Raw genomic sequence first — 1,070,300 nt, 5'->3', positions numbered from 1 at the left:
TGTCACCTCCTTTCCACTTTCATTGTTAATGTGTTGGGTGTGTATAAATATCCTGGGTTTGCATAAATTATAAGGAAGAGCACAAAAATCACACAATATAGACTCTACCATAAAGGGATGAGCTCTTTCTGGCCTTAGTGGTGGGGACAAGTCGCTGTGCCAAGGTTCTGATGACTAAAGTCCCTACGAGTGATCCTCATTTCTCTTCTGGACAACTGCAATGTATCTCTCATTCTTTTAACTTAATGTTAAAGGTATTAAACCAATAAATTTAAGGATGCCTGGGTGGCTCAGTTGGTTAAGCATCTGCCTTTGGTCCTGGGATCCAGCCCTGTGCTTCTCCCTCTGCCTGCAGCTCCCCTAGCTTGTGCTCTCTTTCTCCCTCTCTCTGACAAATAAATAAAATCTTTAAAAAGAAATAAATAAGGGGCGCCTGGGTGGCTCAGTTGGTTAGCTATCTGCCTCTGGCTCAGGTCGTGATCCCAGGACCCTGGGATCCAGCAATGCGCCTACTTCTTCCTCTCCCCTGCTCCTTGTGCACTCTCTCTGAAACAAATAAATAAAATCTAAAAAATATACAAATAAATAAATAAATAAACCATTAAATCTAATAACATGTGAAGAAACACTTTTTCTCGAGCATTTAAATGTTGATTAAAAGATGATCAATTAATTAAGCCATGCATTTCATATAATTGAGTATTAATCACACACACACACACACACACACACACACACATATATATTTACACACACCATTAACAGCATGGATTTTATTAATTTCTTCATTATTTCTGTACTAATTTTTGTCTTCCTAAGTTTTGATCCCCTCCCTACTGTCTTGTCTCCTTTTTTGATATTTTCTGAAGCATCTAATAATATTATTTTGATTTCTTCCTAGAATTATATTAACATTCCAGATCCAAAAGTAAAGTCAGGGGCACCTGGCTGGCTCAGTTGGTACAGCATGTGACTCTTGATGTTGGGGTTGTGAATTTGAGCCCCACATTGGGTGTAGAAATTACTTAAAAATAAAATTAAAAAAAAAGCAAAAGTAAAGTTAAACCGTCTCAAACAAACTGAGATTACAGAATTTGGGTCACCATTTGGTTTAGTGGGGACCTGGGGCTTGGCTTTTTCTTAAGATCAAGTCACTCAGTTGGTTTCTCTACTTCCAGTCTTGACATTCTTAAAAAGATTTTAGCCATTTTTTGAATGTGAGGCTCTCCTCATCTCCCAGATAAAATATAAATTCCTTACCCTGATAGATAACAGCCTTGGGAATATCGCAATCCCTTTCCGCCCTTTGCAGCCTCAACCCCTGCCAGTGTCCCACACGAACAGGCTTCCAGCCATGCCCACCAATTCTTTCTCAAATACACTTCCTGTGAAAGGCTTACTATCCAAACTCTTCCCAGCAATTGTTTCAGACTCTAAGCTCTCCAGCAACTTCTTTTTATCACTTAAGCAATATCTGTTTATTAATAGCCTGTGAATTAATTGTTTATTAATAGCCTGTGAATTCTTAAAGAACAGAGACTTAGTAATAGCTTAGCAATAGCTGTTAAATTTTTCATGAGTGAATGTTTTCTCCTTTGTCCACATACTCATGATTCCCTTCAAGACAGCTAACTAACTAGTTAGGGATTGCGCAAATATCTAATGGCATTGGCTTACGTATTTTGTGATCCTAGATTTTATTATGGATTTGCCTAGTACAGAAACCACCTTTTTATTTTATTTATTATTTATTTTAAAGATATGATTTATTCATGTGAGAGAGAGAGAGAACATGAGCAGGGAGGAAGGGTAAATGGAGAGGGAGAAGCAGGCTCCCCACTGAGCATGGAGCCTAAAGCGGGACTTCATTCCAAGACCCTGAGATCATGACCTGAGCTGAAGGCAGACGCTTAACTGACTGAGCCACCCAAGTGTCCCCACAGAGGCGCAGATTCTTACATTAGAACTTTCCACCAGTCTTCTTGTCTTCAAGCCTTCCCTGAACCTTGGCTGACACGTGTATGGTGCCAAGTTCAGAGTCTTTCCAGAGTTCTGTGGCATGAATCAGCTCCTTCCTATTGCTTTCCCTCACTGCTAGCATATGCTTTAGCCTTGCTTGGTTTACATGGACATGCACTGTTCCATCAACTTCAGAGTGTCTAAAATAGCTGTCATTTCTCGTGTTTCATCTCCTGTCCTTTTCTCTTTGTCTTATGGGTTTATGTTCATTTTTTTCTGCCACTTTAGTTGGATTTCAGGAGGAACAGTAATAAACACAGAGGTTCAATGTACCACATTTAAATGAAAGTCCTCTTCATTGTTCCTGTTTCTGTGTGTGTCCGGTCTCTCCAACTAGATCGTGAGTTCCAAGGAAATCACTGTTGAAGTGTTGTTTATACATTGTTGTGCAGTACCTTCCAAACAGGTGTTCTGCTCATGGCTATGGTTGATATTACAGATAACCTTGAAGAGCAAGCACAAGTACTGTTGAAGGCACATGGAAGACTTTTTTATGAACATTGGCAATTTCTAGGTCTTTAACTTCCACCTGTACCCCCTCCTAAAATTCATCTAAGAACGTCTGCGGCCTAGGTTATCATATTGGCTTAGCTTTCTCTTTTCCTCTTATATGATGCATCTCTCCCTCTTTATTACACACATGTGCACCGCATCTAAATCTTTTTGTGGCACAATTTGCCCAGGGTGTAAAAACCTGCAGGGCAGCATTCAAAAATACAATTGGAAATAGTGCTTTGAGCCAACTTCTTTCAATTAAGGCACCATAATCTGAGTTAGGGCAGTATGGTCATATGTATATATGACATTTTTCTCTCTGTCACCAACTCAGTCTGGTGTCAGAAAATGTCTATTTGGCCCATTCTGAATTTAGATATATTATAGTGGAGGAAAGGAGGCTATAATAACAATTTTTAAAAAAGATCTTACTTATTGGGGTGCTGGGGGAGCTCAGTCAGTTAAGCAGCCAACTCTTGATTTGGCTCAGATTGTGATCTCAGTGTCTTAAGATCAAGCCCTGTGTTGGGCTCTGCGCTCAGCAGGGAGTCTGCTTGAGATTCTCTCTCTTCCTCTCCCTCTGCACCCCCCGCCCTTGCTTGTGTGCTCTCTCTCTCAAATTAAAAAAAAATTATACACACACACACACACACACACACACACACACACATATAATTTAGAGCATGAGTGTGGGGGAAAGAGAGGGGGAGAGAGATCTCAGGCACACTCCATGCTGAGCGTGGAGCCTCACTTGGGGCTCATTCCCATGACCCTAAGATCACAACCTGAGCTGAAATCAAGAGTAGGCCACTCAACCAGGTGAGCCACCCGGGTGCCCCAATGACAATTTTTAATTAAAGACCTTGCTTCATCCATCTGTTGTCACAGAAAGCATTGCTTCTGAGGAAGTCCTGCAAAAGTCAAGGTAGATGAGAAAGGTTGGAGGTGACAACACCTTCTTTCTTCTAGCTAATGGCAAGGCCCCATGCTTTGTCTAACTACATTAGGACACTGTTACTCAAAATGCATAAAACATAGTAAGACAACACCCAAATCTTGGATTCTAAACACCATTCTTCAGTTAAAAAAACAGGACAGGCCCCTTGGAGATGTGGTTGGTTCCAAAGATGGGTCAGGCAGAATTGAACCCAGATCATGAAACCTGGCGTATCTTGTGGTTCCAGAAAGTAAGGAAATACTAAAAAGAAACAAACAAACTGGTGAGGATTTGTTTAAAGAATAAAGGAGCCATCCTGAAGGAGCTCTCCTTATAGCCAAAGGTGGAACAATTTGAGAAACAAAGGAAACAGTGGTGGGGTGCGTGGGTGGCTCAGTTGGTTAGGTGTCTGTCTTCAGCTGACGTCATGATCCTGGGGTCCTGTCTTCAGCTGACGTCATGATCCTGGGGTCCACAACGGGCTCCCAGCTCACTGGGGAGTCTGCTTTTCCCTCTCCCCTGCTAGCGCTAATAAATAAATAAAATCTTAAAAAAAAAAAAAAAGATGGGATGCCTGGGTGGCTCAGTCGTTAAGTGTCCGCCTTCAGCTCAGGTCATGATCCCAGTGTCCTGGGATCAAGCCCCACATTGGGCTCCCTGCTCAGCGGGGAGCCTGCTTCTCCCTCTCCCACTCCCCTTGCTTGTGTTCCCTCTCTTGCTGTGTCTCTGTCCAAAAAATAAATAAAATCTTTAAAAAGAAAAGAAGAAACATTGGTAGTACTGGACTTTAACTCACAGGACAAAATATACATCTGAATCCATAGTATAAATAATCAAATAAATAGGGGAGGAGCATCGCTCTACTTGCTAGATGGGATGCTAATTCAGGAATCGCTTAATAAAGCCAACTGCAGGGGGGTGTGGGTGGCTCAGTCAGTTAAGCGCCAACTTTTTTTTTTTTTTTTTTTTTTTTTATGAGAGAGAGAGAGAGAGTGAACTCACGCACAAGCAGGGGAGCAGCAGGCAGAGGGAGAAACAGGTTCCCCACCAAGCAAGGAGCCAGATGTGGGACTAGATCCCAGGACGCGGGGTCACCAACTGAGCCAAAGGCAGATGATCAACTAACCGAGCCACCCGGGCATCACTAAGCACCAACCCTTGATTTCAGCTCAGGTCATAATCACAGGGTCACGGGACCAAGCCCCTCATTGGGCTCCGTGCTCAGCCCCTAGAGTCAGCAGGAGATTCTCTCTCTTCCTCTCCATCTGCCCCTCCCCTCCCCTTCTTAAGTAATCTTAAATAAGTAAATCTTAAAAAAAAAAAAAAGTAAAATAAAGCCAATTGTATCTTAAAAAAGTTAAGATTAAAAAGTGGGGAGAGAAGAGGGGCGCCTGGGTGGTTCAGTGGGTTAAGTGTCTGCCTTCAGCTCAGGTCATGATCTCAGGTCCTGGGATGGAGCCCCACATTGGGCTCCCTGCTCAGTGGGGAATCTGCTTTTCCCTCTCCCTCTGCTCCTGCCTGCCCCCCCATGCTCTCTCTTGCACGTCTGCTCTCTCTCTCGCTCAAATAAATAAAATCTTCAAAAAATAAAATAAAAATAAATAAAAAATTTTAAAAATGGGGGAGAAGACACAGCTCTACTTTATAGGATTCCAATTACTGTAGAAGGAGAGAGGAAAATAGAAAATCACCACTTGCAAAACATCACAGTAATAATTATAGATGAGACCCACTGAAACTAGTGGGTGAGTACACAGCAACAATTTGCATGGTCTCAGAGCATCTCCCCCAAAGTGTCTATTAAGTAAAAAGAGGACTTTAAAATAGAGACATAAGACAGAAACCACCTTAAGTAATCAAAGTCAACATAACCAATAATATATAAGATATATTGACACTAGGAATCCTGTGATGGGGTGGTTGGAGGACACAGCTGCATTGTTGTCATATTCTTCCAGAAAGTATGACCTCAGTTGAATCACAAGAAAACACCAAATAAACCCAAATTGAAGGACATCAGACAAAACAACTGATTAACATGCTTTCAAAGTGATACGGGGATAAAAACAAGGGAAGACTAAGGAACTGTTATTGACAGTAGCAGACTTACAAGTAACTGTATTTTCTGGGTAATATTCTGGAACAGAAAAAGGACATTAATGGGAAAGCTGGTGAGCTATGGTCATGGAATATGCTAACTATGGGGAAGCTGGTTGAGGTATATATGGAAACGAACATTTTTGCACTTTTTCTGCAAACCTACAATCAGTTCAAAATAAAAAGTTAAAAGAATAAATAAAACTATGAAGTATACCTTCTTTGTACTTTTTGTCCATTACCAGGGCTAACGTGTGGCCTCTAACCGTATTTTAATTCCAGGATAAAGTACTAAGGAAATGTTTTGGAATGAAAACCTATGATCTAATGACTTTTCTTGATATGGTTGTGGTTGAGAAATAAGACATTTAGGACATTTGCCGGGGACTCAGCTTCCACACATCTGCTTTTTGGCAGGACAGGGAAAAACTGTGTGGAAGTCAGACTCTACTTTGCCACTGATACTGTTATGACTGAACTGTGTGACTAGAAAAGAATAGAATTCCTACCTCTTTTTTTTTTTAAAGATTTTTAAAATTTATTTATGAGGTAGAGACAGCCAGCGAGAGAGGAAACACAAGCAGGGGGAGTGGGAGAGGAAGAAGCAGGCTCACATCAGAGGAGCCTGATGTGGGGCTCGATCCCATAACGCCGGGATCACGCCCTGAGCCGAAGGCAGACGCTTAACTGCTGTGTCACCCAGGCGCCCCTAGAATTCCTACCTCTTGCACTTTTCCAGGGACACCTTGTAAGAGAATAGTAAAAATAATTAGAATTTGCTTAAATGTCCTTACCCTCAAACGGATTAAGACCTCATATTAAAACAGCAAAGAGATAATAGATGCTTAACCTTGTGAGCATAAATGATGAGTTTTATTTAATTGCAAGTGTTGCAACCTAGGTACACTTTTCTCTTCCAGGTTTTTTAACTGCTAAAAATACCCTTATGGAGATGACCAACATTGTAAAATGTGTCTGAATATTTATTAAATCTACCTGTCAATTGATATGTTCTGTATGGAGCCTTCGAAATGATGTTTTGAGAGTTTATTTACAATCATTGAAAGCAGACGGTTCTATAAAACGTACAAGGAATTACAGGCTCCCTAAACTTACAATACTTGCTACATATATTTCAACATTTAAATAGAAGCCCATTTTTTTCAAAAGCAATGTTCTACAACCTTCTCATAAAAATATAAAAAAAGACAACATTCATAGTTTTAAAAACCCATATTTAGCCCAAATCAAGATTTTTCTACAAATGATACTTCTTTCCAAAAAGCTTAAAAGACATCACAGAATGATGTCATGCGAAACTAAAGAATTTCACCACAGCAGAGTATTTTACTTTGAGGAAACATTGTGCAGTATTTCTCTTTAATCTTTCATGCTACATTTCAACAGTGTATATGCTATGTAAACACACCAGATTAATCCAAGTCATCCGTATTTACGCAGTAGAGTGTCGTATATGACCAGCTGCCATATAAACCATCCTACCACAACTGCAAAAATGATAAAAGGCAATCTTTATGAAAGCTTAGAAAAGCTTAATAGAAGGCAACCAACATCGCCCTAATTTTCTGTTAAAATTATCTCTCTTCCTAACTTTCTTTTCCTCTCCTACCTTTTATAGCATAATAACACACAAAGATATTGATATCACTTTTACCTTAAGTTAGGCTTTTAAATGACTCTTTTCTGATACACAGCATTTATCAAAAGGCACCAAGAGTAGACTCCTAAGTAGTTCCAGAATTTTGGTTCCTTTTCGGGTTCCTCCAATTTGATTTTCCTCAGAAAAGAGTAGCTTTACAGGACACCTGGGTGCCTTACTCAGTTACGTGTCTGACTCTTGATCTCATCTCAGATCTTGATCTCAGGCTTGTGAATTCAAGCCCCTCACTGGGCTCCACACCAAAAACGGAAGTGTAACTCTAAGAACCAGAAGAAAATGAATGATATAACACAATAACTTGACATTTGTACCATCCAAAAGGTATAAATATATGAACAGGTTCCTTGAGCTTTTCATTTAGGACAAGAAGTCAGAATAACTTTCTGAACATAAACATAATAATAGGGCACAGTTATTAAGAGGAACACTCCTAATTTTATAGTATCAATGTATTAAATCTTATATAATAACACACAGCCAAAAGCATTAGAAATTCACTGCCACATATTCTGATGCATTATCCTGAAAACATGTCTGATACATGGCACTAACGTATAACAAAGTATGGCATTTATTTCATAGGGAGAAAAGATACGTTTCATCCCAAAAACAGAATTAACGGATTCACCTTTAAGTTTTAGAGATATATATTAAAGATAAAAAAGAAAAACAAGATTTACCCTTAAAATAAAAAAGTCTTATATATATATAATCCATTATCAATACTCTTTATGCTCGCATGATGTAAAACACTTAGAAACTTCTGAACACCAGAAATTTTGAGTGGTCAATCTATTTGGCCTTAACACATTCTAAATTCCCTTTTGAGAATCACATTAATGTTTGCAGTCCAGCAGTCCAAGAGGGACGGAGCAATTCTATTTCTTTTTCTTCTTCTTCGGTGGCTCGTCCTCAGAGCTGCTCTCTGTGCTGGTGCTGCTGCTACTGGAAGAGCTGGAATCTGAGTCTGAATCAGAGGACGAGGAAGAGCTCGTGGAGGAGGATGAAGACGATGAACTGGAGGAGCTTTCGTCGCTGTCACTGTCCTCTGAGGAGGATGAGGTAGACGTTTCTTCACTCTCGGATGAAGAATCACTGGCGGAACTGTCACTGCTGTTGCTGCTGGAACTGGTGACACTCTTAGACCTGTGAGACAACGCGTAGTTATTACATGCACGGGAGGCTGACGTTGAACAGAGGGTCAGAAGCAACTGCATGGGAAACTGCACGCACACACTGAAGCCCTGCGTGCCCGGGATCGCTGGAGCTCAGCACTGGGGACTGCAGGACTGGAGGAGCCCCGCCGCAACCACAACGTCTTTTACTTTAGCAATTTAACTCTCTTGGATGGAGTTCAAGATAAGTGCTCCTACTCTATTTCGCTCCAGAATGAAAAATGTTAGAGTAAAGTTGCAGTGTAACAACTAGGTTTGCTTAAACCTCAGGGAGCATGGCAAATGTTTCATAATCTTTACTTTGAACCAGATAGAGCTGGTCAACAATTTTTTTTTACCAGTCTAATAATATTTCCTATTCTAATATAATAAGAGATTTTTAAGAGAAATTATTTTCAGGTATAAAGCCTCTGGAAAGTTGGAGAAAAAGGAGAAATGAAGGCAGTATGTTCCAGTCAGGTAAAGAGAGGAACATATCAGGAAATAAGGATGATACTTAATCATGAATTACAAACAAGAGACTTCAGATCCAAACTTTATCACTATTATTTTTAAATTACTCTTCCCACCCCTCCCACTAGTATTATTACCCATATAAAACTCTTAAAGCCACACATACCTTTTTTTCTTGGTCTTCCTTTCTACATTAGTTTCTCCAATGCTGATAAACATGAGGGGGGAAAGCTCCTGTTAATAGTGATTATACACAGCTCAGACAAACCCTTCAGCTACCCCCAAAGTGTCTTACATTGGAGAAACACTCTGTCTTTCGTGACATGTACAGAGCCCAGTATTTCTTGTTATAACCTGCCCCTCCCACTCCCCAACTCCCTCTCTAAAAAAAAACTTCTGAATTGAGTTACCATTACCAATATTACTATACAATTGATTAAAACAATATAGAGGGACGCCTGGGTGGCTCAGTTGGTTAAGCGTCTGCCTTTGGCTCAGGTCATGATCCCAAGGTCCTGGGATCGAGTCTCACATCGGTCTCCCTGCTCAGCGGGGAGCCTGCTTCTCCCTCTGCCTGCCACTACCCCTGCTTGGGTGCTCTTGCCCTCCCCCAACCCTCTCTGACAAATAAATAGATAAAATCTTTAAAATAAAATAAAACAATAGAGAAATGCAGTACAAGTTTTAATAATTATTACACATCAAAGTAATTTTTTAGAAATGTATCTCTTAATGCCATCGATTGTTTTTCTAGTTTATGTATCCCTGGATCTTACTGGTTGTGACCAGCTTCAGCATTAATTCAATTCCTATATTTAATTTTTCTAGATTTAACCTAAGAAAGCTTCTTAACCTAAATAGTTAGATCAGAATAGAGTTTTGTTGTAGCAATATCACTATTTGAATACCTCCAATGATGTGGTCCACAAGTCAAAGATGAATCATTAAAAAATACTTTTATTTATTTTTAATTATTATTATTATTTTGAGGGACAGAGTGGGGAAAAGGGGTAAAGGGAGAGGGAGAGAGAGAATCTTAAGCAGGCTCTACACCCAATATGGAGCCCAATGCAGGGCTTGATCTCATGACCCTGAGATCATGACTTGAGCTGAAATCAAGAGCCAGATACTTAGCTGACTGAGCCACCCAGTCGCCCCTAAAAAATACTTTTAAATTGGTAGCCCAATTAGGCCCTTCTTCAATTTTGCTGGGAAAAAAATTACAAAAGAATTTCCTCCCAGGATGTCTGGGTGGCTCAGTCCAGTAAGTGTCTGCCTTCGGCTCAGGTCATGGTCCCAGGGTCCTGGGATCGAGTCCTGCATTGGGCTCCTTGCTCAGCGGGAGGCCTGCTTCTCCCTCTGCCTGCCGTTCCCCCTGCTTGTGCTCTCTCTGACAAATAAATAAACAAAATCTTAAAAAAAAAAAAAAATTTGCTCCAAATAATTAGAGCTATCCACTTTCTAAGTACAAACACCAGTAATTTGAAAAATGTCTAGGTTTCTACACATGAGGAGAGGGGAAGCAGAAAAGGAGAATGAGCAGGCAAGTTCACATACAAATTTATTTTTGGAAAAATTATATAGGAATGTTGATGACTTATAAATTGATTACCTATCTATTCCTGCATAACCTGTGAAGAGCTGTCATATTCACTAATTGGGAGACCACTGCCTTGCAAGTTCCTGTGGTTCAGACACTATTACACAGCTAACGTCCTTATGAAGACGCTGCTTCTGATCTGTAGCACTGAGTACACCTGGCACCTTCCTAGTTCAGTTTCTCAACCATGTTTACTTACTTAATTCATAGCAATTTTAAAAGCTTTATTCAAAGGACGCCTGGGTGGCTCAGTCACTTAAGCATCCGCCTTCGGCTCAGGTCATGATCCCAGGGTCCTGGGATTGAGTCCCACACTGGGCTCCTTGCTCAGTAGCAAGCCTGCTTCTCCCTCTCCCTGCTTGTGTGTGCTTGCTCTCTCTTTCTCTCGGACAAATAAATAAATAAAATCTTAAAAAAAAAAAAAGCTTTATTCAAAGGACACAAAAGAGTAAGTAACAAATTTTCAGCTACTCTCTTACCCAGTTCTCCTACAAAGGAGCCACTCTTATGGATCATTTCTGTTTCCAAAAAAATTCCATTATTCCTTTTCTTCTTTAACATAAATGATAACATATTATATATACTGTTCTCTACCTTGTTTATAGTCTTAGTTTAAGTATCTTGAGTACTTACCTTGGATATCTGTCCATATCAGCTCTGAGAAAATAAAGGGAACTGCATCCGAAATGGACTTGGGAAACCCTGAAGGGGGAACTCGCACGCACGACCACTCATCATCAATTGCAGACCCCCACACAGAGACCAGGACTTTGTTCCTCAATAGGAAGGAACCTACTTTACTAGCCCAGCAGGAGGAAGGAAAATTTTCTTCTTGCCCCGCAACAGCAACAGCCCATGAGAAACTGCCCCAGTCACCCAATGAGAAGCTTGAACCCTCACTCTCCTCCGGTGACTTTTGCTTCAAACAGACCTTCCCAATTTCCTCTTTTCCTCAATAAAAGCAAGCCCTTGTCCTTTGTTCTTTGGACTTGCCTATGGTTTGCCATAGTTTGCTTGTCCTGGATTGCAATTCCTCTGCTAGTCCCCGATCAACTCATGTTGCTGGTAAAATAACTGGCCATTTTATCTTTATGGTTGACAGCTCATATCATCTACCCCGTCATATTCTGCTGCCATTTCACTGGCAGCTGAGTCAACAAAGCAGTGATTAATAGCATGGACTGGCTGGTTCAACACTTAATCTTTCTACTTACTGGCTGTGTGACACTGACAAGTAACTCAACTTCTCCAAGCCCCAGTTTCTTCACATGTAAAATGTGGAGAATAGTACCTACCTTAATGGTACAGAGGTGATGCTTAAATAAGCTAATACTCGTAAAGAGCGTAATACAGTGCCTGGCACATGGGAAGCACTCACTAAACATTAGCTAATATTATAATTGAAATCTGGATAACCACCACGATACTTTTAGCCGCTTAATAAATTCTATCAATAAAAAAATACTCCTTTGGATATCACAGGTCAACATACCTTTGTTGTAATAATAATAATCTGTTTTCTTTTTCTTTTAAAGCTTTCTTTAGTTCTGCTGTTCTTGAAGGCCTATGTAGGTATTTTCTTTTTCCTGTGCATTCATAAGTCCAATGTCCAAATTCCAAGCATTTCTGACATCTTACATGTTGTTTATTTGCTTCACTACAGAGCAAAAAAGGAAAAAAAAAAGAATACAGGCCTTAAAATTTTGACTTGATATTTTCTACCCTGAAAAGCATAAACAATATGAACATTTTTAGGTGAAAAATAAACATAGTTTTACACTTTAAATTGTTTACTATGTTAGATTTAGTCAAAAGGCAATATAGTAAGGAGTCAAGAGCACGGACCTTGGAAGTTAGACTGAACTGAGCTCAAATCTTCATTCCTTAATTCCATTTCAGTAACGGCAGACTAGGTAACTAAGACCAACTCCTCAGCTCAGAAATAGAAAAAATGGTCGAAACATTTTTAACAATCTGCTTGAGGCATCAAAGAACTAACAATGGGGTGAAGAACAACAAAGCCAAGATATGTCAGAAACTGGAAGTCCAGAGTAGTCAGCCCTGTATTTAAATAGAGAGTCAATTCTTGCACTGGAAGTGTTTGCCCAGCTCAAGAGGGTAAACCTCACTTACAACAAGTTAGGGAGACAAACAATGTATCCAGAGGTCTCTGAAGAGTTATACCCTAAGAACAAACCAGGTGTATATAGAATACAGCCCAGCTTTTAGTCATCTAGGAGACTAAGAAAAATCTCAATCCCTCAATCCCCGAAATTGGATTCAGATGCAGCAAGGAAAGACAAACAGATGAAAGAACTGGAAAGGAAAAAACAAAATGGTCATTCCTCACTGATGACTTATTACGTACATGGCAAATCCAAAATAATCTACAGACAAAAATATTTTGAAATAATTAGAATTTTTAAGTTCAGCAAGATTTTAGATTGGGGTGGGCAAAGTTTTTAAAGAATCCGATAGTAAAAGTTTCAGGCTTTGCTGATCAGGAGGCAAAACTGAGGATATTATGTAGGTATTTACATGACAAGACAGAAAACGCAACTCCACAAATATTTTATTAATAAAAATATTTCACATAAAAGAGATTCAAAGGATGAAATTCTTTTGTAGAAGATAACATTCCACTCATTTGAGATTGAAAGTTCATGTTTCCTATCATCAAATTGATCATATATATACACGTAATTAACATCCTTAATTGGCAAGCCCACAAGAACGAGCAGCAAGTAGGACTCAGCAGACAACTGTGTGCTGAGCTCTGTGTTAGATATAAAGTAAACACATAAAAATCAATAGAATTTCTATATAATGAAAACATTCAAAAGGAAATTTTAAAAGTTGATATTTATAATTTCCTGAAAAATATCAAATACCTAGAAATACATCAAAGGAAATATGTACAAGACTTGTATGCACAATATAAACATTACTAAGAGAAATTAAACATCTAAATATGTAGCCACATAGAAAAATATACCATGTTCATAGACTGGAAAACTCAATAATGTAAAAATGTCCACTTTCCACAAACTGATATATAGATTCAAAGCAATGCCAATCAAAATCCAAACAAGTTTTTGTTTGTTGTTAACAAAATGTTATAAATGTATATATGGAAATTCAAAAAGGCCAAGAATAAAATAGTCTCGTAAAAGAACAAGTGGGGAAGCCTTGGATTAAAAGACACTGACCTATCATAAAGCTATAACAATTAAGAATGTGAAATTGGAGCAAAGATACACAAACCAATGAACAGAACAGAATGTCCAGAAATAGACTAATGTATATATGAATACTTGATTTATGACAACTACGGGACCAAAGAGCAGCAGAGGAAAGGACATATTATTAATGGTGCAGGGACAACTGATTATGCATATGGAAAAAAATGAGACTTAAACTCTACTCTTGGGGCACCTGGGTGGCTTGGCTGAGTGTCCGGCTCCTGGGTTTCTGGTCGGGTCATGATCTTGGGGTCCTTCAATTGAAGGCTGCATTGGGCTCCGCACTCAATGGAGAGTCAGATTGAGGATTCTCTCTCTCCCTCTGCACCCCCTCTGTATTGTCTCTCTCTCAAGTAAATAAATAAATCTTTATTAAAAAAAGAAAACCTCTTGTATTGTCTCTCAAGTAAATAAATAAATCTTTATTAAAAAAAGAAAACCTCTTGGGACACCTGGGTGGTTCAGCCGGTTGAGCGTCTGCCTTCAGCTCAGGTCATGATCCCAGGATCCTGGGATCGAGTCCTGCATTGGGCTCCTTGCTCAGTGGGAGGCCTGCTTCTCCCTCTGCCGGCCGCTCCCCTGCTTGTGCTCGCTCTTTCTCTCTGACAAATAAATAAATAAAATCCTAAAAAAAAAAAAATAAAAAGAAAAAGAAAACCTCTACTCTCCACCATACTGCAAACATTGATTACAGACTGCTCAAGTAATAAATGTTTTAGAAGGTGGTATAAAAAAAATGAGATGGGGCGGTGCCTGGCTGACTCAGTCGGAAGAGCATGATTTTGAGGTTGTGAGTTTCAGCCCCATGTTGCATGTAGACATCACTTAAAAATAAATTTAAAAAAAGTGACAGGAGCCCCTGGCTGGTTCAGTCGGTGGAGCATGTGACTCTTGATCTCAGAGTTGTGGGCTTGAGTCCGACACTGGGTGTACATATCGCTTAAAAATAAAATCTTTTTTTAAAAAAAGTGACATATTTGGGGCTCCTGGGTGGCACAGCGGTTAAGCGTCTGCCTTCGGCTCAGGGCGTGATCCCGGCGTTCTGGGATTGAGCCCCACATCAGGCTCCCCCGCTATGAGCCTGCTTCTTCCTCTCCCACTCCCCCTGCTTGTGTTCCCTCTCTCACCGGCTGTCTCTATCTCTGTCAAATAAATAAATAAAATCTTTAAAATAAATAAATAAATAAAAAATAAAAAAAAGTGACATATTTGACTTAAGATTTTTAAAAAACAAAACCAAAATACTAATAATCGTAAAGAAAAAGACTAATAAGTTAGACTATGCTAAAATTAAGAATTTCTTTTCATGGAGGCACCTGGGTAGTTCAGTTGGTTACATATCTGGTTCTTGATTTCAGCTCAGGTTATGATCTCAGGGTTTTGAGATCAAGCCCCGTGTCAGGCCCTGCACTTGGCGTGGAGCTTGCTTAGGATTCTTTCCTTCTCCCTCTCTTAGAAAGAAAGAATTTCTGTTCATCAAAATAAACTACGAAGAGAGTATGAAGGGAAGCCAAGAGGTTGGAGAAGGTATTACAAATCAATAAGAAAATGATAGATCATAAAAAAATGAAATGGAAAATGGAAAGACTGGACAAAAATAGGCCTGGGAAATACAAATTAACACAAACATATAAAAAGTTGTTCTTTACTAATCAAAGAAAAGCATATTAAACCCTTGAAGAGGGGCATCTGGGTGGCTCAAAGTCAGCTAAGCATCCAACTCTTGGTTTTGGCTCAGATTGTGATCTCAGAGTCGTGAGATCGAGCTCCAAGTCAGTCTCTTAGCTCATTGTAGAGTTTGCTTGAGAATCTCTCTCCCTCTCCCTCTGCCTCTGCCCCTCCCACTCTTGCATGCTGGCTCTTTCTCTAAAATAAATAAATAAATCTTCAAAAAACAAAACAAAACAAAAATCCTGGAAGATACTACCTATCACATACCAGAAAGACTGAAATTAAAAACTGGCAATAGAAAATGTTAGCAAGAATACATAGCAAGAGGAACACAAATCCATTGTGGGGATGAACACAAACTGGTACAACTATTTTGAAAAAAATTTACTATAGTTGAAGAGATGCACACTCTATGATTCAGCAATCCCACTTGTAGGTATTTATACAATAGAAATCAATGTAGTGCAGCCTGGGTGGCTTAGTTGGTTAAGTGTTTGACTCTTGATTTCAGCTCAGGTCATGATCTCAGGGGTGTGAGATGGAGCCTCCGGTAAGCTCCACGCCCAGCGTGGAGCCTGCTTAAGATTCACTCTCTTCCTCTCCCTCTGCTCCTCCCCAACCACCCCCCTATCATGTGTGCGTTCTCAAAAAATAAAAAATAAAAAACAGAATCAGTGCACAGCTATACCAGATAACATGTGTAAGAATATTACTCTCCTTTATGCAGCTCTTAAAATTTTTGAAATAATCATAACCTTATAGGAAATTTCTAAGTACAGCTCAAAGAACTACTTTTCTTGAACCATATGTAAGTTGCCAACCTGATGACTCATCAATTCACAATATTTTGTTGCATATTTTCTATAAACTAGGATATCTTTCTACATAACAATGTAACCATCAAAATCAAGAAATTAATATAGATATATTCCTATTTAATCTTCAGACCCCATTTATTTCATCAAATGTCCCAATACTGTTCTTTATAGCAAAATCCAGTTCAGCATTCTGTTGCATTTGTCATGTTTCTTTAGTTTTCTTCTGTCTAATGAGTTCCTTAGTCGTGTCTTGTTTTTTTTGACCTCAGCAATTTTTTAAGGTTACAGGCCAGCTATTTTGTAGAACGTGCTTCAATTTGAGTTGCTTCAAGCTCACTCAGGGGGTCTCAGTAGGAAGTTTCAGTTCCCTTCCTCTTGACCTCTCCATAGGGCTGCTCACAACATGGGTTTCCCCAGAGGGAGTGACCAAGACAACTTAAGAAAGAAATCAGTCTTTTACAACCTAATCTTGGAAATGACATATCATCACTTTTGCTGTATTCTATTGGTCACACACACCAACCCTAGTATATAATGTGGGAGGAGACTACACAAGAGTGAATAGCAGGAGGCAAGGATAATTGGGGGTCATCTTGGAGGTCAACTACCACCTCTGTTATTTCTCTACATGATTAGCTTCAGGCCATGAATCTTTGGCAGGAATGCAATAGAAACGTGCAGTCCTTCTCGCTGTATTTCTACCAGGTGAGTAAGACCGCAATTCGTCAGTCTTATTACTGCTAATGTGCACTTTGATCCCTTGATTAAGGAGGGTCTACCAGAGTTTGCATTGTAAAGTTACTTTTTGTCCTTTTGTAATTGTGGTGGCTTGATGTTCACATTAACTCTTTGATACTCTTCACTTCAAGAGGTGGAGCCCTAATTCCTTTCACCTTGAGTGTGGCTTAGACTTAGTGTCTTGCTTCTAACAGAATAAAGCGGAGTGACAGAGTGTGACTTTGAAGATTAAGTCACGGAACTGCCATGTCATGCAGACACTTAAGCAGCCTCTAGGGAGGCCCATGTGAGAAACTGAGGCCTCCTGCCAATAGTCCTGTGAATGAGCCATCCTGGAGAAAGATCTTCCAGTTCTGGTGGAGCCTTCAGATGACTGCAGCCCCTGGCAACATCCTGACCAGGACAACAAGGGAGAACATGAGTTAGAACCCTCAGCTAAGTCACTCCTGAATTCCTGACCCACAGAAACTGAGATAATGTTGATTGGTTAGAAGCCACTAAGTTCTGGGGTGATTTGTCAAACAACTCTAAGTGAAAACTGATGTAACAATTAATAACTACTTTGTGGGTTGGTATTTGACATTATATAAATATCCTGCCCATTAAATTTTTAGTTCATTTATTCATCTATCAGTATGAACTCATATTTTTCTATTTTATTCAGTGAATTTTATTCAATGAGTTATAATCCATTACCATAATTTATTTTGATACTCAATTGTCCTAGATGTGATCAGTGGAAAGGAATCCTTTTAAGCTGGATTCTGTGTTCTTTTGATATGCTTCCATTTTGGGGGCACTTCCTTGCTTTTCGGTACAACAAAACATTTCAGGCTCATCTACTTTCCCTGTCCCAGTCTGAAATGAGACTGATAGAGCCCTGATATTTAGAGTCACGTTTCTCTTTCCACTTAAGCTCCGACATCTCATATCAAATTATACGTCGCCTCCCCTCTGTAGATGTTCTCTCCATCAGGGTGACAACTTATGCTAAATTGCTCCTGTGTGGACACCTTCCTCACCTTGCTTGGGAGCTCATCACCCTACACTAGACCTTCCCCTCAGTGGACGCCTCCCACAGCCCGCTGACACCGTAGATCACTTCTTACCCCACTTCAGCCCCAATACTCCAATGTCAGGTCAACCCTCTGCTTGAAAGCCTATGCTGCTCTACACTACTGAATGGCTTTTAGGCATGACTTGCTCAAGAAGGGAAGAGGAAGAACTATAAGAATATTTGTAACAGCATGATCTGTAATATCCTCAAAACTGGAAATAACACTGAGGTAGAATGGATGATTTGTGGTACAGAATACAGTGAAATATTTCATAGTATTAAAAGTGAACAAACTTTTACAGTTTAACTTACATGGATCTTACATCTAAGAAGTCAGGTTATTTAAAAGAATCCAAATTGTCTGATTCCGTATAAAGTTCAAAGACAGGCAAAATTAAACTCCAGTGCATAGTAAGACTGGTAAAAGCACAAAGAGAAGCAAGGGAACAATGAGCATGAATGTTGGGTCACTGGTTACCTGAAGAAGGAGATCGTGATTGGGAAGGGCCTTAAGGGCTTCTGGCATATTAGCCATTTTATTACTTGACCTGGGTGGAAGTCACATGGAATGTTCCCTTTATAATAATTTGTAAGTAGCATAGTTATGTTGTTTGAACTTTTTTGTACATGTGTTATATTTCACAGTAAAGGTTTTAAAAAAATCTCTTCTTTCACTACGTAGCTATAGGCTCTTTGGCAAACTGATTTTGGAATGTTAGTTTCTCTTCTAAAAGATGTGGTAAATTCCTAATTTACTAGGTTATTGTGAGAATCAGAAGAGACCATAACCACGGCTTATACTTACCGTGTGCCAGGAATTTAGGTAAGTATTAGTTATGCATAATCACATCCAATCTCCATAACAACCCAGTGAGTTTGAAAGCACTATCCTCATTCTACAGACTCGGATGTGTAAATATTACTGTCAACCTATATATTAGGCTAATCAATTGTCTGGAGTAATGATACACGGCACTTTAAATTTTCTCATAACATGGCTGCATAATGAGATGCTGGGTTCTTAATTCTGACCCACAGCAGTCACCTTTTTTATCCCTGGTGAACACATAATTGGTATTCACTAAATGTTTGTAAAATGAATGACTGCTGAAATAGGCAAGTGTTTTAAGAGAACACATATTGCTTATAGTGGGATTTTCATTAGTTTAATTCCTGCATTGTGGGACAGGTTCCGTAATCTTGACAATAACTGAATTTTAGCATCTATCCAAAATTAAACTAATCCTAATCTGAAGAATAAATGTTACAAGTAAAGAACTAAGACTACGTCGGTAGATATGGTATTAAAAGATAATAAAGAAGACTCAGGTTTTGTTTAGTAATAGTTCTTAAATTTCAGCAAGCAACTGCCAGACCCATGATTATATTTGAAGACCTTATCTGAATATGTAAGGTCGCAGTAAATTTTTAAGGGCATCAATAATAAAACACTCTATGGCCTTAATATTAGCTTTTGAGGCAAAAAGATCCACTAACACCTTTAACATATACACAATTGTAAAATGTACCCCAGAAATAATAAATTCAGAAACATTAAAGAAAACTTGTAAAAGCGTAAAATCGTGACTCTCATACAAATACATATAAAACAAACACATTTCAAAGGTGTTAACTAATCATTAATTAATTCAGGAACCAGTAAGATCACGCATCAGGTTCGAAAGAGAATTCAAAGAACACACATATATATGCAATCAGGAATGCGGAAATGAATTTACAGATAGTTAAAAACTAGTTAATAGCCACATTGCAATAATCCACCGTACTGCGTTTTTATGGCTAAGTATCTTTTCTACCAGTTTCCTATACCTTACAGAGTTACAAAATAGCTCAAAGACAATGATGCACTGGCTCATAGAGTCACATATCCAGGGAGAGTGGATTAGACAAGATACCTAGTAATCTTTGTTTTGAAATCCATTTCAAAGCCTTTCACAATACTTCCTAACAATGAAACTATGACTGGTAGTGTGGGGAAGCCTCTCAGAATCAAGGAAATAAAGTCTTCTCCAACTCATAGATTGTTTTCCAAATATTAAGAAACTTATTTTTTTAAAATCAATTTCATTTTTTAAAAAAGACTTATTTATTTTAGAGAGAGAGGGAGAGCATGAGAGCAAGTGAGGGGGCAGAGGGAGAGAATCTTCAAGCAGACTCCCACTGAGCACAGAGCCCAATGCCGAGCGTGATCTCACAGCCCCGTGAGATCATGACCTGAGCTGAAAGCAAGAGTCGGAGGCTCAACCAGCTGAGCCACCCAGGCGCCCCAATATTAAGAAACTTACAACATAAGTTCCCACCTATTAAAAACAGTGTTCTGTTGCCAAAAATAGAATATTCATAAATATTTAAAGCCCATCTATGATTGACATGTTCTAACTATTAATCACCCCTAAGAATAGTGATCTTCCACAGAGAGTGCTGAATGAGGCAGACTTGTAATTTCAAAATAAACAAGATTAGCATTTCTTTCTAACCATGTGGATACCCTATTCACAATATTCACAATTCCATTTCTATATCCTAAGCTAAGGCCTAAAGAAGTGTTCTAATGGTATAGGCTTGTTATGTGAAATGACCTTTGATACCTAAAATAGTAGGACAAGCCTGCTATATTGATGACCTATTGTTGGCGGAGGTAAAGAATGGGGACTTTGCATATGTTCTTATGCAAAGTAAGAATACTGCTGGTAAGAATACAAGTTGCATTTTCTGAAGAGCCATTTGGTAACTACAAGAAAAATTTTAAAAATGTACACACCAAAAAAACAAACAAGACAGTATAAATGATGATTATCTACGTGGAAAATCCCTAGGAATCTAAAACAGAGCTACTAGAACTAATAAATGAGTTTAGCAAAGTCATAGGATACAAGGTCAATATACAAAAGTCAATTGTATTTCTACATAGTAGCAACAAACAATTGAAATAAAATAACCAAAATAAAAAAAATGCCACTACAATACTTAGATATAAATCTGATGGAAGTTGTTCAACACCTCTGCAATGAATTATAAAATATCGGTGAGGTAAGTTAAAAACCTTAAAAAATGAATACATTTTTACACAAACATTCATGGGTCAGAAAACTTAAAACTGTTAAAGTACCCATTCTTCAAAAGCTGATCTACAGATTCAACGCAATCCCAATTGAAATCTCAGCAGTTTCTTTTGTGGAAATTGATAACCTGATTCTAAAATGCATACGGGGCGCCTGGGTGGCACAGCGGTTAAGTGGCTGCCTTCTGCTCAGGGCGTGATCCCGGCATTATGGGATCGAGCCCCACATCAGGCTCCTCCGCTATGAGCCTGCTTCTTCCTCTCCCACTCCCCCTGCTTGTGTTCCCTCTCTCGCTGGCTGTCTCTATCTCTGTCAAATAAATAAATAAAATCTTTAAAAAAATAAATAAAATGCATACAAAACTACGAATAATCTACAATAGTCGCAACAACTGTGAAAAAGAACAAAATTAGAGGACTAACACTACCTGATTTCAAGACTTACTATAAAGCTACAGTTATCATGACAGTATGGTGTTTACATAAACAAACAGATCAATGAAACAGAACAGAATCCACACACATAACACGGGCAGGTATTTTGTAACAAAGGTGCAAAAGAAATTCAGTAGGGAAAAATGTCTTTTCAACTGTTGGTACTGGAACAATTGGACTGCGATGTGCAAAAAGACAAACTTCGATAAAGTTTGCCAGTTTCCAATAAGATTTCTGAAAAAAATTACTGTACGGTCAAGCAATCCACTCTTAGGTTATTTACCTAAGAAAAAGGAAAACTCAGGGCACCTGAGTGGCTCAGTCGGTTAAGTGTCTGCCTTCAGCTCAGGTCATGATCCCAGCATCCTGGGATCAAGTCCCACATTGGGCTCCCTGCTCGGCGGGGAGGCTGCTTCTCTCTCCCTCTGCCCCTTCCCCCTGCTTGTGCCTCTCGCTCTTTCTCTCTGGCAAAAACAAACTAACTTAGAGGAAAAGGAAAACTTAAGTTTTACACAAAAGACTATACCGGGCCCTTGGGTGGCTTAGTGCAGTTAAGTGCCCGACTCTTGATTACGGCTCAGGTCATTATCCCAGGGTTGTGAGACTGAGCTCACATAGGGCTCGAGGTGGGCGTGGAGTCTGCTTAAGATTCTCTCTCCCCCTCACTCTGCCCTCCCCACCACGCTCTGCCAGGAGCTCTCTCTCTCTCAAAAACAAACAAACCAAAAAAACTCCCCAAACTATACATGAATGTTTATAGCACTTTTATTAAAAATAACCCCAAACTGGAAACAATCAAAATGTCCTTCAAATGGCAAATGGATAAACAAACTGGTACATCCATTTGATGGGATACTAACAGCAATAATTTAAAAAAGAAGAATGCACCATTAATACATGCAAGAACGTCAGTAGATCTCAAAGGAATTAACCAAGTGAAAGCCGCTGGGCTCAAAAGGTTACACATTGATTCTATTCTCACAACACGCTGGAAAAGGTAAAATTACAGGGACAAAAAAAAAAAAAAAATTAGTGGTTTTCAGAGGGTGGGGTCAAGGGTTTACTTACAAAGGCTTGTGAAGAAATTTTTCATGATGAAATTTTTCCCTGTATCTTGATTTTGGTGGTGGTTACATGACTATAGGTATCTGTCAGAACTAACAGAACTGTAGATTTAAAAGAATAAATTTTGGGGTCCTTGGTTGGCTCAGTTGGTAGAGTATGCAACTCTTGATCTTGGGATTGTAAATTCAAGCCCCATGTTGGGTGGAGAGATTACTTAAAAATAAAAAAGAAAAATCTTAAAGAAAATAAAAAGAGGGTGGCTCAGTTGCTTAAGAGTCCAATTCTTGATTTAGCTCAGGTCATGAACTCATGGTCATGAGATAGACCCCGCATCAGGCTCTGCGATGGGCATGGAGCCTGCTTAAGATTCTCTCTCCCAGGGGCGCCTGGGTGGCTCAATCGGTTGAGCGTCTGCCTTCAGCTCAAATCATGATCTCCAGGTTCTGGGATTGAGCCCCACATTGGGCTCCCTGCTCAGCAGGGAGTCTGCTTCTTCCTCTCTCTCTCTCTCATAGAAAAATAACTAAAATCTTAAAAAAAAAAAAGAAAAAAGGATTCTTTCTCCCTCTGCACCACCCCTGCCCCTGCTCAGGCACACATGATCTCTCGCTCTCAAAAATAAATACGTACGATGAATTTTGCTAAATGTAAATTAAACATGAGTAAACCTGATTTAAAAACCTAATTAAAAAAAAACCCCTGATTTTAAAAAACCTGTATATTTATTATAGGAAGTACAATATGGTTTACAAGAGTAAGGCTGATGGAAGCTACACTTGCAGTGAGCAGGGCAAAATGTATAAACTTGTGGCATCACTATGTTGTACAACTGAAACTAATGTAACATTGTGTATCTACTAACAAAAAAAAAAAAAAAAAGAAAACAAAGGTAAACCTAACTATCCAATAGCAAAGGAAATGTTATTTCCACTAACATTATTTTCCAACAACAAAAGGTTATTGTTATTGTTTATCCCTAAATAACACTATGAGGCCATTTAAAATATTAAAAATGGCCTGAAAGGTTATACATTAAAATGTAAAAACGATTATCTTTGGGATAGGATTATATTTTTTCATTATCTGTATTCTCCAACTTTCCTACAATGAACATGGACCGCATGTGAAATCATAAAGCAAATTGTAAAATATATTTTTCAAAGGAACATAAAACTAAGGAATGTAGGAGAGTACTAAAAGGCCTGTAAGAGAAATATCTAAACCTAATATAAATAAATACCCTACCAAAATAAGCTGAGGCTTGTGAAAGAAACTATCAAGAACAACAAAAATTGTTTTGTGTTTTAGTTACATTTAAAGTACAAAGAACCAAAAAAGGAATAGGCTTATTATTTGGGGTGCTCAGCAAAGACATCACCGATGTTAAGTTATAGGCTGAGAGTACAAGCAGGATTATTTTTATTTTGCTTCAGTCTTCCCTCAAACACAATGATATTCAGAATGGGAAGAGTAGAACTGAACACGAAGATAGTGAAGGGTGCATAACAGAGTGCTTTTATCTACTCTGAATGTGTTTAAGTGGCATTGGCCCAAGTGACTGCTCCCCAACATACCAGAGATTCTCCAGGTGAGTTGACTGTACTGCTGCTGGTAATGAGAGACCCTGGCAAAAAGGAGTGGTGCTGAAAGACTAGAAGTAGGCAAAGGCAGTTTTGATTTTCAAAGTGGGGAGAAAGGTAGATTCCACAAACTAGACCAGTGAACTTGACATTCATTCTAGGCAAAATTCTGGCTGGAATTATTAAATCCATTCAGAAAGAAAAGCCCTGATCACTAAGTATCAAATCATTACAGACTAATACCCTTATTGGCTTTTGCGTAATGGTATTTTAATAAGGCATCTTGGAAAGTCTCTTACAATATCCTTGTGAACAAAACAGAACAATGAGGTAGATCAGTTGAACATCATGGACAAAAGACTACTGTTTTTGTTTTGCTTTAAGATTTTATTTATTTATTTGACACAGAGAGAGAGCACAAGCAGGGGGAGCTGCAGGCAGAGGGAGAGGGAGAACCAGGATCCCTGCAGGACCCTGGGATCATGACCTGAGCCTAAAGCAGTTGCTTAACCAACTGATCCACCCAGGCGCCCCACAAAAGACTACTGTTTAATGGGTTGAAGTAAATGTATAGAGAGGTACCCAGTGATGGCCTGAGGGCTTGGTCCTCAGTTTGGACTTGTTCAACATTTTATAAATGACTTAGAGCTGCAGCTGACCAAAGCTAAGAGGGAGAGCTAAAACAAAGGATGACCAAATCAGGTTCCAAAAAGGTCTTGACAGGCTAGAACTCAGTGTCAAATCTAACAAGGTGAAATTAAACAAGGGTAAAAGTAAGTCTGACTCTTAAGTCCAGAAAATCAATATAAGTACCAAGACAGAGGAAGCTTGACTTGATGGTAATTCAATAACACCTAGGGTTTTTAATTGACTGAAATCACGGTTTAGGTCCAAAGTTAGGAAGTTAGAAGGGAGCAGGGTTTAGCTTCATAAGTATTCTTTTTTTCAGTTCAATATAAATATTATTTTCGTTTCAGTTCAACATAAACTTTTGACAGATTTGAAAAATCTAACAGGCTACTTCAGGAGGTAAGTATGTCCTTCCTGGAGGTCCCCAAGTCAAAGTTAGATAATTCTCCTGGATGGTGAAGACACAGTACTGGAATCCAGTGGAAGGTTTAGCAGATGAAATGACCCCACACAGTGCCGAGATTCTACAATCTACTTATATATAAGTAGATGTAATTACAACTAACAAACGGAAAATAAGTTCATTTCAATTGATTTAAAGTTAACTCCCTGAAAGATCGACTGAATAGGAAGTTCAAATTTAGGCTCTCTCTTTTTTTTCTCTTTTATTTCCTCCCTTTCCTCTATTAGTCCAAAGACTCTTAAAAAGAATGACAACAGTACTTTCACACTTCTCATAACAAACTTAAAAATAGTTTAAAACTTATTACGGAAGTAATATACGCTTTTTATAAATAAAACTAAAACTTTGTGATGAACATAAAGTGAAAAGTAATGGCTCTTCTTCTGTTCCCCCCGCCCAAATATTCCCCAAACTCTATCAGACTACCCTAACCTCTAAAAGTCTCCTTCTCTAACTCCCTGAGGACTTATTCTGTATACTATCACCACTGTTATCATAACACCATTTGTTTTCTTGCCAACAAGACCAGAAGCTCCTAAAGGCAAGATTTCTTTTACTTCCGTGTAGCTTTTTTTTTTTTTTAAAGATTTTATTTATTTATTCGACAGAGATAGAGACAGCCAGTGAGAGAGGGAACACAAGCAGGGGGAGTGGGAGAGGAAGAAGCAGGCTCATAGCGGAGGAGCCTGATGTGGGGCTTGATCCCAGCACGCTGGGATCACGCCCTGAGCCGAAGGCAGACGCTTAACCACTATGCCACCCAGGCGCCCCTCTGTGTAGCTTTTGTACCAAACACAGGCATTCCATAGAAAAACATTTGTTGAACTTTCTGATACTTCTGAAATGAGAAATAGCAATATTCTTTAGATGCTAAAAAGTCTTTCACTTCATATTTAAGTGGACACTGCTTGGTTCTGCCATCCTAGCATTTACTATCTAACCTACCTATCTAGCTCATCATTGGTTTACAGAGATCCATCCAGTTGTGCTGGTAAAAGAACGAGATTTGCCATTCAGAGCATTAGAATCCCACAGACATGATTCAATCTACACAAATGAGATGCCATCAAATTGAACGTGAGAAGATATAAAGGACCAAAAATCAGTGCTGCCATCTTGGGACCAACGGAATGAACCTAACTATCCAAGTGTGGAACTAACACCCAAAAGAGCAAACCTGAGAGTTACAGACCCTGATGACATAATTTAGCACACCTATTATGTATTATATTCACTCCATTCTTGACTTCAGAATTTTCTAACTTTGAAGCCTTCTCCTCCATCAGGCATACTACCCTGACTTCCTAGGTCTTTATCTTGACGCTCAAGGAACTCTTTTCATCAGGTGTGAGAGGCAACTCTTTTCTCATTTCATCTGATGGAGAGAAGGAAAGACAACCAAAAAGACTGAAGAACAGAACCGTAAAAAGAAACATGCACATATATATGCAGACTATGAGTGATATATTATGGACTTGAAACTAGTAACAGCAAGAAACGCTAAGAGAATGAAAAAAATGGCAGGTTGTTCGGGTGTGCAGGTTGGTAGAAGAAAAAAGGCTTTACAGGAAAGGGGCATGTGGGACGATATCTGCATTAGGTGTCCATGGCAAACCTCTTGCGTCACTCTCTCTTGGTCACTAGCCACAATGGCCAGCTTTCAATTCTTAAAAACTAAAGTTCTTGGGGAGCCTAGGTGGCTCAGTCAGTTGTGCAGAGGGCTCTTGATCTCAGCTCAGGTCATGCTATCAGGGTCAGGGAAGCCCCATGCTGGGCTCCAAACTGGGTGTGTGGCCTAAGATCCTCTATCCCCTCCCCCTCCCTCTCTTAAACCCCCCCCCCCCCCAAACTAAAGTTCATTCCTGTCTGAAAGCAATCATGCCATTGTCTGATGCTCTTTCCCCAAATCCTCTCATGACTGGCTTTTCTGTCACACTTTCAATCTCTGTTCAAATGCCACCACTTCAGAGATGGCTTTCCAGTCCAACCAACCTAACCTGGGCCTTCCTTTCTATCATGTCTTATTTCCTTCAAAGCTCTTTTTTACAAAAAAGATTTTATTTATTTATTTGACAGAGTGAGAGACAGCCAGCGAGAGAGGGAACACAAGCAGAGGGAGTGGGAGAGGAAGAAGCAGGCTCCCTGCCAGCGGAGCAGGGAGCCCGATGCGGGGCTCGATCCCACGACCCCGGGATCATGCCCTGAGCCGAAAGCAGAGGCTTAATGACTGAGCCACCCAGGAGCCCCTCCTTCAAAGCTCTTAACACCACCTGTATTTACTTAAAATGTTTAGTTTATCGACTGTTTACCAATGGAATGTAAGTTTCCTGAAAGCAGGGATTCCTGTCTCGAACATCTCTTTTTCTTTATACCCAAATTCTGGCAGAGACCGACAGATAATGAAAAAAATATTACTTATTGAAAGAATGAATGGCAGAAAGTGAGAAAATAACTTGGGAGGAAAACCGGCGTTGTAGTCAGGCTGTTCCTAAGGAAGGCGATGGGAAGGGGGCAGAAAAAGCCAGCTGGGTTGGAGACTGCACAGGGAGCTGAAGGTTTACGTCGGTGAGAGTGGAAGGCGTCAGATCAGGGCTTCAGGCTTCCCCTGGCCACCCGTAGGGTGGGCGGATGGGTGGGCAAAGGGGCATACGCCACTTAATACCCAACTCCTGGGCGTCCCCTGTGCGGAAAACAAACGCTAGGCTCTCTTCAGACCCCCCCCCCCCACATCCACCCCGCAACCGAGGTCCCGCCCCGTGGACCTTACGCAGTCGTCTCCCACGCAATCACTAGCCCATGGATACCAAACTTATCACCCCGGCCGAGCCCCCATGGAGCAGCAACAAGTGAGAGAAACGGCCACCCTCTGCCCGTCCCTACTGATGATCTGATACCTGCCCCGCGTCTCGGCTCCTGCTCACACGCCGGCTGACGCGATTCTCCCCGCCCCCAGCCCGCCCCGCGGCCCTACTCGGGCCCTCACTTACGCTTGTCTCCGAGCTATGAGCCGATGCATGGGAGTCGCCATCTTAGCGCGGCTGAAGACTGCCGCGCTGGGTTTTGGGAAACTCCTCGGAAGGGGCGGAGACTTCGAACCTCGCGTCCGCCTGCGTGGGCGGAGCCAGTCTGGCTTGGAGAGCTTCTGGGGCAACTTTTGGGGTAAGCAGTGGGTGGGTAGATGGTGGGTCTTGTCTCCTGTGTAGGTCTGTACTTTAAGAAAGAGGAATGAGGCCGGTTGTCTCACATGAACAGGCTTTTGAAGGATGAGTACAGGTATACTGCGTGAAGAGGCAGGCAGAAACATTCTCAAACGAGGGACATATAAATACATATATACATAACTGAATAAAACTGCAGTGTTCAGGAAGTAGTCTGGAAAGCAAAATAAAAAGGAATGAATTGAGCAAGATTGGGACCATAAATTGAAAGACTGATTTTAGTAAACCATATAGTGCAAATATATGTTAATTATTTCAATATTTATGTATTTCATAGGGATGGTATAAGGACCGAATGAGACTAACTAAAGCTACTTTGTCTACTGGAAAAAGATTATACAAGTACTAATTATTTTAGGATATTTTAGCATTTCGTGGCAGATCATGGAAATTTTATTTCCTTAAATCCACATTCTTTGAACCATATATAACTTTTTTGAAATATATATGTATGTATGTTTCTGGGCTTCCACTCATTTTTCTCAGGTATTATTTATGGAGTGCCTAAAATGTTTTAAAAAGTGAGGATAGAGCATTAAACAAATAAAATCCTTGCACACATGGAGCTTTCTACAAACAATAAACAAAGGAGATGTCCAATGAGCATAAATACTCTAAAGAAAAAAAAAATTCAGGGTAAGAGGATAAAACACTGAGAGTTAGAGAAGGTGATATCCTTGCCCCTTGAGCACATCTTGTTCTTAACAAAATGCAATCTTACTATCTGTTCTATTCTTCAGCTTGCTTCCTTCATTTCTCCATGTACTTATGGACATCTTTTCCCATGTGAGCACATACAGATTTGATTCATTCTTTTTCTATGTTAAGTTATATGGATTACATGGCTATGCCACAATTTATTTAACCAGTACCCAATTTTGAACAATTAGATCATTTACCCACAAAGATGGGATGAATAGATTTTTTTTTTTAAAGATTTTTTATTTATTCGACAGAGATAGAGACAGCCAGCGAGAGAGGGAACACAAGCAGGGGGAGTGGGAGAGGAAGAAGCAGGCTCATAGCGGAGGAGCCTGATGTGGGGCTTGATCCCAGAATGCCGGGATTACGCCCTGAGCCGAAGGCAGACGCTTAACCGCTGTGCCACCCAGGCGCCCCGGGATGAATAGATTTTTAAGCACTCATCTGTGTTTCTATAATATGACTTTCTGGAAGTAAAATCACTGGGTCAAAGGGTATGTGCACTTTTAATTTTGATTGGTATTATCTATTGTCCTTTAAATAGGTCTTACCCAAACGTGTTTCCTCACCAGAATTGCGAATGGTCAAACTTTGAACTCTTTCCTATCTAATAAGCCGACTGATACGTTATTGGTGAGGGTAAGTACTTTTCATATGATCATTGGAGACTCTTTTTTTCATGAATTGTCTGTCAAATTCTTTGCTCATTTTTCTATTGGATTTTTATCTTTTTAATAATGAATTGTAGAAACTTAATATTTTACATAAAGACACTTTGTTTTATATTTTACAAATATTTTTCCTTTCAACTTTGTGATCATTTACCCTGTACAGAGACATTAAATTGTTAAATAGGCATTTTTTTCCAACTTTTTTTTTTTTGAAGTAGGCTCCACACTGGTCATGAACTCCTGACCCCAAGATGGAGACCTGAGCTGAGGTCAAGAGTTGGATGCTTAACCAACTGAGCCACCCAGGTGTCCCCTAAATAGACATTTTTTTTAAATTTAAAGATTTATTTATCTTAGGAAGAGAGTGCGCATGCGCACTCACTGGGGGGTTTAGAGGGAGAGAGAGAGAGAGAATCTCAAGCAGACTCCCCACTGAGTGCGGAGCCAGACACGGGCTCGATCCCATGACCTGAGCTGAAATCAAAAGTCGGACACTTAACCAACTGAGCCACTCAGGTGCCCCCCCCCCGAATAGGCATTTTAATGGTCTTTTTCTTTATGGGTTCCTGGATTTAATGCATGCTTAGAATGGCCTTTTATGTCCCCAAATTATTGAAATGTGTTTTGAGCAGCACCCGGCTGGCTCAGTCAGTAGAGCATGTGAGTCTTGATGTCTGGATTGGGAGTTCGAGCCCCACGTTGGGTGGAGAGAATACTTAAAAAAAATAATAATAAAAAATAAAATATTTTCTTGTATTTTATTGTAATTCTTTAGTTACAATTACGGTTATATTCTTAATCCTCATTTTTAGTTTTTGAAATACCATTTACTAAATAATCTATCACTTCTTTATTGACTTGAAATGCTACTTTCTCATATACTAAATATGTACAAATTTAGTTTGAACATCTTGTTTTCTTCTGAAGATCTATTTTTGTCAGGATGTGTCATTTTTTAAATTTCCATGGTTCAGTAGGATATTTTGCTATCTGGCATGGTAATGCCTCCTAATTAATCCTTCTTTTTCCTCAATTTTCTTCATTGCTCCTAGGCATTTATTTCCTTAGATAAGCCGTATTCTCAGATTTTCAAGTTTCCCACAAAGCAAGATTCATCTGTCAGCTAATTTTAAAAGAAACTGCATTATAGCAAATATGAAAAGACGAGACAGAATGAGCTATAACAAAGCAAATGGCATTATTTGTGATGATTTGGTTGCATACCTGGAGAGCCTATAAGAATTAATTAAAAGTCTCTAAAGAGTTCAACATCAGGGTCAGATATATACACACAAAATACAATAATAACTCGCTTTTTCAGGGGCAACAGCAAGCCGATGTAGCTGTTTCCCTTTGAGACCCAGGGACCCTCAGCTTTGTTCAGAGAATTTAGGCCAAATTCAGATGCTGAGTTTTGTAAACCTTAATGGGTTGCAGCTGAAGGAATTACAAACTCTTGTGAAAGCTGCAAGTAATTGCTATCTGACAAGAATGAACATTTTACTAGTCTTTAAGCAGACTGTTTCTTTACTCTTGGAAAACCTAAGTGTCTTCCAGTTACACAAGATGTCTCAAAGAACTGGGGGAAGGATGGATGTAAAAGACATGTGTTGGAGAAAAAGTTGCATCTCTCTGGCCTGGGATGCTTTGGGGCAAGCAAGATGGTTGTTCCCTGCTCTGACCCTGGCCCGTTAGTGAGCACCTGTGACTGGAGAGCGACAGTGGAGCACAGAACAGGGCCTGCTTCAGGGGCAAACTATATACAGTTCAGGGCCCTGTGCTTAGAAAATCCCACATTTGGTTTAATGTTCTGCTACTGCCATTTTAAAAATTCATAATAACTTTTGAAGAGGGAGCCCTGCGTTTTAGTTTTGCACTACACCCTATACATCATGTAAATGGTCTACACCAGAGGTTGGTCAAAGTGGTTTCACAAGACACTGTGAGATGAGTGAAAATGCAAACTAGATCCACCAGGAGCAGAAGAGGGGAGAGACCTGATCCTCCCACCTTTCCTGGAATTCAGAATCAGTCTTCTCCCTGAAGATTGGTGGCTATTGTTTAAAAAAAAAAAAAGAAAAAAGTTTTTTTTACCCTTTCATTATGTTTTACAACTAGTTATTGTAACTATTTGAGAAACCTCAGTGTTGTAAAATTAGAACCTGGGGCAAAAGCAAATGTGGGTTCTTGCCTCATATGCCTTTGAATACAAAGAAAGGAGACATTTTCTTTACAGTAGGATAAGAGAATTTGACTGATTTTGTTAATAAGAGAGTCAGAGCAGGGGGACTATATGTTTTGTAAAGAGGAGTAGCCATGCAAGGGGACTGGCAGAAGGGTTTTTGGGCCTGTGGGTATGAGGCTCCGGTTCCCCAAATGGAGAAAGGATGGCGTTCCCATCCACCTCTGGGCACGGAGGTGAGAACAGTGCCTGAAGCTCCTTGTAAGTGGGGAAGAGCTGCCTTCCCCAGTTGCTTCTACGTCCTGAGATGGCTTGACTGCTACCTACTTGAGAGTTGTGTCACGTTCTTTTATCAGACAGAGCTGCTGGGACTCCTCAGTCTTTGCGCCTTGATAGAACACTCTACTCTGACATAGCTTCAGGGAGTGCTCCTAAGGCTGTGTGATTGTGAGTGCAGGGTTTGCTGCTTCCCTCTCTCATAATTAAACGTGTCTGCAGTGCGAGCAAAGGAAGTTGAAAGGATCAAGGAAGTGCTGAAAGGACCAGAGATGAGAGACCAATAACTACCTAGACTTGATTGTTTTCCTTTAGGTTGTCATGGCTTCTCTTTAGTAAATCCCTTTTGTGATGAAGATGGTGCAAGTTAGGGGGCACCTGGCTGGCTCAGTCAGTAGAGCATGTGACTTTTGATCTCAGGGTTGTGAGTTCAAGCCCCACACTGGGTGTGGAGCCAACTTAAAAAAAAAAAGGGGGTTCAAGTCTGGTTTCTGTCTTGCTCCCAAAGAATCCTTGATTTTATCACCAGAGGTAGGGTTTATCCCCCTGAGAGACTCAGGCATCTGTGTTTCAATCCTCAAGGTAGGGTATTGGGAAAGGTTTTCAACTGGAAATAATTGTGCCTCTGACAAACCTCATTGGCTACAACGCCGCCACCGTGCGAAGCTTCAGGTGTCTTGGTTAAGTGATTTATCCAAGGTCCATAGCCCTCAGCTTTTTCCATTGCGTACCTCTCCCTCCCCTCCAGCCAGTTGGGTTTATTTTGAAATAATATAGAACCGCTTCCCTTATATCATTGAGGATTCAATTGCAAGAAGCAAAACTATGGCTAAATAAACACGGGATTTATTGGTAGTGTATTAGCCAGATCATAGTTTAGAAGGAGGAATTGTATACCCAGCCTTGAGAAATTCTTGAACCAGAAGAGTCCAGAGCTTACTAGTGGGGAATTTGTATGCTATTTCCTTTTTTTTTTTTTTTTTAAAGATTTTATTTATTTATTCGACAGAGATAGAGACAGCCAGCGAGAGAGGGAACACAAGCAGGGGGAGTGGGAGAGGAAGAAGCAGGCTCATAGCGGAGGAGCCTGATGTGGGGCTCGATCCCATAACACTGGGATCACGCCCTGAGCCGAAGGCAGACGCTTAACCGCTGTGCCACCCAGGCGCCCCTGTATGCTATTTCTTTCGACTCTTGCCAGCACATGATTGGGTCCAACCCCCTGCAGTACCTGTGCTCCTCATGTCAGATGTAAAGTTCCCTGTAAGAGTTTCCCTGGCTTCCTACTGAGATGTGTCCATCTCTCTAGCCATGGATGGGATCCCACAATCAGCAGCCTGTCAGAATGAGGAAGAATAGAGGAACACCTTAAGGAATGAATGCTGAGCAGAAAAAACAAAAGATGTACATTATCTCCTGTAAAAGGACCTTTCAACAAGATCTTTCGTGTAAATTATTCACAGCTAGATGCATGGGGAGAGGTCACAATGTTTTGCAAAAGCATATACAGTGACCAAGCATTTAGAGATGTCATATAGCAAACCCAAAGGAAAATAGTTCTCTCTATCCCTTTTCTGGTGAGGATGATAAACTTCTGTGCTCTAAATCCAGTCATTTTAATTGCCAAGTCGTGTGGTAAATGTTTTATTAAAGTTCATATGAAATTCAGAATGATGCTCTAATATTTCTTTTTTTTTTTTTTTAAGATTTTATTTATTTATCTGACAGACAGAGAGAGAGCATAAGCAGGGGGCGCGGCAGAGGGAGAGGGAGAAGCAGACTCTTGGCTGAGCAAGGAGCCTGATGCAGGGCTCAATCCCGAGACCCTGCGATCATGACTCGAGCCAAAGGTAGATGCTTAACAGACTGAGCCACCCAGGCACCCCATCTAATATTTCTTGTAGACATATCCCCATTCATTGAACTGCTCTGGCTTCCCACCCCCTCCACTGCACCTTCCCAGCAGTGTGGGTCCTAAGGCTAAAATGACTTCATTCCGGTCTTGAATAGTCTTGAAACCACGCCTCCTTTTTTAAAACACAAGTAATCCATTTGCATTATGGAAAAACTTAGAAATAGAGATTAAGAAAAAATAATGTATATTACCTTCCACTACCTACAGAAAGAGATGTTTGAAGTTCTCTCTTGGGAAATGTAGATGTTTCCTGTATCCATAACTCCCCCTAACTAATTACAACACATTTTGAAATATCACAGACAATGTCTGGGGAATTTTAAATTGTCCTGAGCAGCCTAAGTAGATCTTTCTTCTTGGTGATTTTTTTTTTTTCCAACAGCACTTATTGAGGGTCACACGCTGTGCTTTTAGGGAATATTTCTAAAAGTTGAGGTATAATTTACATAGGATAAAATGGACAAGATTTTGAACTGTATAGTTTGACGAATTTTACCAAGTGCAAACACCCATGTAACCACAAAAGATGCAACCACCACCTAAATCAAGATCTGGAACAGTCTCTCAGTGATTTTACAAATCGTAAAGCCATGTTGCATATCAAGAGACATGAGGAGTGAGAGTTCTACCATCATGGTGGTCTATCTGGACTGGAATGAAGGTGTCCATTTTTTGCGTTTCACAGTGTCCACATTGCTCTCAGCCCTGTTTTTTGGCCATTAGAGGAAGGATGCTCTCCTATGTGTAGAACTCTGAGGGCTCCTTACAGCTATCATTAGCATCTTAAAAAGTGTCACTTTCCCTGAAGAATATTTTTTTTAAGATTTTATTTATTTATTTGACAGAGAGAGAGACAGTGAGAGAGGGCACACAAGCAGGGGGAGTGGGAGAGGGAGAAACAGGCTACCCGCTGAGTAGGGAGCCCAATGCGGGGCTTGATCCCAGGACCCTGGGATCATGACCTGAGCTGAAGGCAGACGCTTAACTCACTGAGCCACCCAGGTGCCCCTAGACAAAATTATTTCTTAAGTGTTCTACTTTTAAAAAGTTTTACTTTTGGTGAATGCAAAAAAATATAGGAAAACACACAACTTACCTATAGGTCCTTAGGTATATGGAACATTTGTAAATAATTTATTATAAATTGTAAAAATTTATAAATGTCTTTGAATGTATATCTTAAGTTTTAGAAAACGTGAAGCAAGTAATATTTTAGAATTAAATGCTTTTCTCTGTGATCAATAAAACTGAAAAAGGCCTTTTCAAGTTATCAGTGCTGCTAGTGAAAGAAACCAAACTTTCCAAAGTACTTTAAAATAAATTCCTCTAATTCATTTTTCATTGGAGTGCTAATCAGAAAAATACCATATCAAGATTCAGTTTATGTGGTGTGTAAAGCAGAAATAAAATAGTAATTATACTTTGTTTTATGAATAAGAATGACATGATAGCCTTTCTCCACAAAAACAACAACAAATACAGTCTAAGAGCCCTTCTTTCTTCTTTTTTAAAAAAGATTTCTTTATTTTAGAGAGAGAGAGAGAGGAAGAGAGAGCGGTGGGGAGGAGCAGGGGGACAGGGAGAGAGAGAATCTCAGGCAGACTCTGGGCTGAGCATGGCGCCCGTCACAGGGCTCAATCCCAGGACCCTGAGATGACCGCTTGAGCTGAAAGCAAGAGTTGGACACTTAACTGACTGTGCCACCCAGGCGCCCCTAAGAGCCCTTCTTTAATATTGAGAAGTTTGCCTTTTTGTGAGAAACATTTCGTATAGCAGCAGTTTAGGTCCAAGGTAGGCTGTGGAGTTGTCGAAGGATCCTTTTCTTGTACTTGCTATCAGTAGTTTGCTATACAGATTTCCTTCGTGCACCATCTAGTCTTTACCAGTCTTTTAAGAATTTGGTAAAGTGTGAATTAACTTTGGAGATTGTTAGGATTTGCTTCAAATTTCCAAGTATTACTAGCATCTATAAATCTTGTCCATTTTAGGTAATACGGCTTTCCATTCATCACATGTTAGACGAGGATAATTTTTGTGACATTCATGCTCTCTCTCTGCATTTAAAAAATACTAACTATTCTGTTTCTTTTCCATTTCTTCAGTGAAGTTTCATGAAGCCATTTAAAAATGGATGTCATGGGGACACCTGGGTGGCTCAGCCGTTAAGCGGCTGCCTTCAGCTCAGGTCATGATCCCAGGGTCTTGGTATCGAGCCCCACATTGGGCTCCCTGCTTGGCGGGAAGCCTGCTTCTCCCTCTCCCACTCCCCTTGCTTGTGTTTCCTCTCTTGCTGTCTCTCTCTGTCAAATAAATAAATCTTAAAAAAAAAAGGGGATGTCATGAAGGGCTTTTTTAAGTGAGGGAGTATAATTGAGTTATAACATTTCTTCAGGTGTCAACATAATGATTCCATATTTGTATGTACAGATGGTCTCCAGCTTTACTATGGTTTGACTTATAATTTTTCAATTTTACAATAGTGTGAAAGAGGTATGGATTCCATAGAAACTGTACTTCGGAGTTTGAATTTTGACCTTTTCCCAGATGTGCAGTGTGATACTCTCTCTCGATGCTGGGCAATGGCAGTGAGCCGTAGCTCCTGGTCAGCCACATGACCATGAAGGTAACTGACAGACTTAGGGTTGTAAGTTCCTACCCATAGAGCCATTGTTTTTCACTTCGAGTGCAGTATTCAATAAATTATATGAGACATTCAATGCTTTATTATAAAAGAGGCTTTATGTTAGATGACTTTCCCAACTATTAGCTAATGTAAGTATTCTGAGCACATTTCAGGTCTGCTAGGCTAAGGCATGATGTTCCGTAGGATAGGTGTATTGAATGCATTTTTGACGTATAATATTGTTAACTTATAATGGATTTATTGGGATGTAACGTTATGGGACGTAACCCCATGATAAGTTGAGGAAGATATGTATTGCAAAAAGAACACCACAATAGGTCTAGTTAACATTCATGCGAAGGGCTTTCTGTCATTGATAAATCCTCAAAGTGAATTTTAATCCCCAGTATTTTTTAATCCCCAGTATTTTTATATGAATATACTTCCTGCACTTGCAAGGTAAATTTTGAATATGGTGGATTTATTAGTCAGGGCTATTCAGGTTGCAGGTGACAGAAATCAGAATCAAAGCAACCATTGTAAAAAACGGGACCTAAGGGACGCCTGGGTGGCTCAGTTGGTTAAGGGTCTGCCTTCAGTCCAGGTCACGATCTCAGGGTCCTGGGATTGAGGCCCACATTGGGCTCCTTGCTCAGCGGGGAGCCTGCTTCTCCATCTCCCTCAAGTCTGCTGCTTCCCCTGCTTGTGCGGTGTCCTTTCTCTCTCTAACAAATGGATAAAATCTTTAAAACAAAAACAAACAAAAAATGGGACTTACGGGATAGAAAGTAGTAGATGCCAAAGGAGGGCAGTTCTAGGCACCTAGGCCCAGAACCAGGGATAGGATGCCTTTTACGAGACAAGCTAGTCTCTATTTTCATCTCAGTAATAGCCTCATTCCCTCAGACCCCTCCCTGTGGCTGGGAACATCGCCACTAGAACCTTGGGAACCTATCTTTACAATTACACAACCTGTCAAAGACAAAAAGCAAACAATAAGCAAACTGGTTTTATTTAGGGTATTACAATAGGGAGAGCATCCTGGATCTGAAGATCATTACCTTGGCAGGGTAGTTTGTCTGGAGACTTTTCTAGGGAGGAGTAGATAAGTTCCAGGTAGGGAGATTTTATTGTTGCAATTGTTTTTGTAATCAAGGGGTCTCAGTCAGCGAGCTGAACAGGAGATGTTTGTGTCTAGCTAGTTTCAGCGGGACAGACAATTCACAGAATCAGTTATGAGGCATTGTGAATGGGAATTCGGAGAGTTTTGGTGCGTCCTTATCATAGGTAAACAAGGGGGTCATCTGTGGGACTTATCTAAGTCACATGAGGAAGAGTGGTTCTTTGTAGTAAAGTTGGAACATGAAGAGGTCAGGGGTATTTCTTAACCTTTTAAGTTTTCTAGGAACACAGGGCTTAGGTAGAGTTCAACATTGTCACAAAGGAGAAGGGAGAAAGTTCCCCAGCAGCTGCAAGAGACACATTTTTGAAACAGTGTCATGTGTTTGGTCCCATGTTCACCTGCCTATCTCTGGTTCAATCTTTGTGGCCCAGTGGGAGGAAGTTCTTTGAGTGATTCAGCCTGGGTCAGAGTAGTGAAGATAAGGGGTAGTGGGGAGACAAAGAAAATGGTTCTACAGTGGGCAAATAGTCACAGTTTAATTCCCAGGGAGCTAAATGTGAGAATTTTTCCTTAAAGCCAAAGAAGACACAAACCTTTGTTCAAAATTAAATAGTGGTACTGTAGTAATAGTACTGGTAAATTACCATGAATCCCTTTTCTAGAACTTGAAACAGTCTGAGGAGTCTCACATGATGTGTCCATCCTCAGAAAAATTGCCCCTCCCTCTTTCCAATCAATGCTGTAAAACGGAAACCACAAATATTAAGAGCCTTTAGTAATATTTCAAGCTACTCATTCTGGTTTTACAATTTTTTTCAAGGTACTTGCCATTTTCCCATTCTACTTCAAGGCCAAATTGGGCTTACGGTGATTTGGAAATCACAGATATTTCTGCTTCCACCACCTAAGAGCTTTAAGGCCTCATAGTTTATGAATTAGTATGAGGAGAAAACAGCACCCCTATAACAACGCCCCAGGGAAATTTGACTCCTTGGACCAGCTGGTGCCCAAAGAAACAAATATAGACTGGAAGTCCTAGAGTCTAAAGAACACTAAAGGGTTTTGAAATGCTTCACCTTTCCATTTCATCAGCCCATTTGCAGATAGGAAAACAGAGAAATCCCATCCTGTGAAGGATCAGGATTCCACTTTATAGTTAGTTGGACTTAATTTAGTCACAAGTGATTTAATCGAGCTGCTATTCGTGAAATCTTTGTGATTTCCTTTTCCTTTGTGGTTTCTGAGGGCTCCAGCGCCCTAAGAGAATTCAATAAACTTGGCTCCAATATTCAGGCTCTGGGGTAATTCATGGCTTACTCTCTATATTGGATGGTTTGATGCCTCTTCAGCTTCTGTGTCTCTGTTCCTTCCCCAGGTCATACCTGGATATATGAACCTGCATCCCCCTTGCAGGTACCTTCCAGAAATTCCATCACATCAAGCACCTCATGAAAGATTTATGGGCTTCAGTGGAAGGTAGTCACGTTGTAGATGAAGTGATCACTCTGTCTCTCTCTTTCTGGCAATTACTGACCTCCCTTCCTTCATCTCAGATCAAGGCCCCTCTGTCCACAGTCCCTACACATCACCTTGTAAAACTCTCCAGAAAGTGAGGAATAGTAAATGTAAATAGTAAAGAGTAAATCCCCCAGTATAATAGTAAATTCTCCCCCAATATAATATTTATTTCAAAGCCTACTCAAGCCTATGTGGATTCTTCAGTTTTCTAGTATTCTGGGGCACAATATTTTCTTTCACTACATCAACACGGTGAGACCTCTTTTGGGTGTCTTTCTAGCTCACGATGATAGTCCTCGGAGACTGGGCATCATTATTGATGACCCACTATTCCCAGTTATACTTGACTGAACTAGCTTGGCTGATCCAAGTTGCACCAATTAAAATCTTTTACCTGGGACTTTTATATTCAGCTGAAGGGCACTGTAGGGCACCTGGCTGGCTCAGTCAGTGGAGCGTGACTCTTGGTTTTGGGGTTGAGTCCCACATTGGGTGTGGAGATTACTTAAAAATATAAAATCTTAAAAAAAGGAAAAGAACTAAATGTCTCAAGTATTCAGCTCTGTGTAGGGTTGGGCGTGAAGCACGTACATTCTAAACTGAGGGCAGTCAGTATATGCTCTGCAGCCAACGTGGGGCTCAAACTTAAACTCTGAGATCAAGAGTCGCTGTACTCTTCTGACTGAGCCAGGCAGGCACCACTGTAACAATTCTTGGTAACTCACTATGTGTCAGACAGTGCACATTTTATATTAAGTGTCTTATTTAATTATCACATCAATCCTATGAGGTAGGTCCTGTTATATCCTCCATTTTTCAGGTAAGGAAACTGAGGCTTAGAGACTATTAAGGCACTTGCCTAAAGGCACTCCAGTAATTATGGTGTAGCTGGTATTCAAGCCCAGGTTGTAGGGCTACAGAACCTTAAACAGTCTACTATCCTCCCTCTCTTATACCCATGGGAGGCATGCTTGCCTATCATTTCTTAAGTGTATATGTTTTGAAGTACAACTATTGTCACAGAGTATACACACTTTCCAAAACGCTCTCTGGGAAGTCTGAACCAGGCATAATTTCTCATATTTTGCCAGTACTTTCTAATGTAATTTTTTTCCAATATGGTTTGGGAAAATGGGATTACATTATTGTTTTAATTAACTCTTTAAAAATTCCAAGTGAGGTTGAGTGTTATGTGTTTGTCATTTGCATTTATTCTTTAGTGAATTTTGTCTTCTAATCTTTGGTCTATTTTTTTCTCATTGACATATGACAACTATGTATAGATCAAGAATATTGCCTCTTTGATGTCGTATATATTAAGAATATTTCTTAAAAAAAAAAGGATATTTCTTCCCAGAGTTGTCAAAGAATAAATTTTTTTATTGCGATAAAATATACATAACATAAAATTTACCATTTTAACCATTTTTAAGTGTACAATGGCATGGCATTAAGTGTATTCATAATGTGCAACTATCACCACTAATGATTTCCAGAGCTTACTCACCATCCCAAACAGAAACTCTGTACCCATTAAAGAGTAATTCTGGGTTTGTTCCTCCCCACAGCCCTTGGTTGTCTCCAGTTTATGTTTTGTGAATTTGCTTATTTTAGGTATCCCATATATGTGGAATCAGACAATATTTGTCCTTTTGTGTCTGGCTTATTTCACTTAGCATATAATTTTCAAGGTTTCTTCATGTTGTAGCATGTATCAGCATTTTATTCCTGTTTTATGGCTGAATAATATTCCATTGTATGTGCATCCTATATTTTGTTTCTCCATTCACCTGTTGAAGGATACTTGGCTTGTTTCCACTTTTGGGCTATTGGAATAATACTGCTATAAAGATTGCTGTGCAAGTATCTGTTTGACTTCTTGCTTTTAATTCCTTTATGTGTATAAGTAGGAGTAGAATTGCTGGATCATAGGGCAATTCTGTGGTTAACTTTCTGGACAAAGTATGATTTAAAAACACACACACGTGTCACTGATTTATGTGTCTCATTAATGAGAGGACTTCTCATTAATGAGAGCAGGATCTTAAAGCTGATTCATTGAAGAACTCAAGAGGCCGAAGTGAAGGAAAGAATGTTGAAGTCAGAGTGCTAAATTAAATACAAAACTTGTTATTATTGTACCAGGCAATAAAAGCACAGTCTTTGAAAATATCTTTTCCACCAGACAGAAATCATATGCATCTCTCCCATACAAACACCATTTGTACTTTATCAATCTTCTGTAAAGTTAATGTCTAATTTTACAGTCTGGGCCCTAATCAACAGAAAATGGCAAGTTGAGCAAAGTTACATTTTTCCTAGAGAATCATAGTTCCCTTAGGTACGCTCATTAAACAATGTTTTGATATGATATTGAAAGAGCAAGCAGTATTCTTTTTGTCTTATCTCTAAATTTTGGATAACTTTCTTAATTTTGTATTTATTGCCCTTAATTTTGTTTGTGGTCTTTTTTGCATTGTTTTCTATCTTTTCTTTTACTGTTTTTGTCTTTTGGCGTTATGCTTATGAAAGTTCACTGTATGTCTGTGTTTGCATAGGTACCTATGTATATGTGTATAATCTGGTAATGGTGTTATTTTTGAAATTCAACTTACAAACCTTTAAATATTTGACTTACCAGGAATATGTTCTTGTATGTGGTTTGAGGTAGGGATCTAAAATTTTTTCCCAGACCGTTAGCTAATGTCTGCAAATCGCCTTCTCCATAACTCATTTGAAATGCCATGTATCATATGCTAAATTCTCATACTTGGGTTTTTTTCTGGACTTTTATTTCTGTTTGTCTTTGTCTTTTCTGGTACGAGTATCACAGTTGTTATTACTGCTTCATTATGTTGTGTTCTCTCTTGCAGTTTTGACAGGACGGTTCTGCTACCAGCAACCACACCTTCAGTGAAGAGAACTCCTCACAGAGGAGGGGCAAGTGGCTACCCCTCCTTCACAAGTAGCAGCAACTCTCAAATATTGCAGTGAAAATGTGTTGCATGCTTTAGAAAATTTTAGGGAAAGACACTTACCTAGGCAATCAAATTAGATGCTGAATTGTGTGTGTGTGTGTGTGTGTGCACGCTCGTGTGTGTGTGTGTGTGTGTGTGTGTGTGTACACGTGTGTACACAGGCGTGGGTGGAAGTCCGTCTGCCAAGGTGGAAGGTGGGGGGTAGAGGAGCCATTCATGAACTTCCTCTCCATCACGTGGTTATACTTCCTGTTCATTTACATAGAGATGCTAGGTTGTCCCTGTGCTCCCCCGACTTAGGAAGGACGTTTCGCTTTTAGGGAAGAAGCCCTAAGCTACTGCTCTTTCTTTACAAGTCAACTCTTGCCTTTAGTGGAAATGTCACAAAATATATCCATATTTAATAGACTAAATAGTAGGGGCTGGTCATCCAGTTTTGAAGAATGACTTATTAACCACATTTCTGTTCTCTGCTGAGTACCTTATTCTTTCAAAGCTTTTCAAGAATACTCTAAGTTCTTACCATGCTTTTTGTTTCATACTATCTCCATTATGGAAACTTCTTCTGGTCACCTTTCCCAGGCTTGTCTTTGTCTTCTCTGGAGAAGAAACTCTGATACTTCTAGTGAGCTCAGATCATCTCCACTCTTGTTTTAGCTTGTTGCTGCTGTTGCTGCTGCCTTTGACCATAGGATGGATTCCTGTGCCATTGCCAGGAAAACATGTTAGTCACTCTCCTCTGAGTTAGGGCTTACACTGCTGGCATTTAGTTGCAAACTGTAATCGTCTGTGATATATTTAGATTTTGAACTCACATTGCATTTGAACATTAATTACATGTCAACACGAAAATAAATGGTGCCCCTCTGGTTATGAAGCAATGTATGGGCAGGATGCCACATGAGCTTGTTCATAGAAACACTGTTCAGAGTAACACTGATTCTTAATCAAATTACAAATATTCACACTCCAAGCTCCAGATTCCTCTTTAATCAGGAAACATGCAGAGTAAATTATTATCAGAGGCCCAGGGCCTTTAAAAATCATTTTCTTTGAGTCTTAGAGCAAGAAGCAAAGAACATTCTGTCATGAGAAATGAGTTGTATTCAGCTGAAGGGAAACCAACCAGCATAGGATACACTGAGTCCTGATGAATTTGATAGTTAAAATGAAAGCTCTTGTAAAGAAAATTCCATAATTTGTAGAAATGAGATGGCAGCAGTTCCTATGGCAAAATATCTGCCTGGGGGTCCCCTAATGCTCAGGAACAGGACCAACCCCAACAGAGTTGGACTGAGCAGGTCAGAGTCACGTTTGTGCTTTCAGCAGACCAATTTCACAGGTAGGACATTGGGGTGGAGCTGGAATGTCGGCTACTAGAAGTGGGAGAAAACTGAATTGAGTCTGTGGCTGGTTGAGGAGAGGCTTGAGCCAATGGGTAAGGAGGTTGTGAGTCAGGCCAGGAAAATGATTGTTGATTAAAGGATCTAGATAAAGGTGTTAAATTTTCATGATCATATCAGCTTGTGTGGCCTTGAGAAATCTGTGCAAAGTTCATCCAGCATTTTAAGATTATAAAGAGGGAAAGGACTGGGATTGATAATGGCACTGCAAGACATAAAATAACTGTAATCAAACCAAATAAGGGCAAAAAAGTGGGGATTTGGGGAAGGACTTCAGAATGAGATCATGGTGCTACTATGTAAGCAGTTTGATAGAGTGAAGAAGGACCTTAAAATTTCAGCCAATTTGGACTTACAAGTAAATTGTAATGATAGTTTTTATATCAAAAGAGTATTAGGATTAGAATTAGAAAAATACTTGAGGAAAAAAAGGAGACTGAATTGTGCTCTCCTATTCCTTAAACAGTATTTCTTATGTTTATACTTTTATGATTAAACAAAATTTCTGTGGGACTTACCAGTGTCTATAAAATGGCAATATGAATCTATTATCTCATGGAACACTGTCCCATTGAACACAGTTTGGGAAAGGTTGACTTAACCTGATGTTAAAAAGGCATAACCCAATTCGAAGATTGTATGTAACAAAACTAGCAAAAGGGAGAAATGTATTCCAAAATGTCAACAGTGAATGACTGGTTGAATTATTCCTCTTATTCTTTTTTTTTTTTTAAATTCCTGTTACTCTTTTGTGTTTCCATATTCTTTTTAGTGACCCTTTACAAAGAACATGAACTTAAAGAAAAGAGTGGTATAGTTGTAGGAGACCAATGTCAAAGTCAGGAGTTTTAAAAGCTGTGTGACCTTGAACCAGGTCCTTAACCTCAGCAGGTCTGTTTTCTCATCTATAAAATTGGAAAATAATATCTACCTAATGGGTTTGTTCTGAAGATTAATTGAATCATGACATCCAAAGCACTCAGCACAATGTCTGGCACATGCTGTAGGATCTAGAGATGAGGTAGTTACCATTATTATTCAGTTACTAGAATTTTAGAGTTTAAGAAATGCTGGCAGGGTTAAGGGCACTTAGTCCACTCAATGTGATACCAGAGAGGCCCAAAAATACCGTTATCAGAGGTTGAACCTTCCTCCTGAAGCAAAGAATTGCAGAAGCTGCTCCAGAGTGTAGGGCAGGATTCCATTGGGCACTTGGCAGGGAAGGTAATGAATTCCCAACCAAAAAACTTTTGTTTCATGGTGGGCAGTCTGTTAACACTGTATATTAAAAACAAACATCTTCCTGATTGCTTAGAACTAAATTTAATCATTGTACCAGAGGAAGGCATGCAACAGCTTTCTCCTTCTAAAATTCTCAAGATGCTCTGCTGAATCAAAGGAAGTTGTGCTGCAACCACGATGCCTTCAACATGAAATGTTCTGGCAACTTCAATGCTTCACAATTGTGATTCTTGGAAACTTGTCACTTTAGATTCTTCAGAATTCTTAAATAACTTTTTCTGACTTCATTTACTTAAATATCCCAGAATAGCCTCTTGAGCTATAAGTTTGATGATCCAGGAAACTATTTATAGCAGGATGAGTACTCTCTGTGACTGATGCTATGTTTTATTTTGAGAAGGACAAATCATTAAAAAGATTGATAGGGCCAATGGTATTTTAAACTGAAAACAGAGCCAAGGCAAATAAGGTAGCTCAGTGAGGTATGATGGTGGAACACAAAAAGATATGGTTGTACTTTTTTCCAGTTCAGTTAAAGGCTGGGGAGGTCTCCCACATTCTAGAAGGAAGGCAGAGACAGAGTCCATAACCCAGACCTAGTGATATTTTATTTTTAAAGATTCTTTATTTATCTATTTGAGCAAGAGAAAGAGAGCACAAGTGAGGGGAGTGGCAGAGGGAGAGGGAGAGAGACAGGCAGACTTGCTGCTGAGTGGGGAGCCCAACGTGGGGCTCTATCCTACAACCCCTAGATCATGACCTGAGCCAAAGTCAGACTCTTAACCGACTGAGCCACCCAGGGGCCCACAGATCTAGTGATAATTTAGGTTAAGTCACTTCAGCCTATGGCAGCCTGGCCTCTGTTTGTCCAGTGTTTATAATGCAGAGCAGACAGACACAGGACTCTCTGTCATCACAAAGGCCAATACTGTTCTTGGTGTCATTGATATCCTCCTAGGTAGGAGACAAATATAAGACAGAAGGTGGTCAAGGTCAATCTTTTTTTTTTTTAACTTTTTTATTGTGGTAAAACACATAACATAAAATTTATTATTTTAACCATCTTAAAGTATACAAAACAGTGGCATTAAATACATTTGTACTGTTGTGTGATCACCAGTACTACCCATCTCCAGAACTTTTTCATCATCCTAAACTGAAACTTGGTGCCCATTAAACAGTAACTCTTTATTCCCCTTATCTCAAGCCCTTGCTAACCACTATTTTATTTTGTCTCTACGAATTTGCCTATTCTGATTTCTGTGCCTCTCCCAATTGGATGGGGCCCACCAAATGTGGGGCAACCCTATCAGCTGGAGGCCGGTGGTGAAAGAATTCACCCAAGGCAGAACAAGGGAGATAGAAATTTATTGAAAACACCACAACTAAGCGGTAGGCAGGACAGCAAAACAGAGACTGTCTGCTCCAAGGCAGTGCTGGGGGGCTGTAGTTAAAGAGAGAAGGTGAGAGATTATGGAAACACACAGAATTTTCCTTTTTTGGTACCTGTGTCTGGGTGTAAGTAATTCATTGGTCAGCTAGGGCTTATGGCTATTTTGAGGTGGGTCACCTAATGGGCCTATTTGTATCAGCCAGAGGGTTGGTGGTCACTGCAGGCCCTTCTATCTTACTCAGGTTTCCACAGTTCAAGTTGGTTGCTAAGAGTGTCCTCTAAAGTTTCCTCACATAAATTAAAAATTTGTCATTTCCTGTCTGACTTCTTTCACTTGGCATAATGTTTTTAAAGTTCATCCATGTTGTAACATGTGTTAAGAGTTTTGTTCCTTTTTAAGGCTGAATAATACTGCATTACATGTATATACGATGTTAAAAATCCATTCATGCATCAGTGATTATTTGGGTTGTTTTCACCTTTTTGCTATTGTCAATAATGCTATGAACAGGGGTGTAGAGTATCTGTTCACCCCGTTTTCTTTGTTAAAAGGCCTTTTCCTGCGGCCTCTACTCCTATTACCTCCCTCCCTCAATCTCCTACCCTAGGTAGCACTCAGTACTTGGTTTTGAAGATAAAGTAGGTTTGGTTTAGCCAAAATGTAAGATCTGTGTGATAATTTGCAAGTGTAAAGGCAAACAATCTGGCCTTTGGGCATTGCTCCAGGAGACTGAGGTGTCTGTGTGTGGAGGAAATGCAGATTTGAGAAAATGCACTTTCTTCTTGGCTCATTCATTAAATGATCCAATTGTTCTAGCCTTGAGATAGAGATCTTTAACTCAGTCTACATTCCAGCAATACAGAAATTCTTTTAGTTCTCAGCAACTCAGACTAGCTCTCTATTGTTTTTTTTTTTTCCCCCCACAACCTGAAAGCAGACTTTTGCTTTTCTGGAAATTCTTTCTAGTCTTCCCCATTTCGTGCATAACACTTGCCACCTTGTACTGGGATTCTTTTAACTTTTTAAGCTATCCTCGTGACGGGGGGGGGGAGGGATTCAGGTTTTGGGGGGTTTGAGGCTTATACACTTATACACTTAAAACAAGCCACAAAATAAGTATGTAGGACAAAAAAACCCCCACGACACATTACTGGAGACTTGGGAGATCCAGATTCCCCCACTGAGACCTCTTCAATCAATTTATCAGAAATTCTTATTGTATAGAGTTGCTTTCCGATGGCAAGCTGGCTTCCAGTTTGCTCCTGGAACACTCTGGACGTGAGGGGCCCTGAAGTTTAAGATTCACTAGCCTCGAGTAATCCTGTCACTTACTGGCCAGTTACATTCAGCTCAGGACAGGTGCTTGGAACGTGTTGGGGATTTCAAGGTTTAAGTCATGTTGGCCCCTCCGTGGGCTCTAAGGACGCGTGCGGCTTAGAGAACGGTGAGGCAAGGCTGAGTGAAAAAAACCACGGCGGTGGGACTGAGAAGATTCCTGCCCTCCGCCGGAGAGGGCGCTGTCTTGGACTTCGTCAGAGCCCCTACCTGAGGCCCTCCTCAGGGCCACATTCCAAGAGCGGCCTTGTCCTCTACCGGCGGACCTACCCCGTAGGAACCAGAAGGGAGGGCTCTCTGGACTTTGAAGATTAGCTTGCGCTTCCATTTTGGGAGCGCAACACAAAGTGGGGCGCAAGAGGTCCCATCACCGGAAGTTTCTTTGATAAAGAAAAACGGCGGAAGTGGGCCAACGGCGCCTTTTCGGTATTTTGCCTCAAGCCGGCCCTCCTACTTTCTTTTGGAAGGGGAGGCGCCCCACTGCTTTTTGCCGCCTTGGGGAGTCGCTGCGGCGGGTTCCGTGCGCAGGCTCAGTTGACCTCCCAACCACCTCTCAGCCGCTGAGTCCCTTCCGAGGTTCTCTTGCCTGGACGTGACGTACGCTTGTCGTAATTGGGGGCGGAACCTCAGGAGGAGAAGCGTCTGAGCCGGGGTCTCGCGAGAACATTCCTTTCCTTCGCAGTTCTCGCGCTACAGCTTTACTCTCGTCGCGACGAGATCTTTCGAGATCTTCTCCGCCCCCGCTACCGGCGCCTCCTCTGCGGCCGCTGAGCCGGAGCCGGCCTGAGCAGCGCTCTCCGCTGCCGCTCCCTTCCCAGGGACTTAGGCGCCCGCGAGGACTCCTTCACGTCCCCCGCTAGCCCCGGCCCCCCGGCACACGCGGCCCGCACTCCGCGCGCCAGCCCCACCGGGGTCCGTGTCCTGTTTCGCCGGCCGGACCTGGGCTCGAGCCCGAACTGTAGCCGGCGCCATGTCGGTGGTGGGCATAGACCTGGGCTTCCAGAGCTGCTACGTCGCTGTGGCCCGCGCCGGCGGCATCGAGACGATCGCTAATGAGTACAGCGACCGCTGCACGCCGTGAGTGTGGGCCAGTCCGGCCGCGTGCACAGGGGGTGGGGAGGTAGCGCTTGCTCTGGTCTGCGACCCTCAAAGCTTTGGGAACGCGAGCCGGGGAGTCACCTCGGTTTCGAACCGAGGGCCCGGTGGGTAAGGACCCCCCTCTGTGTGTCAAGTCGCTTGTGGCCGCGACTCGCCATAAGGGTCTGCGCCAGGGGTGAGGCCTTTTCCCGGGGGCCTGCCGGTTGAGTGTAGGCTCTGAGCTGGTACCCGTCCCAGCGGAGGGCATGGGTAGGCAGGCCTGGGATGTATAGTGGACCGAGTTCTTTTGGAGGCAGAGTCCGACCCAGGGCATACTGCCGTTTCTTCAGCCTACCACAGAGTTTAGAGCTTTGCACACAGTAGGCGCCTAATAACAGTTCAGGGTTTTGGCGTTTGCCGGCGGTGTGAAGATGGAGCGGCCAGAATCCCACGTGAGTGGGGGCGGGGCAGCACCCGGAAGAGAGGGAGCCGGAGCACGAGAAGCTCGGGCTCCTCACGGAAGGCACAGCTACCAGAAAAGTACTTAATAAGTCAGTGTCTTCTTGATACCTTTGCGTTCACGTTGGTTTTTCACATCGTTTCAGTATGTCGAACTGTGTTGGGTCATTCTCTGCTTTCATTCTCTGCGCGTCCACACCTAACAGCGTTCCACTTTCACAGTTAATACATTCCAATCAGGGTGTTGGCCGCAATTGTTAATGAATGACTCAGGGGCTCACTTTGACTTCTAGAACCTATAGTAAGTGAAGGGACCAGTATAGACACGGCTCTAAAAAATCATGACTCACTCAGGTCTTTCCTTGGGTAGTCTGCTTTTTGACTATAGAGGTACTTTTCAATCCATTATCCTTTTTTGGGGCAAAATCTTTTAAGAAGCTTATTATTTTCTAGGTTCTCTTATTATGTGCTACGTGGCTCTAAAAGGGCTTCTGTTCCAAGGCCCATTTCCCCCCCTAACTTTGGTCACCCTACCCGCACTTGGGTAGTCAAACTGGATTGCTCCCTCCAGTGATCTTTGCTGCCCAGAGACTCAAAACATTTCCCTTCCACTTGTAAAATTTCTGCCCCTTGTTTTAGACCTAGACCAAGCGCTTCCTTGAAAATCCATCTCTGATCATAAAACGTGGTTTGATGTCCCTTTCTCAATTAGGTTATAATTTTATTGAGATTTAATTCACATAATGTACAGTTAACCCATTTAAAGGGTACAGTTGGATTGTTTTTAGTGTAGTACAGAACTGCAACTATGCCCCACAATCAATTTAAAAACATTTTTCTCAGTCCAAAAGAAATCCTGTACTCATTAGCATACTCCTATACTTATAGTTTTTAATAGTGGGTTTTATGTTCTAATTTGTAATTCCAGAGAAGGTAGTGCATACTAAGTTTTTTTTTTTTAAAGCTTTGACGTTTGTTTTTGAGTATTTAAGCATTAATTTTCCATATGATATTGTCCTTCTCTCCAGATCCAAGTTTTCTTCATTTGTAAAGATAGTCTTCCCCAAGAAATCAAAAAGGATGGTGCACTGAGTCAGGCATTTAACTTTTTGGTCCTTTCCTGCCTAGATTTGAACATAATTTACATCCAAAGGGAAGAGGATTCCCGATATTGGAACTAACAGTATTCCTGTCTTTTCTTTCTGTTATGTTCCAGGGTTTTTTTTTTGTTGTTGTTGTTTTTTTTTTTTTTTGACAAACAGCAGCTGCACCAGTTTTACCATGAATTCCATTAAAAAAAAAAGATTAATCTTTTCAAATTGGAATTAAGTTTGCCTCAGTGACTAGGTGGTGGGTGACCAGATATATGTACTTGTGATAAGACAGTACTGTTTAAATACTTTAAGTGATTTTCTTTTTATGTTTTTCCCATATTTTATATTTTCCAGAAACTTCTAGGGATACCATACATCGAAGTAATTTTTGAACTATGATTTTGATTAGCTTAAATTTCTTTCTTAGAGTCCCTAAGTAGGAGATGGGAATGGAAATTTTGATTTTTATAGTAGTTACAAAATAGTGGATTTTTGTTTCAGGTATACAGAGATTGTGATGTGGGTTTGCTTTAGTGTCATAGTGGAAATGAGATTCAGTTTCTGGAGGGTTAGCTGCGATGGAAGTACCTCATTTCAAACTGTGGCTGTAACACTATTTGGATTCAGTTTTTGAGAATCTGGTTGACTCTTGTCCAGAAGAGACCCTTACTTTTCACCAAATACAGGCTTTCTTTATTTTAGCCGCTACTGAGTGCCTCCAATATGCCAGCCATTGTGGTAAGCACCGGAGGTGTACTCTGAACAAATAAAAAAGATCCTGCCATTATGGACATGGGTAGTAGAAAAAAAGCCAGATGCTAAACAAACATGTTATTACTAACTGGTAAAGTCCAGATGGGAAAGTACAGAATACGATGACTGGGGACTAATTTAAATTAGATGTACCATGGAGATGAAAGGTGTTCTTAAAGAAGTACCATTTAAGTTCAGACCTGGAGGATGAGGAGAAATTTACGTGGAGGTGGTGGTTGGGTCTAAGGAAGAGCTGATTAAGGCAGAAGGAACAGCAAGTGAGGAAAACCTGAGGCATTCAGAAGAGCTTGGCACACTTGGCTAACTGAGAAGATCATAACTACTCCTGAGCCACTTGCAAGAATGGTGTGAGGTGGACTGGAGAGGAATTAGGCAGGACTTTGTAAATCATGTTAAGGATTTTTACTTAGGCGCTGTGGTAGTTGATCCAGTTTAAATTTTAAAAATATGATTGGCTTTTTTCATGGTGAATGGATTTATCTGAGAAGGGGAAGAGAAGAATCAGGGTGTTACTTAGGTTATGGCAGTATTTAGTCCATGTGGGAGTTGACGTTGTTCTCTACTAGTGTAGTAGCATGGGAGGGAAGTGTGGGCGGCTTTGAGATCAACTTTGGAGGTTTAAATTGGGGGCATCCATGTTGACGAATTTGATCACAGGAATAAGATGAGAAACCTATTTTTATATTTAGTGGGATTATTACAGTAGAAAGGGTACAACCTTAAAGCTTTGGACTGAAAATGTTAATGGAGTGCCAAACATTACTGAAGAATTGGGCAATACTTTCCAAAAAGAATATAGGGTAGAAATGAATTACTTAGGAAATAATTTCTTTTTGTGAATTGTTTATATTACTATTTTCATGGACTTAGTTCCTAATAAAACAGTGTATTAGGAATTCGAAGAGATGAAATTGTCTATTACTAGCTGCCTTTGAGAGAGAAAACTGAAAGTACGTACTTTCTGGTTAACTGGAAGATTAACATCTGATACCTAACTTGTGCTAGAAAAGTATTCCTATGAAGTAAATGTTTTTACATGTTGTAGAGCTAAGTACAGCAGTAGGAGCTTGAGTCTTGGATTCAAAGGAAAGTTGATTTGTTAACTAAAGTTCAAATTGCTTACACCATTTTCCTTCATATGTCTAATTGTAGCAGTTATGAAAGTAATGCCTTAGAATAATTTAAGAGCTAAAATACAATCTTCTACACAAAATTGGTAGACTAAGCGACAGGAACTTTTTCATTAAGTTCTTAATTGGGTGTCCTAAATTAAAACATTGTTTTCTTGACTTAACATACCTGTTTGTTGTAACAGTAAAAACTAAAGTGCTGAAGTTTCTTGTCCTCATTATTTGCTGTTTGCTGTGTATCCTTGTGTACCTTTTCCTCAGAGTTCTACAGATATGCATGGTGGGGGGTTAGGTATGTTTAAACAAATAGGATCATACTATATTTTATAAGTTTTCTTTCACATATATTTTAGACTTATTTCAGAGTCAGTAAATATGAATCTACCTTCTTAAATGTAATGTTCTTTATTATGGCTGTAACATTTTTTTTTCACACAGGTTATTTCTAACTTTTGTAATTATAAATAATTGAACAGTAGTCTTTTATACTTAAGTTTACTTTTTAATATTTTTATTTCTGTTGGATAGAGTTCCAGTTGTGAATTTGCTAGGGCAAAGAATATACAGTTGACCCTGTATATCAATATGGGGGTTAGGAGCGCTCACTTCTTTGCAGTTGAAAACCTGTGTATAAAAACCTTTGACTCCAAAAAACTGAACCACTAGTAGCCTGCTGTTGACCAGAAGCCTTACTGATAATGTAAGCGGTTGATTAACACATTTTGCATATGTATTCTATACTGTGTTTTAAAGTAAGCTAGAGAAAAAATGTTACTAAAATCATAAGAGGAAATACATTTATACTATATTGTATTGAAAAATCATAAGCATAAGTGGACTTACACATCTCAAACCTGTATTGTTCAAGGGTCAGCTCTATGTGCTTCAAGTACTGTTGCCAGGATACTTTACACAGATTTAAGGGGTTAATTTATAACAGGAAGATAAGTGATTCACTGGGCATTGTGAAGATTATAATGAGCTAAAACTAAAGTGTTTAGGATAAAGCCAGACACAGTAAATATTGCCCAATTATTTTCTAGTATTGCTGTTACTATCTTTTTGTATTTTTTTATTAATCCTCCTCATTAATGGACTATATGTTGGGATAATAAAATGAAAACTATTTTAGTTTGCCTGAGGGGTTCATAATTTATAGCTTTTAATATGCAAATCTTATTGCTTGGAGGATTTGCTGTGCTTTAGGAACTGTATCATTAAGTGTGAGGAGTTTGGTCTGTTTGATGTCGGTTTTTTGGGGTACTTTATAGTTCAGGGCTAAGGCAGTAAACAGAGGATACTCTGACTGATGTAATCTTTTCCATGCCAGTTTTGCTTAAATCTTTTATTTGACAGTCTCAGCGTTATTGTGGGTTCTCTGATAAACTCATTTTCTTATATCGGTTAAGAAAGAGAATTAGAGCAGCAGCTGTTCTAAATATCCCGAGGGCAGTTCTACACATTTCTATAAACATGAAACTGTGCCTTTTAAGGATCTGTGTTGATTGCAGCTGTGCATAACATCCCATTAGAATGTGCATAAATATTTGGTCAGTAGTATCTCTTACCCATGAAAGGGAGAGTAGTGTTACTCTCTGGCCTAAAAGTATGATTATTTCTAGGCCTTAACAATTAGAACAGGGAAGTCTTGAACTTACTTTGAATTAAATTCCTGTAATACCAACCTGTATTTGGGAGTGGAGGAAAAGTAATGTCAGGTAGCAAGTGTCCGTTTTTAGCAGCATTGACTTGGAATTGTGTGGCATAGACAGGAAATGTAAGGTAAAGATTCCTGTTGTCTAGAGATGTAACCATTCTAGGTGGAAATATGAATGATAGAAAGCAGTGGTAAATAGAATAAGAAGTCTTGGATGGGTTATTAAGTACAGACTTAAAGTGTCAGTGCAGAGGAGAGGTTATATCCCTGGGGGGTGGAGTGATGAGGAAAGGCAGGGGTGGTACTTGAGCACAGAGGATTAAAATACATGGATGAAAAGTTTGGTATGGTCTAAGTGAAGGTATAGAAGTAGGAATAAATATAATTGGTTTGCTAGGCAGTACAAAAATAGGTATATATGGGATCTGGAGTCTGGTAGTCCTGATTTTGAATCTTGGATGCTTGTATTTACCAGTTACGTTTCTGGATGCATTAACTTGACTTGAATTAGATCTTCATTTATAAAATTGGACAAAAATAGTTCTTTGTATTTGGGAAAATAGTTCTGAGTATTTGGGAAAATCAAGTGTAGGTTGCTAAGCACGTTGCCTGGCATATGAAAGGTGTGGGGAGCTTGACCTGCTTGGTTGAAAGAGAGGCTTCCTGCCATAGATAAAGATTGGATGCAGGCTATGTGTGAATTTTGGAAGTTGCTGGAGAGTGGGGAGTAGTTTTTTTTTTTAATATTTGGTTCTGTCCTTGTTCCATGTAAAAATCCTAATGGAATAATTCAGCCACTAAAAATTTTTCAGATTGTATGTTGAGAGATAAACGAAATTGAGGGTATTTAGCTTACTATTATTTTTAAGGATTTATTATATTTATTAGAATTGCGTAGGAGTATTTACTTAAATGCTGATGGTGGCCATCCATGGTGGGCGTGGTGGTTTGGAATTAAAGATAATGTTTTTTTCCTTTGTCATACTTTTTGTTTTCTAATTTTCTGCGAAGAGCTTATGCTAACTAGAAAGCACTGGACACTAGGTTCTAAAACAGGCTCTAATTTTTGACTTCATCTTTTGGCCTTTCTTCACATTTAAATATTAGGTTTCTTTGTGTAAGCTTTTATTTTTAAAAACCCTTCAATTTGTGCTGTTTGATGTATTGACCCTCATTCAGTTTTTCTTTGTGAATGGAAGTAGGAATTTTTATTCCTCGTGGGTAGATGATTTTGAAGATGGCTGACTAGATTTTAATGGATAGTTTGAGAAGGTGAAGCAGAACTTTCATAGCAAACTAGTTGGTATATTTTTGTATGAAACTCAAACCAGATCTTCAGTGGAGCAATAATAATGGCTAGTATTTTATTATTTATGATGTGCTAGTCTCTGATATAAACCCTTTAAAAGGGGATCAACACAGGGGCACCTGGGTGGCTCAGTCGGTTAAGTGTCCTACTCTTGATTTCACCTCAGGTCACGATCTTAGGGCTGTGAGCTATAATTTGCACTGAGACAAACTTTTATTTAGCTTTTCAAGATGTACAAAGCGATTATTACTGCATTGGGCTCCGTGTTGGGCGTGGAGCCTGCCTAAGATTCTCTCTCCCTCTTCCTCTGCTCCTACCCTGCTCTTAAAAAAAAAAAAAAGTTGATCAACACCTTTAATTTTTATAGCAGGCATATGAGGTAGGTGCTGTGATTTCCCCCATTTTATTTATTTTTATTTTTTCCCAGTCCGTGTTCAAATCCCCCATTTATTCAACACAGTCCTTTCAGTCTGCATAACAGAGTCTAAACACAACAGTGCCTAAAATGCTAGAAGTTTATAAGACTCAAAACAAAAAAAATTATAGTACCGACTCTACAATAAAAGCCAAAAAAGCAGTGTTCATGTTTTCAAGGTAACCTGCAAGACCCCCATGAATAACAGCTGCAACAGAGGGGTCGGTGATGACCCTGCAAAGCTGGCTCTCAACTTGCTCACCAATTTCAGAGAGAAAGGGAGACCTGGGATGTGGGGGTGTGTGCATGAGTACATGTAAAAATAGAACCATTTTCGGTAACACGGCCTGTTTGATCCTAGAGGTTGGAAGAGGACGGGGGCAGGGGAGCTGGGCCAGACTGTCAGGAACAGCAGCTGCATTTTCCTGAGACACTTTTTCCTTTTCCTGAGACATTCTGCAGACCAACAAGCAAGGCCATGATCAGGCCACCAGACTAGCCCCCGGTCATTTGTGGAAATGAAAGTCCTACCCGCAGGCTGGGGCCACACTGCTACCCTGTTTGTCCCTGCTGGCTTTGCCACTAAATTTAACTCTCTCAGAAACGGAAAATGTGGGAGCTTTCTAGCCAGTAAACTGGAGAGCATCTTTACAGGCGCAACCCCAAGCCAGTAACACGCCTGCGGCTGGAACTTTTCAGAGTAAGTCTCAGTTACTCTCTTGAGGGCCTTTCCTGAGTGAGGAATTTGTTTCTTACCAATCTTCCTTTGGCTGGAAAAGTGACCAAATTGAAGTGGAGGAGATAGAAGTTACCGGGCACAGAGCTTCCGTGGCTCTGTTTATTGGGAGGAATTGGAGCTGGAGTGGCTACCGTGGCAGCAGCAGCCAGGGGAGCGACATTGCCTGGTGCACAGGGGACTGCCCCTCAGGGAACTCAATCATCTCATCTGCAGGGGTGACTGGTGCCATGTGGGGGGTGGTGGCAGCATTCTCCTGGGAGGGCTGAATTCCCATGGGGAGGGGGGCCACGTAGGCCAGGGAGCCAGCACAGTGGTGGTAGTGATCTCCTGGCCATCGATTTGTCCTTCATCCATGTCCTTTACCACCTTCTCGGCTTCATCTGGATTTTCTGACTCCATGTATGCATAGCCTTTTAGAAAGATGGGTGACAGCCTTTTAGAAGCATGTCAATCTATTAATTTTCCCAGAGGTGGAGAGTATCTCCATGTGTGGTCCTTGCTCACATTCCTAGTGAGCCTCCTGATGTACACTTTGGCCGGGGGAAGGACTCCAGTTTTTCCTTTCCTTTTCATCTCTTTTGGGTGGTTCGGATTTGGAGCGGGAACACCGCCTGTTGTCATGCCAACACCCAGAGGTACTGGTTGAGTTAGAGGAGCTGCTGGAATTGGAGCTGTAGGACATGCTGAACATCCCCAGAAATTGGACACAGAAGAGGAGCTTGAGCCATTGCTCAAGCCTGTGCTGGTGCTGGAAGGAGAGTTGCACCGGGACCTGGTGCTGCTGCCACCCTTGCAAGGACTGTACTTCTTCTGAGTTTTATCCCTGTCACCATCCTTGCTCCACTCCTTGGGGATCCCTTTCTCTTTAGCATGACCCTTGGACTTCTCATCAGGGTGATCTTTGCATTTGGTAGGAGAAGGAGCCATCTTCCCGCCACCGTGGCCTTCTGCCACTGTCCTCAGCTGCTAAGGCCAATGCCCTAATTTTCCCTGTTTTAGAGTTGAGCAGATAGAATTTCAGAGAGATTAAGCAACAGAGAATTCACACAGCTAGAAAGGCAGAGAAAGGATTTGGACAGACCCATACTGATTCTACAGTCTGAGCTCCTTTTACTGTACATGTATTCAAATCAGTAAAGTTGATGGCAAAGTGAAAAAACAATGGATTTCTTTCTTCAGTGCAATAGGCTTACTATTACAGAATTTTTTTTTAAGAATGTGAGCGTTGCTTTGTAGTGATGTTTTCTTATAATAGGGTAAGGAAAGTGTGGACCTTCCCCATACTTTGCAGGAGTTAGCCTTGTTTGAGGCCTTGTTCGCCTGCTGTATCGTGTGGTGAAGATGGACATTCCAGTATTGACACTTGATTATTTTGTAAGAAGTGGTAACTGTTCGTAGTGTGTGTGTATATGAGCCAAAAAAGGATGAATGCAGTTGACTCTTGAATAATTTGGGGGTTATGGGTGACAATCCCCTGTGTAGTCGAAAATCTGTGTGTAACTTGACTAACCAAAAACTTAATAGCGTACTGTTGACTGGCAGCCTTACAGATAACAGAAACCGTTGAATAGCCCATTTTGTATGTTATACGTGTTATGTACTATATTCTTATAATAAAGTAAGCTAGAGAAAAAATGTTAAGATAATAAGGAAGAGAAAGTACATTTACAGTACCATATCATAAAAAATACATGTTATAAGTGGACCCCCACAGTTCAAATCAGTGTTGTTCAAGGGTCAGCTGTAATTTAAACTGAGACAAACTTTTATTTAGCTTTTCAAGTTGTACAGAGCAATTCTTACTGTTAAGACAGATGCAGATTTTGAAAGTAACTAAAAGTAAGTAAAAATGTTACCAGACTTCAAGGGAGAATATTACCTAGAACCACTCTGTACAATAGAACATTCATTGAGATGGAGGTATTCTGTATCCAGTTCTAATAAGTTTTAAGAGATAAAAATGATTTGAGTTTTACTTGAGGGCCATTGGGAAGGCCTCACAAAGTGGGTAATACTGTTGGAGAATGAGTGAGATATAGAAGGACCAGAGCGTTTCAGGTGGCAAAAGTTGTCTGAGCAAAGCAGGAAGATGGGAAGACTAACGGGTTGGTTCAGTGTGCCTGAGATGAAGGTGGAAAGTGTGGTTGGGGTTGGGATGGATGGTATGAGGCCTAAGTTCCACAGTAAGGCATCTGGGCTTTATTTGTCGGTTATTGGTTTTATTTGAAAGGTAATTACAACAAATAAGACTGCTTCAGAGTTACCAGGTAGAACATTAACCTTCCAAAAGGACATATAATAAACTTGGGAACATTAGTGTTTTTTATTGTTAGAGCCAGCAGTTGTTTTGATGAGATGAAGGTTTGAAGAAGGGGCTGCAGGAAACAATGGAAGATAAATAACGTTGCCTTATAATTATGTTGGGATTGACGTGTTGGTGGGATCTGGTGGCTTTTAGAAAAGATGTGAGTTTACCAATCATTACGCTTAGGCTGGAAGGCCTTTTTGGAGCGGAGAGGGTGAATGGAGTGGATGAGATTGTGTTTGGCAGTTTCCGAAATGGCAGTATGAGCTTTGATAGGAGGGACATTTATTTGGTACTGGGGATATTAAAAAAAAATAGTAATTAGGGGTGTATATATATATATGCAGAAAAGCTAATAAGCTTGACCACCTGTGTTTCTCGGAGGCTACCTCCAGCACATTCTGGGCCTGCAGAGTTCAGGGTTCAGAGCAAATCTAATGATATCCCAGGCTATGCCATATTTATACAGTGCAGAGCTACTTGCAACTGCTTTGGGAGATTGGCTCACAGGAGTTCCTACCCTATTGGGTGGAAAGGGCCACTGAGGCACAGAGAGGCCCAGCATTCTGGCAGATTGCACAGGGCTAGTAAGTTTATTTAAATAAAATAATTCTCAGTAGATCATCTAATGTCAGATTTGGACCAAGGCATTATGGCTTCAGAACTTACTTACTCCAGATTGGAAGAACTAGGGGTCTAGGGCAGATAGAGAGAGCCAAAGCTAGAGTGTAAAGTGTGGGGAAATGGTCTAGAGTCCTGACTCCATTTCTTTCAGATTGTGAGATGCTGGATAAATTTACTTACTAAAATCTTTTTGGACTCAGTTTCTTTTCCTATAAAAGAGTGATAAGATGGGGGGTGCTTCTGAAGATTTAATGAGATAATACACATAGCGATTTGTGCAGTCATTGTTATCAAAGTAGGAAGAAGAGGTTTTACTGGATTGAGGAGAAAATAATCTCTGTTTAGGATTTAGTTTTGTCTTTTAGGATTTTTTGGGTGCTTTGCGGTGAATTTGATCTTTAGCTTGAAAGAAAGCAGCTACGGGAAGGGGAGGTGACGAATAAGTGAGAGTAGAGGGAAAATGGGGCAGGGTTCCAGAGGGATTAATTAGAATGAAAAACCTATGGGGAAGCATAGGGGCCATCTAACAAAAGTATCAGTTCCAATATAACTGACTTTTTAAGCTTAAACATGGTGTTTTAAAGTAGTAATACCTGTGAGCAGGTTTCAGTTTTGCTTTCTAAAATAAGCTGCAGATATACATCAAACTACAAAATACAGCAGGCAGTATATGAATTGGTGATTTGGAAGAATGTGTTCATAAGTGGGAATGAAGTTCATTGTCAGAAATTTTGAGTACTTTCGGTGCCTGGCTGGCTCAGGTGGAGGAGCATGTGGCTCTTCTTGATCTTGGGATTGTGAGTTTGAGCCCCAGGTTGGGTGTACCGATTACTAAGAAAAATAAAGTTAAAAAAAAGAAATTGTGAGTTCTTGGAAGCTGGTTCTGGAAAAATTTTTACTAATATATAGTAGGACGAGTTCTATTGGTTTATAGACTATTCTCTAGGTCAGGTTATAAGCTGTTTGAAAAAGCAAGAGCATTTAATTGAGGTATTAAGAGGGTACATTATTTTGTATTGGGATTTTGAGCACCAGACTTGAAGAATAAGAGAATAGCGGAGACTGGCTAGGTTGCCACCCTGTAGTATTCTAGACAGATGGTTAACACATCAGACTTGTGCTTCAACATCTGAATGACAGGACTCCCATTATTCTAAGAGGCCAGTCATTTTCTTGGACAGTTTTACTCAGTGGAGAGTTCAAAATCACAGACTTCCTGTGTGCTTTTACAATATGTGGCTTTTTAGCTCAGAGTCAGAAAAGTTGCTTGCTGTGGCGATGTAATCCTGTTGGATGTAATGTTGCAGTAAGGTTTGATGCTTAAATGTTTTTTTTTCTAGGGCTTGCATTTCTTTTGGTCCTAAGAATCGTTCAATTGGAGCAGCAGCTAAAAGCCAGGTAGAGTTTTGTTTTTTTCCCCTAAAATAACTTATTTCTCTGCTTTGTCCATCTTTCTCTTCAGCAACTATTTCAGTGCCCATTATATGCCTAATACGACAGTCCCTGGGTGAACAGCTGAGAAAGAGGCCTGATCACTAGTCTCATGTACTTGAGTGAGAAGCAAATAGCTTTTTAAAAAGCATGAATAGGGGGCCCTGGGTGGCTTAGTTGGTTAAGCTTCTGACTCTTGATCTGGCTGAGGTCTTGATCTCAGGGTCTGAGTTCAAACCCCGCTTTGGGCTCCATGCTGGACGTGGACCCTACTTTAAAAAAAAAAAAAAAAGATAAAATAGCATGAACAGTATAATTTATTTAGTGCAAACTCCTGGGATGTATTTTGTCCAGATCTTGTTTAAGCAAAGCTTGCTTATTCCTCTGTATTTTATATGTTCCTTGAAGTCTGTCTCTTTGGGTTTTTATCTTAGGCATACTTAGAGTCACCGTTGTTTGTAGATTTTATCTTGTTAATCAAGGTTCTCAAGGAAAGAAAGCATACTTGTAGAAGCACACTTGACTTTTATGTGTTTATTTTATAATTTATAACAGGAACCTAACATTATTTGTTGGTTTCTAAGTAACCAGAGCAGCAAAACCCCAAGAGTTCTGTTGCTTTGAGTGTCTCAGGTTGCTGTAAAATTAAGGAGTTGCATATTTGACCTTTTTATGGTTCAGCCTGGAGCACCATGTAGAATGAATAAATGTTTTTTTTTTTCTGGACTGGACAGGGCCTACGATATAAAAGTCCAGGGGTGCCTGGCTGGCCCAGTTGGAAGAGCATGTGACTCTTATCTTGGGGTTATGAGTTTGAGCCCCATCTTGGGTGTAGAGATTACTGGGGGAAAAAAAAACAACAGCTTAAAAAGCCTAAGAAAATAGTGCTTAACCCGTTGATTTTTAAATTACATTGGGTGTTTTATAATCTTATTTTCAAAAAGTCAAAAGATTTGTTAGGAAGCAGTAGATAGCAAGTACGGAGTTAGTTTGAAATGTCTTTCCTTCTAAAATTCCAGTGAGTTCTTGTTTCTAAACTTGCTCTCGTTATTGAGAACAGTTACTGTACTAAACCAGCTGCCTAGTTCTAGGATAACATAGTTATTGTGACACTGAGTTTCTGCTTGGCAGCCTACTGAAGAAGGGCCTGATTTTGGAGTTTTATAAAAGACTTCTGTGTGCCTTCTAACATAGATGATGTAGAGGAGCTCTGCAGTTCTTATAAATACAAAAGTAAAAGAAATTTGGAAGTTACACGTGCTACCTTTATCCAAACATCACTGTTAGTATCTTAACGTATAACCTTTTGTGCTCTTTCTATGGATTTAAATGCTTCCCCCACTCCAAAAGTGAAATCATATCATATAGATACTTGTCTTCCAACCTTCTGAAATAATGTTACCCACTGTATGAATATATCATCTGTTTATCCATTCTCCTGTTAATCGACCATCCAGGCTGTTTCCAGTCTTCTGCTGTTGTAAATATTTGGTCACTGTCTTTTTACAGTTATCATTATGTACTTACTGTCCTCTTTTTTTCCTGTAAAGTTTCTTTCACTAGAATTTCTGATTGATATTGCCAAATTGACTCCTGGAAGGTTTGAATCACAAATTATGGTAAAAATTTAATTTTTAAAACTTAAAGCGCATTTTAGGTAAATGTTAATTAGAAGTTTAAGGACAGAAGAATACCTTCGTACATGTACAGCGACCCATCTTCATAGAGAAGTAGGACAAGCTGGGCTGTAGTGCCATCCCGGCCACTGTGGTCTATCCGAGTCCGTTGGTCCTCACTTCTCATGCGAGCAGGCATCATACAGAAAGGTGTAGTGCTGAGGAAAATGAAACCCAGAAGGAAACCTTGTGGAGTTAAAGTGATGCTAGTTTAATCTGAGGCTGTTGAATTTTTTTTTTTTTCCTAATTTAATTGCTCTTAGTCTTTTCACTCTGATTCTGATATTCTTTGTCTTTAGGTAATTTCCAATGCAAAGAACACAGTCCAAGGATTTAAAAGATTCCATGGCCGAGCATTCTCTGATCCATTTGTGGAAGCAGAAAAATGTAACCTTGCATATGATATTGTGCAACTGCCCACTGGATTAACAGGTATAAAGGTAAGGTCTCAAAGTGATGCCTTACGATTAAAATACAGTGTTTTATTATATCAGGTCAATTTATATCTGTACCATTCTGAATTCAAGTTGTAGTGAAAATGTTTACATGTGTTTAGGAGAAGGTTTTGGTAGGAAAGACCATTTGGCCTTTTTTGAATGATCTGGATTTTGATTGGGAGCAATAGGTGGCACTGTTAAAATGGGTTGGACAGGTGGGTAGTGGTGGTTTGAAGTTAACATTGCCGTTGCTGCTTATGTTGTTTACTGATGGAGCAGTCTTCCTGGTGTGATTTTAGTGAACGTCTTCTGGAATACCAACCAAAGAACTTAACACTTTAAAGTCACTAGCCAGATGTATGGTCATACGCTTGACAGTAGTACTTACATTGGAAAGAGGTGTTGTTCTTTTGGGGAAAAGGGAATTTAGTCTTTGGTATCTTGAGGACATCTAGGAGAGTTTGTGAAGCATGCAGTGAACTGATCCTACAAAAGAGGCAACTGAGTTTAGCAAGGGAAGATTTGGTGTTTGAGAGAGCGCAGTTGGAGAAGTCAGGATTGTAGGATCAGGCTCAAAACCCAAGAGATGATGAGAATTGTGAGAAAAAGATAATGAGTTGTGCTATGGAGAACTCAGCTGAATTCAGAAGTAAAGAATTCTGATAATGAAAGAATGATCACTGACTGGGTTTACTTAAGATATCTGTGGCAGTAATCTCCGAACAGTTTGAATGGCTGGTAATGGATAAATCTGGAGTACAGGGGAGGCAAAAAGGGAAAAAAAGGAGGTGAGTAGATGGAGGATACTTATAGTCAGGAAAGAAGCAGGATTAGGTATTGGAAGATTCAGTCTAAAGCACTGCAAGAGCCAGAGGAGGAAGAGACTCGGGGAAGATCCGGGAAACAGTGGATGCAAGTACAAGAGTGGAGGAATAGACTAAGAATTAAGCAGATAGCGGGGAAGAAGAGGCTCACGGGAGGGGTGCCTTCCCATCTTTGTCGTGCAGTAAAGTAAGGGACTACTAGATTGTGAACCAGAATAAATTAGGATTAGGCTGGGGAGCGAAGAGTTTAGGAGACGGTGGTGTTCAGGTTCACTTGGAGCAACAGCTGAAAGAAGACAGTTAAGTTTTCAGGTGTGGATCGTATTTGGGGACTGTGGGCATGTGGAATGGGGCTTGTCCTAGCCATTCTTTCAGCATTTCAAGTTTGTAGCCCTTATGCAAGTTGCCCACTTTTATGCAGGGTACGATATCTTGAAGCTTTATTCATTTATCGTTTAATTCAAGTATTTATTGTGTCCGGTTTGTCCTAAGTCTTGGGCCTATAGCAGTAAACAAACTAACAAAAACTATGACCTCAGGCTAGATTGGATCCTGATTTCGGGAATGATCATAAGTCAACACACTAAACAAAGTAAAACGCACATAGTATTCCAGGTCACAGAGTGTCCACCACCAGACCACTTCACGGAGGTAGAGTGTGGGCCCTGGTGAGCTCTGCCAGTTTGCTTCTGCACAGGTGATCTCAGCTTTTGTTGGTGGTCACAGTATACTGTTTACATAATGGTCCTTATCTTCAGGTATTCATGTTTGATAAACATGTTAAAAAGCTAAAAGTGACCTTCAAGTTGTTTTTGCTTCCCAGACTAGTGTTCTTCAGTTCCTTTTTGAGATAAGGTTCCATCGATGATGTGTTAGACATTGTTCATTTTAGGCTTTTAGGTCATGAAAAACTGGAATAAGTCTAGATCCTTTTGTTATTTTATTGCAGGTGAAATATATGGAGGAAGAGCGAAATTTTACTATGGAGCAAGTGACTGCCATGCTTTTGTCCAAACTGAAGGAGACAGCAGAAAGTGTTCTTAAGAAGCCTGTTGTGGACTGTGTTGTTTCGGTGAGTTTGATCCCTGTGTTTTACTGGGGACTTAAGCGATGAAGCAGAGAAAAGAATGTTGTCAGTTGGAAATAACATTGCTTTTTGCCTTCAGTTATGGAGATTATTTTAAGAATTTATCAACGTCTTCATTTTCTTGAGTATTCTTTTCTGCCCCCTAGTTTTTACTCAGCCTTTCTCTGTTTTTCCCATTTGAAGGTTTACCTCAAAGCCCACTTCCCCCTGGATTCCTTTTAGCACCTTACATAGTGCCTGGCACGTGATAGCCACTTGTTTGTTGAATTAGTTGAATACTCACAATTAGAAATGTTATTTTCTTCTTTTTGCTTGCCCTGTACTTAGAACTAAAGGCAGGGCAGCAGTAGACTAATCTTATCTTTTCCATATCCCTTCCATAAGATGGAAGCCTGGCTCTTTATAGCTTTATGCTTGTGGGACAATGGAGTCCTTAGGAATTGTTGAAATTTGGGTGGATGTATTGACTTTGCAGCTGAGTCTCCTCATTCTGCGGTTGTTATATTAATATTTTAGTTCTGTGTTCTCTTTTGTCTTCGTATTGGTGTATTCATCTGCAAAGCAAGGGCTGTTAGGTGACTGTTATCCTGCAGTCTGTTGTCTGATAGATTCCTTGGTTCTTGGCTATCTAGAAAAGTAGAACTGACATTGGTCAGGAAGAATTAGATTATGGTTGTATGCTATATTCTGGGGATTCAAAGAATAAAAGTGATCCTTTTCTTAAGAGCTCGTATTCAGTGCAGGCACTGTTTCTTAGATGCATTTCTGTCATTCCCTAACTATTGTATTTTCAGATTTGTCCCCATTTCCCCCACCTAGTGCCCTAACTTTGATTCTCGGTTATGCTCAGTATAGAAGTGAAATTTATGTACAATGGCAGAATGCCCGAGTGGCTTTTCCAGCTTTTGAGATCAAGTTAAAAGGTGATGTATTAAGTTATGTGTTAGGGGTCCTCATGACTATACTGAATTTCAGTGACTTGCTAGGAGAATTTTAGAACTCACTGTATAGCCATACCTATGGCTAAGATATCTTGCAATGAAAGGATACAAAGCAGAGGCAACAAAGGGAAGGGTATAAGGGCAGTTTCTGGAGGAAACCAGGTACAAGCTTCCAAGAGTCCCCTTCTAGGGGAGTCATACTGGATGCGCTTAATTCTTCTAGCAGCAAGTTGTGATAACACGCGACATACCGAATACCAGGCAATTTCTGCCTGAGCCTAGGAGTCCAGGGTTTTTAATTGGAGGTCCGTCATATAGGCACCTTCTGCCTAACCCATACCAAATTCTAGACTCCCAGAAGGAAAGTAGCCATGTAGCATAAATTATGTTGTACAAACAGTTTAGACAAGAGCCATTCTTGTCTTTAGGGTAATTTTTCTTTCAATTTAGCGACCTGTTTATCATTTAAGTTCCTCTATGCTGGGAAAGAGCTAACCTTTTCATCAGGCCTTTCTAAGGATAGCCGCCGGCTCCAGCCCCTATGCCTGGGTATGTTTTACCTTATTTATGAATTGGTTATTGTTAAAACATAAACTGTATTTTTTGGGAAAAGTAATAATAGCCCCCATGTTCAGAAATCAAATGCGTGTATGGGAAACTTCAACACCCTCTGCTTACCTAGAAGGAAGTTTTTTCTTCCCAGATGTTAGGAGTTTTATTACTTGGTTACACATCTTTCCAGAGATTTTTGTATACCCAAGTACATATGTATATATATCCTTTTTTACTTTCATTTTTCTTTTGATAAATTTTAGACCTTTTATCTTCTATATCTTCCTTAGTGGTAAAGAAGGACTTTGTTCTTTTCAGCGGGTGCAGAATATTCCAGTTTATCCATGTACTGAAATCTCTTTAACTAGTCTGTTTTTTTGGACTTGTGGTTCCTTCCTTTTTTAAAAATTTACATATGTATTTTATTTTTTTAAAGATTTGTTATTTGAGAGAGAGCCTGCATGCGAGCAGGGGGAGGGGCTGAGGGAGAGGGGGAAAGAGAATCTCTGGTCTACTCCCTGCTGAGTACAGAGCCCAACATTGGGCTCCATCCGAGGACCCTGAGATCATGACCTGAGCCAAAGTCAAGAGTCAAGACACTTACTGCCTTCGGCTCAGGGCATGATTCCAGGGTCCTTGGATCGAGCCCTGCATCGGGCTCCCTGCTCTGCTGGGAGCCTGCTTCTTCCTCTCCCACTCCCCCTGCTTGTGTTCCCTCTCTCGCTGGCTGTCTCTCTCTCTCTCTCTCTCTGTCAAATAAATAAATAAAATCTTAAAAAAAAAAAGTCAAGACGCTTAAACTGACTGAGGTGTGCTCCTCCAATTTTTTTTTTTTAATTGTAAAAAATTAAAAAAAAATTTTGCTGTCAATAAACTTGAACAGATAAGATTTTGCTCTTATGTGCTAAGTTTGTAGGATTTATAGGTTAAATTCCTAGAAGTACAATTGGTAGAACAAAGGATATGTGTATTTGTAATTTTTTTTTCAAAGATTTTATTTATTTGTCAGATTGAGAGAGAGCACAAACAGGGGGAGTGGCAGGCAGAGGGAGAAGCAGGCTCCCCACTGAGTAAGTAGCCCAATGCGGGACTCCATCCCAGGACCCTGGGATCATGACCTGACCTGAGCTGAAAGCAGATACTTAACCGACTGAGCCTCCCAGGTATCGCAGTTGTTTAATTGCCCTTTAAAGAATTCGTACTCACACTTCTACCTGCGGTGTATAAGAGGACTTGTTGGGCAGCAGCCTCACCAGCACAGCTTATGGGGGTGTTAGCTGATCCTCTACTAGGTGAATAATGCTATCAAAGTGTTTGTGATTTTAATGTTTTATTCTTTAGGTGGAGTTGAGAACATTTTAAAATTTAAGAGCCCTTCTGTATTTCTTTACTGTAAAACGTTTCTGTTCTCTGAGTAGTTTGATTTTCTGGGTGTACATTTTGATTTGTAGTTCTTCATATATATTAGAGAGATTAGCGCTATCATGTTATGAGTTGCAAATATTTTCCCCATTTGGTCATTAGAATTTTTATGAGTCAAATATATTAATCTTTATAAAAATTGTTTTGTTTATAGTTGACATACAGTGTTACATTAGTTTCAAGTGTACACCTGAGTGATTTGACAAGTTTATACATTACGCTATGTTCACCACAAGTGTAGTTACCTTAATCTGTCCTGTTACATTGCTGTTCAGATATATTAATCTTTTCTCCCCCTTGTTTTCTTCTGTATTTTGTGTTGTATTGACAGAATGTCTTCCTACTCTGATGGTAAAGACCCCCTTTCCTTCTGGTACTCATCTTTATTTTAACTGTTAAAGCTTTGATTTGAAATATATTTTGGTATGAGGTGCACAGTAGGGATGGTACCTCATTTTTTTCTGTATGGTTATCCATTTGTTTCAACACTACTTAATGAATATTCTGACTTTTCCTTACTGGTTTGAAATACTTCCTTGATCATATACAGAATAAATTGCTCTAGGTATTTGAGGGCATTTCTAGACTTTACTGTGCTTTGGCAGGTGTATTTTAAATAAGGACTCCCTAATATAGGAAACTGTCAAATTTTTTGTAGGTTCCTTGTTTTTATACTGATGCAGAAAGACGATCAGTGATGGATGCAACACAAATTGCTGGCCTCAATTGCCTGCGATTAATGAATGAAACAACTGCAGGTAACAGGAACTGTTAGCATCTGTGACTTGGTGAATCGTGAAGGTTTTGCCATCTTAAAACCCTGGGGTTTCTTGTTCTTTATTTTGCTTGCAACCCTTACACCTATATGCCATAGTATTTTTGGATACTGTGTCACACATAAAGAATTCATCTGACAGTGCTTTTTCTCTATCCACATACTTTGGTACGTAATCACATCCTCATTTGGAAAGTAACACAGTTATTGTGTGTTCACAGTGTGTTGGTTTAAAGATTGGCCTTTTCTCCAGCCCTTTAATGGGCTGTAAAGTGTAAAGCAACATCTCAGGGAGAGATATGTGGGAATGGTGAGATGGCGCAAGTGTAGAAGAAAGGAATCCTGAAAAATATGTTTGGAAAAGTAGGGGAAGTGGTTGGGAAAAATTGTCAGTCATTGGAATTAGAAATAGGAAACGTTAAGGAGGTCTAAGTGAATGTCAGCATTTAATTCTTTGAAGTAACTGTTCCTCATGAATGAATTATGCAAAGCATATGAAGAATTTGATTCGTTGTAAAACATAGCATATGATGCAGTCCTATTCACTGTATAATTTTTTTTTTTACTTAAAGTGAATTTTAAATGTACTATTTTAATGATAATGTTACACTGACTTTAATTTTTTTTCTTATGTAGTTGCTCTTGCCTATGGAATCTATAAGCAAGATCTTCCTGCCCTAGAAGAGAAACCAAGAAACGTAGTTTTTATAGACATGGGTCATTCTTCTTATCAAGTTTCTGTATGTGCGTTTAATAGAGGAAAACTTAAAGTAAGGATATTATTTCTGGAAAACTTTATTACAAGTGTATGGTAATGAGGAATTTATGGGAGACAGTTGAAAAAAGAACTTAAAGAATTTTGTTTCATTGATGGAAACTTGGTATGAGCCATCTAAACTAGAACTAGGTATGTAGAAGGAGGGTTGAAGCTGTAATTTATCGAGAGTTGGCATGGTGTGAAGCAAAGAGCATAGACCTTGAAGAAAAAGCTCTTAAGATTTCTGATCCTTTTTTTTTTTTTTTAAAAGGTTTTATTTATTTATTCGACAGAGATAGAGACAGCCAGCGAGAGAGGGAACACAAGCAGGGGGAGCGGGAGAGGAAGAAGCAGGCTCATAGCAGAGGAGCCTGATGTGGGGCTCGATCCCATAACGCCGGGATCACGCCCTGAGCCGAAGGCAGACGCTTAACCGCTGTGCCACCCAGGCGCCCCCTGATCCTTACTTTTCTAATCTATAATTTGCAGAAAATAATGGTTACCCTGAAGGCTTATTAGGATTCTTTAACATGTAGTCCTTTTGTGTATTTTTTTTTACACTGAGCGAGAGATGACAAAGATTGTGTTCTTTATCTTAAGGTTTTGTGTGGTCTTTATTTATTTGAGAGAGAGCGTGCGAGCAAGGGGGGTGGTGGAGAGAGAGAAGCAGGCTCCTAGCCCAGCAGGGACCCTGAAGCGGGGCTTGATCGCAGAACCCTGAGATCATGACCCGAGCCAAAGGCAGATGCCCAACCAACTGAGCCACTCAGGTGCCCTGGTTTTGAGCGTTCTGGGAAAATAGTGTGGGGACTAAAACTTGGATGGCCAAAAAGAAACCAGACTGAGTGATACGCTTAACTGACTGAGCCACCCAGGCACCTCTCACCTTTTTAAACAGAAGCTACTGGCCATATAATTCAGGTTTGGCTTTGGGTCAAAGTGATGTATATTTGTGATTACTTGCCATTTTTCCCTCCACCAAAATTGTCCTTTATTATCTCTTGTTATCTATCGGTTTTGCAATTATAATTAAAATTTAATTCTAAAAATACTCATTATGAAAACACCCCCAAACTTGGAAGACCTTTATATGGAAAGAAAAAGCATTCACAATCTTACTACTATGAACAGGATGCTATATTTCATTTTAGTCTTTTGAAGAAAACAAAATTAGAATTAGACTGTAATCAGTTCTGTGTCCTTTTTTTTCCCTTTACTTAATATATTAAAATTTCCCCACGACATTTAACATCTTTGAAAAGATTCTTATTGATTTTATTTTTTCATAAAAATGTAATTAGCCTACGTCTGTTACTGAATTGGATTAGATATCGTTTGCTTCTAATCTGCTTAAGATTTGGGTAATGGATAATCAAAGCTAATGAGACTTCTACAAGTTGCTGTGAATTAAGCTTTTAGCATCTTTTCCTGGTAGTAAAGTGCATCGAGGTAGGGCTTTGGTATTATTCATAGTTTTGTGACAGTGATAAGACCAGAACTCTGTAATGACGTATTACTGCATTTGGCCTTGGTTATGTAATTTTAGTTTGCAGTCAGGTGGGTGTAGTAGAAAGGGATTGGATTTTGGAATTGAGGGGATTGGGTTTTGAGTTGTACTTCTGCCACTTCCTAGCTTTGTGACCTGCAGATTATCTGACCTGTCTATGCCTGTAGCATCATCTGTAAATTGTGGATTATAGTGTCTCTTTTCACAGTGATAAAATGACAGGTGCAACATTGCCTTGTTTCAACCTTAATGTGCCTAATTGTAATTTACCAGTTAAATATATATCATGATAAATTTTTAAATTGATTGGTACATTTTTGAATTAACTATCATCTTTTTTCCTAAGGTTCTGGCCACTGCATTTGACACAACACTGGGAGGCAGAAAATTTGATGAGGTGTTAGTTAATCACTTCTGTGAAGAATTTGGGAAGAAATATAAGCTAGACATAAAGTCCAAAATCCGTGCATTATTACGACTGTCTCAAGAATGTGAGAAACTCAAGAAATTGATGAGTGCAAATGCTTCAGACCTCCCTTTGAGCATCGAATGTTTTATGAATGATGTTGACGTATCTGGGACTATGAATAGGTAACCAGATCAGTATTTTGATGTTAAGCTGAACTGTTATTTTTCTCCACTTCTATTAGCATTTATTTATTTAAATGTTGAAATTATCATGGTTGCTGTAAGATAACTTCTGTTGGTAAAAATTAGACACCATTCAGGATCCTACTTTTATGTGAAGTTTGGGTTTGATTATTCTAAGAATGTTGACTAATCTTTTTGTTCTGATTAGTCAGTTGATAGGTGCATGTATTACATGTGTGAGTTAGTTTTAAATTAGGGCAAGGTGCTTTAATGCTGAATAGTATTAAATTTGATTTAGTTGTTGATTGAGAATTGGTGTTCTTGGGTAGTTCAGAGTCACTTGTGGGCAACAGCTCTTTTTGTACAGTGCTACAAGAATTCTGGGTAATTGACATTTCATGGCTATCCTCAGAAACACCCAGAATGTTACTGTTGTCTCTGGGGTTGCTTGGATGATGAGAGTGATAAGTTCTTTAGGATGTGAACTCTACTGGTAGAAATTTAGGCACAATTGATGGCTTGCTTCGGGAAGTATGGCCTCAGTTACCCTCAAAAAATTGAGATGGAATTGGAATTATGTTAATGTGCCTAGTAACCACGTTTGTAGTCCCCTTTCCTCTCCACTTGAAAGTGAGGGTTTTCATTTTTATTAAGCAGCAGTTGTGTGTGTGTGTGTGTGTGTGTGTGTATGTTAGGGAGATTGGGGGGTAGGGGAGTACCAGCGTGTCTCAGAAATTGTTAGTGGAACGTTTTGTGATAATCAGAGCCAAGTAGACACTTTTAAGTAGTTTATACTTTTTAAAAACTGAAAACAGTTAACCTGTATGCTGTTTTTTTTAAACAGTTGTACTTTGTGTACATGAGTGCAAAGCTGTCATATTCTGTGCTCTATAGTCTTCATATAGTCTGTAATGCTCACCAGCAATCTTTTTTTTTTTAACTAATGAGACTGGATTACTTTTGACATTGTAGCCTTTTTTCTAATTAACTTTTTTTGAGGTAAAATTCACATACCATTTTATTTTATTTTTATGATTATTTTAAAAGATTTTATTATTAGAGAGAGCAGGAGAGAGCATGAGCAGGGGAGAGGGAGAAGCAGGCTCCCCGCTGAGCAGGGAGCCCCATGTGGGACTCGATCCCGGGACCCCAGGATCATGACCCAAGCTGAAGGGAGACACTGAACCAACTGAGCCACCCAGGTGCCCTTCCCATTACCATTTTAAAGTGAAAAACTGGCATTTTTAGTACATTCACATTGTTGTGCAGTGACCAGCTCTATCTAGTGACAAAACGTTTTCATCACTCGCAAGATAAAACCTCATAACCATTAAGCAGTTCTCTTGCCTCTTGTACCTGGCAACCGCTACTTTTTTTTTTTATCTGTATGAATTTACCTCTTCTGGATGTTTCATATGAATGGTATTACTACTGTGTGTTTTGCTTCATTTGTATCTGACTTCTTTCACTTTAACATAATGCTTTCTAGGTTCATTCACATTGTAGCATGTAGTAGTACTTTTTTGCTTTTTAAGGCAAATAATAATCCCTTTGTATGGATAACATCACTTTTTTTTTTTTTTTAATCCTTTCATCAACCGATGGACCTTTGGGTTGTTTCTACCTTTTAGTATCATGAATAGTGCTTCTATAACTATTCATGAAAAAGTATTTGTTTGACTATTTTGTTTTCAGTTCTTTTTGGAATAAATGTAGGAGTGGAATTGCTGAGTTATATGCTAATTCTGTGTTTAGCGTTTTGAGGAATTGCCAATTTATTTCCCTCAGCATTTGGACCATTTTACATTCTGACCAGCAGTGTATTAGGGTTTCAATTTTACCACATCCTTGCTGAGGCTTGTTATTTACTACTGCTTTATGGTAATGTGTTTTAATCATTTTGGTTGTTGGAAGGATATTCTAATAGATTTTTAAAAAAATGGCACATGTGAACCGTGTAAAGTTCTTGCATGTTGATGACCGTTTTCCACATTATACTTGGTTGGAGAGAACATAACCTTAGCTCGTATTCTTTCCTTGATTATCTTTATTTATTTATTTATTTATTTATTTATTTATTTATTTATTTATTTAAAGTGTTTATTTTTAAGTAATGTCTATACCTAACATGGGGCTCAAACTTATAACCCAGAGATGGAGTCGCATAACTCATAACCCTGAGATCAAGAGTCACATGCTCCCCTGACTAAGCCAGCCAGGTGCTCGTTGCCTTGATTCTCTTAAATGGAGAAATAATACTCTTTTGGCATATAGCATTGCTGTCTCATTGTGACAGTGTACTTTTCAGTTATTTGTTATTCTTTTTGCTAGATAGCCCCCCCTTTTTTTGGAAAGCCTAATTTACCAGAATAATTGGGTTTTGTTGCTGGTTGTTTTTGATAATTTTTTCCCAGGTACGCAGTGTGTGTTTTCAGTATGTAGTTTCACAGCTATTTAAAAACCAAGCAAGTTTTCTTGAATTACATTATTCAGTACTTGTTCTGTTCTTGTACTTTGATTTTATTCTTTTAAAACTCTTATGTAAGTATGTTGGGTCTTTCTTGCCTATGATCTATATTTATCATTCTCTTTGCATTCATCCCTCTATGCCACTATTTGGGGTGTTTGTCCTTGTGACATTTCTAGGTTATTTTTCATTTCTGACATTTGTTCCTTTATTTCTGACTCTTACTTTTTCTGATTCTATTTGTTGCTCTTTCATTTTCTGTATCATTTTTTATTGAGATACAATTCATATACCATAAAATATGTCAGACTTTAAAGTGTACAATTCAGTGGTTTCAGTATATTCACAAGGTTGTGCAATAAGGATCATGATCTAATTTTGGAATGTTTTCATCAGGCCAAAAAGAAACCTCATATATCCATTAGCAGTTATCTCCATTCCTCCCATGCTAACCCTACACGATTACCAGCCTACTTTCTGTCTTAGTGGATTTGCCTAGTCTCATTTTTTTTTGTATTTTATTTTATTTTATTTTATTTTATTTATTTAAGATTTTATTTATTTGAGAGGGAGAGAGGGAGGACAAGTGGGAGGAGGGGCAAAGGGAAAGGAGAAGCAGGCTCCCTGGGAGCCCAATGTGGGACTCCATCCCAAGACCCTAGGATCATGACTGGAGTCTGAAGGCAGCCACTTAATGGACTGAGCCACCAAGGCACCCCCCGCAAAGTGGGGTTCAACTTTATGACCTCAAGATCAAGAGTCACATGCTGTACTGACTGAGCCAGCTAGGTGTCCCTGTGTAGTTTCATTTTTATGTGAAATCTGTAATATTCCTAAACTTTTTAAAAAAAGACTTACTATGAGAGAGAGTGTGCCAGAGAGAGTGTTAGTGTGGAGAGGCAGAGGGAGAAGGAGAGAATCTTCAGGCAGACTCCCTGCAGAGCTTGAAGCTGATATGGGTCTCTATCTCATGGCCCTGATATCATGACCTGAGCTAAAACCAAGTAAAGACGGTCAACCGACTGAGCCACCTAGACACCTCCTCCTTTTTTTTTTTTTTTTTTCCCAAGTATTCCCGAACTTTTAGACTGGAAGCGTGATTTAAGAGTTTTTCTGAATTCACTGCTCCATAGTGCCCTCTTTTGTTTTTATGAAATATTTTAAAAATGTGGCTTCTTAACTTTGTTTTTCTTTATTCTGTCTTCCTTTGTCTCCAGTGTTCTCTTTGGTTTGGATTTTATCAGCAGTTTTTCCTCATCGTTGCCCTTTTTTTTTGAAGGAAACTTTTAACTTGGTTACTGTGGAGAGTTTATTTAGCATGGTTCTTAATGTACCGTATCGAGGACCTTTTTTATATTCTCTTGTTCTAGAGTGTGCCAGCCCCTCCTGACTTCACCTGCTGTTTTCAAATTGGCCTGCTGACTTTTGGTTTATTTTTTCAGGTCCATTATATTTTCAGGTCCATTATATATCCTGTTGTTTTCCTCTGCTTCCTTTTGCACAGATACTGGTACTTTGTAGGAATTGTATAATTATTGGTGGTTTTTCTTTACCCATTTGTATTTTGGGGTTTGTGGCAAATACTGTTATCTGTTTTTGTTGTAGGTGTTAGTTGGGTTTTGGTTTTGCTATCCTATTGCTCTTTGTATTTATTTGACAGAATATGAAGAGATTAAAAAACTATACTGTGTGTATCCAGAATATATAGAGATGATTACAGATGAGTAATAAAATGACAGTCCAATTAAAAAATGGGCAAAGGATCTGAATAGATAATTCTCTAAAGTAGATAAAGAAATGGCTAGTTAGGGGTATGAGAAGATGTTCAACATCATTAGCCGTTGGGGAAATGCAAATCAAAACCACAGTGAGACAACAGTGCACACTCACCAGGATTGCTCTTGTCAAAAGCCTTGAAGAGGATGTGGAGAAATACTTACACGCTGCTGGTGGCAGTCTGAAATGGTGCAGCCATTTTGAAAACAGTTCAGCAGTCGCTTAAAATAGATTAAACCTAGAGTTAACATATGATTCAGCAATTTCATTCCTTGGTATACATTCAAGAGTAATAAAACATGTGCACACAAAAATTCGTGCATGAATGGTCATAGCAGCACTACTTCTAATAGCCAAAAAATGGAAACAACCCCAGTGTCCATTAACTACTAAAATGGGTAAACAAAATGTGGTATGTCCATACAATGGAATATTATTCGGCAATTTAAAAAATGTGGTACAGATACATGCTATAACATGGATGAACCTTGACAACTTTATGCCAGGTGAAAGAAGCCAGTTACAAAGGAGTACATTTTGTATAATTCTTTTTTTTAAAGATTTTATTTATTTATTTGATAGAGACAGCAAGAGAGGGAACATAAGCAAGGGGAGTGTGAGAGGGAGAAGCAGGCTTCCTGCTGAGCCGGGAGCCTGGTGTGGGGCTTGATCCCAAGACCCTGGGATCATGACCTGAGCCGAAGGCAGACACTTAACGGCTGAGCCACCCAGGTGCCCCCATTTTGTCTAATTGTACTTATATGGAATGTCCAGCATGAGTGGGTGCTTAGGGCTGAGGGGTAGGTGAGGGGGTCAAAGGGAATATTGGTTAATGTGGTGACAGAAGTGTTTTAAAATTGATTGTGATGATAGTTTCACAGCTCTGAATATACTAAAAGCCATTTAGTTCTATGTTTTAAGTAGGTGAATTCTATAGTTGTGGGAATTAGTTTTTCCATTTTTTTTTTGCTATTAGGGATAAAACTCATTTTATACTCTCACAAACATGTAAGAGTTTTAGTTTTACATCCTCACCAGTATTGGTATAGATGGTTTTAAATATTTGTCATTTGTGTGTGTTTATTTTGTACCTCAGAGATAGAATTCATAAAAATCACACTTCTAAAGTGTCTGATCAGTGGTTTTTAGTATATCCATCCAAAGTGTCTGATCAGTGGTTTTCAGTATATTCACACAATTGGGCAACCATCCCCACAACCCAATTATAGAATATTTTTATCATCTCATAAAAAAACCCTGAATGAGTTATCAAGATATAAAAAAAATTTGGAGGAACCCTAAATGCATAATTGCAAGCAAAAGAAGCCAGTTTGAAAAGGTTACATACTGTTTGATTTCAGCTAGATGACATTCTGGAAAAGCAGAAGTATGGAGACCGTGGAAACATCAGTGGTTGGCAGGGATTCAGGGGAAGTGAGGGATGAATAGGTGGAGCACAGGATTTTTAGGGCAGTGAAACTATTCTGTGTGATACCATCAAGCTGGATACTTATCATTATACATTTGTCAAAACCTATAGAGCCCTAATTTATGTTGTCATCAGTATTGGTTCATTACTTGTTAGAAGTGTGATCACAGTCATGCAAGATGTTAATAGGGGAACTGGGGGAGGGGGGTGAGTGAGGGGTATGTGGGAATTCTCTGTACTTTCTGTTTATTTCTCTGTAAACCTAAAACTGATATAAAAAATAAAGTGCATTAAAAAAAAAGAAAAAAAGAAATTGTACCCATGAGCTCTCTTTCGTCATCTGTTCTTCCTACTCCAGTCCTAGGGAGCCATTAGTCTACTCTCTGTCTCTTGGGATTTACCTATTCTGAACATTTCATATAAATGGAGTCATATAATATGTGTTCTTTTTTGATTGGCATCTTTCACCTTGCATAATTTTTTGAAAGTTTATCCATGTTCTAACATTTGTCAGTCTCTCTTACTGTATTCATTCCTTTTTATTCCTGAATGTTACTCGATGGATATTAGGTTTTTCCCCACCTTTTTGGCTGTTGTGACTAATGCTGCTGTGAAGAACATTTATGTGCAAGTTTTCGTGTGGACGTATGTTTTCAGTTCTTTTGGTTATATACGTAGAGTGGAATTGCTGGGTCATATGGTAACACTGTATTTAACATTTTGAAGAACCACCAAATTTTTTTCCAAAATGGCCACACCATTACCCAGAATGTATGAGGGATCCAGTTTCTCTCCATTCTTGCCAATACTTGTTATTATCTGCCTTTTTGAATATAGCTGTTCATTACCCCACATAAAAGTGGAACGTGATTTAAACCTATTGCTGTTTTTTTCATAGGGGCAAATTTCTGGAGATGTGTGATGGTCTCTTAGCTAGAGTGGAGCCACCCCTTCGTAGTGTTTTGGAACAAGCCAGTAAGTATTACTGTGACTGAATTATTTGTATAATCATGGCTCTTTGGAAAATGTTGTTTATGACTGTTTCTTTTAAAGTTACAGAAATTTTCATGGTATATACCACTCCTTCATTGCTGTATTAAGCTGCTTTTTGTGTCTTATCTTTCCTCTGGAGCACCTCCCCCCTTCCTGGCCCTCCCTCTTATGATAATGGTGTCCAGAGACATCTGATAGTTTTCTCAAGAAAGCTAATTCAGACTCAGATGGATATAAACATCCCATTTATTTCATAATGGTAAAAATTGTCTTTTGCATTGCTGCTTGTAGTAGTGCAGGCTTTTCTGTCTGAACTTTTTGCTGACTGAGAAATACAGCCAAGGGAGGATGTGATAACCACATAGTTATTTTAACAGGATGCTTTAATTTTATCTCTAGTTAAAAGTAGATGTTTGATTCAGTAATGTATCACTGATTTTCCTACAACCTTCACCTAGCTTTTACTTGGAGTCCACTGTTGTGTTGGTTGCTAAGTATTTCAGAGTGTTGAGATGTACTGTCATCTTGACAAAGGTCAGCTCTTAAATCAGAGTGATTATGGCAAACTGGTATGTTCTTTCCATAGGGGGGATAGCCCATTTCTTTAAATAGCCCTTCTCAACATATCGTCAGTATTTGTTGCATAGAATGTGACCAGGAAACCAGGTGGTGTGACGAGTATTTTATGGGTGACAGAAAAGCTTTGGTGTGCACCTTCTTTACTTCTGTTAGGAAGAGGCTGTACTTGTGTTAATATTATCTGTCCTATGCCTGTGTTCTGGATGGAGCGCTGATGTGGCTAGGTGGGCTTCGAATACTTTTTTCTCTCATGCTCTGTCAAGGGTAACTCAGTATTTCAAGGCCCTCTTATTTCCGCTGTGGCTTGCTGAACTACTGATGTTTTAACAGTTTTTTATGTGGGACTGCTTCAGAGATTATGGGGTCTCTACTCTGTAGGGCATTCAGTATTCATGGCCCGGTTGTCTTAAGTCCCAATGTCTCTTGAAACCCTGTCTCTTGGTGCATCAGAACACACCTACCTGTTTTCAGATGCCGCAGCTCTGTGTGTGTGTGTGTGTGTGTGTGTGTGTGTGTGTGTGTGGTGGTGATGGTGTGAGGGGGTTGAATGAGTGGTGGGGTTTTGCTACGAATCTGTAAGTTATTTTATTGTGTTAAGATGTTACATTGCTCTCTTATTTAATTGTAAAGTACTAATTTAAAGGTTATTTGCATCTCAGTGTCTCTTCTAATCATTTTAAAATAGAGTTAAAGAAAGAAGATATTTACGCCGTGGAGATAGTTGGTGGCGCAACACGAATCCCTGCGGTGAAAGAGAAGATCAGCAGATTTTTTGGTAAAGAACTTAGTACCACACTAAATGCTGATGAAGCTGTCACTCGAGGCTGTGCTTTGCAGGTGAGCTTTCTCTCACAGGTAGCCGTCTGTTTATAGGTCATTGTGCCAAGACGGCATTGCTTTTCTGTATCCAGCAAGTAAGCTGAGGTTAGCTTCGCACGATCTCTAGGTGTAAGATTCTGAAAGTTTAGTTTTGCAATGGATAGCATAGGTGGTGTTGATAAATGCAATTATACTCTATAATATGCAATAAGCTGAATTAATTTACTAGAAACATTGGTAAGCCTGAAATATTACTAGAATTTGGTGCATTATCTATTGTCTATATATGAAGTAGCCTCGTACATCAATTAACTAAAGGTTTGGGTTAATGGAAAATGATAAGTAATGGCTAGAGAATAGTTAATTTGACCAATGATAGAAGTTTTTAAAACCACATACTAATACATCATTAAATTATTAATGTAAACACTTAAAAAACGTTGATGGTTTTTTGAAGTCATTATTTATAGGTGTCATAACAGTTCATAATGTCTGTACTTGTCATATGGAATTTTTAAAAATTATTATTCTAGTGTGCAATCTTATCGCCTGCTTTCAAAGTCAGAGAGTTTTCTATAACTGATGTAGTACCATATCCAATATCTCTGAGATGGAATTCTCCAGCTGAAGAAGGGTTAAGGTAATAATATTTATTAATTATTTTTATACTTACAGTTAACTCAGTGTTAAGTCTGAGTAAAAAACTGCCCTCCATTTCAAATTTTGTAGATCTGTAACATTTCATTACAGTGCATGAAGCGAAGTGATGCCTTACTTTATTTAGTCTCGAGAATAAATTCGTGTCCCTACTTAGTAGTTTACTATAATTGATCCTGCTGAAGTAATTGGTGCCTTTTACGTACTTAAGTATATTTATATTCCTTTTCTTAAAACTGATTTCACATGTATCTATAGATATATATGTAAGTTTTTTTCCCCTTGGAACCTTTTATATCCTGGAAATGATGCCAGATGAGAGAGCATGAGAAGAGTAACTAGAGCCGCGCAGTAATTACAGATGTAGAATAAATGGGTCAAAGTGTTCAGGAATATCTTAAATTTGTGTGTTTTTTGTCTTTTTCCTCCATCTAGTGACTGTGAAGTCTTTACAAAAAATCATTCTGCTCCTTTCTCTAAAGTACTCACATTTTATAGAAAGGAACCTTTCACTCTTGAGGCCTATTATAGTTCCCCGCAGGATTTGCCCTACCCAGATCCTGCTATAGGTAAGTAGAATTGGGAACTTAAAAAAAAGAAAAGTTATGTACTTGGGAGAACTGGGAGAGAGCAAGTATAATATTCTCAAATTTGATATTGTAAATCCCACACAAAAAACCTCTTTCAGGTTTGTGACCAGTTCACTAATCGCAGGATGGTTACAATTTAATTGGATCTCCAATAGAGTGGGCAGTATTTCTTGGTTAATGCACATAGTGGGTATACCTTGTGCATAATGTGATAATACTTAGATACTGAAAAGGAGTTGAGCTCATTTTTGACCCTAACACAGAATTATAAGATGTACACAGAAAATCATTAGAAAATTGTTATGTTGGAGCTATGTTGGCTAGCGTCTTCAGAGACCCTCAGAAACTCTTATAATCTGGAAATTACACTAGGTGAGGAGAGAAACTACAGTTACATGATCATTACCGACTGAGGATACACGAGTAAAGTATTAGGAATATCCTGAATGGCACTTAGAAGCTGTGGGAAAGTTAACCTACTCTGTTTTCCTCATTTGTAAAACAGGAATGAGAATGAGAATTCATATTTCGTGAATTAAAAAACATAAGTAAAACTCTGGTGTAGTAATTGACTCTCTGTAGGCAATTTCTTGATAAATGACAGAAGCAGTGTGGAATCAGTAGGGTTTTTTTCAGTAGAGAAGTGACATCGGTTTAGAAACTTCCCTGGCAGTGGCATATAAAGATGAGTTGGAATAAGAGACCAAAGGTAAGAAAATGCTTGGAGGGTTAGGAGATATGTGAGTCCTTAATTGGGACAAGGTACTAAGAGTTTGACTATGAGAGAAGAAGGAGAAATCTAACGATTTAGTAAGATTGTAAGAGTACCTACTTGGTTTATTGAAGTGTCACGTTACCGACCTGTCACTGAGAAATGGGCATAACCTGGCCGTATGGGCATATATTCATGTTTGAATTCATCCTCTCAGGTTATGTGTTCTCTTTTGTTTCATATGTCCCTAGCTCAGTTTTTAGTTCAGAAAGTCACTCCTCAGTCTGATGGCTCCAGTTCAAAAGTGAAAGTCAAGGTTCGAGTAAATGTCCATGGCATCTTCAGTGTGTCCAGTGCATCTCTAGTGGAAGTGCTCAAGTTTGAGGAAAATGAGGAACCGATGGAAACAGATCAGAATGCAAAGGAGGAAGAGGTAATCTGGACATTTTATACCATTTTAGTCCATTTAAGATGGTATAGAGGTGACTTGTCTAGAAATTCTAACAAATTGGGTGGCAAGGGAGGAGGACCTTGTGGCCGAGCTGCTGAGAGTGGGTTTGCATTGTGTCCCCTTATCCCAGCCACAGGTGAACTAGCAGAAGGTCTTTATGCAGTTGTTCTAATGGAAATGGAATATAGTTTGGCTTCCCTCTTCAGACTTCTCGAGTTGTTCTTGATTCTTACTACCGAAGAATGTTCTGAGTCTTGATCGATTATTTTCATAAGTTGATTTTACAGTCATTTATTGGAGTCATGCCCTGGGTCTCATCCTTACTGTGTATCAAAATCAAGCTTTATGAAACTACAAATGTTCGAGTCTCCAGAGGTCTTAGTGAGTTGGTCTGGTTTAAGGCCCAGGTATCACTTTTAGAAGCCTCTGAGGTCATTATTATTATGAGCTGCAGACATTGAGAGCCAGTGATCCAGGTCTCCACAAGCTTTTTCCTTCTTTGTCTTATTGTCAGGCTTTGTTCTTTTTTTATTTTATTTATTTTTTATTTATGTAAGGGAAAGTGCACGCATATGCACGTGAGTTGGGGGAAGAGCAGAAAGAGAGAATCTTCAAGTGGGCTCCCCACTGAGTGGGGAGCGACGGGGGTTGGGGTGGGGGGCTCAATCCCACAACTGATGAGACACAACCTGAGCTGAAACCAAGAGTTGGAAGCTCAACTGACTGAGCCACCCAGACGCCCCCAGGCTTTGTTCTTTTAACAGAATTCTCGAGGTGTTCACCTCCCCTAATGTGCACAATGGTTGTACTTGTGAGGATGAAAAGACTAATTTAAAAACTGCTTGAAAATGTTGAGACGTTTGAGAGAAATTTACTCACAAGGAAGCGTGAGAGAAACTCCTGCTCTCTTCAGAGACATTGTGTTAAATATTGCCACACTCCTTTAGGATGAGTACTGCGCTGGTTTACAAAGCATTTCCACAGCCACCCTTGTTTACGTACAGGTAGGGCAGGGCGAGTGTTGACTCCATTGTACAGATTTACTAACAGATCTGGAGAGGAAAACTTCCCTGTTAATAGGTAATATATGCGTCATGTCTGGAATTGGAGTCTAGGCATTTTGATGGCTGGTAATGGATGAGGAATTCCATACCATGGGATTTTGCCCACGTGTCACGAAGGTTGCTTCGTCTTCCGTTAGTGTTTCCTAGTTTCAGGACTCACTGTGACCTGTTTTTCAGAAGATGCAAGTGGACCAGGAGGAACCGCATGCTGAGGAGCAGCAGCAGCAGACGCCAGCAGAGAATAAGGCAGAGTCTGAAGAAATGGAGGTAGAAGTTGTGTTCTAGAATAGGACTTGTTATCTCTTCACATACATGAGATACTGTGTCTTAGAAGGTAGTTGCGCAGTTGACCCGTGAACAGTGTGCAGGTTAGGGGTGCTGACCCTTATGCAGTAAAAAAATCTGCATGTAACTTTTGACTCCCCCAAAACTTCACTAATGGCCCATTTTGTTGACCAGAATAACATAAATAGTTGATGAACTCCTATTCTGTATGTTACCTGTATTAAATACTGTATTCTTACTGTAAGGTAAGCTAGAGAAAAGAATATGTTACTAAGAATATCATAAAGCAGAGAAAATACATTAACAGTACTGTACTGTTACCAAAACTCTGTATATACGTGGACCTCTGCAGTTCAAACCTGTTTTAATTAAGGGTCAGCTGTATTAGGAGTTCTTTATATATCTCAAGTTTTTAAGCTAGATTTTGTAGTGGGTTTGGAAAGTATGTTTGGCAAGAACTTTGAACTCTAGTCCCTTTGGTATGTGGGAAGAATGCGCTCAGAAACCGTAATTTACTAGGCTGGTGATTGGTTCATGTGGGTTTCTGAATGGCTGTTACTATAATTCATCCTACCCATAATTTATTCTTTACAAATAAACGAGAGGGAATTTTTTCAAATTTTGTTATCTCTCTGACACTTGTCTTTTGTTTAAAAGTAGTGTTTTATTTTCATTTATTTATAAAAAGATTTCATCTGTTATTTATTTGAGTGAGAGCCCGAGTGGTAGAAGGGCAGAGGGAGAGGCAGACTCTCCTGCTGGGCATGGAGCCCAACGCAGGGCCTGATCCCACGATCTGGGATCACGAATTGAGCCAAAGGCTGACACTTAATGTGCTGAGCCACCCAGGCGCCCCAAAGATAGTGTTTTAAATAATATCGTATTTACATGTATTTTGTAAATAGTGTAAATAGTATGTTTATCTCAGGTATTTATTTAAAAGAATACGTAACATTTTTTAATCCTTTACAATCCTGTTTTTTAATTCTAACTTCCAAGTTTTCATGTTTAAGTTTGGTGTCAGTATTGAAAGCATGTTTTCTTTCAAGTTATGACATTGCAGAGTCTCACTTTGTGAGGTATTTCTGATTGTGGCATTTAAAAAATGCAGCAGAGCCTGTAGATGGCTTCAGTCTCTTACTCATTTTCACATCGGTTAATAAAGTGTACATCCATTTGGCTATGCAGATACTCATAAAAAAGAAAATATAATGGGGGGAGGAAAAGGAATGGCCTTTTCCAGGGTGGAAAGCCCTTCATGTTGTTGGGGGCAGCAGGGTGAGAGAGAAGTACTTATTTGGGGTGTACATGGGGAGCTGGTGAGAAGAGAGAGCTGCTTTCCCCCATAACATGCTGCGGGGCAGTGGAAGATTTCAGGGGGGTGTTTGTTGCTTAGGCTTCTTCATTGAGGTGGCTTGAGAACTGGTGCCTTTCCTAGTATGAAGTGAAATAAAAATGCTAAATAAACTTTATTTTTTTTTTCAAATGCTAAATACATTTTAGAAACTGACTTAACTTGGGTAGGAGGTGGAAACAAGTTTGCAATTGTGCCTCATGTCCGTGAGCAGCACGTTGATCAGATGAATTTGAAAGTTAAATAAAAAAACAACTGGAATGAGTATCTTTCCAGTCGGGGGATCATGCAGGGCTTTGAGAGCATGAAAGCAGTGAAAGTTATCACAAAGGAGAAGATGGACACGTTCAACAGTAAAAACTTGTACAGATGTATTAAAGAAATTATAAGAAAAGTCCATCAGTTGAGGGGGAAAAGATCACTAAAATCTTAAGAGATGTTGGTTGAAATATGATGAGGTAATGTGAAGAAATAAGTGTGGTTTATAAGTGTGTGAGAAAAGGTTATTGACCCAGAGAAAACAATAGACAATGGCAAACAGATACTGTCTGTGGCTGGGGCACTGTGGACGGTCTCCCTCACTCTTTGTGACGATGTCAATTGGTACAGACAGTTTGGAAATCCTATTGGTAATGTGTTTCTGAACCGTAAAAATTTCATACCCTTTCCCTCCTAATTTCATATGCACGTCTGTATATTTAGAGAAGAGTGGAAGAAAATTGGAGAATATTTAATAATGTACTGATTGTGGGATTATGGAGGTGTGTGTGTGTGTGTACACACAGTGCAGTGGTAGTAAGTGTATTCACGTTGTGGTGCAGCCAGTCTTCTGAACTTTTTCATCTTGCCAAATGGATACTCTGTGCCCAATAAACAGCAACTCCCCGTTCCCTCACTTTTCCTCCCCCCAGCACCTGGCACCCACTGTTACTTTCTGTCTCTTTGGATTTGACTACTCGTATAATATTAATGTTTTTAACTTTCTAGATACTATAAGTAGTCATCCCAGGTTATTTATATCATTAGAGAGCAAACTAATAAAAAACCAAAAAGAGCTCTTTAAACCTGACCCATTGGGAAGTTTAAGATAGTCTGTATATGTGTTTGTTAATAATGATTTCTTGTTATTTTAGACCTCTCAAGCTGGATCAAAAGACAAAAAGATGGACCAACCACCTCAAGCCAAGAAGGCCAAAGTGAAGACCAGTACCGTGGACCTGCCAATTGAGAACCAGCTCTTGTGGCAGATAGACAGAGAGATGCTCAACTTGTACATTGAAAATGAGGTGGTTATTTCAGGTCTTTTAGAACAAGAAGCTAACAGATTAATGTGGCCATAGTGTCCAGACTCTTTGGTGACTTTTATGCATTTTTAGTTGTTCGGTGTTCAAGGCAGTAATTTCAGAATTTTGAGTTCTTCAAGGGCAAATCCCATGTGATACCAGAATTCTTTTATGGTTTTATGTGTCCATAGCTAGAAGCTCTGTTAAGACATCTTTGACATTATGTCTTTGGTTTAGAGGTGGTAGCATTCATTTGTGTGTGTGTCCACTTGGGAGCTTGGGATGTTTGAGGTGGTGGGTCATGGATGTTGATCAGTAGGAGAAATCAGAGCATTAGTGGTAGTGCTGTTTTGTGTATTAGTTCCTTCCCCTATTGCTAGTCAGTGTTGAACTCTTGTTACTGTGAGTGATGCGAGGTTTGGTACCCTGGTGCACAAATTATTGAATTAATTATTGTCTCTGAAGTTTTTTTTTTTTTTTTAAACTATACTATGAATCATTTGCTTTTCTTGGTATTGTATAGTAATCCTACAGCAGAGTATACCACCTTGTGACATGGAGCTAATAAGTGTCTTAAAGTTCTCTTGTCTTAAGTTCTTTTCCTTATTTTTGCTTTTGAGTTTCTAAATCTTGATATTTGTATTACTGTTTTTTTCTGAGCACACTCAGAGAACTCATATCTTCATAATTTACTGGGGACTAATACTTCCACTTCTCCTTTCTTGGATGGTTTGCAGAACTAAGAGGATTTGGGGAAGAAGGATTCTCCACTCTTAAATTACAGTACTAATATTTAAGAGGATATTGTCTCAGTTGTCCGAAGATCTAATTTCTACTGTTCTCAGGGTAAGATGATCATGCAGGATAAACTGGAGAAGGAGAGGAATGATGCCAAGAACGCAGTGGAAGAATATGTGTACGAAATGAGAGACAAGCTTAGTGGGGAATACGAGAAGTTTGTGAGTGAAGATGTAAGTATGTGTCTCCCTACTAGGTGTCTTCTGGGAGCAGCCTTAAATGTGGTAGGCACATTTGCTGGCATCCATAGGTACACAGTCAAATGATTAAAAATGGGCTCTTCTGGGGAAAAATTTTGTATTTCTTTTGGGTTTCCCAAAGTCTTGTCGTCATGCATCATTTTTTTCCTTTTTTTTTTTTATGCATCACTTTTTGATACATTTGCATGCTGTTATTTACCTGGTATTTTTCTTTAAGTCAGCCCACCCTTCTCTCATGTTTCTGTATTTTCATTCACTTTTTAAAAAAATTGAGGTATAATTGACAACATTAGTTTCAGGAGTACAGCATGATGATATTTGTGTATATTATGAAATGATCACATAAGTCTTGTTAAACATCTGTCACTATACATAGTTATAAAAGTTCTTTTCTCTTGTGAGGAGAACTTTTAAGACCTACTTATTAGCAGCTTTCAAATAGGCAATACAGTATTTTAGTTACATAGCTTACATTTCTTTCAAGGTTTTATTTTTTTATAGCTTACATTATTTTATTTTTTAAAATTTATTTATTTGAGAGAGTGAGCAAGAGGGAGCATGAGCATGAGCGGCAGACAGAGGGAGAGGCAGAAGCAGGCTCCCCACTGAGCAGGGAGCCCGATGGGCTCAGTCCCAGCACCCTGGGATCGTGACCTGAGCTGAAGGCACATGCTTAGCCGGCTGAGCCACCCCGGCTCTCCTGGCTTACATATTTTTAAATGCAGTTTTTATTTCTGAAATTTTCAAATAACCAAATTAGCCAAAATTTTAAACCTATCCCCTGCAGCAGAGAGAATAATAAAACTAACTGTAGATACCAAGCAAAACAACATTGCCATTCTTGTCTGTGTCCTCTGTCTGTCCCATCCCCCCCCCCCCCCCCCCCCCGTATTTTAAAGCCAATTCAGATACTGTACCCTTTGCCTATGACTTCACTGGTCAATCAGCTGATTTTTGACTGATGTAATCATAATATTTTCTTCATATTTAGGATCGTAACAGTTTTACCTTGAAACTAGAAGATACTGAAAATTGGTTATATGAGGATGGAGAAGACCAGCCAAAGCAAGTTTATGTCGATAAATTGGCAGAATTAAAAGTAAGTGATTGTTGGGGGTGCCTGGCTGACTCGGTTGGTGGAGCATGTGACTCTTGATGTTACATTTGTGAGTTCAAGCCTGATGTTGGGCCTAGAGCTTACTTAAAATAAAGCAGGAGGATGGAGAGCATTTCCTTCTGACTGTAAAAAAAACAAAAAACAATGGTTCTTGAAAGCATAAGTGTTCTGAAACCCGAACCCACACTGTAATTTCCAAGGACTTATCTCAAAATTGGGAGGAATTGTCATATCAAGTAATGAAGACAGGCTGAAAGTGATTGAAGAAATATACCCTTTATCACTTACGGTTATTTTCTTATTTTTAGAACCTTATAGTAACAAAATTATTTTTCTGAAAATTCAGTTTGGACTTAAAATGGTTTCCTGAAGGAGATTGCATTCTTGGTGTGGCGATTGAAAGACTAGAAAGATGGGACCTGTCCTAAAGGTACCGATAGTGCAGTTGAGGCAAGGTTGTTTATATAGGTTTGATTTTCGGTAAAGCAAAGTATCTTGTTTTGTATTTAAAGAATTTTGATCATTAAACCTTCTGGTTAAAAGTACAAAAAAATGAGGATGCTGAAATAGCTCAGTTTGGAGAGTGTTAGGCTGAAGAACTGAAGGTCCCTGGTTTGTTCCTGGTATACTGAGTGTTTTAGTGCATGTCCAGCGTCATGCCTTTCCTCTGAGTTAAGGACTCTAAATGAATGAAGTGATTGTGTTTGAATAAAACTTTATTAAAAAATATAAAAAATGATCTAAGGTTGAGGACTTTGTTTGCAAAAGGATGCAAACACATAGGAAGAACTTTCCACGTTTCTGTGGATTGATGACTTCAGTACAATCAAACTGGGCCATTGTGATTAACCTCTGAAATGGAATTGCTCAAGGACAGTACCTGGCAGTTTTCCTGTCATTACAGAAGGATAACAAGAGCTTCCAGTGAGATCTCTCCAATGGAATCTTTTGCTTTACTTTTCATTATGGGAGATGTCAAACACATTCAAGTACAGCAATAGCTTTAACGCTTGTCGAGTTGTCTGCTTATGGCCAGTTTTGTTTGGTTTCTGTTCCCTCCCACTCCCATTTATTTGAAGAAAGTCCCTCATGTTATATTTAATCTGAAAATATTTCAGTAGGTATTTAAAAGAAAATGTAACCTTAAGTTATACTATTATCGCATTTTAAAAAATTCCTTAATATCACTTTTAAGTTCAGTTTTCAAGTTCCAGTTGTTTTATAAATTAGTTTTTAGTTTGTTTGACTGAGAATCCCCATAAGGACTGTACATTTTATGCTTTTGTCTCTTAACTCTGTGTAGTTCTTCCATCATTTCTGCCCCCTTATTCATTTATTTTAAAAAAGTGGATCAGATGTCCTAGGTCAGATTTTCACCCAGTCTGGATTTTGCTGATTTTCAGTTCTGTGCTATTTATTATTTTCTAATTCACTTCTATGCTATTTATCACCACCGGGTAAAATGATGGTTAGATCTAGAGGCTTCATCAGATTTTGTTTTCAAAAAAATTTTTGGCAGGTATGCTTATTAAGGATTGCGTATCACTATCAGGAGGCACCTTCTTTTGCATTGTCTCCCTGCAGTGTTTTGAGAATTAGGACTCCAGTGACAAGTTGAAGTGGCCCTACGTGGAATAGTATAGAGGTGTATTCTCCTATCTAGCCTAAGGATAGATTTCAGTGGCATGGGGATTGATACTGAGCTTTTCACATCAAGCACATGGAGATGAAATGTACTTTAATTCACGGTAGATCTCAGTAATTATAGAAACAGTACTATCCTGATAGTTAAGCATTCTTTCTTATGTTAAGAATCTAGGTCAACCTATTAAGATGCGATTCCAGGAATCTGAAGAAAGACCAAAATTATTTGAAGAACTAGGGAAACAAATCCAACAGTATATGAAAGTAATCAGCTCTTTCAAAAACAAGGTATCTTTTTTTTTTTCTTTTCCTACTGTTATTTTGGTAAAGTTTTGAGGCATTTACGTAGCAATGTTTTGCTCTTTTTACAATGTTTAATAATACTTTTTTGGGGATGTTAGTGTAATGTGTATAACATTTTATAGAGTCTTATTAAGAACTACTTTTCTTTAATAGGTAGAATTTGGAAGTGAGCAATATTGTTCGATTTCCTTTTCTTGCTGTGAAATGCTTCTTCATCAGTGACTTAACCTGCTCTGTCCTGGTCTTCTGAGAACCATTAGGCCTGTGGTTTGGTTTGTTATGCAGATGTAGGACTGTCTGAATAGTAAACTGCTTAACAATTTTTTTGAGCGCTTGTGATATACATTCCATAAATATATTATTTCATTAAATCCTCAGAGTACCCTAATGAGGTAGGCGGTCATGTCGGTAATAGTTAACAGGTAACTTCTAACTGCTTTAAGCCTCACTGTCCTTAAGTAACACCCAAGGTTACTATTGAGAGGGGGGGTTTGGCCTGAGGACTGACTTCACAAATTTTGGGTTCCTAACCACTCCACTCTACTCCAGGTTCTTGATGGATAGTCCTTGTAAGAAACTTTTGAGTGATAAATTGGGCTTATTTTTTTAAAAAATTTGTTGCTGAAGGCTCTCCTTTAGAAATTGTATTCGTTATTGTTTTGGTTCCTAACTAGCATGCCTAAACTCTGCTCTCATGTCTCGTGACCTGTAATGTCATCTTTGTGAAATTACCATCATAAGATTGTGTGTCAAGCATGTACTTTTCATACCATTGAAGTCTTTTAATTGCTACCCTTCAGAGTGTTTTTGGCCCTTAAGTCTATATCCTGAGTGTTTTTAAAACGGGGTTATTTTTTCTTAATTATTTTAAGGAATCGAATGTCCATTTGGATGGTGAGGCTGAATGTGCTTCATTTTTGGAAAGACTGTACCTTTTTGAAAGACGGCAAACAACTAGGTACTATTTGGGTGGGGAGAATATCGTCCTGTGACACTTGCCTGGTGGTCTGTGGTTGCAGGAGGACCAGTATGACCATTTGGACGCGGCAGACATGCTGAAGGTGGAGAAAAGCACGAATGAGGCCATGGAGTGGATGAATAACAGACTGAACCTGCAGAGCAAGCAGAGTCTGACCGTGGATCCAGTTGTCAAGGCAAAAGAGATCGAAGCGAAAATGAAGGTAGTTCATGGCTCTGAGTATCTCATAGTCTCTTGTCAGCCTTGTTATTTATTGTTAAGGGTCCTTAAAGTGACACTGAAGAGGGAACTTCATTAGTGCATCTCAGTTTCTGGCTTCTGGTTGGGAGGGGGTGGACTTGGGTTTAAGTTGAGAATGTCATGTAAAATTGGTGATCTTTAAGAACCCACGGTTTTCTTTCCTCTGCCATTCTAGGAGCTGATGAGTATCTGTAGCCCTATAATTTCCAAGCCCAAACCCAAAGTGGAACCTCCAAAAGAGGAGCAAAAAAATGCAGAGCAGAATGGACCAGTGGATGGACAAGGAGACAGCCCAGGCCCTCAGGCTGCCGAGCAGGGTGCAGACGCAGCTGTGCCTTCGGAGTCAGACAAGAAGCTTCCTGAAATGGACATTGATTGATTCCAACAATTGTTTATATTAAAACAGACTATTATAAAGCTTTAAGTTGTCAACTTTGTTCTGAATATCAACTAGAGCAATCAAATACTGGAGATTTCTTAGTCAGTTTTTAGGGGATTTCGTGGGAGGGGATATAGGTAATGTATGGAGCATTTTGACTTCTACATAGTTAGATACAGAAATTAAGTGCATTGTATCTTTTTCATAATGGTACTATTTAGAAGCCCAGTTAGTCTTACTTACCGAGCTTCTGCTTCACTTCTTTTATGTTTAATCATGCTTACACAAGGATAAGTTTGTTTTGGAAAGCTGGGCTATAAGCAAAGGCTCTAACTAGCTGTCAAGCAGACTTTTCATTGTGACCTATGTGGCAGGAACTCTTGAAATTGTGCTTCAAAAATCTGTTGTAGAGATTGCCACGAAGCCTCCCCGCCTGGTGTGGGGATGGGGCCCCCTTTTTCTGAGGGCTAGAGCATGGCATGGCCTGGATTAACATAGCAGAACATGAGGGGCGTGCGCTGAGCTCCTTCACACTGCACTTCACTCCACTTCGACTCCCACCCCTACCTCCCCCTGCCCCCGGTGAGGGAGCTCCTCTTACAAATGCCATGTGCTGCTCTTGGGAAAATAGACCCCTTCACCAGCAGCAAGTTGATAACTGAGGATTTTGGACCTGGAAGCTCTTCCTGAGAAAGTATGTTCCTGAAAGTGCGTTCACAAATACCCCGAACATCAAGTCTAAATAATTTTCTCTTTGGAAAGTTAGAATTGGATAGATGTATTGTTGGATACAGGCATGGTAAATTGAGCTGAGGAACTGATTCTTGTTAATTGCGGTGTAAAGATTTGTATCCTGGCCTGCTCATTCAGGTGAGAGATGTTCTGTGTAAATTTGAGGTATAGCTTGAAGTCCTAGGGCAAGAGTTAAACGTTCTTTTTAGCTCATTCACAATCATTTGTATGTTAAGTGTTAATACCTGCCAGGAACCTGCCAATTTATGTGTTAAACAGCTGACAGATAAAAAAAACAAAAAACCCAAACCCTAAGATACACTGGACTGTACTGGATGAGTCTGAAATTAGTGTTAAAGAAGCATGGTCTCTGACGTGAGCCACACCTCATTCTTAACTGCGTGGCCAGTGTCAGGTGCACCAGAGCGTTCCCTGTGACTGCCCTTTGTGGCCGTGTTGATAGGAGGGCAGCATTTGGGAAACTCCGAGGGAAGCCTGTATTAGAGGCCATAGCTGGTCTCTGCCTTAGAAACTGTTACAAGCTTTGTTGGTTACATTTTGGATCTTTGTAATAATTGTTATCTGTGTAACAGAGTATCTCTCTGTTAATTTTGGCCTATGTTAGAAATAAGATGATCTTTGCCTATTTAGAATAAGTTTCTGTCCATCTCTGCACTAAACAGTTTTAGAGTGTTACCAAGTTCTGAAGTGCTATAGAGAAACACTGCTTAGAGGTGGAAGGTGGAAGTGTATTTACGTCGGTGCATAAGCTCGCACAGAAGCCTTGTAGCACCAGGACTTGGCCCTGTCCTTAGAGTGTCTATCCATTCTGTACCTGTCATGCTTTGAGTTCCTGCAGTGAGGCCAGTAGCTACTCTGGCGTGCTGGCTGCAGGATTAAGCCAATTCTTATGCAACTGACTCAGTCTGCAATGGCCATTTCTTCTAAGAAAACTTTTTGTGTGGGGGAGGGTGTGGGTGTGGGATGGGGATGAAATTGAAGTTTAAAGTTTAAACTAGAAATAAGATGATGTGGTCTGCTTGCTCTCTGTTTAGACAGGCTTTAAGACCAATTGGATTTACTTGGAGGCCAAGACAGAGAGTGTGTGTGATAATTGATGACTTGTTTGCAGACAAGCATTTATCCAGGTTGCATTATCCAAATTGGTTTGTTAAAGCTCCAGGTCACGTTCTTACACTAAGAGAAACATTAAATGAACAGCCAAGTTTAGGAAAAATTAATAAAAGAAACCTGTCTTACACTCAGGAATGGTTTCCTTAATTTTCTAATGAAGGGCGTGTGTGTGTGTGTGTGTGTGTGTGTGTGTGTGTGTGTGCACGCACACGACGAAAACTCCAGAGGTAGGAGTCCTCTTAACTAAATTGCACTTGTTAACAGGTGGCAAGAAGTTGCTCTTTTTCTGTACTCAAAGTTCCATGTTGAATGTTGGCCCAGTTCTCTGGTACATAGGAATCTATCTCTTGTGTTGTCCGTCCTTCTGAGGGTTTTGACAACAGCAGAAGGTGGGTTATGGCACCATTGAGGACCAGTGCCAGGACTGATCCCTGCCCCTTTGAAGAACTCCATGGCCTGGAGTATGCTAGTAACACTTGCCACCACTGGATGTGTAGTGCTTGTGTGTGTGTGTGTGCGCGCACGCGCATTGGTGCGAATGTGGGATAGTAATGAGTGTTGAAAGGGGATGAAGCTGTCAGGAGAGACCTAACTACAACGCTTGGGGCCTACATGGGGCAGGGTGTGGGGCCTTACTCCCTGGAGTCCTGCCACTTAACAGTCCTGTGCTTTGTTAAGAGGAGCTGAGCTGCCAGGGCCTACCAGTAGGGCCTGTGCCAGCCACTTTCAACAAATGTGTCTGCAGCAGGCTTGGCTTTCTCTTGGGTTTCTGACTTTGGGAAAGGAGTGGGCACATGGTAAATTAAGTGGGAATCCTGGGACCAGCAAGCGGTATCCAGAGCAACAGGGGTGTGGAAAGAGAGTAACCGTCCCCTTTACTGAGGAGAGGAGCCAGTGCCTTGCGTGTCATTGAGGAAGAAGGTGTTGGAGGTGAAACCCGGGCTGGTGTGAAGGTTTTGCAATGTGGCAGCTTGAGCTTGACATGAAGAGCTTCAGAGCTCAATGGGGTTGGTGAGGATTCACGGGGAGGCATTACACCAGTGGCCTTTGAGATTTTTTCCCCCTCAAGCATATGAAGTGTTTTTTATAGAGCTGTTGTGAGTGGAGGGGCTGAGACATTGGGGTTCTGGTGTGGAGCACTGGGGGCTACAGATCTTTTAGCCTGAGAGGATGGTGTTTTAGGGATACCCATGTGATGTATGTAGAATGGGTTGGATCTGGGAAAAGTTGGAGGTAGTAGGACATTAAAAATAATCCATGTTTGAGGGAATGAGCCAAACGAAGGGGGAAATGGTAGGTGCTGCTACTGAAGGAACAGAAAGATTTGAAAATAAGAACTCTGCCGGGCGTCCGGGTGGCTCAGTCGGTTAAGTGTCTGCTGCTCAGGTCATGATCCCAGGGTCCTGGGATGGAGCCCCATGGGGGGTCTGCTCAGTGGGGAGCCTGCTTCTGCCTGCCACTTTCCCTGCTTGCTTGTGCTCTCTGTCAAATAAATCTTAAAAAAACAAAACAAAACAACTCTGCTGCTCGAAGCTGGGAATGTAGTTAAGCTCTGTGGCATAATGACACGGTCAAGCAATGCAGGCTTCAGGGCCTCGAGGTTTTGTTGGTCTGGCTCTTGATACGCTTCTGTGCACTTGATGTATTTCAATCATTTTTTAAAAGTGGCTTTAATAGAAAGAATATTGTATTTTTACGTGAGAAATGTAGGTTAAGGAAAATATGCGCACAGCTTCCCATGTTTGGAAGGACCATGAACTCTGCATAAAAACCGAAACCAGATGGATGTTTCAGAGTGAAATGGTTTCCTTCCAAAGTGGAATTGTGGGTGACTGCTGTTTGTCTGTTTGCTTGTTTGATATTTTCTCAGATTTCTGTAATAAGCATTTTGGAAGTTTATAATGACAAAATGTTTTAAAAGAATGGTTCCCAGCTTTTGAACCTGGAGCAGCAGACATGAGAGAGAAGTAGAACTTCAAGTGTGTAGAGTCCGTGGACAAGCTGGTGTGAGGCTGGTGGGAGTCTGGTGAGGGAAGGACTAGAAAGTCATTCAAGATGGAGTTGAGAGGTCCCAAAGCTGTAGTGGGTGTGGAAGGAAGCTTTGGGGATTGGGGTGCCTTCCTGGTTTAGGGACTGAAGGCTTGAGTTGGGATGTGTCAGGAAGAGCAAGTGGAAGTTTTGGAGGAAATGAGCTGCCAGAGAGGAGCAATCATGCATGAGGCAGGTTTAGGGAGCAGGGGAGTTTGAGAAGGGACAGGTGGCAATGGCTGTGGGGGCGCTTTCTGAGTGTGGGAGCCGGGCCTCGGGCTCGCGGTGAAGCTCCAGGTGGAGAGTACTTGGTCAAGAAGTGTGGCTTTGTTGGAATGACAGATCAGCTTGGGGAGAAGGGAGATTGGGCAGCATCCTGGGTCCACGGTCCAGTGTGCAAATGGGGCTTCTTCCCACCACTTACCTGCGGACCGTGGCTGTCTTGGAGTTGACAGTGCATTCCTTCTCCCTTGCTTCCGGCTGGAGCAGCCTGGGACACGAGCCTCAGTGCCCTTGTTCTCTGAGCTGGATACTGCTATTGGGAGTAGCCATCCTAGGTGGAGAAATGAATGAGGTGACTTTTCAGACTAGGAGGCAAAATGGAAACATGGCCATGCTCTGATAGAAGCAACATTTTAGGAGACGATAGAGTAAATTTCTGAGGGATCAGGGCCGGGAAGCCCCTCAGAGGAGTCGGCAAGGCGCAGACTGCTTTCCAGATTTGTCCAATAGCCATGGGCAAGTGCCAAGCTAACACTGACCCTATCACTCCACTTTTGGCACCTGTCCTCAGGTCAGAGGGAGAATGTGGGGATATATACTTCTCAGTGCAATTTCCCAGAACCAAGCACAACAAGCAGAAAAACAAAAAACAAATAGAGTTGTGTTGGGGCCTTTTCACTGGTTGTGTCTGGATGTATTTCCTTCGAAGGCCAGGTGCACTGTTGGATTTGCAGTCTTGGATCCATGGAGGGAGAGAGAACACTTCAAATAACTTTTCTTACCCCAAGTTAGCGGGCCCATCCCCACCACATTGTTCTTTTCTACTTGCACTTAAAACTTTTAAATATACTATTCAGTTAACACTTGGCTAATGCTTGGGGAAGAGAAATCTGGAAACACTTGGAAAACCATCTCAGTGGCTGAGCTTGCAAAATGTAAATCCCAGCAAAGCATTTCCGAGGACGAGTGAAGAGACTATTAGGGAGATTGCGGTGAGGGCCAGGAGAACTGTGCGGGATCAGACGCAGAAATTGGAGAGGCCCCCGCAGTAAGGGCAGCCCCAGGCCGGGCGGGGGGGCCATTCCTCTGACTCCTCCTGTCCTTGTCTCTTCTACCTCCTACAACTGAAGCGTGGGCTCTGCCTAGCTCGAAACGACCCCCCAGCCAGCATGAAGCTCGCAATGCAGAAGGCGCTCAGGGAATGCCTGCATACGCCAGGGCTTTATTTTCAATGAATAACAACCCCAAAGCATTAGAACTCTACTTCACGTCGGATCCCAAGCCCAAGCCTGCACTTTGTGGATGACGAAGGGTGACCCAAGCAGGTGAAGCGCGCAGAGCAGGTGGATGTCAGAGCTAGAATCCCCACTCCAGCTGTCTGACGAACATTAATGTTCCAGAACGTTGTTTGGCTAGAATATGGGGCTTCTGCCCTCCAGAAGGGAATCGCTAAGAATATAGCCTCATTTGCACGGCCCTGGCTGGGTGAGAACCGGCCCTCCCGCCCCTGGCTGTGCTGTGGCCTCGGATGAGCTGCAGCACGGAGGCTGCCACAAGAGGGCAGCATCGCTCTGCCTTTGCCTGAGGTCGCCATGCTTAGAGCCTTCCGCCCCGAAGTAGTCCCGGAGTTCGGAGAACGCAGTCGGCCATCTCCCCTCCTGCAGGATCGCTGAACGGAGAAGAGGTGTGGCTTCACGGAGGCCTCCTGCTGGAGAACAGGGGCTCTTTTATAGGCTTTTGCTAGTAACCCCCTCGGTTCTTACCTCTCCACGTGTGGCATCATTAGTTCCGGAAGAAGGTGGGACTGGCCTCAGAGCTCCGGGAATGACCCAGCCCGGCGCTTCGCACACTGAGGGGGCTCTTGCTCGGGCAGGATCTGATTCAGGAGGCTGCGATGGGTTCCAAGAAGCTCCCAGGTGTTGCCCATCATGCCCCGCATTCTCACTGTGAAAGACTTCAACTCAGTTTCTTCATCTGTATAATTGGGATCACACCAGCCCCCTCCATCACAGAAATGAGGGATGCGGAAGGCAGTCAAGCGGGATGAAAGTATTGTGAACACCGGGCATGTCATCTGCCTTCTGAAGCCTCACTGGCTGTGCAAAGAATAAGCAGTCCCAGGGAACCTTCTTTCATGTCCTTGTTCACCTGCCAGGAACCCAGGCTCCTGAGGAACAATGCTGAAGGGAGGCCAGAGGGGAGAGAGGCACTGACCCCCGCCTGGGGCCGTGGCCTCCAGCCCCTGGCTGGGGGAGCCGGTGTTGCTCCCAGTCCCTACAGTAACACATGAATCCTTCCCACCTAGAGCCAGAGGTACCCCCATCCTTTTTGCCTTGAGCCACACATCGTGACTCTGTGTGATCCCATTGGTAGCCCCAGAATGGGGTGACGTGGACCTCTGTAGAGGGCAGGGGGTCTCCAGCTGTGGGCAGATTGCCAGGAAGCAGCCGCAGGACTATCTGAATCCTGGGCGTCTGCCCAGAGGGCGAACAGCAGCCTCAGAGCGACCGGACTGACGGTGAGCCCTGGGACACCAATGCAGTCTCCTCTCCTTGTCTCATGGTAGAGATCCCACTCCTGAACAGTGGGAAAGATACAAGCGTCCCCAGGCGTTCTCCTGCACCTCCACCCCCTGCCAGAGGATGGTCTGTCCTTGCCCGGTCTCTTATGAGTTCTAGTCTTGGCCAGCTTGTTTTCCAGATTTCTCTAATGCCTCATCAGGAGAATGGGTACAAGAGACTGAAACGAAGTGGCAGGGCAGAGAGGGGTAGGGAGGAGCCTCGCTGTGGATCAGCTGCTGGGCTCCCCTTTAATGTATAGCCGTGGCTCTAAAGTTCTCTGAATCCGCTGGGCAGCTTGTGACATACGGGTCATTGGGCCCCATCTCAGGGTTTCTGATTCAGCAGATCCATCCCGGGTTCGCGCATTTGCATTTCTAACAGTTCCCAGGTGGTGCAGATGCTTTGTTCTGAGGAAGGGGAACCTGGGTGATGCGTAAGGGGGAAATAAAGGAAGTTGATTGACGAAATAAACAGCCAGGGGTGAAGGCTGTGTGGGCAGGAGGGGGAGAGGGAGAGATTCAGGCACAGTTGTGGGGAGGAGTGAGAGAGGAAAATGCAAAGTGTTCCTTAAGAAATGCCAAGTCAGAGTTGAAATTTCTTTGCAACGACTTCTGACGGCCAGACTTTGTGTCTTTTTGAATGTTACACCCGCTTTACACTGACCCTGGGGGAGATTTGGGCTAAACGGTTTGCCCTGACTTGTGATCCCTCCTGTGGGACGCCTCCTTCTCTGGGGACTGGTCTTTGGCTCATCTCCTTGGTGCTTCCCACTGGCTTGGCTCATGGAGTAGGTAAGTCTGAGATTTCTTCTTTGCATGTGTCTTTGTCCTGGCCAGGCCGCGAGCTTCTCCAGGGTGGAGAAGCATTTGCTGAGTTGAGTTCCTTCTCTAATTGGGCCCTCAGTCTCCAAAGCCCAGCTTTGTATGCACACCCCTGTCCACCCCCTCTTCACACTGGAGGGGAGCTCTGTGACTGGAAGAGGGCCTCACAGTGAATGGGAAAGGCTTTGGTGTATGGCTGTTCCCAGGTGAGACATAGTGTCACGCAATTTCCATTGTATCAGACTCAGCTCTTTAGCCTGCTCTGCACAGCTTTTAAGGACATTTAAAAATAAGCCCTGAATTAGAATGAACTCATCAAGCAGCACTATCTGGTAATGAAATTGCTTCCTGTTAATTTGAGTTTACAAAATAAATGGCCCCTGACAGTCTGGCGTCGCTGTGATGGTGCCCACTGCTCGGGAATGGCCGGTAGTGGCCACTGCAGGGACTTACCTGGGAGCCATGGCCACCATCGGAGGGGACTTGGTGCTCGCAGGACTTCACTGGGGAGTCAGAACTTCCCCCTTCTTTCCCCCTTCACATTCTCCGAGCAGCCACAGAGCTCTGCCCTGGCCTGGGGATGCGAACCGCAGCAGGGCCCACAGCTATCTTTATGCAGCTCTTAGTCTCGTGGGGCCTACAGATGAGCAGACAATTCACCACGACGTGGGGTTGGACGGAGCTATGGAGCGGACTGAGGGGGTGGGCCGGGAGCTGAGAAGCAAAGGACGAGTGGGGGTGGTTGCATAAGCGGTAGAGAGAGGGGTCAGCTTGACCAAGGGTGAGCAGGGATTGACAAAGAGCTCAGGATGGAAAGCTCAGGGTAGAGAATCTCCAGAGGTTAGGGCTAAGGGCCAGTGGGTAGAGTCACATAAAATGGTCCCCCCACCTTTGCAGCCTTCATTTTATTTTATTTTTTGGGGAGAGAGAGAGAATATATGAATTTTAAGCAGGCTCCACACCCAGGGCAGAGCCTGATGAAAGACTCGATCTCACAACCCTGAGCTGAAATCAGGAGTTGCACGTTTAGCCACCTGAGCCACACAGGTGCCCCTCTTTTATTTTATTTCTTTAAGTAGGCTCCCTGCCCCGCGTGAACTCAGGCCTGAGCTGAGCTCAAGAGTCAGACGCTTCACTGAGCCTCCAGGCACCCCGTGTGCCCTTTATTTTATAGAGGGGTTTGGGGCCATTTGAAATTGAAGATGATAAACACCATCAGAGTTGGGGGCGTGGTGAGCAAGGTCACATTATAGGAAAGGCCGTGGGGACCCCTGGGAGAGTTTATAAACCACGCTGGACTCCAGGTTGGTGAGACGGGAGGATGGAGGGAGGCCTCCTCACCTCGCCCCCTGCACCTGGGTGTGTGGGGATGGCTGGCTCCCAGATCTACAGTGCCGTGGCCCTGGGGAAGTTTGCGGGGCCTGGCTGCTGCCTGAGTGCGGCATGCTTGAACAGGCACAACAAAGGGCCACATAGTGCAGTAGGGGTCTCGCATCTGTGGGGGCCGCCTGTGACTACATGCCTGTGCTCAGGGCCTGTACTGATGGCTGGCACCCCCTGCAGGACGCGGCAGGTAGGTCACCCATGCTAGCGGCGGGAGGTTCTAGCCCAGAGCGTTCCTGGGGTTTGGGACCCTTGTAGCTTTCATAGAGAAAAAAGGCCTCTGGCTTTTCTTCCAAGGATGTTGATAAACCCTGGTAAAATTTTAAGCAGGGACACTGCTGGGTCTGATTTTCCTTGTAGAGAGAGCCTGCTGTTTGTGTGGAGGGAGAGGAGGGCAGGCTGGCAGCAGAGAGGCTGGCGTGAAGCTGTGGCCATCTGTGGGCCCAGAGCAGGGGCCTGCCGCCCTGGGAGACGGGGGTCCTGGGCTAGGTCATTGGCTGTGAAGGAAGGCGGTCAGAGATTATGCCCAGGTTTCTGTGGTTAAGTGGGGAATCACATGTGTTCTGAGTAGAATCAGAGGGAATCTGCTTTTAGGAAAAACAGTTTCATGTATTAAGAGAAGCGTGGCAGTGCAGCTGGCTGGCTCAGTCGGTAGGGCGTGAGACTCTTGGTCTCGGGGTTGTGAGTTCGAGTCCCATGTTCTATGTAGAGATTACTTTAAAAAAGTAAAATCTTAAGAAAAAAAAGATTGGCACACATTCAGAGTGGGAATCCTGTGAGCCGAAGCAGAGTAATCTGGGGAGTGTCTTTTCTCTACAGCCCCACGTCCTGTAACTCCTGGTCCTTAGAACAGGGGGAGTTGAGGGTGATGGGGCTAAGGATAGGGTTGGGGGCTGGTTTGCAGGAGGGACTTTAGTGAGGAGGCAGGTGACTTGGTGCGACTGTGGAGCCAGGTGGGGCTCCAGCCCCTGTGGTCTCTGGGAGCACTTGCTTGGAGATACGTTGGCCATTTCTTGTCCTCGTTCAACCAGGCTCCCTCATTTCTAACATCCAGCTATAAAATGGGTTTGGCTGAGGGATGTTTGGAAATGCCGGCCCCATGCCTCGTTGCAGTGACCAAGCTCATTGCCTGGCTCCCTGACAAACGAGTGACCTCATCTTTTTCTCTCAAGCTAGTGGGCAAGAGGAACATACCCGTGCTGGCGTCAGAGCACAGGGCTGCCGTTCCTAGTTCCAGGACACACGGACAGCCTTCTTCAGCCACTAGTCTGTGTCTCTCCTCCTTGGCCCTCTCTGTCTTTGTTCCTTTGTGGGCCCGTGTTTGCTGTTGGTGGCAGTTCTGTCCTGGTGAAAATGTAAATGGACGTCCGTCCTTACGTCTCACACTGGGCTCTTGGGGAACAGGGAGGCAGGATAGTAAGGATCTTCTGTGGAGGCTCTGGTGATGCTCCCTTTGTGCTGTTTTGGGGCTTTTCCTTCTTAATTCATAGGCCAATTGGGTGGTGATTAAATGTTCTTTTCTTTTCAGCCCTATTTGTGGGAAAGTAGCCCAGTTCCCAGCTTCACCGAACACCGGGACTACATGAACGCCTGCCGGTGCCCTTCCTGCAGCCCGGAGGCCGCTTACGTTAGGGATGCCTGCCTCCGCCCTGGACGTCTGACGGGCCAAGGGCAAAGCCGTGCCCCCTAAACAAGGTGAGTGGCCCGTCCGGCTGTCTTCCTGTCCAGCACCGTGTCCCAGGGACGGGGGGTGTATCTGCTTTCTGGGGCACTGTAACAGAGCACCGCACGGCCGGGGACTTAAACCACGGAGCTGATCATCCGTCAGCTCGGGAGGCCTGCAGTCTGAAGTCCAGGCGTTCGCACGCTTGGTTCCCTCTGAGGGCTGTGAGGGAGAACGGCCCTCTCCTGGCTTCTGCGAGCCGCAGCTGTTCCTTACCTTCCGGATGGGATTCTCCATGTCACATCACCTTCCCTTCGTGTATGTCTGTCTCTGTGTCCAAATGTCCCTTTTTATAAGGACACCAGTTATACTGGATTGGGGCCCATCCTAATGACTTCATTTTACCTTGAGAAGACAGACCCTTTTGGCCACTAAGGTCTCCTTCTGAGGTGTTGGGGGTTAGGACTTCAACATACATTTTTTTTTTCCCCGTTAAAGACTTATTTATATATTTTAGAGAGAGAGAGAGCACGAGTGGGAGGGACAGAGAGACTCTCAAGCCAACTCCATGCTGAGTGCAGAGCCCTGTGCAGGGCTCAGTCTCACAACCCTGAGATCATGTCCTGAGCCGAAACCAAGAGTCAGACTCTGAACCACCTGAACGCCCCCCCCACCCCCCGCTGCCCCTACACATACTGCTTTTGATGGGATCACAGCTTAACCCATAAGAGGCCCCTTTTGTCTGGGGCACACCTGCTCAGAGATGGGGCGGAAGGTTTCTGGGATTGTCGTTGCGAGCAGACCCAGGAGATGGTCTGTTGGAAATGGCTTCTGGGCTTAAGCAAAGAGAGCAAGAAACTTTGTTGTTGAGAATCCTGGGTATGCAGGTTCCACCTTCCCAGACTTACTTTTCCGTATCTGTCCTGCCTTCACGCCGCCCACTTACCGTATGGGCAGCTGAGTGAGGAGGCACAGAAGCAGAGCTGATGGCATGGCTGGCTTCCTGGCGTCGCTGCTGTGGGTGGCCCAGGGAGATTCCAGAGAACCAGGTAGAACCATGTATGTAAATCCCACCCAAATGTGCAAGAGTTAGTCTGATTGGGGTTCTGGAAGGGTGGGAGGGGCCTCATCTGCTAGTTTAGGTTTGAGTCAACCAAAGTATAAACTTCAGAGGTCAGGGGCTGGTGATGCCCTTTGACCTGTGCTCCAGGACCGAGGTGGCCAACTGTGAGCCCTGGGTGGCGTGTCCTCTGCTCCTCTTTGCGCCAGTTTTTCTGCATGTTTTTCTTGGAGCCGCAGAGTTAGGACCAGGACACCAACTCCAAATGTAGCCTTGGCTTCACATGCGTGGGACAAAATGGCAACAACTGAATTTGCAGTGTAGATCTCGCCGCATCTAACATTTATGAGTGGCAATAAAAGGGAAGGTTGGAAATGTATCTGATTCCCAACCACCAGCAATCATTTTACATGCGCAAACATCTGTTGAAAGATCCTAGCAGAGAGGGTAGGGTAATTGGCTCCCTTTGTCCTCAGACCCATCAGTTAGGCCCCATCAACTTTATCATAAATTCTCAGGGATTTATTAGTAAACAACATTTGGGGAGCCCGATGCAGCCATGCCACAGCCAGGGAGCCTGAAGCATCAGAGCTCGGGCCTGGCGGTGTGCCTGGGGCAGCCACAAGCTTGACAGTCGCCGGCCACTGTGCGAGGAGGCTCCGAGCAGGAGGGAGGGGAGAGCAGCTAGAAGGTGCAGCTCCCTGGGAAGGAGGCAGTGAGGGCTTCCTACTGCCTGATGGGCCCTGGGCTCTCGTGCTCCGGAGAGGGGTGCAGAGATGTTTGGTGCACCCCAGAGGCTGAGGAAAGAGGTGGAAGGATTTGGACCTGGACAAGCCTGGCCCAGTCCCGGCTGTTCCACCCATAAGCTGGGTGACTGTGGGCCCAGCCCTGAGGTGTTCTGTGCCTCTGTTTGTTCCTCTGTTCCGTGGAGATGATAATAACTGTTCCGTGGAGATGATAATAACTATATGCTGGGGGGAGTATGAGGATTAACCAGAACTCGTGTGAGGGCCCAGCACCGTTCTAGCACCCAGAGAGGACCCACGAGTCGTCCGTTCCTACCAGGGATGGGAAGGGAGAGAGCAGAAGTCAACCACTGGGAGCAGGTGGCTGTCCACCAGCCCTCGAGGGCTCGGGGTAGAACTGCTTCAGCCGTGCTTCCCTTGGGCTTCCTTTCTTACGGCAGGTGTGGCCTGCACAGGAGAGGGCAAGTTGCTGATAATGTGCTGCCCTCGGGGCTGGGAGAGCGTGCGGTGTCCCTCGATCGCATGGCTCCTCTCAGGGCTGTCATGGACCCCTGGCCCTTGGGCCATCCCCTTCATCCACCTCTGGGTCCACATGCTCAAGTGCTGGTGGGCCAGAGATGCTGAGCAAGACCAGTGTGGCTGTGCTCGGGTGAAGAGGCCCCATCACCGGATGGTCTTCGACGCCCTTTGCTCATAGGTGAGGTTTTTCTGGCGGAGCTTCCTCTGTTCATGTGCTGGGGCACGTGAGATCCCCAGAGATACTGGGGATCCGGCTGGTGTGCAGCCTGCGCTCCAGGGTTCGACCTGGTCTGGGGGAGAGGGACTCCCTGGCGTGGGGCCTCTGCTTTGCGTCCATTGGCCTTGGCACAGCTCCTCTGGCTGACCCGCCTTGAAGAGCAGAAAGTGGAGCAATTCCTTTGGGGAGCGCATATCCCAAGCCAGCTGCTTTCGGTCTGGTCCAGAGACAGGCTCGGCTTTCCTCCTCTTCCCTGGAAGTTCCCATCTGGTCTCCCCGGGGGGTTGATGAGGCATCCCTGACTCCAGTCTACCCCAGAGCATCCCCAGGTAATGGGCTTCTGGCAACAAACGCATGACTGGTCGTGGAGCTCAGACAGCCCTGAGCCCAAGGGCCCGTTCCTCCGTGACCCAGCCCTGAAGCCCATAATTAGCTTCTCTGAACTCTGCTTCCTGATTTGTGAAATCGGGGTAACTGTAGAATCTGCCTTTGAAGATGAAACAGGGTGGTGTGTGTGGAGGGCTTAGCCCTGCACCTGGCACCTAGCAAGCCCTCGGTAAATGTTAACTATTCTGATCCGGCGGGTGAAATGAGCCGTATTGGCATTTCAGTGTGAGATAAACCCATCCCGGCTCTGTGCTGTAAGAAGATAATTTTGGTGAGGCATGAGTAATACAGACCGTGCCGTCAGACGGGGACTGGCACCTGCCTCTAGCACCGGTGTGACCTTGGGGGTGTTCCTTACCCTCTCTGGGGCTCCTCTCTTGCCCACAGAATGGGCATAAGAACGTTGCCTCCCTGCTAGGATCATTGTGCAGATTGAATATAAATGTCTGGCTTAGTGAACGGAAGTTTTATGGTTATTAATGGGATTATTCACACTCCAGGGAACACGTTTTTTCTGAGCCCTGCTCTTCCACCTTACACCCTCAGGGCCCGGTGCCTGAGGCAGGGCGAGTGAGGAGAAAATTCCTAACTGTGTGGGGACGAGCTGAGGCCAAAAATTCGCTACTCATTGCCCGGAGATGAGCATATCTCCGTATTTCTCACCCTACCACTAAACTCGGCTCTCGGGGAACAGAACTGTGGCAGGTCTGGAAGGGAAAAGACACTTTTTTTTGCCAGAAGTGGGAAATGGGTGGCTGGAGAGGCTAGCCTGGGACTTTGGGCCAAATTGCCCCTTGGATTCCTAGGTGCCCTCCGTGGCAGCTGGGTGTCTGACCTCACCATGCCCTACCCTGCCTGTGACCCTCTCGATGCGTGGCACCCTCTGGGGAGGGCATGAGAACTTTGTTCTCCGTGAGCAGGAAGGCTTATGGGATCTTCCCAAAGGCCCCGCTTCACCGTCCCAGGTCCCGGCCGCGCCCCCCTCCCACCAGAATCACTCTGAGCCTCTCCTTGCCTTGGCTCAGGCAGTCCTCCGGGTTTTTTGCGTACTTTGAATCAAACGCTCCCTCTTTTTTAATTCCAGTGTCGTTACTATACAGTATTGCATTAGTTACATGTGTGCAATATAGCGGTTTAACGATTGGATGTATTATGCAGGGCTCGTCAAGATAAACATACACTCCCTTTTTGCCGGGGAGATCTGGGTCTGGCCTCCTCTCCAGCCTCCTCCCCTCCCACTTCCTCCCTCCTGCCCGGGACTCCAGCCTCACCAGCCCTCCTTGCATTTCTGGCTGCCAGTCTCTCTTGGTTTTGCATCTGGGGCTTTGCATTGGAGTTTCTGCTGCCTGGAACGCTGCTTCTCGGGGGCTCCCATGGCTTCATGGCTCCCTTGCTCACTTCCTTCTGGTCTCTGTCCCTCCTGAGAAAAGCTGCCCTTGGTTTCCCTATGGAAAAAATTCTTCTGCCAATGGCTCTTCCCCTGTTTTTGTTTCCTTCATAGGTCTTATCACAAGAGGTGCAGAGTGAGGGGGTTGAGAGAGAGGGCTTAGAATCAGACACAGCTGTGCTGTTTTTCTTGATCCCCCATTTACTAGCGGGGTGACCTTGGATGAGTTGTTTAACCCCCTGTGCGTCCTATGTAAAACGGAGGAAATAATAGAACTTTCCTCATAGGATTAGATGACTTAATAAGTTTAAAATACAGAGAACAGTGCCGGCCATAGATGATTATTTTTTTAAATTTTTATTTATTTGTCAGACAGAGAGACAGGGTGCAAGCAGGCAGAGCAGCAGGCAGAGGGAGAAGCAGGCTCCCCACGGAGCAAGGAGCCCGATGCAGGACTCAATCCCAGGACCCTGGGATCAGGACATGAGCAGGTGTTTAACTGTCTGAGCCACCCCGGCGTCCCGCCATAGATGATTATTATCACAGTCTGTCCCTACCTTGTTTGTTGGGGTCGTAAGGCCCTAGACCATAAACTCCAGGAGGGCAGGAACCATGTGTCACCCCATCATGACTGCACACCAGTGCCTGTGACACGCCCAGGGTGTCAGGGGTGGTCAGGAAGTGCATGTTAAATAAACCAGCGGCACCCCAGCCATCGCAGTGGACGGCAGAGCTGGGCCCTCAGGTGAGAGAGAGCCATTCCAGGGCCTCACCTTTGTTCTTGCCACATGGACATTCCTAGGTAAAAATCATTCAAGTTTTTAAAAAAATTAAAGAAAAGTTTTATTCAAAAAAAAGAAAAAAGAAAAAAAAAAGAAAGTGCACCTGGGTGGCTCAGTCAGTTAAGCATCTTGCCTTTGGCTCAGGTCATGATTCCAGGGTCCTGGGATCAAACCCCGTATCTGGCTCCCTGCTTTTAGGAGCCACTTTCTCTTTCCTCCCTGCTTGTGCTCTCTCTCGCTTGCTGTCTCTCTCTCTCCCCCCCCTTAATCTCTCTCTCTCAAATAAAATCTTTAAAAGAAAGAGAATAAAATATAAAAATATAAAAAAGAATAAAAAATAAAAAGAATACAGACTTGTCCTTCCCTTCCCTGTGGTCATCACAGAGGTTATCTTTCATGACAAGACGCCCGCAGTGGTGCTGGGACCGGGAGCACGGGCAGTCACTGGCCCCTCTGCCTTGCTCTTGCCCCTTTGGTGCTTGGGTCCTGCAAGGTTACCGGGGAGGGAGTGCATGGTCGGAGAGGGAGGGGATGCTGGGGAGTGGTCCCATGTGCAGTTTGCCTCTGTGACATGTCCCCAGAGCGTGTGCACTCCATGTGGGGGGAACACTGGCAGAAGTGGACACCTGCTCCCTGAGCAGAAGGTGGGACGGTGGCTGGCCTACACGGCTGCCTCATCTTGGATAGTTCACAAACCCTCTGAGAGCCTTCGTCTCATGTGTAAAATGGACACAGGGATTCTGTTGTCTTTCCCTCTCCCCCAACTTCACTACTGGACTTGTGGTGGCACCGGGTCCTGTGGTACCACAGTTCGGGAACAGTCTTGGGGGGGGCGGTGAGCTGGAATCTCCCTCCTAGAGACCCCTCCATCCCGCATCAGGGGTACCCCCAAAGCTCCCACACAGGTTTGGAAGCAGAGCACCCTCTCCCCTCCTCATCTGGGAGGGTACCCCTTTCTGAGGATTCCCTCTTTGTAACGTCGCTGGCCTCCCCTCTCTGGGCAGGAGGGGTGTCAGGACGCACAGGTGAAAGGCCTTCTTGGCCACGTCCCAGGAAGTGGGCAGAGCTGTTCTGCTCGGGGTCAGCCCAGACTCCCCAACAGGCAAGTTCCATCTCCCAGCATGTACTCCACCTCCCAGGAGATGGGGCTGCTCTTCCGGGGGCTTGAGCCACCCTGGCCCTGCCAGGGTGCCTTTGACAGAGTGTACAGAGTAGGAGCCTCTCTCCGACACCGCAGTGTTTACGCAGTACCGGCTGTCAACCGGGCTGTACTCCTGCCTTCCTGAGCTGGAAGCCTGGTGGCGGCGTGTTGGAGCTGGCTCTGGGGGGGTTGAGTGGAGTGAAGCTCAGCCTTTTACCCTTGCCCATCCTCCGCTTACTCGGAACCAAGTGTCCACGAGACTCTGATGCTGCTGAGTCTCCCCGTTACTAATGGGGCTGCAGCTTCATTTGTCTGATTTATGTCCAATATTCTCCTGGTTTATACCTTTTCTCAGCAGTTTAATAGTGATCTATAAACCCGTCTCCCAGGACTTAGATTTGGAAGGTCTGCGTCTCTGGGGACCGTTTTGATTTTACAAATTCCATACACTAATGGGGAGGGGGTGTTGAACTCTGCTCTGGCTGGCTCATAGTCACACTCGTTCCCTTGACTCTCCACTCATTAGGAGCCAGTCCCCAGCATGGTTTCCCCAAATACTCTGTGACTGCCCTGCATGTCCGTGAGCAGGTCGAGTCAGGGACCATGGTGGTATCTGGGTCCTGTTCTTTCCTTTTGTTCCAGGCCCATCTTTGGGGCCCTGGTGGGGCCTTAGACCCAGTTGACTCCGGCCAGGCCCTCCTGGTCCTGAAGGCACTCTCCTCTCTCTCTGAAGCCACTTTTCTGAGTACCTGTGGTTTGCATGTGTGGCCTTGTCCAGAGGTGAAGAGAAGGCACCGGTTCCTTTTCCATGTTTCTTCCGCTGTGGGTAGTGCAGCCCGACTGCTGATGTCTCCCCGCCCTGTGGAACTGTAGGAGAGGGGCCCTTCAGCTTTGATTTATCGCCCTCTTCGCCCTTGCACTCAGTTTAAATGCTTGGGGACAGAGCAGGTCACATCACCAGGCCTCTTGTCTGGGTCAAGCTGTTGAGCTTGCAGTCCTGAGCCCCACCAGGCTGAGCCTGACACTTCTGCCCATGCATATGGTTTCCCTTGGGGAGTGTTCTGGGTGGTGGTTTTCTCCCAGGGGTGTTGAGGATCTTGCACAATGGGAGCTGTGTGTGGGGTCGGGGCAGACAGGGGCATGTGGAACTGCACACGGGTGAGAAGGCAGTTCCAGTTGTGGTGACCCCACATCTCGGAGACAGGAGCCTGTTGCTTCTTGTCCTGCGGTGTTGCTGACGTTCCGCAGAAGGGCCTCGAGGGTGTGCCTGGGGACACGCTGCGGTGTCTCTCTCCTAGTATAGAGACAAGCGGCCCTGAGCCATCCATATTTTCTCACTCAAGGGAGCAATAAATGAAGGGCTGGTGTCCAGGGTCCGTTTGCAGTGGGGGGTCCAGGGTCAGTCTGTGGCCACAGGGGCTGACATTTGGGCTGTCCTGTGGAGACGATATACTTCCTTTGAGAAAAGACGCTGGGCGCGTGGCAGTGGAACCCTGATCTTGTCCTTACTCATGACTCATTTATACAATAATGACTCACTGGAGGTGTGGTGACACGCAAAATAAACTTTGCGGTCCCTGCCCCCACGGAGCTTAGATTCCACTGGGGCCAGACATTCCATAAGCACACGTGTGAGGGCGTCCTCCCAAACTGTGATGAGTGCTGTGAGGAAAATGTGCGTGGAAGGGAAGATGTCCTCCCGTGGGGATGCGTGCTTAAGTGGACACCTGAAGGAAACCATCAAGACAGGTGAGGTGGGCACGGAGGGTACAGGCCCTGCGATGGGAGGCATCTAGGAGGGTTCAAGGGACTGAATGAAGGCTGGTGGCTGGAGCGCACAGAGCAGGGGCCATGGTGGGAGGTGGGGGGGGAGCAGGCTGCAGCCAGGCCACACAGAGCCTTCACGGGAGAGGAAATGTGGCCTTCATTGTAGGAGCAATGGGTAATATTGAAGGGTATGTATGTATGTATTTATTTATTTAGGAGAGAGAGCGTGTGCATGACTGCATCGCACTGGGGGAGGGGCAGAGGGAAAGAATCTCAAGCAGACTCCCTGCTGAGCACAGAGCTGGATGCGGGGCTCCATCCCATAACCTATGAGATCAGGACCTGAGCCGAATCCAAGAGTTGGATGCTTAGCCGACTGAGCCACTCAGGTGCCCCAGTGTTAAAGGTTTTAAGCAGAGTGACGTACCTGTTACCTGGCTCCTGATGGAGAATGGAGTGCCCAGGAGCCTGAATGGAAGGAAGCAAAGCAGCTGGGAGGTGACTGCAGGTGTCCAGGTTGGAGAATGGTGGCACGGGCCACCGTGGTGGAGATGGATGTGCAGAGACATGCACTTAATTGAGAGACATTTAAGAAGTAGGACCGCCTGGACTCGGTGAGGGGGTGGGCATGTGCTACTTACTGGGAAAGGGGAGGTGTGACCCCCAGGGGTCTGGCTTGCTCAGTGGGATGGGACGGCAGGATGGATATAGGTGCCACTCCCTTACGTAAAGAACGTTGGGTTTCCTGGAGAAAATCAGCCCAGATTTGGATGGTTGAGTTTTAAATGTCTATGACTTTGCACTGTTGAAATGTCTGAGAGGAATTGTGAAGGTGGAGGTTGGCTGTTTTAGTATGGCTCTTGGAGTAGAGAGCTGGCTGGACACAGAAACTCGGGAGTCATGTGGTCATAGGATCTACAGGAGGTGGCCTAAGGGGAGTGTCTAAGTGAGGAGGGATCCGCCAGCTAAGCGGGGTGCCTAGTGTCCTTCCTTCCTTCCTGTCTGTCCATCCCAGGCTGTGCAGGGTTGCTCACCTTGGGGTTCTGGAATCTATACCTGTAGATACTGAGCTCTAGACATGTAGGGGTTTTCCGGGCATCAGGAGATAGTTGTTTCAATGTGGGGGCTGTGGCTGAAGGCAGCCAGTGGTCTTACCTCCCTCCCTCAGCCACTGTGGCCAGCTTGATAACTAGACATACATGGCTCGTTAACTAGACATTCTCAGAGCCCATCTCACGTTGGAGCTGGCTCTCTGCCCCTTCCAGAAGCCTTTTAGCATAAACACCCCTGGACTGTGAAGGTCAGAGATGACGACCAGCAGAGTGTGGGGTTCTCTGGCAGTCTGCACAAGGAGTGCCGCCATGTTGACTCATCTGGGCTGTTCCAGTGAGGGCCATCCAAGCCTTACCGTGAGCAGGTAACTTGATGGCTTTCTCTGGGGAGGAGGGAGGACGAAGCAGTTTGCTCATGCAGTGTGACGGTGGTAACTCCCACTCATCATTTTAGGTGGGCTGTGGAAATGATGGGCATCTGGAAATGATGCCCAGTGTTTCTGCCTATGGGGAAAATCGTTAGTGTTTAGAAAAGTAAATTTCTTGTCTGGGCTAAACATATCCTTTCTCCTTTTCTTTATTCATTGTTATGAATTGCAATCAAAGACAGTTCAATGGTGAAATTGCTATAAAATGGTGGAGAAAACATTTCTTTGGGTATTAGTTTTGTTTTAGTAAATTACAAAGTAGTGATTTAACTCGCTACCTTCGAGATTATTTCTGCCTCTCAGTGGGGTCGTATAATCAGCAAGATCTACGGCCTTCATTTTCTAGAGAACACCGGTAAATAATCCCTCATTATGCTCTTGAGCAAACTAAATCACCTGGGACTTTTGATACCTCCCATCCAGAGTCAAGGCGATGTCACTTGGAGTGTGTGGGTGGGGAGGGGATGATGGTACATCAGTAGCGTTGTAGCAAAGGGCACGGAGAGTTACAGACGGAAGCTGGGACCCCCGGAGAGTCACTCCAGGAGGGGCTTCGCCTGTTCACATGTGTGCGGAGGTTTCCCAGTGGCTCTGGGGGGTTCCACAGAAGCAGGAGGAGGCTGAGACTAAGTGGGGGACCGCCAGCTCACTGGTGACACAGGCTCTCAGCTCACAGTAAGCTTCCCACCTGCTTCTTTAATAAACGTTTTTTCTGAGTCCCTACTATGTGCTGGCCAACTTTCTTCTCGGGCAGTGTTGTGGTGACAGGTTCCATATGCCTTTCAGGGAGCCCAGAGCGTGGAGGGGCACTGGAACACGAGTACCAACAGGAGGATTGTTCATAGGATGAAATGTACGTGGAGAGATCATTCTGCCTGAGGCTGTCAGAGAAGGTTTCCTTGAGCTGAGGTCTGGCCGAGCCTTGAGGGCTGTAAGGACTCTTCCCAGCAGAGAAGGGAAGAGGAGGAAGAATAGAGCAAGCAGAAGGGGCAGCAGAGACAGAGGCCAGCGGGGTGAGGTCCTGCGGCTTGTTGAACGTAGCTTACAGGCTGGGCTTTCCAGGGCTGCTCTTTCTGGGAGACAGGGATGGGAGGAAGGTGGGGCCAGAGAGTGAGGGCTCTCTCTCATGGGCCTGCCTTGGGGGTGGAATGGCTCCGGGATCTTAGAGGTGACCTTTTGAGACCCCTCTCCTTAGCCTCATCTCCATGTCTAGAGGGGCTGCCCATGAGTAAGGGTGAGGGGGAAGGGGGCAGCAGAGTGGGCAGTGGGCACTCGGGGATCCAGTCTGCTGCTCACTTTTACTGATACCGTCTGTAACTTTGGATAAGTCACTCAGTCCCTTCGAACCTATTTCTTTAGGTCTAGAATGAGACCGTCCTCCCTTCCCATAGGTTGCTGGGCTGTTTCTATAAAGTCAAGAGAGCCCAAGTCTGCAAGGATTGGGAAGTCTGTGTCCTGTGGTTCAGCATCTCTGTATTTTCCCAGCCTTATCTGCTGGGCCTGGGGAAGAAGGACAATTCAGTCTGTGCTGTGATGAAGCTGGTAAATAGGGGGGCTGGCTGTACGGCATCCTGGAGCCCCGTCTCTGAGAAGAGCTTACATAGCCCTGAACTCGGAAGAGGATGGAGAAAACTCCATAGCCCTTCCTGCAGGTAGTTGGGAGGAATTACCTTGAGGGGCTTTTCAGAAGTGGGCACAGCCTTCCAAGGGGCCCAGCTAAGTCACCACCCAGGGAGGCTAGCCTTTTTTGGGAGGAGGCCAGTCTGGCGGCGGCAGGTCCTGGGTTTGGCTGAGGAGGTGCTGGTTTGAAGCTGGACCTCGCTTGTTCGGGCAGCGCGTGGGATGTGAGTATCGTGCAGGGCTCTTTGTTTCCCTGTCCTTCCTGTCCCAGTGCTCAGTGGACTGCTTAGTACACACTTAGCAAATAAATATCCGTTGATGAAGGCTCCAGATTATTCGGGTGGCCTCATGTTTTAGTCTGGCCTAAAACGGTGGTTGTCGGGTCTAGAACCGGGCTGTTCAGTAAGGTGGGTACTTGCCATCTGTGGCTGTTGAGCGTTTGAAAGGCTAGTCTGAATCGAGATGTCCCGTAAATATAAAATGCATACTGGATTTTGAAGACTTTATACAAAAAGTATAAACTATTTTATTAATTTTTTTTCTGAGTACATGGTGAAATGATAGTATTTTAGATATATTGGGTTAAGTAAAATATATTAAAATTTCACCTTTTTTTTGTTTTGTTTTTTTGAAAGACTTTTATTTACTGGTGGGGTGGGGGGATGGGAAGAGGGAGAAGCAGACTCTCTGCTAAGCAGGGAGCCGAACGTGGACCTCGATCCCAGGACCCTGAGATCATGACCTGAGCCGAAGGCAGACACTTTACTGACTGAGCCACCCAGGCACCCCAATTTTACCTTTTTAAAAAAGATTTTATTAGGGGCGCGTGGGTGGCACAGCAGTTAAGCGTCTGCCTTCGGCTCAGGGCGTGATCCCGGCGTTATGGGATCGAGCCCCACATCAGGCTCCTCTGCTATGAGCCTGCTTCTTCCTCTCCCACTCCCCCTGCTTGTGTTCCCTCTCTCACTGGCTGTCTCCATCTCTGTTGAATAAATAAATAAAATCTTAAAAAAAAAAGATTTTATTTATTTTCAAGAATCTCTCAACTTGGGGCTAGAACTTAAAACCCCGAGATCAAGAGTTGTACATTCTGGGGCACCTGGGTGGCACAGCGGTTAAGCATCTGCCTTCGGCTCAGGGCGTGATCCCGGCATTCTGGGATCGAGCCCCACATCAGGCTCCTCCGCTAAGAGCCTGCTTCTTCCTCTCCCACTCCCCCTGCTTGTGTTCCCTCTCTAGCTGGCTCTGTCAAATAAATAAATAAAATCTTAAAAAAAAAAAAATAGAGTTGCACATTCCACTGACTAAGCCAGCCAGGTGCCCCTAGTTTCACCTTAAAATTTTTAATGTGGCCACTAGAAAATTAGAAGTAATGACTTGCTCTGTATTTCTATTGGACAGTGCTGGTGTAGCGGCGGAAGGAAGGAAGCCATGTAGACGAGGGGCCCTTTGCAACTTTGAAGAGTCCTCCCTCCCGCCTGGTCTGGGCACTTGAGAGGCACCGCTCTGGGAAGTGGGTACTCATGTCTCAGCAGCTCTGCATGGGATGTTGCTCCCCTAGACTTGCTGGGAAACCGGTCCTGGGCCGGGTTGTAATGGGGCCGGCCATGTGGTGCTGCCTGAGGATCCCAGACAGAGCACACATTCCTAAGGCCCCCTCTTCATTGGATCCCAGTGGACCAAGAGATCTTTATGGGTGGGGAGTAGCTCATACTCGTATCTGTAGCCACAGAACCTGGCCTTAGATCCTGCATACAGTAGGCTGGTTGGATGGATAGACAGATGGGTGAATAGATACATGGCAGGATGGCTTCTTGAGGACATAATTGAACCAAGAGATTGAAAACATGGGTACTGGAGGAACGGATGGTTCGATGGAGCTCAGAGAGATGGGTAGACGAATATTTGGGTGGAAAAAATGGGTGAATGAGGGGATAGATGAAAACTGTGGATGGTGAATGTCTGGATGAATAGGCAGGAAGCTGCCTGGATGGTTGGATGGTTACATAAATAATGGAGTGCGTAAAAAAGTGATGAGGTGGAGGGAAAATTAGATGGTGGGTGGATGGAGAATCAGGAAAGGATGAACGAAGGGGCTCATCCCAACACAAACATTGGCCAAGGCCTGTCGAGGACATCACCTCTGAGGGTCAGCGTGCAGTGTGTTTCTTTTCCCTTTGTCCTTGTGCTTTGCCCAGACACGTCTGAGATTTTCCAGGCTCTCATTGCCTTCCCCCGAGAGTTGTCATTGCTTTGGCTATGCTAATCAAGTCTCTCCCTCATTAGAACTGTCAACTCCCTGGCGGGCCACCTCGGTCATTTTTTAGGGGGCAGGCTGGGACATGCATATGGGGGGTGCAGATGGTGTATTTGTTATAGTGTGTGTGGGGAATTTGTTAGGACAAGTCAATCATCTTTCTATACAGACCTCGTAGGACTTGGCTAATAGTCGAGGAACCAAGAGTGTGACAGAATGAGGGAAGAGAAAGTGTCTTAAAGAAATCTGAATCCGTGGGAGAGGGGAGACAGGATAGAAAGAGATTTCTCCTTAGGACACGATTCCTGACCCAGGTGGGAGTGTGATAACTGCCCTCATACCTGCAGACGTGGACCTGCCAGGAGGTGCTTCCTTTGGGGAAGATGAATCTCAGAAGAAAGTCGACATCGTACCTTTAGATTTGAATCTTCTCTCAGAAGGTAGCAGGAGTGGGTCCTGGGGTGGGAAGCTCTTTGTCTCTCTAATGACAGGGGTCCAGAGGGGGTGGAGGGGAGAATGGACTCCTCCATCCTGGTCCTGCTGCCTCACTGCCCAGGGAAGTCAGGCTGGGAGAAACCTGGCAGGTCTGACCATTTCGAGGTTCTGGATTTTCTGCATCAGTAAAGGCTTTAATCATGGTGATCAGCAGTCACCTCTTACTATTAATTCAGTTACATGTCAAGCCGGTTTCCTGGAGAGGTTCCATTGCAAATGGCACAGAAGGATGACAGCCTTTCTGCTCCCTGCGGCCCGTCTGTGCTCCGGGCAGCTGTCTGAAGTGCAGTGAGCAGCAGCGCTTTCCTTAGCCAATGCACAAACCTTTCTTCTGATTTTCAGGATGCCAACCACTGTATCCCATCCTTCAAACTCTGAGTAGTGCATGGGTTTTTTTTTTCTCCCTGTCTTTTCAGAAAAAAACCTGGACCTTCTTTCATGATGGCTACCTCTGTACAATTAAACATCTAAAGGAAATGCATGAGGCTCCAAAAGCCTTGATGAGGGTAATGAACAGCTTTGCTGAAGGTCTTCTTACTAGGACCACAACCAGGAGTTACACAGCAAAAGTCTTCAGTGTTCTCTTGAACTCATCGCTGTCCTTGTGGGTTCCATGTTTTAGCCACTGCTCAAATCAGCTTTCTCTTCAAAATGCCCAATCTTGGGACTAGTTTGCTTCTCCCACTTCTCCTTCTGGCTCTGGCCAAGACCTTTAAAGCAACTCCCGGCTCCAAAATTTCTATTTTTCTTCCAGTAAGGACAAGTCCATTCTTAGGAAATGGTATATATTTTCTTGCTCCTTCTCCTCCTCCTCTGGTCCCCCACCCAGATCAGTCCAATGAGGGGAGCTAGAACTTGGTGCCTCCAGGTTTCTTTGGCCAGGCTTGCTTGGGGGGACTTCAGCTGGGCTGTGCAGGCTGAGTGCCAGGGGCAGTCTTTGGGAAGGTGAAGGTGGGTAGAAAAGACCTCAGGGATGCTAAGGGTGGTGTGTCCTCAGATGACCCATGCTATCCTGAGCTTTCTTCCTTTTCCTTTCCTTTTCAAAGGTTTTATTTATTTATGTGACAGAGAGAGTGTGTGATCTCAAGCGGCAGGGAGAGGGAGAAGCAGGTTCCCTGCAGAGCAGAGAGCTGGACTGGGACTCAATCGCAGGACTCTGGGATCATGACCTGAGCTGAAGGCAAATGCTTAACCGACTGAGCCACCCAGGCACCCCATCCTGAGGTTTCATCTTGAGAAATGTGCTGGTAAAATCATCCTTGGTTCTGAGTATCAGAAACCCTCTCAAACTAGTTATTGGCAGTAAATTATTATAAGGACATAGAAGTTTCTTTTGGAATCCAAGGATAGGAAGGAAGCTGGGACTCAGGAACAGCCTGAGAGTAGAACCTAGAAACTTGTTTGCTCGCCCACCAACCTCCCCCCACCATCTCCTCCTGTCTCTTTTTCTTTCTTCCCATCTCTCCCCATCTTCCTCCTCCCCATCTCTCCCTGTCTCTCCCTTTTACTCCTCCCTATCTCCTCCTTTTGTCACCCTCCCCCAACGCCCCTCTCCTTTTTTTTCTCTCCTGATTCTCTCCCCACTTCCACTTTCCTCTCCCCACTTCTTGTGCAGGCCAGTGTTTCCCCTGTCTCTGGACATAAGGAAGAAGACGGCCATCCTGACCACTTGAGTTCTTACTTGGCACTCACTCCCGTCACACGAGGGAATGAACGTTCTGAGTCCCATATCTGTGGAAATTCTCACTGAACCAGCTTGGGTCAGGTAGTCTCCCAAGGTCCAGTCAACTGTGCTCAGGGAAGGAGGGCAGGCATGAGGCACAAGGATGGATGCCAGGATCCATAGTTGAGCTGTGGGAAGACTAATTCTCAGGGAAGATGGGATGACTCGGGCCCCTCAGGTGTTTGCCATGGGATGTGCTTGTTGGGCAAATAGAAAGAACCCTTTACCCGAGTAGGGGGATGATGATGGCACTTGTATTGTTGTTCATATGGCTCTGATCAACTATCTATGATTTTGTATTATTGCATTATTGTCTTGTTTTCCATGTTATTACTAACATTTTATGGACTTCAAGGGGTTTCATTACAAATTACTTAATAATTTTCTCATCGTGAGACATTGAACTTGTTTAAAAATTTTTTTCAACATTACAAATAATACAGCAATAGTCATCTTTATGTATAAGGCTCTTTCTGGGTTTTGGATTTTTTATTTTTGGAATAGATTGCTAGAGGTGGAATTATAGGTTCAGGTTTTTGCTTGCAAATGAGAGCATGTGGTGTTGATAGTTAAGCAGAAAGGAGTCTTTACACAAGGTATTAAATATCTCTGGGGGTTGGAGTGGTGATGCAGAGAGCTAGGCTTGGATATGACAGCCAGGAACAATGCAGCCAGGATCCGTGCTCCATCCTTTTGTGAAACTTTCTAGTGAAACATTCCTGCCACCTCCTGATGCTTTGTTCTAATGTCTCCAATTTCTGAACTGCAGAAGCTCTGCCACAGATTGTGAAGGACAAGCTGCCATCAACAACACACTACTGGGCAACTGAGCTCCTTGCACATGGCCATCCATTTCACCTCTCTCTTCTGAATCCAAGTTCCAGTGACTGGGTCACATTAGTAGAACCTGGGACCCATATCCTCAGTCTAGTGATAAGGAAGTCTGATAAGTGGATTTTTGGGTTCCTGGTATAGGTAGGTAAGGTTGATTTGAAATGACCAAAATATCATGTGATTATTAAAAAGATGTCAGAGAGCCGTGAATGATGGATGCCCACTGTATATTCAGATGCACATGGAGAGAAAAGACGACACAGGCTGTAGCAATAGTTCGGTGATACTATCAAGAGCCCAGTGGTTTTCTCTTTTTTAGTCACAGTGTCTCCCCTCATGGCTCAAAATAGCTGCCACATCTCCAAGCATCACATCATTGTTTGATGGAATCCCAAAGAGGAAGGAAAAGGATAGGAGCGAAAGGGATGTCACCTTAAGACTTCTCTCTTTCCAAGGATTGAAGTCTCTGGCACTTGCTTTTATATGGTCTATATCAGATGCTTAGTCCTAGATCAATTAGTGGTAGAAGGTGACAGGAGTACCATGGTTGCCTTAGAGCTGGGCTGAGGACATAGTTCCCCAAAGGTGAAGTTCTGTTAGTAGGAAAGAAGCACGAATAGCTTTTCAGAAAGCAATAGAATCTGCCATAGGAGGTCTTAACTTATGTTTGTTTTTCTATGAATCTTTTAAGATTTCTGGTATAGATTGCCAAATTGCTTTCAAAAGGGTTTTACCAACTTAAATTCTTATGAACAGCAAAGCCATATGTTTGCTTCACCACATCTTGCCATCCCGTGAGTTTTGCGTATTTACTAATAACCATGATCTGGAACTTTCTTCTTACTAGTTCTGATAGGTTTTTGATTAATCTGTCTTGACTTTTGTTGGAATGCAACCTTATCATGAAAGATTGAATGAAAATGGCAGTATAGTCTCATTTTTAATAGCTATATTTTTAAACGCTGTTTCTTACTGTATTGATTGGGCCCTTCTGAACAGTCTTAGATTTCAGTGGTGATAATGAACATCCCTGTCTTATTTCTGATTTGAATGTCAAAACTCAAGTGTCACGCTGTTAAGTATGATGTGAGTTGTTCATTTGAGATTTATCTTATTTCCTCAAATTAAAATACTGGTTCTAAGATGCACCAACTTAATGATAGCTTGGTGGGAAAGAGAGTGGAGGAACTATTTAATCATAACTTTGTGCATTGATTGATTGAAAGACATTATTTCAACAGTGTGAAAGAAACATATCTCATAATAACCAAGGAGCGTATATATATGTTTTCTTCTCATTGACAGTGTCACATAATGAAATAATCATTTGATAGAACCAGTGTCCTCATAGAAGAGAAGTTCTTTATACAGTATATACTTTATTATGTTCAGCAAGTTTTAGGATTTTCAAGAGGAGAAGAGGTTGAATTTAACAAGAGTCCAAGCATAAGGCTACCACTAAAAAACTGATGCCTTGATCCAAGAGGTTATATGATTAATTTGCTAACTTGAAATCATTTTTGCAATTCTGGGGTAGACAGTACTTTATTGTTATATATTATCCTTTTAATATTCTGTTGAATTCTCTTGCATGGCATTTTATTTAGGGTTATTATAACTTTTCATAAGTTAGGGTGATCCATAATTTTGTTGTTGTTATCTATTTACTATTTCTGTCAGATTTTAGTGTTAGAATTATGATAGTTTCTTTTTTTTTTTTTAAAGATTTTTTTATTCATTTGACAGAGATAGAGACAGTCAGCGAGAGAGGGAACACAGGCAGGGAGAGTCGGAGAGGAAGAAGCAGGCTCATAGCGGAGGAGCCTGATGTGGGGCTCGATCCCAGAACGCCGGGATCACGCCCTGAGCCGAAGGCAGACGCTTAACGACTGAGCCACCCAGGCGCCCCTCTTTTTTTTTTTTTTTTTAAAGATTTTATTTGAGAGAGAGCAAAAGCGAGAGAGATGACAGAGAGAGAGAGGGAGAAGCAGACTCGCTGCTGAGTGGAGAGCAGATGTGGGGCTCGATCCCAAGACTCTGGGATCATGACCTGAGCTGAAGGCAGCTGCTTAACCGACCGAGCCACCCAGGCACCCTGAATTGTGATAGTCTCTTAAATTACATTGCTGTTCAACTTGGTTTCATGTTCCTGAACAGTTCACGAGAGTTAGCAGTGTCTTGAAAGTTAAATTCAACATGTGGACCCGGAGCCTTTCGTGGAAGTAAATATTTGGTAAACTTTTCCTTGATTATTGGTCTTAAAAAATTCTTACAGTGTTCATTTTGATAATTTATATATTCCCTAGAAAATCGTCCATGTCACTGAGATCTTCAAATTCATTAGCAAAAAATATTAGCTAACGGAAATTTATAATTCTTCCCTGTATCTGCTTTATCATTTAAAATTCTACCTTTTTGGTTCTTTGCCAGAAATTTGACTATTTGAATCTGATTTTCCCCAAAGAACAACCTTCATCGTATTTATTAATGTTCTTGTTGTGCCATGTTTGGATTATTTTGGTTCCTCTCTGTTTTTCTTGAAACAGTCTAATGTTTTCAGTCCAAGGCCGTGTTACCTATTTTTAACACAGGTGGTGCAAGTTTGGGTTCCATTTTGATATGTGACTGTTTTGCTCCTGAAATTTGGAGTTTTGGGATTGCTCCATGAGTAAATGATGCAAGGCAGGGATCTCCGTTCCTTTTCTTTCTGATGTATCCCAAGCATCTAGAGCATTTCCTGAAATGAAGTAGGGGTGTAATACATACATGTCGGCCAAATGAAATAATGAGTCTGGGGAGCTGGGGAGAAGCTGCCGGAAGCTTCCTCTCCTGGGGAGACCTCACGGGGCACAAGGAGCAAGAGAGGGCAGGTCATAAGCCTCACTGCAGCTATAAGCTTTTGCTCCTGCTTCTCCCCCACCCGCAATCAGCTCCCCACACAGTACAAAGGAAGTTCTTTCTTGGAATGCATGACAGCCAGTGTTAAGGGCCATCACCTCTTGAGCTCTGTCCATTTTGCCCTTGACTATGAGGTTTCTTGTGGTCACAGCTAGAGATGCTGGCAGGAGCGTGAAGCTTGGGATAGAAGCCTGTCTCCTGGAAAGTGAAGAAGGTGAATACTAGGCAGAAGACGAGTCACCTGGACAGAGGGGCGGGGGCTGAGGCAGTATGACGTGGTTATTCTGATGAAACAGACCTGCAGTAAGGTTTCCGTTCTGGCCCTGCAGAGCTCTAAGCTTGAGTCCAGAACACCTGACCCGTGGCTGCTGAGGAGAGGGATGGCTGTGCTGGCCTGTGCCTTAGGAATTACGGAGAGCCCCTGGGCTGGTTGGGCAGGTGCCCTGTAGGAGGACACCTGCCTCCATCCCTATCTTGAGTTGCCAGATCAAGTGAAGGACGTCCCCTTGAAATTAGGATTTCAGGTAAGTGATGAATACTATTTTTAGTCTAAGTTGGTTCCATGCGTTGGGGGCCTCTTGATTTACCCAGATCTGAGGCAGGCAGCTCCTTAGAACCTGGGAGGGACAACTCATTGAGTACAGCTCTAAGGCTCACCTCCCCTTGATCTCAAACAGACCCTAAGATAGTCCCAGCAAAAAGTAAAGTCTTTAGACATGAAAAAGCAAGGCCCCTCACTTCCCACCTGGTCTTGCTGCATAAATGCAAGTGAGAACTAAGGAAGCTCTCTGACCTTCCTCCACTTGGTAGTGGTCTTTTGGACAAGGCAAATTCAGTCTCACAGGCTCTGCTGGACACAGGGGTGAGTGAGATGAGCTCTTGCCTTCCAGCGAGGAAGTGGGGCAAGGGCCCAGGAAATAGGAGTTTGGTCAGGCTGGTGGCTTAAACTCAGTGTTAAGGCTTCAGTCGGGAGGATGGACTGGAGGGCAAAGGGGCATCCGGGAGATCACAGAGGCCGAGGCTGAGCAGCCAATGGCCAGAGAGGGGGAGATGTGAAGCCAGCAAGATCAGGAAGACCCCTCCCTCCCAGGCACTTCCTCAGTGCCATTTGCTTCCAGGGGCTCCCAGAAAGCTCAAGGAAGAGTCCCAAGTGTAGGAACTACAAAATAAGCTTTGGGCAGGAAGTGTTGCAGGTAAGATAACCTCTAGGTATTGTCACGAAGTTTGTGTTACCCTTAGACTAGCCTCATTTATTTCTGGCAGAAGGTTAAAAACTATACAAATAATTTTAATGGACATAATTGTGTTCTCATCACAAAATAATGTGGCACAGTTCCATAATTACTCAAAAGCGATCGTTGTGTGAGCAGCTATTAATTAGTGAATGGCTTTGGAAAAAAAATTTCAGTAGATTTGGGAAGCATTGTTAATAACCCATTATGATATGTCTGGGGGTCAAATCACCATGTCATGTCAAAGCATAGATTCATGGCTCCATTTTTAATCATTTCAGAATAATTAAGAATGTGCTGTGCATCTGACTGGGCAGATTTAAGGCATGAAAACCATATATCTGTATTAGGAAGGGAACGGGTCATTTCCGGCCAAAACGGAGATCAAAGCTCTTTTGACATCCATTTGGCAAGAGCATGCACATTTTAGAGCTTCTCAGAAGGTATTAGTGATTTTAGATAAATAGCATTCTGCTTTTCTTTCCCTTCCCCCGTGGCCTTCACTCAAGCAAGAGAGGAAAATCACAATTTGTCAGGAACTTCTGACCTTGACTTGCATTTCCAGGGAGTCCAGCCATACACTGTTGTTAGAACAGGGGTATTTTTTACAGTACTCTTTGTCCTTCTCAAGAGTGGGTCTCAGTGAAGCAGCTCTGCCCTTAGCTCTGAGGGAGACCCTCTCCTTTTTTTGGGGGGTGTGGTGCTGGAACCCCATTTTGAGCCCTGGAATCCTTGTTGGGGAGGGGGAGGAAGTTGGTGCTTACTGACTACCTGTGTGTCCCAGGTGCTTTGCCCACCACTTGCATACAGTATGTCAGCCTTCCACTGGAGCATGTGTTGTCACCCCGGTCTTAACAGTCAGGAAACGGAAGCTCAAAGAGGAGAGAGAGAGGTGACTCTGCGAGATGGTTTCTCTTGAGAAGGAAGCCAAAGGCTGGCGAGAATTTTTAGGTCCAATATGTTGTTGGATGTTTGGCTCTGTTTGGGGATTTACCTCTAAAGAGGTCCTTTGACTCAGGGTTCACTTTGTCGTGTGGAGGGGTGCTCACCACCACATGACCTGTCCTGTTCCACGTGAGTAATGAGTACACATGCTCATTGTTGAAACCAAAAATGCATAGAAAAGATGATCACTCCCCCGCGTCCCTTCTCATCCTATTTACCAGAAGAAATCACTCTTAGGTAGCAGCTGAGGGTGTATCATTCCAATACCTTCCTGTGCTGTACAAATACATAATTTTTAGTGTAAGTAGGATCATGTACTGCGCTGTGATCTGCTTCTTAATAGTAAACTGTGGGCGTGCTTTCACCTATGTGCCTGTTCTATCCTGTTGACGTATCGTCGATCAGCTCTTCATTTATCACCTATCCGGTACTTATTTATCTGTCTAGTCATTTCTATCTTCAAAATAGATCTGACCACTTCTTTTTTTTGAGGGGGGGTAAGAATCTCAAGCAGGCTCCACACCCAGTGTGGAGTGGGATGTGGGGCTTAATCCCAGGACCCTGAGATCATGACCTGATCCAAAATCAAGGGTTGGACACTTAACCGACTGAACCACCCAGGTCCCCTGATCTGACCACTTTTGACCACTTCTACCTCCCTGTCCATCTCTTACTTGGGTTACTGTCATAGCCTCCTACGCGGAATCCCTACGTTCACCTTTGGCCGGCCCTGTAGTCTATTCTTAATCCAGCAGCCAGAGTGTGACCTTCAAAATTCAAGTTAAGTCATATCACTTCTCCACCGAAAACCCTCCCATTGGAGTAAAAGCCGCAACCCTCACATGGCCTTGGGAGCGCTCTGTGGTCCTCCTCCTCCTGCCAGCCTGCTCCATTTGTTTGACTTGGTCTCTTACCCCTCTCACCCTTGTTTGCTCTGCTCCTCTGTTGGCCTTCTCACACTTGCTCGGACTCACCGACATGGTACTGCCTCAGGGACTTTGAATTTAGTGTTTCTACTGCTCAGAATGTATTTCCATGTGGCTCCCTCTTTTCCTTCCTTTCAAATTTATTCCTCAATATAGCCAAGGCCTTCCCTGACCACTCCTTGACAGATTGGCATAACTTTTTAAGGTGATTTTTAAAAACCACGTACCCATGTGCCCCAAGTCAAAGCAGCATTACACTGACCAATGAAATAATAGAAGCATTCGAATTTCGATGAAGAAGAAGACCAATCTGTTGATTCATCTCTTCAGTTGGTCTCTCTGTGAGCTTCATTGCACTGATGGATTGCGGCAGAAAGAGAAGGGACGAAAGAATGCAGGTCCTGGCGAGGTCAAAGAATGTTGAGAGGCAGCAGTCTAACAAGAAATCTGGAAAGAGGAAGGTGCGGTTGGAGGGTGATGTTGGAATTAATGATGTTGAGAGGGGAGTGCTATAGGTAGATGACGAGGTTCTGGGTGTGACTATGGGTTGCCGAGAAGGGTTGGAGGGAGAAGCATACTGGAATGAGATGGTCTAGGATGTGGAGGTCAGCATGCAGGATAGGCCTTCCATATGGACACTGGTCTCCTAGGAGCTGAGAAAGAGTGAGGGTGGAGAGGAAGATGGGTGTCATGAGCCTAAGTCTTAGGTGAATGAGTTGCTCATCATTGGGGGAAGTTCTGATGTGACAGCAGAAAGGAAGGGAGCTCTACCTCCCATCCCCGAGGGCAAAAGGAGGTGGCATCTTCATGAAAAACTAGGTTTCAGAGAAGGCAGGGAGGTTTTTGAGTAGAGGCTGATGATCCCAGAGAACTTTAGATTATGGAGCTGTAGTTCTAGAAGGCCCAGTGGAAGGTTGGGATGTGAGGGGAGCTCCATTTTAGAGAACAGTATTAAAATTCCTAATTGAAGATTTCAGATATCCCTAATATAGTATATTTCTAACATTTTATACCCATTTCCCCTCGCAGTTTACCGATTTAAGTATAATTAGCGTCTGACAGAAAGCCAAAGAAATGGCTGCCTTCTCTCTATGTACTTAATGATGACATCATTGTGTCAGTTGGTAAGTAACCTCCCAACTCTGAATGAAAAACACCTTTGGCTCTGGGGCATCTGCTCTTTCCCCAAGTTCAGACTCAAGTCCATGAGCCCAGCTGGATAGTTTGCAGCTGCATTCCCCCTGAATTCCATCCTCCGAACAGCAGAACCTTGGCACCGGCATCAGGACGCAGGCAGCAAAAGCCGGGTCGGGGGCCACCTTCTGTGGTGTCTTGGCTGTGGACATCAGTGAGACTCCGAAACAGGGCTGTCTGAGCTCTGAGGTTGCCCAGAAAGACCATTTTTACTCCTAGTTCTGGGGAAACACCCCTTACTCTATGACTACATGAGAGAGAGCCTATAAAAATGTCCAGCTGGTTCCTGGCTTACAGTAGGTTGTTTTTCTGCGACTCAAAAGGCAGCCTGGTGGCAGTGGGGTGTCCACGTGGCTTGTTCAGCCCCTGCGTTTCGTGGGTGCCGCTGGCTGTGGGCCCATCTATCAGGCCATTGCCATCCCGGAGGAGAATGCTGAGGCACAGCCATGAATCACAGGGTGAGAGTGGCTCATAATTGCCTTATATGTGTTTTCAGTTCTCAAATTTAAAACCATTTACTGCTGGGAACAGATGTTAAATTCAGGACGCTTGTCAACTCTTGGCGCTATACACAAAAAAGATGCTTAAAATTAGAAGCCTGATTGAATTTTAAGTACAGTGATCACAGTGGTTGGAGCTAAAATAATTGCAACGGTAAACAGCTTATTGTGGGAGATGGGAGTAAACTGAACTTGACTGTGAAAGCCTGTGATGCAGATTAGTATGGGGATTCTCCAGCGATTGTTGAATTAATTCATATTTAATTGTGATAGAAACTCTCCAGCAGTACTTGAGAAACATTCGCTCGTTCACAACTTAGGGGACGAGCCACATGGCATCAATAATCATGGTAAGAATGGTAACCATCATAAATTGGGCATTTATTACGTGCTAGATATTGGACTTAAACCTTTCTCGGTCTGATTCATGTCTAGACTGTTGGTGGTTCTCCAGGGTTAGGAAAGACTGGCAATTTAGGTGATCCTCTGCGTTGGCCATTAAAAAAAATTATAGTAAAACTATGTAACCTGAAACTTGCCAAGTTACCCGTTTTTATACACCCGACTCAGTGACATTAAATACATTCGTAATGTTGTGTGACCTCTGACACTTGGCATTTCTAGCACTTTTTCCTCCCCAACAGAAGCTCCATACCTCTTAAATAATAACTCTCCCTGCCTCCCTCCCCCAGCCCCTGGTAACCTCTCTTCTATATTGTGTCTCCATGCATTTGCCTTGGCCAAATTTGATAAGGCTGATGTCACCTCTCTCTGACTCCCAAACCCCTAAAGAGGTTTTCCATTCTCACTGTAGGGACCCCCTTACAGGATGCACAGCTGAACAGGCTGGGTGGTGACCCCTGTGGACCCCTCGGAACATCACAAGGAGGGTGTATTCAGAGAATGGTGTTGGCAGCTGAGTTGTGGGAGACCTGCTCCCCCTAAAAGTCCCCATGCCAGCTCCCGGCTCTGCCCGTTGTCCTGACTGGGCTCGGGATTGAGTACATGCTGTGTGCCTGCTAACTTGTAATCCTTCCAGTCTCCACTTAGAAATTCCTCCAGGAGGGATGCCTGGGTGGCTCAGTCAGCTGAACGTCTGCCTTCGGCTCAGGTCATGATCTTAGAGTCCTGAGATTGAGCCCCGCATTGGGCTCCCTGCTCAATGGGGAGCCTGCTTCTTCCTCTCCCTCTGCCTCTCCCCCTGCTTGTGCTCTCTTTCTCTCAAATAAAATCTTCAATAAAAAAAAAAATTCCTCCAGGAAGCTTTCCCTGATTCTGCCATGGCTCACATCCCCTGTTGGGTCTGGCGAGCTGTCCTCCCAGAGGATTCTGCACGTGTTGTATCCCAGTGCTGATGACACTGGGCTATGTCTGTTTGCTTGCCCATCTGCCCCACCAGCTGATGGGTTGTGTGAGGGCAGCCGCAGGTCACTCAGCTGCAGCCCCATTATTAGCCCTGGGTCTAGATACTTGGTAAGTTAGTGTGGGATGAACCCCCAACACAACTTCCATCCCCAGAGAGAATCACAGCGTGTGGCCCCTTCTCTGTCTGCTTGTACTGCTCCATTCCGTGCTTTCCCGGTTCCCGTGCTCACGGGGCTGCCCCTGTCCCCAGACTTCTGGGGATAGGCTTGCGTGGAGGGTGTGTGGAGAAGCCGCTGAAGGGTGGGATTTTAGAGCAGCCAGAAGCTTGGCCCAGACTCAGCCGACAGGGTCCCCTGCTTGGGGAACACACCCTGACCACTTGAGGGGGAGACGTGTTGTGTGGAAATGGGTGTTGGCTGGAATTCAAGTGAGTTCAGGTCAGGACTCAGTTTCCCTGCTGTGTTCTGAGGTTTGTGCCTTGACAGGAATTCCTGGCTGGGCTTAAGGGCTGTGCACTTCACAGGCCTGCTTATTTCCTTCTGCCATTGTTGGTGGGCTGTCAGCAAAGTAGATTTTTATTTTCCAAAACTCACAAGTGTTGTTTCAGTTGGAGATGAAACAGATAACCTATTCCTGTCTCGCTCGGTTCTTTGTGTCAAGATAATACCATTGGATGGATGCTGTGCTTTAGGCTTGGTTCTTGGGTAAGAACTCCACGCACAGGATGGAGAGAGTGCCAGTTATCCTGGGGAAGGCCCTGGACATATAGGACGGTCAAAGATCAAGTCCAAACCACAGAGACCTCGATGGGGAAGAAGTGTGGCCGACACTGTCCATCGGTAGTAACGGGGGAATGACATGTCGCTTAGGAGGGTCACAGCCCTCAAATCTGTTTTTGTTTGGTGTGCTCTCTCACAAAAGCACATCTCACAGGTGTGTGTATGTAATTTTTTAATTGCTAGAAGGTACTTAGGAAAACATAGATTTGAATCCAGGTACCTTCACAAACTAGTTCTGTGACCTTAGACACATCACTTCCCCTTTTGGGCCTTGGTTTTCTCATCTGTGAATTGGGATGACAACCCCAGCCCTCTTAGGGTGAGGGTGAGAATGAATGAGATAAGCAAGGGCTCACCCCTGAGCCTGGCACGTCACAAACATTAAATATAGGGGCGGTACAGTGTTCAGCTACTACATAGAATCCCTGACTTAGGCTGAATTTGGATTTTAGTGTCTCCCATGGTGCCAGGCAGACTTGGTTTCTACTGTCTCTCTTCTTCCCAGAGTAGAATCATGAGTCATTCCGATTCTGAGAATAATTGAGTCTGTGGCCCAATAAAAGGACTTTGCAAGGGTGTTCCAGCCAACTCTGCACCTCCCTTCTCTTTGGGGGTATCCCTGTCCAAAGTGTGTGACACCATGGCCATGAAAGAAAGAGAGATGTTGGGTGTGGTGAAGAGTTCTCTAGGTTGTTGGGGCAGCCGAGGAAGGCCCATCTTGTGGGTGACCCTGTATTATCCGCTGTGCGCCCCTCTGCAGGAGAGGGCCGTGTGTGTGTGTGCGTGTGCCTGCGCACACCCAAGGAGGCTTTTCTGTGCTTGGTGGGGACCTGGGCTTGGCCCAGCTGTCTAATGTTGAGTAAAGCTGCTGCTGAGACAGATGTTCTTTCGTTTTGAGGTTCATTACAGGGTATTTAGTATAGAAACTGGAGGTAAACAGTTACTGCTCAAAGATTCATACTGTCCATTAAAAGCTCTTTATTAGCAATCTGGTTTAATGGGCAGATAACCCGGAGTCCCAGAGATAGTCATCTGCCACCTACGGAACACACTTGGTCAGGTCAGGGTGTGTGAACCGGCCGGGCGGCAGGCCTGCAAGGCCTGGACTTACTCTCTCCGTCGCAAGCTGTTGGTTCAGACATCCACCAGGACCCCCATGCTGCCCACTGTCCCAGTCCTGCTGGCCTGATGGCCCCTGAGCCAGATCCCAGTAAGGAGAGGGAGAGGCAGGGAGCTGGGCCGGCCAGTTAGGTGTGGCCACTCCCCCCCTTTTCCTGCCCTCAGAGCTCTGCTACTACCTCTGAGCAAGTATGTTGTCGGAAGTTCCCTCACGGCCCCTCTGGATGTGGAGAACTTGTGGCTTCAGGAGGAGAATGGGTGATCTGCACAGCTCCGAATTGCCGTCTGTGAAAGTGCTTGAAGCTCCAGAAGCTTTCTCTTTGAAACGGCCCGGGTTATAGGTGCTAGGAGAAAGTTGCTGCACAGGTCTGGCTCCTGGGGGCTCAGGCAACAGTTGGTGGAGGTGAGATGCAGGGTTCTTCACCCCTCCCTCCTGTTCTCTGTTCTGTGGCCCATGTTCTTGCACTGGTGGTGTGTCCCCAGTAGGCTCTGGAGAAGTCTGAAGGATGGCTGGCCAAAGCAGCTGGAATGCCCATCATTTCCTCCTCAAGGTGATGGAAACTGGTTTTCTGGTTAGACACAGGATTCTTTTTCCTTCTTTTTTTTTTTTTTTTTAAAGATTTTATTTATTTGAGAGAGAACGCATGAGAGGGGAGAGGGTCAGAGGGAGAAGCAGGCTCCCCACTGAGCAGGGAGCCCGATGCGGGTCTTGATCCTGGGACTCCAAGATCATGACCTGAGCCGAAGGCAGTCGCTTCACCAACTGAGCCACCCAGGCACTCCTCCTTCTGTCTTTTTTTTTTTTTTTTCTGTCCATCTGGAATAGTGTCTCCTCTCAAAAGCGTCGATGGCGAGTTTTCTTAGACCAAGTGAGAAAAAGATAATGAAAATGAGCCCAGGTAGAGAAAGTCTTGAAGGGTGAGATCTCCATTTAGTTTGTCCAGCTCTGTAAAAGTATGTGTACTTTGATGAGTGTTTCCATGTTTCATCTCATTATTCCATGCGTGCTCATACATGAAGTCAACAGTGGAACTGGAGGTCAGACATTCTGTTGCCCCGTAGCCACAGGGCCACTTGCTGTGGACCAGCTGACGGGTTAACAAATGGTGTTCTGGTTGTGGACCCCACCAGGCCTGCAGTGCTCCCCACAGGAACTCACAGCAGAAGTATGGCTGCTCGTCTGTAACCCCCTCAGGCATCCCCGAGACCTGCAGGGCCGGTAGCAGATGGATGCATCCGGCGTCCTGTTCCCCCATGTCAGAATCTTCTTTCTGGTGTGAGGAGCCGAGTCCGGGTCCTCAGTGTGAGACTGGGGGCACAGCGTGGCAGGGGAGGCTCCTTGCGGGTCACGTTGCAAAACTCAAAGCGTTGCTGGCTTGGGGAGACATGTACCCAGTCGAGGGCTTTGCCTTTTTTGTCTGGCCCCAAGTCTGTAGAGGGGCTCAGCCTGCTGTGGGGTTTGTAAGGGCATCGGAAAGGTACCGCCACCAACTTGCATTCCTGTTAAACTTCTTAGAGCTCTGTTTCTTTTCCCCCCTATTTCTGTTGTTGTGTTGTTTGTGGTTAAGTCAACACCCTTTATCTGTAAAGCATTGATCACAGCGCTGGAGGGCACTGATGGTCCCGTTCCTTCCTCCATGGTCTGGACTGGAACCTAGGGCCAGAAAGACAGAGGTTCCAAAGCAACACAGAGCCTGGGAGCTTTGCTTGGGGTCCCCCCTGTTGTCCTGTCTCAGACAGGCCTACTGGGCTCATAAAGGAGGGCTGGCCACCAGGATAAAGGCATGTCATGGGGCCCAGCACTAGGAGCCACTTGACTTGGGTCCTGTGATTGAGTACATTCTGGAATGATAAGAGATGAAGAGAAAAGTGACAGAAATTTGCCTCTGAAAAGTGGCCCTGAGAGCTTCTCTGGAGTTTCTGGGTTCTCCATGGAGTCTTTTTAGATTTGCTCTGGACTTTGTAGATTTTAGCCACAAAAGAATCCTCAAGTCTGGGAAAATCATCAGTCCACGGCCAACCAGAATGGCTGTTCACCCTAGCTTGGGGTGCCTGGAGAGGGTTGGTCCTCACTGTCTGAGAAGCTGTGTCTGACCTCAGGTTAGGAGCTGTATGGGGACAGCAAGGCTCTGTATCCTGTCCCCTTTCTGGGTTTGCTGTGCCACCACCCATGCTCCCTTAAGAAGATAATCACACTGGTTGATCATTCTCCTCCTCCGTGTCCCCTGTCTCCTTTCTTGATCTGTATTGGCCTTGGTCAGCCTCTCGCCATCTTCTCTGGCTCAAAAAATTACCGGTCACATTGATTTGCCTGCTATAGGACCTATTATTTTCCTCTTGGAGTTTTCCAGTGGCTCTCTGGGGCCTCAATGTGGCATTTGAGTGCAAGGGGGCCAAGCTCTAGGCAGGAGCTTGTCTCAGCTGGGAAGACGCCATTTTCCTCAGAGTCCTGGTCCTGCTTTGGTGAGTGGGAGGCACCCGTCTGGGCTCGTGAGCCCTCACACCGAGCTGCAGCTTCCGGAGCAGGGCGGCTCATAGGGCTTGATCTTCGGAAGCCCAAGCAGCAGTTCTGGGGTGGGGCTCCCAGAAGGCTTTCTCACGCTGTTTGTGTGGTGAGCCCTGCCTCGAGTCCCCTCCAGCTCACCCCTCCTCTGGGTCTCAGCCCTCTCCAGACTGCGCTCTTCCTGGCTGCGCAGTCTAACCCTCAAAGCTGGGGCCTGTGTGTCAGTACCTGCATGCTCCCAGGAGGAAAAAGGTGTCCAGATGGATGATGTTTGAGAATCGGGGTAGGGACACTTTTTTTTTTAAAGAGAGATAGTAGAACTTTCATGAGTAAGAAGATTTTCCCACCACTCCAGAAGCTGAGCACAAGGGGAGCGTACACAATGAGGACGTATTCCTTTGGGGCCCGTGTCTGAGGTGGGAAATGCAGATGGGATTGTCACGTTCCACCCACGCGTCACACACAGGCCAGCCCGGTCAGGCTCACATGCTCCAGCGCCAGGACTCCGCTCCAGCCTGGGGCGAAACAAGGGAGCGTGGAGATTCGGCGAACACCTGTAATGTCCAGAAAAATCAATTTGTGTCACAATCAGAGTGTGGAACTGGAGTGAAGCAGGTGCCCAAGGAGCTGATGAGAGTCTTCAAAGGGAACTGGGCTTTCAGGCATGCATGTTGACATTTACCCAAGACGAGCAAAGGAGCCTACGAAATAGGACGTCTCTGGGACTCCTTAAATGTTGCTTCCTGGACCAGGCCCTTGACCTTGTCTGGGAGAGCCTGTGTAGAGAGCTGGCCCTGAAGGCTCATCTCTGTGGTCCGGCTCCTGGCTCCAGGCACCAGCTCGGAGGGAGGCCGGTTCCTCAGTCCGGGGACAAGCCTGCTTCTGTGCATGAGGGCTGACCTTCTCTTCTGGCCACCTTCACTTGGGGCAGAACTGTTTCGGAGGGCAATTTCGTGGACTTTCTGCGCTTAGGCAGGATTGGTGGGAGACAGTGATGGTCCTGCCTGGGGCCGGACCACGAGAGTGGGCTGGGAGGCACCACAGGGAGAAGAGGGTGCGAATCCTGTGATTTGGATAGGAGTTCATGGCCTGGGATTTCAGCAGAGAGCGCAGGAAACAGGCAAGGTGCTGCCGGTGTCACTTCCACCTTCAAAACCTCACCCAGTTATGTATTTGTATTCTTTAATGGGCCCTCCCTCTATTTTCCCTCCCCTCCCCTCCCCTCCCCTCCCCTCCCCTCCCCTCCCCTCCCCTCCCCTCCCCTCCCCTCCCCTCCCCTCCCCTCCCCTCCCCTCCCCTCCCCTCCCCTCCCCTCCCCTCCCCTCTCCCTCTCCTCTCCTCTCCTCTCCTCTCCTCTCCTCTCCTTTCCTTTCCTTTCCTTTCCTTTCCTTTCCTTTCCTTTCCTTTCCTTTCCTTTCCTTTCCTTTCCTTTCCTTTCCTTTCCGGGTGGGGAAAGGGAGAGAGAGAATCCTAAGCAGGCTTCATGCCCAGTGCAGAGCCCGACACTGGGCTCGATCTCACAACCCTGAGATCAGGACCTGAGCCCAAGTCAAGAGTCAGACACTTAACTGACTGAGCCCCCCAGGTGCCCCTGGGTTATTTTTCTTTTAATGTAGGGAGTTGCAGGGAAGAAAAACGATAGGCCAAAATCTTCCGGTCCAGAAAAATCCTGGCAATATCATTAAAAAAAAAAAAAGGAAATGAACTATTTTTAAGGTTAGAAAACTCAAGTGACAGGAAGGGAAAAACAAAACAAAAAAAAAACCTTGAACTTTCCCCCCACCCTCTTCTCGTAGACAGCTGCTGTTTGAGTTTGTCACGGATTTCCTTTGGGGGAAAATTTGGAATATAGTTGATTGTATGAGTCTGTAGTCTTTTTAAACTCACAAAGAGGATTACGTTTTTCTACGCTTTGCTTTTTTTCCTCTTCAGATAATAATTTAGTCTGGAGATTGTTTCTTGTCAGTACATTCAGATCTCTTCCATCCTTTTTCATAGCTGCATAGTGGTTCTGGTCTTAATATACTAATTTTCTCTAATTAATCTCCTTGATGGTCACTTTGGTTGGTTCTGGTTTTTTTCTTTGCTCTTATTAACAATGCTGTAATGATTTTATATATATTCCTTGGGGGGGCCTTGGCACATAAGTTTAGAGAGTATGTCCTAGCAGTGGACCTACACGGTCAAAGGGAATATGAATTTTTTTATTTCGGTAGATACAATCTTGCTGAAACCAGTGCAGGCAAGGAATTTGGCCTGTTGTATGGGTTTTATTTTCTGTAAAGTATTCACACCCGCTGTTCTTTTTCCTCTTGAGTTTTTCTCATTAGTTTTTGTGAGTCTTGATAAATTAGTCCTTTGTTGGATATGTTGCTATATATGCTTTCCAGCTTTCTCTTTTGGGGGCATAGGTAAATTTGAATGCTTATGTCGTCAAATTTTTCACTTCTTTTCCATCATAACATTTGGATTTTGTGGCACACTCTGAAAAGTGTAGGGTCAGAATTCTGGCTCAGCCTCTGACCAGCTCCATGACCTACAAACCTTGCTGGGCAGAGCTGTTTGTGAAAAAATTACAGGAGGACATGTGTATAGGGTGCAGGGGTGTAATACCTGGTATGACTTAATGCTAGATCCCTACATTGGCCTGTTAAAATGTGCTTTCTCCTTGTACACACTCTTAAGGAAGGATTTTTCTTCATCTGTAACTCTGTTGGTCTGGAAGGGTGTGAGGTTTCCCTTATGAGTGGGTGAGGCTGAGAACAAATGACCCAGATCAAACGACTGGGCTGGAGAGGCGGAAAGACAGCAAGCCAGTAGGGGTCTTGGATGGAAGGGTGGAGGAAATGGGGCACATTGTGCTCTCACCACTGGGGCCTGGGGTCACTGCCCTTATCTGGTCCTGGGCATCCTCTTGACCCTTGATCTGCAGCTGCCTTGCTAGAGACCTGTGGGTTATGCTCAGGACCACAGTCTGGAATTGGATTCTGTGGAATCAGTGATAAAGTGGCCTCTCCCTTCTGTGCACATTAAAGACAGTGGGATTTACTGTGGGTCCAGGGCCTTGGGAAAATGAAGCTTTTTCTTAACCGTGTGAGTGTGTGTATGTGTGTGTGTGTGTGTGTGTGTGTGTGTAGGTGGACCTGGAGGGGCAGCAAGTCATCAGGTGCTCTTGAGCTCCTTTCTTCGCCTCTGCATGTCCCTTCTGTACTCGAGTATTTCTCTCTATTGAGAGAGACTCTGGGCTCTCCCTGGCTCAGCCCCACTTGGAGTTGCCAGCAGGCCTCTGGGCACGTGCCTACTTCACTCTTCTGGTGGGAGCGTGGCTTTGGGCCAGACAGACGTCTGTAGGTGCTCTTGACACAGCTGTATTTGATCTTACTGGGGCACAGCCTTGAGAAGGAAAGCAGTGTCTGTCTTGGCGGAGGACAGCCGTGGCCTTGCTCTCTTGGCTGATCATTCAGGGCCCCCTCTTGAGGTGTCAGGGCCACAGCGACCAAATACCTAGCTTTGGCTGATACCTGTCAGACAGGGGAGGGCCAAATGTGCTTCTGGAGCTGTTCTCCTGGGTTCTTTTTTTCCTTTTTATATGAAATAAAATTTACAAAACTTGGATTCTCTTTCTGCATTCTGCATTAAATGGACAATCTATACTTGGCTCCTCAGAATAATTGAATAGCTTGTTAAAAACTTTTGTATTACTTACACATTATAATTTTAATCACTCCAATAATATGTGCATATAGTCTCATTTTTATTATTATTATTTATTTATTTGACAGAGAGAGACAGCAAGCAAGAGAGGGAACACAAGCAGGGGGAGTGGGAGAGGAAGAAGCAGGCTCATAGCGGAGGAGCCCAATGCGGGGCTCGATCCCATAATGCCGGGATCACGCCCTGAGCCGAAGGCAGACGCTTAACCGCTGTGCCACCCAGGCGCCCCTATAGTCTCATTTTTGAAAAAGGAAAGCCATACTAAATAAGGCTGTAGCTTCCTTTGACTAGCCCGATCCTGGTTCCATTCCTACCTTCCTGGAGGTTGCTATGGTTCTCAATCTGGTACATATCTTCCAGAACTTTATCTGTATACATACATGTGTGCCTATGGAAAATCTCTACTATTTATTTGTATGTGTCTATGTGTGTAGTATTGTGTGTCTGTGTATTTATAAAAATACAAGAGGTACTACACCATATGTCAGTCTATGACTTGCTTAACAAACATTCACTTAACAGAGTATCTCTGTAATCTAGCCAAATCCTCACTGACAGGTCCACCTCATTTTATTTTATTTTACTTTTTTCCTTTTTCCTTTATGGAGGGGAGAGGGGCAAAGGGAAAGGGAGAAAGAGAATCCCTTAAGCAGACTCTGTGCTGGCCACAGAGCCCTACTTGGGGCTCGATCTCATGACCCTGAGATCATGACCTGAGCCAAAATCAAGAGTCAGATGCTCAACCGATGAAGCCACCCAGGCACCCCTAGATCCACCTCATTCTAAAAACCACTCCATGGTTGTGGTAGGCAGAATAATGTCTGTCCATCCCCAGGATGTCCACACCCTAACCCCTGGAACCTGTGAATTGTCCTCTTACATGGCCAGGGGATTTTGCAGATGTGACTAACGGTTGGGACCTTGAGATAGGGAGGTTACGTTGGATCAGCCGGGTGGGCCCAGTTGAATCACTAGTCCTCAACAGTGGACGAGGAAGGCAGGAGAGGTAAGAGAGACCTCATGGGTAAAGGGCCTCCTGTTGCTGGCTTTGAAGATGGGGGAAGGGGGGCCATGAACCAAGGAAGGCAGTGATCTCCACAAACTAGGAAGAGCCCTCAGTTTTGAGCCAGCAAGAGAAGGAACCTCTGTGAACAAGCACAGGGAATGGAATTCTGTGGGCACCCGAGTGAACAGGGGCTGACTTCTCCCCTAGAGCCTCCAGAAGGGAATGCAGCCTGCAGACACTTGGGTTCAGTCTGCTGAAACCTTTACTGGACTTCTGACTTCTGGAAAACATTGTAAGAGAATACGTTTGTGTTGTTAAGTCACTAACTTTGTAGTAATTTGTTAAGGCACCAGGAAAGGATTTTAATCTAGAACCAGTGAATAGAAATGGAGTGTTTCATGCATGTGCCCTCAGAATGGGACTTAAGAACCAAGACAGTGATTCCCATAAATGCTTGACTGAGGAACATCTGACAAGAATCCCTCCCCATCCTTGAGCCAAGGAACTTACTGCATGGACTCCAGCTGTACCCCGCCCCCCCCATCAAGTTTTGCACTCCTTGCCATAAACACAACCTGCCCCAGACCCTCAAGGAGTGCCCGTAGCTTGCTACAGCCTGTGTTGCCCAAATTGCGATTCCTCTGCTGTTCTTGAATAAACTATCTAGTAATTCAAGACTGCCTTGGTTTTCCTCTTTATTTAGGTTGACAGCAGCAATAGAAGACAAATACAGTGGTGTTCCCCGGGGTTACCACCCCATATTTACCCATCCCCCTGTTGATGATGGATGGTCAAGTTCCCAGGTTCCTCTCTTACCCGTGGTCCAGCCGAGAATTCCTTGTATCCGCTTCTTTGTGCTCGTGGAGAAGTGTTCTGAGACCGTGTTTCCTAAAATCATCTTTGGTAATCCCCAGTAAGAAATACTGTTTATGTAGTGACCCAGTCAGTGTGCACATCCACATATAAAACTTGCATGAAAATTTTAAGGAATTATACTTGTCCCTCCTACCTTTGTCGCATTCTGCTGTTTTCTAGGCTACTCTATTCTGATTCGTTCAAAATCAGTGCTGGTGGCTAGCCACTCGCGTTCTCACTTCACAAATAGATCTTAACCTATGCTTTGACAAACACTGATCTAGAAGCTGCCTGGACGGGTTATCGCGTGGTAAGCCTGATAAACGTGTGCCCTGACTACCACTCAGCCCAGCAGGGACCCCCCAAAATGGCTAGTGTGTTTCTGATGACATAGTCTCTAGTTCTACAATCAGAAAAATCTAGAGATAAACTATTTTAGCATATGTGTAATTTTTATGTTATGGTTTAGTATTTCTAAAATTACATTTTATTTTTAAAGGTTTTTATTTTGAAATAGTTACGGATTCACAGGAAGTTGCTAAGCTACTACCTAGAGGTCCCCTGTACCCCTCCCTCAGTGTCCCCCAATGGTTACATCATGCATAATTATGGTACAGTGTTAAAATTAGGAAACTGACATTGATACATTGTGTCTATATAGTTATGTCATTTTATCACTTGTATAGACTTGTGTCATTCCCACTGCATTTGGGATACAGAACTATTCTTTTGCTGAGAAATTTCCCTCTTGCTACTCCTTTGTAGTCAAACCCATCTCCCTTTTCCTCAACCATGCCTAACCTTGGTAATTACTACTCTGTTTTCCATCTCTATAATTTTGTCATTTTGCGAACGTAATGTAGATAGAATCTCATTTATATATAATTATATATCTTACGTATAGTGACAATTTGAGACTGGCCTCTTTGATAACGTGCTGCATAATGCGTTGAGACCCATCGAAGCTGTGTGTATCAGCAGTTGCTTTATTCTCATTATTGAATAGTGCTCCGTGCTGTGAATGTATCATGGTTTAACCATTTCCCTATTAAGGGAGGTTTTGCTTGGTTCCAATTTTTGATTTTTATGATGTGCTATGTGCAATCATGTATAAGCGTTGTTTGGGTATAAATTTTTATTTAGGATTTCTGGGTCAAATGTAATGGCTGAGTCATAGGATCAGTGTATTTCTAATAAGTATATATTCATACGATTATGTTGAAGTGTAGTTGACACACAGTGTTACATTGGTTTCAGGTGCACAACAGAGTGATTTGAGAACTCTGTGATGCTCACCATAAATGCCCCTAATATATTTATAGTTTAGTTAAAAGTTAGTTAAAGTTTAGTTAAAAGTTAAAAGTAACTTTTAAACTGCTTTGCAGAGTGTCTCTACCGTTTCATGCTCCCACCAGCAACATACGGGAGAGAGAATTTCTCTACCTCCCGGTCAGCATGTGGCAACGTTGCCATCTATGTTACTGTTGTAGCAGGTGTAGTGAGCTCACCGTGGGCTTGAAATGTGTCTCCCTCATGGCTAATGATGTTGAATTTTTTCATGTGCTTATTTGCTAACTGCATATCCTTTTTGATGGAATGACTCTTCACATCAATTTTTTTATTTTGAGAGTTACATATTAGTCTGTGGGGAGGTGTGGTAGGGAGGCACAATATCTTTGGGTGCTTCTTGGTTCTGAGTGGATGTTAAGAGTTGAGATTTCTGATCTTAGAGTATTCAGACATGAACAGTTTCAACTCCTTAATCACACAAATAATTATATTAGTTGTCATCTTAAAAAACCTGGTAACAAACTGAGGGCTTCATAGGGGAGGAGGGTGGGGGATTGGGATAGGCCGGTGATGGGTATTAAGGAGGGCACATATTGCATGGTGCACTGGGTGTTATATGCAAGTTATGAATCATGGAGCATTGCATCAAGAACTGGGGATGTACTGTATGGTGACTAATATAACAAATATTATTAAAAAATTTTTTTAAATTTTATTTCTTAGAGAATGAGAGAGAGTGAGTGAGGGCGAGGGAGAAATAGACTGCCCGCTGATTACGAATCCCGATGTGGGGCTCAATCCCAGGACTCCGGGATCATGACCTGAGCTGAAGGCAGACGTTTAACCGACCAAGCCACCCAGGTGCCCCGTCATCTTTTTTTTTTTTTAAAGGAAAATTACAAGTAAGGCTCAAGTCCTTTGCATACCACCCTATTCCTTAACACATCGTCCCAAAATTTAGTAGTTTGCAGCAACTGCCATTTATCCGCGAGTGTACAGATAGCCTGCCTGGTAGTTTGTGAGACGGGAACTAAGCCGGTTCTCACCTCGCAGGATAGTGGTGGTTTTTTTGATCTGGATGGCCTGGCCTGGAACGACTTTGCTCTCCTCCACTTACTCTTCCACAAGGGTATTCTGGGCATGTTCTCAGTGTGAGAATCCCAGGAATTAACTGGAAACATACAAGTCCTTTTTGAAGACTCTGTGTGGGTTTGGTTTGCTATTGTCTCTTTGCCTAAACCAAGCTCAGCATCAGTGTGAGGACACCATGAAAAGGCACAGACAGAGGAAGACATGAAGCACTGGGGCCATGAATGCCATCTGTCTACAGTGTGTGCTGAGGCTCCAATTAATCCCATGCCTCCCCTGGGCAAAACAGGCTCTCCCAAATTCCAGGATCCCCGAAAGATTTTCCAGTCATGTCCTTATGCCTGGAGCCTAGGGTCTTATGATCTACATCAGATCTGCATGTGGCTCCCTGAATGCAGCATCTCTCGGTCTGGGGACCTCTGAACTGAAAAGACAAGCCTGGGGGCTCAGTTGGTTAAGCGTCTGCCTTTGGCTCAGGTCATGATCCTAGGTCCTGGGATCGAGTCCCGCATGGGGCTCCTTGCTCATCAGGGAGTCTGCTTCTCCCTCTCTCCCTCTGCTGCCCTCTGCTTGTGCTCTCTCTCCCTCTGACAAAAAAAAAAGTGACCCCCCACCATACAATGGTGAGACAGGAACAGGACAGCTGCAGTGGACAGTCCCATTTAGAAGGGGAAGAATGGGAGGTATCTTGTGTCCCTGCCCATAGCACTTCTAAAATCAAGCTGGGAGAATGTTGGTAGGTTTCTCCCGTATATATATATATATACGGGAGAAACCTACCAACATATATATATGGATATAATATATGGATATATATGGATATAATATATAGAGATATATGGATATAATATATATGGAGATATATATATATATATTAAGTATATATATATATTAAGTATTTTATATATATATATTTATTTATATATATATATTAAGTATTTTAAGTATTTAAGTAAGTATTTTAAGTAAGCTTCACACCCAGGATGGGGCTTGAACTCAAGACCCTGAGATCAAAACCTGAGCTGAGATCAAGAGTTGGATGCTTAACCGACTGAGCCACCCAGGTGCCCCAACTAGGTTTCTCTATTTTTGTCAGGATTTCACTTCCAGGTTCCTGCTCCTTCAGAGGTGGTCACTGTCCCTTGATTAGCACCTAATTCTGCTCGCCTGGAGTGACCGCCTAGTGCCTTATCTTCAAGCCCTGGGCCCCACCTTCTGAGATGTTCTTCCTTTCCCACAGCCCTCTGCGGCCACGCCCGAAGAAGAAATAGGCCCTTTGGGTAATTTCTCAGCCTTTTACTTGTCCACAGGCCATTTTACATTTTGAATGATTTCATTCTAGCCCTGAGGGCACTGAAGACAAAACAACATCCTCAAAAACTGTGGATTTTCGAGTACGTCGGATGCCATTTAACTCTGTTTTCCAAAAGGCACACCCGTAATTTTTCACGAACTTCATCTTTTCTAGGCTTGCTGACTGACTCTGGGCATGTCGGACCATGTTCTTAAGAGTCGTAGGTTCCCTTTCGTCTAGCTGGGAGGGTCCATCAGGCCATGCCTTCAGTATTCATTCAAGCTTTTGAGTTTTCTCTGCCCTGTTGGCCAAAGCAAGCCACGTAGCCCAGCCCAAAGTCAGCACGGGCAGGCACTACGAAGGGATGGATCCAGGGAAGCAGGAAAACTCGGGGTATTGATGTAATCCTTCTAGCACAAAAGGGGATTAAAAAAGTAAGGTGTGGTTTCACGTGTGTGTGAACGCATGTGCACACACACGTGAATATAGATGTTAGACTGTATGATATGATTCTGCATCTCAGTATTTTCATTCAGAAATATGCCTTTTTGTGATCTGTTCCTTTGAGCTGTAATAAGAATTTCATTGTATGAAATTATAGTGTGCATTTTGTTGAGCCATTTTGTGATGCATAAACATTAAGTTTATTTACAATTTTTTCACTATTATATTTCACATGGTCTAAGATAGACCTTTTTTCTCATTTTAACATCTCTGAAATCCATGATGTCTTACAATTATTTCACAGTGTCCTTCTTTTATTGATACACAAAATAATGATGCATCTTACAATCAGTGGTGTTTTAGCTTTGATGAAATGTGGTATGAACACTGATGAATATCCCGATTGGATTGATTTCCAAATCAGTTGTAACGGTCTATGCTTTTCCCATCGCTCTCTGTCCTTGTCAGTAATTGCTACGTTATTAGACTTTGTTAGGTTTTTTACCAACCTCATACAAGCGAAGTGGTATCTCACTGCAGTTTTAAATGCATTCCCCTGATTAGTAGTTAGGTTAAAGATCACTTCATACTTATTGGCCATTTACATTTCCTTTCTATGAATTGCCTGTTTTTTATCTGTTGCCTTTTTTTCATAGCGTTGTCTTTTTCTTCTTGATTTATAGGTCTTCTTCCTACATCATATATTCTAAGCTTTCATTAGTGCACTGCAAATACCTTCTTCCAGTCTGAAGTTTATCTTTCCATTTTATTTGTAGAGTTCTTTATCATATTGATAATTTAAATGTTAATGGAGTTGAGTTTATAAAATCAATCTTTTCTTTTTTGAAAGCTTGAGCTTTTTGTGTCTTGCTTCGAAAGTCCTTCAGTGTTACTACTGTGACAACTAGTAATAGCAAATACTATTTCTTGAGCTGGGCACTGTTCTAAGTGCTTTTACATGGATTAACTCATTCAATTATCATAACAACCCCCTTGGATAGTTAAGAGTAATTTAACTACTACCACTCTACTCCAGGAGAACTGGGGTCAACTGGCCTCTGGTAGGTTGAATGACGCTCCCCTCCTCCCTCATGGATAATGACATCCTAATCTCTGGAGACTGTGACTATTACCTTTTTGACAAAATGATGTATATGACTTTATATGGCAAACATTGTGATAAAATTAAAGATCTTGAGGTGGGGAGAATATCCGGATTATCTGGGTGTGCCCCAAAATGCAGTTGCAAAGTGTATGAGACAGAGGGAGATATTTGTACACAGGAGAGAAGGCAGTGGACCACAGGGGCAGTGAAGCACACACAAGACAAGGCATGTCAGTAGCCACCGTAAGTTGGAACAGGCAGGGGACAGATAACATATTTTCATGTCACTGTCTCTCTGGTTTTTCTTTCAGTCAATTACCTGTCTATCCATTTTCTCCTATTGGGTTATCTTTCTCCTCGGAGATTTTTACGTAGGCTGGATTCTTTGTTAGGTAAGTGACAAATGTACTTTCTAGGACGCAGCAAGATGGTTTATGTTCTTTTGTTGTTTTTGCCATATTCCTACTTGTAATTTTTATTTAGTCAAATGTATCATTTTAAATTTATGTGTATATCTGTGATTTAAGAAGACTTTCTCTAACTTCACATTTTCTCCTAAAGCTTTGACTTTTTTTTTTTTTAACTGTTTAGGTCTTTGATCAATCTGAAATTTATTTTTTGAAAACAGCATATGAGGACTTTGTTTTTTCCCCCACATGGAGAAACAATTGTCTCAATACCATTGCTGAGGTCCGATTTCCTACCTCTGAGTTCAAATGCCTCTTAAATGCACATAGATCCATTTCTGGAGTCTCAGTTACAGTCTTCTGCTCTCTTTGCCTGTCCTTCCTCTGATACAAACAGGAGTCATTCCTATAGTTTTATATGTTTGTGCTTTGATAACTGCGAGGGTAAGTGCTTCCTTTGTTGTTTTTAAAACTTGTTTTTACAATATTGTATACTTAAATTTTTTTAAAATTAAAAAAATATGTATCGTGACCATTTCAAATTCTTTATTTTTAAAAGATTTTATTCATTCGAGGGAGGGAGAGAGAGCGAGAGAGAGAGGAAGCGTGCTCACAAGCATGCGGAGAGGCAGAAGGAGAGGGAGTCGCAGACTCCTGGCTGAGCTGGGAGCCCAGTGGGGGGTTCGATCCCGGGACCTGGAGATCACCTCCTGAGCTGAAGGCAGACACTTAACCGACTGAGCCACCCAGGCGCCCCGAGACTTTTTTTTTTTTTTAGACCATTTTTAATAACAGTTTTTTTCCTAGCAAAATTGAGGGGGAAGCACAGAGGTTTTCCATGTACCCCTCCGAGCCTGCACAGTGTCTCCTACTATCAGCGTCCCCCACCAGAGTGGGACATTTGTTATACTGTGTAGTTTACACTCAGGTTAACTTTGGTGGTGTACATTCTGTGGGTTTGGACAAATGTGTAGTGATTAACAGCCATCATTAGGGTATCATGATGAGTAGTTTCACCTAAAAATCCTTTGTGCCCGCCCATTTATGCCCCCCTCCCCCCTTAGCCCTGGCAACCCCTGGTCATTTTAGTGTCTCTGCAGTTTTTCCTTTGCCCCAATGTCACATTGTTTAGAATTAGACACTAGGTAACCTTTTCAGATGGGCTTCTTTCACCTAGTAATATGCACTTAAGGTTGCTATATGTCTTTTCATAGCTTGATAGCTCATTTATTTTTAGCCCTAAATAGTTTTCCATTATCTGGATGTACTGCAGTGTATTTATCTATATCCCTGCTGAAGGACATCTTGGTCGCTTCCAAGTTTTGGCAATTATGAATGAAGCTGCTTAAAACAGCCGTGGGCAGGTTTTCATGTAGACCTAAGTTTTCAACTCCGAAGGGTACGTACCAAGGACCACAACTGCTAAACCATACAGTAAAATTATGTTTAGTTTTGTAAGAAACCACCAAAGTGGCTGTCCCATTTTTGTATTTACATTTTCATGTGCCTTTTAGAATCACCTTATGTAATTCCTTGAAAAATCTTGTTGATGCCAGAGTTGTGATGGGACTGAATTTATAGCTTATTTGAGAGGACTGATAATTAGAAGAAATCTTCCCATTCTCAAAAATGGTTTCTCTCTCCAGTTAGATCATTTTTTATTATCCTTCAGTTAAATCTTAGAGTTGTACTGTTTCTTGTACATTCTTATTAGGTATATCCCAAGATACATTCTGGTACTGGTATTTCTTTTCCCTCTCTATATTAAAATTGGTTAGTGCTAGTATAACAGGAGCTATTGATTTTTTTTGTCCTATAGAAGTTTGACTTTGTTGTGGTCAAAATTTTTTTCTTTAATTGCTTCTGGATTTTGAGTCATAGTAAGAAAAACTTTTCCCACTTTTTTTCCATTATGCTGGAAATTCACCCATGGCTTTTTTTTTAAAAATTTATTTTTCACTAATGCTTTTATGGGTTTAGTTTTTACTTTTAGACCTTTTTAAATTTAAATTCAATTAATGAACGTATAATGTATTATTAGTTTCAGAGGCATTATTAGTTTCAGTTTCGTCAGTCTTAAATAACACCCAGTGCTCATTACATCAAGTGCCCACCTTAATGTCCAACACCCAGTTCCCCATCCCCCCACTCCTCTCCCCTCCAGTGACCCTCAGTTTGTTTCCTATGATTTAGAGTCTCTTATGGTTTGTCTCTCTTTCTCTCTGGTTTTGTCTTGTTTTATTTTTTCCTCTCTTCCGCTATGATCTTCTGTTTTGTTTCTTATTCCACATATGAGTGAGATCATATGATAATTATCTTTCTCTGACTTATTTCGCTTAGCATAATACCCACTAGGTCCATCCATGTTGTTGCAAATGGCAAGATTTCATTTTCTGATGGCTGAGTAGTATCCCAATATGTGTGTGTGTGTGTGTGTATGCATACATGCCACATCTTTATCCATTCATCTGTCGATGGACATCTGGGCTCTTTCCATAGTTTGGCTATTGTGAACATTGCTGCTATAAATATTGGGATGCAGGTACCTCTTCAGATCACTACATTTGTATCTTTGGGGTAAATACCTGGTAGTGCAATTGCTGGGTCATAGGGTAGTTCTATTTTTGACTTTTTGAGGAACCTCCATACTGTTTTCCAGTGGCTGCACCAGCTCTCATTCTCACCAATAGTGCAAGAGGGTTCCCCTTTCTCCACATCCTTGCCAACATCTGTTGTTTCCTGACTTGTTAATTTTAGCCATTCTGACCAGTGTGAGGTGGTTATCTCATTGTGGTTTTGATTTGTATTTCCCTGATGCCGTGGGATGTTGAGCATTTTTTCATGTGTCTCTTGGTCATTTGTATGTCTTTTTCGGAGAAATGTCTCTTCATGTCATCTGCTCATTTCTTGATTGGATTATTTGTTCTTTGAGTGTTGAATTTGATAAGTTCTTTACAGATTTTGGATACTAGCCCTTTATCTGATATGTCATTTGCAAATATCTTCTCTTATTCTGTCAGTTGCCTTTTGGTTTTGTCAACTGTTTCCTTTGCTGTGCAAAAGCTTTTTATCTTAATGAAGCCCCAATAGTTCATTTTTGCCTTTGTTTCCCTTGCCTTTTGAGGCATGTTTATCAAGAAGTTGCTGTGGCTGAAATCGCAGCGGTTGCTGTCTGTGTTCTCCTCTAGGATTTTGATGGATTCCTGTCTCACATTTAGGTTTTTCATCCATTATGAGTCTATTTTTGTGTGTGGTGTAAGGAAATTGTCCAGTTTCATTCTTCTGCATGTGGCTGTCCAAGTTTCCCAACACTATTTGTTGAAGACACTGTCCTTTTTCCATGGGATATTCTTTCCTGCTTTGTCGAAGACTAGTTGACCATAGAGTTGAGGGTCCATATCTGGGTTCTCTATTCTGTTCCATTAATCTATGTGTCTGTCGTTGTGCCAGTACCATACTGTCTTGATGATTACAGCTTTGTAATAGAGCTTGAAGTCCGGAATTTAATGCCCCCAGGTTTGGTTTTCTTTTTCAACATTCCTCGGGCTATTCAGGGTCTTTTCTGGTTCCATACAAATTTTAGGATTATTTGTTCCATTTCTGTGGAAAAAAGTTGATGGTATTTTGATAGAGATTGCATTGAATGTATGGATTGCTCTAGGTAGCATAGACGTTTTAACAATATTTGTTCTTTTAAGCTATGAGCATGGAATATTTTTCCATTTCTTTGTGTCTTCCTCAATTTCTTTCATGAGTGTTCTATAGTTCTCTGAGTACAGATCCTTTGCCTCTTTGGTTAGATTTATTCCTAGGTATCCTATGGTGTTGGGGGCAATTGTAAACGGGATTGACTACCTAATTTTTCTTTGTTCTGTCTCATTGTTAGTGTATAGAAATGCAACTGATGTCTGTGCATTGATTTTATATCCTGCCACTTTGCTGAATTCCTGTACGAGTTCTCGCAATTTTAGGGTGGAGTCTTTTGGGTTTTCCACATACAGTATCATGTCATCTGGAAAGAGTGAGAGTTTGACTTCTTTGCTGATTCAGATGCCTTTTATTTCTTTTTGTTGTCTGATTAATGAGGCTAGGACTTCTAGTACTATGTTGAACAGCAGCGGTGATAGTGGACAACGCTGCTGTGTTCCTGACCTTAGGGGAAAAGCTCTCAGTTTTTCCCCATTGGGAATGACATTTTCTGTGGGCTTTTCGTATAGGGCTTTTATGATATTGAGGTATGTTCCCTTTGTCTCTACACTGTGAAGAGTTTTCATCAAGAAAGGATGCTGTACTTTGTCAAATGTGTTTTCTGTATCTCTTGAGAGGATCATATGGTTCTTGTCCTTTCTTTTATTTATGTGGTGTGTCACCTTGATTAATTTGCAGGTACTAAACCACCCTTGCAGCCCAGGAATAAATCCCACTTGGTCATGGTGAATAATCCTTTTAATGTACTGTTGGATCCTCTTGGCTAGTATTTTGGTGAGAATTTTTGCATCTGTGTTCATCAGGGATATTGGTCTGTAATTTCCCTTTTTGGTGGGGTCTTTGTCTGGATTTGGGGTCATGGTAATGCTGCCTCATAGAAACAGTTTGGAAGTTTTCCTTCCATTTCTATTTTTTGAAACAGCTTCAGAATAGGTATTAATTCTTCTTTAAATGTTTGGTAGAGTTCCCCTGGGAAACCATCCAGCCCTGGACTCTTCTTGTTTGTTGGGAGATTTTTGATGACCGCTTCAATTTTCTACCTGGTTGTGGGTCTGTTCAGGTTTTCTACTTCTTCCTATTTCAGTTTTGGTGGTTTATATGTCTCTAGGAATGCATCCATTTCTTCCAGATTGCTTAATTTGTTGGCATATAGTTGCTCATGATATGTTTTTAAAATTGTATTTCTTTGGTGTTTGTTGTGATCTCTCCTCTTTCATTCATCATTTTATTTATTTGGGTCCTTTGTTGCTCTCTCTCTCTCTCTTTTTGATAAGTCTGGTCAGGGGTTTATCAATCTTATTAATTTCTTCAAAGAACCAGCTCCTAGTTTCATTGATCTGTTCAACTGTTCTTTTGGTTTCTATTTCATTGATTTCTGCTCTAATCTTTGTTAATTATCTTCTCCTGCTGGGTTTAGGTTTTACTTGCTGTTCTTTCTCCAGCTCCTTTAGGTGTAAGGTTAGGTTGTGTTTGAGACCTTTCTTGTTTCTTGAGAAAGGCTTGTATTGCTATATACTTCCCTCTTAGGACTGCCTTTGTTGGGCACCTGGGTGGCTCAGTCGGTTAAGTGACTGCTTTTGGCTCAGGCCATGATCCCGGGGTCCTGGGATCGAGCCCCACATCAGACTCCCTGCTCTGTGGGGGAGCCTGCTTCTCCCTCTGCCTCTCCCTGTGCTTGTGCGTGCTCTCTCTCTCTGAAATGAGTAAATAAAATCTTTTAAAAATAAAAAAAAGGACTGCCTTTGTTACATCCCAAAGGTTTTGAACAGTTGTGTTTTCATTTTCATTTGCTTCCATGAATTTTTTAAATTCTTCTTTGATTTCCTGGTTGACCCACTTGTTCTTTAGTAGGATGCTCTTCAGCCTCCATGTATTTGAGTTCTTTCCAACTTTCCTCTTGTGATTGAGTTCCAGTTTCAAAGCACTGTGGTCTGAAAATATGCAGGGAATGATCCCGATCTTTTGGTACCAGTTGAGACCTGATTTGTGACCCAGGATGTGATCTGTTCTGGAGAATGTTCCATGTGCACTCGAGAAGAATGTGTATTCTGTTGCTTTAGGATGGAATGTTCTGAATGTATCTGTGAAGTCCATCTGGTCCAGTGTGTCATTCAAGGCCCTTGTTTCCTTGTTGATCTTGTGCTTAGATGATGTGTCCATTGCAGTGAGTGAGGTGTTAAAGTCCCCTACTATTATTGTATTATCATCAAAGTGTGTCCTTGAATTTGTTATTAATTGGCTTATATAATTGGCTGCTCCCATGTTAGGGGCATAAATATTTACAATTGTAAACTGTATTGCTGCAATGGTGGCCTCCCAATTTCTGGTCCCTGAGCTGAAAGCTCTCGCTCCTCCACTCCTCAGTGAGCCTTCAGTCAATCACTCCTGTCTCCCTGCTCTCTGGCTGCACTCCGTGCTCACCCAGCCTGTGACTGAGCATTTCTATCTCAGGCAAGTGACCCCATTTCAAATCTCCAAACCCTGCAGACTCCTGTGATGCACCCCTGCGCTGCTCTTCCCAGGGAGGAAAGGGGGTCTTGCCCTGGTTCTGTGGCTCACTGGGCCCCTGCTCGGAAAGCAGTCACCTGACAGTGCTGGGTTCGTGGTTTATGGCAACCCCGAGCTGAGAGTCTCCTCCTGGGCTCGCTGATTGCAGCCAGCTTCCCTGCCGTGATACCTGGGAGCTCTGCTGTACTCAGGCACCCCTGGTCTTCCTGTGACTCTGAGGATTCTGAGGCCACACTGTCGTGCTTTGCCACCTGTGCACCGTTCAGGTAGGGACATCCCTCCCCGGAGCAGACTTCTCAAAGTTCTGGTTTTGCGCTCTGCTGCTCTATCACTTGCCAGTAGCCAGCTGACAGAGGCTCCCGCCCCCTGCAGTCTATCTTCCCATATGTCACATCGAATTCACTTCTCTACACCTCCTACCTTGCAGGAAGTAGTTGCTTTTCTATTTGTAGAGTTGCAGCTATTCTTTTCTTAGATCTCCGGTTGAGTTAGTAGGTGTTCAGAATGGTTTGATGGCTATCTAGCTGAATTCCTGGAACCAGATGAAACTAAGGTCTCCTACTCCTCCGCCATCTTGGACTCTCTCCTACTTTTAGACCTTTGACTGGACCTGCCTTGGAATTTATTCTGGGCTTTGGTGTAAGGAACTGATCCAGTTTTATCTTCTTCTCTTCGACTTTCTAGTATACCAACACCATTTTCCTTGAAAGCCTATCTTTTCCCCATTGGTTTGAGGGCACTGGCTTGAAGTAAGCTAATTTTCATGTTTCTGGATTTTCTCTTCTGTTTAGTCATGCACAGACCACACTGCTGTGATCATAAAGTCTTTATAATGTATTTTCATATGTGGTAGGGCTGGTGTGTGTGTGAGATTTGTTTATTTTAGCATTTAGATTTTATTTATTTTAGGTCCTCTCCTTCTGCAGACACATATTTATCTTCACATTGTGGCAGATGGTTAATGTTCCTTCTTTTTATTCTCCTTTCCCTCACAAGTTTCCCTGTGTTGCTTCTTTCTATGCTTTGGTGCCTTATTCTGGAAGAGTTTCTGACCTCTGATTCATTCTTTGGATGTGTCTGATCACTGACTTAGCTCTTTTATGGAGTCTTTTTCAATATCAACATGTCAACTTTTACTAAGACTGGTGCTTTTTCATAACCTTTTCTTTTTATTTAATGGATGTGCTATTCTCATATTTTTCTAAGTATATCAAATTGTCTCATGGTGAAAACATCTTGTGTCTGTTGGCTCTACGAACTCTATTTCCTTTGAATTAGCTTTCCTGTTTGCTAAGTTGGTCTGTCTTTCATGGTCTTGACGTTTGGCAGTCCATTACTATGTTTTTTTTTTTTTTTTAAGATTTTATTTATTTGAGAGAGGGACAGAGCATGAGCAGAGGGGAGGAGGCAGAGGGAGAGGGAGAAGCAGACTCCCCACTGAGCAGGAAGCCTGACGTGGGGCTTTATCCCAGGACCCTGAGATCATGACCCAGGTCAAAGGCAGATGCTTAACTAACTGAGTCACCTAGGTGCCCCTATTTACCATGTTCTTATCTTCAGTTGTGCATTCCTTAGTGTCTGTCTGCCATCTGCACAGTACTTGTGTTGGAATGAGTGGGACCAGACTCCTGCTTGCCCTGAGAGGGAGATGTCGGGGGCTGGTATCATGGACATGGTGAGCCCTGTTCATTGTCCACTAGCCATCTCCTGGGATACCCCCCTCTCTCTCCGATCCGAGCGTCCAGAGACACTGCTCCTCACTGGAGGCATGCACCTTCATGCAGAGGCTCAGCCTGCTGAGGGTGGTATGGGCACCTGCAGGGTTGCGTCTCTGTTCTTGGTACAGTGTCCCTAGTCATCACCAGTGACCCAGGCCACCCCTGGCTCTGGCTTTCCACTAGGAGCATGAAACATCTGTCTGCTATCATTTTCCTTTTTTGTACCTGAATTGTTCTTTATCCTGGCTGGTGGCATCCCTCTGTAGTTTGTAGCTCTTATTTTCTCCTCTCTTTCTCTTTTTTGTCTTTCAGGCATTGCTCACATTTTGTGGTCAAATAGAGTTTCCTTTTTTGTTTTGAACACACGTGTGTGTGTGGTGTGTGTAATTAAAGATTTTGCCAATATTTTTATGGCTTTGTTGCAGGAGGAGAAGGGGGTAGCCTTGATTTAGTTTAGCATCTTAAACTGAAGCTTCATTGCTTTTTCTCTTTTCTTGACTTTATGGAATTTTGAAATGAATTCTTTTTTATTGAAAACAGAAGAGTAGAAAATTATACCTGCCATCCAGAGCCCTATTTGTGTTAAAGAGTATGTTATTACAACTTACGGTATATACGTGTTCATTTGCACTTGAAATGACAGAAAGTATAGCAGTGAATTAATTTTTTAAAGTTGGGAAATAGAGTAAAGCATAAAGGATGGAATTCTCTCAAGATTCCCAAATTATTTATAGTCTGGGTATAACTTTAAAAATGTGTTCATTATATAGAAAAGTATGGAAAAATACACAGCAAACACTGATGTACTCTATTATCCACTGCTCTGCTCTCATGCCCATATCTTGCTTGTTTTCTTTAGATTAAAAAAAATAATCGAATAGTATCTGCAAGTAAGGTCTTCTGGAGGCCGTTCCCTCACCCATTCTCTTCTCTCACTCCTTAGGTAACCTCTGATAGGGATTTTTGGGCTGTCTTTATCATATTTTGATACTATCATTACATAGGACTAAATCAGCAGGGTATAGTGTAATATTTTCCACGTTTTGAAAAGTTTATATAAATGACATCGTACTGTGCATATTTTTATGTGACTTTATTTTTTATTTTTTACTTTTATTTATTTATTTATTTCTAAGTAGGCTCCCCACCCAGCATGGAGCCCAATGCAGGGCTTGAACTCATGACTGTGAGATCAAGAGTTGGACGTTTAATCAACCGGACCACCCAAGTGCCCGATGATTTGCTTTTTAAAGTCAGCCTTATGCTTTTAAGATTTATCTGCATTAGTACTCCTAGCTCGGATTCATTCATGTTCCATTCTGTTCTGTGATTATACCACAGTTTATTTATATGTGCTTTTTCTGATGGTCATAAGAGTTGTGAGTTTTTCTTTATTACCAACAGTCCTGAGAACATTCTTTAAATGTTTCTTTGTGCATATGTATTAGAGTCTTTCTAGGGTAGAGACTTGGACATGGAACTGCTGCATTACAGGATATACACATCTTTAACTTAATTAGATTTTGCCAAATTGCTCTCCAAAGTGGCGGTGCCAATTTGTACTTCCTCTCGCAGTGTCTAAGAGGCCCCGTTTCCCCTGGAGCTTGTCAACACTGAGTGTTATTGGACTGGTTAATTACTGCCACTTTGATGAGGGTGAAACCGTATTGCAGTGTAAACTTAAATAGCGTTTCCTGATTATTAACAGAATGAAGCAACCTTTTCTTTTTTTTTTATCAGCCTCCAGATTTCACTTCTATAATTTACATGTTCATACCTTTGTCCCCCCCCCCTTTTTTTTACTGGATTGTCTTTTTTTTTTTTTTAAAGATTTTATTTATTTATTCGACAGAGATAGAGACAGCCAGTGAGAGAGGGAACACAAGCAGGGGGAGTGGGAGAGGAAGAAGCAGGCTCATAGCAGAAGAGCCTGATGTGGGGCTCGATCCCATAACGCCGGGATCACACCCTGAGCCAAAGGCAGACGCTTAACCGCTGTGCCACCCAGGCGCCCCTACTGGATTGTCTTTTTATTACTAACCATTTCTTTATCTACTTTATTTTTTATTTTTTAAAGATTTATTTATTAGAGAGAGAGCATGCAAGTAAGGGCAGGGGCAGAGGGGAAGCAAGAGAGAGAGAGAAGCTCAAGCAGACTCGGCACTGAGCGCGTCACCTGATGAGGGGGGGGCTCAATCTCATGACCCTGAGATCATGACCTGAGCCAAACTCAAAAGCAGGATGCTCAACCGACTGAGTCACTGAGGTGCCCCTGGATATTAATACTTTATTATATGACTATAAACATCTTGCCTCTAATTAGGGCTTGTCCTTTCACTTTGCTTATGACACTTTTTGGAGTACAAACATTTAAAAAATCTATTTTTTTAAAATTGGTAGTATAGTTACGGTTACGGTTATGGTCATGGTTAACAGTACTGTAAGTATAAATAAAATGATTGCCTCTACTCTTGTCCCCAACTGTCCATCCCTTCACTGTTATTCGTTCCTTATACACTCTTCCTGAATTTTTTGCACACATGCAAGCAAGTACAAATATATATCCCCCTGTGTATAAAATGCAGTCAGATTTATTTATCTTTCCCTTTATGGTTTGCATTTTATTCTTGTTTAAGCCATCTTTTTCCTGAGAGTTTTGAAGATATTTTATGTTTTCTTCTAAAGGTTTTGTAGTTTTGCTCTAACTTTATCTTATTTTAATAGAGATAGTTCATTGTCTAAGGACCACTCATTGAATTGCATATAATTTCTCCCTGATTTGTTAGTAATGCTGCCTCTTTTGGCAAGTATCTGGCTCCCACGTACATGTGGGTTTGTTTCTGGGCTTTTTACTCAGTTCCACGCGTGTATTTATTCATCCCCAAAGCATATGACTGTTGTAATTCCTATAGCTTTATAAGAACTCTTATTTTAAGATCAACCCTGCCATTCCTTACTTTCCAGATTGTCTTGGCTATGCTTGGCCTCCCTGGAATTGGATTAGATTTGATTAGAATTACATGAAATTTAGTGGTGCATGGGTGGTGGCTCAGTTGGTTAAGCGTCCAACTCTTGATTTTGGCTCGGGTCATGATCTCTCATCCTGGGATTGAGCCCCACGTCTGACTCTGTGCTCATTGGAGTCTGCTTATCCCTCTCCCTCTGTTCTTCCCCCGATCACACTCTCTCTCAAAGAATCAATCAATCTTAAAAAAAAAAAAGAATTACATGAAAATTAAAGATTAATTTTGAGGAAAATTTTATTTTTAAAGTACTGGACCTTCCTGTCAAGAACATAGCTTATATCATCATTTATGTAAGTCTTTTAAATGTCTTTTATAAACAAAATTTTTTTCTATTAAACACTTAGTGTACCTTTTGGTTAGATTTATTCTTTGGTACGTTGTATTTTTTGAAAATTTTTGAAAATTTTTGAAAAATTACATTTCCCAGTTGTTCATTGCTCTTATACAAGACGATTTTTCTATACCAATTGGTAAAGTTGTCAAACTCTTACTGTGTTTTTAGAAACTTGAGGATTTTCTGCATGTTGACATCCGTAAATAACAATATTTTTGTTTTTCCTTTTCAATCTTCTGCCTGTTTGCGATGCGTTCATGCCCTTCCCACCCATAGTTATCCGTCAGTCAATCAGTCAGACTACTGTAGTTGCTAGAGTCTCCAGAAATGTCGTGGAGACCTTGAACATCCTTGATTTGTTGCTGACTCCAAAGGGAGGGAGTTCAACATTTCCCTTTGAGTATGATGTAGGTTGTATATACCTCTATTAGTTAAGATAGTATGAGCTGCTATAACAGGTTTCAAAGTCTCAGCATCTGTAGCAAAAAGTAAGGTGATTTCTTGCTCACTTAAATTTCAAATCAGTTCTGATGGGTGGTCACTTCTCTAAATTTTCACGTGGGGGATCCAGGTTCTTTCCCACGTGGGCTCAACAAGGGCACCGGAAGTAGAAGGAACATGGAAGGTCACACATCACCTAGGCTTGCTTTCCAACGGTGGCGACTCTGCGTGTGGCCACACAGGACTACAGAGGCAGGGTTCTGCGTACCTCTGTGCCTGGAAGGAAGAAGAACTGAGTTTGTGGCCAGCCAGGCAGTTTTTGCCCCGGTCAGTCCCTAAAACCATCGAGTAGTTATTTCAGCCTTTCTCACAGGCATGTAACCTAGCGCCCTCTCTCCAGGGGACACGTGCCAGGTCACACCTGGTCCCTACCTGCAGTTTGAATTCCAGCCGATCTCCAGGTGAAGTGCAGGCTCTCCGTGAGATCCTGATGTTATCTGATGCTCTCTCAACTCAAAAGGCAGGTCCCAGCCTCTCTGCCCCCAGCAAGTGACTGATGGTGAAGTAAGTGCAGGACGAAGCCCAGTTAGAATAGGGGAGGGAGACCAGATACCCAGCTGTCCCTGGTCCGCTGCAAGGATTAAATGCTGCCTGGCAGGCACTGGGCGGTCCCTCTGTCCACTCCCTTTCGCGTCTAGAGAGAGCTCTCCCAGGGCCTTACTGGAGATCATTCTCAAACATGATTTTCCCCAAGGGAGCCTGCCTCTGTTCCTAAACGGCCAGGAGTTTTTGTTTTTAAAATATGAATGGTGCTGAATTTTATCAAGTGCTTTTTCTGGATCTGCTGAGGTGATCAGAGATTTTTCTTTTTTAATGTGTTAATGTAGTGAATTACAGGAATAAGGATTTATCTACGCTTGTGTTGCTGGGATATGCTCTTCTTGGTCACGAGGCATCATCTTCTAAAGTCTGATTTGCTAGTGTTTTATTTAGACTTTTTCTGTCGTTCATAAGTGAAATTGATCCATAATTTTCCTTTCTTTTACTGTTCTCATCCGGCATTTGTTTTAAGAGTTTACTAGCATCATAAAATGAGTGGAGGAGCTTTCCCTTCTCTGTTTTCTGAAATATTTTGTATAAGATAGAATTGCCTCTTTAAACTGTCTGGGCCTCTTGGCTTTGGTTTTGTTTCTGTGAGCAGATTAACTATTGATTTGCTTTCTTTTATAGGTTTATTCGGGGTTTCCATTTCTTTTTGAGTTTGTTTTGGCAAACCATTTTTCTAGGGAATGGTCCACTGCATTTCAGTCTTTGTACAGCTTTCTTAAAATTGTTCATAGTAATCCATTACGCTTAAGAAAAAAAGTCTCTGCTAGATCTGTGGTAACTCACTCTCTTTTTCATTCCTTGTATTATTTACACTCTTTCCTGAGCAGTGCTGCTGTGGGGATGCTATTTTACTGGTATTTGCAAGAAACCAGCTTTTGGTTTTATTAATCGTCTTTATCATTTGTTTTCTGTTTTAAAAAATCTCTGTTCTCTCTTCTTTGCCCATTTTCTTCATTTACTGTTCTTTTGGTGATTTTTATTTTTTTGAGTCAGATCTATGATATTTATCCTTTTGTTCTCTCTCTCTTTTTCCCCTTGAGAGAGAATCAGGGGGAGGGGCAGAGGGAGAGGGAGAGAGAATCTCAATAAGACTCCCTTTTGAGGGACACCTGAGTGGCTCAGTCAGTTAAGCGTCTGCTTTCAGCTCAGGTCATGATCCTGGGGTTCTGGGATCAAGTCCCACATTGGGCTCCCTGCTCAGCAAAGAGCCTGCTCCTTCCTCTGTCCCTCACCCTGCTTGTGCGCTCTCTCTCTCTCTCTTGCTCTCTCTCTCAAATAAATAAATACAATCTTAAAAAAAAAAAAAAGACTCCCTTTCAAGTGTGGAGACTGACAGGGGGCTTGATCCCAGAACTCTGAGATCATGAGCTGAAATTGAGTTGGATGCTTAACTGACTGAGCCACCAGGTGCCCCTAGCCTTTTGTTCTTTTCTAAAACAGACTTTTTTTTTTGAACATATATATTTCCCTCCATCTGTTGCTATATGTTCATCATACAAGTTCATATATATATATCTCCAAGTAGTATAGATAGATAGAGCTCTAATAACTCAATTTGAAATATTTTCTAATTTCCATTATGACTTCTTCATGGACACATGAATTATTTGCAAGTTTACATGTAAGTCTCCAAATGTGTGGAGGTTCTTAGGTTACATTTTTTGTCACCGATTTCTGACCACGTTGTGGTCAGAGAACTTGTTTTGTGATTTCGATCCTGTGGTATTGCAAATTGTTTTGTGGCCTTGTATGTAGTACTTGGTTAGTTTTTTGTTTAGTTTGCTGTAAGCTTGAAAAGATTGTATTCTTCTCAGATTGCTGGGTTCTGTATGTATGAATCAAGCTTATTTATGGCGTGGTTTATATCTTCTGTATCTTTATCAATTTTTATTTGCTGAAGACAGTTACTGAGGGAGCTATGTTAAAATCTCCTGAAATGATGGTAAATTTGCCGGTTCCTCCTTATAACAGTATCAAGTTTGCTTTATGTGTTTTGAAGCTATGTTTTTAAAATTTGTTTTATTTGCCTGGTGAATGGTCACTTTCATCAGGAAGTAATTCTCTTTATCCTTGCTGTTTGCCTTAAAGTCTCTTGTCAGGAATGAATAGAACCAGAAGATTTAAAAAAAAAATTGTTTGACTTGTATTCCATCCCATCGTTTCATCTTTTTTAATGTACATCTTTTTTATTGAGATGGAATTCACAGACCATAAAATCCATCCTTTTAGAGTGTACAGTTGTGCAGTGATCACAGCTACGTATTTCCAGAACATTTTCACCTTCTCCAGAAGAAACATTACCCATTGGCTGTCACTCTCCATTTCCCTCTCCCTTAGCCCCTGGCAACCGCGTATCTACTTTCTATCTTCATGAATTTGCTTTTTCTGGGCATTTCCTATAAATGGAGTCATACAGTATGTGGCCTTTTGGGTTTGGCTTCTTTCACTTAACATGATGTTTTCAGGGTTCATCCAGGTTGTAGCACGAATCCATACTTGGTTCCTTTTTCTGACCGGATGGCATTCTGTGTGCGGATGTGCTGTAGAGCGTTACCTCGCCCTCAGCTGACGGACACTTGGGTTTTCCGATGCACTATTTTTATCTCTGCGTATGCTTGTGTCTTCCAAGGTTCTCTTACAAACAACATAATACAAAATTATATTTCTAAAATGTAATTGAACAATCACTTTTAACTGGCAAGGTTCTTCTGTTGTGATTTCTACCGTGGGGGTTTATTTTTAGCATCTTACTTTGTCATTTCTATTTACCACACTCTTCGTTACTTATGTTTCCTCCTTTTTTGCTTTCTTTTGGTTTGATGTAAAGATTGATTGATTGATTTAGAGAGTGGGGGAAGGGGGAGGGGAGGGGCAGAGAGAGAGAGAGAGAGAGAGAGAGAATGTTCTACACCTAGCTCAGAGCCTGATGTGGGACTTGATCCCATGACCCTGAGATCATGCATGACCTGAGTCAGATGCTCAACCGACTGAGCCACCCAGGTGCCCCAAGATTTATTTTTTGTGTGATATTAATTCCCTTTTACTCCATTTATTGGTTTGGAAATCTTAATATCAATTTCAAAGCAAAAAAAAAAAATCTTCTGAACAACACAAGGGCTTTAGGGTGTTTAACTTTGATGACTCCGCTCCCATCTTATGTGTAATTGTGGTCCAGCATTGCTTTTTGGTCGCTCACATTGTTAATGTTTATTATTTTTATTTTTAAAAACCAAACAAAACTCTTAATGAGAAATTGAATCCAGACGGGCCCTTGGAAGAAAAGTGAGTTGCTACAGAATTTGGGCACTGAATTAAAATCTAAACTTGCTCAAAGTCCGGGCAAATAGAGAAATTACGATGTTTTAGATTATTATTATTATTTTTTTTTTTAAGATTTTATTTTTATTTATTTGACAGAGAGCCAGCGAGAGAGGAAACACAAGCAGGGGGAGTGGGAGAAGAAGAAGCAGGCTCCCAGCATAGGAGCCCCACGTGGGGCTCGATCCCAGAACGCCGGGATCACGCCCTGAGCCAAAGGCAGACGCTTAATGACTGAGCCACCCAGGCGCCCCTAGATTATTAGTTTTTTAAAAATTTCTCACATTGATAATTCTTACTGTCTTACTTATTTAGATGTATATCCTTATCAGTTTCTCACATTCTTTTCCTTCTCCGTATAATTTCAGGCTTCTGGAAGGACACACTTGAGTAGTTTTTCTGGTGATAGTTCTAGGCTAACCTTCCTTTGCTGGAAGGCTTCATGCTTCTATGCTTTCATAGGTGGACTATCTTCTTCCTTGGGTTGCTTCGAAGATCTTCTCTCTGGTTGATCTGCTATCTTCCTACAAGTATGGATTTACTCTTTAAAACTTTAAAAAAGATTTAAGTTATTGATTCATTTAAATTCCAGCAGAGTTAACCGGCAGTGTTACATTAGTTTCCGGTGTACAATACAGCAGTGCACGAGTTGGGGGATGGACGCGATAGGTGAGGGGGTTAAGCGCACACTCGCCTTGATGAGCCCTGCGTGTGGACTTACCTTTCCTTTTCCTGCTCGGCTCTCCTTTCCTGAGGCTGTCTGCTCGTGGCTTTCATCCCTCCTCAGCCGGCATTGCTGCATGTGGCCTTTGTCCAAGCTCCCGGGTCTTAACTTGCACTGCCTCTTAGATGTGTGTTGCTATTTTCACCTGGTCTCCTCTATTTTTAATCCCTGTCTCATACTTTCCACCTCTTTGTGTTGTGCTGCCCTCGCTCTCGCTGCTAACGTGCTGTGGACTGTATTTATTGAACTTGGCGTTTCTCTGTGTCTCATTTATAGAAGTTCCCCTTGGCTCTTTTTCATTTTGGCCCGTTCTTTTTTTTTAAATTTTTTACAGTATTTTTTTTTCCCCTTTGCTATTTTCAATTCCTTCTTTTGATTTTAATCACACTTTATACATGTTTTCTCTCCAACTATTTTAGTATCAGAAGTTCTCGGGGGTTTTATCCTGCTGTTTCTTAGGTCTGTTGAACCTTGCTCACGGGGAGGAGGGGTTCCTCGTACATACTTTAGTTTGAACTCATATTAAACATAGGTTTATCTTTGAGAATCCTGCATGGCCTGGATGGAAGGCATGTCCCTCGAGAGTGGTTTTGTATTTGCTTCTGCTAGTGCCCCCCTGGGGACCCTGGCCCAGCACCAGTCGTTAGGCATCTGTCTCCCTTCGGCGACTCCTGGGCCACAAGGGGAGTATAAATCTGAACTCCAAATCTGCATATTCACTAGGGCTGTGATTATGAATCTTCCTGGGAGGGTTATTCTCCCATCCAGACACAGAGTCAGATGTTTTTCCTGGTTTCTCTGAACCAGTGGGTAAACTTTTCTCTAGAACCCTCTTTCCTTGAGAAGGTGTCCCTTGGAGTATCTCCTGTTTATTCCAGAGTCTCAGTTTACGGTTCCTCACCTTGCTTGGCTATAAGGTTTTCTTTCTGTTCCTACTTACAGATCAAAACTCCAGCTCCAGTTGGCTTGTAATTTATCTTTCTCTTTTTGGTAGATTTTGATGCCTTTAGCTCTGCATGTGTGAGTATTCATTGTATTTTCTCCAGCGTTTTGGGTAGGAATAGATTGTTTCTTTTTGGTAGTATGGTTCTCTATATTGCTAGGTACAGAAGGCTTTTAATAAATATTTTACTTTATTTTTTTAAGACTTATTTATTTTAGAGAGAAAGTGCGAGCACGCGTGCGCTTGGGGTGGGGGAGGGGCAGAGGGAGAGGAGAGAGAATCCCAGGCGGACTCCCTGCTGAGCGCGGAGCCGGACTAGGGGCTCCATCTAACGACCCCGAGATCATGACCAGAGCCAAAATCAAGAGGCAGAGGCTTAAATGACTAAGCCACCCCGGTGCCCCTTAATAAATATTTTAATGTAAGACACAGCATAGTACAGAAAAGTACATATAACATGCACAATTATTAATTAAAAATAATGATCATCCCCAGGTCAAGGACTAGAACCTCGACTTGGTGCTTTTTCTCAGTAGCAATCTCTTCCCCTCTCTCATGATTCTGACTTTTGTGGCAATCTTTATTTGCCGGTCTTCATAGTTTTGTTACTTATCTGTGTCTCTGATAAAGTACAATTCAGTTTAGCTTTGACTGTTTTTGGATTCTGCTCTTGTTCGACATTATGTTTCCAAGACTTAGGATATTGTGCGCGTAATTGTACTTAGTTCATTTTCATTGCTGTATTCTGCTACGTGAATAGATCATGCTGTGTGTGTCATTCTGCTCAAAGACATGAGAGTTCGTGGTATTTGCTATTACAGCAAATGCTACGTGACGTCCGAGGCACACGGGTCCTGGGGCATGCGGTGTGGGTTTCACGGTGCATCTCCCCAGGGGTAGAATCGCTGGGGCACGGCGAGTGCACGTGTGCAGTTATTGAAGACCATGCCTGTGGTCCAAAGTGGATGTGCCCCTGGGCACTCTCCTAGCCCGGGGCAGGCGGGCCTCTTGCTCCACTCGGTCACCGTCCTTTGTTTTTATTGGTCATTTTCATTGTTGCCAGTCAGATTGGAAGGTGTTACTATCTGAAAAACATTTACATGACCTGATTTTACTTCATTGACTTGATTGCTGATGTGAGCGAACACCTTTTCATGTGCTGGTTGGCTATCTGGGTTTGCTTTTTGTTACTGTTGCTGGAAATGCAAGAATATATATATTCTCCTGTAACTTTTTAAAAACCTTTTTATTTTGGGGGCACCTGTGTGGCTCGAAGTGTCTGGCTCTTGATTTCAGCTCAGGTCGTGATCTCAGTGTTGTGGGATCGGGCTCCACACCCGGCACGGAGCCTGCTTGAAATTCTCTCTCCCCCTCTACCCAGCCCCCCCCCCTTGTGAGCCTCTCTCTCAAAACAAACACACACACACATAAAAACCCTTTTTTATCTCAATCATCCAGTGCTTATCATGACAAGTGGACTCCTTAATCCCCGTCACCTGTTTCACCCCTCCCCTCCCCCCATCAGTTTGTTCTCTAGAGTTGAGAGTCTGTTTCTTGGTTTGTCTCCCTCTCTTCCACCCCCCCCACCTTTGCTCATTTGTTTCTTAAATTCCACATATGAGTGAGGCCGTACGGTATTTGTATTTCTCCGTCCTAGTTCACTTAGCAGTATACTCTCTAGCTCCGTTCGTGTTGCTGCAGGTTGCAGATTTCATTCTTGATGGCGGAGTGATATTCTGTACACGTGTATCTCATCTTCTTTATCCGTCCATCAGCTGGTGGACACTGGGGCCAGTTTCATAGTTTGGCTGCTGTAGATGCTGCTGCTGCAACATTGAGGGGCGGGTGTCCCTTGGAGTTCGTGGTGTTGCGTTCGTTGTATAAATACCTAGTAATGCAGTTGCCGGATCATAGGGTTATTCTAGTTTTAACTTTCTTTTCTTTTTCTTTTGTCTTTTTGTTTTAACATTTTGAGGAACCTCCATACTACTTTTCAGAGTGGCTGCAGCAGTTCTCTTTCCCGCCAACAGTGCAGGAGGGATGCCCTCTCCCACATCCTCACCAACACCTTTGGTTTCTTGTGTTGTTGATTTTAGGCCTTTGACAGGGGTGAACAGATACCTCACTGTGGTTCTGATGTGTATTTCCCTGATGAAGAGTGATGTTGAGCATCTTTTCATGTGTCCGTTGGTCATTTGTGTGTCGTCTTTGGAGAAATGTCTGTTCACGTCTTCTGCCCATTTTTTATTGGATTATTTGTTCTTTGGGTGTTGAGTTTGATAAGTTCTTTGTATATTTTGGGTATTCTTTCTCAGATATGTCATTTGCAAATATCTTCACCCATTATGTAGGCTGCCTTTTAGTTTCATTAATTATTTCCTTCACTGTGCAGAAGCTTTTTATTTTGATGAAATTCCTATAGTTTATTTTTGATTTTGTTTCCTTGGCTTCAGGAGACATAGCTAGAAGGAAGTTATACAGCTGATGTCAAAGAGGTTACTGCCTATGTTATCCTCTAGGATTTCAGGTCTCACATGAAGATCCTTAATCCATTTTGAGTTAATTTTTGTGTATGGTAAGAAAGTGGTCCAGTTTCATTCTTCTGCATGTGGCTGTTCAGTTTTTCCAACATATTTGTTGAAGAGACTTTTCCCCACTGGATAGTGTTTCCTGCTTTGTCAAAGAGTATTTGACCATATAGTTGTGTGTTCATTTCTGGATTTTCTTTTCTGTTCTGGTGATCTATGTGTCTGTTTTGGTGCCAGTACCGTACTGTTTTGGTCACTACAGCTTTGTAGTATAGACTGAAGTCCAGAACTATGATGGCTCTAGTCTTTTCTTTTTCAAGGTTGATTTGGCTATTTGGGCTCTTTTATGGTTCCGTAAGAATTTTTGAACTGTTTGTTCTAGTTCTGTGAAAAATGCTGTTGGTATTTCAATAGGGATTGCATTAAAGTGTAGATTGTTTTTGGTAGTACAGACAATTTAACAGTATTTGTTCTTCCAATCCGTGGACATGGAATGTCTTTCCACTTCTTTGTGTCCTCTTCAATTTCTTTCATCAGTGTTCTGTAGTTTTCAGAGTACAGGTCTTTGACCTCTTTGGTTAGGCTTTTCCCCAGGTATCTTACTGTTTTTGGTGCAGTTGTAAATGGGATTAATTCCTTCATTTCTCTTTCTGCTGCTTCATTATTGGCATAGAAATGCAACAGATTTCTGTACATGGATTTTATATCTTGTGACTATTAAATTCATTTATCAGTTCTAGCAGATTTGGGGTGAAGTCTTATGGGTCTTCTATATATAGTATTATGTCATCTGTAAATAGTGGAAGTTTTACTTCTTCCTTACGTATTTGGATGACTTTTTTTTTTTTTTTTTTGGTCTGATTGCTGAGGCTAGGACTTCCAGTGCTACATGGAATAAAAGTGGTGAGAGTGGATATCCTTGTCTTGTTTGTGATTTGGTGGGAAAGGGTCTCAGTTTTTCCCCACTGAGGATGACGTTGGTGTGGGTTTGCCATAGATGGCCTTTAGTATGTCGAGGTATGTCTCCTCTAAACTTACTTTGTTGAGGGTGTTTATCATGAATGGATGTTGTCTTTGTCAAATGCTTTTTTTGTGTCTCTTGAAATGATCATATGGTTCTTATCCTTTCTCTTACTGATGTGATGTATCATGGTCAATTTGTGATGGGCTTGCTCTTTTTTGAAGTGTTTTTTTCAAGTTTTTTCCCCCAATTTTCTATTGGATCTGTAAGTCTTTATCTTACTGATTTGTGGGAATTCATGTATTTTGAATTTAGTCATTTGTTGGTTATATGAGTAGAAAATGTCTTCTTAATGCTCTCATGTAAACAGTATAGTTTTTTCATTTTAATGTTGTTATTCAAGCGTATTCATCCTTTTTTGGTATCGTCTTAAAGAAATGATTTCAACTTTAAGGTCCTAAAGATATTCTTTATTTTCTTCCAAATGTTATTTTGTAAAATGTACCCGAAAGTGATTTTTTTGTATAGGGCAAGATAGGTTCCATTTTTTTCTCCTTAAGGATATCCAGTTGCCCTCATACCATTTACTGAAAAAAGTTAATCTTTTGTCCTCCAATCTGCCATGCTCCACACACACCCCCCCTCACACCCCACACATCCCCCCACTCACCCACATAAATAATTTCCATGTATTCATTTATCTATTTCTGATTCCTTTATTCAATTCCATTTCCATTATCTTTGGCTAATATTGCTCAATTTCACACTGTCTTAATTATCATACTTTTATATTAAGTCTTGTTATTTGATAGGGCAAGTCCCTCCAAGCCTTTCGATTCAAGAGTTTCTTAGCTATTCGTGGCCTTTCAGACTTCTATATAAAGTTTAGAATTAGCTTGTTACAATCACCTCTTGAAATTATGATTGAGATTGTAATTATTCTGTAAATCAGTTGGGAAAAATTTAACATGATTATATTATTCAGTGTTTCAGTTCATCAGCATGGTCTTTCTCTCCACTTAGTGTCTTTACTGTTTCTCATTTGGAGTTCTCTTTAGAGAGATCTTGTACATTTTATCAATTTTATTCCTGGGTACTTTAAAAGATGATATTGTAGGGGTTCCTAGGTGGTTCAGTTGGTTAAGCCTTGAGTCTTGATTTGGATCAGGTCATGATCTTGGGGTCATGAGTTTGAGCTCCGTGTCCAGCTCCGTCCTGGGGATGGAGCCGGCTTAAAATTCTCTCTCTCCCTCTGTACCCCCCACTTTGCCCGCATGCATCCTCTCTTCCCTCGAAAGAAAGAAAGAAAGAAAGAAAGTTACTCTAAATGGTATCTTTCAGAAAAGTGGTGGTTTTTTGTTTTTTTTTGTTTTCTTGTTTGTGCTGGTATGTAGAAATATAATTGATATTGTTATACTATTTTTTAATCTAGTAACCTTGCTAAACTGTCATAAATTTTAACAATGTATCTTATATATTCATTTAAATTGTTTCCCTACATGATCATATAATCTTGTTTCTTTCCTTCAGATCCTTATGCCATGTATTTAATTTCTTGTCCGAGTAATCTGGCTAGGACCACAGTGTACAGGGCTGAATGCAAGTGGCAAGAGTGGGATCTTTGTCTTGTTCCCTATCTGAAAGGGAACACGTCCCCCCCTCTCCTGCAGGTTTATTTGTACAAATAGCACAGGAGGATACCAGCCCCATGCAGACAGAAGCTCAGGGGTCCCACCAGTCCTTCTGTCCTCACATTGGCAGATGGAAGCTTCTATGCTGGAGGCTTTTTGGGGGCCTGGGAAACGTTGGGAACCTCAGCCACACCAAACTGGAGTCGAAGCTGTACCCTGGGCCTTGGTTTGAGCCTTGGCCTTGGTCTTTGGCCAGCAGAGCCTGAGACCCTTGGCAATGTGGGCAGGAGCACTTTTCCTGAGCTTTGGCTGAGCAATGTAGGCAAGTCGACTGAGGTGGTGGCTGCAGACCTTTTGTGTCTTGAGCTTGACCTCCTTGAGCTTGATGAGGCCCTTGACAACCTTGGCACGCGCACTCATGGCCTTGGCATTGTTGGCCTGCAGCTTCTTTAGGCCCTTCTTGGGCTTCCTGGCAAAGCGTGTGTTTCTCAGGAATTTGGGGTCTACCCCCTTAAGAGATTCATATGTTTGTGACCAAGATTTCTTGATGCCATTTCTGGGCCATTTTCATGACCTGTTACTTGTGGTGTGGTTCTTGGATTTGACCACGTCCACACCGAAGCCCACGGCACCTGAAGTGCCTTGAACCAGAAGAGAGAGCCGAAGGGGAACAGCTTCAATGTTTTACCATAAAGAATGTTTTCTCTAGGTTTTCATGTCAATTAAGAAAGTTTCTGTTTCTGCTTTGCAAAGAGGAAACCATGAATGTGAATGAATTTAGAATTTTTTTTCAGTGCGTTCACTACATTTCTTGACATGCTCTTGTTTTTCCTCCTTTAATCCGATATTGTAGTGGATTACATCAATCATTTTTTCCTAATGTTCAATCAGCTTTGCGTTTCTAGGGTTAATCCCACTTGATTATAATGCGTGATTCTTTTTCTAAGCTGTTGGATTCGGTGTGCTGGTACTTTGTTTAGGATTTTGGTACCTATATTGTCAGTAAACGAGGCTAATAATTTTCCCTCTCTTGAATTGATCCTGGTGGGTTTTGGTATGAAAGCGTTACTCCGGCATCACAAAATGAGTTGGGAATGATTTTGCTTTCTTTGTATTCTTTGGATGTGCTTGTGTAAATGGGTGTTCCGTCTCCCTTCAATGTTTGTTAGCATTCATTAGCGATACCCTCTGGGCCTAGAAGTTTTGGTGAGATGTTTAAAAATGTTGAGGCAATGGTAGTTTCACTTAGAGTTGTAAGAAGTCGTACGGAGTGGTCCTGTGTACGCTGGCTCCAGCTTGCTCCAAAGCTGTTCCGTGAAAAACCACAGCGCGATACCGCAGCCGGGGGGTTGACGCCGATACAGGCAAGATGCTGTATTTCCATCACCACAAGGACGGCACGTTGTCCTTTTAAAGCTACTCCCGGTGTCCTCCCACCCTTGAATGCTTTTCGAGTCTTTGACGACTGTTGATCTCTTCTCCATTTTTATGATTTTGCCATTTCAGGAATGTGATCTGAATGGAATTATGTAGATGGTTGGCAGCCTTTTGGTGTTGACCTTGGCACTGAGCATAATTCTCTGGAGACTCATTCCGAGTCGCTGCATGTGCCGGGAGTGTTTTCGTCTATACTGCTGAGCAGAGTTCCCCGGTGTGAACGTCCTACAGATTGTTGACTCGTTCACCTGTTGAGGAACATCTGAGTTACTTCCAATTTTGGGCTGTTTTGAATAAAGCAGCTGTGAATGTCTGTAAAAGGGTTTTTGTGTGAAGATAAGTCTTTGTTTCTGGGGGATAAATGTCCAGGAGTGTAATTATTCGGTCCTATGGTAGCATATGCTGATTTAAAAAAGCCAAAGTGCTCAGTTGTTTTCTGGAGTAGCCGCCCCGCCTGACCTCCCCCTGCAGTGTGTGAGTGATCCAGGTTGCTGAAGCCCCAGGGCCCTTCGGTTGTCTCGAGTTCTTCTTTTAGCAGAGCGGGGTTTTAGCAGTTCTCAAAGGGCTAGCCTGATGTTTCGTGGTGGGTTCCATTTGTACTTCCCTTTTGGCTAATGATGCCTGTCTTTTCATGTGCTTCTGTATATCCTGTTGGGTGAAAGATGTTAGTATTTCAGAATTTATGTCCTTTGCGCATTTTTCAATTGCGTTGCTTGCTGGTTTACTGTTGACTTTGCGTGCTCGTGTTCTAGTTACTGGGCTTTTGTTGGATGGATGGTTTGCAAGTGTTTTCTCCCCGCCTATTGCTTGTCTTTTCATTCATTTTTTTTTGAAGATTTTATTTATTTATTTGAGAGAGAGCACAAGCAGGGGGAGCAGCAGGCAGAAGGAGAGGGAGAAGCAGACTCCATGCTGGGCAGAGAGCCTGATGTGGGGCTTGATCCCAGGACCCTGAGATCATGACCTGAGCCAAAGGCAGACATTAAACCAACTGAGCCACCCAGGTGCCCGTTTTTCCATTCTTCTAACAGTATCTTTCACAAGGCAAAAGTTTGTAATTTTGATGAGTTTATCATGTTTCCCTTCATGGATCATGTTTTTGGCGTCAGAAGGTCCTGAAGGTGCCCTAGGTCCTGATGAGTTTCTACTGTTTTTTGTTTTTTTTTTTTTAAGTTTTGTAGTTTTATCTTTAACATTTAAGTCCATGATCTGTTTGGACTTAATTTTTTCTGTAAGATGTGAGGTGTAGGCTGAAGTGGTTCTTCTCCTCCCTCTCCTCCTCCTTCCTCTCCGTCTCTTCTTCCTCCTCCTCCTTTTTCTCCTTCTTCCTCTCCTTCTCCTTCTTCTTCCTCTTCTTCCTCCTATAGAAGTCCAGTTGCTCTGGAATCATTTGTTGAAAAAGGCTGTCTTTCCCCCATTGAATGGCTTTTGCCCCTTTGTCAAAATTCGGTGACGAGAGCATTCCTAGTTACGCTGCCTCATTCCCAGTGGTATCATCCGGGCTCCAATCAGGAGGCTGAGTCTGTACCATTTGAACAGCAGAAATTTATACAAGGAATTCCTAATTAGTGTCAGGTAGTTAACTACTAAAAGAGGTTTAAGAGGAGTTTCACGGGATCCCAAAGTACCAAGCGCATTAAAGCTGCTCATACCGTCATGCAGAGGAGGAGCGGACCACGAAGGAACTGGGGACTCAGGAATGCACGCGCCATCCCTCCATGAAAGCTCACATTCAGATCATTTCGAGGAAGGCGTAGGTGCTCTAGGGACACACGGGCGCCTGGAGCGAAAGACGCTTGCTGGAGGCAGCGAGCTGCCACTGTTGGTTTGTCAGATGGGGAGACAGTCGCCTGAGGGTGTGTGTGGAGCCCAAGCAGAAGGGGTGCTAGGCTGTGGGAGCAAGGGCTGAGGGCGCCTGTGTTCCGGGCGAGGACGTGGCCTGGGGCTTAGCTGCTGTACAGCTGGGCTTGTGCGTGAGGGCTGCTGACGTGAGACCAAGTCTTTCCCACTCCAGTCCTCTGCTCAAGGAGAAGAAAGGCGCAGTGGACTCCACAAGGACAGTGCCTTTTTGCCACGACGGATGCCCACTGTCCCCCAGAGCTCTCTGTACATGAAGCATAACCCTGAGGCAGCTGGCACGTAGAAGGGTTTGCAGAGCTCGCTGCAGTTTCACAAAGCAGGGGAAAGAAGGGGGCAAACCACAAACTGATCCCCGGCATACCAGTCTCAAGGGAGGTGGGTCAGGGTTCTCCAGAGAAAGAGAACCGACAGAATGTACGTACGGATGTGGCTAGGTATCTCTCTGTTTTTCTGTCTGTCTAAAGGAATTGGCTACATGATTGCGGAGGCTGGCTAGTTGAAAATCTGCCAGGTAGGCGGACAGGCTGGAGACCCAGGAAGAGTTTATACTGCAGTTTGAGTCCAAAGGCAATTGGCTGGCAGAATTCCCTCTCCTTCTAAGGAGGGGACTCTTTTTTCTTTTAAAGCCTTCAACTGATAAGATGAGGCCCACCCACACTGTGAAGGGTAAGCTGTTTTACTCAGTCTACTGATTTAAATGTTAATTTCATAATATATACCTTTACAGAAACATCTAGGATATTGTTTGACCAAATACCTGGGTACCGTGGCTTAGTCAAGTTGACAATGAAAGTGACAGTCACAGGAGGCACTCAGTCTTTCACCTTTCAATATGCTGTTAGCTCTAAGATTTTTTGCAGGTGCCCTTTATCAGGCTGAGAATGCTCCTTTCTGTTCCTTGATTGCTGAGAGTTTTTTATTTTCATCATAATTAGGTGTGGAATTTTATCAAGTTCTTTTCTGCTTTTATTGACACAATCACATGCTTTTGCTGTTTTTACTCGGTTAATATGGTAAATTACATTGATTTTCAAATGTTAATCTAATTTTGCAGTTTAGGATAAATCCTACTTGATTGTGATCTATTATTTTATTTGTGTATTATTGGATTAGAATTGTTAAGATTTTGCTAAGGAGATTTTTATCTATGATCTTGTTCTTGAGAGGGGTGTGTGTGTGTGTGTGTGTGTGTGTTTTCCTTGTAATGTTTCTTGTCCGATTTGCTATCTAGATAATGCTAGCCTCATAGAATCAGTTGGGAATTGTTCTCCCCTATTTTTCTGGGAGAATTTTTGTAGAATTGATACCATTTCTTAAATATTTGGCAGACTGTACCAAAGAAACCATTTGGCCTAGAATTTTCTTTGTGGAAGGTTTCCCTTTGTGACTTAGTTTTCTTCACTAGATGCAGAGCTATGCAGGTAGCCTGTTTCTTCTTGAGTGAACTTTGGTCGCTTGTCTTTATTGACTTTGAGAATCTGAAGAAATAAATGTGAGTTTATATCACTATTTCCAATACGTATTTAAATTATAGAGTTTTGCATGAAGTTTTTTTGAGATAACACTTTTTTCTTGTGTGTTAACATAAATCCTATGGAAGTTTCTTTCTTTTTCTTTCTCTCTTTCTCTTTTTCTTCCTCCCTCCCTCCCTTCCTTCCTTCCAGATTTATTTATTTTAGAGAGAAAGAGAGCACAAGTGAGAGGGACAGAGGGAGAGAGTCTCAAGCAGACTCCACCTTGAGTGGAGTCCGATGTGGGCTGGATCTCACGACCCTGAGATTACGACCTGAGCTGAAACCAGGAGTCCAACACCCAGCTGACTTGCCACCCAGGGCCTCCCTTGTGGAAGTTTCTAATGTTGCTCACTGGCCTTATGCTTTGAGCTGCATGTGGTTACATGAGGGACTGAACTTCCTGACCCTTGTGCCCGGATATGCTCCCATGACATAGTTCAGGCCAGTGACTTGTAAGGAGAAATAGTGTATTTTCACTTCCACGCTAGATTACTTCATGGATGATTCTGGCGTCAGTTCTCTTTTTCCCAGCCCCAGCAATTGTGGAAATGTATTGAAAGTTTTTATCAGCCTTGGTCCTTGGGAAACTATAACGAACAGAGCATTCTGATAACCTCTCCTTGGACGTATGGCATGTGCAAGAAATAAATCTTGTTTGCGGCCACTGAGGGCGTGAAGCTGATTGTTACTGCAGCAAAATCTCCTTTCCTGATGGATAGCATTTCATGTGAGCTTTAGCCTGCTGAATACATGAGGCAGCATCAGAATAACAGTACAAATATGAGTAAGAATATATCATTATAGTAAATACAATACATATACCATTCTAATAATATTATTAGTAATCAAACATAATTGTTTTCGAGTTCTCTGAGCTCTTAGTGTGACCTCCTACGGATGAGCAGTACTGTGCCTCAGTATCTTGAGATAATCATTTTCTTTTTGCGATGATGTCACCCATTTTGTATATTGCTGAGACATCTTTAAACTGAACTAGAGGCTTAAGGTTTTTTTTTTTTTAAGATTTATTTATTTATTATTTATGAGATAGAGAGAGAGAGTGGGGGGAGGACAGAGGGAGAGAGAAAGTGTGAAGCAGACTCCTGGCTGAGCGCAAAGCCCTACACGTGGCTCGATCTCACAACCCTGAGATCCTGACCTGAGCAGAAATTAGGAGTTGGACGCTTAACCAACTGAGCCACCCCGTGCCAGGAGGGTTAAGGTTTTTTTGAGCCAGGAGGGTGGTTTGAGTGTGGTCTGTGGATGTGATTACCAGCTCTCAGCCCCTTGCCCTCCCCCCCCACCGGGCTAAGGCAGCTTTCCTCCCAGCTCCCTGGGGTTGGGGGGACAGCTAGTAGATTTCTAGTTCACCCCTCCCCCAGGGTGCAGCCCTTTGAGGCCCCAACCCCCATGGGCGAGGGGCTCCCGTCAGACCCCCGCCTCCAGTAGGTGCTACGCACTGCCCGCGAGGCTGTGGGGTGGAAAGCCGGGGTTGGCCCGCAGAGACCCGCGCCCTGGGCACGCTGGCGGCCTCACGGCCCTGCTCCCCTCGGGGTGCTCCCTGTCCTCTCGTCTGCTCACTGTTCAAGGATGTGTTCTCTTTAAAAAAAAAATTGTCCCCTGTATTTTTACTGGTGGAATGGTTGGGGTCCTCGGATCCGCCACGTGCGTGGGGAGGGGAGGCTGACCCTCGTTTCCCAGGTGCGAGTCCGTGAGGCGTTTCCCCCGGACGCCGTCCCCTTCCCTTCAGCCCCACCTGCGCCGTCTCCTTCCTCCACTTGCGTGGGAAGCGGCGGCCCGCTCAGCACTGTCGTCTGCACGCGCTCCCGGGTGACCGGAGGCTCCCTCCCAGGCCCCTAGTCCCCGCCGCGCCCTCCCCGACGAGAACCCCCCCCCCCCCCAGCAGGAGAGGACGCCAGGCCGCCCCTGCCTCGCACCTGCGCGTCCCTGGAGTGCGTGTCAGCGGTAGATTTTTCTTCTCAAGACAGAAGGGATGCGCTCGTCTGTATGTGTCTAATACCGAAGTAGAAATTTTAGTTAATAAAAACAACAAAGCAACCTGTAGAAAAAAGCCGGGTCTGCTTATGCTGCTAGAATTGGGGGCCAAATGCCGGGACCGGCTTCCGCTCCCCAGCCACGTGTTTCCACCCGTGCAGCCGCCCGCGTGAGCTCCCGCCCATCGCAAAGTCGTGTCCGGTGGCGCCATTGCGGCGCGAGCAGGCTGACCGAGAGCGCCCCGGTTTCAGAAGGCTTGGCCCGTGTGAGCACAGGGCTCTGGCTCCTTTTGGGGTTTCCCTGGGCTCTCTGTGAGTCAGACTCTTTCTTGTGCCCTGGGGATGCCGCAGGTCTCCCTGTTGTGGGTCTGTCTTGGGAGGGGGGTGCGTTCCCCTTGCTGCACACAGTGTGGGTCCTGTTGGTAGTGACTTGCCGTCTCTCCTTTCCGGGCTGCTCACTGCTGCCCATCCTCTCTTGTCTGGCAGCTGCGTTTCACTTGGGCACGAAGCTCTGGCCTGAGAAGGTCAGCTCCGATGGCCAGTGGTCCTGGAGAGGTGGGAGCTGAGGAAGCAAATGCATTTTCTCTGGGCAGATTAGATGATAACTTTGTGCACACAGGGCAATAACGTCTAGACTTAAGAATACAATGTACTATTTACTGCATAAATAACATTTTTAAAAAAGCTTTTATTTATTTGACAGTGAGAGACAGCAAGAGAGGGAACACAAGCAAGGGGAGTGTGAGAGGGAGAAGCAGGCTTCCCTCCAAGCAGGGAGCCTGATGTGGGGCTTGATCCCAGGACCCTGGGATCGTGACCTGAGCTGCTTAACGGCAGATGCTTAACAGCTGAGCCACCCAGGCGCCCCTGCATAAGTAATATTTATTTTTACAACTTTGATAATAATTTTAGATGCATGCGTAGCCAGGCATGGCTAAGACTTGCGGCTCTGGGACCCTCTGCCAGCTACCCTCCAGGTTTCTCTCTTGGCCCACCGGCCCCTGCATGCTGGGGTAGCCTGTCTTAGTCTTCCTTCTCAGCCCCCCTGAGGCCCGGGTATGCCTTACTTCTCAGATCCCTCTCTCTTATGTGGATATACGCCTTCCTCCCAGAAGCCCATTTCCGTCCTTGTCTGGGTTCGCCCCCCACTTTGTGCGGTCCCAGCTTGTTTGGACACCCCACTTGTCCTTGTTTCCTGCCCCCGTAGCCCCTTGTAGGAGCTCCTCTGTGGTCCTCAGAATCCCAGGGCTCTGTGCTCCTAGGAAAGGATCCGGACCATGGCCCTGTGTCAGCCTCTGCCTGCCTCCTCTACGGGGATCAGCTGCTTTCTGTTTCTTGGCTCTGACAGTCCTCGGTGAGGCCCTGGGGACACCTTCCCCTGGAGCAGAGTGATCCCAGCTTCGGATGTGTGGGTCCTGGATGCACAGTCACTGCTGGGCAGCATCTCTCTTTCCCTCTTCCGCTCAGCGCGGACCCTCGGAGCGCCCAGGGCTCCGGCCGCAAGATGGTCTCCAGAGCCCAAAGGAGGCTCTGTGTCTCTGTACCTCAGCCCCCCTGTGCTCCAGCGTTCCTGCTCTTCTCCGCCGGCTCCGCCTTTTGTTTCCACCCCCGTCGGCAGGCAGGCTCTCACCCCACTGTTCCTCCCTCTGGCCTTCCCAGTGACTCCCGCTTCACTTCATCCAAAAGCCTTTCCAGATCACGTCCTCTCCTGGATCCTGTGTGCCAGTGGTTCTCCTTGGGGCCTTCTGGTTCCTGCAGACTGCGGGCTCCATGTGCGCAGGCCCGGGGTTCAGAGACGGTTTTTGGAAAATGGTGGCTGAACGAGAGAGTGGCTGCATGGTGAAGGCCGTGCAGGTGGGCTGGTGGTGGGCAGAGCCTCGTGGTCTGTCCTCCTCCGGGGCCTCCCCAGACTGGCTGTATCTCTGGCCTCCTTTCAGCCTGCCTAGGAGGGAATGGGTGGAACACACTATAGGACGGCAGCTCCTGTCCCGTGTGGGGTGGGTCCTGTCGCAGGCTGCACCTTGGCTGCCTACCCCCCAGTCCCAACCGCAGCGGTCCTGGGGCTTGTGAGCGAGCGGAGGTCACCAGAGTGTGTGGGGTGAGGAGCCCGGCCTCTGGGGACAGGGAGAGGCTGACGACTGCTGTCTGCTCTCTACCCAGAGTTTTGGGGTTTTAGTCACGTGCATTTCCTCTGGCCTGAGGGCACTGGGCACATCCCGGATCTGGAGGGCTGGTCTGGCAGCTGGCTTTCCTGAGGTGGACGTTAAAGCAGAGCCATGTCCCTCCCGTGCGGGGCTGTGCGCCTGGCCGTGTGGGGGGTGGAGAGGCTGGAGCTGTGCTTGTGACTTGTGCGGAGTGTGGACTACAGGTGGCGGGTTCGTGGTTAAGAGCATGTGTCTTGCTGTGTAGACGTGAATTTGAATCTGGCTCTGGTGCTCCGAGCTCTCAGCCTCTTCTCTCATTTGGGGATCACAGCAACACCTGCCATGTCCGGATGATGGAGGTGCAAGACTGGTTCTTACTCAGTGTCTATCGCAGCCCCTGGCACACAGCAGGTCACTCCGAGAGAGGGGGGGGGGAGCAACATCTTGGTTATGTCCTCGTGATGATTGATTTTATATGTCAGCTTGGCTGGATTGTGGTGCCCAGAGATACTTAGTTAAGCACTCTTGTTGGTGCTTCTGCGAGGGAGTTTTTGTCAATGAGATGAACATTTAAATCAGCAGACTTGGAATAAGCGCATACCCTCCACCCTGTGGGTCGGCCTCATCGAATCAGTGGGAGGCCTTCAGAAAAAAAGAATTTAGAATTTAGCCAACAAATTGCCCTTGGCCTCCAACTCCAACCCTTCCCCGGATCTCCAGCTACCAGCCCCTGCTGTAGATTTGGGACTTGCCGTCCTCCACAATTGCACGAGCCAATTCCTTAAAATAAATCTCCCTCTCCCTCTTCCCTGCACCTACACACACACACACACACACACACACACACACACACACACACTATTGGATCTATTCTCTGGACAATCTGCACTAACAGCCGTGGTGCTGTGGACACGAAGCTCACCAGGTGGAAGGCCTGGGTCTGCTTCGTGCAGCCGTCGAGCGCCCCCTGCTCGCACAGCGCTCGCCCGGAGCGGGTGCTCCGCACTGGTGCCTTGGGGATGACCGAGCCCTTGATGCAGTCCGCGTCCTAGCGGGCAAGTCTGCGCCGACAAGAACGAGCAGTGACTGGCGTCCGCGTGGGTGGGAGCTGGCGCCCGCGGTGAGCTGTAAGCGTCCACCACGGCCGGTGAAGAGAAGTTTGGAAGCACATGTTGGTTGTCCGTGTTGGGAGCTGAAACTTCAATGTGGGGGAGGGGACTTCGGGGTTCAGGTGCCTGCCTTTGTCCGCAGCCCTGTGGAGCAGGCCCGCGGGGAGGCCGCTCGCCTTTGCCCTTCGAGAACCTGCAGGGCGACGGAGAATGGGGGGAGGCACCGCCCACAGACAGGCACCCACAGAAGGTCACTTTTCTCCAGTTTTATTGTAAAATCCTCAGAAAAAGAGCATTTACAATGACAATACTTGATGATAATCTGTGAATCTTCATATCAAGTGGTACTGCAGTTACACGGTGCGTTCACTACTGTGCAATACGTCAAAGTAAACACAAACTTAGTTCAAATGCCACATACAGTTACTGTGTTGGTACAAATTTCTACTAAAGTTGATGTATTAAAAATAATTTATATATATTTTATAAATAAGGAAAATTCACATGTATAGTAATTACAGGAGGCCTTTTGAGAAATACTGGTGATTACAGAAAATATATTTTGGTGTCTACACAACAGCTCAAAATAATGTATCTGCCTTGAAATAAGAGATCTGAAAGTTTTCTGAGGCAGGGGAGGATGAGAATCTTAACGGGACGAAGGGTGTGCCTGGGACTTCCTATCTCGAGGGCCGTCAGCCACACGAGAGCGTGAAACAGTGTGTGTGATCACTCCAGCCACACTCCATGCCCACGTCTGTTGTGAGATCATTTCACAGTCTTCGGAGAGTGTGAGCAGAGGGAAGAACGATGGGGTGTGACGCGGCCAGGCCAGGAGGGGGGCTGGCCAGCCACAGGAGCCAGCCTGGGTGTGCCGTGGCGTCTGGGGTGACAGCTTATGGACCTGTTATCCCCACCTGTCTGAAGCAGCTCAAGGAGCAAGGGACCGACAACTCTTAAACTGATGGCAGATGTCACCCTGGGCAGTGGACGAAGGGTGAGATTTCGGGAATTTTCTCATTGGAGAGCACTCGCACCCCGTGGCCAGCCAAGACTGGTTGCCCCTCCTCGGAAACAAAGTTCCGATCTTGAAGAGTGTATCCCTAAAGGGCAGCATTCTCCGATCCTGCTGTGGTGACGTGTGGAGAGGTCACCCTGCTGGGGGTAGGGGCGAGTCAATAGTTATTGCTTTGTGGAGTGCAGGCCAAGCCTTCTAGAGCTCTCTGCGGTGTGGCCCACGTTCTCTAGGGCTACAAAGAGATGGTCCCATATTAGTCAAGACAAGCTTGGAAAGCGGGGTGTGTGTGTGAATTGTGGGTTTGTCCAAGAACAGAAGCAGAAAGTACACGGTCAACACTCTGGTGCTGGCTGCGGCAGCCTCGCTGTCGGTGTTGGAGGCCAATCCCTGCTCTCCCCATACTTCCTGTAATTTCCAAATTGTGTTTGGTTAAATCCCCATTGCTGCTCTCAGCTCCAAAGAAGGTGTGAGACCAGGCCTGCTGGGCCGCCGGTGGCCGTGGGGTGGTTGGTACCGAAAGCCCGCGGGCTCCCATAACGTGCTTAAGGGCTCAAGTAACCTGGTGGGTAGTTCGGTGTAGACCACAGCAGGGGTGGCTTGCACTACACCTGGGATTTGGGATCTTGTAGTCAGACCGTGAGCATAGGCACCGTCTGTTTTCTCCTTTGCATCTTCTAAGCCTCTCTCTGTTCTATAATCTCTGTGATTTTGAAGAGAAACCATGACAGCTAATGACTTTGTTGAATAAAACTGCTCTGCGACATGCCAGTCTGGGAGCGAATGGTAGCATCTGGCCCTGTGAGTGACTTCGCACTTGGACTGGAAAGCAGGGTAGCGCCATGGGGCAAAGGCCGTTGGGGCGGCTGGTGTGACAGCAGGTCAGTTGCCCCTCAGATGGCAGGAGCTGTGGCACGGCTCGTGCGCAGGAGGCCTGAGGCCTAGGCGGGGAGCCGGAAAGGTAGAGAATAAACTGAGAATGAGGGAGGTGTTGCTCGGGCCCTCTACGGGGGGACACTTGGGCGAGTCATCACCGTCTGTGTTCCTGCGCGAAGGTCTCTGTTTGAGTTTGCTCTGGTCTTAGACACCTCGCTTGGAAGGGCTGCGAGCTGAGGCATGGGGTCATGATTCTGGACAGCAAAGGGCTGTGTCCCAGTGGGTTCCGACTGCACTTAGAGGGGGATCTGGGGTTCTGGGTGGGGGAGGACAGCAAGGTTGTCAGCCTATGTCACAGTTGGGCTTCCTGGTGGTGGTGGGGGGCTTTCAGAGGAGCTGGGTGCAGGGAGGAGAAGGTGAGGTAGACTGGTAGGAGATTCGGAGGGAGGAGGAGTGGCATCAGTGATCCAGAGGCTTCTTTCTGGAGAGGAGATGGGCTTGTGAGGTTTGGTGATGAAGCTGGCTCAGCGTCCACGGTACATGAATGAAACACACAGTGAGAAGTGAACGGATGATGTCCTAAGCCCCTGGTAGAAAAATATATCCAGAGTGAATCTGTTTCACGTCTCCGTTCTGGATTCTCCTTTAGTTCACAGGTTATTGGTCAACAGAAAAGAAGTTGTGGCCACACAAAGCCAACTTCCGGCTGCTCTCTCAGATGAAGTCTCAGCAGTTAGATGGCCGAGGGCTGCAGGCGGCTCTCTGCTTCATTTGGGGTTGAGAGCTGTCCTCGGGGCCCTACCTGGAGCTGGGAGCCCCTTCCTGCACAGGGGAGCAGGGAGGGAACGACATGGCCCAGGTTGGGGGGGTGATTGTAGGGGCTGAGCTTGTGCCTCTGCAAATCATGCCTCTAGATCCAAGTTCCTGTAGCTTGGTAGTAGTGCTTGGCCCCAGCCCGACTTCACAGGGCTCTTCCAGCTACTTCCAGGGGCTTGGGGAAGGTAGTAGGACCCTCAAATGCCTGGGAGACCGTGGGAAGAAGCCTGGGCCAGCCCCAGGCGGGGTTGCTGGGGCGGGGAGGGTGGCATGTGCAAGGTGTGTGCCCCACACCCAGGTTTCCCGTGTGGAGAGGCCACACAGTCGCTTGGACGCCGATGAATCCCTCTTCTTACCGTCCGTCTGTGCAAGGCTGGGTGGGCTTTCTGGACCCGGAGCCTCCATGCAGGGTTCCGCCCATGTGGGCAGAGGGAGCACGTGCACCTCCGTTTCAAATCTTTCATATCAGCAAAAGGTGTGGATTATGTGTGAGTTGTTACGAAAAAAATACTATGTTGAATTTTTGTGAAATCAATTTTATTTCAAAATTAAGTAATTTCGAAGTAGTTGATTATGAAAGTGGCTTTTTCACGTAAGATGAATGCTTCTTCAGTGTGAAATAGTAGTCGTTCGCTCATCTTGTGTGTTCAGCAGAAGGCTCACCGGCTGGGCTGGCTGCGAGGCTTACCAGGTTTGACTTTCCAACTGTGTCCCAGCCTCTTCTGGGGCTGGAAGGGCCCCAGGGCACCTGGCCGACCTTTCCCCTGCCTCCCAGCCCAGCAGTTGTGTTGGTCACCCTGCTGAAAAGGCACCTACTCTCTTGCCTTTGGGACGGTGCAGACTCAGTCTCCGGGCGGGTGGCTCCCTGCTGTAGTGCGGTATCGTGTGCGGCGTGGGCCGCGAGGCCGGAGTCAGCGAGAGGCAGGGACACTTCTCAGACACACTTAGAAACGGAAGGATTGGGGCAGGAAAGCTGCCACAGAGTCACTGCCACTGCAAAAGGCCAGTTGGGATTGGATGGTCTCTGACTTAGGAACCCCGGGACCCTGACGCTCTGGCCAGGCGGTTGGCAGGCTCTTGCTCAGGCTCGGAGACTTTTTATTTTTTATCATGTTCGGTTAGCCAGCATGTAGGACATCGTTAGGTTTTGATGTAGTGTTCAACGATTCATTAGTTGCTTTTAACATCAGGGCTCATCCCAACTTTTTTTTTTTTTTTTTTTTTTTTTTTATTCTGCCAGGGGCTGCCACCACTTAGAAGATTTTTCCCAAAGGGAGAAGTTCACGAAAGTTGGAGGATTTCAGTGATAAAGGTGAGAGTTTGGAAGTGAAGGTGTCAAGAGACTGAGACAGGAATAAAAAGAAAGGGTGAGGGGGGTTGCCTGTCCCTCCCAGCTCTGGTGAAACTGAGTAGGTGGCCTTCGAAGTCCATTCTCTCCACCTCTAGCTCTGTATTTGACCTGGAACAAAATCTCAGGTCTGTGTGGGCACATCTGGCCACACTCTTGGGAGCTGGAGGGGACACGTATTTGGAGAACCAGGACCCAGGGGGGATGCCAGGGGACTGGCTGACTTCCGGAAATCGGGGAGGAAGGGGGGTGATAGTGGTGGTTCAGGTGGCGTGGGCGGTCGGGTGAGCGTGAAAGAGCTGTGTGTAAGCAGAGCAAGGCCGGGTGTGGGTCTTCCTTCTCCTGAAAGGGACCGGCGATCAGCAGCGCAGGGAGAGCACGGCCATGGTGCCTGGCGACGGGACTACGCCAGCTGAGGTGCCTGTGAAGGGACCACCTTTTCCAACTTGAGGTGGCTGGAAAATACGAAAGCGTACGTGTGTTGTGACTACTGATGTGAGGGAGAAAGAAAGAGGGTTTTGGGGACCCAGGGAAGCCTCTTGGTTGCAGACATTCTCCCACATGGGGTGTGTTCCCTGGGCTGGCTGGGTTGGTTGTACTTCCTGGATGCCCCTCCCCCACCCAGCCCAGCAGAGTCTGAGACCTCGGGGATCCTGCAGCATTGCCCGCCTGTATCCTTCTCCCTACCTCCCCTGCCATCCTTGGGATTGTGGGTTTTGCAGTGTGTGTTACTGGGGTGAGAGGGGCCCTTGTGTAAGAAAAGTCCTGAAAGGTGCTATCTGGGCTGTGTTGAAGCAGGGACTGCAGTGCGAGGGCCACAGGCAGAAAAGAAAGGGATTTTTAAAACGGATAGCCTACAGAACCCACCTAGACTCCAGACGTGTCTTTGGGGTTCCTGTGTGGCTCACTGTTCTGTAGGCCACCCGCACTTTGCCTGGCAAACCCAGTCTGCCCTGAATCTGGGGTACTGGGCCTGGCTAATAAAACGTCCCCCTTCAGTGGTAAAAAGCAGGCACGCAGGGTTTGTCCTGGTCTCTTCGTGTCCCAACCCAGAACAAAGTCTTGGCCAAGGCGGTAGCCAGAGCTGCACTCGGGGCGTCCGTGGTGTGGAGGGCCATTTGTCTTGGGTGACCATTGTTCTTTCTGGCTGTGGGGCGTGGGGTGGTGACTCTCAGAGACTTGGCCTAAGGCAGGGAGGAACGGAGCTGGACGTCGGAGAGCCTCTTTCTGCTTACTAGCATTTGAGATTATAAAAAATTATCTTTTAATCAAAATTTCCAAAATAAAGTAAGTGATTTCCCCATCCCCCCAGATGCAAGAAGTCCCGTCGGCTCTCCCTCAGGCTCACACCAAGTCGCATGGAAAGAAAAGCACGAAGCAGCTGCGCAGGAGAAAAGAAGGTCCAGGAGGCGGGCGGGCGGGGCTCTCGGGCCTGGAGCGCAAGCCCTGCTCCCGGCGAGCCTGTCTGAGGCCCGGCTTCGGGCCACTCGGTCAGGGCGAAGCCTGGCCAGAGCCGGCCGTGAGGGACAATGAGTGCGCGAAGGCAACCAGAATGTCAGCCGGGAGGGCGCGGGCTCTGGGTTCCACGGGCTCCCCAGGTAACACGGCGTGGAGCTGGGCACAGAAGGGATTCCCTTACACAGCAGCCTGTGTGCTCGCCGTAGCTCAAGGCATAAATCATACTTCCCAACGAAAAACCCCGCTCTGGGGGGCAGCGCATACCGTAGACTAGGAGACTTGCAAGGAGACCAGTGTCGAACCACAAAGCGAATACGGGTTTTGCTTTTGTCCGTAAAAATGTACAGGGCGCCTGCCTGGGGCTGCGGCGTGAGGACGAGGCGGAGCCCGGTGGCCCGGGGCTCTGCGTGGGGGCCCCTTCATACCTCGCCCACCCACACGGCCGTGGTCCCCCGCCTGACGCCCGCCACCTCACAGCGCAGCGCGTTTTGTCTCCCGTTGACCACAAACAGCGACTCCCGGGCCGGCGTGAGCAGGTACTGGCCGAAGAGGCCGCTGTCCCTCACGATCCGGCGGGGCCCTCCCCACGGCCGGGCCGGGCCCGCGGGCGGCTCCTTCAGGTCCTTCAGCACGCCCGCCTTGCCCGTGGACAGCTCCAGGGAGAGCAGGCCCGGGCCGCTGGCCGCGGCGGCGAACGCGCAGTACTGGCCGCCCTGGGTGAACGAGGGCTGGAAGGCCACGTCGGACACGCCCCGGCTCGTGGGCAGGCTGTAGAGCGTGCGGACCTGCCCCCGCAGCGTGACCTCCTGCACGTGCAGCCGGGCGCTGCCGGGCGCGGCGCTGACCACGAAGCGCCCGTCGGGGGACACGTGTGGGGTGCCGCTCACGTCCCCGTTGGGGCCAAGCACCGCGTCCGTGACGCTGTCGAGCAGCAGCTGGGGGGCGGCGGACGCGGGGCCGTCCTGTCGGCACTGGATGAAGAAGTAGCCGCCCAGGTGGGTGTGGGCCATGGCCTGGGGCACGCAGCCGTGGCTCCGCAGGCCGATGGTCTTGAGCGGCACCAGCCTTTCCAGATCGACCTTGTGCACGGCGGGGTCCGACTTGTTGAAGAGGAAGCCGAACCTGCGGAGGAAGAACTGAGGTCAGAGGTCGGGAGGGGAGCTGTTGTTCATCTGAAGGACGGCGTCTTTTCTCTTCCCCCTATCGTCATCCTTCGGGGATCTAATAGCTTCGTGATTAGACGTACCATCCTGCAGGGCACGGCTCCTTCCGTGGTTCATCTACGACGGCAAACCCAAGGCAGTGGAGTTACAAATGCTCCCGGATTTGCGCTCTCCTCACAGGCACTCCTCTCTCGCCACGGGAAAGGAGGAGCGTAAAAGTGCCCTCAGCCCTTCTCCCGTGGGTTGCTGGGAGGACGGCGGAGGCGGGCTTTCCGCTGTGGTTCCCTGGGCTACGTGGAGTCCAGTGCGAGGGAACAAGGACACACTTGCTGTCAGTGCTCCTTCCCCAGGAGAGGACGGCGGAGGGGCAGCCTCTCCCGGCGGCCGTGTTTATGCGGCCTGCGGGAGCGATCTCGGGCAGGGGGCCGAGGACAGCTTTTACCTTTGCGGTCAGATGGCCGGGCGTTGCTGCACTGCCTGCCCCCTGTGGAGCCGGGCACGGGCTCACCTCCCCTCTTGGAGCCTCTGCGACTCTAAAGAGGGCAGTTCCTTCCGAGAGAGGGCTGTCGGGGGGATGGGATCAAAGAGGAAGCTGGAGGGGAAGGGCTCAGTAGGTGGAAGCTGCTCCCATCTGGACTTGTGGAGGCGGGCTGTGAGCTGCAAGGAGACCTGACCCCAGGCAGGGCTTGGCTTTGACTTGAGAGCCTCTGACCAAATCCCTGGCTCCGGGAGGCCTTTTGGTGCTTGTGGACACCTACAGGAATAAGAGAAAACTCTCCCCCCCCCCCCCCGCCACTTTTCTCAAGTAACGAGTAACGGAGCGTCAGAGTGGGGAGATGCCCCATCGAAAGCTTCTCTAGAGCATTCTTAAAGAGCCAGAGCAAGCAGGAGAAGCCCACTCTTACAAGCAATTTGGATGTCACAGGCCACACACAGGCAACGCAGAGCCTGTAAGTTTGCTGGACTCCAGGCGGAGTTCAGCGTCTGTGAGGGATTTTACCCTTTAGAGCCTCTTGGAAGCTCTTCCCAGGTGCTGTCTACAGGGAGGGGTGTTTTCTTCCTTGGGCTTGGATAAATGGGTGGGCCTAGTTTTACAAGTCCAGTTTCAGTGTACAAAAATGAGGCATTTCTTCTTGGAGAAAGGTGTTTGATGTCAGGCAAAAGAAAGGCGAGAATAGTGCCCCTAAGACTCTGGGTCTCGCTGCCTTGATAGGAGGGCAGGATTAGTCCTCTGCCACGCCGACTTCACAGTCAGGGTGGGGGTTCTCTGATGGGAACGGGCAGGGGGAGGGGCCAGGCTGTTCTTCCGGGTGGTGACAGACCAGACACCTGGGAGGGCTCGTTTCCCAGCTGGCCCTCTGCCTGGTTGCTCGGGGGGCTCCTGGTTGTGTGAACTTGACAGGGTCTTAGCTTCCCTGAGCCTCTGTCCCCTCATCTGTAAGAAGGCGTCAGGACCACTCTGACTCGTAAGTAGAGTGTGCTCCATTAACCCTCTTGAGTCCTGTCCTCTATTGTTCTCACCTTGAGGATAAGACTTCCTGTTCTCAATGGGCCTCTGAGGGTGGTAGGAGCTGGGTGCCTTCCTTAACTATGACCGTTAAGGACTTGGGATGGGTCCCTTTCTCTGTCCCCTCATGAGGGAGCCCAAGGCCGGCTCAGCCTGAGTGGGAGAGACAGAAGGAGCAGGGCTCGCGGCCGGCAAATGCAGCCCAGGCAGGGCTCAGCTGGGTTACGGGCACTTCAGGGCATCGTGGTCCCGTCTCACCTGATGTGGTTGATGATGAGGTTTGTCGGGGGTATGAAGAAATCGTCCACTCCTGCAAAGGGTGTGCGGAGAAGGTGCTGGCCCTGGCCAGTGCTGGCTTCTGTGATCACCTACAATACAGAGCAGGAGGCCTGGTGAGGGCCCACCCAAGGAGGGCTGGGCAATCTGGAAACATCTGCATGTGCTGCTAGGGACCCTCGGCAGACAGGCTGTTTGGGGGGTTGGGCAGGAGCAGAGTGGGAGCTACTTGGGAATGTCAGAGGCAGGGACTCCTCCTCCTGGGGAGAGGAAATGGTGGGACAGATGCGAATGCCCGAATCATGCCCTTCTGCTCAGGCAGGCCTGACCCTAACCCTATGGGACATTGTCAGCCCCCCGAAGGCACAGCTTCCCAGAGAGGTTCTCCGAACAGAATGATCACTCTGCTCAGAGACCACCTCCCCCACAAATGAAAATCCCCCCTTCTCAGTGGCTAGGTCACCCTGGGAAAAGAGGGAGAGGGCTTTTAAATCAGGAAAACGTTAAATGGTGGAAAGATTTACTGGTTCCCTGTTTTCCTTTGATGCCAGGTGCCTGGGCCTGTTTGTGGGGAATCTCTGTCCTATGCTGCTCACGGAGGTGTTCTCTGGGAATCGTGACTCCGTGATTTATTGGAGAAAGCAGGAATCCCGTAGAAATGCCTTTCAAAGATGTTGCTTAGGCCATTTAGATGCCTTGCAATTAGAATGCTGGGGTCGGGGTGCAGTTGCAGAAAGGACTTACTATAAGAAATCAAGAATCAGGCACCAGGTTATGTACAATTTGGGAGTGACCGGCAGAGCTGTCTCAGTGTCCCTGGAGGGAGCAGGTGATCCCCTGTGGAGTCGGCGGGAGGCGGCTGCAGCCATTGTCTGGGGCGTAAAGCCCCTGGTGGGTCTGTGTCAGGGAACAGCATGCCGGTGATGCAGGAGAGAGCCAAGTGACGTCAGAGAGTGGGTGGGATGGAAGAGTGTTTGGAGGTCTTGCCAGGAAGCCCCCTGTGGTCAGGCTGAGCATCTGTGCCACAGCGACCCTAGCCGTGGGCATGGTCAGGCCAGAGCCATGTGCCAGCCAGCCCTCGTCCCCTGCCTTCTGCACGTGATCAGCCCCCCATGGCGCCAGTGCCCTGCAAGGTGGCCGACCTGCAGCCAGAGGAGGGGCTTGGCCAGCTGGGGGGCCATTTTGGGGGAAGAGCCACAAGGTCAAGCCCCGACCCCCTGAGCAGGAGAGCAGGGGCTAGAGCCTGAACCCAGGGCGGAGACACTTGTCCTGATCTGGATATTGTGGCTGTATCTGCAGAAAGGGTCCAGACTCGTGCAGCCTGAGGCTGAGGGCAGCGTCTCTTGGGGCTTCGTGACTCACAAGGCTTGGAGTTCTGGATGCTTTTCCTTTGAAGAATAGGCCTGCCTTCTGGCTCTTACTTTTCTGGGAAAACGACCACCACCTGGCCTGCCTCCTCAGGCAGGGCTGAGGTTTGAGTCTTTTCTGGATTGTGGTTCCCTTGAGGGGGCCACGCAGGATTGGGATGATGAGGCCGGCGATTTTTATTTTTAGCCTTGGGCAGCTCCAAAGTTGTAACATGGCATTAGGTTATTTTGCAGTGTTTTTTTTTTTTTTTTTTTTTTAATGGCCAAATGACACCTCCATGGCAAGCGCGTGGGGAAAAACAACTCTTAGAGCTGGGCATTAAGGAAATAGTCTGAGGGAACTGGATCTTGGGAGTGTCGGAGGGAAAATGCCCAGGAATTCCAAGAAGCCATACAATCACCGCTTGGTACCAGGCCTGTCATTTTAGCTTCTAATAGAGATGGGAAATGACAGGCTGTCGGCGGTCAGCGTCACTCACGCCTCACCACGCCGACACCCTGCGTTCAGAGGTGACTTCGTCAAAACGCACTAGCGCGGCCCGCTGAGCTGACGTGCGCTGCCCGCCTCATTTCTCCGACGCGTCTTGAGTTCCTTCTTGGCCTTGCGTCCTGCAGCGTGCCTGGCCACATTCGTGCCCCGAACTGTTGAACCCCTCGGTTTTGTTGGCTCTATGGGCTTGGTTCAGGAGCCTGACAGTGGTGGTGAGATACCGGGAACTGTCACTGGGTAGTCAGAGCGGGGTCCCGAAGGCCGAGCATCCCTCTCGGCGGGTAGACAGAACCAGCTGAGAAGGGAGGCCTAGGGGGGCCTGGGACTGGCAGGCAAGGCAGTGATATGGAGGACTCAAGATGTCGAAGTTTCCAAAACCGGCTGCTGAGGGAACGGCCGTGTCTAGGCAGGTCCTCAGCGCTGGATGCTGAGAAACGCCAGGACATTATTTTGGGGCTTGGCGTATGTAAACAATGCAGAAACACAGAGTGCTGTAGCTAAGCTGTCGTCCGTACCCGTACCACGGCCTTCGGGTGGGTTCGGAGAAGTCAAGTTGCTGGACCCGGAAGCGCTGCTCTGAGGTTTTCAGTTCTCATTTCCAGGTTGTGTGGCACACGGGCCTTGCCCGTGACGTTTCCAGGAGGGTGTGCAAGTCGCGGTTTCTTTCCCCCGAGCCCGTAGTGATGGAGGCAGCTTTATTCATTCTGTGCACTTGCCAAAGCGAGGTTCCTAGACTCCGCGCTTGGGATGGGGACACCATGGTTTAATTCCTGAGTGTCACCAGCATGCTTTTTGTGTTGGGCCATTTAGGCAAAATTTGCTCTTGGTTTTTGGGAAACAGTATTAAGAAATTATCTGTCTATGCATGTTTTTAGGTATTTAGAATGTCTGCTGTATTAAGTGCCTTTTCAGCATTTATGGAAAATACTAGGTTTTTTTCCTTCTGTGTTCCTTTGTGTTAAGACATGTGGACTGATTTCCTGACAGCGAACCATCACTGTATCCTGGGGCTTCTCTGGATTTAGGTGCGTGGCTGGATTCTGTTTTTCATACTGTGTTGAGACTTTTGCTTCTGTATTCATAAGTGAGCTCAGTCTATAGCTTTATACAAGTTTCAGTCAGCTTTTATAATTAAAATGGTGGTGGCTATTTAAAACAAGCTGTGCATTTTCCTCCCTGTGGTCCGAGATAGATCAAATAATATTAAAATTATAGTTGAAGGTTTGATAAAATTCAGCTGTACACTTTTCTGTGGTAGCTCTTTAATATTAAAAAAAAAAACACCCTATAATAATTGTTCTATTTCAGGCTTCTAAGTTGACTTTATACCCAACGTGGGGCTCAGACTCACCGCCCCGAGATCAAGAGTCACACGTTCTGATAGAGCCAGCCGGGCACCCCAGGTCAGTTTGTTTTTTTCCCCTACAGTTTACAAGCAATCATTCACTTCTTCTAGGTTTTCAAATTTGCTGCCCCAGAGTTGCACTGCATTACTTTCCAATAATTTTTATCCTCCTGTATTTGCACTAATGTTCTTTTCCTCCTTGCTCATTTTGTCTACCTTTGTTTTGATGAATTTCAGTCTTCTTATTGCTTCTGACCACTCTGGTCTTGTGCTCGTTTCTGACCACAAGGACCTCTTCTGCGGGCTTTCAAGACACAGAGACTCCGTGGGCCCAGCCTTCTCGGTCTCCCCTCGATCTTGTTGTGGAAGAATGGCTTTATCATTGCTTTTGAGACAGTTCGTAATTTCCCTTGTCATTTCCTTTTTGATCCATCGTTATAAAGGAGTGTTTTCTTATGAGGGCATGTTTATTTTAATTATTTCTAATGATCAGATACTGTTGCCTCTCACGTCTCTGTTGATAGGATTTGTTTCCTTTGTGGTCACTGATACACTTGGGTGGATATGGACCTGTGAAAAAACGGTTTTGCTGATGCAAGGTTTATATTAAACCAAGTCGTGTCATTCAGTTTTCCCACGTCCTTCTTTTGTCTTCTTTGTGCAATGTAAGTGCATTTTTAATCAAGTCTTTATTTTAAATCACTCTTGTTTGAAGCATTTAGCTGTTAATGGTGCTTGATCTCTCTTGGCCGTTCATCACATGGTGTCTCTCTATTTGCTGCTTTTAGTGCTTTCGACCTTAAACCCTCCCTTCCTGATAGGAGTGGCACTATGGATACATTCTTGTTCGCCTGTCCTCACTATGCCCGCCCCCTTTAAATCCAGCCTTTTCTCTCTTTGCGGCCTGTGTATTTCTCATCAACAAGTGTCAGTTCCCTTCCTTCCTAACCCCGTCAGATCATCTCGGCTCTCGAGAGAAACCAGTTTGTCATATGTGGAATGACGAGACCGCCGCTTCCCAGCTGCTGCTTTCCAACAGCATTCTCCAAACCTCCTCTTATCCCAGTAAGGTATTTCAAATTATTTTTACTCCCCCCTCTTTCCTCCACTCCCTATGCTTATTTTTACTGAAGTAATTTATCTTCGGTTACAGGCTGGTATCAGGATTTCTCCTTCAGACATCCTTAGTTAGCATCCTTAGTTAGCATGAATACCATTTCCAGGGAGTCTGTCCTCATCCGTCTTTCTTCCGCTCTAGGTTCACTGTTTGCAACTGTCTCCTCTTTCTCTTGCTTCACCTTGATGTCTCTGATTGGGTTCCTCTCGTGTTGGGGATCTTTCCTTACATCTGTTCCTCAGAGGGGGCCGTGAGTGATGCAGCCTCGGAATTCTTTGGTCCTGCCAGGTGGAGGACGTCTGGGCTGGGAGGAGGCCTCTTGGATTTCAGTCCTGTAGATTCCGTGGTGTCCCACTCCTGTGGCCGGTGAGAAAGCCAGTGCCCATCTGATGTTTTTCTTTCACAGATAACTTAGGAAACCATGCGTTTTTCAACTCAGCCGCTGTGTTGAATTAGGAAATCATTTTTGGTTTCAGAAAAAAAATTTTTTGGCGGCCCCTCCCCTTGAATTACTTTAGAGGCTTCCCTGGAGTTGCCGGCGGGACCAATACAAGTTATGATTTCCCTGGGCTCATGCTCTGCTCTGAATGACCTTTATCCAGGCTCCTAGACCCTCTAATGGGGATTTTTTGTCAGCTTGCTCAAGCCCAGGGTGATGGCATCCATCAAATGACAACAGTCTCCGTTTATAGGAGGTGAAGCGGTGTCTTCCCCGTGGCCCCGCAGTGCAGAGGCAGGCGGTCAGTCCCCCAGAGGAAGCTTCTGTAGACCCGGACGTCCCTTCCCTCTTCCCCGTCTTGAGAACAGGGTGAACTGGGCTCCACCTGCAGTTCCTCTCAGCTGGGGTTCTGAGAGAGAGTAAAACCCTAATATCCTGAAGCGTCTAGTGTAGGAAACGAATTTTCTCTCCTGTGCATCTAGAATGGTTCTATGCAGATCTCTGGGAGAATTCAGGCATTCAAATCGCTTTTCTTAGGGCTTAATCCTTGAATGCATCCCTGATGAGAAGGGCAGAGGCAGGCCCACTCAGCACAGGGGTGGTGGTGACCTCCTCTGGCTGGGATGGGGGAATTCCACAGAGCGTGAAGCCCCAACTGTTTCCAAGAGGCAGTAGAGCCACCCTGCCCGGCTTGGACCATGGACACATTACTAAACTGTTCTGTGCCCTAAAGTACAGTAAGTACCCAATACATGTGCTTCCGTCTACGGACAGAACTGCTGCTGCTCTTCCTTCCTTCCTGGGCCCCCATCTAGCACGTGCTTGGCCACTGTTCTCGAGCCTGCCCAGCCCGAGGAGAAGCAAGCCCGGGCTTGGGAGAGGTGGGGCCTGGGGGCCACATTCTGGTTGTCCTGACACCAGGGTCTGATAGGTCATCAGGATTATTGTCCTTAGAGGTGACCCTGGCTGAAGATACCTCAGTAATGGTCTGGGAGGGGCTGTGGCCCAAGGCTGTTTTCTAATCCCTCCTGAAGTCTTGATGGATAGATTTTGGTTAAATATGATTAGCTACCTAGGGAAGCAAGAGACATTTAATAGGAACAGTGTCCTTTGTTCCTGTGGGGTGGGTGTTGGTCTCCGTGTGTTCAACATACCTGGAGGCTCGGTTGGGACTTGTGCACGTCCCCCCAGCTCAGGACCCACACTTGGTCGTGAGACTTGTCATAGGACAGCTTAGCTGGCAGGGGGTCCACACCTATGGACTTGAAAAAAAAAAAACATACAAGTGGGTCATCATCATTATAAGCTGACACAGTGGTCACTGCTGGGCTTTGTGTACGTGGCCATCATGCCTAGGTGAGTGGAAAGCCAACCTCGCAGCCTTGGCAGTGAGCCTGCTTGGGAAGCCGGGGCCTAAGCCTCCCTTCTGGGTTTTCTTCAGAGGTGGAAAACTCTTGCCAGTAATTGAATCCCTTTTAAAAACCTCTTGCATGGTTTACTTACAGGGGACCCAGACCATCTTGGCAGAAGCCCAAACCCAGAGGCTGGACATTTTCCACTCAAGAATCAGCTGTGAGACACTCTGGTCCCTGCTCCCGGAAGTCTTTTGGGGCCTCTAGAACCCTCAGGGTCCTTCCCCAGGAGCTTCTGTGGCTGAGATTCTGGTGAGTTGGTCCTTCCTCCTGTGCCATCTGAGACGGACTGAGATCTTCCCTTATCACTGGTCTCTTAGCTTGGTACACCTTCTCTCTACATCCTTCCACTGCAGTCTCTGGGACCCACACTGTAGCATCAGGCAGACTTTTTCTTTTTTAATTGCTATAACTGAAACTGCACTCTCCCTCTAGCACAGAGCCTCCCTGTGGCCCTCTCCACTGGAGACGGTTTTCTACTTCTCTGTTTGATAATATAGCTTTGTAAAGTCCAAAACTCTTCCGTTAGGCGCATACCACTACACTCTGATCCCTGCCCTTCTTGTCACTGGCCGTCATCCTAGGCCTTCTCTTTCACTAATGATGTCAGCCTTCCTCGGGGGGTGGGGGGGTGAGCTCATCTCTACCCTCATTGGTCAAACTTCTCACAACTGTCTGTGGAGTTCCCGAACCTGCTTCTTTAACATTCCCACCAAGTGTCTGTCTTCATCACTCTACTGACCTCTTATGTCACATTCCGAGATCACTTGGTGTCCTCCTCTTGACATTTTCAGCATGATTCCCCATGATTAATGATTCGCTTCCAGAAACATTTTATTCCCTCAGCCTCCCCTCTCCCTAGCTTCTCTTCCTCATGCTGACTTGTAAATGCTGGCATGTCTCAGGTCTTCATCTTTGACCTCCTTCTGGCTAAATCCTTTCTGTGGGTGGGTTCATCCAGTTCCAAGGCTGCAGATAACCCGTTGTACTCTGATGACTTTAGAGCTCATTCCTCTGTCGATGACCTCAACAAATACAAAGCTGAACTCTTGATTTTGCCCCTCGCTGCTTCCATGTATTTCCTTGACATTCATTACCATTTTTGAAGTCCCCTTCACTTTCTTGCTCTCATTACGAGCCCCTGAAGCCTCTTCCTACATTCATATACCCCGGGTCCTGTGTTTCTGCCTCCAGCTACTCCTCCTTGTCCCCAGAACCTGCCAGCTTCCCGGTTGCTTCCCAAAGCCTTTGGGATCTGGCATGGTCTTCCTTTACCCAGAGCTTTGTAACCCATCAGCAATAATGCTCACAACTGACGTCTCTTTTAAAAACCTTGATTACTCATGCCCCATTTGTTTGCCCTCTCCACAGCCAAAATTCCCTAGTGTTCAGACTGTAGTCTTCTCTCTCCTATCATAATTCATATTCTCATTCTGAGGTGTGGTGGAGTGAGGAGGCTGATGAGCTAAACCAATAATCTCTTAAATTCACAACAGTGTTCCACGGTCTCAATATGCCGAGGAGCAAAGATACGGAGGGAGAAGCTACTGAAGAACATACCAGACTCTCAGCTAAAAACCCCGCAGGGCTAACTGCCTCTGATTCATTCCTAGACCTAGAAGAGTACGCCTTAACAGCCTTGATTCAACTTAGTACTTGATTAAAGGGGTTCGTTCTCTACTCTTTCTGCCTAGCGGAGGAAAGGGTAAAGCCTCTTTGGCAGATGAGAGCCCTCTCAAATCTATCATTTTTTTATACAGAATGATGGGGATTTAAAAAATTACTAGGCATTACAGGATACAGACTATGTGCCTAAAGACTACTAAAAAATAATTACAAATTTATAAACAGAAGTAAAATTAGAAATAAATGCAATACCTGAAATTGAGTACCCAATGAATTGGTTCTGTTAAATCCATATTAGGCACAGCAGAAGACAGGACTAGTGAACTGAAAGATAAGTTGATAGAACATACTAAAAATGAAAGAGTGAAAGAGACATGTGGGACACAGTGGAAATTTTTTTTTTTTTTTAACAGTTTCCGAAGAAGAGGTAAGAGACCATTCCAGTCTGGTGAAAGATATCAGTCTACACATTCAACAACAACTAAAACTTCCAAATTGGAATACATACAAAGAACATCATCCCTGGGCGCATCAAAGTGAAATTACTAAGATCAAAGAGAATATCTGAAAAGTAGTCAGAAAAAAATATACGTGACCATTAAGACAATGGAAGACAATGGAATAGCATCTTAAAATGCTGAGCAACTATAATTGCCAAGGTAAAATTCTATATCCAGTGAAAATAATCTTTCTTTAAAAATAATAATGGGCAAATAAAGTTCTTTTCTAAGAAACAAAACTGAGAGTGTGTTACCAGCAGATCTGCACAAATTTAAAGAAGTCCTTCATCACAATCAAAATGCTCCCAGACAAGACTGTGTCCTTCAGGAAGGAATTAGGAGCAGTGAGAAAAGTAAGTATGTGAGTACAAAACAATAGTAAGTCAGGTCTTGTGGGGATCATTTATTCAGAGTTACAGTTTATTTCCACAATCATGCAAAAGGCAGGAGTTACTGTTACAAGGTTCTGTCATTATTGGAGAAGTGCAGTCATAAATCACATGTGACTGTACTGAGGCAAGTGCATGTTATAATCTCTGTGGTAGTCCTAACAACAACAGTATAATAGTAGTTCACTAACCCAAACGAAAGTAAAAAGGAGGAAAAAGCAGAACAGGTAGGTTAAATAAACCAGTAAGATGGTAGATTTGACTATATAATTAACCGCATTAAATATAAATGGATCAAATGATCCGAGTAAAAACCAAGATTTATAAAGCTACGTGTTTGGATTTTAGCCTTTAATAAAGATCACCTTAAATATATGGACATAGAAAGGTTGAAAGGACAGAAAAAATACAGCTAACACTAATCACAAGAAATCTGATCTGTCTGTACTAGTATTAGACAAAAACAGACTTTCAGGCAAGAAGTATAGCCAGAAATAGAGATAATTTGTAAGAATGAAGAATTCTTTGCCCGAGGAAGTTAGTTACTACAGTTTTAAAGCAAAAATGCATAGAATTTAGATAAATCTACAATGTGAAACTTCCACACACCTCTCAGCAGCTGATAGAAGATCTGAACAATGCGATGAACAAACGATGTAATTGACATGTATACAGAACATTGTGCCTACCATTAGAACACACGTTCTTTTAAAGTGCAAGTGGATCATTTTTATCCACGTGGATTCTAAGCTGGGTCCTAAAGCAAGCTTCAGTGAATTTCAAGGGAGTGAAATTACTCAGAGTATATTCACTGGCCAGAAAAATCATTCTGTCCAACTAGCCTGGAGAAACCACAACCCTGGTTCCACCCACATTTCCCCTACAATGAGCGTGCACCGGGGCAGTGCTGGGAAGGAAAAACCACACCCCTGCTCCCTGGCCTCACTTTATCTTCACATCCACAAGCCCTCAGCGGGCCTTTACTTTCACGCAGCAGTCCTAGCACAGTGCCCTGGTCAGTTCAATCTCAAATACCCTTCACCTCTCTCCTCAGACCTCCAGGCTGGGTGACAATTTTCCTTCTTATTTATTTCACTGAGAGAATAAAAGCAACCACAAGAGCTGTTCATCCACCTGCCACCGGTTGTAACTGTCCCCTCTGTGTACCTGAGTATTTTCCATTTCCTTCCGTCCTATGAAAGCCTGCGCTTTTACCCAAAGCTAGTGTCTCTCCGTCTCTGCCCTGGATCCCACGGACTCCTGCCTGCTACAGAGACGCAGGAGAAAGGGAAGATGGGTGGGAGGGTGGTTTTGTTTTTTAAGCATTAGGTGCGTACATACATACAAATGCTGTGAAGTCACCTGTTCTAAAGCTGCTGCTTCAGTGCGCTCTTCTACCCATTGCCTCATCTGACTCCTTTTACTCCTATTTACAGCAACCCCCCAAATGCGTGTCTGTATTCACCATCTCTACGATCTCCAGCGTGTATTCCGTGATCATTCTATCTGCTCCTGCCAGGGTGACCCGTGGCATACCAAATCCAACGGTCGATTCTTTGTCTTTGTGACACGCAAATGCTCAGCTATATCGGACTCCACTGACCACAAAGTCTTCCTTAAAACACTTTTTTTGGGGTGTTTCTGGAATCCTCAACCCCTGCCCGCCACCCCAGCCCAATTTTCTTCCTACCTTTCAGGCTCCTCCTGCTTGGTCTCCTTGTTGGCTTCTTCTCTCCTTCCTGATCTTTCAGTGTTAGAGAGCCTCAGGGCTCCAACCTTGACCTCTTCTCTGTACTACCGTCACTGATTTCATCCGCTTCTCTGGGTTCAACACGTGGTGTGGTGGTGGTACCCACACTGATCTCTCTGGCCTAGATCTCGTGTAGGGCTCCAGACCTGTTCATCCAATTGCTTATTTGACATCTCTACTTACATTTTTATTTTTTTTAAAGACTGACTTCAGAAAGAGCAAGAGTCTGGGCGGGGAGGAGGGGCAGAGGGAAAGGGAGCAGCAGACTCCCTGCTGAGCGCAGAGTGCCGCGGGGCTTGAGCCCACAGCCCTGAGATCACGACCGGAGCTGAAATCAAGAGTCAGACGCTCAACTGACAAAGTCACCGAGGCGCCCCAACTAACATTTAAAACAACCGTTTACACTTGGCAGGTCTAAACCCCAATTCCTCATTTTCCTGTCCTCCTGCTCCATGGCCTGCACGCCCTGCCTTGCCCAAAGTCTCTCTAAAGTGCATTAGTTTCCTATTGCTATGATAACCTATTACCACAAACTCAGTGGCTTAAAACCACACAGATTTAATTCTCTTACAGTTCTCAGGCTGTAAGTGCACAATTTTATGGCTGCAGGGCAGTGCGCCCTCTGGAAGCTCTAGAGGACAGTGTCTCCTTGACTTTGCCAGCCTCCAGTGCTGCATTCCTTGGCTCGCGGCCCCTTCCCCACCTTCAAAGCCAGCAGAGCCGCCGGTGCGCTCCAGTCCTCCCCGTGCCTCCCGCCCCTACACACTCCCATTTCTCGCCGCCTCGCTCTGATACAGGAACGTGCGCTTACACCGAGGAAGGGCTCACACCGGTCAACCTGGTAACGGTCCATTCACACATCCTTAACCTTAATCACCTCTGCAGAGTCCCCTGTGCCCAAGAAGGTGACATTCATAGGTTCTGGGCATGAGGAAGTGGACAGCTAAGCCATCATTCAATCCACCACACACAGTAAATGGCATCAGCATTCTACGGTTCCTCAAGGTAAAGAAAAGCCCAACAACCTGATTGCCCTCTCTCAAAACTTACATTCAACCTGGCAGAAAATCTTTCCACACTTCAAATCCATCAAGAATCAAGGTTCTCGCCACCTCCACGGCTGTCTGCAGTTCGCGCCCAAATGACTGCATTAGCCACGACTCCGCGCTGCTTTGCCATCGGTTCTTAGCGGGGCCTGTTTCATTATCTAAGTCGGATGAGGTCACTCTCCGGATGAAAACCCTCCGGGGGCTTGGACTGTGCTTTACCTCCACCTTCACCACTCCCCGTTCTCCCTGCTTCTCACTGTCCTCCAGCCCCTCCCCGCCCCCAGCCCGCCCTCTGCTCCCGAATGGGAGTCCCACTTGGCACTTAGATCTCAGAATCTGTTCACCTCCAGAGCAACGGCCAATTTGAAACAGTCTTCCAGTTCGTCTGTCACATCTGACCTGTAGATAGCTCTTAGAATTTATAGTTCTCGAACATTCTGACTTACGCTCTGCCTCCCAGACTAGAATATAAGATCTAGGACTTGACTGCTCATTCATGGCTGTTTTCCAAGACCCTAGAGCAATGCTGGGCACATACTAGGCCATCAGTACTGGTGAGTAGCTGCACGTGAATCATCTTCGCTCCCCACTCCCGGTCCCCAGTCAGACTGCCTCTCAGAGGATCTGGGCAGGGCACAGAAAGCCAAGAGGAATGCGGCAGGCTGTGCCCCGGAACTGGAAGCCCCCCTCACTCCCTTAGAGACATGTACCTCTAGAACTTTCTGGGCTTGCACGTCGACCACGAGGACTCTGTTCAGAGCTGGCTGGGCCACGTAGATGTACCGGTTCCGGACGTTCACTGCTGAGGCCCACTGGCACGGCTGGGTGGCATTTCCTTCCCCTTGGGGACAGATTTCTTCCTGTAAAGGAGATAGGCTGCCATATATCTTTGTAATCCCCTGGCCCCCCTGTCGTGTGTGGGTTCCCTCTCTAGAACCCACAAACATGGCAAACCAGCCCTCCCACATTACCTGCTTTGAACATTCACCTTCCACCTCCTCCCACTTGTGAGGCTGGAACTCCCTTTGTGTTTTTTATCAGCAGCTGCCAGGCCCACCTTCTTTGCCCTCTTGGGTGGGGACTTCCCCTCCCTGCATCCCCATCGTATAGAAAACATCTGTCAATGGCCAGACTTCCAGAAGAGTGACCTACCATCTCTGCTTCCTCACCCCAGAGCCGGCAGCATTCCCACTAAGCTCAGTACTCCGTACTTCTCACTTATTAAATTAAACCTGCTCCACCTTTTTATTTGAACTTGGGGCATCAGCGGACTCTGCAGACTATTCCTTACTTCCTTCCCTCACCCCCCAGCTACCCCACCCCAGGGGCTGGTCCTTCTCGGTTGCTTGATCCTGCTCAGTTTGCTGATCTCTGTAAGTCCCAACGCACAGGGGTCACTCAACGACCTTTCCTCTCCAAAATCCACTCCCTTTGCTAATCTCATCCCAACCTATGGCATCAAATACCGTCTCCGTGCTTACAACTCCCAAATTTGTATCTTTAGTTAGGGCCTCTTCTTCGAACTCCAGACTTACACAGCCGACCACCTAACTCTACCTGGCTGTTTGCTGTACACCTTAAACGTGAGAGTCCAAATCAACTCCTAATTTTACCTCCCAGTCCTGCTCATTCCGTTAACAAAACGGTAGCTCCACCGTTTTACTTCCTTAGGCCAAAACCCTTGCGGCCATCTGAGTCCTCTTTTTCTCCTCATCCCCTCAGCCCTTATCCAGTGCATCAAAAATTGTTTTGGCTTTGCCTTCAAACTACGTTCAGAATTTGACTTTGCCTCACTGCTCCCACCTCCATCCCCTGGGCTCAGGCCACATTGTCTGTTGCCCGAGTGACTGCTATAGCATCCAGGCTGTACTCCACGATTCCACCCTAGCCACACCCCCCCAACCTGTTCTCAACACAGAATCCACGGGCGTCACTCTAAGTCTGCCCACGTCCCTCCTCTTCTCAACACCCTCCACTCCCTTAACATTGCTCCCTGCTCAGAAGAGGACCCAAGTCTTTCCGGAAGTCTGTAAGGCCCTGTCCTCTCTGGCTCCTGCTACTCCTCCCAACTTCAGCTTTTTTCTCCCTTACCCACAGTGCTCCACGCACGCGGCATGCTTGCTTTTCCTCCCTCCTGCCCCAGGCCTGGGTGTTCATTGGCCGAGCACCGCCAGCATGCCTCACCCCTGTACCTGGTTGCATTTCTCATTCACTACCTGGCTTTGTGCACAGATTTGTCCATCTGTTTAGGCTCTCTTCGGTCACTGGAGTGCTCTGTGACAGCGGGCTCTTTGTCTGTCTGCTTCACTGCTATTTCCTTAGCACCTAGTAAAGTGCCTGACACAGAATAGGTGCCTCAAATATGTTTGCTGAATGAATGAAAAGGGGGACCGTCTTCTCCCTTATCTTCCGTGATACACAGTCTCATGAGTTTCAACATGACTCTGGCCCAACTCCATCTCAGTCTCCTTGTGGTCCCTCCTGGTCTGCCCATCCTGTAACTACTGACCCCCAGGGTTCTGTTTTGGTACCCCGCTCAAACCACTCACACACACCCTTGGTGGTCTTGTCTACCGCCCTGGCTTCAGCCAGTGCCCCGAAGCAGATGGCTCCCGGATCCGTGTCTTCAGCTCACAACCACCTCCAGCGCCTGCTTGCTCTCCCACAGCTCCCTCATACTCAGCCAGCCCTGAGCTCTCCTCTCCTCCCTACGTGCCCCTCCCACTTCAGCAGCCGCTGGCCAGCCGGGACCAAGCATGACCACCACTCTTGCTGCTCCCTTCTCCCCTACAGTCCGCCACAAATGAGTCACCAAGGAAGACGCGGATGACTCCTCAGTCCCTGAGGTTCATCTACTTTCCAGGTCTTTCCTAAATGACTGTTACAGCTTTGGGCAGAGCTGTCACCTTCTACCCTGGCCACTGCCTAGGATCACGTTCCATCCTCACAACACCCCAATTCAGACGTGAGAAAACAGAGGCTTGGAGGCGTTAGGTCACTCGTCTAAAGCCACTCAGCCCTGCTGCGTGACAGAGGTGGGATGTGACCCCAGGGGTGCCTGGTTCTGAAGCCTGTGCCCCTTGCCTATTACACGTGCTGCTTCCCACCGCCCAGAGTGGACCCCTCATCCCGCAGAGACGCTCGAGAAAGAGGCACCAGCCTCCTACTCGCTCAGCACTTTACCCAGAGGCTCGCTTCATGGTAACCCTCTTGGGAGGTGAAGGGGCATTTTCTAGAGGAGAACACGGTTGTTCGGGACTGTTCTAGAGCTCACCGTGGTCTTGTGCTGCCTGAAAGGCCTGTGGGGCCACTCCTGCTGTCTCTTGTTCTAGCTGTTTAGGAGATGTGAGGCGTGGTTAGGATTTCTGAGATTTCCCTCGAGCTGCGGGTTAGGTTATTGCAAATCTATGAGAAATTAGGGCCCATGTGACAAGGTGCAATTATTTAAATCTAACTGCTAGAAATTAACTAGGACCACTCTTTCTAGATGGTTTCGTGGCTATTACGTGGAAGGAAAATTCACCAGGGGTAGCACATCTAAAAAATGATTAATTCAAATGAAACAGCCTGGAAAACAGCTGTTCCCGAGCTACAAATGGGAGAGACGCACCAGCCTGAGACGTACTGGGAGCAAGCACAGCAATGCGACAAGCTGGCTGCAGGCCCCCCTGGGCGTGGCCCGCTGCCGTCATGGGCTCCAGGCCCGTCGCCGAGCACCAGTTCCTCCGCTGCAAGGTCTCAAGGAGAGGCCAAGCGGGGACTGAGGGTGACTCTTTCGGGTTAATGTAATTCTGTCAAGCAGCCAAGGAAACCAACACAAGGCCCAGAGAGAAGCCAGCGGGAGGGAGACAGCCCGGGGGTGGGGTGGGGGGGGAAGCACCGTCCGGGGGACGTCTGTGGACAGCTGCGTCTGGAGGGCTAGAAAGGCTTCCCTGGACCTGCCGCCGGCAGTCATCTCTGCTGTCTCTGTCCACGTTGCAGGGCCGCTGTGCACTTGGCCTCACACTTGGTAGCACCTCTGATGCTCGGGGCATTCCTGTGTTTCAGGCTCTCTCCCCCGGTTCCTCGGGGGCCACTGAGAGCCTTGAAGCTCGCCTCCTCTAGTGACTGGCTGAGGACCCCTTCCGTTTGTAAACTTAGCTATCCTTGGGTTCTGTGACCCATGGTCTCCAGGCTTCCTTAAAGCTGCTTCTTTTGCCCGCCAGAAAGCCAAAGTCTCTCCAGCTCACCATTGCCTTTCTTCTCCCTGTCCCCATCTTCTGGATGGTTCTATGCCTGTGTCCCATGGGCATCTCAAACTCAGTACATCATAGGCCACCTGATCTCGATGATGAGCCTGTCTGCTCTGCTTTTGGGATCCCCAGCACCAGACGGACAATGTGCACATGCCTCACAGAGCAACAGAAACGAACTATATCCCCCTAACCTGCCTCTCGTCCCGAGTGAAGGGCACTCTGCTCCTTCTGGCAAGAGCCCGGATGACCCTTGTGGTGCCTGTTGATCTTCCCTGCGAATACCACTACAGTCTACTCACTTATTCCCAGTGCCACTGCCCCGGCTTGGCTAGTCACTACCCTCTCGCACCCGGACGCTCACACAGCCTCTGCTCCTGCACTCCCCCAGTCCTGCTCGTCATCACGCTCACTGGGGCCCCGCACGTGTTCTAGAGCGGCCCCACCAGGCCCTGCTTCACCTCAAGTCCTCCGGGCGTCCCCACAACTTTTAAGATCTACCATTAAAACGCCTCAGCTTTGACCCCAGCCTACGGTCATCCTAATCTCAGTCACACCAAGGATTTGTTCCCCAGATGTGACAGGACATTTTATGCCACCATTTGCCATGTTCATGACATTCCCTTCAGAAACCCAGCCCAGCTCCTACTTGTTCTTCACAACTGAGCCCAGGGGTCCCCTTCTCGGGAGCCTTCTCTGACTTTGTCCACCCCGGGTCTGGAGAGGCCTCGCCCCTCAGTGTCCCAGTGCACCTGGCACCTCCCTCTGGCAGCACCTGTTTGGCTGTTCACACTGCTGTCGCCATCCTCTGGGAACTTGGGGAGAAGAGAGCGTACCCATAAGCCTTGGGCCTCACCGAGGGCTCTGTGCACGGAAGGCCTCATCAAGGAATGAGACCTTCAACTCAGCCTCCCGTGGACTTTCTGGAGCCTTGGAACGCATGTGGGACCACACCCCGTATAGCAAATGGAATCTCGAAGTCAAGGGGCGGCCCTGGGGGAAGGCCCACCTGCAGGCCCAGACACTTACATAGCTCATGAAGATCTTCTCGGTGGGTCTAAGGTGCCTCTGGATCTCACAGTCCACGGGGTGCAGGATGACAATGCCATCGTCACAGAAGACGTAGAACACGTTCCCCACGCTGAGGCCTGGGAGGAGCAAACACGGCCATGATCATGTGCCCACGTCCCCAGTGGCTGGCTGCAAAGTAGGGTCATGTGCCACACTGGGCATCCCCGACACCTGCAGTGTGGCTGCACGTGGTACAAGCACCAAGTGCAGGTCCTGGTCCAGGTGATGGGAGAGGAGCAGGGGGCACGCGGGCAGCATGGGGAGAAAGTGCCAGACCACTGGGAATCACGACAGCAGACGAGGCCACTGCGATGCCCGGTCTATCCTTCCGGACACACACTTCTGCCCTAGGGCGCCCCGGGCTGGCCGCCCACACGGGCTTTCAAATACATGACAGCCTTGGCTGTGACATACATGCGGTCCTTCCTATTCTGGAAAGTCAGAGTCTCCCTCAGTCATTTGTTGTCAACTAGTCAAATCAGATGGAGCAGATCATGCCAGAAAGCAAAGGCACGCTCTCTTTTTCTCTTTATTTTTTTGAACACCTTTATCTGTAGCACCAGTGCGTGGAACTTGGGGTCCTAAGAATGCTGTGGCTGGTACTCCTCTGTGCCCATTTCGTGCTGGCCTGTCGGTGCCAGCAAACCCCTCCTTCAAGACGGCTTGCTCCCACCTCTGCCTCACCAGGTTCTCTGTGGCAGCCCCAGGTCAGGCACCAGCCACAGCCTGGTCGGGCCCACCCTGCCTGCCTGCTCCCGCCGCCCAGTGTGGCCGTGTGGGGAGAGATCGCAGAGTAGCAGAGAAGGGGCCTTGGGAGGAGCTAGTTTAGCCTCCTTATTATAAAGGCAAAAAACCCTGAGGTCCAAAGAAGGGAAGGGGCTTGGTGGAGGCTATTTGAATCTACACCGGCGCTGGGGCTGGACCCCGAACCCCTCCTCCGGGCTCTTTTGCATCACCGTGCCTCAACATAAAAGGTAAACAGGGCACAAAAATAGGTAAGGTAAGGTTTGAGTTCTCCCTTTCTTTCTCCCTCACTTTATTTCTTGTGATGGTAGAATAGTCAACAGATTTCTGTAAATGCTAAGAAAATTAAATATATGAAAAGCATGCTCTTTCCAAGCATGCTGAGAAACCCAGCGTGCTGAGCTCAGTGACTATCTGGGTAAGTTTTTAGTGTTAGCCAACAATATAACGCGAAATAGGAACCAACATCCCACCTGCTTCCAGTGACTCTGCAGGCAGTTTTCTGGGCCTTGGGCCCTTACTGACCAGGGAGCCCCAGTGCCCGGGGTTCTCAGTGTGGACCAAGGTCCCTGATTCCATGACGCAGTCTTTGCTGCTGCTGGTTCTGTGCTGAGAGGGACTCTGGGCAGGGGGCTCTGCCACTGGGCACAACTTGACCCCAGCCTCTCGGAAGCTAGCAGGTCCCCAGTGGGGAATCCTGGGGTGCTGGGGAGCCTGTCCCCTAGAGCTACATGAAAGGGCCCCCCTGAGGGCCCTGTCTCAGCTCCCAGGGCATCCCAGCTTCTGGTCCGTATGGGCTCTGTCCGCATCTGTCTTGCCCCTGTGGGCCTCCTCTCTGTCCACTCTCACCTGGCAAACTTCCTTTGCTCAGACCTATGAGTCAAAGTCCCTGTCCCTGGGGTTCCTCAGCCTCCTGCAGCCTCATGGGAAATTGACAGCTGGCAGGACCAACGTAAGACTGAAAGCTCGGGGGACTCCATGTGAGGTTACAGCTGTGGCCACGTGGCAGGCGAAACACAGCCTTGCTCGTCGTCAGCAACGGAATACGGGCCTCGCCAAGCAACTGACTGCACAGGAGAGCCAGCCTCATGATCCGGCCTCCCGGAAGGTTCTGTCTCAACGTAGCTGCTCCCAAGGGGGCAACGAAGGTGCTTTCTTTGCTCTGGCGCGCCCTCATCGTCTCATTTCTCTTGTTGAGATGGGACAGTGCCCTGTGGCCTGCCGCCCGGCTGGGTTATGCTCCTGCATTCCCTGCCCCCCAGCTCCGGGCTCTAGCTGTGAAGGGTACAAGTGGCCGACTGTCGGGCCGGATGGCATTGGTTTGCCGCCGTGCTGTCCACGACCAGTGCGGCACCTGCCAGCCCCGAGCCTGGAAGCAGCTGGGGGTCTTAAGTTGGCCTCGAGGTTGGGTCTCTATGGCTGTGTTTCACCCCAGGGCCTCCTGCACTCTTTGCTGGAAGCAAAAGAAACTTGAGCCTCTTTGTAGTGAACTCCCTTTAGAAAACTACCGCCTCTTAAAGACACAGAGGGAAAGCCCTCTGCGTGCCTCGTGGCCTAGGAGCTAGGTGAGGCGGCATCGAGGGACAGCCGTCCGTGAGGAGTGGCAGTTGCTACAACCTGTCCTTCCAAGGAATCCTAAAGCCTACTGGCGTCAGTTCCTCATCTTTCAGGCTCTGCTTGTGTTTTGCTCTGAGACTTACTGTGAGCAGCAGGGCCTGACGTTCAGGAAATCGTTCTGAGTGTGTGCATGCATACGCTAGACTCTGGGAAATGCCGTGAGGAAATGTTCACGAGGAAGAAACGAGACAGGAAATAGGCTGGCTTTCAAAGAGGGAGATTTTGTGTTTAACCCTGAAATCACAGGGTGCATTCTGCTACTTCTCATACTCCTCCCTGACACCCCCATCCACTAACTGGGAGAACAAGATACTTCCAGGTGATGTGAACTCCGCTCTGGAGGAGGGGCTGCCCTGGGCCGGGGTCCACAAAGGCACATGCACCCCAAGCAGTGACTCAGGCCCTCTCACCCAGTTCCCACATGGGCCCGCTATTTTTTGAACCACATGAAACTGTATTAGACCATTTTTGATGTAAAAAATGGCAATTTTTTTTTAGGGAACCTAATACCTAAAGATGGTTTGATACATACAAATTTAAAAAGTCTATTCACTTAAAAATATACATGTAAATATACATTTAAAGAAATCATGGTGGCTTTTTTTCTTTGGCATTTCCTCAAAGTATAAGCTAAAGCCCAACACCAGTATCAGCTTCTAGAAAAAAATTAAAGGCCCCATTGGACCAGGAACCCCTGCCAAGCAGTCTGGTTCAGTGACAGTTTCAAACAGCTTTAGACGGCAACTTCCTGCTTTTAAGTTCTAATGGGATAGTGTCCATTAAAGACACTAGTAGGTTTTAAATCTGCTGCTCAGTGTGTGCTCTTGACTTTGACATTGACCTCCCCCTCCTATCCAATCCGGCAGATGGACCCCAGTTGTGGGGACTGCATGGTAGCTGGAGAAGCTGATGGTGGCCCATGGAAATATGGCCCACGATGGAGGCACGAACAGAGGTGATCACAAGCACAACACAGAAGGAGTAAGCTTGGTACCTTCCTCTCGCCACAGAATGTTTGCAACTACAGCGTCAGGGAATCAGGAGAGCAGGAACGTGATCGAGGGAAGGAAAAAAGAACAGAGCAATGTCAGCAGCTTTACTGTAGTGATTGCATTCAGGGACGAATGGCTACCTAATCCTTCGTGTATGGAGACTACCCCACTCACTGCCCCAGCAGCAGCACTCTGACGGGGTTCTGGACATGGGCCAATGTTTCTAGGTCTCAGGACCCTTCCAATTTTCAAATAGTCTTTGAAATCAGGTCCCCAGGATCATGGAAACTAATGGGAATCCTCCACTTCCGTGGTTGACAAGCAACCGCTCTCCCAGAGCTCCTGACTACTTCCAGAAGCCATGCTGATTTTCAGCTAGGATGCTCCTACGAAGGCCACCTGAGACACTTCTGATGATCTCCTTGGGTGATGAAGACTCAGCTTGGAGTCTTTAAACAAGGGCAGGAGCTCCTGCCTATCACGCGTGTCCGTGGAATCACACCTGTAGAGCCACTTGGGGAGTGGTGGCTACCTGGGAGGGCCACGGGTGGGCTCTAATCCCTGGAGTCAAGGTTCTGTGTGCATGTGTGGCTGGGCCACTTCCTGGGGCATGGTGGGATGGCAGGATGTAATACAAATCATGAACTGGCATCTAGTCAGTCATACGTGGAATCTGTATCACTGACTGATGGGTGGAGAGGAGGAGGAATTTAGTGGGTGAGGGGCAGAGGTCCCTGTTTTTACAGCAAGTAGGAGGCAGAAGTGGGGCTAGGATATGCAAGTTTCCTTGTGGTCCTGGGCACACTCTGCTGTCCAGGGACCTTCCCTGTGTGTTGTCGAGGTTGCCAGGGAAGGTTGCTCACCTCTGGGCACCCTCTGTCCCCAGCTTCGAGCACAGGAGAATATGGGAGTTTACCCCTATCTTCAGGGGCTCACGGGTGGTGGGTGTGGTCTTGGTCAGTTGGTCCCCTTGCACCCAACGCCCCCCAACCAGCTCAATGAGGAGCTCAAAGGCAAGAGCAGACTCACGGGTCTTTCTAGCCGAGTCTTCGATGAAAAGTGAGGAGATATCCTCGTCGACGCCCACTTCATTTTTGGCGATGCAGGTATACGCCCCTGTGTCTTCATACCGAACACTGCCGATGTGGAGTTCGCTCCCATTGGCTGGAGAGAGGACAGTGCTCAAGATGGTCTGCTGAGCTGGGACCCCCTCCTCCCTCCCGTCTCCCTTCTATTCAGAGTGGTTGGTAAAAACACAGGCCCTCGGCAGGGCTGAGGATGGCCAACATCTGTGATACACGCCCAGAAAGGGCTCAAACAGCTGAACTGAGGCTGACTTGGGACCTGTTTGACAGCTTATCATCATTGCACTCAAAAAGCCCACAAGACCTGTGTGAGCCCAGATAGCAGGAGAATTTGGGGAGACATTTGTTCACTCCTAATGCATCTGACTTAGAAACAAATCATGTCTCTCATTTCCACTGCTGGGGGAAAGTGTCAGCTTGAACTTGATGGGAAGAGCAGAGAGACACCGAGGGCGGTTCTTACCTAATAGGGAAAGCTGTTTCGACATCTGGGTTGAGACATCCACGCCATTTTTCAGCCAAGTGATTCTGGGCATAGGAATGCCCTCTGCGTGGCATCTCAGACTGGCCGCCACCCCGGGCTCCTGTGCCTGGGTCTCTGGATACACGCGGATGACTGGCGGCACTGCGGATGGAGTTGGTGCTAGTCAGAGAGGGCCCTCACCTGGCCTCAGGCCCGTGCTCTGGCCCCGAGACCCGCGTCAGAGGGCGAACCGAGAGGCAGCTCTGGAGTTCTCTTTGTGACTAGCTCACGATCGTCCTGTTCAGCAACTCAAACCCTCAAAGAAAGGGCTCTAAAATGAATTGTAAGCAATAAACATGTCAAGCTTTGTGCCCTGTAATTCATGGCTTTCACCATTATTCTAAATATGATCAGAAAGACATCCAGATATTGAATGCTGTTCGGCTGTTACATGTAAAGAGTGACAGCCGCTGCACATTCATTTCTGAATGAATAAAATTCAGATATATTATTTCTGTTATCGGAAAGCCATTGGACGGGGGCTTAATTTCTTGCAGGAAGTGCTTCACAAAGCACTTATGATCATTGACTGGCAGCGCTACTAATTACATCACCACTCTGGGGAAGTCCATTGCTCTTCCAGTGGATCGCTGTTACTTCTCCACTTCTCACCCCCTGCACCATAGGTGAAAGGCAAGTGTGCCCTCCTTGGCTGAGCCATGAGCCCTGGCAGTCAAGCTCAGGGCTGAGGATGTGACCTCCACTCATCAGAAGAACATGGTGGGCAAGGTGTCCGCACTCACTACAGGACTCTGGCCTTTCTTACGTGGGCTGTCTACGGGGGGAGGTGCCTGGAGCAAGTGAAGGATGTCTGGAGGATCTTCCCTCTTATCCCTAGCTCTGGGACCAGGAAACAAAATATCATTTTTGATGGGATTGAGGGCCCTTACCGATCCATGTATTTTACTCTACAAACTTCCAAAACGGCTTCCAATTAGCTTATGAGAGGCACCTGGGTACTACAGTCAACACACACCTGTCGGCAAGGTGGAAGACGGGTTCCTCCTGAAGCCACTACCTTTCCGCAAAGGTATCCGGAAGCTCCTATTGTCCAAGAAAAGAAAGTGTCCCCGTACTTTAGGAGAGAGATTTTTCTGGGAGCAGAGGTAGAACACGTTGATGCTTAGGGAGAAGGAGGTAATACTGTTAATCCCAGGACGTGAGCAAGATTTCTAGTGATCTATGCTTGGGAACACTGAGGACAGAGGAAAAACTCCATTGCCTCGTTGTGAGACATGGACTGTCCAACTCCTCTCAACACTCCCTAGGAGGCTGCTAGTAGTCTGATGAGCTCAGTCTGAGTTTCAGATCTTTCCTCTGGTTCACCTACGGGGCAAAGCTGGGGGGCTGAAGAGAAAGCCAAATAGGCAACCAGCAAGGGGCATGAACCCACCTGGAGAATATCCCAGAGCTGCTTCTGTCACATGAACTCAGAGGCACCCTGGGACAAACCACACAGAGACCCAGCAACTACACAATGTGAGTCATTTCCCAGTTTCTCTGTTGGCTGTTCTGGGAAGGAGTTCCAGGGTGTGACAGAAGAGTCTCGTTGCAGATCAGGCCACTGGGATGGAGGCCATAAATGGTGCTCTAGCTGGGGCACGTCTAGAGGGCTGCTCAGAACAGGGAAGTGGATCTCCCTTCTCTGACTCTATTTGGTTCAAAGAGGAAAGGAACAGTAACTTATCTAGACTACTTCCCTCCACTGTGAATTTGGAAGTGGGAGGAGCAGGGTTCAAGTTGAGTAGATAGTAGAGTTTTGGTCAGGAGGGTGTAATTCAAGAGCACAGAGCTAGAACTGGGGGGCCTAGGAGCATCGGACTGGTGCGGAGTTGGAGAAGGTGGTAGGGCCCCCAGAGTTCTACAGTGTGGGTGGCCATGACCTGGGCTCTTGCTAGATCACCATTTATTTATGCAAGCCTGCCTAGCACACATAAGGTGGATCTAAAGAAGAGGAGGAAGAATCGAGAGAGAAGCAGAAGTGACTGAATCAATCAGTCAAAAAAGAATGGAACTTATAGATCAATCTAAGGCTGGTTGGTTATATATATCATAAGATAGCCAAATCTCTGGCAAGTTTGATCAACAACAGCAACAACAAAATGGAGAAAGTACGCAGGGAATTAAAAAATACAAAAATACCATATTCAATTATAGGTAATAAATATGAAAATCCCAATGAAATGGATCACTTAAAAGGAAATCTTCATGATAAAAACTCTCAACAAAGTGGGTCTAGAATGAATGTATCACAACATAATAAAGGCCATATATGACAAACCCATAGTGAACATCATTCTCAATGGTGAAAAGCTGAGAGCTTTTCCTCTAGGATCAGGAAGAAGACAGGGACGCCCACTCTTGCCACTTTTATGCAACATAGTACTGAAAGTTCTAGCCACAGCAATTAGGCAGGAAAATAAATAAAATGAAGCCACATTGGAAAGAAAGAAGTAAAACTGTCACTGTCTGCAGATGACATGCTACTATATATAGAAAACTCTAGACTGCACCAACAACTACTAGAACTGATAAATGCCTGCAGTAAACTTGAAGGATACAAAAATCAACAAACAAATTGGTTGCATTTCCATATACTAATAACAAGCTATCAGAAAGAGAAATTAAAAAAATAATCCCATTTACAATTGCATTAAAAAAGGATAAAACACCTAGGAATAAACTTAACCAAGGAGGTGAAAGACTTGTACTCTGAAAACTCTAAGAATTTGATGAAAGAAACTGAAGGAGACACAAATAAATGCAAAGCTATTCTGTGCTCATGGACTGGAAGAATTAATATTGTTAAAATGTCCATACTACCCATACTAGATTCAATGCACTCTCCATCAAAATGCCAAAGGCATTTTTCGCAGAATTAGAACAAAGAATCCTAAAATCTGTATGGACCACAAAGGACCCAGATAGACAAAGCAATCTTGGGAAAGAAAAAGAAAACTGGAAGTTTCACATTCCCTGATTTCAAACTATACTATAAAACCATAGTAATCAAAATAGTTTGGTACTGGCATAAAACAAGACACACCGATCAATGGAACAGAGAGCCCAGAAAAACCCCCACGTATATAACGGTCAATATATCTACGACAAAGAAAGCAAGAGTATACAATGGGGAAAAGACAGTCTCTTCAATAAATAGTGTTGGAAAAACTGGACATCTACATGCAAAAAACCCAAATTGGGCCACTCTCTTACACCATATACCAAAGTAAATTAAAATTGGATTAAAGACTGGAATGTAAACCAAAAAACTCCTAGGAGAAAACACAGGGGGTAAGCTCTCTGACATCAGGCTTAGCAATCTGTTTTTGGACGGTCTCTTCAGGCAAGGGCAACTGAAGGTAAAATAAACAAATGGGACTACATCAAACTAGAAAGCTTTTGCACAGCAAAGGAAATGATCAACAGATGACAAGGCAACCTACCGAATGGAGAAGGTATTTGCAAATCCTACAGCTGCTAAGGACTTGGTATCCAAAAGAAGTTTAAAGCACCTACACAACTTAACATAAAAAAAAATGCACAAATCACCCAATTAAAAAATGGGCAAAGGACTTGAATGGACAATTTTACAAAGACAACATACAGACCCAATAGGGATATGAAAAGATGTTACATCACTCATCATCAGAGAAAGGCAAATCAGAACCACAGTGAGATCTCACTTCACACCTGTCAGATTGGCTGGGATCAAAAAGACAGTAACAAACATTGGCAAGAGTGTAGAGGAAAGAGAACCCTTGTGCACTGTTGGTATGAATACACATTGATGCAGCCGCTGTGAGGAACAGTGTGGAGGTTTGTCCAAAAGTTTAAAGTTACCACATGATCCAGCAATTTCACTTCTGGGTATTTATCTGAAGAAAACAAATGTTCACCTCAGCATTAGTTACAATAGCCAAGATATGGAAGCAATCTAAGTGTCCATCCAGAGAGGAATGGATGAAGATGATATATATAGATATAAATACACACACACACAATTACTCAGCCATAAAAAGGAATAAGATATTACCATTTGTGACATCATCATAGAACCTAAAGGTATTATGCAAAGTAAAGCAAGAGTGAAATCCAACAGCAAAGAAAGACACATACCATATGATTTCACTTATACATGGAATCTAAAAAACAAAACAAATGAACAAAGCAGAAACAGATTCATAGATACAGGAAAAACACTGCTGGTTACCAGAGGGTGGAGGGGCTGTGGGGTGGTCAAAAGAGGTGAAGGGAATGAGGAGGTAGAAACTTCCGGTTATAAAATAAGTAAGCCAAAGGGATATAATATATAGCGGAGGGAATATAATCAATACTATGGTAACAACCATGCCTGGTGACAGATGGTAACGAGATTTATCGGCATCATTTCATAATGTACAAAAATACTGAATTAGTGTGACGCACACTTGAAACTAACAGGATACTGTACGTTGATTACACTTCAACAAGAAGAAAAAAAGGAAACTTAAAAGTATGGAGAAGAATCAATCAAGAAGAGAACATTTAAAAAATTTTCAAGTGCTACTTTACAGTTATGCAAGATGAACGAGTCCTAGACATCCTCTGCATAGCGTGAGGCCTGTAGTCGACAATATTGTACTGTACATTTAAAAATCTATTAAGAGGGGAGATCTCATGTGACATGTTTTTACCACAAACAAACAAACAAACAAACAAACACAAAGGGACACAAGGAAACTTTGGAAGGTGACGGATATGGGTATTACCTGGATTGTGGTGATGGTATCAGGGGTATGTCTCATGTATGCGAGTCCAGTATACAAACTGTGGGCGCTAAGGATGTGTGGTTTTTTTGTAAACCAATTACACCTCAATAAAGCTGTTTAAAAAAAAGCGCTACTAGCCCGAAGTCACCCTGAGTAGTTTCATAGGAAGGATATTTTGTACATTTAAGGAATGGATAATTCCTAGAGCACAGGACAGAGAAGATGTTGCAAATTGTATGACTGGGCACCACAGCCTGCCAAAGAGAGCACAAAAAGGATGACTACAGTTCCAACTCACTTAGCACTGGATACACCAGAGTCCCAAGCAACATACTAGCAAATCAAAGCTAGCCTGGTATTAAAAGAACACACCAGGACCAAGTATAATATATTTCAATGGCTAACTACCAGGAAATCTGTAATTAATCACCTCCAAAATAAAAAGCAGTAAAAAAAGAAAAAAATCATTTGATTCTCTTGCAGACATTGAAAGGGCTTCTGAAAAAAATTCAAAATCAATTTCTTAGAGGAAAAAAACCTCAATAAAATAGGAACGGAATGATATTTGTTTCCTACAATGAAGAATACCTCCATAAAAAGAAGAAATAGCACCGTTCTTTGCAGAATGGTGAAACATTAAGTCAGAAAAAAAAGTAAAAAGGAAAGAAGGCGATATCAGACTCTCAGCACAATGCAGGGTGTGATTGTCAGTTGAAGGCAAGAAATGAGAAGTATTAAAAGATGGAGAAAAATGATATTTTACCTGGATATGCTCCAGATAGTGAACCTCAGAGTAGGAAGTTTTAATGAGAGAGTGCCGAAAGGGGGCCAGCAACAAAACATACAAAACTAACAGCTTACTGACTTACTGGTAGTGATCAGACAGAAATCACTGTGGACCTAAATGGAAAACCTCTAAAACCTCACTGAAGACATAAAAAAGACTTGAATAATTGGAGAGATACATTCTGGGAGTGGAAGATTTACTGTGGTTAAGAAATGAGATACCCCAAGTTAAAATACACATTTAATCTAATTGTAATTAAAATCAGTTGGTGGGGTCTTGACAAAACAATTCTGAAACTTACCCAGAAGAAAAAATGTGCCAGAACAGCTAAGGAAATTGTGAAAAGCAAGGGTGATGATGGGCACTTTTTCCTACCAGATATTACCAAGTAGGGCAGGAGCAAAGGCTGCAAAGCTGGGTGGGGGAGGGGAGGGCCAGGGGAGGGCTGACGGCATCCCCCCACTCCGAGTCAGGCACCACCCTAATAGTCTGGATTGGTTTTACAAAGCTCTGTCAATTCATTATGTGCAGCCAATAGTAAATACCCCCCGAGTGCCAGGCATTACGGACAGAGCAGGGAATACGAGCGGACCAGCCCTTATCCCCATGGAGCTTGCCATCTGGGGGAAGCCGGTTCAACGATGAACTCCAAGTGTGATGACCAGAGGGGAGCTTTGGGTGCACGGGGACAGGGGTGCGGGAGGACTTGCCAGAACGGAGCAGGATCTGCTCTCCTCCTCACAAGAGAAATACTGAGCTACCTCACTTACACCCATGGTGCTTGTCCCTTTATTGACGGTAGCTTCGTCTGCTGGGCTGGGGAATCTCAACTGCTGGCTTGTGGACTGGCCTCTTCCGTGAGGACCCACGAGGTTTTCAAACTGAGGTGTGTATCTGCATCCTCCGGGGGCTTGTTAAAACAGCCCTGGTGCCCACCCCACAGCGTCTGATCCCGGAGGCCTGGGATGGGGCTGGAGGACCTGCTCCTGCCTGTCAGGTTCCGGGTGAGACCCGGAGTCAGTTGTGACTTGGAAGCTCTCGAAAACCAATTCAGGGCTAACTTTGACCTGAAATGCATGGCCCTATTCTAGAATGAAATGAAACTGGGCTGAAAGTCAAGGGTGTGGAATGAGTCCTTCACTTAAAAAATAGGACAGTCTACTGGGCAAAGACACCTCCCCTGGCAGGGGTGCTTACAATGAGAGGCACCCTCTGCTGGCCGTGAGGTCCCCATGAGCCACTGTCTCCCTGGGGGCTGAGACGGCTCCTCCTCTGACCTCCATCCACAGGACTACAGAGCGGGCCTCAGACCTCCGCGTGTTCTATCTGCCAAGGGGCCCTCTTCCTGGTCTTGCCCTGACTCCACAAATGGGGAATGTCAGAACACTTTTCCTCGTGCCCTCGATTCAGGGTCACATCAGTCTTTGCAAGAAGCCTGTGCCTCTCAGGACATCCCTGATCTCCCAAACCTTCGGCTGTTATCTTCTGGAACTCATGTTCAGCCATGAGCAAAATGTCCTATATCCTCAAATTCTTATATGAACATTCTTTCACCTTCTCGCTCAAATGGAAACCTGGGAACACTGCTTCTCCTGCAGCCTCTTAAGGGGGTGCGGCACTCTCCCTCGCCTCCTCCTGAAGAGGGCTGGAAGGTGGGGCAGGTGTCCTCCTGGTTCTCCCCACCACTGCCAGACCCTTCTTCCCGCCTCTGGTTCTGAATCTTCTGCCACACCAGCCTCATTCCCAGATCCCATGCCCTCCCGCCTGCTCCAGGACATTCCCAGCACTTCCCTCCTACTCCGGTGTCCCTTTCCCCCTTCCCCCCTTCCTAATGAGCCTTCTCATCAGCCCATAGAAAGCTTTTAACTTCCATCTTGGAAAAATCCCCCAAACTTCTTTCCCCCCAATTCTGTCCCCAGTGCTGCCCCCTTATTCTCCTTGGAAGTAGCTGAAGAGTTGCCCATATTTGGGGGCTCTAATTTCTCTTCCCGTTGCCTCCTGAGTCAGTTCCAGGCAGAGGTTTCCCCACCGCCCCATGGAAACCGCTCTTCTCCAGCAATCCCCCCCCCCCCCCCATCAAACCCGACCCAAAGCCCGGTTCTCTGACCGCATCCTCCCCGAGCTGTCTGCAGCACTTGCACAGCCACCACGCCTCCTTGGCCCACCTGACCCTTCGGCTTCACGCTCGGAAGCCCGACTGGCTACATGACACCTGGCGTTTAGCATGTCCGCACGAGCTGAGCTTTCTTCCTTGAACCTGCTCCTGACCCTCCTCGTGTCAGGAAATGCAGGTGCTCAGGCCAAGATCCCCCCGAAGCATTGCGGATCCCCCCGAAGGATTGGGGATCCCCCCACCAAGTTGAAAGACATGTCAGCGTTTCCCTAAGGCCTTCACTTGCCATCCCCTCTACCATTTCTACCTTTTATCTGACTTTCCTAGTCCCTTTGTCTTTTACTTTTCTCCTTAGTACTCATCACCCTTAGGCTTGCTCGTGAGGACGGAGGGTTTGGTCTGCTCACTGCTGTTTCCAGCGTGCGGCCTGGGAGTGGCCGACAGGAGTAGCTCAGTACCTGTCTGCTGAATATGGATCACACGGACCCCCAACGGATGAGGTGGGCCGCAAGGCAGGGGAGAGAATTCTCAGCCGAGGGAACCATCAGGGCAAATCCATTGGCTGGAGTATTTGGGGATGGGTGGAGGCCAAGACACCAGGCTGGTGGGTGGCAGGACCCAGATCACAGTGATGAGCCTGCAGATGTGGGTCTGTGAACATGGACTGTGGGCTCAAGGGGCCAGGAAGTTGCCACCCAGTGGCTCAGGCCTCCCATCCTATCTGTCCTGAAAGACTGGCGTGGGGGAGACTACGGGGGCCCAGCCAGGCCAGCAGCAACCGAAGGGACCCTGCACCCAGTCCTAGACCCCCCTAGGTCTTCCTGGCTCCGTGCCCTGCACAAAGGGAGCCTGTGACATGGAAGGCAACTGCGGGGCCCCAAGGAGCTCCACCGAGCAGCCCATCGTGCCCTGACCACTTGCTAACCGGAAAACTGGCGCGAGGATGTTTCAAAAACAACACCAACCAATCAAAAGCATCATTCCATCAGCGGGGTGGGAGCTCACTTATCTGCCCTGAGAACCCAGCTGCCCTCCTCATGCGTGATGACACAGCCACCCGTCTTGCAGCGGGCGTGGAAGAGGCCCCAGGCTCTGAGGGAACAGCTGCTCACTTTGGGGAGACGCTGTGACCCCTACCAGAGCCAGAGCTCAGGATGGAGCCTCCTGCCGGGACAGGGGAGCCCGAGCAGAGCAGAACGGGAGGCGTGGAGGTGTCAAAGAGCCCGGGAGCCCTGGGACGGGGCCCAGTCCGGAAAAGCCCCGGATTCTCAGAGACTGAGGGGGTGGGGTGGAGATAGAACTCCCTGCTGCCAACAAAGACCCACCTGTTTGCCTTTGGCCCGCATCACCCCCTCTCCTTTTGTATTAATTCATGCACTAAAAATCATTTGAAATTAATATATTCTGGGTAAACATCCATTTTCTTTTAAATTTGCAAAACCCTCCAGTGAAAACATTTGAATATGTAACACAAAGGCCCATTTTCTTTGGGAAACATGGATCATTTCCAAGGTGAAAGGCAGCGTAAATATGTCCTAAGCAAGAGGCGCATTCACAAAAGGACCGAGCTGGAGTCATCAACGGATTTGGGAGATGATTATTGTGTTTCGGGGATGAATCGTTACTTGTCTGAACTGTGGGGAGTTCAAGGGTGTTTTTATTTTAACAGATTAATCATTTAGGTCTCAAGTTCTTGCGCTTTCCTAGGAGGGCAATGCGGGCGGTTTGCATGAAGTTATAAATCATGTCAGTGTTTGGGCCTCATCTCTGGGAGGCCTGGTCTGTGAGGAATTTATACTGATAATTTGAGCGAAGTAGTTGTCTGGAAGGGCTCCCTTTAGCTAACCGGGTTAAGGCAGAGCTGGGGATGGAGAAGCCCCAGAAGATGATGGTCCGGCCTGTATATGGGGTCTGGCCCCCACCACCGGGGAGTGAGGCGGCTCCAGGACGACCTCAGCATTTTATTCCTGGCCTGGCCAGTTTCTCTGGGTCTTGATTTCCCCATCTGTATAATGGGTTGTGTGCTCTGAGGGGCCACCTGCTCGGAGCATCTGTGTCCACCAACTACACCTACATGTGGCTTGAGACAACCGAAGCTCTCTCCCGTATCTTCCCAGCCTGGCCTGTGAACTCTAACTGCGTCAGGCATTTTCCAGGCATATCAGGTCTGAGCAGGCCTGTAAGGCCGGACGTACTACCGTTATTGCCGTTTTATAGGTGAGTTTATTTGCCTTCCTTGAGGTCACCCGGGTGTGCCTGGCTCAGAGTTCATGGCTTGACTCTGTGCTAGCTGGGGCCTGCACGGGGCCTAGGGTGGCGAAGTCCCACCCGGCTCCTGCTCCCTGGAGTGGGATCTCTGTCTCGGGTCCACCGGCCGCACGTCAGCTCCTCAGCACATCTGTCATTCGCTTGGAGCCTTCCAAGAAGCAGGCAACTGGGCAGGGCCCTCTTTCTGCCATTCCTCATCCCCCACCCCTTCCCTCTAGTTGAGGAGAAGCTATGGGGAGGAAGAGACATGGAACATCGTTCCACGACCGGGCGCTCCAGGCACCACCTCAGCTCAGTAAGCCACAGGACATCTGCCAGGCCAAGTGGGGACCAAACCAGACCTCCCACAGCCATGCTGGGCCACCGCACCCGAGCCTACCCAGGCAGCTCAGGGCCATCTTTCATGGTTTTCAATTGTGCTTGGCACGAATGGCAAAAGGGAAAAATGCCCCAGATGAATTTGCTGCTGCTCTCTCTCCCCCTTCCTCAGGGCACTGCTCAGCTAGGCATCACTCCTTTTGTCCTAAGCACGAGCAGGGCCTTCTCAGCCTTTCCAGCGGCTCCGGCCAAAAGCCTCTGGCAACAAGCGGCAGCCTGCAAACTCCCCGCGCCTACCACCCCCATGAGCCTTCCACAGCACCCCCGCCCTCCTGGGACCTGAGGGGGCATCGGGAGTCTGCACCGTGATGGGCTGAGCCCCACTGGGGCTGACGACTGAGCCACGTGGTCTGCCAACCTCAGTCCTGCTGAGGCAGCACTGGCCCCACATTCACTGCTGCAGCCCCGTCCGCACGTGCTCATGATGCCAGCTGTTTCCGGCCAGGCCTGAGCTCTGCACTAGGGGCAAAGCGGAATGAGGCAGGGCACCTGTTCCCTGTCCTCTCTAGTGTGTAGCCCGCAGCAGCCCAACACAGCTGCTGACTGGCCACACCAGCACCCAACATCCAGCTTCTCCAACGGCAGGAACACAATGCCCTGGGAAGGACGGGTATGGCAGGGCAGGGCGGGTGTTAGGAGTCTGGGCTTTGGAGTCAAGATCTGGGTCCTGGGATCCTGAGACCCCCGGTGACCTCATCTGTCAAACAGGGACGGCACACAGTGCGTGTTCACTAGATGCTGTCATAATTGTCTCTTTCACATCATTCTAGTTTCAGCATCTTTCCACAGACAAGACACTTCCCCCCCTTCTGTCCAACACGGCAGCTTAACTCCTGCAATACTCGGAAAGCCTTGTGTCCTTGGGAGGCAACTCCGGACCTACGTTAGCCTGGTCCTCCCAGGAGGGAGCTGGTGAGCGGACCCACACGTCCCCGCCAAGTGCCTGGGACTCAGCCCAGCCCAGGAACCCCATGGGCTACTGGAGCCGGAGCCACCCAAGCGGCCTGGCCTGGCTGTCAAGGAAGCCAAGCACCAGGGTCCAATTTAATGACGCAGGAAACTGATCAGAAGTGCAGAGGACCCAGCAGGCTTCCTCTGACTGCTGATAGTGCTTCTGCTGGAGGAGAGGCCTTAAATCTGTCAGCAGTTAGGAAATGGCTCTCAAGTGGCTCTTTTGGTTCTCAGCGGGAGGTTTTGCTGCGTGTAGACTCCCCTGGGCCAAAAGCAGCCTCTTCAGTGGAGACTACGTAATGGCAGGGCCCAGAGGTGGGAGGTGGCTGGGGAGGGTGCGAACAGGATTCTCCAATGCCAGCTGCCAGCCCACTTCCCACCTGGCAGGTGGGGCCTATTCTCTCCTTGCAGCCCAGCAACCCCTCGTGGTGCTCCTGGGTCTGGGCCTTGCTCTGGAATTCAGCTCCGGGAGTGACACACTGGTTCATCCCCATCATGACCTCAGTCCCAATTCTGGGGGATCATGGGGCAGAAAGGCACCCCTAGCACCATGAACTTGCCACTTAGCGTATGAAGGCATTTGAGACCCCAGAGTCTCTTCCAGAGGCCCGAGGCAAATGCAGGCTCTCACCTGTAAGGGACTCAGCTTCCTCCCCAGGTGGCAACCTTTCCCTCCTCAGGAAGTTGTTCGGAGGAAATAAGGGGGACAAGACTCAAGCCGTCTCCCTGTGCCCTCCATTCTTGGGAAGTGGGGACAGGATGCAAAGGGCAGAAGGCAGAACCTGTGAATACGGGTTCATTTCCCTTCTCCAGGCGCTGAGGACATGAGGGCCCTGGGGCAAACCATGGGAGCTCTTTCCCCACCAAACAGTCACCAACATTATACCATGCTGAGCACCACTTGCCAGTTTTAGATGGAAAAACCCACTTCTGGCTACAGACCTCGTGCTCTGTCCCCAGAGCAGCCCCCGCTGAGGGGGAGCCCAGACACTGCCTGCTGGCTGCACTTAGGACTGACCTTGGAATCCGGTCTGGGTTAAGTCCTCCAGGGGCTGTTGTAAGTAGGAACCCCTGGGTTATTTCTGGAGAAATCCAATGACTTCACCATAGGCCTGGATTCAAGCCAGCAAGCACAGCTACAAAACCCCAAACGATTAAGTATGTCCCAGGTCAAGGGAAATACAATATCGGTGAGGCAGGTATGGCTGTAAAAAGCCCTCAAACATCCTGTAGGGTAAGTGTAGACGCCGGCCGAGTTCACCACCCAGTTGTCCTTAAACGGCTTGTTACCCTGGTTCCAGAGTGAAGTGAAACTGAGCCTCATTACGTAATCATTCCTAACACCTTGCTCACTTTACCTCAGAGCAGAAGCCCTGAGCACCAGCTGGCACACAAGATCCGGGCTGCCTAGAAGTTTCCACGCCGACATAGGAACACCCTGCTCAGTGTGAGGAGTGAAGCCCAGCTAGGTCTGGCTGGACGCATCTGACTTCTGTGGGGTGCTGATCGGCCACGGCACGGTGATGCCTTGTGTGTCCTCATGGCTGCGGTGGCCAGGCTGGGCCGGCCCACAGCGTGACACAGGTCGAAGCACAGTCCTGGGTGTGGGGAGACACCCCCCAGCGGTGTGACCTTATCTCGAGATTCATCCATAACATGGGTGCAAATGTACCGAGCGGGAAAGTCTATGTGATGTGTTAGCACGGGGACTGGCCAGTGATTGGCCCGCTCTGTTTTCTGGCTATTCTCGTCGTTGGTGTTGTGCTCAGGAGGGGTTTACTGTTCCTGGTTTCTAGGAGTCCGGGCAACACGGCGGTTTGTGAGAAGCACTGAAACCCTCCTGAGCTCGCTCAGGTTCTGTGCTAGCTGGGCCTGAGCGGAGGCTTGGTGAGCCTCTGGGGAGGGGGGTGGGAAGGAGTGCCCCCCCGTGCACCAGTGATACGGGGGCACATCGCTGGAAGGCCAGCGGTGTGTTGTAGAGAGTGCCTGCCACTCCCTGGGCCCCAGAGCACCGCCGCCGCCGTCGCCATGGCGGGGCACGTTCTCCCGGGGTCTGCGGAACCTCAGCTGCCGAGCTGACTAGCCCGGGTGACTGGGACCCTGGCACCACCATTACTTCATCAGAGGAGGCTTCCGGTGAAGCCAGCCAGACAAACTAGCGGGCAGACTTTGCCCTTTCTCCACTGCTCCCCTTCCCTTCCGAGAGAGATGGGCTAACTTGGGCTCAGACACAGCTTTAAGAGAAACTACAGGAGCAGGGAGGGTTGCCGGGAGCAGCATTTTGGGAGCGCTTCAAGGGGACGACATGCACGGAGCCATCTACTAACCATTCACCTGCAGGACGTGGGTCTGGAAGAGTTCCTCATGGCCGGAGGCGTGGCACGTGTAGTTGCCCATGTGGACGGTGGTCACTTTGGTGATGTAGAGGGAGTTGTCCTCTCCGAAGTCCTGCACAGGGTGAGGAAGACAACGAGGTTGGCCTCTCTACTGAGTAGCTGGGAAGCAGAGCCCACTCTCCCGCTTTTCCAGGAAAACAGAAGCCCTGCGGCTGAGCCTCCTTGCTCGGCCAGAGCTGCCTGCAGGGCCAGGCCGGCCTGGGCAGCAGGAACTCCGTCTCTCTCCCGTGCTGTTGGCCCGGACCTTGTAGACCCACTTAAGGCCTGCTCCGCCCTTCCTGTGAGGCGGGGCTGGAAGACCTTCCAGCTTCTTCCTCTCGCTTTCTAAGAACTGGGCTCACCTGCCCCTCCTACTAATCCTCAGGCTGGTTTCCTGGGGCTCTTGAACACCTGCCAGCAGCTCTGCAGGGTGGCCTTGCTTAGGGCTGGCAAGTTTTTCTTATAAAACCCAACACCCCAAAAACAAATAATCCAATTAAAAAGTGGGCAGAACACATGAACAGACATTTCTCCAAAGAAGATACACAGATGGCCCGCAGACACTGAAAAGTTGCTCATCAGCACCGATCAGGGCAATGCAAATCAAAGCCACAAGGAGCTATCACCTCACACCTGTCAGAATGGCTAACATCAACAACTCAAGAAACAACAGATGTTGGCGAGGATGTGCAGAAAGGGGACCCCTCGTGCACTGTTGGTGGGAACGCAAACTGGGGCGGCCTCTGTGCGAACAGTATGGAGGTTCCTTAAATTAAAGCTAGAGCTACCCTATGATCCAGCGATTGCACTACTAGGTTTTTACCCAAGTAATACAAAAATACTAATTGAAAGGGATACACGCACCCCTATGTTTATAAAAGCATTATCTATACTAGCCAAACTATGGAAACAGCCCAAGTGCCCATCGATAGATGAATGGAAAAAGAAGATGTGGTGTATATATACACAATGGTGTATTATTCAGTCATCAACAAGAATGAAATTTGCCATTTGCTTGCAACACTGTGGACAGAGCTAGAGAGTATAATGCTAAGTGAAATAAATTAGAGCAAGACCAATACCCTGTTTTTATCACTCATGTGTGGAATTTAAGAAACAAAACAATTTAGCAAAGGGGAAAAGAAGAGAGACAGGCAAACCTAGAAACAGCCTTTTAATTCTACCGAACAAACTGATGGTTGGCGGGGGAGTGAAACAGGTGAGGGAGACCCAGTAATCACGCTGCTGGGTATTTACCTGAAGAATACACCACCACTAATTCAAAGGGATACACACACCCCTGTTTATTGCAGCACTATTTACTGTAGCCAGGATACGGAAGCAGCCCAAGTGTCCATCGATAGTGGATAAAAATGTGATACATATACAAAGGAATCCCACTCAGCAGTAAAAAAAAAGAATGAAATCTTGCCATTTGCAACAACATGGATGGAACTAGAGAGTAAATGCTAAGTGAAATAAGTCACAGGGAGAAAGACAAATACTATATGATTTCACTCATACGTGGAACTTAAGAAACAAAGCGAAAAAGCAAAGGAAAACAAATAAAAGCGAGGCAAAGAACTCACCTCTGCAGCACAAACTGATGGCTACCAGAGGGGAGGGTGGCGGGGCTGGGGGGGGGCGTGAAACGGGCCATGGGGATTAGAGTGCATTTGTTGTGCTGAGCACCAGGTGATGTGAGAAAGTGTGGCATCGCTATGTTGTACACCTGAAACTAATACAGCACTATGTTAACTAACTGGAATTAAAATAAAAACAAGAGAGTTTTTCTTAAAGGGACAGAGAGCAACTATTTTCGGCCTTGCGGGCCACAGGGGTTCTGTGAACTGTTGAACTCTGCCTTGTCGCACCAAGATAACCATAACGATACATAAATTAATGAGCATCACTAAGTTCCAATGAAATTTTTGTTTATTTTTAAGATTTATTAAAGAGAGCGAGCAACTGAGTGGGGTGGGGAGGAGGGCAGAGGGAGAGGGAGAGAGAAGCCCAGGTGGACCCTGTGTTGAGCACAAGAGTGGGAGGCGGGGCTCGATCTCAGGACTCTGAGATCACGACCTGAGCCAAAATCAAGAGGCAGAGGCTTAACTGACTGAGCCACGCAGGTGCCCCCAATGAAATTTTATTTAAAAAAAAAAATAGGTGGTGGGACAGGTTTGGCCTGCAGAGATAGATGGCCAACCACTGGTTCAGATCCACTTTGTCCCAAAATAATTCTAGGTGCCTTGCAGAGACCCGGATAACCCAAAAAGGAAACAGAACTCTGAGGAAAATGAGGGCAAACAAAAAGTAAGAGGAGGGACATAAAAGAGAGTTGGGAGGGGCAGATGCCGGGGGCTCTATATGAAAAGGCTCTAAAACCTTGCCTCTATTATAATTGTTTTTTATTTTTAAAGATTTTGTTTGAGAGACAGCAGAGAGAGAGAGCAGAGAGAGCACAAGAGAGAGCATGCACAAGAGGGGTGGGGGGAGGGGCAGAGGGAGAGGGGAAGCAGGCTTCCCACTGGGGGGGGGAGGGGGGGCTTGATCCCAGGATCCTGGGATCATGATCTGAGCTGAAGGCAGATGCTTAACCTGACTGAGCCCCCCCAGGTGCCCCACTTCTCTTGTTATTATTAACAGGACATGCAAAACTCCTCTTGACCTCCCTCTTGCCATACCCCGTGCCCTTTTCCACAGAAGCACTGTGGTGGCAGGAGGGAGGGAAGGCTACTGGTCACTGTGTCGTAAGAGCTGTCCAAGGGCAGCCACAGAGCAGCTCCCTGACCCTCTGCCTTGCTCCCACTCCAGAGGGCCTCACTGCCACCATCTTGAGTCTTTTAAGGATGTTTTTGGCTAATTAGCTTGGTGAGGGAGTGCGGGCCCAGAGAGAAGCTTGGGGGAGGGCCCAGGATGGGGAAGGTGGATCGTGGATGCATGCAGCCTGCTTTCATGATCAGGAACAGAGACACACCAGCATTCCCAATGGAATAAAATATTGCAGAGGGCAGCCAGAGCCCAGCGAGTTTTCTCTGAAGCGTTGCTCTGCTTAAAAAAGCCCCATTCCTACCACTCTGTGGAAGCTTCAATAATAAAAATAAAACACCAGATAGCTGATTTGTCCTGTGTCATAGCAGAGTCATAAAGGGTCCATACCTGAGTTGCTTATGAAATGTTAATGGTTAGTCAATTCTGGGCTGACATATTTCTGGCCTAAGCCGTTTGTGTGTCAAAACCTAAGTCTGGAGGAAAATATATTTTGCTTGGAGGCTCCGTGGCGAGGTGGCAGCTTGAAAATAGGGCAGGGAAGTTAGGTGCAGTTCCCACCGCAGGAACCCCCCGATACCTCACCTGGTTGGTTCCAGGGCAGACTCCATCCCAAAGGGCAATCCAGAGCTGCTGGTGGTGGGGGGATGTCTGCTGTGGAGGCCCCCTGGCACTTTCCCTCTTCTGCCTCCCTGAGCCTTCATGCCCACAGCCCATCCTCGATGGAGGCCCTGGAAGCCAGGCTCGGGTGCCGGCATCTCCTGCTGTTGCTGCCCCCTTGGTGATGTCCTGTGGTCACGGGGACCACACACCCCTGAGGCTGAGAAGGGCACCAAGGCCAGGGTTCCCATAGATGCACCACAGAGTGACAGCTGGGTCGGAACACCGGCTCACAGTCTTTGAGAGCTAGCTGTGTGCTGGGACGCTTCATGCATACTTGCCTTGTATAATTCTCAGGAAAAAACCCAAGCCAGAAAATCAAACGAAGCCCAGTCCTCATCGGGTGAGAAGCAGAGCTCTCCTTCACAATGTATTCAGAGTCTGACCTTCTCTCACCCCCTCCACTGTGACCAGTGGGCCAAGGCACCATCTTCTCATCTGGGGGGCAGTGGGGATCTCCACCTCGACTCCTCTGCCCTGTCCTCTACGCAGCAGCCAGACCCCACCCCCTCACCCTGAGTCACAGCCCTAGAGAGTCTGCAGGGATGACCTGCCATCCCCACCCCCGCCACTCTCCCCTGCTCATTTCATTCCAGTGCTGCGGCCCCTGGCTGTTTCCTACATGCCAGGCATCCTGCCCCCTCCTCCAGGCTGTCAGTCTGCTTGCACCCCGTCTTTCAAGTCTGTTCAAATGTTACCTGCCCACCCTATCTGTAACCCCCACCCCCATCTGTCACTTCCCATTTTCTGGTACTTACTACCACTTAGCATACCACTTGTATCTGTCTCCCCTGACTAGGATGGGAGGGAGCTCATTGCCGCGTCCCCAGTGCCTGACACAGCGCCTAGCACCTAGTGGGCCCTCAGTTGATATGTAGTGAACGGATCGCACAAGATGCTGAGCTAGGACTCCTGCAGGGGCTGTGTTCTGGTTCTTTGGGTCTGACAACAGAGGCGCCCACCTCCTGCCTTCGCCTCCACCTGAATGTACCCAGGGATAGGGCATCAAAACGAGGTGGCTGGCAGGAAGGCAGAGCGCTGATCGCAAGCATGGTGCCCCCGCTTCCCCACCCCACCTCCTTCTTCACCTGCGTTCCTCAGGCCAGGGCACGATGGCATTGGCCAAAGAGAAGGCTCCACGCAGAGCAGCCGGCAGAGACGGAAAAGCCCACGTGGGCCAGCGCAGACTCGGCCGATGACTTTTGGTGAGCCCCTAACAAAGTCATTTAGCCTCTCCGTCTGTTTTTCCTCATTGCTGCCGGCAGCAGAGGCACGACTCCTGGGTGATCAGTCAGGGGCTGAGGGGTGCGCGTCAGTTCTTCAAGGGTGCGAGGGGATGCTGGATACATCATGGTTCGCCTTTGAGCACCTAACTCATTACCAGCCTGTGACCTGGGCCCTGGGGAGAAGCCGACTGTAGAATAAATAAAATAATGTCTCTGGGCTAAAAAAATAGGCATCATATAATTATAGAACAAAGTGCATACTGTTTTCTGGAACATGAATACTGGCTACTGAAATCAAATTTCCCTCATTGGCTGTGAGGAAATTACTTTAAAAATTGATTTATAAGAAGCTACATAAAACTAAACCTGTAATCCTTCCTCTCCTGAATGTTCTTTGAGATGTGTCTGAATACTGCTATCAATGCTTGATTGCATCTCTGTAATTGTCTTTTTGTGGACGGCTTTTTTTTTTTTTTGCTTTCTGATGTATAGAAATGTATCAAGGTTCTTTCCAGAAATAAACAGATGCCAGATTAGACCATTCTTTGTACTGATGCACATCTGTCTTTGGGAAAGAGACAATTTTACTAAAAGGCATAGTTTTTGTCTTTTAAGAAGCTATTTTGTAAGTATCTGCCCTTAATAAAGAAAGTAATTAAATGAGACTTAAGTATTAAACAATATTTAAGCAGAGGTGAGATGGGGCATGTTGTCATAGTGATACATGTGACTCGGGTCTAAGTCATTTGAAAATGAGCCATCAACGCGGACTATTTAGTGACTGAATGTTAAACACAAGGACTCCAGGGTGATTTCAGAGTTTAGGTTAATGATACTGTCAATGCTACAAGTTAGACCCAGTTTAGACACATTTATTCCCAGTTTTTCTGACTCTGCCCTTCTCAGAAGCCGTGTTCTCAGGAGCCCTCTGCCCTGGCTCTCTTTGGGGAGGACAGAGTCAAGGAGAGGGTCTTTTCCCCCTGCTGGTTTGAGGCTGGCCCCTAGAATTCACTATCCCCAGCACTGACTGCACAAACATTTTAACAGGATGGACCCAAACACTGACCCATAGGCAGCCACTCGGTGAGGGCTGGCCTCAGAGATGTCTTCACTCACGTGTCCGATATCCAGACCGAGCAAGGACCGGATGCACCCTGCGGGGCACGTGCAAATGTCAACGGGAAGACACACAGCACATATGAGCCTGCGTGTGCGCACCCTTGGCGCCCCGCCCCCGACCCCAAGGCTCTACGGCTGACCACCCTGACCCACACCGGGGTTCCTTCCAGACCCTTGCAGGACATACTTGCCACCCGGCATGTGCCTGCTCAGCGTTCTCCTGAGAAGTCCCTGCAGCATGAAGCAATCCCTACATAGCTGTGACCGTCTACGGTGGGGTGGGGCGGCTGCGGACGGTCATGTGCGTTGTGAGCCCCCCAAAGTCGGGCCGTTTTCTCTTGCTCGTTCCCAGGCCCCGGCCAGGGAGCCACGGACGTGAGGGAAGTCACTGTGGGGAGGGCTCCCGGCTTCCCCAGGACTTCAGGGACTATCACTGGCTGACTTGGGTTTATAGGATCAGTCTTCCCCATGATGGTGAGCACCAAAGAGGAGGCACCACATCCCTCTGCAGGCCACCATATTGTCCCCAACGCGTGGCTCAGCTGGCGTTTGCTGAACGAATGGAGGCGTGTTAGCTGAGTGTGCTGGCTCTCGGGGAGCCCTGAAGGGAAGGGTAGCGAAGAAGTAATGCTATCCAGAGAGAGGTCTGGCCTTTGTTTGCCTGGGGCTGTGGCCACCAGACTATCAGATATACCATTTATGATGGGCCTCTTCGCCATGCAATGCCATTTGTGTCTCCCCAGGGGCTGGGGGATGGACGTCACCCCCGTGAGCAGGACACACTCAAGCTCTAGCAGCAGCTCTGTACACCAGGCTTGGGTGAGCTCGTCGGCCGGCAATACGTCGTGCCCATTCCTACCCGTCAGTGCTGGGAGCGGGAGACGTGTGTGACTGCGCCAGGAGAGGACAACGGACACTCTGCATTTGGAAACCCCTGGATTCTGTCCCTTGGGGTTCTTACCTTGGCTGATTTTTTTTTTTTCTTATAAACCACAGAAACTGATTTCTCATAGTTCTGGAGCCTACAAGTCCAAGACCGAGGTGTTGGCAGGTGTGGGGTTTGGTGAGAGCCCTCTTCCTGGTTCTTGGAAAGCTGTCTTTTTATTACAGCTGCACATGGCTGAAGAGGCCAGGACTCTCCCTTTTGATAAGGCACTAATCCCATTCAAGAGGGTTCTACCTCCATGACCTAATCACCTCCCCAAAGTCCCATGACCAGATACCCTTCCAGTGGGGACTAGGTGTAAACATACGAATTTTGCTGGGAAACAAACATCCTATCTAAGATACAGACGGATGTTTCCACACGAGCAATAATGTACAGAGAATAAAGGAGTTCAAATTCTGGGTAAAACAGAGAAACACCTATCAGACTTACACCAGCCTAACTCTAAAAATAGATTAAATATGGGACACAATGTTTTTAGGCACAGTCTCTGATCTTTGAGAAAAGGAAGACATGAGACGAGGTCCACACTCACTCCAGCTCTCTGTTAGAGGGCATTTTCCAGACCACAGCATAGAAAACCAGCACCCAGAGAAGCATAGCAACGGAAAAAGAGGTCAGAATACAGGGCCCTTGAGGTGCCTGGAATTTGAAAGCTAGGGTAGCAGAGAGGACAGGGCTTTGAAGGCTTTGCAGAGCACCAAGAATTTCACAGAGACAGTCTCGAGTCACCGGCTGGACGCTAGCGTACGGATGCTCGGCGAGGTTCAAGGCCTCCCGGAGCACATACGCTGGAGTCTGCGAGCTGAGTGGAGGTTCCAGAGATTGCACGCTGTTGAGGGCTGTTGGGGTTCTGAATGTCCAGAATGGAGAGACCTTGCTGAACATCCCAGGTATTCCCTTGGCTGATTTTAGTCTACACTTAGCCCCTGTAATAAACCATCAACGTGAGTCTAAGAGCTCTCCGCGAGTTGAGTCCTTCTGGCAAATTATTCAACCTGAAGGTACTTTTGTGTACTCCCCAAACTCGTGCTTGGTGCCAGAGTGAGGGAAGTCTCTAACGTTGTGGTTGGCTCCACAATTTAATCAGGGGGATTCTGAGCCAGCTGTGTGGACTTGAATGTCCAGGTGCCCACAGGTGGCTGGGCACTTGCACCAGAAAGCTCATGTCAGAGTCATGGCTCTGAGCCCTCAGCTCGTCCATCCTCGGAGGCCAGAGGACAGACACCTCTTGACTCCAGGACCCCAGGGTATCACGTGGCTGAGTGGCAGCTCATGGGCCCTCTGGTGAGCTCTAGGCCTTGGATCCTTAGCTGATCTGCCTGGCATGCCCCGCTGGGGCAGGCAGGGGCTCGGGTGACACAAGGCACTGCAGCGATCACCTGAAGTTCCAGACTGCCTCTAACCCGCCGCCTTCACCTGGGCAACCTGCAACCCTGCCGGGGGGATGCTCGATCATGAATCCCCAGTCTGAGAAGGCCTTATCAGCCCCTCTAACCTGAACCACACTCACAGCCCAGACAGCTGACTGGCATTCTTGCTGTCCTTGAAACATTCCAGGGACTACTTGATTAGGGACGCCTCGGTGGCTCAGTCGGTGAAGCGTCTGCCTTTGGTTCAGGTCACGATCCCAGGGTCCTGGGATCTAGTCCTGCGTTGGGCTCCCTGCTCAGCGGGGACCCTGCTTCTCCCTCTCCCTCTGCCTGCCGCTCCCTCTGCTTGTGCTCTCTCTCTCTCAAATAAATAAATCTTAAAAAAAATTTCCTTGCATGGCTCATTTCAGGGACCAAGAAGGCCTGCAATCAGGAGTTTTCTTCTGATACAGTGTTTTAAATCCTTATAGAGGCATACCTCGTTTTATTGCCCTACACAGATTTTAGCTTTTTTTTTTTTTTTTTACCCACTGAAGGTTTGTGGCAGCTCTGTGTTGAACAAGTCAGCTGGCACCACTGTCTCGACAGCATTTGCTCATTTCACGTCTCTGTGTCACATTTGGTAAGTCTTGCAATATTTCAAACTTTTTCATTATTATATTTGTCCTGGTGATCTGTGATCAGTGTCTGCCGCTCATCGAAAGCTCAGAGGATGGTTTGCATTTTTCGAGCAAGAAAGTATTTTTTAATCAAGTAGGTACTTTTTCTAGACCTATGTTAGTGCATACTCAAGAGACTCCAGGATAGCGTAAACATAGCTTTTATATGTACCGGAGACCACAAGCTTCATTTGCCTCCCTTGATTGCAATGTTTGTTTAATTGGATATTCATGTTATTGCAGAGGTTGGAAGCGAACCCACAGTATCTCCCAGGTGTGCCTGGACACTGTTGGATGGAATATAAACCCGTACAGCTTTTTTAGAGGGCGATTTGGTGATATCCATCAAACTGAAATCACGCTCACCCCCGGATGAAGTCATTCCACTTCTAAGAAGTCATCTTACAGACCTACTCACGCACGTGTGCAAAGAGGCGTGTATGAGGCTGCCTATTGCACTATTGCCTGCAGTGAATAAAACCTGCCAACAGGCTGAATGTGAGCTCCCTTGAGTGGGGCTGGGGTGGGGAGAGCCGAGACAGGGCAGGTGCTGGGGCTCTGCACCCACGGTCTAGAAGCTAGATCAGAACCTCCCTGAGGGACCCTGTACCTTTGACATGGGGCCGGAAGCGGTCACTGAGCGCAAGTGAAGCTTTGAAGTCAGTACTACAAAGGAAGAGTGGTGACCCCAAGAGACCACTGAGAGAGCAAAGGCCCAGTAGAGGCACCCGGCAGGGCAGAGCCCTCAGCAAGTTCTGCAGGCTGCTGGATCCTGGGTCCGGCCGTCTCTGGCCAATCCTCCTAGTGGCTTGAGCTCACCCAATGCTCAAAAGAGCCGGACGTTCCTCGGCAACCAGGGTTTCTGACACAAGCCGGAAAGAATTGGCCAAAGTCTTTGAGTGCTTCAAGTACAGTGTTTTCCAAGATTTTAAAACAAAATGTACCCAAGCATTTAATGAGATTACTTTAATGCAGAACGTACAAGCACTGTCTATCATGTCGCAAACAGCGCTCCACGCTAATCAAACGCCTCTCATCTTTCTACAGTGGATTCATGACTGGTTCGGAGAAGACAATAAAAATTAAATGAGTCATGAGCTCCTAAATCATTCTCTTCTGGTCTTTTTAATAACTCACTTCCAAAGCAGAGCTGGCTGACAGCGTATGCTTCATTAGAGTTATTTGTTCCTGGTTTTACACCGTTTAGGCACGGGAAAAAAGTGAACCTTTTAACACATCCTTCAAACACTGCCACCAATACTTTCTTCTAATGGGTTTTGTTTTTCTGCTTTTATCACCGTACTCCGCCTACCGACGTCTGAAAGCCCCGAAGAGGAGATTTGGCGAAGGAAGAAACCCAACAGAAAAGAGTGGCTCTTTCAAGTCATTTGAGAGATACTGGGTTTGTTACAGGCACCTCCCCCCCGCCGCGACCACCTTTTGAAAACAATGAATACAAGAGAAAAACGTTTCCTTTGCCTGAGACTCTCCTGGCCGAGCAGCTCCATGTGCCATGCTCAGAGCCTTCCGCCCCCTGCTCTGGCTGGGGCAGAGGCCAGCAGGGTCACGAAATCCTGCAACCCCGTCCCCATGGGGCCACATCCAGCCTGGGCACGTCCCGCGGGGGCCTGGGCATCACAGCAGGGAGGCAGGGCCAGCCGGCCCTGTGGCGAAGCCTTGGCAAGGCTAGGTGCTGGGTGTTGCGGCCCCAGAGCAAGGCCGACTGCAGCACTGGCAAGTTCTGAGGCCCTCTGAATTACTCTACCCCATTTGCTTCATGGAGTTGTGACGAGAGGTAGATGGCATGCTGCCTGGGAAGGGACTGCCATGACACCTGGCCCCCAGACATGGGTTAGACCTCCCGCGTCGACCCTAGCAAGGATTCAGCAGCTCAGCTCTGTTCTGTGACTCTGGGGATGTCCTCTCTCTGCTTCTGCTCCCCTCATGGGCAGGCCCCTATTACCCTGAGGGTAATAGGGACAGGGAGGCAGACAGTTTTGAGGGGAGGGCAGGTGATACTGTTGAGGAAGGATGCTCGGACTAGCTTTGGGGACGTCACTTTACTCCACCCGGGGTGGTTGCTGCATGGTCTGGGCCGAAGGCTGACGCCTGGAATGCGTTTGCACATTCTGTTTCTGCAGAAAGTGAGTCAGCCTTCCCTCTCGAACCCCAGAATACTTAGTATGGAGGGCAGGGTACGGGGAGGGTGTGTGGATCTGCCTCTGAGATGGGCCCCCAAAGCCTGGCTTTGAGCCTTCAGGAGACAGGGCCTGCAGGGGCGGCTCGCTGGGGAAGGCTGAGGCTCTGTGGCCCAGGTGAAAACGCCAGGGGCCCTGTGGGGTCAGGGGTGTTCCTCCCTTCTCTGTGGGAGTCGCGTGTCCCAGAGGTCCCTGTCCTATCACAGGAATGTATGACCTCATGGCCTGAAGAGTCCTTGAAGGTCAACCTCGGTGGTCCCGTCTGCTTTGGGTACCTGCAGTGGCAAGCATCTTACTGCCTCCGGAGGCACAGTTCTTCCTGACGACAAGCGGCCCTGACAGGCTCTGGGTGTGGCCTCTGGCAGTGACGGGGTGCCCTTCCCCTGTTTGACCATGAGTTGTCCGAGGGAGTGGACCAGAGGCTCACACTGGGAGGGCCTGGGGGCGAGGGCTGGCCCCTGGTCACACCAGCACGGGCACACCCCTGGCCAGCAGCTTGGAGCTGAAGCTCTGGCCCGAGGCCAGGGCAGGGGGATCTCCTAGGCCTGAGCCCACCCCCACGTCTCCTTCGCTGTCCACACACCCTGGGCAGTGGGCCGTGGGTCCTTGAGGGTGAGGTGGGGGGCCGTGGGGCCACGTCTCAAGGCACTAGGACCCACCACGGCTCTAGCAAAGACACCAGCGGTTGGCCAGGAAGGACATTACAGGTCTTTTCTCGATAGCTCTGGGGAACGTGCGCTTGGATGGAAACTAGTGATTGCTCATCAAACAAACAGGAGGAGGAGGCCCAGTCCAGGGCCCCCCTGCCTAGCGGTGCGGCACCGCCCATCTCTGGGGGCTCTGTGCTCGTGCTCCCAGAGATGTCCTCTCCTCAGAGTGGGGGGTTGTTTCCCAGCAACAGCTGAGGCCCCGTCCCCCAGGCCCTGGGCTGCAGTGAGGCTCGGGCCTCCTGCAAAGGGGTGGCTCAGGCACCCTCCGGGGGCCCACCACGTCCACGCTAAACCTCCTGGCAGCCTTAAGGAGCTGAGGGAACCGCGCTTAGCCGGGCACAGGCTGGGTGCTGCTCCCGTTTGAACGAGGAGGAAGACCCCCACCCTACCTCAGCAGGTTTCTGGGTCTGATGTATTTGGGGTTCTCCTTGGTTGCAGATGTAGCCTTAGGCTAGAAGGGGCTCCGGACTCTTGCAGGACAAACTTCTGACCATGTCACTCCCCAGTTAAAAATCTATGGTTCCCACTGCCCACGGGGAGTGGCCAAGATCCTTTAGGTTAATGTTCAAAAACCTGTCAGGTTCTGGCCCCACCCTGCCACTCTAGACCTCTCTCTAGCTTATCCCTGTCCCCTGAAGCCGGAACTTCTTCTTCCTCTGGCCCCGAGAACTGGCTCCCTCCTCTAAGAGAGAACGTGCCCTGCCGTACTGTGTTGTAATTCTGTGCTTGTGGACACGTGGTGCCCCTCGGGGCTAGGGAGCGTGTCTTTGCTCTACGCTCCGGTTCAGGGCCTGCGAGTCCCTGGCACTTAGTGAATCCAGAGGACGATTCCCCGTGTACGCCATCTGGACAGCCACACGCACATCGGGTGACTCAGCGCTCCTGACAGCCACACCGCTCAGTGGGGAATCCGCGAGGCTCCTTCTCACTTGGCTCCGGGCTAGAGGGGTACATTTACTTTCTGATCAAATATTATTCTGATGCTTGAGGCATCCTTGATGTTTGCAAGTCAGAAAAGTTTAATTACATGTGTCATTAGGATGGCATTCTGTAATAGCTCTGTGACTGAATTCATTAACAGAATTCTTAACAGATAAGACAAGACAAATTAATATTTTGTTGCCCATGAAAGCTTCTCATTAAGAGAGTAGTGAAAAAGTGATTAATATTTTGTTGCCAATCAAGATGTCTCGTACAAATGACAAAGAAAGGAGGCCCACACCTCTTGGCGCTCTCTCATCTGCCTGCCTTGGGGTTTTGTAGGCGCGGTGTTCCGTGCCCGGCGCTAATGACGGCGCGCAATGGCGTTCCGTCTGGGGCTGCGGTGGGGGTGGGGTGGGGGTGGGCATGCTGCATGCTGAGGGGCTCTAGAACTCATCAATCCCTCATCTTCACTCCATCAGGGCCACCCCCCAACTCCCCACCATGCCCTCCTCGTCTCTTGCCTGATTTCCTCCTAGGGCTGCTGTGGTCACTGTCCTCAGAGTGGGGCTGCCACTCGCGAACACCTGCTGTGTCCCGGGCACGGGACTGGGCGCTTTACACGTCCAGTCTGAAAATGCCCACGTAAGGAGGATATTAGCATCCCCATTCTCCCATAGGCTCACAGAAGTTCATTAGCTTCCCCAGGGCTGCTCCACATTTGCTGGAGGCGGCTGGTCAGTGTGTCCCAGGATGACGTGGACACCCTAGGGTTGTAGCTCCCTGCCTGGGGAGCCTCTTGGGGCTGCGGCTGGCTGCTTGTGGGGGACTCGGGCTGCAAGGTGCCCAGAATGCTGTTTGGCGGCAGCAGCAGTAATAATAATGGTGATAGTCATATGAGTAATAGGAGTAATGGTAAGGAGAGCGTTACTAGTTAGGCTGGGACACTGTATGCTTAGACTGTCCCGTGTGTCTTCTCGTTCAATCCTCACTGAATGAGGCAGGAGCTATTATTTATCCCTATGTCACAGAGGAGGATCCTGAGGCTTCGAGAAGTCACGTGCCCGTGTGTGTGTGTGTGTGTGTGTGTGTGGCGGGTACCTGCGTGTATCAGGTTAGCATCCCTGGGGGTTGGTGTTGCCCTGCGCCCTCACGTGGGGGTTTCTGGGCAGCACAGGGCCCTGCTTGTTTGCAGGCTGCTGACTTGACCACGAGCAGCAAGTGTTTCCAGGGAGGTAATAAGAGGCCATTAATCTCCAGTTGCACCCACAATTAACCCAAATTGCTAACCTCACTGTGAAAAGTAGAAATGCAATTGAGTTGATGCTGGAGGCATGTTCGAGGGAGGGGAAAAACACTCAAAGTAATTTAATTAACCGATGGCAAGTGCATTAAGAGGAGTTCTGCCTCTGCCTTCATTGCTGGTGTCTTTAAATAGGGCATCAAGTAATGCACGTGGATGTTCAGACAGACACGGGCGGACCTGTCCTAGCTTTGAATGAATCACCACCGGTCAAACACAGTTTAAAGCCGATGCCCCACCCCAGGAGCTTTTGCACACACAAATCTGTGCGTCCCAACAACCACCCCCCCCATCTTTGCAAACAGGACACTACCTCTCCTTGCTAAGATGCCAGACAAGCGCTGGGCATCTCAGGCCCAGAAGACAAAGGACTCTGCCCATTTAGCATCTGTCCATCAAGCACCCACCAGGGTTGTGCTGGCACTGACATTCAGAGATGGGTAGAATTCAGGCTACCGTGGGGAAACCACAAAGAAATAATCCTGTCCCACGTGACAGGGGTGGGAGAAGGGGACTCCTTGCCTGGGTGTGGCCAAGATAGCACCCCCACACTGGCCCGCCTCTTCCCATCTGCTTCCCCCATGATCTCCAGGGTGCTGCAAAGGGCCTCGTGAGTAGCAGAGTCCCGACTTGATGGTTTCTACAGAATTTTATGCGGGGCTCTCTCCCCACAAAGCAGTCTCGCAGTTGGAAGGAATCTTCAAGGTCATGGACTTTAGCTGCCCTCGTGTGGCTAGTAGCATTGCTGACCATGGTCCTGCCTGAGCTTGCATGACTCTAGGAATGGGGAGCTCACTGCTTCCTGTGATGGCTCACTCCATTTCGGGTCTGCTGTGATGGCTGTCATGGTGCTCCATCTCAGCAGTCTGAACTGGTTTCTTTCGGGGGAGCACCCTGGCCCTGTGTGTTTGTTGAACTCATGGGGTCACACAGCCCAGACTGGCTCCTGCTGCCCTCGTCCCTCCCTCACCACCCTACAGATGTTCGTGGGAACCGACCACACACCCCACAGGTCTTTCTTCTCAGGGCCAAGCAGCCCATTCAGGGCCAGCTTGCCAGTCCTAAGCCAAGGACACCAGGACTGCCCCCTCTTCTGCCTGAAACTGAGATGCCCGTCACTGTGGCTACGACCTGTCCGCTGTCCTGGCAGTGCCCTGCATCAGGGATGCCACTCTGTCTTCTCAGTGAACTGGGAGGCCACCTCACTCCTTGGGCCAAACCTGGGCCAATACCTATACTTGAATGATTCCCTTTATTCTTCAAGCCCAATGGAAGGGAGGGACTGCTAATATTCCCTATCTGATAGCTAGCATTGGTGGCTTAAGCTGTTGCTCAAAGTCTTGAGGCTGGTTTGGGGTGACCCTGGGAGCCCAGCCCAGGCTGCACGGGCCCTCCCACTACAGAAGTAGCTCTGCTGGTCACGTTAGGCTGCATGTGCTCAGCTGCTCTCTCTTCCACTCACCTCATCGAATCCACGTTCCCACGTCCAGCCAACAAGGTCCCCAGGGAAGGCCACCCTGGCCTGATCCCTTTCCCTTCTCACCTGGTGGCTGGCCTCCCACCAACCCAGCCTGGAGGTTCACCTCTGCCCTCCACACGGAACCCCTGTTCCCTCTCGCCCCTCTGTCTGCATCCTCCCCAGCTGTGGGATCCGCAGTCTCCCCCGGCTCTTCTAGCCAGACGCCCTCCCTGCTCCACTGCCCCTGTCTAGCCAGTTTGCTCTGGGCTTGTGGTCCTCCTTCATGCTGGGCTCCATCAAGCAGTCTGAGCCCCTGACCTCCCATTCCCATGCCCGCTATTCGGCCTTTGCTGCCGCAGCCTGCACGGAGGCCTCCCGCCCTGCCTGCCCTGCCTGCCTGGTCAGCGCGCCCTTTCCCTATTGTGGGTCTGGCTGGCAGACTTGCAGCTGACATCCAGTCTATTCTCTGCACATGGTGGGACTTGGGTTTTCTGGTACTTCCAGATCTCAGACAACAGCCTTGAAAGGCATCAAACGTGGGATGTTAAAATGAAACCCTCTTGCCCTGCCACTGCCATGGGCGATTTGCTGGTGACTTCCCTGGGGCAGGTCTGCGTTCAGGGTCAGAGCCGAGCCACTTACATTGATGTCTTCCAAGGCCATGAAGTTGAGGGCAAGCCCATTGCGCTTCCAGACGATGGGTGGCCGCAGCTCTCCACGGATAGCACAGGTCAGCACGGTGCTCAGCCCCACGGTCACCGTGGCCACACTGACCCTCTCCTCAGGGGCGAGGCTGAGCTGAACCACCTCTGCAGGGGAAAAGGAGAAAGTCATCAGGTGCACAGCATGGGGAGTACCCACTCACAGGTAAATGGCCGCAGCGGTTTCCTGCAGGGCAGGGGCCCGGAGGCTTGCAGGCTCCCTGGAAACCGCTACGGCGTGCTGTCTAAACGTACGATGGACGTCCTTCCTGGGGGACGGGCCATGACTTACTGGAAGTGTTCAAAGGGCGCTGTGAGTCAGAGAAGTTAGGAGCCATAGCAAGTGTAGGGAAACCATCTGGGCTATGGATTTATGAGTTGAGCCAAGACTGTGGGCTGTCACACAGGGACTGGGTCCAGATGTGCGGCGGACGCCCTGCTCTGTGCTCCTGGGCCTCATGAAGTCTGGGCCTTGCTTAGTGCAGTCAAGGTCTGCTGGCTGAGCTGACAGGTTTCTCATCCATCTGGGGGCAATTTAAAGGTTGCACTGTCTGAAGTCTGGGGAATGAACTGGCTGACCTTTGAAGGTTTGTTTCTGTCTGAGGATTCTTTGAACTTGGATTTGGATTTCTGTTCAGCAACCATGCACAGTAGCCTTTCATTTTTTGAAGTGTGCTTCAGGCTGTACAAATTATTAATCCTTGCCATTTTATACTTGCTAACAGGCATTAAGACTGATCATTCTTTAGGCAAATGGGAAGGGTCTAAAATATTTGCTTGCAATCACAGGCTTTCAGAAATTCTCAGGATTTATGAGAAAATTAATTGGACTCAGGCTGTTCCTATACCGACATGGGATCAGGCTCAGAGGGAGAGTCACCAGCCCACTGACAGGACTGCCTCCTCCCTACTCCTCCCCCAGATCTACAACTCAGAGCCCTTGGGGCAGCGGCAGGAGGTGGCAGGTGGCAGGAGCTGAGGGAGGCAGGCTGGCTGGCTCTGAGGGTCTGTGCTTATCTGGGAGGCCAGCAAAAATGCCGGGAGCCCTCCTCATTCTTACTACTCTTTTGGGACTTTGGGGGCCCAGCCAGGGGTGCAGCAAGGCACAGAGTTGGGAACTGACCTCTGTGACTCATGGGACCCGTTGAAGATGTGACCAGGCGGCATGCCTGTGCTCACACCCTCTTGCCAGCCTGCATGGGGAGGAGAAGGCAGTGGGTGGGGGAGCGGCGGGAATGCAAACCCCGGTGGGTGTGGTGCACTGCAAACTAGGGGAAGTGACAGCAAATGCAGGCGGGTCAGACCCCGAGCAGCAAAGCCCTTTCCCTGCCACAGTCAGCGGCCCGGCCCTGGGCTCACAAAGATGAGCAAGATATACACGAGGTGCTTAGTCAGAGCTCGTTGGATGGATGGATGAAAAATGGAGAAAATGGAAATCAGGAAGGAAAGGAGCCAACAGGCCGGTGGAGAGGGGACACTCATGCAGAGGAAAAATGTGACTCCTCGTGAAGGAGCCGCAGGGTTAAAGATAAGCACCAAGTGATTGATGCAGACGCACCTGGCGTAATATTTTATAAACATTAAAGTGATGCATTTCAGGTTCCCTCTTAAATCACGTCCTGCTTGCTGCCCTCCCGCCTCTGAGTCATGAGGCTTATTGGTCAGGGCAGGAGAGAGCAGGCACCCATCCTCCATAGCGAGCCCCAGGCTTTGGAGATCAGAGGGGACAGAGAGAGTGAGGAAGAAGGATGTGCTACACGGGTCTGGCTCCTTCTGTGCTCTGCTGGCCCTGGGGACTCAGAGCCCAGAGTTGTCCTTGAGTGTAGAGGGGGTACCCCTTCCTCATCGGACCAGCCACGAGGCTCTGTGGAAATAGGACGCAGACCCCCTCCTCTTCCCAGGGCGTTGTGGGACTGAGGGAACCGGTGAGAAGGGTGTGCTTGTTGGCATGTAGGTGAGGGGAACCAAGGGAGGCTCTAGAAGGGGGCTAAGCCCTCCCCCACCCTCCTGCCTGGGGGGAGCCCATGAGGCATGGCGCAGAGCCAGAGGCCCCTGGGTTCCCGAGTGGCATGGCGAGGTCCGGAGGTTCCTGGCCACACACTGGCAGGGCCGGGAGGTGCTGTGTACCTCTGGGCCTGAGGACTGCAGTGGACGGCCACACTGAGGCCCCAAGGGAATGCCCCGCGGTGAGTAGTGTCAGTGGGCGCTGCTGGAGGCCAAGCTGTGGGGGGACATCAGTTACTGAGACAGCCCAGACCAAGAGCAGAACCTGAGACAGGGCAACAGGCATTCTGCAGGGGGCCCGAAGGTGGCAGAAGGCAGCTGTGTGCTTCCGTCCACACTCAGAAGCCAGTGTGGGGAGCAGCTGGTGATGTCCGGCATGCGGGGCTGGCGGGGGGGGGGGGGGGACCTGGAGGCAGGAAGCATTTTTCTCAGAGCATTACTTAATGCAGACTTGTAAGAACGACCTGCTCAGACCTGCTCAGACAAAGCTTTACAATGGCCCGAACATTCAGGGGCATTGTCCTCCCAGCACCGGTGGGTGGGGCTTGCGAAATCAGGCGGGTCACAAAAGAAAACGACATTTTCTCTGCATGTTGGAACTCTAGTCCAACAACAAGGCAAAGAGCCACTGAACCCTCAGGCAGCAGCCCCTGGAGAAGGCGGGACATCCCTGGGCTACAGAGTGCCTGTTCTCAAGATGTGGTCCCCCACCACTGGCATCACATCTCCATCTCAGGGGCAACTGATAGAAATGCAGATTCCTGCCCCTCCACCCCAGGCTGATAAGACTGTGGTGGCAGGGTCGGCATCCTGGTTTTAGCAAGCATCTCAGGGTACTCTGAGGCCTGACAACCACTGACTGAAAAGATTGGGGGGGGGGTGTCTGCGTAGATGAAGGGGAGAGTGCGGGGGTGTGGGGTGGGCGGAGGATGGGGAGGTGAGGTATTCTGGTTGGCTGGGGTCTCATTTGGAACGTAAGGCCTACGTGCAATGTAGGGTCCTCCATGTGGGCCCAAGGTCATATATTTCAAACAGTTTAGCACAGGGCTACAAGCCAACAAAGAAGCAAAAACCCAAGTGGGAGGGCTACTGGGACAGCTGGTTCCAGCCTGCTTCCTCAGTGCTTCCCGATCATTCGTATGACTGAAGATGTGCACTTTGCGTAGGAAAGGCTCATGCAAAATTAGAATGCGTGAATACTGACAGAACCATCATAATTCTGCTCCTGTCAGCTACACGAATATGAACCAAACAGCAAATATTTGGATCACTTAAAGTTTAATTAAACGAATGTTTTATTGGATTTAATGCATGTCAATATTCCCTGACTGGTTTAAAAAATTCTGAAGAGATTTATGGCAACCAAAGCTCTCCTTCTGCCCTTACTCCCAATTGTTTACTGTTCAACACACCTTCCCCAGGCAGGCCCCCTTCTCTGCTAAGTGACCTCCCATTTCCCCGAGTGAAAAATGAGACAGCATCATGGGCTGGGGCTGGAGTGAGTGGGGCAGATTCTGGACCAGGGCTCTGGACATCTGACCTCCAGGCCTGGCTCTGCTGGTGACATGCCAAGTGGCCTTTGGCAGGTCCCTTCCTGCCACTTGGCCTTGGTTCAGACATCAGTAAAATGAGGGATCAGGTGAGGAGGGCTCTGGGGACCCATCTTGCTTTGGGCTCTGGGACTCTGAGGACATGGTTCTGAGACCCCCTTCAGTGCAGCCAGGCGCTGGGTGGCTGCCCCTTCCCTTGGCCCCTGGCGACATCTGCCTCTGCTCTTTGCCTGATTGCCCACAGTGGCACCAGGGACGTCTCAAGTGGCAGCACCAATAGCTGCCAAGCCCACAGAGGCTTCCCTCAGGATACCCCCAGAATCCTTGCTCTCCACCCCAGACGCCAACCGCCTCCTGGGTGCTCACCTCTCCAGACTGCCCAACCTGTTCCCATGAGCACAAGGTATGTTACAGCTCTGCTCAAAAGCCACCCACACCTCCCATCACCCACAGAACTCAAAACAGTCCTGTTTTGCCTGACTGCCCAGCCCCCCGTTCTCCTCCCACATTACTTACCATGGTGCCCTCCAACCCCCATCCTATTCGTCTATCCTGAGACCCTCACTCTCTCAGGCCCTAGAGATGACCTCAGAGAGGGTTTCTGGGATCTCGAAGTTTTAACACAAGGGGGCACTTAGACAGATATTTGTTGAAGATTGAAAGATGCCGTCCTGCTGAATTTGTCAGGACCTTTTCAGGCTTAAGCAACAGACTCTCTCAGAAATGCTGGACCATCTTAAGAAAAAGAAAAGGAGGGTGGTCTTAGTTCTCATAAGCGGGAAATCCAACGGGGGTAGAGGAGGCCGTAGATGTCTGGGGCCCTCCACAAGGCACGCTCTACTTGACTGCAAGATGCCTGGGGGTGGCCCCACACCCACATTGTCCCTGTGCATAGGACTGGAGAGAAAGGGACCGAATCTTTCCTGAGAGTCCAGGAAACAAGCATATGAAAGAACTCTGACTGTCAGACGTGCCTACTGTGTTCTGCTGTGAAGCCAGCTCTGGGCCCGGGGGAGGGAGGGCCATGCAGTCACAGGACTGACCCACGCTACCCCAGGGCCAGGTGCCAGGTGCCAGGTGGCTGGAGGTGGAGATAAATGTCCCGACAGAAAGGGTGTGTTGGGCGCACTGACACCCTATGACTGCTACAGAGACGCAGACATGGTCTTCTCTTCCCTCTGCCCCTTCCCAGTCCCACCCGGCAGGCTCACCATGGTGCACAGTGATGAAGGGAAGGTAAGCGGAGCCATATCGGGAAGACAGTGAGGGGCCAGTAGAACCGAAAGCTGGTTGAGGTTGGTGAGGCTGCCCCCGACCCGCCCTTCTCTCCGGAGCTCAGGGGATGGGGCCTCCGTGGTCCTCTCACGCTCACACTGTGCAGGGCACGAGGGGAGGGCCAGGCGGCCTGCAGCGTGTGCGGACGGCCCTGGCACATGTCCCGTGACCACACACTTTCCACCTCCGCGTGGGCACACGTGCAGAGCCGGAGACTCAGGCCTCCTCACACCTGTGCTCCGTTCCGCGGGGCCGAAGGTGCCGTGAGGGGGAGTGAAGGAGGCACATGCAGCTCTCCAGGGCGGGAGTTGCCCCGGGACCACCGATGGGTCCTTCTGGCTGCTGGCTGTGGCTCTGCTGCTCCCAGTGTCTCACCGTCTGTGGTCCCGTGGGCTGTTCTTTGGGAAGGCTGTCGAGGTTTGTGGGGGGCCACACGACAAGGTCTGCCCTGTGCCAGAGAATGTGGGACAGGCAGGGAGGGCTGGGCTGCGGGCTGCAGGGGCCCAGCAGGAGCTTGTCTGGCACAGCCGGGCAGCGGTGCCCACAGAGATGAGGCCCCAGCTGTAAGAATTGGCACTGGAGGGCCTCCCGGTATGGGATCAGAGGCGGGCAAGGGAGTTGTGGGGTCCTCACAGCTTGGAATATCTGTCTCCCTGTGTGCCAGGCCTTCTGATATCCATGGGCTTCCCCTTGTTTCCCCCTGGGACGCAGAGGCACGGGTCACACTGAAACTCTTGTGGACATTAGCAAGGGTGGGCTAGCATGAGACAGACCCCAATGCACTACCGAGAATACATGTCTGGCAGGGCAACCTAGGGCCATGTGGGGTTCTGGTGCCTAGCACGGTGCCGGGCACACAACAGGTGGCTTGAGGCCAAGTCTGGCAGACAGCAGTCTCCTGGGAGACACCTGCCTCTCTCTCTAGACCCTTCCAACCACAGCAGTAAAACACACTGGTTTTCCAGACCGGTGTTGCAAACACCAGATCTCAGCTCCTCCTGGCACCCATGCTCTCCCTGTTCCTGGGAGCCTGCAGAGAGGCTGCAGGGGATTAATGTGCCCACCAGTCGCAGGCTAACACCCTTCCCGAAAAGCAGGCGGCCATAACATTTTGGTCTCTGGAGAATTGGGTTTTAGTTCCTATTACAGCTTTTCCTTAATCGCAGGCGCTATTTCTCACACTGACTTGAACTCGATGAGACACTCATAAAACCATCAGCAGCCTCTCATGCAGGATTCTGGTGCTTCACAGCAGCAGAAATTAAGTTTCTCGAATTATTGTCAAGTTCACGCTCGTTTCCTTATGTTAGAAATGCACTAATGGAACACATGCCTATCTGGACATTTGCCATTTTTCAAATGATGCTCTTGGTGGAAAGACTCTGTCAAAAGCTCAATCAACCTGCCCACACATCAGTGTGTTGGACTGAGCCTCCAAGCCTCCCAGGCTCAGGAGCCTGCTTGGGAATTAGGACAATCTGGAGAGACCCCAGGCCGGGCGCTTAGACACATCTCTGTAGCTGCAGCCTGTTCTCACATTGTTCTCATAAAGTCAGGCGCTTCTGGTGGGGCCTGGGAGCACCCCCCCCCCGGAGGTGTGGCACCTGTTTGACAAACTCTACTGATCTGGTCTCATTCCTGAGACCAGGGTCACACTATGAAGTTGGTGAGTGGGACAGAAACAAAGGTGAAGGGTGTGCCCCATATCTCCTGACCACGTAGGGGACAGGCAACTTCTCAACATCTCCTGGACCCGATATCTTCACCCAGCCCTCACAGGGTGGGGCTGCTTTGGCATGTCCTGCAAGAAGGTGCTTGGGGGTGGCGCTCCCTGCCTCCTGTGTCCCCCTCTGCCAGAGCCTGCCACTTGGAGCTTTTTGCACACATCTGCTGACACCTGGCGGCTGTGGAGCTAGGAGGAGACCGTCTTAGGAGCCTTCATCCTGACATGAATGTTTGGAGCGCTGGGGCAGGTCTGGCCTGCAGAAGTGTCTCCGGACCAGCCAGCCTTGCATGTGTCCAAAATTTCCTGTTTCTGTAGCCATACTCTGATTCAATTTTCCTGTCGTTGTATTCCCTCTTGCTTGCTTCATTTTGGGGATGGCAATAAACTTGTTAATTACCTGCAGATTCGAGAGCAATTTACTTTTTCAATTGACTTATGTTGCTTGGTATTGCTGCAACCATTTCTTACAGTTTAGTTATTAAGCTCTGCTCTTCGGTGTAAACAAACACCTTTGTAAGCTGCAGACAGAGACTGTATCTGTAGGATCTCTTTTGGGTCCTCAGCACCAACACAATTCCTGGCACAAAGAAGGGACTTGATAACTAGTTTTCAGCAAGGAAACTATTAATGGGTAGTGCTCCCTTGACGATTGTTTATTGAGCACCTACCATGTGCCAGGATACAGTGGGAATATGCTGAAAAGCAGAACAGGCCCAGTGGCCTGCTAACCGGGAGCTTGTGGCTTGGCAGGGAGGCCAAGTGTCAGATTGGGGTGGGAAGAAGAGGCACCTGAAACCTGTCCACAGACCCCCGTGGAGAGCCCCTGGTGCCTGCAGAGCCTGATTGCTCTCTCTCGGTAGAGTCCTTCCTATGTGCCTGGGACTGGCCCCTGCAGGGGTAGATGCAGCAGACAGACCCATGTCTCACTCCCATGGAGCCCCTGTGTGATGAGGCCTTCTCCTTGCTTGCAGGAGGGGCCTGTGCAGGGGCGGGGTTGGCTGGGCATCCTCTGAGCTCCAGGGCTTTGTTTTGCATCCTCCAGCCAATAAACCCTTCTAGCTTTGGGAAAACAAACCCACAATGGGACTGTGGTAGAGGGAGCAGGAAGTCAGAGCTGAGCTCAGTGCCCAAGGGTTGTGACGTCACTATCCTGGGGTTTCGCTGGGTGCCATGGGTGTGGCACACAGTGGCAGCAGCAGTCGGAAGCACGGGGTCAGTGCTGGGGTGGAGAGCCCAGGGTCTAGGACCGACTAGGAGTCAGCAGGGAGCATGGCTGCCAGCTCTCCCTCCCTGGCTGGTGTCTGTGCCTGGGGTGGCCTTGGTCAGGCTGGCCAGTCTGTGTACCCCCTGTGCCCTGCCAAGTCTATTTCCAAAGACGACAGAAACACCTCTGCTCAAGAGATTTGCAAAAGAAAAGTATTTTTACTGCCTATTCCCTTGGTAGGTTTAGGGAAAAGAAAAGAATGTATTGTCTTATACAATTCTATGCTAGTTACTCAGAATTCGCAAAAATTCATACAGATGTCAAAGGCTGGATCTAGAATCTCCTGGACAAGCTCTTGGTGGAGAAGAGCACACAGCCTTGACCCAGGCAAGCAAGAGAGTGCCATGCTATGTGTCCCCAGAGGCTGGTTCATTTTCCAATTTCTAAGCACCCATGAAGCTGATTTCCCAGCCTCTCTTGGAGCCAGGGTGGGGTCATGTGACTCGTTCTGACCAGAGGGATGAACACGCCTGACCACACGACCCCCACATCACTGCGATGGGTAATTTTATCACACGAGCGGGCTGTGGGATGCCCGGATAGTTGGTCAGACGTTCTTTTGGGCGTGTCTGCGAGAATGTTTCTGGAGGAAATGAACATTTGAATCAGTTGACAGACTAAAGCAGATTGCCCTTCTCAATGTCCACAGGCCTCATTTAATCAGTTGAAGATCTGAGTAGAACAAAAAGGCTGAGTAGTCTTAGTATGAGTGTACTACTGCTAGCATTCGTATTTAGTAGTCTGAGTAATCTTAGTGTTTTGGGCTCCTTCTCCCTGATTGCCTTCCAGATGGGACACGGGTCTTTTTCTGCCTTAGGACTTGAACTGAAACATCATCTCTTCCCGGGTCTCAGGCCTGCTGGTTTTCAGACTGGAACTCACAACATTGGCTTTCTGGGGTTTCCAGCTTGCCAACTGCAGATTCTGGGATCGTAGCCTCCATAATCACGTGAGCCAATTCCTTGTAATGGTCACTCTCTCCCATCCATCCACCCATCCATCCATCCATCCATCCATCCATCCATCCATCCATCCATCCTATTGGTTCTGGTTCTCTGGAGAGCTCTGACTCATGCAGTCAGCATGCACACTCTCTTGTCTCCCCTGTGGAGACTGTGTGGTCGTCCATTTTGTGGGAGCAAAGAACACAGCCTCCTTGTTGCTGCCTGAGCCCATCAGACACGATGAGGGTAAAAAATTTGTCTTTATACCATCATGCTACTGAGATTTTGGGTCTCTACAGCATTTGGTGTTGATTACCTAAGATACCCCTTTAGAAGACAAAGAAATTCAAGTTAATGTATTTCCGCAGAAGAAAGTGTAATGAGATGTGGAATGGACCTTTGAGAGGCCAAGTCATTCAGGTCAGGAACTCTCAGAATCCTCTGACAAGAGGAGATCTGACTTTTGTTCCAATCCTTCAAACACCTCCTGTCCAGGGAGCTCACTCTCTTATTCCACAGCCATTTCTACTGCTTTCATCATTAGATAGTATCCGAACTCCCTGCTGGAGGGAGTGAGGGGAGATGGGGAGTGTCTCAGGGTCTCAGGCTAGGAGAGCACGTGTACGTGCATGGGAAGAGCAAGATGCCAAGAGAGAGAAGAGCAGGGAGGCCTCATGAGATGCAAGTTGGAGTAAGGGTGGAAGGCTTTCTGGGCAGGAGATGCTTCAGTGGAGATCAATAACAGGAGAAGAAACCGGGGAGGCCTAGAATAGGAGAAGGGGCATTCCTGTTAGAGAAAGAGCTTGTGCAAAGGTCCTGAGGTAGGACGGGGGCTTACGGTGCTCTGGGAACTGAAGAAGGCCAGTGTGTCCGAAGCACAGGGAATGATGCAGGTGTGTGGGCACACATGTACTCAGAGAGGTGCTACACAGCCAGGCAGAACAGGCCACTGCTTCTTAATGGAAGACTTGACGATTTTAATTTAAGGCAATGGAAAGTAATTGGAGGATTTTAAGTCAAGGAGGGATGTGATCTGATTTGCGTGCTAGGAGGTTCACCCTGGCTGTTGGGTGAATGATGGGTCGCTGGGGGAGAGGAGAGGATGCAGGGATACCATTTAGGAGGCTGAGGCTGTCTTGCAGGGAGAATTAGGCAAGGACTGTGGGGAAGGAGAAGAGGAGGGGCAGGGCTTGTAAGCACTTGGGATGAGGAGCCCAGTGAAGGGGGTGTCAGAAGTGACTCCCTCCTCTAAAATTGAGCTACCCTATGATCCAGCCATTGCACTACTGGGTATTTACCCCAAAGATACAGATGTAGTGAAGAGAAGGGCCATATGCACCCCAATGTTCATAGCAGCATTATCCACAATAGCTAAATTGTGGAAGGAGCTGAAATGCCCTTCAACAGATGACTGGATTAAGAAGATGTGGTCCATATATACAATGGAATATTACTCAGCCATCAAAAAGAACGATTTCCCAACATTTGCTGCAACTTGGACGGGACTGGAGGAGATTATGCTAAGTGAAATAAGTCAAGCAGAGAAAGACAATTATCATATGGTTTCACTCATTTATGGAACATAAGAAATAGGAAGATCGGTAGGAGAAGGAAGGGAAGAATGAAGGGGTGGTAAACAGAGGGGGAATGAACCATGAGAGACTATGGACTCTGGGAAACAAACTGAGGGCTTCAGAGGGGAGGGGGGTGGGGGATTGGGATAGGCCGGTGATGGGTATTAAGGAGGGCACGTATTGCATGGTGCACTGGGTGTTATACGCAAGTAATGAATCATGAAACATTGCATCAAAAACTGGGGATGTACTGTATGGTGACTAATATAACAAAATAAAAATTATATTAAAAAATAAAATAAAATAAATTAATGAATAGGGGGAAAAAAAAAAAGAAGTGACTCCCTCCTGTGCTCCTTGCGTGACCTCTTGTATAATCCAGTGACAGTTCCTGAGGTGGGTGGGCTGGGAGCCTTGATGTGCCATCCCTGTCCTAACTAATAACTCTCTAAACCTTCCTCAGGCCTTTGATCTGGAAAGTAGATTATGATCAAATTCTTGGACTCTTCAGTGAACAAGACTCAACAGGATTTCTAAACTATAGCATTGCTATTACTAAAAACCTCAGTCCAGGAAGAGGGGCAGACACAAGTCTCCACTGTCCAGGCTGCTCTCCCCACATTCCTGGGGGCTGGAGAGTGTCCAGCAGGCAGCCCGAGCAGCAGAAACCAGACAGGGGGGCCTATCCCTGATGCACGCCTCGCCCCCCCTCCATCCCGCAGTGCAGACCACGGCCTCTCAGAGCAGGGACCTAGCTTCACACATGCGATGGGGAGGAGTCATTGGGCCTTGCAAGAGCATCAATACATATAGCTTGTTTTCTGTTTAATTATCCAGTCTCCTGAGAACACTAAGTCATGCCTGCGTTTGATAAACAGGCATCAGCAAACCATTTTGGAGAACAGCTTATATCAGTGTATTTGTTTTGTTTCAATTCCAATTTCCTGAGCGTGCCACGGCTCTGATGAACTCCTGAGGAGGGGTCCCCTGAGCCTGACCAAGGTTCTCTGCTGCTCCCAGGGCCCACAGAGCTCCTGGCAGCTTCGGGCTTTAAAGGAAACATTGCTCACAGCCTCTGTCCCTGACCAGCAGGCCTCCTGAGGAACTTGGCCGACCACTTCCTGGTCCAGGATGTGCTATATTCAGACTCTGTCTCCCCACTCCATGGAAACCCCCTGGGTTCTGGTTTTAGGGTTTACCTGAGATGCAGCCATTGCTTTGGTCACTGAGTATTAACATGGCAGGGGACACTGCTGAATCCCCCTGTTGGAAGGAGAGGAAGTCAGTGGGGGGAGCTACCTTCTGGCTGCCTGGTTTGGGCATTGGCAGCAGGGGTTCAGGGTTGGAATTTGAAGGAGCTCTGTCCCTCACTGGCTGGTGATGCTATGGGCACAGACAGGGCATGGACAGCAGGGAGAGGGGAGGCCTCTGGGGGCAGTGGTCAGAGGTGAGGCTGAAGGCATGTGGTCAGGAGCCAGGGGGACAGGGCCTCACGGCGATGGCAGGGACTTGGGGGTTTATTGCGTGAGAAGCCCTTGGAGAATTTGAGGCGGAAGACTACACTGGTCTGATTTATGCCTTTAAAGACAATCTGTGCATCAATTGAGACATCATCCACTGCGTTAACCCTGACTGGAAATGGGGCTGACTAGTAAGGAAAAGCTGTTATCTCCCAAGGGGGAAGCCCTTGAGGGAGTCTCCTGGGTAGGTTCGACCTGTAGTACCAGGATGTCATGGAGTTCTCAGGCTCTCTTCCTCTGCCCTCTGCCCTCAGTGTGCGGCCATACCGGACAGCTCTGGGCATCGCAGGCTGGCACTACATCGTACGGTGGGGGGAGGGCGTCCTCCTGGTGTGTGAGCTAAGAGAACAAGGAAGCCCCCCGCTGACTTCTCTCAGGGTTCATCGGTCAGATTCGAGTCTTGTGCTCACCCCTAGAGCAACTGCTGGCAAGAACTACTGTGACTGGCTTGGGGAGGCATGGGGCTGGGGGAGCAGGTGGGCCAGCCGGGGCTCAGGTAGGGGTGGAGGGTGGACGGAACAGACAGCAGAGGAAGCCGGGAGATCTGCTAGAAGCCTGTGTCCTAGGGGTTGGTGACTTGGGCCACAGTAGTGACTGCAGAGAAGCTGAGAGGCAGACGGATTTGGGACACCTATTGGGAGCAGGGCCAACAGATTTGCTGATTGACTGGGGGGTACTGAGGGAAATGGACAGATCAGGGAAGAATACTGGGATTTTGGCCTGAAAAACTGGGCAGGTGCTGGTTCCATTTGCTGATAGGTTGAGGGAAAAAGAGCAGACATTTTAGGTAAAATCCAGGTTTTCTTTTATGGCGGTTGGTGGAGGGGTAGGCTGTTGGTTAAATGCGTCTGGGGCTCAGAAGAGTGGTCCAGCCCAGGGATACAACGTTGGAATCCATCAGTGTCTAAATGATATTTAAAACCATGGATCTGAGACGCCTGGGTGGCTCAGTTGGTGAAGTGTCTGCCTTCGGCTCAGGTCATGATCTCAGGGTCCTGGGATCGAGTCTCATATTGGGATCCCCGCTCAGCGGGGAGTCTGCTTCTCCCTCTCCCTCTGTCTCTCCCTTGGCTTGTGCTCTCTCTTTCTCTGTGTCAAATAAACAAAATCTTAAAAAAAAAAATAAAACCATAGCACCGAGTGAGCTCACTAGGGACTGTGTGAAGAGAGAGAAGGGGCCTGAGAGCTGAGGCCTGGGACCCACCAAGGTTTAGAGGAGGACGATGAGCAGAAGTCATGCAGAGCCTGAGCAGGAGCCTATGAGGGAAGCTGTGGGTTCCCTGTGACCAGCGCTGCCCGGAGCTCCAGTCAGACTACGACTTTGCTAACGGGGGGGGGGGGGACGGGGGGGCTCTGGGACCTAGAAGTTTCATTAGAGCACTGCGGAATGAAGTCATCTTTGGATCGGACTGAGAAGTCGACAGGAGTTCTTTACAAGAGTTCTGTCAAGAAGGGGAGCAGAGAAATGGATGGTGGGTGGAAGGTCAGGGAAAGCTCTTTTATGCAGGTGTCGTGTTTGGGAGCCCAGGGGAATGAACAAAGGGAGAGGGAGAACTTCATGATGCAGAAGAGAGAAGGGGCGCTTCTGAGATGCAAAGCCTCTGAGTGGGGGTAAAGAGTGGGGACCCACAGAGAACAGGTGGAGGCCCGGCTTCTGACAAGGCAGAGACGTCGTGCTTCAGAACGGAAGTTGGGTGCAGTTGGAGATGGGGGAGGGGCACCCCTCACGGCAGAAGGATGGCCCCTTTGGCACAGATTGGCAGTTCTCAACCTAGGGTGATTTGGCAAACTCCCCTCCCCCCACCCCAGGACATCTGGCAACGCCTGGAGGTATTTTCGGTAGTAACGACTGAGGGAGGGCCTATTTTCCATGCCAGCATCTAGTGGTTACAAGCTAGGGATGTTACTAAACATCTACAATGCACAGAATGGTCCCCGCCACAAAGAATCATCTGGCTCCAAATGCCAAGAGTGGTACCACCGCGAGCTGTGGTGTACAGTAATAACCACGATGAGTCGTGATGACGGGACTGGTACGGCCCTAAGACACTGATCCTTCATCCATTGACGGCGCCCACCCTCCCACCGGCCGTTCCTAGAAGGGTAGGGTCGGCGGGCCCATGAGGATGCAGCCCTGTCTGGACTCACCCACATCTGGGGGGTTACACCATGGGGTTTGGGGAAGCCCTTCATCCCTTGCCCCGGCCTCACAAGGACAAGCTTTACTCAGGGCCTCGGCCGTCATGCTTGCCTGCCAACGCCACCCTTGAGGGACCCACCTGCTGCACTGGGTGGTGGTGGGGTCTTGGTGCAGGCGTGTGACAGGGGAGGGGGGACACGGCAAAAGAATGTCTATTATGATCATCGTTGTGACACAGACACCAACTCATTGCCTTTGCTGGAACCTTCTCTGTGTCAGGCAAGACGCATGGCACCCAAATATCGGGATGTGAGAAACCTCTTTTCCTTGTATGGGATATTTATCTCTCTCTTTGTCTTGGGTAGGTTCTTTAAATTATCTTTCAGAGAGAACCCTATAATATATGCTTTGTCCAAGGACAGATCCTGGTAAGAAAAATGCCTCTCGTTTCCCCTCCAAAGACTCCTCCGCCATCTGTCAGTTTGGAAATCTCCACATCTTGACCCACGGCAAATTGCTTCTCGCTGCACCCGACACGGGGCCTGCCTTGCCAGGCACACGCGGGGGCTGCAGGCTGCCTGAGTGAACGGTCCATTTTAGGGATGAATGAGCCAAAATCTCATCCACCGCTCCTCATCTTTACGATCACAGCCCAACTGCCCCCGGACCCCTCGGGATCCCCCGCTTTCTCCTCGTCTCCTTCGAGTCTGCTTCCGGGCAGGACCTCGTGATTGCTGGAACAGCAGCCTCTTCCCTGGGAGGGTCTCCACAGGCAGCCCCTGTGCAGGCCTCCTTCTCCCCCACCTGCCTGGCATGATGCCCCACTGGCGCCTTCCTTCCAGCCTTCTTTCCCACAGCTCCCCCTGAGCTCCAGCCAAAAGGAACTCTTTCCCCTTTTCCACGTGCGTCCTGCTTTCCCACGCTCATTGGCCATATTGGCACCCCTCCTGGGGGAGCTCGGCCTTATACAAATATCCCGCTTGCATCTCAACTCGAAATGTCGAACTGTTGGAAAAATCAATGTGAAAAATTCGAGGCTTTAATGACATCTCTGGCCTCTGCGGGTGAAATGGGTGTGACCACTGCCCTGGACCCAGAGGAGGGACCTGTCTGAGAGCCTTGGAGTTAGCACTGGCCTCGCTCATACACCCTCAAAAATAGAGAAGTACCAACGAGGAATCACAAGGAGAGCAAAGAAACTGAAGTGTTACAATATTGCCTTCTATAACTTGATAAAAGCACCGTTTGATGGGTTGATACTGGAGAGCTGGCCTGCTGTCCAAATGGCGGGGAGCCATTCCCCAACTTCCCAGGGACTCAGAGGCTGGCAGCGGAGGCCCGACAGGCAAGCTGCCCAGCGTTTCCTGCAGGGTTGGCGATCCTGGATCGCATGTCACTGGCAGGGCTGTCCCCACATACAGGACGGGAAAACGGAGGCCCAGAGCGTTACGATGGCCAGACCAGCACCCTGCGGTTGGGCACACTGCCTTTTGCCTCCTGCCACCCCGTTTCAATGCACTGGGATTGGAGAGAGAGGGGAGCAATGATAAACCCGAGAAACAAATCTAGATCCCATCCTCAAGCAGCTAACACGTTTGAGAAAGGTAACTTGCGAGTTAAACACAGTGCCTCTGCACCCTCCTCCAGGGCCCCCCCGCCAGGCCAGGGGAGGTGGGCAGGAGGGTCTGGGCACGACCGTTCCCAGCAAGGGGAGGGACCCCTTGATCTCGATCTCACGTGTGTTTTGATTGTGGCTGTGGCACTGAATGACTTTACGGTTACAACCGAACAGTTTCACGCAGGCTGGAGCCACTGCAGGGGTCCCCGTGACCCAGCTGAGGCGGGGGACGTGTACAGCAGAAGTCAGCATGCTGGCAAATGGCTCCCACATCAGGAGGCCTGCAAGCCCAGTGTGGAGACGCGTGCAGGCTGTGCCTGGGGCGCAGGCCGAGCACAGCTGCTTCTTTGTGCATTATAAAAACAGGCCCAGGTTCAGGGTCAAAGGCGGCAGAAGCATTTGGGATAAAAATCATCATCTGGGTTCTAGGGAGTTGAGACTATATCTCTTATGCCAAACACATAAACAAAACATACAGCTACCCCAGGACCAGCACTGCCCTGTCCCCACTTCTCCATCCCCAGAAGCCCCAGTTTAACCTGTACTGACATCCGGCCTCCTGGAGCGTCCCCTGAGGCGGTCCTCCCGCCTACAGTAACCTCATCTGCACCATGATGGGCCTGTACAGCCTCACCTCCTTCCTTCCCCTTTGACCCATCAGGAAGCAGAGGGTTTGGAGAAACTAGTTCCTGTCGAGGAGCTGACAGCAGGTCCTGGTCCCGGCTCTTTCTGGTCTTACCCTATCTTTCTGTACCAGGACCCTCATCTGCAGGGGTCTTGGGAAGGTTGGAGGTGGGGATGTGACCTTGACAGCAGGAGGCCTCCACCTGCCCTCAGCTCCACACACACTGCACACCACGGTCTCCCTGTAGACCACGGGGACAGCACAGCAGTCCTTGAGAAGCACGGGGAGTCACTGGTGGCCATGGGCTCCTTCTCTTAAACCCATGGTGCTTTAGGAGAGTGGAACGCCTGTCTTGGAGCCCAGCTAAGCCCACCCTGGGTATGCCCAGCTGGGTGAGGCTACCCAGCATCGTGTGCCCAAACAGCACTGCTTGGAACCCTCTGAGCATGTGGCCAGGTGTGGTGGCGTCTGCGTGTCAACATGGATATCAGAGACGACAGCGCGTGTGGTCAGGGTGGCTGCTGAACGTGGCTTCCATGGCCCTGACTGTGAGCACTGAGAATGAGTTTCCTTTGTCGTGATGCTTCTGCAGTTCGGCTGGGAGCTGTGGGTAGAACAGCTTTGTGCGATCTGGAAACCACAGTGGTCTGCCGAGCTCCTGCACACGAGGGGCCATCGCCAGTGAAATGTGCCCATTTGATGTACAGGGTTCACAGGGCTACCTGGCCCTCTGCTGGCTGAAGAGCAGTCATGGCGGCTGCCTGGTGAGCCAGGGGCCTGGCTGGCTTGGACATGGTCCATTTAGCAGCCTGGCCTTGGCCTCCTCCCCCCAGAGCTGCCCTCCACACGGCTTCTCTCAGAGAGAAGGCAGGGGCCAAGCATGGTGTCAGTGGAGCCTGGAAAATTTGGTAGGGCCAGGGCTTCAGGACTCCTCTGTCCTTCCCTGAGAAGGGGAGTGGGGCAACCCCCTGCCTCCATCCACTGACTAAGAAGTGGCGGGGGGGTGTCCTTGGCAATGGAAAGCAAAGGACACCATCTATCCCTGCCCTCTGCTTGCCTGGCAGGCAGGGGACACAGGTATCCTGGGAGGCATGTCCCCTTCTAGAGCAGGCCTAGGACCTTCCCCTGGTCAGCTGGCAGCAGTTGGAGCAGCGGGGGTCATTGGCCCAGAGTAGTGGCCAGAGGAGGCCCATGACCTCGATCCCCCTCATAGGAACCAGAAAGGGATAGGCATGCCACTTCCCTCGGTGCCCTTGGAGAGTACAGAGGTTGCCACAAGTCACAAAGGTGAAGGGTCTGACCTGCCTGCTGGGCAGGGTGGGTTCCTGGCCTTGTGTTGCCCAAGTCCTGAAGTCTCTGTGACCCTATTTTAGGACGACTCTCCTGAAAGGAGGGATAGTAGTGGCAGGAAAAAGCCTGGTGATTTTGGTTCAACAGGTCTTCCCAGGGAGGGGCAGGAAGGGAGTAAAAGACAGGAGACTGGGTTGTGGGGAGGAGGACAGGCTCAGGGACCCTGGAGCCTAACAGGATTCTGGGGATGGGGTGAGGAGGTGGCCTTGGAGCAAGCACCTGTGTGGCTGCAGTGGCTGACAGGGCCTCTCCCCAGCCCAGGCTCAGGAAGGCGACAGGCCTGGTGAGAGGGGGTCCTAGGGCTTGGTTACCCAGGCAGCGGCACAGGACAGCCCTGCATCACAAAGCATTTACACATCCACGACCGTATCAGCCCCACAGGGAGGCTGGGCAGGGAGCAGGTGCCCATCTCACAAATGAGGCCAAATGGGGCGAGTTGCTCCTGGGTAAAGGTCTTAGAGGGGATCCTCTCCCTGATGCCTCAGCCAGGCAGTGCAGGGGCCACTGCGAGGCCTTGAGCATCTGCGCTTGGGAAGGGCTCTCCTGCCAGCAGATGTCTGAGTCCCTCACTGGAGGCTCCCTTCACAGCTGCACCGTGCCTGGGAAAGTAATGCTTCCCGTGGCTATCAGTCATTAACGCTCAGGAGGCTGCGAGATTGTGCCTAGCTGGTGGGGGCACAGGAGGGCGTCCAGAGAACAGAAGGGAAGCTTCCAGGAAAAGGTCACTGGACACAGGAGGCGCTTTCCCAACCACCAGATTTCACGGGCTTGGCTGGAGTGTGAAGGGCTAGGGCTCCTTTTGACAAGAAAGCGCCACCAACACTCCTGGGGAGTGCAGCAAACACCCCACCCTTCTGTCAATGTATACCTGAAGTGCTTTGAGCCAGGGGTTCCCGGGCTGTGGAACCCCAAATGGGGCTCCAGACAGAGTCAGGGGTGACCAGCATTTGCCTTTCTAGATTGGGTCCTGGGCTCTGGAAGCTTTGTCTGTATTTCCAAAAGCCACCTTTGCCCGCTACCTGCGGTAAACCACCCGATGAAGTGCTGGAATTTGATCAAATGATGCTCTAACCCTCCAGAAAGCGCTCGCCTCCCTCCGCCGTGTCTGTCTCGGGAGCTCCCCTGACTGTTGTAAAGGTCACGTTAGGCTGTCCAAACTCACTGGCCAGCCCACCCGCGGGCTCCGCAGCCACCTGCTGCCGTGGCCTGCTCACTGGCGAGCTGACGAGGGCACACTGCGAGGCCAGGAGCTCACAGCAGGAAGCCAGGCCCTCCCCTCCACTAACCAAAGCCGCAGAGATGTCAGGCAAGCAGCAGTGTGTGTGTGTGTGTGTGTGTGTGTGTGTGTGTGTGTGTGTGTTGCTCTTGCTGTTACTGCAAAGTTGTCAGTAGCCCTTCCTTTCTCTGAAATTATGTCCTTTGTAACTTATGCCCTTTGATGTCTGGGTAACAGGAAAAGCTACCAGTCCTTACTTGGCCCCGTGAAGAAGTGGCCACCCTAGAGTAGGTCTCTACATTACTTTTTAATGAAAAAATTAAAAAAAAATTTTTTTTTAATTAAAAAAGCTGGTTTGTGAAATCTGGACCATATTTGTTGGTGTGTCATGGGACACCAGCGTTCATCTCTCTCCTCTTTTTCAGCCCACCGTGCCCTTTGGGGGCAGAACTGCCGGTGATTCAAGGTGTGCACCGAATTGCATTGGTGGTGCTGAGGAATCTGGACCACACCCAGGCCCAGTGCGAAAGAACAAGGTCGCTGATGTGCTGCGTCTGCTGGCGATGTGGGGAGGGACTGGATGCCACACGTGCCAGCCCTTTAGTTGAAAGTGAACAAGTGTGCACTAAAAAAAAAGCCCCAATCAGTTCAGTGCATTCAAATCACATCATAGTCAATATGCAGCAGTTTCTGAAAAAATCCAGTTGATTATAACTCAAGTTTTAAAGGGGGCTTTACTTTGGGAACAGACGCCAGAGACATGGGGGTTGATCATCAGGTGATCAGAACAGAAGGACAAATCAGGAAAAATCCACTCAATGGGCCTTAGAATGAGCCCGGTTCACCAAGAATGGAGGCTGGATTCACTGCTCCTGGGAGCTTCATCTGCTGTGGCCCGAGCTCCGACGTCATCAGGGGACAGTGTAGAAAACTGGGCTTTGATCACAGAGCCAGTCAAAAATGCGCCTTTCCACACCACATGGGGGGTGTGCAAGCAGCCTGATGCCCTGGTGCAAGCCGTCCCTAGAGGCCAGCCCTCTGTCCTGCTGGACCTATCAATGCCGTTTGCCTGTGAGCCGACTTTAGGGTCTGCAGAGGTCTCCAAGGCACGGTGGTGTGTCCTCCCCTGTCTTGCCGGGTTGTGGGCTGCAGAGGGGGGAGTGCAGCTTTGACATTTATAAATACTGGTTTGGTGAACACCGTGCTTGGAAAGCTGATGGAGAAAGGAGGCTGCTTTTGATGCCATCAGTCAGGCACGGAAACTTCACTGCCCCCACACCTGGTCTTCTTCTCTCTCTCCTTCCCTCTCCAAGTCTTTAAATCAGGTCAACCCTCCTCAACAGCCCCCAACTCAACAGAGCGTGCGTGCCTAACATGGCTCGTCCTGCAGGGTTCCAGTTCATTATCTCCGCGATCCTGCACGGGCGCGGCTAGGAGGAACGCGGGCCCTCTCTGAGTGATTTAACAGGATGCTTTAATGATGTATTGAAAATGAACATTGACCCCAGGTAAGAGGTGCTAAACGGATACTTTAAAAGCACACCATCCATTTCGCTCTGATGGACTCTCCTCCTTAAATCACCGTGTTGTCATTTTTACGATGCAGATCCAGCTACTGAGGCCACAGGACTGTGAAATGTCATATAAAAAGCCAATAAGAAAAAAATAAAATTAAGTTGCGGGGAGCATGCATTAGCATTTCAAAAATGTTCTGTTGCATTATGCTATTATTCTCTCTCTGTCAAGGGGCACCAGGATCTCGTCCTCCGCATAAAGAGACGATGCCATGGAATGTATTAGCGCTCCATCCCTGAAACTGTGTGGCAGCTGAAGGGCATAGTTACGATAATGGCGAAATACATTCTGGACTAAATTTGATAGACACTGGGGCCGTCTGCCTCCTCTGATGACAAAGTCTTGATTGCTCCTCTCCTCGTTGGCCCAGGCCCGTGGCTTTCAGAGTTTTGACAAATCAACGTCTTCAGCACTTCTGTCCTGGAGAAAAGTAAGGCATGAGATTTGTTGGGGCAAGGGTCTGACTCTAGCACTGGAGGTGACCATGGGGGTGGGGTTGGCATTCTGGGAGGCACAGGCTGCCACCACGCCAAGCTCCCCTGCCTGGCAGCCTAAAAATACCCCCGATCACCCAATGCCCAGACCGCTTGAATTTGATGGCTCTAGGATTGAGTAGGTGTGGCCAGCTGTGCCATTTGGAAAGTACGAGCTTAATAATGCATAAGGGGGCTGGGTCTTCAGGTAGCTGCTGGACAAATTTATTGCCATCCTTGGAGTTCAAAGCCTCAGCACTCTGAGGGGCGTCTTAAATTCTAACTTGGAGTCCGCTTAGTGCTGCTTCATGAACTTTCAGGCCTGAGCTGGGCCAGATGGAGAGACAGTGGCTGCAGAGGGAGGAAGCCCTGCCAACATTTGCCTTGAAGAACCCCTTGGTCTCCCGGGTAATTATGGGAATGCAATTCCTTTCTATGGCTCTGAATTTGCCAAATAGGGGAAGATGAATCCAGGGCCCCTAATAGTCGATTACACTGAGCCATTGAAACAATTGCAGTGTTTTAGCTGGAACTTTTCAGAAGGCTAACTTGTTCTTTAGAGCCATCGGCTTAATGGAATTCCACTGTATTATTTTCCAACGTGATGTGCTGCAAAACAGGTTTGGTCAGCACTTCGCTTTGGGGAATATATTTTCATTTGAGAAGCTGCTTCTGCTGGGCTTCTTGCAACACGGTGTTAGGAAGCACCAAACTCTCAGCCCTGCTGAGGGAAAGGGCCTGGGGGAGGCCACCACAGCAGGGTGGGGGTGAGCACAGAGTGGCGTGGGTGGTTTTTTTTTTTTTTTTAATATATTCAGCATCAAGTCCAGCAAATGAGAGCCTGCTCTGAATTGGATTTTACCGTTAATGAGATGCCATGTCCCTTCTGTTCCCTGAAACAGAGACCTTGAGAGTTTGCATTAGAGAGCGAGACAAAACTTTTCACTGTTTTCATGTTTCCTAATAACAGCCCGAGTCATAACCTGAATTTTTATGTGACTAATTATGAGTGCGACTCGGGCATGAAAGATTTATATGATCAGAAAAGAAATGACCTGTGTTATCTCTGGTCAGGAGGGGGTATGAGCCGAGGAGGTAAGTTAATCAGCGCTCTAGGTCATGCAGAAGGAGCCTGCATCGTGCTGCCTGGCCGGCCTATCGTGTCACGGAGTGAGGGAGGGAATGTCACAGAGTGGGAAACACCCTCCTGGGATGCTCCCGGAGCTGCCTGCACCCCTCCAAGCCAGGGAGCAGCCAGCTTTGGCCACGGGGCCTCAGCACTTTCTCACAACATGACGTTTCTATCCTCTGCTTCCTAAGACCAACGTGCCCCACTCACGGTCCTGGGGAAACCCCATCAAAACCCTGGGGGTGACCGGGTTAATAGATGAGAGACACCTCCCAACAGGCGAGATCGTCAGGAAGGTTGATTCCTAGGATGAGAATGGAAGCCAGAATTCTATCAATTTTTTGCCCCTTAAAGTTTCATTTTAGTTACAAACAGACACTGAAAATTAATTACAGGTCTGTACCTTGAAGCATACGACCAAAGGAATGAGTGTTTGCCAAGAAGCAATAGCTCTTGCAACCATCACACTCACTAAATTACCCGCGTCCTGTTTATCTGCGGAAGGAGCTGCAGGCCCAGCGTGGCGGTAAGGAGCGCATGATGGAGAGCCCGCGCGGCGAGAGCGGGAACTCAGGCATGTTTAGGGCTGTAATGCGCATTTAGTTACACGGCCATTTGCTGAGGCCCACAACTGATTAATATACACAGGCTTGTTCATTTACTCAGCATTACGTTTAATCATTTAATTTTCGCAGGAGTTTTCAGATCTTTTAATCATCCTAATATTCTTCTTATTGCAACATATTACTAAGCTGTTAGTTCAATTCAATTAAAAAGTGTCATCCAAAAGTAATTTATTTCATGTGCGTCGTTAAGCGGATACCCCAGATATGTCTGCATTTTAAAGGAATAATAACTCTTCCGATTTATTAGTCTGCAAACGACTGCGCTGCGTTAGCACTAAAGGCGATATCGCGAGCGGTGAACGGCTGTGGGCACTGCGGTGGCGGCAGACCTGCGACCGTTTCCCCAGATTTTGTGCTAAGACTCCAAAGAGAAAATGAAAATTTGGGCCATTACTGTTAGTACGCAGGTGGCCTCCGAAAACCCGGTTTGACTTGCTGATCCTGGTAACATTTGTAACGGCACGGCCTTGGAGTTCCCCCTTTGGGGGCCTCTTGGCAGGAGTTTCTATCCCCATGCCTCTCCCTTCAAGCAGATGCCAGTGGCCTATGTGGGCCGGTGCTTGGGGGAAGCACCCGCTGTGAGTCTGCTAGGCGAGAGTCTAGTCCTCTCTCCCCTCGTCAGAATTCTGGACCTTCCTGCTTGACTTTTGAGTTACTTCTTTTGTTCTCTCTGGAGCAGGGCTGTCCCGTTGAAATGCAATGCAATGTAATGCAAGTCACATATCTGATTTAAATTTCCTGACAGTTCCATAAAGTGAAACGAAACAGGTGATACTAATTCTAATAATATGCTTTAACTCAATCTATCCAAAATTTCATTTCAACATGTAATCAACATAAAAGGTAGTTAATGAGATATTTTACCTTCTTTTTCCATATAAGGATTCCAAATCTAGTGTGCACACTCACTCCAGACTACTCTCATTTCGGGGGCTCGGCAGCCACAGACAGCTAGTGGCTCCTGCCTCGGACAGGGCAGCTCCAGAGCCCTGACCCCTGGGCCCTGCGCAATCCAGCTGGGGCTTGCCCGCACCCATGGCCCCCCTGAACTGCTGGGTTCTGACAGGGTCACCCCGGGGGTTTGTCTGCAGAAGTTGGTGATGCTCCCATGGGGTGCAGATACTGTCATGGGGGACAGTGGCCACTGATGACCCCTCAGATGCATCTCACCCTGAGGCTGCAGGACCCCAGCAGGCTGCAAATAGCTGCAAAGATGCCCCTGACCGCATGTCCTTGTCCCTGGGCCTTTGTGTGGCCGGAGGGACACCCAGGTTTGTGGGTGGGAGGAGGAAAGCCCTCCAGGGAGCGCTGACAGGGAAGGGTCCACATCCATTTTTAGCCCCTCCGCCTGGCCAAGCATGAGCCTGGGTGCCCACAAGGGGTTCCCACTGCCAGGGGAGGTCCCCCTGCCTCTCCACCAGGGGACCAGCCCTGAGGGCCCGATTGCCAAGCTCAGGGAGTAAGCTTTGTCCTTAGCCAGCTGTGGCCCACAAGGAGAGATTTACTTTCCTTGGTGAACAAGTCCTCCATGATGATGACACCTAGGATATTAATGTCTGCACTTCGAGGCCTAAGTGTTCCTTTTTCTTTGGCAGACTCCTCACGGGCAGGGCAGCAAACAGGCACTGATAGAGTGTTGTTTTCAGAGACAGGGTCTGGACTTGAGTCTGGTGACAGCGGCCGAGTGCCATTTCCACACACTAGAACTTTGAGCAGTTAATCCCCTGGGTCTGTCCCCTAGAGGAGCTAGCTGAGGAGGCTTGAGAAGTCAGGGACAAATAGAGAGACAGTGCAAAATCTTAACGCCCTTTCCTATTCTTGCAGAATGCTGTGATTATTAATATCTCGTTCTCAGAAAAGGGCTACGTGTGCTGTTTTTTAGGAGAACGGCAATAAAAAAGGGAAATTAAATTAGCAACTCGGTGTGAGCTTCTAATCCATTAAAGCGTCTTCAACTCCATAACCTGTTAACTTAAACTCTGGCCACCCACATAAGTGCTTTCAAGACAATAGCAGTATGCCACCTGGCCCCATTTTGTACCAGTTACAATAAAAGTGATTGAATGTCAGAGAAGCCTGTGGCTCTGTTCCTGAGCGAGAGGGCTCTGCATGGGGTTGATGTGCTCAGCCTGTCTATGTGTTCAAAAATGCAACCCCCGCACCCCCATCCACACCCCCGTGTCCTCACCCCGGAGTGCACACGGAACCCCAGGAATTAGCCAAGGCATACATACCCTATCTCCAATCCCTACTAAATAATGAGAAGACAGAACTGGCTTCAGAGGAGAACATCACAGGGAAGCTGAGCCCAGTAACAAGGACAGGGTACCTGGAAAAGGAAGCAGCTCCCGGTGCCTGCATGGCAGCCATGTGCGAGGTTCGACGCTGTGAAGAACATCATTTGCGGGGCCTAGTGCAGGCCCTTGTTCACGAAAGCGTGAAGGATTCCAAGGTGGTGACAGCAGAGCGGTAAAGCAATGCCACCCTTCTGAGCATGGAGGCCTGCCTCGGTCGCCTGCCCCGTGCGGCTGGCCCTGGCCATGTCCTGTCTGGGTACCGACGGGCTTACTCCTCTCAGCAGACACTGTTACTGTCTCCACGCTACCGAAGAGCAGACAGAGGCTCAAAGGGGTTGGAGATGACTGGGACTTGGGTCATGAGGTGGTGGGAGTGGAGAGCTGACTCCTTGGCCAGCCCGCCGCGGGGCTGCGGCAGACACCAGGACAGGGCAGTGCTGTGAACGCTGCTGGGGTTTCAGGAAAACAGTATCGTTTGTCCCGTGAAGTTAATGCTGTTAATTTGAAGTTTATTGGTTTTGCAGTTCGTTTTTATTTCATTTGTAAATTTGTTTCAGCTTTATGGTTGTAAAAGAGCTCAATGTGCAAGGAACATATACCTAGTTTTATGTTTGTATGTATTTAACTAACATTACACTAAACGTAATTTAAGTCAACAGAGAGAAATCACAACATTTCCCCTTTAAGTGGGGTCTGCGCGTTACTCAAGGAGGGGAATGCATCTCCTGTCCCCCAAGGTGGGAGGCACAGAAGGTGCTCCCAGCCCAGCCCCGTTGTTATTGCCAACAAGGGCCGTCCTGGCCGGATGTTGGACCGCAGGGGATAGGAGGGGAGGGAAGGGGGCTTCCAAGGATGGGAGAGCAGGTGGCTCCCAGGAGCAGGTAGCTGAAGGGGCAGTTGAGGGCCCCTGCAGCTCTGTCTGGGCCCGGCTCCCCTCCCTTTGCCATGGCCAGGAGAACCCTATGCATTATGATACAGACTCCGGGAAAGTGGCCCTGGACCAAGGGCAGGGAGGGGCCTGTAGGAACACCGAGGGGCTGCAGGCCATTGTGTGTGGGGGGATGGTAACAGTTACGAGGCCTCCAGGCTGTGTTCTTGCCAACCCTGAACGGGTGCCTTGGGCTAAAGCCGCCCTCCTCCTAAGTCCCCACTGTCACCACAGGAGCACGCTTCAAACTAGCATTTCTTGTTACTCCATGCGTGCTCTCAGCGAGAACTCATACCAAGATATATTTCCAAAAGCAAGGCGTGTCCAAGACTTACACAAGAATGTTCATAGAAGCCTGATTCATAACTGCCCCAAACTGAAAACCACCCTCGTATGCCAACTGTGGCCCAGTCTTGCAGTGGAATATTATACGCCGATCAAAGGGTACAAAGCTTGGCTAGAGATGACATTACAATAAAGCATAGTTTTGAGGAAGTAGACAGACACAAAAGGGTCCCACTATATGCTTCCATTGACGGAAAGTTTCAAAACAGGCAAAATGACTCTATGGTATTAGAAAGGCAGAATAATAGTCATACTTGGGAGAAGAAGGTGTCTGGGTGCTGTAATGCTCCATTTGTTCCTTGGAAGAGTAGTTAACAGAGGTGCCCATGGCTACTTCTTTGAACTTGCACACTTATGATTGGTGCACGATCTATGTATGGTCTGTCAATTACAATTTAAAAAGCCGGACAGAAACATTATCATATGAAACAGTAGAGAAAATGCATAGAGAGAAAAATATACATTGTTAATGTCTGTCAGCTGCCACCTACCCTCCCAGGGGAAAGTCCTGAGAGGAGCCTGCATGGAGGCCAGGGCCCTCCCAGGCCTGACTTGTCCCTTGGGTGAACCCCGATGCTCTGGGTAAAGCAGCCCATGAACATGGCTGACTCCCTGGAGGGTTCTAGGGTCCCTGCCACCATGATTTGAGTGAAGCCCTGTTCTGAATTTGTACCAGGGCACTTGGTGCTGCTGTGAAGCAGAAGACAAACAGCCAGCCTGGGTAAGTCAGGGCCTCCTTTGTGAAGATGTGGACACGACGAGAGATGTCATCACCCCCTGCCCGTCCCTGTGCCCTGAGCGGCACAGCCCTCTTAGCTCAGCCCCATGGCCTAGACCATGCGGCCCTCCACAAGAGCAGGAAGCTGTGCCTATTTTACAGATGGGAAAACTCTTTCCAGGACCTTCAGAGATTTGCGTGGCTTCTCCAGGGCATCCCTGGTATATCGGCAGAGACCTGGTCTCACAACCTGTCCAAAGTGCTGCCGGCCTGATGCCATTAGTGCAATGATGTTCAGAGCACTGAGAGGTCTCCGTCTGCCAGTCCACAGGAGGGCCAGGCACACACACCCTGGCCAAAGGTCTGTCCACACTAGAGCTCCTGGGTCTGACATGTCATGTGTGTTTGGAAGAAAAGGGATCTTGTAAGGCCCTGTGTAAGTCTCACACTGGTCCTCGCCCACCCTGGCTCGCCGGAACTTTTGCTATGCCTTGGCTGCAGTCTTGGCTCTTGTTCCTAACCCCACCTGTCTCCCAGCCAACACGGGCAGTCTTTCTGTTCTCATGTGTTCGAGGAAGGCTCTTCCTCTGCTGGAACTTTCTTCCCCACAACCCATCAAGGCTGGCACAAGCTTATGCTCTCTGCTTTGTCACAACTCAGATATGTTTTAATGATGCCTTGCCTCCAATACAGTCTAAAGAAACCAGGACCTATTCTCTTGCTTGTCCTAGGTGGCCATCCAGAGGAGGTGGCATCAGGAGCCCCTTGGGGGGACCTAAGAAATATGAGGAAGTTTTTAGCAAAAGACTGGGCCCCAGGTGCTGGGCTCAGAGGGGCATGCTGCAAGGGGGTGGCCCTCCTTAGAGGGCAGTTCTGACAGGTCTGTGGGTCACTCTCACCTTGAAAACTCCACCCATTCCCTGACAGCGGGGCAAGGGCATGGCTCTGCTTCAGACCTAGGACATGAAGGAGGGAAGTGCCCTTGAACAGCACGTGGCCCCCTGCTCTTCCTAGGGATGAGTCAGACAAGGGAGCCTCAGGTATACAGGGCACCAACAGTCTTGCTGAGCCTCAGGCTTGGGTCTCTGGGCTCTCAGACCAGGGTGGAGGTGCTGGCCATTGTCTCCTGAAGATGTAGCTGCATAAGGGTCTAACCTCGTGCCCCTCGGGGCCCGGCCCTTCTAGCCTTGGCTAACCCGCTCATACTGTATGGGTGTAATTCAAGTGCTGCTGTGATGCTGGGGGTTTGTGCAGAAGAATGCTGACTTCTGCAGAGCTCTGTGTTCTCTGGACTTCTAGTATCCTAAACTGTAGCCAACACTTGGGTCCTCGGAGCCTGGTGAGGAGGTGCAGGCCGAACCTGGGTAGGTGGCCGTGTCACACCTCTCCTAGGAAGTTCGGGGCCCCTCGAACGGCCCCAAGGGAATGTGAGAGCATGGTGACAGAGTGGGAGCCACAGAGCATAGGAGTGGTCAGTGGTGGGGTTGCCACGTGACTAGCAAGCATCCATCAGGGCCAAGCTGACACACGGCAGGTCTCCCACACCAATTCTCTGCCAGCGCTGTCCCCCTTGGGGCCAGAGTGGGATGGATAGTGTCTTCCCCAAATTCATGTCCACGAGAACCTCAGAAGATGACCTTATTTGAAAATTGGATCCTTACAGATGTAATTACTTAATGATCTTGAGATGACATCGTCTTGGGTTTAGGGTGGGCTCTAAATCCAATGTCCTCATGAGAAGAAGAGACGGAGAAACTAGGAAAGAGGCCGTGTGAGGATGAAGGCAGGGCTGAGCTCTACTGCACTGAGCCGAGGAGCCCCGGGAGCTGCTAGAGGCAGGGGAGGGCTCTTCCACAGAGGCTTTACAGGGAGCGTGGCCCTGCCGACCCCTGAGTTCTGACTTCTGGCCTCTGGACTATGAGAGAATAAATTTGCATTGTCTCCAGCCACCTTGCAGGAGTTTGTTAGGACAATCCCATGAGACTTAGACGGGGCCTTTGTTGAGTTCAGGGGGCAAATCAAGCTCACATACCTTCCAGGCCTGCATGTAGCCACTGGCTCTGACCCCTGGCCAATCATTTCCTTGCTCCCGGCCTCCGGCGGCCACATTACTTACCCTGGCGCAGGTGGGAAGAGGCAAGTGCACAGGGGGAGAAAGTGCAGGAAGGAGACCTCGAGCTCTCAGGCCACTGGCTCCGTCTAGCCCACTCAGCACAGGTGCAATTAGCTCCCAGGTCTCTGCGTTGGAGCTCAGGCAAGAATATTCATGAGCCACATTCCTAAAAGCACCCCAAACTCCCAGCCATGGCCCATGCCACTCAGAAGGTGGACTGGGCCAGGTGGCACAAACTAGGCATGGAAGTCATCCCCCACCTGCTCTGAAAACTCCAGAACTGTGGCTGCACCAAGCCCCCAGCCCCAAGGAGAGCTCCAAGACAGTCTCCGCTGGGTGGGAGGCTCCCGAGGGCAGGGAGCTCAGCTGCCTGGGCTCGCAGGGCCCGGCCCCCTATGCTCTCCAATCAGGGCACTTACTAAGCAGCTGACCCTGATGCAGAGTCAACCTGCCCGCCTTGCTTCCACACTGACAGCTTCCCTCAGCCCCACAGTCTAGCCACCAGGGCCTGAGTTTCGGGGGCCACAGCAAGCTCATCCTGCCTCTGGGCCTTTGCCCTGCCCTCTGCCAGGACTCGCAGTGGGCTCCCTCTCCTCCTTTAGCTTTCTTTCCTTACATTATGCCTCAGAGTGGCACGCCTTCCCCTAGCTGCCCTACCTGGAGTGGATCTCTGCAGTTCTTTTGTCTTCTCCTCAAAGACCATACGTTCCCTGAGGACAGGAATCATAGATGGTTTTGCTCACCAGTGGATCCCAGCAGCCAGCCCTGGGCCTGGCACATGGAGCATGCTGGATGAATGCTTAGTGGATGAGCAGTGAGGCCTGCACCCTGGTTCCCTGGGTCTAGGACACCCTGGGGATGCTCTGATGGGGGGGGGTCATCGCTCGTATTCTGCCTCTGTCGCTAGCCCCCTCCCCCAGAGCCTCAAGCTGGCCAGTGATCCTGTTTGCTTGGTATTTGTGAGCTGTGTTAATGGCCCTAAGGGCCACTGAAGGCTATGAGTTCAGTGGCCCCAAAAGGCCCTGTTGACTGTTGGCTGGAATCTTCTTTCCAGGAAAATACTCCCAAATAAGCTGGATTTAGGAGGCCAATATTAGTAGTAATAAAAGCTAATATCCCTGAGCATCCCGCCTTGCACTCGGCTGAGCCCTTCACATACACTTCCTTGGGCCTCCAGAACGACCCTATCAAGCAGGTGCTCTTATGACTCCCCAGGCTCAGAGAGGAGAGGCAAACCAGCTCTGCAGGCCTCCCGATCAGAGCTCCCTAAAGGCTGCTGCGCCCTGGTCCAGCACCCTCCCGAGGTTTGAGTTGAATGGAACAAGAGAAGAAAATTGGAGGAGCAGGATGGCCCTGAACACTGAGGGGTTCTCTTTTCTCATGAGAGACTCAGGCAGCGAGGAAGTGCCGTGAGGGCTTCTGCTCTGTGTACTCAGAGGCCACCTTGAGCAGGGGACAACGGAGCTGAGTCTTAAGGGAGTTTGGCCAGAGGATAGGTGAGAGTGGTGCTGGGGGAGGGCTTCCAAGCAGAGGAAACAGAATGTGCTAAGGCCCCGTGCTTTGCTGCGAGTGCAGACCAGCAGTGGCAGGAGCACCAAGCTGTGTGCTGAGGGCAGGGTGGATATTCCTTACACTTCTGGGACCCAAGAAGGGTTGTCTGGTGTCTCCTTGCATGTCCTGGCGCAGGGAACCTATAGCCATTGGGAGAGAAGCTGCCATCTCTGATTTCCTGCCAGCTCACAGTTGCATGGTCAAGTTCTAATTAACATTCACGGAATAACTGAAATATGTAATTGGAAAACTCATAAGGCATTTTAACCCCATTAGCAGTAGGACTGTTTTCTGCTCCTATGACTCCCTTTGTGAGAGAGGACTGAGGCTCAGTAGTGATTCTCAGAGGGCGAAAGGAGAGCCTTCTGTCCCAGATGACATCCCCTCGTCATGCCCCAGGGCTAGGGCTCCCCTGGAGTCCCCCAAGCAGACACTTGGGTCACTTCGCCCACGGGTGCAGCCTGCTGATTCAGTGGACCAGCCCTGACCCCTCACCTGGGCTCAGTGTACTGACCCAGGCGTCCGTCACACCCACTCAGGTCCTCTGGGGCCCTGGGTCCTGCTCTGGAACGGTCTGCACTGATCTAGTTACCACAGAACAAACAGCCCCTTTGCCAGGAAGATTATTTTCTCTAAACAAACACCACAGTCTCACAAGGCTCCTGTGACATTTGCCTCTTCTCAAAGACACAGCCGTTGACACTCATCAAGTTCTGAGAAGTAATTTGGGAGTAGAGGGGCCTGGAAGGCCTGTTAGCACAAGGCTGGAGCCCTGGGTGGGCAAGGCACGCCCCATCAAAGCAAACGTGCCGTTGTTTTCACCTGCCGCCTGCCTCTGAGGACCGCTCACCGTGGACAGATTCTGGAGGAGGGGTTAAGTGATCCAAACCACTTGCCCCCTAAAGGCATGTTCCAGAAGTCCCTTCCTGGGGGCTTTTGTCCCTGAGCCCAGCTTGTGGGGTTGTGTGTGCGTGTGAGGGAGTCCTTCCATGCTGTGCTTTGAGGATTCTGCTCTGTGGGTGGCCCTTGGCTGTCCTGGTGGTGGATGGTGACCTGGACTCTGTCATGGAAAGCTGTGTCCCCTGGGAAATGATAGATAAAACACACTAGTCACTGCAGCATGACCGTAAACTCCAGCTCCAGGCAGGCAGTCTGCCCTCAACCTCCCTCTTCCTTCTTGCTCCTTGCAAATCAGGGCAGATGTCTGGTGCTCCTCTCCCCATACAGACTCTGGTCGGCAGACTACCAGGCAAGCAAATTTCTCAGTGTTGCTTGGGAGGGAAATGAGAGCAGGCCTCGGAGGTGTGTGGCCAGAGGGTGCAGCTGGAGCTGGGGGACTCTAATGAAGACACACGTGGGGACTGTGGACAGTGAGGTGTGGGCTCACAACACTGCATGAGCATGTCCGTGCGAGGTCTGAGCTGCACGGCAGTGGCTGAGGCCCCCCAGTGCTAGCCAGCCTGATCCACTCACACCCTGGGGGAGACCATTTGCCCATGTTGAACTTCAAGCAAAGCTCCCAAGTCTATGGGAGGTTGGACTGAGGGCAGGGTGGATATTCCTTACACTTCTGTTGTTTCCCTTAATGAGAACAGACTCAAGTAATTAAAAACATTATTCTTCTACTGTTGGAGTGTGACATTGCGTCTTGATCCTAAGACATGTGTTCCTTGGGGAGGAAGCTGGGGGAAGGATGTGGGCAGTGGTCGCTGTGAGATGAGCAGACTTGCTTTTGGTGTCTGCAGCGGAAGTCCCCGCAGATGTGCACAGCTGCCCGCAGTTCAGTCCCCCCCCCATCTGACCTGCGCTGACAGCACCAGACACAGTTCTGCCCAGCACGCACGGCTCTGTAACTGCTCTGCGTCCTGACTCCGCTTTGGGCAGATCTTTCTCTTAAGTCCTTGGCCAATGTTCTTGGAGAAGCTCCGGCATCTAACACCTGGATAAGCTCCCCACCCACCAATCTCCTTCCCACTTCCCGCTTCGAAATGGTTAATAAACTAACATTTAAAATATAAGAGGCACTCCAGTGTGAGATGCTAGGGAGGCAGCTAAATTAGACATAGTCCCTGCCCCCCTTGAACAAATTAGCTTTTTGTTTTTGGGGTGGGTGCTGGAGGAGATGCAAATCCACCCATGGGAAGAGATAGGCTGGGTAGACTCAGGGCACCTTGAACCAGGCTGACTGGGGCATGCGACCCAGGAAGGAGGTGGAGGTGTTCAGACTCAGTAAGGCAGGAAATAGGAAGCCATCGAAGGCTCTGGAGTAGATGAGTGCAAGGTGATGGGTGATGCTTTTGGAGCCCTGCCAGGCAGCCCTGAGGGTGGGCAGAGTGTGGCCCTGAGTCAGCAGGGTCACCTTGATGCTGCCCCTACCATGCCAGCCAGTCACGGCAGGGAGGTCTGCACAAGTTCATGTGCCCTCTTGTCATGAAGAGCTCTGAGAGAAGAGAGAGAAAGTAAGAAACATTTATGAGCAAAAAGAGAAATGAGAAGACAAGGGGGTAGTCATGACAGAGATAGGACTCGGTTAGGACCCTATAATAGAAATATTTCAGTTTTGCACAGTGTCTTGGCAAAATGAGGGGACCTGAATAAGGTTGGAGAAAGGTCCAGCCAGATGTCAGCCCCTAGCCCTTTCTCCAAGGCTGCTGCTAGCACTGGGGACTCTCTCCGACCCGAGCAGGACTCCTACTCCCCTGGCTGCAGTCCCACTCCCCTGGCTGCAAACCTCATCCTTAGAACCACCATGGAGTGGGATCTGAACTCTCTCATTTTCCCCTCAGCAGTTCCAAAGGAATCATTTCCCAGTGTCCCCCAAGGCCCAGGGATGCACATGCCATCACCCCAGGGATGTACCCAGACCCTCCAAGTCACCTGGTCTCCCTTCTCCAGACGTGGCCTGGCTGGATGGAGCTTAGCACCACTGGACTGGGTTGGGGCTGGGACACCCCAGGGGCAGCAGAAGCAGGAGCTGACAGCAAGCTTTCCACAGAGCTCAGGATGGGCCCTTGGGCCTGGCCACGTCCAGGAGCACACTTTGTCAAGACTGGCCATTGGGGTTCGCAGTGCTTTCAGGGTTGACCACAAGCTCTGAGCATAGGGCCCCATCACCCTGGGTACCGATAACTCAGTTTTGTCCCGAGCCCTCCCCTGGGTGTGAGAGCCCAGCAGAATGCAGCCTGGTTGCCTACGTGGAGCCTGAACCCCGGGTGTGTGTGACAGGGTCATTACTGAGGTCGACTGCTGAGTGTCCCAGGGTGTGAGGTCAAGCGGTCCTTTGGAGCCTACATTCTTATCCCAGCTCTAACATGTACTGACCACGTGACTAGGGTAAATTCCTTTGCCTCTCTGGCCCTCGGTTTCCTCTTCTGTGAAATGGGACGCACAGTAGGATCTGGAGCAGACTTTGTGAGGACTTACTGTGCGAGCAGCACTGAGCACTGGGAGGGGCTCATGGTGTACCCGTTAGCTTGGATGGCTATCAGAAGGGACAACAGACCCTAGAACTCTGGGACACCTTCCCAGGTCTCCAGACGCAGGTACATAAAGACACTTGTACTGAAGTCTGTTTGTTTTTTTTCCAAAGAGATTTTGTATCTATGGAGCACGTTCCAGACACACGTCCACCCACTACAAGTTCGTCACCTCTTTCGTCGTGATGGAACACTTCTTTCTCATCCATAGGCCGTGATTCAAAAGGGCTTTTAACAGTATTTTCTATTGAATAATATCAGCTCAGAGAGGCGCCCGGTGTGAGGCAAGAGCCGCCTGGTGCGTGACGGGTGCAGGAGGTGGAGATGGGGGCTCTGGCGCCTGGAGACGGTGGCCCAGCTCAAGGCCGCACCATGGCACCAGGGACGCCCCCTCCACAGGCAAGCAGGGGAGGGCAAGAGGGAGGGCGCACAGGGACAGCACCTTGGAGCGCATGACGGTGGAACCGGCCCACAGTCACTGGGAGGACCCTAACAAGCAGGGGGGCCTCCCGGCTGCTTTGTAGAAGCAACTTGGGTTCTCTCTGTGTTTCCTCCCGGTGCCTGTGTGTGTCTGGAGGTTCTAAGCCACACCAGTCACCTCGACGCTGCCCACAGACCACATTCGTCCTCTGGGCTTCAGTGGAGCATTTTTTAATCCTATAAAAGGAAAACCTAATTCAAGAAGTATTGATTTTAAATTTCTTTCCATCTCTTTCACTTAAAAACAATCCCTCCACTCTGGGCGGCCCCCACTTTGCCAGGCTGCGTGGACTGGCCATCACGTGTTCACACAGGCAAGGCCACATACCAGGGCTGCTCGCCCTGAGTCCTCAGCTGCGAGGGCATCGAGGCTTTACAGAGGAACTGTTCTGCAGAGGGAGGGAGCACATCCGCCGGCGCCAGTGACTTCCAGCCCCAGCACCTTCGTGAATCGGCACTGGTTTGGGGACACTGCCCGGGCTCCAGCCTATGATGAGGGCAGCTGTGTGGCTCATTTCCTTCTCTCAGACGAGGCATGGGGGCCACCCTGCTCAGCCCTTGCCCTGGTCCCCTTCTGCCCAGAGCTTTGGAGGGCCGTCCCTGGCCTGGTCCTCGAGCCCTGTGCGCTCTGGCTGACCTCACCACTGCGACTCCCACGGCCCCCTGTGGCCTGCACCCTGCACTTCAGGATACAGTACTGAATGTACTGTGTGCTCTCGCCTCCTGTCTCTGCACACTGTTCTGCCTGCCATTTACGTCAATCACACATATCTTCTGGAGCCGTTCACATGCCAAATGCCACCCTTCCCAGGAGCCTTCCATGACTGCCATACCACAAGTACTCTGGGTCTCTCCTTCTCCTGCTCTCTCCCCGGGAAGCAGAATAGTGTAGTGGAAAAGCCATGCGTTTGGGAGTGCGACTGTTTGGTTTTAATGCCCCCTCTGCTACTGCCAGACCGTGCTCGCCTCATCTGTGAAATGGGGTTAATAAAAGAACCTGTCTGAGGAATGAACAACATAAAACATATAAACTATTTGGTACAGGGCCTGGCACAGAGTAATGGCTCAGTAAAGAATAGTTATTGCCCTTTTCAAAAATCACTGATTTATTTTTAGTATCCCAGCTCCATCTCTTACTGGCTCGGTAGCCCTGAGAACAAGTGACTTAACCTCTCTCAGGCTGGAGCGTCTCGGAGTCTGTGGACCCTAAACGAGAGTCTTGGGGACAAGCACGGCCGGGGAGACACACTGCTGTCTGCCCCTCCCCGGGCCTGTCTGGATCTGCCCGGCCCCACTCTGGCCCACTCCTTATATCGAGCTGTCCCCGGCAACACGGCTGCTCATCTGAAAATCGTCACAGTCAGTATCGACAAGACCAAATGCAGAAACTGCCCAGCCAGGAGGGGCTGAAAACCTGGCTCAGAGCCCTACAGTGAGAAACTCAAAACAAAGCACCAGGCTTTTGACAAGCCTGTATCTCGTGCCCAATGGCCCCGGAGGCTGGGACAGAACCTTTTTGGAGGGCCCTTTCTTCCTGAAGAGCTGAGGTGCACCCAAGGTCTGGTGGTGCCTGTGGGAAGAACTGTGGCTCAGCTCTGCTGACCTACCCAAGCACCAGCCTTGTCAGGACAGCTGGATAGCACTGAACGGGGCATCTGGGGACTTGGAGGCACTTGGCCTCTTTGGGTCTCATTGTCAACGTGCTAATTGCGCCCGTTTCACAGGAACAACTCCCTGCCCTCCCTCCAAAGACAAATGTGAGGCTCCTGCAATGGCTGCTCTCCACACCGGAGAGGTGGTGCTTCGCCCTCCCCTTAGGAGCTCAGGGAAGCCCGTCAAGGCCTGTAGGAGGCGCTTTGCTCAAGGAAGCTCCAGGTACTGCCCCTCTTCGAGAAAGCACCCAATGGAAACAAGGTCAGCTAAGTGGCACTGGCCTCCCAGCTATTCTGCCAACGTTTCAATGGTCCCAGAAATCCCAGTGCAATCAGGCATTGGACACTGAGGTCCCTCCCAGCCCATGGGGTGAATGCAACCTCTATGACCTCGGGGGCTGGGATGACAGTGGGGACCTTGGAGGCTGCCTTAGCCCCCAGGTAAAGCAGGATAGTGCTGGAGGATGTGTGTCTCAGCCTGGCCTTGGAGGCCCAGCTCTGCTGTCCCACCCCTGAGCTGTCCAACGTCAGTCCTGCCTCATGCAGGCCAGGGACACAGGAAACAATTAATTACCATTGAATGTATATTCTTCAACCCTCTCTCCTAATGCCTCCTCCAAACCCTCTCTCACCTCAAGGTAGAGCCCTTTCCTTCTCTGTCTGTTCACATCTACCTCACCCCCATTCACCAATTCCTGCTGAAGCCCACCTTCTTCCAGGTAGTTGGCCGACCTTCATGATACCTAGCATTCAGTCTCTGTGGTTTTGCATTCCATACTTACGCACTCCCTCTGCCCACGGGTCTCATCTCCCTAGTTGGGTTCGGGAGCTCTAGAGTGCAGGGCCCGGGGCCATCACTTCCTCCCCCTCCCAAATGAGTGACAGGGCATGTCTTCCTTCCCCAGAATCTCTGCTGAAGGGAAAGCCCTCTATGACTGTGTTTCAGACTCCAGGCCTTGAGCGAGAGATGACAGGGTGGCGGGACAGGAGTCCTTTAGTTGGGGATACCCATCTCTTGGCTTTCCCAACTCCTGGGTCATCCCAAAGCCTGTCCTGGCACAGACATAGTCTGCTGCTCTGTCTCCAGAGCCTCCCAAAGCCCAGCACCAGCCCTTGCTTGTAAGGCAACAGGACTGCTCTGTGTTGCAGTCAGGGGTGGGGGCTTAGCTCGCCTGGCACAGCCAGGCACGGGCTTGTGTATTTCTATATCCCTTGGTCGTCAGTTCACTGGATGAGAAACAGAAATGGAGCCATGGCTTCTGAAACAAGAAGAATTTTGTCTCAATTGCATTTGTATTCAAATGGGCAAAATAAATTCAGCGCTTTTCCGCGTGTGCCAGGAGCGGGGCCCGCGTACTTTGGGGTGCTGATGGTGCTCCTGTCCCGAGAGAGAGCAGCCAGGATGAAAAACGAGGCTGCAGAGCAAACCCTCGCAGTCCGTCTGTTAGCAGGCGCACAGGCACGGCACTGGGAGGGACCCGTCCTCCGGGGCCGGCCGTGCCCTCGTGAAGGCAGCTCAGTGATTAATGATCACATCCCCCGGCCCAGGACTGTGAGGGGGAGGGCGAATGAATAAGATAGACTTTTATCTCCGCATGCTCGGGGTGGGAAGCAGGTGAAACTCTGTGCTGCTCTAAACGAACCGAATGCGTAGAGCCGCATCCATCACGGGGCACACACAACACCCACGCCTGCCGCTTAACCCCTCATGCACGGCATCAGGCTGAGCCCGGACCAGGGAGCTGGAGGTCAGAGCTCCGGCGAGTTCATCGGGAAGCCTGCCAGCTTCCTCTGTGTGGAACCAGAATAAAAGCCTCGAGCCCGAATCTTCCCTTGGCCGCACATCCCCGCGTCCTGGCAAGTCAGCAGCCCTCGGAGAGGTGGGCCCTCCAGGAGCGGTCCTGACTGCAGGGTCTGAGGGTATTCACAGGGATGGCTGACGCCCCTGAATTTTGGCTGCAGACATTTCGGCTGGGCCTCGGTCACATTGGCTTACTGGGGTGAGGCAAGGCACAGGACACAGGAAGGGTGGCCTGTGGCTTCCGAAAGTCCTGCCCGGAGCACCCAGAGATGGCTCAGAGAACCCCGCCTGCCCTCTGCTCAGTGACCCCTGGAACACCTGGAGAGGGGCAGGCCGTGAGAGGTGCCCACGGTTCCAGGCCCCCTGCCCTTCACCTGGCTTGTCTGCGCCTGGCCAATGCACCCAGGGACTTTGTTTCCTTCCACAGCACTCTGCGGAACCCCAATGAAATGCCAAGACCATGGCTTGTGGGCTGGCCACAGCAGCCCCCGGGCCGCAGCCAGGCCCAGCAACCCCTTCATGGTGGCCTTCCCCCTCCAGGGCCATGTGGCTGAGCAGAGGAGCACAGGTCACTGTCTCAGGCGGGCCCTCTGCCTGTTTTTGACAAGGTTTGTGGCCACACAGCCACCCTTGTTCATCTGTGGCTGCTTCTATGCCATAGTGTCAGCATTCCGTGGCTGGGACGGAGAGTGTGTGTGCTGTCCGGCTGTCTACAGAAGAGCGCTGAGAGGCTGGCGGAGGACAGGCGCCCCCCAGGCAGACGGGGAAGAGGCGGCTGAAGAGGCCAAGGCAGATGAATGCATGGAGGAGAGGTTTGCAGGGCCTGACCCGCAGAGATGTCAAATGTGCCCAAGACTGAGGCACGTCCGTTGGCTGCGGCAACTGTGGGTCCCAGCGAGCTTTGGCCGCCTCCGTTTGCTCGTGGGCGCGTGTATGGCAGAGGTGCTGGGACAGGCGCACCGGCTGCCGGGTGAGCACCCGCAGTGAGGCCGCAGTGTCGCCAAGAGAGAAGGCCCCTGCAAGGTGCCTGGCTACTTCAGGGAGGACAGGGGCCCGCAGGTAGGAGGCGTCTGGGGGTGGCCAGCAAACCCACCCATCCAAGACCCCGGCCTTGAAAACGTCTCAGAGTTACCTGAGTCTGCCTTCCTCCCTGGGCTACCACTGCCCAGCCATTGTCCCGGACGCCGCCTGGCCAGGCCTTGTGTCCCGACCCCGGCCTGCGGGAGTGGGAGCTGGGTGCGAGTGAGAGAGGCGCAGAGCCCGGCAAACCTTGTGGGTAGTGCCGTCCAGGCTTGTGCCTGCATCAGCGTGCCGCGTCCTTCCCCACCGTTCACCCCTGTGCCCCACCAGGGCCCAGGAAACACGTCTACTTAGTCGACGCTCTGCCGTGCAGGCTTCCCTGACCTGTGGCTCCCAGCCCTTCCTCCTGCGGCTGCGCGGGCCTCTGCGTTCTCTGGGGGACCCGAGGGCTCAGCCCGACCGCCTGACCCCAGCTCCCCTGCGTCTACGAGCTCCCTCCGAGCACTGTGCCTGCCCACCGCGCGGACCGGCTCCGGGGTCTCTGGGCCCAGGAGGCGTCCAGCAGCCCGCCAGCTGCCTAGAACGTGCCATCGTGATTCATCATCCTGGTGCCACAGCCAGGCCCCGGGCCCAGCCTGTGAAGCCAAAACAAAAAAAGAAAAACAAGAAGAAAAAAAAGCGAAAAAATCGAGTGTGAAGTTAAGTAGCAAACTCATCATTGAAACTCTCACGTTTCCCGAGATGAGATGATTCCCATTAACAAAACACCTTCATTTTCGAGAATCCATGTTCACAGCTTGCTCTGTAGAGCCTGCCCCCGCAAGTTATGATTTATATTTTATTACAAGGTGAAGAGAGACAAAAAAAAATCCTCACAGGGGGAAAAAAAAAAAGGCCCGGCTGACTCTTTACAGCAACTCCCAGGGCATTTGATTTAAAGGGACATTGTCATCTTTAATGTTTTCATCCAGAGGAATTAGAGAGCGCCACCACGATAATTTAGAAGCTCCTGATTTAAGGGGCAGCCGCCGTGGTCTGGCTTCACTGTATTTCCCTTTTTATGGTTCCAGAGAGTATTTTCTGAGAGATAATAATGTTGGGTGATATTTCTCCTTTGGCATGTGGAGGCCCAAGAAGAAAATTAAAATAGGTCCTTTTGTCCCTCCCCTCTGATGCCAGGCTATGGATCGAGGAGGACTGTCACGGGCCACCTGCAGCCACTTCATCTTCCCAAGGCCGGGGCCTGCCTTTTGGTGTCCCCGTGGCAGCGACTGGGAAGCAGGCGGCCGTGCTGGCCCTGCTGGGATGCCCCGGACTGAGCTTCTGCCGGTCAGCGCCTTTGCGTGGGGCCCCCACCCCAGCCAGTGGTCACAGGAGCCTCTCAGCAGCATCCTTTTTGCTCCCTGTCCTGCCTCCTTGTAGATCTCTGTCGCCTCCAGAGTCCCCCAGCCCATGGTCTCCCCTGTGGGGGTCTCCAGGTCAGTCCTTCTCCAGCTGGCTTTGAGCATGGCCTTCCCTGCTTCCTTAATTCCCGGGGCTTGCGTGACAAGCCCAAACCCTGTGGCCTGGACCTGCGGGCCTGTGGCAGGAACTGTGATGTGTTCACAGAATCTGATTCCTTACCCTGCTGCAGACACAGCTAGGTGACATCTTCTGGCTGCCCCCGCAGTCGGGTGGCCGTGTGGCAGAGTTCTGACCCGTAGAATAAGTCAGAAGGAACACACACAAATCCATGCTGGGCCCTCCCTGCAAATTCCTACACAATTGGTCCTCTACGCTCTCTGGCCCTCTGTACTGGCCAGGTCCGGGACATCCAAGAAAGGAACCTGAGGCCCCAGGAGATGGTAGACTCACAAAACTGAAGATGGCCTGGGTCCCTGTGTCCTCGTGTGGCTGCAGACTGAACCCCAGCATTGCACTGTTCCATGGAGGGGGAATAAATCTGTATGCTGTTATGGCCCTGAGATTTGGGGTTGGATTGTGACGGCATCTAGCCCCCCGAGGAACACAGGTCTGTGCCGCTCTGGCTCTAGACTCCCTCCAGTGTCATCTTTTGCTTCTCCCTTACTCGCCTATGACACAACGGAGACACTGGCCATGCTGGGTGGTCTGGGGCCTTGCCACCTCTGACTGCCGTGTCTTTCCCTCTTCCCATGTCTCCCTGGGACAGCCCAGCCTTCCTTCTCCAAAGACTTCTGGCATCCTTGTGATGAGAGGCGTTACACCCTTCTTAGTTTCTATGGCATTCTTTTGGCAAACATCTCACAGCCTTTGGCCTGGTCTTTGCACATGCATTCATTTCCCAGTGGAGAGTGAACCCCCAGGGCAGAGGCCACATCTCACTCACCTTCACCTTGCTAACATTGGACATAATGTTATGGCACACTCAAAAGGCTCCCGTGTAGTGTGAACATAGCTTTTATACAGACTGGAAAACCAAAAACTTCCTGTAATTCTCTTCATTGTGATCGTCGCTTTCCTGTGATCGCTGGAACCAAGCCCCCAGGGTCTCCAAGGTATGCCTGTTGTCCAGTGAGCTCTTCTTTGCCTGCATCGAAACCGACCTCTCAGCTGCATCCGGCACAACCCACCACTTCCTGACTCACTCTTCTCTTGCCTTCCGGGACATCACACTTGCCTGGTTTTCCTCCCATCCCTCTGGTGTCTTCTTCTTCCTCTTTTGCTAGCTCCCCTCGTCTCCTGACCTCTTCGCACTGGAGACTCTTCAGGCTTCATCTTGCGTATTCATCTCCATCTACCCTCACCCGCTCAGTGACCTCATCCAACCTCACAGCCTCAAACATCGTCAACATGCGGAGGACTCCTTGTTTCCATCTCCAGCCTGAACCTCTCCCCTGAGCTCAGCCCAACTCTCTATTCGACAATGCCACTTGAATGTCTGATGGGCACCCCGAACTCGGTATGCTCCCACATGAACTGTTGCTCTTCCCCACCTAAACCTACTTCATCCCCTTGTCTCCCCCCTCTTTTTTCAAGCCCCCCCTCTTTTTTCATAACATATCCAGCCTACCAACAAATCTCTTTGGCACTGCCCTTCAAAATACACCTATAGTCTGGCCACTTCTCACCACTGCCCTGCCCAGCATCTGCCTCCTAGCCACGGTGTGTCTCCCTCCTAGCCACGGTGTGTCTACCTGGACTATTGAAACAGCTCCTTCACTTGGCTGCTTGTGTCTCCCCTTGCCCCACAACAGTCTTTTCTCAGAACAGCAGCCAGAGTGATTCTTTTAAAATATAAAGTCAGATCACATCACTCCTCAACTTGAAACCCCCCAAAAGACTTTCTGTTTCACGCAGTGTAAAAACAAGTCCTTATGTCGGCTTCTAGGGTCCCCCAGATCTCTGACCTCACCTCCTCCTTCCTAAGCCATCCCAGCTGCCAGGCGTGTTCTGACCTGAGGGTCCAGGATGTGTCTTCCCGAGGTGACCTCATGGCTAGTGCCCCTACCCCCCTCAACACCTGGCTCACCGGCCCCTTCTCGGCGAAGCCTTCCCCGCACTCCTGTGTGCCCCCTACCTGCCCTTCGTCTTCCTCTAGCTGTTGTTCTCCAAACACTTCTCATGTTCTCATCAGTGTTCCTGTTGTGGTTTATCTGTGTCTCTTCCCTGGAACGCGAGTTTCAGAGAGGGAGGATTTTTGTCTATTTCGAAACCTGCCGCATCGGCACGGCCTAGCACGGCGTCTGCCGGGAGTCTTTGCTGCGTGAATGCGCTCTGCTTCCGGGGCTAAGCATTTGTGACCTGCAGACCAGCCTTGGGGGCTGAGGGTGGTGGGGTTAGCGTGCAAGCTCAGTTGTACGTTCTGTAGAGACACCCCTGGGGCCACATGCGTGGGCTGAGCCCGCCTATCTCGGCCACGGCAGGCTGCCCTCCCGAATCAGGAGCTGCACCCTTTGATGGAAAACATTCTGAAACAAAGGCTCTACACAAGAGACAGGAGTACAAGTTTTCATGCCAAACAGCATCACCAAAAACCTGTTTTGCACTCATGTGTCCTATTCCACATGCTAGATCTCAAAAGCATTATGCAAAATGGATTAATTGATTTTTATAACATCTCTGCCAGACAGAGGAGGAATCAGTCCCCTGATCAAAGAAAGAAAACTCCGTTTTTGTGATTAAATTAGGGACAAAGATGGAGCAGGGGAGCCACAGGGCACCTGGAGCCAGGTTGGGCGCTCAGATCTGTCCTCAAGTCAAGGCTTAGAGTCAGTTGCATGTGACTTTGTCAGAGATGCACTGGGTGGGGGGGAGGGGCTGTAGCCTGAGTGCCTGGTTTTGAATCCCCAGCCTACTGGCTCCCAGTTGGGTGACTGACTCTGTGCCTCAGTTTTCCCAGCTCTAAAATGGGGATGAATGGTATTCTTTTCATTAGGACCATTGTCACTAGATACTGATTAAAGGGTCAGTAAATGTTATTAGTAATAGCAAATGTCACAGCAGAGCCACCTGCCACAGCCTCCTGCTGCCAGCCTTCCATGTGTGACTCTTAGGTGCCTGACCCTAGCTCCCTGTCCACTCAGACCCACAGAAGCCCTGGATGGATACATGGAGCCTCAGAAAGTACTTGCCTGATCACTCCTGACCCCCCTGGGATTAGGGCCCCCGAAGCCCCACTGCAGTCCTTCACACACTCTCCAAGTGAGGGTGCTTCTCATGGGCTGGCTTTTGTGGGCCAGAAGGCTGGGGCACCGGTGGGGTGTGTGGGGGTGGACCAGCAGTGTCCCCTTCTCTTGTTACACCCCCTTCTCTAACCACCCCCTTGGCCTAATTTGGGGTGCCCCCGGGTCCTGCTGAAGCAGGTGCTGGGGGCCACAAGTGGCTAGAGTTATGTGAATGGCACTACCGCTTCGTTTGGGCTCTAGAGCCTGACACCTGGGGTCCACATCCTGCCCTGCAGCTCTCCAGCTCTGAGATGCAGGCAAGTTACTTGGGAGATTGGTGCCTTCCAGCCTCTTTTGCAAAAAGGGGCTAATGACAGTTCATCCGTCATTGAATGTTGTGAGGATTAATGAGCTCACTTAGAACACTACTATGGCACGTGGTAAGGATGCTATGAACGCTGTGATTACCCAGGATGAATTCTGTGGCTCTGGAAGCAAGCTCTGCCACATGTCATGGGCCCCGTAATGCTCTGCTTCTGAGCCTTGATGCCTCTGCACCACGTGGTAGGTAACCTGCCCATGTGTCATGGCGGGGCTTCCCTCTTGTGAGGCCTGAATTATTGCCTCAGGAAGCAACTTGCAGCCAAGGTGACAGGGCCAGGCCTGTCATGGTCACCACTGTGCTCCCAGGGACCAGCCCAGAACTTGCCTGGAGCGGGCACTAGGCAGGAATAGCTACGTGAGAGCAAATATTCACCTGGTGCTTCAATATGGGGCATTTGCTTTAACTTCTATTTATTAAGAGCTTCCTAATCTGTTGGTTTTGTGACTTCAAACACCACTATTGTCACATCGGAAAGCTTCCTCCAGTAAACCAAGCTCTGGTGTTGACATATCTGATACCTGCTGGGGTGTCTCGGTTCACTCCGGAAGGTTCCTGCCACCCCCCCGGACGTGCCCATGCACCTGAGCGTCAGCGTCTGAGTTTGAGGAACAGGGGTGGGGGTCCAGGAGGCCACCCCCAGACATGCGGCCAGACTGAGGCCTGGGCCAAGGCCCTTGTGGCTCTGCTGTTGTAGGGACCACGCTGCTGTCCTGTGATGAAGGCCACCTCCCGCCCCCAGGCGTCCTGGTAGACATTCTGTTTGCAGACATTACAAAGCCTCTGCTCTTCAAAGGGCCGGGCTTGGTGCTGCCAGTTTAATCCAACGCAGGCCTTCCAAAGTTGAGCTGCCCAGGCTCTGGGCTTGTGAATATTTCATCTGTCCAGCTGCCCAGCCAGGGCCACCCACGGAGGGGCTGGGGCCTGCCTTCTGGAGGCCAGAGATCCTGGGCAGGCTCTGGGTCTGTGCCCTTCACCTCAACCAAGATCAATGCCCTCCCCTGACTTCAAAGGGAAACAGGCACGTGAGTGCGGAGGCTCGGGCAGGGTTCATGCGTTAGATGACCCCCCTCCTCCCTCCCATATCCATTTAATCCTGGTTCCTCCTCCTCTCCCAAACCACCGCTGCCCAGGGCCATTCAGCAGCAGCACACCCAGCTGCCGTGAGCACTCCTTCCTCTGTCTCGGCTGCCCCTTCTCAAGGGCTGCTTTTGAACTCTGACCAGGAGGTGGCTGGTGGGTGGGGAGGTAGGGAGGCTGGGAGGCTGCTGGGAGTCCGGGCATGAATAATCCAACTCAGGCTCTGAACGAGGGAGTGCTGACTCCAGGGGACTGGGAGCTCTGCTCAGCCTACATCTTCTTTGTTAACTTAGACAATGCAGGAAACACGTCCAAAGTAGATGCACACTGACCTGCGCCTCCAGTGAGGTGCGGCCAACAACCACTTCTCCGTTCATCACGAGCTGCCACTGCCTTGAAGGCCACACCGCCAGCACTCGGATGGTCTCCCCCACGTCTCCTCCTGGCTGGGAATGTGTATGCCCACCCTTGACTGGCAGCCAGGGGAGGGAAGTGCTCTGCCGTGGCGGGGCTGCGAGGCTGAGGCCCCAGGACATGTGAACAGAACTCTGAACCATGTAGGGCACAACCAGAATGTCTACGGGGCAGACTTTGCATCTAGATTTGGGCATACTGGGTGCCTTCAAGGCTCCTTTCAGGTGGGACCCCTGCTGTTCTCTTTCCAAACCCCAATCTCCCTGGCAGCCAAACTCCCTGATGCGGAACATTTCTGTGTTCTGTTTCTTTCACCTGAGCTCCATCAGGAAGTACTAGCTCCAAAGCCCACTGTTCTGCAGGCCACTGATTCTGTACGTGCCCCACACGCCTGGTCCTCCAGGGTCCCTGGGAGGACAGCTGTAGGCACGGTCACAGCATGGCAGGACGCTCGAGCCAGCCCACATCTCCCCCGTTCACCCCGGGCAGGGTTGTGGCCCAGGAGGCATAATGACCATTGTCTCCACAGAGACTCTGAGCACCACCAACTCCACTTGTCCCCTCAGCATCTCCAGGTGTCACGGGTTCACTTAGGAACTTTCTTGATGCCCTTGTTTGACCTCTGGTTCTTTTGGGCCAGCTCTCAACTCACTCCCATTTGTCTCGTCTGAGCTGGACATGCGTGGCCACTGTGGACTGCTCCATCCCCCACTGTGCCCTGTGCCCTGTACGCTGAGTGTTGGTGACCCCCCCCCACCTTCCGGGGGCTTCCCCCTCCGATGTGGCTGGTGCCTGGACAGTGCCCAGCCTGGAGCTTCCTGCCGGTGCCTGCTGGGCCATCCGCTTTTAGCGGCGTGTCAGCAGGGTTCCCTGAGCAAGGGGTGCTCTGAACACACATGAAAGGCACCGTGTGACTCCTGTTTCCAAGCTGTCCTCTCCCGGACTTTGAACCCACTGCCCAGCGCCAGCACACTTCTCAGCTCTGTTGCACAGAGGTGGACTTCTGAAGCTGGAACCAAGGGCGGGTCGGGGCTGAGAAGAGGGGTCTCTGGAAGTGCATCGATTTGCGGCAGCTGAGAAGGGATGCATATTTGATGGGGTTTGCGTTTAAGAGGAAAATGGCCCATCATGGGGACTTGATCACTCAGGAAGCATGCGGATGCCTGTTCCATGTGACAGGGGGCTCCTTGGGGCCCTGTCTCCTGGTAGAGCTGAAGCTCACCGATCCTGAGACACTCTTTCTATAGTTGTCTGAAAGGGACGCGGGTGACTGTGTCTGAGAACCTGCGGCACATGGGCTCGGACGTGGGAACCAGACAGAGGATGCAGGTGCTGGGCCGTGCCCTCTGCAGCTGCACGAGGTGAAGGCCGTCACACAGGGCTCAGCCTCACCGATCCCACACTGTGCCCTACCCCTCAGTCACAGATCTCGGCGATCTCTCTGGAACTGGGTCTCTAGGGGAAGAAATGGAGATTCCGAAGGGACCTGGTTAGAGCAGGACGTGTAGCCAGTGCCCTGGAGTCCGCAGGACTAGGTCTCCCTGGGCCTCAGTTTCCTTACCATAGGGACTCAGGGGATGAGGAGGGAGGCCTGCCAGGTGCCTGGAACAGCTTCTGGCATGTGGCCAACCCTCAGCTCAGGAGTGGCTCTGTCTGGAGGGCTTGAGAGCTTTCGGGAAGACAAGAGAGCCCAGAGAAGCTGCTCAGAAGAGCCCCCCGCCAGCTTGTACCACCCCTTCTGCCACCTGTGTAGGGGAGAGAGTCCTTTGGGCCCCATTTCCACTCCCACCTGGATGCGATTTGCAATCCCGACAAGTGTACAAACAGTTGTTGCGCCCAGAGCACCTGTCTGAAGACAAGACGCCCGTGCCATCTGGAGAGGAATGGCTCTCCAAGGGCTCCACTTGCGGGCTGCCTGGGGCGGCTCACACACCAGGCTCCTTTCCACGTTCCCCGGGCAGATCGCACACATGTGTGGAGTGGGACAGGGATGGGACAGCGCCGGAGGGGCTGGAAACCCAGCCGGAGCCCGACACGGGAAACCGCCGCCCAGTAGCCCCATGTTGCAAAGAGTGCCGGTGGGCACTGCGTGCAGCAGCCACCCCTGCGGGTGGTCCTCAGCTCAGTCTCGGCCTCAGCCCCCAGGCAGGAGAAGCCTCGGGATTCACTGGAGAGTCTTTCACAGACGGAAACAAGACTGATTTTCCTTCACAGGCCTCTGCTGAGTCCAGCCCATGTTCAACAAACTAGCGACGTATTTTGCTTGTCCCAGTACCAGCGCAGACCCCAGGGCCCAAAGCCAGCCGCCTTCCTAAGCAGAGGTCGAAATACGCGGCCCCCAGCATCCTATCAAATCCTGGGGGAGCTAAAATGGAACTCAGAGCTTCGAGAAGAGTGTTGTCAGCAGGCTTGCCTCCTACCCAGAATCGGACCATGTGCTTCTCCATCAGTGGGCAACACCTCCCACGTTCCCAATTTACTGCAAAGAGCATTTAAATCCCAGGCCTCCTTCCAGTGTCCCTCCTGGGAGCCTCTGGGATGCATCTGGTGAGGGTCCATCAGATGCCGGTGTCATAAGGGGATGGAAGGGTGGCTTTGCACTATCAGGGGGAAGGCTAGCTTTTGGGGAGAAACAAGTTCCATCAGGAGAGCAGTGAGTGGAAAGGAGCACGGGTGGGGACTGTCCAGGATGAGGGGCTGACTGCAGATAACACGGCAGCACTCTGCCAACCCGGCCATCCCGCAAACCCACTGCCACTGTGGAGCTGACCAGGGTGGGGAGTAGGATGACTTCCACCCCTGGTTTGCTGTTCTTCATTCTCAACCGCTACAACCACTCTAACCCTTTTCTCTTGTTTATCAGTAAAAAAAGCCGTCACGGTCCTAAATTCTTTGAACGAATGTTTATCAAGCACCTACTCCGTACCAGACTGAACCTTCTGGAAAGCTCCAGGCTTCTCTCTCTCTGGCTCCTGCTTTGCTCTCCAGCTGGACCAACATGCCCCAGGCGACAACCACCTAATTCTCTCTCAGAGGCAGCCCTTCCTCTCCTTCCCTCTGTTCTGCCTCCCCGGTTGGTGGCTGCCCTGACCCTTCTGCTGCAATCTTCATTTGGCCACTCTTGGTCCTGTGGCCTCTGCCCCTATTTCAACCGTCTACCATCTTCCCTGCCCTCAGCCCCTGGGGCTGGAGGCTTGTTGAGTAACAGTCACAATAAGGTAAAGACCAGCAAGCCAGGGGGTGCTGCAGGTGCAGCGAACACCTGGGATGGGTCAGCGGCTGTGGCCTGAGGTCTCCAAACAGCCGCTCATCTGTCAGCCGAGGGCCTGCCTCAGGCAGGGAGCAGCAGCCTGAGTATCCGCTGACCCTCCCTCCTCTCCCAGGAGAAGACACCTCTCCCTGTCTCTGCGGTCCTGCCCGTCCCCAGGGCCTAGCTCTCCAGCTATGTCTTCCAGAGTCACCATGGTGCTGGGGCTTGTGAGTACTCCCAGGCCCCCGAGTGGCCCATAGGCTGCTCGCTTGCTCAGTCACTACGCCCGTGTGAGTGGAGCCCTCTTGCAGCTCTCTGCTCCCCAGCACAGCCCACAAGCCGGGCCTGCGTGGTGGTGGTGAAAGGGTCTTGCAGGCACCATCACAGAGCCTGAAAACCGGTGGCTGGAGGGAAGAGAAGACAGAGGCAGAGGACATGGGATCTGTGCTCCATGCACACAGCCTTGGTGAGGGCTCTCCTCTCAGAAACACACTGGTGGGCCTTCTCCACACCTCAGAACAGAGGGTTCCCTAGTGCTCGAGAACTTACACCTGCCACCCAGGCTACCCCCACAAGGAGACTCGAGTGTGACTGGCGGGCCCAGGAGGCAGCAGGCTGGGGTGCACCCCTGCGTTGCGCTCAGCTTGCTCTCTGGGCTCTTGCCTTGAGCCGGGCCCTGCATCCGACGGGCCCCTTTGAGCTCTGAGTGGCTTGGCCATTCACATCCCAATGCTTCTCAGCCCTCCAATGCCAGGGAGTGAGCTAGGAAATCGGTAATGTGACCTTCAGTGCTTAATTGCATGTTGAAGTCCTTTGAAGTCCTCACAAAAGCTTTGCAGAAACACGGAGATTTACGAGGACAATGTGGTGCTATCCTGGTAAGAAGCTGACATTTAAATTGTTCTCGTTTTATATCTTTGTAATGAAATTCTTTGTTTCCTCTGCAGCCATTTCTGAGTATTTACTAACATTCAGAGAGCCCTCTATACCGTGCAAAATCTCAAGTTTCTCTGTAGCGCATAACGTCAGGCGGGGCTCTGGGACAGGAGACCAGAGCCTGATCTTCAGACCTGCTGGGAATTCTGACCCCGGGACACTGAGGAACAAGGTTTCAAGCCATCCGGCTCCTGCCTCTCCCTCCAAGAGGAGGGTTTTATAAAAAAATCACCAAAGCATCATATTTTAATGAGTTTTCTTTGCAATTTGTATATAATAGATTTTCAATAACAACCTGTAATTAGTTCATTTTCTACTATTCAATTGCTCTGCACTGAGGCCATTGACAGCTTCCAGCTGGGATCTTTAAAAATGGAAAGTGCTTGAAGACTCAGCTCCAGACAGCGCTGGAAACTGCAGGCCGAGAGTACAGCTGGTAGGAGCAAACCGCGGAGGATGGAGACAGGCGAGAGGCAGAAGCGGCCGCACACAGCAGAGCTGGCTCAGAACCGACCCTCTGACAGCATGATGGGGGGCGGGATGGCCCCAGCCTGGAGCCCTGGTATATACAGGGGGTCCCCATTCCAGCAGCCCTGCTCCCCAGTGCGCAGGTGCTCACTGAACATCACCCCCAGCTCAGGGGTCGCCAGTGGCTTTTCCGGCCCCGCTGGAGTGAAGGGACAGTGAGCACGCCCTCAGCTGCCTTTGTGCCCTCTGCAGAGAAAAGGGGCCTGGAAGGACAGAGGTCATGCACTGGGGAGGCTCCTTACACAGTGACCCTGCTTGCTGTTCTGTCCTGACCATCATCCGTGGAGCCTGGAAGGTTCCAGCGGGGACAGGGGCTTCCAAGGGTAACTGCAGCCCTCCAGCTGACCCCTGGGCCCTTCCCGGGAACTTGTCTGGGCTGGCACACCTGCAGACTCCCGAAAGGCTCGGCGCGGGCTGGGAGAGGCCTGCGGGGATCCAAGCAAGGTGGGCTTGCTCCTGCCCCAGCCCTGCCCCGGAAGCCGTTCCCCTTCTGGCAGCCTCCTCAGGTACCGCCGGCCCTGTGCCCCTTCAGGACTGCACACTGTGCCCACCTGTCTCACCTTTGCCTCTCTCCTCACCCTCTGCCTGGTTATCTCCAGCTTGGTCTTCAGGCCTCAGCTCCAAAGTCCCTTCCTGACCTCTCGCGGTGGAAAGCAGATCCTCCCTGCCAGCCCTGCACCCAGTTATTCTCTGTCCCAGCTCCGACTTTGTTTATCTGCTTGTCTGTCTGCCATCGTGCAAGCTCCCCGCAGGCAGGGCCTGCCGGCAGGTCGGGCTCACAGCTCCGTCGCCTGCCAGAGAGTGTGTCGGTGGTACCTGTTTCCTGACTAATGTTTTCCCCCTCCTACTGTTCTCAGTGTCTGTTTCAGAACCTCTCCTCATGCATGGTCTTCCTGCCCTGGCCAGGCGCCTCTGGAATGTTCTGGTCAGCTGGCCTGCTCCTTAAATGGACAGCGTCCTCTGCCTGGGCCTGAGTGGAGAGAGGAGGCCTGCACGCCCACCCTCCTTTCCTGGAGCCCGGCTCACACCAGCTTCAGGGCAAACACGCCAGTCCCAGTACTGCTGCCTTTGATGTTTCTGGCACTGACCTGAGTCAGAGAGCCGGGGTCCCTGTGCTCAGTGGATGTGCTCATGAGGCCTGTCCTTCTATGCTGCCAGGGCCCAGCTTCGGGTGCGGGGGGGGGGGGGGTGATTCTCGAGGGGCCAGGCTCTCCAGGTTTCAGGGCATGCTGTGTGTTCCTCTGGGGGGGGGGTCACCTTTGCCACTGGGAGGTGGCCTCAGGTGGGAGGGAGGTGGCCCCGGGGGCCCAGCAGGGGCTGTGCTGGGTGGGTGTGTTTCAGCTTCCCGGAGCTACACTCGGAGGAAGTACAACCCCCCATTTCAGGCTAATGAATTACTTCCCAAAGGGCATGGATTTGCACAGAGATGGCAAAGCCACCGTCTTGGTGGGACGGCAGGAGCCAGAGGCCCTGCGCCGGGTCCTCTGTAGCCAGGGTCCAACATGGGTGGGGGTTGGGGACGTGGCCGTGGGCTGCTGCGGGGCTGCAGAGCGGCAGTGAGCGGGAGCCCTCACCTCCACACACACTTGTCAGAGGTAGAGGTAATTAAGCAGCGTGCTGGTAGCCTAATAGCCTAACAGAACGCTTATCCTGAGGAGGGCTGATGGCCGATTAGTGGCCCTGGGAGCAGAATGCGAACTTGACACGGCAAGCAGCTCTTGTCTTCCTTAAGGAAGCATTAGGCCCATGTGGGCATCGGGGCTCACATCACACCCCGGTCACTCACCCAGGTGATCAGGGATGTCTGGGCTGCTAGGGAAGCCACCGAGGTGCCCTCACTGGCCTGGGCCAACATGGCTGGTGCTCCCCCACCAGGGGTCCTGGCTGTGGCACCCCACAAGGCACTTCCTCTGCTCCCTGCTGGAGATGTGCAAAGACCCTCTGGGACCTTTGGAAACAGTCTCATTGTGTTTGGACTCCTCTGTTTGCCACACGTATTTCTCCTCATACTTTCTCCCCTCACTGAACGAACACATGCCAAGGGTTTCCTGGGTGCCAGACCCCATTCTAGGCATGAGCACATGGTAAGCAGCCAGCCTCTGGCATCATGGGGCCTACACACTCATTTAGGGCAGGATAACAATGAGAGGGCACAGGCTGATGGGGCTGGGAGCTGGGGGCTGTGGGAACACATGCAAAATTCTTCGAGTCTGTCACTGACCTACCTGGTTCACGATTACTTAGCACTTACCAAATGCAAGGTATCATTCTAACGGCCTTACATGTATTATCTCATTTAATCCCGAGCATGCCTCTGTGGTGGTTATTATGCCATTTTACAGATGAGGAACTTGAAGCTCAGCTTTAGCTCTGGTAAAGAACTGTCCAAGGTCACATAGCTAGTAAGTGGCAGAACGAGGATTTGCACCAGGATGATACTTAACCAGCAGGCCACAGCCTGGTTATTGTGTAGAGGTGAACTCAGGGATGTGAGCGCACACAGGAAGATATGTGGGGCTCTGCAGAAGGAAGAGAAATCAAGGAAGACTTCCTAGAGGAGGAGACCATTGAGCTGGGACTTGAAATTTAGGGAAACCCACTGTGGGGACAGTGAAATTCTCCTTACTGGAGAGTACTGATGAATTGTAAAGTACGTTTAAATGCATGAGAAGTTTCTGGAATTAGGCATTTGGGTTCAATAATGGTTCTGCTACCTGGTGGCTGTGTGACTATGCGTTAGCTACTTAAGTGCCGTGAATTCCTATCTCTTTATCCGTAAAATTGGGTCATAATACTCAGTGCTGACACATGATTAATGTTAGGTATCGTTTTATAGGACTTGATACTAAGAGACCACTATTAACTCAAGTCCTATTAACAAGCAAAATGATTCAGATGGTACCCTGACTTTGGCTTCGGGGGCACATAGCAAGGACCCATGGAAGCCTCTTTGGAGGCCCTCTGTCTATGCCTGAGGTGAGGAGAAAGCACCTTCACCTCTGTTCTTGGGAGCGGTGGTGAGACTTCCAGCACCTCCTGCCTTCTGATTTCCAATTCCTCCTTTGGCTGCTCTCATTTTACTGTTTTATACCCCTGAGTAAATGAGGGCCCAAGGGCAGTGAATCAGATTTTTGGACACGTGATTTGCAAGTCCTCTGTGAGGCAAGCATTCTCTCCCTTTGGGGTTAAGGGTGTCATGCCAGCAAAGGTCTTGGCCTCCACCAGCACCGAGACCCAAGCACAGGGATCACTTGCTCTCCAAACTCAAGAATCAAAGAGATCAATTCTTTGATAGACTCCATGCTCTCTGAAGTTTCCTACTCCTTCCTGAACACTCAGAAACCAAACGGAGGCTAAAGCAGCATCCTCACCATCTGAACCGAGTCTGAACTCACCTCACAGGACTAAGGAGCCGGATAGATTGCGTGTTGTTTAGGTTTGCCGCTGCGCTCAGCACAGGGTGCCCTGAGGACCGCCTGAGACAGCGGGTCTGGCGTGGTGTCTGGCCTGTGGCGGGCATTCCTCACCCCAGGGGATAAGGACACGGAAGGTGAGGCGTACCTTCCTTCCCTTTTGCAGCAGCGATGGCAGAAAAACAGCTATAAATTCGCCAGCTGACCGCTTCATCCATTTCACAGAGTTGCCCTGGATACAGAGGTATTGCCAGCATCAGACAAAACCACTGCTTCCTTCCCATCGGCCTGGAGCGGAGGGACGGTGTCCCGCTCCTGTTCCCGGTCCTGCACAGGCTGCTCCCCGAGGCCCTCCGGCCACAGACTCTCCCCGCGGACACGGTGCATCTGTGGTCCCAGCACATGAACGCACGAAGCCCTTCATCCCGCACAGCGCGCTGCTCAAACCTTTCCTTCCCATCCAACACATCGCTCTCACAGGATTAATTAAAAGGACAAGTATCTTTCTTAAAAAGCAGAAGAAACTTGTAATGAATTTAAAGGGAGAGAAAAATCCTCTTTCAAGAAACATGTTTTCCCCACGATCCCAACCCGAACATTCAGAAAAGTGCAACAACATGCATTATTGAAAAGCTTTTTAAACGAGCAACTTTTAGATTAGTTTATTGTGATGAATGGATGGGGCCGGTGCACATCTTGCTCGCCAAGGACCCTGGAGCCTGGGCCTCTGCCTCCCAGCAAAGAGTGGTGTCCTGTGTGCGCAGGGCGTGGGGAGAGTGGAGGGCATGTGCCCTTAGTTCTGAGGTCAGCCCGTGGTCTGGAATGCCGAAAGCCATTTGAAGAGAATGTTTAGGTGACAGATGAAGGCCCCCCCTTCTGTGTTGCTCCTGTCAGGGCACAGAGATGGGTGATCGGGAGACTTAGCTCCGTCGGACAGACAGACAGAACCGACTCCCATGACTGAGGGACCTGTCCTCTGCACCCCTCCCTGGGGAGGGGTCACCTGTTCCACAGAGACAGGAGGAGGGCACGGCCCCACCATGAACCAGCTCGACCGAGCATGGCAGCCACCAGCTCGGGGTCCCTGGCAATGCCCTCAGCCAGCTGCAGACGACGGCAAACACCGGCCCTGCCTGAGCTAAGCCAGCTACCTGAGAAGACATGATTTAGGACACCTCCTTCCCTGACCCCCCAAAACTTAATACAACCTGCTTTGCAGGGAAAAGTTCTCCAAACCCATCCTTCAATACAGTGACCGAGTCTTGCCAGGAGTCACCCCATAGACCCTGTCCTGCCTGGTACCCAAGGACACTGGCAAAAAAGCAAATACAATTTCAAAGTCTTCACCTTTGCCAGCCCATCAGCTCCAGGTTTTAAAATTAAATCCAAAATGTTGTTGCCGAAATGTGTGAGATATTGCTTTCTGAGTTTTAGTGAGGTTTCTTTAATGTCCATTGATGTCTGGGTAATAACTTGTACCTATATGTCTCATTTCAATTACCTACTTAACATCCACTGAACCGTGAATCCATTCCCAGAGCTATGGGGACTCAGTGTAGGGTTCCTATGACTTTGAAGAACCATTGACGCCACATGCTCCGCGTGGCCGCATGTCAGGCCTTTATGGCTGGGTTAATTCATTTTGTGGCTTCCTTAATGGCTGTGAGTTTACATTTTATTTCATATCTATTTTTTTGGGTTGGGCTGTGATGAATGGTTTGGCTGCCTGGTTCAAAACAAGTCCAAGGCGACAGCAGAATCTAATTTGCTTTAAAAAATGATGATTATAAAGCTTTTCAAATAATCATCCAGGAATGAAGGCAAGAGACACCGCATGGCTCTGCAGAGGTGAGGCAGTGACTCCCTCCTTCTCCACAGGTAGCTCATGTCTCTAACGACCCTCATCAGGGGCCTAGGGAAGCCTTCCTTTCATCTCGGGCAACCAGGACACTTGCATTTCCTCCAGAGTAAAGCCAATAGTTTGCTGTTTGGTCCTGACTGGTTCTCAGAAACAGAGCTCATGGAGCAGAGGCTTCTGGGGTGCCGGGAACCAGGATGGAGCTGAGCAGGGCCTGCTCTGCTTAGAGATGTCATCACGGGACATCTAAGCACTGATGCCTGGGGCAGCCTCCTCAAAGTCCAGCCTTGGCCCCTGGCTCTGAAAATGCGCTGACCTCTTCCTTCCTAGCAGACGGGCCAGAGCCCAGAAAGCATCGCTGGGAATGCCTCACAGCTGTCCCCAGGACACTGGTTGCTGCTTTCCTGACACGGACGGCTGCTCTCCTTGTCATCTGCCCTGACCTCTTCTTTTTCCTGGTTCCTGTTCTATGGGATTAGAATCATCAGGGGGTCTCTAGGGAAGGTGGAGAGAATATTGCAGGGGGGAGCTCTGAGGACAGGAGGGAGGGTCTTGTCCAGTGATGACACGTCAGTGCCTAACAACTGGCTCCCCAGAGAGAAAAAATTCCCCCCACTTTTGTAGCATTTGTGTGGTATAAATTTCCGTGGTGTAAATACTCCCACCATGGCTGGTTTAAAGATATTAATTGTTTAACTGCAAAATTCCTGAAAATCTAATAATTGGCTCTCGTGAGCTGGGTCTAGGGAGATGCTGGTACTGCCACATATTCTAAAATTTCGAGATTTATTTCAAGGCATAAATTACTCTATCCACAAAGCAAACTCCTCCCACAGCAGGTGAAGCTGCCAGTCATTCACACCTTATTATGAACTAGTATACATCGATATGAGTGTCAGGAGCGGGCAGGGAGGAGGATGACGGGGAACCACAGCTCATCACAGTGTATCAAGCAGAGCCCTGTAACTGGGGTTAGACTTTGAGCTTCGGCCACAGGGATGCTGTGAACTGGAAAGGCACCCCCGTGTGTCAAGCTCACAGACACTTCCCACAGGGGACAGTCAGGCTCCCTCCTCTCATGTCACGGGAGTTACCTCCGCTATCTGCCACAAGAGCCCTTCCTGCCAGCGAATCACAAGGCCTCCTTCCTGAGCCTGGCGAATGTTTGCAAGAATGGCACCGAAGGGGTGTCGACGCGGAGTGGGAATACTTTTCTGGAAAGCACAACTCCAGGTAGAGGTTGGGGCTGGGGGAGAGGATGTCAGGAGCTGTGGTTCGGAGTCCTTGCTGCACCCTGGGGCTTTCACACTTACTCCCCAAATCCCAGGGGTTGCTGTGAGGAGCAGGGAGCTTGCAGGGGACGTCCGATGGTGCCTCATCCAGGATGCACATAGCAGCTGCTTTAAGCAGAGGCTGAATGTTCTCTGACATAAAGGGGTTCCTCTCTTTGGGACCAAGAGTGTCCCCTCTCATTTCAAGTTCAGGCCTGGCAGTGCCCTCCCCTCTCCTCACTGCTGAACTACATGAGGTGTCTGCTGAAGCCCCCTACTCCTGCCTGGCCAAGCCTCCAGGACCCTCCTGCATGATTTGCCTTCAGTGTGGCCAGGCGGCAGCCTGGAAAAACCCTAAAAGCCATTCCCTCCAGGTGCAGTCATAGACGGCCCCCCTCCCCAGGTGTGTGGCAGTGCCCCCCCCCTCCCTGGACACACTTACATCACAGTCTGGGTTCCTCCAACAACACCGAGAAGAGCCTTTCTCCAAGAAGAGCAGAAGCAAGTGTTCCCTCTTCCCACCCAGGCTCCTTTACCTTGTTCTTAAAGCTAGGCTTGTTGGAAAACAAATTCAACTGCTTTCATGTATAAAAGAAACCAATGCCGGCGACAACCCAGGACAGTCTCCAGACAGAGCCCGTCCTCGCGCTGACTTACGGAAGGCTGTGTAGAACTCATGGAGGGTCAGGGAGCCGTCACTGTTATAGTCATCAAATCGGAGGAGGTCACTGGGCGAGCACCCCAGGAAGTCGTCCTCCAGGTCCTGCTCCTGCAGCACGTGCTGTGGGTGAGGAAAGCGATGAGGTCAGAGTGGGGAGTAAGGGCAGGGCCATGGGCCTGGCTGGAAGATGGCTCAGGCCAAGAGGGGCCGCAGTTGCCCCCTGAGGGAGGGGCAAGGACTCCTGTGGTAGCTCTGGAGGCCATGGGGAGCACCCCAAGCTCTCTGGTTTTCTCTTGCCTGACCCTCTCATTCTAGAGATGAGGCTCAGAGAGGGCAGGGACTTTCCCAAGGTCACACAGGGGTTGGGGCAGAGTCGGGATGAGCGTTTAGGTGAGTTTTCTCCCCATCTGGGTGGACAGACTCCAGGCAGTCTCAGTTGGGCACGATCCTTGAAGATCCTGGTCTACCCCTTCATGCCACAGATGGGGAAACAGAGAAGGGAAGGAGCCTGATCACACAAACTCAGCAAAGAAACAGCGGCTGAGCTCAGTGTGGGAACCGAGGTCCCATGGCTCCCAGCTGTGTGGGGCAGGAAGGTCACTGCTGCGTCAGTTCATGCCTGCCCAGCCCTCCAGCCAGCCGCAGCACCTCTGAGCCACAGCACCCCTCCCCCCAGAGAGGGGCAGCTGCCTTTCTACTGACTTGGCCTGAGCTCCCTGCCTCTGCCTGCCCTGTTCTGCCAGGGGCACAAACGTCTGCCCATGGGATCCTGGCCTGGTGCTATGGATGAACCCTTGTGAACTTTTCTCTGGATGTGGCCTTCCCAGCACGACCAGCCACATGCCAAAGGGGACTCAGTGTGGAAATTCCAGGCACCCTCGCTCAGCTGAAGAGGCTGGGGTGTCTGAGACTAAAGTCTTGCAAGGAAAATGCTCAGAATGAAATGTCAGAAGAAAGGAAATGATTTCATTTTATTTGGAGGGGGAGGACAGAGACATCTTCTCTTTACTTAACAGTCTTAGCTTTGGCCTGTTATATTAAAGGCAATTTAATGTGATAACGTTAAAAAAAATGACCCTTCACCCAGCAAGTAAGTGTTCAATAAAAGGGAGATCAACCATAACGCTGGAAATCAATCTTCCAAAGATGGAAATTTCCCCTTGTCTATTTTTGCATTGGAAATTGATTAACTTTTCATAGGACCGACAAATTTTTCCCTGATGCCTTTGATTTAGTCAGGGAAAGGCCCCCTTTAGCTGGGCTCCACATGGCAGGTTTATGAAATGGACTTTAAATACATTAAATTTTAAAGAGGAAGTCATAGCCCAATTACCATGCTTGTTAATGGCTTCAGGTGCCTCTGGGCACGTCTCCACCAGGTTAGAGCAACATGTCCACGCAGGGTCTGTCTACCTGTCAGCCGCCTGGGAGCCCTGCAGGGCTGGGGTGGCAAGAGCCCACAGGTGCGTCTGTCTAAGACAAGCCAGAGCCGCCTGTTCTCGGTGCTCCCTGCATAGCCTCTAGTGCGGGGACCTTCCACGTGGTTCTTCTTTCAGGTAACTGTAACTGACGGGACCTGGGCTTTTCCCAGAGTGGCGCAGGTCATCTGTGGGTGGCCCTGCTCCTTGGTGTCTTAGCCATAGCTGGGAGCCAAGTATGCCTGGATGTGTTGGCATGATGGCCAAGACCCCAAGGAGCAGGGTCAGCCACCCACAGATGGCCCAGCCAGGGCTGGGATGGCATGTGCCTGGGAGGCTGTGGGCAGCAGGTCCCCGAGAGGCAGGCTCTGGAGGGACTGGCACGCGTTGCCCGCGTGTGGATGAGTAGAGCAGAGTCTGCAAATGCCCGAGGATCTGCGGTTCGCAGCGCACACTCTGCAAGCAGGCTCTGGGCTGGCTGGAGCAGAGGGCCTTGAGAGGGGGACCCTGTGTGGCCAACCCTCCAGGTGGCCGCTCTGTACTCAGGTCTTGTGGGCACCTCCTGGCCTCACAGACATTGGGAGGACAGGGTGGAGCCTTCTGGTGGGCACCTTTCTCCCCAGGGAGACCCCCGTGTGGCGAGGAGAGCAGGTGCCGTGGAGCAGCACGCCCACGTTTCGTCTGAGCGCTACTGTGTTCTTGGCAGTGCACACAACTCCGAGAGTTGCTTGCTTCATCTAGAAGTATCCGTGAAGTGGGGATAACAGTAGTAGCTCCTACGGCAGAGGACGGCTGAAAGGTTTAAGGGGGAAATAATAACTAAGATAATGACGGTGGCATTGACCCCCATCCTTCCGACCTACTGGGAGTGTGCCATGTCCCAGGCGCCCTGCAGAATACCCATGTGCCTTAGCTTCTTTAACCCGCCCGCTGACTCTGTGATGGTCCCAGACAAGAAATGGAGATGCAGCGAGCTGAGGTTGTCTCCCAACACCCACTAGCTAGTAAATACCAGAGGCGGGGCTTGAACTCAGGAAGCTTGACCAGAAAGTCTGAGTTCTTAGTGACGACACTACACAGTAAGGGACTCTTCTGTTTCCTGTGTCATAAGTAAAGGGCCTCGCTTCGTGCCGCGCACACAGAGGGTGCTTGGTAAATGCTAGTCCTTCCTACTGAGCTGACCACAGCTTTGCTAAGGTCACTGTGCAATGGGAAGGATGTCTTTAAAGTGGCATCAAAGGTGGGAACTCACCATAGTATCTGTCCTTTGGATGGGCACTCTGTGGGCTCTCAGGAGAGCTGACCCCACCCCACCAGCCTACCTGGGGAAGCTGGCCTCACCCTCCTTGCATATCCCGGCACCTGCTGGTGTGGCTCCAGGCCCTTAGAGGGAGACCAGCAGAGTGGGAGCAGGAATGCAGGTCTTTCTGGTCTACCCGGCCTGCCTGTCTGCTGGCATCCAAGAGGCCCTCCCTGCAGCTGGTGGGGGCTAGGGCCCCGGCTTCCTCCTTGTTCACTTTCTGCTGCAGACGGTCACTGCCCCAGCACCACCACCGAGCTGGAGACAGGGGCGCGTGTGCTGTGCTTGGGGAGGGAGGCAAACCAAAGGGTCCCCTCCCAAGTGTCCGCTCAAAGAGAGGAGCACAGCTTGAGGGGGGAGGGAAGGCAGAGCTTCCTGCGAGCAAGCAGGCTGGCGCTGGGCTGTGGATATCTGGACCTTAAAGAATGGCAAGATCCTAGCGGAGAGGACTCAGGGATGTGCAGGTGACAGCCCCCAGCCCCTACTTCTTTTCGCCATTCCTGCTAAGGAAGGCAGAGAATTCAAGGAAGAGGAGATTTATTTCCTAATGAAAACATCAGAGACTAGCCCCTCGGAAGTGCGTCTTTTGCAGCTAGCTGAGAGAGCTTCAGAGCTTGTTTGTCAATATTGGCTGAAGGTGGCTGGTGGGAAGAAGACACCGACATGGGTTTGTTTCTAAGATATTCTCAGAGGCGCTGAACACAAGCTCTCTGACTCCCAGGGGAAGGGCTGCTTCTGCAGGAGAGAGGCCTCCTTAACGTCCCATTACAGAGACAGTTACAAATGACTCAGCTCACATGGATCTCCCCGGTTCTCCTCATCTACACACTGAATGGAAAACCTCCATAATTCGGTTTCCAGCGAATGCTGTACCCACCTGCGCCAGTTCAGGGCTGCTGAGGTGGCCGTCCCCATCTGCATCCAAGTCCATAAACAGAGATTCCACCAGGAGGCGCTTCTGGGAGGCAGGGTCTTGTCTGCTGTCCCCATCTGGGAGTGGCCGCCGGCGGGTCTGGAGCGCCAGAAGGACATTCTTCAGGCGGGCATAGTCGGCCATGGTGCAAGGGTCATCTGGAAGAGACGATGAGGTTACTGCAGCGAGGCCCCTCCGCTGGTGTGGAGAGAGGCTTATCCATCCCGCCCGTGTAGAGTTCTCGGGCATTTACTGTGGGCCATGCGGGCGCACTGCAGGAGATGGGGCCGGTGTGTCCGTCTGCCTGCCAATCCGTCCATCGATATTTACTGAGCACTGAATCCATGCTTCACAGGACACAGGTGCTGGAAGGAGCCAGTTTGCTCGTCCCGCATGTATTTACTGAGCACCTACTTACTATACGCCAGATGCAGGCAATTGCCGGACGCAGTGGGGAGGCTGGTCCGGGGGAATTCAGAGCGGCGGCCCGCAGCGGCTGTAGGAAAGCCGGCCCCAATTCCATTCTGTAATAGCTCGTCTTTGCCTTAATCCCACCTTAAAGGCTGCTTTTGAATACTTGGCCTCATAGATGAGGGAATTTGAGTTAACAGGACTAATAAGCCCTGCTTAAGTTAATTAGGTACATTCCCAGAGCTGGATTACTTCAAAACAAACATGTGTACACAAGTCTACGACCAAGAAACAAAAGGAAGCTTTAAGAAATGAAAACCGGAGTTCACAGCCTGTGACTCCTTGGTCTTTTATCTCAGGTGTGCTTGCCGAACGGCAGTGGAACCACACAGTGTTTTTGGCAAATGAGGCCCATGATACACTGTGACACGATGTAGTTATCTTGCTGGTGACAGGCCAACTGGGGTGAACACCATACAGGACTCCGCACATGGCTGCGGCTGTGGGGCTGTTAGCAGAGCAGGCCCACTTCCCTACCTTCCCGGGGGAGGGAGCCTTTTGGCACTTGGCTTTGCTAAGTCCCGGGCCGTGGGCGTGTGCTCTCCACGGCCCACCCCGCTGAAGGCCAGTGTGCCGCTGGCTGCTCTGCGGGGAGGGCACTGGTGGGTCTGGGGCCCTTCCCCTTCATTCCAAGGCCAGTGGAGGGCACCAGGTAATATCTCAGGGTTGGGAGTCAAGATAAAGCAGTACTGGAGAGCACCGGCCCAGGAGTCCACTGGGTTTGAGTCCCGGCTTTGCTGCGGACTGAATGTGTACCTTGGACACATTCCGGTGCCTCGGTGATTTTGTCTGCGAGGTGGGGACAACGGCGCCCTCCACGTGGGGCTCTCAGGAGGGTTACATAAGACACGCACGTGGCTCGGCACCATGGCTCAGCACTGGCTCGGCACCGGGTCAGGGCCCGTACGCTCTCCCAACTCATGACTGAAACCACATTTGCTGAGGCACAACAAACAGGGAAGCTGCTTGGTAGGGAAAGGCTGATGGTGGAGTCTGTCTGTCTGTCTGTCTCCTTCCCTCTCTCCCTCCCTAGACAAGCCTGGACGGCCCAACCACTTTTTCTTGTGCTTGTTTGTGTTTCTAGATTTTCTTCTAATTTGGGGTCAATTGATTCTCGTCAGAAACAGATGCCTGTTACCATTTTCTCCTGCATGTTTATTTAGAAAAAAATCAATTGTTGTGTTCAATATAATCAAATTTATTTGCTCTCTGGGAGTCTCCATGCTCTGATAAGAATGGCTCTCCCATCCCCCTAACCTGGCTAGTATCCCTCTTTGGCCTGGGAGGATACCCATTCCTGGGAGCTCTTCGGGCCCCCGATGGGCAAACCCAGTTCTCAAGTCCACAGAGGTGCACAGTGTTGAAAACACTGACCTTGTCCCACTACAAACCCACTCCTGCCCAGGGGCAGAGGAGGTGGCTGGCTGGCTTCTTCTTCTTCCTGGGCCCAGATAAAAGTCAGTTTGGGGCAAGGAGAAGAATAGTTTTGTCCCAACCTTTCTCCCCCAGCCCCCAGCAGCCTGAAATGCAGTCCTGGCCTATGGAGTAGAAGTCAGGACACGGAGCAGGAGCGGTGTGGATGGTGAGGGAGGACCAGTGGGAGGACCTATGGGGACCATGCTGAGCTGGGCTCCCTGAGGGTCAGGCCGAGCTAGGTAGGACGGGCAGAGGCATCTCCTTTCCCACAGACTGTGGGGCGGGGGGTGGGGGGGGGCATGGCTCTGCTGTGAGCTGCCTGCTGCCCAGGCAGGGCTCCCACACTGGCAGCCCAGGGAAAGCATTGAGGTGGGTCCCATCGGGGAGACTGTATCCAACTCTCCAGCTCTGCTCCTCCTCCTACACCCCTACAGTTTGCCGTGGGTTCAGAGGCTTCTGGCTTCTCCCCCCTGGCACCACCCAGCCCACGCCTCCCGGTTAGGAAGGTACGCACATGTCCAGAAGTCAACATGGAAGAAAGGGGTGGGGAAGGGTCCACTCCCTGGGTCCCTGGCTTTGCCCCCCGCCAGGGCCCACGCTGGCCATGCTGTTCTCACCCTTTGCCAGCATTTACTTTCAAAGTCTGTGCCAGATGCTGGTGGCATGCTGGGACACACGGAGCTTCCAGTCCCGGCTGTCAGAGATGCCTGCAGAGGGGGAGCTCATGCAGCTGGGGTGAAGGCAGCCTCCCTCGGGGAGGGCTGTCCAGCATGAGCCCTGAAGGATGAAGGACAGGGAAGGAACACCACGCAGCAGGAAGCAAGCCACACAGTGTCTGGAGAAAGCTGGGCTGGAGGGGAATGTGGGGCTGAGGCGGGATGCCAGGCACTTCCTTCGTCCTTCTATCCTTATTGAGGACCCTCACTGTGCCTGGAGTATGTGGGGCCAGAGATGAATCAGGGGGCTCCTGGACGGGAATCCTAAATCCTTCTTTGTCCCAGAAGCAGTTGCATGTTACATGAATCTCAGCCTCAAATAATGAAACCATTGACAGTGAGCTCCTCACTGTCATTATGGTCAGCACAGCCTTGGGGACCCAGGGAGGGTCCCTACGGCTTTGGGGAGTCATGAACACCAGAGGGAAGACACCCAATGGTGGCATTTCTGCACCATGGAGTTGGCCATTTCTGTTGAAGTCCCAGCCCTCTCACTGGGACACCCTCTGATGCTTCACCTCCAGCAAGGACGGTCCTCTGGCCACCTCTCCCCCCCGCCCCCAGGCAGGCCTTGGTTTCCAGGACGCAGAGCCGCCTAGCAAGGCCCATACCAGTGATAATTTACCAAGTCCCAGTGGTATTTTTTCCTTCCCGCTCCCTGGCGTCACCATGGGAGCAGACGGGAGTGGCTCACTGAGGGGGAGCCGCGGGCATTTGTGGATCTGCTAGGCCTGGCCCTTAGCTAAAGTGTCTCCATGCTGTTGCCAGTTTTAAACACTTGTCTCATTAGAAAAGAAGTATGTGTCCATCAGAGAGTGCTTGGAAAGTACAGATGAACATAAAGAAAGAAAAGACATCACTCAAATCCCCCTCCCAGTGGTTGGCAGGAGGTTAAGCAGGGCCCTGTGCACAGGGGATGCAGAGCCCAGGCCAAATGAGCTGAGCCCTTGGCTGCCCCTCCTCTGCCTCACGGGGGCCCTGAGGCCTGGCCCACGCAGCCTCTGCTCTCTGAGCTTCCTCTTCCCTTACTCAGCATGGACAAGAGAAGGTCAATACCCCAGGGTTGGGCTCTTATCTTTAGCTGGGTCATCCCTGACCCCCAGCCAGCAAGCCCACACAGGGGACAGGAAGAGGTGGGTATGTGGAAGGACAGATGGGCCACTAGAACGTGCTCCTGCCCGTGGCTTGGCATTCACCTCCCCCCCCATCTGAAATGCTCTTCACCCAAATCTCCACGGGGATTACCCTTCGCTCTCTTGGCCCCTGTGGAGATATCACTGCATCTAGCAACCTGCCCCTACTTGGGGTGGGCCTGGGCCCCAGGGGGGGAGAGGGATCACCTGTCTCTGAAGTAGGCAGAGCCCAGGCTTTACCTTTGGCCCCCTGGACCCTCGGCCCTTTGAAGGGAAGGTCCCTGGAGGGGGCATGGCAGAGGCCTGGGGACCACAGCCCTCTTCCCTGGGTCCCTGTGGGTGCTGACCACGATGATGGCGAGGATGACAAGGGCCAGCCCTTCCTGGGAGCCCCACACCAGAGCCAGTTCCTGCTCCCTGGGCAAGTCAGCCTGGAGTAGCGTTTGACTCCCCCCCAACCAATCCACGGCTTCCTGGGCTTCCAGAGAGAACTCTGGAGAGCAGGGTGCTTGCATGTGATGTTGGGGTCTATGCCTGAGCTGGCTCAGCAGGGGCTGCCAAGCTGGGATGTGGAGCGGACCTGTTGTATGCATGAGTGGGATGGATACAATCTGCCCCGCAGACATTTGTCTCCACATGCTAGGAAAGTCATTTAATGTTTCCTCTGAGTCTTGGTGGTTTCCAGGTAAAGAGAGATTTGTGTCACCAATAAGGGTGGCCTTGGCTAGGTCAAAGCTTATGATGAGGCCTGGAGAGTTCCAGGGAGGTCTCCTCCAGACCCATAAGCTCACTGAGCTCTGGCCACCACCGAGGCACGCCTGTCTTGGGGCCTTGTCGCAGGCTTTCTCCCCACCTCTTCTTTCTGCTTTCTTCGGGGCCCAGCTCAGCCTCCTCTGCCCGGAAGCCTTGCTCCTCCCGCTTGTACACATGGAACCACCTTCCCGCCTCTGGCTTCCTACTCTCTGCCCAGTGTGGATTGCTTTTTGTGAGGACTGTCCTCTTAGGTTGGGCTCTGGGCTCCTGCACAGCAGCCCGCGAGGCAAGGACCTAGACTGAGTAGTATGTTTGGAGGTGACCCCAAGAAATGCACAGAAGGAAGAGGGAAGTGAGACTGGAGATGGGGAAAGCCAACAGAGGGTGGGATGCCTCTGTGGGCGGCTGGAGCTTGGTGCCATGGAACCCTCAAGAGACCGTGTCTCTCAATCACACACACACTCAGGTGTGAGGGTGCAGGGCACTCTTCTGCCAACTTCTGTCCCTTGTTGGCCGAGGGTTGCTTCTGGGGCACTACCTGCCACCCCGTCCAGCACTTGTGTACCCCCCACATGAGGATGGAGCACACTCCTGCAGGGGCCCCGAGGATGAAGATGTGGGGACCTGAGGTTGGATGCTCTTGGTCAGGGTCACGGGTTGCTGTCCCCCAAAGATGCACACAACCTTGGGGCTGACTGAGGGAATCTGGATGGGGCGTGAGTGTCTGCTCTATCCCTGGGCCTGCAGGTTCCAGGCAGGTGGGACTACACATGCAGCACCAGAGTGAGTTAATCAGGGAATACGCGTGACAGCCGAGTCCCGTGGCTCCAGGGCAGACTGTCATAAGGAAGCCAGGATGATGGGACCTCCCTGTCACAACCTGGTTTGTGACTTTATCAGAGGCTGCAGATACCAATCCCACTAATGACCGTCATCACAAGGCCAGACGGAGCACTGGACGGGGATTCAGGGGACCATCTGGTTCTGCCTTGACTAGCTATGAGACCCTAGGAAAGGCGTTCATTCCCCTGCCCTTCCTGCCTCCACTTCCTCCCTCAAAATGGGCGCAGTAATAATCCCTCACTACCATCCAGAGTCATGATGTGAAAGAAAACGTAAAAGGACTCTGCGAAGTCCATGGAGTCGGCCAGGCCTGAGGGCTTCTTGGGATGAAGCAGCCCTGACGCCCCAGGTGAGCTGGAGCATGGCCCATTTGTCACTGTCCCCTTCACTGATGCCCAGGGCCTGGCACAGCTGGCCACTAACAGAACATTTCCTCCCTCCTTTTCCACCACCCACAGACACTCCTGCTCTGGGACCCCTCAGGGAGGGAGGCTTATGTCCGGGTCAGCCTGGCAGAGACGAGCAGCCCGACAGGCCCTTGGAAGAGCCCAGCCACCTTCCTGCCAGCCTGGGGGCTTCTATGTGCAGTGGCCACCCGGGCAGCCCCCAGCCCTGGCCCCAGGCTTCCTGCCAGCGCATCTGTGGGGGGCTCCTCCTGCTCCCAGACCAGGGCTGCTTTGGCAGATAAAATATTGATCAGCCTGCTGAGAAGCCCAGAGTGTGATTCTATTTTCATGTCAGAACTCAGTAATGAACTACATTTATCAAGCCCATTCTCCATGAGAAAGGTCAGCCACAGATCTAGCTAAGTTGTTATGACACCTCATTAATCTAGTTCCCTCAATAATTGTCCCTCTGTGAAGATTCTAATGTTCTCCCATTCCAGCCACACTCCCTCCATGCCGAGGGAGATTATTATAGCAGGAGCACGGGCACATCCGCATTTAATTTTTTGAGCAAAGAGAGATAGGAAGCAGGTAGCAGCCTCTGGAATTAAGTGTCCATCAAAGGAACACTTTCTACTGCAGAACGAAGGGAAGCAAGGGAGACATTGTGAATATTCCATTAGCCACATGTGCCCCTGCTGGACGGGGCCTCAAAGGGACCATCTTCGCTCTCAGGCAGGTGAAGCTTCCAGTTCCAGGTGTGGATAGGACTGGGGGCTCCAAAGAGTCAAGGGAAGCTGGTCGGTGCAATGTGGGCAGGGGAGGAAGACACCACCCAGGCAGCGGGAAGCTTAGATTCTAACTGAGAGCGAGGGATAGGCTGGGTGGTCAAGGCCCCGGATGGAGGCACAGTTCTGGGCACAGGAGACACCTGGCACCAAGGAGGGAGGGGGGGAGGGTGGTAAGGGAGACGGCTAGGGGCCAGCCCTGGCTGCCTCTCTGCCTCCTTCACCCCCAGCCATTCTGTCACCAAGCCCTTGGGCCTTTTCCCCAACAAGCCACCCCGTGGGAAGAGCTCCCCCGTGTGCTGCCCCTGTTCTCTACTGCTACACTCTATCCAGCCTCACTCTCTGGTCCTCTCCATTCACAGCTGACTGTCAGACTGCCCCGGGAGAGCGGAAGCTCCTCAAAGCCAGGGTCTTGCCTTGGTGCCGCGCATGCCCAACCCCCAGCCCTAGCACCTGCATGCAGAAGGTGCTCACTGAATGCCTGTTGCCTGGATGACTGTGGAACCCTGGCTGGATGGGCACAGCTGGTGGGGTCAGAAAACGGCGACAGCCCTGCCCTCAGCGCCCCGAGCCACAGTGACTAAGGTCTAGAACTCTGGAGGGGGCCGGAGCCCGTGTCACCTGTCACACCAGCACCTGTGGGAGGGCCGTGCATGTGACGTGGGGGTGGCGGGCCACCTCCAGCACGTAGTATGTGAAGCCATGCTCATTAGTGCCCAAGCTGCCTTGCGCTCACCAGGAGGCATGGACCCTATCTCGTCCACTGGGATGCCCCAGAACCTGCAATGGCGGTCCCACAGCATGAAGTCTGGCATGGTCAGCTGGGGGGGTGGTGGCAGCAAGGTGGGGAGCCACAGGGGGACTGGTGCTCCGCTGGACACGAGGGTGCATGGAAGTGGCTCCTCTGAGTCACTCTGGTGGCCACACACAGCTCTCTCTGGAGCCGGAGGGGAGCAGGAGGATAACATGAGTTTCTGCCCTCTTGTTCTGCCTTTGCTGGTCGGGACAGGCCTGGACAGCCCTGTGAAGAGGCCAGGTGGGTGGGGGACCCATGTTTGGAACAGCAGCTCAGGCAGGGAGGTCTGTGGGTAAACTCGGCCTCAGCACAGTTGGGGAAAGGTCCAATTCCATACAGGATTCTGATCAGTAAGTGAGCTGACGTTGGGGACCCTCTGTGCTTTATGCTCAGGTGGCTCGGGGGGTCGTGGTGGGTGGGGGGAATCCAAGGCCCCTGTGAAGACCGCACCCCTTGATGGCCATCCCTCACTGGGGCAGCCCTGCACATTAGGAATCCCCTACAAAGCCCAAATTTACTGGCCAGGGGACCTCAGGACAGATTACTGGACATGAAGGAACTGCTCTGCCACTAACACTAGCAATCCTTTCGGGGACAGGTGTGGGCTAAGGGACCGGGAGACGGGAAGGGAGGAAGTGCTGTGAAGAGGGCTGCTGGATTGTGCTCAGAGACACCAGCATGTGGGCTGCGGCATCTCCCTTCCCGAACAACACCCAGGCAGTTCCCTCAGGACCTGCACGGTAGCCAGCCATACGCTTGAGCCACGCTCACTGGACGCTAGTCCTTCCTGGACCCAGCAGGTTGCCTTGCCCCTAGGCTTGGATCCTGAGACCCTCACGTGGGAAACCCCAGAGGGGCCCAAGGGAGAGTCTGGACGTGCCTACAACCTTGGCTGCTGTTGGATCTGCTCATGGGCAGACTACCCCCCCCGCCGCCCCAACCCCCACCCAAACATCAGCAGCCCTAGTTCCCACACTGTCCCCAGCCTGCCTGGTAAGTATTGTCAGTGCTGCCCAACAAAGCTGCGATCTTTACCACCAAAGCGAAAACTTGACTTAATCGTCTGGCACTGACATCACGGCTGAACGTGGTTGTGTTACATGGGTCTCAGTGGCAATGTGTCATTCCGAGGCCTATTTTGAAACCACTAAGCTGTGCAAAGAGCAAGAAGCATTTTACTCCCAGACCTAATTTATGAGCCGCCATAACTTTAGTGGAGTTTAGCTTAAGAGGAACAGATGTTTAACTTGATGTAAATCCATGAACATTAACAATCTTTCTGCAGCCATTTCTGAGAAAATTCAATTAACAATAAATGCCAAAACCAATGGGTTTATCTTCAGGATAGACTTTTGCTAACATGAGGTACTTTTGCTTTTGTTGTCGATCAAGCCACAAAATTCTGAAACTTCTAGGAGATAGGGAAGCACACATGATACAGTCTCTGCACAATCTCCAACCAGAACAGGTGTGTCCTAAGTCCCGCCACCTGGTGACCCCTTGCTGGCTAGCACCTGGCGCCTGTGAGTGCTGAGCAAATGGGCCACCATTGTCTACACTCAAATACCCTGGGGAGGTCTTCCACTGTGATCTAAGCTACGGCTACTGGCTACTCCCCTACCTTCCAGAAGAAGGCCCACAGGCTTTGCTCCCAGGTCCTCCCTTCCTGAATGGCCCTTTGTCTAAATCTGACCTTTCTGCCAAAGCCCACCTCTAAGGAGCTGTGTTCATCTGCTCCAAGCCTCACACTCTCATCTTGTCCTTGTCCCCAACCTGTCTCCTTCTTAGATCACATTCCCACGCCTCTGTGTCTGCCAAGTGAAGGTCTTCACTCTCTTAGAGAACGAGGCCACGGTGCCCTGTGGTGGGCACAGTCACCAGCCATGAGGGCACTGGTGAGCTGCTGCCTGCCCACAATTCGGAGGTGCTTTGCTGGCCTCCTGTCCCTCCAGTCTCTCCAAGGTCCACCCGGACCCCTCCTCACCCACGAGTCCTAATGCCAGAATTGGCAACGGTCTCACCACACTCATTAGGAACCCCTCATCCTTCCAGGTCCCAAAGGCTGGCCACCTCCATCAGTGTCCTCTGTTCTTTTCCCTGGGTGCCCTAGGAGTCATCCCGGCTGCCTTTGAATGCTCTGGGTTGAAGGCACAGGGTCCACTTTGGGTCCATAAGCAGAGTAAGACCAAGACTCCACATGGCCTTTGGCCTTGCCTGGGCCCAACCTATGCAGCATGCAGACCACGTGGCTTCTTCCGTAGCAGCGGTGGCCATGCAGACCGAGCCTACTCCAGTGCAGGGGAAGCCCCCACCTCTACTTCTGCCTGACCTGGCGGACCATCATCTCGATATTCACCCCAGTATCAGGTAATTGAAATTAACAAAACCACCCAGACCTTTGTGAGATAAATGGTACATTTGCTCATGAATGCCTGGTTCAATTGACGTTGCTATATAATCTGCCCTCTGACATTTACAATCCTCTCTTCTATTCCTATTAGAGGAAGAAAAATTGGTTGGATTCCTGGGAGAGGGAGCCACAGACACTTTTTATGGTTGACTGGCACATCTATCAGGTAGCCCCGGAGTGAAAGAGTAATGTTTGAAAACTTGAATAAATGCTAAAGCCCTTCTGGCATGAAGAGACCTAGTTTTTACTCTTGTGTTAGCGGGAAACCCACAGGCAACTAGGATCCTTAACAAGTCACCGATTCCTTCTGGAAGGAGGATGCGGACTCCCCGCAGCCTCCGGCTCTCCCTCGGCCCTGTCCCGAGCTCAGCGCCTGTGCACTCCCGCCCCACCCCTCACATGCACCACGAGGAGAAGCAGGGGAGCTGGATGAGGGGACCGCCACCTCGCGGGAAGCCTGCAGAGTGTCGGGCCCCACCCGTGCCCTCGATAATTCCATTCATTTTGCTCCTAAGACTCCATTCCCCAAACACCTAACCAAAGGGAAGGGTCTGCTATTGAAATGGTGAAACTATAGCTCCTCAGGAGTCAGTGATGTCCAGGAACGTCACTGCTTTGAACCTTGAGCTGCTGTGGCCTTCGAGTGGCTAGGGAGCTGAGGGGGACCGAAGCCAGAGATGCGGCCAGGCCTGTGGCTGTCTCTGGCTCACTGACTGGCCAGGACTCGGGCTGCAAGCAGCAAAGCGAGCACTTTGCTCTCATGTGGACTCACGCCCCACCCCCACCCCCGTGCCACAGGGGAGCTCTGTAAGAGATGTCAGGAGGGGCAGTGCTGTCGCCAGGGGGCATGCTGGAATTCTGCAGGGAGGATCTTTGGTTCTCACAATGATTGGGGAGCCTTGGTGGCACTTAATAAGCGGGGCCAGGGACCCTAGGGACCCTGCCATGTGTAGCATCTCATACACTTGTTCGAATGTCCCAGTGGACACTCACTAAAGGGAGGCCTCCTGTTACTGTTCTCTGAGCCTACAGTCTACCACCATGTTCTAGACAAAGTATTTTGCCCCCTGGGTTTGGCAAGGATTTTCCAAGGAGGTACCATGTCGGGTACTGTAAATTTTGTTTACAACTTGATCAACAATTGTTCACCATTTTTGAGCATCACACCTCCAAAAGCAACGTCACTTAAGTACTCAAAGTGTCAATGTGACATGCCTGTCCCAGCTCTGTCTGCAGCTGCTGTGTTCATAGGATCCACTTGGTAAGGGCTGACGTCTGACTACCCTGAGTCAGTATACGCACCTGGTGTCTAAACAGTTACATATTGAAAGGCATATTTTATTCCTACTACTTTTCTTTCTTTCTTTCTTTTTTTATAGAGAGATTGAGAGAGAGAGCATGTGCGAGCAGCAGGGGAGGGGTGGAGGGAGAGGGAGAGAATCTTAAGTAGGTTCCACGTGAACCAGACATGGGGCTTGATCTCCTGACCTTGAGATCATGACCTGAGCCAAAATCCAGAGTCGGACACTGAACTGACTGAGCCACCCAGGCGCCCCCCTACTTTTCTTGTATTTCTCCTTTATATCCCAGTTTGAATAAGACACATATTCATTTCAAGATGATACAGGGGCTCTACAAAGTGTCTGCTATGAAAAGGTGGCTTTGGGTCTGACAGGGTTAAGGAAAAGTGATCTATGTGAACAACTAGAATCTGTGGCCGCCTTTTTTACCCAGTTTTTTTTTCATCACAATGAAATATGCATAATGTAAAATTTACTCTCTGAACCATTTTTAAGTATACTGTTCAACGGTGTTAAATATACTCATAATTTTGTGCAACTATCCACATCAACTCCATAACTCTTTCCATCTTGTAAACTTGAAACCGTACCCACGGAACAGTGGCCCCCGTTCCTGCCTTCCCCCAGCTGCTGGCCACCCCCATTCTACTTTCTGTCTCTATGACTCTGACTACTCGAAGTTATCTCATGCCAGTGACATCATGCAGTAGTCGTTTTTTGGTGAGTGGCTTATTTCACTTCACATGATGTCTTCGAGTTTCATCTGTGTAGTCACATGTCAGAATTCCCCTCTTCTGTAAGCCTGAATACTGTCCACTGTCTGCGTAGACCACATGTTGCTTATCCATTCATCAGTCAGTAGACACGGAGTTGCTTTTGGGTTTTCGCTATGATAAGTAGCAGTGCTATAAACATGCATGTACACATATTTCTTCAAGACCCTGCTTTCAATTCTTTGGGGTACATATCTAGAAGTAGAATTGCTGGGTCATATGGTAGTTCTATTTTTTTTTTTTTAGGATTTTATTTATTTCAGAGAGAGAGAGAGAGAATAAGTGAGGAGAGGAGCAGAGAGAAAGGGAGAAGCAGGCTGTCCCCTGAGCAGGGAGCCCAACGTGAGGCTGGATCCCAGGATCCTGGGATCATGACCTGAGCTGAAGGCAGATGCTTAACCGACTGAGCCACCCAGGCGCCCCTGTTTTTAATTTTTTTTAAAAAGACTTATTTATTTGACAGCTAGACAGAGAGCACATGCACATGAGTGGGGGAGAGACAGAGGGAGATGGAGAGAGAGAGTCTGAAGCCTCCATGCTGAGCACAGAGCCCCACACGGGGCTGCATCTCACAACCCATGAGATCATGACCTGAGCTGAAATCACGAGTAGGACGCTTAACCAACTTAGCCACCCAGGTGCCCCAGTTTCAATTTTTTTCTTGAGAAACCACCATACCATTTGCCAAAGTGGCTGTGCCATTTTACATTTCCACCAACAGTGCACAAAGGTTCAAAATTTTCTACATCCTTGTCCACATTTATTTTCTGTTTTTTGGTTTTTGTTTTTTTAATAGGGGCCATCCCAGTAGGTGTAAGGTAGTGGTCTTACTTCTTTTGACGCTCCTTAGTCCTGAGGTTTTTAAGATAGTGGGAAGAGTGTGGGACTGTACCTGGGAGTGGGTGGGCTGTGGATATGCCATGCACACGTGCATACCCACGTACAACCCCAGCGCGGGGAGGCAGACAGCCCAGAGCCACACGCTTGGGCCACGGCGCCCACCTGGTCGCAGGAGGCAGAGGGCAGCGGCCTCTGAGGAAGAGGCTGCATCTTGGTGCATGCCCCACTGAGGAAAGAGGCCTCACATAGGCACCTGGCGAGGACCAGGACGTGCCTCCCTCCCCCTTTCTGCAGAACTGGGCTCTTCTCTGTCTCTGTTCTTCCGGGACACCCCTGGGGAGGGCATAGGTGCTCTGGGCCACCAGGGGAGGGGGCTGGGGCCGGGGAGGACTGAGCACTGCCTCGTTCGCCCAGTGCGGCCTGTGCTGCTTTTTCTCACTGCGGTATTGTCTCAGAGGCGTTTGCTCAGACACCGCAATCTTCAGCTTCTGAGCCCAGCCAAAGAGCCATTTGGTTTTAGAGGCAACAAGCACAGATGCTCCCCCTCTGTCTGAGGGGCGTGTGGACTGCAAATCAATGCCACCGAGCGACGGTCTCCAGGAAAGAACTGCTCACATGTTAACACGTTCCACATCTCTACCTGCAGAAGCTTTGCTGGGCTCGAGGGGACATTTACTTTGCAAGGAAAGGTATTACAGGGAAACTGCCCGAGAATGGTCTCAGAAAACAGCGTGTGCTCTAAGCCGGGGATTCGTGCCTCGACATGGGCTTGGCGGGAAATGGCATTGCAGAGAAGAATTACCTGAACAGAGATTCTGAGATGACTCAGAGAAGTTTCTGAGATTTGGAGATTTATCTGAACCCCTCTGACTTGTGTGACTGACAGTAAATCCCAGATCAACGCAAAACAAAACAAAACTCCACAACAGTTCTGAAGGAAAACCCACAGTCTCTGGGGGAGAGTTCCAGTGCTTGAGCGGCTGGGAGGAGAGTGGGAAAGTTCTTCTTCCCCGCGTCTGCACTGCTGTTCTGGGGATTAACCATACTGAAAACTTCTCACAATTCGGGTGCTCCCTGTGGAGGGAGCTGCCTGAGACTCATCTCTGGGAAAGCCGGCCCCAGGAGGGCTGTGTCTGAGCCGATGAGCCTGGGTCCCGCATCCAGAACCCAGAGCCTGGCAATGCGAGGAGCCAGGGGCTGACGGGAAAGGGTGGGCAGGGGGGGCTGATGGTGGGAGACGAGGGTGGGGCTCCTGTGACCGCTCAGAAGGCCCCTCCTCCTAGAACAAATGGAGTTATTCCAGACACAGCTCAGCCTCCCGCTGGCTGCTCTGCTCCCTCCCCGGCACGCTGGGGCAGCAGCCCATGGGACGTCGTGGAGGGGCTCTCATCAGAGGCTCATGCTGGGAAACGGCTTTGTCCTCTGTGTCCTCCTTACTCTCAACTTCTTGGATGCCAAGAATGGCCTTGGTATTGCCTTGTGTGGCATGAAAATGGTTTCAAGAGATTTAAAAAATATATATTTTATTTATTTATTTGTCAGAGAAAGAGAGACACAGAACACAAGCAGGGGGAGCGGCCGGCAGAGGGAGAAGCAGACTCTCTGCTGAGCAAGGAGCCTGATGCAGGAACTCAATCCTGGGCCCTGAGATCATGACCCGAGCCGAAGGCAGACGCTCAAACAACTGAGCCACCCAGGTGCCCCGGATTCAGGAGCTTTAAGAGGGCTCAGAACCCGCAGGAGATGGGAGTGACAGCGACCCTCCAGGACTCTCCCAAGGAGAACGTGTACCGCTCAGAGCACCCCGGGGGGCAGACAAGTTCTCAGCCCCGAGACCTGAGCCCGGCTGTCACCTGCCTGGCATTTTCCGTGCACACTCTTTGGGGTCTTCCCTGCTCCTGCCCCAGCTCCCTTCCCTTCAAAGTCTAGCCTTCCACACTGCAGAGACTCCGTGAGCCACAATCACAGAGGGAATGGAGTGCTCTATAGCATGAGGCGGAGGGAGAAACCGTGCCCCTCTGTGAGGGGCTCCTTCTGCCAGCCGCCGCTGCTCAGAGACCCAGGGTTCAGGCTGACCCTCTCTCCCAGTGCCTGGCAAAACAGGGTCCACAAAGATGGGGATTTCTAGGGCCTCCAACTGAGAGGAATGACTGGCAACCACTTTTCAGGGCCAGTGTCCCATCAGGGGGCCAGAGCCACGCTCAGTGAGGGCACTTCCATGTGACCCAGGGGGGTCAGATGGAGGGCGGTGTCTGAGCGTGGTAGGAAAGAAAATCTAGAAAGATCCCCATTGCAGGCTTCTCTTCAGGGCCCTCAGACACCAAGCCATCAGAGGACAGTCATTCTTGGGGAGGGTGGAGTGGCTGGATACCCCCCATCCCCGGCTGAGATCAGAGGGGGTGTTCAGTGCCCCATGGCTGACCTCTGGGGCAGAAAGGGGCCTGAGGGCCAGCAGAGTTCTATTTTCTATGCCACTGATAATTTTTACTGCTCCCATTCAAAAGTCTCTTTTCCTTTCAGCGTAGAATCTAGAATGGTCCAAGCTCCAAGCTGACATTGCAATCATACTCTTCAGTTCTTTGGGAGCCGCTTTCTATTCCAAGTGCTGTGCCTGCCTCGCGGACGGGGTCGTTTTCTTCCACGTTCACGTGGAGCTTTTCTTAACCCTCTGGCCTCCTCTCTCTTCCGTGGTGCCCTGCTGCCTTCCTGGGGCCTTCTCTAAGTGACACTGTTGGCTTTAGCCTCCTGATTGGTCACGTCCTCTCCTCTTCCAAAAGGCCAGCTGAGCAGCAGTTACACTTGCGTGGGGACGTGAACGGGGCAGGGGGGTGGCACTTCTGGGTGCTGGTAAGATTCTCTTTCTTGCCCTGGGAGCTGGTCACAAGATAACGTTCTCTCCGAAAATTCATTGAGCTATATACACTTCTGATTTATTCATTTTCTCTGTGTGTTATACTTGAATAATATGCTTATTTATTTATTTAGAGCGTGAGTGAGGAGGGGCAGAGGGAGAGAGAGGGAAAGAATCTTAAGCAGACTCCGAGTTCAGTGTGGAGCCCGATGCGAGGCTGGATCTCACAACCCTGAGATCATGACCTGAGCTGAAATCAACAGTCGGACGCCTAACCTACTGAGCCACCCAGGCACCCCGATAACAGGCTTATGTAAAAGAGGCGACCTGGTGTTCCTCAACAGCTGAAAGCTATCAGTGTACTTTGGGTAGGAGCTTTGTCCTTGGCCAGGCCCAGGCCTGGGTACTTGGAGGAGGGAGTGGCATAGCAGGGAGTGGTTCCTAGGAGAGGGTTACCGATGTGGACAGCAGTAGCTTCTCTGCGCCCTCTGGTCAACAAAGCATCCTGGACTGGGCATCCTTTTGGCTGGGCACCAAGTTGTCCCTCTTCCTTGGGGGCCTGCTTCTTAGCCCAGGCCTGAGTCTCTGGGGAGGAGGATGGGTGTAGGGTGGGCTTTGCTGAGCAGCCTTAGAAGAATGGAAGAGGCCAAGGGTCAGGAGATCCTCACTGCCCTGGGGTGTCCTACGTCACCCCCATACTCAACTCCCGAGACGTATCTAATGCGTGCTCACCCCAGAGCTAAGGCACCCTCACAGGCTCTGTGGGCGAGACTCTGAAATGCCCTCCAATGGAACACTGCCCCACGTTGCAGGCCTGGCTGGCAGTTGGTGGCTCTTGGCAAAGAGGCATTGGTGTGGAGGTGGCTGCCCAGGCGCTCTGTTCTTGCTGAGGGTTTGCCATGGGCCCTGGCTCCAGAGGGGGCCTCCTTGGAGCCCCAGGGATTGGGGCCAGTTAGTAAGGCCCTAGGAGCCTCTCACAGACCATGCCCTGGGCTGGTCTGCCCCAGTCTGCCCCTCCTGGACTCCCAAGGTTGTGAGGACTGAAATGAGGGTTCAGGCCCGGTTGGAATTCAACCTCCACAGCTCTGGCTGTTTGGCTTGTGTGACCCAGAAATGGGCATCGAGGGTCACCCGCTCAGAGGGGACAGGATGGACCCTTGTTCAGCCACACCTCACGGTCCAGTGATGTCTGGCCAGGACGGATGGCAGCAGTGGGCCTGCAGGCCCTGTACCAGCTCCCTCCATTTGACGCACCCTCCTGGACAACGTCCTCACCTACCCTCCTGGGAACACCTCATTTCTCCACTCCTAGAAAGCCATTCCCCTTGCTCTGGCAATCAGGGTCCAGACCCCACGCTTGATTTTCAACATTCACCGCCCTCTGGCGCTAACTTGCTTTCCAACATGTGGCACGCACCCATGAAACAGCTGGGGCCTGCTGTGCCACAGCAGGGACATCAGGGACAGGGAGCGTGGGCACCCTCCCTGCAGTGACCGTACCCGCCATGCCCACGCCCTTATCCATGCTTGCCAACTGGGGACAGACAAATTGATCCTCAGCAACGTGACTTTCGGATAATTTACACTGAAGGAGCAGAAGGCGCTTTACTCCACAGCAGGAGATAATTTATAACCAGTCTGCACACCTGGTTTGGCAGCGTCGGCAACTCTGGAGCTCACCCCTGCTCTGTGATCGCATGAGCACATGAATTACTGCCAGGCTTACCGTAACTAGATCTCAGGGTGAACACAGGCCAAAGGGGCACGGGGCAAAGAACCCTGAACCCTAGCTACTTGCTGGCAGCCCCCATCATCTGGAGGCTCCAGAAAGTGCATCTCCATCCTCCCCAGCAAGCTGGGCTGTCCAGCTGGGGGAGGAGACAGGGGTGGGGAACGGGCACAGTCAGCCCAGAGCGGTCCTGAGGTCCTGTCCCCATTCACTCAGCACAAATGTGCTGACACCCCGTTGTTGCACTTGGGGTGCAGGTGCACCAAACCCTGGGACAGGCATCGGGGCAGAGAGGGGATAAGGCGTGGGCCCTGCTCTCCAGGAGGTCGGGACCCAGGACGTGGAGAGGGGAGCACTGTGGCCAGCTGCACTCTTCCCTCTTGCAGCTAGGGTGGGCTTGCACTCAGGGGGGTGCTGGGGGGGGGCAGTGGCTACAGGCCCACGCTGTCAGCTCAGAAACGCATCCTTCCCAGTGAGGCCCAGTAAGGCCCTCAGCCTGCCCTTGACCGAGTGTGAGGCTGGGATGGGCACTCCGGGCTCTACCTCTGGACCAGCTGTGCACTCTTACCGAGCAGACCGTCGAGGGAAATCATGTTTGCATTCTTGGGTGGCAGTTTCTGTCCCTGTGAACCACAGGCCGGGGCCAAAGGTACATTCCCCAACTAAGAAGCGGGCTGTCAGGCACCTCTGCAACTAATTTGTGCACATGCTTGGCCTTGTTTTTAAAAGGAGAGGAGGGAGAAATGGCAGCAGGTGTTTTGCTTGTTTGGTTGGGGTGTGTTCATGCTGCATCAAAGCCCACAGTGAATTCAAGGAGTGGGTCTGGATCCACTTCTCAGGATCAAATCCCCCTGCGCAAGCGGCCGTGATAATAGCTTTTAAGAGGCTTAGAAGAACTAATGGATCACAGAAAATAGCGTGGGACTAAAAGTAAATACACAGTGCGGGAGCCTGCTGGCTGGGAAGTGAGGCCGCTGCATGGGAACTACCAGCATCTTCCACTGAAAATGCCACTCCTGCCTTAGGGGACTCTTCTCCCAGCTCCTGTCTCCAGGTTTCAGGCTGCGTGCTACACAGCTCAGACCGTACACTTCTCGGAGCTTTAAATATGCACCAGGTACCGAAGGACACTCGTCCCATTCATCAGAAAGCAAACGCAAGAGCTGGAGAAGTGTCCTTTCCCAGATCAACTAGCTCAGTGGAGTTGATTCGACTTGTAAGTGGGGGATACCGGTTGAAGAAACAGACACTTCTTGCCTACAAGTCGCTCATGCTTATGTGGCCCTAGAGGGTGTTGGGTGGTCAGAGCATGTGGGGAGGGTGTCTAGCAGGGGAGTTCGGAGGGTGTCTGTGTATCGCAGGTTTTGTGTGAGGGTGAGACGGAATCCCCGGATGTGTGCCTCCTGGGTCACCCATGGGGAGAAGTCTGGTTGGCAGGTGAGCTCGGGAGGGGTCTGGGCTGAACGGAGCTTGGGATGTCTGGCCCTGTCTGCCTCGAGCATGGCGTGATGAGTGCTGGGTGAGGCCAGCCCGCCCCACCATGTGTACTCTGAAAACTGCTAACTGCCCAGGGATGGGGCAACTCGGGCCACCCACTGGTTCTTCCCAGGTGGGTGCCCCCATCACACTGCTCCTGGAGGCCCAGGTGGGGTGTGCCAGCCTAGTGAAGCCAGGGCCCTCTTAGGAGTAGCTCCTGTGGGTGGGACACAAGTGTGGCCCCGAGGGTGGCCTCTTTGCCATGCTCCCTCCATCTTCCCACCCTGGTGTCCACAGGCACCATCACACCTCCTCATTGATGAGGACACTGGCTGTTCCTCCTGCCAGTGCCTTTCTGGCTTTCAGAGGTTCAGGTCCTTGGCTGCTCCCCAGTAGACTCTCCCCTCAATCATGGGCTGCAGCAGGGGATGACCAGAGAGGTGTCCATGCAAGGCCCAGTCCAGACCCTCTGCTAAGCTCCAGACCTCCTACCCCACTGCTGGCCTGACATCTCCCCACATTGTCCTGCAGGGCCCCTGGGGTCAATGTGGCCCACACGGAAACTGCCAGCGAGACTGCTTTTTCTTTTACACCCCGACCCAGGCAGTGCCCCTCCGTCAAAGCCGCTAGCTGTGCAAACCACATGTCAGACACAACCTCTTAAATCCCACCCATCCCTGGCCAGTGAGTCGTGGCTCAGGCCATTTCTGCATCTTGAGTGTTTCCTACCGTCTCTGCTTCAGTTCAAGGAAACCATCAACACTCGGATGACCGCTCCCCCTGGATAGCCCTCAGACTTCAGTCTTGTCCCAACCAATCCCCCTCTGCTCGGCAGCCAGAGGGATCTCTGGGGGCTCCCAACTGCCCTCAGAGCAAAGCCCCTTTGGCCTGCAGCTGTCCAGCCTCACGTAACCCCTCCCGGCTCACACACTTGAGCCACCCTCAGCTTCTCGAACTGGCCTGGCATCACCTGCGGGCTGTGGCACCACAGCCCTACCTCGCCCCTCTTGGCAAATTCCTAATCATCTTCGCATCTTGGCAGGCACACCGCTTGCCTGTACATCACCTCCCTACTGTTCCCGGCTGGGTCTACACGTCTCTGTGTCCTCGGAGTGCCGTGGGCAAGCCCCGCACAGCGTTTATTGTCTCCGCTGCCTCTACTTGTCCACTCAGTCCTTCCTGGCAGAGCCCGAGAGCCAGTGGGCACCATAGCAAGGGATTAGGGCACAGCAAACACACAACAAATAAACGAAGGAACGACCAAATGAATGGACGTGGACCATTTGTCCACGATGGCTCCTACTGAGACATACATACGTTTCCTTCTGTCCTGAGTCTAGGAAGCCAGAGAACAACCACTGGGCTAACTGAACATGGATGCTCCATGCTTAGAGGACTTCCTTCTGCCTCTACCTGGACCCTTCTGTAGCCAATCCCAACTTCTTTGCATAAGTGGGAGCAGAAGAGAATTGGTACAATGAACAAGGCCCTAGCATGAGGTGCCCAGACCTTCTCTCCCTGAGCCCCATTTCCTCATCTGTGCAATGGGGCCGGTGATCTCTGTCCTCGGAGCTGTTGCAGGAGTCAGTGGCTAGGATGGCACCTCGCCTGGCACTGAGGAGGAACACCCTGGATGGCCGCAAAATCCTCTTTGCATTTTATTGGGTAGGATTCCCAAGACCTCTGGTATGTGGGGTGAGTGTGGGGTCCATGGAAGGTTCTGGCAATCCAACCTCTTTCCAGAGCAAACACCTCCAGGGCAACATCCCTTTCCCTGCCAGCACCGAGGAGGGCCCCCATGAAATGGCTGTAATGGAAATATAAATTGTCCTATTTCAAAGCACTTTGATATTTTATAATGACCATTATAAACCTGTTCTCTGCGTACCACATAAATACTTCAGCCCCACGCCACATTTCCCGGTATCTCTAAAGACACCGGGAGAAAAGCAGGGGAGCCATAAAAGAAACATAAAAATACGGTTGCAGATGAGCCTAAAACTCATTTCTTTGCAGCTTAATTGATGGGAAAAGCTTCTGGCCCCAGACAACTTAAAGGCCCATCATGCAGATATTTGATTAAGTGTCCCCGTATCACGGACCACACTAAACTGGCAATCATTACACCGTAATTGAAAATACATTAATAAAATGATGATGTGGGTTTGCTCAGGACATAAAGAAACAATGAAGTAATTCACTCAGATAACAAAAACGTAGTCTGTCCCTGAGATGGCTGGGAACAAGGGCTCTTTGGGTCTCAATCTCACCGGCCCCTTGGAGAGAGGGCCCAGCCTCTACTCAGGGAAGCTCTTGGGTCGATGGAAGCACAGTCAGGGCTCAGAACCTCTGTGGTTCTGAGTCCAGGTATGTGACCCCTGAAGGTCCGCGGAAGTTCCCGTCCATGGGGACCTCCAGCCGCTAATGTTCCCGCCACGCAGCTGGGAAGGGCGGCCCAGAGCTCCCACAAAGCTCCTTCGGCCACTCCCTCTCCCACATGACTAGAGGAGAAGCAACGTGTGCAGGAGGTCAGCCACATTTGTGTTAACTCCCTACAGTCCGAGACAAAGCTCAGAGGACTGTCCTTAACCGTGAGCTAGCTTCCTACGGGACAGAAGCCAGGCTCAGCCCCTGGCTCTCAGACTTCAGAGCACAGCCAAAGGAAGCTCCCCAGCTGTTGCCAGCCCTTCCCCTGCACGTGTTCCCTGGACTCCCGGCCAAGCCTGAGTGTGACGGCGTGTGTGAGTGTGTGGCTGGGGGAGGAGAGGGGGGTGAGACAAGTGTCAGGGAGGCTTCATGGGGAACCTCCTTCCTCTCTCCCCGGTTCTCACCTGCACGTGGAGCACAGCCACCTCCCAATACCTTGCACCAACTTCAGATCCTATTACCTCTCTGCCCACTACCCCACGCCCTGCTGTCTGCTCATCTGTAACTCACTTGTCCTTCCAGGCCTGCTGTGGAGCATTCTTCCTCTAGCAAACCCTAGCAACGAACCCTGGTATATCCTAGTATATGACAAGCTGTGTGACCTCAGGTAAGTTGCTTAACCTCTCTGAACACCATCCACGATGCAAGGACAGTAAGAATACCTCTTTTACTGACACATCAGAGGCCTTGAGCACACTGCAGTCTACCCCTGCCCCAGTCCCACAGAGGGGCAGTACCTGTAGCAGGTGCATGAGACGGCCTAGCACTGCTCCAGCACTGTCTCTCAGGCACTCTATCTTCCCGTCTGACTTCCTCTGCTCCTGAGCTGCCTGCACGGCGCTGTCCCTGAGGGTGCACAGGATCCTGGGAACTGACAGGGAGCTGGGACCAGACTGTGTGCACACAGGAAGGATGGCTGGCAGGGATTGCCCAAGACTGCAGGTCTAGGAGAGTGTGAGGCCGTATCTGAGCTCAGGGAACAGCAGGCTTGGAACCAGGAGGGAAGACGGTGCCGGGCCCTCACATGGCCAGAGAGACTGGCAGGAGCGGGGATGTGAGGAGAGGCCTGTGAGGGTCAGAGAGCTCAGGGAAGAGGCTGGAGTGAAGACAGCTCGGGACCAGAGGCACCAGAACAGCCATCGCTGAGCAAAGCACAGTGGCAGGAAAAGTGTGGCATCTTGCAGAACTCAGCCCCGCGCCAGCAGCATCCTCCGTCTTTCACTTACACTTACAGGACCGCGGGAGGGAGGCAAGCTGTCGACTTGCTCATTTGCTACATTATCACTCTGCACACCCGAGGAAGGAACAACATTTGCAGTTGGCTCCCACCTGTGGGCTCTGGCAGGGACTCTCTCCGTGGGTCCAGGCGCACAGGAGCGCCCTGACGGAGAGCCGCCTGCACCTGTCTCCTCAAGGCCTGCTGGGCTCGCCCCGCTGAGCAAGATGCTGCTGGAGAGCTAGGGCACCGCAGGGCCTCTGGGCTTCCACAGCATGCACACGCACACCGACGCGCATGCAGGCACACACACGTACACAATGCACGCACACATGTATGTGCACGCACACACAACATACACGCACGCACACACATGCATGTATGCACACCAACACATAGGCACACACACGCGCACAACGCACACACAACACACACATGCACAACACAGTGCACACACATATGCGCATGCACACGCAACACACACATGCCCATATGCACACCAACACACAGGCAAGCACATACATACGCACAACGCACACACGTGTGCACACGCACATATGCACGTATGCACACTAACACACATGCAAGCACACACACAATGCACACACGTGCGTGCACAATGCACGTGCACACACATGTACCCACAATGCACACACGTGTACACACATACATGTACATAAAGAACGAAAAGAGGGCAGCAATACAGAGAGAAGGTATGGGCACGGGCTGGCTGGGACAGGAAAAGTGGGATTGTTCTTTTGCGGCCACCACACCAGCAGCAGCTGGAACAGACGGGATGTCAAGCAGAGCTGCTCAGGGCCAGGAATGGGGTGGCTGATAGACCCCAAGGGGACCTGTTACCTCATGGACTACTGCCCTGGAGGCTTATGTGCGTGTGTCTGATGGCAGCCCCCTACTGAACCAAAAGTGTCCCTGGGAGAGCCCATTGTCCGAGATAAAAGAGTGAAAGTGCTCTTTCAATGAGCCTGGAGGGGTTTTTGCCGAGCATGTTGGGAGTGGGGGTGTTCTCTCATAGGGGAGAACAGGTGAGAAGGAGGGTTCGAACCCAGACAGGGTGGCTGAGTCTCATCCCTAAGTGGCACCGTGGCTCATTTAGCTGTAAAATTAGAAAGAGACCACGGTGCTGGGAAAACTTCTTTTAAATTCAGATAACTAAGCGGTAGCCCTCAAAGTTCCTCTTTCATGAGGATCAAATACGGAAAAAGGAAAAAATAATCATCAGTAATTCTTAGCCCTCCAACAACAAGGCCGCCTCTATCCCTTTGGTCATTTGCCTTCACGCTGCATGACTTTGTGCTATGACAACCACAGCACACCTGGCACCCCAAATTCGGCCTTTTTAACCATCTCCCAGAAGACTCTTGTCTCTGGGTGCTCATGGATCATTACCCTCCAAGGGGAGCTGCTTCCCACCCTCCCTGGAAAAGCCCAGTGGCTACCATCATCCTAGTAACTTTGAGGGCTGTTGGGGCCTTTCCTTCCTTCTGAGAAGAAACAGGCCAGGGAGAGTCCAGCTAGCCCGTCAAGATTAAAGATTCTCCTGTCCTGTGTCTTATGCATTATAACAAAGGCTCAGGCCCCAAGTCCTGGAAAAGTCTGCTTTATTTCAATTAGCACGAAGTAAAGCAGGGCGTAGATTTTCCTAGCAACCCTGGAAAAACAGACAGTTGATGAATCTGTTCTCTGAGTCGTCTGTGAGGAGGACAAAGAGAGGGTGAGGCTGGTACTGATGTGTCTTCTCTGGGCCACCAGCTGTGCCAACAGAGGGCTGGGCCCTTAGCACAGACGTGGAGGCCGCTGGAGGCTGGCCCAGAGCCACCTGTCTGCCCCGGGAATGTGCAAGCAGCCCTGCAGCTTCCCACAGAATGTGGAACGCAGGGAACTCTTCAAATACCTCCTCATCCTTCTGAATCATGGGGTTTGAGAATCTCAGATCTCCTAAAACCACGCGTAACAAAAATACACATTTTGGTCAAACTGCTTAGCACGTTTGAAGGCCAGCTCTGACCCCAGAGTTGAAATACAAAGTTTTTATAACAAGGGGCTGCAGTTTGATGAGATTTGTTTTTGCCATGTTCAAGGCAGTAAGAGACATTTTTATTAAGGCTACAGTTTCCATTTACTGGGCTTCTACTCACTCTGTAAGACCTCATTCTGTATTGTTATTCTGAAAGCAACACCACTTGAATTCAGCCGCTGGATTGTGAATTTCCTCCAGCAACTTCTCTTTAGTCAAGGCCAGAAACTCAGTGGGTGGTAATAAATATCAAAGTACAAGATGGTTGAAAGAAACAAAGTAAAAACCCCAAATCAAATATGATTATTGATCAACACTGAACTGCCTTAATCATCTCTATGCTAATTCCAGATATATACATACCTATTGCCATTTTTATTGCATAAATACATTGACATTTTCAGCTGAGAAAATATATCGAGCAATTCAAAATTATCATCTTTGGAGAACAGCAAATAAATAAAAATACAGTGGAAGGCACAGAACAGATGCCCTGAATTCAATGCCCTGAATTCTTAGAGGCATGAGATAGTGTGTTATTAGCTGGGTAGAAATTTTTCAGATGTGTAATGCGGCATGACTTATCAAAAAGTCTTGGAAGCAATATATGCATATCATAAAAGCAAAACGCCCTCACTTTAGATCAATTAGGCAGTTTCTCTTGCTCCTTTCCTGAGGAAGACATCCAATCCTGGATCCCTCCCTGTTACTTCTAACTTAAACGATCTCTAATATTAATTTTTATCTTGATACATTCTGTAAGTATAAGTAATAAGCCTAAGTTTCTATCCACTGACTCTAAAAGTGCAAATGAATGAAAAGCATTCCCAACACTCTGATGACATAGCCGTCCTGTGGGCAGGAAGACACAGGGAACCACGCCTGGGGGAGCGGGTGGGGGTGGCCCAGCCCAGGAGATGCACCTGGGCTGCCTAAAGGAGACTGTTCTAGGCTTCAGAGTCAAACAGTTCTCTTCCCCTTCTTCCCCTTACTCAACATGGTGATGTACTTTAGTTTGCTGTATATTTGCCCAGGTCCTTCTAGTTTGGCAATTTGATCTTCCCAGAATTTTTAACTGCCTTAAAGTATGTGTTAGGACTTTTTTTTCTTTATCACGTCACTAAGGCCTTAGAGCTCCTTAATCTTATTTTTGTGAAATCCATTTTCTTGTTGGGGATGGTGTTCTGGAACCTTGTGCCTTCTTCTTCTCACGTGATGATGGGTCTCCCTGGTGTCTTAGATGGCCGGCCCACCTGTCCTGCTGGGACATTTCATTCCTTGCGTGAATGAGTTCTGTGGATTCTTGGACCAGCTCTTCTTTTTATTTTTATTTTATTTTTAAAGATTTTATTTATTTATTCGACAGAGATAGAGACAGCCAGCGAGAGAGGGAACACAAGCAGGGGGAGTGGGAGAGGAAGAAGCAGGCTCATAGCGGAGGAGCCTGATGTGGGGCTCGATCCCAGAACACCGGGATCACGCCCTGAGCCGAAGGCAGACGCTTAACCGCTGTGCCACCCAGGCGCCCCCAGCTCTTCCTTTTAGATTACTTTTCTGTTTTACTGCCTTATGCTCCCTCGGCTTTTTTTTTCAGTCAGAAAGAAAGAAATTTTCAAGGCCTTTCATGTCTGAAAGTGTCTTTATTTGGTTTAGGGTTCTAGGGAAAAACTGTTTTCCCTCAGAAATTGGAAGGCAATCGCTTCACTGCTTTCCAGGGTGACCATGCTGATGTAATAAGAATGGTTCCTGAGTCTTTGTTGACGACATGTCTTTTTTCTCTGGAAGCTTTTAGAATCTTCTCTTGATCCTTGAGGTTCTGATATTTCGAGGAGGATATGCAGCCGTGTATCTTCTTTCCTGCCTTGCTCATTTCTCAGGGGGTCCTTCCATCCGAGGGTCTATGTTAGTTCAGCTCTCAGAACCTTCCTTCTGTTATAAACCTTGGCTGATGTCCCCCCCGTCAATCTCTCTGTGACTAGCCTGGCTGACTAGGCTCCTGGCTCGATTGTCCTAGGCTCTCGGTTTGCCTCTTGCCATTTCCATGTCTTTTAATATCTCTATTCTGTAATACTTTGACTTTTTCTTTGACTCCTTCGATTGAATTTTAGATTTTAGCAACTGTATTTTTAATTTCTGAAAATTATTTCTTGCCCTACTCTTCTTTTTCACAGCAGCCCTTTTTCATTTTACAGAAACATCATCTTCTCATGTCAAAGGGTTTGTTAGATGAACGTATTTCGCTTTTGTTCCCTATCCCCCAGAGTGAGTTCTTTTGTTCACCTTGCCTCTTCTCTTTTATGCTCTTGGTTTCCCCCAAATGTTCCATGATTCCTGTTTGCCTGTTTCATCTGTATGTGATTAGGAGGCCTGGCACGGTCGGCTGGCACGGGGTCCTTCTGTGGTTGGGCAGGTCTGTTTCCCTGGGAGGGCTGGCCATGAACTCTCGGCATGAGGCCAGGGCTCACCTGGGAGGCACAGGTAGGGAGAGGGCGAGCACAGACAACCCTGCACCATCCTCCCGGACTCTCGATTCCTTGAGGCCAGCTCAGCACCATGTGCTTTCCTCTTCTTAGTCTTCAAGAAGACTTTGCACAAGACAATGATGAACACAACCCAAACCAGACAACCCTTACTGTTCACTGAGGACCTACTCTGAGCACAGTATTTTCCAGCCGCTTTCTTTCCATCTATCTTACTTAATTCCCCAAAGAGCCCTATCTTCTATTTTAGAGATGAGGAAACAGACTCAGAATGGAAGACACCTGCCCGAGTTCGTACATGTGGCATGTGGCAGACACAGAAGAACCCTGTCCTTGGCAGCCCCAGAACCCCGTTCCTTCCAGCACAGCCCACACACTTGTCTGAGGCCACACAGGCCAAATGTTATAACTTCCAGGAAGCTACAATCACACAAACTGCCCCTCACACTGTCACTTCCAAGCTGTGCATTTTATAAATTCACAGCATAGATTATGACATGCAGTATAATCGCTGGGTCTGATCTTGAGCAGAAACAGCCTCCTGTTCAGATACGTAGCCCTGTGGCAAGCCTCCCTGTATCACGGCCATGGAGGTGGGTGCTCTGATTAACCCAATATTCTTGCGGTTAGTAAAGAGCTTCCAAGGAAGGCCTTACCAGAAAGAACTGACACTCCATCCATGGGTCACTCTTAAAGAAGACTCTGGGCGTCAGAGTCAGGACTTGCCTACCCCACATGGACTTAAGCTTCTCCAAATATAAGGGGGCAAAAATACACACTACAAAGCAAACAGAGCTGATCCTGCTCTGATGACCAAGGCCAGAACCTTCCTTAACAACCTCAGCAGTGGCAACATCATCTGTAGACATCCTGGGCTCAGAGAGGTGGGCTGCTGGCCAGCCAGCCTCCCAGAGCACCGAGCCTGATTCTGCCCTTTGGTCAAAGGCTCTGGAGCTCCTGGAGAAAACCAGCCATGCGAGGCCAAAACACACCCAGAACAGTCAGGCACCCCTCCCCCTGCCCTGGGACAAAACCTACAGATCCCATCTCTGTTGTGAAACTTGCAGGCCACGGTCCCAGGAACTTTCTGATCAGCAATAAACAGCAACTTGTAGGCCAAGGAATTAATGCAGAAAACAAAAGAGGGCCTAGTGGGCTTTCTCATGAGTGTAGAGCTACCAGAAATAATCCCCCTGGTCGTGATGTAGGGCCCTTTCTTCCTCTGCTGCTGTGGATACCCTAAAATCAGTTCACTCCTGGCTTTACTGAGAATCATAACAGCCTTGGGGAGGCAAGTAGAGCATGGGGCATTAACCCCATCTTATAGATAAGCAAACTGAGGCTTGGAAGTGAAAATATTAGTCAAATTCTTCCAGGGGCATAAAAGAGTAGCTTAGGAAACGAATTTTCTTTACTAATTCAGTTTTAAATTCGAATTACACTGTGATCCAGAAAGTTACCCTGGGTGCCATCACAAGTACAAACAAAGGCTGTTTGCTAGAAAAAGCCTTGTTCTGGAAGAGATCTGAGATACCTTCAGCTCCCTCAAAATGTGCTGACACTTGAGCTGAGCCTGGTTGAGCTTTCTAGGTTCTCTTTGCTGGTCCCAAGCCTTCCCTCCCACTGCCTGAGGCCCTGCTCCAGCTGCCCTAGGGCTCTGGGCCTCTTCCCAGCACTTCCAGCTCACAGTACTCGGGCCCCTTCAGAAGGCCTCCCCCACGACCAGGCCTAAAAACTGAGGGTACACCGAGGCAGGCAGACGAGGGCAGAGGTGCAGACCAGGGTTCAGCTGCAAAGCTCCCTTTGCTTTTGAAACTCTGAGGATGGGGAGCCACCCTTCCCCCTGCCCCCAGGTCTGAGGAAGCCGCTCTGAAGGTTTCCCCAAGACAAAGCAGGTGAGGGTGGCCCCTGGTGCTAGTGGCAGGAGGCGACTGGTGAGTTCCCAGTGTGGCGTCCGTGGTCCTGCCCGGCAGTGCCCTCCCTGTATCCTACTCCGTTGTCCTGCCCGCACCTGTCACACATTTCGCTCCCTCGTCCACTGTATTTTATGAATGCATGGAATGTGAAATCCCCAATTCTGAGGAAATGGAAGATGGAATGTGTTAGCAGTAGCCAGAGACAGCAATGAATTCTACAAATAGCTTTCTAGAAGCCTTCATTCAAGTTCACAAATCAGGCCCCAAACAACCCCAATTCTACATTCTCGCAGATGGAGATGGCCAGCTTCTCATTTCAGGCAAAACCATTTGTCTTGGGCCCAATCTTGTTCGTGAGATGTGGAAGCCTCCGACTGATCCTGGATTTCCCAAATTGCCTTAAATTGCAGGACAGACAGACCCTTCCCCACACATATCTGTTTTGAAAGGACTGCAGATATCCAGCTGGAATGCTGGAGTCACGGGTCGCCACAGCCACTAAGGACCGAGAGATGACGGTGTCAACTCCCGACTCAAAAGACAAGGACACTAAGGCCCGGTCTTATCCTAAAGCCATCGCCAAGGGAGCAGGAGAGTATTTCAAAATGACAGCCAGTGGTTTTTCATTTTCAGCAGATTATTTTTTCTTCTAAGTTCCTCTGCCATTAAAACTAGACATGAAGCTGAGTGTTAGGGCCTCAGGGGAGAGTATGGTGCACAGAACATGCAGGTGTAAAATTCTTGGCTTTTAAAACTCACAGCAGAGACAATTTTCTGGAAACGAAGGCTTTCAATTTGCAGAAGACAGGCTTTTGGAAAAATAATTTATTTCTAAAGCTCTAAAATCTTGGGTTTTAATAGCAAGAAATAAAGCCATGGAGTCCATAAACTTCAGGGCATCAGCAGTGGAGCTGGGGAGAAAGGATGGGATTTAAGTCTTGTCTCCCACCCCCACTCCCCTGCAGTAGGAGATCAAGTCACTTGGCTGGGAAGGGAGGGGAGAGGAACAGAGGATGAGAACAGTGAAGGTAATCACTGGCACTCTCTTCCAGAAAGGGCTCAACGGCTGCTTTCCTTAGAGGAGGTGACCAAACCCCACACAAGCTGGCGGGTTCTGCAGAAGGGAGGAGACCTGTGCCATAGGACACGGGCTGTAAGCCGCTAGCTGAGAGGGGCACCGGGTCTGAGTGTGGGAGCCAGAGGGCAGAAAGGGCTGTGGAGTCGCCCAGAGGGTGAGTCTGTGTGCAGAAGCAGGACAGCCCCAGCTGTGTGTGCTCCACCGGCTTCCTGGGACTTTGGAGTTCCACAGAGCAGAACTCACCCATGGTCTGCCTCCTCCACTTCCTTGTGGAGGGACTGTGGACTTGTTAAGTGTCTGTGCCTCAGTGTCCCCATCTGACAAATGGGGGCTGATAACAGAGCTCAGCTCACGGGCAGTCCTGAGGATTACATGGATGACGCATGGGCAGAGGTCCCTAGCATGAGCCCGCCCCAGAGACACGGTCTGAAGGATGTGGCTCTTGCCATTGCCAATGACGACGCACTGGCTTTGAAATCAACTCACTTAAATGAGCAGAACCAGGGTCCTCCAACAGGCAGGCTAATTAAAACGTCTGAGTCATCATCATCTTTTCAGTAAGTGCCAGTAAAGTCAGGACAGGAGGGCTTATGGGGTTTGTGATGGGAGTCCGTGACATCTCAGAAGGGTTCTCTCAAGTCCTCGGGCAAAAAAATGAAACGCATGCTGTGACAACTTCACTGGGCTTTGGAGAGCAAAGGCTGGGGTGTAGGCCCTCACCTCTGTGTGAGACCACACACCCAGAGAGGAGCAGCAGGTGGTCCTGAAGGAAAAAGAAACACACTGCTCTTCTAAATGCTACAAAATTGAGAGCTAGGCAGCTCCCCGTCTTGGGAGGCTGTGCATGTATATGTGTGTGTGTGTGTGTGTGTGTGCGCGCGTACACTCACGCACACCCTTGTGTCTCTTCCTCCTTGCAGTCCCTGCTCCCTGAGGGGCTTCAAACAGTGCAAAACCCACTGACCTACAGGGACACAAGCCCAGTGCACCGAAGAAACTAAGAGCACAGCCAGAAAAGCTCAGCTCTATGCCAACTCTGAGGTGTCATGGGGTAAAGGACCCACAGGGTGGACTATCTTTGTTCACTCTTGGAGAGGGTGTCATGCGGCTACCAAGGTGATGGTTATTAGAGGCTTTGAGGCAGGACCCTCTGAGTGTGTGTGTGGGGGGGTGTCTCCCATTGCATCCTGCCCTGTGAGGACCTGCTGTTCTAGGAAGGGTCCATTCTCTGCACAGAGGCAAGTCTTCCCTCCAGTCCAGGCTCTCAGGCCTGAGCACCTCCCTCCATGCTCCCTGTGTCTCCTCCTTCTCAGCGTTTCTCTCAAGGTTTGGGTTCCTATTTTGTTCCTGCAGTCAGAACCTCTTCGGCATCAGGTAAGATTACATTTGCTGTAACAGGTGACCCCTCACAGGGTGACTTAAACAAATGATAAGTTTTTGCTATTTAGGTAAAGGAACCAAGAAGGAGGAAATTCAGAGCTGGCATGGTGTCTCTACCAACTTGTCACAGCCCTGGGGTCATCCCAGTTCTCCATTCTGCCATCCCCTGGGTCCAAGATGAGCTGCAGCGGCCAACATACCCTCCTTCCAGGCATAAATACGGAGGAAAGGAAGAAGGAGAGCATGGCCCCTCTTCCAGAAGATGGCTTCCTGAAAATCCCACACAGCACGTCTGCTTCATCTGATTGGACAGAACTTATCTGCGAGGCCCAATTTGGAAATCCTAAAGACTGGGGGATACAGTCTTTTGCCTAAATGGCAATGTGGCCAGGTAACTTGGAGCTTTTGTGACTTAAGAAAGTACTACCCGGGCCTGCACGGGGAGGTAATCTCGGTGTAACCTAAGCGGGCATGGCACCAGCCCTCTAGCTGATAATCCCAAGGCCACGGCGGTGCCTATGCAGATCTCATGTCCCTGCAGCCCCAGGAGCCCTGTTTTTCCACCCAACAGGGAACAGTCTGATGGCGGCCAAGTGATGGCAGCAATGTGTGTGCCCGTGCAGGTGTGGGAAATGTCACCGCCCATGCCGGCATGGGGCTCGTGCCTGCCCTGTGCCTGCGGGTGCCCATCCGGCTGATGTAGGCTCTGTCTGCTGCTAACTGAATTTAGGAAGCCCTATGCCAGCAGCGGTCTCGGGTCCTGAGCAGCTGGTGGTGAGGAGTCCGCAAGTGGCGAGTCTGGAAGGACGGACCACGCGGGCATGGGTACCCCGAACAGCGGAGGGGGCGTGCTCTAGATGCCTGGGCGCTCTGGTTAACACATCTGCCCAGACGACTTACTGAGTTATGAAGGGAGAAAACAGATAAGCAGTACTCAGCCCGGAACTAAATGAATATGATCTAACTGGTCTTAGGAGGCACGCCAGGCTCTCGCGGACACTTAGCACCGGCAATGGCGATGCCAAATTTCGTTGTAAAGAAGGTCGCAAAGAAACTCTCTAGCTATTCAGCCAAGAAAGGGCTTCTAATTCTTTATTTTAGACTCAGCATTCCTTTTTTTGTGCTGGTCTGAGATCCCCTTCGCCTTCCTGAGACCGTGAAGCCAATAGCCATGGCTGTGCCCTGGTCTGTGGAAGGAGGCCCTGGGAACTCTGAGACTCAGTGAGGGCGCATGGCCAGGCCTCTCTGGCCACCCCAGGACGGGAGGCATTTTATCTTTGAAGAGGAAGAATTTCAAGGCCTTTCACAGAGGCATGGGAGCTGCAACTCAGGGGCCCTTCAGGGTCATGGAGGACAGTGATGACTCACTATCCAAGTCCTCTCTGCGGCCAAGAGCTCAGGTGGTCCTGCTGATAAAAGTCTTCACAACTAGAAGATCGTCTTGCAAAGCAGAAATGAGGGGGAGGATTATTTACCTTGTAAAATAATTCTTACTGACCAGAGATTTCATCACAAACCATACTGAGTATCTACTGTGTGCCAGGCCCCAGGGACTCAGCTGGGTCATCACCAGCCATGGCCCCTCTGGGCACTATGGGCTTGCCCTGGTGGGGCACTGAGCCTGGATCTGGGATGGGATACCATCCAAGAGGAGGAACCTGGAGGGTATACCTATGATGTAGAGGAAGAAGCATGTCATGGAGTGTCTCAGTGACCAAGGCCAGGCCCCTGACCTCAGGTCCAGCCACTTCTTATGGGGAGAGGCCCGCCAGAGAGGGCAGATGGGAGGCCCTCGGCCATTTCAGGAGACCTCCCAACCATCTGCAGGGGCAACAGGTGCCAGAGAGGTCAGTGGGGGAGCCGTTGCTGAGTAAATGGGGGCAACTAGGCAGCAGGAGAGCAGAAAGCACTCTGTGGGCAGCAAATGTAGGCTGCCCTGGCTTTGCCTTCCATGCTGCCTTGCACACACCCTTGGGCTTCCGCAGTCTTTGGGACTTTTATGAGGATTCAGGGCATGCAAATGAGACCAGGCAGGCACATCACCAAGCCCCTTGTGAAAGTCCATTCTAAACCGCACTCACTCACAGCTGTGTGAACCAAGGGACACTTAGTCCCCTTTTCAATTTAGGGTCCATTTTACAGTCCAGGGTGAAGTCGGAGCTGCATGAGCCCTGGAGTCTGGGAAGCCCAGTGGGCCTGAGTGTGGAGCTGGGACACACTGGGAACAGGCAGGGCCCTGCGAGCTGCCAGTCAGCATGGCCAGATCAGAACTGCCAGAGAGTCGGGGAGGAAAGAGAGTGTACCCGAGACTGGCATTACAAGCCTCACAGCAGGGCCAGCCTGAGCAAATGGGATGGTTGTGGCAGTTTCTCACTTCCTTCTGGTTTGTGCTTTCCCATCCCCAGTCCTTCTCCTCTGAGAACCCCCTGCTTGCTTGTCTCCTCCAGACTGGGCACCCCTGGGGCAGAGCCTGTCTGCTCTCCCCTCTCCTGGCTGGATCCTCAGTGCCTCCTCCCAAGATATGCCAATGAGTAATGAGACACACAACAAACTGGCAGTGAGTAAAAAAGGCACGTGGACCTGGGTGGGAGCCAGGAAACTGATTTCTAGCTATGTTCGGCCTTTTTTTGTAAATTGGTCTTTTTCTAGCTATGTTTGGCTATTTTATAAAATGCAGTTTAGAAGGTGCTGATTTCAGCTAGGCTTCAAGGTCTGACATCATCCCTTGTTAAGCCAAAAGGAGTTCTTCCCTTGGACTTCACCTTCCCAAGCAACCTAAGTAAGAACTCCCATCCTCCCCACCCCCCCAGCTACAGCGCCCTCACACGGCCTCCCAAAGGCCTCCCAGACTCAACTGCCACCCTGGGGCTTCCTGCCAGGCTCCTGTCTGAAGGCTGACCTCCTCCAGCCTCACGAGTTAGCACCCTGCTCCCCTGGGGTACGGCAGAGCAAGTGTCCTGGGCACTGAGATGCCCACACAGAGGTCCCCCGAGGGGAAGTGTGCCGGGACCATACCTTGCCCCGGGGCCTTACTGAGGATGCTCTGGCCCCCCCTGCTGCTGGCCGCGTGTGGGCAGAGGGCCGGTCAGCCTTGACTTGGCCTGGAGTTCCCTCCACACTGGCTGGTCAGGCATCGTGGCGGCTTGGCTTGGCCCAGCGTGCAGCTGACCCAGAGCCACCTCCTGTCTGCCCGGCCTGCCATGCCTCCCACAGGACACGACCTCGCCCTGCGGCTCCTGGCCATGTCCTTCTTCCTCAGGGCAATGTGGCTGCCAGCAGTAGTTTCCCGCAATGGCCCGAAGAGACTGCCACACGCTAAGGGACCTCACACAATGCAAATATATTATCTCACAGATCTGCAGGTCAGAAGTCCAAAATGGGTCTTCCTGGGCTAAAATTAAGGTGTTGGCACTTTCTCTTCCTCTTTCACTTAGAAGGACCCTTGTGAGGACACTGGGCCCACCTGGATAGTCTCCCCATCTCAAAGACCTTAACTTAATCACAACGGCCAACTTCCCTTTGGCATGCAAGGCAAGAGAGTCACAGGTTTTGGGGAGGGGCCTCATTCTGCCCATCACATTGTCAATTCAACCCCTCAGCTTCAACATTAACCAGTAAAGGCTGATTAGAGGAATCATTCTGTACATGTCATTTCCCCAAAGGATCAAACAGCAGGGGCCAGACTCTGACAGCAAAGGAGGCCGCAAGACGGAGGGGCTGTGATCTGAGGGCCCTCCCTCATCTTCCCACCTCTGAGGTAGTGCCTAGACAAGGAGCTCACTCTGGTGATGTGCCTGCCCAGCTGGGGGTTCGCCCCTTCTCGGGGGCTGGCCTGGCCTGGCTCGCCTTGTCTGGGGACAAGCCCGCAGCAGGACGATGGATTTGCAAATGCTCTCGAGGCCTTTTTTTCAGTTGAGAGAATTTTCCTGGCATGATTCTTTCTAATGGGATGTTACAAAATATCACGCCCCTTGAAGATAAGTTGGAATGTAAAGAAAAGCACCAAAAAAGAAATACGTCTTCTGTGCTTCCAATACCCAGAGCAAGCATCCAGCTATGTGTACGAACTGGAAATTCTTTTTTTGGGGGGGGGGGGAATCATCCTATACACGCTGGCCTGTAACCTTCCTGCTCTCAACCCACTGTCAACATTTCCTTGTGTCACCAGATACTTTGCTGTCTAGAACATGACCTGTCACAACGCAGTAGGACCCTGTCCTTTCTTCTACCATAGCATACTCAGTCCGTGGCTCTGTTCTGTAAGCTTTTCTCACCAATAGAAGTCGTGCTGCCCCCTGAGCCTTTTAACTGTGCTGTGATGGCTCAGAACAGACTTCTGGCCGTGGAGAAGCCAGGTCAGAAGGTGCAGAGTCAACTCCAAGAAGACAGGGACACGTCTCTCTGTTTCATGGTGTGTCCACAGTGTGAAATACTGTGGCTATTTGATGACCGACAGACCAGGGCACTGATGAAGAAATGTGTGATGAATCTTATAAATATTCAGTTGAGTGAAGGAAGCCAGACAGATGAGAGGACAGAGGATGTGATTATGCTCACAAGGAGTGGGAGACTAGGCAAAACGGATCTATGAGATCAGATTAGCAATTCCCCCCATGGGCGGGGCGACAGACACAGGGAGGACCCTGGGGGGTGGCGGTGGTGGTCTGTCCTGACTGAGGTAGGAGTTTACTGGTGTGATGCGTGTGTGAAAATACCCTGAATTTAGTTGCTTGTTAACAGTATTGATTCTTAGAGATTTTAGAGTGCATTTCAGTGAACCAACCCCTGCTCTGTCCTTTGTTTGGCGTTTTCCAGCATTTCTTTACTGGTCTTTGGCTTGATAAAAACTCTTCTCTGGGACTGTTTGCCTCTCTGCTCCTCCGCTGACTGGGGCGTCAGTATCCCTCCTGAAGAACCAGAGAGAGCAGGACAGGTGTACGGGAATTCTCCCTGACCTTCCTGGCCGCTGGGCCTGAGATTCGAAACTGCCTCTGACAGATAGAGAGCTAGGCATCCAGAGCTCCAGGCAGAGCCCTGTGCTTTCTAAATCCCAGGAGGCAGGTGCCAAGATCAAATTTCCCGCAGTCCTTGCAAGAAGCAACTGGTCCCTCCAGTGGATGGAGGCTCAGGGACTTCTCTCTTCTACCATGTCCAAGGGCTTAGGGGGGCACCACACACTCTCCCTCTCCTCTTTATCCCCGATCATTTACCTACATCATACCTTCTGAGTAAAATGACCTCTTAACTCTTTTTTTAAAATATGAAGGAGAACTTTGGGTGATTTCCCCACTATGAGCACCTAGCCTTTCCCTGACCTTTTAAAACTGGTTTTATGGCGAGAAAGAAAGAACCCATTGTTTAATTCAAAGCTGGCTCCAAGACCTGACCTTAACGCATGGAAATGGGCTTTGGTCCAGTGATCATTTTGCAGAATCTAAATCTGAAAAGATTCTCACTTCTGATTTCAAGTTAAAAAGCATAAACATTACTATTAGTGTCTCTTAGAGTTTGTTTTTTCAGGCAATAAAAACTTTTTTGCAATAAACCAGCTTTCATTCTTTGTGAACAATCTTTAAGCTCAGTAAGTTTGATAGGTTGGAAAAGGAAACTAGACAAGGCAATAAAATGCCAATAGGAAAGTCCCGATGATGTGATTACAGCTTGAGGGAAATAAGAGATGACACATTTAAAAGTAAACTTCTCTTTACATCATCCAATTATGCTCAGTAAAAATAAAAAGAAGCTCAAAGAAGAGGACATGTTTTCCAAATCTGCTCTAATTTCAGGCAGTTAAGAGCAGCAATGCATTTACCCTTCAAACATAATAAATAAAGTTCCCGAGTAATTGAAAAGACTCTTCATCTCTTCTGAGATGGCATGTGCCATTGTCTGTCATGCTTCCCAATTATCACCGTGAGTAATACTCCCTAACCAGGAAATTTAATTGCCATCTTACCTTGTGTAGCATTTTTTTTTTCCTAAAGCAAAATTTGGGGAATTAAATCTTTGAGAATAAAACTGTTCAATCACAATAACACAATTGTGTATTAACTTTTTTCTCTCCTTGGAGTTTATAAACCTCAAAATTCTGCTCCAAGCAAGAAACCAATTTTAGAAATGAGTCAAATGACTTAGAGTAAGAAGAACATCAGATTAACTTTTTCTGAGCCCTTCCAACCGAGACCGAGTCTGAAACAAAACTCCTGACCTCTTCTTGCTCTAATAAATTTTCCAAGGAGGGGTTCAGATTCCAACCGTGCGGTGCTGGCTTCCTTCCAGAGCTTCCTAATAACTAGATGGAAACGATTATGTCTAGATGAAAGCCATGCTGGGAACGGGAGCCCCTTACCTCCCACCCTTTATCTGTCACCTGAAATTTTATGGTTGATTACAGTAATTCTTGCTATTTCCTTATGACCCTAATGGAGAAGCATCCTCTTTCCTGTCATCTGCTATTCCTTCCTACAACAGCAGCCGGCTCTCCCAGGGAGTCCTTTGCTCCTGCTTGAGCTCGAATACTCTCCCTCTCCTCCAGCTGCTGTCTTCTGTCTCCATGAGACTATTTCACTGTTTCTCTGCCCAGAAACCTACATGGCCCCCAAGAGCATCAGACCCACGCGCCTTGGCCCAAACTCATAGGTCTCTCCTGTGGGGTTCCTTGCTCTTGCTCCTAAATGTCCTCCTTCACCACAAAAACGTTCTTGCAATTTCTAAGCCTTGGAATGTGTACCGAGATAGCCATGAGGAGACCAAGGGGGCTGTTGAATGTGTCTGGTTCAGCCGTTTCTCCCTCGAAGACAGCGGTTCCAGGTTGGGCAGAACTATCTCCTAGTGGTTGTCCTGGAAATTACTGGAGTCTTTTGGGCTTTCGTGATGCCTCGGGGTGTGGTGGGCAGGGTGAGGGTTGCTGGGGGTACTGAACAGGCAGGTGGGTAAGGACCAGGGATGCCTGATATTCTGCACTGCAGAGGATAGATTTTTTTTTTTTTTACAATGATGAACTGTCATATGTCGCCATTTTAGGGGAAATGTCTCATTAGATATTCATGTAGGTAAAAATTTGTTATTTGAGCCTAGACCAACCTCTGATTATAGACAAATGCAAAGTATCTTGTGCATGGTTTTCACACATTTGGGATTTTCCTGGGTACCAGTACTCTGAAAAGCAAGGGAAGAGTATATACTGTTTTGTTCAGAACTTTATCAAAAGCTGTTCACCTGGGGCACCTGGGTGGCTCAGTCGGTTAAGTGTCTGACCCTTGGTCTCAGCTCAGGTCTTCACCTCAGGGCTGTGGGTTTAGCTCCATGCTGGGCATGGAGCCTATTTAAAAAACAAAACAAAACAAAAAAAACAAAGACTGTTCGCTGTGATGTCATTGCCAACGGCAACACATTGTGGTATGAGTTGCCGGTTCAGTACACCTGTAGCAGGTGCATGTGACGGGGTTGCTTTCAAGCCAACATCTGGCTACCTCATTATGAATTCTGTTGTGGTCTTGCATGAGCACCCACATACTGAAATACACACTATTTTACTACCAATTACTTTCTTTGTATTTCTCATTTATATTTCAATTAGGGCAACCTACTTTGAAATTATATGTGTAAGTAGATGATATTATCTATAATTTCCATTTCAGGGCAATAAAGGGGGTATTACAAGTAATTTGCTATAAAAAGTGGGCACTGGATCTGAAAGAGTTGAGAACAGCGCGTGGGGAAGCCTTTGTTTGTTCATTTGCTTGTGTATTTGTTTGCCTGTCCTCACTCACCCAGCACACGCTGCCTGAATGCCTTCTAGGTGGGGATGAGGGGCTCACGACGCATTTGGGGTTGCTCTGATGGGCCCAGGTGCTGGGGCCTCTGGGCCAGATGTGTGCTTGCGTGTGATGGAAGGGCAGCTGTCTCCCACCCAAACTGAAACGTGCTGCTCCTCAAGGGTGGGACAAAGGAAGGGGTAGGGGCACGGGCTGTGCATGGCAGGTGGTCCCAGGGCTGGCAGCCTGAGCCGGGACCTCCACATGCTCTCCCACCTGCATACTTCCAGCAGCCTCCTTGCCTCTTTTTAGTTTCTTCGCATTGTAAAGGCCTTATCTCCTACTTCTAACTTCACTACCTTGTGTGTTTTTCACCTAGTTCCTCGTTTAATACCTACTTTTGATATACGGTGGGGAGTGTTCTGGGAAGGCTCTGGGCTCTAGCTCTAGCCCTGCTTCTCCTTTGGGGCACCTAAGGCAGTGGGGGTGATCCACAACCCCCCTCCATCCTTGCGTTCCCCCTGTCACCCTGGAAACCCCCACTAGAGATGCTTTCCTGCTTCTACCTGCTGCTAACCACGTGTCCCCAGGGAAGCACCCCCTACCATCACAGCCAGCCACAGGGAGGTGCCCAGCCACAATTCAGGTCTCTAATATACTAGCTGCCTGTTCGTCTCGCCTCCTTTCTGCTTTCTTTTAGAGCAACAGCATTTGGCCTCCACGTAAGAGGTGAAGCGAGGCAGTTCCTGGACCTCCAGCCTGTGTGCAGGGCGTCGCAGACAGGATGACGGCTGTGGGGTGAGGGGCATCTGTGCGGGAGGCCGTGGCTCAGAGCAATGAGCTCCCACTCACTAGCTTGCCCCCCCTGCAATTTCACACGCCAAGGTGGCCTAAAACGAGGGCCGCCTACACCCCGCTCCACACCCCACCCTTCCATCTGTGTTAAGAGCTGCCTGACGGCTTCTCAGCCCGGAGCCCACCTCACACTGAGCTAACCAGTTTTCTCGGGGCGGGGTTAATTCAGAGAAAGTGCTATAGAGCGCAAACACTCGCCACCGGGCGATCACTCACCAGCCCTCCTACCAAAGTTAGCCGGCCTCAGGGCCTCGAACGTGCCATTAGGAACAGCACTTTAACCTCTTCTATATGAGCAGGGCAGCCGGGCTAAGGCCACGCACACCCCATGCCAGCATCGGCAGGTAGAGTGACGGCTCAGAAGCTGGAACCACGTGTGCCTGTGGGGTGGTGGTTGACTCCATCACTGCCCCGAGGGGATGTGGTCAGAGTACATCTCGAGCGAGGCTCTGTCCCCGAGAGTTCAAGTCCCCACACTGCTGTGAACGTCTAACGCTGGGTTCCAGTGGAGGGGTGGGTGCCCAGTGCTGATCACCAGAGAGGTCCGCTGTCGCAAGGCCTGCGACCCCAGAGGGAACAGAGCGTGTGCTTCGAGCGGACAGGGAACCTGTGGGTCCAGGTGGCAGTGGGGCCTCGAACGGAGGAATCGGCAGGGGTTGCCGGGCGCCGGGGGCCTCCAGCTCCTGTTCAGTCCTGATTTAAGGTCCTGTAACCGGGACTCCACGGCCCCCAGCAGGACCCATCCCTCCTGATGCACATTAGCCAACAGTGTTTGGGAAATTGTACAGTTTTGAGACAGGCGCTTAAATGAGTCCTGAAGGAGATGGTACCTTTTTTTTTTTAGCCACTTAATTGAATCTGTGGCAGTAAATCTTTTAGTCTTCTCTTAGCATCTACAATTTCAATTTACTCCATGGATTTTTGTGCTCCAACTCCCGGTGAAAATGAGTATTTGTGCCAAAAAGCTTTTAATCAACCGTTCTCAAAATGTCAGTCCCCCTTATCTCCAAAGCCCAATGAAATCTTTGTGCCTATAGTTTTAAAAATATATTCTGTGTACCCGGTCTCTCCTTTTAGTTTCTAGCATCCTCTATGTTGGTCTAATCAGAGTCATTTCTGATGTTCATCCTTCTCTCATCTTCTCAGATTTCTTTGTAAGGTGAGCCTTCCGCTTTGGTCTGGCTTCACTGGTCCTATTAAGATTCTCTGCGGCCGCTGCCTCCGGGATGAAGATATGCTTCTGTGGAAAACCCTCGCAAAGCCCTCTATTTTAGCACACAGAAGGTTAATTGCCCGGTCTTTAATTAAGTCAGTCATTTTTCTTTCACGTTGTTTGTGGAACTCCATAATAAATGAAGCCATAAACCTGTCCTCTTTTTATGAGGAGTCTGAGTTTTGAGTGTTCTTGCTTACTCTTTTTCCAAAGGCCGCTCATGGCAAAAGCTAATTTCGACAAGAATCCTTAATGGAAAAAAATAAGAACTTCAGGGATTTTAATGGCAAGTATTTTATTTAGCATGTTTTACGGAAATATGCTTTTTAATACGTCTGTGACAAAGCAGAGAAGGGCTTCAGCTAAACCACTGGCCTGGTGGGACCTTCAAGACAGGTCCTCCCTCCCTGAGGGCAGGACAGGTACCAGGCTCCCCTGGGCCTTCCCCGCTCATCTCTGGACACTGCTGTCAGGAGAGTGGCCACCAGGGGGCAGCATGCCCTCCACCTACTAATTTGCTAATCAGCACCCCTGCTGCCCTGACCCCCTGCATAGGGCAGTGATGTTCTCCCATCGATTTCACCCTGGCCCTCTGATTTCCAATGAGCCTAATCAGCTGTGCAGTCTTCAGCCCTTGCTCCTTGATTTGTCAGGAGGATGAGTTATCTGAGCGGACGCTCTCTGTGATTTGTAGGTTGGAGGGCTCAGCTGTACTGCTGTGACCTTTTCAATATTCTGTTATTAGATGGGCTGGCCATTTCAACTTCCTCCTGAACAAAGTGTCTTCTACATGTGCTGAAGAGGGAGAATGGCCAGTTAATCAGAGCGCCCCACGCTGAAAAGGTCGAACCAGGGCTGTGGGTATTAACATTCACCGTCTCTATTAGCATCCTGCAGCCTGCAAAGCTCGTAACCGGCAGGGTCCAATGGGGCCAGGTATGTGGATGACAGCTCCTTTCTAACCTAGCACAAAGGGACTGCTCCTCCTACTCTTACTCCATCTTCATGGGCAACCCAGACTCCCTACCATGGTCTACAAGGCCCCGCCCATCTGGGTTCCTGGTGTCTTCCCCGCCTTCATCTCCTGCCCTTCTTCGCTTCACTTCCAATGCTGTAGTCACCGTGGCCTTTCCGTCCTTGACTATGCCAAGCTCCCTCCAGTCTCAGGACCTTTGCACATGCTGAGTCTTGGCTTGGATCTCTCTTTCCCCAGATTTTTGCGCGATTGCCTCCTTCTTAACATTCAGCTCTCTGCTCAATATCATCTCACACAGGCCTTCCCAGGATATCCTATCCACGAAACTCCTCATTGAAACATTGTCCTATCTGTGTTTAGAGTCTTTATCATTTACCATGTTTGTCTGTTCATGCGGTATTCTCTGTCTCACTCTACTCGGATATAAGCAACTCAAGGGCAAGGACATGGTCTATCATTTTGGTCACCATTGCACCCCCAGTTCTTGGCACAGTTACAGGTACACAGCAGGTCCTCAATAAATGCTCACTGACTGTTACAGACTGAGTGTTTGTGTCCCCCTCCCAAATTCATATGTTGAAGTCCTAACCCCAGTGTGATAGAATTTGGAGGTGAGGACTTTGGGCCATAATTAGGTCATGAGGGTAGGGTCCTCACAAATGGGATTGGTGTCCCTATAAGAAGAGACACAAAAACTTCCTTTCTCTGTTTTTCACCATTTGAGGATACAATGAGAAGATGGCCATCTGTAAACCAGGGAGCATGCCCTCCCCAGACACAGGATCTGCTGGCACTTTGACCCTGGGCTTCTTAGCCTTTAGAACCATGGGAAATATATGCTGTTTAAGCCACCTAGTCTCTGCTAATTTGTTATGGTTGCTTGAGCTAAAACAGAATGGAAAGTAACGGTGCACTTTATTAAAAATATTTAATTTTTTAATAAAAAATTATTTTTTTTATCTGAAGAGCCTCTGCTTTGCCAACTTTCCCTACCCAGGTCCCTGTCACCGGGGATGAAAGATGTTACCCCGTGCAAGGACTCAGGACTCCCTGCTACGGCGGGGTTTCCTGCGGTGTCCACACCGGGGGTTTGGAATCAAAGATCGGGGAGAGCAGAGAAGGAAATGAAAGCTAATGGTTTTAAAGGGCTGGTCAGCTCTGATCTGTGGGAGAGAACAAATCAAACACAATTCCACAGCTGACACGGGAGGTTTCTGAGCAGAAACCTGACACCGTCACGCGGTGCATTTGGCTGGCTGGCTGAACTTTGCTCTCCATGCTCTGCCGTACATAAACCTGGGCCCACAGGCAGGATCGAGACCCTGGATCCGAGACCCTGAAGGAGCCAAGAAACCATCTTGTCGGAGCCCCTGACTGAGCAGATGGAAACCGCAGCGAAGGATGAACCTTGTCTGAGGAGAGTCTGGCCTCTGCCCCTGGCTTCTGGGAGGTGATCTCCGAGCCCCTGGAATGCCCTGCCTGTGAGTGTCTTTGTGGATTTGCGAGCTCTAGGCCACATCAGATAGTCTGCGCTGTGAGACGATTTACAGTGTGGCAGGAGAGGGGATGGGACACGAGCCACACACCTATCAGTCTGCCCTCCAAACAGGCTGGAGATGGAGGTCAGCCACGTGGGCAGTCAACCACGTCTGTGTGACTGAGCCCCAGTGAAATCTTGGGATACGAAGGCTCAGGCCAGCGTTCCTGGTGGCAATGGTCCACGTGCATGGTCACACAACCCGCGTGGGAGAAGCGAGCACCGCGTGCACAACTCCACGGCATGAGGACGCCTAGAAGCCCTGTGGGGCTCCCGGGCCCTGCCCCACACGCCTCTTCCCTGCGCTTTCATCCGCAGCTTTTTGCTGTAATAGACTACCGCCGTGAGCTTACTAGCTTCTCTGAGTCCTGGGAGCCCTGGCAGCAAACGCTCAAACATGAGGGTGGTCTCGGGGACTCCTAAACCTGCCGCTGGTGCCAGAAGTTAGGGAGGTCTTGAGGACTACCTGGCTCGGTAGAAACTGAGGTCCAGAGAGCAGAAGGGACAGTAAGGAGAGAACCAAGTCCTCCTGATACGCAGCTTGGTTCCCCAGCACCGGGAGGGGGATGGCATGCACATGACAGAGCCGGGAAGCAAACACACACCAGAACAGACCCGGGGGCAGGAGTCCCTATACTTTGGCCCTATGGGCAGCTCTGCCATGGCCTTGACGTCAGATGGCTCTGGACCCTCTAAGCAGCGTCTCCTAGATCCATTTCTTTGCCCCAACTGCGGTTACATTGTTGGGGCTTGTTGGGGCCCATTCTAATCATTTTGTGTCACTGAGTGAAGATCAGTTGGCAGGCCACTATCCTTCCTGGTGCCATCTGGCTTCTTCTGTAAAAAGGGATTTTCTGGCAGACAGTGCCCCAGCAATGGTGTTTCTCTCACAGCAGGAAAAGCAATCTTGAACCAAATACAGGTGATCATGCCAATAGCTGGAGAAGCTGTGGACACTGGCTCCCAGGCTGACTTAGACTCCATGTGGGGATCCGGCAGGCATACCTGCGTGTGGCCCTGCTGGACGCCACTGGCCTCTGAGCTCCCCAAGTCTGCACTTTCCTTGTTCACATTAATCTTGTTTCAGCTTCCCAACCTCAGGGCTCACTTGAGGGTTGGCTCAAGAGAATCATGCCTCTTAATAAAACAAGAAGCCAGATACGCAAGTTGTTGCATATGGCAGCAGCGTCTGGCTAACACGCAGCACATGCCAGCCCTCCGTCCGCTGGCTCCCTGGGGCTCAGGGCTCCCGTGGCTCCACAGCAGGACCTGGCCGAGACCCACGGGGAGACATCAAATGCCACCCAGAGCAGGGTCACACAGTGTCCTGGTGGGACGTGGGTGGACAAAACAGGCCAATTGCTCATGGACAGAAGGAGAAACTGATGCCACGTGCCAAGAGCAGGGTGGGCGCCCAGCTTTGTTCTAAATCATGACCCCGTGAGATTAGAACGCCAAGGCCCAGTATCCAGCCCAGCTCAGCAATCCCACCATCTTGGAGCCTGCTTTCTTACTTTCCACAAAAACCTCAGCTTAGGTGGGTCCCACTCAGACAGGGGGGTGCCTCCCACATGGCGAGATTTTGGAGACTCCAACTGGCACACTGGGCCTGAAATGGTGCCGCTAAATGGTACTTGTGTCATGAGATTTCCTGGGTGGGCTCTCAGTCACCGGGTCGTCTGGCATCGGCAGGACATCGTGAACTCACTGGATACTCACTCCTCCCCACCCCCCACCCCAGAGGACGGAGCTGTGGTGGCGAGGATAGAGGACACCTAAGTTTTGAGAGGTGGGAGAGAGTGAGGCCCTGCTGATCAGTCCCCTTCATTGAGGCTGGTCCTGTCTTTTTGCCTTTCCAACCCAACAGCATCTTGCTGGATTCCAAGCCCACCTCCTCCAGGAAGCTTCCCTGGACCTCCCAGGGCTCACTCTTCCACATTCTTTGAACTCTCACTGTGTGTATGGTCAGAGCCCCACAACCCTCTCTTGGTAAGTATCATCTTGAACCAAGCCCTAATTAATTTCTGTCTGCCCCGGTGAGACTCTGAGCATTTCGCGCAGAGGAGGAAACTGGTTGCTGCCCAAAGTTCTCAGCTTGAGGCCAAGGGAATGACAAGATAGCTTGGCCAATGCAGCTGTGGTTGGCAGGCTGGGCAGTGAGCAGCCAGACAGGGTTGAGGCTGATGATCCCAGCCCCACCACTTTGCCAGGGACAACCCCATCATTTGGCATCTGACCCCCAGGCCAGTCCCACTGGAGTGAATCATCCGAGTGATTTAAGGAGCTTATCGCGGTACAGAGCTTTCATTTTTTGGAACAATAGCCATGGGCCTCACAGGAAGCCTGCTGGAGGATGCCCAAATGAAGAGAGGGCCTATCCTAGCCCTGGAGAGAGAAAGGAGAGGTCTGTGTCCAGGGAAAGCTGGGGCAGTCAGGGCTTGGTCTGGCTTCCAGGCAGGGTGCGGGAGGACAGACTGAGGAGAGAGCCTCATGGGCCTAGGAAGCCTGGCCTGTAGGCAGCTCAGGGTTTGGACTGTGTGTAGTTTCAACAGCTCCAGATGGGGGAATGTGAAACAAGGTAGTGCTGGGGGAGGCTGGAGTGACTGGATGGGGGATCGTACCGAGACAGGGAGCTAGTGAGGGGCTCCAAGCGAGCTTGGGCCCTCAGAGACAGCAGGGATGGCTCTCAGAACAGGCAGAGGAAAGAACGCCAGAATTCAAAGGAAGACCCATCCAAGGTCTAAGTGACTGGCTCCCCACCGTGGCAGGGAGGGACAGGTGAGGGGTGGCCGAGGGGAGGCTAACCCAGTGGTAAGAGGCTGCTCTCTCAGCTGACATGACTGGGGGCAAACTGGGAGCCCAGCAGGGAGGATGCCTCCTGGGGAGGCTTGGGCAACGTTGGCAAGCTGGGCCCTTGAAGAAAGAGGGCGCAGTGGTGTGAGCATCCCGAGGCACTCAGAGGACCACCATCCCCAGGCCAGACCTGGGGGGCTTAGTGAGAGGAGCCCACTGGGCCTGAGCCTCTGCATCTGCTGGCCGGGTAAGCCCCGCCCACCTTTCAGGGCTCCCCCAGAGGCGGCTCTGCTTTCCCTCTGCCCTCACAGCAGGTGGCATGCCTGGCGATGAGCACATCTGCCCAGAGAAACCCGCCCATATGGTTCTCGTGGAATTTAAAGCCAGGGTTGGTGAGCGTCCCCAAAGCCCCCACGATCAAAAACACAACACAGCTGAACAGGGCCTCAGGTCTAGGGAGAGCGTGGGACTCCGGGTGGCAGGTTGGGCCTGTCTGGGAGGTGAGAAGCTGCCCAGGTGTCCCGATGGCCGGGCTGCCGCAGTCCGCACCACCCAAGAAGTCCCTGGGGAGGGGAGAAGCCTCCTATATATTTGGGGAGCTGCAGAACAACACAGAAGTGGCCGCTGATTCCCGTGTGTGAGCGTCAGGGGAAGACGAGGAATGCCGCCTTCCTCTTTGTTCTCAGGCCCCTTTGAAGTGTGATGGGAAAAGATAGTCACAGGTGACACCAGGTTTTGTTTGCTCCGGGAGCACAGTTTAAAGAGACTGATTTGGGCTTGAGAAACACTGAGGCCCAGCAGCGCTGGTCAGAGCAGACACCTGGGCTCCAGGGGACACGGGCAGCCCCCTCTGTCCCGGTGCAAAAATCCTCCTCTCTTACCCGACAGATGTAGCCTTGAAGGCTCCATGTGGGCCTTCCCAGAGATGGGAGGCCCATTCCCATCACAAAGAGAGCCCCAGTTATTGGAAGGCTCCCTGTTTTACGGTGGAAACTGCTTCCAGGGAGTAGGAGCTGAGATTCACGACACTGACAAGCAGGGCATTTGAAATGTGCCCTCTTGCCACCCACCCACAGGCCCAAGGTCCACCTGCTGGGGGCCCAACACCCCACATCAAACTTCCAGGTGAAGGCCCTTCACACTTTGAGACAGTTTCCCTGTTTCTCCTTCCACAGAGACGATGCTTCATGCTGAGACTCTGGGGACTCCTGGGGAAAATCTACAGTGTTGCTTTTACCATGCCATGGGATGAAGTTTCCAGACCACATGCTACCCTAGTCTTCCCCCACTGGAGGCCACCTACTTGGCAGAATCTCCCTAGATGTGACTCAGCCTGGCCTAGCTGCTACTCGGTGGGGTGTCCCCCACTCCCTCGAGGTCCCTGTGAGGGTCATTGCCAGGCCTGTTTGTCACCATTCGCCAGGCCTTCCAACAACCTCTCCTGGACCCAGCAGGAGCCCAAGCCTCCAGGCTTCCATGGAGGGACTTCTAAAGGTGGGAAAAAGCCAACGAGGGCAATTATAGAAATTCCACTTTGGAGCTGTTCCAAATAACACTTACAGTGGGAATAATGAACTAGCCAGGAGGAAAATCAGGCATTATCACATTAACATCACTTACACTAATGGACGGGGGGGCATTCTCCCCAGACCTCTCGAGGGTTCCAGGAATCTGCATTTCAAATGTGATGTGCTACGGTGAAAACTGGGCTTCCAGTGGAGAGAAATGGAGATTCATGACACTGACAAATAGGGCAATGTCTCTAATTGTGTCCAGAGGGAGGGTGGCTCCTGGTTTCATATTCTTCCCTCGCCCCCTGACTACTGAAACAGTGCGGCTGACCTTCCAGGAAGGGACGCAGGTTGGAGGAAGAGCTGCTGGGGCTCTGAGGCCAGCGAATGCCTTGCTGCATTCACAAGGTCATGCAGGGGGCTGCCGGCACCTTAAGTTTTGGGCCTTGGGACATTATGGGGATTGGGAGGGTTGGTGCTGGTGGCTAACTCCTTGAAACACTCTCTTGAGTGAAAATGTGATGTCCATGATTAATGGGGCTGTGCAGGAAGGTTCTGTAATGAGCTGTCTGTAGAATAAGAGACCCACTGTGTGTGCACAGGAGAGGGACCCAGTGTGAATAAGCAGGAGCACCAACGAGGGAAGGGGTGGGCTGGAATAGTCTGCTTGTAGGGCCAAGCCAGTTTACCCAATAACAGCCTGCTCTGGCTCCCCCGCTGTGTCTCCACAGAGAAGCTGAGGCATCTAAGTGGTCTGAGTATGACACAAAGACAAATACCACAGGGTCTTAATGCCTTCGCTCAGGCTGGACTGGTCCTGACACAGGGCAGCCACGAGTCTGGGAGGCCGGCCCCATGTTCAGCGACCCTGTGGGGCAGACTGCACAACTCCTACCCACTCTGCTTGGGAAGCCCTATCCAGGATGGGAACAGTGCCCCTCAGTCCTCCGGGGTGGGGCACCAAGGAAGGGGTCAGCACCTGAACAGCAGATGGTCCCCAAAACATCAGCATGAACTCGGTATTTCCAAGGCTCTGGGAAGGCGCTCCCACCCTCCCCGCTCTCCCAACTGCCGCACACTCAGGGGCACTGGCCTGCGCACAAAGGACTTCATGTTGAAATTAAAGAGAGCTGTGCAAATTTCTCCTATTCGGTCATTATGGAGACGGTTTATTCACACTAAATTCTCTTTGGAGGAGCGTCCGTGTAAGTAGTAGAGCTGAAGAGAGGAGGGCAAGGTCTGAACCAGGGGCCTGAGCCCAGGGCACATAGACACTTTCCCAGAGACAAACTCTGAGTCGACATCCCTCCTCTGTCTTTACAAGCAGGCTGTGCCCGGGAATGGCCTGCCAGTATTTTCCCTTCTAGATGGGAAGAGTGGCAGCTCCACCACCCTGGCTAAACAGGAACCTTTCCAATCATGTTACTGGTGGAAATCTCCATGAAGGAGCCTCATGTCAATGACTCAGGCCGATGGCAGGGCTGTGTGGCACGGGGCCTGACTGTTTAGCTTCGGAAGAAACTTGGAGGCCATGAAAACCACGAGTTCACGAGAAAACCATCAAAGAATGAACAGGGTAAGCTGCACGAGGGAGCAGGCACACAACCTAACCAAGCACAAGATTTTGGAAATGTTTACATGAGCAGAACTCCGGGGCTGTTCTGATTTCAGCCCCTCCGCCTCTCCTGACGGAATGCTCTCTGACTGAACGTGCAGTGAGCTCCTGCACACCCACCCTCTGTCCTGCTGGGGCTACAAGCCCTTTTCCCAAGAAAGTGATGTTTGACTTATGGTTCGGCGAAGAGATCGGTTTATCAAGTACAGTTCCAGAGGGAAAAAAAAGGTGTGAGCATACATACACATACACAAAGAGAAAGCTCTAAAGTTATATCCCAAAACATAGGATTCTCTCTCATAGTGAATATATTTTATTTTTCTCTTTTGTGCTTTTATTTCTTAAATTTTCTGCAAATAATAATACCTTTGTAATCAGAAAAACAACAGTAAAAGGAAATCAATAGTCATTACTTAAAAAAAAACACACAAAAAAACAAAAAACCCATCACGGTTTCCTGCCTTGATTGCAATAGTGATTTTCCCATTGTCAGAAAATAGCCGGGATGTTGGCGGAAGCATGAAAGGAAACGAACTGGTTAATAAAGAGTGGTGGAGAAGCTTCCAAGTTGGTGCTCCTTTGTGCTAAAAATGTACCTTCTTCTAGTCTTGTCCCTGTTGGGTACAGTGGACCCATTAGAAACAGCTGCCCAAAACATCTGGCTGTCTGGAAATCTGGCTTTCTGTCATGTCTGGATCCATAATAGACTCTAAGGTTAATGTCTTTCTCTCTCTTCGACACGATTTAAAGTGAGATCAACCCTGGTGAGACAGTAGCAAATGTTACAAGTTTCTGAGAGATCCATGGCCTGCGGAGCACACACACTGCTTGCATCAATTGATACTCAGACCTAAACGAGCGGAGAGCGATACTAGGTTGGCCCTTTAAAAGATGCAGTTGTGTAAAGACACCAGTTCACCCCAAACTGACCCCAAGGTTGAAGGCGATGCAAATCAAATTTCCAACGGAGTGTGTGCATGCATGTGTGCTTGTGTGCACGTACCCAAGTGTGCGTACCCTGGAGAAGCTCATTCTAGTTAACAGGAACGTGCAAAGAGCCAAGGACAGCCAAAGTGCTCTCAAAAAGGAAGAACAAAGGCTTTCCCTCTGAGATAGCAAAACTTATTATAAAGCTCTAGTAGTGGGGTATTGGTATAGGAATAGCTCAACTGAACATAAGAAAGCATTCCACAATAGGCCCCTGAAAATATGAGCATTTGCTATAGGACAGAGATGTTATTGTAGATCCCTGGGGGAATAGATAAATCTTTTAATAAATGGTGCTAGCACAAGTTGGGATCCATGAAAAAAAAAAAAAAAGGCTTGTGCTTTATACCGTTCACCAAAAAATTACTCCTAGGTAGACTAAAGAAAATAAATAGATTCTACTTCTGTAATGATAGCATAAGGAGCTCTGTAGACATGCTTCCCAGGGAAACAACCATAGCTGATAAAATTATTAAAACACCCAAACACCAGCCATTTAGAGTGCCTGGAAATTGTACTAAACGCATATAACACACGAAGAAACTTTCTTTTTTTTTTCCCAAGAATATCTACTAAATCTCAGTAAGAACACTAAGAATTTTACTTGAGCCATGACTTCCTTACGCTCTCCTCCCCACTCTGGTTGGGAGTGGGCCAGGAGACAGAGCTCCTGTGCTCCCACCTCTCAGGGAAGGTCTGTAAGACCTCCCTCGGAGGACAGGACAGGAGCATTTCTCATCCTTCCTGGGTTCATGTTGCACGGGCTGCATTCCAAGCAAGGGCAGCTAAAGAATGAGGGGGTCTCTGCATATATTCAGCCCTGACTTACAGCATGGAAGCTCTACTGTTGGCAAGGCAGGCCGAGGATGCTGGGACCTCAAATGCCCTCACCCCAGCTCATCACTGATAGGACAGAGATTTCAGTCTGGGAGAGGCAAGCTGAGAAGATCAGAGGCTGTCATTCCCTACCTAGTACTCCGCTCATAAACCAGGGGTGTCACTCTGAGACAAATGGGCCACTATCCCTGCCCCAAGCTCTTGAGCAGTGGTTCAGAGATTTTGTGCAGGGGAGAGGGAGGCCATAAAAATGGAGAGCTCTGACTGAGAGGAGCTGACTTTATTTGGAACAGAATATGGAAGTTCAAGCCTGAGGGTGCTCTTATAACAAGGGAGATTTTGGTGATAAATGATTAAGAGGAGGCTCATAGCTCTGTGAAGACAACGAGCTAGACTGCAGGCCATCTAGTTTACCAAGGAAGAAAATAAACAAAACGAAAATGAACAAAGCCTCCGAGAAATAGGGAGTGCCACTCAGCACATCAATATATGTATAACAGGAGTACCCAGGAGCAAGAGACAGAGAAGGAACAGAAACTAGATTTAAAGGACTAATGACAAAAACTTCCCAAATTGGATGAAAAATGTCAATCTATACATCCAAGACACTCAACAGACTTCCAATAGGATAAACACGAAGAGATCCACACTCAGACACATCATAGTAAAAGTGTTGAAAGACAAAGAGGAAAATCTGAAAGAACCAAGAAAAACAACATCAGTCACAACAAACCCTCAATATGATTAACGGCCGATTTCTCATCAGAAGCAATGGAAGGCAGAGTACAGTGGTGTGACATATTCGAAGTGCTAAAAGGAAAAAGAAACTGCCAATAAAGGATGTTAAAGCCAACAAAACTATTTTTTAAGAATGGAGGGAAAATAAGGATACTCCCAGACAAATAAAAACTGAGATAACTTATTGCTAGCACACCCACCTTACTACAAGTACTAACAGAAGGTCTTCAGGGTGAAAGCAAGTGATCCTAGATGGTAATTTGAATAGAAGCAAAAACCAAAAAGCACTGGTGAAAGTAATCATGTAATTACACAACATAGTATAAATGCATATTTCTTCTCCTTTTTCGTCTTAGCTGATTTAAAAATCAATTGTATGAAACAATATGTATATAATTATATTGTTAGGCCTATAACATATAGAAATGTGATATATTTGACGATAACAGCACAGGAAGGTGGGTGGGTGCAAAACTGTATTGGAACAAGAAAAGGATACCAAATGGTAACTTGAATCCACAGAAACAATGAAAAGAACCAGAAATGATAAGTAAAAAGGTTTATACAACAAATTCTATAAATATACTTGCTCTCCTTTTCTTTTCTCTCAGTTTGTTTATTTTTATTTATTTTTAAAAAGATTTTATTTATTTATCTGAAAGAGAGAGCATGAGCAGGGGGAGGGACTGGGGGAGTAGGAGAAGCAGGATCCCCGCTGAGCAGGGACCCTGACTTGGGGCTCGATCCCAGGACCCTGGGATCATGACCTGAGACAAAGGCAGACACGTAACTGAATGGGCCACTCCGGCACCCCTGTTTGTTTGTATGTTTGTTTATTTTTGAGAAAGAGAGAGAGTGAGAAAGAAGGGGGGAGGGGCAGAGGGAGAGGCTCCATGGCCAGTGCAGAGCCTGATGTGGGGCTCGATCTCACAATGCTGAGATCATGACCTGAGCCAAAATCGAGAGTCAGATGCTTAGCCAACTGAGCCACCCAAGTACTCCTCTCTCAGTTTATTTAAATGAAAATAATTACACAAAGTTGTTGGGTTTGTAACATAGATATAATATGCACAAAAATAACAGTGGAAAATGCAGAAGAGGAAATAGAGGTAGATAGAAATACTGTTTCTGTCTCTTACTGGAATTTAGCATGAGTCCGAAGTAGGTTCAGATAAATTATAATATACGCAGTTAGCCCTACAGCAACCACTAAGAAGATAACTACAGAAAAATAGTAACATTTCATTAAAGAACTGAAGATATTACACTAGAATATTCACTTAATGCAAAAGAAAGCAATAAAGGAGGAACAGAGGAACAAAATGACATAAGACATATAGAAAAAAAAGTAAAACGTCAGATGTAAACCCAATTATATCAATGATAATATTAGATGAAATGGATTAATCAATCCAATCAAAAGGCAGAGACTGTTAGAATGTATTAAAAAAAAACAAGATCCAAATATATGCTGCTTATTGGAGACACACTTTAGAATTAAACATACAAATAGGTTGTAAGAGAAAGGATGGAAAAAGAAACTATAAAAAAGCCAATGTGGCTATACTAATATCAGACAAAATAAACTTTAAAATAAGAAGATGTAAAAAGGAAAACAAGAGGAAAAGAGGAAAATTTTATAATGACAAAAGGATCAATTCATCTGGAAGATTTAACAGGTATAAACATATGCACCTAACAATAGAGCCCCCAAATACAAGAAGCAAAAACTGACAGAATTGAAGGGAGAATTCAACAACAATAGTTGGCAGCTTCAATACTCACTTTAAATAATGGAGAGAACCATGAGGCAAAAGACACACAAAGAAACAGAACACTTGGACAACACTGGAAACCAATTAGACCCAGTAGAGCTCTATAAAACATTCCATCTCACAACAGCAGAATATATATTTTTCTCAAGTGTATATGAACATTCTAGGGTAGACAAGATGCTAGACCATAAAAAAGGCTTAATAAATTTAAAAGGACTAAAATAACAAATATTCTCCTACCATAATAGAACAAAATTAGAAATCAATATAAAAAATAAAATTTGGGAAATTCAGATACATAAAAATTAAATAACACACTCCTAAATAACCAATAGGTCACAGAAGAAATCATGAGGGAAATTAGAAAATACTTTGAGATGAATGAAAATGAAGATGCAACATAACAAAACTTGTGGGACACAGCCAATGGAGTTCTCACAGGGGAACGACTTTACAGCTGTAAAAGCCAACATTAGTAGAGAAACAAATCTCAAGTTAATAACCTAACCTTCTACCACAACATGCTGGACAAAGAAGAGTAAATGAAACATAAAGCAAGAAGTGGAAGGAAATAGTCAAGATGAGAGTAGGAATCAGTGGAAAGGAGAAGAGAAAAATAGAGAAAAATCAACAAAACCAAAAGTTGCTTCCTAAAAAACAGTTAACAGAACTGACAAAATATTAGCTAGACTGGTAAGGACAATACAGAAGGCTCAAATTACTAAAAACAGGAATAAAAGAGGGGACATTTGTACTCCCTCTGCAGAATAAAAAGGATAATAAGGTAATAGTATGAATCCTGTATGCCAACAAATCGGATAACTTTGATGAGTTGGATAAATTTGTAGAAAATCACAAACTACTGAAACTGACTTAAGATGAAAGAGAAAATCTACACAAGATCTTTAATTAATTGTTTAAAAAATTCCCACAAAGCAATGCACAGGACCATGTGGATTCACTGATGAAGTCTACCAACATTTAAGAATGAATACCAGTTCTTTGTAAGCTCATCCACACCACAGAAGAGAAGGAAACACTTTCCAACACATTCTATGAGACCCGTATCACCCTGACACCCAAACTAGAAATCGTAAGATAATAAAATTGCTGACCAGGATCTCTTATAATTATACATACAAAAAAATCTTCAACAAAGTATTAATAGATCAAATCCAGCAACATATAAGGATTATACACCATGATCATATACATACCAAGGAATTTAACAGTGGTCTAGCATATGAAAACCAATTAATATAATATACAATATCAGTAGAAAAAAGAACAAAACCACATGATCATCTCAATAGTTGCAGAAAAAGTATTTGATAAAATGTAACACTCCTTTTTGATTAAAAACACAAAACAAAGTAGGAATAGAAGGGAACTTTTCAACCTGATAAAAGACATCTATGGAAAACTCATAGCTAACATCATACTTAATGATGGAAGACTGAATGCTTTCCCCTAAGATCAGGAATAAGACAAGGATGTCTGCTTTTACCACCATTCTGGAGGTTCTGGCCAGGGCAGTTAGGTAAGAAAATGAAATATAAGGCATCCAGATTAGAAAGAAATAAGTAAAACTAACACTACTTACATTGGCATTATTTTTATATAGTTAATCCTAAATTATCCAATACAAAAACCTATACCAGAACCAATAAATGATTTTGGCAAGTTGCCCGGTATAAGTTCAATATATAAAAATTAACTGTATTTCTATACATTGGCAATAAGCATCCTGAAAACAAAAATATGGAAATAATTCCATTTACAACAGATTCAAAATAGACAAAATATTTAGGGATGAATTTAACCAAAGAAGTGTAAAACTTAAACTCCCAAAACTACAAAAAAAATGATGAAAGAAATGAAAGAAGGCTAAAATAAATGGGAGGTCATGCCATGGTCATGGATTGGAAGACTTGGTACTGTTAAAATGGTAACACTTCCCAAAGTGATCTATGTATTCATGCAATACCTATCAGAATCTCACCAGGCTTCTTTGCAGAAACTAACAAGCTGATCCAAAAATTCACGTGGAAATGTAAAGGACACAAAATAGCCAAAACGGGGCTGCAAAAGAACCACAAAGTTGGAGGACTCACATTTCCTGACTTCAAAACGTGTTACAATGCTACCATAATCAAGAAACTATGGCACCAGCCCATGGAGAGCATAGAGATCAATAGAATAGGATTGAGAGTCTAGCAAGAAACCTTTACAAGTATGCTTAATTCATTTTCAGCAGGTGTGTCAAAACAATTCAAAGGGGGAAGAGCAGTCTTTAAGATAAATGGTGCTGGGACAACTGGAGACGCACATGTAAAAGTAGGACACTGGACCCCCATTTCACAATGTATGCAAAAACTAATTCATGATGATTTAAGTGAATGTAAGATCTAAATGTAAATGCTAAAACTATAAGACTCTTAGAAAAAAAATAGGAGCAATCTTCGTGACCTTGGATTTGGCAAAGCCTTCTTAAATATGACACCAAAAACACAAGTGATGAGTGAAAAAACAGATACACTGTACTTCACAAACATTCTTCCATCAAAATTAAAACTTCTGTGCTTCAAAGGATAACATAAAGTGAGAAAACGAACCCACAAAATGGGAGAAAATATTTGCAAAGCGTTTATATGATAAGAGACTTTTCAGAATATATAATGAGCTCTTACAACTCAATAAGAAAAAGACAAATTGTCCAATTAAAAAATGGATAAAGGTGACGAATACACAGTTCTCCAAGGAAGACATACAAATGACCAATAATCACATGAAAAGATGCTTACTCAATATCATTATCCACCAAGGAAATGCAAATCAAAACCACATGAGATACCACTTCACATCTGCTTGCATGACTAATTAAAAAGACAGATAATCACAACTGCTGGCAAAGATATGGAGAAACTGTAACCCTTACAGGCCGCTGCTGGGAATGTAAAACGGTGTGGCTACTTTGGAAGACAGTCTGGTGCTTCCTCCGAAGGCTGGACACAGAGTTAGCATATGACTTAGCAATACTGCTCCTACGTAAATACCCAAGGGAAAGAACATATATCCATACAAAAACTTGTACACAAATGTTTAGAGCAGCAAAGTCACAACAGCCCAAAGTGGAAAAGGACCCAATTGTCCATCAATTGATGAAGGGATAAAATTTGGTACATCCATGCCAGAATATATTTGGCAATAAATAAGAATGAGATACTGATAAATGCTACATGGATGAACCTTGAAAAAATCATGCTAAGTGAAAGAAGCCAGTCACAAAAGACTGCATATTGTCCGAAATGTCTAGAATAGGCAAATCTATGAGAAGAGAAAGTATATTAGTGTTTGCCAGACTATGGGACTGTGGTGGGGAATTGGCAACGAATGAGAAATTGCCTGTTAATGGGGGCAGGGGTGCTGTTTGGAGGTAATGAAGAGGTTTTAAAATTGTTTATGGAGATGGTGGTACAACTTTTTGGATGTCCCCAAAACTTTGAATTGTACACTTTAAATGGGTGAATTGAATGGTATGTGAATTATATCTCAATAAAGCTATTATGTTAAAAAAAATGTGGAAAGCAACACCGTAAAGTAGAAGGTGATGTAGAAAAACGTAGGGCTTTGGGAGCAGGGAAGGATTTTTTTAAAAAGGAGCAAAATCCACTAACCATGAAAGAAAAAAAATTTTTAATTGAGATATAATTGACATAGAATATTGTTAAGTTTAAGGTGTACAACATGTTGATTTGATATTTGTATATTACAACATGAAGGAAAAATTTGATAAATCCAACTATACTAAAATTAAGACCTTCCATTCTTAAAAAGAAACCAAGATACAGTGAAAAATCGAGTCACTGCTGGAAGAATGTTTGTGATAAATATAATCAACAAAGAATAAGTATCCAGAATACATAAAGAACTCCTACAAATCAATAAAAAAAAAAAAGACAAACAATTGAAAAGAAAAATGTGCAGAAGACCCGGGCAGGTACTTCAGAAGAGAGGAAGAAGATCGAAATAGCCATAAACCAATGAAACAATGCTTCGTCTTCGTCTCAGCAAGCAGGAAAATACCAATTAAAACCACGGTAAACTACCATATCATACTCAACGGACTAGCACAAATGAAAAATATTTCACTGTCACAAGTGTTAGTAACGTGAACTGCAGGAACGCTAATACACTGCTGTTTTCTGGGTGAACTGGCCGACAATTTTGGAAGACAGTGTGACAGTATTGATTAAGGCTAAAGCAGCACACTGCCCAGGCACATACGCTGGAGAAACTACTGCACGTGAGCAGTGGAAGACATGGATGAGAATGATTCCTGCAGCGTCAGGTGGAAGAGCCCCAAATGGGAACCCACGCTGGCCGTCAGAGGCAGAACGGATACATTATGGTACATTCACGTAAGGGGATTTTCAGCAATACAAACCAAGAAACTCAGATATGCAGGCAGCAAATCCAAGAAGAACAGCGTGGATCCGTTTCTATGAAGTTAAAACCAGGAAAAAGCCAACCATGTTTCCACACGTATTTTGGTGAGGCAATGATAAAGAAAAGCCAGAAGACGATGATGGTGGAAGTCAGAAGACCGTGGTCACCTGGAAGGCAGGAAGGACAGTGTGTGGGGGCAGGGCAGGAGGGAGGGGTGTTTCTAAAGCGCAGCCTGATTCCTAAAACATGGCTCTTCTCTAAACGGTTATTCTTCTAATTGCACAGATATGTCTTGTATCACCTTCACATCATCTTTTATAATTAAAAAAAGAAGAGAAAGATTCTGTTTTCAGCAGGTGTCTGCCCTTCCTTGGAATGCGCTTATGGGCCCGCACCGCATGTGGGCACACCCCTGTACAGAGCTCGCTGAGACTCACAGAGTCTGATCTTGGAGGACGAAGTGAACCTGTGCGAGTGGGCACGGACTGGGAACACTTCTGTGACACCCACATCCTGCGGTCGGTGACGCTGCCGTTGGAGCAACAGAGGCAAGCCCGCTCACGAGTGTCTACTCCGTCCCTTCTCAGCCTGGCAGTCATCAACTGCTTTCTGCTTCTTATCCACGTGACAACCGCGCTTGCTTTCTTGCAGTCCCTTCCCTGCTCTCCCTCCCTCTCCTGTGCAAGCACTTATTGTATTTAAAAAAAAAATTATTTAAATTCATTTTAGTTAACATATACTGTATAATTAGTTTCAGGGGTAGAATTTAGTGATCGATCAGTTGCATATAAAACTCAGTGCTTCGGTGCCTGGGTGGCTCAGTCAGTGAAGCATTTGCCTTTGGCTCAGGTCATGGTCCTAGGGTCCTGGGATCAAGTCCTGCATGAGGGCTCCCTGCTCAGCGGAGAGCCTGCTTCTCCCTCTCCCTCTGGCGCTCCCCCTACTTGTGTTCTCTCTCTCTCTCAAATAAATAAATAATATCTAAACAATGACAAAAACCCCAGTGCTTATTACATCAAGTGCCTTCCTTAATGCCCATCCCCCTGTCCCCCTCCCCTCCAGCAACCCTGTTTATTTCTTAGAGTTAAGAGTCTCTCATGGTTTGCCTTCTTCTCTGTTTTCATCTTATTTTTCCTCCCCTTCCCCTATGTTCATCTGTTTTGCTTCTTGAATCCCACATATTTGTATTCTTACCCCACAGCAGGCCCGGGGTACGGCAGTGAACGAGGCAGGTTTGGTTAGTTCACTGCATGGACGATGCTACCTATCACCTCACCCAAGTAACAGATGACTTTTGTGCCAAGGGATGGGGAGGACAATGCCGGCTTCTGGACACTCACACTTGTGAAGCCAGGCCCATACCCAAGGCCCAGAGCAAAAACCCTGGAAACCAACATGAAGTCTTATCTATAAAATACTAATTTTGTGGATATTCTTAAACACTTGGAGGCTTCAGGATGGAAAATTTGGTCATTAGGAAGCAATTTGTGTATGACTGATGTAACTGCTTTTGTTATGCTAAAAATTTCCAATTGCTCTGATGGAAACTTGGCAAGAACAGCTGCTTCTGGTGGGGTCATCATTGCTGCGTGCGTAAGCAGGATGCCCGGTGGGCAAAAAGTTCAGTACAGCAACCCCGGAGGTCCTGAAACATAAGGAGACTGTTGTCTTCTGAAGCACACAGAGAAATGAGTTTTAGCCTTAAACTCATGAGCTCTTCCATTCTGTGTGCAGGACTGGCCGGCTCCACAGAAATCTTCCTTAGTACTAGAGAGTGACTGTGACAGAGAATGTGTTCTGATGGAAGCCAACGTGTCCATTTGTGGACATGGTCTCACATGTGGTTTAACTGAAGTGTGAGTGGGAACCCGAGAGGAGCCCAGCAGGGGTGTCCTCACCCACCAGGGCCCCTTCCCTGTCAGCGATGGTGGTGGAAAAGCAGTGTCCAAGGGTGGACATGGGTCTGGGGACACTGCCGTGCAGAGGGGCTGTGGACCCACGCTGGACGGAGCGTGAGGGACCAGTCCGCCCTTACTGGGGGGCCGAGCGACTGTTACTGCTGCACAACCCTACGTGCCCCTGAGACCTCCACCTCCTCCCCACGACAGGGGAGGAGTTCCCATCCGAGTGATTGTGAGTTCTTATCACCTCTCACTCCTCCCACTTTAAACTCGAGGCGAGAACACTGAGAAATAGCTCCTTTGTTTGTGAGTTAGTCACGTAATTCCTGAGGCAGACTTGTGATTGAAACATGGCGGGGGTGGGGACAAACTTGCGAGCTCAGAGAGTGGACACGGTTCACACAACCTTGAGAAGTCGGAGGGGAGGGTGCCATCCCTTGCCTCACATGGCGGCCCATGTCGCAGGCAGCATGGACAAACCGAGTCTCATGTAAAGAGAGACTGGTTAGGTCGCTAAAAAGTCAAAACTAGTGGCGTGGGCCATGCGGCAAATACGTACAGTTCCCTGAGAAGCTATTTGTCAGCTGCTGTTTCAGATATGTGTGGGCACACTGGAGGCAGGCCTCCTGGCGGGAGTGCAGGGGGGAAGGGAACGGGGGAGGGGATAGAATGGGGGGTAAGCAGTTGGATATGCAGTTAGCTTCCCCTACTCCTACACAGACTTCAGCTAGATCGGGCCATGTTGACACATTACTCCTTGGCCCCTTCAGAAACGAACCTTATTGCTGGCCGACCCCCTCCTCCCACAGAAGCAAGCCCAGCCCCTCCTGACTTGGCCCTGCCCTGGGCTTCCCATGACCTCCAGTCCCAGCCCCTCTTGTGGCCTGCATCCTGTATTCCAGGCCCTGAAGGCTCCTGGGGGGCTCAGTCCTGGATTCCAGGCCCTGAAGGCTCCTGGGGGGCTCAGCAGACACCACTGGGACGGGGAGGAGAGCTGCCTTCTCCTGGACCCTGGACAAGGCTTGCCCAGCACAGCCCCTCCCACCAAAATTCTCCTGGGTCTTCTGATTCCCAGCCTTGCCTTCGGGCTCTGAGGTACTCTGGGGGAAACCCCAACCACAGAGTCTCTGTGGTGGGAGGAGGGGGGAGGGGAGCCTGTCTGAAGGACATGTCCTCTCTTGGGTCAGACAGATACTGGTCAAAAGCAAACCTCCTCAGAAATAAAAAAATAAAATAAAAATAAAATAAAAGCAAACCTCGATCCCTTTAAATGACAAGCCAGTGTGCACTTCCCTGGAAGGTGTTTTTCTGCAATTAACTTAAGTCATGTACCTGCCTGTCTGACTGACCAGCGCCTGGGGGCTCTGGGAGAAGACCAGACATCATGTCCCTTGGCGGGGACACCTCAAACATTTGCTCTGTTAATTGGCTGATGCCTCATTATGAGGCGGGTCTCCTGCTGGAGCCTTCATTACCGATTTCCAGGAGGAACTACGCGTCCCCTGCTCTCTCCCCCCCACGCTCTAGTCAACCAAGGCTGCTGATCAAATACTCTGATTCCTGTCTCTCTGAATGGCGGAAAGTGTTTGGTTTCCACACAAAGGTATCCTAGGAACGGAGCCACCTTAGGATCTGATCAGCAGCCTTTGTACCCTGCCACTGGCTCCCTCCATCTGTGCGTCTTCCTTGCGTCCTGAGAAATCTGATGTCTTGGTTCTCCTTTGATCTTCCTCCCCTCCAGGTTGCATCTTACATCATTTGAGTGTTTCAGTATAATGTCAAGCAGTTACTGTTTAAACTATGAGGCTGTGGAAGAAAACAACTTAACTGGGCAAACAGCCATTGGCAGGAAGCCCCTTCTCAGGCTGTTGGGTGAGGGAGGTGGGGATTTCTGGGGTCAAGAGCTACTCCCCCACCCTCCTATGGAAGTCCTGGTTGCTCAGTGTGTGTGTGTGGGGGGGTGGTGTACAACTCGGAGAGGCAGGTGCAATGACCTCAAGAGCCCCCCACCCCCACCCCCCAGGGCAGGGACACAGACTGGGCCCTAGCATTAAGGATGCACACCTCTGACTGGACACATAAGCACTTACTTTCTGGGTCAGCATCCTGCCCTCTAGACGGGGTGTCAGTGGCTGTGCCCCAACAAAGCACCAGCACATCCACAGGGCTGTTCAGGGCCCAGCCCAGATGAGACACTTGGCTCCTGCAGACCTGAGGCCTCACATAGGCTTACCTGCCTGGCGAGGGACGGAGCAAGGCATTTAGAACAATCCTGGGGTGAGGCAGTATCAACTGTGTTGGGGCAAGGTGCCCAGAGAGGGGATCAAACATTATTCTGGGTGTTTATGTGATGGTGTTTTGCATACGATTAGCATTTAAATTGGTGAACTCTGCCTAAAGCAGATTGCCTTCCAGGATGTGGGTGGGCCTCATGCAGTCAGTTGAAGGCCTGAATAGAACAAAAAGCCAACCCTCCCACAACTAAGACAAATTTTCCAGTAGATGGCCTTCAGACTCCAACAGGAAATTGGCCCCTTCTGGGTCTCTAGGCTGCTGGCCCACCCTTGCAGATTCTGGACTTCTCAGCCTCCATTCTCATGTGAGCCAATTCCTTAAAATAAATCTCTTTACACACACACACACACACACACACGCACACACACTCTACTGGTTGTGTTTCTCTGGAGAACCTTGACTAATACAGTAGGGACAGGAGGCAGGCCTGACTCTGTCAAACCAGAAAGGTTTGAACACTTCCTCAGGCAGGAACGGCTGAGGTCTAGAGGCGTATGCTCTTTAGACAAACTGAACTCCTCTCCAGATGGCCCATAGGGCCTCAGACCCCCACATCCACAACCGAGGGGAAACCCTAACTTTCCTACCACCCCCAAGGCTCCCACTCCTGCGTCTCCACCTCAGTGGGAAAGGCACCCATACCCATCCAGGCCAGGAGCCTGGACATCCCTCCACTCCAACCTCTTTCTCCCTCGCCTCCCTCCCAGTCAGTGCCTTGTCCTGTCACATTTACTTTTCCTAAACAGTGCTCAAGTGTGCCCACTCCCCTAAGGCAGCGTTCTGCATCCCTCGGCTGCATGCATGGAATACCTCCTCGCCAGGCTCCCTGCCTCTGGGATCACTCCAACACCAGCCATTCCCAATTTGCCGACACTGTGCGGTCTTTCTAAACACCAGCCAGACTGTTTCAAACCCGGGAGTCTTGCCCACAGGAGAGAGCCTGTGCTCCTTAACCTGACTTTTGAGGTCTGGCCCTGGTTTGGCCCTAGTTTCTTCTCAAACCCAGCTCTTGCTGCTTTTCTCTGTCTCAAGCTTTACTGGGAAAAAGCATTGGTTGGCTCATGGCTTCCCATTCTGGGTTCACACCCTAACCCTTGGCCTAGAAGGCCCTTTCCCTTCTTTTTTGCCTAACCCATTTCTACTTATCATTTAATACTCGGCCAGGATGCCACCTCTTCCAGGAGGCCTCCCTGGTTCCTTCCATAACAGACTCATCACCCTGGTTTACATGCTTCTCTGCTGTGAGCTCCCCAAGGGCAGAGACCACAACACACTCTTCCTGAGTCCCCAGCCCCTAAACCAAGCCTGGCACACAGGAGGTGCTCAGCAGTATTTCTTGAATCAACAAAAGACTCAGTTGTTTAAATTTACCAAGCCATGAACAGCACAGATATAGGAATACCAGGTTTTTCTAACAAATCCTGAAACATAACCTTGATCCACAAAATGTGGATGACAGGACCACAACTTTTCTTTGTCCTAGAAATGTGAACAGACAGGTGCAGTGACGTTCAGGGTACACCCTGGTGTTGCTCACGAGTTCCTGCACGATGTTGCCTCGAGAAGCCCTTTCTCTGATCACCCCGGTCCGAGCCCCTTCTCCAGGGCTGCCAGCTTGGGCTGTTCCACTGGTCCTGGAACCCGGGACACAACCTGGTCCGTGGGTCAGCCCTAAGCCCGTCTGTCCACTGGCTCCTCTGAGGTGAGCTACGGACTGTTCCTAGCCAATCCCGACCAACAGACAGACTGGGTGCCTCTCATGGTGAGGGCTCTTGCATTTCCGATTTATAAAAATCATCCCATAGGCAGAAGGCATGGTACAGTGGAAGGAGCAAAGACAACAAAAGAACAAAGATTGTGAGAAAACATCACTATTCTTTTGTCGAGGCAGGAGTGGCCAACAATAAGGCGACAATCGGCTGCACGTGCAAAGAAGCTGCCTTCAGAACAGAACTACGAACACGTGGGGCGCCTGGGTGGCACAGCGGTTAAGCGCCTGCCTTCGGCTCAGGGCGTGATCCTGGCGTTACGGGATCGAGCCCCACATCAGGCTCCTCTGCTATGAGCCTGCTTCTTCCTCTCCCACTCCCCCTGCTTGTGTTCCCTCTCTCGCTGGCTGTCTCTATCTCTGTCAAATAAATAAAATCTTTAAAAAAAAAAAAAAAAAAAAAAAAAAGAACTACGAACACGGACACAGTCTGCCAGGTAGTTGAACAGCGATGACCGAGTGCTTTCAAAATTAGATGATTTCCAAGGCTTGTTTTCTTTTTTTTTTTTTTAAAGATTTTATTTATTTATTCGACAGAGATAGAGACAGCCAGCGAGAGAGGGGGGAGTGGGAGAGGAAGAAGCAGGCTCATAGCAGAAGAGCCTGATGTGGGGCTCGATCCCAGATCGCCGGGATCACGCCCTGAGCCGAAGGCAGACACTTAACCGCTGTGCCACCCAGGCGCCCCACCAAGGCTTGTTTTCTTTCATTAACTATAACAATCATTATACATACAAGAGAGGGAGCAGAGCGAGAAGAACAAAGAGCACATTTTAAATAAGGCAGGCGTGAGTCTGAGTGACAGCTCTCTCCTCCTTGGTCTTGGGCAAGTCACTAAACCTCTCTGACCTTGGTGTCCACCTCTGCCGAGTCGGGACAGTAGCAGTCCTTCTCCTGAAGGACTGTTGTACGACTGAATGGGATGAAGTGTCTACAGGACCCAGCACTGGCCCTGGCAAGGAGCATGGGCTTTTTATTATGAGTCGTTACCCTGCCCTCTGCTCCCATCCGATCTCCAGTCTCTTAAAAAGGGTGAGATGTGTAAAATCACAATCGATGCTGCAAATATTGAATTATAATTAGAGCCAACTAAGCCTCCGTGGAGCTGTACCCAAAAGAAGCCTGGAGGTGCCTCTGCTCGGCGTTATTCTTCCCCAAACTTCTAGACAGGCATGTTCAAGGGTGTGTCTGGTTTCCTCGTAACTGTTTCTCTAAATTAGTGTGCGTGCTCCTGCCGGCGTTTCTCACAGGAGAGAAACCACATTTCCCAGAAGTGGGCTTTGTCTGCCTTTTCCAGAGATCCCTCTCTTCATTAGGTCTTCCTGATACCCACACCTGTGTGCCCTGAGATCCACAAGACTTTTTAAAATGGAATGTTTGTTCCATTGTTAGGAGTGTTTACTGAGACAAGCCTGGCATGTAAATAAGGTCTTCATGCTGCTAAAATACGGCAGGGGACGGAGCGGGACCCGGGCGAGAAGGAAGAGAGGCTGAGGTGGAGACACAGAGAAGAGCAACCCGGAAGAGTGGCAGTCTCTCTTCTTCTGCTGAAGAAGCCACCTGTCCCTGCCCGTCCCCTAGCAGGGAGCGGACACTCCCTTTGTCTGCGACATGCACACCGCGGTGGTCACATCACCTATCCACATTGTGCCGGTCCCTGGGGTCGAAAGACTCGATGTGTGTCTTAATGACATATGATTCACGTCATTAAAATGACTTGCTGTGACAATCTTGACATCCGTGGGGAAGTGACATTCTACCCATTTCCTTTTAGGGGAAGACCATTTTTAGGCACATGTTGTCTAACAAGCAGCCCGTGGCCAATCTGAGGGGAGGAGGAAGGAAGCCCGTAGCAGTAAGGCTGCATGAAGTACTTCCAGCAGCTGCTGCCCTTCCCCACACCTTGTTGGTCAAGTCCTGTGCATTCTGCCAGGGTCACATCGAGCCCTCGTCCCCCAGGAGAGGCCCTTCTACCCACTGGAGGGGCCACAGGCACGCAGTGACAGAAGAAGGCAGGCCCCAGTTCTCATTTAGCAGCTCAGTAACTGGGCAAGTTATTTTGACATGAGTTAATGCCCACAAAGCATCTGGTTGAGGCTAGGAACCTGGCAGACACTGCGTGAATGGTGGCCATTATCATGGTGACCCTACCCTTTTCTACTGTGCATGGCCACCTCCGTGGGTGGCCCTGGCTGTCCTCGGGGTCTCATCTCTACCTCCACCTCCCAAGAGGCCAAACTCCTTGCTTTCTTGGCTTTTTTTTATGGCAGCATGGCTCAGCTCTTACTCCTTGCTTGTGGATCAACCACCTATTTCGATTAGAACATTAAAATCAACAGTCCAGGCCACATTGTTGACGTGTGCCCTTAGTAAGGGCATCATTGCTCCAGGAAGACACCCTACAACATGCTGGAGTTCTACCTCCGTTACAGCCCAGGCAAGCTTCCTGGAAGAGAGAGCCCACTCTAGCCACTGTGATGAAGGCACGGGAGGCCCAACTTTAGGGTAGGTCACCTCACTCAAGGACTGATCCTACCCATGATCTCTGGACACACCAGCAAAGGCAGAAGCTTCCCAGTGCAGCAGGGAACAACCCAGGACACTTGTTTGGGGCCAACATTGGATTCATTCTGGGCAAGAAGGATGGCGTTAAATGGATACATACTTTTTTTAACACACTAAGTCAAGAATCATGCGGGATCTGTTGAAATCCCCACAAAGCCTTCAAAGAAATTAGCTGCATTTAACTTCTTCATTTACTCTTTGCCAGTATGGGGTAACTATGTTTAAAAACAACCATTCAGACAACTTTGCATGGTAGGAGTCCCTTGCTCACCTCTAGGCTGTGAGTACCATGACCTTCCTCTTTCCCAAATTTGATGTGTCCCTAGATTGGTGGGAGTTCATCTTTCAGTATCTTTTTTTTTCTAGCCAAGAATACACAGGTGGTCTGGTATCTGAGCCCCTGCCCATCAGAGAATCCTTTCTGTTGTTTCCACACAGGGATCATCATCTAAGGAACACAGAATTACCACTTCAAAACTCTATAGATGGTCTTCACCGCATTCTTGTTTCTTAATGTTGCAGAAAAGCCTAAGACAGTGGGTTTTCTTTTTTCCTTTATAGAAGACCAGGTTTTTCTTGCTGCCTGATCACTTCAAATATATTTGAAAAAAAATTTTGAAATCCTGAAATTTTAGCAGTTACATTTGGACTTATTTTAGGAATCTTTCAGCTCAGGGCAATTTAGAAAACAATCTTTCTTCACTTACTGTGTCCCTTTGATCTGCTCTGGGGTCTTTAAGATGACCAATGACCAAGAGCTAAACTTTCATCCCTATCTATCTATCATCTTCTCTCACATTATTATTATTATTCTTTACCTTTTTCTTTCCTTTTTTCTATGTATTCTGGGAGAGGTTTTCAAGTTTGTTCTCCCTGTGGGGGAATGGTTGCTTGATTTCTGCATTGTTAATCGTGCCATTCACTGCTTGAGACACAGAAGGCACTTGGGCGACACTATTCCAGATCCATAAAGTCTTGCTTTACCTCCTCCAGCTTCCATTTCATTTTTGGCTGTGGCTCAGCCAATTTATAATCCCATTTTTCATCTCATCTCAGGGGGCATGTTTTCTTGAATTGAGAGCAGAACACAGTTGCTGTCTACCGGGCTTCTGCTTTCGGTCATCATTTCTCCCTTCCTTGGCACCCCGAGGGAGCTACTCCTCTCCTGTGTGGCATAAGCCAACTTTTCTTTAATTCTTGCTCAGGTAGGTCTGGCCAGCTTCACCTCCGTTCGCATCTGTCCCAGCCCTGGAAAGACTGTCCAGATTGTTCATGGTCACTGCCCCAAAATATCACCCCTGGGGGGCTGGGGGTGGTACTTATAGCTTCCCTGTAACCAGCACTTGTGGCTAAACAGTTGAGAGATGCCCTTAAAAGTCTGGACTTTTGGGTGGAAAGGAGAATTAACAAACTCACTCTGTACATAACGGGGACGATGTGTTGCTGATCCTTCCTGCTACTGTGCCCACTGCTACTGGGGTCCCTGGATGGCCCCTTTCAACCCTTTTCCTCACTCTGGGGTATTCTTCCTTCTGTAGCTTTCCACAGATTTCTTCCTCACTCCCCTTTTTCTGACCACCTTCCCCCCATCAGGAAAGATCCGGCTACCAGACACACCGTACCCTCCCTCACATGTCTCTCATCTAGGGTTCCTGAAACCACTGGAGAGGCCTGGCCCTCTCAGCTACGAGGGCCTGCACAGAGCTGGGGATCAAAGAAGTTCTCTGCAAAACCCCACAAGAAAGACTTTGGGTTTGTTATATTTCAGTGGAAATATAGATTAACTGGTGAGCCACACAGCATGGTGGGGAGGGAGGAGGTGGGAGGCAGGGAGGGATGGAGAGAGAGAGGGAGGGCGAGAACGAGGTCTGGGTAGAGACACCAGAGAACCCAGTCCGGCAGAATGAGTGGGGTGTGCCTGAGCTCAGAGAGGTATTTGTTGGACCTCTGGGGACCAGGCCTGCAGGTCACACCCCTGCATTCAAAATGGGTGGGGACGAAAAGCCTACTGCAAATATTATTCTCAATGGGGAAAAGCTGGAAGCCTTTCCCTTAAGATCAGGAACTCGACAAGGATGCCCACTCTCGCCACTATTATTCAACATAGTACTAGAAGTCCTTGCAACAGCAATCAGACGACAAAAAGGGATCAAAGGTATTCAAATTGGCAAAGAAGAAGTCAAAATGTCTCTCTTTGCAGATGACATGATACTCTATATGGAAAACCCAAAAGAAGCCACTCCCAAACTATTAGAAGTTATAGAGCAATTCAGTAACGTGGCAGGATACAAAATAAATGCTCAGAAATCAGTTGCATTTCAAAATGGGTGGGGATGGACTAAAAGACAGGGAGAAGAGGATACAGAAGTTCCCGAAGGAAGACAAGTCAACAGATGTGCCTGCCACGTCCCTGGCTGCGCCCCTCCTCCAGCCACAAAGAGAAGTGCACCACTCAGACTCCTTGCTTCTAAGTGGGCAGAGTTCATTGTGTCTGATGATTTTAATTTCCCGGCAGGAAAGCAATTTTACTAGTTCCATTTAGAGGAGCTTTTCCAAAGTAGTTTCACTCCGATTACCTTCATTAATGAGTGATCAAAATGCATCAAAGCAGAAGTGAACACAAGAAGAAGAAAGGCAGAGGGCAGGACTTGCCAGGATGAGGTACCCAAACTCTGAGGTCATGGTGAAGCTCTGTCTTCCCTCATTAGTGTTCTAGACACGGCTCTCCCACGGCACCTGGCAAAGGGTGGAGGCACCCGTTCACCACAGCAGGAACCATGGAGGGGGTAGTTCTCCAGGCCCCAGGATGCCGCAGAGGGCTGGGCCGCAGGTTTCTGTAAGCTCTGTCCCTTGGCTCTCCTGGCTGAGGACTCGACTCCACAGGCCGAGTGTTGGACCATTTGGTGTGGGCACGCATTCGGTGAGCCTGCTCTGGGATGTTTACCCACGCACACACTCTCTGCTGATGGAGATGAGCGGTCATCTCCTCTCCCTGGGTCGCTGTGTGCATCTGCCTCCCAGCTCCCTCGATTTATTGCAGTTAATGTGACGCAAAGGTAAGCACTCCTTCCTTTCTTTGGAGAAAAAAAAAAATGGCCCAAATCAGGCCGGTGCTTCCCTGTTCAGAAGAGCAGGCAGAGGGTCTGGACATCCATGCCAGCCGCAGGGGCTGAGGGTGAGGCAGGGAGGGTAGAGAGCCTAGAAAAGGCGGACCCCAGGCTTCTGCTCGGCTCCTGTACCGTCCTCCCTGCCACAGGCACCCTCGGCAACTTCCGTCAGCAGGCAAGAGAAGAACTTGAAAGGGATTCCTCGTGTTCAGAAGAGCACCTAAGGCCTTTCCCTCAGCCTGCGAGGAAGCAGAAAACACTTGCAGGCGGGGGCCCAGAGTCAACATATTTGAGTTGTGGCTGGGCTGACAGCTGCTGAGTTTGTCACACAGATAATTAGATAAACTGCTTGAGCACAGAGATTCAATATGCAGTGTCATTTAGCGGCTGCGACACGGGGCCTTGATCTTAATTGAAGGCGCGATAGGGGAGAAACTTAAAGAAGTCCCGAGTTAACTTCTTCTCGCTCCAGTAATTAAACATTTGACGCCTGATCATTAGCCAAAGCCTCCCAAGCGCTGGCCATGGGCTCCACGATGTGGTTCTAAGCAGCCAGAGCCAACGGCACCCTTCTTTCCATGCAGGTTTCCTCAAGCAGCCTGCTGGAAAGAAGCTGGGGAAATAGGAGGCTCCATGTCACCCCCTCCTCTGCCTCCTTCTGCCCCTTCTTTCCTTGTGTTCCCTCAACACCCTCGATGACCACCCCCTCCCATTACAGAGCATCCAACGTGTCTTTGAGCAGGGTCCTCCTTTTAAATCCACCCCCTCCTTTGCTGGGGCCCTCTGACGCACATGGCACAGAGGACCTCTAACTAGGGCTTCCCAAGCTCTCACTCGGGGACCTCAAAGGGATTGCACACATCCTGCTTATCATATAATCATCAATTTGTGCATTCATCCAAAAAAATGAATGGACATTTCCAAGTGCTAGGGCTAGACAGATAAATCATATTCCTTTACTCCTAAGGATACCCAGTATCTTGGGAAGATCGGCAAGTTGACAGGAAGTTATAATAGAACGAGGATGCTACTTGTAGAAGAAGTTATGACTTTACCTTGGTCAACCTGGGGCTCATAGGCAATCCCCTGGCCCTGAGGGTTTAACTCAGGTGTAGAAGGACCCTGGAGATACTTGGCAGCCCCTGGACAGGTCGTCTTTTCCAGCCCTAGCACACCCCGCACAGCTTCCCAGGGTGGTGATGAACGGGACCATCAAGGCCATCCATTGGTGGGCATGGCAGAATAATCAGAAAGGCAACATAAGATATTGGTTAGCAGCTCAGGCTTCCCATGGCCAACCAGGCCCTTCTGACCGCCACTCAGACCTCTCTGGCCTTCCTCACTCTGCTTCAGTTACCCTGGCCTCCTTGTTGATCCCCAAACATGCCGGGGGAGCTCTCACCTCAGGGCCTTTGCAACTGCTACTCCTTACCCAGATATTCAAATAGGTCACTCCCTAACCTCCCAACCTCCAGGTATTGGCTCAAATGCCTCTTCACCTACTAGAAACTCTTGCCAACCCCTGTGCCTGCTTTATTCTCCTCCATGGCACTTGTCATTGGCTAAGACACTTTATCTTCTATGTATGAGGCTGCATGAGGGCAGGAATCACATTCACTTTGTGCACTGCTCTATCCCCAGTGCCTAGAATAGACCTGACTCACAGGAGGCGTATGCTTGTTGAATGAATGGATGGAAGGGTTAAGGCAGGGAAGTGCCATAGTCAAAGTCAGCTCTTGGAAAACTTGCTCTTAAGACCATATAGCAGGTGGGTTTGAAGAAGGATCTGGCTAGGAGCGGGTAGAACAGCTAGAGGGTCACAGAGATGGTGCAGGTGAGTGATGATGATGGGACGGACGTGTGTGGCAGTAGAACAGGTACAGAATAAGGGGCAGAGTTAAGAAATTAGAGGGAAGTAAGCTTGGCAGGATTTTATGGTGTGGGGGTTCAGCTGCAAGGAGGCCTCAGTCTCTTGGGGTTCCGTCTCCTGGGGTATGGAGAGGTTGCTATCACTGAGACAGACACTGTGTGAGGAACAAGGATGTCAGGGACAGATGGAGCAGAGAGTTAGAGAGTTCATTCAGGACACACTGACTTTGAGGTGGTCGTGGGCCTTTGGGGAGGGGACCTGTGACTGAAATGTGGAGGAGAGGTTGGGGTGAAGATACAGCTGGGTCTTATTTGCACACGAGGGATGCCAGGAATGGTGAGAGGGGTGCAAAGGAATGAGAGGAGGGCTGAGGGGGCCCGGGGAAAACCCACATGTAGAAAGCTAGTGGGGAAGGAGGAGCCCGCAACGAATCACAGGAGCAAGGGTGGGGGCTGCCTGAAGACTGCCCACTGTGGGGCGGATGCAGTTAAGAGCAGGACTTGGCATCTGGGAATGCCGATCTTCATGGGGATGGGAGCCAGCGGGGACCCTGGTGGGCAGCATGTGGGGGAGCCGGGGCAGTGGAGGCACCCAGCGATGGCAGGGGCTCGGGTCAGTGGGAGAGAAGGGAAGACGCAAGAAGATTGCGGGGTTAGGAGGAGACACCCAGAGCTGGCCAAGGGGACCAAGGAGGGGCTGGACATACGAAGGAGGGGTGTCAGGAAAGGGCAGGAAACAATGTGGGGGCCTCATAGGCTGCGGCATGTTTACATAGGGAAATCAATGCAGTGCAAGACTTTCTCAGCTCAGTAACTTATTAGCAATTTTTAATTACTGAAATGTAATTAATTCATCCAAAGTACAGCTGTTCTGTGAAGCACACCACACACACTGCAGTGATAACATTCTTGCACATTTGTGAGGTGCTCACACCCAGACGTTGTCTTGCATAAAACCTAGAGGAAATAACAGAAGAACACACGTTTGTTTGAAGCCACGTTTCTCTTGATGGGGGAAGCAGATACTAGAGAGGGGTTGAGAAAGCTCCGAGGGCCACTGTCCTGGGGGGCTGCTGGTCAACCTGCAGCTCAGTCCCCACCAGTTGTTTGCGCACTGGTGAGGGCAGAATCTATGTGGAAGGCTCCAAAACAGGGACAGTCCGTGAAGATCCCCGCTGGTCCTTGAGGTCTTCGGGGTGTCTCTGGCTACAGCGGCCCCCACATGCTGGCCCAGAGAGTGGGAGTGCTGGGAACTGGAGGTGGACCTTCCTTGTGGCTGTCAATTCCATGAGGTCAGGCCTGGAGTCCTGATCATACAGGTGTCCTCAGGTCCAGCACAGTCTTGGCACCCAGGGGACATTCAATAATGCCTGTGAAGCTGGGCGACTTGGTAGAGAATGGCCATACCCTCCTCTGTGGAGTTCAAAGTGAAGGCCAGGAAGGGTATTGAGTGCACAGAGATAGCTATACAGGGCTGAAGGAGCAGCCGCAGCCTCTGGACAGAATGTAGGTGGGGTCAGGAGTAGGAGGGCAATTTGAAGAAACTGGAAAGGGGTTTTGGAGAGAAAGTGGAGGCTGGTGGCAAAAAGCCAGACCTGGTGCAAGGGCCTTCAGCTTGGTCTCAGAGGCTCTGCTATCTTGTCCTTGGGGTCTTCTAGCAGCCTCTGAGAGATCCTGAGTTCCTGTTCCATCCTCACAGAGGACAGAGTGGTTCAGTGTTGGGACGTCCAGAGGCCCTGCCAGTTTGGGATGACTGAGCCAGCTTTCCCGGAGCAGCTCCCAACTGGGCTTCTTGCTGACCTGGAGGGCAGGAAGCGGCCGAGGAGCACCCAAGCCTTTCTGGCTGACCAAGGCTCCTGAGCCCTCCACCGTTGCACCAGGAGGTCTCCAGGGCAGGAGAAAGCAGCTTCGTCTGTTGTGAACATGCCTTGTTGGGACGAATGGTCCCAGAGCTGCAGGTGCTTCTCAAGGGCAGGCTGCGGAGGCAGAGTTCCTGTAACCTAGATGAGCTACCCCTCTCTGGGCCCAGGGTCCCTGTCTGGGGAATGCGAAAGTTGGACTAGTTCATCGGACACACAGTCAGCTCAGGCGCAAACGGTCTAGCCCGGTGTGCAGGCCTTCCTCAGCTCACCCTCCCCAAGTGCCTACATTTACCCAGCGTGGACCCACACTCCCCGGGATCTGCCTTTTAGGCCCTTGCTCTTCTGAGTCTGTAGGAACCCCGGGCCTGGATCCTGAAGGATGGCCCTCCTGCCCTCGCTCACCCTGGGAGATGCATCTCACTGTCTCTTCCCTGGACATGTCCCTTCTCATCCTCAGACAGATGAATCCCTCCCTGAGGCTCAAATGGCAGTTCCCAAGAGCCTTTCATGCATTCCAGAAACTTCTTCTAGACTCAGAATCAGGGGCTATTGGAATCTCCTTTTGCATCTCTACTGACTTGCTAGGTGAACTTAAATGACTTGTTATATATCTTTCTAAAACATCAAGGCAGTTGGAGAAGGTGAGTTTAGTTTGACCATTTGGAGATCAAATTCTAGCCATTCATTAAATAAACATGGAAAACAAATGATCTCTCTCTTTGTTCACAGGAACGATCACCACCCTGAGTACTTAGCTTATATGCGGTGTTACCCATGGGCAGGTGTCTTAAGGCCACCTGCATTTGCCCCTCAGCTGTGTCCCAATGTTTGCAACGGCAGCACCATCATCCTGAGTGCTCTGACACTGCTTAGAGACGTGAGCTCACTGCTCATTTCATGCCCACAGCACACATACTGTGACGAAGGCATCACTACCACTCACGTTTTACAGGTGAGGTAAGTGAGGCACAGAGAGCTTACGTGCCCTGTCCAAGGAGGTGTGGTATGGTCCATGACTGATCTCAAGCCATACCTTGAGCCTGTGCTGCCTGCCCCCTCCACCTGCGCCTCCTGCGTGGCCCACGCCTGCCCGCAGTGCCCATGCAGGCCTCAGCACCTCCCTGGCTGTAGGGACCTGCTCTGACAGAGTGAAACCCACAGAGTAAAACCGAAGGCTGGGCCCGCAGGTGGGGATGTGAGTAGCACTCCCTTCCAGGGCAGGAAACACGTGCAGAGGTATGGAAATGCCCTGGAGGCGTGAAACCTAACTTAAGTTCCTAAAGCAATAACGTTCAAAGTAACAACAAGAACAACAAAAGAAGTCTCTTCGGCAGCAAGACCTATCTGTTCTGCCTTGCAACAAAAGGTTGGGTTTTTATTTCCCTGTGCGGTAATACTTAAAAAAGAGATTTGTTAGTGAGCCTGCAGTGTGTTTCATTTTTTGGTTAAAAACGGAAATTATTTCCTCTGATTTCATGCACCGGGAAACTCTGCTCTGAAGCACCAAAGTGCCCCTAAAAAAAAACACCAGGCAGGACAAGGAATCGAGATCCGTTTAAAACGGTAGCTCTAACAGGCTTCTTTCTTCCATAATTTCACGGTTTGTTTGGAAAGCTGCCCAACTATGACACTGTGTCATCTGGGATAATACAAGCCTGGTGTAGTGAGTGATGGCTGAAAGCAAGCTTGTCTGCTCAAACAGCTCAGGAGATAACTGCGCGAATTCAAAACTGAGACAGAGAAACAATTTTAAAAGTGCCAACTAGTACACAAATAGGAACACCACGTCACGACGCAACTTTCCAAACACAGTCGATAACAAGTTAGAGTTACAGAGAATTCCACCCACTGTCTTGGTGCTCTCCGGCAGTATTTGGTGCTGAGAACAAATGTGACTTTAATTTGGCCACAGGCAGAAAGAGATCCGACAATCCTACACCCCTCTGTCCCCCTGATTTTCGGCAGGAGACACCCTGCTTGGGATGTCAGGACAGCTGGTATCAAAAGCTGCAAAGATGAGCTGAAGCAATGTTTTTGAGTTCAGTTTTGCTCTTCTTACATGCTAATAATCCCTAAATGATGTTTTATTTCATTCCGCATTCACGAGGAATTCCATTGCCATAGCAACCGCAATGTGCTACCAGAAGTTTTCTTGAAACTGGGGCTTAGAATATCGCCGCTCCTCCCTTGCAGAGCAAGAGGGCTGTGGTCCCCACGCGAAGCTCCGGAAAACACCCCCTTCCACCCCACCGAGGGCACAGGTCCCAGACACAGAGGGGGTGCTCTGAACTGCGGCTCCTGGAATCCACCACCACGTTCCCCCTCCACACCCGGCCCCGTGAGGAGTGTCCTAATAGTGACTTCTGGGGCACAAATGAAACCCAAGAATGAAGTCAGAACTTTTCTTTGTAAAGTCTGGTAGGAAAAGAGAATGGAACATGGATGAATTTAGAATTATTGTTTGCATGAAAAAAGAAGTTATTTTTCAGTTTCCTGTATGAACAACTCCCTGGAAAAGGGACAAAAGACAAGCTGTCATCAGTGGAGCTGAAGAGGGCATGAAATACTCCACTGCTATCTTGGGGTGGGGTTGTAGGATATTGTCCTTTACAGCCTTTCCTTCTCAGACCTCCACTCCCCAGCTCCCGTCACTGTTTCCTCCTGCTCCTCATCGGAACCATGGCTCTGGTGAAGGTGGGGAAGTGCCCACCCAAAGCCCCCTCGCTCAGGCTCCTGCCCTCCATCCCTGCCAAGCCCCTGAGGTCAGTGAACACGGCTTCACTGTTTGCTGGACACTCCGGGTGGGGGCGCTGGGGGATGGAGGCAGGTGGGCCATCCCACCTCCTGGGACTGGAGCTGATCTGAGCAGGAGGCTGTGAAGACTCCTCTGGGGCATCCAGACCCACAGAGGTAGGTCTGCAGGAAAGCAAACCCTGGTTCCAGATAGGCATCTCCAGAACAGCATTAGGACCTGACCCTCAGCACCTTCCGCCCTGACTCCACCTACCAGCAAGCCAGGTGGGCCCCACACCCGCTGGGCAGGGCCCTTGTTCCTGCCTCTGCCTTCCCCACATGACCTGTGCCTCTCTGCTCTAGGCCTGAGGCCACACTGGATTAAAAGATGATGACAGGGGTCATTAATACACAACACTTGCGGTGTGCCAGACGCATGCTACGTGGTTTCTGTAGAGCCCCTCATTTACTTTCCTCCACAGAGCAGCACTACTGCCAATGGCCCCATTTCACAGCAGAGGAAAAGGCCCAGAGAAGTGGAGTGATGTGCCCAAGGTCACACAGCTGGGAAGTGGCAGAGTCGGGCTTGTACCCTTGGGTCTCTCTGGGAGCTGCTGGGGACTGCCGTACACAGCGTTGGCATTCACAAAATCCGTATAAAACCTCAATGAATCAGAAGGATTTGGTGGATGAGTTCAATCAGCATGAAGCAGAGCCGAGCCCTCATCTGCTTGCACCGCGGCCCCCATCCTCCCCAGCTCTCCCCCATCCTCCCTCACCGAGGCGGCTTTCATGGTGGTTGTTTTTCCCTTGCATGAAATGAGAAATGCTGTTTGAATAACCGATGGTGAGGGAGGCTGGGCACACTCTGATGCAGAAATAAAAACCTTTAGAAAGATGCAATTTGGGGGATATTGGAAACTGGAGAACGGAACATCAGTCTATAAAATTCAACACGGCCAATGAAGCTGGAGCAGCTGGTCAAGTGTTTTAGTGCTCACAGGGCTGGGGATCGGCGGGCATGAGGCTGGGCAGGGTTTTCAGACCAGGGACGTTTTTCCTGGACTCATTTTGGCCTCATTTCCATAATGTGCCTCATGATTTCTGAAGCACCTCAGCGTGAACGTCATAAGCACAGCCATGAAAGTGTCCAAGACTATTCCCGTCACAGGAGAAGCCTGACCCACCAGAGTCTCTCCTGCTTGTGAATACGTCCCTGCCCCATCCCGCTGCCACAGCCCAGACACGACGGGGGGAAAGTGGCCCTTTGTGTGGGTGCCAGCGGCACGGGGAGTGGCTGTCAGAGGTCAACAGACCTGTGCTCCACTGCTGAGAACGCCCTGACATCCCGGTCCCACCACTGCGGGCTCGGGGCCTGTTAGGGAGAGGCCGGAGCCCTGCCCCTGTGCTTTGGGTGCCCAGGGTGCTCCTATCCGTCACTGTTGCAGGCACTTGGTGGGTTCCATCCCTTCTTTTCTCCTCCCTGACCTACCAAAGGTCTGCCTAGATTCTGTTCTCCAAGGGTCCCCCTCTGAAGGCAGGGGGTCTGTGGAGGCAGACACACACAAAACATGCATGACCGAAATGCTACTGGTGCTATTTGGCTGAGGCTCCAGCCTTCCTCTACCTCCTGCAGGCTCAGCACCAGGGCCGTTTGTCAAAAGGGCATTAGAAGATCCATCCCCAAACCCAAAAGCATAGGGGCAAGGAGGCATCTTCCTACCTTTAAGGAAACAGTCCTTGCTGTGGACAATGACGATCTTCCTCTCCAGCAAGCAGGCGGCTCGGTGGAGCTCGCAGTGATTCTCATAAAACCTCCCATCGGAGCCGCACACGGGCATGTAGCTGGGCCTACATGCCTCCAGGCACCGGCATTCAGGCTCCCCTGTCTCTCTGCTGAGCGTGCACCTGCTCCCGCGGCTGCAGAACTTCTTCCCACAGGAGGCTGGCAGCCCATCATGGCCAGAAAGTCCTGCCAAACACACAAACACAGAGGGTCAGCTGCAAGCATTCAGTGGTGGGGCTCAAGGGCTTCCTGTGTGGTTCCATTCATCGGTGAAGCCAAGGCCTTGGGGCTTGGGGTGCCCAAAAGAGTCTTTGTCTTACCAACAGGGGTGGCCACAGGTGCCAAAAGCAGCACCCTGCCGTACAGGGTTCAGGTTTTATGCTTGGCTCACACCAAACCTCTCAGGCACACCCCCTGCCCATCCCAGGAGGGAAGCATAAACAGGGGACCACATGGAGGTAGCACAGTGCCAATGGACCGTGCCAGAGGAGAGGAGGATGGCTTGCCAAAAGGCAAGGCTTGAGCCATGGCTCCCATAACTGCACTGGAGAGAGAACTGATGGGAGGAGGAGTTTTGTACAGGGGTGGGGTGAGAAGGGTAAGGAAGACAAGGTGTGATTCTAGGAGACATCGAGTGCCAAGCTGAGGAAGTTCGGTCAGATATGTTAGGCAGTGGGGAGCAATGGTGGAGTCTAGGGCGTCAGTGTGGAGTAAGAAAAGAGAAAGCGGTACTCTAAGTGTTCAGGATGGGGGCAGCCACAGCAGGGAGACTTGAGCTTGACCTTTTTCTCTGGGGAGAATGTGGTTCTCCAGGATACACACCACCAGCAGTGGGACCAGTAGCCTTTCTCTACTGCCCAGCACTTTCTAGCACAAAGCAGGAAGCTACAGCTGTGGCAGGAAGGCTGAGACCCTGGGAATGGCTGCTGCCATGCTCCTGGGTGTCCCTTGCACCCAACACACGTGCACAATGGTGTGAGGCAGTGGTGCCCAGAGCTCACACTCCCATGTGGGCAGGGTGGCCAGGAGAGCATCTTATTGCTGGAAGGGCCCGCTTACACGAAAGGCCAAGCAAGCACCCCAAAACGACATTCCACTCCACCAGAGGAGTCCAGAAAATGAGAGGATTGCCATGCAGCCTTAATGGCACCAAACACAAGTTGAGAATAAGAAAGGGATATTGAAATACAAATAATTAAAACACAAATGCAGATTTTACGGCTAGGGAAGTCTTTGCTTTTAAGCTCAATTATATCTTCTTCACAATACTCAAGCAAGACAGAATGGCCCCAGTGGTCAACACTGAACCTTCAGCCCCAGCTCCGAACCCATGGGATTAAAATGTCTGGGGGAAGGGGCGTGTAAAACGACCTTCTTTTTCTTGTTTTTGGTTAAGCCTGCTTTTTATCATTCTAGATTTGAAAGGAAAAAATCAGTTATCGATAGATTAACTGCTTGATTCAATAATTCATTTAAATTCTTCCAGCCTTGGCAAGCTAAGAAATATTGACTTTTTCTTGAATCATAATAAACTAGAAGGTCAAACTATCTCTGAGCAGTGTAGAAGTGCAGATCCTAAGCGGGCATGCGAATCCCTCTATCCACTTGGCTGATGTTCGCATGTCATGGTGGAGGCTCGGTGGCATTCATCAGCCTGTCAAGGTTGACAGGCAGAGGGGAGCCGAGGGCTCCTGGCAGTGGGAGGCCCTGGGCTGGAGGCCCTCCACCCACGGTGTTGATGGCTGCTTTGCCACAGAGTGTGTTTGATTAGCATGACTCTCCTGGGTGGCTGCAAAATGGGTTACCCTGGAAAGCGCTGGCGGCTACTAGAAGAAACTAATACAGCTCTAAAAATACCAGCCTTTGTTTCTTTCCCAAGACGGCCAGAACACAAAGCACTGTGGTTGTATCACTGTTTTAATGAACTTCCCGTGTGATGGCAAGGGCTCCCACTCATCGCTGCAATTTGAAGAAGCGGAGCCAAAGTTTCTGAGTCTCTGGCCTCTCCGTTCCTGCTTCAGGGGACCTGCCCTGGCCATGCTGCCAGCCCAGACTGTGCTCACTTTCCAGCTGACTCAGCTCCAAGTATTCACCCCCTGCGGTCTAGTGCCTCTCTGAGGTGCTCCCCGCCAGCGCAAGTCCGAGCCGCCCCCCCCCCCCCCACCGACTTCCCTTCCGGAGAATGTCTGCCCCGCTGTCCGGATGAGAGAGACCCTGCAGGTATGGGGCCTTTGTCCTTACATAGCCCTGGATACTCACGCTTTGGGAAACACAGTAGTTTTAAAAGCTGACCTCCTCAACTTAGATTTGGTGCCATTGCTCAAACCTCAGGTTAGAGGCTGAGATGGGGAGGGGAGTGGGGGCCCTGTGCCAACATGGGGGGGAACTTTTTAGAGGTACATCTCCCCTTGCCTCCTCTGGGGAGGGCAGGAGGGAAGCTGGAAGGCTGGAAGCACAAAGGGGAGACAAATATTCACGGAGGTGGGCCTTGTGGGGTAAAGGAGACTAGAATTCGGAGTCGCAGAGTAGGAAGAGAGTTCAGAGACCACCTAATCCAGCCTAGGCAGGTAAAGCCAAGCCAGCTCGCAGTAGATGGCAGGGCAGAGGGTGGGGCAGAACTGTTTCCATCTGACCCTTTCTCCCCTCAAACACCAGCAGGCCCCGATCGCAGTGAGTGCCTCTGAAGACCAGCACTGGACACCGTGCCTCCAGTGCCCATGTACGAGTAGCTCACAGTCGTGACTGAGGCCTCCCCCATAGGCTGTGCTCTGAGGAGTCAGTGTTAAGAAAACACGCGGGCCAACCTGTGCTCACAGAAGTTGTCAAGAACACTCAGGTTTCCTCTGACATGGAAATGGGCTGTTGGCAAATATTTGATTCCTAGTTATTTGCAATTAAAGCAAAAGTAGCTGAACAGCCGTGCATCTGCTTTTCCCAGCCTGTGGCCAGCAGGCCCGGGGACGGGCTGACAATGCCCTGCACTGGGGTGGGCCTGGAATCCCATCCTTGGCCAGAGAGACGCAGACCAAGCAGTGGGTTCCTTGTTAAACAATCCCCTTGTCACCACTTCCTCCTCGTTATTAAAACAGAATGAATTCCCCAGTCCTAGCAGGACGATGATAAAACAGTAATGGGAAAGGTAACCAAGTGAGACTGCCAGCAACTGCCTACAGTATTTATGAGGACGACCATGATGCATGAAAAAGATATAATGTGCTTAATTTATAGTCATAAAGAAAGTCGTTTACCCAGGTTAGAAACTGATCATCTTACCAAATAAGCGGCTTTTCGACACTAATTAAATTTACTAAACACAGTCAGAAATGGGAATTGTTACATGAAAGTTATGGCGCTAAAGAAACAAGTCCATTTGTACCAGTTGGTGCTAGAGATCCCCTCTGTGACTCCGATCAGGATTCTCGATTGGAACTCACGGACCTGGGCTGCCATCGTCTCCCAGCGAAGGGGAAGTGGTGCAGCTTAGTGACGGTGGGAGCTGACCCTGCGGGACCCGGTCAAGGATCAGATAGAGGAGGTGGGTCCTTCTTCATTGCCCTATCGCAGGGGGCCTGGTTTCTCATCACTGACCATACCGCGTGGCAGTTTCCAAACTCTGACGCAGTCTCCATATCTCAAGCCTTGGTGTGAAGTATATTGAGCATTGAAGTATACTGAAGTATATTGAGCGCTTCCCTCTTGGGGATGGTGCCGAGAGCCGCGCCAAAGGGGAGACGTACTAGTTTTCTACTGTGGGATGCTAACTGCCACAGGTAAGCTTGCCCTGTGCAGCACTTCTGTATGAGATCTTGTCCCTGGCTCGCCCACTGAGGGGAGCCCCTTCTCATGACGCCATCTCGGGAGGTCCCTATTCCTCGTCCAGCAAAGGACCAGGGCTGAAATCCTTACTACCTCATTCCACCCCACCATGAAGCCACACTGAGGTGACAGCTTGGCTCTGAGGCCACCGCCCACTCTGCAGAGCCCAGAGCAGGCCAAGAAGAGTGGGCTGTGGTCACAGCACGGACGGCACGAAATCCCGGGCACCCTGTGCAGACAGCCTCACTGCTGCCTGCTGTGAGCCCCAGGCCGGCACAGCGCTGGTCTCCGGCGTTGGCAGACAGAAGGTCCCTGTATAGGAATTGAGTGCCCACCCGTCAGCTGATACAGCCCTTTACAGATGGATTTAATGCACCGGGGAGCTATAGCCTGGGCCATGGTCAGGGTTTTTTTTAAGGACCTAAAGCTGAGGACTTGCCTTTGGGAGCCCGCTGTGCATACACAGGTGTGCAGATATGCGGGGCGTGCCATCCAGGAGCTGTGGTTCATGGTCCCGGACCCCCTACTCTGAACCTCCCAAGAAAACATACCCTCTCCGACACGCCCAAGGTGGACCAGAGACAGTGTCTGGTGAACTGTGACTCCCTCATTACAGAGATCGCGCAAGTGCATCGTATATAACTGTAGAATTTGAGTTTGTGCAAGAGCCAACAGAGACCCTACTCCCCAGCCTGTGCCCCACACAGGTGGTCACCGTGGGGCGCTTCAGGGGCACACGCCTGCCAGCTCTCCAGCCACCTACACAGCCAGTGAAGCGTCCTGGAGCACCTCCTCCGCGCCAGACCCGATTCCAGGGGCTGGGGACACGAGGCACACCAGCACTCTGTCCTCAGGGCAGTACACCACGGTGGAGGGAGACACACAAGTGTGACCACAAACAACAAGCAAATGTGGGTGGTAGTCAATGCTAGGAAGGAAACAGACCAGTTGCCGCAGTGGGCCAGCTCTGCTGGAGTCAGAGAAGCGTTGTTGAGGAGGTGAGATTTGACCTGAGACCTGAAAGAGAGGGGGCAGAGCCCCAGGCCGGGGAGGGGGAGCGGCCTGGGGTCTCTGAGCTCCATCTGCAGAGCAAGGGGCTGGCACAGGAAGAAGCGCGGCTCCCAAAGCCCTGCTCTGAGACAAATCTTGCCAGGCAGACGCAGGCTACAGGCAGTTGTGACTGCAGATCTCAAACTGCCGCTTTGCCCCACTGTACCCTTGGGAAAGTGGGGTGCCTCTGGTTCTCTGGAGGTGTTTATCAGCCCCTGAGTACTGAGTGTTGAAAGGAAGTCTAATTGCCCTGATGTTCAGCACCCTGGCTCCATCCCCGGCTGAAAGGGGCTCATCCTCAAACACTCCCACAGGCCAGAAGGCTCTTGGCGCCTTCCAGGCTGCTCGTGGGGAAGGGAGCAGCCCTCCTGGGCTCGCACCACGAGCCACCTTGGTGGGAACTAACACAGCCTCTGGGTGCCCTGGGGGCTGGGGCTACACCAGCTTTACCTCTGCCCTGGAAAGTCTCATTCCCGCTGGAAGGATGGGAAGAGAACCTGCAGTTACCCCTAGGGAGATGTGCATTTCTAGTACCCAGCCAGAGAGGGCAGTGTGTAGAGTAACCACTATTTACTCACGTGTGGCGTGCCTCACACTTAGAACACGTGAGCTTGTCTTATTCTCCTTTGATCCTTATAACAGCCCTATGATGCAGATGCACACACAGGCCTCACCCTGAATGTGTCTGTGGCATACATACATACCCATTCTATAGAAAGGAAATACGAGTCAAGAGGTAATGTGCTCGTGCTCAGATAACAAGTAGATGGGAGGCAGCAGAGCCTAGATTTCAATCAGTCTCACCCAAATCCTTTAGACATGGGACAATCTGCTCAGCCAGGGATACGCTCTTGCCTCAAGGAACCCATGCCAGGAGGGTCCACATCCACAGTGTGAGCTTCTCCAACATCAGGATACTTCCAAACATCAGCATGCCTGGCCCATAGGATCTCTGCTGCTCACATACCGAGAGCGTGCAGCTCGGAGGCCCATTTAGCACTTTCTCTACGGGCTAGAGGTCTACAGTGCTATAGGAGGAAGCCCTGCTGGGGTCTCTGAGCGTTACAGACCCAAACCCACTCCTTATCATGCATGGACCCCTGGTCAGCAGCCCCCTCCCTCTAATGGGATGCCTCTCAGCTTTAGTGCCTTCCTGACCTCCTACTCTAGGTTTTTTCCCCAAAAATTGTCCAGGTGACTACTGGGCAGATGTGATTTCCTCTCAGTGACCCCAGAGCAGACCCTAAGCCAAGGCAACTGTGTGCTTCTTAAAAGCAGAATTTTGACGACAGATGAATGGATAAAGATGTGGTATATATATGTCCACACATACAGAAACACATACATATACAGTGGAATATCACTCAGCCATCAAAAAGAACGAAATCCATTTGCAATAAGGTGGATGGAACTAGAGGGTATTATGCTAAACGAAGTAAGTCAGATAAATATCATATGATCTCACTCATATGTGGAATTTAAGAAACAAAACGGAGGAGTATAGAGGAAGGGAGGGAAAAATAAAACAAGACGAAATTAGAGAGGGAGACAAACCATAAAAGAACTCTCAACTATAGGAAACAAACTCAGGGCTGCTGGAGGGGAGATGGGGGGGTGGGGTAACTGGGTGATGGACATTAAGTAGGGCACATGATGTAATGAGCACTGGTGTTATATGCAACTGATGAATCATTAAATTCTACCCCTGAAACTAATAATAAAGTGTATGTTAATTAAATTGAATTTAAATAAAAAATTTAATTAAGAAAAAAAAAACAATGAACCATTACATCAAAGTCAGAAATGCCTGGAACGAAGGGAGGGAAGGAAGACCTTCAAACTTCAACTGGCTCTTTCTGGCCAAGGAGTCTGGATCTAACAGACCGCTGGTTGCCACATACGCCCCGATGTCTCTGGCAGGGCTTTTGGAGGGGCCTATTTTCAGTCACCCGATGAACACAATGCCAAAGCCTACTTTCCAAAAACTTAAAAGTGTGCCTCTCATAAGAATATAAAGTAAGCCATGAGGTGAAGATTTATTTAACTCTAATGAGGGGACCCGCAGGAGTGAGAAGCTGGTTCAGGGGTACATGGGCGTTAGAGACAGAAGGTGGACTGAGCGGGCCAGGCGAGGCACACAGCTGGTGAGTGACACACAGGCAAGAAGACAAAACCTGAGGGGCAATTTTTTCCACCAGGAGGATGCGGTTTGCATCTTTACTGGAAACGAATCTACGAGTTAGAGGGTAACTGCATAGTAAGGGCCTTTAGTTAGCAGTGCACGGAGAAAGAAACAGAGACGCCACCTCTGGCCCACATCGTAAACGGCCCTGGGAGAGCCTGTTAAACACTGCGCCAATATGACCTGGGAGGACGAGTCACCTGCCCTTCACCTTATTCCCAAGTTTTGGGTATTTTCCCTAATACCACTGAGCGCCTACAGTGACAGATGTCATTTGGAAAGGCTGCCATGGAGTTTCACCTTTTCCCCCTGCCCTGGACATTTCCTGTCCTTGGATCATCCAACCTTGCGGAGACACCCCAGAAGGGAGGACACAAAACCCCCAACCACGGAGCTCAGGTTTGTTCACGCGGGAAGAAAACTGTCATGTGGGAAGGGCCCCCAGTGGAGCAGAGCAGGAGCAAGCTGGAGTAGGCCTGCGTCACCGGACGCAGGGTTGAATGAAACATCAGCGCTGACCCAACCCTGTTCTCTGACCCTTGTTAGCTATGCGAGCCCCGCCAAGTCCCCTACCCCCTTTTCCCTCTGATTTAAAAAAGAAGATAACAACGGTTGGCCACTTACAGTGTTGTTTGGAGGACTAAATGACATAATTCATAGAGACTGGCACATAGTAGGTGCTCAATTCAGACCCTCAGTTAGTGACAGGTTCAACAGGACCGGAAGCTATGAAGCCATGTGCTTTTACTGATGCAAGTGGACATGACTGTGGGCTGGTGACCATCTTCAGGAGGTCTCCCTTCCCAAAAAGGGGGGCCTATTTACATTGAATATATAAATTGTACCAACTGGTTTTAAAAGGCAGGCTTGAAAGAGCAAGCTTTGAAATAGCTCAAGGGCATGCTTCCCTTTGCAATTTTCCTTGTGCTGGAGATTTGCTTGACCCACGTAAACCCTGCCCAGCCTCTGAGGTGAGGGAGACTGAAACCACACATTCTCACTCAATACCTCCAGTCCTCCGACCTGCCAGGCGAGCCTGGAGCTCAGGTTCAAAAGCAGCCCGCGGCCCGGGCCCTGGCGCCTGCAGAAGTGTCACACCCGCTTACCACGGGCAGGTCCTGGCATCTCTCTTCCCTCTGGGAGCCCTTTGTGCTATCATGCCACCTCGCTCTCTGCTTTGTGTGACAACAGTGAACTGGCCTGACTCACCATTTCTAGAGCTTTCTCCCTGAGGCTTCCCATAGGCATATTCCATCTAAGACGGGCTCCCAGGCTGTTGCCAGCACTCAGCACTTCTCACAGTGTAAGAATAGCAGGTCAGACAGAATAGCAGGTCCTGGGGCAGGACTCGGAGCCGCTGGAATTCGTGGTCACTGAGCGCTTCGGGGTGGGGGATGGGGTCGTCTCTGCAGTTTCAGGGTGAGGGCCAGTTTCTACTTCCCACGTTCGGAGTGCGGCACGGGGCTTGGCACGGAGTGGCTGCCGGAAATGCCAGGGGGGGAAAGTCCAGATCTGATAAAGAGACTGCAGACACCCAAAATTGCTGGCTAGAGATCTGAGTCATCAGAAGTCGGTGGTTTGAAGGAAGGTGACATGGTGACACAGTGAGTAGCAGGCCGAGAGGACAGTGTGGAAGGCTCGGGGTGAGAGTCTGAGACCCGGGGTCCATCACAGCAAGTCCCCTTCCTGCGTGAGCCTCCTCAGTTTTCTGAACAGGAGCGTGAGGGCCCTCTGCAGAGATCGGCGAGACGTGAAAAACACCCTCACACCTGTGAATTTAGGTGTGTAAAAACCCATGTCCTAACTTGCATGTCTCTGGCTATAATAAAACTACAAGAATCTCGTCTTTTTTCTTTTTGCCTCTGTTTGCTCTATCATGCTATCTCAACTGGCTCGTGAAGGGTTATCTCAGAGACCTTCTAAAAAAGAAAAGCTGCATGAAAATGTGAAACACAATAGGATTTTTGCCCTTGGGAGAGTTTCTTTTGCAAAATGGTTTTGTTTTAGAGTGCTTCCTCCAAATATATTCCTGTCCCCAAGTTCCCGTTCTTTGCCTAAAGCCTCTTCAGCTTGCATCTGTCTTATTCTCTGTCACCAGACCCCTCATTTTTCCTCCTGGTACCAAGCCCTCCTGTCATTTTCTCTGGCTCCTCGGGGCTCCCTGAATCTTCAAGCTGAGGGGGCCAGATGTTGCCGCTCTTGATGGGTCTCCGCTTTCTTGCTGATACCTCATTACATGAGTTCTTTCCTGCTTCTCCACTAACTAATGATTCAAGGCCGTGACACCATGGGCTGCTTCCAATTATTTCAAGGATTATCGTGGAGACACTCAGCGTGAGGCACCGTGGTGCTCCCCAACGTTTATACTCCAGACTTACGAGCACGGAGGGGATGCTACATTCTTCTAGGGCCCTTTATCTACTGTACAATCACTGCCCCCAGGTCCACACTTGGCCTTGGAGATCACTTACCACATATGTGTCTCACAACTAAACAGAACCACATGCTCATCTCCTTGATGATTCTGCTACTTATTTGTTCAAAATGGAGCTCGATTAAAAGATCTAGTAGCACAGAAAAATTCGGTATTTTCTAATCAGAAGGGTGTCAATTTCTCTTCATTTGTCCTTTTCTCTCAATGGGATCAAAACAAAGCTTAGGAACAGGGTCAAATAAATAATATCTTTTCTTCTCTTGTCAGCTCCCACTGTCAGGCTTGTCTGAGCCAAGCAGCTGCTGAGAGCTCCGACAGGGGGGCACAGACACTCCTGGGAGGCTGGCTTTCCTGGCTGAATGAGTGGACTGTCTGCTCTGCCCCTAGATACCGAGACAGACAGAGCACATGCTGACCAGAGAGTAGGAGGCTTCCTCCAGCTCTCCACAGGAGCTCTACAACCTGTCTACTCCCACATGGAAAGCCCCAGGGTTGGCCAACCCCATTATGAGGCACTACTTATGGGATCACTACTGCCTTAAGGTCCTTCAGTGTGTGAACGTGAGCCCCAGTGAGCAGGCGGTGGGAAATAACCATTTACAGGAGGGGGCTCAGCCTCTAGAGAGAGGAAGAATGACCAGAACCAGAACGGCCAGAGAAAGAGGATGACAATTCAACAGAGACAGCACAGTATTAGAACTCCTGGAGAACTGAGTACAGCACAGAGGAGTTTTCAAGAGAAGCATGATTTTTGAGCCAAAAAGAAAATCAGAGGAATTTAAGGACAGAATGGTCACTATGGAGACTCAAATTACTGGCCTCCATAATCAAGTATGGGACATATCTCAAAGCCCAGAGCAAAAATAGAAATAAAAAGGCAGCACCTGTGTGGCTCAGTGGGTTAAGTGTCTGACTCTTGATTTCGGCTCAGGTCATCATCTCACCGCTCTGAGAATGGAGCCCTGTGTCAGGCTCTGTGCTGGGTGTGAGACCTGCTTGAGATTCGAAAGGAAGGAAGGAAGGAAGGAAGGAAGGAAGGAAGGAAGGAAGGAAGGAAGGAAGGAAGGGAGGGAGGGAGGGAGGGAGGGAGGGAGGGAGGAAGGAAGGAAGGAAGGAAGGAAGGAAGGAAGGAAGTAAGGAAGGGAGGAAGGGGGAGGGAGGAAGGGAGGGAGGGAGGGAGGAAGGGACAGAGAGAGAGAGAGAGAGAGAGAGAGAAAGAAAGAAAGAAAGAAAGAAAGAAAGAAAGAAAGAAAGAAAGAAAGAAAGAAAGAAAGAAAATAAAAAGTCCTAAACTATGGTAGTCATTCCAAATAAAAACTAAGGAAAAAGAAATAGAGGAAAACTTAAACATGGCATCTTAAACGGCCAACCACTGTTTTAGTTAAAATCAGGAGCCAGCAAGGGACACACCTGTCATCACTATTTTTATTAAAAAAGGAAGTATAATAAGACAAGAAAATGAAATAATCAGTAAAAATTTGGAAGAGGCAACTGACAACTATATCTTTTTGCTGACCGTGTATCTGTATACTTAGAAAACAAACTCTAGGGACAATATTAAAAATGCAAGATAATTATGATGAGGTGGTTGAATAGATGATAAATATGCCAAAATTAATCATTCTTCTCTTAGAGGCAATTTTTTTTTTGCCTTAGCAATAAATAATTAGGAATGGTAAAGGGAAAAAGAGTCCACTCATAATAATGGTAAAAAACATAAAATATTTATGAATATAAATAAAAGAAAGCCATAGGACCAATACAAAATGACCATAAAATCTTATTGAAGGTCATAAAATAAGATTTAAACAAATGCAAAGGCATTTCTTATTCTTGGGTGGAAAGACATTACCATAAATTTACAAATTTAATGCAATCTTTTTGGAATTGGATGAAATGATCTTAAGGAGTTCGTTTGGAAGAGTAAGTGCCCCCGGATATTCAAGGAAAATTAAAAAAAGAAGAGTGAAGGGATCTGTGCCTTAACGTCTACTATCAGAACACCCAACCACAAAGCTGCTGCTGCTGTGATCACACCGAAGATACCAACCGAGGAAGAGACAAAGCAAGGACTACAGATGCGGCCACCAAATAGGAGAGGGGATCCAGACCTACATCCCAGGGTATATACGTGAAAATCCAGTGTATGACTAGAGGGACCACTGCAGTGGGGAAAGGGGAGGCATCCAACAAATGAGGCTGGGTAACCAGCTCTCCACCTGGAAAAAACCACACTGGAACCCTGTTTCATACCACATACAAGTCAAATTCAAGTAACTGTAAATGGTTAAATTATTCTTATTAAATAACGACTGTGAAAGAATACTTATACACTTCATGGGCAGCGTAAGGACTGCGATACAGGGAGCAATCACATACTCATTGGACCATTTCAAGAAAAAGAACGGTGTTCTCAGTTTCGCATTTCTCCTCGTTTCTACTCAGGTAAACATTATCCTCAATTTTGTGTTTATTCTTTCTTTGCTTTGGCTTTGTTGTTCGATCTCACTCTTTGTATGTCTATGCAATACACTGCTTGTTCTACATGTTTCTGAATTTTATATAAGTGAATCAGTCATACTGTATTTATTTATCTGAGACTTCATCTCTCTGCTCCGACACTGTGTGGCTTCACGCACCTCATATGCCTGCAATTCATTCATCTTCTCTTACAGCGTCCACTGCGTATACATCTCATTACTCGAGATACTCTAATTAGGTTGTTTATTGCCTTTTGCTATGTTCCTCTCTCACTCTTTCGTTTCCTTATTTCACCTTTCATTTTTTTCTTCTACTCAAACAAAAATTAAATACCCTCCATATAAAGAACCTTGGAACATATAAACTCCAAACACACCTTTCATGACCTGAATACATGACAAGAGCACCTTAATTCGTTATTTTTTCTAATTCCTTTTTATGCCTTACATTTTCTTAGTTATTTGTGTCTAAAATACCCATGGTATCCTCATTTTAAAGAATAATTCATGTTGTGTAATTAATTCTATGTTTAGCGATTTTTCTCTCAATTCAATAAACATTTTATTCCCTTGCTCTTGAGCTTCTGTTGTTCTTAAGATGTCAGCTGACAACCTTTTTATTCCCATGTAGGTAGTTTCAGGATTTCTTTGGTTTTCTGCAGCTTCTCTGTGATGTAAGCACACACATTTCTCTGCATTTATTCTGCTTGTCATTCATTGGGTTTCCTGGAAGTGAGGATTCGTGTGTTTCATCAATTTTTATAGACATCTTCCTTTAAATATTATCTCTGCTCCATTGCTTCTCTCCTTTTTTTTTCTCTTCGAGTATTCTGATGAGACCTGTATTGCAAGTTACTTCTGTCTCAACCTCTCCTATCTCGTTCACATTTCCCATGTGGCATTTTCCAGTGTTGCACTGTGTGTAATTTTTCCAAATTCATCTTCCAGCTCTGGAAGTTCCTCTTCAGCTTTTTCTAATCTACTCTTACCCTCTCCCACAGAGACCTTAACTTTGAATTTTTATTTCTAGAAGTCTTATTTCATCTTGCACAGAGGTGATTGGTTATTTGTTTAACCTCTTAATTATTAATCCTATTTCCAATCTCTTAAAAATATTCCACAGACATATTTTATAAGCTGTGTCCTTTGGCTCTTAATGCTGATTCCTACATGGCGTCTTAACCCATGGGGTTTTAAGGTTTTTTTTTTTTTTTTCTTTTAATGAGCTCACATTTCCTGAAGGCTTCTCTGTGAGACCTCCGGAGGCATGGTGTGAAGATGGGCTTGTCTTGATTGAGCTGGGTGCCCAAGGACTCCATCGTTCAGGGTTAAACTAAATGTATGCTTGAGATAGTTCGGGAGATTTGCACCTTGTGCAGATGGCCACGTGGTTACGCATTACCAGGCACTTTCTCCCGCCCTGTCCCCTTGCTACTCTCTCATCTCGTGCCAAGATTTGCTATACATGGTCTTGCAGTTACTCGGTTTCTTTCTCCTTCCACTGCAGATGTAATCCCTTGGCGTCCCTTGTGTGTATGTGGGGTGGGGAACATTTTCCAAATATGTCCCCCTGGGAAGGTCCCTGGGATGTGTCCTTGGTACCCTGAATGATGTAAGGTATGCCAATGAAAGCTCAAGGTCACCCACCTGGGCCAAGCTCTCCAGGGGAAGCCAGATGCAGGACGACTTGAGCTCTCTGTGTTCCTGATTTCACTCATCTTTTCAGCCTCTAAGTCTTTTCTTACCAGCACATCAGTGCTTCAAAGGATTTAACAAATATTTATCCAACATATTGCCAGAGGCAAAAGTCAGATAATGATTTTTTAAAAGAGAATGCAACAATTAAAAAACACTTGGAGATAAATACATAGATATTATGTTCAATGCACTACCATTCTGCACTTCAGAGAGTGGGCGAGAAGAGTTTCCGTGGCAGACGAGACTCAGGAAAGGCTGGGGTCACTGATGGACAGCCGATTTTAATTTTCCTGAATCCACCTGCATGTTTAAAGCAAATTTAACCCCCCCCAGCAAGAACTTCAACAATAAGGAGAAATCTATTACAGGGATGCCATACAGAAAGAAAGGACACAGGTATCACCAATAACCTGTATCCCTATCTTCTACATTGAAACCCTGAGTAGGAGTCTCTGAGTGGCAGTACTTTTGGCAATAGACAGATGTGACTGGTGACAAATACAATGTCACTGACTGACCCCTTTTGGACCACTTCTTATATAAGAAACGGACAAGACTGAGCTGAGTTTGAACGACCTTCTGAGTAAGCAACACCTTGCTTGCAGAAGGCCCAGCACAGCGTGGGTCTCTGGACTACAATGCCACCTGATCTCTAGTTGACATTGACCAGAACAAGGCTGTTTTTGACTAGTCCTGTCCTCCTGAGGCAGTAGCCTTGCAAAGTGGGGCTTGACTCTCACTGACGTATATCTACCTAAAGCCTCGGCAGAAATCATTCTGTAATAAGTACTGGCTCAATGTTAGTTATAGGGACAGAATTACACAGTATTAAAAGTTGAAATATCCTTTTAAACAGGTCATACTAACCAAGACAAAATTATTTTTCATTCATGACAAAAAGCATACTTACCATCTCAACTCTCAACATGCAAGAATGACTTTTCACTTTTCATTCAAGGAGAGCAAATTCTGATGATAGTTTAGCTACAAAAATTCATAGTTCACAGAAAGGCAGCAGAGTAGAGTGCTGACCGAGTTGGGTCAGGCCCTCCAAAGGAAGGGTAAGAAGGGTTGTGGCTGAGTTCGTTCTGGTAGGCGTCTCAGCTGGGTGGTGGCAAGGTAGGACTAGGGTCCACACAGGAAGGTGGCTGAGGGAGACAGCAGCCTGATAGGGGTCAGAAGATTCGTTTATGCATAGGGAGATCTAGCAATAAATAAACACCCTGAGGATAACGGGAGTTAGGTTTCTCCCTGATGAAGCGGGTTGCAAAAATGAAAAGAGAGGAAGCTAGAACGAACCCTATGGATGGACTGGCGCGGGGGGTATTGATTTGATGGATTATGGCTTTCAGGAGGAATATGGACATACATACAGTTCCTATGTCTCTTCTCTGAGAGTCTCTGGGAGCAGCAAAACTCCAGTAGTAAGGAGCACATTTAACTCTCACTACTAAATGCAGTTCACCACTAAAGGGAAACAAGGCTCTTTTGTTTGTGCCAGGAAACAGGCAGGCAAAGTATAAGAAGAGCTCCGAATATCTTTTTGTGCCAGAAAGTAAGGAAGCACTTAAAAAATCACGGGACATATCAAAAAGACACAGAAGTCAGTTCAAAGAAGCTCTCACTTGCCAAATCTATAACATTCTGAGTCTGAAAATCAGTAATGATAGTAACAGATAATATCCTATCAAAGAAAAATTCACAAACCCACGCTGATTTTTAAAAAGTAAGCAAATGATGAAAAGAGAAAATTCTTTCTTATAGAATTTCAATTAATAAATGCAGAAGAAATGATAAAATGAGGAAGTCTTCATTCAGGCAAGAAAAAATCAATAAATGCTAAAACTAGTCAGTGAAAGGGGAGTAACAGGATGTTTACAGTTTAAAATACCTCATTGCAAAACATTTGTTATTTTCAAAGGAAAAACAAAGCAACTCTACAGTGGAGAAAGCTGGGAGGTATTACCTCATTTGAGTGATCCAAGTTAACATGAGCAGCGATGGGACAAGGTGACATCGATTCCTACTTGATGGGATACAGGGGAAGAGCTCAGCAGATCCTCAGTTACGTTCTTGCCTCAAATTCATAACTTCAATGTACTCACGAGGAAACATCAGACAAAATCAAATTGAGGGACATTATTAAAATGACTGGTCTATTATCTTTAAAAATGTAAAAGATATGAAGAGCCAGGAAGGCCTGAAGAACTGTTCTGAATAGAAGCAAACAGGCTGAGGACAGATAACAACCAAGTGTCATGAGCAATCTGGTTTGAATTCCCTTACTGAAAAAAAAAAAAAAAACATGATTAGGACAGTTGGCAAAATGCGAATGGGCTCCTTGGGTGAAGGATATATGAGAATTCTTTGTACTATTCCTGCAATTTTCTAGTAATATGGGACATCTAAAATTTCATACACAGAATTCTACTTCTGCCTAGGATAGAGAAGTTTGTAGAAGATTCTTGTTCCCGTTATAACAACCACGAAACACCAGATGAACTAAAATTCATACTTTTATTGAAGTCATGGGGACAGTAAAGAAGGAATACATGTTTAAGTGACCTAAATTCAAGAAGAACATGTCTTTAATAAAACTGAAATACACAATAACTGAAATAAAGGATTTACCAAATAGACTTTATTAGGGATAAGCTGACTGGATACAGCAGGAAATGGGATGAGTAAATTAAGACAAAGCAATAACAGAAAAAGCCTAGACTGAAGCACAGGGACAAAGCTATTGAACAGATCATTAGAGAACCGTGGGATAGGAAGCACATACATGCAACTGGAGTTTTACAAGGAGAGGAGAGAAAGAATAAGGCGGAAGGAATATTTGAAAAGATACTGGTTAAAAATCTGCAAAACCTAAAGACATCAATCCAATATCCAAGAAGGTAAGTGAACCCCAAATAAACACAAAGGAAACCACAAAGACAAATCATCATTAAAATACTAAAAACCAAAGGTAAGAAGAAAACGTAACGAGTAGCCGGAGGGAAAAAGATAACATCATCTTCAAGAACACAATAGTAATGGTGATGCTTCACTTCTCATCAGAGATGATGGAAGTCAAAAGACAATGAACAAAGCTTCCACTTCAAGAAGAAAGAAGAAAGAATACCAAAAAGAAGTAGAAGAAAGAAAAATAAAGGTAGGAAAAAAAAATCACAGCAACAGAAAACATTTTCATCAGAACTCTCTGAGTATTCTGGTTCCTCCCCATCCTTGTCAACACTTGCTATGATCAGTCTTAAGTTTTAGCCATTTGAAGAGACGTGTAATAGTACATCATTGTGTTTTTAACCTACACTTCCCAACGACTAATGATGTTCATCATCTTTTAACGTATTTTTTTTGCCATCTGTAAGTATTTATTTACTCAAGAGGAATGAACGCCTATGTACACAAAAGGACATAAATACAAACATTCATAGAAGCTTCATTCTTAACAGTCCCCAAGTGGAAACAACTTCCTGTGTATCAGCAGGAACAACAATCAGCACACTGTGATATACTCATCCAATGCAAATACTGCTCAGCAATAAAAAGGACCTGGTTTACTAACGATGCAGACAACACTCTGAAAAGTTATGGCGAGTGAAAGAAGCCAGAACCAAAAGATCCCTTCTGTAGAGCTCACCTTACACGAACTTCAGGAATACCTGAACTAATCTGTCCGTGATGGTCAGAACAGCAACAGTAAAGGCCTCTGGGTGTGGAAGGGTTGGCTGCAAAGGGACCAGAGATCACTTTCTAGAATGAGAGAAATGTTTCATGTCTTCATTTGAGTGATGGTGTATACATGTGTCAAAATCATTCACAGGGGCGCCTGGGTGGCACAGCGGTTAAGCGTCTGCCTTCGGCTCAGGGCGTGATCCCGGCGTTCTGGGATGGAGCCCCACATCAGGCTCCTCTACTGGGAGCCTGCTTCTTCCTCTCCCACTCCCCCTGCTTGTGTTCCCTTTCTCGCTGGCTGTCTCTATCTCTGTCGAATAAATAAATAAAAAAAATCTTAAAAAAAAAATCGTTCACAAAGATCTAGGCATTTCTTTGTATGTAAATTATATCTGAATTAAAAAAAAATCCATATTCAGGCTGTACTTTTTTCCCCAGGGCAACACTTGAGATTAAATGATCACAAATGGAAATTTAAGAAATCTTTATATTCCATCCAATTCTCACCCAGGAATCCAGGGCATCCCCCCCATTCAGGTTGGCTAGTGGGGCTCTGGCCCGCTCTAGGAGGATGGTGGGCCCCCTCAGACAGTGCTCCTGGGCAAGTTCCTTGGTAGAACTGTGTGACTGGAATTGACAGTGTTGCCCCAGCAGCAGAAGCGGGCAGTCAACAGGAGCATGGCAGTGATCCAGAGCTGCTCACATCACAGAAGTGCTTCCAAAGCTGGAGAGGGTCACAGGGCAGCCCGGGCTGATCCTCGGTTCCAGCCTTACAGCCAGGGCTGGCTTCACGGATGTGTGACTGGTGCAGTGACCCAGGTCTCTGCACTCAGAGGGCCCCTGGTGCTTGGTGTTAAATGCTCAGAGGTGATGGTCTTAAAATACTTAACAATTACCTCTAAATTTGTGTTTCATAAGAAAAGTTCAATGGGACAGTGGAGGATATGTGCAGGAGCTGGGGCCCCAGCATGCGTCTGTTCCTCACTCACGCTGGCTCCTGGCCTCCCCAGGATGGCTCTGTGCTGCCAGCTCCTCAGGCCTGGAGCCCTGGGTGGCCTTCCTCTAGGTAATCTCTGTTAGTGCCCTCCACCTGAGGTGCTGAAGGCCTCATGTTGGGGGAGGGGTCTGTGTTTTGTGTTTGCCCTCCTCCCCTGGCAGGGGCCTGGGTGGGGGTGTGGGCAGGGTATTATTTGGACGCATGCCACTAGACAGGGCCATGATGGCAGCTGTCCCTGCCCCAGGCTGTGACAGCACCACGGTACCAACAGTGGGGGCCTCTCGCTCACCTTCAAGTAAGGCTCTGACCAGCCCCTGGTGCAGAGGGTGCAAGCCCTTGCATGAGGCCTGGCTGCAGTGGGGTGGGTCAGTGGGCCCATGGGGCAGTGAGGCTGCGTGCCACAGTTTCATTTTGCAGCGGGCTCTACTGAATGGCCCTGCCAGTTCTCTGTGTGTTTCCTCCTGCAGAACCCAGGCCTACGGTGCACAGAGTGCCTTGTCTCCCTGTGTGCTGAGCTCGTCATCTGCTCTCTAGGTGTCCATTGTCTGAGATGGCCATGGCCCTGACTCTCAGTGACACTGGGAAGGTGGCCCCAGAAGTGGAGCCATTTCTGACGCCTTAGGAGCTGTCTTCAGAAACGATTCCTAAGTGCTGTTCTTGGGAGAATCACAAGAAAGCCTATCTGGTCCTCTTGGATGACACAGGACACAGAGCTCACAGAGCTCACAGGACACAGAGCTGGGTAGAAGGGGCAGCATTATTCTTTCCCATTCATTCATTCATTCATTCAAGCGCACTGCCGCACGCTAAGCCCTCTGGCACGTACTAGAGTTAGCAGTAACCAAACACACAAAATCACTGTCTTAATGGAGCCTCCACCCGAGGGGAGGAGACAGACAGGAAGTGACATTGCTGTGAAGAAAAAGAGAAGTGGGAAAGGGGACAGGAGTGAAGGGTGAGGGACTATTTGGAGAAGGTGGTCAGGGAAGGCCTCTTGGAGGAGGGGGCCTTTCAGCAGGAACTTACATGGAGCAAGGGAACAAGCCAGAGAGGCTCTGAGGACAGACGAAGTGCCAAGTCCCCAAGGTGGGGATGAATCTGGTGTTTACAGGAAGAACGGTAAGAGGGGCTGGAGAGGAGGACAGGCAGCAGGTGGGACAGAGTCTGCAGTACGTGCAGGGAGCTCGAACGGTGCCCGGAGCGCGCGCAGACAAGCTGCTGCAGGGTTTGGAGCAGGATGGTGAGAGGGCGTGATTTCTGTTTTTAGCATGGATGGTGCCTGCTGGCTGGAGGGCTGACTGGGATGGTGGCACAAGGAGGAGGAGGGGGACTGGCCCAGGAGGCAGCCGGGGTCATCTAAGCAAGAGGTGCCTGTGACCTAGGCAAGTGGTTTACATGCCATTTCAGGCAGGGCTGCTGATACAGGGACGGTGCTGGGAGTGAAAGACGGGGGTCAGGAACGGCAGCGTGGGCTTTTGGCAGAATAACCAGGTGAGTGCTGCTGACTAGTCCCCGAGATGGGAGAACAGGGGATGATTAAGTTTGGGCACAAAAGCAAGAGCGTGTTCCAAGTACACCAGGATGGCGAAGTCTATGAAGTGTCCCAGGGAGGACATCGAGGGGCCGTCCGTTGGCTTTGTGAGCCTGCAGCTCTGGAAACAGGTGTGGGCTGAGGGGAGGGATTCCAGGTTCTAAAATCACAGGATTGGATGATGTCACCCAGGGGGTGAGGGAGATCAAGAAGAAAAGAGTGTTATCCTAAAAAAGTCATTCTCAGACAATTCTCAAGTGTGGAAACTTGTGAAATTTAACAATTCCACTTCTGCATCAGAAAATCTGCATTTCATTTAAAAATGATGTATTTAATTAGGTCATTCAGCCTAACTGTAAGAGAAAGTCTTGCCAAACATTCTATTTTTCCTTCATGTGCCTCAAGTTGGTACGGCTCAGCAAGAGCCTCCAAGCCCCTGAGGCCGGGGGTTATCGTTCTAATGAACAAGGACTTGGGTGTGCAGCTCTGAGAGTGTGCGGCTAGAGGCACGGCTACCAGACAGGGCCGCACTGGCTCCCCACAGCCTCGCTCCGGGTTTGAAGTTTCCTTTGTACAGTTGCTGCTCAGGGGGAAAATGGAGAAGAAAGAAAAGGTCCCCCTGTATTGGCGTCACAACAGGTTGGAGCTGGCACTGTGGCTTTGTTCTCGACCGAACAAATTAACGGGCAGCGTGTTTTCTGGCCGGCGCTTCCGAGGCCGATGTGACTACTGAGCACTGCTCGCCCTGGTGGAGGCGGCCGCCCGAACCTGCATTCACATCAGCAGAAATCCCAGTCTTAAACCCACCCAGGCACTACCTCCGGCCGTCCTGCTTGCATTGTGGGAGCTGGAGCAGGAAGATCCGCCTTCCTGGGGGGAGGCCCCCTGCTCTGCTCCCTCAGTTAACCGCATACCCGTGCCACGGTACTGCACACTGTGCTCCCTGCAGAGGCGATGCTCTTGCGTCTGTTCCGGAACCTTGGAGGCAGGGGTGCTACCTGATTCTGCGACGACACGAGGAAGGGAGCCCCGGGCACATGCAAACAGGGGTTTCCAAACAGTTGTTTGCTGGAAAGGGTGGTGATGGTGGGGAGAGGGCTGGGTGAAGGGAGAGCCTGAATGGGGGAGAACCGGGAAATGGAAATGGGCTGCAGGCAGTGACAGCGGTGAAGTCAAGTTGGCTGTGGTGACTGGGAGGTGACGGGGGGATGGTGAAGGTGCAGAGGAGGTGGCCCATGGTGGCGAGGGAGGGGATGGTGGTGGTGACGTAATGGGGGCTAGAGACACAGCCCCTTTTTCCTCCCCTCTAAGAATGAGGCCGCCCTGATGAGTTATGACGGAGACCATGCATGCCTGCATAGAGCAGGAAGAAGACAGATATGACCAAACACGAATATTTCATAAAGAACACTGACTATGTACATAAGGGCTGGGCGTCCACAGGCTGCCAAGAGAGCCCCCCAGGGCACAGAGCCCAGAGGCTAAAGCCGAGGTGGTGACAAGCCACACTGGGGCTCCACGGCTAACCAACTCACCGGCACATGTCCCTCTGGGCAAAGGACCACGGCCACCTTGTGGGGCCAGGAGGGCTCGCCATGGAAAAAGGGCATGCTGTCTGATGACATCAGAGGAAGCGCCTGTCCCTGATTTCAGGGGCCACTCAGACCTGTGGCAGGCGGCAGCTCTGGGGCAGGTGGCGCCCCTGAACTTTGCTGCAGGTCACAAAGTCACCGCAGAGGGATTCCACCACATGAATTCTAGTGGAGGAGACCCGGTGGCAGGCAGGAGGGCATGTCAGGAAATCTTACGGAATATCACGTCAGAATCTTACGGAAAACACTCTCCTGGAACTGGGTGACAATTCCAGGTGTTCACTAGAAGTTGAGGAATGCACAGCCTGACAGGACTATTTGGAAATGGGGAATGAAATATGGTATTTTTAAACCTACACATCAGAGACAAGGAAATGGCGTATCATGACGAGTTTTCCCAGCAGTCACACAGGTTATGCTATCTAGAACATCCAGGGGCACCTGGGCTCCCTACAACTCCCCTAGGTCTGTGGGCCCATGCTGCCTCCCTGTTGGGAATGCTGACATACTAATGGTTAGGTGACGGTGTCCTCTGAAGGGCATCCCTGCTCTTCGCGGGCCGGAGGAAGGCCGGTCTGCACAGGGAAGCTGACAGTGACCACATGGTCACCATTGATCATTTTGGTGCAGAGTTTGCTACTGAGTACTCCCATAACTGGGCTGACTTCTAAACACCACAAAAGAACACTTAGGAGTCCAACAATCTTGAGGTCCACAACTGGAAAACTGGAGAATAAACTGCCCTGAGGACAATCAGGGGGAATACACGCAAGACTGAACACAAAGCACCTAGCGGTCTGTGCTCATGTGGGTCCAGGAAAATGCTAGCTCTGTCCTCCCTCCCATATAGAAAGAGGATTCAATTAACAGGAAATCTGTAAAAACAAGACCAAAGATCTTCTATATGGCAAAGCTTCTCACCTATATGAGACTGTGTCCGAATTTTAGATTGTGGATTAATCTCTTTCAAGAGAATACTGGTATAAAAGCTCTATGGGCTCTCATTTATTACCTGGTATGTGCAGACACTGGCAATGCTTGATGTAGACTGTCTTCACTGGTGATTTTATTATCAATTTTAAAAACCACTTTACTCCTTAGTTTTTAGTTTGTGTATCTTTTTAATGTGATGATCTCATTAAAGTGACAAAAAAAACAAGGTTTGTCCCAGAAGCTATTCTTAAGTTACTCAGACGGCCTGTCCCAACGTGGTCTTGTACTGGAGCAGGAGGCCTGGAGCAGGGCGTCTGAACTCCGGCACGCGCCCTTGCGGGGGGCAAAGCCGTGACACGGCCAGGCCTGAGGTTAGAGGGCTGTCCACAGCAGGAGCTGTGCTGAGATATTAAGAAAGAGATGGGGCAGAACACAGTTTCAAATGTGAGTTCAGACGGTTCAGCAGAAAAGCTGGGAAAATAATCAGCAGGCAACCGTAAGGAAAAATTTAAAGCCTAAGTGAACTTGTCAGACCCTCATGACAGTTAAGTCTCCACTGCAGGAGATTCATTTCTTGGAGTAGCTTCTCTGGGTACCTCTTCAAAAAAGTACTAATCTGAACTTTACATCAACATATTAATTGATGAATGCACTCCTTGGATAGTTTTGTGATCCTACTATGTGCCCAGCACCAGGTCCTGGGGATACAGCAGAGGGCAAGACAGACACAGACTGTGCCCTCAAAACTTGGGGTTCAGTTCACAGCCATCGCATATAGCCACGCAGTCCGGGCACGGTACGTGGGCTGTGGGGAATGAAATCTAGTCCACACTCTGCTTGCCCAGCTGTGCACCCTAGCAGGGGACTGAATATGCCTGGAGGAAGGGACATTGTCTCCTTTGTACACAGATGCCATCTACTTGCCAAGCCAAGAATCCACAAGGCTATGTTTGCCCACTGAGGATGCTTTTATCCTCATTAACGCAAAGGCTATGGAGCTGGCCATGGTCCTGGGGAAATGGACCTGAACACATAGTCTCAAGGCAGTGATGGTCTCATTGACATGTCCACAGTCTGCTCATGTGGTGGCGATCTCTTCCTGGCCCATGGCCACGCCCCAGCAGAGAAAAGAACAGACGCATAGGAAAGAAAGTCTGTGACTGAACTGGGGGTGAGGGGATGGGAACCAGGAACAACTCAACTGGGCTCCAGTTTCCCCATCCAGTGCAGAGGACCCCCCCCCCCCACCCCGGACATGACCCTGACCTCCCCAGCCTTGGCACCCTGCTCTTCTGTAAGGGGGAGGTAGAACTGGACTGTTCTTGACTTCCCCTGGAGCTCTCATCTTCCCTCATTGGCCCAACATTCCTGACAGGGTCTCACGATTTCAAAAAAAAGCCATCTGTCCCAGCTGGAAATTCTTAGATCCCAGACTGCACCAGCAGAAGAGTAAGTGTTGTCCCTTCTGCCTGACCGAAGGGACATGTCCCTCAGGAAGGAGGGAGCAGAGAGAAGCTGGGAGTCTGAGGATGAGAGAGAGAGGTACTGCCTCCGCCCCGATGGGAGCGTGGACTTGTGTCTCCTGTGTAAGGAGGGCGTCACAGTGCTGGGGCTCACAGCACGGGGGCTCCGGGAAGATGAGCTGTGTGGTCCTGCGGGCTCTGCCGCTGCCCAATTACAGCATGTCCTGAAGGTGGTCTCCTGACAGACATCATTAGGCTTGCAATTGTGATTACTCAGAACACAGCTCCCGTGGCCAATTAGCAGCAGAGAAATTGGGTTGCACTGTGGGTCAGGGGGTGATCAATCCTGGCTTTGCACTCCTGGTGGAGCCTGGTCAGGTCAGTGGGTGGCTGGAGGATGGAGGCGAAGGTGGCCAAAGCCGTGGCTGTGCTGGGGAAGGTGTGAGCCCCACTCTGCTGCTCCCCAATCCCCCTGCAGAGGACTCGCCACTCTCTGCTTTAACAACTCATTGGCAGAACCTCCCAGTCCCTTTTCTAGTTTAACAGACCCCACTGCCATCACACAGCAAGGGCCCAAAGCCAGGCTAAAACGTCTCCTTCCAAAAGTCAGCACAAGTTTTGGGAAAAGTAAGCTGAGATTTCAAGTTCTAAAACAACTTCTCAGTCTCAGGGTGTCTGTCATGTCTAGCCACAGTGTCTCCTCCAGAAGATCCCAGCAGTGTCACCACGGGAGTCAGCCAGCCCTGGGTTACAACCCTACTTTTGCTTTCACCAGCTCTGTGGCCTTAGATGAGTCATAGAACCTCTCTGGCCCTCAGTCTACAGCTACAGATAACCAGTGCCTCGTCCATGGATGAGAGACGGCTCACATGCAGTCCTCAGCACAGTGTGGGGCCTCTAGAATATTCTGTCAAGGGCCCCTTGTCTTATCCGTTTCTGTTGGCCCAACAGCCTATTCTCAAGGAATAGACACAGAAGCGAGAGAGATGGAGACCCTTCTGGCAGGGGCTTATCTTTCCCCATCTGCAGGGCAACTGCCTTCTCTAGGCCTCCCTAGGCCCTGGGAAGCACCAGACTCCTCTTGTGGGAGTATGCCGGGGAAGGGGAAAATACACAGGAGCTCTCCTTCTCGGGGCCTCCAGCCATGAATGCACAGTGCAGGGTGTAAGAGGGGGAACTGGGAACATGACTGCAGATTCTCAGACTTGCAACCAGGCAGGACCCGGGAATGGGCCTTTTTCACCAGTCCCCTGGCTGAGCTTTGGTCACAAAGCTGCACCACATGTTGAGAAGCCCCCAGGGCTCTAGCTCCTGCAGTCAGGATGGACAAGACTTTGGGTTCTGGCAGATCCAGGCATCTCCTCCCACCTGGGGGGCAGCCCTGCTTGTGCGGGGGCTCATGCATCCTTCTCAGAGGCTTCCTCTGGTCACTTGGCACCAGAGAAGTGTGTGGGCCTAGGTCTCCCTGGGGAGGTGCACAGGACAATTGCTTCGGCTGGTAGATCCTACTGGAAAAGCTATGAATGCACAAAGGGTGAAGGATAGAGCTCGGGAAGTGGCTATTTCAAGCACTCTCCTGAAGTCCTTAATGGGGGAAGAATCACCCTCCAAAATCAGATGTCAACCTCCATTAGTTGTAAGGTTGCAAGTAATGTGTGAGTAATAATACCAGAGGTGTCCCAAATTGGGAATCAGTTACTTTTAAGATAATGAATTTTGAGGGGACTGAAATTTATCCCTGTCATAATCTCATTCTCACACACCTGCACCCTGATAGACCATGGTGTACGTAAAAGGGATCGCAGCCAACACGTGTGTCACTGGGGAGGACTTGCGGTGTGTCATATCTGGGTGTGCTAGACAGACGATGTGAGCTGTCCCATGTCAAGGAAGAAGGACCTGCTGCACCATCTGGGCTGTGATCTGTGGCTCTCGGACTTGTCCCAGGGTCCCCGAGCCGGGACCTCGCTGACCTCATCCCACTACCACCTCTGAGTGGACCACAGATGGGGTCTGCCTGGGGCCTTGTCGGAGCCAGAGACAACAGAACGGGAAGGACAGAAGAATGGGGGTGGGGTCCCATGTCCACAGCGAGGCCAAGGACATTGTGGTGCGGGAGTCATGCGAATGGAGGACGCTGAGCCGGCGGTGGGCTTGAAAGCGGCTGCGGCTCACCCCGCACCAGGCAGCCCTGCGCAGACAGGAGGGGACCACCCAGGGCCCACTATGCCACAGGCAGGGGCTCCCAGCGGCACCCTCTGCGAGACCAGCCCTGCCTGGGACTCACCACTGGGGCCGCCCCTTTCTCCTCGGCCATTTACTTTCCGTGACTCTCAAAAAGGTTTTTTCTTTTTTTCTTCTGTTAATTCCTATGCCCCCAGGGTAGGTCTGGCAGGCAGTGGGAGCACAGGACTTCTGATGCTGTTACGAGAGTAAACTGGGAGACAGGCAGCAGCTCTGTTACTGTGTGAAAGGCAAAGGCCAGCATTCTACACAGCCTCCTTAGGTCACAGCTGTGGTTTCCAGAAATAAGGGAGTGCCTTCTTGCCCACATGCAGGGATTTCAGTCCTCATGTTCTTGCCTTGAGGTGGGCTTCGAAGGATACCACACATGGGGTTAAAAGTAAACATGAAAGATTCCATAGAACATAACCTTCTGAAAATGTCTTCTTTGGAGTGGCCTCACGTGGGTCCTGGCTGTGGTGTAATTGGTTTGACCTCTGGTGGCCCACGTCAGCAGGGATCTGCTCTCAGCAAGCTCTAACGCTTGGGGGGGGGGGGGCGCTGCCCCCTTAATCCTCAGCTCAGACACTGGCGAGGAAGGCAGCGGTGAGGGTGAGGATGCTGAAGGCCGACGTGGGCTGAGCTCTTAGAATGAAGCCCAGAGAAGACATCAAGGATGGGGGCTAAGGCCAACCTCCTTCTTCTTCCAGAACCTGCCTTGCTCAAAATGAGGCCTGTCCTTTGAGTGTCTACCTCCAGGCTCCTAAGCTTGAAGACATTTTAGGCCATTTGGGTTCACTGCGTTCAGATTTTTGTACTCTCTGGTCAGCTGGAGGGGGGAGAACAGAGCATGGTAAGCTCAGGAATCCATCCCCTGGGAGGCATTTGCCTTCAACATGAGGTCAGGGTCCCTTGGTGGTCTTCTAGAACCCAATGCACACTCCACACCATGGTGTAACTCAGTTAAAGCCCCTTCTTTCCTATTTCAGGTTATTTGGGCCTGTACCAGAGTTCACACATTCTTGTTTTCAGATCTCTGATTATTGATTAACGGCAAGTCCTTGGTTATAGATGCAAACCGCATACCATCAGCATTTGAGACATGAGCCGTAAATAAAGCTCATGATTAGTAACTGAGAAAGACTGCGAGGCCACAGGGTACACAAAGCACTCAGGAAATGCAAGGCACAATCTCCCCTTGTTCAGGCAATTTCCAAACTCTAGATGTAAAGGTGTCTGGGTGTGGAAAGTAAGTTGGAAGTGAGATTTTCACACTAGGGACAAACTTTACAAGAGAAGAAACAATTGGAGAAAACCTGATTTACTTAATTGTCTTTGTTTCACCTGCTGTTTGTAGGTCCGTGGAGCCAGATGTTCTTTGCTGAAGCCTAGGCTTGCTCCAGCCACGGTGGCCTGCGGGGTGGGTCTTGCTGCTTCTGCATACACTCTGTTATCTCCCAGGGGTTGGGTATAATGGGAACGCAGAGTTTGCAAAGGTTTCCGGGAGTGGCCCTAGGGCAGTGATGTTTGTTGCCATGGAAATGAATATAAAGTCTCCAGTTCATCACTGCCGTCGCAGCAGGATGTGGGAGAGGAATGGACAAGTCAGAACCCTCACAAGTTTGGTTAGAGATGCACTCATGAGCCAGCACAAGAAGTGAAGGAATAACTGTTCAGGCATGCCTCACCTCACCGCTCGTGCGCCTTAAGCCAAACTCATCATAGCAGAAACTTCCAATACAGAAGAAAGAGTGAAATGTAGCTTTCCAAAATAATAAGCACACCGTCTTCTCCCTTCCTCCCTTCCTTCCACAAATTCCTGATGTGCATTTCAATGTGAGTCTACTTAGTAGAGTGGGCCAGGGAGTCCTCCCTCCCATGCTATTCCCGCCTCTCCCCCAACATCCACTCAACACAGGAGGATCAGACAACATTCTCACAGAGGAAACAAACTCTGACTTCCAAACGGACGTGAACTGCACGCATGTTTGTAGCACCTCATTTCTCAAGCTCTCCTCTGCAAAACTCATCTCCTGGGACTGGTGTGAGCACAAGGAGTTGGAGTTGCTGTGAGAACTGAGGCAGGCGGGGCACACGGTAACTGCGAAGTGACTGCTGACGTTGTCACTCAGGTATTAACTCAGGTGACAACGGCTGAGCATCTGTGATGTGCATGTGCTGTCGTAGGCACCAGAGATCCAGCAGTGAAAAAGGTCAGCAGGGTTTACCTCTTACCGATCTTACACCCCAGTGTTAAGTGGAAGCCTCTGTGAGATGGGGTGCTGGGGGGCTGCCTAGGCCCACTCACACTAGCTAAGGGATCTCTTTGCACAGAGAAGCTTTGGTTCACACTCGCTTTGAATTTATTCCACAGCAACACGACAAATCCATGTCCTCTGGGGACCTTTAGAGTATAGTCAAAACCACAAACACTAGATCTGGCAACTGTGTGATATGCTCTTGTGCTGTGGGGTGGGGCCACGGCTCTGGTAAGCAGTCCTAAGGAGTGTGGCTTCCAAAGAGACCAGAACGCTTCTTGGGGCCTATCTCATTAAAAGGTATCTGGCCCCACTCAACTCTTTACCTCTGGCTTCTCAGGCTGTCATGGGGGGAAAGAGAAATTCCTGGAGTTAGGAGGCAAAGAAATGATCTGAGCTGCTCTCTTTCGGTGAGTTAGAAGGCAGAGCTGAAATCTTGCATGTTTAAAACCGGAGCTCATTGGAATTCACCAAAACCTGGACGATTTCCCCCAGAGACCTGCAAAAGCCTAATAGTGCTATTTGTTTCTGAAGCAGGGGACATTGCAAATCCATTCCACCTGCCCTTCCACATTAATGTCATTTTCAGGTCTGGGAGGTTAGCGAGGGAAGGGATTAACCACTCTCTGGCAATGGGGTATCCACATGAGGGCAGGACACCCTTCCAAGCCTGCAGATCTTCCAGAGTGTCCTATTTTTTGAAGATTGTTGGCCAAGCAGCCTGCGAGGACTTCTCCAGTTTTGATGAAACACGTTTGGTTTCATTTTCTAGTTCGTGCATTCAGTTAGCATTTATTGCCTATGAAGGAAGGGCTCTGAGTGAATGCAGCAGGCTGTGATGGAGTTTATATTCTAGTGGGGGAAGTTTACACAATACACAAAGAAAGAGACACATAAGGAATAAAATCAGGTGGTAATGGGTGCTAGGCAGAGAATTAAAATACTCTGATGACATCAGGAGGCCTCTCGGAGGAGGCGACATTAAAGCTGAGACCCAACAGGAAGGAATCAGCTATGTAAAGAGGAGGGGGAAGCATCCCGGGCCGAGGGAGAGCTAGTGCCAAGCCAAGGTGGGGCAGGTGAGGAGAAGGGCCCAGAGAGGCCTCAGCACAGCGGGAGGGGAGCGTGGCTTGGGATGAAGTGAGGCAGGCAGGTTGGGATCTGGAGGGGCCTAGGGCCCTGGCAAGGGAAAGAGCTTTGCATATTATACAAGGTGTGATGGGAAAGCCCTGGAGCATTTTAAGTGTGTGTGTGTGTGTGTGTGTGTGTGTGTGTGTGTGTGTGTGTAATGTGATCTGATTTACAGTGGCGACAGAGAACACTGGCTACTATACAGACATTGGCCTTGTAACAAAAGAGGCAAAAGAGGAGGGAGGGACATCACTGAGAGGCTTCTGTGTTTGTCAAGGTCAGGGACCGTGGTGGCTCTGACTAGGGCACGGGCGTGGGGACGGAGAAAAAGTGGACAGGACTGGACGTGGAGGTGGAAAGGTTTGGTTGATGGATTACCTGTGGAGGTGTGGGGGGGATGGTTATAAAGTGAGCGGAATGTTTTTCAGAGAGAATAGCTCAACACTTTAATATTTTTACCCTCGTCTTTTCCAGTTATATAAGCATACATAGGTATTTGTATAAAATCCGAACCTGGATGTAGTTTTACATCATACTTTTAAACTTAACATTCTTTTTGTGAATATTTCTGAGTCATAATTTTTAGTGACTACATAATATCTCATCATAGAGGGCATACCATAATTTCTTCAACCAATCACTGGTTGACATTTGGGCTGCTTCCAGTAATTCCGCTACTATAAACAAGGCTATAGTAAACAGCCCTGTACATAAATCTTTAGCTGATCTCTGATTTTTTTTTTCCCTTGCGATAAATTGCCTCAAGTGGAATTACTGAATCAAAGGCAGTTTTAGAAAGAGACTTGATAAACAGGTGCTGCCGAACTGGCAGGAGCGGTACCACCGTTTTATATTCCTATGGGCTGTATTCGATAGTTTCCATTTCACTTTATTTTGCTCAAACTGAATTTTATCTTTAAAAATGGCCAATTTAAGAGCCAAAAAATGTATTATGCTACTGTTTCCATTTGCCTTATTTTGATTCTTAGTGAAATAAGCATCTTTCTAATATCTGGCAAATATGATCAGGCATATTGGGTGGATGGAAGTGAATGTGAGTTTGTGTGTGTATGTACTCTCCTTTCATGCTGTTCACCAACTTTTCTATTCGGATGGCACTCCTTTATTCCTGACTACTAGGAGCTCTTTATATAGTGAAGTCATTCCCAACTCTAACTACTTCCCCCCCTCCCCGTTATTTCATTTGCTTTATGATTTTCAGAAGACTTAAGATTTTATGTCATCAGCGATATCAACCATTTCCCTAATTGTGTCTTCCCTTTCTCTTTGGCTTAGGAGAGCCTCCCCCACCTGCATAAAAGCATATAAATACCTGTGTATATTTATTTAAGGTCTTTTATATTCTTATTTACTTTTGAAGCTACCATTTCCCAAGTGATTTCTGCAGAATATAAAACATCAGTCTCATGAAAACTTCTATGATCCAGTAATGATGGGAACAGTAGGTACTACAGCCCTGTCTTGATATTATCTACTGGACAGTAGCAACAAAGACTTTCAAATGTTTGCAGTGGAGAAATCTGCTTACCTTAGCTTATTGTACTGTTTCCCAAACTTATTTAACTATACAGAATGCTTTTCCTGTTACGGTTATCAATGTCTAATAATGGTGTTTTGGGACAAGCACTCTAGAAGAGCCATTTTATCCAAGAGGAGTCACGGCGCAATCCCACTTTCTCTAAACAAACACTTCGTCATCCGTCTCAGCACCATGTGAGAGGAACCTACCCCTTCTCACAGTTCTGTTAGGATTCTGTGTGCTGAACTTGATTTCTGTCCTTTCTGTTTACTTCCTTTGGTGTGTCCAGTCCTCACACTACAATTGTGCTCTCTGTTTTCCTTCTGTTTTTAACAGTAACGGCTGGTGTTACTTGGTACATAAAACTCCATGACCACAGCATCTTCTTTATGGATCTTATCACCACAAAACAACCTCCTTTTTTCTCATTTAATGTTTTTACCTTGAATTCTACTTTGCCTCTAAAATGGCTAGCTTTGCTTTCTTTATTGTGTTCACTCATAGATCTCTGTCCACTCTTTTTCCTTCAACCTCCTCAAGCCATTTGATTTCAAACATCTGTCTTTTCATTCTCTCATCCACCAGAAATGTACTGAGTACTTCCTATGTGCCAAGTGTTAGGCACTGGGGAACACAATGGCAATCATAAAACAAACATGGTGTTCACTCTCCTAGATATGAGTGCAGTATGAAAGACGGTAAATGATAATTTCCTAAGTATACATAAATCAGAATGGTGATATATGCTTTATGGTATATGACATTATCAGTTATTAAGGACTACAAAAACATATAATGGAATGACTTCATTTAGTTTGGGGCCGTGCTTAGGAAAGGCTTTCTGAAGGAAGAGACATTTAGGCTAAATTCTAAAGGATGTGTTTGTTAACCAGATCGTAGCGGGAAGCACTGGGAGCATCCCAGGCAGAAAATGATCTTGTGATAGGAAGGAACATGTTGCCAGCACAGGGGACAAGGAGCAGAAAACCAAGAGAATACAGTGTAAGTTGAGGTTGGAAACATTCAATGGGGCCAGATCATGCAGCACCTTTTAGGTGTCCTTCTGAGGATTTGAACCTTTATTCTAGAAGCATGAAAAATTAACAAAGGGTTTTAAGCAGAGGGTTGATAAGTGATGTGTCACACACTTGTGAGCACAATAGCAAAACTGTGCACATCTCTTTCCAATTGTGTTGTGACATCACTGAATTGGTCACTCAAGAGCACTCACGGTGGTAGTATGTACACCATGAAAATTGGCAAATGCCAACTTATTAGGGCTTTCTCCCCTGGAGTCAGTTGTTAAATATTTACTAGCATAGGGGCACCTGGGTGGCGCAGTCGTTAAGCGTCTGCCTTCGGCTCAGGGCGTGATCCCAGCATTCTGGGATCGAGCCCCACATCAGGCTCCTCCACTGGGAGCCTGCTTCTTCCTCTCCCACTCCCTCTGCTTGTGTTCCCTCTCTGGCTGGCTGTCTCTCTCTCTGTGCCAAATAAATAAATAAAATCTCTTTAAAAAAATACTTACTAGCATAATCACCAAGTGCATTTTGAGAATTCACTCTGGTATCTGGGTGGAAAAGAGATTCCTGGAAAGCAAGAAGGCATGAAACTGGTTGTAGTGAAGATGGAGAGACGTGGATGGGTCTGAGGCACATATAGGACATAAAACCGAAAAGACTTGGTGATGCATTGGACTGGGTAACTACAGGAGAAACAGGTAATGAAGAAGGCTCCCAGATCTCTGGCTTGTGTAAATGGATGGATGGTGGGGTCATTTACTGAGATACAGATGTTGGCTGAAGAGCGTTTTGGTTTTGGTTTTGTTTTGGCAGGGGGGGTGGTAATGCGGAAAGGCCCTGAGGTTAGGTTTGGACATTATGAGTCTGAGTTGCCTGTAAGACACTCCAGTGAAGGAACCAAGTAGGAAGTTGGACTCCATAGGCCTGGATATCAGAGTGGAGGTCACAGAGGAGCTATGAATGAGAATCACAGCACTTGGGAGGTACTTGAAGTTGCAAGCACAGACAAGGTGACTTGAGAGTAAGACTGTCTAAGTTGAGGTGTCTAAGATTAGTGCTTGAGGGAAGAACATTTATGAGCCAACATTCAATATAAACAGCAAATAGATCATTGTTGTTTTTTAGTCCCTTTGGGAGTCTTTGCCTTTTCACTGGGAAGTTGTTCCTTTACGTTTCTAATTTTTTTCATTATTTCTATTATTAATGTTTCCTTCCTTTTGTCCTTTTCCTTTGTTAATTTTTTTTTCATCTTCAGCTATATGGGCCAAGTTTTCCACTTTCTCTTTCTCTATTACTAATACAATTTAATATATTACTCTAATTATATATACTTAATTCTGTAATTAACATATTTGAATCTCCTGTCCAATTCTTTCATGACACAATTTCTCTAAGTTATTTGTTTTGACTCATTTATCAGTGGGGTAGAGTATGATTTGAAGCACACTTTTTTTTTAAAGTATGCTCCATGCCCAGCATGGAGCCCCATGTGGGGCTTGAACTCACAACCCTGAGATCAAAACTTGAGCTGAGATCAAGGGCTGACTGATTAACCAACTGAGCCACCCGGGTGCCCTGAAGTACATTTTTTAAAATAAGAAAAAGGAAGATGTCATATATATATATATATTTGAACATTCATACGTCTGAGAACGTCTTTCTCTTGCCTTCACACATGAGTATCACCAAGGCAGGACACAACAATGATGGATAATAACTTCTGGACCTCAAACTTCTCTAACTACTGCTCCAATAACTTCTGGCATTCAATAATTATAGACAAGAGGCTATGAATTGATGAGATTTTTCTTCCAGGATGCTGGAATTTTGGTGTAGGTGAGTATTTCAAAACCATTTCCAGGATGTGTATATGGATTGGGCAGTATTGATCAGAAGGAGAATAAATTAGCAGAAAGACATGTGATAGGGGTTGTAAAGAGAAAAGAATCTGTGACATCCCAGGAGTCAGAGACAATGTACAGGTCATTGCAGTGTTGTGGAGAAACAGACACGGGGGTGGGGGAAAGAGGTGGACACGGCGGACACTGCAGAATCTTTGCATTCACGTGACCACAAATGTGGGATGAGTGAGGAACACAGAGGGAGTCTGGCTAAGGAAAGGTTTCAGCAGAGGCTGGTCTGCAAATCCATTACCCTGACTGTCCTGAGAATGGGGCTTTCACCTCAGGAGAACGACCTCACGATGAGAAAAAACCACAAGCTGATTAAATACGTTAGATGTGGAGGATGAACAGAAGTGGTCTAGTTAGCTCCACCTCTGGGGAAGTATTTGGGCTGCAGGCAAAGAATACACTTTTGTGAGAAACAACTTATGTAAATACAAAAGGGTCAGGATAAGCTTGGATTCTCAAAGGCTGCTGGCAGCCCGCATACCTATCTGAGTTCTCCTGTCCACTCTGGAGGAGGTCAGTGGAGGTCAAAGATCATGTACCTGGGAGGTCACGTTGTCTCTCTAATTGCACCAACTAGCAGCCCCGCCTAGAAGGAAAATGGGATGGGGCCATGGTCGAGTGCACTCCCTGGCAGCCTGTGATGACAGGAATACCGAGACAGATTCTCTTCCCAGTCTTTACTAATGTTGGGAGGTTTCAGACACCCCAGGGGTGGGATGGGGTAGGGGATGGAAAGAGAGGGTCTAGAAGTATTTTTTTCTTTTTCTGTAACTTTGTGAGCCCTTTCAATCTATTACCTATTGAAAAAGACATTCTTTTTAGAAGCCTTTTGACATGACCAGGCCCAGATCTGTCACTATTTTAGTGCTCTTGGGGCCGTTACTTCCTACCTTCAATCAGCACAAACATTATTTCAGGCCGCAGATGGGACCAAAGATTGATACCACATGTTACAATTTTTCATCCTGTTGCTGTCAGGGGGGAGGGTGACTGTCCTTTCCACCACAACCAACAAACAGCTTAGGACACTAGTTGGGAACATTGGAATAAGCAGAACACCTGTTTCAGCAGTCTTCAAGTACTACCTCATAGGACATCTGCGGAATGTCCCTTTTGTCTCAGGGCTGCACTCCTGGTCTCTGATGCAGGACTTAGAATAAGCTAGTCAAAGCCCTTGGTGCTGATGCCTACAATGGCAGAGATGGTGTCACCGTGCAAGGATGGTCTGTGCCCAACAGTGTGGCAGGCCTGGAGGTCTGTGCTGAAGGGGGATGGGCACAAGGCGGTTCACATGTGTGGCCCACCTCCGCCCAGTCCCAAGCCCAGCACTGTCAGGGGTCGGGATCCCTTCCCTGGGAATTCAGTCCCTGAATCACAAGGACTGTTCTCATCAGGGTGCAGACACTCGGAGGGAATTAGCTGCTGATCCATCTGTTCTAAGCAGAGGTGACTTGTTCAGTTGCTCTCGGGACCAACAGTTCCTGGAGAGCAGAGCTCTGCAGACGGGGAATATGCTGGGGAGGTGAAGAGGAAGAAGAAGAGCAATCCTGGAGCTCAGGCTACGGCCACAGAGGAACGGCACATCCAGGTAGGCATGGGAAGCTATTCTGGAAATAGGGGGGTCCCCCCATCCACTGAGTAACTCCTGAGGTCTGGCAAGGGAGAAGAGCTCCAGGAGTGCGGTGGAGGGCACAGAAACGAGTGTTGTCCATTTGGGTGGTGGGGAGCAGTTCACGGGTACCCATAAGAAGTCTCACCAGCCCATGGTGGCAAGAGGTTTGGACTTCAAGGCACCTGCTTGTGGAAAGGATTGTAGTCTGCCTGCGGCTGCTCCACAGGCCTGCGTGCAGCCCTAATGAACCAACCTACAGTGGCCTGGGGCCACACGAAGCACTTCCACATGCCTGGCTGACCAAGCTGCTCAGGGCAATGTCAGGCTCGGCTGACTTCAGTCCAGGCTGGCAGGTCCCGGGACTGGGGCATGCTCAAAGATGGAGCATCATGTCTCTGAATGGGTGTGGGCAGCCGTCTGGTCAACCAGTGAGCTGCTGGCATCGCACCCCTGATGGTGAGAAGCTGGGTTGATAGGGACAGGGATGTGCTTCCCATCTGTCATGCAGTGCCCAGAGGAGTCCCATTGCCTAGATTGAAAATTCCAACGTGTTCTAGCCATGCACACCAGAGGCAGGGCCGTACACTATCCCCCATGAAGAGTAAGGAGGCATGTCCATGCCACAGACTCATCTGAAGACCCGAGGAGTCAATAACCTCCCAACAACTAACTGGCTAAGGATAGCTACATGTCCATGCCAGAGGGGAACAAGACCCTAGCTCTCTCTCTCCCTCTGGTTACAGGAAGAAGCAACAAGACTGCAAAATGACAGCCCACTTATCCCCTTCCACTCCCCATTGTTTTCTGCGTTGCTAATTGTACATTTGTGATCTCTTGCCGTTAAGTCATTAGAATGAAAGATGCTAAACAAGTCCGTGCAAGCGTAGAGTCAGGTCCGTGTTTATCGATCACCCTCTTCTGCAGCTTTTCCTGAGAGATGTGATGCGGATGTTTCTTATCTACTTCTATTTATCAAGATTAAGGGGGAAAAATCCTCATCTAGTTTTGACCAGAGTCAATAAAAGCATGTTCAGCAAAACCAATACAATACACCATGGGTGCCATTCTTTGATTGATTTTTTTTTTTAAACTCCCATGCAATGGCCCCTCATCTTGAACTCCAGTGCAAATAAGAAGAAAAAACAAACAGCCACCTGTGTGTGACCCTCACAATTGCAGGGCCTCAAAACTCACGCTGACTCTCTCCTGAGTCGGAGAGGCTCAGTTGGGCCTCCCGAGTCACCAAGACGAAAACCACGGACCGACTAAGTCTCATTACACCACCGACCCAACACCACCATCATCGCCAGACCGTACACACTACTGCGCTTTTTCTGCTGTGTACAACTGCACACTTTGTACCTTCTTTAAATCAACATCAGGAACCCTGCATAGGTTACTCAATGTGAACAAAGTGCATTAAGTCAAATCTGATGATGTTTCAGAATATTTTTGAAGATGTGATTTATCAGAAAATTGTTCCCTCTAAACACACGTGCAGAAATATTCTCGTTCCATATGGACCAGCTTCGCTTCCACCCATCCCCAACCTCCTTTGCAGAAGGCCTTCAGACAGCACCTTGTGTTCATAAGGTAAGTGTGACTTTCTAATTAGAAATCAAACATGGGTGGTGGAGTCTAAATGTGGAATTTAAATTCACACGAGGTCCAAAAATATCCAGCCATTCCTATCTGAGCTTTTTCCAGGTGCAAGAAAGTGATAAGGGGAGTGTGAGTCTTCTAACAGGCCTTAGAGAAGAAATGGCAACATTTAAGGATTCCCATCTGGGAAAGTAGAGGAAAAGCCCCAATGTTCTAAACATTTACCCTTGAAGAGAATTTTTTCATTTTCTGGTGTTGGGGCAACTCTTCCATGGTTTGGGGAGGTCCCCAACCCCCTCTGCTACTGTACCTACTCCTTAAAACCATGTGGGTGGCTGACCCATCAGACCCATCCTGCTGGAGAGGGGGAATGCTAGGCATCTTCAGGACACAACTGCTTTTTGGATGGTGTTCTGCTACCCGGGCAAGTCTGCACCTGGGGTGGGGTGGAGGTACACTGGCTCTTCTCCATTAAGGAATCCAAGCCTCTAAGGCCAGCTCCTCTGGGAGCTCAACCTGATGTTCTGAGGGAGTCATTAGCACTGGTAGGTCAACTGCTGCCTACAGGGACCCTTCAGACCCATAGGAGGCCCCACCTAGACACTGCCCCTTCCACCAGATTCCACCCAGACTACACTGCCTATAGCAACCCCCCCGCCAACTCTGTACTAAGCTCCCTCTGCCCTTGGCTTTTGCACATCCCATCCTCTCTGCTCAGAACACATTCCTCCCTGCACCTCCTATTCCTCTGCCTTGGGCCCTCACTGGCTTTCAGTTTAGACATCATATCATCTGAGACACCTCCCCTACATCTTCATTCTGGGATTAGGGGGTGCTACTGTATGTGCCTACAGCACCCCTTCTTTCTGGGCCCCTGTGCTGAGCTGTGGCTATCAGACCAGAGCATGTGGAGGGGAACTGTGTCTGTGTTGGTAGGCAACTCACAGTGTGGGTTAAATGACTCACCAACAGAAAGGAAGAAAGAAAGGGAAAATAAAAACATAAAGACACACAGATAGGCAGGTAACTTCTTGTCCACGGCCCCAGCTATGGTCTGAATGTGTCCTCCCCAATTTACATGTGGGAACTGGAGCCCCTAGGTGATGGGATTAGGAGGTGAGGCTTTGGGGAGGTGATGAGGATTGGTGCCCCTATAAAAGAGGCCTGGAAGAGCTCCCCAGCCCCTTCAGCCTGTGAGGACATGGTGAGAAGTTGGGAGTCTGCAATCTGGAAAAAGCTCTCACCAGAACCCAGCCATGCTGGCACCCCGACCTCAGGCTTCCAGCCTCCAGAGCCTTAAGAAATAGATGCTTGTTGTTTCTCTCTCTCTCTCTCTTTTTTTTTTTTTTTTTTTTTTTTTTTTACTTTTCTAGTCTGTAGTATTTTGTTATAGCAGCCCAAACTCACAGAGACAGCCCTCATGGGAGGGTTTGCCCACCAGACTGCCCACTGCCCAGGGTGGTTAGAAGTGCTGAGCAAAGCTGGGCCAGTGGCTTCTCCAGTGCCTGCCGCCTTCTCCAGGGCCTGCCACCTTCTCCAGGGCCTGCCACCTTCTCCAGAACCCGCCACCTTCTCCAGGACCCGCCGCCTTCTCCAGGGCCTGCTGCCTTCTCCAAGGCCCACCACCAACGAAGGCCAGCCAAGGAGCGCTGGTTCCTGGTCCCACCTGCAGCCACGTTGCAGCCAGGTTTCCCTCCTTGGGGACCACACTGGTCCCCTGTTCCCATGCTTGCTCAGACTCAATTCATGCTCTGCTCCACTCTGGGCAATTAAGAAAGGTCTATGCCATGCCCTTATATTTTCTCTCTTTTGCTAGTCTGTTGTCTGCCCTTGCCCTACGTAGGCCCTGGCCAGCCATCAACCAGCTGGAGCTCCTGCGCCCTGGCTTCTCTTCTCTACAGCCTATGCACTCTTGGGACCGGGCATGGATGAAGGAACTTCTGCAGGGCACAGGGTGGGTTGTCCCCATATGAGGTGTCAAGCAGCCCATCACCTAACTCCACTGAGCCCATGGCAACTTCCTCCCAGCCTCCGTTTCCGGGCCCCAAAGAGGAGGGCAAGATGCCCAACTGCCTTCATCTCTGTCTAACCTCCGCTGTCTGCTGCTGTGGCCACTGACCTTGGAGCACAACTGCACAGGAGGAGAAGCAGCTGGATCTGGGGCCAGAAAGTGAGCGAACAAAGGCTCGGCCCCAACTCTGAGCCCTTCTCAAACAGCCAAGACCGAAGGCCCAGCAACCCAAACCTGGCTCTGATCCCATTTAGTCCCCACATCCAAGTTAAAGAGCAAGACTGCTTTCTTCTGGCCCAGGGAGCACCATCTGCCTTCAAAAAGCAGAGGAGGGGAGGAGCAGCAGCCAGCAGGCCTTGCTAGGGGAGGCTCATCTGATGGGGACGACCACGTATGTGACATGCACGCACCATCAGATCACCACCCTGGAGCAGCACAGGCCATGGTGTACAGGTCCAGCCTGGTCCCTGTTACCTGCAGCCAGGCTATCACCCCATTGGCTCTGCCCGTCCTGACGCCTGACATGGTCTTAGTCAGGCCCTTCTGTCCAGGGACTCCTGGGGACAAAATGCATCACCTGGAGGCCAGATACCCACCCCCCCCCCCCGCCAGCCCCAGGGAAATCTCTCAGACACCAGCTGGGGCAGCCGGATCCCTCCAATGCAGACCAGAATGTGCTTCAGTTGGGGCTGTCTTCCCCCGGAGTGTATGGGCCCTCCTGGTCCCCCAGACTGGCGTGTTTGCCTGCCAGAGCTGTGGCAGTATTGAAACAGAGGGAAACTTAGGGGGGTTATTTAACTGAGTTTTGAATTTATGCTTGAGTTTTGAAGGAAGAAAAAAAGACAACCCTTTTTAAACAACTTCCATGAAAGGTTATAAAACACAGATAATTTACATGTGGGAGCAGATGGCAGGCTGGGTGCTGTTCTAGGCAAACCATGTGTCCCCTGGCAGTTCTCTTTAATGGATACTACAAGTTTATATGTGGTTTATAAACTCAAGGGCTAGCAATTTCCCCAAGTGATTGATTGTAGGGCATAAAAATGCTAACAGTCGTGACCTTCATTTCTCCCGAGGAGACTCCCCTTCTACCCGCGCCTATTCCTGGGGCCTCCCAAGCAGCCTGAGTCCCATCGAGGCCCCCAGACTCTTGTCCACAGGTGACCTGCTGCAGACTCTTCAGCCTCTCCTGTTTCAAAACCTGCAGGCATTCGTGCAATCCAGCCCCAGACCTACATCCCCTTCCTCCCAAGTTTGCTCCATTCTTTTGAAGGATTCCTATTCCCACCCTGCTCCCCCATATCAGGAGAGTCTGCCCCCAAAACTCCATCTGGGGCCTCCTCTTTCCCAAGGTCTTCTGCAGGTGGGGTCCTGGAGCTGGTACCCACCGTCGCCCCCGGGCCAGGCAGCCTTTCCGCCACCCAGTCCCACCCACTGTCCTCACTATGGATCCCTCCCTCTGGTGGGGTCCAGGTTCCAGGCCTGGCCTTGGTCCTCAGGCCATGTGGCCCAGCACATTCTGTCTCCTTCCTGGCCCTAAGTCACCAGGAGCTCAGACCTCCAGGGATCTGGCCGTGGAGCAACAGAGGTGTGTCCAGAGGCAGGACATGGAAAGCTCAGGTCAAGAGCCTTGGGATTGGTGAGACCATGTAGCTCGCAGGGGGATGAGAGAAAAGAGGGTTCCTATGACAAATGTTCCATTTCCTTTTAATTTTTTAGGACCCAACTGAGACTGATCATTCTGGGCTCCTCTGCCTGTGCTGGAGTGGCGGCGGTCCGTGTGGGTGCCAGCACCGCAAGGCCGTGGCAGAAGTCGCAGGAAGAGCAGTGACAGCCAACGTACAAGAGGACTTGCGTGCTAGGCATGCATGGGACAAGCCTTCTCTATGAGGTCAGCGTCATTAGCAGCCCATGATGATTAGGGAAGGTGAGGCGCAGAGCGAGGAAAGGACTTGCCCAAGGCTGTACGGGGCTACCTGGTACCCAAGACAGCCTCTCAGCCATTGTGCTATTCTGCCTTTCCTCCAGGCAAACCTTCAGCTGATAAATCAAAGCAGCACGTATTGCCTCTCCCAGAAATTTCCCAACCTGGTGCTCAAGGGCAGCATCCTGGCTGGCATAGGGCAAAGCCAATACACTCGGTAAGATCCAGGGTTAGATCCCCGGAGCTCAGAAATCACAGCTCACAGAAACACACGAGGAGTAGCAATGTGCGCAGAACTAGTACTTTTAACATACCATTTCGGTGTCAGCTACATAATCCCGCCATTCTGGTGGAAACTTCCCAATTTTTCAACAGAATTTTCCTTTTTCTTTCTTTCTTGGAACAGATGGCAAGATTTTTATCTCAAACAGCTTCAATGAGGAAATTGTCATTTCCACCCCTTGTTGGAGGAATGGCTTCTGGTGACTGTACCACAGCTGTGGTTCATGCCTTTTCTCTGTACCCTCTGCCTTCCGTAGGCCCAGCAACTTTCCGCAGTGACCTGGGAGGGCACGTGGGCCCAGCATCTGCCCTGTCTGGGTGGCTGCCAGCCGCACAGCCCAGAGTACAGGTATACAGATGGCCGTGGGCAGCTGACCTCTGTGGTGTTACTCTGGTCCCCACGGGCCTTGTGCTCAACACTGCAGTGCTCCCACTCTTTCATGCATGGCCTCACAATACACATGGTACCTGTCAGGCCCTCCCCGCTCCGGGGGCTCACAGGGGGCCACACACAAGACAAGGGCCACTCCTCCAACAAATCTCCCATGACAGTGTTGGGAGCCCAAGAACACCCCTGCTGCCGAGGCTGAGGCTGAGAGAGACTGCGGACAACTCCCTAGGTTAGATGCTCCTCGGGGTTGTCCCACTGGGGGGTCCGACCTCCTGTGGCATTTGTTCAAAAATAACCTGGTGATTCCAGATCCCAGGGTGGGGGCTCTGAATGCCGTGTCTCTGGAACAAACCCCCAAGCGCCCGATACAGCTTACCATCCACTAAAGGTGCCAAGCTGGGGATTTAAATTCAGGTCCCCACAGAGAATTCTTTTTAAACCACGGCTGCCACCAACGTTTCAGGTAATCGACGGACTAATTCACACCCAGATGTTTAATGACCGATCAGCTCATTTATCCTGGGGAGGCAATTCTGACAATAGTTTAACAGGTTTTCCCTTCCAGATAGCATTTACATGTTAGTGGTGGCCTCCGGGCATAGAGAAAACTATTGAGAAGGGAGGGGGGCATTCCCCAACAGCCGGGTCCTCTGATGCCCCCAGTGCGGATACACACAGCATCACCTCTTCCGAGCCCCCAGCAGTCCTGCGGGGCAAGGCAGCTTGGCCCTTGCTCTCTCTGCTTCAGCGCTTCAGCGGAGACCAGCCCTGCCAGATGGACTGTCAGCACTTACAGGACCCCTACCACCCTCTGCAGAGTGAGGCTTTGTCCGGGGCATCCCAACAGCTGGCAGAGCCCTATGGAATCAGGCACAGCTCGAAGCCTTCTGAGTCAGAGAAAGGCAGCAAAGCCAAGCAAACGCGTCACCACATAGCCTAGGACACGTGGGCTTCTTTACAGTCATGAGTTGTGGGCTGTGTCTTCGGAGAGGTGGGTTTTAAGGCTCGTTTAGGGCAGTGGGGTCAGAGGACGGGAGCCTGGAGCTCGTGACCCCATCAAGTAACCAGGAGTGTCTCTGCATGGGGAAAACATGGGATACAGTTTGGAAAGGATGAGGTCCAGAGAGACCCTTCCACAAACATCTCCCCCAGGGGGGCATCTGGGGTGAGCAGTGACCTCCCCCCGCCACTTCAAGGTCCACGTGAATCGACCCCATGTTGCTTTCTGAGCTGGCTGATTTACCCACTGGCTACACTCTTTTCATCCCCTCCCTGCAAGGTCACCGTACAATTCACTTTGCCTGCTGGTCTTGTAACTATTGGCAAATATGGATAAGTCAAGGAAAAGGAAATGGAGGGTAAACTGGATTTCATCACCAGTGAAAGGGATCCAGAGCGATCGACCCCTTGGCCCTCTACTCTTGGGGTTCTGCTATGCCTTTACTGGGGGCACGAGGCGGTCAGTTGTCCCGCTTCAGCTACCATCAAGGCTCCTGTGGCTGGGTGTCGGTCATGTGAAAGTTCTCAGTTTGGCAGCTGCTATGCTAGTGGCTTTGGAACGCCCACCTACCCGTGCACTTTGAAAGAAGAATTCTTTCTGCTTAGAGCCTTGCTCAATTTCTTCACCGAAGGCAAAGACCAGCCTTTCCTCTATTTCTCTGCCTTGGGAAAAAAATCCAGGATGCAAACCCACAACCACCGAGTCACTTTCTATCAGGGGACACTTGAACAAGTAGGCCAGCTACAGGATCCATCGTCTTTATGACACACAACCTGGATCTCCCCCAGAGGCAGCAGCAGAGGGGGTCACCTGAGGGTGAACGCACTGAGCCCACGGGATGGGGCCGTAAGAGCTGGGGCTCTGCCGGAACTGTGCCTTCGTGGTACGGGGAGGTCTGGGCTCCAGCTCTGCCGCCTCCTCTTAACCACATGCACACACCTGAGCAGGGCCTCCTCAGCGTGCTCACAGCCCAAGGACCCCAGGGAGCCCCGAGAACCATCACCAGTCTTGTCCATCTTTCATAATTCAGGAGAATCAGGGTTAAAAAAAGTGCACGAGCAACGGACATAATTTATATGCTGCAAGTGGACGAGCTGGCAGCCTCTTGCATCATAAAGTTTAAATAACGGTGGTTTAACACCAGATGTAAGTGCAGCTGTCCTGAGCGGAACGCCATTAGCTCCATTAAGACGGGAGACGGTGCTTTTCCCAGTTCAGCATCCCCAGGAAAACATCACACCTGTCATCTCTGTGCTGCAAGCAGCTGACTTGATGCGGAGCCTGCAAGCGCCTTTTCAGATCAGATCCATCAAGGGGCTGGGGCATTCACAGAGTAGGAGAGAAGGGGCTGCAGACCCACCAAGGCAGGGGCCCACCATGCCCGCCCTGAGCTATGCTGGACAAGACCTTGATTCCAGGTATTCCCAGGTGGCCTGACTCTTCATGCCCAGGGAAAGCATGGGATGAGTGGAGGGGAAGAGTGGCAGAACAGGGGAGGAAAGGAGGGACAAGGAGAAAAGAGGATGGAGGGAGGAGGAGGAAAGGGAGAGAAGGGACTTTGGAAGGGGAGAGAAAGTGACAGAAGAAGGAAGTCCCTCCCTGGTTTTGCCAAATCCCTGGAGGGCAGGGAGAACCGATCTGAGTAGGTAGGGAATGTGATTAGGTCTACCTGTGCTGGTGAGGGGCCAACGTTTCCATTCTAATCAAGAAATATTTTCAGGGGCTACTGGACACAAAGGGAAAGCGTGAGAATGTCAACAGCAGCACGGGGCCACCAGGGCTGAAACACAGCCACAAATGCATCCGTGAAGAGAGCCGCCAGCCAGCATCCCGCGCCCCCACCCCCACCCCGAGAGCACAGTGCTGAGCACAGGGCGGTCTCGTGTTACAGGCAACAAACAGACCCAGAATGGGGAAGAGAGTTCTCCAAGGCTCCTGGGGCAATTCAGAAGGAAGGCAAACTGTCAGAGTCAGGCAGAAAAATCTTCTATTTTTCCGGCAATGAAATTACTGTAACTCTTCACCAAGCAAAGAGAACACTGGGGTCACCATGAGCTACAAACACCAAGGCAGCCAGAGCCAGAGACAAGAACCCATCTGTCCTGCTGTCTGCCTGCCACATAACTTCGCCTGTGTCAGGACACAGTGCAGACACACACGCAGATGCACACAGAAAAGACACGGATCCTCTTCTTCCAGGAGCCCACAGTTGGCTGGGGAGTGAAACCCGCTGAGTGCCTGTGGCTGCCGGGGGCTCCCTGGCCAGGCTGCGGGAGCACAGGGGACGGAGCCTCCCTGACCTTGTGGAGGAGTGGGTGATGACCATGGAAGTCAAAGGAGGCACTAGTCCCAGGTGCCGGGCCATTCTCCTATGCGCCCTCCTGGGAGCCAGGGCACACACCCGGGTGACCGCTGCCCCTGTGCAGCCAGAAAGTAGGCAAAACACTGAGGCCACGAGCCATGACCAGGACCTGGGCTGCAGGAGCCACAGGAGCTGCAGTGCCATCACCTCTGCACACCGAGGCTGCCAGGAGCTGGAGATGCTGGCGGTCCACAGGAGGGCGGCCTGGCCCCGAGCCTCCGAGGCACGTACCTGCAGCTGTGTTGCCGAGCGACACTCCTGCCTGGCTGACTGCCTGGGCAGAAGCTTGTCTAAGGAGATCCAGACCGCTCTTGTGGTATCATCCTTTGCTCCTATCTCTCAAGTACCAAACCAAAGAACCAAATTTTTAAAAGACAACAAAGGTATGTGCGTCACACAGAGCAACAAGAGGAAAACAACACAGGAATACTTAGCAGGATCCACAGCTGGGGAAATTTTCCTGAGCTAAGAGATTTCTAGACGGGCAATGTCTAGAGACATTTAAGTGGAAATCCCTCCTGAGACACGAAACAACAATGGCTAACACACCCAGAGCTTCACTAGCGCCAGGCACTGTTCCAAGAGGCTTGTGTGTATTAATTCATGTAATCGTCAGAACTACCTCATGAGATATGTACTCTTACTAGCTGTGCTTTACATGAGAGAATTGAGGCACAGAGAGATTAAGCAGTTAGCCCAAGGTCACTCAGACTGAAAGCAGCAGAGCTGGGCTTTGAACCCAGGCAGCCCGAGCCCAGAATCCATCAACTTAACTCTGAGTGTGTCATGAATGGTAAGTAGCCTGGTGAAAGCATTAAATTAACTTTCACAAGAACTGCTCACAATTCTAGGGACCATTGCAGCTGGTTTGAGGAGGGATTTATCTACTTCATTTTAATAGACCTTGACATAATTAGTTTTGGGAGTCCATCCCAGAAAGAATTCCAAAAGGGTCTTCTCCAAGAGGGAAGGAGGGAAATGCTTTGCCACTCTGCGCCCTCCAAGTCCTTCTGCCACAGAAGGAAGGGATGAGTCGTCCTTCGCTGGAAGGCAGGGCCCCAGGCAACTAAGGGGGGGGCGGGTACTGGTGGTTCTCACACACCACATGCTCTGCTGTCCTCGGACATTATCTAAACACCACAGACATGACAGTGACAACATTCTTCTTCACCGTGGGCTCACTCCATGCCAAGTCCCCCTAGTCATCCTAGCCTCCCAGCAAGTCTGTGAGGCCACCGAGGCGCCGAGGGGCAGTGACATGTGCCTTGCCAACTTGGACGCACAGCGGTGCCCGGGACGGTGACTGAGCACGGATGCGCTCAAACATGAACGAACGAAAGAATGAGTGAATGAATCCAGATCCAAGGCCAGGTGTCCGCTCCGTGTGCTACCCTGCACCGCCGTGCTCCTCTCCTTCTATGTCCCCCAACAGCACCGGCTGTGAGAGGGCAGAGGAGGACAGGTGACTCTTTCCTCCCATGCAGGGCCTCATCCATGGGAGGGAGGGGCTGGAGTGGGGTGACCGGCCGCTGCCCCCCTGTCCTGAAGTCTGTGGTCTCCCATTGCCACCATCATCACCACCCCCCTGGCCTCCATAGGCAATATTGTGAGTGTAAACTGACTGCTCTCAAGCTTTCCAAGTTTTCGTGCAGAGACCTGATGGACTCTTTTTTTTTTTTTTTTAAGATTTTATTTATTTGACAGAGACAGCCAGCGAGAGAGGGAACACAAGCAGAGGGAGTGGGAGAGGAAGAAGCAGGCTCCCAACAAAGAAGCCTGATGTGGGGCTCGATCCCAGAACGCTGGGATCACTCCCTGAGTCGAAGGCAGACGCTTAACGACTGTACCACCCAGGCGCCCCGAGAGACCCGATGGACTCTTGAATGCCCTCCCGGGCGATGGCACCCATTCCCGGGAGCAGCACCCTGCTGCCCCTGGCACAAAAGCCTCACAGAGGAGACTATGTTTCTGCACCTCTTGGCTGTCTCAAGACATGGCCCTCCTGGGCCCAGGCCTGACAGCAGGGGATGGACACCTGACCTATATCAGCCCCTGGGGCTGGCCCAGACTCTTGCCCAGCCCAGGCTGCCAAGTTGAGGAAGGAGTGGGAGAGAAGCAACCAGCCACCTTCTCAGAGTCCACGACTAGGACTCCAGCACCCACCCGGGGGAGCAGCCCCCAGAGTGGCCACCATGTGGAGCACGTGTGAATGCTAAGCAGGGACTGGAAGCTATGTCCTAGCTAATGAGGAAGAGCAGCCGGGGTGAGGGGCTGCAGGCTTGGGGGCGCTGTGGCCACCAGCTGCAGAGAGGGTGCTCGTGGCAGTCCCATGTGAAGTGGAAATGCTGAAGCTAGGTCAGGAGGAGGCATACCAGCAACACAGAAGCTGTCAGAAGAGAAGCATGAACCCCTCACAGTAATAGAAATATCACATTTCTTCCCCAATCAGCGAGTTTTAATTTATTTATCTAGCAGAGCCATGATGGATATAGTTTGCCCAAATATATTACATGGGGATAATGCAATCTCTTATCCAGAAAACCACCATATTATAGATACTATCAAGCTACTTTCTCAAAAGTGTTTGGTACCCTAGCAACCAAAAAAGAAAAAAAGAAAAAGAAAACAACAACGAAGACATAAAAATTACACTGCATCTGCAATACTTTGCTGGAATTAGTTTTGCAATAAAGCATATATTGTAAAAAGAAAGGTTTAATGATATATCAGTTCGGCAAAAATCTGATTACAAAGCAAAAACACATACATCTAAGCAAACTTGCAGAGCTTTTAAAAATGGAACTTGGCAAGGCGGTCCTGGACAAGCTCTATCGGAAAGGGTGCTCGATTTTTTTTTCCCCCTCCTTAATGGGAAGTCGGCACCAAGCAAGAAGCCCTTCGTCCACACACAGCTCAGCGACGCCAGCCTCAATCCTGAATCGCAGTGTGCAGCAAGCCCTGGACTTCAGAAGCACACAGATGGCAGGTGCTTGCCTGGACATATAAACCATTTGTCAAGCAAGTAAAATCTCTCTGCCCCCAAACCTGGAATGTATGTCTCTCACTGCGGAATTACATGGAGCCTGGGAACATGGGGAGGCCCCAGCAAGACGGCTGCCAGGTCGTGCTATGATCAGCTTTCCGCACTGTGGCCCTGGAACTGGTGGTTAGGAAGCCCACATGGCAGCTGCCAGTCACCGGCTGGGGCGTGAAGGCTGTGCTCGGTGAGGACCCCCTGGGCTGCTGGCCTAGAGCCCGCAAGTGTTGAGACCCCGAGATGTGTGGACTCCCCAAGCACTGTCCTATCACCAGGCTTCCCTCGTGGCATTTTGTTCTGTAAGATTCTCTGTTGCAAATCTCTTCTGCAGGCTGGAGTGCTTGGGGGCAAGTCCGTGTGTTATGTGACTCGGCACCCCAGCCCCTGCACAGCACTTGGCACACAGTAGCCCTCCCTCAACGTAAGTTGGTTAGTTGCATGAATGGTAGGCTCCAGACCCCGGGGGGGTAGAGGGCAAGGCAGAGAGATGATCAAGAGACAAGCCCAGCCTTGAGCAGCTTACAGCCTGGTTGCGGGGAGGGGAGAGAGAAAGGTACACAGGGAATCTTCAGCAACCCCCATGTCTCGCCTCCCTTCTGTTAATTCCTTTACCTTCCCAGGCTCCTCACCTCGGGCCTTCCTCATTTTCCTGCTACAGGAAAAAGAATAAACTCATCATATTAAAATGCCAAGCATACTATCTTGAGAGGTATTTTCATTTCCCGAGAAAATATGAGGCAGGAAATGCTTAATCCAGAAGAACAAATGGGAGAAGGTCAGACATGGTGAGCTGTGATTGAAGGTGATACACTGTAGCACCCACTGCTAACACAGCGGAAGATGGAAAAAATCTGTTTTTAAAACATGTATTTACATGGACCTTACTGATTATATTTCTTAACCTATATTGATCACCTTTCCAAATAAATGTGGCCTTTTAGAAAGGGTCAGGCATGCAGACTTCACCAGCAGAGGCTGAGGGCAGAGGGTCTTTGAAGAGAGCCTGCAAGAAGGAAAAGTCTATGGGGGAGGTTGGAGGACAATCTCAGGGGGGCTCTGTGTTAGGGAGAAACCAGACTTGAGGAGGCTTCCACAGCAGATGATATTCAAGGTCTTGGAAAAGAAGTGAAAAGGCAAAGGCAGAACATGGTGATGAGGAACGAGGAACCAGACTCCTGACCCGGGGCCAGGGGAACACAGGGTCCGGGGACAGGGGCTCCTTGGCAGCGAGGTCCCACTCGGTGAAAAGCTGAGCTGAGCCCCACTCCCTGGGCAGGAAGGGAGTGCTGTGAGACGGGCTACCTCCAAAGGCCACATGTGTGCTCCCCTGAACTTACAGGGAGGCCCTCTGAAGGCCTCATAGCTCCCCCCAGCACCCCTCTGCAGGACCCCAACCCTCCTAGAATCCTGCTGTGACCGAGTTCCACAGGCGCTGTTGTAGGCAGTAGGGGCCGTTCCTCTGGGGACAATGATAGTAGTGGCTTGGGTATTTCCTGGAAGGAGCCTCAGCCACGTGCATCAGGCTCTTGGAGATAGTTTCCTGATTCCATGATGATACCTGAGGCCTTCAGAGGAGCTCCTCGAGGAGTCTTTATAATTCTGATTCCTGTGTCACGTCTTTAGCCCACCATTCACACATACACACACATGCACACACGTGCACACACCCCAGACCGAAGCTCCCGGGTCAGCGGAAATTAAGCCCAGCAGCTGAGATTGGTCACGTCCAGCCTACAAATGTGGACAAGCCGCTGATCGTCTGCCACCTGCCTGCCCTGCCTCAGACGCAGGCGTAGGGGCTGACAACATGTGGTGGTCACTAACACTTTGGGTGAGGACCCAAGGGCAGTAAAGACCTGTCAATGCTCAAGTTTCCCTGGAAAGACCTGTCAATGCTCAAGTTTTGCTTTAAAACATAAACAAAGACCCTCCAGCACAATAACAAGCCATGTAAGCCTGAGATCTGCCTCCCTGCAGCTTCGGTCAGCATGGAAACAAGGCCCCACGGTGTCCAGCCAGAGACATGAGAGGTTGTAAGCTGAGCTGTGCCTGCAGCACACACACACGCTCGCCTGCTCATGGAGGTACCCCAGATGACCACGCTCTTGCCACCTCTGGCTCCACGGCGGCCCCAGTGCCTTCCTGTTCTTGCCCTTCAGATCTCTGCACCTTGCACGAACTCGCTGACAGGCCTCATGAAATATGACTGGAGAGATTCTATTCCACAGACCCTTAGCAAGGCTCCAGCTAAATGCACTGGGTAGAATTTACAACCTACAATTTTCTGTAACATTGTTCCCAGGGTGGGGAGGTAGAGATGGAACAAAAAGAAAAAAGAAAAAAAGAAAGCTAAGAGAAGGAAATATAATTTCAAACTCATTCATGATTTATCTCTTCCCTCCCTGTGGCTGCAGGGGATTCTAACTCTGCTGCGAGATGGCCTGGCTGGACCCACGCCGCGTGCCACGGAGCTGCAAACAGCTCGGGCATCCTTAACCCTTCCTTTGCTGGTTGCTTCCAGCCCTCACATGGCTGCTACCTAGCCTGGCATTTGGTGGATCCCAGCAACTGGGCAGGACATCACAGGCTCCCTGGGGCACGCAGGTGGGTGCACCTGGTTCACAGGGAGACTCGCCTCATTCTCCACACAAACAAAATCCTCTGGAGACAAAGAGAACGGAAAATGCTTGAAATCTGTGTCCTTTCCACTTCTGTTGGGTCTCTCCTTTTTCCAGTGCCTTCCCTTTGAAATGCTGTAAAGCCCTGAAGGGAGACAAGCAGCAGTGAGGAGGAGCCTTTCAGGAAGGTCAGTTTCCATGTTAGCAAAGTCAGCCAACCAAGTGCTCCACAGCCGCCCGCGCCGTTTGCCCCGACGGGCTCCGTCTACTAAGGAATCATCAGCATTGCCCCAATGGTTCGTGGAAGCCCTTCCTCATACATTTCCCCCTTCAATCCGCTTCTGCCATTTAATCAAGGATTTTTAACTTCCAGGAGAAAACGGGACACAGGGACCTTGGAAGGAGTGGATGAGGCCATTAATCAATGGTCTCCTCATGCCCGTGAGAAGAGGCCAATTCGTACAGCTGAGCCTCAGATTCCAATTAGTGCATGCGACAGGATGAAGGGGTTAATGCCAATGTCGTGGAGCAGAAGAAACCCTGGGAAAATTCATTCTGCCAGTCTGGCCTTCGACAAGCATCCATCTATCTATACGTTCAGCTGAGCTTTCCCTTCTCATTCTGCACAGAGAACAGTCATTGTTTAAAAATGTCACGATAATCATCAGCTTTTGCGGCAAAGATATGAAAAATGTATTGCAAGATCAAAAGGATGATATTGTCTTCCAGCAGATTACACATTCCGCCCACAGAAAGGGCTAATCTGATGTCCTCGGAGAGGAAATAGGTAAACATTTTCAACATTATCGCCATCTGTGTTTCATTTCTTTGGGCCTGCTCAAGAAAACAGTTATTTATGCATAAATAAAAAAGAATGATTTTTGTTCTTAAGAAAATAGTAATGGAAGACTTGAAATATCTGCCTTGGGTTTTACGATGCGAGCTGTTACCCCCAGGAGGGAACACGCAGGCCACCACCCAAACTTGTCAGGTAGAAACGGCCACACTCCCATTTCTGTTCTGTCTCCACCCCAGCTTGCAGTGAGTTTGGGAACTTGCCAAGGCAGTGTCCCACCCAACATGTTTCATGAGGCGAGAAGGGCTCCCCTTGATGCGAACTCCAGAGAGGTGCCCTGGGGTTAGAATCCCAGCCCCTCCACGTCGGCATGACATTTGTCCCCGTCTGTGCCACAGCTCTAAAACGGGGATGACTAGGCCTCAGGGGTGTACCCTGAGATGATGGGCAACTGCTGGCCAGTGAGGGGCCTCACACAGAGGAAAGGCTGGTACTACTGGTGTTATCAGTAGGAGTATTATCATTTAAACATGAGGAGGAGGGTGGGCACGGAGAAGTCTGGTGCTTTGGAATCTTCAACTTTTTTGGTGATTTCAGCAAATTGTTCCTGAAAGCACTGCTGTGTGCTTAGGCCTTGGCCGACCTCCAGGGAGGGGGATGAAACATCCAAATGGAGTCTCAGACCAGCAGAGGGTGGAGGACAGGTTCCCGCCCTGCCACATTCTAGAACGGGCAGGAGAAACACAGGGGAAATGAGGCATCCCAGCTCCTGTGGCCTGCAATGTTGGGCCGGTGCTGGGAGACAGCTCAGATCTCTGCCTTTCTCAGAAGAGGTGCACTGTTATCTCCTCCTTTTTCGATGGACCTCCAACTGCCTCCGGGGGTGGGGGGTGCATAGGGCTGAACCCTTTGGGGGCCTTTCAGCCAGCAGACTTCCAGAAACTGAGGGGATTTCACTGTTTTCTCCTGGTTCCTCAGCCTGAGAGGCACAAAGGGCACATATGTTTATTCTAAAGCCGAAAGCAAAGAGCAAGGCAAGCCCGCAAGCTGTCCTAGAGGCTTCCCCATAGCCCCGGATCCAGGGAAGGGGTGGGGAGGGGGGCCACCTGCCTGTAACTGCCCCACCATGAGCCTGCAGGTGGGATTATTACCAGAGCGAGAGTTACTCAATACTTGGGGCAACCGAATGTGATTAGGATTAGGTCTTTAAATTCTAGATTTTAAAGAAACTTTTATCTAGATTTCAAGTACAAATTTAAAATTTTGTTATTTTAAAAACATTGTTTTGCTCTCAGAAATCTACCAAACGTGAATCAATCCAATCAATAGATATTATCAAACAGCTGCTTGAGGGGACTGTAGAGAATCAAAGACAAAACAGTCATTGTCCTCAAGCCGCATGTCGTCTGAGGAGATGGGCCCCATAGAAGAGGAAAGAGAATTGGGCCACCGGCATCAAAGGCTACCTGTCGGACAAAGGGCACGGGGAGGCCATACATGGGCCGTGCTCCGATGAAGGCCAGCTTAGGCTTGGTGACAAGAAATACTGTGGTTTTTACTTCTTGTTTCAGCCTCAATGTGCTCTGGGTTACACACCCCTGACTGGTGAAGTATGTTTCTGGACAACCATGTCTCCTTTCCTTTGTCACAGGGACTCAAGTGACACCCTCCCACTCCCCGTCACAGACACATGGACCCCCATGCCACACTGCTCCTTCCAGCGAGGGCAACACAAAGCTTTGTGGGCCTGACAGTGCCGCCTGCCGAGGAGATGCGGCTGCCCTCGGTTGTCCCTGGAGGCAATACCCGCCTCCTCCTTGGGGAGACCAGCCTCCTCCAGTCTCAGGCCCTGGTCTCTGGCTGTCCCCACTCAGGGTCACCTTACTGTTGCTTCTCACAGGAACATATTTCTTCTCTTTCCATTCTGTCTGTGAGCTCCTGGGCTCTCTTCCCAGGGAAGCCTAATAGTAATGCTAGGCCCCATCCCCATATCAAAATGAAAGAGCAGGACATATTTATAGTGAAGCTGAGAAAAACAGACATCTACTGGGGCCCAACACAACCTGAAGGACCTTGAATGTATCTGGTAGTTTCTCTGGAAACTTCCCACAGGTGTTATTCACTGGATCAGGGCAGGCCTGGGGTTCTAGTCAACTGGCTGGCTGTGTGAACTTAGGCCAAACACTGCACCTCTCTGAATCTAAGTTTCTTCATCTGACGAATATGGGCTTGAACCCAATGACAGGCTCAAATCTTGCATGCTATAGGAGGTTAGCTTCTGACCTTCCTTCAGGTCACAGTAACTGGGGGAAAATATCCAATTTCCTCTTCAATCTTACTGTTTTACTTACAATGCCGAATTTCCTGATATTATGCACATGTGTAGAGTAATTTTAATTGCATTAAGGGTTAAAAAAAACTTTTGGAAACTCGTCTAGAAATCAACCCACATTCCAGGGAATATGCCTTTGGGGGAAAAAAATGCATTTTAGTTTCCAAAGGTCCACGCAACAGTGTGACGACAGACGTCAGACTGCCAGGAACAAAACCCTCTTGTGAATTGCGGACTGCTCGCACAAATCACTTACTCAAATTCCATCTGTCGACACTGCTCCGCTATTAAAATTTCCAATCTAAAGGGAAAATGCCATCACGAGTGTGGGTTTCAATCCCATGTCTCAATATTGGGACCTGCCATCCATCCTTCCCTGTCATAACAGACTGATTACCTCCAGAAGTGGTTCTCCAGGAACAACGAGGTGATTCTCACATTCTCAGCAGTTTGGTCTCTTGCAAGGGACTTAATTCAATTCCTAAGTAGTTTACTGGGGCATTTACAAATTTCCTGTTCCCTATCCCAACGCCACCGAGTAATCACCCAGTTTTAGCTCACCGAGGTCCGTTGCTGCAAATCTGTCCTTGAAACATCTTGGGATAAATGCAGATTTGACTTTCTCCCCACTAAACCAAAAATACTCCAAATTTCCGAAAGATTCTACTACAGCTACTGGCTGTGGAGCCTGCTGGTTCCTGAGCAGACAAGTCTGGGGGTTCACGTATTTCACCAGGGTCCTTGTAGAAGGGTCAGGTTCTCAACACTCTTTATTACTACGCTATTCGTAACTAGGCATTTTATACCATTTAGATGACTGACTACACACCATTTGATCAGCCTGAGTAATAAATCTCCTACATTTTCTTCCTTTGAGATCTCCACTGCCCCCCAGCACATTTAAAAAGAAAAGATCTAATGACCTAGGATGTTCAAATAAGAAAATAATCCCACATTCCCATAACCATGCAGCTCCGAGCTCCGATGAGACAGCTTTAGGCCTGTGCGGACTTGGATGAAGAGCCCGCCACGCTCATAAGCCCCTCTGCCAGCCACAGCGTGAGAAGTAAACGAGGATGTCAGGCAACAAGCGGGCCATGTACTTGCACAAACCATCTGGCGTCATCCTGAGTCATTCATAGACGTCATCCAATAAGGGGGCCGTGGGTGTGGCTCTTCCCAGCGAGCCACAGCCTCCGTGGGGGCAGACAGCCAGTGATCTGCTTCCACAACATCCCCTCCTGCCCACGAGGCTCTGACGGCAGATGGAACCTCAAAGAATAAGCTAGCCAGTTAAGGGGCTCACCGGGTGCTCCCCCGCCAGCCTAGCACACACAACCCCTTGAGGGGCAAGGCCTGGGACCTCAGCACTCCCTTCCCTCCACCACCCTGCAGGTTCCTTAAGAAATACCACCAAGCTTGGCACCCCGTTGAGGCCAGGACTCTCTCTCTCTCTCACTCACTCCAAGATGTAGAACACACCTTACTTATCCTCTAAACTATAACACTCCACGCCGTGCCTCAGAATTCCATGCACCTCTGTGGACCCTGTAACTTCCCTTTCCCCCAAAAGATGAAGGACACTCCCCAAATCCATTTTCATGTCAATGATTGGTTTGGAAAGGAGTGCACATCCCACCCTGGCCAATGAGTGTGAGGGACAGTCTTGTGGTCACTGAAGAAAGATGGAGAAGAGAGAGACTTTTCTTTGCTTGGATGTTGTGTTGTCTCCATGTGACTCCTGCAGAGGGCCAGACCGAGGGCAAAGCCAGCCCGCAGAGGACGGCAGGGTGAAGAGCCTGGTATTTGACGACATCACTGATGGTCTGGAGCCTAGGGCTGCCCTACCCAAGGACTTCACACAGAGTAGGAAAACAGCTTCTACCCTACTGTTTGAGCCAGGCTGAGTGGGCCTCTTTGCAACCTGGGAGAGGAGATGACCTGACAAGAAACCCAGTTGCTGGGCTCTCCCTGGGCAAAGCCCTGGAAACCCGGGAATGGGAGACCTACTCCAGTGACCCTTTGCTCACCTGGAGCTCACAAGCACACAGGGTCTGGTCTCGACTTGTTTCCAAAGCCTGGCTGAGGAACACCGCGTGAAGTGTGTTCTAGGCCTCAGGAATTAAACCATATTTCCTATGCATGGGGCACCTGTAAGAATTCACAAGAGCCAGTGGCCATTCCAGCATCCTTAGCCACAATACACTAGGCCTTCTGGATCACTCTCCAGCATGGGAACATCTGGTGACAAAGACGTGACCCAATTTTAGTCAAGTTCCTTGGAGCTCTCTTCTCCCCTAGGCCTTGTCCTTGGCCTGCTGAGCCCAGTTACAGCAAAGAGTCCTACTAAGCCTGTCTATCCAGAATCCCCCCGCTCCTAATATTCTACCAAGCTTCTCTTCCTCCACCCTTGGCATTTAATCAAGCTCCTCTTTTTCCAGACCCTTGATACCTAACCAAGTTCCCCTTAGTATCTCCCATTCTCCCCCTTACTCTGCCTGCTGGCTATGAATCAGTCCCTTCTTGTCCCTCTTGATTTGGGGTTGAGTTCCGTCTCTCTCCCCCATTTCAATAGTCTTAAAATCTTCCTTGCCATTTTTAACAAGTGTTAGAGTAATTATTCCTTGACACTGGCCATTCATTCTTCCTCAGTGTTCCTGCTTTGTTTTTCTTTCTGATGGTTCAGGCCCAGGCAGTGAAGTAGAGGAAAAGGTCTGTTACCCAAGCACCCTCTCCTCTCTCCTCTCGTCCTGACTCCTAACCTCCTGGTACAAAATCTTTACATCCATAAGGGATAGAGCATTCCACCACGAGGAGGATTAAGATTTAAAGTGCAAATATCCCATCTCGAGGTGTTTGACTTTACATACACTGAGGTGTAAATGGTGGGTACCCTCTCCTGACAGGAGACGATGAGAGAGGGAACGAGTATAAATGACTGCACACATGACTAACTTTATCAGTCAAGGTGCTGAGCACCTGAAGGCAGGGAAGAGGTTAGAAAGGACCAGAAAAGGTAGGTGAGGGTTGGTAGGCAAGGGCTGACTTTTTTACCTACATCACCTACTTGCTGCAGGGCCGCCCCAGGCCTTTGTGCACCCCAAATTCCACCAGGTCTGCCTCGGGTTATTGCTCAGAATTCGGATCCCACCTCCTCCCAACAGGAGAGTCACTGTCCCTGCAGCTCGTGCTCACAGACACATCACAGCTGCCTCGCGACTCCAAGGCCTCCCAGATGCTCTCCCGAGATGCTCTGCTCTGGACATTAAGGCAGCACCCCTCTGCCTCCCCACCAGACACCCACCACACAGGGCCTGCCTCTGCTCTGAGCACAAATCTCTCACACCAGGTACAACGGGGGAGGCTCCAGAAGAGTCCAGGTGACTGACTTAAAGGCAGCTGTGTTTCTCCAGTGGCAAAGCCTTTCTGCTTTGCTGATTCTATATGCAGGTTTTTGGGGTTAAATAATGAGAAAGACACTCCCAAGCCCACCACCAAATACCCGGAACAAAACGATAATCCAGACTTACAAAGTTCAAGTTGTTCAAAGGCGGTTGCTCTGTCTTTCACAGAAGAGAAAAAACATGTATTGGTTTTACAAGAGAGCAGCAGTAGAGGAGCCAGCCCGCAAGGACAGGCGCGTTTCATGGCTGCGTCTGCAGCTCTGGGGATGCTCCCTGCCCTTCTCTGGCCAGCGGTCCCCAGTCTCCCCACAGTGGAGGTTTAGCCATGTGCGGACAGGCCATGATGGAGGAAGAGAAGCTTCCATGCAGGAAGGCACGGGACGGTGACTCCGTGACCAGGAGCCAGGGAAAAGGGTAATCTGACTGCCAAGTGTGATGGGGAAATTCTCAAAGGTTACGTGAAAGAGAAGGCCATTTTCTCACATTTTATGCTTTTTCTATAAAACGGAGCTGAGCGAACTAGTAATCTAAATCCAACCTTTCTATGACCTGCCTTAATTTGGATACTCTGGGTACCAAACCACACTTCTAGGCATTTCCGCTCCACTGGGAGAAATGATCATTTGCCCACAGGGCAACGCTGGCCTCTCACTGCTAGTCCCTGAGAGGTGTCCCCACGTTGACCTCCCCTGGCTCTGCTCATGCCACGCTGGTTACCCCCTTGGCCTGTCATGACCCCCAGCAGAAGCATGCATCCCACTTCCTGCCCTTCAAAGTCTGGCTCAAGCTCTGATTGCTTCTTAAAGCCCTTCCTCCCTAGCTTAGCCCACAGCTGTCCCCTGAGCTGCTTCTTGAGGCCATAAGACGATTCCACACAAACGGGGAAGCCCCTCCCCCACCCCCATACTATTTTGATTTACTCGATGTTACTTCCTGTGTGTTGCATTTTCCCCAAATGGAGAGTGAGCTTTCCGAGGGGAGGCCCCATGCTACATGTCCTGTGAGGCCTCCGGCAGGGTGCTAAGCCCACAATGGCAGATTGAGAGGAAAGGCAGCCTAGCCAGGGCAGAGAGTCTGAGTTCCCAGGCACACGTGACACAGAACCAGTCCCTCCCTGCTGGGGGAAGGGAGCAGTGAGTGGCACCCACTGGCCCACGTCACAGAGGGGAGCACAGGGGCTGGCCCAGCAGGGTTGGTGACGGTGCCCCCCTGCCGCTCAAGAGGCATGTCAACTCCAGCCGGCCTCAGCATGGGTCCTGAGAAACAGGCCGGACAAGGTGACAGTGGCCACGTGAACCTGAATTAGTAGACACTGTCTGCTGAAGGTGAGAAGAAAAGAGCCTTCATGGTGAGTCTGATGAAGTGGCATGCAGACAAGCATGACTAACATAAATCTAACCAGGATACTAGACTTCCAAGGAATTAATATCGATGGTTGAAAACGCAAGGTAGTTTTGAGAATGTGGGGAGCAGGATGTGTCTCTGCAGAGGCAGGACAAGTACATCAAAGAGAAGAGGCTGAGGCTGCTCCCTCTGCTGGTTGGGTTTCCAAGAGGCCCAGGCTGGGGCTCGGAGAGGAAGGAGGATGTACGGGATTTCTGTCCTTTGAAATTCTTCTGCAGCTGGCTCTGCAATCTCTCAGGCACTGAGTCTAAACCTTCCCTTGTCTAGGAATCGCCAGGGATGCTAGTTTAAAATACCCATCCTGGATCCCATCCCAGAGATTGCGATTCCACAGGACTGGGCTGGGGCCCCAGAAGCTCATGTCTGAGAAATGCTCCCCATAATTCTGGTGCAGGTGGCCTGTGCTCCAGATCTGAGAGCCATGTGAGCCCTGAGAACAAAACAGAACTCCCGGCTACACTTCCTCTGTTTTCAACACATCATCAAGGAACACTTTAAATAGATGGGTGTCTCTGTGTTTTAGAATCTTCCTATGGGTACACAGAAGGGGGTAGCTAGCTTTTCAAGAGACCAGACTTCCATCCCTACGCCAACCAGGCTCTGGCCCCGAAGGGAGAGGCTCAGTTGGGGTTTGCACCCGTTCTAGCCCGGGAGCAGGGGAAAGGCTGCTTTGGGGACCTCAGTGGGTTCTCAGTTGAAGGAAATAGGATGAGGCCTCTGTCATCAAGCTGCTCACCCACTCTTCGAATGAGTTGCTCACCACATTCTGCTTCCCACAGAGGAAACGGTGGTGCAGGGCAGGGAAGAGAGCCCCAAACTGAATCACTCAATCTGTCTCTCTTCCCCGGGGCAAGTTCCTGACTTGGGGCAGAGTTCAGGTAGAAGGATCGCTTGGTAGAAGAGCATTTACCAGTCTTCAGGGCTCCGCATTCATCCACTGGCCATCCATGCACCATCTACCCAGTTATCTATCCAACAGGTACTGAAGTCTCTTTGAGTGACAGCTCCTCTGCCACAGGCTAGAAGCACACAGTGAACAAGGCAAGGCCCGTCCTCTCAGCTGCTCACATCGGGTGAGGGCAACAGAGAGACAGATGAATACAACAGAGCGTAAAAGTGAGAGAAGTCCTAGGCCTAGGACACGAAAAGGAGGGAGTACCCAATTCTTCCCACCATGACTGGGAAGGCTTCATACAGCAAGCAGGGCTGGCTGGAAGGCCGAGGAGTGGGCAGCAGTCTAGGGTCGGAGTGTGCGTGTGTGTGTGTGTGTGTGTGTGCACACCACACTCCACTGGGACAAAGTCATGAAGCAGAGAGCGAAAGCAGGAGGAAACTAGGTTTTCCAAGGCCTGCGTGCAGGCAGGCTGGACCTGCAGGTGGAGCCTGGCTCTCAAGCTCCCTGGGGCTAAGGGCTGTCTGCTAGTTTACAGGAAGCCACAAGGCTGTTTAAAGGAGCAGATTAGGATTGAATTTGTGTTACTTGTGTTACCGGTGTTTCAGGCAGCCCCCTGCGCTGGCTGTGAGGAGGGCATCTGGGAGGGAGACGGGGAGCTCAGTGGGTGGTTGCTCTGCTGATCCCAGCCACGGATGGTATTGCAGGGGAGAAGCAGGGGGCACAGAACCCACGGAGCCAGCGGCCAGGGCGAGGGAGGCCAGGAGGTGGGGGTGGCTCTCGGGCTCCAGCAGGACCCCGAGTACACTCAGAAATGGCCAGAAGCAGAGCCTTGCCCTGACTCCGGTCCCTCCTGAACATCCCATCTCCGGAGTGCCCCATCCCTCACGCATCCCTTAGGCCTGCTTTCTGGATGTTTGTTCAGACTCTGCTGGATGTGAACTAAACTAAACGCTCCTGAAACGTTTCTTATACATTGCAGGCGGTTTTCTGCCTTGAAACACTCGGGTGGTTTAATTTGTTTTCTGAAATAACAAAAGCAATTAGACTAATTGCCTTCAGAATGGGGCACTCACAGGGAACAGCCTCCACACTGCACGGGAGGTGCCTGGCAGACTCCTTCCAGGTTCATCATTATGGAGCAATCTGCCCATCCTGTCACGAGCAGGTGTCTCGGCAAGAGAAAGGGGTGCTGGGTGCCAGCACCCCACTTCACAGCCCCTCAGTGGCTCCTCTGGTGGGAAGATGGAGATAAGAGACGGTTCCTTCCCACCACAGGGGAGCCAGGAGCGACAGCCCACCTAGCGGGCATGCTACCCCTAGCAGGCCTTGCCTCAGTGCCAAGGGGGCGTGACCGCCTAGGGTGTCACTCACGGGTGACTCCATCCTGTGGAGCTGGACCAGACCCCAGGGCCCAGCAAGCCAGGATGGCCAGGAGCCCATGACCCAACTGCTGGGCGCAGACCCACTCACGCGAAGCACCTCTGCCTGCCCCCACATCCTCGCCTCGAGCCCTTGCTGAGCACAGCTGCCCCAAACTCCACGCGGGGATGCACACATGCCTGAGGAGAAATCCAACAAGATTCCTGCCCTCTGGGTACTGGATATCCAGCGAGCCACCCAAAAATAAACTGGCAAGCAAACCCATCATGATATAAACCACGTGCATGTAAACACGTACTGGGAGAAGGGCCGTGAGGAAAATGAATAGGCCTGAGGAAAGCAAATGATGGTGTGGGGTAGCCAAGCGAGAGGAAGTGGACTCAGAGCAGGGCGTGCGGGTGACGGAGAGGGTGCTGTGTGGCAGTGCGGGACAAGGCCAGGGTGGCTGCTGCCCAGAGGCAGAGGAGAGTGGGGACATGCAGAGACATAGGAGGTAGGTAGGAAGGGGCTAGCTCAAGCAGAAGGGCCCGGCGGGGGTTTGGATTTCGCTGAAAAGGCCATGGGGAGAGGAGAGAGAATTAGCTGTAGGGTCCATCACTCTGCCATGGGGAAGATTGGGTATGAGGGACCAGTGGGAGGGGATTAGTCTTTCAGGAGGGATGGGGCAGTGTGTCCAGGCTGGGGGCAGTGAGGGCAGAGATGTGGACAGGTCTGAGATACAAATAGAGCAGGTCGAGCCAAGTAGACGTGACGCTGGGGGTGGGCAAGGGACGGATGACAGACAGATGACTCGGTTTTCCAACTGAAGCAAGTGGGTGGATTTTAGTGCTGTTCCCAAAAGTGGGGATGACTGAGGGAGACACAGAGATTTCTGGGGGCTGGCAGAGGGCATAGAACAGCTTTGCTTTGGGCGTGTGAAACTTGACATGCCCGGTGCTGATACCAGAAGACCACATCTTCCAAAGAGGTAGGAAACAAAAGAGGATGGTTCAGAATGACAGTGAAGTTGCACGCCTGTACTTCCTTCTCCTCCTGAGCCTCAAGAAAAATGACCTTAAGAGACTAAATCACAGAAATGAAGAGAAAGGGACAACTACCCTCCATGAGCAACGGATTTTAAGGCATTTCTGGAAAGACAGTCACCAGTGGACAGACAGGGTGAAGGGCACCTCAACCCACAGCCTAGATCGGGTCTGTGAGAGGCGACAGCTGAAGGACACCTCCCCCAGAGGCACGGCTGAGACGGGGACAGTGAAACCAAAGGTCAGAAGATGGAAAACTCCCTCATGCAGAAAACACCCAGTGGGTCATTCTCTCAAGGAATGTAATAAATCGCCGAGGGAAACCATGGCAGTTGCTGTGGGTGTGGGGGCCCTCCTCACCCTGGCACAGAGGGGCTCCCCGACACAACGGCTGGCTTGCAGGCTGCTCCAGGGCCAAGTGGAAGCTGCTGCCGGCAAGCCCTGTCCCAAAACAAGCGTCTCCGGCAACGTCTGTACCACTGTCCTTCATTCTCACCTTCGAATGGTCCGCCAAGAGTCACCAGACCCGCAACATAACATAGCGCAAGCCTGCAAATGGGAAATGGATAAACAAAAACGGGCAACGCAAGAAAACCACATACAACTATAATCCATAGGACCAAAGAAAAGTAAAAGCAAAATTCAAGGAGAAAACCAAAAATTACTAACTAGGATCCTCCAGCGATTTCCACAAGATGTTACTGCTACAAATTGGGGAATGAGAAAGCATGCTCGGAGATTAAAAACATGATTCTTGGAATAAAAAGTTTGATACTCGGGGTGGATAACAAAACCGAGGGAATTTTCCAGAATAAAATATATAGAAACTGAAACTTTGAGAGAAAAGGTGAGACAGAGGTTATTGATCCAGGAAGTTCCATATCCAATTAAGACCTCTAGAAAGGCAAGGGAAGAAAACTGGGAAGAGGGAATTGTTACAGAAATAATCAGAAAAATTTTATTTGCTTTTATTTGAGGAGGAGATGCATCTTTAGGTTGAAGAGCCCAGAGAAGACATTGCAAAGCCAGACACGTCATTGCAAAATTTCATAATACCAAGGATATTATTATTTTGTGCATCATGGATTTTTTATAATACCTTTTATTTTGTAAATAATTGCATTAAAATATCATTGATCTTGATTACGGAGTTTTGGGTTTGGCAGGCAAAGGCCCGCACACCCCCCGCCTAATCCCAGCCTGTTACAGAGACGCAGAAGTCGCATAACTAGTGAACTAGTCCCCCCACTCATGGACCTTAAAGGAGATAAAGAGCTGATCCCCACAGCTTCCACATGGATTGAAATGGGTCATCCACAGGAACAAAAATCACTCAAGCACTGGCCTTCAGAGACACTGCTTACTTGAAGATGATGCCTTTAATGGTACAAGGATGTCTGGGGTGTCTGGGTGGCTCAGACAGTTGAGCGTCTGCCTTGGCTTAGTTCATGATCTCAGGGTCCTGGGATCAAGTCCCACATCAGGCTCCCTGCTCAGCGGGGAGCCTACTTCTCCCTCTGCTTGCGGCTCTCCCTGCTTGTGTGATCTCTCTCTCTGACACATAAGTAAATAAAATCTTAAAAAAACAAAAACAAAAACAGTATGAGGATGTGGTTTTCCCTTCCTGCATACAAACCACACTTCCCAGTGCCTGGCATCTGGACAGGGCCATCTGACCAACTCTCACAGAGAAGGCATGAATAGAACCATCTATCACTTCTAGGATGGGCCAGGTAAGAGCTGGTGGGCCTTCTCTGTACTCTCTCTCTCACCTTACCCACAGTGACCTTTAACGCCACAATACAGGAGGAGTCTACATAGTCCCTTGAGTTATTGTGCAGAGCAGAGAACCTCCACATTCCAGTATTACCGAGGAACGCACGGGCTGCCATGTGAGCGCACCATGAACCCAGTCATGCCAATGATACTCAGCTACCCCACCCTGACCATTAAAGGGAAACGTCTCCACGTGGGAATTCTAGATCCAGCTCATTGGTCAAGTACGAAGACAGAGCAAAAGTATTTTCAGACATGTGAGAAACAGAAAGTCAGATCCCCATACGTGCTTTCTTAGGAAATTACATAGAGTGCACTCCAGCAAAAGGAAAGTGTGAGCCAAGAATGGAAAAGTCAGGATATCCTGGAAAGAGTGGTACGACCTAAAAGAACGTTCTAGGGGTGCCTGGGTGGCACAGCGGTTAAGCGTCTGCCTTCGGCTCAGGGCGTGATCCCGGCGTTACGGGATCGAGCCCCACATCGGGCTACTCCGCTATGAGCCTGCGTCTTCCTCTCCCACTCCCCTTGCTTGTGTTCCCTCTCTCGCTGGCTGTCTCTATCTCTGTCTCTATCTCTGTCAAATAAATAAATTTAAAAAAATAAAAAATAAAAGAACGTTCTACACGGAAGCAGGAAAGAGAGCCTGCAGAAAAGAGAACTTTGGGCAAAAAACCCAAAACCCAACCAAACTGATGAGAACAGAGATAATACGAACAAACTGGCAGACTCTCTCTGAACCCGATACCAGAACAAGGTCCTCGCCAAGTGACCCCAGAGTCAATGTGCTGGATGCCACAAAGAACAAAATGAAACACCTGCACACGATGTGACCCTCTGGGGTCGTACTAACAGAGAGGTCATGTATCTGTCTTCAACTTCTAGCATTAGCCTACAGACCGATGAGGGGAGGCCCTCTGGATGCTGGCGTGGTTGGGACAGACCTTGGCCAGGGGGTCCCACCCAGGCTTTAAAGCGAACCTCCCCAAACAGGTGCAGGCATGTGGCACTCCGCCTGTCCCCTCAGGATGTAGAAGAACCGGAGGAAGATGGCTACGACTCCTCTCCTCCTGCCCCTCTGTACCCCGTCGCTCGGACCGCTCCCCCTGCCTGCATTCGTCACCAACAAGCTGTGGCAGGCAGCGCTTCTGCCCATGACCCTGCTCTCTCAGCAGAGGCTCTAGTGACTTGGCAGAGTTTATCATCCAGTTCTGACAAGCCTTCCCCTGCCCTTTTCTTTGGACACTTTTCCTCCCAGTAGGGGCGGCTGTCTATTTCCTCTCTAGAGCAGAAAACCTTGCCTGTCCGCTGTGTTCTCATCTAGGGCTCTGTTCCTACAGGTTTTGGATGCTACTGGGGAGGCTCTGATTTGAAAAGAAAAAAAGAAATCCATGGTGTGCTTTGTAGAGGTGACACGTCAAAGCATGTCAGCCCCATGGCGGTTTGCAGCACCGCACCCCCTGGTCTACAGAGCGCTCCCGATGCAGTGAGCTGCCTGGTCTGTCAGTCAGGACAGGACAAAGTGGCTCCTAGGGGGGTGCAATGTGTCCCTCCCAGGGCCCCTGTGAGTCACAGGTCAGGACTGACCAGTCATGCTTGGGCAAAGGCTATCTTTGGCAGCCTGAGGTGATGGTTGCCTGAACGGCTAAGGAGTCAAGAGGTCACCTAAGGCAGTCCTCTGCCTCCAGGCCCAGGTCACTACCTAGATATGCTTCGGTAGAGGTGTCTTCCACATTTGGGAATTTAGGGAGGAGTAATAACCGAGCAAGAATTTCCAGTGAAATCTCGCCACAGAGTTTGCATGGTCTATTCTACGAAAAATAGAAGAAAAAGAGAAGAGGCTTCTGGCTTACCCTTACCTCAGTTCTTGCTGCTAAACTTTCTTCTTGGTCTAGGTTCACCGAGGCTGAAGGGGAGCTAGTCCCCTTTCTCAGTGCTACCTGTTGCACCTAGAAACTGAGACATGGGGGGGTGCAGCATCTAGGGTGGCACTGTGTACGCAGGTGGTGCCTAATAACTAGGGAATGGGACACACAAACATCCACACAAATGCCTCTGTGCCCCCGCCATCCCTGCACCGTGGTCAGCACACTGCCTGGGGAGAGAGGCAAGCAGGGAGGGAGCCAGTATTTGCTGAGAAGGAGCAGGTGCTCAGGGCTCAGCTAGAGAACGGGGCACCTCTGCAGGCAGGTCAGCCTCTCCTGGGGGCAGGCCCTTCCTACTCTAGCTCCCGGGAGAGAGAGTGTGCCTAGCTCCACCCATGTCTGGGAAGCACACGGGCCAGCAGGAAACACCAGGATTTGCTTATCTGAGTTTATCATTCTATTCTGCACTGTCATCAAGGGCATTCCGTCCCCAGGGATGAGCAAACCTCCACGGCTTTCATGACTGATAGGCAGGCAGTGCAACATGAAGCAGGTATTTACGAAGAAGGGCCTTCATTTTCTGCTTCCCTACCCTGGCATTAATAAGGAAAGCACACCTAATTGCCAAGAATGGTTGATGCAGTGAGAGAAAACGGAATGCCAGGGTCAGCGGAAAGGGCTGACACTCAATGATTACTCTTAAATTATCTTTGCTCTGTCTTAGCAGCTTCCTGTAAGGGCAATAAACAAACAGCAATTTCTTTGTAGTTCTGACGGGTAATTGTCTCACTGAACGAGTCGCATAATTTTAATTGTCGGGATTCACTCACTCCCAGCACCTATGGGAGGAAATCGGTCTCCCAGAGTCTCCTGGGCAGCCAAGTTCTAAGTCATCCCAGAGTCCTAAATCATCCTCAGACTCAGTTCCCAGAACGGGTCCTCAAGGGGGAGAGACTGGGAGGGAATGCTTGTGGGTCTCAGGGAGACTATGTGTCCCAGGGCCTGGCCTTGGCAGACCTTGACGTCGGGGAGGGATCGCAGTGTCCTTAGTAAAGAAAAACATCAGGCTTAACTTCCTGAGAAGTCTGCTCGGTCTAGACAACAACTGCATCGATTTTTGCAGTTAACAACCAACAGGTGGAAGAGAACAGCATGCAACAAAATGTCACTTATAATTGGAAATTCATTATTGGAATAGGCTCTGCAGTACTAGTCCAACTTCAGTCATTTCAAACATGCTTTCGTGTGTGGTACCCCCAGTCTGGTACCGGGAGGCTGGGTGGGGTTTTTCAGGGCTGCTTTCCTAGGCTCCCTCCCCGGGCCTCACCCCTTCCCCGGCCACAACCCTCCTGTCAGAAAACTATTTTCTCTCTCGTGAAGTTTTATGCCAGGGATATATGACCAGAATACATGAAGGTCTTTTAAATTTATTTTCAATAGCCCTGCTCTTCTCTTCTCTATGAAATATTTAGCATTTAACTCGTTATTTCTGCTGCTGGCAAAGTCTCAGGTGCAGGTGGCTTTGTAGAGATGGCCGAATGTCACACCAAGGTAATTGTTTCTCTTTATTTCCTCTAGATAAAGAATAAGTAATAGGCAAGTCTGAATTATCAGGCGGTGCCTCCATCACGGGCTCTGGCAATAACATAAAGCAGGAGATTGAATTTGGAGTGGTCTGCATAATCAGCTCTCCCCCCTCACTTCAAAAATTTGCCTGAGAATGAACGTGCATTTGCCAGCGGGTCTGCTCCCCTGCTCGCACGTGCGTGTGGGAGTTCCTGCTTTTCAAGGCAGAAAGGCCTTTCAATATCCACCCTCAAGAGGAGTCCGGGCAAGCAGGGGGGATCCGCCCCATGGGACCCAGGCAGCAGGAGGGTGCGGCACAAGCCAAGTTCAGGGATGAAGAAGGAGGTCGAAAGAAGAGGACAGGAGTTGAAGCAGGGGAGGTGCATGAGGTCAGCAAGAAGGTAGGGAAGGACAGGCTCCTGGGCGAAAGCAAAGAGCACAGCACCCAGACAAAGTGTGTTTGTGAGGACCTGAACCCAAAGGAATCTCTCTCCAAAACCCTCTAAGGCTTGGCCACTTAGCTTCAAGTCAATTGTGTTAAGCTCTCTTACAAAAAGATAAAGAAAGCAGATAGCCAGTGACTGATACATCTCGGGCACCCGTGCTATGGCCCCGAAATTTCCTTATAATAAGGTGTAGACCTTATTATAATTCAGCATCAATACAAAGCAGACGTGGGTTTTCAGTGAGCGCTGGTCTAAGCACTTGGTTTAGCAATACGTTGTTCCTGTCTCATACCAATCCTTTTATACCGCTCAGAAAAATTTGAGACTAAGAACAAAGTTTTTTTTCCCCCTCCAAGCATTTTAAGCAGACAAGGCATAAATATTCATGAGTGATAGGAAAGCTGGCTAGAGAGTTGTGGTGGAGAAAACGATTCTGTGAAAATTTTATAGCCCAGCCTCTGTGGTAAAATCTCACTCGAAAAAAGTGCATCGGATATCAGATTTGCCCTCCTCACCAATGGATGTCCTATGGATGTTTCCACAATGTTCTCCAGAGCCCTCTTTCCCCACCCCATTGATTTCCTCTGTTCAGGAGCCAGGGGTTGCCCTTTCTGTGGAGAGTGGACTTCACTGATCCCACGTCAGTGGGACACCCACGAAGCAACCTTTAGATTTACATACATTTATTATAATTCGCATTGGGAAACTTATTTGTTTCCTTCTCAGGACACAGTGTGAATCCAGGAAATTGCTGGATGAGGTCAGGGCCCAAGCTAAGCCTGAGTCAGGGACACTTAGTCCCTGGCTGGCATCATGGGATCCTTCCAGTAACTGACCCTCCTGAAGGTTACATCGATGACCTTGACCTCTTTGGCAAAACGTTTCAACACCTGGGAGCAGTACCTGGCACATAGTATGTGCTTAGTAGATCATTTTGTTTTTGAATACCTCTGTGTGTTTTGCTATCACCATTCTGTTCAAAGAGCCAACAGACCAATACCATTGATATGCAGGCATTTACCTACCATGTGGAACCTTTGGTTTAAAATACCTATCCAAATGACACACTAACTGTCATTGAGAAAAAAGAAATCTAAGATGGAAGAGAGGAAGGAAGGACGGGAGAGTGTTAAACACATTCCTCAAATCTGTGAGTAGCTCAGTTGGCCTATAAGAATACTGCTCTGGGGGCACCTGGGTGGCACAGTGGTTAAGCGTCTGCCTTCGGCTCAGGGCGTGATCCCGGCGTTATGGGATCGAGCCCCACGTCAGGCTCCTCTGCTAGGAGCCTGCTTCTTCCTCTCCCACTCCCCCTGCTTGTGTTCCCTCTCTCGCTGGCTGTCTCTATCTCTGTCTAATAAATAAATAAATAAAATCTTTAAAAAAAAAAGAATACTGCTCTGACTTGTCAGGGGACGAAGTCAAATTTCCCATAATAATCAACAAACAGCTCTAGCATTTCCCCCTTACTCTTTCTGCAGTTCTAAGAACTTCCATCCCTTCCATGTCTTTCCAATAGATTCCCATGACGTTGGGCATTGACTTTATGCTGGCGACTCTGCTCCATGATTCTCACACTCTCGAATCATCCCGGCAAACCTGTGGACTTAAGGGCTTACGATGTCACCCTCCTTGGAGGGGAGACAGGCTGCAGAGCACAAGGTCACAGAACTGGTGAGCACCACAGCTGGGAATCAAACTGTTTTGTGTGGCTCCCAAACCTTTGCTCTTAGCCAATTCCTGGTATTTCCCTCTTTAGGAAGATACAGGGCGACAGACCTGACCCTTTAAGGTTTTGTCTGCGGCTCTTCTCTGAGAGAACCACCTGCTGAAATTTTAATTGGCTTGGGCGACAACTTTTCTGAAAGCATCTTCTTCAAACTTTATCTTTAAAACTCTTCAAAATCCTCCCCCCCCCTTATTCCTGAGAAGTGCCAGTTTTCCAGAGAATTCGGATACTCGCCCAGATAATTGATAACTCTGTTTGCAGGTACTGAAGTACACCTCTCATTGGGGACATTTCATATGACTTTATGCTTCAATTACTGACAAGTCCCCACTGTCTGGCCTGTGTCACTTTCACGGTGATGGCATCTGAGGCAGAAGCCAATCCATTAATGCCGGTGGCACAATTCTCTCTTTCTGAATCTCACTTTGGTACCTATGACTGTAGGAGCGAGTTTCATTAGGAAGCAAATTATGTTCTTCCACGAAAGGTCCCCCTTGGACCAAAAACCACTCTTGATGTTCCTCCAAGATTTTCCTAATGAAAGATATGTGGGAATGAACTGCACAACGCATCCCACAATTTCTTTCCCTTAATACAATTTATGCTGTAGAAAGCCCACATTGTGGCCCCAATTGGATTTAGACTCACGCAGCTACCTTCATCCTCACGATTTATGATGTGACTGTACACACAAACATTCTAAAAATATCTCGACTGCTCATCTGAAATTCTAACTTTACCAGTGAGCTACAAGTCGTCTGTCTCTGGTCTGCTTCTAAAACTGACTCAGGTTCAAACCACAGGAAGGAGCATCTGTAACTGTGGTAACAGGCAGGGGATAAATAATGCATTTTCAGGAGAGAGACTTATTTTGCTGCAGTTTTAGAATGCATTCCCAATATTACGAGCTTGCAAATTTAATCTTGATTTCTTCTGTGATGCTCTCTTTAAGATTCTCCATTGATCCCCTGAGTCAAGAAAATGTGTCGTTGATCATCTGCCTGATCAACAGGGCTTGAGTTCAACCAAGGTGTCTCCTACGTTCCCTTCCATCAGATCAGGACAAGATTTTAATTTTTCATGAAGAGCAAAACTGTAACTTTCTACATGGCCAGATAACTGGGGTAATTTGCTCACACACACTAATGCAGTTTCAGCTGGAGGCCCCCCCGAGCTGCCCCGACTATAGAGCTTATGGAACGGAGAGGAGGCCGCCTTGTCAGGTGGCGGTAGGGTGGAGTGTGGGAAAACCCGGTGGTGGGGGTACGGATTGCACACGGACCCCACCAAGCGTGGAGAGGAGCCACACCTCACCCATAGGGCAGCCCACAGGTATGTCCCCAAAGTATACAGATAAAAATAAGTTCTTCTTTCTCAAATCTTTGAACTTTTTCCATGTAAAGTGAAATTATTTGCATAATTCTTTACATAAAATAGACATTTCAAGTTCCAGGGGGGAAAAAATTCTAGAAGAGTTTAAAATAGAAATGCTGAAAACATGCTGAATGCCTGGTTGCATGCTCTCATATTATGTTATTCCATTCATAGCCCTCATCACCAGCTCACACTCTTGCAAGTTTGTTGACTTGCTGTCTCCCCCATTAGAATGGGAGTCCCAGGAAAGCGGGGTTCGCTGTGTCTTGCTGATGGCAGGGCTCCCGCAACTTAGCCCAGTGCCAGGCACACAGAAGGAGCTATATAAGTGCTTGGATCAATGAGTGAACCAGCAGTCACTCCCCAGAGTCTAACCCAACTCCAGCGATGACATCACCATGACAAGGGCACAAGACTCTTTAGAGACCTAGTTTCTTGTTCCACCTGAAGATGATACAATAGGTAAAAAATGGAAACGTCAGCCCATTTACATGACGTATCCCAAGAGGCAATCTCTAGAGACAGAGAGTGAATTTGTGGTTACTTTGGTATGGTGGGAAAGGCCTTTAAATGGGCATGAGGACTCTCTTGGGGGTGATGGAAGCCATCTAAAATTAGATGGTAGTGATAATTGCATGGTTCTGTAAATACACTAAAAACCATATTTACTAATAAACTAAAGAAAATGAATGCATTATATGTATGTAAATTATATCTCAATGAAGTTGTTTAAAAATAAATTACAAAATAAATTGCATACAAAACTCAATTAAAAAAAAAAGAGGGTGACACTATTCCATCTCTCTGCATGAGGATCAAAGGAGACAGTGTTTGTGAAAGCATGTGCACATAGAGCAAGAGGGAAGAGCTGCCATGGATCTCACGGAATGTTGACACTGTGGATGGTACCCACACCCCCACACCACAGAGCATGCAGAACGGGAGGGGGCACACATGCTAGAGCCACCTGCCTCCATTGGCTTCTAAGCTCTGCCACCTACTGGCCCATGACCCTTGGCAAATTACTTTCTCTCTGTGAGCCTCAGTGTATTCAACTGTCAAATGGGGATTCTAGTATCAGCCTCATTGCCCTTAGATCTGAGTCTGTGCAGAGTAAGCCCAATATAAATATTTGCCATTTCTACCATATGCATTTCTCATTAAATCTGGAGAGCTAAAATGCCACCAAAGAGCTCACAGCTCATTTTCCTGCACCAGGCATGAAAGGCATTGTTACCAGTGGCTGTTGGAACAGCAAGGAGCTTTCAAAGGCACCAAGGTTTTGCTCTGGGAGGCACCCTCTGATTCGACTTGAGCCACCCCTGTGCCCTGGCCTTGCCTGGCTTCGGTCAAGGTTAAGCCCATGTCTACCCGCGGCTGCAGCTCTTGGAAGGCAGGTGACAGAACGCTGAGTGTGTAAGCTCTGGAGGCAGAGTTTCCTCTGTCCCTGAGTTTCCCCAGGGATGCCTCCCTGCAGTCCCCTTAGAATTTCATACCTAATGCTTAAACCTCTGCCTGTGCATAAACTTCCCCATGACCCTGAAGAAATGCTTCACCAGAAGATGGGGCTCAGTTTTCCTGGGAAGAGAAATTCGACTTTTCCATGAGATTTCTGCCCCCTGAAGTCTGTACCCACCTGTCAGCAACACTTCCAAGGACAGAGCAGCCCCCAGCCAGGCGGCTGGCCGTGCACACTGCATCTGAGGCCTCTGCATGCGTGTGTGTTGGAGGAGGGTTGATGGGCCAGCCCGTGACACGGACGTGCTCCTGGCAATTTCAGACACCTCTGGAGTCCAGGCTAGAGAAGACAGTGGCTGGCAGCCAAATAAACCTAACGAGCTAGCCCACCGGGGGCTGGGGACCTCGCCGTTTGCTGAGGACATTCTGACAGCAAGCACATGCCTGATGCCTCCACAAGCTGCGGCCGGTGGTCCGAGTCTCTCGGGCCTTAAGAGGCTTCGTCCCTGCTTGGGGGCTGGGTTGCAGGTTTTCCTTCTTGTCCTAATCATTCACGAGCTACCTATCATTACTGTGGAAGGAACTCATCCTGGGTGACTGGTCACGCAGCTCCAAAGAACATTTTATTCTTTCATTCACCGTACAAATGTTTACTGAGTGCCCACGATGGGCTGGGCTCCATACCACCGCCGGGCTCACCACAGCGACACAGTCCCTCCAGAAGGGAGTGACAGAACTGACCCACCGTCAGGAGAAGAAGCTCTGCTCCCAGAGGCAGCAGCCTGATGCAAGGCCAACGCACAGGCTGTAGGTCATGTAAAAGAGCACTCCTGCCGCTGCAAACCGTGACTAGGCGAGGAGAGCTGGGTCTCGGCACTCGGGGACAACGATGTGTCCTGGAGTGGGGGGAGGGAAGGCAGTTGACTCCAGATGGCAAAGAAACACATCTGAGAAAGATGAGCAGGACTACCGTCAGGCAATGTCTGCCTGCAGACGGAGGCCCAGTTGCACTAAAAGCTAATGCTAATTGATGCAAAAGGGGAAGCAAATGCCATGCACGTTTGTTTGAAAAGGACAGGGACAGGGAAGCCAGACTACAATGCCAAGAGACACAAAATCAGATCCAGGCCTCTGGCCGGCACTGCTGTGGCCTCGGTGCTGCAGGGCAACACTGGCCATGTGCAACTGAGGATGACATCAGATTTGTTAAAAATGACCGGGCTCCTGGAAAGCATTCCTGGCAAGGGTGGGGGCTGCCCAGGGATCAGTCTGGGTTTAGCCCCGCTTGTCACAGACCCTCAAGAAGCCAAAGAAATGCCTGCTTCCAGAGAAAGCTGCAGGACTCACAGAGGCTGACCTCAAGCCTTGCCCAACGGCACCCATCACTTCCTGTCAGAGAAGAAGGGGGTTACCCACAGTGGGGCCTCACGGCTCGCCTTCTGTCCAAGGGTGAACACAGATCCTATGGGCCCCAGCTATCATGAGAGTGAGCAGGTGCAAGCGGGTGCTTTCCCACCGCAGCTCATGGCTTGCAGGGCAGGGAGGTGAGCAAAAGGTGTTAGCGTGCATGAAAGTGGGAAGGCCTCCCTTGAAGGGCAAAGGTTTGGGGGATCTCTCAGTCAGTAAAAGGGTCAGCTGCAATTTGACAAGAGGAGGGAGGCTCAGAGCAAGCTCACAGGGGCTCCGTGTCCCCTGGGAATGATAACCCTCTGCCACAAGAGGATAACCCGTAGGAGCTGCACAGGGGCACTAGACAGAGCCCTGCAGGCACTCGGGGGACAAGCACCCAGCAAAGGGGTGTGCCACTCACATACACATGCCCCTACCCATGTGCACATTGTGGTGAGCCCTTCCAGGCCCAGCACTCACCCTAGCAAAAGGGCTGAGATACGCTGCCCAGGCCGGACTAGCCTCTCTAAATCTAGACCCTCTCCGGCCATTCAAGTCCCTGACGAATGAGCCAGCCACCACTGTTCTTCAACCGCACACCAGTCCCTGACCCTGGCCTCAGACTGGCCTCATTATTCAGCCTGGAGCTCAAGGTCGGTTCAGCAGCCAGCCTTTTGCTTTCGGTGCCACTGTTTCATAGAGCTGCTCACTCGCAGTTTTTGTGGTTCAGCAAGGTACACGTGGGGCAGGGGTGTGGGAGGCACCCATAGGTCTAATGCAGGTGGGAGCCTCTGGGCGGGGCAGAGAGGAGCTCGGCTGAAGACAAACTGCTCCTGCTGTCAGTCCTGCTATGCAGCACACACGATGCCTCCTTGGCCCTTCCCTGGGCAAGTCTCCCCTGCAGTCTGTACTGGAGGTGGGGCTGCAGCTTCCACCACCTCCAGCTCCCCCTGCAGCCTGCCAGGGTGCCAAGCAGGAAGGCTCATGCCCATTTTTTCTGCGTGCCCTTCTTCCCACCCCATTCCGCCTCTCACCATCACTCCTCACTCTCCAAGCCCTGGCTCTGGCCTCAGGGCTGCCTCTCAGTGCCCCCAAACTGGGTTCTGCCATTCCCTGCCCCCGTCTGCCCTCTCCAGATGTGCCTCTGCTCAGAAGCGGGCCCATGCAGCTTCTCTGTCCCTGGGGTGTAGCACCGTCTCTGGTGCATGGCCAACTGGGCAACTGCTTCTCCTCCAGGCAGAGACCCTTGAAGCAAAAGGAAGGCGGCAGCAGAGTGGGGCTGGCACTACCCCAGAGCCCCCACTTGGCACAACACTGACATGGAGCAAGAAAAAAGCTTTCTGGGGAGGATGTTTCACTGAAAGCCCTCTTGCCTAGAACTCTGAAGAAGACACTAGAAGAAACACCACTCACACGGATAGGATGCAATTTTTTTTTTTTTTTTTTTTTAAGAAACAGCAAGACTTAAAATCCCTGTTTTCTTTCTAGCCAAGGAAGAGAAGACACTCGTGAGCTTAAATGCAAAAAGAACTATACTCTCCCACATTTATAAGAACCATTATCCATCAGATAAAACACACTCTTGTATAAGGTTTAAAACAGCCCGTCTGAAAGTTCTCATCCTGCTCTTGCCTGACGAGAAGGACCATCGCCTCTACTTCGTAGGCCTCTGTTGGTTTACGTGCATTTGGCAGTGAGGCTTTCAACACGCCGCTAAGCGACACTGTCTACTGTCTCGAAAGGGAGAACGTTATGCAGGGATAAGAGCCCGGTGCCAGCATTCAGGACACTTCAAATCCTTGCTCCACATTTGCAGCCGATGTCAGCATGAGGGCCTTGGGGTCCCTTTCTGTAAAATGGGGATGGCTTCCTTCCTACCTTGCATGGTGCTTGTCGTAAAGATACATTGAGATCAGGAATGTGGCAGCTTAGAGCTATCTAAATGTAAACACCTTGTGTTTATTTGTTAAGTGACAATTCTTAGGACGGCTGCTGGAAAGGTGTGATGCGATTCAGGCTAAACCTCAATTTGAGCATGATTGGAAGGGTAACCTCACCCAGAGATCCTTCCCAGCACTTCTCTTGTTTTTATCTCTTTGTCGAGAATTTCAATACATTTATATTACCCTTGACAGTAGCTACGAATTTTGGTTTAAAAATGAAATGTGACTGTCCTGGGTAGTGCCATTTCTCTACCCAGAAAATAAAAGGTATTTATGAGACATTGCAGAGCACCGAGAGTTTCTCCCGATGGCCGCAGAGAGAGCCCCGCAGCAGCCCCCCGCTGTTGGAGCACTGGGCTGGCAGCATGTGCTCTGGAACAGGTAAGGAGCAGAGTTCCCATTCACAGCTGGCTCTTGGGAACAGATGCTAAGAAACATTTGCCTGGAGACTCGTAGAGAAAGCAGGAGGGAGCCCTTGATGGGCAGGTAATGGTGCTGCTTCCCATGGAGGCGAACCTTTCCCATTGAAGCTAATTGGGAGGATGGCCAGCCTATGTTAGCAACGGCTGAACTCGAGAACACTGAAAGTGAAATCTAATTTAATTTTAGTTGTGTAGCAACTCAAAAGAGAAAGCATGGCCAGGACTTGCTGCTCTGCAGAGGTCCTCTGAACCCACTTTAGAAGAAGTAAGCGATTGACAATCAGCACATTCAAGCCAATGTGGAAAGGGCAGAAGTCAGGGAGGCTGCACACAAGCTGTTGTCCCGAGGGGCTCGGCCAGGGAGGCCGCGCACAGGCTCTGCTGCACGTCTGCGGACAACGCTCAGGTCCTCAGCAAACACCCTGCCCCTGGAAAACTCGGCCAGTTCCCGGCTGTCAGCTACTGTGGATGAAATGCTGAGGTCCACCGTACGTAGGCACGAGGTGGTTCTGAAGCATGGTCATCCAAGGAAATGCATCCTTATCACCCCAACCAATCGGTTGCCACAATGGGCTTCTTGTAGAAGACAAAGTCTCCTTCAAGCGGCAACTGACTATCTTCTCCAGTTCTGGACTATGCTGTCTTCCTGTTGGTAAATGGACACATTGCCACGGTGAGCAGGGAGTACCTGCCACTGGGAAAAGGGCAATCATGGCAGGATTAGTGCACACTCACGACCACGTAACCTTCATGTTACTGTTAGTAAGACATGGGCTCGCAGGTTAGAGACAGACTGAGGGATGCATGCATGTGTGCCTGAGCGGGGCTGAGAGACACAGCGAGACACAGAAAGGAAGGGAGGGAGGGTCAGAAAGGCAGGAGACAGGGATCCGAAGAGAGACCGAGAGCAGGAGAGACAGACCACAAGCTGACGAGAAAGGCACATAAAGGAGGGGAGAGTAGAGAAGGGTGTGGGGAGAGAAGAAGAAGAGGCAAGAAAGACTTCAAGAAAACCTGGAGAGAGAAGGCAGGAGAGATGGGGCCTGTTGGGGGGGGGGGACAGCTGGAGAGGGAGAGGCTGAGTCTTCTAGGGAACAGGAGAAAGGCACATACTTGCAGCAAGCATTCCCTCCCCTGCTCTGTCCTTCAGCTTCTTTAAAACTAGCTCAATCGTCCACAACGTCTGAAAATGCTGTTGAGGAGATAAGTTGAAGAAAAATGTGTTTCCCTATGAAGAATCCATCACCCAATACAAGTTACTCTCACTGGCTCGCACTAGGAAGGCAAGAACAACCAGGTGACCCTTCACAGCTGACAGGCGTGTAACTGGAAGAGCCCAGAGAACCCCCGGCCCCAGCTCCTGGCCTGCAGGGAGGGCTGAGGGCCACAGCCAGGGAAGGCCCTGGAAGGACCCCTGAGCCTGGGAGCTGGGTCAGCCGTGGGCGTGTGAAGGGGGTTGGGAGCTTTGGACCACACTCCACAGCACTACACCCACACTGAAGCTCCACAAACGTCCTCGAAGTAGTATTTTCTCCTTTGACTGATGCGGAAATGGAGGCCCAGGCAGGATGACTTGCTGGCCATTAGGCAGCTGGTAGGAGGAGGGTCTAGGACTCCTCTACCACACCTGCCTCCTGGGGACAGAACTGTGTTTTGGCAAGAACTTCAATACAGAGCAACGGTGTCTGTGTGTGGCAGGGGAGCTGGGGTGGACTGTGAACCCAAGACACCTGCAAACCACGGAGAAGAACGGGCAGAGGCGGTGCAGTGCGGACAGACACATGTACGTTCTCGATGCCTTTCTAAAGCATCCTGTGAACTCAAGAGGAAGCTCCACCGCGGGCACTTGATCATGTGAGCACAGGGAGGCCCGACATAGAGCTCTGCGTCTCACCGCGCAAGTCATGCCTTTGTATCCGCCTGCACTTGGCGCTTAGCATGCGCCACTCCTGGGGCCGCCAACTCAGGCTGATCACACACAGCAGGCCGGCATCCACGATTCGTGCTGCTGCCTGTTTGGTATTCTCTTCCCCACGCTATCTCAGCTGTCACCATTTGTCCTTGCAGATGATGGAGCACGAGGCTCTCTGAGGTTAAGCATCACTCACAGGGGCCCTAGAGACACGCCGGCAGGGTCCCTGTCTCGGGGAACTATTCTGCTGTTGCTCTATCTCTACAACCTTGGGTCGGTGACTGCCTCGGAGTCTTCAGTTCTCACTATTCAGTGTAAAAGTCCTACCTTATCGGGCGGTTACCACTGTGTCCTGAGCTGGTGATGTCGACATTTAGCACCGTGCCTGGTAGATGACAAGCTCTCCCTTGGGAAAGGCGAGTCAGCTGCGGGAGGAGGCTGCTTCCACCCCTGCAGGTGCCCCAACATGTGGCAGTATCCTCCCTCGCAACTCCCCTGGCGCTGACCAGCCCCGGTGTGTAGCTCAGCTGAGCCCTCCAGAGAGCCCATGAAGGGCTAGCACCTCAGACTGCCTTTGACCCCCAGAAAATGCCAGGACACCTGGGTCTGCCTTCAAGCCTACTGCTGTGGGCCTCAGATTGCCTATCGTTAGGACTCAGCACAGAGTGTGAAGTTCAAAACCCACGGTCCAGCCCCACACTGTCCTTTGACAGATGGGAAATCTGATATTCCCAGAGGGAAGGGGTCATGCCTCAAACAAGGACGGTGAAGAAGTTCAAATTCAGGTCTCTTTCCACGCAACTAGATTTTAAAGAATTGGAAGCCAGAGTATCTATGACCATATATATATAAAATTTTTTTAATTGGTGTTTTATAATTTTGATTTTGTTGATATAATTATCTTGTGTTATTTAGGACTTTTTAAAAAGGCCAGGAGAAATGAGATGATCACTATGGGAGGCTGTCTTTTAAATAAGAAAGCTATAGGTACGGACGATGGAGCACTTCCCTTCATGTGTAGGGTAGAGATGATGTGTTCACCTCTGGTGAGAAATGTTATTAAAAATCTAAATTTGGAAGAAAAACTCCCAAACCATTGCCAATTTCATTCTTAAGGAAAATGAAACCATTAAAGCAAGAACTTCCTTAGGGATTGGGGCTGGGTGCTAGGCTGTGAATGAGCTTGGTATGCTTCAGAGGCCCACCCCACCTTGCTCCCGTATGTCCCAGGATGTTCCTCACCTCCAAGCCAGGCACCTCACTCCTCCCACTGCTTCTGGACCCCTACTCCTGCTCCTCTGGTGTCTGGTCTGCCTTCTGGAGATGGCCCATCTGAGATTCCCAGAGTCTGAGAACACCGAAGCCCCTGCTATGGGACCTGGCCCAAGGCCATCTCACCAAACCCTCACCGGGCAGAGCGCCGGGGCACTGGGAGGGGCTACAGTAGGTGTTTAATAAACACAACTGGTGTCCCTGGAAGCCTCAGCCCTCCTTCCTTTGAATCCTGTCCTGAGACTGCGGGCTACTAATGAAGCCCAGCAGTGTCCAGCACTCTCAAGAGAAACTGTAGACCTCTCAAATGAGGTGGGGGGGTTCCTTAGAGGAATCTCCTTTTAAGCTAACCTCTGGGGAACATCTATCCGGCTTAGTTCACCATGGAAACTTGGTCCCTATGCAGAAATTCTTTTTTTAAGAGAGAGAGCACACATGTGAGCATGTACACATGCGCATGTGGGGGGCAGGGGTGGGGGAGAGGGAGAAAATCTTAGGCAGACTCCATGCTGAGCTTGGAGTCCGACACACGGCTCGATCTCACAACCCTGAGATCATGACCTGAGCCAAAATTAAGAGTTGGACGCTTAACTGACTGAGCTTCTCAGGGGTCCCTGTGCAGAAATTCTGATCGCAGTGAGTGAGTGCTGGTAAAGGCCAAGGATGTGTGGAGTGAGGGAGAACTTAACCCAGTTGTATAATAATCATATACACATGGCTGTTTATGCAAGGGCCTTCCACTGCGACGGCCTCAGGTGACACGGAGGCAGGGCCTCTACTCTCCAACTGAGGAACTCCTGAGTGTCTCTGAGGTCCCATCCGGAGGCTCCATCCTCCCTGGGGCCCTCAGGAGAATGTCAGCCTGAGACATCCTCAGGAACCAATGTTGACTCTGGGGAGAAAACTTCCCTTTTACAGCACACACTGTGTCTGGGCAGTGCAGATATAGTATGTCACCCCTGAAACACACCCCTACATCCTCAGTTCCATGTTGTCCGAGGGGGCTATCTGAGTCTGCCTGCATGGCCCCAAGGCCCTTCCTGGGGGATGACCAAAGACAAGCAGCCATTCATCGCTGACATGCTGACCAATGCACAGAAGCCAGGTCGAAGGCTTCCCTCTGCTCTGAAACCAAGACTCCAACCCGAGAGCTGTAACCAATGATATCACCTCCTACAGCTCATCCCTTCTGCCAGGAAATGCCCTTTTCCACGCTCACCTTGACTGCTGGGAGCCATCACCTCATTCCAGGTTCTCGGTAGTTCTCAGTACAAGATATCCTCCTCCTTGTCAAATTTGTTTTTTCTCTTGTGAAGCTGCATTTTACCTGCCCTGGTTTCTGTGTATTTCCTAAGTCACCTCCCATCCTTTTTGCTTCATTCACATCTTTTTTTGGTTCTTGTTTTTTGGCTTAAAAAAAATTGATATCGTGACTTAAAAAAAAAAAATCAAAGACTGTCCTACAAGGGAAATGTTTGCACTGGCCTCAAGAGCTCCAATAGCCACAGGGTGAAATCATAAGTTTAGTGCTCTTCAGTTGTTCTGACTTTTAAGGGAATTCAAAAGAAGGCACACAGAGGTCTTCGGCACAGGAGTATTATCAGTCTTGTCAGAGTTTCATATATTTTATGTTTTTGTTTTCAGTAGGCCAGATCTTTGTTATGGGTCATGACAACTATCTCCTGATTTTCTATCCATTTCTGCTCTTATCTTTTATTATTTCCAAAGTTCTTAAGTTGAACTCTTGACTCTTTAATGTTCCTGATTTTATAATGTGACACTGGAAGCTATAACTTTCCCTCTAAGTACCACTTTAGCAGCACCCTGGCATCCTGGATATACCAAAGATGCATTATTGTTCAGTTCTAAACATTCAGCAACTTTCATTACTGCCCGTTCTCTGCCCCTTGAGTTATGGAGAAGTATATCTCTAAGTTTCTAAATGTACGGATTTCTAGTGGGCTTCTTGCTAATGATTCATGATTTTACTGCATATGGGGGAAAGACTATGGTTCATCAGTTATGTAGTATGGGCTGAAGCTTTTTTGTGGCCTGGAATGTGGTTATATACTATGACTGCATTAAGCTTATTAGTTAAATTTCCAAATGCATCTATTTTTATGGATTTCTGATTGTTTGAGTTATTTGATAAGGTACATGTTAAAGGGTCCTATCATGATGGTGCCTTTGTCAATTTTCTCCTGTAAGTCTCTAGGCTTTGTTTTGTGTCTATTTAACACCTAGGTGAAGGGCAGAGAGGCTCGTAATTGTCATGTCTTCTGAGTGAATTGTTTTTTTTGTCAGTATGCAATAATGTGTCTGTCACTTAAAGTATACAGTTGACCTTTGAACTGCATGGGTCTACTTACACACATATTTTTTTTACAGTACAATACTATATATGTATTTTCTCTTCGTTATGATTTTAACATTTTTTTCATCTAGCTTACTTTATTATAAGAATATGGTATATAATACATGTAATATAAAAGGTATTTATAAAAGTACCCAGATATCCATTGACAGATGAATGGATAAAGAAGATGTGGGGTGTGTGTGTGTGTGTGTGTGTGTGTATGTAGAATGGATACACACACACACACACACACACACACACACACACACATATAGAATGGAATATTATTCAGCCATTAAAAAGAATGAAAACTTGCCATTTGCAACATGTGGATGGAACTAGAGGTTATTATGCTAAACGAAGTAAGTTAGAGAAAGACAAATACCATATGATTTCACTCATATGTGGAATTTAAGAAACAAAACATGAACATAGGGGAAGGGAGGGAAAAGTAAAATAAGATAAAAACAGAGAGGGAGGCAAACAATAAGATCCTCTTAACTATAGGAAACAAACTGAGGGTGGCTGGAGGGGAGGTGGGCAGGGGAACAGAGGAACTGGGTGATGGACATTAAGGAGGGACATAATGTAATGAGCACTGGGTGTTATATGCAACTGATGAATCACTAAATTCTACCCCTGAAACTAATAATACAGTATATGTTACCTAAAGTGAATTTAAATAAAGAATAAAAAAGGATATTTGTTAAATGACTATATTATTGGTAAACCTTCTGGTCAATAGTAGGCTATTAGTAGTTAAGTTTGGGGGAGTCAAAAGTTACACATGAAGTTTTGACTGTGCAGGAGGGTTGGTGCCCCTAAATCCTGAGTCATTCAAGGGTCAACAGCACTTTGGTAATAATGCTACCACAAAGCATCTTTTCTCTAGTATGTGTTACTATACCTTTCCCCATTGATTTCATTTCAAATGTTGTGTCACTATATTTAGATATGACTGTGGTCATCTCTGTCATCTCTAGATTTAAAAAATTCAACCTGAGAATTGCAGTTGATTAACAGGTAAGTCCAATCCATCAATAATTATTACTGGTATATTCAGACTTATTTTTGCTATCTTATTTTGTGTATTTATTTCTGTATTGTTTTATTACTATATATTATTAAATTATTATGCTTTTACTTTGTTTCATTTGTCTACTTTCCTGCCTTCCATTGAATTGGTTGAGTGTTATTTATCCAACTGCCCTTTTCCACTCCAAGTGACATTCTTTTTCTATTATTTTACAGGCTACCCTTAAATTTTTATTATGCATTTTTACTTAAAATCTGAAGATAACAGAAGACTGTTATCTTCTCAAATAATATAAAAATTAAGAAATGCTTTACCACTTAAATTTTTATTATGCATTTTTACTTAAAATCTGAAGATAACAGAAGACTGTTATCTTCTCAAATAATATAAAAATTAAGAAATGCTTTACCACTGGTCATCACTACCACCTCATACTTCATAATTGAACACCCCCTCAAATTATCCACCTTATTACTATTATTTTTCTACAAAAAATGTTTTTCTATTTTCTATTACTGCTGATTTTTCTCTAAGTCAATGCTCACTTATATTTACCCTTATGTTTGCCTACTGGCCTTTTTGTTTTTTAATAATAATTTTTTATTATGTTAGGCACCATACAGTACATCTTAGTTTTTGATGTAGTGTTCCATGATTCATTAGTTGCGTGTAACACCCAGTGCACCATGCAATATGTGCCCTCCTTGATACCCATCACCGGCCTATTCCAGTCCCCCACCCCCCTCCCCTCTGAAGCCCTCAGTTCGTTTCCCAGAGTCCGTAGTCTCTCATGGTTCATTCTCCCTTCTGTTTACCCCCCCTTCACTCTTCCCTTCCTTCTCCTACCTATCTCCCTGCTATTCCTTATGTTCCATAAATGAGTGAAACCATATACTTGTCTTTCTCTGGCCTTTCTTGTCAGTGAAAGTACACTACTAAAAGTATACCCTTTAACAGTTCTTTCAGAGAGGGTTTGTGAATGGTAACTTCTCACATCTTCGACAGGAGATACTTTGGACCTAATTATTAAATAGAATTCTAAGTTGACTATTTTCCCTCATAATTGGAAGACATAATTCGTTCCTTTCTGGCCTCCACTGTTCCTGATGATAAGTTTGCAATCAATGATTGCTTCTTTGAAGTTCATGTTTTTTTCCACTTTGTTTGCTTTTTACCTTGGTATTTTCCATTTTACTGTGATATAATACATATTTATCCTGTTCAGAATTTGGTGTGCTTCCTTAGTCTAGGAATTTACATCTTCTTTTAATTCTAAAAAGTTCTTAGTCTTTATTTCATCCAATGTTTCCTTGTCTTAATATTCTCTCTCAATATCTGTTTTTTATTTTCCATCTTTGTGTCTCTCTGAGTTCTTATCTGGATAATTTCATCCAGAGTGATCTTCCAGTTCTATAATTCTCTTTTCAGTTACATCTAACATGCTTTTTAACCCATTCAATATCAATTTTAATAATTTTGATTTCTAGAAACTCTACTTTTCTAAATTTACCTGTGTTTTTTTCCCTCTATAATTCTTTATTTATAATTTCCCTCTGTCTTTTTACCATTCTAATAATTTCAAACATGAATTTTTAAATTGTCACTTTTACATTGTTTAATTATCTAAAGATTCTAGGGAAACTGGCCCTCCAGTGTGCTGAGTCTGTTAACTCTTCCTCATGGCTAATTACACCCTTATGATCTGCAATTTTATATTTCATTTAATTTTTTAAAAGATTTTATTTATTTATTTATTTGAGAGACAGTGCATGGGGGAAAGGGCAGAGGGAGAGAATATCCAAGCAGACTCCTGCTGAGTGTGGAGCCTGATGTGAGGTTCAATCTCATGACCCAGGAGATCAGGAACTGAGCCAAAATGAAGAGTCAGAAGCTTAACAGACTGAGCCACCCAGGCACCCCTACAATTTTATATTTTAGGCTCAGATTTCCTTTTCTCCATGGATAACCCATAAATTCTGTTGTGGAGGTATTCCTTTAAAACGGATTTGCATGTGTGTTTCTAGGATCCCTCATGGTTTTATTGATCTGGGACCTATCTTCCAGTTAATTCCTAGGTTTAGAATTTCAGCTCAGTATAAGCCATATAAATTCAGACCTCTACACTGATATGAGGAGCAAACTCCAGCAACTCACAGTTTACTTGCTGCCTTCCTTGCCCAGTAGGTAAAATTTTCTTAGTTGTTGGCAGTGCCTCAGTTTTCGGCCTTATGGAGGGGCTTTATGTATTGTGCAGACCCAGACCACAGGTGCCACCCTGACGTGGATGTTAAAGACCCTGCTACCAACCCTGATGGCTTATATCTAGATCTAATAGTGCCCCCTGAAACAGCAGGGTGTCATGACACTGGCCTTCACTTACTAATCACCGCCTTTGAGAGTATTTTGTTCACTTGGCATCTAGGAATTTCCCTTACCTTCAGGTTTAGCCATCTACTTAGAAGACAAACAATTTTTTCAGAGTAATATTTTATCTAGCATTTATATGTTTGGAGTAGGAACAGTGGAGAGGTCTAGTGTCAATTCAAATAATCCGCCTCTCTGAAATGGAATCATCCAGCCCCTTGATCCAGTATTTGTTTCCTTCTTTTTTTACAAACTTAAATTCCATTAGCCAACATATAGTACAGCACTAGTTTCAGATGTCGAGTTCAACAATTCATCAGTGCTCATCACATCACGTGCCCTCCTTAATGCCCATCACCCGGTTACCCCATCCAACCATGCACCTCCCCTCCAGCAACCCTCAGTTTGCTTCCTATAGTTAAGTCTCTCATGGTTTGTCTCCTTCTCTGATTTCTCTCCATTCTCTTTTCCCTCCCTTCCCCTATGATCCTCTGCATGGTTTCTTATATTCCACATATGAGCGAGACCATATGATAATTGCCTTTCTCTGACTGACTTATTTCGCTCGGCATAATACCCCCCAGTTCCATCCATGTTGATGCTTGGCTGGGGGCTAGTTTTCTTCTGAGGTAAAAACTAGCCTTTGGCCAAACGTTTCTTCCAACTATACAAAGTTAAAAGAAAGACAATTCCAACACTGAAGCACAGTAGAGTTCTAGCATGTGTAATAACAGCAGACCTACTATGCTCTGGGCATTGTTCTAAGCACATGAACCACACTACTACATTTTATCTCCCTGACAGCTTTGTGAGGAAGGTCTTACTGGCCATTTTATGGTTAAGGAAACTGAGGAACAGGGGTGAAACATACACAGCAGCTATGTGCTTAACTTCTAAGCAAGAATAGAAAACAGAAAAGGAAGATATTTCCACTTCCCTAGAGTTCAGATGACGAAGGATTTCATATATGACTGTACGGAAACTTTTACCTGTCACTCAGGGCTTCGTGTCAGATCATCTCAAGATGATACTGATGGTGATATCTTTTTTGCAACATTGCATCATACAAATGTGTAATTTAACTTCGTTGCAAGCTTTCTCAGTCCGGCATCACACAGCACTGAGTTCACAGAATCACCAGTGCCGTTCCTGACACCCCAGCAGACATCCGCACACCTGGAATCTCACCCTCAAAATATAGTTGCAGACTTTTCTGGATACCCTGACAACACAGAATACACAGAGAAGTAGTGGTGCTTGAAGATAAAATGTTTGACAACTGCGTCCTTAGACCTGATGGGATTCCTGGCATAGATTTTGATCAACTTCGTCTGAATTCCGTGGGGCTAAACCGTATCTGAAAACTGTGAAATCCTGATGTCCTTTGAAGAGCATCGTCTGGTTGGTGCACATATTTATTTCCGTTACCACATGTAAAGGAAGGCGGCCTGCCGCCCATGCCTGGAGCCAATGGGCTGGCGCGCCTTCACGGGAACACGGCGTCCCGAGCAGAGAGGCATGGGGCTTGCGTGCCAAGGTGTGTTATGCAAATGCTTTGATCATCTTGGAAAGTGAACTGTGTTTTTTCCTCTCCTCTCAGTCCTGGAGCTGCAGGTTACGTTCAGTAAATATTTTGACTGGTGAGGCTGTAAGCAACTGTCTCCATTCTGAGGCAGAAAACCAAACATATCCGTGTTGAACAAATAATGCGGATGGGATGATTCCTGCCTCAGCCCAGAGCATCCTGAATGAGTCTGGGGAACAAGCAGCCAGAATCATTTATGAGAAAGATCCACACGAGTGCTAGGCTGCTTACAAACGGGCTGGGACCAAGGGATTGCAACTGACGGGAGAGATGGGAGACACACTAATGAGCAAGGCCGGGACTTGGCCGGGGCTCTGCGGGGAAGGGTGCTGCTCGGTGTGGGTCGGGGGAGGTTGTTCTCAGCTCTCAGAAACCCTGCTTCTGCAGTGACATCACGGCAGGGGCAAGAGCAAGGATCTCCAGGTGGTGGTCACGCCTAGAAGCTGTGTTCCCATCAGTGAGGGGAATGACATGCCTGAAGATCAATCCTGGCATGTCAGTGCTATCAATCACCCCTAAACCTGGCACCTGTGAGTCTCTCTAAGGGGATGAGCCAATAATCCAGATAATGGAATGGCAAAATGTGTTTTATTCTCAGCATGATCATTCTGGACAGAGCCCCTTCTCTGGGGTATTACCCATTTCCAGCACTTACACAGAGAGACAGCAGAACAGCCTCTGGGCTTTACGGACATGCCAGATCACCACAGTGAACAGCGCCAATCAGCCCCAGCTCTGCCGCTGGGGCCACCCCAGGGCCTAATGAGGCATTATTGGGAGGTTGGAGCCAAATCTGTGTAAACGACTGACCTTCTGTCCACTTCTGCAGTTTGCTTTTGGGTCGCCATCTGTCTCCTGCACTGTGGCCAGAATTCGCTTCTGGCAGCTTCCCTTCTTCCATCTAGTTGTTCATGGGCTATGAAACCAGCTCATCAAGGAGGTTAGCATTATGTTTAAAGCAGGAGTCACTAGGCTCTGAGTGAGGTTTCTCTTCTCAAGTGATTGTGAGCATTTGCACTGAGCAGCCTCAGGAAGGGCAGCTCAGGGGTCTTCCAGGTTGCTCTGGGTTCCATGATGTTCGGGGGCAGATGTGCTGTGCAGCAGCTCTGCTGCTGGGAGCAGAAGGACCCGTGCCACCCAGAGTACCTAACTTGGGATGCTACCCTCCTGAGCACCCCTGTCAGTCTGCACCATCATACAAGCTCCTATCATACAACATATGCCCTGAAATCCCAAACCTTCTCTACCTAATTTAATTAAATGGAATACATAGAATTGTGTGAAATAAAGTGTGTGGGTGTAGAGCACCTTCTTCAGGTGTGCAAACATTTGAATAAGCAAAGCAACCACGTGGGTAAAATGCAGATTGCTTTCTAGGATGTTACCTCAGAAAGAGAGAAAGCACTGCCCATTCCCGTGGTCCGACACTTGGCTCTATGTCTCATGCGAAGACTCTCCAGAGCCCAGGTCTACAGAGGTCTAAGGTCGAAGACAAAAAGCCTCGGATGATTTAGCTTCTCTTCCAGACCTGGCCACATGGCCCTCCAATCAAGGCAATCTTGGTGAGCCCTGAGACCTGTGTCATAGGCAAAGATCTCCATTTGCTGAGTGAGATGCTGTACTAACCCAGGATGCAGGAATGAGCCTCCCTACCTTCTCTCACCTGGTATGTCTGGCCGCAGTATCCACGTAGATGCCCCTGATGGAAGTGATGCTGAGGCCTCTATAAAAAATGCACACACGAGACTGAGGAACAAGAAGAGTCCTACACCACCTCTGCTGGCCTCTGTCTGACTTTCAGATTAGCGCTGTTCTCGAGGACGAGAAATTTCCAAGGAAACTAAAACCACCTTCGACTGGGTTCCATGCTGCTGGACTCTTCCCCTCCCAGCCAGCACCCTTGCTCCTGCTCGGGGCCTGGCCTTGCTCTTATCGACTGCCTGTGGGACCACCCAGGACCACCCCCACCCCAGCCACTCTGCCCAGAGGGAGCTCTCAGTGCCAGCTGCCCTGACTCCTCACGGCTGCCTCTCGCATAACATCCTCCTGCCCTCCTTCCGGTCCTGGAGGGCCCTAACCTAACCCTCTCTCCTCACCTGTCCCTCAAGGCCCAGCTCCCACCTCCTCCTCCAGCCGGCCTGCCCTGACCACCTCAGCCACACTCTCCTGCTGCTCATGGATAGGTGCATCTCCTTCCGGGCTACATTCCACGCTCTGGGTTAGTTCCCAAGAGCCTCCCTGAAGTCAGGAGCTATATTTGTGCCTACTCCTGTCCCTGGTTCTGCGAGAGCAGCAGCTCCCACAAGACAGGCCCAGCAGGTGCTCACTAAAAGGTAGGTGAGTCGGCATGGATTAAGGAGGCAGGAAGGGAAGGAAAAGGTCATTTACAGAATCTGTAAAAGGCTCTGGAAAGTTGGAAAGGCCCTTGAAAGACATGATATATTACTTTTAAAAGCACAACTTTGATGTACTGACTCTGTAATAATTTCAGCCCTTATCCATCTCTGAGGCAATTCTTACTAAGCCCGACCACGAATAGTGAGTCCTGGGGACAGAAAGGTTTCTCGAACATTACTTCACTGAAGAAAGAGATGACAGAAGGTGGGATAACCCCCAGGGCTAGTCTGGAAGCTCTAAGGATGGAGGATCAGGGGGCAGTTCCCCTGGAGTGGGGGGAGATGCCTGAGGATTGGTCTGACAGCCCTGCTGCTCAGCACACACGCTGCTCTGGCTGCACATGCATTTTTGAGGGACTTGCTGAAGAATGTTACGGGAGAGCTGCAGCCTCTCCTCCCCTGCCATCTCTAGGTGCCATCAGTGTGTGGACTGGGTGCCATGCCTGGAAACAGATCCAGCAAGTTACAGACAAGCCCAGGGCACAGACCACTTAGCATGGGCTCAGCAGAAGTACCTTCCAGATAAATTCTTTCATGCAAACCTCCTTCCTCTAAACTTTCTCTAAATCCTGGCTTTCTTGGGAACATCTCCTACTTAAAAAACAAATGAAATAAATTGTATGACCATGTCCTATTCTGCCTTCCATTTAAAGAACAAGGAAAAAAATCAGGGACAGACCAGGCAGACCCAGGGATGCCCCCAGGAGCAGCAAGTCCACGTGTCTCATTCTGAATCATGCTCTGGGCTAATCAGAGATGCCAGAGGTCAATGCGCTACAGACCCCAGGCCCATGATGGTAGGTCAGAGGCACCAGGCTCCAGCTCCTGGTCTACCTGCCTTCTCGGGCATGTGACACTGCAGATTTGGGGTCTGACTGAGAGGCAGCCTGCCTTGTCCTTGGGTGGAGGGGACTATGTGCCTCAGGACTGGAAACCAGGGGGAAGAAGGGACAAGGAACGTGCCTCAGTACTCCCTGGGCTCAGGCTGAGGCTTCTTCCCCTGCGCCTCAGGCAAACAACAACAAAAATACTATCAGCACCCATAGCCACCATTTGTCGAGCATAATCTATCAGGCAGTGATCTAAGGGCTTTGCATTTATTATTCTCATTCCCACAACCCCTATGTGAGGTTAGCTTGATTATATCCATCTCAGGGAGAAACTTAAGGACAGTGACCACTTCAAGGTCACACAGCTACTTAAGTGGCAGAATGAGGATTGGAACTCACTTCTATCAGAGTCCAGAGTTTTAAGCCCTGCTCTCTCGAGGGACTTCAGGGGAAGACACTTCCATCTTTTCTGCCCCCACGTGTCTCCCTTGTTCAGAGGAAATGTCTATGATCATCACACAGGGATGTCTAACAGGGAAGGTAGGAACTCCTTGAATCCCCAAAGCCCAGCATGTTCTCAGCATCACCAGATCACACACAGACACACACACACACACACAGACACACACACACACACACACACACTGCTTGTACCCACAAGTAATTTCCCAAATATTCAGCAAGCGTGGCATGAATAGTGGCCAGTCAGAATGGATCCCAGCCATCAATGCCCTGTCCAGCTAAATGGTTTTGCAGACTGGCCAAATGTCAGCCTTTCTCATGGCCAGGCCATGTTTAAAAAACTGCACACAGATCTGCTAAGCAGCTCTCATTACATCCTTGTCTAACCTGGTCTTACAATGACTGGTTTAAAACTAGGAAAACAGCTCCAAGATTAATCCGAGGCCAAGCTTTTGCCGAAATCCCCGGGGGGATCCAACCACTTGAACAGAGGCTTCTCATGGCTACACCTGTCGCTGGGTCCTCAAAGGGCCTGGGAAGCGTGGGGAGAGCTCCTTGCGAACACAGGAGGAAGGAAGACTCATTTTGTTGTAGATCCAAGCAAAAAGTCAGATTTCTTCCAACCAGGGTTTCGGGGTTGGAGTTTCAAATAAAGGCCTGCACGAACCGCAATTGCCAACTGCTTCCCCCAAATCCAAACCCAGGAATAAAACAACCTCCCAGGGTTTCAGTTTGGCTTAAAATTTACTTTTCACAACAGTGACGACTTATGCCTGCTTCAGTGAAGCACACTCGTACATGATTTTAAATTCCTCCTGTGACTGAGCACGGGCTCAACGGATTAATCCCATGTTGGGGATCTGGGGCCTCAGACACGCACCAAGGCCATGCCATCCCACGCCTCTCCCTCCTCCCTTTGAAGTCCTCGAGGAAGCAATGATCTCTACCCATCGCTGCCTCCCACGACACACATTTTCGCTTGATTATGGGATTCTGGAAAGGCAGGACCTAAATTCTGCCTTCTCCCATGTTGTTTGACATTCATTTATTCAATCAAACAAGCTGTATTTAGTGCCTACTCTGTACAAGCCTTCTCTTTACAACTAGACCGGAGGGGCTGCAAACCATGCTGCATATTTCCTTTTTTATCACTTCTCATGGGCCAGCAAAAGGCTGCCGATGTAGAGGGTGCATCATAAACACTGAGCACGTTGAATCAATCTTTTGTTCTGCTATGGAAATAGGAAAGGAGTTCCAAAGAGCCCGTCACGGACCCCATTTTAAATGGAAGGGTCTTGTATCCCATGGCTCTGGCTCCCCATCCTTCTCTTCCCAGCCACCTTTACCCTTTCACTTCCACAAATGCAAGCGACTCTCCCAATGTCCATGCAAGAGAACCTGAGCCCTCACTTTGCAGAGAAAGACACACTGTCCATGGCAGTTGGCTGGCTGGTCCCCATTTCTTACGCCAACGAGCCTCAGAGTGGACACTGTAGTTCACATTTACTGAGCCCCGGTCTTCGGCTTATCATAGTCCATGACTCTGCCATTGAACAAAGTGTTCAGGAGACCAGGTTGTGGGTTCAGCTGCCTTCTTAGAAGAAGCCCTTCCTCATACTGTCTTCACAGAAAGACCCACAAAGGGTGATCCTAAAGGATCTAGGTGGGAGCATATGTGTCTGCCTCCTGACTCTGGGGGTGCCCTGTCATCTTGGGGTGCAAAGACCAGCACGCAGAAGCACAAAATCAGGAAGGTGTTCATATTTCAGGCTTGTACCCTGAGGCTGTTTCACAAAATAGCCATGTTAAAAAAAAAAAAAAACCAAACTGATTAATATGTTAACCTTTGAAGATAAAAAAGCTGATAAAATAACCAAGCCCATTTCCAAAAAGGATTTCCTAATGACTAATTCTCCTCTCCAACCTTTCTGGAAAGAGCCCATGATCATGATAAGTTGGCATAATTAAATTCTCCAGAGGAAGCAGCCCAGAAGAGAACACACTGGACACGCAGTGGGAAGCCGCTCGGCTTTCAGCATCCCAGTAAAACACAGATACCGACAAGCCTCCGGTTTGCTTCACAGAAACGTGTGCTTTAACTTCTGAATTTGCTTGACATCTACAGGAGGGGGAGATAAAAGGGAGCCTCGAAGTGCCGTGTAATTTTGGCCATCTCTCACAGTGGGAAATGCGCTCCCAGGGAAGATGAAAAGAGAGTGCAGACCGCAAATGGGGTGGGGGGAGGCACGGGCACGAGTCCAGCCAGCACAAATGCACCTCCGAGTGAGCTGTGGAGTGGGGTGCTGTGGGCGGAAACGTCCTCCAACCAAAATCCCATGAGAGGAAGCGGGGAGTAATTTGTTACAAGCTTCACAGCCTTAAAAAGATAAAATAAAATAAAAAACAAGAGCAAACTTCCTTTGCTGATGACGGGAGCACAAAATTGGTCAGGTTTGAAGGATGGAAGAATTCCTTCTCATTACTCTATCTTATACCAGCAACTTCATCAGCTTGGGCGGGAAGTTTCTGCAGAGCCTGCCCCTCGGGAAAGAGAGCGGTACCGGTCCGAGAGACAGTCCTGTGTGACAGGGAGACAATGCGTTTAAGGTTGGAGGAGGAAGGAACAGGTGTGAACTGATGCCACCCAGGGAGGGACCCTGGATGGCAAGCGATCTATCTTTTGGTAAGTCAGCAGATGAACTGGTTCCTTAAAGGGCATCTTTAGAGAGCGCGGGAGGCAGATTGCTGAAGTGCTCTCCACCTTCCCAGCGGTCCATGCCCCAGTCTCTGGAACGTGTCAATATGATGAGATTCCATTTCCGTGATTGTGTTATGTTACATTGCACTGCTATGGGCTGAGTTGGGTCCCTCAAAGAGGTAACGTTGAAGTGCTAACCCCTGGTACTTGTGAATGTGATTTTATGTGGAAACAGGTCACTGTAGATGCAGTCAAGTTAAGATGAGGTCATCAGGGTGGGTGCAAATCCCACCTGACTGGTACCCTTGTAAGACATGAAGAATTTGGACATAGACACACACACAGAGGAAAACACAGACATAGACAGGGGGAAGACCATCATATGTACATGGAGCCAAAGGTGGGATTGATGTAGCCATCAACCAAGGACTGCCCTAGGGCTGCCAGAATCAGGAAGAGACAAGGAAGCATCCTCCCCCAGAGGCTTCAGAGGGAGAACAGCCCTGCTGACACCTTGATTTTCGGTTTCTAGCATCTAGAATGGTGAGACAATAAATTTCCAGTGTTTCAAGCTTCCCAGTTTCTGGTACTTTGTTACGGCAATCCTGGGAAACGAAGACAGGGACGGTTAACCTTAAGGTAGGGAGATTATCTGAGTGGAACTGATCTAATGACAGGAACATTTATAGGCAGAGAATTTCCTGTGGCTGGTGGCAGAGAAGACAGAGATTCAAATCGTGAAAAATACTCGAAGCTCTGTTGCTGACCTGAAGATGGAGGGGCCATGTGAGAAGAAATACATGCAGATGAAGAAATCAGGGGTCTCTCTCCCACTTTCCCAAGGCACTGAATCCTGCCAAAAACCTGAAGGAGCTTGGAAGTGGATTTTTATTCTCCCAGAGCCTTCAAAGACAAGAGCTCTGACTGGCTGAGACCTTGACTTTGGCCTTCTGAGACTGTCACAGAGAACCCAGCAAGCCCACATGGACTCCTACACCTAAGCACCTTGAGATAATAAATTTGTGCTGTTTCAAGTTGCTAAATTGCTAACAGAAAGTTGATATGATGGAGGAGGTTCACTCTCTCCACATGTCACTTGCTTACTCTTTTTAGCAGAAGGGGCTGGTAATTTAGAAAAAATCAGGGACTTTCAAGAGAGGTATGAAAGTGATCACAGATAACTCTCCTTCTCAGATTCCAATGGGAAAACCCCACCCAACAGCAGAAGACACAAAGATGGAGGCTGGTTATAAACAGTGGTGTGCTGGTACAGGTTAACAACCGGCTCTCCTGGAAAGGGGGTGGGGTGAAGTCCCGACGGGTCGCCCTTGCCAGTTTCCATGGTCTGAGTGCTCCCACAGTGAGCCAGTTTAAACAACTGGCTCACAAAATTCCTGAAACTATGACATACACTTTCATGAGATAGTACCAGCGGACTTCAGCACTCCCACCAGAATTCACAAAACAGAACCAAGAGAAGTTATCTTGAAGGAATGCAGATACGCTGGGCCTGAAGGAGCTGAGGGGGCCAGCCCTAATGCAGCCACCCTGCCACACAAGAGCTCAAAGGCTCGAGCCTGCAGGCACTGTCCTAGGCCGCCTTCTCTTCACCCCACCCTCATGTCCCAGACAACTCCAGCCACTCAGGGCTTCTCTGGCCGTCCACATGCTGACAATTCCCGCATCTGTATCTTCAGCCCCGGGCCCTCTGCTGTATTCCAGTCCCACCTGGCCAACACCCTGCATGCTGCCTCCCCTCCACGGGCACAACCAACATGGCATGGCTAGACGAGAGCCCAGCAGCTACCCCCGAAGTCCTGGTCTTCCCCCAGGGTTCTGCGTCTCTGCCTCCAGGGCCTCTACCCAGCTGCAAAAGGCATAAACCCAGGAAGCAGCCTTGATGCCTTTCTCTTTCTCACTTGCCATAGCCAACGAGTTATCACAGATGACCAATGTGCTCCTTAAACGCAGCAAAGAACAGGTAGAGGCCATCCACTTATTCCGGCCCCACTAACATGCCATTCCAAATCACTGGCAGGGCTCTTCTAGATTACTGTAGTAATTCAGTGTCTCACAACTTCTCCTAACTCAACTTCTCACAGCTACTCCAGTGTCCCCATGCTTTACAAGAGAACAGTCCTTCTTAACAAGGTCGCATCCCTGAGTAAAAGCACTGACGGCTTACCACCGCCCTTAGGATAAAGCCAGCATTCTTAAATTGGGGTTCTGAGTGGTGGTGGCCCTGCCTGCCTCTCCTGTCCCATCTCATGCCACACTCTCTGAGCCACACTGGCTGCTCTCGGCTACCCCAGAGCTCCTGTCCTCCTCCCAGTCTTCCCCGAGCCTTTGCTTACATGAAAACCATTGCCCCACTGTCAGCAATTAGCCGTCACACTGCACCCCCAGGAAAGCCTTCCTGATACCCAGACTAGGTCAGATGCCCATCATCCCCTGTTCTTCTCCTTCATAGCTCTTACTATAGTTGTAATCAAATGATCATTAGTGCAATTATTTGTTTAATGCTTGCTCTTTGTCCTTGAATGAGCCCTGAGGGCAAGGCCCCAGTAGATGCAGTCAGTGCTATATCCTCATGATACTGGTCTCTTCATGCAGAGATACAGAATGCATTTTTTTAAATAAGAATAAATAAAAAATACAGTGTTGAGTGGGAAAAAAAATCATGTTATAGAATAGAATGTACAGGAAGATCCCGGTTTTGTGGAAACAACATAAATGCTTTAAGAGAGAAGAGACTGGGTATAAATCAGAATGATAACCAAGACTGTCTCTGGGTGGTAGGATTACAAGTAATTTTTGCCTTCCTCTCTACATATATTTATATATTCAGTTTTTTTTTTAACAAAGGACATGTTTTGTTTTTATAATCATATAAACCTATGAAGGATATTGTTTTTAAATCTAAGGACACAGAAGAAGGGGCATCTTGTCTGAAGTTAAAGAAGAGGGTCCTGCCCTTCTCCTCCATTGCCAGTGGTCAGCAAGACAATGAGTCACCGAATGCCCTCACGGCCCACCTTCAGCCAACAGCAGGTTCTCAAAGGCCAGTCTCTGTGTCCCAGAAAGCACCTGCCCCAGTAAGGACCTAAGGCAAGATATTCTTCCTGAGGGTCAGTCTGACATAGAAGACTAACAGTAAGAGAAGAAATGCCCATCTCTGCAGTTCTTTCTTAATCAAAGCCCAGGGCAGGGGCTTCCTGGCCATTAAGCGGGATTTTTCTTTCCATTGGGATGAAGATATTTCAGAATGAATTTTTAAAAGAGGGGATGCATTCCCTATAGCTGCCTATTTTTTTACGAGTGGATGAAAAACTGCAACTCTAACATCTATGTGATAAATTAAGGTTCCTACCAGCAGATGAAGCAACGGACGGTTGTTTATAACGTTAATACTCCAGAGGCCTGAAATCACAGCATCAGGGCTGCATATCAACGTTTGGCAGAAACAAATCAGTTGCAAGATAAAATCCAATAAACTACATCTCTTCTCAATCCCCATCAAAAATATCCATCCCGCTTGCTTGGAAATATATTCTTCAAGTAGGCTTATTTAAGGCAAGACAACTGCCAGGACCCCAAACAGTGGGCAAGGGGCTGCCTGCCAATCCCAACAAGGTGGGGGTCCCCCTGGAGCTGAGGGGAAGGCCTTTAACTTCAAGAAGTATCCACTGAATGAAAGATCATCAAAGCTGTCGCCCAAACCCATCTCTTAGAGAAAACACTGACAGTTATTTTATAAAAAAATAGAAGCTGTGTCAATTCATTTGACTGCCCAGGGATTTGTGACATGGCAGGAATATGCTTGTACCTAGTTATAATGTTTCATCCAGGTGTCCCCCTCCCACACACACACAACTCTAGCTAACATGAGAGTCTTTTGGAGCCAAAAGTAAGAGATGTACTTGACAAGCTGATGACCCTGAGCCAGGGTAAAAGCAAAGGCAAGAAGGGTAACAGGGAGCCAGTGTTCGCTTCCTACCCGGTGGCACAGAGGAGGTGATGCCATCAGCATGTCACCCTGAAAAGTTGACAGCTCAGCCCTGAAGGAATGAAGAGAAGGGATAGGTAAGAGCAGGTAAGTAGGAAAGGGCAAGAACTAAGACTGAAAACTCAACTGGGTGGGCAGGAGGAATGGAGGACAAGAGTGAAAATTCTGGTTTTTGATTCACCACTTAGATAGTTCACATCGCTACTCATTACTCAGTCTGCTTCCTCACCTGTGCAGAGGAGCTGTCACCTGCCCCACCTGGTTGTGAGGGCAGACCCAACAGAAATACCCATGGATTTGAGAGTGGAGATGGGGCACAGAGGTGAAAATGGAGTGAAAGTATCTCTGTTCCCAGGACCAGAACAGTGACTGGCACATGTGTGGTCGTTCAACAAACATCTGTTGAGTAAATGTTTGTTGGGGGAATGTCTGGTTGAATAAATAAATAGCAAGTATTTCTGCAAGGCTCCTCTGATATAAATTAGACTGGGCTTTAAAAAAATAGGTGATAGGAAAATTTGTTTTGTTTGTTTAGATAAAAATGAATGATGCAGCAAGTCGACCAGAAGGCTGCTTTGGAATTAGCTCAGAAGCCACCTTCACCAGCTCCATGATCTAAGGCCCTCTTTTGAAAGTAACTACAACATACATATGAGAACAAAAAATCTGGCAATGGTTTTCAAAATGCAGGCATTTTCCTGCCATCCTATTACATTCCCATCGCAGTACGTGAGCCTCCTTCAAAACGAGGCAGACTGCCCCCTGCAGGGGTGGGGGAACCCTCCTCCGGCAGTGATGTCCATGGTCAGGGCTGCCCAACCCCAATTTTCATCTCCCCTGAGCTTCTGGACTCCTGTGGGACAAATCCCTCTTCTCCTGTCCATAATAGAGCAAAGACTTGGCCAACCTTCTCATTGCCTCATTTCCACATTCTGTTCAGATTTGTGCTTTTCCTTATGTCCTCTTCTCTGATTCTTTATCAAAGAGGAGCCGTTGCCAGCCCCGTGCTTGCCTCCCCCTCACTCATTACAGCCAGCACCCTAAGTACCCACCCAGAAAAGCCAGTCCCTCAGCAGGCACCAATTTATCCCAAGAAAACCTTTTAAGGGGCTGGGGCGACCGAGGGCTCACTCTCGCTAATCAAATGGTTATTGCTCTCAGCCTAGGAACATGGCTGTTGGAGCTTTCACTTGTGTTCTTCTGGAAATGATTCATTTCATAACAACAGAGTCCTTCAGCAAAGGACTGCAATAGCATCTGGGTTGCTAAACACTCCGAGTGTTTCATTATGGATAATGGGCCTAATACGCTAACAAATGTAAGCAACTAGAAAAAAGAAAAGACACAAAGGCAGCTGTGAAGCAGTGCAGTCAGTACGCCCGCCCCGTCTCTCCCGCCGCCCTGCGCAGTGCCCACTGGCTGAGGGCTGTGACCTTGCAGCACCTGCTCTGACTCTGGGCATGGACCTCAGAGATTGTGTGCATGCTGAATGCCTATGTAGCTCCGGAGACAGATGTCTAGACTAAGTCCCAGATGCCATGATCCATACATGGACAACAGACAAAAGATCTGGGCCACTCACCCATATTTAATAATCATAGCTAATGTTTGAATGCCTCATGAATACCAGGCCTTGCATCAAAATATTTATATATGTTATCTCCTTTAATCATGACAGTCCGCCTGTGAGGCAGGCAGCAGGATTATCCCCATTTCACACCTGGTGGAGGTGAGGTTCAGTGTGGTTCACTAACTTGTCCAAGGTCAGAAAGTTATGAAGTGTCCTGGCCAGACTATGGATCCTAGTTTGCCTGACCCCCAGGGCTGGACTCCTGGTTAGCCTGTAACAACATCCCAGACACCATGGTTCTCTGCAAAACGAATTGTGGGCATCATACACTAACAAAAGCCACCAACCCCAAAAGACCAGGTGGTAAGTCAAATGAGATTATGCCCATTTCTCTTTAAGAAAATTCACTTTCAAGCCCCAACAACGGTGCATGAATATTCCCAGGCTGGGCTAGAAGCTCATGTTGCCCAGGTGGTACCTTCCCTCCAGCTGCCCATGATTAATTTAGGACTCCAGAGTTTGTCACTGTATCTACCCGGCGCTGTCCCCAGCCATCCCCTAGAACAGGCCACACAGGTTTCAGCAAGATCAATTTTCCCAGCAGAAGGAAAAACCACAGACTCAGCTCCCTACCCAGATTTTATCTCTTGTTCCGAGAGAACTGGGAAAAAACAAAACATTTTAAAGGCAAACGGGAACAAAATTTAGTGTGTATGTTACTGAGGGCATGGTTTTCGTGCAGCCCTAGGGAAACCTTTCTGGAAGGTGGGAAGCTCTGTGCTCTGTCTTCCTGCCTCTGCTGGTGACTCACAGAATGGATCCAAGAGCAGGGTCCAAACCAAAGCTGCATCCCATTATAGGAGGGTTCTGACACACATCTCCTCGGCCCCAGGATCCATCTGTGAAATGGAAACATGAAAGCCAGCTCTCCAGGCAAGAAGGTTTCTGTACAGCTCTTGGTGGTGCCCTTTGTGGGAGCCATTCTTGCACTGCCTCTGTAGCAATGGATATTTTTATTGCTTGGTCATCCCTCAGCTTTATCTCTAGCAGGTTTTATAAACTCACTCACTAGACCTGAGACGTAGCCCCTAAGTTCATCAAGGTCAGAGAGTGTGCCTTAGAGGACATCTCAAGCACAGCGACTCCAGCTGTGGGCCGCAGGACACCCACAACCTGGGCTGGTAACTGCAGCATGGGTGGTCCATCAAAGGGCCTACAAACCTGTGGAGGACATGATCAGAAGCCTGAGATGCCCAGCATCAGTCACTGATATTTTATCTTTTCCATCCAAATCCTTAATGACAAGAATGTAGACTACCGCATTTATGCCACAGCGCCCTCCCTCCTAGCAGTTGGCTCAATTATACCAATCCCGTCACTCACTGCTCCCGTCACTCAATGTCTCAACCAAAGACCCAGCCAAAGGGGTAGCTCTAGGCAGCCATGCTTTGTATGCCATGACATCCCATGACCACAGCTAATTGGATCCGGAGGCATACAGGACCCAACCACAGCAAGCCCAAAGACTCTTCAGTGATGTATTCAAAGAAGCAGCTGAGTCCACTGGATTCTCTGTTTTATGAATGTATAACTGGAAAAAATAACCAAGTGCACAGTTCAGGTTGCCCCAGAGGTGAGACTCAGAGGAAGCATCAGGACAGGTCTTGAGGGAGCCAGGAACAAAAAGGGCCAGAGCAGACTTGCGCTGTGAGGAGGCAGGAGCTAGGAGGCACAGCAAAGATACAGGGCCGAGGAGGACGCAGCCAGCAGGCCACGGCAGGGGTAGGGTGGAGCAAGAGGGGAGGAGAAGTGAAGGTGGGGTCGAGGCGTGAAGAGGAGGAAGTCCAGCTGCACAGGTCCCAGGAGCCCAGTGCTCCGCGTATAGCTCCAGTTTCTGGGTCTCTACCAAGCTTGTAGTTTTCAGCATTCTGCAAGATTGCTGCCTCCTGCTTTCCCCTCATATAACCTCACAGCAGTACCACTCTTCAAGATGAACTAAGAAAGACTCTGATCTTGGAGCCAAAATGCCACAAGACCAGCTGAGAGGGCCCACGCTGGGCAGGGATGCTGCTCCCTCATCCGAAGGCCTGAGTCCAGGGCACTTGCTCCGCCCCCACCGAGGGCTGGCATTCTCTGGTGCTGCATGCTCCTTACCTGTGTCCTGCTCACCTCTGTGCCTGCCTCACACAGCCCAACAGCAGCTGGCACTCAGCTCTGACTGCATATACCCCTCCCCCGGCTCCCAGGTCTCCACCCCAGGCCCTCCCGAAGTACTGCTGATCGGCAAATGAGGCTGGTAGCCAACAACAGCATACGAAGAAAGCCCTCTGGTCTTCCTAAGTGGCCTTGTATCTCAAACAGATTGGAGATTTGGAGCTTGAAATCAGCTACTAGCCAACATAGTTTTTCAATGTATTTTTTAACAGAGAGATATGAGACAAAATAATAGGGGTACTTCTTCCAAGAATTGTACACATTAGACTTTTATAGTTCATATCATTCAAGTATATTTTTACATGTCCTGAACAGTACTTTAGGCAGCATGCATGTGGTTTTTAATCCCTTTTTACTCTGTATCATAAATTATGTATCATGTGCTATACAAAGATAAATGTATACATTCACATATATGTATATACTTATATACTTATACTTAGATACCTTTATACTCGGAAAGAAGAGCAACGGGTTTTGCATATGAGGCCACAGCAACCTTAGTTGACAAGAGAGAGGGAGGACTGGATGAAACAAGTGGTACCTAGACACTGGATGATATTTTCTACAATCTCCTAGACCCCCTTCAGAGAGCTGCACCTTTGCCAGTCCTCTTGTGTAATGGGCATTTTACTTTGATGATGCCTAGTCCTACACTTTAAGCGTGTACACACATACATAAATACACACACACACACACACACACACTCATATCATATATATTCTTAACAGGGCAAAACTGTTTCTCCCCATAAAGAAACAACATTTATGCATTATTATATGGCACAGAAGTTCCTGCATCCTTCAGCTGGACAGAAGAATGCTTAGAGTGAATACAGTGACACCGTGGACTCACCTAGACACAGTGGGTGGGAGCAGAGACCCCAGCAGCAGGACCCTCTGTGAGACCCCAGCAGCAGGATCCCCTGGGAGGACATTTTGTCCTGCACCCATCCACACCTCCAGCATGTCAGAGGAGCAGCCAGCAGGGCTAGAACGTACACGTGGGGAAACAGAACTGCAAGAGCTCACGCAGCTGTCTCTAGCCACCCAACTGGACAGCCAACAAGGATAAGGGTGTCTAAACACTCTACTGGCAAACAGTAAGTGGGAATAGATTGCTTCTCTCTCAGGGATGAGTAAAGGACTTAAACCCTACGGGAGGGCTCGGGTAAAGGAGTTGGGGGGGGCGGTGCAGAGGGGCAATCTGCACCTCAAGAGGTTATCATCCTTCAGAGTCACACCTGAAAATGATCTGTGTTAGGATTCAGAAGAAAATTTAAGAAAAAGGCTGTTTCTCAATAAAACTCAAGAAGTCACGGTTCTGAGAGAAAGCAGAAATCCATAAAGAGGAATAGATATAAAGACAAGAGAACAAATCAAAAACACAATAGAAGAGGATGAAGGGACTACGTGAGGATATCAAAAGTGAGGGGGCTTAGCAAAAGGGAGATTATAAGAGGCAGAAAATGAATCTGCACAATTAGCATCCACACAGGAGCCAGTAGAGAGCAGAAGTGAAATGGTGCAGAGCTCCATCAGTGCAATGGGAGACAGATTGGGAAGCTTTCCCGGGGCACAGAGAAGAAAGTACAGAGGTGGAGGGCAGGCAGTGGACATCTCACACATGCAGATAATTTCAGAAGGCAACACAGAACAAATGATTCAAATGTAGCTGAGGAAAATTTTCCTTAAGACCAAAGCAGAGTTTAGAAGTATTCATCATGTTCCAGAAGAAAAAAAAAAAAAAAAAAAAACTAAGAAATACACGCCCATCCAAAGCAAACAGTTGAGTAACAAAGAGTACGAGTGGTTCCAGCATTATGGCAAGAAAACAAAAGAAAAATAACAGATTTTCTGCAAAGAAACAAAATCAGGCCTCCCTCAGACTTCTATTCCAGAACACAAAATACCAGAAGATGATGGAGCAGAGTCTATATAGACGTAAGGGAAAATAATTTAAGAAATATAGCCAGGAAAGTTGTGTTTTGTGTATAAAACTATTATATTCTTGGAGATGTAACATTTCAGACAATATGACACTCACGTACCCCTCATTCAAAAGCACTGCTTGAAAATGTAATATTAATACAATCAACCTAAGAGAAGACATCTTGAAACTATAAAAGAATCCTCAATAAGCCATGCAACTAAATAAATAAGAGACAAATCTAAATAAATGCTATTATGTTGGTTGATAAGCTGAAAAAGTGTCAACTTTATTTTTTTTAAGGTAAGACTGAAAAATTTTTTAAAAATTGATTTGGCTCCAAATCCTGAATAATAATAGAAACTAAAAAGTGGTAGAGAACCGGAGAGAGAAACTGGAAACAGAAAGGAGCTTAAAAATTCATTAAGATGAGTTACTACTCAAATTCGAAAGACATTGTTTCAATGGACTTGAGAATGAGAGAAAGACTGATTTAAAATGCTTCAAGAAACTTAAAGGTAACCTGTAGGAGATCTAACAACAGGGAACATACCGTTGTGGAGAAAAGGGAACCCTGTGTGCTGTTGGTGGGAATGTAAATAGGTACAGCTACTATGGAAAACAGTACCATATATATATAATCTTAAAGAGCTGAACTCAGAGAAACAGAGTAGAGTGGTAGTTACCAGGGATGAGGGGTGAGGGAAATAGGGAGATAATTATCAAAGTGTATAAACTTCCAGTTATAAGATTAACAAGTTCTGGAGATCACATGGTGATTCCAGTTAATAATACTGTATCATATAACTGAAAGCTACTATGAGAGTAGATCTTAAATGTTCTCACCACACAAAAGAAATGGTAACTATATAACGAGACAGTGATGTTAGCTAATACTAAATTGATAATTATTTTATAATATGTAAATGTATCAAATCAACATACTTAAACTGTAAAGTAAGAATACGGTGATTGCTTTATGTGATAAATACTATCAACCTCAAAATAAAAGCCAGAATTATATTTAACTATGATTCACTTAGTAAGGGGCATTACTTTTACTTTTAGGATTAAGACAAAGATGCTCACGTACTATACATCATGACTTTGTTTCCTGTAAGGTCTAGTCGTTGCAATTAGACAAGAAAACAAAATAGTCGTCAAACACTTAAGCAGGAGAGAAAGATAATCCTCTTTTCTGGGAAAAAATCCACAACTTACAAAATTACTATTAGAATTTATTAAGATTTAGTAAGGCAACTGATTACAACATATATTAAAAGAGCAGATAAAATGGCAAAAAAAAAAAAATCCAGTTTACAACAGCAACCAAAAATATAACATGTCTATGAAATGTACAAAACGCATATGAAGAAAATTATGTTTATTGAGAAAAATAAGACACTTGACTAAATGGAGGGACTCTATGTCTCCGAACGGGAACATTCAAGATCGTAAAAATTTCAATTTTCTCTACATTAACCTAGAACATTAACACAATTCTAATAAATCTGTAACAGGGTTTCTCTTTGGAATATAACAAATACTATTCAAATTCATGTAGAAACAATTTCCAAACAAATGTTTGGGAAAGGCTTATGGGGTGTTGACTTATCAACATTGAAATGTGTGCTAGAACCAAGGAAGCAGTCCCGTGCAGGAGTAGAAACAGACAGATCAAAAACAACAGAATAAGAAATCCAGGCAGAAATACTTGTAAATGATAGAGGTGCTGTTTCAAAGCCAAGAAGAAAGGGTATGTCATTTAATGCATGGTGTTGGGACAACTAGTTAACCACATGGGAGTTAATTAAATTAGATGTCGGCCTCACAGCACACACTGCGTTCTCCACAGACTAAAAAACGTAAAAACTGATAACCATAAGAGTACAAGAAACTTAAAAGTATAGATAAATATTTATATCATTCTAAGCCTACCAGCCAATGTAGATAGTATAAAGGAAAAAAAATGAAAAATTTGACTCTAAGCATCGAAGAAAACTTCTGTACATTAAACTGATCACAAACAAAATTAAAAGGCAAATTACAAACTGGGGAAACATTTGCAAAATCTATGCTGAAAAGTGATGTCTTTAATATGTTAAAATGGTATTTTACATATCAGTGAGAAAAAGATGAGATCCATCAACAGAAAAAAAGGCAAAGGAACAGTCAAGCCCCTGAGAAATCAATCCAAGTCCCCAATAAACAGACGAAAACATGTCCATTATCACCGATAATCAAAGTACGGTGCATTTAAAACAAGGAAATACCATGTTCATAATAACAAATTTACAAAGATTTTAAGGACTATTAACATTCAGCAAAGGACTAGTGAGGGGGAAATGGCGTGATCTTAAAGTTCTGACGGAGATGTGAATTAAAATAACCTTTCAAGATGGCAACTTAACACTGTGTTTCTAAAGATCTAAAACTCTGGATATGTTCTGCTCTAAATCCCAACAAAGTCACTACCCAAACTCAATGTTAAGAAAGCTATTAGAATACAGAGGTGAGGGGCGCCTGGGTGGCACAGCGGTTAAGCATCTGCCTTCGGCTCAGGGCGTGATCCCGGCGTTCTGGGATCGAGCCCCACATCAGGCTCCTCCGCTATGAGCCTGCTTCTTCCTCTCCCACTCCCCCTGCTTGTGCTCCCTCTCTCGCTGGCTGTCTCTATCTCTGTCGAATAAATAAATAAAATCTTAAAAAAAAAAAAAAAAAGAATACAGAGGTGAGGCTTTAAGTACGAAGATACGAAATGCCTGTCACTCTTACCCACGCGCAGGGGAAAAACTTGGATGGGACATATGTGCAAATAGTAATGGTGTTCAATGTCCGTACGATAGTCGAAAGATATTTTTTGTGCGCTTTCTTATATTTTCCAAATTGACTAAAATACAGACATCAGTTTGGGAACTGAAAACAAATGAAAAAGCTCTCTCAAAACTGAATTACAAAGGCTATTACCCCCTGATCACTACAGCACGGAACAAAATTAACAATAATCTTCCTCTGTGGTTAGGCCTCTTGAGGCTTTCATCACACCAGCTAGAGAAGAAAGATTATCAGCACCACTTTTCAGATGAAAAGTACTGAGACCCAGAGAGAAGAAAAGGCTTTGGAAAAACCAAGCTCTGGGTTCCAGGGCTCACTTGTCAGATGGGGACCAGGGTGCTCCAAGCAAGGAGGGGGTGGACTTGTCACCTCTCACCCTGGTGTTCTTCCATCACTAGTCCTGTTTGATGTTCTTTACGGCACTTTCTAAAGGCTACCATGTGCTCTGATTGTCAGGAAAGCCACCAAAACTCTCTCCCCCGGGGGGCTTCCCCTCTGTGAGCCAGCATGTGCCCACCATTCCCTGGACCCACGATACAGCTGCCCGGACGGCTGGCTGCCGCCCAGACGAGCAGCACGCAAGCTGGGGCCCGGGCCCCATCTTCCCTACCCCAGCACCCAGCACATTCGAGCTGCTCAGCCAGCCTCGGAAAGCGTGTGCTGGGTAGCCCCCTGAAGCACCCACAGCACCATCAAAAGGAGCGTGATCCTTGCAGTCTGCTCTGCCCAAAGCTGCAATTCCAAGGCCAAGCAGAGCCCCACCGGCTGCCGGCCGCTAGGAGACAGCTGGGAGGCTGCAAGCCTTTCAGAGAAGGGCAAGGGCAGTAATAATGGTGCCTGCGCCCCTCTGGCGTTTTTCATGCAGTAAGTAGTCCTGCTTTCCCAACCAGGTATTAGCCCTCCTTCCCCAGCAAGTTGCCTTTCATAGAGAATTGTGTTGTTTAGCAAGAATCATTTCTGCTCTAACAGGCGCAGTGAGGAACAAGAATTCAAAATAAGTCATGTTTAAGATCTTCTAATCAGAGGGAGAGGGCACAAGGCCTTCGACCCCACCAGTCCCATGCATTCATTCTGGCTCTAATTACAACACTCAGGCAGGAGCTATAGGTGTTCGCCCCGGCAAGGAGAGCTACAGAAGACCGAGAGTAAATTGTGTATAGAAAAAAATTACATGAAATTACTTGTGATAAACAAGCAGCTAAATTAGACTGTGGGCACCACTGTGTTAAAAAAGTAACAACATAAAACAGATGCACATGAAAAGAACCTGAGAGGAAATAAACCAACGTGGTAACGGGGAAAAGGTTTCCATATTTCTTTTCTTAATTTTCTTCTCTCTCTCTTATTCTTTTCCTTTCTCTTCTCTTTTCCCTCTTCCCTCTCCCTCCCTTTCTCATTCCTTCCTCTTTTCCTTCTTGCAATGTGGGTGAATTACTTATGTACACAGAAATACAGGGTTTGAGGGGGAAGAGAGCAGAAAGGCAGAGGGGCTGAGAATACCTCAGACAGGGTCACTAGAAACCAGACCTGAGAATCCTGCACAGTGGTGATGGTGGGCCTGCATCCCTCCCTGCAATCCTGCACACCTCGCTGTGGCCTCCAGGAAGTGATGCCCGTCACCCAGGGCACACTGCACGTGGACTGCACACTGCAGGGGGCCGGGGGGAGGCTCTGGGCAACCTTGAGAGGCTCAGTGTTGGGGCAGAGGCGGGGATGGGCAGATGCCAAGGCACCAAGTGACAAGCAGGGCTCCCACAGGGCACCAATAACTCCCAAGAGGAGCATAGTTCTTGCAGAGGAGAAAACAGCACATTCCATACTCAGCAGAACAGTCCTGAGTACCTACTGTGCGTCCGGCATGGTGTCAAGGGCTGGAACTCGGGAGCTGCTGAGTCCTTGCTGCTAGCAAGCATAACAGAAAGTGTAAGGCTGAGCTCAGGCACCGCGGGAAGGAGGGGAGGGTGCAAAATATTCACTGAAGGGAGTTTTAAAAACAGCGTTGCTTTTCAAAATTAAACCACTGGGACTACACCAAAACAAAAAGCTTTTGCACAGCAAAGGAAACCATCAAAAAATGAAAAGGTAACCTCATGAATGGGAGAAGGTATTTGCACATGATATATCTAAAAAGGGGTCAACATCCAAAATATATAAAGAACTCATACAACTCAACACTGAAAAACAATCTGATTAAAAAGAGGCAGAGGACTTGAATCGAGTTTTTCCAGAGGACATCCAGATGGCCAGCAGACACAGGAAAAAATGCTCAACATCACTAATCATCAGAGAAATGCAAATCAAAACCACAATGAGATATCACCTCACACCAATTCAGATGGCTAGTATCAAAAAGACAAGGAATAATGAGGGTTGATGGGGATATGGAATAAAGGGAACCCTTGTGCACTGTTGATGGGAATGCAAACTGGTGCAGCCACCGTGGAAAACAGTACGGAGTTTCCTCAAAAAATTAAAAATAGAGCTACCCTATGATCCAGTAATTTTACTACTACGTATTTACCCAAAGAAAACAAAAAAGCTAATTCAAAAGGATATATCCACTCTGTGTTTACTGAAGCATTATTTACAAAAGCCAAGATATGGAATCAACCCAAGTGTCCATTGACAGATGAAGGGACAAAGAAGAAATATCTATCTATCTATCTATCTATCTATCTATCTATCTATCTATCTATCTAATCTACCTACCTACCTACCTACCTAATCTATATGTATCATGTATAACATGATTAGATAGATAGAAAGATATCATGTATAACATGATATATAATGGAATATTACTCAGCCATTAAAAAGAATATGATCTTGCCATTTGCAACAACATGAATGGATATAGAGAGTATTATGCTAAGTGAAATAAGTCAGAGAAAGACAAATGCTGTATTATTTCACTTATATGTGGAATATAAAAAAACAAAACAAACCCACACTGACTCTCAAATACAGAGAACAAACTGGTGGCTGCCAGAGGGAAGAGGGGTTGAAGGAGGGATGAAATAGATGAGGGGGATTAAGAGATACGCAGTTCCAGTTATGAAATAAATAAGTCATGGTGTTGAAAAGTCCAGCATGGGGAATATAGTCAGTAATATTGTAAGAACAAGGTATGGTAGCAGATGGTGACTACACTTACCGTGGTGAGCAAAGCATAATGCATACAACTGTCAAATCAATATGGAGTACACCTTAAACTAATACAACCCTATGTAAATTACACCTCAGTAATAAAGAACAGGCAGGGTTGCTCTTATGAAAAGTCCTACGTGTGTGTATATTATATACGAACCTTTATTACATATGCTAACACACAATCATGCATCATTTTGGAAAACGAAGAGCTAGGCCCTGGAGGGTGAGACGTGGACAAGACAAGTTCTGATGGGACAAAAGGGTGAAGGTGTTTTCTGCAGCATCTGGGAGAGGTGACAGGGATGGAAGAAGGCTGTTCTGCCAGAGAGTGCTGGAAAACACTGCCCTGCTGCTTACTGAAGGAGGGCAGTGCAGGGAAAGATGTGGGTTCAACATGCAACTCTGCATCTTACGGTGACCAAGTGGATTATTTAAGGTTTCCAGAGTTTGTTTCTTCTTCTGAGGATGGTATAGTGGGAACTAACTGCCCCCCCCCATTTTTACCCATCAAGCATCCTGAACCTGCTTTAGAGTAACCATTGGGTGGTGCTGACCTTATCCCCAACACCAAAGTGGAACCAAGGTCTCCACTTGACCTTAGGTGTAATCTTTCCTTCTCTCTATAATCGGTATTCAAGGACGGGCCCAGGACCCAAGGTTGTCCAGTGAGAGGCACCCCCAGCTGGGGAGAGACCATCTCTTCCTTCCCTACTGAGCTCCAAATGCAGTCTCATCTGGATTCAATTGTCACTGGACTTTTCAGTGACACATCCCTTTCTCCTTGCCTAAGACAGCATCGGTTGGATTTCTGTTGCTCCCAAGTGTAAATCCTAATTGACAAGGAATTGCAAGTTCCATGGGTCAGGAACTCTGCACTGCTTGCCACCCTCTCTTCAGCACCCACAAGAGTGCCAGGCATCTGGCTGCCGCTCAGGAAAGCCTGTGGGAACCATGGACGACGATCCAGGTGGAGACAATAGCATCTCCTTTGTAAATCTGCTCTTTTGAACAGAAAACTGATTCTCAGTAAACATTATTTCCTTTTCCATTTTGTTGCCCATTACCCCATAAACTCTTTCTAAATGAACTCCCTGAGAGGGACCCTATTAACTCTTTATGGCCATTGAATCTTAGTGGGGATTTTTATTAAGTTCCCTTTCATGGAGAGGCAGAGTGGGCAACCACCCATTGCACCATTAGGCTTTAAGCAAGAAAATCACTGGATGTTTTGGCCACAAAGAGGCCTCACAGGTCATCTGGTTTTATCTCCTACCTCCAGGTAGACAGATTTATAAACTGCAGGGCTGTCCCAAGAACACAGTGATGCAATTGAGGAGAGGTGCCAAGAGGCACAGCTCGATGATGTAAAGCTCCCTTTGGGACCAACATGTGAAAATTTCAGGAGACACTGCACAGAGTGAGATAGGGCGACAGGTCCAGGTGCCCGGAGCTCCCCACAGGGACGCACAGCTGTGGGGGAAATTATTAATGAGCAGCCACAGAGGCCCAAGTCTACTTGTACAGGGACCATCCAAGACAAACAGCTGTCAGGGCAGGACCCAGCTCGTGCACTTCTCCTGCGCATCGAATCCAGCATTTAATCATGCTGAAAGCCCAAATGACTACTTGTCCTCCCCTTTCCCGTGCTGGACTTGAGCCCATGACTCCTATTCCATTTTCCAGGAGAATGTTAAACGGCCGGTCAGCATTCTTCCTTTAGCCACCCTGGAAGACCGTAAAGTACCTATTTGCCATAATCTCCTGGGCACTGGGATTTAAAAAATTAAAAAACACAGCTCTTATCTCTTTCCCTCATAGTACCATTTTCTGCCCCTTGATTCACCCTTGTTGCTCATTTCTGGACCCTCTCCAGCTTTTTTCCCTTTCTGCTTAAGTGTTGGAGGCCAAAGCATGACATAATGCTGAGGCAGACATCCCTCCGATGTGACTTGCAGCCTAGACAATTTCCAGCAGCATCTTTCCAATTTAATATTTCAGTGGCTGCCACTTTTAAAATTCAGTTAATCAATTAACCAACTGACACATTCTTATCATGTGTCTGCCCCCAGTGGCCCCTCACAGCCCAAGGGCTTCAGCGCGGGCTTCCAGAATTCATTCCTAAAGCCCGTCAATCATTAACAGAGCATACAATTCAAGTATTGGATCATTTGAAATTCTAAGTTCCTTGAGGGCAGGGACCACATCTTTTAATGTTTTGTTCTGAAGCACTTTCTGGGAAGAAATTAGCTGGGTATAGCTAAGGAATTGGAAAAAAATTTTCCATGGAAGGTGCTAGGGACTGATTCCCCCCCCCCTTCCCCAATCTCAATTCATATGTTGAAGTCCTGAACCTCGATGTGACTGTATTTAGAGCCAGGACGCTTAAGGAGGCAAGGCCAGGTGAGCCAGGAGTGCTAGACTGCTAAGTGGACAACACAGTAAGCTGTTCCCTTGTTCTTCAGAGAGAGTGCATGAGTCTCCAGGCCAGGGACACCTGGCTTTGAATCTTGCCTATTGTGTTTACTCCAAAAAAGCAACAAGGAACTTAACCTACAAGAATCTCGGTTTCTCATATATCCAATGAGGGTAATATCACCATCATTTGGGGTTGGTGTGATGATTAAATTTGTTAGCCTGACACTTGATAGGTACTCAGTAAATAGCAGTAATTGAATTGTCATTCAATTATTCACTCATCCCATAGTATTCCAGGCACCTAAAATACAGTGGAAACTGACTAACAGGACATCTTGCTCTTGGAGCTTACACTCTAGTTCAGTGGACAGACAGGAAGTTGTAAATTAGATCATCTTGAGTCCCATGTGCTGTGAAGGAGCTCAGCACTGTAATGGCAGTGCAGAGAAGAGGGGCCTTCTTGAGATGAGAAAGCCAGTAATGGCGAGTTAACACCTGAGGGGAATCCCAAGGGTGAGAAGATAGCAGCCATGGAAAACCCGAGGGGAGACCTTCTAGTGGAGGGAGCATCACGTGTCGATGCCCAAGGTGGAATTAAGTTTGTTCTACTTGAGGGACGGAAGGAAGGCATGTCACTGTGTCTGGAGCACAGGGAGGGGGAGGGAGGTCGGGAGAGAGGACTGGGCAGAGGCAGACAGAGTGAGATCATACAGGGTCTTGTAGGCTCTGGGAAGAAATTGGATTTTCTCCTCAGCATAATGGGAGGCCATTGGAGGGCTTACGAAGATAAATCATTACCATTACTCTAGGGTTTCCAAAGTCTGACAAGACAAAGGGGAAAGACTTTATGATGACTGAAAGGTGAAAAACCAGAGTCACAGCCTCTGGCAGTGCAAGACAGAAGGGTCAGAGCGGCGTCAACCCCGAAGAGTTTATGAGGAACACACACCATTTGTCGCCTTGTCTTCTCACAGATGGCTGCAGCTCGGGAAACAGACACGGAGAGCCGTCTGGCCTACATGAGCCAACTGCAGACAGAGCTCCATACAACTTGCTTTGTCCAACCCACACTGCTTTGGACCAGCACTGCCACAATGTCTGGCACACAGAAGACCCTCCAGAAATGCTCGCCAAGTGGGTTATGTGATATTGCCATGATTTAAACACACAGTTGAACTCAGGAAGGCCCCATCCAACCCAAGCCCTCCAGTTCTCCAGGGCCTCCCAGCTGCATTGCCCACCTCACAAAGAATGCCACCCACTCAGAGCTGCAGGTGAACAGGGATTTCAGAACTGAATTTGACTTTACTGTACTCAGTAAAGCCCTTCAGAGCCACCTAATCTTGCTAATTTGTCTGCAAATGCTTTAAAGAATCCTTGACCAGTCCCATGTCACACTAACCTCACAGATCAAACAGACCTGTGAAACTTCACCTTTTTCACCCTGCTGTGTGGAGTCTTCTCAAAAGACTAGCGTTCCAGCCTTCCCGCTGTTCTGGCAAAACAGGTCCCCAGGGTGGGTAAGTCCAAGTACACTTGATGTCTAGAGGACTTCCATTAATTATGTATCTCTTTGGTTAAAAATGCAAATTGTCTTTGGCAGACATTGAGATTTCCATGTGAATTAGCTTATCTCAGATTCCAACCCCAAACCCAGCTGGCCAAGTGGGATGTTTGATGAGAGCTGGACGCCCAGGACCTGGATGCCTTCTCCCCACGCTGCCTGTGTCCATGTCTGGTCAGCCTGTCCTGGCTTCCCCTTCCTGGAAATGCAGAGTCCCCAGTCAAAGGCAGCTCCTTTGTTCACAACATGAAGGCCTAGATGCTTAGGGAAGTATTAGAGCTGGCTAAATTAGGCGAGTTCAAAACATCCTGCCCATGAGTGTCCCCCAGCACTGCATCCATAGCCTTCTCATTTGATCGTGGATGGGGGAAATTATATTCATCTTAAGCAAACTCCTCACAGTCTCTGATCTCCTGAGACTGGCAAACGCTCCTCAGGAGCAATACTGGCCTTGGCAATGATGCTCTCCTCACTAACAAGGTACATCTCAGCCGTGTAACTGCCGGCTAAAGAGCTCCTCATCCTAATTAACCTCTTCAGGGAATGAAAATAAAAGCACAAGAATTTCAGAGTTCATAGGACCTGTGCACAGCCCCTTGTCATACAAGTGAGGAAATTGTGTCTGAGGCTGATTAGGGCCCAGGGTCCCACTGCCAATTAGCAGAGTGCCAGGACTAGAATCTGGATCTCTAGCCTGACAACTAGAGCACTGGGTTACTCCACCAGCCAGTAAGGGCTGTCGATAATCCCTTCTTTATCTTTTCAAACATGTCCAGTGATGAGCACTGGGTGATGTATGAAGTTGTTGAATCACTACTCTACACCTGAAATGAATAAAACACTGTAGGCTGACGAACTGAAATTAAAATACTTAAAAAAAATGTCAGTCAAAGATGTATTAGTTGGGGGGGGGGGCGCCTGGGTGGTTCAGTTGGTTAAGCGACTGCCTTTGGCTCAGGTCATGATCCTGGAGTTTCAGGACTGAGTCCTGCTTCGGGCTCCTTGTTCAGCAGGGAGTCTGCTTCTCCCTCTGACCCTCCCCCTTCTCGTGCTCTCCTTCTCTCTAAAATAAATAAAATAAATAAAAATCTTAAAAAAGCAATTAGTTGAGTAGGTATTGTGTGCTCTGTACCAGGCCAGGCACTAGGGTCCTGGGGAAGCCAGGACGGCTAGTTCCTTCTTTCAGTGACTATTATGTGTCACACACGGTGAGGGCACAGGCTAAAAGCACGGCTTTTATAGGTAAACGGCTTTGATTCCTCACAGTGTGATTTACTAACTAAAACAAGACACTGATGTTAACCACATAGTTATGGAGTATATTTATTTGAGAATGGCTTGGCCCAATCTCTGGCCCATGGTAAGCAATCAATACATCCTAGCTATTTTTATTCTCCCTAAATAGCTGGGGGGATAAGGCACTCCGTGAAACTAAGGGGGTACCCTCATCACCAAGTACTGGCCAACAAGGGGTAGGTGTGGGGTGGAGGAAGAGAGAGATGAACAGAGAGAAGACTCGAGCCTGATCTTAGAAGAAAGAGAGAATTTCTTCACTACCAAGAGAGGAAGCCTGAAGGTGTAACCAAACAAAGGAAGTATGCTAGATGAGGGGGGTGGGTGGGTTGTCATTGGAGAGACAGAGGAGGACAGACCAAGGATGGCCTCAAAATGTGGGCAGAAAAGCAGGCAAGATTCTCAGCAAGCTCCATGGGGCCACCATTTAGGTCTCCAGGTGCATTAGCTACTCCCATAAGCTCCAACCTTATACCAAGCTGGCCTAGTGTGAAACAACGTGGACAAGTGGTAGAGTGGTGGGGCCAGAGGGGCTTTTGCGGGGAACTGGGGATGAGGACAGCAAGCTGAGGAGGGGTAAATCTGAAGAGGAGGAGCAAGGGCACAACATGGCCACCAGCCTGGACGTGGTAGAGGGGGCACCAAGGGGAGCTGGTGAGCATGTTGGCGTTGTGAGCTCACGTGGGTGGAGCTGCCAGTTGACTCCCTTCATCTCCAAAGGTCTCAGAACGAGGTGTTTCCCCGGCCCCCTCCTTCCCACCCAACAGAGAGACAGGTGGCAGCAAGCAGTTCTGCATCAGCCCGTGAAACCACAACTAGAGTGGACAGAGACGAAACCTGAGCAAGCCCCCTGCCCAGAGAACCTCATCAAGCCGTGCAGCCCTCTCCAAAAGACTGCTAACATGCTGCTTCGCAGTCACTGCATGCTCCCACTGGCTCTTGTTTTGTTTCTAGACTGCTGGAAAATGAGAGGTTTCAGTGGAAGATGAAAAATTATCCTTTATTTTGATTCTGTGTTTGAATACCTTCCACTTCTCTGTAAATTGAAGGGTGTATTTTTGTACTCCATCTAATGCTTGGCTAACAGAACCAGAGAATCAAAAATTAGTCAAGGTTCCAGGAAGACTGATGTAGCTTGATGCCTCATAGAGACACATCACTCTCATCAAAACTGTTTGATTCCTCATGAAAACCAGGGTTCACCCAAAACCCGGATGGGTGAGCCGGGGCCCACTCTCCCCTCCTTCCTCTCAGTTGCAATGCCCACCTCCTCCCACCGTGTGTGTGTGTGTGTGTGTGTGTGCGTGTGTGTGTGTGTGTGTAGGTGTGCGTGCAAGTGTGTGTTCACTGCAATACTGACCAACGTGATAAGCATTCCAGACACATACCGCAGTTAAACAACCAGGAATCATCTCTGAAAATGTAGGCCAGAACTAATCCTGTAAGGGCTGTAAACCAAACAGCTGAGGGAACTCGAAGTAGCAAGAGTGATTCACATTTTGATTTCCCCCTTATTTCTTCTCATTTGGAAACATCCAGGTGCAAAATAAACATGAGCATAAAGAGACTGAGGAGACAGTGGAGTGAGGGCCAGCGGGGTTCAGAGCCCTGGCAGGTACGTCCAGCTCTGGGCCCAGGCAAGAGGCTCTAGTGATGCCTGATGGCCGGAGTCCAGCCACACCGCCGTGCAGCCTCGCTCTTGCTTGGTCTCCTCCCTCAACCCCAAGAAGCACTGGGCACTCACCACAAGTCGGTTAAAACACCGATCTCACTGGGTTAGCTCCCCCAGATCACACAGTCAGCCCTGGGAGTACCGGGACTCCTGGTCATCAGGTTCAGTCCAAGCACAACATAACCTTGGTAAATGGCTGTCAATCCGCCTCAGGATGCGGTTAATGGTGTCCACTGTGGACAGGCAGAAGGGGCTCTTAGAACAATGGCTGCAGGTGAAATACTATGTGTTTTCATGCTGTTTCAGTAATGATTTCCTAGGATCTACCACTGTGGCCTCATGAAATGTCACCTTGAATAAAATGGCATTTCCCACAGGAGGATGAGCTGCCCGAGAGGCTTTCCCAAGAAAGGCCTGCCAAGCTCTGCACTGCCCACTACCCAGTCCGGTCCCTCGGCTTCTCCTCCCCGACCTGAGGTCTGGCCACACTGTTGCAGTTTCTCAGTCAAGCGGACCTCTTTTTCCCTCAGGGCTTTGCACCTGGGCTTCCCTCTGTTCCCCGCAGCCTTCCTCCACCTGGCCCTGGCCTCCCTGACCTGCCAGGCCAAACCCTGCTGTTCTCCAGGAGACGTCCCATCCTGGGGAATGAAGTCTTGACTGCCTTGTCTGAACTGGATGCCCTGTGTGTATTCTAAGTCATATCCGATTGTTGTCATGTGGCCATGGTGTCCCCAGGGCTCAGGGCAGGGCCTGGCACACATCTCTCTGTGAACATTTGGCAGATTTCATCAGGGGACCACGCACGGGTGGTGCTGAGATATGGGCTAAACAACTCCCACCTGGCTCTCGGGCAAGCCAAGGCCGCCATGCCCCAGGCAACAGTTCCTTCTGTCCACTTGGCGCCTTTCAGCTCAGGTGACGTGACACCCCACAACCGGTGTGAGTCAGCCCAGGAGGGAACAGCACCTTCCACTTTAAAAACGAGCAAACTGAGATGTCTAGCAAAATCTGTACTCTTCCCTTGGACATAGAGCGGCATGGTACCTCCCCGCTATCCTTGTCATTCGATGTGGTGGTAAGTCCTCTCAGAATGTGCACGGCAGGGAGAGTGCCACCTCCAGGTGCGGCCGGTGAGAACCTCCCCGAGGCGTTCCGCACGCTGCTCCTGGGACCGGCCAGGACACGGACACCCAGGGCGGTCCTGGAAGCTGCTGTCAGCCTGGGCCCTTGAATGACCGCATGGAAGACAACTGCTCTGACAATCTCAACACTTGTCCAGAACGGTTCCTAGAGCAAGAAGTAAACTTCTAGTGTGTGAAGGCCCTGAAATCTTGAGGCTTATTCATTATTATAACCTAGCATACCCTAATAAATACCCTGAGGCTCAGAAAAGATGAAGAACTTGTCCAGGATATTAACAGCCAATGCCAGAACCACAATCCCTGTTTGTCTGTTTGTTTTGAGCTCACGACTCTGAGCTCAAGAGCTGAGCTCAGATCAAGAGCTGGATGCTTCACCAACTGAGCCTCCCGGGTGCCCCAAGAATCCAGGCTCTAATTACGAATCTTCACACAAGTCTGGGCTGAACTAGCATTCATCACAGGGTACTTCATTCCGCGGTCTCCTCCCTGTCTTCTCCACTAGACATCAGCTCCCAGGGACCCGCCTAGTACACATCTGGTCCAGAGCGGGCTGCAAGTGTGTTAAATATTTAGCACACACTTAGAGAAGGCTCACTATGGGCCCGGTCCCTTCTAAGGTTTTTATGTAATCCTCTCACATTCAGGAGATACATATTATTATTATCTCTGTCATACAGATGAGAAAATTGAGGCACCACCGCCTCCCTAAGTGCCCAATTGAGCAGCGGGAAACCCCGAAACCCAGTCCGAGCAGAACCCACCCTTGAACCAGAGGCTGAGCAAGTGGAGAAGTTCCGCTTGGCTCGAGATTCACTTCTTCAAGGTACTGGTTCAGATCTCTGCTGAATGGTGTTGTGTAGAACACTATTCATCTACAGTAACATTCACTTTCTATAGAAGCAGCAAAGAAAGCAGTAAAACGGTTTTTGTGTGCAGCAGTCCCCCAAACATGGATCCAAACCGCTACAAGGAGACATCGGCTTTGTGTCACGGTCTCTTTTCTAAGGCAGCCACTCCGACCTCTGGAGTGTGACACCCCATGGGCTGGTTTGGATTTTGTGGCACTTTCTTCTTCCCCTCCTCCATATTCAGCTAAAACTGCTGTGTTCTGCATCTTTGTCTTTTGCTTTGAAGCAAATGGTTTAAGAATTCTGTGCCAGCCCTTGAGACGACTGGAGGCACCCCGGGGTGCTGTAAACCAAGGGTGGGAATCACCAATCTCACACAGGAAAAAGGCTCAGGAAAAACAAGCATATCAGCATCTTCCAAAACAGCAGCGCGATCCAGTGAGGGCTGCAGCCCAGTGCAGACACGGCTTACACTCCATTTCAAGGTCAGAGCAGGTTAAAAACACCTTTGCAGGGCTCCCAGCTTATGGCTCAGCTCCCTGCCCTTTGCTGGCTGTTCCAGGACAGCTCACACAGAGGTTTTCAGGGCCATCTATCCCATGACATGTATTTATGAACGAGCACTAGCACCTTCAAGAGAAAGATAGGTACGTAAGCATAAGGGAAGCAAAAACATCACCCCTGCCTTCAAGGAGATGGCAGTCTGGGCAAGAAGAGAAGACTCATGCATGGGATGCTCTCATGTGTCATGGAGAAGATCCAAGAGGACACAGAAACAGAAGTCCATTGCCTCCTCTTAGAACACACTGTGTATCAGTTAGGGACTCTGCCCCAACCACAATGACTCCCCTAGACCCCCCAATACACAAAACATTGTGGCAGATAAAGGCCCAGTACCTTCTTGCTAATAGCTGGAGCCAAGCCTACACCCCAGTGTGGAGATCAGGCAAGATGAGCTGGGCCAAAGGTGCAGACTGAAGCAGGTCTAAGTGGGGTCTGTGTGTTTCAAACACGAACACCCACAAACTCTGGTCTGGAATCGCCATACTTACTTGGGCTGTGAACAGCAAGGACACAAAAGCAGGGCTTGCCCCAGTTTCCAGTGCCCAGACCTGGGATACGAGTGTGGAGACAGCAGTGCATCCTGGGAGGTGCTGACAGTCCCCCTCACCAGGGGTGCTAATGCCAGAAAGGATGGGCTGCCCCCATCCTGCCCAACCTCCCTCCTAGGGTCTCTCTAAGGGACCACTGATGTGACTTTATCTTCACACTGTTGCTTTCAACATTTCTCCATCAAAATCTGAACCACCTTCTGGTTGACATATTCCCATATGTAACCTATTAAAAGCTACCACTTTGGGACAAAGTGTGGCCCCTTGCTCTCTGGTACCACCAAGAGAGGCATGAAAGAGGAGAGGAGTGGTGTGGGTGACTGGGGCCTGGACCTTGGCGATCACCTGGCCAGGGAGGGACCGACATCATGAGTTTCAGATTTATTCCTACCAGTCACTCATGAGGCTTCAAGCGTCCTGCTTGTGCTGCTACAGATCAGCTGGGAAGAGGTGGGGCTGAGCTGCGTGCGGTGTGGATCTCCCTGCACGAACAGAAACCTGGCCCCTCCAAGCCGGACTAGTTCCCTACAAGGATGGTGCTCCAAGTAGGTCTCTCAAATCTGGGGAATTGTATGGTGATGGAATGAGCAACAAGTCGTTTTACAGAAGTCCCCCATTATCCAGTTTTGCTTTCCATGGTTTTAGTTCCCAAAGTTAACTGGGTCTGGAAGCAGATGACCCTCCTCAATGACTTATGATCAGAAGGTCAGTAGTGGCCCAGCATTGTGTCACATGCCTGCGTCAGTCACTCACTCCATCCCATCACGTAGGTGTTAGATATTTTGAGAGGGAGAAACCACATTCACATAATGTTTATTACTGTATATTGTTACAATTATTCTACTTTCCTTTGTTTTTTATTTATTTTTTTTTAAAGATTTTTTTTTATTTATTTATTCGACAGAGATAGAGACAGCCAGCGAGAGAGGGAACACAAGCAGGGGGAGTGGGAGAGGAAGAAGCAGGCTCATAGCGGAGGAGCCTGATGTGGGGCTCGATCCCAGAACGCCGGGATCACGCCCTGAGCCAAAGGCAGACGCTTAACCGCTGTGCCACCCAGGCGCCCCATTATTCTACTTTCCTATTAGTTACAATGTTAATCTCTTACTGTGACTAATTTATCCATTAAATGTTATCACAAGTATATATGTATGGGAAAAACACAGTATATACAGGGATTCGGTACTATCTGAGGTTTCAGGCATTCACCAGGGTTCTTGGAATATAACCCCATGGATGAGGGGAGGGACTCCTGTATTTGCTGAGATTTTGAACCATGACCTGAAATAAATCAGTATGAAATGAGAAAATAGAAATGGAAAGATGATCCTTTTCAAATTGCCAGTTAAGTTTTAGTTTATAAAATCACAGGTTAGTGACAGGAATGGCAATCATCACACTCCTTGGTCACAGTCATATTCCCAAATGAATGATATTAAAAAGATTCTAGTGAGCTCATTCCTGGCAGTCATCACCCCCATAGACAACCCTTCAATAACGTGCATCCTTTTATCATGGGAAGAAGAACCAAGAACACACTGGAGCAGACAGCTCAACAGGGAGTGGCTCTGTGGTAGACAGAATACTGCCCCCACAGGTGTCCACACCTAATTCCCAGGACCTATGTGCAACCTACGTTCCCTTACACGGCAAAAGGGGCTTCGCTGGTGTGATTAAGTTAAGGGCCTTGGTAACAATTATCTGGATGGGGACGATGTAAACACCAGGGTCCTCATGAGGAAGAAGGAGAAGGGTCAGAAGCAAACATTACTAGGGAAACAGAGGTCAGAGTGACATAGGGCCACACGCCAAGAAGGTGAGTAGCCTCAAAAAGCTAGAAGATTCAAGGGAATAGATTCTCCCCTACAGGTTCGAGAAGGAAGCCCTGTCTTGCATTTGTTTGAGGCCACACAGACCAACCATTATAACTTCTGGGAATCTGCAGCCACTACAAACCACCCCACACATTTTCACCTTCATGTTTTGTGTTTCATACATTCATAGCATAGAGAATTATACACAATATAATCTCCAGGTCTGATCTTAGGCAGAAACAGCCTCCTTTTTTGGATGCGCAGTCACATGGATAAGCTTCCATTAAAACACGGCCAGGGAGGTAGGGTTCTAGTTAACCCAATGTTCTGGTTAATAAAGAGCTCCCAAGAAAGACCTTACTAGAAAGAACTGAGACCCCCACCCCAACCCCAGGAGCCACTCATACAGGATTCTGGGCCTCAGAGGCAGGGCTCTGGGATTCAGCCTCATCTTCCCCATACGTACTTCTCATTTTCTCCGCACAAGAGAGCAAAAATACACAATGCAAAGCAAACAGAGCTGGTCTTGCCCCGATGACCTAGGCCAGAACCTTCCTTAACAACCCTGGCAGTGGCAACATCATCTGCAGACATTTCTGCCTCAGAGAGGCTAGTCACGGGTGGGCTGGCCAGCCAGCCTCCCAGAGCACCAAGCCTGATTCTGCTCTTTGGTCAAACACCCTGGAGCGCCTGGAGAAAACCAGCCATGAGTGGCCAAAACACACCCGGAGCAGTCAGGCCACCCCCTACCCAGGACAAAACCTACGGCCCCCATCTCTTGTGAAACTTCCAGGTCATGGTTCCAAGGACTTCCTGCTCAACAGGTACCTGAGGACCAAGGAGTTAATGCAGGAAACAAGAGCACTTAGAAGGCTTCATCATGGAATTAAAGCAACCGAAATAATGTGGTCACAATGGGGCTTGACACTTTCATTTTAGCCCAGTGAAACTGATGCTGGACTTCTGACTTCCAGAACCGTAACAATGAATGTCTATTGTTCTAAGCCACCAAGCTGACGGCCATTGTTTCAGTAGCCATAGGAAATGAACACAAACACAATTACGTCCACCCTCCTCCAGGCAGGACAGACATCCCGCAAAGCCTGCCGAGGAGAACTGACCTGCATCCTCACCTTCACTCATATCAGAGACGAGGCGCCCTAAGTGCACACCCCAGCAGACACTGACTGAGGTCCTCAGGCAGGAAGAGGAGATGGTAGAGTCAGCCCTGAGGAAACTCCCATTTGCCTCTCTGCCCTTCTCTGCCCCCTGGCTTCACTGTCCGGCGGCCCCATCGCTGGGGCTCCCCTCGCCAGCCGTCTCCTCCTGCGGCAGGGAGGGTAGCCTGCGCTAACAGAGCTGCAGCCCCTCGCCCACATTTCTGTAATGAAACCACAGGCCAGAGCAGGTCACCTTGGAAGATAAACCGGTTATTTTTAAAAAACCAAAACCAAAAAAAATTAAAATTTAAAACCTCCAATGAAATAGAATCTGTATCTTAAAGTTAACACATCATCCTGAACTTCCAGAGGCAAATTATTTTTCTATCACCTGAGCTGCGGAAAAGGTCAGTCCGGAAGCCCTCTGCCACTTCCTCCAGCCAAGTCAGTGCTCTGCCTTCCTCATCCGAACGGAGACAAGTCCACGCGGGGGGGGGGGGGGGGGGGGGGGAAGGACCGAGCCCCAGGAGAAGTTGCAAGGAACATGCATTGTTGATGTTGTCTAACACACTTAACTACAGTCGACGAGTTCCTTATACGCTGATGCGTTTCTTCTGCCTGGCACATTGCTTTTACTCCAGTGATGCGGCTCTGCAGAACCCCCACCCTCTGTGTATTCCTAACTACTATTCCTGTGTAACCATTAAACCCAGACGCATAAAGTCCAGTGGTGGAAGAAGAATGTGGTTGAAGGAACACAGCCCCAAGGTCAAAAATAATTTTAACAAATAACACAATTTCTTTACTTTCTTTTTTCTAAAACAGTTACTGAGACACAAATTCATAATTTATGGTAACATTTGCTCACATCGTTTTTGCTCCCACCTCCTCACCCTCTCCCCTCCAGCTGTCCCAGGCATCTTTCCCCACCGTAGTCTTAACCTCTTCACTGCCAGCTGCTCTGGCTGTCCTTCCAGGCCACCTTCCCTTCAACCTTCCAAGACGTGGATCGACCCACCCTTTCGTGAGCCAGGAAGGAGAGCAGAGAGGGGAGAACCGGGGTTGGAAATTATGGGACTTTCTTTGGTTGACTGAGTGAAGGGACGAGGCAGTGAACACTCTTGTATTGATGAATGCCATGATAATTGATCCGACACTACATTATTATTTGTACATAGACTGTACTCCTTCAGGGCAGGGGACATGCCTTGCCCTTCTTTCTTTCCTAGGACCAAGCAGAGGGCTTCATACACAATAGATGCTTGGTAAATACTCGCTGAATGAGGAAGGAGAAAGTGGATGAGCGAAAGACCTGAGCACATGGCGGAGTATGTTCTCCCCCACCAGTCTCTGGTTGGCAGCAGATTTCCCCCCTGATGCATGGAATACATGCTTATCCTGGAAAGATGCTAGGAAATCAGCGAGTCAAAGGAAAATGATCCAAGTTGACTATTCAGAAATAAACCTCTTGGGTTTTTTTTTTTCTATATACTTCTACATTTATCTCATTTATTTTTTTTTTGCAAATTATAATCCAACAGGACATATCCTTTTTATAACTTGTTATTTTCCCCCTTAAGAGCATATTGTGAACCACTTTCCGTTTCAACAAACATACAACAATGTTTTAAACAGATGCTTAGTATGTTATGGCACAGATGTACCATGAGTAGTTTAAGTCAAATCCTTTTCATTTTTAAAAGATTTTATTTATTTATTTATTTGTTTGTTTGTTCATTCATTCATTCATTCATTCATAGAACACAGAAGCAGGGGGAGGGATAAAGGGAGGGAGGGAGGGAGGGAGGGAGAGAGGGAGGGAGAGAGAGAGAACCTTAAGCAGGCTCTGCGTTCAGCATGAGGCTCAGTCTCACACCCCTGAGATCATTACCTGAGCCAAAATCAAGAATCAGCCGCTTAACTGACTCAGCCACCCAGGCACCCCTAGTCAATTCCTTTTTATTATTTTAAAATATTTTATATCTAAAACTGATGTTATGATATTTTGCATTTATTTATAATTATTTAAAATTAACTTCTGAATAGAAACCAAGTATTTATAAAAGTCATATAGTATATAAAAATATAATGACCATCCATGCAAATTATTTAGTTTTTACTTACATATAAAGACTTTTGTAACTTGCTTCTTTTTGCTCGCTATTATGTTCCTGAGCACATAATAACAATATTATTACAGGTAGATGTAATTCATTCATTTTCCATGTGGTACAGTATTCAAGATCTACTATATCTATATCTATTTCCTATCTATCTATCTGTCTGTCTATCTGTCTATCTATCAGCCACCCACCCAGCTAGGTATCTTCTATATACCACTAGAAAATAGATCACTATAGTATCACGACAGACTCTATGGTGATCACTATAGACTATAATGCTATTTACTTATAAATTCTTCTGTTGCCAGACCTTTATAGTTTTAAACTATTACAAAAAAAGCTTCTAGAACTTTCTTGTTCATGTCTCCCAACACAAAGGTGCAAGAAGGTCTCTAAAAGTATTTACCTGGGAGTGGAACATGTGGGTTCTGGTATATGATCACTATCAGCTACAGTAAATAAGACCAAACTGCTTTTCAAAAGAATCATACCACCTGTATTCTCACCAGTGGGGTATTAGAACCCCTATTTTTCTTCAAGATGGCCATCACTCTTTCTGGTTCTCTGTTTTCTATATACATTTAAGAAGTAGCTAAATTACACACACATATACACATACACCTGATAGTTAATGCAATGATCATTTTGGGGGAGAATAAACTTTGTAATATTGAGCCTTCTTATCCATCAATTTAGGCCCTTAATAAATTGTCATAACTTTTTTCTATGCATATCTTACATACTTTAATTATATTGATTCTTAGAAACTTTCTATTTTTTATTCCAATGATTTTGATATCTTTTAAATTAAAATTTCTCTTCGTTGCTGTTATATACAAATCTAATTAGATTTTGTATATTAATTTTGTGTTTAATGACCTTATTAAAATGTACTAACTAATCGCAATAATTTATTCACAAAGTCTTTTGGCTTCTCTTATATAAAACCATATCATTTATGAATAATCAGAGTTTTATTTCTTCCTTTCCAATTTTCATACTGTTTATTTCTTTTCTTACCTTACTGCACTTGCCAGGATCTTCAGTGCAATTATCAATAGAAGAGAGATGGCAGGCACCCTTATCTTACTCATCATCTCAAAGCGAATGCTTTCAATACATACGCATGCTTTGTTGGGCACTAATGCAGAGCAAATGAAAAGCACCACATGCCTTTAACCCTAAAGCATGTATTTCCCAAGATCAAAACATCCTTCTAGAGTACAACTGCAAAAATCAGCATTGCTATAATACTATTATCTATTCCACAGTCCATATTCAAATCTTGTCAATTGTCCCAATAGTATTCTTTATAGCTATTTTTCTTTCCTAGTACAAGATCCAACCCAGGATCACAGATGGCATTTAGTTGTTGTGTTTCTTTAGTCTCCTTTTATCTGAAACAGTTCCTCAGCCTTTCTGTGTATTTCTTGATCTTCCTATTTTTGAAAAGTACAGCCAAGTTATTTTGTAGAATACCCCTCAACCTGGATTTGACTGATGTTTCCCCATGATAAGATTCAAGTTATGAATTTTTCACAGGAATACCACAGAGTTGACATTTTGTCCCTCTCAGTACATCGTATCAAGAGGCACACGATGTTGGCTTGTCCCAGTATTGGCGATATTAACTTTTATCTTTTGGTTAGGGTGGTATCCAGCAAGTGTCTCCAAAGCAGAGTTCGTATTTTCCCTTTGTAATTAAAAACTCATTGATGAAGAAGTACTTTCAGAATATGTTCATACTCTGTTACTCATCAAATGTTGGCTACTGGTTGTCAGTACCCCCCTGATGACTATTTTAACACCAGCATTTGTCTTTATTTCTTATCAGGCAGTGTACCATAAAAAAGAGCTTTCCTTTATCCCCATTTTTTCATTCATTCATTTATATAAGATTGGACTCATGAGTCCCTATTTTATTCAGTGTGTTGTAATCCTGTTCTGATTATCTTTTGCTGTTCAACCGATCATTCAAAAATCTAGTGGCTTGAGGCAACAACACTTATTTTGTTATCTCTCACAGTGTCTGTGGGCTAAGAGTCTGGAAGGACTGACTCTGGCTCAAGACCCCTCGGGTGGCTGAAGTCAGACAACAGCCAGACTTGTAGGGGGGACCAGGCGGCTGAGGGCTTGCTGAGTCTCTCTTTCTCTCTCTTCATGCAGTCGCAGAGACTCTCCACGTGGTCTTCCCACATTGGCTCATCCCGGTTCCCTCACAGGAGAATGACTTTGGGACGGTCAGGCTGTTTGCACAGCAGTGAGTGACCCAGCCAGCGAGGTAGAAGACTTGTCACTTTTCATGACGAAGCCTTTGGAGGCCATGTAGCATCACTTCTGTCATAGTCACAGTCCTGCCTGGATTCAAGATGAAGGAAACAGATCCCATCTCTCAACGGAAGGAAGGTCAAAGTGCCATTGTAAGATGTGTAATAACAGATAATGTTGCGGTCATCTTTGGAAAATATCATCTGCTACGTTCTGCTCTCTGACCACAAGAATGCACCTCCCCTCTGTAAGCACACATGCAATCCTCTCCCTAATACCCCCCAGCCCGTCAGTGCACCAGCACAAGATTCCCCAGCCCGTCAGTGTGCCAGCACAAAATCCAGACCTTGGGATCTGAATTAGATCCAGGTTCAGATAAGGACCCTCATGGTAGGTTCCTTGGGTTCAGCTCCTTGAGTCCAGGTGCTTTTCCTCTTAATCTAAAGACATGTAAGCTAAGAAAACACATGCTCCACTCCCTCCATACACCAATTTATAACGGTGAGACAGGCGTAGAATAACATGGACAGACCTTTCCATTAAAAAAAAAATTAAATTAAATTAAAAAATAAAAAGGTACAAAACGTGAGGCACGTTTCAATCACCAATCCACAGCCGTTATGAAATCCAACAGGAACCTGTCCCCAGTTCCCTGATTAGGACTCAGGTCTACTTCACAGGAATAATTCTCTGTGGCTCTTGGCACCAACCCTCTGAACCATTCATCTTTTCCATAAAAACTGGCCTATGTTTGTAGTTACAAGTTCTCTCAGCCTGCTTCCTACACATTAAAGTTGGGCATTCAGGGGCCTCTCCATTTTGTACTGTCTCTGTCCCTTTTATTCCAAACTTGTATAATTCTTTAAAAAAAAAAAACACTTATGGGTTTCTTTATAATGTACCCATTTATAGTATGCTCTATGATGGTTAATTTTATGTGTATCGACCTGGCTGGGCTACAGTGACCAAGTATTTGGTCACACATTCTTCTAGATGTTTCTGTAAAGGTGTTTTTTGGATGAGACTAACATATAAATTGGTGGACTTGGAGAAAAGCAGACCTTGTAAAACGTGGGTGGGTCATGTCCAATCAGTTGAAGGTCTGACTAGAACAAAACCTGATCTCCCCTGAGCAAGAAGGAATTCTGTGAGCAAACTCAAACATCAACTCCTTCCTGTGTCCCCAGCCAGCCAGCCCACCTACTCAAAGTTTGGACTTGCTAGACTCCCTAATCATGTGATTCAAGTCCTTAAAGTAGATCTCCTTCAATATCAACACACTCTGTTGGCTCTGCTGATGTAGAGAAGCCTGAGTAACACATACTATTTCAGATAAAAGCCAAACCCACAAAACTCTTCAAGATAAACCCTACTGGGATCTTGGGCCCTCTGAGAGTCTGTTACGGGGCAATCCTCTTAAGATACTACAGTCTTATTGCTCAAAAGAAAGGCATACCCCTAAGCTCTTTAGAAGCTTTTTTTTTTTTCCTCCTGGTAGGGAAGGCCTATGATACTTTAAATTTTTCTCAAGTTTTAAAAAAGAATCTTCCAGGTCCCTCCATGGATTTGATCTTTACTCTGAAATCTTTTCTTAATGTGACCACTTTTTGCCATTTTGAGAGGCTACGAATGAGTAACAGTTTTATTCTCGAAGGCGGTGAGTCCTCACTCCTTTGTTTTTAACAGCTTGCTCTGTTGCTAACCCTCTCTCTTCTCATGTTTCATCACAGGCAAGAAGCAGCTGGGGGGGGGGGTACTTTCAATATTCCATCTGATCATCTGTTGAGTTGGATCACTGAGTTCGTTTGGTCTATTTCCCATTATTTTATTGTGACAGGTCACAACATTACTGAACTATACACTGTCCTAATCAAGGGTCCTCTTCCACCCAACTCTTAGTAGTATTTTCCTTTCTTGTCTTCAAGCTCTCACTGAGAGCCTCCTCAAGGTCCTTGAAGTTTCTGCTAAGACTCATAGAGACCCTTCAAGCTTCCACCAGCAATCTCTTCAAGGCCCTTTCTGCTCCCTCTTACCTCCCAAAACCAGTGTTATATGCTTTGATTTTTGGTTATGGTGACATTCCACATCCAGGTCCCAAAATCGATTGTGATTGTCTACTGCTATGCAACAAACCACAACAAAACATAGTGACTTATAACAATAAGCATTTTATTACTGCTCAGTATTTCTCTAGGTCAGAAATTTGGGAAGGGAGCAGCTGGGTGGTTTTCACTCAGAGGCTCTTAGGTAGGTGTAATCAAATGGTGGCTGAAGCTGCAAAGGGGGGGGTGCTGAAGCAGGTGGGGGTGCATGTGGCATTATTCTTTATTCACAGGGTCCCTCCACATCATTCCTCCCTATGGACTAGTTTGGGCTTCCTTATAGCACAGTGACTCAGGACAGTTAGACCGTTCATTTGGTAGTTCAGGGATCCAGCATGAGTGTTCTAGCCAGCCAGGTAGAAGCTACTCTGCTTTTATGATCTGGCCTTGGAAGTCACATAGCATCACTTCCAGACCCATCAGCCTGCCCAGATTCGGGCAGAGGGAAGATGAGCTCCACCCCTCAACAAGAAGGGTGACCAAAGGCACACTGTAAGAATATGTACAATGGGAAATACCACTGTGGCTGTCTTTGCAAAATACAATCTGCCACAAATCCATTCTTACCTTCTCTTTTCCTTTTTTAGACTCAAATCACCCAGACGTGGCTACTTGGAGCCCTTTCATGCTGGCTACTACATGCTTCTGACAAGTCACCCTGATTGTCTGAGCACTGCCTTACTTTCTGGAACAAAATAATGTTCCAGGTTTACTGTGTACTTTTTCTGCTCTGCAGTGGAATTAGCTATTTCACCAAGAAGTCTCGGTTCCTTTTAGTGGAGAATGTAGGTGCTTAAAGTTTTCATGGCTGTGGGAGTGTCACGGTTCTGGCCCATCTCAGCAGACAATGTTAGGAAATGTTATAAATATGCATTCATACTTTGAGTTCTTACTAATACTTCCAACTCCAGTCCAACAAGGAAGAGTACATCCCAGATCTTCTTCATTTAGTATTTGTAACCGCATTTCCTAGGGGAGTTATCATTATATTCAATGAAGTGACTCATGGGTCTGCTATTGTGTTTTTTTAAAATTATGCTTTATTCAGTTAAATTAGTTCCCCTCTATGCTAGCCCTCCTTTTCTTATAATTTTCTGAAATAAGGAATATTAGATTTTTCAACTGCTTTCCCTACATCTAATGATATGATCATATGACTTTTCTACTTCAAATCGTTGCTGTCCTGAAAGACATCAGGCCATTTCTAGCGGCGAACTTCTAATTTCGGGATAAACCCAAATTATTGTGGTTCATTCTCTTTTATTAATACACGACTAAGTTCAGTTTGCTAGTTTCTTTCCTTAGGATTTACACAACTATGTTTAAAACCTACCTTTCTTTCATACCTTTCTTGCCAACATTTGGGTGTTAAGTGTATTCTAGCCTCATACACACATATCCCCTTTTTCTACATCCTGGAATAGTTCATGGGGGATTGAAATTGTTAGTCCTTGAATGTTAGTTAATACTCATGGATAGCTGAATCTGGTATCATCACTGTGGGATTATTTCTAGTTAAAAGTTTAACTCTATTTCTTCAATGATTATAAGGCTAATTGAGTTTTTAATTTCTACTTAGGTTCTAGCAAGTTTTATTTTACTCTTGCGGGGGGTGGAATTGGACTGTTAGAGCTTTCAACTTTATTGGCAAAAAAGATTTTGTTATTGTTTTAGTCTGCAGCTTCAGTGATTACATCTTTTTATTTCTCATATTGTGCATTTATTCTCTCTACTCCCTGCCTCCCTCCTTCCAGCTTTATCCTCTTCCAGAGTTTTGTCAGTTTTATTAGTCCTTTCAAAGGAGCATCATTCATCCTTTCTGTGATGTTTCTTGTTTCAACTTCACCCATTTCTTTTTTACAGCTGTTCTTTATTATTTACTTTGTTCTGCTTTGTTTTGGTTGACTCCCCTATTCTTTACCTACCTTTGTGAGTTGTATGTTTAATTCATTAACTTTGGGCCCTTTCTTCCATTTTAATGGAAATACTTAAGATGATGGATTTCCCTCTAATTTCCATCCTAGCTGCCTCCCACAAATTTTAATATGTACTGTTTGTTATTGTTCAGTTAGAGTTCCCCATTTTTTTCTTGGACTCATGTATTATTTAGACAAGTATTTAATCTTCAAACATATGAGAGTATTTCTGGTCCCCTTTCTAAAACTTTTTACTTAACTGCATCAAGGGCAGTAACTTTTTAAGAACTGCTGTATAGTTTAGCATGTGGCAATCTTCTCAGAATTTCTTCATGTACTTGCCCTCTGCTGTGTGCATTCTGGCTTCTATCTCCACTCCTTCTAGCTCTTTTCAGTGACATCTCATTTGCTCTTAAATCCATCCACTGATTTGGACAATTCTGATTATAATTTTTATTCCTAAGAAATGACATGTGTTTATTTTCCACATCCTCAAGGTCATTCGCTACAGTCTTACTCTCTGCTCATATTTTCAGCTCCCTTTTTTAGATCTTATAATATACATTGTTTTTTGTTTTGTTTTGTTTTGTTTTTTTTACTCTGTGTCTATTAATACCAGTATCTGAAGTTCTGCTTCTACTGGTTTTCACTTTGGTGTCTTTTTAATTTTGTTAGGTATTTTTTATTTTTGACTGTGAGCTCATGTTCTATGGATGGTAAGCTGTCAAAATCATGTAAGACTTATGCTGAAGGTGGATCCTTCCGGACAGGATTTGCACTGGCTATACTATGTGTCTGAAAGTGCTACCGACCAGGACTGCTTTAAACTGAATTCTTGGGACACTTGATATGGCTTCAGTTAGGCGTCTGACTTTGGCTCAGGTCGTGATCCCAGGGTCTTGGGATTGAGCCCTGTGTCGATAAAATCTTTAAAAAAATAAAATAAAATAAACTGAATTCTTGGTTTGAGGTTTTCTCAGATCAGCTTACTTATGAATTCAGCTGAAAACCCAGCTCATGATTCTAGTTCTCAAAGGAGGTATTTTGACCCTCTATCCAGCACCAAGGTTCAAGGGAGACAATTTTCTTCATTCATCCCTAAGGGGAGACAGGGTGCATTTACTTCTATTCTACCCTCACACGAGGAAGGTAGCTTCTGGGGGTCTCAGTTTAGGTGGAGGAGGTTTCCTCACAAAATGACACATCCTGGGGTTGGTTCCTGTCCCTCATATCTCTTGAGGTCCTAAAAATCAAAGGTCAACGTCGTCCGCATTGGGCAAATATGTTCCCAGCAAAAGGCTGCTTCAGAGACCTGACTTTCAGCCTTCACTGAGTATTCAGACTCTTAGGAAATCTTCACTTTCCTGCCTTCTCACTGAGGTCAAAGATTATTTCAATGCTTTGTCCATCATTTTAAACGGTTTTAAGTGAGAGAGTCAGCTAAGGTAACTGGTCTCCCACACAGCCAGAAACAAAAGCCCACACAAACTGTTCTCAAGGTTTCACCTTATTATTGCCCACTCTTCCTGAAGTAGTAGGTAAATCTAATTACTTAGTTTTGATGAAAGAAAATAACTTGGTCCACTAAATCCAAGCCTTTCTAACCCAATTCATTTCAGCAAGTGTTCACTGAACATCTACTTCTCAGTCCTACAGACCCACTGAGAACACACAACCGCAGCCAACCCCTGCCCCAGTGTGGCTGAATCATAGCTAACAGTGAGGGCGAACATGGGGTCTGCTTGGAAGGTTGGCCAGTGCTGTGCTAAGATTTTTTTTTTTTTTTAATGTATTTAACCTATACAACTGTCATATGGGATAGAATTATTACTACCCTTTCAGAGGTAAGAAAACCTAGGCACAGAAGTTCAGTTGTGTGTTCAGACTAACACAGCTGGTTCACAAGATCTGGCTACATCAATCTACAAAACCACACAGAGAGATTAGAGAACACAGGAATAGGTATTGTGACAGTCGATGAGGAAGGCAGGTAGGGTCAAGTCCCCAGGTAATGGCGGCTGGAAACATGATAGAGCAGCCAGCTTAGAGGTAGAATGGACTGTGGGATTCTTTGCACGATACAATGAGGATTGTCTTTTCCCTTTCTTTTGTTCCCCATGTTATGTGGCCATTGCACACTTACGATGCCTGTCCCGCTCTGGGTGGGCACATCTTGTCCTCTCCCACAAGGAGGGAGCTCACCATCTCCACGTAGACCCTGTGGGTCCTGCCCTCTCACTGTTACTAATGATGTTTTTCTAATAAGCCTCCTGGGTGTCACACAGCCCTTTCACAGCACAGCAGCCAACAAATTGGGCATCACTGCTCCTGAAGACCAGGGGCAAGCCACAGGGAGCTGCTCGTAGGGCCAGTTCCATTACAGGAGAGCTACGTTGGCCTACTCTTGCCTCCGCTGGTGACATGTGGGCGAAAGCAAGTGTGGGAGGGAGGATAAATCACATGGTAGTTTTTATGAAATGACTAATAAAGAAATAATGAGAACCCAATAACTACCAATTACAGAGGCAAGAGTAATAATAAAAATAATAAAGCGGAAAATGTATAAAGCAAACAATTAAGACTGTTTTATTAAAACAATACTTGCTATTCAGCAAGCCTTAATTCTCCCTACACAAGGGCAGTAACTGTTTATCACCTGAATTTTGCACATTAAGAACATGACACAGAGAGAGTTAATAAGTTCCTGCAGGTTCTAGGACACTTCAGAGCCCAGATTAAAAGTTAGCCATGCTCACTCTCAGGCTGAAATCTCATCTCTCATTAAATTCTAAACCAGCTCGGAGAACACACCATGTTTATTATTTTTCTAATACTATGTGGCTGATGCTGGAGGAGCCAAGAGAATCTTTGGAATTAAATACACTGATTTAAAAAATACCTTAAAAATGTCTTTTTTTTTTTTTTTTTTTTTTTTTAGCTCAGTGGACCAAAATATATAAATCAGAACTATTCTGGTGTAGTGAGTACTGTAAATGTATATTTAGATGTAACAAATATTAGTGGGAAATATCTTTGGAAAGTAATTACTTTGTAATATATGTGGAATGTCTTTTAAATACTTAGAGCAACTGATCCATTTTAAAGACATAACTTACATAAAGAGGCACGAATATTAATTATGAAGCTGGAAACTCACTTGCAAACTTATAGCCTAAAGTGAATGTGTACAGATCAAGGCATAAATATCAGAAAAGCAGATATTTTAATGGAACACTTAACTGCCTAAACCAAGGACCCACATCTGGACACCAGAGTTCTGAAGGAGTGCTGAGTATAAAGGATTACTTCAGCCTTTACACTAAATCCCTCCCTATCTTTGACCCCCTTCCTACCTGCCAACATCCAGGTCTACTGTGCTATGATGAATAATAAATCTGAGTATAAAACGGGCTGAAAACTCAAATGCCTACAAAGGCCACAGATAATTTGATGAGTATGGTTCTTCTGGGATTTCACCTTGTTCCTATTTATTTTTCAAAACTGCATCCGACACTCAGTCTCAGCATCAAGGAGGCACTATGGAGTAGTGTGGACTGTGGCAAAGAGGAGAACACGTGCACTCTCCAAGGACATGGCTGCTTACTCCAGCCCCTGCTGTTGCCATGAAGTCATGTGGGCCCAGGGTGACTAAAGCATTTCACTTTCCAAAGTACTCTATTTGGATCTATATGTACAATGTCCTTCATTTTAAATGTTGGCCAATTATTCAACTTAAAATGGAAAAATAAAAAAAAACCCTATGAAGGCCAACATCATGTAAGTCAAATAAAACATGACCACGGGCTGAATCTGGCCTATGGACCACCAGCTTGAGACTTGTCATACAAAACAAATACAGAACAGACATTGGGCTCAGGGGTCTTAGGAGAAGCCCTACAAAGAGGCAGACAGGCTCTGTGAGTTCCTCAGGTAGGGTATGAAGTGGTTTGGTGGAAGTTCTGTGACGCCTTCAGGATCCAAAATGACTTTGAGGGAGGGGTGTTCATGAGGAAAAGGGGTTTGAATCAGTAATGGTGGGTTCAGGCATACGCCAGTAGGCAGGAGTGGTAGGTGTAGGCAAAAGTCCTTCCCAGCCCCTTGAACACAGGAGCAGAGCCCCAGACCTGCCAGCTTTCACAGCGTGCTGGGTGAGGCAGCCTATGGACACAGTCTCCTGCTCCAGCCATTCCCTGGACTCCAACCACAGGGGCCATGTAGTCTCTGCTGTCACGTCCCCTGGCCCTCAAAATGGACTCTCCCCTCAGTGCCTTGAGAATGTGGGACAGGGAGAGCCTTGCAATGCCTACAGCTCACGGTCTGTATCAAGAGTCGGGACCAGCACCCTAACCTCCGTTCCGAGGCATGGCCACAGCTTCCCAGTATCTGGCACCTGGCGTACCCTTTCCATCTTTCCATCTCCATCAATCCTTCCCACTGTTCCCACTCCCATCACAAACAGCCACAGGGGCACCTGCTCTTCCCAAGCTTTTTAAGAGCAGCCATTTAGAGACCTTAGAGATCTGCCTTACAGCTGAGAGTCCTGGGGACAGGGGACCTAGGGAGACCACACCAGTGACACACAGAAGACTGAATATTTCATTACAATGAGGGCCACTACAAGGGCCGCCCACCAGCCAGATCGCTGATCCTTCAAAAGCACATGTTTCCTCCTCCATAAAACAGAAGATCACACTAGCTGGCTGCACTGGATGATGGAGAGGGTTGAAACAAGTTAACTCAGCAAAGTTTATGGTGGGGCTTTAAGGAGGACACCATGTGTCCGCTCCTGCTTGGTCCCTTCCCCAACAGGAAAACAACATACGGAGAAGTACTTTAAACAAACGTCAAAGCAAAGAATTTAACTAGAAAACTCAGCCAGAATATCCATCGCGAGGAACAGCTGCCTGAGCATCTAGGACAATGCTAGACACTGTGCCTCCCTTGAGAGAAGGGAAAACATGGCCCCAAGGACGGGGTGAAAGGGAAGGTACCAAAGAAATCCAACCACGGAGAGCCCAGAGGTTTATGAACCCTGCTCAATCCTCACATCCCACCTCTGCTACCCACTCGCCATGGGGCTTCAGACCAGTTGCTTCACCTGTTCAAGACTGTGCCTTCAGCTGTGACAATGAGTAATCCTGCAGGTGGATCTGCAGGTGGATCACTAGGATGATTCCATGAATGGCAGTGCCAAGAAGCGAGCCGGACTTCACAGGGAGGGCATGACCAGCGCCAGGCTGGGCGTTCAGGCAGGCTGCTCAGTGGCGGGGGTGCAGCCATGAAGGCTGGCTGGAGGCCTGGTCCTGGAAACCAGAGAATGAGGTGCAGGGATGGGGCAGTGCCCAGGCCAGCGTGCTAGGCACATCCAGAGAGCTCTCAGATCATCGCACCGGGGCTCAGCCGGCGGCAGCCCGGCTCTCACTGTATTCCGACCGTCTCTGATCCGTGACACTGGCGTCCTAACGGATCTGCCTGTCAGCTATGGATAAGCATTGAGATAACAGACGTCAAACAGCATTTGCATTTCTGAGATGGCTTCATCTGCTCCCTCTCCTGGGACTCTCCAAACTGATATTTGAAATCTGGACAGACGGGTCTGCTCTTGGACAGCTCCTTTTCCAGAATCTCACAGGAAAGAAACAATTATTTCATTATGTCCTAAATAGACAGACAGTGCTGGGCGTATTAAACAACTAGCGCACCACAACGAGAAGCTGCTTTTCAGCCTTCTCATCTCGGGAAGGCATGCAATTCCCTAAGAGGCCCACGCCCCTTGTAGTACCCGTAGCTTTCATTCATTCATTCAGAGCCCAGTCACCATGAATTATCTTGCTCATCAGCAGTGCTGCGGAAGGCAATGAGAGATCCGTACCCGGGAAGGCGTCGAGGAGGCGAGCATCTGGAACAGGGTGCGAGGTTCCAACCACGCTGCTAGCTTTCACCCAAGCTCCCTCTGGGTGGTGACAGCAGGGTCAGGATGGAGTTCCCGGTTTGGATTTCAATTCCAGGGACCTCTGTGGCTAAGGGAAAATGCTGCAGAGCTGCCTGTCTGGGGAACATCTGCATTTGGGGGTTACTCTAATGCAGTCCCCGACACAAGGTAATGAATGTGTTTTCTGGCTTTCGCTGGCTCTATTTTAAACTGCCATCATTTTAAACCATGAAATATGTCAAGTGATAATTAAACCTCACCAAAGACAGGTACTGTGGAAATGATTAACTTTTACCATTTCCCCCACATGCATTTTGAATTCTGAATCTCCACGGTACAGGATCATTACATTGACGGATGAGAAAAGTTGTCTTTGTAATCATTTATTTTTAAAAGAACCAAAACAGGACTAAAACCTCTGTACTTCTGCATTGGGTTTTAATTTGAAAACTCCTGCCATAAGCTCATATTGAGAGAGGAAGCCTGGAGGGAGGGAGGAGCTCCAACAGCGGGTCATCATCTCCAGCCCTGCCCCGACAGGCTGTGGGACCTGGGACATGCCCCTGGCCACCTCTGAGGACCAGTTTCCTCATCTGTCAGACACCCATCCCAATATCTTCCTTCTACCTAACTCAAAGGTTTTCATGAATGAGGACATGAGATGACAAATGACAAAGCTCTTTGAGAGCAAAAAGCAGCAGCCTGCTAACACCATCCAAGTAGAAGATGCTATTATTCAAAATTCTGTACGCAGGGGGAAAGTGATTTGCTAGCAGAGCTTTACACAACCGCAGTCTTAAAAAAAAAAAAAAAAACCAACAACCTCAACTCATTTTATTTTCACCTGAAGTTTCTAAGCGTGAGATTAGATCTGACCCTATCAGATAAACGTCCCCTCTTAGCCACAGGACTCCCATTTTGTGTCCAAACAGGCAGCGACTCACACAAATGATAAAAATTCCAAATGCAGCAGCCAAGCAGCTGGATGGGAATGCTGCTTCCAGCAAAAAAAAAAAAAAAAAAAAAAAAAAAAAGAGAGAGAGAGAGAGAGACAGCAAATAACTGCTAAAATTAGTAAAACAAACAGACTGAAATGTATTTTTACTCTGACAACTCATTTTCCAGACCTGTGATTATTTTTCTTTAAGGCATATTTCTTCTGAACATGGAGGTCCCTGTTTCTCCCTGGCAGCAGCAGACACACGGGGTCCGGCCACCCGGACCCTGCAGGCATTTCAATTGCAAAATGACGACTCCATGCTTGTGAATATGAACGTTTCAATCACAGTTGGGCAAACAATGCTACATTTCCATGGGGAATGTGCTTTCCTGACAGACCTCAGTTGAGCCCATTTAAATTCTTTGGTCAATTTCCTATCAAGTTCAAAGGATTCCCCCATCTTTTCCTATTTACAAAATAGAATTGCAATGCCCATGTCAGAGAATGCGTGTAAGAATTAAGGAAAAGACTGGAAGTGAAATGGTATCCATTTTAAGAACTCCTCCAATCTAGGGAATTTATATGAAAGCAGTGAAGTAAGGCTTCGACCTTAAATTAACGTATGGACAATAGAGAAGCCTTAGTAAAAGGCGGCCCTGGAACGAGAGCTCTGGTTTGTACCTGAAGCCCAGGTTCCCCCATCTCCATCTGTGGCCCCTGTCCTGCCACAATGCCATTTACAAGCAGCTAGCACAGTGAGCACTCCCCACCTCCTTCCCAAAAAAGAACAGGATCCCTAATGAAAAGTGGAAAATAAAGCTTGTGAGAAGCCTCACACAAGCACTGAAGTTGCCTTCAGGGGAGAAGCTGAACCCCAGCTTTTGATCCTTATGCCTCTGGCTGAAAGGCTCAAGAAAGGCGGGTATGGGGGGGTCTGAAGGAATGGGAACACTCCCACAGTCTGGGCCGGTGGAGGCTCGATGCACCCCGGCAGGTCACAGCATGCATATCACCAGGGCAAGGGGTGAGAGAGCAAGACACCCCATCGCTGGAGGCAGCTGAAGGTAAAAAACAAACAATACAAACGTGCCCGTCATCAGGAATCTGGGTTCCCATGCACACTCCCTCACAAGCTCCTGCGACCTCTGGTCAGCAGGGTCATCTCTTAGCCTTGGTTTCCTTCTCCAGAAGTTAAGAGAGATACCTTCGCCGAAACACTGGGTGAACGCTGGCTAAGCTCATCTTACCTGCAAGGCACTCCAAATCCCCTGGGAGTAGATATTGGGGTAGACACTCAGATGTGGAATCACTGAGTAAATGCTAATATGCAGAGTGGACTTTTTTTTACCTTCCTGCATCCATGTGTCCTAACTGGGCAGAGCCCCAGTTGTCCTTTGGGGATCCACCTACCCCCCACTCTCTCTCATGCCACCTTGACTGCAGGGGCTTGGCCTGTGACCTGTGCGGAGCCCAGGAACATGAAGCAGCCCACTGGGCTTATCACGGATGCAGGTGGGGCACATGACCCCAGCTCGTCCCACCAGAGGGGATCTTAGCACTGCTACAGGAAATATATCAGAGGCTCTCTCTCTTCCATAGGATGTGGAGTCATACATGGGGAGAATGGACTTACCATGTAGGGGAATCAACTAGAAGGGGATGAAGACAGAAACCAGGTCCTTATGCCCTATACCAAGCATGCCCAAAGCCAGCACCCTCACCCCTTCACCCCCTTCCTGACTATCCAATTACATAAGCCAATAAGGTCCTCTATTTGTTTGAGCTGGTTGGGTTGAGTTTTGCTATTTGCAACAACATGTCCCCACTGACAGGGTATACCATTAAGAGTCAAAGGAGACCCTTTGTCAGTATAATCAACCTCTGGAGAAAATACCCTGAGACCTCACCTCTACCAAAACATTCAGTGAGTTGTTCTCTGGGGCCCCCATACTGGTCTACACTGAGCAAACACCTAGACACTCGGTTGTCGGTCTATCTGTGAGATGCCTGGCCAGAGGGCCAGGTGGCCTTTCTGTCTAAAGGACACTTGTACATCTCCTCAACTGACACAGTCATTGATGTGCATGCTCTGTGAGGGCAGGGACCACCCCCTGTCATCACTGCACACCAAGTAAACTCCAATCCACCCAAGGAAATTTCTATTAGCATCCAATAAACCCTCAAGAAACTAAGAAGGGAACTTACTTTTCACAGGAGCTATTTCTCCTTGGGAAGCAGTAATTGTCAAACGAGACTCTCAGACGTTATTTCAGAAGCACTGCAGGGGTGACACAGTAGCTGAGAGGCTGAGGACTGCCCGGGGGCTTCCAGAGACTAAGACAGGTGGGCAATGGCCAGCCTCCATGCAGCGTGAACAGCAGCAGGCGCCACTCGACCACGCTGACTGCACTCAGACCCTCCCTCTGCTGACTGCACCTGTGCCCCCAAAGCCTGCAGGTCACTGTCTGGCTCCCACAGAGCCAGAGGCCGGTCAGAACCTGCTCATTTCTGTGGCATACGTTCTCTGACTTCCTGGAGAGCACAAGGCAAGCTAATCATCTTCCCTCATGCAACAGTCAACATTTTGCAAAAAATTTTCCACATGCAAACCCTGAAGCATTTCTTGGAATCCAGTGGCCGCCTTGGCCAAGAAGGGTGAGTGACAGAGTGTGCAGAGACCACGGGGTGGGCTGCCATGCACGGGATCCAGCCCTGCCTGCGTGATCTGCAAGTGCCCCCCACCCCTGGGAGCTGGGGCTCATTCACCGAGCACAGCACGTACGCCAGAGGACGCACTGTGAAGCCCTCGCCACAGTCACGTTAGACCAGCAGGCCAACGGCTGGGCAGCAGGGAGCTCCCAAAACTGAGTGGGATCAGAAGAGAGAGCACCGGCAGGCCTCACTCGTTTTGATGAGATGTCTCACCTTGAAGATTATTTTTAGTGGAGAGATTAAGCATTTGTTAAGAGAACAACACTATCTGAAAATAGGAAGGCAGGTTTTTTTTTAAAGGGAGTTTTAAAAAGATGAATTAATTCTCATGACAAGAAAAGAATTAGAACATAATGGTCAGTTGGACTCTGTACCTCATTTCCTAATAAAGAAAGACTGCTCAACAGCAATGAGACAAAAGAGACAGAAACAAATGCCTTTTAAGTCACAGATAATTAACCCCAGAGGCTTGCCGATGGCACATGAATATTGCTAGGGCAAATGGCTTAGCAAGTTTGAAAAGAGCTTCAGTGTTTATACAGAGAAGACAATTTTAAGGCTTCCTGAAAAGCAGAAGCTCCTTCTGGCCAACGGGCCAGGCAACAGGAGAAGATGGTGGTGTCAACCTTCACTGTGGGGTCTTGGAGAAGAGAGGTGAGCCTCCAGGGCAGGGAGAGACCTCGGTAGGTCTAACGGAAGTGCCATCACTCCCTCTCTGGGCCGTGGTGGGCCAGCTCAGCGTGCTGCAGGGCAGGGCTGTCTCGTGAAGGGCTCGCTTCGTTGCCCCTATACATTGGTCACAGTTCGCACCCTTTGGGTGCTATGACTTCTTAGACTACACAGCTCTTCCTCCACAAGTTCCAGATAGGGACCTTACTCCAAGTGTGCAGTCACAACCCCGAGGAGGCTCCATGACAAGCACAGCTCAGTGCACAGGGGTTCCCCGCCCTGCCCAGACTTACCGAGGCCCTACAGTTGGCCATCACAACCATGGAGATGTAGCTCACCTGCACCAGCAGCTTGTCAGTGCCTGTTAGCAGAGGGACCCACAAGTCCCCAGAAAGAGCACAGCAGCTCCCTGAAGATGCTCCTTAAGGAGAGTGAGCCTTCCAAGGATGCTGGCGAGAAGAATAAGCACAGCAGACAGGATGGGGGGTCCTGCAGCTGTGTGACCCAGAGCCAAATAACCTTCTACCTGTGACTTTGCCTTAGGAGAAGTAGAGATGTCACATCAAGCCGGGTCAGCCCTGGGATGTACCAGGCGTCTAATGCTTCTTCAGGGCTTGTTGTGTATGCAGGGCAGGAGAGGCCAAAGAGAAGGGCCTCGCTCCCTGCTCTCCCAGGGCTCGCCCTACACAGCAGCATGAGCTGCCCCTCAAGCGCAGGCCAGAACCGCCCCTGTTGTGTCCTGTGGTGCCGAGGCCCTGGGCGAGGAGTCACACGTGTGCAGTTCTAACAGCAGCACAAGCAGCTGCCATCAGCAGCCCTGAGCTGTACCCAGCAAGGTCCTGCTGCTTCCAAATCACTGGGGACAGCTGAGATGGCCCAAGGGCTAGGAGGGAAGAGCCGCTCACCCAGAGCCTGGTGGACCTTTGATCAAGGAAATCATGTGTAGGGAGAGGACTGAGAACTCAGGCTCATTCAGGCTGTCTTAGTTTACCGCTAATCTTTCCAGGCCCAGGCACTCAGAATTATCTCAGGGGAGCTCAGGGAACAGAAGCGTGGGGTGACCCACAGCCTGAGACCCCTCTGGCTAATGCTGTGCATGATCCTTGGCAGAGGCCCTTGTCTTCACTCCCTGAACTTTATTCCGATGGAGTAATTGAGGGGTTGGTTACTATGATGCTCAAGGATAATTCTGACAGCAGTGCCCAGGGAACCTTAATCTGGGGAGAGACATTTTATGTGTGTTGCCCTTAAGTTCTTAAAGATATCACCAAGAAGAGAGTTGTTTGGTTCTTCTGATTGTGAAATGAAAGAATTTGAACAAAAAGTTCAAGACTCTGACAGAGGACAGGACGAGAATGGGCTAAGCTCCAGATAATTCTTCAAGATCAACAGGCCACAACATGCAAGGTCACATACAAGGCTACTTGGAGACAGAGGGATCGACTTGGTGACAGGAGTCAGTCCTCATTCTATGTCTAAGGCCAGACCTACACATACAAGACAGGAGGAGCCATAATGGAGAACACTAACCCCAGGCACCAATGCCACTACGCAGGCTGTGCCAGGGGCTCTCCACACCCAACCCCCCCCCCCACATCTCCATGGGGCCAAGAGGGGCAATGATTGCATGTTGCTCAGCAGTCTTCCTCTGAGGACCAAATCTGCCCCCATTCCCTGGCATTTGAGTGAAGGTGATTTTATAAACACCAAAGAGACCATGTGATCTCACCCGGCCAATGGTAGTGTTCCATCCCCTCCCTGCCGCAGGGACTGGTTTAGGGCTTGAGTCCTGATACAAAGCCCGGCCAATCAGAGTCCTTGTGGGGACATTTCTGGTGTCATTCTGAGTGAAACAGTTGCACCCTCTGGGTTAGTGAGCAGTCAGGACTGAAGTGGGACTGCTTGTAGCCACCCTGTAAGGCTGCATGGAAGAGGCCAATAAGCCAAGGAAGGGAAAAAGAGGGAGAAGCCTTTTATCGGCTGTGCTTTGAAGCCAGAGCCACCCTTGGGTTCTCAAGTTTCATGAGACTTTCAGGCTTTAGCCAGGGCAAACTGACTTGCTGACTGTAATCCAGAGTTGGGATGAATGGTCTGTACTATTACAATGCCCCATTTTGCCAATAAGATTGAGGAACATACCAAAGTCACCTGTGAGTAAGTAGAGAGGTAGGATTCTACTGCATGACAATGGGTCATGATCACAACTGGGTATCAGATCATTGTCTTCAACCAGAACACATCAGCCAGTTGTGCCATCCACTTCCCGCTCAAGCTGGGGCATGCAGGTACAGTACAGTTTTCCAGCAGCTGAAAAATGGCAGTGCTACCCAGAAAGAGCCAATTTCTGTGGGGCCAGAAGTAGAAAGACACAGATGCCACTCTTACCTTTTTGAGGCCAGGGACTGTAGGAGAGAACCAGCAAGCTCCCCTGTAGGTGAGTGAGGGCAGAATGGTGATGGAAACTTCATCTCTGCCCAGATGGCAGTCTTGATTTGAAAAGAACCTACTACCCCAGGCACTGCCAAATTTGCATGGCTCCCTTCTAAATTCCCTGCATCTGCAGCTATTAAAGTTACCTCAAAAGAAGCTAGGAGTTTATTAATCTGTTTTATGGAAGAGAGTCAGCCAGTTCACATTATACCAAGACAGATGATGCAGGCAACTGAGAAATCCAGAAAACATCTGCTAAACAAAATCAGAATTAATGGTAAACAGAAAGCAATTCTTGATAGCTGAAGTTCACCCAGATGCACAGAACTATAAAGGGGCTATTAGAGGCAGCTGCCAATTAAGGGCTAATTCCAAGGCTTTTCAGAAAGGGAGGCTCTAGTCACACAGCGGGGACTGGCAGGTCATGTTTATTTAGGAGATTTGCATTGCTAAGAAGTCAGAGCCACCCTGGCTGTGTGACAGCAGCTTCCCGGCTCTCAGGTCTCCTTCACAGTCCTGCCAGAAGCCAGGCCAGGCTGGTCTGGACTACAACCTGTGACGGAACCATCCCTGGGAGGGTAGATCATGCAATATGACATTGGTACCCACCCCAAAACTCACAGCCTCTAATCATAACACAGTTGCAGACATCTGGAATAGTTTCGAGCTCACTCCATGTTCCTAAGAGATGGCTGACAAGGGCTGAATCATCCTGGCCGCTTGCTCAGCTCACTCAAGTGTTCTCTCATGGCTGTAATTCAATGTGATGGAATCAGTTAGAGGAAAGTACTGGTTTGAGCAGATGAGTTCTGGCAGTCACAATCAGCACCAGCCCTCAGAAGGACATGGGAGCGTTTTGGAGAGGTGAGGTTGGCACCTTTGGCTGAAGCCTTAGAAAGAGTTGAAATTAAATTGAAGATGTCTAGAGGGAGGTGTAAAAACACGTGCCATGGAAAGCAGATGAAGATGCAACCGTCTCTCCTTCCCCACGCAGCTAACACAGGTGGCTCCCAGGGCACGAGGACAACACAGGACTACGCTGAAGAAGGAAGGGCTTGGTCAGCGGTGACAGGCATGTGCCCTTCCCAGAAGACATCTTACCAATCCTGCAGTCCTGCCACACCTACTGGTACAACCTGTTTCCCTCCAGGTTCTCCTGAGAGCCCTACCGCTAGTCTAACTTGGAATCAAATGCCCCTAGATAGTTTTCTTCCAAGAGTCCCTCTTAGCTTTCTAGCCGTGGCAGTGGGCATGAACGTGCCGAAGAATGTATACAAGAGAGGATAAGTGCATGAAAGGGACATTGGTCCAGCTGGAGTCATTGTTACAAATTAGCATGGAAAGGAAGGAAGGAGTCTCATGTGTAAGGTGCTCTCTGCACTCTTCCTGTCATGGGTTGCTGAGGGTCACAGGAGGGAAAGAAACTAAATGCTCTCTGAAAACTCGAGAACTGAGAAGTTATTCTCATTATTACTACACCACCATTCTGTCCATGCAAAGCCCTTAGAAGTTACTGGTACCAAGTCATAGGCTCATCCTGGGCATTGAGGAAGCACTCCCTCTGCCTGAACTCTCTAGAGCAGGACTTGCTAAGGATGTTGCATGGAATGCCAGCCCCGAGATGATCAGACACCACAAAATTAAGACACCAGGGGAAACTAAATTTGGGAAATGCTGCATATTACACCCCCTTTTGAGAGGCATATTTAGCATCGCAAAGCTCTAAGAGGTCTGCAGTAAAAGCTAGTCTCAACAATTCGCTCAACATTGAGTCCAGCATTGGCCATGTACATTATCTTCCCTGGGCTGCTACAATAAAGTTCCACAAACTGGATGGTTTAAAACCAGAGAAATGTATTTTCTCACAGTTCTGGAGGTCAGAGGTCAGAAATCAAGGTGTTGGCAGAACCATGCTCCCTCTGAAGCTTTTAGAGGATTCTTCCCTGCTTCTTCCTAGCTTCTGGTGGTTGCCAGGGATGCTGGCATTCCCTGGTTCATAGATTCATCACTCCCCTCTCTACTCCATCATCACATGGCACTCTCCACTCTCCTGCGTTCTCTTCTGATATTACTTATTGGATTAAGGCCTCTCCTAAAAACCTAGGTAATCTCATCTTAACTTGATTACACATCTGCCAAGACACTATTTCCAAATAAGGTCACATCCACAGGTTCTGAGTTAGGATATCAACATATCTTTTGGGGAGACACATGAAGCTTATCTGAACATGGAGCACTTTGATCAATTAGGAATATCCAATGCATATCCACAAAACACTCCTTAAAAAGTGCCTTTCTAGAGTCAAGGCACTCAGTGCCTCACTTGTCTATCACTGGAACAGAATCAGAGTGAAAAGACAAGCCACGTTTAGCAGTGTGTACCTTGCACATAATTCAGAAAATAATTGTTGAGGGGCGCCTGGGTGGCACAGCGGTTAAGCGTCTGCCTTCAGCTCAGGACGTGATCCCGGTGTTATGGGATCGAGCCCCACATCGGGCTCTTCTGCTGGGAGCCTGCTTCTTCCTCTCCCACTCCCCCTGCTTGTGTTCCCTCTCTCGCTGGCTGTCTCTATCTCTGTCGAATAAATAAATAAAATCTTTAAAAAAAAAAAAAAAGAAAATAATTGTTGAGCAATTAGAACCTTGGACTAGGGCCATAAAGAATCTGGAATGAACGAGGGGAGGGTTTCCGTTCTTAGGAAATGGCCTGATAGGATCCCTTAACTCCAAAATAAGGTAGGATAAGCTGAACATGTTAAGAAAGAGTTGGAAGGAATGAGAGAGGGGTGGCATTTAACGAAGATTAGGGACAAACAGCATTTGGGGTACATGAACGGTGCGATTAAAGCTAGAGGCAAAAAAGTGGGCCACAATCTGGGAATCATGACAACACTAGATGCAAGGGTGGAAATAAGGCAGAGAACAGGTCCAAGGCACAGAGTACATTCGAGTCACCACTACAATCTCCAGCCCCACTGTGATTTATCCTGGACTCCATTCCCACGCCAGTTTAGTCCCTCTCACTTCGCACTTTACAGACTTAGTCAACACTTTCCAAAAGTCATGTTGTATGAACTCGTGGCTGGTCATCCGTTTGTACCACCGAATCTGGGATAGAGAAGATACTCCTCAGTCAGATGTAGTATTAAAACAAAAAATGGGAAGACATCTTGGATTATGTGACCCAGAGGCTACCTCCCCACACCTTTCCAAAATCTCCTGGGCCTGGTAAACTGGGCAGAAAAATTCAGTGTTACTTATTTGTTCCTCTTTCATTTCCAACTGTAAAATAACCCTACGTGTTGGTTGAGAGACAATAAGGTCTTACTTTTGTCTGTAGGAATAAACATTTATTGAAATATTTGGAGCATTTTTATTATTTTTATACTTGTACACTCTTCTGGAGAAGATTAACCACCCCACCATTCAAGCGAGTGAATTCTCAGGCCTGAAAGTACGTGGAACCAACCTGTAAGGTCCCACTCTTCCTGCCTGCCTGCCACGTTACACGCACTGGCATTAAGGCACTACGCTATTTCAGGAACTCTCAAACACTCAACTCTGACAGAACAAGCAAGAAAGACATCAGTTCACAATGGGGGGGAAAAAGTCTATGTGATGTCAGGACAAATTTGCCAGTACAAACTCAAAGCATACACTCCCAGTCAGCCCGTCATGAGAGCTGCTACTTCCAAAGAGGACAAGGTGACAGATGAGTAGAGCACGACTCAACCACACCTTGGCTCATCCTCCCACAGCGTCAGCTTTCGGCAGATTTGGAGCCTGGGGTCCAATCCAGCCTTTTAAGGCCTCTGAGTAAAAATACACATGATTCTCTCATACCCCAGACTTACTATTTGGAAACATTTCTAATGCAAGGAAGGTAAGATTCCAGAACAGTTAGGTTTATATGTGATTTCATAAAGCAAATTAGTTCCGAACATTCATACTCAGGGCTACTGACATGAATTAATTAATACTCAAAACCAAATTTCATGCAGACTTTACTGCTTAAGGCTATTTCTCTCCAATTTACACAGTCATCAATAAGAAACATGTCCTCCTGGCTCCACCCATATCCATCCAATTTCATTTGGTTTTGATATCGACACAATGCAGCTGACCCCACAGATGCAGTTCAGAGGACACGGAGCCCAAAACCAGAGACAATAGCATGTGGGAATGGAAGCCACAAAGTTCATCCTAGAGACAGATTACCCAGTTCCTTTGAATCCAGGGTTCCAGCACCATGGGTAGCAGCACACAACCAGGTGGATTAGTTTACCATACAGATAGTATGGAAGGCTTCGGTCTCCAGCTCTAGAAACATAATCTGATAACATGGCCATTCTAGGTCTTTCACTGTGGTGCTTAAAATAAGAACGAATCAGGAGCCAAGGATGCATTACATTTAGAAGTCAATGTGGAATTTGCTCACAACTTTTAGATCACCATTCTTTTTGGAGATGGTGCTACAGAGAAGTTTGTCATTAAGGTTAAAACCAAAGGCCAGACCCTAGACCAAGAACTCACTTTGATTCCCAACATCCTCCTCCTAGCCCTGCAATAAAGAGATGATTGGCAAAGATTCCCCAAAACATAGAAAAGACATCTTATTCGACAGTAGGTACTGCTGAAAGTGAGTAAGGGAAACTTCAATTTTTAAGGAAAGGTTTCAGAAATCACCACTCATGAATACTTATCTCAGAGACCTGAACACAGACGTGCTAGAGGAACTGATGGGGAAAATGAACATAATGGAATTGTTGCAAAAGGGACATTAATTGGTTATTTCTATTTCAGCTTAGCTAAAGTTGTAAAAATCTAATCACAAATATTTTTCAAAGTGGCGTCTTCTCCCAGTTATTGAAATACTTCAAATCATAAACCATTTTTTTATTGCTGATGTTGTTTTTCCTGGGTGAAACCAAATAATCACTTCATACTCCACTCAAAAATGAGGCTTCTCTCAAGACTGCAAACATGATCATGAAGAAGCCAGGTCCCCAGACCCCACTTCAGACAGTTGAAAGTAGAAGACATAGCTCTCTCAAGCAGTCCTAGCTTTCACTTCTTACAGTGCTTTGAGGCAAGTACCAAATAGTCAGCACCCAGAAAAGGCCACATGAATTATTGTTCAAAGAACAGTCTGCCCACAGTCTGAAGTTCATCTTAGCTTCAACAAACTACTTCCAAAATGTCTACACTGAGAACGAAATGGGTACGAACGCATTTTCCCTACCTTCTCTTCCTGTGACTTCAACGCTTCTGGACTCCTGCAAGAAAAGAAAGACTTTGTGTTTTTGAAGAATAATTCATATGTACAGATACTTGCAAATATCCCATCTTTGCTAGCCATTTATCCACAAAAAAGATGAACAATTTCATAAGAATGTGACATTCAGCAATGTTGGCTCTACTAAACTCCCAACACACACACACACACACACACACACACACACACACACACACACACACACACAGACAAAGGTAAACAACTTGTTGCTTTGGCAGCTTAATCAAAAAATATATTATTAATCATTCAAGTTTTGTTTTGTTTTGTTTTGTTTTAAGAGAGTGGGGGGGGAGGGCCAGAGGGAAAGGGAGAAAGAGAATCTTAAGCAGGCTCTATGCCTGGTAGGGAGGCTGACTCGGCACTCGATCTCACAACCCTGAGATCATGACCTGACCTGAAATCAAGAGCCAGACACTTAAATGACTGCACCACCCAGGTGCCCCAATCATTCAACTTTTAATGAACAGAGACAACTCTCATGGTCCTCCTTATGTGGAATCTGGACTGTTACCAAGTGTTAAGGAAGACCCTGTCCCAGACTGATACCACATCTCCCACCTAGACTGTAGGTGCTATAGGGCTTGGGAAAACACAAGTGGACAGGAGTCAGAACTATCTGACCTGCAGTAGGTTGTGATTTGTGGTACCATAATGAAGACCACCAATGCTTTTGAGTGAGTCACTGGCATGATCTAGTAATTGACTGTGCTCAACTCAGTAATTTCCAAAGGGTGGGATCTTACAGACAATTTGGATGGTCAGTCCCTGACATTGGACTAAATTAAGCCCTTGGGTATTTTTTTTAATTCAATTCCATTTTCCTGCTTGTGTAGGCCAATAAGCAAAGTGAGAAGTTATATAACCAAAACAGACAGAATTCCTGCATTGAAAACATTCATGGCTGAAAAAAAGAAAAAAGAAAACATTCATAGTTGAATAGGAGGCTACAGAACAAACACAAATTACTGAGAAGTAAAGGGGTGGTTTTACCTTGAAAAATAGCAGTATATTCATATTCAGGCAGATACATAAAGAAAAAGGTTTTTAAAAGAACATTTGAAATAGCACTGCAGAATGGTCAGGCTTTCAGATAGAAGTAAGGGAGGGAGGGTACACCAGGAAGAGAGAAAAGCTTAAGAAAAGGCAGGGTGAGGGGGAGAGTGCAGGATATGCTCAAGAAGCAGGAAAGACCCAGTGAGAAGTAATGGGAGGGAAAGGCTGGAAACATATACTGTGTTTTCACAACTAATAAAAAGTACGTACAATTCATCATAAATAACCAGTTTAGGATACAAAGTCTAATATCAAGAATAAGTTGAAAATCCATGCTAGCAACCAAAGAAGAGAAAATAAAATACCTAACTTGGGCCAACTTCTTGCCATCATGACAAAGAAGACCATTCAGCACCAGCACTTTTGTAGCAAATGGTGTTGTCTTTCAAACCTTAGCATTCTTGTCTAACATCCTTTGGGGTCAGAAGGCAGAGGCAATATGAGGGATGAAACTGAGGAGGCACCTGAAAGTGCATCCCCCTCCCCAAATTACATTCTCTGACTACCACCTGCAATGAGTCAAAAGCCCAGGTGGAAACCAATGGAAGACATATGCTATAGGCCTGCAGCCCATCAGCACAGCAGTTAACCAAATGAGCTTCTCGAATGCTGGTTCCTGAAGGGGTACTCACTAGGTCAGGGTTCAGAAGAGGGACCACGGACAGCGTTAAGTGCTCTGAGAGCTATGTAAGCTGCATGTGACCCACATAGCACAGCCAGCCCCTCCCCCACTGCTCCCCAGCTCTCTGCTTCAGGGTCTGGCACCACATCCCTGGAAGTAACTAGTATTTTTAGAACAGGGGAAATCCATAAGCAACTTGTACATCTCAAGAAGACTTTAGGGATGTCTTATTGCAATTGTACAAAACTTATAAATTAAGGAAAGCTGACATCTGCATTATGTTGTATCTTATCTAACAACATGGTATTTTTCATCATTTGTTTCTTTCTTTCCTCCAAGAGTATTTTATAGTTTTCCTCTATGTCTTCTGAATATTTCCTTTTTGTATATCTTTTGTTATCATAAATAGAATTTCTCTTTCATTATATCTTCTAACTGCTTTTTATTTGTATGTGTGTGTGCAATTGATTTTTATATATGGATTTTTAACCAGCCACTTGGCTAAATGTCTTATTGTTTGTTAATAGTTATTCCATCGATTGTTTGGGGGTTTCCTTTTATATATTATGTAATCTTCAAATAGCTATGATTTTTATCTCTTTCTTTCCAATTCTTAGGTCTCTCATGTCTTTCTCTTGTCTGATTGCTTCAGCTAATTCCTCAATCTAATGCTAAGTGTTGTGGAAACTTGGCCTGTCCATGGGCATACTGGTCTTGTTTCTGACTTTAAGAAGAAAACCTTTAGTGTTTCCTGATTCAGGGAAACAAAATGCTGGCTTTTGGCCCAAGGTATGTTCATCAAATTAATGAAATCCATGCACATATTATTGAGTCTTGAAAATAAATGGATGTTCTAGCTTGTCCTTTTACTTGTTTATTTATTGACTGTTTCTCTCCACTGGAATGTGAGTTGGGTTGGCACCAGGATCTTTTTCATTCTTGCATCCTCAGTGCTATTAAGAGAGCAGACGCTCAATGCATATTTGTTGAATAAAAAATACAATGTGTGTTGAATTTTATCAAATACTTTTCTGAATTTAGGGAGATTGTCATGATTCTTTTTCTCCTTAGATTTATTAAAATTCTCCTTAGCTCTAGCAGAATTCATGGTATTCACCTACCTCCGTATTTCTGGAATAAGCATTTCTTAATCATGATAACCTTCTTAAAAAATATTGATGGATTCTGTTTATTATGATTTTAAATATGTTTTTTTGCATTAACATTCATAAATGAGATTGCTCTATTATTCTTAGGTGCCATTTTCCCCTCAGATTTAGGAATTAAAACGATACCAGCTTCATATAATGAATTCAGAAGTTTTTCTTTTACTATGCTCTGAAATAGTTCAAGTAAGTGGAATTAACTGATCTTTAAATGTCTCTTCACTTCATTTCTCAAATAATGATTAAAAGGTGAGGAAATAAAAGGTCAAAAAGGTTAAGCTTGTCCAAGTTCTCACATATTGGTCAGTGACCAGCTGGGATTTAAATTTCAAAGTTTACACACATAACAAAGCTTATGCACAACTCTACTTAATTCATGAGGTAGTGTGAAATCAGATGAGATATACTTCTACTTCAGGCTACAGAAGAAGAACTTGCATTAGACCCATCTTTCTGCTAAAAACAACTATAGAAGCTGGATTTTTTTTTTTTTTTAAGTTTGCAAAAGCATATCAGAGAAACAAATGCAGTCAGAACTTAAGAGTCAAGGGGCGCCTGGGTGGCACAGCGGTTAAGCGTCTGCCTTCGGCTCAGGGCATGATTCCGGCGTTGCGGGATCGAGCCCCACATCAGGCTCTTCCGCTATGAGCCTGCTTCTTCCTCTCCCACTCCCCCTGCTTGTGTTCCCTCTCTCGCTGGCTGTCTCTACCTCTGTCAAATAAATAAATAAAATCTTTAAAAAAAAAAAAAAAGAACTTAAGAGTCAATATTCAGAGAGCAGAAGTCCTCGGAGGTGCTAATTTTCCCTGTGGGGCACTGGCTATTTTGCATAGAAGTCAAACAAAAAGTCCTGCTCTAGAGCTGAAAGAAGTTTCACTGAGTTGAGAGATACCAGATTTGGGCTACCAAAGGAGCTAGAACCCGAGGGTCTGAAATCCTGGAAAAGGAAACCAGAAAGAAGTGAGCCCAATAATCTGCAACCAGCTTCCTCTTGAGTTATACAATTATGTCTGAGCTGCACATATAAAGGGCAAGAGGATGAAAAATAAGCAAAAAATTGGTCTCAAATCAGCTGAAAAACTAAGCATAGATTTTGGTACTTATCATGGTGCTAGGGAGACAAAAATTTGGCTTGCCAAGAAAGAGTGGCTCTGGTAAATGCAACTGACTTTGAGTTGAGATCATATACTCTCCAAGAATTTCAGTTCCTAGCAGACCAAGATGATTCACCAGTATTTTATGTCTAACAAAGAGAAGTAAATCCTCTCTGGAAGACAAAAATATTCACAGGCTTTAAGATTTTTCATACATAATGTTCAACACCCAACCCACATTTACTAGGTATGGCAGAAAATAAGATCAAACGACTAAAATCCAATACAAAATACAGCAGAAAGAGACCCACACTTTACCCAGATTTTAGAATTATCAAACACAAGCTCTAGAATAATGATGACTAATCTGCCCAGTAAAATAAAAGATGCTGAATTTCATCACAGAATTACAACCCATTACAAAGGAATCAAATGAAAATTCTAGAATTTAAAGTTAAACAACACAGAAGTCAACAGATTAAACACAACTAAAAAGAATAGTAAGCTGGAAGCTAGATCAGCAGAAAATAAAAAGAGTGAAGATCTGAAAGGAGAAAATAAAGGGTGAAAAATAAAGAAAAGAGTATAAGAGACATTAGAGGAAACGGGGAAAACCTTCAACAAGCATGTAATTTAAGTGTCAAAGTGAAAGGAGAGAGGAAATAGAATAAATATTTGAAGAGATGTCAACTGGGGATTTTCTGAAATTTATGAAAAACATCAAACCAAAGATTTAGCAATCTCTATAAACCCTAAGCAAGACAAACAGAAAGAAAACCAATGCTAGGTACTCATAGAAAAACAGTCTAATATTCAAAGACAAAAAGAAAATCTCAAAATCAGCCAGCAGGTGGGTGGTGGGGATGGAGAGGACTTATCTACAAAGGAGCAAGAGCAAGACCACAGATGACTTCACAGGAGAAAATAATCATTGAACCGATAATGGAAATGAAAATAACAGAATGGCATCTTCACAATTCTGAAAGCTAGAATTCTATCCCCGGTGAAAATACAGGTATACACAGGGCAAAATAAAGATTTATCTAGATAAACAAAAACGGAAAGAATCCACTGCCAGCAGATTACCACTAAAAGCAACAAAAGGGAACACTCTGGACAAGAGGAAATTTTTTTCAGATGAATGCATAGTTTTGCAAGAAGGAATAAAGAGCATCAGTAAGGGTTAGAAAAGGGATAAATCTATTTTAGTCTGCTTAGTACAATAATAATGGCCTTTAAGGTAATAAAATTTGGAGAAAAGTACATGACAATATGATCACAAAAGGTCAGGAAGTCAAATGGAACTGAAGTACCAGAATGGCTTTTTATTGTTCAAAAAGTGGTAAAATCAGTACTGTGAGGCCAAAGGAGTTGGGTAACAAAAAACCTAACTGATCCAAAGGAAGACAAGAAAGGGTAGGAAAAAAGAGAATAAAGAATAGAGAGAATAATGTGTTAGATTTAATTTCATTTAAGTAAAAGTAGACTAAATAATCCAACAAAAATACAAAGTTTGACAGAATAGATAAAACAAAATCCAGCAATATGCTGCTTATAAGAGACATACCATAAGTAAAAGGATACAAAAAAAGTGGAACGTAAAAAGATAGAAAGGATAAAGATTATTAATTCTAACCAGAAGAAAGCTGGTATAAATAAAATAGACTCCAAAGCAAGAATTACCATTAGTGACAAAAAGGGATGGTTCATAATAATAACAAGACAACTTAACAGAAATGCATAGCAACCCTAAACTCGCAGAAGAGCAATAGCATAGCTTGAACATCAAAAAGTCAAAACTAAAAGAAGTGGAAAAACCTACAATAATGGTCCAAGGATTAAAGAAACATCTGTCGCTATGTGACAGAGTAAGTAGAGGAAATAAATCAGTAAGGATCTACAAAATTTGAACCTCACCATTGACAAACTTGACCTACATCTATCTCTGAAAGAGAGAGAGAAAAGAAAGAAGGGAAGAAGGAAGGAAAGAAGGGGAGGGGGGAGGCATGGGAAGAGGAGGGAAGGGAAGGGAAGAAAGAAAATGGACAGAGAATCTGAAATTGAGCAGGAAACCACACATTCCCAGTTTCTGGGTTGATGACAAAGATGTACATCAAACACTAAACGACAACTGCATACTACCCCTTCGCCTCAACGGTCCACTGGACATCTGTAAAGACTGACCATATGCTGAGCCATCAAGAAGTTCCAGCAAGTTTCAAATTATTAAAATCATATAAACAACAAATATAGCTTTGTGACTACAGTGAAATTAAATTAGAAGTCGGTAACAGGAGGATATGGAGAAAAAACTCCAAATATTTGACCCATGGATTTATAAGTATATCACATAATTTTCAAAAGAAAATCACAAGAGAAATAAGGTATTTTGGAATGATGGACAATTGAATTATAGCATTTAAAAAATTGTGGGATGTGGATAAAGCAATGATTCAAGGGAAATATAACCTGAAATGCATATGTTAGAAAACAATAAAGGCTAGAAATCGATGACCTAAGCATCTGTCTCTGAAAGCAAGGAGAAGGACAATTTAAGTCCGCAAGAAGTAGTAGGAAACAAATATGATAGGAGCAGAAATCAATGAAATGGGGGGGGGAATATATACCATAAAAATTTAAAGCCAAAAGTTGGTTCTTTGAAAAGATGAATAAACTTGATGGATCCCTAAGAAGACTGAGGAAGGAAGGAAGGAAGGAAGGAAGGAAGGAAGGAAGGAAGGAAGGAAGGAAGGAAGGGAGTCAGGAAGGAAAGAAGGACATAGAATTTGAAATTGAGCAGGAAATCACACATACACAGTTTCTGAGTGGATGACAAAGGTGTGCATGCAATACAATGGGAAAAGGATGGCTTTTTTCACAGAGGGGGTTAAATCAATTGGGTAAACTTTTTTGGAAAAAAATGAACCTCAACCTCCTACCTTGTAACATACGTAAAAGTCACTTCCGGGGGAACTGCAGATGTCAATGTGAAAGGTAAAACAATTAAAGTCTCCAGAAGATACCTTAAGAGGTTATCTTCATGACCTTTAAGCAAGCCAGTATTTCTTAAATAGGATGTGAAAGGTAGCACTATAAAAGTAAAGAATGACGGGCTGGACTTTATTAAATGAAGACTTCTGTTCATTAGAAGACAGGATTAAGACAGTGAAGAGTCAAGCCATCAGGGGACTGTATTTACAACACACAGCTGACAGAGCACTTGTGGAGAATATAGAAAATACTTGTGCAAGTAAAACAAATACGAATCACGTACTTGAAAAATGAGCTAAGGACTTGGAAAGGAACTTCACAAGTTAAAACCACAGTGGGATACTGCTATACACCACAGAAAAACAAACAAACAAACAAAAAACAGGAAAAAAAAAAAAAAACAACCCAACAACGGTAACATCAAAAGCGTACAAGGACACGGAGCAACTGTGATTTCTTAAGCCTTGAGGAACCAGCCCCAGCAGGACTCTCCTCATTGGTCTGAGTGTCATTTCGATGGGGCTCCCTGCTGCTGGAGTTCTTCGTCCTCTCAGGGGGTCCTTTTTTGCCTTTTTAATCCTTTAATACCTGTTCAACCAATTCCCTCTATTTTTTTTTTTTTTAACAGTGTGAATTCTTTTTTCCTGACTCTGGGGTTCCTCTCCCAGGTAAGCGCCCGACAGAAGCTGGTCTGCGTGCGCATCGAACAGCGTCCGCGCCTGCGCAGCCCGGCTCCGCACGCAACAGGTGAGCGCAGGGGGCCAGCCAGATGCCCACGACCAGAAGCACGGCCACAGGAATGCCGGCGTGGCCGCACTATGGGAAACTTCACCGCTATGACAAGGAACAGAAGCAGTAACTTAAATTGGCCTCACAGATGGGATTTCAACTTTCACGTCGAGTGAAAGACAGACACAGAACAGTACAGTTTGTAGGATTTTGTTTTTATAATGTTCAGAAACCAAGAGAAGCAATCTCTGGTGGTCACCTTTGAGAGGACAATGACTGAGGGGACACCAAGGTGGTTTCTGGGGTGCTGGGAACGTTCTCAATTGTTATCTCGTTGGAGGTCACATGGGTGTGTCCACTGTGTAAAAATCCATTGAGCTGTACGCGTAAGGTGTGTACTCCTTCCTGTATTTCTGATATGCTTCCATTACAATTAAAAGATGAACTCGGACAAAGTACCCAACCATACCAATCAGGAGTCTGTTAAATAGAGGGCATAAATCACACTCCCTGATACGCAGAGGAGAAGTTTAGACTGAGGGAAAGGCTGCAGCATGCTCACCATCACAAGAGTGCTAAGGGGCCAAGTCAGGGCTATGGGTCAGTCTCAGAAATGCTACCGCCACACTATGCTGCCTCAGAGCAAATGCTCAGCCAGGACGCAGGAGGCCTGTGACAGGGATTAAACGTTGAGATTCTGAAGCTGGAGGATGTGGGCTGGATCCTGGCTTATTCCTGCCAGCTGGGCCCCTGCCACCTTGGGCGGACACCCTCACCTGCCTAAGCCTCAGCATGTTCATCTGTAAAATAAAGGCGGGAGCAGTGCCTTCCTCACACAGTCGTGGTAGTGACCAGACCAAGTAAAAATAGGCCCGGACCATACTTAGCATGGTGGGCAACGTGCAAGTGTCCTCCAATGGTGGCCGTCGTCGCTGCTATCACTGTCCACGGAGATGACTGAGGGGGAGAGGTCATCTGGGAAGGCAAAGGAGTTCAATGGCTCTGTCCATTCTTGAGGTTAAATAACCACCTGCCTCTCTCGTACTTGAAAAAGCCACCCCCGAAAAGCTGTAGCAGAGCGATACAGAGCAAAATGCACTAGCAGAAATGACACAGGGGCCTTGGATGCACTGCCTAAGGAAGAGATTATTTGCTGCCGAACCTTCAAACCAGATGGTTATAAATGAGAGTTAGTGCATGGGCATTACTTAATGACTACATTTCTTTAACTAAAAATCTAATTTTATTATGGTATAAATCACACTTTCTTGAAGTAGGGAATTAATTTTAGATTTTTCATTCACTGCTCATAACCTTTCCATGAATTTGACAGCCAAATCATTTTAAATGTCATTTAACCAATACAATACAACAGCTTTATTCCTCATTGTACCCTTCCTGAATCCATTATCTTCCACTATAATGGAGAAGAACTTAAGTAAAAAATTACCATTCCATAAAGCTGTATTTTACTGTGCAGTTCAACTGCATAATCTTTATTTTTGAATCAATAGAATGTGAGTGCTGAGTAATATTTTTCATAATCCAGAAATCTATTACAGATTCTCAGCTCCCAAAAAGTAGTCTGAGAGCAGCTCCAAGACTGTAAACGAGGACCCTCAGATTCCACCCCTGGACCCTCGTCACATCCATCATAGGCCATGCTCCGGGGTCTGTGTGTCGGGCTCAGGAAAAGGCTGCTGGAGCACTGCCACAGACCAAAGGCACCCCTCCTCTTCCATGTGGCCAGGCAGCCTTGTTTAGAGGCAAAGCCTCAGTCTGTCACTCAGAATACGAATGGCATTTGGTGGCTTCTGGGAAAATGTTGGCTCTGCGGGTTAGCAAGATGGGGATCAAAAGCATCCACAACCAAGAAGAGCGTGACATGAAGGCACCAAGCTGAGCAGAGCTCAGCATGGCCAGGTCCTCACACAAAGCACATGCAGAGCTGGGGCAGATGCGGCACAGCCCGCTGAGGCTGCCAGCTGCCAGCCCTCTGCCCCTGCCCGTGTCCTGACAGTGAGCCCAGGACACACGGTGTATTGGGCCAGCATCACAGGAGCAGGAGAAGCCCCCTGCGTCAGAGTTCCTCAGGCCCCAAATGCTGGAAGAGGCTACACAAGGAAGTCCACGAGCTCGATTTATGGACCATTTGGTACAGTTGAGATCAAAGCTTTGCTAACATTCGGCACTAATCATTACTGAAATTCTGACATCTAAATTCTAAGTTTTTCATATCTGAGCTGCTCTTAAAACTAATGCTTCTTTAACAACCTTTCTTAAGGTTTTTCATTTATTCATCTGAATTTTAAAAACTTTAACCACTTTCATTTTTGCTAGCAAGACACCATTCTGCAATTAAAGTCTTCACTGGGAATGACAAAATACAGCTAACTAAAGTGATGCCTTATGTAGCATGTATGCTGTTACTGGCTCCCATTTACTGAGCACAAATCAACCATTTTGTACACTTTATCTCATTTATATGGTTCAGTCAAAGGCAGGAGGAAAACAGCTGCATTGTTAAGATTTCCCAGCACATCATGTCTGGGTCTTCAAAGCCAGATGACAAGAGGATTAGGGGATTAACCCTAAACTCAAGGGCTAGTTTGAAAGCCAAGATGAATTACCCAGCAAACAATAGGATTTTCGGGGGCGGGGGGGGGGGGCAAGATAATCTGAACATCCGCTGCCTCCTGCGGTCATGTGGAACCCGTGGCAGGTGCTCAAGGAATCTCCAAACAAGGAGGTGCAGGCTCTTGAGAAATACCACTTAGTCGAGGGGCCAGAGCTCATCTCTGAAGCTTGCACAGAACAGTCACATGTGCTGGAGCCCTGTAGGGTAGAAAGATGTGTGTCCTCTCTAGTAGACTGCCTTACGCCTTCAAGGTGTGTTAAAGGGGGCAGAGGTGCAGCCAGCAGCACTAAGCCTCAATAATGCTTAGGGAGCTAAGGAAGTTGGGCACGGGGCATGGGCCCTTCCACCTTTGGCCAGCCCTGCCCACATGCTACCTTATCAGGTGAGGCCTCACTTGCCCTTCTCAGGAGACCAAGAAAGGGAAGGGTGGGGCTGGGCATGGCCACACAGGCAAAGGAAGTGACCTTTTCTGACACTCTAGGGCTGAACCATGGAGATACCCTTAGCAAGCTCTGTATCCTTTCTATGTCCTATCTAACAAAAATTGATCAGTGTAAGGAAATTGGTGTTTACAGAGGAACAGAGAGTTAATAAAGACAGAAGGAAGAGACCATGTATGGATGATTTTGAAAAAATATCAAAGAAATCTCTGTATAATGAAGGTACAAGGCATTTGTTTAAAAAAAAAAAAAAAGCATCATTATGAACCTGCAAATAGTATCTCTGCGGCACACTTAAGAAGAACATCAGTTTTACTGTCTACAAGGGACAGTGTGAAACAAGACCCTTGCAGCCTGCAGAAGGTCTTAGTGACCTGATTTTATTAGTAACTGCTCGCCCAGCTGCAGCCTTGAGAGAGCCACCCAGATCCTCCCACTCCAGTTTACCCATCTCTAAAATGGGAGACCAGACAGGCCAGTCAGGGGCAATTAGGTAACGTCTCAGAACCACGGGCTGAGTCTAACAGCCACCTCAGAGAGTGACCAGTACAGGAGAAAGCTGGGCTACTTTGAAGAGAAAAGGTATTAATAGTGATTATGAGACACCAGATAGAAAATTGAGTACGAGGATATTTCCCAGGCCTTCAGAAATTAAGATAATTTGGGTGATAATTTTCTTGGTTTCATAAGTAAGGCATGAATAGAATATTATATGAGGATTTAGGGATTTTAAATTCTAGGTATTAAAGCTATGTGTTAAAGGTTACTCATGTACAATTAAAAAAGAGAAGTTGGCTCTGAGTTTAAGGCTGTCTTCTGTGGCAAATCTACCAAAGTGACAATACAAGTAAACACGAAATCACATCTGAAGGATTAAATATCAATGACACATCCATCAGTCCACCTTGTTCAACATTATCACCTGCACAAAGATTACAAGACCAAGGAGGAAAGAGGGGCACTTGCCAGTTTTCTCTCTCTGATACTGAACAAATGAAAAACTAATTAACTTTTTTATTTAGAAATTAATCCGCATATCCGCCTCAGAACAAGCAATCAGGGTGTGGCAGACCACCCTAACTGTTAGCAGCATGGGGCTCTAACTTGTGCTTCATTAACAGCTGTTGTCATCTCCGGGGACACCAGCCGGCTTGACAAAGCCCAGCCCGGTATGTGCAGTGCTGGTTAACCACCACAAGCGACAGTCACACTGGATTGCCATTTCTAGAGCGGCATCTGTCTCCCCGACACTCATTCATCTCTTACCCCAGCATGAAGCCTGGCATATTATAGACCTTAAACACATTTATTGCAAGAATGGAATCAGATAATTTCAAGATCTCCTGGTGAGGAATGGGGGGCAAGTAAGGTTCTCCATGAGGGTCACGGAGCACGAGGGTTGTCATGGAAGCCTGACTTTCTATACTTTTCCTTTTTCAGATAACTTTGCACAGAAACAGGGACGTCCTACGATGCCTTCCGCATTCTGAGAGGCTTCGTGTCCACTAGTTGTCCCGCCACACGAGCATCTCCCCTGCGCTGGCTTGGTTCCAGCAGACCACATGCCGTAAGAAAATCAAGACCACTTTGTGGGTGTTCAGGGGAGGACAGATGGGAGTGAAGACAGATGGCCTCTGGGAGGAAAGGGGATGGAAGTTCACATTTTAATTATTCATTATACCCTCCAGGTACCAGCCAAGAGATAATGTAACTTAGCATCAACCTGTTTAAGATGAGATTCAAATCTGCCACTTTTTTTTCTCTGTGCCAGCTGTAAGGCCAAGATGAGGTTTAGAATAACCTATGCCTTAACAATCTAACCTTATACCTAAAGGAGCTAGAAAAAGAACAACCAACAAAACCCCAAACCAGAAGGAAGGAAAAAAATAAAGATTAGAGCTGAAATAAGGAAGAAATTAAAAAAAAAAAAAACAAAACTAGAACAGATCAATAAAACCAGGAGCTAGTTCTTTGAAAAGATCAACAAAATTCATAAACCTTTACCCAGACTCATCAAAGGGGGGTGGACACAAATAAAATCATAAATGAAAGAAAGGAAATAACAACCAACACCACAGAAATACAATTACGAGAAACTATTATGAAAAATTAGATATCAACAAATTGGACAACCTAGAAGAAATGGATAAATTCCTAGAAACATAACCTACCAAAACTGAAGCAGGAAGAAATATACAATCTGAACTGACCAGTTACCAGCAATGAAATGGAATCAGTTAAAAAAAAAAAAAAGAAAGAAAGAAAGAAAAAAAGAAAAAAAACCCTCTCAACAAACAAAAGTCCAGGGCCAGATGGCTTCACAGGTGAATTCTACCAAACATTTAATGAAGAGTTAATACCTATTCTTCTCAAACTATTTCAAAAAATAGAAGAGGAAGGAAAAATTCCTAATTCACTCTATGAGGCCAGCATTACCCTGATACCAAAACCAGATAAAGACACCACAAAAAGAACTGTGGGCTAATATCTCTGATGACCATAGATGCAAAAATTCTCAACAAAATATTAGCAAACTGAATTCAACAATACATTTAAAAAAAATCATTCACCACGATCACATGGGATTTATTCCGGGGATGCAAGGGTGATTCAATATTCACAAATCAATCAACATGATACATCACATCAGTAAGAGAAAGGATAAAAACCATATGATAATTTCAACAGATGCAGAAAAAGCATGTGACACACTACAACATCCATTCACAATAAAAAGCCCTCAACAAAGTAGGTTAAGAGGGGACATACCTCAACATAATAAAGACCATGTATGACAAACCCACAGCCAACATCATACTCAATGGTGAAAAGCTGAGAGCTTTTCCTCTAAGATCAAGAACAAGACAAGGATGTCTACTCTCACCATTTTTATTCAGCACCGTACTCAAGTCCTAGCCACAGCAATCAGACAAGAAAAAGAAATAAAAGGAATCCAAACTGGTAAGGAAAAAGTAAAACTTACACTATTTGCACATGACATGATACTATATATAGAAAACCCTAAAGACTCCACCAAAAAGCTACTAGAACTGATAAACGAATTCAGAAAGGCTGCAGAACACAAAATCAATGTACAGAAATCTGTTGCATTTCTATGTATTAGTAATGAAGCATCAGAGTAAAACAAAGAAAATAATCTCATACACAACTGCACCAAAGATAATAAAATACCTTGGAATAAACTTAATCAGGAGGTGAAAGACCTGCACTCTGAAAACTATTTTTTTTAAAAATGACCTACGTCTAGAAAATAAAAAGATAAAAAAGGAAAAAAGGCTGCCACCCCCCACCCCCAGCACAGTCCTCAGGTCTCTATTTCATTCCTCTTTTTTAACATGGAGCATGGAGAGAGGGGTATCACAGATAGGACCTGACATAAAGGTGCAAAAGATTCCAGAATCACGGCAGGGCTGGGGGTGGGTGACCCGGGGGGTGAGGGCGAAGGCGGGAAAAGGGGGCCTGCAGACCAGCCTGGGTGGCACCTGATGGGAATCAGGTTGAACATTCCTAAAGCGACAGATGTTTAAGGATGGACAAAGTTCTTGCCCTTGAAGGGACAGAGAAGCCTCCTCCATCTCAGCATCCCCCCACCCCCAGATCTCTCCTGCTGCCCAGAAACAGGCCCCTCTCCTCCCACCCTCCTTGCCAGGCCAGCAGCCTCTCCAGCCTCCTGGGCATCGCCCCTACTTTCTCTTCACCTCTCTTTCCTCACTCCCAGCCTCCAAGGGAGGCCTTATCCTGCTATTCCCACCACCGTGAGTCGCCCCAAGGCACTCAGCTCCTCACCCAGGGCTCTTAGCAATGTTTCTGATGGTTTCCTGACATTTATTCACCCCTTCATTCCTTCATGTAGTCATTCATTCCATAAATATTTACTGCCCTGGGGATTCAGCAGCACCAAGATAGGCACAATCTCTGTCCCCATGAAACCTATGATCTGATGTGGAGAGACAGACAACAAGCAAATGAAATTTACAGAACATATCAGGGTAAGAAGCACCATGGTCACAAATAAAACGGGGGTTGGGGGGGGCAGAATCATGAAGGTGAAAGGGCTGGCTACTTTAGATGGGTGGTCAGGGAGCCCCCCCTCACAGGACCATGACTACAGTCAAGACCAGTCCATTCGGAGCCTGACCTTCCCTGCTCAGGATTGCTCAGTCATCCCTTCTGACCGAGAAGCCAGCCCCACTCTCCATCATCTCCGCCCTCCCCATAGCTGAAGCATCAGCCGTGAGAAGCAGAAACATTTGTCCCAGAAATGGCAGTGAGCATCACAAAGGCAGCTACTGTGTGCCGACCCAGCTCCTCCAACCTTCAGAGCCACCCCCAGCCCCGGGAGGAACCTCTCGGATGCCTCTGCACTCCCATGAGCTTCCAGCACCATGCCCTCCACTCAGTACTTGCTGATTTCTGATTGCTGTCTGAATAAATAATTGGCTGGGGCTCCCAGGAGTATCTGCTTTTGTATAGGGAGATAAATCTCCAAACACACTTTGATTAGAAGGCACTTTCACTGTACCACTATAAAACTTATATTAAAAATGGAACTTAGAGTAGTTTAAATTAAATGAGTTATATATAATTAAAAAGCCTTTAAGGCACAATAAGGATCTTTTTCAATTTTCTTTTATAACAGAGTCAAAAAGGAAGGCACCCATGGTCAGCCTGGCTGGATTGCTATTCACCTAGTACCTAGCCTGTCTGAGAGTTCCAGGTAAAACCCCCCGTGTCTCCCCCATCCTGCCCCTGCTCCTTTGCTGGGCAGCTCCCTGGGCTTCAGTTTGCTCAGCTATAGGATGAGATTCAGGGCAGTTCCCATGAGATGCTTGTGAGAACAGAATAGGGGTGGTCCAACAACGCTGCACATCACTCCCCCAGCCAGAGAAAGGCCTGCCCTGCACCTGTAAGTTCATGAGCCAGGCCAGCCCGAGTCCCCCACACCTCCCCGAAGGGGCCCTGGCTTAGGGCAAAGGCACATGAGAGATTTGTCCCCCCCTTTCCTCCTGAAGAACAGGTGCTTAGGAGGACAATGAGGGGAGAAGCAGTTGTTGTGCCTGCCTTTCTTCCACAGGCAAGCCCAGGGGTTCCTAAATAGGGATCTTGACACATTCCAGAGCCCAGGCTGCATCCCAGACCAATTAAACGACAATCTCCGGGGCTGGGATCCAGGCATCAGTATTTTGGGGGAACTATCCAGATGATCCTTTCATGAGGACATATTTGGGAACCACTGGGCAGACTAAATCCCTCACACGCCCTCTCCTCCCAATTAGGCTCACACTTCCCATGTCACTGCTACTTATGGTGATGCTGGGCAGCGTCTGAGGGACCAGCATGGCTGCCCCAGCAGCTAGCACGGCTCTCCCCAGAGGAGATGGTGTCACTGGCACACGAACTGTACACAATGGTGCCAATTTCTCTTTCCCAGCAAGATTTAGCAAAGCCGGGGAGATGGCCCGGGCAGGTTGTACTCTGTTTCCACAGGGAGTGATGTCATCTCACCAGGCAGGTGTCAGCAGATCTTGGCAGCCACTGGGTGCAGGTGGGGGAGGGCAGCTCAGCAGCCAGCACTGAGAGGCCCCTCCAAAGAGGGAGAGAACAGCCTGGCTGGCCTGGAGCGCGCGAGCTGGCTCTGTGCAGCCACGAGCGCCCCCGGCACACGGGGTAAGCAGCTACAAGGTGCTGGCCTCTGGGAGCTTCAGTTTCCTCGGCTTTAAGAGGAGACTCAGGGTGGTGGCTAGGAGATAGTGGTGAGAAGTGATAGAGGAGGGAAGCCAAGGCATTCCATGTCAGGTGGCTGCTGTCGCTCACCAGTGCCCACCTGCAGACAGCATCCTGGGTATGTCAGGTGTCCCTGTGCCCCAGCATTGAATACGGTGCCCAGAACGTTCAGCAAGGTCTCAGTGCCTCTGGAGTGGGGGAGGGCAGGGGAATTCACTGAGGAGCAGTGACAATGACGGATAGAGTGGTGGGAAGGCTCCAGGGGTTGGTACAGCGTCAACTGTAGACCATCAGCACCTGGCCATAGCGCCCCCCTCCTACCTCTTCTTAGACCCACGCCAGGCTGTCATGCCTGACTTTCTCTCAGCCTCTGGGCTGTGCAGTGGTTCCAGCACAGTTAAATGCCAGGATTCCTTCCCCTTGGTGTCCATCGTGTAACCTGCCCTGCCTACAGAGCTGACCTTCTCTCCTCACTCACAGGCAGCCCTGACCACTTGCCAGCCATGGCCATCCCACCGGGCGGGGGCCATAAGCTCCTGGGGTATATACACCCACCTGGCTGAGGTAGATATACCTCTGAAGAACCGCTGCCCACTGCCACAGCCTGACCATGCTTCATGCCGTATGTGCCTGGGGCGGCCCTACCACTCCCAGCTCTGGGAAAGACAGGGCTTCCCTGCATGACAGCCTCTCCACAGCAGGTACAGGGCTTGCTTGCCTCTGGCTGGAACCCAGCGCTGACTCCCCTTGCTCTCTCCCAGTGCTGGTGGAAGACTCAGCAACACCAGCATTTTCCCACTGGGCATCCTGACCCTCTACAACCTTTATCTAACAGTAACCACTTTGGTCACCACAGCAGGAAATCTTGCCTCCTCTCCTAGGTCCCAGAGCCCAGTTTTTGGAAGGGAGACTGCTTTCACTGGCCCTTGGCAGCCTCCCAAGGCCAATTCTTAGAAGCAGAAACAAAGACCACCACACATCACCACGCTTAGGTCTCCACCCAGAGCCCAAACACTCACCGCCCCATATGCACAAGCACAGAAGTGGGCCTGGTCAGGCCCTGCCCCACATGGGGGCAGATGCTCAGGGAAACCCACTATGTGTGTGCATGTGGCTACAAAGTACCACCAGACCCCCTGGTAGACCTGGAAGGAAATAGTCAAAGACATATTCACTCTGCTAGCATCAATGGCTTTCCTGGAGGCCCTTTCCCATTGTAGAAGAAAGGAAGAAAAAGGTGTACATGCTGGGGAGACAGGGGGTAAGGGCAGGACATACTCTGCCACTCCCCACAGGGAACGTCAAGAAACTTCCCACAGCCCAATCCCCGGAGGCTATCTCAAGCTCTGCTGTCTTCTGGGAGGTGGGGATGTGTTATCTGATGTGATAGGGTCTGCGTCGGCTTTTAAAGCTGTGTCATCAAATGTCCTCTTCTTGGCCTCAAAAATATGTGTAGAGGGATGGTAACAACACAGGGCTGTGATTAAGAGTGTAAGTGGGACAGTCAGAATGCCAGGTGCAAACCTCAGCTCCACCGTGTAATATTCGAGAGACCTCAAATCGCTCACGTACCATCCTGAAGCCTCAGTTTCCAGATCTTTAGAGAAGCAAGTGAATAGGACCTCACAGAATCTTTTTTAGTCAGTGAAGTAATCCACTTAAAGCTTCAACAAAATGGTAGCTATTTATTAATGTTATCATCATTAATAGTTATGGAATGCAGATTTCTATATCAGGAGTCAGAATTCCTCCCAAGAATCTCCTTCTTCCTGTAAGGAACAGATGAGAAGGGTCATTCAGACTTCCAGAGACCACCTCCCTCTGTCATCCTCATCCGTGAGGCGTCTCTCGTTCCCTAATATTCCATAACACTTGATTATATAGAAACAAACACCATTGAAAAAAACAGTTCCTAATGCAACAAGACTTTGCACCTGGCTGGGAGCAAAGCTCAGCCCCACAACCGGGAGATCATTTATCGCATCTTGTCTTCCATGATGACTGGCCTAATTATTCCACAACAGCTCAATTGTGATGTTGCTCACTGGATTCCACAGGGCGGCAGACTCTCTTAGAAGAGACATCTGGAAAAGCTATGATTCTCCCCCCATGGAGCCCTTTCTTCCCAAAAACAATTCCAGCTAAACCTCAAAGCACCTGTACTAAGGAGCTTCCTGAAGCCAGGGTGACATGACTCTGAAGTTACAGGGCCATATCCAAGCCCCCAAGTCTGCTCCCATTCAGTCAACTTGGCATGCAGGGTATGGACACAGGCCCTGGGTGTCAGGAACACAGGCCCCGGGAGGGAGAGGAGGGGCGGGGTGGTGACTGGCGAGATGTGAGTCAGCCCTTGGAGGTCAGGCATTCTGGAGAGCCTGTCTGCTGGGATAACCTAGGGATGGGTAGGCTGGGCTTCTGAGCTGCCTCGAGCACACAGGTCAGGTTGGTATGGCGAGGATGGGGGGAGGGCACCAATAAGTCAGATGGAACAAAGTGGGAAGAGAGCACGAGCAAAGAATTAAGACCACTTGGCAGGCCCGTGTACCTCCCTTCCAGCATTCAAGACTGGAAAGCTCAACTCCATGAATTGCCTACATTTCTGAAAATTTCAGCTGCCGTTGCTCAGAGCGCTGAGAGGGTGGAGGCGGGCTCCTCAGCCTCACCACCTCTCCTCCCACCTTAACCTGCCTTCCCACTCCTTCATTAGAGCCTCCCAGGCCTGCCCCCATACCCCTGTTCAGAGCCCCCAAATGTCCCCTCACATGGAGGGACTTATCCCCTGGCTTCTCCAAGTGGAGCTAAGCAGGTTCTCAGAGACTAGCCCTGGACTGAGCGGTCCCAGGCCCTGGAGCTGTGGGTTTGTGTGAGAGCAGGGCCAGGGCCCCGGGGCTAAGGTTCCAGCGTAAGGGTTTGCAGCTCCAAGGAAAGGCCAGCCCCCCGAGAGGACAGGTAGGGGAGAGAGAAACAGAAGTGGGAGAAGGTGTGACTGGAAGTAGCAAGATGACAGGCAGCCTGCAGTGTGCTCCAGGACATCTGCGGGGCCCCAGGATAACCCTTCATTGGACATGAGCGCAGTGGAAGGTGATTCTGCTCCTGGCCATCAGAGAGTCCCCAATCAATCACTCTGACAGGGGGCTTGGATATCCACCCAATCTTCTCTTCTCTCTCCCTTCCCCTAATAGGTCCTAGCCCAACCTCCATCTATACTCAAGGATTCCTCCTCCCAACATACTTAAGTACTCCACCCACACACATCTCCACCATCCTCTCCAAGGCTCTCCACCTCCACGAGGTCCTTCCCAATGCTACCTCCTCCCAGCACCTCTCCACTCAAAACTCCCACGTCACCACGGTTCGGCCCACACTGCTCACTGAACGGGACTTGTTCTGTAGTTTTTGCTCAGCATACCACGAGTATACAGGTGAGTTCTTGAAGTGCTCTTTGTGATTATTCTTTCTCCTTTCATATAATCCCATGGTGAGACATCAGCCCACGTAGAGGAATTTCCTATAGAATGCAGCTCATGACCACCTTTTCGTGTAACATAAGAACAGTCACTTTGAATGCGAGTATGTTTAAATTTTATTATACGTACTCATCTAGAATGCATAATGAGTCACAGATAATTTTGTTCTAGTCCACGTGGCCACGGAAGTGTTTTCATTACTAAAAATTACCAAACCAATTGGTGCAACTGGTTGGACAACGATGGACACGTAGCTCAAGGTAGGGCTCTAATGCTCGAGCTAAGTCTTCCAGGAGAACCGCTCAGGCTCTGGGGTGGTCACGCCCATGCTGCGGCACCGCAAGCTCCATGAGCAGCTACCCCCCCCCCCAGCCAGCCTCGTCCTCTGGGTTGGGGGGAGATCCAGGAGTCACTGAGCTAACAAGAAGGACACGGTCACATCAGGTGGGACCACCTTTGGAGAGGGTACGGAGCCCTGTTCTGGTGAACAAGCTGTGGAAGCGTGCAGGGTTGGGGGTACACTGGTTGAAATTCTGAGCCCTGGGCCCCATGGGCTACTATAGTCACTGCTATGTCCAGTCTACTTGGAGGACACTCTGACACTCCAGCTGCTTCTAGCCTCCAACCCACACTCCGAGGGCTCAAGAGCACCAAGTCATGGGCCAGGACCCACCTGTGACACTAGCTCTGCCATCAGTCACATCCCCTCAGGTGAGAGGCGTGCGGACTAGGAGAACAAGCTTCCTGCTCTGGCTGGGATCAGGGAGGAAGGAATGGGACTAGGGAAGGCAGGAGCTACTTCCTCTTTTATTACTCAGGAAATGTACCTAATTTCCTTTAGGCTACAGTTGAGAAGTTAACTTAATCACTATACACAGGTAATAAAAGCTCAACAACTGACATAGCTGTTTCATTCCTTCTGTCGATGCAGCTTCTGTTCAGCAACAGTCAACTGCTCCGTCCCCCTCCCAGTGTTGAGACCACCCCATGCACCGATGGTCCTAACAGACTCACAGATCCCATTTCTCTTCAACCACTTGACCAGAGCTGGGTGCTCAACGGATACCTGACTACTAAGATTTGAGACCACCAGATGTCCCAGGTGACCCAGACAGCCCGGGACCCAGAGACCCACACTGGGAAGCTGCATAGCATCCTGAGAAGCGTTCCTTCAAGGGGAATGTTCTGTTGTGGAGCACAAAGACATACTCCTCAGCTATACTGGCAGGGAATGAACACCCAAGCATGAGGCAGAGAATCCCATCCTTCACAGCCAAATGCTAAAGGGAAAACAATAGCATATGTAACAAACAGAAGAGAGTGGTGGAGGAGGAGAAACAGTGGGGCGTATTCTAGAAGCACTCCAATTAGAAGATCTGCCTGGCAGGCCTCTCCCATTTGACATCTCCCAGCTTGCCCACATCAAAACCAATTTCACTGCAATGGATGCACAAAGTGTGGCATCAGCAGAACCATAGAAACCCGAGGTCTCTCCTATAGAGGAAGTCTCTGAGCATGTTTTACATGCAAGGCTAGAAATAAATGGGAAAAGAACTCTGTTTTCTTTATTTAGAGAGAAAGATATGAAGGACAGAACAGCTTAAACAAGTTTTTACTCCAATTGTCCTAAGACTAGTGTCAAGAAAATCCACCTAGAGTCTTACACCTATTTAATGGCATCTCCAAGGAGAACTTCGTTCCCACTGCCCTCAATCCCTTCCTCTCTTTGTAGGGGACAACTGGCAGCTACCCTCCCTGGAGCCACAGGCTATTTCTGCTGACCCTGAAAATTCTAAGCACAAACAGAACATCCTGCATTTGTTGGAGTTTACATTTCATTCTCTGGGTTCCCATTTGGGGCGAGGTTGTGATATGCCTGCCACACTGATGCTGGCTTCTTGGCAGAAGGGACAGCCAGGGCCAGGCAGGCGCCAGCAACCACTGCAGGAAGGGGACAGTAAGCAAGTCAGGCGTTTCACCCCTTCCCACACTCAGAGCCCATAGGATTCTCTTAAGCTTCTACTGATTCAATGAAGATATTGGAAATTGTGACAGGATTCTCTTCTAAGTAGAAACTGAAAACAGTCGGGTCTTTTCTGGGTCGTCTTCTTTAAGGAGTCCTAGAAAGTCAAGTCACCTTGTCCAAACCCCTACCTGATGCCAAAATGAGTAAGCCATCACAGATTCATTCACTCCCTTTAAATATCTGAGACTGCTACTGTGTCCCAGGCTGCCCTGGCCACTGGGGGTTGTGGGGATCCAGACCCCAGGGGACTTAGCATTGCACTGGAAAGAGGACCCGCCGTGGGTCTGAGCGGCAGGTACTGTAGCAGAGAGCGACGTGCCAGGCCACGGTGAGGAAGAGGTGCACGGCCTTCCTGATGGGTACTTCATGGGACACAAAACCACTGCTCTGAATGCCAAGTTCTATGCCACGTACTACAGTACCCCTCATGACAACTGACCCTGTGATCTGTGCTTTACTCACTGCTAACCTGAAGGTCAGAGAGAGTAAGGGACTTTCCTCAGCTACACAGCTGGGAAAAAGCAGATTGGAGCCACTGGGCCCTCTGACATGAGGGGCCCCTGAGGCCAAGGTAGGACTAGAGATACTTTAGGAGCAGAGCACGCAGGCACCAGTCTGAGCGAGTGATTCGGCCTCAACAGGAAAAAACCAGCTACTGGGTTTTAAAACAGTAACTACACTGGAGGAGAACGGGGAAAGGTAGGACAAACAAAGTTTGGTGAGCAGAGCAGGGAGGACAGCAGCCATTTCTCCTCAGACCCCAGAGAGCTGCCTGCGGCAGGAGCTTGCCCCACTGGCAGCCAGGCTACCAAGAGCGTAGGGAACAACTCAGCCTGAGCAGGGAGAGAGGTACTGTCGGAAAAGCAAGCCATGCTTCAGAGGCCTGGGCCCCTGGCTGGGGCTGAACCACGGCTTGTCAAGTTGGCAGCTCCCACCGCTGTTGCTGGGCCAGGCTGCTGATACGGTCACGGATGAGTAGGTGGCCAGGAGAAGTGGTTTCTTAAGCCACTACAGACTCCGTGAGTGGCTCACGGGTGATCAGTGGTGTTCTCTGGAAAAGACTTCCATGAGAAATAGGGCCAACTGCTTCCATTCTCAACTCTGAAAAATACACACACACACACACACACACACACACACTTTCTCTCTGAGTCTACACCCCAAATAACTAAAAACTTAAACTGTATAGTATTTTAATGAAAGTAACAGAGGCAAGCTTTGTTTTCCAGCTAAGACCTCCAGAAAGATTTCAACTTGAACTCAATGCCCTCTTGGAACAGAGAAGAGAAGGGAAAACCAAGGACTCTGTCTCCAAATGAACCATCAAGCAATTACACAGGTACCTTCCTGGAACTTCTTACAGAGGGAGGGAAGCCAATTGTCTCTCAGGTAGTTCCCTGTTGGCCAGCACCAGCCTCCCACCAGCACCAGCTTGTCCTCATCTCCCCCACAGTTGAGGTGAAATGCACTCTTTCATTAAGGGAATAACCGAACCCCACAGGCCACTCATCCTCCATTCTCCATTCCACCTCTAGTAGGAGTAAAATAAAACTGTCATTTATTAGAAGATGCCATCAACCAAACACCAGTGGTGTGCCATTTTTCATGAGCCAATGTAAGAGATGGCAAAAAAACTTTAAAAACCAGGAACAAGAAACCCTGTACCCCACTTTTCCTTTGCAACCCAGATGCACCTGTCACTTCGAAAAGAGAAGTACTTGGATGGGACACTGAACACCTCCGTGCAGGCGGACTCCCCCACCTCTGCGGAGGGCACAAGGGCCTCTTTGTGGGAGGAGCACCCATCTTCCCCAGCTTGGAGCTATGTCTTTCCAGCCTTGTAATTCAGACAGGTATCACAGAGCACAACACCAGACCTGCATCTGGGGACCTGGTATCTCAGTGTGGCTTGGACTTCAGCTCACCAGGAAGTTCCAGGCCACACGACCACATGCTTCTGTGGGCCTCCATTTGCGAAGGTCTTAGATCAACGTTTCCATGACCCACAGGTGCACTGGGACAGGCCTTCAATCAACACGCCTACACGGGCAATGCAGAATGTGCCAGTGGGAGGCTGCTGTGGGACACACCCCTCAGCTCTGGGAGTATGGCCTTTCATTTCTTTCATAAATAAAAAAGAATAAATAAAAACATAAGTAAGGAGGTAACAGCAATTCTGGGTAGTAACTTTATCTTTAGAAATAAAATTTTCATTTCTCCACTCTGTGGGATCAAGAAGTCTAGGAGCCACTTCTCTAGGTGCACGCCCAGCACGCCGCACATATTTAGCCCCTGTTATACAACGAAGAAGACAGTCCATTCAAGCTCCTCTCCAGCTCAGTATTCTGAGGACTTCCTCCTCCTCTTGGGGACACCTGCAGGGCGCCAGAGTCTGTGCCATCAGCGCACACTGCAGTAAAGCTGTCTTTGCTTTTCTGGGTTTTTTTAAAGATTTTAATTATTTACTTGTCAGAGAGAGAGACAGGGGGAGAGGGCACAAGCAGGGGGAATGGCAGGCAGATGGAGAAGGAGAAGCAGGCTCCCCGCTGAGCAGAGAGCCCGATGAGGGGCTCAATCCCGGGACTCTGGGATCATGACCTGAGCCGAAGGCAGACGCTTAACCGACTGAGCCACCCAGGTGCCCCAGTAAAGCCTTCTTTGAACTCAGGTCTGTACAGGGGTATGGGAGGGCAATGGCGGTCCAACAGACCCCAAATGGTCACCCCCGCCCCCAGTCAAGTGATAGGGAACTCCTCACTGCTATCCCTTCCCAAAGGGGAACACATAAGGTGACTTAAGACACACAAGGATGGGCCAAGCCTTCTGACTTCCCATGTGCTGGACGGCCTTACAAGAATAAATAAATAACACTTAAAATGTTCACCACATGGTGTAAAGGGGCCCACTCGGCAGCCATAGAACTAAGATGAGTAGACCTGAAGGTGATCTGAGGTGGCATCCTGGCTACCCTCTCACTCTCTACATAAGTAAGCAGAGGCCGGTGAGGATGAGGGAGTGTCTCAGATGCACAGAGCTAGTTTGTGCCAGGCTGGACCTGGAACGCAGGGCCCAAACAAGATCCCGTGTTCTCACCCAGAAATAAGCCGCCTTGGGCAGACTGAGCTTCTGAGTTAGAAGGTTTCTACAGGGCTTACAGGGCTCTGCTTGGTTCTCCCCAGTGGGCCATCTTTCAAGTCTTGTAAGTGGGTCAAAGGGCTAATGGGCTTTACTCTGGACCGCAGAGAGGTGATCAGCCCATGAAACAGGTGGCTCACTAGCATTTGGGACATGCCAGATGTCGTTCCCAGCTCAAGCGCCACAGCTGGGCACTTCTACTCACTTACTGACCCAACAAACGTACGTACTTCAGAGCTCTCCTCTCTGCCTCCACCCTCCCCTCCCATCCCCACTGCCCCCCTCCACTTCTGTCTGACCTGACTACAACACAGATCCTTCTCTCGGGAACTGCTTCCTCCAAAACATGACAGTATGACACCATCCCTGGGAGGAGAGAAGGAAGCCCCAGATAAACCACTAGCTGCCCCTCCCCCCCACACCCCCACTAGAATTCTGCTCCCCTCTCCACCCTGCAGGGGTCCATTCACAGCTGGATTCTGCGTCACCACTCCCTTCTAAGCCCAGAAGTGCTGTCACGGAAACAGACTTTAAAATTAAACTAAAATGAAGTTAATTTTATTTTCTGAATTTCAGGACAGTCCTTGCAACACCCGAGCACATCATGGGCTAAGAACTGCTACTCTCCAGGGCTCGCCGGTGGCTCCATCAAGACCAAGTATTAAATGAGAATACCCAGGTTTTACTTGTTTAAAAAAACCTCTTAGTATTGGGACCAGGGTCAGGAAGAAAGAGATCGGGTTTCTCTTGGTCCATGTCTCCTGACCCAGATGAAGGCCTAAGGTCAAAAAGCAAGTACGTGTGGCCGCCCATCAAGGGAGAAGCAAGACCATATGGACAGGTGGCTCCTTGACCAGAGGGGCAGGCTTCTTCCTCCCCACACCAGTGCACCTGAGTCTCACTGCAGTCAGCTCAAGTGCTACCAGCTCCGAGTACAAGGCCCATCTATCTCACCCTATCCCCTCCATTTCTGGCACCAGCGCCCTCCATCTCCCCAGTGACTGCAGACAGGCAAGGCCCAGGAGACTCATAACAGAAACCACAGTGGTAGAAGCAGAAGGACAACAGCCTTGGCTCGGCAGGACAGGAGAGTAGAGCCCCACTCACATGGAGCCTGTTAGAGTCTGTCTGACACCATCATGGCATTTACTTCTCTCTAAATGGTAAACAAGAGAGATAACCCACAAGTCATAGAGAATAAATCAAGCAGATGATTGGGGCCTGGTGGATTTGATGCTGCCAACTCCCCGAAAAATGGAAATCAGAGCCCCATTTACAACGCATGGCCTGATGTCCTGATTACAAGGGTGGAAAGTTTCCTATAGAAGCATAGATTATTTAGCAGAAGAGGCATTAAAAAAAAAGTAGACGAGTAAATGCTAAATTAAGAGGAAGAAGAATAATGGCTTTCTGTGAACTCATAAATGTTCATTTTCCTGGGTCACAGAACTTTTCAGAGCCAATTAAAACTCTATTAACTACGATCTCAAACTACGCCAGGGGCCCGCAGTGCACTAACCGGTACAGGGTGGGAGGCTTGCTGGGAGCAGTGAGAGAGGAGAGACCTCCGACACGAAGACAAAGAGAGTGACTTCCCCCGTCCGAGGATAAACACAAAAACGAGACCTTTGAACACAACAGCAGCCCGGCAGGTGCATCCCCAGAAAAGCCTGGCTGGGCCCTGGGGACAGGAACCGGGCAGGATACCAGTACAGGTGACAGCGAGACAGTGACGGATGGGGGCATGGGAGTATGGGCAGACCCTCCAGATTTAAATCACTCGCACACAAGCCAGTGAGGAATCCTACGTACAGAGAGTCAAGTTTACCTGTCCACAGGCTCGCTTCAAAACAGGTGAAAAAGACTCTGAAAGCCAGGCTACTTCACTTTACCACTCCCCTCACCCACCTGCCCGCAAGCCCACCTAGTGTGAAGCTACTTCCCAGCAGGACTGCAGTGTGTCCCTCCCTCTCCTTTTGCTAACTTGACTACAGGCAGCCTCATCATATTGACAAAAGCTTAAAAAAAAAAAAAAGCTGGGGTTCATCACCAAATGGAATCTCCTTCTTGGATGTATGCAGGCAGGATAGGGGGGACTCCTCCACAGCTTTTCTGCCTAGTGTCCCCTGGGACCAGAAGTATCAGCATCACCTGGAGCTGACGAGAAACGCAGAATCTCAGGACCCACCCCAGATCTACCACATCAGCATTTTAACAGGACCCCCTGGCTCTTTGCAAGCCCACTCAAGTTCAAGAGATGCTGGTGTAGGGCACGGCCCGCGCTAACTCTAGAGGTAGGACCTGGTGCCACCACCTTTCACCTCGAATACTATGGATCTACTCACACACCTGCAGATGGCAGGTTGTATTCTCCCAACCTGAGAAACTAAAAACCCACACCTCTTCAGTGGAGAGCCATGCCTGAATATTCCAGAATCAGAGAAGCCGTTCCCCCACCCCCATGCCAGTTCTACAGCTGCACAGAGGTCCTGGATCCACCAAGAGGGGTGCAGCCCACAGTCCCAACACTCCACGGCCCGGGGAAACCCACTCAGGCCTCTTGCTGAGACAGCTCACCCAGAAGCTCATCGTGACAAGCCAGTCAAATGCTGGAATGAGCACCCCTGAGTGTCTAGGAGTAGGGACTCCACAGAAAACATTCATAAGAGATGCACACGAGTCTGCAGAAGAGGTTCAGAAAATGCCAGCCCAGACCCCAACTGTTCACAGGGAGGACGGAGGTGGTTTCCCCACACCCACAGACTGACGGGCAAGGATAAGGAGAGGTGAATAATGGATGCCTCACAGCCCACAGGAAGATCGGCTACTCTCCCCATCACCGGTCAGAAGAGTGGGGCATGGGTTGGAGGTATGGAGAAGACCATAACCAGAAAGAGCGTTGTCTTCAATTCAATCAGCTGTGTAAGAACAAGGACACCGATTCAAGAAAAGAAATATTTTTTAAAAATTAGTGCCTAGTCTTAGCAGCCCCCATCTTTCTCAATGCCCAACCATTGCAGAAGGGAGCCAGGGGACTCCAGGTTCTGCATTAGAAGACACCCCCACCCAGACATGGGAGCGCCCCTGAGCGCAGTCAGCGGCATCTAGGACCAACATGTGCAGGAAGGGCAAAGGGCAGTTTTGTGCTTTCGTAGGCTGACTCCTGAGGTTAGGGAGGTGGGTGACCACCTTGATTACTGATATCACCGACATATTTATTCCTTGAAGACGTTGCTCTGAGAGCCTGCACACATTGAAAACATACGGTGTCTGACCTCAAAGCCTTTCCCTGGTCTGTAAGCACCAAAGCCATATGAAGCTAACAATTTTAAAAGGAACCTCCATATTTATAGTTATTTCGTGCAGGACTAGAAACTGTGGGTCAGAGCAATGCAGAGAAAGTACAGCAGAATATATGAAGGACACATAAGGCTGTTAATGGCCACCATCCAATTCCAGAGCCCAGAGAATGTTGGGAACACAGCATCCAGGGCTCAAAGGCAGGGGGGTGTCCCTGGGGCTGACCTGTCTCACTTTCCTGGTCTCCCCAAATATAAACTTCTACCAACACTGATTTTAGTACCGAATTTATCTTGGCCAGAATATAGGGCAAAGGGGAAAATTTTAATTATTTTAGAATTTTGTTGAGTTGTAGGTCTCAGAATTGTTTCCTCTGAATTCAGAATTTCATTAGTATTCTAGGCCACAGTCTGCCACTCAGCTCTTATTAAAGAGGCACTCCACCCAGCTACATTTCCTTTCATCTACATTTGTAAAATGATAAACTCCTTGAAGCTATTTCAACTACAGTCTTTGTACATAAAACAATAATTTAACAAAACTTACATATGCTATCATTGCTTTAAAAAATGTGTGAACACACATATGCACTGGTCATTTAATCCTTATTTACCCTTAGGACATTCAAGTAATTGATGTAATAACTTTAAAGGGAAGTCGAATCTCATTAATGCTTTCCAAGTACTTTAAAAATCTGAAGTCAATGAATGTTTTCTAAAGTACTATTAGCAGGAAGAAAACATACACAGAAACATTTTACCATTTAGGTCCTGAAAAGGCTTTCTGATTAATTTATGGAGTCTCAGGAAACTCAGTTGGTTACGATTCTTCCAGGAAGTAAGACTGTCCGAGGAAACTGCTAGAGGAGTATAGTTTGAACAGTCAGCTATGGATGCATTAATAGCTACAATTTAAGGAAGAAACTGCCCAGAACCTCTAACATACAAGGAGTACCCTGGACATTGATGAGCTACCAGCCTGGCCTGCAAGCTGCTTACAGGTTGGCTGGGGGACCATGCACGTCCCTGCTGGACGTGCACCTGCTGTGCAGGGAGGGCTGTCACACATGGAAATAACTGACTGTCTAGACTGAATTTTGAAAGCATGAGGGTGACTTCATGACTAATACTAAATGTTGAATACTGATCGCTTCAAAAATACAGTGAGTCTCTACTTTGCTGTGAAAATTATTAGACATTGTAAGGAAGAGAAAAGTAAGATAGGCTTCCTCTGTATGCTAAAATAAAAATATAAGAGTTAAAAAAAAAAAAAGAAGGACTAGTTCAGAACAAGACATCAAATGTGACCAAAGCGTGCTCGAAGAAGGTTCTGGAGCAAAGGTAAGAAGCAGAGCTGGGCCTTGGAGGAGAGGAGTCAGCCATGTGGGAAGAAGGGACAGCATCCCAGACATGAGAATGCTAGTGAGGAATGGCATGGAGAGGCCATGCATGGAGTGTGGTCAGAATCAGCAAACCAATCAGTTCCATATCCATGTTCAGCTCTATCTGAACCTTTGTTGAGGCTGTCCTATATCCTAGGCCCATCCACATGGTCATCATCTCACTTCATCGTTGATAAAAGCAGACTCCACGAGTAGAAGTTACTACACTGTGCAAAAACGCAATCCACAGCCACAATCACTGGATCGATCGGGCAGCTGTTCCTGCGTTTGCTGTCTGTATGGGCACCACTTTCTTTTCCCGAAGCAGCACGACGCCTGGAACTGGGAGACAGTTTCATCTCCTGGGCTTTGTCCTGATGGGGGGAGAAAAACAACACCCCCCAAACGAACCAATAAAAAGCCTCACTGCCTCAGAATGAGCGCTATCTGCTCTTTCTTGATGGTGCACAAAGTGTTAGGCTGTTAACAGCTAAGATAAAGATGCCCTAGGTTGATATTAACTTACCTTCACTTTACCTCCAGCTAAATCCTACCTTAATTGGTTCGACTCGTTTAATTGAAATAGGCAATATAAAACAGTGGGCCAATGAGCCCCAATAGTCAGAAGACTAAAAAGCTTATCTGTGTGTTTGCCTGTTTGCTTTGCTATTAAATATTCAACAATATGTTTGTAGGATCCTTTTCCCTCCGTGCGGAGAGGAGTGCAATGATGAAGCCATGCCATATGGGAAATGCTGTGCTGGCTAGCAAGTGAGCCTCCGGGCTCTTTCAAAAGACCATTAAGTCGCGTCCTTCATGGACTGCGATGGGAGAGATAGCGTGGCTCTTCAATCATCTGCTCACCACAAAAGGAAGCCACGTGAACCTCAGCAGCAAACGTGTACATTCAACGACTTCTGAAGCTCCCCGGAGATTAAGGTTTGTAGGTGTGGGATTGCATTACGATTAAGTAATAATGAGAAAGAAATCGTGTCTTTTGATCAAATAATGCATTAATCCTACCATCCAGACACTGTGTGTCATTATTCACTCTCTGGTAATGTTGACTTTGGGAGGTAATTCTCCTCTCTCATTTCACAGGACAGGAAACAAGCACAGAGACAAGAGGCAGGGCGTGCACCAGGAGGGCAAAGCGAGCTGAGATGGCCTGAGAAACTCTTGGGGAAGAATTTGTGTTTACCATGTCATAAAGAAAATCCCAGGTAGCTTTAAGGAAAGGGCGTAGTCGTTTCTTAGGGTCTGGCACACACAAAGCACTTTCTGCAGAGAAACTGCTCCCCTCACGAGCCCCAGATTCCTCAGGCCTACTACCCGAGCAGAGCAGAGCAGGGCCAGGGTGCAGCTTATGAATCCTCTCTGGTACTTAAGACCAGGTTTGCTAAGCAATTAGCAGTGTATCGAGACTCTCTAGGGAGGCGTTTGAGAATAAGTTTTTCAAGCACTTTAGAAGCATTTATATATACCTAACATGCCATTAATCATTCTTATCTGTTCATTAAGGCAGTCTCCCTTAGGACCCCTACTTGCCAGTTCTTTCTCAGCCTGGTTCTTTTTATCTGTGTACGTGAAAAGCAGTCTCTCTCTTTTAAAACACATTTTATAATTAAAAGACTTCATTAATTCACATGGGTGTGCTCCACCATTGAGTCTGCATTTTCAGAGTTTTATTAAATATACAGAAAGGCCATTCTCTTGAGGGTCTTTGTGGAAGACAAACCATACAACTAAAGCTTGGTTTTGGAATACGTTTTCAGCATTGCAGGGATTTTAGACTACTACTTACAGCATGATATAAAACCTCCAGTCCAGACCAACGCATGTTGTGTCCTTCTGTCCCCTACCAGAAAGGGGGAGCAATTTTAATTCACACTGCAATCTAACTGATATAAACTAAAGGTAGAGAAGAAATCAGATATGCTGACACTGAAAAGCAGCAAGTTTTAAGTGTCCTATCAGATGTTACGTGACTATACCTCTGTCTGTGGGTCACCCACACCCACGTTCAGGCCTCTGCTGGGTCCTGGGTCCATCCATCCCAGCGCAGCGGGCAGGGAGGCCCCGAGCAGTGTGAGATGCAGCCATAAGTGTCCTGGTTTCATTTCGTGGAGTCTGTTGAGAAAATGACAAATGTTCACAATTAAGTATCACAAAATATAAGCACATCATGGGGAGGGTAGGTAGAACTTGTACTCCAGAATCAGAGAGACCAGAGTTTAAATCCCACGACCAACTCTTCTGTTCCACTTTGGGGAAGTTCTAGTACTTCCAAGCCTTAGTTTATTCACCTCTAAAATGGGGTCAATGATATGTACTTCATGGGGTTGCTGTAAGTCAGTGTCTCACAGAGTTAACAACTCTGTAAATGCTAGCGGTTATGTGGAAACCCACCCAACACGCCAGCCACTACTCTATCTACAAGAACAACTGAGGGTGAAGAAACGGTGTCCCTTCTGTTCAGTTACCACATAGCCATGCTTCAGTCTCTTCGGAAAGCACTGGGGGCTGGGCACACAGTTAGTGATGAGTGAATACTGACGAGGAATTATGGTCAATGTATGGCACCCTGTTTGTGGCTAATGTCTCAGTTTACAAGACAGCGAGCTTCAAAAGGCCATGATAAGGCTCAACATCTTCCTTTCAAGACTGTTCCTTCCTGGAGAGGAGTTCAAGCACCCAATGAATCATGGAATTTCAACGACCTTGAAGGTGGTTCCTGAGGCTCATGTGGTAAGAGGTCTGAAGTCCCAGAAGACAAGAAATGGGCAATTCAAAGTCATCAAAGAATTACACGGATGAAAACACTACGGATCAGTGACAACAGATACTCAACTCCCTATCATGTGCCGGGGTGCTCATGGGACAAGGACACAGGGTAGTTGATGTGTCTAATCAGCTCTACGTTTTTTGTTTTTTTTTTTTTAAGTTTTCCACTGTAAGCATTCCAACCTTGATTTCAGTATCTCTGTCTAAGAAACGCAGCCAGGGAGATAGAACTCATCGTGCAGTATTTACAACTCGTACTCAAGGAAACCGGAGGGGTTATTGATTTCTGTGAGCACTACACAATTTAGTGCTTAATTGCATGTGGTGCACACGGCATCCCGATGACGGCCGGGGAGATGAAAACACAGAGCTCTCTGGAGGCCAGCACCCCACGCGATCTGGCCTTGAACTGGTCCAGGGCAGAGTCCACCCCTGCTCACCCCCATGGCAGCTCTGGAGGATGCCTACTTTGAACAAGAAGGGTTGGGAGTATCCCACCATCACTAGAGCTGAGGCCAGCACCACCAAACAAATTCACTCCTACCACATTCCCAGTTTCCTTTGGCTGCCTTTCCAGATATGCTTTATGTCCCTCACTTGAGACAAAAATGCCCACAGGAAAGAGAAGCCAGGCTAAAAATTATGGCATCTAACACTGGCCTCTGAAAAGGCAAGGTTGTAAGTCATGACTGTCTTTTAAGAAAATGTGTCTCTTGTCATACAAACAGTCCACAGCCTTCCACTCCTCTATCTGTTTCTTCGTCTTTGACATCTGTTGGCAAAGCTGGAGCGACTGGAGCAGTAGTCTGAGTGGGCAATAAACATAGTGTGAAGGTCACGGTCTCGTCACCGTCAGCACCTGCTCTGTACTCAGAAGAAAGCAGAGCTGAGGGCAAGGGTGCCACTTGTATCACTACCTGGGACAGAACTAGAGCATTCCCAGCAATCCCCTGAGCCCACGCTCCCGATCTGGGGTTCTGGCTGCAGGGTGTGTGTTCTTCATGAGGACTGCGGAGTGTGGAGAGGAGTCATATTCAGGACTAAAAGACAATAAAAACTGCAACCGGTTCTTCTGAAAATAAATAGGGCAACTCCCTGCTCTCCATAAATTATTATCTTCTGAATGCACTGCCATGTGCCTGGAACTGCAGACGGCATGTACTAGATTTTCGGATTTTTTTTTTTTTTAAATACCAATACTGAGGGGCACCTGGGTGTCTTGGTTTTGGCTCAGGTCATGATCTCGGGGTTGTGAGATCGAGCCCCCTATCAGGCTTGATGCTCAGCCTGGAGTCTGCTGGAGAGTCTCTCTCCCTCTACCCCTCCTGCTCATGCACGTGTGCTCTCTCTCTCTTTCTAAAATAAATAAGTCTTTTTAAAAAATACAATATTCAAGCTAGAACTAGAAAGACACTACTTCCTACTTTATTTTTGGTAATTCTTTCCATTTATCCACACTAAACGGCACTCATGGGACAAGCACACGTACAAAAGGTCTTCTTTTCTCCCTTCTCATGCTTTTGAGCCTGAATAAACCAAAAACAGCAAAATAACTGAAACTTACTCTACTTAACATACAAATGTCAATTTCTGGGGTTATGAAATATTCAAGCCACGAAACGGACTATTTAGTTTTCAATTTGCCTAGTAATCCAAGACCAATTATGTTTGATGTTTTATTATTAATGGATAGCATCAAAATAAAATCTGTTCATTTCGATTGTTATTTTGGCAAGCTCCAGAACTATTGTAGAGGGCGCAACCAGTCCTGTGGTGTGAAACCAGCTGTTCTGAGTTGTGCTTCAGGAAGCCTGGGCTCCAGCCCTGCGGAACCTGGACTCATCTCTGGTTTTACCTGGTTTGCCTGGAGGTTCCCCCAAAGATTTAAACACAAGGAAGCACAAGAGCCAGGCCGATTACTGAAATATTCCCAGGCAGCTTCTCCGTAACGTTTTGCTCAGCTTGGCCACCACCAGCTTGGACTTCATTTGCATGGTGGATGCGTGTTTGATGTCATTTTATACTCACTGTGATTGACAATTCATTTTATCTACAGGAGCAACAGCCTAAAAATTTACAACTGAAGTTTTACGACGGTTCGGTTCATAAAAAAAGAATTAATATTGGGTTTAAATCAATTTTGATGATCTACCTAATAACCAAACAGAGGCTAGCTCTTTGGTTAGCACTTACGTAACAATAATGTGTGTCAGGCACTGTTCTAAACACTTCACAGGTGTTAACTCACCATCCTCACTTCTACTCCTTGAGGAGGGCATTAATTATCCCCTAGTCAGATGACACGGCAGACAGGTCACAGAGAGGCTAAGTACCCTGCCAAAGCCACGTGGCAAATAAATGGCAGAGCTGGGACTCCAAGCCACACAGGTCTATGCTCTTCACATCCTCTCTCTGCTGTCTCTCAATACTTAGCAGTATTTTGTTTCAATCAACAGTTGTTTTTAGCAAGATGGGGAAAACCTAGGTTGAGCAAGATAGGAAATCCTGAGTCTCTCCTTTCCTCTGACAGCTGCCAAGAGCTGCACTCCTCCAGAGGAGAAGAGCACAAGGGAAGAACCAAGCAGCTCCTCTCTGCATCCCTCCCCGGAATGGGGCCACTTGGCACCCGGCCCTCGGCTCTCATAGCTGCTGTCTTTATCGGCCGGGAAGAAATGCAGTTGGAAAAAAATAAAAGAAAAAAAGAAATCATGAGGAGATGTACAGAATGCTGGGCAGCAAGGATGCCTCTCAGCTGACGGGGAGGGCCAGCACGGCGAAGACAGGCACTTTGAGGGAAGCAGCTCTGTTGACTCATTGCTCCTCACCTTCCAATAGCCCTATTGATCTTCACACAGAAGAAAATACAAGAATCTCCTCATTATAGAAATGGGAAGGTACCATCTATAATATCACGAACCCTCTTTTTCAACCTCGAGTTCCTTTTGAGATCAATTTAGGTTTATAAGCTTCATTCAATCCATGTTAGAGTCCTAAGTCTGGCTATAAATCTATCAGAGATTGTTCTCGTAAAAGAGCTGGGACTGCCTTTTCTTTCAACCAACTCATAAAACACAATCACTTGATATTTAAGAGCTGGTTCCTCAGAGGTTTTCCACCCAAGCCTCCTTTTACCCCCATGCTCAAGGGAGTCAGGTGTTAGCTTGGCTGCTGCACAGACAAGATACCAGAATCCTGGAAGGTCAGAGAATTCACCCAATGTGTGAGCCACATCAGTAGCCGATCTAGACTGAAACCAGGCATCCTGACCCCTAAGCAATGGCTTTGCTTCTTACATTATCACAAGCACATACGGAATGTCTGCATTCTGTGTCACTCAGACTAATTTTGCTTCTCTTAGTGCTGGATGGGTCCTACTAGACCATCTACCTGCTCTGTGTGTAAAGCACAGGATTCTCTACCCCTGCAGCAAGCCATAATGAAGTTACACTGCATTTCCCATTAATTATCTGCTCTTTATCTTTGGCTAATTGTTCCAACATTTGATAAATTGAATGCCTAAATTAGTCTGTGTGCAATGTATCAATCTATGACACTCTTATATACCAGGAAGTTTAACCCACACACCTGTGAGTTCCAGGAAACCTCAACATTTCAACATTTAAATTATACTGTTTAAGTACCACGTTCTCCCAACAGGAGTTCTATTTTACTTGAAGTTCCATGCCTGTGTTATGCATTACGAGAAAAAAAAAATGTAAGGACATATGTGCTCTTGAAATAACTTCCTAATTTCATCAAGTTAGTAAGCACACAACTGAACACACATAAGCAACACAGGAAGGTTGAATTTGCAGAAACATACCAAGAAAGTTAAAGTAGGAATTAAAGATTCGAGAAATTCTGACTATTCAACGATCTGTTTCTGGAACATAGTATTAAGTCCAATAGAAGATCACAACATGAAGATCACTTAAAAAAAAAAAAAAAAACCCTGCAACTCCAAGATGAAAAGAAGAATTCTGAGCAACTGATGGGTCAAAGTAGAAAAAATCCAACCTACCCACCTCCAGGACAGAGCAGAAGGGATAAAAGTCCTCCCAAGGCCCATGGGAATAGGCTGGCCCCTCTCTGGAATAAAGATAGATTTCCTGAGATTAAGGAAAATTGAGGGTGGTCAAAAATGTCTAAGACAGAAAAAGCCACTGGAACAACTTTAATACATCACAGTAAATATGAAGTAGGCTATCATCCTGCATGACCTTTGGCTCAGTCTAAAGTCCTGGGGGAGGGTTTGTCTGTTTTCCTAGGATGGGAGGAAAGCTACCACTCAGCTAAGTGTGTCTGAGGAGAACTGCTATAGTGATGCTGCAGTCTCTTCTCACAAAACAGAGAGGGGAGGCAGGCATGGGCCCTGTGGGGCATCTATTCATGGCTTTGGTTTGAGCTACTGCCTTAGGATTGCTGGGGCTCTGGTATCCTAGAAGCCCCATCATTCACTCCCCTGACCATTACTCCCCAGTTGAGCCCTCCACCTGACCACTACCCAGATCAGAACCTGTCCTGGGCGCCAGAAGGGGCAAGCACAGGAACCCACAAACTCCAGCATTGACAGGACACTGCTTAAAGTCATGTCTGACTTTCTCCTAAGCCTGGCGGTGGGAAAATAACTTCAGACCTTCGAGAAACGTCTGAATTTTCTTTCCGATGCCTCAGAGATGGCGATATAGGCCCATTCCCGGTGCACGTTTGGTTTAGAGTTACCCTGCCACATCCTAATGAAATTCTGTTTATGTGTGGCCCACAGAATGTGGACGAATGTTTCTATCTCGGGGACCCATCTAGCACAATTCCCCGTGCACAGGCTTGCAATAAATTTAGGAAGGGAACCCATCAAAGCTACTGGCGCTGTTTTTCACTCGCAGGAAACCTCGGAGGAAGCGACACCTAGAGGAGAGCGGAGGAGAGCGACGGCAGCGCGATTCATCAATGTCGGCGACAGTTATGCGAAGGAGGTCGGCTGGACAGCTCGGAGGGGACTGACTAGCAGGGCTAGATAGAGACTATCTCCGCGGGGATATCCCGACTCCGCGGGGCCCCAGGAACTTCAGCACACTGGCGCACTGCACCGGCTGCTCGCCACGTCCCGGGCACTGCGAGAAATCCTGCTGCTACCAGCGGGTTTCTGCCCTTGCCAGAGTGGCGGGCGCCGAAGTCCTCAGGTGGCAGGCCGCGGGCGAGTGCGCCGGAGGTGCCGCTTCGTCAGCTCAAGGAGGCCCCGAAGGCTCGCGCGGCGCTCGGCCGCCAACTCGGGGCGACAAGCGCCCAAAGCGCAGCGCTCCGTCTGCGTCGCCTAGGTGCCCCCCAAACTTGAAATAGGTCGCCTTTGCTGGTGCAGAAAGGGGTAGAGATCATCCACTGCCCAAGCTCTCTTAGGACCAAGCTCCCTGCCCGAGCGTGCCCCAAACAAACTGCTCCCTAGTGACTCCCCAGCAGGGAACACTGGTCGCTCACTTGGAACAGAGACTAGTTGTACAGAACTGGACCCGCTGGCTTCGGGGAACGAGGTGGTGCCCGGGTCCCTGCTCCCCGCCTCCGCCGAGCCCCAACGTGCAGACGCGGCGGACCTCGGGGGAGCGACGGCCAGGCGGGGCGCAGCGGGCCCTTCGGGCTGCAGCGCGGACACGCAAGTTTCCCCGCAAAGCTGGAGGGAGGAGGCAGCGAGTGCGGCCGCTCCGCACCCCAGCCCGAGGCCAAGGGCACCGAGCCGAGGGGCTGCCGCTCGCCTAGCTCGCCGAGGCCGCTCGGGGGCCGAAACACCGAGAGCCGCGCCTGCGGGGTTTCGGAGCCCGCGCGGGCTGCGGGCTCGGCGGGAGCGGTTCTGCTCCGCGCGCCGGCCGGGTCACTCCGCTCCCTACTGCAGACCCCGGCCACCAGCCTCGGCGCCCCCAGCCTTTCCCCCGAGTCCTGGCCGGGGCCGGGGTAGCCCGGGCGAGCCCGAGTCCCGTGGTCCCGTGCCCGCCGCCCGCCAGGCGGGCAAACTTGGCTCTTCGGCGCCGGCGGTGAGGACCAGCGAGCGCCCGCGCCGGGCCCTGCAGGGAGACGCGGCGCTGCGGGCGCCGGGACCCCAGCGGGGCGCAGCAGGACCGGCTGGTGGCGGCGGCGGCTTGGCACCCTCCCCGCGCCCGCGTACCTGAGGTGGCCGGGGCCGAGGGAAGACCAGGTGGCCGGACGCCGGCGGACGGGAGCGCCCGTGGCGGCGGTGGCGGTGGCGGCGACCCGGCCCCGCGCCCTTCGGTCGGTCTCTCTGGCTGTCGGCGGGTCCCGGACGCGCTGGAGGCTCTCTCGGCTCCAGCTCCGTGAGCCGCCGCTGCCGTACCACCGCCGCCGCGGCTGCCCTATTTCTGCCGCCGGGACCGGAGCTCGTGACGTCACCCTCCGGGCCCCGCCTGCCCAATCGCCGCCACCTGTGCGCGCGGCCCGCCCGCCCGCCGCTCAGACCCGCGCGGGGCCCGCGGCAGGTGCGCGGAGCAGCCGGGCGCGCACGCGGAGCGCGAGGACTCCCAGCGCTCCAGGGCTACCGCTGCACCCGCAGCTGAAAACGGTGCGCTTCTTCCCCTGGCTCCCGTAGAGATCTGCGGGCAACACCCCCCTTCCACTCCCCAACACACCCCTTCTCTCCCCTCCGGCTCCTTGCTGGGCCGGGTTCCCCAGCCTCTGCTCTCAAGATGCACAAGTGGTCTTAATCAGCCGCCATAGCTGTAGAGCCTCGGTGGGCCAGGGCCAGTACACCTCGCCGGTCCGCGTGCCCCTGGAGGTTAAGTGACACTACCCCTCGCTGAGAGCCAACAACCGGCGAAAGAGCAAAGTTTTTTATCTCTCTTCTGACTCTGCCCTCTCCCAACTGCAGAATCTTACAAAACCCTGGGCATACAAGGGCAGTCCCAGGTGATGTTGTCTTGGCCTGGCTAAGCTGTGACAAGAGAGTCCCCTATTCTCCCTTCCAACGAGACATTTTCACTGTCCTGACTTCATTCCCAAGCTTGGGGCTCTCAAACCTTTCTGGATCCCTATTCAACATCCAGAACTTTTGGAGACCCTCCCCAACCCAGTTGTCATTTGCTTTCATTAGTTGACCTAGAGATCAGTCTTGGTGCCCAAATAAACTGTAAACATCTTTGTAACAACAAGCACTCCCCCCTAACACACCAGTGGTCTATCTGTAGCCCAAGTCTGGCATCAGATTTAGGAGTGAGATCCTAGCTAGGCCAGGCTGGTAGTCACTGACAGGCAGGAGGCTTTCTGGGGGACTGCCCCCTGCTCTGCGTGGGCACCAGGTAACTGGCTGGTGTAGTGGGACAGTGTCTTGTCCATGCCCCTGTGATCTCCTTTGGCCTGGAGGAGGGGACAGAGGGGATTTTCTAGGAACAAGTTTAGTTAAATATCAAGAGAAGAGGAAGAATAAAATGCTGGCATGGAGGAAAGGTATTATGTTTGCTCTTTCCTTCAACAGATATTTACTGGGCACTGTGCTAGTTGCTGGGAAGACAGCAGTGGCTGGACCAGCATCGTCCTTACCCTCACACAGGTTTCCGTCTGGGATCCAGCTGTCCCTCTACCACTGCCTAGTCTATAACCTAGGCCAGTCATATCTCTGCTATACGTATTAGTTTCCCCATCTGCAAAAAGGGGAGTGCATGAGACCTGGGTGACTTCCAGGTCTCCATCGCTGTGACTTCCCATGTGGAAACTGTGATGTGGGCTCAGAAGGACAAAAGCCATTCCATCCTCAGTGCCCTAGGGCCTTGGCAGCAATGATGCTCTCTCATATTTGACCATGAATCTTTGCCAAGGCCATCCGTGACTGAACCCCAAGGCTGGCTTGAGGCCAGATTCTCTGCAGCTGGACTGGGGAAAGGATGGCACTTTCCATCCTGGGAGAAAGAGAAGAAGGACCAGACATAAAAGGAAGCAGGGGAATTTGGAAATATGCTATGTCTCCCTCTGAAATTTAATTCTAAGTCCGTGGACAAGATGGAGCCCCACAGCTCAGAGACTGGGTTTAGCTCCCCTCCCACACTTTGAGGTGTTTGGAAAAGCAGATTTCTGTTCTCATCTCTGAGCACAAAGTCCCTGAGTCAGCCTAGTGGCCCCATTACATAACCAACGCAGGCCTTGGAGTGTGTCTTTTTAATAACTCCGGGTCATATGTAAGCCAAGGTCTGTAGATTGACCAAGCTCTGAAATAGCTCTGTTTAGTCTAGCAAACAGGGACTGGACTTCCACAGACTTCCTTTGCTTCCCGAAGAAAGGGGGAATATAGCTGCTACAAACCAGATGTACAGAATATCCCTTGGAGATAGTGCTAACATCTGAAGTGAGCTATTGTGACTACTGTGCATAAAATAAGCGTGGAATTAAAGTCACCTTGGAATAAAAAAGGTGAAATGTGAATGACGAAATAAAACAAGCCTCAGAAGAGCGGCATCAGACGCCAGCGGACCTTGACACCTCTCTGAATTGCTCTGTGCTTTGACCTCTCAGGGCAATTCTTGGTTTAATAATACTCCCCCAACATGGAAAATAGGCTACGTCCCACACAAAGAATTTGTTTGCAACCCTGTTTCAGAATTTGCAAGGATATTGATGCTTCTCAGTAGCCAACTGGGTGCTTGGCCAAAAAAGGGGGGGAGGGTTAAGTTTCAAATTCATATAATTCGGCAAGTTTGGAAGGGGGAAGTTAGAAGGAAACATACGTTCAGATGACTGCCTCCAACCCCCAGTGTAGGGGATTGGAGAGCGATTTCTCGAGACAGATTCAGAGACACGCAAAAGGAAGTGAGTGCTGTATTTTTGCAAGATCAGGAAATTCAAAAAATCTCCTATAGATATTTACTTTACCAGTTTTAAAACGTTCTTCTATTTCTATTCTTACCCGAAGCACAACAATATGATCAAAAACTGCAGCCAAACAATGGGTCTCCTACAGGTCATTTCAGCACACAGCGGCACATCGGGTCACACAGAAAGACTACAGAGCCATGGGATCGGGAAGAAGCAGGACACCTCCTCCAGATTCAACCACAAGTTCCCCTGTCACTAGCTATGGGTCAGGTCTCCCTGGACTGGTCAGACAGTGCCCAGAAACACCTGTTAGCAGCCAGACTAGAAGGGCATGTGAGAAGGTAGGAGAAGGCAGGAAAGGGTCTTCCTGGTCTTGCATAATTGAACATTCTGATGCCTGTCCAAAAAATGTCTTATAAAATCTTCGAACAAAACCATGCAGGCAACCAAAGAACCAGCCTAGATTTTTGGAGAGCCCCAGACAGGCAAGCATGAGGACCGGGTCCCTCTCTTGCCTCTGCTACACTTTGAAAGGCTGAGCCTTTCCAGGCCTTGTTTCATGTCTCAAGTGGGACGTGGAGGTGGGCGGGGTGGGAGGTGGTCATATTAAATAAGCTTCTGAGGCCATTTTCAATTCTGCAAGCCCATGCCTTTATTTTGCTAGGATTTATGGAAGTGAGGGCCACTCCGATCTAAAAAGAGCTATGATGTTAAGGGTTTCTCCAAGATTTCTTAAATCATGGTCCACTTAGTCATCGAGAAATTAAGGGAATGGAGGCAATAAATTCAAAATTCTAGACCTAAAATCACACTTAGAAATGATTGTTTAACTTTGATTTAGAGAGAAAAGTAGCCAGCATGGAGATTAATAAGGTATTCTTTCAAGAGGTAAGTGTGATTTGGGAAATTTTTCAAGGCAATGACGAAGCTCTAAAGAATGAGGATTTTAATTAAGAAACTCGGATGAATGAAAAGCTACAGTGAGGGGGAGGGAATAGTGAATGGGTAAAAGTGAAGGGCGTAAAAAACAAAACCTTTCATGGTGGTATTAATCCCGAGACAGAAGTCCCATCCGGCTCCCGGGGCCTAGGCTTGAGGCTAGAAGGGGCTTAAGGAAGGCCACCAAGTAGGAGGAAAGGAAGCTGAGTCACTCGTGGAATTCCGTGTGCACAGGGAGAATGTGGGCTGACCAGGCCAGGCCTCCAAGCCACAAAGGACCACCTCCTACAGGGCACAGGGGACAGAGATGAAATGGGACAATAGGAGGAGAAGGAGGGCAAAGAGAGGGACCAATCTCCTTCACTCAACCTTATTTATTCAGACTCACAGATTTTTGCCATGACCCTGTTTTCCAGCTCATCAAAAGACAGCAGTAAATAACATGCCAATCAAAAAAAAAAAAAAAGATCATTCAAAAAGACGAGTGCTTACCTTATGGACACTCCATTCCTGTGAATACATGCTCCATTCAGATGCGTAAGCAATACTGTGGGGGGTCATCTTGAGTATCCTGAAGAGCCCTAAGCCAGACGAGGATCTGTGAGCTGGTACTGGACTTAGCCTATATAGCACCCCAAATCTGAGGAGCCACACTGACCTCTCTGCCCCCACCCCCACTCCCTCCACTCTGCCCCTACCCTCAACCCCACTTGTCCTGCTTCCTGGCCCCTGAGCTATTCCCACAGCCTTAGAGACACATCCCTCTGCTGTTACTGCCACCACCTCAAACCAAGAAGCCCCCCTGCACATGGCACCATCTGACATGCAGACACTGGCCTCCATCCATGCCTGTGCAGTGGTCAGACTAGGCCCCTGGGGCTCTGGCTTCCCCAAAGGCTGCCTGGGGGAGCTGCTCCACACAACACAAAAGGGTGGGGGAGGGCATGACCGAGGGGAGGATGTGACCAGCAGGAGCTGGGGTACCGGAGGAAGCCAGCAGGTAAAGTCTCCCTTCCTTCCCTGGATGGTCTGTACTGAGGTGTAGTATTCCCTGGGTCCTGTGTGAGGACAGCCCCGGAGACCAAGCCCTGCCATATCTGCTCTTTCTTCTTCCTCATTCCTACTTCCTGGAATTGGACTTCTCCTCACTGAGATGTAATGCTTTGGCCTTGGGCTCTGTTTTCTAGAGAATACAGAGGAAGGAAGCAAGACTGGTGACTCTTTCCAAGAGGGCAGCTGAAAAGTTCCCTCTGAAGATGACGAGGCATTGAGAGCCGAGACGTGAAGAAATGAGGGGACGAGATATGACAAGATCTGGTGGGGAGAACATGCAGGCAGAAGGCGCAGCAGGTGTGAAGACCTGACTGGATGTGAGTGAGGCCGACGTCGCTAAGCAGAGGGACCAGGAGGACAGCTGTGGAAGAAGGCGGGGAGGTGGCCAGGGCAGACCACTTAGGCCCTGGACGCCCTGATAAACAAGGACTTCAGATCTGATCTGACGTGTAACGGGGGCCACTGGAGGGTTTTGAGCCAGAGAATGACATGATCTACTGTACGTTTTGAACATCCCTCTGGCTGCTGTATGGAGAGCAGACTGGGCGGAGGGCAGAGTGCCTGGTGGAGTGAAGGCAGTTAGCAGCTGTTCAGCTGTTGCAAGGAAAGCCGTGGTTAGCTCGTTCTCCTCGCTGGCACCACACCAGCACCTTACCTTTATTGATTGCTAACTACGCAATGGGCACTGGGCCTAACCCTTTGTATGGATTGTATCACCTAATTCTCTTAGCACCATAAGGCCCCCATTTGATAAGTGAAGCTCAGAGAAGTCACGCAATTTATCCAAGGCAGTTTGTCTCGCAAATGGCAGAGCTAGGATTTGACTCGGAGCCTGCGCTCATAATCACCATGCAATTCTGTGTCACTTACACACGGAGTATATGTCTGTGGCAGCTAATACATGTCTCAAAATACACGTCCCACAAACAGGTGCCTAGAGAACCTTCTGTTCTGAATCTGTTGGTGTATTTCCTTAATTGTCCTCATCCTGATCCCTTGTCATATCAAAACCCAACGCATAGTCTTTCTCCCTTCTCTGCCTATAGAATGTCAATTCTGTGAAGCATGCACTAAGCCAAGAGCAGGGCTCCCGTTCTCTTTGCCAGGAACTGACTAAGGGGAGAGCAGGGAGCCCAGTCTGGCCAAGGACAGGTAAGGGAAAGTCAGCTGGGGGGATAAGAGATGCACAGGGGAGCAGGGATGGGGGCAGAGGGCAAGCGGGGAGAGGGGTCTGGGTGGCTCAGTAGGTTAGGCATCCAACTCTTGGCTTTAGCTCAGGTCATGATCTCAAGGGTCATGGAACTGAGGCCCCTGTCCAGCTCTGCACTCAGTGGGGAGTATGCTTGAAGATTGTCTCCCTCTGCTCCTCCCCTCACCCGCATGTGCACGTACTCTTTCTCTAAAATAAATAAATCTTTAAAAAAAATTTTTTAAAAAGATGCACAGGAAGAGACAGTGCCTCTTTTCCCACTCGATGCTACTATTAACTACAAGGGTCCCGTAGACACACAGTTGCCATCTTGTGACCTGAAGAGCAGCCAGGTTGACCCATGAAAGATGGCAGAACAGGGAAAGAAGCTAAGACCTCACAGCTGCCATTGAGCTGCTGAAATAGCTGCTTCTGAAGCGGCCCTATCTCGGGTTCTTATTTTCCTCATAACTTATGTCAGTTGGGCTTAGATTTTTTCTTCCTTGAAGTAGAAAACATGGCAAATGAGAAAGAAGCCCAAATGTAAATAAAAGCCTGATCCATTATGTGACTGCCTCTAGACACTCAACATGAAAGATTAATACTGTCATCATCCCACTTTATTTGTCTAAGGACCCCAGGCTAGTCAAAGGTTGAAGTCCCTGGACTCTAATCCAGTGCTCACATGGAGAGAATTTTCATTTATGGAGAACATTTAATCAAGCAGGCCCCTCCATTTCCTAATGGCCTGAGATAAAAGGCAGTGGACACATAACAGGTGACGTGTACAGGATGCTTTAAAGCTGACAAATGCGTTCACACACGTCAGTCACCACTGCCTAGCCAGACGTGACTCGCAGACACTTCTCACTATGACCATCCTCAAAAAATTTTAAACTGGTTTTGCCATTTTTGTGTGGTCTGTGATGAGTGAATGATCTGAAATCTTAAATAAGAGCATGATATTAAATATTGCATTCTGAAGTCTATTTTACGTGATCATTCTAATATTCATAATAGTCATTACAAAAAATTATGCTTTATATCATTTAACAGTGAACGCACAATGTTTAATTTTTATTAAATTATATAAGAGAAAATATAATTTTCAGATAAATGTGTTAAAAAATGATATGTTATCTCTGGTTTGGGGACTGAACATATACTAAAAAATACTTCGGGATTTCACTCCATAATATAACATCAAGTAGAGGCAAAAACTGGTTTCTAAGAATCAATGCCTGAAATTCTGGAATTTTATGCTTAAAAAAAACTATGGTTTTATTTTTATAATTTCCATGTTTTGTTTATAAATGACAGGAGGGGAAAGATTTCAGGCCGCTATTTGCAAGCACTCTGCAAATAGCACATTGTGGGTGTGGATAGAGCCTTTATTCTCAATAAATGAAAAGCCAAATTGGACATAATTGTCACTCTATTTTCTCTCCTTAACACTGTTTTTGAAGTACTGAGACATCTTGATGTTCCATAGAAGGGTTTTTATCAGATGAATGTGATTTACAGATTGGTGAAGGTAATTTTGAAGTAAGATTGTAGTCTTCCCATTTTTTGCTCTTAATTATCTTGTATTTCATTATCAGGTTCCTTATGTTTCTAGTCTTTAAGCACAATCTATTATGAGCATAAATCAAACATATGTCTAAGAAGAAAAACAATTTAAAATATAACAGTCTCAACCATTCTTGCAGTCAGGGCTGTGTAGCCAAGAAATAAAGGGAGCGACAGAGCCGTGAGCGTCCTCATTTGAACCCTACCTACCCGCTGTGTGTGCTCACTTGTTCACACCAACAGGCTCGCTGCCTTCTCTTACAAACGTGAAAGAAATATGAAATAATGTATCACTTACTGATTTTTAATTAAACCTTTCATTCTGAAATCATTAGAGATTTCACACAGAGTTGTAAGAAATACCGGAGCAATCATGGGTACCACTTACCCAGTGTCCTCCAGTGACGACATCTCGTAAAACTATCATCATAGCCAGAACACTGACATTGATGTAGTCAAGGTACAGAACCCTTTGTTCACCGCAAGGATCCCTCCTGTGGCCCTTTCATAGCCACCACTTATCTTCCATCCCTCTGCCCCTCCCTCCTCATCCGTAACCCCTGGTGATCACGAACCTGTTCTCATTTCTGTAGTGTCGTCATCTCGACAATGCTCTATCAAAGGGGATCATACACTATGGAGTCCTTGGGGATGGGCTTTTTCCACTCAGCAAAATTACCTCAAGACTTGTTCAAGTTGTTTCCCTTGTCAGTGGTTTCTTCTTTTGTGTTACCAGGTGGTATTCCATGGTATGCAAGAACCTCACTGGTTAAACCACCCGGCTTGTTTCCATTTGGAGCTCTTAAAATTAAGTTGCTGTAAACATTTCTGTACAGGTTTTTTTTTTAATAACGTAAAATTTCACTTCTCTAGCATAAATACCCGTGAGTGCAATTTCTGGTTTGTATGAGGGTCACATGTTTAGTTTCTCAAGAAACAGCCAAACCATTTTTCAGGATGTCCGTACCACCTGACATTCCCACCAACGATGCATGAGCGATTCTCTTTCTCCGCATCCTTGCCTGCATTCGCTGGCGTCACTATTTTTTACTGCAGTGGTTCTGACAGGTGTGTGGTGATATCTCATTGTGACTTTAATTTGCATTTTCCTAATGGCTAATGATGTTGAACATCTTTTCATGTGCTTATTTCTGATCTGTATAGTCTCTTTGGTGAAATGCCTCTTCATGTCTTTTGGCCATTTCCTACTTGGATTGCTTGGGGTTTCTTTTTTATATGTTCATTTTTTTCTGCTGTTGAGTTTTGAGAATTCTTTATACATTCTAGATAGTAGTCCTTTGTGGGTATGTGGTTTGCAAATATTTTCCTTCAGTCTGTCGCTTTGCATCCTCTTAATAGGGTCTCTTCCAGAACGAAAGTTTTTAATTTTCATGTAGTCAAATTTATCCATTTTTCTTTTTACAGATCTTACTTTTGATGTCAAACCTAAATCCAAGAACCCAAAGATTTTTTGAAATAAAAGCTTAAGAGTTTTACATTTTACATTTAAATCTGTCACCTCTTTTGAGTGAATTTTTGTACACGGTTTGAGACTTAGATTAAGGTTCACTTTTTTCCTTAGAATATCTAATTACCCCACATCATTTTTTTTGAAAAGGCTACCTTTACTCCATTGAATTCCTTTGCACCTTTGTCAAAAATCAGTTTGGCAGGAACTGCAAAAAACCTAAAAAACCAAAACAGTCTAAAAAAGGAGAGCAAAGTTGAAGATTCACACTTCCTGATCTCAAAATTTACCACAAAACTACAGTAATCAAAACAGTGTGGTTCTGGAATAAGGACAGACATACAGACCAATGGAAGAGAACTGAGAGTCCAGAAATATACTTCTATGGCCAAATGATTTGCAAAGAGCCCATGACTGTTCACTGCAGAAAGAATTACCTCTTGAACAAATAGTACTGCCTCAACTCCATATCCACATGTAAAATAATTAATTTGGACTCCTATCTCACACCATTTATAAAAATTAACTCAAAACTGATATCGACAACCTAAATGTAAGATAGAAACTATAAAATCGTAGAAGAAAACACAGGGGTAAACTTTCATGACCTTGGCTTGGCAATGGATTCTTAGATACGACACCAAAAGCATGAACAACAACAAAAAATAAATAAATTGGATTTTATAAAAATTTAACATTGTTATGCATTTAATGCAAGACATTATCAAGACAATGGAAAGACCACCTACAGAATAGAAGACAATATTTGCATATCTTATATCTGATAAGGGATTAATATCCTGAATATATAAATAACTCTTACAACTCAACAACAAAGACAAACAACCTAATATTTAAAATACAGAAAGGACTTGAATAGACATCTCTCCAGAGAAGATATTACAAATGGCCCAAAAGTACATAAAAAGATGCTCAATATTCTTAGTCATTAGGGAAATGCAAATCAGAACCACAATGAAATACCACTTCATACCCACTACAATGACTACAAAAATATTTTTTGAAAAAAGAAGAATAACAAGTTTTGGCAAGAACCTGGCTAATTGGAAACTTCATACATTGCTGGTGAGAATGTAAAAAGGTTTAGCTGCTGTGGAAAAAAGTGTAGTTGTTCTTCAAAAAGTTAAACATTGAATGACCATATGACCCAGCAATTCTAGTCCTAGTTATATGCTCCAAAAAATTGAAAACAAGCTCTCAAAGATTTGCACACAAATGTTATAGCAACACTACTGACAAAAGCCAAAAGGTAGAAACTACACAAATGTCCATCAATGGATGGATGGATAAGCAAATTATGGTAAACAGATACAATGAAATATTATTCCACCATAGAAAGGAATGAAGCACTGATACATGTGACAACATGGATAAAACAATATGTTAAGTGAAAGAAGCCAGACACAAAAGGTCGCATATCGTATGATTCCACTTATATGAAATACTAAGAATGGGTAAATCATAGGAAGCAAATTGGTGGTTGGAGAGAGGATTGAGGAGTAACTTATTAATGGTTATGGAGTTTATTTTGGAATGATGGAAATGTTTTTGGGTTAAATAGAGGTGGTATTTGTACAACATTGTAAATGTACTAAATGCCACTGATTTGTTCACTTTAAAATGGTTAATTTTGTGTTATATGAATTTCACCTCAATAAAAATACAATAAAATATTTAGTTAAGCATATTTTCTGAGTCTACTTCTGGGTTCCCTATTCTGTTCCCTTGATTTATGTGTCTACTCCTCTACCAATATTTTATAATCTTGATTACAGTAGCTACGAAAGTCTTGAAACTGGGTATATGCATTGGGTAATCATATAATGATCTTATATATCTATAAAATACCTACTTCAATTTTGGTAGGAATTATGTTAAACCAGTCTTTAAGAGAATTGACATCTCTGCTATGTTGAGTATGCCTCTCCATTTATTTAGATCTGCTTTTATTTCTTTCAGCTTTGGTTTCTTTTATCAGCATTTTGTAGTCTTCTATTGCTCTCCTTTTCAAAGTAATTGTTAATGGTATTATTTTTTGAATTTTAGTGTCCATGAGTTAATTTTAGGTATATAGAAATACCATTGACTTTGGTACATTATCTTGTATCCTACAATTTTTCTGAACAAAGTTTTTATTTCTAGGAATTTTTTATGCAGATAATCATGGCATCTTCAAATAGGGGCCATTTTATTTATGATATGTTTGTCTTTTATTTCCTTTTCTTTTCTTCTTGTATGGGCTAAAACTTCTGGCATTATGTTGAATAAGAGTAGTGAGAGCAGACATCCTGTCTTGTTCCTGATCTTAGGGAGAGAGTGTTCATTTTTTCATAACTGTGTACAAGGGTAGCCGTAGGTATTTTGTAGATGGTCTATGAATTTGAAGCTCCTCTGTATTCCTACTTTTTAAGTTTTTATTATGAATAGATTTAATTTTGTCAAATGTTTTTTCTAAATTGATGATGTAATCATGTGATTTTTCTTCTTTAGCCATTAATATGGTAAATAACATTGATTTTTTTAAAAAATACTGAACTAGCTTCACATCTCTGCAATAAATCCCACTTGGTCATGGTATATAATTCTTTTGATATTTTGCTGAATTTTCTGTTAATACTGTGTTAAGGATTTTTGTGTCTATATTCACAAGGAAAATGAATCTTTAGGGTTTTTTTCTGTGGTGTTTTTGTCTGGTTTTGGTATCAGGGTAACATTGTAAAATGAATTAAGACATCTTCCCTTCTCTTCTATTTTCTGGAAGAGATTGCATAGAATTGGTGTTAAGTCTCTCAATACAATTCTCCAGTAAAACCATCTGGGCCTGAACATTTCCTTTGGGGAAAGCTTTTTTATTATTAATTCAGCATCCTTAATAGTTTAGAACTATTCCAATTATCAATTTAGTTTTGGGTGAGTTGTAGAAGTCTGTGCTTTTTTAAAAAATTGGTCCGTTTCCTCCAAGTTGTAAAATTTAGGCATGTAGAGTTGTTTATACTATTACTTTATTCTCCATTTGATGTCTGCAGGGTCTGCAGTGATATCCCTTACTTTATTCCTGATGTTGGTAATTTGTGTTTTCTCCCTTTTTTTCTTTCTCAGGCTTGATAGAGGCTTGCCTATTTTATGGATTGATCTTTTCAAAACACCACCTTTTTGTTTCGCTGACTCTTCTCTATTGGTTTCTCAGTTTCTATTGCTACCTGTATTTTTTACTTCCTTCTGCTTTGCTTTGGGTTTATTTTGCTCTCCTTTTTTTTTTTTTTTTTTTGAGTTCTCAAGGTATAAACTTAGATTAGTTATTTCAGACTTTTTCTCTTTCCTAATGTACGCATTTAATATTATAAATTTCCTTCTCATCACTGCATTGTATCCCACAAATTTTGACATGCTATGTCTTTATTTTCATTCAGTGTAATGTATTTTTTTACTTCCCCAAGAGTTCTTCTTTGACTCATGGCCATTTAGCAATGTGTTGTTTTGTCTCCAAGTGTTGAAAATTCTCCTGTTATCTTTTTGTTATAGATTTCTAGTATGATTCCATTGTGGTTGGAGAACACACCCTGTATGATTTAAATTCTTTTAAATGTGTTGAGGTTTATTTTTCGGCCCAGGATATGGTCTATCTTGGTACACGTTCTGTGCGCCCTGGGAAAGAATGTGTATTCTGTTGTTGTTGGGTAGAGCGTCCTTCATCAGGTTGTTTTGGTTGATGGTGCTGTTGAGTTTTCTATATCCTTGGTGATTTTCTATCTAGTTGTTCCATCAATTGTTGACAGAGGGGTGTTGCGGGCTCCAACTATAATGATGGATTTGTCTATTTTCCCTTCTGTTCTCTCAGTTTCTGTTTCACATATTTTGCACCTCTGTTGTTTGGTGCATACACGTTTAGGATTGCTATGTGTTCTTCGTGAACCACACCGCATATGATCATATGAAGATTCTGTCTCTAGGATGTTCTTTGCTCTGAAATCTACATTACCTGCTTTTAATATAGCCAGTCTGGCTTTCTTTTCATTAATGTTTGCATCCTTTTACACTCAACTTCCCTAGATCATTATATTTTAAGTGAGTTTCTTATAGATGGCATATAGTAGATCATTGTTTAAATCCACTCTGAGAATCTCTGTTTTGTAATTGGTATAGTTAGACCATTAAAATTTAATGGATACGTTAATGCTTAAGCCTGTCGTTTTATTTTTTGTTGCCTGTTCTGTTTTCCATTTCTCTTTTTTCCTGTCTTCTTGTGAGGAAGATTTTTAGAGTTCTGCTTTGATTTATCTGTAGTGTTTTTGGGTGTATCCGTCTATACAGATTGTTAGTGGTTGCTAAGTGTTACATCATCTATACATAACTTACACAATTTACTGGTTTAGCAATTTTACCAGTTCAAGTGTAGGAACTTTACCTTCCTTTACATCCCTTTACATTCTCATTTATAAGTATGTTAAACCTTTTCTCTACAGACACTTAGAATTATATCAGACAGTATAACAATTTTGCTTCAAACATGAAACATAATTTAGAAAATTCAAGAAGGAAAATCTGTTCTATTTACCCATGTTTTTGCTCACATATCTCTTCAACCTTCTTGATGTTCCAAGATTAGTTTTTTTATTATTTCTTTTCCTTTAGAAAAGTTTCTTTAAAATTTTTTACAGTTCTCTGGAAGCAAATTTCTTATTTTTCCCTTTCCTGAAAATGTCTTGATTATCCCTTCGTTACTGAAGGATATTTTCTCTGGATATAGGATTCTGGGTTGACAGGTCTCTTTTATTGGTTCAAAAATGTTATGCAACTTCTTTCTGGCCTCTATAGTCTCTGATAGGAAGTCCTCTGTCATTCAAAATGTTTTTGACATACAAAGTATAATATCTCTTACTGCTTTCAAGATTTTTTGTTTTAGAAGTTTGACTATGATGTATCTTTGTGTGGATTTGTTTGGATTTATCCTCCTCATAGTTGCTAACCTTCTTGAATCTATAAATTAAGTCTTTCACTCTGTTTTCTACCATGATTTCTGTGAGCTTTTTTTTTTTTTTTTTTTTTTTTTAAGCCTTGCCCTCTTTCTCCTCTCCTTCCAGGACTCTGATAATACAAATGTTAGAGCTTATTTTCATATTCCCACGGGTTCCTGAGACTCTGTTAATTTCAGTCTATTTTCTCTATGTTGTTCAAATTGGGTATTCTGTTGTTCTCTTCTCAAGTTCATTATTTCTTCTGTCCCCTTCATTCTGCTATTGAGCCCATCCATTAAATTTTTTATCTCAGTTACTGTATTCTTCAGATTTAAAATTCTCATTTGTTTCTTTTTTATATCATCTATTTAGTTGTTGAGAATTTATATTTTTCCTTTTGTTTCGAGTATGTTCATAATTGCTCACTGAAACATTGTTATGACAGTTGCCTTAAAATCTTGTCAGATAATTCTAATGTCTCTGTCATATCAGTATTGGCATCTGTGTTTTTTTTTTTTCATTGTTTGAGATCTTCCTTGTTCTTTGTATGATGAATGATTTTGGAATGGAACCTGTACATTCTGGATATTATGTTTTGAGACTCTGGATCTTATTTGTCTGTTTTTTGCCTTTATTGAGGTATGACTGACAAATAGAATACTATATTTTTTAGTGTACAATGTGATTATTTGACATATGTATACTCTGTGAAATGCCTACCACAGTCAGGTTAATCAACACTCATAGATCTTACTGAAACCTGTTTTAGCCGGCTTCTTCTGATACTGCTCCAGCAAAAGAAGAGGGAGAAGTATCATCTTATTACTGCCAAGTGGGTACAGAAGTCCAGGTGCCCTACTCAGCTTCTACTGACACCTACGGGGTGGAGGACTCCCTGTTACTGCTGAGAAGCAGTGGCAATTTCACTTCCCCCCAGGCTTCCACTGAAACCTAGGATAGGAGTGCCACAGTACTGCCCACCACATGACTACTATTGACATCATGGGGTGAGGAGAGGCAGAGAGAAAGTGACCTTGTCACCAAGGGGGAGGCAGTGATGGTAAGTCCTGACTCCACCAGACCTCCTCTGACACCACCTCGGCAATAAAGAACAGGGGTTCCTTGTTCCTGCCAGGTGGAGTAGAAGTCCAGGCCCCCTACCCAGCCTTCTCTGACACCATTCTGGTAAGGGGACTGGGGCACCTTGTGGACATCTGGGTTCACCTCTTTGAACTTCATTGGTGTGAACAGGGTTGGGACTAGTGTTTATTTCTATAGTCCTTGCCTGGAGTAGAATGCTTATTATCTAAAAGTTTTCTGTCTTATTTGGTTTTCCCTTTTCTGATTCTATGTTACAGAAGGAAGGCTTTTGTTGGGGTTTTTAGTCTGTACCTATTGGCAGTTCCAAGTTGCTGGCTTCTTCAGCTCCAAGTCTGGGGTATATGAGGCAAAAAGAAAACCCAGAGAACTCACCACTGCAACGTTCCTTGGGTCCTGAAGTCCTATGGGTCTGCCTTCTCTTCACCTTTCAGAGTCTTCTTATGTTTGTTTCATATATAATATCCAGGGTTACTAAGTTGTACTTAGTGGGAAGAATAGGGCAAAATCTGTCTTCTCTATCTTCCCAGAAGTGGAAGTCCACTCATTGATTTTTTTTTTTAAGTAGCCATATAGATCCTCTGGAATACCACCAGTTGAGAGGTACTGACACAGATGATATTGCCTGAGATGTGTGATACGTCAGACATGTTACTTAGAAAGCAGCTGTACAGTGGTGTCCTCATGTCCTGTTTCTCTGCCATTTTTTGTGTGACTTTTTGCAGAGAGGGGCTTCATATTCCACAGAGAGTAGCTTGAAAATGAACTTCCCCCAGGCAATATAGATTACAGAGCATTGCCTTGTTCACCCAGAACTTATATATACATATATATGGTTTATATATATGGTTTGTATATAATCTCTCTCTACACACACACACACATATATACATATATACACACATATACATATATACACACACATATACATATATATACACACATATATATATGTGTGTATATATATATGTATATACATATATATATATATGTATATACAGCTTTAAAAACAAGAGACTACAGACAATAGGATCTCCTTGGTAGAGGATAAAGGAATAAATTGTTCTTCTACTTGGCATTTTATTGATCTCTTACCTATTTTATCTTTTTTAAAAAATACAGGAAGGAGACCATGGACATCTTACTGCCATCCCATCTGTTCTTTATATCTAAGTTGGAGTGGAAAGCAGCCCCCTGATATTTCACTTATGAAGGTAGTTAGGAAGTAAGGATGCATTGCTTTTAGGAGGCTTTAATGATGAATCAAATGCATGAGGTACTCTGAGGATCAGAATTCCCCAAGGGGGTTAATGAACTAAAACTCAACAGGACTCCCATGGTCACGGAGGACAAGGTGACCTGCAGACAGTACTGTGTTTATATGCTTGATAGTGGTGGTTTTGAAGTGAAGTAATCCAACCGCTTCCACAACGAATCTGGAAAGACACATCCCTGTTGTTCATATAGGAAAGGTGTGTGGATCTGGAACTCTACCAGCTCCTTAAAATTTCCAAGACTCCTCCTTCCTGAGTTTGCAAAACCAGTGCAAATATCGCCACTCCTTCTTCTTCCCCCAACAAACTCCAAGTGAGTCCAATCTAACTCACATGGTGAAGGGAGAAGCCCTACCGTGGGCATGAATGACTTTGCATGAGGGAAGGAGGCAGGAAAGTCTTGAAGTACGTATCAACTCTTAGTGCATGGCACCATGTGGACAGAAACTCTGTCTTTCCACCACTGAGTCCCCAGGACCCACATTACCACCTGGCTCATGACAGTTCCTCAATAAATAAGCATCAAATGAATGAAAAAAACAACCTGGAGAGGGTGTTGAGACAAATGGCTGTTTCATAGAAGATATTTACTGAGTCCTGATGATATGCAAGACAAGAGCCAGATTCCAAGACTCAGAGGTCCCAGAACAGAAACCCAAAGCTCAAGTAGCTTACAGGATAAAACATCAGGGGAACGCTTAGCAGCCTGAGCACTCCAGGAGTGGGGCAGGCAGGAAGGGCTGCGCAAGTTCAAAAGATAGGCCTTGGCCCTAAGTGGTCAGGAAAGCCAGGCTGTGGGCTCCTTGAGGACACAGACAGAGTCTTACGTTTCTAAACCCCCAGGGTCTAGAGCAGAGTCTGGCTCAAGGCAGCCACTCAGCAAAGGATTACTGCATAGCAAAAGAATGAATCAACCTGACTCTTCTACTTATAAGTTATGCAACCTAAGATAAAGCATTTAACTACTCTGTGTCTCAGTTTCCTTTTCCACAGAATGGGAACGATAATAGAAACTACCATTTAGGGTTCCTCTGAGAATTAAATGAATCGATACATGTAAAGTATTCATTTAGTGCAGAGCAAGCACTATATAAATATTGGCTGTTACTACTATTATCATCACTATGCAGAAATGAAGGGACAGCCTTGAATAGGATCTTGGAGAGGACTGTGATAGCTGGACTATGGGGGGATTGAAACCAGCACAAGCAAATGCTCAAAAACAGGAATAAACATTACTGCTATTTATTGAAGACGAGTTGAATGCTAGCACTTAATTCCCTTAACAGCCACAAGAGGAAAAATACCGTAATCATCCTGAAACAGAGGCTGAGAGAAGCGAAGCGACTTGCTCACACTTGCACAGCTGGTAACGAGGACAGCTGGAATGGAAGGGTGAGTAGAAGGACAGGGAAAAGCAAAGGCTAGATGATGGGTGGCAGCTGGACTGTGGCAGGAGAGTTTGGGCTTCCTGCTGTGGAGGTATAGCAGCGACAGGATGAAAGCCAGCTCTTGGAAGGTGGCCCCATTAATGATGTGACGGGACAGACTGGATTCAATGTCTTACCTCCTCCAACTACAAGCTCAGTTCTCAGCTCTCTGTCCCATGCCAGCACATCCTCGCCCTGGGAGCTCGCCCCAGTCTTTCCGTCCTCACTACTCCTCTGAAACTGCTCTTGTAAGGTCATATGCAAACTCAAAGTGGCTATAACCAGGGGAAAATTCTCAAGCCTCGTCTTACCTGACTCCTGACTTGCTTATTCATTCAACAGTGTTCTTTCATTGAGCAGCTGCTAGGTTCCAGGTCCTACTTCAGGGGCTGGAGATCAAGCACAGAATAAAACAGAATAAGGTCCCTGTGCACATGAACTTGCAGTCTGGTGATCAGACCATCACTTCCAGTGTTAGCAACGTTTCCTCCACCCACCTTCTGGAATGTGACCCTCTGGGCTTCTTTCTCCCTGCTGCCCTGGTCATTCTTGCTCAGTCTGCTATGCTGGTTCCCACTCTGTCTCCTTCCTCTAGTCTTGGTCCTGGGATCTCTTCTCTTTACTCACTATGTTGGAGAGCGCTTCCAACTCCATGGCCTTCATCACGCTGTGTAAGATGAAAGCTCAGACTTGTGTCTCTAGCCCGCATTTCTCTCCTGAGCTGCAGCATCCAACCATCTTGAGCATCTTCTCCTGAAGAGCTAATGGGCCTCTTGGGCTTAGTGGACTCGAGTCTGAATTCCTGACCTGGCTATATCCCCAAAACTGCACCACATAATCTTCTTCAGGTCAGGTGGTGAATGGAAGCTCCATTCTTCCAGTTGCTCAGTCCAAAACCTTAGCGCCATCCTCGGCTCTTCCCTTCCCTTCCATCTCAATCCAATCTACCAGCCAAACTTCTCAGCTCCTCCCGTCCGATAGATCCCCAATGAGACAACTTGTCACTGCCTTTGCAGCAACTCCTCCACTGTTGCCAGCCACTGTCAACCCAGCTATGTCACTGAGCTCCTGCTCCACCCACCCAGGACTATTCTCAGAAGTCAGAGCTGTCCTCTCCAATTTCAGTTGGATCACGTCATTCCCGTTCCTGACCCCTCCCTCAGAGACTTCTAATTTCACTCCAAGGAAGATCCCAAGTCCTCACAAGGGCCTATATGACCCTGCACAATGAGGTCCTGCATTGCTCTGACTTGTGTCCTCCTCTCTCCCCCTTGCTCACTCTGCTGTAGCCACACTGGCCTCCTTGCAATTCCTGAATGCTCCAGGCACATTCCTGGCTGAGGACACTCTTCCCTCAGACACCCACTGGGCTCACTCCCTTCACTGCAAGGCTCTGCACACCCTCAGCCTACCTAAAACTTCCACTCCACCCCATCCTACCATGACCTGCCCCTTTCCCTATTTTATCCTTCTTCCATGACCCTTATTTTCTTTTAGCAACCTCTATATTTTGCTGTTTGTTTATCTCTCCCCAAAAAATAAAAGCTCCCTGAGGGCTGGACTTTTATCTAATTGGTTTATTTCTGTGTCCTCAATCCTGACATCAGTGTGGCAATAGATTCAATACGCATTTTTCGATTGGATGATGTAATACACAAATGGGGACAATGAGGTTCAGAGAGGGGATGGTATATGGATAGCCCATCAGGTTCTCTCCAACCCCTAGTTAACAGAAAAGATGTATGAAGCTCACAGGGCAACCCTGGAGAGCACTGGGTTTTGTAAACAGTACCAGCCCCTTCCATGAAAGAGGCCCTCACCCTGTCCTCGAGCTTGCCTTGCTTCCAAACCAAGATCAGAGCTCAAAGGCAAGTTGGAGGGTTCCAGGCAGGGCAGGACCTCTGTGGGAGGAAAGGGAGGGCCCATTGGGGGCAAGGAAGGGCAGTGTGCAGGAGGAGCCCACATGGAATGGAGCTTCCAGCTGGGTCTCTCTTAGGGAGAATGCCTTCTCCCTCTACATTACCTCTCACAGCCCAGCTTCAGGAGGTCCCACAACAAGGAGAACAAGCAAACTTTGATCTACTACCTCTGTGCTACCAGCCCAGAGCTGAGCCTGAGCAGGAGACAAATGGCCATCCCCAGCCATGATGATCTTTCCCACAGATGCTGAAGGATCAGCACCTGGGACAGAGACACTCCCTAGCCCCATTCTCCTTAGCCAGGCTCTCTGTGAACCAGGAAAAAGAGTAGAACTAAGTTTTTAGGACAAGAAGAAAGAATCTGCACTGGTTTGGATTAACATTAAAATGCAGGCCCCATTCACATCCACCACAGGTACGTTAAGCAAACACAAAAGTGACAAGAGGCACAGTACAATGACAGAGGAGCCTATGGTTTTCACGGTGACAAGGTGCGCCTTGCCCACATGCCATTCATTAAGGCTTTTCACTCTGATGATGCATGAAATTACCCACCCTGACGGAGCGGCGCCTACTTTATGCCAACTAGCAACATGGCATCCTCTCATTATCCTCTTGGTCACAAATCCACCTGGAGGGGTGTGATTAATGAGAATCTCATAAAACCTGGGGGAATGGGCCATCCCTGGAGCCCTCTAAGAGTGAAACTGGCATTCACAGCAACATAAATCACCATGTGTCGATCCCCACTTCCTCACTGTCACACCTTGGTGAGCCACCCCATGGCCTCCAAGATGTGACACGGTTTCCAGGACAGCAGAATCTGCTGCTCTCGGGGACACCTTGTACCTAACTTCACAGCAAGGTCAGAGTTCAGCTCTGATGATCCCAGCACCCTGCTGGCTCTGGGACCTCCTAACAGGGCACAGAAAGAAGCAGGGTGTTTACATCAGGGGAAATGCTAAACATGGAACAATGGCTGGATTCATTTTACAACTGTAGTCTTTTCCGATTTGTTCATAATTTTCTACACTATTGCTTCCAATTTGATACTGCTGGGCTGAGGATGACAATGAGAATGGGATAACAGATGATGAGCTCAAAATACTGAGCACAATATAGTCACCTTGCATGTATGTACAATCAATATGTCACTTGCAAGAAGGAGCCATTGGCCGCTGGGCAATGCTGGGAATGTAAAATGTCACAGAATTCAAGATGCATTTCTTATGTACTTAGGAGCTGTCACCATAGCTGCCTTGCTGCTCTGGAAGGGAAACGGGCTTAATGTTTCATAATCAGTTACCTTAGATAAATGAACTAGATGTCCTTACAGAGTACCGGAAGGACTTCCAAGTGACCCCTTTTGCTTGGCTTGGCAGAGGTGCTCTGTACTGGAGTACAGGTTATACACTGCACAACTCCAAGGGCACAGTTTCCCCAGACTACACTGTGATGGGATCACTACTGTACAGTGACATGCAGCAACCCTGTGGTTATTTGAGCAACTTGGAGTCAATATTCCTAAGGGCTTACGGGAGCATCACAAAAATGGATCACAAAGACTCAGCCACACAGTGACCACGTAGATAGACCCAGCCACACAGTGACCATGTAGAGACCTCTGAATTGCTAGTGCAGTTCACTGTCTGTTACCAGGCTCAGGAGAGAAGGGGCCATTCCATCTATTCAAGATATTCTGGTTATAATAATAATTAACAATTATAATAATATCTCATCTCTACCATACAGACATATGCATGTGTTAACCATTTTATTACTTGAATATTATTAAAACTCCCTAAATTTGGCAACTCCTTTAAAACATGATCTTTGTTGAGAGCCACTTCAGCAAGCTTTTAGGAAGACAATGTTATAAAATGTATTAAAATATAAGATTCTTTTTGGTTTTATACATTTTTTTTCCAAGGGCAAAACAGACGATTTAAATACAAGTCTAAACAGAATTACTCTGTCAAAGGCAGCAGTTAATGCCAAAACGCGTTCTCACTTCCAGACACTCACCACCATCTTTCAACTCTTCTCTCAGGGAAAAAGGGGGTCTGGTATTTTATTCTTCTTTTCTGCAAGGTAATCTACAATTTCTTGTGGATTGCATTAGCTCCTCCACATCTGTATCAGCAGTTTCAAACCCAAATTCCTCCTCCACAGCCATGATAATCTCCACTTGGTCCAAATTGTCTAAGCCTAGGTCTTCCACAAAGTGGGAATTTACTGACAGCTTCTCTGGGTCAACCTTGTCATAGACTTTCAAGATGTAAAGAACGTGGCCCTTGGTTCCCTTTAACAGCAAAGGGGGTGCATCACTAAACTGGCAGCACAAGTGTGTAACTGGAAACCGTGCAAGCTGCAAGGCAGGCTAGGGAGCCCCAGGCTTCAGCCCAGCCCCCGCGGGGCACAGGGTGAAGCAGAGCAGTGGGATCGTGGCCAGCATGGGGCCCCAGGCAGCGGCGCAAAACGGCAGTTGGCAGACGCATAGCTATCATGGCTATGCCGACCCAAGATGCACTTAAAATATAAGATTTTAAATATCCTGTGACCAGGGCTTCCAATCCTGAGAATTAATCCTATAAGACTAAGTCAAAGTATACAAATACATTTGCATGTGTGTGTGTGTGTGTGTGTGTGTGTGTACAAAGATGTTTATTGTAGCATGGCTTTTAATTTTTTAATAGCAAAGGAAACTATTTGAATGTATGCTGATAAGGGATCTGCTCAATGAATTATAGTATACGCATAAACTGCAATGCCATGAAGCATTTAAAATCATCCACTATAGCTATTTCTACTTGTAGACATTGGTGTGTTTTTTCCCCCTACATTCCCAGCAGCTTCCCATCTTTCTAATGTTTGGGGAATTAACTGTCTTATGATACCCTCTCCCCAAAGTAGAAGCCAGAAGTCTCACTTCCAGCCTCCTTCGTAGCCAGGACATAGGTATGTACCCTGTGCCACCAATGAGTTGCACCATATAACACTTCAAGAAGGAAGCGAGAAAGCAGGCTGAGAGGGGCAGCATTCCGCTGGTGACAAGTGCAGTCCCTCTGGCCTGCTCTAGGACCAGCAAGGCTGAGTCTCTGACAGAGAAGTGCTAGCAGTGCCGGTGGTGGGGTGATTTCAGCAAGAATGAGTTCCCAGCAAAGCCAGCTGCAGCACCTCGGGCTTCCTGGGGGCATATCCTCATCAGGGCAGCTGTGCGGTGTGGGTTTCGCTATAGTTCCTCAAAGCAGAGCTCTAAACCCAGTTCTCTGACCCCCAACCTGTCCGTGAGCTGTCTGCTCTGCGGGTAGTAAGCTCCTTTCTTCTTAAGGAGCAGAATTAGCTTGCGCTGCCAGAAAGAAATCTAGGATATAGGTATCCTTGACTTTATAATCTCAACTTGGGAATAGCCCACTCTTTTTCTTCTCCCCCCTTTTTTGGATTTTATTCATTTATTTAAGAGAGAGAGCACAGGGGGCGCCTGGGTGGCACAGCGGTTAAGCGTCTGCCTTCGGCTCAGGGCGTGATCCCGTCGTTATGGGATCGAGCCCCACATCAGGCTCCTCCGCTATGAGCCTGCTTCTTCCTCCCCCACTCCTCCTGCTTATATTCCCTCTTTCTCTGGCAGTCTCTTTCTCTGTCAAATAAATAAATAAAATCTTTAAAAAAAAAAAAAGAGAGAGAGAGAGCACAGAAGCGAGGAAGGGGAGGGGCAGAGGTAAAGGGCGAAGCAGGCTCCATGCTAAGCAGGGAGCCCAACGCTGAGGAGGGAGCCTGACACAGAGCTCGATCCCAGGACCCTGAGATCATGAACTGAGCTGAAGGCAGATGCCCAACCTACTGAACCACCAGGTGTCCCAAGGGAAGAACGCACACTTCTGAATACCACACATGGAGACCCCATAAGCCACCACTCAAGTGCCAGATTTGGACCTTCAGAATTCGACAGAAGGAGGTACCTTCGAGGTCTGCAGGGTGGCAGTGACTACCAGCTCCCAATCCAAGTGAAAGAGCATGGCCGGGCGGGTTTGCACAATTATTCTTGAATGTTTTATTGCATCATGCCCTTGTTGCCTTATAAAAGTGAATAAGAAGAAGAGAAATTAAAATGTTGATATTTACAACAAGAAGACAAGGTTTAGAGGCTTCATAAAATTGAAACAAATCACTGGGGCACCACAAGGAGAAAGTCTTTAGCCTTGATTTGTTGCTCATCGGACTTAGGCTTATGGACTTTGTGGTCAACTGCAAAGTAGAAGAACAAATTGTGAGCATCTGAACAGGATGACAGAATAATTGAGATCTCCGCAACGGCAATCACCGGAGAAAATGTACGTTGATTATTCACTTTTGCATATTTCACTTCTAAACATCGTTTCAGAAATGGATTCTCTATAAAAACAGGAGACTGCCCGTACCTTCTGAGGTACAGTAAGTAGGATACAGGAGAGCAGCTATAGGTTTGACCCCAGCTTTAAAGCGTACATGTGTGCATGTATGTGATGTAGACATTTACAAATCGGGACATATCCCCTGTGAGCACTGAAAAGTTAACGCTGTGGGTTGAGACAGTAAAGGAATCTCATTGACTATTCCACACAGGCTTGAACTGTTTGAAATCCTGCAATGAGAAGTTTTACTTACTCTTACAACCACCAAAACCTTAAAGGTATTTCTACCATAAAGAAAAAGGATGATGGTTCTTCAGAGCTTTCCAAGACCCGGGGCCATTGTGTCTTGATCAAGAGACCTCTGTTCTGGGGGCGCCTGGGTGGCACAGCGGTTAAGCGTCTGCCTTCGGCTCAGGGCATGATCCCGGTGTTATGGGATCAAGCCCCACATCAGGCTCCTCCACTATGAGCCTGCTTCTTCCTCTCCCACTCCCCCTGCTTGTGTTCCCTCTCTCGCTGGCTGTCTCTATCTCTGTCAAATAAATAAATAAAATCTTTAAAAAAAAAAAAAAGAGAGACCTCTGTTCTGTCTTGGACCTTCCTTCAGGCGTCACGTCTGCCAGGACACCCCTCTGCGCCTGGTGTCTTGACTCCCCAAATTAGGGGCTTGGCACACACTATCATGACAGTGCTCTGGAGTTCTTCACAATGAACACGGGGCTCCACGTGCAATCCAGGGCAGAGCAGGCTGCCCACTGGAAGGCGCCCCTCCCATAGAGCTGTCAATAGATACAAGCACCCAGCCCTGTCTTGAGAGAAACTGCTTGATGATGTAGTACAGCATGAACAAGACTAATTGATTATCCTGTTTAATAAAGTGAGATCCTGCCCCAGGGGCAGCAGAGGCCACAGAGCTCGCAAGGATCAGAGAGAAAAAAGAGCAAAGCCGACATGACCTCATGCTTACAGGGAAGGAGGTGAGGGCTTGGCAGCAACTCAGGAAGACCCAAAACAGCGCGTAGAGAAGACCTGAGGACATGACAGAGCTTTTCTTACTCTAGCACTTCACGGGGAGGCAACTCCTCCTTTCTAACATTTCCAATGATTATTTTTATTCTTCCAGTAAATTCTAAAAAAATTCCTTCAATTCAACTTACCAAACTAAAGCAATGGTGGGGAAAAGGGTAAGGGTGTCATATTTTGTAAAATGCATCATTGCCAGGGCCACAGGGATGTGCTCTGAGAGGAAAAGGAGCGTGCATTCAGCTCAGATGCCAGGCTGTCTAGGGGAGACATATAATCTGTGCTTTCAGCCAGACAGCCCTCCGGTCACTCAAGTTCAAGCTTGCTGAGAATGATCATTCTGGTTCTCCTTTACTCCTTTGGTCCAACATACAAGTAAAAAGTCACACTTTTCTTTTTCTTTATAATCTTGTGGCGGAGGCAGGGACTGAACCCACGAAACGCAGAGTGGAATTAAAATTGCTGCTGGCGTCCCCTCCCTGCCTGCTGGTGCTGTCTCCGTGAGCTTCAGCCCCTGCTGTCCGCGAGCCTCGCCCTCTGTGCTGCTCAGCATCTGTGTCCTGGAGACTCTGCAGACGGGTCTGGACCCTTCCTGGTCCCCACACTCACAGTGATGACAACAGCAGTGCCCCTGTTAGAACCACTGAGGGAGACTCCCTGCCTACGTGGGGTGGCAATGGCAAGGGAAGGAAGAAAGGAGAGCCTGCATTTCTTACCTACTGCTCACTTATATTGGACTGGATGACAGCCCCTCCTGCCTCTCTGCTCCCTCAAACAGACTTGTTGCTGATAACCTGCTTTGTTGGTTATTTTCCACTTGCCTCTCCCCCAAACCCATGCCCTGTCTTCCTCCTGGCTCTGTGCTCCAGGAGGCTGATCTCTGTGGACCATGGGCAGGACCTACCAGCTCCCTTTACCTCTGGCTCTGGTTGGGTTCTGCCCGTAGGAAGTGACAGTAGATCAGAGGGTAGGAGAGACAGGTTGGGTATTTCTCTACTTCCTCCCTGCTTTTCCATCATCTCTCTACAACTATAGCTTCTGCCAGGCAGCCCTCCTCCATAGCTTAGTTCTCATGGGGCTCTGTCAACATTATGTCCTCCCCTTGTCCCTTTGGTCCTAAGCCACCACTCAAGTGCGAGATTTGGACCTTCAGAATTTGACAGAAGGAGGTACATTTGAGGTCTGCAGGGTGACAGTGACTACCAGCCCCCAATCCAAGTGAAAGAGCATGGCCGGGCGGGTTTGAACCTCATTAAAACCTCTTCATTTGATCCACCGGGATGAAACCTGTTTCCTGTCAAGATTCTACCGAATATATCTGCCACTCTTTTGCTTTAGAGAGTCTGCTTTTTCCTCCTCAGTGGGTGATGCAGAGGGTCTCTGAACAAAGAGAAGGCCCAAAAGACACCTATGGTGCCAGGATGATGGGTGAAGCACACACTTTAGGTGTGTAGGCAAATGCTAATGCAGCACAGAAAGCAGCCACTTGGAAAGGACACCTAAGGGCAAATATTTCTAATCGCGGGTGACGGTCAATGAGGCAAGTCAGCTAGATTCTCTGATCACAGAAGCCCTCGCTGTGATGATTTACTCATTCATTCAACATTTTTTTGGAGCACCTACCAGGTACCGGGTACTTCATCAGGTACAGTGAGCTGACTTGTGGCCCCTGAAAAGACAGGTCCACATCTGAATCCCCTGAACCTGTGAATACGACCTTATAAGGCAAGAGACAGGACTAACAATTTTGAGAGGAGGAGTTTATCCTGAATGATCTGAGTGGATCCTAAATCCAATGACAAGTGTCCTTACAATAGTGAGGGACAGAGAGATTTGACAGAAAGAAGAGGAGAAAGCAATGGGACCGTGGCGGCAGAACCCGGAGTGACTCAGCCACAAGCCAAGGAGAGCCTCCAGAAGCTGGACGAGGCAAGGAAGGACCCTCCCCTAGAGCCACGGAAGGGAGCCTGGCCCTGCCAACACCTTGATTTTGTACTTCTGACCTTCAGAGTCGTGTGAGGACAAACTCCTGCTATTTTAAGCTATCTGGTTTATAGTACTTTGTCACAGCACCCGAGGACACCCATACACTAGGTTCTGAGGATACAGCAGGAATCAAGACATACATGGTCCCTACCATTCTAGAACAGGAGAACAAACAGAAAATGAAAATGAAAAAGTGAACAAAGATAAATCATTACAAACTGTGTGAGTTCACTGATGTACTTAGAGAAAACTGCAGTACCTTATTTGGATTGGTGGTCAGGGCAAGAGAGGTGACCTTTGAGCTTAGACTTAAAGGATGAGAGGTAGTCAGCCACAGGAAGCTCTTGAGGAAGAGTGTCCAGGCAGAGGAGACAAACCAAAGGCCCAAAGGTGGGGAACAGACTAGCATGTTCTAGAAACACAAAGAAGTCCAGTGTCATTAGAATGAGGTCGGAGAGGTAATGAGGGCCAGGACACCCAGACTTTTGGCCATGGTAAGGCCTTGGCATTTTATTCTATGGTGAAAAGGCATCTGATGGTTGAGGATGGAATGCTGTGAGACACTTTAAGTGTTTATTTCAATCCCTCCTGTTATTGGTGAGAAATAGCTTGGAGGGGAGATTGCAGGAGAGCAGGGAGGCCAGTTAGTAGATGGTTGCAGTCTTCTTGGCAAGCAATGAAGATGGATTGTGGTGACCCCTCAGAGATGGAGAGAAGAAGATGGATTGAAGACACATTTTGGAGATAGAACTGTCAAGAATTAATGGGTGTGGGATATAAGAGAAAGACAAGAGTTAAGGAAGATGCTGAGATATTATGTTTGAGGAACCAGGTACATGCCAATGAGTGGCAGCTAAAAGCAAGAGAATAAAGGAGGTGATAAACAGAAGTTAAAAAACAGAAATAAGAGGGGGCGCCTGGGTGGCACAGCGGTTAAGCGCCTGCCTTCGGCTCAGGGCGTGATCCTCGTGTTATGGGATCAAACCCCATATCAGGCTCCTCCGCTGTGAGCCTGCTTCTTCCTCTCCCACTCCCCCTGCTGTGTTCCCTCTCTCGCTGGCTGTCTCTATCTCTGTCGAATAAATAAATAAAATCTTAAAAAAAAAAAAAACAAATAAGAATTGGAAAAGTTTAGACCAAGGAGTGCAAGGGCGAACATTCCCATTCAGTTCAGTAGCCCTAGGGAGTTGCTCTGTGGTTTAATAATTGCTGGTCCCAACTTCTGGGCAAAAGTTGTAAGGACCAACCTTTTCCAAGGTGAACTATTCCTTTCTGGGCTAACACCTCCCACCCCCAAAAGAGGGGTCACATATCAACTCAATAAAGGAGGCATTGATTAACCACCTTTGGTGTACGCGGCATAACTCCAAGCCTGCAAGAAGTTAATCATGGCCACCCCCTGAGCCACAGGATGCGCATTACCCTTGTTTCTTCGGGCCTCAAAGGGTCTGCTGGGTGCTAACACTGCAAGCCAGAGAAAGGGACTCAGTGCTCACTTTTAAAAATTAGAAACAAAAATCCCCACTCATTCTGATGAACGCTGATATCCAAACATCATTCCAACAGATGTATTAGCTAAACATAAATGTGACAAAGATGTGACCAATTAGAAGACGTGCCCACGGTTATCATGGCAACAACGGGCACATTGCCCACATCGCATCTTTTAGGTGCTTCATTTTGGTTATAAAATTATCCACAGTCCATGCTAGGGGTGGGGTTCCTATGCCCCAAAATTACCCTATATACACGTGCTCACTCCTTGTGAGCGTCAAGTAACGCAGCCTTAGGCTGTAGACAAAACAAGACACACACACCCACACATGCACGTTCATAGCCCAGAGCACGTGAGGGCTGAGTCAAGGTATGGGTTGTTAGTGCAAAAAGGCCTTTAGAAATGATGTAGCTTGGCCTCCTCCTTCTGTGTGTGGGAAACTAAGGTGAAGGGAGGGGCAGGAATTCTAAAATCCCCTCTAGCTCACACATGTCATCATCCCCAACTTGCAGACTTCTGTAGGTCACACACTGTTTTGTCCCCGTGGCCCTGTCTCCTCAGTAGACATGCTTTCTGAGGGGAAGCTCACCCCGCGAGGCACCCCGGCCATGTCAGAGGCCTCCACAGGATCCCAAACTCTTTGAATTCCAAGGTGACACCCTGGATTGAACACTGTCTCTGGAAATCTCTTTCACAGGAAAGGATCCCTCCCTGCTGTAACTCAGGCCCCTGCCTAGAATCTATTCTCTCCTGCTGAGGATTAGTGGTTCTGCCTCTTGGACAGGAAATGAGTTCTTCCCTGTTTATTGTGGTCAAATCCTAAAATGAAGTCAATATAGCAGTCAAGGCTGAATACATGGAGATCTCTTTATTAATTCATGAGACACTTTGCAGTCCCCCACTGTCCACGCTGAGATGGATGGAAACCAAAAAAGAAGTGCAAGCGAAATTATGCCTTTGATAACTTCTGCTTAACTGGCCCGTCAGCGACCAAGAAGATTAAACGCTTGTGATTTATTCCCACGTTAATCTCAACATGCCCTCACACACACACGCACACACACACACGTGCCCATGCTGCTGAGAGACCTCCCCAGGCGGCCTTTCTGATGCCACCCCTACACGCTGCAGTGTGAAATCAGAGAAAGGTCAGTTCTCACAGGCCAGCACGGAAGGCTCATTATTCCTCATTGACTCCTTCATTCCCGTGCTCATTCGACCTCTCCTCTTCAGTTTCTGTACTTGCTAAAAAGAGTCTTGCACTGGGCAGGAAGAAGATTCCAGGGGGGCCTCAGTTTACTCATTTCTAGGCAAACAGTCAATTCCTCACAGCTGTGCCCCCCTCCCAGGCCTTATGCAACCTGTTCCCTAGCTCTAGGCTCACTTTCCCAGTGGGAAAAAGGTGCTTGATAATAATCATCACAGCCACCACGGATCAAAGCATATTATGTAGGGAGTCCTTGACATCACCTAGCTCCTGTAATCCTCACCACAACCCTCTGGAGCACAGTTCGTTTGCTCATTTTACATACTAGAATTCTGAGGCTCAAAGAAGTTACACAGCCTGCCAGAAGACACTAGGCTACAAAATAGAGATTCTAAGCCAAGGTGACCAGATTTGAGCACCCATGTTTTCACCAGCCCCCATGCCCTGGGGACAGTCCTCATACACCAGCACGCTGTCCAGTCAGTGGTTTTACCCATCCCTGGACTGCTTGGGATCACAAATGGTCACAGCCTGTAATCCCAGAGGCTTTCCAAGGATCATTTTGTTGGTGCCTCTAGGTGAAGTCTTCTTGCTATCGTTTCTTCTAGACTTCTACTGATGGTGCTGGTCATATGGAAGGGACTTCTCCTAACCTGGCCTTCAGTCCTCCCAGTGCTGAGGGCAGAGCCAGGGGGATTCCAGGCAAAGGAGAGAGAAAAGGAGAAAAATGGCACACATCCTTGAGGCAGAGTTCCTGGTGCAAGTGCAAAGGAATGAATCCACAGAGAAGCTGGGATTTGGGCCCTTTCCAGGGGGAACACAGGCCTTGGGGCTGCCCTGGCCCCACTTTGAGCTTCGGAGGGCTGTCTGGTATTCTCTCCAGAGGGAGAAGCCCAGGAGACTTCTCTCTGGACACATGGCGATCACGTCCCCTTGCCCTGTTCAGCCTCCTGCATGTGGTAACATATCCACAAACCTGCACCTCCACGCCTCCCCTCAGTCCTAAGCTGCAGAGCAGTGTTTCTAACTGGCCACCAACATCTGTCCCCACCAGTGACCCACAGACTTTACAAACCCAACAAGGTTCAAACTCGACTCACCATTTCTTCCCCACCCCCACCTCCTCCTGTTTCTTACTAATCTACATCTAGTCTGGAACCAGGCTCCAGACCCCAGAAACTCCCTCTCTCCTTCCTCAGTGATCAGGCCCGATCCTTCCTCCCCACAATGGCTACCTGTGTTCAGGATCTCGGCACTGCCTGTCTCTTCAGCTCTCATCTGCCTGAGGCTAAGCCAGAGCCTCCAAAAGGCCTCCTGCCTCTAGCCTCTAGCTACCCAGGTCCATCCACATATTTAGCCAGAGTCAAGTGCAACCTTCCGTCAAGTTGCTGCCCAGCTCCAAGGCCGCCATGCCTGCCCATACCCCCAATACAAGATGCTTTCAAACCATGCCATCTTGTTGTCCAACAAGAGGTACATGATGGTGGACTCTTCAAAGACCTTTCAAGAATGGTGTTAAGAGTCACTTACTGAATAAAGGTGCCTTGAGTATCTACTGTGAGCCAGGCCATTTTCTAGAAGCTACACACAGAGTGGTCAATTACACAATGAGTCCTTTGTTTGTGGACAAAGGGCCCTATTGAGGGAGACTGTGAGCAAAGGTTGAACAAAGTGAATGGAGTATAGTATCAGACAGTGATGTGTTGCTAGGAGGATTAAAAGCATGAACCGATGTGATACACTCAGAACACAGCCTGGCATGTAGTAAGCACTCAATAAATGTTATCTGGTAAACTCTGAATACCCCAACAGAAGTAGCTCTTGGCCTCAGTACTCTGATTACTTCTCATTCTCCAGATGTGAAAATAGAGCACAAGAACCCACGTTCACAAAATGATTGAGCAGTGGGTCCAGGCTTTTAGCCCTGGCAACGTGACCCCAGGATCTACCCTCCTACCCACTGTGCTACGCCACTTCTCCAGGATACCTGGTGGAGTTGGTGCTGTTAGTTTGGGTTCTCCTGGAAGCAGAACCGAGACAAAGATTTATCAGTAGGTGGTTTAAGAGGTGATTCCGGGGAGCCCTGGTCAGGGGGTGGGAAAGTGAAACAGAGAAGGGAAGGCAGCCTCGAATGGGTGTGTCATCAAGAAGCCAGCAAGCCCTGTGTGTCGATGGAACCCCATCCTGCTGGGCCCTTTGGGATCCAGTGTAAAACTCATTGCCTCCAAATCTCCTTCCCATCCAAAGGGCTGATGGTATTTCTATACCAACTCCCCTCCCACTGGTGGAGGGCTGCTTTCAAGGGCATTAATTCTCTGGTACTCTGACTTGCATTTGCACAAGCAGAGAAACTACCTGGGCAAGGAGATGTAACTGCTGGCAGGTCTAAGTCAGACTCCATGCATAGAAGTGTACACGTCCAAGGGGATGTGTTGAAGGCACCAACGGTAGCTGCTAGAGCATTCAAGGCAGAGGGGACGCCTGTGAGAGGGCTAGCAGGTGAGAGCAGCCTGTGGGCTCAAGCAGCAAAGGAGCCATGGCTAGGACTCACCCAAGCAGCGTGGTGAGACTAGCAGCCAGAGGGGGTGTTAAGGTAGACCAGGTAGGGACACATGGACCATGACACTGAGCTGGCATTTCAATCTAAATATGATGAGGATGCCATGAAGTTCTAGCACAGGAGTGTGACTTTATGTCTTTAAGACATCATTATGGTCGCTGGGTGGAAAATAACCTGAGGGGACAAGAAAAGAAGAAGGAAGATTAATTAGGAGACCGGGATAGTAGTTCAGGTGACAGATAAAATAGCTTGGACTGGAGTGGCATTTTACTTGTATGTGTGTGTGTGTGCCATACTGTTTTTTTTTTTAAATTCCAATAGAGTTAACATAGAGTGTTATATTAGTTTCAGGTGTACCATCTAGTGATTCACCCATTCCATACATCACCCAGGGCTCATCACGACAAGGACACCCCTTAATCCCCATCATCTATTTCACCCATCCCACGACCCACCTCCCCTCCAGTGACTATCAGTTTGTTCTCTAGAGTTGAGAGTCTGTTTCTTGGTTTCTCTCTCTCACTCTCTCCTTTGCTCATTTGTTTTGTTTCTTAAATTCCACATATGTGTGGAATCATATGGTGTTTTTCTTCTCTGACTTATTTCATTTAGCATTATACTCACAGGGTGGCATTTTAATTGGGGTTGGATTCAGACTACAGTTTGAATTTACAGTTGATAAAGATTAGCAATGGAATGGTCCTGGGGTATGAGTGAAAGAGAAGAGTCATTTATTGAGATGGAAAGATTAGGGGAGACACAAGTTCAGAGCAGCGGGTGGGGAATCCAGAAGTCAGTTTTGGACATTTAATAGTTGAGATGTCTATTAGTGGCCTACTGGATCCATGAGTCTAGTGCTCGATGGAGAATTTGGTTGAATCTGCTATGCTGTGACCACACCACCTTTCCTTGCCTCTCCAGTGCTCCAAGCCTTCAGGAGAGCCCATCCAGGACACCTTGGGCAGTGACCAGTGTGTATGTGGTGTAGAGGGCTGGCCCAGCCTGGAAGAAGGATGGTGGATGTAGGAGCACCGTGGGGGGCGCAAAGGTATCAAGATTGGAACTCTGAGCCTCAGTGGTCTGGAGAAATGTTAGCTCCCAGCAATAGTGGGGTGCACCCAGGACACCATCTTCAAGGGGATAGACAGGAGATTTTTTTCTCTTTTCTTTGGGTCCTCAGGGCACAAAAGCTGAATGAGTCATATTGTTCAATTCAATACATACAACCTTCGCTGGTCCACGCAGGGCTCGTGGGTTTTGTTTGTTTTTTTTTTATTATCTCCCCTCGTATAGGGACTGTCTCTAACATATTTATTAATGCCACGAGACATGTGGGTGTCCAAAAAAACACGTCACTTTGTTTTATGTATGTTTGTTTTGAGAATTCGAAATGTGACTTCATTCTTCTTTACTCAACACTATGTTAAGATCTATTTGCATTACCACATAAAAATCTAGTTTATTTTTATCAATTACTGTGAAGTGAGTTTTTTTTTTTAAACAAATGAATAGACCTTACATTTTTTCTATTCTCCTAAAGAGACACACCTGGGCTCCCTCAAACTCCTTCACAAACTATGCTGTAAGAAGTAGCGTCAAAGACGGCACTGGAGGAGATAATGCTAAGTGAAATAAGTCAAGCAGAGAAAGACAATTATATGATTTCTCTCATCTATGGAACATAAGAACTAGGATGATCGGTAGGAGAAGAAAGGGATAAAGAAAGGGGGGGTAATCAGAAGGGGGAATGAAACATGAGAGACTATGGACTCTGAGAAACAAACTGAGGGCCTCAGAGGGGAGGGGGGTGGGGGAATGGGATAGACCGGTGATGGGTAGTAAGGAGGGCACGTATTGCATGGTGCACTGGGTGTTATACGCAACTAATGAATCATCGAGCCTTACATCGGAAACCGGGGATGTACTGTATGGTGACTAACATAATAAAAAATCTTTAATTAAAAAAAAAAGAAGTAGCGTCAAAGAAAAATAAGTTGTTAGTAGATAACCTTTAAGACTGGAAATTTTCCTTTTAGATTTTCTCAGAGCATTTTTTTAAATGAAGAGATGGTGAACATTATCAAATGCTTCACATGCATCTACTGAAGCGATCATGAGATTTTTCTCCTTTATTCCATTAATATAGTAAATCACATTGATAGATTTTCTGAAGCTTAAACTTTCTTGAATTCCTTGGATAAACTCAATTTAAACTGCATGTGTTTTAAAAAATAAACCATTACCTCTAATTAGCTAATATAGTTAGGATCTTGACATGGATGTTTATGGTGAAATTGGCCTCTAATTTTCCCGAATTGCTTTCATCCCATTTTGGAATCAAGATCACAGTGATCTGATAAAATTATGTGAACAGTTTTCCCTCTATTCCTGTCTTTTTGTAGCAACTTTATAAGATTGGGATTATCTCTTCCCTGAAAGATTAATCATAGCTGTAAAACTATCTGAAGGTGGGGTTTTTTTTTTTTGAAAGGAGGATGACGATCCCATTTCAGTTTCTTTAAAGGTTACAGTTCTAAGATCTTGGGCCACTTTTAGCACTTTTGCATTTTTCAGCAATGTTACGTAGTTTATCAGAGCATCCAATTTATTAGCACATAACGATACATTCTTTCACTTATATTTTGTTTATTCACATTTTCTCCTTCCTTTCCCTCTCCTATCAATCTTGCCAGAGGCAGATCTATTTCATCAGTCTTTCTAAAGAACACTTTCAGTCTTGTTCATTTCCTATTTGTTTTTGTTCTCTAGGTTTATTTATTTCTGCCTGGACGCTTATTTATGTACTTCCTTCTTGTTTATTTGGGTTTACCCTGTTTCTCTCTTGAATGTCCCAAGTCGAAAGCTTAACTCTCTTGTTTTCATTCTTTCCTAACTTCTGCAGTATTTAAGGCTGTAAATCTACCTCCAAGTAAATTTGAATATGATCCACAAAATTTGATGTGTGGTGTTTTCATTGCCATTCACCTCTAAGGATTTAAAAGTTTCTCTTCGATTACTTGTGCAGCCCAATGATATTTGGTAGTATTTTTCAGATGTCTAGACCTAAAGGATTTTTCAATTTAATTGTATCATGATCAGTAATTGTGTTGTGTATATGATGTTGATTTCTTTACATTTACTAAAGCTTCTTTTGTGGCCTAGCACATAAATTGTGTCTGTTCCATGCGTACATGAAAACATTTTGTTTCTTGGAGATAGACTGGAACAAACTGCATTACTATAATCTTCTATCTTTGCCTATTTTTATATACTTCAACTACTCGTGGTGGAGAGGATGTATTAAAATCTTCAACTATGTTTTTTGATTTATTATTTTTCATCCTACATCTGTCAGTTGCTGCTTTACGTATTCTGACTTTATATTGTATGGGACATATATGTTCGTATTCACTATATTTATTGATGTATTATTTATTTTACCAATATATGACATCTTTATTTTCCCCTTCTAATATTTGATGTCTTCAATTATTATTTCTTTGATATTACAATCTTTTTTTTTTTTTAAAGATTTTATTTATTTATTTGACAGAGATAGAGACAGCCAGCAAGAGAGGGAACACAAGCAGGGGGAGTGGGAGAGGAAGAAGCAGGCTCATAGCGGAGGAGCCTGACGTGGGGCTCGATCCCACAACGCCGGGATCACGCCCTGAGCCGAAGGCAGACGCTTAACCGCTGTGCCACCCAGGCGCCCCTGATATTACAATCTTTATCAGGGCTAATTTTGGTAAATCTTTTTCTATCTAAACTTTCTGTGTATTTTTGTTTTTAGTATGTATCTTACAGGCAATACATTGCTTGATTTTATCTTTCTAATTTAATTAGTGTCTTTCTTTATACTTTGGTTAATTAAGTTTTAACTATTTACATTTATTGTAATTCCTCTTACATTAATATTTATTTCTGCCTTTTTAAAACTTCCAAATTTCCATGCCTGCTTCCCCCCCCCCTTTTACTTTGGTATATTCTGCTAGGTGGATGTAATTTTCTTCAGCTGGTTTGGAAGTTATACATTCTGTTTTTATTGTCCTAGTAGTTGTTCCTAAGTTATTAAAAACAGTTCTATCAATTTCTTAAGCTATCAATATATATTTTTGTCCTCCAGAGAAACAATTTCAGAGAAATAGACACACAAAACCAAACCGAAGACACAGAGAGAAGGAAGGGTACAAGGAAGGAAATCATTGAGGGAGCAAGAGGTCAGCAAGGAACAGGAAAAAAAAAAAAAAAGAGAAAGAGAGTGAGAAAAACAGATAAAATTCACAAAAGAAGTGAGCATCTGAGGAAATAAAGCCAGGAGTCCTACACACCCAATGTGCCCAAATTTGGAGAGCAAGAAAAGCTTTAGGGTTCATTTGCTCCTTGCAAATGAAATGTTCCCAGAGCATTTCTTTCTTCCCTTGCTTGGGAAAGCATTACAGATAATTTCATAATTATTTACTAAGTAGTCACTGTGTTCTAGGCCTTCTTTTGGTCTTGAGGACAAAGCCGTGACAAGTAGACCATCTCCTTGCACTCCTAGATTCAAGGTCAAGACAAATAGTTTAAAAAGCAATGACAAGGCAAACCATTAAAGATTCTTAACTCTCAGAAACAAACTGAGGGTTGCTGGAGGGGAGGGGGTGACTGGGTGATGGGCATTAAGGAGGGCACTTGACGTAATGAGCACTGGGTGTTATATACAAAGGATGAGTAACTAAATTTCTACTCCTGAAACTAATAATACATTATATGTTAACTAACTTGAATTTAAGTAAAACTTAGAGAACAGGGGACATACAGAGCACCTCAGGAACATTCAGCAAGGGGAATCGTCCCATCTGAAGTGATGTCTAAGCTGAGGTTGGAAGGCTCTAAACTCCTCTGCCAGTGTTTAGAGAAGGCTCTAAACTTCTCTGCCAAGGGCAGAGATTGGCCTTAACCACTGTCACGCTGTAGGCACTGCTCTTCTGCATCCTCTGTGTCAAGATGTGGTCAAGGCCACAGGGCTTGCACTGGGCACGGAGCCAGGTATCTACAAACAGCCCATTTTCTCTCAGTGCATAAGCCCACAATTCACACGGTCCCCACCTGTCCCGTCTACCAGACCATGTCCGCGGGTGAGTGCAAACTGATGTCAATGTGATCACTTGGTTCCTAAGGCCTCCCACTTCTCCACTTCACCTGCCTACATACTTGCTCACTCTCTTCATTTTCTCTTATGCACAACTGCACTCACTAATTCAGATGGATCAAAGAAGGAGTCTGAGTGGGGAAATCCTTGAAGGGAAAAAAAGCAGTTATCGTTGTTTCCAAGGAGCTACAGTCAATCCAGTGAGGCCCAGCTCCGATGCAATCCATACTGGCTTTAATGGATAGAAACAGAACAGTGCAGAAATGGTAGAAGAGGTTACGAGCTTCTGCTCTGGAGACAATCACCTGTGTTCAAAGCCGGATTTGACCACTTACTGTCACTGTGACCTTTGGAAGAAAGCTGAGTGCTCCGAGCTTCCGTTTCCTCATTTGTAAAGACATCGGCAATAGCTTCCCAAGGTGGGGAAGACAGAACAACACCTTGCTTGTCACATGCTTAGCTCAGAGCCTGGTACTTAACAAGCGCTCAAAAAAGTAGTTGCTTAGTATTAGTGTGAGGATAACTAATAGTATTAGTACTGACATTAGCATTAGCATTGACATTACTCTTATAGCCCAGCTTGGGAGTACTAACGAAAGAGAGAGCATCACTATTTTCTCTGGTGAGAAAACAGAAAGTGGTTTCCGATGGACGCATAATACTTCATCTATGCTATGTATTCATCATGTCCTAGAATGGGTTTCAACAAAATACAAAGCTCTGGTTCCCAAAGACAACTTTGCAATTAAGTAAGTGGATAATAACAGATTCTTTATGGACTCCTATGCTATCCTGAAGTTTGCACCAGTTGCTTCATTTAAAAAGCCAAGCTATCTGGTCACATTCTTATTAACTTGTCCTTGTATATTCATTAATTCATTCAACAAATATTGATAGGATGCCTAGCAGAGAAGCATTTCACAAAGTAGGTATTCAATAAATATTTGTTGAATGTAAAAAACAATTGTGTCACCAGAATCTAACCATATGTGTTGCTTGATTATATCTATAAAACGTCTTGAGTTTTACTGTGCCTCACCTATGAAACACATTATCTGATCAATAGCCAAGAAATATGTACTTTTTGAGGGTTGCTTTAGAAAATTCACATTCCATTTAAATTTCACAGATTTCTCAAAAGGTGGGGGCAAAAACCAAATTCTTTGCAGAGTGCAATGCTGTAAACAGATAAGCTCACTAAATAATCATTTACATTCCTAAACCGTGAGCATTTCTCTTTTCCATCTAATCCTCAATTTTTACATACTTTACTTTTTCATTTACAGGGGAAATGCTCAGCAGTGATATTATTATTTGCCAAATCACTGTCAGTATTTTCCCTCTGTGGCTAATCACTTCTGAGTTGAACAAAGTCAGGTTAGAATCTGAATTTGTCTAACTTTTCTCCAGATCAGACAATTATAGAATACAGACACCCTTTGAAGACATGTACCATGGAGGGAGTTAGAAATATGACAGCCCATTGTCCCTGCTAAAATGCTTCCCTGAAAAAAACCTATAGGTTGACAAGTTTAATTACTCTTGATTTTTATGCCTGCCTTTTCAAAATACTAAAATCTTCAGCCTATGAACAATGTTAGTGTTTTAAAGCACAGAGACAGGAGGGAGAGGCAAAAGCTCGGGTTATGCCAATCATGGTCCCAGAGCCCCTGGGATGCCCACAAGGCTGGGCCAAGAGAGCCTCATGGGGTCACAGCTCATGCTCCACGTACTGGCCACAGGGGCATGTGTCACTCTCCTGCCCTTAACTCAACGGCTTATGTATTTAACTGTATGCATCAAGGAGGCCTTGTCGCATTGTGCAAACCAAACATATAAAACGAGACAATTCTTTATGATCATGAATACATGTAAGCAGAAGATACCCACGGGCTGAGTGGAGGGGGAAAAAGCCAATCTCAAAGGCTTACATACCTTATGATTTCGTTGATAGAGCATTCTCGAAGTGACAAAATTATAGTGAGAGAGAACAGGTCAGAGGTTGCCAGGGGTTAGGGTTGGGGGAAGGACATGATTATTACGGGGTAAGGTGAGAGTTTCTTTGAGGGGGCAGAACAGGTTTGTGGTGAGTTACTCAACCTACACGTGTGATAAAATATCATGGAACTGCGCACGCGCACACACACACACGCACGTGCGCAAATACAGGGATGCTGGTAAAATCCCAGTAAGGTCTCTAACTGAGTTAAAAAGTATGGTGTCAACACCGTTTCTCCAGTTTCGACGCTGCGCTGCGGTAGCATAACTACGATGACTGGAGCTGCTGTACGAAGGGTGCATGCAGACTCTAAGACACTAGGTTTGCAAATGCTTGTGAGCCTTCAACTATTTTTTTTTTAATTTGAAGGATATCAATATCCTTCGCCAGTTCCCTTCCATGGGGCCCAGAGAACAGCTTCGTCACTTGAGAACGGAAGTGTTAATACAGGCCTTGCCTATATTACTGACAGCAGGAGGAAAGCAGGGGTAGCTGTCACACACGTGGTGTTCGTGGCACAGCGTGCCTTTCTGCCGTGCTCGAACAAGGGAGGAGGTGGGTCAGAAAGGGCCGTTTTCCAGGGACCTGGCTCCAGGAGAGAGAAGTTTGAGCAATGAGACTGTTACAGCCAGAAGTGCTCTATCACCTGCTGTGGGCAAGGTGTAAGCAGAGGGGGCAGCCAGGGCAGATGTAAGCAGAGGGGGTCTCACCAGGCCCCGTAACAACCGACACAAGCCAGGGAGGCCATGCAGGAGGTGAGGCGTCTGAAAGCCAGGTTGTGTTTCTGCATAATGCTGGGAGCTCAGCCTGCAGAGAAGGTATGTGGAGCCATGTGTCTGTGTGGGGAGACGTGGCCTGGTTGCCGGGAGCAGATATCTGCAGGGCTGATGTGAATGAGACTCGACTCACACTGTATCAGTCCTGAGGGCAGGTCTTACATCTGTAGGTAGAAGCTAGATGAAAGCATTTTTCAACTCAATATAAAGAATTGTCCAGCACACCTGCTTTTGTCAGGTAAGACGTTCCCAGACACTGGAGATAGCTCAACATAGATCAATGACCATCTGTCCAGAATGCTATCAGGGGTCCCAATCAAGGGCATCCCCATCCCACTCTGAGAAGACGATACCGACAATGAGGACAGTGGAGGTGGGGGACCCTGCTATTTTCATAGGAGTGCAGCCCCTCCTTTATTTTTTAAGATCTATTTATTTATTTGAGAGAGAGAGAGAAAGAACGAGAGAGGGGGCAGAGCGAGAAGGAGAGAGAGAATCTCAAGCAGACTCTGCGCTGAGTGTGGAGCCCACCACCGTCACGGGGCTCAGTCCCACAACCCTGAGACCATGACCTGAGCTGAAATCAAGAACCAGATGCTAAACCGACTGAGCCTCCTGGGCGCCCCAGCCCCCTCCTTTTTAATTTTTTAACTCCATTAGCATGTATCTGCTTCCCTGAGTCCATTAACACTTCTGGGGTTCATCGTATCCCCAAATAAATCTTACCTCCCCAGCAGATCTTCAGGCCTCTTGTTAAGAGACATGGGCGCCACTGCTCCCTCAGCCCCCGTGGAGCTGGCATGAAGTGGGTGCAACAGAGAAGCTCTGGAAACATGCGAAGCCGAGTGAATGATGGCTGTGGCATGCCCAAGGCAAGAAGCCAGCCTGGGTGCCCGTTTCAAGTCCTCCTGCACTGAGAGGCCATCTATTTTATGACCTCAGAGTGCTTCCTGGCACAGACTCCCCCCAATGGTGATCCATTCTCTTTTGCAGCTTTGTCAGTGTTTGGGTTTTCTACTTAGTTCTCCATGAACTAGCTATCATAGTTATAGCTCCCTAGGAAATGCCAACCAGTAACTCTGTCGGAGTTTTTATTTGCTTGGACGGATCATTTTATTTCAGCAAGGTGTTTTATTAGTTTAGAGAGTCATGAATCACTTCACAGGTAGATGAAAGATGACCCAATACCCACAATTTTATATGAGATGTTGTTCTTTCTATGGAAGATCCTGTCTCCTTGATTAGGGATTGAGACCAACTCAATTTCATGCAAATGACGAAAACCAAATTGCATCAGCATACCCATGCATCTGCCTGGCCAGAGCTAGGAGGCTGACTCCAGCACCTACCCGGTTACCACCACTCAGAAAATCTTGTCATCAACACACAGTGTTGCAATGGCCCCAGACAGACTCCTGTGAGGCTCCTCTCGAGGCATGTGTCCTCTTGGACCCAAACCACACTACTGACTCCTCGAAGTGCAATAGTGGCTTTCAGAAAGGAATTTTATTAGTTAGGATAGGCTCTGCTATCCTGCAGTAATGCCTGAACCCAACAAAAGTTATTTCTCATTCTCATTAGGGTTCCAATGAGGTAGGGCAGGCCACATTCCATGGTGACTCAGAAATCAACCCTACCCCATTCTATCTTGTCACAGCAGGAAGAGAAGGAATAAAGCCTTTCTCCTTCCTTCTTCTCTTCCCTTTTTCCTTTCCCCTTCCCTCCTTCCTCCTTCCTTCCTTTTTTATTAAGACTTTATTTTTTCAGAACAGTTTTAGGTTCCCAGCAAAATCGAAGGGAAGATATAGAGATTTCCAATATATCCCCTGCCTCCTATACACATATAACTTCCCCATTACCAACATCCCCCATCAGAGTGGTACCTTCGTTACAATTGATGAACCTATACGGACACATCACAATCACCCCCAGTCCATAGTTTACACTGGGGCTCACTCTTGATATTGTACATTCTATGCGTTTGGACAAATACATCACGACATGTATCTGTCATCAGGGTATCACGCCGAGTAGTCTCACCACCCTAAAAATCCTCTGGTGCTCCACCCCCTCATCTCTCCACGCCCTCCCCACAACTGCCGGCAGCCACTGATCCTTTTACTGTCTCCATAGTTTTGCCTTTTCTGGAATGTCATATAGCTGGGATCGTATAGTATATAATATTTTCAGATTTCAGTAATATACATTTAAGGTTCTTCCATGCCTTTGCATGGCTTGATAGCTCATTTCATGTTAGTGCTGAATAATAATCTATTGCCTGGACATACCACAGTTTATATATTCATTCACCTACTAAAGGACATCTTGGCAGCTTCCAAGTTTCAGCAATTATGGATAAAGCTTCTATAAACACCTGTGTGCAGGTTTCTGTGTGGACATAAGTTTTCATCTCCTTTGGGTAACTACCAGGGAGCATGACTGCTGGGTTGAATGGTTAAGAATATGTTTGGTTTGGGATGCCTGGGTGGCTCAGTCGGTTACGCGTCTGCCTTCAGCTCAGGTCATGATCCCAGGTCCTGGGTTCGAGTCCTGCATCAGTCTCCCTGCTCAGCGGGGAGCCTGTTTCTCCCTCTGCCTGATGCTCCCCCTGCTTGTGCTCTGACAAATAAATGAAATCTTAAAAAAAAAAAAAATAGGTTCAGTTTTATAAGAAACCACCAAACCATTCTACATGTTGTATTTCTCACCAATTAAAAAAAAAAGGAATAGCTTATAAGATCTAACACAATCTCATCTGCAAGTGAACCAGCCAAGCTGCTCAGATATTATATTACACTATTATGAAACTCATGTTATGGCATCTTCAATGTAAAGAATGCTATTGGCGAGCAAAACTCTTTCCAAATCCTGTTTTAATTAGAAAATTGATGGAAAATATAGAATCGCATCCCCATAACTACTTTTAAAAAATGTATTTGGAAGCCTTGAAATTACTGCATTATAAAAGAAATTGAACTTCGATATTTTTCTTCTATTTTATTGTTCTCTATTCCCTGAAAGCCTCCAACATTGTGTTTCTATAGCTCTGAATAGGATGTATTTCCCCCTTAAAATCTGTAGGTACTCTAATTATATGTAAATCAGTTCACAGAAATAAATATCCATGGTTAAGGGATATTTAAAATGTTAAAAGCTTCTTCTCAACTGTTCACTGTTTAAAGAAGGAAGGGGGAAAAAAGCCTATTTCCAGAACCCTGGTAGCTCTAAGCATCATTTTCCCTTTCATGACTGCACGTAAGAAACTTCTAGTGTAATGCTCTGTTCTCCCGGGCTGTTCCCCTCTCTGAAACACCTCAAGTGGGGATCACAGTTTGAATCTGATTTTGAAGCAATTCCATGCTAATTTCCCTTCCTTAGCAGTGAAAACTTTTTTCCCTTTTATTCAGAATTGAAACACACAACGGCACAAAGACACTGAACAGAATTTAAGAAAGTTGTTCCCGCAACCATCTCTTTCATGCTGTCCTTCCCTCGCTGAAAACACAGCTACAGTTGTGTGTTTAAAACACAGTATTTCCCTGGCATCTGAATTCTGATCTATTGTAATCCCCTGCCCATAAAGACCCTCAAAGTGCTGGTGATTCCCAAATTCCTATCTCCACCCCTGAGTTCTCAGCTCACAGAGCCAACTCCCTATTTGCTGTCCGCACTTGGCTATCTCCTAGGCATTGCAAACTGAGTGTGTCCAAAACCTAATTCCGGATCGGCTGCAGGCCTGCCCCTCCCTAACTCCTCGGTCTCAACAAAGGGCAGCACCGTGCTTCTGGTTCCTCAGGGCAAAGCCCTTGCAGCATCCCTTGACTGTGTTCTTCCTCTCACATTCCACTTCCAACCCATCAGCTAAGCTCTGTTGGCCCCACCTTCAAACTATGTCCAGAATGTAACCATCTGTTACCCCTTCCACCATTACGACCCTAGTCCAAGCCACCACCATCACCTGCCTAAATTTTTAAACTTGATCTTAGTCAAAAGGAGGAGAATTTAGGCTATACCTGTCTAAATTTTGTCATGAACTTCTTCCTGAGACTGACCTTGTCCTCTTATAGTTTCACTTTAACACCACAACCAGATGGTTCTAGTAAAACATAAAGAGGATCGTGACTCATTAGTGCTCTAAATTCCTATGTCTTCCCATATCACCCAGCCTCAAAGCAATCTCAAACCTTAAACCTTAAAATGGCCCATAAAACTCTCTTCAACCTCATCCCCTACCACTCTCCCTGACTCACCGTCAGCTGAATGAGTAAGTACACCAGGCCTGTTTCCACCCCAGGACCTTTGCACTGGCTATTCCTCTGCTTGGAGAGCTCTTGCCCAGCCATCTGCAAGGCTCTCTCACTTCACAAAGTCTCTGCTCCAGCATCATCCTGAATACTTATAGGTCTAACATCCTCACTCCCAGCCCTGGTCCCTTTCCTGTTGCATCTTTCCTCATATTACTCATTCTCATCTGACATACTTTCCACTGTACTTGTTTCTTATGTTTTTTTTCCTAGTAGAATATAAACCGGGGGGGGGGGCAGACATCTTTATCTGTTTTGCTCACTGCTATGTCCATTCACTTAGAATGGTGCCTGTCACACAGTAGATACTTAATAAATATTTGTCGAATGAACAAACAAAATTCTATTCATTGTGAATCACGACACCCAGATTAGTCAGAGACTCATTTCACCTTCCATGCCTAACATCTCCTCTCACTTCCATACTTGTGGTGAGTGAACCAATGACTGGCCAAGAGGCTCCTTGTACCAGCACTAGCCAAACTTGTCCGAACTTGATCGACCTAACATTAAGGAAGATTTTCAACACCTGAATATATTTATGGGCTGCACGCTACATACTGGAATTTACTCCTAGCTGGGCTCACTGCCCTGGGTCAGTCACTGCCAGGACTTTTATGGACCAGGGTGGGGGTCAACACAAGCCTATCCCACCAGGGATGGACGTACCCCCTGGAAGACCACTCATCCCATGGGAAGGTAGAGCTGCACGAGTCAGAGGGTAGGAGTGATTCTGAATAGAGGCATGTGGATACCATGGAAATCAGACCTTCTCCAATTCCTTTGCCTGACCAGGAGAGGGTTATAACTCATGATGCTGACCTGTTTCACTAACTGCTGGCTTACCTGGACCTGCAGCCAAGGGCATGAGGGAGACAGAAGCAACTTCCTCCTCTGCCACACATACCATGCAGCTCCATCTCTGTCTCGGCAAGCTGCGGGCAAGCTCGGCAAGCTGCGGGCATGAACTAATCTATAAGCCCTAGAGGAACACCCAGGGACCCGCCAAAATAGGCAGGAAAGGCCAAAAACCCAAGAGGGCAGGAGCATGCGAGACATTCTGATGTTTGGGTTTTGCTAACATGACTTCATGAGCAGCAAACGACTCACTGGGCCCTGGGGTACTCGGGCCCCCTGTGGGTGACATCTCCAGCTCCAACCAGTCCCACATGCTCGGACTTGTGGCACCAGCAAGCTGGAGAGGAGGCTGTGATTCTTGGGGGGGGGGGGTGGTATCAGTAGACACTAAAACAAATGAGCATGAGCCCATCGGGCATGCTGCTCTTAGACAAGTCCCCCTAAATCCCAAGATGTAATGAAATCTAACTAAATATGTCACAAACAGAAAGGGCAAGAAATGTTTCTAAGATTCATTTGCTCTTATAAAATGACATCTAGAAAGAAAATGAATCAGATGAAAAGCAAAAGGCAAATTATGACATTAAAAATTCATTCCCATTTAACAAATTTGCTATTAGCATCACAATTCAGGATATTTTAATTAGAGTCTCACATAGGTGACATAATTGGACGCCTCGTTGATAGGATTTCAGCAGCACCAGAAATATCCCTTTTCCAAAATTGCTTCTTCAACAGCCTAAGGTCACTCATTAGGGTTGGACACCATTGACCCTTCCCAGCATCCTCTTCTAAATATAAATTTCACCGGGGGGGGGGGGGGTGGAATGCGATTAGCCACTTAGGCCCAGTTCTTCCTGGTAAGTGGGTGGGGCAAAAGAAGGCCCCAAATCAGAGACTGAGTGTGGGAAGTGAGGCTCCAGGCAGCCACCTTGCAACCAAGAGTCTTATTCCCCCTGAGTGCTTCTTCACAGCCTGGCCTGTTCCTACTGAAAACGAAAGTGCTCAGGAGGACTACGCTTTTGTGATTTCACAGGGCAGCTGGCAGGAAGGTGTGATAGTCCTGCCGTGGTCTGGGGTCAGAAAGGGCTGGAGTGGGTCCTGTCCTCTGAGCAGCTCCCCCCAACAGCACCAGCCTGGGGCCTCCCTTGAGCCAGGCTCCTACAGAGCCTCTGCAGGATATAAAGGATCTTGTTATTATGTTCTCTCAAATACCCACCCTCACACCGTGATACCAAACCAAGTCCAGAAGAGATCATCCCCAGCTCAAGCAATAATTCTGAGGATCTGATTTTACCAGTTTTTCTCCAGAAAGCTCGGGTATTCCCGGGACTAGAGCCCCACCCTCTCCGCGCTCCAGGCTGACCTCCCTGTTACACCCAGAAGGATTCGGAAGTGCTAGGCTGAGCTTCTCTGCTCTCAGTTAGGAGTCACCAAAAGCTTCCCATTGACCTCCAGATAAAGGCATACTTCCAGTCCCGGTATTTCTAGTTGCACAAGACCTGGGTCCAGTCCATTCTGAGGCTTCCTCCTCACCGCAGCCCACGAGGCCCCGATGTTTCAGCTACACACACAGCTCCCGCGATGCCCATGCATGGAGGAAGGCCCTTCGTGCTCCCCTCAGCCAGGCACCCCCTCTCCATCTCAGGTCCCTAGTCACTGGAGCTACAGCTTAAGTCCTGCTCCCGAAGGATGGGATGTAAACAGAAGAAGGGGATGGGGATAGAGTAAGTTAAAATGCAGCAAAGGTTGGTATTTACTGCGATTTGAATGTTTTCCTTTAATAACCACTCCTCATACCATTGCAAGCTTTTGGTTATTTCCCAGAGTTCAGAAAGAGTTAATTCTGACAATTTTTTTTTACCACTGTTCTCATTGCTTTTATAGAGAAGTACATCTCCAGGAGTCCCTATCAAGAAGTGCTCTTGTCAGTGAATTGAGTTTTGACGAAAGTGTGAAGGCAATCCATCAGGTAAGGGGTAGTCTGCCCACAAATGGGCTGGAACAATTGGATATCCACATGCAATTATTCAACCAATAAAAATAAAAAGAACTTTGGTCCATATCTTGCATCATACAAAAAAATTTACGCCAAGTGGATCACAGACCCATAAATGCAAAACCTAAAGCTACAAAATTTCTAGTAGAAAACACAGCACAAGATCTCCATGACCATGGGTAAAGATGGTAGATACAATGGTAAACATATGACCCTTAAAAGAACAAATTGACAAATTGGACTCCATCAAAATTAAGTGCCTCTGTTCCTCTAAAACACTATTAAAAGGATTAAAAGACAAGGCACAGATTAGGAGGAAACGTGGAAATCACCTATCTGATAAAGAACTTGTATCCACAATATATAAAGAAGTCTCAATACAAACTCAAACAATTCCACTTAAAAATGGGCAAAAATTTGACCAGACATTTTCTGGAAGAAGGTACATGCAATTAAGCATTTGAAAAAATAGTCAACATCTTTAGTCACTAGGGAAATGCAAATCTAAACCGCCATGAGATACATTACACACCCACAGCATGTCCAAAATTTACGAGACTGCCATACAGAGTGTCAGGGACGATGAAGACCCCCTGGAAGTCTCTGGCTACAGTAAGGAATGTTAAATTATACAATACTATATACCTAGCATGTGTCCCAGCCACTCCACTCCTGGGTATTTAACCAGGAGAAATAAAAAGCTTGTATGTGAATATTCACTGCAGCTTTATAGGTAACAGCCCCAAACTGGACCCAACCAGAATATGTGTCACCAGATGACTGGATGAACCAATGTTGCTCCATCTATGTAATGGAATACTACTCAGCGATAAAAAGGAATAAAGTATTGATAAATGCAGCAATAGGGATGATCTCAAAATAAATATGCTAAGCAAAAGAATTTAAACAAAACAAAAACCTATACAAACTATATGATTCCTTTTACAGGAGAGCCTAGCAGAGGCAACCGTATTTTATTTGCTCAATACGAACTAACCTCCAGTGGCAGAGAGCAGAAAGTAGTGGCCCAGGATGGGGCGGGGGGTGAGAGGGAAGTGATACAAAAGGCCCCCAGAAGGTTTTGGGGTATGACGCACACATTCATTATCTTGATTGTGGTAATGATGTCACAGGCACACACATATGTCAAAGCTGAGATTTTAAATACGTGCACTGGGTTGGATGTCAAGTATTCCCCAGCAAAGCTGTGAAAAATAATGAAGCTTGAGGCCATTGTTCAAATCAGTGTGCGGCTCTAAGATGTCTTGTTATGACATGTGAAAGAATAAGCACACTTCCCAGTAGGGTTCTCCAGATGAACAAATGGGCTTTAGGACGCTTAAAGGCAAGATCCTACAGAAGCCTAATCTCAACATAGCAGTAACTCGAGAGAGACTGGGAGACACTGAAATAATTGTGAGTGTGGCTTCCGAGAGTGAAGGGGGCTATCATGAAACATGCAGAAACGCCATGGTGTTGCTAACATGAGTTGTGCCGTAAAGCGCGGTCAGCAGGGGCCAAAAGGAAGCAAGGCTCTGACCTTCTATGCCAGCGGACAGGCTGAGAAAACTACTCTGGAACCAACACAGACCATTTCCTCCCAAGTAGCTGTGGAGTGTGATGGCCAAGGAAGCACGCCTCAGAGCACAGAGCCGACGGCCCAGATGGTGGAGCTGAGAGCTGTGGGAAACAATGAACTGGGGCAGCATTTCCACAGAGCAGAACCATGGCCTCATCAAGGAACACTCCCTGCCCCCGAGTGGGGAGCCTAGGCAACATTCCTGCCCAGAAGGGTTTCAGGATTATTGTGGACTAGTGGCTAGTCTGTTTCAAACAGGAATATTCCTGGCTATTACATCATCCTGCTTTGCTGTCCCTGTTTCATCACCAACGGTTAGGTATGTGGGAGACAGATCACTTGTCTTTTTTGCTCATTAGGTCTCCAGATCAAAAGTACTACCTCTGGGTTTTATGTAGGTTACCAGATCCTGGATTTTAAGCATTATGACATAACTGGAGAACACAGGGAATGAGTATATTTTGCATGTAAAAGAGATGTGAATAATTTTGCCCAGAGGGCAGACTGAGAGCGACTGATTGCACAAATGGCCCCAGCTCTGTGTCCACAGGCTTTTCAGTGTGCCTTCATCGCTCCATCCAGCAAGATGTAGAAGCTATCTCCAGACCCTTTCAATCTGGGTCAACTTCACGAACTTTCTTTGCTGGTTGATAGCATGTAGAAGACATGATCGTGTGCTAATTCCAAGCCTCGGCTTCGAGACTCCTTCGATTCTTCTGCTCTCTTTCTTGGTTGCCTCACTGCACCATGAGAATAAGCCTGGGCTAGCCTGCTAAAGAATGAAAGACAGAAACAGTCACCGGGATGACCTAGAGTTAATCACACAAAATGGAGAGAGCCCAGCCAACACCAGAAAATCTGTCCAAGTGAACCCCGTCTAAACCGTCAAACTGGGAGCTAAATGAGTACTTGTGGAAGCCACCACTGTTTGTTTGTTACACAGCACTAGGTAAGTGAGACACATGCATCATCTTTTTAAATCCTCACAACCACCTAAGAGATGGGTGCTGTTATTAGCCATATTTGAGATGGTACTAAAATACACAGATAAAACTAAGGTTGAGAGCAAGTTTCCTGACTAAGGTCATACAGATATTGCAAATGGCTTTTTAGCCATCAGAGCGCTGGGCCAATGTTCCATTTCTCCTTCCAGGCCTTTGGTGGGACTGCAGTCTTGGGACCTGATCTGGACAATAAAACTCAGGTGGAAGTAATGTGTGTCACTTCCAGGAGAGAGATCATAAAAGAAATGCATGATTGGCCACCTTCCTTCCCTCTTGCCTCAGTACCCAACGATGCACTGAGTAGAGAATGCCCCTCCAGTCGACGTCCTGTGATTTGGAGGACAGCCCCCAGCCCCAGTGGACATTACACAAGATAATGAAATAAACCTTTTCTGGGGTTAAGTCCGTGATTGGGGATTATCACTGCAGCATAGCCTAGCCCAACCTGACCGATAGGGTGGCTGAGAGGATTAAACCTCATATCTGTGTAATTCCAAAGCCCCTGCTCTCGTTCATGAATGAATGGGTGAATAAATGATTTTTGTCCAGAAGACAAGACCAACGGTGCTAAACGAAATAGAAAAGGGAGAGAAAAAGATGAAAGACAACAAATCAATGCGGTTTAGTCAGCAGAGGTCAGAGGAACAAATTTCCTGTCCAGATTTCAAAGAGAAGGCAAAGCATCTAGGGAGGCCCATGGACATGCGGTTCCTCCTAGCAGAGCCCTCCAGAGCTGTGAGGCAGAGCTGAGGGGAGAGCTGGCCTCTGCCTCCCACTGAAGGTATCTACCTGGGAGAACCGGCCTGCAGCAACCCTTGCAGGCCTCACCGTGAGCTCAGGTGCGGAGCCTCCAGCCCCTCTGCTTCCGGAGGCCCAGCAAGGCACCTGGGCAGCAGAGCAGCACCCGATGGCTGGGGGCCCGTCCCACCGCAGGGGTGACTCCTCCTGGCTCAACCACCCCGGCATCTGCTCACAGCTGGATCTTCCTCCTCTAAAATTAGGACAGCTGCTCAGCATTCCAACCAGTTGAGCCTCTCTAACTCAAAAGTCACCAAGATCACCTGATGAACCAACGCAGGTCCTTAATTTGACATCTCACGACCTCCAACAGCAACTGGGAACTCAGATTTAGCTCATCAACCTCCACTCCAAATTCTCCAATTTAAGTGACTTTTCCAGATACCAAACTTTAATTCTATGCAAATCAACAAATGCTTATCTAGGGCCTATTATGTGCACAGAGCTATGGCCAGGAAATAAAGAAAACATCCTCTCTGCCTCCGGGGCCTCACAATCTGGTGAGGGAGGAAGATATAAGTAAAAGGGGCCATAATTCAAGGCCGAGTTTGATAAGGGCTGGAATAGAGGGACAAGAGCAATAAGAAAACAGGGCAGGCAGGATGCAAACTCCCAAGCTCCTCTCAGTGCCAGAACTTGCTTGTCTGTCCGTGCTTGTACTATCATTTTTCTACAATGCAATTCTGACGGTTGCCTCCATAACAGTCTTAGGAGCATAATAAAATTTCTATAATCACTGTAACAATAATTGCAGTTCAAGACGGTGATACAGCAACAGCAGAGACCCCGCTAGGGGAAGGGTGGGTCCTGCCCCAAAGCTGCAGGGGGCCACACCTTGAGGGCCTTCCATCTCCCTCTGTGAGTGGAGGGCTTGTTCCTGGGGGCCGTGGCCCGTTACTTCGCTCCTGCTACCTTCCATCACACACGCCGGCTAGATACTCAGGAGCGCGCTGTCTTGTCGCTAAGCACACGCATCCGCTGATACCGATCACGTGCCCTCGTGAGGTAGATTCCCTCACGTACTTCAAAGCTTTCAGCTATCTTTTCAATGGTGGAGGTCACAGCAATTCTGGTCTTCAGACACAAGGGGGTTGTAGCATTATCCTTTCGACTAGTACCGGCTACCACGAGGATCCACCCCTCCCACAGGGTAAGCAGGGGAGGAAAAGCCCCCCCCACATGCCGTAATAAATAAGGAAAGCAGATCTTCATTAGTTCAGAGCCCAGGAAGACAAGAGAAATCTTGACACATCACCTAGAGAAGGAAGCCGAAAAGACCAAGGAGCCTCGTGTGAGTGTGTGTGTGTGTGTGTGTACGTGTGTATTAATAAAAACCAGGTGGCTAGGACACAGCAGAGGCCTTTCTGCTTGAGCTGCCTGGAGATCAGAGATGGTATACACCAAAATGCCCAGCCCGGCACACAGTAGGTACTCAACAAATGCAAATGGAATATAATTAGAGAAATCACAGGAGCTGTGTGGGTAAAGAAAAGGGAACTTGCTCATAGGCATCAGGGTAGAAAATTGAATATTCTTCTTGACATAAGCTGGTGGATTTCTCATTATAATCACATATTCATTAATTTAGCCAAGAAATCTATTCAATACACATTTATTGAGCCCGTGGCATGTTTCAGGTACTAGTCTAGGTCCTGCGCTCACCGCAGTGAACAAGCCTTCCTGGAGACTGCATTCTGGTGGTGACACAAGGAGGCAGCAAACTTAAAAATCAGGCTGTGATTCCTTCTATGAAGAAAATCAAGCAGGGATGTGAAAGTGCCTGGGGGAGTGGGTTTGACTGGGGGGAGGGGGTGTGCAGGAAGGCTTCTCAGAGCAAAGACAGTGAAGTGGAGACCTGAATGATTAGTAGGTTCTCTCCATGAGTTCTAAAGGAAAAGCATGAGGGCAGAAGGAACAGCTGTACAAAGCCTCTAAAGGGAGAAAGAGCTCGGAAGGAAAAGGGGAGCACAGAATAATTTAAAACGGAGGAAGTATGTTCTTACATGGACACATACAAAGAAGTGTAACTTGTGCCCATGTCTCCCAAGTGCTATGTGAGGGAGTGAACACAAGTCACCCACTGTAAAGCCACCCATTCACTGCAACTCAAGGGGTGGTGACAGCATGTGGGTCGGGCAACGCCACACCTCCTGCTCCTGCCAGACCCCTCAGGAAAGCCACTCACCCCTCTGTCCCGCATTTGCATCTAAAGAAGGCCAACGCCACTGCCCCACCGAGTGCTGCTGAGGGTCACGTGAGATGACGTGCTGCATCAATGTTAGAGCCGGCTGCTGTCAGTGCCTGGCACTGTTCAGAGCCCGGTGACAGGGAGAAGAGGGTCACAGGTACCCCCTTGACTGTGCCAAGAGAGAACCTTTGGCCAAATCTGTCCCCAGGAGCTGAGATTGGACCCTCAGGGGCTGGTTTGCAAAAGAAGCCCATCACCCTCACCCTTAATTGGCTGGGACTAGGAATGCATAAAAAGGAAGAACACACAAAAACTGAGGGGGGGGCGGTCAGTGTGAAGAGACTCCTTATCTCACTAGGTGGATCGCAGTGAGCATCTCAAGTGACTGCAGAGCGGCAGGAAGGAGCCTCCGCTTTGGGGAGCCCTGCTGTCTGGCTTTGAGGCCTGGCAGGACCGCAGAGTCAGCCCCAGGGAGTCTGACAAGCCCTGGGACCAGCTGGGATGTTCCTGAGCCCTGCCCATGGTGACTTCCTCATCCAGACACAACCCCTCCCAGCCCGATTCCATGACCAGGCCCCAGGGGAGTGGGGGACCCTCATATGTATAAATGGATTAATCAGCATGTTTAATTTCTCTTTTTTTTTTTAAGATTTTATTTGTTTATTTGAGAGAGAGAGCATGAGCAGGGGAAGCAGCAGGCAGATGGAGAAGCAGACTCCCCACTGAGCAGGGAGCCTGATGTAGGGGCTCCATCCGAGGACCCTGGGATCACGACCTGAGCTGAAGGCAGATGCTTAACTGACTGAGCCACCCAGGCGCCCCAGCAGGGTTAATTTCTATTTGTCCACAGGATATGAGGCATTTAGAGACCACACAAAATATAATAGTGGGGGGGGGATTAATATCTGCTCATCTTATTTGTTTTCCAAGAAATATTTTCATCCTCAGGATTTCTAAAAAATATTCTAACACTGAAATTAGTATAAAAAAAAAAACGAGGTCTACATTTTTTTTTTTCTACTATCTTATAACCCCATGGACTAACACTCCCTCTGGGATTTTTCTGGTTACTCTTCAATCACTTTCAGACAGATGGAAAAACCTTGTAACAATACCTTTTGTTAAAAACACTTTAAATTGCATGTATTCTTAGCTCTCTGAAAGTAATCCTGCTTTTAACAGGACTTTTTTATTAATTAGTTTCTCCTTTCAAGATTCCAGCTCTTCAAAAATGCTTTGAAATGTAACTGTTCTCCCCACATTTTTCTTTTTCTTAGAAAAGCCTTCCCCTCGGCCTCAGAAAGAGTTGGATAATAAGCAATTTGGAGCCTAACAGCAAAAAACATTAGTATTAATATTGCCAATTTTCTATTACATGAAGATGCAAGAACACCACGAGGTTTGGATTTTGACTAAATCTACACACTCAGATGTTTAAAAGACAGATTGTTCTTTTGAGCTGCTTAGGATAAAATTGAGTCAAGTGTGTGTCAGCTTGAAAATTAAATTGTGAATATCGCCATAATGGGAATTTCTTAAGTTGGCAAGTCGGTCCATTGTCGGAAACTGGAAGGGGGGAAAGACTGTGTATCCCTTTACTTCTCCCATCTAATTCTGTATTCTGTTTAGACTTCTGATGTTAATAGTTTAAATTACTCTGGGTACTTTTCCACCACGAGGGCTTTAGTCCTGCTTTCAAACATCTACAGATATAATGATGTGCTTTCCCAAATGCCATGAGAAGTTTTATGAACTCTTTTAAAACCCTTCCCCGGAGAAGGTGCATTTCATAGAGGAAAATGTCATGTTTCATTAGTACATTCGTGCTCACACAAATTTAGTCTTCGGAAAAGATAGCGCTTGTAAAACTAAAACCAAAATTGACAAATTGTGCCTCTGCTTAAAAGCTGAAATCTTCAAATAGAGAATCATTCTCACACACGTCAGCCTGAATCTATAAAACATTTACTTTGCCCTCGAATAAAAATTCTTCTGCTAAGACACTTTTCCAGGGAGGCAAATCTACAGACTCATGTCCTGAGGCCTGGAGGTTATTCAGCTGAATTGCTTGGGATCTGAGCAGCTTTATCTACGATTTGACCCCTGCATGGACATGGATATGGAATCAGGAGTGGCTTCTACACGACTGCATGCTAATGATATCCCAGGTCTCTGCTGCGTGTACCCCCAAGAGGGAGTGGCCTGTTTGGAAACCAGAGAAGTCTAGCATGGAAAGACCAGCAGCTACAGAGCGAGGGCGATCCCACCCCCTGGAGACCCCAACCACAGGCTTGTGAAATGCACCCTGCCAGTGAATTAAGTAAAGCTTCATAAATAGAGGTTTACATCCTTCATTTCTGATCCTGGGGAAATAATCTCTTTGGGCCCGAGCAGCCTGGGAAGTAAACACAACTAAGGAAGGGTCTAGTAAGAGCACCAAGACCTACAACTTTGGACTCAAAAGACAACTGAAATCCTGAATCTGCCACTCAAGAGCTCAGTGAATTCCGTCAAGTGACTTACTGTGATTTTTTATGTCCTCAAAGGGCTATCGTAAGGAGTAAGGAAGACATTGTGTTTATTCATTTATTCAACAAATAATTACTGAAAACTTACAACAGGGCAGGGACTATTCTAGATGCTGTGAAGACAGCAGTGAACAAAGCAATAAAGTCCCGACTCTCTTGGAGCTTATGTTTTAACACAAGGAGACATTTTAATGCAATAAACAAATGAATGTTGATTATGTTGGGTGGGGACAAGTACAAGGAAGAAACATTTTTAAAGGATCACCCTGGCTGTTGTGTCCAGCACAAACTCCAGACAGGCAGAGGTGGGAGACCAGCTCGAGGGTTGTTGTCATAAATGATTCAAACAAAAGAAATGATGCCTTGCAGGGGTGGAGGGCAGCCGCAGAACGTTAAGAACTAGTCAGACTCTGGATTTATTTTGAAGATGAAGATGATAGCACTTGCTGAGGGCTTGGAGATGGAGTATAAGAAAAGAAAGCAAGGATAATCCCAAGATTATAGATCTGAGCACAACCATATGAGTGTCCGTACCAGTAACTCACATGGGGGAGCCTGGGGGTGGGGCAGGGCTGTGCATCAGCACAGGGAGGGGGAGGGGGAGAGTGCCCAGAGACAACCAAGAGCTCAGTTTTGGACATGTTCATTTTGAGAAATCTATCTGAAATCTGAGAGGAGCTCTTTGTTTTGTTTTGTTTGTATTTGAAAGAGACAACATGAGCAGGGTGAAGGGCACAGGGAGAGGGAGAAGCACACTCCCTGCTGAGCAGGGAGCCCTATGCTGGGGTTGATCCCAGGACCCCGGGATCATGACCTGAGCAGACGCTGAACTGACTAAGCCACCCAGGCGCCCCAAGTGGAGCTCTTGAATAGAGGGTTGGCTATATCTGTAGGTTCGGATTTCAGGGCAAGAAGGTAGGGCTGGAGATATAAATTTGGGAATCATCACTATATACAAGGTATCTAAAGCACTGAGACTAGATGAGATCATCTGGGGATGGAGTGTAGATATGGAAGAAAAGAGAACCAGGGATTAAGGCCTGCATAAATCAATATTTAGAGATTAGTGAAAAGAGAAGGAGCCAGCATAAGAAACCTTGAAGGATCAGGTTAAGCAGAGAATGTGGAAAACTAAAACAAGGCCCAGGAAGGCCGGGATTCTGACTGATAGACTGCAGTCTATACTATGGATCAGTAACCAATGCACGGTATTATTTCCCCCATAGCCAGAATATACGGGTTGGGAATCAAGGGGTGGAAATGAAATGGCTCTTCCCATGACACTGAATATTTCATTCACAGGATTTTTCTTTCCACCCTTGTAGATTTGATCTCTACCGTTCAGAAGTCTTGGTAGTGGAGGGAAGAATGTCCGCCGGGAGGCACAATGATGATGCCAGTGAACTGGAAGGTGAGGCAGCTCCTTGGCCAAGGAGGCTCTCCTGGAACTGAGCTAATAGAGAGCTGGTGTGCTGGGATTACTGGTCCTACTTGCCAAGGGGAAAGTGTGTCACAACTGCACAGAAAGGAAGAAAGGACGGTCTGCAATCAGGGGATTCTCCGTAGAACTTCTTGGGACTTCTACGCCCATCCCAATTTAATGAAAAACTACTGTAACCAAAAAAGACAGGACCCTTGTGGATTTGGGTCTTCCAGAATGAAGGTTTGGAATACCCATCAGTAAAGAAGCCCAACTAGTTGAAAGCAAGGGACTAGTGAAAAGACAGTAAGAGAAAAGAATCGTATTCATCAGTTGTGGAGTTGTGACTGGTTGCAGAAAGACAGACTGCTTTGCCTGTTTTCTTTCCTGTTTATATGTATATAATGCCTATGTATACATATATATGTGTGTATGATAACTAATTTCATGTTTCTTTGCTCTTCTTTCCCATATTTTATATGCAGAATTATTGGTGGTAATCAACTTCAAAATTTAGTCTTTGCATTATAGATAGGTGAAATCATAACTGAATTAAAAGAGTAACTAGTTTTGGGGCACCTGGTCAGCTCAGTCAGTACAGCATGTGATGCTCGATCTTGGGGTTATAAGTTCGAGCCCTACATTGGGTGTAAAGATTGACTTAAAAAAATAAAAATATTTTTAAAAAATAAAAATAAAAGGATAATGAGTTTCACCAGGTATGGATACAGCAACTGTTGAGATTTTGCATCTTCCCCTTTTGGGGAGAGAGCACTTTCATCTGCACAAAGGACAACTGCATCTTGTTAGGGGAACACACAAGTCATACAGAAGTTCACTACCATGTATGGCAGGGTGTGTATGGATGCTGAATTGCCACAGCGGTGGACCGTGCCAGGGAATAAGCGAGGACTCTCACCCCCAAACCTCTCTTCCAGATTCTGCTCTGTGGGGCAGTGCTTGGACCAGAGACCACAGGGGCCCTGTGCCACCTGGACTCCCGCTAGGTTTTGCCAGCGGAGGCACTAAAAGGCAGCAAGAAGGTGGGAGGAGGGATTCTCTCATTCCCGGCAGCCTCACCCTGGTAATGGCCTTCACCTTGGCAGTGACCACTGATTCCAATTCCTATACTCAAGCAGTGTCCCTCCTTAGACATGTGAGCCCCGGGTTCTAGGACAACAGCATTTATCTCTGAGATACATTTTGCCTGGCCTCACCTCACAGCACCATCAAACTGGCCTTCAGCGATCAGCATCTGTCAAGCAAGATGGGCCGAGGCAAAGAGAAGCGGGAACAGACACGAGCACAGGGCAGGCTCCTCATCCTCAGACACACACAGCCCAGAAGACGTAGAAACTGGTGGTGGCCAGTCAGTCGGCGGTCCCTAAGACGAACCCCTGTTCAGAGATTCACTAGAACACTCAGCACAGAGCTGTGCTCGGAGCTAAGATTTATTAGGACAGGACAGTAAGGATATACTGCTGGGTCCCCCCAGGGAAAAGACACGGGCAGAGTCTGGAGGAAACCTCTCACGCTCTCCCTCCCACCAGGGCTCACAGAGAGCTCACTTCTCCCTGGCTGCGGAAGACAAGCATCCTGTGTGATGTTTCTACCCTAAGAACCTCATTAAGACCAAGGTTTTTACTGGGGACTGGTCACACAGACTCCCTCTCCCTAGTCTCTACCAAAATTCCACACTCCCAAGAGGAACGCAGGTGTTCAGCACAAACCACAGTGAGCCCCCTTGATCACTTAGGGAAAGTTCCAGATCAGTGTAGGAAAGTTCTGACCAGCCAAGTTCCTAGATGCCAGGCACGCACGAAAACACAAGCCAGCCCTTTGAAGGAAAGCGGGGTCGGGCCTGCCATGTTAACTCCTTTCTGCAGTAGGAACTGTGGTTCCAAGAGCACCTGAGGACTCGAATCTGTTCATGAGGTGTTTCTCAGCAACCTGGGCACCCAAACTCTTGAAAAGCCCCAGAAGATGGGCCTGTCACTTGGGCAGCTAGGAAGAGACCTCTTGGGCACAGGCCCAGAGATCTAGAAAGTGGTTGATTAGTTCCAGGCCTCAGATAGGAATCCCTAAAAGTAAAGTGTTAGAGTACCCACAGGAAGGCCCCAGTCAGTCATCTATTCGGAGAACAGGTGTCTGCTGAGGTCCTTGGTGGGTGGGAGCTGCCCTTGGCAGGTGCTCTGTGCACACAGGCCCCTGCCAGCCCCTTAGCCCCACTGACCCTCTGGCCCCAGGCCCATCCAGACTCCAGCCCCTGCTTTCCTGGACAATAGCGATAGCCTCTCATCTACCCTGGGCACCCTGCCTCCCTCACCTCCCCCCAACCAGGTAGTTTCCTGCCTCCACCTTCCCAATGGTCTGCCCCAGGGTGACCACACCTAGGAAAGGTGTGGTCATGGATAAGACTCAAGAGAACTCAGAAAAAAGTCAAAATGGTGACGTGAGCTAGGATGTCAGAATAACAGGTCAGAGTCCTCTTTTATTTTGATTCCATTAAACCTAGGTCTGATCATTTCAAAAAACCTTTGCTGGCTCTCCAAAATCTACATAATAAATCCCAGAATGCATTCCACAAAATGGCACATTTTTTTCGTGCCTTCTCATCCATCCACTCATTCATTCATTTGCTCACATTTTCATTCATTTATTCAACATTACACCTGCCCTGAGACCTTGTGCAGGATCCTGGAGAGGTACACACAGCACACCATCCTCTCCCCAGCCCTAGCTGGGAAACAAGGATTACCACCAGGTGTCACACACATGAGTGTGGGGGCAGGAAGAGCAGCTCCAAACACAGGCTCCTCCCAAGGAGGTGGCCCTCATGCTTCCAGCATACCTCATGCCACCTCCTCCAGGAAGACCTCCATGAAACCTCTCTACCTAAGTGAGCACACCCTGCCCAGGGTTCCCATAACACATGGTCCTATCTTAATGGATTAGTGGATCTCATGCTCTGATCTTTTCTCACCCGGGTCTCATTAAAGACAAGGAACAACTGAGGATTATAGCCACGCTTGACTCCCAGGGAGTCCTCAATACATAAAAAATGAAAACCTCTCGTCAGCCCCGCCGAAGAAGGCCATTTCTTACAGGCCCCCTGTCTCACCTTCTGGCCGAGAGGAAGGGTGGACCCAGAGTTACACAGGAATCTGGTGAGAGCAAAACAAATACTGGCATTACAATAGCCACCTAGACTCACAGAGTTCTAGCACCTCCGCTGATAATGTCACAGGCATTATTTCCCTTTATCCACATAATAGCTACTATTCATCACATCTATTTTAAGCCGAGGAAACTGAAGCTCAGTGAGGGAAATGACTTGTTCAAGGCGACAGAGCTGGTCACGGGCAGCCAGCACTGAACCCGGATCTGTGGGACTCGAGCTAGAGCCCTTCCCTGTGTGGACTGTGGCCTCTCCACTAAGGCCTGGATGTCTGGACAAAGCCAGGGCAGCAGAGGAGAGCTCAGCACAGGCACACCACAAATGAGTGTGACAGGCTAGCCCCCTTAAGGTAATTCCCATGTTCTGGCAACGTGCCCCCTGTGATACAGTAGCAGTCACCCAGAGCAGGGCAGATGTGGGCAGGCGAGCAGCAGGCGGGCGCGCCGGCACCAGCCCCAACCTCGGTCTCCCTCTGACTTTGTTTCCAGCTGTCAAACTGCCCAGGGAGAGCAGACCCTACGCAGGCCACGGCAAGTGGCCGCCCATCTCCTGCTTCCCAGAGCTGCCCCTAAATGACAGGAAGCTGGGGCCAGGAGCCGTGACAAAAGCAGGGCCAACCTCCACCCTGCTGGTGGGGGCAGCATCCTGCAGAAAGAGAATGGGGGTGAGGGGGACACCTGGGTGGCTCAGTCAGTTAAGCGCCTGCCTTCGGCTCAGGTCATGGTCCCAGGGTCCTAGGATCAAGTCCCGCATTGGGCTCCCTGCTCAGGGGGTAGCCTGTTTCTCCCTTTGACCCTCCCCCCACTCATGCTCTCGCTCTCTAATAAATAAACAAAATATTTTTTAAAAAGAAAAGAAAGAGAGAGAGAGAGAGACTGGGGGGGTCTAACCTGAGCGGAATAAAAGGTGACTATTGCAGCCCTTTCTGACTCCAGTAGCCCTGAGTCAGAGGCTTCCCATCTGGAGGCACAAGAAGACCTCGGCTGCGGCCCCCAGTGAGTCTGTGATCATTCCCGGATATGTTAATATATACTAAAGCCCAACGTAGAGTGATCTCCTCTTCGAAAATCAAAGGGGAAACTGTCTGATCACCCTGTGACTGAGGGAAATGAAAAAATATCTTGACATGACAATCGTCGTTGATAATGTGATGTACTTGACTTGGTATTCCTGGGACTGATTAATACAAAATGTGATTTTGGAGACGCTGCTCATCAGAAGGAGGAATCGGCTTCCCTGAGAGAGAAGCAAGGCCGGGGGGAATTCCAGCTGCCGGTAGCTCCTGTGTTGGAAAACCATCTGTTTCACAAAGGACCCATGAGCCCCCACGGACTGGTCTGGGTCTCTGAAGGAACGAGCTTTCCAGACTCGGCCTTGGGTCCCTTTCATATGGAAGAGACTGCAAGGAGCTGCTCTTTGCCCCAGCAGAGGCCAAGGCCAGGACTACTGCTGGAGCTGCCCTCGAATGAGACTCAGGGGATGAGCTCAGCATGCCATGCACAGGAAATGAACGCCCAGCATGGAGAAAGTGGCCTTTCGCTAAGGGTTCCTGGTAGAGAGGGCTTAGCCCTGTTTGCAGAGGAGACAGTGGGCACATGAGACTCTCTGTACTTTGTGGTATAGCAAAAGGATCCCCCCACCCACCCACACACATACACACACACTCCTCCTAGCCTAACCACCATGCTCTGCACAAAGAAGGTCCACCCACAGTCCTCTGTCTGGGAGTGAGGGCACATGGCAATTCAGCCCTTATACCGACATGACTATCATCAATGCAGTGAAAACCCTTCGGGGGCAGAGGTGTCATTCCAGCCACCCAATCAGCTGGCAGCCTCCCGAGTAGGAGCAGGCGTCCTCCCCATTCTTGCTCCCAGCTCCCCTAGTCTGGCCCCCATCACAGCACCCATCACACTGCATTGTCATTGACAATTTTGATCTTTGAGGGCAGGGACTGCCTCACACTAAAGCTCACAATAGCGTAAGCCCCAGTACAACCCGATGGGTACACAAGGTCCTCACATAGTAGACACGCTGGCGACGTGTGCAGTGCCTACCAAAAGAAAGCCTTTCTAGTAACTACGCTGCCCTGTTCTAGGCACCTGGGTGATGACAAACAGCAGTTGTTTGTCCCCAAGGACAGAGCTCCTGAGAACAACACACTGGAACACCACTGATCACCACGGCCATGTGACCGGCACCCTGAGCTTCGTACACCCCAAGAAGTGCTGTGTCCTGCCTGGCCGTGACTGCCCTATTGCCTGCAGCAGCCGGCACGTGCAGCCCAGCCCAGGAAAGGTAGGCTGGATGGGGGGGGGGGGCAACCTCCTGCAGAAAGAGAACGGGGAAATGCAAAGTCCTTGGTTTAACCCAAAGCGTCGGCGCTCTGGTGGAGAGACTGGGTGACCAGCCTCCCTTCCCCACCATCCACATACTGATGCTGAGGCCACCAACTCTTCCACCCAAGTGGCTAATGTCAAGATAGCCTTTGTAGAAATGTTTGTTTAGCCTTTGGGATATGGTTGAAGTCTTTGCACATCAGAGAGAAGCAGAAAAAAGAGATTTGACACGGTCCGTACTTCCCAAGTATTTTCTAGGCGTGTCTGCTGATGGTGGTTGAAAGCACTGGGTACAGAAACATAGCCAAGGTCTGCATATCTTGAGACCAGGCACGGGAAAGCCCTAATGAGAAAAGATGAATGTTATGTTTGTTATGCAGGGAGGGCACCAGCGGACAGTTACATCTGCCATCCCGTAAATTAGAGCTATTTGTTCTCGTAGAATTAATTGCAGAAATAAATAAAATTTATCTTCAATATTTGGCATGAGATCTCAAAAATTAGAATTCACGAGCTCACATTTTCAATAACTCACATATAAATATAGACAAACGGATGTTTTAATGCAAATTTAATATACAGTAGTTAAATTAATGATTTTTCTCGGTTCATTTTTAATTGGGAACAAAACCTCACAGCCACACCATATAAATCACACTTGCCCAGCGCGTTTGCATGACAGAAGAGTCCGCGCGTTCATGGCCCATGTATCAAGATCCGATTTGCTTAAAATAAATGGCCCTGCCTCCAGCTCCAAATACAGCATCCTGTTAATGCATATTCAAGAGTGGGCATTTCTCTGGGTTTTTTTCTTTTTCGTGTTTTATATTTTCTGGATCGAAAACATAACCAAGGACGTGTGTTCCCAGGGGCCACCTGGGTCAGGAATGCTGCGTTGGATTGGATTGAAGACGTGGCAAAGCATCTTCCACTGCCCCGAACACAGACAGGCACAGAGCAGAGCCTACCTGGGAACTTGACTCAGGCTGCAGGATTCCAGAGTGGGAGCACACCCCCCACCACCACCACCGGGCAGGGCAGTGGGTGCACGCAAGGAGATGGTGAAGAACGGCACCCAGGACGTGGGCTCCCCTAATTGCTCCCGCGCATAGCTCATCTCGCCTCGTCCGCGGTGATTGCCTCTTGATTTCATGCTGGATGGCTATACTGCTACCAGGAGCCTCTTGGTGAGTTTGTGGACCATACCAAAAAGGCATTTTTATCACCGGTTTAATGCCCCATGGCTGACAGGGAACAGGCGCGCGAGAGAAGTGATGCTACAGCTCGGGCATTAAAGGGATCATTAAGCTCTGCGTTAGGGAAAGGTCTTGTTTCCAGTTACATGCCAAGCACGGGGCTGAAAGTGACGGGTAAGCAAAAGGCAGTAAAGGGGTGCTCACCTTGCCTGGCCAGCTGCTGCCCTGCAGCGGCACCTCCTCCTGTCCTCCCCACCCTCCCCGTCCACCCAGGGTGTCTGGAGAGAGGGAAGCATCTGCAGGGAGCCAGGGTTCGCACCCCAACGCCACTTACTGGTTGCACGCCTCTGGGAAGTGACTTAACCCCCTGCCCTTCCCCAGCTTGTTGCTTCTCAACCACCCTGATCTTCCCAAGCTCAGAGAGGCAACCTGGCACTGACCTTCTCCTTCACCCAGGTGGCTGCTCCAACCGAGCCTTTAAAATTCTCTCCCCTCACCTACCCAGTGAAGCCTTTCATTGATGCTTGGCAGAGAGAGGCATGTACTCTCTCTGTCGAGACTAATCCCTGGTTTCTCTTTCTGCCTCCGAGTATCCAGGGACTCGTCACTGAGATGGAGAGTCTGTGGAACATAAGCATTCAGCCAAGGGACTTGAAGCATTTAAGAAATGGGAAACTGCCCTCATGGCACAATTAGCGGGTGCACGGATATCACCCCCAGTGATGGCAGTCTGGAGAGATGGCTCCATGCAAGGAAGAAATCAAGCATAATTGAGGTCTGCATAATTTACGAATGACCTGGGGCAGCTGTAAATAATGAACATCCCCAAATTATTATTCATTGTTTTATTAGGCATCCTGCTTCTTCCCAAAGAGAAGCTCCAGGGATTGAGATATACTTGTGACAAGATTTAAATGGCAGCCACGTCGCTTTAGTCTACACCCAGAGGACCTGTTTCGCAGAGCCTATAAATTCTTAACAAACAGTTGGCAGCACTGAACCCTCGACCAACCGTACAGGGCCACGTCCAGCCCTAGCAAGGTCAGCCAGCTGAGCCCACAGCAACACACAGTTCTAACTGCCAACTGGCAACAACTTCTCCAGTGGCAAGAACCTGCCCCAGGGACTCAGCACCCCTCCTGGGATGGGGTCTCCACTCTTCTGGATGGCAGTGTTGTTTCTTCTGCTAGAAATCTGGTCAAGATGACACACCCTAACTCCACCCCGCTCAAAGCTGGGTGGGCTTTCAATATGGTACCTCAGAAGGAATGTGGCAACTCACCCTGGGGCCAAGTCCTTGCCTGAGTTTGAAAGTGGAAGCTAAAACGGCCCAAAGAATGAAACTTCTGACCAAGAGCAATGGCCACCAAGGGCCCAGCACCTGCTGTATCTACACAAAGATGTGAAATGTGGAGGATGAAGCAAGAGATGTGCGTGTGCTTGGAAATGGTGAAACGCTGTGCTACTCCAAGGGGGACCTGTGAGGCCTTGCCGCTGCCACCATATGGCAAAGCCAAGATGACCGTGCTGCTTTCTGGTGCTTTCTTTCATCCACAGACCACTCCGTAAGATTATCCAAGCCCTATTAGGCATCTAAGGTAGTCATAACAGTAATGAAAGTCTGGAACAACTAGCCAGGTATGAGCCGGAGGATGCGGACTCAAGATCAGCCCTGCAAGAGGCAGCCAGCTGCAATTCCCTGAGACGGATGCATGGGAAACCAGTCCCAATAGTTCTGCCAGCAGCTGCTTTTAAAAAGCCCATCCTCACTGTGTTCCAGCCATGCCCCTGAGGCTTATCAGCTCTGACATACTCCCGACTCATTTATTTTTCTTACTCGCCCCGCAATCACTTCTAGAGGGGCATAATTTCCCTGGCAAATGGCGCAGTTGTCAGATCACCTGATTAAGAGCTCTGCATTTATTACTGTGACATTGCCCAGCGCTGCATTGATGGGAAGCCCCCTGGACAGCACGTGGACTGTGTTTGGCGGTTTCTGTTTTCTCCCATAACACCAAATAAAAATCACAGCTGTGACCATCCTCACAGTAACCACGACACAGCTACCAGCCCTGTGGCCCTTGAGAGCTGTGGAAAGGTAGTAGGTAGAAAGGTTAACAGTCTGAACTACCCCGTCTGACTGCCTGTGTTCACACTCTATTCCTCTCCTCACTAACTCTGCCCCAATCAATGTTTTCAACCTCTCCTCAGCTTCCCCCATCTGGAAAATGGGGAGCAGAGAAGAACCCACCTCAGAGAGTGGCAGACAGGATTACATGACATAATACCGTAAAATGTTTAAGCAGCATCTGGCACACAGTAAGTGCTTGGTAAGTGTTTCTACAAATAAATGAGCCCGTCCTCTGGGTGATTCAATTGGTTCAGTGTCAGAATTGATGTTGGATGTGGCTCTGAAGCCATCCCAGTAACACAGCATGGAGCAGGGACGTGTATGTCCCTCCCATGCAGAAGATGACACTTACCCATGCACAGTCCTCAGTACTTACACAGCCCAGATGAGGTGGGCAGAAGGACGATTATTATTCCCATTTCGCACACACAGAGACTGAGGCCAGAAGGACAAGGGAAATGACTTACTCAAGGTTACTTTCACTGATGTCCACTCTGATCCAGGGACCGGGAATTGAGGCGGATGTAACCAGGACCCTGCTCTCAGGCAGCCACGGTGACAGATGGTCAGAGTCCAGAGAAGTGACTTCAATGGAAGAAAATTTGGCAGTGGAAATGTGATTGCACTATGGGGCAGCAGGACAGGGCGGGCCAGCTCTGCAGGACAGGGGTGGGTGACAAGAAGCCACCGAGGGCTGAGACTTGGAGGATGAGAGGTTGCCCGGGTGAAGGAACAGCACCACAAGGAGAGCCCACCCCTGCACAGGCATGGATGGAGGAAATGGTGCCGTGGCCTGGGAGCTGTCTTGGGGATGGAGCTCAGGACCCAGGCACACACTTAAGAGGACCTGCAATCCATGATCACAACTCAAGGACAGTAGCCTCTATCCTGCAGGGAGCCAATGAAAGACAAGGTCGACAGCAGCACCGGGTGGTGAGATCTGCATGGTAGCAAAACGAAGAAAGATGAGGCACAGACCAGACTAGAGGAAGACAGCAATGAGCCCAGAGGCTGGGAGAGAAAGTTGGACTTCAACTTATACTAATTCAGTCAGCATTTATCAAGCACCTGTTACCTGCAAGGTGCTCTCTGTATGTACAGATAAGCCGTAAGCAAAAAGCCCTGTCCTCTTGGAGTTTACATTTCAATCCAGCAAGAGACAATAAACCAGGGAAGAGGTCATCGGAGGCAGAGCGGAGGAGTGAAATTAGCAAACCTCCCAGGTGTGCTCCCGGGGATCGTGAGTTTCCAAAACTCACTGCAAACTCACAGATCTTCAGAAAACCTTTCCCTCCTCCCTCTCCTGAAGGAATGCCCCCAGACGGAAAACCCAAACTCTTTTGAGTTGCCAAAACCTTAAGGTGGTTTGTTTATACACCTTCCTTACTCTCTAGCTATACACGTTCCACTTTCAAATGAAAGAATTATAAATGAGGATCTAGTTGTAGTTGCTGTGAATAGAGACCCAAAATAGCAGTAGCATAAGTAAGGGAGACATCTGTTTTCTCTTGAACAGCAATTCCGACCTAATCAGCCCAGGCTGGCGTGGTGGCTTCATGGTGCTGAGGACCCAGACCCCTTCGATGTGACTGCTCTCCTGGCCCTGGACGGCTCACCCCACCATGCCTGCCTTCCAGACAAAATGGGAAGGAGGAAAGAGAAGGCACACGGTTTAAGGCCACATCCAGGAAGCCACTCACATCACTGTCCTCACCTGTCAGGGGCCAGCACTTAGGAAATGACCAAAGGTAGCAGGCATGAAGGCTGGGAAAAGGGGCCATGGGCCCACGCTGAAAACTGATGGTTCTAGAAATAAGGAGAAAGGATGCTGGGAAACAACTAGCTCTCTCTGGCAAAAAGGAAAAAAAGATTCCTGTGCTTTGTCATTGACTTCAAAATGCTTTCTGAATTCACCTCCAAACAGTGGTTGTTCACTTTTCTCATCTCTGCCATTCTGGGGACAGAACAAAGATTCTGTCGACAGAGCTCATACAACAGTCAGACAACTGGGTTTAACCTTCAAGGGGAATAAATAGGTCTGACTTGGGACTCATTTTTACAAAATTCACTCTGACTTTCTTGGTAAACATGTGACTTTGATCGGAACTATGACAGGGCCCCAGTTCTGGTGGTCTGCAGCACAGAAACCTGAGCTTGGTAGGTCACTTCCCTTGACTTTGTGTTGTCCCCCAAGGGGACTCAGAAGCCCCAAGCTGGGCCCCCAACACTGTGCTGAGATGCCCCAGATGGATGAAGGGGAATCCAATGGCATAGCCTGGAAAACAAAATCCTATTGGCCCGTCTCACGGCTCAGCCCTTTAGCTCCTGGCTTGGGTGACAGGAGCCCCAGCTGGAGGAAGATGCCACCCAGAAAGAGAAGGGGTGCTGGTATCCTTGCTTGTCTCCCTAAACAGAGCACAGGAGCCAATGTCCCTGCCACACCCTCCCCCCCCCCCCCCCGGCCCGTGGTACTTCAGGTCTTCCCTGCTCTCTGACCTCCTTTCTAGCCCTTCATACGCTGCTCTCTCCTGAGTGGCTGGCCAGTCTCTTCTCTCCAGGAACCTCTCCCATCCGCCCCAGACCCAGCTCCAGAACCACAGCACCTTAGAGCCCATCTTGGACCACCCCCTCCTTCCTTGTCAAAACACTCCCCATGCAAACTCCCCCTGAAGCAGCAGTGTCCTACCTGGAGGTGACACAGACTCCTCAACTTGAAAGTAATTACCTGTGTTTGGAAAACATTGCTTAAGACAATTCAGAGTGCCAAACAGCTAGTCCAAATTTTGTGAATCTTTTCAATAAAATTACATCCTTTTCACAACAGCCTCCATGGATTCAAGTACAGGTGTGAGTACATGTGTGAAAACTTATTTATTCCATCTGCAGACAGTGCTGTGATTAAGGATGGGAGGACCCCTCCCCCTCCCCCACTGCTGCACAAACTCTGAGCCACGCATTGCGAACCACAGTCCCCCGAATAAAAGGAAAATGTTTTTCTTTAGGGATTCAGGTCCCTGTCCATCTGGCCCTATGCCATTCCTTATTCCCCCAAATAAAACCACAGCCACAGCAAGGCTAGGGGTCTCTTGCCCTAACATCCTCACTCGCATCCTCCTTCCTATCTGGGCTCTCCTGTGAACAGGCCCACTGCTTCCCCTAACATAAAGAGACACTTCCTCCCATTCATTACCTTAAATTCCATTCATAAGGTCAGTTCTCCTCCAAAATACCAGGCTTCCCTGGTTGCTACCGTATGCCCAGAAAGGACCCCATGGTTAGGACAACAGCGAGAACCAAATGCGAAGTATGCCATGCTGACTGATTTTTGTCTTTCAAACAAGATGCCACTTGCCTTAAGAGAAAGATCATGACATATGTCTGTCTTATGTGCATATGCCTAGCATAAGAGATCAATAACTACCTGATGGTTGATGACAGCTACTGAAAACCTGGTGGTTGATTACAGTTATTAGAAAAAGAATAAATCATTTTCAATTCCCACTTGTGTGCATACAGCTGGCCGCATGTAGGGAATATAAAGCATCTGGGGGAATGATAAATTCCAATGATAATCCAGATGTTTCCAAACAAAGATGCAGGGCAAACAATAGCAGGACAAACTGAATTTTTGACTTTCCATATGAATGTTTCAGGGCTGTACTTGGACAGCTGAAAATCCTTTTTGCAAACCTGTGCCTGTAGAGATGTTAATTTGTACATCGTCTTCTCCACCAATTTCCAAACTCTAACCCTCATATCTGCTTCTTCTAATAATTTTCCTCTGAACACCTGCGTGCTGCTCCATTACAATGGGATGACTCAGAAAGAACGAGCCATCCTTTTCTGTCACGTTCCCTCCACCCCAGCAGGGGCAGCTCAGGATTTATGCCATCCTCCAGAGAGCTCTGTGAAAGATGAGCTAACTAGCCAGAAGTGCTAAGAAAGCTCTGAGCCCTAGGTATTCTGAGCTCGCCAGTTATAACCACATCATGCTTGGGTCGGATGCCTCTAATCTAGACCTTTCTTCCCTTAACCATGTTGTTTTTCCACAATTTTTCTGAAAAATCAATTTGGAAAGGCATTTTGGAGGGAAAGCAAATAAAATTTTGTTACTGAATTTTATTTAGAGAAAAAAATGTAGTACTTTCCATAAAAATGCAATTTGATTATATTACAATTTCTTTCCTAATCTGTATTTCCTATGCCAAAGCATTCTTTAATGGATCAGAAATACATAATTGCCAGCCATATACTCTGTTGCAACCTTCAGAAACCATGTGTCTCTGATGTCTCTCCCAGGGGTCTGCACTGCTGGCAACACTCAAGCCAGACCCCCGCCAGACGTATGACCGGCCCAGCTGGTGCTGTCCTACCCGCGAGTCAGCTGAGACTGCAGAGGCGGCCCTCACTCACTCAGTCTGAGGTCTGAGATGGCCGGAGCAGAGACCCTGGGGGAGTGGACCCCTCAGGTCATTTTCCTACTCATTTCTGTCCCAGAGGGGATTCAAGGCTGAGCCACCAGTGATCACCCTGTTCGTCCAAGTCTGCTACTGAAACTTGCTCACATCCATCCCCCTGTGGCAAAGCTGTCAGGGCTGCAGTCAATGCAGGGAGGGCTTGTCTGTCCCACAGACCGACTCACTCCCCAAGCAAAGAAATGGTGCACAAGCGATGCTCTGCAGTTGGTGTCAACAGGAAGCCAGAGCCTGTGTAGGGAGGCGGGGCTATGGTAAACATCCCAGGGAGGGGGACGAGGCGGGACACAACCCCCACTCCCAAGCTGCAACTCCACCACTCCCTCATTTCCTAAGTACCTACAATGTGGCAGGTACTGTGTGGCCACGGAATTCAGACCATACTGTGAGTAAGACAGACATCTGCTCGGTCTCACGGACACGAGAGTCCAGAAGGGAAAGGCCAATACTAAACAATCGTCTATGGCAATGGGCAGGGGAGAACTAGAGTGAGGAGCTGGCAAGGGGCTACAGCGGTGATCATGGCAAGTCTCCGGGAAGAGGGGACTTGAAGCTAAGACGTGAAGGATGGGAAGCTGGGTTCCAGGGGGGAGACTGTTTCAGGGAGAGTACGTGGTACATGCAGAGGCCCCGAGGAGAAGGAGAGCTGGCACATGCTCCCGTCGGAGACTGGCTGGGTGTGTGGAGTGTGTTAGCAGAAGCCCCAGGACTCAGGAGCTCCCAGGCTGGCAGGAGTCCATCTGGCGGTGGCCCGAGGCCATTGAGAGATTTGAGCAGGGCCGTGATGTGACCAGGTCTGTCCTACGAGAAGATCCCTTGGGCTGTGCAGGACAGCAGGGAGGTAGTTGTCAAATCCAAGGTGACTATGATAAGAGATGGTGGTCTAGGCTTATCCAACAATAGCTTGACTTGGCCCCAGAGCCACGGCTTCATGCAAAGCAGGGAGGCTGGACAAAAAGAGGCCCTTTGAAAGATAATGACAGGAGAGGCTGATGGGGGCTCTGACCCCTCCAGCAGCAGCACAAGCTCCGTGGGCTTCAAGGGGAGATCTGTGCTGCTCTGGCCACAGGAGAGGGAAGAGAGGAAGAACAAATGTCTCACCCAAGCCTGAGACAAGAACAGGTCAGACTCCCTCTCACCTCATGCTGCTCCCCGAGCTTGAAAGGCTTCCGTGACCCTTCATTCAGTTAACTCTGACTCATTCTTCACAGCTCAGCTCACATATCACTTCCTCAAGGGCCTTGATTAGGTCAGGCCCACCGGATTAGGTCAGGCCCACCTCACCTACCTGATTAGGTCAGGCTCACCATCACCGGCTTTTCACCATGTGCCTCACACCATGGCTACAATACGGCCTGGCACACAGTAAGTGCCCAGTAAATGTTTTTGCCTAATGGATATGGAACAAAGTCAGCCCCTTTCTTTGTACTTTGTTTTGGGTGATAGCATTTCTGGCAGGTCTGAAAAGATTTCCAGTTATGAGAAAGTTCTCTCGCTCTTGGCCCATCCTCCTGGGTGATGGGGCTGGGGGCTAGACAGAGCCATCTCCTCTTGCCCAAGAAGATCTGGACCCACTGGAAAGCATATGCTAGCCAACAGAATCCAAAATTGACACTCGTTAAAAAAAAAAGTAAAAATAAAAAAAAAATTTTAAAGAGGGACCATTCTGGAGGCCCGAAAACATCCTTTCATAATTAGAAGATCAGGGAGCCTTTTATGAGAACAGAACTATAATCATCACACTTTATTACAAGGAATTATATACAAATTATACAATTATAGAAAAAAATTGTTGCGTCCTCCCAAATTACAATACTCTATGCGTCTCCTGAGGGAAATTGCATCTGTTTCTACCCAGAGGGAGAAGGGGATTCTGGTTTGATAGTTTGAGGGGGATCAGCAGGGGTTAATGTCAGAAACCATGTTTTATTGATAAAGTAACCAATGGCCTCGGTTGCCCCGGCTCTGCCCTCCCAAGGGCTGTGAGGGCCACCATGAGGCAAATAAACACTTCCTGGGCCAGACATCACAAGCCCTACTAGAGCTGTGTGTGGAAGCCCAAAGACTCCAAATCCCCGATTCGAGCCCGCTGTGACCCTGAGCAAAGCCATGAACAGTCAACTGCTGCTCTGTGTGCCAAAGGTGGGGGAGTATCTGGAAAGGAAATGCGGGACCTGCCCTCCAAAGGCTGTCACATCCGTGTCACACTGTCCAGTAGGCCCGTGGCAGGTCTCATCTGTGAGTGCTACAAAGGTCCGATCACACCTTAGAACCTAAGGCTGCCTGTGCCTCAGTGACCTGCAATTTCTCCTGCACCCCCATCCCACCTCGTGGAAGTTCCCCGATCTCCCCTGACTCCACATTCATCCACAAGACATTAGCTCAACAGGAGCTGTGGACCAAGCCCTTCCCTCACTGCCAGGGGCACAGAAGAGAGTAAAACGGCCCTCTGGCTCCAGCTTCTGCAAGCTGACAGTCTAGCAGGGGTAACAGGTGCAAACCCGTGTTCTCCCCCAAACTTATGGACTCACGAGCCCTGTGAAGGGAGGCACACAGGGCCCCCCTCTTGCCACGGCCTCACTTCTCTTCCAGCCTCTGTTACCATTTGTCTTGTCTTGAGCCATCTGTGCTGTGGTGTCAGGTGACTGCTGGGACACCCAGATGCCTGCCATCAGCAGTGGGGAGTGAACACAGCAGCCCGGCCGTGATGCTGCACTGACCAACAGCCTTCCTCTTCAGTCAGCCTCTTGAGGATTCCTCATGAGGATTACCCTCAGCGTCGTCATAGCTACCAGTTCTGAGCACCTACCAGCAATGGAGCTTCGCCAGCACATTCTCATCTTCCCCCTGGCTTCCAGACCATTCTCACCACAGCACCTAGCAGGTTCTGACACCCGGCACCACAGCCAGCACCCTCCCCTGGCACTGCAAGTTCAAAGCACAGGGGGCTATAGGCCCTGCTGTCCGCACATCAGGGGGAAAGGCGGGCTTCCTGGATACCACAGCAGGCAGAACTTGTATTCGCCTTAAGTCATCACTTTTTTCAAGGGCTCTGTATGTAAACTTAGCCCCCATCTGACTGGTCCTCCCCCATAAGATCAAGGAGCCCAGAGGTAATGGCCCCATGCCAACATCCCAGAATGCACAGGGCCATGGCCACAGTACACAGGATGCTGGGTGCCACCACACCTGACACTCAGGTCCAGCTCCCACCTCAGCCACACCCTCTGTACCGGTCATGGACAGGAGCCCCAAGCCCCGCCCAGGCCCAGAATATAGCCAAGACAGCCAAGACCCCGGATATCCCCTCCCTGCAAACCAGGAGTGAGCAAAGAACATGGGAAGGGCAATTTGGAAGCCAAGCCTGTGCATGGCCTCCATGGAAGTCAGCCTTGGGAGGGTTTGTCCTTCCTACAGAATAAAGCCTGGAGTCCCGTGCTTGCTCTGGATGGCAATAGCCACAGTCTGACCCCGAGTCCCTGCTCCCATCTTTTCTCCTCGGAGATAAAGCCTCAACCCAAGCTCCACCTCCACTGAAATACTGTGACAGAGTCTGCCCTGAGTTTTGTACATATTATCTCATTTAATCTTCATGCACGCAAATGCTGTGAGGTGGCTCTTACCCTCACTATGAGGACACAGGGACACAGCGAGCACGTGGAGAGTAGGACTCGGGTCTGTCTACCTCCAAAGGCTCTTGACTTCCACTTTGTCCCTCCTCCCCTTCCCACATGCTTTGCTCACTCCTGGTTTGGAGGGCTGTCAGGGAGGGCACGTCTTTGGTCTCTGGCTGTCGTGACTCTATCTGGGGCCTCTGAGGACAGGACTGCGGTCCAGCTCTGAGCTGTGCTTTAGGGTCCTGCTGCTGTCCTGGTGACTGTCCTTCTAGGGATCTGCTCATTTCACAGGACCATGAACAGGCCCAGCTTCCCAACACCATAGCTGTCCTGTCCCCTCCTGGAATTCCTTGCCTCACCCCATCTCCTGCAGGCACCCCCTCTCCTCTAGGCCCCACGGCCCGTGGTCTGCGCTCACCTTTCAGCATGTTGTGCTGCTCACCTTCATTCCTCATTCACGGTCAGCCCCTCTTTGAGAAAGTCCACTGTGACCACTACTACTGTGTTGTACACTTTCCTGCCATGTGAGCGGCTCCAAAAAGTATCTGGTAGGGCGCCTGGGTGGCTCAGTCGTTAAGCGTCTGCCTTCAGCTCAGGGCGTGATCCCGGCGTTCTGGGATCGAGTCCCACATCAGGCTCCTCTGCTATTAGCCTGCTTCTTCCTCTCCCACTCCCCCTGCCTGTGTTCCCTCTCTCGCTGGCTGTCTCTATCTCTGTCAGATAAATAAATAAAATCTTTAAAAAAAAAAAAGTATCTGGTGAGTGAAACCATCTGTTGAGTGTCTGTGGACACGTGGAAGGGCAAACAGATAGGCAGATGGACAGGTTCCCCACATGGCTCTAATTCATCTAGAAGAGGCAAGAAGGGCCACACGGGGGAGGAGAATGAGACCCCAGCTGGGCAGCCCCCTTGGCAGAAACCTCCCTAGTTGTTTCTGCACTGGGTGCGTGAAGTGTGTGCATGAGTGCATGAGTTGTGCGCGCACATGAGTGCTAAGAGGCAGCCCTTCCTGAGTCACAGCCTGGGGCCCCAGAAGCAATTTCAACCCCAAGCTCATCGCAGAGGGCCCTCTGTGGGAAAGGGCTTCTGACAACCTAGTGTGAGGCCCCGGGGCTGTGCAACGTGGCACCTCGGCTGCAGTGCTCACAACACAGGACAATTAGGAGGAATTAGGAGAGGGCTGCAAGGAGGGCTCCACAAATGCCATGGCAACTGTGGGCACATCTTTTGTGTGGCTGTCCTCTTTGTCCCCACCAGTGAAAAGCAAAGGCATTACACAAGCAGCGAATGTGCTCCCTGTCGTACTGAGCCCATTTCACTGGCGGGCCAAGGGCCAGGAGGGACCACACAAGAATCCTGTTCCCCCCATCTATCACCACGAGGAGGGACCTGGGGAGCCCAGCCTGCCCCAGTTAGCATGTCCTCCCCAGAGCAGCCTCCCGTCCAGCCACCATGGACAGCTCACTGCCTTGCCCCTGGCCCCGGATGGCGCCGATGTCCCCAGCCGGGAACACAAATGGTCACCCTCTGTGCTCAAAGGCTACAGAGAAGACGGTGTCCAGTCCCCTCCCCTGCTCCCATGAATTTACCAAGAAAACCCAAGGCACATCAACAGCTAATGAGGAGTGAAAACTGAAGCTCCATGTGTCAGAATTTTTTTCTTTTCAAGAAGCTGAATTTCTCAACTCAATCTGAAGCAGACCCCTCTGGCATGACCCGGCGCTCCTCTCCACGGCACTGGCATGGTGGCCCTCAGCTGCACGACCAAGTGAAAGCCAGCTGCCTGTGGCCGCAGGGTGGGTCACCACGCTTCTGACCATGTGGAGGCCACCCACCAGCAGAGGCTTGCCAAGTCCCCGAGATGCCAGAGCAAGCTGAGATTCTCACCCGCTCCTTCCCTGCTTGAGAACGAGTGTCTCATCACACCCTCCCACTGTCGCGATGGGAGGAGAAGTTTCCCAAAAAGGACAAGTCCAAGCCTTTCCCTTCAGCATAACAGCTGGAGGTCCATCACTTTCTTGAGGGCAACCTCTTTTCTTTCCTGTCAACTTAACTCAACAGGCACTTATCAAGCACCCACTTGTGCACGGTTCCATGGAAGAGACCAAACGGGGGAGCGGTATGTGAGACCTGACTGTCAAAGTCAGAGCCACAGAGAGGAAGCAATCACGTTATGCCCTTACTATAACTCACACCCTGCTCGCTTCCAGAAAGCATTCAGGCAATATTAAGGAGAACCCTGAGGGAAGGAAAGGGGCACTGTTTCAGAAGTCAGAAACTTCCAGAGACAGCAGAGAGCATCCATACTGAAGGGCTGGACCCTGACTAATAGATTCCAAGGAAAGAAATAGAGATAGACACACACACACACACACACACACACACAGAGAGAGAGAGAGAGAGAGAGAGAGAGAGAGGGAGAGAATCGCTATGGCAATGAAGAGCAAAGCGTAAAGTCACAAACCTTGGTCCAAATCTCAGCTCTACCACATATTACCCGGTGACCCTGGGCAAGGCACTTCTCCTGTCTTAGCCTCCTTTCTTTCTTCTGTATAACACTCATCAAAATAGTACTACATGATGGAGGGGCTGTGACTGTCACAAGCCTGTGTGGCACACACCTGCAGAGACACCATTCAGTATATGGGAGGTCATTTCACTATTAGGACAGAAGGTCCCAGGTCTGTCCCAAAAAGCTCCTGGAGAACACTGAGTTCTAGACCTACTCAGGGAGACGGCCAAAGTTCCCTCCTTGGATGGAGGAACCAATGTCTATAAGATAGACTGAGGCCTAGGGAGGCCAGGCTGTGCTTTTGCGAGATCTGGTGGGTCTCCCTCAAAGGAGACAAAGCCATAGCACGTAGACACACAGCCTTTGCCTTCTCTTCAGAGGGAGAGACTTACTCCAGGGGCCATGGCATCAACAGCTCTGACCTCTCCCTCCCAGGCTGACGGTGACAAGGTCAGTATCTTGAGGGACAGAATCTCAATGCAGCCAGGAGAAAAGGCAGCTAGTGGTGTCTTGGAGGTCTGGGATCTCCTGAGACCCAGGCTCCCAGAGCCCAGCCCCCGGACCAGCCTTTTCCTCTCTAAGGAAAACTAAGAGGAAAGGCAATGGAGTCACCATGACGTCACACATGCTAACCAGAGTCCCAGGCAAGGTCGGAAGAATCCATGCTGGATTCCACTTGCTTCAGCAAGCCAGGCCCCCTGGGGGCTGACAGGGACCCAAATCTACCAGAATCAGCCTCTACCCGAAAGTCTAGGATCCCCTTCCACTAGAGGAAAACTTAGCCTCAGCAGAAAACGAGACCCTGAGTGATTACTATATGCAGCAACTATGCCTCTTTCCTCTCATCCTCTCCAGCGCTACTGCTCCTTTTTGCTTCACAAAGAAATGGAGGAACCGAAGAGTTCATTATTTTGCCCAAGGACACTGTGCTAGTCAGTTCCTGCTGCGTAACAAGTAGCTCAAAGCTCAGGGCCTTATATAATAAAGATTTGTGTTTCTTGTCTGCAGGCTGGCTACAATTTGGTTCATTTAGTCCAGACTCAGCTGCACCAGAGTGGACTCCAGACTGCCCATCAGATTCACACCTGCCCATGGGTCTTCACTCTGCAGCCCATGCTGAAGGAACAGCATCTCCCCAGTGAGGTTTCCCAGGACAGCTCCGGCAGCACAGGAGAGCAAGCCGAACCAAAGGAGCACACTGAAGGCATCTGCTCATATCCTGTTCGCTGACAGTGTGAGGGCCAAACCAAGTATCCCTGATCTGGTCAGGGGAGTGTGCACTCTGCCCATTCCACAGCCACAGATGGGTAATTCTGTCCCAGGATGAAGTGCAGACCAAGACGATACCCCAGTCTACTGTGGTCATGCTCCCAAGAGGCAAACCCAGGCTGCCCATCCTCCCCCCACTACCGCGCTATCACAGTGACCATGTGACCTCCGTCTCCTCTGCACAGAGGATACAGCATGACCCGTACAGCTGGGCTTTGTAAGGATCCAAGTGAGGGAGCATGTGAAGACTCCCTGAAGGCCTCCGTGATACATGAGGAAGAAGGCACTCCCAGCATGCATTTGGAAATCTGACAGGCTTCTGACTCTCTTCCAGACATAGTGTCAGAGTGACAAAATTGCAGCGCTGCCTCACAACCTTGAGGAGGATGGGCCTTTCTTGACAATTCAGACTGATCCTTAGGCACATTGCGTGTAAATGAGAGAGGTCCATGTCTCCATCATAATTATGACAACTGTCAAGCCTGGCTTTATGGAGGACATCCTGAGCTGAATGGGAAAGCCAGGTGAGAGCCTGGTCAGGGAAACACACACAGTGACAGGAGCAACCCCAGGCTCCCAGTTGCGCTGGCCTCACCAGGGAGCATGGCCCCCCGCGGCAGAGGACAGGCTCAGTAGGGCACAGAAAGCTGTCAGTCTTCGTTACCCACCATCAGTTCCCCTGCACACATCCTCTGATGAGCACGTTTTGACATTTAGTCTCCAGACCAAAATAACAGCAGGGATCAAACATATAAATAGGAATGATAGCAGAAACACAAAAAGCATGGGGTTGGTCACCAAGGGCACACAGTGGAACATGCCTGCATGTTTTTTTCCAATAGAATGCCTGAGCTTACCCCACTCGGTTCCAGAGACAATGGCTAGGAACACAGGTCCTATGGCATCGCTGCCTGGGTTCAAGTCCTGCCCCCATCTCTGACTAGTTGAATTACTCTGAGCCTCAGTTTCCTTATCTGTGAAAGGGAAACAATCATAGTACCTATGTCACAGACACTGAGAGGGTTCAATAAGGACATGTATGTACACCATTTAGCACGTGGCCTGGCATCCAGGAAACACTCAGTAAATTCTCCCACTCTCATTAGTACCTCTCCACCCCTTGATAGGCATCCCCCAAACCATCCCTCCCGGAGACTCTTCTCTGGACATGTCCCTCAGGAGGCCATTTTAGTACTGAGTACACATCACTGCAATCTGATTTAAGGCTTCACTGTGTAAACATATGACCCTTTAATTCTATTGCAATTAAATTATGCAAATCTAATCACACGTTAGGCATTAAACCGTTCTTCTTCCGTCTCAAAATCTATCCACCAATGGCCAGCTGAACCTACTACTAGCAATTTCGTGCTCAGAGGGAGTAGAGTCCCAGCATCACTTTTTTTTTTTTTAGAGGTGGGTAGGAGCACTGGGAGAGGGAGAGAGATAATCCCAAGAGGCTCCTTCACCCCATATGGAGCCCAAAACTGGGCTCAACCTCTCAACCCTGAGATCATGACTTGAGCCAACATCAAGAGTTGGACACTCAACTGACTGAGCCACACACGTGCCCCAGAATCCTAGCATCTTAAGTGTGAGAGCTGGAAAATGAAATCATGTATGCTGAGACCACAGGAGCCTCAGAGCGTCACGGCAGAAGGCAGCCCCAACAACATTCTACCGGGCACCTTCACCCCACATTCCATGGGGCCCCCGAATGCCAGGAGGTCCCCCAGAGGCCTGTGGGGGGGGCATCAAGAGGAGTCAGTAGAAATAGGCCTGAATACAGGGCCTCATTCTCCATTCAGCCCCCAACACAACTCACCAGTTGCCTATTCTATCTACTGGGGTTCCATGGAAAGCTTAGTGTAGAAGAAAGGATGCCAGTGTTTTCATGTATTTATTTTCTAAGTGGGTAATGAACCCCATGCTACAACCCTTGTTCTCAAAGTAGGAAAATGGAGTTGCAGTGAGGGAAAACAGGTAGGTAAAAATCTGACAGACTGGGAGCCAGGGTCACAAGGCTCATCTAGAGCCTGGCTCCCACTCGAGGACAGCTGTTCCCAGATCTTCCTCTGAAGGCCACGAACCGACAGCACGGCTCCGTGCTCTGTGTATGCAGGAGCAGGAGCAGAAGGGGCTGCAGACAGAGTGGCGGACACGGAGCTGAGCTGCAGCCCAGGGACGCCTGCCTGCTCCCACAGCGGAGAGGCCCCGTGGGCAGGATGGCCAGGCCGATGGTGAGCACAGGAGGCCCGCAGCCTTAACACGACCTGTCTTAGCTTATTAACAGGAGATGGATAATATCTGACAAATGACAGGAGATAAATTGTTAAGCAATATGCAAATATGCCTGCAGCAGAAATGGGAAATTACTATACAGTAAAAGCTTTTATGGCTGCAAGAAAATTCAGAGGTAATTTGTCTCTGCATCTCCTCAAATTCCAATCTCGCTGTTAGCTGTCTCAGAATGCTACATCCGTCACCATTCCAATTAGATTATAAAGGGGCTCCCGCCCAGACATCACCTTTGAGGTGCCAGGGAGGAAAAGGCATTTATGAAGGCACAGTCAGGCTCAGCCACAGTCTCCCAGGGCTCCGTCCCTCTGCCCAGGACTATCACTTAGACAAGAGCCAGGATTCCAGACGTAGGCCCATCCCTTCCGTTTACCATCAGTGAGCAGGTTCTGCTGACCTCTCCTCACCAGATGATTCTGCATGACAAGGCGTGCCAACGGCCATGCTCGGCCCTGGCCAAACCAGGGGCCAGCAGGACGGAGGAGGCCTCTGGGTCCGGAGAAACCTCCAGAGAGGAGATGACACGGTATGTGAAAGATGTCACGGCCCCAATGGGAACCCGCAAACACAGCCTGACAGTACAGAAAATGAAATGGAGGCTCTGCAGAATCAGGGAGCAAAGAGAAGTCCAGAAAGTCACTGAGGGCATGGGTGTGGGCGGTTGGGCTGCTAGCCTGGTGGACTTCCTGAGAAGGGGGGCCCAGAGAGGAAGGGACGCAGGGCAGGGCAAGGGAAGCTGCTCAGGGCCCAGCAGAGCCCCCTGCTTCTCCAGCACGCACAGCCAGCAGAAGGGCAAGATTTTCTCTTGACTCAATTCAGACTCCTGGTTGTTCCATTGAAAGACAATTTAGGAACAAAGGATCAAGGCAAATCACTGTGTTTGAAACATACCTGTAGACAGTTGCTGCCCTCAACACAGATGTGGGGCTGGACTGTGGAGGTGTGGGGGACTACAGGGGTAGAGGGGAGGACAGTGGAGGCTCTCCACCACCACCACCACCAGCCCTCGGTGAGCAGAGGAAGGGGCCTCTCGGCCTCTCCAGACCACTTGCAGGGCACACCACGTCGGAGGCAGAGGCCGGTCACAGGTCAGAGCTGCAGGGCCCGCCATCCCTGGTCAGCGGGATGGAAAAATGACCCCGACAAAAGAGCAGCAAGCCCAAGCTGAGGTGGGCTGTACCGCCTGAGGGTGGCGAAGCCGGGCAAAGCACACAGAGGAAGCTCATGAACAGAAATCTCAGGGGAGCTCAGGAAGTAGCTCCCTTGGCATGAGGGGGGCCAACAGGGGAATTGAGTCCGGTAACTAACTTGTTGGAAGGTATCCGTTCATTCACTCATTCATTCATCCATTCATTTTTGCATTTGATTTTTTGGCCAACCATGCCAAGAAATTGATTTAACCGACAGCATCAGCTGGCAATGCTGAGATCCTGCGAACACAGCCCTAGTGACGGACCTAGAGCAGGTAAGTGGAGAACCAGGAGACCAACCTCATGACTCCCGCATCTCTCTACGAGTCAAGGCTGGACAACGGGTGCAGAATGCCAGTCCTGAATCCTGGCTCCCCACCAAAAGGGCCATAGGAACAAGGCTGTTCACAACCCATAGCAAGAAGCATCCAGGTAATCCCCAGATACAGTCAGGGGCATCTCTTAATTCAAATTTGCAGCAGCTTGGGATACCCTTCCTCCATGAAGCACCCCAGCTTGGCACGGTCCCACACTGTCACCACTGCCACAATCAGCCCAGGCCAGGCATGGTGTCAGGCAGGTGGCACGTTGAATCTGAATGGCACAGCCACTGCTGTCCTGAGATGGGAGGCACACAGAATCAGAGTTTATCTGATCTGGGAAGACAAAAAGGCACCTGCTCACCCCCCGGGAGTTATAACTTCAGGTGACATTGCAGTCTTTCTATGGGGCTAAACGGCACGGGCATCCAGATACTCACTACAGCACAAGAGGCCTGAGGTGGGATGTGAAGGGTAGTAGATGTGTGTTCTACATGTTAACTCCAGCCATATTTGTAGAAACAACAGAAAGGTTGCCTACAGGCTCCACATACCTCCTTCTCCAACAGGGGCCTCATCTTCCACCTGCTCAGGCCACCACCAGGCGTCTGTGCGGGATCCACTCTCCTCCTGCTCCTGGAGCTGCCTCAGTTGGACCACCAGTATTACTCACAGCATCCAGGCTCACCCTGTGCGTTCCTCTGGTCCTGCAGGGATCCTGCTGGGTAGGTGACGTTGCAGCCACAGAGCCCAACAACTCTCTGAGCAACATCCTCTGTCTTCTCTACACCTGTTATCAGTCCCCCGAGCCCCGCCAGAGCCCTCACCTATGTCGTGACCCATCTCCCTTGCATTTTTCAGGGTCCAAATCAAGTTTCCCCTGTTTCAGAAACCTCCCTGACCCAGACACACCCATGCACTAGGCAGTGCTAGAATTTCTTGGCTATTTGAGTCATCCATGTGGCAAGGAACTTCAAGCACATCGTCTGTGTTTCCTTTCTCCTCTGTGTGCTCCCATTTCCCATGTGACCTGAAGGCAAGGCCTGAGCCCCCTTCGATCACGAAGTCTGCCAACAAAGTAGGTGTCCAGTAACACTGGAATAGGAAGACAATGTGTCCAACAGTGAAGAGCACAAAATTTGGAGTCACCCTCACTGTGTGATCTGGGATGTGGTATTTAACCTCTCCAAATCCTATCTGCTAACTAGGAATAATAATACCTACTTAGTAGGACTGTTGCAGTGATTAAAGAAAATACATACAAAGTATTTAGCACACAGGGCCGGGTTGACAGTGAGCATTCGAGAAATACTATCTATCACTGCACTTATGATGACTTGGGTATCATCATTATTATCCATAATGGCAAGTTGATAACATGGAGGATGGTCAGGAAAAGAGTGTTCTGGTTAACAATGTTCGTTAACAGAAAGTTACCAGAGTCACCACACTAGAATTGCCAATTTTTCAAGGAATAAAATAATATATGCCACAAACTAACTGATGAATCTGAAGACATTTAAGACTCTCCTAAGACTTTCAGTCATCATGGAGAATCACAACCATCTTTTGTGCTGGGAAATTTCACAAATGTCACCTAACAGAGCTTTCTGATTGCTAGGAGATTTCACCCGACCCTCACTGTTTGAGTTACAGACTTGTATGTAAATACTCATGAGCACGTGCTTCCAGCCCCCTTCTCCGTGGTCCTTCTACCTGCCACCAACGCAGCAGGAATGGGGTGGCTTAATCCCATCCCTCCCTCTTGGGGTGCCACAGCCCTCAAGTTTGTAAACCATGCTGTGCTGCTCAGGGGAAGGAGGACATGGAGGAGTAACCTTCAAACGGTGCAGAGAGGCCCCCAACCAAAGAGCAAAACCCTCATCCTCTGGTAACCATCATGTCCCCCTCAAGTCCCTGGGAGGCCACAGCCCACGCTGGCTCTCCAAGTCCCCCCACCCAGGTGAGAAGATGCAAGGTGGCCTGGGAGTGAGGAACAGGGAAAGGCGCAGCCTCCTACTGCATCATCATTAGCTCACAAACACACTGTCATTCCTTCAAGCGAGAGGTAAGCCTCCATGACCGTCCCAAAGCTTTGGTGCGCTTCCCTCTTCACAGACAGAAGTGTGTCTGGACTAAACCAGCGTCCACCTGCTATCGGATCTGGGCAATTTGCTGACTCAGCCCGCTTTCCTACTGCCACTCTACTGTTTCCTAACCCAGTCCTGGTTTGTTTCAATGACAGGGATAACCTGGTGTCCCAGCTCCTCCAGGACCCTGCCTGTCAGCAGCTGCCACGCTCCCCGGTCTGCTGGAAGCTTCCCTCTCGCTGATGCCTTGCCTATCACAGGAGAGGTTTGCTCACATAGCCCAGGAGGCGAAGGCTAATGAAGCCCACAAAATCCCCTAGAGCCGGGGAGCCGCTGCTGACATTTCAAAAGGTCAATCAATCACGCTACTTCATGGAACGTAATCATCTCCCAGGACCTAAATGCAACAATAAAACCAAATAATGCCAAACACTCGGGGAAAATGAATGATGCAAAGCAGGGAAAAAAGCTACATACAGTTGGCTGGGAAAAGGTTCCCAGCCTGGTCTGGGCGGAAGGCCCCAGAGCTGCGATCTCTGGGCTGGAACCCTGCCTCGTCTGTGAGCTGAGAGGCAGCCTTTTCTCCCTCCGCACCTCGAGGATGAAGCGAGCTGGCTTTGGGATTCATACTGTAAAGACTGAACAGAAGCTTCTCTACGGGAGGAAGCAGGAGAGGCCCGAAGGACTGCCACGGAAGTCACCTCACCACCGAGAGGTGTGTCTGAGGACAGCTCTCAGGGGCTCGCGGCTCACCGTGAGGTGGGGAACCATCTCCTACCACCGGAGGAGCCGCTCCGCCTCCTTTCCATGAGGCTACAGCCAAGGGACTCTCCCTCCCAGGCCGGGGAGAGGGAGTTGTTGGCTTCAGGAAACAGAACCACCACAGCGCCTGCCAATTCCCTTTCTTCTGGGCTTTTACTGAGGGAGGAACGAGGCCCGGGCCCTCCCGCTCGCACTGCACCCGCCTCCTGGGACCCCCGCCACGGGCTGGGGTGGGCAGGCTTCCAGCGAGCGGCTGCCCCGCCCACGTGCCTGACCCCGTCTGAGGGCGCCTGACTCATCTTCGGGGTCTGGCCCTGGCTCACCAGAGACCTTGGCTGTCTTCACCTCCTGGTCGCCATGGCTGCCCCTCCTCCTCCTCACCGCCCCCAGCACCTCCTTCCTAACCCTACTGTCTTCATTGTAACCCCCTCCTGCACGCACAGGGCCCTCACCAGGCGGTCCCCACTCGCCTCCTGGTCTGCGGCTGCCTGCCCCGGACCGCTGGTCTCTCCCCGACGCTCACGTAAAGCCGCCCTCTTCTCAGTCCCGTGGCTCTCACCTGGGCAGCTCATTACACGCACCGAGGAGCTTTTAAAGCTCTCAGCGCGCAGGCGCAGGCCACGTCCCACACCAACTGCAGCAACCCCTGCAGGTGTGGCCGGGCTTCAGAGTTTGTCAAGCCCCACAGGTGGGCAGGGGCGGGCCCATCAGCTTCCAGCACAGCTTCAGCCATCTGTCAGGTTACAGAACGGGCCCCACTCGCTTCCTCCTGGGAGCCCTTGACTGCGCGGCCCTCCCCTCGTTCCAGCCTTCGGGCACCCCGGTAGGCCCAGCCCCGGCTTAGAGCGCTGCGTTCTCGAATTGCCCTGTCTGCGCTCCCGTAAGGCAAGTTTGAGTGTTGGGTTAGAAACCTGTCTGTGGGTTCCCTGAAAGCTGGAAATGTATATCCGCAATGCACAGAACAGAGCCTGGTGTGCGATATGCGGTAAGGAGATGTGGGATAGGAGGAAAATAGGGAAGAAAGGGGGTAAGGAAGAAATTCAGTTCCATAAAGATGTGAGGGCGACATCCCGGCAGCCTCCCTGCTCTCTGCAATAAGTGGTCTGCATTTTTTTGCATGCTGGCCACAGACCCTTCAAGAGAGGTTCCCTGGCACTGCCCCTTTCACCTCCTCAGTGCCCTGCTCTGCCACCCCTCCATCTGTGGGTGGTTCTCTGCTCTAAGTGTGTGGGGCTACAGTAGGGCCACATCTCCTATGGCCCGTCCTTGGATATTTGCCCCGATGACCCAACAGCCAACTCATTGCTGACTGAGACACGGAACCAGACCCCCAGACCTGACCACTGCGCCTGCCAGGCCCGGGCACTGCCCTGCTCCACTGTTATGACAGACCTTGCTCCACAGGCTGTTCACTGTACGTGGCCCATAGGAGAGGCCATGGGAGCACAGAAGAGGGACTGGTCATGACCCTGGCCTCATGATCCCCAAGCACACAGCCCAAGGAGCTACAGCTCTGTGTCCTGACATTACCATCGTCTCTGGTTAGTTTCACCTCTTAAAATTTGGGAACTGAGCCATCTGGCCCACCAAACATGGGGGGTGGAGGTAGGGTTCACCTTAGTCTGGGTTTCCCGGAGATGAGATTCAGGGAGAACTGGAGTCGGCCTTAATTTCCAGAAGAAGGAAAGCTGGCAAAGGTTCTCTGCTTTGGTGGGAAACCAATCCCATGAGAACAAGGGCTGAGGTGGTGGTGTCCACCATTATATTCACCCCTGGCAGTCCCTGGCACTCAATAACTATTTCCAATCATTATTGATTAGAATATCAATCCATAACAAACTTCCCAGAGCATTAAAAACGGATACGGCCTACAAGTCATTCTCTACACCAAATTTCAGACGCATGGCTAATATCAGAGTGAAGTATAGTTATTACAAACAAGCGGGAAGGAAATCCTTCCAGATTATAGACCACCCATGTCAACCCCATTCTGACCACATTAGGAGGAAATGAGAAGACAGGGGAGGAAATAAGCGTTTTTACAGTGATTGAACCAAATGTTCCCCAACATAAGAGTCCATTCATTCACTAGAATCAGCTCCAATCTTGAGACACCAGCTGGCAGTTTTGTCAGATAAACCACAGTCTCTCCCTTGTGTACAAACTCCACATTTGACTTCTACTTGAGATAGGAGCTCTACAAGGACTGGCTTCACTTACTCTGAAAACACCAGCCCCTTTCGTGTATTTTCCTCAGTGTATTTTTCCTGCCTCAGCAGCAGGAAGGGCGCTTTCAGAGAAGTTTATTTTGCCCTCGTGAAATAGAGCGAAGCAGCCACCAGCCACAGTTGGTATCACTGAGTGATGGTTTACGCCGCTCAGCAGCATTCAGAACAGGCAGAAGCTACCGTGTCCCTCCTGTTGGGACAGTGACTTGCCCTGATCATGCCGTCCCTTCATTCTGCTCCATCCTCACTACCCAGAGGCCCCATCTCTAGCCGTCTAGGAGGCCAGAGACCTCACTGTGACTAGGTTCAGACGGAACATCCTTATCCTTAATGCTCATGCCCCCAGCCAGCTCAGAAGGACCCATCTGAGAGAATGGCTACCTACTCTCTTTTATGTGGGCCATCAATTTTATTTTTATTGGCTTGGAGATGAAGGGGCTGTGACACATCTCAGTAAATTTGTGGAAGCGGTGTGTTCTCCCTAGGGCACTCTTGGCAGGAGGACCAGAAAGACACTGAGTTTAAGAAACAGCCCTGCAGAGCCTGGGGACTTGTCTTACCTGCTTTGCAACCCAGGAAGATCTGCATCCAAGTCCCCGGGTCAGAATTGAGGTGGTTGCGGAGGGGCCCAGAGAGGAGTACGCGGAAGCAGGGGTTCGCTAGCACTCCACCCCAATGCTCGGGAAGGCGGTGCTCATGTCCGCCTCATGCGTCAGCCACCAGCGCCCCCCCCCCCCACCCCAGACACCTATTCCTTGGAAAAAGAGAAAAGCAGATCCTCCAAACGCTCACCCTGAGGACACAGTTGGTCTCATCGGCCCAAATCATGCCTTCCTGGGAAAGCACTATCTAAACACCAAATGCTGCCCTCCATCGGGCTCAGCCCACCTCCTCTCCTCATGAAGCCTTCCCTCACCTCTCAGCCTGACACGACAGGGAGGCCAGATGTCCCAGTCTGCCTGAGCCCATCCTGGTTTCCACTTCCTGTCCACAGTATTTATTAATAGTGCCCCGTCACTCACGTGTCCCGATTTGGGTAAGATATATGGGCCCCACTTCTCTCATTCTTCTTACCCTGGACCCGTACAGGCCCCCTTCAGATACTCAAGACCACGGGCACTGCTCAAGGGGCACAAATCCACCTTGCTGGGGTGTTGGCCACACCTCCTCCTTTCTCACCTGCTGTCTGCGGCACAGCCTTCTGCCCCGGCCTGACCAGACAGGTGTGCAGAGAGCTGGTTGAAAAGCAAGACTTGGGCCTGGGCACCTGGCTTGTACAAAAAATGGCAAATGTACAAGCAAACAGGCAAAGAGCCAAGCTTTAAGGACCAGTTGCAAGACAGTTGAGTGTCTCCAGACAATCTAGTACAGCGAGAGCACAGTACCCACTCAGGCTTCATACTGTCGGCATACTGCTACCTCACTTTTGTCTCAAATCTTAAGATAAATACTGTTAGGAGCAAGAAAAACTTGCAAAATGAATGAATGCATGAATGAATAAATACAGACACAAATGAGCAAGGGGATGGAAGAAAGCCCTACTTCTAATGGCACGGTGTAGACGCCGAGCCCATCTCTCTTCTGAGCTGAACAGCCTCTCCGGGTCAGCATGTCCCCCTGGCACTTCTCCCAGCCACAGAAGCTATGTACCAAACAGCTACACAAGCTCTCGTGGGTCCCCTGCACTGAGAGGAAAACCTGTGGAGGAAAAGGAAGTGTTCACATTTGCTGCGCTCAGGGCTTTCACTCTTCTCGAAACAGCACACCAAGGCCTTCGCTTCATGTTAGGGTGGGAAAACGGGACAGCCCAGAGAGGTGATGTAACTTACCTAAGGTCACACAGCTACAAGATATCCAGCCGAGTGCTTTCACACTCCTCTCCTCAAACCTGAGGCCTCTCCAAGAAAACCAACAACTGAGACACAAGGGGATACGCCATAACTACAGAGGGTGAACATTACGATCCAGAGCCGGCAGTTAAAAATGCATGGAGGGCAGCTCAGAGCCATAACTCCCCATCGCCATTCATGATTTATGCAGAGGCTCCCCATTAGCTCTAATGGCTGTGGGGAGCATAAATCTCGGGGCACAGCTCCAAACTGGCTCTTGTGATCTAAATGCCACTAAAATCAATGACGTCGTCCCACCATTGATGTGGCAATTGTGACGCTTCATAAATTGGCCTGGTGGGGTTGGAAAGGGAAGCCGAGTGGGAATGGCATGGCCCGTCCTCGATGCTCCCACTGATGGGAAGGGTGCCCTGAGAGTGAGCCAAAGCACACATTCTGGAGCCAGCTAGTGAATCCAGAGCCCAGACCCCCATCTCACCAGCTGTGTGGCCTGGCAGGCACTTCACGAGAAGCCCCCCGAGGCTCAGTCTCCACATCTGCAAAATGGGGGTCAAATGAGCTATCGTGCAAAAAGCCCTGAGAACAATACTTGGGTGTAAGGCCAAGCTGCACTTCCAGAAAATACAGAAGGCCTGTGAAGACCATTTAGGAGGGAACCACTTTCTTTGATACAAAGATAAGCTGAGCCTAAAAGCCATCGGGTTTATCTTAGATTTGTCCTGGAGACCTTCCAGGCAGATTGCAACACGGAAGCCCAGCCAGCATGAGGGCTGCAATTCCAACACGGCCACATGGAAGGCCAATGCCCATGAGGCCGTGCAGGTGCCCAGAGACCTGGATGGAAGGCTGGCCTCCAGCAGCGGAGCACGGCCAAGCTTCTAGCCCCGCAGGGCATGGCTGCCCACAAGACTACATAGGCACATCATGACACATGCCTGCGGGAGGCCCCACGGGTCATGCGTGCTTCTCACAGATACCTCACCTTTTTCTCTCCCCCTTGGCTCCTATGAGATAAGGTGCCTGAGACTCGCTGGAAGGCTGGAATTATGTGCTACTCTGAACATCAGTATTTCAATCCACGAGGAGCTCCGTGCTCTCCAAGGATAACAGATACCAGAGACAAAAACCTCTTTGAATCCACTCAAAACAGGGACAAAATATAGTGAAGAATGAAGAAAGCTTTTATTGAGGCTTTATCTTGAAAATAAAACTAAAAACTGTAAAGATATATTGATTTTTAGCTTATCTTTGTAAATTTATGTGATCATTACAACTCTGCTAATTATTTGAATGAACAAAGAATAAATTGTGGATTCACATAATCATTCCAACATTGGCTTTGGACAAACCCAGAAAAAAGCAAAACGAAGCGAAGTGCATAATCTGATGGGAAGGAAGTGGCTCAGGACCTCCCCCCCTCGCCTGGCTTCAGCTGTCCTAAGCCAGCCAGGCTGTCCCTCACCGCAGGCCCAGAGATGCTACCTCCGTGAAAAGCAAGCATACAAATGGTGACCCAGGGAACCTGGGATTAAAAAGAGTAAATAAATAAGTAAATAAATAAGCAACAAACATCCTACAGAATTCTCAGGAAAGCAGGATACATACACCGAATCGAGGAACCATGCACTCAAGCTAGCTACCAGGAATCCCTCCGTCTTCCCAGGATGCCCCCTGTTTGGGCCAGTCCAGCCCCCAGCCTGCTGGGTCCTAGATTGAGGGGAGGGGGGTGAGGGGAAGAAGGGAGTCCAGGCCTTGTTCTCCCTGCCTGAGGAAGATCTGAGGACCTCAGACAAGAGAAACAACCTAAGAACGATGGGATGCTTGTTTTCTTCCAATACAGACATCAGGGAAGCAGGCAGAATGAAACCATTTGCACCCTTCCTACTCCACTGCGGTGGACCGCGCAGGACTGCAGCCGGCTACCCCACAGGCCAGCCCACAGAGGGAGCCTGGCTGCCAAGCCACCTTGCCGGCCAGAACCCTGGAGACCCACAGAGAATGGCTGCCACAGTGCCCCACAGTAAGTAGGCCCTCACCAGGAGGGCCCGCTTACCCACAGAGGAGGGGAGAAGCTGGAAACAGCACCGGGAGCCTGGCTGGGCTCCAGGTTTGAATCACGCAATAATGATATGATCGGAGGTAGCTCCACAAGGACCCGCTCACTGGCTCAGCCCTGACACGGGAGATGCACAAAAAATACCAGCCATGGCTCTTGTCCAACCAACATGCTGTCTGTTCCCCCGGAACATCAAGTAACCATGACTTCATCGAGCCCCTTCCACCTGCCAGGCACTGTGCTCCACCCTCTCATTTAACCCTCAGGCAACTCTGTGACTCGGGTACTCACTTGACACATGGGAGAGCCAAGACGCATGCCTGAGAAGTGGTGTAGACCGGGTTCTAACTCATGCTCTCCTAACCTGGAAGGCCAACCTTTGAGTGGCCAGACTGGGCTGCTCTCTAGCCGTGACCCTAGAAGCTAAGAGCTCTGCCTATCTCATGGCTGGAACAGTGTGGAGCACGGGTTGGTGCTCAAAAAATACCTAACCCTTCTGTGTTATGCAAGTTATTCACAATAATCTGGAGAACTGGAAAAACCTGGCAGATGATTTAAGCTTCATGAAACTTCTGCCAAGCCATCATGATGGGAGTAAATCTTAACTATGAGCTCCTGAAGGCAGGAACGTAGTCAGATACTTGCCTCACGCTCCCAGAGCACCACTGCTGTCCTGCTTTGCATTTTAATTTGTGGTCCTATGCCTCATTGAGTAGGGTATGTGTTCCCCAGCGTCACCTCCATGAGCAGCACACAGTAGGCACACAGTAGATATTCCTGGAAGAAAGAGACAGATGACCAGCAACGAGGTGGGCACGGCTGGACCAGGGCCAGCAAGGTAAAGAGCCTAGGGTGGGGTGGGAGGGGTGTGCTCCAGAAACGAGGCCCCCACAGCAACGGGGAACCCCAGGCACATCGGAGCCTCCAAGCTTCCGAGCTTCCGTCCAGCTCTGAAGCTTCCTGTCCTCATCAGCATCTCTGCATGGGGCCGGGGCAGCCAGGGCCCCTGGTTCAATGCCTTCAGCAGAGGCTTGACTCTGTCACATCCTCAAAATGTTTCTCAGTCATTTTAAATATGGAAATTTTGTCCTGAATAGAAGAAAATGCTCTGAAAAACTATGTTTTGCCTTTCAAATGAGCAAAGATTCCCTGAATTTTGAAAGTAAACAAATTAGAGTGGAAGATCTCCAAATAATCACATAAACTCCAATTTCCTATGTTTTAACATAAACATCAAAATAATAAACTCAGGCATATATGAGGGGGGAAAAAATCCTGCCTGATGCTGTTGCATTCTTTAGAAGCCGAAACCTAAACGACTAAATTGGCAGTTTATTAACAGGAAAATTATGCTAAGTAGCTTCATGTTGATGTCAAGAATTTTATGCAGCCAGTTACGGCGCAGCACGCGGAGTGCCTCATTTGCATTTTCTCATTTAGAGAGAACAATGGCTCCAAATGAGTGCGGCATGTTCACATTACACACCCAAGAACATTTGCACAGACGGGAAGGGATATCCTGATACCAGAGTGATTAAGCCTTTTGTTCATTCTGCCCCAGCCCAGACTTAGGGGACAGGGGGCAGATTAACGTCACTTAGAATGGTAATGAAGGGACCAGAGGCTAGAGCTCTGAAACGTCTCACAGGACAAACAGCCGCAGCCCACAAGACTCTATTCTTCAGACCTCACCTGGTCTGTTTTGGGTCATTGAGAACTGGGAGGTGTATGACAGATAAATAAATACCCGCTCCGCGACACGGAAGGCTGTGTGACATCTGCCCCAAGCGTTTCGGAAGAATGGCAAGGAGCCCCTGCACAGCCCACCCCAGCGAAACCCGGGCTGCTCCCCGAGTCCACAACTCAGAGTCGCTGCTTCCCATCAGTTCGTTTAACCAGTGTCTGCTGAGAACATGAATTTACCAAGCAGCCACCTTGAGCTGAGTCCCCTGCTGGGTAAGGGAGCGAGCAGAAGAAAGGATCAGGCCAGATCTCCAGCAGCTTATCAACTAACTGAGAAGACAATCCTTAGAAACCATGTAATTAATTGTAACCATGCACTGGACCTCGTATAGTTAATCATGGCCATGGACTGGGAATGGATCACCGGAAGAAGTTACTCTTAAGTGAATGTCGAAGAATGGACCAGAATTTTAGCAAGTCCAACAAGAAAGTGATGGTATTCCAGAGGGAAGGAACTGCACCAGCTAAAGTATAAAAGTACTAGTGAGCTTGGCATCTGACGGAGACCATCAAAAGACTTGTGTTCTTTTCATGCGAGGCTCACTTTTCCAAAAAGCCTCAGGCTGTCCTCGGAGGCTGGCCTCAAGTGGTAAATATAACCTTGTCTGGACTTAATAGGGCAGAAATAATGCTATGTGTTCACCAAATCTCCTTTCATATCCCTCCTTTTCCAAGAGCATGGAAAATTATGCTTCCCAGCCCCATGTAGCCAGGCTGGACCGTGTAACTAGTTCCGTGCAACAGATGAACTTCTGTCTCAGTCACACCGAGCTTTAGCGGGTATTTGCTACAGGAGCATAAACTACTTTATCTTGACAAATACATTGGATAAATTGATTCATTACTGAATCCTGACTTCATATGCTCAGGCAATCATTTACAGAATATTTATTAAGGACCCCTGAGATGCTAGGCAGTCCATTCAGCACGGGGAATACAGCAGTGAGCAAAAACGACAGAGTCTCTTCCCTCATGAGGCTTATAATCAAATAGAAACCAATCCCAAATAGTTACTGTTAGGCATCACAAAATCTAATTCCTTTTTTTAAAAAGGGAAATTTAGAGCATTTTCTTAAAGAGCTAAATTGAAATAAGATCCTCTAATCTAGTATTTCATTCAGTGTAAGTCTCTATCACTTGGCCAACCGGCTCTGTAGCAAATCCCCTACCTGAACCCTGAAAATCAGAGTCTGTCCTCAGCCAGAGTCACTCTGTTGGCAGCTGCCCTCTGGTCTATAAATGGTTTTCTCTGACTCCCATCTGTCGAGCAAACCCTAGGGGTTCATTATCACAGGCCACACTCCTGATAGGGCTCTAACTTCAGAAGTACCAAAGAGGTCTATAAGAGAATACCTTCTCGTCTTCAGGACAATACTGTTGTTGCGATAGAATGACAGAAATACGCTGTTTTGTTGTTGTTGTTGTTAATCTGCTTTGGTGCCACCTGGGTGGCTCAGTCGGTTGAGTGTCTGACTCTTGATTTCGGCTCAGGCCATGATCTCAGAGTTATAGGATTGAACCCCACATGGGGCTCTGTGCTCAGCACAGAGTCTGCTTGTCCCTCTCCCTCTGCTCCTCCCCGTGCACACACACTCACTCTCTCATTCTCTCTCTCTCTCAAATAAATAAATAAAATCTTTTTTAAAATGTGCTTTGTGCTATACTGTCTTTTAAAAATCACCTATACTGAGGTATAACTTACATGAAATAAAATGCACCGATTTTAAACATAATTTTGATGAACTTTGACACATGTGTATACTTGTGTAACCACCAACTACAATAAAAACATATAAAGTTTCCATCACAGCGAAATTGCCCTAGCGCCCCACCCCAGTCAATCCCACCAACCCTAGGCAAACACTGATACGTTTTCTGTGACCGTGGATTAGCTTTGTGTTTTCTAGAGTTTCAATTACATAATATCATACAATGTGTATTTGTATCTTGGCTCCTTTCACCCAATATGTTTCTGAGCACCATCCATGGTGTTACACGTTTCAGTAATTCATTCCTTTATTGCTGAGCAGTAGTCCACTAAGTGGCTAGACCACACTTTGTTTACGCACTCACCTATTTGACATTTGGATTGTTTCTGGCATCTAACTGTGATGAAAAAGCTGCTATGAACTTCCATGTATATAAATTTTAAGACGAACGTGTTTTCATTCACATCAGCAAATACTTAGGAATGGAAATGGTAGGTCTCACCATCAGTGTATCTCTGACTTTTAAGAAACTGCCCAAGTATTTTACAAAATAGTTGTACCATTGTATGTTTGACGGGGTGTAAGCATCCAGTTGCTCCTTATCCTCTCCCACGAGGTGTTCTGTTCATTGAAGCCATTCTAATTGCATGTGGTAGTATCTCTCTCCTTGTCATTTTAATTTTCATTTCCCAAGCGACAAATAACATGAAACATCTTTTCAAGCGTTTACTGGCCCCTCACATTTGTGTGTGTGTGATATCCCTTCAAATCTTTTGCCCTTTTAAAAACTGGGTTGTTTGTCTTTGCATTGTTGACTTATAGGTGTTCTTTATACATTCTGGATACTATATCTTCATCAGAAACATACATCGAAATATTTTCTCTCGGTATGTAGCTTGGCTTTTCATTTTATTAACAGTCTCAAAAGAGCAGAATATTTTACTTTTGATGGAATCACGCTTATCAATTTTATCTTCTCAACTTTGTGCTTTTTGCATACTACCAATCTTTGCCCATCCTGAGCTCATGAAGATTTTTCTCTCATTTTTTTCCTGGAGGTTTTGTAGTTTCAGAATTTATATGTAGGCTTGTGATCCAATTGGAGTTAATCTTTATGTACAGTGTTGAGGATTGCTTTTTTCCTATGAGTCTCCAGGTGTTCCACCACCATGGGTTGAACAGACTAGCATTTCCCCATCACATTACCTTGGCATCTTTATGGCAAATCAATTCACCACCTATGTGAGGGACTACGTTCAGCCTCTCTTCTATTCCTTGATCTCTTTGTCTACAATTACACGAATACCACCCCATCTAGACTACTGTAACTTGATGGTAAGTCTTACAATCAGGCAGTCTACGTCCTTCACCATTGTTCTTTTCTTTTTAACTTATTGTAGCTATTCTAGGTCATTTCCACGTTCATAGAAAATGTAAAACGCCATCTTTAGACGGTATTTTGAAGTAAAGTTTCATGGCGTTGACTTTGCCAGAAAAAAAGCTCATACTAGGTCCAGAGATGAAAACTGAGATGCAGCTTGGAGGTTGGTTAATTCTGTGCGGTGATGGGGAAAATGGCCTATTACTGAGACACAGCATTAGTCTGTCAGTAAATGACGGCTCTACCCAGAGATGTGTTCTCCGGGAACCACCCACTCCTCAGATCTGTGATGTGTTTTGTTTAGGAGAGGAATAGCTTTTAGACACACATGTCATGCTTTGAAATTGCTAATCGTAGAGACAATCAACCTTCAAAGTCCTGCCTCTGGCTCCCTCCTGCCTTTTACCAAATCCTGGCTAACAGCTTGGGGTTACCAGTTGGAGTCTTCTGAACTCGGGGTGAGTTGGCCTGGACCACACACTGGCACTCACAGGAGTGTGAATAGTGATAATAAAACACCATGATGTACGTGGAGATTTGGAAAAGGTTGATGCTGTGCACCACTGTAAGGGGTGGGTATTAATAGCACCCTTCATGATATTCGAGAGAGGAGACCAGATGTGTAGGACGGAAGCTGTCTTCATGACTCCAAAACTGCAGTCAATCACATGAAAAAGGGCAGTTCACCTTCGGTTGGGTATTAGAGTGACCTCCATTTGTTGACACTGGGAAGACCCACTTTGAGAAAAACAAGAGGGCAGGGTCTAGATCAGGAATTCCGTCAGCAGATACATTGTTATTACGATAAAACTTTAAAAGATGATCACCCCCCACCCCCCATCATCTCCCTCCCTTGGTCTTTGTCCTCAAGCCCTGAATCCAGATCAAACCAGATGAATACATGTCATCATCAGCTGATCCTTATGCTTTTACCTTCTCTAGAAGACTGAGTGATCTACTCACTATTAGCTGAGAAAATATCTGGGAGCAGCTAATGTCATCTCCCCCCTGCGGAATTCACACCCACATGAGCTAGTCGGTATCTCTCTTCCTGACCCCTGGGCCTGAGCCCACCTCACCCACACATACAAGGGGGAAGTCGGGCTAAAAAGGAATTGCATGACCCAATTGGGCCAAGCACTCACTCATCAAGCCCTTACTGAGAACCCCTGCAGTACTCAGCCCTTCTGGATACTGGTATACTTGGTATCCAGAGATGGCATCCACCCCTGAGCACAACATAGCTGATAATGCCTGAAAACAATCTTTTTACAAAGGTGGTCCTGAAGCTAGTGGGTCCCCATCCACGGGGAAGGGCAGCCTCTCATCCATGGCCTTTATGGGGAGCGTCACTTCCCCATGGTACAGCAATCCTCACTCTCCCCCAGGAAATGTTCCTGCTATGGAAATTATCCCAACTTCCCTTATCCCCATGGAGAAGCCAAAAGAAGAAGCAAAACGGGTCTTTTTGTGATTCTAGGGGCATTGTTTTCCGTGGTAGGGTTTCACATATTTTAGCACTGTGTACCCTGGATATAATGAAGGGATAGATTCAAGAGAGGCGGGGCAGCCAGCTCCAAATGGAGCTCCTTGTGCAGGAAGAGGGTCCCACCTGAATAATACACTTTCAGCTTCAAAAAAGTCTGAAGGGATTCAATTTGTAAAACCAGACTTCAAATATTGAAAATAAAGCCAGTTTGAACAATTCTTTCTCTTACTCCCATCCTTTGCTGAATGAAATTAAGAAAGGCATATCACCACTTCACATGCAAGATAAAGCACTGTCTCATATAAAAGCGGTTTCATTTTTTTTCAAAGTCTGGAGCCTCCTATGTTAATGTTGGCATTATTACGGAGCCACGAATGGGAGCCAGCGGCACGTCTCTGTGTTAACTCTACCTTCCGAAGCCGGTGGCAGGTGGGCAACCATCACTTTATTCTCAATTATGGTTTCACGTTATACAAACCACATCCTACATCCAGAACTAATTATGCCCCAGACAAAGAGGAGACACGGGGACCCAGAGAGCCATCAACTTTCAGAAGGACAGAAGATGAAATCGAAGAGCTCCAACGGGCGGCAAACTTGGCAACAACAAAAGGCATTTTAATGGCTATAAAGGGTTTAGGCTTGACCCTCTTGGAAGCTGAAATACAGATGGCTACCCCTCGGGGGGTTGAGAATTGTAGCAGACAGATCAGAACATTAGTTGCAACTTAACAAAAGCCACAGTGACCTCTGCGTCTATGCCTGAAGCGGTTGTCTCGCTGGGGCCATACCTCTGTGGTAAATGTATCCCCATGATCAGTATGAGAAAGTCATTCACATTTCACTTGGCGCCCTACCAGACAAACCCGGGCAGCAGTCACCAAGGGCTGTGGGGTAGGGCTAGCTATGGAGGGACAGTCTGATGGATGCTCTCTTCAAGAGCACAGGGACAAGAAAATTGCAAAGCAGGACATAAACTTCTTCCCCAAATCTCCATTCCACAGTAGTTTTAAAAGGGCAGTTCCAGTATAAATCAGAGACCGCCCTGTTTCTTCCCACTGAAAAACACCCTTGGAACACAGCACATGAGACAGTGAGGAGGCTAGGAACAGGCAGAGGCTGATGTGGTCAGAAGGCTCCGGGACAGCATTAGGGGAAGCCAGAGGATGGGGCAGGTACTGGGCTGGGGGAGCCCAGGGCCACTGCTGGAGGCTATAGTTCCCACTGGGAACTATGGATCTGGCAGGGACGGCAGAGGAAAAGAGGAGCATCAGTAACCCACAGACAGGTCTTGCTGGCCCTGTGTGCACATAAAGAAAGAGCAGGAAGGTAAAGGGGGCCAAGGTGAGGGTAGCAGGTGCCACAGCTCCAGCCTGAGCCTGGACGCAGAGAGGGCCTGCAGAGGAGAGGGCTTTCCGGCCTGGTGAAGGGAGTTGCACCATTCACTCAACAGACTGGTACTGTTCCAAGCCTGGCAGCAGCCCCATAAAATAGAAGAGTGGATAAGAAGAGGACTCCTCGCTAGCACTTATAGATCATGAGTGTTCAGCAAACAACTGTTGCATAGCCGAACAGCCCTCCGCGCTCAAGGATCTCAGGATGAGAGCCCATGGAAGAAAATTCTCCTAGATGAGGTGCAGAGCCCCCCCTCGGTGTCCTAGTCAGAGCCTGTGCAGCGAGTATGCCCAGGAATTCTCAGGAAACCTTCCCAGAAGAGACCCATAGTACCGTATGATTTGGCGCTGGGGTAAGTAAGGTATCCCAACTTTATGGTTGGAAGCAGCACTTTGTGCTCCCCTAGAAGCAAGACACCTCTAGACAGTGAGGGATAGGATTGAAAAGATGGAACAGAAGAGTGCCCCTGAAGGAAAACTTCTTTGTGAAAGAGAACTGGAAGCAGCTGGCGAGACACAAACCTGCCCTCGATGAGGTAATCTTCCCCTTCGGAGTTGCAACATGATATAAAGCGACCGAGAGACAGAACGGTCTGCGACCAGACAGAACCCCCCAAAGGAGGAAGAAGCAAAAGAAGTGGGGTAAGTGTCAGAGAAGGTTCTTTAGCTCTAAGCAATTTATATCAGAAGGAAGCAAGCAAGGAAGGAAGGGAGTAAGAGAGAAGGAAAGAAAAGGAAGAACAGAAAAGACAAGGAAAGGAGAGATGAAAAAAGAAAGAGGAGTTTATCAGGCAGATAAAGGGAAGCTCAGAGAATCCAAGATCCTGGGAAGGACAGGAATCCAGCTGGCTGAGGCAGCACCGAGGGGCAGGAGCTCCTGGCCCACCTCCTCAGGGCACAGCGCACGGACAACTCCACCAACGTCCAGGACACAGCGTCCGAGAGACCCAATCCAGCCATGTGCCCGCTGTGCCCAGTGCTGTGAGCAATAAAGTCTGAAATCAGGTAGAGGAAAGTCCCCCAAAGATGAGAGGGGTGCTTACCAAACAAGGAGAGGAGATGCAAGGGACTGAAATAAAAGAAGCCCATCGCTACAGCCACTTAGCTGCCTTGCACACACACACTACATACGTAGACTCATGAACACGTGTACACACACACACACACACACACACACACACACACACACACAGCCATATACTACTGGGCTTTGGAGCCAGGCTGTCAGAGTTTGGGTCCTGGCTTGACCAATGCATGACACTGGCAGAGATATTCGAACTTTCTACAGCTGCTTCCTCATTCATAAAACAGGGATAATATCCCTATTAAGACTCACTGGGAGGATTAAATAAATAATGCATGTGAACGTTTCACACAGGGCCTGGCCCCCAGTGAATGACCAGTAAGTGTTCACTGTGGAGGTTTCCTCCCAGACACTCCCAAAAATCTCCCCATCTAACACGGTGCTCGCACCTCATCCCTTCTCAACAGAAGACAGCCCAGAGTCAATCTAGCTACTGCCTCCAACGTTCACTTCTCCCACCTCAATATTCTACAGCCTACAGACTCAATGGTCCACATCCCCACCACCAACACCCCTTACTACATCATGGGAGAAGGGCAGAAGGAAAAGAAAGAACATTTCAAGATTATATGATCCACAAACCAAAGGGACAGAGAGAGAATCCTATTCTTTATGCTGTTCCTTTCCCCAATCCAAAAGGCCAGATGTCAGATTCCGAAAAGACCTGGCCCTGGCTATTAGAAGGCATCTCAGGAGCAAAGGGGTGAACTCGGTAGAAACATCCCCAAGAACACCCAACCCCTCTGGCTCTCATTCTGGGCTTGCTGGACAATCTTCTGATGATTAGGACAGTCCCATAGCCTCCAAGAGCCTCCACCAGAGCAACTGACCACTTTGTCTGCTTAGAACTAGGAAACTGACTTCTGTAGTACAAACCTGAGGAAGTTCGTATGAGGTTAGCCTGAATGAAGCAGTCTCTTTTAGGACTTGATTCTCCTTTATATGAACTAACTGAGGCCCTGGGGCATACAGCTGAAGAACAGCTATTTATTAAAGTGGTGTGGGAAGATATACCTTTATCCACATCTTATTTCTAAGGCAGTAGCTGGAAAGTTCCAAAGTAGAGAGAGTAAGAGACCACATTCCCCAACCATGTTCTCCTCACCAGTACTCCTAATATTCCTCTTGATGAAGATCATTCATTCACTCTTCTTTTTCTTTTTTTTTTTTAATTTAAATTTTGGTTTCTGGAGTCTTACATTCTTCCAACAAGATCTTATTAAGCCCCTTCTCTGTGACAGGCTCCATGATGTGAAAAAAAGGAGCTACACCAGGAGCCAAGAGACCTTGCTTTTTCTCCCAGCTGCGGGATCCTGGGCAGCTGTCCAAGGCTGCAGGTCCCACTGTCACACACAATGGACATGTGAAGTGGGATGGAATGATCTGGCATGTCTTACTCAGCCTGAATCACCCCCAATTCTACACAAGTTGGAGGAACTCACTTTCCAGCTGGTCATCTCTGGCCAACAGTGTCCTTTGCCAAGGCCAGCAAAGCTGCTAGACGCCTTCTGGAGGGAGGTATGGCCAGGCCCAGATGGCTTATTAAAACAGGAAGTCCTTGTGATGGCAAACTAGCCATTGAGAAGAGGCGTGCAAGTTAGCTGAAACATCTGAGCCTCCTATTTACTTTGGATGATTTTTAAATTTCATTTTGGCTAAAGAAATCAGCCCATCTGTCTGGCTTCTGGAACAATTAGAGAACAGAGTAGAACTTAAAAATCAGAAAATGAAACAAACAAACAAAAAAAGGTGGGAAATACAACCAAGAAAGAGAGGCTTAATGCCTTGCATGTGCCCAGAGAAGAAGTGAGATGGGAGCTGGACCCTAGGAGTGGGCATGTGAACACTGGGCCTGAGTAGGACACTTTCGAGACAGCTGCTCTACCCCTATCTGCCTTGGGACTCCCCGGCAGTGTGCATGAGAGAGCAGGGCAAAGAGCTGACCCACTCTCCCTCTACCTAAGCAACTGAGGGAGGGCTGAAGAAACACCATGCAACAGCACGATGCGGCGTTCCTTGCCTGATACGGGGGCCCGCTCTGGAAGCTCTCTCAGGAGCTTGAGATCCAAGTCGTCTGTATCCATGCTCCTCCGACAATAGCCCATTCGCATTCTGGGCTGGGCCGGGCTGGGCTGGGCTGGAGGAGCCCTGGCCTGAAAGCAGTCATGGACACAAAGCAAGTCATCCACACTCTGGAGAAGATTCAAAACACTGTTTCCATCAGCGCTGGGGCACACAGCACAGGAGAGAGCACAAGAGAGATGAAGTGGAGAACATCGCGGGAAACCACAGAGGCCAAGAGACTCTCCAAGGCCACAACAGCAAACAGACACACTCTGACACCTGGTCTAATCGCATGTCACACGGCATCTAGAAAGTGGAAGGGAAGTTTCTCAAAGGGCTGATAGGCTGGGATTTTATACATATGCAGGAAAACAACAACAACAACAACCAACAGACTGGGGATTTAGTGTTTAGCTAGGGTGGAAGGCCAAGCGAAGGGAGTTAAGGGGTCACAGTTATTTTTCTGCTACGTCCTGAAAGGAGCAATAAAGAAACAAAGGAACTGAGACAAAGCACGGCCAAAGGAATGCTGGGGGCAGTGGGGTGTCCATGGAGTTACAGAGCATTGCCCGAAGGTTCAGGAAGAAGCTCACACAGACAGAAAGAAGAAAGGTACCACCAATGAGGGTCCTGACACCTTCCTTTACATCCTCTTGGAGAAAAAAGGGCGCTTTCTAATTACTGCTAATGTTGATGCCCCTTCCTCTCCCTCATTCTATGATTCTGGCTTCTCTAAAGCTTCCCCCAGCCCTGTTTCCCAGAGGGCAGGATGGACTCCTGCTCAGGCATTATCCGATAAGCTCCCCTCACCTGCCACTGCGGGGGGGGGGGGGCGGGGAACGGGACACACCAGGGATTCATACACAACCAACCATGTGTCGCCCAAGGGGTGTCTGGGGCTGATGGCTGGGACCTAGTGGTGGAATGCCCTAAGGTCAACGCAGAGCCAGTTGTGGGAGGAGAAGGAAATCTGTCAGGAAGTTTGCCCCCAGAACGCCCCCCTGGGTCTGTTCACTAATGTAAGAATGGGGGGCACTTGTGGGAGAGGCTACAACCTGAGCTTGTGACCCGCTGATGCATTGTGGGGATGCTATTAGACGGCTCTGCAATGTGTTGAACTCCTGCGTCAGTCGGGCCCTAAAGCTCTGGACAGAAGAGACAGGAGGCAGATACAGGGGGCTTTGGGGGCACCATCTCTGCTGCTACCTGCACATCTCTGCAGCCTGTCTGCTCCACAGCCTTTTGATTGCCCTTTCACATCCCTAGCTCAGCCCCAAGACCAGGGCTAGAAGCTTCTAGAAGGCCCACCCATGAGCCATCAGCAGGCTCTGTGCCCCACCCTCACCTCAGCAGAAATTTTAGTAGGTATAATCATCTCACTGTAGCTATGTGAGAAAATATCCATGTTTTTAGAGATGTATACTAAAAATGTAGAGAGGATGGGATTGAGATTTGCTTTAGAATCCTTCAGCAATGTATTGCGTATTTGAAACCTGCCGAAGGAGTAAATCTTTAAAGTTCTCATCACAGAGAAAAAAAACTTGCAACTGTGTATGGTGGCAGATGTTAATTATACTCTTTGTGGTGAGCACTTTGCAATATACACAAATACCGAATCACTATGTTGTACACCTGAAACTGATATGTTATATGCTAACTATACCTCAGTTTAAAAAAATAAAATACTTCCGCAAAAGTTAAAAGAGAGTAAATGAAAAGAAAGAAGAAAAAAGAGCAACATTTTAAAAGGGGATAAATGGGGGCCCCTGGGTGGCTCAGTCAGTTAAGCATCTGACTTCGGCTCAGGTCATGATCCTGGGGTCCTGGGATCGAGCCCCACGTCACTTCGGACTCCGCTCAGTGGGGAGTCGGCTTCTCCCTCTCCCTCAGCCCCTCCCCCTGCTCATTCTCTCTCCTCCCCCCTCAGGTAAAGAAATAAATCTTTTTTAAAAATAAAATAAAAGTGGATAAGTGAAGCAAACAAGACAAAATTTTCATGATTGTTAAAATCTGGGTGGTAGTACGTGAGGGAGATTTATTGTATTAACTACCTACTTCTGTGTATACTTGAAATTTTTCATAATAAAAATTGGTTTTCAAATGCTACCAGACTGTAGGTAGATGTAGCTCTCATTTCGCTTAGGTTGCCTGGAGCGTGGTGTACCCTTCCAATTTGCACAGACATGTCTTCTCTCAGCTCCATGTTTTCTTCTAGAATATCTTTATTCCTTCTATTTCACCCGCTCTGCTCTCTTCTCCAAGAGCCCCCACTGACCATGTGTCAGACCTGCACCCTCTGCCCCCCGTGTCCGTCACATTGTCCCCCTGGATTCCATTGTGTCGTGTGTGAACACTCATCACCATCGTAGGTAAAGCAGCCCGAGAGGGTGTCGGTAAGAGGGAACTGTGTGGTGCCAGACCTCGAAGACCAGGGGGACCCTGCAGGGCTGTCGGAAGTGGCTCCTTCTCTGCGGCACCTGGGTGGCTTGGTCGGTGAAGCATCTACCTTCAGCTCAGGTCATGATCCTGGGGTCCTGGGATTGAGTCCCATATCAGGGTCCTTGCTCAGCAGGGAGCCTGCTTCTCCCTCTGCCCGCAGCTTCCATCACCAGTGAGCCCCCTGGCAAAGCTCCAGAAACACCTCCCACCTGCCTCCTTGCTACAATCAACACGACTTTAGAAAGGAAAGTTCACAGCATATTCCCTACCGGTTTCGTTTCTTTTCTTTTCTTTTCTTTTCTTTTCTTTTTATTTTATTTATTCTTTGTCTTTTCCTTCACCAAAATATATACCCGTCCCCAAACAACCTTCGCCATTTTTCATCTCTGCTGCTCCTTTCCTGCCTCTGAATCAGTCTTAACAAGGGTCTGAAATTTTCTTTGCAACTCCAGCAACAGAAGAGCATATTTGCCAATCTGCCAGCGTAGGTCTGTTTTGTCACAAGCAAACCAGGGCCTCTGTGAGCTGAGACAGCACCCCATAGCTTCATAATGGAGTGCACTTCATTTTTACCACCCCTCATTTTGTAAGGTTCTAAGTATCAGGGAAGTATTTCAGGAAGACCTGCTCTAGGGCTCCAGCTCACAGGAAAGAGGGAGAGAGAAAATAAAGCTTCATCACGACGGTATCACCAAAGCTAGCATTCACTTCTACCGATTTTCAGACTCTATGAGACAGGGCACTGGTCTCTGGTGCTGGAAATGCAGAGGAAGACAGCCTGCGGGGAGACTCACTTGTGATGCAGAGGCTACCATCCTTGACCTTAATGTTATCGGGGGCCATGAGGCTAGCACTGGGCTGTGCCTGGAGGTGGCAGGACGGGGATCCCTCAGGCAGGGTCTCGCCGGCCGCCACGTCAAGGAGGCTTCCAGGGAGTGTGGGCTCTCTCCTTTGGGAAAAGGAAATCCTGGAGGAAATGCTCAGTTGCATTCTAGAAAAATCCTTCTGTCCACAGAGTGGAGAATGAACTGGAAGAGGTACGACTGAAGGCAAGAAGGCCTCGAGGCCTTGTTCTAAAGACCAGAACACCAGTTACTACTTTAATTCCAGCAGTGTTCATATGCGTTTCTGGACCAGGGGTTCTGACCTAGGCAAGAGAAACCACGGGTCACGGGCAAATCTGCAAACTCTTTCTGTAATGGTACCTTCTGTCTTCTAGCAAAATTACAGCAGAAGGAGAGTGAGATTTAAAGTAACAACCTTGAATCTGCTAGTGGAGGGAAAAGGAAGTTACTCGGAAACACTGGCGCTTTAGTTGTTAATCCTGTTACCGGTAACCCTCTCATCACACACCCGCATGTACAGTGAGTGACCACAGCATCGCAGTGCAGACAAGAGATGCGTGTTGTGTGAGCCAGGGAAGTGCTGGTGGGGAGGGAGAGGAGGGGACAGACCGGGAACAAGCTAAGGAAGTCGAGCCGAAGCCCTTGGTCCTCCTGCTCTCGCTGAGCGGTCTCTCAACTGCCGCGCTGCGCTGTGGCTCCCAGATTCCAGATGAAGCCCAGCCTTGTCCATGTGCAGCACGGACCCAGCAAGGCGACACACTGCCTCCGGGAGAAGTCAGCAGCCCCACAGTGGAAATACGCCGACGGTGTATGTGGAGGTTGCATTGTACATGGAAAGCAGGGGTTGAGGATACCCTTGGGGCGTTCTTAGGCAGTGTCTACATTTTTCGGGGCTCAGAGTAACCAGCCAGCTCTAGGGTGTGCTCATCCTGCCTCTGGTTCCCGGACTAGAAGCCTTCCATCAACGTCCTGACCAGGCTGCCTCACTCAGGGCTCCCGCCAGGCCAAATGGAAAGAGTCGCTGGGCTACTGCCTCCGGGTATCTCTCTCTCCCCCCGACACCCCCTTCCCTCTCTCTCTGATACGCAGTCCCAGAGCACAGAGACTTATTGGATTACAGCTTTCCAAATTAGATTTCCCTGGAGTTTTCTCTCTAAAGAGTTTAGTCTCTGAACTGTGAACTTACTGGGTTTGCTTGTTGGTGGGTTTTCTTGTAGAACAAAGAACATTGCACATTGCAGACCCGGCACTCCACCTGTGAAGGGCATGGGGTGTGGATGAGGTGTGAGCCTTTCCTCTCTCCCCCTGTGACCTGGACAGTTTGGCCAAGGCCACAGTTGTGACCCTAGTGCCTCAGGATGGACCACATGGATGAAGCCTTGTGGGCTCGAACAGGCTCCCAATTCCCTCCTCTGCCCTCACCACCCCAATGTGCTTGGCCACGGCGATGGAGAGGAGAGTAGCTGTCACTGTCAAAGAACTTATCTTGCTTCTCCAAATGGCCAGCTTGGCCCTGATGCCATGTTATGGCTATCCCTTACCTGCCACCTCCTTTCTTCTGGGAAAGGGAACACACTTGTTCAAGAAACGATCAGGTTCTCAGTGGGAGATGAAAGAAAGGATTTTTGATGACAGGAGTAAGTGGCCACAATGTGGACAGCCAAAGAGATCCCAGAGTTGTGAGCATGGTACACAGGAGTCAGGGATGCCACCTGAGGCCCAAGGCTACTGATAAATGGAGCTTTGACATCAATGTTGTGGAGCCCCAGAGCCGAGGCTGGGGCCCCACAGATCTTACCCCACTTCCTTCTCACTCCAGCCCAGCTCTGTCTGCCCAGAAGTTTGCAGGTGTCCTCGGCTGGGAGTTGCAGCAGCCTCAGTGCAGAGGGAAGTTGCTGTCATGGGACTGGCTGTGTTGGAGTTCACTGATCAACTGCCTTTATCAGCACCATCCCACTTCACAGGCAGCTGTGCCTTTCGGAGCCCCCTGCCAGGCCACGGGAGGGCCACACCACGGCCACCAAAACACCGATTATTTTTCTACACCCACCAACAGGAGAGTCAAGGTTCCACGAGGCTGAGTCTTTCAGAAGAGCTCACATGTCTATCGTGCCCACTCAGAGGAAGAGCCAAATCCAAAGAATAATTAATAAAGAAAGAAAAGGATATAAATTAAATAAATAGAGAAAAAGAATTTCTGAGAAGAGCAGAAATCATGCATTGAGGTCTTTATCCGTTATTAAACCAGCCATTCCACAGTCCGATCTTGGAACCCTTGTAAATTTCCAAGTGCCGGAAGGAAAGATAAATGACTTTCGGGAGGAGGAGCTCACATTCGCTGAGCTCCAAGCGTGGGCCAGGCACTGTGCTGAACACTTTGTACACATGTTCACTCTGATCCCCACAAACACTCTGTGAGGAAGGTACAATGATCAGCCCCATTTTACAAAGGAGAAAATTGAGGATTGGAGAGGATAAGCAGCCTGCCAAAGGGCGCTCAACTATTAAGGAGTAGAACTGAGATTTGGATCTGAACATAAGCTCTTAAGTGCTGAGCAATACCACCTTTGAAAGGTGGAAGAGAGTTGTTTCAATCTGCTTATACTAGGGATTGACACGTGTCCAATCTCCAAGAGAGGGAGAGGCATTCTCTCCTGTAAGCACATGCTTTAAGTACTGCCCCTGCCCCGCATTAATCCATAAAGCAATCCAGATCCATTTTGGTAATGCCTCAATCTTGATATTAAAATACTTGTGACATTCAAACCCACATCCTCAGCCCGGCCCTGACAGTGTGTGTCAACCCGCCCCCATTTCCCACCCCCAAGCCCCGCCAAATCCCACCGCAGGCCATGCAATGTTCACCCACTGATTGAAATAATGCAATTAGGGGATATAGAAAATCCATTCCACATGGTGCCATCTGCATTCTCCTCTGACAGCTAATTTGATTGGCGCTCTCTAATCAATAAAGCACTCACGCAGCAGCCAGATAATTCACCTCGATTTTTCCTACACCATTTATAAGTGAAAAACATTCCCTATCCCGCTTCTCCCAGCGACCCAGGGCCAGGTGGTGAGCCTCCAAGAAAAAAGGAAAAAACAAAACTCATGAAATGGCAGAGAATGTACTAAAGGTGAGCCATGCTGGCTTCACAATTCCAGTTCCCCCTTGCAGGTGGGTGTTCTTCTTGGCTGGAAGCAAGGGCACCTGTCCTTCCATTTCCCAGCCCTGCTCCTTCTCTAGAGGAACAGAAAGGAAGCCCAGCTTAGGAGCTATCGTCGCCCCAAGCAGTCTCCATCTGGGAAGAAGCTGAATTGCAATCTTTTCACCACACAGGAGAGTTTGAAGGTCTATCTCTGGATGGCTGGATAAGTGGACAGATGGGCAGAAAGGTGGATGGATGGGTGGATGCGTGGGTAGGTGAATATATATGCAGGCATATGAAACAGCAAAAGAAGGATAAAGAGAGAAAGGGTTGGGGGAGGCAAAGAAGGAGAAGGGGCTGGCATGACTGGAATAGACGGAGGACAGTGCCCTATTATTTCTATGCTGGTGACACAATCCTGGCCAATGGTGTCCAGGTACCTTAGGTCAGATTCCCCAGAAACAAGAACTAAGACAGGGATTTGGGTCCATGCGATTTACGGAGCAAATATTCTCTGAAATATGTATTAGATTCGACATCGAGTTTTGGGAAGAGTGAGGGAATAGGGCAAGGTAGAGGAAGGAGCAAGCAAGGATGTGGTTGTAGCTGGGGTCTGACCTCGGCGGGATACTGTGGCATGCTCTAAGCACAAAATGGCCCCCACGAAGTGGGTCTTACCTAGAGGCAAGTGGGCTGAACTTTTGCACCCCTTTGTCTGTCAGTCACTGGCCTGGAGGGAAGCAGATGGCCGGGGGCAAAACTCCCTGGGACAAGGTAGCTCCCTGTTGGCAGAGGGCAATTCCTAGAGAAGTCACAACACACAGCAGCCAGGGATGGGGAACACCATTGGGAAAAGCGGGCAGGATGGGCACCAATGGTGACCAGCACGTCAGGTCATACACTGTAAGAGCCAGAAAGCCCAGAGAGACACAGAGCCCTATCTCCCCAGGGGAGATGTTCAGGCTGTCACAGAGCCACTCCGGTATCCATACCCCCTGTTCTGTTGGGTGGCCTCAAGCATTCTTCTTTCCATGGGTCATTCTTTAAAAAGCTAACCAGAATGGCACAATGAGTCCGTGTGACCTCTCTCTGAGCCCTTGTGACTGAAGGTGGATGTGAGACGTGGCTTAGAAGTGCCTGTCTTTAAGAAGACATTGGGTACCACACCTCACAACTCGGAGTTGGCTTCTGACGTGTTTGGAAGAGTCCAGCACTCTCTGTCCCCTGGAACCATCCCCTCTCTAGGACCACCAGCCCCGTATCAGGACAGACCACATTCCATGACCTGCTGCCTCTGGACCCCGCAGAAGGAAAGTGTGAACACAGCATTTTGTCCACATAACCTTCTTGCACGACATCAGTGCTAGGCACGCCTACACCATCCTACCTCGGGCAGATTCACAGGTGAGAAAGCAGCTCATTAATTTGAACACAAATACAGTCATTCATCTTGGTGCTGGGCCCACATGCTGCCAAGGAACAAGCAGGGCCGCCCTGTGGGGTGGAATGAGCACACGGACGCGGGGTGGCGCACACCCAGCCACCATCAGAAGCGCCATCTTGTGCTCCCAAACCTCAGCTCCCCAAAGCCCAATGGCTCACCACCACCAGCTGAGCACAACCATCCCCACCCCAACAGAAGAAGAGTCAACATCCCAAAAAGAAAGGGTCATGATATGAAGAAACGAAAGCTATTTTCAAGGGGACAAAGATACCTACGCAGTGATGGGTCATGGAAATCTCAGCTCTAACTGCCACCGGGCACTTTGATACAAAGTCGGTGCAGACAGAGGAGCAGTAGACCTATCTGCGTGGGCACATGTTATGCCTGGATGATGAGAGGCCCGCGGCCCTCAGAGGCGTGGCCCTACAGAGACAGAGATGTGGAAAGGACATTATGAAGGCAAAAACCAAACGAAAAGAGCAGGGAGCTACTGGAAATGAAATTGTTTCCTCCTCTGGGGACTCATGGCTCTTCCATGGGGACCCTGTGAATTCGAGGTCTGTGTGGACTCTGCAGTCTCCCTGGAGGAACAAAGTGGACAGCGGAGTGGGAGTCAGGGGTGTCCAGGCAGAGAGGTGCCTAACTGGAGACAGGAGTGTGCACAGCAGAGATCGAAGTCCACACGCTGAACCGTGATGCATCACAGGGATAAGACTTGTTTGCCGCTTTCAGATTCTCGGAGATTAGCTAAGAAAATATTTGAATATTCCTTTTATTTAGAGGAAAAACAAGAGCCTATTAAAGGAATCTTCTGTCCCAAGAAGAAGTATACCAGAGTGGGGGGGGGCGACGGGAGGGGGGAGGGAGGAATCCCTCCTGCCACCCAGAGACAATAATAATAATAATAATAATAATAATCCCAGTACAGCTCAGATTCAGAGAGCCCTGTGTGTCTGAGTTAGAAATGGCTGAGAAACCACACAGTACAAGATCTCATTTTCACAAGTGAGGCGGCTCAGGCTTGGAGGAAGGCAGAGACCCAAGGTCTCAGGCAGGTGAGTCCTAAGAACAGCCCCAGAACACAGCAATCTGGAGAACATTTCCTTAGTAAGGGCAGAGGGTGTAGGAAAAGACTCAAACCCTCTGTTGGTAGGAAAACCTTATCCTGTGATATGTATAACATAGTGCTTCTGGCATCTTGCCTTTAAATGCATGGACTTCAGAGTCTCAAACCTGAGTTCAAATGCTGTCTCGACAACTTACTGCCTTTGTGACCTTGGAAAAGTCACTTCACTTGTCTGTACCTTGGTTTCCCCACCTGTACGAAAGGACTGATGATAATGCAGGATCACAATCTCAGGGGTTTGTATAAGGATTAAATGATGAAATTCATATGAAGTTCTCGGCAAATTAAATTCTTTTAGATCTAATAGTAAATTCCCAAATAAATGGTAGCTGCTGACATTTATGAATCAAAGTTATTTATAATTATCTGTAAACAGATACTAGCAGGCAAAGGTAGGGGTAAATTTAAGTAATGTCTTTCATGAAATTGTAGTAAACATTTATTGTTTGCCTTCCTGAATTTACCCCCTTCAAAAGCTCCTCATTTCCCTTTGGTTCTACTAAAAGCTGGCTATGTACCCCAAGGATAGGTCTTGTGAGCTCCCTCCATCCACGAGCGATTGGTTCAGGAGAGGTCACATGAGCCAAGCCAGTCCGATCAGGCCGAATCTCAGGGATTGCCAGAAAAGCTGGCTCAAAGATGTTTCCACTTCCTGCTCCATGTGGATGAGGAAGCCCTGGGACCTGTTAGCAGCCAGCTTGGGCCCATCTAGGAAGCCACCCAAAAGGAAGTGCAGAGAAATGGAAAGAAGCTGTATCCTTGGGATATTATCGAGTTCCTGCATCAATCCTTACCTGAAGTTACACCTGCACTTTTCTTATTAACTGAACCAACAGATTTTCTTCATGGTTTAAGCCAGTTTTTTTTTTCTTTTCTTTTCCTTTTCATTTCATTTCTTTTCCTTTTCTTTCTTTCTTTTTTCTTTCCTTCTTTTTTAAATCACTTGCAATGCAAAGATTCATAATCATTACAATGATCTTAAATGTCAAACCCCATCTTGCCCTTTTCTAAGTTGGAACTACTGTTTTCTTAAGAATACATGGCATGATGTCTTCTGGTTTCTCGAAGAGCCCTGTCAGGACCTTGCCTCTGTGGTTCCCAGCCCTGTGTCAGAGACAAGCCCTGCTCTCTCCATGTGACAAGTGCCTCACATAATTGAGGCTTTGATCTTCTGAAGCCTATGGCCCCCGCTGTGCTGCAGGGCCCACGGATGAGGCTGTCACCAGGCACCAAGACAGGCATCCCTTTGTAGGTCCTGCCCTGATGCAGAGCGTGTGGGCGGTGACACTATCGAGCAGAGGCAGCTGTAAGTGAACTCAGCTCTTTGCTCCAACAGAAATCAAAGCCCTGGCTCCTCACCCGTCTTCCCTGGGAGCCCAACATTACACCACCAGGGACAAAAAGCCATATTATCAGCTTTATACATTTTCCTCCATCTGTCTCCCCTTTCTGCTGTTTGGGTTCAACGCAAGCATACAACCAAGGCAATGGGTTGGACCAAGATGCACCCTGAGGAATGGATGAATGTGGGAACTGAATGATTCCCCCAGAGGATTTTGAAGATTCCACTTGGGTTTCCATGGTAATTTTACAGAGCTGACACTCAATAAGTGTTTGTTAAATTGAATTTATTGAAGAGTAAAGTGAATCGGATATTCCTATACCTAGACTGCATTGCCATAGGAAATTCTCTGGCCTGGCAAAGGGACGGTCTGGGAGTTGGAGGCAGGAAAATTCTACCCTCTGTGGAGTCAGGGCTCTTTGCTCTCAGGAATGAGGACTCAGCTCTGACCTACCTTCTTCCTCCATCTGTACGAGGAAGATGGCATTCTATAAAAAACCAGGATGGTTTAGGTAAAAAATAAAAACTCAGTTTTAAAAAGAGACACTCCCTTTTGGCCCACTCTGCCATAAGCAGAAAGGTTTGCAGAGTGAAGATATTGGCTCCTCAGGGCAGGCTAAGCCCTTCCTGTGGATATACCCCCAAGGGCCCTCTATGGATCTAGCTTCCCTTCCAACTGGAAGATCCTCCAGCTTTGTCTTTATTGGAAAATGTTTTAGACCCAGATTAGAATTTAACAGTCAAAATTGCTGAATAAGAACAAAAAAGTCACCAGCCCCAAAAGGGAATCGATAATATGCAAGTCAACAAACACATAAGAAGACAAGTCCATGGAGGCTTTTGGTGGGATGGGGGGAATGGTGACAATTTTTAAGTTTTTATTTATTTTTAGTAATCTTTACATCCATCATGGGGCTCGAACTCATGATCCCAAGATCAAGAATTGCAGGCTCTTCCGACCAAGCCGGCCAGACGCCCCTAGTTACAATTTTTAAATCCACGTATAGTATATACACAGAGTTATGTTCCTTTCACCAGAGACCAGAATAAATATAAAACCCATCTTCCTTAAGCAGGCCAAGCGTGTGGCTGCTGGGCTGCATTGCTAGTAAGTCGCCTTCTCTGCTGAAACATAGAATTAAACATCAATTTCAAGGTGCCCTGCCCTTTTACCCCTCAGGCTCATCAGCCTCATCCACAAAAACTTTGCTCGGGGCCGAAACTGCCTGGCATGTTCATCTGCAAACCAACTCCCATTCCCTTTGCTAAAACTGCTACTAGTCAGCTTTGTTAAAACTACCAACTGTCATTTTGTCAATAGGTACAGCCCATTTCTGAGGTCAGATCGATTCCAGAACAAAGTTTTGAGTGACAACATTATCCCTGGAGGGGTTCCAGGAGCCTCCGCTTTTGCATCCCCCTCACGTTAATGACAAACAAGTCCCCCATGATGGATATACCTGCAATTAATATTGAAGGGACGGTTAATGACTCCGAGGCACCGCTATACCGGCCTCATATTTCAAATTTAAAACTCTCCTTTCAAAGTAGGATTAGTTTTCAAAGCCTAGAAATGAATGCTAATATATTAAGGAAAACAAGTTTTTTTGACACCTCAAAAAATAAAGCAAAGAAAATTAACAGTAAGGACTCCACTCAGTTGAGACAACCCCATTATCCTTGAAACACTCACAGTGACGCTTTGGACTAGACGCCTGTCTTGATCACGCCTTGTTGCAAAGGCTTTGAGATCTACAAATCAGGAATTCAGAAGTGTATGACATATATATCGCCCTGAAGACAGCGCATCAGTTAGCAAGCACGCCTTAAGCATGTGTGTGAGTCTCGCTCTCCCTCATTTATAGGCCACTGGAGATGATTATAAATGAAAGTTCATGAACCTACATGGTTCTGTCCTTCTTTCAGACAGACATATGCACACAGTTATTCATATATTTCTTCTGGAGGAAAATTAGAAACTTACAAAGCAAAAAAAAAAAAAATTCTTTTTTCATTTAGTTTCTGAATCATAAAATCAGTTTGGCTCCCGAATCTGGGGAAATTGCTTTCTAAATATAGTGACTTTTTTTTCCGCAGACAGAAAAAAAAAATAATTTCTGGCCCAAAAAGCCAGACAAACTGTGAGCAGTGATCAAATGAAACACCAATTCCAAGCTAAATGAACAAGAACCAGAGGAGAGGGAAGACTGGTATTGCAAAAAGACATTGACAGTATGCAAAGAGCTGTGTTCTGTTTGCACCAAGAAAAAGGAGAGAAACTGAATAAACATTTAGGTGATACAATGACGGAATTAGCCATTGAAGGTAACAGTGCTATGCTGCCTAATCCACCTTTGAGAATACAGAGCACATGAAAAAAAAGCCCCTGCCCCCTGCTGACAGCTGGAGGAAATGCTCCAATAAGTCCTCCTGGCCACCAGAGGTGCTGTGAGAAGAGAAGCTTCTCTGCCTGTAATGCACACAGTGAGAGGCCATACCTGAGCCATGTCCTGTTCTCCCTATTGTTCATCTTGCCTAAGGTGGGCCTTCTCCCACAGGTGTCCCCTGGGGACTGGGACCTCCTGCCATCTGCTGCAGTGGGAGCAGAGAAAGCACGATCTACAAGACTGAGGCACAGGGGCAGTCTGGGGCACTGATCTGCCACCCCCATTATTTCATAAACACATAAGATTTCCCCTCCCCAACTTTCTCTAGCTAGCTTTGGCAGGCTCATGCAAGCTCAAGGACCAGTCCAGAGGACCCAAACCCAGTGATTCTATCTGAGCGGTGGCACCTGTTAATTTAGCGGCCCTTTATTACATTGCCGATCCCGCCTAATCGCAATTCCCACAACACAGAGCAACTACTGTTAGTAACGACCTCTCGTTTGTGCAGAGACCTCTGGTTCTCCCAGAATTATGCTTACGATAAATTGCCTCAATCTGCCCACCCAGCCAGATGTATGCATCCAACACAAGGCTCTTTAGCTCTATTGCCACCAATTAAAAAAACAGGTTACGAGAGAATGTAAACCTAGATAGATTATGTAACCAGGCTCTAATAAGATCTAGTGATTAGAGAATGAATCTAGGTTAATTTTCTTTTTGTTTTTGTTAGCACCTAAAGAGCTGCTACCAAACTTCCTAGTGTCCTTGACTCTGCGTTCGCCCCGCCCCAACCCCTCCAGCTTCTTCCTGGCCTCAGACCTTGTCTGGGTCCCGGGGTAAGCTGGGTGTGAGGCTGGTGTTGGGCTGAAGCCAGAGGATGACTTAGATAGGTTACTTTGGTGGGTACTGGGTAGAGAGTCCCAAGGTCAGTTAAAAGGCTGAGCTAGTCTGTTTTGAGCCCCTAAACCCTGCCTTCAACCAATGACTCCCTGCCCCGTGGAGTCTCCGGGGGAAATTTATGCATACAAGACAAAAGGAAGATTCTAAATTGCTAACTAGGGATTTGCCTGCCTTCCCTATGAGTCTCTCAGGTTGTTGAGCAGATGGACCAGATGGAAAGGCCCTTTCCTCTGGGCCAAAGACAGCAGAGTTAGCCAAGCACTTCTTAAATACAGACAAACCCAACATCACAGCCCAGTCAGGCCTTCTGAAGGTGGGGGCAGCAGCACCAGGCCCTGCCGGCTCAGCCATGTAGGGAACAGGCAGAAGGAGGCAGGGGAGAGAATTGAGACCACAGGTAAGAGATTTTCAAGAGCTGCTCTCTTATAATACAGCTAGAGAAGCAAACTTGGAGCCCATGGTCAAGAGCAGACATGAGACTGTGGGAACCCACAGTCCTCTCAAGGTGCCAGGACCAGGCCTTAGGGCAGGAGGAGATAGGGATCAGAGGCTGAGGAACCTCTGGGGGAGTGGGTTGGTTGCGGGTGGATAATGGGTCAGAGGAGCCCATGCTGATCACTCAGCACTCCCTAGCAGAGGCCATCGGCTGGCCTCCATGTCCTTCAAGGGTGCAACGAGGATGAACTTAAGAGGACTTGCACTGGGAACCAGGGGACAGGCAGAATGTTTGAGGCGGTGGGCAAATGAGAACCAGAGTGCATGGACTTAGGCCTAGGTGCTCTTTCCTGGAGGGATTCACCAGGTGAGGACTTCTGAGTGATCAGGCCCTGCTCTGACAGCAGCCTAAGGGCTCCTAACCAGGGCTAACACCAGCCTATTCTTTCGTATGAATCAGAAAATGTGCTCCCCCCAGGCCGACAGCCCCAGGGGCACACAGGCTGGTATCACAGTGCAGACCAGATTTCAGCCCCCATGTGCTCCCTCAACTGAGCACCTCTGAGCAGTGCACAACCTGCTTAAGCAACCAGCTGTTAAGTGAGAAAGCAGCCACAGGCTGAAATCGAAGGGCAGACGTCCATCCACATGATGCAGTACTTAATAATGCGTTCACATCTTGCCCTTTCCAAAGTCTCCACCCCTACCTTGTGTGGACGGGACAAAGCAGAAATCACTGGCCTATTTAACCTATGAGGGAACATGACTGGGAGCCAGGCTTGCAGGGTGTATATGACAGTCCAGCGCTTCCCTCCCACAATCTCTACCACCCTTCTCCGCTCTGTTGCAAGGTAGACGTATGGAAGATAAAAGCATCACTAATTCACTTATCGCCCTAAGCCTCAGAAATGACTTGAATGGAGTTTAGTGTAGAAATATTTAAGGCTGGTATTATAACAGCTCAGGAGACATGGTGAAAATCTCTTAACAAAGGCTATGTAATCCACCACCTTCTTCTTAAGTTAAATGTATGCAGCGGAGGGAAAAAGGTCACACGATCCTATTCTCTCTGGGAGTTCCCAATCCAGATCTGTAGGGATTCGCTCCCCCACAGGGTGAGCTGACCAAGATTACTGGGAGGTGTAGGGCGTGGGGACAGAATCATATTCTTTTTTTTTTTTTAAAGATTTTATTTATTTATTCGACAGAGATAGAGACAGCCAGCGAGAGAGGGAACACAAGCAGGGGGAGTGGGAGAGGAAGAAGCAGGCTCATAGCGGAGGAGCCTGATGTGGGGCTCGATCCCATAACGCCGGGAACACGCCCTGAGCCGAAGGCAGACGCTTAACCGCTGTGCCACCCAGGCGCCCCCAGAATCATATTCTGACCCAAGAAGGAAGTTGAAGCCAGGTGGGTTTTTCACAAAGTGATGGCAGGAAGGGACAGTACTGTGAAGACACGGGCCCCAGAGGGAGCCCAAGAAATCCTCTTTTCTGGTAGGTGCCTGACCTACTAATTACTTAAAAAATCCAGGGCAGATGCTTGCTCCACCAATTATTCAGAAAAGCCCAAAGCAGAGGGGAATTGAAGCAAAATGTTGGTGGAAAGTGCCTTTTTGGAGAATCACTGCACACTCCCTGTGCCCATTTCTCCCAGCTTTAGTCTCTGAGGATGTCTGCCAGTTCAGGAGGTGTAAAGATTTCCTGACTCCAGCCCTCCCTTCCTCCCATGACAGCCCAGGCCTCCGACATGGAGCCCCAGGAGGACAGGCAGGGGTCGGCATGAGCAAAAGTATCACGGGCAGGCAAGGGTGGCTATGCCTGTCTGGATTACAGGGCCAGTCATTGGCTCATGGGAAGAGAGAAGCATGAAGGAAAATAAGTCTCTAGAATGGGAACAGGAACCCCACCCCCAGAGGGCTCTGAGGAGCCTGGCCACCTCCCTTTCCCAGGCTCCTATCATGCCAATTGGCCTTTGTGATTCTTCTACTAAAACACCCCCCAAGGTCTTGCACCAATGCCCAGCACAAAAGTGTGCCTCAATAATGACAGTCTTGTTAGTCTCTGTCTCTGGGACCCCTCCCTCCACCGCCACAGAGCTGAAGCCGGAGGTATATCTTCCCTCTGCTTGCATGCACAACCATGACCTATCCATCTCAGCCAAGGGCAGAAGACCACAGCCCTGAGACTCATACACGGTCCTCTCCCTACCCACAGAGCTGCCCCCTCCACCCTGGTTCTCAACAGACCGCCCTTCGCTTTCACGGTAGGAAGCGGTCTGGATATCTTCACGGTCCCTGCCCTCCAACTCCCCCCTTACCAAGGCCCTTCCCATCCTTCACTATCCTATGGGCACCTCACCTCTACATGAAGATTCTCTGACCCAACTACCCCCCACCCCAGCCCTCAGGGATCTCCTTCCCGTGGTGCTCCTACCTACCATTCATGCCTGACCCAGAGGCTCTCACCCAAGAGTTCTCTTCTCCCGTCCAAGAAGGCCCCAAGAACAGGACTCAGGCCCTTGCTCCTCACTAAGATGTCTGTAGGCCTTCAGGCTGAGAACAAGACACTCTCTGGAAGAATTCCATCTTGCAGAATGCAGTGCACGTTCATCAGCGTCAATACACCGTGTATTTTAGAACTATTTGTCATTCTAGTGGCCTGGTTATCAACTTCCCGTCTTGTAAATATATTCCTCTGGGAGTAAGAACTGTTTCTTTTTGTTATCGAAGGAAATTGTGAAATACTAGTGTTCAATGGAACAGTTGTCAAATCTGGCTTTGGAGTGCCCCATAGAGTAGAAATTAAATGTTTTCTTCATCTAGCCATATTGAACAGCCGAGATTGCCATGGCCGGTCATTAGAGAGACAGATGCTCCCATGTTCTGGGGGGCGGCTGCTTCGAGAGGCGCGGGCTCGGGAGGCAGATGGAGGGGGAGGATGCAAGGATAATCATAAACAAACTGGAATTATTGACTGTCGGAGAGGTGTCGGGCAAAATAGACTGTACCTAAAATAAATAGTCCTTTTACAAAATGCTTTTGGGAAATGCAACAGCAATTTCTTCTTTCTCCGCCCAGAGCTATCTACAAGAGGAACGCAAACCAACTGTCTCTGCTGAAAGCTGTTCGGATCACGGGTGGGTTTTGGAATCTTCTTCTCACGAAGTCTAAGAGGTCAGTTGCTAATGGAGTCAGACAAAGGAAGACTCACTGGCAGGTCAGGGATGTCGGACTTTCTCCACCTCTGCGCTGCTAATGGAGTCTGGGCTCTCCGGGGTGGCCCAGGCTGCCGGAAGGCAGGCGGTCGGCAGGCATACTCTTGAGACAGCTGGCCACCTGAGACGCTAAGGAAAAGTCCACGTTGTTCCCAGAAAGGACAACAAAGAAGGCAGACCAGCAAAGAAGGCCTGGGGTTGCCTTTGTCTGACCTGCTAAAAACATTCTGTCAGAACAGGGTCCTTGGAATGTGGGCCTCATTTGGGGTGGAATATTAGAAACATAAGGAGTATCTCCGGCTTCGGAGAGCAAACTCATCACCTTAGGCTTAACTTAGCATCAGTGTGGGCCCCTAGCCAGACTCCTGGGGGGCAGAGAAGGGCAGCAAAGGCAAAGACCCTCTGGCTGAACACCCCCCCCCCAACCTTCCAGCTATATCTCCCCTCTCCTAACAGGCTTGCTATCCTAGCGTTAGAGGAGAATATCTGAGATGCAGAGTTTGGAAAGCCCTCTTCCCTTGCATATGTAATTGTGACCAGTTGTCACAGCTCCGGGGTGGTGGGGGACGGTGGGATTGAGGGTCGAGGCTGCCAGCACAGATCCCCCAGAATTCCACATGGAGAAAAGCCACCCCGGCCTGTTAGCAGCCAGTCAGCTTCCTCTCTGTCTAATTAGGTCAAGTGCGCAGTCATTTGCTCATGCTCGAGCCCCACACTTCCTTTCTTTGTGTGAATGTGGGCTTTAGAGAAAGAGGGGAAAAAACAAGACTTCTTTCTCATTCACATACTGTTATGATTCTAACTCTGATAGTCCTTATGAAATGGAAAACTGCAACACAATGAACCAGCATTCCTTATATAATCAGAAAAAGGAAATATGTTATAACAGCACAAAGAAAAAGGCTTTTCTGGGGTTGTTTCAAGACCAGAAGTCCCTCAGTGTATTATTGGCAGTGGAAGTGGAAAACGCAGCTCACGTGTATCCTTGGGCAGGCTTCTCCCAGACTGAAGTGGCAGGCTTCCCCCCTGCTCCCTACTCAGCCTCCCACAGACAGGGGACACAGGTCTGGAGGTCCCACACACTCCTTCTAATGAGGAAACCAGACCCTGCCAAGAGCCACAAGGACCTGGGAGGGCCATTTGGCAACAGACAGACATCAGCGCTAAAGATTAGCCAAAGATTTAAGAGTGCCCATCACTGGGGCATTTTTCTCCCAGCTTCCCTGATATAAAGGATGGGATCCAGGAATCCCCCGTTTCAAGCTAGTCACACCGCCTGCCTCCCCCATCACACTGGCCACAAGATTCAAAGACTCTCATGAGGGCCGCTGAGCTAAGGCAAGTGGCATCCACCACCAGAGGTCTGGGCGGGGGCTGGAAATCTGGGTTGCAGCCAGCCATGCCACCCAATAACCGTTTGACTTTGGGCCTCTCCCTTCTCTCCCCTGGCCTTTTGTTTCCACATTTGGAGTGCATGCTCGTGGGTGTATGTGTGTGTAACAACAGCGAGGGTCTGGACCAGATACTCTCTGACCATAGCCCACCCCCAACGCCCTGCTCCAACAGCACCAGGAAGTGAGTGGGTGTCCGCTGAGCACACAGATACAGTGAGATACACTGTAACCCAATAGTTTGAAGTATGGACTTTGGATTTGGACGAACCTCAGATCCAACTGCAATTATGCCTCTTCACTATGCTGCAGTTTCCACTTCTGTAAAATGGGGTAAGAGCAGAGAAGTGGAAGAGATAGATGTCTGTGAAGTGTTAGCACAGCGGCTGCGCAGAGGGGGCGCTCGAGGTGGGAGAGCTTCATGGAGCTGCCGGTCCCACACCTTGTGCGCATGTGCAGGCCTTGGGGCATCCTGACTTCCCCCGCGCTGCCCCAAAGGAGGCAATTTATATATAGCCCACAAAGAAATCAGACACTTACAATTCAGTCACCCAGTCTTGAACAAGATAGCAAACAGGCAGCATCCCACAGGCCTACTCATAATTTTGTAATAAGTTAGTGAAGAAATAAATAATAAACTATCAACTTTTTATCCTGGTCATAATGAATTATATTAGAAGGAATAATCTCCTCCAAAGAGAACTGATAATGGTTAAAATTTCACATTGTAAAATTTGTTGGAGATTATATATATATAAAGATCAAATTGTCTTGTTAAAATTTAGATCTTCAAATATTTGTCCAGGAAAATTGGTTTCGTTAGAAACAGTGGTCACACAAAAAATTCAGAATGTCAGAAGTTATCATGGATACAATTTGATAGCTGTATTAAATCCTTCCTATATAATTCACACAAAACAGAATTAAATTCTTTGAAAATAATTTTATTAAAAATTTTTAAAAAGTAAAAATTATTAGAAACAATTTTACTAGACAGAAAACTGATCAAGGCATTCAACTAGCTTAATGGAACTCCCTTCAGAAAATTCATTACATCTGGGGGCGCCTGGGTGGCACAGCAGTTAAGCGTCTGCCTTCAGCTCAGGGCGTGTTCCCGGCGTTATGGGATCAAGCCCCACATCAGGCTCCTCTGCTATGAGCCTGCTTCTTCCTCTCCCACTTCCCCTGCTTGTGTTCCCTCTCTCGCTGGCTGTCTCTATCTCTCAAATAAATAAATAAAATCTTTAAAAAAAAAAAAAAACAAGAAAAAAGAAAAGAAAATTCATTACATCTGCATTTATAACCATGGAGTCCTTGGACCATGGTCAAAACATCCATGTGAACAGCCAGGTCCATCCTCTGGGGACAAAATGCCCAGTGCCCACTAGAGAACAGTACCCTGAACCCAGGAGAACTTGCACATGCATGGAGACAGTTTGATTCTGCTCTAACTCCAGAGCATACCATTTAAGATACCCATACCTGGACACCCTCCACTTTTCCAGCCATCCTTCCCACCTTCCCCTACCCTCCAGTCACACTAGGTGTCTTCTCCAGTCTGGGTTCCTTCACTTACATCATCCCCCCTTCCTGGCAGGTAACCCCATGCCCTGCTTCCTACCTTTCCTTCAAGACTCAGTCCAGTTCCTCCTCCCATGTGGTCTTCATGACCCTACAACCCATACCTGGCCTCTCCTCATCCCCTCCTCACCCCCTAAAGTCATTGGTGACTTCAATGTTGCCAAATCCAGCAGAAACTCTCACTTCCATCCTTCTGGTAACCATTTCTTCCAAGTTTCCATGACTCCTTGGGCAATGAAGCTGCTTTGAGCCAAGGCAAGAAAGGAATGCAGCTGTGGGCCATTATTAACCTATACACCCAGGTCAGCTAAGGGAATGAGGGCCTCAGTCCTGAAGAAGGGAGCTGGGCAGTGTCCACCACATGCCTCAAACACAGCAGGCCCAAAGCCAAGCTCCTTTGGTCCCAATCATTCTACTTTAAAAATATGTCCTGATTGTCACTGGCCTGTTTGGAGTTCTCATCACCTCCTGACCGGAGTAATGTGCCAGCCTCCTTCCTGGTCTCCTTGGTCTATTCCACTTCATCCTCACAGAGTCACCAGTTAGCTAGCTTTTTAAAAAACAGATCGTATTATGTCATCCCAGGCTGGAAGTAAGGAGGGGAGGGAGGGAAGAAGGAAGGGAAGAAGTTAGAAGACTCCATAATTTCTTGAATCAGGTCTGTTCTCTAGCATTCGTGGTGGTGGTGGCCAAGGGGAGCACTCTTCCTCAGGTGGCCAGCTCTTGAGCCATACCCCCCAACAGTCCTCCTTCCTTTATCCATAATCCACCATAGATAAGATGGTGCATTCTACTTTACCTCCAGGTGTGTGTATTGTTGGCAAAGTAGTGATGCTAGCAGAATGCATAAGCTAATAAGGTTTTAAGCTCATGCCACCAAGGAGAAGGAAAAATATGGCCAATCGCCCATGACAGAGGAGAACTGATGAGCTGCCATTCCTTGGAGACTATATGATCCCACATTTGCAGCAGGAGGAGGGAAACTGCACACAAGAGCAGGAGGACACACCTGCGCCATGTGACATGGGAGAAAAGGCCACGCCCCTCACCCTGCACCTAGCCCAAAATACGCTACCAAACTGTCACAGTATTTTCAGGATTTTGTTTGGATCTTCAAGGTTTGGAGTCTGTTAAGAGTTACTGAAATTCACAAGTTTTAAAAATTACTCATAAACTTTAAAGTTGAAAAATTAAACAATACAAGTTTATTCTCCTAATAGTTCCGGGGGTCAGGGGATCAAAACAATGTGTCTTACAGAGCTAAATTCTCTAAGGCCTGGTTGAACCAGCAGGATTGGTTCCTTCTGGAAGCTCCAGGGGAAAATTTGCTTCCTTGCCCGCCTCCAGAGGCTGCTTGCCCTCCTTGGCTGGTGGCCTTTTCCTGCATCTTTAAAACCAGCACAGGGATACTTCTCTTTCTAGCTCTGCTCTGTCACCACATGGTCACACATGCTTCTTGCTGGCACCTGCCTCCTCTTATAAGGCCCTTGTGATTATATCAGGTTCACCAAGATAATCCAGGATAATATCTCCACATTTCAAGATCCTCACCTTAATCCCATCTGCAAAGTCCCCTTTGCCATGTGACACAACATATTCACAAGTTCCAGGGATTGGGACAAGGACAACTTTGGGAGGCCATCATTCAGCCTAGCACAGTTTCTGAGAAAGACTTTTGCTAATGCCTGAGGCAAGACTCCTAATCTCTAAACTTTGTGATACTTTTCTCTGGCATGCAGCCTGTGATAACTTGGCCATTTGCTTCCTTCCCTCCAGTGTGGGGAAAGTATACTTCCCTGCCTCGCTGGTGTTGGACTTGGTCATGTGACTTGCTTTACCCAAGAGAAAATTAGAAGTGACCTGAGCAGAGACCTTAATTAAATACATGAATGTGGCTTAGCTTGGCTCATGTGTCTGGTAATCCGCCAGGAGAAGAGCCCTCTCTGGGCGACTGCTGCTCCTTGAGCCCGGGCACTAGGAGAAGCGTGCATGGAATGGACCTGAATCCAGTCTGTTGCCTGGAGTGCCCCCACCCCCACCCAGCCATGTGCAGCCTACGTGAGCTGAACTACTTCAACCTGAACATTTCTGATCCTGCGAGGGTTTGTTGTTGTCAAGCACTGAATCTGCAGGAGTTTGGTTACAAAGCTTTATTATGGCAAAAGCTAACTAACATTCAGCCCCAATCCCCCTGCCATTTTCCTTCCTCCATATTGAGAAGATACCACAAGAGTATCAGCATCTACAAATAGAATGAATATGCTAATGAGGGTTTAGGTGCCTGCTGCCATTGATAATCTGAAAACAGGCAAGAGCTGCTGACCTATGTGGCATAGGCCAGTTGGAGGTCATGGCTGCCACTACTTCGGCACCAAAAGTCAGACTCTCACCGGTGCACCATAAGCCACAGTGCATCCACTGAGGGAATGAGAACATCCCACCTCCAGTGGGACCTCCACTCAGTGCTGAAGTGTGATTATAGGTCTTCATTCCCAGGGATGGAATGTCAGCACCAGCTTAGCACTCGCCTTCTGTCCCAAGTGGCTATAAATATCATTTTTATTCCCTCTAAACATTCTAATGACCAAGAGCTGGTCCCGGCACAACAGCAGCAGCAATGAACCTGCCCTCTCCACCTGCTAAACCCGGGACGCCCTCATGATGTGCCCCACCAGCTCTGCAGGCTCAGAAATAGTCCTGAACCCAAAGCAGCAAAACGCAAGCCCTCTTCCACTAGACCCCATGCACTCTCCTCCCCCTGCCCACCTGCGTCTCACACACTCTAGAGCCCACCCCACATCACAGCACACCTCAAATCTGAGCTCCCATCCCTGTCTAAAATGTGGAGTCCCTTTTTCCTGCCTGCTGGGCCTCAGCTTGCTTCTTCAAAATCCAGTCCCCACATCACTTCCCAAAACAGCCTTCCCAGCCTGGGTCATAGCTCTTACTGCTTTACCTGTTGACTGGGTTATGAGTACCTACGGAGCTCAGACTCCCTTTCCACGATGCTTCGGACCCCACAAGGAGCATCTGACAGGGTACAAGCACAGAACAATATTGTTCATTCTCACATTGCTTCCTTCAATCATCTCTGTGATCAGTCCATCTTTCCTGCCCTGGGAGGAAGCCTCTGGCAAATCTCGTAAGTGTTTGTTCACTATCATTCATCCACTCACAAATAATGACTGAACACCTGTTACGTCCTACACCACACCAGTGCATCCATGAACAAAACAGGCAGCAAAACACAACAAAACCACCTTGCTGCCCTCATAGAGCTTATATTCTAGGGGCTCGAGAGGCAATAAACAGTGAAATAATAGCATGCTAGTTGGGGGGGGGGGTAGCTGGGAAAGTGGAGTTATCATTTCAGCCAGGTTGAAAGAGCCGTGTTTGAGTTGAGACCCAAAGGAAGAAAGGAAGTAGGTTGTGCAGATACATCAGGTAAGAGCACTTCAGGCAGGGGGAAGAGCAGGTGCATTTTTTTTTATACTGAATCTCCAGGATCCAGTGTATTTTACATGCATCACGCCCATCAGTGCGGACTAAGCGCATTCAGTGTCCGAGAGCCACCTGCGGTTGAGGGCTACCATGCTGGACAGAACAGGTCTAGTCTCTGGCTTCAGAATGCGAGGTCTCTGGCGCTAAGGTCCCTGTTCTCTGACTCTGGGGGCCTCAGCAAAACCCAAAGCAAAGAGGAAAACATACCTACTATCGTGTGCTGAGCTAACTGAGCCCAGCGGCCCCACCATCAGGGAGCACTCAGAAGGGAGGGGAGGGTGGTTGAGGGAGCCCTGGGCCTCACCTGCAGAACTGGTAAGCACAGAGCTCGGCATGCAAGGTAGTGGGGATGTCAGACAGAGACATCCGAGGCTCTGGTTGCTTCGGGGAAGCGTCATTTGCATGATTTTCACATAAATCTGAATGTGGAAGTCAAGAGGTGGGAACTCCACATGTGTACAATATAAAATAAAGCTACCTAATTTGTACAGCATACAAGGGATTGCAAATTCAAGGGCTTGACACATCAGAAAGGCAGTAGAATCTCACCGCTATGGAATAAGGGCAGCCTGGAGCTCTGTCAGACCTGATAAAACATCTCATTAGCTGTACCGTACGCACACCCTCTTAACACACAGTTTGCTTACTCTGAGTCACGGAAGTCAATAAAGGTGATGCTTGGCTTTATTTCCTCCTTTGATTATAAATAAAAACAAAAACTGGAAATACTATGACATGCTTACCGTGGATGAGGCACCGCACTGAACTCTTAACTTGGATTAGCTGACTCCATCCTCTTAACCCACCCAGCGAGGCACGGACGAGTATTACCCCCATTTTACAGACAGGGCTCCTAAGAGTCAAAGAACTCAGCCCAGGCAGGATGCACTGATTTCATCCATTTTTAGTTACTGTTAAAGCGGTCTTATTATCAACAATCCAGTACAAAGTAATGAGCATACACTACGTTTGTAAATATCACATATTACCGGACCCTATTCCTGGACTTACCTTATTCAACCCAATATAACTACGATATTATCATTTCAATATGTAAGCAAGATGAAAATTTACTAATGGGATATTCTACAACCGTTTTCCTCAGGCTACGTCTCTGGAATCCAGTGTGTGTTTTACACTTGTACTTCACACTTCCAGTGTCTGTCAAACTGGACTGGCACATTCGGCACTCAGTAGCCACATGAGGCTAGTGGCTATTGTACTAGACAGTGCAGTCCTAACTCTTGGCTTTAGAATAGAAGGTACTTGGCAGCTAAGACTTTGTTCCCCACCTTTGGGGCCTTAGCTAAACTCCTCTCCCATGACAGTGTAGTTAAGTGTCAGCCAGGGCTGCCGTCATCTGAAGGCTTGGCTGGGGCTGGAGGATCCGCCTCCAAGATGGCTGCCTCATGTGTCTGGCAAGTTGATGATGTCTTTTGATAGGAGACGTCAGTTCCTCCCCATGTGGCTTTCCCTACTTATCCAGAGGGCTGCTGGTGTGTCCTCACGACTGTGGCAACTGACTTCCCCTGGAGCAAACCATTTCAGAGAGTGAAAACTGCTATGTCTTTTCTGGTCCAGACTTGGAAGTCACACTTCATCACCTCTACCACTTCTGCCATTCTGTTCTTTGGCAGCGAATCCCTAAGTTCAGCCCATGTTCGAAAGGCTGAAACCCAGGCTCCACCTTCTGAAAAAAGAATGACAAAGAATGCACAAGCATATTTTAAAACCATGACGTGCTCTAATAGGAAAATGAGCAAAAGATATAAACAGAAAATTCGGGAAAGACTATCACATGTATGAAAAAGTTCAAGCCGCCTCATAACCGAAGAAACACAGATTAAGCAAGCTGTTGCCATCAGACTGGCAAAGATGGAAAAGAACGGTATGATACGTAGTGTTGGGGATGGTACAGAAAAGAGGTCCCCCTGTACACGCATAGTGTGAGTATAAATTGGCACAAACTTTTCAGAGAAATGTGATGATTCACGTAAACAGCCCTAAGCATGTGATTATTGTTGACCTAGGCACTCCGCTCTAGGATTTATCTGACAAAAAAAAATCAGAAATGTGCCCAAAGATTAACCTACAAAGTATTAATTGTAACAATGTTTGTAATAGAAAAAACTTGTTAATGGCCCCAAAGTCCAACAAGAGTGTCCAGTGATACGTGGTATGCACAAATACAGCACCACGCAATTATTCAAAAAGTCTTAAACAATATATAGAACTTTCATACAATAGAATCCTAGTCTTATGATTCTCAAACTTGGCACCAAGGCACCCTAAGGTGTTGCAGCAAAACTGATAGAAACACAGGGTGTTTCAAATTTTTGAGGGAAGCGTAATGATCCTCAACATTGTTGGAAGCCACAAGAACTACTAGTCCACAGTTTCAGCACCAGCTCACTCTACATTCTTCTGCAGAGGAGATGAGGGGTGATTTTTGTGTTTCCCATTATGCTTCCCTGGTTAATAAGCACAGCAGGAAAAAGACCACTAAATGCCAAGATGAACATTGTATTTGGCTGCAGTGGAAGAACCAGATAGGTTGAGTACTTTATCTCCAGCACCCCCCTTCATCCTCAGCCCCCCTTCCCGGGAGCTCTCTGAAAATCAGTCCTGGAGACTACAGGGACTGGTGGAGGCATGCTCCTGGGGAGGCACCAGGCCCCGCAAACGTTTGACCAAGGATACCAGAATGGCCAGCCTTGGCCACGATCCCGTCAGTGGTGAACAGAAGCCACAGAGTCACTAGCCATCAAGAGTCTACAGGGTTGTTCTGAAGCTCCTACTCTCCCAGTCCTGCCAGAATCACTAACTGGCCATGCACTCCATCTCCTCCTCCGGCTGGCACAGTCGCCACTCCCTGCCACCTCCACACCATCACGCGGAGATATGGGACCCTGAGGCTGCAGCCCACCTCTGCAGACATGTCATGTCTGGGCCTTGTCACCCACCCCGGGTGCCCAGAGAGGGCAATCTCCAGGTCAGGGTGATGGGTGGAACCTCTCTGCCTCTTGCTTCTCCCATGCACTCTGCCTTTTTCCTAAAACCCCATCCTGTACCATGGGCTTTGGCTTTTAGAAGAGAATAGCCCATGAGTCATGCAGGCAACTTCTGCTAGCAGCCTGGCCATACGCTTCCACAGAAGAAATGAAGCCCCCAGCCTGATACCTCTTGAGTGGGAAGAAGTTAGAGAGGAAGGGAAAATGGGCAAGAAAAATGAGTATCTCAAACTATAACTCAGCTCACAGGCAATATTGTTCAGCCATGATGGTTTGATGTGTTAGCAAACCAGAGCCATGGGGAGGGGTATTTCATTCACTGGCCTCCAGAATCAAGTCACCCCGTAAAACAAGGAAGACCATGGCCAGCTCCAGGCAGAGGGATGCGGAGAAGTGACCTTCAGGCTCAGCATGGCGGAAGCTTCTCGCACACCAGCTTCAGCCCGTTAGAGCTGAGCTATAATTGATCACCACAGCAAATCAATGTGAGTGAGGTCCTTTCCAAAGCTCTGTACAAACTGACTTCATAATGAAATATGAGCTTGTGAAGTTTCTCATTTTGTACTATTCTGACATTTCTTGCAATGTGATTAAAATATAATAAGATCAAATAGAAAATACTATTTGCTCAATCACCTCCAAACCTAACACAGTCAATAGTCCAATTCCATCCAGGAAGAAAAGTCATTTTCAAGACTCCATAAAGAAGCCTACATTTAAATTTCATGTTCTCTGCTGTTACTGTGAAAAATTACATGTTTTAAATATAGGACAAATACAGGGCAGGCCAATTCTTGTTATAATAAATTTTATTCCAACATTCTCGGTAAATAAAATCTCCAAGCCCTAGCCAATGAATGGCTGCTTCAAGGTTCATTCGATAATACATAATTCCAGTCCAAATAATAATTTGCTCAATTCCTTTGAAGTCTAATTCAAGCCCCATTTCCCCTGAGAAAACCCAGATCTCAACAAACGTTTCCTTCTTCAGACTTCCAAGAACATATACAGTCGCAGGTGTGCCCTGGCTGTTAGATATGTGTGCCTTCTCTTCCCCACTTGGCCGGACAGCTCCTCAAGGTCAAGAGATGCCTTCCTCCTTCAACATCATCCAACGTGCTCAGATTCTGGGTCCCCAGCCCAGTGTTAGGCAGGCTGCAGGTGCTTGCCAGCATTTTCTGATTGAAAGAGCCTGTAATGATGGCATTTAACCCATGGCAGGCTTCCTACCCATCCATCTCCTATGTTACTAGCCCACATCACACCAGTCGTTTCTAGTGAAGACATTATGTTATCCTCTGAGACCTCGACACACATGATCATTTTACACGCTGTCAGCTGCATCTATTAATTTTCTTACTGTCAGAGACAGTTAAGGGAGCCTTTGTGGAAATGTCTAAGGATTTGTAAAACAGAAGCCTGTTTGTTTCACTTCCTCTGACATACGGGCTTAGGAACTATGCAATTTTAAGTACCAGAGTGAGCTCTAAGACTTACGGATAATTGACTCCGGAAGGCAAGAACACAACTTAGAAGAGATCATTTTCTCAATTCACTAGTAGTTTCCAATCCATAGACCGTTTGAAGAACAAATCTAAATTTTCAGGTTGGATTCTTCTAGAGCTAAACCATCGCCAGCCCCCAACAAACCACAGGCTAGACCAGCCTCGAGACCTCAGTGCCCCAACAATGTAAAGAGCTTCCCTCCTAGCTTTTAGAGGTATCTGTGATGACTGGATCGAAGAAGTGCCAGCACCAGTTAGCTTCCAGCATTCCAACCTCCGATGCAGAGCCCGAGAGTCCAAGAGGAACATTAGCCCCACATGCTCATTTCCACCTGCTTTGGGCTCAAGCCCAGGAAATTAAACTATAAAATCAAATCATTGACTTCTAGGATTGAGAAGAGAAACCAACAAGTCCATGTATGTCAGTTAGAAAGCACTTGGTGCAAGAGTCAGAAAAGCCAACTCTAATTGACTTGAATGATAAAGGAGCTTTATCGATTCATGTCTTTAGGATGTTCAGCTCCATTTCCTTCTGGTCCTCCATGTTCTGCTGCCCTCCATGTGTTAACTTTGTCTTCAGATCAGCTTTCCTCATAATAACAAAATGGCTGCCAAGAGCAACAAGGACTCTGTGCTTCACCTTTCACATTCAGATGGGAAGAGAGTGCCATTTCTCCCTAAGTTTTGTTCTAATTGGATCATTTCTGCATCTATGTCTCCAGCAAGGTGGGAGTGGGTTTTCCCTGACTGACTTGGACTAGTCAGAGCCACCCAACCCACGAGGCTGGTAGACCTGGGGGAGGGCGGGATGGATGCTGGCAAGGCAGTCCCAATGTCTATTTCCTCCTGCTTCTGAGCAGCACAGTACTAACCATCTAACTAACATTGAACTCAGTGGGACATTCCTGACAGGGCTGCCCTCCCCCTTGGAAATGGCCTCGGGGTTCAGGAGCACTACTTACAGGGTCATTCAGTCTAAACCAAACCTCAGGAGTCCTAGAAATGCTGAGAATTACTCATCTCCCATCCAGGATTCCGAATCAGGCAGTTCCCAGCTACTTGGGGCACAAATCCCCCATTAACTGGAACATGGGCCACAGGCCATGTTTGTCCTCAAGAGGGGTTAGCACCTGCTCTGTCATTATGAGTGGGCTAAGCCAGTCTTGCTCAGCTCAGCATCTTGGAATTAATCAAGTGGCTCTAGTAACTAACTCTTCTTCTCTAAAAAGGGCCAGATCATCAGTTGTGGGCACAGATGTGTGTGGGCCAGATCAACAGTTGTGGGCACAGATGTGTGTGGGCACACACACACATTTACCTGAGTAACCGATGAGTCTCTCATGACATCCCCTCTGAGCCTCCTTCCTGCATTCCCAGATTCCTGCCACCTTTGATCTCCATTCATTTCCCACTCAGCCCTTGCTCACCAGGAACATCTCCCTGACCAGCTGACTACAACGTGTGACCACAGTGACCCAGATCCCAGACAGGAGGACGCCTGCCCAGCACAGTTAGCTGGTTCCCTCTTTCCCAAGTGTCTTCTAGCTTATAAAAACCAGTCACAACTCCTGCCCACCTCCCCTCGCTAAGCACGGGAAGAATAAAAGCAGACACTGCTAAGCCTTTTCCAGAAAGGGAGGCTGAAATCCAGAGGGGGAAGCAGGTGATCCAAGATCTACCATGACCCAGAATCAGACCTGGAAGCTAGGCCTTGTGACCCTTGGTTCTGTGCTTCTTCTATCTCAGCAGACTGCCTCCTTCAGGGTAGCCCTTGGCAGTGCTTCTGGGATAGAAGCCCATGGCCTCAGCCTGGCCCATGCTCTTCTCACCAGAGTCAGAGCCCAAACCAGCCCGAGGCAGCTGTTTCCCACTCTAGTCACCTCAGAAGTGCTCTGTACTAGGTTCCCTGCCATCAGCAGCAGGGCTGGCCAAAGCACAAACTCTCCACAGGCTCAGGGGTAACTGCTCAGCGAGAATATCTCAGAGAATCCAATTTGTCTTTCCTCTTGCAGCCTTTGCTTTGGTTATTGTTTTGAGATTTCTTTTGTGGAAGTTTGGGTCTTTTTTTTTTTTTTAAGATTTTATTTATTTATTTGACAGAGAGAGAGACAGCCAGTGAGAGAGGGAACACAGGCAGGAGGAGCAGGAGAGAAAGAAGCAGGCTCCCAGTAGATGAGCCTGATGTGGGGCTCGATCCCAGGACTCTGGGAGCACGCCCTGAGCCAAAGGCAGACGCTTAACGACTGAGCCACCCAGGTGCCCCGGCAGTTTGGGTCTTTGATTCACACTTTGGGTCTTCAGTGAATACAGCCTTTCCTTTCTCCTCTGCGCCCAGCTGCCAGCCCAGCCTTCCTGGAAAACCAGAGTAGCCTGTTTCCTTTGGGAAGATACAGGGCAGAGTGCTCTGGGATCACAGAGCAGCCCAGGCTCACATCCCAGGCTCACATCCCAGTGCTGTCGTTTTATTCATTTACTTATTGAATCACTCAACCCACATATGTGCATTGAGCACCAATGATGCATCAAGCACTGTTCCAGGACCTGGGAGAGAACAAGCCAAAGGATCTGCCTTCACGGAGCATCTCATCTCTGGAACTGTGCCACAGGTGAGTTTTTTTTAGGGTCCCAAATCCTTTGCAAATCCCAAGGAAGCCATAGACTCTCCCCAAAAGAATGCACATAAACAGAGGCACTGAAAACTGTGTGCCTTGTTAGATGGCTGGTGGATCCCTGAAGCCCATGGGTAGACCTCTTGGGGTCCGAGAACACCAGGTTAGGAACCTCTGGGCAAAGAGAAATCGGATACGAGTCCTTCTTCAGTGGGTAGAGCTCTCTAAGGGGTCTGTTCATATACCACCATGATCTGTTGAATTCCTTCAATGGATCATAATCACATTCAACCTGAAGCCTCAGATCTTGACTTTCCTGCATTCCAAAGACAGATTCTTACAGGTGAGCTTCTTAAGATAAAATAGTAGGAGAAATCTGCATTCTGGAACGTGAACTAACTGCCCTGTGGGATTTGGGGTAAAACATCCACATCAGACTTGCAAATGATCTTTTCCTCACATACACGGGGTAACAATTTTCTCCAGGTGAGCATGAATATGCCTCTTTTTATGCACTCCCTATGCTCCTGAAAAGTTATACCTGAATCAAAACCTTGCAAATAAAACCACTTAAAATGCACTAAGGGAGCTCACTACTTCATAAAAGCTGGCAATGAATTCTCTGGCAAACCAAGGGAAACTTTGGAATGTGCAAATTCATCTCTCTTTGTTAGAATGGATTTCTGTAGAATGGGTAACTATAAGTGAAGAAAGACAGTGGGTGGGGTGGATTTAAGACATAAGGTTTCTACTTATCGTGCATCTGTGCCTCTAAGAAGAGCTTTTCAGAGAAAATGTTATCTTTTATTAACCTATTACAAAGACCAAATTAACCAGTGCATGACTAACTCCTCTGCAGTGCAGAGGACAAGGACACCCAGGGATCTCAATCATCACAAGCCATCCGCCATGATGGATGGTGCAGGGCAGAGCAGGCTTTCAACGACCAGGGAACTTCGAGGCACAAACCGCACTGGGTGGCAGGCAACAAATGGACCCCTCCTCAGCCCCTGACCGGCTGTGACTCCAGGCTGATATCAGGGACTATGACACCACAGAGCAGTGGGGACCAGCAGCGGAAGAGAATGATTATAAGCATGAGAGACAGAGAGGCCATCGGTGGGAGGGCTCCTGACAGGCAGCAAGGGAGGGGAACTGGGTGAAACCAGAGGTGGAGAACAGTGGAGGAGGGAGGCCATTACAACAGGAGAAATGCACATAGCCAATATGGCCGTGAAGAAGTAAAGGACGGGGGCCTGGGAGGGAGTGAATACGGAGTCAATCTCTAAAGTAAAAGCAGAGGTGACACCATCACACAGAAAATTCAGTCAGAGGCAGCAGCCATTTAGCAATGAGGGGACAGCTGACCTCCAGCTGAAATGACAATCTCATTCATAGCAAGGCATGCTGCTAGAAAGCCGCCATGCAGAGAAAGAGCATGGACGGTGCAGAGAAGGAGAGCCTCCCAGCATCCCCAGCTCAGCACAGTGGGCACTGCGGTCAACTCATTCCAGCTTCTCAGGGCTCCTTCCCCCTGTAACAGGTATATACTCAGTCTCAGAGGGGACGTGTCAGAAGGCCTAACTCTCCCAAAAAGGGCCCAGGCACAGAGTAGGCACTCAATGAATGCTGCCTGGATGAGTCACTGAACTCTGCGGGGCTCAGCCCACAGCCTGTTTTTGCACTGCCTGAGAACTAAGAATGGTTTTTTAAATGTTTAAAGAGTCGTCAAGAAGAAGGAGGAAGAGGAAGAAGAGGAGGAGGAGGCTGGGGGAGAAGAGATGGAGATCCTGTGTGTCCCACAAAGTCCATGGTATTTACTGCCTGACACTTTACAGAAAAAGTTTGCCAACCCCTGAACTAATGAGTTTACTGTAAGCATTTTGAATTGAAGACTCACCCTTGTAGTTTCCTATCCCCTCAGCCCCTACGCCTAACGCATAGTTAGGTCACTGTCTGAGTGTACTGGTCCAGTTTGGAGGATGGTTCAGAAGGGAAGACTTAACTTGCCTCCAAAAAAAAAAAAAAAAAATGCAGGGCACCCCACCAATGAGGCTCAGAATACGTGTCTTACTAAAGTGGGTGTAAGGAGAGGGTCACAATGATGTGGAGGAGCTGAGGGAGTTGAATGCAACAAGCATTTGTCGAAGGTGCAAGTGCCAGGATCTGGGTGAATAAAAACATGTTTTTTTAAAGGCCTCATTCCTACAGAAAGACAGACATCAAATCCAATAAACAACAGTGTCATGGAGAGACGGGTGTCCGCAGTAAGTGTGGTGGGAGTGCTGAGGACTAGAGCCCTTGGGAGGGCTTCCTGGAAGACGCCACCTTTTGAGTGAACCTGAAGAATGGAAGGATTCCAGCAGGCAGAAGCAGGAACACATCCTAGGTGGAGGACCTAGGAGCAAAGATACAAAGACAAATGGAGCTACAACATGGACAGGGCAGGGTAGAGCCTTTGTGAGGGGGGAGTTAGGGAAAGGTCAGTTGGCGACTTCATTTGGGTCCCCACCACCACCACCACCAGCACCAGCAGCAGCACCACAGCAGACCCTGAAATAAGAGCTTGAGTGCTAGGAGTATATTTGGACAGTCCCAGGGACACCAGTCCTGAAGGCAACTGGAGCCTAGCTCCCTTACCAACTGCGGAGGCAATGCAGAACACGCCCCTCAGAGTTACAAGGACAGGGACAGGGACTAGGATGCTGGGGTGTTTATATGTCAACTCCCTTCAGTCATGTATTTATTGAGGATTGCTTTGGAGGGTGAGGGAGGCATTCGTTCCCTGGCACTTCTAGCCTGCCATGTGCCCTGGCAGAGCACACCAGGCTGCCAGAGCCACTATGTCACATCTACACAGCGGGCCCTGAGACCCAGAGACGCGCACACTGGCAGCCAGGGGACGGTGCGTGTGACGGTGTGCTGAGACATAAAGAGTAGGAGCACAGCGTCCGCAGCACCTGCGAAGGTGGGTCCTGATCGTGCAGAGCCCCTCGTGCCCCTCTGCTCGGGACCTCCTGCTCTCCAGGGAATAGAGCACAAACAAGGTTTCGAAGCCCGGAGGTAACAGGACGGCAATTCAGAATATGATTCAAAGGACAAGCCAGCTAAGATGTGCCTGGAAGAATTCTGTAACTTTCCAGAGGGTGAGAGTGGGACGGGAACCAGGCCATGATCGTGGGGCAGAGAGGAGGGAACACACGCACGCAGGGCCGCCCAGGAGGGCGTCAGGTGTCCTCCCATGGCTCCAACAGGCCCTCAGCGCAGAGAAAGGACAGGTGTGTGGGCTGCAGGAGGGGTGGGGCCTGCGGAGGTGGGCGGGTTTAAGAGGCATTGTTGTGACTAGTGGAAACCGTCCAGAGCTCAAGAGAGAACGTGGGGCTGAAAACTCACTGGGAAATCACCAACAAAAAAAAAAGAGAGAGAGAGAGCGAGAAAGAGAGGATTTAAAAAGAAGGGACAAGGTCCACCACCAGAACTTTGAAAAATACTCGTGTTGACAAAAGAGGAGGAAGCATATGAGTCAGTGAAGCAGGAGAAAAGTTGGGAGCCCAAAAAAAGAAACACCAACTAGAGGATTTTTAACAGCCAAATCTTCCCTACAGAAGGCAATCCTCCACACGGGGCCCACATCCGGCCCAGCAGCCAATCGTCCGCAGACAGCTGGTAGCGGCCCACCCGCGGTGGGGGGGTGGGGGTGATCCGACCCTGCGCTACCCACGGCTGCGGATGTCGTCAACCTCCGCAGCCCGAACCCTAAGTGTATGGCTTGCTGGAGAGTTTGGGAGAACTGATCCCCCCACCCCCCGCCAAAGCGTTCCCAGAACCAGTGCACCTGTGCCATAAGCATTTCGTGGAGGAGATGCTCCGTCACTTTCAGCAATTCCCAAAGGGCTCTGTGAACCCACAAAGGACAGAAACCACAGCTGCACGTGACCAGTGAAACACTGCCATTCGGAGCTCACATTCAGCCTGAGCGCGAGGTGGGAGAGCAAGAGAGAGACCAGAGACCTCTCTGAATGCATGGCAGTGGGATTTCCCCTACATTTCGTGGAAGAACACCTTGGAACTGAATACTTGACCTGCCATCGCTACAGGCACACGTGTGGAGAGAGTTTCATCCTTGTGCGAAGTTTGCTCTTGCCCCTGCCCTACCGCTCGGCGGGGCTTATCTGCTATGCAGGGCGGCGGGCAGCAAAAAGATTACCCTGAATCTTGCCTCCGAGAACAGAGAGCTTTCTGTTATGGAAAAAGGGGAAAAGAGAATAAAGATCCAGTTTGAAAGCCTTTAAAAAGTGTTTCAATGCGAGGAAGTTAGCTCCACTTCTGGGGCACCTTGACGCTGGAGAAAGATAGCCATTGTTGCCTATATTCGAGGCTCTGTGGGTCTGTCCGGTGGATCACAAAGATTGTTGTGCTGAGAGCCACAGTGCTTCTCCAAGTAGGACAGAGTCTGCTCATCTCAGTGTCCGCTTACTGGCCTTACCAGCAGCTCCTGGCTTCAAAGAGGACTCTCTGAGCGTTGCTATCTAATCCACAACAAAACCGCATGTACCTAGATCTACTCGATTGGCCCCAGGTACACATCAGAGGTCAGGATTTGAAATCACTCCTGGACTCCAGAGATGAATGCCCACCTTCGCCATCCACCTAGCCTCAGCAGACCATGTGGGACAGCTGACCAGGACAGACATCATGCCTGACCCAGGAAATGAACATCTGTGACCCCTAGGGAAGGTGGGCAATGTACAGCAAATATTTTCTGGAATCATTTATAAGGAGAGAAGAGAGAGTGCTTGTTCTCATCCCAGCTCTGACACTGAAATCCCTGGGGCTGCTTCCTCCTCAATAGTGAGTATCAAGGCAACATGGACCCTATGACCCAACGTCTCTCCTGGCTCTGACATGCTGGGCACCTGGCCTCCAGGGAACTGGCTTCCCTGCTCCCTGGAGCCTCGTCATCCCTGCCCTGGCTCCTGCATAGCTCCTGCGGCCCACAGCATCTTCTGGGGCAAAACCAGAGCAGGCCAGAGGTGCCCCTTGCGCCACCCGACACAGAGAGCCATCTATAAACCTTTTGGGGGTTACAGACGGTAGCAAGGGTTCACGTTCATAAACCAGGATTTCCACTTCCATTTAAAAAAAATAATTACATAAAATAATTCTTCAAAACTTCAAGAACTCCTTAATGCGCCCTAAGGAGCAAGAATGGCCCATCACGCAGGTCAGATGAACGCGCTAACTGTCAGTTTCTCCATCGATTTGTAACTTCGCTGAAAAAGTGCTGACTGCCACAGAGGGTTTGATCGTTACACTCTTCTTAAGTATCCTGTTCTCAGCCATACATTATTTCATTACACTCACAATGGGCCGTTGGTTCAAGTCAGGAAGCATAGGAAACACTGATGTTAAAATACAACAAATTAATGAGGACTGTAAAAAACGGTAATAATTCTACAAAATCGCCGTGGGATGGTTTTTGCCAGGTAAGTAAGTTGCAGCCATCTGATCAGAAATCACATCTCGTACATCTAGCGATCTCTGGAACTTCGAAATGGGGATGTTTGAAAAGGAAATGTACTGACAATTATACCCAATCTGGCTTTTCACGTGTTGAGAATAAAGACTGCCCATACCCATAATATGTTATTAGTGGCAAAGTGCTTCCATGTAACAGCATGATGCCATCTCTCCTTTCTTGTCATTTAACACAGAACACAAACACTGTCAAAATAAACCACCACCTTCTTTGTTTCTTTAGGGCAAAACACGAGAATCCAAAACTCCGGGTCAAGAAAACAGCTTTTGTTTTTCGGATGTTGAATCACGTGGTTAATTTCAATCTGCACTTCAATATATATTCAGTCGCCAACATGATAGATGTCATAATTTATTTGTTGGGAAAGCATACTTTTTCTGACCTAATTTAAAAAAATAAATCAATTAAAGCCTGCAAAGTACTTACGATGGCACCTAATATATAGAAAGCAGAAAATAAATGTTAGCCATTATTGTTATCATTATTAAATTATTATCAGTTGTTAAATGGGTAAAAAGTTTAAATTTCTAATATGCTGTTAATAGTATTAAATGGTATTTGTGAAATAAACTTGATATAAACTTTAATAATACTGGTCCCAGTTTTTAAGTTAAAATTATGTCTTTATTACGTACCACTCAAAAATGATTAAGTAACTTTTTTTTTATTTTTGGGGGGCTGAGAGATTAAATTACTTCAAAAAAATGTTCATATGATAGAACAGATTGATGAATGGGCAAAATGCCTGAAGAGAAGAGGGAGATACAGTCTTCTGGTTATGGAATGAATAGGTTATGGGAATAAAAGTTACAGCATAGGGAATATAGTCAATGATATTGCATAGTGTTGTATGGTGGCAGATGGTGGCTACACTTGGGGTGAGCACAGTATAACATATAAACTTGTCAAATAACTATGCTGTATACCTGAAACTAACGTAACATTGTGTGTCAACTATGCTCAAATTTAAAGTTTTAGCGTTCATATGAAAAAAACACAAAACACCCTGCTGAGCCACATTTCTAGTTTGTCCGCCATATTCTTTTCCAGGCTTCTCGACCCTTGCTCTGTGCCCTAGGAGACTGACTTGCCAAAATTGCATAAAAGGGTTTCATTCCCCACTGGCTTCCAGTCCAGTCCAGTCCAGTAGGAGACACCAGGAGATGAAAGAAGAGGAAAGGAAAGACATTACAGCATTATTCCCCCATAGCCTCTCCTTCCAGGCGATGACCTTATAGCAGCCACATTTCCACCTAAAGCTGCAAGCAGGGACCCTCCCCCTTGCCTACAGCTTTCACCGGGTCAAGGACAGCTCCTCCCTCTGCTTTCCATTCCAGGGGAGGTCAAGATCTTATTGGCCCCTGCTTCACCAAACTTTTGTTGATTCCCTGCATCCTGCTCCCCACCCGTACAAACAGACCTTTTGTTAACAGTTCTTTAGTTGCTTTTCTGAGCGTGCCATTTTTCTCTTACTTGGTTCTGGAAGTGACCCCAGGAAATAGGTCCGAAAAATGGGATATGGAGATTGCATTACTCACCTATTTGATGAGAGCATGTATAAGCTTCTTTCTAAGGGTAGATGGGATAGAGATAATCTGTGCTGAGCAATGCCATTACAATGATTCAAATCGCCATGATGACACAGGATGGAGTGCAGGTAGAAGACAGGCATGTGGGACATGGATGTCTGCACACATTCCCTGAACTCACTCTGAGTGACTCACTCAGTTCCCTGGGAACTGAGGCGGCTCTGGTCCTCTGTCACTAAGTGACAATGGTGATTGCAAAGACCCTGGGAGGAGCCAACTGCTTCCGGCCACTTAGGGAGAATACACCCACAGACGGGCACAATGAAAACCTTGAATCCCCGAATACAAGAACAGGTAGACATTCAGGAAGACTTCCCAGCAGGTTTAGGAGTGTCTCACCATCTACGCTGCAGGACAGATTAGGGCTGAGGATCAGGCATAAAGCCTAAGCCTAAGCATTTCAGAGTTTGGGACCAATTAATAGGAATCTTTTCCAGATCACTTATGCTAAGGCAGTGGTTCTCACCTGGAAGCAATCTGCCTCCCAGGAAACAGTTGGTAGTATCTGGAGACATTTTGCATTGCCACAGTGGTATCCAGTGGAAAGAGACCACAGAAGCTGTAAATATCCCACAGTGCATAGAAGACACATACGCACGTGCATGTACGTGCACACACACACGCACACGCACACAACAAGTCTTTAGCCCAAAATCTCAGATTTTGGAAAAGATATGAGATCCTGGTATGTGGAATGGAGACATTTAGGGGGCTGAGAACTTTGAACCCTTAGATCCTCTTGAAATTTCCTCACTGGTTGAAGCAGATCTTCATCTTCATAAAAGGGAACCAGATTTCCCTTGCATAGAGGTCTGATGTGCAGTTACGGATGTAGCAAACCTTAGTCCACACAAAAACTCAGAAGCCCTCTGCTTTTACATGGCAGGGATAGCAGTATGCCTTCATGATCTCATCCCAAAGTTCTGCCAGTTCTCCCGTTCTGTTACAAGGGTCCATTCTCTGTCACAATTTAGTCTTAATTTATATACAACAGAAAGTCACAGTAGTCTATTATGTTAATATAATTATGCTAATTGGACCTGTTGAGAAGAAATGAGTGAGCACCATGCATATTTTAGCAAGATATATGCATGCCAGAAAATAAGTGATAAACTCTACAAAAATTTAAGGAGCTGACACATAAATGAAGTTTCTAAGGGTGAAGCAGTCTAGAACATCTAGGTATATCCCCTCTAAATTGACCAAATGCTGCTTTTCTTTCTGTCATTTGCCACGAAGAAGAGCATACCACTTGAGTGGGTCACTCTGGTTTGTGGAGGAAACAGAGAACACATTTGGACATCTTGCTCTGACTTCTTGCCTGATAACTGTTACTTGGTGACCCAGCACATTCAATTGTACCAGAAATATCTGTGGTACATAGAGATGTCACATAGAGTACAGAGCCTCTAGCAAGCCCTAAAAGGAAAATTACAGTACAGGTCCCAAGGTTTTAGAATAAGAATTTTGCTAATAATAGTACTCCATGTGTAAAGCAGCTTCTGGCTTCCTAAGGAAGCCATGGAAAAAACTCAACACCAGACCATGGGACACCAAGTGACTATGTGTCACAAACCAGCCTTCATGCACTGAGTGCTATATGATCTGCTGAATCATAACATTAGAAATACACGCAGAATTCCATTGTCAAACGGAAATGGAGTCTGTAAGATCAAGCTGAACAGGTGCAGAAGTAAGAGTAGATTGTATAGCAGATAGCTCAGACTCCCATGGTACTTACTCCTACTGCTTCACTATGCCTGCCTCAAGCCACACCTATGCTCAGAGGGAGCTCTCTATAATCAATGAAGAGTGGGGCAGGGTGAGTATGGCCTGGCTTATTGATGGCTTGCTCAGTATGCTGAAACAAGTCGGAAGTGAATGGAGAATATACAGCAATCCCACTCAAGGGCGACCCTGGAAGACAATGGTGAGGGGAAGTCCTCCCTGGGGACAGAAACTCAGGAAATACAGTGCAGTGGTCCCCATCACATGGAAGGAGAGAGAGCCCGACACATCTGTGCTGATTAGTCAGTCACTAACAGGTAGACAGCTAGTCAGAAACAACGAATGAATAAGATTGACATATTGGTGACAAAGAGCAAGCCCCTCAGAGTGAGTTCAGGGAATGTGTGCAGACATCCATGTCCCACAGGTATGCTCACCAAAGGGCATTCATGGCACAAAAGGCTCTCAATCATCAGATGGATAAAATGACCTTTCTTTGTGTATGCCAGTCACTGATGTCCCCAAACACCCTACACTCGATCAACAGGCCCATGTCAAAAGTAGCCATGGAGACAGGAACAAAGGCTTTTATTCATGTACTCAACAATACCCTGATCCTGTATGAGCAAATGTTTTAGGTCACAGGACCAGGTTAAAAAATAGAAGCCGACCAGCGCAGGTGTTGGCAAAGGATCAGTGACACATGCAACGGCTGGTGAACAAGCAAAGCTATGATTAACATCTCGTGCCTTATAATCAGCTGCGGAGCAGACCGCAGCACCGAGGTCTTCTGTTAATGGTTTATTTTTCCCCACCACCTTATAGAAAGGGCACCGGTAGACAGTGACATTTTCATTAGATTCCTGGCGGGAGTATAACAGAATTGAACTCCTCACACTAGATCCAAGAGCCAGTGCGACTTTGTGTGTCCGCTGTGTGGGGCCCATAGTGTTTGCCCTGACAAAGGAGTAGAACAGGGGCTGAATGTGCCAGATAGTCTCCATGTGCCCTCCCGATCTGCTCTCCACCCTTCTCCGCCTTGCTCTGGGCCCTGGGTCGCTGGCCTAGGCAGACTACATCAGCCAGCTCCCTTGTCGCCTCTGGCTCTCGGTTGCGTTTGCCAATGGGCATACCAGCAGGAGACTGGGAAATGGGAGGAAATAGAGGCCGTAGGGTTTATTCCCACCAGCTCCCTCTAGCCAAATCTCAGTTTACAGTCACAGCTTACAGCCAGATTCTACCCAGCACCTTCTCTACTAAGACTGCGGCTCTCCCTGGATCCCTAATAGCCCCCCACCCCTTCAAGCCCAGTACTAATGGTCTCTGAGCCCTGGGTGCATCAGCCTACCTTGCTGCCCACGTCATTGTAAACAGTCATTTCTTTATCCTCTCTGATATTGCCCTTCTGAGTTTTCTGTCACTTTCCTGCGGAGATCCTAATTGACATGGGCAACTTCACTTCTCAGAGCAGAAAACAGAGGTCTAGAGGCGGGAAGGGCAAAGCTGCTCCTTGCCTGCCCACAGCCCCCCCCCCCCCCAGGGAGCAAACGACAAGGCTCTGCCTGGAGCCAATCATCCAGAGAACACACCTCCAGAAACTTCTTTTCTGTATTCAGATTATAAAATGGTTTACAGGCTGGTGAAAAGGTTTTGCAGAGAGGGGGGAGGAGGTGGTGCAGAGGTAGGTCTCCCACTCTAGGGCCCCACTGCGGGATATGCTATGCCATCTACTGTCAATCATCTCAGAGAAGGCACTTGTGTAGCCAAAAGGTACCACTGACCTGAATGTGTGGCCCAGCCTCTCCTGCCTCAATTACCCCAGGAGAGCCACTAGTCCATCTCTTGGACTGTGTCTCAGCCTCCCATCACACACGCACACGCACACACACACACACACGTGCACGCACATGCAAACACATCCACACGCATGCCCACATGCACGGATTGCATTTCATGTACCAGCTCTGGACCAGGCATGGGAAGAGAAGCAGTTTAAGTTGTCTCCCTGGACTGGTGGAAGATTTCCTAGGCAAATGGGGATCACTTTTAAAATGGGAAGGAAAAATGGGAAATGGCTAAATACGCACAATGGAAAATTACACAGCTATTAAAGGTATTTTTAGACAGTATGAAACAGCACGGAAGGTGTTTACAACAAAATATTACGAGGAAAAAGCAGGCTACAAAACTATATATGTTTATACAAATGCTTAACGCTGTGTAAAAATGCATAAGGGAAAAATGGACTGGACAGAAATGCACCAAGATGCTAACAGTGGGGCACGGGAGGACATTTCTCTGTATTTAACATTTTCTTATAATAGACATCAATTACTTTACATCCTATTATAACCTCTTAATTATATATGCAGTTTTGAAAAATATTCTCATTTTAAAAATACTCAAACTGGAAGTATGAAACAAAAGTCCCCCGTGAGGATGACACCTTTAATCCCAGTCCCCTCCCAAAACAATCACTCTCTTCGGCTGGCTTCTTATGTCTGCAGAGAAATAAAGTTAGTGTAGAGGGGAGGTTTTTAACCTAAATGGCATGTTACATAAATTTATTCTGTGAATTACTCTCTCCACTTCACAATAAAGCTTGGGGGTCTTTCCACAACACAGCACATCTAGCTTAAGGATTTTTAACCTTAAATAGTAAGTCCTCACGTGGTTATGCCACAGTTTATTTAATATTCAGAACATTTAAAATTGTTTCCAGTTTGTCCCTGTTAAAAGAAATTGCACTGACTGGGTGTTATACACAACTAATGAATCATCGAGCCTTGCATCGGAAACCGGGGATGTACTGTATGGTGACTAACATAATATAATAAAAAATCATTAAAAAAAAAAAAAAAAGAAATTGCACTGAACAGTTGCATAAATGACTCTTGGAGACATTAGGACTACGTTTCTAGACTAGACACAAAGCACTGGAATTTCTGGTTGGAGATTTTGATATTTTCATTTTAAAAGTTCCCATAGATAGATACCACTGTTTACTTCTCGGGAAACTGGGGGTCTCGGCTGGTCATTGCACCCTAGAGGCTCTGGGGGTGACGTTTCCTAGCCTCCCTGGGGTCTTCGGTCTCTGAGATGGGGTTGCCTAACACCCGGGAACACAGACTTTCCATGTCTGCCCATCCGATGCACCCCGAGGACCAAACCATTTACATTCAGATCATGAAAAGATGTATAGCCTGGGGGAAAACGTTTCTCAAAAACAGCCCACCTCCCATGGAAGCTCACCGCAGACCTCTATGTCTCATGCGGAAAGGAGTTTATGTTTTTCTAAAGAACTGTCCCCTGGGGCCTCAAAGTCGGAGCCAAGTATTTTAACATTTCAGATACTTAATTTCTGGAAGAAACAAAACTTAGGATATCTGTCTTGCTTTCTGTGGAAATGGTGTCTTGAAGAAGTGAACTGAATCCAACTCAACCCAGTCTCAGCTCAAGTGGGCTCGGTCTGGCCCTTGCGCTCAGGGGAGTGTCCACAGGAAGGCCACGGGAACGGCAAGCCTGTGGGAGGCTGGCGCGCATTGGATCCACCCCATCCATCTCACAGAGGCTGCGTCGCCCGGGTGCTGCTGTGGGAGAGGAAGCCCTTGGCCTTTCACAACCCAGGCAATGCTGTCTCTAAACCATCCCTTTGCAAAGCCCCTGAATTGGCCTCAGAGGGGCCTCAGCACTCCCACCTCTGACTCCCTTCTGCCCAAGGGAAGGAGACAGGCCCAGGGAGAGGCAGGACCTCCAAGTGCTCACATCTGGCCCACGACTCTCCCACACGACCCCTCCTCAAGGCCCGGCAGCTACAGTCCAGCAGCTGGGACAAGGTACAGAGGGACGCCATAGAAAGGCTCCAACAGAGCCTCCGGGGCTCAGAGGAAGGAGAGCCTCTGCTTGTGTCTGTGGTGAGGCTGGGGGAAGGACCAATAGAGCAGGACCAGCACAGGCCCACAGTCCTCATTTTGAACTCTTAGACTTACTATGACTTTGGGAAAATGCATGTGTCTAAACATTATATTCATCAATCACCTACCAATCCTCAGAATAAATCCCAGATCTGTCCCTTTGGCCACCCTCCTAGTTCGGTCCCACTGTCTCTCTCTGGGGTGACCACCACAGCCTGTGAGCAGGTCTCCCCACTTCTGCTCTTGCCCCCTAATAGTCTACTCTATACAGTGGCCAAGGGTCTTCTCTCATAGAACAAATTACACGTAACATAATCCCCCGCCTAGAAACTTTCAATAACCTTTCGTCGCTCTCGGAAAGACTCAAATCTATCACAGCCAACAAGGCCCCTGTGACCCAGCCCTGCCCACCTCTCCAGCCTCCCCTGCATTCAACCTCGACCCGCCTTCAGCCCTTCTTTCCGTTGTCCTTCAACATGTCACACTCACTCCTGACCCAGGGTCTGTCTTAGGCTCCCCAGAAGCAGAAGCCGAGAGGAGGCTCATGTGAAAGTGATTTACTAGGGAAGCATTCCCACAAAAAGCCAGTGGGAAAGTGGGCCACACCCCACCAGGGACAAAGGAGCTGGTGAGCACGCTTCTGTGCCCGTCAGCCATAGGGAAGGGCTGCTCCCAAGGGGGGATACAAGTCCCCAGGTACCTCATGCTCTCCGTGTGGAGGGAAAGCAGTTCCGGTAGCCTGAGGTCACTTTGCCAACAAAGAGGCATAAGCACAGGCAATCGGGAGGGAACACCCAGGAGAAGTGTGCACAGCGTGGGAAGGGATGCACAGGGCCGTGGGCGGAGAAGCCACAGCATCAGCAGAGGGTCCCTGTCCCTGCTTTTTCCTCTGCCTCCTGCCAGGACTCACTCCTTCCTTTCAGCAAGTGTCTACTCAGACGTCACTGGCTCCACCTACCTAATATACCCTTCCCTGACGCCACCTTCCCCTGATCTAGTGACAAACCACCATCTGTGACTCTCTCATACATTTGCTGGTCTCCTTGTGTCTCCCACTAGACGGGAAGGGAAGGCACCTGGTCTGGCTCATTCCCACCTTGTGTCTCCAGCAACAGTACGGTGGGTCTTATGAGCACTTGGTGAGTGCTGCTTGGCACATCTCAGGCAACTTACGTGACTTTTTACCAACAGGAGTCCCCCCCCACTTAGCCACAGGGGATATGTTCCAAGACCCCCCAGGGGATGCCTGATGCTGTCAATAGTACCGAATCCCATGTATACTGGTTTTTCCTACACACGCATGCCGCTGATAAGGTTCGATTTATAAATTAGGCACAGTAAGAGATTAACAACAGTAACATAATAAAATAGGATAATTACAACAACACAGTATAATGAAAGTTATGTGAGTGTGGTCTCTCTCTTTCTCTCTCAACATATCTTATTGTCCTGTACTCACTCTTCTTCTCAAGATGATGGGAGGGAGCAAGATACCTGCGTGATGACGGGAAGTGAGGGGAATGATGTAGGTGTCGTGATGTAGTGTCAGGCTACTGCTGACCTTCTGATCATTTCTCAGAAGGAGGGTCATCTGGTTTTCAACCCACAGTTGGCCCTGGATCATCGAAGTGGTAGATTAGGGCGGATTACTGCATTTATATTTAATGAGCACTTGGGTGAGGTATACAACTCTAAATTCCCTACAGCTCTAATCTTCCAAATGACCCAATGCAGTACATACTGTTGGTACCCTCATTTTACATGTTAGGAAGCTGAGGCTCAGAGGTTAAGTAACTTGGTCCCAGCCACGCAGCAGGACAGAGGTGTGGACAGGGAGTTGGGCTGGCTGAGTGGCGTCAGAGGCCGTGCTGACCTGCTGCGACGTAAGCATCATTATCCACCTTGCAGCACCTACCAGAGAGCCACTGTGGCTTTTCCAAAGCCCCAGACCTGGAGGGAAGTGGGGCTGGGATTCTGACCCCCAAGCCCGTTCCCCACTGAGGCATCACCATAAGCGGCCACCTGCGGGGGGGGGGGGGATGAGTGGTTCCTCCTCCTGTAGCCCCGCCCTGCATTTTCTCACTCTTCACCATGGGTCCCTGGTGATTGTTTCTAGCCCAGTCCCTGGGGAAGGAGGGAACTGCTGTCCCCTGGCTCAGGAAGTCTCTCAAGAGGGACTCCCACTGAGACATTGGGCCCCAGGGCCAAAGCCTCTTCCCTCCTCCCACAAACTATACAAGCCATCAGGTGGCCAGAGCTGGGATGTGAATGTGACTCAGACATTTTGCAGCCCGAGTCCCTCCCCGCAGCAAGTTCAAGTGCCCTCACTAGAGGCAGAACAAAACTCTCAAAAGAAACATTCCAAACAAAGCCAGTAATGGTTAAGCCATAGAGCGCACACGTGCATGTGCGTGTGCGTGTGTGTGTGTGTGTAAGAGGGAAGGGAGGCACACGCACATAGACAGATAGATGAGGCAGTGATCTATGTCCCACTTTGCAGGCTGGAAACTCCCGCCACTCAGAGTGAAACCTCATTAACCCAAATACCACATGACTGGAGACAGGAAGGTACCGTGCAGACCGCCATGCATGCCCCCCGGCAAGACAGCACACCTGACGGGGGCGCCCCAACTCAGCAGTGATTCCCGCCACACTGCATTTACCCAGCTCATCAACCCAGCTTTGACACGGACACACAGGCAGCAGCCCCAGCCAGCATGCCCACCTCCCAGCTCAGCTTGCCAACAATTACGGCAATCCCCAAATTGTTCGAGACGACTCATTGGGGGGTTGCTCACTACCTCCTAATTAGTGTTAAACACTGATTATCCAAGGCTATTGATATTGGCCTTAATCAGTAATTACAAGTCTCACATAAAATATTTAATAAGCATTCATAATACAAGAAATTTGATTAAGAAGAGAGTATTTTTCTTGCATTTCCACATGGGTCTCCTGAAGGCTTAGCTGGGTTTCTTCTAAGCAGGAGTAAATACAGCTGGCACAATTACCCTCCAAAGGCGGTGGGAAATAGCAAACTCAGATCCACCCGCCCCCACTCCTCTGAAATACTCAGCTGCAAAAAAAAATGGGCAAAGGCCACAGATGGGCGATGCACAAAAGAAATGCAAATAGCCACACACACAAAAAAAATCTGTGGGAAAATATTTAGCCTCACTAGTAATCAAGAAATACACACTGAAACACCATCTCGTCAATGAAATCAGCGAAGCTTTCAACTCTAACTCTACTGCTGCTGGTCAAAGCATGTCCTGGCCCACAACAGCCTCTTCTGCCACCTTCTTCCCTCTTCCGGAAAACGCACCCTCCTGCAAGGAGCCACTGCTCCCCTCCGCAGTCATGACAGGAAGTGGACCTACCCTGTTCTGTCTGTCACTTCCAGCTGTTGCAAGTGGTCATAATCAGAGCTCTGACCTGAGCTGGGCCCCTCGGAGCTCCCCGTGCTATCCCCAGGGCTTGATCAGGGATGGGCCAGGAAGACATTTCCCTCTGGGATTTCCGTCCAGGACAGAAAGGACTACTTCTGTCCCTCTCTGGGGGAGCCAGAGCTGGAGGATGTAAGCCAGGGATACCAGCAGTGACCGTATTCTGTGAAACTCGCCATGAAGCTTACACATGGGTTCTCACAAGCCAAGACCTAGCTCGAGGTAGAGCTGCTTAGGATTGTTGTCACAAGAGCAAAAAGACACCCAAACCCCAGCCCCCAGCTCTGCCTGTTGCTCTCAGAAACAAGGGCAATTTGCCTGACTTCTCAGCTCAGACAGAGTCCGAAGGACCCCCCAGAAGCCCAGATTGAGCTCGAAACCAGCCCCTCGCTCTGCTCTCTGGGCAGCAGGAGGAGCCCTGGGGGAGCCCTCCCACTGGGGAGCTGGGAAGATCTCAGAGCTACAAGGCAACTCCCCTCTGTGAGAATTCCAATCACTGCTTTGCACCATTGGCACTTGGCACTGCCAACACACACACACACACACACACACACACACACACACACACACACACAAAGGAGGACGAAGTCTACAGTGAGCAGTGATCTCCAAACCTCTAGCAACTCCCATTGGATGGAAGAAACTAAGGACAGAAACTCCTAAAGGCTCACGCTCCACGGCCCTCCAGCTTTTCGAGAAGCTTGGCTTCCCTCTGCCAAGACACCTTCTCTGTGTCTTCTAACGGCCCAGCTCAGGACAGTAAAGTAAACTGCCACACAACTTCTGAGTGTGCACACAACTCAAACCAGACCAAAGGGGTCCTGCTCCTCAGAGGCCAGAGGGCTGCTTTCATAAATAGCAATAATCTGCAACTGAGCCCAAGGCCAGTCCCACTTTAATGCCTATTATCCCAGCACAACAATCAGTAACACCTTTCCCCCTTGAAGGCAATAAGTTAGCATCCTCTGTACAGAAATCTATAGACAACCTGCCCAGCCCCACAGACACATACCCTCATCATCTTCTTGCTTCCTTCAACGTGGTGGCATCTCCCGCCTCGTTAGGACTCCATGCAATCTCTCCTAAATTTTCCTTTCACTCTGCAAAATGCCTAAGGAGCAAAATACAAAATTCTTTTTCAGTCGGCAGCTCACAGAATGGCTGGGCCAGCCCTGTGCCCTTTCTCTCGTGCGCATGCTGGGCTATGGTGTCCTGGTCAGTACGGCAGCTCCTTCAGTAGTTTGGGGAAGCGCTTCTTTCTCCAGACCAGCCTTTAGTTCAAGGCAAGCTATGGGAGCTTGACTAACGTTCAACTCCAAGGGAAAATGAATTCACTTCCATGGGATGTCTTCTTCCAGGATTGGAGAAAACAGGAGAAATTCCTTCCCACCCCCACCCCCACAGTCTGCCCCCTTCTAGAATGGTGCGCTCACAGGCAGGACTTAGCAAATCTCCTCCCCAGCAGGCCTGCCTTTTCTTTCTCTGCCCTCGAGTGGGACTGCCTGGTTCAAATCCCGCCTCCATCATGAACTAGTTCTGTGACCTTGGGCATATCACGTAACACCTCTAGACCAGCTGCTTCATCTACTGAGTTCTGAGGTCAAATAAAAGAATGCATACAGGGCATTTAGTTTGGTGCAAAGAAGCTTTAGACAAATGCTAGCTATTGTACTTAACAATAGTAGCTAATGACCCAGTGATACAAGTTTAAAGTAGATGTGTAACTATACCCAGATGAGAAATGGCTTCTACATCTGGAAAGGTGACTTGCCGATATTTATGGCAAATCTGATCACATACTAAGTGTCCTGAAAGGATGCACAGACTGAGGCCAGGAGGACCAAGTGGCCACCACCCAACTCCAACCTCCAGAAGGCCAAGCAGGAGCAAAGGTCCCACACCCATCTTTCCACCTGGAGAGAACACACCATTCCTCAAAGAGCACCCAACTGAGAATTCAGTTGGTATGAACTATATGCAACGGTCATCATCGTATCTCCATTCTGCAGTTGAGAATACTGAGACCAAGACAGTGCAAGCAACTTACCCAAGGCCACCCATCTTGCAAGGGGCAGCTCAGGGCTGCTCCCTCCCAAGCCTGGGGTAGTAATGACAAATGTCTATCACTGCTTCCTGCACTCCAGGAAAAAGTTTATGTTCTAGCCCAGGCTCGAGGCAGAAATAAGTAGGACTCGCTGAAATGGTGACTTCAGGGAGGAAGGACTCAACGCCCCCGGGAACAGGGTCATGGGGCTAATGAGAACACATTCCTGCACCTGTGACCTCCAGCAGGAACAGACAGTCGCTGAGTGGCACAGGAGGGCAGCACAGGGCTTGCCCACCTCCCACTCTGCCTCCCCTCACAACGCGCTCCACTCTGCTGCACACTCGCTCAATGAACCATGCTCCACTCTCCCACTGAGGGCATGCTCCTGGGGACTGCACATACCCTAACCACTGCCATTCCCCCTTGTCCTTCTGATGCCTGTCAATAGCCATGCTTTGAGGGAAGGGTGGGCCTAAAGCAAAGAGACCAGCTCCAGGTAGAAATACATCCTGATTCCAAAAGACACCAATGGACCAAGAGTGACCCACTATGGAAAGGAAGCCCTGCAAATGTTTGCCATGATATCTTCGGCTGGTAACAAACCATCACCTCAAAGCAGGCTCAGCTGGGCCACCACAGGCCCAGCCCAGTGCCCACAGGGTGACAGAAGGTGCCTGCTTTCTAGAAGCACAGCATGCCCTCCAGGTAGGGCTGAGAGATGCTCATGGAAGCCAGGTGTGGGACCAGCCACGGTCGCTGAAGCTTCGGGGAGGAAGACAATGTGGACAGTTTGTTCAGAGGATCACGTTCATCTGCCCCTCCCCCTGGGTGCCCATGTGCACCAGCATAATCCAGGCCCAGAGAATTCGGCAGATGGCAGCCCACTGAGGGGCAGGTCCGCACTGCTACTGAGCAAGAGGAAAGATAAATATGACACCTTTGGGGGATTTTTAAGGACTCAGGAGTCAAGGTGTCTACCAACTCCACCATGAAATTCTGGCGTGCACTTTCCTTCCTGGATTAAGAAAGCCAGGAGAGCCTCTCCTCTGGGCCCTCCACTGCCCCCCCCCCCCGTCCCCACCCATGTTCCCAGAGCCCCAGGACTCCTCCACCTAAGCAGGCCCAGGGCCAGTTTTCTCTGCCTCTCGGGTGGCCTTCTACTCCTTGGACGCCCACAGGCAAAGAAGGTCTCCCCGCAGTCTACACCCTCCCTTGGGCCAAGCTGCGTCCCCACCAGCCCACTCTTCTGAAGCAGGATGCAAGGGATATTTTCTTCTCTCGTAGCCGCAGTTCAATGTTTCATGGGCCAAAACTGAGGCCAGATCACTTTATAATCCTTCTTCTGGCTCCTGCATAATTGATGTCCCTTATGCACTTTTCATGATCTAATTTATCTACCTCCTAAAATATTTTGTAAAACCTGAGTCCCGTCTGTAATGATCTATGTCTCATTATAAAGTCTACCAAAGGATTTGCTAGCCAAGCCGCATCCGTGGGCAGAAGCTTCGCCGCACTGCGTGCAGGCCTGACTGTCTCCAGCAGGGATGGAGGCCTGACCATTTCGCTCAGAAAACACACTCAGGGAACAGGAGAAGGCAGGCGGGCTCCCAGGGAGGCCAGCCTCGAGGAAGAGAGGCATGAATGGAGGGAGCAGAGAACTTTCTGGGGGCTGCTATGGAGTGCCTGTGTGGCCCCCTCGAGGCAGTAACAACAGCAACGAAAAAAGCAAAAACCATAGTAAAGGCCGTCACTGTCGAGACTTTTAAGCACCAGGCACTGTGCTAGCACTTGATGGGCATTATCTCATTTATTCCTCATTCGTGAGGTAGGGACTATCACCGTTCCCACTTCACAGATAAGAAAACCGAGGCCTGGAGAGGTAAATAACTTGTTCAAGGCCCCGTAGTTAATAAATGAGAACCTGAGCAGTCTTACCCAGAACTCAGGTTCCTAACCTCCGCTCCATTCTCTACTTCTAGGTGCATCTAATTCCTGACAATGTGCATGTTCCATGAACCTAGAAATCCTTGAGTTTCAATAATCAATGAACAAGCCTTTTAGGGCCAAGTTGTCAGATTTTGTTTAAAAAAATGGACACTCCATTAAAAGCGAATTTCAAGTAAATAATAAAATACTTACTTGGTATAATTATGTCCCAAACATGGCATGCAATCTCCTATACAATATTTGGGACCTACTTACACTAAAATATTATTTACTGTGTATCTGAAATTCAAATACAACTGGGTGTCCTCTGTGTTACCTGGCAGCACTCAGCGTGTGTCCAGGCCTGTGCTGGGCTCTTTGGGATTAGCGGAGACCACCCTCAGAGAACCCAGGCTGCGTGGGGGAAATAAGACGCACACCTGAATAGGAGACAAACGTGCACAAGGGTCACAGTCTGACCCAGATCTGCCTGGTAGGGAACAAAGGGTTGCTGCTGTGAGAGCCTCACCATGCAGCAGTTTTCTGGTGGAGCGGGGACCTGCACTGACCCCAGAGAGGGGAGGAAGAAAAGAAAGAAGAAGAAGAAAAGGAAGCTGGCCCCACCCGCAGCACTGGAGGCCCGTATTTCAGCTCCGGGGTGCAGCCAAGAGACCCCAGGCCAGAGTCCAATGGCCAGAGCAACCAGCTGCACTGCAGGACCGAGCTCACCCCATCCCACAAGTGATACTGGCTGGAGTGGCCCACCTGCTGTCTGGTTTCCTGACCAAGTCTACACAACTGCCCGCACTCATACCCCAGGCCTTTGCTTGCTCTGTCCCTCCTACCCAGAAGGTGCCCGTCCTCTCAAACCCTACCTTCCTTTAGGATACAGCTCAGCCTTTCCTCTCCGGGAAGCTCCCACCTTCCCCTGCCCACCCACCAATCTCACCCCGGCTGGGCCAACCCTCATACTCTTCCCTTGCACCAAACATCTGCCCATTTTATTACTTACTGAGCACCTAGCTAGACCCCAGAACATAGCTGGTGCTCATTAAACGCTCGTTGAATGAATGGATGTACCAATGAAAGAGTGATCAGTACTGTGGCTCTGGTCCACACTGCCTTCTCTGTGTGCAGGTCCCAGCGGCGGGAACAGAGGGCATACCAGAGGAGGCCAAGTAAAAACTCTGACATGCTGATGCATCTGCCACAAGCCAGCGCCCAACCGAGTCCCAAGCATGGCGCAGATTCGGTAACTGGAGAGGTGGAGTTAAATGAGGAGGAGGGAAACGTAGCAGGTACCACTCGGGCTAGGTCCTGGGAACCACTGGCTATCCGCCAGCTTCCAACAAGGCCTTGTGGTAGGACTTGGGCAAGTCACAAACCCCTGTTTGCCTCAGGGTCCCGAGCTGGAAAGCAGGATGTGGACACATTGCTCTGAGTCCCCCATGGCTAGCTGCAGGGATTACGAGTTCACCGTGCTATTAGTACCTCCCACCACGCAAGGCACGCGGGAGGCCTGGGAGCTTGGTGGTTTCGAGGCGCAGGTCCTGGCAAGTTTCTGTCCCCCGGCAGCCTCCCGTGCCCAGACTTGCCACTGCTCCTGACAGTGATAAACTCCCCTCACGAGTCTAGCCACGGAGCACTGCTCACAGCCATGCTGCTCCCAAGTCCAGCCTGTGAGCAGAGGCCAAATAAAGATGGATATTCTCTTGTGCACGGCAAACACAACGCCTCAGTCAATCTCTTGGCTCCTGAACTGTGTTCATTGTTCTAGTGCGGAATTCCACAGATACTTATAAACACTTCCATTACTTCTGAAGTTTTATTTATGGTTTTTGTTAAACCTTTACTCTGAAATTTGCCATTTTAAACACTCCCTGACTGAGTAAGATTTATACGGGTTCTTCACACAGAAGCTACCTGTAATGGACAAAGCCAGAATCAATTTATAGGGCCTCAAGAGCAGCTGACAACTCATTTTTATTGCGAAAAGGTTTTCTCGGGAAAAAGAGAGAAAACATTAAGATCCCAGAAACATCCGCTTCCCAAGAGGTTGACCACACTGAGCGTGCCTCTCTGCACCTTCTTTAAAACCAGCTCAATCAAACGGCACGAGACCAGAGTGCCCTTCCGACCAGGGAAGGAAGCAAGGATGCCGGCCTCGCCCGGAAGGAGTCCCTGCTCCTCAGGAGCCTTGGAATGCTCAGAGAGGTGCCTGCCCAAGTGAACGCAGATCCAGTGGAAGCCAAGGGCGGGGAGGTGGCAAGGGTAATGGAGAATCAGCCGTGTTGCAAATTTATTCAAAGTTCTAAATTCCCATCTGAAAAATTATGAAATTTCTCAGTTACAGGCTAGAAGGTACCCTCACACCATGTGTTGGTACTGGCGGGACTTTATAGGGATTTGGGCCCTGGATTGTGGTCCTGTGGTTTATCAGTCCATATGGAGGCAAAATGCCGCATCTACAAGCCCAGTCTGTTGGGGCAAGAAATTGAAACTGGCCTCCTAGGCTACAGGAGTTCCAGAAAACAGAAGTGTTTGCCTTGTGGGGGATCTCCCTGATGGCTTTCTTCTCCCATCTGTAGTAAAAGCTGGCAAGGCCTTTCTTACTCCCAAGATAGTTTCCTCAAACAGTATTTCTAAACATACATGGCACCTTCTTCACAGGCATGTCATTTTGACTTTTTTTCCCCCATCTTCTGGAAGGAGAAAGGAAGCAGAAGTGGGACATCTAGGTCTCTGCCACCCTCTCTCCTGGGGTGGAATGCTGCTTCTCCTGGCTCAGAGACCTACCTTCTTGCCCACGATATTTCCACAGTGGGGGGCTTTGGATCCCCTGATGTGCCCACCCTTCTGTTTAGGCCATGTTCCCAGAAGCCGGGGCTGATCCTTCTAGAACACTGAACCCCCGGGCCACTGTAGAGTGACATGGGTTCGCTGGACACAGAGATGGAATCAATAGGCAGGGCCTTTTACAGCCTTCAGAGAAGAAAATGAAATCATTTTATCTTTCGACTTCTCGATACTATTGGAATGATTTTTTCTTTCTAAACAGTGAAAATAATGTTACAAAAGCATCTTTTTTGTTATTTGTTTGCAGCACTCCCCCACACTCTGGTGTTTCCAAATGAAAAGAAAGAAAGAAAGAAAGAAAGAAAGAAAGAAAGAAAGAAAGAAAGAAAGAAAGAAAGAAAGAAAGAAAGAAAGAAAGAAACACTACCCCTTTTTGTACCAAAAAAAATGCTCAAAAGATTTTTTAAAAATCCAACAAAAATAAAATTCCCATCTGAAAGGAGCTTCGCCCACATTTTTCCAGGCCTTGTCAAATAAATTAGGAAATCTCTTCCTTTGAAGATCAATGGTATAGAGATTACTTTGAACTCTTAATATCAGGCATTAGCAAGATAATGTTAGGTTTTATTAAGAATGAAAAGAATTTACCAATTTTCTTCCAACAATTCTCTCTGGATGCCACAAGGAAGCTAATCACTAGATAATTGTTCAGTGACTCTTCTGGTCCATTCAAATCCACTGAATTGTTTAGTGGGGGCGGAGGGGGTGGGGGGAGAGGTCCTTAAGAAACTAGTTACCAAACAGCTGGCCCTGCAGCTTGGCAAGAACACACAGCTCTAGAAAAAGCCAGAACACCAAAGAATCTGTGTGTATTCACGTGTTCAGACTGCCATAAAAAAATACCACTGACTGGGTGGCTTAACCAACAGACATTTATTTCTCATAGTCCCAGAGGCTGGAAGTCCAAACTCAAGGTTCTAGCCAACTGGTCTCTACTGAGAGCTCTCCTCCTGGCTTGCACATGGCCTCCTGCTCACGGGGTCCTCCCATGGCCTCTTCTCAGGGTATGTACACAGAGAGAGAGAGTGCATGAGCTTTCTGGTGTCCCTTTGTATAAGGACACTGATGCTACCAGACAGGGCCCCACCCTCACGACCTCATCTAACCTTAGTTACTTTCTTGAAGGTCACATCTCTAAACACAGCCACAATGGACGTTAGGGCTCCAACATAGGAATTTCCGGGGGACACAAACATTCAGTTCATAACACTGGATTTGCCACAACTTGGTTCTCCCCTGTTCAGGAAATCCAGGCCCCATTTCCACCACCACCACCCCCCCCCCCCGCCATCAGGTGGTCTAAACTTTCTCCATACCTGGTCTCTACCTCTCCCCTCCCCAGTATATTGTTCAGGAGCTCTCAGGTTCCCAGAGGCCTCTTCCCAACCCACAGCTCTGAGTCCTTCCTCTGCTCAAAAACCTCAGTAGATCCCCCACGAAGACCAGAACTAAGTCTATCGTTTAGAGGATCAATAAGTGCAATGATTAAAGAACTTGCAATCAGACAGATGTACATGTAAATACTAGCTCTGACCTTTAATAACTGTGTGATCTTGGGTCATTCATTTAACCCCTCTGAACCTCTTCTGTACATGGGGAAACTAACAGCCTCATCAGGTTGTGGGGGAGAGAGAGAAGTGCCTAACAGAACACCTGGTACTTAAAACTCAGTAACACGTCAGCCTCTCTCTACCCCACCTCGGTGGTCTCTCCCCATCTCGTGGCTTTAACACCATCAAAAAGCCAACGGCCCCTACATGCACGTCTCTAGCCCCAACCTCTCTCCAGAGCTCCAGACAAGGAAAACCAGCTAACCACCCCCTACACGCATCTCCATGCAGACAGCAAATGTGCAGCTCCGGCTCTGATCCCACTCCAGCCTGCCGCACCCGAAGCCCTGCCAGGTCCAGCTGCTGAGGCTGAAACCATGGCACATCGTAGACTCCCCCGCCTCTCACCTTTCACACTCAGCCTGTTAAGAAATCTATGTCCTGAACAGAACCCCCATTCACCACCTCTACAACACCTCTCCAGCCCAGCCCACCATCGCCTCTTGCCTAGAGGCCACAACAGCCTCCCAACTGGCCTCTCTGCCTCCAACCTTGCCCCTAAAATGGTCAGGCTTATACACAGCACACAGAAAGATACTTTCAAGACAGAAGTCACATCCTATCTGTCTTCCATTCAAAATCTTCCAGAGGCCCCACATCCCTGAGGGTGAAGCCCAAACCCTATGTTGGCCTTCAAGGCCCTCGGGGGCTCTCTGGCCTTGTCTCCTCCCGCTGCCCCCTTGCTCACCCTGCAGCAGCCCCACAGGCCTCTGGAGGCTCCTTGAGGATTCCAGGCACACTCCTGCAGCAGGCTCTTAAGCACCTGTGATTCGCTCTGCCTGAAATGCCCTTCCCCCAACTATTCATCCAGCTAATTCCTTAAATCCTTCTCAAACTGCTCAAATGTCTTCCTGTCACAGAGGCCTACTCTGCTGCCCTGGTCAAGAGTGCAACGTCCACCCAAACGCACGCATACAGCCCTGGTGCTCCCATTCCTCTCCGTGGTGCTACTCATTCCTTCCCCCTTACACTTAGCTCTTCTTAACGTGCTGTATACATTATGTAGGGTTATATTTATTTGTTTACTATCTTCTCCTCCTGGAATGTAAACTCACAAGACAGTGATATTTACCTGTTGGCAGCTGCATATCCAGCCCCTAGCTGAGTGCGTGGCACGTGGTAGTCACTCAGTGAATATGTGTCAGATACGTGAAGGCTCACATGGATTTCTTTAGCAAATATCCACAGAGCATCTTCAAGCGCATTAGGGTCTCACCCTTTCCAGCCGATTGCCCAGGACTCCCCTCCCTAGAACCTCCCCACGAATCGCCCTTGTCTCTCTGTCTACACACCTACGTTTTGGACAAACTGTTCCCTGAAGACTTCCCCACCCCCTCTCCACCTGTGGACGTGCAATTTGTCCCCAAGGGCCAGCCTACATCCCTCTCCCCCCGGGGAGCCTTTGTATCCAATGTAGGGGTGCCTGCCCTTGACCTTCTCCATGCCCTTCCTCCACCCATTCTCCCATCCAGCTGAGCACTGCCATGGGTCGTGGTCTGTTCCATATTCCCCACTACCCCATGAGATCTTCAACGTCAGAACCATGTTTGCGCCCGTCAATCTTGCCCACTGTGCCAGGCACACCTGAGCTGTTCTGGAAAAATTTAGGAGTGAACCAGTATGCATCTGCATCAGGCTGTAAATTAAAAAGTCAAAAGTAAACCCTAGTTCTGGAGAGTCAGCTAATTTGGCCCCTTGAGACAAGAGTGACATGTAATGATATAATTACCTTCCTCCTGCCTGGCTCACAGCCCCATCAACAGCCTCAGAAGGAATGTGCTGCCCGTCCTCGAGATGAGACTCCAGAATACAGCCAAGTACAGCCTCTCCCCGCCTGCAGCTGTTATGCAGCCCTGTCCCCCCCCCAGCTCCCCTCCCACCCTACCCTCAAGAGTGCTCCTCCAAACCCACTGAAAAGAAGCCCATACCGGACTCTGTTCATTTAGGAAAATAAAAATGATACATATGGCACAAACATAAGGGTCTACAGGGTCTCACACACCAGTCTGACTAGATTTTATCCTTGTGTAATGAGTTTTGTTGTTCAATTTCTTGTTCCAAAGAAGGAATGGGGCATCCTCATGCATCTGATCAAATATATCCACCAGTCCTGCTCCGAGACCTCATTCTGTGGGAAACTGACACAGCACTCACGAAACCCCAGAGCTCCTGAGTCCCCAAAGGTGGCTCAACCCTGCAAGCCCATGTCCATGTAGGCATTAACATACAACAACATCTGTGTTTCCAGCACTTCCAACACTTCCCCTGACTCTTGGCCCAGCCCCAGCAAGGGACTCTCAGCACCAAGGTTAGGAGAGGGAGGCGAGGCTCTCCTTTCATCACATTTCTGCTCCTTTTGCTCATCTTCCCAGAGGAGAATCCAATGGAAGTCATGGAAAGTCGAAGGAGCAGGATTATGTTAAATTAGATGTCCCTCCCCAAGTCAGCAGTGATCCCACGGCCCAAAGCAGCAATCCAAGTTTTATTTGCTCATAAACATTAATGGGACCAAACCTCAGGAAAAGGAACAAGAGAAGCCAAATGCCGGAGAGCAAGCAGCACCATAAAACACTAGTGCAGGGCAGGATGGGGAAGGTTGGAGCACTGGGGAAAGGGCCCCAAACTCTCCTTCCACAGAGGGACTGCCTTTGTCCACTTAGGGGGATGGATCTGGGTACCTTCTCTTATGCCTCAGCATTCTATCGACACTTTTCTTAAGCATGAAGAAAACAGTTAAAATAAGAAATGCGTTGTTAGTGGCCCAACCTCTGCCAAAGAGCAGTGACAAGAGAGCACAGCCCCTACCGCAAGCAGGCTCTCCTTCAGCTCAGACCTCCTCACACCAGGGCAGGGACCCCTGTCTCAGACATCTGTCCTACTGCAAAACTGCAGACCCCAATGCCAGCCCTGCTTTACTAGTAACAACCCAGGTGATTTTAGGAAAACCCATACAACCTCAGCCTCCATTCTGTCCCCACTAACACTGGGCACATCCCCGGTGCCTCCTGGGGGGCTGGGGGTCGTGTGGTTAATGAGAGTGCACTGCCTTCCAAAACACACCCTGTGCTAAATGTATCAAATGCATACACTCATTTGATCCCTTCAACAGCCCTATGGGACAGGGACTATGATCCCCATTTCACAGACTTAGAACCTGGGGCTCAGACAGCCTAAGCCCCTGGAACACGGCAGAGCCAGAACTAGAACCTAGGTCTGGACCGAGAGTCTGTGCTTTTTAAGCCATACACTGTGGGACCTGATCCCACACTGTGTCAAAGCCAGGCCACGGACAGTAGTTGCTTAAGCAAAGCCCGCTCGATTGAACTGAAGCTCACTTCCTCAGAGCCCTTTGGAGGCCTTTTTGCCAGAATGAGTTAGAAGCAGCCCCAGGTCTGTTCTTTCTCTGACAAGGAGGGGAGCCACGGGAAAGGAGAAGCTATTTCTGACCCCTCCAGCTCTGTATCCAGGTTTTAACTGAGAGAGGGGGAAGAGCATATTTTCTTTCCCAATTTCTTCTCTCATTGGAATATTGGATTTCCACATGTGGGTTTGTGGAAGCCCAGTTCCCCAGAGGAATTCCCAGAGAAGCCATCTGCCTGTGTGCTTCTGAGGCTCCTTGGCAAAGGGAAATGTAGGATACTAATCAATCATCTGAGGGGGAGCTGCTCACTCTTTCCCTGGGAGATGGGCAGGCACATGCCCTTGAACATGGAGGCCGTATCACCAGAGAGGCACAGGTTCAGGCTCTGAAGACGTTCTGCCCATTCCACGGTCACCTCTGACTGAGGTCAGGTCAGGTGTACCCCAGCCAGGGGCCAGGGCAGCGAAGACCAGGACAGAGGGCCAGGTATCAGAAGTGCCAAGGGGCTGCTGCTATGTCTGTGCCCAGACCAGAGCCCATTCCTGACACAGACAGAGATGCAGACACCCAAGAGAAGTCAAGTTATAGAGCTATCCCCAAGAGGTCGGCTAAGAAATGTGGCAGGCCAGTACCACATTGACCTTTCGATATGGCTGCCCCAGCTCCAACATCTCTGTGGGCAGGAAAGCCAGGTCTGCATGAGCCACAGCAGGCTACACTTGGGTGAGCCTTATAGGTACGGTCTTCCCTTCCAGGACAGCCACTGGGTTCAATTTACCTCACTGGGAATGGAGGAAGCACCGGTAACAAAACAACAGGAACAGACAAACCAGCTTCCAAGTAGAGTCCTATTAGCTAAACCTTGAAAAGCCCCAGAGAGCATCTGGTCTACCATGTAGTCTTATCAATGGAGAAACCCAATCTCTGAGAGACACAAGTACTTCTCAAGGACACACTACAAGGCTCCCAGTCCAGGACTCCATCCCAACACTCATCAGAATCAAGTCCTCCGAGGCTTGGTGGCACCCACCTTGCACAGGCACTGGGGAGAAGATGAGAGAAGATGGCCACTCCTCAGCCATTCCTGATCCCTCTCAAGGAAGCCCCAACCTCTGGAGGGGTTTCTCCTTCCTCTCTGTGTCCCTCTGCTCCTCTCTCCAAGCTTCAGGGATTTCTATCACATGTTCAGGCTGCCCCTGGTGCCTTTACAAAAAGGTTTTCAAAATGAGAAGAACTTCCTTAAATATTTCATCACTATACGCAAAACAAGGCATTCAGAACAGCCCGGAGCCTGCACTGCTGCAGAGGAGAGAAGATTCAACAGATGGAATGTTTCTGCTCACGTCCTGTCCTCCGTGGAGATTCCTGGGCCCAGGTGGGCTTCATTTGGCCATGAAGGTGAACATACAGACTGGCCATCGGGCCAGCTGCTCAGGCTGAACCAGGAAGGAACCAGCCTGTGCTCTCAGGCTGGCAGGGGTCTTTCTGAGTCGTGATGCCTGAGCAGATATGTCTGCACTCTGGCCCTCACGGGCCTGTCCTAAGCTCAGGGGAGGCCACCGCAGGCCTGGTGATAAATGTCCTGCCTAATTTCCACGGCAGGAGGAAGTTCAGAGCTTGTGAGTCCATAGTGTAGTTGGCATGAGAATATGGAGCACTTGAGTGCCCCAAGATTTTTATGTAGGGGGGAGAGACTGGCGTGGGGTTTTCACAGGCTTTCTGTAACCAAAGGGATCTGTGGTCAGATATCTACGTTTGGGAAATAGAGGATTAAAGAAAGTTTAACAGATTTCTTTTACAGAAGGACTTCCCAGAGCGTGTACATACTGACGGTCATTAAGAATCTCCAAGAAGGGAGCACAGGATATGGTGTTTCCCAGCTTCACTCAGAGGGCCACAGGCAGCTTTAAAAGAGCATCTCCCAGGACTTAACACCCAAGAGAACCTTCCGAAGAGAGTGAAAAGGGATCTAGGGGAAGCTCAGGAGAGAAATACAGACGTTCACAGGAGCCAAGTCTCTATGAGGTCTTAGGAAACATGCCCCTCTTCTATGAGGCCAAATTCCCCACCCCGAAGCACCACCCGTGAGAAAGGGACATGCAATGCCCAAGCTTGGTATTCACATGGACATGGGGCTTGTGAAAGTAGGTATGTCATGGGGGGAACCGGGGTGGGGGGGGCAGGCAGGGGCTGGAGTCCTGTCTGGGGACTCCCAAGCACTGAAGATGCTGACACGCCCTAGGCCCCTCCACACCCTGCCCTGTGCACCCCCTTTCCTCCCTGCTCTCTTCCTACTCTGCTTACCAGTGCGTCTCCACCCCAACCACTTTCCTAAGTGTCCCTGACACAGCTGTCTCTCAGATGAGCGCACAGGCAGTTTTGAAACCACAGAGAAACACATCCATGCTATCAGGTTCACAAAACCACAAAGCTTCGAAATGACCAAGGCCTGTCCCTACCTCTGTTGAAGACCAGACCGTGTTGAGTCCAGGACTCCTTGTCCTCCTCATGACCCCTCCTCCTCTCAGTCCTTCTTAGGAGTCAGTTTCAACCCTGTCTGTCCCCAGGGTGGGGGCACTCATGTCCATCTCCCCTGGCTACGTCCCCTATCCCAGCCCGAGCTCCTTCTCTCTGATCCAGAGGCCACCACAGCCCATGGCAGCCTTTCCTTCCCAGATACACCCTCCAGTCAGCCAGTCTCACCACGAACACCCAGCAAAGCTCTGGAAACTCAGCCCCTGGAACCCAGCACACACTCACAGAAGCCCAGACGTGCCAGACTTTTCCCCATCACTTGCTCCTTGCCCAAGCACCACATGGCCCAAAAGCACTTCCTTCATGTGGAGACCTAGCAGCACGTGCGGCCGGACCAACACAAGGGGCAGCCCAAAGGGGTCAGGCTCAGGGCTACCGTAACCGCGCCCCACTCACCCACAGACGTCCGCCCGATCCCACACGGCCGCTCAGCATGCTTTCTCCTTCTGGGCTGATGTGCCCCTTCACAGTCTGCTCCTCAACAGGCTGAAAGAAGTAAAAATAACATTTTAATTCATGCACTTTGAGATTCCAAAAAATGTTTTCTAGAGGTTCAGAATGTCATCATCTTTGAAGTTCAGCTAAGCCAGCTGCCTCCCTTCCCAGAGGAGCTGGGAGAGAGAGAGAGAGGGAGCCAGTTCTGGGAGGAGGGGTCTGCCGAGGCAAGTGTCTAAAAATACTAGATTTCGTTATTGTGAACACATCTTCTCGTGTATGTGGTTCCTGGACACGGCTTTCTGTTAGCCCAATGGCGAGACTCGGTTTAGAGAGAAAACTCACAAACCCGCATTTACACAGGGAAAGCTAAACAACAACTCTACACACCAGGGGCAGGAATCGGGTCTCTGCCGCCTGTCCCGGTCAAGCTTTGCTCCCCGTGCTCCCACCCAGCCACGCTCACTAAAGCCTGTGACGGCTGTACCCAGCCCTACCAGGGAAGGTCCAGGGATGATCAAGATCCCAGGAAGCCTCTTGACCTTCCAGATCAATGGGCTCCTATGGCCCCATGCTCTCCAAAAATGGCACGCTTCACACAGACAACATAGCTGTCTGGTTCCTGCCTGCCTCCCCCACCCAAATGCATGGACCTTAGCCATTGTATCCCCAGCGCAGAGGCCTAGAATGGATGGATGGACAGAGAGGAGGGAGAGGGAGAAAGGGAGGGAGGGAAGAGGGAGGGAGAGAACCCAGGTGGCCATGGCCTCACCTGGCCGCCTTGTCCCTGTTCCCCTCAGAAGGGAACTAGGACTAAATGACCACAAGTCTTGGGACAATGCAACTTACCCAGACCCCCCTGGGCCCCAGTCCCACAGTTCCAATACCTAGGAGACAACACTGGGGTCTCTTGCTCCTTCACAAAGCCAAGTTTGAGCCATCTCTGAGGATCTCTGTAGTCTGAAACTCTGGAAACTGGCTGCAGGATCCCATGCCACTCAAGCTATCTTTAGCAGAGAAGAAGAATTCATGAAGTCTCTAAAGCATTCCACTATGCTCCAGGGCTGGGACTCGGGGAGATTCTAGGACTGGACCCTCGTGTCCACAGGCATGGCCTCCCTGTACCTCTCTTGAATCCCTGGCAGGTGAGCAGCTCTGCCTTCCCAGAAGCCCACCCATCTGCAACTGCACCCTGAGCACAGGGCTGTAGGCGGGTCCTGGGATCCCACTGGGACCCAGAAGCACCTGGTGCCATGGCTGGGGAGGCAGGAGGTCTCCCCTGCCTCCTGGCCCCCAGCGGAAGTGGCTGTGTGCTATAGGCAAACTCTGAATGATCTCATCTCAATCACAGGTGGTTCTGCTGGGCAGTCCTCCCCTGGTCAGCCTGTCTAGCTTCCCTGACCTTGACAACCACAGAAAAGCTGAGCACACATACGCGCACGTGGGCTATTCATTTCCCCTGCTTGCATTTGCTGGCGCAGCCCCACATGGGCATAACAAAGCCCAGGACAGAGACAGGATGCACGCTGAGGACCGCAACCTGACAGCACCCTGGCCACTTAGCAAGGAGAAAAGGAGCCACTGATGCTCTGTGGAGTTCATCTGACCCCCCCACACACACCCTGATGGCCTTCTCTCTCAGCCCATATCACAGCCTGCTAGGGGAAAACCAGAGGCCTGCACAGGAGAGCAGCAGTAGGGTCCCTAGCCACAAACACATGGCAGTCATGCAAAGGCCATGGGCCACCAGAGGTCAGCGAGGGCTCGGAGGGGCCAGGAAGATTTGGGGAAGGGAGTCTACAAAATGGGTTAACTTGGGAAAGGACGGCGTTGAGAAGTGGTCATTCCAAATGGGAGCAGGGGCAGCAAGGGTGGGGCAGGAGCATGCAGGGGCAGTGCAGGGAGCTGGGGAGCCATCTGATCAGGTGTGCCCCCCGGGCGGGAGTGACTTGGGGCCTCCTGCTTCCCCCCACCCCCACTGCCCACTGCACGCTCCGCAGCTGGCACTTTCTCCCTCCCCCACAAGTAGTTCCCTTTCTCAAAATGACTACTTTGCAGCTCTTTCTTGAGGGGCTTTTAGTGGCTTTTTAAATATAAGTCTGGAGCTGCAAATGCCACCTCGCCAATTTGCTGGAACACTCCACCTTCCCAGAAGTTTCTTCTAAAATGACTTTCCTTCTTCTACCACAAACAGAGCATTTGGAGCAATGGGCCTTCTAATCAACAATTATAAGAAGTTTTAAAAGTCACTTTTAAAAGGCTGTCACGATGAGCCCACTCAGCTATTTTCTCTCTTCCCAAGGGACTACCTAGCGATGGCAGGAAGCTGGCGCAGGAGGAAGGTGGGTGCGTGGGTGGGAGCGGCCTTCATCCATCAGCCAGTGACAGGCCCCTGGTGCCTGGGGGTCCTCAGAGCGCACGTCGGCACCCTGGGCAGCGCTGGCCTGATTGATCCCAAGCAGGATGTCACCTTCCCCCGGCCAGGCTGATGTGTTTGCAGGTTGCTTCTCCTCTCGCTGACCTCCAAATGCTTCAGTTCCTGGGGCCCTGGGCCTGGTCTCCCCCACCTCCACATACAGGTGCCTACTGTCACGGCTTCCCTCCCTGTCTCTGGGCTGAGAGCTCCCACACTTGTGTCTCCGGGCCCAGACGCATACACCCAGCTGCTTCTCTGGCACCTCCTCAGCTTCCTCCCAGCCTTCCACACCTCAGCGAGAGGCACCACCATCACCAGGGCCGCAGCCTTGTCATCACCCTTGTTCTCCTTCTCCTCACCGCCACACCCCCTCCGACTCCCCCTGTGAGGCCCACAGCTTTCCCGCCAAACCACATGGTGTCTACTCACCCAGCCCCTTCCAGGGAGCAGCCCCTATCTCCCTGCATAGGCCCCTGGCGTCCAAACACGCTCCCCCTTTCCTTAGCCCTTTCGCCTCCTCAAAATCCAAAATTCAGCCAGCCTTCAGCTCTCAGCTCAACATGAGCCAGCTCAGCCCTGAATGTTCTGAACACCCTGTGCCCAGCAGGGGCAGGAGCGCCCAGGAGTGCGTATCCCAGGAGCAAGTATCCCAGGCCACAGAGTAATGCATTCAGCAATGGGGTGATGGTTTTGTTTTTATTGACTATCTGACTTCCCTGCTGGTCTTTGAGGCCAGGACTGGGTTCATCTTGTTTGAGGCTGATCCCAGGGCCTTTGCCACAATAGGTTTTCAGTAAATATTGACAGAATAAATGCATAATCCTGCAAGTCCTAAGTAAGAGGTTGCCAGGAGCCAAGGAATCAAGAAGGAAAGAAAAGGCAAAGAGAATCTGGATCCCTCCTGAATGGGGTCCATTTCAGCATAAAACTCACGCAGCTGAGAAGTCTCATTATTCTCAAACACAGGATGCTGGGAAAGATGGAATATGGCATTTATACATAAGTTTATGGCAAATGCAACATAATTGAGGGGAGTGAGAAGATTTGTAATGCCCCCAGGGAAACGTCTAGCTGTTCCCACCTCAGTTACACCTGCTGGACGCCGGTCAGCCTTCACAGAGCTGAGGGAGGGCCCAGCTGGACACCTGGGTACATGTGACATGAGGTGGACCAAGCTAAGGGCTCTCACATGACATTTCTTCTCTGCCTGGGGTCATCATCCTCCCAGTCCAGGCCTCTTTCTATTTTTTTGAGTTCTGGAAATAGGTTTCTCTTGCTGCAACTGTGATTCCTTTGGGGAACCATCCCCCTGCTCTCCATATGGTTCTGTGGGGCTATCCATCATAGTGCCCCAGCCCCGGCCTCTGGCTACAGAGGTGTGCCAAGTCAAAACAATTACAGCATCACATCTCCCCAGACATAGTCATTGGTCCATGTGGACACCTGACCCAGCAAGGCCAGTCTTTTCCATGTTTATATAGTCATATATAGAGAGGAAGCTTGCTTTCCACTGACATGCCAAGCTAGAGTCATGTGAGCCGGGAGCTGCTAGCAGCCATCCTCCCTGACTGTATGAAGGAAGCCCACCAGCAATAAGAGTAAATGAGACCCAGACATGGATGAACATCAGGGCGAGCAGGGCCAAGAGAAGGAGAAAGTGAGAGAAAGGGCATTATTTGTGTTGCTGGATCCAGCCTTGCCTGAAGGCAGACACCCTTGAATTTCTCAGCTACATGAGTTAGTAAACATCCCTTTTGACTCAAGTGGGTTTGCCTGTTATTTATAATCAAGAGTCCAGATGAATATAGCCTTTATCCTCAGAAGCCCCCAAGATTGACCCCTGTGTCTGTGCATGAATTTGTCTCTTCCAACTCTATGCCAAGCACCTAAGATTACAGTCTGAGTATAAGACATGACCATGCCACAGTAATATAGAAGAGAATCTCAGTGGTGTCTAGTCCCTGTGCCTCACCCCAACCCCTGGGATATACTTTCCCCCTGCAGGCCCTGTGTTTCCGTACCCCGGACTCAGGAAGCTCTGAACACAAGAGCTACAACGTCCATTTCCTAGGCCCAGAAGCACTTTCTGGAGTTCCGGCTGCTCTCTCCTTCTAAATGGGGTAAATTCTCTGGAAGCACACCACTCACCCCTTGCCAGGGGTGGGTGAAAAAAACATGGTCTTTCTGGGTGGAATAGAAATGTCCCTCTGAGTGGTGCTCCCACGCATTCTACCCTCCCCATAGTATACAGCCTAATGGAATTTGCTGGAATCCCCCCAACCAATATTGCTAACTCCTCTTTTATCTTCTGTTCTAAAAACCTGTCAAACCCATCATCTCTGCCCCACAAAACAAATTTATTTTTTGAGTCACGTAGGAAAAAATTGAAGTTGAAATGCGGTGAGGGTAGAGGCTTTTGTATTGGTGTCAGGCGTCTGTGAAATCTAATGGAGCCATTCTTTGACAACATTATCTATGTTTGGCTAATTTGGTGGAGTAGACAATGTCCTCTATTGAGCAGGAAAAATAGAATGCACAGTCCTAGAAAAGCAGAGAGTTGGCCCATCGTGGATAATTTGCTTCCACTATTCATCCCGCAGATAGGCACTCAATTAGAGAGACGTTTGCAGGTAAATTTCCATTCATTCTTTTATCACCTCCACACATTCATTTTATCAATGAAATAGTCATTTTTAAAATAGCTTGAAGCAGGGATGCATGTCAGTAAACAAAAGGACAGGCTTCCTTATCACAGTATATTTAATCCTGATTATTTATTCTTCTACCCCTCAGAAAGCTCTGCAACTAATTCACTCTCTCGGTCCCCTCTTACTAACATTTTTCCTATTAATACAGCCCAGACTGGCTCTCTGATGAACCACGGGAGTCAACCTTTCCTGAGCTCCGTGTTTAGGCGCCTGGTGCCAGGGCCGAGGCTAGCTGAAAGGGAAAGAAAGAGCCACTGATCCTGAGGAACCTGATCAAATCAGAGGCAGGCAGTCCAAGCAATGGGACCACAAAACCCACAAGAGGTCTGCCAAGGGTGGCCATGCAGGACAAGAACCGGTGTCCTGGTGGCAGCAGGCATGGCTCACCGCCAGGAGGCATGGTCTCCTGAATGCCCCACAACCAGAAGAGAACTTCTCACCGAGCTGTACCTGCCAGAGTCAGTTTGGAGTACTTAATAAGCTCTTCCTTTGTACAAGGTCTGGTGCTGGGTACTGAAGGCGTGAGGATGCAGAGCCAAGGTCCCAGCCTCCAAGGTGTCCTACACGAAGAAAACAAGGTGTGGGAGCATTGCCTGTGCCACGAACTCAGGTTAAAACTGGGCCTCCAACCACGGCAGGTTTTTCTTCCAGGATGAAACACAATTTAAAAGATTCATGCCAAGAGGCTGGTTCTGGAAAAACCTATCAAGCCCTGTTATGAGCAGCACAGAGGAACACACAAGGGTCAGAACACATCTCTGACACCAAATGCGATGGTTCATGTTATGTGGCTTGACTAGACCACAGTACCCAGACATTTGGTTAAACACTATTCTAGATGTTTCTGGGAAGGTATTTTTAGATGAGATGAACATTGAAATCAGGGGGCAGTGGGAGCGCCTGGCTGGCTCAGTCGGTGGAGCATGTGACTCTTGGTTTGGGGGGTTGTTAGTTCAAGTCCCACGTTGGGAGTAGAGATATTACTTTAAAAAAAAATCTTTAAAAAAATCAGTCAATCAATCAATCAATCAATGAAGGGACTTGCAGTAAAGCAGATTATTCTCTATGATGTGGGGTGGGCCTCATTCAATCAGCTGAAGACCTGAACAAAAAAAAGATTGAGTTCCCCTGAGAAGAGGCAATTCTGCCAGCAATAAGTAGCCTCTGGACGTGGAACTTGCAGCCTGCCAGCCTGCCCTGCAGAGTTTGAACTCACCAGCCTCCACGGTCACGTGAGCCGGTACCTCAAAATACACATCTAGGGAGTTAAGCTCTCTCCTCAAATACAAAGCTCCATAGTAAGAGCCCCTCGAATACATAAAATCTGTCTTACCCTCCACAAATAAATAAGAGTAAATATATATATTGTTTCTAGATAATATATATCATAATTCTTATTTTTTTAACTGCAAACCTGATTTATTTCATGCACAACAATGAGAATTAGAATATCCGCTTAAAAGGAAAGCAGTCTTCTGTCAAACGGAGAAGATCAAGATTCTTAAGTCGCTGGCTCTGGGACCTACTACAATGGAAGACTTGCTGTGTTGCTTACGGACGTTAAGCCTCTGTACCTGATGTTTCAGCAGGCTTTTCAAACATGACTTCCTGCTGGGCCAACTTTTCTAATTCCTTCTGATTGCCAAGCCAGTATTGCAGATAGCTTATGTTCCTCTTGTATTCATCCAGGAACTTTCTCAGGAAGAACATATTCTCCGTGTGTGTGTGTGTGTGTGTGTGTGTGTGTGTGTGTGTGTGTGTGTGTTTCTGTTTCTCTGGAGAACCCTGACCAATATACCAAGTGGCAGAACTCCGCACATTCTGTAGCATGTGTGGAAACCACCCACCCAGCCCACGTCAGGACATGGAGGAGATTCAGAGCCCACTCAGAAAGTGCTGAGGTTTCAAACCTGGGGGAACAGGGAATGGGAGCTGCAGGGGAAACCAACACACGTTAAGGAGAACAGACGTTCCACGTTTTCAGCACCTACATCCACCTGTCACCTCCGGCTAGGGACTAGGGGCAGGATCTGGATCCCTGAATAGCTTCTAGACTCTGCTCTCATTCTCAGGCCTCAGAACTGCTTGGAGAAAAAGCAAACAGCATTACTTTGAGTCCGAAGCGTGGGTACCAGCAAGGCATATGGCTGGCCTGGGATCCCAGATTAGATGAAATGCCCAGTGAGGAAAGCGCAGGGGCCCACCAGGCTTCTCGCCTCCTCCTCTCCTCTGACCCAGAGAGAAACTGGCTCCTGGGGGCTGCTGGGTTGGCCACACCAGGAGTAGCAGCTTCCATTACCAGTTATGCTGCCCACAGATGGGGATCCACAGGGGGAAAATGTTTCTTTCCCCAAAGCAGGACTTGGAACAATCTGGATGAAGGAAGGCATCCACTGTGCATAAATGAGAACCAGTACCCCAGGTGGTCCTCTAGGCAGATGTTACCTGAAGGAACTAGGTCCTTACTGAGCCCATCCAGGTAGGGGCAGATCCCAGGCTGGGGACAGAGAGGCCTTTTGAGGGTGCTCCAGGAAACGGTTCAGGTGAGTAGGCTGTCAATCACACTCTTGCTTCATGAATATGCATAAGTGTCATGGATATTCATGAGCATCCCATCAACCTAGCAACAAGAACAGGATTCCTTTTGTTGTTAAACAGCCTCTTAACATCAAGCAGTCTGGTGGGTCAGGAGAGGAGGCTGGAAAGAATGTGCACATCTCTTCTCTCTGTTCCTTGGCCTCCCAACAGCAAGATGGAGCTAATATTTATTACTGTAGCTAATATGCATGGTGCCTTTTAGAGGAAGCTGCTGTGCTCCAAATGCAAGCCTGACCCCATGAGTGCCACTCACCTCCCCCTGCTGTATAGATGGAGACTGTGTTCAAATTGCACTTCTGTAAATAGAATTCTACCTCAGAGAGTTTTTCTCAAAATATTCTTTTATGACTGGCTTGTGTGGGGTCAAGAGGGCTCCTCGCACTTTAAATGGAGGACAGTTGCAAAATAATCAAAGAGGATGTTCTGCAAACAGATGCTTAACTGAACAAGAGAATGTGCAAAATTTACAGAAGCTGGTCATGCTGCCTCGTTCCCTTGGAACTCTGTTCCTTCTCTTTCCACCAGCTGACTGTTGCCCCTGAAAGCCAGTGAGCACGCTCTGTAACCAGAAAAGAGCTGTAAACCCATGAACACTGGAAGCAACACAATGGAAACCAGAGGGCTTTGGTAACCAAGTGCAGAGAGAAAGAGAACCACAAGGCCGTTTCTTGAAGCTTCCAAGGACAGAGGGTCATGTCCTCTCACCGCAAAATCCAGAGAAAACTAAGGGAGGCCCTGGTCACACATTGTGACAGCGTCTGCTCATGTAGGAGTCCATCTTGTCCCTTGGTGACAAGATGGTATCTTTTTGTCGTGCTCCAGATGGCACCTTCTGGGAGAAAGTTTTCAATCTCCACCCTGAATCCTGCCCACCCCCAGCTCCACCCCCAGACTTCCTGGACTCGGCTTCTTCAGATACCGTCTTCTCACCTCTGATTTCCCCACCCCTGCTTCTCCACCCACCAGACACTATGAACTCCTTGAAAGGAGGGGTTTCCCCGCCACAAAGCCTCAAATATAGCCTTGCCAGTTACACACTGAACTTCATTTTTAAGGCATAAAATATGGAATCCTCAGCTGAGATTTTATTTTTTAACACAGTCAAATATTTAACTTTTCCCTCGGATTCTAAACTTCTCTAAATGTTTTCGCTCCAAACTAGAACACAAGATTCGGCCATCTTTACGACGTATCCCATTTCCAGTAACACAACATGTGGCTTTCCTAAACAACCAGGGGACTGAGGGTTCGTGGAACCCACAGGACAAGATTCAGGGAGGATGAACAGAAGCAAGGAGTATCTCCTCAACAGAAGGGGCTCAGACCGAAGCCCTGTCACTCAACCCGGGCTACATGTGGTAAAGTACAGTCTCCAGTCCTGATGATACAAGCCACTTAACTGCCATCAGACATGACTCTCGTCATCTTGTCCTCAAATCCATCCAGGCTTGAGGGCCAGCGTGGGGCTGGGAACCAAGAAGGACACCTGCAGCTGGAAGACCAGATGTTAAGAGACCTCAGCGTAAACTTTGCAGTATTAAAAAAAAAAAAATCAAAAAACTAAAGAGAAAAGTTAAGTATGCTACCTTGGCTGGTATCCTTCACAATGACTTTGAAAGCCTGATGGTGAAATAGAGACTTCTAGAATTTTTTTTCCCTCATGCCTCCTCCAAAGTCATTGAAAGAATATGTCAAGGAAAAAGCTGGACCTCACTCAGCTGTCCCCTCTGTGCTGTGGCCCTGGGGGTTGGGGTGAGAAGACAGAGAGCCCAGAGCCTCGGGACAACTCAACACCCCCAGAGGCAAGCACTGAACTTAGCACCCCCACCCATGCAACGAAACCTAACAGAACCCTCAAAACAGAAGAGGAAAAGTGAATTCAGTGAAACCACCAGAAGTGTTTGGTCCGCAGGATGCCCAGTAACATGTACTGCAGTCTGCCGGCTTCTAGAACAGTCATTTTGAATGAGTGGTGTCAATGCCAGTACGTAGCTCAGAGGCAAGAGGGACATTTCTTAGCTGTATGTAAAACAGCCTTGGAGGGTAATGTGGTGCTGCTGACAGTGTTTCGGGGAGGAGGGGAGGGAGCGCAGGGGTGTTTCTTGCTCACCCCGAGTGCCCTCCCGGGTCTGCATTCTACTTTCAGTAGACTTGTTCTCAACCACAAGATCAGGGTTTCGGAAGCTCAAGGAAACAACGTCCACCCCCTCATTGGGGGAACACCAAAATATTTTTATTTAAAAACTGTATAAAATAAATCCCAAACTATCAGGAGGCCAGATGAGACCAGGTGCAGCACAGGAGGGAGACGGGGGAAGAAGCCTGAGGACCACGCTCACCGTGGCATTCTAGACGGTGAAGGGCTGAGCAAGAGAAGCATTCGCATCTTTTCTCCCTTCCTTCCCACATGAGGCCACCTGGAAAACGGAAGGTAGGGCTCACTCCTTTATATGAGGTTCCTCCCAGGCCCATCCGTCTAGATTTAGAGGACACCACTGGTTTCCACTCAGTCCATAGACTGAATGGAGCCCCTGCTATCTGCCAGGCTCAACACTAGGGTCAAGGCCTACCTCTATGCACAAAGGCAGGCTGGGGCTGACCCTGTGGCAGTCTGGCTGGGGACAGGTGCTTCAAGCTGTAAAGGGTGCCATGTGCTTGGTGGCCACTCTCCCTCCACGGACTCGGCCAGTCCTCGAGAGCAAAGAGAGCTTGGGAATCACACCTGAGGCCTTGCTCTGCACAGAGCTGCCCATGTCGGGCTTCTGGTTGCTGAGGATCTGAATCCTGGGACCACACTAACAGTGGGGGCCACCATTCTTGGGGTTGCCCCTCTCACATAGGACACCTAGAGGCTGGTCCAGAACCTCAAGGCTGTCAGACTCTCTGGTCATCTGGCACAAACTTCTCAATGCCCTGTCTCCAGCCCTACAGATCTCTCCCGGATGTGACAGCTACAATACTTGTATTTCACAAATTAACTTGCCTTTCCCATTACCCCATGCCAGAATAATCAGCCTCAAATACCACCTTGATGTCATCATTCCACTTCTCAAAAGTGCTACACTATTTCCATGCAGGCACCAGCCTACCCAGCCATGTTTCCCTTACACACCCACATAAAACCACCACTTGGGGGGGGGGGGGCGGGAAGGTGTTACTGAGTTCTGATAGGGGTACTTACCAACTTACTTCATTTACCTAAATTAGACCTCTTCAGAAGTCCTTTTTCTCCTTGTCCCTCCAATCCACCCACCCACCTACACACACACACACACACACACACACACACACACACACACACACAAACACATCATGTTCCCTCCTGCCTCTAACTTTGGTTTTCTACCTAGAAGGCTGTCTCCCATCTTAATTCCCTCTGCCCTTCAAGGCTTATTCAGGGCTTGCCTCTTCCACAAAGCTTCCTATATTGTTCTCATAAGGGAGACCGGGCTGAAATCCCATCCTGAGCAAAAGCTGCTTCCACAGCATGCCAGGTGCACCCTGGGAACCAGAGACAGCAGGACAGCTGCCTGAGCCATCCCCAGAGTCACGGCCTCTTCCCCAACTCAAGCCTGAGGCCTCCCTGGGAGCTTCTCAAACACACTCACCAAAGGGTCCGAAACTAAGAGCTCACACCTCAAGCCAACCAGAGCTAGGCTCGGGAGCTTCCAACATTGCAGGTTTGGCTTCTGCACCTTCAACCAAGTATGTCTTCCCCCTTGCTTGCCCCTCTTCCTCTGCTCCACCTCTGTGCACTGGAAGGCCCTAAAGCCCAGGGTTCTCAGCACCCTCCCATTCCCTAGCTACCCTAGCACCCTGGGGATACTGCCCAGATCTGTGCCTTTAAATGCCATATAGGTGTCCGTGGCACCATGTTCCACATCACAGGCCTGGAACTCCCCCTCAGCTCTGCCCAGGGGCACAGACCCAAGACCCTCCTCGGTGTGTCCACACAGAACATCTAAAGGAATCTTTAGCTTGACTTGTCTGAACTTGCATTCTTTATCTTCTCTTAATTGGCAGCTTTTGCAAAATTCATCCCTCCTGAGGTTTCTCTACCTCAGTAAAGGACAGCACCATCCATCTAGCCAACCGTTCAGGATAAAAATCCAGGGGTCATCCATGATGTCTCTCTTTCTCTCATCTTCCAGAGCCAAGCAATTAGCCACTCCAGGCAGTTCCACCTCTCGAATCCAACCACCTCCTTCCTCCTCCACAGCATCATTTGGCTCACTCACTAGCATGTCTTGGCTGGAAACACCAGCTCCACTGTTCTTCCGGCTTCCAGGCTTGTGTGTTGCCCGTCCTCAAAAGAGGAGCCAGAGTGATGGTTTCACTCCCTACTCAAAACCCTCCAGGGGCTCCCAGAATCTCTTACAGGCCCCATGTGATCTGTCCTTGACACTTCTCCAGCCACAGTTCCTATCACACCTCTCCTGGGTAGTCTTCCGCTCCAAACACATCAAGCTAGGTCAAGCCTTGGGGCTTTTCCACTAGCTGACCGTCTGCCAAGAGCATTCGGCCTCCACATCCACATGATGGGCTCCTCCTCATCATTCAGATCTCAACTCGGATGTCACCTCCTCAGATTGCCCAGCTTAAAGAAGCTCTCCGTATCTCCCTGCATCACCTTTTGGCTTGATGTCCCTGCTTTATTCTCCATCCATACCACTATCACTCCCTCAAGGCATCTTATTCATTTTCTTAGTACTTGTTATTATCTGCTCCCAATACTAGAGTGTAAGCTCCGGGAGGGCAGGAGCTTACCTACTGTGTCCACTGCCGCATCCCAGTGCCCAGGACCAGTGCCACACTTAGTAGGTGCTTGATAAAGGTTTGTCGGAAATTTCCTGATCTCTGTGACATGGTTGCTAGGCTGGGTTCTGCAAGGTAATACCTCTGGTCTGAACAAAGGGAAAGCATAAGCTGGGTTGGGGCTTCCAAAAGCAAGTTCATGGGAGATGCCTCCCCATGGGTCATCTCGTCAACCTTCTGCTGACTGGCTTTCCAGAAAGAGCAGACTCTTCAAGAGCAAAGGAGAAGCCAAGACAGCCAGAGGGCTTCTCAAGCACAGAGCCATCCTTACCTCTGGGAGAAGTTATCAGCCCTCTGGCCAATAGGGGGACAGCTCACCTCCACGCTGTCCAACAGAAACATAATATAAGCCACCAATGGGAGCCACAGACACAACTGTGAATTGTCTAGGGACCATATTTTACAAAGGAAAAAAGAAACATGTGAAATTAATTTTAATAATATAGCTTATTTCGGGAGCCTGGGTGGCTCAGTTGGTTAAGCATCAGACTCTTGATTTCAGCTCAGGTCATGATCTCAGGGTTGTGGGATGGAGCCTGCCATGGGGCTCCATGCTCAGCAGGGAGTCTGCTCGAGGATTCTCTCTCCCTCTCCCTCTGTCCCCTCCCCTGCTCTCTCCCCCTCTCTAAGGAAAAAAAAATGTATATATATATATAGAGAGAGAGAGAGAGAGAGAGCTTATTTAACCCAATATACCAAAATATTATCATTTTAATCAATATAAAAACTTAATTGGCTATTTCACATGTTTTCTTTGTAACCAGTCTTCAAATTCCAGTGCAGATTTTACACTTACAGAACATCTCACTTTGGACTAGCCAAATCTCAAGTGCCCAATGGCCAGTGTAGGTCTAGAATAACTGAGCTTTCCCTATGGTAGCCTGAGAAAAGCATTATGTCAAATGCGGAAGGCATTTTGTTCTCACGTGTTGAATCTTTTCACACGACGATGGGTTTCTTGCATTGGATTAAAATGCAGAGTCTGCATCGATTTTTCTTTCTTTTCCCTAAATTTCTGTGACAGAACCCTTTGCAGACCCTTGAATTTGCAGCACGTATAGGAGCTGGCCCATCCCTGCCAAAAAAACAGAAGCAGCGTTTCCCCCTGCGGCACTATTGTTATCAGGTTCCTGTCTTCCTGGCTTCAGGTCCACCAAGAGACTATCAGAGTTTATTAACTGACTTTAATAGGGATCTGTTTCTAATAGCAGAATTAATGAGTCCTATAAACCCGTTGCAAAGGGAGAGGGTAATTCCACCGCGAAGAGAGAAGAGGCTTATCTGAAAGTCTGAGAGTGTGCCAGAACCACACACCTTCAAATGAACAAACCCGATCCCTGGCTCGTTAGAATCTCCTACCACAAGCTTGCTGTCCTGGGGTAAACGGCACACCATGGGGCCTGCGAAACCAGGGGTTGTCATCAACAAGGACACAGACAGCCCGCTGAAGTGAGAACACACAAGCTGACACTAATATTCCTCGTGCTTGTCCCTGAGAGGGAGCCCAGTGGGGGGAAGAGCAAGAAATTCAACTGGACTTAATACAGTGAGCATTTCCTGGGGCCGGCGGGGTCTCAGCACCAGGCTCAGGGTGGGAAAGCAAGAAATGGAAGCCCAGACAAGATGTGCAGCCTCCCCTTGGGGATCATGAGGAAGCCACACTTGATTTAAAAAGCAAAATCTTCCAGAGTTCAGCATAAAGAATACCTCCCTCTTTTGGAATCCAAATTGGCAGGGGTTGGCAGGGGGAGACTTAACGGATGATCTTTTTTCCATGCCAGGAGACTTCACACACCAGGGACAGCGAGACCAGCCATCCTGGGAGATGTGTCCTGTTGGGAAGGGGATGCTGAGCCACCAACAGGAAGACTACAGACTTCCCTCCCCCCTTCTTCTCTTTGTGATTTCTAGGGAGAGAACACTCAGACCATTTCGAGGCACAGAAAGTGGAGCTTCCCATCATCAAAACATGAGGCCAGAAGGAGCTCAGATAGTGAAAATCAAGGTTGGGGAAAGCAGTAACCAAAGGAACGAGGTCAACAGCAGAAGTCAGGGTGGTCTGCAAGCAGGGGTCAGGGGCACATCCACTGCCAGTGTCATTCAGAAACACAGTGTGCGACAATGAGAAAGAGAGTTTCCAATTACCTGGAAAACTGAACAAGGTACATCCGTGATGAGGAATAACTAGAATTCAGTAAGGAGCGTGCTCTACCGTATTTAAGGGATTGCATTTTCTTCAATTTCACTCTGATTGATCTCCTATTGTACTTCAGAGATGCATGTGAGAATGTGGCTTGTCCCAGGAGCTTCACAGTTCCAGCTGCCCATCAGAACCAAGGCCGGGGCCTCACCTCAATCAGAATCTCCGTGTAAGAGGCCTGGATATCCATAGGTAGGGCCTAGGTGTGGCCAGGGTTGAAAACTACTGCTCAGGGGCGCCTGGGTGGCACAGCGGTTAAGCGTCTGCCTTCGGCTCAGGGCATGATCCCGGCGTTGTGGGGTCGAGCCCCACGTCAGGCTCCTCCGCTATGAGCCTGCTTCTTTCTCTCCCACTCCCCCTGCTTGTGTTCCCTCTCTCGCTGGCTGTCTCTGTCTCTGTCGAATAAATAAATAAAATCTTTAAAAAAAAAAAGAAAAGAAAACTACTGCTCAAGGAGACTCGCGTAAGGCCAGTGGCTGAAAGGACAGAGAGGAGGATACCAACTCCAGGACCAGCGAAAGGTCTAGCAAGTCAGGCCACTCATGGGGTCCCTGACATGCTGGAACGGTGGGCTCCTCCTGCTGGGACTAGTTCAGCACTGACTCAGTCATGCAGAGGAGTCTTCAATGACTCTTTGCTAAATCTTAGATTCCAAGAGAATTAAAAGTCAAGTGCTTCATGATTAAATCATTTCTGTGGGAAGGTGCCCATTACCCATTTCCTAACTCAGGCCTGGAAGCATGGAGGACATCTACTGCCTTATTGATGTTTGAGAAGTGGCCTGAGACATTCACCTTGGCTAACAAAACCTAGGGATTTCCGTGGCTTATGGGAGCAGTGGAACAGAATACTTGAAATAAGACTGTCTCCCCCAAATGCAGATTATGGCATAATCTAGGGCTGACCGGCCGGCCCGTGTGTTGTTCTATCCCAGGCTTCCCACTCTGCAGGACATCGGGATGATCTGGCAATCTGACTTGAAAACATACATTCCCAGGCCCTTCCTCCAGATTTACTAAAACAGAATGTTTAGGGGTGAGGTCTAGGAATTTTATTTTTTAAATATTTTCCCAGGTACTTCTGGCACAAAGCCAGATTAGGAAACTTTGGTCTACGCTCCTCCCCTACCCCCAGGTAGGGAAAGCCGAGCTGATTGTCCCTCACTGCAATACTCTGAAAACTCCTTTCTGGAAAGAATACCCAGAATTGTACCCAAGGCCCCAAAGGGAAATCCACACCCTTATAGGGCTGGTCATGCAATACCAAGCATCACCGAAGCCAACAGAGACTCCAGCCAGACATGTGCAAAGACCTGGAAAATCACGTCAGGCAAAACCTAAGAAGGGTTTGTTACACAATTCAGAAGAGGCAGGGAGGAGGGAAGTCAGGGGGCCTCTAAACAGCCAGGGAAAGTTCCCTAGAGCCTAAGAGAACACTGGGACATGCATTCGTGGAAAGAAGAGAGCATCACCAGCAAGGTGGATGGCGTGGCAAAGGCTGAGAGCAGAAATATATACCCCGGGAACTGGCCCATGTGAAGGAGAGGCATCCTCCAGGCAGATAGGCCCCTAGGGGGAATGGCAGGTGGTAGGGGAGCACCTTGCACTCTGGGCCTCTGGAGCTCTTCTGAACACATGGTCCATGCTCCAGCTCTCTGGGATCACCCTGGGGAGAGGCAGAGCCCAGAAGAGTGTGGCCAGGTGGGCCACGTTACTGCTTAGGGGGCAAGTTGTCTCGACTGTGCTGATTCAGATCCAAGGTTTGCCAAGTCTCTGACTGCTCATCATGACCCCCCTCCTAGAGATATAAAGCCCAGGAAAAGCCATTTACAAAGGGGATGCTGACCCAGCACTCCAGCAGAGCCTGAACGATGGCCCATTGATTGGCTCCCAGGTCGTGCAATTCTCAGATAACCCCAGGGTGGGCCCAGGGCCCCCGCTCCCCTCTGGAGGGTCTGAGCGAGCGAGTGCTAGGAAGTTTGGCCACTGAGCAGCTGATAAAATATTCTAGCTCTCCAAACCCCACGGGTGTCATTCCAAGCAGAAAATAACATTATAGGCTGGTGTTAGGTCACTGGATAATTAGGTAAAATGAATGACTAAGTAGACTTTAAAAGCTACGTGACCAGCGATGCCCCAGACTGAGGCACTGACCCATCCTCACTTATCTGAGCCCCAGAGACTTAGAGAAAAGGCCATAGCATTTGTGGTGTCCTCCCCCTCAGGGGGGCCCCAGGGAGGGTCTGGCCCTTGGTGCTTAGCTGAAGCTCGAAGCTAAACTGGGAGAGGACATTAAGACCCTCCAGGACCCATGCAGCTCCCTGCTGCCCACAAAGACCCAGGCCCAAGCCACCCCCTCACATGCCCTTTCCAGCAGCATCCACAGCACTCCCTGCGCCAATCTGAGGAAGCGACAAACACTTCTAGAAGCATACCCTCTTGTCGAGTTGCTGTCCACTACCACACTATGTGGTGCTTGCGTTTCTATTGTTCTCTCATTATATCCTCCCAATAACCCCGTAAACTTGGGTTTATGGTCATTTCCATTCTGTGGAGGCACACTGGAGGCCCAGGTCACACCTCGGGGAAGGGGTGGAGCTGCAATGTCTGAACCTCACCTTGTGTGATTCCAGGGTCATGCTCTTGTCATAATTAATGGGAGTTTCACTGCACTGATCAGAGTCCAGTCAGAGACTGGGAAACCAGGCCAGGTCCCTCACACAGAGGTGATTCAACACTGCGCATCACTCACCCGGGTGCTGGGACAGCCAGAAGGAGAAGAAGGTGAGGTAGGTGACCCGCACAGTGGGAAATGCAAGAAGCCAATAGTGCTCCAGGGGCTGGGGCTCACAAAGTGGGGAGATGATATTACCCAGAGCTGAAAGGACAGGCTTCAGCCCCAGGAGCTGGGAGCACAGAGGAAGGCCACCACAGGAGCTGCCCTGCCTCGGAGATAGTACTGGAAGAAGAAGAAAGAGAGTAAGGAAAACCAGGGCTTCCCTCACCTTCTCGCCTTCTGGGCCTCCTATGGGCAGAATCCAGCAGGAGACCACCTGGCAAGGAAGCCGGAAAAACCGTCCATGGACTCTGGGTCCAGGAATACAGAGAGATGGTGAGCTGAGATGAGAGATGAAAGTGGAGAAGTAGGGTAAGTTGCACGGCATCCAGCATGGTACCAAGCGCTTTCCAACTTTCTGCCATCATCATCCCAGCAACCCTGTGTGCTGGCATCATCACTGTCCCTATTTTAGAGATAAGGAAAGTGAAACTTACGAAGCCACACAACATGCTCAAGGTCATCCAGTAGAATTCAGATTCCAGCCCACATCTGCCAGGCTCCTAACACCGGGTACACCAGGAGCCGGGTGTAGACATGGCAACCTTGCTATGGCAACCTGCCCTAGGAACTGTGACCCAAGGACCTCACAGCATGTGGCCAACTGGAGTGTGTCACCACCCCCATGGTGCAACCTGGTCACTCCTAAAGGGAATGTGAGTGTGGGGCTGACTCACGTCTCATCATCCATGGCAGCAGCCAGAGCCAACCATGGCCAGTGGCATTCATAGTCGCCACCCCGCCAGGAACCCCAGCAAGTCCATACGGGGGTGCTGGCCAGGGAGTGAGCCCTGCGGCAGAGCCAAGCCGCAGGCCAGTGTCTGAAGCCCAGCAGCTCTCCACTTTGGGTCCCTCCCAATTTGATCCACCCCCCGAATTCCACTAGCTCTGCACACAGCAGATCAGGCTACTGGAGAGGGGAGACGGCTGTGACACTGGGGAATGCAACAAGGCTAATTCCTCAGAAACCTCCATTAACTTTACTACTTCTGTGTTAGTGCCTCATTGTAAATAATGATTTCATACCACGGAAACACAGTGCCGGAATCTCCCGGTGAACATAAACTTAAATTCAGCTCCCATGGCCCACTCATGAAGCATGGTTCCATGATAGCTGCATCATCTTCCAAGCCACAGAGGTCTGCAAATGTTTTCCACTGATTCCAGGGCAGGTTTGAGTGTCATCTGCCCTCAAGAGCAGGTCTGTGCACCCCTGCACCTTCTCCTGCCCCACACCAAACTCCCTCTCTCTCCAGACTCCTTTTCTGGAAGGAGGAATTAGACCTCAACTGTGAGCCCAAGTAGTTCCCCATTCATCTTAGAAGGGGGCTCAGCTTAGAGCGCCCCCCCAGCCCTTCCTTGCAACAAATTCCAAGAAAAGATATTTCTGAAGACAAGACACAATTTCTAGGAAGATCAACAGAATTTCTTGAAGCAAGTATATCTGCCCACCCCTCACACACAGCTTCCTCCATCCATTCTCAATGCTTCTTTCCCTACCTGCTGCTTCCCTATCTCACATGCTCAGTGAACACCTCCCTGCAGCCCCCAGGAGAGACACCCAGGAGGGGTCAGCTAAAATAAGAATCACCTAGAACAAGAGACTAAAGTCAACTTCTCTTTGAAAATAAACATGCACACACTCTGTCTCCCACCAGCCAGGCAGGCACAGAAATAGCTTGTGGGTGCAGGGCCCTTCGGGAGACTCCTTCGCTCCGAAAGTCTTTAGGCAACAGGTACCAGCGATGCCGGGAGCTCTCTGCTGGAACCCTGCTTCTCCACCCTTTGCTCAGAAGCAGCCGAAGCGGAGTTGTCACTGCCGAGCTGGCAGGACCCTCTGTTTGGACCTCCTGGGATGCACACCAGGTGTCTCACCCGCGCCCCCTCCCCAGACTGAAGAGCAGCCCTGATGGGCCCCTGGATCTGCAGGCTCTAATTTACTTGTCTGCGTCTTTGTGCTCTTTGCTTGCTTAACTCGGGACAGGCAGCTTTGGAACTGCAGGCAGATTTAGGTGACCTGCGAAATTCATGGTACATCCAAAGATGAAATCCGGCTGCCCACGCTCATTGTTCTAGATGAGACGTCCTGTTTTCCAACATCCAATTCCCACCTCGGACTGAATTTAAAAAAGGTCTGTTCTTCAGAAACTAAAAACCTAAATAAAGCCTCAAACAGGAAGAATATTCAGACTGGGGGACCCACTATAAACTTCCCCCCCCCGCACCTCCTTGTTAATCAACTGAGTGTGAGAGCCCCCCTTCCTGCCCTTGGAGGCAGACTGCAGCCAGTCCTCCTAGCACCCCGAGCCCACATGCACTTCCAGCTCTGACTTCAGATGAGGAAAAGTTGACTCAGAGGCACAAGGTGACTGGCTCAAGGTCACACACAGCTAAAGACTTGAACCCTAATCTCCTCCCTCCACATCTCCTTCCCAGCTCAACACAGCTCCGGTCCTGCAGCAGCGTGAGCCAGGTCAGCACGCCTGAACGCTGGCAGTTGCTGAGGCCGTGGCCCCTCCAGGTCACTTCCCACCAGGCGTCTCCTCCCCGGGAGCCCTTCCCCGCAAAGGCACTGGAGAGCCCAGTTGTCACACCGCATTTCTCTGCACTTGGTTTCCTCTCCCTCACGACCTCGACCTCGACCTCGGCTTCACCAGGATGTTCCTTCAAATTAGATCCCAGAAGGAACTTCAAGGCAAATTCTTCCCTTTGTGATGTTTATGAAACTTGTCATTGTTTATGCGATTAGAGTGCCCTCAGATGCTAGTGAACCTTCCTCCTGGTTCCCACCATGACCATGTTGGTTCTCTTCCCCTCGGGCTGGAAGCATCCTCAGGACCATATGCTGTGTGGTACCAGTATCAGCTCCTCATGTCCGCCCCCACTTGATAGACACTGGTTTCTCATGGAACATGAAGGGTCTTTGAGCTTCCACCATTCCCAGTATGTGATATGCTTACCTTACAGTCCATCAACCTCCATGCAACAGAGGAAGAAGAGTGACTTCACAGGGACCGCAAGATACTAGAGGTCCCCAACTCCACAACATTCCACCAAACCGAAAAGCACATGCGGCCTGAGCTTGTACGAGTTGAGTATTCAGGCTTCATGACTGACTTTTCTAGGCAATTGGAAAGTAGTCCACCAACCCCATGGTCATCCCTGAGCTGGGAAGGAGAGACTGAGACACACACTATCTCCTTCTTGCTCACTGCAGACTTCTCAGCTTGTTAGAGAGAAAAAGACGTATAAACTATTAGAGAACAAGGCAATGTGAACTACAAAGAAATATTGTGTTCTGACCAAAACGTGCTGTGTTCAGAGTAGGGCAGGAATTGGTGACGTTTACGATCCACGAGGAAGGTAGAAGAGACGCCACTGGTTTTATCTGAAAGCTTTGTTTTCTGAAAACTTGTTTTAATCCTCCCTCTAAAAGCTCAATATGTTACAGGCTGTTGTCAGACTTTGGAGAATCCACAAGGAAGTGGGGGGAAGGAAAAAAAATTGTGAAAATACTAATTAAAGGGAGAAAGCCTCTCTTTGAAGAACTTTCTTCTGAGTAGGAACAGAATTTCCTGAGGGATGCACATTGACATCTTGGCATTCACAAAAAAGTTACCATCTTTTTTCCTCTGGGTCCTGCCACACCTGAGCTGGAAAGAGACCCTGCCTAGGACCCAGGGACACCAAGGGAAGAATCAGATGGTGGGCGAGATGAGCAACAACGGCCAGAATGAGAAGTCCACACTCCAAGGCTGTAACAAAGGACAGCGTACAGCGATATGAGCACCCTGAGTTTCCACATGGGATTGCCTATGAAAGCCAGGCTCCCGCCAGGAAAAAGCAAACCAAGAAACCAAGAAGAAGCAGGAGAACTGTCCACGCAAATGTGCTCCCTCTGCCACAGCACAGAAGTGTCCCTGGCAGTGGCCGCCCCACGAGGGAATCCATTCCCAGCCCTGCTTGCATCTAGGACTGGCCATGTGACCAATTCTCACAAATGGAATAAGGAACTATGAGTGTCCTTTCCTTATAGGTAAGGAGAAGGTGTGCATTCTCCACTCTCTCTTCTTTCCAGCTGGACACCGAAAACAACATGTCCCTCAGGAATGGGGGAGTCCAGATGAGCCGAACCTGGGGCCCTGAATCCCCAAGTGGGGAAAAGCTGCTTGCATAGCCAGGAACATCAACAACAACAACGCTTTGACTGCATTAAAGCCACTGACGTCTGGGAGTTTATTTTTTTTAACAGCAGCTAGCACTGCCACAACCAATACAAGACTTGGGTGAGTTCTTCTACCTGAGTCCAGTCTGACCCAGCAGAGATTTGTAACTGCTGAAGATGTGCGAGAAGGCACTGAAGCATGTCTACGTCTTCAAACTCTTCCCCGGGCTGTATAACATACTTTTATGTAAAGCAGCCAGCAAGTGTTACAATTTTTTTCAACAACAAAAAATTAATTACTAATCAGAGTTATTATTTGCAAGCAAATCATTCTAGTGGATTTAAGCAGAAAAGAAATGTATTTTAAAACAACAATGATGACTTGAATCGACAATGATGATCTATGGATGCTAAAATAGTGGGGTTTTTTTAAGATTTTATTTGTTTATTTGACAGAGAGACACAGCCAGCGAGAGAGAGAACACAAGCAGGGGGAGTGGGAGAGGAAGAAGCAGGCTCCTAGTGGAGAAGCCTGATGTGGGGCTCGATCCCAGAACGCCAGGATCACGCCCTGTGCCAAAGGCAGACACTTAACGACTGTGCCACCCAGGCGCCCCTGGATGCTAAAATAGTTGAACAACTAAAGGAGATCTGGATATTCAGAGGGGGCCAAATTAGTGTCCATAAATTACCTGCTGCTGTAAGGAGTAAGGTCCAACTTTGTAATGAGGGATTCAGGCTGGCCCCAAGTGAACCCACCGAACAAACTGGTAGTCGTAAAAGTAGGGACACCAACCCCAAGACAAAGCATCACTATCAGATATCCTTGCCCGAACAGTTAAACCTGAATCTAACCAAGTCTGTAGAGCAATTTCTCCTTTATAGGAAGCGCAGGGGACAGAGGAACACGTAGAGACACCACCACTGGGAAGGAATCAGATGAATCCAGAATGTGAGACCTTCCACGGAACCACCAGGCTGGTTTCTTTGCCAAAACAAGTCGGTGACCTGACATGATTCTCCAGTGAAAGAGACCTCTGAGACGGGAAGACTACACACACAGTGTGGACACCCAGCGGATCCAGACCTAAACTCAACTGTACAAAGGCATCTTAAGACCATCAGGGGAAGACAGACTGGATAGTAGGTGGGATGAGGAATTACTGTTGATCTTGCTAGGTAAGATGAAAATTGTCGAGTTATGTAAAAAAAAAAAGTCCTTATTTTTTAGAAATTCATGCTGAGGTATTAGGAATGAAATATTCTTAAAATTCTTTGGGTAGAAAGAGATAAAGAAAGTGGGGAGGAGTGATAGAAAAAAAGGGGGGGAGGAACAAAGCTTAATCAATGTTGAATCTGCCCAGTGAGTAGGTAGGGGCTCGCGTTTATTATGTGATTTTTTTTTTCTCTCTAACTTTTGTTTATGGTTAACCTTTTTTATAGTTAAGAAGGCTCAGTTAAGCATCTGCCTTCAGCTCAGGTCGTGATCCCAGGGGCCTGGGATTGATCCCTACATCAGGCTGCAGGCTCAGTGGGGACCCTGCTTCTCCCTCTCCCTCTGCTGCTCCCCCTGCTTGTGCTCTCTCACTCTCTCTGTCAAATAAATAAAATCTTAAAACAAAACAAAACAAAAAAAGAGTGCTAGAAGCTCCCACAGTCCCCAGGAAGAGCAGAGGACCAGCCTTGGAGGCGCACCACCAGGTTCTTCACATCTGCTCCACAACTGGTCCCCAAAATCTACCACTGAGGTCCCGGTGCCAGGCACAGACTCCTTACTGGGGCCACCACCAGCGCCCAGTATGAGCCATCACCACCATTAGGACCACTGCCCGCTGTCACGGCCAGCACTCTCGCCAGACTGCAGTCTGGATGGTCTCTTCCTGCCCCCTGGTTGCAAGAGAAACCAAAGGTGAGTACTTGGCCCCTTCAACTGTATATAGCAGGAGACGCTCTGCCTCAAAAGTGGAAATGCCCCAAAGAATAAGGAGGTTCAGATACTGGAAAGCCAGAAAGAATGACAAATGACCACAATACCTATGTGTATAAAGACCCCTAACTGAGTAGCATTCTGTGCCCATACCTGTGGCTCAATCCTTGGTACTAACAGGAAAGGACCCTTCTTTCTGCAAAATCCATGCTCCTAATCCCGGTACCACCCCTCTCCTCCCGAGGAATACTCAGACAACACGCACAGGGCTGAGGAGAACAAAGGGCCTCTGGCATGCAGCCCTGTATTTACAACGTAGAAACTCAAAGTACCAAGAGAAGCTTCCTTAGAAGTGAGCCATCGAGGACGGGAAGACCTGAGCTGAACTTAGTGGGGGGAGGTGAATGGAAGGGAGATGAAAAGTAGAGAGAAACAGGGGAGGACATAGCTCAGGTGACAGCCTGTCCTGATTTTTCTGGGACCGCCCAACTTATACCCATTGTCCTTCCATAATTATTAAGTGTCCCCTTGCATTATCAAAACAACCCTGGTTTGGACAATAAATAATATGGGCCACCATGAAATAGTGGGAATAGTGGGGGGGGGGAGGCTATGAAGAGCCAGCCCAAGTGGGCAACTGAGCACATTTGGGGAAGGGAGAGGGTGCTGTGTAGAAAGTGCAGGGCTGCATCAAACGGGCCTGGGAGCCACAAGGAAGAGCTCCTGCTTCTCCCTGGGGGTAGTGGGGAGCCACTGAGGACTCTGGAGCAAGACAGTTACAGCCATGTACTGACAAAGGATGGGAAGTAAGACACTGGAGGCAAGGAGAGCAGCCAGGAATCCGGGTGTGGGAGCGTGTGGTGCAGGGGGAGGACCACAAAAGGCAGGGTGTCAGACGCCAAGCGCCTTACAGGGCTCTGAGGGGTACGGCGAGAAGGGAAGAGTGAAGGCAAGTGACCGGGGGGGCCACCCGTGCACATTTCTGAATCAAACCTGCTGCCCTCCTTGAGTGACAGAGACGCCTTTCCCCCCAGATGTGGCATTAACACAAAGAAAGGGAAGAGCTGATGTGACAAAACGTGAAGAATTATGTCTTTGATGTATGAACACTCTTCGCCCCTTTAGACCCTCATAAACAAGAGTTCACTCCAGACTCCCCTGGCGTGTCCACGGTGCACATCTTCAATAACAAGAGGTCTCCAAAGGTAGATTTCCTCTTACAACTGAGGGACTATTTCCATTTTGAGGGGCTGAGAGATGCTTCCGACTAATTGTTAATTTAGCCTTTTGAGACCTCAATTTATATGCAGCATTGACCAGTGTCTGCAAACATTCTGAGCAGAGGAAGGAAGAGGTCCTTAGGAAATTAATGTAATAGTTTCAGCTCATTACTAGAAGAGCTTGTTCTGAGAGCCCAGGAACTTCATTCATTCGTTCAAAACCACTCTGAAAATCCAGTTAAAATCGGAGGTCACAAACAGCAGTGGTGTTTACTTCCTCATTAGGAGAGGTGAGAGCCAACTTCAAAACTGCAGAAGCCTAAGGAGGTGAGAGAAGAGATGCGTGACATCCATGGGTCTGCCACGAAGCAGGGGGGGTGCAGACCACAGGACTCCAAGGGCCGCCATGGAAACACAGCTCTACGGTCCAAGAAAGGCATTATTTCAAAAAGAATATGGATCCCATCTTTAAGAAATAGTTTTGTATTCCTTCAGCTTACATTGGCATGCTTTCTTGGGACCTACAAACTTTAACTCCATCTAAAAAGAAGCCAATAAAAGAAAAGGAAAAAGCAAATAATCACCCTCCCAGAGAAAGGCCAAATGTTTACATCATTGGGAGAACTTACTGGAGACTAGGTCCTCAGGAATTAGACCCGACTCCCAGCAGGGCCGAGAAGAGCAACCAGAGGGGCAGTGTGGTGTCAGAGACAGAACCCCCCCACCTCCCTCCTCCAAGCTGGAGGCCAAGAGAGCCCTGCTTGGCCAGGAGCCCACGAGACACGCAGGCCAGTCCACTCCCCTTTCTGGGTCTCAGATTTGTCTGCTGTAAAGTGAGGGGACTGATCTTATCTTTGGGGGGTTTTCTGACCAAGATCAGTATGTCCCCCCGGGGTTGGGGTGGAGAAGTGCTCCTTGTCCCTCAGAGGGCAGCCTGGCCCCTGAGGGGGAAGAAGGGCCTCCAAGGTAGGGCCACAGCTTCCCCCCTGCCGAGCAGTCCCCCTTCTTTTGTCTTACTTATTAAATTTCTTCATATGGTTTCATTTTTTAATGGTTTTGCTTCTAGATAGATGTTTGAAAGCCACTTCCAGAGTTTGGTGATAAATACTCAAATACATTTTCCCAGCATTAGGGGTGCCTGGGTGGCTCAATTGGTTAAGCGTGTGACTCCTGATTTTGGCTCAGGTCATGATCTCAGGGTCGTGAGATGGTGCCCCACGTTGGGATCTGTGCTGGACACAGAGTCTGCTTAAGATTCTCTCTCTCCCTCTCCCTCTGCCCCTCCCTGCCCACCCCCACTCACACAAACAATCTCTCTAAAAAAATAAAATTAAAAAAACGAAAATTTCCCAGCATTAAACAAGAGTCCATCCATGGCTGAGCCCCATCAGAGGAGTCACAGACTTGGGTACAGAAGGCCCTGGGCCTTTCTAGGACGTGCTAGAAGTCCCTGCCTGTGTGCCAGTCGCTGCCTCACCAAGTTGCTCACTGCCACACTAGCCCAGCTCAGCTTCTCCTCCTTGAAGCACACAGGCAGATGCTGGAGACAAGGAACAGGTGGACGCAGGCATAGACAAGGAACAGACCACTACACTCCCTGACAGACTGCAGAGCCCTGTCACCTGTCAAGGCTGTAGTGGTTCATCAGTCCCGGAGCCCCACCAAAGTCAAATCCCCAACTGCAACGGATGCTGCGTGTCTGAGACCAGAAGAGCAGCCCAGACGCCAGCCCTTCCTCCCCTAGAATCACTCATGACAACTACAGAGCAGGAGTCGGGGACAGCAGAGATGAAGCGGCCTGGTGCACTGGTCCCACCTCCCCATTTCACGGACAGAGAGGATGAGTGCACGCAGGGACTCAGGCCTCCCGACTTCCCCGCTCCTGCTTTGGAGGACACCCACCCCAGAAGCCACCAGCTCGCTCCCTTCTCAGGGCTACACATTGAAGAAACAAGCCCAGATCATCCTTTGCTCAAAATGTCCCAAGGCTGAGAAGAAGGTCTCTCAGGAATTACCACCACCCTCTTCGGTCTGGAATCATGAATTCATTTCAAAGCACTTCTCAAGCTGGTCCCTGCATCCATTTCACCTTCGCACAAACTGGCTTTTCGTTTGAATTCCTCCTGCCACCACAGCCATTTACTACTGCATTGACCTTTGCTTCTAGGTTAATTATAAATAGTTTTGCCTATTGGAGAAATTGAACTGAATTAGCTAAGTTTTAATCTCTCATCAATAATTCAAATGACCATTTCCCACAAATGAAAAATAAAACTGTCCAGGATGGATGGAGCAGCCGACCCCCCAACCCACACTCCCAGAGAGGCTTCGCCAGGCAGGAGAAGGGGCAGAGCCTCTGCGAGCAGGTCCGTGGCCTGCCTCGGCGGGCCCATGCTTGATTGCCCTCGGTCTGGACTGGATCGGTGCCAGGAGCACGAAGGGTGTCCCAGGCTGGTCCGGCCTGTCTGACAGCCCATTAGCCCCAGCTGTCAGAGACATCTGCCTGCTCTGATTACCGTCAGAGCAGAGGAGACGCGACGGCCCCCCACATCCCGCTGTCTCCCCCTGCCCTGAACTGTCAGCAAGTGATAGTGCTTTCACTTCGAAGCACTCAGAAGCCGTCCCTGACTGCTATTAATAACCTCCCTGTGAGGTCACCTGCCAGTGAAGCTTGGGGAGGAGTGGGCCACTCTGGGGCACAAAGCCCCAAACAGCACCAAGTTCCTGCTGCTGTCTCCAGGCAAGAAATAAGCCACCCCAGAGCTGAGCAAAATCCATTCATAAAACATACATGCGACATCAGGTCAGCTTTCGCTGGGCTGTGGGGCTGGGGACTCCAGGGTACACGAGAAGGACACTGAAACTGCAGCAGCTTGTGATGTCATGGGTGTCCTCGGAGGCCTGGACATATGACTCCACACCCAGGCCACACCCTGGACAGGACTGCCCCTGAAAACCAGAAAGATGCCTCTAGGATTGCAAAGGAGCACACAAGCCCCAGCTTCTAATGTAAACTGAGCCACCCTGCTCTAGGGTCCTGGGACTGCCGTAACAAATCAGCACAGATTGAGTGGGTTCCAACCATAGAAATGTCATCTCTCAGGACTGGACCCCAGAAGTCTGCAGTCCAGCAGGGCCTTATTCCCTCCAGGGGCTCTAAGGGAGAATCTGTTCTTTGCCCTTTCCAGCTTCCAGTAGCTCAGTGTTCCTTGACTTGGGGCAAATCGTATCTGTCTTTGCCTCTGTAGTCACATGGCCTCCTCTTCTCCCATCTGTGTCTTCTCCCCTTTGTCTATCCCAATTCTCCCTCAGCCTTTCTCTAAGAAGGACACTCGTCATCGGCATTAGGGCACCCCAGGATAACGCAGGATAGTCACTCTGTCTCAAAATCCTTAACTAAATTATCCCTGCAAAGACACTTCTTCCAAATAAGGTCACGTTGACAGGTTCCAGGTATGTGGACAGAACTTTCGGGGGGGCCACCCATTCAACCCATGACACACCTTGCCTGTGCAAAAACCAACAAGAGAATGGCGTTGGGATCACCAGGCTCTGAGTCTGAATCCCACCTCTGCCACTCAGTAACTAAAAACCAATCCTTTCTTAAGATGTCACCAATACCCAGTTTGATTCCAATAAAGGGCCCAGCAGGGCGGTGATCTGCAAACAGGCCTTGCCCTCCTTCCCTCTCACCACAGAAGGCCCCACTGCGAGCTCAGTGACAGTCCCACCCCAGGCCCAGATGGGAGTGAGAGCTTCATGTGCCCTGCAAGGTGGCCTGCTGCGGAGCCATTTGCTCCTGCACTCCAAGGTCCCAGCACTCTATCTGTCACCTCTCACGACACCTCGTCTTCCTGGGCTCCGGAACCTGGCTGCCTGCCTGCATGTTTCTGCTTCAGAGCCCCCAGCAACGCCAATAGGTCTCCAGCCCAGCTTTGTTTGCTTTTAATTACGAAGCCCACCAAACAAGCCCCCCATGCAGCCATGTGTGCGCACACCTGGCTGCCTCTGACACGTAATGAATCGCTCAGCCGTGTTCAAGGGCAGGCCCTCCTGACGGCAGGGGGGCAATCGACCGAACAAAGTCAGGATGATCTCGGAGGTCAAAGAATATTGAACAGGGAGTGTGATGCCCTACCCCGCAATCGCGGGCCTCCCGCACGGTGTCCCTGGGCGCAGCTGATATTGACACAGGTATAGTCTCGGAACTCTGTGCTTCTGACAAGGAGGATTGATTTCTCTAGGAAAATGGAAAGCGGACCCTGAGCAAATACTCTCTTATATGTCAGCACGGAGACAAAGCCTCTTTAACATCACTTGTGAGGGGCGACTAAAAGAAAAGCCAAGTTTTTCTTCAAGCCAAGAGGAAGACAGATGAGTGTGTAGACCCCTCTGGCGTTATTTTCTTCGGTAAGATGAACAGACCTCCAGAGCCCTGGGTTTTTTCTCTACCACCCCACTCCAAATTCTGAACCCTGCACGCAAGGCTGGTCACACAGCAGCTTGGAGCCATCCTCGAGCAGGGGAAGGTCATCCTCACTGACCCAGAGGTAGCAACGGGCACAGCAGGGTGTATAGATATAAGGGGGGGGGGGGTGTCCTGTGGGGCTCAAGGACCAGGATTCACCTCAAAGCCCGAGAGGTCAGCCACACAGGGGCACATGCCTGCCCATCCCAGTACCCTGGGCAGCGGGGAGCTGCCAAGAGGCTCAGAACAGCATGGCATTTCCTGGGTGATAGCCATGAAGGGAAGCCAGAAGGTAGTCAGTGCCAACCCCAGTCTCATGCAGACTCCCCAGTGGGCACAGAGTGTTGGGTATTGGTGACACGTGGTCAGCTTTTAGTCCCCCCACTCACGGTAGATGCCCAATGCCCAAGAGGAGGGTGATGGCTGAGAAGAAGGCAGGCTTTGTGTGAAGCGACAGGTCAGTCAGCTTCCTGGGGAACCAAAGACACCATGTCTGTGAGGATAAAAGGCAAATACGCTTTGGGTCCTGTTCTCGTAAAAATTAGAAGGACATATGTCGAAGTGTGAATTCACACTCACACACGCCTGGAAGCATCTCTAAAAGGCTGTACACTGAAGTGTTAGTGTCTCACCCTCCGTGGTGGGATTTGGGATTTGTTTTTCCTTGTGCTTTGTCTCTATTTTCCAAATTTCCTATAATGTACATCGTATTACTTTTACAGTGTGAAAAACTGCTATTTTTTAAGCTGTACAAATGCAAAGAATTGGCAATTTTAATAGTTCTCATATTCCTGCATCCACTCGGTAAGAACAAACTGTAGCCGACTGTGCCTAATTAGATTATGGGGGACTCAGCCAATTGTGTGCGGGGTACCACGAGCCCCACGATCCTCCCAGACCAACGGGGGCACTGGACCCTCAGTTCTCCCCCTGCAAACGCTGGGGCCCCAGCGCTGCTGTTGATCCCATTTAAGAATAACCAAAAGAACCAAATAGATGTCACAAATCACTTAGTCTGCGCAGTTTTCTCCTTGAGGATGCTCACGCAGGCTTCCAGCAAGGATGACGCAAAGTAACAAGACAGATGTAGTAACTAATACAAAGTGCTTGGTTCACTAAACAAAGAGCTTTTGATGCTGTAACTCAATTTATGCTGGCGTAATAGGATCTGAGCGGGCTAAGAGGAGCCATATACAAGGGACAGGCAGCCCTGACAGCAAAGGGAGAGCAGAGGGCTTCTCAAGCCCGCTCTCCTCACAAACCAGCCTCCCGGGACCTCAGAAAAGCCCTATCCCCTCAGGTGAGACCTTGCGGGAGTTTTCACTTTGCTGCAGGAAAAGACTCCAACGTTGCTTGGTGGCTGCTGGGACCAAAGACCGAACCGAAATCCCTTCTCCCGAGTGCCACCCTCACTCATTCCTGTAATCAGCACCTACTGTGTACCGAGCACCCACTGCATCACCAAGGTGAGTCTGGGGAGGGTCCGACACAGGTGCCAACGCTCAGGAATTCACAAGCTGACAGATAACCTTCTCGGTGCTGTCAGAGGAGGTGGGGACAGCGTCTAGTGGTTCTGCTGTCCCTGCTGACCCCGAAGTAATAGAAAAGAGCCCCAGTGGCTGCTTCCCAGAGGCCCAGCCTGGGGAATGACAGAAGACACCTCGTGATTACTCTTCGTACAAAGTCGGGTCTCCCCCAAGAGGCCATTTCCAGAGCTCTGCTGCCAAGCCAGAGGAAGAAGGCCTTGCCAGGGACCCTGCCCCAGAGTCTGCTCTAGAGGGGCCCATCATCTTTCCTCCCCTTTCACAGCCATGGTTCCTCTGTCATTGGCATCACTTCACCACTGTAATGAGAATCTCTGGGTCTGCAGGGCCAGCAACCCGCCCTGATTCACGGCTCCCAGGGAGGCCTCGGACAAGACCCACACCCTCTCTGAGGGGCAGAGTACCCAGCTGGTCGTAGCCCGGGCTGCCTGGATGGAGACAGAGGGTTGGCCTAGCCCTGCCCTCAGACACTCTCCAAAGAAGGTGTCAGACAGCCCCCCAGAAGGGGGCTCCAGTGATAAGATCAAAAGCGTGTGCCCACTTCTGTGGGACAGAGGGGCTGATGAGATGGTTGTAGCAGCTGAGAGTATTCCTCTCGTGCTCAGGCCTGTGCACCGAAATTGAGGTCAAGGCTTGGGGGCAGGGCGTGGGGAGCTGGAGCAGCACGGTGATGAGCCGGCTAATCCCAGACCCAGCAGGCTTCTTGAGCATGAATCAGGAGGGGGGCGGGGGGGGGGTGTCCAAGTCAGTCTCAGCTGAGCTGGCCACGGGGCACTCTGCTCCCCAGGGTGCCCACCTGGCTGGGATGGAAGCAGCTTCCAGAGGCCCTGGGAGGGGCTGGGCTGGGAATGCTGCCACATGGAGGAAGTGGAGGGCCCACCACTGCCCACCAAATGGCCAGGGCCTTGGGAAGGGGGCCCTGCTCTCTGTTCTCACACTCCCCCTCAATCCCTACCCAGCCTCACCTGGGAGGGAGGGGAGCACAGAAGCACAAAGCACGTCCTCTCCAAGGGGGATCCCCACAGAAAACCATCCCCACTTCCCTGAGGAGGAAACTGCAGCTTGAAAGGGTCAGAGCCAGCACTTAATACTGGCCTCCGGCCTCGAGTCCCAGGGCTCCCTCCTCCACATTGCTCTGCCACCCTGTGCAGGAGTCCTTCTCACTTAAGTGAAATTTGGGACACTGGGACATGGCTCAGCCACCCTGGGCCTAGTACTGGAGCGTCCTCAGGGGCTCTCCTCTCCACCCCCCTCCACCCATTGAAAAGCTGGGCCTGAGAACTGGAACTGTTCCCCACAGTACCCCTCACCCTGTGGGACCCCAGCAAAACAGATCACTTCTCTGAGCCTCAGTTTCCCCACTATAAAATGACCAGCTAGACTAAATGTCATCTGAGGGCTCCCCAGCTCTACCCCTACAACTCCAAGGACATCTGGGGAGGTGTCAGGACCTGTTAGAGTGCTGAAGGTCACAAGGCTGGGGGCTTGAAGGATGGTACCTATTTCTTCCCCAGCACTGTAAGAGATACTGAAATAGGAAACACAGCCCCCATCTCAAAGACCCCTCGATCTTGCTGGGAAGACGAGAGAGCCCACGAAAGAGGGTGGAATCATTCTTAAGTCCCCAGTGAGTGTTCTGAGTGCTTCCAAAGGAGGTAGCAAAAGATCCAGGCCCCATCAACGGATGCGTCTGGATGGGCCAGTGGGCAGGAATCACAGACAGGAGAAGACCACCATCAAAGACCTGGAGACGGCAGAGCGCACCGTGGGGCCAGGGCCGCTGGAATCCGGGCACACGGAAACCTGCCCTGCGCTACTCAAGGAAAGACGAGAGCCCTACACTTTGAAGTTACCAAATTCCTTTTAATGACTCTTAAGTGCTTCCTTACAACTTTCTATAAATCTACCAGCTCGTTCCTGTCCCAGAACTCCACACGCAACCTCATTAGGAGGCAGTAAGTGGTGGGAAATATTGATACTTCTGGCTAATAGTGTTATTAATACCATTACCATTCATATCACCTCGTAAACAACTCTTATAGGACATTTAGCATGGCTAAGTCCAAATGAAGATAATACTATTGCTAATTATATCTCTATAAACTTATTTTATGGCAGGGAATAAGGGCTCTTATATCCTCTGATTACTCAGTTGCCAGAACCATAAGGAAGTAGGCAAGACTTCATGAAGATGTGCCCTCTGGGGATGATTCATTACGAATAATTGTGGTTTGCAAAAGCACAAGAGCTTTGAGGAGATTTTTAGAAAGAAAGGAATTGTAATTTGTAGGAGGCAGGACAGGGAGAAAACATCTCAGGCAGCCAGAATGGGAGAGGCCGACTCAGTGGTCTCAGCTGCTTGGGACCCGACAGGCAGGGAACACAGGCTTGCTCTCTGTGGCGTCCGAGGGGCAGAAAGTGGCGGGGGCGGGGGGGGGGGGTGTATACCCCGGCTGCTTGTTTGTGCTGCAGATACACCAGTGTCAGGAGCAAAGCTAACCCGGGTCTGCATCTCAGGGCGGGGAAGGAGGTGTCTAAATCCAGCAGCTCTGAGATCACTTTTTGAAATCATTCACATTTTTCATTTACTTAATAGTTTACTTAGTATTTATGGACTCAAAGGGGGCTTATCTGAAGCTGGGGGAGGAGCTTACGCTGTCTGTGGAAGTACTGACTGCCCCGCAGAGATCCCCTCCTGCATTGTTTGGCAAACAACATTCCCAGATAAGGGCCAAAAACGCTTACTCTGAAGGAGGCTGTGAATAAGAAAATAAATGCTTTTCTTTTTCTCTTTCTAGCTGAGCTCAGACAATTTACAGTATTAAATGTCCCCTTGTACTCCGGAGAACTGGAATTGATTTTTTTTTTCTTAAAAGTGCTCATTGGGTTGCTTATAAATTTCTTGAGCTGTTGTTATCAAGCTGTAAATTGCAGTTATGAGAATAATCACAGATCGATTGCAGTCATTCTGAGGGAGGGCCAGGTCTGCACGAACATAGGCAAGTAGGGCTTTGGACAGACATTTGTAGTAAATAATCTTTAGTTCAGATCCAATTAATTAAGAATTGGTGAGATCTCAGCACGATGCCAGGGAGAAGTCTGCCTTCCCTCCATCTGTGGTGTAGGCGTTAGTGCCATGCACCAAGTATTTCCAGTTCTCCTCCTCTCATGCAAGTCCTCATCTCCTCCGAAGTCAGACAAGCCCACAGGACTTATTTTGGCCAATGAAACGTGAGCACGAATATCACGTATTAATTTCAGGTAGGGGCTTTAAAACAAGGGTTAGCAAACTTTTCCCACAAAAAGCCAGATAGTATAGATTTTAGGCTTTGTGGATCATCTGGTAACCGTCACAACTACTCAGCTCTGCTGTTGTAACAGGAAAGCAGCCGTGGATACTATGTGATCAAATGGGTGTGGCTGTGTTCCAATAAAACTTTATTTGTGGACAATGAAATTTGAATTTCGTATGATGTGTGTATGTCATAAAATATTATTCTTCTCTTGGTTTTTTTTAACCATTTGAAAATTTAAAAAATATTCCTACACTACAGAATATACAAAAACAGGTGTGACCCAGAGGCCATAGTTGGCCAACCCCTGCCTTAAAAAAATCAGTGAGGGATTTGCTGCACCCCTTTCCCCTGCCAAGATGAACACAGAAACATGTGTGGAGATGGAGCCTCTATCAGCCCAAGGCCCATGAGTGTCTAAGATCAGTTCCCACTGCACATACAGAGTGAACAAGGGATATACTCTTATTTAAGCCATTGATATTGTTGGGTATTCGTTACTGCAGCAAACCTAGCCTGTCCTGTCTGAAACTGTCTACAAAGGATTTTTCTAATTGAATAAGTAGAGTAGATAAAATTGCAATATGAAAGTATTATTAAGAAAAATGACTTTTCAAATATACTTTAAATGTACTTTATAGTACCTACTTTCATTAAAATCATAAATTATACGTAAATGATTTTAATCTGTTCATTAAAGCAAATCCCAAACATGCTGAAACTTGACAACATCTCCGAAGTCTATCAAGAATCACATTGGATTTTTAGAGTCACTTCCTTTTCAAGGAGATTCACATTCAAACTAGCCTTTCTCCTATTCTGTCCTGTTCAGTGAAATTGACAGTCTGGGAATCTGAGCCTCATACCCAGTATTTCCATCTGTAGACCAAGTGACAGGTGGGGAATAGCAGATGTTTCCAGACAGAATGAATCATTCCAAACATCACATTTTAATAATACGTGATTGAGAAAGAAAGAGGCAGATAAAGACAGAGAGGTATGCCATGTGACTTTGGGTACGTCCCTTGTCCTCTCTCAGTCTCAGTTTTCCCATCTATAAAACTGAGAAATGGAACAAATGTCCTCTTACGAGCTCTTTCAATTCAGATAATCTAAAGCTAGATATAATTTCACAATCTAAAACAAATCCTTTCAGACCTAACAAAATAGAAAAGAACTTTGGATACAACCCAATCTAGAATTTTGACAAAAGCCTTCACCTAAAGAAGTCAAACATCCCTATATGAAGCCCATAGAATTGGTCTACAATGTCCAGGAAATTAACAAAAAAGAAATACAAACAGACAATGAACATTTAAGAAAATGTTCAACATCACTAGAGACCAAAGTACACAGATTTAAAGATCCAGATGCCATAATCCATCTACTAACTTTGTAAAGACTCATAAGGAGGATCACAGGCCATAGTGGGAGAATAGGGAGTAAAGAGACCTGTGCTAGCAGGGCTGTCAGTTAGCATGGCTTTTCTAAAAGACATTGCAGCAATATAAATTGAAAAACACAAATGTGGGCATGCCCTTGCACCAACGAATTAAACGTCAAAGATTTTTTTCTAGAAAAAAACTAGATAAGTACCACAAAATATAGATGACCCACCTGATTAATGCAGGATTGTTTACAATATCAAAAAAAAAAAAAAGAAAAGAAGTGACCAAAAGTAAGGAAATGTGTAAATAACAGATGGCACATTGATACAATGGAATACAACTCAGCAATGAAAAGTAATGCTGCCATGTAGAACATGACCCTAATTCTGTTTGGGAGAGGGAAAAAAGTAAAAATTATATGCATACATGGAAAAAACACTGGAAATTTTCACCAAAAATAGAAGTAGTAATCTCCAGAGATTTTCATTCTCTCAATTATCCTTTTATTGTATTTTCCAGAGTATTGCAGAATTAGGGAAACAAAAGCATTAAATGGTACTAAAAATAAAGAAGTACAATCTACATTTATTTATTTTAAAAAGTATTTTGATACAATGAAAAATTTTTTAAAAATAAACTACCAAATAACACGTAGTTAGAGTCTGTTTGGGAAAATAGGCAAAAGACTGGAAGGAAATAAAATAAAAATGGTCTCTAGGGGAAGGATTATGAGTGATCCTTTTTCTTCTTACTTGTCACTTTTTTCTGATTTTTCTCTGCTGAACACAAATTATTTATGTAAAAGTCATAAAGAACAACTTTTAGAAAATAAAGAAATGAGTTGAGAAGGATCTAGATGGTTCAGGCAGGTTTGCTCTCAGTACTGAGTAAGAGTCACCTAGACCAGCCCCCTTTTTCTTCCAAAAAGAAATAGCCACTGCCATGGCCCATAGCATCGCTCCCTGCAAGAACACATGGCCCGGATGAGGCAGGTGAGAACACCTGAAGCCCAGGATTCCATGATGACCAGGACACACTTCTAAAACATGTGATATTGATATTGACAATGTGATATAAATATCCAATGTGAAGGTGTCTGGAGATGGGATCTTAGGGAAGTCATTAGGTTTAGAGGAGGTCATGGGGGTGTGGCCCCCATGACAATTAGTGTCTTTCTAAGAAAAGGAGAAAACACCAGGACTCTTTCTCTTTTCAGTGTGTTAGGACACAACAAGAAGGTAACCATCTGCAAGCTATGAAGAATCCTAACCAGAAACCAAATCTACCAGCACCTTGATCTTGGACTTCCAGCCACCAGAACTATGAGAAATAAATGTCTATTGTTTAAGTCACCCAGTCTGCAGTATTTTGTTATAGGGGCCAGAGCTGACTAACACAGAGGTCATTGTCTTTCACCATGAATAATATCATTTCACTGCCTTCAAGTTTCCACTCTCCTTGGAAACCAGTATCACATTCAGTGTTGCTCTTAGAAGGTACTTTGTCCTTTGACCCTCTGAATCCTTCAAGATTTCCTTTTTCACTTCCAGCAGTTTCATTGTCATGTGCCTACATATATGCCCTTTAATTTATTCTACCTAGGGTTCATAACACCTCTTGAATCTGTGGCTTGATGTTTTTGTCAGTGGCCAAATTCTTGGCCATTATCTTTTCAAATATTGCTTCTACTCCCCCCTCCCCTTTCTGGAACTCCAATTACAAATATCAGACCATTCCGTTATACCCCATGTGTCTTAGGGTCTTTTCTGTATTTTCTATCATTTTTTCCTGTCATTCAAACTGGAAATTTTCTACCCATCTTTCTTCCAGTTGGCCAATCTGCTCTTCCACTGTATCTAATATGCAGTTAAATCCCTCTATTGAAGTCCCAGTTATTGTTTTCACAATTTCCAAATTTCCATGTGCTTATTTAAGTTTCCAATTCTCAGCAGGAATTCTCTATGTTGCCATTCAAATTCTTGAGCGTATTAATCACAGTTGGTTTGAAGTCCACGTCTGATCATTTCAGTTGCCAGACTCCCTTCCAGTCTATGCTATCATATATTTTCCCTTGGTTTTTAGTCAGTTCTTGTCTTTTATATACCTAGTTCTTTTTTAGTGAATTCCAGATAGTGTAGAGATAATATGAGTTTCCAGATCATGCTGTCTTTCTCAAAAGAAAATTCATTTTTGTTTCTGATGACAAACACAGTAGGGACACATGAACTTAACCCTGTCAGTGGTTGAGCTGATTTAAAAGGCAGGCTTCAGGGGAGCCTGGGTGGCTCAGTCAATTAAGTGTCTCACTTTGGTTCAGGTCATGATAGGATAGAGCCCTACCTCACCTCCATGCTGGGTCTGCTTCTCCCTCTCCCTCTGCCCCTCCCCCTACTTGCACTCATGCTCTGTCTCTCTCATATAAATAAAATCTTTAAAAAATAATAAAAAAATAATATTTTTAAGTAATATAAAATGAAAGGTAGGCTTCAGCTTGTCTGAGGGCAAGTCTATTTCAGGTTCAACTTAACTATTAGAAGTTGCAGCTGAAAGTCTGGGGAGTTTACCAGGGCCCTTCCTACTTGGCAGAACCGAACCCCAATTTTCCCCCACAGACCCATGAAAATGCTAAAAGCAGCAATCAGCTTCTCAGCCATTTGGCAGCCACTTCCTGTGCCGCCTCTCAGCTGTGGCATCTGAGTCCACAACCAACCTGAGCGTGAAAGTGGGACTAAAGATCTGGCTCTCCTCCTTGGGTTTCCCATCTTTCAAGAATATAGGCCCCCTTAAGCCAAGCCTTTGTTGTTCCAATAGCTTTCTAAAGCCTTCAACATGTTGTATGAATTCCGTGGAACTGTATTCTAGTAATTATGACTGCATAACAAATTTCCCCAAAACTCAGTGGTTTCAAACAAGAACAATCACTTATTATCTCTCATAGTGATTGTGGTCAGGAATTCAGAAACAGTTCAGCTGGGTGATTCTGGCGGGGGCGGGGGGTGGGCGTCTCTCGTAAGCTGTAGTGACATGGTAGCTTTGGCTAGGGTCATCTCAAAGGCTCCTCCACTCACATGCCTGGTACCTACTTTGGAAAGACTGAAATAATTGGGCATTTGGTTCCTTGGCCATCTCTCACTAACTCCGTGTAATCTCTCCATGTAATTGCTATAGCACGGAGGTTTCAGATGAGAAGACTTCTTGCAAGTCAGCTCAGGGCTCCCACAGCATGGGCACCCCAGGAAAGAAAAGAAAGGACAGGTGGAAGCTTTTATGACATAGTCCCAGAACTCATGCAGCTTCACTTCTACCACATTCTCTTGATCCAGGCTATTACAAACGTCCATTCATGGTCAAGGGGAAGGAATATAAAACTCAACTCTCAATGCAAGAATGTCAATGTCATGCCGTAAGAAGACACAACACACATGAGCATGTAGTATGGAAGAGATGTGGATGTGGTCTTCTGGGAAATACAATCTACCGCAACTTCTCCAGCTCTTCTTGATGGCAGGTTCGTCTAAAAGAAGCTAGAATGTCATTGCCAAGCATAGAAATTCCCTTCTCTATTAACTTGGAGTTGTCTTTAATGAAGATAGGACTGCCATGACTGTGCTTTGGTGAAGGACATCCCTGATTTGGAGCTTTTCCTTTAGTTTGGCTAAACCCACCTTCCAGGTAGGGAGCAGTTATCACATCAGTTTTGGGCAAATCTCAGAGGCCCAGTGAGAGTTCAGGCACCATTTTGGCAAGACTTTGGCCACTCTAACCAACACAGCCTGACTGCGGTTACCCACTCAGACCCACTCTGAAGGCTCATTTCTCACCCAGCACAGAAAAGAAAATCCAAACTGCTTCTCCATGATCTATTCTACCTTTGCTTTATCTCCTCAGCTCAGTACTTCCCACAGACTATTCCATAAAAACTCTGATCCTACATGATGCAAATTCTGTTAAAAAAAAAAATACAAAGAACTCTACGTATTATTTCCTCCCCTTTCCAGAGTCTTAATGCATATTAACATACAGCCTCTGAAAAGTCCTGCAGCAAAGATATTTGTTTCCCCCTCGTCTCATGAATTTATTTAATCATGGAAAATGGATTTGGGGGGAAGTTATCTTTTCATTAGCAGGATGCCAATTAACACCCCATAAACATTGTATAGAACATATCAACATTGTATAGAACACCCGCACACTTCTGGTTCCACCTCTGCTCTTGTGGGACTGTAGAACCAAGTTGTTTATAATAAAATATTCTGTCTCAAATTGCCTAGTGGGAGCGAGGTCATTGCTGATCACTCTTTTGCTCAGTGGGATGCATTTCTGGGTGTTCAGAAGCAAAAAGATGGGCTGTGTACCATTTTCCAAATTAGGCTGATGAATGCATCAACCTTTTCCACCTGCCAGTAACACAACAAGAAGTTTTTAAAAGGCTTGTGTTTACTGTCTGCCAATACACATGGGGCCATTAGCCAGTTGGCAGGCCTTGTGCAAGCTTCATTTCTGCCAGCTTGGAGTGAGCTGCCCACTCCCTAGCTGAGAGCCACGATCAATGTCCCTTCGGCGCTAAAGGACTGTAGGGGTGAGGGGTGGAGGAGCAAATGGGTTTGATGAGGGAGTGAGAAGCAAGGAGAAAGGGACAAAGCCTTGTCTTTCTAACCTCTGCAGGGGAGAGTCCTCCCACTCGAAGCCTCATTCCAGGCATCGCTCCCTATCTGTTCTCCCAATCTCTTGATAATTTAGATGTGCTTCCAATTGAGAGCTGAGTTGTTTAATAAAGCAAAGACAATCGACTCTTCCTCAGTGTTATAATAGCCTCTCTGTGTGTTTACTTGAGAACAAATGCTGTTATAATTTCTTTGGGGAATCAATATCTTCCAGTGCATATGCACTGCCCTATTGGAGGTTCAGATTGTGTAAGGAGAGAAGGGGAAATTTATGGCCTTGTAAATGCTGGCAGAAGGTAGTAGGTTTAGTGAGAGCTGTAATTAAAGTTTTGCTGATAATAAAAAATGGAGGCAATAAACAATCCCACAGATTTTCCAGTCGTCGGCTCTAGAACTGCTAAACCGTCACGGGGTCCTGGACACTTGCTGGTCTCTGCACTATGAACCTCTGAAAGTGAAGGTCGCGTGGTCCCAGAGGCCGCCAGCTCCTGGACCCTTGAGATGCCCTCCACAAGCTCACAGGCCCAGCAAGACACAGTCACTCACTTTCCGATATGCTCTCTTCAATTTCAGGGCAGCAGGCGGCAGGCCAACCTTTGTTTTATGGACTACTTCCGAGGCTGGCTGTTCAAGCCAGAACACCGCCAGGCCAGCAGTCTACACGGGAGTGGAGATCGGGAGACACAATCTGGAGGCAAGGACCTGAACTCTGAAAGGAGCTGAAGTGTAAGGGTAAGTGAATCAGTTCCTACGAATCTTCTTGGAAGGGCCCCATGCTCTCCCCCAGAAACCCTGCTCAAGTTCCCCAGAGCAGCACAGGAGGCTTTTCCCCAAGATGACTGCTCACCTCTCCACTCTCAACTGAGCACTGTCTGTGCAGTTTTGTGTCTGTTCTGGGCTTGACAGAAGCAAGGGAATTGCACCGTTGGACGGCAGGAGGAATAGTGACCTCCTAGTACCCACAGGAGGCCAAGACAATGCTGTCTGTGTCTGCAAGCTTCCACCGATCCCCTGCCATGGGGCTGAGGTCTCTTCTTTCGAGCAGGATACAATCACAAGCACTTCTCCCTGAGATCTCTTGTCAAAAGAATGTCAGGCTACAGAGGAACGGGGCAATTTCTCCGGCTCACAGTGATGCAGACATTGTCAAGGCTTCCTTGGCAGTGGACACCAAAGTAAGATCAGAGGAAAGCCAGAAAATATCTCCACTCACAAGCACCACCACACCCTGCCCCGCAAGACTGAGTTCCCCAAGAGGAGGAACTTGGTCTATAATCCCTCTAGTCATCCACTCAATAAACCCTCCCAGAGCACCTGCTACCTGGCACACGGTATCACCAACACCCACAACCACACACTTGCAGGAAGAATGAACAAGTTAGCAAATTCACCTCCGTAGTGGCCAGGAGGTTCCTCTGAGAATACAACGGTCTGAGTCCTTCCAGAAATCATAACATTCTTGATACTGAGCATCTACAGTGTGCCAGACAACCTACAAAGACCTTTACAGATGTCCATTCTCTTTTCGTCCTCACAACCACCCCCTGGAGGTAGAGGTGGTAGTCGTCTCTGGCAGCAGAGGGCAGTAAAACTCGGGGGAAGGAATGTCCCTGGGGTCCATGTCACCCAGCCAGCACAGTGCAGGGCGGGTATAAACCTAGGGCATTTGTGCTCCAAAGCCCATGTTCTTTCTCTTGTGCCATGTTCCCTGTGCCACAGGAGCCCCTCACCTGCCACCAGGAGTGTTCTTCTTCCCAGGGTCTGCTGCAGCAGGGGCAAAGGGGGTGGTAGAAAGGGCAAAGAGAGGGTCAGGTGAGGGTCCCTGAGAAGGCCCAGAGGAAAGAAGGGCTGAGTCTTCAGAGGAGAGCCATAGAGAAGCAGTGAGGGGGCCAGGACTGGAGCTCAAGAAAAGCAGAGGACGCCTGGGTGTCTCAGTCAATTGAGTGTCTGCCTTCAGCTCAGATCATGATCCCAGAGTCCTGGGATCAAGTCCTGAGTCAGGCTCCCTGCTCAGCGGGGAGTCTGCTTCTCCCTCTACCCCTCCCCCCTGCTTGTGATCTCTCTCTCACACTCTCTCTCTCAAATAAGGAAATAAAATCTGAAAGAAAGAAAGAAAGAAAGAAAGAAAGAAAGAAAGAAAGAAAGAAAGAAAGAAAGAAAGAAAGAAAGAAAGGAAGGAAGGAAGGAAGGAAGGAAGGAAGGAAGGAAGGAAGGAAGGAAGGGAGAAAGAAAGAAAGAAAGAAAGAAAGAAAGAAAGAAAGAAAGAAAGAAAGAAAGAAAGAAAAGCAGAGTCAGGGGGCTTATACGAGTTTATAGGAAGAAGACCTGGCTGGGACTCCAGCTACCCGCAGCTCTACACTCTGGCTTTCCCTCCTGTGTCGTAGGACTCCATCCTCTAGCCCTCCTCTCCAGCGTTCCAAGGCCTAAGAGCTCGCAGGGGTCTTAAGCGTGGTCCCCTTCCCAGAACACATGCTCCACCACAAATAGCCACTGGCATGGCCACAGCCCAAGCTCCTCCCTCCCAGGGGCTTGGCTATGGGGCTCCTCCAGCCAGTGCCAGACACACCTCTCCTCTCCAAGGCTGGGCCATTAGCAGCAGATGTAGCTAGGCACCAGAGGGACAGATTACAAGGTGACACATACAGGCTGGCTGTCCCCAGAATACAAGACCCTCCAGTCTCACGGTCCTCTGACAGGTGGCTCCCCTTGGAGTCAAGGGCAGGCCTGCACCTGTTCCGATGCCCTTCCGGCAATCCCTGTCTTCAGACGCCTCAGAATTTGCACTGACCTCATGCTGCTCCTCCCCACGTAAGTGAGGGACTCGCCCTGTCTCATGCGGGCCGCTCAGGATGCGAGCAGAGGGAGCTGTGGGGGGAGGGCCTGCCTGCATAGCTCCAAGCCCAGGAGGAAATCCCAAGCAAGTGCCCACATTTGCAACTTCCCAGCCTTGTGGTTCCTCCAAAGAGCCCAATGGCCCCAGTGAGGGTTCCAGAGCTCAGGCTGCGGTGGGGACCCTGGGCTGCTGATTATCCAATAAAATTACTGGCAGACATTAAATCTATCCTCAGTTAACCTAGTGTCTTTAATAATAAAAAAGATTTTGCACTGGGGATAAATACCGTGTCTCATTTCCTCACTCTCACTGGTCTCCTGTCACTGTGCTCTTATTAATACGATGGCTAATATATGGCTCCCAATCAGCCACTAAAATGCCGCTGTTATTCCTACTAATTCGACAGTAAAATGTGGCTGTACCAGGCCATAAAAAGTGGGCTGTCATGTGACTGGGGGCTCTGTGGGAGGTGATCCACAAGGCCCAGGGGTCTAGAACTGACCACCGGAACCAAGCCACACCCGAGCCACAGCACCCCAGGCCCCGACTGCCCAGGGCCCAGACGTCACCCACAGCTAGACATAAGCATTACCTGCGGCATTTGTTTCCCACGACCGCGTAACAAATGACCACAGACTTGGCAGCGGAAACAACACCCACTCGTGACCTCACGGTTCTGGAGGTTAGCAGTCTAGGAACGGCGCCACCGAATTCTCTGTTCAGTGTCTCACGCGGCCAAGATCAAGGTGTCAGCTGGACGGTGTTCTAGCTGGAGGCCTGACTGGCGAAAAATCCATCCCCAAACTCATCCAGGCTGTTGGCAGAATTCAGTTCCTTGTACGTCAGGACTGAGGTCCCCATTTTCCTGCTGGCTAGGCTATCAATGAGGGGTCACGCGCTGGGGTTGTCCTCAGGTCCTAGCCACCTGGCCTTCTCCACGGGAGGGGAGCTCACTTCTTCAAAGCCCTCGGGAGACTCTCCAGTCTGCTGCTTGGGGGACTCACACAATGTAACACAATCACTGGAGTGCTGTCCCTCGCATTTCCACATCCCACTTACACACAAGGGGAGGGTATTATGCAGCAGGCGTACATCAGGGGGTGCGGTCTTGGCGCCCCCCCCCTTTAGAATGCCGTCTATCAGAGCTCTGTGTGAAAACCCTCCACGTGCCTTTGTGGAGAGACAATGGGTCCAACCCCACTGCCCTCCCCCCACACACCCTGGAGCAAGCCTCCACTCCTGCCAACCGGAGAAGCAGGTCCCACAGCAGCCAGCTCTGGCACTGGGGTACGTGTAAGGGAGGGACGGGCCCAGAAGCATCCCCTCACAGGTGAGCACAGCATGGAACAGGGATTTCCAAAAGCAGACTGTTGACTGAGGGCCAGTAATTCACACCCCTCAAAAGGGTGTGTTTTTCAGCTTCTCAAAAGCTCCCCTCCCTTTCTTCTCCCCTCCCCCAGTTACCCGCTAGGTTATTCCCTCATCCTGGCTCTGAACACCCAGGAGCAGCTAGGCAGGAGGGAGGACCACATCAGAAGCAGGTGGAAGTGGGTGAGCAGGTGAGGGGAACACACAGACCTCAGGGCCCCCCACCTACGGCTCAGCAGACTCAGCATGGAGTCTGCCTCTGTGAACCTCCCAGCCCCGAGCTGCCACCCATGGGCCCAGCTCTGTCTCCAGCGGCTCTCAAGGCCCTGTGAGGAATTCAACAAACTGGCTTTTGGTTTTAAGGGTGAGATCTATGTGGATGTAGACCCTTCAGCATTAAACCAGGGCAGCCAGCCGTGAATGGGCCCTCCCCTTCCAGCCAACATCCATTCCCCTGCCGCAGCCTCCCAGGGCCCGCACAGGTGCCCCTCACCACCCACCCCACTGCACCCGCTGGTCTCCTCTGCTCCACCAGGCTCCCTCGTCCCTCCCAAGCCTTTGCTTCCACGGCACCCTCAGCCGGGGCACCTTCCCTCTTTCTCTCCTGTGCGGCTCATCTTCTTCCTTATCCTTCCACGTATAGTCTCATCCTGGATTTGTGGAAACACATCTGCAAATTCCTTGACACCCCCCCCCCAATGGAGAGGCTGAGTCACATTCCCCTCCCCCTGGTCTTAATGACCCTCCCAGTGAAGACAGTCCAGCATAAGTGACGCTGACTTGCTCCCAAGGCTAAGTCAGAAAAGACAGTGCAGCTCGGCCCTTCTCACCATGTGGCTGTCATGCATGGGGCAGCCCCAGTTATGGGGACAGGCCGTCACAAGCCCCGCTAAAGTCCTGGCCTGTAGCCAGCCTGACACCAGCCCAGATGAGTGAGGAAGCCTTCGGGGATGGACCCTGCCCCAGGCACCATCCGACTACAACCACACAACAGACCCCAAACCAGAACCCACAAAGGAGCCCAAACTACCCCCACAACCAGGAGCGATGATAATAGAAAATGACTGTGGTTTTACAGTATGGAGTGGGGGGGGGGGTGTTACTGATGACCAGAACAGAGCTCAAGGAGAATTCCAGCAATTCCTCTTTCTCTCCTTCACGCTCAGCCCTCAGCTGGGTTGCCTGCCTTCCCCTGTGCCCCCAGAAGATTCTGCATAGTGCAGTGGTTAAGAGTGTAGCCTCTAGAATCATGTACTTGAGTTGAACACCCTGCTCCATCACCCACTGGCTGGGTGACCCCGGGCAAGTTCCTTTTCTTCTCTGAGCCTCAGCCTCTTCATCTATGAAATGTAAAGGGTAACCAGACAGCCTTGCCCTGTGTGTCCATGGGGCCAGGGATTGCCAGCCCCACGGGCCCAATAGTTACAAGGTAAGCCCATGTCCCTAGCAAAGGCAGGAGGGTGGCCAACAAGGCCCTTCTAGCTTGAGGACGCTGGGTCATGGCATTCAGGGGAGGACTATCCATCCCCCACTAAAGAAAGACAGAATGGAGTCTTCAACACCAACCCCGAGAGGAAAGACCAAGTCACCTTTAAATAATGGCCAAGGTCGTACGGTGAAGCTCTGTGAAGACACATAAAAAGGAAGGTGAATTATTTATGCCTGGGCTGAGGAAACAGGCTTGAGTCCCACCGTATGTCTCTTCCCATTATATGCTCACTTTACAGAAATTATCAGTGAGAACAAGACCTGAGCACTAAGAAGCAGAATGAAGATTTCCTCCAGTACATACTGGCCAATTAATTCTTGTCTTCTCCTCATGGCAGCTGTCCGTGTCCAAGTCCACCACAAAGGAGTCTGCCTGGGTGTGTGACACCCCCTAGTCCCCCAATGGCTGGAGGCCCCAAATTCAAACTGGGATGCTTGTTCCACCAGGCACCACCCCCAGGGCCGGCCTTTCTGCACCCCGCTTCTGACCCTAATGTTGGCATCTGTGTCATTACCATAGTCCTGTCCAGTGGGGCTGTGGCCTTCTCTCAAGACCCTTTCCCTCCTGCCACCCCCTGCACCACAGGGTCCACAGGCCTGACAAGCCCCCTTCAACATCCAGTCCAAATGCAGCCACAAATGATCAGACACTTGCTATAGGACGTGGAAGTCCCCACTGGGAACCTCGGCTCTACTACTTGTCCACGTCGGCATCTGAAACATCAGCTGAAGCGACTTCACTTCCCTGCAAGACAGAAAACTGGAGAGAATCTTCAGAATCTTCAGGCAAGAAGGCCCAGAGCCCCGGACAGGGGAGGGGGCTCCTGAGCCCTCCACAGGGCTCTCACAGGGCATCTCTACGCTCACACAGAGCGTCCAGGAGCTGGGCAGGCAGGCGGCAGCTCTACCTCTCCTCCAAAGCCACCAGGAGGGATCTGGCCCGATCCCGGAGGGGCCTTTTGCCGTCAATGTGAATCGAGGAAATGCCGGCAGATAAAATTAGTGCTGCCTACCCATCCCAAGCTGTCAGAGGAGCTATTCTGAGGTGCTTGCTGCTGGGTTCATCTTCCCATCCTTTGCTCTGACTTCTTCCAGTGTTTCAAGAACAGAGTCACTGGAGAGCCCAGCCCTGGTGTGCATTCTGGATCCTGAATCTCTGAGGCCCAGGAGGGATTTGGGAGAGAGGAGGGGACCTGAATGCAGGGGCCCACTGGGGGCACAAGATTGGAAATACCAGCCTACGCTGGCAAAGCACTGAATGCCACATATGCTCTCAGTACCACACTTTAAGATGACAAAACTGAAGAAGAAGAAGAAGAAGAAGAAGAAGAAGAAGAAGAAGAAGAAGAAGAAGAAGAAGAAGAAGAGGAAGAAGAAGAAGAAACAGGCAAAGCCAAGCTAGATGGCCAGACAACACAACCCAACAAATCCCTAAGCCAGGACCTAGGCTTTCCACTACCTGGCCCTATGATGCTGCCACGCAAACAGAGCCACGTGAGCCAAGCACTCAGCCCTCGCATAGTGCCCGGCCCAGTCACACACACAGCTCCAGGGCCTGGCCATCCAAGGGGCCAGGGAACCTGCTACCAGCGCCCCAGTGGCTTCCAGACACTGGGGCCAAGAGGCAGTGTTGTCTCAGCCAGACTCCACGGACCCCAGCCCAGGGGTCCTCACAATTCCAGCTTCCTGAGAAGGCTCCCAGAAGTCCTCCAAACCCCAGCTGGGAACAAGCACCCCCAGGCACTGGAAGGGGCCACTCTGAGGTTAAACGAAAGCAGCAAGAGCCATTAGTGCCAGGGGAAAGGGAAGACAGTTCTGATGAGCATGCCACCTCTCCCCACCCCTGGCTACAGATCATGGCCAATAACCCCCAGACGAGGGTCCTCGCAGGAGAGACCGTTTGAGGTCCCTGGTGGCCCCCCTACATCACCTCTTGGTTGAGTCCTCCTTGCCGGGGGACACCTACTATTTGTTCCCAAATTATTTTGTCCCCGAATTAGTCTCAAGGATCTAAGGATCAGGAACACTCCCACCCTCCCCTCCCCAGCCTGAGACAACCCCATCACTCCAGGCAGCCCCTTACTGTCACCTTCACAGTCCTTCAAGCTGCATGGGTCTGGGCACATTCCCATTCCTTGAGAGAAACAATATTTCTCTCAAGATAGCAGGTCAGCCCATGACAGAGTTTATGCCCCATGCTTCTCCACTGGAGGAGGGAAGTATCAGCAGGACAACCTCTACTCATCCTTCAGAGCTCAATCTAGATACCACCTCCTCCAGGAAACCTTCCCCCACTTGGTCAGGTGCCTCTCCTCTGAGCTCCCCCTACACCCCATGTTTCCCCCATCCTCGGATTTACCACCCCGCCAAGCTGGAAGGTGACCTGACATCTTTGTATGACCTGTGACTGGCACAGCCGGTGCTCCACGAAGTGTGGCTGGCGGAATGAGTGTGCTTTTTAACAAATCCAGCCAACCACATGGCCTGGGGCACTCACATGCACAAATACTCACAAACTCCGTAAACATACCCTCCTGAGTCATTACCACAAAGATCCTGCTGAGAGATTCTTTGAAGTTCAGAGAAATGCTGGGCCCAGTTCCTCGGGCCTTTGATGGGGGCCAAGAGGCAGAGATGACCCAGTGCTGGGCCATCACCTTGCCTCCCCACCCCCACCCCAAGAAACCTACCTTTTAGGAGGAAAACAAGCCAACAAAGACAGCAGCTGCCTCCCTCGACAGCCAGACCCCCAGAGAGTTTAAATGGAATGAAAATAATCTCACTTTGTTGCCCTAACCACAGATAGACGGTCAGGAGAGAACAGCCCGCTAACTGCTTCTTTGAAGAGGCAAAGACTCTTGTACCCAAAAGCTGTTTGTCCTCCATAAATGGGATTTCAGAAACAGAGCTGAAAGGGGAGACGATGGCCTCAAAAGTCTAAGCTTCTATTATACATTAGACAGATACTTAAAAATAAATAGTGATTAAAAGGAAATCCACGAATGACAGCAGAGAGCTCCAGACCCTCCAAGGCCTTCATGCAAATGTCTCGCTGCACTCTCTGCACTGGGAATCTGGGCCAAATTGTAATCGTTTCTCTGATTTTTTTTTAAAAACTCTTGCCACCCAGCTGCTTTGAGGGGCTAAGCTCGGTTCCAGGGGGTAGAACTGCATCCAAGGATGGGAGGCCCCGCAGCAGCGCCCTCTCCTGGACGCCCATGCGCATGCTCACTGCTCTCAGCTTCAGAACCAGGCCCTGAGGGGTGCCCCCTCCGCCATCCTCCTGCTAAGCAGGTGCTCCCTTCCACAACACTCATCACAGCCTGTGCGGAAGCCTGTCTCCCGGGCCTGTTGTGACCTCCAGGGGTCAGGAACCCTGCCCGTGCTGGGTAAGCTGTCAGTAAGCCTTCCTGATGGGCCGTCAGCCTGAGGAACACGCTCTAAGAGGAAAGCGGGGAAGGAGGTCAGAGCCCAAGCCAACAGACCCCTGCCTTAGCCGGCCAACGTCTGGCTCGTTAGTCACTGTTGCTAATATTACTGTTGTCACTGTCCTCATCATTAGCATTCACATCAGGGAGGGCTGGAATTCCAAACCTTAGCTAAAGACCAATCTCCGGGAATACCCCCGACCCCCACTACCCCATCCCTACCCGCCCCCCAAAATCAGATGCTCGGCTTTTCCCAGTGCTGTGTTTCAGAGAAAATGAGCTTAGATCCTTTTCTCCTTAACCGAAGTCCATACTTCACTCAGATTTTATTAGTTTTCATCTGATGTCCTTCTCCCATTCCAGAATCACATCCAGAATATCACATTACATTTAGGCACTTCCTTTGTCTCTTGGCTGGGAGTTTCTTTGACTTTCCTGGTGTTGGTGGCCTTGACAGTTTTGACGGGTACTGGTCAGGTGTTTTGTAGGATGCTGCACTACTGGAATGGACCCGAAATTCTTCTCGTGGTTAGACAGAAGTGATGGGTTTTAGAGAGGTAAAGTGCCCTTCTCACATGCAGGGTACACACCATCTGCATGACTTATCACCCGTGATGGTGACCTTGGTCACCTGGCTGAGACTGTGTTTTTCAGGGTTCTCTAGACCTTTCCAATGAAATCCTCCCTGCTCCCTAAAAGACCAGGCCAAAAATCGCCTCCTCCTAGAAGCCTCCCCAGATTACATATACATGCTACTGAGTTCCACTCAGTACTTAGCATACTCCAAGTATTTCAAGTGTCCATGAACCTGCCTCCTGTGTTCAATGAAGGCTCTGTAGGGCTGTGACCTGATGCCCAGCAGCACCTAGCCCAGAATAAAAAGCAAAAAAACCACTTATTTAGTGTTGACTGAGTGCCAGCTCCACGCTTGGCACCCCACGGGGGCTCTCCAGCCATACCACAATAAGGGAGGAGCTCTTGTTATTGCCATCTTACAGATGAAGAAGGGCTCAGAAACAGTATAGCATGGAACTGGCAGAGCTGGGATCCTGCTGTTTGGCTCTGCAATCTGTCCCTTCATTCCTCTGCTCTGCTCCTCTCCTGTGAGTATTCAGAGCTTTCCGTGTGCCCTCAATACCCAATCAAGGACAAGCTGCTGCAGTGAGGACAGAAACATGACTGGACTGACTGGAGGTCTGAGGTCCTCAACAAGAGCACCAAAGGCATGGCCTGGCCCTGGCCCGGCCTGACCTTGGCCCAGCTCCGGCCCACTCCCAGTCTAGCAAGTGCGGGCCGTGCCACCAGCCTGCCCTCACCCCTGTGAGGCCCCGGTAACCACCACGCCTTCCCTTTCTGACATCCAGAGATGGGGAGGCACAGCTGTGCCCCCCACATGCTGCATCAGCAAGAAGCCAAAGGATGTATGTGGAGCTGGAACATCTCCCGCAAATTTTGTTTTATTAAATTTTAAACTTTAATAAAACAAGGACACATTTCAAGTGCCAGCCCTGGGCTCCCCCATCCCTGCCACCCCGCCATCCTCAGGCTCACCGAGAACCCTCTCTCTGAGCATCAAACGTTTTCTTGGGGTGTTGACATCTGACACTCAGGGCCCTGAGCAGGGGAGGCAGAAGACAGGGCCGGGTTGGAGGGGGAAGGCTTTAGCTGTTCCAGGCTGGGCCCAGGAAGGGATGCCGGCTGGGCACTACCCAGGCAACCAGTCAAGAGGTTCCTTATCCTTCAAGACAGGAGAGGAGGCAGCAGTGTCCACCGGGGCTGGGGGTGAGGCTCTAGTCCCTCGGCACCCAGACTTAACAGTGGGGTTAAGGACTAGGACCCTCAATTCCCAAGCTAAGGCCCCAGGCAAGAGAGTCAGGGTACTAGGGACATAAGTAGCTGGTTTGTCATTGGCCATGCCTTCCACGCACTTCTCTCTGCCCAACCCCCTCACCACACTGCCAGCCCCAGACGCAGTGGCCCATCTATCAAGTGAGCTGTATCTTGGAGCTACCTCTAATTAAGGCACTCATAAACTCACAAACCTGCCAGGGATGACCAATCTTGTTAGAATGGCACTTAAGGCTCCCTACCATCCTTCCAAGGTACCCCTCTGATTCCCCAACTTTATCCCTGCCCTGCATTCTCCCTGGTTCCAGAATCTCTCCCCACTCCTGCTCCCCCTTAGCACCTCCAGGTCTTCTTCCTTGCTAGCCCCCCAACCTGGAACACCTTCTGAAGATTCCGTCAGACCCTACAGAGTTCGGAAGTGCTTTCTCAGCCTTCCAGCCTTCCCAGATTCCAAGTTTCTGCATGTCTAGAAGCCCCTCTCTTGAGACCCTCTTCAGAACCCTCTGCTGGGAGCCTGGCTAATTGTGGGTATCTTCTTTGCTAACCAGCCCACTCCTGGCCATTAGGGACAGTCTCTTCATCTGTGTGACCCCACTGCAAATTTCACAGTGCCTGGGCAGTAAAAGACACCAGGAAGAAGTGACAGGGGTGGGGAGACAGGTCACAGGGAGCCAAGGTCAGATGCCATGTGCAGGGCCTAAGAGCCACCTCCAGGAGTCAGACAGATAGCAACAGGGCGCCAGAGCAATCCCCACCTTGTCTCCATCAGCCACACCAGCATAGCAGACCCTTCCTCCCGTACCCCTTCTCCCCATCTTCCTTCACATCCAAATGGAAAGCAGCGAACAAAGTAATAAAAGACCCCAAATCCCCTTGGTCAAGACAATCTCCAAGCTTCCCTTCTCCCAGCCTTGCCACTTCCACTTGGGCTCTGGTCTGGAGAGATGTCCCACGAGTCCCCACACCAGCTTTTTGCAACAGAAGGACGGAGCAAAGAGGCCCCTGCTCAGGGTGGGAACAGCAGCCTCCCAGGTCCTGCCACACAGCACTAGCCTCGAGAACCCAGCACCCTACTCCCCAGACCCACCCCTCGCCACTCGCTGGATTGCATAGCTTCTGAAATCGGACTTGTGCAGAACGGCTGTAGGAAGAACATTCCAAAGCAAATAGAGGACTGCAAGGGCAGGCTGAGCTGCGTGTGTCAGAAGCCTGCCAAGTCTCCCAGCACCCTGTCCCGTACATCCCAGCCCCTCAGCCACCATTGGTCCTGCAATCCTTGCAAGGTTCCATGGAAGGTCAGACCCCATGGCCTCTGTAAGGGATGAGCTCCAGCCATCATCACTTTTTTCCAACCCAGAAATCGTATCAGAAGGATGGGAGGAAAGAGGGGGAGAGATCTGCTGTCTCAGAACTAATCCCTTGTCCCTCCAGCCAGCTGGCCCTCCATCAACCTTCTAAAGCTTTCCCTGCAGAGCAGCCTCCAGGTTCCAGGCAAACAAAGCAGCCCACACATTCCCCTTGGAGGACCCAGGCATCCTAGGATTTGGCATCAGATTTCAAGGGACCCCAGGAATGTTAGCCCTCTGCAGCCTCTGCTTCCAACCCCCCCCACCCCCGCCACCGCCCAAACCAAGCCCAGCACCATTCTTCAATTCTCCACACCCTTCGAGGATAAACGTTTCCTTCAAATGAAAAAAAGGTTTCTATAGTGTTTTCTGCACCAAAGGATGAGACTGCTTTTTGCACTGAGGAGAGGAGTGGGGCAAACAGTTCAATTAGTTTGAAGACAAAAGCCTGGCAAAACCCCTCTTTCATAATTGGAAGTAATGAACTTTAATAAAAACCCAGCACAGCCCCTTCAGCGTCAGATGAGATGTCGCTGAAACTCACTGGAGCGCTGTCTTTCAAGGTTCCTTCCGCAGGGCATTGCGATGAGTGAAAGCCGAGGCGAAGAAGGAGAGGTTAATAGTCCTGACGCTCTCCTGATCAGCCTCATCTGGAAGAGGATTCTGGGCTCAGAAGCGTTCCTGCCCGCCAAGGCCCTCCCCAGGATCAATCCAAGCGGGCCTCCGTGCCCCCCTCAGCACACACACGCACACATGTGTATACATGCACACACGCACACACGCTCACAGCAGGGTAGGGAGTTTGCTCCACTGGCCACAGAGCCCCTGCCTGCCGGCACTTTCTCTGAGCCAGTCAGGGTCCTTCGATCTGCTGACAAGAGGTGGATGGCCCTCTCCCAGCCTTAGAATGCCCTGTCCGGCCCTTGACCTCCCGGGCATTTGGAAAAGAAAAATTCACAAACTCACTCCTTCGATCTTGACCTGCTTCTCCTTCTCAGCACCCACGGATCCAACACCCCAGCACAACTAAAAAGAACCTTCCAGCATCTTCCACCCCAATCAACTGCTCCTCCTGACTTCCCTTGTCTTCTTTTCAGTGTTTTTATTACAAAAGTAATGGATGCTCATTATGGAAAATTCAGAAAATATAGATAAGCAATAAGAAGAAAATGAAAATATCTCATAACATCACCACTCAGAAATTACATTAGCATTTTGGTTTATAGCCTTCCACACATTTTTCTGTGCATATAAAGAAAGGTTTTGTTTTTGGAGGGCTTATTCCCCAAGCAAAACTAGCATCAGATGTGTTCCTATCGCAGTGTGTTCTCGCTCACACACACTCCGAATCTCTGGCTCCCCTCTCCCCCAAAACCCGCTCTGGGCACTCGCTGAAATCATGGCATCTGTCCCTTCATCTGTCCCTTTCTCTTCACTGCCATGGCCGTGTCCAGGCCTCCATCCCTGTACTCCCATGAGCCTCCCCACCGGTCCGACCCTCCAAGGGACAGGGACATGAAGAAATTCACTGGTTTTGCCGACCATCTGTTTACACTGTGAATATATCTGAGCAGAGTTCAGAGCGAACATCAGCAGTGTCAGTCCCAGGGATGGGTTAGTGACGGTACATTCCCACAACGCAACAGTATGCAGCTGTGAAGGAGGGATGCCATGGACAAGTGTTTAGGACACAGAGAAATGTTTAAAAAGCAGTATGCAAAACCATATTTATCGTAAAATCTCAACTTCATTAAATGTTATATTATAAATACACACATAATCCTATAACAATGAAGTGACACACGCCAGTAAGTTAATACTAATCTCTGGATAATCTTGGATGTCCCATTGCTTACCTGGATTTTCCAATACATTCATATATTGAAGATTTTCACTTTGGGCAATTCCTGTTTTTAGAAATGTGGAAGCATTGAAAGGATGCTTAAAAGCCAAAAGCATGCTTTTCCGATGTTATCATGTGTCAGTATCACCTGGAGAGCTTGTTAAGACACAGACTGCTGGGCCCCACCCCCAAAGTTTCTGATCCAGAAGGTATGGGATGGAAGGGCTGAGAATGGTCACTTCTAATGAGTCTCAGCTAAGGCTGTTGCTGGTCCAGGGACCACACTTTGAGAACCACTGACCACATTAAGGAAGAAGGCACCAAGGCATCAATGAGAAGAAGTCCCCACCCTACTGGAGGAAGATGTGCCCTTCTAGGGATCCCTGAGCTCTGTCCCTCTCTCCCTGTCCCCCCAGAAGGAAGCAGAAAGGACACACCTGAGATGTATAAGTGAAGTGACTGAAGTGACTTGTATCCTCTTCCTCCCTAGAACGAGCTCTCCAAGGCCCATTAACCCCGGGACACTGTCCCTTCCTCCCACCGTGCTGAGGTGCCCACAGAGGTGGTGTCAGAGAGACGAAGGCCTGGAGGAAGCTGCCAGGGGCAAGCTTCTGAGGGCCCAGAGAAAGCTCACACAGAGAGCCCACCAAGCAGAAACAGATGTCCAAGCACTGTCCTCCCATCACAAAAAAACCCTTCACCCTGCGGCCCCATGTTTCCAGGACTCCCTTCTTTCTTTGAGCCTTTCTTCTGCTCATTCTTTACTTCATTCATTCATTCAAAAAGTCATCCAGTTTTGCACTTGGCTCCCGATCTCATCCAGCAGGACAGACAGACCATCAACCAAACACAGCAGTGCGCAGTGGTTCAAGCTCGGTCTCAGGTGTACTTGAGGGACACGGGCCCCCCAAGGAGAGACATCAATATGAGGTGTGAAGGTGGCAGGAGTATTTAATAACACAGGAAGGAGTATTTACATACACGGGCTTCAGAGAAGCACGACAGCGTGATGGTTGGGAACGCAGGCTCTGAGCTCGCCCAGACCTGGATTCCAATCCTAGCTCTAGCTTTTACTAGCCTAACCTCTCTGGACTTCAGTCATCCCATCTGCAAACTGGTAGATAGTTTCTAAGAGGGTCCCCAATCATCTCCACCTCCTGTTTTCACCCCCCTGTGTGATCCCCTCTCTGTGCGTGTGGCTGAATCTCATTCCCGGCTTCTAATGAATAGAACATGGTGGAAGAGATAGAATGTCCCTTCTGAGACTAAGTGATAGAAATACTATGGCTTCCTTCTTGAGTTCTCTCTCTCCTCTCTGTCTCCCCCCACCCCACCTCCTTCTCTCTCCCTCCCTCCCATTTTCTCATCCCTTACTCTGAGGAGAATCAAGCCGCCATGCTGTGAGCAGCCCTGTGGAGAAGGAACCGGAGCCTCCAGCCAACAACAGAGAGCCTGAAGGCTGCCCACCATCACGTAAGTGAGCTGGGAAGTGGACCCACTCCCAGTCAAACCTGGGGATGACTATTTAACCCCGGTGGGCGCCTTGACGTCAGGTGATGGCGGTTCCGTGACAGATCCCGAGCCAGAACAACCAAGTTAAGCTTTTCCTAGAATCCCGACTCACGGAAACTGGGAGGTAATATATGTTTGGGCTTTTGAACTGTAATTTGTCGGGCAGCAGTGGAAGGCTAAAATGGTATGGACACCAATGGTATCTGACCCTGGGCTTGACATGAGGACCGAACAGGCTAATATAAGGAGAGCTCTTAGTACAGAGCATGGCACATAGTAAGTGCTTACAGATGTTACTAAGAGTAATTATAATAACAAATATCTGCTTTCCACATGTGCCCCCAGAGGAGTAGGTCTGGTGGTGTTATTTTAGACCCACAGAAAGCTGCAGGGAGACAGAGGCAAAGGTGCACGTATTAGTTTCCTATTGCTGCTGTAACAAATTATCAGCAATTTGGGGGCTTCAGAGAACACAAATGTATCACCTTATAGTATCCCCAAAATGGGTCATACGAGGCTAAAAGCAAAGTGTCAGCCGAACTGTGTTCCTTCCGGAGGCCTCGAGAGAAACATCCCTTGCCTTTTCCAGCTTCTGAAGGCTGCCCACATTCTTTGGCTCATGGTGGCATCACCCCAAATTCTGCTTCTGTTATCATGCCTCTTTCTCTGACTCTGAACCCCCTGCTCTCTCTTAAAGGACCCTCATGGTTTCCTGGGGCTCACCTGGGTAATCTAAGCTAACCTCCCTCCCCCCGGGACCAACTGAATCCCTTCGGCAGCATCCCTTGCTGGGATGGAGAACATGTTCATATGCCCCAGGGATTAGAACGACGACATGGGGGGGGGGATGCTTCAGCCTACTTGTAGTGTGGTTCCCCCTGACTCTCTGAGTCTCCTCGTCTCCAGGCAGAGCATCCCTGGCCCCATCAGCCATTGCTCCCACCAAGGACCTCACCACCTCCCCCCCCGCCCAATGCCCTCTTTGTCCCCATCACCTGATTCTTTAAAAATTAGGTTGAGATGGAAAATCTTGACACCATACTCCTTCAGGACTGAATTTAATAAGTGAAAACTTTGGTTCTCACACATTTCACAACACTTCAGGAAAACAAACATTTCCTCCCCTCCCCTGCTCACACCGTTATCAGCATGAAAACTCCTGCTTCCTATTCCAGCTGCTGCAAAGTTGCTCACACAAGAAAAGGTGAATTATTCAGTGCAGCGTTTAAGTGGCATTTAATATTTGATCAATTAGCATTCTTTGATCCGTGTCCTAACAGTAGGATGTCCCTGGCTCTGTAGCTGGATGGAGGCTTCCTCTTTCGAGATGTGTGCATATGAGTGTGTGTGTGTGTGTGTGTGTGTGTGTGTGTGTGTGAATGAGCACGCGCACACAGGGGAAAAGAGGCTCACACACGTGACCTGCATCTAAAACACATCAGAAGCACAAGCACCCAGCACCGCAGACAGAAGGGGAGGTGGGGGTGAAATGTGGAGGAGGGCAGGTCACAAGGTAGGATGTCGCCCTGGGAACCCCTGCCAGCGAGGTGCCCCCCCGATCATCTGGCACCACCATCACCCCCACGTGGCTCTGGGCAGCCCCACGCCTGGCACACAGCACGAAAGCAGCACCTGCTCAAACCAACACACAATCCAAACTTGGGGGCTTCAGCTTCAGCGGAAGCGCCCCTTCCAGGTCTTCTGCGGCTTTGGACCCGCAGCAGGCCTTGCCCCCCACCACCAGCCAAGCAGGGACAGTGGAAGAGTTTAAGATGGCTCTTTGTCCTAAAAGAGGAGTTAGGTAATCAGCCTCACATGCACGGTCTTCCTCTCTGCCAATGTGTCACTTGTAGGAACTGGACTCTGAGATTTTTGATTTCTGAGTGGAAATACTACAAAAAGAGGAATGCTGCCTCCTGACTCATTAGGGAGAAGCCTGGACACAACACAGACACGTCCTCACACACACACACGCATGTACACAGGCCCACACCCATACACACACTTCAGGCATCTCTCCAGCCAAGCGCAGCCCACCCTGGGAGCTCAGGGTGGGTACCTTCACAGGCACCCCGGCTTCAGTTCAAGGCTCCTGGATGGGAAGGAGGAGTACCGGGGGAAGGGGAGGTTCTGACCACATATGGCCGGGGCTCCATCACGTGTCAGCCCCCTCCTCGTCCCCTAATTTCGGAACAACACTGCAGGCCAGATGTGCTGCTTAACAAACCAAAAGTGGTACTTCCACACCAGAAGGAGACGGGAAGTGTCCGCGCCTCTCCCACTGTGATTTTTGTGTGGCTCCATTCGGTTGTCCCAAACTGCGGAAAAACCAAGGCTTTTGTTGGCCAGGTTTTATTAACCACAGTCATCAGCTACCTCCCGTATCCATCACTGATTGAGATAAATGACACTATTTTTTTTCTTAAAAAAAAAAATCTACGCCTAATGAAGTCTCTTTCATGCCACAATCTCAGCAGTAGAGATAAATGAGAAACAATTTCTTAGTATCCATTATTTTAAATTACAGATATCAACCCTGATGCTGTTTTCAAGGTTTATTGAATTTTCATAGATGATCATCAGCTTCTGCATTCTACACGTGTAAGAGAAACCTGAACTCGGAGAGGTTGTACGGCCTCCTTTTAAAGCCTCAATGAGGAGGGCTCCATTCCCCAGTCTCCCCAAGAAACCTTCCAGAAAGTTCCAGGGTCTCTTGGCCAGACCCTGAGAGAGAAGGGGAGGGAGAGAAGGGGAGAGGGAACATCAAGAGGAGCTTGTGGCCATCTGTCTGCTTTCCCCGGCTGAACTGGGAGCCCCACTCCCTGGCACAGAAGCCTGATCCTGTCCGTGAGCACAATAAAAAGATGGAGTGGTGAGAGTTCTAAGAAGGTCATTCCGAAGACTGATATTTCTAGGGAGAGAGGAGGAGAAAGGCTGAGCTCGGGACACCAGAGGGCTGGCATCGGATGTGTGAGAAAGCACAGGCTGGGAGGCTGGCCACAGTCAGAATCGGGGCATCCTTCTAAATGTGATCAGAGTCCACTGATGGATTTTAGTAGAGTGACAGTAAAGGGATAATACCCACAAAGGTATAAATCGAATAGAAGACAAATAGCATCAAAATTTGGGAGGCTGGAAACCAGATGGTAACTGACACAGCAGACCAGAGAACACCAGGTCTAAGCCAGCAGTGGGGAAAGCCTGGAAGCAATGGATTTGCACATCCCCAACCCCCATGTGGACCCTGGAGTCCGAGGCCCCAGGCACCTCAGAGAGTAGAGAGGCAGGTGGCACTTGAACCAGAAGGACTGCCTGAAAATCTATATGAAAAGCAACAAGATCCCCCCACCCTCCCGTGCCTGACACAGCGGGGGCTGCACCACACACACAAGCAGAAGGCCTGGGGGGGCTTGAAGGACTGCTCTCTGTACCCCCAGGTCCAGTTGAGTGTAGGGCCCAAAATGCAGATAAATGAAATAGAAGTCTACCTACCAAATGATCGGAATCCCAGGCCCTTTCCCCTGCCTGGTTCTGAAAACACTGCTAACTTGGCTCATAGGATAATTACCACTTCAGGAAAAGAGACTTATAAATAGAGACAAACAAGGGCCCTTCTTTGCTATGGGGTGAATGGGTTCTCCCAAAATTCACAACTACCCAGGACCTCAGAATGTGATCTTGTTTGGAAATTGGGTCTTCGCAGATGTCGTTAAGGTTAAGAATCAAGATGAGACCACACTGCTCATTTAGGTGCAGCCTAAATCCAAGGAGAGTGTCCTTAAAGAGACAGAAAAGGACACAGAGACACAAGGACGATGGCCATGCGAAGACAGATCATGTGCTGCCCCGAGCAGAGGACTGCCAGCAGCCCCCTAGAGGCTGGAGGAGGAAGGAAGGACCCTCCCCTAGAGGCTGCATTGGGAACATGGCCCTGCCGCCACCTTGGTTTCAGGGTCTGGCCTCCAGAAATGTCTGTGGTCAACAGTAACTTCTTTCATGACACGTCTCCAAAGGCAAAGGAAACAAAAGAGAAAATGAACTTTTGGGACTTCATCAAGATAAAACGTTCTGCACAGCAAAGGAAACAGTCATCGAAACAAAGAGGCAGCCCACAGAATGGGAGAAGATATTTGAAAATGAAACTACAGATAAAAGGCTGGGATCCAAGATCTATAAAGAACTTCTCAAACTTAATACACGAGAAACAAATAATCAAATCAAAAAATGGGCAGAAGTTACGAACAGACACTTTTCCAATGAAGACATACAAATGGCTAACAGACACATGAAAAAATGTTCAAAATCATTAGCCATCAGGGAAATTCAAATCAAAACCACATTGAGATACCACCTTACGCCAGTTAGAATGGCAAAAATGGACAAGGCAAGAAACAACAAATGTTGGAGAGGATGTGGAGAAAGGGGAACCCTCTTACACTATTGGTGGGAATGCAAGTTGGTACAGCCACTTTGGAAAACAGTGTGGAGGTCCATCAAAAAGTTAAAAATAGAGCTACTCTATGACCCAGCCATTGCACTACTGGGTATTTACCCCAAGGATACAGACGTAGTGAAGAGAAGGGCCATATGCACCCCAATGTTTATAGCAGCATTGTCCACAATAGCCAAATTGTGGAAGGAGCCGAGATGCCCTTCAACAGATGACTGGATTAAGAAGATGTGTCCATATATACAATGGAATATTACTCAGCCATCAGAAAGGATGATTACCCAACATTTGCAGCAACATGGATGGGACTGGAGGAGATTATGCTAAGTGAAATAAGTCAAGCAGAGAAAGACAATTATCATATGGTTTCACTCACTTATGGAACATAAGAAATAGCAGGGAGATCAGTAGGAGAAGGAAGGGAAGAATGAAGCGGGGGTAAACAGAAGGGGGAATGAACCACAAGAGACTATGGGCTCTGGGAAACAAAGTGAGGGCTTCAGAGGGGAGGGGTGTGGGGGGATGGGATAGGCCGGTGATGGGTATCAAGGAGGGCACGTATCGCGTGGAGCACTGGGTGTTATACACAAATAATGAATCATGGAACACTACATCAAAAACTAAGGATGTACTGTATGGTGACTAACGTAACATAACAAAAAAATTTTTAAAAAAAGAAAGAAAGAAATATTTGTGGTCAAGCGTCACAGCCTCCTTAGGAAACTAACACAGCCGCACTCCGAGGATCCTCAGGGAAGCCTACTGCCAGAAGACGCACACACCACACACACACTTCCACCCTGCGAGTCACTGCCTCGCTCTTCAAAATGAGTATGGCTCTGCAGGGCTCCGAGGCATGGGGCTATGATTTCATTTGCCTCCCCCTAGAACACCAGGACAGTCTGTGCCTTTCCCCAAAGCAGCAAGGTGCAGAGTCCCAGCAGCTAGGTGCCTTCTCCCTCCTTGCTAAGCTGTTGCCTGCGCTCCGCTCCTGCTCACCTCACCCCAGGAGGGTGAGAAAGGATGAGCCTCGGAAGCAACCTATGCCCACGATCCCTGCCTCCTTCGCTCCCCCGTAGCCATGGTCAGAGCCCTCAGAGCCCAGCTAACTGTGGCAGCCCACCCACAAGGCACCGTCTCCCACTGTCATGTGTCTCAGGGCACAGCCCTCCAACAACTGAGCGCTGAGATCCTGCCAGGCACTGGAGAAGGATGTAGAAGTATGCCCCTGAAGGTCAGCGGGGGCTGCAGCTGTAGGCTCAGCCCTGGGCATCCGAGGGGACTCTCCGGGGCCTGCAGCGTCTGTCCCTACCCCAGGACTTAGCCCCATTGCCCTCAACCTCCACCACACACCCTCTCTGGGCCCTGGAGGAGGGGGAGAGGGGGCCAAGACTTGGAGAAATCCACGTCACCCACATCACCCAGAGCCCAGGGTCAGAGTCACAGCAGGGAGAGCTCACGAAGCCAAAGGATTCCCCCCAACTCAGTCCCTGTATGGCTGGAGACACACACATTGACAACACACTAAGTTCAATCAGTCATTCATTTAGTCAGCAAGCATTAATGGAGCCCCGACCGTTTGCGAAGTCCTAAACAAGACTATGATGCTATCGGGAGGGGGAGAATAAAACAAGTGGCCGCAAAGAGCCCCAGTGTTACCACAGGGGATGAGAACGTCAAGCAGCTGCAAGTACAACACGTGCAGGTGAGCAGACCTCCAGAGAACTAGCCTTTCTCCACGGTGCACTCACACAGTGTGGGACCCCCGCCCAGCCCTGCTTCCGGCACAGCACTTCCACTGACTTTGTCACCCCAAAACTGTCAAAACTCATCCTCTCCAAGCATCATCTCAGGCCCCAGGCAAGACTTGCAGCTACAGAGACAAGAATATGATAGTCCCAACCCCCAGAGCCCCAACCATCAAGAAGCAGGGAGACAGGGGCAAACAGCCTCCTCCACAGGGACAAGGTGAGCTCTGGGTCCAGGGGGGACTGTCGGAGCCCCTCTGCTCTAGAGAGCCTGCGCAGACTTCCTGACAAAGGGCTCGGTGCCAGGGAAGGGCAGTGGAGGCCAAGGAAGACCTGGCATCTAGGAAAGTCAGAGCGGCCACCTGGCGGGGGAGGGGAGGAGAGAGGAGTGGCCAGAGCCAGAACAGAAGGGCCCTGGCGGCCCCAGTGTGGAGTTTCAGATGCTGTCACTCAGACAAAAATCGTGTTCCCAGTTCCGTTCTCAGGCTCCAAAGCTGAGTATGAACCATGACTCTGTCCCCTTTGCTCATGTGGAGCTCCTTCCCTGTTTCCTTGCACAGTAAATAGTGGTTATTTTTCTTGGTTCTCTCCCTGAACACATCATCCCATCCCGGGTGCTTCCCTGACTTCAGCGCCCGGAGGAATATCCCATATGGTGGCACGGAGGAGATGCGGGCCACTCAGGCTCATATTTGTAAGCAAAGAACAAGAGCTCGCTCATTGCCTGCCCACCTGTGCCCTCAGAACACTTGACCCAGCCCACAGGGTGGGCTGGGCAGGGCCTGGAACCTGCTTGCCACCTGAAGGGCCCTTTCTCAGGGCCTAACCCTGACCAGCCGTGGAGCTCTGGCAGGCCAGGACACTTTCTGAGGCCCATGGGCCTAGAGGCTGCCACATCCTAGGCTCCTCCCCAAGAGCCTGAGCTCCAGCCCCGGCTGAGGGGCATGATGGGCCCACAAGCAGCCCCTGGCCCTGCAGGAGACTGACATTAGACCATGCATTGTTCTTCCTTCCAGAATAAGGTTTGGGGTCCGTTCCCCTGTCTGCAAGCCAAGGAGCCAGGCCTCTTCCTGGCTTCAAGCCTCAGACTGGAGCCTCTGTCCCCCAAGCAGTTCTTAGGCCCACCCAGCCAACCAGGAGAGGGGTAGCAGCAGCCTTGGAGGTCTCACTAGTTCTGCCCTTAGGATGCCACCCCATCTGGGCACACCGTGCTTGGGTCCCCAAGCAGAAAAGTAGAGGAGGAACACGTGCAGACAGCTCACTGTGGCAACCAGGCCCTCGTGATCTGGCCCCAAAGGCATTCCCCATCTTCCGCAGCCCATGCTTCGGACAGCCTGAGCACCCCCGACCTCTGAGGCTCCAGCACTTGCCAGTGCCACCACCTACAATGCCTTTCCTCCCTGTTTATTGACCTTCTCCATACCTGAAGTATGAAATGGTCTGCTCCAGCCCCTATCCTAGGTCCATGACGTCCGCAGGACTCTTCAGACCAAGATCAAAGATCAGGACTTGCTATGGCCCAGGCTCTGCACATGGCGAGGGCGCACAGAAACTGACACTGAGCCTCCGGGGTGAACCACACTACCCCCCACGGTGATATTTCCGACCTGGACTGTGAGCTTCCGGGGGGGCAGCGCCCTGCCTCACCGGTACATGTGCAGCGAAGGGGAGCACTCCAGGGAAAACATGCTTCCAGAACCACTGTCAGTTGGCACCACAGACTCCAGACACATCTCTGATTTCACCCCTCGCACTGCAGATGGAGAACGGCCCTTTCAGAATTGGAAAGGGGTCTATGGGCAGAGAAAAGCCCCAAGTCCTCCTCCAAGGAAAAAAGAATGGAAAGTGGGTCTTGGGCTAAGTGCCCCGAGGGTTTGGCAGCCTGGAGACATGCGAAGCCAGGTGCCCCCTGCCCTGCCCCTTGGCTAACATACACCCCTAACCTCAATGCACTTAGAGTCTTGGTTACGCCCTCCCCCTCGCCTGGAAAGTTTGCCCTTCTCCTCTTCATATTTTTCCCTGCCCCCACCAATAGTGGTCACCAGCTTGCACAGACCAAGGAGATCGCCCCCTCCTCTGTCCTGCCGTCAGAGGAGCCGGAACCTGGGCTCCTTCCCGCCCGTGGCTTCGAGAGGTGGCCCAAGCACACAGAAAATGGCTTGCTGGATCCCCGGGCGGCACCTTGTCGAGTCACGCCTCTCTGCCCATAGTTTAAACACTTGGGTCATCTGGGATTCCAGACACCCTTAGTTGTGCCCAGCATGGTGCTGGTACTGAGGCCGCAGCAGGAACAAAACACCCAGCCCCAGTCCAGGAAGATAGCTATTGAGCAGGACCGGGTCGGGAGCTTGCTTAGAGCCACCCCCCACTCTGTATGTCCCGCGGAAGGTGACACCACTTCCACTCCCACACACTCCGCCAGCTCCCCCAGCTTCCCCAGCGTGGGAGAGAAGATGCCTGGGACTTAGCAGGCTACAGGCCCACTCCTTCCCCTACCTCCCCCCCACCCGCCAGGCTCCTTCGTGAACTTAGGCTCTGGCAATGGTGTGTGTGTGAGATGCCTGTGTTTTCAAAGAATTTCTTTCAACTTTGCAAAATAATGACATCTCTAACATAAAAATAGAGAGCCCGTTGGCTGCAATCTGCTATTACATTTTTACTAGGACCCTCTGTTGAGCCAAAGTATAATCTGTAAGATAATATAAGTGCTAATAATATTTTCCAGAGAAGCATTTCTCACTGTTACAAACACAAACTGCTATTAGTGGTATATTTGTTAGCATTGATGAGACAAAGATTACCCGGCTTCTGAAACAAGATGAGAACAGGTTGATTTTTTTTCCCCCTCTAAGCTGTTCAGCCTTTGAAAAAAAAATTAACATAATGTGCTGAACGTTCTACACAATTCTAAGTTCGCCTTAAAAACTCCTTTGCGATTCCTCTCCCATTAAAGACTTTAAATACCTTTATTCTCTTTTAATAGAGCAATTCATCAATGTATTCTTCTAAAAGGTAAGTAATACAGATAGATTAGTCAGGGGGACATGTTACAAAAAGAGGAATACTCCCTTCAGGATTAATATGCTAATACCATACCTGGCACTTAGTAGGGGCTTAATAAATGGACATTATCTTAGTTGATTGATTGCAATTCTGTGACATTTATAACATCAAGCTTTTCAATATCACTTCAAGAGTTGGAAAGTTAAAAACGCTTAATCATCACTTTCTGTTTCATTTTAAAGTCGGGTGAATTTTGAAGCTCTGCCTTTCCTCCCAGAAGCGGATCGAAGACTTTGACAGAGCGCCACCTACTGCCCCAGCCCCGCCACCGTCTCTCCCCAGCCCCCACAGCACCCAGAAGCACCCACAAGGAAACCCAGAGAGAGGTGAATTGGACCCTCGAGCCCTCAGCCAGACTTCACCAAGCCCCTACTATGTGTGTGGCAGATCCCGGGGATACGGACACGCCAGAACATCCCCTTGTTCTGAAGTGTTCAGTCTGCAGGAGAAATGACCAGGGAGGCAGGGCTAAACGGGGGAACATGCACCCCAGGAAGGGTCCCAGGAGAAAAGCCCACACCAGCTGCAGGCACCCCCACCACCACCACCAACAGCCCATAAGGGTGAATCTCCTTCATCCACTTGGATACCTTCACACACAACCAACATGGTCACCAGGTGTCTCGGGGGCCTGACCTCTGCCAGGGCACTGGCAGTGGCCGGTCACTCGGGTCTTGGGAACTGTCCTTTAGAGCATGTGCAGGAGAACTCACAAGGAGCAAATGAAAGCTTCAGCAGGTTCTCAGCTCAGGGTTGTGCTTTACACGGCACGCAGATTGTATCCCCATGTCTGCGGAGATGCAATTAAGCCATTGATCCTCGTGCAAAAGGGGCATTGATAAATCGATATGGAGCTGATGCTGTAGATAAACAGTGCGCGTCATCAGGAGGCACGGCGTGTGTAAATGAGTCAATACGGATGGGTATCAAGGGAAATTCTGCCTCAATATGGCCAAGAAAGCCAAATACTGTTAGGATGTGTAGCTATGGCTTTTGTACTAATTTATTGCTGTTCTCTGATTCCTTCAACAAGCATAGATTGAGCACCTTTTTTGAGGCTCTGGCTGTGTGCTGAGCCTGGGGACAGAGGAACAACTGAGCTCAAGACCCAAGGCCACAGCTGGCAGGATATTCTTTCCTGACTTCTAGGAGACAGGAGACCTGAGTCAGGACAGTCCTCTGCTGAGAACCCCCTGTGCACCAGGATCTGGGCTGGGCACATGATACACACACCTCTCAACCTCCCTATGGCCACTATCGCAGAAGTACCTGGCCCAGTTTTACAATGGAGAAAACTGAGGCTCAGAGAGGCTAGGTGGTCACATTGCTAGTGCATTGCAGAGGGACACTGGAACCCAGGGCTGCCACAGACACTTCTCTAACCTGCCTTATGCAACCCCAGTATCTTGGATCTGATCAGACATCAGGCCGCCACCACAATCACAGAGCATCCTCCCCGCCGCCCCTCCCCCTCCCCCCCCCCCCCGCCCCCGCAGCCAAGCAGCATTGAGGATATGAGAATGAGGACTCCTAGAAGCAGCCTTGCCTGACCTTGGAGGCACAGGTGTGAGGTCATGCCCTCCGCAGGAGGGTGCACCAGGAACAAGGCCCCAGACACCGCTGGGTGCCTTCTGATAGCATCAGTCCCATCTCCCTTGCTAACAGAAGCCAGTGTAATCCAGGCCCCCAGGTGGTGGGAAGGCTGGCCCCCATCCCAGCCCCACAACAGGATGTTAATCTGGATTAACCCTAAACCAATTAGTCCTTTCATTCCTTTTGTCAATGACAAGCTTAAGAAGAGGCATATTACAAAATTCTGATCAAGGAGACATTGCTCTGGAGAGCAGGCCTGCTGGAGAAGCTCCTGGGAATGATTACTTAGCTCTTAAATAGAGATACAAGGACCATTTTTCACCTATTAGATTGGCAAGAATCCAAAAAGTTGAGAACATACTCTGTCAGTGTATGGGAAACAGACCCTTTGTACATTGCTGGTGGGAAAAGCTGGTACAAACCCTGGAAGGGCAATTGGCAACATCTGTCAAGGTCACAAAGACATGTCCCTTTTGCCCCAGCAGTTCTAATTCTGGGAATTCATCCTATAGGAAAACTAACAGAATTGTAGAATATATTATAATAGCAAATATGGGGAACAACCGAAATGTCTATCAAGAGACGACTGGTTCAACAAATTAAATTACATGCATATGACACAATATGATACAGCTATAAAATATTAAGGATGTACTTTGTGTACCAAAATATTTTGCTAGGTGGGAAAAAAAAAAAAAGCAGTGTCCCAAAACGCTTAGAGTATGCTACCATTTGTAAAAAAAAAAAAAAAAAAAAAAAAAAAAATGCACATGAGGTGATAAAACTACACATTCATATTTGCTTTAATATGCATTATGTAAAAAGATTCTAGAAAAGGGCACCTGGCTGGCTCAGGCAGCAGAGTGGTGACTCTTGATCTCAGGGTTCTAAGTTCAAGTCCACATTGGGTGTAAAGATAACTTAAAAAAATAAAATCTTTAAAAAAAAAAAAAGACTCTGGAAGAATTAACAAGAAAGTCCTACTAGCGGGCAGGTAGAAAAGGAGTAATAGGGAGACTTTTTATTGCATACCTTTGAAGTGTTTTAGATTTGCAAAGCTGTGTAACATTTCACCATAATTCAAACAATTCGCTATAATCTGAATGCTGTGTCCCACCCACCTCCTAAATTCATATGTTGAAATCTTAACCCCCAAGGTGATGATATTTGGCAGTGGGACTTCGGGGAGTTTATTAGAGCATGAGGACAGAGGTCAGGATCAGTGCCCTTATAAAAGAGTCCCCCGCCAAGTGAGACTGACTTCAGCCGAGTGAGAAAACAGCAAAGAAGACAGCCATCTGTGAACCAGAAAACCCTCACCAAACACAGAATACAAGGCCGCCATGATTCCAGACTTCCCAGGCTCTGGAATTACGGGAAACAAAGGCTTGCAGTTTATGAGCCCCCCGATCTATGGCATTTCGTTAGGGCAGCCCACAGAGCCTAGAACATAATCACACATTTTGAAAGAAAGTAAACCAATGAAAGGATGGTATCTTTTCTGCCTGTGAACATTTGTATACAAGGATCTGAAGGCTGGGTGAAACCACAGCAGCCGTTTTGTGACACTGAAAGGCACGAGTGGGGACTGGGGAAGTAGAAAGAACATTCAGTGATATTGCTAAATTGTTGAATTAACCAAATCTGGAGCTGCCCCGCCTCAGAGCTTCTCATCAGATAGATAAATCCCTTTACTGTTTAAGCCATTTGAGTTGGGTTGCCTTTTACTAACATAACATACACCAGCATCCCAGCAAGGAGACGTCCCCGGTCAAGGCCATTCTTGCGGGAACACATAACAAACAGATGAGCTGTGCCTCTACTCATGCTTCCATTGTAAAGAAGAAATGAGATGTTAGGGGTTAACATGGAGGCCTAAATATAGACATTTATCTCTGCATCCGATCCCCCAAAAAACTCCTCTAAAATAGCAGTGAAGGTCTAAAGCGACAGAAACCCACAAGGACAAAGAAAAGAGAAGATGACAGAAGATAAATATATCAACAACAGTTTCAGGAAGCTGAAGAGCAGATGGGCGAGCGCCAACTGGCTTTGCAGATGGGAGAAAATGGAAACAGAAGCCTGTGTTTGGATGAACAAGCCCATTCAGAACCCGGAAAAGGCCCAGGGATTGAAGGGGCACCAAACACACCCGAGGCATGGTTGGGGCTAAACACAGGAGGGCTCATGGAAAGTCTACGTAAGACTTAGGAATCCTACTCCCGCCACCTAGCAAGATGGCCACCTTACCATCACCACAAAGAAAAGATGGGAGGTCAACTCTCTGGGGATTTGGGGTCAAAGACCCTTTGGATTCAAGGACAGCAGACACGGCTGAGCATGGGGGTGTGAGGGCCATATTAAAAACAGAGAGAATAGGGTACGTCTATACACTGAATGGTAAAGACATGTGCTACCTTCTCCCACTGAACTTCTGGAATTTCTCAGCCAAACCTCTACTTCTCCTCCAGGTAGACAATAGAAGGATTTCTCTTTTGAGAAAATGTCCACCCCAAGAGAAAAGACCCAAAGATACTGATACTATGGAAATAGCCAAGTCACCCTACCCCACCACCCTGTACTGAGGTCCACTGGTCATCAAGCCTCCCCCAAGCACAGGGTCCTCCCAGGGGGTATCTGGGGCCTTACTCGTAGATACGTATGGAGAGCCAAAGAGCACCAGACGTTGCACTAAAATCTCTAACTGAAAGTCACATCAGAGCAAACAAGAAATAAAAGAACTCCAAATAATATAGAGAGATGGCAGGAAAGAGAAAAAAAATATATACATAATGTATGTATTTTCATACCCACAGAAAAATTAGAAGATAGTGCATTTCATGAAATGAGAACAAGGGGGCTATAAAATGAACATTCAGAGAAAAACGCTTTGAAATTAAAATAGGATAGCAGAAATTTTTTTCACCAACAGAGTATTTGAAAAATAGGAAAAAAAATCTCCATAAAAATAGAACAGAAGGGCACATGGATGGCTCAGTTAGTGGAGCATACGACTCTTGACCTCGGGGTTATGGGTTCAAGCCCCATGCTGGGTGCAGAGATTACTTTTAAAAAATCTTCCCAAAACATAGCAATAAAATAAGATAAAAACAGAGAGGGAGGCATACCATAAGAAACTCTTAACTGAGGGTTGCTAGAGGGGAGGGGGATGGGGGTGGGGTAACTGGGTGATGGGCATTAAGGAGGGCACTTGATGAACACTGGGTGTCATAGGCAACTGATGAATCACTAAATTCTACCTCTGAAACTGATAATACACTGTATGTTAACAAAATTAAATTTAAATTTAAAAAAAGAAAGAAAAAAAGTAGAAAATAAGAAAGATAAGCAAATTCAAGGATTCATCTAACAGGTTTATCTTTCAACTAATAGGAGTTACCAAAAAACAAAATAAAGTTAACAGAGAAAAAGCAATTATCAAAAAATAATCCAGAACTGAAGGAAATGGATTCCAAGGCTCAACAGATCTCCAAGTGTATGGCACCACGAATTAAACTTTAAAATTTAGTTTTGGGGGGCGCCTGGGTGGCACAGCGGTTAAGCGCCTGCCTTCGGCTCAGGGCATGATCCCGGCGTTACGGGATCAAGCCCCACATCAGGCTCCTCCGCTGTGAGCCTGCTTCTTCCTCTCCCATTCCCCCTGCTTGTGTTCCCTCTTTCGCTGGCTGTCTCTATCTCTGTCAAATAAATAAAAAATCTTTAAAAAAAATAAAAAAATAAAATAAAAAAATAAAATTTAGTTTTGGGGCGCCTGGGTGGCACAGCGGTTAAGCGTCTGCCTTCAGCTCAGGGCGTGATCCCGGCATTCCGGGATGGAGCCCCACACCAGGCTCTTCCGCTATGAGCCTGCTTCTTCCTCTCCCACTCCCCCTGCTTGTGTTCCCTCTCTCGCTGGCTGTCTCTATCTCTGTCAAATAAATAAATAAAATCTTAAAATAAAATTTAGTTTTAATTTTTTTTTAATTTTTTTCAACCTTTCCAAGGAACAGCTTCATAAAATGCAGAACAAAGAAATGGAGAGAAATCCTAACAACTTCCAAAGCAAAGAAGCAGGTCACGTACAAACCTGAGGATCTGAAAGCTATCTGACGTCTCAGCAACAATGAAAGCCAGAAGACAACGGAACAATGCTTTCAAAATTCTAAGGGGAAATGATTTCCAATCCAGAGTCAGCCACAGTATCAATCAAGGAGGAGGCTAAAATCAAGACATTTTCAGATAAGCAAGGTCTTTAAAAACTTACCTCCTAGTCACCCTTTCTCAGGAAGTTACTGGAGAGAAGAAGAGCCCAAGAAAGAGGATGAAGTGGGATCCAAGGTGCAGGGGACACTCTAGAAGCAGGAGTTGGGTGCTGCGTGCAGGGAACGGTCTGGACGAGACCTGCAGGCTGGAGGCTCAGAAGGACTGCCTGAAAAATACACAAGAAAACAAGGCTGTCACTGGAGGGGTTGGAAATATTCAGAGATGTTCATTTCTGTCGCGGAGTTTGGGAAATCATGTGTAATCGGTTCATATAGACAAAACAAAGGGGGGTAGGGGGACAATCATTCTGAGAAAACATCAAGTGGCACAAGAAACTCTAATCTTAATACCACAAACGACTCCCTGTGAATAATAGCTACCTACAAAGTCATGATCGTGTAAACATCGAATACTGATTTCACCCAAATTGAAGATTTAACACTGTCAGAGGGATAGGAGAAGGGGAAGCTAGGGGGCAGGGGGCCGCAGGGGAGGGTGCCATGCAGATTATAAAAATTACAAATCCCCCCCTTCCACAAAAGAAAGTCAATGGATCGTATCTAAAATTAAAAAAAAAAATCAAGAAATCGCAGTTAAATCAAGTAGTATAGAAATACAGAGAAAATACAAGAAATAGAAGAAAAACTTGGCTAACCACTCAAAGCTGTTGATTCCTGGGAGCCGGTGCAGAGAACAGGTAGGCAGGGCCCTGCCGTCATTCTCTGAAAGCCCAGCACTTCTATTTGGGTTCTTGCACACCAAACCTGGATTTAAAAAGCGTAAATAGCCAGGGGCGTCTGGGTGGCTCAGGCAGATAAGCGTCCAACTCTTGATTTCAGCTCAGGTCATGATCTCAGGGTCATGAGATCGAGCCCCAAGCTGGGCACGGAGCCTCCTTAAGATTCTCTCTCCTTCTCCCCCTGCCCCTCCCCCCACCACTAGCACTCTCTCTCCAAAAAAAAAAAAAAAAAAAAAAAAGTTTAAAAAGAAAAAAAACAGCAATTGTCTGGTGATCTCCTGGCATCTGAGCAGGTCCGGGCCCACTTCTAGGAGGCTGTGGGCCAGCCAAGGACCCAGCAGCTGACCTCGGGAGCTTACCATCTAGCCAAGACAGAAGCCCAGGAGAGACAGCAGGTTGTTTTCAGTGTTACACTGTTACCAGCAGTGCTACATAGACATCACAGGGCATGATGTCTCCTTGTTCACGGATGCACACGTGTCTCCGGATTAGAGACCTAGAAGCTGGGTGGCCAAGACAAACGTGTGCCAGTTTAAATTTTAATAGATACTGCCAAATTGCCCTCAAAGAAGGCTGCCCAGGGTACGTTGCCACCAGCAGTGGGCAATTCTCCCTCACTCTGCGTACCCTTGGTGATAACAATCGTTCTCACATTTGCCAAGCTGCCAGGTGACAAAGCTATATCTCCTTTTTGTTCGTTTACATCTTCATAGTTACTAGTTGTCTTGTTCTGTTCAGGCTGCTATAACAGAATTACTATAGACACTGTGACTTATAGACAAGAGAGAGAAATATCTTTCTTGTTTTAGAGGCTGGAGGTGTGAGATCGAGGTACCTGCAAATTTGGTGTCTGGAGGGGGCCTACTTCCTGATTCATAGATGGCGGGCCCATGATCTTCCCTAGTGGAAGAGCCAAGGGAGCTCTCTGGGTCTCATTTATAAGGGCGCTAATCCCACTCGTGAGGACCCCATCCTCATGACCTAATCATCTCCCAAAGGCCCCACTTCCTAATGCCATCACCTTGGGGACTAGATATCAACATACAAATTTGGGGGAGACAAACATTCAGTGTGTGGCACTGGAATGTATTTGATAATAAAAAATTGGGAATACACTGCACCATTTAAAAAGGGTAAGGTGATGGCATGTGTTAGCATGAAAATATCTCCAAGATGTATTGCTCATGGTGGAAGCAATTTGCAAGCAAGCAATAAATACCAAATGATACTATTTATGTTCAAAAACACATGCACAAAAATTCTGTGTGTGTGTAAATTCATGAGAACCGTCTGAGAGAAGACACACCAGAGAGTAACTGTGGTCTTTACTTCAGGAGTGGGAGGAAAGTATCCTCAGGGGGACGTTTACTTTCTCCATAAGTACAGGAGACAAACACGAAGGCTCTGGACCAGACTGCCTGGTTCTAAGTCCAGCTGTGGAGGCCCCCAGGCTCTCTGTTTTCTCTTCTGCAAACTAGGGATAGTAATACCTACCTCATGGGGTTGCATAAGGATTAAATGTATTATAGACATGTACACGAACCCACACACGTCTAAGATCAGGGCTGTGTGTTCACTATTATCATCCATAATGTTTGATTGCTTAACAAGAAATCAATGTATGTTTCATGTATTCATGGTATAATTTTTTCGTAAGAAGGAAAAGGAAGAAAGAAGTAAAACCAAAATATAACAAGGTGCCCAGGCAAGACAAGAGCGGGGACACACAGGAGCAACCAAAGGAAGAGCTGGCCAAGCACGGCCACAGAGAAGCCCAAGGCGAAGGGGACAGCACCCTGGAGATGGGGCCCAGAGCCTGGCCCTACCATTCCCCGGCTGGGCCTCCATTTCTCCGAGCCTCAGTCTGTACACCTGCACTGTGTGGGGGAGGGGAAACAGAGGGGAGGTCACCAGACTCAGACGAGGGGCTGCCCACTGTGCAAGCCCCAACTCCTCTCAGGCCGCATCTCCAGCTCCACACCCACTGGGTCGGGTCCAAGAGCCCTGCCACCCAAGTACAGGGGGGCCCAGACTGCCAAGTCCACAGCCTGCTCGGGGCCCAGGCCCTGCCATCCCAAGCCCTCCCTGAGTCTGCCCCTCTAGGACCACAGTCTCCTCCTACTGCCATCTGGGGCTCTGAGGCCCCATCATTCCCCCAGCCCAGACACCGCCCCCTTTCTCCCTCGGGAACTGGGCTGTCCTTCCCCGGTGTGGAGAGATGCAAGGTGTCAACGGGCCCCATCTTCTGAGCCGTGCTCCTCTACCAGGTCCCAGTCTGGCCTGAGCCTGTAAGCGAACTCCTCCTTTGCCTGCATGGCCCAAGGGCTGCGTGTGGAGTCTGGGACAACGTGGCAGCTGCCACCCTCCGGCCAAATATCCACGCTGCTCCCACCCACCTCACTAAGAACCAGGCTTCCCGACGGGGCTGCAACCAGAGCTCACTGCAGAGCCCGCAGCTGCCCACTCACAGACTCCCTCCCTTCCAAACACTCCACACAAAGGCACTTTTTATCTGGTTCAAAAACATGCTTTAAAAGCTTTAAAAGTCTTTGCAGTGGTTTCCCATGTTCTAGTCTCTTTCAGATGATAATAGTTTTAATTATAACAATCATTATAGCATAATACCTTCAATTTAGGCAATCAGCTCCATTCAGAATATTCAAATGGGGAAATGGTGCTTGGGCAAGCCAGGCTCTCTCGGCACTTGGTTTCCGAAAGAAGCTCTCTGGGCCCAGCAGGTGCTGGCTGCGACCCGGAGGCAGGAGATGCACTCTGCAGTGGGTTGTGGGAGAAGTCCCAAGAGTAGGCCTAGAGGGAGCCCACAGGGATTCCAGCACAGGAATCCCCAGGCCTCCCCAGAAGAAACTCCGCCACTCTCAGAGACCTACCGTGGCTCCGATTGCCCAGAGATGAAGTCTCCAATTCCTCAGTCCTCTCCTATCCAACTCCAGCCCATCCTGAACAGAATCCCGGCACGTGCCACCTTAACCTGGCCCGTGTCCTCTTCCCACACACAAGACACGACTACCACCACCTATTAGGTACCGACCAGGGCCGGGCACCATGCAAGCCAGGTGACCAGTCATTCCAGTTTGCCCAGGACTGTTCCCATTGTAGCTCTAAGAATCGTTCACAGGAATGAACTCAATAAATGCCAACTGGGGTTCATAAAAATCTCCTGGGAGCCCCAAGGCTGGAGGAATACACAACTTCATTTATTCATTCCACACATATTCCCTGAGCACCTACTCCATGCCAGACCCTGTTCTACAAGCTAGGACCATGTCAGGGATGAAACCAGGAATCCCCACACTTGTGGAGCCCATAGTGAGTAGAGGGGGAGGCACTAGGGAAAAGGCCTGCAAATCAGCTGGGATTTGGACCAAGAATTCAGGTCATTCTAGGTCAAGAACAGCCCTTGGTAGCTTGAAAACTGTGCCAGTCTGTGTCCCTGGATGTAGGAACAGAAGAGAGGGTGTTGGTGAACACCTCTCAACCCGCAGTGGCTTCCAAGCAGACCCAGAGAACAGTAGCAGAGCCAAGGGGTGGCTGGGGGAGTCTTTAAGAACCCCTAAGCTCCATCATTGCCCCTACTCGTGATGAGACCGTTGACCATGTTTCCCTTTGCATGAAGAGCCACACAAACACAGCTGGTCTCTGGCCCCACTTTCCACGGACCCCTGCCCCTGAGCCTCTCCACCTGGGTAGGAACCCCAGAGCCTACAGGTGGGGTCTGCTGCCCCAAACCTTGGTAGGCAGAATGAGGAGTCCGGGCTTAGTCCAGAGGGCTATCATCTGAGCTTGGCTCGTGGAACAGCATGAGGATCTAATACAAATAGGATGTCTCACCAGTACTTACAGGATCACTGTCCCGAGAGTCAGAGTCCAGCTGAAGCCCTGCCTCCTCCAGGAAGCACTCCCAGACTTCCATCTTCTTACCACTGGTGAGTTCGCTTCTTCTCACCTCTCCAACTAGATCCCAGATTTATTTCCAATTTTTTATCAGTATGTTGTACATTCCCGGCTCTCCACCCACCCTGGTCACTGCCTCAGACCCTCCTCCTTGGACCTGATAAAATTATGCATTAACAGAAATGTCCCCACCACAGAGGCCACCTTAGGGCAGAACCGGATGCTTCCTCAATCCCCATCTCCACCTGCATTTAGTGCATGGCAGCCACCAAGATATGCATTGTGGCCTCTGCACTTTTAACATGAAAGACCCTTCCTTCTATGATACAAATGGAATCATTTCCCTCTAAGGGGCGGGGTCCTGGGACTCACAAAACCACAGGTCAAGGGTAAGCAGTTTTTTCTTTCAAATAAGCTACAGCCGGCTGCAGCTTGCCCGCAGATAAATGTGCACGCTGCTGCCTAAGGCACTGCCCGACTGTCCTGCCTCGGAAGGCATCACACACACAGCCCTCCCAGGGCGACTGCCTCCCACCCGCCGGCCACACCAGCAGCCGCACCACCCGGAGCGGGACACATCCTGCTCTCCCCTGCCTTTTCCAAGCCTGGAAATGGTCGCTGTCCAAGCTGACAGATGCCTGTTCTGCACCCAGTCGGCCCGTGACTTAGATGCTCTACCTATGAACCAAATGCCAACTTACCAAACGGACCTGCCATGCAGGGGAGGAAGGGCTTCACCCCCTCCCGGGGGAATTACTTAGGGAAAGAAAGGTGGATTCTTGCCCCTCCCCTACTTAAAACCCTGGCTTCCAGCGGCTGTCAGGGTAAGAGCTCCCAGCTCACCGGCCACGCAGGCCTTGTCACTGAACTCTCCGCCTCACCCAGGGATGCTGGGAGCTCCCGGAAAGCTCCAAGCCCTTCCCTTTCCCAGGGCTTTGCCACACTCTGACTCTCTACCTGCCAGTTCACTTTTCTGGGCCAGTTTAAACATGGCTTCCTCTGAAAAGTCTTCCCTACCTCCTGTGTAATCCAAATTTACTCTCTTTTTTAAGAAGCAATCTGCATAGCAGTTAGCAGGGAATTTGGAGTCAGAATTCCTGATTCGAATCCCAGGTCTGCCGCTGACTAGCTTTGTGACGGTGCCCAAGTTACTTAATCTCTCTGTGCCTCCACTTCCTCATCTGTGAAATGGAGCTCATGCACAGAATCGTGAGGCCAATAAAAGCATGTCATCCACTTAGAGTGTTTTGAAGCGTGAGGAGCGCTTGGTCGATAATCAGTGTCAGTCGTCACTATAATCATGATCATCTTATACCTCCCACCGCCTTCTGGGCTTTGCCTTCATAGCCGGCCTCACAGCTGGTCACCGCGCATCTGCTTGGTGGTTATTTGCTGACGGCTTAGATGTCAGGTCCATGAGCGAGAACAACCTCGAAGCCTGGCGTGGTGCCTGGCACGCATAGGCACTCAATAATTAACACTTGATTAAAGAATCATCATGGCTGGCTCTCTCTGCTTTAGATGGGAGGTGGTCAGGATACAGGCAGCGTGACTTGCTGAGGCCCCCGCTGCAACCCAGGTGGACAGGGCAGCTGGGGGGCCTACCTGTGGGCAGCTGGTCAAGAGCCAGGGCTCAGCATCAGGCTTCCCAGGCCCGAGGCCCAGCTCTGCCCCGGACCCCCACGTGGCCTTGGACAGGCTTCTTCAACTCTCTTTGTCCGTAAAACTCCAGCGGGAAACCCACAACAAGTCAAGGTGGGATCCCCAAAGGGAAGAGCAAAGCAAGCCCCAGGTCCCCTTCCCTGCTGGCCCGAGCTGGCTCCTGACCGGACCCAGCATCTGCATCGCCATCTGCACAGTGCGTAAATCCACACAATTAATATTCTCCATAATCTTACCGCAACCATTTTTCTTCACGAATGTGTTTGGTTTCAGAGAAAGCGGCGTGTTCTGGAGGCCCATTTACATTTCATTATCTCTAAAAGCTTAACTACCGTAACTAATGCTAGATTAATAAGTAGCCCCATCGAACAACTACTTTAAACAACACCACTTACACAGTCTCGCCGCTGGTGGGAAAGGAGGCTTTCAACAGAGGCTGTGGTCAGTCGAGTCAAGCGGGTCTGATTTCTGTATCTCCCATGAGAGAGTCTACATACCGTTCCACCAGAACAAGTGAACCTCAGCCGACACCGTCCGTTTCCCAGGCCGCTGCAAACCCGGGCCTGGAACGGGGACCCAGGGAGGTCCGTGTGGCCCACGTGGGGTGTTCCCAAGGCCCATACCCAACAGAGCCCTGCCTGGGGGCTCTCCAACTAGACAGGACCAGGAAATGCTCATTTGCTGGTGGAAGCCTCGTGTACAACCTTGAAGAACAAGAAAACAAGTGGCCGAGTTTAGAGATATCAATGCCAGACTCTGGCTGGAGGCCCTAGGGCCACCTCCCAGAAGACAGCGCATGAGGCACGCTCACGAGGCAGCCACAGGACCCAGGCTCTCTCTGGGCCCTCACCAGCTCTCAGAGCCCCCTGGGACCACGTGCTCAGCTGTTGCTCTTTGGGGAGGTATTCACTATTATCATATTCTTACAACACAGTTGAGATGGCAGTTTCCCCATGAAGTACTGATGCAGGCGGAGGGTATGTTCCAGAAATCACCTCCTCTAAACTGTCATCCCACCTGACTCTTCCTCAGGTGCCCCAACATTTCAGCTCAGGCAATTGTCTAGGCTTTGGCTATTGCGATGGCTCTTCAGTGCAATGTTCAATCGATGTTCGTGGAAGGCCCTTCTCCTGCAAGCGTCTGTTCCGCTCTGAGAACGTGAACACAGAGCAATGTGCAGGCCTTCATCCAAAGCACTGGGCTGCCCACTGACTACCCCCCAATCGCCTCTACCTACTCTATCTACCACCTCCCCGACACCTCTGCTCACCCTGCACCAATGCTCTGAGCCTGTCCACGGTCTCCAGCACAGCAGACTGAGGCCCAACGTTTGAGTAGTGGGCAGCCTTCGGCTTTAGGACTGGAAGCCAGGGAGGAGCCCTGCTCAAGGAAGGCCTGCCCTTGGCCCCCTCTCCAAAAATCTGGGGTCCAAGCTCCCAAAGTTCTAACCCTTGTCTGTTGTCCACCTCTGACCAGGGAGACGCCCAGAAGCTAAGCCACCTGCTGTCCACCAGTTCTCCTGCCCAGTGGGGTTCAGACTCTCCCCGGGCCCTGGAGAACAGCACTGGTGTCCCTCGTGGGCACACACCCAGGATGGCTCATTGATCAGTGGCAAGCACAGTCTACAAGCTCTGGGGGCATTGCCCATCTCCCTGGCAGGCAGGGAAAAGCAAGGCAGACCAGAGCCCCTGCGGAATCTTGCCCCAGCTCTGTGGGGTGGCCTCTCCACCTCTGCATTGGGAATTGTCCTTGGGTCCCTGGTATATAGCTTAGAGATCAACCTCAAGTTCTCTGGGCAGCTGACGCATCTAAACTAAGGCCCTTCTTCTAGGTGTCCCACCAAAAGCCCACATTTCCCAGGAAGGGGCTAAGAGTCCTGGCCATAGGAGGATTCTCCATCGTGCAAGATGACAGCTCGCAGAGCCTGAGGCTGAAGGTCACGTGGACAGGCAGGGTGCAGCTAGAGAAAACAGGAGGTCGCGTCCCTCCCCCACTCCACGGTGACCCTTGTAGAGCTCCTGAGGGCAGCAGCCAGCCCTACCAGCTAGATTCCCCCTGCAGCTTCTCAGCCAGAAACAGGGAGGTTAATAAAACACAGGACGAGGGTCTCCCGAGGGACAGCTCTTGGCCGCCTCTGAAGTTTACAAAAGCAGCGCTTCTGATGTCTCACACGCCGCCTGCCACGGCTCCCTGTGAATTATTACACTGCAGGTTTTCAGGACATTCTGTCTGCAATGCCTTGGGAATTAGAGTAATTGTATTTTATCTGTTTGCCAAGAGTTTTCAGTAAACTCCTTTAATGTACTTTAAAACTCACAGCCCCAAATAGCAATGCATGCCTTCCAGCTTATGCACCAGGCACTGAATAAACACAGGGTGATGTATGGGGCTGGAGAGGACACTATTCATATATTCACACCCTTTACCAAAACACACATGCATCTTAATGACGTTACTTAACCACACAGCCCAACAAAAGGAGCTCCGTGAAGGTCACAGTCACAGGCCTTCCTCCAAGATGGTCCCTGCCGCTCACAGAAGGCCCTCAAGGTAGTCTTTGTACCAAGGGTTCCCTGACATAGGGACGCCTGGGTGGTGCAGTTGTTAAGCGTCTGCCTTCCACTCAGGGTGTGATCCCGGAGTTCTGGGATCGAGCCCCACATCAGGCTCCTCCGCTGGGAGCCTGCTTCTCCCTCTCCCACTCCCCCTGCTTGTGTTCCCTCTCTCGCTGGCTGTCTCTCTCTCTCAAATAAATAAATAAAATCTTTTTTTAAAAAAAAAAAGGGTTCCCTGACATAGACCGTCACTATCCTATCACTGGGTGGGCGGGTGACAGCATCAGGCCCCTTCTCCTGCCCCTACAACTGGGCCCAGGCCACTTCCAGCCACTAGGTGCCACCCCCACAGGGACTCCCCCAACAAGCTGCCTCCAAATCCACTTCACCATGTCCCTCAGCCAGGACAAGAGGGAGGAGAAACAGGAGGAGGAGGAGCCTGATAAAGAGGAAGGAGAAGGTGGCTGGGACTGGGGAGTTGGGGGGTGCTAGAGCAGGAGGTGCTGGGGTGGCAGTGGGGCACAGAGGACAGCTGCACTGGCTCGGAGTTCTTTACTGGAAGCTGGATGCTGAGAAATATGAGAATGATCCAGAATTAGAAAAGATCCGAAAAGGGAGAAACTACTCCGGGATGGACATAATAACCACATGCAAAGATAAACGACCAAATTATGAAGATTAAGATGTTCTATGAGGAGCGTCTGCACCTGGATGATGAGATCCCCTACGATGTCTTGGACAACAGTGGGTACTTTGATGTGGGAGATAAAGAGGAGGAGTGGATCCACATTTTCATGAAAAAGGAGACAGGATAACTCTTCCCGCAGGGATTTATCACTGCCTCATGCTGGAGGAAAAGAACTATGTGAAGCCCCTGTGGCTGCTCGCAGGAGAATCGGGTGTGGACAGCATGCAACTAGCCAGCTGACCATTTCGAGGCCCGGGGGCAGAATGTGGAATTTCGGACGCAGACGGCAGTGCAGCCACGTTCCTGGGGCCTGGCTCACCCTTCACCCTTGGGAATGCCCCGAACATGATCACAGCAGAGAGCCTGTCCCTTCTCCTGAGGCTAGGGGCGATTTCCTTTGCAAGATTATTTGATTAGAGTATGTTCTAATGAAAGGAGCTTAATTATAAAAGTGATTTTTATATGGAAGCAGCTGTGGGAATGTGGACAAATCACATTCATTTTACCTAAATTTAAGATCAACCATCAGCAACCCTATATTGGCGCATGCACTCAACTTTAATCCGAACGACGGTCCTCTCCCCAGATGTAAGTGCCGAAATGCTCCGTGCGGACCTGGTTCTTTGGGAGCAGATGTCGGTGGATGCCATGCCTGCCTTTTTAGACGGGGTCGTAGTAGATGACAGGACCAACCAGAGAAGATATTTTTCTCCCAAAACTAAGTGAGTGCTGTCGGGTGCGAGCTTTCATATGAGTAGGGGGGATACTCAGAGTTGCTTAGGCCACTTGCTTATTCAAAATAAAGGAGCTGCTTTAATTTAAAAAAACAAAACAAAACACCACCATGCAGGGGCCTTTAATCTGACCCAGAGTAAAGACAACATCCTTACAAAAGACGTGCTGTGGGCCCTGCTCTGCTCTGGGACCTCACCTCCTCCCGCTCTCCTCTGCTGGACCTGGCTGCCTCCTGCCGCTCTTCACACACAGCAGGGGCACCTCTGCCACTGGGCCTCCGCAAGTGCTGTTCCCTCCCTCCACCCGGAAGGCTCTCCCCAGACCTCTGCGAGGTTGCTTCCCTCCCTCGACCCTTCTACCCCATGACGTTGCAGTGAGAAGCTGGCCAGCCATCTCCCCAGACACAGAATCAGTTAGCACCTTAATCTTGGACGTCCTAGCCTCCAGAACTGTGAGAAATAAATTTCTGTTGTTTATAAAGCACCCAGTCTATGGTATTTTGTTCCTGCAGCCCAAACAGACTAAGACAATATTCATCGCCACTGATAAATATTTGTTTATGGTCTCTCTCTCTCTGCACCTTCTCCCCAACTAAAGAGTAAAATCCATAAAAGCAGGGATTTTGCCTTTTTTTTTTTAACTGCTCTATTTATTCCCAGCTCCTAGAGCAGGGCCTCACATGCAGCCAGAGCTTTGAAGTATGTGTTGGAATGGCCTTGCTCCTAGTCTCACAGAGAAACAGTATTATGGGAGAGAAAAGAGGGGCTCAAGAGCCGGTCTCTGCTCACGGGGCCCACACCCCCAGTAAGGCTGCCTCTGAACTCTTTCCAGCCTGTGTAGGGAACCACTGGAGCCCCAACACCTGGCTCCGTGGCCACACCTGCCCTGGGCATGGCCATTGGGGGAGAAAACAGCATGTGCAGAGCAATGGCCCCAACACCACCCCCTCCCGCTGTCCCAGATGCCCTAGGAAAAGGCAACCAGGAACGATGGGTTATCTGCCCCTCCAGATCTGGAGACTATTCCCGTCCCTCTGCTGCCCTCCCACGTACCTACTGACAGGCTCTCGACCTACGCTGTCCAATATGGTAACCACCAGCCACCTGTTTGGCTACTGAGCACTTCAAATATGACTAGTCAAATCCATATGTGTAAATATAAAATACATGGCAGATTTCAGAAGCTTTGAACAAAAAAAAAAAGAAAACAGGCTATCGCATTAACAGTTTTGTGTATTAGTTACATCTTGAAATGGTAGCACTTTGGATAGATACAGTTAAAGAAAATGTATTATCCAAATTAATGTTATCTCTTTCTTTCTACTTTTTTAATGTGACTACTACAAATATCTAAATTTTCTGTACAGCTCACGTTAGATCTGTGTAGAACAGTGCCGATCTAGAGGAAACAGTCATCTGAGAAGCAGTTCTGACCAGAAGTTGGGAAGTCTATTCTCTGCAGCTCCAAACTCCTTGCTTTTTCCTGTGCATCAGAGCAAGCAAGAGGGCTGGGTCCTCCCCTGGAGCTGGGAAGCAGAAGGGCCAGGGAAGCTACACTCCCACACCTGCCTTCTGGGACTGTGTGTAGACAGACACACAGGGGGCCAGACTGCAGACAAGCTGAACCCCCTCCTGGCCTTTGGAACACCTGTTTGGTCTCTGAGGATGGCAGGGACTTGGGTTCAAGTGCTGGTGGATTGAGGGGTCTCGCAGCGGAGCAACCCTGAAGGGGGTTGTGTCACTAGGCCAGTGTGTGCTGATGGAGCTCAGTCCCTTGTGGCCTGGGCCTTGGGCACTGACCACAGGGGTCAGCTGTGCCTGCTTCATGGGGGACTCCCTCTGCCGGCCATGGCGTTCATGCTCAGAAGGCCCCAAATATCCCCATTCCCTAGACTGAGCCTCATGAAAATGCATCCAAGCTGGAAGGAGAAGTGGCTGAGATGAGAAGCCCTGCCTCTTCACACTCGAATCTCTGTCCCAGTTGGAATAATGAAGACTTGGAACCCCACACGGGCATTCCACGAGGAGGATTTCTGACTGTGTCCCCAGCACTCAACAGACACAGGGGTGTGGTTGTTTGAGGACGTGGCCTGAGGTGTAGGCTGGAGCATCTGGAGATGTGGCACTTGGTTTTTAAAAATAAGATGAGACCCACATTTCTGGCACTAATGACTCCCAGATTCTATCACCCTTAAAAATATCCCTCAAAGACGGCTGTTGTCACTGCATTTTTAGCGCTTTCTGACTATTTCAAAGACTGCAAACATTCCAGGCCTTGCTGGGTGTAGACTGCAGCTGTGTGAGTCTCTAAGGAAGCAGCAGCAGCAGGGGTGGGGCAGGCCCCTCCTGATGCAGGAAGGCTCAGGGGCTGCATTTGCTGCAGGGGAGGGGCAGGCAGCAAGACAGGGTTGCCCAGCTCAGACTTCTTAGCTGATCTTCCCTCGGCAGCTCAGGGACCAGCCATCGGCCTCATCCAAAACCTCCTCTCACCTCCCCACATCCACACAGAGGTTAGTGGTCTCTTAGGGACACACTGAGGCAGATACTCAATGCATTTGAGAGTGTCACACCCAAGATGAAGCATTTAGGGAGGGGAGCCCAAAAAGCCGAAGTTCGTGTTGATCATGTTTTTGTCCTTTGGGAGATTCAGAGATGTCAAAGTGGAACAACGAAGATTTAGAAACTGATACAGACAGCCCAGGATCACATCTCAGGAATCCCATTTCATTCCATACAAGGTTCCAAGCTTTCCAGAGTTTTCCCAATGTTTCAGAGCGGTCACAGACACCATCTCTCCGAGTGTGAATTATCTGAGATAACATTTACTTGGCCTTCTGGTGTTTGTGTCTCTCTGGCCCTGGTCAGTGTCCAGCAATTCAGAGAAGGGAAACTTACGTGGGTGTTTACCAGCTATTTAAAAAAAAAAAGCAATGGACAAAGCCGCTCTTCAGTGCCTGGGGTGGTAAGGTCAGTGACTGTTCTAGATAATCTGTGGTGAGAGTCCTAAGCCATGATCCAGTGGGCTGAGCTAGGGGAGGAGGCTCACGGAAGGGCCAGGGAAGCCACACACCCACACCTGCCTCTGGGACTGTGTGTAGGAGGACACTCGGGGGGCCAGACTACCAGCAAACTGAACCCCTTCCCAGCTTTGGAACACCTGCTTGCTGTCTGAGGATGGCAGGGACTGGGGTTCAAGAGCTGATGGAGTATGGGGGGGCTCACTGGAGCAATCCTGTGGGGGGAGCAATCCTGAAGGGGGTGGAGCAATCCTGAAGGGGGTCGTGTCACAGAGCCCCCACCTCTGGCCCACAGACCTTTCGTTCATCAGGCTATTGACCTTCAGAGCCAGATGAACTTGATGGACATCCTCTTCCCTCTGAATGGGTGTGGCTGATGGGGAGAAGGGAGTCAAAGAATATAAACTCCATGAAGGATCTAAGACTTGGCCTCCCTTCCAACCATGCCCACCCCAATCACAGAATGAAGGATAGTAAATGCTTAGAAGCACAGACTCTGCAAAGACTTTTGGATTCAAATTCTGGTTCTGCTTCTTCCCCTTCTGAGATCTTGGGAATGGGAAGACAAACAACATCAGGCTTGTAAGGTGATTGTGAGTCTCCCATGAGACGCTGTGTGGAAAGCTCTCTGCTTTTCCAGAGAACATCACTGCCGACAAACCCAGGGCTGGAACGGACATGCTGGCCGAGCTGCTTCGGAGGTGGACACAGGTGTCCTGGGGCAAGACTGCATCTCGTGGGCTGAAGGCTGCTACTTTGCCAGTGTTTTCTGGTCCAAGAGGATCCACTCACACGGTGCTCCTTCTAGAACATGCCCAGAGCTTGGTCCCACCACCACCTTCTGCAGGGAGCTGGCCAGGTCAGGCTTTGAAGACTTGTGCAAGGGAAGACAACCCAAGTCCTCGGGCCTCAGGGCCAGAGCACAGAGCCATCAATTTGGCAATATATTTCTGAGCTGCTCACCCTTTCCCTGTGTTGCTTGGTTTATGGGCTCTTAGGGCCACCCCCTCACGGTCCATGAAGATCAGGATAAATATATTTGGCTAAGTTAGAAATTCTAGTCCAGAGAAAGCCAGGCAAGGACTTGGACCCCATGGCTTCTATTAACAGAGCACATTTCAGCAAAGACCTCTTAAATCGTGAGGGCTAGAGGGTAGAGCTGCAGGGGTGATGGATGCATTCACTCTAACGGCTGGATGGGAGCTGGAAATCAAAGTGACGGCTCAATGTGCAGTGCTGGGTTCGTGGAAGAGGACCTTTCCATCCACACCCCTGTCACCGGCTGCCACGAGCAGCTCAGACCATGCCAGCCAAACCGGATGGCCCTGAAGGGCGGAGAGATGTGGGGCTCTCTCTATTCTGTTAGAGTCCACAGCTTCTTAAAGGCAGGTGTGTGAGAGACATCAGATCCCGAGGCACTGTCTCCAAAGATGGAAATTAGGTGCCTTACTCCAGAGGAGCCCGATTTTCCAGGGAGTTCCAAATCATGATGGGAGGGGAGAGTTCAGAAATTCGATTCATTGCAGAGTTGAGAACAGAAGACAGAACGAGTGGCTTTCAGGCTCCCCGAGGGCAGAGATGGTGGATCAGACAGAAGTGGACTTCAGATGGGAAGATGCTGGAAAGAAGAACTCGAGCTCTCCCGCAGCACTAATCCCACTTCAGCCAAATTACTTGTGATGCACGGGACAGGCGCAGAGACACCGGCTACTGAGCCTCTGGCTTAAGGAAGCAAAGGCTTCTCTAAGTATCCTCAAAGACCCCGAGCCCTTCCTTTGCTCTTCCCTTCTCTTGCCCCTCTTCCTTTCTCCTGCTCTTGTGTGTTTTCGTCCTGCTTTTCTCCCCTGCTGGCTCCCTCTTTCCTGGCAGTGTCAGAATATTCCATCCCTGTATCAGTTCTAACATGAAATGCAGATGAGCTCATGTCTCTGCGAAAAGAAGAGCCACCACGGGCAAACTTTCCTTGGACTTGGAGGTCTGGGAGGGCAAAGCCAGGGTTGTAGGGATGTCTCTGTGTCCCCAGTGCCAATCTTGCAGTTATAAGTCATGCTTGAGAAAGTTCATGCACGAATTCTAAAACAAAATAAACATGTAGTTCTACCAAAAGAAATCCTAACAAAAGCCTTACCAAATCCTGACCCTGAATAGCAGATGCCAAAATATTGCCCTGATATGTGTTGTCTATGCAAAAAATAGTAATAATAATAAGCAACAGTTACATGATAACACATAAAGTAGATTTGGTAGCAAAGACTATTATGAGATACACTAAGTTACAATAGTATATATTTTATCAATGAATCAACAATGACCATCCAACACAAATATGGGGCTCATACACCACGGCCACAAAACAGATGCAAGAAAGATGGGCAGAAATGCCCCGTGACTGTACATTGTACTATATGAGTGACAGATCAAGAAGGCTAATGAATTAGAGACCCGAGAAACATGACAAACATGATCCAATAGCTGACAGGTGGAGGGAACCTGTGGAGGTTCCTAGGACTGCCGTAACAAAATAACCACAGGGTGGCTTCCAACAGAAATCGATTTGCTCACAGTTCTGAAGGCCACAAGTCTGAACGCAAGGTGCCCGCAGGGCATGCTCCCTCTGAGACTCTGGGTGGAACCCGTCCTTAGCCTCTCCCTAGCCTCTGATAGGGCTGTCAGGCCTGTGTTCCCTGCTTACAAGTGCATCTCTCCAATCTCCGACCCCGTCATCATAGGCTGCCCCCCCCCCATGCCTGTGTTTCAAATTTCCCTTCTCATTACAAGGCCATCAGTCATCCTGGATTAGTGCCTGCCTAATGACCCCATCTTCACTTGATTATATGAACAAAGGCCTTATCTCCAAATACAGTCATAATTCACACGCACCACGGGCATCAGGACTTCAACATGGGGGGGGGTTGTTAGGGAAGGGGAAATAATTCAACCCATAACAGAACTCAGTGACAAAGAAGATACATTTTCTTTACAAGTGTGCTGGTGGCATTAGGTGTCCTATCTTGAACTTCTTGCATGTACACATTCATACCCACCTATATATTCACATAAATAAAATCCGTATTCTCCCCAAATCTTACAGATTTCTTTCTTATTATTTGTTGCATCTCCTGTTTCATTTCTGGTTTTATTTGTTTACATATTTGTTCTTTCTTTGATCGGTTGGACTAATAGGTTTGTGGATTTTCTCAAAGCCTTAATTACTGGTTCTATCCATCAATACTCATTTCATCGGTCTTGTTTATCCAGGGTTATTATTGCTTACATTCTGAATTTTCTTAGCCTCTTTCTTATATCTCGAAGATCTTTAATGTGGCAATGCAGTTCGCTGTGTGTGTGGTTTTGTTTTGCTTCTCATCTTCCCTGGAGACGTAGGGATTTAGAATCATACAGTTTTTCTAAATGTACTGTTTTGGCAATAGCCCATAAGTTTTGACAGTTTGTGGGGTTTTTTTAATTATTCTAAATTTTGTTCTGGGTTTTCTTCTTGATTTAGGCATCCCTTAAGACAACTTTTTTAGGGGCGCCTGGGTTGCTCAGTCGGTTAAACGTCTGCCTTCGGCTCAGGTCACGACCCCAGGGTCATGGAATCAAGTCCTGTATCCGGCTACCTGCTCAGCGGGAAGACTGCTTCTCCCTCTCCTGCTCCCCCTGCTTGTGCTCTCTCTCTCTTTCTCTTTCTGTCAAATAACTAAATAAAAATCTAAAAAAAAAAAAGACAACTTTTTTAAATGCCATTCAGTTGAACACTTTTACTTCTTGTGTGTTTCTAACCCCCTTGTGCTATGGTTGGGAACATGGTAAATGGAATGTCCCCCACAGTCCAGCATGCTCTAGGGGAAATGGCACAGTTTGGGGTCCTCAGGGGTCAGTATTGGCTGGACATGTGTGTGACCATGGATGGGCCCCCCCCCACCAGGCTGGCTGCACCAGTAGGAAAGCCACACAGAGTTGGTCTGCCTCACAAGCCAGTCTGGGTGTAACTTTGCTTTCCAAAAAGTACCAGTCCAAAAATTAAATATAATTGCAAAGCAAGGTAAACTTTTATCTCCAAGGGGAGAATATTCATAAAGCAAAGCAAAAATTCTTAAAATCTTCTTTTCCCACCTTTCTCTCTATCAGCATCCTGCCTACCTGCAGCTGTACCCACCCCTAAAAATTCTCCCATCCAGACTCTGTAGGCCCCTAATCTCCTCTACCTCTCCTCCTGACACCAGGCTTTCTGCTTTCAACTTGTGGTTCTCTGGCAGGGGAAAGTTCCCTATTGGCTTCACCATACAAAGGCTGAGTCCTCTAGCTGGGAATGGACTGGGGAAGAAGGGGAGATGAAGAGGATTTGGATGCTTTCATCCCCGTCACGTATGTGAAAGGGGCACCTGCTCTCGCTGTCTGAAGCCAGCGGCTGGGTGCAAATCTGTCAGTCAACAACAGAGGTCTGGGGACCTCCCTCTGAGTGCCAGATGAGGATGTGGACTGGCCTGGCTCGCTACCCATCTCCAATGACTCCCAGGAAGCTAAGTCACCAGCCTCAGAACACCCACTCCAACTCCTGAAGTGACATCCCCTACTGTCTGATCCAGGACTCTCCTGAGCTCTTTTCCACTCTGCCCCAGCCAGCTACTGGGGCATGTCCTGCTTCTTGGAACACGGCCTTTGGCCATTTCTTACTCACCCTTCAAGCCTCAGCTTAATAGGCAGAGATCTGAGTATATACCAAGTGCCAGGCACAATGCTAAATGCTTTATATATTTTTTTTCATTAAATCATTCCAATAACCAGATGAGATAGATAATATCATCTCCATTTCTAGATGAGGAGACCAAGGCTCAGAAAGGTTAGTTTACTGGTCCATAGGCCCTCACTTTGAAGAACTGGGACTTAAATCCAGAGCCGCTTGACCCCAAAACTCCCTGTCTCAAACACCCATTCTTCCGGCCTAAACACTGAAAGTTATGGAAGTTTTCTCTGACTCCTCCTCTCTGCTCCTCCCCCATCCTATCTGGGTCTGCACCTCCTGCAGCTCCCACAGTCCCCTGACATCCTATATGGTAATCTATTGCTTGTCTTTCTGCCTTGGCCACTCAACAAGCTTTTTAAGGGCAAGAAATGGATTGGGGTTGATAGCTGCTCTATTCCCAACACCTGGCAAAGGGCTTAAAACTCATTAAAGGCTTGATAAATATTAGTTGGATTCATGGATGGATGGATGCTAAGTGGTGGGACATGGACATTGACAAGTGCACCTGCCCTCAGGGAATGCTCAGTATGTAAGAGGAAAGACAAACCAAGAATAAGGACTCCCGTGACTGCCAGTGGGTGGGGCATGTGACATCTGGTGGCACCCGTCTGCCAGAGGCTGGCTCATGGGGCCCATGCTCAGTGAACCCTCCTCAGACAAAAGCAGTCATAGGTGGCAGCTAAGATCTGTCAAAGGTATTCAAACCAAGCCTGCAGTGAACTTCCTTCCTCCAGCTGTATCATATAGGATTAGGAACAGTCTCTAAGCTGGCACGCATGGTTAGAGCCTGCTCTAAACCTGAGCAATAGAAGTAGCTACTCTCACTTCCTTCTGCCTGGTTCATTGCATAAATCATAAAGTCGGATTACATTTGGCTGAGGGGAAGTGAGCCCTAAAGATGCCACAAGCGCAGTGAAAACCCTCATACTCGTGCCCCAGCATGAGCAACGGTATGGAATGAGGAAAATACCCTCATGCCCCGGGTGCCACGGAGGGCGGGGGCAGACAAGCAGAGGTGAGAGAGGTTAGAGGTCTGTAAGGCTAGTTGGGGTCCTGGTGATGATTTCCAGAAAAAGGAATTCACAGGTTTGTTCCACAAGCAACGGGGTGACACTGATACTGGTAGAACAAGGGGTGGGATGTTTACATCTGTGCCTTAGGATGGCCCCTGTGGGGTGTGATGTATGCAGGGGAGGCCTGAGTGGCCTGGGGGAGCCTATCCGGAGGTAAGCATCTCAAGGGTTCTGGGTGGTCAAAAGAAGGCGCTCTTTCCACCTGGAGGGTCAGGTGCCCACAGCACAGTAAGCATCAGGAAGTGAATTCCCAGGGAGCTGCTGCCACTCCAGGACAAGTCTATAGAAGAAATATCCCAGAGATACTTCCAGGAACTAGGCAGGGAGTGGGGGGCAGGGGGAGACGGTGGAATGCGCTGAAAATTACAAGCTGCGAGAGAAGTTTTCCGCCTAGTTACACTTTAGCAATTTGGATAGCCAACACTAATTTGAATATTAATCATTTTGAAAAAACATACACATGCAAATATTTCTCCTTTTAAATACCTGTCTCCCAGATCTTGATAAATGGCTTGCTCAGCAGCCCTGCATGCATTCAGAATCTCAGACGAGCCACCACCCCCCTTCCTGCAAAGCTGCGCGGACCCCTCCTTCCTGAGCTGGTCTGATCTCCCCACTCTGTCCTGGAGCCTCCTAGAAGAGAGGACACCCCAGGACATCGCTCGTCAGCCCCAGCTTGGCCAGCACTAAGGACTTCAGTAGATGACTTCCATCAGCTGACTTAGCTGAGGATTCAGCACCTTCCCACCGCTGGGGGCATCTGAGCTGAGAACAGGCTAAGGCGAAGACTGGAGCCAACGAGGTGGTTCTGGACTCCCAGGCTCTGGGTAGCACAACACACAATGCTCACCCACAGCACAGCCTGGGGAGGAGCCTGGGAGGGGCAGCCTCGCGCACCTCCTGTCCCCCTGGCCCAGCCTCTGCGGGAAGCCCTGCAGTCTGGCAGCAGAGAAGCGCCTCAAAACTAATGATGACTGTAACCAAAGGTACGAGGATGAGGGGGTCGTGGTGCTGATGTTGACTGAGCACCCCTCTATGCCAGGCACTGTGCTAACTGCTTGAAGGGCATCATCTCGTGAAACAAATACCCCTTGTCCAGAGATGAGTGCCATTACCATCCCCGCCTTGTAGAAAATGGAAGCCTGGAAAGCTCATAGCTCTTGTCCACTGGTGGCACCAGGACTGACCCAAGAGCCTATGTCACTAACTTCCGGGCCATGCTGCCCTTGACCATTTCCCCTGGCCTCACTGTCCTTGGTACTCAACGTGGCCCCTGAAGCCCGGGCCCCTGTCCTGTCTCCTGTCCTTCTCGGCTGCTCTCCCTGCAGCTTCCTTCCTCCCCTCCCTCAAGGGAACCCCCGACCTCAACCTCACCTCAGCCAGCTGCCCTGATCACCCCAACCACTGGCCTCACTACCCCCCTACCCAGGCCCTGGGGCCTCCCCGCCCCCCCCCCCTTGTTTAAGCTGCGCTCCCGCTGGAACCCACATGTGCAAGGGGCCCAAATGACCCAAACAGGATTGAAGGACTTTGTCATTCTTTCATCGGGCATTTGGGGAGCCCCTGTTCTACCCAGCATCGTGCTACTTGCAAGTAGAAGTGCCCCCAAGCCACACCTTCCTTTTTCTTTGGCCTCTAGTGCTCAGGCTGCTCCTGATGGGGCCTAGGGCATCTTACTCTTCCGCCTTCACCAACAGAGAATCTCGGACAGATGGTTACACCAGAGCCAGCTCCGTCCCCAGGGCCAGAGCTCTGCTGCCTCTGGCACAGGTGACACATTGTCCCACCCAGAGCTGTTCCTGAGAATGGCATACCGGGGAGTGCAAGGCCAGAGGTCAGAGACAGGCACAGGGAACTGGGTAGGGTCTCAAACTGCAGAACAGGTGTCAGGGAGAAGGCTGGGCTTGCTTTTCTCAGGTATGTGAGGAAGTCCTGAAGGAGGCAGGCGCAGAGTAACCTTTACATCTCTGCTGCTCTCTGTAGTTCGCAAAGCTTTTGCACACCCATTATTTCATTTTCCTCTCTGACAAACACCCACTGGCATGAGGTATCCTAGGAAGAATGTGGCCAACTTACAGATGAAGAAACAAAGGCTCAGAGAAGGGAAGCAAATTCCCAAACACAACACACTTAATAAGGGATGGAACCAGGCCCCTCCCCTCATCTGAACTAAAAAAATCTCAGGTGAAGTTCTATCTGGGCCTGCCTTCCTGAACGATGAGGGTAGGGGGATTTGTCTGTGTCTGATGACCTGCTGCCTCACACATGGAAGACCGACTACTGTGCATTTCTGAGCCGGAGAGGCCAGAGCTATACCACCCAGGGCTTGTTAAACAACCACGCATGTCTCCCATCCAGACGGGGGTGGGGGTGACTGACGGCCATCTGCAAGTGACCCATTCTCACTCAGCAGCAACAAAGCTTCTCCATGACAAATTACGGTGCCTATTATCCCCTCGGCCCCAAGACAGACCCGGCCTCTTGAAGGCAAGTTCTGAGTCTTATGCTGGCCTGGGCTAGCCCCACGCTGCACGACCAGCACCTCCCTGCCATGCCCCATGGGATGGAAAGACTAATTTATTCAGATGTGTGACAGCTAACAGGCTTATCTAACTACAGTAAAATAATTTTCTGAATTATTCATGTGATATTTGAAATCATGATTGTAGGAACAAATTAGCTACCCAAAAACTGGAAATGAAGCCTGCTGCATTAATAATGCATCGGGCAGAGCAGGCTGGAGAGCAGGAGCACAGAGGTGTGAGCATACCATTGGGAGAGCCCCACTCCCTTGGGCCCTTCTGGGACAGGTGGCACGCCAGTGAGCACGGCCAGGGGTCTGCACCAAGGCACACCTGTGTTTCCTCTTTGAGGAAGGGGCTAGCTAGCTTCAGCTTCCAGGGTCCCTGCTTCTTTTCCGGTGTCCCCAGGTCTTGCCTTCCACTCAGGGCGAGGACCATCCTGTCTGCCCCTCTGACCCTTCAGTTCTGCCCATGTCATGAACCAATAGAGCCAGGAAGCCTTGACCCTGGCTGCTGCTCCTCAGAGCTGGGGTACGTCTGGTTGGGAGGGTGTCACACTCACTGCTGGGCAACTCAGTCCTTCTCTTATCCAGGGAAGCCTGCAAGTGGGCCATAGAGTACACACGACTTCAACAGTCACTCTGCCTCGGGCCGCCCGGAGGGCACAGTCGGTTGAGCGTCAACTCTTGGTTTTGGCTCAGGTTGTGATCTCAGGGTCGTGAGATGGAGCTCCGCGTTGGGCTCTGCACTCAATGCAAAGTCCTCTTGTCCTTCTCCCTAACGCTCTCCTCCTCCCCCACTCTCACTCTCAAATAAATTAATAAAATCTTCACACCAACAACAAAAAAAATATCACGCTGCCTCTCAGGTGAGATATTGAAGTGGAGCGGGGTGGCCCCACCATCTGTCTCTCTGCAACCTCGATAACGGGGACACATGAAGGGAAGGGAGAAAGCACCTCCCCCGTGTTGGATCCGGCTTCTCCAGACCAGCAGCCGAGGCCGGGGGCAGAGGTCAGCAGCACGTTGGCACCGCTCTGCCACGAACGGACAAGAAAACGTGGGCTCATCAAGCAGCCTCTCCGGCCTGCTTCTCTTGTGCCGAATGGGATGACAGTACCTACACGTCCTAGTACCTGATAACACCATAGGATCCTAGGACATATGGGATTGTGTTAGAGGGAAGTAAACACCAGCCTGACTGGGAAAGCCTTTTGCAAAGTATAAATGTAACATGTTATGCACTTTTTTTTAGTACCTAGTTATACTCTTCTTTTTCCACAAGGGTAACAGTAGTTATCAGTAACCATCTCTTTAACCACGGCCCCCCAAAGCCAGGCTTGGGCCCTTGGACATCTAAAGACCCCTTCTGGCTCCCATCCTAGGTTTTCCAGGAGTCCTGCAGGGGCAGAATTTAGGAGGGTTTCGCCCTCCAGCAAGGCACCCTCCCTAAGGCCAGTTTGGAAGGCTGGGTGTTTCCACGAGCAGGCTGGGAGCCGCCTTGGGAATGAGACAGGGGTGGTGGGGCCAGCCCCAGCGTGGGGAGCTGCAGGAGGCTGCAGGAGGCCGCAGAAGCTGCAGCGGTGAGGCCCCATGCCCACTCGGGAGTGCTGTGGTGGTGAAGGTGTGGAAGGGCAGGAGGGATCCAGGCTGGAGTGGCACCTGATGTCCTCCGGGTCTGACAGCTGGCCTTGCAGAGGGACACCTGGGTTCTTTGTGCGGCCTTGGGCAACTGCACCCAAAATGTACAGGACCACCTCCCAAGGTTCTGCCAGAGGCAACAGCCTTGAGCCCCACAACGTGCTCCTGGAGCCATGTCAGACCAGACCCAGCCACAGCAAGCACATTGGATACGGCCTGGACAACAGAGCCATCTGACCCGACACTGATGTGCAAGAAGTCGAATCCACCAGGAAGCCACAGGCAGAGAGGAGAAATTCAAAGCCTCAGACCCAACTTCCAAATACGCCAAATATGACGGTACCCCTACTCCCAAAGCAAGCCAACCATCTCCTCATGCTGCTCTTGGCAGGAAAACAAATGCCTTTCTTTTTTTAATTAATATCAAGAGTGGGGCGCCTGGGTGGCACAGCGGTTAAGCGTCTGCCTTCGGCTCAGGGCGTGATCCCGGCGTTATGGGATCGAGCCCCACATCAGGCTCCTCTGCTATGAGCCTGCTTCTTCCTCTCCCACTCCCCCTGCTTGTGTTCCCTCTCTCGCTGGCTGTCTCTATCTCTGTCAAATAAATAAATAAAATCTTTTAAAAAAATTAATATCAAGAGTATATTTGAAATTCATGCAAGGGGTAGAGACAGACCTGGGCATTTGCCCCCACTTTTGCCAACCTCCACCAGACAGGTGATTATGAGCTGCACGATGGCCTCAAAGAAGCTACATGAACCTTGAGAACTTAAGTTTACTAAACAAATGAACTCTTCTTGAATTCAACCTGGCAAAAGCTTGCTGCACACCTTCTGCGTGGCCCAGGCTGCTGCAGACACGGGCGCTGAAGGAGAAGAGGCGGGAGAGAGGATACTGGGCCGGGCTCCTTACCCAGTCTGGGGAGAGCTACAGGCAGCTATGGTTAGGAGGCTGCAGGGCAGGATTCCCTGGCTGACCTACCTTGCTCTGCTCCATAGCCCATTTCCTGATTCTTCCCCCAACCTGGCTGACTCCTCCTCAGCATGAAGCTCAGCAACCTCATCACTTCCTCCAGGAAGTCGCCCTTGGCTTCAGTGACCAGGTCAAACCTCCATGCTGTAGGCCCTGCCCAGCACCTACGACATGTGTGCCTCCCTCTCTCGGCCTGTACCACTGCCGTGTGCGCACTGTCTACCTCTGTGTCTGTCTGCATAGGTCGATAAGGGTATTTAACACTTGCTGAAGGAATATGTAGAAAGCAAGCAGATGTTCCTGCGCGTCCTCGGGCTCTGGATCCAGGGGAGGCTCTGAGGCGGGAGGTCTCAGAGCTCACTGCAGATGTTAGAGCCCCATCCTGTGGGGATCTCAGCACCAGGCACGGTGAAGGGAGGAGCTCAAACGCCTGGGAAGACCTCATTCCTCACTCTAGGGGACCAACACCCTCATGGCGGAGACAGGTAGAAACCCAAGAGTTCTGCTCAGATGCCCAGAGAACCTGCGCCTTAGGGCCCCTTGCTGTGTGGACCCAGAACCAGGCATGCTGCGGCATTAAACCAAAAAAAAACAACCTGGTGAGGGGCTTCTGGCTTTAAGAAGAGCAATTAGCCAGAGACAATGGGTTATCAGGAATTTCAAAACAGAATGAGGGCCCAGACGTTGCCCCCATCAGTTTGGTGTCAGTCCATGAGGTATAAAGTAGGTCACTCACTCCCTGGTGCAGAGGGGCTGTATATTTTTGTAACTAGGTTTGAACATCATCAGGTGAGGAGCTTATAACATTGCTGTCCCCTAGGGCACGGCCTCAATTTATGAGCCTTATTTTTAACTGGAGGAGAATGGTGCTGGATCAAATGCCATTAATGTTTTAAGTCCCCCGGGAGGAGGAGTATCCAGTACAGAGTGAATGAATGAAGGCTCGGGGTGGATGGCCTGGCCACGGAAGGCAGGGCCACGCCTAATGAATCACGCATGTTGGCTGCCTGGGCGTCCTTGCGGCTGGGTGTCCACAGCCTTTCTGTGGGGCATGCCCAGCTGTGACCTGCCTTCTTTTCCTCCTCCTGCTGCCTCCTCCCTCCATCTCTTCTGGAGACCTTTACTTGCCCCTCTGACAGCTCTGACAGGCCGGCTGGACTTAATCGGGTATTGGAGCCAGGAGAGGTGCAAGGCCTCACCGGGGTCCTCCTGTAAATCATCACTCAGAGCCCAGCCCAGCCCCAGCCTTCACCACTCAGGTCCCTGATCCTGCAGAGTCACCGGGCAACCAGCCAGAGGCTCACCCAGCCTGAGAGATGCCCCAGGATCAGCAGGAAGACATGTCAGCATTCTGAGACTGCCGTTGGCCCCCACGTAGCCAAGCCAGGCCTTACGGCAGACCACCAGAACTTGTGTTCCTCCTGTCCTGAGCCTTCAGCTAAGCGGCATTTCTCCGCTGCCCCTGTGGTTAGATGTGGCCATGCATCTGATCTCTGAGCCCTGAGCAATGGAATGTGGGCACAAGTGATGTGTGTCCCTTCCAAGGCTGGCCCATACAAACCCCCATGGGAGAGTCACCCTGCGGCTTTCCCTTCTGCCTGCAGTGCAGACGGCCACTTGGTGACTGTGGGTCAATGAAGTCAGCCTAGTCATGACATGGAGGGAGCCTGGATCCCTGAGTCACTGAATCAGCTGCCTGGCCAAGGTCACCCCTACTCGACTAGGCATGAGTGAGGAATAAACTTTAAGCCATTACTCATTTAAGCCACTGAAATGTCAAGGATTTTCTGTCCCAGTTGCCCTGGTAGATCCCAAGTACCCCAAGGGCTCCGACCCATACTTTCTGGTCTCTCCCAGCTCAGCAGCCTGTAGGGGCAGGTGCGGAGTGACGGTTTAAAGATCAGGAATCCGGGGCGCCTGGGTGGCACAGCGGTTAAGCGCCTGCCTTCGGCTCAGGGCGTGATCCCAGCGTTATGGGATCGAGCCCCACATCAGGCTCCTCCGCTATAAGCCTGCTTCTTCCTCTCCTACTCCCCCTGCTTGTGTTCCCTCTCTCGCTGGCTGTCTCTATCTCTGTCAAATAAATAAATAAAATCTTTAAAAATAAAATAAAATAAAATAAAGATCAGGAATCCAATGAGGGGCAGACATCAACCACTCAGAAAAGGAATGGAGGCCTAGTAGGCTCGGCCCTGGCCAGGACTTTCCACAGGCAGACACCACTGGGCCCCACATATCACACCACAGCAGAAGGCAGGAGGGTGTAGTGGGAGAAGCACCCCTTGGGAATCGGACTCCCACCCTGGGCTCTGCATGCTTCCTGGGTCTCAGATTCCTCACCTGCAAAAATGGAAGGTGTTACCAGGTGAACTCAGCGATATGCCAAAGGTGAAACCACTTTGAAAAGTTGAGGAAGGAAGGTGCTTTGACTTTTTCTACAAGATGAATTCTCGCCTGGAGAACAGGATCCCACCATGGGCCCTGCCTTACTGGTGTAGACTCACTGCAAGTGATGGTCGGCATGAAAGTGAAATGGGTCCGAAGCGGTCCTCACAGAGCGCACAGCAGCTTGCAGCACTGCCGGGCTGGGAGAGAGAAGCAGGAGCTCCAGAGGGCGGCACTGGCTGTGGACCTCAGGCCCCAGCCATAACGCGAGAACGAGGGCTCGAGAGGATGAAATTAGGTGCCACAAGTAAAGTACTTTGCACACGATTAGCCTAACTAAAAGTTGGAGGATATTCTTTGAGGGAAGAGGGTGAGTTCTGGGGGCTCTGGCTGAGCCAGGGAAGCCCCTAAGCCTCTGTATTCATCCATCTACAAAGCCCCAGAGGCAGAGCACCCAGGCGCAGAAGGAAAGCCTGGCAGAGAGGATGGCTGCCCAGCCCTGGAGTGCCAATCTCCGAGCAGCCCTGCCTGCACAGGGAAGCATCCTCAGCTCAGGCTGCATGCTCTGGGCTCCAGGCAGCTTCAAGCCTCCAAGTACAGTCCAGCCATGTGCAGCCAGCTGGGCAGGGGGACTAGACAGCCTGCACTCAGGGAAGGCCAGGGGGGCACTAGGCAAGATGCTATCATGGGAGCTCCAAACTGCCCCACAGGCTGAAATGGCCAGGAGTACTGGCCAGTAAGACAGCTAGAAGGCAGCAGGACACATACACGGGGTCCAGAGCACTTCTGCCTACCCCCAAGGCCACAGCCTCACATGCCCCTGCAGGCTGGCCACGGTCACCAGCAATACGCTGACGAGATGGAGGCCAGGCCCATGGGAGAGGCATGAGGTTGTCTTCAGAACGCCGTGTGAAACTGCCCTCAAAGGACCACCTGCTCCCATGGCCGCCCGCTCAGCCCCAGCATGGGCTCACCTGGGGTCCAGAAACAAAGCCCGGAATCTAACTGCAGCTTCTCCTTGGTCCCAGGGCTCTCTCCTTAGGCTTGTAGGGAGGTTGCTCCACCCTCCCCGTTGCCCAGCACCCCTGCCTCTGGGCCTCCTGCTCCTCACACTCTCTTCTCCCACCTTAGTTCATTCAGGAATTATTTAATGATGTCCACATTCACGGGCCCAGTAGATAATTGCCCCCCTTGTCTGCGTGAACCCTGAATCAACTGATGTATGAGATACAAAGAGGAAAACCAAAAGGTCACCTTATTTCTAAACAGACTGAATGGAGGACGATGACATGTATCTGAAGGCAAGTGGCTTCTCATACTCTGCCTTCAAACAGGGTAGGCTTTCCCAGCGTGCCAGGTGGGGACACTGCCACAGCTGAGAGAAGACGGGAGCACGTGCTATCTGGGGGCAGCCTGGCTCCCAGGACCAAGAGCATGGACTGGCCAGGGCACACACACCCACTTCCCCTCCCAAATCTGGCAGCCAGGTACAGCAAGGGCTGGGGCGAGGGGTCAGAAGCTGTCAGGGGGCAGAGGGGGAGGAGCAACCAGAGGTGTGGAGAGGTGGTGCTCCCCCGCCCCCGACGGCATGATGATGGAGAACATAAACAAGCTAGGGGGATGAAGCGCGGGAAAGGAGTGCTTAGGAGTCCAGGTTTTTGGAGTCAGACCTGGCTCTGACTTTTGGCTCCACTACTTTCTAGCTGTGTGATATTCGGCAAGGTTCTTGGCCTCCCTGAGCCTCAGTGTGCTCCTCCATAAAATGGGGATAGTCAAATCAAACGAACTCATCCACATCGAGCACTCAGCCCAAAGCCCAGCACCTGAGGGAGGTGGCCATCACAATACCTGCAAAACCTAGCTCATCCTTTCCCTCAACGCCTCACAGTGCACTAGGCAAGTGGTCACAGGCAGAAGAGCAGGCCACGGAGCAGGGCTGGCCTGCAGGGCAAGCACAGAGGGTTCCGACAGAGGGCGGGCCCTGGGGAGCAGGGTACGGGTGGGCATTTGGGAGGAAGTGACATTCCAACCGGGCCTTGAAGGATGGATAGGAGCTGGGCAAGTGGGGTTGGAGCACTGGTGCCAGAGGTGACAGGGAATGGGGCAAGGGGAGGGAATTCCAGGCAGGGGAACGGTGTGTGTGAGGTGAGGGGGGGAAGAGTGTAAAAGGACCAGGACGCAGTTGGCAAATGGCAGGTACGGGTTGGGTGGGATGGAGAAAGCAATGGGAAAAAAGACCAAAAAGGCAGTTTGGGCCCAACTTGAGAGGGCCCAGGCTAGGGTTCTGAAAACCAGCGGCACGAAGATGGGTTTCAGGCAGCAAGCAGAGACATCCACTCAGCGCATGCCAGGCACTCACTGACTTAAGCACAGGGACACAGCGAACACACAGATAAACCATGCTTCGTGGCGCCTACACTCTAGTGGGATGGATGACAAAAAGCAAGATATGTTAGTTTTACATAAAAGAAAAGACATAAAGCAGGGAAATGGAATAGGGAGCGTGTGGGAGGGATGGAATTTAAAATAGGGCATGCACGGAAGGGCTCGCTGAAAGGGTGGCATCTGGGTAAGGACATAACCAGATCTGCATGCTCCAAGGGGGGTTTCCATGGCAAAATGAGAACGGACAGAAGGGGAGAGAGGCTGCAGCGGGGGGCCATGCTTAGGCTCACACCGGCAAGGTGGATCAGTCCTATGCCCTCTCCACTCTTGGTCACCCATGCTCCCTGAGCGGCTGGGAGGCTTGCTTCCAACTGGCCTAGAAGTGGCCTGGGCTACATTCCTGAAATAAGAAAAACACCTACACGGTGCCCACCCCGTGATCAGTGCAGAAAACTCTCTAATTAATAGCATTGCTTTGCAACCATGGGTCAGAGGAGTTTCAGGGCACTCTGTACCCACTTGACAGCATCATTTATTGATAACACCAAGATTGATGATTTGCACTTGGTCTCAACGAGCCCCCTGAAGTCTCTACCATGAGCCCAGCAATACGGCGGGAAAAATGCCTATGCGACCAACAGGGGTTAAGAAGCCCTGGCCAAGGCTCCTCTTCGGACCTCCCAGTTCTGAAGTGTTCTGTGCACACACTGGAGATTCCTGGTCCAAGAGATGAAGTGTATCCAGAACGGCCTTTCACAAAGAGGACGAGTGGAGCTCAGGCCTGGACTCTCCAGACAGTGGTGCCAAGCGCCACGAAGCTGCCTCTAGCGGCGATACGTTTCCTTGCTCTAATGCCATGGCCATGTTGTAACCAGGTCCTGCCCTGAGCCAGATTCTTGTGGGTGCTGTGAGTCTTCGTGAGCAACAGAACTCTTCCTGGCTGCCCCATTCATGCCCAACTGGTGCTCCTACTGTTTCCAGGTGGTGGGCAGCGTTTCTCGGCCATTCTTTTTTTTTTTTTTTTTTAAGATTTTATTTATTTACTTGACAGAGAGAGCACGAGCAGGGGGAGCGGCAAGCAGAGGGAGAGGGAGAAGCAGACCGCCCGCTGAGCAAGGAGCCCACTGTGGGACTCCATCCCAGGACCGTGGGATCACGACCTGAGCTGAAGGCAGACACTTAACTGGCTGAGCCACCCAGGCACCCTCGGCCACTCTAAATTAAATCTTAGAAGCAGGTCACCACGGCCGCCACTTTTAAATGTCTCACTCCGTACTCCAGAACCAGTCACTGTGGGTGCGATAGGGATCAAAATTTAGAAATGTTTCCACCTTCTTTAAAAAAAAAAAAAAAAGTTTTTCTGAATTGAAACTTGTGGTCGTGGAAACTTGAATTTAAAATCAGATTTTCTAACTGAATTGAAGGCTATATGCAATTAAGCAAATGAATGACTAATGAAATGATTATAAAGCACTTTGCAGAAATGTTATGTAAATTCAGGCAGAGAACAACAAAATGTGATGACAGTCGCACCGCTCGCTCGTGCTTTTGATTTGGGAGTACGCAGCTTCGAGTCCTCCTGCAGGGACACCAGAGCGCAGGTACTCGAAAACATTTCATTGTCTTGACAGCTCCGAAGCCGGGCCCTCAGGGGGAAGTTAGGTAGTATCCTAAGTGCAGGGTTTGGAATTCACCTGTAAGCTTGGGACCCATTGCATCCCACTTCGCAGGCACAGGGGCAGGGCATCTGGGAACGGTCCTTCCCGGACTCCCTTCCCCAGCGAAGTGACCTGGAGACACGTGGATTTATAACTTCTTCTGAGGCTCAAGAACATCTGCTCATACACCCCAGTCAAGGGGGAGCAAGGACTCTGTTGCCGCGTGTCCTGGCTGGCCCGTATTCATTCAGCTATGGCTGAGGCCACCGAGTCACGGAGCGTTCAGCATTCTGGAAGCAGACTTCCTGTGAGTATCCGTACAGAACGGTGCAGCTGGCACAGCTGTTCCCAGGTCCTCCCCTCCGATGCGAAGCACCCAGGAGGAAATGTTTGAGCCAAAACCAGCTGATCCCCTTGAAGGGCTTCTTCTGGAGAAAGGTGGGGGAAAGAGCAGAAAGCCTCGTGGGAAAGGTCGTGTCCCTGCCCACCCCCGGCTTGTTTCCAAGTGCCAGGTCCCATACTCTTCCTGCAGCTAGGAAGCCTGACATCCCCATCCTCCCAAGTTCCAGGCTAGGACTCCACCGCCACCACAGAGGATGGCCCTCGCCCCTTCAGCGTGCAGAAGCAACGTGCACGTGCCTCCTTTGATTTCCTTCAGCTCCAGAACTGTTTGTGCTGGAGGGTAGGATGGAGCAAGAAGTCACTGCAGAGACAAACGACGCCTGGCCAGGCATCGCGGAACTGCTCTTCCACAATTCAACTCTCTAGACTGTAGTCGCAATTTGTCTATAAATAAAATGTAAATTTTAATTGAATTTGCTCTCCGAGGGGAGAAAAGCATCCAGAATGCAAACAGCACAGGTGGAACCAAACGCTGCTTCCCAAAGTATCTTGCATAATGTGGAGCCCCTTCCTTAGGAAGTGTTCACGCAGAGGGGGCCTCGGTCTTGCTGTTGGAACCTTTGTAGACCTGAGTAGCCATGAAAACGGAGGTCTTTGAGAAAGAGAGGAGAGTAACACATGCTGCTGAGACGATGCGTGGCTGCAGGCTGCGGAGATCTTCATCCCGAATGGAATAGTAACGGCTTCATTGGGTCATCGCTTTGAAAAATAATGGCAGGGGGAGCATAGGCAGCTGGCTGTGAATGCCAAGCAGGAGTATTCAGAAGTGCTCTTCAGAGAGGGGCCTGAGGGTCTTCAAGAGCCAGAGCGCCACTGGCCCCAGCGGAGCGTGCTCCAAGAAGTCTCCGCTCCTGACCTGGAACGGGAACCAGTGCATGCCCCCCGGGTGCGTAGTACCCGCCGGCCTGCCAACCCCTCCGGGGAACGAGGCTAAATCCATCCTGGGTCTGGAAATGCTGGACCAAGGCTGGCAGCTGGGCTTTGGCTTCGACCCTCAGAGCAGAGTCCAACACACTTTTCTTGGGGCCTCTACTCCACACTCAGGCCTAGACCTGCCTGGTGACCTTCACTGGACAACTCCGCTTCTCGTGCTTTGCTGGAGGTAACCCCGGTCGTGCTGACTTGCCCTTGCTGGGGTTCCCAAGTGTGTCTAATTAACGATGTAAAGCACTTAGAGACATAAATGCTCTATGACTGGGGCCCATAAATTACCGGGGATACAGCCCTGAGTGCTATGATGCTTCACTTGTGCTTGTTCTCCGTAATAAACAATTGTCTTCTCAGACCCACAGCCAAATTCCACATCCAAACATCTTCTCCCACAAGCCTGGAGGAGTCATTGACACTGGCTGCTGGGCTTTTCAAAAAGTCATGGGCAACCACCAAATTCAATGCTTGGTCTTTGATTGGACACTCATCTGAAGGATGTTTCGGGAAATCTGAATATAGGCAGGGTATTAGATCAGAGGACTCTGTGAGGCATGATAATGGCTGTGACGGTTAATTTTATGTGTCAACTGGACTGGGCCACACGGTACTCAGACATTTGCTAAAATATTACTCTGAGTGCGTCTGTGACAGTCTTTTGGATGAGATTAACACTTGAATAGAGTAAAGCAGATTGTCCTCTCCCACATGGGTGGGCCTTGTCTGATCAGTTGAAGGACTGAATAACCTGAAAGGACTGACCCTCCTGCTATTAAGAGGGAATGCTTCCTGCCTGACTGAAACATTAGACTGAAATATTGGCTCCTCCTCAGTCTTGAGCCTGCTGGCTTTCAGACTGGAACCACACCATCAGCTCTCCTGGGTTTGCCAACTGCAAATCTTGGGATTCTCAATCTCCTAACTGCATGAGCCAACGCCTTACAATCAATCTCTTTCTATGTATCTACATACATCCTGTTGGTTCTGTTTCTCTGGAGAACCCTAACTGATACAATGGCACTATGATTATGTATGAGTATTACCTTATTTTTCAGAGGTGCATATAGTTATGGGTGAAATGTAGTGGTGTCTGTAATTTATTTTTAAATACTTCAGCAATAAGGAAGAGAAGGTGCGAATATGTCATAATGTAAACAGTAGTTAAAGATAGGTGGTAGGCATAAGGGTGTCTGTTATACTGCTATAATACACACTATACTATAAATGTCCATTATACTATTCCCGCTACTTTTCTGTATATATATTTTTATAATATAAAGTTTAAAAATAAACAAGCACACCACGGTGATTTCTGCAACCTGTGCTGGTAAGGGCACAATTCTCCCTCATAAGCAAAAGCCTGAGGGAGATGAGCAAGTCTCAGAGAAAGCATAGCCTGCCAGGGGCCAGGACCAAATCCATCAAGCACTAGGAATAGGGGTGGTCTCTCTGGCCAGAGGGTGGTGGGAGTGCTTGAGGGGATTGGGGAGCTAACTGGGCTCTTCACAATGCTTCTTATTGGTAGTTATATGTTTGTTTCTGTGCTTACTTCTTCAGAATCTACTCCTGCCCAAGAGCGTGAGCTCCCTGAGAGCAAGAGCCTAACTGTCCTAGGCACCACTGTGTCCCCAGGGCTCTGGGTAAGCCCTGCCCCATCCCAAGTGCTCAGTGGGTGAATGCAGGAGTGGATGAATGTAAGACCAGCCGGGGGGACAGTGAACAACTGTCTGCACCATGAGGCTGCCCAAGGGGGAGAGGTGTCCCCTACATGTGTGTCCATTCTGCCTGGAACTGGATTTTATTTCCAGCCTGAACATCCTTTGTTTGTTCATTAATTCAATATTTACTGTGTTCCTCCCAGGGGGTTCAAGGGGCCTGTAAGTTTTCCTTCTCCAACAAAAGCAAACCCTTATTTGTCTTAAATGATGTCATATCCCTCACAGTGGTCCCATCCAGGTGCCCCATACATTCCTCTACCTCTATGTTCCTCTCCCCCACCGGAAGCAGTGGCCTGATGCGGTACCCTCCAGGTCTCCAGAGAAAATACAGGGACTTCCCTGGCATTGACTGCAGAGGGGGTGCTGGGAGCATGAGCAAGCATGTCTGGAGCTGCTCCGGGGCGCCTGCTGCCATGAGGTCTCCTTCAGGAGACATCAGACCCAGCTATGAGCTGCTCATCTGCTTTCTCATCCCCTAGAAAGCAAATGTTCGAACATTGATATGTTTGGGAATCATTTTTTACTTTAATTAGAAAACACAGATTCAAACAGCATCAAACATTAATGAGACTTGCAGAGGGGCTGCTTATAAACAAACTTATTTAATTAAAGTGTGGCTGAGCCCTCTCCCCACAGCCTGGCTATTGTCCCCAACCCTTCCAGGAGGGTCAGTGAGAACACCTCACAAGCACATTCAGCAGCGCCGACCTCCGGATCAGCCCCTGCGGACGGCTCTGCACTGGGCCAGAGACTTACAAGCCTCTTTCTATCCTGACAATGGACTTTCTTTGTTGTCCATTTATCCTCATATTGATTTTGCTATAAACCCACACAGCGCTCCCTTCCCAGGCCAGATGGAGAAAACTCCATTGATTATATTGGAAGAAGGTTTGTTGTAAAAAAGCGAAATGTCTAAAACATTGAAATGAAGTAAGCTTTTTGAGGGTCCATAAATCACCCAGGATAATGCCGCAAATGAACAGGGCTTCTTAAACACCCGGAAAATACGACACCATAAAGCAGTTCTGACAAGAAATCACAGCCCCTCTCTCTCTGTAGCTGCCGTTTGAAAAGCACCATCAATAATGGTCACTGCTGTTTGGTAAGCAAAAGAGGGAAGTTGTGTCAGCCTCCTTTAGAAAGTTCCCTCAAAGTCACTTTGTCCCAATGGCAGCGTGGCATTTCTCGCGCAGTAAATACATCCCAATTATGAGCATGTCATGTTAGCTTTTACAGTTCACTAATCACAAACTTTTTTGTATGTCATTGCCAACCGACATCTTTCCCTAATCGGAATTTATGGTTCTCTTTGGCCGTTAGTGGAGATCAGGCGGGTCAGAGCAGTGTCACTATTACAGAGCTGGAGGGCTGGGCTTGGGCCCAAGGTCGTTTCCCCCCTTCCCTCCTCTAGTCTAAAGGCCGAGGTTCCGCATGTCCCAGGGATGGGGGGTGGGGGGCTTCTGCAGAAAACACTCCCCTGGAGTCCGCTCCTGCCCATGGCCCAGACCGCGAGGCCCCACAGAGGTGCCCTGGCCTGGTTTGGCTTTGAAGACCACGTACTCGAAAGCCCCCAAATCACTCAGGGGACAAAAACACTCAGCAAAGCGTGAGGTCACACACAACTCGACCTGAGATTAGCTTTGGCTCTTCTGAGAGAAACACTGGCTCACAGGATCCATCCTCCCCTGAGGCAGACCAAACAGTCACCAAGGTGGGCTGGCCACAAGCCTGCCTTCCCGATCCTTTGCCGCTTGGTGCCACACCCTCCAGCAGACCCCCTCACCAAAGCAGAGCAGGTGCTCCGACCCACTGTGCCCCGCCACACCAGCTTTCCATCAGACATCTTCCCACCCACCACCCACCACCTAGCTTTGCAGTTTAGACCCCAAGCCTGTTCTGTGGGGGCTGCTCCCAATGTTCCAGACCCACACACTGGTGTCACCTTGGTTCTGTCCCCCAGGCCTTCATCCTTCTGTGTTGCCTCTCCAGTTATGTGGCCCTATGTGCACAGACCAGGGAATGGGGGGTTCAGTCAGCCACCAGGGGCCCTTCTGCCCTAGGGAGGGCGGTCAGGCTAGGGTGGCAGCCCTCTGATGGAGGTGACCCCTCAAATGCGTGGGCGCAGGGCACAGAGCGGGCAACCCCTCCATCTGGGGGATGGTGTCAGCCATTCTGCAGACCGTGGCAAACAGCACAGAGCCACGGCCACCGCACCAGTGGCCGGAACATGGGGGGCAGCACTGGGGTTAAGACCTTAGAGGATCCAAGCAGTGATTTCAGATTAAAAACAATACTATACTGGAAGTGTAAGGTGTTCAAACACCACTTCGATTTCCTCCATGTTAACTACCTTGATGCTTTTTCCAGCAAATTTTTTTCTTGATGCTTATGTGACTTTCCTGGGTCTGCCTTCCCAAAGCACCACAAACTGGATGGCTTAAAACAACAGAAGTTTGTTCTCTCACAGCCCTGGAGTCCAGAAGTCCAAAATCAAGGTGTTGACAGGGCCAGGCTCCCTTGGAAGGCTCTAGGAGAGAACTCCTTGTCCCTTCCCACTCCCGTGTCTTGCAGCTGCAGGCACTAATCTCTGGCCCCTTCTTCACATGGCCTTCTCCTCTGTGTCTGCCTTTCTTCTCTCTCATAAGGGCACTTGCCATTGGATCTAGGACCAGGGTTGTCCAGTTGCTCTCCTCATGAGATCTTTAACTTAATTTTATCTGCAAAGATCCTGTTTTCCAAATAAGGTCACATTCACAGGTTCAAGTATATGAATACGGACATAGCTTCTGGGGGACACTGCTCAGCCCCCTCAGTACCTTGGCTTTGTGGGGACCCAAGCCCATGCTTAGCATTCTGGTTGGTGATTTGTAACTGCCCAAAGGTCACCCCCATTTGTCACAACCATCATCACCACAGATACCACCTTCAAATAGTGACTACTGCATTACAGATCTCTCCAAGAGGCCCATCCTACAGGAAATAGGTATATTCTCTATGTCCAGCATGTAGAGAGACCAAAGGGGAAAAAACTAGGACTTCTTGGAAAAACAGCCGATTCTAGTTCTAGAGCAGGGAAAGTACAAAGTGAATCTGGAAGGTCTTGGACCCAAAAGCAAGGGACTGATCAAAGACTTAATGCGGTCATGTTTCAAAGACACAAGGACCAATCCGAAAAGGATCCCACTGGACAAATTTGGGACAAATTTAGCATCAAAAAGAATAACGATGGGACACCTGGCTGGCTCAGTCAGGAGATCAAGCAACTCTTGATCTCGAGGTTGGGAGTTTGAGCCCCATGTTGGGCATAGAGATTACTTAAAAAAAAAAAAGAAAAAAGAAGAATGATAATCGTGGAGATTCTGGTACATTTAACAGTGGAAAAAAAATATCCATGAGTCCACAGTGATACTCCAAAAAAGAGAGCCAGGGAAAGAAGAAAGACAAGAAAACAAGAAAAATCTCTCATCAGGGCATGCCAGCTAATAAAGGTAGAAGAGACGACAGAACTAGAAATGTGGGTCAGTTAAGAATCAGGTAAAGCTGGGGCGCCTGGGTGGCGCAGTCGTTAAGCGTCTGCCTTCGGCTCAGGGCGTGATCCCAGAGTTCTGGGATCGAGCCCACATCAGGCTCCTCTGCTAGGAGCCTGCTTCTTCCTCTCCCACTCCCCCTGCTTGTGTTCCCTCTCTCGCTGGCTGTCTCTGTCGAATAAATAAATAAATAAATCTTAAAAAAAAAAAAAAAAAAGAATCAGGTAAAGCTAAAACTAGTAGGAATAAGGCTATGACGGGGAGCAGGGGCTCCCGCAACCTCAGCGGGCCGTCCAGAGCCCTTCACCCAGGGAGAGAACAGCGAGCTCACCCTAGCCTGGAGGCTGCACTTCCCCGAGACCGTTCGACCCCTCGCGAGCGCCCCCTGCCTGTGGGTGCTGGAAGGTACCTAAGCAGTTAGCGTTCTAAGACATCGACTTGAAACTAGCCAGAAGGAAGTGGCTGGACAAATTCAGACTGTGAGACCTAATGCAGACCACACCAGTCGAGACTCTGCAGAGAGCCAACTTTCTGACTGCCCTCGATGGAGGAGCACTACGGAAATCTCTCAACCAAACGCACAATGAGATTAAATCCATGTTCTTGAGAGACGCATGCATCCAGGAGGCAAGTGTCATGAATGTCCCACCCAACCCTTTTCTGGATGATTTGGCAAAAGCAAATGGCATATGTATATAAAGGGAGAGAAACGGAGTGGGTAAGACAAGATATTATAGGAGCACACAGTTCTTCCAACTTTTCTGTGGGGTTAACACCTTCCCAATAAAAGGTGGGGGGGGATTTTTTAAAACAAAAGAATGCGCTAGAGCCCCTGGGTCAACCCCTAGATTTGTGGTTTACTTGTGTGTATTTTTGAGCAACTTCCTTTGCATCCCGGAGCCTGTCTTCCCCTCTGTGCAATGGGCATGACATATTCTCAGTCCCCTGCTCTTCCAGAAGATGAGAGGCTAAGGCCTGTGAAGAATTCAGCACAGTGGCTGCTATTAGGTCCTAATTAGCAGTGGCTCATGTTGCTAATATTAGCAAGACAACCACACAGAACCAGAAAGTCCTGGGGGACCAGCCCTCAGGTTGCCCATGGCGGGACAAGTCCATGAGGGCTGGACTGACTGGAGAAGGCTTTGTGGAGGAAGAGTGGTTGGTGCTACCAGCACTGGGGAGAGGGATCCCAGGGGAGGGCTTTCCAGATGCCGCTGCCCCTGCCTGATCAACCTGTGAACTGGGTGTGAGTGGAAGTGGAGATCCCTGTGTTCCAGGAAGGCCAAGGCTACACTGGGGGAAAGTGAGTACAACTGGGGACTCTGTCTGGAACCAGTAACTGGAGAAGTAAGGGGCCGGGGTATCGGCTTCATCAGAGGTGGGGTCCAGATAGGTAGGTCTGTAACCAGAGTTGGGGCTCATGCTGGGGTTGGGGGCAGGCAGGAGCCAGTCAGTGGTTAGAGCTGGGACCCAGAGACGTCCTGGAGCAGAGTCAGGGTCACAGGTGCACAGCAGGGATGCACTCATAGCCTTCACCTCCCAGCACAGGACTGGGCCCCAGTGGGCAGACCTATAGCTCAGCCGCTCCTGGCTTACTCCAGCCCTTCTTACAGGGCCATGAACTCCTTCAGGAGTGATGGGAATTCCCTTCCAGGTCTACATGTTCAGGCATCTCACTGGGAGCTAGGAGTATTGGTTATCTCTACTCTCCGAGGCAAAGAAATTACTGTTTGCAGCATGGCTTTCCTTAAAAGGGCAGAAAGCACAAGTCCTGTTCTGGGCCAGGAGAGAAGGGATTGAGGAGCTGGGGGCTGGAGCCCATGCAGCAGCTCCCCCACCACCCACCCTGTCCTTTCCTCCCGGGGCTGCCTCGCATCATCTTGGCTTTTCTTCTCCTCTGTACTCTTGGGCACAGGCTCTCCCCGACCTGCGGGGCTTGGAGACAGCCCTCTGTCCCTCTTTGGCTTCGGAGAGGCTCAGGTGCAGACAGTGTGGGGTCTGGGCCAGGAGGGACACGAGGTGAAGAGTAGCTGTCCTCAAGCGCTGTCTTCTCTCTCTCTTTTAATATTATCTCAGGGCTGGTGACTGGTTCTGCCTCGCTCAGCCCTCAGGGCATGCAGAGCTCTTGCTTTTTAGTAATTAGCCCAGTGTTCCGAGCCTCAGACGAAGGGAGCCGTAGCTCTGAGCAATGGGCTCTGGATGGTGATCAATTGTGACTTGTATTAATATTTACAACAATAACATTTTTCATGGGTAAAGTTTGGGGCTTTTTTCTCACTGCAGGAAATGAAATGCAAATTAACAATTGTAAAGATTATAACATAATGAAATAGGACATAAATGATGAAGAATTAATGAATTCAGTGGCTTCAAAGCATGGAGGGAAAATGTCCTTCAAAAGCAAACATGTAGGGGCTCCTGGGTGGCTCAGTTGGTTAAGCGTCTTCCTTCAGCTCAGGTCGCGATCCCCAGGTCCTAGGATCGAGTCCTGCATCAGGCTCCCTGCTCTGTGGGGAGCCTGCTTCTCCCTCTCCCTCTGCCTACCGTCCTCCCAGCTTGTGCTCACTCTCTCTCTCCCTCTCTGTCTCAAATAAATAAATAAAATCTTATTTAAAAAAAAAAAGCAAACATGTAGAAAGACCAAGAGATTACCAACAAGGGGAGGGGACTGCAAGGGCCCGGGCCTGGACTGGGTCCTCCCAAGGGCTGGCCCCTTTCAACCCTTGCTCTGTTTCAGTGGCTTTCCACTGCCTACCCACGTGCTGCAGCAAAAACATAACCCAAAATAGCAGGAGTCCTCCTTGACTCTATCTCCCCCTGCCACAACCCTTCAAGCCAATTATGCAATGACTCTTGAAGATTTCTACTTCTCTTGGATCCATCGCCCTGCCTATTCCTGAGTTCAGGAGCTCACCTGCCTGGGACTCCCTCCGGTTCACCTTCACCCCACCCCTCGGGGTGGAAAATCAGGTATGGTCCTGTCATCTGCCTCTCTAAAAATAAATAAATAAATAAATAAATAAATAAATAAATAAATAAAGCAAATAATACTAAAAAATAATAAACATTGTAAAATGAAAAAACACTTAAGTAAATAATAAATACAATAATAATACATTTTTCAAATAATTTTTTAAAAAGCAAATAATAAACCACCAAACAAGCAAAAATCCTCTTCAGTGATTCTCCATGGCTTTCTCCTCAGCCTCCCTTTGCTCAGCCCCACACACAGGTGACTAATGTAAGATGTCCCCATAGAAAGAGGACGCGGTGCCACACGAACAGATGTTCAACTTGGGGGAGGGGGAGCCTCAAAGTGGGAGGGGCGGGCTGGTTCTCCAGGAGGACAGAATCAAAATACACACCACTGCTTTGGTCAGAACTCTTTTGGTTGCAAATGACAGAAACCCAGTTCAAACTGACTTAAGCAAAACTGGGAAACTACAACTCTAGGGATTTCAGGCATGGCTGGATCCAGGGCAGAAATGATGACCTCAGAGCTGCGTCTCCCTGGAAAACCAGGGCTGTGTAACCTGGAGCAGACAGACCTCCTCTATCAGCCAGCCGCACTTTCTGGTCCCCTCCGACAGCTCAGACTGCTCTCCTAGAATACCACAGACTGGGTGGCTTAAGCAACAGACATTTCTCTCCATTCTGGAAGCTAAAAGTCTGAAATCCGGGTGCCAGCATGGTGAGGGTCTAGTGAAGGCTGTCTTCCTGGTTTACAGATGGCCTCCTTATCCCTGAGCCCTCACATGGTAGACAGAGTAAGCTCTGCTGTCTCTTCCTCTTCTTATAAGGGCACTAATTGTCTTGTGGGGGCCCCACCCTCATGGCTTCATCTCAACCTAATTACCTCCCAAAGGCCCCACCTCTAAATACCACCATATTGCAGGGTGGAGCTTCAATATAGGAGTTTAGGTGAAACACAAACATTCAGTCCGTAACACCCATCCTGAAAACACCAAATGGTGGTGAAGGTGCTTTCAAAATGCAAACGTTCCAGGCTCACAAGGACGGCGGAAGAGATAGGCCCGGTGTCCGCTTGCATCAGCCTGGGGCGTGTGCTGGCTCCCACCCAGGCCCTGACACTTTCCTGATGCGTTGTCAGTGGCTCATCTCTAACCTGAGCAGCCTGTTTATAATCATTCGGCCCTAGGACTCCCCGCTGGCCCTTCCTGGCCCCACAGGCTGGCCCTGCCGTCCAGCCAAGCACTTCGCAATGCAGCCTGCAGCCCACAGCCCACGAGGCCCAGGCCTGGACATATGCTTGGAGACAGAGAGATGTTGTTTCCACGTTGCAGCAGATGCTCCTATGGCCCAGGGAGGCCCACTCAGGCCATAAATCCCAGCCGATGGCGTCCCCCTCTCTCAGAGGCCAGAGAAGCCTCACCCGGGGAGCCACAGAGCCGCGTGGGTAGGTGCCGGGCTGGGCAGATTGCCCCCCAGCGCCTCCTCACCCTGCAGCCTGAGCAGATGAGCCTTTACAAACATGGACTCCATTTTCATACAAATGTCTGTGGTCGTGGCAAATACACGACAGGGAGACAGAAATGTGACATAAAAGCCAAGTCGATTCCGTGGAAGATGCTTCCTGGCGTTCTGGGGGCTTCAGAGAGCCGTGTTAGCCACCTGTCAGAAATGGTGTGGAAACCAGATGGAGCTCTTTGGAGAAGCATCAAACAAGTTTGAGACGAATCTGCATGGAGAGGTGTAATGCAATCAGGCCCAGGGAGCCGCAGGTTGGGGTAGGCAGTGCGGTTCAGGAGAAGAAAATAACAAGCCACAGACTGAGCCACTGGACTCCGGGACGGCAGCTGCCACCACGGCAGTCGGCCCTTTCCCTCTCCTGCCCACCATCCCAGCTCCACTGGAGGCACCCAACTTCCCGGGTAGCAGGGCAGCCCTTCCCGAGAGGCTCACCAAGGACAAGAGCCCAGGAGGACCGGCCTGGTCTGGGGCCCTCCTCCCCTTCACAGGATCCTCTGGAAAGGGAGCTTCTTCTAAGGAGGAAACCAGAGAACTGACAGTATGCAAGGTGTCTGCTGCGGGGTGTGTATTTATTACTAGAAATGAAAGGAAAGAGGAGGGAGGGAGGGAGGCTTCTGTGGCCCCAAATCAGAGGGAAACCACGTTCAAGGTGAAATGGGCCCCTTCGTGCAGGACTTGTCAGAGATTCTGATAGATGGGTGTGACATATTCCCTTATAGCCTCTGTGAGTCAGACCAGAGTTTGCAGATCCACAAAGCTTCTGGAGGGCCTAAAGTTCCTTAGAGCATATTCTGGAAAATACTCGATGAGCCAGCTGTTTTCTGTTTCAACGTCAAAATTAATAAGTACCGTTTTAATACTCCTCACTGATCCCGGCTTCCAGGCACGGATGGCAGGAGGGAGAGCCGTGTTCCTGCCCCAGGCCTGCCCAACGCTGTCATTCCCCCCCCCACGCAAACTTCAGCTTCCCCATCAGTTACACGGTGATCGTGAGGCCCTCTCTCCCTGCGCCGTGCCTAGGAAGGGGCTTTGAAGAAGTGAAAGGCCCCATAAGTATATGCTATTGATGATTGTTCTTTTCATTCAAAGACAAGGGTTTGTGCCCTCCCCGTCCCCTCCACATGGATGTGAGCTCACGGTTAGTACGTATCTCTGAAAGCAACAATCTTTTTCTAATTTATAGGTTTGATAAAGGTTTCCTAAGCACCCACTCTGTGCCAGGCAAGTTCTAGTCACCGGGGACACAGCCTGTCCTCCTGGAACCTACAGTTCAGAGTAGCCAGACGTCCTAAACAACTGTATATGTAAGGAAATGGGGGGTCGGCGCTAATAACGTCTGAAAGCTAAATGGAATGAAGGATTTTCAAACGACGACTAATCACAAAAGAAGGAAGGGGAAGATGAGAACTTTTACCCTATGCCACATCACCCAAGTTGATGGTTGGCTTCGGGAAGAGGAAAGTTCTGCCCCCACTTGAACACTGACTCTGGCCAAAGCTGGTCTCAGCCCAGGTTTGCTTACCTTGGTACAAATAACCAGGGCTTCCCTCCCTGGCCAGCAGTTCCCCTAAAGAGTGAGAAGAAAAAACAGGAGGATAAAAAAAAAAAAAAAAAAAAAAAAAACAGGAGGATCAGGTAATTCTCCCATTCAACTGTGACCCTGAGGTAACTAAGTTTACTTTCTGGCTAAAAGACAAAGAAAGGTAGGGGGTGGGGGCAGCAGAGAGTGATACAGAGTCCCTTGTACTGATAAACACACTTAAAATTCTAGCCAGAAACTTTTTTTTTACAGATTTATTTATTTATTTTAGAGAGAGCATGCGAGAGGTCAGAGGGGCAGAGGGAGAGGGGGAAAGAGTCTGAAGCAGACTCCATGCTGAGAAGAGAGCTCAAGGAGGGGCTCAATCCCACGACCCTGAGATCAGGACCCTGAGATCACAACCTGAACCGAAACCAAGAGTCGGACACAACCAGCTGTGCCACCCAGGTGCCCCTCTAGTCAGAAACCTTTTAAGGTTTCTTTTTACTCTCAGGGATGGACATACAAAGTCCAGTCTCAGTACTGATACCATCACAAACCGAACTCCTCTCCCAGCCCAGTCCTTGGACATCAGCTGTGCACTACAAGCCCAGGTGGGCCGGAACATCTGCAGCGACGGGAGACCCCCAGGAGGGAACAGCAAGGTGGCCAAGAGGGCGAGCTCAGGCGCCATGCTCTAAAAACACTTCCTTCCTCTCTCATGGACACCTTCCCAGCTTCCAGGAATGGGAGTGCCTCAGGCGGCCAGCACCCCCAATTCACCCTCTGTCCTAGAGCTGCCATGACCAATGACCACAAACAGGGTGGCTTAACACAAGAGGAACTCATTCTCTCACTCTTCTGGAGTCTAGACACCCAAAACTGAGGTATTGGCAGGGCGATGCTCAAGCCAAAGTTCCTAGGGGAGGAGCCTTTGTCGCCCCACCCTAGTTTCCAACAATATTCAGCACTCCTTGTTCAGGACTACACCACTCCAACCTCTGTCTCCCTTGTCACATGGACATCTTCTGTGTGTCTTCATGTGGCTGTCTTAGAAGGACACCAGTCTCTGGCTTTAGAGCTCAGCCGAATCCAGTATTACTTCATCTTAACTCTTTCCATCTGCCGATTATTTCCAAATAACATCATATCTGAAGTACCAGGGGTTAGGACTTGAACATACCCTTTGGGAGGGGCACAATTCAACCCACAATACTCCCCATGCACACTGTTTTTTCTTCATCAGCAGCTCAGTCTTTGGCGGAAAGAACATTCTGGAAAGATGGCCCAGGAGCTTTGCAGGATCCTGGGGTTTGGGGAGAGCCCAGGGTGTGGGATGGCCCCTGAGGACTTGCCAGCGCTGCCCGCAGTCTGGATCTCTCTCTCCTCTGAGCACCTGTGGAGGAGGCCGTGGAGGTCTGGGGTGTCCTCGCTTCTGGAAGTAGCTCGGGCGGGGCCTTGGGCTCCCAAAGCTCCTCTGGCCACAGTGACCCCCTCGCCCAGAGGAATGTTTCCAGAGGCTCAGAGCCCAGCAGTGAGTCACAGCAGGTCCCCCACTGGAAAGCGTGACGTTCCTGCTCCAGTGGCATTTTCAAGTTTCCTTCTCACAGCTTCAGATGTGGTAGGTGGAGGTGGACAGCAGCTTTGAGCTAAACGAATGCAGAGGAAGTGTCAGGCGCAACAGTCCTGAATTGGGAGCATTCTGAACACCCACCGGAAAGACGGGGTGTGTGAAACAGCAGAGAAAACGAAGCAGGCGGGGCCGGGTGGGCGCAGGAGCCAGCCTCCCAGAGACCATCTGATCTGCATTCAACCGGAGCCCCTCTCTGCACTACATCGCTGGATAGGGGGGTGCCTTGTTTGTCTTGTTTTTAAGTTCCAGCAATGCCACCTACTCACTCTATGGCCTTGGGCAATTAATCGGCCTCTGTGCCTCAGTTTCCTCATCTGTCAACTGGGGGGTAAGAAAAGTGTCTACCTTCCAAGGTTGTGGGGGAAGGCTAGGAAAGGCTCCCTGAATGGTTTTCCATTCACTCCCCATTTCTGCCTCCTGTCCCTTCTCCCTTCAAAATCTCCAGAGTTCTGTCTAGTTTAGGCATAGCTAGCTTCCAGTTTAGTAAGCTAAAAAAAGGTGGGGTAAAGTGGGATGAAAAGAGGTTAGGAATGCCAGACAAGAGGGATTCCTGCTTGCTACTCCAGCCCCAATAAAGGGAAACCTTTTGACCGCCAACAACAACAACAAAAAAAAAGTTATGGGGAAGGTTTCTGGGAATGGGCATGCGCCTCTGGCTTTAGACCTCTAAGTCAGGAGACCCCTCTTTAATCCCAAGCAGGGGTGTTTGCATGGTGACACTTGACAAATCAGTGGATCAGCAGCATACATAAAGATTCCCGTGCCAGGATATTTACTGCAGCATTACTAATAATGGCAAAAAAAAAAAAAAAAAAAAAAACTGGAAACAACCTAGATAACCCAAAACAGAAGAAGTGGTTATGGGATTACAGATCCACAGAGCGGAGTATCGTGCGACTGTTAAATCAGAGGAAGCAAACAAAACTCTCCCCATGGAATCCCCGTCCTGGGAACTGGACCTACCCACATCTAAATGCGCAGGAAGTACCACTGGGAGGAAAGACACCAAAATGAACAACGCTTTCCTCTGGGTGGTACAGGTCTGCGCAAGGCTGGCTGTCTTTGTGCTCTTCCACATTTTCCAAATTTTCTAAGACCAATTACTTTTTTTAAAATGAGCATGCCACTCCCCAAAGTTGACGAGAAACCTAGCATCTGTTAGGTTTTAGGAAGGTCTCTTTCCCTTCCTAGAGTCATGCAATATTCTTGGGTCCTGTACAGAGCAGAATATTCAGGAAGAGGGGTGCCTGGGGGGCTCAATCGGTTGAGCGACCAACTCTTGGTTTTGGTTCAGGTCAGGATCTCAGGGTCCTCGGATTGAGCCCCACGTCAGGCTCTGTGCTCAGTGTGGAGACTGCTGGGGATTCTCTCCCTCTGCTCCTCCCTCCCCTGCTCATGCTCTCTCTTTCTCTCTTTCTCTCTCAGTCTCTTCCTCTCTCTAAAATAAAAATAAATAAAATCTTTAAAAAAGCAGCCCATGCAATAGAAAAAAAATTTTAAGCAAGAAATAGAATTAAATAAATAAAAACAGAACAGGCTATTCTTTGGACGCCTAGGTGGCTCAGTAAGTTAAGTGTCTGTCTTTGACTCAGGTCATGGTCCCAGGGTCCTGGGATTGAGTCCCACCTTGGGCTCCCTGCTCAGTGGGAAGCCTGCTTCTCCCTCTGCCTGCTGCTCCCCCTGCTTGTGTACGTACTCTCTCTCATTCTCTCTTTCTGACAAATAAACAAATAAAATCTTTTTTTAAAAAGAATATTCAGGCAGGATCCTAACATCTTCGGTCTTCCCTGGTCATTCCAATTTGGCATCAAGGGTGGACTTCTGCTAAACCAACCAGACATTCTCCCTGGGTTCCTGCCAATTCTTAGGGAGCCCCTAGGCCTGGGGCACTGGTCTCTATTGCTTGGGAAGCCTGACAACCAAACCACCAGCCCCTTCCCAGGTTTAGAGAAAGTGCTCCAAGTTTTTCCGTGAGAGTAGAAACTGCATCATGTGTTTTTAAACACAACTGAGGAGGATATAATAGGCACAATGAGCCACTGCAGGGACGATGCTCCAGTGACTCTGGATGGCAAAAGGTCTGCGGATGGCAGGAGAGTCTTAGCGTGCATTCCAGAAAGCAGGGGTGAGTCTTTGCATCTGGCAGAGGGCATGAACGAGCGGGGAAGCCTGCAGTGGGGTGTACAGAGGCTGCTAGAGCGAGGGGCACACTGGGAGGAGCTGATGTGTCAGAGTTGAATGTGGAGACAACAGTCCTGACCATGGACACGTGGAATGTGTGACCCTGGGGCCGCATCCCTCCATCTGGCCGCTGGCCTCCCCAAGGCCATCCTGTGAGACTGGATTGAGAGTTTCAGGTGGGAGAAGCAGAGGGGGTGCAGAGGACACTCCGGGGGCTTCCTGCCTCTCAGGAGCCGGAGGCTGTACCTACCAGGGTCAGCCGCCCTCCTCATGGCTGACCTCCTAGCCTTGGGACCCCTGACCCAAGAACACCCCAACATATGTGCTCTCTGTCAGGCCAGAAAAACGGGGCCATCCTCTACTAGGAATAAGTTTGATGTGGTTTAAACACAGCAGGGGCAGCTTCAAGAAGTACCCACGGGAACATGCCAGCAAGAGGGGAACTTCCATTTGTCTTCCTGGGTGAACTCCCAGGCGACCTCCTGGGCCCAGGCAGCCTCCCATGAGCCCTCCCAGGCTCCCACTGAGCTCCCCGAACACATTGCTCTCTGTTCAGTCTTGGCCTGTGTCCCTCACTGTGCACTCAAGGCAGGAGCTAGAGTTCAGGCCTAATATTACATACAAGACAATCACATCCTCCCATGGGAGCCAGAGGCCACCTCATTCTCTTGATATTATAAAGCCTGCCTCCTGCAAACCCCGGTTGTGTCCCCTGTTCTCACATGCAACCCCCACGTGGCTCTGTGCGGTGTGCTGTGTCCTCCTTCCCCAGGCTTTGTGTCTGTATGACTGAGAAATGGCTGTCCAGGGTCAGATGTTGCGTGTGCAGCCATCACCCTAGGGCGGGAACCCATCCCTCACCAATGGGGTGAATAAGAGGCAATGAAAACACCCTGGATTCTCTCAAGAGGAAGGCTGAGGGCCTGGATAGAGCTATACCCAAGACGGGAGATGCCAAACAACTGTGTGCAGGGCAGGACCGGGCCTGGGGCTCCCCCAGTCAGGGCCCTGGCTCTGAGAAAGGCCTGCTTAGCCAAGCTGCCCAAGGCCAGCAGGTCGGTCTAGGTGACTTCCACTTTCCTAGGCCTTTGGTAAATGAAAGGTCAAAGACACGCCAAGATAGAGCCATAAAACCTCTGGCATGTTTTAAATGTTTACATTTAACAAATAACTGCTTTGAACATTAAAACCTCGCTTGGAATAATTCCTAAGTCTAAATGTGAAGAGGTAATGGTGAATGTGAGTCTTAGGCCAGAGGGCTCCCTGCCCTGGCACCAGACTGGGCCCTGCCTCGCTGGGAGCGGCGCTGGGGCCACATGTGCCTGACTGGGGCCTGTCCCGGTGACCGTGAGGTCAAGGCACCTTTCCCAGGTGTCCGTCTCCCTACCGCCCTCCTCCTCTCCGCCACTGGAGCCCTGTAAGCTGTGGAGATCTCTGGCCGTGGGGGGACCCACTGTTCCCTGCTGGCTAATCGTCTTCTTTGCCCCTGGTAGTTGCTGGTTCATGGGTGGCCCAGGGGTGCCAGATTCCTAGCTCTCTAGCAGACGATCTACCATGTCATCGTGTTGCCAGGGTGGTCAGCAAAGCCTGGCCTCATCCAGAAAGACTCCACGTGTGAGAACTGAAGTCCATCTCTGCGTCTTCCCTGTGGCCTCACCTCTGCATCTCCTGACACACCCTGAAGCTTCACACATTCCCTCCTGAAGCCTGGACAGCCTACACTGCATGGGTGCCCCTCCCCAGGAGGGCTCGCCTCCCCCCTCCCCCCGCCACACACACACACACACACACACATACACAGCCTGCCTTGTAAGGATTGGGTGGTCCCCCTGGCCCCTCCAGACCACTTGGGTGACAGGACACAGTGGCATGAGCCAATGGTGCTTCCACTGTCCCTACTGCCACCCCACCCCCTTGCTGGCCAAGACCTCACCCCGGCACTCCCAGATCTGTGTCCTCAGCACTTGCTGGCTTCAGTGAGCTCCCGCTGGCCCTTCCGTTTACTTCCACGGGACTCAGCTGGTGAGGTGGCCAGATGTGTCCAGGGAGGCAGAGAGAGGTCTATCTGCACGCCATTGGGGTGCGGACGCTTCCGGTTCTAGAGAAGTGTGAACTCCGCTAGATACCCTATCTTCCATTCACTGCACACCCACCGCATGCCACGCCCTGTGCTAGGAGCTGGGGATCCGGGGAGGAGCAAGCCACACACTGCCCTGTCTGCACGGAACTTGCCTCCTCACCAAGGTGGCAAACATTCAGCTGAGAGCACACGGAGTACTTAGCCACTACTGCAATCTGAGCAAATACCCAGGAAAAACATAGCGCCCTGCAAGCATGCACCAGGGGCCCTGCCTTCAGCCAGCACAGGGGTGCAGTGGGCAGTGAAAGAATTTAGGTTGGGACATGGAGGGAGCGAGGAGAGGAGAGGGCTCTGGGCAGGGAGAGCGGTGCTGTGTGGAGCCTGGGCTTGTTGCTCATGAGACCCCCGAAGAAGGCACCTGTGGCCACAGTGTGGGAAGCACAACAGGGAGGGAGGGCTCTGAGAAGAGGCTGGAGCCAGGCGCCCCCACCCCCACCCCCTGCAACCTGAGAAGCAGTCCACTTCCCGGGACTAAACTGCTCAGGTGAATCCTCTGGGCAGGTCCCAGGCCTGACCCCTGGAAGCTGGCTGCTCCCCAAACGGCCCCCACTGTGGCCTCTCATGGTCTCTGAGAAGAAGTCAGTCAGACAGAGAGCCCCAAGGTGTCTCTCCGATCAGATCAGAGGGAACGAGGTAAGCCTGCTCCTCGCGCATTCCCACTCACCCACTCCTTCAGGCCAGTCCTGGGGGAGATGCTCTGGATGTGGGGGGCAGAGGACCTGGGGGCAGGGCTGGCTGGTCACACTTCAGACCCTCTGCCCCTCCCTGCATTGCTGGCACCGCTAGTCACACCCCAGATGGTACTTTCTTACAGTTCTGCCGCTGGGTAATTAAGCTCCCAGGGGTGCTATATTTAAGTTTTGTCAACACGGCTATTTATAAAATGCTGCTTCTCAGGCATGGATGAGAATCTCAGGGGGAGTTGGGGGGTGGGTGCGGCACTCCTCCAGAACGCTAGAGCCTCTAGAGGCCCAGGATGGGGCCGCAGAGGCTGGTGGGAACGTGGACAGTCACCAAGGAGGACGTGGCCCAAGGACACAGGACCAGCATCTTGACTGCAGGGAAACAGGTGCACGTGCTGAGACTGGCCTTCAGTCACACTGTTCTCTGCCTCAAGACCCCTCATCCCCGCCCATCTCCAAGTGTTCAAATCCCACCACCCTTCCGCATTTGGCTCAGATGCCCCCTGCCTCCATCTTCCCTTTCGTTTCTGCCCCCTCCTCCCCTTGATGCTACCACAGCTCTCCGCAGCTGGCTCTGTTCCTGGCTTAAAGAAAGGCCTCTGCTCCACAGAGACAAATAGGCAGCAGCTTTGTTTTTAATGTTTCTCTCACTCCTGCCTGCAAACACACTCTACTGGCTCTCCTTTCCTGTCACTTAGAGCCATCTTGGGCAAATCCATAACTTTTGGGGTCATTTCTCACTGTAAGGATGATCTCACCTTCGAGTGGTAACAAGTCCTATCTAGTCCCATCTTTACACAACAGTGTGAATATACTTAGCAGGACTGAACTGTATACTTAAAAATCATCAAGATGGTAAAATTTTGTGTTATATGCATTTTATCACAATTAAAAACAATTTTTTAAACCTTTACTCTCACAACCACTTTTAGCCTTTTCGTATCCCAAGCTCAGGCCTATGTCCCCAGCTGAGGGACCAGCAGTCGAGGCATGTTGTATCACTACACAAGGAGGAAGTAGTTGTATTAGAATTCTCCAGAGAAGCCGAACCAATAGAAGATACAGATATAGATTACATAGAGAGAGAGAGAGCGGTTTATGATAAGGAATTGGCTTACATGAGTATGGAGTCTGGCAAATCCAAAATCCGTAGAACCGATGTCCCAGTTCGAAGGTCATCAGGCAGGAGAATTCTCTTACTCACAGGAAGTCCGGGCTTTGTTCCAATCAGTCCTGCAATGGATTGGATGAGGCCCATCGACATTAGAGAGGGCATTCTGCTTTACTCAGTCTACCGATTCAAATGTCCCTCCTACCTAAACATACCCTCACGGAAACCCAGAATAATGCTTGACCCGAGATCTGGACACCCATGGCCCAGCTGAGTGGACACATGAACTTCACCACCCCTGTGTAAACAGCAAAGACAGCCAGAGCAAGTCAGGAGGCCCAGGTTCCACCCTGCCTCCTGCCCTCACTCTCGGCTGGCCTCTCCGGACCTCAGCTCCCACATCTCACGAGGCAAGACGAGGCCTATGAACAGCTCCGTCAGCTGTAAAGTGCTCTCTCTAGCCACAGGCTGCAGTGGTGGTGGTGGTGGTAATCGCATTAGCTGCCCTTGGTAAATGAATGGACGGTTGCCACACACAGCTGTAGTGGAGGTGGGGGTGGGATCTTTGCTGGATACCTTCCTGGCCTGTTGATTTCCAGAGGGGATTTATGGGCCCTGGTAGTCATTATTTCAGGGTGACTTATCAAAAAAAAAGAAAAGTGCCTGCGGCCTCATCATAAGCACTTATTCCACAGGAAAGTTGTTTGCAAAACACAACAGACATCAATAATGATGTTCACGGAGTTGTAAATCTTCTAAGCCTGCCTTTCCTTCCTGGGGACTAACACACTTGATTTGGTTCTCCAGGAGCTCAGAAGTTTCCAAATAGATAACAGAATCCCAAAGTCCATTAAGCAAGGTAATTTACAACAGTGGCAGGCCAAATTCAGGGAAAGACATTAGAGCATTTTCCCATTTGGCTGGCAGGAAAGACATTATTCTAAGCACACACACAACAAACGCTGTTAGGTGACAATGAGGACATCGGCGAGCTCCCTTAATGAGTTTATTCATCCCCTTAACCATGGAACACGTTAATTTTGAGTAAAAGTTGTACCACCGGATAAGATTCTCAAAGTCCTGATGTGGACACACGGGACATCATTTCTGGCCCATGAAACAGGCATCACTGGACATTGTAACAAGGCGAAGAGGGGGGAAATGTCAACTTCCTTTAGAGCCCTGCCTCAGACCTCAAGCTCTGGCTTGTCAAAAGTATAAGGTGAAGAAGTAACTCCAAACTCTATACTGCAGAAGCATCCGGATGCCTCGCAGAGTGCTGTGGGAGAGGAAAGAAACACAAATTGCTATTTGTGAAATTGCCACATTTTCCTCATTTTTCATGTTTCAAATGACAACCAGAAGTTTGGTTTCCTTCTCTGCTGCTTTGTCCTGGGGGTGCTGTCACCCCACATGCCTTTCAAGGTCAAGAAAGGAGACTTCCACTGAGAGAAAAAGAAAAAGTTCCATAAGCTCTCCTGTGGCCCAACTATGGAGCAACCCAAAGAGACAGAATAGAAACTAATTTGTAATGGAGTACTTATTGAGCTCCTATGGTATACCTTTGTCACAAAGGACAGAAAACCAACTTGAACTGACTTAAGTATAACAATGAATTTATTGGTTATTGGGATCCATCCTCCCAACCAGTACAGTAAACTCTTTCTTCACCTGTTGGCTCAGTGTCATGAGAAGCCCAAAGTGGCCAGGTGGCAGTCCCAGCTTCCAGTTCCACGGTGTCGTCGTTTTATTTCCTGGTGGAAGCATTCCTCCCTTGGAAATCAAGCTGAGCTCAAAGTTGCAGGGCCATGAGGCAAAAATCATTTCAGTGGATTATTGGGTAGAGTAGTGAAAGGCGCTGCTCCCACCTTCACTCTCTGAATTCCCAGATCCCTGTCTTCTGGCACCAGGATCGGTCCTTGATTCAAACTGCATATTGCACCCAATAAGATCGACTCCCGTTCTTTCAGGATGTTGTCTCCCAATTGGTGCCGTACATGAATATTCAAAAGGCCATTCCACTGTCACATTGGGTTGAATCATTGAAATTGCCAATTTTATAAGTCAAAAACAATTGAACAGTGGCAATTTCCCATGCTTCGACCTATTATCAGGCCAGCTACTTCGGGACAATGGGGCACATGATAAGACCAGTGAATTCCATGGGCATGTACCCATTGCGTGCTTCTTATACAGTGAAATGAGTTCCTTACTGGGAAGCAATGTCAGAGGAGTACCTTAATGCGAATGAGGCATTCCAGAATCCATGAATGGTGGTGCTGACAGAAGGCAGGGAAGGCAAGTCCATTTGCAGAATACATGTCTGTTCCAGAGAGAACCAATCGCTGTTCCCACCATGATGGAAGGAGTCAAATATTCCAAGGACTGATGCCTTAGCAGGGGCTCAGCATTGGTCTCTGTTGCAGGCAGTTTAAGCCATTAGCAGCAGTGGTGATAACCAGATCAGCCTTGGAGAAGTCCAGGTTTGGAGTCCATATGTAGTCTCCATTCCTGCCACTGTAGGCTCTTTTCCATGGGCCCATTGAGCAAACACTGGGACCACTGGGGAAAGAGGTTGACTACCTCTACAGAACGTGTCACCATGTCCACCTGATTACTGAAAGCCTCCTCACAGTAGGTGCAATTTGGTAAGCATTCACAAGACACAAAAATCTTCATGCGCTCTGCCCTTCCTGAGAGATCTATGCATTTACCTCTTATCCAAACTGCCACCAATTTCTGATCCTGTTCTTTCCAAGTCCCTGATCACCCTGCCAAATGATTAGCCATTGCCCATGAATTAGAGTAAATTCACACTTCTGGCCACCTGTGAGTCCAGAAAAAGTGGGCCCCCATGGGTTGTTCTTAAGTTCTGACCTCCTAGAGGATTTCTCTTCAACACTCTCTTTCAGAAATATTCCTTATTCGTTTCTGCTGTAGCAATCCTCTTCTAGAATGTGCCAGCATAGCCTCCAGAGCCCTCTGTAAACTGAGCCTGATTTTTTTTTCCTTCCGTCAACAGTAAGTTCTAAGAAACTTACCATTTGGCCAGAAGTGTGGATTGAGGAAAAGGAGGGAATGCAGTAACAGTGGTACTCGTGTCTCACTTATTCATGCAACTTACTTGTACTCTCTAATTCTTTGGAGGGAGAACCCTGACTTGAGGGATTGCTGCTGTGCAAGCCCCCCCAGGGGTAAGGAAGCCACATAATTCCCAACACATGATGAGTCGCTCAGGTGGCCCATTCTGGAGGCTAGTCTATCTAGGAAGCCAGGAACTGTTTCTCAAGTGGAGAATAGTTATTTGCATAAAAAAGCATAGCTTTGGGGGCACCTGGGTGGCTCAGTCAGTTAAGCATCTGACTCTTGATCTTAGCTCAGGTTTTGATCTCAGGGTCATGAGTTTGAGCCCCACATTGGGCTCCACCCTGCGTGTGGAGCCTACTTAAAAAAAAAAAAAAAAAGCACAGCTTTTCTTCAAAACCCTGATTCTCCCACTGGGGCTTAGTAGAGTCTCCACACAGTGTCTTTATTTACCATCGATAACCTCGAGTATCCTTTGACCTGCTGAGTCTTAAAGCTCCGTGTCAGAGCATCTTGTACTGCCGCCTGCACCTCCTGCAGAGTCCTCTTTGGGCTCAAGGCAAAACTTCAAGCCTTATAAATTAATACATAGGTCAGAGCAGCATCCTAAAATGTAGTACATGTTGCTTCCAAAATCAAAAAAGGCCCCAAAGCATTCCGCCTCTTTGAAGGTAAGGGATGCAAGATGGAGCAACTTTTCTTTCACTTTGGAAGGAATATCCCCATATTCTCCAAACCACTAGACTCCAAAACACTTCAGAGAACTTTCATGGGTTTAGTCTCTCATCCTCTGGCTTGTATGTGTCTCTAAGCCTTCTAAGATGCGACTTCCTGCTTATTGGTCCAGTCAGCAGGCTCTCATCAATGCAGCGGGTCCGTGCGATGTTCTGTGGCCCGTGAAGACCATCGAGATCCTTACAGCCTGTAGCACGTCTGAGACAACACCACCAAGGACCCCCGTCAACAGAGTATCTGACGCATAAAAGCACAACTATTTGTCAGTTTGAAAACTTGCATATCAGGTGCCGGGAGTTGTGTTGACTTGTGCCGATAAAGTTACGACAACTAGAAAAGTAGCTATATTTAGAATCACCAACTCATTTAGGTCCGTGATGACCCATAGTAAGTTTCTAAGACCTACCATCTTTCTGCACAGGCCAAATAGATGAGCTAAGTGGGTATGTGATGGAAACCACTACCTCTACACCTTTCAAGACCTTTCCACACTAATCTCTGACATCCTCCCCCTACCCCCCACCCCTGTCAAGAATGCAGCATTGTTTTTGGCTTACTATCCTTGCAGGAAGGGCAGAGTTCATAATAGTTCTCACTTCACAAGTCAGGGAGCTAATGTGATGATTCTGCCATTTGCACAGTGTGTCTATGCCCATTATACATTGAGAAACTAAGGAAATATCAGAGTTAGGTCATGGACCCAATGTGAAATGAAGTTTGTTCAAAACTCCATTTATCACCTGACCACCATTAACCTTTCCTTTGGTAGACTACAGTGGCATTTGGAGTCCCCGGGAATTAGTAAAAAGTAAGATTCAGTGTCAAGTAGCCCCAAAAAGGACTATACAGTTCCTTCGTCTACATTCACCCTAGTAAATGGTGGTGGACCCACGGGGGAAGGACCATGTTTACAGTATACATTTAAATATGTACGGCATTGTTGCGGATTGTTCCTCAGTAGGACCAAGAACCCCCTTCAACCATGTGGTTTCTGGTAATGTGAACTGGCTTAGGTCTGGGAAACTGCGTGAGAGACCATGGCTCTCCCTTGTGGGGATGGAAGCTTGGCTTCTGGCCACTGGATCTAGGCCGTACTATAATTACCGAGCCCCATGTGGCTCCACCTCAGGTGGGTGTAAGCAGCTGGGGTGGAGAGAGAGCTGAAGTTTGTCTCCTGCTCCTCAGCCAGCCCCCTCTCAGCCTCTTCCCCAGCTCTTGGCTCAGCGACTTTCTCCCTGAAAGACCTTCCAGTAAAACTCTCCATGTTTCAGGTTCCACCTTATATAATGGAGGCATTATATATAGATTATATGTACATAATGTATTATATATTATATAGACATTATATATACACGTGACATATATATAATATTATATATAGTATATGTAATATACTATATATACTATACATATAGCAGGTACATCCTAGGGTTCCCATGAAAAGTAGAGTGGGTAATCCATGTAAAGCAGGTAGCTAGTGTTAAAGTGCTCAGAACTGCCAGACATCATCATCATCATTACTGCTTCTGTTGTTTATTATTATTATTATCATTATTATTTTAAACCAGAGTATACAAATGGCCCCAATCCATCTACCAGGTCAGGAATCAGGGCACATGTCCTCCTCAGCTGCAACTCGGGCAGTGAAAGGCAAATCTCTCAAAATGGACTTGGGCTGAGCATACACACAGACACACGGCTTCCTCAAACTTGAGAACTTTGTACAGGGAAGGCCAGTTTGGGGTGAGGCCTGGTGGTGGGGAGCAAAGGCCCAGAAAGTGGGCATTGCCTTGGCCGTGCAGACAGTTGACAGCTGGCACACTCTCTGACTGCTCTCTTCCTGCTGGCTACCAGTAGGCGGATAGCTGGCATGGCCGGGGTGGGGGTGGAGGGGGGAGTTAGCAGTCTGATAGCATTTTCTTTTCACAGGGGCCTAGAGAATAGAAGTGGAATTTGGAGAAGCTACAAAGATAACTTGGGGCCGCTTTGAACATCATAACCAAAAGCATTTCTGCATCCCAGAGATGGGGCAGCCCCATCAATCCATAAGTCCTTCAGAGCTACAGCCTCAGATGTGGGCTGTGTGGAGGGACCCAGTATCTGAAGCCTCACAGAAGTCGACCAGGGAGATCTCCTAGCCCATCCTTCCTGGGCACAGACACCGAAAACTCTTCCTCAAGTAAAAAGTCAGTCTTCAGAATCCTGAGCTGTTGTCAGAAATGTCTCTGGAGTCATTACTGGGAAGCTCTTGCTTGTTCCCCAAAGCCAAAGACTACAGAGAGAGCTGGGTCAACAGAAACTGCCGAGAGTGAGAGCAGCTCATGCCTCCCCTTCTTACCTTGGCCCTCCGTGAGCAAGAGAGGTCAGAGCTGACCCAGCCACATCCCACAGTCGTCTCACCCCTTCCCATCTGGGAATGATACCATGGTTACAACTGGCTCCCAGGCTATGGAGAAGACAGGACTTTGTCACAGGGCTTCTGCCTAAGAAGCTCTAGACAGCCTAGGGATTTACCTACTGAAGCAACTATCCCAAATGGCCAACTAGTCTTTCAACTGCGGTGCCATCCACTAAAGTATATAACATATCTGGGCATCGGTGCACCCCCGATCTCTAATTCCTACCAAGTGGCTATCTGGTCTGGGAATCATCTGTGTATCTCCAAGGAAGCAAGGGGTCAAGGACCTGCCATGGAATCAGCATTACCTGCTGAGGCCAAAGCTGTTTCTCCAAGCTCATGCCCTTTGCCCTCCATGGAATCAGTGGAAACTGGAGATAGAACACAGAATGACTTGAGGTTAAGACTGACAGACCCCAAGTGCCCCAGCCAGGGAGACAGGTGGAAATGATAGCTGTGCATCACTTCGCCCTGTTGTCTGAGGGAGCCTTGGACCCCCTGCCAGAGTCAGAAGCATTCTTCCAGCACCAGCAGAAGCTCTGAAGTTTAACTTTTCCTAAGAACCGGGGGAGAGCCTCCTTTATAGTGTGGTCACACTACCCCCTGCTGGACAGAAGGCAGCATGACAATGAGCCCTTGGCCAGCACTTGCAGAAGTTTGCCAAGAGCCTACAGTGGGCAAGACACCAGGTACACAGCAAGCACTCACTAAATGTTACTGTTATCATCACTGTCCTTTAGTTGCTGTCGTTGTTGCCCCTGTTACACAGAGAGCACCTGCAGGTCATGTGAGCTGACAGGGGTCACGGAAGAAGAGGTCTAACGGAACCCTAGGTGAGAGGGACTTAAGAGAAGCCAAAAGGGGGTGATGGCCAGAGCAGAGCTGGGACGCATCGGGAGAGGCAGAAAGACGCCCTCTGCTTCCTGACTCTGCCTCCAGCTGTCTCTCAGAGAAAGGATAGCTTCTTCAAGTGTGATCCCTGCGCACAGGGCCCATCTTCAAAGTTAGAGGGGCAGAAGACGCCCAGAGCCCCAGTTACCTACAAAAGCACCTCTCACTTTCACAGAAGGCCTGGCCCTGCCGCCCCAGAAAAAGCACCTACGGGGACCGAGTCTTCTCAGCCCAGGTTCCGCTAACAGACTACGCAAACGCACCCCATCCCCACACTGCAAACATTTGCTGAGCCGACCCAGCTTAATGTAAGCTTGTAGCCAACCAAAACCTCAAGTGAGCTAACATGACCTTGCTGTTTTCATTTTCATCAAGATAAGAAAATGCCAAGATAAGTAATTGTCAGAGTTAATAATTTAACAATGCAATAGACCTTGTAATTAAAAACAAGCTGAAGGAGGCCACAAAGTGATTGTAATAATGTTTCAAGGGCCAATTACATGAAAGCCTCCTCTCACTATGCCAGGAGAGCCAGAAGGGAGGAATCAGACTCATTAGGGCTTAGAGTGGTTTATGCATCATGAAAACCCTTTCCTCAATGTGTGGCCTATCAGAATGCTTTGGATAGAGAGTTAAGATGGCGGAGGAGTAGGGGACCCCTTTTTCAGCCAGTCCCCTGAGTCGAGCTGGATAGGTACCAGACCAGCCTAAATAACCACGGAATCAGCCTGAGACGCAGGATGATGCATCTGGATCTCTACAAATGAACATCTCCAGCGCTGAGTATTGAGGTACGAAGAGGGGAGCTGTAAACCGTGCACGGATATCGGAAGATAAACGGAAGGGGGAGGGAGCCGCCGCGTTTGGGCTCCGGGAAGCGGCAGCCACCTGCACGGGGGAGCGGGCGGACTCACAGAGGGCACCCGCGAGAGAGCGGACTGAGACCGGTGAGCCGTAAACGCGTGCCACCAGGCATCTCCCGGAACACCGGAATCCCGGTGTGCTCACGGGATCCAGACTGAGACCGGGAACTCCCGGAGCACGCACAGGGCGGCTGGCGGCTGGCGGGCCACCTGCACGGGGGAGCGGGCGGACTCGCGGTCGGCACCCGCGAAACAGCAGACTGAGACCCTGAACCGGGTGCGCGCAACACCAGGCTTCTCACGAAACTCCGGAATCGAGGTGTGCTCACCGGGCATAGACTGAGACCGGGAGACCCGGGAGCGCGCGGGGCGGCCGGTGGCTGGCGGCATTAGAAACACAAAGGACAGAGACTCGCCGGCCCTGGAAGTGAGGGCAGGGACGCCGGGTGTGGGGCGCACATCCCGGGACGCTGCAGGGTTGAGCAGCACCAACAGTAATAGAGTTAAAGTGGCCAGAACATCAGTGGAGAACGGGCCGCAATCCCTCTGTTCTGCGACAATGCAGCCTCTGCTGCTCTGACCCTCAGAAGAGGCATAGCCGCCGCCAGGGAAAGCCGCCAGAGAACAAAAGCCTGGAAATACCGGCTCAGAGAGTGCCCATCCCCATCCCCCCTCGCAGGGGACACGGAGACTCTAACCAAACAGGGTTGCCTGAGTATCGGTGCGGCAGGCCCCTCCCCCAGAACACAGAAGGCAGGCTGAAAAATCAAGAAGCCCACAACCGGAGGCGCCTGGGTGGCGCCGGCATTGAGCGCCTGTCTTCGGCTTAGGGCGTGATCCCAGCGTTCCGGAAAGGAGTCCCTCATCGGGCTCCTCCGCTGGGAGCCTGCTTCTTCCTCTCTCACTCCCCTGCTTCTGTTTCGTTCTTGCTGACTGTCTGTCTCCCTCTCTCAGATAAGTAAATAAATAAAATCTTTAAAGAAGAAGCCCACATCTCTAAGATCCCTATAAAACAAGGGGCACGGCCTGGGACCCAGTCAATAATTTTGGGCTCTGGAAACCCCGCAACCTCTCTTCATCAGAATGACAAGAAGGAGAAGCCCCCCCCAGCAAAGAAAAGACAGTGAGTCAGTGGCCTCTGCCACAGAAGTAACGGATATGGATGTAACCAAATTATCAGAAATGGAATTCAGAGTAACAATGGTCAAGATAATGAGTAGACTTGAAAAAAGTATTCAGGAAAATATTACTGAGAATATAGAATCCCTAAGGGCGGAAATGAGAGCGAATTTGACAGAAATTAAAAATTCTATGAGCCAAATGCAGGCAAAACTAGAGGCTCTGACGGCCAGGGTCACGGAAGCGGAGGAAAGGGTTAGTGAATTGGAGGATGGGTTAATAGAGGAAAAAATAAAAATAGAAGATGGTCTTAAAAAAATCCACGCCCACGAATGTTGGCTACGGGAGATTACTGACTCAACGAAACGATCCAATGTTAGAATCATCGGCATCCCCGAGGGGGTGGAGAAAAACAGAGGTCTAGAAGAGATATTTGAACAAATTGTAGCTGAAAACTTCCCTAATCTAGCAAGGGAAACAAAAATTCGTGTCCAAGAGGCAGAGAGGACCCCTCCCAAGCTCAACCATGACAGACCTACACCACGTCACGTCATAGTGCAATTCGCAAATATGAGATCCAAGGATACAGTATTGAAAGCGGCCAGGGCAAAGAAATTTCTCACGTACCAAGGCAAAGGCATCAGAATTACATCAGACCTGTCTACACAGACCTGGAATGAGAGAAAGGGTTGGGGGAGCATTTTTAAAGCTCTTTCAGAGAAAAACATGCAGCCAAGGATCCTTTATCCAGCAAGGCTGTCATTCAGAATTGATGGAGAAATAAAGACATTTCAGAATCGACAGTCACTAGCCAATTTCGTAACCACGAAACCAGCCCTACAGGAGGTATTACGGGGGGTTCTATAAAAGTAAAAAGGCCCCAAGAGTGATACAAAACAGAAAGTCACAGCCAATACAAACAAAGACTTTACTGACAACATGGCAGAATTAAAAGCATATCTCTCAGTACTCAGCCTGAACATTAATGGTTTAAATTCTTGCTTCAAACGCCACAGGGTTGCAGATTGGATAAAAAGAAATGACCCATCCATTTGCTGTCTACAAGAGACTCATTTCAAACCCAAAGATGCATTCAGACTGAGAGTAAGGGGATGGAGTACCATCTTTCACGCAAATGGACCTCAAAAGAAAGCTGGGGTAGCAATTCTCATATCAGATAAATTGGATTTTAAACTACAGACTATAGTTAGAGATGCAGAAGGGCACTATATTATTCTTAAAGGAAGTATTCAACAAGTGGATATGACAATTATAAATATATATGCCCCCAACAGGGGAGCAGCAAGATACACAAGCCAACTCTTAACCAGAATAAAGAGACATATAGATAAAAATACATTAATAGTAGGGGACCTCAACACTCCACTCTCAGAAATAGACAGAACACCCTGGCAAAAACTAAGCAAAGAATCAAAGGCTTTGAATGCCATACTCGACGAGTTGGACCTCTTAGATATATATAGAACACTACACCCCAGAACCAAAGAATACTCATTCTATTCTAATGCCCATGGAACATTTTCAAGAATAGACCATGTTCTGGGACACAAAACAGGTCTCAGCCGATACCAAAAGATTGAAATTATCCCCTGCATATTCTCAGACCACAACGCTCTGAAATTGGAACTCAACCACTAGGAAAAATTTGGAAGAAACTCAAACACTTGGAGACTAAGAACCATCCTGCTCAGGAATGACTCGATAAACCAGGAAATCAAAAATCAATTAAACAATTTATGGAGACCAATGAGAATGAAAATACAACAGTCCAAAACCTATGGGATACTGCAAAGGCAGTCCTAAGGGGGAAATACATAGCCATCCAAGCCTCACTCAAAAGAATAGAAAAATCTAAAATGCAGTTTTTATATTCTCACCTCAAGAAGCTGGAACAGCAACAGAGGGACAGGCCTAATCCACGCACAAGGAAGCAGTTGACCAAAATTAAAGCTGAAATCAATCAAGCAGAAACCAGAAGTACAGTAGAGCAGATCAACAGGACTAGAAGCTGGTTCTTGGAGAGAATCAATAAAATTGACAGACCACTGGCAACACTTATCCAAAAGAAAAGAGAAAGGACCCAGATTATTAAAATTATGAATGAAAAAGGAGAGGTCACGACGAACACCATTGAAATTGGAAGGATTATTAGAAATTTTTATCAACAGCTATATGCCAATAAACTAAGCAATCTGGAAGAGATGGAATCCTTCCTGGAAACCTATAAACTACCAAGATTGAAAAAGGAAGAAATTGATTTCTTAAACAGGCCAATTAATTATGAAGAAATTGAGTCAGTGATAAACAACCTTCCAAATAACAAAACTCCAGGCCCGGACGGTTTTCCTGGGGAATTCTACCAAACATTCAAAGAAGAAATAATACCTATTCTCCTAAAGCTATTTCAAAAAATAGAAACAGAAGGAAAGCTACCAAACTCATTCTATGAGGCCAATATTACCTTGATCCCCAAACCAGGCAAAGACCCCCTCAAAAAGGAGAATTACAGACCGATTTCCCTAATGAATATGGACGCCAAAATCCTCAACAAGATACTTGCTAATAGAATCCAACAGTTCATTAAAAGGATTATCCACCACGATCAAGTGGGATTCATACCTGGGATGCAAGCGTGGTTCAATATTCGCAAATCAATCAGCGTGATACATCATATCAACAAGAAAAGACTCAAGAACTATATGATCCTCTCAATCGATGCCGAAAAAGCATTTGACAAAATACAGCATCCTTTCCTGATTAAAACCCTTCAGAGTGTAGGAATAGAGGGTACATTTCTCAATCTCATAAAAGCCATCTATGAAAAGCCTACTGCAAATATTATTCTCAATGGGGAAAAGCTGGAAGCCTTTCCCTTAAGATCAGGAACACGACAAGGATGCCCACTCTCGCCACTATTATTCAACATAGTACTAGAAGTCCTTGCAACAGCAATCAGACAACAAAAAGGGATCAAAGGTATTCAAATCGGCAAAGAAGAAGTCAAAATGTCTCTCTTCGCAGACGACATGATACTCTATATGGAAAACCCAAAAGGAGCCACTCCCAAACTATTAGAAGTTATAGAGCAATTCAGTAACGTGGCGGGATACAAAATCAATGCTCAGAAATCAGTTGCATTTCTGTACACGAATAACGAGAACGAAGAAAGAGAAATCAGGGAATCCATCCCATTTACAATAGCACCAAAAACCATACGTTACCTTGGAATTAACTTAACCAGAGACATAAAGGACCTTTATTCTAGAAACTATAAATCACTCTTAAAAGACATTGAGGAAGACATAAAAAGATGGAAAGATATTCCATGCTCATGGATCGGAAGAATTAACATAGTTAAAATGTCCATGCTACCCAGAGCAATCTACACTTTCAATGCTATCCCGATCAAAATACCGAAAACGTTTTTCAAAGAACTGGAACAAATAGTCCTTAAATTTGTATGGAACCAGAAAAGACCCCGAATCTCCAAGGAACTGTTGAAAAGGAAAAACAAAGCTGGGGGCATCACAATGCCGGATTTCGAGCTGTACTACAAAGCTGTGATCACAAAGACAGCATGGTACTGGCACAAAAACAGACACATAGACCAATGGAACAGAATAGAGAGCCCAGAAATGGACCCTCAGCTCTTTGGGCAACTAATATTTGATAAAGCAGGAAAAAACATCCGGTGGGAAAAAGACAGTCTCTTCAATAAATGGTGCTGGGAAAATTGGACAGCTACATGCAAAAGAATGAAACTTGACCACTATCTCACACCATACACAAAAATAAACTCCAAATGGATGAAAGACCTCGATGTGAGACAGGAATCCATCAAAATTCTAGAGGAGAACATAGGCAGCAACCTCTACGACATCAGCCAAAGCAACCTTTTTCATGACACATCCCCAAAGGCAAGAGAAACAAAAGATAAAATGAATTTATGGGACTTCATCAAGATTAAAAGTTTCTGCACAGCCAAGGAAACAGTCAGAAAAACTAAGAGGCAGCCCACGGAATGGGAGAATATATTTGCAAATGACACTACAGATAAAGGACTGGTATCCAAGATCTACAAAGAACTTCTCAAACTCAATACACGAGAAACAAATAAACAAATCAAAAAATGGGCAGAAGATATGAACAGACACTTTTCCAATGAAGACATACAAATGGCTAACAGACACATGAAAAAATGTTCAAAATCATTAGCCATCAAGGAAATTCAAATCAAAACCACACTGAGATACCACCTTACGCCAGTTAGAATGGCAAAAATAGACAAGGCAAGAAACAACAATTGTTGGAGAGGATGTGGAGAAAGGGGATCCCTCCTACATTGTTGGTGGGAGTGCAAGTTGGTACAGCCACTCTGGAAAACCGTGTGGAGGTCCCTTAAAAAGTTAAAAATTGAGCTACGCTATGATCCAGCCATTGCACTACTGGGTGTTTACCCCAAAGATACAGACGTAGTGAAGAGAAGGGCCATATGCACCCCAATGTTCATAGCAGCAATGTCCACAATAGCTAAATCATGGAAGGAGCCGAGATGCCCTGCAACAGATGACTGGATTAAGAAGTTGTGGTCCATATATACAATGGAATATTACTCAGCAATCAGAAAGAATGAGTTCTCAACATTTGCTACAACATGGACGGCACTGGAGGAGATAATGCTTAGTGAAATAAGTCAAGCAGAGAAAGACAACTATCATATGATTTCTCTCATCTATGGAACATAAGAACTAGAATGATCAGTAGGGGAAGAAAGGGATAAAGAAAGGGGGGGTAATCAGAAGGGGGAATGAAACATGAGAGACTATGGACTATGAGAAACAAACTGAGGGCTACAGAGGGGAGGGGGGTGGGGGAATGGGATAGACCGGTGATGGGTAGTAAGGAGGGCACATATTGCATGGTGCACTGGGTGTTATACACAACTAATGAATCATCGAGCCTTACATCGAAAACCGGGGATGTACTGTATGGTGACTAACATAATATAATAAAAAATCATTATTAAAAAAAAAAAAAGAATGCTTTGGATACATTTGGCCAATCCTGGCTCACATCTCATATATTTTCCCTATTCATTCATTCATTCATTCATTCATTCATTCATGGGACGGAGGGGGGAAGTGTGACTCTTTGGGGAGGTTAGTTGTTGCTTTTTACTTGAGTCAAAAGAAATTGTGAATTCCCCTTTCTCCATCTTCCCCTTGCCTCCTGGTACATTCCTAGAGAATCCCAAGCACCTTTTCTAAGCCTGGATTCCATTTCCCAGGTCAAGTTTCTGCCAGCCTTTAATGAGGGTGACTCAGTTTCCTCTGCTTCTGAGGGCAGGCTCCAGCCTTCCGATTCAACAATCCCATTCCAACCACAAAACACAGCCTACCACACAGTCCACATGTTTCTACTGGGAGCACCTCTTCTAAGGTATCTTGTTTTATTTTTAAATCAATAAATTTCCATCGCAATTAATTCTGACCATCAGGTCATAGATATTCCTCAGCCCCCAAAAAACAAACTGTTTCCTCAGAAATCTATGACTGCCCATGGAAGGGCACTGTATAGGTGAGCATCGTCGTCATGCCAGCAACAGTGGATAAAGGTAGAAAGGGCTGGGGAACCTGGGGGGAGGGGCAGAGAGAGAGGATGGGGAAACTGGGACAAGGAATGGTCAAGGGCACTGTGGAAGCACATGGTCTGGAACTGGAGGCTTCATCTACCAGTGTGGCCACGAGAACCCCAAAATGATACCCAGTAGGCAAGACAGCCCTGCCTGCCTTCCTTTATTCTATGACTCCAGGTCCCCAAGCCAGAGGGCTCACAAGAACGTGACTAAGAAAAAAGTCAGAGATACATTTGTAAACCTAGAAATAGGTTTTACCTAACAAAAAGAAAGCCCAGAAATCACCTTTGGAAACCCTGGAAGTCTCTGGAGTTTTGGGACCATTAGGTCCCGCAGAGACCTCCCTTCAACTGAATTTTCCAAGAAAACACCAAGACTTTACCTGAGGGTGGTGGGTTCACTTATCCAAAGAACATACAGATCTGCAAATGTTCACCCTGGCCAGCAGTGTCCCTACTTAAGAGGGAGGTTCATGGTAACGAAAATAGAAATTTCCTTTTTCTGCCTACCAGAAACTCACCCACAAACTGAAGGTGCCAGGAGGCAAGAAGCAAGGGCCCAGTCCCAGGAGTAACCCAGGGAAGGAGTGCAAAGGTCCACACCTAATCCTACAACGCAGGGTGAGCCACCTCAGGTTTGGACATCTACTTCTTGGAAAAAGAGAGAATCCTCAGTGTTCCAGAAAGGCCAGATCCTATTCATTGTTCAGCCATGGAAACACACCCCAGGTATAGGATCTTGAGAGGGCCTATTCTAAGAGTGTACGTGTAGGTTAGATAAGGTCAGAGGTCCCCCTCAAAACAGCACTTCAGCCTCCAAAATGAAATCTCTGGGTCCCTTTCCAGAAAATAAATTCAGCTTGTATGTTCTTTTATTCAAATAGAAATATGGAAAAGATTACCTCAGTGCAATTTTTTCCCTCAATTTTCCTTGGAACCAAGATCTGACCCCGGAAGGCAACTCTGGCATCTTGTCCCTGATGAACCTCCCGCTCATCCTGTATAGACAGAACCCAGTGCAGGGCCTGGCTCAGTAAAGGCAATCATTAAATGCCTCTTCAGTGAATGAGTTGCCTGTGGGTTCCTGGCGCTGGCTGAGGTGCCAAGTTTCATGTTCCTTTGTAGATGGAGCATGTCTCAGAGTAACTTCTCTGTTTTGGTGTTTGACTTGGCTGTGCCTCCTTTTTAATGGGCTGAAAGACATCCCTTGTGTGTCCTCCTCTGCTGGAATATACTTTACTACATGGCTTTCTGCCTGCAGGCTCAAGGCCAGGAGTCTGGTCCATGTATCACAGCAGCAAAGAAGCCAAAGAGACCTTTGAAAGTGTTATGGTCCCATCCACCTTCAACCAAGCTATAGGACAACCTTAACTTTCTTGCTACAAAAGGGCAATATAGGCAGGACTGCATTTTTAATGAGAAATGAACACAGTATTTGTCAGCAACGGTAGAGTGAATGACTTCCCGGATCCAAGAGAATCTTGCCATCAGGGCTCATGTAGTATAAGTCCCTTCATTTGGAGTATGCTAAGGATATTGGGAGTGTAAGACATCATATCTGTGTACTTGAAGAGCCTAACAAGTGATTGCCCTATTGTTCATAGAGACCTGACAAAGGCAAGGGGTCAGAGAAAGTAATTGGTTCTGCCTGTCACCTGTCTCAACTGCTTTGACAACACATAATCCACTTCATCAAGAAAGAGGAAAACTTCTGCCTGTAACTATGATAGAGTAGCTAATAGCACTCTAGCCCTCTCACCATAAACAACTATAAAACTGGAATATATATATGACAATTATTCAGGCAGGGACAGCAAGCAGTGTAAGACTGATCCCTGAGAGAAGGAAAACTCATAAGGTCAGCTGCACAATCACTCAGCCACCCATCTCTCTGATTGAGGACAATTTCCCAATTGTGTTTCATAGAGCTATAGTCCAAAGAGAGCATGGCAGTACCAGTAAGATGAGGAGGCAGGGGTCACAGTTTAGAGCAGCTAATGCAGCTATAATCTGAGAGTTAGGGCTTTGGAGAGAAGAGAGCTATGCAAATATGGAGCCCAATAGATCAATGGAGGGGTCCCTTGCAAATCTGTAGCTGACAGCTAGGTTATACATGTATAGGAAGAGACTACCTGAGTCTTGCCAGATAGTAGCTGCTACTGAGTTGAGAGCAAAAGTGTTAAAGGAAATTGGCGTTATGGCCCTGCCAAAGTGAAAAAAATCTCACTAGCACATGTTAATATCACATTAACTCTCCTGGCACTCAGCTGAGACATCCAGAAATTCGTGAGCTAAAATAACTGAAATTCACCATAAGGATTCAACAGCAGATTTTGGCAGGCCGAAATAAAGTCAGCAAACTTGAAGATAGGACCACTGATATTACCAAGTCTAGAGAGCCGGGAAAAAGAAAGAAGAAACAAACAGCATCTAAGAGACCTGTGAAACACCGTCAAGCAGAGCAACATATGCATGTGGGAACCCCAGAAGGAGAAGAGAGAAAGAACAAAGCAGAAAGAATATTTGAAGAAATAAAAGCTAAAAACTTCTCCAATTTGATGAAAAACATGAATCTATAAATCCAAAAATCCAAAAAGCTCAAAAAACTCCCAAGTAAGATGAACTCAAAAATACCTACACTGAGTCACATTAGAATCAAACTGTTGAAAAACAAAGACAGAATCTTGAAAGTAGCAAGAGACAAGCAACACACCACATACAAGAGATCCTCAGTAAGATTAACAGCCAATTTCTCACCAGAGACCAGTGAAGCCAGAAACAATGAGGATGACATAAACTGCTGAAATTTAAAACCAATAATTCTAAATCCAACAAAATTGTCCTTCAAAAATAAGAGAAACCGGGGTGCCTGGGTGGCACAGCAGTCGAGCGTCTGCCTTCGGCTCAGGGCGTGATCCCGGCGTTACGGGATCGAGCCCCACATCAGGCTCCTCTGCTATGAGCCTGCTTCTTCCTCTCCCACACCCCCTGCTTGTGTTCCCTCTCTCGCTGGCTGTCTCTATCTCTGTCAAATAAATAAATAAAAAATCTTAAAAAAAAAAATAAGAGAAACCAAGACATTCCCAGATAAATGAAAGCTGTGAGAGTTCAGCACTATTAGAACTGCCCTAGAAGAATGTCACGGGGAGTCCTTCAGACTGAAATGACAGGACACTAGACAGTAACAAGGAACCATATGAAAAAATAAACGTGTCTGATAAGATAAATACATGGACAAATATAAAAGCTATTATATTTTTCATTTGTAAGTCTACTTGTTATTTCCTATAGGATTTAAAAGACAAATACATAAAAAATAATTATAAATCTATGCTACTGGGCACACAATGTATAAAGATGGTAGCTGCGATGACAACATAAAGGAGGGAGGACAGAGCTATATAAGAGCAGAGCTTTAAAACAGATCGGTACAAATTCAGGATGTTAAATATAATCCCCATGGTAATCACAAAGGAAATATCTATAGAATATACACAAAAGTAAATGAGAATACAATCAAAGCAGTTCACTACAAAAAAAATCAGTTAAACATCAAAGAAGGCAGTAATGGAAGAATGAGGAACAAAAAAAGTATAAGACATACAGAAAACAAATAGCAAAATCAGAGAAGTCTTTCCTTATCAGCAATTATTTTAAATGTAAGTGGATCAAACTTTCCAAGTGAAAAGTCAGAGATTGGTAGAATGGCTTCTTTAAAGTTTTATCCAGATACATGCTGTGTACACAAGAGATTCACTTTAGATCCAAAGACATAAATATGTTGAAAGTGAAAAGACAGAAAAAGATACTCCTTGCAAAATGTAACCAAAAGAGAACTGGGATGCCTAAAGTGATATCATCCAAAATACTTCAAGTTAAAAATTGTTGAAAGAAACTCTAAAGAAAGGTATTATACATTGAGAAAAGGGCCAATTCATCAAGAAAATATAACAGGTATAAACATATATAAACCAAACAACAGAGCCTCAAAATATATACAGCAAACAACAGAATGGAAAGGAGAACTAGACAATTCTACAATAAGAGACTTCAATTCACCACTTTCAGTAATGGACAGAGGGACACCTGGCTGGCTCAGACGGAAGAGTATGCGACCCTTGATCTTGGGGTCATGAGTTCAAGCCAAGCCCCACATTGGGCACAGAGATTACTTAAAGATAGACATATAGATAGATACATACACACATACATAAAAATAATAATAGACAGTCAGACAGAAGACCAATAAGGATTTAAACAACACTATAAACCAGCCAGGTGTAAAAGGCATATATAGAATGTTCTATCCAACAGTAGCACACACATTCTTCTCAAGTCTAAATGAGCATTCTCCAGAACAGACCAAATATTAGGCCATAAAACAAGTCTCAATCAATTTTTTAAACTGAATTTATACAAAGCATATTTTCCAACCACAATGGAATTAAGCTAGAAATAAATAATTCAGAAGATAAACTGAAAAATTCACAAATATGTGGAAATTTTGAAATATACACCAATGGGTCCAACAAGGAAGTACAAGAGAAATTAGAAAAGACATAAAGATGATTTTAAATGATAACACAATATAATACAACTTACAGAACACAGAGGAGGCAATGCCCAGAGAGAAATTTACAGCTGTAAATGCTTGCATTAAAATTATAATAATAATAAAGATCTCAACTTTATATCTTGAAGAACAAACAAAAAGAAGACGGGGAGGGAGAGGAGGAAGAAGAAGAAGAAAAGCAAACTAAACTCAAAGCTAACAGAAGAGGAGGCACCTTGCTAGGTCAGTCAGGAGAGCATCCAACTCTTGATCTTGAGTTAATGAGTTCAAGCCCCTCGTTGGGTGTAGAGATTACTTTTTAAAAAAATGAAAAAAAAAATTGGGGCACCTGGGTGGCACAGCAGTTAAGCATCTGCCTTCGGCTCAGGGCGTGATCCCGGCGTTATGGGATCGAGCCCCACATCAGGCTCCTCTGCTAGGAGCCTGCTGCTTCCTCTCCCACTCCCCCTGCTTGTGTTCCCTCTCTCGCTGGCTGTCTCTATCTCTGTCAAATAAATAAATAAAATCTTAAAAAAAAAGATGAAAAAAATAAAAAAGCTAGCAGAAAGAAGAAAATAAACATTAGAAAAGAAGTAAAGAACAGAAAAATAATAGAATCAATGAAACTAAAATTTCATTCTTTGAAAAGGTCACAAAACTGACAAACCTTTAACTATACTGACAAAGGAAAAAGAGAAGATACAAATAACTAAAATCAAAAATTAAAGTGAAGATACTACTACTGACATTTCAAAAATAAAAAGGATTAGAAGAGAACACTAAGAACAGTTGTAACGCCAACAAATTCAATAACCTAGATGAAATGGACAATTTCTAGGAACACACAAATCACTTAAATGATTCGAGATAAAACAGAAAATTTCTATAAATCTATAGCAGGTAAAGAGATTGAATCAGCCCGAGGAGGGGCAACAGAGAAGCAACAGTTTGCACAACAGGAAGGAGATTGGTTTATACTGATTTTGGAGCATGTTGGGGTACTTCTCTGGGAACAAGGAATTGGCAGTCACCATGATCCTCCCGCACCTTCCAGCAGCAACACAGAGCCACCTGCAGGAGGTGGCACTGCAGAGACACTTGCTACCTAACCTGCTAGCACTGTGCCCCGCCCATGAATTATCCTGAGGTTTGTTCTCTCCAAGACTACTGGCCTCAGCTCTGGGCTCAGTGCAATTTTTAACACTAAACTTGCCCCACCAAACCACTGCCTCTGTATGCTGCACCCCTGCAGCCACTGGGCTTCAGGGGAGCCAGACCAGGACTAGCAGCTTAGTGCACACTTTGATAAAACCACAAACACACCCTGCCCAGTCACCACCCACACAGATGCCAAGCGCCCTGACCACCATGCCCCCAGCACCTACCTGGCTGTGGAGGATCGGGCCTAGGACGAGTGGCTCAGTACAAATTTTGCTAACACTGCCGCCCCGCCCCCAAGCCCTTCTGTTGTCATGTCCCCTCAGAGCCAGCCATCCTGGGTCTCACTAACATCACATAGAGCAAGCACAGCCCACAATAGGCAAAGAGTCACTGCAGACATCTGTACTGAAAGGAAAAATGACTCAGACATAATAGCAAGATGCAAGCAACACACGTAAGACTTTTCTGAAGTTCCAGACTCTGGTGAACTGGCGGCACTGCACTGCAGGGCATGACACAACCTCTTCTTCATAAAGCCACTACTTTCAAGAGCAGAAGACCTACCTGACTTTCCTAACACAGAGAAACAAACGCAGAGAGGTAGCCAAATGAAGAGACAGAAAAATATGTCCCAAATGAAAGAATAGGACAAGAGAGCTAAGCAAAAGAGAAATAAGTAATATGCCTGATAAAGAATTTAAAATAATGATCATAAAGATATTCAGTGAACTTCAGAAAAGAGTGGAAGACATCAGTAAAACCTTGATAAAGAGATTAAAAAATTACATTTCAGAGGTGAAGAACTCAATAAATGAAATTAAAAATACAGTAGGTGGAATAAATAGTAGACTACAGGAAGCAGAGGAATGTATCAGTGACCTGAAGGATAGATTAATGGAAAGCATTGTCTTTGAAAGTTGTTTGCCTAAGCTAGACAACATGAGGTAGACTTCACAGAAATTGCCACAATAGCTCATGTATAGAAAATCTTCAGGGCACCTGTGTGGCTCAGTTGTTAAGCATCTGCCTTCAGCTCAGGTCATGATCTCAGGGTCCTGGAATCAAGCCCCTCATCAGGCTCCCTATTCAGTGGGAAGCCTGGTTCTCCCTCTGCTTCTGCCCCTGCTTATATTCCCTCTCTCACTGTCTCTTTCTCTGTCAAATAAATAAATAAAATCTTCAAAAAAAAAAAGAAAGAAAAAAGAAAGAAAGAGAGAGAGAGAGAAAGAGAGAGAAGAAAGAAAGAAAGAAAGAAAGAAAGAAAGAAAGAAAGAAAGAAAGAAAGAAAGAAAAAGAAAATCTTTTTGTACTTGCTATTCTATGAGGGTAATAACAGGGCATATGGGCATGGGCATATGATTATTTGAACAACTGGAAAATGGGATTGATTTCCCAACAATTGTTTAACTCAGCTATCACCTTAACCAATTCTGTGTGGCTGGGATGACAAAATTGCTCCTCAAAAGCCCCCACTCCATGGGGTTAACGATGGACTTGTGGAGATAATGAATGGCCCCACTTTCCCCATGATTGGATTAGATGATGCATTTGGGGATGCCCTTATCTCCTGAGACAAGTCTTCCACTTGCCAGTGATTTTTCATAACTAGGCTATTGTTAAGGCTGGACCTCAAACAGGGCTTCTTGATAGTTTCATTCCTTAGTCGTATTTGTCCTGGAAACTATCTCTACTGATGTAAAATTGCAAATAGAGGCTTTAGCCAAGCATACAACAACTACCTTTAACCAGGCCCAGCTCATAGTCACCCACAAATTCGAAAAGTGGCCCTCCAAAACCAAACGGCCCTTGATATCATGACTACAGTTCAAGGAGACCCAAAATTAGGTGACTGACTCCTAATGCAACCCAATGGCTATGTAGCTCTAACCTGTAGTCATGGCTTCCCCCAGGCTGGATAGGCCACTGTGCTCTGGGTTTTGCCCAGATACACAGATGCATTATTAAAACCATTACAAACCCAGCCAACCTTCCAAATTTAAGACAATGGTGGACACATTCTGTGTTTCATTGCTATGAACATCTAGCATCCATCTCTGCTCCTTCTTTGGGACTGGAGAATGTTGTGTGACACACGGAAACTCTTAATAAGTACACAGTGAAAGCCCTAAAACCCTCAAAATAGCATTTCTCTACTAAACACTAAAGTAACACAAATGCACCAGGCAGTTTTACAAAATGGAACATCGTTAGATGTTTTAACTTCCGCACGAGGTAGAACTTGTGCTATCATAAAAACAGAATGCTGTGTATATGTTCCAGATTACCACAAAAATATTTCTGGGTTTCTAACTGATATGAATACTCAAATTGGAACTTTAGAAGACCCCTCTCTTTCCTTTAATGATTGTTTAAACTACTGGATTAGAGGAGGATTTTTTCTCAACTATCAAAGGACTCTTACTTGGGCTCCATTTTCTTTTGTAATTCTAATCATGTTTTGCTGTTTTCTCCCATGTCTCTCCACCAGGTACCAAGACTCTCACCGCTGTAACTTCAAGCCAACAGACAATCCTTTACACTTGGGAAGATCTACACATGCAGTCTCCCTTGGATTCAACTGCCTCTGCCTTTCATAACTCCTGTGTACAAGCCACCAACTGACCAATGTTGACCCATAGGTAGGGACACCTCTACATTTCTATTCAGCAGGAATAATTTATAGAAGATGAGATCTTAAACCCTCAGGAACCTTAAAGATTTAAGGGTCAAAACTGTTCTGGAGGGAATGATGCGGGAAACAAAGGCAAAAGAAAAAAATTAAATTTCCTTACTGCCTACAGCCCATTGAAAAGTCCTTGAAACAGGCAGAGTGACATTCCTCTAGGGACTCAACTGCCTCAATGTTGACACTCTGCTAAGAGCAAAAGGCAATCTTAGCTTATCATTACCCCACCCGCCGCACCCCACCCCACCCCACCCCCAGGATCCTGGAAGTCTTTTTTAACACACAAAAATCCCTTTGGAAGCTTCCTTTATCTCTATCCTCCAAAATACATATTGGCAATCATCCCCCAAGCATACCGCCCACTGATATACATCTGAAGGGTCTCATGACTAAGGTGTTAGGAGACAGTAATACATGTCCTTTTCCTAACAATTACTAGCCCCTCAAGGTGCTGGAAACCTTGCCTCCAAAATTCCTTAGAGACTTACACTACCCCTAACCCCCTCTCAGCTAGAAAGTATATCAGTCACCTGCCACAACCCCAGTGCAGCTCTTTTTGCCCATAAGTCCTGTCCCTGTGCTTTAGTAAAACCACATTTTTGCACCAAAGATGTCTCAAGAATTCTTTCTTGGCTGTCAGCTCTGAACCCCAACATTTCCTATATCAAGAGAACTCAAGTAAACAAAATCACCAATGAAAGAGGAGAATTAACAACAAACACCACAGAAATACAAACAATAGTAAGAGAATATTATGAAAAACTATATTCCAACGAATTAGACAACATAGAAGAAATAGATAAATTTCTAGAAACATACAAACTACTAAAACTGAAGTAGGAATAAATAGAAAGTTTGAACAGACTGATCACCAGCAAGGAGATTTAATTAGTAATCCAAAAGCTCCCAGGACCAGAACTCACAGGTGAGTTCTACCAAATGTTTAAAGAAGAGTTAATGCCTATTCTACTCAAATTATTCCAAAAAACAGAAGAAGAAGAAAAACCTCCAAATTCATTCTATGAGGTATCACCCTGATACCAAAACCAGTTAAAAGACACCACGGAAAAGAACTACAGGCCAATATCTCTGATGAACACAGATGCAAAAATCCTTAACAAAATACTGGCAAACAGAATCCAACAATACATCTTAAAAAATCATTTCACCACAATCAAGTGGGATTTATTCCGGGGATGTAAGTGTGGTTCAATATTAGCAAATCAATCAACATGATATAGCACATCAATAAAAGAAAAGATAAAAAACCAAATGATCATGTCGGTGAAAGCAGAAAAAGCATTTGACAAAGTACAACATCCATTCATGATAAAACCCCTCAACAGTGTAGGTTTAGAGAAAACATACCTCAACAAAATAAAGGCCATATATGAAAAATCCACAGCCAACATCATCCTCAATGGAGAAAGACTGAGAGCTTTCCCCCTAAAGTGAGGAACAAGACAAGGATGTCTCACCACTTTCATTTGACATAGTACTGGAAGTCCTAGCCTCGGCACTCAGACAACAAAAAGAAATTAAAGACACTCGAATCAGTAAGGAAGAAGAAAAACTTTCACTATTTGCAGATGACATGATACTATATATAGAAAACCCTAAAGACTCCACCAAAATAAATACTAAAACTGATAAATGAATTCAGGAAAGTCATAGGATAGAAAGCCAATGTGTGGAAATGTATTGCATTTCTATACATTAATAATGAAGCAGCAAAAAAAGAAATCAGGAAAAAAATACCATTTAAAACTACACCAAAAATAATAAGATACCTAGGAATAAAACTAACCAAAGAAGTGAAAGACATGAATTCTGAAAACTATAAAACACTAATGAAAAAAATTGAAGACAACACAAAGAAATGGAAAGAAATTCCATGTTCATGGGTTGGAAGAACAAATATTATGAAAATGTCAATACTACCCAAAGCAATCTACTCATTTGATGCAATCCCTATCAAAGTACCAAAAGCATTTTCACAGAACTGGAACAAAAATATCCTAATATTTATATGGAACAAAAGACCCCGAATACCGAAGCAATTTTGAAGAAGAAAAGCAAAGCTGGCAATATCACTATTCCAGACTTCAAGTTATATTACAAAGCGGTAGTGATTAAAACAGTACAGTACTGGCACAAAAACAGACACATGGATCAACAGAATAGAATAGAAAACCCAGAAATAAACTCACAATTATATGGTCAATTAATCTTCTAGAAATCAGGAAAGAATATCAAATGGGAAAAAGACTCTCACACAAATGGTGTTGGGAAAACTCAACAGCAACATGCAAAGGAATGAAACTGGACGATTTTCTTTCGCCATACACAAAAATAAATTCAAAATGCATTAAAGACCTAAATGTGAGACTTGAAACCATAAAAATCCTAGAAAAGAGCACAGGAAGTAATTTCCCTGACACCAGCTTGTAGCAATATTTTTCTAGATATGTCACCTGAGGCAAGGGAAACAAAAGCAAAAATAAAATATTCGGACTTCATCAAAATAAAAAAACTCCTGCACAGCAAAGGAAAAAAATCAGCAAAACTAAAAGGCAACCTATGGAATGGGAGAAGATATTTGCAAATGATATATCCAGTAAAGGGTTAGTATCCAAAATATATAAAGAATTTATAAAACTCAAAACCCAAAAAACAATTCAATTTTAAAATGGGCAGAAGACATAAACAGACATTTCTCCAAAGAAGACATCCAGATGGCCAAGAGACATGAAAAGATGCTCAACATCACTCATCGTCAGGGAAATGCAAATCAAAACTACAAAAGGGGATGCCTGGCTGGCTCAGTTGGTAGAGCATGCGACTCTTGATCTGCGTTCAAGCCCCATGTTGCAGGTGCAGTTTACTTTAAAAATAAATAAATAAAACAAAAGATAACACCAAAAGTTACTATTTAAACAAACAACAACAAAAAAAAAGTACACTGAGATATGACCTCACACCTGCCAGATAGGCTAAAATCAAAAACAGAAGAACAACAGGTGTTGGAGAGGATGTGGAGAAAAAAGAACATTTCACACTGTTGGTGGGAATGCAAACTGGTGCAGCCACACTGGAAAACAGTATGGAGCTTCCTCAAAAAGTTAAAAATAGAACTGCCCTATGATTCAGTCATCACACTACTGGGTATTTACCCAAAAAATACAAACACAATTATACAAAGGGCTACATGCACCCTGATGTTTATAGCAGCATTATTCACAGTACCAAATTATGCTAACAGCCTGTGTCCATCAATTGATGAATGGATAAAGATGTGCTACATATATACAATGGAATATTATTCAGTCTTAAAAAAGAATGAAATCTTGCCATTTGCATTGACATGGATAGAGCTAGAGAGTATAATATTAAGCAAAATTAGTCAGTCAAGGAAAGATAAATACCATATGATTGCAACAAACAACCAAAGGGAAAAAAAGAGAGAGAGAGACAAGACAAGACAAGAAACAGACTCCTAACTATAGAGAATAAACTGATGGTCACCAAAGGAAAGGTAGAGGGGGGAATGGGTGAAATAGGTGATAGGGATTAAGGAAGCACTTGTCATGATGAGCACTGGGTGATGTATGGAATTGTGGAATCATTATACTGTACAACTGAAACTAATGCAACACTGTGTATTAACTATACTGGAACTACAATGAAATAAAATACAAAAACACTAATTCAAAGGGCTATATGCACCCCAATGTTTACAGCAGCAATATTGACAACAGCCAAATTTTGGAAGTGCCCAAGTGTCCATCCAAGGATAAACAGATAAAGAAGATGTGGTATATATACACAATGGAATATTATTCAGCCATAAAAAATAATGAAATCTTGCCATTTCCAATGACATGGATGGAGCTGGAGAATATAATGCTAAGCGAAATAAGTCAATCAGAGAAAGACAATAGCATATGATTTCACTCATGTGTGGATTTTAAGAAAAAAAAAAAGCAAAGGAAAAAGAGACAGAGAGAGAGAAACCAAGAAATGGACTCTTACATATGGAGAACAAACAGATGGTTACCAGAGGGGAGGTGGGGGGTGGAATGGGTGAAATAGGTGATGGGGATTAAAGAGTGCATTTGTCAAGCATTGGTGATGTATGAAAGTGATGATTCACTATATTGTACACCTGAAACTAATAAAACACTGTATTTTAACTATACTGCAATGTAAAATGTTGCAGGATTTTCTCTCTCCATAGGTGCCCACAGTTCTTGGTCACACCACTTCGAAGAATGAAGAAGTAGATCAGACAGAGTGGTGGGCAGCAAAGCAATGTTTATGGAGCAATAGCAAAGTGATATTACAAAGCTCCCAAGGAGGGAGGGAACCCAAAGGGGTTGCCACCAGAGTTTCTAAGTCTAGGGGTTTTTATGGGCTTGTTGGCAGGCTGTTCAATCTGATTAACCCTCCCTACACCTGTCATCCAATCAGGTTTGTCATCTATCTATCATATGGGAAAGGGTGGAGGGCTCCTTCCAGGGCAGTATAAAATCCTCTTAAGGGTGGTTTCCTCTTGGTGGCAGCGGCGGGGGCGGGGGGGGTGGTCCTTGCCTGCCTGCCTTCCAATTATCCTTCATCATAAAATAAATTTTTTAAGGGTTTCCTGGATGACTCAGTTGGTTAAGCATCTGCTTTCTGCTCAGGTCATGATCTCAGGGTCCTGGGATTGAGCCACACATTTGGCTTCACACTCAGTGGGGATTCTGCTTCCTCCTCTCCCTCTGCCCTTCTCCCACCCCACACTTGTGCTCTCGCTTTCTCTCTCAAATAAATAAATATTTTTTTAAAAAGCAAAGCAAGAAAAGAAAAAACAGAAAAATTGAACCTTATCAAAATTAAAAACTTTTGTGCATCAAGGGACAGATAAAGAAAGTGAAAAGACAATCTACAGAATGGGAGAAAATATTTGCAAATCATATATCTGATAAGGAATTACGATCCAAAATATATAAAGAATTCCTAAAACTCAACAACAAAAAGACAAAGAAACTTATCAAAAAATGGACAAAGAATTTGAATAGACACTTCTTTGGAAATACACAAATGGCCAATAAGCACATGAAAAGATACTCAACATTCTTAGTCATTATGGAAATGCAAATGGCAACCACAATAAGATACCACTTCATACCTACTAGAATATAAACAAATGAATAAATAAGTGAAAATAACAAGTGTTCACAAAGAAGTGGAGTTGGAACCCTCATCCACTGGTAGTGGAAATGTACAAATGGACAGCTGCTGTGGTAGTCTGGCAGTTCCTCAAAAAGCTAAATCGAACATTACCACATGACACAGCAATTTCACTCCTAGGTATATACCCGAAAGAACTGAAAGCAAGGACTCAAATAGATATTTGTATGCCAATGTTAATTGCAGCAATATTCAAAATAGCTGTAAGGTGGAATCCAGCTAAGTGTCCACCAGCAAATGAGTGGATAAACAAAATGTGGTATATACATACAACGGAATATTACTCATCCATAAAAAGGAATGAAGTTCTGATACATGCTACAACAGGAATATATTAATGCTAAGTGAAATAAGCCAGACACAAAAGAACAAATACTGCATGATTCCGTTTCTGTGAAATATCTAGAGTAAGCAAATTCATGGAGACATAAAGTAGATTAGAGGTTACCAGGGGTGGGGGAGGAGGTGGGGGGAGGGGAAGGGCGGTTATTGCTTAATGATTGCAGAGTTTCTGTTGGGATGATGAAAAAGTTTTGGAAACAATTAGTGGTGATGGTTGCACAACAGTGCCAATGAAATTAATGCCATTGAATTGTATACTTAAAATGGTTAAAATGATAAATTTTATATTTTACCATAATAAAAAAGTTTTTTAAAAAAACCAACAGAATTAAAAAAACAGCAAAAAGCAAATAATCCCATTATAACATGTGCAAAAGGCATTAAAAGGCATTTCACTGAAAAGGATATACAAATGACAAGTACATGAAAAGATGTTCACCATCATTATCTATTAAGGAAACTCTAACTAAAACCATAATAAGATATCACACCTATCAAAATGGCTAAAGTAAAAAACAGTAACAATACCAAATGTTGGTGAGGATGCAGAGAAACTGGGTCACTCATGTTGCTGGTAGGAATGTAAAATAGGACAGTCACTCTGGAACACATTTTAGGACTTTCTTAAGAAACTAAATATGCAAGTACCCTATAATGCAGCAATTGCAGTCCTAGGCATTTATTCCACAGAAATGAAAACTTATATTCACACAAAAATCTGCACACAAATGTTTATAGAGCAGCTTTACTCATAACAGTCAAAGACCAGAAACAACCCAAACATCCTGGAACAGGTGGATGGTTAAAGGGTGTGTGGTACATCCATTCCATGGAAAACCACTCAGCAATAAAAAGCAAAGAACTACTGATGCTTGAAAGAACCTGGGTGACAAAAACAAAAAACCCAGTCAAGAAATGGACAGAAGACATGAACAGACATTTCTTCAAAGAAAACATCCAATGGCTGACACATAAAAAAATGCTCCACATCACTCAGCATCAGGGAAATACAAATCAAAACCACATTGAGATCCCACCTCACACTAGTCAGAATGGCTAAAATTAACAAGGCAGGAAACAACAGATGTTGGTGAGGATGCAGGAAAGGGGAACCCTCTTAACACTGTTGGTGGGAATGTAAACTGGTACAGCTACTCTGGAGAACAGTGTGGAGGTTCCTCAGAAAGTTAAAAATAGAGCTACCCTACGACCTGGCAGTTGCACTGCAGGTATTTATCCAAAGGATACAAATATAGTGATTGGAAGGAACACATGCACCCCCATGTTTATAGCAGCAATGTCCACAGTAGCCAAACTATATATATATATAGTGGAATATTACTCATCCATCAAAAAGAAGGAAATCTTGCCATTTGCAACAACATGGATGGAAGTAGATGGTATTATGCTAAGTGAAATAAGTCAGAGAAAGACAATTATCATATGATCTCACTGATATGTGGAATTTAAGAAACAAAACAGATGAACATAGGGAAAGGGAAGGAAAAATGAAACAAGATAAAAACAGACAGGGAGGCAAACCATAAGACCCACTGAACTCTATGAAACAAACTGAGGGTTACTGGAGGGAGGGTGGGGGGGGATGGGGTAGCTGGGTGATGGGCATTAAGGAGGGCATGTGATGTAACGAGCACTAGGTGTTATATGCAACTGATGACTCACTAAATTCTATGAAAGAAAAAAGAAAGAAAGAAAGAAAGAAAGAAAGAAAGAAAGAAAGAAAGAAAGAAAGAAAGAAAGAACAAAGGAAAGACCTAAGTAAATCTCCAGAGGATGATACTGAGTGAAAAAACCAATCCCAAAAGGTTACATACTATGTTATTCCATTTATACAACATTCTTGAAAGGATAAAATAATAGAAATGGAGAACAGATCAGTGGTTGCTAGGGATTAAGGAGATTCTCTGAGTGCGAGAGAAATGGGCATGCCTACAAAAGGGCAACAAGCAGAGTCCTTGCGGTGATAGAAATGCTCTGTGTTTTGACACCATCGAGGTCATATCCTGGTTGTGATATTGTACTACAGCTTTGCAAATTGTTATTGAGGGAAATTGGGTAAAGGATACACAGGATCTCTATATTATTTCTTACAATTGCATATTAATCTATAATTATCTCAAAATTTAAAGTTTAACATATATATTTACACTATATATTTAATATATTAATTATTAAATATAATTAAGTCATTAAAATACATCATCAATATATTTAATATCTGTATAATATATATTAAATCCAGAGAGAGATTTATGTGTATATATCTAGAAATAATCGACAGGAGGCTGAATAAACAAATTGTGATCTATTCACTCAATAAATACTACTCAGCTATAAAAAGTAACAAACTTCCTGGGCACCTGGGTGGCTCAGTCAGCTAAGCATCTGACTCTCAGTTCCAGTTCGGGTCATGGATCTCAGGGTCATGAGATTGAGCCCTGAGTTGGGCATCACACTGGGCATGGAGCCTGCTTAAGATTCCCTCTCTCCCTCTCCCTCTGCCCTTCCCCCTGCTTGCTCTCTCTCTCTCTCAAAAAAAAAGTAATGAACTGCTGATAATCCAATAACTTCGGTGAATCTAAAAACAAAAAAACGAAAACATTATGTTTACCAAAAGAAGTCAGACACAAGAGAATGCATACTTTTCATTCCATCTATATGTAATTCTAGAACAAGCAGAACTAATCGGCAGTGATAGAAATCAGAAAGTGGTTACCTCTGGCAGATGGGTAAAGAAGGGTCTGGAAAGAGGTACTAGGGAACTCTCTGGGGTGATGGAAATATTGTTTATGTTATCTGGGGTGGCAGTTACACATATATATACAACTGTCAAAACTGATTAAAGTGAACATTTAAAATCTGTGAATTTATGCATGTAAAGTATACAAATAAAAGAGCTATAATTTCCTCAAAAAAACTTTGAGAACTTCTGTTCATCAAAAGACACCCTTAATAGAGTGCCAAGACAAGCCAGACATAGAGTAAAAAAATGGATTTGAGTAACCAACTAAGGGCTCATATCCAGAATAGAGAACGCCCACAAAACAGTAAGAAAAAGACAGATAATCCAATAGAAAAATAAGCAAGAGAGTTGAATAAGTCCTTCACAAAACAGAACATTCCAATAAACAAGGGGAAAAAATGATTAATAAGACTAATCATCAGGGGCACCTGGGTGACTCAATCGGTTAAGCATCTGCCTTTGCCTCAGGTCACAACCTTGGGGTACTAAGATTGGGCCCCACATTGGGTTCCCTGCTCAGTGGGGAGTTGGCTTCTCCCTCTCCCTCTGCCCCTCCCCCACTCATTTTCTCTCTCTCTCTCTCTCAAATAAATAAAAATCTTTAAAAAAAAAAAAGATGAATCATCAGAGAAATGCAGTCAAACCACAATGAGATGCCCCCACGGATCCACCAGAATAGTTAAAATTAAGGACACTAACAACACCAAGGGCTAGCAAGGATGTAGAGCAGCAGGAAGTCTCCCACACTGCTAGAAGGAACATAAATTGGTCCAAACACTTGAGAAAACTGGAATTAGCTGTTCAAGTTCAACGTCTGCATCTAGAAGTTGACTCCCAGGTGTATACCATCAGAAATGCAAACACTCCTACATTACGTAATGGAGGATATATATACGTATAAGAGTGTTGCTAACACTGTCATCCATACTAGTCTGCAACTGGAAATAACTCCAATATCCATCGAGAGTAGACCAGAAAACTATATTACGGTATACTCTTACAATAGAATACCATACAGCAATGAAAACAAATGAACTAGCGTGATGAATTTCGCCTTCATAATGTAGGATGAAAGAAATCACAAAAGAATATATACAATGCATACTATAGGATTCAATTTATATAAAAGTCCAAAACTGCCTAAATCACAGTGTGTAGGCATATGTACTTTGGGGATAAATCTAAAAAGAAAAGCAAGGTAGTAATTGCCACAAAGGTCAAAATAATAGCTCCTTATGGAGAGAAGAAGACAGTGACGAGAAAGGGGAGCTTAGGGGCTAGCAAAGTTCTATGTTTCTATCTGGGCAATTAGCAACGCAAGCATTTGGTTTGTAATGATTTATTAAGCTGTACATTTGCTTGATGTATTTTCCTATAGGGTATTATGTTATATTCAGAATAAAAGCAACTTTAAATGAAAAGAGAATACACCTAAATGGTTAGGGCCTAAGGGCCCAGAAACTTTGGGTACTTTTTCTTCTTTTCTGTAGCTGTCTCTTTTTCTCTAACAGCAAGCAATTAGCGATGAAGAACATGGTGTCTGGGGTCAGTCCTGACCTGAACTCAAATCCCAGCTCTCTCTTAACCAGTTCTATGACCTCAGGCAAGTGGCTTAACTCTGTAGGCTTCTGTTTCCTCATCTGTGAAACAGGAATAATAGTAACTACCTTATTGGGCTGGTGTGCACACACAAGCTCACTTACATGGGGAATCTAAAAAAGTCAAACCCATAGAGTACATTGGTGGTTACCAGGGGCTGGGGGTGGAGGGGGAGCTGTTGGCCAAAGGTACAAATTTCCACTTATAAGATGAATAAGTTCTGGGGATCTAATGTATAAAATGGTGACTATAGTTAATAATACTGTATTGTATACTTGCAAGTCCCTAAGAGAGTAAATCTTAAAAGTTCTCAACACACACACACACACACACACACACACACACACATGCACACGCACACACGATAAAACTACAGGAGGTGATGGAGGTGGTAACTAACCTGTTTATGGTAATCATTTTTTTTTTAAAGATTTTATTTATTTATTCAACAGAGACAGAGACAGCCAGCGAGAGAGGGAACACAAGCAGGGGGAGTGGGAGAGGAAGAAGCAGGCTCATAGCGGAGGAGCCTCATGTGGGGCTCGATCCCATAACGCCAGGATCACGCCCTGAGCCGAAGGCAGACGCTTAACTGCTGTGCCACCCAGGCGCCCCTATGGTAATAATTTTATAATATATACTTGCATCAAAAAAAAAAATTTTTTTTGTATGCTGAGGAGGACCTACAAGATACCAGAGGCCTTGCCATTGTCAAGTTAAGGTTGTTTTTCCCTCTAGCAAGGTATTAACATTAAGATAGTTGGGAGCTTCCTGGAAGAATGTCACACAGGCCCCACCCAGGAGAGGGGGTGCGGGGAGGTTGCCAGTGTCAGCTTACGCTTTATCTTCAGGAGCCTTCGGCTCCCTCATCATCAGGACTGTAGGCAGCCCCTGAGCAGCGCTTTTAGGCTCTCAATCCTTGGTGGTCCCAAGCCTTGAGCTGGCTCTTCTATAGTGACATGTTGGAAACTCCTCTCTCCACACAAAATCCTTCCTCCAGCATAAATCCATTTTCTTTTCCTGACAAACCTGAGGTACTCAACTGCCAATTTTACAAGGTAGGAGACTGATTTAAACCATAAAGAGCTCAGACCAAGGTCATTCCGGCTTGACCTCATCCCTCTCCTCTTTCCCCTCCATTTCTCCCCAGGTCTGCCTTCCTAGAAGGGCAGGTAGGTGCAACACGGGCCAGGACATCTTAGCTCCAGCAAAGCCCAGGGCATTCAAGTTAGCCCTCAAGACCCCAGGCCTTTTTTCACACCCAAAGGTAACAGGAAATATGTTTGGCCTCTCCCTAGAGGCTGCAAAATGGAGGACTCAGCTTTAAGGTCAGGCCCGGAATGTTAATTCAACCCAGACCTGTCTGATTCCAGGGCCTACCAAGGTTAGTAGTTCTAACCCACTGCAAGGCACTGTCTTCTTTAGAAGAGTCTCACATGGGGGTGCTGTCCAATCCACATGCCAAGGGGTGGCCTGGCAGAGAAGCACAAGGGACCTTATGAGAGGGGTGTGCGGGAAATAAAGGATTCCCAGAACATGCCATCATTACCCAGCAGAGAAATGAGGCCGTTTGGGGGCTGCAAGAAAAAGAAGCATTGGGTTTAAAGTGGGAGATATTAGGTGTCAGGTGGAGAAAATCTTCCAAAGGAGCCGGGGCAGAGGAGCCCGGGACTCCTGAGGAGGGAGCCGGCAAAGAGGCAGGGTTGAACTTAAAGCATAGAAGCTGCTGCTTACCACTCCAAAATCAGGCTCCTTGAGTCCCATCACCCAGACAGCAGGTCACTACCACCTGGTTCCTCAGATGGGAGTCAGAAATGACCCCAGGTCTATTTGCAGAATCTGTCCCAGCAATGTCCTCCTCAAAGTAAAAACATAGGTGAAAAGAATTGTGTTCACAGACTGACTTCAAACCTCAGGACAGCCTCCTTTCTCACTCCCTTGGAAGACAATAGGCCCTCTGAATACTTTCAACCTCTTGCACTTCTGCTAGACCCTGGCACCACTGGACCTAGAAGGGAGGCAAACTATTGCACCAGCAGACCAAGCTGAGAGAAGGCAAAGTCAGCCAGAGACAGAGAAAGAAGTGGACACTTTGGGCAGCTGCACCAGCAGTGGCCTCCTCGATCCCCTCTGCCTTCATGGACAGCAGCTGCTCTGATCACAACCTGGGATTTGGGGAGTAAGGGCTATTATCTCACACCATGTAGGAATGTGGCTGTTCAGATAAAGCTGACACACCACATCTTGGTTCTCCCCTACTGTGTGCAGTTCTGGGTCCTGAATGTCAGTAGTATTATTAGACCATATGCCAACTACGTGAGCCAGTGCCGAGCATCATTTTTCTTGATTTTCTTCTTACCTAATTTCACAAACACATCACTGAACAATTTCAAGGGGCCTAGCAGGAGCCAGGCAGGGCTGAATATGGGACAGAGATGAGTAAGAGCCAATCTTCCGTTCTCAAGCTTACATTCTAGGGAAAAAAAAGAGAGGGCCGCCCCCTGCACACATTCTAAAGAGACTGCACTCACCCTCATGAGATCACATCTAAAATCAAAACTCCAATCAAGACATTTGTGCCTGCACAAATTCAAAACGTCTGTTTCCATCTGCCTTAGCAGTTTCAAAACATTCCTTTTCAGGTAAGATACAGAATCGGAACCAAAAGGTAATCCAGTATGCCACTATTTCCACATTTGGTGCAGAGTGCCTCGTCTACCCAGAATGTGACACAGAGAAGGGAGCAGACAGCACACGTAAGCGGGCTACACTGGTGCTGTAGGACCCAAGTGTGGGTCTCCTTTGTGCCATCCGGTCCTAGGTATGCCTCCTCTGCCTCATGTAACCCAACACACTGATTCCAAAACAGAAATGTTCATCACATAGAAACAGAACCAAAAATTGGAAACCACCTAAACATTCAACAGGAAAACAGCTAAATAAACTATGTAGCTAGTAAATGTTTTTTAAAAATATTAATGATATGGAAAATATTCATGATTTGTTAGGTAAAAAGCAAGATCCAAAATTCTGAGATCAAACTGACTTAAAAATTATAATGTACACCTGTATATCTGAATTATATTCATATTTACAACCCAGAAGCACAGGTACCTCTGTTAAGACTTCGGCAGATTTCTTTTTTTAAGATTTATGGGGGTTTTGGGGGGCTTCTTTTAAAAGATTTGAGAGAGCGAGCACATGAGTGGGGGGGAGCAGAGGGAGACGCAGACTCCCCGCTGAGCAGGGAGCCAGATGTGGGGCTAGATCCCAGGACCCCGGGATCATGACCTGAGCCAAAGGCAGACACTTAACTGACTGAGCCACCTAGGTGCCCCAAGACCTGGGTGACTCAGTCAGTTAAGCGGCTGCCTTCAGCTCAGGTCAAAATCCTGGGGTCCTTGAATCGAGCCCCACATCAGGCTCCCTGCTCAGCAGGGAGTCTGCCTGAGATCCTCTCTCCCTCTCCCTCTGCCCCTCACCCCACTCGTTCTCTCTCTCTCAAGTAAATAAAATCTTTTTTTAAAAAATAAGATTTATCATGGAAGGAGCCGAGATACCCTTCAACAGATGACTGGATTAAGAAGATGTGGTCCATATACACAATGGAATATTACTCAGCTATCAAAAAGAACGATTTCTCAACATTTGCTGCAACATGGATGGCACTGGAGGAGATAATGCTAAGTGAAATAAGTCAAGCAGAGAAAGACAATTATCATATGATTTCTCTCATCTATGGAACATAAGAACTAGGAAGATTGGTAGGAGAAGAAAGGGATAAAGGAAGGGGGGGTAATCAGAAGGGGGAATGAAGCATGAGAGACTATGGACTATGAGAAACAAACTGAGGGCTTCAGAGGGGAGGGGGGTGGAGGAATGGGATAGGCTGGTGATGAGTAGTAAGGAGGGCACGTATTGCATGGTGCACTGGGTGTTATACACAACTAATGAATCATCGAACTTTACATCAAAAACCAGGGATGTACTGTATGGTGACTAACATAATATAATAAAAAATATTATTATAAAAAAAATAAGATTTATGTTTTTTAAGTAATCTCCACACCCAACATGGGGTTCAAATTCACAACCCCGAGATCAAGAATCAGATGCTCCACCAACTGAGCCAGTCAGGCACCCCACTGGCAGCATTTTTAATCAATGTATGATGTGATGCTCCAAAAGTCAAAGGTACTTGATTGCAGCACGGGGCGTGGAATGCAAAGACTGTGCCATCAGAAAAGCCCAAGAACCCTAGATCCACTAAGCGGGTAGGAGCTTCCTAATAGGGGAACCTTCAACAGGGAGACAACAGGGAGGCCAGAATGCTAGAAAGTATACACTGATTCAGCTGCTTACTTTTCTTTGCAATCCTACTTTGCCACAGTTTACAATAAACTTCAGTACCTAGCAGAAAACTAGACCTAAAGTAGGATTTAGAAATCTAAGAGGATTCATAGAGGCAGAGTACTACTGCTAAAAGGAACAAAAACAAGCTCGCCACTTTAGCTTCCTCCCAAACAAAGCATGACCCCTCTGTCACCACCCAAAGGAAGGACTGCATGCCATCATTAAAATGAAACACACTTATAAAATCATAGATTTGTATCTTTGCCATTTATTTTTAAAATCTTATTCAAAATATTAAATAATACAATTTCAGATATGAAAAATTACTGCAATAAAACAGTTCAGGTGTATTTCCACTGTGCTCCCCCTCCTATCAGGACAGTAAATTGTCCACCTGAAAGAAATGGTGGATTGCCCTACTTCTTCCATCTTTACACAAAGCACATGCCCACTGGCTCACCCGGACTTTCTGAATAGGTGTTTAACATATATTAAGGGTTATGTTTTCTAAAAAGTTGCAGTGACATTTATAAGTCAACCATGGTTCAAATCACATATTTACATACTGATCAACTCTTTATTATATAAAGACAGGCTAAAATGAAATACGTAAATAATTTCCAGTTGCTGTGAAAAACCAAACAGAAGAAAATAAAACAAGTACAGGGGGAGAAAAAGTCAGTGTACACATATATCCTTTATGTATATAAACAACTTCATTCAGGTATAATTTTAATTTGAAAGGCCTAGATACAGTATTATTTAAGTGATAATGGCCCCTACGATTTATTCAAACTTACTATAAAGTAATAAACAAAATGAACAAATCTGATATAATTTTAAACTCTGCTCCTTACTTGAAAGCTTGGAGGAACCTGTGCTACAATCAATTGCTAACTAAAAGCAATTGTATGTGTATTTAACATTTTGCCACAATTTCTACCTCTAAATTTAATTCAGTAATTCAAGCCAAAATATGGTATCTCTATAATATTTTATCTATGTCCACTGCAAACTGCAGAGTCTCTCTATTGCCAGAATTTCTAGAGACATTAATGTGTTGCCTAAAATTGTGGTCAGATTGAGCAATATCATTATCTTAAATTATGTTTAAATTATCCAAAAATAACCAAAGCCATTTTCCCAGAAGAAAAAATGTTACATATATGCCAAGCACTATTACACACATCCTTGTAGATTATAGTTTGGGAGCACAAAATGTGTGCTTAAAAAATAGTACTTGGATGGCAGAAAGAGAATCTGAGCCAGCAGTACCAGATATGTTAGGATTTAGTTAAAGGCTGGGATCTTTTAAAACTAGTATTACTAATACTTCCAGAAGAAGTACAATAAAGAAATCTAAAACAAAACAGATAATGCTTAGCTCCACATTCTGGACACCTGATTAAATTCACCTCTAAAAGTGTAGATAAAAAATTATATACTCCTTGTTTGTGACATTTCATTTCCAAAGCACCAAGGCAAAATAAAGAGAGACCCATCTCTCATTTAAGTACCAACTGCCTATGGCAAACATCTGCACAATATTATATAAAAAAGTCAAGCAAATAAAATTACATAATAAGCAAACTCAAATCACAGTGCTTTAAAAAATATAATCATTGGTAATCTTCAGAGAAGGCATTGCCTCATTAACATTCTGGTCTAGACGGTGATATTCCACTGTTTTGGAACAAAGACCATCACGCCATTTCCTGCTTTGAACCAGAAGGAAAATCTGGAAAAAAACAAAATAAATCAGATATGCAAAAAAGAAAGTAGAGCATATGCTAAAAGTATAACAAGTGCACTATCTCTCTCCTAGGTTGCCAAATTTAAAAAGTAAAAAAACAACAACAAGGGGGCTTTATTTTCCATCTTGTAAACAAAGTTAAACAGTGCTGCTCAAATCTTAATGTACAGAGTACTGGCTGAAGACTGATTCTGGGTTCTATCTGCAGAGATGCATTAGCGGATCACAGTGGAGCCCAGGAGCCTGCCTATTTAACAAGTCCCTTAGGTATTTAGAACAGAGATGGCCCAACATTTCAACACAGGGATAGAATATCACTGGCATTCAAAATAAATATGTAATAATTTTACAACCAGGGGCAAAAAAGTTATTAAAATACTATTAAGTTCAGTGCTTAATTAAAAGTATTAAATTAACAATCTTTCTCCATAAATATTCCCACTGAAGTAGCAATGCTACCTTAAGACATAATACCTGTTTTTCAAAAACCACTAGGCTTTAGCTTTGCTCATTAAAAAACAATCTGACTTCTTTTTTTAGAAGCACACAAGGTAAAGCCTTTTGTCTGTAATTTGTTAAAATATACCACAGGTTTATAAACTGATCAGACATCTTGATATTTTACCATCAATTTAAACTTGATTAAAAAAGAAAAAATTCTGAATCATCAAAAATATTAGTAAGAAATATGACTGAGATAATAAAGGGTAATCAAAGGGTCTGAAAACCCCAAACATACCTTCCTTTTGTTGTGATATGTAATGTAAACAACAGCAATACAAAAAGCAAAAATAATAAGATGAAAAAAGAAATGGCTATCTTCCTCTTCAATATTTGAGGATGGTGTCTTAAAAGATCTCACTGACTGTTCAATTTCCATATAGTTCCTGTTTTCTTCCAGGGCCTCACTGGACTCATCATCCCTGGGGCTGGTGGTCCAGTCATAGTCCGGTTCTCCATAGTCTCCATTGTCCAGAGTGTCTTTGGCAGTGGACGGAGAACTATTGAGCGTGAGAAGATCCTCCTCCTCTATGCTGGGATCTTCATTGTTATCTGTTTCCTCTTGAGACAGAGAAGTAGTAGGTGAGGGATGAGGGGCTACAGATGCCCCTCCACCTTTCTCTGTACTAGCTGTGGATTGGAGAGTGGTGCTGGTTTGGAAGACAGAAAGTTTGGTTTGGTTTTCATGTGTTAAAGCACTCATATTTGGAGCAGAAACATCTGGCTGGAGTACAGTGTGGCTCGGCAAATCAGTTTGTGGTAGAGCTAAAACAGTGAATAAAGAGCATTAAACTGAAATCTCCAACTTTATCTCCGCCAAGCTAGAAGCATATTTACCTAAATTTTTCACTAAGCATTTCTTTTTGCCAAATTTCTCTTTCCCTTGAGAATTTGTTAGTAAGTCTCAATAGCCAGCAATCAGTTACATTTCTTCTTATACAATCATTCACCAGGTAATAACTCTTTAGCCAGAAAGTAACAAGTTAAGCACCATAAAAGACCGACTACATTACACAGCCTGTCATCAAAAGAAAAAGGAAAGAATGGAGAGGGGTAACTTTAGGTCACAATGGTGAAATTCACAAAAAGCTCTTATCCATCCACTCTGTTTTCATTTCACAAAGGGGCTGGACTTCAAAAACCTTTGTCCAGACTGCACCCCATCTCCAGAACAGAAAGACTGGTGGCTGATCCTAGCTCAAGTAGATCACAAACTAGATACAGAATGTGAACCTAACGGGTACCTGGATGGCTCAATCAATTAGGCGTCTGCCTTCAGTTGAGGTCATGATCCCTGGGTCCTGGGGTAGAGCTCTGCGTCTGTTTCTCCCTCTTCCTCTGCCACTTGCCCTGCTTGTGCTTTCTCTCTCTCTCTCTCAAATAAATAAATAAAATCTTTTAAAAAATGTGAACCTAAATGTTTTCAATACAACAAATTTAAGAGAAGCTATAAGCAAGCTGTAGTCAGCATTTCTAAGTGATACTAGAACTGAAAGACCTCCTCTCCCAATTCTTTCTTCTTTCTTTCTTTCTTTCTTTCTTTCTTTCTTTCTTTCTTTCTTTCTTTCTTTTTTCCTTTTTTTTTTTTTTTAAGCTATTCTTAGGGAGAAGAAAGCAGAAACTCCTAAAGGGGAAGAAATGGAAATTGGGTTGGAAACTTGACAACTAAGTGTGAACTAGACTATTTTAAAGATTGAGAAAGGCAATCCAGTAAGAGAATGACACCAAATACATACAAGCTTTTACTTCACTATGCTCCTACCCACTCAGTGTGGTTTACTAAAGTAGTTTAAATTATTTACAGAAGTAACTCTATACACCAAAAGTTCAGAAGAATCTCTGCTGAAATTTAACAGGGTTTCTAATATACGATCTAATGTAGTATCTATTGAAAAGCTTCAAAAATATCCATTTTACTTGCAAAAAAAAAAGGAATTGTCTGGGGCGCTTGGGTGGTGTAGCTGATTAAGCGTCTGACACTTGGTTTTAGCTCAAGTCCTGATCTCAGGATTGTGAGATTCAGCCCTGTGTGGGGCTCCACACTCAGCACAGAGTCCGCTGAAGACTCTCTCTCCCTCTCCCTCTGCCCCTCCCCAATGCACACGTGCTTTCTCTCTCTAAAACTATATAAACCTTTTTTTAAAAAAGAGGAACTGGGGGAATCTGGGTGGCTCAGTCCTTAAGTGTCTGCCTCCGGCTCAGGTCATGGTCCCAGAGAGCTGGGATCAAGTCCCGCATCCGGCTCCCTGCTTAGCGGGAAGCCTGCTTCTTCCTCTTCCACTCCCCCTGCTTGTGTTCCCTCTCTCTTTTTTTTTTTTTTTTAAGATTTTATTTATTTATTTGGCAGAGAGACAGCCAGTGAGAGAGGGAACACAAGCAGGGGGAGTGGGAGAGGAAGAAGCAGGCTCCCAGTGGAGGAGCCTGATGTGGGGCTCGATCCCAGAACGCCGGGATCACACCCTGAGCCGAAGGCAGACACTTAACGACTGCGCTACCCAGGCGCCCCTAGTGTTCCCTCTCTCACTGCCTCTCTCTCTGTCAAATAAATAAATAAAATCTTTAAAAAACAAAAAATAAAGAAATAAGAGGAACTGTACATGAGATCTAAAAATACAAAGATACTATTTTAAAGTCTATCAAATTAAAGTAAAATATTTTATAGGGGTAAGATTAAACCAAATCATTCCCTGGCTTCACAAACATGTGCATGCATGTAAATTAACAACCTAACAGACCACTCTTTGTTCAAACATGTAATACTTGAATACATGAATACACTCTGGTTTGTGTATCATAGTTGACACCTATTTTGTATAGAAAAAATAGGTAGTTTCAGTTGGACTGAATGGAATCTCTTAGAAAAAATAATTTAATCAGGCTCCTCCGCTATGAGCCTGCTTCTTCCTCTCCCACTCCCCCTGCTTGTGTTCCCTCTCTCGCTGGCTGTCTCTATCTCTGTCGAATAAATAAAATCTTAAAAAAAAAAAAAAAAAAAAAAAAAGAATTTAGTAAGTTGGTAAAAAAAAAAAATTAGTAAATTAGTAAAGTCTTACAGTCTTTTCAACAGTTGGTTCCTTGAAACTTTCCACTGGAAGAAAAGAAAGAAACAGGGCCTATAATTGAGTACAGTATTCAGCAAACTATTAACAGGAATTTCTTAAAAGAATTTTTATATTTGCATTTACAAATTACTATTTCTCTAGTATATTTAACTTTCCTGCCAAAGTTAGGGAAAATATGATTTAAAATATAATTTTAAAACTGGGAGCCAACTAACCAACCTTGATTTTTTTAAAAAATTGTTTTTCTACACTTGACTTTTGGAATAATCACGTATAGCACACACTTAGGCAGCACATATACTAAAATAGAACAATCATGTATCTTTAAAGGACACAAGCTGATAGGAGTGTGAAGACTGTAATTATCCCCACCTCCCACCCCTCTCCAAGTCCAGAAACCCATCCATCTGGAATTCAGTCAGATATCAGAAAATCCCTTCTTTTATCCTTTACTTTTTTGTTATAACTGAAAACTAGCTCTCCCTTAAAGATTCACTTTCCCTGAAGCCCTTTTAATTAATATTTGTTTTTAGACCCACATCCTTGCACCACTGGGTTTGTAAGAGGGGAAACTATTCTGGGGTGGAGGGTGGGACAGAGGGGCCCTTCCAGACCATTCTCCCAGTCTCTTCCCTAAATGCACGAGCCTTGATTCTCCTATCATCAGCTATCACCCACTAACCTTTGTCCACCAACTCCCAGTCACTGTTCCTATTCTCAATAATTTTAGCTCCTGGCTCTAGAGTTCATTCTACCCAAGTGCTCCTATCTTGAGCTCTCTTCTGATGAGCCAGACCTCCCCTTTACCTTAACCTGTCAAATCATGGTCACTATCATCACAACTCTTCCATAATCTCAGTTGCATGCATCCTAATTGCTGACATGACCACCTATCCTAATTCATTCCCTGGCATTCTGAATCCAACAGGACCTACAATTCTCTGATCCTACCATCTTTTCAGTCCCTCATGACCACTATCGCATCCTTGCCCAATACCCTTGTCCTTTCCTTTACCCAGATTCAATTTTGTAGTCAGCCATGAACCTTCCCTTACGTACACCTCCAATCCCCTTCCCCCTTGCTGACTCTATCCCATTCACTTGGCAAGGCTACATCCCAAGTTAAACTCTATTACTCCCCATCAGCACCAAGCAGCTGAACATGGCTGGAAATACACAACCATGTCACCGGTTTTATTTCATTTTAAATTCAATGCCAAAAATTCAGGTGTACAAGTAATGTTGTTGGCAATTATACTATATTTTTCTAGTCCATTTACCCTCCTACTCCCTTAGGAGGCCATTCATATGCTCCTTTGTTCTCAAACTACCAACACCTTCTCTGTTGTCCTTATTTTCAATGGATGGCATCACTTCCTAACTTTTCTGAGAAAAAAGCCATGAGAACTTACATGAACTACCAGAACTCCAGACTCATAAATCCAACTGCTACTTGACATCTCCTCTTGGATATCTGACATTCGAATTAACACATTCAAAATGAATTCTTACTTAGGCTTCCAGGAAGATGGGAGTAGACAAACTTTTCCCTATTCCTCCACTGAAAACTACTAACCCAATATATTATATATAAAATAACATAAGACTCTGAAAGGTGGAGAGAATAAGGCAGAATGGTTAGAGACCTCAAGACCTGAAGAACAAGCTAGTGGTGACTTCCCTGGATTTTCTTTTTTACCTCATGTATTCTAGACTTGTAGCTGAAGAAACCAACAACATGGAAACATTAAGGAGTATGTACAAAAACATGTCCTCCCCTGTCCCACTGCAAAAAAAAAAAAAAAAAAAAAAAAAAAGCCTGTTCTCTCTAACCAAAAAATTAGGAGAGAGGCAGCCTACCAAGAAAGAAAACTATTTTAGACAATGAATCCTCTACTCCAGGCAAACACTTAAACACACACACACAAACACAAACTGTGGCTCCGTTCATACCCACACCAGCAAAGGCCAAGTAGAGAGCCCAGACTTCTACCCTCAGCAGGCTATAACAAGATGTCTCTTCCCCTCCAGTGTAATGGTGTCAGAAGAGGCCTAGTAGAGAGTCAAGACTTTAATCATCACCCAGTAGTAACAAGGCCACTCCCACCACTATGTAAGTGCAGACCATGACGGGAGACAGAACTTCCACCCTAGTCCAGAAGTAACAAGGAGACTATCACCCTAGATTTCTACATCTACCTGACAGTACTGTGAGGGAACCCCCTCTTCCCCTGCCAGAGCAATGTCATAAAAAGCCAACTAAAAGAGAAAGTTAAGACCAGAGTCTTTTTTTTAATTAATTAATTAATTAATTAAGAGAGAAAGAGAGGAGAAAGCATAAGCTGAGGGAGAGAGAGGGAGAAGCAGGCTCCCAGCCGAGCAGGAAGCCAGAGGCGGAACTCGATCCCAGGATCCTGGGATCATGACCTGAGCCGAAGGCAGACATTTAACAGACTGAGCCACCCAGGCACCCCAAGACCAGAGTCTTATCTGAGAAACAAACTGAGGGCTTCAGAGGCGAAGCAGGTGGGGGAATGGGATAGGCTGGTGATGGGTAGTAAGGAGGGCACGTATGGCATGGTGCACTGGGTGTTATACGCAACTAATGAATCATGGAACTTTACATCAAAAACCAGGGACGTACTGTATGGTGACTAACATAATATAGTAAAAAAATATTATTATTAAAAAAAAAAAAACAACCAGAGTCTTAAACATACAAACTACCACAACTCACCCAGTATGAAATACATGATGTGAATAGCCCTGTACTATTAATGGAATTGAATCTTTAATTTTAAAACTCCCAAAAAATTAATCTCCAGTCCCAGACGGTTTCATGGAGAATTGAATGTTTAAAGAAGACCTATCACCAATTCTACAGAATCTCTTCCAGAGAACATGAGGGAACACTGTTCAATTCATTTTATGAAGCTAGTATTATTATCCCGATACCAAAAGCAAAACCATTACAGAAAAAGAAAACTACAGACTAGTATTTTTCGTGAACATAGCCACAAAAATCCTTAACAAAATATTAGCAAATAAATGAACGAAGGTTATTCCAGGGACGCAAAACTGATTCAGTATTCAAAAATCAATCAATGCGATCCACCATATTAACAAACTAAATGAACTTTGACTTAAGTCTCACACCTTATACAAAAATTAACTAAAATGGGGGCTCCTGGGTGGCTCAGTCGGTTAAACAGCTGCATTCAGCTTGGGTCATGATCCCGGGGTCCTGGGATCGAGCCCCACATTGGGCTCCTTGCTCAGCAGGGAGCCTGCTTCTCCCTCTTGCCCCTGCCGCTTCCCCTGCTTGTACTCTCTCTCTCTCTCTGACAAATAAATAAATAAAATCTTTTAAAAAAAAATTAACTAAAATGGATCACAGGGGCACCTGGCTGGCTCAGTCAGAGGAGCATACAACTCCTGATCTTGGGGTCATGAGTTCAAGCCCCAAGTTGGGTGTAGAGATTACTTTAAAAATAATAATAAATAAATAAATACAATAAAAATAAAAATAAAAATGGATGACAAATTTATTATTTTTTAAAGATTTTATTTATTCATTTGAGAGAGAGAGAGAGTGAGCACAAGCAGGGGGAGAGAGAGGAAGAGGGAGAAGCAGACCCCCCCACCCCACCCCGAGCCAAGAGCACAAGGTGGGACTGGACCCCAGGACACGGAGATCATGACCTGAGCCAAAGGCAGATGCTCAACAGTCTGAGCCACCTAGGCACCCTTGGATCACAAATTTAAATGTAAACTGTAGGGACACCTGGGTGGCTCAGTTGGTCAAGCATTCAACTCTTGGTTTCAACTCAGGTCATGCTCTCAGGGTCACGAGATCAAGTCCACCTCCTGCTCCGCACTCAGCATGATTCTGCTTGGAATTTGGCAGGGGAGATACCATGATCACGAACGTGGTTTTCCCAGCGCGAGGCTTATCCATTGCACTTATTCATTGTGCTAACCCCTGCAATTTCCCCAAATGTGGGAAACTCAACTGCATAATTTGTGGTAGTGGGGGACGGCATTCGTGCTTTCCCCTGGTTTAAAATTTTAAAAAAAAAGAAAAAAAAAGGAATTATCTCCCTCTTCCTCTCCCTCCCCCTGCTCTGGAGCACACACATGCGCTTGCTCTCTCAAATAAATAAATAAATCTTCTAAAAAATAAAAATAAATGTAAAATATAAAATTATAAAGCTTTTAGAAAAAGACAAAGGGGAAAAAATCTTTAGAATCTAGGACTAGGCACAAATTTGTAGACCTGACACCAAAAACACAGTACATAAAAGGAAAAAAAATCCATAAATTTGATTCTATCAAAATGAAAAACTTTCGCTCCATGAAGACTTTCCTGTGAGGATGAAAAGATAAGCTACACAAAAAAAGAAATATTTGTGAGTCCCAACCCAAAAAGACTAGTATCCAGAATACATAAAAAAATCTGAAAACTCAAAAATGAAAAAGCAAACCATCCAATTAGAACACAGGCAACAGACAAAGAGGCACATTTCAGCAAACAGAATATACAGATGGCAAATAAGCACAAGAAAAGATATTAGCCACTAGGGAAATGCAAATTAAAACCACAATAAAGGTATCACTGCACACCTATCAGAATGACTAAAATAAAAAGTAATGACAACACCAAATACTGGCAAAGATGCAAAGAAGCTAGATCACTTAACTGTTGCTGGTGGTAACATAAAATAGAACGACTATGCCAGAAAACAGTTTGGCAGTTCCTTAAGAAACTAAATATGGAACTACCATACGACCTAGCTATTGCACTCCTGGGCATTTATCCCAAAGAAATGAAAACTTACAATCACACAAAAAAATCTGTACATGAATGTTTACAGCAGCTTTAATCATAAAAGCCAAAAATTGGAAGCAACCCAGATGTCCTTCAAAGGATGAATGGTTAAACAAAGTGCAGTGTGTCTATATAATAACAATATTACTCAGCAATAAAAAAGAACAGACTATTAACACATGGAACAATTTGATGAATCTCCACAGAATTATGCTAGGTTAAAAAAAAAAAAGCCAATTCCAAAAAGTTATATACCATATGATTCCATCTATATCACATTCTTCAAATGATAAAATTAAATAAATAAATAACAGATTAGTGGTTGCCAGGATTTCAGGAGGGAGTGGGGACAGGAAGGGAGAGTGACTATAAAAAAGCAACACGAGGGTGATGGAAATCCTCTTTATCTTGACTGTATCCATGTCAATACTCTGGTTGTAATATGGTAGTACAGTTTCTTAAGATGTTACCGCTGGGGAAACTGGGAAACCAGGGTCTGTATTACTTCTTAGAACTGCAAATGAATCTACAATTATTTCAAAATAAAAAGTTTAAAGAAATATATTTTTACTTCCCACGCCAAAAACAGTAAGGCCTTCTAAATGATCTGCCTGCTTCTACTTGAACTCCTACTGTCCGCTCTCGACACAGCAGCCAGAGTCATCCTGTAAAAACTGAAGTTCAATGATGTTACTCCTCTGTTTAAAACCCTCTGGGAACTCTCCATTTCTCTCAAAAGTGAAATTGAAAGTCTTTGTAATAGCCTACAAGATCCCACATGATCTGGCACCCATTACCTCAACCTCATCTCTTACTAAACTCCCAAACTACTCTATCCCTGTTGCCTACTTAACAGAGAGCACTAAATGTTTACTGAATATGCTCTTGACCCAGTTCTCACCATAAACCCTACACCATTTCCCAGTAGCATCTTTGCACCACACCCTCTGAAAAGCCTTTCCCATAGTTTTCAGCCAGGCAAAACCCCACTCATTCTTCTAAGGGTATCTCCAATGTCACCCCCTTTGTTGTTATAATTCCAATACCTAGCACCAAGTAAGAGCAAAATTACTAAGTATTGTTCAAGGAGTAAAAAACTTGGATCTCCTGGGCCTCCACTCCTTCAAATCAGAGAATGTGATCTAGTCAGAAATGAAGAGTATTCAGAATAAAGGGATCTGACTTTATGGATTTAATTGTTGAGCTTCTACAATCATATGTATTACTTTAGACTTCTAAATGTTCCTTTTTTACCCTTTTCTATTTGATATTACCACTCTAGTTAAAACAACATTTTAAAAATAACTTTCTACATTTTATTCTCTTCTACTGGTCCCTTTTTAAAGCTGTCTTAAAATAACCTACATCGATACTTCTTTTTTTTTTTTTTAAGATTTTATTTATTTATTCGACAGAGATAGAGACAGCCAGCGAGAGAGGGAACACAAGCAGGGGGAGTGGGAGAGGAAGAAGCAGGCTCATAGCGGAGGAGCCTGACGTGGGGCTCGATCCCATAACGCCGGGATCACGCCCTGAGCCGAAGGCAGACACTTAACCGCTGTGCCACCCAGGCGCCCCATACATCGATACTTCTTAAACAAAAATGCAGAGGACCCTGAGAATTCATTCACACTGGACTGGGAAACATTGCCTCAAAAACTAAACGCATTACACATTAAATTTAGGTCATCATTTGGGAGCAATTTGATGACAAACATATAAAGTAGGCACTTTTGAAATGACATGGCAAGACTTAATCATAAGGTGATCATCCAGTAATCCAAAATAAGGCTTATATTAATTTTTTATGCTTTGTCAAAATAAAAATATAGAACTATAAAATCCTTACAGCTTGCAGTACCCAAGTACTGTAATTTTAAAAAACCTAATATGGGGGGCACCTGGGTGGCTCTGGGTGGCCCAGTCGTTAAGCGTCTGCCTTCCGCTCAGGTCATGATCCGAACGTTCTGGGATTGAGCCCCGCATCGGGCTCCCTGCTCAGCGGGAAGCCTGCTTCTCCTTCTCCCACTCTACCCCTGCTTGTGTTCCCTCTCTCGCTGCCTCTCTCTCTGTCAAATAAATGAATAAAATCTTTTTTAAAAATTTTTTTAAAAAACCTAATATGGAACAAGTTTAAATAAATCTAACGTAACTTTCTAACATTCTATGCTTACTTCAAGTTTGGAATTCAACACATCCTAACTAGACTGTTATTTTTTTTATTAGAAGAGTAATTACTTTGGGGCACCTGGGTGGCTCAGTTAGGCATCGCCTTTGGCTGGGGTCATGATCCCAGGCTCCTGGGATGGAGCCCCACTCGGCCTCCCTGCTCAGCGGAGTCTGCTTCTCCCTCTCCCTCCGTTCCTCCCCCTACTCATACTCTCTCTCTCAAAATAAATCTAAAAATCTTTAAAATAAAAAAATACAATAAATAAAAGAGTAATTACTTTGAAATCACTCTACCATAAGGTATGCTTACAAAAAACACTTCTCTTACTCAAAGTTTTACAAATGCCACGCTGTACTGTAATGTAGCTGCTTCCCTTTTAAGAGCATATATGTTAGTTTACATTTAGATTATTTTTAGTAGAGAATAATAAGAATTTTAAATTGGCAGAAAGACTCAGTAAAAAAAAGATTATCTAAAATGTCCCAGTTTAGTTGGAGCAATATTTATGGCACTCTAATAAATAAAGAGACAAGAAGACACCTTAATACTCCACACTCCCCCCCCACCCACGCCTGCCCCTCCCTACAAAATTTTCAACCAGGGGAAAAGCTGTTTGTGAACTACAGTTACCAGCTATATATTCCTCAAACTGTATGTCTTAAGCATTCCAGTAAGAAATATAAATGCTTAAATGTCAGGTTTTTTCTTAAATGATTAAGTAACCAAAACAATCATGCTACATAAGTACTTTAGGAACAGGAATATCTGTATCAACCAGAGAAATCCTTGTTATATTTTACTCATGATGAAAGGGCCTTAGGAAAATGAACCTCAGTCCTTCCCCAAAGACTTACAAATGCTTCTGGGACGGTGGCTTCCCTACCCTCAGTGCTGCTGAGGAAACCTAAGGAAGTAACCACAGCACCGTAGTAAGCGAATGTATGGCCAGACAGTCCCTGTTGGCAAATAAGAAAACACTATCCCATTCACACTGTTTTTCCTCTGAAAATTCAAAAAAGATTTAAGGAGAAAAGCAGGACTGTGTCTTGGCCTAAAGAAAAAAGGAAATACTAAACAAAATACTGCTTAATCATTACAAATTCTTATTAATGGATTTGTTCCCCCTAAGTCTCGGGCCCTAGGTTACACATTTATTTCCTGATAAAGCCTTCAATATCTTCATTCACAATGTAACATTTCTACAAAAAGAAATACTTAATCATGCAGCGTTATTTACAAGAGCCAAGATATAGAAACAACCTAATGCCCATGGATGGATAACAGATAAAGATGTGGTGTGTATATACCATGGAATAATACTCAGCCATACACACACATAAAAATGAAATACGGCATTTGTGACAATATGGATGGACCTTGAGGCATTATGCTAACTGAAATAAGTCAGACAGAGAAAGACAAATACCATATGATTTCACTCGTATGTGGAACAAAAAAATCAAAACAAAACAAACAAGCAAACAAGCCAAACTCATAGAGAAGAGAATATGGTTGCCAGAGAAGGGGGAGTTAGAGGATGGTGAAACGGCAGAAGAGCACCAAAAGGTACAAACTTCCAATTACAAATTTTAAGTCACAAGAATGTAATATACAGCATGGTGACTATAGTTCATAATACAGTAATGCATATTTCAAAGTTGCTAAGAGAGTAAATCTTAAAAGCTCTCATTACAAGAAAAAAAAATTCGGTAACTCTGTATGATGATGAGTGGTAACTACACTTACTGTGGTGATGAGTTCCCAGTGTACACAAATATCAAAGCAGTATATTGTACACCTGAATCTAACATATTATATGCCAATCACACCTCCATAAATAATAAAAAGAATTTTAATATAAATTTTTAAATATTTTAAAGGAACTAATCAAATTCTACGACTCTATTAAAATGAAGCAGTTTTGTCCAGTTAACCCAGGACACAAGAAACCATGTTTACAAATATCTCCCTTGTCGCCTTCCTCCTCTCCTCCTCCCAAGCCCCTCAGGAGCTCAATGCCTCAGTATTCTGGCTCTTTCCCAAACTCCAGAACCTCCCAGATCTCAGAGATGCACCAATACCCTAAGACAGCTTTTTCCCCTTCACTTTTGCTCTCCAAAATATTCCATCAGCTCAGTATGGTCAGTGCCCCTGCCCACCCTGGTCTTTACCACTTATCTCACCGGTTCCGGAAAGCGCCCACACTCCCTTGGCCCTGCTAGACCCCATGGGGTGCCTCCCCCCACCTTGGGACCCTCTTAGACACCACACCTCCAACCGCGGCCATCTCCTCTGCATCAGTTCCCTCTGTCTCCTCACAACTGCCCTCTCCAAGCAATTTCGGAGAACATACCACCGCCATTCCCTGTGGCAACTCATTCTTCAAGACTCTCTAGACAACACCGCCACTCCTCCCTCCACGCCCATCTACATACTCTGCTCCCTGCTCCCTGGATCCCCGCACCTCTCATCCCCACCTCTCGCGCTTCTCACAGACCCCACCTCCTTAGACTCCCTCAGACAGCCTACTCTCCATCCTCGCCCCTAGAGACCGTGCCCTGGCTACACACAGCCATCTGCTCCGGACACTCCGAAGCGTCCTTTCCCCGGCCGGGCCTGTCTCCCCGCCCGTACCCGGCTCTCCGCGTCTTCCCGCGCCCGCCCTGCCGCCGCGCCCCCTTTACCACTGGACATGGTGGCGGACGCAAGCAGGAGCGCCAATACTCCGGACACCTGAAGGCCAGGCGAGGGCCGCAGTTTCGCGTGCACTGTTCCCCTCATCCTCCTCACGGCAGCAGCGGCCATAACGGACTCCGCCAGGAGCCTGCGCTGTTGCTAGGCTCTACGTCATGACATCAGACACTACGTAAGGCACCACGGCCTGAGGCATCTACGTCCCAACGTGATGACGTCGCAGCCTAGACGGGAGCTCAGGAAACCCAGAAAAGGAGGGAGGGTATGGAGCTGCGGCAGAGGGCAGGCTCCACCCAAGCCCCTTGAGCGATGAGGTTGTAAAGTGTTAGATTCTAGAGAGGGTCAGAGAGAGCCCCTCCCTGCCTACCATGTAATAGGATACTATACAGTTCATGAAAGTATTTTAAAACATTGGGGTGTTTTTATAGACTTTATTTTTCAGTAATCTTTGTACCCAAAATGGGGCTTGAACTTATAACCCTGAGATCAAGAGTGGCATGCTTTATGGACTGAGCCAGCCAGGCGCCCCTAAAACATTTTAAAAGAAAGGGGTGCCTGGAAGGCTCAGTGGATTAAGCAGCCAACTCGTTTTTTAATTTAAATCAATTAATTAACATACAGTGTATTAGTCTCAGAGGTAGAGTTCAGTGATTCATCAATTATATGTAACACAGGGTGCTCATCATATCACGTTCCCTCCTTAATGTCCATCCCCCAGTTACCCCATCCCTCCACCCTCTCCCCTCCAGCACCCCTCAGTTTGTTTCCTATGATTAAGAGTCTTTTATGGTTTGTCTCCCTCTCTGATTTCATTTTATTTTTCCCTCCCTTCCCCTATGCTCCTGTTTCTTAAATTCCACATATGAGTGAGATCATATAATTGTCCTTCTCTGGTTGACCTAATTTAAGCGGCCAACTCTTGATTTGGGCTCAGATCATGATCTCAAGGTGGTGAGATCCAGCCCCGCCTCCCCCTCCGTGCTCAGGGGGGACTCTGCTTGGGATTCTCTCTCCCTCTGTGCCTCCTCCTGCTTTTTCTCTTTCTCTCAAATAAATTAATAAAATCTTTAATTAAAAAAATTGTTAAAAGGAAGATCTGACTGTATAATAGACTGATCCCAAAAGGTAAGTAGCTGTCCTCCCTCTCCCAAATGCAAATAAAACACAACTGTTCACAGGGGCCATATCTAGGCGGTGGAACTATAGGTAAATGTTTTGCTTTTTATCTTTCTCCTAATCACTTATTACTTCAACAAATATTTAGCACCTTTTCATATTTCAGTATACAACAGTTAACAAAACGAGCCACGTACCTTTGTGGAGTTTATTTTGTGAGGAAGACATAGTGTAAAATATACACTATACAATGGTAAGGGTGTAATGGAGAAAAAGCAGGAAAGCGGGCTAGGAAGTAGGGTGCAAACAGCCTCCACAATAAGCTTCTGTTACTTTTTAAATTTTGTAACTTAAAACCCCCAGTATATGAAAATGCAGATTTAGAGTTCCCTTACGGCCTTGACACATGCTTTGGTCTGTGTGTTCTGCGAATGTTTCTTAACTAAATGTCTGTAGGCTTGAAATCGTAGAAGCTCCACTTGATTGATTTGCAGGAAAATCATCGTGGCATGAAGCACATTTGCTGCACCCATAGCTTCACCACTCTGATCTCTGTGATTCCCACAGAAGAATCCTCTGGAGACGCAACTGAGCTGCCTAAGGAGAGAAGGGCCCCTGTTCTCTTGAACCTGGTTTCCCTGAACATTTATCTGGCCCCAGTGACAGCTCAGAAACACACAAACTCTTGTGTTGTTAAGAAAACTAAGAGGTCATTCATGTCCATTTCCCTAAGCCCACCACAAGCCTAGACAGACTGAATGGTGCCCTTATTACAAACCGTCCACGGTAGCCAGGATACAAAGTCTTCCCAAATTCCCTTGAAGCTTTCCCTTCTCTGAGTACACAAACCACACTCCGTTTAATGAATAAGCCTCTCGATTCCAGCTTCTGGCTTATTGCGAAATTCAGACATAGGCCCTTTTCTGTAGTAAACACACCTTCAGTCTTCTCTTCTTTCCACTTTCTTCCTTTTGTCCCCATGCCAGAATGTTTAGGTTCTCTAACTGGTGAGATAGCATGAACTTAAGGAATTTTGCACAATATTCTGACATGATGTATACAACAGGCAGATACTTAATATGTAAGTGGGGAGGGAAATATATCCTCAATATTCAGAGGGCCCTTTGTACATTTCAAAATACCAGTACTGTATCTGGCATCTGACTGGATGTACCCAACAACCATTATGTGCCAAAATCTCTGGACCTATGTCACTTTGTCACAATGTAATGTCTGGGTCCCGAGGGCTTGTGTCCTGAGAAAAAGCCAGATGGATGCTGTACTGTCTGTCTTCTTTAGCCTGGGAAGTCAGTCTCTTAAACTACAGTTGACTCTTGAACAGCAATTCAGAAGTTCACTGTCAAACAGATACCCGTTCATGAGATACCCTCATGAACCCAATGAAGACAGTATGATAAATACTGAGGCCAGCAAGTTTTGGGTGACACAAAATGCTCAAGTAAATCTGATACTTGCTTGGCACTGTCACCTCCGAACATCCATAAAAAGGAACTCTGCCTAAAAATATACATATTATTGAATAGAAAAAGATGTTCACATTTACTGAAACCAGATTATGTATAGTCTCCTACTTTGTAAATATTTGAAATATATTGTCATTTTTTAAAATCTAAATTGCAGGGGCGCCTGGGTGGCACAGCAGTTAAGCGTCTGCCTTGGGCTCAGGGCGTGATCCCGGCGTTATGGGATCGAGCCCCACATCAGGCTCCTCTGCTATGAGCCTGCTTCTTCCTCTCCCACTCCCCCTGCTTGTGTTCCCTCTCTCGCTGGCTGTCTCTATCTCTGTCAAATAAATTAAAAAAATCTTTAAAAAAAAAATAATAATAAAATAAATAAAATCTAAATTGCAGAATTCTAGAATAAACCCCAATGATCCATGCCTTTGTATGAACCCCTGCCCTTGAGTGTGGAAGGGGCCTGTGAATGTGATGGGGTATCATCAAGGTGATTAGGCTGTTAAAGGACACAGTAGACTTTAAGAAGGGGAGATTTTCCTCAGAGAGCCTCACCTAATCCGGTGAGCCCTTAAAAGGGTTGGGGCAGTTATAAAATGAGTAGTCCTGGAGATGTTACATGTAGCATGGTGACTCTAGTTAATAATACTGCTTTGTATATTTGAAAATGGCTAAGAGAGTAGATCTTAGACGTTCTTATCACAAGGGGAAAAAATTGTGTGGTGACAGATGTTAACTAGATGTATTGCAATGATTTCACAATATATACAAATATTGAATCATTATGCTGTACACCTAAAACTATTATGTTCTATGTCAATTATACCTCAGTAAATAAAAAATTGGGGCGCCTGGCTGGCTCGGTCAGTTAAGTGTCCAACTCTTGACTGCCACTCAGGTCATGATCTCAGGGTCCTAGGATCGAGCCCTGTGTTGGGCTCTGTGCTAAGATTCCCCTCCCGCTGCATGTATGCACACGTTCTCTCTCTCTCTTTCAAATAAATAAAATCTTTCTTAACTGAATGAATAAATCAATAATAAAATTTTTTAAAGAAATAAGGTGTGGCTGGCACTCTTCCTGGAGTTATTTTAAGCCTGAGAGGGATTTGTCAGTAAGGGAATTTTTCCATTCCAGCCTTGAAGATGGGAGGGGACCACATAGCAAGGAATGCACATGGCCTCTATTTGCTGAGGACCCCCTACCTGATGGCCAGCAAGGAAATAAGGACCATTATCCTACAATCAAAAGGAGTTGAATTCTACCACAACCCTGTGAGCCTGGAAGAGGACCTCAAGCTCCAGACAAGAACACAGTCTGGCAGACATCCTAATTTCAGCATCGTGAGAATCTTTACAGAGAACCCAGTCACACCGTGCTGGACTTCTCAACTACAGGCCTGTGAAATAAATAACTGAGTGTTGTTTTAAGCAGCTAAATTTGGCTAATTTGTTATGTAACAACAGAAAACTAAAAATCTCTCTGTCACACACACACACACAGTGCAAACAAAAATGCCAAACAAATGCCCTGTTTACTTACACTTTTATTAATAAAGACAACAGAAGAATGAGGTTTCAATATTTTATTCAAGTTTTACTTTAAGTGATGTTAATTACAGCATTTGAAGGGGAGGATCTAATTCCACACAAAATGGAAGACTCTAAAATGTACCCATTAAACGGCTAAAAAATAAACTGAGTGGCGAGAATATAACAAGTCCAATTTAGATTCCGAGTGTTGTCACAATGTGATTACAGTCACACAGACTCTTCCCAGCTCAGAGCTGGGACTCTTAGAAGCTTTTTCATACTCTGGTGCAAGGGCAGAAAACCACCACACGAGAGGGACTTAAGTCCTGAATTCTTGGCTTCATCACATCCGCCTTCTCCACCCCAAAATGGCACGAGAGACAGCTACCACACCCTGCAGACTACTTTTGGTGTAAAAGAGGTGACGGACTGGGGTGGAAACAGGTCAGGAAAATCTGTCTAAAAAAGTCTCTTTCAGATGAGTCTGTACACACCATCAATGAGTCTCTCCTTCATTTGGGTAGGAAACCGAGTTCAATTCTCAGGAAGTCATAATTTCATTCATGTACTCAAATACCAATTAACAAAGTGCCCACAAATTATCAGCTTCCACTTGCAGCCATTTCTAGATAAAAAAGAAACCTGAACTCTCTAGAGGGGCCACCAAGCTCCCCCCAAGTCTACAGCTGAAAGGACTTTTTGTGGAATTGGGTTTCTTCTGTACCTCTGAAAGGGTAACACCTTAAAGCTGAATCATCTTTAACCTGGAGGTCTAACATGATATTTAGCAATACTTGCATCCCAGACATACAACATTAAAAGGTACACTAAATTCTGAAGGTAGCTATGCTCAAAATAGTTTAAAATTAAACGATTGTATTCACTTATGCCTGAAATTCCAGTCCTAGACCAAGCTTGTGGCCGCCAGCATTGACATTCTTGCCATCCAGAAGAGCCGATAGCGTCAGTTTGATACCTGCAGGGGGAATGGGAAAGAGGGAGAGGAAAGAGGGAGGGAGGGAGGAGAGGAAAGATAAGAAAGGTCAGCACACAGAAGAAGAAAGGTTAACACAGGGAGGCATGCCAAAGCTCGCTGGCCAGACCACAGCCAATTCAGAACCTGCTTCAGCTGTGTGTGCTCAGCAAGGCAAAACCACATGGCCCGGGAATGCCTCTTACTGATCACTGTCGGACTAATTAATTGGTGGCCTGGAATGAGCTTATAAAACAGTAAGTATTATTCCACAGCCCTACCCAAATCCACTCTAGGAAGTCTACTTTCCTTTGTCCTCTCATGGCCCCCTACTACAGTCATCTCTCTACCACTAGCACCAGGCACAAAACTTCTTCAGCAAAAGTACTTTGAAATGAAACCCAACCATGAACCAGACTCCAAGGTCTCACACTCAGCGTGCACACAAGCACACACACATGCACACAACTGGTATTTTCCCTACAGTAGCTTGATTTTGCCATCATGTAATATTCGATTTCTAGAGTTCAGAGACCCAACTTGACCAAACTAACCCCAAAGTGGTACCGTCTCCTGTAGTTCTAACACACCAGGGACTGGTCTAGCCAACTGTGCAGAGGAAACCCACAGGACAGTTACAAGTGAGGATGATCTCTGCGCTAGTTTTAAGAACCTGCTGGAAATAAGTATCAAGCATTATATACACACTGGGAAAGACAGATGGAAAAAAATAACCGACAGTGTAATGTATGTTAGCCTTGGCCTTTTTCTCTCCTACTTACTACTTCTATTCTCCAAATGTTTTATAATGACTCTGTATCCTTTTATAAACATTTCATTATAAATCTTTATATACACTCAACTATAATGTACAATACAGGCATTATATAAACAGTAACATAAAGCAACAAACCAGCACTCCAATTTTTCTTTAAGGCAAAGAACTAATTTCACTAATTTTCACAAGCAACACATACCTGGCTTTAGGGTCTGAGTGTATCCTAAACCTATCAGGCTGGAGTTGTTCACTTTAGCCTAGTCAAGGAAAAGAACAGACAGAGTTGAAATTGTTAAGTACTTTATGTTTCCATCTCTACAACGAGTAAGAGCTTTGTAATCAACCAACCCTGGACTTCAGGATCAAATTCTCTTTTCTCATGACCCCTCTGTTTATGGGATTCATTAAATTCAACACGAAATATATCAAATCTGAGAGCTAAGTCTCAGAAAAGAAACTCAAAGAGTCAACACAACTGTCAATTAAAAGGAAATTATTATTTAAATTTGATTCCTGAAGGTATGAATGCCCAACTTCATTTATACTGAGTGGGTCTGTATTTAAGTTACAACAGGTGAAGACACTTTCATTTGTGGCCAGAGAAATATAAGCCTTCTTACATGGAAGATTTCTTCAAAATCTATTTGTTAGGATAAGGGAAAACAGAGCAAATGTCAGATGGAGTATTTGAGGTTTTTTGTTTTTTTTTAAAAGGCATACATTGTTAGAATTTTCCCTTCATGGGGGCACCTGGGTGGCTCAGTCAGTTAAGCGTCTGCCTTTGGCTCAGGTTATGATCCCGGGGTCCTGGGATCCAGTCCTGCATCAGGCTCCCTGCTCAGTAAGGGAGTCTGCTTCTCCCTCTGCCTCTGCCCGTGCTCGTGCGTGCTCTTTCTCTCTCTTGCTCACTCTCTTTCTCAAATAAATAAATGAAATTAAAAAAAAAAAAAAAAGAATTTTCCCTTCATGAAAAAGGGAAGCAAAAACCATAGTGACATGAAGGTGGTTCAGCATTGCCACGCCTGAATTCAAAATGAATATTAGAGCAAAAGAATGACTTAGCCAGTCACTTAAATTTCAGCACTTAATGAATGCTGATTAATAATTAAGTTCAGGGGCGCCTGGGTGGCTCAGTCGGTTAAGGGTCTGCCTTCAGCTTAAGTCATAGTCCCGGGGTCCTGGCATCGAGCCCCAAGTTGGGCTCCCTGCTCAGCAGGGAGTCTGCTTCTCCCTCTCCCCCTGCTTGTGCTTGCTCTCTCTCTCTCTCAAATAAATGAAATCTTTTTAAAAAATAATTAAGTTCAATAAAGCAGCTGAGTCAATAATAATTTTGCCCTCATTCTTCTGCCTGAGTTGCAGGGAAATCTGGGCCTCTCCCTGGCCCCTTTCTGGTGAAACAAGGAGAGGTCAGCAGCAGAGCGATCTCCAGCCATGAGAACACTGAGTCCTGGAAAAAGCTGAGGCTGTCAAGGTGCATGTTTTCTGCTTGAATGCTGTTTTCAGACCTGACAACTCCCATGAGAAAGAACAAAGCAGCGGGAAGGAAGACCTTCTGGCAGACAGTGCCCTATCTGGCTCTTCCTTTTTGCTTATCCCACCTAATTACTAAGGCCCCTTTTCCTTTGTTTCTAAGCGCTTAACGAGAAGGGAGCCAGATTCAGATGCCATTTCAGACTTCAAATGGCCTGTTTGTAAATTACATAAGGAGCATCCTGCAACACAAGATTTCCTCATTCCACCCCAAAAGGGATGCAACTAGCAATGCCCTGTGACAACAGAGATGAGTTCACAGGATTTAATGCAAAAACCGTGCAGCAGCTAAGGGTCTGTGGGCAATGCCAGTGAGTCTGCAAGATCAGATGCCAACTGCTAAACGCCAGGGCCTGGTTTCTTAATATCCAATATAGGAGAGCTGGGCAAGAGAATGAGAAACAAGAAGGAAAATGAACATTTAAAACCTTCAGGTTCAAAGTAAACCCCTTTACAGTCTGCAGGAGGAACAAGAGCTGATTAGGGGAGGGGGCTCCCCAGCAATCCATCAAGTCCTGGTCCCAGCACTTACCAACCGTCTGCCCCATCTGCCCTCCACCTCTCTGAATTTCCAGTTCCTCGTTTGTGCACAGAGGGTTGGGATGATCATTTTTTGAAAAGGCGCCTACCTCAAATGGGTTGTGTAAGAATTAAACACAGTAACCCACATATAACGGGCTGCACGCAGCGCCTGGCACCCACAGTCAGAACTATTACTATTAGCACTTTCCTCATTTCAAGCTCTTTCCACAGGGAGAAAATCTCTAGCCCAAGCATGCAACCTCGGCAGTCCAGAAGGATGCCAACCCCACCATCAGGTGGAGCCTGGCCAATGCAGGATTCCACCGGTACTCACCGAGAAGCAGGCGTCAGGGTCGATCTGATACTTGGCCGCTATTCCAAAGCGAGTGTTACTATTTCCTGCTGTCCAGGCCAGATTGACAGCAGTCTCTAACTTCTTGTTCACCTTCTGATAAATGGAGCCACCGAACTCTGTCCCATCGTTTCTGCAAACAAGCACAGCACAGATGCTAATCCACCCTCAAAGGCAGGCTGCAACTGGGCACAGCTGTCCAAATCTAACAGAGGACAGGGATGCTGTAAATGAACCAAAGTGATCACAAAACGGGTACCCAACTAGGGAAAAGTCTGATAGGAAGGGAACAGACGCTAGCGTTGGGAATGTTCAGAGGAAGGGAAAGGCTATTTGAACCATCACTAGGAACACCCAAAGGCAGGAAGCTCAGGCTGCATGGAACTTGAAGCTTGCTTCCAAAATATTCTTTAAAATAAAAGCAGCAACGGCGCACCTGGGTGGCTCAGTCAGTTGAGTGTCCAACTCTTGATTTCAATTCAGGGCGTAATCTCAGGGTCGTGGGATGGAGCCCTGAGTCGGGCTCCCCGGCTCAGCAGGGAGTCTGCTTAGGATTCTCTCCCTCTGCCCCTTCCCATTTGCACTTTCTCTACATAAATACATACATACATATAAATAAATAAAATCTTTACTAAAATAAATAAATGAATAAAGGCAGCAAGTAAGACCTTGGGATTCTGGGGGGGTTTCTGTTTTTGTTTTTTTCTGCTGCTACTGCTAATGTCATTACTTTTATAAATGTGCCTATGATAACAATAGTAAGGAAATAGAAGCAAATGAGAAGAGAACACAGTCAGAAACGGTAAGAAAGGCTGGGCCACTCGCATTTTTCAGGAGGCAGGTTATAGCCCATAGCAACCCCAGCTGCAGCCACTGCTGTGAAGACACAGCCAAAAGTGACCCAGGCTCCTTGGAGGTGCAGCGATGACAAAAGAGTTTAACCTGCAATTCAGACTTGTCCACCTGTGTGAAATTCTTGGCCCAAACCTCCAGTATCTCCACAGTTCTGATGCGATGAAAAGGAGCTACTTGGTGCATTACAAAATGTCTCATCTTTCAAAAACGGAATGAAACTCAATTGGGGCAAACGCCTTCCTCTCTTCCGAACACACCAGACTGACGCCAGCCTCTGGAAATAGCCCCCATTCCCTCCTTCACATTCTTAACGTGAAACAGTATCAAAGTTCTGCCTCATCACTTTGGGTGCTTCGAGTAGAAAATGTCATCGGAAACTAGTAAGGCAGAGCCCACGTGCTTTGGAATTCAGCAAAGAGCTCAGAACTCACTAACCCAAGGAAAAATTGTTGCTGATTCATTGCAAACTCTGCTCCTCACCAACACAGTCTCTCTGAAGTAGATGTTCGTAAGTACATTCTAAATGCTCACGTTTTCCCTGAAATCCAGCCACATAGACATCGTGCTTCCAGTACGTACAGGTTGAACCCCTCATTCACAGGGAATCCTAACGTCTTCAGAGCTGAGTATGCTACAAAATAGCAGCCTGTCACAAACAATAGATTTTTGAGTGATTTTAGTACAACTGAAATAGGAAAATTTTCTTGGGCTCACGTGTTTGTCAAAAAAATGTTAGTTTCTTTCAATATATTCTAAAACCGGCAACACTGCCTTCCTGTACTGAGCTCTCAAAACCATAAACAGAGGGAAGTCATTGTTCAAATTCAACTGTATAAAGCACAAAGAATGTCTATTACACATCGGGGCCTCCACAAGCACCAGGGCAACCCAGATTAGCTGTGTCAGCTGTCTCCATGCCAGCTAAAAATAAACCATGTCCACTTATTAAGAAATCAGGTATCTGAGGCTTAGGTATGTGGGGAAAACAGCTAACAGCTGCTGTTATTCCTAGAACTGGTGCCAATTTCCAATTCCAAACCAAGAAAGACTTTCCATTTCAGTCAAAACTCTAACTTAAAGAACCCTTCTATTGCTTGTGCTGTTCTTCCTGTGACATTTTTGTATGTTACCTTTTTTTGAATTTATGTATCTTTTTTTACTTTTCTGGTGTATATTTCTATGGATTTTAACACATGTACAACCACCACTACAATCAGGATACAGAACAATTCCACCACCCCCAAATCTCATACCACCTCTTTGTAGTCACACACTCCCCCTGACAACCCAGGAAACCCTGGACTGTCCTTCACTGTGGTTTCCCTGTGATTTTCTAGTTTTAAAAAAATTCACAAATTATATTAATATCTGTTATGTTATATTAATTCTGTTATGTTAATTATATTAATTAGAGTAGTCCTCCATTATCTGCAGAAGGTATGTCCCAAAACCCCCAGAGGATACCTAAAACCACAGATAGTACAGTACTGAACCCCTGTATATACTATGTTTTCTCCTACACATACATCCCTGTGACAAACTGAATGTATAAATTAGACGCAGTAAGAAATTAGCAACAATAACTTCTAATCTATTTTAATAAAATAGAACAAGTATAACAATATACTGTAATAGAAGTTATATGAATGTGGTCTATTTCTAAAAATAGAAGTTATATGAATGTGGTCTATCTCTAAAAATACATTATTATACTGTATACGCCCTTCTTGGTTTTTTTTTTGGGGGGGGGACAGGCAGAGGGAGAAGGAGAGACAGAATCTTAAGCAGGCTCCACGCCCAGTGCAAAGCCTTACATGGCGCTCAATCTCACGACCTGACCCCAAATCAAGAGTCGGATGCTTAACCAACTGAGCCACGCAGGCGCCCCAGTATACAACCTTCTTGGGATGATGTGAGATGGCAAAATGCCTACACGATGGGTGAATGACACAGACATATGATGCAGCGTCAGATTACTACCGACCTTCTGCAATACATCAGAAGGAGAATCATCTACTTCCAGACTGTGGTTGACTGTGGAACCATCAACTGACATCATGGAAAGTGAAACAGCAGATAAGGGGGAACTACTGTATAAAAATTCTTTTAAAAAGTTTGTAAATAGAAATGTTATTAGATCTTTAAGAAGTCACTTCTTTAGTGACCTCTAGTGGAAAGAAAGAAAATTGGTAAAGCTGTCCCCGACTTGTGCCACAGGTTAGTTGCTCCTGCCTAAGAGAATTTTAGACTGAAATGTGCATTTCCATTCACCTAAATCAGCAGCACTCCACTTAACTCCCAAGGTTGATGACAAGTGGCTCTCTAACCTAATCTGCGCTTTTCTCTCCCCTTCCCGTACTGTCCGGTAATTAATTAACTTTTGCATGCTATGCCATGTGGAAAAGACGCTATGCGACTGAGATCATCGTCCCCTAACCTGTCTCTCAGATCTGCATTTCATTAAGCACAGCAACCTGACCTCAGGCATCACAGAGAAAGAGTGGCACCTTTCCCTGCCATTTTCTTCTTTTTTTTTTTTTTTAAGATTTTTATTTATTTATTTGACAGAGAGAGAGACAGCCAGCGAGAGAGGGAACACAAGCAGGGGGAGTGGGAGAGGAAGAAGCAGGCTCCCAGCAGAGGAGCCTGATGTGGGGCTTGATCCCAGGACCCTGGGATCACGCCCTGAGCCGAAGGCAGACGCTTAATGACTGAGCCACCCAGGCGCCCCTTCCCTGCCATTTTGTTACTAAAACTGAAAGGTGCTCCAATGTCCACAAAAGGGCACTAGCAGGGAAGCGACACTCCTCCGAAGGACATCATGCCACTGCTGTAACTGATCAGTCATTCCGTAGGTACCAGGGACAACAATGACTCTAGAACACGAAGAACCTAAGCCACTTCCGGAAATGGGCAGGTGGGAAACAGAGAAATACCAGCAGGCCATTTGGCTCATCTGATTCCAACACACTCACCTGGAAGTGATTAAAAATGGAGCTTGAAAAGCAATCTCCCTTCTGCACACACTCACACACCACACTCGTGCACACTTACACGTTAGTGTGGAGCTGGAACTCGTCAGTCTTGTAGCCAACCGCAAAGTTGCTCTGGGTCACTCGAGACTTCGAAGTCTCAAAATTCATCTGGTAGCCGGCCAGCCAGCCTTCATAGCCCAGCACCAAAGCGCCCCGGACCGAAGGACCGGCAATGTCGAAATCCACGTCGCAGCCCAGGTTGATGTGCTCCCGCTTATACCCTGTCTTGATTTTAGCATTTTTTTTCCTGAAGGAAAAGAAATTGTGTTAAGATCACAAGCTGACTCACCTTGCAACAACCATACCAAGAAGTACCAAAAAATTGCTTTAAATCCCAGTTTATATACAGGGATGGGGGGGGCAAGGTCTGGGCCCAGATCTCCCTTACGCAGCTGCTGTGGCCACAATGGCAGAACACAAGCTCTCTACCCAGAATCGAGTCTGCAGAAATGCCACAACAATGAAGTTGAGAGCAGAGGCAGGGAAAGCTTGGGGGAAAAAAGCGCTAAGTAATTTTCTTTTACTAACCTCTCCCTATGCTTTATGTAATGGCCTACATGGGCATTTATTAGGGAGAATGCCACCATGTAATTATGAAACAGATGTTGCTTTGCTATTCTCCAAGTCTATGAGAAAGATACGGTGTATCTGTCATGAAGGCAGCTATCTAAACAGCAGCTTTAAGGAGATGGCTGCTTTCTTACTCTGTGGCTCACCATGTAAGTAAAGAGAGAAACAAATACTGGAGGGATCCCTTCTAAGTAAATAGAACAGATAGCTTTTAATTCAGTATTCATGAGATCCCAATGAGTATATATTTCAGAGACCTGGGTACTGATGTGCAACCTGGGGCCCTGCAGTCATGGGGGCTGGGAAGCTCTGAGAGACAGGACAAGTTCACAGGTCTTGTCTGCTAATCCCAGATTTGCATACGACCAGATGGTGCCACCTGTGCCTACTGCTCAGGAAAGGTAGGTGAGTCATGTCACCTGCAAATATATTACCATGCCTTTACCAAAGGTCAACGTGGGAGACAAGACCACACCTACCCAATAAAATTTAGACAATTTTCTGTTATTCAGCTACAAAATGGACCAGAGATGCGATCTGCACAGCCTTGCCCACCCCAATTTCATTCACACCAAGATTAAAGCTTCAGCCCCAGCACCCAGACTCTGGACTCTAAATACCATTCTCTCCCAAAAGGCACCAGTGCTCCTTGGAGAAATAGCAGACTACGGCTCAGGACAGGCAATGTGCGAGGTGAGCTTGAAGCATTACCAAAGCTATCAACGACTGTTGGGGTTGGTGCACAATGACTTGAGAGCTAGCCTGAAGAGACTCCCAAGGGATTCAAACAGGAAACAATGAGCTCATCTTTAAGAATAATACCAGCAATGGATTGAAACATAACAAATATGTTTAAATCTATGAATTTTTCATATTGACACTTAAAACACACACATTAGTCATCTTCAGAAACCAGAGAACCAAGGTGTTACTTTGAAACAATAAACTAAAAAGGAAGCAAACATTTATTCCACCTTTCCTACACTAACTCTGTCTCAAGGTAACCAATAGGTTACCTTGAGAAGTTTCTTTTTATTGAAATAGTCTTGCTAATACATGAAGAATGAGTGATTAAAGTAGAATTACCAATTTGTAACCCCTAATGAATGAATTGTGAATAGCACTAACATACAAAGAACGAACCAAGCCTTCTATGTCCAAGTCATGGAAGCACGGAGCACCACTTGTATTTTACCACCCCCGCCAATGGACTCTAAAGGCAATGAAGCCTCTGACTTACCAATTAACAGTAAACATGGCAGACAGAGGAACAAGTTAAATGGCACCAAAGAGATGCAAACAGCAAAATTTAGTCTATATGTAATCTTACAGGACAAATGATCTAGTTTCAACAAATAAATTGCAAAGGGAGGGAGGGGGGAAGGAGGAGGAGAATCTAAAAATTAAAGAATTTAAAGCAGCCATATGTACCAATTTTTGCAATTTTGCATGGACAATTTTTGATTCTTTAAAAAAAATGAAATCATGTAAATGTGATTAGGCTAGAGATTTAACAGTATGACAGAATTATGATTAATTTTTTACAATATAGTCATACTGTGGTTATACTTTTTTAAAAAGGAATCATATTGTGCTTGCTTCAGCAACACATACATTTTTTTTTAAAGATTTTATTTATTTATTTGACAGAGATAGAGACAGCCAGCGAGAGAGGGAACACGAGCAGGGGGAGCAGGAGAGGAAGAAGCAGGCTCCCAGCGGAGGAGCCTGATGTGGGGCTCGATCCCAGAACGCCGTGAGCCGAAGGCAGATGCTTAATGACTGAGCCACCCAGGCACCCCCAGCAACGCATATATTAAAACTGAAGTGATACAGAGAAGATTAGCATAGCCCCTGCACAAAGATGACATACAAATGCACAAAGTGTTTCCTATCTTTAACTCTAGGGAACAAACTGATGGTTACCAGAGAGGAGGGGGTAAGAGGATGGGAGGGCACTGGTTGTGATAAGCACCAGGTAATGAATGGAATTGCTGAATCACTATATTGCACACCTGGAACTAACATAAGATTATATGTTAACTAATAAGAATTAAAATAAAAACTTAAAAAAAAAGAATCTTACCACTTAAAGATACATATTAAAATATTTACAGATGAAATTACGTGACAACTGTTATTTACCTCAAAATAATCTGAGGGAGAGATTATGAATGTATAAATAAAACATAATTGGTTCTGGTTGATAATAACTAAAGCTGGGTGATGGGAACATGATGAGGGCTTAACATACCACTCTGCTTTTTTTTTCTTCTACTTTCTTTTGTATGTTTGAAATTTTCCATATCAAAAAATTTAAGGTTAAACATTCCAAGTCGTCAATGACATGAGAATTTCAGACGTCATGGCTGAAAATAAAGCAGACGCCACTCATAAATGACAGTGACGCTTGTAACTTTTGCTCAAGTTGCTTCAGTGCATTTTCTCAAGCTTTGAAGGAAAGGAGTAACAACCAAACAAATTCTCTCTCAAGAGGAAAAACTCAAAATAAACCTATTCTGGTCTGCCTGCTCTTTGCAGGAAGAAGCCTAGGTTTTGGCTTCTCCATCGGGCACCATGCTAGTGGTGTGACTGATGAAAGACAGCTGCTCAGAGGCTGACATTTAGAAAGAGAAGGAGACCAAGAACTATAAGAACGAGGCATCTTATAACCACCAGGTAAAAAGCTGCTGCCGACCACGAAGTGTGCTGCCTGGGGCAGGACCTCCGAACAGTGGTGTGCACCAGCCACACCGGACCATGCACACAGTGCCTCCCTTACACTGTCTCAGGGAATTCCAGCCAGGAGCACAAAGCCCCCAGAGAATGGGCAGTGCTGGGGCAGTGACTCAGGTTTCTCTCCAGGTTCCTGCTCTCATGTAACACTCCACATCTTTGGAGTTCTCCCTCTTACAAATATTACTGGGATTTTTTTTTTAAAGCTATTTCATGGTGCTAACTTGGCAAGCACCTGAGCGAGGCATGACTCTGATTTCTGGTTAACAAGCTGGCTTTCTTCTGTGATGGGTACCCAGCGTGGGTGCTGGTCCATAGATCAGTCTGCAGCCTCATCCATAATGTGGTCCATGCTCAGCTCCCTACAGAAGCCAGGATGCTTTCCCAGGCTATCCCCCTCAGTAGCTCTGGAAAGCCAGCTTCCATTTCCAATCTCCATCAAGTCATCAAAACTTGCCTCAAATACCCAGGAGCAATACGGACACAACGCCATTCTTTTATAAAAGGAACTGAAGCTCCTTGGAGAAACAAGCAGAAGATGAGCCTGGTACCTCTTCTGAAGTAGAGCTCAAAAGAAATGATAGCAGAGTATAAAACACAAGGATGTCGGCTTGGAGGCATGCCCAATGGCCATATCTAAAACAAATGAGTATAAAATATATTATGGTAATGGATTATAACTCACAGAATAAATGTCGATGGATCCATACTGATATAAATAATTGATTAAATTAATAGATGGAGGAGAAGAAAGAGCTCTCCCTTACAGCAGAATCCCAATTAATAAATGCAGAAGGAATGATGGGAAGAGAAAATCACCATTTGCCAAACGTAACTGCTGCAGACAAGAATCACCAGTTGAGGGGTGCCTGGGTGGCTCAGTGGGTTAAGCATCTGCCTTTGGCTCAGGTCGTGATCTCAAGGTCCTGGGATCAAGCCCTGCATCAGGCTCCCTGCTCAGTGGGGAGCCTGCTTCTCCCTCTCACTCTCTCCCATTCCCATGTGCGCTCGCTCTCTCTCTCCCTCTCGAAGGGAGGGAGGGAGGGAGGGAGGGAGGGAGGGAGGGAGGAAGGAAGGAAGGAAGGAAGGAAGGAAGGAAGGAAGAATGAATCACCAGCGGATACTATCCTTTTTACCAAAGGATAAGAAACAGAATACCTGCATAGTCTCAAAGTATTTCCCAAGATACTTATTTACAAAGAGAAAAATAGCTTCACAGAGAAACCTCACAAACACCGCTTATCAAGTGATCAAAGTTAACGTCACTAGTAATGAGGCATACTGACATCTATGCCCTGACATCACACACTAAGAAAGACAGAACACAACATCACTTCTGTGGCTGTGAAAAATGCATAACCTGAGTTCACCATGAGGAAACATCAGACAAATCCAAATCAAAGGATTCTACAAAATAATTGGCCAATCCTCTTTAACACTGTCAAGGTCATGAAAGACAAAGACTATGTCCCAGATTAGAGACGACAAAAGAGATTTGACAACTAAATGCGATCTAGTATCCTGAACGGGATCATGGACCAGAAATAAGACATGAGTAGGACAACAGACTAGTTAACTGTGTGAAAGCCATATAAATTTCCTGGTTCTGATCACCATATCGTAGTCGTGTAAGATGTTAACATTAGGAAAAGCTAGGTCTAGGATATAAGGGAACTCTACACCCTACTTGTACAACATTTTTGTGTATGTTAAGTATAAAATTATTTCAAAATAAAAAGTCAAATTAAAAAAAAATGTTCCTCATGTATATTGCTGTAGGACCTGGAGACTTCTTTGCAAACCTCCCAAAGGTAATGGGAAATCCCGTACAAATTCCAAAGTGTGCCATCTCCGGGCAGCAGGCAAAGTCTAGGCAGCAAATTCAAGCATGTGAGCACATCCTCGTGCCCTGCATGCTATCAGAGAGTCTCTCTGGGTAACCTCTCCCATCACGGCAGGGTGCCTGCAGGGAAGTGGGCAAGCAAGAAAGCAATGCTCCTGTGCGAGAAACTATAGCAGAGATGAGAACAAGAGTAAATGCAGCTCCTGCCAATGGTCTTCACGTCATCCGTAACAAAGTTACAGAAAGACTATAATCTCCAGAGACAGAAGCCCTGTCCGCCCAGTCCCTTGAGGTTTCCCACAGGCAGTACCGGCTCTGAACTCAGCAGACCCTTCCTCTAAAACACATTTGTCAGAAGGGAAGAAAAGAAATAATACAGAATGGCAAAAGATGAGACTCATAAACGCCACTAAATGTACACTTAAAGACTGCAGAGCTGGTAGATTTTACACATGTATTTTATTACAATTTTTAAAAATTAAAAATGAAATTTAGTACATGCCCTTGAGCCTGTCAGCAATATGCAAAACAACCTTCCCCAGGTTTAAGAGACCTACTGCTCAGAGGGGCGGGGGGGAATGTGTGCCCCTTCTCGCCACTTTGAAAACCTCCCAGGAGCTGCAACAACCAACATACCATCTTGCCTCCTAATGAGCCAATAACTGTCAAGCCTAACTGGTTTGTGGCTGGGGGGCACGGGGCAGAAAGTGCAGCCTCAGGAGCCACCCCACAGTCAGAAGCCACAGTCTCTCGGTGCTCCTAAGTAGAAAGCTGGGGAGAGGACCCTACCAGCCTGAAAACTGGGGGCGGCAACAGTGCTCGCTTAGCCCCTGCTTCCAAACATCGCCTGCTGCCCTACAGCCTTGGCCATTTGCAACAGCAGCAGGCTCACTCACATGAAACAGCACTACTGGACCACAAGTCCTGCAGCCCGCCACAATGGAGGCCTGGAGAACCGCAACAGGCAGCCCAGAACCTTACCGTAACACACAGCTAAATGTCCTGGCTAAGAAAACATAGGAGATTCTTACCCTGTGTTTGGTGAGAAGGATGAATCAAAGGTCAGCTTCAGTCCACGTGCAAGCTGAATGGAAAAGAAATTTGCCAGGTTTAGTCAAAAGGCAGGGCAACAGATGTCAGTGAATAAAACTATGTCTTTTCCCAGGTGACCATTACCTGATCTTCCACAGTGATCTCTGTGCCTAGTGTGTTGTCAGTGTTCCATTTTTCTGTAAACGTCAAACCATATTCGGTCCATCTGTACTTGGTTTCTAGACTGCCCGTCACTTTGGTGGTCTCAGTGTTGGCTGAACCTGAGCTTGTAAATTCCTTTAAAGGAGAGAGAGAGTCACAGCCTGTATGCCAGCAAGACGCCACCCTAAAAAGAACGTACTTCCACTTATGTAGGGATGTGTGGGGACAAGAGCTACTCCTATAATTCAATTCAATATTTAAATACAGATGGGGCTGAAGTCTGTTGATTAAAGGACTCTTTTGGGGAATTCTTTGTCAGGAGACAGCTTCCTTCCTCCCTGGTAATGCTTTCGTCTAGACAGGAAGGCAATCCCCCTTCCATCCTAATAGAACAAGCATTGAGCTGAAGATGACACCGCAGCAGATGAACCCCAAAACTTCCTCCTTCCAACAACTGCTGCACGCACAATTTAAAAGGGGCCACTAAAGGGGCACCTGGGTGGCTCAGTCAGTTAAGTACCTGACTCTTGGTTTCGGCTCAAGTCATGATCTCAGGGTCCTAAGATCGAGCCCCACTGTCTTCGTGCTCCCAGCTCAGCAGGGAGTCTGCCTGAGATTTTCCGAGATTCTCTTTCTCTCCCTCTGCCCCTCTCTGGCTTGTGCACGCACTCTCTTTCTCTAAAAAAATAAATAAATCTTTAAAAAAAATAAAAGGAACTACTATGATTTTTTTTTATAATTATGTGGCACTGAAAACAGGTCAATTTTTTTTACTGAAGATTTTTATTTATTTACTTGAGAACGACAGAGAGTGTGTGCACAAGTGGAGGGAGGGGCAGGGGGAGAAGCAGGCTTCCCGCTGAGCAGAGGACCCCCCCCCCAACACAGGGCTCGATCCCAGGACCCTGAGACCATGACCTGAGCTGAAGTCAGACGCCTAACCAACTGAGCTACCCAGGCACCCCCAACACAAGTCGGTTTTAAAATAAGAAACAAGGAAAAATAAAACTGAGGCCTGCCAATGAGTATTAACAGCTGTTAAACTGGGGACCTGTCAGCAGGGTTCCCCCGGACCACCCATCTCATAGAGGATGCAGTGAATTTGACAAGCACAACCCGCTACAATCAAAAAGGGCCTTTCATTTGGCTCTGCCACCCGGAACAAGGCAGTTATTTACCGATCTACAATAAACACCCACACTCCATGTCGGTCAGACAACTTACCAGTCCATTCTCAGATTTTGTTTTCAAGTCAAGTTTTATTAAGCCAAATCCTAAAGAAAGAAGATGGTAAGTGTTACTAGGTTAAATAACTTACTTGAGAGTAGCATTTCTGCCTCCCTTCTGCTGTTCCAAAACGCCATGAGTGTGTAGGGAGCCCATCTCCACTGCTGCCAGCCTACGTGTGGAGCTCAGGTGCCACCAAACGGTGGCAGAAAGAAAAGGCACCCCCAGGGCTCCACCTGCACTCCCAGGAGAATGTAGGAAAAAGGTACGTGACAGCATGAGCACGTGCCTAAGGACAGGCTACATTTAGAACTCACACTCCACTGCAACAGCAGACACAAAGCTGTTCCCACCCGTGGGAGATGAAATCACAATGTCCACTCGTCTGTAGTAATTCATGAGCCTGCTCCCACCGGGTGCACAAACCAAAACTACTAGCCATAGAAAGCTCATCTTATTTTCCAGAACATGGAAGCTCTAAGAGCTGACTGACCCACATCTCTCAAAACGTGGTGGGTAAAATCCCAAGCACGCCAATCCAGCCCGTGAACTGCAACACTCACCGTAACCCTTGGTGAAGACATCCCTGGCAGATTTGCCAAGATCAGCATACGTGGGAGGCACAGCCATCTTCTGCTACAATAAAAGAAACACCAGAAGAAATACATCAGTAATTAGGGAAATGAGTTTTCCATCAATAAAAATTATTAGCTACAATTAACCACCAATAAAAATCATCGGCACAGAGTTCCGGGTGTGCACGGAGAAGCCTTACTATCTCGTGCTTCTCCTTGTATCCAGAGGTTGAGATACCCAGTAAGTTTTGTTGACAGCACATCAGCCTACCTTTAGACCTCTCCTCCTTGGCATCCCCAGGACTGCGCACAAGCCCAGAATATTGCAGGAGTTAGTAAATATCTGCTGAATGAATTAATTACCAAAGACACATTCCCACGAGCCAGCTACTTTACTGAACTGCAGGACTCTTGCCAATAAAAGGTATCTTCTTACAAAATGTCGGCTGCTATGACATTAAATGCACTGAACAGAAATCGGAGCTTTTTCAGGCCCACCTATTTTCCATATGGTTCTGATTTCACTCATTCAACAAAATACTTACAGAGTACCTACTATGTGCCAAAATGAATGTAACTTTTCAAAAAACTTTCCATTTCGGGGAACACATTTTTTGAGTATCGTATTTCTCCCAGAGAATACAGTAAAACCTAACAAGGAGGCAACTCTTCACATGGAAAGAAAAGGAATTACACACACCCCTGGAAAATTAATGCAAACAAACACTGATTGAGCTGCAATGGGACTTTATTTTTAAAACCAACTACGGGGGGAGGGGCACCTGGGTGGCTCAGTCGGTTGAGTGTCTGCCTTCAGCTCAGGTCATGATCCCAGAGTCCTGGGATCCAGGCCTGTATCGGGCCCCTTGCTGAACAGGGAGCCTGCTTCTCCCTCTGCCCCTCCCCCTCCTCATGCCTTTTCTCTGTCTCTCTCTCAAATAAATAAATAAAATATTTAAAATAAATAAGTAAAACCCTCAGAGGCACTTGGGTGGCTCAGTCGGTTGAGCATCCAACACTTAATCTCGGCTCAGGCCATGATCTCAGAGCCCTATGCTCAGCAGGGAGTCTGCTTCTCTCCCTCTCCCTCAGCCCCCCTCCTTGCTCTCCTGTGCTCTCTCTTTCTCTTTATAAAATAAATAAATCTTTATTTTTTTTAAAGATTTTATTTATTTATTTATTTGACAGAGAGAGGGGCAGCAAGAGAGGGAACACAAACAGAGGGAGTGGGAGAGAGAGAAGCAGGCTTCCCACTGAGCAGGGAGCCCAATGCAGGGCTTGATCCCAGGACCCTGAGATCATGACCTGACCCGAAGGCAGACGCTTAACGACTAAGCCACCCAGGTGCCCCTAAATAAATAAATCTTTAAAACCAACTATCAAAGCACTACTTGAAATTGCTACATATCACTAAGTCAGTCAACAAGCATTTATTAAACACCTCCATGTTCAAGGAAGGTGAGTAATTCAAATAGTCCTTGCCCTAAGGACCGCACTGTGTCCCGGGGAAGCTTTGCTCTGACGTATTACATACACAGAATTAAAATCCTAATCCAGGGCAGCACACACAGTGTGCTCCATCCAGAAGGAGAGGAGCCCTGAGAAAGCAACCATCGCCTGCACTTTCTCCATTTCTAGAATCATTAGCCTCAATTAGCAGAAATTCAATAAACCCACAGATGGTTCCATTAATATTTAAAATACAGTAAACCAAAAGTGCCAGACTGAATCTGCATATACCCCATCTGAAGTCACATATATATGTACTCACACAAATAAACATCTGCATGGCATGTTCCTAGTAAGTGGGAACCCACTGAAAAGTGGTTCAGGTGACCCCAGGGGGACAGTATCCAAAACGGAAGCCGTGCTGCCGACCTAAGCCTTAACTCCCAAGACACTGCAAGAAGCCCACAGAAGCAATGAGTACACTAGAAAATAAACAACTACAAACTTCCACAATTTTAAACCATAAAATTGTGGTCCAAGTTCCGTTTTACTGTTTTCAGAGGTTGTGCTAATTCTGCCTCACCTCACTTTTGTGTCAGAGCAGAGCAGAGTGGGGCAGCCCAGTGAGCTGTTTACGCTATCCTATTTTTGTTGTGCTTGTTATTTCTTGCACATGATCAAGCTAGAACCATGGATACCTCAGTCCACATTAGGGTCAGGGCACAAAGAACACGGGGGAAGATCCATTTTAGGCTGTCTCCTTTGGCTGTTTCCAGTCTGGGCACACCCCTCTCCTGACCTGTTCATCTTCCACCACAAATAAACCTCACAGACACATCCAGCCCTGGGACAGACCAGGAAACCATCCACCAGGTCCTCCAGAATACCCCCAGCCTGAGGCATATGCTCTGTCCGCAGATGGCCCTGGCTTCTCCCAAGAGAAGCAAAGAAACAGCCCTGTGTCAAAGGCTGACGTAATGTGCCCATCTCAGCTAAGGGCCTGCAACACTCTCCACCCCAAGCAAAGCTAACAGCAATCAGTGGCCTGAGCACCCCTCTTCAGTGCTGCCCTTCCCCCCTGGGTCATGAACACAGCCCCAGGGCGAGGGGCAGAGCAATACAGTGGCAGTATCTCCCGATGAGCTAAGCCCTCCCTGTACCTAAGCGCCAGGGCCTTTCTCAAGCACCCTCTGCTGGCTCTAGGACCCACCTCACCAGACAGGAGCAGCGTTCATATCTGGACTGGCCTGTCCCTCGGAGAAAAGGCAGATCACTCATCATTTAATGCTCCCCAAATACCCTCACTCATCACTAATCCCCAAAACCCAACAAGCAAGGCCACCTGTCAAAAAAAAAAACACTCCACTGCCAGCAACAGCACCCTAAAGGACGTGGCCATTAAAGAGATTACCATCTAAGGACAAGCGAGTTGGGCCGCAGATGGACCCTGGATAAGGCCAGGCTCTCCACGTGGCTGCAGCGCAGCACCTGGCGGGGAGGATCCAAGCTCACTCCTGGACCTGAGGAAACACCCACCAAGGAAGGCAAGACAATGACTGCCCCTTCACTAAAGGCCCCCCAAGTGCTGTGCCACTGCAGTTTCCCCAGTGCTTCTGCGGCAGTCTTCTGCTCTCCCCACCCAGTCTCCTGCATTCATCTAAGGACTCAGGCAAGGCCCGAGGCAGTCCGCCTCTGAGAAGCTCAGCTTTCTTACAACTGACAACAGCACCCAGGAAATGCCCATTTTTGCACAGTTCTCAGCAGCCACTGCAAAAACAATTTTAGTGTAGAAATAATGATTCCCATTCATGTTTTCTCAGGCCGGGACCAGAGGGAAGAGAATGTGGCATCCTGCTTTCTCACATAACCTCCTGCCTGTGCTGACTCGAGGCTGAGCCCGGGCCCCAACCCCTACCTCCGCCCAGATCAGCTCCAAATCGCTCACCATCTGTCTCTGCGGCATCCACCCCATGTGCCTTCAGCAGCCCAGCCTCTGGAGGCCGAGCACAAAGTGGGGCACTCTGACATAGGAACGCAGCCAGCCCTGGACAGATGGGAATCAGAAGGCTGCCTGGGGAAGGCAAGAACCCAGTTTTCTGCCTGGGTCCCCGAGGATACGTGGGACACAAGGGCTGGACAGGACTGGGCTGAGCAGACCTGCCCCCAGTCACTGATGACTTTGAGAAAGACCACTGAATCACAGCAGGAGAAAGGAGTCCCCGGTATCCCTCCACTGCCTGAGAGCCTACCTACCCACCACACCCTGGCTGACCTTGGAACGGATTATGCAAGCTCCACTCCAGCAGAGGAATGAAAATCCAGCCCCATACTGGAAGCTCAAAGGGTAGAGATAGTGTATCGCCCAGCATGGCCTGCATAACGCTTAGGTAACCTCTGCCGCCTCGGGGGGACATAGCTTCCTTGACTCATCAGTTGCCTGGCAGTGACAGCTGCTTTGCTCCCAGCGCCCCCACCACTCCCACAATGCACACCTACCCCCAAATCACACCCTTGAACTCAAAGCATCCCAGAGCCTGTCATGCCTAAATTTATCCAAAATATGTAAAAAGCTATGTGTCAAAGATGACAAGCCCTGGCACGTAGCAGATATTCAATATAAATGTCTGTTTAATGAGTAAACGAGCAAGGAGCAGGAAAGAATTTTTATAGTAGGAGGGAAAAAAAGAAACTTAGTATCTGACAAGAGCCTCGAAGTAAATGACAATGTAGCCAGGCAGGAGGCTCTCCCTCTTGCAGGGAAGTTGCAGCGGGACCAGGGACAGGGGGCGGAGAGACCCACAGCCAGCACCCTCCACCACCACCGTGGCCTAAGGAGAGCTCAGCTCAGGCTAAGGAGACCGAGTGGCTTCAGAAGTAATCACTGCCACTTCCGACCTCAGAACAAGGCGTGGACTTCATTCTAAGGCCCTCAGGGAACCACTTTAGAGTGAATGACACATCTGCGTTTGAGAGGCTCACCCAACAAACAAACTGGCAAACATGTAAATGAAAACATCCACCGCTGGTGTGGAAAATGGTCACTCCTGTTCACACCAAGCGTTAAGTAGCCCCTTTGGAGACAGCTGCTGGCCTGTGCCTAAGTGGGCATACATTAACCTAGTGGCAATTCTACTGCCAGGAACCGACCCAAGGCACCCAAAGATGTTTCATGAGGATGCTCACTGCAGCATTACTTACAACACACAAGCCAAAGGCAACCTAAGTGGCCATCAACAAAAAAATGAATGAATAAAATTAGAGTCCTCGCAAACTAAGGAGTATCAAAAAGATAATCAAAAAGAATGAGATGGATTTATGCATGGTGGCAAAGCAAGCTATCTTTGATACACAGTTGAACCTTGGACAATACAGATTTGAACAAATCTACTTATATGTAGATTTTTTTCAATAAATACAGTGTAGTACTGTAAATGTATTTTCTCTTATGATTTTCTTTTTAAGATTTATTTATTTATTTAACAGAGACAGCCAGCGAGAGAGGGAACACAAGCAGGGGGAGTGGGAGAGGAAGAAGCAGGCTCCCAGTGGAGGAGCCCGATGTGGGGCTCAATCCCAGAACGCCAGGATCACACCCTGACCCGAAGGCAGACGCTTAACGACTGCGCCACCCAGGCGCCCCCTCTTATGATTTTCTTAATATTTTTTCTCTAGCTTAGTCTACTGTAAGAATATATAACATACATAACATATAAAATACGTGGTAAAATTGACTAAATATTATCCGTATGGCTTCTGGTCAACAGCAGGCTATTAGTAATTAAATTTGGGGCGAGTCAAGAGTTATACAAGGATTTTTGACCGCATGGGGGGTAAGTACCCCTAGCCCCCATGCTGTTCAAGGGCCAGCTGGAGTTAAATGAAAAAAGCAAATCACAGACAATGCGTAATTCCATGTTATTAAAGGAAAACCCTTTTATATACACATTTATATGTTCACACATTTGTGAAGGATGGAAAAGCATGTTGAAAAGCTACAAACCCATCTGCAAATTGTGGCTGCCTGGGGGCTGCTTGGAAAGGAAAGGGGGTTTATGGAAGGAGTGGAGTTAAAATAGGATTTTCCATGTTTATTACACTTCATTATTTAAGTTGCTGGTACATATTGATAATATTTTTTAGGGACAGAAAACCAAAAAATCCACCCAATGTGTGTCAAGTTGCGCTATGTGGCCTTCATGACACCACAGTAAATCACATTCTAAAAGGCTGTTGCAGTACAGCGGCCAAAAGGAAAAGCCGTGTGGAAAGTATCTATCTTGGTTCCAAGAACAGATTCAAACTACACTGAGATGGCAGGGTTAACAGGCAAGGCCTATAGGGGGACCACCTGTGGCTCTGGCCACTCTGACCAGGAGGCAGGAATAGGACAGAGTTCCCTATTTTTAGGGTACATGAGAATCACCTGAGCCACTTGTTCAAAAGCCTCCTTCCCTCCCTTTCAGCCTTTCCCAGCCTAACAAACAGGCAGGACAGCACTTTCTTCTGCAGAGGCAGAAGGATCCAGGTCCCCTCGGAGAGCTAATCACCACTGCAGTGCTTGACAAAGAGAGCAGGGTAGCCTTCAGCTCAGTCAGGAAAAGTCTTCTGAGCAAGATTAACACCCAGTGGGTTGAGAGACAACATCTGCAAGGGCAAGGGTGCAACAGGGCTAGGACCTGAACACCAGGAGCCACCCTGCCATGGCACTTCCCAGCCCATCCCAGTGCCCAGGCAGGAGGGTACAGCAACTACTACAAGGAGCTACGAGCCTGGCAGAGGTTCCACCAGCACCAGCCTCTACTAGCTGTGTTTTAACTTTGCACAAGCCTCTGGTAAACTTAGACTCCCAGGGTCTCATTTTGCCCATCTATAAAACGGGGCTAACAGTAGTGCCTTTCTACTGGAATGACTGCAAAGATGAAGTAAGCAGGGGCGCCTGGGTGGCACAGCGGTTGAGCATCTGCCTTCGGCTCAGGGCGTGATCCTGGCGTTATGGGATCGAGCCCCACATCAGGCTCCTCCGCTGGGAGCCTGCTTCTTCCTCTCCCACTCCCCCTGCTTGTGTTCCCTCTCTCGCTGGCTGTCTCTATCTCTGTCAAATAAATAAATAAATAAAATCTTAAAAAAAAAAAAAAAGATGAAGTAGGTAGGCAGAGCATGTAGGAATGTCTGGCACACAGTGAGTGCTCCAGAAATGGCAGCGCTAATCATAATGCATTATTCTGGATATTCTTTTTTTTAATACTTTATTTATTCATTTGTCAGGGAGAGAGAGAGCACAAGCAGGGGGAGCAGCAGGCAGAAGGAGAAGCAGGCTCCCTGCTGAGCAAGGAGCCCCATGCGGGACTCAATCCCAGGACCCCTGGGATCACAACCTAGGCCGAAGGCAGACACACTTAACCAACTGAACCAATCAGGTGTCCCTATTCTGGATATTCTTTGTTTGCCCTCTGGATCCACTTTCCACCTCTATCCTGATCATTATGGACCTCTATCAAAGGCTATGGTTGGTTTTGGCCAACAGGAGGGACCAGTCAAAGATGGGAGAGCGCGGCTGGGGTACTCGTTCCCTAAGCTCCCTCCCTCCTGGGCCTCAGGTGGGCACTGACTACTTTCCAAGGCCACAGCTCCTGCCAAGGGGCGCCATCCAGGTTCCAAAGGACCCAGAGTGGGGGTGGGGAGACACATCACTTGTCAGGTGCTCCACATTCTGCTCACACTTTTGCAAACGGTCCTTTCATTACACTTTCTTTGATGACCGCACATAAGTGTGCACCTGATTCCTACAAAGACCCTGACCAACATGGCAATCCCTCCATCACCATCACCATCCTGAATTTCCCTTAGAAAGGGAAAATTGTAGGAAAGCCTTTGGTTCTGCTGTTTCTCTTAACAGCATCTGAGGTGGTTTGAGCAGAACTGGGCCAGCATATAGGAGCATCAGACCAGCCAGGGATTAGAATTTTAAAAAAGCACCTCCCCCAACTCTGGGGACCAGGAAAAGCAAGTTCCCCAGTAGGAGGCCAGCCCAGCTCTGAGAGCCCATATATTGGGCCAACACCATCAGAAGCCTCCCCACAGACCCCCATCCCACACTTTCTCACGAAAAAGGCAGCCCCTGGTTAGGTCTACAGGATGCTGGCAAAGCCAACGTCCTGCGCTCTGGTAGCAAGTCTGTGTTCCCAGTGCAGCTGTCCTTCCCTCCCACTCCACGACAGTCTCACACCGGGCAGCCCAGCTTCCTAGCATTGCTTCTATTTTAGAACACTCTGGGAGGCAGGCCACCACCAGCAAAGCCTTCCAGAAGAAACTTCAAGACAATGTAACTGACTTGGGGGCACCCATCAAGGGAAGAAAAGCCCGGGCTGCAGGCAGCACGCCAAGGTCTGAGTCCCAGGCGCACACAGGGTTGCCGCCTGGCCTCAAACTCCTCAAGTTCCCTGGAGCCTCACTACCTGGCTTGACCCAGTGGGGTTAAAACAAACAGTGCTTGGAAAGGTAGATTTGGGAGTCAAGCAGCCCTGAGTTCCAATACCACTCCACAACTCTCTAGATACGTGGCCTTTTTCTTTTTTCTTTTCTTTGTGAGTACTTAATTAGATTGTTAACATAAAATACTTAATACAGGGGCACCTGCGTGGCTCAGTCGTTAGGTGTCTGCCTTCGGCTCCGGTCATAGTCCCGGGATCCTGGGATCAAGCCCTGCGTCTGGCTCCCTCCTCGGTGGGAAGCCTGCTTCCCCCTCTCCCACTACCCCTGCTTGTGCTCCCTCCCTGTCTGTCAAATAAAGTCTTAAAAAAAAAAAAAAAAAAAACTTAATACAGTGAATAGTATCTGGGAGATATGCAACAACCACAGTATTTTGGTAGCGGTTTACATTTTATATATTTCTTATTATAATTACCAATGCTATGCAAGTTATCAAAAGGTCACCCTCAACCACAGGGTCCAGAGTCCTCCCTGACCACAATGAGGTATTGTTCAGCAGAATATTCTCCAGGTCAGTCCTAGAATGCCTCCTACCTCATTGCAGGAAAAACTGACCTTTCTCCTGACACCCAGAGTCATTGTCCTTGCAACAAAGAGGAGTGACTCCACTGACTGCAATCCACTGCAATCCACTGCAATCCACTGACAGCCAGCCTACACCCAGCCATACACATGTTCACTCCGACCAGTGTGAAAGAAGAACACTCCCCCGCTGAACAGCAAATTCTACCTTTCAAAATGCGATCACATCTATTAGCTCGTCAAAGTGGCCCCTTGGTATGGCAACCTCAGTGTGAAACCGCCAGCACTGAAACTAGCCAGGCCACGCCCTGGATCCCAACTCCGGGCTCAAGCCTCCTGACCCATGAAAAGGAAACAATAGTACCTCTCACACAAGGCTTGCAGGATGGTAGATTCAATATCACAGAGCATATGTGAAGCCCCCACGAGGGTGCTGAGCAGGCTCTCAAGAACGACTGTTTTGATGACGATGATCACAGTGGAGACACTGAGGAACAAGACTGACTTGACCTGTGATCCAGTGGCTCACTTCAGAGTGTCGTGAACTCAATGTGCTTTCCGAGACTCTTTCCAGACAGTTCTGGGTAAAGGGCACAGATACCCAATCACCCATACCCCCAGGGAGCAAGCAGTGAAAAGGGGGATTGTGCCCAGGCCCAGCTGAGGATCCCACTGGCCACATTTCCTCAGCGGCTACCAGAGGACTCTGTAGGGAGTCCAAGGCTACAGACCCTCCGAGTACCCTGAGGGGCTGCCTACAGGCTTGGGCTGGCTCTCAACCACACACATCCCTCTCTCAGTCACCACCAACCAAGAGGTCAGGCCATGAGAAATTGCACCAAGGGCAAAGTGAACTGCAGGGCCTTGGGAGCACCTTACCGGTAAAGGTGTGGGTCAACGTCCCTCCTTACCACCAGCTCGAAGCATACTGTCCACATCTGCCTAGCACCCATCAGGACCAGCAGCCCACAGGCAACTCCTCACTATATGGTCCCACTAAGCTGCTGTGTTTGTGTCTACAGATAGTCCCTATTATAGTATAGAATATATTCTATTACAGAATAGGATACAGAAATAAAACTAAGTCATCAACTGAGAGCAGTACCCCCTCCCCAGGGTCAAGCTCACTCTGGACAACTCCCGCAGAAGTTACCAACCCATCCACCATCAGAGAAGGGTAAAGGCAGAGGCCCAAAACCTTAGGGGAAACCATTCACCTGGGTCACCCTCCCCCGCAGGCCCAGCAACACCAGTTCTACAGGTTTCCCACAGGACGTGAAAAGTCACAGAATGAAGGTAACATGTTTAGAGCAGTGATTTCAAATTAGGACACAGTTTTACGTCCCAGCGCTCTAGGGCTGTACATTCCACTGCAGCTCTTGAAACATGTGTGACTCTCTGCTAAGCAAGGCTATTTTCTGGAAGCGAATGAGATGTGTGTCCTTAGAAACGATGTCCAAGATCAAGAGACTACGGTCTGGGCCTGCAGCCACTTACGTTATGTATGCCCATTCAATAATTTCACAAATACTCAACGAGCACCTACTATAAGCCATGTGCTGCAATGCAAAAAACTATCCTTCCATCAGGAAGGGTGAGTTGCCTCTTGGATAAAAAGCAAGAGTGCCTTTACCCCCCCAGACCCTTCTCGCACCTACTGTGCGCCAAGTGGCACCACCCCAGGCACTGAAAACAAAGCTGCACAGGGCTTAAGCCTAACACTGTAAACTCAGTCCAGAGCTGGGGTGGAGAAACAGGGCTAGCCCTGGGCAGTCTGCCCTGGCCTTGCCAACTGAGTATTAGGCAAAGGAAGGGTCCATTCTCTATCCCCCCAAGAGAGGTGAGGCTGGTCAAGGGCTAGGCTTCCCTCAGGTCAAACAGAGCTAGGCTTCCCTCAGCTCTGCACCCACACGCAACTTCCTGCTTCAGCCTGACCTTATCTATCTATAAACTTAGAAGATTTTTCATGAATTATCCTGAAAATTACTCAATGCCTGGCACACAGGTGCTTAGTAATAATGTTTAAAATAACAGTGGCTGGCTCTGTTTATTGAACCCTTTCCAGAACACCACGTGGGGTAAAAATGGTCTGCAGAAGACGGGCTAATCTTCCCAAAAAGCCTCAAGGCTGTCAAGGTTTCTACCGAAGGCTCTGCGTTAACCAACTCATTTCATTCTTCCCAAAAGCCCAACGAAGTAGAGCTATAATTGCTCTTATTCTGGAGATGAAAACTCAGGCTTAGTATCGCCCCGGCTGTGTGACCTTGGACAAGTCACTAGGACTGCAGCCCTGAAATCCAAGGGCCCTGAACCACTTTCGTGAAAGCACCGCCACACTCGGTGAATGAATGAGCAAACGAACCAGGAATCCCTCCTCAGGCCAAGGAGGCCACATCCTCTCCCCGCAGGGCGTCCTCCCCCAAGGCCTAGCCTACTGCCCAGGCCCCAGAAGCCTAAGTCGACTCTCAGCCTCCGGTTCCGCCCCGTAAGAAGCTGGCACCGGCGGACAAGTGCCGGGCGCCAGCTTCTCTGGGCGTGGACCAGACAGGCTGGACAAGGCGTGTGGAGCTGGGAGCGAAGGGCCACGGTCGTCACAGGAACTCATCCCCGCGGCGACGGCATGGCCCTCACAGGTCCGTGGGCCGAGCCCGGCGAGCGTGGGTGGCAGGCGGTCCCCCGCCCGACCCGCGCTGGCGGGCTCCAAGGCCAGAGGGCGCCGCCGGGAAAGGTCACCTAGACCTGCAGCCAGCCTGGCCTTCCCGCAGCGGCCCGTGCCCTTCCGCCCGCACGTCCCCGCAGGCTCGAGTCCCAGCCGCAGGCGCCCCCTGACGTCCGGCCTCCCGCTCCCCCGCCCGCGCCCGCTTGCCGCCGGCCCGCGCGGCCTGCTGTGCCCGCCGCTGACCCGCCAGGCCCGCGCGGGGCGCTCCCGCTCCCTCGGTGGGGCCCGACTCTCGGCCCCTCGCCCACGCCCGCTCCTCCCCGCACCGCCTTCCCCTCAGCTCCCCGGGGCCCGGCCCGCGACCCTGGGCGCCCGCAGAGCGCCGGCCCCTCTCCGAGGCGCCTACCTCACAGGCGGTGGCTGCGGGCTCGGCGGCTGCTACCGCGGGGGCTGCAGCAAGAGGAACCGAGCGAGCGGCTGGGCCGAGGGCGGGACGGCGCGGACGGCGGCGGCGCGGACCCGCCCCAACTCTGCGCGCCGGGACCGGCGAGCTCCGCCCCTGAGCCCGCCCCGGACACCGCCCAGAGCTGGGCCCGGGTCCCCAGCCCCTGCGGGCCGGCACCCTTACCTTCCTGAGCGCTCGGTGCCCGCCGCGGATGCGTGTGCCCACGCGGTGTGCGGGCACGCGTGAGAGCTGCGTGCGCCCGGGCACGGGGACGAGGCGGCGTGAGGGCGGACGTGCGCAAGATGTGTGCGTGCGCGGGGACACGCGTGCCGGCCGCCCGTGCGGACCAGTCTTGGCTGGAAATCCGCCGGGTTGAACCCTGCGTAGAGGGGGGAGGGTCTTCCGGTTCGCTGAGCCAAGGCCGGGGGGGATCCTGGGCCCCCATCCCGACCTCGGGGCTGGGAGACATCCGCCCTCCCCCGGGAGATGATGCGGCGAGCGGTGTGGACCAGCGCCCAGCCCGGGTGGCCTAGGTGACCCCCGGGACCCCTACCCCCGCAAAGCCTGCTCGGGGTGTTAAATGGGGCTCCGTGCCCCCGGGGGCAGTCCCAGCCCCGGCTGGGGGACTGGGCGTCCGAGGCGGCGGGGATACGAAGGAGAGGCCATGACTGTCGATCCCCGCTCTGGGCTCCCGGCTCCCGCCTCCCGACGCACTGTCTCCCGCGCCTCTGACCCTTGGTCGCGCCCGGTCAGGCTCACCGAGCCCTGCGGCGGCCGAGGGCAAAACGCTGACAAAACTCCCCTGTGCGCCGAATTTACACTCCAGATTAGCACTTTTTCCCTGGAGCGAAACTGCTAGTAGCCATTTTCGGAGCATTTTGAGAAGTGAAAAAAGTAAATTGCGTTTCGCCGGACTGTCTCCCGCTGAGTCTGCCAGCACGCAGACGTAATGCAGGTTCTGGCCAGCCGAGGGCCCCTCGGGGAACCCGCGTCCAGCAGGGGCCTGCCTCCCCGCGGGGCTCGGTTCAAGAGTGTGGCGGCGTCTCCCCGCCAGGCCTGGGCGGGTGGTCTCCTTCACCACGAATTAGCACCGAGTGTTCCCAAGAATGAATCACTTCGTAGCTGAAGATTCTGCACGTCCTTCGCCTCAGCCAACAAACGTTCTCCAAGGCTTGAGGCGTCTGGAGCGCCGGTGGAGGAGGCGCCGGGCTACAGAATCAGGACACTCACTCAACCAGCGGCGGCACACATTCAAGGAGTAGGCAACTGGGGCGTGGGCAGAGGCAGTCAGGACAGGTTTCTGGAAAGAAAGCAGCTTAAATGGGAAAGGGCAACTGGTGTTCCAGTGGGGATGGGATGTTGAGGAAGAAGGGTGCTAGCTTATGGGGGGGGGGGGCGGTGCAGACAAGTGCACTAGGCTCTGTAGTGGGCTCAAGTCTGATTGAAAATGGGGGCAAGCACAGCTAAACCCCTTGAGGTCCTGGAGCATGGAGGACCCATGCTAGCTAGCACTCTCCCCAGGCCCGTGAGCTGCTCCATGGCTGACTGGAGGACTCAGAGCTTCCCAACCTGGTGGTCCCCACTCTGCACGCAAAGGCGGCAGCACAGTCCTGGAGAGAGTGGGGCAAGGAAAGCCACTGGTCATGCATGAGTGCAGTACAGCAGAGTTTGGGAGAACAGGACCTCAGGGAGGCAGGGCAGACCAGATGGCTCTATGGGAAGATGGGGCTCTGGAAACCTCACATGAGCTAGGAGCACATGCCTCACCCAGTGTAGTCCAGATATGAAGCTTGGACCAAATGTCCTAGGGGCTCCCACCTCTCCAGCACTCCTTGCCAAATCCCCTTTCAGGACCCTCAACATGGGAAGAGTTACCTATGTCCCACCTGCTCTGGGTCCCTTCTGGGCCTCCCCTAGGTGCTGATTAATCACATGAGTGCCCTTTGACTCACTGGCTGTGTGACCCCGGGCAACAGGGCTAATGCTCAGCTTCAACTTCAGAGGGCTGTGACAAGTTTAAAATAGAAGACAGAACAAGTAAGCACTCAGAAAACAGTGAAGAAACATGACGGGACATGGAATCCTCAGACCCTAGTGTTGATCCCTCCCCACCACAGCCCCAAGGGAAGAACTGAACAAGGCAACCTGTAATGCCAGGCTTAGCACCCCCACCCCCAGCTCCACCTTCATTCTGTCTTCCAGGGGTTTGGGCTGGGGGTGGGCACCTGACCCAAGACCAGCCAATCAGGTCCTCTCTTGCAATTATGAACTAATAAACCCAGGTCAGGTATAACAGTTTTTCTTTGGAGGGAATGACCCTTCTCCCCCTCCTGTCGGTCCACAAGCTTTGATGGAACTGACTCCATCCCTGCCTCCAGGGACCAATCAAAGCACCGCAGGCTACTGGCTACCCGGATTGAATTATGACCACCACCACCCCCCCAGCCAGACTTCCTGGGGCTTTTGAAATAAAGAATTGCCCTAAGAATGAAGCCAGCCCACAAAAGAGAGACAGAGACCAGATCCTGGGGACATCCCAAGATAAGCACCATAAAAAATTTTCTCCTACATATCCAAAACCACAAGTGTCCTTTATTTAAAACGGTTGCAAGAAGTGCCAACATCATAGCCATGATTTTTTTTAATTACATATACAGACACACAGAAATACGGGAAGGAAATTTATTAAGTATTAATGAAAGGTGTGTTTCAATTTCTAGGACTTTGTGATTTTTTTTTTAAGATTTTATTTATTTATTTGACAGAGAGAGAGACAGCCAGTGAGAGAGGGAACACAAGCAGGGGAGAGTGGGAGAGGAAGAAGCAGGCTCCCAGTGGAGGAGCCCGATGTGGGGCTCGATCCCAGGCACCGGGATCACTCCCTGAGCCAAAGGCAGACGCTTAACGACTGAGCCACCCAGGCGCCCCTGGGACTTTGTGATTCTCGACTGTGAGTCCTGAGTTTGAGCCTCATGTTAGGTATAAAGATTACTAAAAAATAAACAAACTTTAAAAAATCAATTAATGGGACTGAGTAGTTTTTTTCCCTTTAACTCTTTCTATATGTCCCAAATATTCTTTTATGAGATATAAAACCTTTACTATTAAATGAGAGAACTCTTTTTTAAGAAAGCCAGATGAGGTTGATCAGGAGAGGTGGTATAAACTGATATAGTCCTGGAAAGCAATTAAGCAATATATAACAAGAATCATAAATCTAGTCCTTTGACCTGTTCCTGGGAACCTATGCTAAAGCAAACCCAAGAATGGGAAACACTAGCTTCAGAAAGATGTGTAGCAGCCCAGAACAGAATACAGCCTGGTTTCCAGCTTGAGCAAATTGAAGCTTATACACTCTATTTAGCATTCATAGCCTTGAGGAGAGACGGTCACAAAGACTTCCTATGGGGAAATATTTCTGTTGCAATGCTAATTGAAGGCAATCATATATTAGTGTTACTGCAACCATGACATTAAAAACTGCAGAGATAAACCATGGTAGACAGAATAATGACCTCCCAAAGAGGTCCGTGTCCTAAGCACCCGAACCTATACATATATGTTACCTTACATGTCAGAAGGAACTTAACAGATATGATTATGTGAAGGATCTTGAAATGGAGAGATTAACCTAGGCTGTCCAGGTGAGCCCAATGTAATCACAGTGGTGTTATGAAGGAAGACAAGAGACTCAGAGCGAGAGAAGCTGATGTAACAACAGAAGCAGAGGTCAGAGAGAAAGATTGAAGATGCCTGTAGGTTGGCCTTGATGATGGCACAACAGGCCATGAGCCACGTGATGCAGACAGCTTCCGGAAGCTGGAAAAGAAAAGGAAACAGGTTTTCCGCTCAAAACCTCTAGAAGGAACCAGTCCTTGCTGACACCTTAACGTTAGCCCAGTGAGACTAATTTTGGACTTCTGACCTCCTGAACTGTGAAATAATAAATCTAAATTGTTTTAAGCCCCTAAGTCTGAGGTAGTTTTTTTACAATAGCATAGGAAACTAATACACAAACCTCGGAAGACAATACGGTAAATGATTTGTTAGAATGCTGTCTTAGCTCAGAATGCTAGAACAGAAAACCACAGACGGGGGGCTTCAACAACAGACATTACTTTCTCACATTTCTAGAGGCTGGAAGTCTGAGATCAGGGCGCCAGCGTGCTCGGGTTCTTGGTGACAGCCCCCTTCATGCGTACGTCCTCACGTGACCTTCCTTGGTATGAGCACAGGGAGGGAGGGAGAAGGGGCGAAAACGTCTGTCCTTTTCTTTTCATAAGGGCGTTATTCATATCAAGGGGCCCCATCCTCATGACCTCATCTAACCCTAATTACCTCCCAAAGGCCCCACCTCCTAATACTATCCTGTTGGGGGTTACAGTTTCAACATTTAAATTTGGGGGAGGACACAAACATGCAGTCCATAATAAATGGCAAAGTTCCAAATGTTTTTGTTTGTGTTCTATTTTCTCTAAGTTCCAACTTTTAAACACTGTGGTAAACAAATTAAAATCAAACCATCATGAAAAGAGGCAGGATTTCTGCTGTATAAAACGACCTGTGATTTGGAATGAAGGTCTACTATTCCTTTATAGCAAACCTGGGCCTCAATCCAGGTCCAGCTCTGGTACTTGTAAGGGCCCCTGAGAGGGACACCAACGTGTGTGCAGGCACACATGGGTGTGAGTGTGTGTAGGGGGGGTTGTGGGTACTAAGAAGAACTGACTTGGGTTGGTATCCTACCAGAGACCTCTGAGCTAAAAGAAGGCAAGAGTTTATCCTTTTTACTGGGTCCTGCAAAAGATGAAGAAAACCAGGAAAAAATCAGCTAGGATCCCCTTGTACTGCAAGAGACAGGGAACCCCTTTTCCAGACCCCACCAGTAAGTGGACACATGCAGTGTGCCCTGAAGACAGACACAGAAATGTCTCTTGCCCTTGACTTTCATGCACTGCTCAAAGGTCTGGGACTTGAGGAAGAATTTCCCAGTTTCTACACCATGGCCTCTGCTAACAGGCAAAACAGTGTTTGAAAAGCGGGCGAGGTCAGACGGAGTTGAAACAGCCTGGGATCTGGTACCAACCCAGTAGGGCTGCCCCAGGGGTGCTTGCTTCCAGGCACTGTCTGTCCAAGGTTGCCATGACAGGTCCTGTGGCTTACACACTGCACAAGGGGATGTGTGGAGCTGAGAACCTGTCCAGACATGGCTCATGAAGCCTTGGGTCCTGACCCATTTGTGTCAGCCACGAGGAAGCAATTATGTTTCTGCTTCCGGGTGCCTTTTCACAATCTGCATAGAGGCATCACGTGGCAGCTGAGGCATGCTCTTGACCCTGTCTTTCCCACAGCTGGTTCCTTTCTCATTCTCAGCTAACATGGAACCTACTCAAAGCTGCCTTTTCTTCCCATGCAATCTAAAGCAGGTTCTTTTCTCCCCTCTGTACTTACTCTGAGATCAGCCCTTTGTTTCCTTAATAGCACGTAGCTCACTTTAAAATTATTTCACAGTTGGTTTGCTCTTTATTCACCATCTCCTCCTTAGAATACTGTTCACATTGCAGGTGCTCAGTAAATGGTGAGTAAACAAATGTCTAAATAGATGGTGAGTGGCACACAGCAAAAGAGAGGTGACTGACCTGGAGTGGCTTACTCCTCCCTCTAGGCAGGTGGCACACTCTGGGGACAGCTGTTCTCAGTCCTGGCCAGACAGCTAGGAATCATGCCCATGGGTTGTCAATCATCCAGAAAGAATGGCCTCAAAGCCTTGGTGTGGGCAGAGGGCTGTTTAATCTGCCTGTGGGATAAAGAATTTAACCTCACCTCATTCTAAGAGAGGCCTGGAACTTGCCCTTAGCTTCTAGAAAATAATCTCTGAGCCCTTGCAAGGTCATGCCTGATAGGAGTATCTTCATTTAGGGTGAGGGCTGGCCAGACAGGATAAACTAACAATGTGATGTAGGGTGGGGACGGCTGCTAGATAAACTAACAATGTGATGTAGGGTGGGGGCTTTGAGTCACACAGTGGCAGCTGGACCTCCAGAGGGACTGGAAGCTGATGTCAGCTATGTGGACAATTGACTACAGAGCCCCAGTACATCTCTGGTCACCAAGGCTCGAGTGAACTTCCCTAGCTGGCAATATTCCATAACCATAACTGTGAGTATAATGGCCCTCAGTGAGTTCTGCAAGTCCTTCTAGCACACTGTTACATGTAAAGGTGATCTTGGAGACCCTGAAACTTGCAATCGGTGTCAGGGGGGATGGTTCTGTGGACTCTGCTGCCTCTTAGGTAGCACTTCCCCTAAGCCACCCTCCACCCCACTCACAACGACCCGGACACACATACCCTCTGTAGGAAGAGGACTGGCTTCTCCTGGTTTCTCCTGGCTGACCAAGGTCTGCTCAGACCCAGCCATCTGCCCTAGCTGAGACCACACTGCCTGCTGGTTCTTATTCCCCAAGGCCCCCCAAGGGGCTCCAGCACAGTAGTTGGCTTCCTCACTGGGCCCACCACCAGGGCCTCCCCCTCTGTCCTGGCTGGTGGGAGGGACGTTCTTGCTGACCTGGGCGGTGACAGGTAGTCAGGCAAAAAATCAGCAGCCAGGTTGGCTACTGAACCAAAGCATTCCTGCCATTGCCTCCGCCCCAGTCTCTCATGCCCCGCCCCCCATGACCTACTGTAGTTTTTGCTGGAGGAGACATTGTGGGGCTTGGGCTGACATCAGGGTTTTCTTTGGAAGTGCTGTAGTTTTTTTCTTTCTTTCTTTTTTGTAAAGATTTTATTTATTTACCTGACAGAGCACAAGCAGGGGGAGCAGCAGAGGGAGAGAGGGAGAAGCAGGCTCCCGGCTGAGTAGGGAGCCTGACGCAGGACCCAACCCCAGGACCCCAGGACCATGACCCGAGCCGAAGTTAATGGACTGAGCTACCCAGGTGCCCCTGCCGTAGCTTTCCTAAAACTATTAGGTCTCTCCTTCCTCTAATGCCCACCATCTCCCCTCACTGCCCAGGTGGGGACCACGGACCCAGAGACACAGCCCCTCCTGTCAGCACCAGCACAGCCCAAGGGAGCAGCAGCCTCAGATGCCTCTCCAAGTTCAGAAGTTTCAGGTTCAAATCTAAACTTAGCAGCCCCGCTGCCCTGGAATTACAAAACAAGTTCTTCCATGACTCTTACGTAAGAAGATTAAGCCCTTTATCCCTCCCTTTCCCTCCCCAGTTCCTCCTCAACCCTGGGGAAATACTGGCTTCCCATTAACTGTACCAAGGGCCTCCCCATATCAAGGACCCCATCTCCTCTCTCGATTCCACGTGTAGTAAATCTGCAGAAGGAGAGACCCAGTTCTGCTTCCACTCTGCCTGCTGTGGTTTAGGCATGATCCTGCCCAACTCCAGGGGATTGGACCATGTGATCTCTCCAGGGTCCTGAGCATCAGGTTCCTCAAAAGGTTAGGAAACTGGCCTCCTTTCCCAGAGATTATGGAACAGACTGCTTGTTTACAAAGCCTTCTAAGGGAAAAAAATAAATAAAGCTACCAAGGACTTAAGAGACACAGGGGGTTTACAGGAAAACCAGCCCCCAGAAACACAAACTTAGAACACAGAACTGGAAAGCAGCATTTCTGAAAATGTGGTGCACGTGAGAATCACCTCGAGGGCTGCTGGTACATGCAGGTGGTGGGGTCTCCCCACTCAAGGTGCTCCATTAATATTTTGGGGGTGGGGCCACCACCCGCATTTTTCAGAAGAACCCAAGTGGTCCTCAGAGAAATGCTGTGACCTTACATAACCTCACAGAGAGAAATTCAGAGTGTGGCTGCTCCAAACACCAACTCCCTGAAGGGGGTTAAAAAAGATCAATTCAGAACATTTTTATTTATGGCCCTCTTCTTCGGGACCCAGTATCCGTGTGCTGTAAAGTGGGATGACTCCCTAGGAAGATGCTTCGCTTTTTGCCCTATAGCCTGTCCCTCCGCTCAGACTTCATTTGTTCAGCCAAAATTCATTGCGGGTTCCTATTTTCCAGACACTGCCCTAAGACATGGCAATATAATATAATGGTGGGTATAAACACTGTTCCTTTCCTTGTGCAAAAGACAGACTTTGCTCAAATCGCCATACAAATCTACATGTAATGATGAACTTTGGTAAGTGCTATGGAAGAAAGTTTCTTAGGAACATTCATTCATTGAACAAACATGTACTGAATTCCTACAATGGGCCAGGTGCTCTTGTGCTAAGTCCTCAGTACCTGAGGACTTAGCACAGAACCAAAGAGACATAGTCCCTCCCCTCTTGGGGCTTACTGTACATGGACAAGACTACAAGTTAGCCAATAAATATGAACTATAATGTCAAGTGCAAGTAAATGTCCAGTAGAAAATTAAGGCGGTGTAGGGGTAGAAAGCAGTGGGGGGAGGGTCTACTCAGGACAGTCAGGGAAGGCCTGACCGGGGACTTTTAAGCAGAAATGTAGTAAGTGAATCTTTCATGGGGAGGCTGACCTGACCTGAGGGTGGTGGGCATAGTGGGTTGTCTGCAAAGATGGTGGCCAGTTTCTCCCAACTGTCAAGAGTCTCTCATCAAGAGGTGGGGTCTACTTCCCCTCCTATTAAAACTTGGCTGGCCTTGGCTCCTGCTCTGACCAACAGAATGTGCTGGAAGGAACAGTGTGCCAGTTCCAAGCCTAAACTTTAGAGGCCAAGGAATTTCCCTTCTTTCTCTAGCCCCAGTCCCCCAGATATGTTCAACTGCCCTGCAGGAGAGAGACTCCCAGCTTCCTCCCCACCCCCATTCTCAGCCCCAGGTACCAGATATGTGAGTGTAGCCATGTAGAACATTCCAGCCCTGGCCAAGCTTCCAGCTCAATGAGGCCACAAGTGTTTGACTTCAGGCAACGCTGCATGGAATAGAAGAGTCCAACAAAGCAACTGCATTGGCCTAGGCTTGGGATGAGGGGGGCTCAGACAATGGTGAAAACAGCAATGGAGGTGGGAAGGTAGATGAAGTAGACTCATAGAGGAAGCACAACCTGTCAGACTCAGCGATGGAGGTGATGTTTCTGGCTGTGTAACTAGGGCTTTTGCTGTCCCTATGGAGCTGGGGGCGCAGAGAAGGGGCAGGTGTAGCAGAAGATGGTAAGTTTGGGTTTGGCCATTGGAGGTGCCAACCCCCTGCCCTATCCCCCATCAGTCCTCACTCCCCCACCTCTCCTACCCCCACAAGGGTAGACTGTGGGAAGGGGCTGCCTGTGGGATCACCAGCAGTCTGGCCAGGGGGAATGGTTGAGGAACAAGAAGCTGGGCATGACCCCATCTCAAAGGGTCCCTGTCCTGATACAGACCCTTGAGGGCCAAGCCCAAATCAGAGGATTTCTAAGGAGGAGGGATCATAGCGTCTGCAGGAAAAAGGAAGAGAGAAATAAGTTGGCCTGATTTTTTTTTTTAACAAGCACATCACTAAACATTTGACCAAAATGATAGGAAAATGCCCTGTTCCCACTGTCTCCCCTGGTTACTGCACACCCTGGCTGGCCTTATTTGGGGCTTCCCTGGCCCATCCTTAAGGAGAGGACTTCATGGCCAGCCCTGCTGCCGCCCACCTGCCAGGCAAGTTGCGGCTCTGTCCCTGGGTCTGTGTTGCCATGGGAGCACTCCCAACCATCCACCGACAGGTGGCAGCACACACCGTGCCTGTCGCCCAAATGGTTCTGAAGAACACCTCAAGAGGGCCCTTCCTGCGTGAGACGGGCCTCAGTGTCCCTCTTGTACATCCTCGGTTCATCTTCATGCAAAGATTTCAGGCTCAGTAGGGTGCTGGACTGGTTTTCTCACCCAACTCTATGGGCAGTGCCCAGGGGGCATTTGGCAACATTGGAGATGTTTTTAATTGTCACAACAGGGGAGGATGTGGTGTATTGGCCTCCAGTGGACAGGGGCCTGGGATGCTGCGAAATATTTTACACAAGACAGCCCCCCACAACAAAGAATGATTTAACCCAAAATATAAACAGTGCCAAGGTTGAGAAACACCGATTTAATCAGATTCTCAAGTGTTGGCCCATGCAGTCTTAGACATCCCTGGATCAGGGCCCACTACACTAGGCTGATTCCAGCCTCCCCTCCCCCAACCAGCCTCGAGCTCTCCCTCCTGCACCTGCAGCATCTCCCTCCTCCTTCCTTCAGACCTCCCCTTATTCATACCTCAATTTACAATTCCTGGGCAGCAAGCACGTCCAAGGCACTGTACTTGCCCTAGAGAGACCATGGGGGACAAAAGCAAACACAGTCCCTGCCTTTCTTGAGAAAAGCTCACAGGCTGCAGGGAGAGACAACATTTGCAAATGTAACAAGTGCTATGCGGGCACAAACAAGGCACTAAAATACCAAGTAATACAGAGAAGATCAACTTTAACCAAGCAGTTTGGAAGGGTCTCTGAAAAGGTGACAGCTCAGCTAAGGTCTGAAGAAGGAATGACGCTCTTTTATTGAAGAGACAATAAAACCAACAGTAATATGCATTTCTTTAGAGTATTCACAGTCCTCTCACCACCCACCTACTATAACTGCAACTATGTTCTCTTTTGTATAATAAATGCATTCCTAGACCTTGTCCATGTCTTTGCTACAGCATTTCAACCATCCCTCAAGTGTTTATGATACACACTTGGTGTATATATACATACACACACACATACATATAATGTTGTATCCTATCTTTCCCCGGTTTTGCTCTATGGTTTGGTGATGATCATTTGTAACAGGTTCAACGTTACAGCGAAGATTTTCTAAACGGTTCCCCAGTTATTCATGTATACCACGGTAAGGGACATCCATATAATCATATAAAGCTTCAGGAATCATGCTCGGCTCACCAATTCCACTGGCTTGGAGTCACCCTTCCTCCTCTTGCCTCCTGTGAGTGTCCACCGAAGTAGGTGAGATGACCACCATCTCAGGTGGGAAGGGTCCTTGAGGCCAGGCAAGCCTGGGGTGGGCACATCAGCGGTCGTCAGGGAAAAAAGTAGGGATTCCTAGGCCCTGCCCCATTCACCCCCTCAGGATCCCATAGGCCAGTGTGGAGGGTTTATAGTAAGTCCACTAATCCTTTCCCAATCCTCTCTTCATAAAGGTGGGTCCTAAATCCCCTCTTCTTGAATGCAGACCAGAGTTTTCAGTGACTTGCTTCTAATGACAAAATGCAGCAGAAGTGACGCTGTGTGACTTCCAAGGCAGGTGTGAAAAGACATGGGAGCTTCTACCTTGCTGTCTCTAGGATTATTCTCTTAAGAGAAGCCGACCGCCATGTCATAAGGACACTAGAGCAGCCCTGCGAGAGGCCCACGTCGGGAGCAATGGAGTCCTCCCATCAGCGACTGTTCCTTGTGTTCAGGACAGTCCCAGTTTGTACAGTCAAAGTCTCACAATTGAAACCTCTTAGGCTAGTCCTGTGCAAGTGGAGACAAGTGGACACCCTAATGGACGGCATTAATTTGCAGCCTCTTGAGGGAGCCCCTTTGGAGGCCAGTCTTCCAGCCCAGCCTTCAGATGACCACAGCCCTGGCCAACATTTTACTGCTGCTTTCTGAGAGACTGAGCCTAACAGCACAGCTGAATCACTCCTGAACCCTCACTTACAGAAAGTATGCAACATCATAATGGTTGATTGTTTTAAGCCCTTACCTTTGGGGATCATTTCTTATACAATAGTAGTTAAGTAATATACCTAGGACTTATCACGTGTCTTGGTCTATGAATCAGATTTGGTCTATGAATCAGCATCTGTGAACCATGATCTGGTCTTACTCCCTAAAGCTGCACGTTCCAATGGAACTTTCTGCAGCAATGGAAGAGTCATATGTCCGTGCTTGGCCACGGATGGTACTAGCCACCTGTGGCTACCAAGCATTAGAAATATGACTGAGGAATTGAATTTTAAATTTGATTTAATTTTAACGGATTAAACCTGAAATAGCACATGTGTATGCTTCCATGAATGTAACATTCTCAAAATAACATTATGGAGATGGAAAACAGAAGCGGTTACCAGGGACTAAGGGTGGTGGGGGGAAGGGTGGTTGGCGACTCTGCAGGGGTGGCACATGGGAGAGCTTTGTGGTGATGAAGTGGTTCTGTATCTTGATGATGGCAGTGGTTACACAAATCTATATGTGTGAGAAAATGACGGAGGACAATACACACATTGTACCAATGTACATTTCCTAGTTTTGATATTGTGCTACAGTCATATAAAATGTAACCATTGAGGGAAGCTGGGGCAAGGGTACAGAAGACCTCGCTACTATTTTTGTAGCTTCCTGCTGCAAATCTATAATTATTTCAAAATAAAAAGGTTTTTTTTAATTTACATATGAAATAAGCATAAAGCATCAAATAGCACATGTGGCTAGTGCCTACCATGTTGGACAGTGAGGTCCTAAATAATGTACAGGTCCCCCAACACTATCTTCTGGTCCTTTAGCGTCTGCTCAGAACTTCGATTGACAGGAAACTCACTGCCCCCACCAGGTTCTGTTGGGCATCTCCAATCATAAGAAAGCTCACACCAGAGGGTCTCAGGGTAGAGGAGTTTTCCCCTCAGCTCTTTGTGCTGGAATCGTGAATGAGGCCCAGATTTGCTGGAATGAGGCCTCTTCCCCAGGGCGCCCAAGGCTGGCTCAGTGGGAGGAGTATGAGACTCTTGATCTCAGGGTCCTGAGTTCGAGCCCCATGTTGGGTGTAGAGATCACATACATACATACATGCAACTTTTAAAAAAGAAAGAGAAGAAAGAAAAGAAAATGCTTCAGCCACCGCTTCCATTACCATTACTCACTCATGAGCCAGACTACAAGCCCCTCACCGTGCTGAGCCACCTTGTACACTGACTGCTCAGCTCATCAAGGGAGTACTAAAGCCACATAGGGTTTTCAACGGTGAGGAACCTTAAAGACCTCCGGGTCTTAACCCTACCTTGGACAGATTTTACAATAAAAAAGAGGACTTGCAGTCAATCTACAGGGATTAAAGTCACTTAGTTCAAAAAAGCCTGCATTACCTGCGATGAACTTGAGTGTCCCCAAAGATATCGAAGTCCCAATCCCTGCCATCTGTGAATTTTACAGATTCCTTTTATATAGCCAAAGGGATTCAATTGAGGATCCTGAGAGAGAGAGATTATCCTGGATTATCCAGATGGATCCTGAATGCCATTGCAGGTGTTCTTATGAGAGAGTCGGGGAGGGGTTCTCTCGGGAAGGAGGAAGCCATGTGACAACGGAAGTAAGCTGCTGTTCTGGCGGCTTTGTTGATGGAAGAAGGGGTCTGAAGCCAAAGAACGCAGCTTCAGACACCGGAATAGGCAACGAAACAGATTCTGTCCCAGCGCCTTGGAGGGAGCATGGCCCTGACAACCTCGGTTTGGGAGCCCATGAAACCGTGTCAGGGTTCTGGCCTCCAGAAGTGGAAGACAGCCAATTTGTGCCGTGTTAAGCCACTAGATTTGTGGTCATCTGCTAGAGAGCAGCATTAGCAGACTGACGCGTTACCCCCCCAAACTACATCTGCACTTACCTTTTGAGCCAGCAACCCACTTCTAGGAATTGACTCTGAAGACACACCTCCAACAACACAATATATGCCTTCACAAGGCTATTCACTGCAGAATTGTATGCAATTGCATAATACTGGAAACCACCTAAGTGTCCATGCTCAGGAGAGTGATTGAATAAACTATGGTATATGACCACATAATGGAGTAGCTTGCAGCTGGAAAGAAGAATATGGAACCCAATACAAATTGATTCCCAAGAGATATTAAGTGAAAGAAGGAAAAATGCCAGAGAGTATCTATGGGGGGCACCTGGGTGGCTTAGGCGGTGAAGTGTCAGACTCTTGGTTTCAGCTCAGGTCATCTGATCTCATGGGTTGTGAGACTGAGCCCCAGGTCCAGCTCTGCGCTCGGCGGGGAGTCTGCTTGTCCCTCTCCCTCTGCCCCTGCTTGTCTCTCTCTCACTCGCTCTCTCTCTCTCAAATAAATAAATATATAAAATCTTAAAAAAAAAAAAAGAATTTTCCCTTCATGAAAAAGGGAAGCAAAAATCTTATTGACATGAAGAAGTTTCAGCAATGCCATGCCTGAATTTATTTTTTTTTTTTAGATTTTATTTATTTATTCGACAGAGAGAGAGACAGCCAGCGAGAGAGGGAACACAAGCAGGGGGAGTGGGAGAGGAAGAAGCAGGCTCATAGAGGAAGAGCCTGACGTGGGGCTCGATCCCAGAACTCCGGGATCACGCCCTGAGCCGAAGGCAGACGCTTAACTGCTGTGCCACCCAGGCGCCCCCATGCCTGAATTTAAAATCTATATTGGAACAAAAGAATGACTTAGCCAGTCACTTAAATTTCAGCACTTAGTGAATGCTGATTAATAATTAAGTTCAGGGGCGCCTGGGTGGCTCAGTTGTTAAGCATCTGCCTTCAGCTCAGGTCATGATCCCAGGGTCCTGGGATGGAGCCCCGCATCTCATCAGGCTCCCTGCTCAGCGGGGAGTCTGCTTCTCCCTCTCTCTCTCTGCCCCTCCCCACCACTCATGCTATTTCTCTCTCCCTCTCTGTCTCAGATAAATAAATAAAATCTGAAAGAAGAAAGAAAGAAAGAAAGAAAGAAAGAAAGAAAGAAAGAAAGAAAGAAAGAAAGAAAGAAAGAAAGAAAGCTTGAGATGTGTGTATATGAGTCTACATGGATGTATATTTTCTAGCTCTGTCCATGGAGAAGAACTAGAAGTAATGATGTTCCAGCAACGGTGAGTCCTCCAAGGACCCAGATCTTGATTTCTATGCACCATGCTCTAATACATCAGTCAGGGCTCCTTGAAAAAATGGGTGGGCCCAGGGCTGAGGCCAAGGAAGTACAAGATAAGCCTGGTATATCTTATAGTTCCAGAAATTACAACTTTGCTAAGGAAAAAAAAAAGGCGGGGGGATAGGTGTGCCCTGGAGCCCACCTGAAACATTCCCAACTGCCAAACCTGGGACAATTTTTTTTTTAAGATTTTATTTATTGGGGCACCTGGGTGGCTCAGTCGGTTGGGCATTTGCCTTCGGCTCCAGTCATGATCTCGGGGTTTAAATAAAAAATTTTTTTAAATCTTAAAGATTGTATTTATTTATTTGTGAGAGAGAGAGAGAGAGCACAAGCAGAGGGAGCAGCACACAGAGAGAGAAGCGGGCTCCCCACTTAGCAAGGAGCCCGACATGGGGCTCAATCCCAGGACCCCAGGATCGTGACCTGAGCCAAAGGCAGACGCTTAACCTACAGAGCCACCCAGCAAGCCTGGGACAATTTGACCAACAAAATAAATAATGATATTAATGAATTATAACCCACAGAATAAATGTCCATGAATCCATACAGACATAAATAAATATTAAATAAATACATAGGGGAGAAGGGACAATTTTTCTTTATATTAGAATCCCCAAAAATAAATTAATAATGGAAACAGAAAATCACCACTTGCCAGGTGAGCCTGGCTGGCCCAGCTGGTAGAGCATGGGACACTGGATCTTGGGGTCATGAGTTCAAGCCCCATGACGGGCGTAGAGCTTACTTAAAAAAAAAAAAAAAAGAAAGAAAGTACATATTAAATCACATCTATGTGCCAGGGGCTGTGCCAGAGCTTGGAGCATTGTAGTAAATGCTACATACATCCTCTACCCTTAAGAAGTTACAATGTATGGGGTTCACAAGAATAAACAGGAAACAAACACATAAATGGCACATTTCAAATAGTGAAGATTGCAATGGAGGACACAAAATGGGGAGAATTAGGTGAGGGTCCTCTACTTAGGATGGTCAGGGAAGGCCAGAGCTGAGGCCTGAAAGAACTCGGAGAGTGCACCATGTAAATATCTGGGACAAGAGTGGTCTGAGCAAAGCAAACAGCAAGTGCAAAAGCCCTTAGGTGGGAACCAGTCTGACATGCTTGAGAAGCAGCAAAAAGTTGAGTATGGCTAGATGAAGCCACTGAGGGTGGAGTGCTAAGAAAGGAGCTTTGAAAGAAGGCAGAGGCAGAGCCTACAGGGCTTTGCCTGCCACGGTCAGGAGTAGAGACTATTTTTTGTCCAAACGCCAGTGACTCCTCCCCTCCATCCCAAACACCACTCACAATGTGCATATGCATGGGGCAGCATGGGGCAGACGCTCATGAGTTCAAAATAACTACGGCATCGTTCTGAAAACGTGAAAGGACTTTTGAAAAGATATCTCGATTCTCCCAAGCCTTTTCTCGGTTCAAACTGCTATTAAACCTTCATTTGTAGAATGTTCTGGAATATTCTCTGAGCTTTCATCTGGTTCAAACACATTCTGCACCAGTTAAGTCCTTCCACCCTTTGCTAATTAGCCCATAACAACTAAAGTAGTCCCGTTTACATCTTATTGATAATTAAGTTCCAGATCGACCTTGGATACCAAAACCTTGGGAGACAGAGTCAGTTAATAGACCTCCAGGTAATGCAAAGTGTGTCTCTGTTGATTTTTTAATATTTTCCCATAGATAAGACACAAAATGAACAAATGTGCATAGAGAACCTGGGGACTCCAATGAAATGTCCACAGACACTAATGTCAAGGCCAGATCACAGACCTGGTTCTTTATTCACAACATTCTCCACCCTGGTGATCATGACTCTGCACTCACTGGTCTCTGAATTTTCAGAGCACTGGAGTGGGTCCACACAAGGGGAGTGAAGCATGTTCTTCAGAAAGCTTCTGGAATTTCCCCCCCACCTACCCACCCTTGCTGGTGGGAAAGCACAGGACCCAGGAACCAACCTATCAGTGCTACAGTGATCCCTAACCCTGGCTTGACTTTGGTTTCATCCGGAGGGCTCTAAAAAAACATGGATGCCGGCCCCACCCCCAGAGATGATGATTTAATTGGTCTGGGGTGCCTCTCTTCCCTCTGCCCCCGACAGGAATATCGTGAAAACCCCCTTCTGGTGATTCCGCCGTGCACCAGCAGGGGCTGAGAACCCTCTGTGGCGAGGTGGAGAACCGGTTGCTATGAGAGAACTCGCCACCAGGAGGCGCTAGAAGCTGGCCAAAGAAGTGTGCCGGGCTAGAGCCTCACTCCCAAAACCTGAGTGCCTGGCAGGAGGCTGAGTCCTCAGAACTAGAGGTGTCCACACTAGCCTCTGGCCACTTGAGGTCGTATTCACCCTAAGGGTGTGGGATGTCGACCCAGAGGCGTTTCCCCTAGATTTCTAAGCTGTTCCTGGTGGAGCTTCCGTGGGGCTGCAAGGGGTCCCAGAAACGGTGCCCCATCACATATGGAGCACATTCCCACACACCTGTGATCAGGTCAACTAAGAAAACAAAAGGGGTGGGAGGCCTGGCTGGTTTAGTCAGTAGAGCACCCAACTCTTGATCTTGGGCTTGTGAGCTCGAGTCCCACATTGGCTGTAGAGATTATCTTTAAAAAGTGTGTGTGTGTGGGGGGGGGGTGTCAGTACCACCCTTTTAGGTGAAAGAGCTCCAGAAATACCAAAATAGGCCCCTCTCAGGGACCAGGAGTCCAGGGCCTCCTTCCCCTGGGTCCACAAGAAAGTTACGTCCCCTTTGGACCAAGAGAGACTTCTAAGCAGGCACCACACACCTTAAAAGCAGCAACTGGTTCCACATCTCTCCAAAATGCCCTTTGAAGAAAAACCCAATTACCCCAAGTGAGAAATGGGGCACCTGAGCAAGTCATTTCTCCCTGAATTACCTCAGCTTCCTAAAAGCTCAGCATGGAGGGGTGTGAACCACTTTAAATCTGGTACAGAATTCTTTGTACACGTTTTTTCTCCGAAAAGACAGTCTATAGCTTTCCCTAGAAAGATTAAAAACACAAAAAATTAAGAAGTGTCAAACAGATGGATTTTAATAAAGAAATTTAAAACATTTAAGACCCAGTTAATTTATTCTGGAACAAATGTGGTCACTTTTTCAACTCACTGCCACGGGCCCCGCTGTAGGGGAAACACTGCCAAGGCCTTCCGTTGGTGGTTCCAGGACTTGATCAGCCCAGGACCTCCTTCTAAACATCTCTCGTCACCCACAGGCGCCAGGCACGATGGAGCTCATCTTGCTTCTCTCATCTCTGTGACTTCTCTCCTTGGGGGGTGGGTGTCAGAAAAGAGACTTCTCTGCCTGTGAGCTGAAAATTCCTTGGACTAATCTTTTCCGTTTCAGGAAACTGAAAACTATTGGAGGGGTCACCAGCCCAGTGGTGGCACATGCATGGATCATAGACCCCAGATAGGACGGGGGCCTCTACCAGACCAGAGGGAAGATGTTGGAGGGGAGCTTGGGCTGGGGAGACCAGATCTGATGGCCAAGGTCCCAGCAGATGTCAAATGCTTGCCAATGGGTCTAGGACTAGCTACTCAGGGCAGACCCTGGAAGTCAGGGTCATGAGTGTCTCCCAATCAGTGGTGCCTCCCCTGGTCCCCACCAGCAAAAGTGGCAGACACAGGGTGGGACAGAGCCTGATGCCTCATTTTACCAGGGAGAAAGCTGAAGGTCAGAGAGGGGCAGGCCTTACTCACTGTCACACAGTGAGGGATTTCAGAGCCATGACTCTGATCCAGGCTTCCTCCCTTCAATGTGGGGTCCTTCTCCTGGGCCCCTGAGAAGTCTCCAGCTCCCAACATTCCTGATGATGGGGGAACTCGATGGGAGCAGAGCCCACTGGGTGGGTTGGCCAGCCTGCCGTTCGAGGGAGTGAGACGTTTCCGCCACTGCCCACCCCTCCCCGTTCACCCTCACATTCCCTGACCGACCTGGCCACCCTCGAAGCTCCTGATGTGACCCATTTCCCTCACTTTCCTCTCAGCTTCAAAACAAACCAAAATGCAGACCAACATCCTTTGTTTGTTTTGGGGGATCAGAGAAAGGGGAAAGCAGCTCTGTGGGTTTGTACTTAAAAACAAAACTGCTCTGAGCTGCCCGAGAAGAAAACCAAACCAAAGGTGAACTCAGAGGCCAGAAACCCTCATGGCAATGCTGTCTCAGAATGAGTCAAAGAGGGTGTGGCAGGCTCGGAAAGAAGGCCGCCCAATGACCCAGTGCTAATGACCTGGGGTCAGATAGCCACCGAAGTGGGCTGAACGCCACAGCCACCCACCGTGCAGCCTGGGCGGCGTGGATTTGGCCAGGGACCAGGCCCTGCTAGCAGAGAGGTGAGGAGATGGTACATGTCAATGAAAACCAAGCTCAGACCTCTGGACCTCACGGCCCCCGCCACCCCCATCCTCGCATCCCTTTAGCCCACAAGCCTGTGCTGAGTGCCCAGGCCCAGGCCAGGTTCCCTGTAGGAACTCCTGGCCAGCGGGGGCCCACTCAACACTCGGGGCTACGAAGGGGGCATGGCCAGGCACGGCCTCACTGCCTTGGACTTGTGTGTCCTGTTGAAGCTGGCCTCCCCCAGGCCTCCATCTCTGGGAGGGAGCACTCCATGAGGCAGAAACCAGGATGCTCCAGGCATCTGGGGCTGCCCCGTCTCGGCACCCAGGGTCTATAGGCCCTGAGAGACATGCCTGCGGAGGGACTCTGCTTGGGCCTTTTTCTGAGTTTGGATGAGGGAATGGGAACATCAGAAGGCAGACCCACAGAGGCCCAGCTGGTGCAGTCAGATCCAGTCAAGAGCCTCGGTGACCACCTCTGAGCCCGTATGAAGTGGCAGGGGAACAGTAGTCAGACATTTGGGGGTGAATGATGGGTCAGCTGACCTGACAGAGTGGTATCATCGTTTCTCATGTCCCGGGATGGTCAGAGACGCTCCCAGCTGAGGTAGGATTCCTCACTTCTCCTGAGAGTTTCAGATGCACAGTCTCACTCGAGCTTCACAACTCTCCAGGCAGCTGAGGTTCAGAGAGGCCAAGCTATTTACTCCAGGTCACACAGCAAGCCTCATCAGGTCAGCATGGGCCATGCCTCTCCCAGAGCCAGCCCACTCAGAGCAGGATTCTAGACCGTGGGACTGACTGGTGGGAGGTAGGTGGAGAGGACTCCTCACCTCCTCCCTGGTTATTCTGATCTAGGATGGGTTGAGTGCCTCTGTTTTTTCAGGCTCCCATTTTTTAGTTCCTTGGCAATGAGCTGAGCACTTGACTCTCATTCCCTCACTTGACCCCTCTAGCCCTGACAAGTAAGTACCTTCATTAGTCCACCTCAGAGACGCAGCTGCTGCTAACCTCCAGCCCAAGGTCACAAGGCTGGTAAGCAACAGACTGAGACTCACACCAAGCCTTCCCACTCTGGAGTAAGGATCTTTTCTGCCCACTACTTGCCTCCCTCCCCCATCCCTTTACCAGCGAGATTTTTTTTTTATAATGATTTTTTATTATATTATGTTAGTCACCATACAGTACATCCCCAGTTTCCGATGTAAGGCTCGATGATTCATTAGTTGTGTATAACACCCAGTGCACCATGCAATACGTGCCCTCCTTAGTACCCATCACCGGTCTATCCCATTCCCCCCCCCCCGCCTCTGTAGCCCTCAGTTTGTTTCTCATAGTCCATAGTCTCTCATGTTTCATTCCCCCTTCTGATTACCCCCCCTTTCTTTATCCTTTTCTTCCCCTTACCAGCGGGATTTTTAGTTTGCATTTCCTCCTGTCTATGATAACTGCCCCAAAGTTGGGCCTCCTCCAGGATCCAGGTGGGTTGTGATTCAGGACCTAAACTTCAGAGGTTCATCTCCCCATGCAGGGAGGCAAACGCAGACATCGGTGCAGGGCCCCCCATCCCCTCTCTGTCCCTGGCTCCCACTGTATGCAGGTGCATATACCCACCAACGGCAGCCAGCATCTGGCTCCCCACCTTCTATCAATGGGGGATCTGCCCCATCCTTCCTGCCTGGGCCCTCCTCAGCTGCTGAGCCCCAGAAAGAAGCCTCCAGTGACCATGGATTTATTACAACTTCCAAGGCCCTGATAAGCTAGCTGGCATTCCAACCCTTTCCATGGGAAAGTGTCCTGTCTTCCTTCGGAATGGGGCTCAGCACCACGTGTGTGCACATCTCTTTGCGTCTGTGTGCCCATTCCTATCTGGGTGTGTGTTTGTGTGAGCACTTGTTTGCAGCTGCACGTCCAGCTATGTGTCTAGGTATAGAAATGACTGTGCGATGTGCCGAGCTGTGTGTGTCGCTGAATCATTCATTCATTCAATACACATTTCTTGAGCAACTGCTCTGTGTGAGTCTCTGTGCCAGTGCTGGGAACACAGAAGAGAACGCGACCCCACGGAACTCAGAGCTCGCATAGAGGCACCCTCAACCCCAGCCATTCTGGGTAAGGGAGGCTAGAATTCTGCAGGGAAGCCACAGGGCAGTTTTGGCCTTTTGGGGCGCTAGTCTCAAGACAAGGCCCAATGCAAGGACCCAGCCACCCCCAACAAGGCCTGCTGTGTGAAGCCGTACTACTTAGCTCCCTTGTAGGGTTTGGCCTCCCCAATTACAGGCCAAATTCCCCAGGACCCCAAAAGACAAAGCAACAGCTCCTTCCACAGAGAATAAAGAACAGCTAGGGATCAAGACTCCCAAACAAAGCCCACAAAATCAGTCAAAACAACCCCAGGCCCTATGGCTGAGACTTGCATGGCCTATGGAAAAAGCACAGCGTATATGGCCCATCTGACTGGCCACCCCGCTTGTTTACAGAAGGGACAGCTGAAGCCCGGTCTATTCATTTCCTATGCCTGCTGCAACGAATTACCACAAACTCAGTGATTCAAAACAACACAAAGTTATCATCTTACAGATCTGGAGGTCAGAAGTCCTAAAATCCAGGTGTCAGCAGGGCTGCATTTCTCCGGGAGGCTCTAGGAGAGAATAATTTCCTTGTCTTTTCCAGCTTCTAGAAGCTGCCTGCAGTCCTGGGCTGGTGACCTCATCCACCATCCCTAATGGCTACAGCAATGCCAGCAACGCGGCTTTGTTGAATCTCTCTCTTTTCTTGTCCTCTGCTTTTCTCGTCCTATCTCTTAGACCGCCCTTCCTGCCTCCGCTTTGAAGGAGCCTTGTGATTACCTTGGCCTCACCTGGAGAGTCCAGGTGCTCTCCCCACCTGCAGGTCCTTAACTCATCACACCTGTGGAGTCTCTTTTCCATGCAAGAGAACATATTCACAGATTCTGGGGATTAGGACACTGATATTTTCGGATGGTGGGGAACATTATTCTGCCTTCCACATCCAGAAATCGGAGGACCTACCCAAGGTCTGAGGGGGTTGGGTGAAGGCCAGAACTCAGGCTGCAGGCCCCCCAGTTCTGTGTCCTTTTGAGCAGCACCTCGAAATAGAGGAAAGGAGCCCTCCCCACAAATGTAAGCTCTGCAGAGTGGTCAAGAGCCCCTGTTCTGCTTTTTATCCCAACTCCACTGCCTGCCTCTTGGGTGACCCTGGGCATGTAGGGTAATGTCTCTGGACCTCGGTTTTCTTTCTTTCTTTCTTTTTTTAAGATTTTATTTATTTATTTGACAGAGAGACAACGAGAGAGGAACACAAGCAAAGGGAGTGTGAGAGGGAGAAGCAGGCTCCCCAAAGAGCAGGGAGCCAGATGCGGGGCTTGATCCCAGGACCCTGGGATCATGACCTGAGCCGAAGGCAGACGCTCAACCACTGAGCCACCCAGACCCCTGGACCTTGGTTTTCTGATCTGTGAAGTGGGGGTGATGATAAGGAGCCACATAGCCTGATTTGAGGGTGCACCGAGGTTGTGTTATGGCTGTGCTGTTAGAGCTCTGTCAGTGATCTTGGCCACCTCCCCTCGCTGCCCCCCCCCCCCAACACAACCCCTGTGGAAATGAGGGAAGTAAGTACCCTGAGAAAGAAGGGACACATACTTGTACCCAGCAGGCCTGGGAGCCACACAGTGCCCTTGACCCTTAGAGCCCTTCTCCTGCCTCTCCCCAGAGCGGTGGGGCAGCTGCTTTCCTGGAAACTCCCCAGGGAATGCAACTTTTGATACCTAAGTAGGTCATAGAAAGGGAACAAAGGTATGCTTTTTTGCCTGCAAAGCCGCCTGCTGGGGCAGGGTAGAGGCCTGGTTAATAAGGAGTTGAGGGTTGCGTGACTGCAGACACAGAGGCGGGAGGTCCCTGCGGTTCCCCAGGGATGAGACCCACCGAGAGGCAACAGATTTGTAAGTGTCCCCGCAGCTTGAAGGGAAGGGCAAACCAGAAGTGCTGGCCAAGCTCTCTCCAAACAGGAGGTTGAGATGGGGTGAGGAAAGTTCCCTGGGGACCGGGAAGGCTTCCAGGGCAGGAGCAGGAGCCAGGCCTCCAAGGACCCTTCCTACAGGAGAGAGAAAAGATGCGCTCCGTCTGTTCCCACAGAGTCTCCATGCAGCCCCCACAGGAGGAAACTCACGGCGTGAGGGGGCTGCAGGGTCGCTCCACAGACGCTGCCTTCTCACTGTCCTATGGCCAAGAAGTATTTTATCATTTCACAGTACTGCAGACTGCCCCCGCCCCCCATCAGCTGCAATCCTTTGAGGCATTAGCTTTTTGCTTTGCTGTTCTCTGGTTTGATTTTGCACACTTTTTGTGCAATGTGGATATATTCAAATCGAATCGGCACAAGCCAGTGTTGTTTCCATGTGGGATGGTAGGGCTGGCTTGACAGTGAGGAGGACATGGGCGGGGGTGGCAGGGTGGGGGGGTGGATGGTCTCAGAGGTGCATGTCACCACAGCGCCCTGCTTCTCAGGACATCCACATCACAGCATGACACTGGGTCATAAAAGGCTAATCAAGGCGCACCAGCATTTTCCTCTGACTTTTTCGATACGTAGAAACTTCATGACTACTCATAAAAGAAATTCATACTCATTAAAGAAAATTGGCTGGTAAGGACCAATCACCCCATGGCCTCGCTATCCAAAGTCAATTACAGCTAATATCTTGGTCTATTTCCTTCTAGTCTTTTTTTCCCGGGCATGTTTTTACTTTTAACCCATCTGCGCTCAAGCCGCACGTATACCTTCTGTTGCTTTCATTTAAGCATTAACATATTTGCTGTTGCAGCTCCAGGATTTAGAGCAGTATTTAGCACCAATATGACCTCAATAAATATTTGCAAATGAACGAATGAACGAACATGGGTAATTGTCTAAGTTCTGCAAAAGAATAATAATCATAACGTAGCAGTTGAGGGCTTCCTTTGTGCTGAGTACTTTATCTACATCATCTCATGTCACACAATAACCCTCTTAATGTCCCCATTTGTACAGATGTAGAAACTGAGTTGAGAGAGAGATTAAGTCCCAAGTTTATACAGGTAGCACCTGATTTCTAACCCAGGTCTGGCTGATGCCAAACTTCTATTGCTGATACTATGTTAACCCTGCCTCTCGGCGAACACTTTTATTAAAGTTGATTTATTTTTAGTAATCTCTACACCCAACATGCGGTTCAAACCCATGACCCCAAGATCGAGAGTCGCACGCTCTACCGACTGAGCCAGCCAGGCGCCCCTGAAATCATTATAAATGCTATTTCTAAAAACGTTCAGGGCGCCTGATTGGTTCAGTCAGAAGAGTGTGGGACTCTTGATCTCGGGGTTATGAGTTCGAGCCCCACATTGGGTGTAGAGATTACTAAAAATAAAATGTTTAAAAAATAAAAAAATAAAATGATTTCATAATATCCTTTTAAGTGGACTTAGCCATTCCTCAATCACTGCATATGTAGGCCGTTTTCTGTTTTTCTTTCCCCCTGCTGTCATAAATAATTCTACAATGAAAAATTCTCTGTATAACCAAACTCCACATTTAAGGGTTATTCATCACCAAAGACTCAGCATAAGTTGAAATGGTGCAAACATTTTTAAAGCTTTTGAGGCATATTTCTCGGTCGATTATGTTTCCTTTTTTTTTTTTATCTTGTCTTACGTGTGGAAATTTAGATGAATTAAATCTGCCACCTTCTCTTTTATAATGTCACCAACTGTTTCTGGCTTTGATACACCTTCCCTGTCCAGACAAGTTAGTAATTCTATTTTCCAATGATCGTACAGTTTGCCTTTAAATTATTCAACCCTTACGTTCTTCATGCATCCTTTGGGGGATGCGCTGCGGAGAAGCCCCCATTTACACTTCCAAGTCCCCCGCTCCTCTGGGCAGGGGCAGAGATAAAAGAGAATGTGCAATAGGAGAGTGTGAAATACAGAAGCTGCTGTTTTCCTAATTGCCGGAATGTTTGCCCCTTCTTCTACACATGAATGACTTTCTCTCAAGGTCTTCCATTTCTTAAAAGCTTCTAAAGTGCTTTGGCTGACCTGGAGTTAGGGCAGAACCGTCCTAATTCGAACTGGCGTAAGAATCCTTTTGAAAAACAAAGGATGCAACACTTCTTCCAATAGAACACTAGAAATAAGTCTAATTGTGGATGGGGATGTTGCTGGGTATACTGGTTTTGGTGAACTGGTTTTGAGCATGTGGGTGGTAGAGTCAGGGTAGGGAAGGAGGCTGTGACCCAGATGGATAAAGCAAAGCACCCCAAGCAAAAAATCCATGGGAACATCTGGAGGATCAAGGAAGCCAACTCACACCCCCCCCACACCCCTCCGTGGAAGAGGCCTGTAAAGGTGTGTCTCATCCTGGCTGCAGGGAGAGTGGGCAGGAGATCATACCACATGTGGTCTCTGGGTTGTGCCCTGCATGAGGGCACGTGGTCGAGGGAGTCAGTGAGGCTAAAATCCAGTCAGGACCCTCCAGTTAGGAGGATGGGGCACCTTCTTCCAATTCTCTCAAAGTGCCAAGGGGGCCAGAGGCTGTCTGGACTATAGCAGTGAATCGTAGAAGGAGCACTGAACCGGGAGCCAGGAGGCTGGGCGCTGACTCCAACTCTGCCATAGCTCTCCAGATGGAAACCTGAATCGCCCACTCTGTGCCTCAGTTTCCCCATCTGTCTAGCCAATTCCACTGGTCTCACCAGCCCTGATACTAAGGGACTGTGAACAGCTCTTGCGTGTGCTCAACTGCAGCTGGGAGGGCAGCTCACCACGCTACCGCAGGTCAGGGAGACCAGGACAACACCACTTTCCACGAGAGACTGTTGCAAAGTAACTTGCATTTTGTTTTGGGCTCAGAGCTCCTCGCATCGCCTTTCCCCCTCAGCTCCTCATCGTGGGCTTGATTATTTGTAAGAACTTGATGCAGTCCGCTGGTCCCCTTGCTCACCAACTGGACGTGGCACTGTCTGTTCCACCTCTATTTCCTCTTCCTCTGGACCAGATAGTATGAACAATTAATACCAATCACTTTACCGGGCATTGCCGGTGGGCCAGGCACTGTGCTTGCTGCTTTAGAAGCTGGCTCCCTGAAACCCTGTCCTCCATGCCCTGAGGCCATGCTCCCCAGTTCTGCAAGGTTAAGGGCTAGAGGCCCCAAATCCCACAGCACATAACCAAGCAGGATTCAAACTCAATCCCTCTGACTCTGAGTGCAGGGCCTCATAACATTGCCACCTCTTTCATAGGAAAGGAAACGGAAGCAAGGAGTGGCCGTGCCCCTGGCCCAGTCAAGCCAGCAAAAACATCTCCTTCTGAGAAGGCCTTGACTCTATTCACAAGCCCCTTCAATGCCCCCCTGGAGTTCGGCAGGGTCCACATTTTGCCAGTTTCCTCTGGATCAATGCACCCCCTGGCCAGCCCTCCACCACTCTCTAGATCCCTCCCATCAGCCATTCCAGGGCCAGGTGCTCAGGGGAGAAGTCCTGGCATCCATCCTGCACAAAGATGTGCCTGGGGCCCCTGCACGCAGGGAGTCATTCCCCAGGAGCTGGGTGGGGAGGAAGCCGAGCGTGGGGGGGAAGGAGCAGGGAGACAGATCGGGTTGTGCACATTTAACCTGCCTGCCTCAGGGCACATTCCCAAAGAGCCTCGGCCAGGCCACCCAACACTGCACAGGGGAGCTTTCTCCAAACTCCACTTTGCTGGGCAACTTGGGGGAGTCACTCAGCATCTCTGTGCTACCCCTAGGCCACAGCCCCCCCACAGTGGCGGATATTCAACCAATGCCTGCCACAGCCTCACCTGGGAAAGATGCATTTTTTCTAAACCCCAGGTCAACCAGTCAGAAACAGGGCTTCTTCCCATTCTTAATCTTTATGGTGGGTTCCTCCCAGAGCTGGCATGTGCTCATACGCATTAGAAATGCAGAGAAAGAAGTACAACAGAGAAGTTATGACTTCCTGTGGGCTGCTGAGCCAAGAGGAGGGAACAATTAGCTCCTTTGTTGCGAGGGTTGCTGTTTGTCACTAACAATGGCATTCTTAAGGAATTATGATATTAAAGATTTAATAACCATTTGATATATGCAGTAAAACACTTCAATTACGGCGTTTCTAGAAAGTGCTGTCCTCATCTGTTACAGGAATTTACCAAGTTTCTTTTAATTAAGTCGGTTATATATGAGACACGTCCTCAGTGAGGTAATTTTGTGAATGAAGCTACCCCCTGAAGTACTAATTAGTTTGTTTTTAATGCTTCATTTGCCCAGCCTACGTGGTGGTTAGGGTGGGACTGACCTGCCGCAACCGGCTGATGTCTTGCAGGCGGGAAACACGCCGCCAGTCCGGGCTCTCCAGGCTAGAGGAAGGGAGGCGTTGCATTTCAGGCTGTCAAGCTTCGAACCTGCCTGCTGAACTGATGGCAGACTTTACATTTACCTGGGAAATGCCAGAGCCACTGGCGCTCTCCCCGAGAGAACAGGGAGCCACTAACTCTGCACAGGAAGGGCAAGCGAGCGGCTGCCCTGTCACTAGAGGTGTCCGAGGAGGGCATCGGGGCAGTGGGTGGGAAAGGGGGCTGAGTGATGGCAGGGGTCCCTTCCCCCCAGCATCCCTCGGAGGGCTGCTCCATCATTCATGCTTATATCACTCACCACACACTTCCCGAGCCCCGCTCTGTGCCTGTGAGGGGCAGGAGCCTGCCTTAGTTGGTGCTGCATGGGAGTGAAGTAGGGGGGTGACCAGGGAGAGGTGGCCACAAAGGAGATACGCAGGGTGCTCTGGGAACACAGGAAGGGGGCAGGGGTCCCCCAAGGAAGTAACAGGGAGAGGTGGAGCGTGGACATGGGAAGCTATTTAGGAATGAGAGTTCAACCCTGTCATGGCACCCACTGGGTGATCTGACCTGGGGGAGGATGGGCTCTGGGAAGAGTTTTCAGCCGTGGGGAAGGCAGGAGAAATCTCCAATCCTTCCCCCAACTCTCATGCGTGGACATGTTTATACGCACACACATTTGAGTCTTCATGCATGAGGACATCTGTTTATTTTGTTTTTGTTTTTGTTTTCTTTATTTAAAAGTAAATACCCACTTGTAAAAATGTCACAGGATATGGGAATAGAAGGATTCCAAAGTGAAAGTCTCCCATTATCTCAATTCTCAGAGCGTTCCCAGAGAAAACCACTATTAACATCCTTCCCTATGTGGAGTTGTGAGTGCACGTGCCTGCAGAGTGGTACACACGCACGGGGAGCTGCTTGCTTAACAGGACCATATGAAACACGTGCTTCTGCGACTTGTTTTCACTTGATATCACAAACATCCTTTCATACATACAGATCTACCTTGTTCTTTTTCACAGCTGTAAGGATTCAAAAGTAGAGCCTACTTTATGTATATACCACCCAACTAATGGTCATTAATTGTCAAGTGTTTTTTTTCACAATTGCAAGCAAACCTACTGTGAACACTCTTTTTTTTTTTTTTTAAATCTTCTTTATTTATCTGAGAGAGAGCTAGAGAGAGCACAAGCAGCGAGTGGTGGGCAGACAGAGAGGGAGAAGCAGACACTCTGCTGAGCGGGGCTCGATCCCAGAACACTGAGATCATGACCTGAGCCGAAGGCAGACACTTAGCCCACTGAGCCACCCAGGTGCCCCTACGATGAACATTATTGAACATAACGTTTTATGTTATATACACTTACAGAGATACTTGGAATTGCAAAATGTTTCTGTATCTTTGTGTAAGATTTTCTATAGGAAATGTTCTTCTAGCGTTCTGCAGGGTCAAACGTGTATCTGTCTTGGGGCGCCCTGGTGGCTCAGTCAGTTGAGCATCGGACTCTTGATTTAGGCTCAGGTCAGGACCTCAGGGTCTCGGGATCAAGTCCTGTGTTCCAGTACCACACTCAGTGGAGAGTCTATTTCTCTCCTTCTCCCTCCGCCCCTCCACCAACTCGTGCACGCTCTCTCTCTCGAATAAAATAAATCTTTTAAAAAAAGGTGTATGTGTCTTCTAATTGTTAACAGACACTTAAAAAAAAAAAATTCTACTCCTGAAACCAATACTACACTATATGTTAACTTATTTGAATCAAATAAATAAATAAATAAATAAATAAATAAATAATAGCGGGTACTGCCAAGCGGCCCTTCCAAAATCTGGCTGGGCCTCCTTGCTCCCAGCCACTATCGCACGACAGCACCTGTTTCCCTACATTCTCTTCGCTGGGCATTATTAGTCCTTTTAAATGTTCTGCCAATCTGATGAACTGAAAATGTAAAAAGGTGCTCCTTGCTGTTTTCACTTCTGTCCTTTTCTAAGTGATAAACAAAGGAAGGTCGAGTGAGTGACTAGAGGACCCAGGTCAGCAGCCTCACTGTCCGTGGCCTACCCAGGACCCAGAATCCTTTTTTTTTTTAATTTATTTTTTAAAAAGATCATTTATTTATTTATTTGAGAGAGAGAACACAAGCAGGGGAGGGGGGAGAGGGAGAGGGAGAAGCAGGCTCCTCGCTGAGCAGGGAGCCCGATGCGGGGCTTAGTCCCAGGACCCCAAAATCATGACCTGAGCCGAAGGCAGACGCTTAGCTGACTGAGCCACCCAGGTGTCCCCAGAACCCAGAATGTTCAGGCCTCCAGAGAGACCGTGGACAGCCACTCACGGCACCAGCCTTGATTATGCAAGGTATGTTCCAGTCAGGGCTGACTGGGAGCAGAGTCCTGGGGACTGGGGGGACCCAAGCAGGGAGGCCTTGCTGAGGCAGATGCCCCTGACACAGCAGTGCTGGCCTAACTCCACAGACCTCTTCAAGGGCCTGTGGCCCCAGCAGACAGGCTCCGGCCCCCACGAGCTGAGGCCGGCTCCCCTCAGCCGTTAAGAGTGGGCTTTCCCCCACCCCTGCCAGTGTCTTCTGGTGCAGGGCGGGGGGACGCTGCCCCACCCCTGGCACTTCTCGACAGAACAGGCAAGCCCCAGTGACTCAGCACTGCCCATGGTCAGAGACAGGCCATGAGTCACAAATTACCAGCCTTCTGTCCGAGCAGGCTTTGCCAGCCAGTGAGGCAGAAATGCTGGCAGGGAGCTACAGAGCTCTAGGCTTGGGGCAACAGGGAAAGAAACATCCAGGAAGGAAGGAAGGAAGGAAGGAAGGGAGGGAGGGAGGGAGGGAGGGAGGAAGGGAGGGTTACTCTTACCCATCCCATCCCTTCCACCAACATGAGGTTCTTAGGCTCCCGGGCCACAGAGCCGACCCAGTTTCAGGGGTGCAAGCCCAGGTGGAAGGCTTGGGCATGCTTGGACCCAGGTCTTCCTCGGCCCCAACCCAGGAGGAAACTGGCTGGGGTCAGAGCCTAGTGGAGTTTCAAAGATGGCATCTTCCAACACAAACTATGGGAAGCGGAGTGCCAGAGTGCCTGCCTCGTGCAGTGGGTGTTGGATCCAGGGAGGCATTGCCCTGCCTTCCAAGACATGCCCCACGCCCAGAGCCTTAAGCAGCTTTGCTCACGGTGCCAGGAGGCCAGTTTCAAAAGCTTCCCACCAATGGGAGCTGCAACCTCAGGCCTCCTGAGCCTTGGCACATCCTTGAGCCTTTTTAGCGTGGAAGGGATTCCAGAATTTTCAAAGCACGGGGCGATTCTTTTGTGCTGGAACAATGAAGTCAGACACACCCTGCACCCCCACCCTATCCGGCCCCCCAGAAAATTCCTTTCATTCAGAAAAAGATTCCTAACAACAGCAAACCTAAATGCCCCCCAAGTGCGATGTCTTGCTTCTTCTCTTTTGTTGTGTGTGTTTGATTATGTGGCCGAAGGTGACACAGAGAGGCACAAGCAGCACGAAATGAGGGCCACAGCCAGGCCCGGGCAGAGGCCCAGGAGACTCTGTGTCAACATGAGGAGCAATCACAGCCCCGCCACGGCTCCCCCTTCATCTCTGGATCCGGGAACTCTTCAGGCCTCCCGGGACCCGCTCACGCTCTGGTGCGGGAGCTGCCCCACGCAGGGCCTCCGCCGGTGCTGACTTGTGTCCACGCTGGGCTGCGTGGAACAGGCTGAATACAGACTTTAATGAATATGTGTCGGGCACAAGAAAGCCAGGGCAGGACTAATGAGAGACTGACTCTTTATCTTGGCAGCTGAAAGCTCTGCGCCATTTCTCAGGAGCCCGTAATAATCACGGTCACCATATATTGAGTGCAGCCGGGCTCCAGCCCCCGTGCCCCAGCCCCCGTGCCGATGCACTACCCACACATTATCCCCGCCCATGCTCCACTACCCACCCGACACTACGAGTCTGATCCCCAAGACCGGGCACAAAGCCTAGCACCAGAGAGGTGCTTACTCAGGAAGTACTGCTCAATGAGTACTGAAGTAGTACAAACAAGGAAATGAGGGGGCGCCTGGGTGGCACAGCGGTTAAGCGTCTGCCTTCGGCTCAGGGCGTGATCCCGGCGTTGTGGGGTCGAGCCCCACATCAGGCTCCTCCGCTATGAGCCTGCTTCTTCCTCTCCCACTCCCCGTGCCTGTGTTCCCTCTCTCGCTGGCTGTCTCTCTCTGTCAAATAAATAAATAAAATCTTAAAAAAAAAAAAACAAAAAAAAAAAAAAAAACAAGGAAATGAAAGCTCTTCCCAGCACTTCTTCTGAAGAATCTTTTTTTTTTATTTATTTTTTTAGTAATCTCTATACCCAACGCTGGATTCGAACTCACAACCCCCAGATTAAGAGTCACTTGCTATTCCAACTAAGCCAGCCAGGTGGCCTTCCAAAGAATCATTTTTAAAAATCACTTTTCTTTTTCTTTCTTTCTTTTTTTTTTTTTGGTAAGATTTATTAATTTATTTGAGAGAGAGAGAGAGAGCAGGGGAAGAGCAAGGAGAGGGAGAGAGAATTTCAAGCAGACTTCCTGCTGAGTGCTGAGCCCAACATAGGACTTGATTCCACAACCCTGAGACCATGGCCTGAGCCAAAGTAAGATGCTTAACCAACTGAGCCACCCAGGCGCCCCTACACAGAAACATTTTAACAAAGAAAGCAATGTAACGTACTTGTACCCATCATCCAGGTTCGACAAATGAGACTTTGTTTCAGTTCTCTTCCATCTGTCTATCTTTCTTTCTTTTCTCTCTCTCTCTTTCTTTCTTTCAAATTTACTCATTTATTTGAGAGAAAGTATGCATGAGCAGGGGGAGCAGTAGAGGGAGAGGGACAAGCAGACTCCCAGCTGAGCGCAGGACCCAACACAGAGCTCAATCCCAGGACCCTGAGATCATGATCTGAGTTGAAATCAAGAGTAGAGAACTTAACCAACCGAGCCACCCAGGCACCCCATCTTTCTTTTAAGAAACAAACTTTATACATCTGGCTAAAGACCATCCTTCACCCTGTTCCATGTTCCTCTGGGAAACAATTCAATTTTTTATATCGCATTTTTTATATTAACCTTATATCTTAGCCACCTTACTGAACACCTCTTAGTTCAGTTTATCTGCAGATCTTCTTGAGTATTTTATGTAGACAGTCAAGTCATCTGCACATAAAATTGCAGTTTTTCCTTTAATTGCAATTTTTATTCTTTTCATTTCTTGTTTTACTATGCCAGCTAACACATCTAGCACGATGTTGAATGCTATCAGCACTAGCACGTAGATTTCTTTCATATCTGATTGCAAAGGAAATACCTCTAAAATCTCAACATTAAGAATATTCTTTGCTGTAGCTATTTGACCAATATCTTGTCTCAGGTTCAGGAAGTTTTCTTCAACTCTAAAATGATCAAGAGTTTTTACAATGAATGAAGTTAAATTTTTATCATTTGTTTGTGGGGCACCTGGGTGGCTATGTCGGTTAAGCATCTGACTCTGGATTTTGGCTCAAGTCTAGGATCTTCGGGCTCCATGCTCAGTGGGGTGTCTGCCCTAGATTCTCTCCCAGCCTCTGCCCCTCCCCCCACTTGTGCACATGCATGCGCACTCTCTCTCCCTCTCTCTCTCTCTAAAATAAAGAAATCTTTTTTTAAAATGCTATTTAGGGGTACCTGGGTGGCTCAGTCGGTTAAGCGTCTGCCTTCGGTTCAGTTCATGATCTCCATGTCCTGGGATCGAACCCACGTCAGGCTCCTAGCTCAGCAGGGAATCTGCTTCTCCCTCTCCTTCTGCCTCTCCCCCAGCTTGTGCGCTCTCTCTCTCTCTCAAATAAATAAATAAATAAATAAATAAAATTTGTTTAAAAAAAATAAAAATAAAAATGCTGTTTGTATCTATTGAGAAAGGTATATGGGTTTTCTTCTTTAGTATATTAATTTGATAAGTTACTTGGGGTGTTCAATTTTATTTTTATTTTTAAAGATTTATTTATTAGTAATTATTATTTTAAATAATTATTAATAATTAATATTAATTATATATTCAGTTTGTTAATATTTTATTTAGGATGAAATAAGCGAGATTGGTGTAGATTTTTTTTTTCTCATATTGTCCTTAGCCACCTTGCATAGTTAAACCTGAGGAACACAGCGCTGAGGCACATTTGGCAAAAATCTGCTTCCAACGAAAAATATTTTCTTCACGTGCAAACCTTATCATAAGTGGTTGTGGCAAGGTAAAGAAAATACTATACACTTATCTGTAAGAAACAACGGTGCCCGGGAACGGTCTGAGCCCTAACATCATCACTTAAGATTATATTAATTTCACAAAGTCAATTAGGAAGCGTTCCTTCTTTTTCAATTTTCTGGAATAATTTTTAAAAATTTTTAAGGATTTTTTTTTACTTTTAAGTAATCTCTACACCCAGAACGAGATTTGAACTCACAACCTCAAGATCAAGAGTTGCATGCTCCACTGACTGAGCCAGCCAGGCGCCCCTAGAACAATTTAAATAAAAGAGAGATATCTATTCCTTGAGTTATTTGTAATAACCTATCTAGGCCAGTAGTTTTTCATTACGCTGCAGAACTGCTGGTTTTTTTTTCTTTTTTTAAAGATTTTATTTATTTATGTGATAGAGAGACAGCCAGTGAGAGAGGGAACACAGCAGAGGAGTGGGAGAGGAAGAAGCAGGCTCCCAGTGGAGGAGCCCGATGTGGGACTCGATCCCGGAACGCCGGGATCACGCCCTGAGCCGAAGGCAGACGCTTTAACGACTGCGCTACCCAGGCGCCCCAGAACTGCTGGGTTTTTTAAATAAACTTTTAATTTTGAAACAATTCTAGTTTGCAGAGAAGTTGTGCGAAGATTGTGAACAGTGTATTGATCACCTAGCATCCCCTAATATCAAGAGTACGGAAGAGGTCTCGTCTACTTGCTGGATGCTGCCCAACTCGTGAATCATTTATCTTTTCTATAAATTGCACATTAAATTATCTCATAAATCACTCTGATCCTATTCACAGTGTGTATTTTTGTGTGTGTGAGAGAGAGAGAGCAAGCAAGTGAGCGGGGGGGGGGCAGAGAGAGAGAGAATCCCAAGCAGGCCCCATGCCCAGCTCATAGCCCCACATGGGGCTCCATCCCACCACCCGGCAATCATGACCTGAGCTGAAATCAAGAGTCAGACGCTCAACTGACTGAGCCACCAGGTGCCCCTCATTAATCATTTAATAAAGCCAATTAGATCTTTAAAAAAAAAGAGTACAGAACCGTGGTACATTTGTCAAAATAAGAAACTAACATTGGTATATTACTATTAATTAAACTCCAACTTTATTTGGATTTCACCAATTTTTCCACTAACATCTTTTTTTTCTGTTCCAGCATCCAGTGTGGAACACCACAATATAGAGAGAGCTGATTTTTATGTTTACTTAGTTTTAGCTGTTGGTAATAAGAAACGCCCTGCCACATTGATTCAATGACTTGCTTTGGCCAAGATGTGGTGTTACTTGGCCAATGAAATATTAGTGAACGTGACACAAGCAGGGGCTTGAGAGCACTTGGGCACTGGGGTTTTCTTTATTCTGCAGCTCACTGGGAATCCTGCTAGGAGGAGAAGCCTGGAATCACCTGATGGGGACACATGACTCAGCTGACAGCATCAACTGCTGGCCAGGTGAGGGAGGAGCTACAGTTATAGGGCAGAGGGAGAAGGTAGGAGAGCATATGGAATTTTCCCCTGTTTTGGTAGCTGTGCTTGGTTGTAAGGAGCCCGTTGGTTAGTTAGGACCTATGGCCACAGATCCTGAGCTGCTTGCATTCAGCTCGGTGGTCACCGTGGGCCCTTTTGCCTTAGTCAGGTTTCCAATGCTCGAGCCTATTGCCTAAAATGTGGCCTCTATGTGACCTCATTCAGGGGCCATCAGACTTTCTGTAAAGGGCCGTACAGTGCCTATTTTCACTCTTCAGGCCATAGTTTCTCTAGCGAGTCTTCAACCCTGGCAATAGAGCATGACTGCACTGCAGCTGGAGACATAACCCATACATAACAAACAGATGGGGCCGTGTTTATTTCGGTTTTGTTTTATTCTGACCTGAAAATCATTGTCTTTTTTTTTTTTTAAAGATTTTATTTATTTATTTGACAGAGATAGAGACACCCAGCGAGAGAGGGAACACAAGCAGGGGGAGTGGGAGAGGAAGAAGCAGGCTCATAGCGGAGGAGCCTGATGTGGGGCTCGATCCCAGAATGCCAGGATCACGCCCTGAGCCGAAGGCAGACGCTTAACCGCTCTGCCACCCAGGCGCCCCATGAAAACCATTGTCTTTTAACTGATGAGTCCAATCCATTTAGTTTACGGTAATTTCTAACATATCTGTATTTATACCTAGTAAATGAGGATATTTATTGGTTCAGCTGCTTTTGCCAAGATACCACATTTAAAATGGCTTAAACCAGATGGGAATTTTTTCTCTCTCATATAAAAGTCCTAGCTGGTATGATAACTCTCCACAAAATTATCAGAGGCCAATTTCCTTCTTTCTTACTGCTCTATCAGCCTTAATACACATCTTCTTCTCCTTTGGTACAAGATAGAGGATCTAGCTCCCGCTAGTATGTCAAAATTACAACCAACCATGGGGCACAGTCGGTTGAGCACTGGACCCTTGATTCCTACTCAGGTCATGATCTCAGGGAGCACCGGGCTCTGTGCTAGGAGTGGAGTCTGCTTAAGAGTCTCCCTCTCTCACTCTCTCCCTCTGCCCCTCCCACTCACTCTCATACTCTCTCTCTCAAAAAAAAAAAAAAAAAAAAAAAAAAAAAAAAAAAAAAATCCAGCCAACCAGAAGAGAAAAAGAAGGTAATTTCCCTTCCTTTCAAATGGCAACCTAGAAGTTGCAACATCATTTCTGGTCACTTATCATTAGCGACGTCTGTAAGTAACACAGGATGAGAGATGTAAATTTTAAATTGGCGTGGCTAAAAATTCTATACGTGGTGATGAATGTTAACTAGACCAATTATGGTAATCATTTTGCAGAATATACACATATTTAATCATTATGTTGTACAACTGAAACTAATATATCAATTATATTTCAATAAAAACTTTTATTACCATGTGACAAATGGAGAACAGATATCAAGGGTCAAGTAAGAATTTTGGCCACATTTGCCACTCTAATTTGTGTTTTCTTTGCTTCCCCCTGCCTTTTCCTTTTTATTTATTCTTATTTTATTTATTTTATTTTTAAAGATTTTATTTATTCATTTGACAGAGAGAGAGAGGGAGAGAACAAGCAGGGGGAGCAGCAGGCAGGAGAGGGAGAAGCAGGCTTCTCACTGAGCAAGGAGCCCAATGCGGGACTCCATCCCAGGACCCTGGGATCATGACCTGAGCCCAAGGCAGACACTTAATCAGCTGAGCCACCCAGAGCCCCTGCTTAGACCCAAGTTTCTTATCTTTGTTTTTCCTACCAGGTAAGAAGTCATGCATTTTGCTTCTTATACGTTCAGCCGGTCATCTTTCCACTTTTTAAAAATATACACATCTATTCTAATAAAATCTGAATATAAAACATCAACCCTACCCCAGAGGCAGATCTAGGTTTTATGGGACCTGGAGCTTATTCAACTTGGGAGTCTTCTTTAAGAAAAAAAGGGTAGAGGGCTCCTGGGTGGCTCAGTTGGTTAGCTGTCTGCCTTCAGCTAAGGTCGTGATCCTGGGGTCCTGGGATCGAGTCCTGCATTGGGCTCCTTGCTCAAAGGGGAACCCTCTCCCCTTGCTCCACTCCCTTGCTCATGTTCTCTCTCTCTGTCAAATAAGTGAATAAAATCTTTTTTAAAAAATAGTAGAAAAAAAAAGTCCTGCAGCTTATGCTTTTTAGCGTCCTGAAAAATTCGCTTATCTGCTCTACCCTCTTCCAAAACAACAAAAGAATCTTAGAATACTTTACACCAATGACCCTGTTCCATCTTTCTTTGCTGCTTTTTAAAGGATTTTATTTTTAAGTAATCTCTACACCCAACATGGGCCTCACCTCACAAACGAGAGTCCCAGGCCCCACCAAGGAGCCAGCCCCGCGCTGACCCTGTTCCATCTTAGCCATTATCATTGCCTAGGACTTTATCCGTTCTTGTTTTTAAACCCTCCAAAATTAGTTGCCAGTATTATTGTCACTTTTCCAGTACAGGCTTACTTCGGTTTACCCACATGCATACTTTTTCTCAGGGGTGCTTCTTTCCTTCTAAGCTTCCTCCGGGATCAATTTCTTTCTGAGGAAGATCCTTCAGAAGTTCTTTCCATGAGGGCATGGAAGAAACATCCTTTTCTTTTTTTGTCTGAAATGTCTTTATTTGGCCTTCATTCTTTTTTTTTTTTAAGATGGGTTTTTTGTTTTTTTTTTTAATATTTTATTTATTTATTTGACAGAGAGAGAGAGAGACAGAGAGAGAGGGAACACAAGCAGGGGCAGAGGGAGAGGGAGAAGCAGACTTCCCATGGAGCAAGGAGCCCGATGCGGGGCTCGATCCCAGCACGCTGGGATCATGACCTGAGCCGAAGGCAGACACTTAATGGCTGAGCCACCCAGGGGCCCCTTGGCCTTCATTCTTGAATAACATGTAGTTTGGCATAAAATTTTAGGGACAATGATTTCCCTCAGCACTTTGAAGATATCATCCTTGCCTCTCATTGCTGATGAGAAGGCTGTTTAAAGATCATTTCTTTGTAGGGAAAGTTTCTTTTTTCTGTGGTTTTCTTTAAGGATTTTCTCATTGTCTCTGGTGTCGTGAAGTTTCACTACAATGTGGCTATAGAGTGATTCTGTTTTCTCTGCTCAGAAATCACTGTGCCTCTTCCAACTAAGAATTCAGGTATCCATCCGTTCTGGAAAAGTCATGGCTGAGTCTGAGCTGCTTCCTCTATCTCATGTGTCTTGATTTCCTTTCTTCATTATTTCTAATCTTTTGCAAATCTCTATGTTGAATTGGTACGTTCACCTAAAGCAAACTTAGAACAGAGAAAAGTTCTCTGGGAGGTGATTTTTGTGTTTTAGTAAAAGCGAATTTTACTTAGTAGCAGTACCCTCTGGGGGCCCCAGCAAAACTCCCGCCCACACAGACACCCCCCTCCCCCAGGTTTTACTGTGCTTTCAGAAGAACACAAAGATGAATGTTAAAGAACTCGAAGCATAGAATGACTTATAAACTGCCAAGTTAGAAACAAGAACATCAAAAGATCACCAAAGCTAACTAGAGAAAAGGGAAATTTTTTTAGTGCTCTCTAAACCTTATGATGAAGACTGAGGGGCCCATTTCAATGCCCGCAGCCATTTCAGTTGGGCTCAAACTCTGTGAATACATCTCAAGACAAGAGACTTCTCCTCCACCCTTCTCTCCCACCAGCCATCCCCTACTGATTCAGTACTGTGCTTAACGTGGATGAGAGAGACCAGCCGTATGGATGGGGGGTGGGGGTGGGGAAGACAGCTTCAGGGACGTAGAGGGACTCCCCCTCATCTAGCTAACTTTTTTTTTTAAGGAGGCTCCATACCCAATGTGGAACTTGAACTCAAAACCCAGAGTCAGATGCTCTACCAACTGAGCCAGCCAGGTGCCCCAATAGCTAGCCAATTTTTTAGGAAGAAAGCTGAATGTTTGACAAGTCCCAGTCTGGTGGAAGGTCCCTCCACCGCTCCAGGTCTCCTGAGTAGCATCAGACAGACCGAGGACACCTGAGAGCGTTCAGGGCTCCTGTTCCTGTGCTCTAACGTTTTCTAAGACTTCTCATCCATTGTTGCAGATTTGGGCCGCAGCAGGGTGGATTGCGTGCTGAAGGTGGCAGGGAAGCCAAGAACTCCTGGGTTCTGGCCACACCCCGAAGGGGACATCTGGCCTCCAGCTCTGCCACCTGCAAGGAGCTCTGTGCTGTGGGAAAGCACGGTGTCTCTCCTGCACTGCCTCATACCTACAAGCCATCCATCACCTCCCAAGGCCCCAGCCTTCCCTTCTGTGAAATGGGAATAACAGTAATTGCCTACCCATCCCACAGGCTGAAGGACTGTTTTGGAAAGAGAAAAATACGTTAAAATGTTGTGAGTCTTGTGGGGTGCTACTCAAATGAGAAATTACTGAGAAACCTGGTAAAATTTTTATAATCTTATAACTGAAGTTTTATTTAAAGAAATAAACACACGATTATGGTATAAAGTATAAAGAATTTCAGAAAAGCCTATGACAATAATAGGCAACTTTTATCTCAGCAACCAGACTAAGAACGTGATCTCCTACATTCTCCAGTCTTTGTTCCATACGGGTATATATAGTTGTTGCTTTCATTTAATGTCAAGAGCATTTTGGGGGCTAGTAAATATACTACATCGTCATTGAGAATGATTTGAAGTCGTGGGTTTTTCCAACGGCATGTGATCCGTGGTAAACTAGTTAGAGAATATGACCGATCCCTACTACTAGGTACTTCCACGGTTTCTCAGCTCTAAACGAAGCTCCAATGTGTTGTAATCTAGGACATCTTTGCACACATCTATGGTTATTTTCAGAGCAATGGCCTTGCTAGAAAAAAAAGGTCTGCACAGGTTTTTTTGTTTTGTTTTGTTTTGGGTTTTTTTTTTTAGGTCTGCACAATTTTTAAGTACTGGTACAAATATGTTGCCAAAAGGGCCTGTTGGATTTTCCGTTGAAAACTAGTTCCCGCATCCCCCCCAGCCCGCCCCATTTCCTCCAGAGGAACCGGCGGGGGGCTCTGGCAGTCCCGCCCTAAGTAGGGAGATGGTATTCAATCATGAAAGAGGCTTGACCAACTAACCCTACACACCTCGGCCCTCGGACCCCGCAGGCGGATCCCCCTGGAGCGGCCCCACGGCTGGGCCTCCCCCGGGACGAATTTACAAAGAGGGCCCAGCGGGTGCCAGGGGCCCATTCCCATGCAAAGCGCTCGGCCACTGCCAAGGTGCGGGCGCAGCGGGGGCGGCGCCGCGCTGGGGAGGGGGCCTGCGAGCGCGGCCACTTCAAAGCGCTCGGTTTGGGGCGGGCAGAGGAAGGGGCCGGGCTGGGAGGCCCACAAAGGGAAACCTCCTAGGGCTGCCCCTTCCCCACCGTGCGCGCCAAGGGCGCGCAGGGCCGAGCCGTGCAGGCGCTGCGCAGTTGGGGACATCCTCCTCGCCCAGCCTCGGGGGACACCCTCCGAGGCCCCGACTCAGCCCCACTCAGGAACCTGACCTGCAGGCTCTCGGTGCCCTCGGCCTGGGGCACCTTGGATATGAGGCGCGAGCTGCAAAAGACCAGCCCGACCCAGAACAAAAGTAACACCCCGAGCTTTTCCACCGTGCAGAATTCCCCCAACCTCGGCTTTCGCTTTTTGGGTTAGGAGTGGGTATCATGAAAGAAATGAGAAGTTAAGATTTGAGTCTGAAAGGATTAACATTCTCTCCCTCCCCACCCCCCAGTTCCAGTATTACTGCAGAGTTAGCAAGTTAAGGCCGCTGGGTGATGGGATACTAGACAGAGCTTAGCCTCGCCTGGAGCTGGTGCCGCTAGACCCCGGGCTCCTGCTCCAGACCCACTCCCGCCCCGCCATGAGAAGGGGGAAGCCAGTGCCCCCTCTCCACACTCCCCTCTGCCCCTCTGCGGTTGGGCCTGTCCCAGGATAACCCCTGCATAGGCAGCAGAGCCTTCGCCAGGGCCTCTTGCACATCTGAGCTTGCACAAAGGTTGTTTGGGGGGTGGGGGACCCAGACCCCCACAGCTACAGCGGTGCAGAAAAGGACCTCAAATAGCTAAATAGCTGACCCTAGGGTCTAGCCCCCATATGCAGGGAGCGAGCAGCCTGAGTCCATCTTGCAGACACCTTCTGAGATTTAAGTTCATTATTCACGTATTCGCCAAGGACCTGTTAGGTGCCTTCTCTGTGCTAAGCACTGGGATGGCAGCTATGAACACATCAGAGAAGACATTCAAGATTTAGACATAACCCGAGAGAGAGGCACACAGGCACACAGCCTACCTCAGACAACATTTCTGCACTGGATCAGAATTGGATCCAAACTTTGCCTCCACCAGAGAGGGGCCTGGAGCAGCTGTCCTGAGCTCCAAAAGGGCTTCCATCCCTCCCACCAGATTTGTGGCATGGTGGCTGAGGCTTCTTCCCTCCTCCCTTCCGGTAACTGCAACAAAGAAGCCGGCGGTCCAGAGGAAGCTTCTTTCTGATGATCAAGGTTGCTGATGTTCATGAACAACACCCCAGGGGTCAAAGAACAAGGAGCCTGGGGAGCCGCAGGGTGCCCAAACGCAGCTCTGGGTAGAGTCACCGGCCAAATGCCCATTGCGGTCTGACCCTCAGCCTATAAATTGACCATCCTCAGGGGCAGAAGTGTCCCTCTCAAAGCCACCAGGAAAGTGGGATGTTGTTAGTTCCAAGGGTCCAGGCTCCAGGTTCCCCCACCCTCACCCAAGGATGCTCTCCTCCCCCCAACCCCAGTGTGACCTCCTGTAGTACAATAGGAAACAAAGAGTACTGTAGGGCCCTGAAACCTCAAGACCTTTAGAAGACCCTCTCTGGAGATGTGGTCTCCTGTCGTTTCTGTTTTGAAAATCCCCGAGCACTTCCCCACCAGCCTCAGCCTTTCATTAGGGTCCAGAGGGAAGAATGGGGGAGCTACGGGGGGGGGGGGGTCTTGACCAGAAAGGGCTGGTTTTGCAGGCTGTGTCTAGGGATAAGAGGCTCTGGGCTTCCGGACCCAGCCAGAACACCTGCAGGGACAGCCTTGATAGCCAGACCTCTGGACCCATTACCAGTACCCTGAAGGGCCCTGCCTCCCAGAGGGATGCCAGTTAGAGCATTCACTTCTCAGTAGAGTGAGAAGCCCTGGGTGAATTCTCCTTGAACATTGTCTCCCAAGGGTGAAATGACTCTAAGCAAGTGGAAGCAGAGTAGCCAACACCCTGAAGGTGGTAATCCTCAAAATAAGGTCCCTGACCAGCACCCTCACCCGGAAACTAGTTAGAAATGCATATTCTCAGGCCCAGCCCAGAGCTCCTAAACCAGAAACATCAGGGGGGTCTGGCTCAGCAAGTGGAATCTTAGAAAATTTTCCAGGTGATTCTGGTGTACAAAAATTATAAGCATCACTGTTCTGGGGTGAAGAAGGCATATTATTTCACCTTTTACTGGAATGCCTCCTCTGACAGACATCTCATCCCCAACCAAGCCAGCTATCCTTGAGTTGAGCTAGGCTTAGAGGCACATACAAGGATGTTTGCTACAGTATTGCTTGTGATGGTAACGATCTGGAAACAGTGTGAATGAATACTCATCAGTGACAAAATAGTCAATTAACCTGTGGGAATACACACTTGGGAACACTAAACTGTGGTTACAAAAGAATGAGGAGCGCTTACATACACTGATGTGCAATGATATAAATATAGAGATCTTCAAGATGTACTGTTAAGTGGGAAAGGAAGTTGCTAAATAATGCACAGAACTCAGATTTATGTGCGTTTTTTTTTTTTAAGTACACCTCTCTATCCTTGTATCTGTACACACATAAATGAAAATGCATTGAACAGGGGCGCCTGGGTGGCACAGCGGTTAAGCGCCTGCCTTCGGCTCAGGGCGTGATCCTGGCGTTGTGGGATCGAGCCCCACATCGGGCTCCTCTGCTGGGAGCCTGCTCTTCCTCTCCCACTCCCTCTGCTTGTGTTCCCTCTGTCGCTGGCTGTCTCTATCTCTGTCAAATAAATAAATAAAATCTTTAAAAAAAAAAAAAAAGAAAGAAAATGCATTGAACAGACTGGAGGGAGACCCACCCAAAATATAACCCCCAGGTAGGGTTCTGGGATGGGAGAGCTTTAGCTTTAATCATGTTTTCCCCCCCAATGTTTGCATTATTTACATCATTAGAAGTCAATTTTAAAGAATGAATAAAAACTTTGAGGGTTACCTGGCTGGCTCAGTCAGTACAGCATGTGACTCTTGATCTCAGGGTCCTGAGTTCCATGATGAACAGAGAACTTACTTTAAAAAAAAAAAAATTTTTTTTTTTGAACTTGAAATTAAATCTGATTTGATAAAGGAGGTCAAGCCCAGCAGCAAGCATGCAGGGGTAGGGTGTCCTGCAACCTGGTATCAGGCACAGAGCCTGGGTGGGAGTCAGTTCTGGCCCCGGCTCATGAATGCTGGGTCATCCCGAGAAGAGAGAAGTGCTGAGTTAGTAGGACTGGAAGGCAGGAGGCTTTGTTGCCTGAGGGGCTGCTGGTCAGACCAAGTCAATCTCACCTATAAGGTGTTTTTGTAGCAGGCTTACCCCTTCCTCTCTTGGTTCTCTCAAACCTATCCCAGTCACTCAGCAGTGGGACGACCGTTGGTTCCCCTTTCCAAAGAGCACTTGGAATTTAAAAAAGAAACTGAGGAAGAAGGATGCTTACCCCACCCTGCAAGGAATCCTGTGCCGATGGAGGGAGCACCAAGCAGGTAAGCGGAAATCTGGTATTTGGTAATCCTCACATCAGCTGTGAAAACATCCACCAGCAAGGCTTGTTTTCCATGCAGACCTAGATAGAGCAAACAGAAAAGTCATGGGTGTCATGGTGACTGTCCCCACAGCCTGGACCCAGGTCCTTGCCCTCTTCTCCAGACCATCTGTAACCTTGCTCAACAGCGCAACTCTTCCATTGTTCTGTCCTTTCAACAGACCTCAGGACCTTTCACACACTGTGCCCTTGGCCTGCAGTGCTCTCTCCCCAGACCTCCAGTCACCAAGATCACTCCTGTGCAGGCTTCAGATCTCTGCTGAACTGTCACTCCTTGGGAAGTCCTTCCTGAGTCCCCCAGACCAGGTCATTTCCTGCTGAGGTCAGTCCTCATTTTAGTCTTCTTCTTCTTTTTTTTTTTTTTTGTGGGCTCTACCCCCAGTGTGGAGCTCAAACCCGTGACCCTGAGATTGAGTCGCATGCTCCACTGATTGAGCCCAGGCACCCCAGCTCTCATTTTAGTCTTGGATAGCTCCTTCGTATGTTGCACATGTTGCAATGATATGTTTATGTGTGTCTAATGTTTGTGCCATGTCCATCTCCCCGTCTCCCCTACTGGACCCTGAGCCCTGTGCAGGCACGGCTCAGACACAGTTGCTCACTGCTCTCTCCCCAGCACCCTGCACAGACTGGTACCTGCTAGGTTCAGCTCCAAGGAAGATCCATGGTATATGGGAGAGACTCCAGGCCCAGAGACTTCTTGCCCTGTGGCAGCCTTCAAAGAACTCAAGACATGCCTGTCCTTCCATCATGGCCATGCATATTTAGGTGTGAGGCGGAGGACTGGACCAAATAGCCTCTAGGGGCATCATCTCATCCAAGGACACAAGGCCATTAGGTACAAGAGGCTGAAGAGGTGAGAGGCAGGAAAGACAATAAGAGAATCAGGTTGTCTTAAAGATATAGTAGTTTGCCCACTCATAGCCCAATTGGGGCTTATATGGGTACCTAATAGTTCTGGGGGAGGGTCTGACTTAATGGCCAGATAATAATTATTACTAATTAGCACTACCCTTGTAAGTAAGCACTCAAAGTGTTTCTTCTTCTTCTTTTTTTTTAAGATTTATTTATTTATTTGAGAGAGAGAGAGAGTACACATGCAAGCATGAACAGGGGGAGGGGGAGGGGCCGGGGGAAAGGGAGAGCGAGAATCTCCAGCAGACTCCCTGCTGAGCACAGAGCCCAACATGGAGCTTGATTCCACGACCCTGAGATCATGACTTGAGCCGAAATCAAGAGTTGGATGGTCAACCGACTGAGCCACCCAGGTGCCCCAAAGTGTTTCTTCTTTTAAGAGATCAAACATTCACCCTTAAACCTCCTTACTCTCTCATTTGCCTGGCAAAGCCTTCCTTCCCCAGCATAGGAGGAAAACCTCAGCCTGGTCCACAAAATCAAAGACTCTAAGTCCTTTCAATTAACTTTTCTTGAGCGTCTACCATGTGCCAGAGGCAGCCTTTTCGCTCACAGAGTTTATTCCTCATGAGAGAGGGCTCTATGACTCGGCCACCTGTCCTGTCCTCCCCACACAGTGACTGTATATCCCCATCATGCTGGAGTGCCCACGGGCCTTCTTCATCACCGTCCTCATCATCCTCAAGACTCACAGACAGCCTAACAAACGGCACTTACTAACACTAACTAACACTAACTACCAGAAGGTTCTTACTGGGCATCCAGCTCTGGTAAAGAGCTTTACACATACTCACTCATTTAGTGCTCACAAAACCCTATGAGGCAGGTACTGCCCATTCTACAGATGAGAAAACTGAGGCGCAGAGAAGATCAAGCCCCCCCCCCCGCTTTTGCCTTCCCAGCACCCATCCACCCCAGGGGGGCAGTTTCTTCAGGCTGCTCCAGAAATACTTTCTTTGGAGTTTGGCAAAAATGGAATGTGGGTTGTCTGAGTGTTCCAGCCTTGGCCACAGGTCAGATGTCCAGCTAGAGCTGGGGAAGGACAGAAAAGACACTCAATGTCTAAGAAATACCCCTGGAAAGAGACCCTTCCCCTTTGGCTCTGCCTCCTAATTACCAGTGTCACAGGATGTGTTCCTGATAAAGCAAGCCGCATCAGGGAGCCTGGGGACCAGGGGGCAGGTGGGGAGTTGCTGTCTCATGCCAGCTGTTTCCAGCCCTTAGATCCCCTGAGGATGTGAAGGGCACAGAGAAGACGGTCCAACACACAGCTGCCAAGCCCCTGGTCTGTGCTACACCCTCCTTGACGGGACAGGGCTGGGCTGGCCTGCAGACACAGAACCCGGTCAGAGCCCTGGCTCAGAGGCTGGAGGTCTGCGTGGGTGGCTTCATGCAAAAGCAAGCTATACACACACGCACAGGAGGGAAACCCACTGGCTATCCCTCAGGAAAGGTGGCAGGGAACAGGGAGGGGGAACAGGGCATCTGGCTGAGGACTGAGAGCTTTTTCAGTGGAATATCTGGGGCTGGCAGGGGCCTACTCAGAGCATCATGCAAAGCCCAGAGGGCCAGGCAGTCTAGGCTTGCTTAGGGAACCCCATGTGAAGTGGCAGGGCGTCCTCAGCGCATAGAGACCACTCTGGGAGCAGAGATGAGTTCTGAGAGATGGGAGGCCACCCTGGGCCTTAGAGGCCACAGTAGGGACTTTAGATTTACCACACAGGGTGTGCAAGGATAGTCAGCAAAGAAAGTCCATTTGTGATGTGGTCCCTCAAACATCTAGGAAGGACGGCTCTGGCCGCTGTGTGGTCTGTGGCTGGTATGGGGCCAGGTAAGACAGAGGAGAGAGTGACAGCATCACGTGAAGAGGGCCAGGGGTCTGCCTTCAAGCCATCATGGAAAGGGTGGGGAGGAGGAGGCGGACTTTGGAAATAGCAAGGAAGAGGGACAGATGGACTTGGGGTCCGCCCGGGATAGGGAGTGAGGGAGTAGGAAGCCAGAGAGGCGCCTCCAGTGTGTCTGGCCCAGGTGAGCAGATCGAGGTCAGATTTGCTGAGCCAGGAACCTAGCAGAGCAGCTTGGGAACCCATTCCATCTCAGTCTAGGTCAGCTGAACCGACACACGCTGAAGGCCCACCGTGTGCCTGGCCAGACGTTCCCTTCGTTGACTAAGCCGTAGAGGAGCTACGTCATTTTCATCCCAGGCTTTCCCAGGTGAGAAGGCTCTGGTCGACACGTCTGCCGCTGGGGCCTCCAGGGCCACTGACACCCCAGACTTTCACCCTAAGAAACCACTCCACAAGACAGCCCGGAGGCCAGAATAGAAAGAGAGAAATAAAGGCTGTTGTTGACACGAGAGGAAAAACCAGGCTTCCTGTTTGAACTCGGGCAGGTACTGGAAGTTGTGAGTAATGTCGAATCTTGGCCTGCTCCGAAGGCGGTCTGCGGTGGGGGCTTCTCACACTCGCTGTGAAGAGTGGCTTTGAATCACCCACTTGCAGGAGACCTGGGGCCCGCGGCAGGCTTGTATAAGGAGTGCAGCATCCACGTGGGCAGGCCGCAAAGGAGGCAACCTCGACGTGCCTGCTGCAGTTGCTTGTCCTCCAGAAGGACCCAGCGTCAAATACTAAGGGCTTCTCACATCGGGGTCCCCAGTGCCCTTGGCTCCCGCAAGTCAGACCATTCCCAGGCCCTTGGAGGCTAGGACTGTCCCCTTCACCCCACTTGAGGTTGGACCACAGGGGCTCGGGGTCCACTGTGGACCAGGAATGCCGGCCTGCATGACTCCAACTCCCTACGGGGCCTAGTGCAGGGTCCTTGGGCTCTCGCATCCCCAGGCCCCTGTCTGGAAAGGGACCTCACATAGGAATGAAAACTGCAAGCCATCCACAGAGGTAAAGTACCAGACACTGGGCGAATGCCTTATCTCGTCAGAGCCTCCCAACACCATTCCTGCATCACAGACAAGGAAAATCTTCCTATTCTAAAATGTACGTATTTTTTTTTTTTTTAAAGATTTTATTTATTTATGTGACAGAGAGACAGCCAGCGAGAGAGGGAACACAGCAGGCGAGTGAGAGAGGAAGAAGCAGGCTCCTAGCGGAGGAGCCCGATGCGGGACTCGATCCCGGAACGCCGGGATCACACCCTGAGCCGAAGGCAGACGCCCTAACGACTGCGCCACCCAGGCGCCCCTAAAATGTACGTATTTTTTAATGTTATTGAGGTATAACTGAAGTACACTAAACGATACATATTTGAAGTATACAATTGAAGTCTGACATGCTTACGCTCATTCAATCATTACCACAATCAACATAATGAACGATCCCATCTCCCTCAAGTTTCCCACGCCTCTTTGCAATCCTCTCCTCCCTCCTTTCACCTCCGTCTCAGGCCACCTAACCTGCTTGCTGACAATACAGATTCCTTTACATTTCCTATGTTTTTTTTTTTTTTAATTTTTAGAGATTTTATTTATTTATTTGAGAGAGAGAGACAGAGAGAGAGAGAGAGCACAAAAGCCGGGAGCAGGGAGGGGCAGAGGGAGAGAGAGAAACAGACTCCCCACTAAGTGGGAAGCCTGATGCAGGGCTCAGTCCCAGGATGCTGAGATCATGACGTGAGCCAAAGGCAGATGCTTAACCTACTGAGCCACCCAGGCGCCTCTCCTACAGTTTTATATAAATCCAGTCATACAGTATGTACCTCTTGTCTGAATTTTCTCACTCAACAAAATTGTGAAATGTACCCACGTTGTTGCCTATGCTGCCTGTATCAATAGTTCACTCCTCTTTATATTGAAGAGTATTCCATGACATGAATGTACCACAATGTATTTATCCAGTTACTTACTGGTAGACATTTAGGTTGTTTCCAGTTTCTACCTATTACAAAATAAATTGCTCTAAGCATTTGAGTATAAGTTATTATGTGCATATGTTTTCACTTCTCTTCTAAATGTGGTTTTACAGTCCCATCAACAGTACAGTAGACTCACATCCTCAACAACACCCGGTATGGTCAGTTTTGGGGTGTGTGTTCTTTTTCAGTTCTGATGGATATGGTAGTGGTATCTCACTGTGGTTATAATTTGCATTTCCCTGGTGACTAATGATACTGAGCATCTTTTCATGTGCTTATCAGCCATTTGTATATTTTCTTTTGTGAAATGCCTTTACAAATCTTAACATCTTGGAAACTGAGATGCATCTTACAGTTGATGGCTTACTATAGTTTAACTGGCAGGGAGCATTTTTTCTTTCTTGGTTGGACATAAAAATATGATACACCTTATGATGGATGGAATTTGAAATTTATGAAATACAGGAAATCACTTGCCCTGGGTCACGCAATGGATTGGGGGGGCAGAATGTCTAACGCTGACCCCGTGCTTTTAAGCAGCACAGTATTCTCCCCAGTTAGAAGAGTCAGGACCAAGTGTGTGGTCAGTGTGAGAAAAACTAAAGGGTCATCCACAGCACTACGATGCTTTAAGTGCTAGGCCCCAGAGCCCTGGAACATTCAGTGGCCTGGCCCTGGGGGACCCACTGGAAGGAGAAGCAGCCCCCAGGCGTGTAGGTGTCAGCTGGTCTTGGCATCTCGCTGCACAGTAATTCTTCACTTCCTGAGCCTTCACCTGGCAAAGGGTTACCAAGAGCAACCATATGCCATGCAGGTGTGTAGAGTGGATGGCGCTGAACAGGATGCAGCCTCCGATCTGCAGGACTCTGGGCCCAGAGAGGGAGTCAAGAGAGACCCATGGAGTACACAGTCTGCAGAGGCTAGAAGCACTCAGAAGAAGGAGCGGTGGGCCCCAACTGGTTTGTGAACAGGATAAAGTCACTGCTGTATGGTACCTAAGGGTCCTGGGTGGGTCTTTCAGGTCATAAGATTCAATTCCTGGTTCCAGCCCTTACCAGCTCTGTGACCTCAGGCATGCATGCGGCTTACCCTTCTGAACCTCAGTTTCCCCCCCTGCAAAATGAGGGATAAATGATGTGATAGTGGATATTTCTATTCCTTTTACAAATGAATAAAGAGGATTAAATAAGAAAATGTAGGTAAAGTACTTGGCTTGAAAGACGGCTCTTTGGTCTGGGCTTTAAGGATAGCTAGGAATTCACCTGGAAAGAGGCATGAGGGAACCCTGGAGGGGAAACCTGTGTGATCCAAGGGAGAGCACTCGGATCCACTGGAAAGGGACTGAGATGGGAAGAGTCTGCAGGCACAGTGATTCCTCTGCCTCTGACTTGGAAAGACCTTAAAGCTGCCTCAGAGAGCATCTCCTGAAACGCAGTGAGGTGTTGTGCTTGTGGCCGAGGGCCCAGCAGTAGAGCTGCACATTGCAAGGAGGCTCTGAGGGCCAAGCACTCAGAGCCAGATCCAGAAGCCCTGGCCTGCATCTCACTCCCTCCAGGGATCCCTTCCCAAAGTGCTGCCCTCGAGACAGTCCAAAAATCCCCACATGTCTGTTCAGGTCCAGGCCAGCCACCAGCTTGCCAGACTTGCTATGGCTGGCCACTTAATCTTTCTGCACCTCGATTTCCCCATCTCTCAAACGGTGATATGAAAATATGACATGCCCGCCTGCCCACCACACAGAGCAGCGGCTGAGATCACAGGAGCTGCTGAAAGATACGCCAAAGGGCCTCGAAGCCAAAGCCTATGAGATCCTCTGCTTATGCAAATCCAGGGCAGTTCGCAGAATCGCATCACCGACTGCCACACCAGGAAAAGACACTGGACAGCTTTTCCTAGGACTCCTGTGCTTTCCTGACCAAGAAAGTGAGCCCAGAGAAGTAAAATAACTCACCTAAAGTCACAAAGCTGGTAAGCCAGAGTCAATCCTCAGTTTGATTCAAGCCAGGTTGAATCCCTCTGCCTCATGGGTCAGGGGTCTCTGTGGTCGCTGGGGGTCCCTGGGCACAAGGCAAAGCTAAAAACGAAGTCAGGAGCCAAGATGGTCTCTCCTAACAGACTTGGGGAGCCACTGATTCCATGCCCAGTTCAGAGGTCTTTGAAAATGCCTGGTCTCTGCAGACGCAATTATGGGACCTTCACTGAAAATCCCTTCTCTTGGCCTTGGGGTATTTTCTGCAGTCATTGCCCTAGTTACACTTACTTCATCTATAAAATGGGCACAGTACTACACTTATTGGGGTTTGTGCTGTCCATCATATTGACATCAACCGTCTCCATGGCATGGGAGAGGAGATAAGGGACATGAAGTTGCTTTGAAAAACCAACCAAAGCTTACACAACACAAGGGTCTGTTTCTATTGTGACGTAAAGACTCCCGGTGCGGGCAGCCCTGGGTAGATTCCAAATATTGATGAACTAACAGAAGAGGTCAAATGGAATGGCAGGAGATGCCGCGGCTGATGAATCTGGAACCCCAGGACCTCCCCAGGAGAGCACAGACGTTCCCAGACCCTCGGGGCCGCTTAACATCAGCCTCACGGAATCTTTGCAATTTAGGAAAATTGGCGGGCACGAGCTCGCAGATTCTTGGCAACTTCTGTGGAGGGAGAGCAGCTCTTTCTAGGACTTGCCTCCCCCACCCCCGTTTCTCCTCTCATAAAATCCCCTTCTGATCAGCATCTGATTCTTTTCTTTTCTTTCTTTCTTTCTCTCTCTCTCTTTCTTTCTTTCTTTCTTTCTTTCTTTCTTTCTTTCTTTCTTTTTCTTTCTTTCTTTCTTTCTTCTCTTTCTTTCTGCATCATCTCCAGTGCAGGCAGCAGAGAGAATTACAGACTCAGCACATTCCTATCCCACTTCTCATAAGTTCGGGCCCCTGATTTTCCCTGGTGACGCGCGTCCTCATGGTGAGTACGGGGTACAGTGAGTGGTTTTGAAGGCAGCTCCTTATCATGGAGCGTTATCAGAGCCATCAAAGTACACTTTAAGAAAAAAAAAAAAGCAGTTTCACCATCAAACTTGAAGGTTTGACTGTTAAAAGGAAGAGCCGGGACAAAGCGACCACAGCTTTTATCGCACATTTATGAGGGCGGCGTGCGGTGGGAATACTATATATTTTGGGCCTGCTGCTGAGAATACCTCCATGGCCTTTGAACAAAACACAAACCATGCTATGGAAATTGCCGGTAATTGTCTTTACCTACAGTTTCAGAGGGCGCACACCCGGCCTTGCGGTTGTGGGCGCCGTTTCATGCCGGGGTTCGCGTCCCCGGCTCTGCTTGGCACAAAGAGTGGAACAGATCGGGGCCCCAGATCTGTGCGCACCTGTGGTCGCTGCAAGGAGCCGAGGAGGACTGCTGCAAGATAAGGCAACAATGGAAAGTTTCTCACCTGAAAGGTCTGAGGAAGAGCCGGGAGGCCTGGGCGCCTCGGGGAGAGTCATCTGCCCCCAGAAACAAGAAACCAGGAGGGGAGACAGCCCCCAGAGCCCAGCCCCCTCCCACCCAGGAAGCACCCCCCACCCCGCCAACACACACTATTCATTTTCTTGCATGGTTTCTTCAACATCAACACTGAGGGATTCCTTTTACCTTTGAAAGGCAATACCTGCCTCCATCTATCAATAGTTCTCCTTGAAGAAAATAAACAGAATGAACAGAACTTTGAAGATCAGAGATTTGTTTTTCAACAAGCATGCATGCTCTGTTCATTCATTCACCCTTCATTCACAGTGGAGGTACTCCAGGGCGTCCCCAGAGCGCGGTACCAGCAGGGCAGGCCTGCCGCCAGAGGCCACTCCGTGGCTGTTCACAGAGGTCCTCTGGCCCGTTTACTCAGCCCACAGGCAGCTCCAGAGTGGGTCAGGGGCCACACAGAAGGGTCCTCACAACTCCTGAGCTTCCAGGCTCTCTGGGGGTCAGGGATGCCCCCTGGCCTGTGACCCCATCGGTGCCAAGGAAAGCCTGGGCCTGAGCCAGTCTGGGTGGGACACCTGGGAGGGGGCTGACCACGGGCATGGGGACCTTTGGGGAAAAGTGCGTTAGAAAGAAGGGGTAGCCTGGGCCACGCTTGGTCATTTCATTTGCTTCTGCTCTTGCTTTCTTACCCTTTTGTATTGCAAAAATAACATAAATAATCAGAAAAGGACATAAAATGTAAATGTATAGCATGAGGAATTTGAGTGAACGCTCCTGGAGCACCTCTAGGATCAAGAACTAGAAGGGGGACTGCACGCCCTTCGCCCCGCCCGACCCTTCCCCTCTCTCCTCACCACAGGTCACCACTCTATCCCACTTTTTAGGGCAATCGTTTCCAGCTTCAGTTCTGCCCCCTGAGCTCACCTCCTCTAACACCGTAGAAGAGTGTTGCCTGGTTTTGAACTTTACGTGAATGGAATCCGTCATACCTATTCTTTCAGCCTCTTTCGTCGACACCACGTGTTTCAGATACCCCCGTGCTGTCGCGGGCCTCTTTGATTCATGGTCGTCACGGCAGCCTGCCTCCTGGCCTACTTGGCGGCACTGCCTCTTGATTCTCAGCGAGCAGTGCCTGGGGGAGCCCAGAGTCCTCACTCCCTTGAACTAGCCTGTGGCGCCAGCCTCCCGCAGGCTGTGGGGTGTTGGCCAGACTTGGCTGTCTTGTCTCCAGCTGGCCTCGCTCTGTGGGGACAGGCGAGGACCAAGAGCAGTGGGCTCCCAACTTCCTCCGCAGAGCTTCCCCCGGGGGCACCCTGGAGGCTGCAAGGACCCACGACGGAGCTTCGCCCAGCCTCGGCACCGGCGCCTGGCGAGGGCAGGGATCACGGCTGCCCTGCCACCTCTGAACACCAGCTGGGCACTGGAAACAAACAATAAACCCAAGCACATCCTAAATGAGAAGCAGGTGGCTTCCTGGGACCAGATTTCTTAACATTCCATCCTCTTGGTTTACCCCTTCTCCAATGTGGTTCCCATTTGAGGGAGTCTGAGCCTTTGGAGCCCAGAACCCATATGAAAAATGATATAAATTATAGCTCACCATCCCAGCCTGGCTGTTTGGGAGTTTGGCATAAACATTAAGGAAGGGCCACCCTGATTATAAGGTAGAGACGCTGGGGCGGGTGGGGAGGGCCGGGCAGCCCCCCAACATGCATTTCTCTGTTTCCCTCTTGGTGCGGGGCTTAGCCAGTTCACCTCACCCGGGGTTCTTTGAAAATGAGGCTCCGTAGGAGTTAGCAAGGCAGGCTCTGAGGTGCTGGGAGCACGGGAGGGTCACCTCCTATCCCTGCCCCGCCACGCCTTCCCTTCATACCCCATGTTCAGGCCCAGCTGGTTCCTTCCTCCCCACTTTCGCCCACACAGTCCTCCCAGCTACCCAAGTTCCCACGCCCCGGGAGCATTCTAATTCTCCACGGACTATTCCTGGACATTTGGTGCAGAGACCCACTGATGTCCTGCTCCCTAACGCTTGGCGTCCCTTCTCCTCCTCCTCTGAACCGCACCAATTAGCCCTGATTGCAGAATACATGCATTGTTCTCTAACGGTTTCATGTGTGCAAGTCTCAAATCCCCAGATGGGAGTGGGGGTGGGGGTGGGCATCGGCCAAGCCTCTGCTCCTCTCTGTTCCCCAGTGTTCCCATCTCTAAAGGAAGGAACCCCCCCCACGATCCCCCACCCAGTGTACGGCCTGGGGGCTCTGGTCTTCAGGAAAGCTATGTGATTGATGATGGACTATCCTCGCACCCTCGGCCTCCACCCTCGGGCCCTCTGCCAGGAAACCCACTCCCACCAAGCCTCAGCTGAGGTGGGAGCCCTGGGCCTCCACCCCCAGCCCCACCCCCTGCCACTGAAAGGCAGCACTGGGGCAAACATCCTAAACCACCGAGTACTTCTAAAAATACGGTGTTTTTGTCAGAGAGCAACCTTCCACTTCCTTCAGACTTTGATCCCCATGCAACCCACAGAGGAGAAGACACACTTACAATAACAGTTTACAGCTTTCATCTTCCTTTGGGGGCTACCTCTCAAGGGCTTTGAACCCCCAACTAGATGGTGGTACCCCGTGGTCCTTCTGAGCATGCTCAGATCCATCTGCCCTTGGCTTGGGGATGGGAGACGAACAATCTGTCCGCTGGGTGGGTCTGTGCTCAGGGAGAAAAGTCCAGGACACAGAGGCTCTTGGGGCACAAACTGGCCATGGAAGCTTATGCAAGTTTATAAGGCTCTTTACTGTCTAAAATCTAGAGAGAACATTCATGCTAGGATAGAGTGGAATAAATAAGGGCTCAAGTATAGAAGTGGGCTGGAAGAAAAGAACGGAGAGGCTGACGCTAGCCCAGTGCCTGAACAGAAGTAGGCGCTCCATAAATGTTTGTTAGACTTTCAGGGACTGTTTCTGCCTGGAGAGATGGGGAACGTTCTTCCCACAGCCATGCAGGCAGGCTCGGAAGGACGCTGATGGGCGAGGATGGAGAGGTAAGGATTTCCTGGCATGGGAACAGCATGGGCAAAGGCTCAGCCACGTACTGAACAAGCGAAGTGCGAATTCACCCCATATTTGGCTGAAAGAGAGCTATGAAAGCTCTTCCACGAGCTCAACAGACACGTGAGCGGTGGCTGCTCGGAAGAAAACACAGGGACAGGCGAAATCACGGGATGAAATCAGAGAACCATGATAAAAACGATCTTGTATGAGCACCAACTGTATGCCAGGCACCATTCTGAGCCCTGAACATACAGGTCTCTGCAGCAGACCTCAACCTTCGTTACTCATGTTTATTTTTCCTTAAGGGGAACAGCTTCAGAGAGGAAATGTCCTTTGGCCCCAGGTCAGAGGCAGAGCCGGATTTGAAGCCAGGCAGCCCGGCTCCTGGTTGATAAGGCCCAGTAAGACCCTGCCTGAGGCCACAGTGATTCTGGCCGATCTGTGCTTGCTGACCAAGACCCTGGCCTTCCTGCTCAATCGGGTGCCCAGGGAATGACCCCAGTGCCCACTTCTCACGCCTCCTAGAGCCCAAGTGCTCTCTGCTCGTGACTTCATTTATTCCCCCACCAAGCTTTGAAGTAAGTGCGGCGTTTAGTTACAAAGCCGGGCGAGGAAGCCGAGGTGCAGAGAGGCTAACTCACACAGTTAGCAAGTGACAGAGCGGGGATTTGAACGCAGATCCATCTGACCCCAAATTCCGTGCCCCTAACTTCTCTGCAGCCTCGCTGGGTTTCACCTCCTGCCTGGGAATTCCAGACTGTGAGTAATTCAAACGTGTCTGAAAAAGTCAAAATCACTATAATTTCCTAAAGACTTTAATGGAGGCAGAACATCTCACTTCAAAACAAAGAATTTATCAGCAAAACTGCCAAGGGGGCCTCTGAGTCACTGTCTTGGGCTTCTCTCTGTTTTGGAGAGGGAGTTGTGCGTAGAAGTCTCCAGCACAGGGGCCAGGCTGAGAAAACCAAGGTTGGGGTCCTGGCTTTGCCTCTCGCATGCTGTTCAAGCCTGGGGTCATGCCTTGAGCTTTCTGGATGTGTGTCGTCATCCAGAAGATGTGCAGGTCTCTCGGGGGATCTCCAACACTGATTCTAGAGCTCACGACGCATGTCTGTTCCCCTCACCGATCCCCAGTAGCCAATCCCCCATGGAGGGAACAGAGGTGTTGGACCATAGCGTAGACGTACAGTTCAGTAAATTCACTCTGGGCCTTAGGTTATCAGAGATTTCCATGCGAATCTTCTTTCCTGGTTGCAGCCTCTGCCTCTTCTCAGGGCCCAGCAGAACTGATGGAATTTCCCTGTCGGCTGGTTCACAGATTTGACCCGGGCTTGCCAAAGCCACCTGCAGCCAAGGCCTCTTTCAAGCTCACGCGCAATCGTCCTTCCAGGGAATAAAGGTGATTTATGGATTCCCAGCCCTGAGTCATAAATCTACGAGCGATCTGCTGTGTTTGGGAATGGCAGCCACTCCGGCCCCTGGCAAACCTGAAGGCGTGTGTGAGTCATCGGAGCACAGGTGCACCTCATTCGATAGCGCTGGATATGGTCCTGCAAAGTGAGATGTGAACGCAACCTTCTTTAAATGCCCTAGGGGAAGGTGTTCCCTTCTGTGGTGGGTAAGATCACTGCCTGTTCTTAATCTGGCGGGGCTTCCGTGTATTGGGAGCACTGAGGTAGGGTGAGGAAGATGTACTCTGGGACAAGACTGACCCATACGCATGTGTGCATGTCCCTAGCACGGCCACGCGTGTCCCTTGTGAGCAGTACCCACAGAACTATGTCGTGGTAGCTGTGCGCGTGTGCAGTGTGTCTGCAGGGACACAGGCAGGCCCAGGGACTCCGGGCTGGGCCAGGCTGGCCCTACACAAGGCAGAGCTGAGAATCCCATCTAGGCCCAAGCCCTACAGGCCTGTAATTGCCCAGAGGGCCTGACCAAGTCTCCCAGATGTGACTTCATTCCAGAATTCCCGTCAATGCCCCTCATATCAGGCTCAGAGCCCTGGGGTGGGCAGGGGAGCATAGGCCTCTGTGCAGGGCAGAGACCTGCGCCCTAGGTAGAGAAGGGGTAAGGGCACTCTTCCCTCTGCCCAGTCTTCCCCTGTGGGAGAGACGGCTGCCAGGCCACAACCCTCCACAGACGGAGAGAGAGTGGCTACCGCAGCCCCTCTCTCCTGCTGGCCATTCCCTATTCTGGGAAACACTGTGGGAAACCTTTCAACGTTCCCCCAGCTGGAATCCCTTGCCTCATCTGAGAGTAACTATTACTTTCCTGTAAACTGCAGCTCCAAGCCCATTGAGGTGCCCCATAGACCGGGGCTCTGTGATCCCAGACCACTGGGGCCAGTAGGGCTGTGGGAGGGACTGCAACTGCCCTGCTGCTTGGTTTAAAACCACGTCCCCAGGGCTGGGCACCACCTCATCCCAGCAAGCATGAAGCGTTTCCAGTAGGAGCTCTTGGAGGCTCCCTGCAGGGATGCAAGAGTACAAGTCCCGCCCACGCTGGGCCTCGACCTCCAAAATGCCTACCTCGGCAAAGGGAGGGAGCACCTAACATATACCTAGCCCACCTCTCCTCCTTTCTCAACAGGGTCCCACAAGCTCAGATCCCAGAACAATAGTAGAGCTTCTCCTAGTCCAACCGCTGTAGTCAGAGCAGTAGGACTAAAAAAACATGAAACAGGGCAGCTGCCTCTGTGCTCCCCACAGAAAGGCCCCTCTCCCCACATTCTAAGGCCAGTGGACGGAGTGGGAGGGAGCTGCTCCAGGCCCCACCGCTGCCTTGTCCGGGGCCGAGCACATAGTGATGGGGCCTCCCAAGGCCGCTGCTGGGTTCCTGCCCAGGCCGGGAAGGGCTGTGGCAACCCAAGGCCATGTCTTCAATTTTAGCCAAGAGCTCTGGGGTTTCCTTTACACAGGCCACAGGAACCAGGAGTAGCCCCCTTTGGGAGCATTAGTTCTTCCAGGAGTCTTGCCCCCTTCCCCAGCATTTCAAAGGTGTTCACAGAACAATGATAGATATGCCACGTAAAAATGTACTGCAGTCAAAAAAAAAAGAAAGAAAGAAAGAAAAAGAAAAAGAAAAAACTGTACTGTAGTCAAATACAATTGGAAAATTTGAGTTTAAATAAAACCAAATGGGTTTCTGTTGAGCAGAACATCTCAGAGCTTTTATTTAACATGCTAATGTGCATCTCAAAAATCTTAGGATGGAGTAAGCTGTTTCCCGGATTGCTTCTGACCTTTTTCTCATGGACTTTATCACAAGACTGGGGGTTATTGAAATCACCGGGGGATGTGCTTCTATACCTGATGTTGCCATCCCCTCCCCACTTTCCCAGGGCCCCAACCTGCTGGGGGAGGCTGGTGAGGCCCAGGGACCAGGCGGTGCTGCTCGCAACAGTGGCCACTCGCCACACACAGCTATTTACACGGAAATGGATTAAAATTAAACGTAATTCAAAATGTGCCTCCTCAGTCCCACCAGCCCCATTTTAAGTGCTCAGAAGGCCCACGTGGCTGGTGCGAGAACACCAGAGAACATTTCCATCACTGCAGAAAGTTTTTTCTGACAATGCTGATGAGAGTCGCAGAGAGCCCTAGAGACAAGCCCAGAACTACACAGGAATTCTCAGAAAGACCCAGAGGAGCTCTGGCCTTCTGTCCCAGACAGGGAATTTGACCACCAGCCTTCCTTAAGCCGCACACGGCCACAGGGCACCAGCTACTGAATCAGACTCTCCCCAAGTGGAACAGAGGCTTTTTACTGGGACTTCAGCAAAGGGCATGCTTCCTGTCTCCAGGGCCTGACTCCCACACTCTGGTTCCTTCGCAGGCCCTCCCAGGCCTCACCGACTGAACTGGGGAAGGAGCCGCTGCACGCCCTGCCCCCTCCATGCCCATGCTCCCCAGAAGAGTACTGGTCCCAAGCTGCCCTCCCTCTCTAGGCCAGGTGACAAGGCACCTAAAATGTTCCCTCTGCCTCCAGCCCAGGCCCCAGGTCTACAGCTCGACTGAGCAGCCCTAGCTTCAGGATTTGAGGCAGGTTCCAGAAGCTGCTTCTGCCAGTGTTCTCAGCATTATGAAATCCCCTAGTCTGGGGGCTGGGCAGGGCGGGTGGAGGGGTGTGGAGGGGGGTTGTGGGCCGTCTGTCTCTCCTTCATCCTGGCAAACAAGGATCCTGTTTCCATGCCCCTGCCTTCCTCCGGGCACATGCCACAGGCCTCCCTCCACACTGGCTGTTTGGGAAACACAGAAAAGGGGTCCGTCTGGCTTTCCTATGGAATTCCAGACTCCTTGCTGCCCAGGCCAGTCCTGCTCTGAGACTGGCAGGCCAGGTGGCTGGGGAGCTGGTTTGGGGGCTGGCGTCTAGCAAGGCTGTGCCAAAGACCCCTGTCCACTGCTTCCTCTGCACAGCTGGGCTTCTGCTGAGGAATACTCTAGACCCAAGGATTGGACAAGCTCCCCGTACTTGTCAGCTCTCTGCAGACTTGGGCCACATACAATGCCTGGAGCAGCCGTCAGATCTACTCGGGTCTACCCAGGCTCTTTCTGCCTGTCCTCAGATCTCACCGCTCCCCTAAGGCTTCTGCCCTGCGCCAGGAAAAGGGATCCCAGGCACTCCCCTCCAGGTGAATTGGCTAGGCTAGGAAGCTAATCTCTGTAGGAAGCCAAGCCCACAACAACAGAGACACTCTGTGTGGCTGTCCTGTTCTGTCAAGATGTAGGTCAATGCACCCCTGAATATAAACTTGCTCTGCCTGGAACTGGGTGGTCTGGAAGTTACAGGGCCTGCCCAGTAACAGGAAAGCAGAGACCAGTTCTAGCTGCCCACAGCTTGCTCGATGGGGGCCCAACAGGGCCACCATGTCACACAACTCCAGGGGGCACCATTCACACCAGAGTCCATGTCAATGGCACTCCTGGAGTTTGCCGCAGACAGCAGCCCTGGAAGCAGGCTTGCTGCATGTGTTGCGTGATGGCAAGGTTGACCTTTCTCCCTAGGAGTGGCTGTTGCAACCTCCAGTCCAGCCCTAGAGCAGGCAGTCCCAGTGCCCCATCTCAGGGCCTCACCCAGTTCCCAAATGAGCCCTTAGCAGAGGCCCTTAGCAGAGGATCAGGGGTGGGGTGCAGGCCTGGAACCTCAGGGCTCTGCAGCTCTTTCTCTAAAAATCCATTTCAATCATCGGCATGTTTCTGTAGTTCGATAAGCACTCTTTACGGACTGGCCCCCGCAAAACGGGCAAAGGACACAGAGGCGACACAGATAAGGAATGGAGAAATCGGCTCTTAAACATACGAGACGATTCTTACTTCAGTACAATGAGAGAAATGTAAAAACACAACACCATCTTTCTCCTATCGGAACCGAAAAGACTAAAACATGTTATAAAACTTGAGCGGCACCTGGGTGGCTCAGTCGGTTAAGCGTCTGCTTTCAGCTCAGGTCATGATTTCAGGGTCCTGAGATCGAGCCCCGATTGGGCTTCCTGCTCAGTGGGGAGTCCCGCTTCTCCCTCTGCCTCTGCCTGTTGCTCCCCCTGCTTGTGCTCTCTCTCCCTCTGTCTTTCTCTCTCTCTCTCTCGACTAAATACACAAAATCTTCAAACAAACAAACAACAACAACTAAGTGTGGGCGAGGCAGCGATGAGCCAGGGATCGTCCTAAGTGGGAACCGCGGCGGAGGACAACTTGACCATAGCTACCACAGCTAGAAGCACACTTCTGTGGCTTGGCATTTCCACAGTGGGCAATTAGCCTACAGATGTCCTTGCACACGTGTGCATTGGTGAATGGCTAAGACGATCCCTGTCAGCATTGTTCGTCCCCACGCCTATCAGAAACAACCTATACGATGACCCAGAGAGGCCTGCTTCGTCCACGGAAGGTTCACAGACACAGCAGATGCTCTCCCACTTCTAAAGCAGATGGACCAGCGTCTCTATATATGATAGGACATGATCTCCAAGATGTGTTGTTAAGCGAAAAAAGCCAAAGTACAGGACAGTATGCTTCACATGCTATTTGTGGCAGAAGAAAAAAAAAAGACTGCACACAGTGCAGACGTATATGCTTGCAGATGCGTGAACTGTCTCTGAAAAGATACACAGGAAAGTAGTAAGAGCGGCTGCCTCAGGGAAGGGGTAGGGCGGGGGAGAGGGGTAGAAAGGAAACAATTTTCACTGCATAATTGTTTGTACCTTTTTTCCTGTACCCTTTGAAGTTTGTCCCACAACCTATGTAGTCTTTTCAAAAGAGAAATGAAATAAAATATAAGAAAACCTCCTCGAGGCACACATTTCCCATTTTCCTGCCCCCTGGCTAGTCCAAGCTCCCCCAGATTGCCTGTTTCGCTCTGGCTCCAGAAGACCCTTGCTCACCAGGAGACAGCCACGGGAGCTCAGTGCCTTCCCACAGCCCTTGGACGCACCGCAAGGCCCTGGCTGGGGGATCAGGTGGAGGGGTATGCGAGGTGTTGCCCATCTTCGGGAAAAAGAGGCCAGGCCAGAAGCCGGAAGCATTCAAGAGTTCCACAAATAACCTTTTTTTGCACATTTTTTTGTATTGTGGTACAAAAAACACATAACATAAAATTGAGCATATTAAGCATTTTAAGTGTGCAGGTCAGTAGTGTTCATATATTCACATTATTGCATGACAGGTCTCTAGGACTCTATCATCTTGCAACGTGGAAACTCAATGCCCACAAAGCACTGGCTCTCCTCCACATCCCTCCAGCCCTTGGCAACTGGCTTCCTCCACTCTGCTTCTAGGCCAGGAAAATTCTTGATCCTGGCTGGGAAGATAGGCCCGGGGCCAGAGGTCTCCGTAGGTCCTGGCAGACTGTGCACCTGTCCTTCACAGCACAGGCAACCCTATCCCGTCCTCCTTAGAGACAGCACAGCTTTGGGGTTGGCAGTGTGTACATTCTGGCTCTCCATTCACAAAGCTGTATGTTCTTGGGCAAGTCTCAGCCTGTTTCCAGTTCAGTCAAGTGGCAACTCACGCAGATAATGATACCTTTCTCATTTTCAGATCGAGTGATGTAGAGAGCACTTTAGATGAGTCGCCAGCCCCTAGTACAGGCTCAGCCGGTGCTGGCTTGGGTCCCCATGCTCCTGGGAGAAGCTCGGCTCTTGGTCCCCATTCTCAGGACCCAGGCATCTATGCACCCGTCCTCTACCCAGCCGCCTGTCCACTGCCTGTGAATGATGCTGCCTGTTCTGGGAAGGAGGCCCTGCCCTGCGAGGTCAGAGCCTTCCCAGGGCCTTGACAAATATTCCTGTAAGAGACAGATTAAGATTCTAGGTCACCACAAGTCCCCAGGAAAATCCCTGCCCTCAGAAGTTCCTAACTTGGGGTCTACGGAATCGCATGCAGAACTGGGCAGATGTGGGTGTTTCCCCCGAGAAAGGCTTCTGCTTCTGCCAGACCCTCAGAGGGGCCACAAGCCGTCACCCAGGCAGAACCCTCCTCCCCCTGCTGCCTGGCACCTGAGAGCTCCCGATTGCCTTGGCCCACCTTGCAACACCCTCCTTGCGAGGTGGGCTCTCTGCCAGGCCTGACCACTAAAACACAAGGCCACGTGGAGCACGGCCCGGACTCTGGGCCAGGCGGAAACGGGGCTGGGGTGACTTGAGTGTAAGTGGCGCTCTAGTGTCGGTCCCCACAGATCAGCTCTGCGCGAATGATCCCATTGGTCCCTGGAGCCTTCAAGCTGACGGTGAGATCCCTGAGCGTCCCGCCACCCTTCCAGGCCCTCCCGCCTGCCATGACTGAAGACGGGTGCTTCCGACAGGGCTTGAGAAGAAGGCGCGAGGTAGACGTGGCAACGAGGGGAACGATCCACGGTGCAGCCCGTGCCTTGGCAAGTCCCACAGCCACACGCTCTGTGGCCTTGGTTTCAAGGAAAAAGCAAAAATGCATACTCGCTCGCAAGAGAAGGTCTAGAAAGAAGTACACTGAAAGCTTAACAGCGATTCGCTCTGGACGCTGGAATTCCAGATTATTTCTATCTTATTTTCTACAATAAATATGTATTATTTTTTAGCTCGGTGGTTCATAACTGTGGGTAAATCTGTCCCAAAAGGGGCCTTTGACAACACTCAGAGGTCCTTTGGTGTCACAACAGTGAGGGAGGGGTGCGCGTCCGCCACCCGCATCTCGCGAGGAGAGGTCAGGAATTTTGCTGAACAGCCTACAAAGCACAGGACAGCTCCCCCAGCAAAGAATTATCCTGCCAAAAATGTCAGTAGTAGCAAGACTGAGAAAAACAGTGGAACTTACTCTGACAGGGAAGCAGGGCTGGAGAGGCACGAGGCCCTCAAGCTGCTTTAGCCTGTCCCACCATCTCCCTGAGGCAAGTCCTTCTCACCCACCTACCACTTGGTCAGACCTTTGTGGGCTCCCCAGCAGGCAACCTGAGGCCTGGCCGAGGCGCTGGCAGGCCCCGCGCTGGAAGCTGTGAATCTCCTGGGGTCCAGCCCCTCGCTGGAGGGTCACAAGACCCCCAGGACCTCTTCCCAAAAGCATCTCCAGTTTCACCTCCTCCCAGAACACATCCCTGTCTAATAAAAAGACGTCAGTGCAGATTAGTCCTGACTGCCAGGAGTCTTAACATCACTGCAATCAATGAGACCCCCAAATTCTCAAACATCCTGCTCCCAACATTTTGACAATGGCATCCTGTTTTCTTTGGGAAGGAAATCCAGGTTGGATTGATTAACAAATACAATCATTATTTAACCTCAGAACTTGGTTTTGAAATTAATTTACAATAAAAGAAAACGTCCATGCTAAATAATCTCTCTAATTATATGTTAAGGGCTCAGAAATGGAAAACATTCAGGAACACAAAAGGCCCAACCGAGCTCATTAAGTCGGCTTTGCCTCTCAAGTATCTCTATGGTAACTCACAGAGGGGGCAGCCAGGGGAAAGGCTTTTAACATCAGATCGCCAAGACTTCACCCAGAACAGCCACAACACAAAACTCTTTTTAAAAAAGTCTTCGGATGATGAAACGGTGAGGGTGTGTTTCCAGTCATGGCCCGGCACAGGCATAGGGAAGCCACCTCTTCCTAATTGCCCACAGCCCCCTAGGTTCGCCCTGGAGAGGTCAGTCCAGTGGCTGCAGGGGGCTTGGTCCCCACAGCTCTCTGCATGCACACCTATGGTGGAGGGGCTGCAGGCGAATGGGCCTCGAGGTGCTCCTGTAGGCTGGGGCAGGCTGGGGGCTGGGGAAGGACAGGAGCAGAACTGTGTGCTTCCAGAATGAAGCCAACAGCCATAGAAGGCAATTGTCTCATTTTCCCTGCAACTGTGGCCCAGGTTCCTAGGGGCTTTCCCATGGGGACCCAAACAGGACAGGTCTGGCCAACACCAGGGATTCCTTTCTCTTGGACCAATCCTCTGCCAGCCTCTGCCAGCACTCCCCTCTCACCCTGCAGCCCTCTGTGTCTGGACAGATGGTGATACCCTGCATGGCCCTGACCACCAGCCCCATCTTCTTCACAGGAGGATCCTTGGCTCCAGGCTCCTGACGCTTTCTTGCATGAGCCTGGCCCGATTATGTCATGGGAGCTGTCTGCAGCCTGCACGAGGAGCGGGTTAACGTCATGGCAACCAGGGCCAGCCCAGGGCCTGCCCTCACCCCTGAAGGCCCAGATAGAGGCACTGAGGCACTGGGGAGGGGGCAAAGTCCAAAGGTGCCAAGTTTTAGTCTCTAACAGACAGGAAAAGAACCCAGCCAGCCCACTCTGGATTTAAAGTTGTGTTTTAGGGCCTGCGATGGTGATGCCTAAGCCGATTCAGGAGCAGTGAGCAAGCAGGCTGTGCTCCGGGCTCAGATCCTGCAGCGTGATGAACAAGGAGGTCAGGCACTGCTGGGGCTGCCCGAGGTTGGAGGGGAGAGGGGGAAGGGGGAGACCTGGAGACAGAGGAGAAACAGAGCCTCATGAAGAGAAGATGGTGGGAGGGGAGGGAGAGGAGGAGGGGACGTAGAGAGACAGGCAGGAAAGACAGAAATCATTGAAACTTACCAGCTCAGAGCCTGGCGGGCTTCGGGCTGAGCCCAGACTCGGAGAAGGAGGGCTTTTTGGAGGACTATAATTTGGGCCACTAGAAAAAAACATCTGGCTGGGCCTGGCTTGGGGGACGGACTATTCTGGCCTGCCTTCTGGTTGCCACAGAATTAACCTTCGAAGGGACCTGCCCTTTGACTTCCCAGAAGTTAAAACTTTCCCGATTCTCAGGGCCCTGAAGGCTCCCTTCAGATACATGGTGAAGAGGCTGGGGCCCTCTCACCGCCTGCCTCTCCACTTCCCCCACTGGCTCACCTTCCCATCTGAACAGGCTGGCACAGCCTTGGCAGAGGAGGACATCGTGTCCGGGTAGTCTGCTGGGTCTCTGCCAACTGCTAAGCAGCCCCCACACCCCCACCCTGCAGTCGGCCTTTCCAGCCACCTTCCTTGTCTCACCAGAAGCTGCGGGCCAGACCCAGGGGTTGAGGCTGAGTGGGGAGAGGGCTGTCCCACACCTCCCAGGCCTTGCTGGTACAGCCTGGCCTCTTGGCTGGCCCTGGGTCAATCCGGTAGGCCCTGTGTGCCCAGCCCTGCACATGGGCCACAGGTGGAGAACACAGAAGCAGCAGGACCCTTTTTATTTGTTCACTTAGACTTTATGTACCATCTGCTTCTCCTAAGGATTGAGGCCCCTGGGGCGAACTAAGTGCCCAGGGGCACAGACCCTGGCGAGCTAGGCAGGTTTCCTGCAGAAGGACAAATAGGTATCAGTGGATCTGCCAGAGGCTGTGGCTCTCCCTGGGGGTGAGTAGATGGAGCATTTTCTGGAAGGCACAGGCCAGCCAGAGCCCCGGCCCCTTCACAGCTTACCCAGCAGAAGAGCTTCTAGGGCACCAGCTCATTTACGTATCATTTGCATTCTATTTTCACGTAATGCATAAGATGGAAAATCCCCTCAACACTGGGCCCGCAAGTTATAGTCCCTAACGCTTTGCTCCCATAGCTGTAGCAGCCGGTGGCAGACAGGGAGTCCTGCCCATTACCTGGGCCTTCTGCCTGGAGGTGGCAGCTGCTGTGCAGGTGATGGCAGCAGCAGACACAGGCCTCGCAAAACAAGAGACTTTCACATGTGACTCACACTCCCAGGATCAGAAGCAAAATTACGTGTGAAAACCAGAGCCGGCTAAGTCTTCTCTGGGGAATCCCCTCAAGCTCCCTCCCCATTGCACTCCTTTAAAAAACCCTGGCATGGCCTAGCATTCAAACGTTCCAGAAAAGTGCCACACTCTCCCAGCCATGGTGGGCAGGGACCACGCCACGCATGCTGGGTGCCTTGAAGTCTGTCCCAGGGGTCTAGGTCTTGGAAAGGACGTCAAAGCAGAGAAATAGTCAGAAGTGGATTCATCCCAGTGGGGAGTCCAGATGGGTCCTCGCAGCAGTTGTGGCTTTCACGCCCCAGGGCTGCTCCAGGCTCATCTTTTCCCAGCCTGGCTTCCTCCTTACAATCCACTCTGTGAGCCATTCCATATCCTTGCAGGAAATTGCTCTTCTGCCCAAGACCACCAAAGGGGATTTCTGTTGCTTGTGAGCACTAATCTCAGCTGGCAGATTCCCCGTGAAGGCAGCGTGCTCCAAAGCCTTTAGCAAAGGCCATCTTCATCTCCTGACGTACCTCAGGCTTCTCTGCCACCCCCAGTAGACCAGCCTGGCTGCTGCCAGTGGCCTGACTTTGGGGCGGAAATTCCTCCTTCTGAGTTTCCGGGTCCCTCACCTGTAAAGGACAGCTGATAGTTAAAAAAACAGGACTGGGGGAATGATTAGTGAGATGAGGGAGAGCTGACATAGGAGTGGGGACTCAGCAAACCTTAATTTCCTTTAATCATCATATTCCTTTTCAATTAGGCCCACATTCTAATGATTCTTCTGATCGCTTTCTTTCATTATATTTTCGTTTTTATTGTGAGAAGCATGAACAATGTGGCCCACTCATGCATGATCCCATGAAGTAACAAAGCAGGCTTCGTTATCCCCCACTTCACAGAGAGGGAAACTAAGACCCAGAGAGAGTGATTTAGTGGTGGCCTCCCACGTCAGACTCCCTGGGTTCAAATCCCATCCCCATCACTACGAAGCTGTGTGACCTTGGACCAAGTTACTTGTCCCCTCAGAGTCTCTGTGTCCTCCTCTGTCAAATGGGGGCAATAAAAACATCCATGTCACAGATCAAATATTAGATAGCACCAAGGAATTATCATTCACTTTTTTGGGGATGTGATAATGGCTTCGTGGTTATGTAAGAAAGTACCTCTATTTTTAGAAATTATGCTAGGGGCGCCTGGGTGGCACAGCGGTTAAGCGTCTGCCTTCGGCTCAGGGCGTGATCCCGGCGTTATGGGATTGAGCCCCACATCAGGCTCCTCTGCTATGAGCCTGCTTCTTCCTCTCCCACTCCCCCTGCTTGTGTTCCCTCCTCGCTGGCTGTCTCTATCTCTGTCGTATAAATAAATAAAATCTTTAAAAAAAAAAAAAAAAAGAAATTATGCTAAATCACACAAGGATGAAATGACATGATGTCGGGGATTTGCTTTAATAGATTTAATTTAAAAGAAACAGACTAAAAGAAAGAAAGAAATAAAATGAGCCAAGACAAGTATGACATCTTGATAATGGTGCGGTAGGGTGAGGGGATATATGTGGGTCTATTCTCTCTACCTTGGGGATTTTCGTTAACAACTCCCAAAAAGACCACCTGCCTCACAGAGCCGTTATGAGGCCTCCCTGGCGCTGGTCACAGGGAGCATTTAGCAAATGTGAGCTCAGGCTGTCACTGCCATTATCCTTGTCATGATCCTGCCAGCCTGAGCAGGTGAGCCCGGGAAGAGCCAGCCTTCCTGACCACCCCTCCCCCCACGCCCCATCACTCCCAGTGACACCTCGCTCTGCCCCTCACGGTGGGGCCTCACCAGCTGTGTCACGGATCTGTCACCAACACTGAAGGCAGGGCACAGTCATGAAGTGCCTCCCCCCCCTTATGCCCCGTGTGAGCGGCTTTGTTCTGAAAGACTCCCTTCTGGGACTTGGTTGAACCAGAACATGGGGCCAACATGGGGCTACTCCAGGGCCCAGGTGAGAGCCTGTCACAGCTCCTTCAGGGGGGAGATGAATTCTGCCAGTGAATCCAGTGCCATCCTCTCGTGTGCAGTGGTGGCAGCTGTGGGGGGAGGCAGGGGTTCAGTGTCCAAGGGTCCCTTTCCTTACTTCCCGTCCCTGCAGTTCAGACACAGCCTCTTCCAGAACCAGCCACCAGGGGGTGCTCTCCAGCGGAATCACAGCCTCCCCAGGACCCAGGGCATAAGAGGCTGTGGAAGGAGCCTCCTGGCCACCCCGAGCTAGTGAACTGCTTGCAGCAAGTCCCAAGCCCCCATCCGACTCCTGACATTTTTATTTCCACCAGCATTTTTAAATAACATTAAGTGATTTATTTTTTATTACAAAAGCAACTCATACTCAGCATACGAAATGGCTTCTTTGGATTTTTGTTTTGTTTTGCTGCATGTTTCAAGATTTCTTGTGCTTAGGGCAAATGGCTATTAAATTTTGGGGGCTATGAAGTAGAGGAAGGGGGAGTCCCAGGGACTTGTGAGACCCAGGCAGGTCCCTGCCCCTCTGGGCCTCGGTTTCCCCTGTGTGCATATTTGGGGGTACCGGCCCTCTCCCACATCTCTCTGAGCTCTAGCAGGCTGGTTTTCCTTAGGACTCAGGGCTGATCCAGGGAAGGTAGGACAGGAGAGATTCACCCCCCAACCTTTCTCTACAAGGCCCCCAACTCCCTGCCCCCCATCTCACTGGCTCTTCACTGTGTAGCTCTGGCCCCTCTTCAGGGGACCCTCCTGACCACTACTCTCCTCTCCCCCGAGGGCCTGCATAACCTTGACTCTGCCATCCGGGGTGTTTCATTACACGAGGCCCTTCTCCAAACAGGGTGATCTCCAACTCCCCCCTGACGCTTGCACGTTCTCTAGGAGCTCTGGCACCAGCAGCGAACATGACAGGCCCAGCCTCGCCTGGGCTGGCATCAGAGCACAGCTCCCTGATGAGCGCCGCGACCTGGCACCCAGGGTACCTTTGGGACTTTCTGTGGGTGCAAAGGAAAGGCCAAGACAGCATTTTCCATGCTGGGGGCAGGCACGCTGCGGGTTGGTCTCCTGTACAAGTCTCAGCAACCAAAGGGGTTTTAAGTGTTTCCCCCTGTAGACCCGAATCTCATCTTTGAACACAAATGTTCGAGTTTAACCACACAAGCCGGAGGAGCTCAGGGACCAGCCAGGCCCCACCCAGAGTATTGTGTAGGATCTGGGACAAAAAAGCTTTGGGACTTCTGCTCCTCCCTAGTTTGGGGGCCTGGGGTCAGGGCTTAGCAGGAGACAGGGAGCATTTCTCTAGCGCCAAGGCAAACATAAACTGGTGGTTCTCAGGTCTGCAGTCCTGGGCTTTTCAGAAACCAACTGCCGAGCACTGTCCCCCCAGCCCCCAAGCCAGGACGGAAAGTCTGTCCCAGCCCCTGGACTATACCTGGAAACCCACTGCAACAGGCCAGCTGCTGTGGCCCAACCTGTTGCTACTGAAGAAACCTCCACTCAAACCAGAGGGGCTGTGAATTCCAGAAGGGGAGTTTTCGGCCACAGGCCTAGTCCCACTCTGAATCAGGATGAGAAGGGCCCCGTGAAAGTTTTTTCTTATCCCCCGTTCTGTCAGGCTCTGCCATGTGCCCACTTTCTCAGGGCTCTATAGACCCCAAGAAGGAAGGTGACTTGCTTATGGTCAATGGGCTCAGCTGTGCCAGAAACTTCCCCAAGCAGGGAGGGCAGCTCTGAGAGGGGAGAATATTGGAGAGAAAGAGAATGGATGGGTCAGGGCAGAAAGGAGGCTAGGGGCACCAAAGCTCCCACTCAGAAAAAGAAAAAGAAAAAGAATTCCCAGTTCAAAGAGCATGGTCTACCCAAGTGTGTGTGTGGGGGGTATCCTTAGGCCTGCTGGGGTCAGGAGCAGGGAGATGAGGGATGGAGGGGGAAGTTGCTTTTAAACCAGCCCCCCACCTACCTCCTGCTTCAGCATCTTCTGAAACCATGGGCTGAGAAGAGAAAGACAAGAGGGAGAAGAGAGAAGTTCTCAAATTATAAAAACAAAGACCAAGCTTGACCAGAGGGGAAACCCTTAAAGATGTCAGTAATAATAGCGGGTTGAACAAAAAGTAAAAACAGCAAAGCTGACAAGGAAAACCACAGCAGTCAGCAGAGGCCCACCAGTGACCCAAAGTTGAAGAGACGCACTTTCACCTCTGCAGAAAAGAGCTGGCTCTGCACCCCCAGGGCCTAGCGCGGCTCCAAGGGGGATCCAGAAGGTTTCCTGGGGCACTGTCTCCCTTAATGAGGCAAAGCTCTGATACCACACCTTTGGACAATGACTTGGACCCACCTCCCTGACAGAAAGCCTGAGACCATGGACCTGCCTGTCCTGGCACCCAGGAGACGCGGGGGAAGAGCTCGGTACGTGACTCAATGATCCTTCACTACCTGAGACCCCCTCCCCCATCAGAAGCCCTGGACGCCATCCCCTGGGAGCCAACAATCCCATCTCCCATTTCTGAGGAACCTTCTGAAGAAGCCAACACCAGCTAGGGGTCCCTTCTGCCCCTCACAGCCCTCACACAAGGAAGGAGAAGACATCTCCATGGGCTGCAGAGCTAGAGTGAATATAGAGCCCTGAGACCAAGACCAGGGTTTGAGTTCTGTGACCTTGGGCAGGTCATTTCCTCTCTGCGAGCCACAGTTTCCTCATCTGTAAAATGGGGTTAAAAGACCTACCTCTCAGGGCTGTTGTGAGGATCAGATGAGATAACAGATAGGAAGGAGTTTTGTAAACAGTAAAGTGCGGTGCAGGTGTCTGGAGACATTCTTGGGTCTAACACATATATATTGGGCATTTGCTCTCTGCCAGGCTCTGGCTCATCCCAGGGGACACAGTCTTGAGTAAGACACAGGGGTCCTGCTGAGACAGCAGAGAGAATGGGAGTGAGCAGGACAGCCCAGGCCCGCAGCCTCACCCACACCCAGAGAGACTCTATGGGGAACCCAGGTCTCCCAGCTCCTGTCCCTGGTCCTAGAGGCTGCGTGAGGTGGCCCACCTCCCTCAGCAGTGTCACTGCCAAAGCCACCACCACCAGCCTGGAGCTCTAGCTGCTTCCAGGACCCCACGATGGCGATTACTCAGCTGGAGGAAGCAGGGCTGCAATTTGTAATCATCACCCAACCATGTTGTCACCTATTAGTCCAAAAAATCTCCCCTGGGCAGCAGCAACGAGAGAGAACTTCCTGCCTGAGAAGGGGCAGGGAGGGCACTTCTCTGACCCCCTCCTGCCCGCTGTTCCGTTGTCCTCCTCCTGTGGGCACTTTACCTCCCTTACAGTGCCTGCAAACTCCTGGTGCGAGAGAGCCGAGTGGTTGAGAGCCCAGGTCCAGGAGACAGAAAATCCTGACTTTAAATCTTAGCTCTGCCTCTCACCAGCTGTGTGACCTTGGGCAAAGAACTTGACCTTCTTAGGTTTAGCTTCCCTAATAATAGGATTTTCAACTTCATTAGGGTTTTGTAAAGACTAAACAAGATGATTATTGTAAAACCCCTTGTATGTTTACTAGGCTAGGCTTATGATTTGCTCAATTAATTTTTATCTATTTAACAAATATTTATATGGTACTTAATAGGGACCACAAACTATTTCAAGGACTCTACCAATAATAACTTGCTTAATTCTTACAGGAACCTAGCGAGATAAGTATTATTATCATTCCATTTCACGGATTAGAAGACTGAAGCACAGAGAGGTTAAGTGACTGTGCCCAAAGTCACAGAGCCAGCTAGTGGCAGAGTCAAAATTGAAACCCAGGTTCTTTCCTCTCCTGCTTCTTCCCATCTATCTCCTTCCAGCCTGTGGTTTTAGAAGTTGAAGTAAGTGAGGGGAAACTGATTTAAAAACAAGCCCCCTGCCATCACCTATCTCTGTTGTCCCCAGCGCCAGCAGGCCTGGGGTGGGGGGGTGCCAGGGTACAGATTGGGCTCGGGCTCCATGCTGCCAGCCACTGCATTAAGCTGCCTCCCCAAAAGGGTGATGTTGTCATTAGTCTCCCTCAAAATCAGCGTCTTACAGCAGCACTCCCCCCCAGCCTCCAGCCCCAGTTTGGAGGCGGAGATGTGCAAGCTTTGCTCTTCCACTCACCTCTGAGGCTGCCGAAGCCTGCAGGGACTCCGCCAAGCCAAGCGAGGAGCAGAGCTGCATGGAGGTATAAGGGACTGCCCACAGCCTCGGAGGGGCCCCAAGGGTGGAAACCCTCCTCAGCGGCTTCCCTCCCTTGGGAACTCCCAGCCTCTGCTCGCACACCTCTCGTGACGGGGAGCTCACTGCCTCTGTTGGTGGCCTGGGCAAGCCATGGTTGGCCAGGTCTGACTGGTAGACGTGTTTCCTCAAGCTGAGATGAAATCTCTCCATGTAATTTCCTCCCATTAGTTCTGTCTCTGCCCTCAGGCCGCACAGGCCAGCCGACTCCCTCCAGCCTGTAGACATCTGGAGATGGCCATCTTTTGGCAGGAGGAGCCTCCACTCAGGCTGAATGCTTGGCAGCCTCAGGCTGGCCTCAGAAGGCAGGGCTCTAGTGCCTTCCCTACCCTGGTCTCCGCGTTCCACCCAGAATTAGCAGGACTGTAGGGTTGCAGGGACTGGCTCTTCTAAGGGCCTGGTCCCGAGCACAGCACCGCTGGCTGGGAGCCGGAATAGCGACACTGGACAGCACTTAACCAGTACCCACTCTTCATTAGACCACACTGTGCTAAGTACTTTTTTTTTTTTTAAGATTTTATTTATTTATTTGACACAGACAGAGAGTATAAGCAGGGAGAGCAGCAGGCAGAGGAAGAGGGAGAAGTGGGCTCCCCAGCTGAGCAGAGAGTCTGACACTGGGCTCGATCCCAGGACCCTGGGATCACGACCTGAGCTGAAGGCCGACACAGACACTTAACCGACTGAGCCACCCAGACACCCCTGTGCTAAGTACTTCACAAGCAAGAACACATACCATCTTCCCGGCTTTCTGAGACAAGTATTACTATTGTCCCCGCTGAGCAGGTGAGCAAAGGAGGGCTCTAAGAGGGAGGCGACTGGCTCAAGTTCCCACCCACAGCGAGTAGGCGGGGGGAGCCCCAGTTGCCACACAGGCAATGAGCTTCCAGCCCAGCTCCAAAGCGGATAGCCGGGGAGACACGGGAGACTCGCCCACAGGAAACAAACCAAACTGCTCAGGAGAAGTTGAACGACTCCAACTCTAAAAGCATTGCAGGGCCCGTAAGAATTCCCAGCTAACAAACCAGTGGGAATAGCCCTCCAAGGTTGAGGAACCAAGCTGGGTTGGACCTATACACAACAGCTCCACTTCATGGGTGGCAGGCATTTATTAAGCACCACAGTATGTGTGGTCCATGTTAACACTCAGCAAGGGCACAGAAGGGTCCATGATCCCAAGAAGGTGACAACCCAGTAGGACAGGAGTGAAGCCTGGTTAGAGCTGTGATGACCAGTTTGGGGTTCAACTATTGCTCATTTCCTCCCTATCAGGGACACAAACTGGAGTATGTTTTGAATAAGGAATGCCCCTCCCTGCCTTCTGAAAGCAGGGATACCAGCATTTCCCAAAAGACTTCCAGAGGAATTCAGTTCTTTGGAAAATCATACATGGAAAAATAGTTTTATGGTCAAATAAGTTTGGGAGACACTTGGCTGAAGAAGGCCCAACAGGACACCTCTGATGCAGGGCTTCTCAGAGCCTTTACTGGCTGTGCACATCGGGACCAGCCATGACTATACGGTCTGGTTCAGGCTCCCCTGAAGCCCTCCCTGAATACCATGTCCCATTGGTCCTTCTTGCAACATGCCAGCTGCTCAGAGTAAAAGGGCCACTTTCCAAGTGGAAGATGGTGGATTATGCACCCAGGAGTCTGTTCTAGGAGAGGGGACAATCAGGAAGAGCCAGTGTTTGGGGAGGAGAGGCATTGTCCCAGGTGGTGGGGATAGGGAGACTGTAGGACCTGGGACAGGAAGATGTGCCGTTCTGGGCAATGCTCAATCAATGGACAAACGCTCCCCCAGGATCCTGGCTCACCTAAGCCCCAGAGACCGTACGGGATCAGAGTCCACCATAACCCAGAGTGTGGCTACTGCTCCACCTGATCAAAGCTCTGCCCTCCCCCCTTTTTTAAAAATTAGGCTCCATACCCAACATGGGGCTCGAACTCACAATCCCCAGATCAAGAATCACATGCTCCACCAACGGTGCCATGTAGGCATCCCAGCCCTGTTTCTCTTTAATCCTACTTGCCTCCTAGGCTGACATCCTTCCTCCAGGAAGCCCTCCTTGACTTCCAGGTTGTGTGCCAGGACATATACACAATAGCCATGTTTCTGAACCCCTGGCCCCGGAAACTCTATCTGTCCTAATGTGTCCCACAAGAGTTCCTTGAAAGCAGGTACTAGGCCGAGTACTTCCTCCCCAGATTTTAAGTGATTGCTGCTATGAATGATTCATCCATCCATCCGTCCATGCATCCATCCATTCAGTCTAAAAATTTCTGAGCATTGGGGCGCCTGGGTCACTCAGTCAGTTAAGCATCTGCCTTTGGCTTGCGTCATGACCCCAGGATCTTGTGATGGAGTCCCTTGTTGGGCTCCTTGCCCAGCGGGGAGCCTGCTTCTCCTTCTCCTCCCCACTTGTGCTCTCTCTCTCTCTCAAATAAATGATCTTCAAAAATTTCTGAGCACTGCACTTTGTCGGCTCTATAACAGGCCCTGGGAATAAGCAGCAAAGCCCTTACAACCTTGTGTCAAAACTAGAGATCTAGCGGTACTTTCCTGGTAGGACGGTCCCCTATCAGTGTGTCTGGGGCTGTTCCCACAATCCAAACATGAGTTAATATGGGCACATTGTGAGGCGGCAGGCAACTCCCACATGGACCTGGGTCTGTGTCCCTCACTTCCTGTTGTATTTGTGATGCTTCTTGTCTCCCCTCTGGTCTCATTGTTGTGGGCTCCTCACTACATCCCTGGAACTAGGTAAGGGGCCCTGAGCCCAGAGAAGGCAGAGGACTCACCTGAGTTCACGCAGCAGGTCAGGGGGTGGTGCAGGGAACAGGGCACAGGCGTCCCACTCCCCAGCGCTTTGGAGACCCCTGCACTCTGACGGCACAGTGCATGGCAGACAACGGCCCCTTGCAGCCTGCCTTTGCTGCTGAGTCCAGACCCCTTCCTGTGGAAACCCGGGGTGATTTCTTCTTCCTGGTGAGCGAATCCCAGCCCCATTCGCTGGGAACCGTGGCTGGCACGATGTGGGAAATCAGCCTGTGGGAAACTGTCCTAACAAGCCCTCTGAAGCTGAGGGGCAGCTCTTTGTAGTCTCCCCACCAATGCCCCCCCGCCACCCCGCAAGCCAATTTGGTCAAAATTCCTGGGTTTCATCAGGGATAGCTAACATCTAGCTTTATCATTAAATTTTTTTCATTAAATTTTTATTTATTTTTTTAAAAGTATTTATTTATTTATTCATGAGAAACAGAGAGAGAGAGAGAGAGGCAGAGGGAGAAGGAGAAGCAGGCTCCCCTTAGAGAGGGGAGCCCGATGCAGGACTGGATCCCAGGACCCTGGGATCACGACCTGAATTGAAGGTGGACGCTTAACCAACTGAGCCACCCAGGTGCCCTCATTAAATTTTTATTTTAAGAGCAATTCTTGGCTGTTGCACAAAGTCTGGGCAGCGGGGTGAGGGGAGAACTGACAGAAGAGTGTAAAGAAGGAAAAAATGACCCCAAACCCTTCTTGCTTCATTTTATTTTTTAAAATACCTCTTTATCTAAGTAATCTCTACACCCAATATGGGGCTTGAACTCAAGCCCCCAAGATCAAAAGTCGCACGCTCTACCGACTGAGCCAGCAAGGTCCACCTTATCCCTGCTTCATTTTGAAGGCAGCTGCCTGGTACCTGACCCAGAGCAGTCACATCACAACAGCGGTGTGTCTGCCATTCTACAGGCCACAGCCGCCTATATGCAAACACACACACACACACACACACACACACACACACACACACACACATGAACATACAGTGAAACTACACAGTTTCCAGAGAGCAAACTGTGTTTCTAGTAACAAACCACAGTCTGCCTCTAGGATGTGTGGCCAGGCTCTGCCCTGAGAGAGAAGGCTCGCACGGGAAGTGTTCCTGCCCAGAGCCGGCAGCCAGGCCTCCAGGCTGTGCTCGGCATGTCCCGACAGGATGCCAGGCGGGCTGGCGGGCAGGAAGAGATGCGGCTCCCAACCTCTCCCCGCTGTAATTTACCAAACCCATCTGGGGCTCCTTTGAGTTGTTTTCTGGAAATGTCACATTTCAAGGGTCTCCCCGTTAAAAAAGGTCAGAGAGTTCACACAGGCCTTTCATGTGAAGGAACTTGAAAGAAAAGGAAAGGAAAAGTACATTTTCAGCCTTAGCTGTGATGAGGTGGGCCCGGGCCATGAGAACACTTAGATGACTTTCATGACGTTACATGAAGAGCCAATTAGCCTAACAACTTCCGAAAACTATCTAGCTCAAGAGTACCCATTTATTAGAGCGCTTGGAATGTGCCAGGCCTTGAGCTAAGCTCTTTCCTAGGATATGGAAATCATCTTAAGATCACTCCCGCAGTGCTAGGCAGACTTGGGGGTGATACCCATTTTACCCAGGAGGAAGCTGAGGCTCAGAGAGGATCAATGATTTGTCTGGAATCCCCCACCTAGCAAATGGTAGGGCAGGGAGGCAAACTCAGAGGTCTGCCTAAATCCAAAGCTGGAGCTCTCTTGGTCAGACCCTCAACCCTTGTGAGCTCTGACTTTGTCCTGTGTCCAGCCTCCAAGGACACCACGTGCCCACCTGTGGCTCCCATGCATGAAGATGAAGCCTCATTAACTCTTCAGCTCTGGGGGCACTGGGGTGACTCAGTCGGTTAAGGGTCCAGCTCTTGGTTTTAGCTCAGGTTGTGATCTCATGGGTTGTAAGGTCGAGCCCCAGATGGAGCTCCGGACTGACTCCACACTAGGCGGGGAGTCTGCTTGAAGATTCTCTCCCTCTGCCCCTCCACCCACTGGCACTGTGTGTGTGCCCATACATGCGTGCACTCTCTCTCTCTCTCAAATAAATAGATCTTTAAAAATAAATAAATAAATCTTCAGCTCTGACCTGGACTTCATGGTCCAGAGAACTGCAGAAGACTCTGGCCCTCATCCTGAAACTGCCCGGTCACCTCCGGAGGGGCAGCCGCAACAGATCCCACTCACCACCCTGTGGAAGAACCGCAGGGCCATTGTGACTGTTTGGGATCTGAGTCAGTGCCCAGAGCGGGCAGTCTAGGGTGGGCCCAGAGATGGTACAAACTGAGGTCTGACTCGAGGGAGACGCTCTGGGCCCTCCTATCTAGCAAAGAGCTTGAGCCACCCTATATAGACCAACCAGAGAGATTCCTCAATCCTCCTGGTGGTCCCTCCAAGCAACATGAGCCACTTGGAAAGTCAGGACTCTATTAGTCACAGCTCATTCATCAGCATTTGTCTGCAGAGACCTCAAAGGAGGTAAGAACCGCCCCCCCTCTGGAATTTTAGAGGTCATGATGGAACACTAGAGTGTGTGGTAGTTAGGGTGCGGGTCCAGGAGTTAGACTGTCAAGTTTCTGGAATTTTGGTGCTCTCACTTCCAAGCTGTGAGATCCTGGGTGACTTATTCAACCTCTCTGAGCTTTGGTTTCCTCGTTCATGAATAGGGATAATAGTCCCTATGTCACAGAATTGGTATGATGATTAAATGAGATAATGTGTACGAAGCTCTTGACATGATGCCTGGCACATGGCAATCACTCAGGAATATGACATCATGGTGCAGGTGATAATGAGGATGATGATGATGGAATCAGGGCTGACCAGACACCAAGCCGCTGCAGGGCCACCTGCCTTTGGTGTACAAGCCTGAGCTCCTTTGCCTTTCTATCTCTCCAAACATTACAGAACCTTCCAGGTCCACATGAAGTCTGCTTCCTCCAGGAAGCCCACCTGATCACTCCAGCCACATTGATTTCACCATATCCAAGCTCCTTCTGCCCATGGTGTACACAGACTAATAACCAACAAACTCTAAGAACTTTTCAGCTTCTCAAGCAGACAATGCCTTCTGGAGAACAGGAAGCCCACCACTGCCTCTCCCCTCTCCACAGCTTGAGTCCAGGTTTGGTTCCACAGGAGATTCTCCTTAGCAGGCATTCAAGCTGATTTCAGTGTGGCTGTAGATGTCTGATACTCAGCTTGTTTCTCTCTCCCTTACCTCTCCTCCCCACACCCCTATTCTCCCTGCTCACCTTCCTCCTCCCCTGGTTCCACCCAGCAGGGCATGATCCTGCAGGGTCATGGTTCCCAGGCTTTGGGATTTCACATCCCTAGAAAAGGTCTGAAGAGATCTGGGGGTGGGAGAGTGAACGGGATGGCCAAGTTTTTCTTTTGCCAAATAAGGACGTTTTAAAAAATCAATTTCCACCATTATTTTAGTAAAGAAAGGGTGTTTTTACACCAATAAAGCAGAAAATCCATAATCTCTGATTAAAAGCTAATACTTTAAGCTGAAAAAATTCAGCCTTATAGAGAAAACAAACCACCTCACTGTTGCCCTGACTTCTCTCCTTTCTCCATGGACTGGAGAAAACAACCCCCACTGTCCTGTGTCCACTCATGGGTCTGGGGACCTTTGTCCTGGAGGAGGCTCCTGCTAAGCTGGGCTCACCCTGAAAGGGAAGAGGACCCCCAAAACCTTTGATTTAGGCAGATCCATCTTCCCACTCAGCTTTCCCAGAGGAGGCTTGTCCCAAGTCAGATCTTATAACGTCAGGGGCTGGGATGGGGGAGCACATGGGTCCTCCTATACCCTTTCCCCTTGCTCCTGGGCTAAGATTTGCTGGATCCCTACCCCCACCGCCACTGTTCAGTGGGGATAAAGTGAGACTCAGCAGCAAGCTCACACCCAGAAAAGGAGACTGGGGGAACCTAATGGACAGGATCTTCTCGACATCTCTTTTGCCAAATTGAGCACTAGTAACCCCCCCCAGCCCCCCCCCCCCCAAGGGAGGAAAAGTGGGCACTCCAGCCGTGCAGTAGGAGGCCGAGCCGCCCCGCTGAGCGGGCGCAGATAGGATCTGAACGCGGAGAAGGACGGCCCTGGCTCTTTGATCCGCAGCCAACCAGGCTGGGCCTGCTCCGGGAGGGGCGGCGCGGCCCTCTTCCGGCCCGGCTTTGCGCGGCTGCCAGGGGTCCCGTGGGGCTCTGAGCGGGAGAGGCGTCCAAGACACCTCCTTCCCAAATACCCTCTGTCCCTGAGCTCTCGGGAGAGATGGGAAAGTCTACACCAAGTCCAACTCAGAAACCTGCTGGGGGCTGCGGTTCACATCACCGCGATCCTAAAGGGCCTGTGTCTTTCCCAGGTGCAGTGGTGGAGCCAAGGCCAAGTGTGCTGTGGAGGCCCGCCTGGACACGACCCCGGGTGCCTCGCAGACGCGATGGAAGCTGGCGCACGTTCCCGCGCTCCTCTGGCTCTAACAGAGCCTGCAGCGTGGATCTTGTGAGAGTCGGCGGGCGTCAGGCTCCGAGTCAATCGGCTCCATGGGAATGCGACTCCCCATGATAAGTTGCTTCTGACCACCCACCCCTCGTCGGAATCCCGCGGCCCACGTGCCTACCCAAAGGCTCGCATCCCTGGGCCGCAGGTTCTAGGCGAAAAGCTGAGTTGGGAGGGAAGGAGGGGGCAGGTGGCTGAAGGATCCTCACGGGGTTTGGAGGGATCCTTCCTCCTTCCTCCTTGTCCTCTTGGCTCTGTTCGCGCCTCGGAGATGCCACATGGCTGAGAGGCACGTCACAGATGTGTGATGCATGAGCCCCGCATGGAACAGCGCTCAATAAATGTGTGAGGGGAATCATGCTTGTGTTTGCGCTGTATGTGGGCAGTCTGGAAGGAGGTCCCAGGTCGGCCTAAGGTTAGACAACAGGGCAGAGAACGGGAATTTGAGGAATCCTAACGCTGTCAGCCGGGGTGGGGTTCGCGCACAGCCTCGAACAGCCTCCAACCTCTAGTAAGCCCCCAGTTTCAAGCCCAGGACGTACTGGCTCGGGGCGCCGACGCAATTACACCTTGGCTTGCGTTCCAGTTCCCTCCCCCGGGCCTTGGAGACCCGCTCCCTCTGCACTTGGGGGAGAAACCTGGGCGCTGAGCGCGAATCCCTTTTTGTAGGTGAGGAAGCGGGGTCAGGAGTCTCCTTTCGAGCCCCTACATTTCGGAAGAAGGGCGATGCTTGTCAAACTTGCCGGACGCCTCAAAGTGACGCCAGGGAGAGCGAGCCCTTTAAGATTGGGCGCGCTGTCGAGTCCCAGCTTCTCCCGGGAGAGGAGGGGCGGGGCGGGGCGAGTTGACCCCGCCCACCATCTGGGCCCGCCCCCGGCGCCCCCGCCCCGCCCCCCGCACTCAGCCGGCGGCGCCTTTGATGTTAGGACCCGCCAGCTCCCGGAGCCGCTCAGCCTGGCGCCCGCGCCCAACGCCCGCAGCCCGCCCAGGCGGAGTCAGCCCGCGCTCCGCCCGCCGCGCTTCGGGCTCGGAGGTCCGGACTCCGGGCTCGCCGCCTGCAGGGCCGGCTCTGCGCCCCGCACTCCAGCGCCCTGCGCCCCGGCGGGCGGAGCGCACCATGCCGCAGCTGGACTCGGGCGGGGGCGGCGCGGGCGGGGGCGACGACCTCGGCGCGCCCGACGAGCTGTTGGCCTTCCAGGACGAGGGCGAGGAGCAGGACGACAAGAGCCGCGACAGCGCCGCGGGCCCCGAGCGCGACCTGGCCGAGCTCAAGTCGTCGCTGGTCAATGAGTCCGAGGGAGCGGCGGGCGGCGCGGGGGTCCCGGGGGCCGGCGCCGGGGCCCGCGGCGAGGCGGAGGTCGGGGCTGAGGTGAGCTGCGGCCCGCGTCCCGCGCCTCTCCCGCGCCCGCCTGCCCCGCCCCGCCTCCCGGGCCCCTGGGGTACCCATCCCTCAGACCCCTCCTGCGCGGGGCCGCGAGCCCGGCTCCCCTCACGGCCCCACTGGATCTCCCCACAGGCGCTCGGACGGGAGCACACTTCGCAGAGACTTTTCCCCGACAAACTTCCAGAGTCTCTGGAGGACGGTGAGTTTCGGCCCGCCTCCCCTCCACCCGTAAGGGCCCGGGTGGGACAGGGGGGCCACCGAGGACGGGGTTGGGGGGGCCAGGAGGGTGCCTCCCCCCACGGCAGCTAAAGGAGGCGGCAAAGCCGGGGCGGGGGGAGTGGGGGGCGGGTTTCCCGGGCGCCGCCGGGCTCGAGTCACTTCCGGTGCCCTGACCTTTATAGGAGTAAACAGACCCCCGCCATCTCCGCCTCCCCTCCTGCCCAGGTGACTGCCTAATCCCCGGTCTTGAGGAGAAAGCGTTGGCCCAGGTTCCTTGGCCGGAGGGCGGGCTGGGGGTCAAGTAGGGGCCGCCGAGGGGAGGCCTGGACTCGGGGTCCTTCGTCCACACTGAGGCACCCCCAGCCCGTGCCTTCTCCGGTCACACACGTGAGCGGGGCCCCTCGGCCGTTCTTTCTCTGGAGAGCAGACAGCCTCCAGCCCGAGCCACCCGGTCGGGCGCGTCTGACCCAGCTGCGGTTTTTCCAGGCCTGAAGGCCCCGGAGTGCGCCAGCGGCATGTACAAAGACACCGTCTACTCCGCCTTCAATCTGCTCATGCACTACCCGCCCCCGTCGGGAGCAGGGCAGCACCCCCAGCCGCAGCCCCCGCTGGTAAGTGGCCCCGGCAGCCCGGCAGGCCCTGTGCCTGCCACCTCCTTGACCAGGTATGTGACGCATGGGCAACAAGTGACTTACCTAGAACAAGATAGAGAAGTGAGAACTCTGTTCAGGTGCCTTTTCCCATACACGCCCAGTGGGATCTGAAGCAGGAGAACTTTGCTGAAGGAAAGAAAGACTGCCCTAGGCACCCCCCCTTCCCTCCAGCTGTTGCCTTTTGTCTTCCTAGCTTGCTCACCAGCAGGTGCAGGCCCTGTCCTGGTGCTAGGTAATGCCAGGGTAGAGTCTTTTCCCAGAATTTTTGAGCTGACACCATCCCCTCCCCTCCTGGGGGTGGTGTTGGGAGTGTGCTCTTAGCTGTGAGCTTTGTAGTTAGCCTTCTCCCCAAGCCTAAGCCCCAAGCCTGGGTGTTTGGAGGAATGGGCGGAAAGGCTAATGTGTTTCAGAGCTCCTGGTTGTGCAGGAGAAAATATGCTCTACTCACTCTCTCCTTATTGGCATGAATGCCCGCTTGCCAGAGAAAGAGCCTGAACGCTATGTGTAGAAAGTAGTTTTGCTCTCATTAGCTCTGGGAAGGGTTAGCAGAGGTGTTTCAAATCAGTGGTGTGGGTAAGGGGCCCGTTTAATGATTTTACTAATTAAATATGTTAAAGTGCTTCGAAAAGATTCCATGATCATTACAAACCATGCTTTTCTGCCTCATTGGTACAGATGATCTAAAGGGTGAAGAGCCTATTTTGAGTGCATTGGAGCAGTACAGCTGCACTTAAAAAAAATTGAGATTAGTGTTTCAGACTGTCCTCAGCTGGCCTAAGTCAAGGGTGAGATTAGAGCTCCTAGAGTACACGAAGTGTTTGGGGGACTCTGGTGGCTGCAAATGGAGGCCCAGTGCAGGAGGGGCCAGCAGGTAGGCGGCTCACATGGCTAGTTGGGGGGTCACTCTGAGGGAGGAGGGTGACTGCCAGGCTGTTGCTGTTTCAGATCAGGAGGGAGGAGAGTTGGTTCTGAAAGCTGTTTTCATGCCGAAGCTGGTGGGAGGTGAGAAGACAGATTGAGGCCTCTCTCTAGAAACCCCAGAGTGGAAAACTTGGTAAACTGTTGACTGTAGAAATGAGCTCCTTGCCCCTTAGACTCCCCATTTCCTCATATGCAGAAGGAACATGTTGGTTGAGTGGTCTTTCTGCTCTAGGGTGGCTCCGTCTATGAGGTGCTTGCTTCTTTCAAGTCTGTGGGGCAGGGGGCTTGCCCTCTGACCTTGCCATCTGATGCAGCACCTCTTCCCAGAGACCGCTGCCCTGCACAAGCAGATGCTTACCATAGATGCTTTTTGGGCCCCTTACAACATGTAAACCCTTAGATTTTGGGCCAACCTGACATACCGCAGAGCTGCCAAACTGCCAGCAGGTGAGTTGCTGGCATGTGACACTGGGGTCACTGTGACAACCTTGGGTAGACAAAAGGCCTGGGCCCGAGAACAGTCCTAGGAGGGCAGGATCCCCTCCAGCCGCTTGTGATTCCACAGTGGTTCAGGGAAGAGGCGGGATTTCTGCGTTCCTTTCATGGCCTGTGTTAGTGGGGAGAGTGCCCAGAGTGGGAGGGCCTCGTTCTCTTTAAGGGTGTGGTGATGGGACCATTTGGTGTCCTTAAGTTCACACTGGTCAGAGTGTAGGCGGACGGGTGGCCAACTCCAGCAGTCAGGATTGGGGGTGGGGGTTGAGGGCAGGCACACCAGTGTTCCCCTGGCCTGTGTCATTTGTTTTTTCGTCTTGGGCATCTCTCTCAAGCTATAGCAGAGGCTTTTCTGTATATCACACTGTCTCCTGTAGAGGTAAATCCCCTTGCCCTACTCCCCACCCAGCTGCAGCCTCCCACTGCCTGGCTTCTGGGAACAGGGGAGGAGTAAGACAGGCTCTGGAACAGATGTTCTGTGTTCTAGAACCAAATGTTCCGTGGGGCTGGGGACAAGGACAGAGGCAAGGGCCTAGCTGGGGTGACACTGGGTGAGGAGGATGTCCATGAATATAGGGGAGCCTCTTCTAAGCAAACCTGATAGTTAAAAACGAATAGCAAATTGGAGTAGTTGCTTGTGTTACCCAAGAAGTTGTGTGGACATTTAAAATGCGGTTGGTTTTAAAAAGCAAATTTGATTGACTTTATGTTTTAGGAGCACATGTATCAGAAAAGATACTCTTATGGTGGGTCAGGAGTCCATTGTAGGGCCCTATGGAAAAACTGCCTTTGGAGGTTTCTTCCCAAGCTCTGCTTTCCTGAGCCCTCTTCAGATGTCAGACTGCCCAGCCCCTGCCCATGGACCTTAGAACTAGTCCCTGGCCCCTTTGCCCTCTCTCAGAGAATCTAGGCGGTCAGCAATTGTGCTGAAGAGCTTTTAAGGCCAGTCACTTAACCCCCCAGACAGTGGGGAAAGCCCATGCCAGGTACTCCTCTACCCACATGTGGGTGGCATGCCCATGTGGCTACCATGTTGGATGCCTCAGAGTGGGCAGACTGAAACCTTGCCAGGGGCGGTGGACCAAATGACCACCTCACAGCCAGCTGCCAGGGGGCAGATGGAGATTTTTTTTTCCTAATGGGGTGCTTCTTTTTGGTATGTGGCTTCTCTTGAATTCTGTTTTGGGAAGGGAGAATTAGGTCAAAGTTTATTTCATGGCTGATGTTTGTGAGGCATCTAATGTAGGCTTGCAGACTGTTCCTGGCCTCGACCAGTAGCCACTCCCTGTTTAGTTTGCTCTGTTTTGCTCTGAGATTGGGGGTGGGGGTGGTGATAGAAGGGCCAGTGAGCTCGTCCTGGGCCTGACTTTGAAGAAATTCTGGAATGAGTAAGGCATCGCTCCCTAGGGAAACTCAGACTCTTGGATAGGTGAGACTGCCAGACTGGCGCAGATCTTCTCGGAAAGGAGATGAGGCCCGGTTGCTCTTATGTCCCCTTCTGTGGACTCCATTTGGAGTCTATGGCCTGGAAGGCTGCTCAGCCTTTTACCATTTAGATGAAATGTCCAGAATAAGCAAGTCTATAGAGATGGAACATAGATGAGTGGTTGTCAGGGGCTGAAGGAAGACGGAATGGGGAGTGATTGCTAATGGGTATGGGGTTTCTTTTTGGGGTGATGAATGTGGAATTAGTGGTGATGGGTACACAACCTTGTGAATATACCCAAGCCGCTGAATGGTATCCTTTGAAATAGTGAATTTTATGATGTGAGAATTACATCTCAATTGAAAAAAAATAAAAAGGCTGAGCCTTTTGGCTCTTGCAGGGACTTGGGGCCGTTCCCCAGGCCTGACCTCCACAGCTGTGCCAGTGTATGTGTGTGCCCCAAGCTAGGGACTCGGGCATCAGCTCCAATGTGGGGAAGCCCAGTTGAAGCAATGGACCCTTGCTTGGGTTCCAGGCCATTGAGCTTACATTCCCGGGCTCCAAGGTCTGAGGTCAGATGAGGGCTGTGTTAACAAGCCCTGTGGGGAGCAGGAGGTGCAGGTATGAGCAAGACTTGAGCGGAGGAAGGAAGTGCTGCTGACACACGGCCACCATGTCCAGGGAAGCTCTGCAGAGAGGCACCCACCCAGCCCTCCATAGCCTCAGAGAGAGGGAGCAGCCAGCTCTTGCTGGGGACGGTTAGTGAGGGTTGATCAGCAGCCCTGGTTGGAGTGAACCTTGTTAGGAGGGGTCTGGCACCAGGCTAGGTACCAGACGGATCACAGCCAGCCTCTGCCTCTGGGAGTGCCTAGCTCAGTGGAGGAGACAGTTGAGCAGACTGGAAGCAGGCCCTGGTTGGAGGAGTGCTGTGACAGAAGGCCCTGCTGGGGCATCCAGGGTGGAGCTGGCCCCCACGTGCGTGGGCTGTGGGCTCTGGAGAAGGGTCCGCCGAGCAGCTTCCTGAAGGTGCAGAGTTGGCCAGCAGATGAGGACAAAGAGTACCTAGGCTGCCCTCCAAACATGCCAGATCTCCCACTTCTCTACTTCAGTCGCCTCCTAAAGCCCAGGCCACCACCATCCCTCACCCAGAAGGCAGTAACAGCCGCCTCCAGGCTCCCTTGACTTTGCCCCCCCAACCCCGAGCCCCTGCCCTAACCCCCAGTCCAGGCTGCACACATCAGCCCAGCATCAGTCAGATCCCTTCTCTTGCCTGCTGAAACCCCGCAGTGGCTTCCCATTGCTCTTGGAGTAAGATCCAAACCACTCACCACAGCCCTAGTGCCTGGGTGGCCGGCCCTGCTGACAGCCCCTCCTCGTCTGCACCATGCTCTTCCTCTCTCCCTAAATAGCAGCTACTGCGCTGTCTCCATCTGTTTTCACCCGTCCTGTTCTTTTCCACCTCAGGACCTTTGCACTTGTTCCCTCAGTTTGGAATTCTCTTCCCCAGCTCTCCCATAGCTGCCACCTTCTCATTTGTTATTCAGGGCTGAATTCAAATATCACCTCCCCAGAGCATCCAACTGGGTCACTCTGTCACTCCCCCAGGCCTCTGCTGCCTCACCCACTCTGGTTCCCCAGGCCACAGTGGGCGGCCCTGCTTTATGATGAACTCGCTGTACTGAGACCAAAGGCAGCCCATCCGTCAAAAGTATCTCTCTACCTTAGTTTCCTCATTTGCACAATGAGAGTGGTGAGCCCTCCTCCCAGAGTTGGAGTGTGGGCTGGAGGCAGCAGTGCCAGGGAGGTGCCCAGGAAGGTGCCAGCATGTCCTGGGCTTGGGAGGTGGGGCTTTGGCCATAACTGATCCCTTCTCCCTTTTGCTCTCCTGGCTCGTCTGAGGCTAGTGCTGGCTCAGTGGTAGGCTCCATGGAGACTTCCACCTGGAAAGATGTACCTCTACTTCGGGTCACAGGGGTCTGGGGGTCTGAACCCTGGGGGCCAGCTCTGGAACAGGGACACAAGTGTACAGGCCCTTTTCTTTCTCTCTATTTTTTTTTTTAAAGGTTTATTTATTCTAAGAGAATAAGCAAGCGAGCGGAGGGAGGGGCAGAGGGAGAGAATCTCTAGTAGACTCCCTGCTGAATGGGGAGCCCGACACGGGGCTTGATCCCAAGACCCTGAGATCACGACTTGAGCTGAAATCAAGAATCAGACAGTCAGCCGACTGAGCCACCCAGGCGCGCCCCATGTACAGGCCCCTTTCTTGCTGCTGTACCTTACCTAGGGATTCTTGGGAGGGGGAAGTACTATTCTTGGAGCCAGGATGGGAGCCCTCACTACTCCATCCTGCAGTCCTCTCCTGCCGTGCCCAAAGATTGATCTGAAAGAGATCCCCCTTCCCCAGCCATGTAGAAGCCGTTCGTGTAAGATGTTCGGGGCTGAAGCTATTTTGTAAGAAAAATAGGGAAAAGACCTGTTTGGTCATCAGCTTCCAAACCATTCTCAGACCTTTGCTCACATGGTCACACGTGCGTGCACCCCGTCATGTCTTGCCCCAGTTCTTCCCCTGGTGTGGGGGTGCATATTTGCACCTCCAGGTGGTGCCCACATATAGCATCTTTATTAGTTATCCTTCAGGCAGCTTCTAGTTTGCACACAGGTGGCCTTCCTTGCCCAGTGGGAATGATGCTATGTACAAATCACACCTTAGTTTCCTTTTTGATTATTTTCTTGGAGCAATACGTTTGAGGAGAATTATGGGGTCAAAAGGCAGGAAGAATCAGGGGTGCCTGGCTGGCTCAGTGGGTAGAGCACGTGACTTTTGTTCTTGGGGTTGTGCGTTTGAGCCCCACACTGGGGGTAGGGATTACATTAAAAAATAAAATATTAAAAATAATATGGTAAGAAGAATTACAGCATTTTGCTCCCATCTGACCCCAGTTTGCTGTGGGTTCCTTGCAGTGTCTAAGCATGCCAACTCCCAACATGGAGTTTCTTCTTTTCAGTTGTTCATTTTGTAGGTTCATAGTGGGAAGTAGGACTTGAAAGTTATTTTGACTTGCATTCCTTCCTGACTTGGAAGGCTGTGTGGTATTGGCTGTGGTATTTGGAAAATCTGCAGCCCCCAAGGTGCGACTTGACTTTCAGGGTGCCTGCTTGCTGCCTTTCAGGGCCAGGAGAACACCACAAAGGTGGCTCCTCCTGCAGGCCGCTGCCGCACCCCATCCCCAGGGGCTGCAGTTACAAGACCCGTCCCCACTCCTCTAGCTCAGTGGCCTGGAGGGGCCGACAGAGCCTTGGGTCGGTCACCATGGCCTGGATAGTCTTCACCCAATCGTACTAGGGCTTCACCGAGCCAGCTTCCATAGCTCTGCCCACCTCCCCAGGGGCCCTGAGACTCAGGTGTAGTGCGGTTGGAGAGGGAAGGCTTGGCGGTGACCTCCCCGAAGCTGCTAGCAGCCCGTGGCCTCCTGGGTCTCCTGAGACCACAGCCCACCCCTTGCTCCTGCAGCGAGGGAAGGTTAGCTGAGCTGTGAGGATAGGCTCCGGGGGCCCTGGTTTCAAGTCAAATGACTGCTGAGGTCAGGCTGGATGAGGGTGGGTCCAGCTGTAGGGAGGGGCAAAGGGTGCCGCAGCCTCCCTCTGAGCTCCTCGGGCACCTGTGGTCCTGAAGCCATGCAGTCACACTCCCTCATGCCTTGTGACTGGCTGCTTCCTGCCGCTGTGTACAAACAAGACTCTGGTGGAGGAAACAGGTGTTTTATCAGGTCACCGGGCCCCCTTCCCCAGTGCACAGACCTTTGGGTAACCACCCTCCTTCTACCAGTAGGGACAGGACGGCCAGGTCAGGGAAGGGACCTATCCAAGGCCCCTTAGAGGCACGGAAAGGGAGGGCGTTGTCTGGAAGACCCACCCTCAAATACTGTATCTGCCACTCCTTGGCTGAGAGGCCCTGCATGAATTCCTGAACCGCTGGCAGCCTGAGTTTCCTCATGTAGAAAACGAGGAGAAGGAGGGTTCCGACCTCCTTGGGTTCCTGGGTCATGGAAGGACACAGCGTGTGTGGGGTCCCTGGTACGTGGCCGGTGCTGTGAGTGCAAGCACTGGGGGGCTGGTTGCTAACAGCGGGTTGAAGAGCTCCTGCAAAGGGTGCTGTGCCAAGTGGGGGGCGGGGGGCGGCTCCTGAAGCTGAGCTGGGATGCGGCCCCCATGCCTGCTCTTCTTCAGCTCAGCAGCTGGCTCCCCTGTGGTGGCCTCAGCTGGCCCGTGACAGAGTGGTATCTAGAACCCTGGTTCCAGGCCCCTATTGGCATTTCCGAGCCCCTGCATGCTTGGCCTTAGCTCAGCACAGAGGGGCGGTAGTCTGTACCTTCCGGAGCTCAGCCCTCTAGAGGCAAAGAGACTCTCCTGGGGGCTCACAGTTAGCTTTGAGGTTCTGCCCAAGTGGGATGAAGGCAGTGAAGAAGAGGCTGGTGCGGGGCAGCCAGAAGAGCTTCCTGAGAGGACCAGCTGGAACCCTGTGCAGGTGAAGTGAGACTGCTCTGGGGGTAGGGGCACTTTGAGCAAAGAAGAGCAGAGATGAGTATATTCTTGGTCATTGGAAGGGCAGCCCGAAGCCCAGGGTCTGTGAGGAGCACGAGGTAGGACTGGAGAAGAGCCAGCAGGGCCCAGCATGTGACCTTAATATGCAGGCAGCACTGGTCCCAGAGCCTGGGAGTGGCCGGTGGGCCATGCGGTGTGTTGGCAGCACGAAGGACCAGGTGGTGACCATCGGCTGATGGTTTGAGTTGGACACGGAGGGAGGGGTAGACAGAGCCAGCAGCTGGGGCAGGGTGGACGCTGGGAGGCCCCAAGCTGGTAGGAGGAGTGTGAGCAAGGCCAAGGGAGGGGTGGGCTTTGGGCAGGGGAGACCCAGTGTGCTGGCACATGCAGGGCCACAGAGCCTCAGAGGTGGGCATTTGCATTTTTGTGTTATTTCATTTGACTCTCAGTGTCTCTGTAGGGTCATGAGTCCAGGGTCTTGGCCTCCTGTTAACTGAGAGGAACCGAATCCCAGAGGTCAGGTCCCTCAGCCTATTGGTAGTTTAGCCAGGGCGTAGAGAGCACCTCTTCTCAGCACTGTCTTTAGCAGGACTCGAGCCTGGGGAGGGTCTCTGAGAACCCAGGACATTGGTAGCTTCTTCCTTCAGGCAGCTTCTTCCTTCAGGCAGCCTCTGCTTACAGATCCATGATGCTTGGGGTTTCGTCCTGGGCACCACCACCCTCCCTTAAAAAGATGTGGTCTTAGCATGCACAGAGTGTCTCAGGTGGGTCCCGGGTGGGTCTGTCCTGGTCATAGGGTTTGGCCTGTTCTGGTCCTGCTAGAACCTTGGGCTCCCCTTGGTGCAGTCCCCTGTTGTGTGGAGGGACACTCCCTGCCAGATAGAGGCCATGGCCTGGGCTAGGGCCAAGATGGGCATGAGTCTGGCCCTCTCCTTTGGGGAGGCTGCACGTGTAGCTAGTCCCATGGAGACTGACTGCCTGGGCTTTGCCCGCAGACATGGCTTTAGAGCCCAGAGGAAGGCTGGTGACAGAGCTTTCGTGCCACAGCCGACTCCACAGCCAGAGCTCCCTGGAGGTCAGAGGAAGCAGACGTTCTGCCAAATAAGCTTCCCCCACCCCCACCCCCCATTAAAACGACCAATTGTTTCTCTCTCCAGAGACAGGAAAGTTGTTGGGGCCCCACACTGTCTGCTTCTGAACGACGAATGTGTGGCTAGGCACGGATAGGCAGGACATGGCCCACCCCAGGAACAGGGGGCTTTGGAGATTGGCGTTGTTGGGGCTGCCCCTCCCCACCGTGTGTGGGCTGGCCTAGCCGGGGTTGGCACGTCTTCCCCCTCCCAGAAAGCCCAGTTTGCCTCTGAGGGCAGGGAGCCGTGATGGGGAAGGAAGCCAGAGGACAGGGCCACCTTCTCTCCTGGCTGTGTGATCTCGAGCAAATCTGTTAACCTCTCTAGGTCTCAGTTTCCTTCTGTAAATTGGGAGTGGGGATCCCTGGCCAGGAAGGATTTCTGAGGTTCAGATAAGTGTGGGCTGGAGACACCTGTCACTCAGGTGGGCCTCAGGTGGTGCTTGCTGGGCATTGCCAGGACTGCTCCAGGCCAGCCTCCCCATCAGGCAGGGAAGATGGGAGGGAAGGAGGGACAGGTGATGGGAGTCCAGGCTGAGGGCATTCTGACTAACTCTGACCTGGCTGTGGTGGTAGAGGCCCAGCCTCCCGGTCTGCTGGGCCGCCATCTGAAACGCATTACCGATGCTTTGTAAACTCCACATCATTTGGCCACATGAAAGCCTACGATCTAAAAATAGCCATTCCCAGAGGACGCCCCGCATTGGTGGGGCTCAGCTGACCTCTGCACGCATACCCACCAGCAGGCCCCGTCCCTTGACAGGGAGCCCCGACTGGCAGGGCCACACCCACCCACTCTCCCAGTGTGGGCAGCCCCTGCCTGGGGCCACTTTATCTGGGCACAGATCTCATCCAGCTGGTCAAAGCTTCAGGCCCTAAGGCTTTACCCAGGGCAGAATGTCTGGAGGAAGCAGGCAGGAGGCAGCTGGGGCTGTGTTGGTGGCCTCAGGACCCCTTTCCCAGCCCCATACGTGCCTGGAATGTCTGTGGGACACTCATTGAGAAGCTAGCGGCACCATCTTGCACATGAGGACGCTGGGGTCCTGTGGAGGGGGAGCGTTGGCCACTGTCAGGTGGTGGATAGGAGGGCCACTGGCTGATGTGCTGGCGTGAGAAGGGTGGGGGCTGGCGCGGGCCCCACAGTGTTGGCGGAGGGCTGGCCCCAGCAGGAAGGCAGGGCAGCTGCGGATCTCCAGGCTGCTGGGCTTGACTCTTTGCCCTGCTTTCTGTGGGTTCCCTCTCCCTATGGTCTCTGTGACCAACTGCAAACCACTCTTTTCCCTAAAAATAAACATGCTTATGGGATTGGGGGAAGCTTTGTAGCTATCAAAGGAAATAATAGGGTGTTTAAGAAAATTACATTGCGTTTTAAATAACCAGCATGAAAGTCATTAAGTTTGAAGTTTCATTCAAATCAGATGGCTCTGTGGCTGGCCCAGTGGCCAGGCAGGCAGAGGGTGGGTGGGCCCTCAGGGACGCTGAGACACAGCCTGCAGAGAGCTCTGTGGCGGCGGCAGTGAGGTCTCTGCTGGGTACAGCCGGGGTCCAGGCGGCGCGGCTGCTTCGTGTGTGCCAGGCTGCGGCAGCCACCACACAGCTCGTTGGCCTGCTTGAAGCAGCGTGCAGGCGGGAGCCGCCCAGCTGTGGTGGGCAGCCCCATGGGTGGGGCTCGGGGGTGACCGTAGTCCGCAGGGTGTAGGGACAGATGAAGCTGGGATTGCCAAAGCCACAAGGGTTGCTGGCTGTATAGAGGTGGGGTTCCAGGAATGGTGGTTTGGGTCAGAAAGGGCTGGAGAAGACCTACGGGGCCAGGGCCACATCTGTCCCCTCCCCCGCTGGCCTCTCGGTCCCCACACAGGGCACAGTGTAGTGCAGGTGCTCAGTAAACTGTAGTTGAGGGAGTAATGGCAGCTTTAGCGGTGCGTGTGTCGAGAACTTCCCAAGTGCCGGCCCATGCCCAGGACTTTTAGTCCCAGTATCGAGATCCTTACACGAAGTTGAGAGAGTGTTACTGTTACTGCTCTCATTTTACAGATGGGGAAGCTGAGGCTCAGAGAGGTGAAGGACGTGCTAGGACCTGGAAGAGTCAGGGCTTCGACTTAGGTCCCTTTACCCCGAGGTCCATGCTCCTCTTTGCTCCACTGCTTTGCTCTCAAATGTGTGGAGATGGGGGCACCGCAGGCCTCAATGCAGAGTGGTACCCCCACTCCTTTTGGGCTCATGAGCTGGGTCCAAATGGGTTCTCTGGTCCCAAGGACACACTTGGCCCCCAGTGCCCCTCCTGGGCGTGACCTCACAGCTCTGGGCCCAGATCAGGGCTGGATACTTTCCTCCCTGGACATCTGGCAAGTCAGGGTTGTTAGGGCCACAAAGATTGTGTTTCGTGGTTGGAAGCAGGAGCCCAGGATTTCCAGAATAACTGTTGCCCTGGAAAATGTTTCCAAATAACATTTAAGATTGATCAGGTCTGATGCCTGACGAAAGCATGCAGGCTGAAACTTAAGGACTGTCTGTCCGTGGACCCTTTGCTCTTTGTGGCTCTGGTCCTGCCTTAGCTTGGAGCTCAGGGTTGGGCCTCTCTGGAGTAGGCGCCCTCCTCCGTGTGATGTGTGGTTGGCCTGGAGGTTGTGCTAGGCCCTGAGTCACTGGAAATGGCCTGAGGAAGCTAAGGTGTCCCTGGCCGTGGGTGTGTCCTGTCCCTTGTCACTGTGTCGCCTCCCGCCCCACCATGGGCAAGTCCTGCTGGGGCATTTCGAGAACAATTTTTTTTTTTTTTTTTTTTTTTAAAGATTTTATTTATTTATTTGACAGAGAGAGACAGCCAGCGAGAGAGGGAACACAGCAGGGGGAGTGGGAGAGGAAGAAGCAGGCTCATAGCAGAGGAGCCTGATGTGGGACTCGATCCCGGTACGCCAGGATCACGCCCTGAGCCGAAGGCAGACACTTTAACGACTGTGCTACCCAGGCGCCCCCAGAACAATTTTTTCTTGTACCACTGGCGTCCTCTGCCTGTAGTCCCCCGGCTCTGGTCACTGAGGGCCAGTCAAGAGCTCAGCAGTCTGGTCTTACAGCAATCAGGCAGGAGTCCAAAGGAAATCAAGGACCAGTGGACCCAGCCTGGCACACAGTCCAGCTTTCCTGAAAAGCCTGGTTTAGGGACCTGCTGGCTTTTGTCTTTTTTCTTTCTTTTATTTTGTTCTTCATTAATTTAATCCCACATCAACCTCATGAGATAGGACCGTCATACAGATGGGGAGCCCAAGGCTTGGGGAGACCTGTACCTTCTAAGTGCTGGAGGAGTGATTTGAACCCAGGCCTCCGCCTCCGTGTTTCCTGCCCTTACCACCATGCTTCCTTGCCTCTTACACAGCATACCTATCCACTCCTTCTTGGAAAAAAAAAAAAAAAAGGGTTTTATAGCCCTAGCTGGGTTCCCTTGGCTCCCCCTACCCCCTCCCTCTGCACTCCTCACCCCCCCCCCAAGGAGTTTGGTATTTCCCCCTCTTCCATGTATTTTTACAGTTACATCCAGTTGAGTATCTGTCAGAGTTGTCTGGTGTGGTTTTTGGAACCCCCTAATTCAGCCTCATTAGGGGGCTCCACTTCCGAGGGCCCCTGTGGCAGCCAAAGAAGCCCTGAGCTCCTCTGTCCGCGGACACTGGGCCTAAAGGGCTTGGTGAGAACGGTGAAGCCTGCAGCGGCTCCTTTCTGCTCTGTGCCTTGTTTCCCTTGGTATAAAGTGCTGGGCTCAGTCCAGAACCCCAAGGGTGGCAGGAGGTACAAGGATGTAAACCCCAGGGAGCTTTCTGACCATGGCCCCAGGGCAGGACTGACCTCCCGGGGCTGGTACAGACAGCTGATCAGAGCCCCTGTCTTGTCTTTGCTCCTCAGAAGCCTGGCTCACATTAATCAGGGCGGAAACGCAGTGCTGAGATCTCCGGGTCTCCTCCCCCGCCCACCCTGGAGGTACCATCAGCCTCCCGCCTTTCAGGGTGCTGCTTGGGTTCTCTGGGCTCTCCCTCCTAGGCAGCATGCTTGTCCTTCTAGTCAGGCCCTGGTGAGGGCCACCCCTTTTGCCAGCAGCTGTCCTTAGCCCTCGTCACATGTGGAGGGGTGAGCATAGGCCAGACCCTGTGGGAGGGATGACCTTCACGTTTCCTTTGGTCATTGATGACTGAGAAACTGAGTCAGCTCCTATGAGGACAGGGCGAATGCACCCTTCACATAGGGCCAGGTGGAAGGTTGGAGGCACGTTGCTTGTCAGTGTGTGCCAAGAAAGGTTCTCGGCAGGGTATTACTGGCAAAGTCAGAGATCCCAGGTCCCCGGTGGAGGTCTGAGTGGGGAGACTTGGAGTGAGCGAAGGGGGATCTGGGAACCCCTGGCTTCACATGTGTGGTCTCCATACTGGCCCCGGTCCCAGCTGGTCTGTGAGGTCTGCCCCTGAGTGGTGACTATCTCTGGCCAGGAACCCCACAGGGCCGGATTCCAATCCACATCTGTCGCTACTTGCCATGAGACCTTGGGCAAGTTGTTGAGCCTCTCTAGGCTTCGCCTTCCCTGTCTGCAAAGTCTGCACGTGTTGTTAAGTGTGACAAGGGAAGACTCGTCCCATGCTGGTGGGGGGCGGAGCTTTGCGGGGCGCTGGCTGTTCCTAGGGTGGAGGGGCTGCCGTCTCTAAATCTGCATCTCTGCGCTTTTCTTCCTGCCTTCCCTACAGAGCCTATTGGCTTCACTCCTAAGGGAACAGAATCTCTGAACTTCCCCAGTTCCCCCTCTGCAGAGTCTTGCTTTCCCTCCTGCCAAAGGTGGGCTGAGCTCCGAGGTTGTGTGGGCCTGCTCGGCCCGTGGCGGGCTCCTGAGCGGCTGGGCATGGGAGAGGAGCCGGCCGAGACTGCCTGGGCTGGGAGGGCGGGGAGGGCAGGGCTGCCCAGCCGCAGGGCTGCTGCACAGTCCCCACACCGTGTGTCAGTAGCATCAACTAGCAGCTCAGCTGCAGCAGCTCCCGGAAGCTTCTATTTTCCTCTAAAAACATCCTGTCCTGAGGGGCGTTCACCTCAAAGAGGAGGAAGGAAAACACAAGTAAACGAATGCGCAGAAACCACTGGAGGCTGTGGGCCAGGCGACGCAGCTCAGTGAGGTTCAGCGAGCTCGAGGGTGCCTCAGGGCCAGGCTGGGTCTAGAGCAGGCCTGTGGTTTGCCAAGGCCTCATGCAGGGGCTCTGGTCCTCACCTCTGCTGTGGCAGGGCCCTGTTATCTGATGTTGAGGCCAGGCAGCTGGTAGACTGGCCACACGCACCTGGCAGGGCTCTGTGCAGCCATGGCAACAGTACTCTGCTGGCAGGTGGGACCGAAGCCTCCCGGTCCACAAGGGTGTGGCCCAGCCAGCCCCCAGTCCTCTAGCTCGGCGGCCGCACGGCCACAGCTCCGTGCTCCGTGGGGGGTGTCTGGCACAAGGCGTCCGCACGCTGTGGGTGAGGAGCTTTCGGGCTGTCCTCTGGAGAGCACCATGTCCTGGGCAGCAGGGCCCTGAGTGGGGGGCTGGGGATGAAATGGCATGAGCCCTGCTAGGGTCTGTTTGCAGAGGTAGGGTCTGCCGGGACCTACAAATCGAGGCCCAGTTGATATGCAGGCACGTCCCATTTGGAAGGTCTGGGGGGCTCACTTTCTTCTCGGAAACTGATCCTCAGTGTCCCAGGCCTTGGGGGGGGAGCTTCCTACTCAGCAACTGGCCAGATCCCTTGGCACTTAAGCAACCACTGGTGCTGGACAGTGGGTCCCAGCTCCAGACACAGGTCTGAGGGAGCTGTGGGGCTAGCTGGTGGGCCCTAGAGGTGGGAGAGGAGCCAGGAGGAACTGATGAAGGCCAGAGTAGATGCTCGGGGCCAGGCCTTGGATGGATCCTGGCTCTTGGCAAGGCGGGGAAGAGAAGTGAGAAGTGGAGGGGACTTCTCAGCATGGCCAATGTGTGGGGTTTTGCAGGGGAGCTGGGCCAAGGAGCTGAGGCTTGTGCCCCCAAGCCATGTGCCCTCGCGTGGGCCCGAGTGTCTGTCCCCAGGATGATGTACTTTTCCAATTAGCACAAAGGCTCCATATGAACTAGCAGCAGCCCTGGCTTTGACTTTCAGGTTATTCTGACTGCCAAACTATTGCAGGCAGGAAGAGATTGGGGGGGGCGGGTAGGAGGAGGCGTGGGGTCTCAGATGTCAGGCAGGAGGTCCCTGACTACATGTAGTGGCTCCAGCTCTTCCCGGCCTCCCGAGTCCTGCTGTGACCTTGTGCCCAGCTCCAGCCTGGGTGCTCTGTCCAGCGCTGCCACATTCTCCCTCAACACTGGCTCGTGTGGGGACCCACCCCTCTACCCTGCCAGAGACCCAGCCTTGAGGGCCCAGCTTTAACTGAGGTAACAGAAACAGTGCAGGGTACCATCCCCGATCTCGGGAAAGCAGTGAAGACAGACAAGTGAACAGATGCCTCCGTGCAGTAGAGTCAGTGCTGCGGCCTGGGGACCCTAGCAGGGGACCCCTGCTCACACAGGGAGAGTAGGAAGGGCTTCCAGGGGCAAGTCTCATTTATGAGGAAGCTTGAGAGATGGATGGAAATCAGCCAAGCCAAGTTGGGGGAGAGTTCTGGAGGCAGAGATGAGCAGCCCCCCTGTGGCTAGAGCATAGCAGGAGAGGAGGGGAGACAGTGTGGCCATCTGGCATCACTGAAGACCCTAAGCGCCCATCAAGGGGCCCCAGCATGGACCTGACAGGGGACTTGGCTGCACGTCTAACGGGCAGTCTTCTCAAGCTCAGAGCCTCACATGCCTCATCTGTAAAATGGGAAGAATACCTTTCTTGAATGGGTTGTCACACGTGGCATCTATAGTACTCACTGTCCCCTCTGTGCACCTGCCAGAAGAGAACGGTCACTATACCAGTAGCCCACCTTTCTGTCTAGTCAGCCTCTGCCCTGGAAGGAACACAAGGCTCAAGGTGTGGATCTGCCACTCCTGTGGGCTCGTCCCCACGGGCGTCTCTCCAGCTCCAGCCCTGGGAGCATAGGGAAGAAGGGGGGCTGAAGTCCACTGCACGGCGTATGACGGCATGCAGAGGTTATGGGGCAGCAGGGATTTTGGAGGCCTTTCCTTCAGCAAGTCTTAGTGGACGTGCCAAGTATAGAACCTGGACAGGTGGAGATGACTGACAAGCCAGTTCTGCCCTCCAGGACCCCCGGGCCAACCTCTGCACCCAGTGGGCACTTCTGCCTGCTAGGCTGGGGGGGCCCCAGCCAGGTCACAGTCCTTTCCAAGGAAGTAACCGTTAGACTGAGGTCAGAACGAGAAGGAGCGAGGCGTGCAAAGAGCAGGAGGAAGCATGGGAAGTTATGAGGGGACGGAGGAGGGGGTGGGCAAAGGCACTGAGGCAGAGAAGAGCTAGGCAGCTGGGCGGGAGAGAGGCAGGCCTGCGTGGCTGGGCGTGGCTGTGCCAGGATGAATGGGGTATCCGTGCACCGAGGCCTTGGCAGGTCCAGCTCCTGCCATCGGGCGGGCTCTTGGTGCCAGCAGCTCTGGCAGGTAGGCAGGTAGGCAGATGGTGTGGCCTGAACCCCAATCCCAGGGGCCCCAGAACCTGCTGAAGCGTTTTTAGGGTCAGGGAAGCAGTGGCTCGGATAACTGAGCAAGCAGTCTGGAGCAGGGAACGGGTGGGCTGGGCCGCCTCCCCTGCGCCCCCCGGGGTCCGTCCGTGACAACCATAGGCCTCTGTTGCACAGTGTGCAGCATCGCAGCTCCTCCCCTTACTGTGGGATCTCGGGGAAGCTGTACAGCCTCTGCGTGCCTCAGTTTCCTCTTCTGTCCAATGGAGAGAATATTCATGCCTGTTGTTGAGGAGCATAGGAGTTACATACACTCCGGAGGGCACTCGGAACTGTGCCGCCCACTTACCAGTAGGAAATGCTTTTCTCTCCGTCCGAAACGTTTGTTTGGCCTGGCACCCAGGCGCTCAGTGACACGAGCTGAGCGGACGTGTGTGCGGCTAGTGATCAACAGAGAATCTGAGCTGGGGGACGTCTCCTGGCACAGGCCCCGCCACAGGGAGGCCGGCAGGGGAGGGCCTGGTCAGGCCTCACGCGCTCCCCACCCCCACGCATGAGGCCAGAGGAAGCGGCAACTTTCTTCGCTGGGAAAGTGTTGTGGGGCTCAAGCGTTTGGGGGTTTTCAGAGTCAACCGTCAGAGGCGAGGGAGTTTTCTCTGTCGGCGGCGGCAAGGGCTCTCAGGGTGCACACAGCCTGCAAGCAGACCGCTGCGGTCTGCAGGGAAAATGCCGACTGTGTTTATTTTTCACCTGAGCCTGCAGGAAGTAGGGGGGTGAGGGGGTGAGGGAGGGCAGCCCAGCCAGGCCCAAGCTCAACCTCAGAGCAGAGGACACCTGCCCCGGAGTCCCTTATTTCCACCTCTTCCTGTCCCGCCTTGCCTTTGGACCCCCTCCTGGCTCCAGGCTCGACGAGAGGAGCGACGCTAGGGCAGCACTGCGAGGGGTTTCTAGCCATGGGCTATGAAAGTGTCCCATAAGGATGATGACCACCTTTGGGACAGTGGATTTTGAGTCGGAGTGGTGCCGAGCAGTAAAAGCCACGCGCCAGCAGGAAGGATGGCCTCTGCCGAGGCTGTGGCAGACTGGGCCTCCCAGCCCTGGGGTTTCCAAGTCCTGGACCTGTCCTGTAGTGCTGCAGTCTAGAGAGAGAGAGAGAGAGAGAGAGAGAGAGTGTGTGTGTGTGTGTTGGGGGCATGCAGGCAGAGGCAAGTAATGGGGCGCTGGAGTGTCCTGACTAAGGAGTATGGACTGCTGTGGTCTTTCGTGTAGGCATTCCACCATGTTGTGAACACTTACTGGGGGCGCAGCTCTGTGCTTGGCATTGTGCCCTCAGGTAAGAGAGGTAAGGTCAGAGGGGTGCCTGGGTGGTTCAGTCAGTTCAGTGTCTGCCTTCGGCTCAGGTCATGATCCCGGGGTCCTGGGATCGAGCCCCGCGTTGGGCTCCCTGCTCGGTGGGGAGCCTGCTTCTCCTCCTTCTGCCACTCCCCCTGCTTGTGCTCTCTCTGTGTCAAATAAATAAACTATTTAAAAAAAAGAGAGGGAGAGAGAGGGGGAAGGTGCCGTCGAGATACTTAGGGCCTGGTGGGGGTAGTCCGCCCAGGCCTGCCCCCTTCCCATGGAGGCTGGGCGGTCAGCATCAGAGGGAGGAGAGGGGGGAGCTCAGGTCACGGGGCTCCCCATACACATGCCAGCCCCAGGCAACCCCACCTTGTTGTCTGGGCAGCCTGGCCCTGGGACAGCCTTGTGCTGAGGCCATGGAGCGGGACGTTCCACTGGCTGAGGGGGGCGTGGGGTACTGGGCCCTATGCCAAACGGTTCCCCCTGGCTACCAGCGCAGACATGGAGGGGGCTGGGCAGTGAGACTGAGGGGCAGCCTGCATCAACGTGGGAAGGACTGGCCAGGCCCTCAGTGCCCTGCCCCGGAGCCCTGGCCACCCCAAGGCCTCCAGCGAATGGCAGGCTCTCTGCCCCACCCCTGCCCACCTGGCACCTCTCCTGTGGTTTGGCTGCAGACTATTTAATTAGAGGCTTTTCCCCAGTTCCCAGGGAAGCCTGGTGGACAGGATGAGCCCTCTGACCATCGGGCAACGCCTCCTACCTCCCACTCCCTCCATACCCATTCCACACATGCGTCCCAGGCCGCAGGCTGTAGGCTGAGCTGGATTCTGGGGTTTCTTAGGCCTGGCTGTGCTGCACCTTGGGGCTTAGCCAGCCGGGCCAAGGACAGTCAGCTCTGGTCCTCCGTCAGGTGAGAGGCCTCTGCGTGGTTTCCTGGCCAAAGCTAGCCCTCCCCAGGGATGGGGATTTGCTGAGAAATGTGCTGTGGGGCCACCCTCTCCCTCCCTTGGAGCAGACCCACCCTACCCCCTTCCTGGGCAGAGTGGGACTCTGAGACTCTTTTCCTGTAGCTGGCACCTTGGACCCTAGGCTCTGGTTTTAAGACTTCCTTTCAAGGGTCCCACTCCACCAGCCAGGCTTACAGTTCTGGGGGCACAAGAGTCACAGCAGGGCTTAGATGGCAAGGCCTTCTCTGAAGCAGGAGCTTACATTCAAAAGCCCCCAGGCCAGAGGGAGCTGTGGAGGGTGTTCATTCCACTTACTGGGCCAGGTCTCCAGGCGTTTCTGCCCTTATGTGGCGAATGGTGGAATGCTTTCCACCAGAGTCCCAGGTTCTTGAGGGATTGGACCCTGAGGCTGTGGTCCTGTCTGTCACAAGGCCTGATCAGGGCTGATGATGTCTGGCTATCACTGTCTTGAGGACCTATCAGGATAAAAAAGCCCCAGAGGCTTCCAGGAAGCTTCCTAGGCCGTCGGCCACTGCTGTCCCAAATTCTAAGATAAGGCAGAATTTTTGCATCTGTCATCAGTGAGGTGATCAGGGCTGATTTTCTCATCATCATTATTCAAGGGGCAAATTGGCCCAGGATCCTGTAATGAAAAGGTTAATATAAATGCCAGAGAGCCTTCGAGCTAGGCTGCCTAGCCCACTTCACCTTGTGGGACACCTGAAAGTGATCACTAGACCAACTGGAGAAGGAGGCTGGAGGCTGAAGCACGCATGGGAAATGCTGGGCGTGAGCAGGGAAGAGAGGCAGGCGCGGGGTTAGAGAGGGAGTGGGGCCTGACCACACAGTGCTTTGTAGGTTTTCAGAGGGCGTTGGTGGCTCTAGGCAGAGAAGTGCTGTGATCTGATTTACATGGTTGCTGGATGGAAGACTGCTGGAGGGACAGGAGGCCACTGGAGTCGTCCGGGTGAGAAGGGACTACGACTTGGACTGAGTTGGGGATAGGGAGGAGGAAGCGGCGGACTCTAGATTATTTTGAAGGTAGAGCCAGTAGTATTGCCTGACAGATGGGAGATGGGACGTGAGCGAGTCAAGGATTATTCCAAGGTATCTGAGCAACTGGAAGGTTAGAGTTGCCATTAACTGAGGAAGACGGAGAACAGCATTTGGGGCAGAAAACCAGAGGCTCTGCTTTGGACATATTGAGTTTAGGCAGCATTTCAGACTTCCAGGTAGACGTGGTGAGCACGCTTTTGGGGAGTGGAGTTTCCTAGGGGAAGTAGGGGCTGAGATCGGAATGTCAGTCATCAGATGAAGACATGGAAAACTGTGACCCTGGATGAGAGCACTCTGGGAATGAGGGCAGATGGAAAGCCAACGGCCCATCTTGGGTCAAGTCAGGAAGATGAACAGCCAGAAGGTAGGCCAACAGAGAGCAGCCTGTGAGATGGGAGGCAAAGCAGGTGAGTGTGGCATTCTGGAAGCCAAGCGAAGAAACTATTTTGAGGAGGAGGGAGAAAAGAGTTGTGTCCAGTCCTGCCGAGAGGTCAGGTAAAGGGAAGACTGACCGTTGAGTTCAGCAGTGTGGCAGTCGCTGGGGACCTTGACAGGAGCCATCTGGTGAAGTGATGGTACAAGGGATGGCCAGGCTGAAAGGGAGCACGAGAACTAAGAACAGAAAGCCGAGGGTGCATTTTACAACAAAGGAGACTGAGACATGAGCTGGTGGCTGAGGGCGGATTTGCAGCGGGGAGAAATGGCAGCCTGTTGGTACCCTAGTGGGAATGCGGCTGGCTTTGCGGAGTGCTTGGCACAGCGCCTGGCATGTGGCAGGCACGCAATACATGAAGGATTCCACAGGTGTCCTCATACGCCATAGCTGCCCCAGGCCGCTTCCTGTCTCTTGCCAGCCCTTGCCGGCCGGCCTGAGGGGCCTGCATTCCACGCTTGGTTCCCACACACGCTCTGACTCGGTCACGATTGTGTCCGGGGTCAGGGCTGCGGGTAAAGCAAGCCTGAGTGTGGCACGAGCCTCCTGGCTTGCTCAGAAAGCCCTGCCTTAGAACAGCAGCGGGAAAGCCACTGCACCCAAGCCCTGGAGACACCATGTCCCTGTCCTCAGCCTCCCGGGCTAAGGTTGCCAGTGGGCTGCCAGGTGGGTCTTCCATCCTCAGGCAAATCCCCTCTGGCAAATTCAGACCGAAACTGGCCCAGGTGAGGCCAGCACCGCAGGGCCAGGGAAGGACTGTGACCATTTCCTTTGTGCACGTGAGGGGCTTCCCGCCTGTCCCTTCCTCATGACGCAACACCTGAGGAACTGAGCTCTTGGGTATTGTGTGGCTTTACCCTTACAGCAACCGTGGGGTCGTCTCCGTATGACAAGGAAACGGATGCTCGGATTTTGTAGTCAGTTCTTGAAGGCCACACACGTTAGAACCAGGATCTGAATAGGGCCAGCCGACTCCTCCTCAAGTTCACAGTGGAGAGCCCTCCCCGGACTGCCCCAGGAAGCCGAGAGAAGGCTCTAGTTAGAGGTGCTCAGGAAGGGGCTGTGGTGCCACTGCTGTTGGGACACCAGCCTCTGTCTGCCTGAGGACAGAAGCCAGGCTGATTAGTCCTGGGATGGGAGGCTCTTCCCAGTGGGCAGATGAATGGGCAGGGGACTGACTAGGGGGCAGTGTCGAGGGGAAGGGTGCCGCAGCTAGTAGCCCCGCTGCAAGCGCCCCCCGGAGGCAGGCGTGTGGGGGAGACAGCAGGCAGGGCTGCTGCTGGGGGGTGTGCGAGCCTCTGTCCACCTGGAAGCTTCACACCTTGGCTAAGTTGCAGCTCATACCTGGCCTTCCCTCTCGCCTCACCCTGGACCCCAAACAGCCAATCCCAAGGGGACCTGTGCCAGGCCTCTTCACCGTGAGCTACCGTGAGCTTCCCCAGAGCTGGTGATGAATGGATCATGAACTGCATCCATTACACGAGAGAGGAAACCGCAGCCCAGAGATGTTAGGGAGTCTGGCTGAATTCAACTCGTGGGAAACTGCACCCACAGGATAGGAAGGAGCCCAGGCCACCACCTCTCACTACTGTCCTGCTCCAACGATGTCCTGTTTCTTCTGTGCCATGAGTCAGAAATCCCTTATGTGTGCCCCTAGCCAGCAGAATCCCCGCAGGTGAACTTTCCAGGTGGAAGCTGAGCCTCGGTGGTAGATGGTGTCTCCAGGATCCTGGCTTGTGCAGCTGTGCGCTGGGGGTATGCAGAGCTGTGCCTTGGCCCCGAGCAGCACCTCCCTGTGGCTGGGTCGCATGGGGAGCCCCCTTCCCAGCATGAGTCATCTCATGACAGATCCATGTGACTAGTGTGAAAAGTAAGAGTCCTGTGTTGCTGAGGAAACAGGAAGTGTGGGGGCCGGGTGGGTTGGCCCTGGAGGGAGCCTGACCCCACCTAACCTAGCCCACCTGCTCTGAGTTAAAGGGCTGATGGGAGCCTTCCCTGTCCCCACAAATCCTGTTAAGCCTGAGGTGGAATAGTGGGTCAGACTCAGAACCCTGAGTCTGGGGGCTGGAAGAGGAGGAAAGAAAACTCCAGGCTGTCCTGGGTTAAGCCAGGTCTTCAGACCATTACTTGATGTCTGGGGCTGGAGGCCGTGAGCAGCCCCCCACACAAGCCACAGGGCTGCAGAGAAACCGGGGGAGGAGGGGGTGGTTGGGGGGAGGGGGGGGAGGAGTGTCTCATACCCAGAGGGAGAAAGAATTTCCTGCACAGGGGAGATGTGCCTCCTGGAATTGAGTGTACAGAAACCAAGAGGCTCTCTAGGTGGTAGGGCTGCCTGAGTAAAGCCTGGGGGACTGTGGGCAGGGCCACTGGACACAGGATGGCTGGAGTGGTGCCCCCTCCCTGAGGCCTGTGGTTTTAACCACCCCCACTTTCCTTTGACATTTGGGCTACCCGCACAGCTAAAAGAAGCTCTGTCTCTGTGTATGCCCCCAGCCCGGGGCCTTCCTCCTTTGGGTCTCCCCACATTTACACCCCCCCCCCCCATTTTTCAGCACAACAAGGCCAGTCAGCCAGCCCACAGCGTCCCACAACTCTCTCCTCTCTATGAACATTTCAGCAGCCCACACCCTACACCTGCACCAGCCGACATCAGCCAGAAACAAGGTACGGATCTGGGAAGGGGAGGGGCCTGACAGCCCCAGAGCCTGGGGGCCAAGTCCCCAGCCACTGAGTCCAGGAGGCTAGGCCCTTTTTACAACTGGAAAACCTGGGGCTGGACAAACTCAAAGCCCAAAGAAAACACCAGAAAGATGGATGGGGAGCCTGAGGGCAGGTAGTGCCAGGTCAAACTTGGAAGGCTTCAGGCTGAGGTAGGAGCCTAATCCTGAGTGGCCTCCCCATGCCAGGATGTGGGAGCAGGCATCTGTGTAAAGCTGAGGACAATAAAACTTGTGTCCTTTCCCTCCCCCCCAGTGAGAAAATGGAAAGTGGTGGTTGTAATGGCTGATTCACCTCAGCCTCAGGGAAAGTCATTCTGAAATCAGCCATGGTCGGCTGTGGGAAACGTGCTGACTCAACCCTGGGGAGGCAGAGGGGGCGGGTGGAACCCAGGCTGCCCAGGCCAGAGCCCCAGCTGAGAAGCCCCAGGTGAAGACCAGCAGTGGACCAGGTCATGGTGAGACCTGGCCTTCCCACTTCTGAATGACTGACTCCACCTCTCCCCCGGCCAGCCAGTCTCCTTAAGGCTAGTCACCGAGCCTCTCTGCCCTGTAAATTGGGGCACTGTCATCACACTGGCATGGTCCTGAACAAACCAGTATGTCTGGTCCTCTAGCAAATGGAGGTAGGATCTTAGAGGCCCCACAGGAGGCTCTGAAATGCAGTAACTAGCTGAAGTGGCCTCCAGGTCAGCCTCGGTCACTCACTCGGCCCCTCTCCACTGCAGGAGTTCACAGGCCACTGCAGACCCCTGACCTCTCTGGCTTCTACTCTCTGACCTCAGGCAGCATGGGACAACTCCCCCACACTGTGAGCTGGTGAGTATGGGCCTGATGGGAAGAGGGCACCTTGAGCTGGTGAGACCCATACTTGCCATGTCCTTTTCGTCCTCCATCCTGGTCTGCCAGCACTCTGCTGCCAGCTCTGTGTCGGTACCAGGGGCTGTCCAGCAGCTCTGTCCATTCCCCAGGTAGCCCACTGCACTCCCCCCGACTCCTGGTCTCGGTCCTACTGCACTTCAACTCTGCCTCCATGTCTGAGCGCCTTGAATGGCGTGGCGGTGGGGGGACACCAAGCTGCCCAGGGTTATAAGAGTAGGCAAGGAAGATAAGGGAGACCTGCCTGGGCAGGGAGGGGACTATATGAATGGCCGCGAGACAGGTTTTGCCTCTCAGCCAAGTGGTGGGCAAGGGGATACTTCCTGTTCACCTCAGTGCCTCCAGCCCACTAGCCCTTTGGCTGAGCTCCCTGAGGAGCAGCGTTCTTCTGTGCCCCCACTGGTGCCCGCTTGAGCCCAAGCCCCTGGCCGACTGCTTAGAGAGCCTTGGAGTCTGTGAAGCCTGGGCCAGAAAAAGCCAGCCTGAACCTTAAGTCAGCAGGCCCAATTGTGGGCCCAAGGGCCCATCTTCAGCTGGAGCTGGGTCTCAGCACGCTAGTTGGCCCTTGGCTCGTGAACCACGTGTGATCTGGACAAGTCTGTAGCCTCTCTAGGCTGGGCAGTCACCCGACAGCAGGGAAGCATGGTTTCCCAGGAAGCAAGGGAAGGCCAGAGGCCCACCCTGAGACCTGCCTGCCCTTTTCCACATACTCTTTATCCATGTTCAGCTCACTCCTCCGTTTCCAGATTCTCCCCGGACAGTGCTCCACCCTGAACACCAATCAGGACTACACCTATGAATACCCCCAGGACTGAAGTTGGCCAGGCAGGGTTCTGGACACCAGAGCAGCACTGCTGACGCTGGCCGACCCTCAGGCCCCTGCCCTCTCAGGACCTGATCTGCCTAGTGCACCACTCGGGCCAGAAGCCCAACAGTTACAGGGCCGTGTTAGCAGTGCTTTCACTGGGGACTGTAAGAGCACAGAGAGGTGTCTCATCCAGCTTGGGATTTCAAGGGCTTTCGGGAGAAAAGGTCATTCAGCCAAGCAAGGCCTGAAGGGACACCAGGAATTAAAAGGGGGCCATATAATCCAGTTATTTTAACAGTGGATGCAGAAGCCCTAAGGCAGATGTCAACCCCGTACTGACCAGGAAATACGGCTGGAGGTGAGCTTGGGTGGGTGGGGGGCTTCCTAAGCTGCGTCCTAGGAGAATGCTGCCATTTCTGCCCCTGAAGTGCCAGTACAAGTCTGTAGAGGGACATAGGAGCAGCATGAGTTGCCCTCTGGTGGCAGATGCCAAGTACATACACTGGAAGAGTCCTAGCTGAGGCCAATTCCCTGCACACTATGGGTTAGGTCCAAGTCGCTGGGGACGTCCTTCCCCACATCTGGCCAGTAGCCAGACTGCTAACAGCTGTCTCTCCCAACCACAGGCCCAGCCCTCCTCTCTACCCCTTGTCCCCTTCCTGCGGATATAGACAGCACTTCCCTGCCCCCACTGCAGCCCCTGGCGCCCCCTACCCCAGGTGAGTCCCATACCCTGCAGCCAGGCTCCTGCTTCCTGTTGCCCAGGCTTCAGTGCCCACACAAGGCCATGCCCAGGCCAGTGCTTGCCCTGTGCTAGTTGTTTGTCCATCCGTCCGTGTGTCATTCCGCAGCCCCCTGCTGCTCTGTGCCTGAGACTAAAGCCAGTGGGAGAGCACGGGCCTAAGCCCAGGCCATACTGTGCAGCCAGGGACAGTGCATGCACGTGTGTGCTTGTGCTCCTGCCTCTGTGCGTGCGTGAGTCCGCCCAAGTGCAGGTGTGTGTGCACTCACTTCTCTTGTGCCTCCCTGCTGAAGTGCGGGTCAGGCACACTCTCCTGGGCATTCCGTGAGCTCTGCCCAAGCTGAGGCACCACCTTTTACATGTGTCTGCAACCTCGGACCCTTAGGGGCTCCCTGCTCAGAGAAAGGAGCAAGGGCACGGTGGTTTCCACAGAACAGCAGAAAAGCGAAGTGACAGGTGTGTGTATATATGTGTGTGTCCCTTCACTTCACTCACTCCCTCAGTGACAGACCCAAGCCAGGGACGGAACAAGGAACTCGGCAGACATGTCCAGCCCTACTGGAGTTCACAGCCCAGGGTGGGAGGTATGGACAAAGCACTAACAGTCAAATGGACTCTCTGGGTGATGGGATAACAAATCAGACCCCAGCCAGGGCAGGGGCATGGACAGGGAGAACTTCATGCAGAGTCACATGTCCTGAGTAAAGCGGCCAAAGGGCACAGCACAGGTTGGGGATGGCTAAGGGTGTTGGGTGATGGAAAACAGGGGAAAGGATGGAGCAGATAGTGTCAGCAGGGGTCTTCGTGCAGGGCGGGGCAGGTCCCCTGGAGACTCCTGGGTTTTATTCTGTGGGCTATGGGGGAATTTCAGCAGGAGTGGCCGAGAGCACTCAGGCATTTTTAAAAGGTCACTCTGGGTGTTGTGTGGAGAGGCCCCTGGAGGGTTCAAGCAGGAGAGGAAGGAGACCCACAGGGCAGCCACAGGCTCAGGAGGCTGAGCTGGTGAAAGCATAAGGTAAGGGGACAGGTTCCAATGCTATTTAGGACCGACTTCATAGCCACCTGAATGACATGTATGCACATTTGTGCGGTGTGTCTGTCTTATCTGTTGGGAGCAGGTATTTGTGTGTCTGTGTACTTGTGTGCAAGCCAGTGGGGGTGGGGTGTCCCCCCCCTCCCCCATCCTCGTGTCCTGTGCAGGGGCCTCCCGATTCCAAGGTCTGGCCCATACATTCCTGCCTCTGTTAACTCTCCTTCTGCCTTTAGGTTCACCCACCCATCCCTGATGCTAGGCTCTGGTGTACCTGGTCACCCTGCAGCCATCCCCCACCCAGCCATCGTACCTCCCTCAGGGAAGCAGGAGCTGCAGCCGTATGACCGTAGCCTGTGAGTGAAAAGGCACACAGTGTGGAGGAGGGAAGGGGACAAGTGAGCAGACCTCAGGATCCCATCTGTTCATCAGCCAGAGACACACTCCTCCCACCTGGCTCTACCCCTGCTGCCTAGAAGCCCCAGGGACTGCCAGGGGCGGCCTCTGGTCAAGCCCTCTTACAGTTCTTGCCACTGACTGACCAGTATTTTGTTCATTTTTTTTTTAAGTTTATTTATTTAAGCAATCTCTTCACCCAACGTGGGGCTTGAACTCACGACCCCAACATCAAGAGTTGTACACTCCTCCAACTGAGCCAGCCAGTACTCTCCCCCCCTCACCCAACCAGTGTTTTTTGATCCTTAGAAGCAGGAGGGAACGGATGGGGTGGGGAAAAAAGATGGTTTGAGCCAACAGGAGAGGGGCTGAGAAGTCCTTAAACATGTTTCTTAGCTGCAGTATTCCTACATGGAAGAGTAACTCTGATCATCCACTCAGGAGCAGCTGAAAAAGATCCCATTTACAAAACTCTAGTTTCCACGCATTTACACATACACTGGACACACACTAGAAAAAGGTAATAGCATTAGGTGGACACTGGGGGGCTCCTGATTGATCTGGACTTGTACCCCTCAGGAAGACGCAGGCAGAATCCAAGGTAGAGAAGGAGGCCAAGAAGCCAACCATCAAGAAGCCCCTCAACGCCTTCATGCTGTACATGAAGGAGATGAGAGCCAAGGTCATAGCAGAGTGCACGCTCAAGGAGAGTGCTGCCATCAACCAGATCCTGGGCCGAAGGGTAAGGCCACAGGCAGATGGGCTGGCAGGGGTGGCCCCTGACCACCTTCACCCTGGTGCTGCCTGTTGATTCCTTGATGCACCCCATCTACTCCTCCTTCCCCACTGCAGTGGCATGCGCTGTCTCGGGAAGAGCAAGCCAAGTATTATGAGCTGGCCCGAAAGGAGAGGCAGCTGCATATGCAACTGTACCCAGGCTGGTCGGCGCGGGACAATTATGTGAGTGGCCGGTGACACACAGCAGGGGTGGGGAGGAGAACCTTCAACATGCCATGCCCCAGGCCACGGGCTCCACAGGGAAAGCCAGACCACCCTCCTGAAGGCAGAGATAAGGAGGGCAGGTGGTAGAGTGAAGGGCCCAAGGCCTCACATGGCTAAAGAGAGCTAAGCAAAGCAAGCTGCCCCTAAAGGTAGGCCCATGTCCTCTTTTCCACCTGGGCTGCACTGCCCCCCCACAGGGCTGTTGCCTGGTATTTGGCCACATAGGTAGAAGGGGAATAAGGGGCCTTGTAAGTTGTCTCTTCCATTCAGAAGGCAGACCACAATGGGAAAGGGTGGAGGAGCCTCTAACTGCCGCATGGTACCCTGGCAAAAACTGCCCTCAAGAACCACCAGGCCTCCTGGGGAAGAGGGAGCTGTGTACCCAGAATCCCAGCAACAGCCAGGTTAGGCTACAGGTCTCCTAACCACTCATTCACTGGAATTATCAAAGGACCACTTCCCAGATCTGAGCAGAATCCCTTTGTTCCCTGCAGGGGAAGAAGAAAAGGCGATCACGGGAAAAGCACCAGGAATCCAGCACAGGTGAGGCCTCCTCTCAGGAGTGGAGACTGCTCTCCAAGCCTGCATTTTCACGAGCACCCTGCTCTGGCCCAGAGGGAGGGGCAGAATACTCAGCCACACACCTTCAGGCCTTGGGCCCTCTGGAAACAAGGCCCCCTTCTCACAAGTCAAATCCCCATGTGAGGAACAGCTATGTGAAGTCCCTTTAACAGTTAACGTTGGTGTGTTGACCCACTGCACCCTCCCCCCTTTGCCAGCCCTGCTCACAGCTAGCCTCTGCCAGAGAAACCGCGCCTGTGGTTCTGCTGCCTCGGCCCAGCAGTCACACAGCCTGCTGGTTGGTGCCTGGCCCTTACTTGGTCACCACCGCCCCCATCCCCGTTTATTCTGGCAGTGCAAAGTGCTCTGTGTGGAGGACCCAAGGAAGCCACACGCTGCTTCAAGTCTCCTTCCTGTGGGTGAATTCTTGTCCCAAGTCTGATAATTCAGACCCCCACATCGAAGACTATGCTGCCCCCACATGGGGAAGCTCCAGGCTAGGACTGAGGCAGGGTAGAATCCTCAGCCCCTTTTCTGAGGTTGAAGTATGGACTTTACCGTCTATCTGGTTTAAGCTACAGCATGAGAGGGTTATGGGTTAGGCAGACTGGGCAGTGGCAAAAAGGAAGAAAAACTGGATCAAGTGGGTAGGGAAATGTAGGAGGTGGGCAGCCCTGAGACAGAAGAGGCTGGATCCCTGTGGGCCTCCCCCCCGGGCGTCTCTCCTGCAGTTCCCATGCTGCGACCAGATAGAGGAGCTAATCTGATAGGGTCCCCTCCCTCCCTCTGCCATTCTTCCCACTGCCTCTCCTGCCTAGCTAGGTGCCCACCTTTCCTGATAACTTGGCTCTGGGTCCTGGGGCTCCCACTGGGGCTGGCTGTGCCACGGAGAGGTCCTCTGCCTATGGGACCTATGGGGTATCTGTGACTGGCTGACACTGATGTTACCTCTTCTTTCTGGGCCCTGCTCTGCCCTGCTGCCTGCCTGCTCGCCCTCTGCCCTGCTCTGCCCCTCTGGCATGGCTGTGAGCAGACCCTGGCTCGCCTAAGAAATGCCGTGCTCGCTTTGGCCTCAACCAGCAGACGGATTGGTGTGGTCCGTGCAGGTGGGTTTGTCCCCACCACCATCCTCCCTTTGCTTCAAGCTGCTTCCCTGACTCTGCACATGTTCTGCTGGGCCTGTAGCCCCTCCTTTGGTCCCCCAGTCCCATAGCATACCCACAGATTGGGGAATCCATGTTGCCAACAATGAGGTGGAGAAAGAATGTTCTAGAAAAGAAAGGCAGACTCAAGAATGTAGTTTTCTGGTGCCTAGGGTCCTCTGTTAATGATGGCCTGATGCTAGGAGTAGCAGATCCTCAGCAGGCCAGTCTCATGCATCCCATTCAGTGGTCTGAGCTCCTGGCTACCAGGCTGAGAACTCACCATGGTCCACCAGTTCCCTCACTTCTTCAAGTTAGGATTCCTGCCTGTGTTATCCTGAACCCTTTATGTAAAAAACAAAACACCAAGGTGACTGTAGTAGAGAACAACCTGGATGCCAAGTGGCCATCTACCTCATCTTGTCCCTGAGACCAGGGACTGCAGAGGTAGGGAGAGAGGAGGAGGGGGTAGCCCTGGGCTGTCCTAGCAAAAGGGCTGTACTTAGGCTCTGTGGCACTAAACCCGTGTGTTTCCCCATACAGCAGAGAAATGTGTCTGAAAAGGAGCTATACCTACCAAGTGGCTAAAGTTTGCCTGGTTGAGGTTGAGGCCAGGTCTGTTAGGGCGGAGCCTACTCCAGGCAGTAAGTTCACGGACCCTAAGGAATACTGTCCAGTCCCTCACAGTGCCCACCATGCTCCCTCTCCAAGGGCAAAGAGTATTTGGGCAGTATGTAAGTGTGTGTATGTACACAACGCTGGGAGCGTATTTTGTGTGACTCTGCCCGAGCACCACCCAGGAATCCACAAGCATCGCAGCCCTTTGCCTTAATGCAGATCTGAGTCCCACAAACATGTGAAGCAGAGGCTCCAGGGCCCCAACTAGGAGATGGCTCCCCTGGCAAACAGGAGACACCCACAGGGCTAGCCGGCACGAGGTTCCTGTGCCACCCTGTGGCTGTGCTGGGAACTACACCTGCTCTAGGTTTGAGCCAGGCCCAGAATTGCAATGCCAGCTTTGAAGGCACAGACAGGCACATCACCAAAGTCCTGGGGGGAGGGGACAAGAGGTCAGCTGGGCCTGTGCAAGGACAGCATTTTCTGGTTGTGGTGTATGACTGAATTCACCCTCTGTTTACAGATAACTCTCTTCACTATTCCTAGGAGGAAAAAGAAATGCATTCGGTACTTACCCGGAGAAGGCCGCTGCCCCAGCCCCGTTCCTTCCGATGACAGTGCTCTAGGCTGCCCCGGGTCCCCAGCCCCCCAGGACTCGCCCTCATACCTCCTGCTGCCCCACCTCCCCACAGAACTGCTTGCTAGTCCTGCGGAGCCGGCACCTACATCACCAGGGCTCTCAGCCGCTCTCAGCCTCCCAGCCCCCTGGACCCCCGCAGGCCCTCCCCAGCACCCTGCAGACTACACAGGTGCAACGACAGGAATCTCAGAGACAGGCAGCCTAGCATGCACAGGACACGTGGCCGCCTCCAGGGGCCCATCCTCTGAGAGGAAGCGACAGAGCCCCAAAGCATGTGGAAACTGGCCAGGGGCCCTGTTACCTCCCTCTCAGGGACCAGGCCCAGGAGACTTCCGAGGCTGCACAACTTCTGCCTGAACCTGGGGCCATCAGTTCCAACTGCTCCAAGTGGTGGCAGTCAGATCTGTGTCGTGTCGTCTGATGAAGGGCATCCCTTGTGCCTACAGCAGCCTGCATCTATTCCTTTTACCACCTGTCTTGCTGGCCAGATGCCCCCTGCTGCCTCCTCTGCTTCTCTGCTATAGGTCATAGATGGGCAGGACTGAGCCCAGCTGCTTTCCCCTACCCTCCACCTCCCCAGCCCCACCACTGCCACACCCTCCCCAGACCAGATACTTCATGGACCAAGAATGAGCTGGTTTATGAAACAACACCTGAGCATGGTCACAACCACATGCTCAAGAGGACAATACTTCTCTCAAAAGGGCCTGGAGAAGCCCTGTTGACAGAAAAGGATTAATTATTCATAAGCTGGACCAGAAGGAAGCCTCTTGCCATGTTCTCAAGAGCTTGCAAGACAAGGAGGGAATGGAACGGGTTAAGTCTAGGCCTATCACCGTAGGCAACAGGAATAACCTGACACTACCTTATCAGGCAAGTATGGGCAGTGAGAGGTACCTGGCTCTAGTTCAAATTACTTGGAAATGTTTCCAAGAGAAATTCAACCTCCCCAGAAGCTCCGATTACCAAGGTCCCAAGCCTGTCTCTCATGGCTGAACTCAACAGTGAAAGAAATTATGGCCCCAAACCTGGTGTGCATCCCTCCCTGCTCCGAGAGCCTCTGTCACAGCTCCATTTCCTGCTTACCTGTGTCAGTCTAGGCAGCTCTGGGACAGTTGAGAGGAAAAACCTCAGGACAGCCAGTGCCTATCTTCCAGAATGAAACAGGCCAGCTTCAGCTTCCCGACGGGGCTGCAGGAAGGACCATCACCATCAAAGCAAGGAGCCCAGAGAACCTCTGGTGGTAGTCAGTGGGTCTTCACCACAGCCTACTTTAACCCATTTCTGAGCCAAGCTTCAACCCTGAGCCTTAAAAAAACAAACTTTTAATTTAACTTTTTTTTTTTTTTGCCTCCTCCTCACTGTACATAGCCTGAATCCAAAGAAAAAGGGCTGTTCCTACACCCGTACACCCTCAACAAAAGCCTTTAGTTCCTACTTTAGCCACTGGCTTCTCAGAATCCAAAGAACATATATTCTAGTGTAGTGTTGCAAGAAGTCTTGAGAGAAAGAAAAGGACTATTGTAGTGTTCAAAATATTTTTGTATTGTTAATGCATCATCAAACAAAAACTTTTTTAACATGAGAATAAAGATACTTTTTACTGGGTTTCTTTTTCAAAGCTTGACCCTAAGGAATAAGCTGTCTCAGTAACAGAGCATGACTCTCTCCTTACCCACAGCCATAAAACCTGGGCCTTAATCTCTATCATGGGACACACGTTCTCAAGACTTTCAGTCTACAGAAGGCAAAGATTACTTTCCTCACCTCCCCTACTGGGGCCTTAGGCCCTGCCCCAACCACAAGAGCTAATAAGCTCCTTCTACATGTAAACTCCCCAATCTTTGGACCTCACAAGTGCTGCAGGGGCAGGCCAGCATGCATATGGGAACGGGCTGTAAACTGCCACCACAGACCCACACGACCACCAGGCTCCATCTTCCCTCCATTTTCCTTCCACAGACAGAAAAGACCCAACACTCCACGAGCACACATCCTATTTTAAGGCAAACCGGAATCTCTTATAAGCTGGTATCAGAAAACTTGAAAGAGCATTTTAATAGCACCCTTTCCTCCCAAAAGCTAATTAGGGGCTTGAAGTATCTTCCTCTCCAGTTCGATAAATCTACAGCCTCCTTTTTAACAGTTTCCATCATGTTTAAGAATATTAACTCCTCAAACCCATCATGAATGTAAAGCCACTTCAATAGGTCATTCAAACATTAGATAAAATGCTGGGCAAGAAGAATAGCACAACAGCCAGCCAATGGGTCACCATCATGCATTGTAATTTTCACGGAGTTCTATTTTTGAGATTTTATGTTTAAAAATATTTATAAATAAAGTCATCTTCCAGAGTAGTTTCTATCTAAAGTAGGCCACTGGAAGTTGTGATCCCAGACTTGCTGCTTTTCCGGAAGGGTGCGAGAGGAGACCATTCTCTCGACATCTGTCCCATTTAAAGAATTCCACCCTGGCTACTGGCCTAGTTGTTTCAAAAACCACATTTTAAGGCTTATGCAAGACTGGGTTGCTGCATCTGATTTGGTGTCTTATTTAGAACACATTGGGTACAAGAACAATGCACCCTTTGTGTATGTGAGGGTAAAGAGGGGGGGCTCTGGCAACTTCATTAGAATCAAACCAGCCTTTTAAAAAAAGCGACTTAAAAGAGGAAACTCAAATCCTCCCACAGCACAACAGCACATTCCTGAGGCCACAGGTGACTCGGGAGTGAAGCCCCAAATACAATTTCAAATAGCACACCAGTCCCACCTCACTGCAAACCAAGAACTAGCCCTATTTCTAAGACCTCACAAGACAAGATACCCCAGCCTCCCTTATACATTCCCAGAAAACAGGCAGACTGGCTCAGTATCTGTGCTGCAGCTGTTCCTCCTGTGCTCGGAGAACACGCTGAGGGCTCAGCTCAGCAGGCCTGCCCAAGTCTCTCAATTTAAACACCTTTCCCCTTTTTATATAGGAAGCCCTGCGGCTAGACTCTCTTCTAGCTGTTAACTAGCTTCTGAATGTCCCTAACGCACTGCTGCCCAGCTCTACTGAGTGTACAGTAAGTCTGGCCAGAAAGGCCACAAGTGCCGGAAAACAGACTGATTCTTTACGTTGTTCCAAAGAAGAAATGCAATAGGTCCCTGCATGCATTTCTAGAAAAACAGCGCAGAAAGGGCAAGGGTAACAAAGACCTGTCAGGCTGATATATCAAAGTAGAAGATTTGAGACCAAGAACAATTCCTTATATAAAAAAGCAACTGACTGGCTTTTCTTTGAAGTTAGAAAGGCCGCTCTATCATGACTTTCTCAGGTCTACCCAGAGCTTTAAGAGTTCACCAAGGGTCCCTGAAAGAGAGCTGACTGCCCAAACAGACCCTGGTTCCTAGGCTCCATCAATGCCAACTATTCTAATCACCTCTGTCCCAGAGCTCTAATTCAGGCTCTTGGGCTCTCTACTGGCCTGGAGCAACTAATGGATCTTTGTTGGTCTACCTGTCCACAATGGGCCAGAGGGGTCTGAGAAGAGCCCTGACTTACATACTTCAACAGCAGGAGACCTAGGTGGGGATATTCCTATAGTCGGTTGGCTGGAATAAAAGCCAGCTCAGGTCACGAGAGATTTCGAAGGTAAGGATAACGTGGGATTAGGCAAAGAAGTAACCAGAAAAAGCAAATCCTGTCCTAGGGGTAGGAACTGTCCTATCTCTTGTGCTGAGGAGTTCAGTCACACAGGGTAAGGGGTATTTCATCAGCTATAAATTATATAGAAAATAGTTACTAGTTGAAGCTGGGGCTTTGGACCAGATCTTCTTTTTCCATTCAGGTGTTCTTTCCTTTATCCGAAGGCTTGTTCTTTTAAGCATGTACACTGGGGGGGCGGGGAGTGGGAGGGAATGGGTGGAGGAAGGGGAGAAATATGGAGGAGGAAGAATTAGGTCGAAAGAACAAAATAAGGAAACCAAGCACGCAATCAAGCAAAGGCCACTCTGGAGACTCCTCTTGAATGTAGCTTTCTAACGGTGTAGCTCTACTCCCACCCATCCTGTAAGCCTTCTGGGAAGGAAGTATCTGCAGGCATGTGAAGCAGGTAAGAGAAGCTGTAAAAGAGCATACTCAGCACAGCAAGGACAAATATGAATTTGCACAATACATGAGGTAAGTACTGAAACTGAGAGCACTTCTATGGACTAGGCAGATTTTCAGAGTGAAAGAAGAGGCAGGATGGCATACAGATCAGGTGCTCAGCAAACACGTGAACACTTCAAGTTAAGCAGTGTCAGAAGGTCACGAGAACCACAGAATGTACCAACTGATACTGTTGTCAGCAGCTCTAGTCTATACGCCTCCCACAAAATGCCTCTCGGAAGTGGCACACAGACCAGATGCAGCCAACGGTGGAAGATGCCACAAGGCAGCAAGTACATCACCTGTGAGTTAGACTATCACTCAAACCCCACACTGGAAATCCATCAAACGAGAACTCCCTGGCCACCTTTATGCCACCATTAAGGTTCACAACCACTGACCTCTCAACAGTAAGGACAGCACTCAAGTCTATCCTGCTTAGGTGTCCAAAAGGCTCAATGTTGCACCATGGGATATGCTCTAAACTTCTCACATCCTTCGTCTTGATATGCACATCCAGTTCTCTTACTCATTCGGCCTTTCAGAAAGTGATTTTTAACAAGCGTAAACAAAGGCATCCAGTAGGACTCCAACTACAAAACCCCCATCACAATCCTTTAGTACAATACTAAAAAAATGTTTTAGTTCAACCACCCGAGAACTGCACTGCCTAACATGGGTCTGATCAACACTCTTCCTGGACGGTCATCAAAATTCTATCACTAATCCACCACAATGTCTCTTTCCAGCCTATATTCTCCAGCAGACCCGACACCCAACGCTCTCCTAGTAGTTCCAGACTGAGCACTACTTTCCCCCTCACTTGGCATCCCTCCATCCCCAACTAAAACCACCAAATCAGTTTCTTCTCATAGAAGAAACTTAGACCCTTCTAGCCCTAGAACCCCCATTTGCCCATTAATCTTGTTCTGTCCAGGAACATTTTTATTACAGTTCCTCATCCCCTCCTGGCAGTATTTATGCTTTGCCTCATTAGCTGCACCAGAATCTCCCAAGAGGGAAACCATGTCTTACACTTCCTACAAAGGAGAAGCCAGGAGCTACGCTTCAGAGATTCGGCCATTATATACTTTCCCTTTACTAGCAATCTTTTCCCTTATTCTCTTCTGTACTAGCTAGAAATCAGTTTTCACACAAACTAGATAACTGAAGATTATTCATCTTTTTAAAGCTCAAGCAACTTCACAGGAAGAGCATTTGTTTGATTCTTTCCCATTTAAATATATAGGGAGATTTAGAAAAAAGAAAGATCTGAAACATCTTCAAATGAGAAGTGGTGGCAGAAGTTAAGCTTCAAGAGATAACAGCTTCTTGGGCCATGGATAGAGTGAATAATGCTCAGATTAAGAGGTCTGCTGCTCTCCATTCTTAACTTGTGGAAGTTACTTCCTATCCCTGTATATATCAACCTACTAAGAGTCTAGGCAACCTACCTAATTTCTTAATTTCCTTTGGATCAGCAAACTATAGAATTGGCCAATTTTTAAGTAAACTAAGAGATCAGGGCGCCTGGGTGGCTTAAGTCGGTTAAGTGCCTTCAGCTCAGAGGCCTGGGATCGAGTCCCTGAGCTCCCTGCTCGGCCCCTCACCCCTCTCTCATGTTCTCTCTCCCGCAGATAAATGGGTAAAATCTTAAAAAGAAAAAAAAAAAGTAAACTAAGAGATCATGTGCTTTGGAGTATCTGCCTGCCCTGAGCCACATGCTCATAGTGACTTACTTTCCTCCTTCTCCAGTTAGTTCCAGTCTAAACTCAGCACTACCATTACTTCATGATCCTGGGGCGCAGTCCTAACAATCTACCACATTACAAAGAAGTTCTTATTTAATTCCAGCAGCTGGTATGGTCCAACAGGTGCAGAATCGACAAATCACAGCTGCAATACTTCTCAGGAATCTTTACCTTATTGGAATGACTTTGTGGATCTTTGGAAAAATATAAAAATTGCAAAGCAATACCTACCTTGTGTATTAAAGTTAGATTTATGAAGGCAAGCTAATAAAATATAAAATAACACTTCAAATGACATCACTTGCTTCTATAATGTAAGAATTATCAGAATCTGAGGGGGCACGACAATGCCAGGGAAAAAGGAATAAGCTAATATTCAGAAGGAGTTTGGTTTATTCTCAATCATAAGTGACACAGTCAATGAAAAGCTGAGAAGCCAAAGAACTGTCACACAGGAGTCTTCATTACCAACAGCACCACTTTGCACATAGCTACCAATTCCAACTCACCCCAGGCCAGGAAGGCACGAAGAGGCAGAAACAGGAGTCCAGCCTCACAGGATGACTTTGTGCCACAGTATTAGTTTAGAACAGCTGGGAAGTGAGACAGCAGGAGACAGTGTATCTCTGGAGAGAGGTCTGGCTACTGTGCATAATGGTAAAGAGTCACTCGCTTTCCCTGGGTAAGGTGAGGGCCTAGAAAACTCTTGGTAGACTTAGTAAAGAAATAGTGAGCAATTAGGCAAGAGTGAATAGGGCAGGCAGCATGCGGCCCCCAGCCTGAAGTGCCTCTGAACACCCTTCCTATGACGGATGTGGGCACCTAATGTCCAAAAATGGCCTATTTTCTCTTATATGAGCTGTCACATCTTTATTAAACTTGAGAGTTTAAGATTATCAGTAGGTTTTGTTTAAAGCCTAGGGCCACAGTCTACAGAAAACCAGTAAGGGAACAAAAATCTTAACTACTATAATGTCTGTCCACTCAGTCTTACCTATTCAAAAAGATCCCAGCGTCCTTTAAGTATGAGTAGTGCCATTATTTAGTTCTGTAATTCCAACAATCCTTGGAGGTTATACACGTTGAAAACTAATAGAGAACTAATAGTAATAGGTTTGTTTCCTGGAAGCCATTACCTCCTTTCCAAACTACACAGGGCGCGTGCTAACAATCCTGGACTTTCAGTTCAGAGTTCTATTTTTCATGATCATGCTAGAGATCTTGCTGGGGTGGTTAACTTTTTCAAGAACTGACCATTATGGTGGGAATTAACAGGTGAGACACTCCAGCTAGGATTGAATTCTGCTACCTTCCCAAGTGAACCCAGGACAAATGGAAAACAAGCTCAATTTCTGAGAATAAAGGGAATCAGGGATCCCAAAGTAGTCGTAAGGGTCAGCAAACTTTTTCTGTCAAGGGCCAGAGAGTAACATTTTGGGCTTTTCAGTCAAATACAGTCTCCTGTCGATTTTTTAATAATCCTTTAAAAACATAAAATCATTTTTAACTCAGAGACTGCAAAAACAGGCTGTGGGTTGAATTTCACCCACACATGGGCTGTAGTTTGCAATCTCTGGTACAGACGACAAATAGGAATTCATGTGAGACAGCATACGGGACTTTATTAAATAAGATACAGATTCAGGGCAAATGAGAGGTGAAGTATAAAGGCAAACTACTATCAGTGAATAATCTGAGCCCAAACAGCTGACGGTAAACATGACGAGAACGCAGGAAGACTACATGTGAACACAGACGATGCTAAACGGGAAAGCAAGAAAAAAGGGGAGCACAAGGAGGAAAGAAAACGAGGTAACAATTTGTGAGCCATCTCAAGCACCAAGAAAACTCCATTCTACTGTAGGACAGAGACTGGAAACAAAGGCAGTGCAGTTCTATGCGGCCACGTATACCAAGTAAGAACTGAAGCATTGGCTCCAGTGAACCAGATCATGACAATCAGAAGAGACGCAAGTCTATCAGAACCCAACTGTTAGGTCAGCGGCCTCCAGCGAGCTAGGACATGAACTTCCTGCAAACTGTCTCCAGCTACACAACCATACATATACTTAACTCCTTTAATAATAAGTGAAGAGACACGGTTAAGTACACAAAAGCAAACCATTTATCACCTACTACATAACTTACTTTTTATTGAAAGTATCTTGCATTCATGATGGATGCTTCTAGGTTTTGCCAGACATTTTAACGTTAAAGGTTAAATTATTTTTTACATGCAAGTAGTGTGAAGTTTCTCCCACATGGGATCACTGATTATAAAAAGATGACATACCACATTGGGTTATTTGTCTTTTTTAATCGAAAAGCTAACAGACTGGCTAATTATAGCCCCCAAACCACAAACTGAGTAGTAACTGAGTCTCTAGCCAACATACTCAAAGCTGAGGATTAAAAATGCAAAAACAAGTCCTTAGATCCAATTAAGGGAGCCCTGCTACATACAGGCTAATCAATACCAGTGGTACTCCTTGACTCCAGGAAGCTGGAAGACATCCTAATTACCCCATTCAAAACATTTACCTCAAGTAGCCTTTTTCCAGTTTCCAACTCATGAATAAAGATAATACGTTGTTAATTCTATTTCAGAAAACTTTTTTTCAACTTGTTTTATTTACAATGCCAACTTTTAAAAGGTCATTAAACTAAAGTTAACTAGACGATAAACCAGGCAGAAATTGCTTTACAAAGAGAGGGAAAGCCCAAAATGCCACCTTCTACAGAGAACCCACAGTTCAGGTTTATTTAGAGCAAAGAAAAAAGAAAGTTTTGATCATACTAGAAGAAACTCAGCCATAAGTCTGGAATCTGTACTCAAACTACACATGCAAGGAGGACAATATTCTGCTTAAACAACTGATTTGCTGCTGCCATTTGTCTACTGTTTGTCTAATATTAACAATTATAAACAGAGCAGTGCAACTAGTATTTGGAACAATCCTTACAGTGTTACAGTGTCAGGCATAACATTTCACTTCTCTTCACACCACTGGTTCTCTTTGCGTACCTAGAAGAAACAGATATAAGGAAGTACCTTAAGCAGTCTTTCTTAAGACTACTACCTAAAGATTAATAGCTTGTGAGGAGGGTCACAAAGGGACAGACGGAAATCTAGAAAAATACCCGGTTACGAGTACACTTCCTTACCCTTCTTCGCCTCCCTAGGTTTTTTTTCTGCCCTGCTGAAATTATCAAAAGAGCAAAGGCAACGGGCAATTAAAGTTTCAGTCACCAGAACTGACAGCAAATTCAAATACTTCATTCACACTGTTTCAGTTTGTAGCTGTGTCAACACTGTGATCTATTCATTCATTTCTTCCACCGGTCACTAAATTCCTGTCAAGTATTCTGCCAGAACACCCACAGGGGTTGCTTTTCTGAAGTCAGATATTTATGGCTTATGTCTAAGGTCCCAGGTGCCCGAACCAGTAACTGAAGGAGTAAATATCCAAGAGTACTTATGGTTGAAAACTAGTTGCTCTTATGCTTACACAAGAGCAGTAGCGTGCAAGTGTTTAGACTCACACACCAGTTTTTCAACTGAGTATTTTTACGGCACAGAAAGTACCTGTTATCATCCTCCAAGTCAAGTCTCCTTGATAGAGACACATCATCTCCAGGCATGTTTTGAGTTTTACTTTTTTAAAAAGCATGTAATCAGGTACAAGCTGTGAGCAACCTACCTGGGCTTCCTCTTCTTCAGTAAAGTCATTTTTGATATTGAAGGTCTTACGGATCTCCTCAGGAGTTTTCCCCTTGATCATATTGGCAACAGTCTTGCATGTAACATCAAGTAAACCTTTGATGTCTAAGTAGTTTGCAGCCTGGAAAGTGATTGTTTTCATTAAAGTATATGTGATGTTTTACACTAAATCCAAAGTTAGTGACTGTAAATCCATACCTAATTAAGCTAAAAATGCTAATTTCGTGAAATTAAAGGGAAAAGCAGATTCCTTTGTGAACTATTTTCACACATCCCCTTCACTACACCTTCTGTAATATGGAGTCCTGCTGCTGCCTCCAGCAAACCACACCACCTCAAATGCTAAAGAATGGCCACTGCTTCAGGGTTTGTGTATGTGTGTGCTCATGGGCACATAAGCACCACATGGCAAGTCTTAACAAAAATATTTAAAGAGGCAGAAGCAGTAACCGTGTTGCATTTTACTGATCTTCTCAAAGAATAAGCTTTTGGATTCTTTGGTTTTCTCTACTGTTTTCTGTTATAGAGATTTCTGCTCTTACCTTCAACATTTCCTTTCTTTGGGTTTAACTTCATCTTTGACTAGTTTACGGTAAAAGCTTAGATCGCTGATTTGAGATTCTTCTTTTCCAATATAGGTGCATTAGCGCTACCAACTTCCCTCGAATTACTGCTTCAGCTACATCTCACTCATTCTCATATGCTGGGTTTTATTTCCACTGGATCAAAATACTTTCTGGCATAAAATTTCTAATTCTCTTTCCAATTTTTCTTTTAATTTCTTCTTTGACTCATGGGTTACTGAGAAGTTACTTAAGTTTTTCCAGATAGCTTTTGCTGACTTCTAATTTCACTGTGATCAGAAAACACACAGTGTGTGTGCCTTGAATCCTTTCAAATTTGAGACTTGTTTTTTACCTTGAACATGTTGACCAACTAATAGTACACACTTGAAAATGTATTCTGCTGTCATGAGATTTCACGGTCTCTAAATGTCTATCAGAACAAGTCTGTCAATAGTGTTATTCAAATCTTCTACATCCTTACTCATCCTACTTGTTCGATCAATTAAGGAGAGACAGCAGACAGTGGATTTGTCTATTTATCCTTTGAGTTCTATTAGTTTTTTTTCACTTTTTGGAAATTCTTTTAGACATATAAACATTCAGGACTGTAATGTCCTCTTAATAATGGACTGATCCCTTTATCATTATGCAATGACCCTCTTTAATCCTGGTGATATTGTTTGCTCTGAAATCTACTTTAAAATGGTCACTGTAGGGGCGCCTGGGTGGCACAGCGGTTAAGCGCCTGCCTTCGGCTCAGGGCGTGATCCCGGCGTTATGGGATCGAGCCCCACGTCGGGCTCCTCCACTGGGAGCCTGCTTCTTCCTCTCCCACTCCCCCTGCTTGTGTTCCCTCTCTCGTGGGCTGTCTCTATCTCTGTCAAATAAATAAATAAAATCTTTAAAAAATAAAAGAAATAAAAATAATAAAAATAAAATAAAATAAAATGGTCACTGTAGGGGTTGCTGGGTGGCTCAGTCGTTAAGCGTCTGCCTTCGGCTCAGGGCGTGATCCCGGCGTTATGGGATCGAGCCCCACATCAGGCTCCTCCGCTATGAGCCTGCTTCTTCCTCTCCCACTCCCCCTGCTTGTGTTCCCTCTCTCGCTGGCTGTCTCTATCTCTGTCAAATGAATAAATAAAATCTTAAAAAAAATAAAAATAAAAAAATAAAATAAAAATAAAATAGTCACTGCAGTTTTCTTTTGATTACTATTAGCATAATTTAATCTTCTTCCACCCTCTAAATCTAAGTGTGTCTTTGAAGCGGGTGTTTTGGAGACAGCATTTTTTTTAATCCGATGTGACAATCTGTATCCTTTAATTGTTGTACTTAGACCATTTGCATTTAACGTGATTGTTAATATGTGGATTTAAATATACCATTGCATTTGAGTTTAGAGAGAATTAAAATTCAGTAACAATGAATTTAACAAACTTTTTTACAGGTGCTAAAGGCTCTGAACTAGAGATATCTTAAAAAATGCATTAAATCATACCAGAATAAGTTCAAAAAGTGTTCCTTGGTCAACTTTCAGGAATTCTTGGTCCCAAACAGGGATATCATCTGTCCGCTTTTCTTTGTTCTCATCATCCTCGGGAGGAGGGGGGTCATCCTTGTGGTGGGTGCACCACTGAATGACCTGTAACAAAGAAAGTACATTCCTTTGTGGTATTACAGCACAAGGTACTCATTCTACTACTGGGGCAAGGTTATTCCTACACTGGGCTAAGAACTAGCTAGAAGCTGACTTGAGTAAACAAATTATTGGCCGAGCTTGAAAAGCAAAACTGAAGCTTGAGAAATCTTCACAACCCTACAGGTTAGAAGATCTTAGAGAACAGCAAACCATGCAGATAGATTACTATTTTGACCACATTAAAAAAGCTCCTGCGCAAAAAAGATACATGAAGTCAGCAGGATACTGAGTGGAAAATCTGTGCACCATGAACAAGCAGCAATGGGTTACCCTCTAGAATATAAATCTTAAAAATCACTGCAAAGTGGGGCGCCAGGCTGGCTCAGTCAGTAAAGCATGTGACTCTCGATCTCAGGATTGTGAGTTTGAGCCCCACGCTGGGCGCAGAGCTTACTTTAAAAAGAAAAAGAAAATCACTACAAAGAAACGGGCTACAGGGACACCTGGGTGGCTCAGTAGTTAAGCGTCTGCCTTCAGCTCAAGTCATGACCTTGGGGTCCTGGGGTTGAGCCCCTCATCGGGCTCCCTGCCAAGTGGGGAGTCTGCCCCTCCCCGCATTTCTGCTCTCTCAAATACATAAAAAAAATCTTAAAAAAGAGGGGTGCCTGCGTGGCTCAGTCGGTTAAGCATCTGCCTTCGGCTCAGGTCATGATCCCAGGGTTCTGGGATCGAGCCCCGCATCGGGCTCCCTGCTCAGTGGGAAGCCTGCTTCTCTCTCCCAGTCCCCCTCCTTGTGTTCCCTCTCTCGCTGCCTCTCTCTCTGTCAAATAAAGTCTTTAAAAAAAAAAAAAAAAGGAAAGAAAAAAAAGAAACAGGCTACAGATATGAACAGGCTATTCACAAAGGAAATCTGAATATTCAAAGAGGAGAAAATGTTCAGTCTCATTAAATACAAAAATCAACACTCCAGTCAGGTCCTACGTTAGAATGACCCCCCCCCCAAAAAATCAAGATTTTGATAATCATCACTGGCAACACTGTAAGGATAACATGAACTCTTATACTGGAGAGTGTGAACTGGTATAACCCCTTTGAAAAGTAATTTAGCAACTACCTAGGGACAATGAGGATGTGCATACATTATCACCAAGCAATTCTAAATAACATGAGACTACTGAATGTAAGAACAAAGCAAGAAAAGCTGAAATGTTCCCTTCGTAGGGGAATAAACATATATCAAGTTTCAGGAAGCAGGTTAGACCACATGTACCATCATAAAGACCAAAATCAACACTTCAAGTGTTACAAGTTGTAGAATCTAAGTGGTAGGTAAATGTAATATCACTTTTCTGTCTGATTAAATTTTGTTCATAGTATATAATGCTGGACAAATAAAAAATGCTGGAAAAAATGGCAGAGCTGAGAAATGATACTGTCAGGAGATAAAAAAGGAAAGAACTATTTCTAGAAGGAAAAGCCAAGCTAGGAGTTTTCATGAAATAAACAATATCTTTTTAAGAAGTATTCCAGTTGTATAAGAAAAAAACAGCAATTAGCATTTGTTTATGTAGGCATTAAAAAAAAACCTCTTAAGAGTAAGAAACTAATGTTGATTATTATTACTTGAGGAGTTTCAGGTCAGAGAGAGACAAGGATGGGAGATTTTACTGTGTACTTTTACAGTTTTTGGACCATGCCATTGTTCAGTGCATAAGTTTAAATATGCCTAAGACTTGGAATGCAAACAGATTGAAAAAAACCTTACTCTCAGAAGTGGCCCTGTGTCACCCAGCCCACAACTCTGAGCTTCTGTACTAACTCCTTGCTTGTTCACTATGCTTTAGTCACCACACCTGCCTCCCCACCTTTCCTCAAAAGGTAGAGCATGCTCTTGTTTTAGGGTCACTGCACTTGCTCCCAGTGCCCACATTTCTCTTCCCCCACCTATTCATGTCTTTGTTTAAAGATCAACTTCTCAGTAAGGCATTTCCTGACCACTCTTATTTTAAAAATAGCTAACTCTCCACCAATCCACTTATACTCCATAGCTTTTCCATCTGACCTATTTCTCACATTATATGTTTCCCCCACACCTTTAGAATGTTAATTCCCTAAGGGCAGAGATTGGTTCACTGCAGAGACTGTCTCTGGTTCACTGCTATACCTCTAGCACCTAAAAAATATCTGGCATTTGAACGAGTGCAAAGTCCTTTTAAATACACTTTACATTAGTATAAAATACAATGTTAATTGCAAGACAATACCCAGAAGATCGAACTAGATAAAATATAAAGCTTCAAAACCATAAAATACTATAAACTGACATAAGACAATGCAAAGTGATAGAAGTGCTATATAAACTCCTATAAAAAGCCCACTAGACCACAAAATGGATGAATCTTGAAAACATTACACAAAGTGAAATAAGCCAGAAACAAAGAGACAAATATTATATAATCCCACTTATAGGAGGTACCCACAACAGTCCCAATTCATAGAGACAGAAAACAGAATAGTGGTTACAAGAGGCTGGACGCAGGAGTATTGAGTTATTGTTTAAAGGGTATTGAGTTTCAGTTTGCAATGATGAAAAATTTCTGGAGATGGTGAGTTGCGGTAATTGCACAGTGGTGCAAATGTACTCAATGCCACTAAACTGTCCACAGAAAAAAGTTAAAAATGGTAATTTTTATGTTATGTATAACAATTTTTCAAAAGCCCATTAGAAAGACGTGCAAAGAAAAACAAAGCAGAAAATATAAATGGCCAATAATACATGTAAAAAATGTTCAGGCTTAGAGAATCACTTTTCACCCAGTCTAGGGCAATTAAAAGAACTGGTAATAGCCAATTATGACAAGATATGGAAAAATATGCAGCACAGCTGCATCTCACACCAGGGTCAAGAGAAAGCAGAAGATGAAACTGCATATGGCTAATGACTTTTGAAAACCTCTGAGAAAGGGGCCAAATGGAACCAACCATTCCCATCTCTAAGCCTAGCGAACAGAGTTCCTCTGCCTTGTAAAAACGGTGTTGTTTCTCCAAATGAGCATCCAGTTAAATAGCTGGCTCTGTTAAGGAGCCATGTGCCCTGAAACAATAAAATTCTATTCAATGTCAAGAGCCTTTTACACTTAAACACAAGGTAAGGTGATCAACAGTGGGGGTACATTTGTTCCCAAGCTCCCTCTGAGGCATAGCTATTCAGTGGACGAAAAAAATTTTCCTTTTTGCTAAGCACATACTGTTATATTTCAGTAATTTAAATGTGTTAATCAAAAAAGACTACACGACTCGGGGTGACTGGATGGCTCAGTCGGTTTAAGTGTCCGACTCTTGATCTCAGCTCAGGTCTTGATGTCAGGGTGGTGAGTTCAAGCCCCACACTGGGCTCTGCACTGGGCATGGAGCCTACTCACACACAAAAAAGACTACACAACTCAAATATTCACAGTACCTGGTTAAACAAATACAATAGACATTTAGAGTCATAATCTATGTAACAGTAGCAGTATAGGAAGACCACCAAGATGTTAAATGACAAAGAAAAGTACATCTTCAAGTACATAGTTTGTTACCTTACCTTTTTTAATATTGCTGCATTAACATTTGGTAGAGGAACTGGGTCATCATCTCCTTCATCATCCATTCCCAAATCTAAGAAAACCAGAAGAGAACTGTTATTTCTTAATTCTATTATAACATTTACACCAACCAGACATCTCGAACAAGTAGAACTTGCAAGACATTGTTTAAAAGACCATGAAAAGTACTTAAAATCGTTCTCTTATGAGCATTTAAAATTAGCAGTTACTAACAAGAGGTCCATAAACCACCCAAAACTATATAAAGTTGTATGAGTAGACAAATACAGGAATATTACATAAACAGAATCCTTAAGAGGAAGAAAAGTAACTTAATAACAAGGGGGACTGAGATGACTGGAAAGCCATGGGAGGGGAAATCAAAGCCAGACCCTTATCCTTACTTTTTATACCAAACTCTCTAGATGGGCAGCATTTAGAAAAACAGAATAAAAAGTATTTCAAGTAACAGAATCTCAACCTAATAAAATCCGAAGTCCAAAAATGTATATATATACATACAACAAATCATGCAGCCACTGACAAAAATAAGGCAGGCAGCTCCATACATACTGGGTATGATTTCAGGATTTAAGTTTTTAAAAGTCAGGTAAAAGAAAATGTTACCTGAATAAAAATGGGTATACCCTTATATATTTATTTAATTTTATTTTTTAAAAAGATTTATTTATTTGACAGAGAGAGAGAAAGAGCACAACACAAGCAGGGAGAGTGGGAGAGGGAGAAGCAGACTCCGGCTGAGCAGGGAGCTGAACATGGGGCTCGATCCCAGGACTCCGGGATCATGACCTGAGGCGAAGGCCGACGCTTAACCAATTGAGCCACCCAGGTGCCCCTACACTTATATATTTAGATTGAAAATATCTCCAGAAGGATACATAAGGAATTGTTAACAATATTATGTGTAGGGAAGTTAACAACAACGTGGGCTGAGGGACTCAATTTCAGTGTATACCTGTTATTCAACACATACATATTACCTATAATTTTAAATCTACAGGTTACCCTGGTAAAAAGCCTAATTTTCAAATTCTCAAAGTGACCGGTTAAGTCCAAAGAAAAAACTTAAAATTAAAATCCTTGTTACTTAAGGATTCTAAATAAGAGTATTTTTCATGCCAAATGGGTCTGTCCTTCAGTTTCTACAGGACTTAAAAAAGAGCTGCCAAAAGTTAATAGTTAGCAAGTACCAATATTAGAGGCCAAAAGTTACTTCAGCTCTATATTGGTTATAGCTGAGTATCAGTTATGCTGACATGGCCAGTGTTAAGTCAAACCATTTGAGTTCCTGGTACGTAACAGGTGTCCTAGGGTAGTGGAGAGTCAGCAATGAATACCGGAGGATAGAAAAGAATTGTTGGAACTTTAGATAGAACTGCTCAACATGTCTCACTGACAAGATGACATTGTAGTAAAATCCTAAAGGAGAAAGAACACCTAAGCAGTGGAAATGACGAATGCAAAGGCCTTCTGACAGGACAGTCTGGCATGTTCTAATAACACTAAAGCAATCTAGTGTTACTTGAGCATGGTTAGCAAGGATGAAAGGAAGTAGATGAGACCAGTGACAGGGGACCTGACGGTAATAGGGTTCAAACATTTTTGGCTACTGTATTGGGAAGAGATGGTAGAGAGCAGCAGAGAAAAGAAGGAAATCAACTATCAGGCTGGCAATAATCCAAGCACAAGATGGTAGCTTATCCAGGTTTACAGCTATGGAAGACGAAATGATCCAATTCTGGATGCATTTTGATGGTAGAGGCAAAAAGATTTGCCAAAAGATGGCAAGTACAATGTGAGTCAGGGAAGACTAAGGTTTACGACATGAGGAACTGGATGGATGAAACTGCCACTGGAGTTGCCATTAACTGATACGGGGAAAGCTGTCAGAGAACTGTTATTTTGAAGAGCTGGGAATTAAGAGCTCTAGTTTCCTAATATCCTATTAGGTATGCAAGGGTACACCAAGCAGTTACATACCACCGGAGTGGTCAATATTAGAGTAGATTCAAAAAGTATCTTATTTTCCTGTAGAGATGGATCACTCATTTCCCCTCCTCCTTTCTACCAATGTTGTTCCCTTATCCCATCTCAACCTAGAGTAAAAACTATAAAACTGACTGTATCAATTTGGACTAAGCCACTTTTGCTTTTCCTGTACTAGTATGAAGTATTCTTAATCAGAGTGCAGAAAAAGAAGTTATACTATATAAAATACTTGTGTTTGGGGAATAGTACAGGAAACAGAATACAGAAGACCAACTGGTTTAGATCCAAACATTATTTGGAAGAAGGCTCAAGTCGTATTAAAAATAAGGGCCTTACAATTGTAAAGGATCACTTCTCTAGCATTTAAACTAAGGATGTACAATGTCTTTTCTACTTTTAGACTGAATGCACTGGTATCAACAGTCATTCCTTTAAGCTATTTAGTTTCAAGGATTTCTGAAAGACAACTGTATCCTGATACCACATCCTGGACCTGCACAAATCAGTCAACCTACATGTACACATGCCAAGATTTTCACTTCTGATTATCCTGTGATTAGGTTTTATTTTTGTTTTCTAAGTCACAAAAAAACCATAATCCGAGTTACTGCAGATGCAAAACAAGAAAAGCATAAGTTGCCAAATTCAACAGACTCCAATCTTGAACAGGCTAGAATTCTATATAAACCACTGGTACTTAAAGCCATTCACCTTTGATGCCCAAAGGCTATGGAAGAAAAGAATCATTTAACTGTTGCTATCACTCCACTTGCTTCAGTGATCAGAGGAGTCGTGGGAAACCTTCAAGGAGCCCTATGTTCTTACATTGGCAAATGCTTCTTTGAGCAGCAAAGGACAGATTAGTGTGCCAGACACCAACTACAATGAAATAAAGAACACGTTCATTGCCAAAGCAAGTATTCAGGCAGTAATTTGGTATCAGTTTCTACATCTTCTAGATAAAGCCTTACTCTCCTGCCTTTAGGGACACTTGGATTGCTTTCACACTCTTTATTAGTGACCATACCATAGTTCTTCATTCAACAGGTACTTGGTGAACAGTGACTGTGGGATGTACCAAGGGGTTTACAACTTAATAGAAGTGATCTATTTATTTAAGTTACCAGGATACAGGACTGTAAGTGCCACATGATTGGTACTAATTACCAAAAAAGAGTTACAAGTTCAGCTTTTATCAGCAAACAGAAGTCACCAGCTTAGAAAATAGAAGACACACCCTCTGCAATTTAGCTTTTGCCTCTACCACACCTAATAAATGCAGTTAAGAAATCCTCTTACTATGAAATTCCAAATGACCAGGGTACAGTATATGAATGTGATAATCATTCTGGTCACCTCAAAATGCCTCCTTCTTCCCCTGGCTTCCACAAATCTTACTTCACTGATTCTCCACTTCTGACTTCTACTCTCATACCACCACCTGCCTCCCATTCCAATATAGCGGACTGCCAACCTCATTTACTCCCATAGATAAATACTCCTTTAATCCACCACACACAGTCTGTATCTCCAGCAGTCCATAGCTCAGAGGCCAAGATCCACATACTCAACTGCCTAGTAGATTGTTACAAAAATCTTCTGGGGTGGGTGTGGGGGGGGGAATCAAACATACCTAACATGGTCATCTTGAAGTCATTTTCTTTCCATTTCTCTCAAACCCATTCTTCAGTTCTACCAATTACAGTATCACGATCTCATTCCATACCAATAAACCCCAACTAAAAACCTCACTCTACTTTTCTCTAACACATCTTGCCTACTTTACCTCAGAATAATCTCCCAAAACATTCTAATTTTACTAGATTTGAAATTATCACCTATTACTACCCACTGTAGTCTCTCCATAATCTTGAAAAATAACATCAGCCAAGACGTTTCCCCAGCACCACTTGGCACACTATACTAACACACTAATTATACCATGTGATAGTCTATCTTGTTTGGTGTCTTTCTCCCTTCCTAGTTTTGTTTTTTTTTTTTTTTTTTAAAGATTTTTATTTATTTGACAGAGAGACAACACAGGCAGGGGGAGTGGAAGAGGAAGAAGCAGGCTCCCAGCGGAGGAGCCTGACATGGGGCTCGATCCCAGGACTCTGGGATCATGCCCTGAGCAGAAGGCAGACGCTTAACAACTGAGCCACCGAGGCGCCCCTCTCCCTTCCTATTTTATAAATTCTTCAACAGCAAAGACTATTTTTCATTTACCTTCCTTTCACTCCCATAGCTGGTGCCTGGCACATAACTTGTCACTTAAGCTTAAGCTACATAAAAACCTTTGATATCTGAATACTAAAGAACAGTCTTATTACTGTTGATTTTTTTCCACCAATGCTAGAAATTGATTTGTAATGTCTCCATATACTATTAATATCCACTAAGATTAATGGTTAATATTAAGATTGATTTTGGGGCGCCTGGGTGGCACAGCGGTTAAGCGCCTGCCTTCGGCTCAGGGCGTGATCCCGGCGTTCCGGGATCGAGCCCCACATCAGGCTCCTCCGCTATTGAGCCTGCTTCTTCCTCTCCCACTCCCCTGCTTGTGTTCCCTCTCTCGCTGGCTGTCTCTATCTCTGTCAAATAAATAAATAAAATCTTAAAAAAAAAAAAAAAAATTAAGATTGATTTTAACTAAAGTTTCAAAATGTTTCAGGACCGGTTTTCTAACCTTACTTCTTAAATGTGCTGTGTATATGCTTTGCAGCAGTTTCAGAGGAATGACAAAATGGACAAAATGGAAAACTTATTAAAAAAAAAAAAAGACATCTCAGTTTACCATCTACTCAGCTTACTTCTGTGTTGAAACAAAGTACTGTATTTAGATACCATACAGGAAGGTTATCTCTTTTTCTGAGCCTTTTATTTTTCTCATTAGAAACTGTGAATCCAAATTCACTTCAAACAGAATTGGGCCATTGTCTGATGCTTAGAATTCCCTTCAATATTAGCTTATGGTCTTATCTACATGAAAAAAATCCATTAATTCGGACAGTGCAGAAAGGATGTCCTGTATCAGAAAGATGCAGTTAATTCTTTAATTTAAAAAATGTCAACTTGATCCCTTCATACTCTTGAGCATTTAGTGACAAATTGTGACTTGTATAAATTCAATGTTCACAGGTTATCTCCAACTAAATATTACTTCCTGCTTCCCCTGACCCAGGTTAATAAACTTATATTTAATAAACTAATAAACTTACCTTCCAACATGGTCTTGATAGTCACAGACTGTTTGGCAATTTCAACATCAACTTCAAATATCTCTCCATCGGAACTCTGCAACTTAATTGAAGGCATCTAAAAAAAGGTATTATATTGAATTTGAAATTTAAGAGAGATTAGTTTTATACATTTCATCAACTACAGTCTGTTCTTAGAAGACCTCTAACTTATTACCTATAAAACCCTAAGGCCGTGTAGTATCTATATAACCCTGTAAAACACTGTCATTCACAGGCTAGTACAGAAATGTTGCTATCAATTTTTCCTAAGTATAACTCCGAGGAACACAAGTTTTTAAGGCTTGCCCTACTGAACTTATTACCGGTATAAATTTAAGAGTTACATTCCATATTTTTAACGCAAAATATATTTAAAATAAACTTATTTATTTAGTCTGTGCCTGCATTTTTTTTTTTTAACATTTATTTTAAAGAGTGGGAGAGACCACACCTGCGTGTGCGCGTAAGCACGTGGGGGAGGGGGAGAGGTAGAAGAATCTTAAGCTGACTTTGCTAAGCATGGAGCCCCATGTGGGGCTCCATCCCACCATCTTGAGATCATGACTGGAGCCAAAACCAAGAGTCAGAGGCTTAACCGACTGCGTCACCCATGTGCCCCTTTGCCTGCCTTTCTGCTTTCAGTGAATACTGACTACTCTCATCTGAATAGTTAGCTGCCACAATAAACCTCCTGCAAACCAGAGGGCAGTCAGTCCAAAATAAACAAAGCTACCAAGTAAGACACAAATTTTCCAATAGTGAGACTTACCAGTGATCATTTTTGGATCGGTTATGATCCAGAGTGTATGAGAATATTATTTTATATTTCCATCAATGTAAAATATACAAGATAATAATATCTTTAAGGATGAACAAATGTCGATCTAATCTGCTAAACCAAATAAGGTACTTAAATTTAACAGTCCTTTTTATCTTTCATTACTGACTGCCCAGGTGTCCAAGTTTGAGTTCTTCTGCTAAAATCCTCATAGAAATAACCTGTTACTTGCTTCAAAAATGTATTTGTTAACTCATTAATTCTGAGTCATTGGGAAAAAGATACCTCTTAGATAAAAATTAGTTAGGCAATTAACTACAAAGGACTTGAGTTCTAGCAAAAACCGAAGAACATTTCTTTAAAATTAAGAGTTCTAAGCCATCAATTTATCTTCAGATTCTTGAGGGAAGGAGGAAGGGAAGCAATATCTGATTCTAATGATTACTTCATGATCCCTTCAAATAACAAATATAAATTTTAAAGGCCCATGCTTCTCAGGTATTCATAATCCTGCAATGTCACTATTAACTCGAGAGTGTAGACTTTGGCATTTAAAACATTCACTGCACCTATTTTAGGATCAAAGACTTCATTAAATCAGTTAAAATATTCATTCGGCTTTTCTTAAGACAATTATCTCCATTCCCCAAATACACTGTTAGACAAAGGATGCAAAAAGGTAAAGCTATATTTTAAAATCAGCCACTGAAATATCCTGCTGTCACGCATCCATGGTTGGAGAGAATCCGATTTCACTTTTCAGTTCACAAATATGTCTGTTCCTCCATGTTACTTAGTGCTTGCCAATAATGCAGTTGTCCTATTCAATGGAGAAGGGCCCAGAGCAGAGGACCTTCCCTGTGACAAGGCAATAACAAAAGGTATCCCCCCCAAAAAATATTTTAACGTGATCTCAATTTTTTTTTTTAAAGATTTTATTTATTTATTCGACAGAGATAGAGACAGCCAGCGAGAGAGGGAACACAAGCAGGGGGAGTGGGAGAGGAAGAAGCAGGCTCATAGTGGAGGAGCCTGATGTGGGGCTCGATCCCACAATGCTGGGATCACGCCCTGAGCCGAAGGCAGACGCTTAACCGCTGTGCCACCCAGGCGCCCCCGTGATCTCAATTTTTAATTACAAAACATTCTATGTTCCTTTTATATTCCATAGTACTGGAATGAACACTACAGAAAAACAAGTCTGGCAATACAGCTGATAAAATTACTATTAAGCAGGAAGACTATTTCCTATTTCTTTCAAATAACTCTTGGTAAATAACCAGATCTGCTTAGTCATAGTCAAATTCCTGTATTAGGTTACTCTTAAGGGAGTTGAGATCTTATTAAATAAGCAGGCAGGGAATGGGTTAATCTGTAATCGAATACACCTTGTGATCCCAAACTTAATACTCAAAGAGAAGTTTTTTTTAATGTCATAGAGCTAGAATTCAGCGCAAAACTGTAATGATGATAATGGACGAGATTCTGACTTGACATGCTTTCAAGACAATTCCCTAAGTTCCTTATCTTGAAAATCAATCACCCTCCATGACTGGCATGAAGTAGATTCTATCAACAACGTAAAGAAAAACCTGTGCTTTCAGTGACCCGAATTCTGACACCTTTTTGAAAGCAGAATGGGCAAGTCTGCATTGCTCTATGACACAGATATATTCTATCGTGAGGCTCTGACGAAAAACTCATGACCCCAAAACCCAAACCTGAGATCCTTATCCAGGTGAACCTCTAATTCCTGTAAAACTTAAAGTGTCTGGCTTTGAAAGAGTTGGGCCCCCCTAAAAGTCACACCACTATGATGAGAACATCTGCTATTTCAACAATTGTTTCACCAACTCCAAGGTATGGCAAAATAATGGAGAGAAATAATTCTGAAAGAGCAGGCAGCCTGCTGGGCAAACATGCGGCCCAAGCAGTTAGCCAGGACCGGTGACTAGTGACGCCAGATAAAAGGAAGAGAGAGGATGCGAGCGAAAAATCCACCGCTCCCAGACTCCCACCGCCACGCTCCTTCCGGACACCAAAACAACAAACATGCACACACGCCCACGCTCACGACAGCCTAGGGACCTCCACTGAAAGCCCGCCGCCACCCCCGCCCTGGGTCCCCGAAGCCGACAGGCTCACGGCCAAGGGAGGCTCCGGGCCGCAGCCTGGGCCTTGCAGCCGAGCTCCGCGCAGGCGGACACTCGCCCTGTGCGAGGAAGGACCAATTCCCGGCCCGGCTCGCACCTTCCCCCGCCCGCCCGCCCCGGCGCCCACGAGGCGCAGTGAGGACGCGCGGCCAGGTGAGGGACTCGCCGGCACCTCCCGAGAACAGGGTCGGCGACGGGTTCCACTGGGCCTGATGGAGGCCAGGCCCAGGTGCCTCCCACCTCCGGCAGGCCGAAGCCGCAGCCGTGCGGCCCCCCCAGCTCGCCATCCACGAAGCGCCACCGCCCCTTCCCGCTCGGTCGGCGGCTACTCACGGTGCTCGGTCTCAGGCGGACTGCGGGCTCGAGGCTGACAAGAACAGAGCGGCCTCACCGACGAAAGGAGAAAAGCGGAGAACAAGGCCACTACGGCGGCGCGGCGCGGCGTCGGCCTTTATAAGAGCGGGCGCAGGCGCCGAGGACCCCGGGGCCCGTGGCGTCACAGAGCCGGCGGGGCTGGCCGCCGAGATCGCCTGACGCAGGCGGAGGACGGCGGGGCTGACAGGCGGCGGGCGCGGCGGCGCGGGGGCGGGGCTTCGTTCTCCCCCCCGCACCCCCGCAAGCGCGGCTCTCTGTCCTGAAAGCAGGAACGCGGGACGGGCTGGGTTACTCTGCAGCCTGCAAGGGTCCTTCAGGCAGGGACTGGCCTACGCCGAATTAAAGACCCCAGTCCTGAAAAGCCTAGAAGCTGCGAGTGGGTGTGTGGTGCTGAGGGGTTAGTGGTGAAGAGGGGCTGTGGCTCTCCTTTCATGACGCGGAAAGGGGTCCCGGAGGAAGAATGACACATGGGCAATGGCAGTCACCGCTCTGAGATTCCTCTCGGGGCCTGAGTGACATCCACTGAGCCCAGGATGCGTTTTAGCTCACTCTCCACAATAACCCATGAGGGGAAGTGTTCTTGCCCTTTCCAGCTTTATACCTCAGAACAGATTCAGAACAACACAGTGTAGTGAGTGCTCTTCAGCCTTGTTTCCTACCGTTGTTTTCTAAAGAGGGTTCCAGGCCACAAGAACCATTGTTGCAGCGAAACCCCAAGTCTGGAAAGGAGGCCCTCGAGCAGCGAAAATGCATTCATTCAGCAGTCGTGTACTGAGCAAACGTGTGTGTGAGGCAGTGCTGCGGGATTCGGGGGGAACCAGGCAGCCAGGGTGCAGCCTGCACAGAACTCTTGGATGGGATGCTTCGTGAAGTCGGCTGGGCCCATAGGATGAAGCCAACGCTACAGGAAAGGGGTTTGAGTTTGGCAAAACGCTGCCCCCCAGCCCCACGCCACGCAGTCAGGGGCTCTGCGGGACTCCACCCTGTTGCTGCTGGGTGAACACTGCCAGCCCTCCCTGGGAGACTGAGGCGCCTGTCTCACCTAACCGCCAGGCATGTGATGGGATTCCTGACGCCAGGGAGACAAAAGACACTTCCACACAGGGCCCCTTAAGGAAACCAGAGGCCTACAGCTCTTCTGGGATGGAACTGGTCAGGGAGGCCAAGCAGCTTCTTGGGTTACCAGGTCTTTGTCTACAAGCTGTGGTATCCAGTGTCTGCCAGGTGCCATAGCTGATGGCAGGGAGATGAGAGGACTTACAGCTCTCATACTTGTTTTCCCACAACACAGCCCTGCCCTCTGCAACTAGACTCAGGTCCCCTAGGCAAGGCCCCCCTCAGCCCCTCTGCTCCCTTGTCGGTGACAGACAGGGTACACCTTGCAAACTCTTGTTAAACATCCTGAGCAGGAAGGACTGAGCAATGGTGGGTCACACGCCCAGCCTGAGGACCCAGCATGAAGTAGGTGTATTTTTCCAGATATGTCTGGGGACCCCCAATATTAGAATCACCAAGAGATGCTTGTTTTTAAAATGCAGATTTCATTTATTCATATATACTCATATTCGTAGATTATATCAGGAAAGATACACAAGAAATTGTTTACCTCATGGGGAAGGGAACTAGGTGACTGGGGTACAGGGGTTGGGGTGATTTGTTCACTTTATACCCTTTTCTACCTTTTGGATTTTGGATATTACATATTCAAAATGTTTTACTTTGGGGTGCCTGGGTGGCTCAGTTGGTCAAGTGTCTGCCTTCGGCTCAAGTCATGATCCCAGGGTCCTGACATCGAGCCCCACATCAGGCTCCCTGCTCAGTGGGGAGCCTGCTTCTCCCTCTCCCTCTGATGCTCCCCCTGCTTGTGCTCTCTCACTATCTCTGTTAAATGATTAAATAACATCTTTTAAAAAAACGTTTTACTTCAAAAAATAAGTGGTATCAAGTCAAGAAAAATGCAGATTCCTGGGTCCACTCTTGATCTAATGAAACTGATTCCCTGGCAGCAGGTTTTTCTGCCTTTTAAACAAGTTCTCCAAGTGATTCTTAAGCCCAGGATAATTGAGAAACCTCTGTAGTGGGGGGGGGGGCTCAGTGATTAATTACTGCTAAAAAGGGGCCAGGAGTGTCTGTCAAAGGTGATGCATTTAGCCCCACACTTTCTTTTTTTTTTTTTTTAAAGATTTTATTTATTTATTCGACAGAGATAGAGACAGCCAGCGAGAGAGGGAACACAAGTAAGGGGAGTGGGAGAGGAAGAAGCAGGCTCATAGCAGAGGAGCCTGATGTGGGGCTCGATCCCATAACGCCGGGATCACGCCCTGAGCCGAAGGCAGACGCTTAACCGCTGTGCCACCCAGGCGCCCCTAGCCCCACACTTTCTGAATCAACCCTCCCGTCCTTCAGACTCTCCTCTCACGATGAACAAGGCAGGTGCGGGACTGTCGGGTGCAGGTTGGTGACCACTCACATCCCCCCCCCCCATTTATCCATAATCACCAGCCAGGTCAGGAAGGACCAGCCACCACAGGGTCCCCTTGGTGAGTAAGAGTGCGAGGGAAGGGGGGTTCCTCTGGCTTCAAA

The 1,070,300-nt window shown here is 48.1% G+C and overlaps 7 protein-coding genes, 2 long non-coding RNA genes, 2 other non-coding genes and 3 pseudogenes across 21 annotated transcripts; 5 read left to right on the top strand and 9 right to left on the bottom strand.

Annotated features, from left to right (window-relative positions):
• Positions 1-6,580: 6,580 nt before the first annotated feature.
• Positions 6,581-28,296, bottom strand: ZCCHC10 (zinc finger CCHC-type containing 10). The gene is made up of 4 exons (XM_045794710.2): positions 28,226-28,296; positions 11,950-12,114; positions 9,024-9,065; positions 6,581-8,375 (listed from the first exon to the last, which is right to left on the bottom strand). Exons 1-4 carry the CDS (start codon positions 28,264-28,266, stop codon positions 8,108-8,110), a joined length of 516 nt encoding a protein of 171 aa, XP_045650666.1. The 5' UTR covers positions 28,267-28,296; the 3' UTR covers positions 6,581-8,107.
• Positions 28,249-93,517, top strand: HSPA4 (heat shock protein family A (Hsp70) member 4). Of its 2 annotated transcripts, none has more exons than XM_087862283.1 (19): positions 28,249-28,397; positions 60,742-60,799; positions 62,808-62,948; positions 64,719-64,841; positions 68,430-68,529; positions 69,183-69,316; positions 71,157-71,401; positions 77,972-78,048; positions 79,331-79,482; positions 79,998-80,104; positions 80,557-80,690; positions 81,675-81,856; positions 83,116-83,205; positions 85,711-85,863; positions 86,706-86,831; positions 87,850-87,957; positions 89,788-89,907; positions 90,942-91,103; positions 91,317-93,517. In XM_087862283.1, exons 1-19 carry the CDS (start codon positions 28,249-28,251, stop codon positions 91,518-91,520), a joined length of 2,565 nt encoding a protein of 854 aa, XP_087718409.1. In that variant the 3' UTR covers positions 91,521-93,517. The 2 variants fall into 2 exon arrangements, with proteins under 2 accessions (XP_087718409.1, XP_045650664.1); XM_045794708.2 differs by lacking the exon at positions 28,249-28,397 and adding an exon at positions 48,540-48,895.
• LOC148110126 (uncharacterized) lies at positions 29,761-47,485 on the top strand. 2 transcript variants are annotated; one of them, XR_015724571.1, is made up of 3 exons: positions 29,761-29,797; positions 39,324-39,424; positions 42,340-47,485. It is a non-coding gene; the product is annotated as an uncharacterized LOC148110126 (long non-coding RNA). The 2 variants fall into 2 exon arrangements; XR_015724570.1 differs by lacking the exon at positions 29,761-29,797 and adding an exon at positions 36,684-36,825.
• On the bottom strand, positions 32,843-32,955 carry LOC123790606 (U4 spliceosomal RNA; annotated as a pseudogene).
• Positions 56,525-57,399, bottom strand: LOC123790355 (uncharacterized; annotated as a pseudogene).
• A 59,813-nt stretch (positions 93,518-153,330) lies between the features above and the next one.
• LOC123790585 (uncharacterized) lies at positions 153,331-159,690 on the bottom strand. The gene is made up of 3 exons (XR_006779131.2): positions 159,528-159,690; positions 155,312-155,432; positions 153,331-155,155 (listed from the first exon to the last, which is right to left on the bottom strand). It is a non-coding gene; the product is annotated as an uncharacterized LOC123790585 (long non-coding RNA).
• A 5,819-nt stretch (positions 159,691-165,509) lies between these two features.
• Positions 165,510-167,077, bottom strand: LOC148110125 (uncharacterized; annotated as a pseudogene).
• A 12,484-nt stretch (positions 167,078-179,561) lies between these two features.
• On the bottom strand, positions 179,562-710,789 carry FSTL4 (follistatin like 4). Of its 3 annotated transcripts, none has more exons than XM_087862279.1 (17): positions 710,738-710,789; positions 579,396-579,473; positions 554,497-554,632; positions 522,662-522,695; positions 374,648-374,896; positions 296,529-296,722; positions 292,930-293,053; positions 235,467-235,633; positions 219,434-219,554; positions 205,799-205,960; positions 205,280-205,414; positions 204,253-204,279; positions 200,856-200,974; positions 196,305-196,454; positions 190,023-190,130; positions 184,093-184,202; positions 179,562-182,286 (listed from the first exon to the last, which is right to left on the bottom strand). In XM_087862279.1, exons 3-17 carry the CDS (start codon positions 554,620-554,622, stop codon positions 181,584-181,586), a joined length of 2,529 nt encoding a protein of 842 aa, XP_087718405.1. In that variant the 5' UTR covers positions 554,623-554,632; positions 579,396-579,473; positions 710,738-710,789; the 3' UTR covers positions 179,562-181,583. The 3 variants fall into 3 exon arrangements, with proteins under 3 accessions (XP_087718405.1, XP_087718404.1, XP_087718406.1); XM_087862278.1 differs by lacking the exon at positions 710,738-710,789 and adding an exon at positions 565,520-565,608 and having other exon boundaries at positions 579,396-579,441; XM_087862280.1 differs by lacking the exons at positions 579,396-579,473; positions 710,738-710,789 and adding an exon at positions 561,438-561,652.
• An 84,760-nt stretch (positions 710,790-795,549) lies between these two features.
• Positions 795,550-899,157, bottom strand: C5H5orf15 (chromosome 5 C5orf15 homolog). Of its 3 annotated transcripts, none has more exons than XM_087862282.1 (3): positions 898,973-899,156; positions 846,548-846,662; positions 795,550-795,685 (listed from the first exon to the last, which is right to left on the bottom strand). In XM_087862282.1, the coding sequence occupies exons 1-3, from the start codon at positions 899,091-899,093 to the stop codon at positions 795,673-795,675; spliced, it is 249 nt and encodes an 82-aa protein (XP_087718408.1). In that variant the 5' UTR covers positions 899,094-899,156; the 3' UTR covers positions 795,550-795,672. The 3 variants fall into 3 exon arrangements, with proteins under 3 accessions (XP_087718408.1, XP_087718407.1, XP_045650662.1); XM_087862281.1 differs by lacking the exon at positions 795,550-795,685 and adding an exon at positions 838,893-840,441 and having other exon boundaries at positions 898,973-899,157; XM_045794706.2 differs by lacking the exons at positions 795,550-795,685; positions 846,548-846,662 and adding exons at positions 884,223-885,712; positions 886,467-886,993 and having other exon boundaries at positions 898,973-899,137.
• LOC123790636 (U1 spliceosomal RNA) lies at positions 893,186-893,348 on the top strand. The gene has a single exon (XR_006779161.1). It is a non-coding gene; the product is annotated as a U1 spliceosomal RNA (small nuclear RNA).
• A 4,729-nt stretch (positions 899,158-903,886) lies between the features above and the next one.
• On the bottom strand, positions 903,887-930,972 carry VDAC1 (voltage dependent anion channel 1). Its single transcript, XM_045794704.2, has 9 exons — positions 930,819-930,972; positions 919,282-919,354; positions 918,716-918,765; positions 917,474-917,626; positions 917,329-917,381; positions 911,168-911,395; positions 907,241-907,391; positions 905,054-905,111; positions 903,887-904,079 (listed from the first exon to the last, which is right to left on the bottom strand). Exons 2-9 carry the CDS (start codon positions 919,346-919,348, stop codon positions 903,988-903,990), a joined length of 852 nt encoding a protein of 283 aa, XP_045650660.1. The 5' UTR covers positions 919,349-919,354; positions 930,819-930,972; the 3' UTR covers positions 903,887-903,987.
• On the top strand, positions 913,514-913,617 carry LOC123790616 (U6 spliceosomal RNA). The gene has a single exon (XR_006779144.1). It is a non-coding gene; the product is annotated as a U6 spliceosomal RNA (small nuclear RNA).
• An 81,054-nt stretch (positions 930,973-1,012,026) lies between the features above and the next one.
• On the top strand, positions 1,012,027-1,045,369 carry TCF7 (transcription factor 7). 5 transcript variants are annotated; one of them, XM_087862276.1, is made up of 12 exons: positions 1,012,027-1,012,476; positions 1,012,624-1,012,690; positions 1,013,197-1,013,321; positions 1,035,779-1,035,890; positions 1,036,672-1,036,762; positions 1,038,257-1,038,349; positions 1,039,639-1,039,758; positions 1,040,378-1,040,540; positions 1,040,651-1,040,758; positions 1,041,295-1,041,343; positions 1,042,395-1,042,467; positions 1,043,668-1,045,369. In XM_087862276.1, exons 1-12 carry the CDS (start codon positions 1,012,027-1,012,029, stop codon positions 1,044,116-1,044,118), a joined length of 1,902 nt encoding a protein of 633 aa, XP_087718402.1. In that variant the 3' UTR covers positions 1,044,119-1,045,369. The 5 variants fall into 5 exon arrangements, with proteins under 5 accessions (XP_087718402.1, XP_045650657.1, XP_087718403.1 ...); XM_045794701.2 differs by lacking the exon at positions 1,042,395-1,042,467 and having other exon boundaries at positions 1,012,094-1,012,476; positions 1,043,645-1,043,802; XM_087862277.1 differs by lacking the exon at positions 1,038,257-1,038,349 and having other exon boundaries at positions 1,012,095-1,012,476.
• Positions 1,045,370-1,051,251: 5,882 nt separating this feature from the next.
• Positions 1,051,252-1,067,834, bottom strand: SKP1 (S-phase kinase associated protein 1). Its single transcript, XM_045794703.2, has 6 exons — positions 1,067,676-1,067,834; positions 1,064,391-1,064,487; positions 1,059,162-1,059,235; positions 1,055,435-1,055,578; positions 1,053,351-1,053,491; positions 1,051,252-1,052,674 (listed from the first exon to the last, which is right to left on the bottom strand). Exons 2-6 carry the CDS (start codon positions 1,064,485-1,064,487, stop codon positions 1,052,639-1,052,641), a joined length of 492 nt encoding a protein of 163 aa, XP_045650659.1. The 5' UTR covers positions 1,067,676-1,067,834; the 3' UTR covers positions 1,051,252-1,052,638.
• Positions 1,067,835-1,070,300: the final 2,466 nt, after the last annotated feature.

The sequence above is a fragment of the Ursus americanus genome, chromosome 5 (assembly GCF_024610735.1).
Source record: "Ursus americanus isolate L20-20 chromosome 5, mUrsAme1.1.p, whole genome shotgun sequence".
Taxonomy (NCBI): domain Eukaryota; kingdom Metazoa; phylum Chordata; class Mammalia; order Carnivora; family Ursidae; genus Ursus; species Ursus americanus.
This window is presented reverse-complemented; position numbering and strand designations above follow the sequence as displayed.

What these genes read in the sequence shown, in the direction of transcription:
- HSPA4 (XM_087862283.1), top strand. Translation starts at nt 28,249, where the DNA reads ATGCATGGGAGTCGCCATCTTAGCGCGGCTGAAGACTGCCGCGCTGGG. An exon ending in CAGAGTCTGAAGAAATGGAG is followed by an intron (nt 83,206 to 85,710) that starts GTAGAAGTTGTG and finishes TTGTTATTTTAG; the next exon opens with ACCTCTCAAGCTGGATCAAA. An exon ending in ATAAATTGGCAGAATTAAAA is followed by an intron (nt 87,958 to 89,787) that starts GTAAGTGATTGT and finishes TCTTATGTTAAG; the next exon opens with AATCTAGGTCAACCTATTAA.
- ZCCHC10 (XM_045794710.2), bottom strand. Translation starts at nt 28,266, where the DNA reads ATGGCGACTCCCATGCATCGGCTCATAGCTCGGAGACAAGC. An exon ending in CTCATAGCTCGGAGACAAGC is followed by an intron (nt 12,115 to 28,225) that starts GTAAGTGAGGGC and finishes TTTGCTCTGTAG; the next exon opens with TGAAGCAAATAAACAACATG. An exon ending in AGGAAGACCAAGAAAAAAAG is followed by an intron (nt 8,376 to 9,023) that starts GTATGTGTGGCT and finishes GTTGTCTCACAG; the next exon opens with GTCTAAGAGTGTCACCAGTT.
- FSTL4 (XM_087862279.1), bottom strand. Translation starts at nt 554,622, where the DNA reads ATGAAACCAGGACACTTATGGCTGCATCTCACACTGCTCGGGGCCTCC. An exon ending in TGAGTTCTACACAGCCTTCC is followed by an intron (nt 235,634 to 292,929) that starts GTAAGTCAGCGC and finishes TTTCCCCTGCAG; the next exon opens with AGGTGGTTCAGCTCAGCCTC. An exon ending in CATTCTGTGGCGAGAGGAAG is followed by an intron (nt 200,975 to 204,252) that starts GTACCAAGCTTA and finishes TGCTCCTCCCAG; the next exon opens with GCCTCAGCGTGGGGAACGTG.
- C5H5orf15 (XM_045794706.2), bottom strand. Translation starts at nt 899,093, where the DNA reads ATGGCCGCTGCTGCCGTGAGGAGGATGAGGGGAACAGTGCACGCGAAA. An exon ending in GTCCGCCACCATGTCCAGTG is followed by an intron (nt 886,994 to 898,972) that starts GTAAAGGGGGCG and finishes TCACTGTTTTAG; the next exon opens with CTCTACCACAAACTGATTTG. An exon ending in CATATCACAACAAAAGGAAG is followed by an intron (nt 885,713 to 886,466) that starts GTATGTTTGGGG and finishes GTTTTTTTCCAG; the next exon opens with ATTTTCCTTCTGGTTCAAAG.
- VDAC1 (XM_045794704.2), bottom strand. Translation starts at nt 919,348, where the DNA reads ATGGCTGTGCCTCCCACGTATGCTGATCTTGGCAAATCTGCCAGGGAT. An exon ending in TGTCTTCACCAAGGGTTACG is followed by an intron (nt 918,766 to 919,281) that starts GTGAGTGTTGCA and finishes TTCTTTCTTTAG; the next exon opens with GATTTGGCTTAATAAAACTT. An exon ending in AGATCACTGTGGAAGATCAG is followed by an intron (nt 917,382 to 917,473) that starts GTAATGGTCACC and finishes TTTTCCATTCAG; the next exon opens with CTTGCACGTGGACTGAAGCT.
- TCF7 (XM_087862276.1), top strand. Translation starts at nt 1,012,027, where the DNA reads ATGTTAGGACCCGCCAGCTCCCGGAGCCGCTCAGCCTGGCGCCCGCGC. An exon ending in TCCAGAGTCTCTGGAGGACG is followed by an intron (nt 1,012,691 to 1,013,196) that starts GTGAGTTTCGGC and finishes CGGTTTTTCCAG; the next exon opens with GCCTGAAGGCCCCGGAGTGC. An exon ending in CCTGGCGCCCCCTACCCCAG is followed by an intron (nt 1,038,350 to 1,039,638) that starts GTGAGTCCCATA and finishes TTCTGCCTTTAG; the next exon opens with GTTCACCCACCCATCCCTGA.
- SKP1 (XM_045794703.2), bottom strand. Translation starts at nt 1,064,487, where the DNA reads ATGCCTTCAATTAAGTTGCAGAGTTCCGATGGAGAGATATTTGAAGTT. An exon ending in CACTTTTTGAACTTATTCTG is followed by an intron (nt 1,053,492 to 1,055,434) that starts GTATGATTTAAT and finishes ATCACTTTCCAG; the next exon opens with GCTGCAAACTACTTAGACAT. An exon ending in CTGAAGAAGAGGAAGCCCAG is followed by an intron (nt 1,052,675 to 1,053,350) that starts GTAGGTTGCTCA and finishes TGTTTCTTCTAG; the next exon opens with GTACGCAAAGAGAACCAGTG.